This window comes from Oryctolagus cuniculus, chromosome 10, assembly GCF_964237555.1.
Source record: "Oryctolagus cuniculus chromosome 10, mOryCun1.1, whole genome shotgun sequence".
In the NCBI taxonomy this organism is placed as follows: Eukaryota; Metazoa; Chordata; class Mammalia; order Lagomorpha; family Leporidae; genus Oryctolagus; species Oryctolagus cuniculus.
This window is the reverse complement of record NC_091441.1, coordinates 122,062,167-123,016,607: the sequence shown is the minus strand read 5'-3', so window position 1 is coordinate 123,016,607 and position 954,441 is coordinate 122,062,167. Positions and strand designations below refer to the sequence as shown.

General features: G+C 56.2%; 4 protein-coding genes and 1 long non-coding RNA gene across 20 annotated transcripts; 3 read left to right on the top strand and 2 right to left on the bottom strand.

The window, feature by feature from the left end:
• Positions 1-32,138: 32,138 nt before the first annotated feature.
• CNTN4 (contactin 4) lies at positions 32,139-767,102 on the top strand. 7 transcript variants are annotated; one of them, XM_051831893.2, is made up of 26 exons: positions 32,140-32,375; positions 85,023-85,131; positions 171,721-171,819; positions 227,861-227,916; positions 381,029-381,136; positions 503,550-503,676; positions 516,970-517,145; positions 577,170-577,265; positions 611,407-611,604; positions 627,108-627,210; positions 629,845-630,029; positions 642,468-642,604; positions 643,924-644,053; positions 661,178-661,328; positions 711,658-711,785; positions 745,038-745,213; positions 748,966-749,086; positions 751,804-751,962; positions 752,251-752,400; positions 753,522-753,592; positions 754,327-754,561; positions 756,969-757,081; positions 758,063-758,249; positions 758,649-758,761; positions 763,047-763,215; positions 765,366-767,102. In XM_051831893.2, exons 5-26 carry the CDS (start codon positions 381,082-381,084, stop codon positions 765,464-765,466), a joined length of 3,081 nt encoding a protein of 1,026 aa, XP_051687853.2. In that variant the 5' UTR covers positions 32,140-32,375; positions 85,023-85,131; positions 171,721-171,819; positions 227,861-227,916; positions 381,029-381,081; the 3' UTR covers positions 765,467-767,102. The 7 variants fall into 7 exon arrangements, with proteins under 7 accessions (XP_051687856.2, XP_051687853.2, XP_051687854.2 ...); XM_051831896.2 differs by lacking the exon at positions 85,023-85,131 and having other exon boundaries at positions 32,139-32,375; positions 748,969-749,086; XM_051831894.2 differs by lacking the exon at positions 85,023-85,131 and having other exon boundaries at positions 32,140-32,364.
• A 3,816-nt stretch (positions 767,103-770,918) lies between these two features.
• Positions 770,919-790,928, top strand: LOC103352099 (uncharacterized). The gene is made up of 2 exons (XR_519632.4): positions 770,919-771,058; positions 790,750-790,928. It is a non-coding gene; the product is annotated as an uncharacterized lncRNA (long non-coding RNA).
• Positions 773,939-803,874, bottom strand: IL5RA (interleukin 5 receptor subunit alpha). The gene is made up of 12 exons (XM_070051239.1): positions 803,300-803,874; positions 802,250-802,372; positions 798,228-798,389; positions 796,138-796,283; positions 793,618-793,759; positions 792,091-792,244; positions 791,829-792,016; positions 790,110-790,255; positions 788,077-788,215; positions 780,878-780,974; positions 778,973-779,054; positions 773,939-775,910 (listed from the first exon to the last, which is right to left on the bottom strand). Exons 3-12 carry the CDS (start codon positions 798,298-798,300, stop codon positions 775,824-775,826), a joined length of 1,254 nt encoding a protein of 417 aa, XP_069907340.1. The 5' UTR covers positions 798,301-798,389; positions 802,250-802,372; positions 803,300-803,874; the 3' UTR covers positions 773,939-775,823.
• A 9,030-nt stretch (positions 803,875-812,904) lies between these two features.
• Positions 812,905-831,044, top strand: TRNT1 (tRNA nucleotidyl transferase 1). 8 transcript variants are annotated; one of them, XM_008273607.4, is made up of 9 exons: positions 812,905-813,037; positions 814,592-814,746; positions 818,865-819,130; positions 822,984-823,122; positions 825,220-825,346; positions 826,625-826,818; positions 827,896-828,149; positions 828,255-828,535; positions 829,635-831,044. In XM_008273607.4, the coding sequence occupies exons 2-8, from the start codon at positions 814,614-814,616 to the stop codon at positions 828,507-828,509; spliced, it is 1,368 nt and encodes a 455-aa protein (XP_008271829.3). In that variant the 5' UTR covers positions 812,905-813,037; positions 814,592-814,613; the 3' UTR covers positions 828,510-828,535; positions 829,635-831,044. The 8 variants fall into 8 exon arrangements, 6 of the variants coding, with proteins under 6 accessions (XP_008271829.3, XP_069907338.1, XP_002720670.3 ...); XM_070051237.1 differs by lacking the exon at positions 812,905-813,037 and adding an exon at positions 813,054-813,401 and having other exon boundaries at positions 818,865-819,058; XR_011379687.1 differs by lacking the exon at positions 812,905-813,037 and adding an exon at positions 813,296-813,382 and having other exon boundaries at positions 818,865-819,058; positions 828,260-828,535.
• On the bottom strand, positions 829,458-854,516 carry CRBN (cereblon). Of its 3 annotated transcripts, none has more exons than XM_051831910.2 (11): positions 854,444-854,516; positions 848,635-848,738; positions 847,956-848,158; positions 846,892-847,041; positions 842,995-843,154; positions 832,592-832,654; positions 831,717-831,801; positions 831,313-831,428; positions 831,040-831,104; positions 830,615-830,746; positions 829,458-830,064 (listed from the first exon to the last, which is right to left on the bottom strand). In XM_051831910.2, the coding sequence occupies exons 1-11, from the start codon at positions 854,499-854,501 to the stop codon at positions 829,884-829,886; spliced, it is 1,317 nt and encodes a 438-aa protein (XP_051687870.1). In that variant the 5' UTR covers positions 854,502-854,516; the 3' UTR covers positions 829,458-829,883. The 3 variants fall into 3 exon arrangements, with proteins under 3 accessions (XP_051687870.1, XP_051687868.1, XP_051687869.1); XM_051831908.2 differs by lacking the exon at positions 854,444-854,516 and adding an exon at positions 851,891-852,010 and having other exon boundaries at positions 848,635-848,741; XM_051831909.2 differs by lacking the exon at positions 854,444-854,516 and adding an exon at positions 851,891-852,000.
• Between the last annotated feature and the right edge of the window lie 99,925 nt (positions 854,517-954,441).

Genomic DNA, 954,441 nt, shown 5'->3' with positions numbered 1-954,441 from the left:
GGGACTGTGGGACACGGGGACTCACTCTGGTACCCAGGTGTGGGGTGTGGGATGCGGGGACTCACTCTGGTACCCGGTGTGGGACTGTGGGATGCCGGGATCACAAGCAGCAGTGTCACATGCTGTCCCATGGAGCCAACTGACCCCTGGGACATTCTTTGACCCCAGTGAAACTGAGAAGTTTGGTTTCTTTTCACAACTACAATTACACATTCACTTAGTAATATTTAGAGCCTGGATTTTTCAGACTAGAAGAGATCATTGAGTCCAATTCATTTACTTGAAAGTCAACAAAGCTTCTCTGCAGAGAGGAACAAACACACTTTTCAAAAACGAAACTGCACATATTAACAGAGCATGATAAGTGTGCTATTTCAGTGGAAGAAGCACGTTTGTTTGTTTGTTTTTTGACAGGTAGAGTAGACAGTGAGAGAGAGAGAGACAGAGAGAAAGGTCTTCTTTTTTCCGTTGGTTCACCCCCCAGTTGCCACTGCGGCTGGCACACTGTGGCCGACGCACCGCAATGATCCGAAGCCAGGAGCCAGGTGCTTCTCCTGGTCTCCCATGGGGTGCAGGGCCCAAGCACTTGGGCCATCCTCCACTGCCTTCCCGGGCCACAGCAGAGAGCTGGACTGGAAGAGGAGCGACCGGGACTAGAACCCGATGTGCCGGTGCCGCAGGCAGAGGATTAGCCTTTTGAGCCGCGGCGCCGGCCCAGAAGCACATTCTTAATACCTAAACGCACTGCTTCATCTGGAAAACAAAGGAGCATTTCATCAGCCCCGCGTGAGGACAGTTTTCCAGCTCCTACCGCTGTTCCTGAGTCCCTGAGCTGCCAACCCCAGGTGCAGATTTTGCAGCCTTGACCTCCAAGCTTCCCTCCAGCAGGGGGTGGTGCAGGGGGCCGGAGAGGGGTGCTGCACTGTGCCAGAAGACGCACTGATGGTGCCCGTGCTGCTTAGAAAGTGCTCACTCCCCCAGCCCGTGCTGCGGGAGAGCACAGGTGGGATTTGCGGATTAGCTGCTTACATATTTATGAAGCTATTTAGACATATTTTATTTATTGCAAAATGTTTATGCTGAGATTATTTCAGGAATTAAGTTGCCACATGCTATCAGGGTTTAAACTAAAACCTAATTCTTCCCCATCATAGCCGGGTAAGGCGGGGGCAGGTGTGAGTGGCAGAGGGGAGGAGCACTCTTGGTGTCTGCTGCCACAGCCCTGCCAGGCACCTGCTGGGAGTGTCCTCTGTCTGGAGAGGCGGGGCAGAGCTGTGACATAGACATCCCAGAGTGCTGCGCGGGCTCATGCTCACCAGGAGCTCCGTAGCTCAGAGAACCCTCCTGGTCCTGACGGGGAAACTGACCTTGGGTGCACAGGGTGCTCCTGCAAGTGCCGCCAGCAACTTCTGACGAATGTCACAGCAGGACCGTGATGTCAGAGCAGGACCGCGATGTCAGAGCAGGACCATGATGTCAGGGCAGGACCGTGATGTCAGAGCAGGACCGCGATGTCAGAGCAGGACCATGATGTCACGGCAGGACCGCAATGTCACGGCAGGACCGCGATGTCAGAGCAGGACCGCGATGTCAGAGCAGGACTGTGATGTCAGAGCAGGACTGCAATGTCACAGCAGGACCGCGATGTCAGAGCAGGACCATGATGTCAGGGCAGGACTGTGATGTCACAGCAGGACTGCGATGTCAGAGCAGGACCACGATGTCACGGCAGGACCGCGATGTCACAGCAGGACCGCGATGTCACAGCAGGACCGCGATGTCACGGCAGGACCGAACACCGGTCCCCGATGCATGCATGGGAAGAGGGAACTGCAGAGCCGCGTGACTAACGCAAAGCAGTCAGACGTGGATAGAGTAGTGACCCGGGGAGCGCATTCAGCTCTCGAGGGCCTGCTCTGTAGCTCACGTTTTGAAAACTTTTATTCATTACAAACGTTAAATAATGAGCAATCTCACATAAAATCCCAGATTCCGGGCTTCTCATGAAACAAATGAGAAAAGTCAGACTGGGGCTGCTCATGTCACATCCCGGGGCCGCCACCTGCTGGGTGTAAGCACCTTTAGCTGCACGGGGTGAGAATTCGCCCTCGCTGGGCCCCCAGCCCTGCTCCCCCCGGGTGCTCCCCGGCTCCAGGAGTCAGCTGTGCTCCACCCACCTTGTCTCCTCCTCACTGCTGTGTCCGTGAGCCTCTGTGGCTCTGTTGGGAACAAGTGCCCTGCTATGATGGTGGCTACTGGACAGGTGACTGGGACTCACCGTCGCACTGTCACTGTCCGCGTCCACAGCCAGGAGTGGGACTCGCAGGTGTCGCTTTTGGCTACCATGCTTGCCTTTCATCCGAGCACATTCAGGTTTCTGTGACTTTCTCTCCATGTTGAGCACGCTATTGGATTGCAGGCTTATTTGTTTCCAGTGAAGGGCTTGGACACCATCCAGTCATTTTGGAGCAGATTAGATAAAAATTAAAGACGTTGAAAGGAATCCCAGCTGCCAATGTTTTTGATCATCAGTGAAGCCATCTTCCAACAAGACCTGGGGCGCTTTCCTGCCTCGCTTTTGCTTGGCTTTTTCCTTTTGACGTCAAGTAAAGAAGCTCTGGAAAAAGAAAAAAAAGAGGCCCTTCCACCAACCACTGGGCCCACGGGAGCTCTGCTGTGTGGAGGCGGCAGCCTCGGCGGGGTGGGCTTCTCTGTATGTGCACGCAGGCGCTCCTCTGCATGTGCACGGTGTGCACTCTTCCTCTCTGCACGTGCGCGGAGCATGCTCCTCCTCTCTACACATGCATGGCGTGTGCTCCTCCTCTCTGCACATGCATGGCGTGTGCTCCTCCTCTCTGCACATGCATGGCGTGTGCTCCTCCTCTCTACACATGCATAGCGTGTGCTCCTCCTCTCTGCACATGCATGGCGTGTGCTCCTCCTCTCTGCACATGCATGGTGCATGCTCCTCCTCTCTGCACATGCATGGCGTGTGCTCCTCCTCTCTGCACATGCATGGCGTGTGCTCCTCCTCTCTGCACATGCATGGTGTGTGCTCCTCCTCTCTACACATGCATGGCGTGTGCTCCTCCTCGCTACACATGCATGGTGTGTGCTCCTCCTCTCTACACATGCATGGCGTGTGCTCCTCCTCTCTGCACATGCATGGCGTGTGCTCCTCCTCTCTGCACATGCATGGCGTGTGCTCCTCCTCTCTACACATGCATAGCGTGTGCTCCTCCTCTCTGCACCACATGCATGGCGTGTGCTCCTCCTCTCTACACATGCATGGCGAGTGCTCCTCCTCTCTGCACATGCATGGTGTGTGCTCCTCCTCGCTACACATGCATGGCGAGTGCTCCTCCTCTCTACACATGCATGGCGTGTGCTCCTCCTCTCTACACATGCATGGCGAGTGCTCCTCCTCTCTACACATGCATGGCGTGTGCTCCTCCTCTCTACACATGTATGGCGTGTGCTCCTCTCTGCACATGCATGGCGCATGCTCCTCCTCTCTGCACATGCATGGCGTGTGCTCCTCCTTTCTGTACATACACTACGAGTGGGCTAAGCGAGGAGAGCTTGGCCCACAAGCTTCCTGTGGTCAGGAAGTCCTGCTGGGCGCCAGCCCCAAGGCCCTGTGACGCTGCAGGGACTTTCTCCGCGCACAAGCTCTCGGGTGGTCTCCTCGGGGCCCCGGGTGGCGGCTGGTTGGCTCATACAGAGTTGGGTCCTGGAGCAGGCGGGAACAGGGCGCGGGCCCCAGCGGGGACTTCTGTGGCCTCACAACATTGCTGTGCTTTTCTCTCTTGCTCTTTTTCGCTCCCCTTGGTGTTTACGTTTAGCGCCATCGAGACAGAAAATGTGCCTTTCAGAGACCACAGCGTGTGGAAACTCCCCGGAGGGAAAAGGCTCGTGAGGCAGGCGCCCCGCTCCTGTTGGAGGTGCGAGTGGTGCGCTGGAGCCGGCCCGCCACCCGAGCAACCTTGGAAATGCTCTGCGGGAGGTGAAAATGCGATTTTCAGCAATGTGGTAATAGTTGCTACAGAGCACACAGAAAATAGCGCTGACAATTTGCTATTTCGCACTACAAACATTAGAAGATTGAAAATTGGACCTTGCCATGGAAGACAAAATTGATAGCAATATTTGAAGTTTTTGTCAAAATTAAATCAGAATGATCTGGATGGGAAGGTCCTGCAAGGTCCCCTGAGGCCCCCAGGAGGGTGGAGCCACCTTCCCCAGGGCAGGAGGACTCTGCCCCCCCCCGCCCCAGCCAGCCCAGGTCGCTGAGAATCAGTTTGTAAAGAGCCCACGTGATTCCAGTTTCAACCAGGTTTGTGAACTCGTGAGAGGAGGAGGGTGTTGTAAGTATAAAAACAGAGGAAGTGTGAAGTTTCTTTCTGAAACACACGGAGTGCACAGGCAGGAGAGACGCCACTATGTTCCCCTTGGAAGGTAGAAAACCTAGAGATTTTATGCGTCATATTAAATTCTCATCACCGAACAAAAAGCAGCCCTGCCGCATCGTCCGGCAGAGGCCGTAGTCGGTCAGCAGATCTGGATGGGGTGAAGGGTGTGTGCAGCCACAGAGTAGCACTGCAGGTTCGCTCCTGTGCACGGAAGGCTGTGTGTATCTGCAAGTGTGGCCGCAGCAGTGTCTCCCGCTGTGACTGCGCGTGGCGTAGCATTCGGCTGTGCCACCAGCTCCTGGTGAGAAGCTGGGGAGTCCTCCTGCTCTTACCAGCGAAGATTCCGAGGCCAGGAGAGCCCAGTGGCCTCCCGTGACACATGCTGGAGCCCAGGAAGAGTCCACTATCCTGGTGGAGAGCCTGGATTTCATAAACCAAGTCTGCCTGTCTTTGAGGGCTGCTGGTCTTGGGATGGTGCTGGCTCCGGACTTGTGGGCCTCTAGGTGTTCCAGTAACAGCTCTCTCAAAAGTGCTGGGGGTAGATGGAGATGGGGGGTGAACGATGGATAGCAAAGAGTTCTGAGCCCAGCAGAGACCCCCTTCCATGGTCACTTGGTTGTGGGAGAAGTTAAGTTTCTGAAAACAGGATGGCTTGCTTAAAGACAAACGACAGAGTGAGAGAGGTTGTGGGATCTCCTGTTGCAGACTCTACCTGGTGCACGGCCTGCGTATCTGACTTGACCCTGGATGAGCACACTCCCATTTAACAGGGGAAGGGTCTGACACAAGCCTTGTGTGACCAAGCTTGTTTGAGAGAGTGACGTACTGCGTTCTAAGGTTGGCCCTGCCGCCGTCTGGCTCTGAGACCCGTGAGGAACCCTCTCCTCCTCTCCCACACTCAGGTGTTCATGGTCCCATGCAGCTCTCACCTCTATGAGGCTTAGAACTTGGCGTTTGTTCACACAGCGCAGCAGGCTCTGGCTGTCGTCTGCCGTTCCTAACGTGCCCTGGGGTGCCCGGTTGTTCTGCAGTGACCCTGCACCCCCACCTCAGCCACGCACGCTGCACCATGGTGATTCGTGGCTGGGGACCACCCCTAGAGGCTACCACGAGGACCTGCTTCTCCTCGTCTGTCGAAGGGGAACTGTTTCCTGAGTTGCTGGACTATGGGCACAGTGGCCTTGGCTGCACCTGCTGCTGCCTGTCTGACCACTTGGAGGAGCTGAGCGTTCAGCAGATGGGTGTGCAAAGTGGCACCTGTCGATCGTGTTTGGATCCCAAAGGGAAGGTTGCCCTAGGATTTTCAGTGGTAGGAGCCATGATTTCCTTTTTGCTTGAGTTATTTGGGTTTTCTTGTCTGTCACTTGGAACCAAGCGTGCTCTCACTGATATTAGACCCCAAGGCATCCTCTGTTGCCAAACAGAGGGACACTGAGCGATGTACAAGACAGAACATGGTGATGATTGTGGGCTAGATCTTGGGAGCCTTTGTGACAAAGGGCTCCATGTAATCTGTCCCAGCAGAGCAGATGACTCACCAGGAAGCCTGGGGTAGCGAGTGGAAGAATGTCTCGTTCAGAAGGGGTTGAGCAGTGGAGCGAGTGAACGGCACAGTGACGGCAAGGACCAGCGCCTCCCTCCCGGGGTCAGGAAGGCGAGAGGCCTCACAAAGGGCTGATTGACTGCTACTTCTGCTGCACGCTTCATAGTGGTTTCATCTCGGCGCCCTCACCGAGGGGTCACCCGCGGCCGTGAGAGCCACAGCTGCCCGTGCCCTCGTCCCATTCAGCGTCTGCTCTGAGCTCGTGGGCCCTCCCTGGTTCCCGTGCCCTGGCCTGTATCTTTGCCTGTGGGGGCTGGATGTGCTCCGGAACCAGGATCACAGAGGTGAGGCCACAGCGAGAGGGTCAGGGCCACTCCTGACAAGGATGCTGCCACCGTGAAGATGGGGGTGGGGCACTGAGCGTGAAACCCGCCAACACCAGCTTCAGCTTGGAATGACCCCACAGTCACAGCTGATCAGCTACGCATGGAAGAGACGTGGGCCGCGCATCTGTGGTCTCTGTTTGTGCCCAGTGGATTCCTCTACAGCTCTCCGCAGCCTGGAGTGTGGCAGGACCGTGTGAAGAAAGTGATGTGGAATGGGATGAGGGCCACAGGCCCAGGGGTCTGACCACTGGTGTCACCGGGCTGCCCCCAAACTGGCTGTGAAGTCTGCACTTGCTGATGGACAGCACGCAGAGGGGAGGGGCCTCTGAAAGTAGTGAAGCCAGCCTCTTCCTGGACTGAGGGTTTCCAAGGCGCTGGTGTGGGTTTGTTTCAATAAAATGCGTGGAGCCTCACTGTAATGTGCCATTGTCAGTTTCCCTGAGCATTCACACAGTAAAGATGTCATTGATTCCCTGTGTGCCGGGCCAGGCTGCTCACGAGGCCACAGCCGTGAGTCCTTGGGCCAGACTCAGCCTTCACCCTGCAGAGGGATCTCACTGACTCCCGCCAGGGTCTGTGCCCTCGGTCAATGTACCATGCAGCATCCTCGCTGCACAGCCAGCGCTGGGTGAGCTAAGGGGAAGGTGTTCAGGACTGACAGGCTCTGGAGAGCGTGGGCTGCGGAAGGAAGCAGCAGGTGTCCTGTGGCTCAGCTGAGAATCTGGCCACTTTCTAGGAGCTTGAGCTCTCGCGACACCCATTCGTGTCTCGCAACAAATGCCCTCTGAGTCTCTGGAACTCACAGTGTTGACCTAAGACAGCAGCTGACCACTGGCTGAGTCTGGGTGACACAGGGGCCCAGAGGGAGAACCTGGACCCATCAGATCCTAAAGGAGGGCAGAGGGGACCTTCCATCCCAAACGAGTGTCCCGTGAGTGTGACTGCGTGCCGGGAGTGAGTGGGTGAGCACGCAGGGCAGCCACGCTCTGAGCAGTGCCGGGCCAAGGCCATCTCCTCCATTCCACGGGCAGAGAAGCAGACACCATGGTGGGATGTGCCCCAAGCCTCTTTGTCCTCCCACTCACCAAGAGCTAACAAGGCAGCCCTGAGTCGTGGTTGGCAGTGGTCTGTAATGCACATCGTGTCCAAAACACACGGCCTATTGCTGCTTGGTTTCTCTCTGCGTGTTTTTCTTTATTTTTAAACTTCCTGTAATCACCAGTCATAACCAAGACTCAGTTGGAGTCAGCAGATCATTGCGAAGTTCTCTTCACTTCCTGCCTTCACGTAGCTTTGCTTTGTAAGGGTCTGCAAGGGCCATGTGAGGCGTTAACCACTAGGGTTGCCAAGTATTTAGCGAACTCAGTCTGAGCTGATCCACAAGACAAGAATCTGAACCAGTGTGGACGCCTCTTGTGAGATACTGAACTTCCGGTCCTGATTCAGAAATGTTTCTTTATTCCTTCTTTCTGTGAGAGCTAGTGTAGTGTGTGTGCCACTGTCATTGATGCAATGAATATGGTGAATTTCTTTAGAAATGCGGTTTCTGATGAAATAAACCCAACCCATATTAGCTTAAGCAAATTATGTAAGAAATTGAAAGCTGAATGTTTTGAGCAATTTAACCAAACAGCAAAAATGGAGAGAGCATTAGGACATCTTCACACCAGGGCCTCCAGCACTTCAGACTTCCTTTCTCTCTCCCCTTCTCCCGACTCCTCTTCCTCCCTCCCTCCCTCTCTAACTCTTTTTTTAAAAGATAGACTTAGTTATATATTTGAAATCCAGAGTTACAGAGAGAGGGACACACACACACACACACACACACACAGAGAGATCTTACATCTGCTTGTTCACTCTCTAAATGGCTACAATGGTCAGAGCTGGGCCAGGCTGCAGCCGGGATCCAGGAGCTTTATACAAGTCTCCCACATGAGTGCAGGGGCCTGCGCACTTGGACCATCTTCCACTGCTTTCACAGGTGCATGAGCAGGGAGCTGGATCAGAAGTGGAACAGCCAGGACTTGAACCAGGGCCCGTCTGGGATGCTGGCACTGCAGACTGTGGCTTAACCTGTTGTGCCACAGCATTGGCCCCTCTACCGTTCTTTTATTAAAAGATTTATTTTATTTATTTGAAGGGTAGAATTACAGAGAGAGAAGGAAAAAAGAGAGAGAAATCTCCCATCTGCTAGTTTGTGCCCCAAACAGCCACAACAGCCAGGGTGGATTCAGGCACAAACCACGAGCAAGGTTTCCCGAGGTCTCCCACGTGGGCGCAGGGGCCCAGGCACTTGGGCCATTTTCTGCTGCTTTTCCCAGGCCGTTAGCAAGGAGCTGGATCAGAAGTGGAGCAGCTGGGACTCAAACTGGCGCCCCTATGTGACGCCTGCATCACAGGCAGCAGCTTTACCTGCTACAGCAGGGGCTGAAGGTTCCGCCACAGGTCTCCGGACGCGGGCGAGTATGGGAGCGACGTGTCAGCCTTCATCTGGGCTCCGCAGAGGCCGCTGCTGTGAGTATCATTATTCCTGGATAGGAGCCTGTGTGGACGAGTTGGGCTGTTCACGGCAGTGGAAGGAGCCATCAGAATGCATTTTTAAGCCCAATGTGTCTCATGGGATCATTTTCTGGAGACAGGGTCTTCACGACACAAACCAACCCAAAGTCTCCCGCTGCGTCTGGAGTCGGGGAGAGCACCAAGGCTCCGGGTGTCTGTTCTTGCCCATCCCTGAATCGAGAGGAGTGGAACTTACTGTGGCAGCCTCATCTGCTCGCCGGGTTTTCCACTTGAGGGAAGAGTTCAGATATGTTTGATGTGAGATCTGTGTTCTCATCATCTGCAGAAGAACTTTGCTTGTTCTCGGAAAATCACCTGTGAAGGACTGGGCTCCCCAGCCCTTGGCTCCTGGACCAGGCCGGTCCCCTGCTGATGTGTCCGTCAGCTGATTTACTCAGGCCATGCGTCCCCGCTGGGTTTTCAGCTCAGCTGTGTGGAAGCCTGAGATGGTGAGTTTCAAGTCACCCAGCATCCTCTAGAAAGGAGGGAGAACAGCACCCATGATCCTGCAGCTCAGAGACAGAATTCCGGGGCTGCAGGGCTCCTGCAGGCTCTGGACAAGCATGGCGTACACAGGCCGCAGGTGCTGGGTAGAGGTCGTGAAGATGACGACGGCCGTGAAGATAAGGCAGCCTGTGGGCAGTCACCTCCTAGACCGCCAAGCTCCGTGAGAAGACAGGCCCGAGAGGCATCTGAGCTCTCCGCGGGCGTCATAGGTGACTGCTGGGGACACCAGTGTCACACAGGCATGCAGGCATCCGACTGTCATCACCTGGTGAGATCAGTGTTCACCCCGAGTTCTTCAGCAGAGAACGTAAATGAAGACGACTCGAGTTTACCAAGTGCGGCGTTGGTAACACTACTAAGTCAAATCCAGACTTAAAAACAGCCGAGTCTGCTACACGCACACGAGGAAAATGAGGCCCAAGAACCACATCAGTGATGCTGATTTTATTTGCAGAGGTCAAATGAAGAACAGAATTTGTTCCTGAACTTCATGATCAACAATTTGGGGACTAAAACGACTAGGATACGTGAGACGCAGAATCAGTCATTTGAATATATAATCTATATATGAGCATCATTAACATTCACGCTGGTGCTTGCCAAGGAATGATGAATTGTTGTCTGAAGATCGTTCCCCAAGTGCATTGTGCAAACAAGCGGCCCAGGAGGTGGAGGAGATGAGAAGGGGCCAGAGTGAAGGACTTGTGTCCAGTGGCGCCAGAGTGCCCTGAAGCCACAGCTTTGCAGCCAGGTGATCCGGGTCAAGGATCTGAAAACCAGCCCCTCTGGGGAGCAAGCGTGGGAGAAAGAAGTCGCCCCCAGCTGCTCGTGCCCAGTGCAGGACCCGCCAAGGGCAGGAGAGCCAGACGTGTGCATCTCCTGGTGTCGTGGCCTTCCTGAAACGGGAAATCACAGGGTGACAAGAATGATTGACTGTCGACCAACAAAGGGCAGCGCCGTCGGGATTCCTGGGACACATGCCTTCATGTAGACCAGATCTCAACTCAGCTTGAGCGGGTGTACTCTGATCTGCGTCTCCTCCCACATGCTCTGGTGCGGGGCTGCAGGGAGCAGTGGGTGGGTCCTGCCTGGGGAGCGGGGTCCAGGCCCCCCACTGACCCAGAGCTTTGGGAACAGAGCTTTGGGATGGCCCCAGTGTGTGGGCCCATGGACCACGTGGGAGACCCGGATGAAGCTCCAGGCTCCTAGCAAAGGCCTGGCCATTGCAGCCACTTGGGGTGAACCAGCAGGTGGAAGATATGTCCATGTCCCTCTCCCTCCCCTCCCGTGCCCCTCTCCTTCTTCCTCCTCCTTCCCCTCCCCTTTCCCCCCTCCACCTCACGCCCCCCCATAACTCTGCTTTTCAAATAAGTAAAAAAAGGTCTTTAAAATAAAAATGCAGTTATAGACGATGGAGGTGAAAGGCAGCATGGGAAGGCTGTGGACACCAGACAAGGTTCATCCACACAGTAACAGGCTGCGCAAGGCTCAGTGCTCTGTTGCTATTAAGGGGGAGCAAAAATGTGTGTGTCTCTCTGAAGAGCGAACACTTGTGTGTCTTTTCATCACTCTTCCAGAGAATGAAAGGGGCACTGAGCAAAGTCAGGGTTTTATGCTCCTAATCAGGGTCAAGCTTTTAGCACTGGGGGGCGGCGCCTGCAGTGCCAGCATCCCATATGGGTACTGGTTTGAGTGTGGCTGCTGCACTTCTGATCCAGCACTCTGCTATGGCTTGGGAAACCAGTAGAAGACGGCCCAAGTCCTTGGACTCCTGCACCCACGTGGGAGACCTGGAAGAAGTTCCTGGCTCCTGGCTTTGGATTGGTCCAGCTCTGGCCATTTGGGGAGTGAACCAGCAGATGCAAGATCTCTCTCTCTCTTTCTCTCTCTCTCTCTCTCTCTCTCTGACTCTGTGCCACTGTAACTCTGCCTTTCAAATAAATATTTTTAAAAAAAACTTTTGACCAATGAATCAGCTGCTAACACACAGAAAATGGCCCTGCGGCAATACCATGAGTTAAAAACGTGGGATTCTCACAAGCTGTACAATTCCCAAACAAAGACATGATGTTTCAATTGTGTTCTGAGCTTCAGTTACCAAGCCCTGCTAGCAAATGCTTCTAGCCAAGGCCGTTTCGTGATATCTAGGGTCTAGGGTTATGTATTTTTTTTTTATTTTTGACAGGCAGAGTGGACAGAGAGAGAGACAGAGAGAAAGGTCTTCCTTTGCCATTGGTTCACCCTCCAATGGCCGCCACTGCAGCCGGCGCACTGCGCTGATCTGATGGCAGGAGCCAGGATCCAGGTGCTTTTCCTGGTCTCCCATGGGGTGCAGGGCCCAAGCACCTGGGCCATCCTCCACTGCACTCCCTGGCCATAGCAGAGAGCTGGCCTGGAAGAGGGGCAACCGGGACAGAATCCGGCGCCCCGACCGGGACCAGAACCCAGTGTGCCGGCGCCGCAAGGTGGAGGATTAGCCTATTGAGCCACGGCGCCGGCCTGGTTATGTATTTCTTAAAAAGAAGGTTTCTGATACACACATCTCAATTTCTTTCTTTCTTTCTTTGCCTTTTTTTTTTTTGCAATAAAGCGTGCCCTTTCTCATTGACCTAAAAAGGGACAAGACTGTTATTAGACTAAAACTAGCTCAGCACATGGACTGCTTTGACTTGTAGATGTGCAGAAACCTTAATTTGAGAGGTTTTAGGAGATTCAATTAAAAGCCAAGAGACTGTGTATTTTCAGAACCCAGTGAGTGCCCTAATGTAAACCAGAGGCTGTTGTCCATTGTGAGGACATATCTGAAGCTGGAGGCTCATCTGCGTGCACTCCTGCAGGATGGGCGAGAAGGAGGCTGCGCCCACGGGCACCCAGGCCGAGGAGGCCAGTCCAGAGCCACGCAGCCTCCCAGGCCACGCCTCCACTGGCTTTGAAGCCGAAAGGAGTCTCACGAGGGACATGCGGGTCATCGCTCACGCTGGGTGCAGACATGGGCATTCGTGCAGCAGTTCAGACGCCACGGGGGCTGCCCACGTGCCGTGGTCCAGTGCCTGGGTCCCAGTGCCAGCTCCACTTCCCACCCAGTGCCTGGTCCCAGTGCCAGCTCCGCCTCCCACCCAGTGCCTGGTCCCAGTGCCAGCTCCGCCTCCCACCCAGTGCCTGGTCCCAGTGCCAGCTCCACCTCCCACCCAGTGCCTGGGTCCGTGCCAGCTCCACTTCCCATCCAGTGCCTGGGTCCGTGCCAGCTCCACTTCCCACCCAGTGCCTGGGTCCGTGCCAGCTCCACTTCCCACCCAGTGCCTGGTCCCAGTGCCAGCTCCGCTTCCCATCCAGTGCCTGGTCCCAGTGCCAGCTCCGCCTCCCATCCAGTGCCTGGTCCCAGTGCCAGCTCCACCTCCCATCCAGTGCCTGGTCCCAGTGCCAGCTCCGCTTCCCATCCAGTGCCTGGTCCCAGTGCCAGCTCCGCCTCCCATCCAGTGCCTGGTCCCAGTGCCAGCTCCACCTCCCATCCAGTGCCTGGTCCCAGTGCCAGCTCCGCTTCCCATCCAGTGCCTGGTCCCAGTGCCAGCTCCGCCTCCCATCCAGTGCCTGGTCCCAGTGCCAGCTCCGCTTCCCATCCAGTGCCTGGTCCCAGTGCCAGCTCCGCCTCCCATCCAGTGCCTGGTCCCAGTGCCAGCTCCGCCTCCCATCCAGTGCCTGGGTCCCAGTGCCAGCTCCGCCTCCCATCCAGCTTGCTGAGGGTGTGCACTCTGGGAGCAGCAGGTCTCTGCTACTGGTGGGGGCCTCGACTCACTTCTGGGTCCCTGGCTTTGGACTGGCCCAGTCTCAGAAGTTGCAGTATTTGAGGAGTGAACCGGTGAACAGAAGATCTGTAACTTTCTCTTTCTCTCTCTTTTAAATAAAAATCTTTAAAAATGAAAATTTTAAAATGGCTTTTGTTTTCATGGTGGTATTTCTCATCCTAGATAACCATGCATGTGAACCACGATTAACAACCTCAGTCATTGGGCTGGCATGGTGCTGCAGCGGGTTAGACCACTACCGGTAACTCTGTCCATACAAGCCCCCACTTCCTGCCCAGCTCCCTGCCAATGTCCCTGGGAAGGCAGTGGAAAATGGCCCAAGTGCTTGGGCCCTGCCACCCATGTGGGAGACCCCTATGGTGTTTCAGGCTCTTGGCTTCAACTTGGTCCAGCCCCAGCTGTTGCAGACAGTTAAATATGAGAACAGCAGATCTCTCTCTCTCTCTCTCCGCGTCTCTATTTCTGTAACTCTGATTTACAAATAAATAAAAAATCTTGAAAGAAAACAGCACAGTAAATTTGACGACGTTGAAGGCTGAAGACGCTTGGATCTCAAACTGCAGCGCCTTGAAGCTGTGAAAGAGGCGTGGTTTCTTCCTGGCTCCAGCAAGGGTCCGACTTCAGAGCTCACCCACCTGACGTGCTGCATAAAACGGAAAAAATGATTTTGTAACCTTGCTTTTGCAGTTGTGTGGCTGTGAGAAACTTGCTGAATGTATTGATTATGATTTCGCAGCAATCACAATGCATATTCAAGAATTCTTGCCAAGTGAGAAGAGTCTAATTCACACCACACTTTCACAGGCGAAGAAATTGTCAGGGACGGTGAAGTTGACAGAATATGTTTCGCAGGCATCCAGTCAAATATTTATTAATTTATATGTTTAGTTTCTTTTTTTACTTCTTGGGGATGGTGTCTCAGTTCCTGTGAAGGCGCAGTGTTTCTTCCACTCCTACTTCGAGAACAGAGAACGCTGAACCATCTCGCACCCTGGACAGCTGCCCAGGAAGGGGCGTTTGGCGTCGGCAGACCACGGATGTGAAACATTTTAGCCGAGTACACGTGGAACCTTGGTAGCATAAGCCCCCATTTTGAGAAGAGGGTGCAAGAAATCGGAAGTATGAAACCGTTTAAGAAAGAAATCAGCTTATTTTTGGGGAGATTTATAAAGCTATCACCTGGACATTCCATTTATTCAGAGCCAACACAATGAACTACTCTGCCTAGAATATGCAAATAGTCTCTGGGACTGGAGTGCCCGCAGATAAATTACTTGGGCTATTTTTTAAAAATCCAATTCAGATTTATTCTGCCGCAAGACGCTGCTTCCCAGGAGATTTCAGCTCCCGGAGTCCCCTGACATCTGAGGTCTGAGCATCCGAGTCTGATCCGAGGGGAGGACGAGGCCCACTGCTAGCTCCACGAGAATGAAATTAGTCCATCTATTCTATTAGAGCTAATTCTGTAACCCCTCTTTGTAGGCAAGAAAAGCCGTGAAATAAACCTCCAATAATTGGAGAACTGAGTCGCCGGCTCACCAGGATGACTGAGTTCCAAGCCGCTTCTCGGAGAGGCGGTGTGTGATTCAGGGGGCTGGGCACTGCGCAGAGTAGGCGCTCATCAGAGCACCAGCCCGGGGCCCGCACACCCGTCACGGACGTGGGTGTAGAACTGCGAGGTGCCGGATTTCGCGTGGTCCTTAGAGATCCGAATGGCTTCCCAGTGGACGCCTCCTCCTCCTCCTCCTCACAGCTGAGAACTCTATGACTCCGTGCCACACCTTCCAAGATCTGCGAGGAAACTTGAAATGCAGGTGCGGGAGCCCGTGGCCCGATGCTACATTGTTTGCTTGTCTGGAATGTTCCTGCAAGAAGGTCAGGACCCCCTCCCCACAAGGGACACGTCTTTTGGCTGCTGTAGCCAACCACACAGTAACCAGCGCTCGGAGGGAGCAGGTGCCTTAGGAAGTGAACCAGGCGGCCGAGGTGGGCAGGGGAGGGGGCCCCGCACGGTGGGTGCCCTGGGATCCCAGAAGGATCTGAAGCCGCCACTGGGAGGGAGGGGGCTCTGCTCCCGTTCAGCACAGACCGCGGCTGTGGGCTCGGTTCCCCTTGAGCTGACAAGTCTGCGAGGGACGCAGCCTCCCCCGTGCCGTGTGTGCACTGGACTTCCCTGAGGACACATCCTGGCGAGCTGAGGACAGAGGCAGGGTCCAGGAGACAGACACTGGCGCTAAGGGCTCCTGGACGGCTGGAGGGCAAGGGGCAGCTGTCCACCCCTGGAAATAGCTACGAACCAGGCTTCAGGGCAACTGAAGTGGGCAGCCCATGAATGTCTTCTCGGAGGACAGTGCTCCACAGAGGAAAAACCACAAGGTGAACACTGCTCACGCGCACCTCCCACGTGCCCAGCACTAGGAAACGTCCTAGTTCTGCAGAGAAGGTGAGCTTCACAGCTGAGCATCACCACGTGTATCCCGGAGGACGAGGTGCGCCTGGAGAAGCAGGCAGGGGCAGGGGGAGGGGCTTCCCTGGGAGTAGGCAGGGGCAGGGGGCAGGGGCTTCCCTGGGGGCAGGCAGGGTCAGGGGGAGGGGCTTCCCTGGGAGTAGGCAGGGTGAGGGGGCAGGAGCTTCCCTGGGGGCAGGCAGGGGCAGGGTCAGGGGACAGGGCCTTCCCTGGGGGCAGGCAGGGTCAGGGGGCAGGGCCTTCCCTGGGGGCAGGCAGGGGCAGGGTCTTCCCTGGGGGCAGGCAGGGTCAGGGGGCAGGGCCTTCCCTGGGGGCAGGCAGGGGCAGGGGCAGGGCCTTCCCTGGGGGCAGGCAGGGGCAGGGGCAGGGCCTTCCCTGGGAGTAGGCAGGGTGAGGGAGCAGGAGCTTCCCTGGGGGCAGGCAGGGTCAGGGGACAGGGCCTTCCCTGGGGGCAGGCAGGGGACAGGGCCTTCCCTGGGGGCAGGCAGGGGCAGGGCCTTCCCTGGGGGCAGGCAGGGGCAGGGGCAGGGGCTTCTCCAGGGGCAGGCAGGGACAGGGGCAGGGCCTTCCCTGGGGGCAGGCAGGGGCAGGGGCTTCTCCAGGGGCAGGCAGGGTCAGGGGCAGGGGCTTCCCTGGGGGCAGGCAGGGGCAGGGGCAGGCCTTCCCTGGGGGCAGGCAGGGGCAGGGGGCAGGCACCCTTGCCCAGGCGGTGCCATCATGCCCAGGCACGGGGACACGGAGACTTTCACGACAGAATGGAAAGTGTCAAGAAGAATGCAACAGGAAGCCCCGAATGAAAACGCAGTAGCAAGAATGCAGACTCACTGGATCTGCTTAGCAGAGCACTGGACACGGAGAAGAGGAGGGTGAACTCACAGCCGGCCCAGGGGAAATTACTTGAGTTTGGCCCAGCAGTTAGGACCACACTTGAAACCCACAGCCCGTATCAGAAGCCCTGGTTTGAGGCCTGGCTCCTCTACTTCCAGTTCAGCCTCCTGCTGACGCACACCTGGAGACAACAGTGACGTCTCAAGTGCTTAGGTCCCTGCCACCTGCCTGGGAGACTTGGATTGGGCTCCCAGCTCCTGGCTTTGGCCGGCCCAGCCCTGGCTGCTGTTGCGGACACTGGGTGGTGGTGCTGGTGATGGGGCGGGAATGATCTCGTGCACGGGTGCTGCCTCTGTGTCCCTCCATCTTCCTCGATCTCTGGCTCCATCTCTCTGCCTCACACTTACGTAAGTGAATGTTAAAAATACATAAATAAGAGCGCATGAGACAGCACCCATTTGGCAGAAATCCAGCACGCTGACATCATCAAATGCTGTTGAGGCCGTGGAGCCACAGGAACCCTCCTCAGCACTGGTGGGGACGCAGGGCAGCGCGGCCGCCCAGGAAGGCAGCTTGACAGCTTGTCTCAGAGCTAAACATAGCTTGCCCTACGTACAGGCTTTTCACAGCCACAGGGCTGACAGTGGGTGGTGAGCCGCCTTGCCCTGAAATGCTGTAGCAGTGTTCATGGCTGCCGAGTTTCGGGAACAACCAAGCTGGGCTTGGACAGGGAAGTGGATCAACCGTGCGGTGCTCAGTGGTGGGCTGCTGGGACAGGGAGGGCCAGGGCGCCAGAGCAGGGCGGTGGGGCTCTTCTGTGCAGCTTCCTCCCAGAAACCGGGGAAGCAGAGACAAGGTCACAGGCTGATGAGAGAGAAAAGTCGCCCCAGAAGTGCAAACCGAGCGGGAAGCAGCCGTCGGCACTGGAGGCACGAAGCCTTCTCCAGGCATGGGCTGGCAGCGTTGCTCTCAGGAGACCCACATTAGAAAGAATTTTTTCTTTCAGACAGAAATAAAATCATCCAAGAAACCTCCAAGAAGATGTGTTGTTAAATATTAGACTTCAAACATAACGTTGATAAGAACCTTGTCTGTCGAAGCAATTATAAAAACAGCCAATGGAAGATGTAAAATGAAATAGGCAGAAACACCCAACCCAAATAAAGGAGGAAGAGGGGAACCAACACAGAGAAGATGGTCCAACAGGAAACAAGAGGGGAGGGGTGTCTGGTAGTAACCGGGACAGCCAGGAACTGGGTTAGCATGCAAGTGGGCTGTGAGCCTGAGGGGGTGAGCACCTCCACCCCCAGGCCTGGCCAAGGCCCCCAGGACAGGCCCAGACCCTCCCCCAGGGCTCGAGTCTGTTCACTGGGGCTCTGCCACGAGCCCCAGGGACCCTCTGGCCCTCTGGCCCCCTGGCCCTGCCTAAGCTGTGACTGCTGCTCCTGCCCTGGCACCGCAGTGCTGGTTCCAGCTCTGTCTCTGGTTCCTTCTCAGCGATGTTCCTGTGAGCAGCGAGTTCTACTCCTGATGATCCAAGTGCCTTCTGTGCGTCTGAGCCCTCTCTGCTGCCCTGCTCTGCACAGAGCCCCGCGTTGTCCACTCTGGGTAAAGGCGTTTGTGGGCTATTCTTAAGGAAAGTGAGGGTGCTAGTCTAGTCCGTGTTTCACAGATCTTCCCGAAACCGCTGGGTTTTTCTTTTTCCAAACTTGAAACTTTTTTCTGTTTATGCAAGACATTTTAAACAATTTTAATAAGGCATTTAAACATCTCTTTCCTAAAATACATGTCTCTTTAATAATTGGAAAGAAACCATTACTTTTTTTTTGTCACCATTTCAGGTTCAAAGCCAGATAATGAGCTTAAGCAAGTACTGTGTTCTTCTGTTAAGAGTTCTACATAGATGATCCTTTAGCTTGCAATTAAAATTTCTCTGCCTTTTTTTGCGTGGGAAAACTTCAGGGATTTTTTTATAATTGCTTAGATCGACTTTTCCCAGGCTTTGAATTCAAAGTCTTCCTTTGCAATTAAAATAATTTAAGTTACATTTGTGGTTCACATTTAAAGTCCTGTAGTGTACATTTTCCCATTAAGAAGTATGTACTGATTTGCTTTAGAAGCATTTAGAAATCTTGATCATAAAAGTGAATAGCTGGGGCTGGCGCTGTGGCGCTGTGGCGCAGTGGGTTAACGCCCTGACCTGAAGCGCCGGCATCCCATATGGGTGCCGGTTCTAGTCCGGGCGGCTGCCCCTTTTCAATCCAGCTCTCTGCTGTGGCCTGGGAAAGCAGCAGAAGATGGCCCAAGTCCTTGGGCCCCTGCACCCACGTGGGAGACCTGGAGGAAGCTCCTGGCTCCTGGCTTCGGATCGGCACAGCTCCGGCCATTGCGGCCATCTGGGGAGTGAACCATTGGACTAAGACTTCTCTCTCTCTGGCTCTCCTCTCTCTGTGTAACTCTGATTTTCAAATAAATAAATAAATCTTTAAAAAGTGAATAGTTTGCTATTGTCAGTTTTTTAAAAAATATATGAACAAGCTACGTGTTTTATATGAGAGGCTTCACTGGAGAATTTATACCAGCTTGAACTTCTAGTTTGCCTAAATAAGGTTCCCACAATATCTGTGGTTTTGAATAGTTGGAAAGAGAGAAGCAGTCTGACGTTACCGAGTGTCCAGTCAGGGTACTGGCTCCGCTGCCCAGTGTGTCATGACAGCTGGTGGCCTGGTGTGTCTTGGCTGCCCCTGGCACCGCAGTGCTGGTTCCAGCTCTGTCTCTGGTTCCTTCTCAGCGATGTTCCTGTGAGCAGCGAGTTCTACTCCTGACGATCCAAGTGCCTTCTGTGCGTCTGAGCCCTCTCTGCTGCCCTGCTCTGCACAGAGGCTCTCAAACTACATCTTCATGACAGTGACTTGGAGATATTTATTAAACAGCAGGATCTGGGGCCCCATTCCTATAGGTGCACATTAGTGGGTGGGGTGGGACCCAGTTTATGAATTTGTAGACAATACTCTGGAGAGATCTGATTCAGTGGACCCTGATATAAAAGACATAAAGCTAAGTGTTTTTATCTTTCAAGTAAGCTCTGACTGTTTTCCAACCAAGAGAAATCTGTAGCCTGCCTATTCTATGCCAGTAGACAGGGGAAGGATTGGGTTGATTTCAGGCACACATACTCACAACCTCTTCTCAGCAAGGCTTTCAATTTCTTCCTTAGTTGAATGAGGAAATGGAGAGAACCAGGATGAAGGCTGGGATCTTAGTGGGGGCACCCTGAGGGGAGGTGAGTCCTTTCACTCTGAGGGAGACTAGGGGAGGAGAGCAAGTGGGGAGTGGGTTGGGAGAATGAGCAAGATAACCTATTAGTATGGACTGTTTTTTTCCCCTTGAATCTTCCAGGATTTGTCCTGAAGGTAAATGAACAAATGTGTCCAGTTCTCAGATGTTAGAAACCGGAGGGGATTTGAATCATGGTGCTGTCTGAACCAGATATTAACTAAGATTATTACATGCAACACTGATAAGATTAGGAAACTTGTTATGGTATGTGATAGAATTGAAAACACAATTGGAGTTAGAGTTTAAAAACAGAGTAGATACAGCTGGAGAGAACATCGATAAATTGAAATACAGATCAGAAGAAAATACCAAATTAAGCATGAAGAGCCAGAAGAAAATAGTAGAGGAGAGGGTAGTACGCATGGGCAGTAGAGTGAGACGGCCTCACAGCGGGTCATTGGTGCTGAGGGGGAGAGCAGAGGAGAGTTAGGCAGAAGACATGGGCATTTCACAAATCTTTGAAAGACTGCGTTACCAGTGCAAAACACCAATGATGTTTTGTCAATGAGATTGGGAAAAAACTGGTCAGAAATTCTTTCCATCCTTGAGTGGAAACTGCTCTGCAGTCACCCCCATGCTTCCCCTCGCAGGAAGTGGGGGGCAGGACTTCCTCCCCTTGGATCTCCCAGGGCCTGGGATGGCTCTTGACAGGCAGAACGTGGAACTGCGGAGCGGGGCGTGCTTTCTGGGCAGAGGACTTGGACTTGGGCTCCTTTGTTTTCACTGGCCATAGACGTGTGTGTGTGTGTGTGTGTGTACGTGTGTGTGTGAACATGTGAGAGACCAGCAGAGAGAGGGCCTGGTGACAGCCAACACTGGCAGTGGGACAGGGGACTCTCAGCCCTAGCCAGCAGCCAGAGGTGGCAGCTCTATAAATCCCTGCAGGGAAGACAAACGAGATGCCCCCTCCCACCACCACCAGCTGAACCCAGCCCCAACTGTAGACCCACAGAAAATCATGCACAGATAAAATGCCTGTTGGTTAAGGCACTAAATGTTCACACAGTTCATCAAGCAATACCAGATAAGTGATACAGAAATTGGTATCTAAAGGTCAGTTGTGCCTGTAATAAAAATGAGATGTGTGCTGGTGACTGTGGGATTTGGTATGGAGTGAAGGCGGGATGTTGTGTAGGGCCTCACATAGGGATCAGAAAGAGCCATAAGGAAACACCTATGGGAGGTGGGGGGCTGTGCTCCTCGCTGGCAAGTGGGGCTGTGACCTGGGGTAAGTGGAAGTACTGAAAACATTCTTAGTGAGCCTGTGGCTCTAGCCAGGGCAGTGTCAGGCAGAAGGGTGCATGTGTCGGCTTGAAAGCAAACCTCAGAGGAAAGACACAGGGCCTGCAACTCTCTGGCCCATGAAGTCACCTGCTGTGCCCCCGGCCTTCCGAACACCCTCAGAAGGAGGACTGGTTACAGCGATGGTGAGGTCGCAGGTGTGGCTCCAGGAAGCCCTCAGATAATGTAAGAGGGGGGCTAACTGGGACGGTGTTGTGGCACATTGGGTTAAGCTGCCATCTACAATGCCGCCATCTGATATGGGCACTTGTTCGTGTCCTAGCTGCTTCTCTTCCAATCCAACTCTCTGCTTATTGCCTGGGAAATCAGCAGAAGATGTTCCAAGTGCATCCACATGGGAGACCTGGAAGAAGCTCCTGGCTCCTGGCTGTGGCAGCGCCCAGTCTCTATCACTGTGGCCATTTGGGGAGTGAACCAGCAGATAGAAGATCTCTCTCTCTCTCTCTTTCTCTCTCTAACTTTGACTTTCAAATGAATAAATAAATTATTCTTTTTAAAAAAGACAAAGAAGAAGAGGGCTACGGAGTCTCAGCCAAGGAACAGAATTTAAGAGTTGCTTCCCAGATGCTGACTTGACCAAAGTGGAGAGAGCCCAGTCTTAAAAACACAGTGCTCCTGGACTTACGATGGTGCCGGGTCCTGACAGTCTCACAGGAATCGGGGAACAACATAAGGTGACAATGCACTGGCACACCTGACCTTCTGACCATCGCAGCTCAGCACACGGTACACCCGGTGGTTCCCCTTTGTGGTCACAAGGCTGCCTGGGGGCTGCCGGTGCCCAGCCTCGCCAGAGAGCATCCTGCTGCGTCTCTATCCCAGGAAAAGACTCCAGCTGAAAACCCAAAGAACAGCTGCTACTGAGTGGTGTGTCACTTTCACCCCTTCACAGTGTGGAAATCCTAAATTGAGTCTTTGTAAGTCAGGGACCTTGTGTGACGTGAACGTGGCTTTGGAGACTTGGAGAGTCACACAACAGGACGTAAAGGAGATCCGAAGTATTTCAGACAAGTATGGAAAGTAAAAGAGAAGACAGTTGGCTCTGGCTCAGAGGGGCTGCGACCAGCCGGGATACTCATGACAGGTCACCTCTGAGCCCGCAACTTGGAGAAGAAACGCTGAGAGAGAAAGTTAGCTGTAAAGGTAACAGGAGCAGATGTTCAGAGGGTGGGGCTCAGACGTCAGCGCACGAGGAGGTGCCCCAAGGCGCACAGGGGCCATGGCCATGGAGTGTTCTCTGCGCCTGGAGGAGAAGCTAAGGAGACGCATTTGCCTCTGCCTCAGAAAACCCCACTGAGCCGCCATGTCTGTGTCCTCCTGGTCGCGCGCTTTTGGACAGGGGTTGCCGTGAGGGTCCTGATCCCTGCCTCACCACTGTATCTGGGGATGTGGGGCACTGGACTGGGCTTTGCGTTTGGTTGACATGGACTCTGGAAGCCCTGTCGCCCCCTCTGGATGCGGATCCTGCCGGGATCCCAAACTGGAGCCTGAGGCTTCAGCCGGCCGAGAGTTCGGAGAGTCCTGGGAGCACAGGAGCGCGTTCTGCAGGGGAGAGGTGTGAGGAGTCGTGCCCAGCCGCACGCCGCGGGAGTCAGCTCAGGGAGCTGCAGACGCCTGCCCTTGCACGTCTGCCTCCCTAGGGTGCTGTGTGACCCCTCATCCCGCTCCTGTCACGGGGGGTCGCGTTTCTAGCTCCATCATTTTGAGGCGGGGCCTGCCAGGTGATTTGCCTTGACCAAGAACGTGCAACGGAACTGAGGTTTCTCTTCAGAGTCTTGGTGGATTTGCTGCACAGAAGCAAGCGAGAAGCCCTTTCAGGCCACGTGTATTTCACAGTAGGAAAACACGGCCGTGCACACCCACCCCACCCCTCCTCCCAGAGGGATGTAGAACACAGGGCGACAGCCCCAACTCAGTGCACACCAGTAGTTATTTTCTCATCTCTTTCACAGTCCAAATAAAAATATCAGCAATAATTTTTAACAGGACAAAATCGTTCTAATATTTATTTGGATCGGTCAACTGAAAAAAATGAATTTACAGTGCAAGAAGAATCAGAAGGTTTACTCATCTTAACAAATGCAAAACACATTGTATATATAGCAATGATGATGGTAAAAATGAAGTTAGGATGTCTGTACAAGAATATAATGCGTAAATCATTGAGATGTGTATTTAAGTGCATACTGCATTTTAACAAATAATAAATTAGTGTTCATTTCTGATTTTTTAAAAAACAGAACTGCTAAAAAAATAGAATAATGTGCCCGGATGCTACCTTTGTCCCAGCAATGACAGTCTTGTCACTGACACCCACCTGCATGCGCCACCAGCCGGCCCTCACAGTGCAACCATGCCCTCAGCCTGCTGGGGGCAGTCTTCTCTCCAAGAGTCCTCACTTTTCATTTCAAACTCACCCTTCCTCCAAGCAGAATTATCCAATAATGCTTCCCGCCAAAGGGGTGTGTGTGTGTGTGTGTGTGTGTGTGTGAATGTATTCACATTTATATGATTTATTTATTTATTGAAAGTCAGATTGATCTTCTCTCTGCTGGTTCACTCCCCAGTGGCAACAGTAACCAGGGCTGGGCCAGGCCTGATGCCAGGGGCCCTGGATGCCATCTGGACCTCCCATGTGGGTGGCAGAGGCCCAGATGTTGGAGAGAGCGTCCTTGGGCTTCCCAGGTTCATGAGCAGTGAGCTGGATTGGCAGAGGAGCAGCTGGACTCACACCAGGGCCCTGATATGGGAAGCAGGTGTCCCACGCTTCCTGTGACACAGCTTCGGCCCCTAACGGTTTATCCTGGTGAGTAACTGTCTGCTTTTTAATCAACATCTTTTTTTCACAGAGCTTAAAAAGGCATTTTTTTTAATAAAAGTAGAATTGATAAGATTATGGCTGAGCTGCCACATACAATGATGTTGGCAAAACTGGAGAACTCTGGGGTAAACAAATCTGCCATGAAGCAGAATTAATGCTGAGAGTTAAAGACAAATGTTTAAAAATAAAGGCCTGGGTGCAGTAAGAGAACATTGAAGTGTGTTTGAGGCCCCTGAGATGCGAACGGAGTTCTGTTGGTGACAGCTTTGTTGAGACGCAGTCCTGGTCTTCGGTAACTTCTCTTGGTTATGTAGCTGCAGCAGGTCCACCCGTACCCTGTCACTCTCTCTGCCTCGAGCCGGAGTGACCACTGACCGACCTTCTGTCCCCACGGCCTTCTCTGCTCCTCACGCTCCATGTGAACGGGCTCAGCCGTGGCAGCTGGAAGCTTGCAAGGCCACGCACCTGTCCTGCATCGTTCATTCATCCCCTGTGTGGCGCGTGAGACCCGGTGCTGTGGCGGCCACACTGGGCGGATTGCTTGCTGTTTGGGATGTGTGGGCCCGCCCACGGTGGCTGCCACGCACGAGGCTGCTCTGAGCATTCGCACGGGCTCATTGCCAGGATTGTGGTTTCCAACCCCAGAATTCCACTTGGTGCTTTCAGAAATAGTGCCTCTGTCTCGACTGACATTCTCAACTTAAGGCAGAATGACAGTTTGCTTCTTTAATTACTCGTTCCTTCAGTTCTTTGAACATAGCCTCACGGTGACTTTGAAGTCTTTTTTCTGTTACGTCTGGCAGCCTAGTGGTGTCTGTTGCCCATTCCTGTGTGTGTCTCGTGAGCCGTCTTCCTGTCTGCCCGCACGCCTCATCGCTTCCTGTGTGGAGTAGGGGGTCAGCTCGCTGATGGTGTGACTGAGGAGTTCCTGCTGCCTCAGGCGCTCGGCGAGTCCGCCTCCCTCGCGGTGCACAGGGTCAGACAGTCGTGGAGGTGCAGCCAGGCAGGCCTGCGGGCATCCCGGGGCCCCGGGGGCTGCAGCTCACTGGGACTCCCTCTCCCTGGCCACACCCACTGTCAGCTCCGTCATGGTCAGCGGATGGAGTTAATGGTTTTTTTTTTTTTTTTTTTTTTAATTTTTTTGACAGGCAGAGTGGACAGTGAGAGAAAGAGACAGAGAGAAAGGTCTTCCTTTGCCGTTGGTTCACCCTCCAATGGCCACCGCGGCCGGCGCGCTGCGGCCGGCGCACCGCGCTGATCCGATGGCAGGAGCCAGGAGCCAGGTGCTTTTCCTGGTCTCCCATGCGGGTGCAGGGCCCAAGCACCTGGGCCATCCTCCACTGCACTCCCTGGCCACAGCAGAGGGCTGGCCTGGAAGAGGGGCAACCGGGACAGAATCTGGCGCCCCGACCGGGACTAGAACCCGGTGTGCCGGCGCCGCTAGGCGGAGGATTAGCCTAGTGAGCCGCGGCGCCGGCAAGTTAATGGGCTTTTGAAAGAGTTATTGACTGATTTTGAAAGGCAGAGAGGGAGGGGGGAAAGCGAATGTGACTTCGAAGACAAAGAATACGACATCATATGACATCCAAGACAAATGTGAAGGAAAAGTAATAAAGTTGATGATATAAATGTAAAAAAAAAGTGTGTTTCTGAATTTAGACGGCAAGCAGGAAGAAATAGTAACCACAGAAATTAGTATCTTACATGAAAATTGGGCAAGCCTCTAGGATAAAGACGAGCACTCAGTAAACACAAGAACAAGTAGCACAAAAGGGCAATTCATCGGATGCACAGACACATTAACATACAGGAAATTTAAAGGAGAGTGAGAAACACTCGATGTGCGTAAATTAAACACGATGTAAATAAAACCGCAGAACCTAGACAAACATGCTGTGGTGAGAGTGCAAACTGACTGGCAAAATGAATAAGAGCATACGAAAGCGTGGGGAGGTCTTCCCTGTAGCCCTTGATTTGTTTAGGGCGGTGTAGGGTGTAGGTCTGCCGGTTAACACAGGAGGACTTGCTCCTGAGGTGGGTGCTTAGCTGCTGCAAACCTCTGTCGGAAGCCCACTTGGGGTTCACTTTACTTGCCCTCAGTGGTGGCCGCTTGTGGGAGGGGAGCAGAGAGCGGTGCTCCAGACGCTGGCTGCAGGGTGGGGGCTGCCCTGGCCGAGCTCCGTGTGCACATTCCACGGGCCCAGGGGGCTTTGCTCTGACACAGGTGCCGGGGCTGCTGATTCCCATCAGCTCTGAGGAGGCTGTCACTAACCCAGCTGAGACTCCCAGCACCCCTGGCCGAGCAGAGCCGCTGCACCTGCCTCCACTTGGTCTCTGGCTGGAGGAGCCGAGGGGCTGGGCTGGGACATCCCTAGCTCGCGTGTGAATGGCCCTGTCTTCACTCCTGTGTCTTACTCATGCGGCATTAGCCACAGATCCTCTCTTGTTACAATTCACGGTGTCAGGTCTGAAATTGCTGGGAGTGGGACCAGAGCCCTCGCCTACTTCTAACGGTTGAAGAACATGTATATCTACTAATTAATAATTAGCAAAATGACAATATTTCTGGAGTTGGTAATTCAAATTCTAGGACTTTAACCTAAGGGAATAATAGAGTGTGTTCAAAATTTAACTTCAGGGTACTTATGAGAGTTGTTTATTATGGCAGAATGACAAATTAAGTGGTTGACAATTTGTAGACATTAATGGAGCATGAAGCTGCTTGCAAAAGTTAGGGCACAGACAGCTACTTAGTTATCTGAGGATCTCGGGCGGAAGAAAGTTTCCAGGGGTCGGCGACGTGGTGCAGCAGGTTAAGCTGCCACTCGGGATGCTCACAACTCCATGTCCGAGGGCCGCATCCTCCACTTCCAGTCCAGCTTCCTTCCCAAGAACAGTGAGAGCCGAAGCGATGGTGCTTGGGTCTCTGCCACCCACTGGGAAGGCCCTGGTCAAGCTCCAGGCTCCTGGCTTAGGCCTGGCTCAACCCTGCGGCTGTGGGCATCTGGGGAGCGAGTCAGCAGGCAGAAGATTCGCTCTTGCTCTTGCTCTCTATATCACTCTTTCAAATAAATGAAAAATAATCATTTTTTAAAAAAATTCAGGCTATATAGCATGTGCAGAAAATGATAATGAAACAGTATGTACAAGCTGAGATGTTTTAGAAAATAATAACTATGTGAACACAGTATCAATTGTTTATGATAAAGTTGAATAATAAGAGGCACTGTGGCTCACTTGGCTAATCCTCCGCCTGCGGCACCGGCACCCCGGATTCTAGTCCTGGTTGGGGCACTGGATTCTGTCTTGGTTGCTCCTCATCCAGTCCAGCTCTCTGCTGTGGCCCAGGAAGGCAGTGGAGGATGGCCCAAGTGCTTGGGCCCTGCACCTGCATGGGAGACTGGGAGGAAGCACCTGGCTTCTGGCTTCGGATCGGCGCAGCACGCCGGCCACAGCGGCCATTTGGGGGTTGAACCAACGGAAAAGGAAGACCTTTCTCTTTGTCTCTCTCTCACTAACTCTGCCTGTCAAAAAGAAAAAAAAGAGGCATCATTAAAATCCAATAAATCAGCTATGCATAATTTTCAAACATTTTTATATTATTTATTTATTTAAGAGGCAGTTACAGAGAGAAAGAAGGTGAGACGGAGAAAGAGATCTTCCATCCTCTATTTCACCCCTGAATGGTGGTAATGGCCAGGGCTGGCCAGTAGCCTGGAACTCCATCTAGGTCAAGCACCCACACCACAACACTGGTCCCTGAATTTCAAAGTTTTTCTGCACCAAAATTAATTTATTTTAATTGCATTTTCCATGAACTTTATGAAATACCCTCAAATATGATTGCACATTTTTTTCTAATTTCTTTGTAATCCTTTTTTTTTTTTTTTTCAAATATCAGTGTTTCAACATCTTGGCCTCTGAACCTGCATCAAAGCTGCATGGTTGGTTTGTAAAATGCATGAATCCAAATCCACCCCAGATGCATCGGACCGGAACACCCTGCAGGATGTGACCACTGTGCATTGTTCCGTAAAGAATTACCGCAGGACTCAAGAACATAAAGCAGCACTAGCTACTGGGTGTTGGGGTGCTGGGAACCTGCACCGCTGAGCACTCCCTGGGGTGCTCTGGTTGGGCTCGCACGCGCCGTTTCCATGACCCCCCACCTCGGGCTCCGTGGGGCCTGCAGAGCCTGCTTCCAGGGTGCTGCTGAGCTGCTGGCCAGCCTCACACTTTCTGCTTCGGCACCCACGCGCAGGACTGGGGGAGCCCTTGGCTGCCTGCCGTGAGCCATTCGTCTGCTGCCTGGGTGTCTCCCCACAGGTGGCTGCTGACTACACAGAGGGCCACGGGGTGCCTGGTCAGAAGCCACTGTAGCCTTCTCTCGACCATGATGTCCCTTGTGCCAGTGAGACGCTACTCCAGCCAGCCTTGGAAGGGGAAGGAATTAACTCGGGACCTGAGTTCCAGAAGCCTCGGGTGTGGGGGCGCAAGTTTCCCAGCTCTGGCAGACCCTGCAGTCTGATATTTGATGATTCCTGCGCAAGCCCCTTGCCTTCACTCCTGTTAACAGGGCGGACGCTGCGATGGGGGATCTGACGGATGCGTCCAGCCCAGGGCTCTGACACTGTCGCTGCTGGTTTCTCAGCCAAGGCTGTGCTGCCAGGGGGGCAGACCAGAGCTCCAGCTTTTCCCAGTCCCTGAGAAGACCCACTTGCAGTTTCTCTCTTCACCTGCACTTGGAGCTATCCTACATGTGAGCAGCTATAATCTCAAAGAGACAACAGCGAAACCACCCGAACCCATCTTGGAAATAAACACGAAGCAGCTCCGGTCTGTAAGAAAAGTCCCATGTGACTGCAGCACCCAACTTATTTGAAGAAGCTGGCAAAAGACAGGGTCCACCTGACCCCTTCTGTCTAAGGCAGCGTAGTCCTCAAACTACTGTGTGCAGTGGCTGCTGAGCTTCGTGGATCAAAGGAGATGGATTTGCAAAGCTGCCCACTTGCTGGACTTCAAGTGTGACCCTGAGGTCAGTGCTGCAGGCCCTCGAGTGGACCCTTGCAGACACACAGAGAGCTGGCGAAGATTCCATTTGCCCACCGCGCCGAGGTCACACAAGGGGCGGCTCACACGGCAGAGGTTCCTCCTGTTTGCAGTATATTTAGATCCACATCTTAATAATTTGTGTGGGTTTTGTCTGTTCACGAGTTTGCAGTTACAGTACCCCAGGCGCAGTGCAGAAGCGCCGTCTAGAGTTTCTGAGCACAGGGAGAGGCAGTGTGCCTTCTGGAGAAAGGTCCATGTGTTGCATCAGCTTGGCTGGGCCCTGGCCTCCTGCTGCTGGCCGCGGGTTCAAGGTTAACCACTCAGCCATGCATAGTAAGCAAGGCCCCCGATGAGAAGCACACAGAAGCCAGGCTAGTGTCGATCACCTGATGGACACGTCTTCCCGGGGTTCTTTGGGGAGCTGGCACTCTCCCTCCCCTTGGAGTGATTCAGTGTTTCCAGCGAATTTATAAACACTGCTGAGAAACCCACAGTGAACTTGGGCTCTGCAGGGGAAAATGTCTGGAGCTATTGTTTCCGAGTTTTGCATAAGGAAGGGGGTCCAGTCTGGGGGAGGTGTGGAGGGCAGGACAGTGGCAGCTGACCGCCTCCTGCTTCTACCTTTCCTGGCCTGACTTTGGGTGGAGGTTCGCAGCCGTGTTTACAGAGCAATCCTGGCTGGGGTGTCAGGCTCCAGTGCCTGTCATCACAGCCTTCATGGCAATCCGCCCTGAGCCGCTGTGTGCTGATCATCGTTAGCCCACTGTGCGTGTTGGAAGCTCAGGCGCGATCCGTCACTAAAACAATGGCACGGAGGCAGCTGGTGGCAGGCTGCGCTGAAAATCCTCACCTGGGCTCCATCGTGCTGCAGCCCATTCCAGACTGAGCAGGAAGCTCAAACAATGCCTCCCCGGCTTGATCCCAGCAACTTGAACTACATCTTAAAAGTGGGAAGCAGGGCTGTCTTTGTGGTGCTGCAGGTGAAGCCACCACTTGCAGCACCCCCATGTGCACAGTTTGCACAACACCCACAGAGCAGCTGTTTGAGCCTGGGATGCTCTGTTTCCAATCCAGCTCCCTGCTAACACACCTAAGAAGGCAGCAAGGTGCGTGGGCCCCCGCCGCCATGTGGGAGACCAGGATGGAGCTCCCCGCTGCATCCTGGCCCAGCCCTGGCTCTTGGGGGCATTTGGGGAGTGAACCAGCAGATGGAAGCTCTCTACCTCTCAGCTGCTCTGCTTTTTAGATAGATAGATAGTAGATAGATAGATAGATAAAATTTTAAAGCCCACCCCTCGGGAGGTGCATGACGGGTGGGCGGGGCAGAGGAGTGTCCTGGACTGAGTGGCACCTGTGCAATGCATTCTGCCCCAGTCTCCAAAAAGTCAAAAACGTTCTCCAGGCTGACTCCCCTTGAGTGATCAGACCTCGTTGAAACCGGTTTAATAACCGTGTGCAGGGAGAACTCGTGTCCAAATGGACTCCTGCATTAAGGAGATGTGGGGGTGGAACTTGCTGTGGGTGGACGCTGCCATGGGAGGAGGCCTGGCGGAGAACTGTGTCCCTGGGGCTCCCCGCGCCCCCTGAGGAGCACCCACCGGATACCGCAGCCACTGTGATGGGCGCCCAGCCCTCCCGGATCTGTCTGGAATGTTCACGGCGAGCAGCCCCGACCCCCACTCCCTCACACAAGGAGTCTCCCAGCAGAGGCTGCAGCTCTGATTCCCCCAGGCCAGGAGAAGCCGCGGTCCGTCGGGACACGCTGGGGCAGCGCTGGCCGGGGCTTGTCCGTGGGCGCGGCAGAGAGGCGGCTCCCGGGTCCCGGTGCGGTGGACGCCCAGTGCCACGACCGGGTCCAGCCCTGCTGCCACTGCCGCTGTGGACCGCGCAAACCCGAGCCCAGGGCCGGGGCGCCCGACCCAGGATCCAGGTGAGAGAGAGGCACACTCGCATAACCGGATGACGACGCGGCGGGGGTTACCGGGACCCGGTCGGGAACGTGGAGACCTGCCTGGCCTGTGGTGCCCGGGAGAAGGACACAGGCTGAGCTTTGGTCTCAGAGGTTCTGTGCGCTCAGAGGGCGCCTGCATCCACTTCTGTTGCTGTTCTTGTATGTTTTTACTGAAAATTATATATATAATATATATATATTTTACTTTGTAAACATTTATTTGAAAGGCAGGCTTAGAGAGAGAGAGGTCTTTGATCTGCTGGTTCACTCCCCGGATGGCTGCAATGGCCAGGGCTGGGCCAGACCAAAGCCAGGAGCCACCAGCATCATCCGGTCTCCCTCATTGGGTAGCAGGGGCTCTAGGACTTGGGCCATCTTCCGTTGCTTTCCCAGGCCATTAGCAGGGAGCTGGACTGGAAGTGCACTCTGCACCCGTATGGGACGCTGGCTTTGCAGGCGCGGCTTTGCCTGCTAAGCCACAGCATTGGCCCCTGAATACAGTTCCTTTAAATAATAAAATAAATGAAAACAACAGACAAATCCCCAGTCCAACACTGAGCGAACAAGACTGCTGCACTCGCAGGCAGGAGCTGCAGGGTTGCACGCGGCGCACGCGGCCAGCGGCCGCTGCAGCTCTGGGTGCGCAGATGCGGGCCCAGCAAACCCTCAGGAGAAACGCGGCTCCACCCAGCGCGCGCAGCCCTGGCCCCGCGCCTCGCCACGGCCCCTCCAGCGCAGCGACTCCGCGGAGCACGCGCAGGTAAAAGTCCCTCTTCCGGCTGCTCCAGTTCCGCTCCGCCGCCCGCCCCCAGCCCCGGCTCCTCCTGAAGATGCGCCCCAGGTTTGGGTGTACGGGCAGGTCGCGCCTCCTTGTGCCCCGGTGCTCAGCGACGTCGCCTCGGACACACCCCTGGCCTGCAGCCCCCACGCCCTGCTCGGGAGCCGGGACGATGGTCTCCGCGGGCCTGGGGACCAGCGAGGCGTCGCTACCAGTTCTCGCGCAGTGGTCCAGGCGCGCCTCCCCAGCGGCAGTCCATCTGCGCCCCCAAGCTCCCCCCGCAGGTGCGTCGCCTCGGCGCGCGCCTCCTCCGGCAGTGCTCTGAGCATGCCCAGCTCGGCCGCGCGCCGCATCCCAGCCACGCGCGGGCGCCTCCCCGCTCCCCGCCCCTCTCCACTCCCAGCGCGCCCCTCCTCTCCGCGGCCGCGGAGCCGGCAGCCCGAACTCCGGCGCGCCGGGTTTTTGGAGCGGCCGCGAGCGTGAGGAGGACGTAGAGCGCGGCACCAGGCAGCTCCAGGTCCACACCAGGATTGGCCGCAAGTGGGAAGGTTCGCTCTGCACGGGGACCCCGGCCGGTGCCGACGCCGCGCGCGGATCCTGCCAACACCGCGCTCAGGTGCGGCTCAGGTGAGCGATGCGCGCGCTGCTCCCGGCTCCCTGGAGCGCGGATTTGGGGAAAAACAGGGTTCCTGCGGGCTGGAGGATGGAGAGGAGCTGCCCGCCCGCGGCTCTCTCTCATGCAGGGCTGGACCGGCCCGAGCGAGCGGGGCGGCCCTCCGAGTCTGGCCGCGGGCACTGAGCGCCGCGAGCCCAGGAGGAGGCAGGGCCGCGGCGACCCTTCTCCCTTTCAGCCAGAACATAAGTTTGTTGCGCTGCGAAGCGAGCTCCGAGCCGGGAATGCTAGGGGACCCTTGAAATCCGCTCCGCCATCCAGCTCAGGACGTGCCCCTGGCGCGCAGATGATGGCCCGGTCGCTAGCGGGGTTCCCTCTGCGGGCCAGAGGTGAGGAGGGCGGACGTGGGCTGTAGGTGGCAGGGCCGCTGGAACAGGAGCCGCGGCCGCGACCGGAAAACCGCGGAGACAGAGACCGGCGTGCGGGGCCCCGCCGAGCACCGGGCTCGGGGCCAGGCGTCTGGGCAGCGGCGAGCAGTGGCCGCGTCCCCGCTCGGGCGGAGCGCTCCTGGCTTCCCAGCTTCTACCAGGGCGCCCTTAGGGGCGGCACTCTTTTCCAGCAACTTTTCGGGGGTCTCCAGGAGCTGGTGAGGTACGTTGGGCTACCACCTTGTCCACTCGCTGGACCCAGACAGCGGCGAGAGGCGCGCCCGGCCCCCGCGCGCTCTCCTGAGACAGAGGGCGCAAACCCGTGGCTGCGTGCGTTTCCCGTTTGTGCGCCTCGAGCCGGTGTCTGACTCCTAATGGGAGGCGTGGAGGTGAGGGCGGGAGGACGGGGCTCCCCGGTGGCCGCGCACGGCTGCGCCCGCTGGCACAGCCGGCCGCGGGGTTGCGGGCGCGCGGGGTCTGGCGCGCCGAGGCTGCCGGAGGTCGCGCGGCGCGCGTCGGGGCTCAGCGCTCTGGCTGCGCGGCCAGCGCGGGGAGAGGCGAGGGCCTGCGTGGGGGGCTTGGCCGGTCTGGGCGACGTGCGGGGAGTCGGGCTCCGGGAACTTTCTCTGTTTTTCCCGCTTGGATCGACACGGGGTGGGAAGAGTGTCTTCTAATTGCATGGGAGCGCCCGCGGCGCCGGTGGCGGGAGTCGGGTGTTTCAGGGCGGAACGCCACTGGGCTGGCGGCTGGGACACCCGCGGAACCCCATGTCTGTTTTTTTTTTTGGGGGGGGGCGGTCGTTTCTTCAGGGACTGAGGCGGGGACGCGGGGGAGGTCGGCACCTTTGCGCCCCGGGCGTCCCAGTCAGCTCTCCTCGCCCGGGTGGGCGCGAAGCGCACGCGTCACGCGCGGACTCCGCGAGGCGCTCTGCGGTGATTTCGCCTTCGGTGCAGGCTTGCCGGCTCCTCGGGATCCGGGGCTGTGCGCCTCCGCCGCGGTCCGGGAGCGGAGGAGGGCGAGGGCGAGGGCGAGGGCTCAGGGCTTCCAGAGAACGTCGGTTTGCTGCTGGTCTCTGCCGATCGCAGCTGCGCCTCTTGGCGGAGGCTGATCGTTAAACTTCGTTCTGTCCACTCTGGGCCCTGCCAGGGCGCCGCGCGCGCGGGAGAACTCGTCTTTACCACTAGGGCTGAGATTGTTAAGAAAGAGAGATTATTTATTTGAAAGGCAGAGCGACAGGAGGGGAGGGGGAGCGCGCGCGGTAGTGTTCTACCACTGCTTCACTCCCCAAATGGACTCAACAGCCAGATTTAGGCCAGGCTGCAGCCAGGAGCTCCTCCAGGTCTCCCACGTGGGTGCAGGGCCCAAGGACCCGGACCATTTTCTAACGCCGGCCCAGGTGCAGAAGCAGGCAGCCGGGACGCCAACTGGCGCTCCACCTGCGCCTCCCAGGCAGGGGCTTTACCAGCTGTACCAAAGGCGGGCCCTAGAGGCTGAGCATCTGAGAGGCACCTGTGTGCGGGCCGCTGGGCGTGGGCGGAGTTAAAGCCAGGTGGGCGGTGATGAGGTGACTACAGAGCGCCCTCCACGGGGCGGCTGGCGGCTGGCTTGGTTCCTCGGGGCTTGCCCGAGGCTCTCAGCTCATTCTCCTGTAAGCACGGAACACCGTGGCCGTGACCGCACACTCTCCTGGCTCTCCTGAAGGCTCACGGGCACCTGTGACTCCAGTCGAGGTGAAAGTGTGAGCACAACCTAATTGCACTCTCAGAGAGGCTTCTCCACCCGTGTCGTCTGATAGTCAATGCTTTTCACGTGCGCACTTTGCGGTTCCTGCCCTAGACACAAAAATGAGTTCCCATCTCCTTCTCAAGGAACTCATCTTTTGTGAGAACTTGGGTTCCTAAGATTGTGATTAAACGACTGTGGTTCTTGTGATAGGCAGGTGTGAGGGTAGGGAATTCTTTTTTCTGGTGTTTTTTTTTTTTTTTTTTTTTTTTTTAAATACACAGCAGTGTCTGAAGGAGGAGGGAGGCAGGCCAGAGTTTGTACCTGATGTACTGGCCTTTGTTTTTTTAACAATGACTTTCAGAAAGAACCTTGACCACACACTGGTGAAATGTGTGCCTTGGTAGCAGACATTGTTCCACCAACTGCTGCTGATAAATGCACACAGAGCAGAGATGCAGGATGGCGGGAGGTCTGGTGTCCTGGCCCCCAGGGTCTCAGGGTGTGGGAGGTCTGGTGTCCTGGCCCCGGGGTGCAGGAGGTCTGGTGTCCTGGCCCCCAGGGTCTCAGGGTGTGGGAGGTCTGGTGTCCTGGCCCCCAGGGCCTCAGGGTGCAGGAGGTCTGGTGTCCAGGCCCCCAGGGTCTCAGGGTGCAGGAGGTCTGGTGTCCAGGCCCCCAGGGTCTCAGGGTGCAGGAGGTCTGGTGTCCAGGCCCCCAGGGTCTCAGGGTGTGGGAGGTCTGGTGTCCGCCCCGGGTGCAGGCCCACTGGGAGGCCTCTGCTGCCCTGACTTGCTCGCCCTTCCTCTCCTCACCTCTGCTCCGCTGTTGCTGCAAACATCCTGCAGTGGGATTCGAGCTGTCAGAGGTTGAGTGCAGCTGGAGTCAGGAGCAGATAAAGGGAGACCACGTCCCCCCACTTTGGAGAAGCAAGCGTGAGGGCCTGGGGTGTCAGCTGGGGAGGTGGAGCCCCGAGGGCGGAGAAGCCCTCCTCCCCTAGCAGCCATTGCCCAGGCTTGGGGATGCTCACGGCTAACACTGCTTCTCCTGGCCTTTCTGTTGCTCTGCGTTCTCCCCAGAACCAGGGAAGGACCCTCTCCTGGTGCCTGAGCGCCCCAGACCTTGCTGGCATTGTCTGCAGGGCCACAGGACCGGGACCTACAGCTGGGGCCCCTCAGCCAGAGCTGAGCCCCCCATCCCGTCTGTCTCCCGAGTCTGCCCTTTACCAAATGGTTCCTGGCACCTGTGGCTCCCAGTGGCCGCGGCGAACATGTGGAGTGGACAGACAGGGCGTGCCCCCCCCCCCACCTCAGAGCCCTTCCTGAGGCTTCCTCACGGTGGTGGTGCCCCTGCCCTCTGCAGACCCTTTGCACACACGTCCTGCTCCTTGCCTGCTGCCATGCCCTGACCCCCAGGTCCCAAGACGTCTGTTTTACAATTCTGTAAACTCTTCTTCCCTCCAGTTTTCCTCTCTTCCCTGCTGTTTGTGTACACGTGTGTGCATGGTGCATGCGTGCCCCTCAGGGTTCCCGTGATAGAATCTCAGTTGCAGCACTCGGAGGCGGGCCTTTGGGGGGTGAGGTGGGCTCATGAGGGTGGAGGCCCTGTTGGTGACAGTACAAGGAGAGGCAGACTGGAGCCAGCGTGTGTGCTGTGTCTCACTGTGTGCTGCGTGTGCCACCCGACGAGGGCCCTGGATGGACCCCAGTGCCATCTCCTGGGAGCCAAGAGAACCCCATTGTTGAAAACAACCCAGCCTGTGGAATGCAGTTTGAGCCACAGGAAGACGACTGAGGTGGTGTGTGTGTGCCTGTGTGTCCACCCAAGCTCCCCCCGCCCCCGTGTGGTTTAGATGGTGAGAGGTCGGAGCAGCCCTCCGGGGCTCACTGCCATGTGTCAGGCCCCAGGGCCTGGTGACAAGCTGGCACGGGCTGCAGTAGTAAGCTCCACCCTTGCAGCTTTTCCGTCCTGCCCAGGTGAGGTTGTCCAGTGTCCGTAGCTCTGGTCCTGACCGAGCTCCTCTCCCTGGGCTCATGGCAGGGCCAGACCCTTCCTGTCCTGTGGCCTGTGTCCTAGAGCCCTCATCTTCAGCCTGGGCTGGGTGTGAGCAGATATGGGGTGTAGGGACATGTCGGGAGGCTGCCCTGGGCTGGTGGGCGGACGCGGTCCCAGGGCGTTCCTCTCTGCAGGGTGGCTGAGTGTAGCTGAAGCTGCGGAGGAGGAGAGGGGAGGCAGCAGGGAGCTCTGGTCCACTGCTTTTCCAGCTGGACTCCATGCCTGTCCTGATCCGACCCCTGTGACAACCAAGGGACTGGGACCAGAAGCATGTCCCCTGCGCTGCAGCCATTTGCCGCCACAGAGAGCCCGAGCTGTGGGACCCCAGGTGCCCTAGGAGGAGGCCAGAGGTGGGAGGTCCCCTTGCTCTGAGCCCCCCAGTCCAGCGGGGCCGGCTCTGGGCCTCCCAGGTGGTGCCAGTGCTGTCCTGGCTCCCAGCCAGCCCTTTGGCTGAGGCTGCTTTGGGCTGTTTTTTTTTTTTTTTTTTTTTTGACAGGCAGAGTGGACAGTGAGAGAGAGAGAGAGAAAGGTCTTCCTTTGCTGTTGGTTCACCCTCCAATGGCCACCGCAGCTGGTGCGCTGTGGCTGGTGCACCGCGCTGATCCGATGGCAGGAGCCAGGTACTTCTCCTGGTCTCCCATGGGGTGCAGGGCCCAAGTACTTGGGCCATCCTCCACTGTACTCCCGGGCCACAGCAGAGAGCTGGCCTGGAAGAGGGGCAACCGGGACAGAATCTGGCACCCTGACCGGGACTAGAACCCGGTGTGCCGGCGCCGCAAGGCAGAGGATTAGCCTAGTGAGCCGCGGTGCCGGCCTGGGCTGGTTTTTCACCTGAGGTCTACCCTGAGGGGTAGGCGAGAACAGAGGAGGAAAGGATTTGGGATAAAGATGGGGTCCTGTTGGCTTTCGCTGCTGGGTGCACTTGGCGTGTCTTCCTGGCTGAGTGCCTGACCACAGGCCCTCTCCTGTAGGGAGGTCGTCCGAGGGCAGAGCCACACACAGCAGTGCCCATGCTCCTGGACTCCTCCCGGAACCCTGCACCTGACGCTCCTCAAACCCGACCTCTCCTCATGGAAGTGGGAAGAGGGAAGTGGGGTGCAGGCCACACCCTGGGTGCGTGGCCTCTTGGAGGGGACTCGGCCCTGCTGGGTGGAGCTTTCCCTGCCCTGCCCTTCCCCGTTGGCCTCAGCCCAGGGGAGCATCCTCCACACTGTGCTTGAACTGCGCGTGGGGTGCTCGTGGTCTGTGTCTGCCCGGTCTTGCGTCCAGTCTCCTCTCGCGGTCCCTTCCCTCATGCTCTCTCAAGTTGCTCAGTGCCCAGCTGCAGCAGAACCCGGCTCCAGGAGCGCTCCCTCTGCTGGACACAGTCCCCTTGTTTCTGACCCCAGAGGAGGAGCCCATCCCCGGGCCCACGAGGCCCCTGTTTCCCCCAGGACTGATGGGTTTCCAGGATGCCTGACAGTCCTCTTTAACAGCTGTACTGGGATGTAACTGGTACGTGTTCCACACGCACTATGTGCACAGTTGGGTGACTTGGATGTGACTTTGCTTATGTGACCATTATGACAATCAAGGAAATACACACACCCTTCACTGCAGAAAGCTTCATTGCTGACCCTCAGGTAGTTTCTAATGATTAATTAACTTGAAAGTCAGAGTTACATAGATAGAGGAAGAGACAGAGAAAGAAAGAGAGAGAGGCGTCTTCTCTCCATTGGGTCACTCCCCTGATGACCACAACAGCCAGGGTTGGACCAGGCTGAGGCCAGGAGCTTCTTCCAGGTCTGTCATGTGGGTGCAGGAGCCCAAGCACTTGGGCCATCCTCCACTGCTTTTCCAGACCATTAGAAGTGGAGCAGCCGAGTCCAGGTGCCCACATGGGATGCTGGCACTGCAGGCAGCAGCTTTACCGGCTATGCCACAGCGCTGGCCCTGACATTGACTTTCAGAGCGAGGAAATCGCCAGATAGACTGGGACGAGTTAGTTGCCCGACTCCGACACGGTAATCACGCTCATGTCAGGTGTGTGCTGTGTACTCCCGTGTCAGGTTTCACTGCCACGAGTGTCCGGAGACAGTCGGTGAGAGCTTGGGATTCTTATCAGTCCTTGATCCCCAACAAGTAATGTACTTTTCCAAGGATTAGGTCCATCCCCCGCAGTAGTGGGGTAGCAGGTATCGCGTAGGGACATCCAGCTCATTAAGGGCCACTTAGTTTAGTGACGGCTGCATGTGAATCGTCACCAAGTACCCAAGGCCACAGGAGTTTAGTGAAGATTCTGTGCAGTGCCGTGTGCCACACCAAGTAGAACATCACCCAAGTCCTGGTGAGCTCCCAGTGAGCAGTCCTGTAACAGGTGATCGTTGTTTGCCTTTAAGAAATTCTTGCCTAGAACGTGGCGGGTGCCCCAACTGTGATTAAACTCGGAATCCATATTCACAGAGCATTAGTGATAGAACCGGGAGTCTGCGGTGAGTGGGGAGAGCAAGTCCGTGGGAGTGACAGGAATTATTGGCAGTGGTTATTTGGTCTTTGAAAAAGCAGGAGTGGATGGCAGTATTCCTTCCTTTTAAGAATAGGTTTGGTTTTTCTTGCTTATTTAAGCCATAGTCAATACTATTCAAGGTCTGGAAAGGGAAAATATTTTCCATTGTGTGGGCAGGGACAGTTTCAGCTTGTAATGTTTATTTTTTTAAATTGATTTATTTTAATGTCAGAGTTACACAGAGAAGCAGAGGCAGAGAGAGAGAGAGAGGTCTTCCACCCGCTCATTCACTCCCCAGATGGCTGCAATAGCCGGAGCTGTGCAGATTTGAAGTCAGGAGCTAGGAGCTTCTTCTGGGTCTCTCACACGGGTACAGGGGCCAAGGACTTGGACCATCTTCTACTGCTTTCGCAGGCCATAGCAGAGAGCTGGATCAGAAGTGGAGCTGCTGGGACTCAAACCAGCGCCCATAATTGGATGCTGGCACTACAGGCGGTGGCTTTACTTGCTACACCACAATGCTGGCCCCTCATAATCTTAAAATGGGAATCTTTCATAATTAATTAGAGGTGGTACATTTTGGGGGATGGTTCATGACAAATGAAGGTTGGGACGGCAGAACCATAGCTGATTCTGTAATTATCTTGGAAAGCCAGCATGGAAGGTCTGCTGTGTCCGTAACACAGTACAACAGCCTCTCTGGTTTCAACTGGATCTCGTCTGTGAAAATACGTTGTTGGCTGTACGCTTGCAGTTCTGTGTGTGCAGAACATTCGTGTTGTCTGTGGCATTCGGGTTTCTCATGGAAGTTTCCCGTGGGGCCAGGTGTTGCACACGCGCTATCCTGAGAAGGGTTCAGCTTAGACGAGGGATGTGGCATAACCTAAGACTGGCTTCCCGGCACACTGCCGTCCCTCTGGCTGTACGGTGTGCATCGTCCTGTGTCATGAAGGCTCTCCAGCTATCAGTGACAGATCGGAACATCTTCGTCTTCAGTGATTCATTTGATTAGCTACCAGCTCGCTATTGATCCCCACTCCTTGCACATTAGCAAGTTAATTGGGGTGTCCGGGCACCATTTTTACTGTATTTAATTGGGTGGGTGACATCCTTGCAGAGGTAATGATTGCTTACGTCACATACCTGATTCCTGGAAGAAATCACAGCACATACGTGGTTTTCTAGAACCCATGGATCTGATGGTCTTTGTTCTGAATAACAACGGTGTTTTAGAGGCAGCCCTGTCACAGGTGAGGAAGCCTTCTGATGACACAGGGCGTCCGTGGCACACGCACGCTAGAGCAGCCTGGACCGCATGCCCGGGCTCGCATCCTCGCCCTGCCTCCTGCCAGCTGTGTGAGCCCAGGCCCGTGCGAACTCTTCCCAGGGAGCTGAGCCTCCTCCCGTGCCCGAGTGTGGTCTCCCTGCAGACGTAGTCGGGGTTCTGTGCAGCCACAGGTGACCTCCTGGAGCGTGTTGTGTGGCCATCCCCGTGACAGCCGGGCGCCGGTGCCCCTGAGGTGCTGGTCCCCTGCCACACTGCAGTGCGTCCTCGTGGCTGGCCCCTGGCTTCTGTGGCCCTCTGGCTGTTGGCGTTTGCACACTGGGAGCGCCCACAGGCAGGCTGCTCACACGGCCCAGTGAGAGGGAACGGGTTCCAGGGAGGCTCCGGGGGCCTCGCTGTTTCTCTCTTGCTTTGTTATTGAGAAGGCACAGGCTCAGCTCCACTTTCTGCTCTTCCTGGCTCCTGTGCTGAGAGGCAGAGGCGGGGAGGCCCTCGGCTCAGAGCAGTGTGGCGTGCTGTGGTTGGAGCTGAGCGCTGTAACTGCATCGAGAACCTTCTTTTAATCCATACTCGTCTTCGGAGCAGAGTGGGCTCCTGTTCTTTCAAATTAATGAACGGCCACAGATTTTAGTAGGTTTCAGGATGTGGCTCCTCCGATCAACAAGTCTTCAGGGAAGGAATATCTAACGTGGCCCATTGCTGGGAACGGCAGACCCCAGGTTCCAGGCTGGAGGGGAAGCCTCTGCTCTGCAGGCAGACCTGGTGGCTGAAGAAGATTCTCTGTGTCCTGTCTGTGACATCGGGCCAAGTGCTGTAGCCCCTCCTGGCCTCACCGCCCCATACACAGGAGGGAGGCTGTCCTGGGGGCTGTGAAGACTGAACGAGCTAAGTGTTGCAGGGACAGGCGGTGCCGGCCTCAGAATTAGGGCGTGCCTGAGAATGCCGAGCGTCCCCTGGGATCCAGCGTGACTCCTGTGGTGTGAAATCCGCCAACGTTCCAACTTTCACCCTTGAGCTCTGTTCCGCTCAGATGGGCACTGAGGCGGGCAGTGCTTGCTGCTGGGTCTTCGGGCCCAGGGCGGGCGGTGCCTTCTCCCCGCCAGCCACGTGGCCGTGTTTCATGGCTGGGGCTGACGGAAGCCGCCGCATCCCGACCGAGAGGAGATGAGCACGGCTTCCTTCTGGAGCGGTGGCTCTGGCTGTGGTCAGGAACCTGATTTATTAAAAAGGATGAATTACGGAGCCGCTGCTCATCGGTATTCCGTGTGCCTCGGCTTCTGCCCACCCTGCAAAGGAAATGCTGACATGCGATGGAGTAGAAATCTAAAAATGTTTCGAGTTGCTTTCAGTCAAATGTGATTGAAATTTTCTAAAAAGATTTACACGTTTTTATTTGCAGCACTGACAGTATTGGGAAATGAATTTGTGTTCCTTCTGGAAAGTAGCAGGCACTCTGTGGGTGCTTGGAATTTTAAAACTTAGCGGGCGTGGCGGTCCTGGTGGCGTGTTATTAATACGCATGCACTGATTGGAAGAGAACCGAGTCGAGCTGATTTTCCCCCTGTGCTTTATGTTCTTCTAAGAATGCAGTGTTGGCAGTAAGCTTGTTGAGGTAGCTCTATTCCGTCCCGGTGGGCAGGGTTACGACGACTGTGGAACTAAAAGGATGCTTCTGTCGCAGGTCGTTTCAAGTTCGTCATTTAAGCTCATTGCTTGGATGTCTGAGTGACTTTTCTGTGTTTCTCTGTTTTTGACCAGTACAATGAGAATTTGACACTTTCCCTTATGCTTTCCACGCTACCCAGTGGCCCAGCCAACTCCCGCCTGAAGCTGCGTTTCTTGACAGACTTGCGTCTGTGAGTCTGGGTTTGGGCTCGGCTGTGGGAGGTGCCTCCGTGCAGCCTTGTCGTCGCCCATTGGCTGTGCTGGTGACTTCCAGGATGCACTGCCTGGTTCTTCTGGGCCCGACGCGCGCGGGAGTCCTGAGCTGTGAGAAGCCTTCAGTGGGAAGGATGTGCGCATTCATCCTCTCGGCTACCCGGGGGGTTGCATGTCCCAGAGCTGCAGAGAGGTTGTCATGCCGAGGGGTGTCGCCACCCCCGACCGCCTCACTGACGTGGGCTGATCAGGCGCAGTGCGTGGAAGGACTTCAGAAGTGTGTGGGAAGCATGTAGAACAGCAACAGAAAGCTGCGTGGATTTCTTTCTTTCTTTTTTTTGCACTAAAGTAACACTCTAGTTAATTCCGTTTCCCACAACCTTGTATCTGAGTGTAATATGATGACCCGGCAGCAGAGCTCGTCGGCGGTTGCTGGTGCTCCTTGCATCTCAGTGCCTGAAACTGCAGTCTGTAATCTCAGGACAGAAATCGCTTGCAGGAGGCGTTGCTCCCTGGCCTCGTGTCACTGAGTTCACAGCTGGGCGTCTCCTAGGGTTGGTGAGCAGTGCGGAGCCTCAGGTGCACCCCAGGGCTGCTGTATCAGGACCACATTTTAGCAGGCGATCTGTGTGCACGTCATTGGAGGTGATAGACAATACTTTTCATAACATTCTTACCCACATCAGCTGGTGCCCACCTACGAGACCTAAATCTCAAGCATATATTCTGCGTGCTCAACCGTAGAGCAAGGCCCCTGCACCATAAATTAAAAAGTAGGTGCAGCCGATCACGTGTGTGTTGAGCATGCGCAGTTGAATAGCCAGGGCCTGATACGAGGAAATCAGAGGTGAGTGCAGTAGATGAAGCCTGTATTCAACACGCTCTGCTGGTTAGGCAGGACCCAGCCTACAGTTAAAGGTAGGTAGAATAAATGATGCATCTGTGCACCTGCGTACAGTGACCCAGTACTGTATACTTCAAACAGGTACAGTAGGTCAAGTATAGGGCAACACGCCCTGCTGTACAGCCAGGAATCAGAACTGCAGAATTGGACAGGTGCAGTGGATGAGCTTGTACTCAGCGTGCTGTGTTTGCATGTTGTAGAGCAAGGAGTCAGTACTGTGAAACTGAAGTGAAGTACAACAGACCCCGCCTGTGCTCAGCGTGCTCAGTTGTACAGCAAGGAGCCAGTATTAGCAAATTAAAGACAGAGATGGTGGAGTCTGACCAGCGGTGCTTTAGAGACGATTGCTAATCTAAGGTGTGCAAACGGAAACATTTTCAAGAAGACAGGGTAGAATGAAGCTGGCAGTGCTTTGGGAACCGCTGTGGGGAGGCTTTGTCCTCTTCTGGGAACATGTGTCCGTCGCTGTCTGCTGGAAGCCCTTAGCATGGAGCTTCTCAAGCTGTTCTTTCCTGCCCTGGGGTTAGGAGCCCCGAGCAACACATCTACCATCTCACTCGCCTTGTGGGCTCCGCACAGCCCAGTTCTGAGCGCAGACTCCCAGCACCAAGATCTGAGAAGCCGTGCTGCCTGTGTCTTCTTGGTCTGAAAGACGACTCCGATTACCACGTGGTGTGGGGCGTGATGGAGGCAGCTGCACAGAGATGGTGGTGAGCAGCTGATGGTGAAGCCAAAGGGTGAAAGGGTACAGGGTTTTCGGCTGTGTGCGGAAGGAGCACTTCAGAACGAGAGTGTAGGGCACACAGTGGTGGTGGCGTCCTGGGGGTAACGGCTGTGCAGTAGGTGGCAGGGGTGTGAGTGGACATCAGGGATGTGGCAGGGTGCAGGGCCACGGAGCAACACAATTCCAGAGACCGGAACGTGGGTGCTGCCCCCAGGGTTGGGCAGAGAGAAGGCCATGACTGTGCCTTGCTGTCTCTTGGAACTGTGCAAAGCCGTGTTCCTGGGTGGGAGGAGATAGGGCAGTGTGAGGACTGGGGAGCTCTGTGAGACCACAGACAGGCACTGTGAGATCCCGGAGGGCTGGGAGCATCAGAGCAAGACCCACTCGATTGCAGTGGAGCCATCTGGCTGCTGGGCTTGGGAGGGCGCGCGCAGACGCATCCATCACCTGTGTAGGCTTCGAGGCAGGTGCCCGACCTGCCGTTAGTGCCTGCTTCCTGTTCTGGCTCATTTTCATTATGTAAGATAGCAGTAAACAAGGTCCAAAAGAACATTTGCATTTTATGTATGAAAAATTTATTCCTGTTAAATGTATTTCAATCCAATATGCATAGGGATCAACAAGTAATTAGGGGCTTAAAATAGAGAACTAGGAAAATGAGCAAACAACAAAGTTTATTATGAAATGGAAAAAAAAGCATCTCACGGGGTAGTGTTGTGATCTTGCACTGCAGTGTGAGAAGCATCGCTCACGGCTGCAGGTTTCAGAATGGGCAATTTCACTTGAATGCAGGATGGACTTCCTGCCTGGTCAGAGGTGCGCATGGGGAGGGCCCCGTGCCCGTGTGCCGTCTTCACTGCTCGGTTCTGCCGTGCCTGAGGTGCAGCCATTCCTTTGCTGGCAACTTTCGGTGGCCTTAGATGTTGTTAGAGAGAAACAGCGGCTGTTGGATGACATGCAGTAGCAGTGAACTGTTTTCTTCTAATTGACAGGAACAAGTGCATTTCCTAGCAGCACACCCTCTTCCTCTTCTGTGATCTTGCTGGGTGACAGATCCTGAGCCCACCTTCCCACTGCGACGTGGTCGGGGTTACAGCTGCAGCTGCCCCAGCCAGGCTCTCGCGGGAGAGGTGCACACGTGTGGCCGTGCTACCAGCTCACGATGATGAGCCCCTTTCCTCCTGTGTGGAATCTGAGCTCAGTAGCTCGAGGAGGAAGTCTGTAGGGTTCTTCTTACCAGGCCAGCATCCTGGCCACACGCTCCCGTGGAGCCTGTGCTGGGCGTTTGCGGGGGTGCTTGGTCATTTCTCCAACCCCAAATGCTGCCTGTATCCTCTCTGTGCCATCTTACTTTGCCGAGGTTCCCAGAGTTGGATGTTCTTGCTTGCAGCCACGTTTGCCCGTCCCACCTTTCTCAGGCCATGTGCACAGTGGAAGCATTCAGCGTGCCTCTTCAGGATGCACCCCTGATTAGCTTGGAGCCACTCAGGGTGTTGGAGGCTCTTCTTGGGTTACATTTACCAGTCTGTAGTGAGCGTTGCCATCTGGTGTTGTCCAGGGCAGGGGAGATACCTGGAGCTGTGGCACACACACCCTAGTTCTCCCAGTTCTCTGCCTTCTCCGGTTGCCGTGTAGCTCATTCTGAGATCTCAGAGGCCCACGGCTGCCTCCTGCCGCTTCCTCCAGGCAGCATGTCCGTCGTGCCGCCTTGGTCTGGACCACAGATTCCTCTTGCCTGCTTGATGTGGCTCAGCCCCTGCACGATGGCTCTCAGGCCATGTCAACACCACACATTCTGTTCTTGGTGCGGATCAGACACGTTGCCTCCGTAGTCTAGGACTGACTTGTGTTGCCGTCCTGATCTAGTCAGCGCTCACTTCTTGTCTGCAAGTTTTTCTGGAAACTGTTGTCCCAGTAGACAGCAGCAGTGGCACTTTGCCAACCACAGACTCACCTTTGTTCTCTCTGGGAGCAGGAGTCTTGAGGTTTGTGCACTGATTTTTTTTTTTTAAAGATTTATTTATTTGAGAGGCAGAGCCACGAAGACAGAGAGGGAGAGAGAGAGAACAGTCCTCCGTCTACTGGTTGAGTCCCCAAATGGCCACGATGGCCGGAGCTGGGCCCATCTGAAGTGAGGGGACAGAGGCCTCTCCCGGGTCACCCCCAGGGGTGTGGGGGCACGAATACCTGGGCCATCTCCACTGGCTGCCCAGGCCATAGCAGAGAGCTGGGTCAGAAGAGGAGCAGCCGGGACACGAGCCGGTGCCCATAAGGGATGCTGGCACTGCAGGTGGAGGCCCAGCCCACTACGCCACAGCTCCAGCCCCTGTGCGCTGCGTCTTTTCCCAGTGTTTCTCAGCACAGCTTGAGCACAAGACACTGTCATGTAACATGGGCCTGGCAGTCATAGCTGCAGTGGGTCCCGGTCACAACGATCCCCCACTGCTCTGGGGCATTCTCCACCAGACCCTGCTGAGCTGCTGTTGCGAGCCGGGTGTCACAGGAGGCCTGATGTGGGAACAGGACCACTCCTGTGCTCAGCTTGGAAGTAGGACGAGAGGAGGGCCGTGCTCAGGAGACTGTAAATTCTCTGGGGTAAGATCCCAAGAAGAGTCTGGGAGCTTTAGAAGAAAATCTAGAGCCACTGGCTGCTGGACCAGTCTCTGGGGCGAGTTTAGGGGCCACGTGTTGAACGAGGTCCCGGTGGGAGTGACACTCAGCCATGCGTGGGGATCAGAGTGTGCCACATGGAACTTGAGTTCTCTAGTCATAAATAAGACTCCCTGTAAAACGTTTTCTCAGCTGAAATGAGCTTAGAAAAGTCTGGATTTACAACACCTTTTCTTGTGTTCGGGGTTTTTAGCCTCCTAAAGTGCATGGTGAAACATGTGTTTTCACAAGTTCTTTCACTGTGGACCCACCCCTCTCTTCTGTCCACCTCCCACCCGCCCAGCAGCCCTGGCTCCCAGTGCAAAGATTTGCTCTTGGCCCTGGATTCCCATCGGAGGCATTTAGTTTTGGGGGTGGGTGGCTGGGTTCTGGAAGCCGGGGCAGATCACGGCTTCCCGGGGGTTTTGTTGGACACAGCAGCGTGAGGACCCTGGATTTAGTGGAGTAGTCTTTGGAGCGAATTCTGGGACGTTTGGTCACCCAGCTTTTATTGGTTCCAGCCATCAGGTGGTGTTACTATGTATTGTCACAGATTTAGTTTGTTTTCCTTTATCTTCTGGGGGTTCTGTTTATAATAACTCCTTTTTAGGAAGAGGCCATCACCAGTCATTAGAGATGATGTGTTGTCTGCGTGAAAGTTAATCCTAATGAGGAATGCATATTCATGAAACACTTAGAACACGCTGGGCTGGTTGCTAAGCACTGGAGCTACGTCAGCTCCTGTGAACCTGAGCAGTCCTTTGACACAGGTGTTGTGATGGGCCCTGCGTCCCAGACGAGAAAACCGAGAGTCAGAAACGGAGCTGCCTGCCCCCGTCTCGGCAGCGGCCGGAGCGCAGCACCCTGTCTGCAGCTCAGCCTTCCCCCTGCAGCAATTCTGGGAGGCAGGGCCTTCAGTGTTTAGTGCTGGCGCGAGAGCCCCTCGCTGCTCCATGCACACATTGCTCTCAGAACCACACTTCGGTGCCAGCAGCGTGGCTCTCCCTGAACCGCACGGGATGGGCAGGCAATCCAGATGTCAAGAAGCACGTCAAATGGAAAAGTTTTCAGCACAGTGTTGGCATGTGAATGTAAACTCGAGTTTTGGAAGTCACAGTGGTTGGTCATTTGTGCTTGCAAATTACACGCTGTATTACTCACTGATCTGTGTGCATTTGAATACTTAAGATTCATTATGGGAAAATATTTTTTTCCACAAGCTTCCAAGTATTGCTATGCTTGTAGAATATATTGAGTTTGATGATTTATTATTGTTATTATTATGATTACTCCGGCCACAAATTTAAACTGAAAGAAAGGAACTCTTCCTCCTGCCGGGAGTACGGCCTGGGATGGGTGCTGTGGGTGGGTGCACAGGTGCCCTCTCTATTCCAGACACGAAGTTTCCCTTCCAAAGCACGTGCTTTCACATTTTATGACATTTAGAACAAGGCTTCAGTTGCCCGTTTTTAATTTTTCCAGAGAAGATAAATTGAGTCATCTGTGGGTGACATTCCAGGCTCCCGGTGTGACGGCTAATTTTGCTCGTCGATTTGTTGGAGCTGCGGTATCCAGATCCTTGGTCAGACGTGTCTGTGTGGTGCTGGGAAGATATTTTTAAAGTGCGACTAACATTTAGATCACTGGACTTTGAGTAAGGCCGGTTTCCAGAGTGGGTGGGCCGTCGTCACTCAGCTCCAGGCTTTTAAATAAAGTCTGCCCACTCTCGATGGAGAGAGAATTCTGCCTGCAGACGCTGCCTGGCTCGGCCCTGGCTGCAGCCTGCAGATTTGGTCCTCGCCAGCCTCCATGGCCATGTGTGCCCATCTCTGGTGTGCCGCCTCTCTGCTGCCCAGTAGGCAGTGTCCCTGGGAGAGCGCTCCAGCCGCACGGGGATTCTCCATGCTTGGCCATCGAGGTCCTCCCACCATTTCCAGATTCCACTAGATTTCCAGATTCCACTAGAACGTCTTTCTGCAGCGTCCTCGTTGGCAGAGGCACTGAATCCCGCTGTCGTATTACCAGCTGCGGCAGAGGGAACAGCAGCACCAAGGTTCAAAACGCAGAGTGCTGCTCCCCGTCCCTGGGTCCCGGTTTCTAGGTGTGGCTTTGTCTTCCAGTGCGAAAGGAGAATGAGAGAAACGTGAGTGGATTCTCCCAGGGTTGACACGTTCTACTCACTCTGCAGACAGCACACGTGGGCCCTCCAGACAGCACACGTGGGCCCTCCAGACAGCACACACGGGCCCTCCAGACAGCACATGCGAGCCCTCCAGACAGCACACGCGAGCCCTCCAGACAGCACACGTGGGCCCTACAGACAGCACATGCGGGCCCTACAGACCCTACAGACAGCTGCAGTGTGAGCCAAGGGCAGCCCAGGTCCTGTGGGTGAAGTTGGGCCTGGAAGATGCCGACATGGGGCTCAGAGCATGGTCAATGCCTAAATATAAATAAAGTGTCAGCTGCCACTCAGGAGAGAGGCTGGGGGCAGAGGTGGGGAGTGATGTGGGCGGCTTCTTGGTCACAATAAGATTTGTGGCCCTGATTCTAAGGAAACCCACATGCAGTACGTGGAGAGAGTCTGGAGCAAAGACAGCAGCCAGGAAATGGAGCAGCGAGTCGGAGTGGGGTCCACGACCTGGTTGAGGCTGCTGTGCATAAACCTGGCCATGGAAGCCTGAGACAGAGCCCCGAGTGCCACGGCGTGGGGGAGCAGACGGAGCCCCCGAGTGCCACGGCGTGGGGGAGCAGACGGAGCCCCCGAGTGCCACGGCATGGGGGAGCAGATGGAGCCCCTGAGTGCCACGGTGTGGAGTGAGCAGACGGAACCCCTGAGTGCCACGGCGTGGGGGAGCAGATGGAGCCCCCGAGTGCCACGGTGTGGAGTGAGCAGACGGAACCCCTGAGTGCCACAGCATGGACAAGCAGACGGAGCCCCCGAGTGCCACAGCATGGACAAGCAGACGGAGCCCCCGAGTGCCACGGCGTGGAGTAAGCAGACGGAACCCCCGAGTGCCACGGCGTGGAGTGAGCAGACGGAACCCCCGAGTGCCACGGTGTGGGCGAGCAGACGGAGCCCCTGAGTGCCATGGCGTGGGGTAAGCAGACGGAACCCCTGAGTGCCATGGTGTGGGGTAAGCAGACGGAACCCCTGAGTGCCATGGTGTGGGGTAAGCAGACGGAGCCCCCGAGTGCCACAGCATGGGGCGAGCAGAGCTGCTGGAAGTGTGAGGAGAGCTCGGCAGGACCTAGCTTGAGAGTGAAGCTTTCAGATCCTTTATTCCTGCATGTGCTGGCCACTGGCAAGTGAGCATCAGTTACTCAGGAATGGCTTTGAAAACCACCTGGCAACGGAGCCTGCCTGGTAACAGGCTGTGATTGGATGGCTTTGGAAACTGCCTGGCAACAGGCTGTGACTGGTTGGGGCATAGACCACCCCTTGACCGGATTGGCTGCCTTGGCTATATAAGCTGCTGTACCAACTGAAATAAATGAGTCTGTGGGCTGCTCGCCTCAGGCCTGCTTTCACCCGACTCCCGGGGTCTGTGTGGTGACTCTGTGCCTCTTGCCCCCACCACGCTCCTCCTCTCAGGAACAAATCCACTGCAACATTGTTGAGAAATCAACTGCAACACCTGAAGATGTCTGTGTGTTCATTTGTTTAACTTCCACTTTATTTCAGCCATAGTACTGGGCATTTAGGTAACAGATGAATCCGAGCTGGGGATGCTGGCTGTTGGGAGTGTGGGTTCCTGTCTCACGCTAGCTGGACCAGATGTGCCCAGATATGGGGACTGCGTCATTTCTGGTAAAGGTTGGGGCCAGAATCTGTGTCCTCCAGTGCCCTGGCCACCCCAGAACTTTAAAGAGCAAAAGCACATGTCAAACTCTGGGTTTCCCATCTTGAAGACCTCAAGTCCACAACCGCTGTCTGTGGTGCTGAAATGAAGAGGAGGTACTCAGGACGCAAGGTGAGCATAACCACTGAAGAAGGGGGTCTGGGGCCTCAATCCCTTCAGCCGTTAATGCCTTTTACTGTCCTGGGATGGGGCCAGGTTGCCTTTGTATGTAAATTATTTTTCTATAAAGACTGGGTGTCTGTGAGTGTGCATTTTAGCAGGGTGAAAGAATCCCTGGTCAAAGCCAAGTCTCCTTCTTGTCTCCCTGCCCGTGCTGAACCCTAGAGGCAGCACTGCAGGCATTGCTGCTCTGTTCCCATAGCTGCTCTCGCAAATGGGCGCAGACATGTTCCCATACAGCGTCGGTGCCGAGGGGGAACGGGGAGGTGTAGCCTCCCTTTGTGAAGATGGTCTCAGGTGTCCACGTGCAGTGGCCTGTGTGTGGCTCACTCTTGCTCCTGAGGACGGCCCTGTGCCCATCTCCTGCTACCATGGCCATGGTGTAGACCGCTGCTTCTCATCCCTAAACCCTTGCTCATCATCCTGGCGCTGTTCCGGGGCCTTTGCTGCTGCACACAGCATTTTTGTGGATGTCTGAGTTTATCTGTAGGATGAAATCCTGAAGGCACAATGGGGAGTCCCTAGTGAAAGGGTAGTGTGCTTGGCATTTTTAACTTTGATGGTTATGTCTAGGTTGCCTTTCTTGAAGGGCGCTTATCTCTTTGAAATCATGTCCCCATATCTCTGGGAGAGCCACAGCGGTCACTCAGCAGTCTGTGGACATCTGCGGGTTTTACTAAGCCTGAGGGGTGGTCAACCGCATACCCAGGTAGAAGAGCTTGGGCAGGCACTGAGTGTGGTGAGAGCCGAGCTCAGGCTTGCCAGGCTGTGTTGCAAGTATTGGGTGCTGGAGGTGAGACCCTGGCGTATCTGGACAGGCACACCTGGTCTTTGGATTTCACAGCATGGAAGTCATGGAAACGTGTGCTTGGCTCAGGCAGCGCCAGAGTGTGATACTGCAGTGATGACCCCGCTGACCTTTTGGGAGCCTGTGGTCGGGCGCAGTGGAGTTGACCATGAATGGTGACCATGAATGGCACCTGGACATACAGCATTTCTGGTTTCTGCAGCACTCTGCAAAGTGGAAACTATTGCTGTCACTGTGCAGCTGTGGGAGTGTAATACTGCTGTTGCAGCTCAGTTCCCAGAAGCTAAGACATGGAGTCGACCCAGATGTCCGTCAGCTGATGACTGGTTAAAGGAAGTGTGGTATAGACACTATGGAGTAGTACTCAGCCTTAAAAATGAAATCCTGTCTTTTGCAACTAAATGGATGCAACTGGAAACCATTATGCTTGGTGAAATAAGCCAGTCCCCAGAAGACAAATATTAATTGTCACATATCAGAAAAAAAATATAGGATACAAAAAGTGTTTAGGAATGAAGCAGACATCTGGTGGTCGGATTTTTTTTTAGCTCTTGTTTGTACTCCTGTGGAATTGTGGTCCTCCTTTTTACTTGTTGAATATTCTGGTTAGTAGTGAATTAAGCCTGTGATTGTAGAGTGGATTGATAAAACAAGGATGTCTACAGGCCCCTGAGTTGGCTCAATCCAGCTTTGCCCATGGCTGCTCAAGGGAGGTTTGTTTCCAGCAGAGCTGGGCCCCATACTACGTACACTCTACTGTTTGTTAGGATGGGGTGTTTGACTGCTATTAGTTGCTGACTTGTGATGATTTTGTTTTTGGAGGTTTCCTTAGCCACATACTTTGTGTTTGGGAGCTGAGAGATGAGTGTTGGCAATTTAGGTTGATCTGGTCTTGCATAACGCAGCAAACCTCTGTCTGGGATGACCAGGCAGCTTGACCCATAGCACGGGCTATCTTGACTCTTAAGTGAGGCTGTAACGTGTAGCAAATTAGTGGCTCTGGCAATGGGTACTTGGCCTCTTGAAGTCCTCTTGATCAGACCTTGGGTAATTTTACAAAAATAAGCAGATGAGATAATTTAAGATGTGTAGTAGTCAAAGCCAAGAGTCTAGAAGAACTTCAGATAATTCCATAAAAACAGAGAAGCCAGAAAACAAACCCCTAGGCCCCCATTGGACAGAGACCCTGAGGCCAAGCCATTTCTAGAATGAAGACTGGGGGAGTCACTTACTGCAGCTGCATGCCCTGTGCGTGCTAGAGGACAGAGATTTGGGAGAGGTGGTGAGGGGAGGGGAAAGGTGGTCCCAGAAGCACAAATAAGTTAGCAGTGAGAGAAGAGACTTCAGTGTCAACTCAGCGTCGCGTTTTCTCACCCCCAAAGCCGCTCCCTAAGGCCAGCTCTATGTGTGCTGTCCTAATAGGTGACAGTGTGAGGGGTTGCTGATGGTTCTGGTGGACAGAGGCCTCTCTGCTCCTGTAGGCTGTCCGTTTCTGAAGCCTCTGTCAGCATAGGTTTATTGACACATCACTGATGCACAAAGATGTGCAGACTTTGCTGTGTGCAGCTCAGTGAGTTGGAGCATCGGAACATGCCCCTGAGGCCGGCACCACGGTCAAGGTGGTCAGTATGTCCACCCCGCCCCAGGATTGCTCTTCAGCAGTGCCGGTTTGCAGAGAAGAACTCATGAGGTCCAGGAGCTTAGGAAAGGTTTACGAGCAGGAGACAGTGTTAACCGGGGCGCTGGGCTATGCATTCTTCTTGCAGAGAATCTGTTTTGGCACAGAGCTGGCTTGGAGCTCCGTAGCTGTTGAAGAGCGACTCTCCGTGGACCTCTGTGCGGACGCAGGGCCGCCCTGCCCTGTCTTCTCTAAGGGGTCCTGCAAGTGGAGTCCCCGGGTGTTCCGCTGCCCGTGGTGTGATGCCCTCCAGGTTTGTCCCTATTGGGAGGCACGTGGCGGGATTTCTGCCTTCTCCGTGGCTGAGTAATATTCCAGTGTACCGCGTGTTCTGTATCTGTTGATCAGCCAGTGAGCATTCATGTTGTCTTAGCTGTTGTAGACCACATGGCAGTGGACATGGGAGTGTGGATCTCTCTCCCTCCCTGTCTCTAGATGCTCATTTTACTTCTGGGCAGAAGGTTTCCTGGAGATTTCTACGTCCCTCTGTTTTTGTTGTGGTTTTTGTATGTGTGTGTTGACCTTAAAATCCCCGTCACGTTAACTCCTCATGGTTGATCACGTGACTGTCATGCCAGGAGCCCTTTGTACCGTTCATCTTAACTGCAAGCGGTCCCTGGACAGGAAGCCCTGTTGGCCACAGCCTTGTGACTGTTTATGCAGCGTCTTCCGCTGCACACAGCGTTCCTTTGGAGCGCATGGATCCCTGCGCACTGTGATGGACAGTTCTTCCCGGGTGTCGGTAGTAGTGCGGCTTTCTCAGCCGTGCCTGCATCAGCCCAGGCTCCCAGAGGTGAGTGTTGGTTCCTGCTCCTTCCCTGCCCCGCCCCTGTGCACGTGTGTGACGATGCGTGGTAAACCCATGAAAGAGTTCTGACTACTTACGTTGGTCCTTTCCTGGGAGATAAGAAGTAGAGGTGTGAATTCCTAGTAGATTTATGCCTTACAATTAAGACCTATCGATTTCATAATTCTCTGTCCTGTGGATTTTATTTGATCATTAACTGATAAGATTTATTGAGTGCCTTACTTTTCTCTTGCCTGGTACTTGATGGTGTTAGCTCCTTAGCACACACTTGTTTGAGTGGGAAGGGAATTTAGGGTAATTGGGTCTAAAAACCTAAGAGTTGTGCCTGGCCAGGCTGGGAGGGGAAGAGTTGGATGCAGCTGAAGCCCATGGCAGGAAACTGAGCCAGGAGGATCTTCCTCTGGGTGTGCTTGGGCCTCCCTGGGGAGGAGCGGCAGCCTCATTCCGTGGCAGTGAGGACTGAGCTCTGTGGAAGGTGAAGTGTAGAAGGAGAGGTGAGAGGAGTAGCTTCCCCGGGGAAGGTTCTGATGGGCGTTCAGGGGGGCTGCACAGCCTGGTTATCGGGTGTGACCGAGATGGCAGGGGCTGGGCCTGAAGCCTCCTGGTGATGGGACTGTTTGGTGACTGTCCTGTGGGAGGGCTGGAAGTCACAGGTGTGTCTTCCAGTCCTGCGTATGTCGTCTGCCACCTCCGTGTTCTTTCTCACCTTCATTTGTGCTTCTCTTCCTTGTCAGTGAATTACTTGTGCTTTTCTCCGTAGAAGACCCGGTCAGTTAAGTCCCCACCTCCCCAGTGTGTGCACAGGGCCCTTGCTGGGCCCCCATAGGCTGCATATGGGGCTGCCCCTTCCCCCTTCCCATCACGGCCCATGTGCTGGGCTGAGGGGGTGTTCACAGGTAGCAGGTGCAGCAGTACCTTCCTGGGTGTCATTCTTCAGTCTAGTGGATGTCTGCTTCTTTTAAAATTTAGAGGGGGACTCAGTATTGATCAGCTTAAGTGGAGGGAGGGAGCAGGGAGTCCCCTCATGCTAATATGGTGGAAGATCTGGGCTCGTGTCACTTGGGGGCTGCTTCGTACATCTTTGAGAACAAGCACCATGATTGAAACTGGTGTTGCTTCCCCCTTTCCTTTTTCAATTGCTTGTTAGAAATCAAGAACATTCCTAAAATATCAAAGAAATTGCGTGAGCGATAATTTGAGTCTCTTCACGTTTCATATCTCTGCCAAGATTCTCTGCAACCCCACCGATTATGGAATCCACACTGGGAGTAAATGGCGACTTCAGTTCAGCTGCTGGGGACCAAGAATCCCTGCACCTACACGATGGGTGCTAGGGGCTGGGGCTGAGTAGAGCCACGTGCACCACTGTGGGAGGACTGGGCCAGGGTTTAAAAGGAGCTACAGGGGGCTCCGTGTCGCTGACCCAGTTAAAAGACTGCAGGCTCGAAGCCGAGTGACCTCAGAGCAGTGGTAGAAGAGAACTGACGCTGTTTGTTCTCCTCCACGTGGAGCAGGGCAGGGCCGAGGTGAGGTCCCGCTGCTTCGAGATGCGACGCTCACCCTGCGCTTCCCCACCTCTGCAGGATTCTGCTGTGTGCTTCCCCGGGCGGGGGTGGGTGGACAGGGCCAGCACAGCAGAGTCTGCTTGGTCTTGATGGTGCAGCAGGGCTCTGTCTCCTCGCAGAGAGTCCGGGGCTTATTCTTAATCCTCCGCCGGTTTCTTGTCTCACTGTTGTGTTTACCTGCTGATTGCAACCCTGAGCCGATCAGTCTCCACTGGGCGCTTGGTGAATTCACTTTTTTAAATTGGCTGGAAGAAAATACATTTTCCCCCGCGTGGATGTATTGATACTGGCTAATATTTATTGAAGAGTTACTGTGCTGCAGACTGACCATTTAGCTTTAGCGTCTACAGATACCTCGTGATGGGAGGCACTGTTGTTCCTGCCGTGTGACAGAGGGGTGGAGCAAAGCTTGAAGGGTAGCGCCCGTGGGGTGGGCACAATGGTGCAGCAGGTTCAGCTGCGGCTTCAGACGTCTGCCTCCGATGTCAGAGTGCTGAGCCTAGCTTCTCCACTTCCTGCTGAGGAGCCTGGGAAGGCAGCAGATGATGGGCCAGTACTTGGGCCCTGTCACCCACATGGGAGACCTGGATGGGTTCTTGGCTCCTGGCTTCGGCCTGTCCAAGCCTGGATTGTTGTAGGCAGATGGAAAATCTGCTTGCCTGCCTGTCTCTGCCTCTCTCTCTGCCATCTCCCTTTTAAATGAGTGAAACAGTAAATGAGTAAATAATTGAAAAGTTAGCTTTCTTGTCTAGATCTGGAAGACAGCGAAAGGCAGGGCCAGGGTTTGGGCCAGAACCTCATCAGTACTCACTCTGCTCCCACATCTGATTGCAGCCGGAGGACTGTGGGCAGCACTCCGAAAGGCTTTGTCTGAATCACTGTGTCGTGACAGGTCAGCTGGGTGTTGTCTGTACGTGGTGGGGTCAGCTGGTATCAGCACACACACCAGTGTTGGTGGGGTCAGCTGGGGTCAGCACACACACACTGGCTGTTGGTGGGGTCAGCTGGGGTCAGCACACACACCACTGTTGGTGGGGTCAGCTGGGGTCAGCACACACACCAGTGTTGGTGGGGTCAGCTGGGTGTCAGCACACACACCAGTGTTGGTGGGGTCAGCTGGTGTCAGCACACACACACACCAGCTGTTGGTGGGGTCAGCTGGGGTCAGCACACACATCGGCTGTTGGTGGGGTCAGCTGGGGTCAGCACACACACCAGTGTTGGTGGGGTCAGCTGGGGTCAGCACACACACCAGTGTTGGTGGGGTCAGCTGGTGTCAGCACACACACACACCGGCTGTTGGTGGGGTCAGCTGGATGTCAGCACACACACCGGCTGTTGGTGGGGTCAGCTGGGGTCAGCACACACACTGATTGTGTGGTGGGGTCAGCTGGGTTTCAGCAGACACACTGGCTGTTGTTGGGGTCAGCTGGGGTCAGCACACACCGGCTGTTGGTAGGGTCAGCTGGTGTCAGCACACACACCGATTGTGTGGTGGGGTCAGCTGGTGTCAGCACACACACTGGCTGTTGTTGGGGTCAGCTGGTGTCAGCACACACACCGGCTGTTGGTGGGGCAGCTGGGTGTTGCTGCACACACACCGGCTGTTGGTGGGGTCAGCTGGGTGTCAGCACACACACCAGTGTTGGTGGGGCAGCTGGGTGTTGCTGTACACACACCTCAGCCTGCAGAAATACAGGCTGTTGGGCTTGTGGGATAGGCATTCAGTGGGGTATGCAGAGCTGTCTCCGCCCGTATGAAAGCTGTTCATGGATGGAGGATGCAGTCTGCTTCGCGTTGGCAGAGCTGGGATCCAAGATGCCCCAAGTGCAGGTGAGGGAATGACCCGAGGTTGAAGGTGGTGCCGTGGTGGGCAGAGTTCCTCGTCATGGGAAAAGCATGTTAGGTTTTGGTTCTACAGGAATTTTCTGAGGGTGGGTTAGGGTTTATTATAGAGAATAATTAGCAAACATAGACTGCAGAATCCAGGTGTTTTTGAATTGCCAGCAGGCAGCATTGCTTGAGTATTTGGGTACGGCAGGCGAGTAGTAAAACAGTGAAGGGCAGAGAAAGCACGCAGGAGACCAAGCCAGGTGGCACCCACTTCACTCATCTCAGATTTCCCCAGTGCGTACGCCCTGTGTTCAACAGCACAGAGCCATTCCTCCCTGTGAGCCCAGGGGCCCCGGAACATCGCGAGAGGCAGGTGCCTCCTGTGGTCGGGAGCCAGGGGTTGCCAAGAGGCTGGTGGCAGAGTGCTGAGAGTCCACGGTTCTTGTGGCACAGGTGCGGGGCGGGGCCGCTGGTTCCCGGGTGCCACCTTGAGTCCCCTGCGGATCTCGAAGGCAGTCGAGTTGATGGTGTGCAGGGTCCTTCAGCGTGCGCACAGTCGCGTGTCTGGACTTTGTAATTTCTTACAACAGCCTTTATCTCGCTGAGTCTGTTTCTGCTTGCTGAAAACATGCTCTGAGAGATTTGTGAGATCCAGGGTGCCGGGACTGCAGGGAAGCCTCGCACCCCGCTGTCGGAGTCAGGCTGTGTTCATCGGGTGGCCTTCGGCGGCATCTGCTGGGTGGCCCCCCTGTGACCCGGGGGTGCTCCTTAGTGACCATGAGGTTCGCCTTTGTCACCTCCCTCCCTGGAGAGCGAGCCTGGACGTTGAGATTATGTTCCATGTGTCAGGGCTCACGTGGAGAGAGCATCTTTCCCGCAGGTTCACTGGTGCTGCTGTTATTGGGCCTTGAATACAGGCGGTTAAACACGAGTTCTGAAATGACGGCTGCAAACTGGGGTTGCGTGTGCAGCGACTGTTAGCGCTTGCTCACTCCCAGAGTGATTTGCAGCACATCTTAAGGAGTCGGTTTTTTGTTTGTTTGTTTGTTTTTGAGGACATAAAGAGCTGCACGGTGAGTGGCACCACTCAGCTTCCTTGTCGTTGGTCTCGGGGCTCTTCTGACTTGAACTGTAATCTCTGTTTCTACTGCATGAGCATTTGAGTGCGTTTTCCCTCAATGTCCCGTGTTTGTTTCAAACCAGAGCCTGGGACCTTTCTTCTGGAGCTAGGTTCAGCCCTGAGAAGAGGTGAGCTGCCGCGTGGCGTGGCTGTGGGTGCTGGGCGCTGCTGTGAGTGTCCCCCCGGCTTACCCACGGTGGCGTGGCTGTGGGTGCTGGGCGCTGCTGTGAGTGTCCCCCCGGCTTACCCACGGTGGCGTGGCTGTGGGTGCTGGGCGCTGCTGACTGTGTCTCCCCGGCTTACCCACGGTGGCGTGGCTGTGGGTGCTGGGCGCTGCTGTGAGTGTATCCCCCCCCCAGCTTACCCACGGTGGCGTGGCTGTGGGGTGCTGGGAGCTGCTGTGTCTGTGAGTGTACCCCCCACCCCCCGGCTTACCCATGTGACTCTCAGCCTGGAGAAGCCTGCAAGGAGGACACCAGTGGCATTTCCTTGCGGTGACAAAGCCCGCGTCCTAACACGTTCTGAGTTAAAGGGTCGGAAGACGGAGCTCTGGTTTCAGGTCTTCACCAGAAGCAGGGTGTTTGTGGAGTCGCTGGTCAAACTGTGAATTCGTTCCTTTGGCATCGTTTGCACACGTGAGCAGTGATGGGTCCGGAAGAAAAGGTTGTTACTGCACTGGGCTCTGCCAGTGACTTCCAGGCCGTGATAGACACCCCTTGTTATGCGGGGGCACCCTGCGACCCCCAGGGCGTGTGCTCAGGGCGACGTAACAGTGGCTCACAGGGCTGCCGCCTCCCTCCAGAGCCCATAGCTCAGATGAGTTACAGAGGCATAGCAGGTGCCCTGACTGGGCCCTGCTCACCCAGGCAGGCTGAGCCAGAGGTGCTTGGGTGGGTGGACGGACCTCAGGGCTTGTGCAACATGACCTTGGTTTCTCGGCATTGGGGTGTTAGGACTGCAGGTCACAGACCTGTGACAATGAACAGTGAGCTGACGGAGCTCCCTCCAGACCAGACGTGGGGCTTCACTCCCGTGTGTGCTGGATCTCCGGGTGGCGTTGGGGAGGTGAGTACCGATTGCATTTTGCACACGGGGTGGTTCCAGACGTCAGGAAACTTGCTCAGGTGCTTCTTCCTCACTGAGGCAGACCCGGAGCTGGAGCGAGGAATCCTCCCTGTGCCCTGGTCTCACGTTAGAGGAAGGCTGTCGGGATCCGATGGCGGGTCTGGGGACGACGTGGATCTGTGCAGCAGCGAGCATCCGGGGTGTTGCTACGAGAATACATGCGCTCAAGCATCACCCACTCTTCGTAAGCAAGAGTCAGACAATAAAGAGGATGAGAAAAAGGGAGGGAGAGGGAGAGAGCGAGCGAGAGCGAGAGCGCGAGCGCATGTTGCCCTTAGCCCCGGGGAGAAGGTGTCAGGACTGCGGGGTGGGTAGAGCCGAGCTCCTGAAGGAGGCCCGACTGCTGTCGGCAGGAGAAGGTGCGGTGAGCGTGGGGCAGTGCCCGTGTGGATGAGTAATTAGGTGCAGATGAAGTGAACGGGATGAAAAGTTTGCCTTTTAAGTTGGTAAGTTTGCCACCTGCCTGGCACGGGCTGGGAGTGGGATCTCACTCTAATTTCCTGTCTTGGTTTGGATGATTTCTGGGTCTTGGATCTTGGACAGAGAGTCCAGGAGCCTGTGTCTTACTTGTGATTCTGCGAGCTACAGTGCTTCTCCCAGATTCCCCAGGGCCCTTGTGGCAGCTGGGCCGGCCCTGGGGAGTTTGCACCCGTGCCACCGTCTCCCACTCCGGAACCCGTGCAGGAGGCCCTGCCTGACCCCAGTGGCTGAGTCTGCAGGACCCTGTGGAATCCACCATGCTGTCTGCATGTTCATGATGGAGAAAGCCACACAAGAAGTCGGCGGTGGCCCAAGCTCACCTTGTGCAGGACGGCCAGCTCCTGCCCGGTGCACAGCCGGACGTTTGAATCTCCCTGGACATCCCCGTCTAACCAGCACGCCAGCACAGCAGTCTGAAGGGCATCTGTTGAAAACCGCAAGGCAGAGCCGAGGGCCGGCTGCCCCGCCGAGCCCTGGCCCCTGGCAGGGATCTAGGGCCTCGATGGGCCTGGGTGTTGTCGCACGGCAGTGAGCACACGGGAGCCGGTTTGCAGAGAGGGAGAAGGGAGCTGTGGGTTGCCTGAGGCCAGCTGCCACCTCACCACAGCTGTTCTGACCGTCCCGAAACCAGGACCGCTAGCTTGTCATCTGCCGTTGGAACGACGTCCCCTGGACGAGCTGGCGGCGTTGTCATTGGTGGTGTCATGGGCATCTTTCTTCCAGAGTGCCAGAGTTCACGGAACCGTGTGCTTTTCTTCCTCAGACTGACGTTTTCACAAGGAGCGAGCTTCCCTGGAAATCATTGATTGCGTAAAGTCTCTGATTTAGTGCTGTGATGGGTTTGGTTCTGCACGTCAGGATCCCTTCCTCCGTGTGCATGGATTCTGTCTTTGGGAATCGCAGGGGTGACGTGTGGTGGATTTAGGAGCAGTGCTACAGGAGTCATAGAAGAGTTGTCCCTGGGCCAGTGATGGGGACAGCACCAGAGTGTCACCCAGGAGCAGTGTTTTGGTGGTGCCACAGGCTGGACACGAGGCAGAGAGAGCAGAAGGACGAGGGCCGATGATGTCGGACACCGAGGCAGGCGGCGGTGGCGAGGGTGGGGAGAGGCGCCCAGGGCCTGGCCGGGCCTCTGCGTGCACCGTGGGTTCACCCCTCCTGTTCACGACTGGTGTGCGTTGCTTGGTTCGTTCTCTGGAGGAAAGCAGGCGGCCTGGGCTCGATGCTGTCTTACGGCTGTTTGCTGTCAGAGGACATCTTCTGCAGTGGCTGTTCCATCACTGGATCCTGCAGATTTCTTGGATGCGTTGTTCTCAGGAAACTCAGAGCCCCGTGCAGTGCACGACGTGGGCAGAGGACTGCGGGCATGGCGTTTCACAGACAGCAGTGGAGAGCCGACTGCATGTCCCCGCGTCAGCTGCTCGGGGGAGGGGCGGCTCAGGGTTTCTCCACAGCTTCGGGAAATGCTCCTGACTTCTGTATTTTTCCAGGTTGCATCTGGATTTCATGTTGAGGAAAAGTTTATGCAGTAACATTATCCTTCATATTTCCTGATTTGCTGTGGAGTTTCAAACTGGACGATGAAAGCCCACAAGGATGAGGAGTTTGTGTTCCAAGTAGCAAAGTAAAGCCACGTGCTGAGCTCGAATAACTGGTAGGGCATTTTTGGACGCTACCTGTGTGCCTGAGTTCAGGAATTATTTAATTTAGGGTTGCTTTCCTGGCTAGATCCTTCAGCAATCCTTTTGGTTTATTAAGTCACTTTCCAGAATTAGACTTGAAGCCGACTGTTGTCTTAGGATTTTCTTGTGAAAATTGAGTTTGTTTCTTAGAAAATCTGCATTTGCTTTCCGTGACTTCGCCTCTTTCTCGGTTATGAGTGATGACCAATTTAGGACAAAGGAGCTGAGCTCACCTGGAAGAGGGGCCGTGTGTCGCCATCTTGGCACAAGGGCTGTGAGGTGGGGGCGGGGCACCTGCAGCTGTGTGCAGCGCAGGGGGCGGGGCGCTGCCTGCACCAGGAGGTGTGTGTGCCCACTGCTTCCCAGCCCTTGCTGTGATTTTAGGAAACTGTGCACCCACTGGGGCCGTGTAGCAGAATCACCTCTGCAACATTTTACAAGTTGTCCACTCAGGATCCCAGGGCACTGGTGTGTGCAGGAGCCTCACAGGTGAGCTGGACTCACGGGTGGCGTGCAGGTCACGGCGCCCCTAAGATGGGCTGGACAGGGGACAGCTGGGCGGGCCGACCTGGGCATGGTAAAGCTACGAAGGAGAGCAGGGGAGATTGGGCACTGTGGCCGGTGGTGCAGTCATCGGTCAGGTTTCCAGGACGGTGTCCTGTCCCCAGGTGGCCTCACGGTGTCTCCAGGTAGCGCCGGGGCCCTCTGGCGGGTGTCTTTCCCCAGGGGACACTCGGCAGCGGCTGCAGCACTGCTGCTGCTGTAACTGCGGGACCTGCAGAGGCCCACGTGCTCCCTGGTGCCCAGTGTGTGGGGGTCGGCCGTGTAGTGGCCAGAATTCTCCACAGGGGCTGTGTGGTGGAACCGGCCCCTGGACTGCGACGGGACGAGTGTCCTCTTGTTCAGACTCCTCATCTGTTTGGATCTCCGTGACTGGGTGAGACTTGGCCATGTGACAGACGATTTTCCGCTTTGCTCTGTCTCATGTTCAAACCCCATGCTCGTCCAAAATACCTTCGCAGACACTCCCAGAATCCCCTTTGCCGAAATGGCCAGACGCATGACACATGAAGTCAGCCACCGCGGTGCCCGCAGCAAAGGGCCATCTGGCCTGAGACGTCCGCAGGGCCAGCCTCCAGCAGCCTGTTCCGGGGCCAGGCGGGGATAGCCACTCTGAGCTGGGCGATCAGGCCACCAGGAAGGCAGGCCAGATGGAGGCCAGGGCATGGACAGCCTTGGGAACTTGGAAAGAAGCAAGTTCAGTGCACAAGTATTTTTCCTAGAGGTGTGACATTAAATACGGGCGCCCTGCCATCTGACATTCTGAAAAAACGGGACGCGTTACCCTCAGCAGAGAGCAGCTCGCCCCGTCCCTTCCTTGGGATGCAGTGATTGTTCCTGAACCTAGGAAACTGGAAAGGCAGGACGATGCGTACAGCTGTACACAGAGAGGGGCCTGGAGCCGGCTGTACACAGAGAAGGGCCTGGAGCCGGCTGTACACAGAGAAGGGCCTGGCGCCGACTGCGTGCAGAGAGGGTCCTGTTTAGCTCAGAGCTGGGGGTTCCAGTCCAGGGTGGGGCAGCCCCCCTGGTTTGGCCTCCTTTCTTCTTGGTTGTTAGTGAATTCTGTTCTTAGGGCAGCCTGAGCTGGGCATTATTATCCAGGGCTGGTGGATGTCCTCTGGCCGCCCACGATTGCTGACCTGCCAAAAACAGTTCCGAAATAGGGCGTTTGTGACATAACAAATTAGAATCTGGGGAAAGAAAAATATTTCCCCAGTATCTGAAGCCACTGCATCAAAATAATTGTGGGGATCAGTCTCCAGCGCAGATATCACCGGGATGGATTCTGCAGTGGTGCCCCCCGCCCACTGGGAAGGAGGGCTCAGCCCTCGCTCAAGGGGCGCTTTGAGACTGAGGTCATCTAGCTGTGTCTAAAAGGGACAGGAAGTGTCAGTTTCATACGATATAGTGGCACATTTCATATTGCTCTACTTAAGGTTATGTCAGCCTGCCCCATAAAAAGCGAGTGATTTAGGTCCCACCGAGTGAACACAGCAGAGCAGTCGGCATCAGGCACGGCGTTGCCACTGCGGATGGAGCGGTGGAGGGGTGGCGGGGCCTCCTCTCGCCCCGAGCCCGCGGCCCGAGGTTTCCCAAGCAGAGTCTGCTCTGTTTGGCGGTGATTCTGCTCCTTGTGGGAGAGCGTTCGTTTCCTGTAGGTGCATTTGTGGGGGGATGCTGACCTTGAGGTGATGCACTTGGTTGAGTTATGCCTGTGGGAGGTTCTCTCCCTGGGGCAGCATTTGAACCGTGTGTAAAGGAAAGTGGCATCTGGGAACAGAGCTGATCCTGGCTCTCCACAAAGATGGAAAAGTACTGCTGAGAGCCTGGGCAGAAACAAAGCCGTTTTGGGGAGGGCAGATGGTGAGTCTGGGAGGGAGGTGGAGAGGCAGCCTCAGAGGGTGGCAAGGTGAGTGGAGGCCAGGCAGGTGTCCCTTGGCTGCACCCACGCCAGGTGGGCAGTGTCCCGTGCACCTGTAGCACTCAGCTGTCTGCAGATGTGGGACGTGACCACCGGCCCTGGTGCTGCTGTGTGAACTCTCTGCTCCCTGCCTCCAGTCTCGACTCAGTGTCCTGAGCGGTGCTTCTTGCTGGCAGAGCTGAGCACGTGTCAGGTGTGGGTACAATCACGGCCAGGAGCTTGGGAAGCCAGGGGCCCACTCCTATGCCTCTGCCCTGGGGATCCGTGCCTCCCGGAGCCTCCTGGAGGGCAGGGCATCTTCCCAAAGCAGAAGGAGGATTCAAGCGCCTGGCTGCACCACCGGCGTCTGGGCTCAGTGTGGTCTCAGAGGTCTGTGAGGGTCAGGGTGAGGTTAGCCCTGGGTGCCCAGACTCTGCAGAGCAGATGCGCCCCTCCCACCCCCTTCTGCTGGGCATCCTCAGATCCCATCCCCTGGCGTCTGAGGGCTGAACAGAACCAGGGGCAGGAGGAGGAGGCATTAGTGGGGCTTCCTGCCTGCCTGACGGATCTGGGGCATCCGTCTCCTCCAGCCCTGGGACTGGGGTTGCCTCTGGGCCCGTCCTGGCTCTGTGGCCTGGGGCTCTGGACTGGCGCACACCACGAGCTTTGCCCTGGGTTCCAGCCTCCGGCACAGGGTGGCCCCTCTGAGGCTGTGTAGCCACAGGAGTCGATTCCTGCAAGTACACCTGCCTATCTGCCGTCTGTCTGTGTCCCTGGTCCCGTTTCTCTGGTGAGCTCTGGTGCAGCAGGGGCAGTTTTACATCTTCTAGACATCTGGAGAAAGATTTCTCCAGGACAAGTGGGTAGTGCAGCTTTCCTCTCTGATAGATGAGGGAGGATGCTGGACTTCTGGGTCTCAGGTGGGACTGAAGCCAAGAGAGGCAGCTTTTGAACGGAAGGTTCTAGACCCCAGTTCTGAACTGTTGCTGATGTCCGTGGTGTCTCCACGGTGCTTTCACAGCGCCCAGGGTCAGAGAAGTGCCCACAGTGTCCTTTAGGAAGTGGTGAGGCTGAGTAAGCGGTGAGTATTTGTGTTGGGGCATAATTGGAGAAGATGCATGCCATTTGGAAAAGTACTCACAAATCGAAAGAAAAACACTTCGATTCCGCTTCCTAAATCGCCACCATCACTTCCTAATGGAGCAGATGCCCCGCTGGGCACAGGATGGCTCCTTGAACGCTGCCACTGGATTGGACGCTGCCGGGCCGGGGCCTGTCCGTGCTGATTCCGCGGCACATGTTATCCCGGCCACGGCTGGAGCCCAGCTCTGCGAAGATGTGACATAATCAGGAGGACTGTGGTGTGATCTCAGCCGGGCTGTGGTCCACCCCAAGCTCCCTGCTCCATCAGCACAGCTCTGCAGCCCTGGACCTAGGCTGTCCCTGAAGCCCAGTGGACGAGGGTGGCACTCTCGCAAGACAGTGTATCTGGGGAGGGATGCGGGGGCCGGGGGCTTCCACAGCCAAGGTGCAGGTGCAGCTAGCTCCAGCTCCCCACCCCACAGACTGTCTGCTTCTGGCCCGCGGGGCACTCGCCACCGAAGTGCACAGCTTTCCTTTGCGACCCCCATAGCGCACGGCGGCGTTTTAGCGGTGTCTGCATCCCGGACAGGTGAGTGTGGAGTCATGGGCCCTGCTGTGGCCGCAGCTCTGGCAGTGAAGCCAGGAGTGCTCGGCATCCCAGCCGTCGGCGTCTCCAGAGCCCAGGCCGCTGCCGTCCCTGAGCCTGAGCCCTCTGCCACCGTCAGCATTGTTCCTCTGATCCCTCCCCACTCTGGGGCACCTGGACAGCTTCTGCCGCAGGCATGTTAGCCATTCACACACAAGCCTGCTGGTCGGGGGCTGTCTGGACTGGCCGTGCAGCCAAAGCAGGGAGCGAAGTGTGCAAGCAGAGTGCGTGTTGACGTCTTCCCAGTATTTGTGGAAGCCGTCTCTATGTGTGATTCCCACCAGTAACCTATTTTCATTAATATATTTGTGAAATCTTTCCAAATATATACCACATGCCTTTTTTTTTAGATCTAGGGCTCATGTCCACTTTCTTGCCTTTTGATACTCCTTAGTTTCTCCCTCTAGTGTTCCTTTTTTTTTCTACTTTATTTGAAAGGCGGAGAGACACAGGGGAAGACAGATAAGAGGGAGAGATTTGCTATCTACTGATTGATCTCCCAGATGCCTGCACCGGCCAGTTATGAGCCAGGCCAGGCTGAAACCAGGAGCTAGGGACCCAACTACTTGAGCCATCGATTGCCACCTGCAAGGGTGCACATTAGCAGGGAGCTGGGAACAGGAGTGGAGCCAGAACTCAAACCTGACCTGGGCTGTAGGCAAGAGCAGGAACCTAACCGGGCAGCAAGCCAGGTGAGCTGAACTTAGAGACCCTCCCCTCTACCCCTGGGTAGCCCCTCGCTCACCAGTGCCTCTGTGTGGGGTGGTGAGAAAGAGCAGAGAGGTGTCCCAGACCTGGGGGCTCTGCTGCAGGCTGGCTTGTGATCCTGTGGGAACTGGGAGTATGTGATCACCTGGCTTCCCGCGTGTTTCGGGCTGCCTGCACTTGCCAGTGCTGTTCTCTGAGTGAACCACTGGGCGCTCTGCTGAGCTCTGGCCTGGACGTCAGTGCAGTGGGTGCTGCCTCGTGCCTTCTCTCAGTGCCATGCTCGCTCCCGCCGAGCGTCTCACCAATGTGCGGGGAGGTCGTGTCCATTTTATAGACTGGGCTCTTTTTTCATATGTTCCATTTTCTTTGTAACTTGGAATAAAGCATGGGCAAATTAATTGATAGCATAGTCCTGTTTGATTTATTTGTGTGCTGTTTCACGGTAACATTCACCGCTATTTTGGCAGCTAACAAGGTTAAACCACAGTTTGTCACATCTGATTTTGCGTAAAGCATCTGCCCGCGCTGTGTAAGGTTCAGTGACGTGTGCGTTTTCGTTTATTCGTCACATGACTTTGGGAAGGAGACGAAGGCTGCCCCACCGCCGCTGCTGTGGTCTGAACGTCCCCGGCAGAGCGCAGTTCTGAGCTCAGGTGGCCACCACCTCAGCTCTCGCTCCCCTGTTACACAGTCTGCTAGTTCGTTAATAACTGGCATTTGCTAGGTGCATGGTACATGCTGAGGGCTGGACGGCTCCAGTACTTACAGCCTCGACTCTGGGTGTGAGAGATGTCGAGTGTACATGCACACACACAAACATACAGACACACGTGTGATAAGATCCGGCACACTGGAGCTGCAGCATCTCCGATGTGCAGGTGAGGGGAGCGAGGGGGGAGTTACAAAGACAAGAAGACGAAGTGAAATCAGACCAGAGGAGGGCCCAGGTCCTCTGCTCGTCAGCTGTGAGTAGGCAGTAACCTGCCTTAAGGGCCTGTAGGCTTGGGACTTCTGCAGCCCCTGGGACGTTCATGAGTTCGCTGTGGCTTTGACCACAGCCCACACAAGGCCCCGGGGTTCTCCTGCACAAGGGGGCTTCTCGTCTCTAGCATTAAATTTATTCTCTGACTTCTAGGTTACTAAAGCATGAGTCTGTGTGCATGTGTCCTAACTGCACTCCAACTGGCAGATGACAGAGCCTCTGGGTCTACCTTCTGGGGTGAGGAGAAACCTCATTGTGGTGGCTTTTTTTTTTTTCTTTGATGACTGGTGACTCTGAGCATCTTTCTCTGTGCTTGTGGCCATTTTTTTTCATCCTTTTTAAGATGCCTGTTGATATCCTTTGCCCATTTCTTTTTTTTTTTTTTTTTTTAGAAAGAAACATATTTATTGAATAATCTAGTAGACTGTATATAAAGTTCAAAAATAAAGTTTGGGGATGAACAAACAGAAATACCTTTTTTATGGATGATACAGGAAACATGCTTTTAGAGCAAAATGAAAAATACCGTGTCCATCCTAATCCTTATCTGTGCTTGATCTTTCTGTACTATAAATGTATGCGTTAACAACTGAAGAAATTTTCAAATAATATATTACATTCTAAAAATAGATTAAGTGATTTGGGCCGATATATGATTAGCCATGCAAAAGTCATTTTATATACCAATAACATTTTATATACCAATAACAGATAGCTATAAAAATACATCACTTTGAAGAGATAAAATTTAAGATGTCAACAAAAATATAAGGCACACAGGAATCTAAGACATTTATAAAGCCTTTTCAGAAGTCAATTTAAAAATTTGGAAATCTCTATCAAATAAATGGAAGACTCAGTCATGTTTATAGATAGGAAGATAAATCGAAGATTCTTCCCAAATTAATCTCTAGGTCAATTATAGTTCCAGTTGGGATCCCAAGACAGATTACTGTGGAACTCGGCAAACAATACTAAAATACATAATGATGGCAAGTATCCAATTATTAACTGAAGATAAATGACCAAAACCAACTCTGAGCATTTGCCATGAATAGGTATTAGTGATTTGATATATTTGTTAATTTTTGTTAAGTTGTACAAGTTTCATGCACTTCATATGTACAGATTTAGGAACAGAGTAACACTTCCCCTCCCCCACACCTCCCATCCCACCCATGGCCCCACCCTTCCTCCCCTCCCTCTTGCATTCCTATTATTTTTTATAAAGACCTATTTTCAGTTTACTTAATGATCATATAGTTAACCCTACTCTAAGTAAAAGAGTTCAACAAATAGTGTGAAGAAGGGAAAAATACTGTTCCTTGATGGAAGAGACAAGGGCTATAAACAATCATTGAATCTCAGAATGTCTATTTCACTCCAATTCTTTCCATTTCGGGTACTCTCTTAATTACCTGAGATCGGGGAAAACATTTAATATCTGTCATTTTGAGACTGCCTTTGCCCACTTCTTAACAAATTGTTTGTTAGGTGTCTTGAGCTCCTTATATTCTGGATATTAATCCTTTATCAGTTGCATGGTTTGCATATATTTTTCTCCCATTCGATTGGTTACCTCTCCACTTGGTCATTTATTTGCTTTGCTGTACAGATACTTCTTAGCTTGAGCTAATCTGATTTATTTTTGCTTTTATCCTCTATGCTTCTGGAATCTTATCCAAGAACTCTGTCTATGCCAATATATTACAGTGTTTCCACTATGTTTCCCTCTAGTAATTTGATTGGTTCAGGTCTTAGATTTAGATCCCTGTTCCATTATGAGTTGATTTTTGTATAAAGTGTCAGGTACGGGTCTTGTGGAAATCCAGTTTTCCCAGCACCATTTGTTGAAGAGACTGTCCTTTCTCAGGGAATGATTTTAACTCATTTGTTAAAGATTAATTGGTTGTAGACATATGGATTAAATTTTGAGGTTTCTAATCTGTTCCGTTGGTAGACGTGTCTATGTTAGTGTTAGGCCAGTACCCAGCTGTTTTGATCATAACTGCCCTAATTTGTCTTGATTCTGGTATTGTGGTGCCTTCAACTTTGTTTTTATTGTTCAAGGTTGCTGCAGCTATTTGGGGTATTCTGAGTTCCCATATACATTTTAGGATTGTTTCTTTTCTAGGTCTGAGAAGAATGTCCTTGGAATTTGGACTGCTATCACATTGAAACCATAAATTGCTCTGGGTAGTGTGGACTTTGTGATCGTATTGGTGATTCTAATCCATGCACATGGAAGGTTTTTCTCTTTGTTGTGTTTTCTTCTATTTCTTGCATTAACATGTAGTGATTTTCACTGTGGAGAGTGTTCACATCCTTGATTAAAACTGATCTTACAAGTTCTTTCATGGTATTTCATTCATTGTTATTGTCTTCCTGCCTCACTTTTGGTAAATTATGTGTGTCCGGAAATCTATCCATTTCTTCTAAGTTTTCCAATTTGTTGACATATAGCTGTTTGTAAAAATTTCTAGTGATTTATTTGTATTTCTCTGGTATCAGTCGTATTGTCTCTTAATCATATCTGATTTTATTAATTTTAGACTTCTTTGTTTTCCCTTGGTTAGTTGAGCTAATTGCTTATTTTTTTTTACATTTACAAAAAACAACTCTTTACTTCAATTATCTTTTAGTTAGTTATTTACATTTCTTTTTAATTTATTTCCTTTCCAATTTTTATTATTTCTTTCCTTCTCCTAATGTGGCGTTTTGTTTATTCTTGTTTTTCTAGGTCCTTGAATGCATTGTGGGATCATTTATTTGATAGCCTTCCAGTTTTTTGATATAGGCAATTACTGCTATAAACTCTTCTCAGCACTGCTTTTGTAGTGCCTCATGCAAGTTCTGACATGTGGGGTTTTTATTTTCATTTGTTTGAAGGAATTTTTAATTTCCTTTTTTACTTCTTCTGTCACCCAGTGTTTGTTCAGGAGCATGTTGTTCAGTCTCCATGTTCATTCTTACTTCCTAGTTTCTCTTTGTTGTTAATTTCTACCTTCATTCCATGTGGGTCAGAAAAAAGTTACATGATATGATTTCAGCTTTGTGTTTTGTTGTTGAGGCTTGTGTTGTAGTCTGTATATGGTCTCAATTGGAGAATGTTCTGTGAACTGATAGCGTGTGGATGAAGTATTCTGTGGATATTTGTTAGGTCCATTTGGTCTATACTGTAGATGAGCTGTTGTTCCTTTGTTGACTTTTTGTCTGGTTGATCTGTCCATTGATGAAAGTGGGGTGTAGAAGTCCCTCCTAATTATTGTATTAGATCTTATGTCTCCCTTAGATCCTATATCTTTTCTATTTTTATAAAACCAAGTGCCCTTGTGTGGGGTGCATTTATATTTAATATAGTTATATCATTTTATTGAAGATTTAACTATACTCATTCTCATTACATAATGATCTTTTTCCTCTCAAAACAGTTTTTGTCATTTTTTAAAATTTCCATTTGCGTAGAATGTCTTATTCCAGCCTGTGCCTTTAAATTTGTGTGTATTCTTAGTGATGAAGTGTGTTTTGTGTAGGCAGCATATAGATGGGTCATTTTTTTAAAAATCCATTTATCCAGTCTGTATCTTTCAGTTGTAGAATTTAGTCCATTTACATTCAAGGTTATTATTGGCAAGTAATGACCTGTTCCTACCATTTTCCCATAAATATTCCTACTGTTTGTTGGGAAAATCTTCTGTTCTTTTACTAAGAGATTTTCTGCCTTCACCTTATTTCGTGGTTCTGATTGTCTTTCTCTGTGCAGTCCATCCTTAAGTATCATTTGTAAGGCTGGCCTGGTAGTAAGAAATTCTTTTAGGTTTTGTTTGTTTCGGAAGGTCTTCTTCATTTCACCTCGTTCATTCGTGAGAACTTTGCTGGATGAAGTATTCTGGATCATCAGTTTTGTTTTTCTTTTAAAACTTGACCTATATCTCTCTGTTCTTTCCTGGCCTGAAGGGTTTCTGTTAAGAAATCTGTGAATCTAATAGGAGTTCCTGTGGAGTGATCTGGGGTTTCTCTCTTGCAAGTTTTAGGGTATTCTCTTTATATTTTACTTTTGAAAGTTTGACTGTAATGTGTCGTGGTGAGGGTCTTTTCTGATCATGCCTACTTTGGGTTCTAGGCACTCCCTGTATTTAGACGTTTTTATCTTTCTCCAAGTTGGGACATTTTCTGCTGTTATTTCACTGAGTGGGTTTTCTTTTTTTCTTTTCTTTCTTTCTTTTTTTTTTTTTTTTTTTGACAGGCGGAGTGGACAGTGAGAGAGAGAGAGAGACAGAGAAAGGTCTTCCTTTTGCCATTGGTTCACCCTCCAATGGCCACCGCGGCCGGCCGATGCACCGCGCTGATCTGATGGCAGGAGCCAGGTACTTATCCTGGTCTCCCATGCAGGTGCAGGGCCCAAGGACTTGGGCCATCCTCCACTACCCTCCTGGCCACAGCAGAGAGCTGGCCTGGAAGAGGAGCAACCAGGACAGAATCCGGCGCCCCGATCGGGACTAGAACCTGGTGTGCCGGCGCCGCAAGGTGGAGGATTAGCCTAGTGAGCCGTGGCGCTGGCTGAGTGGGTTTTCTAAGCCACTCCCCCTCCCCATCCATAGTTTCAGGAATTTCTAAGACTCATATATTTGGTCGTTTGATGGTATTCAATAGATCCTGAACACTGTTTTCAGTCTTTAATTTTTTTTCTGAGATATTTCACAAGACCTGTCACCCAGAATAGATACTTTTCTTCTGCCTCCCTACGTCTGTTGTTAAAGAGTCCCACTGTGTGCTTATTCAGCTTATTGAAGACTCCACTTAGAATATTTCTTCTTGGATTTTCATTAGTATCTCTGCTGAATTTCTTATCCATATCATGTAATGACTTCCTAATTTCAATAAACAGTTTCTGTGTGTTTCTGAGTAACCATGCAATCATCTTGATTTTTTTTTTTCGTTTTGTTTTGGCATTTGGTCAACTTCCCCTCCTTCACAGTCCAATCGTAATGAATGATTGTGTTCCTTTTGAGGAGGCATTGCCTTCCTTGTTCGTGTGTGTGTGTGTGTGTGTGTGTGTATTTTATACATTAATCTTCGCGCAGCTGGCAGACTCTCTTGTTACTGTCTCCAGAGTCTGGAGGATTTATTATTTTAATAGAAGGCTTTATTCCCTGGAAATGTGCCTCTCGGGCTTGGTGGAGGGCCTGAGGCTTGCACTTGAGTTCCAGGGTTGTGCTGGCTCAGGCGAGGGAGCGCTGTCCATCTTTTGCAGGTGGAGCGGGAGTCCAGGGTGACACCATGTTGGGTGTGCTAGAGCTCCTTTGGCAACCGTGAGTAGGAGGAGGGGACGTTGGGGCTTGCTGGTGCGTTCCCGTCCTAGACCTCTGTGCCAGCAGGAGCCAGCTGATTCACAACCTGGAGTGAGCTCCTGTTGCCTGCACAGCCCGCACACCCAGGCATGTGCACCACACAGAACACTGACCAGCTACACAGGGTGTCCCCGAGCCGTCCACCAAACTCGCCCACAGCATGCAGAGAGCTCTCCGTCTCCGCAGTCAGACCAGAGGGTGCACAGGAACCGAGGTGCAGCCCACAGCCCTCTCTGCTTCTGGCTTCACCTAGAACCATCAGTCATCGTGGGGAGGGAGTGTCTGCTCTCCACTTGCACCTGCCCTGTTCTGACTTTGATGGCCTTTGCTGGTGGGGCACTGTGCACTGTCCCCCCACTCAGGACAGAGTTCAGCTGCAGGTCCAGCTCAGCCGACCGAGTCTGGTGCTTTGGTGGGGAAGGGGATGGAGGTGAAGTGGTCTCACTTCGTGGAGCCAAGTGTCGCCCAGACCCCCGCTGGCGCCAGTGCAGACTGTGGAATTCCTCAGCCAAGCCTTCATGTGGGGCGTGGCGCCTCCTCTCACCGTGCCCCGGGAAGCTCCAGCTTCGCAGGCAGAGCCAGCGGAAATGCAGGGGCTGTGGGGGGCTTGTCTGTCCTCTCTGCCCTCTGCTCCATGGAGTCTGTACGCTGTGCGCGCTCATCTGAAGCTCTCTCTCAGTCAGTCCTCCGGGAACACGGTTGGCCCTTTGCTTTTCTGGGGTTTGTCTGCGTCTCAGGTTAGTGTGCTTGATCCTGGGTCTCACTCAGGAAGCTCTTGATGCTGCAGCCACTCACATGTCACAGGGTGGAGGGGCAGGTGCCTTTGGTGACACTGGGGCTGGGCAGCCCTGGCCCTATCGCCTCTCTTCTCTGCCCCGTGCTGCCTTTGGTCTCACAGAGATGGGACTCTGAGCTCTGCCGCCGAGGGCCTTGGGAGCGGACGTGGAAAAGCTGCGCATGTGGCCAGGGGCGAGGGAGCTTTAGTTTGTTCTGCCACCAGCGAGCAGCAAGGTGCTGAGGGAGGCGCACGTGGCAGAGAATCAGCAAAGCTGATAAAGGACTCGCGAAACTTCGGCTGTCACAGTTCCTGGGCCTTCTGCTCAGTCTGATTGGTTGAAAGAGACTGAAGGCAATGACTGGCTTCTGACATCAGTGAATCACTGCCAACCCTTCAACACGAAATGGGATCTGAGTCGCATCCGCGCGTTTCCCAAGCACGTGGCTGTCTCCCCTGCACGTACACGCAGCCCCCCCGCCCTTCCTTGCAAAGCACAGTGAGAGATGGTAGCACTCACTACCATCCTGCCTGCTGTCAGTGAGAGGACATGCGCCGTTGACGGTGGGCTGAGTGCACTGCACCGTGACTCCAGTGTGCACTGCTCTGGGTTCGTTTTTCATGTAAAAACACAGTATTGGTGTTTCTCTCATTAATGCCGATACTTATGCTAGGAAATTGAAAGTTAATGGTTTTAAGAAGGTATTTAAATACACATTTAGAAGTCATCTGAAAATTGGTAAAGTGGATAAATTATTTGATATGTCTGTTTTGTTGAAGAAAAACACTTAATTTTATCTGTATTTGAAGTGTTTCTAGGGATCTGAGACTAATAAACTAGTACTACTGCTTCTGTTTGCTGATTTTTTGAGGAATAATTTAATTGACTTTTTTATCCATTCAGTCATCATATGCGCACCCTAGAATGACTGCCATTACGGTTGTAGGGTAGGGGCGAGTTTTCATTTCTCTGCAGTGAGTTGAGTCATGTCCACAGGAACTTCGTATGAGGAGCTGGCGGAACAGTAGCTTTCTACCTTGTTTTGCATTGCTTAGAGTGGGAAACGGGCTTTACGCCCTCCAAGTAAACGCTCGCTTACCCGTGCACCACTCCTTACCCTGTGATGTCAGAACTCCCATGATTGCATCATATCCTGGTGCAGGGCATGGGATTCCCCCACTCCCTGCTGGGGGCCACCTCTGGCCATAGGTCCTTTGGTCAAGTGCGGTGGAGAGGGGGAGACAGGGCGGTAGCTTTTGCATCCGTCCAGCCTGGTTTGGTGCCTACCCTGGAATGTGTTATTTAGGGGGCTGGACCTGTAGCGTGGTGGTAGCCGGTGCTTCCCAAGGAGGCTGCAGGCCTGGTGACTGGGACACACTCAGCAGAGGGCAGTGCCTTTGTCTGGAGTCCACCCTTCACCCAGAGTGCTGTGGGCCACGTCCACCTGTCTGAGCACCTGACGCGCTCTAGCAGTGCATTCATCCTGGGGGGACACGGGCTGACTGTCTTGGCTAAATACAATAAACTGAATAAACTACAATAAACTAAAATCAACAGCGAAAACCTCCTGCGGCCGTTCCAACAGGCCGGCTCCAAGCACTCAAGTACTGGAAGTGAGAGTGGCGCCTGGGGGCTCATTGATTTCCATGCCTCGTAAATGGAAATGACTGCTTGGATTTGCTAATTATTTTTTGTGAGCACACATTTCCTTTCACCCCCTGCTCTCTAACCTTACGGAGCTCTGTGCACAGCACAGGGAGGCCTTTCCCAGCCAGAGCCACAGCCCCGCCGGCCTCACCACAGACACTCCCTGGCTCCCTGCGGCTTTAAAATTCCCCACAGGCCCTGGCCCAAGCCAGGCCTCAGAGGTGCATTTGAGCTGGCCCCAGGGACTTCTTCCTGTGGGTTTTCCTCTGGCTCACAGCTACTGTGAGGACAAGACAGGCCTCCTCCCTAGCTTCCCATCGGCATCTTCCCTAATGCGCCGGCCCTGCCTGGAAGACCCGCCCCCAGGCCACCTCTGCGCAGTGAAACTCGGCTGCTGTGGCCAAGTCCCTGCCAGGGCTCCTGTACGTGTGGGTCTTCTGTGGGTTCTCCGTGGCTTCCGCGTGAGCCCCGGCAGCGGCAGTATGTCACACATTGTGCAGGACCGTCTTCAGGCACGGAGGTTCTGTGCCCAGTGGGGACTGTGTCGTGGCTCCCAGACAGCTCCTGGAGGAGGGCGTTGGTCCCAGAAGGGAGTTTGGGGAAACAGTAGAGTGACTGCAGCTCTGTAGCTATAGCTGTGCCCACAGGCTGGCCTGTCCTCACAGCCTTAGCACAGGCTCCTGTGGTCCTTGCAGTCCTTGGCATGCATTCGCCCATTCTTGGGCCATGACGGCGATGGCCTCACACATCGGCTCGTGCTGTTCTAGGCTGTGGTGGTCACAGAAATGTGTTCAGTTTGTGTAAATCTTACGAGGTAAGATTACTCAGAACAGCACTAGGGGGCTGGACGGATGCTAATTCTATAACTTTTGGCTTTAAATGCGCTCTGTTTCTTGGGCCGTGACAGTAGGGTGGAATTACCCAGTTTGTGTAAATCTTATGAGGCTTGATAAATGGACTTAATAATTATCAGATGACGAAATTAAATGAGTCGGTGAATGTTAATGTGTTTCTCCTTCTGCCTAGCTCGATGCTTTGGGACGGTTCCAATATGTGGCATTTCTATTGTGTTATGATGTGTTAATAACATGGGTCAGAGACGAGCGGAAGTCAAGGACAGATGTAATTTTCTGTGAAATGTGCATTTAATACTTTGTAACATTTAGCTGAATTACCTTCGGATGTCAGACATTAGGCCCTCATCCTCCCATGATTGTGTGTGTGTGTGTGTGAGAGAGAGAGAGAGAGAGAGAGACGTCTATCAGCTTTCCTATTGCTCTCTGAGATAGTGAAGTATTATAGATTTTCTTTTTTTTTTTTTTTTTTTTTTTTTTTTTTTTTTTTGACAGGCAGAGTGGACAGTGAGAGAGAGAGACAGAGAGAGAAAGGTCTTCCTTTGCCGCTGGTTCACCCTCCAATGGCCGCCGCTGCAGCCGGCGCACCGCGCTGATCCTGGCAGGAGCCAGGAGCCAGGTGCTTTTCCTGGTCTCCCATGGGGTGCAGGGCCCAAGCACCTGGGCCATCCTCCACTGCACTCCCTGGCCATAGCAGAGAGCTGGCCTGGAAGAGGGGCAACCGGGACAGAATCCGGCGCCCCAACCGGGACTAGAACCCGGTTTGCCGGCGCCGCAAGGTGGAGGATTAACCTATTGAGCCACGGCGCCGGCTTATAGATTTTCTTTAATTGAGTTTTATATATGTTACTGATCTTTAATCGCAGATTTTTTTTTTTTTAATTTAGAGCAAACCAGGCTAAGTTTACAGTGTAAGAAACCTTTGGGTCAACTAGTAAGTTATGTTGTTGTTTTAAAAATGGCCTGTCTGCAGCCTTCAGAATTGGTGGACAGACAGTGCTGGGCATATGAAGACTGTAGAGGCCCCATGTGGCAGCACACGGCTTTGGTCTGCTTTGGGGTGTGCGCTTCTCTTGGGCTCTGTGTTGTCAGATTACAGATGCACATGGGGGAGTGAAACGACCGAGGCACACATGGAGAAAAGTGTCGCTGGCCGTCACTTGTCTGTGTGGGATTAATGCCTACTTCAGAGGGCCCTGGCTCACCGTTGTGCCTGCTGGGCCCGGAGAGGCCTCCCAGGCCGTGTGGCGAGGGTGGAGCCCTTCATGTCTGGAGACAGTACCCGGTGGTGGCCGAGTCCTCATGATGGCCACTGTGCAGCCACGTGTGTTATCCATGCTCAAATCCAGCATTAAAGTCCAGATTTTTAGGAGTAGTGAAATTTACATTTATGTCAGTGAATGCAGTGTTTCCCTGCAATAAAAATTAATGAACTGATTCATAAAAGGGCCTGCCTTGCGGATTCCAAGGTTGACTTGTGCTTTCCACTTCCTTACGCTCTTAACATAACCAGAGCCTGGCCCAGGCTGATGGAGCAACCACACAGGAGTGCCGCGAGGCTACGGGGCAGCCCTCTGATGTGGGCAGGGACGTTCCCTCCCGCAGTGCACACCAGATGAGGGCTGGGGTTGAAGGTAACGGTTAGCAATCGGCTGATCCTGTGCACAGTGCCGGGCACCGTTCCTGCCACCGTCCAGGCGCTCAGCGACTGGGCTTTGTCCCTTAGGTAGCCTCTGCTGGGAGCTCAGCAGTGTGTTCTCTGGGGCAGAACCTTGGGGGTGGGCTGCGGGTCTGCAGACAAGTGCAGAGGCAGTGTCTGCTTCCCCTTCCGCCACACGGGCCTCGAGTGCTTCCCTACGGGTGCTGGGGATGATCCACGGCCTTCATAACAGAACTCGTAATATGTTCTCCAGCTATGGAATTCTTCACATGAATGCTGTACGCTTCTTCTCGCTCTTGGGAGTCAGTGTCTGTTTTCTGGCCTCCTTGGGTGCTTGAAGCTGTCTGCAGCTCTACCTGGGGTAGGACCTGTGCCTTCCTGCTGTGCCACTTGGTGCAGGTTTGCATTTGCGTTCCCTGAGGCTGTCAGTGCACTCCCAAGGGGCTGTCAATGCATTTCCACGCTTTCATCGCTGGATCTTGGACCAACTTGCTCATCTGCTGCGTGCGTGTTTTCTCATTGAGGAAGTGAGTCTACATGCTGGGGGCCCAGAAATGGAGTTGTCTGGACTTTTCCTCTTGACGTGGTTCTCAGGCCTGTTGCCGTGGAGGACTGGGGCTCTCTGCGGACACAGTCACACTGCAGAGCCCGTCTTCCCTCGTGCGTCCTCCACACTGGTCCTCCGTTCCACATGGTCACCGCTTTCCTTTCTGCTGCCCACACCTCGGAGAAGGACGTTCTGCACGTCAAGAATGCGTGTCAGTCCTCCGCTGTGCTGGGATCTGTCCTAGAGGGGTCCCAGACCGTGACGGGTGTGCGTGGTCTCGGTGGGAATGGGGTCAAGGGCTTGGATGTGTCTGTGGCCCTCCCTGTTCTTGGAGGTGGCTTTGAGGGACATAGACTGGGCCGGTGGCAGAGACTGGTGGGCAGAATCATGGAGTAAGCTGGGAGACGCATCTGAAGCTGCGCACACGGTGCTGGTGGAAAGGGCGGGCTTTGTTAGATCGCGGCTGTGTCTGTAAAGTTTCTGAAGTGCAGCATGGGAGAAACGGCAGCGGGGCCAGGCTGGGTGGGGCCGGGTTGGGCTCTGTAAGGGCAGGCAGTGCAGTGCATCCCGCCCTGATGTGGGCCTCACGCATGGCAGCAGGGCAGGGGGCTGAGGTGTGCCCCGGGCCGCTCCCTGCGTCTTGTGACTCCTCCTATCAGGAGCAGAGCCACCCGGGCTAAGCAGAGCCTGAGCTGCCGATGGGCCCAGCACGGTCACGGCACTCGCAGTGAGGGTTCAGGGCGCGGAGCTCTGGGCCAGTCTGGGATGCAGCAGCTTTGTGGTCGTCAGCTGCAGAGGATCTGGGCAGTGAGGGAAGTAAGTCGGACAGAAGAGTCCGGAGTCAGACTGCTGGGTGGAGGTGGAAGGTCGGAGTTGTTGGCACACCTGGAGTTTAAAACCCGTGGATAAAATGACGACTGTAGGCAGGAGGCGGAAGGGACGCTGCCCGAGGACTGTTCCTGCGCACTGCAGTGGCCAGAGTGGACAGGCAGCGAGGAGAAGGAAGCAGACTGCCCTTCAGACAAGGTGGACAAACAACATCGAAGAGGGGGAAGCTCTCGGCTGGGGCACAGTGACTACAGAGGGTAGTGCGGTCACCTGGGGTCATTGTTGACCTTGGTTAAGTGTGGTCTGGGGGAGGGCTGCAGACAGAGCCTGGCGGGAGTGAGTCTGACCATGAACGTAGCCGGCGAGCAGAGAGAGACAGGGACCAACGAAGCCTTCAGAGGGGTTCTGTAGGAAGGGTTCGGAGAGGGATTCACAGTGGCCAGGTCACAGCGGGGTGGAGGGTGGTGCTTTTCTGAGGTGGGCTCCCTGCTGGGTTCTCCTGGGGTCCCCGTGAGCCTCTTGCGGCAGTGAGACAGCAGCATGGGGCCTTGAGCTGAATGAATGTGAAGTTTTGTGATCTCATGAAAACTGCATGTGCAGGAGGAGGTTTTTCTTGAAACTTCTCTCCAGCTGGACGTGATCTTGTGGAAGTCATGCCTGTTTGGAGCAAGATGATGCTGTGTTTGCTAAGTCATTAAAAATTACGTCCTGCCATGTTTCTGGAGTGCTAGTTTCTGTTGTTTTTGTGAAAGTGTAGACCGAGTGCCTCTCCTTCCAGTCCCGCTGTGAGCGCTTTGCCTCTCCCTCAGCCTGTTTGGCTCCAGTGAGGTGGAGGTGGTGTCTGGTTTCATGCCCCAGCCAGGTCTCCTGCTGAGGACGCGTCTGGAGTGGAAACAGCTTCCTGATTTCGGCTGGGATGGGATGAAGCGGCCACTGCACAGGCTTTTGCGGCCTTGGATCTTGGGTCTGTACGTCCTGGAGAATAGCGTCTACAGAAAGACGAATAGAGAAGGTTGCCAAGCGTGCTTTCGGCGTGGACCTGAATGGCCGCGATCTGTTTTGCTCTTAGAACGCGTCCAGGAGTTCCCATGGGAACCACTCCCCCCTCCTGGGAAGACTCAAACTTAAAAAACAACACAGAAAAGCGACTTCATCACCCCCGTGTGATCGGCGACAGTGCTGGGACCGTGCAGGAGATGCAGTGGCCAAGCCCCGTCTGCGTGGGGCTGCCAGAGGAACACATGGCTGCCCCGGAACGTGGACGTGATGGATGGGCTCCATCTGACAGCAACAAAGGCTGGCCCGTCGTCCGTCTCCTCCGCTGCCCAGACGCCTTTCAAAACCTGAATGTTTTTGTCTCAGGCTTTGGCGTTTTGCCTTTTTCATTTAACTATTTTCCCCTGAACGATGCGTTTCCAGAAGAGAAGCCGGGGGTTGTGGCACAGCGAGCCTGACACATGATCTTCTCATTATGTTCAGCACGTTTTAATCCTGAGTGCCTGTCTGTGTGTGCGTTCCGCTGCTTAGCCGCATGCCTTAACGAACCTGTGCCGCCGCAGACCCAGGGCCGCTCAGTCCTCAACCTGGGGGCTCTGGGGTCTGGTGCCCGTTGTGCAAACCCCGATCCTCTGACCAGTGGAGGTGACGTCACCACGGCAGACACGGGGGTGCTGTTCCGAGGACACCCACACTCTCCGCCTTGAGGGCGCGGCTCCTTACTCTCTGTGGCTCCTGTGGGCCGGGAGTCCAGGGGATGACCACGCAGAGTGACCGGCGCTGTGGCCAAGCTCTCGGGTGCGGGCTCCGGGCTCATCTGACCGTCCCTGTCACTGCTCCTTGCTGGCCCGGTCACACCTGTGGAGCACCTGACCAAGCACGCCGCGCTCAGTCAGACCCCTGCCTTCCAGGTGAGGAGGGCCAGCATGGTCAAGGCCACCCGGCGCCCCTGCCGGGCCTCGCTGAGAGGATTCCCTGACAGAAGACTGGGAGCCATGGCCGCCCGCATGCGGCCACGCGGGGAGTCCAGCCCCGGAGCCTCGCAGGCATTGGCAGCCCGGGGGTCAGGCAGCAAGTGTCAAGCGGCGCCCGCAGGGAAGTGGTCTTCCCTAAAGGACGCCGGCCATGCCTGAGGGCACAAGGCAGCCGCCACCTTTCCGGAAGTGGCCCAGGTCAGAGGTCACTGTGTGGGAGCACTCCCGGCCCCTTCCGCCTCAGGTCCAGGGCAAGAGGCTGGGGCCGGGGTCTGCAGGGGTCTTGGGGTCTCTGAGGCCACAGCGTGAGGAGGGCAGAGTCCCGGCCAGGACCCTGGCTGTTGGCTCTGACGCCTGGTTGGCGTTCGCCCCTCTCTCCGCTTCCCAGGGTCCTGCCCCTTTGCTTTCCCATTCACCAGATCCCACTTTGAGATGTGGCTGTCATTCAGCCAGAAAGAGAGGCTCTGGTTTCTGATCTGAACTTAGGGCCCCTTGTGTGCAAAAGTGGGAGAAACCATTTAGAAAGGGAAGTAAGGTAAGCTCGTGTTGGCAGAGTGAAACAGCACAGTATGGTCCGATGCCAACCTGAGCGGGGACTGGGGGACTCACGCACGGTTCTTGGAGGAGTGTTTAGAGATGAGTGACAGGAGCAGGGCGGAGACCAGCCCTGGGCAGAATGAGGCAGGGCGGAACACTGCACCTGTGATCGCTGGGCCGTGGAGAAGAGTTGGTTCAAAGCGAAGGACCCTGCAGGATGAGCTGAGAACAAGAGGGCTTAGAGAAGGAGACCCTGGAGTCAGTGGGCCCTTAACCTGATAAAGGGAAGTAAATATAAACAATGAGAGGCGAGCATGCGTTCTAGCCATTACAATGCCCACGTCCCATGTCCAGTGCCTGGGTTTGGTTCCTGGCCGTGTCCCTGGGACGCACCAGTGATGGCTCAGGTTCCTGCCGCCCCTGGAGAGACCTGTACTGAGTTCCCTGCTCAGGCTGTGGCCCCTACACACCAGCCACGCCAGGAACCTGGACAGTTAACCCCTGGATGGGATATTTTTCTGTCCATCTCTCTCTCAGATTCTTCAGTAAGTTTAAAGTCATGAAAACAAATCTGGAGTAACTTCTGCTTTTCCAGATCTGACTACAGCCTAATACCTGAGTGACTTTTGATAGTGACTTCTGTTTAAGATCTGAGTATCTGTCCTCAGCCATTAAGAAATGGATTATTACTCAGCAGAAATGAATGAAATCTGGTTGTTGCAGTAAGATGGGTAGAACTGGGTGTCATTGTGTTATGTGTACTAAGCCAGGCACAGACAGCATCATGAACCCATTCCCGTGTGCATCTGCAGAAGCTGAGCTCACAGAGGCAGAGTGCAATGGTCCTTGCCAGAGCAGAGAGAGGGGGGGAGTGCGAGGAGACAGGGAGGCTGGTGGAGGTTCAGGATTGCAGTCAGAGGGAGGGACCAGGTCCTGGGGTCAGGAGCATGGGAGACTGACTGCGGTTAACAAGGATCTGCTGTAGAGATTGGAGTGGGACTGTTTCCAACACAGATGCTGTTCGGGGTGATGGGTCTACATGACCATAAACTTGATCTGATCGTCACAAACTGTGTACGTGTGTCAAAGTATCACACAATACCCTTTAGCTGTATACCATTGTTATGTGCTAATTAAAAATGATATTTGTTTTGTGAAAAGCATTGATTTTGGGTGAGGATCAAGTGGAATGGAAGCTTTTAAATAAACATATTCTCATTTCATGTCCAATAGATGTCAGTTTGTATCTGAAAACACACTCCTTCCAAACTGTTGTAACTGACTTAGCTAGCTATAGTTTTGCAAGAAAATTTTTGGTTTATCTTGAATAATTTACTTCCTGGCTTATACACTTTCCCCTCTGGATTCTTAGAAGTTAATTGTCTTCCATAAGCAGGTGCAGAATAATTCTCTGTTTTCCTTCAAGAAACACGATGTACAAGCACAGGCTGTGTGCAGTCATTTTGAGGAGTCGATCAGAATGAGTGAAAAGAAGTCCAAAAGCGGGAGCGGATTCACGGAGTCTGAAGCTTGTGTGGGCCTCAGCTTCACACCCTGAATTACGGTCGCCAGAGTCTGGATCCAGTTGAGTAGACGTTGCCAGAGTCCAGTCACTGTTGTTTAGTCTGGAACAGCTGCATGTGGGAAAGGAAAAGTGTCCCGATGCCTTTTAACACCTCGGTCAGTAGGACAGGGGGACAACGTTCCCACCGGTGTCGTGGTCCAGAGAGTGCAGTTCATACCTCCAGCCTCTCCGGGGGGTTTCTCCTGCCACAGAGGTTTGCTTGATCTCCTGGGTCCACCACCACTCGTCAGTGTGCCATTAGGATTGCAGCACACTCAGTATTCTTAAAGCACATTTCATGAATAATTTAGACATAAAAGCTTTTCTTTAACAAGTCGTTACCCTACTAATGTGATTGCCCCATCAGCCACTGCTAAAAAATTCAAGGGCGCATCCCGGTGTGTCTCTGAGGGTAGCAAGTGGCTCCGGCAGTGAACACTCCGCACCTTCAGGGTTGCAAAGAACCACAGGCATCCCAGACGTGAGCACCAGATGGAGAACTCAGAGGTTGTGAACGGCTGAGCCGCAGAGAAGTCTGGGAAACACAGGCTGTGCCGGCCGGGGACACCACCATCATTACACGGGGAATGTGCACCACTGCCCCTCCATTTTCAGCTTCTCAAGCCCAGAGGGGCTGCCGTTGGGGTTCAGCAGGGCCAGCCAGCACCTGGGGCACTGGCATCCCATAGCAGAGCCCTGGTTCCAGTCCCATCTGCTCTGTATCCAGTCCAGCTCTCTGCTAATATGCCTGGGAAGGCGGCTGAAGATGGCCAAGTGGGAGACTGGCATGGAGTTTCTGCTCTCGGCTTTGGCCTGGCCAGACCTTGTTGTTGCAGCCACCTGAGGAGTGAAACAGTGAACAGAAGATTTTTTCTGTCACACTGCCTTTCATTCATGGATAAATAATTTTTGTTTTTTAGAGAAGACTGGAATTGTCAGTTTTTCTTTGTTTTTTCTTCCTCGTTGTTGGGGGGTATATTTTTACTACTTTATGGAGGGTTGTTAAAATGCCTGTAACTGATTGAATGTTCTTTTTTTTTTTTAAAGATTTTTTATTTATTTGAGAGGTAGAGCTATAGACAGTGAGAGGGAGAGACAGAGAGAAAGGTCCTCCGTCCGCTGGTTCACTCCCCAAATAGCCGCAATGGCTGGAGCTGCACTGATCCGAAGCCAGGAGCCTCCTCTGGGTCTCCCACAGGGGGTGCAGAGGCCCAAGGGCCTGGGCCATCCTCCACTGCCCTCCAGGCCATAGCAGAGAGCTGGATGGGACAAGGAGCAGCCAGGACTAGAACCGGCGCCCACATGGTGTGTTGGTGCCGCAGACGGAGGATCAACCTACTGTGCCACAGCACTGGCCCCGATTGAATGTTCTTTTAAAAGCAGAGTTGGGACTGGTGACTGGTGGTCTCAGAGGGCATGTGTGTGAGACGCATGTGGCCACAGGCATGCAGGTCACAACCCTGGGCCCTGATGTGTGGACCTGGGTTCCTGAGGTGCAGTGAGAGCGGGGGACAGAAGCTCCCACTGCCATCGGGTTCCGCAGCCTCACGCCGGTGGTGTTTCCTGGGAGTTCTCTGCCTGTTGGACAGCGTGACTGGGGGGACGGCTGCAATGACTGGCGCTCCAGAGTCCCACGGCCCACTGCCCACCTGGGTCTCCTGCTGAAACCCGCCCGCTGGAGAAGGAACACACGTCTCCCGGGAGGTGGAAAATGCCCTTCTGTCCTTGTCAGAGAGAACGGTGATTGCCGACACATCCCCAAAGCTTGCATCTCTGTGCCTCTCGCTCTTCCTTAGGAATCTGAGTATCTGAAGGATTAAATGCCAACTGAGAAGACACACCTGTGCCGTCTTGGTGTCGTTTCGTGCTGGCCTATCTTGGGCATTTCCTCCTGACTGGCACACGGTAAGACCAGAAGGTGCTACCTGGGCCCTGGGAGGGAGCTGCAGGGCCCTGGCCCGGGAAGGGTGCGCAGCCGTGGGAGGCGGCTTCCAGACGATCCCGGTGGAAAGTGCCTTGAGTTCCTGACCTGTGGATTTCGAGTTGGGGGGTTTTCTGTCAGTGTGCGCTTGCCCTGTGAGGGTGTTCATTGTGGCTCGTGCACATTTGTATCTTGTGAGTGGGATTTTTTTTTGCAAATAATTTTTGTTGAACTCTTTACTTAATATAGAGTTAATCTTATGTGTATAAAGTTTATTGAAAATAGATCTTAGGAAAAAATAAGAATGGAAATAGGAGAGAGGAGGAGGAAGAAGGCTGGGAAGATGGGTACCGTGGGAAGAATCACTGTGTTCCTAAAGTTGGATTTATGAAATGCATGAAGTTTGTATTCCTTAAATAAAAGGATTCTGGGAAAAAATAATTTGCAGACTCTGAGGTCCTGTTTAAAGCTATGTTCCAGTGTGTGCGTCCCACAGCACCCTTGATTTATAAGAACAATAATGAGGTCGCTTTGCCGCAGCCTGATTTTTCCCTTTTTGACATTTGTTTTAATTCTTTGACAAACCTTGTCCTCATTTGTGTTTGACCTTGGGCCACCTGCCTTGTCAGGTTATGCAATTTGCAAATTAGGAGACGAGACGTCTGTTTCCTTTTCCACAGGATTGAGCGCACAAGATTCTTCTTCTTTGCTCCCCTCCCAGCCCCCTAATTTCTTGTCTGCATTAATAAACGCGTCTGAGAAGTAATGGCCTGGCCAGATGCACAGTTACCTGATTTGTTTATGGAAACACTAAAGTAGCGCGGGAAGGACACGCTGCTAAATTGTAATTTTAAATTTGTTGTCACCAAATGTCAGTCTCAGTCTGTACCTTTCGGGACTCTATAAATATGCATTCTGTGGAGGCGTGGGTGGACGACAGTTTGGCGGTCACTGGAACAGAAATCGTCCTTTCAGTGCGACGGCAGTGCTGAGCCCATCAGGGGAGGCAGCTTGGCCAAGGCCGTGCAGGTGCCGTGGCAAGACCAGGAGCTGGCATTGCCCGGGTGGGGAGCATCCAGGCTGCAGCCAGACAGAACTGAGCTGGGATCCCCGCTGGCTGCGTGTTAACTGCTTCTCTGAGTTCAGACCTGAGGCCCAGCAGCTTTTCAGTGGACGCTGTCACAGCCATCACCATTGTCCTTGGAGAGGGACACGTGCTGGGGTCCACGCGGTGTCTGACGCTCCGCCGTGTCTGAAGTTGTCCCTGGAGCCACTGTCTGTGCTGTCGTTGCGTTCTGGTCTCTGGCCCGGGTTCGTCTCATCAGTGGTCCCCGCGGTTCTTTCAGAGCCTTCTCAGGATTGCTCGAGGTCTGTCCAGCTTTCTCTACCAGTGCCGGGGACCGTGGTCACTAGTTGAGGGCCTCTCGGGTGTGTGTTGTTAGGGGGTGACTCGCCCTGCTTCCTCTTCTGCGTGTGTGCTCATCAGTGCCGTGAGCGTGGAGCGCCTTCCTTCTGTGGCCACGGCGGAGCGCACGGGCGGACGAGAAGGCGCGGGCCTGCGTGCTGGGGGCTCGTGCTCCACCTGCAGCGGTAGAAGCCGAACGGCGAATGCGACTTGCTTCTTGGTGAGTGTGCTTAGCGGTGCTGCGGGTGCCCAGGGCTGCGAGGGAGTGATGAGAGATGCAGGCTGCGGGACGGGGGTCTTGGGGAAGCAGATGGAGCTGCAACCTGCTGCTTTGAAGGGGTCTTGTCTGTGGAAGCACAGGAGGGGAGATGTGGAGTTCTAGCAGGGGATCCTAAGTCCATCAGGCTGAGGCCAGGGGACGCTGGTGATGAGGGTGGAGAGGAAGGAGGGCTCGGGCACGGATTTTTAGGGCACGTCGAGTAGTATGAGGGAACGGGGTTGCTGAGAGGTCGTGAGCAGAGAAGTAGGGAACGGCGTCTTGGGGAAAGGTCATTTAATGTTCTCTGTGGACTGGGAGGGGAGAACAGGGCCAGAGACAGAGTTGCTCAGGGTGGAGGAGCTGTGCTAGGTGGGCGGTGGCGGTGGTGTCCCTGCAACCTTGGGGACGGCATGAGCTGCTGTGTGACTGCCGTGTCCTCCAGGGCCAAGAGAAGAGAGGAAGGAGCGCACTGCCCATGCGTGAGCTCAGGATTCCTGAAGGTTGGGGAAGACTGACCCGTGCGCTGAGCCTTGACTTGGTGGTGGTCAGAGAGGAGTCCGTGGTCCCGTGGGCTAGCAACTGGGGATCGGTGGTCAGATGGTCCATAGTCAAACATCTCCTGGGAGCCAAAGCCAGAGGAGCGTCTGGGTCCGGAAACAGCCCGACTGAAGTGAGGATGGGCACAGGGAGCCCCAGGTCCTCCAGGTGAGGATGATGACAGGCGTGGGCAGGAGAGAGGCTTGCCCGGGAGCCAGCCCAGCCGAGTTGTGAGGCACGTGTGTGCCAGGGCTGAGGATGTCCTGTTTTGGTGGCCAAATGCTCTCCGATGATGGTAATCAGATAAATGCACTAGTCCCACTGAATTCATTACTTTAAAGTAGAAATCTGGGATAATCTGATTTCTTTGTGAATTGATTAATTGGAATGTTTGCATTCTGAAATTAATTTAAAGTTATTAACATTTGTATGAAAATGTCTCAGATAGTTACAGTTTGTTTAGTTTTCTTGTGTTTCAGTGAGACTCTGAGTTTCAGATAAAATGCGGCATAGGTGTGAATGAGGATGTTGTGGGTTCAGCGTGATTAGAACATGAATCATTCATTTCTGTGTATCACCAAAGTATCCATCTGGTCAAGAATTAAGCATTTTATGTTCAGAGTTCCGTTCATTGCATTTAAAAACACTCATTTTGAATGACCATGTTATTGTGCACATTCAAAAAATAAAAGGACTCTGTCCACGTGAACGAATTCACAGGAGAGTCTGATGGCGATTGAAGCAGGTTTGTTTTTGCTTTGTGCAGCTCCCTGTCAAGTAACGTAAGGGAAAACTCCACAGCTGGGAAATCTGCAGGGCCCTCGTCCTCCCTGATGTCCTGAGGAGGGGCCAAGTGACCGTGGTGCAGAGAGAGGGGTGCTGCGCTGCCCAGACTGGGCTGCTGACCCCTAGTGTGGTCACACTTGGGCAGTGGAGGGGGTGTTCATGGTGCCGCTGGCCGCCAGGCCCGCTGAGGCCCCGGACACCAGATTAGAGGAGACGTGAACTTGAATAGAGGAGGGACCCAGGCGTACACTAAGCCCAGGTGTTCTTCAGACTCGGGGACACTGCACTGATCTAAGTAAACAGATAAATAAATAAAAGGAGGCATAAAAAGCAGAAGCTGCTTGGGAGCACAGTGGAGGGATTGGCAGGGGAGGCAAGCCACCAGCAAGTGCACAGCCCGGCAGTGACGGCGCAGCTCAGGGGCCGGCTACCGGAAGCCACCAGAGTTAACCGGAAGCCGAAGGACTCGGCACGACCAGGGGTCGAGAGGCGAGGGGTGAGGTAGGGACGGGGTTTGTTCTCCGGTTAAGATGCCCGCGCTCACCATGGAGCTGCTGGGACACCGATGGCGGAAGTTGCTGGCTTCCTGCACCTGACTCGGGAGACCTGGCTCCTGGCTTTGGGGGGCCCTTTGCCCACAGGGGCCAGCATTTGGGCAGTAACCCAGTGGATGGGAGATCCGGCTGTCTGTTCCTCTGCCTCTCAATAAATAATGTTTAAAAAGACTTAAGACACGCGGGGTGGTGCTGGGGCTCAGCTCAGAGCTCATGATAGGAGTTTTAGAAACAGCGGCTGTGAGGACAGAGGAAAAGGAGTAGATTACCTCTCCCCTGGGCTGAACTAACGCTTAACGTCTCCTGAATGAACTCAGCACAAGAAGCAAAGGATGGATGAACTCAAAAGCTTTCAGACCTGTTGTGGTGCCATTTTTGAGTTCCAAGGCTGAAGAGACACCTCATATTAAAAACAGGCAGAGAGAAATGCGGGCTGCCCGCAGAGGAAGGAGGATCTCACGTCCCCCGGTTCTGCACCGCGGCCTGCACTGCCGCACACAGATCTGGCAGCCGCGGCACTCTGGGAGGTGCGGGCGGCAGCCCCGTTTGCTCACCGATGTCATTTGCTCCCATCGGCCACCAGGATGCACACCCTGATCCTGAAAGGACTCTGAGGTGTGGTCTGGTGAAGAAGAAAGAGGAGCCAGCGACTCGCACAAGCCCGGCTGGAACAGGCAGGTGCGCTGTGAGGCCGAGGGGCCCACGTGCTGCCCTGGACCTCATAGGAACTGCCCACAGACCCTTCCCCACCATCACTAGAGCACATTTGACAAATACAGACCGTGTGTTCAGGGTGTACACCGTGGTATTTACCCATAGGTGTCCGTTAACCACAGCCAAGTCACCACCTCCTTACCAACCCAACTGCCTGTGTGCTGGGGCCACTCCCCTACCAAACATCGAGGACTTCGTAGATGGCTGTTAGCTATGGCCACCCCGCTGGCCACCAGGTCTCTGAAGGTCATGTCGACTCCCTCTGCTGGTCTTGCCCCGACTTCCGCACTCTCCAACCCCTGGAATCACCTTCTAGTCTTGATCCCCATGAGTTTCACTTATTTATTCATTTATTTTATTTGAATGGCAGAGTTACAGAGACAGGGATACACACACAGGCATATTGATTGATCTTCTGTCTGCTGGTTCATTCCCCAATGGCCGCAATGGCTGGAGCTGGGCCAGGTTGAAGCCAGGAGCTTGGAGCTCCTTCCAGGGTTCTCACGTGGGTGCAGGGCCCAGGCACTCGGGCCCTCCTCTGCTGCTTTCATAGTCAATGGTCCAGGAGTTGGGTCAGAAGCGGAGCAGTGGGACACAAACCGGTGCCCTTACAGAATGCGTCCCAGGTGGGGATTTAAGCCACCGTGCCACAATGCAGGCTTTTTATTCCATAACGGGCGAGGCGAGGTGTGTGGCATTGTCCTGTGGTGACCAGCTTATTCCGCCAGGCACGTCCGTGCTGTAGCAGTGTGAGTTCCCCTGTTGTTCCGGCGGAATCTTGGTCCTGGGAGAGTGCTTTGTGTCCATTCTCCATCAGCAGAGCTTCCGTTTGTTGGCGCTGGTGTGTAAATTGGAAACAGGGTCCAGCAGTCTGTAGCGTATTCTTTTAAAAATATTTGTTTATTTGAAGGCCGAATTATAGAGAGGCAAAGGCAGAGAGAGAGAGAGAGAGAGAGAGAGAGAGAGAGAAAGAAAGAGAAAGAAAGAGAGAAAGATAGATCAGTCGGTCTTCTATCTGCTGATTCACTCCCCAGATGGCCATAACAACCGGAGTGGCACCGATCTGGAGCCAGGAGCTTCCTCCAGGTCTCCTATGTGGTGCAGGGGCCCAAACACTTGGGCCATCTTCTGCTTTCCCAGGCCATAGCAGAGAGATGGATCAGACGTGGAGCAGCCGGGACTCGAACCAGTGCCCGTATGTGATGCTGGCACTGTAGGTGGTGGCTTTACCTGCTACGCCACAGCTCTGGCCCCACCAGTCTGTAGTCTTAATAAGCTCCGCAGGAGGCTGACAGGTGGCCAGACCTGCTGACCTAGGAGTAATAAGGCCAATAAAATGCATAAATAAATCATTGCTGATAAGGTAACATGAAATATTAATGAAATGATTCAGAAAGGACCCTCAGTGGCATAACGGAAGGTAAAGGATCCTGTGGCGTAATGGGTAAAGCCACTGCCTGTGACGCTGGCGTCTCGCACAGGTGCCAGTTCATATCCCAACTACTCCATTTCTGATCCAGCTCCTTGCCAATGGCCTGGGAAAGCAACAGAAGATGGCCCAAACGTTTGGGCCCCTGCCACCCATGTGGGAGACCCAGATGAAGCTCCTGGCTTTGTCCTGCCCCACATCTGATCATTGTAGCTATCTGGGGAGTGAACTAGTGGATGGAAGGTCTCTCTCTGTCTCTCAACTCTTTAAAATAAATAGAGTTTTAAAAAATCCACATTAATAAAAAAATGAGAAATAGAATTGTGTCAGTGCCTAACTTCCTGAAGGAGGAGTTTTTAGAGATAGTTTAGTTATTGAGGATGATAGAGAAATATACATTGTATATGTTTAATATTTAAAGAAGTAATACTAAAATATAGATAAGATGGAGCTCTCCTTATTGATTGGAGAATAATAGAGAAGTAGAAAGAGAAAGCTTGAGTAGTGGAGTAAAATTTGCGGGAAGGAAACAAAATATAAACAATCAAGGAACAGAAACAGTGTAACTTTACTGCAGTAATTATTTCACTGTGCGTATCAACATCTCTCATGGTGTACCTCCTCCTATAAGGATACAAATGTATTGGCCGGCGCCGCGGCTCACTAGGCTAATCCTCCGCCTAGCGGCGCCGGCACACCGGGTTCTAGTCCCGGTCGGGGCGCCGGATTCTGTCCCGGTTGCCCCTCTTCCAGGCCAGCCCTCTGCTGTGGCCAGGGAGTGCAGTGGAGGATGGCCCAGGTGCTTGGGCCCTGCACCCCATGGGAGACCAGGAGAAGTACCTGGCTCCTGGCTCCTGCCATCGGATCAGCGCGGTGCGCCGGTCGCAGCGCGCCGGCCGCAGCGGCCATTGGAGGGTGAACCAACGGCAAAGGAAGACCTTTCTCTCTGTCTCTCTCTCTCACTGTCCACTCTGCCTGTCAAAAAAAAAAAAAACAACAACAAAAAAAAAAACAAATGTATAAGGACTGTGTATGAGCCCGAACTGAAGTGAGGAAACTGAATCTTAATTACACAGGTGTCCTCTCCTTAGGGTACCAGGCGTCCTCCAGTTTCTATTTAGAAAAGATGCATTTTAGGGGAGCAGCACTCAGCAGAGGGGGAGCCCTTGCGGGACAGCTGCAGGGTGGGCCTCATCAGGGACAGCCTCAGCATCAGGGTGGGCCCTACGCATGGAGCAGACCCCACGAGGAGTTTCAGCAGAGCCTCTGTCACCACCCCCGAACCCAGCGTTTCCAGTACCGACACGAAAACACTCCCGGGTTGGGCGTGTGGCGCAGCGGGTTAAGCTGCCTCTTGGGACCCCTGCTTCCAGTATCAGAGGGCCAGAGATTGAGTTCCACCCCTACTTCTGCGCCAACTTGTTGCTAGCATGCTGGAGGCAGCAGGTGCTGGCCCAAGTAGTAGGTCCCTGATGCCCACCTGGGAGAGTTGGGTGGAGTTCCAGGCTCCTGGCTTTAGCCTGGCCCAGTCTCAGCTGCAGAGTGAGCCATACGGTGAAAGATCTCTCTATCTTTCTCTCTTTCTCTCTGTTAGTCTACTATTTAGATAAATAAATTACGATTTTTGGTCTTTAAAAAATGCACTTCCAAATAAACAACTGTTAGCTGTTAAATACATTACGTTTTGATGCAGTGAAAATATGCATTAAATCATGAGAGATTGCTAATTTAAAACTCCAATGGAAAATTAGCAAAACTGTTATCAGGTCAAGAAATTTTAACACATTTCTCAGCATTGGACTAGAGAAAAAATACAAAGAATGATGTCATGTTTTCCACAATTTGAAGCTCATATTGCCTTTTTAAAATATTTATGTTGTTGTTTTCATCTACTTGAAAGGCAGAGCATAACAAAGAGAGATGGAGATAAGGACACACACATACACACACACACACATGCATGGCGGGGGGCAGCTTTTCTCTGCTAGTTCAGTGCCCAAATGCCTGTCACAGCTGGGCCTGGGCCAGGGCGATGCCAGGAGCTTGGAACTCCATCCAGGTCTCCCACGTGGGTGCCGGCGTGCCAGCACTTGAGCCCTTATCGGCTGCCTCCCAGGACGCGTTAGCAGGAAGCTGGATCAGAAGCAGAGGAGCCGGGACTGGAACTGGCACTCGGGCATCTCAGGCGGTGACCTCACCCTCTGTGCCACCACACCTACCCCACCGCCCCTTTCATAGACATAAACCTATCACTTTTCCTTTTAGCGTCATTTTGATTTTTCAGTCATTTTTAAAGCAATGATGTCATTTCAATTTTTTTTTTTTTTCAGTATGGTAACTAAAACTAAACTGAAGCACTAGGATAAAAGACTTGTTTGTACTCCTAGCTGTGTCTTCTGGCTTCTAATGTGTATCCCCTTCTAATGTGATGTCTCCTTAACTGAATAAGATATAATTGAGATTTATTTAAAAATGCTTCTTTATGTCCTGCAAATTTTTGTGGAATGTTTATGAAAACTGATAATGTAAAGTCTAAAGGAAAATTCAGATAACAAAAATCAGAAATCTTACAGGTTATGTTCCCAAATTAGGAATAAACTATCACAGTAGGAAAAGTGTAAAATTGGCAATTGAATTAAAAAAAATACTTCTGGATGACTTTTGGTCATTTCCTTCAATATAGACTAAAAGAGCCATAGAAGATACAGTATCCTGATACGTAGTGACATGTTTGCTTTGTCAGGGAAATGTTTACAAGCTGCTGCTTGAAAGATTGAAATTAAATGAACTAAACGTTTAGCTCAAGAGGCTAGAAAACAGATATTATATACCAAAATAAATTTGTAAGTAGTAGTTATTTTTTTTTTTTATTTTTTGACAGGCAGAGTGGACAGTGAGAGAGAGAGACAGAGAGAAAGGTCTTCCTTTTGCCATTGGTTCACCCTCCAATGGCCGCCACGGCCGGCGCGCTGCGGCTGGCGCACCGCGCTGATCCGATGGCAGGAGCCAGGAGCCAGGTGCTTTTCCTGGTCTCCCATGGGGTGCAGGGCCCAAGCACCTGGGCCATCCTCCACTGCACTCCCTGGCCACAGCAGAGGGCTGGCCTGGAAGAGGGGCAACCGGGACAGAATCCGGCGCCCCGACCGGGACTAGAACCCGGTGTGCCGGCGCCGCTAGGCGGAGGATTAGCCTAGTGAGCCGTGGCGCTGGCAGTAGTAGTTATTTTCAAAAGCAGAAATTAGTGAGTTGTTAACACACAAGATATGTAGCGTTAGGAGCATCCCATTGTCAAGAAGACTGGTAAAAGGAGAAGTGCACAGTTAATATTAACGTTAAAGGAGGTAGGACCACAGATAAACACATTTCCACAATCACCACTGATCTTTTGGGCAGAGACTCAGGCAGAATTAAGGAAAGAAAAATTTCTGGTGAAATGAATTACCAGAGGAAAGCAAAATGAAAAATGCTTCAGGTCCACCTGCTGTTCTATAAAACACGCGTTCAGAGGTCTTAACCAAGTAATTTAAAATGTTCCTGGATTTTAAAATCAGTGACAAACGGGAGCACTCACCCATTTAGAGTTCGTGTTTTGAGGTGACCTCTTGGTCCAACAGTTGGCACTGCCTGGGCTGCCCGTGTTCCACGTGGCAGTGCCTGGGTGGAGACCTGACTCTGCTCCTGGGAGGCCGCCCATGGAGGCGCTGGTCCTCTGGTCCCTGTCACTCACCCGGAATTCCTGGTTTCAGTTCCTGCTCCTGGCTTCAGCCTGGCAGAGCTGCAGGTGCTGCAGGCTTTTGGGGAGTGAACCAGCAGATGGAAGATCTGTGTCTCTGCTTTTAAATCAATAAAAATACATTTCACACTTTGAGAAGCAAACGTGATCAATTTGAGAAAAACTGCACCAAATAACAATAGCAAAAACTGTAGGCCAGTTTCTTTGTGTTTGCTGATGTGAATATCGTTGAATGAAAGCCAACATTACATTAAAATAATGATTAAACTTATCAAATGTATTCATCCAAAAACATGAGCAGGGTTCATCTCAGGAGTATGTTAATGTAATTCTTTGCAGTACATTAAAAAGGCCCATTTGTCTATCTTGGCTCGTGTTTTGAACTGAATTTTGATTGAATTAAATAGACACCCACCCCCACCCCACCCATTCAAAATCAGACAAAAGACAGAAAGTTTCCTTATCAAAGCACTTTGTCTCCAATTCTGTGATGCTCAGCTGGTAAAATGGAAATAAATTTAAGAATAATAGGAAAGGGAAAATTATTGTGTTCAATAATGATAATCCTTTGACAATTTCTTTAAAAACTTTCAGAACGAATGAGCTAAGTAGCATGGCTAACTTTAACAGAAACAGGATCGTTAGTCTTAGCACACCTGTAAGAATCAGAGTGTCATGGAAATAATGTATTCACAGGAAAAACAAGTACAAAAAATTAGACGTGAACTTAAGAGTTGGCGCTGAAGACGTGCGTGAAAAGGTATCACTCTTAAGGAATCCTGTAAGAAGCGCCTGGCAGGGGAGGGAGGTGCCTGGTACGTGGCAGCCTTGTCGTTCTGAAGATGTCGGGGTTGGCTGGGTTCAGCGTAGGTTTAATGGAGCACAGATGAAAATCTCGTTTCTTTTTCTTGTATAATATAAGGGCAAAACTTCAGCAGTGAAGCTGTTTCTCACCCAGAGGCAAAAACACTAGAAATGTCCAGGAAATTTAGAAACAGGACAGAAAGGGAACCAGGGCTTATTAGACATGAACGTAAAGTTAAATCCCCGAATGTTTCCAAACGATTTGATAATGAAAATATGCAGCTATGGATAGCTCCATAGAGAGAAAAAGAGAACTACAGTTGGAAATTCAAGTGTATATGAAATATGCCATGAAAATGACCAGTAGTGTAGTTTGATAACTCAGCAAATCATGAAAAAATTTAATAGTTCGACCATATTGAGTAGTATTCCATAGTGTATATATTAATTTCATGAAGATGTATTCCTTAAACAAAATTTAAAAATTAAATCATGCTGAAATATGAAATGTTAACTTTTGGAGGAGGATTCTGGTCGCATGTTCCAACTGTGAGAATTATAGAAGTGGAGAAATGTTAAATTTCCTCATAAATTTGAATCTTTAAGGCAGGAATTCTAAAACACAAAGGCATATACAAATGAGTGTTCATTGTAGGATTTTTTATTACATCAAAAAAACTTGGAACCTAAATGTCTGCTAGGAAATGGAAAGATAAACAGAAATAGTTCTTAACAAAAAGATTGAGAACAACTAAATAATGATCTGGTGCCTTTTATGCATTTAGACTTGGAAAAGTGTTCATTATGTTTTTTTAAGGGGAAAGGCTGGTTATACAATAGAGTGAATTATGAGGTCTGTTTTTTGTAGTCTGCGTCTCTGTGTCTGTGTCTGTCCTTGGCGTGTAGAAAAAGGAGAGTAGAAAATTAAAAGCAAATACTCAAGAACTCGGGCTGAAGAGTGCCAGTTTTAAACTTATTTTTATGTATGCTGAATTATGTGATGTTTATGGCAAGCAGTGATTGCTTTAATGATTGGTAAAAGTAGAACCGTCTCGGATCTCAGGGGCAGAGTCGTGGGGCTGTATAATCTCTGTTCCACCTGTGGGGTGAAGCGAGGTCCCACGCCAGGCTGAGGGTCTTGGGGGCACCCATGCTCGCTGTGACCATCTGCTCACGGCCAGGAGGAAGCTGGCCTCCGCCCGCAGAAGGCAAAGGGCAGGGAGGGATCGTTTGTAGGGCACTTGGCCAAGTCGTTCATTGACCAGCGTGTTCAGAGCTGTGGATGGGTTTGCGGTCCTGTACCCTGTGACCCTCTAGTCCTGGCCCTCGGCCCTTGGACCTGAGCCACCTGGGAACCCGTGAGGCATACAGATTCTCAGGCTGCACCAGACACAGTGCTGGACCCCACCCCCAGAACCTGTGTTCTGCTTGTACTCTGGGAGGTGCTGACGACACAGACCTGGAGCCCAGTGTTGCCCAGCATCCCGGGCAGAGCTGGTCCCTGGGTCGAGGCCTTGCTGCCTTCCCCTGCACAGCACATCAGAGTTTATGCAGGAGGGCTGGGAAGCCAGTGGCTAGTAGCCCAGCTCGTGAGAAGCGTTGAGTCCTTGGCTAAGTCCCTTGAAGCTTTCTTGGTTTTTGGGGGGGGGGGCATGCTCAGTGCTGCTCCTCAGACTAGCTGTGCTGTCTGATGGGTCGGAGGTGATGGGGTACTGACCCTACAGCTGTGGAGAGAAGCCATGGGGCTCTAGAACAGACCCAGTCTCCAGTAGGAAATAGCAGAATCCAGGATGCAAGCAGAGGAAATGGAATTGGGGGAGAGATGAGATGGGAGGGAGGAGGAGGGAGGTGAGAGAGACAGAGACAGAGATCATGGAAGTGGGCGCAGGACTTGGCCCCTGACCGCCTGCAGCGGCCCAAGAAGCAGGGTGCCAATGGTGACATGTCGGCTCTGGCAGAGGGGGTATGTGCTCTGTGGTCAGAATGGCTGGCCATGACCTGCTGGACTGTGTGCTGGTGGCAGTCATGACATGAAGGGTTCGTTGGTTTGGATGTTGTAAATGGGGCTTTGCGTTCATCAGACGGATGGTTAAAATTCTGAATGATTAGCATTGGAACAAGAGAACACACACACACATTTTAGGACCTCGCCATACTCAGGAAGTGTGATTCCGCAGGGCTCAGGCTCCCGGTGAGGACCCAGTGACCAACTGAGCACACGGCCCGGTCGGCCTGAGCAGAAACGTCAGTACAGGTATGACGTGCTGGGCAGGGCTGGTGCTACTTGGTCTGTGGCCATCAGCCAAGACCAACAGGGCAGTGGTGGGGGGCGGTCAGCAGAGCCTCAGGAAGCTGACGGGGCTGTCACTGTGGCCCTTCGGAGTAACTGACCTGTGCTGGGCTTACATGCAGAACCCGTCCCTGCTTCTGAGTATCCACACCGTTCATTTAGATTTCCACAGAGGTGTTTATCTTAGTGGTTTCTTTGTGTGGAGCGGCTCTTGTCTGTGGGATAGAGAACTGTCAGTGCAGGAGCAGAGTGGCTCCGGGTGAGCTGTCCCACAGCAGGTGCAGTGTAAGGGTGGAAGTGCAGAGTTCAGACAGCCGCTTGCTTCTGTGACCCCATAGTCTGCTCTAAACCCTGGCTCCTCACCTGTTCATGGCCTCTAACACCGACGGCCCAGAGGCCATCCCAGAATCCCCGTCGTAGCGCACAGGGCTCCCACAGTCACAGGGAACCGGGGATCCACACTCGGCTCCTGGAGCTTCCCCCACCCACAGAGAGAGCTGCAGTGTTCTCAGAGCCGCCCTTGGCCTGGTAGGAGTTGTTGGTGCCCCACCCTTAAGCTGATGGAGCCAGAAGTGAGCACCATGCAGGCCTGGGTGGCCCCCACCCCGCCAACCCACCAGGCCAGATTCGAACATTTATATCCCTAGAACTGTATGCGCGAAAATCGAAAGAGAAAGCCTCAACAGGATTCCACCTGCTGGGGTTGTCACCAGGACTCGACGGGTAAGTAAGGTCATTGAGCACAGCCTGGAAGGAGAGTTCTCAAAGAGGGTGGCTGCGCCTGCCGGTGCTGAGTCATGTGAGCGGGCAGTCTGGGGCAGGAGGCTCTGCACCCCGGCTGCACACCAAGGGCCTCCAGCCCAAGTCGCCTGGTGGTGTTGGGGAGTACTTGGGGAAGGGACCGTCAGCGTCCACGTTGCTTTGTCTGCAGCTCCAGGGAGAAGTGGGGAGTGACTCGGCCACGTCCATTCTCGGGGAGAGGGGGCTGTGGCTGATGGTTCCAGTTGGACAACTGGAAAGTGTCCTGCTTGGGGGATGCGGGTAAGGGGACGGGGATGTTTTCCCTGAGTCCATGTGCAGACACACCCCCGTGTCCCGGTGTCTCCAGGCACACCCCCGTGTCCCGGTGTCTCCAGGCACACCCCCATGTCCCGGTGCATCCAGGCGCACCCCCGTGTCCCAGTGCATCCAGGCCCACCCCCATGTCTCGGTGTGTCCAGGCGCACCCCCGTGTCCCAGTGTGTCCAGGCCCACCCCCGTGTCCCGGTGCATCCAGGCGCACCCCCGTGTCCTGGTGTCTCCAGGCGCACCCCCGTGTCCCGGTGTCTCCAGGCGCACCCCCGTGTCCCGGTGTCTCCAGGTGCACCCCCGTGTCCCGGTGCGTCCAGGCACACCCCCGTGTCTCGGTGTGTCCAGGTGCATCCTCGTGTCCCGGTGTGTCCAGGCGCATCCTCGTGTCCCGGTGTGTCCAGGCCCACCCCTGTGTCCCGGTGTGTCCAGACACATCCCCGTGTCCCGATGCGTCCAGGCCCACCCCCGTGTCCCGGTGCGTCCAGGCGCATCCCCGTGTCCTGGTGTGTCCAGGCGCACCCCCGTGTCCCAGTGCATCCAGGCCCACCCCCGTGTCTCGGTGTCTCCAGGCGCACCCCCGTGTCCCGGTGTCTCCAGGCGCACCCCCGTGTCCCTGTGCGTCCAGGCCCACCCCCATGTCCCGGTGCGTCCAGGCCCACCCCCATGTCCTGGTGCGTCCAGGCGCACCCCCGTGTCCCAGTGCATCCAGGCCCACCCCCGTGTCTCGGTGTGTCCAGGCGCATCCTCATGTCCCGGTGCGTCCAGGCCCACCCCCGTGTCCCGGTGCGTCCAGGCACATCCCCGTGTCTCGGTGTCTCTAGGCACACCCCCGTGTCCCGGTGTGCCCAGGTGCACCCCTGTGGGGAGCAACTGGGAGCAACTCGGACTAGACTAAGTTACTGGAATTAAGACTTATTCTATGCATCTGCTCTCCCACAATATGGCGCTGGGAGAGGAGTAAAAACAACTTCTACACAGCTGCCTCCAGTTCAACCAATAAACAGCAGGACCTGCTCCTGATTGGAGGAGAGCAGCGTACTCGGCATGTGGGTAGCAGAGTTGGGATTGGTGGAAGAGGACTATAAAGGAGGAGAGAGACAACATGCACCAGGAACATCTATCTGAAGGAACACCTGTGCAGCCCCCGAGAGAGCCGGCCGGCGGTGTGCCGCTCCCCTGCGGAAGTGGGGAATGTGGCCAGGGGGAACCGCCCTTCCACGGAGGTGGAAGGGACGGTAGCCAACCCGGGAAGAACCAGCAGCAAACCCGGGGAGGGCCGAGCAGACGAAAGAACAGCGCAGGGTCCTGTGTCGTTCCTCCACGAAGAGGGGGAGCGACATAATGGTGCCGTGACTCGGATATGAAGCCTAGACAGGGTTTAGTGTCGTTCCCCCACGAAGAGGGGGAGCGACACACCCCCATGTCTCTGTGCATCCAGGCTGCATTACAGCACCCACCAAGGGGCGGCTCCCAGTCTTCAGAGCCAATTCTCCACGGTGCTCAGATTGGGGACCCCTGACCCAGTGAATCCTTTCCTGGTGGAAGAGTCCGGGGTGTGGGTGGGGTCCCCGTACAAGGGCATGGAGCCCATTCAAGGGGGCACCTCCCTCCTGGTCACCCACATGGTCTCACCTGTGGGACCGTGATGCTGGAGGTTAGGATTTCGCCTGCCTTTGTGGGCAGGGCACAGCTTTTTGGTCTCTAGCAACATGCATAGGTCATTTATGAAATGTATAGAAAAAGCTGTATCTCAGTGGGTCCTGCCCGGTACCTGTCCTGTTGTGGCAAACTTCAGAACACCCGTTGGTGTCCTGAGCCTTGGCTGATGTGTACTTTGCCTCTGTGGCCTCGACTTACTCTGCAGGGTTAGCGTTCTGGAATGTGGAGGCCACGGGCCCTTGGTGATGCTGATAGTCCCTCTGCTGTGAGTGAAGTCGAGGATTCTGTAGCCCTTCAGCCCCTAGCACGGCGTGCCTTGCAGACGGCCTGGTGTGTGCTGTGAACCCTGTAAGGGGAAGGTGAGCGGATGCACTAGAATACTGGAGAAAGTCTTGAAGCTGGGGCCAGAGGCAGGGGCTGCAGAGGCTGAGCAGGGAGTCACGCCTGGTGGTGCAGGGCGATCCCACTCGCCACGGGTCAGTGAGCCAGGGTGGCCTCTGTCCCCAGGGGTGTGAGGTTTCAGAAGAGACCTGCAGGTGCTCTACACAGTGTGTGCTGGGTCTGCACGGTGTAGCACCGACCTGGTCTCCTTGGAGGACATGGCTGTTGGTCCTGCCTCACAGCTCCGTGCTGAGGACGTGTCCCGATTCCTGAAACCAGGACACGCACCAGCCCTCTGGCAGCGACAGCCGTGCGCATGGACAGACCTCCCCACACAGGGAGACGTTGGCCTGCTGTGCTGTCTTTGTGGTGATGCCAGTAAGGGATGGCAGACTCGGAGATACCTGAGGTTCACTTACCAACGGCGTCATGTGCGCTAAGTGGGACACAGGTACTGCTTGGTGGTGCTGGGTTGATTTGGTGGTGTATGTAAGGTTGGCGTTCGTTTTAAACTTACGTAACTGTGAGAATGTGTGTTGGGAAAATACAGCCCTTATAGCAAATCCGTGGTTTCTCAGTTTCTGTTGATTAGGACCAGTGGAGAATAGTCTTTCAAAGGAGGATTGAAACAGGAATTTGGAAATGCCAAGGAAACAGTTTTGGCAGCCTGTGCCTGTGGGCAACAGTGGGGGTGTTTGCTCCTGTCCGCAGTTGGTGCAAAGCTTCTTCAAGAAAAAGGTAGCAGGTTAGCACTATAGGTCACGGGCACAGTGGACCAAAATGAGCATTTTAATTTTTGCTTTCTAAATTCAGTGGGTGTATTAAGAGATGTTTCATGCAGTTTGGAAGAGGCACAGCTTTAAACTCCAGGTCAAATATGAGAGAAACGATTCTCTATTAGGACAAGTACTATAAGAAATAAACATTACTGCAGGGTTAATATCAGGGCACTGGAGCCCTTTCTGACTTTATAAGGAAGCTTTGAGACTTAGTTCTGTGTCTGCTGGGAGCCAGTCATAGAGTTACGACAGGAGCAAGAATCCAGGAGAACCCGAAGACACAGATGGTACTTACAAAATGTAGTAGAAAATGGAATTAAATAAGTTTATTTCACTGCAAAGCACCTCCAAACCTGTGCAGTTTTGTTCATAGTATGCATTTTCTGTGAACTTTTAAAGGAAGACACATTGTGTAGCAGAATGTAAAAATGTGAATTAAAAAGTCCTGATCAGGAGCCAGAGGGGAAGGTTTGCCCATGAAGGTCACCCGATGCCTGTCTGCTTGGTGTAGGTCCAGTGGGCGACGACAGAGTTGTGGGTGACGCAGGGGTGGCCGTGTCCATTCAGGAATGGCGACAACAGGACGTGTGAAGCCAGAGTGGCCGAGCAAGGGTGTTGCCCCAAGAGCTGTTCACTCAGAGGTGCGGAGAAGTGGGGCTTCCCCAGCTCACCCCGCTTCTCTGTTCTCAGGCGTCCAGGAATCTCCCTGACTCCTCACCCCCTCAGCGTACCCCACGTCCACTGCAAACCCACCTGCTGTCGCCTCCTTTATCCTTGTGTGTGTGTGCTTGTGGCTCAGCGGCTGGGAGCCGGCAGCACCTCTGCAAACAGTGTCACAGCAGTGTCGAGGCCGCGTGCCTCCAGACAGCGGCGCCACGCAAGTCAGCCTCACCCAGGCCGTGCCTGCCTCTCCCGCTCTGCCTCTCCGTCCTCACCAGCCACTCCAAAGCCTGCAGACGCCATCAGCCCCGTGGAGTCCTCACCGCCCCCTCCAGCCTGGAACAGGGGCCTCTGAGAGATCTTGGCAGGTGCACCAGTTGCCTGGCAGGGACTCCCTGCAGCCCGAGTGCAAGGCGTTTGTTTGTGTCAGGTGCTTGTGTGCTGTGAGGGATTTGAACTTCTCAGGATTCAGGGTGGGAGGCACACGTTTTGGAGACTGGAACTTGGAACAAAATACCCACCTTGCTCTACACAGAGGTGCTTGCAATTTTCTGTTTGGTTTTTGAGTGCTATTTGTAGCCATTGATAATCTCAGAGAATTATAGCAACACTTACAGTGGCAGTGTGGCACGGCGAGCGTTTCCAAATGAGATCGGCATTCTGCCGGAGGCGCAGTGCTTGTCTTAGTGGATGTGTGTGAATGTTCGCGCGATGCAGAGAAGATGAAGATGAACTTTGAGTTGATGAAGCCCCAGGCGTTGATGGTTAGAGACCTCAATCAGTTAGTAACCAGGTAGTCCAGGGTCAAGATTCATGATTAGATGGGAAGGATTTAGTTTGTGATAAGTTAACTTTGGGCGATCCTGGACTCACCGTCTGTGTGAGCTCAGGACTTTTCGCCTCTCTGGGCATCTGTGTCCTTTGGCACAGGTGTCCTGCTGGCTTCCAGCTCCAGAGCTGTAAGTGCCACTCACATGTCTGTCCAGCCAGGCCACAGCACAGATGTGTGTGTGACAGGAGGGCTCGCCCCGAGCAGGCGGTGTGTGTCTGGATCAAGGCCCACAAGCCCACTCCCAGCAGTGACAGGGCACCTGTTAGCTTGGCTCTGAGACATGCAGGTTCACGGGTGCCTCGTGCTCACCGTGTGACCGTGCAGTTGGAGGCACGTCCCTGGCCCTCCCTCATCCCACTCGGGTTTCTACTGTTCCACGTGCTCCAAGGTAACTGTGATCGCTTGCAGTTATCAATGTCCTGTTATCAGTTAATTTCAGTTCACCAGTCGCCATCTGATTCTCTCTGACAGAGCTGCACCGCCGTGGTAATTATGCTGAGTAATTGTCGGGTAATTCATGTGGTTATCTGCACCTTATTAAGGGCTCACACGATGAAAATATTTCTGGTCAAATAAAAATTATCCACGAGACTCATTTTTTTTTTTGAAGATAAGTGATGTTGCTTCCTTGTCCTCTCTCCTTGGGCATCTCGTGGACTCTGCCCTGACGACCTGGGTGGGATGAGCTGGGGAGGAGGAGAGAAACTCGGGGTTCCTGGAGAACGTTCGTCACGTGTCCAGTGAAGCTGAGGTCGTAAACTTGAGCTCTGAGCATGGACGAGTGCTTCCCCTGTAGTAGCTTTAATAAAAAGTATTATCCACCGTGGATGTCCTTGAGGAAGCTGTGTTGTTCATGTCCAGCGCCATTAGCAAGTTTACGCAGAACTTTTATTTTTCTCGCAGTGTTTTCCCTTTAAAACTCTTGGTATTCACCTTCTCACACTCAGTGTGTCCTCTAAAGTCCAGAGCAACGTGTAGGGGTCGGGGTCCACATGTACAGTTCTAGAAGCTTCTCCCAGACTTGCTTCTGTCTGTCCCCTGGAGAAAAACCATCAGTACCAGAACAGTCTTTTAGAAAAAAATCTGTGAGCCTCACGGCCAAACCTGATTTTTCCTGTATGCAAGAAAAACAGCAAGAACTGGGTAAAGTTAGTTTTAGTAACATACTTTATTTAACACAATTATTAATTTAGAGATATTTTATGTAAAATTATTAATTAAATATTTTACACATTCTGCACAGAGCCCTAGAAATCTAGGGTGTATTTTACATGTGTCACATCTCACTTCAAAGTAGCCACATTCAAGGGGCTGATAGTCATACATAGCTTTCAGCTGCTGAGTTAGCAGGTGCAGGTAGACTGATCGTATCTGTATCTATATATATCATAGCAAAATGAGAGTCCACTTAATATTCTTCTTTCTTAGATAGGATTAAGTGTCAAAGGGATCACATAAATGAAAGCAGTGTCTGTTAATAACTGATAGAATTAAAAAAGAAAATGACCCAACATGGCAAGCGGGATATACAGCAGACTCATAGAATGACAAATGCCCTGAACAGCACTCTGGCCTCAGAATCAGCCCTTAAGGCATTTGGATCTGGCTAAAAAGCCCATGAAAGTATTTCAGGTAAGGAAAGCCAAGACATTGTGGCAAAAAAGAATGACCTACATGAAAGATCTCTGTGAGTGAGATCCCAGCGTAAAGAACAGGCCATCAAAGAAGGAGGTGCCTTTTTCTGAAGGGAGGAGAGAATGTCCACTTTGACTATGACCTTGTCTAAACAAGGTCAGAGATTGTGGACTCAAGAGGCTTCCATAGAGGCAGCTCATGACAAGAGCCCTGGGTGATCCCTGTCATAAATTAGTGTCAATTTTCAAGTCACCAACAGGAGTCAGTGTGCACTAACTCCCCATGTAGGATCTCTATCCTTAATGTGTTGTACTATGAGAATTAATGGTAAAACTACTACTCAAACAGTATTCTATATGTGTCTGTGTGGGTGTAAACTGTTGAAATTTTTACTTAGTCTATAAAGTTGATCTTCTGTATACAAGGATAATTAAAATGAATCTTGATGAGGAATGAAATGGGAGAGTGAGTAGGAGATGGGATGGTTTGCGGGTGGGAAGGTGGTTATGGGGAGAAAATCCGCTATAATCCAAAAGTTATACTTTCGAAATTTGCATTTATTAAATAAAGGTTTTCTAAAAAAATAAAAAAAAGTAATGTCTTCAAAGCATGAAAAAATATTTTGCTTTCTGGCTTTATAGCTTTCCACGAGTTGATATTTCTTATCTGCTAACAAACACACACAGCTGTCCTAAGGAAATCTCTACTGTGTAGAAATAAAGCTCTTCTCCAGGGACAGAGAGGGCAGCTTGATGACGTTTCTGACGCAGCTTCCTCTTGGAGCTGGTGCAGGAGATGTGACGTCTGTCCTCACGTCACAGGTCAGAGGCTGTAGCCCCGAGGTGGAGCCTGTCACAGCTCCGTGTGAACAGATGCAGGACCCACAGGTGCTCCCTGTGCAGCCGATTTTATGTCCTACCTTCAAACAAGCTCCCTGAAGGTTCTAGAAGGAGGATTCTGAAGCAGTCATAGCTCCCTAAACATGGAGAAGTGGCTCGGTCGGAGGAAAGGTGTTGCCAGCTGGATCCTTAGGGCTACCGTTGACCTTTATCACCCATTGAACTGAGGCCCCCATTCAACTTCCTTGACTTAGATTTTCCTGATGGCTCCTTCCAGCAGAGCGACCTCAGTGCAGAGCAGATTGTCCTCCGGTGGCATTTAAACTGCAAGTCTGTTGACTGTCACGCTGGCTCCCAGAAAGACGACCTCCGGGGGTAGCTCGGTGGCACCCAGTGATGCCTTAGCAACCATCTGATTGGAGTGACGGGAAATTAACTTTCATTGAAGAACCCCATGTCCCTGTGACTGACAGGGTCCACAAAACAATGGAGGTCAGTCCCAGAGTGAACTGTGGCTGTGAGCTCCGGGTCGCATCGTGGAGCCATCTGGTGACGCTCGTGGAGAGGCTGGCCTCACTGTGTTAACATCTTACTGAGGGCAGCTGCCGGGAGGCGTGTTTGCTTTTTGCTTTGTCAGTGAAATGTGCTTATCTCCTAAGGCACAGTGAAGGATTCTGCCCACAGTGACTTCCAGCCATCAGCCACGGCCCCAGCCTGACCTTCACAAACACCTTGTTTGGGGGAAGGTCGTAGTTACATTGTGGTTTCCCGTTTTCAGTGCAACTGAAGAAATCTCTCAGGCTTTGAGCAGGGCACTCATGAACTGGTGTGCAATCGGCAAGCAGTGATGGGAAAGGCGTTGGCCTGCCCGCGGTGTCAGAGCCCCAGCCGCGTGATCCTGTCAGCCAGTCTCTGTACCGGCGAGTGAGGCCAGGCACGCATGGGCGGGCGCCTGTGGGGCTTGGGAAGCTGTCGTTCACTGGCTGAGTCAAACACCAGGCATGGTCGGTGTGGAGTTCTGTCAGTGTGTCGTGTTTCCGCAGGGAGGAGGAGAAGACGGAGGTGACAAGGATTGTCCTTTGTCACGGTGTGCTTGGCCGGAGGCCCCTGCCCTGCTGGCTGACCATCCAGGCTGGCTCTGCTGAGTCCATGCTACCGTTAAGGATGGTGGCTTCTTGGAAGCAGTGACTGTTTGGCTGACCCGCTCACTGGCTAAGAAGGCTGAGGGATCAGGAATTTGTATTGTGCTTTCAACTACTTGATTGTCGCTTTAAAAAAAATTACTTATTTGAAAAAGCGAAAAACAGAGAGAGACAGAGACAGAGGGAGACAGAGATGTTCCATCTGCTCATCTACTCGCTCACTCCAAAAATGCCTTACACCGCCAGGGCTGGGCCAGGTCAGAGCCAGGAACGGCATCTGGTCTCCTGTGTGGGGGACAGGGGTCCATCATCCGCCACCTTCCCAGCACATCAGCAAGGAGTCAGACGCGCACCAGTGCTGCGACACGGGATGCAGCTTACCCCGCTGCACCCCGCGGTGGCCCCCCAACCATCCTTTCCACCGCTGGACTGTTAAAAACTTCCTTTTGTTGTTGAGCACAGGTTGTGTGAACAAGTGGGGGTGTGGCCAAGCACACGTTCACGTCAGCAAAAGCAGCGCTGGTCCTGCCTCTGCTGGCCTGATGGTTCCAGTGCCGAACAGAGCACTGCCACAGCAGGTGGTGGGGGCCAGTCTGGTGGTTCTTCTGCAAGGATGGGCACTGGTGCCTCCGGCCATTTGCAGTGACCACGGCGAGTCTGTTCCCACAGTGACAGAGCCTGAGGAAACAGTGTGATGGAAGCATAGGTTGTAGCCACGGGTGACCTTGGTCACCCATTACGTGATGTTCCACCGCCTTAACTGTTGAGCTTCCTCTGTCATGGACAGCAGTGTGAGGTCGGAATTCTTGGGTGCGTCCCTCTGGGTGCAGCCGGTGGTGGCCACTTGTAAGTGGAAAAATCTGTACCCACTGTGCTCTCTTTCCTGGGCGCTTGCTCCCTCTGTCTCTCTGCCTTCCTCTCCTTTTCCCTCTCCCTCTCCCCCTTCCTCCCTCTCTCTGCCTTCAGTTACTCGGAGGAAAGATTCACAATATCACAACTCAATGGAGATGATTTAAGATTGTTAATCATCTTTAACAAAGTCCAGATATATAACATCCCTTGTGTCTGGTTTATTCTTTTATCACTAAACAGTTATGTCTTTAAGGTATGTATTTTATCTTTCTGTTAATATGCAGCCAATATGTAATGCTGATCACTCATAGACAATAGGAACAGTGTGCATTAGAGCTTAAAATTATGGGCTGTCCAGCCAAAAGAGGTCATTGGGCATGCAGCTTGTTGTATATGTCCTGGATTATCAGAGTTAGTGCTTAAAATTGTGGGTCAATCAGCCAAAGCGCTGTTTGCTATGTAACTCTTGGGAATATTAATAGGACAGAATGTGTCTTCATATAATCCAGTTATCGGTAATGTGGGAGCTCTTTTCCGAGCGAAACTCCTGCAGCTTTGTTTTTGTCTTGGTTGAGAGCTGGCATTTTTGAGATAAAGCTACCAGCTCAGCATGTGTAGCTTTTTTTTTCCTCCTGAATGATTTTGTTCAACTCTAAATGACTATTCCTACCAGCATGCCCTGTCTTCTTTGTGTCAGATTACAGGCAACACAATTTTGGAGCTCACCAGTACTGAAGAATCGACCATAAAAGCGCAGGGTACAAATGAGGTATGGACATATGGTGGGAAGATAAATTTTTAACTCTGATTCACATCTTCTCTAACGATGACGTGTCAGTCTGTTCAGTGGTTGACATCACACACACCCGGGAACGGGGAGCAGTTACAACGTCTGCCGGTCCTCTCGTAGCAGTGAGGTGGAATTCAGTGATCTTACATGCGGATGACAGCCGTGGTCGACTTCACCGTTCTTTGCTGATGTTGTCTGTTAGCAGTTGGGGGCCCTGTGCTGGGACACGGGAGACTCACGGGGAGGTTGCCCCCAGGGGGCGCACTTCTCAGGAAAGTGATGTGCAGGTGTGTCCTCCTGGCCTCAGAGGTGCGTCTGAAGCCCCTACACAATTTCTACAGCTTGTTTCTCTGTTCCAGTTCTCTCTCCTGCTTTTAGGACACATTGCTTGAGTTGCCTTTTGGCCTGGTAGACGATGCCCATCATTGAAAGGAGGGACTGGGGACCCGCTGCCCAGGCTGAGCGTTCTGTGACCTGTGTGTGGACTAGCGGGCGCCTGTGGACTCGGGGCAGTGGGGATGCTCCGCCCACTGCCAGGGATGTCTGCTGTCTGGGCCGTTCAGAGGCAGACGTTGTGGCTGCACAGCTGAGCCCTGGGTGCAAGGGCTCCGCCCCGGGTGTGGGTGGGCGGGCACCTCCTCTGCTGAGAAGACAGAGGTCCTTGGAGTGGGTGTCTGCGGGTGGGGACTGGGAACCTGGCAGAGGGCCATGGCAGGGGCTTCGCAGGGGCAGAATCCGGCGGGAGCGGCCTCTCACGCCCCCACCAGGCCTGTGAGAGAAAGGCATGGCCGGGGAGCCGGAGAGGGCGGACATTCGGGCAGAGGTCCAAGTAGGCGGGAGGCCTGTGCCTGCATCGGGGATTTGAGTGGCGTGGGGTTTGCAGTGAGCGAAGCAGGGCGTTTCAGTGAGTCTGGCGTTTTTAAAAAGATTGATTTATTTTGCAGAGAGAGAGAGAGAAGAGAAGTGGGGTTCTTCCATCTGCTGGTTCACTCCCCAGGTGACTTCAACAGCCAGGACTGGGCTAGGCCGAAGCCAGGAGCCAGGACTTCCTCTGGGCCCAAGTGGGTGCAGGGATCCAAGTACTTGGGCCATCTTCTGCTGCTTTCCCAGGCCATTAGCGGGGTGCAGGGTGAGAAGTGGAACAGCTGGGACTCAAACTGGTGACCAGGTTGCCATCCTCACTAGACGACTGACAGGGTAAGGGCCGTGTAGGAGCAGGGCCCCAGAGCTGTGACTAGCACTTTCAGTGGGGTTGTCTTCAGCCATACCGTACGTGTGGGTAGGAGCCTATTAAGGGAAGGTAAACTTGGTAGTCTCTTCCTTGCCTGGTTACTGGTGAGGTAACCTCTCATTTGGTTAAAAGTTACCTGTGCAGACGGCTGAGGTCCTAGTTGCTGGGCCAGCGTTGCTAGTGGCTGTCTCGGACCAGGATTTGTGCCAACGCAGTAGAAAAAGGATCCTCAGTGTGTTTGTGGAGGGAGCTTGGGCATCCCCGCAGCCGTGTGTTACCAGGAAGGGCGGCGTCTCTTAGAAGGAGCGTCGTCCAAGCCGCTACCTGGTCCTCTTGCCCGTCGCTGCCCGGTCACGTCTGCCTCTGACTTTCAACCGGGTGGGAGTCTTCCTGGGGGGTGTTGGCCACAACTGGAGGTGAACCCTGACCCCTGAGGCTGACGATGAGCAGTTTCATTCTGTACCTCCGGTGAGTCCTGACGTGGGAGGCTCTGAGGTTGGGGGATTCTGGGATGTGATGACTTCATCGGAGACCCAAGATCTTCACCCTCACTCAGACCTCTTCAGTTTCTGTTGCATTGTTAAGACAAGCCCAGGCCCTGACACTTCAGCCGCCCCTGTGCCAGTGCACACGGGAGCAGGCAGCTCTGCAGCTCTGGCACCTGCCGTGGGGCTGCAGGATGGGGTGCACCAGGTGCAGCAGTAAGAAGACCTGAGGTGGGGCATTGGGGTGAGCCTGCCCCAGGGGAGAGAGGTGGTCGATGCTGTACCGCGGCCTGGGGTGGGACTGCCGTGGGCTTGCTCCTGCATCATCCGGACTCTGGCAGAACCCACGCCCCCTGCAGGTGAGGAAGCCATGTGGCCGTGGCCTGGGCTGGCATCTGCTGTGTGTGCCCTGCGCGGCCCTCCTGTGCTAAGCTGCGATGTGTGTTTGTTGTTAGGAGAATACAGATACGTGGACTGTGTTAACAAGGAATTAATGAACGCCTGAGTCAGTGAACCTGGGGGTGGGGGTGGGGTCTTCCCCCCTACTTCCTGGAGAAGGGGCTGCCCGATCCTGCTGCCCGACTTCTCTGGTCTGAGTGCACTTTGAGACGTGATGCTGTTTCTCCTTGGGTGTGGAGTCAGGAGGGGGCCCCGTTGGGCTCGCACTCTGTAGGTGCACATCCAGGGAGGTCTCAGACAGCAGGCAGCGGGGAGCTTGGGGAGCTGTTAGGAGCTGCCGACGACCCTGGGAACCGCGCTGTGGTGTAGCGGGTGCGGCCACAGGCAGTGAGACTGGCGTCCCATACAGGTACCAGTTCAAGTCCCGGCTGCTCCTCTTCTGATCCAGCTCTCTGCTGTGGCCTGGGAAAGCAGTAGAAGATGCCCAAGTGCTTGGGCCCCTGCACCCGTGTGGGAGACCCAGATGAAGCTCCTGGCTTCAGCCTGGCTCAGCCCTGGCTGCTGTGTCTGCTTGAGGAGTGACAAGTAGACTTCCTGGTCCTTTGTCTCGCACATGAGAGGTCCCCAGAGAGTGGCGCACACATTACAGAAACAGAAGTGCTGTTTGCTGGGCACTGGACTTTCTTGCAAGACATGGGTGTCGTAGGTTTATGCTTTAGGGCTGTTTTTGGTTGGCAAATGGTAACTGTTCACTCAGTGGGTGCGATGTGGAGTGCGGAATGCGTAGATGAAGCTGATCGGCACATGCACCTCCACCCTCACCCCACCCCTCGTGGGGGCATTTGAAATGTGTCCTGTTAGTGACTCTCACAGCCTCCGCCTCTGGCAGCCACGTTCTTCTCTCGGCTTCTGTGCCACGGGCTTTGCAGATCGGCCTCACGTGCGTGTGGGTCGCGTTTGCCTGACCTGGCTTGTTCCCCTGAGCACGGCATCCTGGGTCACCGTGCTGTGACAGACGACAGGATGTCCCGTGTTCAGGGGGCGGGGTTTGTGCATCTGTGCCGCTTTTCCTCACGCGTTCCTCTGCCGACGGTGGGCTGAAGCCGCACCTTGCCCCCTGTGGGTGAGTGTGTGGTGCCGGCGTCTCCTTGACATGTTAACTCCAGTTGGGCTACTTTGTTCCCAGGAGCGGTGTTCCGGAATTGTCCAGTAGCTCCATTTTTATTTTCTTCAGGAAACTCTGTGTGGAAAGTTCTCACCCACAAGAGGAAATCTGCGTGGAAAATCTGTGTGTGTGTCTCAGTGCTAGCTACTGTGCTGGGGAGGAAGTAGCTGAACCTTACTTGTGTGGTCAGCAAACTTCGTGATTCAAAAACTGAGTATGCCTGCTACTGACAGGTGTCACTCGAACTCGTAGAGACGTCACCTTTGGAAGCAAGGTGGGGGCAGGCGTTGGGCATGGTGGACACCCCATCACGTAGAGCACCTGCGTCCCATCGTGCAGTGCCTGCCCATGATTCCAGCTTCCCGCTGAGGGGCACCTGGGGAAGCAGAGTCGTGGCTCAAATAGTTGGGACGCTGCCACCCGTGTTGGGGTGCTGGATTGAGCTCCCTGGTCCTGGCTTAGATCTGGTCCAGCCCTGGCTATTGTGGGCATTTGAGGAGTGAGCCAGTGGATGAGAACTCTGTCGTGTTGTCTGTCTGTCTCTCTTTACCTTTCAGATAAAAAAGTAAATAAGTGTGTAATTAAAACAAGGATGGGTGGTTTCCCCGTATTTCAAGACAGTCCCTACAGTGACACGTGATTGCCGGGCGTGGCCAGGGTGGCCCAGACACCCTCTGAAGCTCCCGGCTCTGGAAAGGAGGCAGCTTCCTGACCCTGCATGCGGGTGCTGGATCGGGGGAGTAGGAGCAGCCGGTGTTCCCTGGGCACTGTCAGGTGACTCACCCTGGTGAGTGCCAGGCCTCTCCTGGGTGCTCACTCGTGCTTGTCGGATTGCAGAGGTGAGGGAGCCCCGCAGCCCCTCAGGCCTGCAGTGGGCAGTGCCTGTGGCCAGGCGCACCTGAGGCTGTAATTCACACACTGCTGCGTGTCCTCTGCGAGTGCTGGCCGGGACGGTGACGGGTGGGGACACATGCCCCCTTGCTGGTTTTCGGGTGCCTCCTTGGGAGAGCACTGGTCTGAGCTGCGTCAGGGCGCGGAAGCGGCCCAGCGAGGCACTGGATGAGACCAACTCCGGGTCCTTGCCTTGCTGTGAGGCCGCGCCTCCCTGCCACTGCCAGGGACCCTCGAGTCTCGGGCTGGCAGGTTGTCTGGGGCGCTTTGGTTTCTCAGTGCCCAGCCAGCTGTCCTGTCATTGGCTCATCATGTCATTCGTGGGGTCCCGTCACTCACCGTCACTCTGTTTATGAGGTCAGAGGTGACGTGTGGACGGGCACCTGCTGTACCCCTAGTCCTTGAATCTCTGGTTTCTTTCCATTCATTATTACTATTACTATTATTATTATTTTGGTATCACTCATTCATCATCGAAGCAACGCTCGTGCCTCTGTGTGCCAGGCAGGAAGGGACGCTGACCGGGGGTCCCTCGTGGTTGAGGCTCTGCGCTGGCCAGGGTGGAGGTTCTTCCCGTCCTGGCAAAGGCGCTGTCTCTGAAGACTCCGCTGTCACCAGCGTGAGCCGAGACCCTTCCTGAATGCACCCAGCTTGGAGGCACCTCCTCTGTTGAGGGCCACGTTCCCAGCCCCCTCTTCCGTGGCCCTGGGGCCCTCGTGGATTCCCACAGACCCCTGGACCCCGGCCGTGGCGGTGAAGACTGCTGGAGTGGCTGACGGCCGTCGCTCCCTTTCCCTTCCGTCTGCGTTGGCCTGAATCAGTTGAGGGCAGAGGTGTGAGTTGCCCGTCCTTGGACGTTTATTGGGCGCACACTGTGTGCCGTGCGGCATCCCCCAGCCCGCACTCCCAGGCTTCCTTCACTTCAGCCCCGGAAGTGGGGACCCCACCGACTGCCCTGGGTGACTGGCCTCCCCTGCAGTCTGCTCTGGACTGGGGTTTCCCAGCACGTGTTTTCTGTGCGCCTGAGTGTGCTGGGTGAAGAGTGCCCGTCCTGGGACCAGACGAGAGCCGAGCGGGCCACGCGGCTCTGGACTGGAGCAGATGCTCAGATCCACAAGCCAGTGGCCCTGCCACACCAGGGGGGCCTGTTTGTGTTCCTGCAGTGTTCCTTGGGGTCTTAGCATCCGCAGTGTGCGTCTCCTCTCTCAGCAGCAGCACACGTCTCTGCAGGACGGCAGCTTGTAGTACTGGAGCAGAACGGCACGGAGGACTGACACTTGGGTCGGCTTCCACGTTGGCCCGATGCTGGGTTTTGGCTCATGCCATCTCTGTGAGAATTTGCATGGTGATGATTTCTTGCACATGGAATCATGGAGGATACACTAAGTCAGACTCGGGAAGGATCGTTGTGGTTGAGATGCCTGGAGATCCCGCTTCCGGGTGTCCGGAGCCGTCAGTGTCGTCGAAGCTCTGTTGGGTGGCAGAAAGTCAGGCAAGGAGGAAAACGAGTTCAGAGAAAGGCCCACCCACCCGCCTCCGGCGTCTCAGGGGCTGGCAGGGGATGCACTTGAGACGTAATTCACTCCACGTTGGGTTTCTTTTCAGAGCTGCCCATTATGCTTACTTGAAAGAAGCTCCCAGCACTCAGTCATCGCTGCCACGGTGCCGAGTTCTGGAATGACGCTGGCCACAGAAGATCCTCCTCTCACTTCCAGCTTGTCCAGGGTTAGCGTTACTGTCAGGGTCAGGGTCAGGGTCAGGGTCAGGGATAGGGTCAGGGTCAGGGTCAGGGATAGGGTTAGCGTTACTGTCAGGGTCAGGGATAAGGTTAGGGCTAGGGTTAGGGTCAGAATCAGTGTCAGGGATAGGGTTAGGGCCAAGGTTAGGGTCAGGATCAGGGTCAGGGATAGGGTTAGCGTTACTGTCAGGGTCAGGGTCAGGGATAGGGTCAGGGTTAGGGTCAGGGTCAGTGTCAGGGTCAGGGATAGGGTTAGGGCCAGGGTTAGGGTTAGGGTCAGGTTCAGTGTCAGGGATAGGGTTAGGGTCAGGGTTAGGGTCAGGGTCAGGGTCAGCGATAGGGTTAGGGATAGGGATAGGGTTAGAGATAGGGTTAGGGCCAGGGTTAGGGTTAGGGTCAGGGTCAGTATTGTGGGGAGCAATCCGGACTAGACTAAGTTGCTCGAATTAGGACTTATTCTATGCATCTGCTCTCCCACAATATGGCGCTGGGAGAGAAGTAAACAGCTTCCGCACAGCTGCCTCCAGTTCAACCAATTAACTGTAGGACTTGCTCCTGATTGGAGAGCAGCGTACTCAGCCGAGTTGGGATTGGCGGAGGAGGACTATAAAGGAGGAGAGAGACGGCATGCACCGGGAACATCTATGGGGAACATCTAAGGGAACCCGTGCAGCCCCCCAGAGAGCCGGCCGGCGGTGTGCCGCTCCCCTGCGGAAGTGGGGAATGCGGCCAGGGGGAACTGCCCTTCCACGGAGGTGGAAGGGATAGTAGCCAACCCGGGAAGAACCAGCAGCAAACCCGGGGAGGGCCGAGCAGACGAAAGAACAGCGCAGGGTCCTGTGTCGTTCCTCCACGAAGAGGGGGAGCGACATAATGGTGCCGTGACTCGGATATGAAGCCTAGGCAGGGCTTAGTGTCGTTCCTCCACGAAGAGGGGGAGCGACATAATGGTGCCGTGACTCGGATAGGAAACCTAGGACGGATAGGAAACTTAGGAGGGAAGAAACGGGAAGAACTGGGAGAATACCGGAGAGAGAGACTAGCAAACAGCCTAGGGAAAAGCCGGACGAAAAGGGTGCCGGAAGAAGCTGTTGAAAGCCTAGGCATAGACTCGGATACGGACTACGGGGGGAAGCTGGGAGAAATCTCTAAGGTCGAAAGCGAAAGTGAAAGCTAGAACAAACAGACTCGGACGCGGACTGTGGGGAGAGGCCAGGAGAAATGAGGGAGGAATATCATTGGAGGAAAGCTTGGGGAAACATACCGGGTAGAGAAAAATGTTAGGGAAATTGAAGCCGCGGGGGGCAGGCCGAGGCGGATACGAAAGCCACTTTGGGGTTCTCAAGTTAGCCCGGGAATAGGGGGCGAAAAGTTGAAACTAGAAGCTGAGACGCAAGCCAGATTGGGATCCGTCTGATTAGCCCGGGGAGCAAAGGACGGGAAGCCAAATCGTGAGGCGGAGACGTACGCTGGGTTGAATTCGCCAGACTAGCCCGGGGAACTTAGATTGAATCCTAGTGGTGGAGACGCAAGCTACGCTGTGTTACTCGCGGAAGCCGCCGCGTGCAGAGAGAGCACGGGGCGTGAGTAGATAGGGAACGGGGCTGGCGTAGGCCGTGGTTCAGACGCGAAAGGGTTAAGCGTGGAGACCGCGGACCGCGCAAAGCCGGGAAGCCGCGCAGATGAGGCGCGGGCTGAAGCGGCTCAGAGCCGGCGAGGCGCGGAGAAGCAGCCTCGGGGCGGAGCCCGCTGGCGGGGCGAGGCGCCGGGAAGCTGCGCGGAGCCGTGAAGCTGCCGGCAGGGCGAGGCGCCGGGAAGCCGCGGGGATAAGAGAAAACAGAAGTTTAGAAATGGAATGAGAGCGGGAAGCTGCGGGGATAAGAGAAACAGAAGTTTGGAAGTGAAGTAAAAGAGAAATGGGAATGCTGGAAGATAGAAGTGAAATGGGAGAGGTAGGAATGCCCGGAGATAGAGAAATAGAGAAAAATAAGGCCTCCCCTCAACATGCCAATTAGAAGGCTTGGATTCGGTCTGCCTAATCAAGTGAGGCGATGAGCACCTGCGGGCAGCTAGCAGCTTATGCACCGCAGGTCACCGAAGACAGGCACGAATTAACATCAGTAAGGCTTCCCCACAATACAACAATATTAAGCTTGGATTCGGTCTGCCTGATTTAAGGCGGTAAGCGCCAGCAAAGCTCGACCAGAGTATGAGCTGCAGGTCACCGAAGATAGGCACGAACCAACACTAATAAGTCTCCCCCACAATACGGCAATGAGAAGGCTTGGATTCGGTTTGCCTGATAGGTTTTGTAAACACCTGCAGGCAGTTCTAGCAGAGTAGAGCATGCGCTGCAGGGCACCGAACACAGGCACGCATCAGCGCCTAAAAACCTCCTCACAATGGCGAAGAGAGGACCCGGATTCGGTTTTCCTGATTGATAGGACTTGTAAGAGCCTGTGGCAACGCTAGCAAGTAGAGCAGAGTGTGTGCCGTGGGACACCGAAGACAGGCGCGTATCAACGCCAAAAAATAAAAAGAAAGGGGGATCTGTGGGGAGCAATCCGGACTAGACTAAGTTGCTCGAATTAGGACTTATTCTATGCATCTGCTCTCCCACAATATGGCGCTGGGAGAGAAGTAAACAGCTTCCGCACAGCTGCCTCCAGTTCAACCAATTAACTGTAGGACTTGCTCCTGATTGGAGAGCAGCGTACTCAGCCGAGTTGGGATTGGCGGAGGAGGACTATAAAGGAGGAGAGAGACGGCATGCACCGGGAACATCTATGGGGAACATCTAAGGGAACCCGTGCAGCCCCCCAGAGAGCCGGCCGGCGGTGTGCCGCTCCCCTGCGGAAGTGGGGAATGCGGCCAGGGGGAACTGCCCTTCCACGGAGGTGGAAGGGATAGTAGCCAACCCGGGAAGAACCAGCAGCAAACCCGGGGAGGGCCGAGCAGACGAAAGAACAGCGCAGGGTCCTGTGTCGTTCCTCCACGAAGAGGGGGAGCGACAAGTATCAGTGTCAGGGTCAGTGTCAGTGTCAGGAATAGGGTTAGGGCCAGGGTTAGGGTCAGGGTCAGTGTCAGTATCAGTGTCAGGGTCAGTGTCAGTGTCAGGAATAGGGTTAGGGCCAGGGTTAGGTTAGGGTCAGGGTCAGGGATAGGGATAGGGTTAGAGATAGGGTTAGGGCCAGGGTTAGGGTCAGGGTCAGGGTCAGAATCAGTGTCAGGGATAGGGTTAGGGCCAAGGTTAGGGTCAGGGTCAGGGATAGGGTTAGGGCTAGGGTTAGGGTCAGGGTCAGGGATAGGATTAGGGTCAGGGTCAGGGATAGGGTTAGGGCTAGGGTTAGGGTCAGGGTCAGGGATAGGATTAGGGTCAGGGTCAGGGATAGGGTTAGCATTACTGTTAGGGTCAGGGTCAGTGTCAGGGATAGGGTTAGGGTCAGGGTCAGTATCAGTGTCAGGGTCAGGGCTAGGGTTAGGGTCAGGGTTAGGGTTAGGATTAGGGTCAGGATCAGGGATAGGGTTAGGGTCAGGGTCAGGGATAGGGTTAGCATTACTGTTAGGGTCAGGGTCAGTGTCAGGGTTAGGGTTAGCATTACTGTCAGGGTCAGGGTCAGTGTCAGGGATAGCGTTAGCGTTACTGTTAGGGTCAGGGTCAGGGATAGGGATAGGGTTAGAGATAGGGTTAGGGCCAGGGTTAGGGTCAGGGTCAGGGTCAGAATCAGTGTCAGGGATAGGGTTAGGGCCAAGGTTAGGGTCAGGGTCAGGGTCAGGGATAGGGATAGGGTTAGGGCCAGGGTCAGTGTCAGGGTCAGGGGCAGTGTCAGGGTCAGGGATAGGGTTAGGAACAGGGTTAGGGTCAGTATCAGTGTCAGGGATAGAGTTAGGGTCAGGGTCAGAATCAGGGTCAGGGATAGGGTTAGGGCCAAGGTTAGGGTCAGGGTCAGGGATAGGGTTAGGGCCAGGGTTAGGGTTAGGGTCAGGGTCAGGGTCAGAATCAGTTTCAGGGATAGGGTTAGGGATATGGTTAGGGTCAGTGTCAGAGTCAGTGTCAGGAATAGGGTTAGGACTAGGGTTAGGGTCAGGGTCAGGATCAGGGTCAGGATCAGGGTTAGGGTCAGGGTCAGGGTCAGAATCAGTTTCAGGGATAGGGTTAGGGATATGGTTAGGGTCAGTGTCAGAGTCAGTGTCAGGAATAGGGTTAGGACTAGGGTTAGGGTCAGGGTCAGGATCAGGGATAGGGTTAGGGTTAGGACTAGGGCTAGGGTTAGGGATAGGGTCAGGGTCAAGGTCAAGGTCAGGTCTGCGCTAAGGTGACTATTGCCTTCACTAGAGGAGGGAGGATCCCTGAGAGGTGCACAGCCCATGCCCACAGACGCAGGAACCCCAGGGTGAGCACAGAAGCCGTGCTCTGAGCCTGTCATCTCTCGTGGTTCTCCTTGCTTGGTGCAGTTAGTCCAGACCCCGTGGCCGTGGCGTGGACCTGAGCTGTCCTCAGGAGGCAGCCTCAGCTCAGCTCCCTGCCACGCCTCAACTGCCCCTCCCTCCCTCCCTCCTTCCCCCCACTGTGTCATGTTCACACCACCGGCTTGGCATTCTCACCTGGGCTTTTTTAATTTATTTTTTATTTTTTTACTTTTTTAAAGATTTTATTTATTTATTTGAAAGCGTTACACACAGAGGGAGGTTTTCCATCCACTGGTGCACTCCCCAGATGGCGACAATGGCTGGAGCTGTGCTGATCCAAAACCAGGAGCCAGGAGCTTCTTCCCAGTTTCCCGTACAGGTGCTGGGGCCCGAGCACTTGGGCCATCTTCTACTGCTTTCCCAGGCCGTAGCAGAGAGCTGGATTGGAAGTGGAGCAGCCGGGAATCGAACCAGTGCCCATGTGGGATGCCGGAGCTGCAGGCGGCAGCTTTCCCCACTATGCACAGTGCAGGCCCGTCACCTGTGCTTTTAAAATGTGTGCCTCTGAGTGTATGTATGTGTGTGTATGTAAGTATTCATGTGTGTGGCTATGTATACCTGTGCATATGTTATGTGTGTGTGCCTGTGTATGTGTGTGCCCCTGTGTGCTTATGTGTATGCCTGTGTGATATATGTGCATGCCCGTGTGTGCCTGTATATGTGTGTGCATGTGTGTATGTGTCATGTGTGTGTGCCTGTGTACATGTGTATATGTATGCATGTGTGCATGTGTGCTTGTCTGTGTGTTTGCCTGTGTGTATGTGTGTGCATATGTGTGTCTGTGTTTATGTATGTTTGCCGGTATGCATGTGTGTGCCCATGTGCATGTGTGTATATGTGTGTGTATGTGTGTCTGTGTGCATTGTGCTTGTATGTTTGCCTGTATGTGTGTGTGTGTCTGTCAGTACCTGTGTCTATATGTGTGTGCATATGTGTGTCTTCGTACATGCGTGTGCCTGTGTGTGTGAGACAGAGTCACACAGAGCAGGGAGAGATGCCTGCAGACCGTGAGCTTCTCCATGCAGAGTTCCCCCCTCCTCCTGTTGGCTGGCCCCACCCTGTCTCTGTTACAGATGATTTCGTGAGATGACAGCTTTGCCATTGTTGGTCTGAAATAGAATAATGGGAAACTCATTTGGATCCAGGCTCTGACCCCATAACTTACTTGTTGCTATTTAACATTTTTACCCAGTGATCGTTCATTACTGCCTTGTACTAGCCACAGCCTGTGCTGGGAACATGGTGGTGGACAAACCAGTGGAGAGTGGATGAGGCATCCCTGCGGGCCTGGCGTTTGCCTTCTGTGGAAACGACAGATGACAAATGACAGAGCATGCAAATAATAAGAGATACATCCAACAAATAAGCAGCACACAGAGAATTAAATAGAAAGGTGCAAGCTGTCACTTCAGGTCAGGTGGCCGGTATAGCAGAGATCAGAACGAGCCAGCCGTGAAGGCGGGACAGGGTGATCCTGGCTGAGGGAACAGCGAATGCTGAGACCCGGGCGGCAGTGAGCCTGCAGTCACTGAGGGTGTGAGTGACAGGCCCGAGGTGGGTGCAGGTGAGGGCCAGAGAGCTCAGCAGGGCCGGGGCAGGGCTGGGGTCCAGTGCACCATGGCGGGGGGACCGTGGTGGCCTTAGCTGTGTATGTTGTGTCATCTGCAGCACGCAGAACGGGGTGGGGTGGTTTGGGGCTGTGTCCGAGGCTGTGGTTGGGAGAGGCTCAGGGAAGAGAGAGCCCTTTCCCAGTGAGAGGTTCCTTAGAGCAGGGCTCCCCGTCACACAGTGGGGCGAGGTGACCCTGCACTTCTGGTGGGTGGGGCCAGCAGGGGGCTGAGTCCCGCCCCACCCATGGTCTGCATGCCCAGGCCCCCAGCCCAGGCCACCTCCACCTCTGGAGCTCTGGGGGTGAGCAGTCCCAGACCCCGGAAGCCTCATCTGGACTTCCCTGTCATTGCTGGGAGACCACTGCACAGGGAAGGAAGGCTGAAAACAAACAGGCGAGCAACGCTGGGAACCGCCTTCTAAGCCCTTGATGGGGCACACATTTAGAGTATGTAAGCAGCAGTGAGTGCTGAGGGCCGTTGTGCCGGTGATCAGTGGCTGGGGGGTGCTGTTTGCAGTGATCAGTGGCTGGGGGGTGCTGTTCGAGGTGATCAGTGGCTGGGGGTGCTGTTGTTTGCGGTGATCAGTGGCTGGGGGGGTGCTGTTGCTTGCAGTGATCAGTGGCTGGGGGGTACTGCTGTTTGTGGTGATCAGTGGCTGGGGGGTGCTGTTGTTTTGGTGATCAGTGGCTGGGGGGTGCTGTTTGTGGTGATCAGTGGCTGGGGGGGTGCTGTTGTTTTGGTGATCAGTGGCTGGGGGGTGCTGTTGTTTGTGGTGATCAGTGGCTGGGGGTGCTGTTGTTTGTGGTGGTCAGTGGCTGGGGGTGCTGTTTTAGGTGATCAGTGGCTGGGGGGGTGCTGTTATTTGTGGTGATCAGTGGCTGGAGGGGTGTGTGCATCAGCTGGCAGAGAATCCCCTCATCTGCAGTTCAGGTGAGCAGGAGGCGAGTCCATCCTGCAGGCCAGAAAACACGGGGAGTCTGCGAAGGTGCTGACAGCTCCCAGGCCCTTGCTTCCTCCATCACTGACAGTTTAAGCAGCTGTCACAGCACTGCTAAAAATAACCGCTTGGCAGAGAAGTCGTTTCTCTCCAGAGGAGCTGCTTCCTGAGCGTGGCCAGGTCCCCGGGAGCGCGGTGTGCAGGTGACCTCGGAGCAGGAGCCGCGGGAGTCCCCGCGCTGCCGGCAGCACCAGTCGCTTACTGCCTGAGAGCTCAGTGCTCCTCCTGCCCTGGACACTACCTGATGGAATCTGTCAGATTCATGGTGATTTGCAGAAAACGACAGGGTGTGGGATGTGGTTCCTGACAAGGGTTCTTGCTTTTCTTCCTTCCTTGCTCGTCACCACTGCCGTCTGCACCTCCCCTGTGTGAGATAAACCAGAGCCCAGCTCCTAAGTCGTCCAGCAGAGCCGCCTGTGGGAACAGGGCTTTGCTACAGGCCTTTTGCTTTTGCTGTTGGAAGGACAGGCAGCTGTCCCCCCTTAGAGAGCAGCTGTCTGCTCCCCGAGTGGGGAGGCATCAGCAGCCTGTCACCTTGAGGGATGCACACAGGCCTCCCGGGATTTTCCAGTTGGAGAACCATACATGCGTGCTTTCAAGGCTCCCTAACGTTAGGGCTCCCTGTTCTTCTTAAAGCAGCAAGATAACCAGCTGATGTGTGGTAGTCTGCTGGAAAAAATTGAGGGGTGGGAGTGAGGTGTGTTTGTTGTAATTTCCGCCTTGCGACCCGCGCTTGTGACCCCTGGGCAAGCCGTGCATCCTGGGTCCAGCTTAGATGCAGAAGTGACAGGAGAGAGGGTCGGCGTGAGGAGTGAGTTTGAAACCTGATGGGCGCGTTAGCAGCTGACCTGCACTTAATTGCTGGCCTCTGAGCTTCCCAAGTCCCAGGGTGATGGCTTCTTTCACGGCCACTCTGCCCGTGTTTGTGCATCCCTGCCAATTTGTTCTTCCAATTTGCAGACTCTAGAGATTGAAGGCGCCGAGGAGCCTGGTAATGGATGCAAGGTCACATGCACTTGCCGTGTAACCCACCAACCGCCCAGACACGGCTCGTTCCTGCCTGCTGGGTGCTTGTGTGACCTGAGGGAGGCCCTGCAGCGTTTGTAGCAGTCAGACTGTCACAGAGCAGTATGTGAGTGTGTGGGGTGAGTTTCTGTCTGTACACATTGGCTGGCACGGAAGTGGCTGGGCCAGGGGGAGGTTACTGCTGCTGAATCACCCACAGCGGGGCTCTTAGGAGAGCAGTTCACCGCCCCCCCCCCCCCCCACTGCAAAGCTATTGGGAGGATCTCAGGTATAACCAGTGAGAGTCCCTTCCAATGGTTCGTATAAAACAGAGCTCATTATACTTTATTGATAACCCTGTGAAGCAGTGATGCGTATTTTTAACCACTGAAACCAACGTGAATGCCTTCTATTTTGCTGGAATAACGTAAGCATGCCACAAGGTAAGGATTTCCTTCCAGAAAGGAGATGGGGGCGTGGTTCATCCATGACATCATTATTGTTAGCATCCTGTGAACTTGAGCTAAAGGCTTGAAAAAGACGGCTGGAGGGGATTGTGAGTGCCTCAGAAGTGTGTTTTGGGGCCAGTGCCGTGGCTCACTAGGCTAATCCTCCGCCTGTGGCGCCAACACCCCGGGTTCTAGTCCCGGTTGGGGCGCTGGATTCTGTCCCTGTTGCTCCTCTTCCAGTCCAACTCTCTGCTGTGGCCCGGGAAGGCAGTGGAAGATGGCCCAAGCCCATGGGAGACCAGTAGGAAGCACCTGGCTCCTGGCTTCGGATAGGCACAGTGTGCTGGCCGTGGTGGCCATTTGGGGGGTGAACCAACAGAAGGAAGACCTTTCTCTCTGTCTCTCTCTCTCACTGTCAAACTCTGCCTGTCAAAAAAAAAGGTGTATTTGGGGGCAGAGCTGTTTCAGAAACCCTTGCATCAGTTTTCACAGTACAAGGTCTCCAGAGCTCTGCAGACCCTGTGTGTGTCACCTGCGTTTACCACTCACTGATGCGTGCTGCGTGAGAGGGATGGAGGTGGGCGTCACAGACGAGAGCCAGGGTGGTGATGGGCGATGCAGCCAGAGCTGTGGACAGTAGCCAGTGGCACTCACATTCTGCTCCTTTGGGGTCCGCCACTCTGCCGTCAGGTTTCTGAAACACACAGGTGCATTTTAAAGGAGGAGAGGGCACAGCAGAGTGTTTGCCTGGGCTGTGGTTCACGTGAACGCAGTGTTGGGGAGACCTCCTTCCTGTGAGGGTAGCTGTCCAACCTAGGCCTGGCCGGCTCCATGCACCACCCTACACCTGGGCGGGGAGGAGTCAGGTAGGAAGGCCCCTGGGACACAGACCCTCTGAGTCCCTGACAGATCAGCCTCTGAGACGTTGGCTCTCTGGGCTGCGTCTGCACACATTGAAGCCAGCACCGCCCTTCAGTGGATGAGAGAGCCGGGCACCAGTACAGGAGTCCAGGCCGCAGCCCCTCGGTGGCTCACTCCTCGCTGAGCAGGAGTGGCAGGTGCGCGGCTTAAATCTATATATGCATAAATTCATCATGTGCAATTGTTGGCATTTTAGGTGGTTAAACAGCATCGCAAAATGCATTCTATGAGCTGTACTCCTTTCTCATACCCCCGGGGAGAACCTGTGGCTTGTGTCTGGAAATGCAGAGAAGGGCTTAACTTTCAACATCTTTGATGTGCAAACTCTTTTAATAAATAAGTTCAGTAAAATTCATATTTTTGACATGCTCATTACTCAGCAGAAATTACACACGTCTTTTTAATTACTCCCAGCTTCCAGTGCCTTTAAATCTTAACAATGAATTAATCTCTTTGATGTTTGGCACATATGTAAGAAAGTTATGTGCAACTATGGACTGAAATAATATAAGCTTCTCTTTTATCCTAAAAAGGGTAATTAAACTGTTTCTTTTGTAATTCTAGACTTTGTTCAGTACTAGGACTCGGCACTTCGGTCTCCACTTGTTTCACTGGATAAGTAAGTTTTGAATTTATAATGTTTCATTCCATGTGCAAAACATTCTTTCCTACAAACAGTCACACACACACCCCTTTGGGAGCTTACAAAGGAACACAGAACATTTTTTCGTGAGTTTTGCTTCAATGACTTTAGGACAAATTACAAGTCCTAAACTCTGGAAAAAAAAAAATCCTGGATGGCTTTTAAACTACACAGGCATCAAAATTCTTGAATGCATTCTGAGAACAAAGATGCTACTCATAAACGGTTACTTTTTTAATTCTCTCTAGAGGTGGGGCAGGAGGGACAAAGGCTCAGGTGGAGTTTTTGTCTCAGGAGCCTCGATGGGTGCAGGCAGCGTGTGAGGTGAGGTCGGCTTGGTCAGAGGCGCGAGAGCCGCGTTCCAGGATGGGCAGTGCAGAGCTGAGCTGGGCGGGAGCACTGGTCCTCCTAGCCCGTGACTGTCTTGGGATTGTCATGACAGAGTCCTGTGATGCACGTGAGGGTCTTTAGAATGTTCTGGAATGTGTGTATAGAAATACTCTGTGTTTGGATTTTAGAACCAGAACAAACCTCCCTTTTAATTCTGTGAGATTTTGAAACACCCTCATATTTATTTGGAAACACACCAAAGCTGTTACTTAACGTATGTGTGTTTGTGTAGTAATTGGACATAGGTTGAGATGAACTGAGGTTTTGCTTAATAAAATCATGACTTTTTGCCAAGTCATGACTTATTTCTTCTCTTTCTGGTGAGAAGTCTCGTCATGGTTAAGTCTTCGTCACGTTTTCAGTGTTCTTCCTATGGATTAGAGGTTTTAAATGACTTTTTAGCCTACTTTCCATACCTTTTTTTTTTTTTAATTTATTATAGACAGTGAGAGAGACAGAGACAGAGAGAAAGGTCTTCCTTGCGTTGGTTCACTCCCCAAATGGCCGCCACAGCCGGCACTGCGCCGAAGCCAGGAGCCAGGTGCTTCCTCCTGGTCTCCCATGCAGGTGCAGGGCCCAAGCACTTGGGCCATCCTCCACTGCACTCCTAGGCCACAGCAGAGAGCTGGACTGGAAGAGGGGCAACCGGGACTAGAACCTGGCTCCCACATGGGATGCCGGCACCACAGGTGGAGGATTAACCAAGTGAGCCACGGTGCCGGCCCCTCCATACCTTTTAATACACAGACAGTTTTCTTCCGTACCAAGATGCTTCTAAAAGCCTGTTAAAAGGAGGGTAAAGTGAAATGACTGAGCTCCGTGGAATTCCTTACCCTGATTCTACATTTCTTCAGTGATTTTAGAAGCCGCGTTGTTTGCCTCCAGCTAAAACTGTGCTGTGAACTGTGGAGACCCGGCGCTCCTGGAGCCGGCGTGGGCTCAAGTTCTTACTGGGCTCTGAGCTCCCGGGACCAGGGACTGCGTCTGTGCTCCAGGGCGGTGCGGGGGCAGGCGGCCGAGCCGTCCGCAGGGGCTGGTCTCCCCGAAGCAGTGGCCTCAGCGGGCCTGTCTGTGCTTCCTGGACACGGGAGCCTGGGATGTGCATCCCCTTCCTCGCGCCCTCGCTCTCCCTCCTCCCGGGTGACTGGTGACGCAGAACTGGTGATGTGAGGAAGTCTTCCTGCTCCCTTTCCCTGGGCGGTGAGGACAGCGCATTTAGGGTCAGAGGCAACATTTCCATCTTATCAGAGAGCTCGCGTCGTGTCCAGACGGCCTTGACGGCGCCGTGGGCTGCGCGTCTCAGGATGACTCCATTGCCAATACGCAATCGTGTGGGTCAGTGTTCATTTCATTTGTGAAGGAAACCGCATCAAGCAAACTTTATTTTCAAACCAGAAATCAATATCCCTCTGTGCCAGGCTTCTCTAAATAATAAATGCAAGGACGCCGTTACCCTGCAATGCCTTTTATTTTATTTTATTTTATTTATTTTTTTTCTTTGACAGGCAGAGTGGACAGTGAGCGAGAGAGAGACAGAGAGAAAGGTCTTCCTTTACCGTTGGTTCACCCTCCAATGGCCGCTGTGGCCGGTGCACTGTGCTGATCCCAAGCCAGGAGCCAGGTGCTTCTCCTGGTCTCCCATGCAGGTGCAGGGCCTAAGCACTTGGGCCATCCTCCACTGCACTCCCTGGCCACAGCAGAGTGCTGGATAGGAAGAGGGGCAACCGGGACAGAATCTGGCACCCTGACCGGGACTAGAACCCTGGGTGCCGGCACTGCAGGCGGAGGATTAGCCGATTGAGTCGTGGCGCCGGCTTGCAACGCCATTTTTAAGGATTGGATTTTTACCAAAACTAAGGAGGCATGTTTTGTTTTTTCTTGGGTAATGTTTGTATTTGATGGTAAGGAGATGTTAGTAAAATGACTTCGAGACTGTTATTTTTTATGTGTTTATCAGTCAGTTATGGTCCTTACAGTTGTTTAGCTAACTACAGTGATAACATATTCAGACATTGGCCACTAGTGTCAGAGAGTGAATGTGGAATAGCTCATGGGTGTGCAGTATGCACTGTGATAAGAATTTCGATTGCTTTTGGATTTAATACTTATAACTACCTTGTTAAAGGAGTTTGATAATCCGGGTAGACCAAATGCCATAAGAAACAGCCTCCAAACCCCGAGTGTGTGCACCCAGTGCAGTTCTATGCCGTGTGTCATATCTGCCTGGAACATGTACATTTTCCCTTGTCATTCCCTAACAATTCAGGAAAGTTACTATTGACGTAGTATTTATGTTGTGCTAAGTGTTTTGATTAATTTTTAATTGTATTTAAATACGCAAGCTTCATGTATACCATTTATATATATATATATATATTTCATATATACAGATTTAGGAACATAATGATGCTTCCCACCGTGCCCTCCCTCCCATCCACACTGCAGTTTGGAGGTGATTTTAAAAGACCCCAGAAGGGAGGGCACAACAGTACCTCCTCCCCCACCTCTGAGAGCACAGAAGGTGAATGCATAACTGCGCTCAGGGTGAGACCCACGGGAGCAGCCTGGGAGCCCAGGACGCAGAAAGAGGACACCCGTGGGAGTGGAAGACCTGCTAGAAAAGGAGTGACGGGAATACAGAAGAAACAGAGGAAATTAAAAAAATGGTAAGACCAAGTCACTTTTCAGTAAGTACCTTGAGTATAATTGGAGCAAACGCCCCCCTTAACAGACTTCGACAAACTGAAAGGGTGAGTGGAGAAATAAACAAGGCTGAGCTCCGTGCTCTCCGCAGGAAACTCTACGGCGGTGGAGACACAGGGCTGCGCGTGAGAGGAGTGGGATCCTTACGCCAGGCAGTGCAGGCTGGGAGACAGCATTTAGAACTGAGAAGGTCTTCTGTAGTGAATAAGCCATTGGTTTAACAAGCAGATGCAGCATTTGTAGACACCTATGTGTGTGCTGCTGCAGCTTCCAAGTTAGACAGCAAACACGAGTCCATCCACAGGGAGAGAGCCTGCAGCAGGAGCACGGTGGAGGACTTGCACTCCGCCTCCGTCCGTGGGCAGCGCGTCTGGGACGCAGTCGGAGCCAAGCTCACGGCAGGCCAGGCAGACCCTCGGAGACTGGCGGAGCACTGCAGCCGGCAGGTGCATTCTGAATCCTGCGCTTCCCGTCAGCGCGTGGAGAATTCTCTAGAATGGGCCGTCTCCGGGGCGACAACGTGAGGCTCAGTAAATGAAGGAAATAGAAATCACATTAGGAATTTTTTATGGCCATGGTAGAATAAGGCTAAAAATCAGCAACACCCCCAAGGAACTCCAGAAATTTCATGAAGATACGGAGACTGGAGCAGCACGGTCTGTGCATACCAGAGTCATTGAAGTCCAAATGGAAATTAAACCTCCTCGAGCTAACAAAAGTGGAAATGCGATGATGCAGCAAAGGCAATAGTAAGGGGGACAGTGGATGGTGCCTACATCCGAGAGTAGAGAGAAATCAGATAAACGAATGTCCATCCTAAGGTCTTAGGAAGCAAAATAACAAATCAAACCCAGAGTTAGTACAAGGAAAGAAATGACAAAGACTGGAACAGAAAGAAGTGAAATACAGACTAAAAGATCATATAAAAGAACAATGAAATGAAGAATGGGTATTTTAGAAAAACAAAATTTATAAGCCTTTAGCTAAATAAACTGTGAAGAGAAGACTCAAATAAAATTAGAAGATAAAGTATATATTACAACTAATGCTGGGGCCAGCGCTGTGATATAGCCGGTAAAGCCACCGCCTGCAGTGCCAGCATCCAGTATGGGCGTCGGTTTGAGACCCAGCTGCTCCACTTCCAATCCAGCTCTCTGCTATGGCCTTGGAAAGCAGCCGAAGATGGCCCAAGTCCTTGGGGCTCTGCACCCGTGTGGGAGACCTGGAGGAAGCTCCTGGCTCCTGGCTCCTGGCTTCGGATCGGCGCAGCTCCTGCTGTTGCGGCCAATTGGGGAGTGAACCAGCAGATGGAAGACCCCCCAACCCCAACCTCTCCTTCTCTGTGTAACTCCTACTTTCAAAGTAAATAAATAAATCTTAAAAAAAGGGGGGGAGCGGTGCTGTGGTGCAGTAGGTTAATCTTCTGCCTGTGGCACTGGCATCCCATATGGGGACCAGTTCTAGTCCCTGCTGCTCCTAAAACAAAACAAAACAAAACAAAACAAGAAAACTAATGCCACGGAAATACAAAGGCTTATTAGTGAGTTATTAAAACAATCACATGTCCACAGATTGGAAAACCTAGAAAAGATGGATCCATTTCTGAACACACACGACTTATCAAAATTTGACCATGACAACTCAGAAAACATGCACTGATCAGAGTTGAGTAATGAGATTGTACAGTAATTTTAAAAAAACTCACAAAAATAACTCATTATGAGATGCTTCACTGATGGATTCTACCCTGCTTTAAGGGAGAACCAACAGCAGTGCTTCTCACACAGTATCAGGAAAGTGAGAGGGAGGGAACCAGGGCACCATCCACCCCCATTCTGTGAGGCCAGCATTTCCTTGATTCCAAGACCAGTCAAGGACACAAGTGAAAAAGAAAGCCATAGACCAATATCCCCATTGGACATGGAAGCAAAAGTTCTTAAAATAACATGAACAATTAAACACACATCAAAAAATCATTCATCCTGATTAATTGGGATTCGGAACACAGTTCATCACATCAACAGAATGAAGAAAAGTTCACAAGACCATCTGAATAGACACACAGAAGTTAGTTGATAAAAGTCAACATCCATTCATGACAAAACCCTGAACAAACTGGATATAGAAAAACATGCATCTCGACATAATCAGGGTCACGTGTGACAGACCCACAGGCAGTGCGGTGTTGAATGGAGAACAGCTGAAAGCGTCCAGACTGGGTGTCCCCTTGCTGCTCTCAGTCGATGTAGGACTGGAAATCTCTGCCAGAGCAGAAATAAAGGAAATGCAAACAGGCAGGCGAGAGCTGAAGTTAACCCTGTTTGCATTATTCTGTATAAAGAGAAACCTAATGACGCCTCCAAAGTACTAACGCGGCTGATAAACGAATTCAGTGAGATTGCAGGATGCAAAACCAAAACACAGAAATCAATTGCATGTTCATACACCAATTAAGAACTCATCAAGAAAGGAATTATAAAAGCAGTTCTATCCAAAAGGGGCACAAAACTAATAAGATGCCTAAAAATCAATAATTAAAGACATTGAAGAAGAAACAGCCAAAACAGAAAGACCTCTCACATTCAAGTATTAGAAGAATTTGCTTTATTAAAAGTTACAAATATACAGTCAATACAATTCCCATCAAAAAGCAATGACAATCTTTACAGAAGCAGCAAAAATAACCCTAAAATTTATGAACCATGAAAGACCACAGATAGCCCACAAGATTGTGAGCAAATAAACGAAGCTAGAGACCTCACAAACCTGGTTTGAAAGCTTACTGCAAAGCTCTACTACCTGACACAGCATGGTGTTGGCATAAATCTGAAACATGGTCATTGGAATATGAGAAAACCCAGAAATTAATCTATGAACACAAGACCAGTTGATTGTTGAAAAAGTTTCTAAGAGCAAGTTTTGGAAAACTGACTGTTTAATAAATGGTGCTGAGAAAGTTGGGAATACTTATGTGGAAGATGGAAATTAGATCCACAGCTTCCACCCTGTATAAAAATCTCTCAAAATGGGTCACACACCTGAATGTAAGACCTGAAACCATGGAAGGACTGAAGAAAACAAAGGAAGCTACTTCAAGACATTGGTGCCCGGGAGTGCAGTGGAGGATGGCCCAAGTGCTTGGGCCCTGCACCCCATGGGAGACCAGGAGAAGTACCTGGCTCCTGCCTTCGGATCAGCACGGTGCGCCGGCCGCAGCGGCCATTGGAGGGTGAACCAACGGCAAAGGAAGACCTTTCTTTCTGTCTCTCTATCTCGTTCTCTCTCACTGTCTACTCTGTCAAAAAAAAAAAAAAAGTGCAGCCAAAGAAAGCAAAAGGAAAAGGGAAAGTAGACAATGAGATTGTATCACATTAAGTTTCTTCACAGCAGTGGAAACCACGAGTGAAGAGGCACCCACAGAATGGGAGGGGTGATTTGAGAGCTATTTCTCTGACGTAGGATTAATAAGCAGAATATATAAGAAACTCAAAAAAAAAATAGGAAAACAACCAATCCATTCAAGAAATGGACAAAGAATCATTCAAACCAATATGTGAAAAAAGCTAAAAGTTAGTGACCATTAGGGAAATGGACATCAAAACCCCAGTGAGGTTTTCTCTCTGTCAATCAGAACGGCTATTATCAAAAAAACACAGAACATGGCAAACCCAGATCCCCTGTGGGGGGAATGCAAATTGTGGAGAACTGAATGCAGGTTCCCCACACAAACTAAAAAGCGATCTCACATCCAAGAAGCCCTCCCCTCTGGGTGTACCCCCATCCAACAAGCCCTCCCCTTCTGGGTGTACCCACATATGATGAGCCCTCCCCTCTGTACCCCCATATGATGAGCCGTCCTCTTCTGGGTGTACCCCCATACGACGAGCCCTCCCCTCTGTACCCACATACGATGAGCCCTCCCCTCTGTACCCCCATACAATGAGCCCTCCCCTCTGGGTGTACCCCCATCCAACGAACCCTCCCCTCTGGGTATACCCACATACGATGAGCCCTCCCCTCTGTACCCTCATATGATGAGCCATCCTCTTCTGGGTGTACCCCCATATGACGAGCCCTCCCCTCTGGGTATACCCCCATGCTATGAGACATTCCATTCTGGGTGTACCCCCTTACAACGAATCCTCCTCTTCTGGGTGTACCCCCATACAATGAACCATCTCCTTCTGGGTATACCCCCATCTGATGAGCCCTCCCCTCTGGGTGTACCCCCATCTGATGAGCCCTCCCCTCTGGGTGTACCCCCATACAATGAGCCCTCCCCTCTGGGTGTACTCCCATACAATGAACCATCTCCTTCTGGGTGTACCCCATCTGATGAGCCCTCCCCTCTGGGTGTACTCCCATACAATGAACCATCCCCTTCTGGATGTACCTGCATCTGATGAGCCCCCCCTTTGTGGGTGTACCCCATGCTATGAGACATCCGCTTCTCTTGTACCCCCACATGATGAGCCCTCCCCTTCTGGGTGTACCCCCACATGAATCCTCCCCTCCTGGGTGGACCCCCATACGATGAGTCCTCCCCTTCTGGGTGGGACCGCTTCTCTTGTACCCCCATATGATGAGCCCCCCCTTGTGGGTGTACCCCATCTGATGAGCCCTCCCCTTGTACCCCCATCTGATGAGCCCTCCCCTTCTGGGTGGACCCCCACATGATGAGTCCTCCCGTTCTGGGTGTACCCCCACATGATGAGTCCTCCCCTTCTGGGTGGGCCCCCATACGATGAGGCATCCTCTTCTGGGTGTGCATCCAAAGGAAATGTAGTGGATCAGTCTGTAAGAGATGCCTGACTCCCACATGTATCACAGCACCATTCACAATAGGCAAGATCATTGATCGATGAATCAACAATGAAAATGTGTACACAAAATGAAATAGTTCAACCATAAAAATGAATGAAATCCTGATACTTGCTCCAAAATGGGTGGACGTGGAGGTCATTACATCACATAAAATAAGCCAGACATAGAAACACAGACTGTGTGTTCCCATGTTCTTCCTCATACATGGAAGTAAAACATACTGACCTGGAGTTCGAGCGGAGCTGGGAGGTGCGGGAGGTGGTGCGGCAGCAGCCAGGTGCAGGGAGCACAGCCCGGCGGGAGGGGAGGGCTACGGCAGTGTGTTCTCTTCTGTGTGTGGATTAAGGAGGGAGCTGGCAGCCCGCAAACTCGCACAGACAGGAGCTCGGCAGGCCCCGTGCGTGGTTTGCTCGGTGTTACTGTGTACGCGTGTTGAGACGTGGTGCTGTATCCATGGGTGTACACGTGTGACACGCTGATCGAAGGCTTTTCAGAAATGAAAGCGGAAATCCGGTCTGGGGGTGATGTGCATAGATGAGCTGTGGACGTCAGGGGCTACTTCAAAAAGCTCACTGAAATGGAGTCGTACTCTAGTTTATTTTGATGCAAAACATAAAAATGCAAATGCAGGGGCTGTTTAGAAAGCTCCTGGAAAATGCATATTATTCTCACGACTTTATTATTCTCGCAGTTTTATTTTTCTCATAGTTTTCTTGAAACTGTCCACGGGCTTCAGAATGAGCTCATGTTTCAGTACCGAGCTTTTCCACGGACTCCTGGACTTTGCAGGACCCCGGAGAGGTGACGGCCGCACAGTACTGCCCTGACGTAGTGCAAGCCAGCTCCGTGTTTTCTGGACTCCTCATTTGGCTTCCATCGTGGCCTTGCCCATTGCAACCCAGTTTTCATAAACTGTAGCCAGGGTGGTCGTTATAGAGGATCTTCCGAATAGATTGCTTAGCGTTGGCAAAACTGAAAACTGCCCCCGTTGGTCCTAAGGAAAAAATCCCCGTCTTGCCTGGGGTCCTAACCACGGAGGGGGCAGAGCACGGTGTGGAGGCTTTGCAGGAGTTACAGTCCTGGATGGACAAGGAGAGCACACACCTCCAGGAGTTACAGTCCCGGGCAGGTGGGGCTGGGTGGATCAGGAGAGCACACAGCCCAGCCCCGCGTCTCCTGGTAGCCAGGACCGGGGCTGGGCCCTGTGGGATGTCTCTGGTGTGCACATGCAAGAAATCCACGGCTTGGGAAGAGGACCTCAGAGGCAGCAGTGAGAGAGGACACACCTCTCCCGGCAGCCACTCTCCCATGCTTCTGGGGTGCTGCTCCAGGCTGCAGCCCCGTGTGGCCATTCGCCCCAAGCAGCCGCCCCAGGAGGAGCTGGAAGGCCCCTTGCAGGCTGAGGTGGATCAGAGGGGCAGAGTCTGATGGCAGAGGCAGCAGGGGTGCGTGTGTGGTGAAGCACGTGGCCGGTCGTGGCCTGGTCCCCGCACGGGCCTTGGTCACCTCATGCCCCCCCCTCCCTCCACCTGCTACAGAGCAGTGGTTTACTGAGGGTGTCCACGCAGCTTTGCACTCCATGTGGGAGACCCTCACCTCTCCCCAGCCGCCCCTCCTAGTGCCCAGTGATTTCTGGCCTTGTCAGGGCCCGGCTATGTGAGCTGACATCGGGGACACACGGGGACACTTGGGGACACTTGGCCTTCTCTCAGGGTTTCAGCGTCTGCACCTCGGCCCTGCCCCACTCTGGTTCAGAGCACAGTCGGGAGCTGCAGTGCGGGGTCTCAGCTTGTCTGTGCCCCTCCCCAACTTCAAGTGTTCTCAGAGTCGAGAGGGGGCTTTGTCTTCTGCTAGATGTTTTCTTTTTTTTTTTTTCTTTTCTTAAGGTTTATTTATTTGCGAGGTGGAGTTACAGACAGAGAGAGGGGTCTGCCATCCCCTGGTTCATTCCACAAATGGCCAGAAGGACCAGGGCTGGGCCGATCTGGAGCCAGGGGCCCATACACCGGGGCCATTTGCCACTGCTTTTCCAGGCCATAAGCAGGGAGATGGATTGGAAGTAGAGCAGCCGGGACTTTATTGGATGCCCACAGGGGATGCTGGCCCTGCAGGGGAGACTCTACCTGCTGTGCCACAGCACCAGCCCCTGCTGGATGGGCTTTAAACTCCCGCAGAGGGGCCGGTGCTGTGGCACAGCGGGTTAACGTCCTGGCCTGAAGCACCGGCATCCCATATGGGCGCCGGTTCTAGTCCCGGCTGCTCCTCTTCCGATCCAGCTCCCTGCTATGGCCTGGGAAAGCAGAAGATGGCCCAATTGCCCGGGCCCCTGCGCTGGTGTGGGAGACCCGGAAGAAGCGCCTGACTTCGGATCGGCACAGCTCTGGCCGTTGTGGCCACCTGGGGAGTGAACCAGTGGATGGAAGACCACTCTGTCCGTCTCTACCTCTCTCTGTAACTCTGTCTTCAAATAAATAAAATGAATCTTAAAAAAACGTGGTAACACAGTTCTGTCGGGAACAAGGACTCATGAGGAGTCTCAGAGAAAGCATCAACGACTTCCTTGAGCTGAGTTTGAGTTTTTTTCTTGGTTGTTTGTTAAACACTTGGAGGTCCTGCTCTACCACGTCGTGACATGACAGGTGTGTGAGTGACTTAGCAGACACTGGCCCAGAACCTCTGTATGGTGCCTGTGGCTGGGCCAGGGCCAGTGCTGTGGCACAGCCGGCTTTCCGTGCCGGTATACGTCCGTGTGTGGTCGCACAGCCGGCTTTCTGTGCCGGTATACGTCCGTGTGGTTGCACAGCCGGCTTTCCGTGCCGGTATATGTCCGTGTGTGGTCGCACAGCCGGCTTTCCGTGCCGGTATACGTCTGTGTGTGGTTGCACAGCCGGCTTTCTGTGCCGGTGTACGTGCGTGTGTGGTTGCACAGCCGGCTTTCCGTGCCGGTATACGTCCGTGTGTGGTTGCACAGCCGGCTTTCCGTGCCGGTGTGCGTCCGTGTGTGGTCGCACAGCCGGCTTTCCGTGCCGGTATACGTCTGTGTGTGGTTGCACAGCCGGCTTTCTGTGCCGGTGTACGTGCGTGTGTGGTTGCACAGCCGGCTTTCTGTGCCGGTATACGTCCGTGTGTGGTCGCACAGCCGGCTTTCCGTGCCGGTATACGTCCGTGTGTGGTCGCACAGCCGGCTTTCCGTGCCGGTATACGTCCGTGTGTGGTCGCACAGCCGGCTTTCCGTGCCGGTATGCGTCCGTGTGGTTGCACAGCCGGCTTTCCGTGCCGGTATGCGTCCGTGTGGTTGCAGTCTTCGCTTCGTGGGTTTAGCTGAGTTTAGTAGCGCTTGTGTTTGAAATGCTCCCTCCTCAGGTCAAGCTCTTCCGAAAGTGCCTCCTCCTCAGCTTTTTTTTTTCTTTTTTTTTTTTTTTCTTTTTGACAGGCAGAGTGGACAGGGAGAGAGAGAGACTGTGAGAAAGGCCTCCTCAGATTTTTATAAATTTTAATTTAGTTCAACATCGTCCTTTACTCCTTGAACTTGCCTGGGACTTCAAAATGGGGTGACGGAGCCCACTCCCACAGCCTCAGGCTGAGCTTGTGCAGGGGAGAGGCCGGGCTCCAGCGCCTGTCCCGGTAGACCGTGGGCTGGGAACTGAACTCAGGGTCCCCGCAGGTATGTGCAGCTCTTGGCAGTCGCCTGAGCTCTGTGTTCTCCCAGAGTTGTTCCTGGCATGAAAGAAGGGAACCTGACTGGTGAACTTTAGGGATGGCGCCAGCCGTGGCGTGGAGCTCGTGAGTGCGGCAGATGCATGCTGCTGGGTAGCGGGGTGGGAACCTGCCTTCTTTAGTGACATCACGGACCTGACATGCCTGGAGGCCCATGGGTGCCCAGAACGTGGCCGTCCAGGGTCTCTGTTGTCTCTGAGTTGCGTGTGTTCATTGGAGGGGTGAGGGTGTGATGCCTTTCTGATAGATGGGATCGGAACCTGGGCTGCGAACTTCTGCTTCAGCGACCCTGGCCCCCAGGAGCCTCACGGAGCACCCAGGCCCCTAGCCATGTTCCCTCTGAGTCAGGCCGTTTGTCGTTCCCACCTGGGTGCTGAGCCCTCGCTACCGTCGGGTGATCAGCACGCGGTGAGCAGATGCCTTCGCCTTCCGGGGAGGGGTGGAGTGCGGTCTGCACCTGTGCCTCGGCCGTGCTTCTGCTCACGTACGACCCCGCCTGCCGAGGTCTCGGAGCCACTCACCACAGAGTGCAGCGTAAGGGGTTCTGCTGGCAGCAGAGGGAGCGTTCTCCCCGGCGCGGTGCCCCGCAGTCAGCTGTGTTTGTGTGCAGCACTGGCAGGTCGGTGAAGTCAGGTGGGGCCTTGCTCGGAGGAGGTGATTTTCTTAGACCGGGCACAGCTCAGCGACAGAAGTGGGGTGGGCTCTGCAGCAAGCCACGCTGCTGGGCTCCGTGGCACGGGCAGACACCACGGTGGGGTGCTCGGAGACCCACTTCCCACCACCGCTCGCTCCCTCTCTGGACCCGGCGGGTCTGGTTTTGCTAAGAGTACGTTTGTTGAAGCCCCTCCGTGGAGACAAGGCCGGGGTGTGTTTTACCCATCCACCCCCGGTGTGCAGACCTGGTGTGTGTGTGGGGGGGTACGAGTGCGTCAGTTCCCTTGACATCTGAAGCCTGCTCCACGCTGCTGGTCGGCTGCCGTTTGCTCCTCAGCGGGACACACACACTTGAGCGTCACCACTCCGGAACGTGTTCTGGCTGCCACCCGTGATCCGAGTGGGTCAGATTCCGTGCGTCCGATCCTGAACTGCTATAAATGGCTGCCACTGCACTGGACAGCGATAATGTCCACACACACACACACACACACACACCCCATGCCGCTCTGGTTGCTTTCAAAAATATGGGTCATGATAGCAAAGCTGCTTCCCAGATGGAAGGAGAGGGAACGTGTGCAAGACTGGACTTTGACATCACAATGCAAATCATCCTACAGTGAAATTTGATAAAATGTGAATTTCACAAAGTCGGGGAGCAAAGCACAGGCCACGCCCATTGTGTGCTCGGGTGACAGCCGTCAGAGCCTGAGGGGGTGGCGTGTGTGAGGGGGCGTCAGGCAGGTGGAGACCAAGAAGGGACAGCCTTGAGTCTGCAGAACTGTTACATGCCACCTCATGTTCCCGTTCGACACAAAGTCAGACGCTCGATCGAGAGGACCCTCAACAGAAGTGTGCACGGGGAGAATCTTCTTCCAGCGTTTTCATTCTGGGAGGCCAAGGGCGGCTGCCCCACAGGTGTGTGTGATGGTGGGGGCGGCACGGGCCCTACCCATGACTTCACCGTCTCTGCATCAGACCACAGGTGTGTGTGATGGTGGGGGCGGCACAGGCCCTTACGCCTGACTTTGCTGTCTCTGCTGTGTTGGCGTCAGACCACAGGTCTGTGTGATGGTGGGGGTGGCACGGGCCCTTACGCCTGACTTTGCCGTCTCTGCTGTGTCGGCGTCAGACCACAGGTGTGTGTGATGGTGGGGGCGGCACAGGCCCTACCCCTGACTTCACCGTCTCTGCTGTGTCGGCGTCAGACCACAGGTGTGTGTGATGGTGGGGGTGGCACGGGTCCTACCCCTGTCTTCACCGTCTGCTGTGTCGGCGTCAGACCACAGGTGTGTGTGATGGTGGGGGCGGCACGGGCCCTACCCCTGACTTTGCCGTCTCTGCTGTGTCGGCGTCAGACCACAGGTGTGTGTGATGGTGGGGGTGGCACAGGCCCTACCCCTGTCTTCACCGTCTCTGCTGTGTCAGTGTCAGACCACAGGTGTGTGTGATGGTGGGGGCGGCACGGGCCCTACCCCTGTCTTCACCGTCTGCTGTGTCGGCGTCAGACCACAGGTGTGTGTGATGGTGGGGGTGGCACGGGCCCTACCCCTGACTTTGCTGTCTCTGCTGTGTCGGCGTCAGACCACAGGTGTGTGTGATGGTGGGGGCGGCACAGGCCCTACCCCTGACTTTGCTGTCTCTGCTGTGTCGGCATCAGACCACAGGTGTGTGTGATGGTGGGGGCGGCACGGGCCTACCCCTGACTTCACCGTCTGCTGTGTTGGCGTCAGACCACAGGTCTGTGTGGTGGTGGGGGCGGCACGGGCCCTACCCCTGACTTCACCGTCTGCTGTGTCGGCGTCAGCCCCACTCTGGTTGCAGATGCACTGGTGCTGACCCTGCTGCACGGACGGCCGCCTGCCGCCGGTCCCTGGCTCCCGCCCCTCGGAGCTCTGCACTGTCCCCCATGGAGCGTTTTCTTCACATTCTTGTATGCTCACCTTTTTTACAGACGTGTCTGTCCAAACCCCCGAGCCGGCCTGTGGTGTTTAGATTCATATAAAAGAAGCGACACGGCTCATGCTGCTGGTGCCTTGCTCTCTGCCTTTGGTTCCGGCAGCCTGGATTGCCATCCACCGAGGTCTGGGACAGGACTGAGCCTGGTGCGGATGGGGCGGCCTTGGCCCTTGGTCTCAGGAGAGCATGGCTGTGGCCTGCCTGGCCCTTGCAGCCTCGGTCGTGCAGGTCTCTCTGGGTTCTGTGGCTGTGTCAGCCTTCCCACAGGTGGCCTGGCTCCTTGCTGACACACTCGCCCACGGTGCCGCAGAGTCACCGTGGTCACTTCTAGATGATGTGGTGCCCGGCAGGTCCAGGCCGCACACAGTCCCCACGGCCTGGTCTCAGCACTTTCCCTGGTCAGGCTCTGCCCTGTGGCAGCAGGTTGTGTGGCTCACTGCCCCTGGGCTCCTGGGACGACCGCGCCTGGTGCCAGGCAGCCATGAAGCCGTGGCTCTCTTCAAACAACCACACTGCTCTCGGATGGCGGAGGCGCCCGGCCACGTTCAGAAAAACACATCTTCCTGCCCCTGCCCCCAGCCCACTCCTTCAGGGTCCTGCGCGAGACTGCATCCGGCTTCCTCCACTTCCTTCCCACGTCTGAACACAGGGTCGGCTGCTGGGACCTTGACGGGTGTGCCCAAGTGCATACCTGTGGCTGAGGCCCGCGTGTCCCCAGGGCTTTGTCGTCCTCTGTCACCCCATGGGCCTCAGTGCACCTGCGATAGGGCTACTCTCGCCATCTTCCTTAACTGCAGGGCAGGCCTGGTGCCCGGTGAGCTCACCTGTCCCACCGTGGACGCCGCCCTCGCTGTCACACACCAGGGCCTTGTGGCTGTCACCTCCGAAAGTGGTTTCCTGCCATCTGATCCTGTCCCTGTGAACTCCTGTCAGTTACGTACAAATGCCGTTTGTCTCTGGGATGCGTTTCCGGTGCAGGAGCCCCAGACATTGCAGCACCTCTCCACAGAGGGGCCAGGAGAAGCGCCCATGCACAGGGGGATTGGCCCCTTGACTTAATAAACAAAGTGTGTTCATTTTAGATTTATACACACCGGTGTGTAAAGAAACTTAGGCAGCTGTGGATCCTCTGTTAACGTTTGGCACCAGTCTAAATATGTGCAAAATAATTTAACGCCTAAATGTCTGAGCGCCTGCTGAATGCTGCGAGTGGAGAGAAAATGGAGAACGAGCCGTGTCGGTGCCCCTCTCGGGGAGGTCCGGGTCCGGAACTGGCTGCATCTCTGCCGCCCCCGCCGACGGGGGCTCCCGGCACAGGTTCTTCCCAGCTGACTTTCATGGACGTGCAAAGCAGCCTGGGAAGGGCAAGGAGGGGGCGTTGCAGGGAGAGGCTGCACGCTGGATTCCAGCAGAGAAGCCTGGCCCCAGGTAAGGACCCCCCTGTGACACCCACGTCCCACCTCTGAGAGCCAGGGTTGAGTCCTGGCTGGGGCTGTTGGCTCCAGGGGCCTGCTGGTGCACAGCCTGGGGGAGAGGCAGCCTGTTCACGTCCCTGCGGCCCCTGTGGGAGCCCCTGGAAGGGTCCTGGCTCTCAGCGTTGGCCCAGGCCAGTCCCGGCTGTTGCTGGGTTTGGAGGATGAGCCTCCAGGTGAGAGTCCTGTTTGTTTCTGTCGCTCACGTGTGTGTGTGTGTGTGTGCATGTGTGTAATATGCACACCTACATTTTAAGTGCACACTGAGATTTTAAGACAGGGTCTACGGTGACGTGGTGTGCGAATTCTTTCCTAAGTTCCTTTTAGAACGTGAGTGCTACACCTGTGTCCTGAGGCTCACGGCACTGTGACCTCGTGACCTCGTGGACCTGCTGAGTGTTGGGTGCCTGCAGCTCCGCCCTGGACAGGAGCGCTGTGGCCACTTCCCCGAGGACGATGCTTACCGCACCAAAGGCTTTGAAGGCTATGCAGGTTTTTCATAATCCGTATTTTATGTGAGTGGATTTCGAAAATATTTCCCCCAAGTAAACATCATTTAATTCCATTTCCATGAGCTTTGTGAGTGCCCTCTGATGCACGTGTTTCCAGCAGCAAGTCCCAGGCTCGCCGCTTTTGATGAAGCGGGCAGCGCGGCAGAGCTGGGACCCTGGTGTGACCCCTGGCGTCGTGGCAGGGTGCTTTCCCCGGCGGTGCTGGGTGATTGCAGCTTTGCTTAGCGCCCAGGACCAACACCAGTGCTGACCGTTTCTCTGCAAAGGTGCTGAGAGGAGTGGGGTGCGGGGCATGCCCTGCAGACGGCGCCACAGAGCAGGTGCAGGAGTGGCCCTGGGTGCCCGCGGGCTGCCTGTGGACGCCGCAGGGCTCAGCCTCAGCCCTCCGTGTGTGCTGAGAAGCCCTGAGCTGGCCAGTGCTGCCCCCTTTGTCTAGCTGCGATGCCGCAGGCGGAAGGCTGGTGGTTTGCGTTGTAACCTGTCCGGATCTGGATGCCCTCTGTTTTGGCTGAGGCTTCACACTAGGGCTCCCCAACCCTGCGTGCGCACGTAGAAAAGGTTCCAGATCTTTGTGTCCCAGCGATAGAGAAAGTGTCCGGACAGTTGCAGGACCCAGTCGGGTGTTTCTCGGTGAGGGGGATGTTACTTTCCTGCTTGGGCTTGCTTGCTTGGTGGGTGTCTCTGGCTGTTGCAGAACTGTAACCGGACCCAGCTGTGGTCACTGGGCTGTGCTGGGCCGCCTGGGCATCGCATCTTGTCCTGTGTGTTTGTGGAGGCGCAGGGTCTGTAGACAACCTCCCCGGGAGCCTTGCTGTCCTCTGTCCCTGTTGTTAAGCCACATTCTCTTCAAGGGTCTTTCACTTAGGCCCATAGCAACAATAAATGATAATATAATGAAGGCTTTGTTTTTGCTTTAATCATGCTAGATAATTTACAACTGCTTTGCTTATTTACTTCCGACTCAGAATCATTATTCAGATTTCAACCTGATTTAAACATTATTTTTTATGATTGTTTTGAGCTGGGTCTTAAACCATCAAATGTTCCCCAGTAAAAGATGGCATTTTTCAGAAATGTGGGCCTTAAAGTTAATGTGATTTGCTTTGACATATTCATGTCAGGCTTCTATTTATTTCCCTGTGTTAAATTTCTTCTTACCTCTAATTCTTTCTGGTTTTCTTTCAACTTCCTCTGATCATCTGGGAAAATGTTGGCTTCTTCATGTTCAGAACAGGAGTTTCAATGAGTGGTCAGCTGGGTACGGTAGCTGTGTGCTGACCCAACCCCACTCCTGCAGGACCCCTGTCAGCCCCAGCCAGCCCCAGCCAGCCCCAGCCGGCTCCAGCCAGCCAGGGCAGGGGCGCCTACTCCCACTCAAGCCCCACGCTCCCTTCGCTCCTGGCTGGGTTTCCCTGGCTCCTCCCGTGTGGGATTGCCTCTGCACCCAGAAATCGCGCATGGCCCAGTGGAAACCCGGCACCACCTGCTGGGGGTCATTCACATGGGTGGGGACGCTGTGGTTCTCCCACTGAGGTGAGAAGTCCTGGAGGAGACTCCTGGTACAGGTGGTCCCCGGGCATCCCTGGTCCAAGATGTGTCTTTGAAAGCGCTCAGGATGTTAAATGAGAAAGGGTCGGGGCAGGCCGGGGACCCTCCGTGGATTTCTGCCTTCAGAAATATCAGGAGATCTGGGAGAGCCAGGAGACATGCAGGGCTCACCGGGAAGCAATGGGCATTGGAGACGCAGCTGTGCGTGGCCTCCTGGCCGCTGTTAGCTAAGGTCATTCACAACATTTCAGTCATGACACGTCACACACACTACATCAGTTCCAATAGTCACAACATGTCAACCACAGCCACAACAGCCAGTCACAGCTACAACATGTCAGCCACACAGACACATCAGTCACATAGCCAGTTACAACAGCCAGTCACAGCATGTCAGCCACACAGACACATCAGTCACACAGTCAGTTACAGCAGTCGCAAGTTACAACAGCCAGTTGCAACATGTTAGCTACAACATGTCACACAACATGTCAGCCACAACAGTCGGTCACAGCACGCCGGTTCACCTCTCTAAACCTCCCTTTGATCATCGGCAGCGTGGGAGGTGGAGATGAGCTGGAAACAGGACTCTGCCTTAGGCAGGGCTCAGTAGTGCCGACTGCTACAGTGCTAACAACTGGGAGGTTTTGTTCGTTATTGACCTCATGCTAAGTATATGTCTTAAGGGCGCGAACAGAGTGCTCGGGAGAAAGCAGTCATTAGAACTCGCTGTTCCCGATACCCTGCTTAGAGAACAAAGTCAGACAGCGCGTGTTTCCTTCCGTAGGTAGAAAGGACAGTCTGGACGCATAGAAACGCTGCCTCGGAGCCACAGTAACAAGGCTGGGTGGGGGAGCAGTCCCCCCTCTGAGTGGCCCCGCCCTGTCTCCCTGCCTGCAGAGGTCTGTGCGGTCCCCGACACGCGTGGCTGCAGGAATGCCCTGTGTCCCGCTGTGATGCCTTCCTCATGCCACAGCGTGAAAGCACCCTTGACGCCGGTCTGGGGGTGTCTGGTGCAAGTTTGTGCCGATGGAAGTGGGAGGTCAGAGAGACAAGTTGTTCTTCCTCTCAAAGTTCCTGTGTTTTAGATTTACACTTCCCATTTGCAATGACTGCTTCCTCTTTTCCTCTGATGTAAAACCCAGCATGTCCCAAGCCCCACCTCACACCATACACGAATAGTAACTGTAAATCACCCAGATATCCAAGCTGACACTCTGGGAAGGAATTGCAGGGGGACATCTTCATGACCCGGGTTAGGGCTCAGGGGTGCGGGAGCTTTTCTCGGCCAGGGGCCTTTGGCATATTTATAACATCATTTGTGGGCTACACAACATCGCCAACTTGGGGCTGGCGTTGTGGGTGAAGTCGCCTCCTGTGATGTGCACAGTCCATGCGAGTCCTGGCTGCTCCACTTCTGATCCAGCTCCCTGCGAATGTGCCTGAGAGGCAGCAGAAGATGGCTGAGTGCTCGTGCCCCTGCCCCAAGTTGGGAGACCCAGATGGTGTCCCAGGCTCCTGGCTTCAGCCTGGCCCAGCCTCAGCACTGGGGCCATTTGGGGAATGAACCAGCAGATGGAAGACCAATCTTTGTCTCCCTTTCTATGTTACTCTGGTTTCCAAATAAATAAATAAATCTTTAAAAGTTTACCAACTGAAAAATTAGCCTGCTGTAAATTTATTGAATTTTGAGTTCTGCCCACGACTGCCTGGGCTGGGGCAGACCTGGTGAATCCGGGGGCTTCATATAGCCGGGGGCCGGAGGTCCCCACCCCTGGGAGGCAGGGGTTGCTTAGGTCTGCCCAGTACAGGTGACAGAAGGAGCAGTTGTGTTACGCTCATTCAGGAAGTAAAGAAACAACTCAAGGAGCTGAAAAAAAATGTATGCAGGTACCCTGATAAGGGAGTTACACTGAGAATGTGTGAGTGTAGGGAACTCTTACAATTCAACCATAGAAAAATAACCACTGGAAACGGGCAAAGACTTTGAGCATGTTTTTGTGCCCGTAGACGTATGCAGGTGCCCCAGAAGCCGCCGTGGCTGTGGAAAGCGCTGCTGCAGCAGGCAGTCAGCTCTGTAAACCTCAGCGCGGCCTCGCAGCCCACTGGGATGGCTGTAACAAGATGACCCCCGCACGCCCACTGGGATGGCTGTAACAAGACGACCCTCACGCCCACCGGGATGGCTGTAACAAGACGACCGCCGTAGGGGCGGGTGAGGCTACAGAGGGGCTGGGACCTTTGGTCACCGCTGCTGGGAATGCAGGGTGACGCAGCTGGTTTGGTAAGCATCCTGGCGTTTCTTCAAAATTAGGAAAACTGGGATATTTCACCGAGCAATTCTCCTAGCGTAGATCCAAGAGAAGTGAGAAAATGCACGGACGCCCAAACCGGAGCCCACTGGTCGTAGCAGTGTGGCTCCTAACGGCTGGAAAGTGGAATCAGCCCAGATGTCCATCGGGTTAGCCAGTGCACAGCGTGTGTCTGTGTGGATGCATGGATAGTGTTCAGCGATGGAAAGGACACGGCGAGCCCTGGCAACACTCTGCTCACCGAGCGGAATCACCAAAGTCTGCATTCTTCATGAAACCATTTACAGGAAGTGCCCTGGAAGGCAACTCCTGGAGACAGGAAGTAAGAGTTCGTGTTGCTGTGCTGTTTTCCGAATAGATTACAAAAGTCTCAGAAGGTGAGGCTGCCTCTCACATCCTCGCATTCCCAGAGGTGTTGAGTTCAGAGTGGGGCTGGGACTAGGGGCGCCATGGGGGTCCTGCCTTGTTTATGGATGGTGTCCTGGGAGCTGGAGACAGCGCCGGGCTGAGACCACCACATTGTGCACGGAGCAGGATCCGTGCAGTGGCAAGGCTGCCGGGGTGTCTCAGTGCTTCCTCTCTGTAACTCGGGGCCTGACACAGGCAACAGGAAGGAGCCAGGTTGGTTTTGCCCTGTGGCTCTTGAAGTTCAAGCCCAAGACCTCGTTGGTTGGGATTCTGGTGAGGCGGCAGGCCAGCCAGCAGAGGGAGCGGCCAGGGCCTGCTCAGGGGCTCCTCCTCCAGGACTACTTCCTAGGGTGACTACTTCCCCTGTGACTAAGGCCTCCCCCGAGGTCCCACCTCTGCTCACTGTGATTGTGTCATTTCTGCCCTCTCGGTGCCAGCCGCTGTGTCTTTGGGAGGAAGCCAAAGCCTCCATGAGCCAAAGCCTTGTTCACGCGGCAGCAGTGGTGGGTTCCAGTCCCCTGTGCTCAGCTGTTCTCTGCTGTTCACTGCACCTGCGTTGCTGGGATCTTGATCATTGGTTACGCCGGGACAGAGGTGCTCGAGGCAAAGAACCTGACGTTTCCGTTTCACCTTCGCCATTGCCAAGTGCTCTTTGTGGATAAATCTAGTAGGCTCTTTAGAGGTTTCTCCACACCGAGACCTGAGCATCCACCCACACAGGTGCGTGCCCGGTAGAGACGCAGCAACGTCAGTCCCTGTTCCGCACTGGATTCCGCCATCACTCGGCGCTCAGATCTGCAGACTCTCCGTAGGTGATGCAGATGCGGTGGCCGTGAGCTGTCATCACAGCAGAGAAGCCAAACTCCTGCTGCTCCTCTGTGCTTGTCCTGCGTTCTCACTTCTCAGATCCATCAGGGAGGCTGGGGAAACGCCCGTGCCGTGCGGGCAGCTGACCTCCGGGCTCTGCTTCCTCGGGGGTGTGTCCCAGCAGCTGGATTGCCTCGTCAGAGCTGGCCTAGTGGTCGCCATCCCTGTCCATCCTGCGCGTCATCCAACATGGAGAGGTACTGCAGCAGCACAAGACTGTGCCGTGCACCCACACAGTCCTGCAGCCCTGGCTGAGGGGTTCAGGAGTCTGTGGTGAAGAACACAGCGGCCACGTTCATGTGTGGTGTAATTCCATCCTAATTAACGCTACATAACGGGACGCCCCTCCTGGCAGATGTTCAAGTCAGCGAGGAAGCCCCAGTCGCTGACAAGCAGTTCTGCATCCTGCATTGTTGGATGTCTTTTTTCACAAACCACGGTTAATTTAGCAAAAGGAATCAACAGTGTGCCTATCGGCCGGCGCCGTGGCTCACTAGGCTAATCCTCCACCTGTGGCACTGGCACCTCGGGTTCTAGTCCTGGTTGGGGTACCGGATTCTGTCCTAGTTGCTCCTCTTCTAGTCCAGCTCTCTGCTGTGGCCTGGGAAGGCAGTGGAGGATGGCCCAAGTACTTGGGCCCTGCACCCCATGGGAGACCAGGAGAAGCACCTGGCTCCTGCCATCGGATCATCGCAGTGCACCGGCCACAGCGGCCATTGGAGGGTGAACCAACAGAAAAGGAAGACCTTTCTTTCTGTCTCTCTCTCTTTCACTGTCCACTCTGCCTGTCAAAAAAAAAATATATATATATATGCCTATCAAGACTCTAAGTAAATTCACTGTGCTCCGATGTGCCATGGTAGAGGGAAAGATCTGCCGGATTTTTGTCTTCTGCACAATACTCATAGTGAAAGTTACATTCTTTGTTTTCCCAAAAATTGCTGGCAGGATTTAAAGTTAGTAAGTGGAGACAATGTAATTTTGAGTTTAGGACACTTTCAGTTTGTTACAAGTGATTTTTTTCTTCAAAAGCAAATTGGCCAACCAGCACATGTTCTCCTGCTACTTTGGCACCCACATAGACTCGCCTCCTGATTCCACTTTTCCATGGAGTTTTTGAATTGTCCTTGTGATTCTTGGGTTAATCCATATGAATGTGCGTCACAGTCCTCCAGCCATGGAATTGGCATTCGGTAGCCAATTTTGGGTCTCTACCTCTCTGTGTTGCCGTCAAACTAAGACTTGCTTTTTTTTAAAAAAAAAAACGTTTTACTTGGTGGAAAAAAATAAAAAAGGCGTCATTGTTCACATGCATTAGGGTTCCATAGCACGCATGTGTCTGTTGGCAGGAAAAGCACGTCTACAGGAGAGCTGCAGCCGGGGATTTCTGGCTCAGGTGGGAACGTTTGCCCTCTGCGAAACCCGGGGGAGTACAGGAAACAGCAGTCGCACCCAACAGCAAGGTTGTAGCAGGCACCCTGGTGCCCCTGACAGCGGCGTGGGTGTGGCGATCTCTGATTTAGGCTGCAGCTCTGCAGGGTGGGCCGTCGACCCTCTCGGAGCTGGTTTTAGATCCCACGTCCACATGTGCTGAATGGCATTGTCTCTGACGTGAGACTGCAGCTGCTGTCTCCCAGTTAATAGTAAGTAGGATTACGTTGGCCACTCAGGGTGCGCTGCTTCAGAATCCCAAGCTAACCTGTGGCAGGTACCCTGGCTAAGGGGCAGCCAGTTAATTCTGACTTTTGATCCAGAATCCCCGTCCTCGTCCGCACAGGTCCTGCTGGCCCCGGCTGCAGAGTGATCACACACTGATGCCTCTCTTACCTGGGGACTCCGATTCCTGCAGGCTTGGCCTGCAGGGTCTTTCTTTGGAATCTGTTGCTATTCACTTGGTTATTGTAGGAAAAAACTAATTGACAAAGATGATGGCTGTTCATAGCTGACGTGTAGTGAGCAGGGTTGATGGAGGGATTTGAGTGGTTACGGATATTTTTTCTTGTTTCTTTCTCAAACACCCTTGCTGAGTGTAGGACCACAGTAACTGGTTGTTGCATTAGGATGTAGTAAGAAAGGATTTGGGGTGTTATTAAAAGCAGCTTTAGAGGAGGTTGAATTTATGGTGTTTAGCCCAGTTCTAAGCCTGGTAGAAGAAACTCCTGTTTCCTCAAGGGCTTCCAGTGTAAAGACTAATTAAATGAAAGATGTTCGGTAAACCGTGTTTCATTTGTGTTTTAATATTAGCGCAGTTAAAAGCCTGTAGAATTCCTGGATGGACTGAGTGCCCAGTGCTAAACATGACGATAGCAGCCTGAGGTCTTACTTACCTGGCTGTGTAAAGGTATCCGATCTTTCAGACTTCCCAAGGCACAGCACAACGGTGGAAACCCAGAGAGTGCCCGGGGCAGGGCCTGTGTCTGCTGCTCCCAGCACCTACACGGTGACTTGCCCTAGGTAGCAGCAGGGTTCCTGCTTCAGCTACTGCTTTCTGCGTGTCTGACAGTCAGAACCTCATTTACCAACACCTGCTGGATTGCCGTCACTGAGAACAGACTCGGGTTTTATGGGGCGCACAGGCTGTATGGGAAGTGTTTGAACTCAGCTCTCAGGCCCTCCGGCTCCCAGCTGAGCGCTCCCCGGCCATGCTGCGTGGTGGCTGCCGCCCCAGGTGATCGCTGTGTCTCCGTGTAGAGTCAGGGGAACACCAGGCACCGTGGAGCCGAGCCGCTGTCACCCTGAAGTCCCCTGACAGGAAGGCTCCCCGAGACCCGGTCTGCTTCAGGCAGCCCCAGTTACACAGCGCGTGACTGAATGGTCGGCTGCCACCTGCCACAGGTGTGACGCTTCTGCTCTAACCTAGGTGGCTTCACAAGGATCCGTCTTCCCAAATGTCATTTGTTGGCAAAACACTGAGCAGGAAGGACCGCCCCAGTGCCGTAGTGTGGGCACCTTGAGCTCATGATTGTCATGGCGACACCGCTGGCCAGTAGATGGGCATCGGGCACCTGGGAGAGGGCCAAGGTTTGCCCGAGGGACCCAGATGGAAGCTCAAGGCTTCTGGCGTCAGCACGGTGCAGCTTTTTAGGGGAGGGTCTGGGCCGACGCAGGGGAATCCGCAGCCCCCGTGCGCAGTGAGGGCGGGAAGGCCTGGGTGGGTGCAGCCTTTCCCTCCGGACACGACGCGGTCACCTGGAGCTCGGGCACACGCAGGAGCACACAGGGGACACAGCGTGTGCGTCTGTCATGGGCCCTGGGGCCGTTGACACCGGCCGCTCGCCTCATCGGATACGCCAGTTCTCAGACACCCACGGCTGCAGGTGAAAAGCGGTCCCCTCCGGCCCGCCGGCATCTGCCACGGGAGACTGCACGGCCCCCACGCGCGGGGTGGGCAGGCTCTCAGAGAAGTGGAGGCAGGGTCCCCGTGCTTTGTCACTCAGACCATCCCTTTATGTGCAAATGCACATGCCTCTGCTGGCCGGGCAGCTGCCTGCCTGTCACTCATCTCCCAGTCCCTGCCCTTGGAGCTGTGCTGGAGCCGAGCGTCTGCGCCAGGTGCAGGGAGGCACCAGGCTCGGGGGCCCTGAGCAGGCGCTGCCGCTGAGACCCAGCGGGTGGCCAGCAGCAGCCGGCGGTCACTCTGGGGGACAGTGAAGGTGCGTTTTCTGCACCTTGTTTTCCTGTTTGTCGACCAATGGAAGTGAAGAACTGATGGCTCAACTGTAACGTAACCGTAGGCCGAGGAGAGAGAGCCGGGAAGCTAGCTGCTCTTCAATTGCAGACACAAGTGATTTAAATTCATAATTAATTGACCATTAAATCATTGTGATTCAGATTCTAAGGATTTTGACTCTTTCCCCTAATTTTCCAGGTACCTATTAACGTGATACAAAGCTTATCTATAAAGTCAACATGTGTGATTATACGTCAGTTACATGTTTCTATAAATAAATTTCTGCCAATCAGAGCATTTAAAATCATGTTCTAGATACAGATATATATGGAGGGCTTCCAAAAGGTGGCAGGAAATGGAATTAAAAGCTGAGTTTATGGTGGTACAAAACGTGTATTGAATCTATGTGTAGATTTTTTTTAAGCACATATTTCCCTAGAGCGTTGTGGGGATTCGTGCAGTGTAGACGTCCTCTTGACAGAGCCAGTGACTGTGAGAGGCGCTGCCTACAATGACCGGTTCAGGTCGTGATGGCTACGGGAAGCACCTGGTGGGATTTGTGAGAGTTCACACATAGCAGCAGGAGGATGAGGGTGTGGTTCTGTCCACTTAGCAGGCATCGTGTTATCACACCCTGTGCTGGCCGCAGGGGGCCCTGGAGCAGGGTGGCGAGCTGAAGAAAAATGCTCTAGGTTTTCACGTTTTATAGGTGTTGGTAAGTAACCCCACAGAGTTTGACTAATGATTGCACAAACCACAGATGAATGGAGATGAATGGAGATGTCCGCCCTGGCCCCTAGACACCAAGCATCAACAGTGAAATACACTTGCTTCCACTTCCACTGTCCACTGTCCACTGCTGTGACAGGGACTGAGCCCGCCATTAGCTCTCTCCACCTCTGCTCTCAGTTCAGAGCTGCCCAGGACATTAATAAGTTCTTTTCTTTTGTTTTTTTTTTTTTTTTTTAAAGATTTATTTATCTATTTGAAAGTTAGAATTACACAGCGAGGGGAGATGCAGAGAGAGAGAGAAAGAGAGAGAGAGAGGTCCTCCATCTGCTGGCTCACCCCCCAGTCAGCCGCAACAGCCGGATCTGCACCAATCCGAAGCTGGGAGCTTCTTCCCAGTCTCCCACATGGGTGCAGGGGCCCAAGGATTTGGGCCATCCTCCACTGCCCTCCCAGGCCACAGCAGAGAGCTGGATTGGAAGTGGAGCAGCTGGGTCTCGAACTAGCGCCCACATGGGACACCAGCACCTCAAGCCAGGGCATCAGCCCACTGCACCACAGCGCCGGCCCCAGGACATGAACAAGTTCTACAAGGGCTGACTTTGCAGGGTCAGAATCTTGAGGAAAGTGGAGTTGAAAGAAGGTACGCAGGAGCCTTCAGACCCGGGGAGACCCAGGGAGACTGATGACCCCGTTGGGAAAATGCCCTGTTCTTTCTGGGGTAGCCTGGGAAAATGCCCTGTTCTTTCTGGGGTAGCCTGGGAACGCCCCCTTCTTTCTGGGGTAGCCTGGGCACTTGTGCTGGAATTTTGCCTGCATGCTAAGCATTCGGCTAACAGGCACCTGTTAGGGTCGTTCAGAGCGTCGTGGCTGGCGGCTCTGGCTGGTAGGATTATGCTTTCCTACTAGATGGGGTCAGGCTGCACCATCTTGCAAGATGATGGTTATCAAACACATGCCCACAGGAGCCCCAGAGGGGCACTAAAAATTGACAGGCTGTATTTTAACACACTGGAGTCTTCAACGGGTCCCGGACCGAAATCCGCGGTAGACTCTTCACTCAGTGGAACCCTGGAAGATTGAGTGTTTGGTTGCCAGTGGATGGCGTTCTCAACTGGAAACATGCCTCACGGTTACACCTCTGGCCTCTGCGTAGCCTCTGCGTGGTCGATACCAAAGCCTCCATGGCGTCGTCTTGCCAGCTTGATAGACTCTACCTCTCGTGCCGTGTGTGGCTTATCCTAGACTGTTTCTGAGAGAGGCGTGCACAGCTCCGGCTCGGCGTGTGTCTGTTAGCGGAGATGAGTGTGTGGGGTTCTTGTCTTTGTGCAGGAAATTCAGGTGTGAGACAGCAGGGCAACGTGGTTTACTGGGGATACGTCATCCATCAGAACAGAAGGGACAGAGAGCGCCCCGTCCCTCAGGTCACATGGTTAAATGGAGACAATGCCCCTGGCAGGCCAGGCGGGCGGCTCAGCAGAGAGCAGCGAGCTGAGCGCGCAGTCTGTATTCAGACTGGGGTTTCTAAGGAGATGGGTCTAAGTCTCCCCGCTGTTTCTCTCCCCTCTCCCTCTTGTCCTCCAGGACAAAGGGTTTGCTGAGTGTGAATTGGGAAAATTCCTCGCAGGTGTTACACCCATTGCCATCGCTGCCATCAGACTGGGGAGCCCCCGGCACTGGGACAGAGGGGCTTCCCCTGGGGCACCTGCCTTCGAGCAAGGCTGTGCAGGTTTGACTGCTCCGTGTCATCGGGCCAGGCAGCCCATTCGGGGGCGAGGAGAGAGGGTTGTCCTGGGGAGCTCCCCTGGGGGAAGGGCCGAGACCACCTGGAGGGTGCTGGGTCCTGGCAGGACTTTGTGAGTTCCGGGCTGCGTCCAAGGGGAGCTTCTCAGGCCCCTCACACACACGCAGGCTGATTTCTGACTTCCTGCCAAACAGGACCTTAACCGAGGGACAAGGCCAAGCCACACACACTGGCCTTGAGCAGGGCAGGCTTAGCGGACGGAGGTGTGGCTCCTGCTGGGAATCTCCAGGCTTTTTCTGCCTGCTTAGTGCAGTATCATGAGTGTGATTGTCATTATTTGAATTGGCCAAGGTACTTCAGATTGTTGGTGGAAAATGGAATTAAAAGAGCACCTTATTTTAAACAGTTTTTAAAATCCAGGCATATGCTGGGTCTTCAAAAAAGCTCATGAAAAGTACCTATGATGAAAAACGCATGCATGAATATCAAAATTTTTTGCACCAAAATAAGCTTACCTTTCATTGTATTCTCCACAGACTTTGACGTGCCCTCCTATATATGAGATCTGTGGGGCGCAGTGTGCCAGTGCCATGCGTGCTAGGATTGTGGGATGATCACGTCACGTTCGCTTTTCTACTCCGCAGCCCTTTCAACAAAGCAGCAATGGTGTAGACGCCTCCTGCAGCACTTCCCGCTGTCTGCCGGGAGCTGAGGGGTTGGTCTGACTTCCTCTCTAGTTTAAATCAACAAATAAGCCTTTGAAAAAACTGAAGACGTGGATCTTTTCGTTTTCCCCCTTTTAGAAACTTGTGGGTGCTGAACCAGCAGTGTTTCCCCCTGGGGTCTGGTTGCTGTCCTGTAAAGGCCGTGCTGACCCTGTTCTTGTTTTGGGCTCAGGAAAAATCTAGACTGTTCCTTCAGAAATGCAGCGTGAGTCATGCTTCGGCACCAGTGGGACATGGAACAGACACGGACACGCTCCCCAGATACCATGTTCTCCTCGGCTGACCCTGTTCTCTGCGTCTCACATGTACGGGGGCGGGCTGGGCAGCAGGCGTCAGGAATGCTTTGGGGGATGCCCTCAGCTTGGCCACACCAAGGGCCGCAGTCACACATCACAGGCCACACTCTGCCGAGGAGCAGGTACCGTCCTGTGTATGTGACCACGAGAGGCCTGGAGGAAAGGGAAGGGCGTGGGGGCCACGGGGGGGTGGTCCACAGGGCTGAGGGACCGCAGAGAACGGGCAGGGGCAGCGGGGAAGTGGACGGCGGCACAGTGGTTCCTGGCGCTCAGTCTGCAGCGAGCGAGGAGGAGGCTGTGGGGAGACCGGGGGGTGTTTGGTGAAGGCGGGCTGATGGAGGGGTTTTCCGTTTGTCCACTTTCTGTGACTGTGACAAAATACCAGAGGCTGGGTCATTTATGAGAGAAAGAAGTTCTGTTTGACTCGTGATTCTGATGCTGGGCGTGGCCCCTGGCAAGGCCTGACCCCAGTCACCTCGCAGAGGGTCGAGCAGATGTACGGGGAGAGGTCGCCTGTGCGAGACGGAGAGAGGAGCGGCCAGGCTGCTCTGCGTCCTTGAGACTGCACAGTGCACAGGGTAGGACTCACTCCCCCAGTGCCGTGTTGCCGCGTCTCAGGGACCTGTCACTCCTCAGAACTCCATTCCCTCTCAGCATCGTGACGTGAGGACCAGGACTCAGAGGAGCTCGATGGGGACGACCCACACCGAGGGTGCGGCAGACTCGTGGGGCGGTTAAAGAATGCCAGCCTTCTCCTGTGGGCCGGAGCTGGTGCTGTGGACAGACAGGTATGGCCGGAGACCCCGTGGTCCAGACAGAGGGTGGACTGGCTGCTTAGCAGGGCGGGAAGGGAAGCTGTGTGCGCCCTGCTCCCCCGGCACGTGGGGCTGGTTGAATCTTGGCGGTGCTGTTCCCTGCCAGCATTGGCGTGGCCTTGGCATAGCGTGACCCGTGCTGGGTGCAGTCCCGTGGAGCTGGACGTCTCTTTGATGCATCCATGGTAGTTGGCTGTGTGGCTGTGGAAGTGAGGAGAGAAAGTGGGGGGACGAAGTGCAGAATTCAGAAATGCCTTACAGCCGCGCCACCATCCTGTTGGAGCTTAGATTCAGGAGGGTTTGGGGAAACTGAGGACTGGATAAGAGAAGTATCTGTGAAGCTTGGGTTGCCCTCAGAGCATTTGAGCTTTTGGTCAGTGTTACACAGTCTATCGTTCCTGGTTTAAAATCGTGGCAGTGAGGGAGTGCTGTTTGAATGTCGTGTGTAAGGACTGGATATTCGCTGTTGCTCTTTATAATCTTAAAAAACGTGTCCCTTAATCTGAAAGGACATGGAGTTTTACTTGCTTGTGGCCACCTAGCAGACTGACTTACTTGAACACGCAGAGGAACTGTGGGAAGTCTGGGGAGATGGAGTCAGTGAGCGAGTTTCGGGGCGGGCACCGTGGTGCAGCGGATGCTACCCTTGGATGCTGGTGTCCCACATCGCAGTGCCAGTTCCTGGAGCCAGGCGCTCTGCGCCCATCCAGCTTCCTGCCGGTGTGCCCGTGAAAGCAGCAGAAGACAGCCCCACGTGCCTGGGTCCCTACTACCCACGTGGGAGACCTAGGAGGAGTTCTTGGCTCTTGGCTTCGGATTGGGCCAGCTCCAGCTGTTGGGGACATTTGGGGAATAAAGCAGCAGAATGGAAGATTCTCTCTCTCACCCTCTCTCTCCACCATTTAAATAACTCTCTCAAAATAAGAGAGAAGAGTACGTTTATTTTGGTGCATACATGTTGAAATCCACGCAGGTTTTCCAAATACTCGTTTCCCGTGAGCTTTTGGAGAACCGGCGGATGACAGCATCCGTGTCTCTCGCTGATTCCAGATACCTGGATGTCAGCCAGGCTTAGGCTTTTTGACAGATTGACTGTGACAGTTTCCTGCCCTCAGGCTACAAACGTGATGTGATCAGGGCCTCGGAAGCTCAGCTTCTAACTTAGCTCACCTTTACCACCTTTCTCTGAAACCAGGAGAACCCTGGAATGAAGCTGAAGGTAGCAAAAGCCTAGATTGGGCTTCACAGAGCACAATATGCTGAGATCATTTCTTTATGGTCGGTCATATGCAGTTGAACTTGGGAGGAATCATCTCTCTGGTGGAATGTACAATGTTACTTAAGTAAGTAAATATGTGTGTGAGATAGCAAACACCAACATGTACTGTCTTCTAGGAGCAGGACAAAATTTTTGACTACTGATACTCTACCTTATGAATTATGGAGTTAATTTATAGCTATATATTACACAAAGTTTATATACAGAGAGCAACAGCAATGGATTTTTTTAAAAAAAATTGAGAGGTAGAGTGACAGAGAGACAGAGAGAGAGAGAGACAGAGAGAGCGGTCTTCCATCTGCTGATTCATTCCCTAGATGAACCCAACATCTGGAGCTGAGCTGATCCGAAGCCAGGAACCAGGAGCTTCTTCCAGGTCTCCCTTGTGGGTGCAGGAGCCCAAGCACTTGGTCCATCTTCTACTGCTTTCCCAGTCATAGCAGAGAGCTGGATCAGAAGTGGAGCAACCTGGACACAAACCAGCGCCCATATGGGATGCTGCACACCACAGACAGAGGCTTAGCCTACTATGCCATAGTGCTGGACCCTTCAAAGATTTTTTTATTTATTTGAGAAGCAGAGTTACAGACGGAGTGGGAGAGAAAGAGAGAAAGGTCTTCCATTTGCTGAATCACTCCCCAAATGGCTGCAATGGCCATAGTTGGGCCAATCCTAAGCCAGGAGCCAGAAGCTTCTTCCTGGTCTCCCACACGGGTCCAGGGGCTTAAGCACTTGGGCCATCTTGTACTGCTTTCCCAGGCCATTAGCAGGGAGCTGGATCAGAAATGGAACAGCCGGGACAAGAACCGATGCCCATATGGGATGCCAGCATGGCTTTACCCGCTACACCACAATGCCAGCCCCCTAAGATTGTAGATTTTTTGAAGTAGGAAACTTAGCTAAGTACCTGAAGTTGATTATCTGCATTGCTAAATATAACGTGCGGTATGTTTAATAGTTTTTCTTCGGCTGTTGATTTGCTTGTTGATCTTTGGTGTTTTTGTGTGAATGCTGTAATTTTGCTCTGTTCAGTGCTAATAGTACCAAAGTGTACATGTTGGAACCCAACTTGCTGCTGTAACGTTATTTTATGTTGTCGCGTTGAGTGATCGGTCTGCTCTGCTCTCTAGAGAAGTTCTCAGTAGTCGTCGTCTTCAGTGTTCAGACTCACCCCTGCTTGGTGCAAGCTCTCTGTTGCTGGGTTAGTGCACTGACGCCCACTGGAGAATCTCCGTTTGCTTGCATCTTTGAGCGGTTTGTACCTTGGCGATTCTGTCCTGATCAGCTGGTTTGGATTTGGCTACCCAATTGCAGATAATCCTGTGGCATTGCAGAATTTAATTGAGCGCAGGATCCTCAGGCTTAAAGAAGGATTACCGACCGTTCCGGGATGGCGGGTCCCTCAGTGGAGAAATAGTGCTGCCCCGAGGCCTGTGAGCCACCGCACACAGGGGCCAGGCCAGGGGGCTCCCAGCGAGGGGAGGGGTCGTCAGGCCACCTTGCTGCCTGGCTGGGGGCTGCGGGCTTCAGCGCTGGTCTTACCCCCCGGGCAGCAACCTGGCGGCTCCTCCTCCCCACAGAGCCGTCCTGCCCTCTCCCTCCCAGTGAGCCTCTGTCCCCTGGGTGCAGGGAGCGGCGGGTGCTGTTGGGGACTGACTGTGGTCTCTGTGCTCACCCAGGAGGCCTTCCTGAGCCCTTCCCCCTGGTGTGGATGCTCAGGGTCAGGTCCTTCTGCCGTCACCCATTTTCCAAGAACTCTTCCCGGCCTCCTCTGCTCAAGGTCGCGCTTATCTGGTTCCTGTCTGCACAGGAGGGGCATTAAGAGATCTGTTTTCCCAGCGTTTCCTCTCCTAGGTTTGAATTATTCACTGGGTTCTGCAGTCCTCAGAGGAAGGAGTGTTATCTGGGATGCTAATCTCAGTGGTTTGGGGTGAAATGAGAGAGATGCTGCAGTGAGTTTCCGTCTAGATGGGGAGTCCGATGCCCTTTTGTGGGGTCGTTGGAAAACCTCCATTGATTGCCCATTGTCTTACAGGGCAGTGTTGCAGATACAAAAAAATGTGTTTTTTTTTTTTTTTTCCTTTCCATTACCCTTTCTTGATTAGGAAACTAAAATTTATCTGAAACGGGGACTTAGGGACAGATCTGTGTGCCTGGGGCACTGGGCGTGTTCTGTCCACGAACCACCCAGGCAGGCCCAGGGCTGGGACCCCAGGCACACCCAGGAGCCAGGCCACCGGCCCCTGCCTCTCCCAGACCTGCAGCCTGATTCTGATGTGCTACCATTTAATTATTTGTGTAAACCTAAAAAATGCCAGTTGAAGGTGAAAAATGGCAGGATAATGCCAGCTTTAGATGGCCCACCCAACATATGGGAGCTTAGGTATTGCATGGTGTAGGGGGAAACATCTAACTCACGCACGAACACGGTGCTGACACACATCAAGCTCACCGAGACAGGAGCATCATTTACAAATACAGTCATCGCGAGTGGCAGATCTGAAAACTGTATTTTAAATATTTGTAAGGCCAGTGGGAATAAAGTGTGCTCTACATATCTTTCTTCTCTTGACAAGAAATGTGCTTTCCTGTGTTTTATCAGATAAATCACAGGCATCACGCTTTGAAATCAAGTTCATTGTTTTCCTTGCAATCACTCCGTAGCTGTTGAATATTTGCGGTGAGTTTTAATGACTAATGAAGTGCTGCTTGATTGTATGCCATTAGGAAAAATATCTTTTTATGGCAAAGGGCGGTTTTCGGTGTGGTGCTGACAAAGGCAGTGTGCACATGTGTTTGTCTCCTTCAAAAGAATGCAAATCAGTGTGTTAGGATTTTAGGGGAAATATTTTTAAATAAACAATTAACATAATGGGCGTTCTTTCTGTGTCACTTGTTGAAGTTAGATGCACGTGTAATGGGAGCACCTCCGTGTGCTGATTTTCCGAGGCCAGCAAACTCTCCGTTGGAAAAGTTGTTTTAATGTCCCGATCGCCCTGGGAGTTAATTCTGTCTGTGGGCCTGCTGCAGTTTTCCAGGCCTGGTGCACAGTGACTGCTGACCTGCTGACCCACAGTGTGTCCCTTGGTCCTGCCCTGGCCTCCGACCCCCAGCTCCTCTGAGTTCTTAGGCCCCAGCCTCTTGGCCCCTGGCCACGTCCCTGGGGTGAGCCCCGGAGCGCACCTTTGCTCATTCAGTTCTCTTTGTGCAGGGTGTCCCGTCCGGCGTTCGGTGTAGTTCCTGCCCCTGCATTCCTGGCCGCCCCCTGGAGGCCGTGCCGCCGCTGGTCCTTCCACGCCGTCTTTTCCACCCACCCCTCAGTGCCGTCGCCCAGGGACCTGCACCTCTGCCCTGAGGTTGTGCTGTGGCACGGATGGCGCTTTTCCCTGCAGAGCGGTTTTGTTGGGTTGAATTCTTTTCTGAAGTTAGAGTGAGGCAGCGGATGAGCTTTTCCCTCTCGGGTGGGACAGTCAGCTCCGCCTCTCCCCTTCCACAGCCTGTCCTGCTCTCTGCCCCGTCTCAGGCTGTCTCTCACTGAACTCTGAACACAGTTCTTCACTGTTGACCAAGACGGGGAAAGCGGTGCCCACACCTGTCTCCGTGGTCTTAGCTCAGCGACTCTGGGACGTACTTGCCGGTGTGGGGAGAACTCCGTCACTCACACAGGAGTTCGTGGATGGTTGCTCTTTGTGGAGGACCAGGAGCAAATCTTTGACAGAAGTCGCGAGATGATGGGGGTTTCCTGGGAGTGTTCTCCCTTGGCCTCTTTGGCGTCTGTGTTGCTGTCGGTGGTGGCACTGGTGACACCCACAGCGGCGTCCTGTGGTGCTGATGTCCCAGTTGACCGTGTGTATTTGTGGACGGCAGGGGTGACTTGTTTTTTTAAAGGTTTATTTATTATTTGAAAGAGTAACACAGAGAAAGAGGAGAGACAGAGAGAGAGAGAGAGGGTAGGTCTTCCATCCGATGGTTCATTCCCCAGTTGACCGCAATGGCTGGAGCTGCACCGATCCGAAGCCAGGAGCCAGGAGCTTCTTCCGGATCTCCCACACGGGTGCAGGGGCCCAAGCACTTGGGCCATCTTGTACTGCTTTCCCAGGCCACAGCAGAGAGCTGGATCAGAAATGGAGCAGCCAGGTCTGGAACTGTCACCCATATGGGATGCCAGCGCTTCAGGCCAGGGCGTTAACCCATTGCACCACAGCGCCGGCCCCTGGGGTGACTTATGTTGTTCGGATTTGGCTACAGCTGTGTGTTAAGAACTATCTGGTACTTCAAATCTGCTTGTAAAATCTTGGCTCTTTTATTGAATGTTAGTGTGATCTTTCATGCCTAAGACCTTTCTGCATGATTTGAAAATGTAGTTCCGTGTGTGATCTAGAATGTCGCTGAATATTTCAGGGGGACCGTGGGAAACTGTGGAAGGACCCATATCCCCCCATCTTCCTTCTCTCACAGCAGACTGACTGTGGCCCAGGTTCCTGGGAGAACCGCAGGTCTCACCGCGCCGCTGCTCCCTGTCCCGAGGAGGGGGCTGGGTCAGCCGGCGAGCACCACCAGAGAGCAGCCTTGAGGTCAGCGGCTGTGCATCCCAGGAGGAGGCCAGAGTCCAGCCCTGTGCTAGCCCGAGATAACCCGGCGGGGGGTGCAGAGAGGGTGAGAGAGCTTCGCAGAGGCCGCCTCCGGCCCCTTCTCCTCCAGGCTCGAGCTGTCCCCCTGCTGTAGGAAGCTCCCGAGCCAGAACCCTGATGAACGCGGACGAATCACAGACTGGGTTCTGCTCCGTTCTGCTCGGGTGTCCGTCCCTGCCTCCTGTCTTCCTGTAAGTTCCTCTTTTCACTTCTTACTCTTCCTTTCCTTTGTTCTCTCCTCCTCCCTTTCATCTGTACGTCCGTGTGTCCGCCTACCCAGGCAGATCGTCTTTCTTCTGTGTGAATTTCCTTCTCTTGGCTCGAAGAGAGTTGGTGTTCTGAGCAGGAGGTTGAGACCCTGTCTAACGCACAGAAAAGTTGATAAGGGAATTCCTTAAAGCACGTACATAACTCCTTGGATTGATAGGAAGATGCAAAACAGAAGGGATTCATTAGGAAGAACAGGCCATTGAAAACGTAAGCTTAAAGCAGAGATTATTTTTAGCATCAACTCTAATGACTTCCTGCGGATTGCTGGGTGCAGATACGCATGGGTATACCCCACGAGCCTGGTTCAAATCTGCAGTGGTCAGAGGGTCGTCCTGTGCCCTGCTGAGTGTGTGTCACTGGGTGTGTGTCAGACGCGGGTAAAGAGGACTTGGGCTGCGACTGCAGTTGCTCACTCCGCCGCAGGTGCAGCGTCCACGCCGCCGTGAGCTCAGGGCAGAGGGACTCTCCCGGCACGCAGCGGTGCACAGAGCAGGGTACTCACAGGGATCCCCCACGTCGGCGGCGACATCCAGGGCTGTGATTGCAGCCTTCCGTCACCGGATCCTTCTGCCGGGTCTCTGGGCCTCTCGCTAAGTCGCTGTGCAAGCCCCGGGCTGCGCTCCCCCTGCCTCCATGCTCTGCCGTGTGTGCTGCCTGCCATGCTATGCAGCCCCCTTCTCCCTCCAGGAAGCTGCCGCTCTCCCCCGAAACCTGGGGAGCTCGCATTTCCTTTTGAGATCTGCCTCTGTCCAGGTCCTCTCTGAAGCCATCCGCGACCCAGGGGTCATGCTGACTTCAGTTTCTGACCACAGGCCCCTGCTGTCTGCGAGTGACCAATGCACCGCGATACTCCTGTCTTCTCTCTGTCCGGGGAGGAGCCATCACATCCGTTTTGATGGAGCCGGTTTCTGGGCATGCAGACGGGGTATATTGAGGGTTAATGCTGTTGATGACGCCAGAATGAGCAGAATGGGGTGGATGAGCCACAGAGTGTGGAAAGTGAGGCAGACATGGTTTCTCAAAAACAAAGGCACGGTGACAGCTCTGAGGGACCCTGGCGCGTTCGCCTTACTCCCGTGGGGTTTGGAGGGCAGAGGGCGCCCTTGTGCCTTTCCCGGGTTCTCCCGTGTCTTCTTGCCCAGGGATCCCAGTTTCCGTGCTCGTGCAGTACACGGGGTCTTCAGAAACATGATGGAAAAACTGTCCAGGAAAAAAATAACAACTGTGCATGCATTTCAAAACTTTGTTGCTCCAAAATGAGCTTTACTTCCGTCTCCCATGGGCTTCCTGAAGCACTGTCGTATGTGCTTGTGGCTGGAGACAGAGTCGGAAGCGGGCGGCTTCCTGGTGAGCAGGCAGGCCCTATCCCGGCGTCACCCGGCTGCTGCGCCGTGCCTGCGTCTGCTCTCCGAGCTCTCAGAACCGTGTTGACGACACGCGCTTGCCGGGAGCTTCGCCGTCCAGTTTGGCCGGCACTGAGAGCAAGTGGCTCCTGGATCTGCAGCCACGTTTCCAAGTGGGCACATGCTGTGATCACGAAATGAGCGTCAGGTTTCCAGATACGAAAAAGAAAGAGTGTAGCGTGCATCACCAGCGCTTTACTCAAGTGGTCTCTCTCTGTTGTAATGATTGCTGTGGGCATATCGGGCTGAATGAACTACATTACTAGGCATGATTCCGTTCCCTTCTTTTAGCTTTGCTAATACTACTAGAAAATTTCAGATTGCTTGTAGGTCTCGCCTAATATTTCTGTTGGGCGGTGCTGATTTAGAAAGAGGAAATGAATGCAATCGAGAGAATGAAGAGATTAAACAAAGGAAAAATAAAAGAGAGTATACGGTGAGGGTGGCACTTGAGGAGAGACGGAAGCTGCAGAGGGCAGGAGAGGCGTGGGCCGCGTGCGCTGGGCAGGGTGTGGACCCTGGATCCGAAAACTGCCCTGGAGTGATGACGATAAATCAGAGCCACTAACGAAGAGTCCTCCCAGCATGTAAGCCACCCGTGATGCTTCCAAACAACCGACTACGGTCGTTTCTTCAACAAAGCATGCCAAAGTAAAATAAAGTGGGAAATGTGTGATATTTGTCCACCTTCCACCCTGCGTGCTCTTCACGTGGCGTACCCTGAGGGCTGCTGCAGCTGCAACTAGAAGCCACCCCCTCCCCCCATCATGGTGGTGGCCAGTGCTGCGGGCGGCAGGTTTCTGGAGGTCCTGGCCAAATGGAAGGCAGACTCAGAGTGGTTCCTAACGGAGTAGGAGGGGCCAAGGTGGACCCCAGGTGTCAGGGACTTCAGGCGGCAGAGACGCGTGAGAGCAGCTCGGCCAGGACTTCCCCGGGGGCACTCTGCCAGGGTGGTTCTGGCCGTGGGAAGAGGAGCAGCCGGCAGGTTGGGGACCGCGGCACGGAGGTTCCCGGGCAGTGCTCGGGGGTTTTCCGAGTGCCGCGGCTCCAAGGGGGCCTTTCCTGCTGTAATTGATTCCCAGCAGCTCACGCCGCGCTGGAGCGGAGGTAGCAGTTCCCAGAATGCACGTTGCCGTGGAGGAGACAGCAGTGTGGTCACTGAGTCTCAGCGCTTGTGTCTTTGGAACTCTGACCCTTTTGATGTAAAACACTCACTGGGTGCATGTGTTGTTCTTTCTAGAGAAAAAGTGGTGAAATTTCAAATCGAACCTAGTGTTTTGCTCGCTGAGTCTCACTGGTCCTAGGCTACGAGCAATTGCACACATCATAAGTTGTCTGTGCCTGTGCCTCCCTCTGATTTTACCAGTCACTTCGTAAGTTGCAGTTGCAACGAAGCTTTTCGGGGAATTAGCCTTTTCTCCCTAGCGCTTCCTCCAACTTGGTCAGCAGCGAGTGGACGGACATGCAGGGGGCGGGGCACGGGCTGGGAGTGCCTTCTCTCTCACCCTGCCCAGCGCTCTGGGCCAAAATTCCTCCTCCAGGTTAGCCTTGCACAACGCCTGTGGTCCTAACCATTTCCGTCAGGCACACACAGGGTTCCTAACCCTATCCTCTGCTAGGATTCTGTCTCGGGTCGTTTCCTTTGCGTTTATTTGCACCCCATGGACGTCGTCAGCCTGCAAGCAGCTCTCCTCCCTGATGGTCGACCTTCCGCGGGTGAGATCCAGCGAAGCCCGCAGCAGCGTGCAGTCGCTGACTGACTCATTCAGATCGCCAGCCAGCCGGTGTGCCAGCAGTCGTGGGAGTAACAGTGAGAGGATTCACACGTCCCTTATCCTGGGAGCAAACTTAATGGGGAGATTTGCTTTTGTCATCTGTTTTAAAAATTTGTTTTGAATGATGAAGCTGCTGTGTCTGACGTTTGCGTTAAGGAGCTGGCGGGAAGTCGACTTGACTTGGGCCCACGGCTGTTCCAGGGAGGCCCCACTTCAGCGTGGGCTGTGCTCCCAGCATCACTGGGACAGGTGCTCCGTGAATTTGCCACGTGTGTTTGTAGCAGCATAGCATGTGTAGACTATTTCAGGAAACAAAGGTAAACCGCTCTTCATGGTTGCCGGGGAGGAGTGCTGTCCCCGTCAAAGGAGTGAATGACTGCTCAGGTTGAGAAGGAGACGACTCCCTGGGCAGGGACCTCAGCCGTGAAGTGCGCTCCTCCGTGGGTGCCTTGAGGCTCTGTGGAGGGCGCTGGCCCTGGAGCTTCTCTGGGTGCCACGGCAGACATGCGTGTGGACATACAGAGCTGGTGATGCTCCCTGTGGGTGATGGGATGGGGCGGCTCTGGGCTCGCGTGGGGAGGGGCTGCCCCATGCTCTGCCTCCGTGCCGAGTGCCTGTTCTGTGTCCGGAGGCGGGGTTGGGTGGCAGCCCCCCTACCTGGCCGCCATGCACTCATTCCCTCTCTTGATGAAGTCCGTGCCGACGTAGCAACCACAATCCTGGAGCGAGGTCTTCGTCAGCCCTGGCAGACGGCTGCCTGTTCACAAGAAAAACCCAAGCGCGTATTAAATCGTCAAACGCATTGCGTGTTTATGAGATCGGTGGACGCCAGTTTCCACACTGGAGCTCACAACTTCTCTGTGCTGGGGTGGTGTCGTGCGGGGAGGCCGCCTGCTTCCCTGAGAAGGTTAAACTCATCTGTTAATGTGGACTTGAAATGGCTGCCAGGCCGCTGCCTGCCGTGAGTGATGATGATGATGATGGATGACGATAGGTTTCAAATCAGTTTTGCAGGGGAAATTGCTATTTTTCCACCCTGGCGGATGCTGTAGTCTGGATTTGGGAATTTCTTGTCATTTTAGGTATCTTTTTTGATTAAAAGGAAATTGCTAAGGACTGCGTTCTCTGATAAAATGGTTCTAAGACCAAGACGCAGGGTGAATGGTTGTAAGCTGCTTCTGTGTGCGCTCCCCAAGTGGCCGCTGCCGTCTGGGCTCTGCGGTGCCACCTCAGCAGGAACTATGTTTCGGGGACACCGGGAATCTCGGGTCTGGCCCACACAGTGCAGGAAGCGTGGCCTGTGGGAGACAGGGTCCTGGCGGCGCCTGGCTGGGGTCTTCAGGCTCACGCCTGCTGCACTGCTCCCCTGCCTGGGTGGCTCTGCCCCACGCAGCTGCACGGCTGTGTGTCTCTGCTCAGGTGCCTTCTCCCCAGGGAAGGTGATGTCCCCACTCCTGCCTGGCCCGTGTCGCCGCCTCCGGCATTGTGTGTTGGTTTGTGTCTCGTGCTGGGCCCACGACGTGGGAGCAGAGGCTGGCCTCGGAACCGAGCACCTGCCCATCGGGGGCACTGTTGTCAGCTGCTGGATGAGTCTCATCTTCACACACGGAGGGCAGAGACAGCTGGGTAACGTTTGGCTGCCCGGCCAAATCCAAGGCCTTGGGTTTGTGTGTGCTCACGAGTGTAGACAGTGCCACCCCGGAGGACATGGCTCCGTGGCGCTGGCTCTTCGTTGGTTCTAAGCCTCATCTCCCGGAGCAGTGGAATCTGATTTGTTTGTGTGGCATCGCTGCTCTGTGCCTGGTGTGGGGCTGTGCAGACGCCGGCGTGGGAAAGCCATTTTAAGAGAAGAACGGAAAACAAAACTTAGCACCCCCCCAACTATTTTTTAAAGGCTGATAACATTTGTATCCGTTGAGTAAACACGATCAATCAAAGCTCTACAAGCTCTCCATGGGCTGCTTCCTTAACAAATATGTTCTGTGCCTCGGCCATTCATCATATCGGGAAGCCTGCATGTTCAGCTTGAGCACTCTCTCAGGTGCACCTGGAAATAGCCACTTGGAGGATTTGTCAGGGGAAAGCTGCTCCAGCAGCAGACGGACACAAATCACCCGCCGGCCAGGCAGTCGGGGTGGGGGTGGGGCAGCCACCAGCCCGGCGTCAGGTTATGGGTGGGAGGAGCCACTGGGAAAAAGCATTCCCTGGACTTGGGCTGCCTAGGGGCTTGCTAACAGCACTGAAAGAAGTCCTGGGCCTGCTGTCTGACATGGACTACTTGGGAAGTTGCAGGACCAGGAAACAAGCGTGGGAAGCTGCCATCCCCAGCCCTGATGAGAGGGACCGCGCAGGGAGGCCATGGGGGACGGGGAAGGGTGAGCAGGGGCTGGAAGCAGGTGGCCGTGGCTAAGTGCACGCAGAGGTGGGCGTTGGCGCTCGTGATCTGGGGCTGGACATAAGCAGGTACTCATGGAAGGAGCAGGTGCACAGGCGCACAAGGCCGACTCATCCACTTCTGCTGTGAGGAAGTGGGGCTGGGCGGGAGCCTCATGGCCACTGCCACCCTCACCTGGGGTTGTGTTTCCAAGCTGTGCGGCGGCAGAGGGATGTGGCTGTCCCACCGAGTCGTGGTCCCGGCTCCAAGCTGCCCTCGGTGTTCTCTTCAAGCGGAACAGAAACACTCCTGCCTTATCCCCTACGTCATGAGGGGTTTTGCTGAAACCCACTTTTAGATTTCATTTCATGATCTTTGCAGAGGGACTCTGAATAATTTTCAGTTCCTGCTTTATCTGGGATGTGTGCCAGAAATTGATTAAAAGCACTGTATGGATTTTAAAATAAGCCAGCTCTTAGCATTTCCTGATCTCTTCCTAGTTTCGTGAGCATGGCTCCAACCTGTCACCTTCAGTGTGGGTTCTGGGTCTCCAGTGGGGACTCCGGTGACCGGCCCTGGTTGCGAGCTTTTCCGTGTGCTTTGTGGCTGGTGGTTGAGGTGGGCACTTGGCTGCTGGGGGAGCAGAGATGTGCTGTCTCTCTAGCGGGTGGTCTGGGAGAAATGGGGGAGGCAGGGTCCCCCACAGCCAGAATAGCTTGTCAGTGGGAGACTGGGACTGGCACACAGCTCACCTGTGTCCCGGCCTCAGCGCCATCTCTCCCAGGAGAGCAGAATGGGATGCTGAGAAATGTGGGCCCAGTGGCTCAGCAGTAGCAGATTCAATTGCAGCTGTCGTCTGTGTCAGCACATTGCCCCGTACGCCCCTGCTTCTTTGTGTCGTCACGGGAATCTGAAGACTGAGGAGAAAACAAATGGAGAGGCCTCGGCCCAGTGCCTGGCAGGGGCTTGGCCATTTCCAACGGCTGCTGCGAGTACTCCTTTCATCTTACCGTGGGCCTGGGCTTCGAGCCATCAGCATTCACCGTCTTGCAAGTCCCTGGGCCCTGGGTCCTCCGTGCAGGGTCTCACCAACCAGGCACAGAAGTCCACTGGCCAGGTCAGGATCTGGGGGTGCTTCCAGGGTCCCTCGGCTGTGGGCAGCCTGGGAGCCCGGCTGTTACTTGCCTGGTCTACCTTGCATGGCCCACAGCAAGCTATAACAGGTCCAGTTAACAATTGGTAAGAGGAGCCCAGGCACCTCAGAGGTCAAGTATTTGCTCTGGGGCTGTGGATTCAGTCCACTGACATTGTAGCCCCAAAGGATTACTTAGCCGTGATGGGCAGGTGGAGGCGCGCCCTACAGGCCTGGTCCTGTGATCAGTGCTGCTGTAGATTCAGAGCCACAGAGGGGCCTTGGCCAGAAGACGGGAAGGCGGGGGAGTCCGGCCTGCCCGTGCTTCTGCTCTGCGCCCGCCCTGCTCTGTGGGTTCTTAAGCAGCGGGGACGGGAGTGCTGCGATGTGATTTAACGCTCGTCGGAACACATCTGCGGTCTCCCCCATCGCAGTGACTTGCGGCCGAGAGTGGTGCAGCCTGATCTTTGAAGGCTGATTCAGAATTACCTGGTGTTTTTTTTTGAAGATTGATCTATTTATGTGCAAGACAGCATGATGGTGGAAGGCGGAGAGGGGAGGGAGGAAGTGAGAGAGCAAGTGAGACGTCTTCCATCCACTGATTCACTCCCCACGTGGCCACAACAGCCAAGGCTGGAGCAGGCCACACAGCCAGGAGCCTGGGGTCTCCCACGTGGGTGCAGGGGCACAAGCACTTGGGCCGTCTTCTGCTGCTTTCCCAGGCTCGTTAGCAGGGAGCTGGATCAGAAGCCGGGCGGCCGGGCCTCGCACCTGCGCTGTGACGTGAGATGCGGGTGTCACGCGTGGGGCTTTAACCCAGCACCCGACAAAGGCAGCCCCTCAAAGTTCTCAGTGCTGCAGGGAGGCAAGCCCCACGGTTTCCTGTGCACTCTGCACCGTGGGTTCTATCAGAAAACAGACTTGCTCCTGCTTTCCAGCGTAGTGTTTGTCGTCATCTTGTCCTGCCAGCTGAAGCTTTGTGAGGGGCCCTGCTGTGGCTGTGCTTGGGACAGCGGCATCCCTCAGGGGCCCTGCTTGGACTCCTGGCTGCCCCACTTCCCTTCCACCCCCTGTGAGCTCCTGGGAGGGCATCGGATGGTGGCCCAAGTACTTGACCCCCTTTCTCCTTGTGGGAGATGCAGACGGTGTTCCTGGCCCCTGCCGTCACAGCCATTTGGGGAGTGAACCAGCGGATGAAAAATATTTTTGTCTCTACCTCTCTCTCTGTAGCTCTGACTTTCAAATCAATAAAACTTTATAAAGGAAAGCTTTTAAAGCTGTTTTTTACCTCCTGGAGGTTATTATATTTTCAAAACCACGGCAGACAGTATTTGCACAGCACAGTGAAGGACCACATATGTAGCCACCGTACGGTTACTTTCAACAATATAAATGGCTATTCAGGTAATTTATGGTTGGAAGTACATTCCTGCAGTCTAGAATCGCTAGTTTGCCTTTTCCCCATCCAGCTGAACTTGGTCAAGGTGACTCGGGAATCCCCGGTCCCAGCTGTGACACTGAGTGCTTGGTCTGTTTGCCAGCATTTTTGACTGCTACCTGCTGCCATATTCTTCTGTGCGTTAGAAGAAGTAGTGACTTAATTTCAGACAGAAGTAGCACTATGTTCTTGTTTTAAAGATTTAATTATTTGAAAGTAGAAGTTCTGCAGAGAGAGAAGGAGAGACAGAGACAGAGAGAGAGAGAGAGAGAGAGAGAGAGAGAGAGAGATCTTCCATCTGCTGGTTCATTCCCCAGTTGGCCACAGTGGCTGGATCCAAAGCCAGGAACCAGGAGCTTCCTTCAGGTCTCCCACATGGGTGCAGGGACCCAATGACTTGGGCCATCTTCTACAGCTTTCCCAGGCCATAGCAGAGAGCTGGATCGGAAACGGAGCACCTGGAACTCAAACTGGCGTCCATATGGGATGCTGGCACTGCAGGCAGCAGCTTTATCCGCTATGCCACAGTGCCGGCCCCGCCCTATATGATTCTAAATATATTTTATAGGGTTTGATGGTGTAACCTTTTAGAGAACTAGGATGAGTTGTGCAAAAGCACAAAAACTTTATGAAATGATTTATATTTTGCTAATTTTAGCATCTCCACTGTACTTCAATAAATGTACTGCTAGAGAGCTCTGCTCACTCGTTCTTGTTTAATTAAATTATTTTCTTTGAACAGAGTACCTCTTCCTACTACTAATTTCCTCCTTAATGAAATCGGTTTGATCATATGTGCCATTTCTTACTAATTTAGTACTTTCAATTATTTCTGCATATTTGAGATGTGACTTTCTGCTACTTTAGGAAGTTTCCTTGAATAGTGCTAGAGATTGTCTCGTGTCTTCTGTCGCTGGGAGTATTGGGACTTCTGCTTGCTGATCAGTGAGAAGCAGACCTCGGGGTTGTAGAGGAAGAGTTGTACTTGGGGGTGAGTTGCTGCTTACGCAGACCCTCACCTGCTACCCGCCGGCTCCTGTGGCTGCACCTCTCTCCCTCGTGCCCGTGCACCTGCACCTCTTCAGGTTAGCGGCTCCGAGCTGCCCGGTTCCCCAGCCCGGGGTTCAGTGATTCCGCCCACACAGCCTGCCTCTCAGGTCATTTCTGGAAACCCTCATCCTTCACTGCACAGACAATTGGAACTGGCGTCTTCTGTCTTAGCCTGAGCTCCTGACCTTTCTGTATTCGTATTTGTTATTTGTGTATTATTTATGTATTGATTTGCTCATTTCCTGCATTGAAGTATGACTGGCACAGGCAGAAGCTGCTCCTGGCTTGGGGCTGCCGTTTCCCCGGTGCTTTGCTGTGCTCCCCTCCGAGAGATTTTTATTTTAACAAAGGACACGCACAGAGCATGGAGCGCACCGGGCACTGTGGTGTTACTGTTTTCCATTGATGGTTTCACTTAGTCCTTGCTACTGTGTGCGGCCCAGGCACTGTTGTCTAAGGAAGGAGGGGGAGACGTGGGATGAGGACTGCACCAAGCCCTGGTCAGCTGCCCGGTGAGTTCACTCTCTGCATCTCAGGTTGGGGACCTCCGGACCGGGCTCCAGTGCCCCTGCCCTGCCTCTCCCTCCCCAGCGTCCTCCTGGGTTCAGGCCAGCAAGGTGTGTGGGGGAGCGATGGGGACAGTGGCTGGGAATGGCAGACCTGTACTCTTGTGCAGGTGCTCAGGGGCCTCCTCCCACGTCGGGGCACCTGTGGGCACGATCCAGGTATCCCCCAGACAACGGACGCAGGGAGAAGAGCCTGTGCTCTCTGCCTGTCCCATAAACGGCAATGAACTCTGCAGACGAGGAGCTGTTTGTGGGGATTCTTGCTCAGCTGTGCCCCTGTTCCAAGCCGGAGAAGTTAGGATTGGGGTGCAGATGCTGCAGGCCATGGCTGAGAGCCCATGCCACTGAGGGTGTGGCAGAGTGCGGTCCTCAGCCAGCGCCTTGTCCCCTCCCCTGCATGGTGGGCGCTGCTGGCAGACCCCTCTCTGCTCTCCTCCTCTGCTTTGCTGTGTAGCAGCCACTGTTTGGGGGACTTTCTTACTTTCAAGCTTTTTTAGTTTTGGGTATGGAGTATCCCATTAGTTTCCAGAGGTCGCTGACATCTTGCATTATTTTATGAAATATGCGTTGAGGCAAGACGCTTGGCCGGAGATCCAGGTTGTTGTGTGATCTGCGTGGGCCTCCTGTTCTGGGAGAGACGAGGGCAGCCATCCTGTGCTTTCTGCCCTGCTGTGTAGCCCCTGGGCAGCCGGGGCTGCTCGTCTTCAGCACAGGTGCACTTTGGGCGGGCATTGACTTCCTGGTGCAGGGAGGATGAGCAGGTACCTTGGCCTCTGAGTCCCCAGGCCTGACGGCCAAACACATCCCCGGGGGGTGCAAAGTGGTCCCTGGTTGAGAACCCGTCGGTCAAATTAAGAGAAGGAGCGCTGAGCGGGTTGTGCGGCTCCTAACCCTGTCTCCACAACAGGGACCCTGACAGATCGCTGCGGTGTGCGAGGCAGGGCGTGGAAGAGGACACGGTGTGGGGGGATGCGGGCCACAGCTGGCCGCTCCCTGCAGCCGCAGAGCCCTCTCTCTCCAGGACTCCCGCTCTGGTTCTCTGCGTGGTTCCCAGCAGGTACTGAATAGGACATTGCTTGTGAACAGGACTTCCCATCACAGATCGAAGTTTTCATTTCTTGGTGAAATATTCTGCAGCATATCCCCTACCATATGATGAATAATTAAAACTAAATTACGCTTGTCAAAATAAATGAACACAACACATTTGGAGAAGGAAACAGCTCTAATTTCCCCCGTGCTGCGGGTCGTACGCTATTGTTATTTATGGCGGCTCCGTGCCGGAGTTACCGTTCTGTTAGAGCTTCATAAACGCTCGGTCTGTTCTGCTGAACCAAGACCGTGGGAGGGCCCGTGAAACCTACAGGGAACCCGGCGAGTCTGGAGGGAGGGTCCAGGCGCCGTGGAGCCGGGTGTGTCCGTGCGCTGGCCGTGGGCCTGCTGTCTGCGGATGCCCACGCAGGACAGGTCCTCCGCTGGCCGTGGCGGGAGTCAGAGGACACGCTTCTTCCTCCTCCAGCACTTTCTGCTCGCCTCCCTGGAGTGGAAGCCTGGCTGTGTGCACCCGGTGCCCGCCGCAGAGCTGGGCTCCAGAGCCGCTCAGAGCCTGTGGCCTGAGGCAGGCTGGCCTCCCGGTGGCCCAGCACTGCCCGCTGATGTAGCGGTTGGCTAGAGGCCAGGTCAGCTGCGGTCGGTCTGTGTCCTTGTTGTCACTGTCACAGTTGCTGAGTCGGCCTCAGCGTCTGTGTGTTTCTTTCTGCACCGCGAGTCCCAAGCACACTGGGGTCCGTGCGCGACTCCCACGCTCCCGTCCTCAGCGCCTTTGCCACTTGCCTCGTGGATCACCTTGTCCCTGCGGGGGGCCAGTGCCCAGGGGCCGGGCCTCTCTCTCTGATGGGAGAAGCGTGCTCTTGTCCCCCAGCCCGAGCCAGCGTTCTCTGTCTCGTCCCCTGCGTCTCCCTTCAGTTGAGCTGTGCTTGTCTGCACCGCAGATTCTGCTTACCGAGAACTCGCCCCAGGTGGGAGCCGAGAGGCCTGGCGGCTTCCGCTCTTTCTGTCCCGTCTGCAGCACCACTTGTTCCCTGGAGAATTGTCCCTTTCGTTCCTGTCCCCCGTTCTGCAGAACTCAGCTCAAAGTGCTCTCTTTGCTTCGCAGCCACTGGCCGGTGCGGACGCTCCCAAGGCTGAGGCTCTGCCAGGACCCCCGCGATGTCTGTGCACCGTGGTCTCAGGGAACCCGAGCCCTCGTGCTGAGGTAAGGCCGCAGTCGTCCTGGACAGTGTCCGGGACCTCGCCCTTGTCCTGCCCCGCGTGCCGCTGTTCCTTCCTCCGCAAAGTGAGAATTTTCTCCACTGCCGTCGCCTGCCAGGAGGGTTTGCCGGGTTCGCGGTGTGAGCTAGCAGACGTGAGATGTGTCTGAGATCCCATTTGTCTCCGTGCACACGGGCGCCCCTGTCCGAGCTGTTCCTGATGGTTCTAACCCGTCACACCCAAGGTAGCTTGAATCACCACCTCTCCCCACTCTGCGTCACGTAGGGCCCGACGTGGCTGCCGGGCTGAGAAAATGCATCACAGCACATGCTAAGGGGACCTGGGCTCATTTTTCTCTTTCACTTAAGCACTGAGGAGCGCGATCCGAAGCTGCTCCTGGCTCTGCGGTGTCAGGGGCTGGCCCGTGGCAGATGGAGCCTTCGTGGCAGGGCCGCGTGGTGAGCAGCAGCGAGGGGCATGGCACAGGCTGTGCACCTGCCCTGTTGTGTCTGGGTGTCCACCTGTGGGAAGGCTGGGGGTTAAACGGTCCCCTGCTGATGTGTCTGCCATACGGGGAGGGAGAATGGGGAGCTTGTCCCCAACAGACACCAGCTGTAGCATATTCGGCCATATTTGAGAAAACAGTGTTGCTGATGAGACTGCAAACCACGTGTGGCCAGGGTCTGTGTGCAATCCCCTCATCTGCTCTGGACTCGAGGGCTGCCCCTGCCCCTGGGAGCTGCGTGCTGTCTCTGCAGGGGCACTCCTGGTGTTGCTGTGCCTCAGATGTTTCCCGGCCCTGGACTCTTGCGGGAAGGACAGCAGGAGGCCTCCAGGAGCAGGGCGGAGTCGGCGGGGGGCAGGGATGCACAATGCCTGCCACCTCTGTAGAGCGGCGCTGGGCTTGGCCTGGGGCTTTCGTGTAAAAGCAGAATACGGTGGGCGCTCACTGCTGAAACCAACGACAGAATTGCAGAAGTTGTTTTCATTGCTTTTCCAACACACTCTGTTATCACTGCATTGTAAAGGAAACCAAATGAGCAGTTCAGTGCATTTATCGCGTGGATGTGTCTTGTCTCGAAGAAACAAACGCGGCGCCTGGGGCTTCCTTTCAGTGTGGTCAGGCGCTGCGGAGGAGCGACCTCTGCCTGGGTGGAGCAGATAGCATTCAGCGCCTCTGCTGGCTCCTCGCCCACAGGAGGCGTGGCGCCCGGTCTCCCAGGTCTCCCCCTGAAAGCCGCGTTTCCTGCGGTGCGGCCGCCTCTGGCTGCATGAATCACTGGCTTCCCTTTGAGGTGGCCTGCGTGTGGCTGGGAAGGAGGCAGCAGCAGCCCCTCTCCTTAGAGGAAGAGGGCCATTTCAACGAGCCACTTTCTTTCCCAACAAAGAAATTCAGGCTGCGGACAAATCAGCAGTTTCACAGCTGGTCTGTGGAACCCTGGAATGATGCATAGGAATCAAGGCACGAGAGATTCACTTGGTATGAAAGCAATGTTTGGGCTGCATCCCAGTTCCTAATAGGATATTGTTCTGCCCCCACCTGTCGTGTCTGTCACGTGGCAGTCACATCGCTGTGACTCCTGCGCTGCCTAAGGTGACAGTTTGAGAGCCCAGAGTTGGAGGGTAGGGCGTGGTGTTTCAAGTCATCTGCTCTTCTGACTTGTCCCGTTCTCGTCTTTTTCAGTGTAGAATTTTCTTTGATGTTTTAAGATTTATTTTATTTATTTGAAAGACAGAGTTAACAAAGGGATGGAGAGACAGAGAGGTCTTCCATGCGCTGGTTCACTCCCCAAATGGCTGTAATGGCCAGAGCTGATCTGATCTGAAGCCAGGAGCTTCTTCCAGGTTTCCCATGTGGGTGCAGGGCCCCAAATACTTGGAACAATGTCCTACTGCTTTCCCAGGTGCATTAGCAGGGAGCTGGATTGGAAGTGGAGCAGGTGGGACTTGAACCAGTGCCCAAGGGGCTGCTGGCACTTAGGCCGGAGTGGGGGGGTGGCGCTTTAACTCACTGCACTACAGTACCCGCCCCTGATGTTTGCTTTTGCATTAATATGTAATAATTGTCCATACCCACAGGGGTAGTGTAATGTTTTTGTAGATACGTGCAATGTATAGAGACGAAATTCCGATAGTTTTCCCGGCTCTTTAACTTTTCCTGATGTTCGGAACCGTCCTGCTCTTCTTCAGTTCTGTGTAAACCTGGTGGTAGCCTGTTGTGGACCAGGCCCCTCTGTGCTGTGCAACACCAGCACACACCTCTTCTGTCTCGCGGTGTCTGGTACCCGTCATGCAACCTTCCTCTCTCTGCTGCCCGTCCCGGCTCCTGGTGGCTCCTGTTCTCTCTTACACCTGATGTCCTGCAGCCGCTTCCCTCTTTCTTTATGCTGAATGTCCATTGTGTCTATGCACCACGGTTTCTTCAACTGTGCTCCCAGCGTGGACACTGTGGTTGGATCTGCACCAGGGCGGTTGGGAGCAGCATTGCGATTCTCCTGACCACGGTGACTCCCTATAGAACATTCTTCAGCAGACACCTGCACACACCTGCGCCTCCTCAGAAAATCCACGCACTTTGTGTGAGCCTGAGCCTTTCTCGTGTTCAATGAAAAATTGACACTTGGCTGGTCTGGCTTCTGATGCCAGAGGGGACCAAGGCTATCTGTGTATAAGGGATGTAAGGACTTCCTCTGTATCCTGTGGGGTGGGTGGGGGGGGTGAGTAGGGCTCTCGTTCCCGACACAGCAGCGCTGGTTCCAAAGGGCTGCTTAGGGCTTGACTTTAGAAAGGATAGGCTGTGAGGGCAAGAAGGGGTTCCAACCAGAAGTGTGACGTGTCTACTGCTCCATCTCTGCTCCTGGGCGTGAGACAGCAGTCAGGTGTACACTCACACAGTCCTCCCAGGACCGAGGTTAGGGTCACACAGTCCTCCTGAGACACAGGTGTCAAGTCAAAGGGTGCTTCCAGGACACAGGTGTGCAAGGTCACGTAGTCCTCCTGGACACACGTGAGGGTCACACAGTCCTCCTGGACACAGGTGAGGGTCACATAGTCCTCCTGGACACAGGTGCTGGTCACACAGTCCTCCTGGACACAGGTGAGGGTCACACAGTCCTTCTGGACACAGGTGAGGCTCACCCAGTCCTCCTGGACACAGGTGAGGGTCACACAGTCCTCCTGGACACAGGTGAGGCTCACACAGTCCTCCTGGACACAGGTGAGGCTCACCCAGTCCTCCTGGACACAGGTGAGGGTCACAGAGTCCTCCTGGACACAGGTGAGGGTCACAGAGTCCTCCTGGACACAGGTGCAGGGTCATCAGTCCTGGGACACAGGTGCAGGGTCATAGAATTCTCCCGTGACACAGGTATGCGAGGTCACACAGTCCTCCTGGGGCACAAGTGCAGGTCACACAGTCCCCCTAGGACACAGGTGTGCAGGGTCACACAGTCCATCTGAGAGGTACAGGTTCCTGGCCAAGCCTCGGCTGTAATTGGAGAGGCTGGGGTGCCCTTCCTTCTCCCAGTCTGCTTTCATATGAGGATATAACCAGTGCATCTATGATGGGTGAGCATTAGAGATTCACCCCTCTTTTTTAAGTTGGAATACAGGTTTCAGATTATTTAGTGTGCCTGTGAGTGTCAGTGCACCCTCATTTAGAATGAGAGCCTGAGTAATTTCCAGTCCAGAGATGTCTCACCTTCGTGCTGCCACTGAACGTCCAGCTCGTTGGGATTCGCTTCCTCCATTCTAGCACCTGTTGCGCGTAGGAACTCGGTGAAGGCAGGGTGAGCTGTCCCTCAGTGCGGTCCTGGCGTCTGTAGGTACGTTTGCTGCGTGGGTTAAATCCTAGTCATCTGAGAGAGGAAGACAGAGGCTCCCGGAGAACATCACCTCCTCCGTCACAGGTCTGGCAGTTCCCTCGCCTTCTTTATCAGTCACTTTCCTAAAGGAAAGAAACTTGTGTAGGACGCAGGAGACAGGACCCTTGGAGAATTCTTCCCTTTGACGCCTGCGTTTGGGCTGCTGGGAGCTGTGGGAGCCTGTGCTCCACTGTGTGTGTGTGGCAGGGCAATCAGGCAGTTGCTTCTTGGTGGATACACAGGTCCCCTCACCGGCACACGAGGGGGCTGGGAGCTCTGGGGGACTGTCATCCATCACCGGGGAGGCGTGGGTCCCCGGCCTGAAGCACTCCCTGCGCTGCCCCGTGAGAGAGCCGGGTTTCCTTGAGAAGTCTCCCAGCTGGGCGCCGCGTGTGGCTGTGTCCCCCAAACCTGCAGAGTTGGCGAAGCCGTGCCCTTCAAAGGCGTTGGAGGAATCATCACTCAAAGGGCTTTGTTTAATCAATGATTATTTCGGTGGTGATTGCACACATTCACTGCATTAAATTTAATCAGGATGCTTCTGGCGTGTGGGTGGCAAGCTTACTGATTAATTCATTTATATTCTTGCAATAAGACGCGCTCTCCTGGATACATTCGGCGGGATGCATCCCAGCGTGTCTCCATGGCGCCTGTCCATGGTCCCAGGGCCCACAGGCACCGCACTTACTCTGCCTGTACGGGCTCCTCAGTGCCGTCCGCCGAGGCTGTGCCCACTCACTGGGCCCCTGGAGAGCGAGGGTCGCCGAGCAGCTGTTTCTGACTGCGGAGTCTGCCTCACGTCGACACCTGAGATGCTAACTAGACCGTTTTTTTATAGTCCAGGTTTGCCTGATGTTAATTAGGAAAAAATAGGTTAGAAGGTTCCAAAACAGTCTTTCCAAATGTGTGTGAGTCTAAATTTGTAATCATCAAAGAATTTTCTAATAATGAAAAATGTTATTAAATCATTATAATCCAAGGGTAGGTTTTAGTGCGTACTCTCTTGATTTGGCCTTAACACTTCATGATGTGGAGGTTTTAGAGATTTTCCCTGCGTGTAGAAGCAGTATGGCCGGTGTGGTGCAGTGGGTTCAGCGACCGCTCCCAATCCCAGCACCCCACATCCGAGCGCCGGTTCGAGTCCTGGCTGCTCTGCTTCCAGTCCGGCTCCATGCTGATATGCCTGGGAAGGCAGTGGATGACGGCCCATGTGCTTGGACCCCTGCCACGCAGGTGGGGGCCTGAGCGGAGTCCCAGGCTCCCGCTTCAGCCTGGCCCAGCCCTGACTGTTGAAGGCTTACGGAGTGGACCAGTGGATGAAGGGTCTCTCACGCTCTCTCTTCCCTTCCTCTCTGTTGCTCTGGTTTAAAAACAAAACCTAAACCACACGGTAGCAAGGCCACTGTAAAGATTTCAAATAAAACGGAAAAAAGAGGAAGCTTGTTAAAAATCCTCTAGAACCTCACTTTCTGAAATAACATTCATAAGCTGTAAAATTCTTCCAGGTGTTGATTTGTGGATTTCTGCATGCCCTCTGGTCTCACGTCACCTAAATGGCACTTACGTTGTCTACGTTGTCCACTCAGCAGGATGCCGTGGACACCTCTTCACTCCCAGAATACGCTGACCCTCATTCAGTCCTGAGGGCCTGGTCTGTCCAGTATGTGTGACACACTCTCTTCTGCTGGGAACTGTACTTTATCTTTCGCAGTTTGTGCCTGGAAGCTAGATTCTAGTAAACATCTGTGTGCTTTCCAAATTATGCTACAAAAGGTGTTGCAGAATGTAGACTTTGTGATATGAGCCTTGTTCTGACTGTAAGTTCCTCTGTGAGTATTGGGGGTGTTCACAGGCACATCCGGGCACCCCAGCTGGTGACTGCACACATGAAGCGGCTCACCGGGGGGCACTGCAGAGGGGCCAGAAACGCACAGTGCTCCCCGCTGGGGAGGAGGGGACGATGGGACTCCCAGGTGCAGCGTGTGGTCAGATCAAAGGAAGCCGCGGGTGCTCAGGTCCCATGAGCTGCGAAGGGAGCCGAGGGGTGTGCTGGGGACCGAGGAGGCCCGCCCGTGTGTCCTGGGTGTCCCTTTGCATCTCTGCAGAGTTCACCTGCCTGGCCCTCCAGCCAGACCCCCCTGCGTCCTGAGGACGGAATGGGCAGTGCACTGCCCCCTTAGGTTGGTAGACTTGGAGGGAAAATACAGCTCTCTCTCACATTTTTCTGCCATGGCCAGAGCTGCTGTTCCAATGTCGTCTTTGTCAGTTTTCTTTTCTTTATTTAAAAAAATGTGAAGTGGTCTGTGGCAGTTAATTTTTTACAAAATATTTATTTACTTGAGAGGCAGAATTGCAGAGGCAGAGAGAGAGAGAGAGAGAGAGAGAGAGAGAGAGAAGCCATCCATCTGCTGGTTCACTCTCCAAATGGCTGCAAAGGCTGGAGCTGAGCCAATCCAAAGTCGGGAGCCAGGAGCTTCTTCCAGGTCTCCTACACAGGTACAGGGGCCCAAGCACTTGGGCCATCTTCCACTGTTTCCCAGGCCATAGCAGAGAGCTGGTTGGGAAGTGGAGCACCCAGGGTTCAGACTGGTGCCCATTTGGGAAGCCGGCACCACAGGCAGCGGCTTTACCTGGTACATCACACTGGCCCCTGTCTCGAGCGCCTACTGTCATGCAGCTCGACAGGGCTCAAGGGCGACGTGTGGGCGTACTGGGAAAAAGGAACACATGGACACAGACTGTCTAAGGGCGATGTGTCAGAGCGCGGGGAAGAAGGAACTCACGGACACAGGCTGTCTTTCCAATGGAAGGCTTTTATTACTCACACCAGTGCACACTAGGGCTGCACCACTCTGCATAGCCACCTGTATGGTTAGACTCGTCGATCCACAGATCTTAACACACACCGAGCGTCAAAGCAGTCTCAAAGGCACTCCGACTGTAGTAGTGTAAGTGCAGCAAAACATACGGCATTATTCTCAATCATAGGGTCGGGGCACATTCCTTCATATTATACACTATTATGATTATTATACACATTATAGTCATATTATACATAGTATGACTGCTGCGTTCTCAAGGTTTGTATCACGGTCACGAAAATCCCAAGTCCAGAGTCCGAAGTCCCCGTTACCACTCAGAGAGACAGATCTCAGAGCAGTCACTTACGGGCAGGCAGTCGTGGATGGCTGTCACTCTGGGCAGGAGGCTCCGGGTTTCCAGGTGGGCAGCAGGGTGAGGAGTTGGAGAGGCCCCCTGCTGAGAGGCCTGACCCAGCTCTGTGGTTGGGTCTGGCGGCAGGCTGATGAGAGGTGCTGAGGCATCGGCTCTGATGGAGTTTGGTTCGGTAGTCGCCTTGTGCTGCTACAGAGTGATGGGCTGGCTTTTCAGCCACACTGTGTAGGGGTCGCATAGCAGATGTCACATTGGTAAAAATAGGATGTCCAGTAAACAGAGGAGAAGCCAAGGAAATCAGTGGAAATGCTTGGGTATTAAGAACTGCCTGAGTCCCAGTTTCAGGAAAAGTGACAGTCATGGGTGAGTGTTTACATAAAGAATGTCAAGAATGTGTTGGGAGCAGAAACACAAATCGCAGTCGTTTGTTCCAGAGTCTGCTTTGTGGGTGCTCAGGGTTCCCCCAGAGTGTACCAGGTGGTCGCCGGAAGTCGCATCCACGCCTTTACGGGCTGAGTGCAGAGGGCAGGGGTCTGCAGAGCCGGGGGACTGAGGAGGGGTCCCTGTGGGGGGAGGGAGGGGTGTGTGAGAGTGGGCACATTCACCCGAACTCCTCTCTCTACCCAGAAATGTCCGTCAGCGTCCAGGAGCCCGACCTTTACCTTGGTACAGCGTTGGGTGTATATGCGTGTATATGCAAGGGACGCCGACGGGACCGTTTTTTGTCTTTCCCTTAAGTGTCCCGAGTGTACGAGGGCGCAGACAGCACAAGTCATTCTGAAGTTTCCTCATGCTCACCTGGGCTCTCTGCCCCTCTGCCAGCTGCAGTCTGCTTCCTCCGCTTCTAGTTCGTCTCCTGCTTTGCCAATGCAAATGTGAGGCTAAAAACAGCTACAATGGGAAGGGCACATTAACACCGAGAAGGAAAAGCAGGCAAATAGGAACTGAGCGCCCAGAAAGGGAAGAAGAGCAGGGGTGACGGGTGGCGTAGGAGGCTCAGCCCGGGGAGGGGAAGTGAGGAAGCTGCGGGGAGGTGGGCGAGGTGGAGCGGGCTGCGAGTCTCCCAGGACAGCGCTCGGGTGAAGGGAAAGTTCGGGACAGGGCATGAGCGTTCACTGACTCCTGTCTCAGCGCTTACCTCGCAGCCAGGCCCCACAGCCGACAGCCACCTGTGAGCCTCGTGCTTCCGGCTGACCCGGTGCCGCTGCCGTGCCCACCCAGGGGGCTGCGCCAGCTCCGCGGCCTCATTGATAACCCAGCGGCCCCAACTGTTCGTTCTGCGTGGCGGTGTTGCCTTTAAGTCCGCAGCCATTTCTCCGAGTGTTGTCTCTACCAGGTCAGTCAGGACGGAGCAGCAGGGCAGTCCGGTGTGATCGCAGGCACGTGGGATGCGGTGTCGACTCAGGAACCTGGTATGCGCCGTGGGCCTCTGGTTTTCCATTGTAGAGGAGTTCACACGCTGTTGAAATCAGACACCTGCCACACAGCTATTAAGATGGACCAATGGCAACTTTAATGATTATTTTTGAAAGTAATATCTTCTGAAATGACTGCACAAACAGCTCCAGAAATTTCTTGAAGAAACATAATCGATTATGTGTACCATATAGCTGACGGGCTAACATAATTATGTATTAGGGGAGATGATGAAGATCACATTGGTTCAAATTGTGTCACAGAGATGACCTAAAAAAAAATCACTGCTTCCCAGCTGTTATCTTCAGGTCCTGGGAAGAGAGCTGCCGCTGTTTGGTATGTATTTTACTTGCCAGGTTATCTAACAGGATATCCGTCCAGTAATAACAAGAGGAGTGACGAATAATACAAATAAGCAATGAAAAATCTTGGTCCCCGTGAGAGTTACTGTCTTGCAGCAAAGCTTCCGTCTGGGATCAGGCAGTGGAGTAGCGAGCAGAGCCTGTTGCCGATGTGGAGACCTGAGACACGGAACTGCAGGACGAGCCCCTAGGACAGAGGAGAAAGCCCGTGACCACGCGGTCCCCAACCCTGCAGGACGAGGACGTGAGGCTGGGATCCACGCAGCTGCACAGCCCGGCTCAGCAGCGCAGAGTCCTCACTGCTCCCGATGATGTTGACGAGCCGATCAATGAGTTCTCACTTGCACCTGGTCTGATCACACCATGATTTCGTTCTTGACACAGACGAGATTAGCAGGAAACGGAAACCTTTAGACTGCGTGGGGCATCGGTATTTTCTCCTTTTCTTCCCCGTGTACTAGGCTTTTTAAACTAAGGGCACTGCTTTAAAAAATAAGGTGATTAAGGAGACCGTTCTCATATGAAAACACATTGTTGCTTCTCCACCCAAACAATGTATCACAGCAGAGACAGGTTTTGGTCTCTGTAGGGCATGGTAGATAAGTTCCCATGAGCAGAACCAAGGCGGGCAGGCATTAAGGTTCAGACCTCAGGAGCCCTGGCCCCGCCCTGCCATGCAGAACCAGGACGGGCAGTAGTCTACACCTCCTGCAGTGGTCTACACCTCCTGCCCAGGAGCCCTGGCCCCGCCCTGCTGTGCAGAATAGGGACAGGCAGCAGTCTACACCTCCTGCACTGGTCTACACCTCCTGCCCCAGGAGCCCTGGCCCCGCCCTGCTGTGCAGAACGAGGACGGGCAGTGGTCTACACCTCTTGCAGTGGTCTACACCTCCTGCCCCAGGAGCCCTGGCCCCGCCCTGCTGTGCAGAACAGGAACAGGCAGTGGTCTGCACCTCCTGCCCTGGAGTCCCTGGCCCCGCCCTGTTGTGCAGAACCAGGACGGGCAGTGGTCTGTACCTCCTGCAGTGGTCTACACTTCCTGCCCCAGGAGCCCTGGCCCCGCCCTGCTGTGCAGAATAGGGACAGGCAGTGGTCTACACCTCCTGCCCAGGAGCCCTGGCCCCGCCCTGCTGTGCAGAATAGGGACAGGCAGTGGTCTACACCTCCTGCCCCAGGAGCCCTGGCCCTGCCCTGCTGTGCAGAATAGGGACAGGCAGTGGTCTACACCTCCTGCCCTGGGGTCCCTGGCCCCGTCCTGCTGTGCAGAACCAGGACGGGCAGCGGTCTACACCTCCTGTCCTGGGGTCCCTGGCCCCGCCCTGCTGTGAGCTCCAGGAGACCTGCTCCCCACTCTGGGGCACCCCAGGCTGAGGATCCTTGGTCTGTAGAAGGCCTGTGGCCTGCGTTTCACACCTGCCTTTGCCGCGTGAACAACTTCGTGTTGGAGAACGACTCTTGTTTAAAGTCCAAGTGTGAATAGTTCATTTAATTGATCTTCTGTTTCTTTAAAAAAATGATTTATTTGAGTGGCAGAATTACATAGAGAGGAGCAGAGAGAGAGAGAGAGCGAGAGTGAGCGAGCTTCCATCTGTTGACTTGTGCCGAAGACTCGTCTGGAAACAGAAGAGAGTGAGAAGTTGGGCTGCAGGGGGAGCTGCCAGGGCAGGCACGGGAGGGGCTTCCTGGTGAGGAGGCGGTGGGGGGGCTTCCTGGTGACGGGGCGGTGGGGGGGCTTCCTGGTGACGGGGCGGTGGGGGGCTTCCTGGTGACGGGGCGGTGGGGGGGCTTCCTGGTGACGGGGCGGTGGGGGGGCTTCCTGGTGACGGGGCGGTGGGGGGGCTTCCTGGTGACGGGGCGGTGGGGGGCTTCCTGGTGACGGGGCGGTGGGGGGGCTTCCTGGTGACGGGGCGGTGGGGGGGCTTCCTGGTGACGGGGCGGTGGGGGGGCTTCCTGGTGACGGGGCGGTGGGGGGCTTCCTGGTGACGGGGCGGTGGGGGGGCTTCCTGGTGACGGGGCGGTGGGGGGGCTTCCTGGTGACGAGGCGGGGGGGGCTTCCTGGTGACGGGGCGGTGGGGGGCTTCCTGGTGACGGGGCGGTGGGGGGGCTTCCTGGTGACGAGGCGGGGGGGGCTTCCTGGTGACGGGGCGGTGGGGGGCTTCCTGGTGACGGGGCGGTGGGGGGGGCTTCCTGGTGACGGGGCGGTGGGGGGGCTTCCTGGTGACGGGGTGGTGGGGGGCTTCCTGGTGACGGGGCGGTGGGGGGGCTTCCTGGTGACGGGGCGGTGGGGGGCTTCCTGGTGACGGGGCGGTGGGGGGGCTTCCTGGTGACGGGGTGGTGGGGGGCTTCCTGGTGACGAGGCGGTGGGGGGGCTTCCTGGTGACGGGGTGGTGGGGGGCTTCCTGGTGACGAGGCGGGGGGGGCTTCCTGGTGACGGGGCGGTGGGGGGGGCTTTCCGAGAAAAGCCGCCTGTCCCGAAGCAGCTTCAGCGCACGCGTGTGCGGCGTGCAGCGGTATGTAAGCCGTGCTGTAGCTTAGAAACACCCAGTCAGAATGCACGTAGCCAGACTTGTGGAGCCTCAGCTTTTGTGTAAGACAACACCCGTATCTGGATTCAGGGCCAGACTGGGGATATGCATCCTCTGGCCTGAGGGCATAAAATACAGACAGTCTCCATGTCCTGCCTCTCTCTCTGAGAATCCTGCCACAGGCTCACTCCCCAGGTGGCCACGAAGGCCAGCGCTGGGCCAGGCCAGAGCCAGGAGCCTGGAACTCCATCCAGGTCAACTACAGGAGCCCAGGGGTCTGCCGCTTTCCCAGGCACATTAGCAGGGAGCTGGGGGGGAAGTGGAGCTGCTGGGGCTGGAACCGGCGCTCACGTGGGATGCCAGCGTCGCAGGTAGTGACGTAACCTACGGCACCATGATGTGGCCCCCTAGTCCTGCATGTCTTGAGCAGAATTCCTGAATCAAAAATGTGTGTATGTTGACGCTTCTGATGCATGAATGCATTTCTGTACAGACTTACGGATCCGTCATCGGCGACTGAGCTGAGGCGTTTCTGAGTTGGGTGGCAGGGTTGTCTGTGTGGACGTGTGGGGCAGTAACTAAAGTGCGGCTTGTGATGCCTGCGTCCCATATTGCAGGGTTGTCTATGTGTGGTTTGTGGTGCGGTAGTTAACGTGCAGTTGGGTTGCCTGCGTCCCCTATTGCAGTCCAGGGTTTGAGTCCTGGCTGCTCTTCAGTGCAGCCTCCTGCTAAAGTGGACGCTGGCAGGCAGCAGGTGAGGGTGCAGTACTTGCCTCCCATGTGGGAGACCCAGCTGGAATGACAGGCTCTGGCTTCAGGCTGCCCAGCCTGGCTGTGGAGTGGACCAGCAGGTGGAGGATGTCTCTCTCTGCCTTTGAATACAGGAACTTAAAAACAGAGGTATATCTTGAATTCTCTCAGTACCTAATGTACAGGATATGTCCTGTGTTTCTCTCTGCAAACACGCACACACACGTATGCATAGCTAGGAGGTTTTGGAAACATGTGAAATGGTATTCTGAGTTTGTGCTTGGACTCCACAGCACTCCTGTATCGATGAGAAAGACGAGCAATTCCATTTCTTAAAGTGTTTAGTAATCAAATCAAAATATTGAGAAATTGGAAAAGAAAAGATGACAGTGGCAGCCATAAATGGTTCAGCCAGCTTAAAGACACACAGCTATTAGACAAAGAACTAAAACCTGTAACTGCTAAATAGGGCAGTGTCCTGAGCGTGTGAGGTGTTCAGGTGGGGTAAGTCCCACATGCCGCAATGCTTTGCGAGGCCAGAGAGGAGTCCTTGAGTCTCCCACAGAGCACACTGTTCATGGAGTGATGGGTGCTTAAATCCTGGGTTATCTGAGGACAAGATCAGACGCTATGTCTGGCTCTTCGGAGCACTGTGACGGGAAGGAACAGAGCTGAGCTCGAGAATCCTTGACGTTGGCGGTCGAGATGCATTTCAGCCTCGCCTGAGGAAGCTTGGAAGAAACCAGGGCTGGGAGAGGGCAGTGTGGACGAGCCGGGGTAGGAGATGCGGACTTCCTGTGGACACGGGGGTGTGCAAACACTGGTGCAGATCCGGTGTTCTGGCCTCCGCCTGGGCTGGGGCAAGCATGTGTGTCTACGTAGTCGGGAGGGAGTGCATGGGCACGTCCTCTGGCTGGGGTCCACGTCGGCGGGAGCTGCACTAGGTAACCTTCAGGGCCGTTTCCAGCCCTGACCTTCCGAGGACTTGCAGCCAGGCCATCCCTGTGGCCCCGGCGTGGGGCGGTGTCCCGATGCTGGCTCCCACAGTGCATTGTGCAAGGGGAGCTGGGGACGGGCTGTGTGACAGGGCCCGGTGAGCGACTCAGCTATCTGCCCTCATCTGCTGACGCGGGGATCCTATTACACACGTACAGGGCTAATAAAAATTTACTAATTTTAAAATCAGCGCGTTGAGAATTAAGATCTCATTTTTATGGTGTTAATTTGAAAATGAGTGTTGAGAGTCAGAAGCGTTTCCAACACTAACGGCAATTTTGTCAGGAAGAGAGACATTTCATAATGCAGCGAGAAAATTGACAGTGGAATTAGAAAATAAATTAGAGTAGATGCTAGCGGAAATAAAGTGGAATGGCTCTGAAAGGAGAATAAGAAGGGGAGGAAATTGGTATGAAGGCAGATGAAAGGAACTGCACCATGCTGAGGTCTGGAAACCGTTCCCACTCGGAGTGGAGCAGACACGGGAAGCGGTGGTCAGAGGAGCAGGGGTCCCGTGTGTCAGAGGAGTAGGGTCCCGGAGAACCTGAACCCAGAGCCAGCATGGGAGGCAGCCTCTGGCTTCCTGTCGCCGAGGGGGCGGGGCTGGGGAGGGTTTGGTGAAAATAGGGGAGGATGGAGACCAAGTCTACCTCCAAGGATCCGTCCCTGGGCAGCTGGGTGCCCGGGGGCGTGAGTTACTGCTGCGGCGTCTACAGGTGTTCGAGCAGCCTGTGGGATTCGGGCACACGGGTGAACCTCCTGGCTAGAGAGGCCCAGGAACCCTGCATCTGATTCCCTGCCCAAGGCGGGATCCTGGCCCCAGAGGCCTGGGAAGCGTTTGCCTAACAGAGACTCCAGGGACACACATTCATGTGTGCATTTCTACATTTAAGTCGCTGCTGTTTATACTTGTTCATAGTAAAATACTGACATATTTGTGTGATATGAGAAATTCTAGGCTATTTGCCTTCTAAAGCTGCAGGAAGTAAGAGCGGACGGACTTTTGCCCACGCCTCTGCAATTGGTTCCATAAAACCAATACAAATCGGTAGGAAACAGGCCAGTGGCGTCTGTTCTCTAACGTGTCACTGTCCGACTTTTCACGGCATCCGAGGGGCCAGTGGGAGTCAGGGTGGGCACAGGTGCCCAGGGATGGAGGAGTGGAGCCGGGGCAGGGGGAAGCAGAGGAGGGGGAAGGAGGCCTGGCAGAGGGACCTTAGCTGGGCAGGGCCACCTGTGCCCTGGGACAGCCTGGCTCTGTCAGGGTCACTGCCTGCTGGGATCCCTAACCGCAGTTTCTGCTGCACCAGCTCCGACCCTGTGCGGCGGGAGGCTGGACGGGCCAGTGAATGGGGACTGGTGCTGGGCGGGCAGAGGGACCCAGGCCGCCGAGGCCCACAGGGCTCAGCATGAGAGCAGCAGGGACTGGCCCTGTGATTCCGGCTGCACAGAGGCGTCCGGGCAGGGGGCTGGACTGTCGGTGATTATTCTCCAGCTGCGGAAGGGGGCGGGCATTGTCCTGTGTCACCAGGTTGAGTGAGGATTCGCAGTCTGGCACTGTCCCTAATGACGGGGACAGGAAGACATCTGCCATGGTTACGGCAGCGTCTGCTGGACACACACAGGGGAGGACGGTGGACCTCTCGGGCCCCTCGCACCCACATGGGGCAGCTCCCTGCCAGCCTTCAGCCTCTGCCCACTCCCTGAGACACAGACCCGATGGCAGCGCCACTTAGGGGCCTGCTCGTCACTTCATGCCACATTCTGCCGTGGTGGGAGCAGTGGTGGCCGTGTGAGCTGTCACTCAGTGGCTGCCTATCTCATCAGGCCTTGCTTTATAAAGCAGCTCTCTGCAGACGCTGGGTGACTGGGGACTGACAGCGCCGCCCCCCCCCCCCCCAGCTTCCAGGGCTGTCCCATGCACCACAGGAGTACTTGTGGGCGTGGCCTTCTCGGACAGCTTGGGACTTGCACCCTTAACATGGGGGAGGGAGAGGGATGGGGGCTGGCCTCACCGTCCTGCCTAACATAGCAGCAGCAGCGTGGGGAACAGGAATCGGCACTTTTCAGAGGGTGAACAGTGGCAGGTGGCCCAGAGCTGTAATCTCGGACACGGGGACAGCCCAGGACGTGAGTGTGGGACTGGCCTGCCTCCCTCGCGGTCGTGTCCAGGCCGCGGTGCCGGAAGGGGATACTCGTGGTAATGCAGGAACGCTGATGTGTCTCGGTGCCTCTCAGCCTGTGTCTGCGCTGGGTCGTGTTTCTGGAAGCTGGCAGTGGAACGTTTCCATCTTCTCACTTACGCATGCAGCACGTTTCATCGGGAACTCAGGAAGTTGCATGGTTGCTGTCAGGAGAGAGCGTCGCTGATCATTTTGATGTGAGCGAGACTAGATAGGAGGGAGGCTGCAGCATGAGCGAGGGAGCAAATGAACAGTGCATTCCAGAGAGGGAAGAGGATCCGTGTGGCCTGTGTCACAGTTGGCGGATGAGGAGGAAGAGACGACGGACAGGTCGAGGTGAGCAGCAGGCAGGGGCTAGAGAGCTGGTGCAGGTGCAGATCCTGTGTCCCTGCAGCCGGAGCCTTGGATGCTGGCTAGATGTAGACGTTACGATGCATTCGGCGGGGATGATGTGTGGCACAGAGGGTCAGACCTCTGCCTGTGATGCTGGCATCCCATACAGGTGCTGGTTTGGGTCCTGGCTGTTCCGCTTCTGAACCAGCTCCCTGCTATGGCCTGGGAAAGCAGCAGAGGACGGCCCGAGTGCTTGGGCCCCTGCACCCGGGTGGGAGACCGGGAAGAAGCTCCTGGCTCCTGGCTTCGGCCTGGCCCAGCACCATCCATTCCTGGCATCTGGGGAGTGAACGAGCAGATGAAAATCATTCTCTCTCTGTCTCTCCCACTCTCTCTGTAACTTTGCTTTTCAAGCAAATACATTAAAAAAAAAAAAAAAAAAAAAAGACGTGTCTGGCCTAAGACAAATCTGGTTAGTGCAAACAATTCATTTCCCCTTGGACAGAAAGCCCAGGTCTGAGATTTGTTAACTGTATTATTGTTAAAATGACTGGGTTTTCCAAAGAAAGTCAAGACACTAATGGTAATCTTTTTGAGTTATGACTTACTTATACAAAAGCCTTATAAGGTATTACTGCCTTGTGTGCCTGCTGTCTTGTATGCGTTACTGTCTCGTGTGCACTGCTGTCTCGTGTGCCTGCTGTCTCGTGTGCCTGCTCTCTCGTGTGCACTGCTGTCTCGTGTGCACTGCTGTCTCGTGTGCCTGCTGTCTCGTGTGCACTGCTGTCTCGTGTGCCTGCTGTCTCGTGTGCCTGCTGTCTCATGTGCCTGCTGTCTCGTATGCACTGCTGTCTCGTATGCCTGCTGTCTCGTGTGCACTGCTGTCTCATGTGCACTGCTGTCTCATGTGCCTGCTGTCTCATGTGCCTGCTGTCTCGTATGCACTGCTGTCTCATGTGCACTGCTGTCTCATGTGCCTGCTGTCTCATGTGCCTGCTGTCTCGTGTGCACTGCTGTCTCGTGTGCCTGCTGTCTCGTGTGCACTGCTGTCTCGTGTGCCTGCTGTCTCGTGTGCCTGCTGTCTCATGTGCCTGCTGTCTCGTATGCACTGCTGTCTCGTGTGCCTGCTGTCTCGTGTGCACTGCTGTCTCATGTGCACTGCTGTCTCATGTGCCTGCTGTCTCATGTGCCTGCTGTCTCGTGTGCACTGCTGTCTCGTGTGCCTGCTGTCTCGTGTGCCTGCTGTCTCGTGTGCCTGCTGTCTCGTGTGCACTGCTGTCTCGTGTGCCTGCTGTCTCGTGTGCCTGCTGTCTCGTATGCACTGCTGTCTCGTGTGCCTGCTGTCTCGTGTGCACTGCTGTATCGTGTGCACTGCTGTCTCGTGTGCACTGCTGTCTCGTGTGCACTGCTGTCTCGTGTGCACTGCTGTCTCGTGTGCCTGCTGTCTCGTGTGCCTGCTGTCTCATGTGCACTGCTGTCTTGTGTGCACTGTTGTGTGCATTACTGTCTCGTGTGCACGGCTGTCTCGTGTGCACTGCTGTCTTGTGTGCACTGCTGTCTTGTGTGCACGGCTGTCTCGTGTGCATGGCTGTCTTGTGTGCACGGCTGTCTTGTATCTGCATCTGTTAAGGACAGAACTGCCCCTGTGGAGAGTGGCTTGCTCACTTTGCACCTGACTCACCATGAGCCGTGCGCTTGCGTCACTGCGTCCCTGGCCGCTGAGGTGTGTGGGCTTCAACACTGCACCGTGAGAGTTTGCACTCATGACTGTCCCTGAGCTTGGACTTCTGTGCGCTTTGTTCCCTTCCCACGGACTGAGGGAAGAATTCTCCTGGTGGCATGGAGCGTATTTGAATAGCACGTGTCTTCCTAACAACAGATACAGAAGCCAGGAGCTCAACCCGTTCTTACTCAAGCTGCACCCGGGAGCTAAGCTGCCTGCTGTCCTCGAGTTCACCTCCCACATCTCAGCATCCTCTGACGACGGTGCGTGGCTTCCGCCGTGAGGTTGCACTTGCAGGGGCATCCAATTGCAGTTGGTTTCTGGCCACTCCGCCGCTGGACAGCTGAAGAAAAGAAAATGTGCGGGAGGGAGACCCAGTGGGGATTTTTCATTTTAATGGTATGGCCCTCAAATGCACACTAAGACTTCTGTTTTTGTTAACAGTTTATGCTGCATTTCACTGTAAGATAACAGTCACTGTGGAATTATTAGGGACTGAGTTCACCGAAGTCTTTATGATAAAGAACTGAGGGAATCGCGAGAGTCCTTGTGGGCATTAAGTGGTGCTGGTGTTGTATTTTGAGCTGTGGTACTTTTCATGACGTTTTCTGAGTAAGACGTGAGTCCATGGCGTCGTTTGCTGGTGGGCTGTCACACGGAGCCTGTCCGTATCAGGTAGGGGGAGTGACGCTGTGACCTCACTGGCGGAGCACTTAGCTCCCACCCCACGCATTTGGGCAGCAGGTGGTCGTTTTCTGGACTCTTCTCTGGAGTCCTGAGTATATGAGCTGGGTTCTCCCTTGGTTGTGGGCTCCGCTGGGCCCTGACCTTGGACAAGCGTCTGCTCTGTTAGAAAGTCGTTGGCCCCGAGGACTTCTGTGAGCTCAGTGCTGTGCGCACAGCAGGCACCCACTGAGGTTTGTTTACCTGAGGCAGCTGAAAACGACTGGTTTGTTTCATTTTACTTGTGGTCTCAGGATCTCTCTCCTGCAGCAAAGCCTCCCCGGCTGACGCTCAGGGTCTGTCGGTTTATGCTGCCCGTGATCCTCCGCTCAGATGGAGACACAGGGCACCATCACCTTCCCAGAATGCCCGGGGCCTTCCCAGCGGCAGTGCCCCCTCCGCTCACCCCTGGACGGCCCCTCCTCTGCCCTAGAGCATCCCCTGCTGGTCCCAGGCTTCTGGCTCCTGGAAACGTGGCGTGCTCGCCTCCTCTGCCTGCTGTCTTGGGCTTAAGGTCACCTTTGAAACCCAGGTGGATCCTCCTGTTTCTGGGAGTGTTCATGTTGCAGAATATACCTTCCCTCTGTCCTGTTGTTGGGCAGTCAGGGTGCTTCTGGCTGGAGCTGTTGTAAATAACATGGTTGTGAATGTGCGGCACAAGTTATCCTCCAGTGGTGTCGCTGAGTGCCAGGCGTGCGTATCCATGCTGCACATGATGGTCCCCATTGTGCCCAGGGCTTCCGTCCGGACCTCCATCCTTGGCACCGTGGCTCGCCAGCCTGAGTTGCCACTGTTCCCATGGGCGTGCCTCGTATCCCATGTGGCTGCCTGTCAATCTTCTTGGTGAGTGCTGATTGCACGGCTCCTGATTGCAAGGGGAGTGTGCACACCCTGCCCGCTTCATGGAATGCTTAAACATGGCAGCGCAAGAAGCAGCAATCAGCCTGTGTCTCTGTTTCGGTCGCTCGTGTGAAAATGGGATCCTGGTACCAGCTCATCCGTCTGGTCTGGAAAGTGGGTGAGAGGACTTTAGCCAAGTGTCGGATGCGAGTTTGTCTGTCCATCATTGTCAGTGCTGTGGCACAGACCAGCGTGCTGGTACTTGGTTACCTCATGCTGAGAGCTGAGCAGCCCAGGCCTTACAACTAGGATTCAGACCTTCTGCCATTGTCCCTGATGAGCTGTGTGCCTGCAGCCAGGCTCTGAGTTCCTGTCTCACTCTCCTCGCCCACGCACGAGAACAACCTGTGCCTACGTCACAAAGCGTTTCGACACAAAGTGCCAGTGATTTATTTGAACATTCTCATTTTCACATTTAATTGTTAAAATGTGAATTTTGATGCAGTGACCGGGCTGACCTGAGTACTCACAGGAGTGTAGGGTGCCGGGTTGGGCCTGCCGCACACAAGCCGTGTCTCACGCATGCGCAGCGCTGTCCTGGAGTTTCTGGGGCCTTGGGTGCACTCTGGTGGTGGGCTCTCGAGGGCCACCCGCCTGCAGGAGAGGCGGCGTCTGCGCACGGGTCGCTCACTGCAGAGCCAGCAGGCAGGCCTGCCCCAGAGGGGGCGGGCAGGAGCCAGCTCTCTTGGAGCAGAGCCTGGGAGCTAGCGTGGGTGCTTCCACACCAGGCTTTATGGCCCGAAGCAAGGCCCAGGGCCAAGCCCCAGGGAGGGGCCAGGAAGTGAGCTGCTGGACACGGTGCAGGGAGGGGAGAGCCGGGGCTTTTCCGCTCACGCACACAGCCACTGAGCGCCCCTTCCTGAAGACAGCGTCCGTGCTTGTTGACGTCTGCCCGGATCCCTGCAGCTTCTCGGAGCCTGTCTCAGTGCTGACACCTTTCCAGGCGTGTTCCGCGTGTGATCCGTCACTGTGGACACTGCGCTGCTTTCTCTTGCCTCATGTCTCTTGCCAAGGCTTCCAGGGATGTAGTGGATAGAGCTGGTGGCAGTGGGCATCGCTGTCCCGTCCCAGATCTTGGGGGAGTGCTTGTAGCTTGGCTTCCTTCCGTGTGAGATTGGCCGTCACTTTGTCATACACAGCCTGCGGTACTCTGAGGTCTCTTTCTTCTGTACCTAATTTGGTGAGGGTTTCTTATCATGAAGGGGTGTTGACTTACAGAAACGAGATCATTTCTATGCACCACGAAGGAGCTTGCTGAAAAAGAGACCAAGAAATGCCGTTCACGACAGGTGAAAAACATAAGGTATTTAGGACGACAGTTAATCAAAGAAGTGAAAGATGTCGGCGGTGAAGATTACGCAGCACTGATCAAAGTAATTGTAGGGGCCAGCGCCGTGGCGCAGTGGGTTAGTCCTCCACCTGCAGTGCCGGCATCCCACGTGGGCACCAGTTCAAGTCCCGGCTGCTCCATTTCCGATCCAGCTCTCTGCTGTGGCCTGGGAAAGCAGTGGAGGATGGCTGAAATCCTTGGGCCCCTACACCCTCATGGGAGACCTGAAAGAAGCTCCTGGTTCCTGGCTTCCAACTGGCCCAGCTCCAGCTGTTGTATCCATTTGGGGAGTGAACCAGCAGGTGGAAGACCTCTTTTTCTGTCTCTCCCTCTCACTGTCTGTAACTCTGCCTCTTGAATAAATAAATAAAATCTTTTTTTAAAAGAAGGTAACTGTAGAGGACACACACACAGATATATTTCATGTTTACTAATTCGAGGATTAGTATTTTTTTTTTTAATTTTTTTGACAGGCAGAGTGGACAGTGAGAGAGAGAGACAGAGAGAAAGGTCTTCCTTTGCCGTTGGTTCACCCTCCAATGGCCGCTGTGGCCGGCGCGCTGCGGCCGGCGCACCGCGCTGATCCGATGGCAGGAGCCAGGAGCCAGGTGCTTTTCCTGGTCTCCCATGGGGTGCAGGGCCCAAGCACCTGGGCCATCCTCCACTGCACTCCCTGGCCACAGCAGAGAGCTGGCCTGGAAGAGGGGCAACCGGGACAGAATCCGGCGCCCCGACCGGGACTAGAACCCGGTGTGCCGGCGCCGCTAGGCGGAGGATTAGCCTAGTGAGCCGCGGCGCCGGCTGAGGATTAGTATTTTTGAAATGCCCATAACATCCAAAGCCACCTACAGATTTGACGCAGTCCTCTTCAAAATACCAGTATCATTGTTAACAGGAACAACATAAAAGGGAAATATAAAATTCATATAGAAAGTTAAAAGATCCAGAATAGCTAAAACCATTCTGCATACAAAGATCAAAAAGCTGAAGGCGTCACAGTGGCTGGATTCTGAACATACTGAAGAGGTATCAGAGTTAAAGCCGCACGATGCCAGCATGGAAGTGGACGCACGGATCTACGGGACAGGGCAGAGACCTGACACACAGACGACTGATTTGGGTGATGCAGGTTCAAAAACAAACCCTGGAGGAGGAGGCGGACAGTGTCAGGAAGTAATGCGGGCAAAGCGCCGTGTGCATGTGGTGGTGGGGAGCTGTCGCCCCCACTTCTCACCCCAGTACTCAGAATGGATCAAAGACCTGGAACTATGAGGTTTCTCTAAGAAAGTATAGGGGAGGTGTGGAGAAGGGGGAGGGGAGGGAGGAAGAAGGACGTATTATATTCTCAGACCTGAATTTATGCACGTATTCAACCTGTTCAAGACTAAAAGACAAATTAAAAACACGCTGTAGGCAGGTACTTTTTGGAGAAGACCCCAAAAGCACAGTCAGCGAGAGCAGAAGTGGACAGATGGGGTCTCCCCGGCACAGGAACGGAAGTCTCGGCGGAGTGGAGAGAAGCCTCCAGGCAGCCACAGACGGGTGCAGGGGGCTGTGCCAGACACTGGGCCTGAAGACTCAGCAACGGAGCAGACAGTCCAGTGCTTAACAGACGTTCTCAAGAGCAGAAGTGCTGGACATCACTGCCCACCGCCGGGGAAACACCATCAGAACCACCGCGCCCTCTCAGCTGCCCCCAGCCAGAATGGCTGCCATGAAAACACAGAAATACCAAACACTGGCCAGCATGCGGAGATGTGGCAGCTTGCGTTTGCTGTGGGTGTTCTGTAAATTAGCGCAGGGGAGATTTCTGTAAGAACTAGGAACAGACGTGCCGCGTGGTCCAGCAGGCCCATGACATCACCGTATCCAGGACAACCTGCTGCATCAGGTTTGTCCCAGCACTGCTCACATAGCCACAATCTGGCATGATGACAGTGTGGTTTACGTACACGGTGGAATATTATTCAGCCATAAAAAGAGCGAGATTCTGTTATTTGTGGCAAAAACAGAACTGGAGGCCATCGTGTTAAGCCTCACATGGAAACAAATGCTGAAGTTCTCCCCCGTGCACAGAAGCTAAACGTATTCAATTTGGACGCAGAGTGGAGGGAGGCAGGGTGACAGCAGCCAAAGCACAGGCAGATGCAGGGAGCGAGTGGCGGCTGGTGGCTGTCACTCACAGAACTCTGGTGCACCTGCCCTGAGCGAGGGGCTCCCAGCTCCAGTCACAAAGTCGTGACACAGAGCAGGAACACCAGGCACACGATCGATCAGCACACTGTTGTAGCAGAATTGAATTGTGGATTTTTTAATTTTTATTTTCCTCTACTGACATGGCCAAATAGCAGAGAAACCCAGAGAGAGAGAGAGAGAGAGAAAGAGAGAGAGAGAGAAACTGACTTTACATTTGCTGGTTCAGTCCCCAAATGTCAACAGTAGCCAGGTATGGTCAGGCCAAAGCCAAGAGGCCAAAACTCCATCCGGGTCCCCCACGTGGATTCAGGGGCGCAGGTGCTGGGGCCGTCACCCACTGCTGCCTAGCATGTGCGGTCTGCAGGAACAGGAAACTGGATCAGAAGCAGGGGAGTGGGAACCTGGACCTGCCGTCTGTGATGGGACGTGGGCATCCCTGTGGTGACCCCACCGCCGCACCGCAACACCCACCCCAATCAGACCTAACACGTATGTTGACATGTCACAAGATACCTGGAAAAATGTACATGGTACATGTAAATTTTTTAAAATGTCAAATACAGGTGTTGACTTAGCGCACTGTACCCCATAAATAGGTATAGCTGGAATAAATTTAGGGGTGGGCATTATGGCACAGCAGGTTTATGTTATTTTTTAAGGGTTTCTTTAATTACTTGAAAGGCAGTTATACAGAGAGGGGGGAGAAATGGATATTCTTTTTTGTTTTGTTTTGTTTTGTTTTGTTGACAGGCAGAGTGGACAGTGAGAGAGAGAGAGAGACAGAGAGAAAGGTCTTCCTTTTCCGTTGGTTCACCCTCCAATGGCCGCTGTGGCCGGCGCGCTGTAGCCGGTGCACTGCGCTGATCTGAAGCCAGGAGCTTCTCATGGTCTCGCATGTGGGTGCAGGGCCCAAGCACTTGGGCCATCCTCCACTGCACTCCTGGGCCACAGCAGAGAGCTGGCCTGGAAGAGGAGCGACTGGGACAGAATCCGGCGCCCCGACCGGGACTAGAACCCAGTGTGCCAGTGCTGCTAGGTGGAGGATTAGCCTAGTGAGCCACGGCGCAGGCCTCTCCCTCTCTTGTGTCACTGCCTTTCAAAATAAATAAAACTTAAAAAATAAATAAGGGGCCGATGCTGTGAGTAGCAGATAAAGCCGCCACCTGCAGTGCCAACGTCCCATATAGGCGCTGGTTCGAGACCTGGCTGCTCCACTTCCAAGCCAGCTCTCTGCTATGGCCTGGAAAAGCAGAAGATGGCTCAAAGCCTTGGGCCCCTGCACCTGCATGGGAGACCCAGAAGAAGCTCTTGGCTCTGGCTTTGGCTCGGTGCAGCTTTGGCCGTTGTGGTCATCTGGGGAGTGAACCAGTGGATGGAAGACCTCTCTCTCTGCTTCTACCTCTCTGTAAATCTGCCTCTCAAATAAATAAATATTTAAAAAAATAAAGGAATAAAAGAATTTAAAAGTGATGAAAAAGAATACTCCATCTTGATTCTTCCTGTAGAAGTTGCTACCGAGCCCTGAGTTTGGTTTGCTGCCGTTTGAATGTGGTCAGTGGTTGAAGGCCCTGCTGGCAAGGAGATGGACTCAATGAGGCCGAGTCTCCCCACCAGTGCAGCCGGATAGAAATGGCGGAGGCAGTGTGGGGTGGTCCACGTATTGTGCCTTAGCTCTCTCATCGCCTTTCCCATACATAAAAGGCCTAGAAAGCATAGAGTCTTGGGGAAGAAAGGGAAGGAGTTTGGGTGGGGCGTGTGGAATTCCTACGTCTGCAGACTTTGGGGTGCAGGGTACTATGGCTGTGAATGCGTCGGGGCTCAGACAGTTCCGACGGCATACCGACGCTGCTGGCACAAGGTGGATCAGTATCCCAGGGCCTGTTCCGATGGTACTGACGTTATTGGCACCAGGTGGATCAGTACCCCAGGGCCTGTTCCGATGGTACCGACACTGCTGGCACGAGGTGGATCTGTATCCCAGGGCCTGTTCCGATATACCGACGCTGCTGGCTCCAGGTGGATCTGTATCCCAGGGCCTGTTCCAATGGTACCGACGCTGCTGGCACGAGGTGGATCTGTATCCCAGGGCCTGTTCCGATATACCGACGCTGCTGGCTCCAGGTGGATCTGTATCCCAGGGCCTGTTCCAGTGGTACCGACGCTGCTGGCACGAGGTGGATCTGTATCCCAGGGTCTGTTCCGATGGTACCGACGCTGCTGGCACGAGGTGGATCTGTATCCCAGGGCCTGTTCCGATGGTACCGACGCTGTTGGCACCAGGTGGATCTGTATCCCAGGACCTGTTCCGATGGTACCGACACTGCTGGCACAAGGTGGATCTGTATCCCAGGGCCCGTTGCACTTGAGTGCTTCTTTAATGTCAGCGGTAATGTCTTCCAGCAGATTCATTAGTGAGATTTTTTTCCAGATTTAATGGGTGCTATCAAATAGCATGTTATTTGCAGCTATTAAAATACATGGGTCGCTTTGTAATTCACATCTAAAAAGAATGCAGTACCTACTGAGTTTTATTTTTAACTTCCCACTTGAAGGCAATCAAACCGTCGGCAAAAACCGTATCATCGTACGTTGACTGACTGTGCTAAACATTTGGATGGTTTTACAGTTACTTTAAAATTTACGAGGTGTTTTAGAGATCGTGTTAGGGGTCACGTCGCTGGTTTCCAAGGCCGTGTGACAAGTACAGATGCAAGTCGGAGGGCGCTTACCGGCCCTGCGCGCCTGCCCCGTCTGTGCTCACTGAAGGCGGCTGCTCCCCCGCGGCTCTCCCTGCACGGGACCCTGCCACTTTCTCCCCACCCACGGCACGGTGCACGTGGCTTCCCACTTTCCTGGACACCCCCACGAAGTTTAGCTTGTCGTGCCCAGGGGCAGTGAGTATTAGCCGAGTGAGGAGAACTGAGCAGTGAGAACAGTGTTTAGTGCAGAATTTACACTCAATAGATTGTGGCTGAATGAGCAATTAAGTGGTTAAATGCATGCATTTTACTGGTCCTTACAAGAGAATGTAATTAGTTACCAATCACGCTTAAACACACGTCACATTTTATGCTTGAAGACTGCCGGAAACGTCTAGTTTCCACACTGTCAGATTGTGGTCATCTTGTCAGTCGAATGAAAGCCCAATCTCCATGGTTTTCTTGGAATTTAACTGGCCGACCTTCAACCCTGCCGTCTGTCCTTGCAGCCATAATGGCTCAGTCAGAATGCGTACCTGTGTATTAGTGTTTAACACCCAGTACTCCAGCCGTTGCTCCTCTGAACTAATCACCTAATTAACCCTGCGTTTCCAGAACAGCAGTTCCCAGATGTCTTCCGCATGTGTCAAGCCCTTGACCTAAACGGGACTCTAACGTTTGTTTCTCCCTGTCCACCTCTCTCCCTTTCTCTGCCTCTGTCCACCTGCCGCTTTCTCTCGTAAAAGTAATAGAGAATGAATATTAAATTTTTATAAATTTATGCTAAAAATGCCAGGAGAAACTAACCGTGTAAGTAAATTTGGGAGATGTGTATTTAATAGGTTCTAAATGACAAAGGCCGGGAGTGACATCAAAGGAGTAGCAGGTGGTGTTGCTTAGAGTGCAGGCTGGGACGTCTTCCAACATGGAGTGGATGCTGTGGGTGATGCACCTGTTACCTCCGTGATCCTGACGGTTGCTGTGGGGAGTCAGTGTGTACAAATGTGTAAGAAAGCTTTGTTAGTATGTAAAGGAAGCCCCTGGCACATGAGAACTTTAATTCAAATTATCAGTCAGTAATCTTTGCCCATAAAATTTTGGTGACCTAGTGCTTCTTCCTGAGCCACTTCTCCAGAGTCACTTCCCTGCTCTGTTAGAGCCACATCGTTTGTGTTGCCGCTTCTCGCGCGTCACAGGCGGTTCTCACTTCTGACCCCACTCTTGTTCCTGGTGTCGAGATTCACAGAGTTCATCTCTCCCGTGGTTGAGTAAGTCTGCTGATAGCAAATGAAATTCAAAGTGCACAGGCAGTGTATTTCTGACCGAGCTACGGGACAACCTTAAGGTGAGAAGACTACTCTAGGGGCCGGCATTGTGACAGTGGTCGAAGCCTCTGCTTGTGCTGTCGGCATCCCGTGTGGGCACCGGTTCAAGTCCTGGCTGCCCTGTTCTGATCCAGCTCTCTGCTATGGCCAGGGAAAGCAGTGGGAGATGGCCCACGTGCTTGGCCCATGTACACTTGTGGGAGACCCGGAAGAAGTTCCTGGCTCCTGACTTTGGATCGGCCCAGCTCCAGCCATTACAACTATTGGGGAATGAACCGGAGGATGGAAGACCTCTCTCTCTGTCTCTCCCTCTCTCTGAAACTCTGCCTCTCAAAGAAGGGAGGGAGGGAGGGAGGAAGGGAACTGATGTGACATTAACATGTTGTCCACAGTGGTCTACACGGTTGTGTGGAGGGTAAACCTCTGGCTGTGGTGCTGGCATCCTGTAGGGGCACTGGTTCAAGTCCCAGTTGATCTACTTCCAATCCAGCCCCCTGCTTTTGCACCTGGGAGGGCAGCAGAACATGGCCCGAGTTCTTGGGTCCCTGCACCCATGTGGGAGACCTGGAGGAAGCTCCTGGCTTTGACCTGGCCCAACCTTGGCCGTTGTGGCAGTTTGGAGAGTGAACCAGTGGATGGAAGTTTCTCAGTCTCTCTCCCTACCCCTCCTTCTCTCTTTGTATTTCTTTCAAATGAATAAATAAATCTTAAAACAACACCAACATGTTCATAAACTTCAAAAAATCAGATTCTGGAAACAAAGTACATTGTAAGGCTTGGATTGTTGAACAAGTTGAAACAATTGTTTTGGTTACATGACTTATTTTACTGGATGTTAATAGAGAGAGGTCTTTTTGCAAAATATTGTGTATTTTCATGCCATGATCTCAAGTTTAATTCCATCCCTGTGTATTCTTTGAAATTTGCTTTTCTGGGGGTTGATATTCGTAATTATAAAATTATAATATGTGAATAAAGTGGTAGAGTAGGAAGTGGTGTTGGGGGTGGGCCTTGGCTCAGCAGTCACGGCCCTGCCCGCCCCTTATCCGAGGGGTCCTGTGCAGCTTCCTGCTGATGTGCGCTTTACGAGGCAACAGGTCATGGCTCAGGTCCCTGGGTCCCTGCACCCAGAGGGGAGACCCAGATGGAGCTCAGGGCTCCTGGCTTCAGACTCGCCCAGTGAGAGTGAGCCAGCTGGGGGAAGGTCTCTGTCTTCTTTCTTTCCATGACTCTGCCTTTTAAACAAAATGAAAAAAGGAAGCCGGTGGTGCTAAGATGCACATGAGGCAGAAACATTTCATGGGATTTATGTTTTTAGACGTGTTTACCTCATTACATCATTTGTGTGTTATTTTTTGTTTTGATTGTTATTGATATGAAGAGAACAGATTTCTTGTGTTCTGTGGGTACATTTCTAAGATGGTGATCATACTCACCCACCAGTCCTCCTCCTTCCTTCCTTCCTGGTTTCCTTTACTCTTTGCAAAGACGTCTCAGTTCCCTCTGTAATCGTAGGCTTAATGCACCACTAAGCTTAGTGTTCAGCACGTGAACAGTAGGAAGACCACAGATCCACAGGAGTGGACACAAGGGCCAGAAATGACCATCATATTACAAGAGCTCGTTTCATTCCTTCTGGTATTCTATGTTAACTGCCACATATCACAGAAGGCATACGGTATTTGTCTTTTTGGGGACTGGCTTATCTCACTAAACGTAATGGTTTCCAGTTGCATCCATTTTGTGTGATGATAAGATTTCATCTTTTTAATGGCTGTGTGTTATTCCATAATGTCCATGTACCATACTTTCTTTATCCAGTCATCAGTTGATGGGCATCTGAGTTGACTCCATGTCTATGCTATGGGAATCAAGGAGCTATACACATGGGGTGCATCCAGCTCTTTCATGTGCTGATTTCATCTCATTTGGGTAAATTCCTAGGAGTGGAATGACTGGATCATGTGGTAGACATATTTAGATTTCTGAGTTATTTCCATGCTGTTTTCCTTAGTGGTTATACTAGTTTACATTCCTAACTGCAGTGCATTAGGGCACCTTTCCCCCACATTCTCACCCACATTTATCTTTTTATCTGTTATTGGGTTTTTGCATGACAGCATTCTAACTTGAGTGAGGTAGACCTCATTGTAGCTTTTATTTGCAATTTCCCAATGGGAAGTTATCCTGAGCATTTTTTTAACTGTTGGCCATTAGAATTTCATCTTTTGAAAAAGACCTGTTTATGTCCTTTGCCCATTTCTTAAAACTGGATTATTCATTTTGATATTGTTGAAATTTTTTATAGATCCAGGATATTAATCCTTTATCAGTTGCATAGTTGGCAGTTTTTTCTCCCATTCTGTTGGTTGCCTCTTCACTTTGCTGAGTGTGTCCTTTGCAGGGCAGAAGCTTCTTAGCTTCGAATTCCTGTTGCCTATTTTTGCTTTGATTGCCTATGCTTCTGGGGTCTTTTCCAAGAAGGCTTGGCCTGTGCCAATGTCTTGCAGAGTTTTCCCCAGTGTTCTCATCTAGTGATTTGATGGTATCGGGTCATAGATTTAGATCCTGGGTCCATTTTGAGTTGAATTTTATAGAAGGTGTAAGCTAGGCATCTTCACACTTCTGCTCACATGGATCCAGTTTTCCCAGGACCATACACCATCCTTTCTCCAGGGATTGGTTTCAGCTCATTTGTGAATGAACAAGTCTTAGGTGGTTGCAGCTGCGTGGATTAATTTCCGGAATATCTATTCTGTTCCATTGGTCCACGTGTCTATTTTTGTGCCACTACCAGGCTGTTTTGATTATAGCTGCCCTGTGGTACATCTTGAAATCTGGCAACGTGACTCGCCCAGCTTGGTTTTTGTTATTTAAAATTGCTTTAGCTATTTGGGGTCTTCTGTATTTTCATGTGAATTTTAGTTAATTTTAACATTGTAATATTATCCAACAATAAACTGCATGAAGGTTTGTAAACTGTGGATCTCCCATTGAGTTTCTAGAGCAAGGTTAACAGGTTTGTGTGTTTTCTTTGTTGTTAAATACAGGTGGCGTTCACCATGTTGTAGACACATGTTTATCTTATTTTGCACATCACATTTTTTTTTTTTTATCAGGGTCATGTTTTGCTTTCTTCTGGTGACTGCCGGGAATTATCTAGTGTGGGAAGTTAGTCCCCGGGCAGCTCATCGCTCAGGTCAGACTCCTCACATCACAGTGAGGAGTGAATCCAGAGTTGATTCTCACTGTGAAATAGCTATTAGCTGCTTGACGTCGAGTATCCCTAAGCCTTGCAGGCATGAGCAGGTCTTTCACATCCCTCAGTGTTAGGGACTAGAGTTGTAGACAGCGCACTGGGTCACTCTTATGTGGGACTCTTGTTACAGAAGACATCTTGTGTGTCGTAAGTCTCAAACATCTTTTCAGTCATTTCAGCTTGATAGTCGTGTTCCGTCAGGCTCTGAAATGCAGTCAGATTTGTGCCTGTGAAGTCCCCAGAGAGCGGGGACGTGGCTGGGAGGTGTCCTGCTTTCATCAGCAGAACTTTTGCCTGAAGACCAGGGCCTGGGCTGTGGTAGCCGCAGGCAGGCGTTGCTGGAGCCCAGACAGTGGCCTTAGCCGTCTCGTTCGCGCTCTGAGTGTTCAGCCAGGCGGCCCTGCTCAATTTCCAGTAGCAGCTCTTATCAGAGGAACCTGGGGAGTGGGGCCTTTCACGGGGAGCTGTCTCCCCAGCAGGGAAGCGACAGCTGAGTGGATTATCATTTCCGAATGTTGCTATTATCCCTTCAAGCCGGATTTGTGCAAAGGCATCCTTGCTACGCCCTTGACCTTCCAGTGACGGCGTTGCGGATGGAAATATCTAAATCCACCAAATGTTCTGCCGTGCGAGAGTCAGCGTCTGAGCCCCGTGGTGAAATCCCAAGTGCACACAGAGGCGTTTGAGAACCCATTACTGTGGGATGGGAATCTAGAAGCAAACACTGACGACTTCCGTGACGCAAAGGGAAACAGAACTCCAGGCCAACTTAGATGATTACATGTGCATCGTACGTGCTTGTGGATAATCTGTTTTGGCCGTTTATTAAGCTGTAAATACATGTGTGTACATCTGGTTGACATTTAGGTATTTTATTAAGCACAATAAATGCCAGAGGAAATTGAGTTAAGAAAGTTTGTAATATTCTTTACTACCAGTTAAAAAAAGGTTGCGGTTGTAAATGGTTCTGTGTATCAGGAATAAATCTGGCCCCAGACCGGAGGGTTTTTTTTTTTTTTTTTCTTTTTCATGCCGTGGGCAGAACGGGTGACCTTTTGTGTTGATAGCCGGTTTTTAACAGCTTTGCCTTATGTTTTATTCCTTTTGATTTGTAAGAAATTTGATTATCAGCCTTGAGCAGAGATCATAATCACGGTGAAATGAGGCAAGTTGTTTAGGAAATAGGCCTGCGGCGTTTGCACAGTGACGGGCCAGGTGTGCCCAGCTCAAACGCACACTCACACGGAGCACAGGCTGGGGTCCACAGCCGGGCCTGGCCTTCCGCCGGCCTCAGAACGGTGCTCTCTCCTTAACAGAGGTCGCCAGTAGCATCAGACATGCGCGTGCACATCTGGGGTGGAACTGGCCTCGTTCCCACTGGTGTTTGGAGATTTTGGGGGGTGGGCTGGGAGGGGAAGGCGTCCCCGGCTTTCGGAGACTGCGTGGTCTGGGTCTGAGACGGTTGAGCCATGTGAGGCCGAGACCTGTTGCGGTGAATCTGTGTGCACTACGTGGCATTCACACTGAGGTCACAGACGTGTCTGTAGGAGTCCGGTCGGGTCTTCTCAGGGTAACTCCAGGCGTGCTGGGCGCCGAGGGTTTCGTTTGCAGGTAGAAGCGATGGCTGTGCTCTCGGGTCCCTGAGTAGACGACCACTGGCCGAGGCCTCTGGTCTGGCGTGGGGATGATTTCCTGTAAGTGTAGATGGCGTCCTGGTGACACACCCACGATGTGCAGTCCACTCCTGTGGTGGGCTCTGCAAGAGCTCAGTGAATTATTCAGTGCATTGTGATGGAAACCCCAAAGCCAACATGTACAGCAGAAAATCCCTCCAAGATTGTCTTTAAAAATTCAGACCTGGGTGTCTTAATTTCAGCATTCACATAAAATTTAAAACTTTTGAATTTCTTGTGTGCTTTCTTTCTGTTCCTTAACTGTGATAGTGCATTGAAACAATGGAATTATTTGCATGTTATCAGTGTTGCATTGGGAAGTTTTGGTTGGATGATTCGTCTACACCGTGTACATTCAAGGACACATATTTGGAGTCAGATTTTTAAATTTTACATGTTCCTTGACCCTGATGTTGCTGAGGGGAGTACGAAGGAGAAGGGTGGAGTTCTCTCCTCTCTGGATGAAACGCGGTTGTATTGGGGATTAGGAAAGTGACCCAGGCTAGGCGTTGCCCTTCTCACATGAGGTGACCCCCAGGCAACCCCCAGGTGTGCGGGGCAGGGGGCCTCCCTGTCGTAGGCTGTGGGCGGCGCCTGAGGTCACTGTCAACTTCTGATGAGACTGCACCTTCTGGGAACCTTGCTGCTGTTCCATCACGGTTGGTCAGCCGTGGGAAGAGACTAACAAGACCGACAGGGAGGCTACTGGACAGCTCTTGGCCTCTCACGGTGACAGGTGGAATTCGACTGTGAGACTGTTTCCCCATTCCCCCTCCCCCTCCCCTCCCCCCTCCCTCTCTTACAGCCATCGCACGCAGAACCGTCAGCTGTGTTCGCATCTTGACGTCTGGGCAGCTGCTGTGGGACTGGGATGGCGCGGCCATGGGTTTCCCAGCCACTGGTGTTCACAGTGCTGGGTCTCCTCTGTGCTGGGAGTGCATAGCACGGTGTGGCAAGAAGCAGATCTGGGATTTATTTGCTTGTTATTCTTAAAGATTTATTTATTTATTTTACAGGCAGTGTGGTAGAGAGATGGAGAGACAGAGATCTTCCATCTCCTGGTTCCCTCAACAAATGGCTGCAAAGGCCAGTGCAGGTCCAGGTGGAAGCCTGGAGCCTGGACATCCATCCGGGAATCTCACACTGGTGGCAGAGGCTCGGGTGCTTGGGCCATCTTCCGCTGCTTTCCCCGATGCATTAGCAGGGAGCTGGATCAGAAGTGGGGTAGCCAGGACTCGAACTCACGCTTCAATGAGAAATGCTGGCCTTGAGGCAGCAGCTTATCCCATGGTGCCGCAAGCTGGCCTCTTGCTGGGTGTTTTCTATCAACGGTTTGCTGAGTTTCTGAGTATGTGTTTCAACAGTGTCTGGATTCATCTGCTCCGTTCTCCTGCTCTGATGGCTGCGTTTCCAAATCTTAGAACCCTCTTGAATCGGCCTTCCTGTTTCTGCTTTCATATATTTATATAATACATATTTAAATATACGTAGGGCAGTCTACAAATGTTACCGATACATTGATGAAAGTATTTTTGTGAATTTTTTAAGTGTGTTCACCGTTAACTTGAACTTGTGAAACTCTGCGAGGCGACGGTTATAGCGTGTTCCCAGGTCGTGCAGCTGTCTGCATTCAGTCCAGGATCTGTTCCAGCAAACACGGGCTCCGGGCTCAGTCGCAGCACTTGCACGCTGCCCTCCCACAGCCACAGAACTCCACGTGTGCACCTGTCCTGAACATCTCTTGTCAGGAGAGTAGCAGCGGGGGTGTGGCCTGCGGCCGGGCTCCCACTGAGCGCCTGGCGTTCTCCGTGGTGTGGCAGGTGCCAGCACGCCGTGAATGAGTGACACCTGGTACATGGGTGTCTTCCAGTTTTTATTTCTGCAGTTATAAGCGATGCCACCGACTGGTGCAAGGCTCTGTGTGGACACCTATCCATTTCTCTGCGTGACCTGGGTGTGCCCCTGCTGGTCATGTCACAAGTCTGTGATGACCGTCCTGAGAAGTCGCCCATCAAACTTTCCCGAAGCGGCTGCAGCTTTTCCCGCTCCCAGCAGCAGCAAATGCAGGTTACCCCCCTTGACGCCCCTGGGGGCCTTGGTCATTGCTTGTCTTTGTGCTTTGTGACCACAGCCGTCCTGCGCTGCTTGAACCGCGTCTGACGGTGGTCTCGGTCTGCGTTTCCCTAATTCCTGGTACTGGAGCATCTGGCCAGGGCCTGTGTCGGTGTAGATCTTCCTTGGAAGATTGTCTATTTGAATACTTTGCCCAAATATTAAACAGGGTTATCTGATTTGAAAAAAGAAAACTATTTTGTTTGTGTCAGAGGGAGGGGGAGGGTGTGGGGGAGAGAAATCACATCCATCGATTCATTCCTCAAATGCCAGCAAATTGACCAGGGCTGGGAGGTCCACGCCCCGAGTGAGAAGTTCGATCCTGGTCTCCCACATGTGGCAGGAGCACGGCTATGAGCCGTGACCTGCTGTACCAGAAGGCACCTTAGCAGGGGTCCCGGAGCGGGGGTGCAGCCAGGACATGAACCCAGGCGCTCTGGCGCGGGATGCAGGTGTCCCGGCAGGCAGCAGGCAGTGTAGCCGTTGGGTCAGATGCCCACCTGGCTGTTAATGGATTTTTATTGCTCAGTTGTAAGAGGTAATTTTATATTCTGGGCGTATTTCAGATGTGAAGTGTGAGTTTTTTACACTGTTCTTCTCCCTTTTCAGGGTGTTTTAGCTATTTGTACCCCCTTTGGTTTCCACGTGAATTTTAGGACCAGCTTGTCAATTTCTACCTTAAAGACACCTGCAATTTTGATTGATATTCTGTAGAATTTGTAGATAAATTTGCTCTTAACATTTCTAAGATTTCCAGTCCACAAAGTGTCTTTCCACTTATCTGATTGTTCTGTATTATCTTTCAAGGGTGATTGGTAGTTCTCAGTGTTGAAATCTAATACTTCTTTTATTAAATATATTCCTAAATATTACATTCTCTTTGATGTTATTCTAAATGATTTTTTTTTAATTTCATCTTTGGATTGCTCATTGTTAGTTTATAGGAATGCAAACGATTGTGTGTAAGCTTCCTGCAACTTTCCTAAACCTACTAGATCTAATAGTTTTCTGTGGATTCCACTGGATTCTCTGTATAGAGGTCCATAGCAGCTGTCCATCGAGACAGTTTTGCGTCTTGTTTCCCAGACTGGACGCATGTGTGTGTTGTTTTCTTGCAGGTTTCCCGTGGTAGAGCCTCCACCACGGTGCTGAGTGGAAGCAGTGAGAGACGCGTCCCTCATCCTGCTTTGATCTTAGGGGAAGGCTTCCAGCCGTAGACGAACAGCTGTGGTCTTAGCTTTCAGTGAGGTTAGCCACTTTCCTTTTTATCCCTGTTCCTAGGTTCTGTCACGCAGGGGGTTGCATTCATTGGGAAGCTTTTCATGCATCTATAAAGTTCTCATCTGCCCTTTGACCCAAGGTCTATGATTGCGTAAACACAGGGTATCCTATTGCTTGATTCCTAAATGCTGTACTACTCTTGAGTTTCTTGGAGAATTCCAGGAGATTCTGGTCTGTAATTTTTTTAAAAGATTTATTTATTTATTTGAAAGTCAGAGTTACACAGAGAGAGAAGCAGAGGCAGAGAGAGAGAGAGAGAGAGAGAGAGGTCTTCCATCCGCTGGGTTCACTCCCCAGTTGGCCACAATGGCCAGAGTTCCGCTGATCTGAAGACGGGAGCCAGGAGCTTCCTCCAGGTCTTCCCAACATGGGTGCAGGGGCCCAAGGACTGCTTTCCCAGGCCATAGCAGGGAGCTGGATAGGAAGTGGAGCTGCCAGGTCCCAAACCGGCACCCATATGGGATGCCAGCACTGCAGGCGGTGGCTTTACCCGCTATGCCACAGCACCAGCCCCCAGGTCTATAAATTTTATAATTTTATATGATACCGGATTTGGCTTCTGAGGACTTTTACTTCCACTTCCATGAGGGAAATTGATTTGTGGTTTGCTTGTGATATTCTTGTCTGGTTGGGTAGTAGGATAATAATGCCCTCATTAATGGCGATGTCTCCTCACGTTCTGTTTCATGGAAAATTTCATTACATTTTCTTAGCATTCACCAGCGCAACATTGTAGTCAGGACTTCCATGGGAAGTTTCCTGACAGCGAATTCAGTCGCTGCGGTTGATCTGAGTTTGTTCGGACTTTTCTTCTCGACTCTCAGCGACTTTTGCCTTGGCCAGAGCTCGTCTGTCTCACCCGGGTATCTGATTTGGTGATAAACACTGGTTCTTAGAACTGCCTCGTGGCCCTTTTTTACATTCCTGTCAGTTTGGTTGTGAGCTCCCCTCTTAATGTTGACTTTAGAATATTTGAACATCTCCATTTTTTCCTGGTCAATCTAGCTAAAATATTTTCAATTTTATTTATCTTTTTGATGAATCACTTTTTCTTTTTTAGATTTTCTCTTTTTATGTTTTATTTTCAGTATAATTTCCTCATTTCTGCTAATTTTAGTCTAGTTTACTCATATTTTCCAATGTCTTAAGGTGAAATAAATCTTTTTAGTTTTAAAATACAGGCATTTTAAAGCTACAAATTTACCTCCAACCACTGCTTTGGCTGCATCCCATAAAGTTTAGTAATTTCTATCATTTTCATTTCTTTAGAAATAATTTCACTTTTGATTTCTTATTTGCCTCCTTGGTTACTTATGACTAAGTTAGTTAATTTCCACATATTTGCAAATTTCCTGAGTTTCTATTTAGCCTTTGTTGTTAATTTAATTATTTTGTGAGCAGAGGATGTACTTTTTAACATAACAGTCCTCTTGCATGTATTGAAACTTGTTTTATGAGATTTTATATTACATACAAAACCTTTTATAGTCTCATAGCATCTGTAATATAGGGAATATGTAATTTTCTGTACAGTAACATCTGTAGACTTTTCTTTTTTTGACAGGCAGAGTGAACAGTGAGAGAGAGAGAGAGAGAGAGAAAGGTCTTCCTTTGCCGTTGGTTCACCCTCCAATGGCCGCCGCGGCCGGCACACCGCGCTGATCCGATGGCAGGAGCCAGGTGCTTCTCCTGGTCTCCCATGGGGTGCAGGGCCCAAGCACTTGGGCCATCCTCCACTGCACTCCCTGGCCACAGCAGAGAGCTGGCCTGGAAGAGGGGCAACCGGGACAGAATCCGGCGCCCCGACCAGGACTAGAACCCTGTGTGCCGGCGCCGCAAGGCAGAGGATTAGCCTAGTGAGCCGCGGCGCCGGCCCATCTGTAGACTTTTTCTGGTGTAGCTGAATATATTGCCGTAGGCTCGTGAGAAGAATGTGGATCTGCTGTTTGAAGGGCAGAGTTCTGGAGACGTCTGCTGTTCTGGTTCTTCTGCTTCACCCTCTTCAGTCTTGTTTATCAAGTGCACGGTTTTAGTTCCACTACCAAAAGTAGAATATTGTCTCGCTATTATTGAAATTCTGTTTTTCCTTTTAGTTCTGTCAGTTTCCCTTCGTGTAGTTTGGATCTGTTTTAGGAGCATGCGTGTTTATGGGTCTTAAATCTTCCTGATGGATTGATTGTTCTTTTCCCTGTCAGACGTCACTGTTTGTCTCTGCTGACATCCACAGCACAAGTTTCAAGGCTGATCGTAGGAACGCCTGGCAGCCTTCTTCCCGGGGCGCCGGGTCTCTCACGGCTTGTCGGCGCAGAGCACGCGAGGGGCGGTGGCTCCGTTCTGGGTCCCAGGGCAGGGCGTCTCTGGTTCGCTGTCCCCAGGAGCAGCTTCCCCTGTGGCTTGCAGAGCTCCTGGGGAGACTCTGGACTTCAGGGTCAGCCCCGGCCTCACTGTGCTTTGCCCTTCTTTGCCTTTTGTGCCATCGGCCGCAGCTGGGTTTTGGCCTTCACTCTCTCCGTTTTGAAAGCGTGGTGCGCTGCTGAGACCCGAGGTGGCGTCCGACGTCTTAACTAAGTCCCTGTGGCTGACTGTGGGCTGGACACCCTTGCCCCTGCCCCACCTGCAGCTGGCACTCGCCCGGCCCCCAGAGCGAGGCAGAAGCCAGAGTTCCCGGCTGACAGGAAGTGCTGTCAGACAACAGCTGTGCGCCTGTCTGTCAAAGCAGTCCAAGTGTTTTGAAACTTTCTCCTTCCCTTCGTAAACAGAATGTCTCCCTTGACTTTATCCTCCTGTTTTTCACGTCTGTCTTTTTTTTTTCTTTTTAAAGAATAAAAAGTAACAGCTAAGGAGTGCAGCCTGGAATAAAAATACCAGAAACAGAGACAGATGGAACAAAACCACACCTACCGTTCCCTTTGAAATTCCATTAACGTCGGTTCCTGGCTGTGGGCTGCCTGCCGTCCCTGGTGCGCCGGAGTGAGTCACCCTCGCTCCAGAAAGCCGGGCCCCGCAGACTGAGCTGATGACGTATTCTCCCCCTTCATCTGAAAATACTACTGCCTCTGTCCTCCTGTCAGCCCCGGACTCATATTTTGATTTGTAATGTCCTATTGATTTTAATTTGCTTCATTATTTTCTTGGAATCATTGAAGAAATACATCAAACAGGCCCCTCCTTGACAAGAAGCAGGGGACATCTTTCGCCGATGTTGGCACGGCCCAGTTTCCTCTGCTGAAGAGTTTAGTGACTGCCAGTCTGCTTCCAGTGACAGGTACAGGTAGCACAGAGGGCGTTACCGGAGCGTTTCCGGGAGAGTGCAGGTGCACCTGGGAGAGTGTGCTGGGCTCCCCCGTGACCCCTCAGCAGGAGCCGTGCTCCCGCGAGCTTCTCACTCTTAGAGCTGCGCGGCCTGCATCTGCTGTCCACACAGCTGGCCCCCGCGGTCACGGAGAGGTGCACACGTGTTCGCAGCGTGGTGGAAACGGCGTGACTTGGTGATCACTTGGAAAACTGCTTGCGTGGAAAGTACTTGAATAGAAAGGAAGTGTGTTTTCCAACCAGTTGCAGTTCGTGCAAACATTTGAAGAGTACCAGAGCTTCCAGGCGAGTCCCTGCTTCCTGAGTTGTGGAATTGGAGGTGCAGCCCGGTGGTTCACAGTTACTTGTTCACTGAAGGGCCGACTGAAGACCAAGGAGAAAGGGAGGGTTTTCACAGTATTAGAAAATGCTTTTTAGAAAAGATAAAGGTGAGAGGATGCAGTGAGCCTGTGGCCACTTCAGAGTTGCTTTTAGAAACCCGGCCCTCATCTCTGTGAGCTCGTGACAGGTGCATGCCCCCAGACACGAGGGCAGGAAGACTCCTGTAACACAGAATCCTGGGGACACGTGACACGGATCCCCTGCTGTGCTGTGCCTTCCCGCTGGAGGGAGGTTTCAGAAATGGTCTTTGTCACCTATAAAATGAGGGCGCGCAAACGCTGCCAGCCAACCCGGGATGCAGGGCACAAGCAGAAGGCAGACTGCACTAGGCACTGAGTTTGTGTCAACACTGGGCTGTGGCTCGGCAACTCTGGCCGATGCCGAACTCTTGGTCGTGTGTCAGGTTGTTGCCAAAATCCCTGGGAGACTGCTGCCCAGCGCACCAGGAGGAGCATCCTGCGAGACCCTGGAGTCTGTGCTGTTCACAGCGCTCCCTGGGGCGCCTGCTGTGACCCGAAGCGGGAGACGTTCCTGCTAACACAAACAGCGCTGTCCAGAGCACTTGCATTTTACAGTCTGTGTCACATCGAGAGCGAAAGGAACTCACTCTGAGAAACTTTTTTTTAATGAAATGTTTGAGAATCTTGTGTTTTCACGTGTGTTGACCCAAGCCAGGAGTTTTGGGATCCTCTAGAATTTTGCTTGGCTACATTTGCGCACGTGCTTGTGTGTGGGGGTGTGCGTGGTTGCTTTTGTGAGTGTGTGTTGGTTGTTGACACATTAAAAACTACCATTAGAAGCTAGAGTTGTGTATGTACCACTGAGAACGTAACAAAAAGGAAAACACCTGTGAGCTAGCACCAAAGATGGTACCTTCAGGAAAATGTATCACCTTGAATGAAACTTTGTCGCATAATGTGTTGCAAATGAAGTGAAGCAGTTTTCAGCTTGAGAAGTTAGATAATGAGTGAGGGCCAGCAGCATGGCACGGCGGGGTAAGCCGTGACCTGGGACAGTGTCCCAGTGGGTGCCAGTGCCACTCCTGGCTGCTCTGCTCGCCGTCTGTTCCCTGCTGTGGCCCCTGGAAAGGCAGTGGAGGATGGCTGAGCACCTGGGCCCTGCTCCCATGTGGGAGACCCAGATGAGGCTCCTGGCTCCTGGCTTCTGGCTCCAGCCCTAGCCTTTGCAGCCATTTGGGGAGTGAACCAGCAGGTGGAAGATGTGTGTGTGTGTGTGTGTGTGTGTGTGTAAATATGGCTTTCAAATATATAAGTAACCATGTTTTTAAGTTATATTTCTTTTCTTTTTTTTTAGGATTTGTTTCATTTATTTGAAAGAGTAGAGGTAGAGACAGAGATAGAGAGAGGTCTTCCATCTGCTGGTTCACTTCCCAAATATCTTCAGTGGCTGGAACTAGCCAATCTGAAGCCAAGAGCCAGGAGTTTCTCCCAGGTCTCTCACATGGGTGCAGGGACCAAACACTTGGGCCATCTTCTGCTGCTTTCCCAGGCACAGTATCAGGAACTGGATTGGAAGTGGAGCAGCCAGTACTTGAACTGGTGCCCATATGGGATGTCAGCGCTACAGGCCAGGGCTTTAACCCATTACACCACAGTGGCAGCCCCGTAAATAGCTTTTTGTTTTCTATAAATAACTCTTTAAAAAGAAAAGTGGTAAACCAAAGCAACAGGGGTAAGCAAAGCAATGAGAAGGACACTGTGCTGGGTTAGGGTTAGGGGTTAGGGTTAGGGGTTAGGGGTTAGGGGTTAGGGTTAGGGTTAGGGTTAGGGGTTAGGGATAGGGTTAGGGTTAGGGGTTAGGGTTAGGGCGAGGGTGAGGGTGAGGGGTTAGGGTTAGGGGTTAGGGTTAGGGCGAGGGTGAGGGGTTAGGGTTAGGAGTTAGGTTTAGGGGTTAGGGCTAGGGCGAGGGTGAGGGTGAGGGTGAGGGGTTAGGGTTAGGGTTAGGGCTAGTGTTAGGTTTAGGGTTACGGTTTGGGTTTCAATGTTAGGGTTAGGGTTAGTGTTTTAGGGTTAGGGTTAGAGTTTCAGTGTTAGGGTTAGGGTTAGGGTTAAGGAGTCTGTGGCTAATGGAGCATCAGGGTCGTGGTGGTGGGGACCCTGGGATCTCCATGATACCCAGCTGTGGGCCTCCAGCATGGAACCTGTGGCTTCTGGTCCACCATCCTGCCCCAGCTGGTGTCAAACAACAACAATCACTCCTCTAGGGACAGACGCATATTTCATAGGGGCACAGCGGAAGTCCCTGCAGCTGGAGGGCTGCTCCGAGGGTCCTCAGATGTGCAGTGTGAAGCAGCCCTGCATGCACGTCGCAGACTTTCACAGCAAAATGAGCATCTCACGGGCAGGTCCCCGGGACTCCGCATGCACTCGTGCCTAGAGGGAGAGCGTTCTAGGTGTGCACCAGATTCCAAACATAAACATGAAGGCTGCTCCCTTGTGTTCAGTTCAACTGATTCTTCCTAAAGTGATGCCTCTCTGCTGATAGATGAGGAAGCATAAAGTGAGAAATTTGGCAAGGCAGTAAAATTATCACAGCTTAGGTAAGAGACACAGACACCCCCTTCCGTATACCGTCACCCCCACAATTTTAGACTAAAAGTGGATCTCTCTTACAAAACCTGTTAAGATGAACTATTTCTTCTTAATCTAGGTTTTCCTCTTCTCCAATAAGAATATATAATAAAAATGTTGTTGATAGACATCTGTAAAAGTGATAGGGATAGGTTTCGCCTTAAGAAATGTGCAGTTATTTTCAAAAGTTGATGTATTTGAAAGGCAGCGTGGTAGAGAGAGAGGTCGTCCGTCCAGTGGTTCACTCCCCGAGTGGGGTTGGCCAGGCTCAGGCGAGGAGCCAGGAACGCAAATTCGTTCTGCTATGTGGGTGCAGGAATCCCAGTCCCCTGGGCATTAGCAGGAAGCTGGACCGCAGCCAGCACTCACGCCGAAATGTGCAGTCCGCGTGACGGAGCTGCAGGACCACGGAGGGGAGGTGAGATGGGCAGCTGTCGCGTGTTCAGGGTGTGTCGCACACACAGACACACACACGTGAGTGTCCACAGCTTTCACTGATGGGATTGAGATTTTATTTCCCTGTTAATGCTTCCTCTGTTTTCCTGATTTTGGCCCCAGAAGTGTGACGTGCCCCTCCCCATCTGTGGGGAATGCACTCCAAGGCCCCCCACTGGGTGCGCAGAACCAAGGACAAGCTGACCCCACGTGTGCTGGTTGCCTTGCACACACACACGTGGCACACATGGACGCCTCTGGTGCGGTCTTTAAGTCAACCACGTCAGTATAAGCCGTAAGTCACAGTAAGACGCAGCTACGTGCTATACTGAAAGCCACGCCCTGCCATTATCGGGTCAGTACTGCCCGTCGTCTCGCTCTCCCTGGTCACGGGCACACCGCAGCTGCCCTGGGGAAAGCTGGCCTTAGGTGTGGCCGTCTTTGCTGTGCCCGGGGGGCAAACTCCCCTAGTGCACGTCTGGGTGACCCCTGGGGTCTCCAGCCAGTTTCTCTCTCCGCACTTCGTTACTCCCCCGAGGTTTCCTCTGAGACCCCGGCCCAAGTCTGCCTGTAGACCCCACCTGTGCGTGCCCTGGCCTCTCTGAGCAGACACGAGGCTGCGGCTCTGTGCTCTCTGCGTGCTGGTCCCGCATGACTGGACCTGGCCACTCGTGGGAGCCCTGGACGCTGTGTCCAGGCGGGCCTCCTGTGCGGCCTCCAGCACCGCCTCCCTCCGTGGCAGTCTGCGCCGTGGCTGTGCCGCCCGGCTGGGATGCTCTGTCCCTGGCCGTGGTCTGAGTGACTTGCCGCGTTACCAGCAGGAGTTGGAGGAGACTGTCATGAATCCGGGCACGGGGTCTTCCAGAGGGGGGCACGGGCCACGTGAGAAGGTGGCCGAGGGTGGGGGCGCTGGCGGACGCAAGGGCACAGCCCGTTCTTCCCCTGGGGTGTGGTGACGCTGGGGACTCTGATGAGCCCGTGGTCTCCCACGATCCAGTGCTGAATCTGGGAGCGTGTGGGGGAGTGAAGTGCAGACATGCAGACGTGGCCTCCCTGTGGCAACCTCCGTGGTGGGTTTGTTCCATCTGCCTGCAAGGACTGGGGTTGGGGCCGTAGCAAGGCTTCGGCAAGGTTGCGTCCCCTCCACCAGAGCCCCGTCAGGTTCCCGTGGAATGTGGAGCAGAGCAGAGGAGGAAGTGACAGACACCCACAGGTGGGGGCAGGGGCTCTGTGGCCCCCACAGGACTGGGACTGGCTACACGCAGACTCCCGCTAACAGGTGGGGTGGGGCCAGCCTCGGGGCGGGAGTCACTGGTTTTGTGTCTTAGTCCTTAACTAAAAAGCTTAAAACATTAAAAAAAATTGAAGAAATAGAAAAATGTTTGTAGAATAAAGATTTAAAGAGATGGAACATGTTTGTTTGGCTGAACAACGTGTGTTTCAAGCTAATCGTTGAATTTAAAAAATGATGGACGTTCGCAGGGTAGGGATGTGGCAGGAAGCCCCAGTGGATTCATTACTGGAGGAGGAATGCTGCTGTGAGTGTGCGCACCCAGAGCGCCCAGGTGTTGGTGACACCGAGGGCAGTGGGCAGCTGTGGCCGGGCCTGCCCCTCAGCTCCGAGCCCCGCAGTGCTGTCCAGTCCCGTGAGCTCCCTATGGGCGCCCTGCGCCTCTCCTGTGCCTGCGTGTGCTCACATGTGGGGACGCCTGCCGCTGGCTTCTGTCACGTGCAACTGACGCGTGCACAGGCTTGCAGCCGAGTGCGTGGGCCCACACGGCTGGGGAGCGCCTGCCTGGGCTCGCGGGGTGCCCTCTGTGACGGCCTCACAGCTGGGGAGCGCCTGCCTGGGCTCGTGGGGTGCCCTCTGTGAGGGCCGCACAGCTGGGGAGCGCCTGCCTGGGCTCGCAGGGTGCCCTCTGTGACGGCCTCACAGCTGGGGAGCGCCTGCCTGGGCTCGTGGGGTGCCCTCTGTGAGGGCCGCACAGCTGGGGAGCGCCTGCCTGGGCTCGCAGGGTGCCCTCTGTGACGGCCGCACGGCTGGGGAGCGCCTGCCTGGGCTCGCGGGGTGCCCTCTGTGCCCTCTGTGATGGCCGCACAGCTGGGGAGCTCTGCCTGGGCTCGCGGGGTGCCCTCTGTGACGGCCTCACAGCTGGGGAGCTCTGCCTGGGCTCGCGGGGTGCCCTCTGTGAGGGCCGCATAGCAGCAGCTTCACCTGGTAGCACGCGTTCCCACATCCGGCAGTGTGTCTAAAACCCTGCAGTCTGGGTCTGTCTGTGCCAGAGGGGAGGGCAAGACACAGAGGAGGAAAAAAGTCACCGTGTCTCAGTCCTTATCAGATGTATCCACACGTTCACACGTGGATGCTTGATAGCTATCAATGTTGCCTTCTCAGATTCATGTCACTTTTCAAAAGCATTGTCCTGGACGTCTTATATCCATCCTCTAATGTTTACAGCTACAATGGCTGCTGTGCCTTCAGACCCCGGGGTTGTGCAAAGATGTTTAAGAATGACGGCTCGGGCTGGTGCTGTGGCACAGTGGGTGAGGCATCCGTGTGCATTGCTGGCATCCCGTATGGGTGCCGGTTCAAGTCCCGGCTGCTCCACTTCTGATCCAGCTCTCTGCGATGGCCTGGGAAAGCAGTAGAAGATGGCCCAAGTTCTCCCACCCATGTGGGAGACCTGGGGGAGGCTCCTGGCTCCTGGCTTCGCATGGGTGCAGCTCCGGCATTGCTGCCATTTGGGGAGTTGAACCAGCAGATGGAGGATCTCTCTCTCTCTCTCTCTCTCTCTCTCTCTCTCTCTCTCTCTCTGCCTCTCTCTCTCTCTGCCTCTCTGTAACTCTGCCTTTCAGATAAATAAATAAATCTTTAAAAGAAGAAGAATAACTGCTGTCTTTTGGAAGAGCCGTGTCTGTAGACCACGTGTTTCTGGTGGACGCTCCTTGGTTCATCACGGGGCTTCACAGAAGGCAGTTCAGCCTGCTGCAGCCCCTCATGAATAGTAAAGAGATGATCCTGGAATTTTCCGGGTTTCAAGGAGTGTTTGCTTTGTGCACCTTGTACATCAGAGTGTTGGGTGCCTTAACCTCTACTTAGAAACCCTGCTCACCTCCATGGAGGGAAGGGTCAGAATGTGGGGGGCGGAGCCCCCATCTGCTCGTCCTTGTGTTGGGGGAAGAGCTGGGCTGTGATTTCCTGCAGGACCCTTCAGCTCCCAGGTTTCTGCTGCCCAGCAGTGACCACAGGTGCTAGTGCTGGGCTCGGGAGGAAACTCGACCGGAACTGCTGGGGACAGTGGCGGGGACAGGGCGGTGCCCAGTGCTGTGGGGTCCACCATGGCCGAGCTGCCCTGTGGTGGTCTTTGCTTCACCCTGGGTGTGACGTGTGGGTTCATGCGCTGTCCCTTTTATTACCTGCATTCCGTGGTAGCGTGGGGTCTGTGACCTTCATGTCCTTTGGTTGGGGTCGTCAGGGTGAATGGCACCTGAATTCTACAGGTGGCATCAGATTCTGGTTTTTAAGTCGCTGTGGCAACAGTGCCAGGTGCTCCACGTGTCTCGTGTCCCTGTGGCTGCCGTCGGTTAGCTGTGCACGGAGGACAGTGCCTGCTGCTGCTTTGGAAGCCATCGACGCCGCGGGCAGGAAGCAGGAGTGCAGGGGTCAGCACCTGGCTGGTGACTTCTCCCAGGTCCCATCAGCCCTTTTCCACGGCAAACAGCCCACGTGCACCCCGGTGTTGCCTGCTCTTCGGGGAAGCTGAGTTATAATGAGCAAGAAGCACAGCAGCAGCCCTGCCCAGCTGTGTGACATAGTCTAGAATTTTCCACTTGAGTAGAAGTCGCTAACAGTGGAATCTGGGGGCACAGCCTCAAGGAGGCAGTGGTGGATGCATGGAAGCCGTGTGCACTGTCGGGTCCCAGGGTGGCAGCACCAGGAACCGTGGTTTTCCGAAGGAGAAGGCTCCCTGTTAAAATGCGGCTTGCGGAGGCTCCGTCTTTAGCGTGCACATACTAGAAACTTCCTGTGTCGGGTTTCCGCACTGAGGTTTTATTGCTTCCCTTCATGTGAGCATTCTGTGTGTTCCCTGGACGCCTGCAGCCCTGTCTGAGCTGGGCCCCCTCTGAAGGCCTGGGGCACACAGCCTCCATCCCAGGCTTCAGCCTGTGGGCTCAGGAAGCCCGTGTGGCTCTCAAGGACCTGTGCAGGTCCAGCTCTGCCCTGAGAGCAGAGAGGGGCAGGTGTCGGTCCTGGTGTTGCGATGCTGCTCAGGATGCCTGCACCCCGTACCGGAGGGCTCTGCTTTGGGTTCCAGCTAATGCAGACCCTGGGGGCAGCAGGTGATGGCTCAACTACTCCGGTCCCTGTCACCCCTGCAGGAGGTGAGGGCTGACATCTGGCTGCCAGGTTTGGACTGGCCCAGTTCTGGGTGTTGGGGGGTGTTTGGGGAGTCAATCATCCAATGGGAGACTCTCTCTCTCTCTCTCTCTGGTACATTTTTTTAAAAGAGAGAGGGAGATGAGTCTTATGTTGTGTGATCTGAGCCTCATTTTAACCCAGAGTGGGAGAGGTTCTTTGAAAGCTGTGTCTATGTATTCAGAACCCCTGTCCCTGGATTGTGATGGGGATCAGGGAGTTTGGGGCCCCGTGGAGGAGAGAGCAGGAGCAGCACCTGTTTGGTTTGGGAAACAGGAGCCCCATGTGCAGCGCTGAGGCGTGTGAACCCCTCCCTGCCCACGCCCCAGGCTGCACAGCGTCACGCGTGAAGCACGCAGCAGGTTCCGCATTCAGCAGAGTGCACGGAGGAGTGGCGGTCCTGTGCTGGCAGGCAGGGACTTGGACGCTCAGCTCATGCTTGTGCGTGCAGCCGTGACACCGTAGCCAAGGGGTGGCGGCCACCCCAGAAGCCCACGGCTGGGCGAGTGGATAATGGATGGAACAGCACTGAGCCATACGAAGGAGCGACAGCGTGGACAGCCCTGGAAAGCTGTATGGAGAGTGTGGACAGTCCTGGAGAGCCGTGTGGAGAGTGTGGACAGCCCTGGAGAGCTGTGTGCTAATGGAACCAGCCAGAAACCAAAGAGAAAGTCAGGGTACGAAACCACTGGTAGGACCTGTCTGGCGTCGTCCATGGCAGAGGTAGAGTGCGGCGAGCTCCCGGGCGAGGTTCGGCAGTGGTGGTGGGGATGGTGGAACAATCTTGTGGGTGTTCTTGATGCACAAACCGCACACTTTGAGGCTCTAGGCGGGCAGCGCCCATGCGTGTGAGCTCTCTCTGCCGTCAGCCCTGTCGCCACGGCTGTAGAGCTGTTCTCCCCCAGAGCCACTGTGTCTGACACCCCGAGCAGATCCCAGCGCCAGCACAGTGGATGGTGTCGGTGCCTGCGTTCCGGCAGGGCCGTGGCGAGCTGGCTTTCCCTGTGTCTCCATGGTTCGAAGGAGGCCAAGGCGCTGCCTGTGGGGGTCCGTGTGGGCCGAGTGGAGGCACCAGCACAGGTGACATGCGCTCTGCACAGCTGCAGTGGACTTCTTCCTGGCTGAGGTTCCCTGCAGGAGAGCAGGGTGGACAGTGGAGGAAGCCGTGTGAGTGGGAGGGGCCTCCCTGTGCCTGTGGGAGAGCAGAGTGGACAGTGGAGGGAGCCATGTGAGTGGGAGGGGTCTCCGTGTGTCTGCAGGGGAGCAGGGTGGACAGTGGAGGAAGCCGTGTGATATGGGAGGGGTTTCTGTGCACCTGCAGGAGAACGGGGTGGACAGTGGAGGGAGCCGTGCGAGTGGGAGGGGTCTCCGTGCACCTGCAGGGGAGCAGGGTGGACAGTGGAGGAAGCTGTGCAATGGGGGAGGGGCCTCTGTGCACTCTGGAGACTCAGGCACCTGGGCGTGAACTTGCACGATGGGTGGCAGCTTCTTTCAGGTATGTGTGCAGGTGCTAGATTTCTCCCACTGCTCAAAGCTCCAGACTGGACGCGACCACCCTCTGCCCCTGTGGGTGGGGCGCCTCCCACGTCACGTGGAAACTGGTGGAAGCCAGACCGGAGGCAGCTTCCAGAGCTGAAGTACCTAGAACTGCGGCAGACGCGGGCAGCAGAGTGTTGTGGACTGGACTGCAGACATCACGGCAGGGAGCACCTTGCCCAGGGTCACACTGTTTGTTTTTTTGTTTGTTTATTTTTATTTTTTTGACAGGCAGAGTTAGACAGTGAGAGACAGAGAGAAAGGTCTTCCGTTGGTTCACCTCCCAAATGGCTGCTACGGCTGCCACGCTGTGCCAATCCGAAGCCAGGAGCCAGGTGCTTCTTCTGGTCTCCCATGGGGTGCAGGGCCCAAGCACTTGGGCCATCCTCCACTGCACTCCCTGGCCACAGCAGAGAGCTGGCCTGGAAGAGGGGCACCGGATTCTGTCCTGGTTGCCCCTCTTCTAGTCCCCTCAACTGGGACTAGAATCTGGGGTGCCGGCACCGCAGGCGGAGGATTAGCCTAGTGAACCGCAGCACTGGCCGCCCAGGGTCACAGTGTAGTCAGTGGAGAAGCTGGGATCCCGCTGGCCTTTCTCTCACGTTAACCCTACTCCTGTGCTAGGTCTCCCAGGCCCTCTGCATAAAGCGCCTCCTACCTGCAAAGCCAGAGGCCAGCGGGAGAATCCTCAGGGGGAGCCCTGCCTGCCTCGGAGTTTGGCGGAGCCACAGCTCCCTCACGGTGATTCAGGGGAGTTCTCCAAGCGGGCCCAGGATCACACGTGTGCGTGTGTCCGTGTGTGTCTGTAGATTGCCCAGGATCACACGTGTGCGTGTGTCCATGTGTGTCCATAGATTGTCCAGGATCACACGTGTGCGTGTGTCCGTGTGTGTCTGTAGATTGCCCAGGATCACACGTGTGCGTGTGTCCATGTGTGTCCATAGATTGTCCAGGATCACAGGTGTGCGTGTTTCTGTGTGTGTCTGTAGATTGCCCAGGATCACAGGTGTGTGTGTGTCCATGTGTGTGTCCATAGATTGCCCAGGATCACAGGTGTGCGTGTGTCCACATGTGCCCATAGATTCCTCAGTGTCTTCTGGAACACAGTGAGGAATTCCCCTCGGAGTGGGAAGTATTTGTTTTCTTTGTGTGCTTGGACGTGGAATTCCAAGTTGATGGGTATTTGCTTCAACGTCAGACAGGAAATCAATCCTGGAAACCCTGATGTGTGTAGCTCATGTCACTCAGCGGTAAAATACCGTTCCTGTCCTCCGCTGATGCTGTGAGCTGCTGCTTCGTCCTTCCTGGTGACAGCCGAATGCCTGGTGCTGTTGTTTCCGGGAGGATTTGTCAGGGTGCTGGCGGCACGTGGCTCTCCGGTGGGCAGGTCTCCCCTTGTAGGGAGAGCTTTTATTCTACATGGAGGTTTCACGCGTGTTCCTGTAAACATATGCCATGTTATCAGCTCCGTCTGTGAAACAAGTGGTGACGCTGGTCTCTCTGCTGAACAGCAGCAGGTGCTGAGGGGGCGGGGCTGGGAACCGCTGTCCCCACACAGGCAGCCAGGGCGGGGGATGCTCCAGCTGTGCTCGTCCTACAGTCGGGCCTCCAGACACTCAGTGACAGTGACAGAGTCACCGTGGCAGAGCCCTTGGTGACGCCGCGTCTCAGGGAGAGCCGCTGTGTCAGCTTTCTGGGTCCGCGGAAATAGGAACGCGTGTTCTCTGCTGCGGTGACTTTGTCCACGTGGTGAAGACGGCAGGGACCCTTGTCATCCAGAGATAATCCTTGCAGTGGGGCCACTTCTGTGCCCAGCCACTCCGAAGGACATGATTATCTCCTAATGAGTGAAGCCCGTGCTGCAACCTCGTCTGCTTTGAGTGTGTGTGGGATGCATCAGTGGTCTCCGTGGCTTCCCCACGTGACGCTGGTGCAAGAACCAAATGGCCATGTGTTTGCTTGTAGCACGATCCAAGTTGCATCTTGCTTCCCGCTGAAGAAGACAGAGCTGCCGTCTCCCTCTTAGTGTCCTGTGGTCACCGTGATGCTGACCCTGACGTCGAGCGGTGCTCATGGGAATTCTGGAAACACACGTGGACAATTCGGCGTCTACACGGCTTCCCCCCACAGAAAATCCAGGCTGGGTTTGCACACCTTGGGAAGGCAGCAGACGTCATGAGAAGGACCTGCAGATTCAGAGGTGGGAAACGCCGTGAATAACCTCAGGAAAATACCGGTGCCCAGGAGACGGCATCCTGACCTCACCTCTCGGAGTGAGAGCGGTTACTGAACGGTGACTCTGCTCTCACCTGTGCTGTCCTTCCACAGCCAAATGACGTTAGCACCAGGTGTGGCTCTCGGAAAGGCCAGGAACCCCGCGCTCCCCACGTCAGGGCCCCTCTGCTCGGGCTCGTCTGGTGTAGAGTACGTCCCTGGGAGCCGCCGTCCCGCTCTGACCCGTCAGCAGGAACCACCTGGGTTCTGAGTAAAACTCTCACGTTTGGAGGCCAGGTGGGGCCCTTATACCCCGGAGGGAAGTCGTCCTCTGGATGCAGGCTGGTGGCCGCTCCCTGCCTGTTGGTGCTGGCGGGGGCGTCTGCAGGTGCCCTTGGCATTGTGGGGGCTCCTGGTGCTGACAGCAGCAGTCAGCTCAGAGCTGGGGGACTCACCTGTCTCAGCAGGGCGGCCGCGCCCCTGTCTTCCTTTCTCCGCATGTTAATTTCCTGGCTATTCTCAGGCGTGAGTTTCGCTGCAGTTTATATAAAAGCCAAGACTAAAATTTAGCCATGACAAAGCTACTACGCTGGCAGGTGAAAGATGTGGATGTGAATGTTGGAAATGTAATGTATGTGCCATGATTTTTAAGTAGTGATGATAGCCAGGGCTTGGTTTGTGCCCGTTGGGAGCTGGGCACTGCTGTTTGCATGGATTATCTCCGTCCCCCTCGTCCCCAGGGCACAAGGTGGAAATGCAGGTATCAGGCTCTCCGTGTGCATGACAAGGCTGAGCGTGGAGGAGGTGGCCCGCGCTGTCCCCGGGCGGCATGAATGCCTGGCTCCATCCCCACCTCTCACAGCTCTGAGCGGCCCAGACGGCGCCTGGGTACTCACGTCCTTGGAGGGATGCCCAGGAGATCCCCTGATGCACTCCAGAAGGGGACCTGGACCACAGCGCTGTGCCCGTGACTCGGGAGGCGGGACCAACACCGCCGGAGCTTCTCAGCCAACCTGATTGACCTTGGAATCTCCCTTACCTGGGACACGCTGTGGGCAGGGGACTTCCCTCAATTTATGTATGAGGGCACTTTTAGAAATTCATGGAAAAGAGGAATTAGAGGATGTTTATTTGGGTGCAAAAAAAAATCTTTGAAGGCTACGTGCAGTCATTTCATAATGCATATTTTCCGTGAACCTTTGGAAGACCCTTCACAGGCATGAATATCAGAAGTTTTGTAAGAAAATAAACTAATTGCATTTTTTCACAGAATGTTTGACATAGCTGCATAGATAGCGAGTTAAAGCCACACCCATGTTGGCGTACAAGGAGCACCTGTGCTTGGCCAGGTTTGAGTGGAGCCCTTGTGACCTCTAAGGGACACGGAGCAGGAGACAGGTGCACGCTTCCCACTCCAGGAGGGGCGTGCTGGAGTGGGTGCCTGTGTGTGTGTGTATGCATATGGTGCAAGTGTGTGTGCACGCCTATGCAGATGCATGCATGTGTACATGATCACACGTGTGTGTGCATGTGCAGTATGCATGCGTACATGTGTGTGCTTGTGTTCAGGTGTGCATGTATGTGCTTGTATGTGTGTGCATACATGCATGTGTGTGCATGTGTGTGTCTGTGTGCATGTGTGTGCATGCATATGGCGCACATGTGTGCACGGCTATGCAGGCGCATGCATGTGTACATGCTAACATGTGTGCATGTGTGCAGTGCAGTGTGCATGTGTACACGTGTGTGCATGTGTACATTTGCTTGTGTGCATGTGCATGTGTGTATGTGTGCATATGTGTACATGCATGCATGTGTGTGCATATGTGTGTGCAGCTGTGTGCATGTGTGTACGTGTGTGTGCAGTGCACATGTGTGTATGCGTGCATATGTGTGCACACATGCATGTGTGTGCATATGTGTGTGCATCTGTGTGCATATGTGTGTGCATCTGTGTGCGTGCATCTGTGTGCATGTGTACATTTGCTTGTGTGCATGTGCATGTGTGTATGTGTGCATATGTGTACATGCATGCATGTGTGTGCATATGTGTGTGCAGCTGTGTGCATGTGTGTACGTGTGTGTGCAGTGCACATGTGTGTATGCGTGCATATGTGTGCACACATGCATGCGTGTGCATATGTGTGTGCATCTGTGTGCATATGTGTGTGCATCTGTGTGCGTGCATCTGTGTGCATGTGTGTGTACATGTGTGTTGGGAGGCTTGGGGACACTATGATTAGTGTGCTGCTACAGACACATGCTGAGAACAACAGCACACTCCATGCCAGCTGAAACTCAAATGCTAGGATTTTTTTGGAACCAAAAATAACACCCTCTTTTTTGCACATGGGGTGATGGTTTTGGTTGGTTTGTTTCAGGTGTACTGACGTAGAGTAGTATTATATTTTGGAGCAAATTCATCCCTTGTCCCTTTTCTCCTCGTTCATGCTCATGTGCGTCCTTGTCACAGCTCTCGTAGTGAGAGTGAAGACACAGCTGCCTGTGGCCCATGTCCCTGAGCCGGGCAGGGTTGCAGGAGGAAGTTCCTTGTAAATGCACAGGTGGTTGGCGTGGCTGGGCCACGTGTGGCTTCAGTTCCTCCAGCTGCCCCCTCACAAGTCTCCCTCGGGTCCTGAGTCCAGGGTGTGGCCGCGGTCACCGGTGGAGCCCTGGGCTCCGATGGGCTCAAGCCTCAGCCAGCAACCACGGACTTGCCTCGTGTCCAGACATACAGGCGCTCAGGGAGGGAGGCTTGGCGGGAGCCTGGGAAGCCAGGTGTTGTCCTGACCAATGCTGCCCGGGCCCTAGTGCAACGCTCACCTCTCACGGGGCCGGGAGCCGCCTCTGTGCTCTGACTCTCTCTGACCTTCGGCCCCGCGTGTCGCAGTTCTCATCGCTCTAGGAGCAGAGCTCTGGGAGGGAGCTCATGGCCTGGTTGGCCGTGCTGGCGGTTCCATGGCTGTACCCTGGTAGGGGATCCACAGTCGCAGGGGCTGCAGGTGGGAAGGGTTCTTAAGGAGCAGACTCCGCCCTCAGGCCCTCGGGGGCCACTCCAGGGGCTGCCGGGGGTCTTCCCTTCTTTCCAGCTCTCTCGCCCGCTCGTGGCGTGGCACTGGCTCTGTGGGAGCTGATGCTGTGGTCCATGTGGCCGCGGGCTGGCGGCCCACTGAGCAGGTGAGTTCTTCGTGGCCATGTTCCCTGTGGGATCCCTTTGAGGGTCGAAGTGGTGGCTCCAGTTCTGATTTCTGTGACGGGCAGGTGGCTGGGAGCGTGGGTTTTCTTAGGGGCTGACTGTCCTGGTTGTAAGAACACTCTCGCTCCAGAGACAAGGCCCAGTGTTCGCCATCCTTGTGGGCGTCACTGTTGCTAGTGGATTCCAGCCCGTGATTGGGTCAAAGAACCTGTATTTTGCTATTTAATAGTCAGCTTAGGCCGTTGCTGCGGCTCACTAGGCTAATCCTCCGCCTTGCGGCGCCGACACACCGGGTTCTAGTCCCGGTCGGGGCGCCGGATTCTGTCCCGGTTGCCCCTCTTCCAGGCCAGCTCTCTGCTGTGGCCCGGGAGTGCAGTGGAGGATGGCCCAAGTGCTTGGGCCCTGCACCCCATGGGAGACCAGGAGGAAGCACCTGGCTCCTGCCATCGGATCAGCTGGTGTGCCGGCCGCAGCGCGCCAGCCGCGGCGGCCATTGGAGGGTGAACCAACGGCAAAGGAAGACCTTTCTCTGTCTCTCTCTCTCACTGTCCACTGTGCCTGTCAAAAAAAAATTAAAAAATAATAGTCAGCTTGAGAAGTGGGGCAACTCTGGGGATGAACAACATCAGTGTCGCTACTGTCCAGTTGAGGTTGGTGCCAGTTGAAGAATCCAGCCAGGTCCGGTGGCCAGCGGGCACCTGAGCCCACTCCAGGCGTCTGCCCACCATGCGTGCTCTCACCATTATGTCAGTGAATTAAAGGGAAATCCGAGTTTTCATTCCATTGGATTAAAAGAACCTCCACGTTTGTTACGGGAAGAGGAGAGTAGAAATATACACACTCAGGAATTTGAAAAAATCCAGCCCACGACTCTAGGTCTGTTAGAGTTGGTCATGGCTGCTGTTGCTGATAGCCAAGACCCGTGGGAGGCAGCAGAGCCGCTGCTTCCCCCAGGGGGCGGCTGCTGTGAGGAAGAGAGGCCCAGGCCCGCAGCTCCTGGCTGAGCTGGTGTGGTCCACCCGGGCCCACACGGCTGAGAACCGGCAGTGGGTGTGTGTGACTCAGGGCGCAGGCTGGAGCCTGTTCCGCAGGAGGTTCTCCTTGCTTTCCTGGGCCTGGCTGTTTGGGGACTGTGTAAGAAAGAGTAGGAGAAAGAGACATGGCCGAACGTGGTGGCGATGTGGAGAAGGCGTGTGTGGGGCTTACGTGCTGGGTCCCTCAGAGGCGCGGCAGGTGGAACGAGACTCCCTGTTTAAGAAGTCCTCTGATCATAGGTAGTTGGGAGAGACCTAAATCTGAGGGCGGATGGATCATTTCGCTACCCAGCAGGAGAGGGTGAGGTATTTACAGCTAATCAAGAAAATACAACATTTCTAGCCCGATCAATTATGTGATATTTAAATGTAAATTTGAGCACACTTGAGGAAAATGGAACTCCTCGGCAGGGATTGGCACCTGCACTGGGCCTGGCGGAGCTCAGTCTGTCGCGGGGCTGTGGCTGGGTGCGGGGCCTTGGCCAATCAGCCCTTAGCTGGTGAAGCCGCAGCCGGCTGAAGCCAGTGGAGGTGTGCGGAGGCTCACCCCTGCGTCTCTGTGAGTGCCGCCTGATCACGTTGTGGGCGGGGTTCTCAGGGCCTGCTCGCTTCTGGGCGCCGCCCAATTCCACTGCTGTTTCGTCTTGCTGGAATAAATGCTGCGACACGTAGGTAACCTAAGGATCTAACGGGAGCTGTTCCTCCGTGGCCGGGCTGTGCGCCTGCATGCGTGTGGACCACTGTATTCATCATGCAAGGACTGAGGGACGCTTCCCGCGGCAGCAGCCTGGATAGAGGAAGCAAACCCACAGGAGTAAGCGTGTAGCTGGGAATACAGATGCTCTTAGAAGCGTCAAGTGTCGCTCCCCCTCTTCGTGGAGGAACGACACAGGACCCTGCACTGTTCTTTCGTCTGCTCGGCCCTCCCTGGGTTTGCTGCTGGTTCTTCCCGGGTTGGCTACTGTCCCTTCCACCTCCGTGGAAGGGCGGTTCCCCCTAGCCACTTTCCCCACTTCCGCAGGGGAGCGGCACACGGCCGGCCGGCTCTCTCGGGGGCTGCACAGGTGTTCCCCTTAGGTGTTCCCCTTAGATGTTCCTGGTGCATGCCATCTCTCTCCTCCTTTATAGTCCTCCTCTGCCAATCCCAACTCGGCTGCCCACACGCCGAGTACGCTGCTCTCCTCCAATCAGGAGCAAGTCCTACAGTTTATTGGCTGAACTGGAGGCAGCTGTGTAGAAGCTGTTTTTACTCCTCTCCCAGCGCCATATTGTGGGAGAGCAGATGCATAGAATAAGTCCTAACTCCAGTAACTTAGTCTAGTCCGAGTTGCTCCCCACAGTCAAGTATTCCTTTCGGGGAAACGATGTCTCCAGGACAACACACGCTGCGGTCGGATTACTTCAGAAAGTTGAACTTGGGGCTGGGTGTTCAGCCCAGCAGTGAGCACACCTCGTGGGGAGCCCACACCCTAGATCAGAGGCCCGGGTCCGCGTCCACATGGGGCTCCGGCTTCCTGCTAATGATGATGGCTCCAGTGCTCGGCCCCAGACCTGGACAGAGCTCTCTTGGCCCCAGCTTGCCGCATCCCGGCTGCTGCACAAATACTGGGGGAGTGAACTAGTGCGTGGCAGCTCACTCGCTCACCCTCTCCTCCTCCCGAATAAATCCATTTTAAAGAACTAGCACTACCCTTGGCGGTTTTCAGAGAAGCTGAGGTACTGCGTCCAGGGGATGTTATCAGTGACCTTCTCGTTTTACAGATTCCCGTACCTAATGAGAACTGTGGGACGTGTCCTGGTTTGTGCTAGGATTTTATTATTTAAAGCCCTGTTAACATAGCTTCTCATACTGACTCTAAATGCTGCGAATGGCTCAGGCCCCAAGGGCTTCGTGCGGAGAGGATGAGGATGGGAGAGAGGGGGTCACCTGTCGGGGTGCTCGGACCGGGCTGGGATCACACGTCCTGGCGCCCGCACTGGCAGCTCTGCAGGCTGGAAACCCGTGCTGCCTGCTCCACTCTGCCTTGCCCACTCTTTGGTTTTTAGATGCGGAGATGGAGCATCCACAGGGGAGATGTGCTCATCAGTGTCTCTGGTTTTCCCTAGGTGCTACTGGCACACAGCCACTGGACAGCACGCAGCCGCAGACACCGTCCTGAGAGGTAAGCTGCCCCATGGGGCCCTCCCGAGGCAACCTCCACCCTTCCCAATGGCGATGCCTGAGAGCCTTAGTGGCGATTTTTCTTCGGTATGCAGAGGGAGCCCCTGCCCTACTCGCCCTGCAGGAGGGCTCTGTGGCTCTGACGGCTTCTAGCCCCGCAGGATTTGCTGTCATGGGTGGGGGAGCCCAGGTTGCTGTGTGTGGGCTGTGTGGCCTTGTGGGGAGGGGAGGGTTTGCAGTAAGGCGATACTCAGTCATCTGAGCCACAGGCGGACTCGGGCGTCCAAGTGGAGACCCTGTGAGCTCAGGCGTGGGCGGCTCCCCGTGTGCACGCAGGCCGCTGTCCCCTCCGAGAAGGGTGGTGGCTAAAGGGATCCAGCCCCTGCCCACCTGGGGTGAGAGTTGGGCCTGGGGTGTGACGGGACCGGCTCCTGTGGGTGCCGGGAGGGAGGCTCCCTGCTCGCTGGGGGGTCTCTGTGATCCTCTGGGGGGAGACTTCCGTGATCTCTGGTTCTGCTGCTTCACCCCATCTCCCTGGCCAGTGCCCAAGTGCCCTCCTCCGTGCGGGCTCGGCAGTGGCAGGCTTGGGGCGCTGGCTGGTCTGACGGGGCCTGGTTTGAGCTTGGGAACATCGCTGAGCAAGGTCACATTGCTGGATTTGGAGGTGAGGGTCCCGGCATGCAAGTTGATCCCTGTTGACTGGAACACAAGGTGGGCAGGGAACAGCCTCGTCCCACAGACACCGCAAGATGAGTGCTGTCCTAGTCTGAGTGTGCGCTTCGCGATGGCCGAGGGACTCCCCACCTGTGCTGGGGCACTGACGCCGTGGGCGTGCCTGCAGGCTGGGAGGATGACTTCACATCCTCGCCGAGAGAAATTCAGGAACGCGGTTTATTTCATTTTATTCTGCACGCTCCTAAGACGGGGTTGACTGAGGTGTTTGACCAGCTGGCTCTTAGCTGACAAACCGCCGCATGTCTTGGGCGTGAAAACAGTAAGCACTGGTAATTCTCCTGAGCTGTGGGGTTGGCTGCTCGGGCTCCAGGCCACGGTCCCGCCGGGGGGCGGGGGGCCTGCTCTGCACTGGGCCCCAGGGCCAGCCTGCGGCTGCTGCTCCTCAGGCTGGAGCCTGGTGTCCCTCGAGGACAGTCGGGGTGTTCCAGGGGACGCCCCGTGTTCTCACTCTGGCTGCTGGCCTTCCTGTTTTCCCTACCGGTCCCACATGACCCCCAGCTGTCTCCTGTGACCTGTCTGTGACCTCCCACTGTCTCCTGTGGCCTGTCTGTGACCTCACTGTCTCCTGTGACCTGTGACCTCACTGTCTCCGGTGACCTACCTGTGACCTGTGACCTCCCACTGTCTCCTGTGAGCTGGCTGTGACCTCACTGTTTCCTGTGACCTGTCTCTGACCTGTGACCTGTGACCTCACTGTCTCCTGTGACCTGTGACCTCACTGTCTCCTGTGACCTGTCTCTGACCTGTGACCTGTGACCTGTGACCTCCCACTGTCTCCTGTGAGCTGCCTGTGACCTCACTGTCTCCTGTGACCTCACTGTCTCCTGTGACCTGTCTCTGACCTGTGACCTCACTGTCTCCTGTGACCTGTGACCTCACTGTCTCTGACCTGTGCCCTTCCGCTTGGCTCCTCCACACATGGCTTTTCTCCTGCGGCCATGTTGGCCAGAAGAATGACGGAATTTCTTATTCGTGGAATCAGCCCCTGGGGACTTCGGACACAGCTGGGAGATGCCAAGAAGCAAGGTTTTTCTTGCCGCGCTCTGTGGGAGCCTTCCGGGGCCCGGCTGAGAGAGGGTGCAGAGCTGGGCCTGCTCCTGCGGCTCTGTGTTCAGGTGCTCGGCCTGGCGTCCGCCTGCCAGTGCCGCGCCACGTCTGTCACCATCCCCTTGCCTTTCCGTACCAGCGCGTACTTTGCCTTTTGAGTCTGGAAGTGTAAACGCCAGTGGGAGTACAGGCTCGAGAAGGAGCCATTCCGTGTTGTGCGCGTTGTGTAGTGTCGCGTCAGACAGACGTGTGAAACCCAGGTCTGCAGAGGCACGCACGGGAACGCAGGGTCCCCCGTCCGCGTTCCCCTCCGCCCCACGGGCCTGGGTGCACAGGAGCCTGTGGGGCGTTTGGGGTCTCAGCCGGGACCCCTGGCGGCTTCCTGTGCCCTGTGGCGACGTGCCGGCAGATAAAACACAGGTCCCTCAGCACACTGATGCTGTTGACGAAAGGATCCCGCCTGTCCGCTCAGCTGGGGGCTGTGCATCACCACTGCCCGGTGTGGCCTGGGTGGGGGCTGACCACGAGGGTCTGTGGGGTCCAGTGCCATGGACGCAGCACAGTTCTCTTCTCCTCGATGGTGCTCTGCGGGGTTGGTTTACTGATGTCGCATTGCCACACCTGTTCATTTACATGTTTTCATCATACATGATGTTCCGTTGCCATACCTGGTGTATTTGACAGTGCCCTGAGCTTATTTTCTACTTTTCAGTCCCCGTGGTTACTGCCTGTGTGCTCTGCCCTAGCTGTGTCCTTTTCAGTTTGTTTCTTTCCTTTGGTTCATTAAGGGAGTGAACTTTGCCCTTGTTTTGATGCCTGAAGTAGTTGGATATTCCTTCTGCTGTCTGAAACTTTAGTCATGCTTTTGTTTCTGCATATTTTCCACCTTCTACTGGGTTAACTGAGTTTTCTTTAGTCCTCTGTTCCTTCCTATTCTGTGTTCTTTGCTTTAATTTGATTTACTAGGCTCCCTGACATTTTAAGCCCAATGAGACCACAGTTAACAAGGTTAGAAATGCAACCTGAACGCCCGCAGCCGTGCCGGCAGAGGTGGTGCTGGTGGGCAGCCTCCGTGCCTGTCTGCCGAGGGCGCCTGTGTGGTGTTGAGTGCCGTCCCGGCTGCCTTTCACCCACCGTGGCTGGCAGATCCCATCTCCTGTGAGTTTGTTCCTTTACTCAGAGTCACTCCGTATTTTAGCCGGTTCTCCGACTCTTGGTTCCTCTTCCAATACACTCCTGGTTTTGATGCTAGGCTAGGAATTGCTAGCTGAGAGTGCTGCTCTGAGCTCTTGGAAAATGTCCTCCTGATGTCCTCCCCCCCTCGTTCCTCTGGGGAATGACCTCTGCGGGCCTGTTCGATCCTCTGTGGGACATAGCCTGCTCAGTCCTTTCTCTGCCTGATTTCATGACTTTTCCCTGGGCGGTACTGAAGTTTATGATAAAGAGTGCCTTTGCTTTTAGTTTGTCTCATGTGATATGCTATTTTGCAATCTAAACAAACACTGTTTTACTAAATTCTTAATCCTTTTTGAGTCATGGATTTCCTAACAATTTTTCTGCACATCTGATGGACTTGTGTCCCCGTCCGTAACTCCTGACCACTGCTGTGGCTGTGTGTGTGTCGCTCCCATGCTGTGTTCTGGGAAACCCCCTCCCCCAGTTCTTTGTCCGTCAGCATCCAGTCGCTGCCCAGCTGTGGGTGTCGGCGGGATGCTGGTGCTGCAGTCACAAGCCGCACCCAGATCTCGTGGGCTCGGCCGGTTATGTCTGTGGTGGGCTCGGCCGGTTATGTCTGTCATGGGCTCGCTGGTTGTGTCTGTCGTGGACTCGCTGGTTATGTCTGTCGTGGACTCGCTGGTTGTGTCTGTCGTGGACTCGCTGGTTGTGTCTGTCGTGGGCTCGCTGGTTGTGTCTGTCGTGGGCTCGCTGGTTATGTCTGTCGTGGACTCGCTGGTTATGTCTGTCGTGGGCTCGGCCGGTTGTGTCTGTGGTGGACTCGCTGGTTATGTCTGTCGTGGGCTCGCTGGTTATGTCTGTCGTGGGCTCGGCCAGTTATGTTTGTCTCCAGCTGCTTGGCCTGGGCACATTAGTGGGAGAAGTCCACTTGGATCCGCTCAGGAGCTTGAGTTGAGGGAGGGGCCACTCGGGGCTATGCCCATGACCACTGGGTGCGGTACACAGCTGGGGGCCTGGGGCCTGCTCCAGAAGCTTCTTCCCAGCATCACCAGGTGCCAGCTTTGCTGACCTTCACTGGCTGAAGCGGCCACGTGGCCACAGGGAGAGGGCCAGGGACACGGTCACGGTTGCCTGTGGATTTGTGGAAAGCCCTTACTGCCTCGATTCCATTTGTTACAGGTTTAATTTTTTCTTTAATTTTTAGAAATTGTTCTTATCTTTGTTGTGTTTTGTCACTGCTTTTTCTAGCTTTATTTGTGAATTCCCTATGATTGTAAATACCGTATACTTTGAATTTTCACCCATGTTCATGAATCTTCGGTTTCTAGCACTTAAATTGCACTTAGGGTTTATTTCGCCAGCTGACTGTGGCGTGCACTTCTGTATCGTGAGCTCACTGTAGTGCAGGGCTCCTCCCCGGGAACGCCATGAACCCTGTGTCGAGAGCATTCTCCAAGGCGGCCTTTGCTCAAGCTTTCATTTAGGCTTAGCTTAGCGCCGAATGCGTTCTGGACAGGTTTTTTTTTTTTTTAAGATTTTATTTATTTGAGAGGTAAAGTTACAGAGAGAGAGAGAGAGAGGTCTTCCATCCACTGGTTCACTCCCCAGATGGCCACAACACCTGGCATTGTGCCAATCCAGAGCCAGGAGAAGCTTGGGCCATCAGCAGAGAGCTGGATGGGACGAGGGGCAGCCAGGCCACAGACCAGTGCCCGTATGGACGCTCGCGCCAGGGTGGAGGCTTCACCTACTGTGTCACGGCGCCAGTCACCTCAGATGCATTTTTGTGGTAGTTCCTGCACCTTACAGGAAATTCTCACGTGCATCCCCTGTGAGTGCGTGATTTCAGCAGACACTCGTGTGGACCCGCACCTGCGAGCTCTCTGCTCGAGGGGCGACTGTTCCTACCTGGTTTTGAGACCATTTTGTCAAGTTTTCATGTTCATTTCATGTTCACTTCGTGTTCATTTCATGAACTTTATTTTATTCCTGGATTTCCAGGTTGGCTCCTCACGGTCCAAGGCTGCATTCTGACCCTTGTTAGGCACAAATACCCTGGCTCGCCAACCCTCAGTCCTACAGCAAGGGTAGTATGTCCCAGAAAAAAATTAAAAAAATAAGCAAATATGTTGGGGTTATAGTTTATCTTTTTTTCTGTGTTTACCCATGGGCATTTGTCCACACCTGCTGAGGCTGCCGTATGTTTAGAACTGGAGGTTCTACCAGCAGCTTTCTCGTCTGCGACAAAGGGCTTGCAGGGGCCGTGGCTACAGAGGTTCCCGTTTTTTCCCAGAAACATTTTATTTAAGTATACAAACGTCATGCGTGCCGTAAATAGAACTTCGGGAACATCGTGATTCTCCCGTCCCTACTCGGGCTCCTGCCCTGCTGTGACGGACTCAGCGCTGCGGGAACCAGCGGGAAAGGAGGAGCCTGGTTATCGGGTCTGCTGGCTGCTTCCTGCTCGGATGCGGGTCTGCCCTGTCACCTACAGATCTTCCAGCTCTGCCGGCTCCAGAAGTGGAAATTCGCTGCCGTAGTCAAGAGGACTCTCTCCCAGCGAAGCAAGTTTAGATCTGATGAGTTTTGAGAAAGAGCCTGCCTCCTCCCCAGTGCTTTAATATTGAATGATCTGATTATTTATGGCAGAATTCTTGTTAACTGGCATTACTGCAGAAATGTTGTCTCTGCTCCACTTGCTGTGAGCTCTCTTAGAGATAACGGTCAGGAACCATCGCGCCTTCCTCGGCCCAGGATTGCATGAAGATAGCTGTTGTTCACCAAACCTCCACAGGTGACGGTGACATGAAACGCTGAGAGAAGCCCTTGACCCAGCGGTCAACCACGTAGCCTTCTCAGTTAAGCCTGCGTTATTGGGAGGAGGACGGGGCTACATTTTTTCCCTCTCAGGTTTGGACTAAGACGTGGTGAGAAGGCCCAGTGTTTAGAACCTTGGGTGGAGAGAGCCCGTTGTGCGCACACACGGAGGGGCGGGGCAGCAGCATCACAGCTCCCCGGCTGCGGTGGCCTTGCGTGTGCTGCCACCTCCTTCACATGGTTGCAGAGCTCCAGAGTCCACCCAAAGGTGGACTGGCAGCACCGGGAGGCCGCCAGTGGCGTCGGCCTGTGTCGATTTTAAGAAAGCAGTGGAGCTGCTCGTAGATTTGCCCCAGTGCTGTACAGAATGTTGGTTAAATCCATCCTTGGGGTCCCTGATAGGCTGTATGATCACACAGCTCTGGTTTGGTCGTCTTGGCTGGAGCTGAGCCACGATGGTGGGTGGAGGGGGTGTGAGCTGGGTGGCTGATGGCAGCGTGACCAGCTGAGGACACTGAATCGCACAAGCAAGGACACGCTAGAGGAGTCCCACACGTCAGAGCCGGGACTGGACCGTCCTGTTGGAGCAGCACCACAGGGAGCTTGGTGCAGAGCCATCGATGGACATCAGGACAGCTGTGCGGCCGGCGCCATCCCGCCGAGATCTGTTGGAAGGGAGGCAGGCCCCTGCAGTCTTGGAGCAGTGGTCATGCTGCCCTTCTGCCATCTTTGAAATGGCAGATGAGCGGTGAGACGTGTGGTGACTGGGGCCTCGCTGGAGGACTCGGCTTTTAACAGAGCTGGGATCACAGCTGTGCTCCGAGCAGGTGGATTGCAGGTCTGAGGGGTGCAGGATTAACTGTGCCGGCCATGGCAGAAGCTGAAGTGGCCCCAGGGGTGCTCCTAACGGCTTGGGAACCAAGGAGTCGTGCGCAGGTGGTTGGACTCAGCTGTGGAATAATCTTCTTAACCTCATCTGTGCTCCGCAGGCAGAAATTGAGTGGGAAAATAACACCTTCCTCCAAGTGGTTGATCGCGGCAGAAGCCAGGAGCGTCCGTGGTGCATGAGGACAGAGTTGTCCCGAGGCTGATAATTTGGGACAAAAGAGGCAGGCAGTTGCCGTGGAGTGCTGTGTACAGTGTAAGATAAAGACATAATGACTGTGCCTAAATAAAGAAAAACAGACTAGAAGCCCGGGGAGGCTCTTTGTGTCCGTAAAGCCGCTGTTCGCGTGGGGCCTGAAGCCCTCTTAACCCCGTCGCTAATTTTTCTGAAACAGCTGGAAACGAATAGCCCTCCGACGGAGGCTTGTGCATCGAAATTAACCAGGACCCCACATGCATCCAGGCTGGGCAGGCTTTGTGCGAGGGGGACCTCAGTGTGGTGGCCGTCTGCTGTCCTGGATGCCCTCAATAGAGCAGAGCTGGCCGTGGTGGACTCGGCCCCCAGCACTGGCAGAGCCTGGGGGGGGCACACAGCCTACCCTGCAGGGCTTCTGCCTTTGTCTTCCAGCACTGCCGGGCTGAGCTCGCCCAGGCAGTGGCCGGGGCTTAAGCACCCGCATTGCAGCAGCCGGGAACCTGGCGTCCTCTGAGGACCACACCAGGAAGAGGAAAACGCGCCCGGTGCCGGGCACAGCAGGCACCGCAGACCACGTGCAGCCGACTCTCGGGGTTCAGCGGGGAACCGCAGACCACGTGTAGCTGACTCTCGGGGTTCAGTGGGGGACACTTGGGCTCGGAAGTGCTTGTTGCAAGGCCACACACAAGGCCGGATGCTCCCTGTGCGGAGGGTGGGGACCCATGGCTAGGGCAGCCTGCGCTGCAGGTGGCCACAGGGCCGCTGAGTCCCACTGGAGACCCAGGCAGGAGACGGTGGAGGCGCTCACTCGCTTCAGACGCAGCAGGCACCGGGGGACCTCCGGCATGCGGGGGCTAGGACGGCTCACGTACAGCAGCCTGGGAGCGATGGCTCCCGCGGCTGGGATTGGCAGGCCCGGGATTCCAGACGGGTGGGGCAGTCCATCGGGGGAGGTGTGGGGGCCACAGTCAGTAACCGCACGTATTTCAGAACGGCTGCGAGGCTAGGTTTCAGATATGTCACCACAGCCTAAGCAAAGTGATAAATACGCTAATTAGCCCAATTTAAACATTCCGCACGACGTCTGTACATATATCACAACGTCGCGCTGTACCCACGGATGTGCAGTTAGGTTTGTCAGCTCCAGACGTTAATAGATCATCGCGTTGGGCATGATCATGGCTGCGATTATGGATATCGAGTAGAGCCAAAGCCAAGCAGCCCTCGTGCATGGTGGTGACGGCGCTCGGCTGGCAGGTCCTCAGCAGCCGACCAGCGACTCCACGACGTGACCGCACGCAGGTGGAGTGGCCACGCGGGTTTCCGGATCCTTCCGCCTGGGTCTGTGGCAGAGCTGGGGTGCAGACGCGGTGGCTAGCTCTCTCCGGCTATGGCTGGGTCGCTGAGATGTTTAAGGGTAGGAGTGTGGGGTGGCTGCTCTCCCTCCCTCTGCAGCCTGCAGCCTGCAGCCTCCCAGTGATGGGAGCAGCATGCACCCTCGGCAGGTGCATCTATCCGTGTCTTGCCGAGACCTGTCCCGGCACCAAGGGTACAAGGAGCAGGCTCTGCCGGGGCCGGCGCAGGAGTCGCCCCTCTGCGGGGCAGCGCCCCTCCCTGCTCCCCCGGCTCTCCCCTTTCCCCTGTGCGCGGTCCTTGTTCCTTTGGTGAGTGCACAGCTGATGGCCATCCCCACCTGGACTCACGTGACCATCAGCTCCTGGATGCTGTCCAGCCCAGTCTGTGTGTCCGCATCAGACAGTCCCCTGCTCCACTTGGTCTGGGGCCCCGGGAGAAACCGGACTTGGTCCCAGCACGCTGGGGGCAGCAGCAGGCTGCAGGCTGCGTGTGACTCTGCTCTCCACAGGGTGTCCCCTGGGAGTCGGGGTGCTGGAGAGCCTTGCTCTTTTCCCTTGGGAATTCCTGGCTGCGGGGATGGCTTGGTGCATGGTTATCGCAGCAGCTCCACAGCTGGCCTGGAACCTCTCGGGCCGCCCGGCACGTCGGGGGCCTCAGGGAGCTGCTTGGGGGAGGCCCGGTACAGCCCGAGGTCCAGCGTCTGTGCTGCAGGGTCGGCAGGCTGGCGGCAGTGCCATTCACGTTGCATCCAGGATCAGGGGACTTTGCGCCACAACAGAAAATATTCTACCTTTTTCCTTGAGACCTGAGCAAAGTGAACTTCAGTTTACTCAGCTTCCTGCTTCAGGGCAGCCCAGCTCGCAGCAGGGTGGGCGTTAGACTCCAGCACGGCTCATGTCCGCTCTGGGCTCTCTTGTTCACGCGGCTAAAAGTTGGCGGTGCCCAGCCCGGACCGCCTCGCCGGCTGCAGGTGTTGTGAACACAAACGTGCACAGAAAGGCAGATTTATCTGTTTTTCTGCAGAGATTCTGCAAAGCAAAACCCAGGCTGCAGAGAGATTGGTGATTGATACTAAAATTTTGACAGCTGAGAGTATATTTTCAGCAACAAGATGAGTAACTTGGGCTAAAGGGGACCAGTGAGAGGAAAACTCGGATTTATTAGCAGTCTGCGCAGGGAGCTGGCTGTGTCCTCTCTCCATGCCCACGTGGTGCCCGAGCCCAGTTACGCGATGCCGCGCCGTGTGCTTGTTTCGATGAACAGCGTGGGTGCCTGCCTTCCTCGTAGTCCTGCCTGTGTTTGGAGCCGCGCCTTCACGTGGTGATTTACAGCCATGATAGCAAGTCTGTTGCTGAAAGGACACTCGACAAAGCGTATTTCACTTACAGGTTTGTAAAACCTTTGCAGCTGCTGTCTTTTAAGTAATAAAATGTGTAAACTATACATTCGCCAGTGGATTTACGGCCGCTCCGAGGTGGAAGGGCTGGGCACGTGCCCACTGACCAGCGACAGGGCTGGGCACGTGCCCACTGACCGCCGACAGGGCTGGGCACGTGCCCACTGACCGGCGACAGGGCTGGGGACGTGCCCACTGACCTGTGACAGGGCTGGGGACGTGCCCACTGACCAGCGACAGGGCTGGGGATGTGCCCACTGACCGCCGACAGGGCTGGGCACGTGCCCACTGACCGGCGACAGGGCTGGGCACGTGCCCACTGACCGGCGACAGGGCTGGGGACGTGCCCACTGACCTGTGACAGGGCTGGGGACGTGCCCACTGACCTGTGACAGGGCTGGGGACGTGCCCACTGACCAGCGACAGGGCTGGGGATGTGCCCACTGACCGCCGACAGGGCTGGGCACGTGCCCACTGACCGGCGACAGGGCTGGGGACGTGCCCACTGACCTGTGACAGGGCTGGGGACGTGCCCACTGACCAGCGGCAGGGCTGGGGACGTGCCCACTGACCTGTGACAGGGCTGGGGACGTGCCCACTGATCGGTGATGCTCAGGTCACACAGACTTTGGTTCTGATTTCTTGTAGCTCCTCCTGCTCTTTAGGGTTCTTGATGGAAAAGGGACGCAGTACTTCCACCCAGGGTAGACGCCGCGGCCCACTCGACATTCTGGGCGATGACACGTCCTGGGGGTTTCTGTGACCTTGGCCTAGCTCAGCCTTCTGAGTCGCGATTCTTGGAGTAACCACAGGGACTCAGAGGCATCTGCCACACAGGGAGACGTGGATGTGGTGACGTTGTGTTCAGCAGCGACTAACCCTGGCATGGCATGGCGAGTGCTGGGTGAGCACCCCTCCCTCTCGCGCAGAGCACTGAACATCTTTGGGAAGAATCTACCGTGAAGTGACCCTTTTCTGCCCCCTGGCAGCTGGGATGCTCCCAGGGACTGGTGAGGTTTTAGTTGTAATCCAAACCGAACGATCAGCAGGGGCACCTTGCGGAGGGGAGGGCAGGAAGTGTGTTCTCCAGAACCCGGGAGACTGACCTGGGGTGGCCTCTGCCTCGGGTCCCCACACAGAGGCTGCCCGGTCAGCGCTCTCAGAGCACAGTGGCGACGGCCTGGCGCTGAAGCCCAGGGCCACTTCCCCCCACGCCGCTGTGATGCTGTCACTGTGGCCGTTGGCTGGTTATTGTGATCGAGGGCCGGGTCTCCGTCCCAAGGTCCCAGAAAGCGTGGAGCAGGAGGGGATGAGCAGAAAGGGACGGGCCGGGTGCCGGTGCAGAAGCACGAGGCTGCATTTTCTCTTGACGTGGGACGCCAGCCACGGGAGGGTCTTTCCCCGGCTGCCCACCCTGCATGGCTTGTGACCAGGCCCCGGGGGGAGGGGTCCAGGCTTCATCAGTCCAGGCCTTTTCACGCCATCCCAGCAGCCGTCCTCTCAGAATGACGCACGTTCTCGTCGGAAGAGCTCCACCGACCTCCGGCAGCCCTGGGATGGCTGCGCGGGACTTGGGGCCACAGAGTTGGCCGGCTCCTCACTGCCCGGTCAGACAGATGGGGGTTGATGGGGGTTTGGCCGGCCCGTGGTCTGCTCGGGAGAGCTGCCCGCGCTTGTGTGAGGGCTGCAGCAGAGCGTGCTGGTCTGCGTGGGGAATGCCCGGGGCTCCTGTGTCCCCTCCAGTGCGACTCTTCTGCTGCACGCCTCGGTGCCACCGCTCCTAACGCAGGTGACGCGGGCACCGTGCGGGCTCAGCAGCATGGAGCTGTCAGTACTGCTGTCTACCTTCGGGCTGAGTTGAAACGCTAGCTGGGATGGGCTTCACACAGCTCGCGTGCCCGGGGCCCTACCTGATGGCTTCTGCTGCTATATAGATACTGCGCCGTTCTAATGATCGGACAGAGTGTGTGGGGTGCAGGCCTGGCCCCGGGGGAGTCAGGTGAGCAGGTGACGAGACCTGCGCCACCTGGACACCGAGTGTCAGGAGAGAGGTGGCGCGGGGCGAGGTGGAAACGAGGGGCAGGCTGTAAGCTGCCGTCTGTGCTGCCGGGCCCTGCCCGCAGAGAGCAGACTTGAGTGTGGATTGTGAGGAATTTTTATTGCCTTTTTATTTTACGGTGAAAAATATTGTATTCTTGAGTTCTAGAATGTTTCCGGAATTGTCAGGATTTTCTTTGGTCTTTTGTCCCTTCCTAAACAATTCTGCTTCATCTTCCTTAGAACTGGAAGTAGTGTTGGGGGGGGGGCAGGTCATTTTCCTGATATATCCGTCTTCTGTGTTTGGCCAGTGTGATGTGGAAAGCAGTCCTGCAAAATGCTGCAAACGGACTTTCTCAGGCTCTCTCTGTGCCGCACGCACGCCCGCACGCCTCTGCCGAGTCGCTGGCGGGGAGGGGAGGTTTCCCCGGCTGCTGGGCCTGTCCTGCATGATGTGGCTCCTTGTTCCGTGGCTGCTGTGATGCGGCAGGCCACGCCGAGCAGGGAGTCACCTGTGCGCGTGCAGTCCTTGCACGAGGGGCGACGGTGCTGAGCGCCACAGTGTGCACCCGCCCCGCCCACTCACTCCTTGGTTTGCCTCTCACCGAGGTCAGGGCACTGCTCAGCACGGATGCCGTGCATCGGCGGCCTTCAGCAGAGTGGTGCTGCCCCCGGCAGACAGGCGGCAATGTCTGTTACCCACACGGCCTTTAGGGCCGCGCTGCCTGTGTCTCGGGGTAGAGCCCTGGGAGCTGCGGGGTGCCCTGAACCCCGGGGCGGCAGTAAGAGCTCCGCGATCAAACAGAACACAGCCTCTCAGGAATTGTTTCCTACGTCCATCACTTAGGAGGTGGCTTCTGCTGGACGCATGAGGTGGGCACTGGGCCCCAGGCGGCAGGCCTGGCCCGGACCTGGCCCTCAGTGTGTGTAGCTACACGAGATATGAGAGGTGCTAGGCCACAACACAGGTGTACACCGGAGTGACAATGAGAGATGTGCCTTGTGGGCAGCTGACGTGCAGGCTGAGCGAGCTGGGGACCCGTCAGCTTCCTTCTGGGTCGGAGAAGGGGAGGAGGTGACCAGATCCTGGAGGCCGGAGCTGGGAGCTGTCCAGGGACTGAAAGGAACCCTCGCCCCGCACAGCAGTGGTCAGGAGAGGGGCTGGGGGCTGGGCAGGGCCTTGGTCCACCCAGAGGCCTCCACGCCATGTGACGCGTTTCCAAGGGGCTGAGACACCATCCACAGGAGAATCCTAGGCCGATCAGGGAGAGCCTCAGGGCCTGAGACTGGCAGGGAGTGTGCAGCTTAATTAACCCTTCTGAGGGGCAGTGCTGTGCGCGTCTGTGAGCCATCACGACCAGGCTGGGTCTGTTATACCCCATGTGGCCAAGCCCCATGCTGTGCCTGTCCCCCAGGGGCCAGCTTCTTGCCTCCATGCCAGGCAGCCTTCTCCAGGTGTCTCCCAGACCACTCACCGGCTGGTTACCAAGCCCCTGGGCCCATGGTCCCCTCCTCCAAGGCAGGTGTCACCGTGTCCTGAGGATATGAAGCCGGGTCTCCAAGACGCTCAAAGACCTGGCCACTCTGAGCCATGCAGCCTGTGGGCTGAGAGCAAGTTGGGAGCAGCTCTGGGACTCCCAAGACTCCGCCGTCCCACTGCGCCAGCACAGGGGTCACTTGTCCCGTCTCCTTCGAGAGCCACATGACAACCATGTACAGCCGGCTGTGCTGTGGCTCCTGGTGTACGGAGGTGGATCCCCTGTGCCACGTAGCTTGCTTCATAGTTCCTGGGAGCTCTGGGTTTACGTCCAGATCTGTCTTACTCTAAAACCTATTCTTTCCATTGCACTCTGACACTCCCGCCAAAACCGGAGTCTGGCCTCTTTCTTGCAGACTTGACGAGGGTGGGGGTAACCGGTCAGCATCCTCTCCGGTGCCTCCGTTTGATTAAAGCCGCCTTCATGGTGGTATTCATGGCAAGCCCCGTGGAGCACACGTCGCGATCCCGGCAGAGACAGCAGGGATAGGGAGCAGAGAACGCGCAGTGCGTAGCCGGAATGTAGGTGACTGTCTTCAAATAGAAAACAGAGTGCGAGCTGCTGTTTCCAGTTCCGCGATCTCCTAATGCCACGAGGAGTAGGCTATTTATAGTGGACACAGCAACAGCCGAGCAGCGTCTCAGAGCCAGTGCGGCGCTGGCCGCGGTGCCGAGGGAGGTCCCTGCGGTGTGTTAGCCTTGTGTGGGGGGAGGGGAGCGCTGGGGCCCCTGTGGTCTATTTCAGTTCATCTGAGTCAGGAGTGAGACTGTGCTGGGGCTGAGCGCAGCTCTGGGGCCAGCTGACAGGGAGATGGCCCGATGGCCTGGGGCGTTCTGCACAAAATGGGAGCAGCTTCCGTGTCCGGGCCGCTGCCCCAGGCTCTGCGGAGCTGGGAGCTGGGAGCTGGGAGGCAGCGTTGCTGGTGCCCTGGGAGATGTTGCGCTTGCTGTTTTCATTCTGGTTTCTTGTTTGTGCTCCTGCCTCTGAGGACGGCAACGCCGTGGCCTGGCAGAGGCGGGAGTGCGGTCTCCATGGTCCTCCAAAGTGATGACGCCAGGATTTCCCATGTGCAGACTCGACAGTGTGAGCTGAGGTTAGGTCATTTCATAAGAACGCGCTGACGTTTTTCAGCGCCGTTGCCATCCCGGGTCTCTCTCCATCTCGCCGAGTCCCCGGAGGACAATTAAGCAGTAGAACGCAGCCTTGCCTGGAATGAGGCATTGCACTGCACCGTGAAAGTTGCAGCAGTAGAACACATGTGCACAAGCTGACCTTAGGGTCTCGGTTCCTAGTAATTGAACGTGTCTGTGAGTGCTTCCAACAAAGTTAAGGGGGGAAATCCTGTCGTCCCTGTTTATAGGAGACGGCTCTCGGAGGTGAATTTAGGCCATCGCCTGGACGATAGCATCTTCATTTTTCTTTTTTGCATTTTCTGTCCTGTCTCAAATAGACTGTTTTCACAGGCCACAGAATATGGTTTAGAGTGACCCAGCTCAGCTCTTCACGGGGAAGATGTTTCTCACTGCATCTTTCTACTCTCACGGGATAGGGAAGTCACTGTTTCACAGGCCGTGTGTGGCTAACCTGATGATTTGGGCTCACTGCTGAATTTTTAGTTTTGAAAGCCCCTGTGGCAGTTACATGGTTTGGTTTTACCAATGGCCGTGGGAGAAAAGCCTGCAGGGCTGTGGCTCCGCTGCAGGATGTGCCCCTGAAAACAGCCAGCGCTGCTCTCCACTCGCTGCACGGCAGCTCCCTGGGTGATGTCAGCTCCCCGGGTGACATCACTCCCTGGGTGACATCACTCCCCGGGTGACATCACTCCCCGGGTGACATCACTCCCCGGGTGACATCACTCCCTGGGTGACATCAGCTCCCTGGGTGACATCACTCCCTGGGTGACATCACTCCCTGGGTGACGGCAGCTCCCCGGGTGACATCACTCCCCGGGTGACATCACTCCCTGGGTGACGTCACTCCCTGGGTGACATCAGCTCCCTGGGTGACATCACTCCCTGGGTGACATCACTCCCTGGGTGACGACAGCTCCCCGGGTGACATCACTCCCTGGGTGACGACAGCTCCCCGGGTGACATCACTCCCCGGGTAACATCACTCCCTGGGTGACGGCAGCTCCCCGGGTGACATCACTCCCTGGGTGACATCACTCCCTGGGTGACATCACTCCCTGGATGACATCAGCTCCCCGGGTGACATCACTCCCTGGGTGACATCAGCTCCCCGGGTGACATCACTCCCTGGATGACATCAGCTCCCTGGATGACATCACTCCCCGGGTGACATCACTCCCTGGGTGACGTCACTCCCTGGGTGACGTGTTTTCCCACAGCCGCCCTTCCCCGGCAGTCTCCTGGATTTGTCTTCCTGAAATCAGGCTGTTCCTCCTCACGTGTGTGAAAACATCTGCAGTTCCTTGCAGTGGGTGCCAGCTTTGCTCAGCTCCCCCCGGTCTCCTGGGTCCAGGAGGTGGATCCCAGGAGTCACAAGCAGGCTTTGCAAATTCCACTCCTCCTCTGGGTGATGAAGGAGCAAGGGATGGGGACAGAGAGGGGAGAGAACGGTGAGGTGGAGAGGCAGAGTGCTGGCCGCCGCCTGCACCTCGCTCCCTGCAGAGATGCCAGCGTCCTAGTGAGTCTCTGCCCTCCTCCCTGTAAGAGCAGGAAGCGGTGCGCTTTGTACACCTGCGGGAGTCTGGGGAGCCTCATCCCATTCAGCCCAAAGGAATTCATCAGCTGACCTGTCCGTTTGCATCCAACTAAATCTTTTTGTACGTGACCCTAAACAGCAGGTGTGCATTCCAGAACTGTGACTTCAGGGCTCTGTGTCTGGTCACCCACGACACACTTTCTGTGTAGTTCCTCCCTCTGATAGAAGATAACAGGGAGAAAGCTGCCTGGAGCCAGTGCGTATTGCAGAGCTTGGGTGTGTCTTTTTTGAGGTCGTGTCACAAGCCTCATCTTGTGGACTCTGCATGCATCTCCTAGTTGGGTAGTGGAAGACTGTCTTATGGAATACGCTGCACCTGAAAACTTGACATTGAAAATACACAAGCTTAGCTACAGTTTGTGGAGACCCCAGGTACGAAGGGCGCATGTCCGCCACGTGCTGACCCAGGTGTGACCTCTGGGCTGCCCAGTCTTGGTCTTCTGATACCTGTTAGCCGTATGGTACAGTGTGTCCTGCCTGACACGTGAACGGGTAGAGCGAAAGAGCCACTGTAGCACAGAGATAAAAACGTGGAAACCATGCTGATGTGCAGGAGGACCGCATGCTGGTCAGGGGCAGGCGGGTCCTTGGGAAGGTCAGTGGCAGGCGGGTCCTTGGGAAGGTCAGGGGCAGGCGGGTTCTTGGGAAGGTCAGTGGCGGGCGGGTCCATGGGAAGGTCAGTGGCGGGCGGGTCCTTGGGAAGGTCAGTGGCGGGCGGGTCCTTGGGAAGGTCAGTGGCGGGCGGGTCCTTGGGAAGGTCAGTGGCGGGCGGGTCCTTGGGAAGGTCAGGGGCAGGCGGGTCCTTGGGAAGCTCAGTGGCAGGCGGGTTCTTGGGAAGCTCAGTGGCAGGCGGGTTCTTGGGAAGCCTCCGCAGTGAGAGACGCGGGACACAGGAGCTGCGGCTCTGGATTCTGGGTCGCAGCGCAGCGAGGTGGTGGCTGATGCTGAGTGTGAGGGTGCCGGCCACCCTCGGCCGAGCCGCATCCTCAGGTTTCCGCAGACGGGAATCTCACTCCCAGACGTGTACAGCGGGCGAGGGAGGGTGGAACACCTCTCGGCTGGTGGAAGGTCACCCCTCACTTGGGCTGAATTGCTCCTTCTGCTAACACAGGGAGAAGACCCCCCGAAGCGTGTTTCTCTGCCACCCCTGGAAGGTTCAGATTGTTTGAGCCTTCAACCTCTGGGCCCTGCTGAGCTCGCGGGGTTGGGGTCCCTCTGCCAGCAGCTAAGTTTCCACTGAACTGTGTTGCTTCAGCTGCAGCCTTCGCAGTGGGGCATTGTGACTGTACACCTCGGTGTTGGGGAGATGTGTGAACACAGCTCCCCAAACACCCGCTCTGTTCCCTCTTCTGGTGCCAAGACCTCCTGTGTGCCCCCATCAGGCCGAGCTTGTGTGTGGACATGGGTGCCTGAGGATGCAGGCTGTCTGGTCTTGTAACTTTTTTTTTTGTTAAGATTTATTTATTTGAAAGAGTTACACAGAGAGAGAAGGAAAGGCAGAGAGAGAGAGAGGTCTTCGATCCATTGGTTCACTCCCCAGTTGGCTGCAATGGGGGAGCTGTGCCGATCCAAAGCCAGGAGCCAGGAGCTTTCTCTGGGTCTTCCCACACGGGCACAGAGGCCCCGAGGACTTGTGCCATCTTCCACTGCTTTCCCAGGCCATTGCAGAGAGCTGGATCGGAAGTGGAGACTCGAACCAGCGCCCACATGGGATGTCAGCACCGCAGGTGGCCGCTCTACCTGCTACACCACAGCACCGGCCCCTGTAACTCATTTTTGACACCCCCAAATGTGTAGGTGTTAACAGACAAGGCCCCTTTATGATTAAGCCCATTCCCATAGCTCTGATTCTACATGTGGTAGGTGGGACTTGAGACCTGAAACGCGAGTCGATCACATGTGCTTGCGTGATGAGGAGGGAGGTGCGGGGCTGTGAACCCTCTGCCTTAGGAGCAGCTCATGCACGGTTGTCCTGAGAGCGGTGGTTACAGAACGAGGGGCAGTTTCTTCCCCTGCCCACTCAGCCGCACCTCGCACGTGATGGTGAAGAGGCCATGATAACGCCGAATCCAGTGCTGATGTCGGCTCCCGTCGCTGTGTTGAACTCAGCTGAGGGCTGGACTCGTGGAGCGTGCCAATAACCCGCGTGGGGCTGCTTTGGAAACCGACACGTTGTCCCCATTCCGGTCAATTCCGGGAAGCTGGCATTTAAACTGCTCACAGAACAGGTACGAGTCGTCCGGCGTTCCTCTCCCTGCTGCAAACACACCGTTACTCTTCTTGCATTAATTAAAGAAAATCGAGCCATTATTATTCAACAGCCTGGGGTTGTCTCTCCAGGTATCACGCGACAGGCATTGATAGGAGGAGCAGGCAGTCCCGAGGAAGCCCCAGCTGGAGGGAGACTAGCGGGAGGTTGTAGCAATTAGGACAGTTAGCAGAATCACAAATGCTCCTGATTTCAGGCGGCGGAGGACGACACCCCCTACGCCTCCCCGGCTGCGTCTGCAGGTTGAGCCCCTGCTGCTTTAGACGCCAAGGCTGTCGTCCTCTCTAGAGGTGAGACAGAGGGTAACCCTCTCTCCTAAGCACAGGGTCCTTCCCTAAACTGAGCCTGGCCTTGCATCCGATAGTAGAAATGACAACGCTGGCCACACAGGAACCCGGCAGGACGCTCACTTGGGATATTTAGAAAGGGCTTCTTCCTGCTGCCCACTCTAACATTTCATCGGCTCTAACATTCCATCCGTTCTCCTGAGTGGCACGCTGCTGCCCCTCAAGGCCGTCATGCTTTTATGGTGTTAGAAAATGCAAGGTACAGCTGTCCACACTGATGGCCTGGATTCACGCTCACCTCCCCCCAGGACACTCTGCTGGGAAGACAGCAGCCTCCTCCTGTGCTGCAGAAGCCAGCGGTCAGCATGGGTGGCCACGGTGTCCACAGTTCCACACGCCCGGGTGCAGCCAGCCTCGGATGGGAGACACTGAACACGCATGCTTTTCCCCGTGATCATAACTAAACAAGACAACAGCTCCAGAGAGGCCGCTCTGTCGTGGGTTCGGGACCTCATTAGACATGCTCTGAGGCGCCCAGGACAGCCGTGTGGGCAACATGTGTGTCTGCCCTGCTGAGCTCAGGACTGGAGCCTGTGGGACTCCTAGGATGAGGCCCTGTGGGGACCGTGGGCCAGGCACACGCCCTTCCCCCCGTGGCACTCACAGATGGATCCCAGCCTGGGTCACTCTCCCCACCTCAAGAACACATCGTGAAATGCACTTCTGGTGTATAGTACCTTTTTAAAAAAATTATGTATTTATTTGAGAAGTAGAGTTACAGACAGTGAGAGGGAGAGACAGAGAGAGGTCTTCCATGTGCTGGTTCACTCCCCAAATGACTGCAACAGCCAGAGCTGCTCCGATCTGAAGCCAGGAGCCAGGTGCTTTTTCCTGGTCTCCCACGTGGGTGCAGGGGCCCAGGCACTTAGGCCCTCTTCTACTGCTTTTCCAGGCTGTAGCAGAGAGCTGGATTGGAAGTAGAGCAGCCAGTACCACAACCGGTGCCCATATGGGATGCTGGCATCGCAGGGGGAGGATTAACCTACTGCACCATGGTGCCGGCCCCTGTTGTACAATACCTTTAAAAGCATCTAATACGAGATCAGTGTTAGTCGTTCTGTGGCTTAAGTCCATTAAAATAATAATACAGCAGCTCACTAATGAGATCATGCTGGGAGATCGGTTTCGTAACCATGGCGCTGTGGCTTGTCTGAAACCGTCAAGTGGCCGTGAAACCCGGGCCGGAGCATCCCAGAGGCCGCGCCACGTGGCAGCCTCAGGAGTGGGAGGTGCACGCGTGGCTGGCTGGCGAGGGGCGGCCCAGGCAGCGTCCCCGACTGACCCTGCTCCTCTTTGAGCCGTCGGCACCGGGGATTAGTGCTTAATGAGATGATTTGATTCAGGCGCATTTGCATATTTTTCATCAGAGGAAGTGGTTTCCAGTTTATGGGATGACTGTTTTATCCTAAATACGATAATCTCGGAGACAGGTGTATCTGGCATTCCTGAGCACGCGAGTGAAATGCGTTGTTGTTCTGATAGCTACTCGCCAGCATTGATGTGCCTTTGTCATGGATCCGATGAAACTTAGGCTTTTAGGGGTTCGTCCCTGACTCTCAACCAGGCGGTGCCTGGATCCCATTTAGTCTGTTGTGTGTGGTCCCCCCACCTGCTGCACTGACGGTCCTTGCACTCCCCTGCACCCAGGGCCAGAATTGCAAAGCAGGAAGAAGAAAGGTGTGCGTTTCTCGGGGATTTCAAGACTCCAGGTTTATGTCAACCCAGTGGTTGACGTAAAGTCCCAACATCCCTGCTGTGTCCGAGTGATCGGAGATGGAACTGGGGAGAGGGGCAGCAAAGGCGCTGAGGCTGCAGCTGTGGAAAAATGCGTCAAACCCATGGGACTTCCCGTGATCCCCTGAAACTCAGCAGTAGCCCCGCCTCTCACCTTAGCAAGCCAGCGTGCCAGTGTCGCCTTAATGGCCTGTGGACAGCTTCCCCTGCATTGCAGGGGAGCCCAGACCCTCCATGGCCCCCACAGCCCTGCGTGCCCTCCGGGGCTCACTTGCACAGCACTCAGGGAGGGGCTCACTGTGTTTGTCCAGTCTGCTCCAGTGTCGCCTGATGCTCTGGGTACCAGAGGCCCCTTCCTCTCCTCCCTGGCTCTCCCCAGTGCTCACCATCACCTCCATCGCAGCCTCCAGGATCGGAAGCTCCAGGGCCTGTCTTGTGCCCGAGCTCTGGGGTGGATCCCAGCATCAGCAATGGCAGCTTGTACAGAATACTCGTCGTGAGCCCCATCGTGTGCCGGCGCGTGTGCGTGCTTCCTTGTTCATGTTCCCCAGTGCCTGGCTTACAAATCGTCCTTGGAAAACATGCGTTAGAATCACGCTGTGCGTGGCTTTCACAATTGTTTTCCATTTAATTCTATTTTTCTACCGACTTTATGAAGTTTTAGTCAAATAACATGTACACACACATACACACATAGGAAGGCCTGAGTGGCTTATGTGCAGAGCCTGGAGAATTCTAAGGTCCGTGCGTCTCTGACCATGGCAGGAGTTCCCCACGAGAGTGAACCTGACCTGATTCCCATTAAATAATTGCCTGTGGCAGGTAGCGACTGGGTGGTAGGCCAAATAGCCAAGTACATGGAGATGCAACATTTGCAATACGGCGGTTGGCCAAATATGCAGATGTGTTTTCCGTGGAGAAGTTAAAACCAGCATCTGATTATTTTGTGCTGTTCGGTTCGGATCAGAACAATCTCATCTCATTTAAATAAGCAGGCAGCCTGCTTTCCGCGTAAGTGGTGCTGCATCTCTGGTATTAAAGGCTTGCGTTCCCTCGCAGGACAGGAAGGTCGCATGGAAGGATCCTTCCCACGTTGGGTCATCTTTGTTACGTCCTGGGGGTGGGCACGACAAGCTCGGGCTGCAGCCTGGTTGGTTTTGTCGTGGACATGTGCTTCCAAGGCCTAAACAGAAAAGGCTGAGGCCGTCTTGATGAGGGAGACACGATGGTCTGTAACGCTTGCCATGAGCAGAAACACAGCAACTGGGGAACGAGTTTGTAAGTAGTGGAGTCCTGTGACGGATGAGCCTACAGACATGGTGGCTGGAAACCGGAGATGGACACAGGATGTGGGGGACAGAGGAGGTGATGACACAGGGCGTGGGGACAGAGGAGGTGATGACACAGGACGTGGACGACAGGAGGTGATGACACAGGGCATGGACGACAGAGGAGGTGATGACACAGGACGTGGGGGACACAGAGGTGATGACACAGGACGTGGGGGACAGAGGAGGTGATGACACAGGACGTGGGGGACACAGAGGTGATGGCACAGGGACCTGGAGAAGCACCCTTGGTGCCAGGGCCTGGGATCTGGGGCAGGATCTGGGTGCCGTGTGGGCTGATGCCGCGGGTGGGTTTTACCCTCTGGCTGTGGCTGAGAGCCCTTGTCTGATTCCTGCTGAGCACGGGGCTTTCTCCCTGGTCACTTGTTGGCCTTTTATCTCTTGGTGCATTAAGCCTGTGACGATGAAGTACGATGACAATACATAATCACAAAAAGAAAAGAAATGGAGAAGGGGTGCAGTAGGATGCCTGTGTTCTTAGAACTGTGTCTGGGAGCTGCGTGGAATGTGCACGAATAAAAAGGAGGGGAAGGCGTGGGCAGGAGGGGCGTCTGCCCGCGTGCTGCCCACTCCTCACGGGGACAGGTGCCGCACCCGGGCTTCACAGCTCAAGGCCACTTTTCCTTTTTGTCCGACTCTCCAGCAACGTTTAGGAAGCTGAGTCCTACAAGCTTAAAGTACAACTTCAAGTCTGTTGTTGAGTTCTAAATAGGAATTTGAGTTTTGGCAGAACTAACAAATGTTGGTACAGATATTAAAATCTGGGTGTGGAAAGCTCTTATCGTCGTATCTGCACTGGTAAGAGACACGTGGGCTTCAAGTGTGGAAGCGTTCTAAGGAACTGAGTTCTGGAAAAGCTATAAAGGTCAGCCTAATTAAGGCAATGTTTTTGAACGAGTATCGAGTGGACACTATTATTGGAAATTGACTGCAAGGCCCAGAGTGGCATTTCCCTCACGGCTTACACTTCCTGGGGTGATTACAACGTGGAGATGCCTGTTCCGGGGTTCTGATCTCTGCCTGCGGCGATGCTTTGTCAATGGTGATGATTTCCGTGTTTTGCCGAGGAGGCTTCACGGTGGGCGAGAGTCGGACATGAGCCTGGCGCTGTCTCGGGACGCTGGAGCAGGTGCCGGGGGCTCAGGAAGGGGGCGTTGCTGTGCACAGGTGTTGACAGCCGCGTGTCAGGGTCGTGGCATGCACTGGCTGGTGCGGGAGGTGCAGCGTGGTCCATCCCAGAGCTCGGCACGGAGCAGCAAGGTCACAGGAGCTCTGTTCTGGGGCGGTGTTGCTCCAGGGAGCGCCGGCCCGTGCCGCTTCACGCACCTTAACTCTGCAGGCCAGGCGCAGCGTTCGTGTGGAGAGCCTGCCGTAAACACCCGCCTCGGCTGGATCGTGGCTCGGCACACACCGGCACGTGGACGGGGAGTCGCGAGGTCAGCTGGTGTTGCTGAAAGGACAGCGTTGAGGTCCCTGCTCAGGTGCCATCCCAGACATCCCCAGGAACTGACGGAGACTCCGGTCCTTCACACCGTGGGAGCTCGGGTCTGCCGGGCGCTGGGCATCACGGAGGCCTGGGGGCTCCACGGAGCCAGGACTCAGGAGAGAACAGGCTGTGCTTCCCTGAGAAGTCATCATTAGAAGCCGTAAAATACTTACATCCTAGTCATTGAGCCCGCTTGAAAAAAATCCCGAATGCCTAAACTTTGATAAATGCAGAAAGTGCGGGTGAACATTCATTCCAACTTCATCTCACGATGGCAGGACAACCACGTTCCTCACGTTACACGCACCCATCAAGCGTGAGGTTCAAGTGTCGGTTAAATAAATGAGAACAAGATGAATGATTCTTCCAAGACGCTGGGCCTGCATTTGGAGATACTTTAGCATTCCCTGCCCTAATCCACGTCTTGTTTCAGCAAATTCAGGAAACCTCGGCTATGGTTGCACTGTCTCAAGGGGCGGGGTCGCCTGGCAGGGCCTGTGTGACGTGGTCTTTGCAGCTGCACCGTTGGCAGAGGCTGCGGCTGGGGTCTGCAGTTGACCAGGGGGTGGGTGAGGGGCACCGAGTGGACTCCCTCCTGGGGGTTGTGCCGTCTGCCGAGGGGCTCTGTAGGGGACTGCCTCACGGACCCCAGCTCTGCCCGAGCGCCGTGCTGCCGCCACGCCCCTTGGGCTGTCACACTCGCCTGCCATTTGCCCTGCACCTTTCGTCTTCTGTTCTAAGCTGCAGGCGGTGGACGGGCACGGCGGAGGCCTCACGCCCGTCAGAGCCTTTCCGTCCTCACCAGCAGGCGGCCTCCTGTCTCTGGGGACCGAGGGCCCGTCCCCATGCTGCGCTGAGACACAGAGCCCCTGCCGGCTTCTGAGAGGCACCATGGCTGCACCAGAACCCCTCAGCTTCCCGGAGCCGGCCCTGTGCCGAGCGGTTGCACGCTGAGCCGAGTCATTCCTTTCCTCTGTGTCCGTCTTCTGTCGCGGTTTTCATATCCTAGAGTGTCACCGGGCTTATGTGCCTGTCCACACTTCATCAGGCGAGAGGACACAGGATAAAAACCCAAAGATCAGCACCGTAAGTCACCCGAGCCTCTTGGCGACTCTCAACACGGGACGCCCTGGTTTGGGTCCTTTCCCGTGGCTGTGCCAGTGGAATGATTGGAAACAGAACACGAATCCGGTTGCTCTTTCCCTGGTCCTTGTCAAAGCACGTGCTGGTTTCACGTTATCTGCGAATGTGCGTTCAGTGGTGGTGATGAGGATGATGGTGGTGGGAAAGCAGGGCCCTCGGGCAGCAGAGCTGTGAGCAGGGTGGGGAGGGTCCCTCTGCAGGGACGCGGAGGCCGAGGTGAGTGCCGGCCTCCGAGGCGTTCGTCACCATCCACCCTTGTCGTCCACGACTCCTAGATGGCTCTACCTTGAGGGTTCTCCCTCTGGTTTTCATGTTTTGCCTGTTTCTGTGAATTTTCCGGGGGTGGGGGAGGCGCTATGCATATGAGCACGGTGCGGTCAACAGTCTGGTGCTGCACTGGTCCTGGGCTGGGGTCACCTCGCCTTTGCCCTCGGTGGGGTGCACAGCACACGCTGGCTGCCGTCAGTCAGGGCACAGGTCAGGCCGCACGTTGACATCGAGACTCCCTCTTGTTTCAGGTTTCTCTACCCAGTTTTGTGTTTTCCTCACGCGTGGGCGTTGTTAGCACTTCTGATCACTCCACACTCTGCCGGGAGGCCCATGTGGTACAGGACCTGTCTTGGGCATGAATGCCGCATTGAGCTGGGCTTCGTCGTGCGGTGGTAACGGAGCCGTGGGCCCTGCCTGGGAGCCGCCATCCCTCTCTGTGTTCCTCACTCACTTGTGGGTTGCTGCGTGGCTCCTGGTGGCGTGACCCCGGTACTGGGACGCTTCCTTCTTTGGAGACATGGTGTCTTCAGGGCAGAGGTCAGACCCGAGACCGAGACGTGTGCACCTGCTTGGGTGCAGCGGTCTCTGAAAGCACAGGCCTCTTCCGGCAGGACGGGGGCTCCGCCCACCGTGATGTCTCCTCCCGGCTTTGAGGCTGACCATGGAGTGGAGCAGCTGCTTCTCTTTCCTCTGGAGGAATGTGGTGTGGTCTGGGGCTTGGCTTGTGTGAGCGCCTGTGGCGTGAACTTGGGAGCAGACAGACTGACACCACGCGCGACCAGCAGGAGACAGCCCTGTGGGTCTGTGGACGCTGCAGGGGGTTCCCTGTAGGGATCAGTGGTGCAGAGGAGTAGCCACGGCACCTTCCGATGCTCGGGGACCTGGACTGGGTGCTGTGCACTTTGCCTGGGGCCGGCGCTGTGGCCTACCAGGTAAAGCTGCTGTCTGCAACGCCAGCATCCCTTGGGGACACTTGTTCAAGTCCTGGCTGCTCCACTTCCAATCCAGCTCTCTGCTATGGCCTGGGAAAGCAGCAGAAAATTGGCCAAGTGCTTGGGCCCCTGCACCCACGTGGGAGACCCAGAAGAAGCCGCTGGCTCCTGGCCTCGGCCATTGGGATCATCCGGGAAGTGAACCAGTGGATACAAGATTGAGCTCTTGCTAACTCTGCCCGTCAAATCAGTCTTTGAAAAGGAATGTGTTTCCTGGGGCGAGTCTGGACGTACCCTTCCCCTCAGCGGGAAGAGGAGCAGCCGCAGGAGCAGCTGGTGGGGACTTCGTAGGGGAGCCCTTGCTCCTGCATGGGGGTGGCCCCCGTGGCCGTGTGTGGGTGGCTGGGCGCCGTGGCCGTGGCCGTGTGTGGGTGGCTGGGCGCCGTGGCCGCGTGTGGGTGGCCCCCGTGGCCGCGTGTGGGTGGCCTCCGTGGCCATGTGTGGGTGGCTGGGCGCTGTGGCCGTGCTCCTGGCCCCTGGAAGAGGGAGGAGTCGCGCTTGGTGAGCAGGAAGTGCTCTCGGCTTGACTCACTCGCTTTTGCTCTTCTCCATCGAGCTTTGGGGTGCCCTGCTGGTGGGGGCCTCTGGTAGGTGGTAGGGTCACCGATTCCTACGCCACTGGCCTGCCCCTGGTGCTTCCAGGACACGGTTCATGATTTACTGGACAAGAGCCAAGCCAGCAACCCGGCGGAGTAGGAGTACACAGGCATTTATTTGAATAGTACCGCCGCTCACCACGCTGGCCACGCACTGTGTTTTCAGGACGGCTTACAAACTCTGATCACGCGTCTGCGGGCGGAGTACCCCTGCTCACTGTGCAACTGAGGAAATCTAACAAAACGGCCAGTTAGTCCTTGCAGTCACTGCTGACTCTGTGCAGCCCGACCTGCTGGGCCCCTGCTGTGTGATGTTGTTTTCTCTGTGCTGAACCTGCCGGACACGAAGTCGGCACCTCACTCTCTCCAATGGTCGATCGAGGCTTGATGGACAGCGACAGGATGGGCGTTGCTGTGCGCCTCAGTGGGTGGGATCTTGGGCTTCCTGGGTTTAGAACTGCTCAGCTCCGAGGCCGCCGTAGCCCCCGTGACACTGCTGCTCCCTGGTGTCCTGATGACCTGTAGTTCAGAGTTTGGAACCCGTGACTTCTTGTTCCCCAGGTCTGCTTTCCCTAATTGGTGTCTTGCATTTGTGTCTCATCCTGCATCTCCCCCGTAGAGCAGCGTCCAGAACACCGTGCCCGGGGCTGGGGGCTTCTGACTCCCACCTGGGTCTCTCCTTGCTGGGAGCCCCTGGGAGCGGGATGCAAGTTCCCGGAGCAGCACTTCGTCCTCTGTAGCTGGAGTCGTGCGGCTCCTGGGAGGAGTGCGCCCGGAAGTGCGTCACACAGCTCAGGAGACCATGACATGTGAAGCCCGGCCGGGTCTGCCTCCCGTGCGTGCAGGGCACGACCAAGGCCCGAGGGCCCCGAGAGTGGTCACCTCCCATTGAAAACGTCTGCCCACGTCCCTTCCAGTCTTTCATAAAAGCTTGACTCTGCTTCTAGAAATTACCTATGTAAATTCTTGAGAAACGTGTTGAACTCTTTGAAAACACGCAGACAACCTCTGCGCCTGCGATGTCTTTTGCCACTAACGGAGATTTCTGTGTCTCAGGCACAGATCCTGAAACCAAACTGGTCTCTGAGAGCTGTGTAGAATTTTCTAAATAAAATCTCAAATTGACAACAGGTCATCTCTCAAATCTTGCAATAAAAATAGCACAAGCGGGCAGGGAGCCGCTCTCTCCCACAGAGAGCAAATTTGATTTGCTCATGGACTGAGATCCTGCGCGGGGGACACAGCCAGCCAGAGGTGCCGGAGCCTGGGCCGCTGCTCGGCTCCCGGTAAATGCCTGAGCCTTCTGTTCTGTGTGTCCCTCCCACGCGGATTTTCGGTTCCGAGTTCAGGTTCCTTCCTCCAGGCACTTCTCAGTCTAAACCCACAGTGGGCAAACCTGGGACACTTTCTGACAGATGCTCTCTGGCCCACAAGTGCTGGTCGGCTCCTGTGTTCTGGTCATGTGGAGAATTGCCGATTCGAGTTTGAATTCCTGGTGGATCAGGGCCACAAATAAGCACTGCCTCTGTGTTTCCGTGGTAGGTGGTTCTGTGATGTGCTCGTGGCCGGAGTCTCAAGGCTGGCTTGCCATGGGCAGGGCTGAGGACGCCAGCTGGGCCCGGGTCAGCAGCCTCGGGGACCCCGGGGGCCGTCACGGGCCTGGAGCTGGCACTGAAGGCCGGCGAAGGCGAGTGGTTCCGTGGCCTTTCCCAGGCTGCAGTGAGTGCAGAGCCCGGCTCTTGCCCAGGCACCTGCTGCTGGGGCTTGAGGAGGACTCGTCTCTCCTAGGCTGACGCTGAAGCTGGGACTCTGGGACTCAGTGGTCGATGGATTAAGGACGGAGATTGGATCTGTGCTGGCTCGGAGGCGGGGCCGGGTGGGGGGCTCTAGGCCCTTGGGGGTGCACACGGAGGGGTTCTCAGAAGAAGTTCGATTGTTATTTGTGTTTGAGTTCCACGCAGCTGCTCTATCGCTCGCTCTCTCAAAGTCTCTCTGTCCCACACACCCCACATGTACATATGCACACATAAACATGCATACGAAGCACACACAAACATGCACAAATACATGTACACACATGTCCTCACACAAGCACACACACAGAGATACATGCATACATAAAGGGTTCATATAGAACACACAAAACACCTACACACATGCACACACACGACATGCAAATACACAATACACATAAACATAAAGGTTTATGTAGAACAACATACAAAACACACACATGTACACACATGTACACAACACACGACATGCAAATGCACTCCGAACATGCACATACATGCAGGTACAGATACATACACTCATGTACACATGTACACATGCTCAAATACACACATATGCACATGCAGTCCACATATACACGTATAGACAGAATCACACACATACACCCATGTATACATATAAGCATGTACACAGAGATGTAAACACATGTGCACATAGAAACAAACCCACATACACACATGCACACCGGTACACACACACGGACTTGATACCTGTTGCAGTCGGTCACAACTCACTCTCAAAGATGCATTCCACTCTGTATTCACCGTGTGGGGGGTCTTCTGTGGTTTCTGCGTTTGCTTTCGTCGTGAGCAGGAGAGGAAGCTGAGGGTGGTACAGGAAGCTCGTGTCCGAGCTGCGGCCTGAGCCCGCCTGCCGTGGGATAAGGACTGCAGCCGTGTCACCGTCCATGTGTGAGTGCACCACTGTGAAGAAGAGTTGTCCCACAGTAGTCAAAAGGCTCAAGACCAAGAGGATGGGGGTGGAGGGAGCGTCCAGGGGTTGACGAGACGAGGGGTGTGTCAGGGTGCCCGGGCTCAGGTTTGCCTCAGCTCTAAAGGGCATCGCTGGGACAGCTGGAGCAACGTGACTTAAAAACTTAGCTAAAATTAAGTTCTTAATTCCTGACTTAGTATTAATGGTAAAGACTGCTAACACTGGATTAGATAATAGCATTAAATAACACTACGACCAAAGACTGCTGATGGTGGATTAGATAGCAGTACCAGATAGTACAAGGATGTTTCAGATTGTGGTAGGATACTCTGGTTATGTGAGATAAGGGTTTTTAAATGCACAGTAAATTATTCCAGACTGAATAATGTCACATCTGAGAGCTGTGGCCAGTGAGTCAGAGAGTGTGTTAATGTGGAGGATGCGAGCAAGCGAAACAGCAGAATGACACAGCAGCATAGTAGAGGTGTTAGCATCTGGTAGTGTTGGGCCATCTGAGCCTGTAGTGATTTGTTATGCTGTTGTTATAACGTTTTTGAAAGTGTTGAATGACCAAAATGAAAATTTGAGAAAAGTGCGTCAAGTCCAAGCTTTATACTCAGAGTACAAAATAGTGCACACCAGCAGCTCACGTCCTGGTGTGCATTAAACACGTTTAAGAAAGCATCGTTGCCAGCGCTGCGACTCAATAAGCTAATCCTCCGCCTGCGGCGCTGGCACCCCAGGTTCTAGTCCCGGTCGGGGCACCGGATTCTGTCCCGGTTGCCCCTCTTCCAGGCCAGCTCTCTGCTGTGGCCAGGGAGTGCAGTGGAGGATGGCCCAAGTGCTTGGGCCCTGTACCCCATGGAGACCAGGAGAAGCACCTGGCTCCTGCCATCGGATCAGCATGGTATGCCGGTCGCAGTGTGCCAGCCGCAGCGGCCATTGGAGGGTGAACCAATGGCAAAGGAAGACCTTTCTCTCTGTCTCTCTCTCTCACTGTCCTCTCTGCCTGTCAAAAAAAAAAAAAAAAAAAAAAAACAAAAAAAAAAACATAGTTAGTGTCCTACTTGCTGTGAATACCAAGGTCTTGTGTTTTTCCTGTTGAAGTAGCCCGAGGTGAGCTGCTGAGTTCTGGGTTCCACTCTGAGAATACCACACAGTCCAGAAGGCAGCTGAGAGATTGTCTTCCCCAGCTGATTTCGCTGAGCGTACTCTTGGTAATAGAACCGTTCTACAAACGAAGTAATGCTGGGTGTATAACAGAGACTGCCTCACACCTGTACTTCCTAAATAACGTTTGGTTGACTTCTTGCCCTGGGGAATGTTGGTTAGCGAGCTGTAGGTCACAGCGAAGCCTGGCCCCCAGGAAGGACCCTCCTTCCTGCAGAAGACGTGCTGTGCAAGGACATTTTTAGGCGATGAGAAGTATGGGGCTGAACATGAGTGTAAATTCTCATACCAGGTGGCGGTCTGTCTGGAATCTGAAAAGCTGGACTGTGACTCGGAGCCCGAGGGCGTCTGTGGGGGTCTTGGTGTGGACCTCCCCGGCCTCAGTTCCTGCGGGCATCGCACTGCCGGGTGAAATGGCCAGACTCCAAGAAGCACTTTTACCTTTACCATCGGATTTATTTTTTATTTTTTTGACAGGCAGAGTGGACAGAGAGAGAGAGACAGAGAGAAAGGTCTTCCTTTGCCGTTGGTTCACCCTCCAATGGCCGCCACAGCTGGTGCGCTGCAGCAAGCGCACCATGCTGATCTGATGGCAGGAGCCAGGTGCTTCCTCCTGGTCTCCCATGGGGTGCAGGGCCCAAGCACTTGGGCCATCCTCCACTATACTCCCAGGCCACAGCAGAGAGCTGACCTGGAAGAGGGGCAACCGGGACAGAATCCGGCGCCCCGACTGGGACTAGAACCCGGTGTGCCGGCGCCGCAGGCGGAGGATTAGCCTAGTGAGCCGCGGCGCCAGCCATCGGATTTAAAAGATGTGCACCTTCACGTTCAAGGAGACGTGCGCTTGATTCTCTGACTTCCCTGTCTGAAACCCTGGCTCGCCCCTGCTGTGGGTTTGCAGGGCTGTCGTAGCAGAGTGCTGCGCGCTGACGGCTTCCACAGCAGACGGGCGTTCCCAGCTCTGGGTGCAGGGTGTGCAGGATCCAGGTGGGTGAGGAATCGGCTGCTTCAGCAGGCGGCGATGCTGGCCTGGCTGGTTCTGTCACCCTCTTTAGCAGCTTGCTCACACTCACAATTCTTTGCCTTGTTGATCTCTACTCGTTTTCAGATACCCTTCCCCCTGGCTATGTGTGTTTCTGTCCCCAAATTTCCTGTTTTTTTTTTTTTTTTTTTTTTATAAGGACAGCAGTTACATTGGATTAGGGTCAGCTCCAGATACCTTATCCTAATTTAACTAATTACATCTGCAGTGTCCCTGTATTTACGTGGGGATTAGGCCTTTGACACGTCAGTCACAGCTGAGCCCATCACACACATGGCCGTCTGCACTATCGCGAGGCTTCTCTCGCCCTGCAGCAGCGCGTGGGGGTGCCGGGAGTCAGTGCTGCTCAGTACATGGGTGTCTTTTCACAGACGCGTGTGGATATTTGCTGTACTCTACCATACTTGATAGACAGGGAAGTATATCTGTGTATTTTTGCTCTGTGGACATAGGAACTTCATTTTAAAGTGTGTGGACCTAGCTTACTGAGTGAGATTATGTAACACACAATGGTATTTGAGACTGCTTTACCTGCTTCTCCCTTTGTTATCCTTACATAAGCCTTGTGGGGTTGGAAGTATCAGCCTCTTCATCCACAGGCTGCAGGATGTGCCTGAGGGATGGAGGCGACGCTAGGAGAGCACCTGTGAATGCACACTGTCACCGGGGGACTTGCACGCAGGGCAGCAGGGTTCCCTGCCCTGCTCGAGGGAGCGGTCGCCGTTGCTGCTCCTGACGCCACGCTCGCTGCCTCCTCCTCCACGTTGCCGTCCTCGGTGAGTCGGGCAGGTTCAATACCAGTGACCCGCTTGATCCTCAAAACAACCCCAAGATATAGCTCTTACTCTCATGGCACGAATGCGGAACTAAGACTTGAGTTTGAGTGCCCATCCGTAGTCAAGCATCGGCCTCTGCTTGCTCAGAGCCCGTTAAGGAAAGCTGGAATGTTAGGCCTGATAAAGAGCAAGAGTCTTCAGTGTTGTGTTCCATACAAGGGAGGATGCCTGTGAATACTGAGAACAGAAAGGACCAAAAGGCATGGCATCGTCAAACCAACGTGGGGGCTCCGTGGACGGCATCGGCAGGATTCAGGGTTACCAGGCTGCAGGAGCGGTGTCCGTCATGGTGGGCAGGCACCAGCTTACCAGCTGAGAAGCTAACGACCCGGAGATCACTGCTCCAAAGGCCAACTCCAAGCCCACTGTATGATGAGTGGTGACGACGTCAAAGCTGCACATGGGCAAGCGGCTCACCGTGGTTGGTTACAGGATAACAAACACTGAACCCGTGTGGAGTGCTCATACCCACCCCCTAAAATGGCCAACACGGAAGGGCTGGACAGAACTAGGAGTGCAAGCACCAGGATCTCATCTCTTGTGAGCAGTGAAGCAAAATGGCCCAACCAGCTGGAGAGTTTGCTGCGAGGTCTGGACGTGTGCATCCCAGCACTCCATCACGGCTGCGTGTGCAGCGAGCCGAGCCTTGCATTAGGACGGCAGCGCTTTAGTCATCACAGGGCAGGATGGAAACGGCCCTGGTGTTGATGGACAGGGAGCAGGTGGCTGTGCTACGCGCATGCAGTGTGAGGGAGCTGCGTGGAAGCCTCGCTCAGCGCCGGGAGGAGGCAGACACGGAGACGCCGGCTCACCGGGCCCTGGACGGGCACTGTCACCCCTGGCCGAGCAGCCGTGATGCTACTTCGTACAGGAAGAACACGAGGGAACTTTGTGGGGTCAGGAGAAGGCTCTGCATGTCCATGGGACGGCGCCCGGTCATGCAGTTCAGCTCCCTGCAATGTATCACCTGTAAATGTAATAAGTCTTCGGCACAGCGGCCGCGACACCTCCTGGGATACCCGTGAATGAGTGGGTTCCAGTCCCAGCTCCGCTTCTGATCCAGCTCCCACCTCGTGTGCACCCTGGGGGGCAGTGGGTGACGGCCCCCGTACTCGGGTCCCTGCCACCCACATGGGAGATCTGGATGGAGTTCTGCTGCCTGTGGCCGGGCTCAGCTCTGCCTACGGTGAGCATTTGAGAGAGTGACCCAGCCGGTGGAACACACCTCCCCTCTCCTTTCCCCTCTCCTGGTCTGTTACCTTGTTAAAGGCTGCTTTTTAGAAATGAGGGGGCCTCACCCACTGCCGCCCTGCGCTTGCACTGACTGGATGCTTGCCTTTGACCAATGGTCCTGGGGCGGCCCGGGATGGTGTCTCCCAGCCAGCCTGAGCAAAGGCGGCGCAGACTGCAGAACTGGGTGTCATGGCTGGGATCCTGTCATCGGGAGCCCGTCCTAGACACTGCCGCGCTGTCAGACACACGTAAATCAGGATCGTGAGAGAACTCGTCAGTGTGACGATTCCCTTCTAGGGCTGCAATTTGCCGCCATGAATTATTAATTATGAGACCAGTGCGGATCAGCTCCTCGGTCCCCAGATACACGCAGCGGGCTCGCTTTGTCAGCTGAGATAGAGAGCTTAAACCCTGCCGTTCTGACCACTGCGTGCCCGGGGGGTGGCACGGGGACGGACGCACCACGCACAACCCACTCAGCTTTCTGCAATGAAACAGGGAGGTAGGAAGAGTTCCTGATCTGATTTGCAGCTATGGATGGCTGTGGGGACGGAGTCGCTCTGTAGAGGCTGAAGCCAGAAACTAGGATGCGAAAAGCCTGGCTGGAAGTCGAGCCTCAAAGCCGCGTCCCCACCGCCGTCCAGGAGGAAGCATGATGCACCGGGAACTGGAGTTGCGCTAGGGCAAGTCCAGCGTGCGCGCAGAGCAGGCGCCGGGGGCAGTGAGTACCTCCCTCTTCTCCGTGGGTAGCGGCTCCTCTGCTCTCCGGAGCAGCGGCGGGCAGCGTGCAGGCTCCGTTTTGTTCTGCACGGGGCGCTTAGCTTTAATTCTTGGTGAGGTCTCCTGGTCTTCCTTGGCCGCTCTTTAATGTGAAACGTCATCGTGTTTTAAAACCTCCTTCAGAAAAAGGCACGAACTTAAATGCCGGTCCTTTTCTGTGAGCGTGAGATTAGTCTCATTTTCTCTACAGCAGTCTCCAGGGTTCCCACTGTGCTCGGCACACGCGTGCAGCTGACTCCCTTGACTTCAGTCTGCAGGGCTCGTAACTCCTGGTACGCGCGTCACAGTGCCGGGCATTACAGTTCAGACGGAGAAAACACCAGGACCTGTGATGTATCCCACGATTTTGCATTGGTGATTTTCTGAGTAGAAGTTGGGCGGGTAGAAATGCACACATGCACGCTGTGGTCAGCTGCGCTAGAGTACATGAGCTATGATTCACTAGCTTAGCCCTTCTGAGGGATTATTCGGAAGGAATTAGTTTGCTAACCCTCTGCGATCTTCCAGATCATTAACAGGACCGTCACACGGCAGCAATCCCAGGAGGGCGCTGACTTAAGCAGATTTGCATTTTTTTCCACAAATGACTTCGTGGGGATGCATTTGGTAGAGGAGGATCAGGAGTCCCTTCGCTTTATGAAAATGGCGGGAGATGAAGCGCCTGGCGTGTGCTCCGTTGGCTCCGCCTAGCAGTTTTGATAGAGGCGGCTGGTTAGCGTTCTTCCTGAGTTCTTGACCGTGACTCACGACAGCGCGGTTTTCCTCATTAGGGCTTGAGATGGGGGGTGGGGTGGGGTGATGGGTGCTCCTCGAATGAGCAGCTGTGCACTCAGAGTGGTGGAGAACTGAAGTGCGCTCCAGCGATAGCTTTCAGACACAGAGTCCCTGAGACTGCGCCGTTCAGGTCATTCCAGCACAGACGAGAGGCCAAGCGTCTAAGCTCCTGCTCTGTTTAAGCTCGCCATCGTACGACGGCAGAAGTCCGGGCAAGCGTTCATCATGGCAGTTACTTAAAGGTGCCGTTCTGTGATGCTATTTTTGCCCCAGTGGCACCGTTGGCCAAGAGCTCCTATAAAGGATTAATGCTTCCCCAGCCGTATCCTCAGTGTCGGAGGCTGAGTTGTTCCGTTGCTGTTAAAGGGAGAAGAGTGGACAGGGAAGGTTGGTGATGGACAGGTTTGGTAATTCTGTGTTGAGCAAAGTGCACCTGAGGTACAGGGTAGATTTGGACTTCAAAGAACAGGGCATCAAAAATTAACAGAATTCTGTTCTGTATTACCTTTTTTTTTTTTTTCTTTTTTTAAATAAAGCAAAGCATCTCCAGGCACCAGGGTCTATTTCTGGCCTTCAGGGCTGGGGGTCTGTCAGTTCCCTGAACACTTAGCAGTGGCTCTGACCTGGACTGGGGCACTGATGGTGGCTGCTGCTTCGTTCCAATTTGCCAACCCAGTCCCACTTTGCCTGCCTACGTGCGGTTTCGGCAAAGATGTGGAAGGTACACGTGGATTTACAACGAAACCGTAGCCCTCTGAGAGGGAGAGAGACAGACAGACAGACAGACAGACATAGACATCCATTTGTGAGTTCTCCCTGGACTGATACAATTTCTTTTTTGAAAATATGCAGTGCTTAGCCATCGGCGGTCACAGGCGTTCTGTAGGCTTCTGCTCGCCCTGTTGGTGAGGAGGATTTGAACAGTGCCCGTCTCGCCAGACAGTGGTGAGAGCTGAATGAGATCTTACACGTCAAGTGCTTAGTGGTCGCCTTGCACATAGTAAATGCTCAGTAAATCCCTTACTGCCGTCACCTGTCAGCTCGGCAGACGTCGTACCTTTCCAGAAACCACGACAGCTTCATTCCGCGTGGGTTTGGGCTGTTGCAAGCATCCTCAGGGCAGGACCTATGACTCTTACTCAGACGCACGTGTGTTTCAGTCGTGAGGAAAGACCAGCGGTCTCGCTGCCCCGGCCCGCCGTGGTCGTGCTGGGGAGACCTCCGTGTGAGGAGAAGCCTGCCCACCCTTCACAGAGATTCAGAGCTGAGGGATTTCGTTCGTTACGAAACATTTCAGGGAGACGTGTAATTGTGTGCATCATGTAAGATGATGTGGGCACACAAACTGAGACTAATTACGGGCTTAGCTTTTCCCAGGAAACACTTACATAACCAACATCTGTAGGTTGAAAATCAGCCGTGGGAGGGTTTGCGTGTTCTCTGGATTCAGTAATGAGGCCCCCCTCACCTGCAGTAGCTGGCTGCTTGATGGAAATGCCTGCGCAGTGTTATTCTTCTTCTCTAAAGGCTTGGCTAGAACGACACCCAGAGTTGCTGGTTGTTATTTAGGTATTTCCCACACTTCTCATGCTGAGTTTTTTCTTCCAAAAGTTCATAGCAAGGTTCTGGAATCCTGCACTTGCTTCCTTCTGCCACCTGGTGCATTTGTGTTGTTCGCAGAAAAGCAGATCATGGGTGGGTGCCAGCCCAGTGGTCGAAAGGCCACTTGAGATGCCCGCGTCCCCTGTTGGAGGGCCTGGGTTCGAGTCCCAGCTCCGCTCCCTGTGCTAACTGCCCGCCAGTGTGCTTGCTAGCAGGCAGCAGTGTTGGTGGAAGGCGCTGGAGCTGTCCCTGCATGGGCAAGCGCTGGGTTGTGTCCCTGGTTCCTGACGCTGGCGTGCTCAGCGCTGCCTGTTGTGGATGCTGAGAGAGCCAGCAGAGGGGAGATCCCTGCCTTTAAAATAAATATATAATTAACATTTAAAAACGGAGGTAATACGGCTGAACTGTGTGCTAGTTCAATAAATCGAATGATCATTCTGTAAAAAAATATGTAAAATGTAGGTTTAATAACAAGTTAATGTTCCCTCCAAATAATAATAAAAACTGCAATGGTTTTAACTTAGTTATATCTGAGTGGTGGCACAAAAATCAAGGCTGTTGTAATCATAAAATCAAAATATTGGGGCTGGCATTGTGGCACAGCGGGTTAAGCCACCAGAGCAGTGCCCACACCCCCATGAGCGTGGGTCTGAGTCCGAGCTGCCCACTTCCGTCCAGCGCCCTGCTAATGCACCTGGGATAGCAGTAGAAGATGGCCCAAGTGCTTGGGGCCCTGCACCCACGTGGGAGACCAGGGCGGAGATGGCTCGGTCACTGGGCCATCTGGGCAGTGAGCCAGTGGGTGCAAGATATCTCTCTCTTTCTGTCTGTCTTCCTCCCCCACCCCACCCTGTGACTCTGCCTTTAGATTAAATAAATCTTTTAAAAATATGTTTTATGAGGTTTTGTGCCCATAAGCAGAGAACGGACTTTCGATGGCCTTTATTCCAAGTTCTCCAGTGGCTGCTCTGAGACCGTTGGTGCCGTGCTGTGCCTGTGGGGAAACGCTGCCCTGCTCAGACCCTCCATGCCTGAGTGAGGCGCATTCTCCCCCGGCCTGCGTCCAAATGAGCCCCTCGGGGAGCCTGGCTGAGGTCCCTCCGGGTCTGACAGGTGGGTGTCGAGCAAATGGCCAAGGTGAAGGCATTTCAGTTTGAGGTTTTTGTTCTGCTTCCTGTTGTTAAGTACAGGCCTGGCCTGGAGCGGCCTGTGTGATGGGCAGGGCTGGGCCCTTCTGCACACAGGCGAGGCCATGTCGCACTCACTCAGCACGGACCTCGTACTTCCTGATTCAGCAGGAACCTCATTCTGTTCCTTACACAAATGGGGAGGCCCCCCCAGAGGCTTCCCAGGCTTACAGAGCCTGTTCCCCGGGGGAGCCGGGGCGCGAGGCAGGTGTCTGTCTTCATGGTCGGGTCGCTCCTAGTGCGCCTTCCTCCTGGGCCAGCAGGATAGGTGCTCCCTGCTGAACTGCAGGCGTCCCGGGGCCCTGGGGGGTAGAGGGTGACTTTGGAGAAAAGCCCTGGAAGTTGAGAAACAAAAGACAGTTTGCACTTTAATGTGCTTTTGTGTGCGAATTATTGTTAAGACTCAGGACTTTTTTTTTTTTTTTTTTGAGAAGTAACAATAGGCTGTTGTTACCTTGGTTTTTCTGCTTGTCTGAAGTGGGTTGATTGATGGGGACAGTTCGGCCATTCCAGGGGTGTGAAGCACACCGGATAGAAGACCATCTGCTGCTTGTTCACCGGGAGCATGCTGGTGGCTTCTCCTCTCCGCAGGGCTCCGGGGTCGGTTTCGGGAGCTAATAATAGCCTGGTCTGCAGAGGAGCCGCTCACGTGCGGGGCCTGGCCTCACCCCAGGGCCCACCGCTCGCTGCCTGGGCAGCACGTGGCCAGCTCAGCTCCGCTCCTACTGTGCTCTGGCCTCTCACGGCCACATCCCCAGTGAGTCGCTGCTTCCCAAGCCCAGCCTGGATGAGCCGGGCCAGGGTTTGCAACACAGCAGACCTCCCCGTGGGCACAGTGCGCCTGCCCGACCGCAGTCTGAGAGCACGGATTGGGACAGAGGGGAGGGTGGAGCAGGCGGCACGGCTGGGCTGGGTCACCCCTGCGCAGCTCTGCAGAGGTTTGCTGGACAACCTGACCGAGCAATGACCTTGCCCTCACTGGGGCACTGGCCCCATCCTTCACGGCTCTGCTCCCACGTCTCCCTTGTGTCTGATTTGATGGGGTGCCATTGTGTCCCAAAGTGACACCCATGGCCTGAGCTCCTCCCCTGTTTCATTCCATGGACTCTCCCAGGAGAGCTCAGGGTTAAACAGAAGATGTGGACCAAACCACGAAGGGAGGGGCATGGAGCCTGGAAGTCCGGTTCGAGCGGTTCCCCTCCACCGCTGGTGTCGTGCAGTGCCTATGTCTACTGGTTTCCCGAGACACACAGCAGGCCCGCGATTGTGGTACAAAGAGGCTTTGGCTTTTACTGTACTTAGCATAGTGCAAGCTCTGAGGGGCCGCCCCGTGCGGGATTATCTCCGTGACCGAGCCGTGGCCTGCCACTCCCCAGGTGCATTCGCAGGAGGGAAAGCCACGCAGCGGGGCCGCGATCGGGCTCTGGGACGGATGCACACACCCCAGGGAGCGGCTCGACCTGCTGTGCTGTGACGCACTTAGTAAGGTACCGGTCGGGGCACCAGCGGTTAGTGTGGCTGAAGAGTGGACTCCGATGAGATGACCGTTCATCTGCCTTAGATTTGGAAAGAACGGCCTTTGCTTTATCTCACCTAACCCGCGTGAAAGATGTGGAGGTCTGGGTGACAACAGGCCGAAGGCTGCTTGGCTCGGGTTAGGCACCAAAAAGTAGCAGAATGCCCCGAAAGGAAGGGGACAACGGGAAAGATGGGGTAGGAGCAGGAACGAGCTGCAGAACAGAAAATCCCAACAATGACTGTAGCTGTTACTGCAACCCTCAGGACGGAATAAATACCTGTGAGTTTATAGAGACAGAGAGATGACAGATGGCTAGGTAGCTGGGTAGGCAGACAGGAGGTGGGTGGACACACAGATAGACTACATGGATAGGCTGATCGACAGACAGACGGACAGATGGGGGATAGGCAAATGGCAGGCAGATGACGCGAGGGAAGGATTGGCACTTGCTTGTGCAGGGCTTCTCATTAGTGAGTGTGGAGGGGTACGGGAAGTGGAGCATCACTGTTGGGAACCAGTGGTGGTCACTACAGAGGTGGTGGATGGAAGTTTGGAAAGAATCAAAGTTTGGGGCCGGCACTGTGATGGGGTAGATTAGGCTCCATCTGTGACTCCAGCCTCCCATATGGGCGCTGGTTCGTGTCCCGGCTGCTCCTCTTCCAATCCAGCTCTCCGCTGTGGCCTAGGAAAGCAGTGGAAGATGGCCCAAGTCCCTGGGCCCCTGCACCCACATTGGAGCCCCATCCATTACGTTCATTTGGGGAGTGAACCAGCAGAGGGAAGATCTTTCTTTCTCTCTGACTCTTCCTCTCTAGGTCTGTAACTCTGCCTTGAAATAAGTAAATATTTTTTAAAAAGTTTTCTTCAGAAGTATTTTCCAAAATGATTATTAATCATTAATTGTGAGGGCAGTTCTAATCTTACACAGCAGAAAATGCCACCTGCCACATGGTCCTGTGTCACCTCCCCAGGGAGACACGGTGACGTCATGCACCATGTCACGGTGCCTGGAGGAGGACACACGTCCGTGGTCCTTCTGCAGGAGTTACATAACCTCAGCGGAATCGTCTGCTGGCACCAGAGGAACCCAGTGGCGGGATGTTCTGAGCGTGAGGCACCAGTATTCGTTATTCAGTTGTCCCATCCTGGGACAGGAACTGGACCTTGCTGGAAAGACCAGAGACACTTGGCAGCTGGCTTCTTGTTTCGATAATTGCAGCACAGCTGTAACAGGTCAGTGTTGGAGGAGCTGGCTGAGGAGTGGATGGGAATTGTCTGTACTGCTCTGCCATTAAAAATAGAATTTAGTTGGAAGGCAGACACAGGCGTGTGTGCGGATCAAGCTGCCACACCTGTTGCTTCAGCACCCTGAGGCCCAGAACAGGTGCGGCTGAGCCAGGCTGGAGCCGGGAGCCTGGAATGCAGTCCAGGTCTCTCAGGGGAGGGTCAGGGCCACCAGGACGTGAGCCGTTGCCTGCTGCCTCCCAGAGCGCATTAGCAGGGAGCTGGGTGGGAGGCAGAGCTAGGACTGGTGCACACCCTGGTGTGGGATGTGGGCGTCCCAGGTGGCAGCCTGTCTGCTGTGCTGAATTCCTTCCCCGAGCTTGGCAAACTTGGTGAAGTTTAAAATTTCCTTTAGAGTGGCTCTCTCGTTAACTAGCTTTGTAACAGGAGACTTCTTGGGTAACTCCAGGAGCCTGGGTCTCCTAACGCAGAGCCACTTGGAGACAAAGCTGGGGAGATAGCACTCAGAGAGGTGATGTAGCAAATACGGAGAAGCCAGGCCTGGCCGTGCTAGGCGTGGTTCTGCTACCTTACGACTGCAGACTGCACCGTGATGCAAACAGCCTGTCCTTGTGAAGGCCCCGCCTCCCCGTTCTGAGTCCTTCCGGGCTTACTGTGCATAAATCACCATGCAGCCGCCCAACCTTCACCAGAGCCTGACCTAGAACACAGGTGGGCAGGAATGTGCAGTCATGATGAACAGACTTACCTACAAGATCCTCACGGAATTAGCACGCTCTGACTAGTATGTGCTGACTCCAAACAGTGTGTTGTAAACCGTGCCAAATGTGCGTAGCATAGAATTTGCATGTTAACCGTTTAGAAGTGGCATCGATCATGGCTGATGTTGTGCAGGGATCACCACTATCGGTTTCCAGAAGGTTCCATCACTGCCATACGGAAGCTGAAGCCATCAGCAGTAACTGCTGTCTCCCACCAGCTCCGGCAATCTATTTTCTGTCTCTCTGAATTCGCCTGTTCTAGGTGCTCGATACAAATGAATCCTGCATTTCTCCTCTTGCTGCTGCTTATTTGAATCTCCGCCGAGTGTCTGCTGTTCCATAGTTGGGTGACTGGGATTATCAGGAAATACATAGCGATTGATAATAAATTTGTCTAATTGGCAGATTCTGAGAAGAAATTAAAAATGAAAATGGACACGATAAGTTCATTATAGCAAAGTTATAACAATGTCTCATAACAGGAGATAATTAAGGAATTACAAGAAAATTCTGCTTGGTGGTTTCTACATAATAAAATAACAGGAATATTTTGTTTTGCTTTCATTTTCCATATTGGTTACACTAACCATGAGTTACCGTCCTAGGAGAAATGTCCAAGAAACAGACTCATTCACGATCAGTCATTTTGTTTATGTTTGTATAACCGATATGTGAGCTGAAAAGCCAAAACTGCTCAGAGTGTGGTTGGTCCTTCAGCTGCTTGTGAGCCGAAGCACAGACCGCAAACTCTCAGCAAGAAGTGGGAGCGAGCACACGCGAATTTGAATTCGGAGCTCTGAGTTCCAGTGTCACACATTAGAATCTCGCGGCGTAAAACAAACTGATGGTTAAAATTACGCATGTGAAATAGTTCCCAATTCTGACCCATCTATATTTTTGAAGATTTACTTGTTTATGTGAAGGGCAGAGTGACAGAGAAAGGGTTGTCTTCCAGCCACTGTTCACTCTCTAAATGCCCACAACAGCTGGGACTGCACTGGGCCCAGATCGGGAGCCGGGGCCTGCATCTGGGTCTCTCAGCTGGGCACAGGAGCCCGGCACCTGGGCCCTCCTCCGCTGCCTTCCCAGGCACATTAGCAAGGAGCTGCGTCAGAGGTGGAGCAGCAGGTACTCGAACCCGTGCTCACAGGTAGCGGCTTAACCCAGGGTTCCTTGCCAGCCCCCGTAACTCATCTGCTGGCTTGAGAACCTTTGAAAGAGTTGTACAACAGTGGACAAAAGAAAATCAATTCCTGTGTTGCTGCTGAGACTGGCAGCAATAAATATTTGATGAAGAAGATTACAGGTAAATTTGTATCGGGCGATGAGGTCTGAAAGGAAGAAGTTATTTTTCTTTGTAATTTGTTTAGTTTGAAACAAAGAGAAAGAAAACGATTAATCAGTTGTCAAGTAGCTTCTGAGAAACCCCAAATATATCTGCAGAATCCTGCTGGGATTTGACATACTTTTAGGTTTTTCATTTATTTATTTTTGCTAATTAGTTTTATGAAGCACTTGGTCTGATAACACTCAGAACATAACTTCCACAAATCTCTCGTTGTGCCTGCATTCCACAGCCCGTCTGCAGAGAGAGATCATAAAATACGGCCCACGGAAGAACCCTGCGGGGCCTCGGGTGGAGGGTCCCAGCTCCCCGCCCGGCCTTGCTCCCCTGCCCCTTAGGGGGCAGAACCAGCGGCACAGGTTAAAGCCCGGGACCCTGCTCAGCTGTGCCTCAGGTTTGATGGTTGAGGATGGAGACTCAGTCCCGCCCCAGAGGGCGGGTCTTGCTTTAAGAAAACCCCCTTCAAAGGCATCTACAGCTGCCGCCCGCCACCCGCCCGCACCAAGGCCTCACAGGGGCACACGCGTCTGGGTAGGGGACGGCCACCCGGGATGCGTTCAGCCAGCATCGCTGCGCCCGGAGCCGCGTGGTGGTGACCCTGGTGCGGCAGGGACTGTTCCGGGGAGAAAATCCCTGCAGTCCGGTGGACACGGTGGACGCGGCTGTCGCTTTGTCTCTGCGCCGCCGATCATAGCGGCGCGGCCTTGCGCCGAGCATCACGGGGCACGCGGGGACTGCCGCCTGCAGCCTGAGAGGGGCTCGCACCGGGGATGGCCTGGAGTTAGGTCCCCCTGGAGACCAATTACCGGGGTTCACAGGGCGGCTTCCCTTCTGCTTGCCCCCCATGCCTTTTTAATGAGGCCTCCCAGCAAAGCGAGCCGCTGCTTCCCGCCGGAGACCTGGCTGCCGCCTTCAGCCATTTGTTTCCAGTACATCTGGGAGATGATGTATAAATTAAATATTAGGAAAATGTACTGTAGGAAGAACTAGTAAGAGCAGGAAGGCTAATCCACAGTTGGCGTTTACGGGGAAGCTGAGCCAGCGCTGTGCCGCCCGGAGGGCACCCGGAGTCGCTCACAGGGAGCCCAGGATGGCTACAGGCACGTCCCAACACGGGGTTTGCCGCAGCGGTGCCCTCGCAGGGCGTGACCCCCCGAGAAGTGAGGAATCAGAACAGAACTCGGGTCGTTCTGCACCATCTCATCCCCCTGCACCTGCCCGAAGTGCAGTGTGCCCCCATCCCACTCCCGCTCCCACTTTGTGCGCTCTGTGTTCTGCTGTGAGGCGGCCAGAGGGGCCTGGGAGGAGAGGGCATGGCCAGAGGCCAGAGAGGGCCCGGCCGCGAGGGCACGGGTGCCCGTGATGCCTCCCCCGTGTTCTCAGAACTCAAAGGTTTCACGCGGGAGGCTCTGTGCGAAGCTTCCTTGAGACCTGCTTCCCCCCACGCGGTGGCTGCGAGCAGAGGCCTGCCCCTTGGCTCATCCTCCAGGCTAGGCCCGTGTGCTGGGCATCTCCCAGGCATCCCACTGCTTCCGATCCGGCTCCCTGTGATGCACCTGGCAGGGCAGCAGATGGCCCGAGTGCTCGGGCCTCTGCCACACGCATGGGAGACCTGGGTGAAGTTCTAGGCTCCTGGTTTCAGCTGGCCCAGCCCTGGCTCTTGGGGCCCCTTGGGGAATGAACCATTCGGTGGGAGATTCTCTCTCTCTCTCCCCCTCTCTCCCTCCCCCTCTCTCCCCCTCTCTCCCCCTCTCTCCCTCCCCCTTTCCCTTCCCCCCTCTCCCTCCCCCTTTCCCTTCCCCCTCTCTCCCTCCCCCTTTCCCTTCCCCCCCTCTCCCTCCCCCTTTCCCTCCCCCCTCCCCCTCTTCCCCCTCCCCCCTCTCTCCCCCTCTCTGTCTCCCTACCTTTCATGCTAATATATCTCTCCTCTTGCTGTTTTAAGCGCATCTTCACAGACATGAATGTTGTTCTGAGACGCCCAGGGTGTAAGTCACAGTGCAGGATCATCGGAGATGTTAGGAACACACAGGGACTTCAGGAATTCCATTGAAAATGGAGGTAAAAGGAAAGGTGTTCTCCGTGGCGCGTTCACGTCCCCTCCTCTGCTGAGCCAGGCAGCCTGAGCTGCTGGTCCGTGGCGCGTTCAGTCCCCTCCTCTGCTGGGCCAGGCAGTCTGAGCTGCTGGCTGACGTTTTCTGGTGACAGCGAGGGGCTGGCTGTCACCGTCAGGTAGAACCATGCCCTGGGTCCTGGGTGAAAACCGCAGGACTGGGGAAGGTCGGCCCTCAGCAGCAGTGTGGTTCAGTGCCGTGCAGGCTCTCGCTGGCGTGGATCTGATCAGCGCTGGCTCGTGCGGGGGCTCCGCAGATGGCGGTGACGCACACTTGATGCTTGTTCATTCTCTGGCTGAAGTCACACTCTTGTTGATGAGATGCCGCCTGGGCAAACGCAGACGACAGCAGGACCTCCGACGGCGGGGGGAGAGGTGGAGCTGTCTGTGGGAGGCATGGGTCAGAGACAGATCATACTTCCCAGAGGCTTCCAGTCTCTTGAAATTAATACATAAAGACAGTGGCCTTCTACTGACCCAGCTCCGGCCCATCGGCCGTGGAGACAGGAGGTGACACAGAATTGATCCCTGTCTCGGTGGCCGTGATGGACTCAGTCTCCATTTCCTCCTCTTGGAGCGTGTTGGAAGACGGCTTTGCTTTCTCCTTTTTCCCGCTGCACCTGCGAGCCTCGTGTAGCACGGAGCCTGTCTGGTCGCCGGTGTTCAGCACAGGCCTCCGTAGAAAGCCGTCCTGGGGTTCTGGGTTCAGGTGCGTTTCCAGGGTTACTGCTTTAGAAGGCGCGTTCCTTATGGAGAGGCCCCACGTCGGAGGGTGGCTCTGCTGGCTGACGTCAGTGAGCCGAGGGAAGACGCGCTGTCCCCGCGTTCCTGTTCAGAGCCGTCGCACCTCAGCCAACCGCGGGCTCCTGGGCACGCAAAGCTAACCCTTAGGTTCATTGATCTTTGACGTTAATAAAGCGTCAGGACTGTCTCTCAGGCTCTTCAGTAGTTTTCCCGCCCATCTTGTACCCTGGTGCGTTCAGGGTGAGCAGCAGCCGACACCCAGGGACAGGTGCACCGGTGCTGGGTCCCATTTACCTGGGAAGCGGCCGTGCGAATGCAGCTGTCTTCACAGAGATGACTGAGTCCGCTGGCACCTGCCAGGCCACGCTGGGTCCACAGCAGGGTTGACCTGCTCATCTAACGTAACCCTGAAGGAGAGCCCTGACTGCCACACGTGCTCGAGAGAAAGACGACTCGTGTACGGGGCTGGGGAGGTGTGGTCTTAGGCTCTTCAGGAGGGTATTTGACTTCACAGACCCGGAGTCCAGGTTCCCTGCTCCGTCTCGGTCAGCCAGTTGGTTTCTTTGCTTTCTTGTCCCTTCCTTTCCTGCCTTTGTCCCACCTTCCTTCTGCAGTCACGAAGCCACGGGGGAAAACCTCCAAATCCCTGGGTTCTGCGCATCACTGCATAAACTGTGCTGTCTGGCCCTCTTGCCTTTGATCCTGTGGCTGTGTGTGGTGAAGCGGCCCGTCCGTCTGTAGAGTCCACTCACAGAAACCCCCGCGCGCTGAGGCTTCCTGCACAGCTGCAGGCCATCCCCATGCAGCCGCCACCCAGGACGGGAGGCAGGGATGCCGCCCCACTGCCTGGGAGAGTTCCCGTGGCCTCCCCCCCCCCCCCCCCCCCCCCCCCGTCATGGCTCCTCCCCCTTCTGGGATTGACTTCCCTGCTCTTGAGCTGCACCCTGGTGTGAGTTTTTGTTTCTGGCTCAGTTTGCTCTGCATGGAGTTGAGTTTCTCTCCAGTGTCCGGCATGGAGAGTTTGCGCTTTCCCTTGTGAGCGGGGCCCTCTCCCTGCCCTTCTGCTGGGGACAGATTTGCTGAGTCACAGCTTCTTCCCTCCAGCTGGTCAGGTGGGTACACTCAGGGCGCGTAGTGGCTGGCCCATCCGATTCCTGCACTGTGGCCCTTCTTCCCCTCCCCCTCCTCTTCCCCTCCTCTTCCCCGGCCCTTACTCCATCTCCTTCCCCCTCCTTCCTTCTCCCCCTCCTCTTCCCCTCCCCTTCCCCGCCCCTTACTCCATCTCCTTCTCCCCCTCCCTCTCCCCTCCCTTCTCCCTCTCCCCCTCCTCTTTTTCCTGTTTTTTTTTTTTTTTTTTTTTTAAATTTATTTCAGAGAGTTACAGAGAGAGGAGAGAGCGCTTCCATTTGCTGGTTCACTCCTCAGTTGGCCACAGCAGCCAAGGCTGAGCCAGGCTGAAGCCGGAGCTACATCCTGGTCTCACACAGGGGTAGCAGGGTCTCAGGTGCTACACCACCTTCTGCCTATCTCAGGCTATTAACAGCCAGCTGGATCGGCAGTGGAGCAGCTGGGACATGAACCGTCACCCGTACGGGATGCTGGCGTGGCCGTCGGCAGATGAACCCCCTGTGTCACAACGCCAGCCCAGTTCTTTCTTTTTATTTATTTAAATATTTATTTATTTATTATTTATTTTTTTGACAGGCAGAGTGGACAATGAGAGACAGAGAGAAAGGTCTTCCTTTACCATTGGTTCACCCTCCAATGGCCGCCGAGGCTGGTGCGCTGTGGCTGGCGCACCGCACTGATCCAAAGCCAGGAGCCAGGTGCTTCTCCTGGTCTCCCATGGGGTGCAGGGCCCAAGCACTTGGGCCATCCTCCACTGCACTCCCTGGCCACAGCAGAGAGCTGGCCTGGAAGAGGGGCAACCGGGACAGAATCCGGTGCCCTGACCGGGACAAGAACCCGGTGTGCCGGCGCCAGCTCCAGCCCAGTTCTTTCAAAGGATCTCAATGTTGACATGTTCTTTCAGTCTCAGAAATGATCTGGCGAGTGCAGGCTGGGGAGACGATTCCACCTTCCTGTTGATGTCCACACAGCGAGGCTGCCACGGAGCCACAGGTCAGTGCCGGTGCAGCAGGAGCCTCGAGAGCCGACGCGCCCCTGTCCCAAGGAGCGCTGGCCTCCTTCCTGTCCCCGCGTTTCTTCCAGGTCGCTCTGCCGACCCTGGGCCTGGGGCTGGCCTGGTTGGCTCTTTCCGCTGATCTCTGAGGTCATCGAGCACTTTGGCACACGATAGCAGTCGGTAGTGCGTGACAAGTTAACAAGGTTTCACCTGAAGATGGTGGGTACATTCAGCACACCACAAACACTTAATTACTTTTAGCATCTTAATGAAAATGCCCACCTAATCAGCCTTCTGAACAGCGTCGGGGGAAGGAGTTGAACGTGAAGACCGCCTCCCACACGTCAGGTCGGAGTGGAGGTTGCGGCGTCTCCCGGCCGGCGGGCGGGCGACACCTTGGATTTCAGTGGGTTGTGGGTCTCACCGCCCTGGCTAGCTCAGCAGCTGGAGCTCTGAGACTGTTTGCCCTTTAGGCTTCTCGTGATTTTACCCCAACTCGTGTCTCTGTGCTGCCGCCAGGGCCTTCACGCCTTCCAGCAAGTTAGCGACGGCTTTGCAGTCAGTATAGACAGTTCACTTTGTGGGCTGTGGCACAGTCGAGCCTGGGCTGGGGTCATCACCATGCATTGTGGGTAAGAGACGGTGCCCATGCGTGGGGCCAGGGGAGGCTTTTTTCTACTGTTGCTTCTGAACTTGGAGCTTGGGACCACCACCCTGGCTGACACGGAGTCCATGCTCAGGGGTGGGTGAGCTGGTGTCCTCTCCCATGCGCTGACGCTCAGTGAGAGCACCTGCAGGCGCTGGGCAGTGCTTCCAGTGCTGGGCTGAGTGGTCTCAGGCTCCGGGCAGCACCTCCAGGCCTGGGCTGAGTGGTCTCAGGCTCCGGGCAGCACCTCCAGGCCTGGGCTGAGTGGGCCCTGGCTCTGTGCAGCACCTCCAGGCCTGGGCTGAGTGGGCCCTGGCTCGGTGCAGCACCTCTAGGTGCTGGGCTGTGGGGTCTCAGGCTCCGTGCAGCGCCTCCAGGCACTGGGCAAGCATCGGTGTCCCCACAGCACCCGCCATCCCCTGCATGCTGTTCCCACCCCGTGTGCCGGCGTCTGGGTTACCAGCGCGTGCTGGGGATGGACTCCAGGCTGTTGCTGCTACCCCTCCATCTCTCTGTTACTTTTACCCTTGTCTGGAGCTTGGCCTGCAGTAGTTTGTTCTTTGGGTCAAGTTTAGGAAAGCAGTTGATGGTGGTTCAGAAGGTTCCTGGAGCCTTGAGTTGAAAGATGGGTTTATATTAGTCCAAAAGGTCTTTGAACTCCATGCATACTTTATTTTTGTTACATTTCACGTGTGTATCCCACCTTTGGATATAACATCATTTAATCCTTAACTCACATATCACTCACTTTATTACTTCCTTGTTGTTAGAGGTAATTCATTGCACAGTCACGTTTCTCCCTCTCCATCTCCCTGTGTGTACACGTGTGTACATACATTTTTATGTAACTGTAATATAGTGGGCCTTGAGTGAACCGGTGCGTGTGTTAAGACACGGCACTCCCACGTCTGTGTCCCAGGAACAGAGAATGCGGCGCTCACGTTGCTCCACGGCCAGGCTTGTGCCACTGAGCTGAGCTCTGAAATGGTCCATGGCATCCTGGCCGCAGTTTTAGTTTTGTTTGCTGTTTGTTTTTAACGCATCTGTGTGCACGTTTGCAATGGAACACAAAAGGTGGACTAGCAGAGTAGTGGGGACAGAAAGCCCTGAGATCCTGTTCCCTGAGTTTGAATCCGGGTCTCCTGCTGGCTGCTGTGTGACTTCCGGCTGTTTACCTGTATCCCCTGACTTCCAGGATCCGGTATTGTAAAGGAGGCCATGGGAACCCGTTTCACAGCTACGCTGGCCGAGTTAGGCTGCACCTTCAGGGTAGACGTGGTTCCCGTCTCCAAGTGGGTAATTCCTGTTTATCCACAGAATGTTTGCCGTTCCTTATGATCCGCTGTACATATGCAGAGTAAAAATGAGCTGCACGAGTTAGAATAAGCTGTCCACTGTACTGTGGAACGGAAGTCGCCGGAGGGCTCCATCTCTCCTGCCTCTCTACCTGAGCTGAGCCAGGGTGAGTCCCGGCAGCCACGGGGAGACCGCTCCTTCACCACAGCGGGGTCCCCCACTTGAGCAGAGCTCCTCATCGAATCGTTCCCGACCACTTGTTTTCAGAATCGGGGTGTTGCTGCTCAGAACAGCAGCAGCAAATGCGCAAATCCTCCTGTCTAAGCGTTAAGCCTTCTGGCGTCAGGAGGATCTGTTAGCTGCGAGGGAGAGAGAGGCGTCAGAACTCTGGGACTTACAGGTGCATCCTGCTCCCTTGTTCAGCAATGAAAAACACTTAATACTTTGTTTCCATTCTGAAAAGATTTCCTTTGAGAAGCAATAGGTCTGATGCTGTTTCTTTCTTCCTGCCACTGAGAGGTGGGGTTGTGGGTCTCTTCCAGCAGACTTTTCATGTGCTTGACGCTGACGGCTCTGTGTTGGCACCCGAGTCCACACTGGAAGCTCAGCCCTGAGTCTCCCTCTCGCCACCTACAGTAGACACAGGGTGGGGCCTCTGGTGCGTGGGCGAGCAGTGGTGTGGAGGCAGGCTGGGTCTGCTAGGGGGAGGTCGACCTGCTGTGTGGGGGTTGGGTTCTCTCTGGAGGATGGCTCCTGGGTGTCGTGGTCCATGCAGAAGTCACTGGGTTGTTGCTGGAGGTGTTTGATCCTACTTCTCAGACTGCAGCCTCTTTGGGGCCACATTCTACGTATCAATTTTTTGTTCCAAACCAATCAGCATAGTGACTTGCAAGTGGTGGCTTTCCCATAAACATTTCTCAATACATGAAATACACTTATCAGCCTCAAAAAGTGCGGTGACACACAAAGTGTATTTTAAAAGAATATGATAAGTATGACATGTATTTATATATGCCTTATAGGAATATGCAACATTATTCCCACTAAATGTTACTGGGTGGTTATCTTTGATTATTCAAGTGAGTAAGCCTTCTCCTCTTGATAATTGTATCATTTTTCATAGTGATCATGTATTATTTATATAATCAAATATGGAAAAATATGTTCACAGTAGATTAAAAAGGAAAGCCTAAATAAACCATTAGCTGTAGGGGAAAATAAACTTTTAAAAGCTTCTTTCCCAACATTTATCATACCTACACCTCCAGAGAGCAGGTTGTTTTTTATCTTTTTGGTACTTAAGTTTTTCAAGGGTATGCAGAGAGAAGACAACATTCAAGATTATTTCTATAAAGCCATCGCTACACCAACACAACAACCCTGCGGAACAACAGAAAAACGAACATTTCCAATCCATCTCACTTCAGACGGCTTCCAGCTCCTTAATGGAGGGGCTGGCGCTGTGGCACGGAGGCTAAACAGTTTATGACCCGGCATCTGATACTGGAGTGCTGGTTTGAATCGGGCTGCTCTGCTTCCAATCCAGTTTCTTGCTAGTGTGCCTCGGAGGTCCGCAGAACATGGCTCAGGTACTTAGGCGCCTGCCTCCCATGTGGGAGGCCAGGTGGAAGCCTGCTTTCCAAATAGATAAATCAAAAAGATCCCTAGTTTAAGTTAGCCGTATTTTACTGTACATTAAAAGAAAGGCACGTGACTAAATGAAACCACACACGTCCACCGAGCTTTGTCAGGAAGCTCTCGCAACGTCTCCAAGTTGGGAAGCGGTCGTCTCCTCTCCCGACCTGTGAGGTCCGATGTGTGATGTGCACGGAAACACAGGACTGGCCTCCTGCTGGCCCGGTGCTCACCGAAGAGCGCGTCGTCCTCACGAGCTGACGTGGCTCTGTGCTGTGCCCGCGCTGCAGAGCCCGCTGTCCGGGGCCCCTCGGCCTGCCCTTCCCCGCACAGGGAGTGTTTCAGGGGCACCTGTCTAAGTGGAGGTGTTCATTGCTTGGGTTTCTCAAGGCCCCATGATGCTTTGCTCACATCAAACCCACACTCTCGGTGTTAGCAAGCCCTGGGGATCTGTGTGAATTTTCTGGAACTATGCTTTGCAGGTCTGCTTTGTAGCAGCGTGGAGCGTCACAGGGCTGCTCCAGGTGTGGGGTCCCCAGGTGCAGTGGACAGCGTGGCTGTGTGTTCAAGGACGGGACGCCATGTGTCGTTTTGGGAGGACGAAGGGCGTGAATGTAACCCACCCTCTTATTTCGTGTCCAGTGGGAAGGATAAGAGCGGAGAAGTTTTGCTTGGCTTGAAGCTTAAGTCAAAATGCAACAGCTAGGGTTGCAGCTTGGGAACCAGGACGGCAGCAGGCGTGTCTGGGGAACAGAGCACGGGCGGGCTCCCCTGGGACAGGAGACCTCCGGAGGTCGTTAGCCAGGCTGGCCGGGGGCGGCGGTGACCACATCAGGCTCTTGGTAACAGTGAGGCTGACGGCTCTGTGGGCGGGCCCCAGAAACAGGAAATGTGACATTAAGGCAAGGCAGACTTCTTGGGTGTGGTTGCTGTGGGGAGCCTGGGGTCCCTCCTACTTTGTCTCCCGGGAGTCCTGGGCTGCTCCTTGTTCCAACAGCAGTTGGCAGACGGCGCCCCTTCGCACTCCCCACATGGGGACCCTGCCCTGTGGGGACACGAGTGACCTGCAGTGGCTTAATGTCTGCTCACTCCCAGGCTTGCTCCTCTGAGTGCCCACGCGCCCTCCTGCTCCTGAGAAGCCGGTGTCACTGGTTACCCCAGAAGTCAGGGCGCCCCTGTGTGAGCAGGCAGACCACGGCTCAGGGCTTCTGCTGACCTGCCATGGCGTGTGCTGCCCACCCCCTCACGTCGTCACCTGTCCTGGACCAGAGAGAGACACGTTCACTTTGTGTACAGTGTCCTCTGCATTTCTCCTCTCTCATCAGCCCTGCAGCTGAAAACGATGACACAGTCCAGCACTTGCTTGTCGATGGCCAGAAGGTCAGCATGTGGCCAATGCAAGATCAGCATCCAAGCCCAAACCTCAACACACTTTGTTCTGTGTTAGGAGCCAACCAAGAACGTTACCCACGTTCCGTGCTGCTTCCGAGGCGGCACTGTGAGTCCCACACTCAGCCAAGCTTTGGGCTCAGCGATACCTGGTGTGCGCTGATCTCATTCCAGCCTCACCGGAGGCTCCTGCACAGCCTTGAGTGTCTGCTCCCTCGCTGCTCCCAGGTCCATAGCCTACCGGCAGACCGTGGGCATAGCCTACCGGCAGACCCTGGGCAGTGATTTTAATAAACCGATTAATGAGCCGAGGTTAGAATTTACAAAACAAAGCACCCTTTTAGTGTGCAGTCCCACACTTGTACTCTTTGGAAAGGAGTGGAAAGCAGCGCCCATGCAGGCAACTACGTCATCACCATTCCTCGGGGAAGCGAGTGAGGTGTCCTGCAGTAGGCCAACACCTGCACTCTGGCGCGTGCATACGGGGCAGCGCTACTGAGTGTCAGAGTGGAGCTGCCCCGTCTGGAAGGGTGAGTGGGAGTCCTCGTGCCCATCACGGAGTGGAGGAGGCCAGCTGAGCAGGCGCCGCACCATGTGACTCCATTCTCGGACATTCCAAGCAGCCTATGGACAGCTGGGCGGTGGCCCGCGGCTGGGGAGGACACGTCTGCTGGTGGAGACCAGGGATTCGAAGGCAGCGACCTTTCTCCATGCAATGCTGCAGGGTGGGTGCCCGGTCCAAGCCTGTGGAGTGCCCAGCCTCCACAGTCCAGCCATCTGCAAGCCGTGGCCTACAGGGATTACTGACAGGCCAGGGTAGCTTCATGGGTTACAGCCAAGCACTGCTGGCGGACATACTGGTAAGGGACACACTGTGCTTTGGGGGCTGGGGAAGATGGGAAATCTGTGTACTTCCCAGGCCGTTTTTCTGGGAGCCCCAATTTCCCTATTAGTCTATTAAAACTCATCGCACGGGAGACCAGTGAGATGCACGCCATCGCCATCACGTGGTTCCCAGAGCGTACGAATGGCAGTGAAGGCACGGAAGGGCTTCCGGCCAACACGCGGGGCTGCTGCTGACCAGCAGCTGCGGGAGAACCTCAGCCCCGTCACCACTGTGTGCTTCGTATCCCGTTACGGCTTCACATAGTCCGCTGTCAGCATAAAGCTATCATTCATCAATTGCATTGGCAAATTTAATAATGTTGATAAAGCTGAAATAAGGAATCAAGAAAAAGATTCCAATTTTGTAAAGCACATCATCTTGTGCAAAAGGAAATCATTCAGCGTTTCTGATTTATAAAAGACAGGAGGTACTATATTAAGAAGAAATATCACGTAAAATGATGTCTGGGACGCTGAATTGACCAAAGCAATCAATAACATTTCAGATCGGTGTTGGCTGAGAGTGAGAGGGGAGGGATGACTGGAAGTCGATGATGAGCACATCACAGTGTGGAGGGGCCAGGGGGTGGGGGCCTGGGGTCCACTCCAGCAGGACACTGGGACCCACCATCACAGTGTGGAGGGGCCAGGGGATGGGGACCTGGGGTCCACTCCAGCAGGGGGACACTGGGACCCACCATCACAATGTGGAGGGGCCAGGGGGTGGGGGCCTGGGGTCCACTCCAGCAGGGGGACACTGGGACCCAGCATCACAGTGTGGAGGGGCCAGGGGGTGGGGGCCTGGGGTCCACTCCAGCAGGACACTGGGACCCACCATCACAGTGTGGAGGGGCCAGGGGTGGGGACCTGGGGTCCACTCCAGCAGGGGGACACTGGGACCCACCATCACAATGTGGAGGGGCCAGGGGGTGGGGGCCTGGGGTCCACTCCAGCAGGGGGACACTGGGACCCAGCATCACAGTGTGGAGGGGCCAGGGGTGGGGGCCTGGGGTCCACTCCAGCAGGACGACACTGGGACCCACCATCACAGTGTGGAGGGGCCAGGGGGTGGGGGCCTGGGGTCCACTCCAGCAGGGGGACACTGGGAACCACCATCACAGTGTGGAGGGGCCTGGGGTCCACTCCAGCAGAGGGACAGTGGGGCTTGAGTAGAGAGAACACTTCCTAACAGCCTTGTGATGGACATAGGCTCAGTTCATGTTTGCCCCAGAGGTCAGCAGTGGGCTGAACAGGTGGGCGTTAAAGCTCGCGTGATCCAAGTTTTAAAATGAATTTCCAGACGCCTAGTGCTTTCGTCCGTGGAGAAGCATAAGCTGCGTTGAGGACGCGTGAATTCTGCACTGTTGCGGGAGATCAGTCACGCGCGCTTCCTCTCCTGACGTGAGTGATGCCCCGGAAAGCCCACTGGGTGAGCAGCCGAGGGGGGGATCAGCAGGACTCCGCTCTGATGGGGCTCTCGGTGTCTCAGAACATTCAACTTCATTAAGGTTTTATGGTTTTCAGGAATAAATAGACCTAATAAAGAACTTGGAATGTCATGCCGAGAAGCGTGGTGGAGGGGTGGGGAGGTCGCTCTGTGTTCAGGATGTCGGTGTCTGCCTGTGCCCAGGCGGGGCTGGAGTGAACGGATCCCCCGAAGTCCCTTCCAGCCCAGGGGTTCCAAAGACACTGGTGTTTTTGTGAAATACAGTGTGGGTGACATAATACAGCCTGCCGAGGGGAGAAGTCTGCGTCGTCTAAAGGACAAAGCGCTAATGTCAGTGTTGTGCAAAAAAGGCTAAAAGTCTAAAAAAAAGAAGCTCCCACCCACAAACAGAGACGTGTAGGCAGGATTGTTCTGGATATTGGTGCACACCACAGGCATCCTTGCTGAACCTGCCCAGGTGTAGCCATGTGCGTCCGAATATGGGATGATGCTCCGCCCCACGCACACGGACTCATGAGCTCAGACGGTTTCAGCCCTGACCTCCAAGCTGTGGAGGGTTACAACGTCCACACCTGATCATTTCTAGTAATCTCTAGTGAGAGGATGGAGGGTCCCCAGGCAAGGATTCTGCAGAAGCTGGGTCCCTGGTGCCGTGCCGTCTGGAAAATGGGCAGGGGGGGGTCACTGGCTTGCTGGGGGTGCCCTCACCCTCGATAGTGGAATGACAGTATGGCACGGGTGTCCTGGCCTTGAACGGGGCCTGAGGGCTGCCGGGGACTGAGATGCTCACTGTCCCAGGCATGACCCAGGTTGTTCTGCCTCAGCGCCCCGGGGCACTCTCGCGCCTTTCTCCCACGTAAATGATGATTTGCTCAAAAAACCAGTGAGCAGGGGACTGGGACCCTGGGGTCTTGCCCCTTGCTGCTGGGCGTCGTCTGTAAAACACGAGGCCGCAGTGGGGGAAGCCACTGTCCCCGCTGGCCGCCATTGCAGCCGGTCTCTCCAGCTGGCTTTCATGAGCGTTCTTGGCTTTCTGAACTGAAACTGTAAAAGTGAGTAGATAAGGATGCAATGCGAGATGTCAGCAGGTGGCTCTCCGCGGGCTGGAAGAACCTGGAGGGAGGTTTGGACCACACCCAGAGCCTGGCCCCGGGGGTGGTTGGGTGCATTTCACATGCTGATTTGTGGAGCTCTGCCCCTCCCCTCCGACCCCTGACCCTTGCCCCCGGACCTGATCCTGCTGCATCTGAGAGCTCCTGCTTGTTTCTGCCCTTTGGGCGCTGGGTGGGACAGCAGCACCAGGGCCTGGGAGCTCAGCTGTCGGTCCCAGCCCCCGGGCTGCGGTGGACTCCCGGCCGACTTCGGAGGGGCCCAGGCTTCCTCCCAGCCCCGGTCACATGCTGTCATTCTTCCTGGTGCTGACCCACAGGTGCCTTGTCAGCACAGGGTCTGAGTGGTCTGCACCTGTGCTGTCTGGAGCCCTGACGGCCCAGGGCCGGGAAGTGGGCAGAGGCTCAGCTGGCACACACCCGCGGCCGGGGTCAGAGTGGACGGCGCTGCTTCTGGTCGGGGTAGAACACGGGGATTTGAGCACTTCTTCTTTGCCTTTTTTTATTTTTATTTTTTTTTAAAAGAATGCATTTATTTACCTGAAAGGCAGAGTTAGGGGCGGGGGGGACTTCAGTATGTTCCTTCACTCCCCAAATGGCTACAACAGCATGGGCTGGCCAAGTCGAAGCTAGGAGCTTCATCTGAGTCCCCCTTGTGGGTGCAGGGACCCAAGCACTTGGGCCATCTTCTACTGCTTTCCCAGGCCATCAGCAGGGGGCTGGATCCAAAGTGGAGCAGTGGGATTCGAACTGGGGCCCACCTAGGATGCCAGTGCCACAGTGCCTGCCCCTGTCTGAGCACTTGGCGATCCTCTTTATGTCCTATGAATATTTCAGAATCTCACAGAGAGGGACTGGGCTCTTGGACACAAAGTGCGCAGATGGTTAGACATAAAGGGGAACTGTTAAGATCCCTGTTTCCTGACGGCTGAAAATGGCAGGTTTCAAAGAGCGGCTTCGTCGCAGCTGGTGGTGACGAGATTCTGCATTTCCTAGGGGTGAACAAGTGCTGTGTCACCCAGGAACCGATCCCTGCCTCTGCTGTTGGCCGCCTGGCCTGGGCTGGCAGAGTCCAGTCTGCAGTTCCAGGCCACCCTGGACAGCAAGCACTGGTCCCAGGTGCTCTCTTCCTCCCAACCCTGGAGCCTGCCTGGAAGGGGAGGCTTTTGTGTTGAGTGCAGTGAACTCTGTGAACCAGTACGATAAATAATTGATTCCTCGTGGAGCGGTCTGAGTCCGCAGGGCCGTGCCCTCTGGAACGGCTCGCAAGGTCTGCCTTTAGTTTTTTTCCAAATGGACGGCTTTTGACAAGCAGACTCCTAAGAGCACTCGAGTGTCAAACTCAGAGTTGTGGCTGGTGCCGCTGTGCGTGGATCACACACTCCATTTACTCATTACAGGAAGCTCAGTGCACACACACGTGACGCTGTGCTGTGTACCTGTCGGCTCAGCACACGTAATGAACACGGAGGGCTCACACGGGCGCCACTGAAGTCCAGCAGCCACGCGCCAGTCAGCGGTGGCTGGGGTGCTATGGAGACTTTACGTTCTTTTGAAAATGTTTCCCCATGGGATTTATATGAAAGAGTTAGGGGAAGACAGAGATCTTCCATCCTCTGGTTCACTCCCCAGATGGCCACAGTGTCCAGCTCTGGGCCAGTCCGAAGCCAGGAGCTTCCTCCAGCTCTCCTGTGTGGGTGCAGGTGCTGAAACACTTGGGCCATCTTCTGCTGCTTTCCCAGGCCATTAGCAGGGAGCTGGATGAGAAGTGGAGCAGCCAGGACTTGAGCTGGCACCCACATGGCATGGCAGGCCAGTGTCGCAATGGCTGGCTCCACCTGCTGTGCCACAGCACTGTCCTCTCTCCATGGGAACTTGTTTCCACCAAAAAGAAATAAATCTAAAATGGGGCTAAAATGGACTTTAGAATTCACTGCAAATGTCCTAGCAAGCTGGTGTGTGGCACCGCGGATCGGGCTCCACTTGGGGCATCGACTTCTGTGTCAGAGTGGCAGCTGGAGCCCCGGCTGCTCCACTTCCGACCCAGCTCCCTGCTAACGCACCTGGGAGAACAGAAGCTGGCCCAGGTGCTCGGGCCCCTGCAGCCACGTGGGAGACCCAGAAGAAGCTCCTGGCTTTGGGCTGTCCTAGACCTGGCTATCTCAGCCCACCGGGGAGTGAACAAGGAGACGGACGATCTCTCTCTCTCTTTATGTCTTCCTTTACTTTTGTCTCTGCCTGCTAAATAATAAACATTTGAAGAATGTGTATTAGTTAGAACAGTTTGTTGCTTTGCTAATTTTATAAATCTGTCTACTGCAAGTAGACATTTTAATGGCTTGCGTAGTTGTTAAGCTCTGTAGATATTTTTGAAGTTTTGTGTCTTTGTCAATTCTAAAATTCATCTTTAGCACACTGAAGATGTTTTTTTTTTCAGTCTTGAACCCTCTTACTGGATAATTTCACCATTCAGTTTTCTGTGCCTGCTAATGAAGGGTATAGACTCAGGGGTGTGGGGCCGGTGCTATGGCATCATAGGTGAAACCACCATCTACAGTGCCGGTATCCCACATGGGCGCTGGTTCGAGTCCCAGCTGCTCCACTTCTGATCCAGCTCCCTGCCAATGCTCCTGGCAAGGCAGTGGAAATGGCCCAAATGCTTGGCATTTGGGAAGTGAACCAGCAGGTGGAAGACCTCTCTCTCTGTCTCTCCCTCCCTCTCTAACTCTGCCCTTCAAATAAATAAATCTTGACCAAAAAAAGAGACAGTTCTACAATGTGGGGAAAATGATGCTTATTTTCCTACATTTGATGTTTGCACTCTGGCAAAATTGTCATAACAGGTATCATTTGATTCCCGGTAATTGGAAGAAGCTGCTGATTCTGAAGGAATTTTGTGTTTCCTGTCTCAGTTATTTTCAGGAGCAAATTAAGAGAATAGTAACAGTGCTTAGTTTGCTGCAGCGGGGGATGCGCTGGCTTTGGTGTGGTTTCCTCATCGCTGCTGTGCAGGGAACACGTCTGAGAGTGCGTGGAAAGGAGCAGGTTCTGTTGCTCTGCCCGTGTGGTTGTCTCGGCCCGCACTCCTGGTGATGGAGGGTGTCTCTGTCACCTTGGACACAGGTGGATGTGGAAGGCATGTGTGCCCGGCTTACGCTGCAGGCTCACCTGAGCAACCGTGGGTTTTCAGTTTCCTGATAAAGCCAGAGCCGAGCCCTCGGGCCAGGGGCCTCCCAGGTGCAGCCTCCGGACCTGGACGCGTTGTGCACGGTCCTGAGCTGTGCACCTGGAGACCGGAGACCTGCACCACAAGCACTGGGCATTTCTCGTGAGACTGTGCGCTTCTAAAACATCAGCTGTGCCTGTTAATGAAGCAGATTCAGAGGTGTTCATCATGGCTGTGTTTGTCCGAGAAGAGAATTGCGCGTAATCTTTCAGCAGAGGGAGGGTTCTGAAAGCCATGTTTCATAGCTGGGGTGGAACATTGCAGACGTACTGCAAGGTGGGTAGAGCCACTGGATGCTGACAGCTAGTGACATGTGTGCCCATGGAGCCTTATAGAGATTTCAACGCTTGTCATTTAATTCAAGAAGCTATACATCGCATGACATTCATTGGGTATACAGCTGCAGATGCAGGTTTTGGACAGAATTCTCTTCCTCTACAGAGACAAATGGCAGTGTGAAACCAGGAGCATGTGAGGGTGATGCAGACACTCCACTTCCAATGCTGTAAAAACGGGAGCTCCCTAAGCAAGATGAAGTCATGCAGTGGGCGAATGAACACGTGCAGGTACCCCCGAGGGGAACGGAGACCCTGAGACACAGGCCATCCCGTCTGCTTGGCTCCCTCTAGTCTGTAATACTTCAAAAATGGCAAACTGTGCAGTCACGGAACCTCCCAGGGCGCGAGCTCCGAGCCCAGCCTCAGTGACACCTGGCGGGCATCCTCGTTTGTTCATGTCTGGTGAACCGGGGCAGATCTGGCCCAGCGGCACTTCCAACCACTGAGACAGGCGCTATTGGCATAGCTGAATGTCCTACTCCCTCCCTTGTCTGTGTGCTTGTGAGTTCACACATCCAGTAATGCATGTGTGCAAGCACCAGGCACTCGCGAGAGCACAGCCCAGGTGTGGCCAGTGGGAGGTGCAGTGGGCCCTCCCCACGTCTGCCGGGAGACTCTGCTGCACACGGCAGTTAGTGTTGGGGTGAGAGGGCTGGGGGCTGAGTCTGAGGAGCTGGGGGCCCCCGAGTGGTTCCCTCAGATGTCTCTGAGACGGCAGCCCACACAGGGCCAGCTGTGCAGAGGGAAGAGGGCGTGTGCAGGTGTCGTGAGCTAGGGGAGAACTTGAAGCGTCCGAAACAGACCCCGGGGCGAGTGTGCACGAGGGGCAGATGGAGAGGCAGGAACCGAGCCCAGGCCAGGGCCGTGCGCCGAGGGCACAGCTTGTCGCATCAGCCGGGGTGCTGTTGTCCCGTCCGGGCCTTGCAGCCTTTGCCTCGGGATCTTTGAATCAGGTGTGGGAGAAACTCCAGAGGAGATGCTGCTGACGGGTTTCCCTGCCGTGCACACTTGCTCAGGTGTCAGGAGTTGGTATTCTCTGCCTGTGTCCCCCCCCAGGGGACCTGGATGCAGTGGAGCTGTGTCCCCCGTAAGGGTCCCTGCCTGCCCCTCCCCATCCTGAAGGCACGCCCCTCTGTCCGTGGGGAATCTGTGGAGTGGAGCACTCTCAGCCTGAGAGGAGAGAGGCCCCCTCCTCAGTCGTCTCAGAGGAGAGCTCTCCCCGCCACTGCCCGTGAGCTCTGTGGGTCGGTGAGAAGTGAGCCCGGCGTCTGAGAGCTGAGCTATTAACCAAGTCTCTGGGACCACACGGTGGCTGTCCTGCGGCACTGTTAGTCGCATCCCTGTGCGTCCGGCTCCATGAGGTGAGTTGGGAGTTGCTTGCACAGAAACACACGGCTGCGTCAAGCCACTGTGGAGCCCGACTCGGGCACTGCTCCTCTCTCCACCACAGAACACAGCGAATTACCCCAGTGGCTGCTTTTGGGTTCTAAGGAGCACTGGTGCCGGCACACAGGGAAACACCACTCGGTTCCGTCCAGTGCGGCCCTGTTTGGAGAAAGCTTAGGAGAGACGGTAGGCTCTTGTCCCAGACCGACGCCTGGGTATTTGCTGCTGTGTAGTCTGCATGGTGCTGGAGGAGACAGCTTTTATCCACTTACTCTTATTTTCTTCCCACAAACCCGGAGCTCAGCTATGACTTCTACGCCCTCGCAACTAATTTCCTGTTGTCCACCGAAACTGTGCCTTTATTGGCAAAGTGCTAAGGCCGTGGAGGAGACAGCGCAGGTCAAAACTCCACTTACGTCTCTCTCGCAGGCACAGCAAGGTCTTTAGCAGTTGTCTGTCGAGTGAAGTGGAATTGAATTAGTCTGAATGGAATTGAATTGCCTTGAAAGAGCTGGGGCTGGAAGCAATTACTACTTCATTGGCTGGCCAGTGTTTTCTGCTGAATATCTCAACAATTATTCATTCAAGCAACATCCTATTGAGTGCACACCCTTTATGAACCAGACAGGAGCTCGATTCAGGGCTGAGGGTTCACAAATTAAATAAACACGGCCCCTGCTGTGAAATGACTGGCGCACAGAGGAAGGGGTTGTACGAGGGGCCGCGCGTGGGCGCAGGTGCAGTCCTGGGAGCTCTTGTGTCTGGGACAGCAGCGGGGGGCACAGCTCCTGGCGGGGTCCCAATGTCTGCGCTCCAAGGCAGCAAGGCAGGACCGTGGTTCCTGTTTGGGGGATGCGATGCGACCTTCGTCTTGCGTTTACTATGTTTCTGGATCTTTGTAGAATCACTGTGTGGTGGCCTCTGCCGTTGTGAGCTTGCACGGGGTGTGCACAGGACTCTCTCATGAGCTCAGCACTGCAGGCTGCCACGTTTGCTGCCTGCAGCTCTGGTGGCTGCTTTGTGTCCCGTCCCCTCTCGCTGCCGTTTCTGATCGCTGCTCCGTGGCCCCAAGTCTTGGGTGTCTTTTCTTTGAAGCAGCAAGTGATATTTTCTCATTTGGTAAACAGGTGTGGCCATAAGCGGGCAGCCCGTGTACAGAGTGTGTTTTGTGCCGAGACCATGCCGTGCCTCCGTGCTCGCCTTCCTTCTGGGGTTGGCGACAGGACTTCGCAGGTCAATTTTCTGAGTGCTGATGGACGGTCTGGGAGCTCACATTCCCTTCAGGCAGAACCATCCCGCTTGCCTCGTGTTTCAGATGGAGGAAGCTGGCCCGCGTGGACCTCCCACGTCACGTGGACCTCCCACATCACATGGACCTCCCGTGTCGCGTGGACCTCCCACATCACATGGACCTCCCGTGTCGCGTGGACCTCCCACATTGTGTGGACCTCCCACATTGTATGGACCTCCCGTGACACGTGGACCTCCCACGTCACATGGACCTCCCACACAGTGTGGGCCTCCCGTGTCACGTGGACCTCCCACATCACATGGACCTCCTGTGTCGCGTGGACCTCCCACGTGAGTTAGACACGGGCTGAGTGTCCTCGTCTCCGTCTCCTCCTGCAGCCGAGGTGCTGAGACACGCTTCCGCTTCACGCGTTCCCCCAGCTCAGCTCCAGTGATGGAAGGGGAGGCTCTGACAGTTAAGTCTGTTTAATTGGCAAATTCCAAGATACTGCCCTTCAGGAAACCACTTGAGTGTGAGAGGAACACGGTCTACATATCAATAAGTGCTGCATTTCTCAAGAAAGTTTCTATTAAAGGAATCTCTCTATTAAATTTCCTTAAATAAACCGCATAATAAAACAACATCCATTAGAAGACCTCGTCTCTCTGATGCCCTTCTGCAGTGTGCACGGCCGCTTTCCAGCCTCTATTGTGTGCAACTAAATGCTTATCCTCTCAGACGGTCAGAACTTGAATTCAGGTGCCGGTTCCAGAAGACAAGCCGTGTAAAGGCAACACAGGGGCAGGCCCTGTGGCACAGTGGGTTAAGCCGCCGCTTGGGACATGGAGACATGCGCATCCTGCGTGCCAGGGTTTCCCACCTCGGCTCCCACCCCCAGCTCCCTGCTGATGCACCTGGGAAGCAGCCGGTGGAGGCTTCTGTGTGTGGGTCCCTGCCACTCTGTGGAGACCTGGACAGAGCTCTCAGCTGCAGGGGGCCCCGCCCTGATCATTTGGGGAGTGAACCAGCAGATTTAAGATGTCACTCTCGGGGCCAGCACTGTGGCACAGCGGGTGAAGCCGCTGCCTGCAGTGCTGGCATCCCATATGGGTGCCCATCGGCACAACTGCAGTTGTGGCCAATTGGGGAGAGAACCAGCAGATGGAAGACTCCTTCCCTCCCTCTCTATCTGTGTAACTCTGATTTCAAATACGTAAATCTTTAAAAATCTCTCTCTCTGTCACTGTGCCTCTCAAGTAGATTAAAATAAACATTTTTTAGAGTGATAGAAAATGAGACAGCAAAACTTCAACCGAGGAATTTCTAAGAAATGTAAGATGCACTAGTATCACTTATATGGAGATATATGTGCATATACACATATATACATACCTGCATACACATATATACAGGTACCCATACATGTACACACACAGACATGCACACAGAAGTATACACGTTCATATCTGTATGTGTACACTCATGCATGCACACATACATACACAGACATGCACAACACATGAGCACACATGTGTACGCACACACGTCTGCAGACATACCCATACCTATGTAATATATGTACGTATGTGCAAACATACATATATACATGCATGCATCCATACATGCACATGTGCACAACATGCATAGAGGTACATACACATGTATGTATGCATGCATACACATGCATGTATAGGCAGACACACACACATGCACACATACATATATACACACCTATACACACACGTGGGTGCATGTGTACTCATAAACATACACACACAACTTGTACATGAAATACATATACACACATGTATGCATGCATGTGTATGCACACATTGGGCACACACATTGGGCACACACATGTGCAAAATAAATACACACATGCACATGCATAAACAGGTATATAATGTGTGCACATACATATTTACACATGTAGATACATATGTGCATACATATGTATGCAAATGAACATATACATACTTAGACATAGACATACATACACACACATACATACTTACAAAAATACACATTCATGTACATACACACATGCATATATGTATGGAACACACATTTACATAGGCATGCATAGATACACACATATATACATCCATACACATATGTGCACAGATATAAATATGTATATAAATGCAGATGTATACACATACATGCAGGCATGCAGACATACTTGCATGCACATAGATACACACGCCCACACACTAATATATACATACACATGCAAACATGAATATTCACCTATATGAACATACATATACACATATGTCTGACCGTGGAAGCCCCGAGGGGCTGAGCTGCAGGCGGCCAGCAGGGCGCGGTGCGAACCTCGAGCACGGAGCTGCCTGCCTTGTCTCGGAAGGTTCCTGAAGGTCACCCTGGCGCGGGGCGTGCCTCTCGGGGTCACACAGGCCTGCAGAGGGGCCGAGCGCTTCCCTGGCCCAGCATGGGCTCCCGGGGGCATGGGGGACCTCCCGCCAGCTCTGTGACCTGGCCACCCTCCGCTGCTTCTGTTGCTTTGTGGTGTCCACATCCAGTCCACGGCGGGCTCCACAAGGCCGCAGACTGCCCGCCCCTTCCACGCCGCCGCCTGCCCCTCCTCACCCTCCTGAGTCACTGCCCCGGGAGCCCAGTGCAGTGCGGGCCTCGAGGGTCTCTCCACGTCGAGTTGTCCACTGCTTGTGTGCCATGTGCGGCGGCGGGTCCGGAGCCTCTTGTTCACACTTCCTGTTTACGACGGTGCTGAAATGGGGCACGAAAGGCAGGAAGTGTGCTCGTGGCCCGGTGCCGGCAGCCCCGTGGGCTCGTCTTCCCAGCACCACCCGGGACGCCTGCGTTCCGTGTCGGAGTGGCTCCGCTTTGGACTGCAGCCTCCTGGTAACGCAGAGCCTGGGGCGAGCAGGTGAAGGCGCATGTGGCTTACGTGGTTGGCTCCCTGCCACCCTCGTGGAGACGTGGATTGGATGTCTGGCTTCTGCCTGGCTGGGCCCTGGTCATCTCAGGCAAAGGAGGGAATGAACCAGCTTAAAGATCAGCTGATCAGCCTGTCTTTAATTTTTAGAGTGGAGACTTGGAAGTGGGGGAGACAAATGGAAGGGGATGGGGGCCCAGGTTGCTGATGAGCCCGAGAGACGGGAGCACTCAGAGCTGGCACTGTGGCCCGGCCCACCCAGGGGGCCTGGTCTTCCTCCTCCATTTCCCACACCTGAGGCCTCAGCTCTGCGGGAAGACGGTCAAGTTCACCGGCTCCTACTCAGACGCTATTGCAAGAGCAGAGCCTTGGAAGTAAACTCAGTTTCAGCCTCTGGAGGAACCAGCTGCTGCCGCAAGCGAAACGCGCCTGGCAAGGCACGGCAGGCACATGGGTCCGCGGGGCTTCTCTCTCTCCCGTGAGTGCCGCCTGTGGACTGAGCAGGTCCTGTTCTGGCTTCCCGTTGGGTGGGAACCTGCTGAAGGACCAGCAGAGGCACCCAGAAGCCCTGCGTGTGCCTGCCTTCTGACGAACGAGATTGCATCGCCAGGTGCCGTCGTGTGCGTCTGTTTCATTAGACGCCTCCTGCGTTGTGAGGAGATAGCGTGTGCATCACTCACGGTTTTGCAGTCTCCCCGTCTGTGTTCCCTGTGGCCACGTCAGCTGAGCTCCTGCATCCGAGTGTGTGGACAGGCAGCGCTCTGTGTTGCCTTCACCAGGGGGCAGGGTCCCTGCCGAGGGTTGAGTGCACCACCCACACCCCCATCTTCATTTGTACTGGAGAGAAGACAAGTTGCTGTTAATCACATTCAAAAATTAGGTCAAGGGAGTGAGACCGTTCGGACAAGCTCAGGGGGACGTCACGCGGTCCATGCGGCGAGGAGTGGGGTCTGCTGTGTGAGGATGAGAACCTGCATGTGACAGGATTCACAGGTGACATCCTCGGCGTGGTCTGACCGAGTCAGCGCTGGGCACACCCGGGCCCGAGAGAAATAAAGCTGATTCCCCGTGCCGTGTGCCCCCCGAGGAAGCTCTCACCCACGGGAAAGGTTCTAGCACACTGAAGATCAAGCCGAACCTGTGGGGGCTGCTGCTTCCACACCTTCTACGCTGGAGAGCCGCAGGTAATAAATAAGGCATTAGGCTAGATTTTCCGTTCAAATTTAATTTCGATACCCGCTGTGGATTTGGCTCTGGCTTTCTGGGATGATTTTTGCAGGTGCATTGTGGGAGGGTGCCGGAGCCCTGAGTGTGGCTGCAGAAACGTCGGTCCTGCCTCTGTTTTCCCTCGTCCTTTCCTGCCCATGCCCTGCGGTGGCATGGAGAGAGTGTCCCTAGCCCTTGGGACATCATCTGTGTGTTTGTACTCTGCCAGACAGGTGCACCTACACTTCACAGAAAGTCTCATGTGACATGCGGTTTTATACAAACAGAAAGCTCTACGAAAAGGTGAACTTTTAAGAACTGCTGCATTTTCATTCCTTTTAAAGGAAAAATTGAAAGCGGGGTGGGGAGAAACGGAAGGAGAATTAATCCCATTTGCTGGTTCGTTCTCCGAATGCTGACAGTAGCCGGGGATGGATGAGGCCGAAGCCGGGAACCCGGGGCTCAGCCCAGGTCACCCCCTGGGAAGCAGGGCCCCCGCCCTTGTGCCATCACCACGCCTCCCAGTGTGCCTGTTGGCAGGAATCCTGGACCAGAAGCAGAGACAGGGCGTGGCCCGGGGTCTGCAGCGTGGAGTGTGGGTGTGGGAGCAGTGTCCTGGCCGTCGCAGCAAACGTGTGTCTCCTGCTGCTGCTCTCTGAGGGGTGTGGAGCGATGACCCCTCTGTGGCGTGACACACAGCTCAGGAGACACAGCAGCTGGGCGTGGCGGAGCGAGGCAGTCACCCAGCAGCCGGCCAGCTCCTCGCCAGGTCTCTGCAAGGTGTGGGACGCGGTGTCCTAGCTGCAGTTGCCCGGCTGTGGTGGGGACCAAGACCCTCTGCCTTCCGCCCGACTCTCTGTGTGTGCTCCTTATCCACTGCCCCGTCTCCCTCCCGTTGCCTTCCCCGTCTCCAGTAATCTGTGCTGTCGGTCCAGATGTTTTCATTTCTGACTAAGCTTCACTCCGTCTTCTAATCTCTGGCTTTTTCAGCTCTTGCAGTGACTGCTGTTCTGTAGCTAATGCTGTGCTATTTAGACGACTGCCGAGGATTTACCAAATCTGCTACAAAGTCTAATGAAAATGTCTGTTCATTATGTTCTCTTTTTTAAGATTTACTTAGTTACTTATTTGAAAGTCAGTGTTACACAGAGAGAGAGATCAAACTTCCATCCGCTGGTTCACTCCCCAGATGGCCGCAATGACCAAGGCTGGACCAGGCTGAAGCCAGGAGCCAGGAGCTTCTTCTGGGTCTCCCATGTGGGTGCAGGGGCCCCAAAACCTGGGCCATCCTGTGCTGTTTTCCCAGGCCATTGGCAGAGAGCTGGCTCAGCAGCGGGGCAGCTGGGACTGAAACTGGTGTCCGTATGGGATGCTGGTGTCGCAGGCGGCGGCTTAGCTCACTGTGCCACAGGGTCAGCCCTGGATATGTTCTCCCAGGTGAGAACTTGGCTAGCACATCCGTAAGTCAGGGCTTTCTGCAGCCTGCATTGTCCTCGTCCACTTCTCTGGCTGCCCCGTCCCTCTTGTACCTCTGTTAAACCTCACTCAGGATCAAGGATGGATTCCCCATAAACTGGCTTCATGCAGTTTTCTCAGACTATAAAAAATTGACAAACACGTAATATTTTGTGGGATATATATATATATATAAAACTATATATAATATGGATATTTAAGCAGATGGAACCTGAGGAAAAAAGGGTTATTTCTAAGTGTGAGGTGCAGAAAATCCAGGTTTAGGTAACACTGGCGTTGTCTTGACGCCTTCAGGGAGCCCTGTGAAATCCCAAGGCGTTATCCAGAGAGCAGCAGGGCGGCCGCACCTTCCGCTTGGCTTGCTGGCTCTCTTGCTTCCTTAAATTCCCGAGATGTTGGCTGATCGCGGCCGTGTCGTTTGCTTTCCTCACCCACACGCAGCGTTGTACGTCGGGTGCGCTCTGGGTTTCTCCAAGAAACACAGGGCCCTGTGCGCCCTCTCCCCGGTGCGTGGCTGCGGCTCATCCAGCAGTTGCTGAACTCCTGCCTTGGAACGTTCATCGCTAACCCAGAGGACAGGTGGGCTTCGGCCCTGGGCGTGGGGCAGGAGAGAGGGACAGGGCCGGGGTGCCGCCGTCACAGCTGCTGAGGGAAGCACCGGCGGGGAAGACGGAGAGCGAGCCACGCTGGCTGGGCGAGGCCGGGGCGTCCCCGTGATGGTGCTCGGGGAATCAGGCAGACACATGCCAGGAAGGGCTGCAGGTACGGCGCCTGCCCACGGAGCCTGGCTGCTGGCCTGAGTCGGCCAGAGTGTCCCTACGTGCACTGAGAGCAAGCAAAGGCTGTGGTTCTGACTTCGCCTGCTGGACCAGGCCTGCCCATGGGACAGGCCCCACAGTCTCCACCTCCGCCCAGGCCTTAAAACACAGGCGAGGGGCGCGTGGACGGTCAGATGCACGGCTCACTGTTGCCCAGCCGTGGCTCCCGTCTCAGCGATTCTCTTCAAAGCAAGCCTTCGGTCTGCTTTGCTCTGTTTTTCAGCGTCTGTTATACACGCTGTATGTGGTGTCGTGTGTGTGTTCCTGACGGAAGTGGGTCCAGAGCTTACTGCACGTAGGGAATCAGAAGTCCCCGTCGGACCACGTGGCGGCTTGGACTCGGTCCACTACAGAGGAAGCGCTCACAAGTCCAGGTGCCGAGCCGGGCTCCCAGGCAGGGGTCGGAAGCTTGGGTGTCGGCTCTCCCTAAATGATGAAATGCCGTGGAGAGGCTGCAGGAGCCCCCCCTGCTCCCTTCGGGGGACCCTGAAGTGTTTCCCCTCCTGCGGTTCGGGAGGCGCTGTTTCCTTCTGGTTTTAGAACTCTCTTTGCTCTGAATTTCCTCTGAAACTTACGCTTAGATTTTCACCACACGCTGGAAAGACACCTGCCTGCTCCTGCCGGGTTCTTGTCGAATGCTGATTACGCATTCTCATCTGCTGTCGTTTTCATGACAGCTCCTTGATCCTGGTTATCCTGAGGAGCTCAGCTCATGGTTGTCATGCACCTGCCAGGGAGCAAGCCCCCCCCCGCCCCCCCACCTCGTCCTCCTCTCCTGACACGGGGGCTCTAACTTCATCTGCAGGCTCTGCAGACTTGGGGCAGCCCCGGGGATCACACGTGTCCCCCTCCGCCTGCTGCGTCATCCTGGATGATGGTTCCTGTGTGCCCAGCGGGAACATGGCTGCATACGGACGCTCAGGTGGCTGTGAGGACGGTGCCTCTATATGAATGAGCCAGGGTTTCATTTCCTGTTCGGATTTTGGCTGGACTTTTAAATCCACGATTCCCTAATCTGCCAGCTCTGCTTAGACATTGAATCTGAAAATACCCTGTGACCTTGGGGAGATCCCTGGGAAGGCCAGCCCGAGCCAGGGCAGGGGGAAGCGGGTTTTCCTGGGAGGGTGTGCTTCCCCTTCCCCCGGCCGTGGTGGGACCCTGAGTATCAGTGGGTGTGGCACAATGAGCCCTGCCTCCCTGTGCAGAGGTACAGGTGTGACCTGCATGTGGCGAGGACACAGGATCTGCTGTAAGCCAACAGAGGGTTAGCGATTTCTGTCGCCGTCCTCTCTGATGGGCATCTGTCCTCCAGGGCTGGTCTCATTCGTGCCCATTACTCTCTCTTTCTCTCCCTCGGTCCTCTGCTCAAATTCTGTCGACGCGTGTCTTCTCGCACATGTGTCTTCTTGCACACATGTCTTCTCGCGTTCGTGGCTGCCCCACGCTCTGTGCACTGGGTGCAGAGTCTGACTGGGAGCTGTGTCTCTGAGTGTGAAGCCCCTCCTGCTACAAGTGAGCACGCGGAGCCGGCGCTGGGAGTCACGTCGGCACACGTTTTGCTTCATGCTCTCAGCATCTCACAGTTGAGCACGCGTGGTGATGGTGGCTGAAGTGGCCGTGCCAGCTCCGCCTTGCGGGGGCCGAGGAGGGTTGCAGGGTTCTCTGTGACCCAGTGCACCGGCCTGGTGCGGGAAGCATGGGCTGCCTTCGCTGCTTCCCAGCTCCGTTTGTTGGCGGGAGTCCTGGGTGACTGATGAGCTGGGGAGCAGTTGATGGAAGGACCACGGCCACGCGTCTCGTGCTGTTCTGCAGCTGAGCAACCCAGGCTGAGGAGTGAGTCGTGGTCCCCGTGGCAGGACACACGCCACCGAGCAGAAGTGTCCGGGCATGGGGCTTGAAGGCAGGAGTCCGCTGAGCACGGCGCCCTGGCCTCTGTGGAGTCCCTCACTTGAGGTCTCCCCCTGCCGCAGGGAGGGGTGAGGCTGGCAGTGCTCAGTGCTTAGACACCTTCAGCCCTGGGAGAAAACCTGGTCACTACAATCCACTTTCCTGTCCAGCGGCCACCCCTGTGCAAGCTGCCGACCCCACAGAGCCCATGGCTGGCTGCCCTGCCGCCACCCTGCCCTCTGACTTGTTCTCACCTTCTGCAATGTCGTACTCTTAACCTCTGTCTCCCGTGCCGTGGCTTCCTGGCACGTGGGCTGGGTTCTGTCCATGGCTGTCCCCTGGGTAGAGTGAACACCGGGCGTCTCACTTTGGCCTGTGTGGTGCCGCAGTCGCCGTGTGCCTGTCGGTTCCAGGAACAGGCACTGAGGCTTCGCGTGCTTGGCGCTCCTGGTCCCTGTGCAGGTGGACGCTGCCCCCTCCCCCGTGAGCGCGTGGCACTGGGCTTTGTTGAACCTGCGTCTCCCTCTCGCTCGTGCGCCCCACACCCGTGGCGCCCAGGCGGGGAGCCCTGGTGTCCAGAGCACGTGGATCCCGGCTCGAAATGCTGCGCACTCACTGGAGATTCTGGCGCGTTCTAATTAGCTGTGTCTTTAAGAGTTAGTGCTGCAATGAAGGCATCATAACCGTGTTTCTATCAGTCATCGAGTTTATAGCAGCGTAGCAGGGGTAGTGGCTTCTCCGGCAGGCTAAAAGTCAGTGCTTCTGCGTAACTTCCGATAGTAAATACACTGTCTTAATCTACATGGAGTGTGTATTGCTTTATGTGTGTGTGTGTTATCTGTCTTCACTATCATAAGGCCCACAGAGCAAGTACTTTCTTCTCTTGGAATAATAAGACAGATGAGTTCATTCTTCCTCCTCTTCCCCCTCCTCCTCTTCTCTCTTTCTCCCCCCCTTTTAATTTTTTAATTCCATTTTCCCTTGAATCTTTTAAAGGAACCTTGTATATACTTTTGTTCAAAAATGTAGACACGCTACATATGTGTACATTTAAGATGCGTGTTAAACACTTGCACTCAGTATGCGTTTTTGAATGAATTCACTGAGCAGTGAAGTGCTGGGCTCTGTCATACATGCAGCAGATGCATTAACCCTTTCAGTCCCCAAGGCCCGGTCACGTGGCGACCTGAGCATTATGAGAACTCTGAGGACGAGGAGCACACGGGTGGCGGGGGCCCAGGCACTTGGGCCATGCTCTGCTGCTTTCTAGGCGGATGGTAGGGAGCAACCAGGACTCGAACCAGCACTCTGAGGTGGGAAGCGGAGTCGCAGGTGCCCGGACACAGGGAACCCTTCACAGTCAGGGCAAGCTCACACAAGGCTGCGCTCCTGTCTGCAGCCTGGCCGCTGTGACTCCTGCTGTCTGGTTTTCCTTCCACACCCGAGGGCTCAGGTTTGGGAGAACACGTGTTTCCCACGCCACCTCTTGGATGGGAGGTGAAGAAGACTCCGCCCCTCACACATTCCCCAGGCCAGGGTTGGGTTGTTGGGTTTGGAGCTGTCAGATTTCACAGAGGGATGAAATCACAGAGGACGGCAGTGCCGCTTGCCGGAGGGCTGCTGAGCCTCCTGTCTGCTCTTGGCTCACGGACCTACTGATGGACAGGCAGGTGGATCCACTGTGAAAGATGCTGTACTGCAGAGAGGTGCAGGTGCCTCCTGGCCGCCCTGATGTCAACTCTCTGTGTCCTGGCTCAAAGTGGGACCGCTGGAGCTCAGGGTAGATTCACAGTGCTGCTTGGAATCACAGCGCTACAGTGTCACTAGGGTTACCAGAAGAAGGAAAGCCTTCTTCATCAGCATGAATGAAATTAGAGGACAGCAGGCTAAGTGAAGTCAGGCAGGCACAGAGAGAGACCGATACAGTGCTGTTCCTATTCTGCAAGGAAAAATAGGGGAGGGAAAGGCAGGTGCTGGGGGCTGGGCACGGGTGCTGCCGCTCAGTGGGTGTAAGTGAGCCAGTTGCCAAGATGGCTGCACAGTGGGTTACCTGTAGTCGGCACCGCCGTGTACTGGCACTATAAAGTTTAATGAGATTTTTAGAGCTTCCGTTAATGTCCGTTATGTGTAGCAAGGTTCACCTGAAATAAACTGCTAAGCCCAGCCAGAGCGACTCCAGGGGGATTTGGGGTGGGGATGGAGACAAGGGAGCCGATGTTGGGGTGAGTGCGCCAGTGGGGACACGGGCTACGGCGTGGAGACCCCACAGGGAAGCAAGCAGGACGCCAGGCTCCTGGAGGGAGAGTTGGGGGTGCCTGCTTTGTCTCCGGACTCCCCTGTGTTTGCTTGCATGGAATGACTCTCGCCTTTCTCAGAAGTGCGATGCCAGATGGGGCGGGGCGGGGCTGGAGAGAGAATGCGGTGCTGGTGTTTGCGGGGCACAGCTTCTGAGGACAACGCTGGTTCCTGCCTCTGTGCCTCAGCATTCGCCAACACAGGACGGCCGCCGAGCAGGGCCCGTGGTGGTGAGCACGCCCAGCAGGTCCTGCTCGACCTGCTGTCCAGCGCCTTCCAGTCGGAAGAGGAAACCCAGGTGCCGAAACGCTGAGCGCAACTCCCAGCCGCCAGGCGCCCTGCAGGGTCAGTGGCGTTGGCCTGGACCCCAGGTCCCCTACTGTAAATTGAGGGGGGTCTGTCCCCAGCCTCCCTGTACCCACCGCCCCAGTTATGGGCAGGAGAGTGGGGAGGAGGAAGGAGAAGACTTCACTCAGCCTGGACGAGGATCCCCTGGCCTCTGCTCCGGGGAGAAGCGGGGGGCACGCCCACACCCCTGCCACGGTGTTAGGGGAAGAGAGAGCCCAGGGCCGTGGGGACTGACGGGGGCCGGGGTGGGAGTTCCTTGGCTCCCATGAGGGGAGGGGGCCGTGCAGCACCCACAGGAAGAATGCGGAGGCAGCAGAGGGGGATCTGGGATTCCTCCCTCGGTGCCTGTGTTTTCTCTCTGAGACTGAAGCACCAAGGTGGGAAGGCAGGATGACCTTGAAACCAGGTGTATTACTACCCGGATTTCGTGTACTCAGAATGTGATTTTCATTAATGTAGATAATGGCTTGCATGGGCCTTATGGCGATGGCACTGTCAAGTTTAATGAGATTTTTAGAGCTTCCATCAATGTCTTCTGTAGGATTATACAGGCTTAGGCATCACCAGCAAGCTCTGTGGGTTTTATTTTCATTCTGATTCGAAATAACAGGAAGCAGATACTTTGCATATATTGTATGTGTTTATTTTGGGGTCTTTTAAAAATTATTTTTCTATTTTTGTCTGTCTTACAGATATTTAGTAACTAATAGTAGGAATTGTGTTTTTTTACTTCATTAAGGTAGGGCGTTCTCATACGTGTTAACTGATGGGATATGGAACGTGTTCACCCTCGCACTGCTTTAGAATTCCCTTCCGATGCAGCACATTTTCTTTACTGTGTGTTTCCTGGAGTGTTTTTGTTGTGATGAAACACCCTTTCCTTGTTCCTGAGCCTCTGGGTCCTGACCGCGTGTGTCGTGTGTCATCCCAGGTCCACAGAAGTCTGGCGATCCATAGACGAACCTGCTCAGCGTCTCCCAGCACCGCCCCAGCAGTGTAGACGCAGCTGTAGATTTCAGTCCAAGCCTCTGTCTCTGTAAAGGACGGCGAGCTCCCTGAGCTGTCACTCAAACGCTGTGCTTGGGAAGCCAGCGGACCGGGCGTCATTCATAGACAGGGAAGGGGTGACCTCACCCGTGTGGCGGGAAAGGCTAAGCGGAACCCCAAAAATAAGCAACCAGGGGCGGCAACCAGGACCCCGTCTGCCGACTCTGCCATGGAGGGCTGTTGGATCCAGAGCGGATCCCACCTGCCTGGCCCTGGCCTGAGCTCTCTGCTCTGCAGCAGGAGGGCGCTGGCCACGAGGGTCCTGGGCTCCCCGTTGTGCCCCAGCTAGCGGGTTCTGAGTTCAGTCCTGCAGAGGCAGCTGCTGTTGCTGGCTCTGTGTGCTCACCGGCTCAGGCCGCCAGCCCCTGCTGGGACGGCGCTGTCCTCTGCCCTCCTGTGGCTGCAGAGACGGGTTCTGTTGGGACGGCTACGGAGCTGTCACTGAGCCAGCACCCGCCAGTCCCTGCCTTCAGTCACATTCTGAGCTTGTCACTCACGCCCCTGGGGTCAGGGATGTCAGGGCACGGTGGGCATCGGCACTTTGAGGTGGGGCTTTAGTGCCAGCCCGGCATCTCCCTGTAACAGTTGAACAGTTCTGTGGATGGGAGAGACTGGCATGGCTGGGGTGGGTGGGCGTGGGGAAGAAGGGGGCCCTGGGCACCGTGGGTGGTGGGCGGCGTGGGGAAGAGAGCGAGCGAGCAAAGGAGCGAGCTTGAGCCAGGGTGTGCATTAGCAAGAGGCTGGAGTCTGGCATGGGCGCCAGTTGTTTAGTCCAGCACTCCACTGTGGTGTGTGAGCATCTTAATTGGAAATTAAAACACGGCTGTTACATTCTGGGGCGTGTGTGGTGGGTAAGCCATGAAGAGACACAATGGGGCTCTTTGAACTATAGAAAAAAGGAAAGAGTCTATGCGCATCACTAAAAGCATTGGCTAAATCACTAATCACCAGGAACCTTTCATCTGTCAGTAGCCTTAGAGACAAAACAAAACAAAAAACAAGCAGCAACCAGTGAGTGAGGCTGGTTTGGCAGCAGCATTTCCTGTCGGGGTTGCTCTGGGGAGGATGTGGGAGCGATACTCGCCCACGGGTCGGAGGATGTGGGTGCGATACTCGCCCACGGGTCGGAGGATGTGGGTGTGAGACTCGCCCACGGGTCGGAGGATGTGGGTGTGAGACTCTCCCACGGGTCGGAGGATGTGGGAGCGAGACTCGCCCACGGGTCGGAGGATGTGGGAGCGAGACTCGCCCACGGGTCGGAGGATGTGGGAGCGAGACTCTCCCACGGGTCGGAGGATGTGGGAGCGAGACTCGCCCACGGGTCGGAGGATGTGGGAACGAGACTCGCCCACGGGTCGGAGGATGTGGGAGCGAGACTCGCCCACGGGTCGGAGGATGTGGGAGTGAGACTCGCCCACGGGTCGGAGGATGTGGGAGGAGACTTGGCCACGGGTCGGGTGGACTCAGCAGTGGTTGTGGGAAGGTGGGTGAACGTGGCGAGGTGGCGTGAGACGTGTGCAGGGCAGCAGGCAGAGGCACATCCCCCAGGAAGCATCACGGGCTGTGTGTAGCTGCAGAAGGGCCGCCACTCTGTACTCGGGTTAGCGATTGTTCTGATGCCAGGACAGCAGTGCACAGCACTGCGACAGCCACCCTGGTGGCCATCACCGGACAGGGCAGGGTCCACAGTGGACGCGCTGGCAGTGTGTGCAAAGCAGGGAGGCCGGGGCGGACAAGAGGAGTACCTGCTGCCCTGGCTTTTCTCTTAAGGGAGACATCCTTGCTTCTGTGCCTTGCTTCCCGTGACCAGAAATCTCTTCTCTGTCTTCGTGGGCTGCTCCGGCTGTGGAGGGAGGGGACGTTTGTTACAGCTACAGCTTTCCTCGTTCATCAGCAGTGGAGGACGGGCACCTCCATAACCTATGGAAAATTACATTCAGGGTTTCAGGACGTAGCGTGGTTAGCAGGGCGTGTCTGTCTCTTGCCACTTACGGTAGGCATTTCTGAATGGCGTCCTTGTGGGCAGTGACTCCATCGTCATGCGGCCCCACGGAGAGAGCAGAGCCGTGTCTGGGGCAGGGGTAGGTGGTGGTGGGCAGCAGAGCGAGCCGTGGAGCTGATACTCAGTGGTCCAGATATGACCCTCTCTCCTCTTCTCTCTGCTAATCCCCCCCGAAGCCGTCCACCCTCGGATCCGTCGGGTTCAGACTGCTTCTTCCTCACAGGCACCTCCTCTGTGCTGGGAGATCTAGGCACAGCATCTGTGGCGTTTTAAATCCACACCCGTGGATGTGGATGGGTCAGATAGCGGCTTATAATCTCTGTAAAGGGATTTGCAAGTGTTCATGGGAAAATGGGACAAAGTAGACACCTTTATATCTCAGCACAAGCTCCATCATGTTCAAGACACCTATGTGGATGTGCTGGCAGCCGCTTAGCCTGTCCAGGAGGAAGTCAGTGTCTTGGGAATTTAGCCAAGTCAAGTGGGCTCCTTTTTACACAATTAACTGAGCAAAATGGGTGATGCTTAATGATTTTTAGAATTATAAACAAGGGGGGGGGGGGCTGATGTTGTGGCATAGCGGGTAAAGCCGCTGCCTACAGTGCTGGTATCCCATATGGGTGTCCGTTCGAGTCCCGGCTGCTCTACTTCCGATCCAGCTCTCTGCTATGGCCTGGGACAGCAGTGGAAGATGGCCCAAGTCCTTGGGACCCTGCACCCCTGTAGGAGACCCAGAAGAGGCTCTTGACTCCTGGGTTTGGATTACCACAGCTCCAGCCATTGCAGCTATTTGGGGTGTGAACCAGTGGATGGCAGATCTCGCTCTTTCTCTCTCTCTGCCTCTGCCTCTCTGTAACTCTGCCTTTCAAATGAATAAATAAATATTTTTTAAAAATTACAAACAAGCTCCTGGTGAAAAGGAGCCACATCAGAACTGTGGGGTGGACACCCAGTGCTCTCATCAGAACTCCCGCAAACCTGTTTGATGCGAGGAGCTCAGTGCAGGGCCAGCACATGGCGTAGGGCTCGGAGGACGCTTTCCTGGGGGATTTTCTCCTGAAGCTTCGGCTGAGTTTCTCAGAACGCTAGGAAGCAGATGTGCACATTTTTTGGTCCTTCAGAAAGCCAATGAGCAAAATGCCTTGGGCACCCCCAAGCTCTTGGCCTGATCTTCGCTGCTGACCGGTGCACTTTGGCTGAGACGGGGCTTTGTTTCCAGTGGCCTCGCCTCATCCCCGCTCAGCTCCCTTGGAGGAAACCCTTCAGAATCTTGACCCCACTTGCTCAGAATGCCCACCAGGAGCGCCCCGCTTGTCTGCAGCCCGTCTGGGTGCAACACCTCCGCACCCGCTCAGCACAAAGCTCGCTCCTGCTGAGTTGCTCGCTTAGACGCGTGGAACCAGTGGAGTTGTCGGTGACGGCGGCTGTGTGCCGCCAGTCCTCGAGGCTCTTCAGTCTCGGCTTGAGCCAGGTTAAGTTCTTCCGTGCCGATTCCCGTGGGTGGTCTTCACTGTGGCGTCACCTTGCACCTCTGTCACCCGTTCTCGCGTGAGCCATCTGTGCTTTCGCTGATGATGTCTTCGGACGCCTTCCTCGCGACCTTTCATAGCGCATCGGTGACTCCACCATTGCTCCACGCAGGCTTCTCCACAGGTGGGACGTCTGCGCTTGCTTTGATTTCCGTAGACGCCATGTCGCTCTGATTTCAAATTTTTCTCTTCCTCCTCCTCTATGCCTCCCACCAGATCCTGCTCAGACAGGCTAGCCAAGTTCATTCAAGGTTCTCTTGATGCGGAAAGAATTTGAAATGCAGGTCTAGGATTTTCCTTATGCATGTTTTGCATGAACTTTCTCATGACCCCGGATGTTTTCCCAGTCAGTCGTTCAGGTGAGGAGAGACGGGGTCCTTGTCCGCAGCAGGCTGAGGGCGACAGGACCTGAAGTCTCCCTGCGTCTTCCCCTCGAGGGCTTTCCCTCAGTCCTTCTTCCCTGGGGAGCACAGTGAGGAAGCACCATTAATAATACAGGAAAAGCTGCCTCTGTTATTTATGAGTGTTGCCTAAGATTTTAATCATGTATTTATTTTTATTGAGGAGAAATTCACATAGCATATAATTAGTTTTAAAAAAATCTGGTGGGATTTAGTAGTTTCTCACTGTCGGGGAACATCACCCCTTCCGAGCACTGCAGTACTTCCTTCACCCTAACAGAAAACTCCGTAGCCATTAACAGTGCAATGCAGCATCTCCCGTCCACGCCCAGCCCTGGTCTCGGCAGCCGCCATCTCCTGTCTGTGTCTGGATGAACCGACTCCGGGCATCTCACAGGGGAGGAGTCCGCACCATCAGCGTCTCTCACTTGGCGTGATGCGACCCTCTTTCCTTTTTCTGGATGAGCAGCTCATTCCTTCGTGTACAAGTGCCTGTGTGCGTGTGTGCATGTGTGTGTGCACGTGCCTGTGTGTGTGTGCATGTGCCTGTGTGTATGTGTGTGTGCGTGTGTGTATGTGTGTGTGTGCATGTGTGGTGAGTTCTGCTTATCCGCTCATCTGTCTGTGGACCCTGGGGTGCTGTCCGCCTTGTTACTGTGCACGTGTGTGTGTGCATGTATGTGTGTGTGCATGTATGTGTGTGTACAGGTGTGTGCATGTGCGTGTGTGCATGTGTGTGTGTGGTGAGTTCTGCTTATCCGCTCATCTGTCTGTGGACCCTGGGGTGGTGTCCGCCTTGTTACTGTGCACGTGTGTGTGTGCATGTATGTGTGTGTGCATGTATGTGTTTGTACAGGTGTGTACAGGTGTGTGTGTGCATGTGCGTGTGTGGTGAGTTCTACTTATCCACTCATCTGTCTGTGGACCCTGGGGTGGTGTCCGCCTTGTTACTGTGCACGTGTGTGTGTGCATATATGTGTGTGTACACACCTGTGTGTGTACATGTGTGTATAGGTGTGTGTGCATGTGTGTGTGTGGTGCGCTCTGCTTATCCACTCATCTGTCTGTGGACCCTGGGGTGGTGTCTGCCTTCTGACTGTGCACGTGTGTGTGTGCATGTATGTGTGTGTATGCGCCTGTGTGTGTACATTTGTGTACGTGTGTGTGTGTGTGCATGTGTGGTATGTTCTGCTTATCCACTCATCTGTCTGTGGACCCTGGGGTGGTGTCCGCCTTCTGACTACACGTGTGTGGGAGCTGCCCTTTTTGGGTGGTTCCCTGTGCTGCTCAGTGGACTGAGGGGGCCGTGTGGAAACTCGGAGCCGTGGAGTCTGGGGTGGGGTCCTGAGTGTCACAGCCCCTTCTCCTGATCCAGGCCCAGGCTGTAGCCCCGCTCTGCCAGGCCAGGTCTTTCCTGTTCTCTCCCGGAGCTTTCCAGGCCTCTGCTAAGTCACTGTCAGCTCAAGCTTGTGCCATTCTCTCCAGGTAACTCCACGTGTGCTGGATCTGATGTCCGGGCAGCTGCCCGACCCTCTCACTGGGAGGGGCAGGGAGCTGGCCATGTGGCTGTGGCTGTGCAGGGGGCTTGCGTGTCACCTGTTGGCTGGGATAGGCTTTGGCCACTTCTGTCCCCTCAGGAGCGCAGCTGAAAGACGCCTGCTCTGTCCGTACCTCTTCAGGGCAGCAAGGTTCGGGGTGCAGCCAGCTCCCCAGCTGCGCGGTGGTGTGCGGGATGGGGGGGTCCCTCAGGGTGAGCCACAGCGTTTGGAACACGGTGCTCCTGGGCAGCCTCCCCTGCTCTCTGAGCGGCCGTCTCAGAGCTCTGCCTTGTGCTCATGGTATTGACCACATTTTAATCCCTCTGAGCTGCGGGGACTGAAACCCAGTGGCATTGTTACAGCGCCTGAGTCCGTTTTTCTGTCAGTCAAGTTGGTGTCACCCCATCCACTGAAGTGGGTTTTGCCTAACCTCGAGGTACCTCCCTTCTGTGTAGCCGTGGCACAAGCCAAGCTAAACTCCTCCTTTCATCTTTCCCACTGGAGTATTTGCTTTAGAAAGGAAATCGCTAACTGTCCGCGAGACGTAACTGAGTTTTGATATCGTCATGAGATCTGCAGATATAAACTGACCTATCATTTACCCGCCTTGGGTGATGTTGATGGTGACCATTCGGGACGGACATGCTTGTGCAAACTGCCTTTTACTTGCAGTCTTTCCAAGAACGGAGTCTTGCGCGGGTCAGCGTCTCTGAAGGTCGGCGATTTCTGTGCTTGGGGGTGAAGGCAGCTGAGTGGGGCTGGTGTTCTTGTTCTACAAACACAGGTTCTCCATGGCTTTCTTTTTAGATGGATTTTTTGGATAGGAAGAAAATGCAAATGAAGTCAAAGGCAATGCCCGAAGGTCCCAGCCTGGTGCCTGTGACGTGGGTGTGGCCAGGCGCGCTGCCTTTTGCTCGGGGCCTTGTGTGACTCTGGCGTCTGTGTGTGTGTGTGTGTTGGTGGCGTGCCTTGCTCTGTGTGTGTCTGCATGCGTGCACTCGTGGTGTGCCTTCATCACGTGAAGCTCAGAGCTGTCAGCCGCAGGCTTCCCTGCACATCCCACGTCTGAGAAGTGGGGACCCCGCTGTTTCTGGAGTTATGCTGACTCGGTACCCAAGGCAAGGGGCATGTGGTCCCAGCAAGTTCGGAGGCGCTGGCCTGCCCCCCGTTGGTGCAGAAGTGGTGTTCACTCCCCCAGGGAGAAGCAGGGATGGAGGTGTTGCTGTCGGGACTGGGACGCACCTGTGTTCTGCAGCATCTGCCCCCCCTCCACCCCCTAGATCAGGAGTCCTGTCCATCTGTGAACAGGACAACTGCTTTGGACAATGCAGATGCCAGCACAAGCCAGGACGTCTGTGAGCACGGCACCGAGGACGCTGGGAAAGCCAGCCACGTGCACAGGTGACCCAGGTGTGCCCGCGTGCCCCTCCCCACCCCCGCACGCTGCCTCTGTGGCTCCGTCATCGCTGTCTGCAGGATGCACTCCCAGCGAGTCGCCCACGCTGCTCAGCTTCTGCAGGAACACTTGCTAGGGGCCAGCTGATCTCGGGGGCTGGCCAGGCAGGCTTTCATCCGGGCCCTTCCCTTTGAAGGACTTTGTGAGGCCGGCGCCGGGCGGCAGACAGAGGAAAGCTGCTGCCTTGTAGGCTCTGGAAGGCGTCTCAGGCTTTTCTTGGACCCCTCTGGCTGCTGCGGAAGGCTCTGCCCGCCCTCTCTGGCTGCAACGAGTTGTGGGTGACACAATTCGTGTTGCGTGGGTGACCCACAACAGGACAACCAGCGGCAGCAAGGAGACGCTCGGGCTTTTGTGAGCTGGCTTCGGTGTCTGTGCCACGCACGGCAGGTGTTTCCACTGCTGCCACAGCGCTTCCCTGTGTCTGTGGAAGTCCTTGTCTGCTAAGGTGGCCTGGGCTGCTAACCCCAGGTGTCGCTTCCTAATCTGTCTCCATGCAGTGCTCAGAGCGCTCTTGCCTCTCTCAGGATTGTCGCCGCGCCTGATCTGGCCGGCCAGCTCCAGGTTCTGTTGCATCCCCAGCACGGTGGCTGTGGCGCTAAGTCTCTCACCCTTTGGAGAGGGTCCCTCAGTGGTAGGATTTCTTATCCTTCCACAACATATCACGTCCATCTCTCAGGATGCTCTTTCTGGCATTCCCCCCTCAACTCTACCTCTGGCCACTGTTGCTTCTCCAATTCCCAACCCCCTTAGAAGGGAGAATGTTCTAGAAGTCCTTGGCCAGCCATTCTAACCATTTTCCTGGTGAACACTGTCATGTGTCCAGAGGTGAGCGCGTGTCCTGGAAACCCCTGACTGTGTGTGTTTTCTGGAAACCCCTGACTGTGTGTGTTTTCTGGAAACCCCTGACTGTGTGTGTCCTGGAAACCCCTGACTGTGTGTGTCCTGGAAACCCCTGACTGTGTGTGTGTCCTGGAAACCCCTGACTGTGTGTGTGTCCTGGAAACCCCTGACTGTGTGTGTCCTGGAAACCCCCGACTGTGTGTGTCCTGGAAACCCTGACTGTGTCCTGGCTGGATGCGTGCTGGGGCCACCGTGCACACTGTGAAATCTTTTTCATTGCTTCCTCTGGATGGCTCCAGGGTGAGGGGTAGAAACAGACAGATACCGGGCCTTCCATGAATGCTTCTTCTCTGATGCACCTGACCCCGCACAATCTCCACTCTGCTGAGGCTCCTGGGAGTTGTCATAGATAGTGATGATGATGGTGGTGGTGGTGGTGGTGGGAGGAGCCATAGCTGATGATGAAGATGGTGATGGTGATGATGATGGTGGGAGGAGCCATAGATGATGATGGTGATGATGATGGTGATGATGGTGATGATGGTGGTGGTGGGAGGAGCCATAGATGATGATGGTGATGGAAGTGGTGGTGGTGGTGGTGGTTTTGCCTAGGGTGGAGAGAAGATGGTTCTGGGAACACAGGTGGCCTCTCAAGATGATGGCTCAGGAGGACTTCCTGCATGTTCCTGCAGAAAGGGCTGGTACAGATGTGTGGTGTCTCGGTCGTCTGTCCCGAGAGGCTAGGATCCCGCCTTAGTTGTGTTCCAAGGAACCTCAAGGTCCATATCCAGCCTCCGTGGTCCCAGGCAGGGCTGAGAGACTCCTGCCGAGCCGGCGTTGGCCTGTTTATTCTGCCTGCCTGGGAAGTCGCACAGTTGCACGGTGACAGCAGAAGCTGCCACGCAGCAGGCGTGCCAGCAGTAGCCGGTTCTCTGCCAGGAATCTATCTACCGTCCCTGTTCTCATGATGACCCTGTAGGATTTCGGCTTTATCATCCAGGCTTTGTACATTCAGGAAGCAAAGCTTAGGCAAATCCAGTGTCTGTTGGAGCCTGGATGGCTGTAGTCCCAGCACCATTGGGGGTCAAATTCTGCAGCCTGGGCTTGTGACCACTGTGCTGGCTGTATCTGGCCAGCTTTGGGCCCACACTCTGCCCTGGGGAGACTGGAAGTCACCAGGTTACATCGCCTGCCTGCACACTGAGTGCCTGCCTGCCGGCGTGCTCCTCGTGGTTTGACGTCATTTATTTCATCACCATAGCTACTTGGAGAAAGGACCATCTCCCCCATTCTCCTTATGAGCAAACTGATGCGTCCGGAGACTTAGCTGCTTACGACCATGCAGCTGCCACGTTAGGGAGCCACGATTCTGGGTGGGATTCCGTCCCGCTGGTGCTCAGAGGAAGGCCCGCAGCTCCCACAGACAACTGAACGTTTCCGGTGCCTGCAGACGTGTTTGGTCGTCCAGCGTCATGGCGGAGGTGTTGGGGCTGTGGTAGGCAGGGGTCCGGGATGAGTGCACAGGCAGCACACATCAGTGCTCACACAACCACCGCTCCCTCCCCAGTAGGGCCTCCCAGTGCAGCAGACCCACCGTGCTGCTGGCTTAGTGATGTCGATACTGCCTGCAGTTCCTGGTGGGAGTGGTGCAGTTCTGTTAGCAGCGCTGCGGCTGCAGGCGTTGGGCTCAGCAGTTGCGCGGAAGGGCCTGGGCTTGAGTTCCGGCTCTGCTTCCAAGCCGACTTCCTGCTGGTGCAGACCAGGGAGGCAGCAGGTGATGGCCCACCTAGGCAGGCCCCGGACTCCCACGCGGCCACCCCGATGGAGGCCAGGGCTCCTGGTTCCGCCTGGCCCAGTCCTGGTGGGGCACGTGAGGAGGGAACCCGCTGATGAAGATCTCTGTCTCTCCTGCCCTCTCCCTCTGCCTTTCCAATAAATGAAATGACTTTCACATAGTAGAGCTTAGATGACTCACGGTGCCAAGAAAAGTAATCACCCTGCTCTTAGGAAACCTGCTGTTTTGGAAAGGAAAACGCTGGTCTGGCATTTTTGTCTCGTGAGAACAAACTTCGTGTGCCTTTCTCAGCTGTGGAGCTGCCAATAGGCTGGGCAGCACGTGGAGCTCAGTCCCAGTCTGGGCAAGAATTTACAAAGAGGAATAAAAACATTTCCATACCTACGCTGTGCACTTTTCCCAAGAGCTTCTGAGTAGAACTATCGGTGGGTTGCATCCAGAAATCTTCCGCTGTGCGGCTCCCACGTCCAGGTCCAGTGCCTGCTTCTTAGACTGAGCCTGCGTCCAGTACCAGTGTTCCAGGCAGGAGTGGCCGGCGCTGCCCGTGACTCCTTCACCCCTCAAAGTCTGCGTGGGGTCCCATCACATGTGCCACACGTGTGCGCCTGCAGCCGCTCCACCTGGTGCTCGCCACGGGTCTGTGTCGCTGTCTGCTGCAGTCCAGGAGAAAAGCAATGCCAGTCAAAGATGCAGCTTTGAAATTTTAGGAAAAGTAGCAAATAAAGTTGATTTTAATGCATTTTATTTGCTCTAGCATATCCAAAAGAGTGTCATGTCGTCATCAGATTAATACACAAATTATTGGGGAGATGTTTGTGATTTTTCTGCAGGAGGAATGGAGCCGGCGTGTTTTTGCTTGCAGCACCCACATGTGGGGTACTCGCCTCCGTGTGACTGAGTGCCAGTTCCGCAGTCAGTGTCCCATGACTCTGTCACCGGCCGTGGAGCCACAGATAATGACAAACAGGGCTGCTTCGTCTGCACCCAACTTCGAAAGGCAGGAGACAGAGAAGAAACTGGGGAAATACAAGGAAACTTCACAAAGCTCATGGGAGATGCATGTTATAAAAAAAGTGGATGAATTTCAAAACTTTTTAAGCCAAAATAAACCAATCCTGTAACTCCATTTTTACTTATTGTCTGAATACACCCTCTTGGAAGTTTATACATGTGTTTAGTAAGCAGACTGACATCAAAAACAAAACACTTGACATCAAGGCTGCTCATGCAACTTTAATGAGTAAACTCTTCAAATAAAAACGTGTTTGACAAAGTGAACCTGCGGGGTCTACGTGTGGCACCGTGGATTGAGCTGGTGCTTGCGACGCCAGCATCCCACATAGGGTCCCATCTGCACTTCTGATCAGGCTTCCTGCTAGTGCACCTGGGGCAGCAGTGATGGCTCAAGCGCCGGTCCCTGCCGCCCACATGGGAGCCCGGCTTCTCTGTCTCAGGCTGGAAGTGGGAAGCTGTGTTTCACCAAAATCCCAGGGCAGTGCCCACGGCGCTGAAGGAAGTGAGATGCCCCAGCTCCACTCGCAGGGCTCCTCGTGGCAGAAGGAGACCCCCAGCTGGGCACTGCTGTGTGGCACTCACAGCTGTAGGGCCCTGCCCCCTGCCTGGGAGCCCACTGGAGGAGCCTGGTCCCCAGCGTGGGGGGTCAGTGAACAGAGGGGACATCGTGGGAGGTCGCGAGGTTGTCGGAAGGGACCAGTGGTTGTCCTGGGACCCCTGACTCTTTTTTCTGTCTCCCCCATGGAGATCCATCTGCCAGGAGGTGCTGGACAGAGCCCAGCTGGTGCCCCGAACCTCCACAGCTGGGACTGAACAAACCCCTTCTCCTCCTAAGGGCCTCGGCCTTGGCCACCTTGTGACAGCAGCGACAGTAGGCGCATGTAACCTGGTAGGCGCCAAAACTTGGGTTCTGGGCAGAAGGGGATGAGAACAATATTTTGCTAAAACATAGACTGCATGGTGGGTGCAGAGATTCCGTTCTAAAGAGGGTGCTGGCGCTGGCTGTGCAGCCTTGTGAACCTGCTTGAGGCCACTGAGTCGCCCCCTTAGAGAGGCCAGTTGTGTGTTATGAATGTTTTGCTGGTACACACACATGCTCACGTATGTTAGACTCATAGGTACTTCCAAATGTTCATGGAAGAATGAAATTTAAAGTTTGTTTTGGTGCAAGAAGATATTAAACCCATGCATTTCTTTGCCAAACGTTTTCTATGCATTCCTGGAGTGTCTCTCATGTTAGGTCCATTGCGTTTGCATGCCACGTGTGTCGTCACACACTTGCGGGAGTGGCCTTGTTGCTTGGTGCCTGTCGCCTAGCAGAGTTGCGATGAAGTCTGTCAGTCAGGACTTCAGCAAGCACTGGGGATCCGTTGTTGGTCAGACATCGGCCACTGCTGTGCCTTTCCTTTTGTTTTAGTTTCAGCGAGGACCTGAGAAACGTGAGCGATGCTTTCTTTGGTCCCTCACAGGCGGGAATAGGATAGCCGTGCAGGCGTCAGCCTTGCAGCCGCTTCTGTTTCTCTAGGGTCAACTGCTCAGGTCCCGGGTCGGATCAGGGGTCGGCCGCGTGGCTCCGCTGTTCCGTGACGCGATCCAGGTCTTGTCTTGATGGGGGTCTGGAGCTCAGGTGGAGACCTAACCAGCAGGGCACCCTCAGGGCAGGGCTGTATCTGTGTCTGAGCACAGTCTGGTGCAACCACCTAGATTCAGTCGTGGACAAGGACAAGGCATCGAGAGCCCAGAGTCCGCAGACACCGGGCGGGAGTCAGGTCTGCGCCCTGCGTTCAGGGCTGTGACCAGCTCTGCACGAGGCCCCCGAGTGTGGACAGGCAGGAGCTTGCTGTGGGAGCCCCTGGGGTGCATCCTGATGGTTCACCGTGGGCGATCATCTGGGGTGCAGGCCTCTACGACGCACTGAAGCCACCGGAACCTTCTGCGTGGCAGCTGCACCAAGACTTGACCGGGAGTGAGACACGTCTCAGGGACGCCTGTGCACCCACCCCCTGCCACGTGCTGACCCCCAAGACGCCTTTCTAGTAACATAAGGGTTCCTGCTGCCGTTGCGTGCATCACTGTCTTCCAGCAAGTTCTGCGAGAGTTGTGGATGGAGAGTGATGAGGTCAGAGCCCCCCAGAGCCTTCCCCAAAGAACATTTTAAGAACTGAAGTTACCCCTTCCCCAGACCCCTGGCTGGAGTTCGCTGGCCTGGGAGAAAGACTGGGTGTGCTGCCCTCGGCTCTGGCCAGCTGAGGCAGTGCCCACAGCAGAAGGGGACGTGGGGTGTGTGTTGTGGTGGTTTGTGGGAGTGTTGTGACGTATATTCTATCATAAATAAAATCATCTATGTAATGCAGAAGTCCCCAACATGTACAGAGCCGGTGGACAGAACACCCTCACTGTGACAGTGCGATGGACGTGGACGGTTAACCCTCTCCACTCCAGCCCCTGCACTCTTCCCGGGAGCCCCTGGAGGAGCCCTTGTTCTTTGAACGCAACCTTAATCCTCACTCTTGCTTTGGGGGGATAAAGAAGGTTTTTAGCATCTCCAGCTGCCGGAGCTCTCGCTCGCTGGTCTAATTTTAGTGCTCACATATGGAGAAGATGCCAGTCTCGCCCTGCTCACGACGCCTCCCCGTATCACCCAGGCTGATTCCCCACTGGGTGATGCGCCGCAGCTATACTAATTCTGAGGAAAAAAGAACCCTGGTCAGGCCCTCGCTACCAAAAATACCAAGGCTATGAATATTGATAAGGCTCCTGAATTGGCACAGATTTGCTGATCCATTTGCGTGCTGAATTCGGTTCTGTTTCCAGCCAGAGTCCTCAGGAGCCTTTGCTGCAGCATGGCCTCCAGGTGTGAGGACCGGGACCTGGGAATGCTGATCACCTCTGGCGCGGACAGGTGCGGCTCCGCCTCTCGCCTGGCCCCAGTGCACCTTTCTGGAAGGTCCTAGCAAAGCCAAGCGGCAAGCATGAGATGCATTTTTTTCAAATTTATTTATTTATTTTAAAGGCAGAGTGACAGAGGGGCAGAGGCAGAGAGAGAGAGAGAGAGAGAGAGAGAGAGAGGGGTCTTCTGTTCACTGGTTCACTCACCAAGTGGCTGCTACGTCCACTGATCCGAAGCTGATCCGAAGCCAAGAGCCATCAGCCTCTTCCAGGTCTCCCACGTGGGTGCAGGGGCCCAAGGACGTGGGCCGTCTTCTGCTTTCCCAGGCCACAGCAGAGAGCTGGAGCGTAAGTGGAGCAGCCGGGGCTAGAACCAGAGCCCATGTGGGATGCCGGCCATGCAGGTAGTGGCTTTACGCCCTACGTCACAGTGCCCACCCCTCTGAGATGCATTTTAACATGACAGCAAGGGAATGGTTCCCATCACAAGTGTACCCCCTGCCTGTGACAAGGCGGACTGTGGCTGCATCAAAGCCAGGGTTCCCAGATGTGCACAGTGCTGGTTTTCTTCTGATGAGAAGCGGCCTCCGGTTCCTGGAACACCCCAAGCTGCTGGGTGAGAGCCATTTCCCCAGTTCTCTGCCTCCCACACATGACCACACTCCCTGCCCCTGGTGTCAGAGCTCCCCAGTCTAGGAGCCAGGCAGTGATTCTGTGACATGAGTGACAGCCTGGTGACACGGGGGTGGGGAGGGGGCGGGAGAGGCCTGATGCCTGGCAGGTGCGAGCCCCATCCCACTTAATTCCACAGAGGGCCTAGCTGACCGTGCCCCCTGGGTCCCTGTGTAGTCCATCCCCAGCTTACGCACGGTGAGTCCTCTACATTCTTAACTGTTCGAGTGACAGGGAAGATGCGCCATGGACTTGTCGACAGGCCTTCGCCTGTGTCGTGCACAGTTACAGAGAGGCTGTGAGGGCGGTCGGGAGACCCTCATTTGGGGATTGCTGGAAACACACCCTCTGGTTGTGGAGGTCACAGCCACTTTTCCTGGACGTGTGGGTGACACAGAACTGGCCGTAGTGTCCCTCGGTCCGTGCTTCTGCAGCTGTGGGCCTGCAGTCCTGACCCACGGCAGCACGGGCTCCCTGGTCACCCGGGAAGCATGAGATAGCCCTGAACTGAGCTGGCCCGCCTCGTGGAAGGAGACACAAGACCGCAGCCATGTTTATGAGTGGGATAAAATTGTGGACCCAAAATCTTGGAAAGAAACTCAGATGGCACTGCCCTTATGATGAGGTGTGTCTTACTTAGTTTTATAAAACACAGTCACTGAGTAGTTTTTTAAAATATTTATTTATTTGAGAGGTAGAGTTCCACAGAGAGAGAGAGAGACGTTCTTCCGCTGGTTCACTCCCTAAGTGCCACAACAACTGGAGCTGAGCCGATCTGAAGCCAGGAGTCAGGAGCTTCTTCTGGGTATCCCATACAGGTGCAGAGGCCCAAGGACTTGGACCATCTTCTACCGCTTTCCCAGGCCATAGCAGAGAGCTGGATCAGAAGAGGGGCAGCCGGGATTGGAACCCACACCCATGTGTGATGCTGGCACCGCAGGCAGAGGCTTAGCCCAGCACGGCACAGCTCCGGCCCCAGCTGAGCAGTTCTGTTTTTCCTTTCTCTGTTGACGATGTCCACTGCTCGCTCCTTACCTGCAGGTGCCTGCGTGTTCAGAGCTGCCTGCTTATGTTGCCCAGCGCGTCACAGCCGGTCCCACGTCCCCTCCGTCTTCATAGCCTGCCTTCTCCCAGCGGTCTCATCCTGCTGCCGGGAGGGTCCGCAGCCCCTGGCACCCACAGCTCACCTCTTCCTTTGGGCTCCTCGGGGACACACGACTCCAGCTGCTTCACCCCGAGAACGGAGGTGGTGCCTTGGCCACGTGAGCTGTGACAGGGGCAGACGTGGCCCAGGTCTCAGGAATGTGTACCTTGAGAGTCATGCCTCGTACACGGCCTCCGTGTAAAGCGAGGAGAGTTGCAAACCCGCTGGCTGTCGGTGCACTTACTTTTCAGGCCCCTGGTTGGTGCTGGGTGCGGGGCAGGATGCTCGGAGAGGTGCCAGGAGGCTGGAATTCAGTCTTCACCTGCAGGCTCTGCGTTCTGTAGGGGCGGGGGTGGTGCGTGTGGGGAGTCTGTCCTGGGAGACCTCGTCCCCTTCGCTGGGTGCCTTAATCCGTGCAGAATGAATTTGAGGCCAGTAACAAGGCTACAGGAATGGCCCAGGAGGGCACAGTTGGCTCGCACTCCACGGGCAGGGGTCTCCAGGTTCCCATCTCACAGTCACAGAACCGTAGCTCATACCGGGTCCCTTGTCTCATTGTGGACAGCACCAGGGCCGGGAGACCAGGAATGCAGAGAAGCCCTGGAGGGAAATGCGGGGCGGGCGTGCACTGATTGTGCAGGTGAACTTGGAGGACAGTGGGCACCAGCCCCTCTGCAGGAGGGAGTCCCAGGCCAGGGGGACGGCCAGCTGCCCAGCTCCGCCCTGCCCTGCCCTGCCTTAGCTTCCTGGAGGCGAGGCCAGGTGCTGAGTCAGACGAGGAGTTTTCAGTCCTAGACGTGAGTTTTAGGCGAGGAGGAAGTGGCCATTTCTCTTCTGATGGGGCTCGCTTGATCATCGTCATCTGTGAATGTGGACTTGGGAGGCGCCAGGCTGTGCAGCTCCTTGGCCCCGCCCTGCACGCTGTCCCGGCATTCGCTGCTCTAGGACGAGTAGACCGGCAGGTGCCAGCGCGGGAGGTGACAAACACTGTCAGCCAGGTGTTCTGATCATCCGTGGGTCACAGTGTCAGGATCATTTGCCGTGAGCTGCTGGTTAACCTTGAATTGCAGTCGTAGGCTTATCCTTTTGAAAGCATTTACCAGCGCCTCGTTCCCGGCAAAGCTGGGCGCAGAGAGCATTTTAAAGTCCACTTGAAAGGTTTAGATGCGGCACAAAGTGTATTTTGAGTTCTGTCAATGACAGTCTGGGCATTATAAAGAGTATTTCTCATGCTACGGCGAATTTAAATGAGGGACCAGCATTGTGGCTTAGTGGATTGAGCCTCTACTCCCAGGGCCGGAATTCCTTGTGGGCGCCAGTTCGAGTCCTGCCTGCCTTACTTCCAGCCCACCTCCCTGTGACTGGGCTGGGAAAGCAGTGGAAGATGGTCCAGGTGCTCGGACCCCTGCACCCCTGTGGGAGGCCGGGAAGAAGCTCCTGGCTTTTAGCTGGCACAGGCCAGGCCACTGCGGCCATCTGAAAGTGAACCAGTAGATCGAAGATCTTTCTCTGTTTCTCTCTCTCTCTCTCTGTAGCTCTGCCTTTCCAATAAATAAATACGTATTTAGCAAGAAGAAAAGTTTAAATGCGTTAAGGTTTCTCTCCAGTGCTCCAACAGATTAGTTAACCAGGAGTCTCCCTTGCATGGTGCGTGTCAGAAATGGCGCGGTGGGACCGTGGAGGTTGGGTGACGAAGCTGGACCACCTTGGGAGGCAGAGAAGGAGAGAGGGCCTGGAGCGCGGGAGCCTGAGTGAGGTGAGTGATGGGATGGGCTTCGGGGCAGAGTCTCCTGTCTCCCGTCCACCTGCTGCTGTCCACTCGCTCTGGTTGTGTTTGCTGAGCTCGCTCTCTGACCGAGGCACAGGTGAGCCGGGCACTCCAAGGTGAAGGGGTCATGGCCAAAGGACACGGGGCCTGGCCGGGCCTCCCACCAGCCTCCCGTGGGACGACCGTGCGTCACTGGTCAATGTCTGATCAGCTGCTTGCCCGTGAGTGCCAGGCGGAAGCAGAGCAGGCTCAGCGGGCCGGGCGAGGAGGGCGAGACGAGAGCCCCAGGCCCACTGGGACCCATAGCAGGGCTGGGGGCAGCCCAGGACCTGGGTTGTTGGTGCTCCTCCCAGCTGAGTCTGTCTGAGCATACTCACTGCTGTGTTAGCGTTCGTGTTCTTGTTGTAATGGAAAAGTAAAAGCCGGGCTTCCCCTGCTGTGGCCCTGCCCTGTTTCTGGAAGGTTCTCTCTGAACTTCTCCAGAGTAGATGTCACCAAGTGTGAGGTTGAGCTGGAAAGTTCCTGAATAAACACACAGTGCCGACCCCACCCTCACTGTCACAGCGCTGACCCCACCCTCACTGTCACCTGCCCACCCTGAGGGTGGATGCTCTGGACGCTGTGGGGGGGAGGGGCACTTCTGTACCCCCGCTCCCAAGACAGGATGTGGGTCAGAGGGCAGGACCACCTGACTGCCTAGGGCTTGCAGCACCTGTGTGCAAACAGATTGGGGACGATTCCATTCAATCAAAGTGGGCCTTTGAGGACAAACACAGGGTGGCAGGTGCGGGACCTGGACATAGATGTCACCCCCGGCTATGAGCTGCGGCTGGATGAGTCCATGTTGTGTTCCGGAAGCTCCGTCCAGCACAGCCACACAAGCTGTTCTCTGGGTCCTGTGTGTGGCTCAGCCGTGGGATCCAGCTCGAGATTCTCGTCCAAGGCTGGGCGCAGAGGGTGGTGCTCAGGATGCCACCTGGGACATCTGCAGCCCATCTCCCAGTGCCTGAGCTCAGGTCCTCCCTCCACTCCCGACTGCATCCTCCTGGTGTGCACCCTGGGAGGCTGCAGGTGACGCCGCAGGTACCTGTGTGCCTTTCACCCGCCTGGGAGACTAGCCTGGGAGTCCATCGTCTCCTCCCTGGCTCCTAGCATCGCCCTAGCCAGCTGGTGCAGGCATTTGGGGAGTGAACCAGCAGCCAGAAAGTCTCCCTGTGTCTCCCTGTGTCTCAGTGCCAAACAAGCAAATCCACAGCGACAGACCTCCCCACTAACTGGCACAGGGGCGTCCATCAGAGTCACCTCCTGGCTGAATAACACCAGTGACCCACAACGGAAACAAGAGCAACTGCATGGGCATCTGGAAGTGGTTCAGCGCACAGGATTCTGGGTGGCAAATTCAAGTAGCCCCATCTTTCTTCCTGATGGGCGCCAGAACTGTTGTGCACCTGTCAGCTGCAGACTAGAGCGGAGCTTTCAAGGGAAACGTGAACCAGGTGTGGGTCAGGATTCTGAAACAGTCGAACCACACCTGTACCGGCTCCATCAATGGAAATGTGAACCAGGTGGGGGTCTGGAACAGTCGAACCACGCCTGTACCAGCGCCATCGATGGAAACGTGAACCAGGTGGGGGTCCGGAACAGGCGAACCACGCCTGTACCAGCACCATGCTGAAAGACAAGCACAGTCCGAGTGATGGCTGCCAAGAGGGGAGCATGGTCCAGTCCAAGCAAAAGCAAGGGTTGAATTTCCAGAGACACAGGATGGCACCTGCTTGTCAGGAGGGCGTTTCTAAGTAGCAGTGTGGATAGTGTGTCCTCGTGGACTTAGTCTTCCGTGTCTTCTCATCTTTCTTAGAATGCGTTAACCATTTGTGTACTGGTCATTTCTTTGGGGGCGTTGTCCACGCACTTCACAGAGCAGCAGTGATTACGATTGCTATACCAGGCTTCACCATAATTTGATGATGGTCCTGTGTTCAATTTTAGGAGCGCTAATGCTACTGTGATAGGTCTTCTCAAATCGACGCCTTATCCTTAGTCACTCAAACTAGACCCTGTTCTGGCATGTTCTAACAAGCTAGTGCAAATTTATTTTGGACGCAGAATGTTTTCCATCCTTCCATAGCTCTTCCATGTAGTGTGTTTTCTCTGAACCTTTGAAGACAAGAGGATGCTTTTGAGCAGACAAAAGGAGCACACCGCTCATGCATCCTGCTGCATCCAGTGCCTGGAAGACTTTGTGGTGAGGGAAAGCAGCCCGGTGCCTTGTGTGATGCCATGAATGCGAGATGCGTGGAGAAGGCTGGTTTTACAGATGGGAGGCAGGTCAGGTGGGCTGCCAGGGCTGGGGATGGCCACATACAGGGACTGCACCAGGGGTCTCTGGAACATGGACACATCCTGAACTGGTGGACCGTGGTGGAGATGGTGCAGTTTTGTAAAGATGCAGTAAGTCATTGCGCTCTATACTTAAAACAGGCGGATCTTATGCTCTGTCAGTTAGACCTCAACCAGCTGCTAAAAAAGGGAAACCTAAAAGTATGCGGTTGGTGATTGTTGGTGTCTTTTTCGTTTTGATTATGTTTATGAGTCGTTATCGCATCCCTGAGTCTTTGTCATCCTGTGACCCTGTGAGAGAATCCGGGCTGTGCCATGGACTTGGCTTCATTAGCATTTCTAACACTGGAATGAAGCCGGCTAGAGGCACAGCCAGAAGGGACAGCTCACAGAACAGAACCACAATCCAAGGTGTGGCTGGGGTGGCTGTCCAGCTGCACTCAGACCAGGTGGGTGGAATTTAAGGAGGATGAAGGTGAAGTCTGGCTCAGGCCAGCTTCCTCGGGAGGCGGGGAAAGCTGAGCAGGCAGCTTCGACAGCAGCTCTGGCCCCCTGAAAGCTGTGTCTGCCTCCAAGAAAGGGAGCCCAGAAAAGCCAGGAGGGGCTTGGGGGAAAATGGTAGCTCCCCGTGTAAACGCACGCGAGGTTTGTGATGGGTGCTGGGTCTGCATCTGGATTCCCAGGCGTTGTGTTATTTGTGGTAAGTCCAGTGCTCACGACGTGATAAACTCTGACAGGTGCTCTATGGGCTTTATCCCACCTAGTGTTTAAGCAGCCCAGCAGGCAGGACTGGCCCCCTGTATGCTTAAGGGACTGCGTCTCAGTGTTTGTCAGGGAGCCAGGGAGCGGCTGGCCCGGCAGCCAGAATTTAGAGCCCGTATTTTCAACACTTAAGCTCTACAAGCTGCCCGTGGACTTCCTTCTAAACACGGTTTAGTTACTGAACTCCAGTAAAGTGAAAGAACAGACCGGAACAGGTACCCAGCCGGTGCATTTTGGGTGCGGACACTGATGACGTTACCAATCGTGGTTCCCTTGCTTCAGCTCTGAAGCTCTGGGAAGGGCTGAATTCCATGGCCGGGGGTGTGCCGGGCCGAGTCTAATGAGCTGTGTGAAAATGCCGAGTTACTGTGGGCTCTGCCAGTTCCTGCAGGGAGGCAGTGACTGCGCGGGAGCTGCTGGTGGAGAAAAGGCGATTCGCAGGCCAGACCACGAGGGGGTTTTGCCGGTGCCTGTGATCTGTGTGTAACTTGTGGAGGAGGACATCGGCACCGGGACGCTGACAGAGAACACCGGACCTTGAAGCGTACATGTGGGTGTTTTCTGTCTTCCCTTCGGTGATGTAGACTCCTGTAGTTACAAAAAAATACAGTCGCTGTTCCAGGGACCGTCGGATGCCCTTTCACTTGGTAGAAGAAGGAAGACGCATGGCACAGGCCGGGAAGTGACCAGCCGTGTGTGCTTCTGTGCCGCGGGTGGTGGCTCGTGCAGGAGACGTGCCTGGTCCCAGAGCAAGGGGGGTGTGAGGAGCAGAGGCCGCCTTCCGGCTCTGTGGTTGTGCTGTGCAAACCACAAAAATACCACAGACGCTGATGTGTAAAGTGAATGAAGAACATAAGTTCCTAGGTATGCGAGGGTACTTTGAAAAGTTTGTGGAAAAGAGATTTAAAAGATAAGTGAGTTTTAGTGCAGAAGAAGTCGGGACCCAGGCATGGCTTTTTGCACTATGCATTTCCCAGGGGCTTTTTTTTTTTTTTTAAGATTTATTTATTTGAAAGGCAGAGTTACACAGACAGAGAAGGAGAAGCAGAGAGAGAGAGAGAGAGAGAGGTCTTCCATCTGCTGGTCCACTCCCCGGATGGTCACCACAGCCGGAGCTGTGCCCATCTGAAGCCAGGAGCCAGGAGCTTCCTCCAGGTCTCCCACCCAGGTACAGGGGCCCAAGGACTTGGGTCATCTTCTACTGCTTTCCCAGGCCACAGCAGAGAGCTGCATCGGAAGTGGAACAGCTGGGTTTTGAACCGGTGCCCAAATGGGGTGCCGGCACTGCAGGCGGCAGCTTTACCCACTACCCACAGTGCCAGCCCCGCCATGAGCTTTCGAACCCATCTTGGATGTATGGATTTCCTCATTTTTGCAGAAAAATAGACTTAATTTCATTTCCACACGCTTTCTGAAGCCCCCTAAGTGAATGCTGTTTTCTTGTTTAGCACTGAGTTCTACTTGATTCCTCCCTTGTGCCCATGGGGCCCAGACCACAGCCGTGACGGAGGCTCTGTTCCGTCTGCGCAGGGACGGGAGCTGGTTTTCACCGCGTGTCCTCTGTGGGTTTCCCTTCGCTCCTGGTTCATTCTTCCTGCCCCTTCTGTGACTACAACGCCACAACCATTTCAGTGACACCGGTTTGCTTCTGTCTTTCAGTATTCAGAAACAACACAGGTTTATGTTTCTTCCGAGAAAGACAAAAACTAATAGTCAGTTAAGTTTACCTACTGTTGCTGTTTCTTTGCATTTTATATTTGGAGGAAATTGGTTATTTGAAACATTTGCCATTTGAGTAAACGTTGTTGAAACCTGAGTTTGACCCTAGTAGCAAAGACCAGGCAAACACATGGGTGCGGAACCACGGATATGGGTGTGGAACCACGGACATGGATGCGGAACCACGGACACGGGTGCGGAACCATGGACACGGGTGCGGAATCACGGACACGGGTACAGAATCGGTGCAGAATCGTGGACATGGGTGTGGAACCACAGACAAGGGTGCGGAACCACGGACATGGGTGTGGAACCACAGACACAGGTGTGGAACCACGGACACGGGTGTGGAACCACGGACACGGGTGAGGAACCACAGACATGGGTGCGGAACCACGGACACGGGTGAGGAACCACGGACATGGGTGCGGAACCACGGACACGGGTGAGGAACCACGGACATGGGTGCGGAATCACGGACACAGGTGCGGAATCTTGGACATGGGTGCGGATGCATGGACACGGGTGCGGATCCACAGACACGGGTGCGGAACCACGGACACGGGTGAGGAACCACGGACATGGGTGTGGAACCACGGACATGGGTGCGGAACCACGGACATGGGTGCGGATCCACGGACATGGGTGCGGATCCACGGACATGGGTGTGGAACCACGGACACGGGTGCGGAATCCCCGGCACATTAGCGAGGCCCAGGCAGCAGTGTGTTAGAATCACTGTGCACCATGCCCAGGAGCCACCGCGCTGGACGTACGGGACGGCTTCGAGATTCCGGAATCATAAATGCAGACCATCGTGTCAGCAGCTGAAGGGGAGGATCCCGTGGTCCTGTCAGTGGAGGCAGGAAAGCGTTTGTGTGTCTCCGACTCATTCAGGATAAACTCCTGGGGAGCTCGGAGCGGAGAGGAGCCCCCCAGCGTGGTGACGGGCGTCCCAGGAGGCCTGCAGCTGCCCTCATCCTGAACCGAGAGCAAAGCCGCTCTCTCCCACCGAGACGAGGAGCACCGCCAGGGAGGCCCCTCCGAGCCCGCTTTCCACCAGCGTGCACGAGTCCAGGCTAATGAGTAAGACAAGAAAATGAGATAGCGATACGGTTGGGAAAAAGAACTCGAAGTCTGTACTGGAAATGCCGAGGAGTCGGAGCAGGACACCCCGCAGCTCCTAACCAAGTAGGAGCAGACTTCAGACATTCCCAGGAAAGGGATTCAAAGGTAAATTTTTTTGCCATAAAAATTTTGAAAGCTATGCACGTGAGTTGTTATGGAAAAAAGTTTATGGAATCTGTACATTTTGAAAAACATGCACGGAATTCAATTTTATTGCACCAAAATCAACTTTCTGAAGCCCTCTAGTGTAATAGAATTGAAGAATACACGGGTATGGTGATTTTTGTGTTCTGTGTATCAGCAGTGATCAGTGGAATTTGAAATGAATGATGTAATGACTTATATTAGCAATCTCCAAAATTACACGCTGAAGTATCAATTGAGCAAAATTCGTGTAAGCTCCAGATGAGAAAAGCTGCAAAACTCGAGAGAGAAATCAGAGAACCAACGAAGTGGGAAGAGTCCCCCGGCTCACTGACAGGAGCACCCAGTGCTTGGTGACGTCAGCGTTCTCACGTTCATCTGTAACTCAGTGCAGTCATAATTGAAATCCCAGCCATGTATTTGAGGATGTTCACGTGGGGTCTAAAGTTCACGGGGCCCGAAAGAACCCCTGAGCACTGCAGGAAGCAGAAGTGGGAGCAGTTGGCTTGTCAGTGCTGAGAGCAGGCACGGAGCTACTGGCTGAGGACAGCGGGGTGTCAGGCACGCATGGGAAACCAACAGGGGAATGAGGGCAGAGCCCAGAAACAGACCCGCAAGGGGTCCCGCTGGCCTTCACAGCACAGCGACAGCAAAGCCTCACACAGGTCTCGGCACATGGAGCTGGACGTGCCTGGATGCAGGCCCAGCGCTCCCCGTGCAGGAGTCACACCCAGGCCCGAGTGCAAGTGCAAAGCACAGAACTGCAGGGAGACGGAGAGGAGGAAATCTAGAGAATTCAGTGTGGGGATGAAACCGTAGGTACCAAGGGCAGGATCCTTCAAGAGACGGATCAGCTGCATTCCGTTCATATTAAAAATGACCGTTCTGCATAAGAGAATGTCCAGGGAAGAAGAAAAAAGCCAAGCCATGCGCTCCAGGAAACGTTTGCCAAAGCCACACCTGGAAGAGGACCTAAGATACGAAAGTCTCTTAAAGCTCAGCGGTCAGGGTCGGCTCTGTGGCGTGGCAGGTAAGGCCTCCACCTGCAGTGCCCGCATCCCTTGTGGGTGGCTGTTCAAGTCCCGGCTGCTTCACTTCCTATCCAGTTCTCTGCTGTGGTCTGGGAGAACAGTGCAAGATGGCCAAGTCCTTGGGCCCCTGCACGCACGAGGGAGACCTAGAAGAAGCTCCTGGCTCCTGGCTTGGGATTTACACAGCTCCAGCCATTGCAGCCAACTGGGGAGTGAACCAGCGGATGGAAGACCTCTCTCTCTGCCTCTCTTTCTCTCTCTTTCAAATAAATAAGTAAGCCTTTTACAGAAAGAAAACTCAGCAGTAAGAAGACACAACTTGATTTAAAAGTGGAAAAGGATGTTAACCACTTGTTACATTTATTTATTTATATGCATTTATATGTTTACATATCGTGTGGAGAGGTGCTATAACCATCACAGGGAGGTGGAAATCAGCAACAAGAAGCTAGTGTTACGCACCTGTTAGAAGGGCCACGATCCAGGACCTGACGGACATTTGCTGGCCAGGTGCAGAAGAGCAGGCAGGAACGCAGGGTGGTCCAGGCACTGTGAAGACAGCTGGTGCTTTCTTGCAAAGCTAAGCGCAGTCTCCAGTCAGGCTTCTTGCTGTTTATACAAACGAGTGAAAAACTCAGATATGTGTAGCATCTTCATTCATTGTTGTCACAGTGTGAAAGCTGTCATCGTGAAGGGGTGCATCCCGACAATGGAACATGACTCAGCACTAAAGACAATTGAGCTGGAAGCCACGAAGAGACGCAGAGGAAACTCATGCACATTGGCAAGTGGGAGAAGCCAGTCTGGGAAATGCCGTGCCGGGTGATTGCTGCTGTCGGACATTCTGCGAAAGGCAAACTGCGGAGGGGGCCGCAAGACTGATGGGTGCCTGGGGTCTGGGAGGCAGAGGTGAACAGGTGGAGGGAGAGTTCTCAGGGCAGCGCGGCTGTGCTGTGTGATGCCCTCGTGCCAAACGTGCGTCCTCATCGGCTTCTCCCAGCACACACACTGCACAGCCAGAGCGCTGTGGTCCCTGGGTGACAACGCTGCGTCACACTGCAGGTGCAGCACCGGGGTGGGAGGGGGGGCTGAGAATTTAGGGGTGAGGTGCGTCTGGGAAATATGCTTATCTTTTTCTCAACTTTCTGAAACTCCTAGAAAGTCTTCAGCGTTCAGGTGAGGCTAGCAGTAAGTGCAGGTTGAGCCAGCGCGTGCTTGCACACGGGATTCCAGCTGCACCCTGGCTTACAGAAGTTCATTGCTGTAGGAACCGCCCGTCCATCCTCCCTGTGCAGCTGCGTGTCCTCACTGATCCTGAGCAGCCTCCCGTCACGTATGCTTCTGAGGGGCTGGGTCAGGGTTCCCTGGGGTCTAGCGGGCGTTAATGGAACGGGGAGGCGGCTGGCGGCTGCATGGTGTTGGACAGTCAGCGGTCAGATTACTGCCTGTGCACTTACAGACTGTCAAGATCGAACACATTTGACCTGCGGCTCTCACAACAGTCAGCCACCTCGTTCGTGAGTTCTGCCTCTGGTTCAACCAAGCACACGTCCAAAGTGCTAGGGAGAAAAACAACAACCAAAAAAAAAAAAAAAACCCAAAAAACCAAATTCAACCTCTGTACTGAACATGTCCAGGCTTGGTTTGGTCATTCCCTGAACCAGATGGAAAAAGCTGTTTGTACTGTGTGTACGTTCTATCATGGGTTTCTAAGGATCTTTTACTTATTTAAAAGGCAGAGTTAGAGAGAGAGCGAGCGAGCGAGCTTCCATACACTGGTTTGCTCCCCAAAGGGCGCAATGACTGGGGCTGGGCCAAGCGCAAGCCAGGAGCTTTATCTGGGTCTCCCACATGTGTGGCAGGGGCCCAAGTACCTGGGTCGTCCTCTGCTGCCTTCCGCCCTGCAGGGAGCTGGATTGGAAGTGGAGCAACCGGGACTTTAACCAATACCTTATGGGATGCCAGCGCAGTATGCTGTGGCTGTATCACATTTTATAAGTCATCCAGAGATGGCCTAAAATATACTGGAGGCTTCTGCCTTTTTAGGTAAGAGACGTGGGCATCAGGGGTTTTGATGTCCCTGGCAGGGTGTGCCTTGGAACCAGTCCCCCAACAGACACTGAGCGACAACACATATTTAAGGGTAAAAACGTGTCACCACCCTGCCACCTTTGGCATTTCGATCTGAGCCTGGGGCTTGGCCAGCCTGCCTCTGGGCTGGGCTGGGAGGCCCAGGGCCGGTGCTGGTCAGCCTCTGCTTGGTTGTAAACCCCTCGTGCAGGAACAGCAGCTGGGCTGGCCGGGGAGCCCTGGACTGGCCTGCAGCGCTTCGGGCTTCCTTGGAAGGCCCTGCATCCTGGAACTGTGCTGGAGGCTGTTCTTGGGGAACCGTTCAGAGAAATGCTGGCTCCGTGGGGCTTGAGGGGACCTGTGCTGCCCTTGCGTCTCCTGCACGTGAACCATGGCCGGGGGGCGGGGGCTCCCTGAGGGCTGTGGGGAGCGCCGTGTCCGGCGGGCAGCTGTGTGCGAGGCTGGTGCTGCTGTGTCTGTGGTGCCGTGTGTGCCCCGTGACGGCCATGTCAGTCATGCTCCGTGGAATCGTACAGGAACCGCTGACAGGTGCTGGACACTGGGCTGTGAGGGTGGACGGGGGGTTCACCTCCCCAGCCCCTGACAGCAGTGTGGCCCGTCCTGTGGCCTAGACAGCGCTGATCCACTTCTGCACCCTGACCCTCAAGATCAGCACTGGCTGCGTTTTGCTTCTAAAGTGCCAGAACCCAGAGAGAGGAGAATCTGTGTCTGACAAGTGTTTGCTTTGTCGGAACAGCAGTCTGGTCGACGGCTTTTGCATTTGAGCCCTTTTGAGGTTTTTGCTTCACTTTCTAAATTGTGTGTGTGTCTGGGGCAGCCGCAGTGCGGTGGGTTCGCCTTGCTGCGGGATGGCTGACCCTCTCCCCAGAGTGCGTGAAAGCTGACCACTCAGGTGGTTTGAAGTCAGAGGCCTCGTGTACTGCAGACTGAAAGTGGGGAGACCCCTTCACCCCCCAGATCGGGGACCCCAGGCCGCTGCCACTCCCCTGCCCCTGCCGTCGTCCTGTGCAGAGGTTGGCAGCTTCACCAGGGCCCCTGGGGCGGATGGCGTGGTGGTGGTGCTCCCAGGCACCACTGTACTTGGTGTGAGGTCATGGCCCCGAGCCCTGGGGCTGGCGTCTTCTCTCCCCGTCCATTCCCAGGGTGACCTCGCGTTGCCTGGGCGATGATTGCTTAGAATAAGCCCCAGCTGTAGGGAGCAGGGGGGTATGTTCTGTGCCACAGAGTTCTCCCTAACTCCCTTCCTGCCTTCCACACGACCCCTCCGTCCACCCAGACCCCCCACAGTCACCTGTGGCCGGGGCTGCAGACAGGACCTGCCACCCTGCCTTCCAGCACCCCGCGTGCACGACAGACGCCTGTGGACACTCACACGTCTGAGCCTTGAGCCAGGCATCCCCCTGCTCCGGAGCAGAGGTCCTGCCGCGGGCGTCTCCTCCTCTGCCCCGTAGCTTCGGGAGCGAGTGAGAAAGCGCCGCTGTTTTCCTTTCGCACTCCAGGCTACGGTGTTGGCATTTGGCAGCCAGCTAACTTTCGCAAAAAGAAACGACATGGACCAGAAAGTTTTATTTGTTCAGGAAAATAAGTTTAGGCGGGTAACAGATGACGTCGTGAGTCCTCAGGTTAAAAATGGAACGAGCGCGGATCCAGAGGCCACCCGCGTTTCTACCCCTGGCCTTTCTGTTCATTGTTATCTCCAACCCAGAGCCCTTCCACGGGCACCCGGCAGCCTGCGCTTCCCTTCCGGTGCAACGCCGGCCAACCACCGGGATGCTCAGGTTCCCGGATCCGGTTTGCAGCCTGGGTTCTTGTTTGCTGGAAGCCACATGGGCAGGTGGCCCCTCCTAGCCTGTGGAGCAGGCCCCAGGCCAGTGCGTGGTCTGCGCTGTGAGCTGCGTGCTAGGAGCCCCGTGCATCGCGCTGGACACAGACACGCGAGAAAGCCCCTGGTGCAGTGCTGCGGAACCGAGTGTGGGCTCGTGTTAATAATGGATAGTCTGGGATCACAGATAAGCAGGAGTGATAAATAATACAGCAGAATGGACTCATTCATCAGATAGATTCCTGCTGCCAAGCCTTGCTTTGTGTTTTTGCAAATTATTATTTGTTCCTGTGAGTTTCTGTGTTGACATATTTTCTGCAGGAGCGCGTTTTGACGTATTTCATTTTTTGGTGGAATGCTGAGCTGGTTTGGTTGAGGGGCTCATTCGGAAGCTTCTGGCGATCTTGAGAGAGTAAGAAACCTGTGGAAACTGATGCGTGCCATCTCGGCAGAAGACCTCAGGAGCAAAACCATTGAGGAAGCATCGCACTGAGTGATGAAGCCCCACCCCCACCCCAGTCCCCAGGGAGCCCGCTTCTGCCTTGGGGGGATGTTGGGGGCAGGGCAGGGGTGCTGAAGGAGGAAACCTGTGGCTCTGCCTCCCCCTCCCCACGCTCTGTGCTGGCCCTTGGCTTCCGCGCTGTGCTGCGTGGAGCAGGCCACGGCTGGGGTGGAGAGACAGGCGGGGGTCCCTTCCTGGCTTGCAGAGCGGCGTGTGTGAGGGCTGCGGGGAGTCTGAGAGCAGCCTCACCCGTCCGGTCAGGGTCAGGGACGGACCTGCTCCCCTTCCCAGCCATGCGCTCCCCTCCCGGTGGGCGCGCGAGGGCGAGGTGGGTCCTGGCGGCGTTTGTGTTGGTTGCTGTGCCTGAGCTTAGGGTGGGCTGCAGCTTGGCTGTTTTGGGCAATGACAGGGTTCAGTCTTAGCGCCTTCCCTCTTCTGCGTCTGCTTTCTTCCTGCCCGGGGGGAGGGGGAGCGTTATCTGTTTTTGCCTTTCTGCTGTTTATTCTGAGATGAACGTGTGTGCATGCACACGCGTGTGTCAGCCATGCAGGCTGGCATGTGACAGGCAGGCACTGGTCCCCTCACCGACAGTTGGCAAATTGGGGAATGTGGACCCGAGTAGGTGATGCGGTATTTTCCTAGGCAGTGATTGGGGTTAGAACGAGCCTCCCACGCAAAGTACGAAGCCTGGCTGACGGCTGCACAGACAGAACCCACACCGAGCCGGGCCTCTGCCGGGGTCTCTTCCCTCACAGGGCAGCCCTGCCCTCTCGGGAGCTTCTGCCGCGGGCTCCACCAGCACCTGCACTGAGAGGCAGTCTAGCCGTGCTCGGCTCCCTGCGCACACTGGCCAGGGAGCCCCTGCGGGAGGCCCAGGACTGGTCTGCGGTCACTCCGCTCGTGCGGGTGCATGGGATTTCGGGGCTGTCCCCCAGGTGTTTTCCCCACACCCCTGTTTTTAGTGCATACATTGTAGTGAGTGAGTTCCTTGGGGCGGCCTGTGCTGGGGCAGCTGGCAGTGCCCGCTTTGCCCCAGTCCAGGCTGTGTGGGAATTCTACAGCTTTGTATTGGGGCAATGCGCATCGTTCATGGAAACACATGGACAAATAGCACAAACCCTGGAATGATGTTGGGTTACGTTCCGCTTACTTATCTGTGTCTGTTGTACTTTATAGGGGCCGGTGCCATGGCTTACTAGGCTAATCCTCCACCTGCGGTGCCGGCACCCCCGGTTCTAGTCCTGGTTGGGGTGCCAGTTCTGTCCCGGTTGCCCCTCTTCCAGTCCAGCTCTCTGCTGTGGCCCGGGAGTGCAGTGGAGGATTGCCCAAGTGCTTGGGCCCTGCACCCACATGGGAGACCAGGAGGAAGCTCCTGGCTTTGGATCGGCACAGTGCTGGCCATAGCAGCCATTTGCGAGGTGAGCCAACAGAAGGAAGACTTTTCTCTATCTCTCTCTCTCTCCCTGTCAAAATTCAAAAAAAAATTAAAAATGTACTTTATAGGACAGATCCAGCACTAAGGAGTCAAGGCCACTGTCGATATTTGGGTCGCTGATTCAGAAACCAAGATACTCCCCTCCTGAGTGCGTGCAAACTCCCAGAGAAAAAAAACAAGGAAACTTTGGGCCTTCCGGGAGGGTGGGATCTTCTGCCTGAGAGTGAAAATCCAAATTAGCTGACGCAGGGGGCGGAGAAGCCCTGGGCAGGTGGGCGTGGCTTCCCCGTGTGTCCCTCACCCACTGCAGCCCACCACACGGCAGGTGCAAAGCCGGCGAGTCATTTGTGTGGCAGCGCATCTACCCGCATCCATCGGCTTCTTGTTCCCAGTACACTGAGGCGTCTCTAAAAGCAGACAGTGAATGAGACGAGTAGCAGGTGCAGACTCTTACCAAGTGTGCCCTCAGCAGAGGGCTGCCCAGCTCCGGGTCAGCAGGTGACGGGAAAGGCAGCAGGCAGCCCTGCGCGTGCGCTCCAGCGGCCCTCCCCGTCCTGCGTCTAGGAGCTCCCTGCATGTGCCAGACGCGTGCAGGAAGCCGCGGGCCAGCAGCAGGTGCGGTTGCCGTGTCTGCTGGAAGACCCTCTCGGGCTACAAAGCCCACTTCCTCATCCTGCGTCACCCACCTGTCTGCGCCACTCCACCTGGGCTGTCCGTGGGAGCCGTCCCTGGGCGTGCGTGGGAACCCTTCATTTTGGTTGCAGTCTTGTGACCTGGGCTGCAGCTGCAGACCCCTTTGGTCTCAGTGGGAGCGCGCTCTTTGCTGGGGGCTGAGGCTCGTCCGGGCCGTGTCCAGCCCTGGGGCGGCTCCTGCCTGGGCCTCACAGCACTGCTGTCCTCGCCTCGGCTCGTCCTTTGACTGGCGTCCCGAGGTTCTGCCGTGCCTCGCAGACCTGAGCCGTAAACCGTGGGCGAGGTCGTCCCGAGACGGGGGCGGCTTTGGACTCCTTTGTCCCTCGGAAAATGCCGTGGTTCAGGCTGAATTGTGCTTGTTGGCTTTGGATTGATTTTTTCAAAAATAAATCTGAGTTTGTTTAATAATGGCTGGAGGGAAGTCTCCCCAGGGCGGGAGTGGTGCCTTCTGTTTCCTTGTTTGTGGTAAATGCCTTATGAATGTGACTCAGCTCGTGGGTGGGCAGGCGGGAGCTGGGGTTTCTCAGTAGATGTGCGTCGTGTTATGTTATATTGTAGTGCACTGTGTTACATTATTTCTATTATGTCGTATTATAATAATCTTCTCGGTTCGTCTTCCCGCTCATGTGACCCTTTCCATCCACGCGTGCCCGTATTTCAGAGGGGTCAGGCTGGGATGGTGGCAGCTGCCTGGGCCCGGAGGCTGAGCTCTGAGCTGGGGGATCCCCGTGGGGACACGGGGCTGAGATGCGCTGTCGGTCTTAGGTGGGCGCTTTGCTGTTCCTACAGAATCCACCCGAGATCGTTCCCGGCTGTCGGGGCGCTTGCCGTTCTGTGGGGGCCCCAGGGCTGAGGGGACGGCTTAGCTTCTCCGAGGACGCGGTCCTCAGACCTCAGACCCAGCGGCGGGGGCTCCAGGAGGCTTCTCTCAGGTCAGAGGTCAGGAGACCCCCACTGCACCAGCTGCGCTCAGGGTCTTCACCACCCAGAGACCCCGTCGCTGGAATCCTCCTCGGGTCACGTCTGCCGCCGTAGCTCTGCTGTTGACTTGCATATCTGGTGCTAAGCACGGATTTTGGGAAGGTCTGCCAGCCAGTGACCCTTCTTCCTTCTCATCGGTAACAGGATACCAATTTTATTTACGGCATCAGTGCACCCTGATAAGGCACAATGGTGGTTCGCACGTTCAGGCAGCCAGATTGTGGCCAGGAAGACGCAAGCAGAGTTATTCTGGAAGGCTTCTGAGGACTCTGCAGAGGCAGACAGTGCAGCGGGCAGCTCTGCTGTCTTGTCCTCCCATTCCCCAGCATCCTTTGTGCTGCGAGGATGCAGACTTGATGACTGGAGCTCTAGCAGCCTCCTTAAACCAGTGAGGATCTTGAAGATGAAAGTGATTGCTAGGGTGGTGAGGGCTGTGCGCAGTGACTTGGGAGCTGCTGCACCGCCCTGGACTGGTCACCAGTCGGCGCTCACGCAGCCGCTGCACCCCCGCGACACTGGGCACTAGATTGTTTTGTTTCCTGGGAGCCAAGAAAGCTCCTCTTTAATTTGAGCCGTTAGCCTTTTGATTTTCCTTCAAATGTGGCTGATGGAATGGTGCTCTTAGAATCCAGGTGTCGGGCAGCTGGAGAAGGGTCTCCTGTGTGGCAGAGACGCTGCCGTTGGAGGTTGTCTGAGATGCCCCCCAACACCCGACCCACATCACCGCTGGCGTGAAGGCCCCTCGATCCTCATTGCAAACCCCAGCTTCTCCCCAGATTGTGCTTGGCTAGTGCCCAGTGGGAAACAGCAGTTCCCTTCCCAAGTTCCTTAGGACTGGAATAAGCCGGCCTGGGGCTGCTGTCTGGCCGGGTCCTTTGTCCTGAACTCCGGTTCTGGAAACGCCAGTGTCACATGCAGGCGTGCGTCGCGTCCCCAGCTACTCACACACGCGCCTGCGCAGCAAGTGGGTCCTCGGTGTGTTTGCTGGTTTCCTTCCCGTGTTCCGCGTGTTTGTGTGGCTCTGGGTGGGTCTGAAACACAGTGGACTTCAGCCTCAAAGGGAGTTCAGCAGGGAGAGCTCCACTGGACCCGGGGTTCAGCCGCCGACCCGAGGCACAGAGACGGAGCGGATGGGGTCCCCCGTGCACGGCTGAGTGCAGGTGCCGTCGCCTGTCTGGTGTCCCTAACCAGCCACAGTCAGCAGGCTTTAGATCAGTCAGCTCGAAACAGTAGCCTTAGAAAGATGCGAATTGTTTTCTACCTGGGAGGTCGCAGGGCCCACGCACTGGCTACACAGCGATCAGATGTTTCCTGGGTATGCAAGCTCGGGTGTGTGTCAGCCAGACACTCGTGGCGCTGGGCTCTGCCTGCAGGAACACCGTTCATTCTGGACAACATCCGATCCCTTCCCTTTAATTCTACTTGGTTGCTGGTTCCTCACTCATTTATGTTTTCTGGGGCCCAGAGTTCCTAGAAGTGTTTGGAGATTTTAGGAGTCTTAGAAACAGTGTCCTTTCCCCTCTACAAAGTTGAGAAGCAGTTGAAAGACTAAGAGATGGGTCAAATAAATGACTGCATTTATTACTGATGAAATGCACACACACACACACACACAGAGTCTGGCTTTCTCAGCAAGTAGAACCGTCATAATTTGCCCCTGAATTCAACAGGTGCCTGGTTTCTTGTGCACCCAGAGCCCTGGGAGCAGAGCAGGGGGCTCCTGTGGGGGGGGGGCTCAGAGGAAGGGGCCGGACGCCGGTGCAGACCAATGATGAGGTTTCCCCTGCTGCCGCTTCCCTGTGAGCCGCTGGGACGGGCGCATCGTGGCTCACGGGGGCTGGGCTCCAGGCTGCTGGTAGCCAGGGACGTTGGGTGTCCCTCTGTGTTCTTGTCCATCCGTCCCCTGCGGAGAGCTGGCCTGCTCGGTTCTGTTTGTGCCCGCTTTCTCACTGCTGCCTTCTGACCTGCCGGGTCTGAGCATCCTCACTGTGTAGCCGCTGTTTGCTGGATGGCGTCGCCCACACTCCACCTTGTTTTCTCATCTCCTGAACTGGTGTTTCTCAGAGCACAGCGTGTTAACCTGATGACGTCCACTTTTTCTTTTTTGTGTCTTTTATGTGTCACGCTTTTGGGTCAAATTTGAGAACTCTGCCTAGTGCTGTGTTGTGCAGATCGCCTCATTGTATTCCATCATTTCACACTTGAGGTCCGCGTGCCGTGGGAGGCAGTGTTCTGTGGATGGGGGTGGGGGGGTGTGGGTGGCTGCTCCGCTGTCCCCTGTCTGGGACTGAGAACCCTGCCCTCCCTCTGCAGGTGGCTCTCTGCCATTCTCAGAAGTAAGCTCTCCTGCGGCGGGTGGTGTTCCTGCAAATTAGGGAACAGCGATGATTGTGTGACCCGTGACTGTACTGAAACAGGAACGGTGCACTTAGAAAAGGCGAAACCTGTAGCATGCGGGCTGCATATCGATAACGCAGTTACACACGGAAGGCCACTGGAGGACGTTCGTGCGGGCCACGGCTCCGTCTCCATCCGCTGATGGAGGAGTGTGTCGGTGCCACCCGCCGTGATTAACACAGGTGCGTGGTTAACTTTTAGATTGCGTCAAGTGATTCCACCCACAGCTTCCTCCTCGTCTGGGCTGTCTCAGCTACCCCATGTCTCTCCATAAAAATTGTAACTTAACCTTTTAAATGTCTGCCAAAAGCTGTGCAGGCAGCCGGCAGGGCAGGTTTCACTAAGGCCAGAGGTTAATTTGCCTTCCTGACTGACTGACTCTCCCAGCACATTAACATGCCGCGCCTCCCCGTTTATGTAGACTTCCTTTCGTCTCTTCCACCTGTACTCTGTGATTTTTCATAGACAGATTCTGGCTATGTTTTATGAAGTTTGCATTGGAGTATTTGTAGCATTTGGAAGCAGTATCGCGATGTCCGTGTGGTGTCCAGTGTCCCACAGCGGCACGTTAGCACACACAGTGAGTTTGTCTTTTATTTCATTTCTGTAGATGTGTCTTAGCCCGAACTTGATCTTTGGGTTTCTAAGACTCTGTTATATTAACCGATACTGTGTGCTCCCCTGAATAATGTCAGGACGTTAAAAGTCTCACTGAGGGATTCCCCAGCCTCAGGCTCATGCTGATCATCCTGCAGTGTCGAGCTGTCTCTGTTTTCATCACTGAAAGTACTCAGGAATTTTCCTGTTGTTTGTGGAATCAGTAATCATCACAATTTCTACTTCTTGGTCTTGCTTTGTACGTAATGATTCTTACTTGGTGTTTGTCCCAGGAGATGGTGACAGAGTGGACAGTGGGTCTCGGCGGCCGATTCACTGGGGCATTTTGATGGTAGGACCTGTGGTGTCCTCCCTTCCTGGGGCGCTCTCCCTCTGTCCCGTTGCTAGGGCTCGTGCGTGACAGCTCTCTAAGGTCTTCCTCCTTGAGAACTTTCTGCACCACTGGAGTGTGTGCGGGGGCTCAGCCTCGGCTGTTACTGCGCCTTTTAGCCAAGGCCTTCTGTGGCTAAGCGGGGGGAGCTCCATCCAGTTCTTTCCGAGCTCTGCGTCCCCTGCGCTCTCCGGCCGGGGGTCCCACGGCTCAGAGCCGGGCCTCGCGTTCTCTCCCGTGCGTCTCGTCACGTTCCAGACTCGATTGCTTCAGCTCAGTGTTTCGTGTTTCGTGTGATTGTCTCGATTCTGACGTTTAACTCACTGACTCACTCCGGAGCAAGATGCGATATGTGAGCTTCCACTGAACTTTTGTCTTCACTTTCTTGCTGTTGAGTAGGCTTTACATAAAACATAGATGTGGCTGGCACCGCGGCTTACTAGGCTAATCATCCACCTGCGGTGCCGGCACACCGGGTTCTAGTCCCGGTCGGGGCACCAGATTCTGTCCCTGTTACTCCTCTTCCAGTCCAGCTCTCTGCTGTGGCCCGGGAGTGCAGTGGAGGATGGCCCAAGTCCTTGGGCCCTGCACCCCATGGGAGACCAGGAGAAGCACCTGGCTTTGGATAGGCACAGTGCGCCAGTATGGTGGCCATTTTGGGGGGTGAACCAACGGAAGGAAGGCCTTTCTCTCTCTTACTCTCTCACTGTCCAACTCTGCCTGTCAAAAAAAAATAATAAAATAAAATAAAACATAGATGCGACAGGCGGTGTCCTGGCGGGTGCATCCGCGCTGTCAGTGCCCGCCTGTCGCAAGACAGAACGTTTCCCCTGTGCCGATGCTTCCGTCACTCCGGGTTCTGTGGATGCTGGTCAGTGATCGCCGGTTCTGTCCGCCCCTCTCAGTTTCCTGGAGTCCTGTGTGCAGAGCAGGTGCTGTGCTAACGACCCACGAGCTTGTTCCGGCAGTGACGCACACGTTCCTGCACACAAAGCCAGGAGTCTCTCTTGCTCGGCCCCTCGTGGATTTGAGGGGTGCTGTCCAGCTGCTCTGGTCACTCTGCCATGACCATGAAGCCATTAGGAAGCCTACATTTGAACCTGACGCCGTACAGATTCAAGTCAAAGTTGTCAGAAGGACGCGGCCTCCATGTTGGCTTCCTGCAGCTGCTGTGACCAATTAGCACAGCAGAGCGGGAGCGGCCCGGCCGCCCTGTGTCTGGTCCTCCCCAGCCCCTCGTGCAGGGACTTTAAAGAGCTGTACCTGTTTTTTTTTTTTTTTTAAGATTTTATTTATTTATTTGAAAGGCAGAGTTGCAGAGAAAGAGAGAGAGAGAGAGAGCGAGAGAGAGAGAGAGCGCTTCCATTCACTAGTTCACTCCCCAGATGGCCTCAACGACTGGAGCTGGACCCATCCGAAGCCAGGAGCCAGGAGCTTCTTCTGGGTCTCCCATGCGGGTTCAGGGGCCCAAGGACTTGAGCCATCCTCTACTGCTTTCCCAGGCCATAGCAGAGAGCTGGATGGGAAGTGGAACAGCCAGGACTGGAACTAGCGCCCATATGGGATGCCGGCACTGCAGGCAGTGACTTTACCCACTATACCACAGCGTCGGCCCCTGTACCTGATTTTACTAGCATAATATTGGTATCATGGGTATAGAGTAGGCACTATTGGCAGCCCTGTTCTGTAGAAATATGGACACAGAGAGGCTGAGTAACCCTGCTGAGCTTGCGCAGTTGGTAAGTGGAGAATCGAGGAAACCCAGCCTTTGGGCTCCAGAATCAGCACTGTACCCTCGACGGTGAGAGCTGTCTCTAACAGGCCGTCCTTGGCCAACGACAATACTGGAGGCATTTCAGGCAAAAGGGAGAAGATATTTGTGCAGAGGGGAAATCTGCATAGAAGGAAAGTCTTGGCAGATGCACAGACCAGAGGACGCCAGCCAGTGAGGAGGACGGGGCAGCGAGGGCTTCCTGAGGGTGGGTGGAGTCTGGCTCTGCAGGTGGCCTCGGGAGCCCTCAGCATTAGCGTGGAGGATTTTATGAAGGACGAGGAACGGATGAAGTCGAGAGTTCTGGTTTGTAACAGGCGCTTTGCCGTCGTGTGAGGGGTGCATTTCAAGCTTTTCAGTTTTTACTCGTTTCTGGGTGAAACGTGCTGCAACAAAACAGAGTCCAGAGAGCAGTGACGCGCAGGTGAGATGCGGGCAGGAGGGTCGGGAGGCTCCAGGCCAAGTGCGCGCTAAGGAGCTGGAGGGACTCCGATCCCTGAGCGGCGTATTGTTGGATGGTAGATACAGACCGGGATGTCTCGTTGCTCCACTGAAGGCATCGAGAAAGACAGACATCACGTCGTTTATCCTGCAGATGCCTGCATGAACAAATCGTGCGATTCCCTTCTCCCACCCTCACATGATCCGGGTTGATCGTTTCCATGGACAGTTCCATGAAAGAAGCAGACGGCGGAAGCTTACTAGTTCCTGAAGGGCATTTTAAACATTTATTTATCTGCAAGGCAGAGATCTGCCATCCGCCGAGTCACTTTCCAAAACCTCGCAACTGCTGGGGCTGGGCCAAACCAAAGCCAGGAGCCCAGAGCCCAGTGGGAGTCCTCTGGTGGGTGGAGGGGCTCGGGTGCTGCCGCCTCCCGGGACGTGCCCTGGCAGGAAGCTGGATCGGAAGCAGAGCTGGGACGCACACCCAGGCAGGCCCCTTCGTCTCCAAGCCAAACGCCAGCCCCTTGAACCGCTTCCCCCACCATCACTCTCCTGCAGTGTGAGAGGGTGCAGTGAGTCGCTGGGGTCCTTTAAGGAAGGAAATCAAGAGGTGAGTTAAGTACACAGATCGCTTTAGGAAATCCAGGAATTTAAAACCCCTGTGCAGTCCAGTTCAGCCAGAGTTCACCAGTGTATGCTGACACGGCGGGTAAGAGGCGCCTGGAGCGCATGCTGGTTGTGTGGTCTCACAATATCAGACTCAGGAAGCGAGAACAGCTCCTTGCATGCATGCAGGGAAACCTGCGGCTCACAGTGAGCGGCCTCCCCCGCCACCAGCCGCGGGCGGGCGGGCAGCACCTCCCTTCCCGTGGAGGACGCGCCCGCGGCACCTGTCCCTGGCGTTCCTGACCAAATCGGTGGGAAATGTGATGAAGGATCAGAACCATCCCAAGGCGGGGGGCTGCGCCCGGGGGAGGAGGGGTGGCCTGCGGAGCCGCTGGAAGACCCTTCAGTGGATCCCAAAGCAGAGAAAACAGAAGCCCGGCAGCTGCCACGGGCAGCACTGGCTCGGGGGGGGGGGGGGGGCGGCTCGAGCCAGGGGGCAGGGAGCGGCGTGTCTGTGTCGGGCCTGAGTTTCCAGGGTTGGCTTGTGTTGTGGCTTACAGATGACCGCTGCTCTGTCTTAGAGAGACGCCATTTGGCGGCGTGTTCTCAGAATTATCTACAAAGTGTCTTGATACCTGCTGCTCACTCTCGGAGGGTTCAGGAAGAAAAGGGAGTGATGGAGAGAGGCCAGGGGAGGAGAGCGTGGCTGGGCTCCAGGTCAGCGGCGTGTGGGTGTTCGTCACGCCTTCCTCTCCACCTCACTCTGAGTTCCAAATGCTTCCAGAAAACTTGGGGTGTGGAAGCCCAGATGATTAGGCTGGAGTGAAGAATGTTCTACGTCCTGCATGAAATGAGAACATCGCGTGTGTTACCCGGGATCCATCCTGCCCCGACAGTTCCCAGGTTCATACATTTGCTTTGCCTTACGTCAGCCTGGTGGCAGTTGCAGACCTAGGGGAAGACACGATGGGGTGGGGACGGCTGTGTCGTGGGGCTCCGCCACACTGCTGACGGCACGGATAGCGGATGCAGAGGGCGGGGCCGCCTTCCCTGTTCCAGACGTTTGCTTGCAGCGTGGTTCTTGCTTGCTCGTGAGAGACAGGACTGGTGTGCGTTTTTAGAGGTTTCCCCAAAAAGAGCTTTTAAGTTTCTACCTGAAGAGAATATGTTTTTTTATTTGACAGGTAGAGTTATAGGCAGTGAGAGAGAGACAGAGAGAAAGGTCTTTCTTCTGTTGGTTCAATCCTCCAATGGCCGCCATGGCCGGCGCACTGAGCCGATCCCAAGCCAGGAGCCAGGTACTTTCTCCTGGTTTCCCACGTGGCTGCAGGGCCCAAGTGCTGGGGCCATCCTCCACTGCACTCCCGGGCCACAGCAGAGAGCTGGACTGGAAGAGGAGCAGCTGGGACTAGTACCTGGTACCCCAACTGGGACTAGAACCCGGGGTGCTGGCGCTGCAGGTGGAGGATTAGCCAAGTAAGCCTCAGCGCCGGCCGAAGAGAATAATTTTTTAAAAGATTTTATTTATTTATTTGAGAGAGAAAGTTACAGAGGGAGGGAGAAAAAAAGAGAGGTCTTACACCTGCTGGTTCACTCCTCACATGGCCACAATGGTTGGACCTTGGCGATCCAAAGCCAGGAGCTTCCTCCAGGTCTCCCACGTGGGTGCAGGGCCGAGGGACCTGGGCATCTCCCACTGCTCTTTTAAGCATTAGCAGGGAGCTGAATGGGTAGAGGAGCAGCCAGGGCTGGAAGCGGCACCTGTAAGGGATGCCGGTGCCGCAAGCAGAGACTTAGCCTACTGCACCACAGTGCCAGCCCCGGGAAGGGACTCTGGACGCTGCCACAATGACTTCCTCGTATTCTCAAATTGTACCTTTTCCTCTGTGTCCTAAAATAAACCAGGGAAAACCATCAGCCCTCTTCCTCCAAGCGTGTGGGTAAGAGAGCAGGAATCTCCTCCCTCCTGTTCATGCTGTGGTGATGGGTTTGGCCCACCCTAATCAACTCCCTCTTTATCCGAAGGCAACACCAGGGTGATTTTAGCAAATGTGGAGCTCGTTGGATTTATCTTGGTTTCTGCAGGCTCCCTCTTCGCCCACCTTCTTCATCGTCCTGTCGCATCTGCAGGAGACAGGGTTCCCTTTAAGGAGCAGAGCTGGCCGGGACTCCTGCCTGCCACCGCCTGGACAGGGCTTTCTGAAGTGGGAGGGATGCCAAGGAGAAGAAACGGGAAGCTCCCCCATCACTGGAGCTCATGAAAGCCCAGAGCCGCAGCCCGAGGTTCCGCAGAGCCCTGTGAGCGACGGCGCCAGTGATGAGAAGCAAAGCAGAGTTGCCTGGGCCAGACAGGGTGACGTGGGTGCTGCAGCAGCGCACGCTGGAGTGCGGGCAGCGGGAGCTGAGATCCGGCTGCTTCTGCCGGCGAATCCCACAGGTGCTCAGTGAACACTTGCTGACCAAGCATCAGAAGCAAAAGTGGCCTGAGAACTGACTTCCTCACGGAAGCCCTGAACTGGAGCACATTTGCAGCGGATACCAACTCTGTGTTAAAACTAAACTTTAGCAGAAGGTAGGAATCCTGAGAGAGGAACGTGGGAGTGCCACTCCGCTATTGAGAGACAATTGTGTCAATGGGAAGAAAATCTGCGCAGGGAATTTCACGGGGCCCAGCCTGCCTGCAGTTCCTGTTCCTTACAATACCTGGAGGCAGGAGAGGGCATTTTTCTTACTTCTGTTTTTTAACATTTATTTATTCAAAATGCAGAGTTACAGAAAGATCTTCCGTCTGCTGGTTCACTCCCCGGACGGCTGTAACAGTTGGGCTTGGAACTCCATCTGGGTCGCCCATGTGTGTGCAGGGGCCCAAGCACTTGCGCCATCTCCTGGTAGACAGATGCACAGGGGGCTGGATTGGATGTGGAGCAGCCAGGACTTGAACCAGTGATAACATGAGATGCCAGCATTGCAGGTGGCAGTTCAACCCGCTGTGCCACAATGCCGGCCCCTCTGTTTGGTTTTCCAGGTGCCATCTCATGGTGAGGCGCATACTGGGCACCTGTGCTGATCTGACCTTGCTACTGAGTGGGTGCTGCTGGTCATTTGTTCTTAGTGCCTTGTGTGTCTGCATTGGTAGCCTTGGAACCAGAGTACCTCCTTGGCTTTTGATCTAAGCCTGTAGTATACAATGTGGTCGTTTTTGCAACAACAATAATGGGAAAGTCTTAAGTTACTTTCAAGGCAAAACAATTTAGTATAGTTCTGGTAGCACTATCTAGAACAATGCCATTCATACAAGGGCACTACAAAAAGTTGATGGAAAATAGAAGAAAAGTTGATTTTGTGCAAAAACAATTTTGAAGCTTATGCAGTTTTTTTTTCATAATATTCCTTTCCATGACTTTTTGGAAGGGCTCTTACATTTGGTTGCCTTTTTTTTTTTAGAGATTTATTTATTTATTTGAGTGGCAAAGGCAGAGTGAGGGAAAGACAGAGAAAGGTCTTCCATCCTCTGGGTCACTGGACAAGTGGCCTCAACACAGAAACTGGGCCAATAGGAAGCCAGGAGCTTCTTCTGGGTCATCCACTTGGGTGCAGGGCCCCAAGCACTTGATCCGTCTTTGACTGCTTTCCCAGGCCACAGCAGAGAGCTGGATCAGAAGAGGAGCGGGGGTGGCACTGTGATGTAGCAGGTAAAGCCGCCACCTGCATTGCTGGCATCCCATACAGGAGCCAGTTTTAGTCCTGGCTGCTCTACTTCAATCCTGCTCTCTGCTGTGGCCTGGGAAAGCAGTGGAAGATGGCCAAAGTCTCTCTCTCTGTGCCTCTGCCTTTGTGTACCTCTGCCTTTAAAATAAATTATTTTTTTTTTAAAAAAAAAGAAGAGGAGCAGCCTTGATAGGATCGCATGCCTATATGGGATGCTAGTGCTTCAGGCAGAGTCTTAGCCCACGATGCCACGGCACTGGCCCCAACTTGGCCCCTGTTTAATCTCAGCTCTCTCCATAATCTTAGGATTCTCAGTGTAAAATGTCTGTCACTCTTGGGACAGTGCCGAGCTGGGGACAGAGGAGCGGCCTGGCACTGCAGCATGTGTCGCAGCCACATCCCTCTCGGCCTTGTAACAAGCCCCAGTCAGCCGTTCCGAGCTCTGCTGTCATTGGAAAGAAAAGCGGGTTCCTGTGGGGGAGGGGCTGTTTGTTCTCTTTTTCCATGGAAGGAAGCAGGCGTGTTTCCCTCGGCCTCTATGGTTAAGGCAGAAATACCACTCGTTTGCATGTTCCCTGTGTCTCTGCGTTCGCACACCTGTGCACACGCTTGTGGGCACACAGCTTAGATGAGCACTTGCCGTTTTCTGGTAGTGGCTGCACTTTGGGGCAGTTAGCAGGAGATTAATATGGAAGCACAGGTCAGTGCCCCACTCATGGGTCAGATGGAGGTCATCCTGACATACTGTTTTAGATTGGCCATTTTCTCCACTTATTGTTTTAATTTTGTGAACTTGGTCCCCATGGCTCCTGGGTACAGGAAGCTGATTACATCCTAGAAAATGAACGTGGCCCCAGCTTCCCCTGGGACCCACCCTGTGTTCTTGCCTCGGGCTTGTTTTATCCTGAGCTCCATTGCTTTGGGTCGGAAGAGAAATTTCGGTTGCTGCCGTCTGCATTGGCGTCTGCTGGGCGCCCCGGGCAGCCATTTCTAAACCAGTCTGTTCATTTGAAATGCGGTCCCCAGCTGCAGAAATGCCACAGCTGTCCCTGCTGCCGACTCTGGCTCTCAGTGTGGGATGTGAGGAAGAGGAGGACGCCACCTCGTTGTGGAGGAAGCCGTGAGCAGCTGTGCGCGCCTTTGGGGCTTTGCCACTGAAGATTCGCAGCCTGCGGGGAGATGGCTGCCGTGGGGTGGATGCTGTCCCGCCTTCTCCAAGGCCTGGGCCCGTGGGCAGCCTGCCGAGTCCTATTTTATGGCCAGAAACAGCCCTGAGGAGCCTCAGGCCCCGGGTGCCCACCAGCCGGGTCAGGACCAGCCTCCTCCCAGTCCCACGGACAGGCACCATCCAGAAGGCTCTCTGGATGGATTCTGGCTTCTGAAATGCAGTCCAGGGTAGTGTGAGGGGCTGCAACAACCCGCGGAGAACGAGATTGGCAGACGTGAACCTCCCCGCGCTCTCTCCTGTACACGTTCCCCCGCCGTGAAGACGCTGCCTTTGTTGGCAGCTGCTGATCTGTTGGTCTCTGCCCACTCTCCCTACCGCTTGTATTCTGACATTGATGTTGGCATTGACCTCAAGTGGGGAAGAAAGGCAGGCGTCTGCTGCTTGGAGCTTTTTGTTAAGAAGCCCGTCCATGCCCTGAATCGTGCGTCTCGGGGGAGACGGTGGTGGAAGAACTGACGGGAGGTGGAGGTTGTCAGGTGGGCGCCACGCCCGCCATCAGAAGCCGGCACAGAGCAGGTGGCGTGGAGGGGACACCGGTCCCGTCCCGTAAGCAAAGGTGCATCACGATAGTTCTGCAAACGGTGGCCGGAGGGAACTCACAGCCAACCAAGCACCCTTTCCTGTGTGCCATTGAGTAGGCGTGTTTCTGTTTCTTTTTAAGATTTATGTGTTTACTTATTTGAGAGGTAGAGTTACAGACGGAGGGAGAGAGAGAGAGGTCTTCCATCCACTGGTTCACTCCCCAAATAGCCACAACGGCTGGAGCCGGGCCGGGCCGAAGCCGAGGAGCAGCCGGGAGTTGAACCGGTGCCCATGTGGGATGCCCGCATCGCAGGAGGCGGCTTTTCCTGCTATGCCACAGCGCCAGCCCCCACGTCCATATTTTAATTTGCTCCTTTCATTTGCTTCAGCGCACTGTTTGCTAATAGGATGAAGATGCACAATTGCTGTTTAATTAACCTATTTCTGTCAGCACCTCACATGAGCTGCGTGAAGGAGTGCTACAGTCTCAATAATCATGAGACGGGTAAAAATAACAAACATGAAATGCATGCCAGTCATTTCGCAAGTTATGCCAAATTGCAAGGAGGCCCGAGGTTAAAAAAAAAAAAAAAAAAAAAAAAGCAGGTTACCTTACAGAGATGGGATTGAGAAGAGGAGCAAGAGTACAGAATCCCTCAGAAGTCCAGTGAAAGTTTGGAAGCGGCTGAGGGTTCCTGGGGTCCCCTGGCGGTGCCGCTAACTGCGAGTCACAGGTCTCTGTGAGGCCCTGCCTCGGGCACAGCTGAGTCAGCCGTGAGCCCCTGGGGCTGGGGAGCTGCCCCCAGGGCCGTGTGAGGGCTGCCTTTCCAGCTGTGGACCAAGGTGTCTTCTAGGTGCTGCTCCACTTCTCTTTCCCTACGACCGGTGGCAGTCAGAGCAGTTTCTGTCTTGGGCTCAGTGACACACGTTATTCCACCGGAGGTGACGCACCTGGCCACAGGGACAGAACCACGCCTCCCTGCGCCTGGGGTTCCCCGGAGAAAACATGACAAAGACGCTGTCCCCAGAAAGTCACAGGGCCCCGGTGACCGGCTCCCGGCTGGGCGTCTGGCTCCTCTTGCGCGTGTTCCGCACTCAGACCATCCGTGCTCCGCTGCGTGAGGCCTCCCTGCCCAGCTGCCCTCGCCTTTCCTCGTGGCCCCGGCCAGAGTATTCACTTGCCCCCACCCTTCAAGCTGCTGGGTAGGGGACTGTGGTGCCTCCCAGATCCCCCAGAGACACCCCAGCCCCCGGGCTGGGGCCATGACAAACAGGCCCTCTTCCATGCCCATGCCTGTCCTGGCTGTCGGCAGGTGTGAGCTTCCTTGGGCTGGGCCCCACTCTCTGGGTGCTAAGGCAGTCATAGAATGGGATTTCGCGAGCGTCCTGGAGGCCTGGGCCGGGGAGCTCCCTGAGCAGGTCAGGAAGCTGGGCCTGGCAGGCGACGTGCATCCTACAGGCCAGCTGTTCTCTGTCGCGGGGCTGGAGCTGGAGCTCAGGTTTCTGAGCCCCTGCTGTTTGCTCCCCCCTCTCTCTAACCATCTGTTTGTGACTCTATGTAATCCCACGTGGGCCCTCCCCCCAGCCCGGGAAGGCGTGACCAGGAGCAGGTGTTGAGCCCAGGGGTTAAGATGGCCCTGGTTAAGATGCCAGGGCTGCCGTGTCTGTAGACCCTGGGAGGCCGCCAATGATGGTGCAAGTAGCTGGGTCCCTGCCTCCCTCATGGGAGGCCGAGTTGCATCCCCAGCTCTTGGGTTTAGCCTGGCCAGACCTGGCCGTTGTGGGCCTTTGGGCAGTGAATCCGTCCAGGCGATGTGGTGCGTGCTCGTTCGCTGTCTCTCTCTCTCTCTCTCTCTGTCAAATTAATAATTGAAGAGTGACACATGAGCTGCATCTCACTTTCCCTGAAATGGAATGCTGCGGGTCCCTGACCCAGATTTGCTTCCCTGAGGTCAAATCTGCCTGAAAAACCACTTCTTCATACCGCATCACAGGGTGGCCCCACTCTGGCAAAAAGCCTGTTCTGTTCACAAATGCTCACAGTCAGGTCTAAAATCCCTCAGCAAACCCGGCAGCGCCCGGGGCTGCCTGCGGGTGGCCCCGAGTGCACCCGGGAGGTAGCAGAACAGGAGGTGTCCCTTGGGCCACGCAGACCCGGTTCGCAGGCCTCTGCCCCCCTTCCCAGCGAGGAAGCCCAAGTCTTTGGAGTGGAAAACACCCAGCAGCCGCAGCCCAGCCCCTGACAGAGCCTGCTGGAGACTGGCACGTGCGCGCTCCATGGGGTCCCCCGGGATCACACGCCACAGCCCACAGCTGCCTCCTCAGGAGCGCATCCGGCGGCTGAGGAATCGCACGGATCGCCGGTCGGGAAGCAGACCCCAGTCCGCAGCGCTTGCCCTGCAGTCCGGAGGCGGCTGTGCAAGTCTGGGAGCAGCGAGACCCGCTGACTTCCTGAGCCGGCTCCGCTGCGGTGCGGATGCGCGCGCCTGCCTCCCGGGGCGCATCTTTGATCCCTGTGCTAATTGCGCTGCTCCTTTGGGGAACACAGCCGTGGGGCCCGGCGCTCCCTGATTAGAGCTGGCGCAGGGCCATGCAGCGCCTCAGGTCCCAGCTGGGAGCGGGGCTTCGTTACCGCCCAGCTGCCGGAGCACACCAGCTCACCCCGGAGGCTGGAGCTCGGTGGATCCGCAGCGGCTGCCCGGTGAGCAGGGTCGGCGGTGCGCGGACTCTCCGGCCTGTGAGTACTCAGCTCTCCCGGAGCCAGCCCTTGTGAGCGAGGCTCTCTGCCCTGGGCATGGGAGGCTCAGGGCCGGTGCGTGGGCGGCAGCTGGCTGGGGAGGTGGAGGGGGACCCCCAGGCGCTCTGCTGCTGTGGGTTCGTCCCAGGGAGTCCGTTGATGGGTATCTGGAGGCAGGCAGCGGCTGCAGGTGTGCCCCACGCCGGCCAGGGCACTTGAGGACCCTGGTGGCTGGGGCTGTCTGGCCAAGCCCTCCTGCATAGCTTGGGGCTGTTTGGAAGCTGTGGCAGGAGGCTCCCCACTGGAATATCTACATCCACGCCCTGTGTGGCTTGCTTGGGCCGAGGGTAAGAGGAATTCTGGCTTTACAACTTGGGAGTGTGCCCCTCAAGCCCAGGTTGGGATCGTTAATCTGCAAGACGCTTTTCTCCTGAGACGCTGTCAGAAGTCAGAGTCAGCAGTGGCTCTCACCTGTGCCTTTAACGTGATCGATGGCTGGGACAGTAAAGACCCTCTCGCTGAGGAAGGGGGTCCTGTCCCCAACCTAAGGGTCATGCGCACTTTGCTTGCTGGGCTGTTGTGCAAACAGAGCTGGAATAAAAGAGGCTTCAACCACTGGAGCCTGAGGGGCACCCAGTGAGCTTGAAATTGTTCATGCCTGTAGGGGGGGCTTGCACTGTCTGTGCTGCACCCAAGGCTGGAGGCAGAGTTTGCAGGAAGGGGCCAAGGTAGGAAGAGACCCCAGGCAGAGCGGGCACCCGCTGAGAAGGGCAGCCATCGCTTCTGGATGTGGCCGAGAGGAGCAGAGGGGGAGGGAGGGAGCCAGAGAGAACTCGAAATAGATACTTGTTTCCGTGAACTGGGGCAGTGTCAGGGCGAGCGAGACAGCCCGGCAACTAGCGCCCAGCCCCGCGGGATGCAGCCAGCGCAGCAGGACCCCAGGCCGTCCATCCCTCAAACTGTTCCCTCTGGAGAAGTGAGTGCACCCTGGGGTCTGGTGCTGAAGGCTGGGCCAGGGCCAGGGCTGGGGGCGTTCCCCTTCTCCCCTCCCTGGGAAGAGGGTGCCCAGGGCCCTCAGCTGCAGGAGAGGTGGTGGTGTTTTAGGAACCTGTGAGGAACGCAGCAGCAGGTTAGTTGAGGTCCGGGGCTGCTTTGTTACAAGTCTCGCTGTGTGTCTGCCTACTGGGGTAAGTGTTGCCGTCTGCCGAAGTCCAGTGCCGTCCTTGGTCCAGCTCCTCCGCTTTTTTTTTTCCCTTGTGCTCGGTGGGGACTTGGCATTTTGTAGGACAGTGTTTTCCAAGGTGGTCACATGGCTTCTCTTCCCCAGAGATTAGAGTGATGCAGTTGTCACTGGTCGGAGAGGTTTGGCGGTGCTGAGGCTGTGCTCCGGCCCCCGGGGAGCATCCAGGGCCCGGGGAGGGTCCAGGGCACTGTCTCCAGTGTGCTTGATCTGCAGTGGAGAGGAGTGGGTGCCCAGGCTGGGGTTCTGTGCCTGGCAGGCGGGGAAGCCAGGTGGGGGCTGTGTGTGCCCTGGAGGAGTGGAGAGGGCTCGTGCTGCTGCCCCTGGTCAGGGTGCTGCGTCTCTGTGGGTGCCTGCTGCACGCCATTCTCCCTGCCCACCGCCAGCCCTGCAGGTGGACCCTGGACAGCCCCTTGGCTCCCACAATAGGGAGGCGGCCGTGAGTAGGGACCTGCACTGGGCGGGCCCCCTTCCTCTGCAGCCTGGGCCATCGCTGAGGGGCTGGAAGTGAAGCCCCGGGCAGCTTACAACGCGATGGAGAAATAGAGTTTAATAACCCTGTGCTTTCAGGTTTCAGACACGAGCAAGCCTGGCCCGGCACCCGCCACGTGTGCGCCTCTGGGGTCTGCTTGGGGGCAGGAGGGGGGATTTGTGCTCTCCTCCTCTGGGTGCTCCAGCCTCCAATACACAGCCCCCGGGGGGCAGGGGGTGTGCACAGGTGCTTCCAGCTGAGGGACCTGTGACCTCACGGCCCCTGCTCATGACCTCACGGCCCCTCCTCGTGACCTCTTGCTCCCAGCCCCTCCTCTTGCCTGGCAGCAGGACCAGTGGGCTGCAAGCAAAGTAGCTCACGGAAACCTTTGTTCAGGACGCAGCTCTGTGGTCCCAGCCCTGTGTGGTGCTGATGGGTCCCTGGGAGGCTCCGCTGTGGCACTGGGGGAGGCTCGGTGCTGGGACCGTGGGCCTCTCCTGTGTGTCTCCACCGGAGGAAGCCGCCACGGTGTTGGCGGGCCGGCTGGAGCAGCAGGCGAGTGTCGCGCTGAGCTGCTGGTGCGGGGAACCAAGTCTAGGTGCGTGAGCTGCTGTGCGGTGGTGGGACGGAGGCATTGACGTCGATAGCAGGGGGTTGTCGTGTGCCAGGTCAGGCCGTCACCGCGGCCTCCTCACCCCCTCCCAGTGTTCCCAGCAGGAGGTCTCCATTCATGGCTTGGTCTTCTGGAGCCTGGGTCTGAACGCCATCCCTTGGTGAGCCTGTGGGCTGTGTTTGTTCATGCAGACCATAGAGCTGGTTTCCCACGCTCGTGAAGAGCCCTGGCTTGTGGGCTGTAGGCTTGGGAGTGCAGTCAGTGGCGCACCCTTGATTGCCCACAATCACCTGGTGCGTGGGGACTGCTTCAACGCAAGCGACACGGTGGTGACAGGCAATGCGTGCTCCTCTGTGGCTCCTGGGTCCTTGGTTATGGAGACGCCAGGGCTCTGCTTCCAGCTCTCAGAAGGTCCTTGCGTTGACTCCAGATGTTCTGTTCCGTAGCCGATAGCTCCAGGGCTTGTCAGGCTCTGAGCTGAGGCTGAGTGTGCTTAGCGCTCGGGCCTGGGCTTGGGTGTCTCGGCTGGCACTGCCCAGGAACGGAACTCGTGCCCGTGGGCGTGGCCTTCCTCTGTTTTTTTTCGGGATGGGGGGCTGGGACGGTTTGCTGTGGAGAGAGCAGTGAGGCACCTGCAGCGCCTTCGGGTGTGGGGGTGTAAAACGGGAGCTCTGTGTCAGGAGCTGAGGGAGGTCAGAGAGGCTGGCTGGGCGTGCTTGGGGCACAGAGGTGCGGCTGCCAGGAGGAAGCCCGCTCTGCCGGATGGAGATTTGAACGCCTGCCAGCCAGGAAGTGGAGGAGCTGAGAGCCCCGCTCTGCCCTGCAGCGGACGAGCGAGGTGACTGATGACGCCCGGTGTGAGGACGCCGGGGCTGCTTGCTGAACCATTGGCGTGGGTCCCACCAGGATTCCGTGCAGTTGACTGAGAAACGGGCGTCAACGAGAGACAGCGGGAAAAGGGATGCGTTGGGCTCTTGTCTCTGCGGCTGGCACCTGAGCACAGTTATCTTAGATGAAGTGGGTATGGCCCACCCCACCCCAGGTTCCCTGGGCAACCCCTGTAGTCCCAGGGGTCCTGCCTCACCCCAACCTCACAGTTCCCTGGGTGACCCCAGGAGTGCCGTGGAGCCCCCAGACTCCTGAATTCCTTTCGCTTCACTTCTCCCCGGCCGAGCGTCCTGTGCGGAGCCTGTGAGGGTCTCCAGGCGTGGACACAGATAACCTCGTCTACAGCACAGGAGCCTCACGGCAGTCGCCTTGCCCGTCAAGCCCAGTCTGCGTTCCGACAGCGTGCGTGCTGAGCGTGAATCCAGACCTGGGACATGCGTGGCTCCTCTCCCCGCCAGCGTTCGGGCTGCGTGCTCCCATGGACAGGGAGCACGGGCTTGGGGGGCCTGGTCCTTGCCCAGCCCCTGGGCCTCTCCTGCGGAACTCTCACGGCCCCGGGCTGGTGCTCTTGTTGGCTCCCTGCAGGGCTGTGCTTCTTGTTGCCAGGAGCCTCGGTGGCAGGCGGCTCCACCCACACACGCGGAAGCACTAAAAATGACCTCGACCCCGTCCCCTCCACTGTGGGAGGGAAAACGGTCCCCCCGGCGTGTGTGTGTGAGCTGAGATCTTTGTAAATCCTGATGTTTGCTAAAAGCTGTGACTGAATGATACGCTGATGATTGCACGGCTGTTTGCTGAGTTTTTTTTTTTTTTTTAAGATTTATTTATTTATTTGAAAGAGTTGCAGAGAGAGGTGGAGAGAGAGAGACAGGTCTTCGATCTGCTGGCTCACTCCTCAAATGGCTGGGTTGATCTGAAGCCAGAAGCCAGAAGCCAGGAGCTTCCAGGTCTCCCACCCAGGTGCAGAGGCCCAAGGACTGGGGCTATCCTCTGATGCTCTCCCAGGCCATGGCAGAGAGCTGGATGGGAAGCAGAGCAGTCAGTTCTAGAACCGGAGCCCATATGGGATGCCGGCACTGCAGGCAGCAGCTTTACCTGCTATGCGTGCCACCCCCCCATCTTTACAAAGATGGAGGACGGGGCCTCCTGCGGTTTGCAGTCAGCATCCCAGTGCCCAGGTTTTGAAGTGGAACTTTCTGCCCCCTTCCCTGCCTTCGTGGGTTTGTTGTGTGCCTCTGAGGGTGACAGCCAGGTTGAGGGGAAACGGTAGCATGGATCATGGAATCTTAGGTCTGTAAGGGGTGTGCACTTTGCTGTGTAGTCACTGCTAGAGGGTCAGAGACAGCCGAGACAGCATGGCCCAGCCTGCGGTGGCTGCACGTGGGGTCTCTGTGTCCCAGCCCTGCGTGCAGCTCTTCCCTGGCCATCGTCCCTCTGGAGTTTCTCTTTGGACTCGGTTCAGAGGTTATAAAGCCAGAGAGCCCCAAGGCGGAGGCCACGGAAACCCGCAGCACAGGTGAACCCCGGGGTGGGGACAGACTGGGGGTCGGAGGACAGGGGCGCGCAGGGTCTGCTCAGGGCAGCCAGGCAGCGCACCCAAATGTCACTGAGGCAAGGGGTCCTGGGCCCACCGTCTCTGCACCTCACTAACGGTGAATGTCTGAGAGCTGAACACAGCTCTGGACTCCAGACAGGTGCAGTTGTAATTCCATAAGGGGTCCTCACATTGGTGAGCAGAAGACAGGGACTCAGGGCACCCAGGGCTGGCCCGGCCCCGGCAGGCAAGCCCGTGTTTGTGTCTTCTGTGAGTTTCAGGGAGTGGGAGCCCCTGGTGCAGGGCGGTGGGGCGTGATGCAAACCTGCTGGGATCCCTCAGGACGTTCTGGCATCCTGTGTCCCCTTAGTCATCACTCTCTGGAGGTCGGATATAGGAAATCACATTTTACAGGTGAAAGTGTGGAGTTAATGACAACAAATCCAAACTCAGAGTAAGTTCTGCTACACCTCAGTAATTATATTTAACGCACGATAAGATGATAAGCAATCATTGCAAAACTAAACAATTATAGTTATTGATCTTACTAACACAGCCAATAATTTTAAATGGGACCCTAAGGCTGCCAATCATGATTCCAGTACTGTGGGAAGGGATGGGTTATTGATTGTTTTCCCTTAGGATGGATTATTGATTGGTTTCCCTTAGGATGGGTTATTGATTGGTTTTCCTTTGCTTTCACCGTCTGAGAGGTGCTGTTTCTTGGACAAGTAGAGGAACTCTGCAGGTGATTGTATCACACACTCGGAGCAGCTTCCAGATGTGCTGTGAACTCGGAGTGACGTGACTTGTGTGCGTGGTCGAGTCAGACTCTGGTGTGAAGGCAGGCTTGTCACCCAGCAGGTCCTCTGTTTGCTGTGTGAGCAGAGCTGGCTCTGTGCACCACGTCCACACCGCTGGATTTTAGGTGTTTCCTGTGCACCTGTGTTAAGTGATCGATTGGCCTTACTGGCTGCCGTGAAAGCCACTTAGAGCTCTCTCCGGAGGCACTGCCCGCCCTGCGTAGGATGCGCTCGTCAGTGGAGGTGAATGAACGTTTGTGGGGTCATCCGGGGCTCTGGGAACAACATGTTCTAAAGCTGCAAAGTGCAGGTGCTGTGTAAGATACCAATTCAGGGCACACATCACAGCAACAAAGGAGCTGTTACAAATGATTTCCTTGTCAATGTGTAAAGAAGAAAATTGGTGACAAACCACCGGGTGTCTGTGTGCGCAGTGGCTCTGCCTTCTGCCTTCCTGTGCTAACCCAGGCACGCACCCGAGTTCCGAGGCCGCCAAGGAGATGGCAGCTCTGTCTTTCCCGGCTGTCCGAGGGCCGAGCCCAGGGGCTGTCCGGGGGCTGAGCCAGGGGCTGTCTGAGGGCCGAGCCAGGGGCTGTCCGAGGGCCGAGCCAGGGGCTGTCCGGGGGCCTCGCCCAGGGGCTGTCCGGGGGCCTCGCCCAGGGGCTGTCCGGGGGCCGAGCCAGGGGCTGTCCGAGGGCCTCGCCCAGGGGCTGTCCGAGGGCCGAGCCAGGGGCTGCTGGGTGTGTGGGTAGCTGGCACGATTGTTTCCTCTGCTTGTGCCTTTGCAGAAGTCCAGTGTGGAGCTCGGCTGCCCTGGCCCTGGCCCTGCGTGATCCTGGAACGTTGCTGGGAATCCCACAACTCACGTATCCGTTCTCCATTTTGTAGGCTTTGCTTTTGAGGATTTGTTTATTTATTTGGAAGTCAGCGTTGGAGAGGGGGACTCAGAGAGGAGGGATCTGTCGTCCTCTGGTTTACTCCCTAGACGGCTGCAACAGCCCAGAGCTGACTCCAGGTCGCCCCTGCGGGTGGCAAGCAGCAGGGTCACAAACACTCGGGCCACCTCTGCTGCTTTTCCAGGCCATTAGCAGGAAGCTGGGTCAGAAGTGGAGCAGCCAGACGCAAAGCGGTGCCCATGGTGGATGTCGGCAGTGTAGGCGGCAGCTTTACCGGCTCCGCCGCAGCGCCGGCCCCGGCCGTAGACGTTCTGGTGAGCGATGTCCCTCTGCAGGTTCGTGCTGGGTGTGTGTGTGGTCACGTGCCTGCAGTAGAATTTTCACCAGTGTGTGTTTACATGCTGGCAACCCTGAAATACAGGGCATCTTAGAGTATGTAAAAAATTATCAAGAAATGCTTTTGGAGGGATAGTTTTTTCTCGTCTAAAGGAAGAAGCTCTTTGCCCTGAGTTTCAGTCTCCATAAAGTAATGGTCCCTACACCTCAGGCCCCATCCCTGCAGCTGCAGCAGTGACAGGAACTCTCGGCAGAGAGAACCATCCTCTGTCCTGGGAGAAATGACCCAGGCTCTGCCTCTCCTGCTTCTAAGAACAAGACACAGCGTGCACAAATGGGCGCTGACACACAGCGTAACGAGCAGGACAGAAAGGAAAAAGCCCTTGACTGAATCCCAGCCCAGCCGTGCCCCACGGGGTGGAGAACTGCAGGAAGCCCCGTGCAGCCGTGTGTGAAGCACGGAGGTTGGGGTGTGAGGCGCCCAGCTGTGTCTCCTCCCTGCAAGCGCCAGCCGAGATCATGAAACTCAGGGCGTGCCGGGGGGACTCAGATCTTCTCTGTGTGCTGTGGGGTGCAGCAGGGGCAGAGTCGGGGCCCTGGGGAGGCCGATGTTGCTGGCGCAACGTGCACCTTGCACGCTGGCGTGGGTTGTGTCTGACAACCGCTCCCCTGTGTCTACTGTTTGGCCATCACTCCGTGGGGATGGCCTTTGCTTTTGCCAGCTGAAAATAGGCTAGAGGGTGGATACAAGTCTCTAGTGCTCCAAAAGGAGGGAAAAATAAAGATATTAAAGTATGTACACAAAAAAGCAGCCCGCTGCACCCGAGGTGTAAAAGACGCAGTGAGAAATCTCAGGGGCCTGCGAGTTTGCAGTCAGCCGAAGCCGTGTTACCGTTCCTCCAGCGATGGCTGAATTTTTGGTGCCGCAGATCAAGCCCCCTCTCACGCTGCTGTCCACACCCTCGTTTGCACGGGGTCCGTGGCTGTGCTGAGCGCCAGCTGTGCCGAGGCCGTAGCTGACCCGCTACGGAGTCTTCTCCCTGTGGATGTCTCTGACGTCCATCTTTCCATTCAGCTGTGGTTACGTCTCACAGCTGTGCGTCCTGGAGCGCACTGAAGTCCTGAACGCGGGCCTGCAGAGGGGAACTGGCCGAGCCAGTGGTGCCGAGGGAGGTGGGGTGCGGGGCCTGCTGTTCGCCGCCCAGGGCTGTTCTTAGTGGGAGGGTGACGTGCATACACCAGCGCTTCTGGAAGTGTGTGGAAAACGAGTATGGAAAGATGTTCGGGCTGGCGCTGCAGCTCACTAGGCTAATCCTCCACCTAGCAGCGCCGGCACACCGGGTTCTAGTCCCAGTTGGGACGCCAGATTCTGTCCCGGTTGCCCCTCTTCCGGGCCAGCTCTCTGCTGTGGCCTGGGAGTACAGTGGAGGATGGCCCAAGTGCTTGGGCCCTGCACCCCATGGGAGACCAGGAGAAGCACCTGGCTCCTGCCTTCGGATCAGTGCGGTGCATTGGAGGGTGAACCAACAACAAAGGAAGACCTTTCTCTCTGTCTCTCTCTCTCTCACTGTCCACTCTGCCTGTGAAAGAAAGAAAGGAAGGAAGGAAGGAAGGAAGGAAGGAAAGAAGGAAAGAAGGAAAGAAGGAAAGAAGGAAAGAAGGAAAGAAGGAAAAGAAGGAAAGAAGGAAAGAAGGAAAGAAGGAAAGAAGGAAAGAAGGAAAGAAAGAAGTTCGACGTGGGGGACAATTTTCTGAAACCCACGCGCAGGTTTTCATAATGTGTATTTTCCAAAAACTTTCTGAAGAGCAGCCCTGGGTTCTTTTCCCACCAAAATATACTGATCTTTTCTTTTAATTCCTTTTTCCACAAACTTCTTGAAGTGCTCTTACATGAGTGTGTGTGTGTTTATGCACTGTAAATACTCACACACGTGTTAATTGGAAATAGTTAACACGACGGCCCAAGCCCCATTGCTGTGCCAGGTGGACATCTCGGTGGGATGGGTTTCCCAGCGCGGGCTTTGCGACAGCTCAGTGAGGACAGGGTCAGGGCGGCACCGGAAACGTGCGGTCTCTGGTGTGGTGGCAGTGATGGTCCCGCCCTGTGCCTGCGGCTCTGCCCCTCTCCATTCCCCACCCCCCTCGGTCTGCGTCTCTAGGGCCTCTTGCTGGAGGTGTTGTCCCTGATAGTCTTCATCAGTGGTTCCCAGGTTAAGAAAAATAGGAGAGGTAGGGAGTTCGCCCACGTGTCGGACAGGTTCACCTGGGACTTAGGCAAGTCTGGAGGAGGGGTGATTGCTATGGCCAAAGTTTGCCCGCTTAGAAAAGAAGTATTTTTCAAAGCCTAACTACATGTGTAATTATTAAATATTAAAGTTTTCAAAGTACAAATTGAGTAATGAAGAAAATACAGTTTTATAAAAGCAACAACTTTTCCAATGTCCATATCATGCGAAGGAAACTAGAAGAACACGACCCAAAAAACAAGCACACTCCACTAGCAAAAAGCGAATTTGTCAAATGCAAGTGAAAATCCTTGTAAATACGCATTGATTACTTTCTTAAAATATGAACACAGCAGTTTTCAAACTATTGACTACATTAAAAGAGGAACCTTTACAGTTAAAAATATTTATTTGAAAGAGTGGTAGGGAGAAGCAGAGGGGAGAGAGAGAGAGAGAGGGAGGGAGGGGGGGAGGGGGGGAGGGGCAGGCTTCCATTGGCTGGTTTGCTCTCCAGATGGCCCTGAGCCGGGCTGAAGCTCGAGCCGGGAACTCCATCCTGGTCTCCCGTGTGGGAGGCCTGGGTGGTCCGCACTGTGCTGCCCCCAGGTGCGTTGGCAGGAGCTGGATGGGAGGCAGAGTGGCCGGGACTGGAACCAGAGCTCAGGTCACCAGGCGCCTGGCTGCAGTTCTTTCTAAACCCGTTTCTCTGTGATGCAAAATCCCCCTCTTGCTGGTTCCAAAGCCCTGTCTCTCCTTGGTGTCTCCCCTGTCTTCTGGGTGTTGGTTTTGATTTCTTCCTGGTTTGGTCACAGGCGCCTCCTGTGCCCTCAGTGTGTGCAACAGTTAACTTCCCAAAGACCATGAAATGCGCAGTTTGTTGAGAAGTTTCCTTGGTGCAAAGGAAGTTGAAATCCACACTCCCCCCTCCCTAACAGGGGCAGGGTGATCACCGTACCCCATTGGAAATCCACACTCCCCCCCTCCCTAACGGGCAGGGTGATCACTGTACCCCATTGGAAATCCACACTTTCCCTCCCTAACAGGGGCAGTGATCACTGTACCCCATTTCTGCTGCTGTCTCAGAGCGAGCGACTGCTTCTTTGTGCTGGCTCTCAAAGCGGATCCGTGTGGGACGTGAGTGTTTTGTATTTGAGGTCTCCCTCTCTGTTCTTCAGCGTCAGAGTGTGGGGCGGTAGCCCTGTTCGTCAGAGCGTGGTCCGGAGACCATGGCGAAGCTGCGTCTTAGCGACCTCTGGAGTTTGCGAGTCTCTGAGACAGACCTGGGGGGTCTCCTCTCGAACTTGCCGGCAGCCTGGTTTCCCGAGACCCTCCCCTCCCCAGAGCCGAGTTTCTGAGGTCTCTCTTCACACGGACAGCTGGTTATTCTGTTGTGAGTGGATTTCCTGTCTCGCCCTGAGTGCCACCATCTTGCATCTTGGAAACTCATTTTCTCCATGGAGCTGTTGATGTCTCTGAGCTCGACTGGGGGTGGAGGGTGAAGCCACCCAGGTGCCCACCCCCAGCACGGAGCTCAGAGGCGACGTCCGTGTGTCACGGAGGCTTGTGAAAGCCACCTAGATCTGTGGGTAAATTTCACGTCGAGAAAGTTCAGCTGGGTGGAAAGTTTACTCAAGTGCACGCTTTCATCCCAGTTTTTAAGCCGTGTGCTATTGCTTCTGGCTGAGTCAGGTTTACAGAGCTGAAACCATTATTGCGCTTCCCCAGTGACTGCTGGGTGATATTTGATTTCATCAGCCAAGGCCAATTTCTGTTTAATCCACTGTTGTTAAAGAGCTTGGCCTGAATGTCAGTGTCCCGTGCTGGAAATATTAAATTAGTGCCCTCAAATACGGCCCAGAAACACGGCTGACCCCATGCAGGAGGGGACAGACCCTGGTACACGCTCAGTGCGAGCCCAGAGGAAGCTGCAGATGAGTGCGTTGTGACTTCAGATTCCGCGCTGACAGCTTTTCCAGGTCAGCGCACAGCTGTCTTTTCCGGGGTCCCAGGGTGCCACGTTGGTGCCCCGCAGGTGTTGTGAGCCCTGACATTGCGAGTTCCAGGCGCAGAGTTGTCTCCTGCCGCATCGCTCTGACATTGAGAAAGCCGGTCAGCCTCTCTCTGCTCGGTGTCCTCGTCTGCAAAACGAGGCGGCAGACACGGCCGACGACAGGGAGCGTTCCCTCTGCTGCGTGAGTGGTGCAGACCTGAGTTTTGCTCACACACTGTGTGCTCCTGCGCTGTATCACACAGCAAATGCGTTTCTACTAGAGCTTCGCGGAAGCATCGGGCTGCGTGCATCCCACTGGGGGCATTTTGGAAACCGTGCACTGTTTTGGTGCTGGTATCGCGATGCAGAGAAAGTGGGAAATCGACCTCAAAGCGGTGGAGTGGCTTGAGTCACAGAGGTGCCCGTGAGCCCACAGGTGCAGCAGGTGCAGGATAGAGCAGGGAGGCAGCGGGCAGAGGTTGGGAGGTTCAGGGGCTGCGTCAGGCGGAGGGGCTGCGTCAGGCGGAGGGGCTGCGTCAGGCGGAGGGGCTGCGTCAGGCGGAGGGGCTGCAGAGGGCTTGGAGTCCGTGCTCTCCTGAGACCGCAGGGCCTAGGTCAGCAGGACTCTGTTGGCTGCCTTTCAGCACCAAGCTGTGCAGCCCCCGTGTGCCTCGCCCAGGCCTCATGTTTCTCTGGGTGCAAAGAGCTTCTCACATGTGGTGGGAAGTCTTCACCGGGCACGTTATCTGCCACGGTATCTGTTTGAAGCCCACCGAGGTGCTCCCAGGGCATCTGACCCTCTGTGACCCAGAGCGCCGGGCTTGTCCTTGTCACTGGTGCTCTCCTAAATTTGGGAAGCGCCTTGGTCGGAGGGACAGAGGTGGTGAGCGTGTTCAGGAACACAAATTGTGACCGCCGGTGCCTTCCCCTATCCCGCCGGCCTGACAGCCATCATGGATGCTGGGTCGGTTACTCCTCCTCCTGCAGACGTGAGCCTGAGGAATGGGGGTACGTCGCCAACAGCGCTCCCGGACGTGGAATCGGGCCCTTTCTGCCCTCAAATCCATGCTGGAGGTCGACCCTGCAGTGGTCTGAGCATGACTGCGTCTGAAGTGGGGTTGCTGCAGGTGTCATCGATTGCGATGGCCTCACGGGAGTGGGCTGTGTCCTTATGAATGGGGGCATTGGGTCAGTGGTGAAGATGGATGTGAGGCCGCTGCAAGCTGGCGGCGCTGGGGACCAGGTGGACACAGATCCTGCGCGGGGCCCTCAGAGGGGGCGCCCTGCCCACACCCTGTCCTGCGGCTTCCAGCTGTGGAAGGTGGGCAGGCAGGTCTCCTGGGTGAGCTGCTTCCCGTGTCACTGGGTTACGGTGGCCCTGGAAACCAGCGCAGTGAACTGGGCGACTCCTCCCTCCCTCGGCTGGTTGCGTAGCTCTTCTGGGTCCACTGGGCAGCACGCGATGGGTATTTTTCTGTGTCAGAAAATAGGAACGTGTGTTGATTCTAACAGTTTTAGTAAGTAGTGGTTCTCCAACTTTTTTTGAAAAAAGGTAAATTTGTTTGCAAAAACAAACATTGATGCACTAAACTCTAACTTAGATTTTAAAATTCTAAAATTAAAATTGGTGTTAGAATCCATTTCAGCATTGAATCTATGTTAATTTTCATAATTTGTGCTTTTATATACTTTTAGTGTTAGAGGTAAATTCTTAAATTGCCTACTTTTAAAAAAACAATGAGGAACAGAAATCAAATATAATTTCTAACAGACTTTATTTCCCGTTTTGTGTTTACACCTAGTTTTTGCCTCTGTACGTGTGTATTTTTCAGGTTTCTAATTCTGATATAGAACTGTGCAGTGTTCTATAAATGTGACTTATTACCTAATAGGGCTAACACATAACCTGTTCTCATATTACCTTTCTGGAATATTTTGAATTACCATAAAAATCCCATCAAGTTTGTCTGCCTGTGGTTGATGTGGCTGTGTTTAGTTCCCACACACTGCAAGCTACTGGAATTTGTGCCATGGACCTAGGACTCTTAACCACACACAGAGGAAGATAGGTCAGCGATGAAGAAGTTGTATTCATGTCTGAGAATTATTTCCACAGGACTTATGGAAAGCCAAATAATAATTTATGAGGACAGTTTATGCTTGAAATTAGCACAGATCAGCAATGCAGAGACAAATAAAGTAAGACTTAATCTTGGCTGAATTTTAGCGGCAGAGTTCCGGTTTCCTGAGTGTGTCGTGTAGCTCGTCAGGTGCGTGCTGGGGCTGACGCCCAGGGACCCCGCTCGCTCCACACCTGCATCTCAGCGCCCTGTCTTCAGGCTCCCGTCAGGGGGAACAGCTCCCTGTCTGCCGTGTCCCTTAGGGAAAATCAGATTCTTCGTGGTTGGTGAAGTTCATTATTTCCCCCGTAATCTCCATCCGTGATCTTGACTGAGAACAGAAGTGTCTGGGACTGAGCTGGGTCTGCATCCCCACAGAGACCCCACCGGCGGTGCCCGTGTTGCTTCCCACTTAGCAAACGAGGTTGGGCTTCCGTCCTTCACCGCACAGGCCTGGCACAGACACCGGTGAGGGGCTCTTGTCTCAGGAGCTTGATTTCTCCTTATCTTTTCTATCGTAAGGGAAAACGTGAAAATAATGTTATGGGTAACAGATTCCCAACCTTGTTCTCTGATGCTGGGAGTGTGCATAACTCAAAGGTCATGTGGAATCTTTGACATAAATGTTCAGAGTCTCTTCCTTTTTTTTTCTTTTTAAGATTTATTTATTTACTTGCAAGTCAGAGTTACAGAGAGAGAAGGAGAGGCAGAGAGAGAGAGAGAGAGGTCATCTGTCCATTGGTTCACTCCCCAAATGGCCACAATGGCCGGAGCTGCACTGATCCAAAGCTAGGAGCCAAGAACTTCTTCTGGGTCTCCCACGTGAGTGCAGGGGCCCAAGGACTTGGGCCATCTTCTACAGCTTTCCCAGGCCACAGCAGAGAGCTGGATTGAAAGTAGAGCAGCCAGGACTCAAACCACCACCCACATGGGATGCTGGCACTGAAGGCGGCGGCTTTACCCACTACACCATAATGCCAGCCTCAAGTCTCTTCCATTTGATAGTTAATATTCCAGGGTAGGAAAAAGTTTGCATCAGGAAATGCTATATTGTATACAGGTTGAATTTTCTTTATTTGTAATGCTCGGGACTGGAAGTATTTTGGATTCCCGATTTGTTTTAAATTTGTGGGATGTCCTGAGGTTGGGACCCCGGTGTGCACAGGAAACTCATTTTTGTTCCATCCATCCCTTGTTCTCACACCTGAGGGTGATCTGCGGCAGCCTTGGTCATGTGCCTGTGTTGTGACTTTGTCCGTCACCTGAGGTCAGGTGTGGCATTTCCCGCTCTTGCCCTCCTGCACCTCGGAGTTCTGATCTCATTGGCACGCTCAGTCTGTGCACCAAATCACCCCTGGTCACTCGACCTGCAGGGGTGGGGCTGGGAGGGAGTCTCGAGTTTCTCCAATTGTTCCCCTTATTCATTCAGCGACTGTGGTGAGCCTGTCTTTGAGCCCTGCAGGTCGTCTGTAACCAGAGCAGGCGGCAGAGGGAGAGATGAGGTGGCGCGGCCTGCGTCTCTCACTGTGGGTCAGGGAGCCTGCCTGGAGCTGGCTGCCGGGTGACTGGAAAAGCCGAGAACCGTGAGAGCTATCAGAAAGCCAGCATAAACTGCCGCCCAAGGAGGAGGGCTTCACAAAGTTACCGGGAGTGCGTTCATGAGAAACTTTGAAAGGGTTTCAGAGATATTTTGCACCAAAATAAGCTTATGTTTTAATTGCAAGCATGTTGAAGTTCTCTCCTACAGGCTCTTTGCCTCCTGTTGGGAGCTGTGTTCTTTTTCTGTTTGAAGGCAGGTGTGGCTGTGGCTGAACGCACTCCTAAACAGAGGGTGATTACCTGCAGTTGCATCATGAGGTTTGGCACTGCTAGGCTGAGTCTCTCAAGAGCTGGCTTGAAGCCACGTGACTGACCAGCGGGCACTGGGGGTTAATTTGTCTTGCAAGAAAATAGAAACCGTGCACTGATGAGCAGGCCCCGTGTGGTTGTGGAGCCCAGAGTTTGAGGACAGAGGTTAGAGCACAGAGCAGTGGATTTTCCACCTGTTGCCGACCAGAGTTCCTTGAAACCGAGAGGACGTTCAGGCTGACTCGGCCGCTGTGCACAGACATTCTAAACACGGATAGGGCTCAGCCAGAGAGTATTAGTGTAGTTAATGCGTAGTCCATACTGCAAGCCAGTAATACTCAGGGGAAGTCAGAAGGAAATGTACATTATTTTGCAGTGTTTTTTGTCTTGATCGAAGTTCACTGAGCGCTTTTTTACCGCGTGTACAGTGAACTTTTCTGTGTGCCTGCACTGGCAGGGGCAGCAGCGGTGTGGGAAGGGGAATGGCTGGGTCTGCCCGTGGAGGTTCTGCCTGTGATGGCGCCTGGGAGAGAGGAGATGTTGCAGCACCTGCTAGGACCACACAGCGTCTCTCTGGCAGCTGTGGAAGCTGACGCCTGTCACGTTCTTGGCTGTTGTGTGGCTGGGCTGGAGCCCCGCTCTGCTTTCCCTAGCATCCTAAATTCTGCAGCCGTCTCCTGGGACTCGGGTGCTTGGAGAAGCTGTTGTTCCCTCTGTCCTCTGGGGCTCTCCGACGGCGCATCTGCATGTTAGCCGTGTGGCTCTGGCACCCAGCGGCTTTGGGCTGGTGACCGTTGGAGACACGGAGTTGGGGTGATCCCGGGAGCTGCCCCTGTGTTTTTGCCTCCTGGAGCGAGGTGAGTGCATGATAAATACCGAACACTAAACTACCTGGCTGTGGCCGTGGCGTGGCCATGGCCGCACTCAACACTTCCTGTGCCGACAGGGTTAACCGTCATTAACCTTGTTTTACAAATAAAGCAGGAGAGACAGAGCGGTTTTCACAGGCTTCTCAGGATGGACACGGCGCCCACACTGCTGGCCTGGGAACACCTGTGCGGTGCCTTCAGGATTCACAACTCAATTGCACAGAGGTGAACCGTGCAGCTGCCGAGGTCGGCGGCCCGGCCAGCCAGGCGAGGTGGCGTGTACCTGCAGCACGGGCTCATTAAGAGCAGGAGGAGGCCTCAGGCACCGCCTAGGGGCTCAGCCCTCCGCAGCACCCCGTCTTGCCCTTGGCAGTCTGCGAGCAAGCTGACAGGTGCTCTGGGAGACGCCACAGCACCTGCTCCAGTGAGTCTAAGTGCCTACCCTCTGCCACTGCCTGCCAATTAATTTTAAACCGAATGTCTTGGGGCAGTGACATCAGATACCCTGAGAAAACTGCATGTGACAAATGTAAAATAAACAGTGTCAGGATGAGTGAACGGCATCAGAACTCCAAAATCCACCTTCGCTGGCACTCGGGTCCGGGAGAGGGCGGCGGTGCCAAGCGCTCTGGGGCTCTGGCGTCCGCCCTGCTTGTTCCAAGGCATCCCTGTGAAAACCCGCTCTTTCTCTCCGCTGTGTGCAGAGGAGCCAGGCGGGGGGGGGGGGGGCTCTGCAGGTGCCAGCGTGCCTCTGGGTCCGCTGCCCGGGGCCCTGGCTCCCTAACGCGCCCCCAGCATAACAGCCAGGTACATCACATGGTGCTAAGATCAGCGGGTGTGGGAGTAGGTTTGGGTGTGAAATGATAGCAGCCTGGGGTCTAACACCCCTCTCCTATCTATGGGCTGGAGTCCTGCAATTGCATTTTGAGAATCTCCGATGAGCAGATAAGCAGAACAGGCCTTCCACAGCCCCAGGCTGAGAGGTGCAGTTAGGGCCAGAGAAAGAGAAGGTAGTAAAGAGAGATAGAGATAGGGAGGCGGAAGACGGGTGTCAGTCATTACTAGCAGGAGAAAGCCGCCTTCAAAGACGGAATATAAATAAGTAATCTCTCAACCCCAGGACGTAAGCTCCTGCGTCTCTCTCTGCTCTGAGCGGCGTGCCTGCCAATGGCCGCTGCCTGCACATTTGCTGGATGTCAGATTGAGAGCTGCAGGTTTATTTCTGCAGGAGATTAAGGCACAGATATTTCCCAATTAGTTGCAGGGTGGCGAGATCAACTGGCAGCGTGAGCACGCTGCATGGCGCATTTCTCTCCCGTCGGTGCGCTGGCAGGGCGGCCTCTCGAACCTGGGGAGGCGTCCCGGGGAGGGCGCAGCCTGTCTGCTGGGCGGGAAAGCCGGTCAGCTCCGGGCAGGGTCAATCCCGACAACCAAGTCTCCCGGGTGCCTCTGGACACCGGTGTGCTGCTTTCAGGCCACCAGAGAGCCGGTCAGTTGTCTTCAGCAGGAATCCCAGTGTATTTGGTGTTTTTAATACATTATCTGGAGGGTGTGTGAAGGCCCTGGCGTCAGGCTTCCTGGTGCTGTCATCTGCAGCTTTCACTTGTACTCTGGGCATGGATGTCAATTAGTTTCTATGGGGGAGTTAGGAAACCCCGAGGCCTGGCTCAGCCCACACCTCAGTCCCGGTGAAGCCCCGGGCTCCGAGCCTTCAGAGAGACTGTGAATCATTTCATCCTCCATCGCGCAGTTCGGTGTAAACAGCTGACTTTAAGGAAGTCCTGATCGTGCTTGGAGGAGACTTTTGATTTTAAGGACCAATTATTCCCTGGAGATCGACGAACTTCTTCTGTGCCTGGCCAGCTGGGGTGCTCTTGGCCCCGCGGGCCGTGGCTTTGTCACAGAAGGCGCTGCATGAGCAGGCGTGGTTGTGTCCTAGTGCTGTCCTCGCAGGCTGGTGTTCCCGCCCAGCCCTTAACCACGTTGTCTAAGGGGCTTGGGCCTCTGGCCAGCAGTTTGCAGTGGCTGGTAGGGATGGCCCTCATTTCCTTATCAGTATACATTATGAGGATACTTCCCAAGCCCCATGGAAAAAGGCGTTAAAGTGTGTGTTTGTCATAGTGTATTTATAGCACACATTTCCCATGAGCTTCACAGTGCACCTTGAGTGCTGTAAATGTCTTTATTGGAGTCTTGCTAATCCCCCAAGGCAACTCACAAACTCTCGTCCACAGAGGTGGCTGGGGTAACAGACTTCCGTCAGTATCTGTGGCTGATTCTCTCATTTGCCCTGTCTGAGGTTCGGACCACATTAGTTGTCACCAGAAGTTGAGTTGTCGAACTTACTCTGTCTGTTCCCGTCAGTAACTAACTGTCCTCTGGCTTCGGTCGGTTCCTCCTGGGTTGACTGTGTGTGTGCTGCCCACGCTCACTGGAGAAGGACCGGCTCCTCCCCTGCCCTTGGGACATCTGTGCGTCTCAGCAAAGGGTGCGGAAGACGCAAGTCCAGTGCCCTCTGGTCCTGCTCTCATCAGAGGGATCCGGTGCTGACAGAGCACAGCTGGGAAGTCATGACTGTCCCGAGGGGGTCACACGAGGCTTTCTGTGGGAGTTCATCTAAAGTGCAATTTTGCAGCTCGACACAGCGAGGCCGAGACAGGTGCGCCAGGTGTGAAGGGAGCAGGTGGCCTGGGGTGCCCAGCTCACAGGTGGGGTGGCTCCTATGCAGACTCCTGCCGCAGAGGTGGCCGGGGTGGGTGGAGCCGCCTTCCTGGCTCTGTGAAAGTGGCTGCGGCAGGGGGACATTGGGGACCTAGAGATCAGCTTTGTTCTGGGGTTATGTGCACAAGCTTCAAAAAGTTCATGGAAAATGTGTGCTGTGAACCATATCTGTGTGGATTTCAAACATTTTTGCCCCAAATTAACCATTTCATTCTGTTCTCTATGAACTTTTGAGACCTCCTGTAACTGGTGTGACATAATGACCAGGGGCCGGGACTCTGCCAGCTCTAGGGTGCCCTCCCGGGGCCCTGCCGTGGGTGCCTCTGGGCTCCAGTTCCTACCTGGCCAGGTGAGGCCGCCAGGCTTCCTGGTTTAGGAGGAGCAGCACCATCTGTTGCTACTATAAACATACAACTGAGTTTTCATCAGGGAGTGTTGGAAACATTGTAACGAATGAATAATAAAAATGTTTTTAAACAATTCTAAGGAGGCTTGTTTATTTATGGCTGGACAAAAACTGGCACCAAGGGGCCACCCTGCGTTGTTACATGTGCAGGAAATGTTATATAGCGGAGGGAAATTGGGCACTGCTTTTGGCAATGGTGTTTGACCCAAAAGAGCTGTGCCTTAGGTGTGCCTCACGATGACAGTATGGGTGGGTGGAGAAATACACGCACCACTAATTGCACAGCCTCTCTGTCCTCATGCATCTGTCCTGTTTACTTAGCAGAGAGATGTTTCTGGAAGTTGTCCTCAATTAGAACACAGTGTAATGTTGTGTTTGCTAAATAACAATATGAGAAGTACATCCACCTCATCCAGTGAGCGCAGTGAGGCACTGAAATGGAGGTCAAGTTACTCTCTGTAATCTATAGAACAAATCATATTGTGTGAATGGCAGATGCCTACAAAAATACATACATGTTTGTGTGTGTGTACAGTACACATGTACAGTCACGTTTTTCTACATACATGACTTACATATGCACATGTGACGTCTATGTTAGAGACACCTAGCGTTTGGAAGCATGAGTTCTGTATTCTTTATCCTGCTGTGTGAGGAATGTCTGTTCTACACTGCTTCCAGGTGCACCTGCTCAATCCAAACTTCACGGGCGGCAGTGGTGTTAATCAGTGGCCGAGTGGTACAGCAGAGGATCAGGTGGTGGACAGGAGCAGGCTAAGGCACAGGTGAGGGCCGGGAGTTAGGTGAGGCTGGCTTCTTGAGGCCCTGTCAGCATCCACAGGAGACAGGCAGCTCCCTCCCTCCAGACCCTTCTCTGACGTCTCTGAACAGGCGCCCTGTGGCGGCCGTGTTCCCACTTGTGTCAGCTCAGCAGAAAGCAGTGTGCAGAGGCACGGATGCCGCCGCTGAGAAGTGACACAAGTCCGTCATTCCTGCCTGGGGCCCAGCTCCATGGCCGCCAGGGTTTCCTGGGAGCCAGGGACACCCTTCAAGCACAAATGAAAGCATCGTTTCCCGTTGCTGAGAACGCGTTTTCCTGGCATGTGGACGGACAGCGGCGTGGCTGTTTGCTTGCACGTCTGCAGGCTGCCTTTTCCCATCTATCTGGTCACTGTCCCCCAGTAACGGGGGAGGGGACCTGGCCTGAGGCTGGCAGGGTTTTGTGGGGGAGCTGGAGACGCAGGCTGGGCTCCCCTGTGTGCAGCCACAGCAGCACAGGCACCGTCACCCTCTCCCCGCACCTGACAGTGCGGCCCCTAAGCAGCTGCCGTGTGGGAGGGCGGGGCTGCAGGGCAGTGAAACCAGCACTTGAACCTAGAACCCCGTGTGGGAGCCTGCCCGTGCAGCAGGCGTCGTGGATCGGGATTTTCCTGGAGTAGCTTTGACCGTTCAGGTTTTTCTTTTGCGCTTTGCAAGGCCTCTGAAGCAGCTTCTGTCTCGAAATCTGTGCGATCGCCCACTGCTTTTCTGTCCTGAAAGAAGAAACAGGCAGGTGGCCCAGCCGTTTCCTGCCTTGCGCAGCTAACACGAACGACCAGGTCTCCTGCCGGTGAGGTTCCAGAACTGCCCACGACGCGGGGGCATCCCCGCTCCCCTGCTTCTGCACTTCTGTCCCCACTACCCCATCTCCGCACCACCGCTCAAAGCGCACAGGGTGGGCATCAGGACGGTGAGGGCACACGGCCCAAGAGAGGTCGAGAATCAGAATCGCAGCTGCTCTTCCTTAAGTCAGGGGCTTGCTCTTTTCATGCCTTCGTTTTGTTACTCAGTGGTCTCGCTTCAGCAGAGGTGCAGTGAAGTAACTTCCAGTCTCCCATCTTGAAATCCAGGTGTCCGTTTTCCCACGTGAATTTTCCTGCGATCCTCTGGTTTTCTGTAGGTAAACTTCGGGGATCCTCGAATGTGATGCTGCTGACCATCACCGGGACATCCACAGTGCTGGGATGTGTGCCTGTTTCTTCCAGGAAGCCTAGCTGTGCCTTGCGACAACCAGCACAGGGACTGAACGTCTGATTGTCAGGCCAGAAAGTGTTTACGCAGCATCAGCTTTGTGCTGAAATGGTTGTGCAGGCACAGGAGATGGTGCAGAATTCTCCCTGGTTCTTCTCGTGTTGCAGTCGGGCATGGAATGCGAATCGGGGCCAGGACGCTGACTCTGGAGCAGTGCCGTTAGCCAGCACCATCCGGCTTTGCAGCTTGAGTTTTTCCAGTTTGTGTTTCAGGACCCATCCAGAATCCGGCAGCGTTCACGGAGCTCCCGTCTCTGCTCCTCTTCTGACGGGGACAGTTCTGTGGCTGCCCTTGTCCTTGGCAGTGTAGGACGTCCCAGCTGTGTGACACGGTCTCCTGGTTGTTACGCTGTAGGACGTCACTCCTGTGACTGTGTGGAGGTTGTTGCGTGATAGGATGTCCTAGCTATGTGATGTCTTCTCGTGACTGCATGGACAATGTTCCGTCGCAGAACGTCCCAGCTGTGTGACATCCTCTCTGCGTTGTAGGATATCACAGCTGTGTGTGCGTGTGGTTGTGGGACGGCAGGAGGCAGGGAAGACTGCCGTGTCCCTCTCGGCCTGTCACACGACAAGTGCATGGGACTGTCCTTGACCACTTACGAAAAACCGAATCAGCTGAGCTCCCACTGTGCAGTCGCCTTGTGGCCGCTGCCTTCGCTGTGAACAAAGTCACCTGTTTGTTCGTAGTTCCTTGTAGTTCCTTAACCGCACCTGCTCAGTCCAGGCGTCAGCTTCCCCGCCCCAGGTCACTGGATACCAGAACCCACCCATGCGCTCACTCGTCCTTTGGAGATTCTTGGATTAAAGCCGTTTGGTAACTGAGGTGATCGCTCTACCTTAAGTTAGAGCCTCAGCGGAACGGTGGAGGGTGAATGGCAGCCCGTGCCCTCTCAGACCAGAGCTCCTGGGGTGTCTGTTACGGATGGATGGGCAGGAGGCGGGGCCTGGGCTCTCCCGTCAGAAGCGGGCGCTGTGTGCCCAGCGAGGCCCACATGCGCCCAGACAGCACCTCTGGGACTGTCACCCACGTTCCTACTGAACTCGGGGTTAATAGGGCAGTAAAACGCTGACCAAGCAGCTCAAGGAAACTGTCTCATTCACTTCCCTTTATAGTGTTTTAGCTTCTTGCTTCAGAATAGCGTTAAGTTTACAGCACAAACATCCCGAGTTGGTAAACAGAGCAAGCAGCTCTGGTGTTCACATCTCACAGCAGTCACAGTTGCTGCTGCGGGTGAGGGGAGAAGTCCCGGCCCTGTGGCGTCTGGAGGTGGTTGTTGGGGCCCATGTCCTGAGTGTGCGTCTTACGAATGCCTGTCCCCTGGTGAACAGGGCAGGAACCTTAGCCTTCTGCTCTGTTAGGGTTTTCACTAGGGTCTCCGTGCCGCCTGCTCAGATGTGTTGTCCAGGTACTCGTCCAGCAGGTAGCAGGCAAGGCTCCCGAGGCAGGAGCAGCTGATGGGAGTAGCCGGCACTCCCTCCTCCAGTTACCGCGAGCGTGCAGCCATCTGATGGAGCCTCTGGCTGCCAGCCAGTCCCAGGAAAGACCAGTCCGTCTCGGGCCTCACCTGACTGTCTTCCACGCCTGGGAATCAGACGTGGGTGCAAAACACAAGAAAACAGCAGCACCTGCCTTAGTCGCCCTGTCTGTTGTTGCTGAACAAGAATTCAGCGGCACCTGTGCAGTGCGCGCTCAGGCACAGGGACCTGAGCCTGCGTCACAGGAGCTCAGCTGTCGCTCAGCCAGCGGGATGGGGCGCTGGTATGCAGACTCCACCGGGGAGAGTGCACGTGTGGCGCCCAGCAGTGTGCACACTGCCAGCCCTTCTCCGTCAATGTCCGGTGTGAACTTCTGTCTCCAAGTCACAGCTGCAGGAGTGCAGCATTGAGAGGCTGACTTGCGTGAAACAAGATGGCCCATGGTGAGCGTCATGCACACCCCGGGACCTGAACTTGGGTCTGGCTCCCAAGACCACCCTTGGCAGGTCGGGCTGCTCTTGCCCACTGTCCCAGGCCCCTGCGCGGTGGGAGGAAATCAGCACCAAGAGGCTGCACCTGTCCTGTTCGTGTCGGTCACCAGAGGCCGGTGGATGACTCGTGAGCCTGCGATGGAGCGCAGGTTTTGTTCAGCCCCTCCAGTGGCACCTGCTGTAGTAATCCGTGTGTTGACATCTCATTTCTGTGTCTGAGTCGACGCGGGTTCTCCTGGCAGCCACTAATGGCAGATTTGGCTGTCAGTGGGATCAGCACGGTGATGAATGTGCCAGTGAGCCTGGCATGTGGTGCGGCGCGGCCGGGCGAAAGCCAGGAAGTCGCCTGTCTCTCGCCACTTTAATTCCGACTCAGGCACTGGAGTGTTTTGTGCTTACCCTCAGCTCTTGCGTGGTTGAGGTGATTGGAAAGTGCCTGTTGCTGTCTGTGTGTGCACCACGCTTCATTAGCGGTGATAGATTTGGGAGGGCCGCGGAACTGGCACCCTGCAGTTTGCCGAGGGCAGAGGGAAGCGGACGTGGGGCGGTTGCTAAGCAGCCTGCTCTCCTGCCTGGTGGCTGAGCCCTGGCACCGTGGAGAATGAATCCCCCAAGCCCAGGAGGCCTGACTGCCCAGCGTCCACCCCTCTCCTCTTGCACTCGGGAGGGAGCCTGGAGGTCACTTTCCCCGCCTGCCTGGGGCGCTGTGCTCTCGCTCTGGGGCCAGCGGCTTCACTGCTTCCTGAACTCCGGCTCGGTTCTCCCGAGCACAGTCCAGGAATAAAGGTTGCCTCGGGTCTTCTTGTCGAGCCTGTGTGCTCTCATGGGCACTTGGGCGCCAAGGACACCGGGCCTTGCAGAGGCTCCGTGACGGCCCCTGGTCAGCAGCCACGCCGAGAGCTGGGACTGGAACCTGCTGTGGTTCTGAGGCCGGCGATCACACCCACTGGATGGAGCGTGATGGCACTTCATGGCAACCCTTGCCGACCTTGCTGTCTGCTGCAGTGCCGCTCGGGGAGGTGGGGGCTGCCTCCGGCCAGGCAGGGGGCCGCCATCTGCAGCTAGCTCTGCTTCCCCGGGACAGGCAGGGCTCTCCCAGGCCACGGCGGGGGCTCCTTTGTCCTTGTGCTCATGGTGTGGGAGTGGGATGGTGCGAGTGTGGCGTCCGAGGGAGGAGGAACCCCTGCCGCCCTCTGTGTGTGTTCGAACACTCGCCTTCCTGCACTTTGGGGAAGAGTTTCAGCCTAGCGAGCAGGAGCCACACTCTGAGGTCAAGGTCAGGGTCTTTCTGGAGGTCACGGAAGGTCCTGCGGCTCGCCTTTGCTGACAGCTACGTGGCTGCGTTTTTGGAATCTTATCAGGCTGCACATAGAAGGAAGCGTGTGGAAGCAGGGAACAGACGTGTACATCTGTCGGGATTTCAGAGAAGGGCGCTGGCTGCCCAGCTCTGACCTGGGGTAGTTTATTAAACCCAAACTCGGAGGACGCTCTTGCGTCTCCCTCCAGCCGTCACTCAAGGGTAAAGTACGGCCAGGCAGAGCACAGAAGCTGCTGCCGAGGAGGTCCTGCGCGCGTGTTCACTGCTGATCATGTCCCTGGCCCTCCACGGCCTCGTCTCCAACTCCAGTGAGCATGTTAATTACACACCCCTCAGGTTCACCTGTGCTGGTGGACACACTACATACATGTCAGCCTTCAGCACTGTGTCCTTATATCTGTGATAGTGGGCATGCTGCACATGTCAGCCCTCGGCATTACTCCCCTTGCTGGTGGACATGTCACACATGTGTCAGCCCTCTGCGTTACTCCCCGTGCTCGTGGACATGTCACACACGTGTCAGCCCTTGGCGTTATTCCCCGTGCTGGTGGACATGCCACACACGTGTCAGCCCTCAGCATTACTCCCCGTGCTGGTGGACATATCTCACATGTGTCAGCCCTTGGTGTTACTCCCCGTGCTGGTGGACACGTCACACACGTCAGCATTATTCCCCATGCTGGTGGACACGTCACACACGTGTCAGCCTTTGGCATTACTCCCCGTGCTGGTGGACATGTCACACACGTGTCAGCCCTTGGTGTTACTCCCCGTGCTGGTGGACACGTCACACACGTGTCAGCCCTCGGTGTTACTCCCCGTGCTGGTGGACACGTCACACACGTGTCAGCCCTCGGTGTTACTCCCCGTGCTCGTGGACACTTCACACATGTGTCAGCCCTCGGTGTTACTCCCCGTGCTGGTGGACACGTCACACACGTGTCAGCCCTCAGCGTTACTCCCCGTGCTGGTGGACACGTCACACATGTGTCAGCCCTCGGTGTTACTCCCTGTGCTGGTGGACACGTCACACACGTGTCAGCCCTCGGCATTACTCCCCGTGCTGGTGGACACGCCACACACATGTCAGCCCTCGGCACTGCTTGCTCACCCCTGTGACCTCTGACTTGCCACACACACGTTGGCTTCACGTGTCGCCGGCAGCATGAGATGTGGACTTGAGAACTCACGCACTACCAGCCACCTCGACGGAGGGGAGGCAGCTCCCGTGGCCTGGTGATGACACGGGCACGGGACTGCCCTGTGTTGCCCTGCTGAAGTGCCTTCCTGCAGTAGGACCGGGCACTCAGAGTCCTTCCGAGCCGTGTGCAGAGCCCAGGTGTCCTCTGGCGAAGCCCCTTGTCCAGCAGCAAACCCCAGCACCAAGGCTCAGGCCAGGCCTCCCGGATCGGGATACAGGTCCTGTGAGACAGCACGGTGACGACTGAAATCCCTCTGGTTCTTATATAGGTGAGGTCCAACATCAAAGTCGGGTTCTGAGAGAAGCCGGGGGGAAGGTGTCTGGTGTTGCCTGGCAGGTAAAGACCCGCCAGCAATGCCAGCTTCCCTACGGGCGCCCTTTCGTGTCCTGGCTGCTCCACTTCTGATCCAGCTCCCTGCTAATGGCCTGGGAGTGCAGTACGAGCTGGACCAAGTGTTTGGGAGACCCAGATAAAGCTCCTGGCTTCACTTAGGCTCAACCCTGGCTATTGTGGTTATCTGGGAAGTGAACCAGAGGATAGAAGATAAATAAATAAATAAATCTAAAAAAAAAAGCAGGTTGGGGGAGGGGTGGCTGGTACAGGAGTGAGAACATTGCTCAGGATGCCACACCGCGTGTTGGGGGGCCTGGGTGCGAGTCCTGACGCCTCTCTCTGTTCTGGCTTCCTGCTGATGCACACCCTGGCAGGCGGCAGGTGATGGCACAAGTACTTGGGTCTCTGCCACCCACAGGGGGACCCAGAATGACTTCCAGAATCGCGGCTTTGGCCCAGCACAGCTGGCATTTGGAAAGTCAACCAGCTGATGGGAGATGTCTATCCATCTCTCTCTCTCTCTCTCCCTCTCCCTCCCTCTGCCCCCCTTCCCCTGCACACAGATAAATTAGAAGCAGCTTTAGTGGAAGACTTCTCAACACCAGTTGGACTCCGCTGGCCCTCAGGCTGTCTAGAATTTGCCTGCGGTAACTGAGCCAGGAGGTGCAGGACCCAGGGTCTTCTGGAATACCTCTGCCTATGGCGTTGTATTTCTGATGGAACTGTCACAGAGGCAGAACAGATTTCCACATGGATTGAAAGAGATGCACTCGGCTGAACCCGTCACCCTGACTCCTGTGATCTTGGGGGGAGCACTCTAAGCCAGCCCTGGGGGGGAGGAGGGCAGAAGGAAGGGATTCCAGCAGGAACACACCCGCTTCCTGGTTAGCAGGCACCATTTGCCAGGGTCTCACCCGGGCCCCTCGTGTCTTCTCTTTGTGCTCTCAGACATTAGGACCAGCAGTGCCGTGAGAGAACTCAGCCCTCGTTTTCTCTGCGTTCCAGCAGGCTGCATGCCACCTTCTTCCCAGGGACACAGGGAGGGTGACACGTGGGGCGTGGCATGTGTCTGTGCCTTAGATAAAAGCAGACCTGGATCAAGGAGACACCCAGCTCGTCGGGTTGACTTGATGGACCTGAATTCTGTCGTCTGAGAAGTGCCTGTGGGGCCACTGCTTAGGCACAGGAAGCAGTGATTACCTGGGCCACTCACTGGCACACAAGTTGGCCTGACGGCTGGCGACCTCTGCCACCCAGCGGCGCTGGGGTCTTTGTGGGCAGAGGCCCTGGCCTGTCACTTGTTGTAGTCTGCAGGGAGTGTCTGTTGACGGCCTCCACACTCGCTGAGTGCATGCCGCTTGCCCTGGCATGGTTGGTACCAGAGCTGGGTTCTGTGTGCCACTTGCCCTGGCGTGGTTGGTACCAGAACCGGCTTCTTCTCTCACTCTTGGTTCTGTTCCCTGCTTCCCAGCCATTGTGATGGACTGCACCACTCATTAGCTAATTGCAGAGTTGGAAAATGCTCAGCTCTGCATGGGGTGCTGGGGGAGATCCTTTGAAAAAGCCTTGCCTTAAGAATGGCCACACTCTCCATAATAATCAGGGAGGAAAGGGGTTGTTCTCAGCCTGGGGGAGAGCGCGGATGCACAGTCCTGCTGTCAGCAGAGCTCAGGGTAACACAGCTGTCTCCCCACAAACCTCGCCTCCCACACCCAGGCCCTGTGCTGTCTGCTGCTGCAGGAGGCCAAGCTAAGGGGCAGAGCTGGCGTGGACGGGGGCCGCCAGTGTTGAGTACTAGACAGGGAAGGCACAGTGCGGAGCGGTGGCTCCGCTGATTTCTAGACTCTTGACCCTGGACACGTCCCCTCGCTCTGCTGTTCCCATTGTGGTGTGGCCCCCAGCTGCACCGAAGTGGGCATAAGAGCACACGCAGACTCACGGGAGAGGTTAGTTTCGCTTATTCTCCATGAAACGCCGACTCCTCATAGCCTGCTCCATTCGTTAGTCCGTGGCCCTTTTAGGCGTCAGTGAAGGAAGCACGGGTCTCTACCGGGGAGCGGCACAGTGGGCGAGGTCGCCATGGTGACAGGGGCATCCCACGTGGGAGTGCCACACTTCTGATACAGCTTGCTGGAAATGCACCTGGGAAGAGGATGGACGACAGCCCAAATGCCTGGGCCCCGCCACCTGCCTGGGGAGCCAGGGCGGAGTTTTCGAATCCTGACTTTAGCTTTGCCAGCACCTGGCTGCTGTTGCCGTCTGGGGATGAACTGGTGGATGGGACATCTCTTCTCTCTGTATCTCGTTCTCTGTCTGTCGCTCTGCCTTTCATATAAATATATCTTTCTGGCAAAAAGTTAACCATCTGTGTGGTGGGGAGGCCGGGGTTGGATTCCCCCCAGGTCTGAATGACAGTAATACGAACGTTCACCGCACAGTGTGCTGGTGGAGCCTCCGGAAGGCTTCCGGTGTGGCTGTCACTGTGCCTGCAGACAGGCAGTGTGAGTGAGCGGCTTCCCCGGAGTCAGATAACGCGTGGAAGAAGGCAGCGTGCTGGACCATCCAGTGTTTCCTCGCTCTGCCTCGCTACCCTGAGCTCTGACGCCCACGTTCCCTGTCGGAAGCTCACCTGGTTACTGGCGTCCCAGGAACTCGTTGACTGCAGGGAGAAAGCCGAGGGGAAGTGGGTGCCGCGGGCCTCTGTGGAGTGCGTGTGCAGGGTCTGTGCACAGAGAGACGGCGTCTGCTCAGGGCCTCCCTGACCCCGCCTCCCTGTAGCCTTGAGAATCACGGGCAGGTCCCCGGGTTGTGCTGCCTTTGACGGGGATGGCTGCTAAGTGCCACCCCGTCCCACTTCCTTCCTCCTGTTCACACAGGGCCTGGGAGACACGCACCCCTGTCCTCCCCTGCAGTGCCCTGGGATTGGAACAGGGTCGATTCCCGACTACACGGGTCAGCACCTGGCTGTGCTGTGGCCTGGGCGCTCTCTGCTCTCCCAGCTTCCTGCCTGTTTGTTTTGCTAGTCGCTGGGCTGGGGTTGCCCCACTCGGCTCAAGCCCAGAGTCTTGTTGGATGCCCTGCACCAGCCAAGCCCGGCTCCCTCAGCAGGGCACACCTGGCACCTGTGGCCAGCTCCTGGCTGCTCACCCCTCGCACGGAGCACACTGGGAGGTCCCCCTCACCTCTGCACACAGCCCCACCCACCCCTGCCACTGGCCACGCACAGCCCTGTCCCTGGGCTGGATCAGTGCCACTCAGACCTGGCCCTGCCTCTGGACTCTGGCAAGCCAGGACTGCACTGGGGAAACTGAGGCAGGCTTCTGTTCTCAGGACTTCCATCAAGGTGTTCAGTGGGACTGTGAGGGCCAGGGCTGCGTGAGGATGGGTGACCACGTCCATTGTTCTTCCGGCTGTCAGAGAAAGCGGCAAGGCCCGTGTGCCTGCCTGGCTTCGTCGTGGGGCCTGAGCTGTCTGTCCCGGGCAGCACCGCTGCTGGAGCAGAATTCACTGCCGCCCTGCGGCCTCCCCGGGGCAGGCAGAAGGAGCTCAGAGCTGCAGGGGCCCCGGCGCCGCCATAACCAGCCTCATCCCGCAGCTTTCTCCCGGGCCCTGGTGGTGAGGAAGTGCACCCCGGTCTCTGCCGAGAGTCGGGAACCTTCTGCTCCTGCCAGGAAACCTGTCAGGGACCCCAGCGCTTCTGAGGAGCCCACCCCATAGTAAACAAAGCCGAGAGGGGGCTGGGCTTCCCCCGTCCTCAGAAACCCAGCACACCCAGCAGGGCACACGCAGTGAGAGGCGTCACAGCCTGGGTTCAGTCTCCATGGTGTAATTGGATACGCGTCCTCAGCTCATTTTAATTGCTTTAAGAAACTGCCTTGCGTTGTAGATCAATCCAGAGGTCTGAGATGACATTTCCCTTGCGAAGTTAATTATTAATACCCTGATCGTTGGCTTGACGTCCGTACCGTCCATCGATCAGCACATGCTGCCTCTGTGAAGTGACCTGTTGGCCAGGCCTGGCCGGGCGGCTCCGAGCACCCCGGCAGAGCCCCCGAGCAGGGCTGGAGGCCCCTCTGTCTTCACCTGCGGTCCAGCGGTGCAGGGACGACGGCCGTCCTGGTCAGCAGGACAATGTTGCTGACTGTGTGGTCTGCGTGCACCCAGGCACCCTGGGTGACCTGGGTGGTGCTGGCCCCAGACTCATCCACGCCCATGTCTGTGCCAGGAGGCACAGCGAGATGCGGAGCCCCAGGAGCTTAACAACACTGGGGCTCCCACGCCAGGTACAGATACTGCAGCACCACACTGTGTACCATAAATAGGTGCTGTTTTTCTCTGTTAGTTAAAAAGTAATATACACTTAAATTGAGAGGCCAGTATTGTGGTGCAGGGGGCAAATCCATCATCTGCAAGGCCAGCATCCCACGTGGCTGCTGGTTCACGACCCGGCTGCTCCAGTTCCAGTCCAGCTCCCTGCTAGTGCTCCTGGGAAAGCAGCAAAGACGGCCAAGTGCTTGGGCCCCTGCACCCACATGGGAGACCGGAAGAAGCTCCTGGCTCCTGGCTTTGGTCTGGCCCGGCCCCAGCTGTTGTGACCATTTGGGGAGTGAACCTGGGGCTGGAAAATCAGTTGATCTCTCTCCTCCTCTCTGTGTAACTCTGCCTTTCAAATAACCAAATCATGTATGCATGAAAAGCTGAAGTGTGTGCTGGGCTCCAGTGATGACGCCTGCTGTGCGTTCCACGCTGTGTGGCCGCGAGCAGGGAGGTCCCTGTGCTGCTGCCATGGAGTGAGGTCCGGGAGGACAGAGGGGAGCCCTGCCATTTGGGGGTGGGAGGTCCAGTGCTTCCACGGGGAGGAGCTTTAAGCTCAGGCACTCCCGGAGCATGTGCTGGGTGGGCTCTGGCCCAGTGGTTCAAACGCCCACATCCCACACCGCAGGATCCTGCCCTGGCTCCTGACCCGAGCTTCCTGCCAGCGCATACCCTGGAGACAGTGGTGCCTTTCAGATCATTGGGTTCCCCCAGCGCCACCTGTGTGGGAGACCTGGCCTGGGCTCCTGGCTCCCAGCCTCAGCGCCAACCCCGCCTGGCCAGTGTGGGCACTCAGGGAGTGAACCAGCAGATGGGAGCTGCCTCGCTCTCTCTCTGTCACCTCTCTCCTCCCTCTGTCTCTGCCTTCCAAGTACATAATATGTATTCTTAATTTTGTAGAAATCAGAGTGAAAAGATGTTTACTTTGCTACAAAAATTTTTGAAGTTCATGCATGGTTTTTTGTAACATGCATTTTCATAAGCTTTTGTCCATGGGTTTCAGAATTTTTTTTACACCAAAGTAAGCTGCCCACGACCCTCTGGAAACTCCTGGCACGTGCGCCCGGCGTGCAGGCTGGGAGACAGCTGGGGCGGGGGAGGGGAAGCGCCCTGGAGTCGGCATCCCCACCAGGCCCTTGTCTTCCTTTCAGCCTCTCTGCTCTAACTGGGTTTCCAGCAGGAGGACACCTCCAGACGTCTGTGGGGAAAATGGAGTTAAAAGTCCGAGCTTACATTTACGTGAAAAAAATGGAAATTCATGCTCAGTTCTTAAAATATATATATATATATATATGTATATATGAAATACTTGGTTTCCTTGTATTAGGGAGAAGAAACTGCAGCATTTATTTTTACCCACGTAATCTTATGCGCTTGCTCCCAGTTTCCATGACCCTGTTGCCCTTGTATGCAGAAGTGGAGGGTTTTCCGGGAGACTGGAAGGTGCGTCCACTCCTGCAGCCCCTGGTCTGCCCACACCCAGGGGCCCGGGGCCCGAGGAGGGACGTGCCCCCTGCAGAGGGCCAGGCCCGTCTGCCCCCTTGCACGCTCCCGCCCGTGTTCCCACTTGGCGCACACAGCAGCGCGCCCTCTGGTTCTCCTGCTGTCGGAGCCCTGGGAAGAGCCTCAGCTCTCAGCCATGCTCGGGTGTGGCCGAGTGGACGAGCAGCCCCCGGGTGCCTGGGTGTGGCCGAGTGGATGAGCAGCCCCCGGGTGCCTGGGTGTAGCATTGGAGAAAAAGCGCTCGGAGCAGAGGGATGGAAGTGCTGGGATGTTGGGGTGGCCGCGGTTAGGCCGCACCTGATTCTGTTCTAAGAACCAGACTGCTATGTAGGGTCCCTCGTGCTCAGCCCTCATCCAGTTCCCTGGCACCTCTTCTGTGTTTGCTGTGTGTGAGTGTGTGTGCATGTGAGAGTGTGTGCACGTGTGTGAGTCTGAGTGTGTGACTTTGTGTGTCAGAGTAGATGCTTATGTGAGAGTGTGTATGTGAGTATGAGTGTGTGTGTGACCATGTGTGTTAGAGTGTATCCATACACGAGTGTGTGAATGTGAGAGTGTGTATGTGAGTGTGAGGGGGTGTGTGTGTGTGTCAGTGTGTGTGCATCTGTGTGTGGTGTGTATGCGTCTGTGTGACAGTGTGTTAGTGAGTGTATGGGAGTATGAGTGTGTGTGTGTGACTGTGTGTTAGAGTGTATCCATATGTGAGTGTGTGAATATGAGAGTTTGTATGTGAGTGTGAGGGTGTATGTGAGTGTGTGTGTGTCTGTGAATGTGAAAGTGTGTGGACGTGTGTGAGTCTGAGTGTGTGACTTTGTGTGTCAGAGTGGATCCTGATGTGAGAGTGTACATGTGAGTATGTGTGTGTGTGACTGTGTGTGTTAGAGTGTATCCATACGTGAGTGTGTGAATGTGAGAGTGTGTATGTGAGTGTGAGGGTGTATGTGTGTGTATCAGTGTGTGTGCGTCTGTGTGACAGTGTGTTAGTGAGTGTATGGAAGTATATGTGTGTGTGTGACCATATGTGTTAGAGTGTATCCATACGTGAGTGTGTGAATGTGAGAGTGTGAATGTGAGTGTGAGGGTGTATGTGTGTATCAGTGTGTGTGCGTCTGTGTGTGGTATGAGTCTGGTAGTGTGACAGTGTGTTTTATATTGCGTGTATGGGAGTGTGTGTGTGTATGTGTGAGTGTGACTGTGTGTGTCTCATCTTTCAGAAAACAGCACTAAGAAGGGGCTGGATACCGAGGGCCTGGGGACAGCGGATGGGGCCCAAGCCGCCCGAGGCCTCAGCCGGCCCTGGCCTTGGCACAGGTCGCTGCGTCGTGGCCGAGGCTCAGGTCTGCGCCAGCCCTGCCCCGAGTGTTTGGGTGGGCAGAAGGCGAGGACTGCTTCTCCCTTGTCCAGTCCACCTGCAGAGATGCGAGCAGACTCGGTCCCGATCTCACGGACCCTCTCTTCCTTCCCACAGGTTAAGCTCACTCCTCGCTGGACCTGAGACTCCTCCGACCTCGGGAGCTGAGGATGAGGTTCCCATGGGAGCTGCTGGTGCTGCCGTCTCTCGCCTGGTGCCTCGCAGGTAGCGTGTATTCCAAACTCCGCCGTGTAAAGTCGGCACTGCGTCCCCCCTCCCCGGCAAAGGGGGCCTTCCCGGAGGACAGCGGCAACAACCTGCTGACTGCCTGCAGGGCCCCAGCTGGGTGCTGGTGCCTTGCCTGCCTGGCTGGTGCTGTTAGAGTCCTGAGAGTCAGCGTTTGGACTTAGAGTTGATGGTGTCATTCGTGCCAGTGCTCCGTGGCACAGAGAGATTGGGCAGTGACACCGACGGTTCCGTCTGCAGCCCTGGCTAGCTGATGTCTGTGCGTGTGATGTCTCTGTTGGTGGCTCCTGGCTTTTGATGCATTGCTATGAGGTTTAGTACCAGCCAGAACGGCAGGTGACGGGAGGTCTCTCCCACATAGCTGTGGCCCACCATGCCACTGGAGAGGGTTTGCAGAGTGCAGATGGCTGTGTGGTCTCCGTGGTCTGGAAGGCACAGGCCCTGCGCTCGTGTGCAGAGTGAGTGTTGAGTGTCGGGAGTGGAACACAGCTGGGGAGCTGCTGTCCAGGTTGACACGCTGTGTGGGGATTTCGAAAATGAAGGCGGATAACTTCTTTCGTTGTTCACGATGCTGGTCCACGAGTGACCCCTGGATATGTTTGTATTTTTACAACGTGAACGGAAGTGAGTTTGGACGCCCTGCTCCTCTGGCTGGGGTCTTCATTCCTGCCCTGTGCTAAGCCCTGCCCTGTCCTGTGGTCTGAGCAGGGCAGGCCCGGCTCCTGCTCTCAGAGCTCCTGGGGCTCCTGGCAGGCTCTTGGCAGCTGGGATACAATCTGCGATGGCATCGAGGGGTCACCCCCTCCACGCCGGAGGCCCTGCCACGCCTGGGCCCTTCCCCTTGGCCTGTTGCTCCGGCTCTGCGAACCTGAGCAGGGGGAGAGCAGAAGGTCAGACTCCACCCCACCTGCCGTCAGGGTCACTAGCTCACTGCGGCAGACTCATCCTCACTGTGTTTTCCTGCACGTGGGTCATCACTTTGTGCACGTCGCTGTAGCCCAGGTGGCCCCAGTGGAGCCAGTCATGGCCTGACAGCTCGGTGGCTGGGAACAGGCTAGTGCTGCTGAGAGACTGCGGGTCCCTCCCTGGGTTTGGAACCTGTTCCCAGCTCGGGCTGCGCCTCAGCGGCCCTGTCTGCTTTCCCGACCCTCGCGGCTCCAGATCTTCCATTGCGAAGTGGGAGCTCACTGCTCTGAGTTTGGTGACAGCACCCAGGGTGCTGAGCCGACGCCCGGGAGGGGAGGGGCTGAACCGCGCGGGAGCCGGCAGCCCTGTCAGTCACGGTCATGGCTAAGCTGGGGTTTGCCCCCACGCCTGCCCCTGTGGCTTTGGTGTTCTCTCAGCGTTCTGTGGGGAGCGGGGTATTGCCGGTCGTTCCAAGCCTTCTTTGTGAACTGTTTTCCATGACATTGATATTCCCTGCCATATGCCGCCTGCGGTATAGGTGAAGTCAGGCTTTAATTAATGTTTTTGTTTTCTTGCTATTTGTCTTGATTTCATTAATTTGCACAGCACTCGGCCCTCGGAATTCTGAACAGATTTCTGTAGCTGCTCATTCCACTCCTTTTGGGCATCGCCCATAACTTTTCCCTGCTTCCTTCGTCGTGGGTTTCTTGGCAAGCGGTATTTATAGCCGCTATGTTCAGCATGTTCCGTGAACCCCCAGTACGTCGCTCCCACGTAGGACCAAGGGTGCAAGCAGGTCTGCAGGTGGATCCTGCACAGGGGCTCCCGGGGCGGGCCGATCACGTGTGTGTGTGTGTGTGTGTGTTGAGTAGCCATTTACAGCCCCACGCGACCGCTCTTCTCTGTGGACAGACTGGCCAGATGCTAGACCCATCGTCAGAGCAGACAGCAAAAAGCACTCGCAGCGCCGGGACCAGTGGTCCAGCAGCTCCCTTCGTAAAGCATCCGTTTTATTATTTCCACCAGCGAAGACCCCGAATTACAACAGCCCCCACCTAAAGGAGCCAGGAAGCGAGGTGGTGGAACCACGCAGCCGGGCGGGCTGGTGCCTGCGGGAAAGCGACACTGCACCGTGGCTCTCCCGTTTGTGGCCGTTCTGAGTCACAGTCTCCCCAGTCATTCTTTCTTTGCCATCGCCATCTTGCCAGTGACTAAAGTCCTCATCATTTTAGACAAGAAGAGCGGAAGACCTGTGTGAAGCACTCTGCAGGCTCAGCCACGCCCACTCACCCCCCACGGAGGCTTTGCTGCTGGCGACCACAGGGCCCTGGCACGGGCCCTTCCTCGTGCCAGGAGCTTCTGGGTGGCTGCTTTGCGTCTGTGCTGAGTGTCACCTCACTGGTGAGGTTTCTCCTGACTGTGGAAATAATTGAAACAGCAACATTCCCTTCTACCCCTCCACGGCTTAGTGGGTTTTTTTTTCAGAGTTCTTACTGACGTCTCCTAATTATAGTTTCCTTGCTCGCGGGATCGTGTCTTTGCCTGCTGGATTACGCCCTTAATTAGGGTTTCCCTGGGGCAGATACAGCTGTCTTTCCTACTCTCTGCCCAAAACCTGGCATCTGGGAAGTGCCCGGCACCGGTGCCGTTCAGGGAATGTGCGTGGATTGAACAAATGCTGCTTGCTGGGCAGTCGCATCTCCAAGGGCAGCTGTGCCATGGACACAGCGTGCTGCGTGGTCACCTGCACACTAAGCGAGTGAGCCGTGAGCGACACCACCCGTGCACGCTGTCAGAATCAGCGTTAAGTGTCGGAAGTACCAGGTGGGCATCGGGAACCGCACAGCAGATGCTGGTGGGCAGTGCGCCCTCACCTGCTTCAGAATTCACCTCCTCCAGGGAAGAGACTTCCCTCAAACCTGTCTCATGGTGCTCTCTGCAGCCCCGTCCAGCGGGCTGACATCAGCCAATGGGGCGTGGGAATCGTAGGCACGTGTCGGATTTCCCGTGTTCTGCAGAGATCCTTCGGGACTCTCAAGGGGATTGCGTCCCGGTCACCCACGGTGGCTCCTTCTACACCTGTGTTCTTTACCCCTGCCTCCTGGGACACCCTCCCCTCCAAACTGGCTGCACCCAAGTCCTCTGTTCAGGCTCTGCTCTGGGGGGAATCCAAGCTAGGAAGAGGCACACACCCATCAGAAGCTCCGAGGCAGCCTAGGCTTGGTCTTGCCAGCAGTCAAGAGGAAACCAAAGAGCAAGCAGCTTGGACCAAGGCCACTGTGAGCTACCTGCATCTGCAGGTCCCTGTCTGTGTGTGGGGGTGGACCTAGTATATGGGGCTATGAACACATCTGTACATGCACATGTACTGCCGCACACGTGTCTGATATACAGTTACGTCTGTAGTATGCACACATGGCTACACACTTATGTCTGTAATATACAGACACTGCTGCACACTTATGTAATGTACACACTCCTGCACTCACAGCTGTGGTCATGGCTGCACACTTACAGCTAGGTCGTGGGTGCACACTCACAGCTGTAGTCGTGGGTGCACACTCACAGCTGTAGTCATGGCTGAACACTTACAGCTGTGGTCGTGGTGCACACCCTGCTACTGTTGTGTCTGCAGACAGCATTGTGCTCTGCAGCCACGGAGCTTCATTGTTGACCCTTTGCCAACTCCTCAGGCAGCAGCTGGCTGAGCACTTTTGCCTGTGGCATTGATTTTACACCTTGGTGTGAGGAGAGGGTGCAGCAAGTGGTCTTTAGAGACCCTTTCAACTCCAAGAGTCTGCAGTCCTCTCTGCACACAGGTTAGGGAGCTAACCCTGGAGTCCCCTCCAAGCAGCAAGGAGTTTCACACGGATCCCGGCCTCTCCATGTGTGACAGATTCTGTTCACATGGGCAGCATTTGGACGGGGGAGTGGACAGGCTGGTCACATGGGCAGCATTTGGACGGGGGAGTGGACGGGCTGGTCCATGTGTTCCTGCGCAGCAGGAGGCGAGAGGCGTTTGAAACCCTCGCCATCGAGCGCAGACAGATGCTTGGCGCGTTCCTGGCCGATCTGGGTTCAGCAAGGCTAAATTTACTCCCATCTCTGCGGCGCGGTTTACCAGCTTCAGCAGTCATCTGTCTTCGGAACGTGCATGCTCTCCCGACACACGCGTTCTCTTGATTTGCTCAGCTACTGTGGCAGCTGCGGGTGGGGTCGGCGTGGGGGTGGTGAGTGTTCACAGAGAGGGGAGCAGGCACCTCCCGGGTCTGTGGTGGGAAAACACGCAGGCCATCAGCCCAGACCTGAGCCAGCAGGGCAGGGGCGCCCCATCCCCTGCACAAGGAATCCCAGGCTCACTCGTGTTTTGTCGCTGAGATCCACGTGGGCTGTGCGTGGTTCTGTTACTCCCGGGAGTCCAAGCCCACAGTGGGAGCTCCCAGCATTTGTTGACTAATGATAAAACAGGTGAGCACAGTGTCGCCTCGTAATCCCAGGCCCCGCCCTCACATGCTGTCCCTTCCTCCTAATACCCCTGTGTCCCCCCCCATGGGCAGCTACAGCTGCATGCACTCAGGACCCCGAGTCGCGGCTGGAAGAGGAGCTGCCCCGTGCGCCATCGTCAGGGCAGCCACACCTGTGTCCCCCACCGTGGGGGCCGCCTCAGATCTTGCTCAGCCTGACCTACACCATGGTCAGGTGTAGCAGTCCAGGTCCCAGGGCTATTACACTCCACTGCCCAGAACAAACAGGAAAACAGGAAAGATTCCAAGAACTCGCTGTGCGGGACAGATATTAAATCCAGTACTGTCTCTGTTCTTGCTGAAGTCACATTTAATTAAGACCAGGGAGGGAGAGCCGAGTCTGTGTCAGTTTTCATTTAGCTGCCAGGAGGCAGGGTCTCGCAGCGACCTCCTCCTTTATTGTTTGAGAGAGATGGGCTGGCAGCGCACGTCCCATCGAGGGTTCCGGCGGACCCTGCGCTCCCTCGTGGTGCCCGGCTGGAAGAAGCCAGGTGGGAGTTGGATTTAGCCTGAAGAGATCTAGTAACGAAGCTGCAAAACGGCAACTCTGGTGATGAAAATTCCAGGAACGAAGGGGGCAAGCGTACCAGAAAACAATAAATAACAGGCAGACAACTTATTTTCCATATCAGCCTAAGTATTTAAGCCCATTTCACGGTGGGAAGCTAGAAATCCCTAATAAAGATGTTGAAGCAAATAGAGAAAGCGCAGCGAATTCAGATCCCCGGCGGCATGGATACAGAGTAGCAACACGACCCAGAAGTTGTTAGATGCCCAATTGGAGACGTTCCCTGCGGCAGGATCATTAGTGGCTCCATTGGATGAGCTCAGCCAAGGAGCTGCGTGTCTGAGCTGTAAACAGGACGAGAGGTGGTCAGCCACTGAGTCTGGGAGCCATCGAGGGAGATGGGACCGAGCTCAGCTGACCGCCCAGCGAAAGCAGAGGCGTCGGATGCACACCTGGGTGTGCTGAGAGCTGGGCCGTCACCGGCTGCAGACCCACAGCTCAGTTCTAAGCAGAGGAAGCTGCCGTCATGGTGATGATGGTGGTGGTGCTGCCAGTATCAGGTTCTCAGCACAGAGGCTGGGGGCTTCCTCAGCAGGGGGGCTTATGCTGAGCTGGCTGCCTCCTTCCTTCCGTTTGTCACATGACCTCGCCTGAAGGAACGTCTTTGGATAATGAGGACCTGACTTGCTTCAGTTTGTCCGGGGCCGTGCATGCGTGCGTGCGTGTCGTGCTCAGGAGGACGGTCTGTCTTTCTGTGTGGGTTGTCAGTCACTGTTTCCATCACTGTCAGCCAGCCAGGGAGCATCCTACACCCTCATGGAGGCGACAGCCAGGACTTTCAGTGTCTGCCTAGGCCACAGGTACCCGGGCGTGGGGCCCACTGGGGACAGTGGAGGCCTGAGTCCGGGCAGGCTTCTGTGATGGGTGGTGCTCCCAGGAGTCAGCATGTAGAAGCGGATGGGGGTGAAGGATCCATCGGGTCAAAATGCGTTGCCCAGAGAAGACACGCACACTCATCCACAGAAGGTAGACCTGAGAAAGTCCACAGCAACCTTTGACCTTGGGTCTGGACCGCCCCCCGCCCCCAGCCGGGGCTTCCACAGGGACAGTGATGCCGGTCCCAACACGGGCCTGGCCTCGGTGGCTGGCCAGCCTGTGAGGTACCAGGGAGCACTGGATCTCAGTGTGTAGCCATACACCTGCAGCCACAGTGCTGCCTGCTGGGGGTTCTCGGGCTGCACCCTGCTCCTGCAGCCAGGGTCTCTGAGTGTTCACGGGCCCTCCGTGGGACGCTGATGCCGGGGACGGCAGGAGAACCACAGCGTGTGTCTAGAGAGGCAGGTGAGGCCGCCCAGCCCCACTTCTGCCACTCAGAAGCAAGCCACCTGCTCAAGGTGACCCTGATGTCACAGGCGGGTTATGATGTGTGACGTGTGCTGTGCTCCCTCCCTGGTGTGGGGGCTGCCTTTTAGCCCAGCCAGGCTGGCTATCAGAGCTCCGTTCTGCTCCCCTCACAAAAGCTTGGGGAGCGTTTTGAGGTTGTGGAGGTGTCCTGGCTACAGGTGGAACCTCAGTGTCCTTGGCAGCGGCACCTGCTGCCCGTGCCCACAGGTGCGGTGGTGGCCTTGGTCCCTGTGCATGTTATAACACAGTGGGCGCACAAGCTACGGCTCCTGAATAGAACGCTGGTTCCAGGTGTGGCATTGACAGCTGGGAGGTCACTCCCACCTTTGCTCTTCCTAGATGTGAAACCTCGCAAAGGTGAGTCAGGACAGGTGGACAGGGCAGAAGGACAGAAGGAGCAAGAGGAGCATGTCCCTCCTTCGCCTCTGAGAGAGTCCAGGTTCTCCTCTGTCTTCTTAGGTGTGAAATCTGCTATTAGTCGGCGGGCGCAGTTTTCACATCTCGCAAACCCCCTGGTGGCTTCCCGGGTTGCTTTGTGTCTGTGGAGTAATCAGGAACCCGTTCCCGAGAGGGGAAATCATCATTTGTTGTGGAAACGGCTGCGTCAGAGGGAGGGGCTCACCTGTTCACCCCCGGGTGAGAGCTGACTTCCAGGCTCTGCAAAGCAAGCCCGGGCACAGGGCCACAAAGGCGCCCCTGTCAGGACTGAGGCTGTGCCGGGCCACCACATGAAATGTGGCCAGCAGATGCCAACTTCCGGGCCTGGATGAGCTCGCCAGGGCCGCCGTAACAACCAGGCATGGCGGCAGCGTGTTTGATCATGGTTCTTGAGGCCGACAGCACCCGCACGCTGTCAGCAGGCTGCGCTTCACCTGACTCTCAGGTCCCGGTGTGCCGGCTCCTGCTGCTTGTGGTCCACACAGCAAAGCCCATCTCCGCCCTGCCTCCCTGTCCTGTCACCGTCTGCTCTGTGCCCACAGCTCTGCTCTGGGACCTGGAACAGCAAGTGCCATGTTGGCAGTTCTTACACGGACACCGTTGGTTAAATTGGACATCCTAAGTTGGTTTCACCTGTTTCCTTCTGCTTTTGAGAAGTGTGAGCGGTGAAAGATCGAAGACGACTTCACGCCTGGTTCTCCGTTCCTGGTGCCCAGTGCTGCCTTCACAGCTGAGAAGTCCCTCCCGCCTTTGCTGGTCTTCACAGATGTGAAACCCTTGCACATGGACCAGGGGACAGGTGGAGGGGGCAGGGAGCCGCTGCAGAGACCCTCACCCCAGATACAGGGGCCGAGTCGCAGGGCAGGCAGGTGGACCCTCCAGCGTGTGCTTGCAGAGAATCCTGGAACTGGATGTGTGAACACAGTAACAACCTCACGTGCGTTCTGGGGCTTGGATCGCAGGCGTGCGAGCTGCGTCTCAGTAGAAAAAATAAGTAGATCTTCTGAGGAAAAGCCCAGCAGGAGTTTTCCTGTCTCTGGAGAGGGGCGGACTGCTCTCGGCAGTGGGAGTCACCGAGGGCCAGCCTCGAACACGGTGCAGAACCGCCCGCCCCAGCTCTGCTGAGGGACAAGCTCTCTGGTTAGCCCAGAGTCTGCAGATAGGCATTGATGGCAAGAAACCCAGGTTTCCCGGACTCTGCCTCCAGCCGTGTGCATGCACTGCTGTCAACCAGATACCTGCACACTGTGCTGTCAACCAGACACCTGCATACACGCTGCTGTCAAACACCCGCACTGCTGTCAGCCAGACACCTGCACACAGTGCTGTCAGTCAGACACACCCCCCCACACACACACTGCTGTCAACCAGACACTCGCACACTGTATTGTCTGCCAGATACCCACACACAGTGCTGTCAACCAGACACCTGCATACACGCTGCTGTCAAACACCCGCACTGCTGTCAGTCAGATACCTGCACACTGTGCTGTCAGTCAGACACCTGCACACAGTGCTGTCAGACACACACACACTCACTGCTGTCAACCAGACACTCACACACTGTGTTGCCTGCCAGATACCTGCACACTGTGCTGTCAATCAGACACCCGCACACAGTGCTGTCAGCCAGACACCTGCGCACAGTGCTGTCAGACACCCCCCACACTGCTGTCAACCAGACACTCGCACACTGTGTTGTCTGCCAGATACCTGCACACTGTTCTGTCAGCCACACACCAGCTCACACAGTGCTGTCAGTCAGACACCCCCCACACTGCTGTCAACCAGACACTCGCACACTGTGTTGTCTGCCAGATACCTGCACTCTGTGCTATCAGTCAGACACCCACACACAGTGCTGTCAGTCAGACGCTGCGTCCTGCCCCCACTCAGGGGACGGGAACTGAGCAGCAGCCTTGGGAAGGAACGCAGGCAATGGCGTCAGGGTCCTCCCAGGCAGCTGCTCCCCACATTCCTAAGCTGATGATGCCAAAGACAGAAACTGAACCCGATCATGGTGTAGGAGGTGAACTCAGTGTGAGGTCCTTCTTGGCCCCCAGGACCCTGGCCTTGGCTGGAGGCTGTCGAGGTCCTCCTTGGCCCCCAGGACCCTGGCCTTGGCTGGAGGCTGTCGAGGTCCTTCCTTGGCCCCCAGGACCCTGGCCTTGGCTGGAGGCTGTCTCCTGAGTGTGTCAGGAAAGCTGGCGTTGGGCCCAGCCTCTACCTGTACAGCCCAGTCCCCTGGGATGCCCTGTCAGCTCTGCCTCACTGTGCACCCCGAGTCTCCACAGGCTGCGCCAGAGCCCCCCTTCCTTCCGGGCACCCGTGTGTCCCCTGTGCTCATGGGAGAGGACGCTGACTGAACCAGGCCTCGTCTCTTCTTGGTAGGAGCCTTGCTGAGATCATTGACATTCCGTAAACGGGACCGATTGCAGTGTGCGTTCTGATGAGGCATGACCTCACGTAAGGCCAGCAGCACACCAGGATGATGGATTTGTAGGTACATCATAATGGTCACCACCCTCAGTGTCCCTCAGCAAGTGACCCCCCTCCCCCACAGTGTGGCCGCAGTTGGCACTGGCACTACAGTCAAGAACGCTGTGAATGAGAATGGACATCAGTGTTGTCACCACAGGCACCGCCGTGTGAGAACACACTTGTGTTATTAGCTGGTCTCCCCAGTTCCACTATGTGCACGTGCCGTGCGTGGTAAATATGGTTTTATCTGTTTAGGGAGAGAAGAGCATTCTCCGTTATCTTCTAAGTGGGCTTCGCTGGTTTTTGACCATTTTAGTACTTGCTGCAGCTCCAGGTGCTAATCGCTGTTTTCCTGAGTGCAGCCCTGTGTGCCCTGAGCCCCAGGTGACGGGGAAACAGACCTGTGGAGCTCCTGACTGTGTTCCGGCCACTGCTGCCTGCAGCCCTGGGGGGCTCAGCAGCGTGTGTGAGTAAAGGAGGAGCCAACTGCTGTCAGCCCTGGAGACAGTCCCATCAGCTGCTGTGGTCATGTGCTGAGGGCAGGTGCAGAGGTCAAGTGCAGAGGTCAGCCACTGAGGGCAGGTGCAGAGGGCAGGTGCAGAGGTCAGCCACTGAGGACAGGTGTAGAGGTCAGCCACTGAGGGCAGGAGCAGAGGGCAAGTGCTGTGGTGCTGTGTGGGCAGCACACTGAGAGAGGGAGGTTCAGGTGAGGTTGGGGCCAGGGTGAATGCCCTTTGAAGAACAAGTTGATTTGAGAGTTTTCTCAAAGCAGCCTACTGAGGGTGACTGAGGCACGGTGAGTGTCTCTGGGGCACCATGTGGCTGCCCAGGCACGAGTGCTGAGGCCTGGAGCCCTCGTCTGGTATTCACTGCAGTGGGGGCAGGAGTGGCCACTGAGACCCGCAGCCCAGCGCTGAGGGGCTGACCTGGCCTGGCACTGGCGGGCAGTAGCCCCACAGGTGTCTGCAAGCTTGTGTTGTGTGCAGGCAGGGGCGCCGCCGTCACCGTGTGCAGAGATGCTCTGTACCAGCAGGAATCCACCCTTCTGCGATGAGCGTGTGCTTCGGAATAGCGTGTAGTACATCACGCGTGGATGGGACATGGGGAGCAAGTCCACCTGTGAGGACAGACCTCTCATTGGTCCAGCCATCCAGGGCTGTACACGGGCGTAGTTTTAAGGTTTTCTCAGCTTACACAGATGTTGGCAGATACATCTGCCAGGCAACAAACTGAGTGCTTTTCCCACGTTAGTTTTTGTGTTTTTAATGTTACACAGAGGTTCTGTAATTGGGCTCGGGCAGCGTGGGGATGGGGCGGGGTCGGAGTCGTGTGTCTTTCACATTCTATCTGGGACCAGCCCTACCTGAGCTTAGACAGACCTGTGACGCCTTCTTGGAACCCACGTGGTTGGCCTGCACGACTTCAGCACACACACGCAGGGAGCACGGGCGCTCAGTCTCAGCACACGCAGGGAGCACGGGCACTCAGTCTCAGCACACACAGGGAGCACGGGCACTCAGTCTCAGCACACACAGGGAGCACGGGCTCTCAGTCTCAGCACACGCAGGGAGCACGGGCACTCAGTCTCAGCACACGCAGGGAGCACGGGCGCTCAGTCTCAGCACACGCAGGGAGCACGGGTGCTCAGTCTCAGCACACGCAGGGAGCACGGGTGCTCAGTCTCAGCACACACAGGGAGCATGGGCTCTCAGTCTCAGCACACACAGGTGGGGAGCACGGGTGCTCAGTCTCAGCACACGCAGGGAGCACGGGCTCTCAGTCTCAGCACACGCAGGGAGCACGGGTGCTCAGTCTCAGCACACGCAGGGAGCACGGGCGCTCAGTCTCAGCACACGCAGGGAGCACGGGCGCTCAGTCTCAGCACACGCAGGGAGCACGGGCGCTCAGTCTTAGCACTCACAGGGAGCATGGGCACTCAGTCTCAGCACTCACACGCAGGGAGCACGGGCGCTCAGTCTCAGCACACACAGGGAGCACGGGCGCTCAGTCTCAGCACACACAGGGAGCACGGGCGCTCAGTCAGCACACACAGGTGGGGAGCACGGGTGCTCAGTCTCAGCACATGCAGGGAGCACGAGCGCTCAGTCTCAGCACACGCAGGGAGCACGGGCGCTCAGTCTCAGCACACGCAGGGAGCACGGGCGCTCAGTCTCAGCACACGCAGGGAGCACGGGCGCTCAGTCTCAGCACACACACGCAGGGAGCACGGGCGCTCAGTCTCAGCACACGCAGGTGGGGAGCACGGGCGCTCAGTCTCAGCACACACAGGTGGGGAGCACGGGCGCTCAGTCTCAGCACACACAGGGAGCACGGGCGCTCAGTCTCAGCACACACAGGTGGGGAGCACGGGTGCTCAGTCTGTTTGTTTTCTAAACGTCCAGAAACTTCTGGCTTCTGTAGGACAGACAGCATCTCCTGGCCCCTGGTTTCCTCTTGGTGTTTGAGCGGTTGCTGAGTGACTAATGCCAAGGCTAGTGACAGGTACTCAGGGCTGCCAGCATCCTCGCATTCTGCTGTGGTAACATTGTGTCACGTCTTCCTGAAGCACCTGCTATGTAACAGTATCTCCGCTTGGAATCTGTCTCCATCACTATTCAGTCATCCTGGCCTGTAGCTGTTTCGAGATCACTCCTGTGTAGGAGACAAAAAACAAGTCCGTGTGACACTCACCCACTTCCGGGTGAGGGAGCAGCCACGGAGCCTGGCGTCTGTGGCCTCTCGGTGATCGGGCTCTGGCTATCGACTTAAAAGTCCACGCAATGACGAACTTGTGTGTCATGTTGTTGCCTGGCCTGGTGCTTTCAATGAAACACACAGACCATTTTCTGGATGGGTGGCTGAAGGCTCCGCGTGGAGACGACGCAGCCTGTGGACCGTATAACAGTGAAACCATGTGGTCCAGCCCTACTGGGACTCAACATCCAATCAGCCTACAGCAAGCTAACGTTTAAGTGGGAATTTTATCTGGCCTGCGAATTTTGTTATTAATGTCCCAGTAGCCCTTGGCAAAAAAAAAAAAAAAAAAGATGGTCTGCACCCCTGTATCTGTAAGAACGTTGCACCAGAGATACCTGGGTACATCCGGGTCCCTCAGGAGGAGGGCACCAGGGCTGGGTGAATAACTAACTCCAGCTCTGCCCATGACTAGAAGTAGCTGCTAACATCAGTCATTTCTAACATGGAGCTGTATATCCTGTGTCATCACCACCATCACGCAGTCACACACGTGTTTCCCGTGAGGCCGCTGAGCTCCCAGCCGTTTCTCTTGTGTTCCTGTAAAGTCACGGAATCCAGTAAATATCGCTGCCTTGCAGAAATCGCACTGTTTTTACACAAATAGGTGCTTTTAGACTGTCTCATTACCCGTCAGATACAGTAACTTCAAGACCTTGAATTGTTTGGGTGTGACACGCATATTGAGGCACTTGGAAATCTACAGGTGTACATTAAGATCAGTTTCGCAGTAGGAGATTATTTTGGGAACACTGAGTATCACGTTGCTTACGTGGTCTGAGGGTCCTACTGGAATTTGATTGGAGAGCCGTATTTCCTCAGAACAATATCGAATACGGTTCCTGAGAAACTGTTTGCTTTTGACAATCTGGGATGTTACTGATTTGGACCAGCAGGGCCAGTTAATACAAGGAGCACACTTAGCCGTTGAGTCCAGGAAAACGTGTGGATTCTTTGCTTTCCATAAATAGGTCATCTAGTAGAGAATCATTGGATCTGGAATAGTTGGCTGACCCTTACTTGATAAGATGGATAATGGCAGGTTCTTCACTCAGAAGAAACGGGGAGGGGGGAGGGGAGTATGTGTGTGCGCTGCTGTTTAATTGTGTGTTTGCATTTGCAGCAGACTTTATGATATTTATTTAACATTTGAAAGACAGGTGTGGCAGGCACATTGTGCGGTGGATTCCACCTCTGCTTGGGTCACCTGTATCCTGGGAGTGCCTGGGAGGGATCCCCAGCTCCACTTCCAGCCCAGCTCCCTGCTAATGTGCCTGGGAGGCAGCAGGTGATGGCTCAGTGCCTGGGTCCCTGCCACCCACGTGGGAGGCACTGATGGAGCTCCTGGCTCCCTGCTTCGGCCTGGCCCAGTCATGGACGCTGTAGCCTGGTGGGGAGTGAGCCAGCTGAAGGAAGATCTCTCTCTCTCTCTCTGTCTCTCTCGGTCTCTCTCTGCCTTTGAATAAGTAAAGATGTTGTAAGTAACAGGTAGATATAATAGAAATTTCCTGTTTCTTACTCCTGACCCCAGTCGATTGGTGGAGACCATTGAGATTGGCTCGTGCTCGGAGAAGTTGGAGCCTGAAGCCGGCTTTGCCAGGCCACGGCTGCAATGCTGCCTCCCGTATTGGAGTGCTGGCGACTCCATTTCCAGTCCAGCTTCCTGCTGCTGCTCCAGGAAAGGCAGTGGGAGATGACTAAAGCAGATGTTCCCTGCCCCCCACGTGGGAGGCCCACGTGGAGCTCCTGGCTCCTGGCTTTGACCTGGCCCAGTTCTGCCTTTGGTGGCTGTTTGGGCGGTGAGTCAGCAGATGGAAGATCTCTCCCACTCACAGTCTCTCCCTCTCTCTCACTCTTCCTTGCAAATAAATAAACCTAAAAGAGGAAGTTACTAAGTTTGGTCATAGCTTTTTTAAGAAGGACTATCAGGCTGGTCCCAGTCCCATCTCTCCTGGAGCGTGGGGTCCTTCCTGATAGTGACAGTGTGTGCTCTGTGAATGTCCCAAGGTTTGGTTGTGTATTTTAATTTATTCCTTCAGCACACTGGCCCGTATTACAGTTTACAGTGAACCCAGTACATTCTTTCTCATAGAAGATGCCGGTGACTTCTGCGTGAGGAGAGTGGTTTGGGCCCAGGGGCTCTGTCAGCAGCCCCACATGGGTCTCTGGCATCACTGTGAGTCCTGGACAGATTCCACGGGTTCTGACCATGACTCGAGCCGGCTCCGTGGGAGAGTTACAGAGCCGAAGACTGAACAGCAAGAAGAGCAGCCAGAGGTCTCCGGCCCCCTGCTTCCCACCTGACACTGCGGCAGGGCCCGCGTCCCTGTGTGGGTCTGCAGGGGTGTCGGGCTCTGGGGGGCTGGGGCGTGCAGTGCTGCTCGTGGAGGAGGAAGTCCCTGGCGGCTTGGTCAGCTGACCCCGGGAGAGGCTTGGACTGCCCGCCCCGTTGTCCTGTGATTCCTGTCCCTGGGCAGCCCCTGTGCTGTCCTCATGCAGTCGACAGAGCGTGGTCTCCCATGAGACCCTGTCGTCCAGAGGGACATCCTGTGATCACCAGGACATTCACGGGCGGCACGGCACTAACCCTCTGAGAAGCAGGGGAAGCCGCAGGCCTGTGTGCGATGCCGCCCATCCCAGCGTCCAAACCTTGTGTGTAAAATCAGGCGCCACAGGGTCGCCTTTACCCGAAGGCACTGCCGAAAGCAGCAGGACACGGCGCTCCTGCTCGCGGCCAGCTTCTCGGTGACGTTGATCCTCCCGCATCTTGACTGTGGTCCGGATCCGATGGTGAAAACAGACCCCACAGCCATCTGGATTTCCGTATTTTCTTGGAGAGAAGCAGGTGAGAGTCGCGTGCTGGGTGGACGCAGCTCCTGCAACATGGAAGCTCGTGGTAACGGTGTACCCAGCCGCTTGCGGGAGTCCACCGGGTTGGCAGTGATGCTGGCTGCCCCCCTCCGTCCTGCGGGTTCCGTGATCGCCAGGCCAGCCTGTAGGTCTGATTCTAGTCCAGTGAACGCTTGTGCTAAGTGCACCTCAGAGATGGCATTGTGAACTCACGCTGACGTGGCTCCTTGGTGGATTACTCAGTGTGCCCGTGGGCCCTGTGTCCGGACTCATGGAAGGAGAGTGGAAACCTCCCTGGCTGCACCCTCCAGGCAGGGCACCCCTGATGTGCGCACTTGCTGATGCAGCTCACTGAGCAGACGCCTCGAGCCAGGGGTCCAGGCCCATGGAGGTCATTGGGGACAGCGTTCTCTGTACAGCCACAGCACCCTGAGCGCCTGCTCTCGCCTGATCTCAGAAGCTGGGCAGGGTCGGGCCTGGTTAGTCCCAGTGGGGAGAGGGCACTCGCAGCAGCCCTGGGCAGCCTCTTCCTTCCCGCAGCACCGGGAGGCAGCCAAGGTTCTCCCGGCCTCCCCAGTTCAGCACTGGGCACGCAGGGGCTACAGTGGACATGGGGTGCACTCAGCGCTCTGCTGGACGCGTAGGGAGAACCACGTCGCTGGGCTGCAGACTCCGCGTGAGGTCCGTGCAGTCGTGTGGTGTGGCCCAGCCCCGGCCAGCGCAGGCAGGACTCCAGATACCAGCACTCTGCAGCAGGTGCTGCTTACGTTGACAGCGCTGCGTGGCCTGGGAATGGTGCTGTCAACATCCGGAGGTTCCCCAGCCCTGCCACGGGCTCCACGGGCTCCACAGGCTCCACAGGCTCCAAGACCTAACACCCCAGACCTCCACGGGAGCAAGGGCCTCAAAGACACCAGAGGGCTGGCGCCGTGGCTCAATGGGCTAATCCTCCACCTAGCGGCACCGGCACACCGGGTTCTAGTCCTGGTCGGGGCACCGGATTCTGCCCCGGTTGCCCCTCTTCCAGGCCAGCTCTCTGCTGTGGCCCGGGAAGGCAGTGGAGGATGGCCCAAGTGCTTGGGCCCTGCACCCGCATGGGAGACCAGGAGAAGCACCTGGCTCCTGCCTTTGGATCAGCGCAGTGCACCGGCTGCAGTGCGCCAGCCGTGGCGGCCACTGGAGGGTGAACCAATGGCAAAAGGAAGACCTTCCTCTCTGTCTCTCTCTCTCTCTCACTATCCACTCTGCCTGTAAAAAAAAAAAAAAAAAGACACCCAGAGGAGATGCCGAGTGTCTGTGCCCATGGGCGGCTCATGACTCACGGTTTCCATCCACACCCGGTGCTCTCACCCTCCTCTGCATCTGCTGGCGGCGCCCAGCTGTTCCCAGAGAGGTGCCGGAGAGTCAGCAGCCATAAAAAGCAGCCCCTGAGAAGCCATGTGTGTGCCCGGGAAGGCGCCAGGTCAGGGAGGGCAAGCCACCTGCCACCCCCAGGGCAGGGTGCGCGGAGGTCAGGGGCGGGAGTGAGGGGGCTGGACTTCCCCCCGGAAGGGCGGTGGGAGCCCTGCCCTCGGTGCAGCCACTCTGCCTGCCACGTGCTTGTGAGGGGAGATGCCTTGAGTGCCGTGTGTGACAGGCGCCTGATTGGCTCTCCGTTTCCCTCCTCTGCTCACTGCTTAGGGAGCTCTCTGTGTCCATCGCTTTCTGAGCCAGCGGCCAGTGAGGTCTCCTCATGCCCTGAGCCTCCGGAGCTGAGTTCACTGGTTGCATTTCCAGCCCCCTTGCATCTCACTGTGAGGGCTCCAGACTTCGCTCATGGACACCCAGGATCTAACCTGATGGCTCCTCCAAGTGTAGTTCCCCGGGCTGTGTCACCCGTGGGCTTGTGAGTCCCATTGCCGGGGTTAGGGCCCAAAGCACAGCGGTGTTAGCCAGCTTGACTGTCCATGTGCTGCCGTCCACACCTGTTGCACAGCAAGTCCTGACTTATTTTAAGGGACAGAATACTACAGAGGGAAGGAGAGGAAACACAAAGCATCCTGTGGTTTTCTTGGAATTTTCTGGAACCAGGTTCCAAGTGATTCTTCCATTTTGGTTTGAACTTAGGCACATGAGCTGACATATCTTTATTCTTGTGTATTTTTTTCTTCTAAAACATTTCAAACAATACAGAAAAGTATAAAGGACACTTCCATGAGCACATGTGGCTTCGGTTATTAAATATTTATTTATTTATTTGACAGGCAGGGTTACAGAGAGAGAGGGAGAGACAAAGGGAGAGAAGTCTCCTGTCCGTTGATTGACTCCCCAAATGGCTACAATGGCCGGAGCTTGGCCAATCCAAAGCCAGGAGCCAGGGACTTCTTCCAGGTCTCCCATACGGGTGCAGGGGGCCCAAGAACTTGATCCAAATTCCACTGCTTTTCTGGACCATCAGCAGGGAGCTGGATGAGAAGTAGAGCAGCAGGGGCTTGGACGGTGCCCATATGGAATGCAGGCATTGCAGGCTGATGCTTAACCTACTACACCAGGCGCTGGCTGGCCAGCACACGTGGCTGTATTTGGCCACATTGGCTTCGTTTGAGCCTAGCATAGATACCTAGATACATATGAACACACACTGACATAAGGTGTGTTGTCTGTACTTCCTGTTTATATATGTGGGTGTGAACTCTCCAGAGGAGAGAGAACGTGGCATTTGTCCTAAGCATAAGCATTTCTCAGTCTGATACCTGAGCTACAGTGGAGCCGGCGCTCCTGCCTTCAGTTCACGCGGTGTCGCTTCCGTTACGTGAGTCAGGACGTCAGGACACCCACGTGGCTTTCGTAGAAGTGTAGTGAAGTCAGAGCTACAGGAACGCACGCAGACGTCGCTGCCTCCCACTCGGTCCCCTGGGAGGCTGTGTCCGTGTGTGCTGGACAGCAGAGACACGCACACACGTCCCAGCACACGCGTGTGCGGTGAACACCCACTGTTGGGTCTGTAGGCTCGGCAGCCTTCCTTAAGCTGCTAGCGCGGGGAATGACTTTGACGATTTGAGGGTGTTTGCAGGCAGCGGGGCTAAAAAGCAGGTGTTTCCTCGTGGCTTTAGAAGGTGTTGCTGTGCTAAGGGAGACATTTGAGCTGCTCTGTGGAGCCGTGATGATCCACCTTCCTTGTGTTTAATGTGCACCCAGCATCGGGCAGAGCAGTGTGTGTGCCGGGCCTGGTTGCCTCCTCCAGGATGAGTGGCAGCTGTCAATCACTTGGTCTGTGTCCGCAGGACCTAGCCTGGCTGCAGTTCCAATGCGTGCGGTTGGATGCTACTAGATGAATGTCTTTGTCCAGAACACGTGTTATCCTTCCCTGTTTCAGTGACGTCCCAGTGTGTGCTACCCCCCTCAGCCACGCCGTGCCGAGGCCAGGGAGGACTTACAAAGACCGGGGCCCCCACATGCGGGGCCCTGGGGTGCAGCCGCACACCTGGCTACCCTGGCCACGTCACTGGCTGCAGGTCCCATCCTGTCATAATTTGAGGGGTGGCCGTCCTGAGGCTGATGGAGCTGATGTGACGTCTCCAGGTCACGCTGGAAGACCCAGAGTGAGGCCATCTGAAACCGGAGCTGGAGCCGCTGGCCGCCAGGCAGGCTCACCGCCTGCAGCCACAGGCCTCCTCTTTCCGTGGGGGCTCCAGTGAAGGCCCCTTGATTCTTCGCTTGTTCTTCCTCCGTTGGAGATGCACGGATAGGGAGCCCCAGCAGTCCGAGCTCCTCCCAGCAGCAAATGTGCCGTGGCTCTCATTTCTCTCATTTGCGTGCAGTGGCCTGGACCATGCCTCAGGGTGCTCCTGGTGAGGGGCCTGTGAAGCCCCAGACCCCAGCCGGATGCTCGGTCAGAGCCGGTCTTCCCTTAGGGGCCGTCACATCAGCACAACTGCTCGTGGCGTTAGAGCGTGAAGCTGTGTCAGCTCGCTCCCAGAGACACCCACCCCGAGGTACCCAGGGCAGGAGGGAGCGCGGGCTGAGATCCGGGACGCTCAGTGTGGCCTCTGCATGTTGTCAGCCAGCGCGAGAAGTGACCTCGTGGAGGACTGGAGTCAGCTATCGGCCACAGCTCAGAGCTTGGCCTCGGTGACCCTACCGCAATCCTACTATCATTTACGGGGTTCTCGGGGAGAGGTGGCTTGGGGAACTCAAGGAGGAGGAGGAGGGTGGGGGTGCTCACCACGGGAGCAGCAGAGAAAGCGGAGGTTTGAGTTCCTGTTCTAGGCGCAGGCAGCTGCTGCCTCTGAGTCCCACGTTGTGAGGTTCGGCCAACCACACATCAGAGATACACGGGAAAAAAACACCCTGAGCACGATCCGGTTGTGTTCTCATTATTCTTCCCTAAGCACAGTGTGTGGCTGCTGTGGGCCCCCCTTCTCCACTTCACAGGGGCCTGATGGGTGCACAGAGCTGTGGGTATTTGAAAGCTGCGACCGGGGTGTTGGGCGGGGACAAGCCCCATAAACCAGAGTGACGGTGCTGCAGGTTTATCCGTCTCCTCCAAAGGGGCCTCTTTTTGTCATCTCTGTCTGTGTTTTCTTTTGTGCCAAGAGCTCTTCACGTAGATATGGCCTCTTAAATACTCAGGCAGACAACAGAGGCTGGCGGGACTGCGGGGACATGATGGGATTTCTCCATCTCACTGGACTCGTCTGCTAGGAGCAGAAGAACCCCGTCCATGGAATCGGGGGGCAGGGCCTTGAAGAACGAGGGGGAGGGAGCAGACAGATGAGCCCTCGGGTCCCGCCGGGCCCCGTCAGCAAGGGCCAGAGTTCGGGCACCTATCGGAGCACTCAGCTTTGCCGCAGTGTCCTGGTGGGGAGCTCTGTGTAGGGGCAGCAGTGACGGAGGAGGGCGCACGGCTGGGGAGCTGCGTGCACCCTCAGGGCAGTGGCGGCTTGGCCTGCAGATGTGCAGCAGAGGTCGGGAGGTGCCGGGTTCTGCTTGCATCTGGAAGTGGGAACTTCAGGGACAGGCACGTGGCTGAGCAGCTGGGACACGCGTGGGGACGCCCCTGTGATGTCAGCGTGCCTGGGCTGAGTCCCAGCTCCAGCTGATCCCACTCTTGTGCTCCGCGGGAGGCAGCAGGTGGCGACCAGGTACTCGGCTCCCTCCAGCACGCGGGGAACTCCAGCTGGGAGACCCCGATGAAATCCCAGGCTGCTGGCTTTTGCCTGGCCCGGCTCTGACTGTTGTGGGCATTTGGGGAGTGAACCCGCGGAGGGAAGATCTGTCCGTCTGTCTGTCTCCATCTCTCTGCCTTTCAGGGAAGTGAAATGGAAGGGAAGAGGGCAAGGAAGTGGAGACCTCAGAGTTGCTGTTGGACTGGGTGAGGAGAGTTACTGCCATTAGCAACACCGTTCATTCCTACGGGGTTGAGTCGCCCTCATCTGCACGCTGGGACCAGAGCTGTTGCCAGTGGTGCATTGTTTGGGGTTTTGCAATATTTGTGTATTATTAATGCAATGATTGGGGAGAGGACACAGGTCTCAGGAAGAAGTTCGTGTTTCCTGTGCACCTTACACGTACGGACCGAGTCATTTTATACAAAACTTTAATATTTTCGTGGAGTCGGTTTCACACTGTGGATATGTCCACTTGTGATCATGTGCGCTCAAAGCGTTTCACACTTTAGAGCATTTTGGATTGGGGTTTTCAGATGAGGGGTGTTTGACCTGTGCCACCCGAGGAACCACTGGATGTCGGTCTCCTGCCTTCCACAGCTCGGATCACAGAGCACATTTGTGCTGGGTCCGTTGCAGTTACAAGAGGCACCTGAAAGTAGTTTGAAAAAACCGCTGCTAGCAGGATGTTAGGTAGTGTTGAAGGTGCGTTTCCAGCGGGGACACAGGCGATAAAAACGGCTTCATGGGGCAGGGAAGCAGGCAGGCCTGGGGGGGCAGAGGCCTGAGGGAAATGGGTTCAGACGTGGAGATGCAGCCGGCTTCGAAGGGGAGTGTTCCGGGCAGACCTGGGGTGCCAGGGACTTCAGCCTTAGCCACTGGGAAAGCACCAAGGGACTTAACAAAGTCTGCCGGGAAGAAAACTAAAGGGAAAGTTCTTTCATGCAAAGGAAACATAGAAATCTGAGTTTTGTCCTAACACACTTTCCATGACTCCTGCAACCCTGCTATGTCACCCTGGTGCAGGCGCAGAAGGAGGGCACAGAGTGGGTTATTTATTGGTGGGGAGGGTGCCGGGGGCCACGTCACACAAGTGGTGGGGGCCGCATCGCATCGCATGGCGCTGGCAGCCAGGGAAGAGTTTCAGGCTGTCCTGATTGTTGGGCAGTTAGAAGTCCGTCTGGTGCTCCCAGCATCCTTCACTGACATGCCACATCTCAGTGTGTGGCACACACTTGGGCACATGCCTGTCAGCGCGTGGCCAGCGCAAGTACAAAGCCCTGTGGGTGGAGGCAGATGGGAGGGGTCGAGGCGGCGACACGGACGCGGCCCTTCTGAAACGCCCTGTGGACAAGAGGCGTGTCCAAGCTAACGGTGCAGGTGTTGGGTATGGCTTCTGAGTGCGTGGGCTGTCGTAATAGGTTATGAACGCCTCTGTGGTCCAGGTGCTTAATAATTAAAGACATTAAATAGCAGAGGCCGTCGTTTCACAGTTCAGCTTCCCACAGTTGTGTCCCACTCACTGCTGTGGTGTGGGTGGGATGTATAACTACTCAGCGCGAGATCGAATCTTGTCCTCCGAGACTGGGTTGTTTTCAGATGCGATGCTTAACTTTTCATCTCGAAGTTGACTCTTCAGTGTAGGCAAATGGTTTTATGGTAGGAGCTGAGCCAGGCCTGAAACTGCTCCACTGTGGAGATGCGAGGCCCTGTTCTACCCCACAGTGATCACGTGACACAACGACGCCGTTTTTGTCACCATCAGAGGAACATTGCTGACTCTGAACCCGTGGGATGATGCTGCAATTTTTGATCAACATCAGATGAACATTTGCTGACTCAGCAATCACCTGCCATGATGGTGCAGTTTTGGCCAGCAGCAGATGGACGTTTGCTGACTCAGTGATCACCTGCCATGACAGTGCAGTTTTTGGCCAACATCAGACGTACATCTGCGGAGCGAGTTAAATGAGCTCCAAGCTGAAGAAACCAAGCCCCCGTTGCCCAGCCCACACAGAGGAGCTGCTTGAATCAGGCACTGTTAAGCCCAGGCCCTTTGAGGGAGACCTGTGTGTGTGAGGGCGGAGGGGTGAAGATGGACACGTGCTGTGTGGCCCCCTGCTCTTGCACCCGACAGCCTGCAGGGGCCAGTCCCTCGTGCAGAGACAGGTGCACCTGGCGACGCTTCCAGAGGGCGGGCCCTGTCTCCCTGCTCCTCTCCTGTCATTGGCAACAGAAGTTAAAGCAAGCAGCTTCAATGTCAGCCACGTCCCACTGTGCCTCTCTGGAAACACTCATTCTCCTAGGCTCTCTTAGACAATGAGTTCATGGAAAGGAGTCTTCAAAACATTCACAGAAAATGTATTTTCTGAAAAAAAAAAAAAAGCATTGATTTCAAACGGTTTTTTGTACCAAAACAAGCTCATGTTTTAATTCCAGTTTTCCATGAGCTTTTTAAAGCGCCTTCCTAGGCTTGATCCGTGAATGAGATGCCTGTGGACCTGACGTGTCCTCTCTAGAAGTCACTGCAAACTTGAGGCCCCTCGTGGAGGTGTTCAGCGGCACAGCCTTCTGGCAGGCGGCCGCGGCACGAGGATGGATGCATGCTTTATAGAGGGCTCAGGGAGCGAGCTTTCGCCCTGTGCTGTCCGTCACGTGGGGAAGCCGTGTCTGACCGTGCACTTCCCAGGCGGCTGGGACCAGGCTGGAGCGGGGACCATGTTCCTGTGGAGGAGCCAGGCTCGGGGCAGGTTTGTGGAGCAGTAGGAATGGGCTAGGGAAGGCTTCCTGTAGAATTCCAAATGTCGTTCTCAAAAGCACTGTGTCCATGACGATGGTCTCTAACTCAGCTCTGAATAAGTTAATTAAGAATTAGCAGTCACGTGGGAGTTTCCGTTTCTTCTCTTGGTACTTTCTGAAGAAAATAATCTTTGGAACTTGAAAAAAAAAATGTAATAAAACATACTTCTAGGGTGGTTCAGGTGGTACCTAAGCCACTCTGCAACTAAAATTGTTTTCCCTTAAAAAAAATCCTCTACTTAAAATTGCCAAATAAATTCTCCCCTTTCTATCAGTGAACTGGTCCTCCTAAGCCAGAAGGCATCACTTTGTCTTACTCAACACACTCACCGATTTCGCATCCACAAAGCTGAGTGTTTGCCTTAACTTTGAATTTTCCTGCTCAAACAGAATGCGTGCGTCTGTGTATGTCTGTGCCCTGCAGGTTCAGGACCACGTCTCCCTGGTGTCCCTAGCCCAGCGCCTGCACTAGGTGGGTACCTAGGTGTCTGTTGATGGGCTGAGTAACTGCTGTCACAGGTAGACACTGGACACCAGGCGTTGCCAAAGACACTTACCCCTACTTTATCACCCACCCTCCTGCGCCCCAAGATCTGTTACTGTATGCGGTCTCTCCCCCACCACAAACTGCGCCCTCCCCAAAGCCGGGGGCCCCACAGCGCCCCTGAGTTTACCGCCTGTCCTGGAGCAGTCGCATCGTGATGTGGGCTCAGTGGACGAATCCTGCTGGGCGGGGGCTCTAGAGCAACCTGTTGAAAGAAAGACACGGATAGGAATCCCTCGTCAGCTTTACGGTTCCAGGATTGTAATACGGGATTGAGCGTTTGGAGGACGTTCTGGCTAAGGGGGCTGTTTCCCAGGGCAAACACGAGCGTTTCCCTCCATCGGGCTTTGGAGAAACCGGCTGCTTTTGCACGTGGTCCATGTTTCAGGCGGCTTCTCTCCCCCATTCTGGAAACTGTAATCTGTCCTCACTAAAGCCCGCGTCAGGAGAGTCCTGACAGGCTGGCCCTTGTCTGGATGACCGGGCTCTTTCATGCCTTCCCCTGCCACCCTGGAGGCACTCTCCCTGGGTCTGGAGAGCCCGCGCTATTTTTAGGCTGTGGTTGCTAGGGGTGATAAGCATCAGGCCCCGCCCTCCCCTGCGCTCCCCAGTGCGGCTTTGTGGTCCTCACCGCTTCTGCAGCCGTCCCCGCTGACTCACGCCTCAGCCCCTGAAGCTCACGACGTCTGGTGAAACCTCACGCTCGAGTCTCGCGCACCGCTGAGGGGGCGGCTGCGGTGCTATAAATGCGCCGGTCCGTGTGATGACGCGAGTGCGGGTGCGAGGAGGCCGTGAAGGTGCTTAGCGGGCTGCTGGGACGCGTGGTCTCATGGGGCTGAACGTTTAAAGATGATAACACACAGCCAGGCAGAGGTGCGAGCCGGGTGTTAGTGGAGCTGGCTGTCCAAGCACGGGGCGGCCTCCCCTTGCTGTGACAAGTGGACGTTGTGTCCAGCAGTCACCTGGGGGAACGCCTGCTCGGAGACACGATGCTGGCAGCTCCTGGACCTGCGGGGGCTGCTTGTGCTTGCGTTGCTGTGTGAAGACGACTGCACAGATCCCTTCCTCGTGAGAGTCGTGTCCACGCAGGTCTCAGGATGACCCTTCCAGGATGGGAGGCCTCACACGTGCGGTCCCACGTGCGCCACAGGATGCGTGTTCAGTGGATGGGGTTGTCCGCACTGCGTAGCTGTGAGCAAATCTGGAGACGTGCAGGCACATCACGGGGCGTGAAAGTGACAGCTCTCAGACTCTTAATCTGGTTACAACACTTGGGGAGCAGTCACACAGCTCGATTCTTGTGCAAATTTCAATTCCTGAAGACCAGGAGGTGCAGGGACAAACGTTTGCAAAATGCAAGAGACCACAGAAGGGGCCTGGTAATTCCTCCAACAGAGACGACACCTCCAAGAGAGGTGGCGGCCGTGGGAGAGAGGTGAGGGCAGGTCAAGGTGCTCACCCAGTGAGCATAGCAGCACCTGCCCTCCCCACCCTCCCCTGCCTCCCATCGTCTGGGAGCACAGGGCAGACGCACACAGCATCGGCAGGACCCTGGAGTCTGATCCCCACACTCCACAATGAGAAATCCACAGCCACACAGGAGGCTGCGTTTGCAGAGGCCGGGCGTGGTCTGTTAGACCCTTGCATTGGCCCTGTTGGCAGCAGTCTGGGTGTGGCTGGCTGTGCTCCTGGGAGTTGGGCACTCCGTTCTCTAGAACAGGGGGAGCCGCCTGCGTGGAGAGGCGGTCGTTCAGCTCACTCTGCAGATTCCCAAGGCATCGTGATCAGACATGGTCACACGGGGCCACCTGCTGTCCACCCGGCTTGGACTTTGCTGTTAACGCCCAGTGGACAGTGGACCAGTGGCCGGGTGGCGTTCGGCAGGAGCGGGAGTCTGGAGGACAGGCTGCCATTTAAAAGGCAGGAGGGTCTCAGGAGAGCGTGCGTCCACAGACGGGAAGCTTGGCCGGGGTGGGGCAGAGGAGGGGAGGAGAGCGCGTTGCCAGGAAGCTTCCTTGAAAGGAGGCTGGTGCAGGGCCAGGGTGGTGCTCTCCCAGCCTCGTGACTGTCCTCCGATGTCTCTTCGTGGCTGGCCGTAACAAACTCAGTTACGTTTTTCAGTGTCAGATGAGTATTTCCTTTCAGTGCAACAAATTTGGGGTGAAATGAACTTCCGGAGGGCCACTTGTGTTCAGGTTACTGGGGACTCTGTAGTCTAGGGAGATTCTTAATGAACATTAACAGGAATGTTTTAATGAGTACGTGAATCAGTGAGCATAAGACATCGCACCAGCAGAGGGTGGAAATCATGTGACCAGCTCCCAGATACAGAGGAAGTATTTGATAAAGTGCAACGTCTGCTCCTGGTTTAAAAGGAAGTCTCTGAGCGGATTAAGCATAGAAGGAGGGTACCCAGTGCAAGAAAGGCTGCAGCCCACAGTCTCCCGGTGTGGTGAGGCAGCCGCGTGTTGAAGGGGGAGCGTTGGGAGCATGTCCACTGTGCCAGGAACCAGGCAAGGATGCCCACTCTCACCACTGCAAGTCAGTGGAGATCTGGAAGGTTTATGGCAGAGCCTTGAAGTCAGAGACAGAAATTAAAGGCCTACAATCAGGAGAGGAAGAGGTCAGATTATCCCTGTTTGCAGATGACATAATCTGTATAAGCTGGTATGGGAACCAAACCACCGCAGCCAAAGAGGATTAGAACTTGTAACTTAATTCAGCAAAGTTTTCGGCCACAAAATCAGTCCACAAAGATCAGCGTTTTTATATGCGGACAGTGATCCTGCTGAGAAAGAGTTTATGAAATAGCTACGGAATTGTTAAAGACCTTGGAGTAAATTTAACAAAACATGCGAGGGACCTCTGGCATTAAAGTTGCGGGACACTAGCGAGGGAAGTGGAGGAACACACAAAAAGCGACAAGATGGCCCAGGTTCAGGAACTGGAGAGTTAATGTCCCTGAAATAGCAGACCACCAAGCAATGTACAGTCTCAATGCAGTTCCCATAAAAATGCCAGTGACGTTTTTCACAGAGTTAGAAATTTCTAATATCCATATGGAAACACAGAAGACCCCAGATCAGCAAAGCGGTCTTGAACAATAAAAACGAAGCTGGAGGCACCACAGCGCCAGGTTTCAAGACGTTCTACAGGGCTGTGGTAACCCAAACAGCCGGGTACTGGCATGTAAAGTAGATTTGCAGACCAAGGAAACGGAATAGAACCTCCAGAAATAAATCCACACATCTACAGCCAACCGAACTGTGACAAAATCATGAAAACACTCCCTGGAGATAGGACAGTGGGATAGGACAAATCCCAGTGTTGGGCAAACAAGTTTTAAACTGGCAAAAGTTTGAAACAAGAGGCCTCTCCTACACCCTAGATGAAAATCAGCTCAAAATAGATCGAAGACCTAAAACATTAGACCTGAAACTATGAAAGTAGTAGCGGAAAACATAGGGGAAACATTCCAAGACATTGGCATAGGCAGCACTTTTTGGGATAAGATCCCAAAAATATAAACAGTAAAAACCTAGAAAATAGGATTAATTCAAACTAAGAAGGTTCCACACAGCAAAGAATATAATCTCGAGTGAAGAGGCAACCAACAGCAAGGGAGGAAATATTTGGAAACTATGCATCTGTTACAAGGTCAATATCCAGAATATATAAGGAGCTCAATCATTTCAGCTTCAACAAAGCAAACAATCCAGTGAAGAAGTGGGTAAAGGATCTGAGCAGACATTTTTCAAAAAAGGAAACACAAATGGCCAAAAACACATGAAAAAAAAAAATCTCAGCATCACAGTCCCACAGAGAAACGCAAATCAGGACCACAGAGCGGCATCATCTAGCTCTGGTTAGGATGGCCCTCATCAAAAAGACAAAGACGCAACGTCTGGCGGAGTTGTGGAGAAAAGGAAGCAATAACACTGTTGTCAAGGATGCAAAGTAGTGCAACCTTTGTGGAAAAGGCCTGAGGGTTCCTCCGGCAACTCCTGTGGGGTCCACTCTCTGACCCGGCTGGAAAGAAACCCAGAGAAAATCAAGGCAGAATGTGAGACGCCTGCATTGGCAGGTTTACTGTTGCAAAGATAGGGAGTCCACCTAGGTGTCGATCAGTGGATTGATGGATAATGAAAATCACTTGTGTGTGTGTGTGTGTGTGTGTGTGTACACACCAGGGATGCTGCTCAGCCATAGCTGGTGTTTGCAACAAAATAAGTAGAATTGAAGACCATTATGCCAAGTCACATCAACCAGACCCAGACAGAGAAATAACACACAGTACCACATTTTCTTTTTATGTGAATGTTTGTGTGTGTATCATGTTATTTGGTGTGTGGATATTCACAAATGTTGTCTTCACTTAAGTTTTCCCCTTCCGGAATGATAGACTCTCTTTCCTCATTTTAGGGCCATTGTCCTAACTTCCACATTATGTGATATTAGTACATCCACCTCTGCTTCAAGCCATGGCATGACCATATTACATACAAGCACATAGAAACACATATATGTTGATAAACCAAGAGCTATGAGTCAGGTATGACAGATCAGTGAAGAAGTTAAATCCAGAACAAGCACTGCTGTGGTTGCCCAGCGGGACCTGTCCGCTTCCCGTGGCACATGTGTGTGTCTGCGTGCACGCATCAATCCGGGGAGCCCTGAGGACTGCCCACAGCACGTCAGAAGCTGGGAGCAGCTCAGTACTGCTGGCTGCCCAGGGCGGGGCACTGTACTGGGCACGGAGTCAGCTGGGGGAGTTGCTGCTTTCCAGGGGGAGTGATGCCAGGGAGAGGTGTTTGGACGATGTGAATTAGGGGTTTGCGTGATGAGCTGCATTGCTACCGTTCTCATTTCTTAGCCTTCGAAGAAATCAGTGTGTTCTTTTTGATATCTTTATTAAGGCTCAGAGCAGAGTAGCCGGCCAACAAATGGGCATTTAATTTAGTCAGATTCGGCTGTGGACACTTGAAGTGGAAGCAGAGGCAGGGACATGGGCAGCTGAGATGGCTGAGTGACGTCCCAGCCTCCTCTGCCTGGGTGCCATGGAGCAGAGCAGGTCCATCAGCCCCTCACCCAGCAGACCCTCGCGTGTCCTGCACGGCCAGAGGGGCATCCGAGGGCGGGCGTCAATGACGTGGCATCGTCAGAGCAGTTACGTTTTATTTATTTGTAGGAGTTACAGAGAGACAGAGAGGAAGACACACACAGGCACACACAGAAAGAGAGAGCAGTCTTCCATTTGTGGGTTCACTCCCCAGATAGCCACAACAGTTGGGGCAGGGCCAGGCTGAAGCCAGGAGTCAGGAGCTTCTCCCGCATGGGTGCTGGGGCCCAAGCACTTGGACCATCCTCCGCTGCTTTCCCAGGCCATTAGCAGGAGCTGCATGGGTAGCGGGGTCCCTGGGACTTGAACCGGCACCCATATGGGATGCCAGTACCGCAGATGACGGCTTAACCTGCTGCACCAGGAAGCCAGGCCTAGCAGAGCGCATTGGGTGCCTTCCAAGGGAGACTTGGTACATGTCATGGTACAATGACATCATCAGTGGCACAGGGCTTTTCCTTTTCCATTTTTTTACCTGAGCGTGACAGCCTAGCATCCCCTAAAACAGCTCACCCAGGTCTCAGCACGTGCACCCTGAGTGCAGTGGGAAAAGCTCTGTAGGTCTTCCTCAGCTCACCCTGGCAGGCTTTGCTTCAGTGAGCAGCTAGTCTCTGGGGAGCAGAACGGGGCCCTGATGGTTTGCTCAGACCGGCCTCGATTCCAACACTGACTGCTCCGGCAGGGGACAGTGTGAGATGCATTAGAAAATCAGAAAGGGAGTAAGGGGGGTTAGGGCTGATCACAGAGAATCTGTCCATTAATATTCTGTAAACGCTGTCCTTTTTCCCATTGATGCACTCACATCGCCTTATAATGTGGTATGTATAAGACTGTGTATTGTACTTTATAAAAAGGCAACATTTTATTGTTTTTTGACTTATTTTTTCTTTTTAATTGAACATAATTGTACACGCGGGGTATAGCGTGGTAACTCAGCACGTGTAACTATTGTGTAATGACACAGTCAGGGTGATTAGCATTTGCATGTCAGGGTTTCCTCGTGTTTGCAGCCCTCGAGTTCTCCATAAACGATGGAGATCGGTTGGCATGGCTGTCATCACCCCACTGAGCTGTGGCGCGGGGCAGGCTATTCCTCATCTACCTCTGTGATTTGGTGCCCAGCACCCATCCTCCTCCTTTCTCCTGGCCCCCGAATCCCTGTTTCTGTTCTCTTCTTTGAGGTCAGCTGTGTTGGCTTCTGCGCATGGGTGAGGATGCAGTGCGTTTGTCTGCATGAATCTGGCTTCCTGAACATAGCTTGATGTCCAGTTCCATCCCCGTTGCAGCAAATGTCAGGATTTCATTCCCTGTGGGTGAATGATATTCCTGTGTGTGTGTGTGTGTGTGTGTGTGTGTAGTGGGGCTGATTTTGCCTCATGAGTTTGCCTTAGAGTTGTAATTGTACTGTAATCCACACACAAGGCTCAACGCTAATATGTTTGCCTTAGTTTCCTGTGGCCACCATCGGTTACTGTCATTGAGTATATCAGTATTGTTTTAAGAGTGAGTAGAGGCCGGTGCCGCTGCTCAATAGGCTAATCCTCAGCCTGCAGCGCCGGTATACCGGTTCTAGTCCCGGTCGGGGCACCAGATTCTGTCCTGGTTGCCCCTCTTCCAGGCCAGCTCTCTGCTGTGGCCCGGGAGTGCAGTGGAAGATGGCCCAAGTGCTTGGACCCTGCACCCCATGGGAGACCAGGAGAAGCACCTGGCTCCTGGCTTCAGATCAGCGCGGTGCGCCAGCCGCAGTGCGCTGGCCTCAGTGCACCAGCCGCGGCAGCCATTGGAGGGTGAACCAACGGCAAAAGGAAGACCTTTCTCTCTGTCTCTCTCTCTCACTATCCACTCTACCTGTCAAAAAAAAAAAAAAAAAGAGTGAGTAGAGAAACTACTTGTTTGACAGAAAAGGTAGATCGGCAATGGAGATGTGTGCTTAGATTTTTAAACGAAAACCCCTGAACCAGACGTTGGCAGTGAGACACCGGAAGTGAGTCCTGGGAGCCGGCCCTGTGCCACTGCGGTCGGAAGCATCCTGGAGGGAGCAGTGCGTGGCACCGACAAGGTGCAGCCCTCAGCGCTGCGTGCTGTTGTGGAAAGAAACCAGACAAGTGGGGGAGTCAGCCACAGATGCCATCAGAGCGAGAGGGAAACACGGGGGGCTGCCTGGAGAGGCGGGGCTCCTCCGTGAGTGGGGTTTAAGCTGAAATCTAAGTGGTGAAAATGGCGACGAGCAGTGGGGATGAACGCTCTGGGGAAGCGAATAGCAAGTGCAGAGACCCTTGACTGGGATCCACACGGGGGCGAGGGGAAGGCGAGGCCGGGGTCACGTGGGATTTCAAGCCCAGGGCCAGAGGGCCGGTACTGAACCCCTGCAGAGTGCCTGTGTGTGCAGCGGTGCTGCAGGGAAGGTTCCGAGCCCGGGGTGTTACGGTCCAGGTGAGGGGCGGTGGACAGAAGAAATTCTACAGAAACACAGAGGCAGGGTGTTGGGAGGCTGGATGTGGCGAGAGAGGGCGCGAGGAGGAGGGCTTGACTTCTGCACGTTTAACTGGAGCTGCAGCCTGTTTCTTCTAGGCTGGGCTGGGGAGAGATGACCGCAGAGTCGAGGTGACGGTGCCTCATTCTTGTGCAGCTGCCGAGTGTGGCGGCTACACCAGCCCGGAGTTCCCGCAAGATCCCAGGGCTGGAGACACAGGTTGGAGAATCGTCTGCAGAGAGTTGCCCACGCAATTATTTTAATTAATTCCACAGAGCTTTCTGCAGTGTAATTGGGATAACAGAAAATTGATGGGTGCTTGTTTATTGAAACATTCATCTTGGAAATTTGTTGGCAGGACGATTGCTTGAGGAACCCATTGATTGCTGATGGCGAGCAACAATGGCTCATTTCTCCCTGGAAGACGAGGAAGCTTTATGATTTCAGTTTGGCTTGATCTGAAAATTGTTTGTGTATATCATTGTGTGGGGTTAGCAATAAGATCCTCTGCTCTCGCTCCATAAATCAAACGAGGACACAGTTGTTAAATGGTCTATATCATATTAATTAAGCTCAGGGACAAGGCGAGCGTTGCCGCCGTTTATGGCCGGGTATTGCATCCGTCGCTAATCAGTGGAAAAAGCCACGGATTAACAAGCCACCAGTCAGCATTTCCAGCAGAAGTCGGTGACTTTCAGCTTAATTAAACCTCGCAGGTGTCAGGGATGAGAGGCAGGCATCTTTAATCTGTTCGTGTCTAAAGTCCCCGGGATCACTCTAACACCTGTGCGTGCTGCGAGCTCCCGTCTGTTTTGAGGGAGCTGAAGGGATCCCTCGGTCTTAAAACACGTCGCATTCTTCCAAGTCCTCTTCTAACCGGGTCCCAGGGCTTTCTCGTGGCTTCAGGAGACAGAACGAAGTGCGTGAACTCTCACCCCCCAAACAATAAATCTGTGGCTGCACCGGAGTGTGCGTTACGGGTCACAGCTTTCCCGAGTGCGTGCAGGACTCAGTGATGCCCCGTGAGTGGTGGAGTCGTAGCCGTAACGCAGTGCAGTCAGAGCAGAAGAAGCCTTCAGGTTTGCACAGACTGATCTGCAGGCACAGCTTGCTCGGGAAACTCGAATACACCTGGCCCTTAGAGCGCCCGTAAGAGGACTGATGTGCCTCTCCTACCCCTAAGATGTTCCGGAGCACCTGCTAAAGCTGCCATGAGAACCAGCGTGGGATTACTCAGGGATTAGGATTAACCAGTTCCTCAAACAGCACCTGGGTGCCGCAGATTCCTGTGTAATCACAGCACTGGCCAAAAGCACGTCTCCCGGTGGCCTGGGCCGCCCTTGCTTCTCTTTCAGAATCCTCTTTCATGGCTAATCGAGGCACACACAGGGTTTCTTTTCCATAATTATGATGTCCCTATTTCCTCCCAGTTATAATCGCTGAGAGATGGTGTCATTTTCAGAAAGTTGCCTAGGAAATGGGAAACGCACTTGAGATTTAGCTAAGCCTGCATATCAACAGCATTTGTCATATTGAGAACATTAGAAGAAATGCTTTGCAGTTTTCACGAGATAGCTAGTGGCTTGCTGAAGGAAGTAGCAATTAGAAGCAGGATTGCAGCCATCGCTGTACGTGCTGGGAACGGTTCTGAGTGTGTGCACGCACAGAGTTGTGCCTTGCAGTGTGCACACATCCTCCCATACACACCATGTGTATGCTGTATGCACACACATCCCACATCCACACATACATCATGCACATGCAGTATACACACATACACACATCGTGCATATGCACTATACATCCACACACACCATGTATATGCAGTATACATACACCCACACACACTGTGCTTATGCAGTGTACACACACATGTCATGCTAATGTGTGCACACATGTACGCATGAATATTTAATATATATCCAGTCATACACATATCATGCGTACATAGCAACCACACATCATACATATATAGTATAAACACACCGTGCATACAGTATACATACATATATCTTGCACATGTAGTACATACAAATTATCACACTATTGCCTGCATAGCACACACATGCATGTTGCACACATAATGGTTACACACATGTTTATATGCACACACGTGTGTATGCATACATGTATATGTGCATGTTTCTGTGTGTATATATACATAGGCTTATGTGTCCACTGCATGGGGTGTGTGTATCATGCTAAGAACAGTGTGTATACCGTTGTTAGTACACATATGTACTCATGTGATGTGTACATGTGTGTAAATGTGATTTAATGCTTCCAGCACCGCTGTTGCACAGAGAAGCCAGGAAGTTTTCCCAGGTGCGCAGAGAGCGAGTGGACACTGGGCTGTGAGGAGCACAGTGGCCGCAGTCCTGGTGCCACTCACCAGACGCCTGCCTCCTGGGGTAGGAGACTAACAGGTCATGATGATTGGCATCGTGCACTGCGCCGTGCATCCGTTGTTGCTGGTGACACTGAGGACGCTTCCTGCAGTGCCTCGTCTAGTAAGACACTCAGAATTTGCTCCAAAATACTTTTCTAATGGTGTCGCAGCCGACGTTTGGTCTATTGGCAGTTGGGGTGCTCACATCACACGTTCAAGTGCCTGGGTTTGCCATGTGGCGGTGCCCCTGCTGATGCACACCCTCGCAGGTGGTAGGTGGGCCCCTGCTACCCACATGGGAGACCTGGATTGAGTTCACAGCTCCTAGCTTTGGCCTGGCCCAGTCCTGACTATTAGGGGCACTTGGGAAGTGGAGCCGTGGACGGAAAATCTCTGTCTCTAGCGCACTGTCACTGTCTTGAACAAATGAATGGACAATGTCAGGTGCTTTCACACATTGTAACCTGTCGTGCAGAGGAAGGTGGACTGGGGTCCAGAGATGAGGGCAGGTAGTGTTGGCTCCTCTGACGGACAGCAGCAGGAATGTGAGAATCGCCGGGGCTGGTTGAAGCAGTTTCCTGTCACCAGGAATGTGTTCCCGGCCCTACCAGGGGCCTCCCCCGTGTGGCCACCTGATTACAAGGTGGCAGCACTGGCCACGTGGCCACAGTGTGTGTTCCTGGGCCCCGCTCTCTGTGGACCATGGTTACATGATGGTACTTGGCATCCTGTACGCCATTCACCCTGTCGGCTGCCTGCTGTCACCTCCGAGGCACATTTTAAATACGTGCAGAGGACAAGATGATATGAGGTTTCCCAGAAGGGTGTCGAGGTCTAGGGGGTAAGACAGGTGCCGAGCCGGGCCTGGCCGCCGGGCAATCCGGGACTGAGGCGCCCGTGTGCAGCTGCCTCTCTCCACCGCAGTGTGCGTGAAAAGGCACAGAAGCAAGGCAGAGCTCACACTGGGAGTCGATGCATGCCAGCGGACAGCTCGAGGGCCACCGTCAGCGGAGCCGCCCGTCATCCAGGGGACGATGCTCGCAGCGTCCATGTCCGCTCTCTCCTGAGGTCTCTCCAGCTCCCTGCTTAGAGCCTAGGTGTGGCTGTCGGGGCAGAGTCACCAACGCCTGGCACCTGGAGAACGGCTGAGCTCACGGCCAGGGAACAGTTGCGCCCTGCAGGGTCTGGCCCAGGGTGTAGAACGAGCCCCACATTCCAGGTTGGCCTCGTACACCCAAGAGGAGGTGGCTTTTTGTTAGCCCAATGAAGAACATGAAGGAGCGAGCACTTTTTCCTTGAAATGTCTTTTGTATCGATCAGACACACTAATGACACAACAAAGAGACTTCCCGGGCACACAGCTCACATCTCCTGTGCCCAGGACGCCGCCACCCTTGGCTGGGCCCCCATGTTCCTCAGTGGTCTGCAGAGCTTGGCGTTAACTCCCTCAGCCCCAGAGCCGCTTTCCCCCCAACCTAGGGCTGTGGTTTGCTTCCCCCCCGCCCCCGGAGTGAATGGGAGCATCTCCACCAATGGCAGCGTGTGCCCAGGCAGGGAGGGCCGCCCCCGCCCTGGGCGCCTGTGGCCTGGGATGGGGGCCAGTTCTTCGTTTTGCTGCGTTAGGGTTGACTAATTGAGAGCAGGGCTGCGGAATCTCTTTGACTTCTCCTTTCACGTAACTTTAGCTTAACTGTTCAGTGATGCAGGAAACAGGTTTTTAAAAATGTGTATTTGTTTATTTCCATCTACATGGAAGGCAGAACAGCAGAGAGAGATGGGGAGACAGAGAGGATACTGATCTTTCATTTACTGGTTTACTCCCCAAACTCCCACAGTAGCCAGGGCTGAGCCAGGCTGACACCAAGAGCCCAGAAATGCATCTGAGTCTCCCCCGTGGCTGGCAGGGGCCCGAGGACCATCTCCGCTGCCACCATGCAGTGGTCTCAGGAAGCGGGTCAGGAATGGACCAGCTGGGGCTTGAACTGTCACCTTGACGTGTGATGCAGACGTCCCAAGTGGCAGCTTAACCCACTGTGCCACAGTGCAAGTCCTTGAAAGTTTTTTGTGTTCATTTGAAAGTCAGATTTTCAAAGAAAAATGAAAAAAAAAAAAGAGAGAGGGAGAGAGAGATTGATTTCCATCCGCTGGTCCATTCTCAAATGGCCTCAACCACCCAGGGCTGGGCCAGGTTGAAGCCAGGAGCCAGGAGCTTCACCCCAGTCCCCATGTGGGTGGCAGGGGCCCGGGCATTAGGGCCCATGGGTGCTGCTTCTTCCAGGCCGTTTGCAGGGAGCTGGATCAGAAGTGGCGCAGCTAGAGCGCTCTGTCTGGGACAAGGCGTCTCAGGGGTGGCTTCACCTGCCGCACCACGACGCTGGCCCTGACGGTGTTTTTAAGATTGTCACTCACTTAGGAAGGGTCTGAGTAAACCCACATTGTGAAAACAAGGGTAAGACAAAACATCAACTCCACACTTTACGCTTAACAGATCCCGCTGTATAACATAAACACGGCTGCTGAGTGAATTTAATCCTTCCTAATGACTAGGATTTAGGGAGAGAGCTTGTTTGCCGAACAGTGTCCTCGTGCACAGAATAAATAGGGCTTTAGGACAGCTCGTTAACACGGACACGTGCTCCCCACCAGGCTGATGGCCCCCACCCCCGCCCAGAGCATTGTCCCTGCTTTGAAACAGGCACTGGGGTCCAGACACCCCTGCGGGGACCAAGCCTGCTCAGCCTGGCAGACAGAGAAGAGAAGGCTGCACGGGAAATAAGAGACTTGAACTCTGGCTCCAGGAAGTACCGCCGTGGACACGGGCAGCGCATCGTCCCTCCCCAAGCCATAATTCTGTCCTTCGTGACGTGACAAAGATGGCACTCGCCTTACAAGATGGTTTGGAAGACTTCACCAGGAAAGTGTAAACTCCCTGGCGCGTTGTTAGGCACAGAGAACTCTCAGCAAATGTCCCAGTCCCCTGCGGAGCTGGGCTGCACCTGCCCCGGCTCCACCAGGGACAGAGCATTTGGCTCTGTCCACCACTCTCACCGGAAGGCTCCTCCTCACCCAGCTCATGACCGCCTGGGACCACAGCTGGAGAGGTTTAACACGGACGCGATAGGAGCACCAGCATCATGCGTGGAGAATGACACAACAAACCCCTTGGGATGAAAACCAGATAGACTTTCCCGCACTTGGACACGTCCACATGGCGGCTGGTGGAGCCTGACCAGCTGTGAACGAAGCTTCCCCCATTCAGACTCAGTTCTGCTTCCACGGCTCAGAAATCTGGTGCCCTCCTGGCATCCGCTGTGTACCTCGCGCACTGCCCACCTAACACCGTTGTGGGCTGCCGGCTGTGCCCCGCAGAGCTGCGGGAGCCCACGGCCTGGCCCTGCCCGGTAGGTGGCTGTGGTCCCCGCAGAGCTGCGGGAGCCCACGGCCTGGCCCTGCCTGGTAGGTGGCTGTGGTCCCAACAGTGCCCGCTCTGATCAGATGACGCCCCGTGTTCAGGTTCACCTGCACTCGCATCCAGGTGCAAAGCCCCATGGGAAACTCGTCCACACGCTTCTCCCTCCGCCCCTTATTCTGGGGGCCTGCAGACCCCAGGGGCTTCCTGCAGGATCCTTTCCCGGGACGGACTCGGGGTTCTACTTGTGTTCTCGTGTGTGCTTTACTGACGTTCTGTCCCTTGTCCTGCCTATTCACGGCCCGTGTATGTTGTCATTTTACCTCCTCGTCCTGAGGCTCGGGGGTCAGCTGTGGGTTTCACGGATGGCTGGGCAGAGGTGTGAGGGTGCTGTGCTCCTCTACCTGCCGGGCAGTGTCTCCTGGGCTGTGGGTGCCGTGGTGATGGAGGGGCAGGGGGCCGGGGCAGGTGAACACGCGTCCGGTCTGCACGCAGCACCATGCAAGCCCGTTCCCTCAGGCTCTGCCTTCACTCAGGGCTGAGGAGACAGGGCTGTGTGGTGACGAAACGTGAAGCCGCTCCCTGGTGAGAGAGCGGAGAAACGAGGCCCCGGGAGCTCGGCTGTGTCACAGGGCCCGGGCGTGCCTGTGAGTACGATGGTCTGCACCCCTCTGCATGGAGTAGCACAGAGGAGGCGCCCGGTGCCCGGGCCGAGGGCCGAGGCTGTGAGGGGCGCTGCCTCGGGGGTCCAGCCAGGACCATGGGCGGGGAAGAATGCTGTGCTCAGTGGCCCCTTTGGGGATGAGTGTGGTAACAGTTGGGATGAAGGTGGTGGTGGTGGTGGCGGTGACCGCCATGGCCGCTGTGGTGGTGGTGGTGGATTCGTCCACATCTCCAGTTATTGCAAACATCTCAGGGTATGGCCCGTGGTACTCATGGCTCAGAAACGTCCACCGTCACCACGCTCACCACCAGAAACATGCCAGAGCGTAAGCAGGGCCTGCAGCTCCACCCGAGTGACACTCAAAGGGTCCCGGGAGTCAGGAAAGCCGCAGTCGCGCACAGGGCCTGGTTGTAATGCTGGGTGAGATCCAGCTGTTTAAGGAGTTAATTTTTAAAGACAGCTTGAGGAAGAAAATGTTCTACTTTGAGATATTCTGCGCAGCGCCCCAAGTCAGCACCCACCATGAATAAAAACCGACCTGGGGAGCGACGTGGTGAGGCCTCCCCTTGCGCTGTGCACCGGGCAGCCTGGCGGCCAGAGTGTGGGGCTGGCGTGATCTCCGGGCACACGGCTCCCTCGTCCCCTTAGATGCTTCCACGGAGGGCGTGGGCGTTGGCACTGAGGGTCCTGGCTCTGGGACTGGAATTCGTGGGTCCTGGTGTAAGCTGCACCGCTTGGCTGGGTGTGGGGTGCGGGAACATGGTTTTACCTCCGCAGCCTTGTAGAAAGAAACAGGAATGATCACAACAACGCTTAGCCTCAGGGGCTGTGGCCTGGGACAGCCAAGGAAAGCCTCACGGGGCAGGAGGCACAGGACCACACCCCACACACAGGAGGCACAGGACCACGCCCACGGGCAGGAGGCACAGGACCGCGCCCCACGGGCAGGAAGCACACGCCCAGTCTGACACATGGGTGCCTGCACCCTGGGCCTAGGGACCCGCACACCCTCCAGGAGGTGTAGACACCCTGGCCCAGCCCGTCCTGACTTCCATTGCCACCTTCCATAAAGGGTCCGTACACGAGAACCCCGGGCAGACTGCCCGAGCTCTGAAGATCACAGAGCGCCAGGCACCGCAGTTCCAGCAGAGTGTAGGGGGAGCAGTGACGGTGAACCCCCGGCAGTGCAGGGGGAGCAGCCTAGCTGATGCTTGCCCTCCACGTGGTGCTGTGATGGCACAGTCCGGGTGCTGAATGATCCAGGCACAGAGAGCAACAACGGAACAGAGGAGCCGGTGCCAGCCCAGCGTCCTCACCGCGCCCTGACTGTCCCAGGATGCCCCCGCCCCAGCCACTGTGACCGGTGCCCTGTGCTGTCTGCAGTGTCCCTGCTGGCCGTGTGTCCATCTCCACGCCAGGGCTGTGTGTGAATGGCAGTAGAAGCAACCTCGTGACTCAGCCTCTGCCATGTTGTGCTGTTCTTTTTTTTTTTTTTTTTGACAGGCAGAGTGGACAGTGAGAGAGAGACAGAGAGAAAGGTCTTCCTTTACTGTTGGTTCACCCCCCAATGGCCGCTATGGCCGGCGCACTGTGGTTGGCACACGGTGCTGATCCAAAGCCAGGAGCCAGGTCCTTATCCTGGTCTCCCATGGGGTGCAGGGCCCAAGCACTTGGGCCATCCTCCACTGCACTCCCAGGCCACAGCAGAGAGCTGGCCTGGAAGAGGAACAACCTGGACAGAACCAGCACCCCAACCGGGACTAGAACCCGGTGTGCCGGCGCCGCAAGACAGAGGATTAGCCTAGTGAGCCGCGGCGCTGGCCAGAGTCTGTTGGATTCTTACATGCAGCTCTCACCTCGCCGCTTGGCCGACCGTTCCGCTCTCCTCTCTGAGTCCCTGTTCCCGCTGCTGGGTTTCCTGGGGCCTCCTTGCTCCCCTCCTGCCCGGGTGAGGCCCCAGGTGCTGCGCCCACAACTGTGTTCTCTCCCCTGGCTCCCGGCTGCCCCTCCCTCTCCCTCTGGAGTCTTCAGAAGATGGGACGTTCTGTTTCTCCCAGTGGAGCCTGCAGTGCTGTTTCCTTATGATTGGCTCTTGTTGGCCGGCGCCGTGGCTCACGGTTAATCCTCTGTTTTCGGCACCGGCATCCCATATGGGTGCCGGGTTCTGTCCCGGTTGCTCCTCTTCCAGGCCAGCTCTCTGCTGTGGCCAGGGAGTGCAGTGGAGGATGGCCCAAGTGCTTGGGCCCTGCACTCCATGGGAGACCAGGAGAAGCACCTGGCTCCTGGCTTCGGATCGGCGCAGCACCAGCTGAAGCTGCCAGTTGGGGGGTGAACCAACGGAAGGAAGACCTTTCTCCTCTCTTTCTAACTCTGCCTGTCAAAAACAAACAAACAAGACTCGCTCTTGTGTCTTATTTTTGAAAAATCCCACAATCTGTTTTTCCTGGCAATGAAATGGACCAAATAGGGGCCAGCCTCGTGGCACTGCAGGTGGAGCCACTCTCTACGATACCGGCATCCCATATGAGCACTGGTTTTTGTAACCCAGCTCCCTGCTAATGCACCTGGGAAGGCAGCAGGAGATGGCCCGCGTGCTTGGGTCCCTGCACCCACGTGGGAGACCCGGATGAAGCTCCTGGCTTCTGCCTGGCTCGGCCCTGGGCTTTGTGGCCATTTGAGGAGAGAACCGGTGGATGGAATATGTTGATTCTCATATTCGTATTCTCTCTCTTTCTGTCTCTCTCTGTGTCTCTCCCATTCTGTAATTCTGCCTTGCAAATAAAAGGTCCAAATAGAACCCATTTATAGGGAAGAAGAGTTGTCTGGCTTGGAAGTGCTGTCCTGTGGCTACACTGTGAAGGTGATGAGAGAAATAACAATGTTATTGAGAGAGAACCTGGCTAATGAAGGGTTAATGTTTCTGTGCTGTCCACCGCTAACCTAGGGAGCAAGGTCTCTGTCCTCAGACAGCAATGGCTGGAACAGCAGGAATAATGGCCGGGGGCTGGTCTGTGGCTCTGAATATCACACATGTAGCTACACAACATTGAAGACTAAAGCATTCATTCTAAGTAGTGTTGGGAGGAGGGAGTGACGGGCCGGGCTCCCACAGTGCAGAGCCCTCCCCGGTCACCGAGCCGCGGAGAGCAGTACCGGGCCGGGGGCGGCGTGTGCCGGGGGGCCGGGGGGGGGGGCGGCGTGTGCTGGGGGCCGGGGGCGGCGTGTGCCCACGCTTCGGGCGCTGTCAGCAGGGGGCGGTGTGTGCCGGGGGCCGGGACTGCGTGTGCCGGGGGCCGGGGATGGCGTGTGCCGGGGGCCGGGGGGCAGCGTGTGCCGGGGGCCGGGGATGGCGTGTGCCGGGGGCAGGGGGCAGCAGGGGATGGTGTGTGCCGGGGGCCGGGACGGCGTGTGCCAAGGGCAGGGGGTGGCGTGTGCCGGCACTCCGGGGCGCTGTCAGCAGGGGCGGTGCCGCCTCCCTCTGCCGGGCTCTGCGCGCCCCTCTGCCTGCCGGTCTGCACCTGCCGCGGGGGCGAGACGTCCGGGCCTCCCGAGGCTTTCCCGGGTTGTGGGGGTCTCTGTGCTAAACCCTGCCCCAGGTGCCTGGTCACACCACTGCGCTACCGGCAGGTCCAGGGCTGTGATGCGGCATGTTTTCACGGTGGGCAGCTTCGTCACCACGTGTGTGCACGCGCAGCCTCTTCACCACATGTGCGCATGCTCGGCTTCTTCACTGCATGTGCGCACGCGCAACCTCTTCACCACATGTGCGCATGCTCGGCTTCGGCACCACGTGTACACATGCTCAGCCTTTTCACCACATGTGCGCATGCTCGGCTTCTTCACTGCGTGTGCGCACGCTCAGTGTCTTAGAAATGTCAAGTTGGAGTCCTGACGTGGATTCTACCAAGTCTTCTGTGAAAGTTTATTTTCTGGCCCATATTTTCCTGAATATTTTTCATTCTTTTTCTTTGATCGCTGACCTTAGAGCGGCAGCGCCGCCCTCTGCCTGTGAGGCTGCCAATGGCTGTCGTCTGTTGTTTTTTTTTTTTTTTCATTTTCAGAAACACACGGCATTTCTCTAGTTAAAACAAATTTATTGTGGATCCTGAGACTTATTAGCAGATCACCTAGCGTCGTGTGGGTTTTAACGAGGACACTGAGTGTTTGTCCTGTAATCAGGTCTGCGGCCTTGGCATCACAAAGGCTGCGGGTGCCACGATGGCTGCCTGTGGGATTGTCCCGGGGGCCACGTCGTGTGTATCGGATAAGGGATTGGCCCCGTGCTGGGACGTCTCCCGTGGCTCCGTGGATCTCCTCTCGTGGCCAGGGTGGCTGTGTCTCACCTGCGTCAGCCATCGCTTCTGATGCCTGAGCCGCCCTCCGTGTGGCTCCCACCCCCCCCCGGGAGCGCCGTCCCCTCGCGTGGCTCCCACCCCCCCCTCGGGAGCCGCCCCTCTGCGTGGCTCCCACCCCCACACGGGAGCCCCGTCCCCTCTGCGTGGCTCCCACCCCCCCCCCGGGAGCGCCGTCCCCTCGCGTGGCTCCCAAACCCCTCGGGAGCCGCCCCTCTGCGTGGCGCCCACCCCTCCTCGGGGGCCCGTCCCCTCGCGTGGCTCCCACCCCCCCTCGGGGGCCCGTCCCCTCCACGTGGCTCCCACCCCCCCTCGGGAACTGCCCCCCCAGCGTGGCTCCCACGTCCCCCCCCCGGGAGCCGCCCCTCCTTTCCCAAGCTGCTCATCTGAGCTGCCACCAGGAACGTGGCTGTCGACTCTCCTCACCTCATCTCTGTCCAAGATGCTGCTGATGAAAAGCATCTGAACACGTAGGCTCCCGAGGGGGGTGGGAGCCACACGAGGGGACGGGGCCCCCGAGGGGTGGTGGGAGCCACGCGGAGGGCACGGCGCTCCTGTGTGGTGGTGGGAGCCACGCGAGGGGACGGGCTCCCGAGGGGGGTGGGAGCCACGCGGAGGGGACAGGGCTCCCGATGGGGGTGGGAGCCACGCGAGGGGATGGCGCTCCCGGGGGTGGGTGGGAGCCACGCGGAGGGGACGGCACCCCCGAGGGGGGGTGGGAGCCACGCGGAGGGGAGGGCGCTCCCGGGGGGGGGGTGGGAGCCACGCGGAGGGGAGGGCGCTCCAGGGGGGGGGGGAGCCACGCAGAGGGGACGGGGCTCCCGTGTGGGGGTGGGAGCCACGCAGAGGGGCGGCTCCCAAGGGGGGGTGGGAGCCACGTGAGGGGACGGGGCTCCCGAGGGGGGGTGGGAGCCACGCGGAGGGGAGGGCGCTCCCGGGGAGGGTGGGAGCCACGCGGAGGGGAGGGCGCTCCCGGGGGGGGGGGAGCCACGCGGAGGGGACGAGGCTCCCGAGGAGGGGGTGGGAGCCACACGAGGGGACGGGGCTCCCGTGTGGTGGTGGGAGCCACGTGGAGGGGCGGCTCCCGAGGGGGGGTGGGAGCCACGCGGAGGGGATAGGGCCCCCGAGGGGGGGTGGGAGCCACGTGGAGGGGCGGCTCCCGAGGGGTTTGGGAGCCACGCGAGGGGACGGCGCTCCCGGGGGGGGGGTGGGAGCCACGCAGAGGGGACGGGGCTCCCGTGTGGGGGTGGGAGCCACGCAGAGGGGCGGCTCCCGAGGGGGGGGTGGGAGCCACGCGAGGGGACGGCGCTCCCGGGGGGGGTGGGAGCCACGCAGAGGGGACGGGGCTCCCGTGTGGGGGTGGGAGCCACGCAGAGGGGCGGCTCCCAAGGGGGGGTGGGAGCCACGTGAGGGGACGGCGCTCCCGGGGGAGGGGAGCCACGCGAGGGGACGGTGCTCCTGTGTGGTGGTGGGAGCCACGCGGAGGGGATGGTGCCCCCGAGGGGGGGTGGGAGCCACATGGAGGGGACGGGGCCCCCGAGGGGGGGTGGGAGCCACGCGGAGGGGACGGGGCCCCCGAGGCGGGGCGGAAGCCACGCGGAGGGGACGGCGCTCCCGTGTTGTGGTGGGAGCCCACCTGTGGTCACTGAAGCCCTGGGGGGGCGCTGGAGTGGGCACCGTGAGAGCAGCGGCTGGAGAGCGCGGTCCTCTGATGGTGGACAGAGCCGCCTTTGGCAGGTCTGGTTCGTGGCTGTGCTTTCCCGCCCCTGGTGACTGACCCATGCCCGCTTGGCCATTGCCGGTGGCTGCAGTGAGACTGTGTCTGGAGGGGGTGTATCTGAGCCTGGCGTCCACGCTCCCCCCGGAACAGGCCCCAACCCAAGCCCCAGTGTGGCTGTGCCTGGGAGATGGTCAAGGACAGGTGGGCCATAAGGGGGATGAGGGTCTGGCCAAGGAGACCCCAGGGCCACGTGAAGGTGGTGCACCTGCCGGCCCGGAGCAGAGCCCCCCCCGTGAGACCAGCTCCTCCCTGTGGGGCTGCTGTGCACTGTGCTGGGCGCCTTGTCAGGGGCTCCTGGACCGGATCCTCTGCTGTGCCCCGGAGACGCCTCGCCTGTTCCCTGGCCCTTCAGTCTCTGTCGTCCTGTGCAGCGTGACCGCTGGGAAGCTGGTGACCACATGAATTCAGTCAGAAGGCAGGGGACCAGGAGCACGCAGCAGCCCCTGAGGCCGGGCCACAGGCCCCGGTGTCTCCCCTGCCCTCGTCACTGGGTGACCCTGTGCTGCCACGCTGCTTGTTTTTCTCAAGGGCACAGAGACCCTGGGACTCTGAGAACGTTACGTGCTGGTCGTCAGCCTTAGACATTCCACTGCCCACTCTGGTCCAGACACGGCAGTTGAATGTTTTCTCTGCCTTTCTTAAAAGAATTGGTGTCCACTGCTAAGTTATCTTTTCTCCTAAAGCAGGGACATCAGCAAGGGCCTCGAACCAAAGATGGCTGTCTGCTTTTTTTTGTTGTTGTTAAATAAAACTTTGTTGGAACATAACCGTAATCCTCGATTTGTGTGTTGTCGGTGGCCGCTGTCAGGCTACCGTGGCAGAACGGAGATGGTGCAGACAGATGAGAGACTGTGCCGTGTCGTCTACAGTCCGAGCACCTATTGTATGCGTATGCATCATTTCCTGTCCGTGAGGATACTTGCCAAACCAGCAGACTTGGCTGACCCTGCTGTGCACCGACGGCTTCACGTGGCCGCACACAATCCATCTTCCATGTGTCAGTCAAAAGTGAGCAACCATAATACCATTGTGTAGTACAGGAAAGATTGGGTGACACCAGTATCTCTATATCTAAGAATAGGTTGTGTTCACACACCCGTGCGTGTGTGTGTACTTGTGTCTGTAACGTACACATGTGTGATGTAATTTGATATAACACTGGTCTTACGTGTTTGGTCTTGGATAAGTGCCAGGGTGCAGTGTCTTCCCAGCTCTGGTCAGACTCACCTGGTCACAGGAAGGCACATCTCTGTGTCTGGTGGAGCAGATTTGCGTGTTCACTTAAAGCAACGTAGCACCTTCTTAGTGTCTTGAAGATCTCTGTATGTTATTTGAAAGGCAGAGTTAGAGACAGAGAGATGGAGAGAGCCAGATCCTCCATCCGCTGGTTCAGTTCCCGGGTGGCCGACACAGCCAGGGCTGGGCCACCCCCGGGCCAGGAGCTTCATCGTCTGCAGCAGTGAAGGCGTCAGGAGAGCAGAGCCGAGCCCGGCACCTGCCAGCGTGCGGTTCACTCACAGTTACCTGGGCTGTGCACTCGACCCTGAAAGCTGCTTCCCCGTGCAGTGTGTGTGTCAGGGCTGGAGTACCAGTGGCTCTGTGGCGTGTCAGGAAGCGAGAGGAGGAAGCGGGCTCCTCACAGTAAGGTGATGCGGTGAAACACGGCTATTCTACTCCGGGTCCCGCCCGTTCCCTCCCGGCAGCGTGGACGGCGCAGGTGCGGAGAGGCTTGTCCAGGCCACCGCCTCGTTCCCCGGCAGGTGAGCGCCGTGGTTAGGAAGGATCTGGATTGTGTCCGATTCCTTTCCAGGGCCCGGGGTAGATTCATCAGCAAGCCTGCAACCTTCCCGTGCATTTAAGTCATGAAAAATGTATCCGTTTCACTCCGCACATGTATTAGCTTCCACTCTGGAGCTCAATGAAAAATGTATCAGCCCCTGTGTTTGGAGACATTAGCATTCACTCTGGCGTCTTCCCTCAGACGCGCTGCACTTGAACTAGGCTGTAATGGGGCAGCGTTTCCAGTCGAGGTGTTGTGAAATTACACCTTTCACAAAATCCTCTTAAGTGGCAGGCAGCACCTGTGTCTGCAGCCGAGTTTGTTTATTGCAGCCACCGAGCTCCTAAGACAAGACTCTGGCCGAGCCGGCTTTATCTGGGACGCTGGGTGGGTCTTGTTTTTCACCTGTGAGCGGTTTCCTAGCTTGGCTGTGTGAAGCCATACAAACCACCCGGAAGTGAGACAGAGACGTTTTCTTAGTGGGAAGACGAGGCCCGAGTCAGAGCGTGAGCGGGGGCTGCTGCAGTCTTCATGGAGGACGTTTCTCGCGTGAGTGCGCTCCGCTCTGTCTGATGTGGAACCCACGCACTCTGCCTGCCTGTTCCCTTCTGTCACGCACACGACTTCGATTCTGTCCCCCGGGCATCTCTGGGAAAAACGGGGTGAAGTCGGGGCAGAGAAACAGGACGGAGTGAGCGGGGGTTGCAGGCTCGTGGGTGGGAAACTCGCCTCCGGAGCCAGGTGAGAGACCCGCCCGGAGGAGACCAGCGGGGCGAGGATGTGTCTGGAACAAGTTCCTGGTGAAGGCTGAGGGCCCCTCGCTCTCACCGTCGTCCCTCCCTCCCTCCCTCCCTCCCTCTCTCTCTCTCTCTTGCCCTCCTGCCTTCTCCCGTGGAGCGGGAAGCAGTCGACCCTGGGCTCTCCAGGCTGCAGAACGCTAAGGACGAAATCTCGCTCCTTCCTGGGTCACCCGGGCCTCGTGCTCTGTGACGGCCCCCGACGTAGACTGCGTGTGAGACTCCCGGCTGGCACCTGCAGTCCCGCTGTTCGCTGTCGCAGGTCTGTCCTCCCACACTGTTCTCCTCGCTGCAGCTGTAACTGTGCCTCGTCTCCTGCTCAGTGGTCGCTTAGAACTACAGAATCCGTGAGTGAAAGAGGTCCACTGTTGTGTGATCTACACACGTGCTCACGCGTGTGTGCCGTTTGCACCTCGCCTGCCTCCTGGCTCCCTCATGTGGGGCAACGCATCCCAGCCCTCCGCCCCTTGGCCCCCAGATGCCTGTGGGCCCTCCCTCAGTGACCGCCTGGGGGCATTCACAGATGCCATCTGGGGGGTGAACCAACGGAAGGAAGACCTTTCTCTCTGTCTCTCTCTCACTGTCTATGACTCTACTTGTCAAATGAAAAAAGCAGATGGACAGGCATCTGCCCTTTCTCCCATTCCGGCTGATCCGTGCACACCTGCAGCTGGCTCCGGCACACTGTGGAAAAGCACGCGGCTTTTCATTGACTGGACCTCCACACATGACGCTGTGTCAGCTTTTTTTTTCCTAAATATTTTTTAATTATTTGAAAGGCAGAGTTGGCAGGGAGGGGAGGTGTGTGCAATCTACTGGTTCCCTCTCCTAGTAGCCACAACAGCTGGGGCTGGGCCAGATCAAAGCCAAGAGCCAGGAGCTTCTTCCAGGTCTCCCATGTGGGTGCAGGGGCCCAAGCACTTGGGCCATCCAACCCTGCTTTGCTGGGCCATTAGCAGGGAGTCAGATAGGAAGTGGAGCAGCAGGGACTTGAACAGGTGCCCATATGGGATACTGGTAGTGGATTAACCTGTTGTACCACGGTGCCGGCCCCTCTGTGTCAGCTTTTAGTTCATCCTAAATGCACTGCATTGTTTTCGTTGTCTTTGAATACATACTTAAAAACAGTTTTAATAAGCTTATGTCCTCCTTGGCCCTGTGCACATGTCGTGGGTGTTCTTAGATGTCAGTGCGAGGCCCGGCTGCCTCACCTGAGGGCGCCCTCCCTGACCCCGGCAGCCGGGTCTCCTGGGACGGCCCCCACCCTGCTTGCGAGCTCTGTGCTCCTGGCCACAGCGCTGCCTGGAGCACGCTTGGGGTTTCTCCCTGACCGCATTCACACCCGGGCCCCCACTACCTACGCGCGTTTCCTACATTTCCGGTTCCCACTGCCCGGCTGCATCGTTCACCTAACAGCGGAGCTGAATAGAAAACGCACAGCCTCGGCTGTCACACCTGGAATCCACACCCACCGCGCAGGGTGGGTGTTGGGGCTCAGCGAGCGAGGCTGGCATCCCGCGTAGAGAGCTGCTTCAAGTCCCAGCCTCGTGCGTCCGGGAGGCAGCAGTTAATGGTCAAGGACCTGGGTTCCTGCCAGCCCATGGGAGGCCCAGAAGGAGCTCTGGGCTGCAGGATTCTGCCTAGCCCAGCCCAGCCCGTGGCGGGCATTTGAGGAGTGAACCAGCAGAGGGAAGATGGAGTGTGTGTGTGTGTGTGTGTGTGTGAGAGAGAGAGAGAGAGAGAGAGAGAGACTGTCACTCTTTTCCCGAATGGCGGCTGCTGTCCTGCCTGTGTGCTGCTCCCCTCTGTTCCCTGCCCCTCGCTGTCCTCCCAACCTCTGCGCATCTCGGCTCCCAGGTGCCTGGAATCTCAGGTTCTGGGGTCCCCAGGCCCCAGCTGTTTCCAGCTTCACAGTCGGACCTCAGCTCTCCCGCGATGCAGTGTTTTGTCCCCAACCCCTGGCTGTAAGTGTTTCAAAGTTTTCATCTGAGAAAGATGTACCTGCGATTTAATCTTCTGTTCTAAAAGATTTAATTAATTGATTAATTAAAAAAGTGGCAGAAAGGAACAGCAGGGAGAGAGAGAGGGAGGGAGGGAGAGATCTTCCATCTGCTAGTTCACTCCCCCAAATGGTTACGATGCTCGGGGCGGGGCTAGGTCAAGGCCCGGAGCCAGGAAGTCCATCTAGGTCTCCCTCGTGGGTGCAGGGGCTCGAGTACTTGAGCCCCCACCTCTGCGTTCCCTGGAGCACGAGCAGGAGCTGGACTGGAAGCGGGGCAGCTGGGACTTGAGCCGGCGCTCTGATCTGGGACACCTTGTCACAGGCAGGCTTCACGCCACCACGCCAGGCCCCCTCACAATGCCTGCAGGGCCTTCAGATCTGGGACAGAGTTTACTCCTGTCAGAGGATGGTGGAGGATGAATTCAAGGTTCTGAGAAGAAGAAATGTTTCACCTGAGTTCCTGACAAACTCAGGCTTGTCTGTTTTACAAGCCACACTAATCACTGGCATGGATGGGTTTTGCGGTGTGTTTGCTGTGGGTGTTTTGGGTGTCCAGCGTGGCGGAGCTGCTCGGAAGGTGACCACACCCGTCGTCCCACGTCGTCACCTGTTAGGGTTCTGTGGCAGGAGCAGCTAACATCTGCTCGCGCAGCCTGACTCCCACACACAGCTCACTCTCACCACTCATAATCCGCCGTAGTGTGTCTCCTCCTGGCTGGCATCTCCCCACCACCCCTGCCCATGCCCACGGTGCTGCTGCCTGTCCTGTGTCAACACCACCTGGGAGGGAGGCCCCGCAGGTGTGTCCTGCGTCTCTCACTGCCCGAGTGAGAGTGCCCCGTGCTCACCAGGTTCCAGCCAGAGCAGGGGAGCACAGGTGACGTCTCTGGCGCTGATTTATTCTCCTCTGGGCATGTGCAGGGGAGGGGTCCCTGGGCCGTTGGGTAGTTCTGGTGGTATTTGTTGTTTTGCTCTGTTCGCTTCTCCAGAACATATCGGTGAATTTTGTCTGGGAAACAGCTCTGACGGATGAAGCTGCCACGGGGATCCGGCAGGCCTCCGGCTCAGCAAGCTGGGTGGCCTGGCTCCTTCTCTCCCCCATGCTGCCCCATTTCAGTGGCCGCAGCTTTCTCCTTTCTGTGGCGCAGGCCAAGCCTCAGATTCCTCCCGAATCCTTTGCTATCTCTGGTGTCCCTCAGCCAGTCTGTCAGTCACCTTTAACATAGCTCAGAGTGCGCCTCACCTGCCACCGCCCCGGTGCGCACACACCTGCCGCCCAGGCTCCCTGGCCTGAGTCACTGACGCAGCCTCCTCACTCGTTGGCTCCCTGCAGGCTGTTCCATGATCTGATTTCCCCGCAGTGTGTTCTCAGCCCAGCTGTCAGAGGTGTAGGACGCAAGGCAGGACGTGGCGTTGTCCTCATCAGAACTCACGTGGACTCCAACGCCAGACTCCCTCCCAGCTGCACCTGTGACCTGCACCTCGTCCCCTCCCCCGCCTACCTTTTCTCCCCCGGTTCCTTTGTTCCATCCCCGTGTCATGGACAGCCTGTCCTCCTCACTGTCCCAGCTCACTGCACCTGCCACGTGCCTCCAGTGCCCCCCACCAGGGGGGCCGTGGTCCCGTCTCACCAGCCCCATGCTTGGCCAGCTACACCTGCCCACCAACCCCACCCGAGGCTGGACTTGGAGTCACCTCCCGGGATGCCTGTGGCCAGCTCTGTGCTTTCTCCTGCCCTCATCCGTCTCTCCCCATGGCCATGCATCTCCCTTATCCTGCCGCATTTAATGTTCCCCGTAACCTCACAAATTAGGACATCCTCTGTGTTTGCTTGATTATTCTGTTTGCGTTGCAGCTGCTCAGGGGCAGGTGGCTTTGTTTTCTTCACGAAGAGCAGTGCCTGGCAGGAAACAGGCACTCGGTTGCTGTTCACTGAATGAATAAATAAATGAATGGATTTTGCTTTATCTGAAATTAATTTGGAGTAAGTTGGATACATTCACGGTTTGTTGAGGGCAGGTTTGTGCCTGCTTCTGTCTCTGTACCGGTTGAAATACGGAAGGGAAAAGAAACGCTCCCCGGTTATCTGGCTCTGTGCAGGTAAAACCAAACGATCGAGTGTTTGGCTGAACTGACAGGGTCTGGACGTATTTTCCTAATACCCTGAGGAGGGGCTCAGCGCTACTCCCACTGCTCTCCCCTTGCTGGAGCTAGAACGGCCAAAAAGGCACAGAATACACACTTGATTCTTAAAGAATTCAGTTAATTGAATTCAGTGAACCAAAGATACTCCCAATGAAAATCACCAACGTTTATATGTAAAACTAAATCGGTGTTTGGCTTAGAGGGGCTGTCGCCGGGGGCTAAAGGACTGCAAACGTGGGAGAGACTAATCGGACGTGGCTTCCTTCTCACACAAGCGTGGCAGTGTGGGGAACTCGTTACACCACGGCCAAGGGTGACAAGTTGCAGAGTTCCCGTTGAGCAACAGGGGCACACGCTAACGTGCACGAGAGGTGCGGTCAGAGCTGCGGTCGCTGTGCGGCGCTGTAGGACACGGTCTGTGTTCAGAGGTTCTGTGAGGCCTTTGCGGCTGCGGTGGAAGGATGAGTGCCTCCCGCTGTGAGGGACGTGTGCCTGGCGGGGCCGTCCGACAGGGAGCGTGGGCCACGGCCGAGCACGTGCAGTGCGGGGCTTCTGTGCTTGTCTGACGCATGTCTTCAGGGGTGGAAGCTTGAGCGGTGCTCGGTGTTCCCGGGACGCCCATACAGCTGACCGGCGACTGCTGTGCAATGGCTGGGAGAAGACGGGGTTGGCTTCTGTATGAGTGCACGTGGGAGCCCACAGGTATGCAAGCATGAGTTCGTCATGATGGAATCACATGGATGTGCATGCAGTCCTGTCCCGTGTGCACGGACACCTGTGTGCACACATGCGCCTATCCCATACATGTATATGACTACATGCACACACATGCATCTATCGTGGGTGCATATAAACAAATCTGTATAAATGTGCGTGTGTACACATATACCCATTGCATATTTGAACATGAATACAGGTGTGCATGTGCATCTGTCATGTGTGTGAATATAGTACACATATGCCTCATATGTTTATACATATACCTAAACATATGCATATAGACACATGTGTTTACGGAGTATGCCCATCATACATGAGCGTTGTGTATGCATACCTACATCCCTTACATGTGTGTATATATATAGAGGTATACATGTGTGTCTGTCACATGTAAATAAATGTATGTGTATATATCTATAACGTGTAGATATAATTACATGTGCCTACAGTATACTTATCATGTTTGTACATGTAAATACATGCAAGTTAATGATCACCTGTCACATGCATGTATACACACACCAACATGCCTACAGAATACCTGTTACATATAAGTATATATGAACATGCACACAACCACAATATACCATCACGTGTGTGCATCTGTAAACACACACCTGCGATATACCTATCACATGTGCATATGTGAACACACACATGTTCATAGTATACCTATTGGATGTGTGTATGTATAAACACACACATGCTTACAATAAACCTGTCATGTGTGCAACAGTACACACATGCTGACAGTATTCCTGTCACATGTGTGTGTAGGAACATATACATGGTCACAATGAACCTAATTCATTTGTACATAAATGCATATATATGCACACATGTACCTATCACATATTTATATGTAACAAAGAAAACGTGTGCACTTATACCTGCATCACATATGTATACGTTGTGTGCGTGTACACATGCATACCTACATTTATAGACATACATGTTCATTATGTGTATATAAATGTGCGTGTGGATAACATACATGCCACATGTATATAACTACAGCCACACACCTGCACACTTATCACATGTTCATATAATTCATATATATGCAAGTACACATCACATGTATATATAAATATCTACATACAATATGCCTATCACGTGTCCATAAATGCATGTATGTGCAAAATAACCCACTAGAAGTGTATATTAATGCATAATATGTGCACATATCTATCACATATGTATATATAAAAACAGTGCGCACTCATCACATGTACACATGCACACCATGCACACTTATATTTAAACTTGCATCATATACACATATGCGCACGTGTGTCAATAAGCACACAGTGTGCACATACATGTGCCTGTGTGCATGCATATTTGCACCGCACACACACACACACACACCCCTGCACTGGGCGGTCTTTGGTCAGAGCTGCATTGCTGGTGGTGTTGCGTGTTCCACCCCTGTGGCTCATTGCTTCACTCCCCTGACTGAAGGTGTTGTCCAGTGCAGGTGCTTGTAGATCACGGGTTCTCACCACTGTCCCCACGCGTGTCACATTTGCCAGGTCTCTTTCCTTTCTGATGGGGTCTGCAGTAGGCATGGTGGAATGGTGAGGGGGACTGGAGCAGTAACAGGGACAGTGGCGGGGAGGAAGTCCCGGTCGCCCCACGCTGTATGTCGGAACCCAGGAATTCTGCCAGGCTGCTCATTCAAACTCAGTGTGTCTGTCAGTACCCACAAAGTGCATGGGATGCACAGCTTCAAGTGCACGTTTTCTGAAAATGTGCCAAATGCATCCACTTTTAGTGATGGATGAAATTAAATGTTGTCAGATGCTTGGTGTTTCCAAATTGCTCTGTTCATCATGAGAGGTGGTCTCGCCGTGGCACGTGCTCAGCCTCCTGCTGGAGGAGGGCGGGAATGGTGTGTGGACGTTGTGTCCATGTTCCCACAGAGACGCAGAGCAGGAGACGCCTCGCGTGGCTGAGATCAGCCTTTGCACAAGACATCTAGGCTGTTTTATCCTTCTCTCCGCGGGAAATGTCTCTTCAAGGCAACCTTAGCATAAGCCCAGAGAAATGCAAATAAATTCTCCAGCGGCAAATGAGAAACCCGTCCCTGTCGGTCTCCGAGCTCACAGTGAGGCCTGCCCACATCCTCCCCGTGGTCCACCTGTCGGCACCCTCTTCAGGGACCCCAGTCCTCGTTCCTGGCGATCAGAGGTGGTTCCAGGTGGCCCCAAGTCGTGGCAAAGCTTGACAGCTCAGTGAGTGACAGTGCACTTCGGCGTCCTGGGGGTGAATTTTAAAACTGTTGCGCTTCCTTGGTTTGCCAGAGCTTATTTGATGCCAGCAAGGAAAATTGCTTAGAGTCTTGGATTCTGTCGTAGCCTGCGTCGACAGATGCGACTTCAAAGCAAGTCAGATTGCAAGCCTTATCGGTCTTATGCTGAATAATATATTTCCTTAAATCTGTGCTGCTTTCACACACACCTTAATTTTAGTGGATCACACAGCAGCTCATAAAACTTGAGGCAAGAAGGTGCTCTGGGTCCTCACAGCCAATGCATGGCTAGCGGACCACGCTGGCCCCTCTGCAGAGGCAGCCCCACCCCCTGCTCCGGCACGGCCGTGTTTTCTTACGGGTGTGTGTGTGCATTTGCTGTGTGTGTGTGTGTGCATTTGCTGTGTGTGTTTATACCATGCCAGGTCTGCTCTGCAGTGCTCTCCAGACTTTTCTAAAGCCACTCAGGCCTGGGATCTCTAACACACACACATGGGCATTTCTGCGGGGAGAAGATGCGAATTTGTAGCTTCTGTCTTTCTGCCTCTGTGGTCAGTATCCATTCCTCATCGGTCTCCGTTTGCAGCCATTCGACCTGAACCTCAAGACCTGCACGCATAGCCAGTTCTTCTTCCTTGGGTCCAGTTCAGGTCCACCAACAGGGAGGCCGGGAGGTCCGGTGCCACCCAATACCTCCGTGTCCCCTCGCGCACACAGTGCTGAGGGTAGCAGATGCCTCACAGAGCAGCTGTGTGGCTGCCTGGAGTAATCCCCCCGGACCTTGCACACAATGCCTGCCTCCAGGGAAGGACGGGGCTGTGCATGCCACGCCGGGGCGTCTCCGGGCAGCCTTCCTTGTCCCCGAGTGCCCAGCTCGTTGCCTGCCTCCCTGGAGACCCCTTCCCCAGGAAGTCCTCCCTGAACCGTGTCCTCTCCTCCAGCGACTTGTGTGCGGGATTGCCCTGTGCTTCACCCGGCGTTTGCAGAGCGCGTAGCCTAGCAAGGCCGTGTTTGATCCAGACAGCCCATCTCTGGATAGCGGTGCCAGCTCTGCAGGTGATAGAAGCGGTGGCGGAGCAGCCTCTGCTCGGGTCTGCGTCGCAGAGAGCACAGAGCCCTTGCTACAGCTGCGTTCCTCCTCCCGCCCCTGCCTGCCCAGGCCCCAGGCCCCAGCCTCCTGCAGAGCTGCCCTCGCTGCACGTCTCCTCCATTTGCTCCCACCTTCTGCGTGTACCTGATCATCCCACAGTGCCTCCAGTGCCCCTCAGAGCGAGGCCCCCGCCTGCCTGGCGTGGGGGTCAGCTTCCTCCCGGGGTGGGGGCAGCCTCACCAGTTTTGATCCTGCCGCAGCCCAAGGGAGAAAGCCCAGGGCCAGGCCGTCTGCTCCTGTGTCTCTCCTTGCCCGGGAGGAAAGGGGAGACTCATGGTCACCTCCCCAGACCAGGAGACTTCCCCGGGATGCTCTCACAGCCACACCAGCTGTTGCCGCTGCTTTCCGCGTTGGGAGTGGAGAAGGTTCCGGGAGCGCTTGGTCTACAGTGAGGCTGACGCCGCCCACGTCATCCTGAGCCCAGCTGCCTGGGCCCCGGTCTCTGATCCTCCCGTCACCAGGGGTTCTTGTCTCTGACCCAGGAGTGACTGCTGAGGGCAGAAGACATCGACACCTGCCCTGGCGTGCTTGCCCTGTCATCATCTATGTATCTGCCATCTATCTATCCATCAGTCCTCTGTCCCTCATCAGCTATGCATCATCTGTCACCAACCTATATGTTTATTATCCATCTTTCCATCTGTCTATCAATGTATCACTTACTATTTATGTATCATCCATCTGTCGGCCATCTGTCATCTGTCAGTCATCATCTGTTGGCTGTCACTCGGTTCAGAAGCAGGCCTTATCCATCACGTTCCACAAAACACCTCTGTCTACACCTCAGAGGACAAGACTCTGGTGGAGTTTGGTGTCTGAGTGAGTTCGGGGTCTGCTGACCATGGGTCACCTGTGGAGAGTGAGTGATGGGGTTGCCCGGGCTCTCTGGCCTGCGGTCATGGACACAGGTGCATTCCAGGTGCAGCCAGCCCAGGAGAGCCGCCCCTGTTTCCGTGCGGGCTGTCAGCAAGCACGGTGGTTCTCACTGATGTCAAGGAGAGCACCGTCCTCTCATCTCTCGGCTTGCAAGCGTTGGTATGACTCTGTTTACCCCAAGACCCAGGTCTCCTTTCCCGGTCTCGTCTGCAGAACTCATATGCCTAAGCTAAGTGGCAAAGAAAATAATGTTAAAAATGAGCCACGGGGTGGGATTGTATCGAAAGCATTTGATTAAACAGATTTCAGAGCCGCAGCCAAATTAACGAAGGCTGGCACGCACTTTGCCCGTTTTACTTTCTTATTTTCCAGACAGGAAAATTGCTCCGACTTGAAGTCTAGTCTGTGTGAAAGACTCAGGGTTTAGCAGTCAGCATGTCCCATCAACCATCGTGCTGGGGAGCACAGCCAGCCTGTGACACAATTCCCTTACGTCCCAGAACCCGACCACACCGCACTGTGCGTCAGCAGGATAAGCATTGCCTTGCAAAGAGGTTCTTGTGACAAGATCTGTGAAGAACATTATGTTATTGACTTCGACATCTGCACTTATAATTCCGTTTTTCTCAGTTTTTGTGGGGCTACAGGTGGTAACTTAAGACAATCAATTTACATAGAACAATTTATTCTTTTTTCATGCTGTTAAAGCAAATTGGTATGTAATTAGATTTATATACTGAATAATCTCATTTGCATATCCAATTAATTCTTCCTGTTTTAATTTGCTAGGGTTGAATTCACATTAGTAGTAAAAATAACACTTAAATTATCAAGGCCTCAAATTTTCCTTTGCTGTAATTTGCTCAAGATGTTCCATTTAAAAACTGGTCCCCCAGCATCCTCTCCATAATCTATTGGGAATTTGTGAGAGACTTAAAACATCCTTAGCCAAAACACCACCAAATTACAGTTGCTTTGTTCCTGCTGAACAGGGTAATGGGTGGAGCAAAGCCACTCTGCCTCCTTCTGCCACATTCAGAACACAGAGAGCCGGGTTCGGGTGTGCAAGGGCTGACCTCTGACACCGGGGCCTGACCTCTGACACCGGGCCCACGAGGGCAGCAGAGGCGGCTCTTCCGGGATGGTGGCTTCTCACTCCTCAGTGCTGTCTCCACCAGCCGTGGTGGGGGCAGGCGCACGGGGAGGTCCGTGAGGCTGCGATGCCGAAATGCCAGGGCCTACCGTCGGTTTGCAGCTTTTCTTTCTTTAAGATGTATTTTATTCAGTTGAAAGGTGGAGTTGCAGAGAGAGGGAGAGGCAGAGAGGGAGCTCTTCCATCTGCTGTTTCACTCCCCAAATGGCTACAGCAGCCAGGGCGGGGCCGTAGCAAAGCCAGACCAGGAGCTTCACCCAGGACTCCCACGTGGGTGCAGGAGCCCGAGCACTTGGCCACTTGTGCTGCTTTTCCCAGGAGCATCGGCAGGGAGCTGGGTCAGACGTGGAGCAGCCAGGACGTGGACCCGTGCCGTGGGGCCAGTTCCTGGTATGCGGCTTTGGCCGACTGAGACGTGGGCAGTTGACAGCGTCCGTGCACAGTCGTCGTCCTCGCCGGTGGAGCCAGCGGAGCACGCGCTGTGCCCTGTGGAACTCCAGTGCTCATGTGGCTCAGCCGGCATTGTCCTGGAGATCGGTGAGCACTATCGCAGAGCAAGCCCTGGCCGGGAGTCCGTGCCCGTGCCTCGTTCTCTCTGGGCTCAGACGCCTCCTGTGGGAGTGAGGTCCCTGCAGAAGCACGGTCAAGGGACCATGCACGGTAAACCCTGAGAATACCTCCAGGGATGCTGTGGGCTCTGGGTAGACGTCAGCCATGGGCAGCGTTCTGGTCCTCGTGGGAGAAGATGAGCTCATGTCGGCTATGTGTCATTTCCTGTCCCCCGTGCAGTGGTTCCCCAGGGCCACTGTGACAAGCTGATGCAGAGGGTGTGGCCTGAGGGGCAGAGCTCCGTGTCCCTGAGTTGAGGACCAGGAGTCGTGGTCCAGGTACCACCAGCGTGGGTCTCTGTGCAGGCCTCGGCCTGGGCTGCAGGCGGACATGGTTTCCCTGGCCTGTCCTGGGGCTGTGTCCACACCTGACACCAGACAGCTTGGTCAGCGCCCACCCGAAGGTTGTCTCTGTACCTTTAATCACCCACAGAAGGCCCTGTGTCCGGGTGGCAGTCACAGCCTCAGGCTACGGGGCCTTGAGCTCCAGAATAGGAGCCTGGGGTCGCACGACGCAGCCCCGGCACCAGCCCCGGTGCCAGCCCTGCCCGCAGAGCCCTGAGCCCTGCCTTCACTTGGAATACTAGGCCGATGCCTCGCCTGGAAACCCCTGCCAGGCTTGCATCCCCTCCCCGGGACTCACGGCAGACATGCCGTCGCGTCTGTGGTCTGGGGACCTAGCTGCACTGCTCAGCTCCTGCGGCCGACGGCAGTGTGCACCTGCGAATTCTGTGAGCCCACAGCAGTCGCTTCACCTCCACGCCCCTCCCTGCGGCTGCTCTGCAGAGGGGACGCACACCCTCACCCGAGGCCGGACAGCAGGGAGCCTAGGTTCCCGGGTTCTCTGATGGCACCGTGGCCTGCTCACAGAAAACACGTCTGTGATTCCCTGTTCCGCTCTGTGACGGCCGTGAGGTCACTGTTAGAAGTCAGGGGTTTCTGGGGCCACTTTTCACAAGACATTTAGTTTCTTGCTAAAGCAGTAACTTTGCAATTAGACGTGGGTTTCTTTCTAGATTTTAGGAAAACTGTAATTTGCAGTCGACATTCTGGCAAATTGCTACGTTCTGCTCAGTGCCCATCTAAAAACACTAATCTTCCAGTCAGTGCCGGGTATGTGTAACAAACACGACACACGTGCTCGGGGTGGGGGTTACCGGCTATGAAAAGCCACGCCGCCCCGGGAGCCGCCCTGCGCGCGCCACGTTGACGTCGCTGTGTTCTGAGCCTGCACCGTCTGTGGCCCTCACGGAGCCTGCAGGTCCTCGGAAGCTGCCCCAGCCTTTCCTTTTTTTGTTTTTGTTTTTTTTTTTGGTTTTTTTTGATTTATGTTTTACATATTTGAAAGGCAGAGTTAGAGAGGAAGAGAGAGAGAGATTGAGATTGAGATAGAGATTGTCTGTGGATTCACTCCTCTGATGGCCACAGGGAGCCTGGAGCTTCTTCTCGGGCTCCCACGTGGGTGCAGGGGCCTGTCACTTGGGCCACATCTACTGCTTTCCCAAGCGCATTAGCAGGGAGCTGGATCAGAAGTGGAGCAGCCGGGACTCGAACCAGCACCTGAGCCACCATCCCAGGCAGAGGCTCAACCTGCTGTGCCACAACACCAGCCCCGCCCCAGCTGTTTCCAATACTGAGCAACTGGCTACAGGGACGACTCCAAGGGCATGGGACTTGCTAGGCCAGGGGACGCCAGGGACGACTCCAAGGGCATGGGACTTGCTAGGCCAGGGGACGCCCAAGGAACCTTTGACTTGTGCAGACGCCTCGCCTGGGAAGCAGGGGTCTGGTGTCTCCTGCGAGTTCACCAGCCAGGCTCCCCGCCACGGCTTCCTCCTCACAAGGATCCGGGAGGGGGAGGTCCAGGGATGGCCGCACGGGTCTCCCAGCAGTGGCACCCGGTCACTTCCAGCTTCCTCGCTGCTAGAGTGTGGACACAGCGGGGAGAGAGCATCCCCCCACCGAGTCCTCTCTGCTCCCTTCTCCCAGGGCTCTGTGGGCGGGGCCCCTCCTGTGCCCATCAGAGCCGGCATGGGAAGCTGCCCGCACCGTGCCGCGGAGCTTCTGCTCACAGTGTGTGTTTCATCCTGAGCTTTTCGCGCCTGGGAAACCCTTGCCCTTTGCAGTTGGCTTTGGTTGTTGGCAGCAGCCAAGCTTCCCGTCTACAGCAGCAGCTCAGAGCCAGCTCAGTAAATCCTGGTGCGCGTGCTGTGTGCCGCCGCTTTTTGGTTGGAAATGAAATGGACTATAAATTAATGAAGCTCATTTTCGCGTGTGGCCGTAAATCAGCACTCTGTGGAGTTTTAAAGAGGAGTTTTAAAACTTCCACGAGGTAATAAACGTTAAAGGTTTTTTAAGAACCGTGAAGCATCCGCAGACGGGAGGGCGTGGTAACTTTGATCAATTATTAAAGCAGCGTTCAACACGCTGCTGAAGCCTCACTGCGTCCTGAAGGTCTTCACTGACTGCACGTGTGGTGGTGTGGACGCGCTCACCTGTGGATGCGCTCACCTGTGGGCCAGCTCACCCGTGGGCCAGCTCAGCTGTGGGCCTGCTCATCTCTGTACCTGCTCACCTGTGGGCCACCTCCCCTGTGGGCCTGCTCCCCTGTGGGCCAGCTCACCTGTGGGCCAGCTCACCTGTGGACGCGCTCCCCTGTGGGCCAGCTCAGCTGTGGGCCTGCTCATCTCTGTACCTGCTCCCCTGTGGGCCAGCTCAGCTGTGGGCCAGCTCAGCTGTGGGCCTGCTCACCTGTGGACCACCTCACCTGTGGGCCTGCTCACCTGTGGACTAGCTAACCTGTGGGCCTGCTCAGCTATGGACACACTCACCTGTGGGCCTGCTCAGCTGTGGACGCGCTCAGCTGTGGGCCTGCTCAGCTGTGGGCCTGCTCAGCTGTGGGCCAGCTCACCTGTGGGCCTGCTCACCTGTGGGCCAGCTTACCTGTGGGCCTGCCTCACCTGTGGCCTGCCTCACCTGTGGACCAGCTGTTTGCCCTGTTCAGGTCTCAGGGTCATGGGAAGGTGTCTTGAGAGGATTCCAGTGAGGAGACCAAAGCTCAGGAAGGCGGAGCCGGCCACTTCCCTGTGGGAACAAGGACAGCTACTGATGTCCGCAGGGTGGGGTTCAGTGTCCTGGTCCCAAGTGCACCCAGCCTCGCTCCCTCCACCCTCCTGAGTAGAGCTTGCGATTTTAGTCGGAAAGCCTCTTGGTTCACTCTCGTCGGAGGCCCGTCTGTTTTGGGGTTTGCATAACAAGAAGGCGGTCTTTTTGTGTCACGTGTCAGTGCCCAGTTGTGGTGGTACACGTGACACACACGAGATGAATGGCCTTGGAGCTGGCTTGCAGCTTTCTCCTGCAGAGGGCAATGACCAGTCCCTCAGGCCCATTCAGGCCGTGTGGCTGGATGTGGGCTGTGGCTGCAGAGGGCCAGCCAGCAGCAGGAAGGCAGGCGGATTAGGAGCCCCGGGCTCGGTGGTTGTTGAGCTGTTGCTAATTTGGGGCTTTCCTGTGGGTTTGTTTTCCTCACCTGGTGGTGGGCCTGTGCCGAGCTTACCCAGTGCCTTTGGCTCCGTCTCGAACGCCGAGGCCCAGGTCTCTCTGGGAAGAGTCCACTTCCTGCCAGGCTCTGGGAGGTCCGTGGATCTGGGATGTGAGTAGCCGATGTTCTACCTCGGGCACGATGCAGGCGTTTCCCAGTGGGTGCCGATCCCCAGCCCCTGGGAGGGGATTCTGGCATTTTCGTCACCGTCGTACTTTGACTCTTACGTTGTTTACAGTCCTGCCTGTTGAGACAGCCTGAAGATTCGGGTTTTGTTACCAGCTTTAGAATCAGAGGATGAGTTCCTTTCCCGTCCTGCTGTTCTGTTACGCGTCTCCCTCTTCTGAAAGGCTGCAGGAGACCAGCTCAGGGGTATGAGCTCTGAGAACGAGCACAGCGGGTGTTGCTGCTTCTCCAAGCTCACGGGGGTACACATTCAGCCTCGCCTGGGGCAGGCGCTAGAAGAGTGTGTGTGTGCAGGAGCGAGCAGGGTGTCTGGGGAGCGCGGCGGGCAGGACCTCCCGCGGCTTCCTCTGGCCTGGTGGTTTGCAGCAGGTGCGGCAGGAGACCTGGGCGTGAGAGCAGCCAATCTGCAGCCTCCCAGGAGCGCACGCTGCCCTCCTCCTCCTTGTCCACTGCGTGGAGCTGGACGTTACACCAGGATAGCCCTGCGGGTGGCTTTGCCCCTGCCGTCTGACATGTGGCCAGGCGTTCCAGAGCGTGCTGCACCCTGTGCCTCACGCATGGCGCCATGGAAATCAGACGGCGTCTTAAAAAGTGCGTTCCGTCCACAGTTGTTTTTGAGGAAATCCTGCATCTACCCGAGGGGGAGAGCCACGCACAGTCCCTTTGTCACTGAGAAGTCGCGCGCTATAAATCCTGTATTTCAGGGAAATGGGGGAATCCTGTTTTATCCCTCCACATCCCCAGGTGACTGGGGTGTTAGCCAGGAATGTGTCTACCCTTGGAGTCGCTGGTTTGAAGAGACTCAGGCGTGTGGCTTGACAGGTTGCAGCTGTCTCTGTGTAGAGAAATCCCGTCTTCCAAGGCGTGTGTGCCTGCCAGGCTTGAGCAGAACGCCGCTGGCCCATGCCCTCCACCTGTGCCCGGTGAGGTTGATAGTGAGAGTTTCTCAGCTGTTCCCAGGACGTTGAGTTGGGATCTGGATTTCGGTTTGTATGCAGGGTGGCCCGGCCCATCTCGCCTGCATCCGTTCACCTCCCGCTGTGTGCTGGGACGTGGCATGGTTTCCAGGGAACAAACAGTGCAAGGCAGTAACTGGTCCCCGAGGAAGTCACTGGTTCTGCTCAAAGCGGACAGCCTGCCCTGACCCTGCTGTCAGAGAGAAGGGAGTCAGGAACTGGAACAGAGGCCAAATGCCAGAGCCGTTTCAGGTGATGCCACGTGGGCATGTCCACATCGGACAGCCCAAGTCCCTTTGCAGAGGTGCCGGCAAGATGTGTGTGCAAATGTGCGCGGGGCTGCCGAGGCCCCCTGCTCTTCCAGTCGGCCGATCCTGTCTGAGTCGCTGAGTCTCCAATGCTTGGAGGCCCGGCCGGGCAGGGAGGCACCGCTCAGGTTGCAGGAGGCCCGGCTGATCTCGGCCCCTGGATTTGGTTTCTGGTTCTTAGAAATATCTCCAAAGCAGGGTGACTCTGCAGCCGAATGAAGGGCGGGTTTCCTCGTCCAGAGAGAGCAGAGCTGTGCTGGGCCAGGACACTGTCAGAGCAGGTGCCCCCGGGACTGCAGCGGCAAGGGCAACAGAGCAGAACACCAGCCCTCAGGAAAGACAGCTGTCAGTCATTCCCCTGAGCGGTGTAGCTGAGAATTAGCTATCATGGCGTCTTCAAAAATGTATTGTTTGCATGCAAATGTCGAAATAGCCTAAAAGTCTATTCCCTTGAAAGAAAAGAAAGCAAGAAGGGAGGGAGGGAGGGAGGGAGGGAGGGAAGGAAGGAAGGAAGGAAGGAAGGAAGGAAGGAAGGAAGGAAGGAAGGAAGGAAGGAAGGAGATGGAGAAAGAAAGAAGCATGTGTTTGAGGATTTGAATAAAACTGTATACTTCGTGAAAAGACGGGGAGACAGAGAGAATGCTCCATCGGAGTCCAAGAAATTCAGGTGGATTGGAAGGCAGCCTCGGGTGGTGACAGCGTTGCCCAGGTGGGGAGCAGTGAGCCCCAGAAGCTTCCTCGGAGCGCTCTGTGGCTCCGTCTCTGAGCGCATCTCACCAGTGGGGCGATGCCTTCCCGCGGCCCCTCCCCTGTCCTCAGACTGCCATGAGGAGAGGGTCGTGTGCCGTCTGGGGGCCTCCCACGTCCAGGGCAGCACCTCCAGTGCGATACAGGTAAGAGGTGGGACACTCACGACAGGTTCGAGGTGACGGTCGGGTCTCGGCAGAGAAGGTCAGTGCTGACCGACGGCACAGTAGCAGCTTACTTTGCAGTGAGTGGAGCTGCACGGTGGAGTGTGCCTGTGGGTGTAGACACCTGTCACAGTGTCCTGCTGCTCTCTGTCATCTGCGCTTCCCTGGGCGACACTGCCCGATCCCCCTCGAACCCCTCAGGCGCTGGGAGAATGGTTCCTTGGGAGGCCTGGGCTGAGATGTTGAAATTCCCAGAGCCTTCTGGAAACATGGCCGTGATGCCGCGTGGCGGAGGATTCTAGCGGTGGTCTGATGTGGTCTGGAACCACTGGCCCACTCCCACTCGACAGTAAAGATCTGGAATGGGACAGCCAACTGCTCCCCTTGGAGAACTGTAGGAGGCTGAGCATAAGTATGTGGGCACGCGCCTCCATGTGCTTGGATGGGCCCGCACGTTTTCCAATTTTAGGGGCAGGAAGTGTGTGTAAACATCCCTGTGTGTCAGAAAACTGAGCGAAAATGACCTCTTGCTTGGAGTCATGTATTGAAAAGCTATTTTAAATGGAATACACAAGCCGGGATAATGCAGGCTGTTTGATAAGAAACATTAGAGAAATCTATAACATGAGGCTTTTTATTACGGGTTTATTACATCAATCTCTCTCGTGGGTAATGGAACCTGCAAACATCCTCCGTGGGGGAGTCTCCTTGCGGGCTTCTCATTCATGCTGAAGTAGGCACCGCAAACTTATTTGCTGTCAGGGTACGTTGAATTTAAGATTAGTATTTATTTTGGTTCTAAGGAGGTTTTGCTTTTTGCGAATTGGAAGTCGGATCAGCTGCATGAAAACAAGGTGGTGCTTCAGGGAGCAAGGAATAAATGAGTTTTTTCTAAACGTGCATCCTGGAAAGCGCGTGCTTGGTAGCCCCGGGCACTTGGCGCTTGTTCCTCAGCTGAGTGCGTCACGCACAGACGTGCACAGGGGCGGCTCTGGGGTCGGGGGGGAGGCACTCAGAATGGCTTCCCAGCACAAAGCTTTCTAGAACAAACACATGCATTATACATTGTATATTGTGCATTATGTATTCTGTAGTATATATTGTACAGTATACATAATGTATTTTACATTGTGTATTATACATCACTGCATTTATACATTTTACATATTGTATATTATACATTATAGTATACTATAAATTATATATACATTATATTCTACATATACATTATGCAATATAGCATGTTATAAATTATGCATTATATATTGTACATTATATATTCATTATAATACATTATACCTTATATATTATGCATTATATGTTGTATAGTGCATATTCTGCATTATATATTGTATATTACATAGTATATATTATATTGCATATTCTACACTACATATTCCACACTATATATTGTATACTACATAGCATAGATTATATATTGCATATGCCACATTATATATTGTATATTACATACCATACACATTGAATATTCTACACTATATACTCTACATTGTATATTGTGTACTATGTATCATACATTATAGAGGTTATATTAGGAAGGGTATGTATTGACTTCATTTTGGCCAGTGGGTTCTCTGGGGTCAGGGGTCGTGTAAGCTACAATCCTTGAAGGTTATTCAGCTACACTGTGCATTCCATAAAATTCCCACGCGACCCCATCACGTGGCCCCAGCTTGTTCTGACCCTTGAACAGTGACCTGGGGCTACAGGAGCCATGAGGAAGTCTTGCTCCCCGAAAGGACCATGGTGTCTGGTGGTGGGGGCCGTGGAGACTGGGGACGTTCCAGATCCCGTATGGTGGGGTCTATGTGGTCACCGCACCTCTTCTAGGCATCGGTCATGTGACCACACCCAGGTCCTGTGGAGGAGGGCAGTACAAGTGACCTGTCCCTCCTGCAGGCCCGTTTTGTGATGTCACTTCCTGTTTGTAGGCTCCGCCCTCCCGTTTTCTTCAGTCTCTGAACCGCCCACCTCCCCTGCATTTGACAGTCTTTTCAGCCAAATGCCCCTGAGGGCTGCCGTCAGCCCCCGCGCTGGAAAGCGGGTGCCTTGGCTCAGATTTCATCTGAAGAACCTGGGACCAGGCAGGTGCGTGACTGCCCCAGGGCGGTTTGCTCCGGATAATTTCAAGATGTTTTCATGACAAAGCCCACATTCTCCCAAGAGCATCGTCGAAGTTCTGGACTTTGAAGGAGGATCAGCTGCACGCTCTGGGTCCAGTGCCGTGAGACGACCCTGGAAGTGTCCTCCGTGGATTCCCACACGCGTGGAGTCTGCCTTCAGCTCTCGTGGGTCGGACTGGCTGTAAAATACACGGATGGCGGCGAGAACATCTCCGTCGGTGATGCAGAACCTTCGTGCCTGTGCAGGCCAGGCTGACTCGCCTCAGCCACGCCTCCCTAGCAGCGGACCAGGGAAGGACCTGCAGCGTCTCGGGGCTGGTAAAACCCTGTGCTCCCCCTTCCCAGAGGAGCTGTCCAAGTTGGCCCTAGTTGTCTGGATGGACTCTATGGGCGTGACGGTCCGCCTGTGCCCAGCACTGCGTCTCACATCAGGCACAGGCGTCTGTCGGTTGTTCCCTTTGCCCGTGGCAACACGCGTGAGACACAGGGCAGCCTGAACATTTATGAAGACGATGCCCTTGCTCAGGTGCACGGAGCACGGAGCCCGGTCAAGGGCTGCTGGAGCAGCTTCTTGCTGTAAGCTATTCTGTGAACACGAGGTCTTGTCTGTCACCTTTTGAACTAGTCTGATAAACTGAGGCGAAGTGGCTGGGCTTTGGCAAACCTCGTCTTCAGGGCCGGGGTGCCCCAGCGTCCCTCCCAAGCTCCTGACTGGGAACAAGCATGCTGATCATCTAAGCGTGGGGAACAGCTGTGCGGCCGCAGCACTCCCCCTTCCCAGGGTCTTACTGGTGGTTTGTGCATGACAGCACAGTGACAGAGTTAGGAATCTACCAGCGTTGCGCCCAGACCGTTAGATCCCCGCAGAGACCCTCAGAGAGTCGATCACCCCGAACTGCAAAAGCAAGGTGTGTTTGGGAGTACAGGCTGCGACAGGGACCCCATCCAACCAACCAGCACAGTGGAGGAAGGAGTGAGGCCTGGGTCTTTGTTTGGGAGAGTTTTTAAAGGGAAAAGGGGCTACAAGAGCAGGAAAAAAGAGTTACATACAGCACAGGAGCTCTGGGCACAGGGAGTCACAGGGGGGCTCACAGCACGGGAGCTCTGGGCGCAGGGAGTCACAGGGGGGCTCACAGCACGGGAGCTCTGGGCGCAGGGAGTCACAGGGGGGCTCACAGCACGGGAGCTCTGGGCGCAGGGAGTTACAGGGGGGCTCACAGCACGGGAGCTCTGGGCGCAGGGAGTTACTTTGTTTTGCGATCTCTGCTGTGCTGTCCTTGGTCTGCCGAGCTAGCTGTCCCTGGTGAGCTTTGATATCTCCGGAATGCCTGGATGCTGCTTTTACGAGGACCCGGGTCTGCTATGGGAAACGGAGGCTGCTTTTTTTATTGTTTTAAAATGGAGTCACTTTGGTTCTCCACCAGGCCTCGGTTAAGAACGCTGTGCTGATGTCAGGGGCGGTGGATCCTGCCACCCTGCAGCGCGAGGCAGCGTCCGTGTGTGGGGAGATAAAGCAGCAGCCGCCCAGGGCAGACTGTGTGTGTTCATCTCCGTCGCCGGGGCACTTGACTTTGAACAGACTCCAGGGCAGGGCTGTCCGTCAGACGAGCTCTGTGTTCGCTCTGCTCTCTGCCTGTGTGAACCCTGCGGGTCGCTGGCCTGCTTCCAGGCGATCAGAGCCATGGCATCCAGCACGTTTAGAAGGTGGGTTTAAAACCCACAGTTTAAAACCCCAGTTGTTGAAATTCCAAGGCCAAAGTGAGATGGAGTCGTCTTCCCTGGGGGGTTACCCCTCACTGGTGGCCTCCACCGGAGGTGACAATCCAGACTACCGAGAACGGCTCTTTGCATCTCCGAAGGGGAGAACGGAAAAGCAGGATGTGATGGACCCAAGACAGAAGCTCACCCAGGACAGAGACGAGCAGGTCCGAGTGGGACCAGGAGCCAGGGCGGTTGAATCGCACTGTGCACCCTGCGGAAACAGCGGGCCTCATCCCAGCCTCCCAGGCGGCTGCCCGCCCGTGTTGCCTCTGTGAGTCCTTCATGGCTGCAGCCCTGGACAGGCCCTGATTGTGCACTGGGGACACTGAGCTGCAGGCCAGGTCAGCAGAGTCCCCTCCGCCAGGGTGGCCGGGGCCTTTACTCTGCCCAGGGCCATTGGGCTGTTTACCGCGTCGTCACCATAAACCTTCCCCTGCCATGGACGTACTGGACTCCAAGTGCTCCCTGCAGCAGGGCCAGACCCGGTGATTTGTGGACCTCATGCGGGCGCTCCCCACCCCTGCCGCCGCGCTGACCACCAAACTGTGTCTGTCTGGCTGAGCAGTGGCTGCATTCTCTCGTCCTTTCCTGGGCAGAAAAGGCCACCAGGGCCACACAGTTGTCCTCCCACCCTGCAGCTCCACGTCCCAGGGTTTCAGTGGCCCGGAGTCACCAGGGTCCGAAGCTGTTCAGTGAAGAGTCCAGAAATACAGTGTGTGAGCTTTCAAGTGTGCACCTCCTGAGTCGCGTGATGCTGCCCCACACCGCCCCATGCCGATTGTGAGCGGTCCCTGTGGGCAGCACCCGTGCCGTGTGTGCAGCACCGGCACCACGGTCAGTCCGTGCCCATCGCAGGCAGCACAGTGCTGTGAGCGAGGAGCCCTTGGTTCACGGACAGCGGCCCAGAGCTGGGGAGGAGTGATGCTGGCCGTGCGGACACTCCGGATACAGCGCTTCCTGTACTGCGAGGCTGAGAGGGCGACAAGATACCTTCAGAGAGGGGAGGGAGCGACGGACGGCATTTGTGCGACTTATTGTCATTGTTCTATTTTATCCATTCTTCTTGCTAACCCCCGATTGTGCCTAATTTTTCAAGATATTTATGTATTTGAAAGGCAGAGTTATGGAGAGAGGGAGGGAGAGACAGAAAGAGAGATCTTCCATCCACTGGTTCACTCTCCAAATGGCCACAATGGCCAGGGCTGGCCATGCCGAAGCCAGGATGTAGGAGCTGCTTCCGGGTTTCCCATGTGGGTGCAGGGGCCCACGCACTTGGTCCATCTTCTACTGCTTTCCCAGGCACATTAACATGGAGCTGGATTGGAAGTGGAGCAGCCAGGACACAAACCGGCACCCATCAGGAGTGCCCACGTCACAGGTGGCAGCTTCGCCTGCTCCCACGACGCCACAACACTGGCCCCTGTTTTGCCTGAGGTATAAATCACACTTCATCGGCAGCATGTACGCATGTGAAGAAGCTGGCACAGTCGACACAGAGCTCGGTCCCACCCAAGGATTCAGCATCCAGTGCCTTCCGGGGCTGTGTCCCCATGGGTAAGGAGCAACCGTGTGCTCTGCACATAATGAACCGGCCCTCACCTCCCCAGTTCTCGTTCTGCTGTGCACCGGTGGCCAAGAAACATCCCCCAGCGAGGCAGCCCCGGAAGGGGGGCCTGTGGCATGAGTGTTCCAGAACCTCACCAACTCCTGAATATTGAAGTTGACTGATTTATGCACCGAGAGCTGCAATAAAGCTTTTTAGTTTGCATGCCAGCTTTTGCAGTATTTAGACTAGTCAGGGCCAGCGCTTTCCTGAGTGTGCTCTCTGGATCTCTCTCCGGCTCTGTCTCGAAAAGCAAAAAGCCTGTGATCCATTGATTTCTGGAAAAAAACAAAAACCAAAAAGCTCGATGATGATGACGATGGTGATGGTGACGGTGATGGTGACGGTGGTGGTGGTGATGAGGCTTCTCATTATCACAGAAGTGTTCAGAAGCCCTGTGATGAAGAAACACGGTTCTCTCTTCACACAGCAGTCCCCAAGTTTGGGTTAGCCCCGATCCAAATCCCAGAGCTGCTTTTTGCTAAAGGAGGTGGATGTGGAGACTAAAGGAGGTGGATGTGGAGACTAAAGGAGGTGGATGTGGAGACTAAAGGAGATGGATGTGGAGAAAGGTATGTGAGAGAAGCTGTAATTCAAGCAAAGGTGCTCCGAGCACAGGTGCAGCAGGTGCCCTGCTCCGTGTTGAGTGTTGGAGATCAAAGTCTCATCCCAAACTGTGTGGAGCTCCGAACTGCAGCAGCAATCCCATGTGGGCGCTGGTTTGAGTCGGCTGCTCCTCTTCCGATCCAGCTCTCTGCTGTGGCCTGGAAAGCAGTGGAGGATGGCCCAAGTCCTTGGGCCCCTGCACCCACATTGGAGACCCAGAGGAAGCTCCTGGCTCCTGGCTTCAGATCAGCTCAGTTCTGGCCATTGTGGCCATTTGGGGAGTGAACCAGTAAAATGGAAGACCTCTCTACCTGTCTACCTCTACCTCTCTCTCTCTAATTCTGTCTTTCAAATAAATAAAGTAACTCTTAAAGAAAATGAAAGGAAAAGACTGGCTTGCAAATCAGTGATGCAGACCGGGTGGTGAGTGGCGTGGTGCCTGCATCCTCCGGCTACTTGGGTGTTGGACACAGCCCTGACCGCTGAGCTGGATCACCCAGAAGTCCTGCAGCTCCCTGCACCAGGTAGGTTCCCACTCACGCCAGAGGCAGTGGAGGAAGCGGCCCCACATGCACTCAGGTACATGGTCTGGCATCCAGCGTTTGACTTTAGGATGTCTGTGGACATTGGCATTCAGCCACGCAGCAGGCAAGGAGAGGAGGGCGCAGCCCAGTGCGGGAGCCCTACTGCTCTGTGCCTGACAGGAGACCTCACGCTCACCTGTGCTCCTGCGACTGGTCTTCTGTCTGTCTGTTTGTCTGTCTGTCTTTCTGTCTGTCTTTCTGTCTTTCTATGTGTATTGATTTGAAAGGCTTACAGAGAGAGGTAGAGACAAAATGAGAAGTCTTCTATCCACTGGTTCACTCCCCAAACGGCGGCAGTGGCCGGAGCTGAGCTGATCTGAGGCCAGGAGCCAGGATCTTCCTCTGGGTCTCCCACGTGGGTGCAGGGGCTCAAGCACTTGGGTCATCTTCTACTGCTTTCCCAGGCCACAGCAGAGAGCTGGATTGGAAGAGGAGCAGCCAGAACTAGAACCGGCACCCGTATGGGATGCTGGCACTTCAGGCAGAAGCTCTAACCCGCTACGCCACAGCGCCGGCCCCGGCTGGCACTCTTTCTAACTGCTGCACCACATGAGAAGGGAGGCTCAGAAATGTGGCTGAGCTCTGGGTGCAGCTGGTGGGGCGGGATTTGATAAGTGGCCAACTCAGGCCAGAATCAGTGAAGGCCTTAGCAGGAGGAAGGTTGTCCAAGTAAAAGGCACACACTGGTGACACTGATGGAGGCGATGGTGGCACTGCTGACCGACGAACTCCGGAAGTCCAAGACGCTGGTGCAGAGGCAGGAGACTGGTCACAGAAATAAAACCACACGAGGGTTTTTCTGCTGTGCTGAGGACTGGAATTTTATTTGATTATGGTGACTAACTAAATAATTTTTAGTTGTGGAAGTACAATTTAAAAATGAGATGTGAGCTCCGTGGTATAGAATAGTTCACTGGCAGGCGTTGGGCGCCGTGGTTGGGACACCCACACCCCATATCAGGGTGCCGGTGCAATCCTGGCTCCAGCTGCTTATCCAAGCTTCCTTCTCTTGTTGTGCCAGTGGCTCAGGCCACTCGTGAGGAAGAGCTGGATTTGGGTCCTGGCTCCTGGCGTCAGCCTGACCCAGCCGTTGGGAGCACACAGAACTCAAGCAATGAACAGGGTGTTTCTCTCCCCCTCTCTCCTACCCGTTCTCCCTCTCTCTCTTGCCTCCAAGTAAATAATTGCAAAAAAGTAACGAGGCACAGCAGGTTAAGCCACCACATTTGATGGCAGCATCCCATATGTGCGCTGTTTGAGACGTGGCTGCCCCTCTTCCAATCCAGGTCCCTGCTCAGGTGCCTGGAAAGGCAGCAGAAGACGGCCCAGATCCTTGAGCTGCTGCCACTCATGTGGAGACCAGGATGGACTTCTGGGCTCCTGGCTTCAGCCTGGGCCAGCACTGGCAGGGGTGGCCATTTGGGGAGTAAAGCAGCAGATGGAAGATCCCTCTCTCAGTCTCACTCTCACTCTCTCTTGCTGTATCTCTCTCTGTAACTCTCTGCCTTTCAGATCACTCAATAAGTTCTTTTAAAAAATAATGAGCTAAAGAGGAATAGATAGCAAGGAATAGGGATGGATTCCAGAAATCGCATTAGGGGAACACACAGGACTTGGGGGCCCACTGACTGTGAGAAGTAAGGAAGAAAGCAGAGTGACAGCTGCTGTCTCCTGGGCAGGTCTCCCTGCTGGGACACTGCTCTGGTTCACTAAAGACAGGGAGATTTGGGAGAGAGGCGAGCAGGAGGAATTCTGTGGTGTTGGGCATGCGGCTCGGGGCTGGCACCCGGGGCCGGTGACGTAGCGATGTGGGCTTAGGGAGGGAGGAAACACAGGCACACAGAGGGCTCACAGCAGAGCCACAGCCCACGGTTCACAGAGCTCGAAGAAGAGTTTGTCCACAAAGGGCCGAACATGGTAGAAGGATAACCCAGGGGGAAACGGTTTTATAGAACAGCTCGGGCGACCCTCGCTGTGAGTGCGTGATTCCGGGTGGTGTGTCCGTGGGCAGTGCCGTCCAGGCTGGGACGGGGAGCTCTGGGGAGTCCTGTCACCTGGTGCCTTGTGCCGCAGGTCTCCCCAGGGAGAGTCCCAGCCAGGCCTGCAGGAGGGAAGGCTGCTTCCTGGTTCCGCAGGCCCAGGAGGGCGGGCATTGGAGTGGTACAGGAAGAGCAGTGAGCATGCAGGAGCACAGGGCTGTTGGAGCCGTGATGAGAACGTCCCCCGGTGGTGGTGGCTGGGAGCACAGGGCTGTTGGAGCCGTGATGAGAATGTCCCCGGGTGGTGGTGGCTGCACAGGTCTGTGCACGTGCAGAGAAACATCACCCTGCAGGCTTTGCATCAGGAGTTACACGGCGTGTGACTGGTCTCGCAGTCCAGCTGTCCATTAAGGTGGGGCTGGCAGCATCAGCATGGGGGGGGGGGGGTGAAAGGCGTGGCCTGTGCCTTGGAGGCGACCCCCTGGAGGGGCGTCCTGTGCAGTCTCCAGCACAGTGCAGCTTCTCCTTCCTGCACAATCTTCCTTGAATTTCTGCGTGGAGAGCTCCTCCCTGTGCTGTTGCTCTCTGGGCCCGTTCCTACTCCCTGTGCTGTTGCTCCCTGGGCCCGTTCCTGGGTGCCGGCTCTGGGTGCCGCCCGTGTCTCCAGGGGCTGCCTTGTGCTTAGTGGGCTGAAGGAGTTTGCAGTTAACTGCTTGAGTATCTAAGTCAGCATCACGGTGGTTGTGGAAGGTGCCGTGGTCAGCTGCACACACACGTGGCCCTCTTCCCTGCTGCAGTCGCCGTCCCCGCCCTCAGCCCAGCCCGGACCCCCGGGAAGCTCAGCCGAAGTCATCCGAGGAAAACGCTTGTCGTGTGCCATTGGCGTTCTCGTCCCGGCTCTCCTCCAGCACGCGTGGAGCTGCAGAAATGTCACAGTTTTGCATTATTTAGTAAGCAGCTTGTTCCGCAAAGGTCACACTTGTGTTATTCCAAACACGCGCTCCGCGTGCAGCCGCGCCAGCCAAGGCGCCGTGGGAAAGCTCCGAGCACGGGGACGGAGGCCAGCGTTCTCGGGAAGACGCTCGCCCCACTGCTGCGTGCGGCATGTGTCAGGGCCCGGATGCGTTAATATTTCATTGTCTTTTTAATCTGTCGGTTTGAGCCGCGGCCTGCTTCTGGGGAGACTTCCCTTTGAGAAAAAGCAACAAGCCCCACTCTTCACTCCAACATCAAAACAAGGGCGCTCCCCGGGGACGGCGGTTGTCTCCTGTCTCCAGAGAGACAATTATTTTGCGTTGATCTGCAGTTCCTCAAGGGGCTGATGATGTAGGACGCCCTTTGTTTCAAAGGAAGAGTGTGCGCGGTGGGTGCTGCAGAGGTGAGCCTGCCCCGCGCCGCCTCCTGCATCGCCCGCGCTTACCGCCCTGCTGTGTGCGGCCTCTGCTTTTGCTGCAGTGACGCTGGGCTCTTTGAAGCTGCATTGGCGGATCTTTTCAAACGCGTCGCGTGAGCTTCAGAAGTTTGTGGAACAGAATGTCTTTTCCATTGATGTGTTCTAAACATTTAAATTCATTTTCAGACTCGGAGCACGGCAGAGTCGGCCCTGGAATTCTGCACCCCACCCCGAATTCTCAGCAGGATCCCACAGAGCAGGGGGGCTGCAGGTGGGGACACAGGCAGGATCCATCTCCCTGGAGACGGACAGTGAGGCCTGGAGGTCGGCGTCTCTGTAGCGAGCTGGGACCTCGGCCACCAAGTTGGAAACGTGTGTGTCCTGCTCAGGGGGAGACCCTGGGTGACAAACCCAGAGTCTCAGCCCCGACCTGGCTGCTCGGGAGCAGATGTGAGGGTCAGCGTGGGGGACGGGCTGTGAGCTGCCCGCTCAGTTGTGGTAGTGACGGAACGATTCCCACGTTTCTCTCTCCCTGGATATGTGACATGTAAGCAAAAAAGGGGGTGTGACCGGTGCATGTCCGCTCTCATCTTTATATTAAAGCTGTCACCCGACTCGTGCCCAGGCCGCAGGAGACTCGACAGCGTCACCCCTTTCTGTGAGGGTGGCACTGGGGTTGCCTTGGCTGCAGGGGCTGTGTGCTGGCACAGGATAGGATCTGTTTAGCAGTGGTCATCTTTAAAAAAAGGTGCATTGCTTCATTTGAAAGGCAGGGTGACAGGGGGAGAGAGAGAGAGAGAGAGAGAGAGAGAGAATGAATCTTCCATCTACTGGTTCACTACCCAAACGGCCACAACACGTGGGGCTTAGCCAGGCAGAAGCCAGGAGCCCGGAACTCCATCTGTGTCTCCCATGTGGGTGGTGGAGGCCCAAACACTCGGGCCACCTTCTGCTGCTTTCCCAGGCACATTAGCAGGCACCTGGATCAGAAGTGGAGCAGCAGGGACTTGACACCAGCGCCCACGTGGGAGGCCAGCATTGCAGTTGGCTCCACCTGCTGTACCGCAGCTCCGGCCCCTAAGGTGCTCTTTGAAGTGGGATTGGTTCCGAGGCCCTGGCGTGTCTCCAGTGTGCTCTTGGGACACGCAGTGAGCAACAGAGCAAACCCACAGGGCTCTGGTCACCCGCTCCCCCGGGTGGGGCAGTGCTGCAGCCTGGGTCACGGAGGTCACCTTAACACGCTTCCGGCTTCTCAGTTGCGCTCACTAACTGTTTGTGGCACTAGAACAACTGGCTTCCTGTCCTTGGGATTTTACAGACGTCTGGAGTCCTGCGTTTGTAGGGTAGCATAAGTCTTCACAGCCGTTGTTTGTGGTTCTCTGAAGAGGTCATTTGCAGTCAGATCTGATTTTTGAACTGGTGTCAGGAAAATGAACCCTCAGACAGCCTGCTCAGGGAGCAAACATTTTCCCTCCTAGATCATAGGGCAATAAGCGGCTGTTTTATGATCGTTATCGATTTTTTCCAAAGTAAAACATTGCTGATTTATTTTATCTAGGTTAGCTTTTTCCTCTTAAAAAAAACTCCTGGAGGCAGTTTTATCGCTAGAAATAAAGTTTTTAAAATATGTTACTTTCTACTGCTCAAGGCAGAAGATACCCTTAAAAAGCTTTGTAACCTTTAAACGCATTAACTAATTTAGCGATCCTGTACGAAGTCCATGGACGGTGAACCATGCAGACGCCGCTTGAGGCCGTGGAGGCGCTCGGCCAGTTACGGTGCAGCCCTGGCTGCCCAGGAGCTTGCCTTCCGGTACCAATGCCCAGAGCCGCTCAAGTGCGCGGGAGTCAGAGCCCGCTGGTGCCCCGAGACCTTCTGCGTTCCTGCTCATGGCCAGCTTGTTATCGGCAGAGTGTTCTGTCTTCCTCTCCTGTTCATATGTATGTGTAGCGGGAAGGTGCCGAGTGCTAGAATTTGGGGTCAGAGTCCAGCCTCTGTGGTCAGAGCGCCTGGTTTGTCACCGGGTGTCACTGAGAGCCGGGAGCGCTGCACACACTCTGAAGTAGCCATGAGGTGGAGCCCGTGCAGGTGTCCTGTGCAGGCCCGTTCCTGCTGCCAAGTCTCATCCACGTCGGAGCCACAGGTAGGCTTTTCCCGGACCAAAGACCAGCCGGCACAGTCCAGGCAAGCAGGTGCACACGCCCCTTGGCCGCGTGGTTCTCCGCAGCGTGGCCACTCCCAGTGAGCGGTGGACAGCAGTACTCCCCTGCCCTTCCCGTCTGGGCGGTTGGGCCTGTGACCTGCTCTGAGCGCAGACGGCAAAGGGACACTGCTGAGACCCAGCTTCAGGGGGACTCGTGGCTGTCACCGTTGTCTCTCAGACAGGTTGCCTGGAGGTCACCCTGCAGGAGGCCAGGATAGTCTCCCCGAGGGAGGCTGTGGGGAAGGGGCTGAGGCCAGCACCATCTGTGCCCTGCCTGCCTGCCTGTGCTCCAGCTGAGTGGAGCCGCGGAACAGAGCCAGAGGAAGGAGCCATAGCTGGCGTCACCGCTCGGACCTAGAGTGGTTTGCTACGCAGCAGATCACCCAAGGTCTTAAACCGAGTCGTCTATGCACTGCGTAGGACAAGCAGCCTTTAAACAAAACCCGATTTAGTTTCTCAAAATTCCTAGTGCATTTAAAAAGAAATTTCATTTTGTGTGGGAGATACGGAGACAGGCGATGCTTGTCTGTCTGCTGGTTCACTCCCCAGAGGCCGTTGACATCCAAGGCCAGGCAGGGCCAAAGCCAGGAGCCTGGTCCTGCCTCTGGGTCTCGCATGAGGGCAGCAGGGACTGAGGTGTGCAGAACCGAGGGTGCGGCCTGCCGAGCTTGGGGTTCTGTGCGGAGAAACTCACCTAGGAGCACCCGGCCGAGATGCACGAGATGGGGCCGGGCAGAACTGGCACTCTGGGAGAGGCATCACCTGTGTCTTCCAAGGACGCATTAGTAGGAAGGAGGACCCGTAGCACAGTGGCCGGGACAAAAACCAGGGTTCCTCCGTGGGACATGGGCATTGCACACGGCAGCTTAACCACCGTGCCACGTGTCTGCCCTACCCGTGTGTGTCTCTGTAGGACTCCTCCATCGGGCCAGCCCTGCCTGCGTCTCCCCGCCGCCCTCTCACACTCACTCCAGCCGCCTGGTGGAGACGTGCGGTGGGGGAGGGACAGGTGTCATTCTAAGCAGAGACTCAGAAAGCAGAGGAGCGCGCCTGGCAGGGCGCCTCCTGATGTCACTGTTCTCCCTGCTTATTTGGGTTCTGTGTGCGAGAAGCGCTGCTAAGCGTGTTGCATCCAGAACTTTGTTCCTCACATCACCCGGGTTCTGGGTTCCAAAGTTACCAGTAAGAAAACTGAGTCTTAGAGAAGTTGACTCCAATAAAATTAAGATTTGCTCGTGAGGTGCAACTCCACAGCTCCACTCAGAATAATACGCTTGCTTCCTACGGGCTGAGTAGATCGTTACTTACATTACTGGATCTTTCCACCCCTCCCTCTAACGGGACGATAGTACTTTTTGTATGTTCGGACCCTGAGACCAAACACGCAGCAGTAGACCTGAGGTGGAACCCGCTGAGACCGGGTCCTCACGAGAGACTTCCCAGGGCTCCATGGGTTCCGGGGCTCACGTGGGCCACATGGAGTCGTCCCCTTGAGGGACGTGGAGTAGGTGAGCAGGACCAGGCCAGGCGGAGAGCCCAAATGCCAGGAAAACCCGAGACTTCGGCACTCGCAGAACGTGGAAGGAGGTGTTTTAGGCAAACAGCCTCCGCCGCTGTTTTGGGCATCACTGGCCGCCTGGGAAACGTGGACCAGCATGGAGGGGAGGTGGTTCTCAGGCCGGCGTCCAGGCAGACCCCGGGGGATGAGCCTCTCAGTGTTTGGAGCTCAACCTCCACTGAGAGGGGCTGGAGTGGACCCAGGGCGTCGGCTACTCTGATCTCTCAGCTCCGGCAGGTGCACTTTCTGTGCCTGTGGCCTGCAGGTGGCAGGAGCACCTGTCCCGGTCCAGCCTGCCTGCCCAAGAGCTCAGCCCAGTACTGGACGGATCCCACTGAGGGGGAAAGACGCCAGCTGGGTGGAGCAGACAGTTGTGTGAGGAAAGCAACTCATGACCGCTCTCCCCTCCCCCGCCTCCCTCCTCCCTCCCTCAGTATCTCTCTCTCCCCCTCTCTCCCTCTCTTCTCCTCTCTCTCTCCTTCTCTCTCCCCCTCCCCCGCCTCCCTCCTCCCTCCCTCAGTATCTCTCTCTCCCCCTCTCTCCCTCTCTTCTCCTCTCTCTTTCCTTCTCTCTCCCTCCCCCCAACTCTATCCCTCATTCTCCCTCTCCCTCTCCCCCTCCCCCTCCCCCTCCCCCTCCCTCTCCCTCTCCCTCTCCCATGCACATGCACACACACCCCATGTTAGGTTTATCTGAGCTGCAGTCTCAAGATGTGTGGGAAGCAGCAGTCTGTGTGACCGCGGGCCGACGCCGAGCCGTGTGGTTCCTTGTCTGTTCTCAACATCGTAGACACTGACTTCGTAGTCCCAGCAGATGGAGGACGCAGCAGGCAGGCAGCCTCGTCAAGGAGGGATCAAAGCGAGCCTTTAAAATAGCTGATTCTTAGACTTGGAACGAAAAGGAGTGAATGTTAGGAAAAAAAGTAACAAGTTTCTACAATGCATCTTATTATGTGCAAATCAAAAAAAAAAAAAACCTCGAAACACTATAGACTTTGCAGTCAGCACAGGGATGTGTGTTTCCCATTGGTAAGCGTGCAGGGCGTAGCCAGCCTGTTCGCAGAGACCGTGGGTGTCCAGTGTGTCCATTTCTATCACACGGAGACTCTCCATGTGTGCTGCTGTTGCTGACTTCAGTTGGAGAGAGCCTCTTGCCTTCGTAGATCTCGTAGATCGTTCCACAGCGTCATGATGGTTGTCTGACTGTGTTCGCGCGCACTCTCACTGTGGTGTCGTTATTTTAGTACCAGGTGATTGCTTTCACTGTGCAAGTGTTGGGTTTAGATTTCGGTGCTTCAGAATCTGGGATTGTGGGGTTTTGTGAAGGGATTCTTAGTCCACCCTGCTGAAAAAAACTTTTTTCTTCTTGGTCATGTTCACATCTTTTTTTTTTTTTTTTAATTCAGCTGTTTAATCCTTTTCTTTCTTTCTTTTTTTTTTTTTTTTTTTTTTTTTTGGACAGGCAGAGTTAGACAGTGAGAGAGAGAGAGAGAGAAAGGTCTTCCTTCCGTTGGTTTACCCCCCAAATGGCCGCTACGGCTGGTGATGTGCCGATCCGAAGCCAGGAGCCAGGTGCTTCTCCTGGTCTCCCATGTGGGTGCAGGGCCCAAGCACTTGGGCCATCCTCCACTGCACTCCCGGGCCACAGCAGAGAGCTGGACTGGAAGAGGGGCAACCAGGACAGAATCCAGTGCCCCAACTGGGACTAGAACCTTGGGTTGCCGGCGCTGCAGGCGGAGGATTAGCCTAGTGAGCCACAGTGCCGGCCTGTTTAATCCTTTTTATAGATTTTTTTTATTTACTTTAAAATAAGAATTACAGAGATAAGAGGAGAGACTGAGACAGAGACAGAGAATATCTTCTGTCTGCTGGTTCACCCCCCAAATAGCACAGTGGCAAGGCTGGGCCAGGAGCCCGGAGCCCCATCTGGGTCTCCCACGTGGGTGCAGGGGCCCAAGCACTTGATGCATCCATCCTTCACTGATTTTCCAGGCCATGAGCAGGGAGCTGGATCGGGAGTGGAGCAGCTGGGACTTGAACCTATGCCCACAATGGGATGCCAGCACTTCAGGCAGCAGCTGAACCTGCTGTGCCACAGCTCTGCCCCTTCCTCTTCTGGGTGATGTCATGGTAGCTTCCCTGTTCCATGGAAATGCTACTGGTGTGGGAGCGTCTCTTGCTTCTCCTCTGCTCGGCACACACCAGGTGGCGGGTATTGATGCCCAGCCCGTTAGCTGCCCGCTCTGTCTGTGCTCGGCTCTGCTCTGTGGGGGTGCACGTGTTACGGGCTGAGGAACATGCCGGAACTGGGGGAAACACCCAGGCACAGCGTCCTGCGTGCACACAGCCTCTCTGTCCGGTGCTGTGCCCACTCGTGGCCGGGACACCCCACATTTTTGTGCAGCTGGTTTGTGGTGGATGTGGGGCAGCTCCGAAAGCAGTGCACCCTGCTGGCATCAGATGCAGAGAGAGCCGGGTGGCACACAGCGGCCAGTGAGGGCGGGAGAGCTGGGTGTGCATGGCGCCCTGGGGCCTCCGCCTTGCTCGGCCCTTGGACATCAACAAGTGGTCACTCCCGCATGCAGGATCGGTCGCCTTTCCTGTGTCCAGGCAGGAGAAAGTACAGCTGGCTTTTGGCTACAAAGGCACATGTGTGTTGTTAAATGCCGTCCGTTCCTGGTTTGAATTTCAACCCAGTGGACGCCCCGAGAATGAAGCGCACATCAGGGCCAGCTGATGTCCTCAGTGAGCGAATTCCCCGTCTTCATCAGCCGCGCTCCTGCCCATTCACCGTCCCTGCTCCTCTGTCCAATATCCCTTAATTAGAAATTATTCTTCATTGCAGAGTTGAAGTGTCACTTTACTTTAGAAGTTGTTAATTAAATAGAGCGCGACTCGTTGGGGGCCTTTCCTGCGTGCGCACTGTGGCTTAATTACTGGAACATTTCGAGTCCCTGGGCTCGGGGCGGGTGTATTGACTTGGTTTGTGCATGGGCCGTGGCCGCTCGTGCTGAGCAGGGCGCAGACTCAGCCCACCGGCCACAGAGAAGCAGGAAGCGTGTTTCCCGGTTGAAGAAAGGTGGAGGACTAAGGCCCTGTGGTCATTCACTGCGTCGTGTGGCGTCCCTGAGGAGCGAGGACGTGTGATGGCCGTGCCTGGAGTTGATCCTGGAAAGCACGGCCAGGCTGAGCTGTTCTGGGAGGGGCCCTACATGCTCCTGTGTGTGGGTTTGTGTCGACGTCACCCCACAGGCGGCCGGTGGCAGAAGAGTGGAGGGCTGGAATCGGATGGGGCGGGGGTGCATCGGCTTCTGGCTCCCCCCTTCCTCCTCCCCTCCACCACACTCACTGTCGTCCCCAGTGTCACCTCCTCAGGGAAGCCTTCCCTGTCCAGATGACAAACCTGTCCCTGACACCACGACCTCACTAACTCCAGGTCACTAACTCCAGGTCACTAACTCCAGGTCACTGCATGGATGAGGCTGGTGTCTCCCTTGCCCAGTGAATGATGTGTCCTGGAGAACAGGGGTCACTTATAATTTTACCTGTCGATCACTTGTCATTCTCTTACTGGTACCTGACATGGAATAAATGCTAATTTGTGAATGAGTGACAGAAAGAAGGAGTAGCAGAGAACTTTCTACGAACTGCAAGTGTTTTCTTTCAGTCTTGATTGTCCATGCGTCTGGTGCCTCTGGGGTCCGAGGCTCCGGGTGAAGGAGAAGAACACGCATCAGGTGCCACCTGCATGGTGTCACGGAGACAGGGACGCTCCTCCCAGGGCCCCACAGAAGTCAGTCAGCCAAGCTGGGCCGGCCTTCAGCAGTGTGGGCTTTGTTAGACACCGAGTGGGAGCTGGTCTCAGGCAGGTGCAGAACAGGGAGAGGCGTGCTGGGAAGGGGTGACGGGACGGGCAGAGGTCGCAGGCACACACAACTGTGATGGCATCAGATTGTCAAGACGGGAAGATGGCTGGAGCGGTGCTGGCCGGGCCCCGGGGAGGCAGGACCGCAGGGGCAGACACGGGCAAGCAGTGAGGCAGCAGACATCGGAGGCTTGGCGCTTCCTCTCCTGGGTGCACAGCTGATTGCTGGAGATGTGTGCACGTCTTCACACCCCAGCTGTTATCACCGCCCCTCCAACAGACACTGACGGACTACACGGATCATCCTGGGTCGGTGGTGAAATCAAACACACGGCTTGTGGGGGATGAAGTGCTGTGCATCTGTTACCAGGCCTGGCTTTTGGAGAGTCCTCGGCAGGGGTGTGGGTAGATGCCTAGAATACAGTGTATCCATGCAATGGAAATCTGCCTGTAGCCTTGGGCACCAGTGTTACAGATATAGAAACACCCAGGGCAGGGGTGTAGCCATGCCAGGTGGCAGGTCTGCATGGGCTCCCCAGTTTCTTCTGAATCTCTTCTGTTTACCAGATCTTTTGCATGAATATATTTCCTGTATAATGAGGAAAACAGATTTGAACACGTACAAGAATACTTCAAGATGTTCACAGGAAATGGAATTAAAAGATGCGTTTATTTTGGTGCAAAAAAAAGTTGTGAAATGCCGGCACGGTTTTTCTGTAGCTCACATTTGCATGAACTTGCGGACCTCTCATATGCATGGAGTTCAGAAAAAATCCTTCATACCAGATGAGCTTGTTTTTAAATTCCGTTTCCCATGAATGTTGAAGTTCCCTCATTTATAGGATAATCAGTAACCTGTGCATAAAAGCATGTTGTTTCAGTCATCATTTGCATGGCTGGCAACTACATAAACTCCCTTAAATGCACCTGTAATTTTCCATCTTTGTTGCCATAAATTTGACTCATCCTAAAATACAGAATTCCAAGACTGGTCAGAAGCACACATTTTTGTCCTTGAAAAACACTTTTTTTAAAACTATTTATTCAAAAGATAGAGTTACAGACAGAGAATGAGAGAGAAAGACACAGAGAGATCTTCCCTCTGCTGGTTCAGTCCCCAGATGGCCACAGTGGCCCAGGCTGGGCGAGGCCGAAGCCGGGAGACTGGGCCTCTGTCCAGGCCCCCACATGCCGGGGCCCAAGCACTTCGGACGTCTTCCTCTGCTTTCCGACACACATTCGCAGGAAGCCGGGTCAGAGGTGGGGCGCCAGGACTGGAACCGATGCTCACTTCAATGTCAGCCTTGCAGGCGGCAGCCCTGGGTTCTTTCCTTGGGCGTGGATTTTCACCCTCTGGCAGATTCCTGAATCCCCTACTGGGTGCGGAGCATTCATATGCAGGGAACTAAAGTAGAATTTGGGGAACGTGCGTCCCTCCTGTGTGCAGATTCTGAGAATTCTAGAATCAGAGAGACGCACACCTTCACCTTGCAACGTCCATGATCTCTGAAGAATCCGTGAGTCACAGTGTTGATTTGCTCTCCCAGCTGTTGCAGCTGCCGACCTTGGCCTGTGGGGTGGGGAGGTGCAGGACTTGTGCGTGGAAATGGTGGCTCGTGGTCAAGGCCACGGCTCTTAACTACTTGGGTGGAGACTGGAGATGCCAGTAGCTGGCTAAGGAAAATGATTGCTTCTCACTTCTGAAATTCACGAGGCTAGCACACTGTGATGAAACTTAACAAACCCATGGAGTCTCTCCAAGAAAATCTGTGCATGTTTGACTTGCAAATTCCTGCTCGGTTGAGTGGCCAGAAGCAAGATCAAGTTTAAGTGAGCAACCAACAGTAAGGCAAAAGGCACAGAACCTTCAGAGAAGGGGTGGGCAGTGCTCGAGTCCCTGGAGCTGAGTAACAGAAAAAGCAGGGCATCTGATGCTGACTTGCTGGGAGCTGTGCCCTGTGCTGCATGCTCCAGGGTCCCGACTCGGCCTTGCAGCCGTTCTTAGTCCTGACAGCACAGGTGCCGGCTCTTCCCCGTTTCATCTCAGCGAGAGGCCTTTGAGAACAGCGAGTCTTTCTCTGCTCCTTCAGGATTCCAGGTCTGAGTGTGCACTTGACGCTTGACAAAGGCGGGACACATGGTACTGGTTGCTGACCCTGTCACTCAGGACAGCGGAGCTGTATTCCGTCAGTTGCCTGTGTGGGGACAGTTCGTCTCCTTAGATTCTCTGCGAGACAGAACAGTGTGCCACCGTTATTTTTATGGCATGTCCATCTCGCAGAGTGTCACAGACGCTTTGCAGCCAGAAATGGGAAGAAAGACGGCCTGCTGCAGCCTTGAGTACAATTATTTTCAAACAGAAAGGGAAAATGGCCAGAAGAGATGGAGTGGAGCAAGAGCACAGATAAGGCTGCTGGCTGGAGAAAGCCGGTCAAGACCAGATTGATAGGTGCTGAGCCAGTGCACCTGTCTGCACGCGCGTGGGTGCGCTCCTCGTCAGCGACTCTTACCAAGACTTTAGATCTTCCTGTTATTAATGTTTAATGACAGGCGTACAGTCACAGGCTTCTCCTCGACTGTCATTCATCTGATCTGTCCAGACACACGTCTGCAAGTTGAACAGTGAATGAGCTCACACAGGCAAACGCTAGGACTCACGGCTGATGGGCGTGAATGTACCTGGGTGCTCCTCCGTCATTATCAGCATTGATAAAAGTGGTGTAATAGTGACTTGTGTAGTCCTTGCAGAGTGTCAGTGAGGTAGGGATTGTTTGATCCTCTCTGGCTGTGAGCGGATGTAAACAGAGAGGTCCTGGTCCAGGCACATCTGTGGCTTCGTTCTGACCTTCACCATCAGTGGGCCAATATCCTTTGGGCAGTGGGAACTTCTTCACATACACTTTCTGCTCCACCGGCCTTGGACTCATGGTGTCGCTTGTTTAAAATGCAGATTGCTGGCCTCTGCCTTAGACCTGGGACAACAGCTTCTCTCTCTTTCTCTCTCTCTCTCTCTTTTTTTTTTTTTTTTTTTTTTTTTTTTTTTTTGACAGGCAGAGTTAGACAGAGAGAGAGACAGAGAGAAAGGTCTTCCTTTCATTGGTCCACCTCCCAAATGGCTGCCACAGCTGGTGCACTGCGCTGATCCGAAGCCAGGAGCCAGGTGCCTCCTCCTGGTCTCTCATGTGGGTGCAGGGCCCAAGCACTTGGGCCATCCTCCACTGCCTTTCCAGGCCACAGCAGAGAGCTGGACTGGAAGAGGAGCAACCAGGACAGAACCAACTCCCCAACTGGGACTAGAACCCAGGGTGCCGGCGCCGCAGGCGGAGGATTAGCCTGGTGAGCCCAAGAAACTCCCAGGAGGACTTGAAGCACACTCAGGTTTGATGGCCCTCACCCCACCCAGGCTGTCAGAGAACGCCGTGTGTGCCGTCGGCTGGGATCCCACCTTCAGGGGGTTTACTTGGATGAGGACTGGTGCAGGAAACCCTGACTGTAAAACGCATTGCACCAATTTCCCTGCCATTCACGCTATTAAATATTTACTCCATTCATTTCCAGAGAACCCAACGGAGTCTCCATTTAAAATTTAAATAGTGGGGGAACCATTAGCATCCATTAGCAGCCCCTGTGAGTGGGGGATGTGAAAGTCAGCCGTCCACATGTAGGGCTGTGGGGAGGGGGGAAGATGGATGAGCACCTCCCAGGACAGAGTGGGGGCCGCCGGGCCAGCCTGCCTGGAGCCTCCCTGTGCAGAATCCTGTTCCCAAGGAGCAGGAAGTAGTGGGCTTCATGGGCCACCTGCCAGGCACAGAAGGGGGGAACTGGGCAGAGGGATAGAGGGGCTGAGGGTCCCTCTGGAGAGATGGACCCCGAGGACCATGGGCCTGGCTCTTGCCCCGCTGACCCACAGCAGGGTCTGAGGGTGGACACAGGAGGATTGGATGCTGAGCTGCAGATTGGCTGCATCAGTCACTGGACAGAGTGCAGACTGGGTAAGACCACACCCAGATCCAGCCAGTCGGCGGTCACCTGCCTGCAATTGGATGTTAATTATTTTTTAATTGTACAGGTTTCTAATTTTTTCCCCAGTGGCCATAAACGAAATGGTGGAACCAAAGTCTATCACCCCCGCGGCGCCCTAGTTGTCCATGCGAACATGGCGCCGTGCAGGGTGAGATGGCCAGGGGTGCTGAGAGCAGGTGGGCCCGGGCAAGCAGAGAGCTTATAGGCCAGCGCCGCGTTTGGGGGTGAAGAGGACAATCTGACCGACTGTGTGTGACAGGAGGATCGGCCACACATTCCTGTAAAAGGAAAATGACACTCGTTTAGTGCCAGGGCCTTCCCTGGGTCTGCTGATGAGTCTGCAGAGGTCAGTGCCAGTCCTCTGTCACTGCGCCCTGGCACACCCCTTGTCTACCCCCCACCCTTCGTGCCCTGCTCTGTGCCGGGGCCAAGCCATGGAGAAGAGTGGGTGCCTTTGATTGCACCTTCAGCTCTAAGGTTTGAGGCGTGGGGGGAGGGGCCCTCACTCCCTCTCTGTCCCTGTGCCTTTGTGATGAGGATGCTAATGGCTGCCTTAAACTACAGCAGTCCCTGCGAATCCCCAAGAAACCCGTGGACACTGTATGCTGCTTCCCTGCGTCCTTGCATCAGCCTTGCTCCAGTTCAGCAGGTAGCCCTGTCCCGTGCCGTCCAGCAGGGATTTGCACCCAAGAGTGTGGCTGTGGGGGCCGTCATCCCAGCCCTTTTAGGGTTAAAAACTCAAGTCGGCTTCCTGGGTCCTGGGGTTGACTTAGGAGGAAACCTCACTGCTTTTTGTTCTTTGGTGGTTTTCATTTTTTGGTTGCTTTTCCTTTGAAGCCTAAAACCCACCTGCTCATCTGTTGCTAGTGGAAGCCTGTTCTCTGTGTGACTGCTTTGTTATTTAAACCTTGTCATAAAGGAACAGGGGGGCTCCGAGGCAGGCGGCTGTGGTTTTGGTTTGCCGCTCTGTTCTGTTCCAGTTCCAGCCCCACTCGGTGATAATCTGTCCCGTGGCCCACACCACAGCCTAACTGGATTCTTGTTTTGAGAAACGGACTCACCCGTTTCCAGTTATTCAAACTGTCAGCACCTGTATGGGGGGCGGGAGGGCCCAGTACAGGGTCCGTGGTTCCTTGTGTGTCACATGACGGACAAGGAAACCCAAGCTGAGCATCAGCTGTGCTTCATTCAGGGTCTGCGCTGCGGAGGCGGAGCCTGGCTCCCCAGCTGCCCCCGTGGGAGCTGCGCGTCCTCTGTGCCGGCTACAGGAGTGAGATGAGGACTCTCTAGGGCGCAGCACCAGCTGGGAGCCCAGGAGCCACTCCACTGTTGCCCTCCTGTGGTCTCTGCTGGAGCTGCACGCTGGTTGGCGGCATCATGGCGCTCCTCTGGGTGGTGGTTGACATGCAAAGTAGATGATCAGGAGGTGTGAGGGCTCCTGGGGGTGCCCCGTGGTTCTGGCTCTTTCTGGCCCTCAGCCTGAGGGGGGCGCTGGACCACACGGCATCCTCTTCTCCAAGAGGAGGTACCGGGGTGGGGTGGGAGCTCATCTAGGCCATGCGGGCATCGTCCCAGGTCGTACAAGTCTGTTTTGCCAGCAGAGCGTGCGGCATGGAAGCAGCTGCAATCCGAGCGCCCACCAAGAGAACCACGCCCTGGGAGGAGGACGGGGTGTCTGTGCTCTGTCGCTCAGCGTGACCCTGCACGTGGCAGCACCTGCCTACAGCGGCGACCATGTGGCTCTTCCACCCACGTCCCGCCACCAGCTGCCCCACGCTGTGCACCCCTGGCTTCCCCGTCCGCACCCCTGCACCCTTCCTTGAGGACAGCGGCTCGGGCATTGCCTCAGAGCCACAGGCCCAGCCTCCAGGGTGTGTGCCTGTGGCCTCTGGAGTCCGAATCTGGTCCTTGAGATGTGCCTTCCCTGTCCCTGTGCACTCCTGGTTTAGTCTGCACCAGCACCTGCCCATCTGGAGGAGTCCCCACGGCCACGGTGAAAACCAGCAGTGGAGAAATCAGTGCCACGAAACCTTCACGGAGCCCATGTGGAGATGCACAGGGGGCCCAGGAGTGGAGGCGAGCTGGGGGTGCGGTGGTGGAGCCCTTAGCCACAGGGTGCCAACGGCCTCCTCTGGGAAGAGGACCCCCCCAAATAGGGAGCTCTTTTTGTTTGTTTTTCTTTGTTTTTGTTTTCTTTTGTTTCTGAACACCAGTATTTGCCCACACATGTAAGCATCAGGAGGTCCAACAAAGTCTGCATCCTGACTTCTGGTGTCATGGAAACGGTGGGCTTGCATGCTGGCATGGAGGTGAGGCGAGCACGCCCTGGGCTGTGTCCTCCATGGCCGTGAGGTGGGCACTGTGAGCTGTGTCCTGCCTGCGTGGCAGTGAGGTGTGGGCACTCACTGCGTGCACCCGTGTGGCACTGGAGGGGAGATGGCCTTCCACAGTTAGTACATGTCTTTGCTTCCCCAAGATCCCACCACTGGCTCCTCACTTCTTTCACTCCTGTCCACACTGGCCTGGCCCCTGTAGACAGTGAGTCTGCAGTGCCTGATGGACAGCCGCCCACACCCATGTGCTCTGTCTCTGTGTTGGATGAGCAAAGTCTTGCTGTCAAGTGAGAGCTACAGTGTGGCCTTTTACCAGGGTTGTTTGCACTGGGTCCTTGGAGAGATGCAGGTCACCAAGTGCTACAGTAGAAGGAAGTCGTAGCCACGTTAGTCAGCCGTCCCCTTTATATGCAGCAGGTGCAAGACCCAGAGACCAGGAGCCGTGGCGGGCAGTGTTAACCTCACAGCAAGGACAGTGCTTACCAACCATGGGACTTGAGCTGTTTTCAGAGACACTGATGTGTTTTCTCTTAAAAAAAATTTATTGGAAATCAGAGTTACAGAGGAAAGACAGAGACAGAGAGAGAGGAAGAGAGAGAGATCTACCCCCTGGTTTGCTCCCTGAATGTCCTCAATGGCCAGGGTGGGCAGATCCAAAGCCAGGAGCCAGGAACTTCCGGGTCTCCCACGTGGGTGCAGGGGCCCAAGCACGTGCGCATCTCCCACTGCTTTCCCAGGCACATTAGTAGGATCAGAAGTGGCACAGCCAGGACTTGAGCTGGCCACCCATATGGGATGCCAGCGTCCCAGGTGGCGGCTTTACCCGTTGTGCCACAGCACTGGCCCCTGTTTCCTCTTAATGAACTCAAAGTTACGTACTCGTATCTACATAAGAAGCAAAAAACACAATAAGAGCCTGTGAATACATTCAGAGGTTACTGAACTATAAATATGAACTAAACACACTAAAAGGGTTTGAAGACGCGGAGGGTTCGTGCGTCGAGGCTGGACTATGACAGTGCTTTCGGAAACGATTTCGTTTGTTTGTACCAATTGAAGGAAGCAGTGATTGCCTGCGTATTCTCCTTTGAACACATTAGGTTTCCCCTAACGCGCTTTTCCATTCAGCCAAATTAAGAGGTCCCCAGGCACCACCCACCACCAAAGAATCGAAGCAGTCATTTCTGTCAAAAGGCTGATCATGCCAAGGTCGGCAGCAGCCAGTTGCCGATTGCCCAAGCTGTATTTTATCACCGCAAATACATGGAATTAAAATCATCGTGTGTGAGTGTGTGTGTGTGTGTGTGTGCAGAGAGAGCGAGCCCACAGCACGCAGCTCCCTGCCCTGCTGGTGGGGCGATCGCACGTCTGCTGGCGGAGCTGTGTGAGCCCCGTGGCTGAACAGGCCCTGGACTTGAACCCACACTCGTGAAAACAGCAGAGGAGGGCAGGCAGCTGGTCACGAGGAGCCATCAGCAGCACCAGCCCTTCAGCAAGCTCAGAGCCACGAGGGTTCCGTCCAGGCACGGCTGAAAGGGTTGCAGAAATCAGGATTGCCCTAGTGCAGTGGTCAGCGAGCCTGGCTCCCTCTGAGCGTCTCTGGAACCCACTGGAGGTCCCGGAGCCGCCGGCCAAGCCCAGGCCATTCAGAGTGCCGAGCATTGAGGACATTGTAAATTCTGTCCTGTCCCAAAGTGCTTGGTCCAGGCGCCTTACTGGAAGGGGTGTGGGAGGGGCATGAGTCTGCAGGTGCACAGAGGTTCAGGAAGTCAGGAGGGAGCACACTCTGTGAGAGCCACTCTGTAGCCATCAACAGAGATGAGCGTAGGATGTGCCCTGGCCCCTCCCGACTCCCTCCCCTCCCGACTCCCTCCTGGACACATTGTCTGCATTCGGGTTTCTGCAGGACCCAGCCTGCCGAACCTCTCTCCCTACCTCCAGCATCACCAGGTCCCAGCCGTCGGCTACTAGTTCATGAGTGCTCTTTAGGAAGAGCCAGGCCTGCCTGTGAGGGAGCTGTGCATCCCCAGGACACTGGAGACAGAGCGCTGTCTGGCTACTTTGTTGCTCTGTGCTTGGGGGGAGCCTGACACTTAATCTGACACAAGCCACTGGGCCACCTCAGAGCAGATCAGACAAGGTCATCGGTTTCCCCTTGCTTTGCCGTTTTTAGCTCCTTGGTGAGTCCTGGGGGAGGGGTTTGCTAAATACATTTCCTAGTCTGTTAGCAGGGAGCAGGTGTCCTACAGCTTCTGGACGGTGTGCTACACCTACCATTTCCAGAAAACGGCTTTCCCTGGGATGGGGCACGACAAACAGGATTGTTCTACTTTAGTTTGCTGGGGAAGTCCCAGGTACGCTGCAGCCAGTCCTTTCGGGGGGCAGCCACTCAGCTGAGCAGGGTGCTCTCTGAAACTGTCCAGATGTGTGTCTCTGGACCAGCACGTGGCCTTCAGTCGACTGTTGGAATTCCCAGCTCCATGGGTCATCCAGGAGTAATAACGCCGACAGCAGTTAGGTGGGTATTGGGCGTCCCATCCACGAGAGTGGCTGCCAGTGCTGCTCTTCCAGTCCCTGGCAGTATCCTCATTATTTTCAGGGGACAGCCTTCGCCCCTCATTGAGAAATGTTAGGTTACCTCTCCTCACCCAGGCACAGGGGGCTGGAGGCGAGAAATGGCCCACTTGGGCACCTTTGCCCTTGAGGTCTTTGATGTCAGCCTTGTGTGTGAAGCTGGCATTAACAATTTAGTCTCCGTCATGCTCTGTACTTGAGTGTCTGCCTCCAGGGACCACTGTGCTGGCGTGCCTTGGCCACAGCTCTCCAGGGGAAGTCTCGCGCTGTTTTCTAAGGCCATCCCCAAGAACTTGACCAGGTCTGCTCTTACCTGCCCCCAGATCACAGCCCGAGACGCGCCCTCACGGTGTGCTCAGAGTCCACACCACGCTTTGGCAATGGTGTCTCAGCATAGAGGCAGGAGCGTAGTTTTAGTCGTAGCACATGATGGTTGTGGAGAATAAGGGGCGGGGGGGGGGGGGCTCTGACTCCTGGGGGAGTGGCAGTAGCAGGTGTCATTGTCAGCTGCTGGCTTGAGATCCGGATGGTTTCAGCGCCAAGCCGGACGAAATCAAGGTGGGATTTCTCCCGACTGGGCCCTGAGAGCGGGGAGCTCACTGGAAGGGGCTGGAAGCAGTGGTGTGGGAGACCTGGGCCTGTTCCCTGGGGGTTCACTTCACTGCACCTGAAGCCGCTGGCTGGGAGGGGCTGATTAGCATGGAAATGAACAACAGGCGTGCACGTGCCCAGGAGGAACCGTGTGTATTTTGACTGAGAAAGTGGCTCCCTCACAGAAGGAGGTCAGATGCCTCCTCCAGACTAATGTATCCCATGTGCTGTGGAAAGGTGGGTGTTGCGGTAAACAGTATCAGAGGTTGACCAACAGCCCTGGGTGGCCAGCCCCCTGTGTGTCCACGCATCACCCGGGATCCTGAGGCGTCCCTGGACTTCCAGGAACCACGAGCGCCGGCGCCCTGTGCTGCGCAGATGCTGCTGTTAGGATGTGGGGTGCAAGCCAGGTGGTCTGCCTGCACCAGATCTCGGATTTTTAGAAGTCAAGTTGCACACTGAGGGCAGGAACAGGGTGAAGTTTCGTGCTAGGCAACTGTGCTTCTATCTCTTTGTGCCCAAATGTCTGAAGGTGGATTCCCGGACGAAGCATTTCTGCAGATACCACAAGGAAGAGCTGGTGAGGAGCGGCTTTGCCTCTCAGAGAGTTTGGTTTCTCCTTAAAGAACCACAGGGACACCGCAGTGCCAGGGCTCCCTGCACTGCCCCTGTGCCCCCTTGCCGCCGGCCAGCCTGCTCCCTGATGGACCTGCTCCCTGATGGACCTGCTCCCTGATGGAGCCGGGCTCGGGGAGGGGCAGGAGTGTTGATTTCCTCTGCTCCTGGGCCTGGCATCTCCCTCCTTGCTTTGCCTTGTTTTATGACAACAGGAAGTTTAGGATTAGATGTGTCTGCTTGAAGCTAATTACTGTTTGTTTCTTGGACTAAAGCATCCTCTAACAGGCTAGCAGCAGCAGCCTGCTTTCTGAGTATTCTTCTGCAAATATTGTTTGTCCTGTAGGCACTGAGACGCAGAAACCATCTGGGCTAATCTTGTGACTGCCAAGGGAGGCAGTGTCCCTGTGGAGAAATTCTGAGTTAAACTGCATTTCCTTACCCTCAGTGTAGCACATGTATTTTAAATATCATGGTTTCCAGACTAATGTATGCGCACTCATTTTATTAAAAAATTTTCATCATTTTCATTTGAAAATTCTCAACTATACGTTGCATTTGAGGGAAGTTATGGTGAACACCTGTGTCCCAGCCTCGTGGAGTCTACCTCCACATTTTAGTATCTCTTTCTATTCCCCTCTTTATCTATGTGTTCACCATTATCTTAACGCTTTTCAAAGTGAGCTGTAGACACCCACTTACTTGTTCCTCAGTACCAGGTATGCGTCTGATTTATTAGTGTTTGATACTTGTTTAAGTTTTGTTGTTCTTCCGAGCAATGAAACACATGGATCTTAGTGGGTATTTCTTGACATTTGACCAGTACGCACACCTGTGAAATACAGCCCCAAGGTACATCAAGATAGGGACGTTACCCCAGAAAGTCCCTTCCTGCCTGAGTCCTTTCAAATCTGGTATCAGACGTGGAGTTTGTATGTCTTCCTTTCATACTCGTTAGGGCTGGGAGACAACAGGAGTAAACCACAGATTAATCCTGGGTACATTTGCCTCGGCATGGGGCTGGCCTTGCCTTGGTTTTGTCCCACAGATTAATCCTGGGTACATTTGCCTCGGCATGGGGCTGGCCTTGCCTTGGTTTTGTCCCACAGATTAATCCTGGGTACATTTGCCTCGGCATGGGGCTGGCCTTGCCTTGGTTTTGTCTCTGGATACACTGGTGACGTGGGCAGAGCCTGCCTGGCTGGGATGGGTGGCTCTCTGTGGTCTCAAGTCCATCAGATGCAGCACCCCTGACTGGGCGATGTTGACAGCGCCTAACTCTTGGCTAAGAGCCCTCAGCGCTAGCTGATCCTGACGTCTCAGTTCTGAGTAATCTGCCGGGTGTGCTGTGCACCTGCCTTCGGAGTTACATCTGAATCCTAAAAAAGAACCAGAAGTCCAAAAGGTATAAGTGCCTGTCTGAGACCACATGGCTGAGAAGTGGCCGTTAGACCTGGAGGGCAGGGTCCCACACACCTGTGTGTCCTCTTTACGTGCACACCTGTCCCCTGAAAGTGTGTGCTTGGCAAACCTGTGCTGGATGCATGTGGGAGGCACAGGGCCAACCCCTCCTGTCTTAGGAGGTGAGAGAGATCCAAGGAGAACATTGCGGTCCCCAGAGCGTTTTCCACACACAGGTGGTGGACGCTGTGGGAGCACCGAGCAGCGTCTGTTCACCCATCTGGGGTGGAAGGCGAGTCAGCTAAAATCTGGGGAAGTGAATGCGAGCCAAGAGGAGGGAAAGGTGGGAGGAATCTCTCTGCGCAGTGGAATCTGTGCTTCGAGCGGCACCTGCTGTGCTGAGCTCAGGGAGCCTCCGAGTCACAGGAGTTGGGGGTGGGCGGGGGCGCCCAGGGCGGCCTCTCTGTGCCCCCAGGGCCTGGCCACCCTGCCCCACTCTGTCGCTGAACCCCAGGCTCCCAGAAGAGCACGTCCCAGACCTCCTGCACTGCCCGAGAGCTTCCTCTGCTCCAGAACCCCCTGGAGCTTCTGCAAACCTCCCAGTGTGTTCCGCCCGGTCCTGCCCAGGAACTGTGCCCTTGGTCTCCCTCGGCAGCCCTCGCTTCCTGCATCTCCTGGCCCTGCCTGCACCCATCCTGCCCCTGGATGTGGCTCTCCTTAGTGCCTGCCTGTCAGCATCCCGTCCACCTGCCGCATCTTTCCCGTCCCCAGCAGACGCCAGCTCATCCCCACACCCGCCGAGGTGCAGCTCTGCTCGGGCTCCTGTGCTCACGCTGGTGTTTATGCTGCTGCAGTGACCACGGGAATGTAGGGTCCACACAGAGGGGAATGGCGAGCACTGGTAGAGGACATCGACTTCTGCCTGCGTCCATAACTCCAGGTCCAGGTGCTCAGGGCAGAGCTGTGGGCCATGTGGCCCCAGGAGGCACGAAGGCAGACAGGACCTGCACAGACGGCCAGTGGTCTGCCACGTGCCTGCACTCCCGGGTAGATCAGCCTTCTGCCCAAGAGTGCCAGGGAGGGCGGGGTTCCTGCGTGCCTCGGGACTGCCCACAGAGGCTGGCTCCTGCAGGAAGGGAACCCTGTAAGCTACTTACGGAGGGAGATAAAGGCGGCTTTGGGAGTACCCAGTTCTGGAGAGAGCACTAACATCACGCGTGCATCCCACAGCCTCAGGGTAGCTGCTCTGCTGATTTAATGCAGATCACGTGAAAAAAAATAAACCAGCTCCCAACATCTTGTATGTAGGCTGATGTTTGACCCAACAGCTGAGTTCTGGGGCCCAGCCAAGGTCACACGTAAGAGCAGGCTTCATGACTGCAAGTTAAGAGCCGTGGAGAAAGCACAGCGGCCGCTGAGGGTGCAGACACGTTTCAGAAATCGTCATGGAGTGGGGGTGGCCAGGGTCGCTGTCGGGGAGGTGCTGCTTCACGGTAAGGGAGAACACCCGCACTCAATGCTGCATTTGTAAGGTGGGACTGTGTTTTGCAGCCTGGGGGGAGCTGCAGATACAGAGCCAAGATGTGGGCCGCCTTGAGGTGTTGCATTTTCTCTTTTGTCTCTGAGCTTGGCTGGGTCTCTGGTGAAGCCAGGTGCTCCACCTCCACGAGGAGCCTCACCAGGCAGCCCATGTCGAGGGTTTCTGTTTCAGAGACCGATCGGCTTCCCTCGTCCAGGGCAGCGTTCCAGGAGGCCAGGCGGGGAGGTGACACGGAGAGCAGCTCTCAGCTCAGAAGGAAGAGGAGAGAGCAGAAGGAAGCCGCTCTCGATGGGGATGAGTTAAATAGGTCTGGGCCTGGGCATTTGGCGCAGTAATTAAATGCAGCCTGGATGCCTGCACCCCATATTGGCGTGTTTGGGTTTGAGTCCCAGGCTCTGCTGCCGACTCCAGCTTCCTGCTAAATATGTACCCTGAGGGCCGCAATGGGGGCTCAAATAATTGGGTTCCTGGTTCACCTGGATTGAGTTCCTGACTCGGGGCTTCAGCCCAACCCTAGCTGCTGCAGGCATGTGGGGAGTGAACCAGCAAATGGGAGATCTGTCTCCCTCTGTCTCTCTCTGCCTCTCAGATGGATACAATCAGTATCTTAGTTAGCGTCAGACTCCACTCTTCTTTTCCGAGAAGATGTCTACGTGTGATTCCAAGTCGGTTCAGCTAGAACGTGGTTCAGGTAATGCTGTCAGCTGAAGTCATTTCCTCCTGCCCTCACCAGTGTCTGATCATGCCATCTGAGCACTTTTTGACATCATCATCCCTGCACAGCGCGTCTCTGTTAGGAGCTGGGTCATTAGCGTAGCTGTCCTAGGTGCATGTCTGTCCAAGGTGTTAAATTTGCACTTGAGGGAGCGGCTTGCAAGGATTTGACCATGGTCGTTTTCAGTCTCACCAGATAGAATCCCGAGGACCTAACCCGCACCCTCCAGGTCATCCCTTCAGGTTCCCGGGACCCAGACTGGGAGGGCTTGGAGCGGAAGCCGCAGTCATTGCTAACCTGCAGGAAGATCTTTGCACTGTGCACCTCGGGCTTGTGCCAGCACTGTCCCGCACTCACGGCTCCTCCCCCAGCCCCTCCCGCCTCAGACTGCCTCCAAGCCCCCTGAAAGTTGAGCGCGAAGTCGTGAAAGAATCCGCCTGACATTTTCAGTGCAGCTCAGTGAGCTCGTAAAAGTCAGGTGGAGTGGAGGATGGATTTACACCTAAGCCTTTTGGGTGGGTTCCGGGTTTATTTGGAACTGACATTTGGAGACGAACTCAATTGTCCGTAGAATCATTCCCCTGCTTCCTCCAAGAGGTGTGCATGGGGTGGGGGATGGGGCTCCCGGTGCCCCACTGGCCAGTCCAGTGCCCTGCAGAGTCCTGCTGCCTGGGCCTGGGCCTGGGCCTGGCTAGAACGGAAGTTGCCGTGTGCACTCATTCATTCTGCTAACCGTGCCCTTGGGTCACATCTGTGGCCTAAAGACCCTGAGAGGTCTGTGGCTTGGCCCGTGGGCCTCAGTCCTCAGCAGTAATATGTCGAGTTTTGACATTGTGGGCGTGGTTGTGATGCACACCGATGAATCTCTGCACTAATTCAGAGGCTCACGGCTGCTCCTGCTGCTGGGTGAGTGCAGGCGGCAGCCCGGCCTCCTCTCCCGATGCTGCACCACACAGACGGGCTGCAAGCTGTCCCTGGTCCTGAGGACCAGAGCGGGAGCCTGTCTTTCAGCCTGCCCCAGCCACCCTGCCTGCGTGGTGTGCACGCTGAGCCACAGAGGGGGTGCACACCAAGGAGTGGCTGTGGCACCTGGACCCAGAACAATGCTGAAACTGGCGATTCGTCGCCCGTGTGGAATCCACTGCTGCTGCAGAGCCCTGCGGGATTATTATGTCCAAAGCAGAATCGGAGGGCATCATCCTCCCACTCTAGAGGACCGAAAACTGAGACCCATGTAGGCTGAGCCCATGGCCTAAGGCACCGCCGCCGCAGGCAGGGTGGTGCAGGAAACCCAGGTGCTTCGCGCCGCACCATCAGCCTCAGCGACAGGGAGCGGCCAGCGAGCTGATGCCAGAGGACTCCCGTTCTCAGCGGAGCGAGAAGGCTGCATCTCGGCATCGAGGCTCTGTGCTCTCCCCTGGATCTACCCCGTGCTCATTTTACGTTCCTGGAAGGAGGGACTCCTCGTACTTTTCTGCCTGGTAGAAATATTCGTTTGTAAGTTGGTCTGAAATTAGCCTGTCGTCTGATTCGCTGAGGTAGAGTTCAAATAAATTCCTTCAGTAAGGAGACGGGGAGAAAGGTAAGTTTTATCGTCTGGGTGGATCAGCTGCAGGAGCACGCCTCAGCCTGGTCACTAGTTTCCCTACAGTACGAGATATTCAATTAAACCTTCCTCACACTGGCCGTAAATTTCGATGGAAATGAAAGGAGTTCCATTTGCAAGCAATTCCGTCAGAGAATCTAATACCGGGATGCAGTCAGATGCAGCCTGTGCCCTGAGTGCGCGCGCTTGGGCCGGGTCTGCTCTGGGCTTGTTTGACGTTCCTGTGCCTTTGTCTTTGCCTTTGCTTGCTTGCTGAGAACGGGCACGACCTGTGCACCGGGCTCTGGGGCCGGGAGGAGTCCTGTGCGGGCACGGGGTGCCGTCTTCACCACTGACTGGGTCGCGTCCCTGATGTAGTTGTGGGCCGCATGCAGAAAGCTGGGAATGAGTCGCAGCCGATGCTCGGTCTCTGGCTCTCAGGAGAACGCGGAGGCGGCCCCATAGCTGTGGCGTGGGGCCGTGAGTGTGCTGCTCGCACCTGCTCGGCCTGTGCAGAGAGGATGTGGGTCGAGACCCACGCCGGAAAGCCCCTCGGTCTGTTCTGAGCAGGGAGTGCCTTTTGCCGTGGCCTGGGTCCTGGCATGGAGAGAGGCAGGTGTGGCGGGCACCGCTCTGGAACAGGTTCTAGGACAGGGGAGGAGGCAGCGGTGTGCGCCCCTGCCTGGCTGATCCTGGAGGAAGGGCCTACGTGCGGCAGCTCAGAATGTTCTAGAAATTGATCCGCTTAGGCAGCCTTGGTTCCGCTCTCTTGGTCGGTGTGCAGAGGGAGGTGGGCGTTGGGGAGAGAGTGTTCAGAGCACTGGGACAAACGCCTTGTGGGATGAGACCCTGGGCATGGCCCCCTCCGCCCGGCCCCTGCTTCACGACAGGCTCGCCAGGGCTCCCTCAGCGAGGTTAAATCTCTCTCCATCAGTCACAGATGTGGGGTTTCAGCCCCATCCTGAGGTTCCTCTTACCCGGTTGTTTCAGGAGTCCTTGGCATGCAGGAGATAGGAAACAACTCTCTCACTCAGGCAGAAAGGGATTTATTGAAAAGTAGCAGCAGGAGATCCCACAGCTGCGGGGACCTCAGGGCGTCTCCTAGCCCAGAAGCCAGGCTCGGCTTCCTGTGGCTCTGACTGTAAGGAGAGAGGTCTATTGGCTCATGGTTCAGGGTCTTAGAGTCCTAGGTCAGCATGCAGCGATGGCCTCTCCAAAGTCTGCAGCCAGCATGTGGTCAGAGATGGATGTGTGAGTGTGTGTGTGCGTGTGTGTGTGCATGTGTCCATGTGTGTGTGCACGTGTGTGTGCACGTGTGCACATGTGTGTCTGGGTCTCTCCCTCTCCTGAGGACGTCACCAGGATCCAGTCCTGGAGCCTCCACCTTTAAGGAGCTCACGGCTTTGTGAAGGTCCCACCCGTAGGCAGTGCGGTTGGATTTAAGTTCCCATCCTCTTGGTACCGTTCCTGCAGCGCCTGGGGCCGAAGGTCCTGAGGCTGGGGGGACAAAGACCCGCACAGCATGGCGCCAGATGAAGCCAGTGCTGCTGGTGACAGGGACCTTCGGGGAACAGTGTCTTACCGACCCGGGGTGGCCAGTGCTTGCGAGGCAGGACAGGGCGCCGTGAGGGGTCCCCTGCAGGGACAGCCCCAGTCAGTGGGAGGCAAAGCCACCAGAACAGAGCATTGTCTGCCATGGGAATGAGGGTGCACACATGGGGACGCCCAGCCCCTAGTGCAAGGAGATGTTTGTGTGGATGAACAGCAGGTGGCTGTCGTGAGGGAACCCAGGGGCTGGGGCTCAACGCGTCCTCCACGGTGTTAGAATGTGGCAGAGCCCCCTCAGTGCCAGCCCCACTCTGAGTCCCAGCTGATCCTGGGCAGGATCTGAGACTCTAGGCTGCAGTGCAGTCGGTGCTGTCCACCGAAGTGTGAGAGTTAGGACGGGGTTTACCCCTGGAAGGAAAGCATGCTGGGGTGGCCGTGGGAGAGCTCCCTCCAGAAAGTGGTGGAGTGGACGGTAAGACCCGTGGCAGCTGGCAGCCAAAGCCTGCAGTGTGTGGGTTTGTGCAGGCTTGTCTGCGTGTTGTGTGTGTGCACCTGCTCACACACGTTTGTATGCTTCTCCATGCACACATCCCGTTTGGAAGGATAGCTAAGGACAAAGAACAGTTTTCTGGCCAAGATGGACCGCGGTGGGATGTTGGAAAGATGTTAGGGTTATTTCTTTTGACGTCTGTCCCATATAGACGGCGAGCCCCAGCCTCTCTCAACATAGAGCGAGTCCCCCGTGGGGCCACTGGTCTCGGCACGGGGCCTTCTCTCCCCTCCTAGGAGTGCTGTCCCTGGTGCTGTTTCCCAGCGGCACAGAAAGAGTTAATATTCTCTGGGTTTGAGGTGGAGCCCCTCGCTCAGTTCCCCCAGCACTGAGAGCAGCTTGCACTTTCCTCCCGGATCCTAGGTGGGAGGCAGCGTGGTACAGAGAAGGCTGGGGACGTTGCTCTTGGTCGTCCACCAAGTCCCGTTGTTCAGATCCCCTTGCTCTTGTCTCCATTCAGCCAAAGGCTGCCTGAGGGCAGGAGTGGCTGGCTTCTCTGTGGAGTTGCGTCTTGGCAACCGACTGGTATCTGGCACATAGCTAAGCTGGAACGAGTGCTGAATTAAGCAAATCGAAGATGATGGAGTCCTATAGATGTCCAGAGAGTCCTGTAGAAGTGGTGTATACACCACTAAAGGCAGTGGCTCACTGAAATGGGAAAAAACATTTTTTCAATTTGCTTATAGCTATCATAACCATTAGTTCCCCGGATTTTTACAAGAAGTGGACTTATTTGGAATATATTATTATTCCTGGTTTTAATTGAAAATCTCAAGGAAAATCCCACACTGATATAATTTAACACTTCTGTGCCACAGGAAATTTTGAGTCAACGCTAGCATCTAGAAAAGAGAGGTTTTACAAGGTAGATTATATAGCAGAGGATCACAGGGTAGACACTGAAAATAAGGAACAAAACCATGAAGAACTTCTGGACCTGATGTAACATTAAAACAAGACAATAAAATTGCAATCACAATTGCTTGTAACCCAGTGATACAGTACAGTGTATCCCAATTAACAGAAGGTGCGAAAGCCATCTTAAGAGGGAAAAAGAGCAGTTCAAATACATTTATTAGAAATAATAAAATGCAGCCAGCGCCGCGGCTCACTAGGCTAATCCTCCACCTTGCGGTGCCGGCACACCGGATTCTAGTCCCTGTGGGGCGCCGGATTCTGTCCCAGCTGCCCCTCTTCCAGGCCAGCTCTCTGCTGTGGCCCGGGAATGCAGTGGAGGATGGCCCAAGTGCTTGGGCCCTGCACCCCATGGGAGACCAGGAGAAGCACCTGGCTCCTGCCATCGGATCAGTGTGGTGCGCAGGCCACAGCGGCCATTGGAGGGTGAACCAACGGCAAAGGAAGACCTTTCTCTCTGTCTCTCTCTCACTGTCCACTCTGCCTGTCAAAAAAAAAAAAAAAAAAAGAAGAAGAAGAAGAAGAAGAAATAATAAAATGCAAGAGCTGAGAACTACACGCCACCTTCGAGTCGGCTGTGCGGGGCTGGGGAAGCAGGGAGCTCCCACTTGGATCTGGAAAATGCGAGGAGGTTCCTGGAGGGGGGGTGTGGGACGCGGCACACCCTCTCCTGGGCTCTGAGGCATCGGCGCCCCCCGTACAGGAAACGATGCAGACAGGTGAAATAGTGCAGGGAGAATCCAGGATAACACTCCGAAAGTAAAATCAATTTTACAAATACAACACAAGTGGTCTCCAGCAGCTTGAACACGATGGGGAACAGGAGTGTGGCTGACGGGCATGAAATTGGTTGTCCAGTGCACCGTGATGAGAGTGCAGCCTCTTCCTGCTGGCCCAGGGGCTGCCGGGGAGGAGCCCCAGGACCCGAGGACGCTGGTTACCATGGAGACCCGCGTCCCAATCCCCACAGCTTCTGCGTTAGAACGGCTGGGGTGGGCATCTGCACTTCTGGGTCCCCAGAGCGACTTTCAGATGCGTCCGTGGAGCACTTAGAGAAAGCGAGAGACGCTGCACGCAGACGCTCGCCAAGTTGGTCGCAGGTCGCGGTCGAATCTCGAGCAGACCGAGCGCCTGGCAGGTGTTCCTGTGCCGGCTCCTTCTGGGGGGGTGGGGAGGGCCCTGCAGACCCCGTGAGGCAGCTCTGCACCGAAGGTCCTCGGGTTTGGAGAGATTCTCAGGCTTCATAAACCTTCATGAACGTAAGGTTCTCGTCTGCTCCCGCGGAGGTCATCGTCTGCTGGTGCGTGTGAATAGCAAATGACTGGAGATCCACCTTTAAACTGTGATTATGCAGGGCTGGGAAGGCCTGGCCCACGGGCCCCGGAAGGCCCACAGAACCATGACATCTTGTGGTCTGGCCCTGCCAAGGCAACCGCAGGCAGCACTCGGTCCTCAGTAAATCGACAGCAGGCTCATTCTTCAGTTGATCATTTTGCATGGCCCACAAACGATGCTGTAAATAGCCAAAGGGCCCTCTGCAGCCACAAGCCTGCTCACCCCTGCCTTAGAGACTGGCGGGCGGGGAGGGGGCCGGTGACATAATGAAGAAGGCTCCCTCAGGACAGCAGAGCCCAAGGTCCCCCCGAACTGCTGTAGTCCCCTCCAAGGGCAGCTTCCCCCTGGATGCAATCCGCTCCCACCAGGCCTCTCCTCATCCTGCTACAGACCCAGTTTCTAATGTCGTAGGCCACAGGGAGTCGTAGGCCACAGGGGACAGTAAAGCCGAGCCCAGGCCGCAGGCAGGAGAGCAAGGGAGCGGCCGAAGTGGTGGCCTGGCCCGGAGGGGAGGAGGGGCTTCCACAGCCCCCAGCTGCACCACAAGGGCTACCCAGCAGGTGCACCTGCAGGCAGGGCCCCTCCCCCTGTGCAGGGTGCTTGTCGGGACGGAACCAGAGTCACAAACGTATTAGAGAGCCTTGGAGAGGACGTGACTTCCAGCTCCTGTGATAAGAGTCCGGAGACCACCGAGGGTGGTGGGTCACTGTGCCAATCTGGCCACTTGATGGTGTGCGCGCGGGGCTGGGGGAGGCCCTGCCCAGGTGACCACGGGCAGAGTCCACAAGTCTGTAGCAGGGGCACCTGCAAGTTAAGTCAATGGAGGTGTGTGACCCGCACACAGTGCTGTGGCTGTGCCAGCAGTCCCTGCACGGCTCAGCAGCTCCTCCTGTGTTTGGTGCAGGAGTTTCCCTCCTGTGGACGCCGAGCCACTGTCTTCACTTGTTTATTACACTGGGGATGTGAAAAGTTGTTTTGGCGTAGTTCCTTAGAGGGCTGCACGGCCCGTCTGCTCTGGCTGATGCTGGTGGATGACTTCCCGGGGCATTCACTGGGTGGGGCGGCCATCCGTGGGGCCTAGAGACGCTCTGCAGAGATAGAGTGTGCTTCCCCTGGGCGTGAACGCTTGCTATAAAGCCGTGTGTATGTATGTCTGCATACAGTTGCCGTAACTGTTAGTGTAGTCGAATTGCAAACAGCTGGGAGGAAGTATACCAGCAGTAGCTGTTAAGGACGTGGAATTAAGTGTGTGTGAAAATTTGCTTTCCTCTCACTCGTTACGTTGGTGTATCAGTTTCACTTGAAAGGACATGTAGCCATGACTTGGATTTCAAGGTTTTTTCTTCCATCTAGATGAACTTCAGTCAGTCCCATGTTTCCACAAATTGCAGTGCCCTGGTGATGTTGTGTGCGTTAGTCCAGTTCTGTAAACAAGGTGAGATTACGCCCTTGTTCCAGCGTCTCACAGCTAGAGCTAGAAAACTGGGGTACAGACCCAGACACGTGGTTCCAGAGCCCTGCTCTTCCCACCGCTCCACAGACAGAAGTTCCTGGGGCCCCAGGAGGTAAGACGGTGCACGACAGAGGGCAAGAGGGGGTGTGCAGGGGCTGGGGCCTTCGTTCCCCCAGGGGGGTGCCAGGGAAACTCCTGTCTGCCAACAAAGAGCCTGAGTGTGGAAGAAGAGGCAGCCACGTACCCAGCATCTGTGCAGGAGACAATGCCGGGGGACCCGTCACCCATGGACAAAGCCAACTCAAAAACGCTCACCCCAGAGAAAAGCTGTCCACAAGAAACAACACCCGGTGAGACTGTAGCCAGACCAGAGCCAGGGACAGCCAGGGAGAGCCAGGGGCAGCCAGGGACAGCCAGAGATAGCCAGAGAGAACCAGGGGCAGCCAGAGAGAGTCAGGGACAGCCAGAGACAGCCAGAGAGAACCAGGGGCAGCAGGGAGAACCAGGGGCAGCCAGAGAGAATGAGGGACAGCCAGAGAGAACCAGGGGCAGCCTGGGAGAGCCAGGGGCATCCAGAGACAGCCAGAGACAGCCAGAGAGAACCAGGGACAGCAGGGAGTACCAGGGACAGCCAGAGAGAGCCAGAGAGAACCAGGGGCAGCCAGAGAGAGCCAGGGATAGCCAGGGACAGCCAGAGACAGCCAGAGAGAACCAGGGACAGCCAGAGACAGCCAGGGAGAGCCAGGGGCAGCCAGGGAGAGCCAGGGACAGCCTGGAGAACCAGGGGCAGCAGGGACAGCCAGAGAGAGCCAGGGACAGCAAGAGAGAATGAGGGACAGCCAGAGAGAACCAGGGGCAGCCAGGGAGAGCCACGGACAGCAGGGAGAGTGCCCTGGACTGGGATCCCTGCACCGGGGGGGTGCTGACTGGCATAGGAGCCCAGAAACAATCATAACATTGGGGGAAGCCGTGGCCTGCAGAGTAGGTTTATTAAGTTGAAGAGCTGGAATATTGAGATGCAGCAGACTCTGGTGCACGGAGACCCCGAGTCCACAAATACCTCTTAGCACAGCTTCCACGGCTGGTGTTTTTCCCAAGGAAGAGGCAGAGTTGACTGTGAGCCCCCTGGTCACCCCATGTGTGGTGAGGGGCGGGTCCTGGCCGGGCGGGAGGCAGCCTGCGTGCTGACCTCTCACCCCAGGCTCTCGGGGTCACTGTGGCAGACCCATGAGACACTCCCTGGGCAGAATCACAGGATGGGGTGGGGGGGCGGAGCCTGGGGTCACTTCTGAAAGTCACAGTTGGGAATGTCCGTCGTCAGCACCGGGGTCCTGTGGGAATTAAGCCAGCGATAGGCTTTGGGGAGAATTCCCCCCGTGGGCTCCCATCGAGGCTGTGGGAGAAGATGGCCGTGCAGTCCCTTGGCGGAGGGGCCGGACCCCAGCCTCCACCTCCATCCTCACACTCAGACTTTCCTGCTGCCCTCATCCCTGCCACCTCTGGGCGCAGAGGCAGCTTCCTGCTTGTGGGACCGCAGGACCCTCCCTGGAGGACAGCGTTGGGAGCCTGCCTCTGAGGAGGCCGCTCTTCAGCAGTGATCAGTGTTTCGTTGGGAAGAAAACTGCTGCATTGGGAGCAGTTGTGACCTGTCCGGGTTTCGAGTGGTCGATGAAATGACGTGAGTGCTGCGCGAGACAGCGTAAACAAAACAATTATGAGGTCTCGTACGGCGGAGGGAGGGCTCTTAGTTACACAGCTGTGACCTCAGTAAAAACAGTGGTCACTGTAGGAATCAGTCAGGGGCCAGCGTGTGGCGCAGGGGGTTAGGCTGCCATCTGCAGCACCAGCATCCCATGTGGGCGCTGGCTCGAATCCCGACTGCTCCACTTCCCATCCAGCTCCCTGCTTAGGTGCCTGGGAAAGCAGTAGAAGATGACCCGAGTCCTTGGGCCCCTGCACCCATGTGGGAGACCTGGAAGAAGCTCCTGGCTTCCAACTCTGGCCATTGCAGCCATCTGGGGAGTGAACCAGTGGATAGAAGATCTGCCTCCCTCATCCTCCCTCTGTCTCTCTCTCTCTCTCTCTTTCAAATAAAATAAATAAATCGAAACGAAAAACAAAGATTCAAATGCAGCCGGTTTCTAGGGCCTCCCCAGGCATCAGGTTTCACGCCGCCATGTGGCTTGGAGAGACTCTGCTTTGCTTCCTCCTGCCCTAAGGTGCTCATTGTTCACCTCTGTCTGTCCCCAGTAGTTAGCGCTAGTCTGCTTTGTCGTCTGGATTGGTCACATACTTTGTGTGTTTCGTGGGTAAAATTTAATAGTTCCAAACAATCCCAAAGGAAGATAGCCAATCAAATCTGCCTTCATCCTGGGAATAGACTTCTTCAATTTATTGTTAAACTACTCTGAACCTGAAATTAAAGAAACTACACTACACAGTTTGCTCTTCTGCAAATTCATTTTTCTGGGATTCAGCAGAGAGTCAGAATAGCCATTGGTCTGAGGAGACGGAGCGGGGGCTGTCCGTGGGTGTGGTGCGCGAGGTCCTGGGGTTCAGTGGTCAGGGGCTGCCACTGTCCTGTCTGAGCACCGCTGGTTGGCGCTGGCTCCTGTGAGTGTCCCAGCTTTGGACCAGGAGCCCCGGGGAGCACATCCTGCAGGGCTTCCTCCTCTCTGCTAAGGGACCTCACTAGACTGTTTCCTCTAGGGTCGGTGTTGGATGCTGATGCCTTCCTACTGATCTCTTCGTTGAAAACACACTTTGTGTCTGTGGCTGCTTTCTTTCTGTGTGTGTTTGGGAGTTGTGAATATGACGTCGTCCAGCCGTTTCTCTCTTCTATATCTTTCTAAAATTGCATTTACTGAACCACTATTCTGTTTTCCACCCCACCTGTCGTCTTTATCTTTAAACCTTACCGTTGTTCTGGGGGTTGCTCCTGATTTATGGGTTAATCTGTTTATCCCGTTAATGTAAAAGGCAGAGATGTTTCCAGGAGCGTTGCTTTTGCTGCACCCGAGAAGTCCGGTGTGTGTTTTCGTCGTCAGTCAGGAAATACGCTGCCCTTCTCATTTTGATTTTTTGGCTGCTCTTTGTTTTCAATTTCTATCAGGGTTTCTTGTTTTGTTTTTACTGTATTTTTTGTTTGTGAAGTTCCTGGTTATATGTGGTTACTGTGGTCAGTTGTAACCTTTACATGAGCGTATGTAAAGAAGCTCACGGCAGCGTCTCGGCGTGATTTTTCTGAGCTTCTGATGTGCGCAGCCGTGGAATTATCGTTCTCCTCCCGGCGCCTCCCTCCACCCCTTCAGCGAGTTACAGGACCCTGCGTGCGCTCTGCTCTGTGCCTCTGCCTGCTCACTCCTTAGCTGTGATGAGCATGTGGACGTAACAGATGAGAACATGCGTGCGTGTCCTCTGCTTCCTGCTCTGCGTTTCCTCTCCCTGAAGTTTTGCGAGTCGTGAAATTTTCCTCACCAGCCGTGCGACGTTCTCCTGCTGGGGTCTGTAATGAGCACCGAGTTGTTTTAGTGCCGGCCTGCAGTCAGTGTTCACACTCAGAACTCCCCTCTAGACCTGTGCTGTGTTTGTTGTTGTTTGGTGACAGGAGTCCACTGTCCCCTACTCTCTCTGAGCAGAATGTACAACCCTGGGCCCCTACATCAGGCAAAGGGCAGACGTCCGTGTGTGGCCTTGTAATTCGGGTGGTGGCTTGGTTGTGTATAGAGTTCAGTACTCACAGCTTTGCCCTCCGAAGTGCTTCTGAGCGTCTGCAGTGTCTAGCATTAAAGGTTGTTTTAAAGATGTCCGAGATAGCCGGTGCCGCGGCTCACTAGGCTAATCCTCCGCCTTGTGGCGCCGGCACCCCGGGTTCTAGTCCCGCTCGGGGCGCCGGATTCTGTCCCGGTTACCCCTCTTCCAGGCCAGCTCTCTGCTGTGGCCCGGGAGTGCAGTGGAGGATGGCCCAAGTGCTTGGGCCCTGCACCCCATGGGAGACCAGGAGGAGGCACCTGGCTCCTGCCATCGGATCAGCGCGGTGCACCAGCTGCAGCGGCCATTGGAGGGTGAACCGACGGCAAAAGCAAGACCTTTCTCCCTGTCTCTCTCTCTCTCACTGTCCACTCTGCCTGTCAAAAAAAAAAAAAAAAAAAAAAAAAAAAAAAAAAAAAAAAAAAGATGTCCGAGATAGGTCTCTTGCCTTGTTTTATAAATGATTTCTGACCACACCAAGGGTTGCTTAGCATTGCTGTGTAGTCCTGGACGACAGCAGGCTGTGGCGCCGTGTTCCTGACGCTGTTCCACTCAGCGCTGACACTCACAGTGCCGTTTCAACATGATATTTGTTTCTTTTATTTCTGGCTGTTTTCTCTTGACCTGCACGGTTTGCTTCAGTGGTTCTCTGAGGCTGCTGGGGTGCCGTTCACTGTGCGCTGTGTCGTCTTCGGGTCTCAGTTCATTCCCGTCGTGTCCATCTCGTCTCGTAAGGACGTGTTCTCGTCTACTGTGCTGTTAGCGTCCGTTCTCCTGTACAGTTGCAGGTGTGTCCAGCGTCCATGGCGGCTGCCGGCGTCTGTTCGTCTTCTCTCGTCGCTGTGCGTGGTCCTCAGCTCTTGGAACTCTGCGTTGGCTTCCTGTTTTACAGGGTTGTTGACTCATTAAGAGTCCGTCTGCGTGGGTGTGCGGGGCCCTGGGCCGTCTGCTTCGGGCTTGCGTATTTCCCGGTGTGTCCTTCTGCTGTTTGCTCTGTACTTCCGTTTCCCCTTTTCTGTTGTGTGTAGATCGGCGTATTCTCTGTACTTCTGTTATTAATGTGTCTGTGAATACGATGAGTTGTCTCTGGAACTCAGTGCTGCAATCCCAGTCCTGTGTCTCAAACGACCAAGTTCTCCTCTTAATTCAGGTGCATTCATGGGACAGATTGTTTGACGTTTACTCTTCCCAGACAACAGAGATGGAGAGCTGAAGCGGTACACGGAACAGAAGGTCTTCCTTGCTGCTGACACGCGTGCGAGTGATCCCATGCGATTCCCTGTCATTCTCATCTTCTGTTTCTGGATCCTTTTTAGAAAACTGGTTCTGGGTGGCCTCCATTTCAGTGCCCACAACGTTGTATATCTTCTCAGTAAGTTATTAATCACAGGGCAGCTGGCCTGGGGGTGCACTGTCACCATCTGTCTGAGACTGCCACGCGTGTTCAGGATCTCAGACTGCCACGCGTGTTCAGGATCTCAGACTGCCACGCGTGTTCAGCATCTCAGACTGCCACACGTGTTCAGGATCCCAGACTGCCACGTGTGTTCAAGATCTGAGACTGCCATGCACGTTCATGATTGTGAGTCCGATAGACTTCAGCAGCGTGTGGCAGCTCCCTGCCTGTGCCGTGTCTCCAGGCTGGACGTTTCCTGTGCGTCTGACGGAGCTCGTGTATCCCTGTGGCCGTGGCGTGCCTTCCAGCGGGGACAAGTACTGAGCAGGAGGCAGCTGCTCTGAGGACGTGCTGACGGCAGCGGTTGGGGGTAGTGGCACGGGACAAGACATAGGTGGAGGTGGGTGGACGCGTGTGGGAAGGAAATAGCGACAAACGGGAACCATTTTGTGTAATGTGTCCTTATAATTTGGAAATCTTTAAATATTAATCATAGTTAATATTAATGAGATTGCAAAGATCAGGATGGAGAGCATGGGTTTCTCGTTCTGTTACTGGAGCAAATTAATTGCCTTAAGCCTTTGCCAGAGGGATATCAGTGGGATTTATCTCGCAGTGTTGTTGAAGGATCCTGTGAGATGCTTTGCGTGAAGGCGAGGGAGCTGCTGTCCTGAAGTGCTGCACAGCAGGTGGCTCAAACCAGACGCCTGGATTCTCGCGGTTCGGAGCTGGAAGGCTGGGGTGGAGGGCGCCGTGTGCCTGGGTGTGCTGAGTTCTCTCCTGTCTCATCGTTGAGACAGATCAGGGCTGCTCCCTGGGACCGCGCCTTGCCTTCCTGTGTCCTGCGGAAGCAGGCATATGGGAGCTGCCACTTCAACACCCAAGCTTGGGGACGGGGGCACAGGTTCACAGCAGGCAACTGTGTGTGAATGGTTTAGTGCACCAGTTCAACTCAGGACACAAATGCACACTTGCAGGGATTTTTTGTTACTATTAAAAATTTTGATTACCTATTTGAGAGGGAGGGAAAGAGAGAGAGAGGAGGGAGAAAGAGAGAGAGAGGGCGAGAGAGAGGATGGAGAAAGAGAGAGATAGGGAGAGAGAGGAGGGAGGGGGGAGAGAGAGAGGGAGAGAGAGAGGACGGAGAAAGAGAGAGGGAGAGGGCGGAGAGAGAGAGGAGGGAGAGAGAGGAGGGAGAGAGAGGAGGGAGAAAGAGAGAGAGGAGGGAGAAAGAGAGAGAGGAGGGAGAACGAGAGAGAGGAGGGAGAAAGAGAGGGAGAGAGAGGAGGGAGAGAGAGAGAGAGTGAGAGAGAGAGAGAGAAGGGAGAGAGGAGGGAGAACAAGAGAGGGAAGATAGACTCCCATCATCTGTTTCCTCAGCCACCCTCAGCAGCTAGGGGTGGAGGGGTGAACCCTGGAGCCCGGAGCCTGACTCAGGTCCCTGTGGGTGGCAGGGGCCCGATCAGCTTGAGTCATCACGGCTGCCTTGCAGAGCCTTCATCGGTGGTGAGCCGGAGCTGGGGTGTGCGCCAGGCACGCAGTGCAGGTGTGACCACGCTAACTTCTTAACTGCCAGGCCGAGCACTGCCTCTGTACACTTTTTGAACAAAAGTATCTGTTCATGTAAAATGTCTTAGTCTTTGTTTTTGCACTGAGATAAATTTGACCACTTCAGTCGTCTTCAAGTGTGCAGCACAGCGGGTGTGTGTCTACTTGTGATGTACAGTTAGCAACACCGTGCAGTTCCAGCATGATCCTGTTAGCCCGCGTGGAACCCCTGTGTGGTCACACCCTCCCTCCCCTCGGCGCTGTCTCTGCACCTGCCCGCTGTCTCAGCACCTGCCCGCTGTCTCTGCACCTGCCTGTTTGGGACAGTTCCTGTAATAGAATCTCACAGCCTGTGCTCCTCTCACTGGGCACAGGGCTCCCCGTGCTGTCACAGGTCCACGCCGCAGGGAGAAAATCCCCCAGGTATGGTTTGCCTGCCTGGGCACCCCTGCCAGCCCCAGGACGCTAACAGCCCGGCTGTTAGTAATGACCCCGCCATGGACTGCTGTGTAAGGGTTTTCGGTTCTTTGGGGCATGCATGTAGAGAAAAGGAACTCCAAAAACTGGGAGATAAAATTAAAAGATAAATTTTTATTTTGGTGCAAAGATAGCTTGTAATCGTGCTTGGTTTTGAATAATACTAATTTTCCATGAGCTTTTAGAAAGAACCTTAGATGCATGGATTTCAAATTTTTTTGTGCCAAGATAAAAATCTTTCAATGTTAATTTTTTTATTTGACAGGTAGAGTTACAGACAGAGAGACAGAGAGAAAGGTCTTCCTTCCATTGGTTCACCCCCCAAATGGCAGCTACAGCCGGCGCACTGAGCCGATCCGAAGCCAGGAGCCAGGAGCCAGGTGCTCCCTCCTGGTCTCCCGTGCGGGTGCAGGACCCAAGCACTTGGGCCATCCTCCACTGCACTCCCCGGGCCACAGCAGAGAGCTGGACTGGAAGAGGGGCAACCGGGACTAGAACCTGGCGCCCATATGGGATGTGGCGCCAGTGGCAGAGGATTAACCAAGTGAGCCATGGCACCAGCCCTCAATGTTAATTTTCAACAATTTTTTGAAATACCTTCGTATGCATGCAGAATGATAGGCCCAGATGGGGTCAGGGATTTGGATTGTCTTCAGGGGGTCTTGGAAGCCCCGGGGATTGGATGTGAATTTTGTGCCCATGTGCCTGCCTCACCCCTACGTATGCACATGGTATCTCTTTGAACAAGAATGATAGGACGCATGGCCGGTGCCGCAGCTCACTAGGCTAATCCTCCGCCTGCGGTGCCGGCATCCTGGGTTCTAGTCCTGGTCGGGGCTCCAGATTCTGTCCCGGTTGCTCCTCTTCCAGGCCAGCTCTCTGCTGTGGCCCGGGAGGGAAGTGGAGGATGGCCCAAGTGCTTGGGCCCTGCACCCCATGGGAGACCAGGAGAAGCACCTGGCTCCTGGCTTTGGATTAGTGCAGGGCGCCAGCCGTAGCGGCCATTTGTGGGGTGAACCAATGGAAGGAAGACCTTTCTCTCTCTCTCTCTCACTGTCTAACTCTGCCTGTCCAAAAAAAAATAAAAAAGAATTACTGGACGCAGTGATGCCCTGGGCCTGCCCACGTGACATCCCATCGCTGCCATCAGCTTCCCCTGAGCGCGTGCCCGTGGAGGGAGGGCCGTGTCTGTGTGCGTGAAATGGCGTAGGTGCTCAGACGACCCTGCTGTGTGGATGCGTGAATAGTCACTGTACACAGAGGCTGGTGTTCAGGAAGAAGGGGAAGGCTCCATTTTTAATACAGAACAAAACATGCATTTTTACGGAAAAAGCAAAAATTGACTTGTCTAGTGGCATAAACCTCCACCATTTCTTTCAAAGATGGTCCAGTGAGGTCTGCTACCAAGAGTACTTGAGGACCCGGCGCTGTGGCGTAGCAGGTAAAGCCGCTGCCTGCAGTGCCGGCGTCCCATATGGGCGCTGGAATGGGGAACCACAAGTGTCTTGTTTAACAGGTACGTGTTTTAGGGTATTGTAGCACAATCTGAACAGAATTCAATGCCAGCAAGTGTGTGTTGTGCTAAGTGTAACAGCCACCTGCGAGTGTGGAAGTGGCCTGGGGACAGGGCAGTGTGAGAGGCTGGAGAGTTTGAGGAGCCGGGGGAGGCTGCTTTCCCATGAAGGAACGTGAGGGGAGAGCTGTCGGGGTCCCCATCTTCCTGGAGATCCCCCAAGTGGTTGGGAATAGGACGTTGGCAGAAATGGGGGTGGTCAGCCACCCTGACGTTGTCTCCCCGGAGCGAGGGACATGTTCTTGGAGTGGAGGGAAGGCCGGCCTGGTGACAGAGCAGCAGAGACCTGCGTGACTGGCGCTCTCGTCCCAGTGTTCCTTGGGAGGCGGCGCGTGCGAGCGCTGAGACTGGGTGTTTGGCGGGGGAGGTTTCTAAGGCAGGAGCGGAAGGCGAGTCTTGCTTCTCCCGAGCACGTGCAGTGAAATGGGAGAGGAGAGAAATGACTGAGGGTGGAAAGTTGGTACCAAAAGCCCGAAGGTCTCTGAGATGCTGTTGGCGCCGTTCTACTGCTTGGGACGATGGATCCTGGCTTCTGTTGGGTGATCAAGCCTCACTGATTTCCTTATCAGTTCCTCGAACACAGCGCTGATTAATAATCTTTCCCAAATGCGTTTTCTCATAAAGACCACTGGGGCTGTTCGTCCCGACATAGACCTGTATTGCCAGGCCTTGGGGACAAAGCCATGTCAACATGGAGCTACAGGCAGCTGCTGCGATTCAGCGCTGGCTGCCGACTGCCCGGCTCAGAGCTCTGCTCTCTGCACCCCTCAGGGTGCGGTTCTGGTGCACCCCAGTGTGACACGTGCTACACCAGCAGAGCTGTGGGGGCAGAGTCCCCTTCACCTAGATTTCAAAGGGTGCCTTGAAAAGCCAGAGTCCAGGCGTGAATGGCCAGGGGACAGGGCCACCTGGGAGACCCCACGCTGCAGAAATGCCTGGTGGTTCTGTGTGCAATGTCTGTAATATGAGGGGGCTCCAAAATATTTGTGGGCAAATGGAATTAAGAGACGATGTGAGTCCCCGGGGACGTACTGAAGCCAGCTCCCATAGTCTGGTGCTTAGTGGGTGCACAGCCCACACCTGCTGGACAAGTACAGGACCTCGCCGCCATCCTTGTCACTTTGTGGTTGCATTGCTGGAGCAGACGGACGCGTTTGTTATGAGACGGGGTGGCCGTGGTGAGAGGCCGTGGGAGAGGATTTGAGCATCAGCAATGAGAAGCAAGGGCAGGTGGATGACTGACTCAAGGGCCCAACAAGTTCATGGGGCTGCCTTTTACCCTCTTCAGAAAGCCAAGACAGTGTGGATTCAAGCCAGAGGCATTTCCGATGTCGTCGATCCCTTCAAGGAGAGAACTGTTGCTCTGTGCTTGCCCAGATCAGTGTGCGTGCACATCACCTTGTGACAGCACGGCAGCGAGCAGGCGGAATGCCCAGTAATTAGAGGCCAATGCAACGCCGGTCCTTGTCCTAAAGTTTCTCTAGAGGATGCTTTAGGCCAGCATCTCCCTTCTGTCCATCAGCATGCTGGGAATTCCAGAAAAGGGCAGCTCGAGTGTGAGAGCTTTATGACGAGGGTGGAACCTGATGGTTCGCGTTATGCATCTGCTCTGTGCTGGGTGATGGCCGTGCAGCCCTTCTGACCCGGGCAGAATAGGTGGTCCCCTTCTTACAGCTGCTTCCTTCCCTTGCCACTAAGTGGACTGCTCGGCGAGCGGCGGGTGCACTTAGGGTGCTGTGAACAGCCTTTGCTTTGTCATCCAAAAGTCAGGGTTCTGGCGAGAGCTCCTGCCCCACCCCTGAGCATCTCTGTAGGTCCAGGTTACCATGTAGTATCTGGAAGCCTATTTCCTTTCTTCAAAAACAGGATTGGATAAGAATCTGAAGTCACTACTTTTGATGGTACCATTTGCACTTGGCTTCTTGGTGCCTCTGTATTGCTTTAACAAAAAACGCAGACTGGGTAACTTATAAAGAACAGAAAATTACTTCACACTGTGCTGACAGCTGGGAAATCTAAGATCCAGGACACTCGCAGGTTTGGTGTCCGTGAGGGCCCAGGCCCGCCTTGCAAGGTGCACCCTGTGTCTTCGTCTTGGAGCAGAGCGTGCTGCCGTCACGTGGTAGAGGGAGGGAAATGGAGGCCGGAGGCTGTGTGCAGACTTCTGCATGGACACCTTGACCCCAGAGCTTGGGGAGGAGCCCTGAGGACCTGATACCCATGTCAGTCTGTAGCTCAGGCGCCTGGTGCCCCTGTACTGGGACTGGTTTTCAACATGAATTCCAGGGGCAGCAGTCGGCACATCGGACTCTGTTTTGTTGTTTGCTTGTTCATCGCTGGTGGCAGAACACACAGAGTCGCTGGGCACCACAGTACCGCTAAGCTGTGAGCTTCTTCTGAGAACTGAGTAACACGAACCGAGCAGGTGATTTGTGAAAACTAGGGTTTGCTTAGCTCTTGGTTCTCACGGTTGAGGAGTGCATGAGCATGGCGCTGGTGATGGTGAGGGCCCTCCTGCTGTGTCACAGTGTGGCAGAGGGCATCCCATGGTGAGACAGGGTACACCGCCCTCTGGCCAGCGCAGGCCTCGTCCTGGAAAGCCAGTCCTGGGGGCTCCACCCCAAGGCTTCACCTAATCCTAATCAGCCGCCCCCGACATCCAACCTCCCAGTACCATCAGGAGATGACTTTGGGGGTTAAGTTTCCATCACATGAACTTCTGGGGGACACAGTTACACCATAGCAGGCTCTAATTTGAGAAGAAACCAAGTTCAGGTTCCTGTTTTGCAGCCCTCCTGAGGGTGCTGTGTCTGCAGACAGATCTGTCTCCATCATCAAGCAATGTGGAGACACAAAACGGGGCCCTGGGAGTGCCTTTGCCTCACGCAGTGCCTGGTCTTGTGCGCACTTGGCGTGTGACATCACCATTGTCTCTGCTGCACTCGGTGGGTGACATCACCATTGTCTCTGCTGCACTCGGTGGGTGGCAGCCATCGCAGTCTGCCGCAGCAGGAGTTCCCGTGAGCCGGCTCTCCCTTCTGATGCAGGACGTGTGGCTTCAGTCAGTGAGCAGCGCAGATCGCAAGCCTGGTTTGGCAGTCCCTCCCCATAGTCGGTCAGAATGCCAATGTAGGTGGCTGTTTGGCACAGTGGTGAAGACACCTGCGTCCATGGCCGTGCCTGGTTAGATTCCCAGCTCCGCTTCCAGTCGAGCTTGCTGCTGGGGTGCACAACAGGTGATGGTTCAGTACCTGTGTCCGAGCCGCCCACGTGAGTGCCTTGGATTCAGTTCTGGGCTGCTTGCTTCAGTCTCGCCCTGCCCTGTCTGTTGTGTGCATTTGGGGAGTGAACCAGTGGATGGAAGATCTCTCTGTGTCTGTCTCTCTCTCTTTCAAATAAGATGAAAATAAGTACAAAAGTTTCAAAAAATTAAACGCCAGTGTCCCATCAGGGAGGTGCACCCTGGAGCGCCGTGCTGGCTGTGAGCTTCGTGACAGGGCTCTGCTTCTCAGCTTCGCTGTGACAGCCCCGTCGCCTAAGGAGCAACGTGCAAAATCATTAGCTAGACCCCAGAAAGAGGCGCATATTGGATTCAAACGCAGTGGCTCCTTCCTGCTAGAAATATGTTGTCAGAATGCTGCTGGAACAGCTCCCCGATCACCCCTTGCGTGCCCTCTGGTATAGACACGGATGCACTCACTGTGTGCAAATTCAAAAGTCGAACGTTGAGGAAAGCCAGAAGTGGGGCGCTTCACTGCCAAGCAGACAGGTGCAGAGGCTCATGAATATTACTTGGGGAGCCACAGAGCACGTAACGTGTAAGTGCCGTTCCAGGCAGCCTGCCCTGGCCGACTGTATGGAAGGGAGTGGGGAGCCCAGGGTGTTGCTGAGAACTTAACACCTGTGTTCCCCCAGGAGAGCAGGGAGTGCTGCCTGAGAGAAGTCCCTTCGTCCCTGGGCCACACTTTGCTGTGGTGACGGAGGATGGTTTTGGCCCTGGGGAGAGCCATGGTAGGAGGTGTTTGTGCCAGCCACACCGAAGCAGAAAACCACTCAGCACACCATGAATAAGGCATCAGAAGCCAGAGCTGGCCCTTTGGAATTGTTTGTGCCTTCTGTTGAACAGGAATACGTATGCTGTGGGCGTGTGTCGTGGGGAGACACGGTGCCCACTGAGGACCTCAGACATTCCAGTGTTTGGTGGGAAAGCCACACTGGTGCTGTCTTTCCTCGGTGGCCAGTTCTGTCCACGGCCTGGTGCCTCCCACAGCCTCCTGAGCCCAGAACGCACCCTGCTGTTGCCTCCTTAACTGCTGGTTCATGATCGCGGCTCAGCCCAGCCAGATTTGCCTCATCAGGATTTTAGTGGGAAAGGGATGAAGTTCTCCATCCTCCACGCTAACTGGCTTCCCAGGAGTTCTATGTGCACACACGGTATACACATGGGAAGCGTCACCACTCGTGTAGGTTAATGAGCCCTTCAACGCTACCACTGCGGTGTGTGCCTTCCAGCTTGGAGCCAGGAGCCTGCCGAATGGAGCAGCATAAAACGAGGTGTATTTTTTCCGAGCGGAGATAGCATCCTGCGGCAGGGAAAGGTATGGGAGACGCACGTCGAAGGGATTTGTCCTACGTGAGCAGAAAAGTCAGCAGGGTTGCAGTCACTGGGGCAGGCTCAGAGCTGCTGGCCAGAGTGCTGCCTGGGTCGAGGAGGGAGTGCCCTGGTTGTCAGTGGGTCGCAGAGAGAGGGCCTGCAAGGAAGAGCTAAAGGGAGAGCAGTGACGTGACAGAGGGACTCGGAGTAAGTGGGTGGGTGCCCTTTGTGACTTCAGTCATGGGCGCCACAGCGGCAGCTGGTCAGCTAGCGTTGGCAAGCGAAGGCAGTGGTTGGCTTTCGTATGTGGGAGTCCTAGGGTTAAAGCCTGGGACCGGCCTTGCTCCTGATCTCAAAGGGTATCCTCAAAGCTCAGCCCGCCCCGGGCTGTGCTGCTGCTTCTCTGTGTTTGGGCTTCAGTTTGTTCCTACCCTGTCCAGATCAGGCCTTTCAGGGGCCTGAGGCTGCCTCCCCCTGTGCAGTCCTAGACTACCAGAGCTTCAGGAAGAGCCCTGTAGGCCAGGCTGGGGTCTCACACTGGGGAACTGAGTGGCCAGGCCTGAGTTACCTGCTGTCTGTGGCCTTTACAGAAAATTTCAGCCTAAGACCACTAGGGCTGAGAGAGTGGAGGCTTCAGTCACCATGGGAAACAGTGAGTGCTTAATGCTTAAGGAGAAACACAAGGTCTCCTGAGACAGAAGCCACAGATGTCCACACATGGTGACGTCACAACTGTAGCATTGTAGACAGCAGGGACGCGGCGTCTCACTTAAGACTACCTGAGCTGCAACCAACCCGTTAGGCAGGTGTATACCCAGACTTTCTTGGAAAGAGGAATTAAAAACTTAAGCTATTTTTGGAGCAAAAGCTTTTGAAATCCCTGCCTCATTTTTCATAGCGTACATTTTCCGTAAAAATGTAAGACCCCGACACATATTTGCATTTCTGCTCTCTGAGTTGTTCTCCTGAGTGGAGCACCAAGTGTTGAGGCAGTGGGCTCACTGTGTGCCCTCGTGGTGGTGGACGCAGGCTGCGAAGTGTTTGCTGCAACCGAACAGTGTGCAGTGCACAGTCAGCCCCACGTCTGCTCCAGCCTTGGGTGATTGTGATGCGTTAACATCGGCTCATGAGTTGCAAACAGTGGATGTCTCTGGGGCAAGATGTTAAGGTCGATGGGACTGTGTGAGTGGTAAGAGGTGGGAGGGACCTCCCGGCACTCCCTCCCGTTTTCCTGTGACCCCAGAACTGCTCTCCACAGTGAATTCCTGAATCACTAAGACAAAGCTCTGCTTACCCGATGGCTGTCAGGTGGTCCTGCCGGAATAGGCTCCTGAGGGCGTGCCCTGGCTGCCTTGCTCATGGCTGAGCTCCTCTCACCCAGTATTGGAAATCGCATCAAAGCCTAGACTCAGAAGCTCTTAGCAGAAGCAGCTGGGTCAGGAGTGTTGACAATTACAAATTTTCCTCTGATTTAGAAGACAGATCTAGTCCATAAAGCAGGCCCAGCATTCTAGAATAACACCGGCAGCCGAGGCAGGGTCAGCACCCCACGAGCACACACAGATCCTGTCCTGGGGCCAGAGCCATGAACATTCACTCTGAGACTATAAATACTCTGTTTCAGCGCAGGTCAGCTCTGCCTGCAAACGAGCTACAAAGTATTTGCTTGTGTGGAAAATGCATCTTTCTGGTCTACCTGGAGCTTAACCTCAAAATTGCCCGATTGCTTCTCTTTAAAGAGTAATTAATCCACTGTCCCTGGGACGGGTCAAGGTTTGCCGTTAGGGTTGGAGAAGGCTGCGTCGATGCAGCATCCATGCGGTCCGGCCGTCGTGTGCGAGCAGAACGCCCCCTTGTGGAGAGGCCGCTCTCGTCCCCAGCACCGCCCCCCCCCCCCCCCGACCTGCAGCCCCATTTCTGAGATGTGTCAAGTGTAACAGCATCCATCAGGGATTGTTGCGCAGCAGAGGGAGAACAGGGAGTGTGAGGGCAGAGCTGTCTTTGTGTTCCCCTTTGAAAGGCCTGCCCACGGCAGGTGGGCTGCTCTGCCTCCTGCTGTCCAGCTGCTCCCTGAGGGGCTTTAGAGAGGGGAGGTGGAAGCAGGGAGAGATGAGTCATCGCGTGGTGCCAGAGCAGGCTTGCCCGTCACCAGCACTTGTCTTGCCCCGGCTCTGCTCAGCCGAGCAGCCAAATGGACCCCTTACTTGGTGAAAGCGTGGTGCGCTGGCCGGTTCTCCACGGAGGCCCTTGGGGGGGGGCCTTTGGCCTCCCTGGCTGTTGCTCTGATAAATACAGCAGCGCTAAATCACATTTGTAGTGGCAGGTGACCGTGGCTGCTCCGTGGTCCTTGCTGGGGTCCGGGGTTGGGTTAAGGAATTCTCACGCTCAGAGAATCGCCGTGCCCCTCGTCTGTTCCTGCCTGGCCTTAGGTTGCTGCCTTTGCATTTTGTGAGTAACGTGGGTGCACCAAGATGCTGCCCACCGTGCAGCTTTTTAGCCAGGATGAGTCTCCGTGGTCATTAGCAAGGAGGGGCGGAAGGCTCCCAGCCCGCAGGACACTGCAGGCCCAGTGTGTGCCCTGCGTGTGACACTGTGGTGGCAGCATGAGCCATGGCCCTGCAGCCTGGCCTCCCCTCCATGGCCTGGAGAGAGGAAATGGACAGGCAGGACATCGGCCAGGCTGCTGGGACCGTCCCTGTGCTCGCTCCAGGCTTTGCTCTGCAGGCGAGTAGGTAGCGCCTGCCCCTGGTCTCACACACGGGGCAGCTCGCTCTGCTCTCAGGGCTCTGCAGGGCACAGGGTGAGAGACACGGCAGCCCAGCTCTCTGGCCTCCAGCACGGTCAGCCCACCCTGCGGCTTCCACCACCCGTCAGCCCTCCCTGGCTGGCATTCCACTCACGGGCACGCCTCTGTGCCTCCCCCGCCCCCAGTCCTGCAGCTCACTCCCAAACTGAGGTCCCTGCTAGGCGTTCAGCCGGTACCAGGTGCTCCATCAGACGTGTGATGTCGGGGAAGAATGACTGCACTCATAGGTCTCAGATGAGGCTCTTGCTGTCCCTGCAGCACTTCTTGCCTGGAATTAGGGCTGAGGGACTCAGCGGCCCTCGGTGCAACACCTGGGCTCACCGCAGCCACAGCAGATCCCAGCTTGGGGTCTCCAGAGACGTTGTCATCTTGCCAGGCGCGCGGGTGCCCTGAGTTCCTAGTGGGTGGGGACATTTCAGGCCGGGGAGATGTGCCACCCGCACAGCCGCTCGGGCAGTCCGGGGCCTCCCGCCATGCAGCAGCCCCGGAGAGACCTAGCGCAGGAACCAAGCCCTGACATCTGCTCTTTCTTGCCCGGAATCTCTTACCGCTGTAGGGCTGCACGTTGTACTCAGTCCACAGCTGAAGGCAATGATTTTTCGAACTTTACAAAGCACAGAAATGGCTTGCTGGGTGGCCAGTCCTTTTCCTGATCCTGGACAATGGAAATCCAGTCGGTGTGGGTGAGGTCCAAGCATCTGGCTGCTACGAAGCCCCCTTGGCTGTGGCGAAACCAAGGCAGGTGGATCCTGCACTGTGCCTTGAGAACTGATCGCTGTAGGCGGCGCTCAACCGTGGTCTCTCGTGCTGACAATTGCCGTCGATGAGATGTCTGTCCTGGGGTGGTGCCGGCTGTCTGATTTGGCCCCGTGAGTTCTAGAATTGCTTGCACGTGCAAAAGTAGCTCAGAGGAAAAAATAGAGGCCATCGATGTCCCCCAACTGCACACAGAACAAGTGACCCCAAGGACCACGCAGCAGCCTTGTTCCTGCTCGCCTTAGACAGGCATCTTGTTTTTAGGCAAAAAACCATTTTTGGCTCCATTACAGATACAGTATATTTTTAGTCTGTGACCTGGGAAGATGCACTTCAGATTAAATAATGTTCTCCGACCTCAAAACTCTGTGCCTGTTTCAGTAATGAAAATCTTCCAGTAGCTCCAACGCCGGGCTGTTTCTGGAAGGCTTTTGGGAGGAGCAGGAAGAAGAGGTTGAGTGACAAAACACTGAAAAAAAAAAGATTTTAGGAAATGGATCCAATAGAAGAAGTGAGTTGGTCACGCGGGGGTGTGCTGCTCACACTGTCCCCACACAGGAGGTCGGGCTGAAGGAGAAGCAGCGTGGCAGGCGGTGTGACCTTGAGGCACGGAAGTGTGTGAACGAAAAGTTCTCAGACTTAGGCCTGGAAAGGATGACCTGGAGGCCGGGCGGGGACAGCCACCAGCCCCTCGGCTGCTCGGGTGTGGCCAGCCTGAGGCAGCTCCATCCCGTAGGCTGCTGTGGCTGCCACGCACGGGGTGTGCAACCCCCCTGGGGGACACAGCGCCCTCTGAAATCCTGGTCCTCCTCCGGCGTGTGTGCAAACACCACACTTGCCCTTTAGAAGGAAATCCCTTGCCACAGAGAAACCTGTTGGGGGGGAGGGCTCTGCCTTCCAGGCGTGGGGAGGGCACATGCACACCTCTGTGTTCGGGGGCCTTGGACGTCACCTTGTGGCTTCCGGGCTGAAGTCAGACCAACTTGGCGTCGCCCCAGGCGTCTCTGCTGAGGACACCGCGCCCAGGACCGGTGCTCTGGGGAAGCAGAGCCACGCTTCCGTCTCTGCGGTACTGGTACCCAGCTCTGAGGGGCTGTGACTGTGCTGTGTCCTGCACCTGGATAGCGAGGCGTCCTGAAGCCCGGCGCTCCTGCGTGAAGAGCGGGGGCTCCTGTACATGGGCAGTGTCTTCCAGGCGCTGGGCGCGCTCAGCCAGGGAAAATCAGGACTTCAGAGGGCGCGTGCTATTTATAGCGAATGTAAATCATCATTATTATCAGGTCTTGTTACAAAACACACCGAAAAAATATCCTTTTTGTTATTTAAATAGAGCACGGCTGCGCTGGGAAAGAGTACAGATGTTCAGCCTTAGCCCTCCAGCTGCATGCTGGGAAATCGCATTGTGCGTCTTCTTATTTGGAATTACCAGTAATAGGCTGTGTATTTCTGTATGAAATTCAAATCAGGGCGCACCGATGAATTGAGATGATTGATATTATATATACACACAGAGAATGTGGGAGCTGGGGACAATAGAAATATTTATCTCTCAGAGAACATCTCCCACGCTTGCCGCTGAGCTAGTGATCTGGATGAGTGACGTGGAATTCAACCAGAAGTGCCAAAAGTTCACCTAATACCTCGCAGTGGAACCCAGCTAACCCGTGACCGGTCCCTGCGGGGGTTTTGAAAGTGTGTGTGTAATTGTTGAAAATCCAAAATATAAATGTCTGGGTTTTGCAATCTCTGGCTTCAGACAACAAATATTTCTAAACATGCATTTTTTTCACGTTTATTCCATGCTCCTGTTCTGTCCTCTTTTCTTGGCTAAAGTCTCTTGCAGAAGAGGGATTTTGCATGGGAGGCGTGCTGCAATGGCTCGAGACGTCTTTCTGTGCCGAGTCTGTACGGCCGTACCTGTGTGGTGTTCCTGGCAGCCCCGCCCCCCTCCCCCTTGAACAGGTGTAACATCGCAGGCTCCTCCAGCCCCACCGTTCTGAAATGAAGCCGAATCCTCAGCGTGAAGGGTCGCTGCCTGTTGGTTTTAAAGTTGGGGTTAAGAGTCTTGTTAGCGACGGCCTCGGCAGGTTCACCCAGCTCCCCACACCAACCCAGCTCTGTTTTCCTGAGTCCTGACTCACCTGAGTGGATTCAGTCCCAACTCATCTCGTGCCAACAAGAGGCCGGTTACGGGGGTTTTCCAGGAGAGGGGTTGTGGTTCACAGCCTCGAGAGTAATCACACCTGAGAAGTGGATCTCAGCCGCAGGGCGAAGCTGCCCCTCACGCTGTCAGAGCCCTGGTGCGGCCGTCTCAGAGCTCACTTGGGCACTGAATGCATGGAAAAGCGAGAAAACAGCTTTCCAGTACAGCTCAACCCCGTCGAGTGTCTCCTCGTCCTTGCCAGCACTGGTACCACAGGAGACTAAAAATGGGGACGACGCAGGCAGGCGCTCTCAGAGTGTGTAACCCAAATGCAGGGTACGGGAAGCCATGCGTGCACCCGTAGAGAAAGATAAGCTTATGAGGTGGGAGAGATGAAAGTTTGAATTGGTGTGTTTAAGGGAAGGAAAGAGCTTTAGCATGTTTGAACGTCGAGATCCCTTCACCGTTGTTGGCAGTAAGCTGCTCTCTGGTCAGTGTGCACTGCGTGGCCACTCGTGGCGATGGTCAGTGTGCACTGCGTGGCCACTCGGGGCGATGGTCAGTGTGCACTGCGTGGCCACTCGTGGCGTTGGTCAGTGTGCACTGCGTGGCCACTCGGGGCGTTGGTCAGTGTGCACTGCGTGGCCACTCGTGGCGATGGTCAGTGTGCACTGCATGGCCACTCGTGGCGATGGTCATTGTGCACTATGTGGCCACTCGTGGCGATGGTCAGTGCGCACTGCGTGGCCACTCGTGGCGATGGTCATTGTGCACTATGTGGCCACTCGTGGCGTTGTGTCCACAGGGCCTCCTGCACCGTGTCTTGCAGATTTCTGCATTCCTCGGCCTTTGTGACAACACAAACGTTGACCAAGAGAAAACCTTTAGAAACGTGTTGCCCCTTGGCATTGCCACAGCGTCGGGGCACACGGACCTCGGGCTCGGCTCACTGGCCCAGTCCAGGCCTGCTGGGTCACATGTGGTGTGCACTGTGCACGGTCCCTGTTGTGTGGTATTTGTGCAAGGTGGACCTGGGCTGGGACCACATCGGCTTGGCCAGCAGAGAAACTGGCCCTCCATCACTTGCACAGAATTGAGGAGTCAGGAATGGTGGCCATTTTAATAGGCTCTGTCTACATGAACCACGCATGCAGCTGCTCTCCACTGGCAGGGTGTGAGAGCCATCACTGCTTATTCCGATTATCCAGGTCCACTCCCGAGAGCAAGGGCATCTCTTGCGACATCAGGCAGCCTCGTGCAGTGAGACAGCAGGCGAGGGATGCGGGAGGCACTCCCAGGAGTGCAGCGAAGGCGGGGTGGGGTGGGCAGTGCAGCCCCCAGGACAGGAAGGCAGCTGGGCGGAGCTGCCAGGCAGCAGGGAGGCGGGCGCCGCCCCTTCTCTTCCGGGGAACCCGCAGGAGATGGGTCCTTGGGGAGAGCCCCACCGGATCTGCCACGCGTCGCCGTCCTGCGTGGAGTCTCCCTTTGCTTCCTGGGTGCCCGTGTGGAGGGCCGTCTTCATCGTGGCCGCTTCTCTTCTTGTTTCAGACGACCGCGCGCTGCACGGCCCAGTTTTCGTCCAGGAGCCCAGTCACGTGATGTTCCCTTTGGACTCCGAGGAGAGGAAGGTCAAGCTCAGCTGTGAGGCTGAAGGGACGCCCAAGCCTCTCATCAGGTGTGTGGACTGGCGGTGTGTGCTCCCCCAGCAGGCGGCGCCCCTCAGCGCTCCCATCGCCCAGGGAGTGTTCAGAGGGCCAGCTGAGGTCTCCCCGGGGTCTGTGGAAACCCAGAATGCACCTGGTGTTTCCGGCAGTGCTGGGGAGTGAACATCCGATTGACTCTCACCGAAAACCTTAACAGTCCCAGGACAATGTTTGCAAGTGAAACAAACAAACCCACCTTGTTCAAAGGTGTGAGGAAACTGGCCGGGACTGAGAAACACTCAGAGTCTAAAAGTGGGTGCGCATGGGACCCAGGGAACTCAGCTGCGGGCAGAAGGCAGGGTTGCCCTGGGAAACCTCGCCGGGAGGGGTCACAAGACAGAGCCTGGACTCTGAGCTGCCTGGAGACACCCGGGCCCAAGCCCTGCATCGCTGGGCTACACGTGAGCAAGCAGTGAGCTTGCTTCGCCAAGAGCTGTCGGGGCCTGAGTGTTCTTTTTTATTTTTTTTTTTTTTAAGATTTATTGATTTACCTGAGAGGCAGAGTTGTAGACACAGAGAGGTAGAGACAGAGAGGAAGGTCTTCCTTCCATTGTTTACTCCCCAGATGGCCGCTGCGCCGATCTGAAGCCAGGAGCCGGGTGCTTCTTCTCGGTCTCCCATGCAGTTGCAGGGGCCCAAGGACTTGGGCTGTCCTCCACTGCCCTCCCGCGACACAGCAGGGAGCTGGATCAGGAGAGGAGCAGCCGGGACTCAGTCCGATGCCCACATGGGATGCTGGCACCATAGGCAGAGGCTGAGCCCACTGTGCCACAGCGCCAGCTCCCCGGGGAATTTAATAGCAGATGAGAGCCAGCAGAGGAGACCCAGTCACTGCTCGCAGGTCTGGAGAATCATAGCCAGGCAGCAGCAGGAGACAAGGAGAAGCAAGAGAGACAGAGGGAGAGAGAGGGAGGGGGGTGGAGGGAGAGGGAGGGAGAGGAAGAGAGGGAGGGAGAGAGAGGGAGACAGAGAGTGGGAGGAGAGGGAGAGGGAGAGACAGAGAGGGAGAGAGGGGGGGGGAGAAAGAGAGAAGGAGGGGGAGGGGGAGAGGGAGAGAAAGCAAAGGGAGAGAGGGGGAGAGAGAGAGAGAGGGAGAGAGAGAGAGGGAGGGAGGGGGAGAGGGAGGGGGAGAAGCAGAGAGAGGGAGGGAGGGGGAGAGGCAGAGAGAGAGGGAGAGGGAGAGGGAGAGAGAGGGGGACTCCAGGAGGCCCCGTGAGGAGATGCTGTGAGATACATCTGAGCCGGAGTAAGGTGACCCGGATGTGGGAAAACTTCAGAAGGTTTTGGAAAATGGAATTGGAAGATTGCTTTATGTTGGTGCATGCAAAAAAGTTTTAGAAATGCATCCTCCAGAAGCCCATGGAAGACGCAGATGAGGAAGAACCCGCATGGTGTCGGTGTTTGTGCCAAAATGAACGCAGCTCTCAGTTGTATTTTCCACGAATTTTGAGAAAGTCCCTGGGAGAAGAGCTGACGTGAGAACAGATAGTGAGGACAGGAAGCGGACATCACCTCCTCCACCTGAAAAACACAGTCGGCGATAGAAGCAGCCAGCAGCTGTGGCGCTAACTGACCTAAATTAGTAAGAGGTTTCTTGGCAATGAGTTATCCATGTGGTAAAGAAGATTAAATCAGGGGCCGACGCCATGGTGCGGCGGGTTAATCCTCCGCCTGCGGCACCAGCATCCCATATGGGCACCGGTTCTAGTCCCTCCCGCTCCTCTTCCAACCCAGCTCTCTGCCACGGTCTGGGAAGGCAGTGGAGGATGGCCCAAGTGCTTGGGCCCTGCACCCAAATGGGAGACTGGGAGGCAGCGCCTGGCTCCTGGCTTCAGATCGGCGCAGCTCTGGCCATTGTGGCCATCTAGGGAGTGAACCAATGGAAGGAAGACGTTTCTCTCTGTCTGTCTGTCTGTCTGTCTCTCTCTCTCTTTGTAACTCTACCTCTCAAATAAATAATAAAATCTTCAAAATGAATAAATAAAAATAAAAATTAAATTAAATTGCAGGCCTACCTCGTGCCACACATAGAAATCAGTCCCAGGTACACAGAACATTTCCCACATTCCTAAAAGAAAATAGGGTTGTGTATTCTTGACCTTGAGGGAGGAAAAGATTTCTTAAATAAGACAGAAAAAGTGCAAGTCAGAAGATAGCTAACGGCCCTCCTAGTGAGATCTTTCGTTCAGTGCAGTGCCCTGAGATAAGCAGAATTTCAAGGTCACGTGGGGAGAAGACCCTTTTCCTTGGTAAAGGATTAGCATTTGAAAATTTGGAAAACTCCTGCACACCAATGGCCCAGCAATGATGGAAACATTAGCAAATACAGGAATAGGTTCTTCTAGGAAAAAATGAAAAACAAATGCGCAGTGAACACAGTCTCACTGTGACCTGGAATCTATGTTAGGACTGAAGTGCCACGCTCTTTCCAACCATCAGACTGACAGAAACAGACCCGATGTTGGAAGCGGGGAGCGGACAGGAGCTTGGTGGCCACTGGAGGGAAGGCGATCGGGAAAGGCGGATGGGAGCATCCGCGCTCCCAGGAAAGCTGAGGGGCACAGGACTGCGCAGTGCACCTGCGGGCCCGCATCGCCCCCTGTGTCCCTGCAAGCGACCCCCGCAACAGAGACATGGAGCGAGCTCGGCCTCACTCAGCCCTGCAGAGGGGACACAAGGACCTGGTCTCCAGCAAACAGGCACGTCTCGGCAGAAAGCGGGCGGCGGCGTTGCTTATCTGTGAAATTCAGAAGCAAAGAAGGAGCCGTTGCGTGACGTTTGTGGGTTTCGGAGGGCGTGAGAGTTAAGTGGCCAGGGGACAGCTCGACAGGAGAGTGCACCAGGTTCTGTGTGGCCGGGGGCTGTGTGAGGAAGAGGCCAAGGACCGGGCTTGCAGGTGCCCGGTTTCCTGAGGCTGTGTCGCTGCGCTGTGGGGGCAGCGGCTTCAGCAGGGCCCGTGCAGAATCTGCTCTGGTGCACTGCCCGCCCGTGGCTGGTAGAAGGCAGCCTTCCTGTGGGGTAGAGGCTTGGGACCACAAGGATGGTCAGAGCGGCCTTCTGGCATCTGCTGTTTTCCAAGTGTCCACAGCCAAAAGGGGGCCATGAGCCGTGTGCAGGGGCCATGTGTTCTGAACCCTGTCGAGGGGACCGTGTGCTCTGAACCCTGTTGAGGACACAGACACATCAGAAACTCTAGGGGAAACCGTGGGGTCGCCGGATAGGGGTGCAGCAGAGGAGTGCGCCATATTGCAGCACCTGCGTCCCGGTCCGGCCAGCAGTTGGTGGCAGTGGGACCCCTGCCACTCGCCTGAGGCCTAGCTCAACCCTCCCCGTGGTGTGCCTCTGGGGAGCCAACCCCTGGCTGTCTCCTCTCTGCCTTCTGAATCAATGAATACAACTGTGGAAACACAAGGCAAGCGCAGCAGTGGAAAAGCCAAGGTTCACACTGAATCAGCCGCGGGAAGGGAGTGGCCGCCACGCGAGTCGACAAGGTGACTTGAAAGCTGTGACAACATAACTTTTTCTCAGACATCCTCATGGCCTCCCTGCTCCTAGTAGCTTGAGTGTGACTTAACAAAGACAGCTCTGTTCAGGTTTAATGACAGATTGAATGGAAGGCTAGGAGCCACTACACAGTCACAGGTAAAAACCAGAGACTAGATCCTCGGTCCAGCGAGACTGCATTCATCAGTGGAATTCGAACCAAGACGCTGCTTCTCAAAGCAGGCACGGGGCAGAGGGGGCTTGCTGCAAACAGGTGGCAAGAGTCCAGGGGAGAGGGTCTCCACGGTCAGTTTCTGTTCCGCATCCCCCATCCGTGCAGCCTGCCGTCAGCCGCCCTCAAGCCCCACGAGTCTCGCATCCCTGGCGTGGAGAGAAGCAGGTTCCCCCCACCCCAGCAGCTCTGCCTTGAACTGGAGTCCACGCTAGGACGGACGCCGGGACTTAGGGGTCCACGCTAGGACAGACGCCAAGAATTAGGGGTCCACGCTAGGACGGACGCCGGGACTTAGGGGCCCACGCTAGGATGGACGCCGGGACTTAGGGGTCCAGGCTAGGACGGACGCCGGGACTTAGGGGTCCAGGCAGGACGGACGCCGGGACTTAGGGGTCCATGCTAGGATGGACGCCGGGACTTAGGGGTCCAGGCTAGGACGGACGCCAAGACTTAGGGGTCCAAGCTAGGACGGACGCCGGGACTTAGGAGTCCAGGCTAGGACGGACGCCAAGACTTAGGGGTCCACGCTAGGACGGACGCCGGGACTTAGGGGCCCACGCTAGGACGGACGCCGGGACTTAGGGGCCCACGCTAGGACGGACGCCGGGACTTAGGGGTCCAGGCTAGGACGGACGCCGGGACTTTGGGGGTCCACGCTAGGACGGACGCCGGGACTTAGGGGTCCACGCTAGGATGGACGCCGGGACTTAGGGGTCCACGTTAGGACGGACGCCGGGACTTAGGGGCCCACACTAGGATAGACGCCGGGACTTAGGGGTCCAGGCTAGGATGGACGCCGGGACTTACGGGTCCAGGCTAGGACGGACGCCAAGACTTAGGGGTCCAGGCTAGGACGGACGCCGGGACTTAGGGGTCCAGGCTAGGACGGACGCCAAGACTTAGGGGTCCACGCTAGGATGGACGCCGGGACTTAGGGGTCCAGGCTAGGACGGACGCCGGGAATTAGGGGTCCAGGCTAGGATGGACGCCGGGACTTTGGGGGTCCAGGCTAGGACGGACGCCGGGACTTAGGGGTCCACGCTAGGATGGACGCCGGGACTTAGGGGTCCACGTTAGGATGGACGCCGGGACTTAGGGGCCCACGCTATGATGGACGCCGGGACTTAGGGGTCCAGGCTAGGACGGACGCCGGGACTTAGGGGTCCAGGCTAGGACGGACGCCGGGACTTAGGGGTCCAGGCTAGGACGGACGCCAGGACTTAGGGGCCCACGCTAGGATGGACGCCGGGACTTAGGGGTCCAGGCTAGGACGGACGCCGGGACTTAGGGGTCCAGGCTAGGACGGACGCCGGGACTTAGGAGTCCAGGCTAGGACGGACGCCGGGACTTAGGGGTCCAGGCTAGGACGGACGCCGGGACTTAGGGGCCCACGCTAGGATGACCACAGGACTTAGGGGCCCAGGCTAGGATGACCACAGGACTTAGGGGTCCAGGCTAGGACAGACGCCGGGACTTAGGGGTCCAGGCTAGGACGGACGCCGGGACTTAGGGGTCCATGCTAGGACGGACGCCGGGACTTAGGGGTCCAGGCTAGGACGGACGCCAAGACTTAGGGGTCCAAGCTAGGACGGACGCCGGGACTTAGGAGTCCAGGCTAGGACGGATGCCAAGACTTAGGGGCCCACGCTAGGACGGACGCCGGGACTTAGGGGCCCACGCTAGGACGGACGCCGGGACTTAGGGGTCCAGGCTAGGACGGACGCCGGGACTTTGGGGGTCCACGCTAGGACGGACGCCGGGACTTAGGGGTCCACGCTAGGATGGACGCCGGGACTTTGGGGGTCCACGCTAGGACGGACGCCGGGACTTAGGGGCCCACTAGGATGGACGCCGGGACTTAGGGGTCCAGGCTAGGACGGACGCCGGGACTTAGGGGTCCAGGCTAGGACGGACGCCAGGACTTAGGGGCCCACGCTAGGATGGACGCCGGGACTTAGGGGTCCAGGCTAGGATGGACGCCGGGACTTACGGGTCCAGGCTAGGACGGACGCCAAGACTTAGGGGTCCAGGCTAGGACGGACGCCGGGACTTAGGAGTCCAGGCTAGGACGGACGCCAAGACTTAGGGGTCCACGCTAGGACGGACGCCGGGACTTAGGGGTCCAGGCTAGGACGGACGCCAAGACTTAGGGGTCCACGCTGGGACGGACGCCGGGACTTAGGGGTCCAGGCTAGGACGGACGCCGGGACTTAGGGGTCCAGGCTAGGACGGACGCCGGGAATTAGGGGTCCAGGCTAGGATGGACGCCGGGACTTTGGGGGTCCAGGCTAGGACGGACGCCGGGACTTAGGGGTCCAGGCTAGGACGGACGCCGGGACTTAGGGGCCCACGCTAGGATGACCACAGGACTTAGGGGCCCAGGCTAGGATGACCACAGGACTTAGGGGTCCAGGCTAGGACAGACGCCGGGACTTAGGGGTCCAGGCTAGGACGGACGCCGGGACTTAGGGGTCCATGCTAGGATGGACGCCGGGACTTAGGGGTCCAGGCTAGGACGGACGCCAAGACTTAGGGGTCCAAGCTAGGACGGATGCCGGGACTTAGGAGTCCAGGCTAGGACGGACGCCAAGACTTAGGGGCCCACGCTAGGACGGACGCCGGGACTTAGGGGCCCACGCTAGGACGGACGCCGGGACTTAGGGGTCCAGGCTAGGACGGACGCCGGGACTTTGGGGGTCCACGCTAGGACGGACGCCGGGACTTAGGGGTCCACGCTAGGATGGACGCCGGGACTTAGGGGTCCACGTTAGGACGGACGCCGGGACTTAGGGGCCCACTAGGATGGACGCCGGGACTTAGGGGTCCAGGCTAGGACGGACGCCGGGACTTAGGGGTCCAGGCTAGGACGGACGCCAGGACTTAGGGGCCCACGCTAGGATGGACGCCGGGACTTAGGGGTCCAGGCTAGGATGGACGCCGGGACTTACGGGTCCAGGCTAGGACGGACGCCAAGACTTAGGGGTCCAGGCTAGGACGGACGCCGGGACTTAGGAGTCCAGGCTAGGACGGACGCCAAGACTTAGGGGTCCACGCTAGGACGGACGCCGGGAATTAGGGGTCCAGGCTAGGACGGACGCCGGGACTTAGGGGTCCAGGCTAGGACGGACGCCGGGAATTAGGGGTCCAGGCTAGGGCGGACGCCGGGACTTAGGGGTCCAGGCTAGGACGGACGCCGGGAATTAGGGGCCCACGCTAGGATGACCACAGGACTTAGGGGCCCAGGCTAGGATGACCACAGGACTTAGGGGTCCAGGCTAGGACAGACGCCGGGACTTAGGGGTCCAGGCTAGGACGGACGCCGGGACTTAGGGGTCCAGGCTAGGACGGACTTCGGGACTTTGGGGGTCCAGGCTAGGACGGACGCCGGGACTTAGGGGTCCACGCTAGGACGGACGCCGGGACTTAGGGGCCCATGCTAGGATGACCACAGGACTTAGGGGCCCAGGCTAGGATGATCGCAGGACTTAGGGGTCCACGCTAGGACGGACGCCAGGACTTAGGGGTCCAGGCTAGGACGGACGCCGGGACTTAGGAGTCCAGGCTAGGACGGACGCCGGGACTTAGGGGTCCATGCTAGGACGGACGCCGGGACTTAGGGTTCCATGCTAGGACGGACGCCGGGACTTAGGAGTCCAGGCTAGGGCGGATGCCGGGACTTAGGGGTCCATGCTAGGATGGACGCCAGGACTTACGGGTCCAGGCTAGGATGGACGCCAGGACTTAGGGGTCCAGGCTAGGACAGACGCCGGGACTTAGGGGTCCATGCTAGGATGGATGCCGGGACTTAGGGGTCCACGCTAGGACGACCACAGGACTTAGAGTTCCACGCTAGGACGACCACAGGACTTAGGGGTCCACGCTAGGATGGATACTGGAACTTACGGGTCCAGGCTAGGATGGACGCCGGGACTTAGGGGTCCAGGCTAGGACGGACGCCGGGACTTAGGGGTCCACGCTAGGATGGATGCCGGAACTTAGGGGTCCACGCTAGGATGGACGCTGGGACTTAGGGGTCCAGGCTAGGACGGACGCCGGGACTTAGGAGTCCAGGCTAGGACGGACGCCAAGACTTAGGGGTCCACGCTAGGACGGACGCCGGGACTTAGGGGTCCAGGCTAGGACGGACGCCGGGACTTAGGGGTCCAGGCTAGGACGGACGCCAAGACTTAGGGGTCCACGCTAGGACGGACGCCGGGACTTAGGGGTCCAGGCTAGGACGGACGCCGGGAATTAGGGGTCCAGGCTAGGATGGACGCCGGGACTTTGGGGGTCCAGGCTAGGACGGACGCCGGGACTTAGGGGTCCAGGCTAGGACGGACGCCGGGACTTAGGGGCCCACGCTAGGATGACCACAGGACTTAGGGGCCCAGGCTAGGATGACCACAGGACTTAGGGGTCCAGGCTAGGACAGACGCCGGGACTTAGGGGTCCAGGCTAGGACGGACGCCGGGACTTAGGGGTCCATGCTAGGATGGACGCCGGGACTTAGGGGTCCAGGCTAGGACGGACGCCAAGACTTAGGGGTCCAAGCTAGGACGGACGCCGGGACTTAGGAGTCCAGGCTAGGACGGACGCCAAGACTTAGGGGCCCACGCTAGGACGGACGCCGGGACTTAGGGGCCCACGCTAGGACGGACGCCGGGACTTAGGGGTCCAGGCTAGGACGGACGCCGGGACTTACGGGTCCAGGCTAGGACGGACTCCAAGACTTAGGGGTCCAGGCTAGGACGGACGCCGGGACTTAGGAGTCCAGGCTAGGACGGACGCCGGGACTTAGGGGTCCAGGCTAGGACGGACGCCGGGACTTAGGGGTCCAGGCTAGGACGGACGCCGGGACTTAGGGGTCCAGGCTAGGGCGGACGCCGGGAATTAGGGGTCCAGGCTAGGGCGGACGCCGGGACTTAGGGGTCCATGCTAGGATGGACGCCAGGACTTACGGGTCCAGGCTAGGATGGACGCCAGGACTTAGGGGTCCAGGCTAGGACAGACGCCGGGACTTAGGGGTCCATGCTAGGATGGATGCCGGGACTTAGGGGTCCACGCTAGGACGACCACAGGACTTAGGGTTCCACGCTAGGACGACCACAGGACTTAGGGGTCCACGCTAGGATGGATACTGGGACTTACGGGTCCAGGCTAGGATGGACGCCGGGACTTAGGGGTCCAGGCTAGGACGGACGCCGGGACTTAGGGGTCCACGCTAGGACGGACGCCGGGACTTAGGGGTCCACGCTAGGATGGATGCCGGAACTTAGGGGTCCACGCTAGGATGGACGCTGGGACTTAGGGGTCCAGGCTAGGACGGACGCCGGGACTTAGGGGTCCACGCTAGGATGGACGCCAGGACTTAGGGGTCCAGGCTAGGACGGACGCTGGGACTTAGGGGTCCAGGCTAGGACGAGAGTTGTGTTGTTTGGGCAAGTGTTGAAGCCCAGTGCCCCTGCAGCCCCCAGCTGCAGCGCCTGGGTGACTTCAAACGCTAGTGACCCACAGCATGCTTGGCTGGCGGCAGAGTTTGCCCAGCACCTCACTGCGGAGGAAGCTGGGGTTCCGTGTGGAGATCCATGAAGACGCCAGGTTCTAGGGCGTCTTGGCCAAACACCAGAGACATCTGACACAGGATGAGGAGGGCGGATGCAGGAAGGCTTCGTGCTTTGATGCTGTCCGAGGCGGGAAAGTGGCCTTATGGGTAAGGAAGGGAAGTGCATTCCAGAAAGAAAGCCTGCAGCTGCCTGGTGGACCCGGTAATTAGGGTGAGCATAGCATTTATCATGCCCACCAGGACAGCTTGGAGAGCGACAGCCGCTGTTAGCAGTTCCTCCAGGAGAGAAGGTGAGCCCGGCACTACCCGGAGCAAACAAGGGTGCATAGGTGTCCCCTATAATACTCAACTCAAGACTGAATCAGATTCAGAAGTGCTTTGCACGGTCGAGGTCAATGTAGGAGACCAAGGAGACAGGATCCAGAATAATGCGTTTCCGCTCCCGACTGTCAGCTCCCTGCCAAACGCACATTCAGCTGTTACCCTCCCGTGAAAACAAATTTTGCCGCAGACTTCGGCAGGTCGCTGCTTCATTTTCTCCCAACTGGGACCTCTGATTAACATTGCTTTTGTAGCAGAGTATTTCTAGACAGAGGGGTTTGCCTGGTCATTTGAGACAGGCAATGGAACGGGAACCTGTTCAGTTGTTAAAGGTTGCAAGGGAAAGCTGAGACCACGTGTAATCAGATACACTCGCAGGTCATCGCACGGCACGTTGTTGCCTGCCCGAATCCCTTCTGTGCTTTCCTGTGACGCAGCAGCAAGCTGGTGCCCCGGAGCGAAGAGAGAGCCAGAGCAGGAGAGAGATCCGGAATCCTCAGCCACCTTCCTGGCCGAACCTCCTCCCTCCTCCGGCTGACTCGGAGGGGCCGGCGTGAGCGGGAGGGATTCCCACGCGGGCTCTCCCTGGGGCTGCTCTTCTTCAGGTCTCTCTCTCAGAGACCCCGCTGACCTCTCTCCGCTGAGTCTGTTCCCTCAACCCAGCCTCCTCTTTTCACTGCTTCCTGCCCCTCAATCTTGAAAGGATTGACCCGGACCCAGAAAAACGTAAGAAACTTAGAACTGTGCCAGCTTCACTCGCGTGCGAGTCCCCCAAGAACGCGTCTGACCCTGCTCGGTGCCCTCAGCATCCCTCGCAGGCAGAAGAAACACTCCGGCACCGGCTGGAGCGCTCAGCTGGGTGGATGGAAGTAAAGTTCAAGTCGGAAAGGCCTTGCCTCTCCCTGAGTGCCGAGCCGAAACAGCTAGCAAAGAGAGCGGGTTTTCTACAAATCCCTTAGACAGCTTCCCAGCAAGGAACTCTCTAGAGCTTCCCCGTGTCTGTGTCAGGTTCTGCACGGGAGAAGTCAGCGCAGAACTCAACGTCCAGGACTCGCCGGTCGCCTCTGCACTCGTGTACAAATACTCAGACACTGGAAGTCCGTTGTGAGTTTTCCGGATGCGTCTGTATGCAGTGCATAAGGACTTCATTGCAGCCCACTTCCGATTGGAGGGAGCAGCGGCCGCGCTGTGGTGCGGCTTTGTAACAGACTTGACTGCAGTCCTCGGAGAGCGCTCGGTCCCAGAACCGGCCATGAGGCTGATCCCTGGACTTGGTGCTCTGGGGTTCGGTTGCACTGAGTCCTGTAGACTGTGTAGAGCCCTCAGAAACCTCGCCGACGTCCCCCAGCCACGGTTTTAAAGAGCCACACGGCCCCTCCCTGGATTCCATATTCAGCTCGCCACTTGCATCGTATTGGAGCTTCCTCTTTGAGTCCTTAGATGTGACATATTGAGTTGCCCTTGTATCACTGAAGAGGGAGTTACGGCCGAGACGTGATGAGCTGACCAAAGAAGAATGTCTGAGGCAGAGTCGTGGAGGTCCACGTGTTTGTGGCTGCTGGAATGGAGCCCGCTGTCCTCTCGCGTCTCACTCCCGTGTCCGTGTCAAAGTGGACAGAATTACCGTGGAGCCTGAGAGCGCTGTCAGTGTCCAGTCCTCACCTGCTTACAAGCACACACAGCTGTGTCCCTGTCTTCCCCTGCTGGCCCACCTTACCCACCCCTCCTGTTCCTGAATTGTTACATTTCAAAGACAAAGATGTGAGGGCCAGCGCTGTAGCGTAGTGGGTGAAGCCGCTGCCTGCAGTCCCGGTGTCCCCTGTGGGCACCAGTTCGGGTCCCAGCTGCTCCACTAACCATCCAGCTCTCTGCTGTGGCCTGGGAAGGCAGTGGAGGACGACCCAGGTCCATGGGCCCCTGCACCCATGTGGGAGACCTGGAGGAAGCTCCTGGCTTCGGATCAGTGCAGCTCCGACTGTTGCAGCCAACTGGGGAGTGAACCAGCGGACGGAAGACCTCTCTCTCTCTATCTTCCTCTCCTTCTCTCTGGGTGTAACTCTGACTTTCAAATAAATAAATAATCTTAAAAAGAAAGAGGTGACCCAGCATGAGCTGTTACACTACTGTGTAGTAAAAGGCTTCATGGCTCAGCTGTTCAGGAAAAAGTAAACGTTTAGTCAGGTTCAACAAGCGCTTCCTGAACCCGATGAGAGCGTCAACGTCCAGCTGGCAGACGTGAGAGCTGAAAATGATGCAGGCACAATTCCTCCTTAGAGGAGCAGGGAGCGTCTGGCAGGTGGAGCAGAGCCTTGATCAACTTCTCCCAGGAACTTCAAGGCCAGTGTCCTTGGAGTCCTGTCACCTGAGATGGACAGAAGCAGGAGAAGGGGTCTTGGGAGAAAGCAAGCTCAGGTCTTCGTGTGTTGCCGTTTGCTGATACTAGATGCCTGAAGTCTTGAAAGTGACTGCGTGTTTCTGTCGTGCACACACAGCCAGGACACCCTGAGGACACACAGGGCTTCTGGGCGCATGCATGCATGTGCTGACATGCACACATGTGCGTGTGCTGACATACACACGCATGCATGCGCTGACGTGGTGATTGTACCATTTGAGGTAAATGGGCTTCCTGCTGCTGCCTGGAGGCAGTTCCCCTTCTGCTGTAGCGTCCCTCTTTTTGTTTTGTTTTGTTTTTTTGTTTGTTTGTTTGTTTGTTTGTTTTTTGGTCTCCCGGTGTGATCGCTGTTGCACCACTCTTGACACTTTGTAAGCTCCAGCCATGGTGTCTTCATGACCAATGCTCCGTGGAGGATTTTCGAGGAGTGGGAATAAAACATAAGAGGGTCATGCCATTTTCTGAGCTCAAAGTTCCTAGGAATTCAGGAGACTCCCTGGAAGGAGATGGGGTTGGCATGAGCCCTCACTCTGAGCAGCGTAAGCTGTAAAAGCAGAGCTCAGAAGGTCAGTGCTGTTACTGGGGGCTGGCTGTTGAAATGGATCGATCCCACGGAAACTCACCTGTCGGGCTAAACGGTCAGACACAGAAGTGACCGCAGCAAATGCTCAGAAGGGAGCCAAGCCCTGTCTTTCTCAGTTCCCTGATGGCCCCGGCTGCAGCTTGCTGGCGTCTGAGCTCCCGTGGCCAAGATCTTCCAAGTGGAACCCGGGTGCGGCAGGCTGGCCCCCCCTTGCACTGCAGGTCTATGGAGCCCCTCCACCTCGCAGTCAGCGCTTCAGTCCCATCAGGCGTCGGAGCCAAGCAGCCGTGCTGCGTTTCATCCTACGGCGCAGTCTCTCCTTCTGCCACCTGTAGGACCCACTGAAGCAGGACCACAGGCTATCGAAGCGGCTTTTCACTGAGGAGCCCTGTTCGGAGACAGCTGCACACGCAGTGGGAAACCACCCCGGCCCCCGATGAAGGGCTCTGGCTTCGTAAGTAGGCCCAGAGCAGGAGCCGTGGTTTCAGTAGCTCACACATTACAGGACGTGTTCCGTCCATCCGTGTGTAAGACGCCGCAGGTACTGGGTGTGTTTCTTATGCTTTATTTTTTGTCACGCTTTAAAAAATGTCACTGATGATTTGTAGTTTTTAGATATTTTAGACAATCCTGAAATATTGACTAATATTACAAGGCTTTATCTTCTGGCGTTTTTACACTTTAGGTGGAAGTTAAATGGAACAGATGTTGACATTGGTATGGATTTCCGCTACAGTGTTGTGGAAGGCAGTCTGTTGATCAATAACCCCAATAAGACCCAAGATGCTGGAACGTACCAGTGCATAGCAACCAACTCGTTCGGAACAGTCGTGAGCAGAGAAGCAAAGCTGCAGTTTGCCTGTGAGTAGCGATGATATGCTGCACGTGGGACTGTGCGTGTTCATGCCTTTAGAAGACTTTCTTTTCAAAAACCAAGCATTTTAATTTGTTATATGATTTCTTTTTTTTTTTTTTTTACATATTTAGGGGCTGTCTTCTTTGTAGGATAAATTGCAGATGTGCGTGGCGAGATGTGTGCTTCTGCTGTCCTAAGGATTGAGGGGGTTTGGTTTTGATGCTTTGTGTACACATAAATTCATATACCATGGAATTTGCATATGTATACATTTATGTACACAAAAATTGCCATATGCCCATTTTAAATGGAAGATGTATAAGCAAGTAGCTAAACTGCCAGTCACTCAGTCGTAGTAAGAGCAGCACTTTGATTAGTACATCTAGAGTATGACAGGTACTGTGAGTTGGGGGAAAAATCAGTAATCAATTATTACTATAATTTTGTAATTTTTCCCTCATTTCATGGGATAGAAAAAAAATTTAAAACTGCTAAAATTATAAGAAAAAACAGAGTCAAGGTATTACATTTAATATTTCTGGTGTAAAGCATTTAAGAAAGTGCCATCACGTATGACCACTGTGTAATAAACATCCATGAATACTTGAGAGAAAGTGGAACTCGGAGCTAAGTTGCAAGTGCAATCCGCGGGAAGAGCGTTGAGTGGATTTGAGTGCAGATGCCTGTGCGGGTTGTCTGCGGCCATGTTTTCAGGGCTGGGCATCCGCAAGTCATCACGCGTCTCCTCTTGCCATGTCTCAGCTCCCAAGCAGAGCACTGATGCCGGCGGTGTCATCATTACTATGTCTGTTGGCAGTAGCATTGTGGAATATTCTCATTAACAGAATCCTCTCTGGGACTCCACATCAAATATACCTAATATCTAGTGTTTAATCTGTTGCTGCTGTTCGGTGGCGTTTCTGTTAGCTGAGAAATGAATTTTCTGGGTATTACGTGTTTATGGGATCCCGGGATCACTCTGTTTGTGAATGTCTCCGAGCGGGCGCCTGAGTGACCTCAGGTGTGCGCAGTGTGTCTGAGTGCTCCAGAACCAGCGTGTTTATTTCTCTTGGTGCCATGCGGCTCTAATATCTGCGCTTAGTTTTTAATTATGACAAATGAACCTTGAAACATTTGGCTTGGGGAATAATCACTGAATCGTGAGTCGAAAAAATCTCAGTATTCAATAAGTCTTGTAATTCTTTGGATTTTGGAGTTCATGGTGTAGGAAATGTTGAACAACATCTATGACAAAGTGGAGATTGATATAGCATTACCTGTCTTTGTTTCTAACTTACACTGAACAAATGAATTAGCAGCCTCAAGTGATCCTGTAAAAGTCCAGGCGTTTTTACTTCCAGGAACCTCAAAGTCTCCTATTCAAAAACCATCGTTTAAACAGAACGGTCTGGCCTAAGACCCTGCCAGTGGTCTCACAGTGGGTCGGCCACAGGCGCAGGCTGTGCCCTGGTCTCTCAGTGGTCAGCCAGTGGCGCAGGCTGTGCCCTGGTCTCTCAGTGGTCAGCCAGAGGCGCAGGCTGTGCCCTGGTCTCTCAGTGGTCAGCCAGAGGCGCAGGCTGTACCCTGGTCTCTCAGTGGTCAGCCAGAGGCGCAGGCTGTGCCCTGGTCTCACAGTGGTCAGCTAGAGGTGCAGGCTGTGCCCTGGTCTCTCAGTGGTCAGCCAGAGGCGCAGGCTGTGCCCTGGTCTCACAGTGGGTCAGCCACAGGCGCAGGCTGTGCCCTGGTCTCACAGTGGTCAGCTAGAGGCGCAGGCTGTGCCCTGGTCTCACAGTGGTCAGCCACAGGCACAGGCTGTGTGAGCCTCCTTGCGTGTGCAGCCAGAAGTGCAGGCTGTGCCCTGGTCTCTCAGTGGTCAGCCACAGGCACAGGCTGTGCCCTGGTCTCTCAGTGGTCAGCCACAGGCACAGGCTGTGTGAGCCTCCTTGCGTGTGCATTTCAGCCTCCCTCCCTTCCATGCCTGACGGGACTGCTGGTGACAGAGGGGTCAGCTGCTCGTACAGAACCCCCGATGCACCGTGGGTGGTTGTAGTTCCAGAACAGACCCGGCATCTCTTCCTTGATGTGGAGCCAGGTATCTCTGTCTCCACCGCCTGCACTCCCACTTCCGTCTTTGGGACTTGTCAGGCTTCAGATACCCGGAACCTGTCAGGTCCTTCTTCAAGTTCTCGACGTCACCTGCAGGGTCTTCCCAGCCCACTGCATTCCCTTAGCTCATCACTCCTGCTGTGTCTCTGCAGAACGTGTGCAATGCCATGCTGCTGTCCCGACCTTTGGACTGTTGCTGCAAATAGTATTATCCCATGATCAACACAGCTGAGAAATCACACTCAATTTTAGAACGCCAGTCTCTCACTGTAACCTTGTAGTCATGTGAAATCCAAGACTTGACTTTTCATGGATTGCTGTTAATCCAGACCTACCCAGACATGTTCTTTTGTTAACCTAAATTCCGACGATCGTATCTGTCCCTATTAAATTCACCTTCTGAACTGTGACCCCTTGTTCCATCACATTTAAAATTGTTTTAAATCTTTTTTTTTTTCTATCTGACTTATTGATTGTCCTCGTAGTTTAGTGTCAATAGAAAATTGGATAAGTGTGTCTCCTTCCACATAACTACCTGACAAGTGGGCCAGGAGGGCCAGAGCCCTGCTACGATGAGATTATGCCTTTACGTCAGTATTGTTTGTACATTCTTGTTCACCCAGCTAAAAATCCAGCCCCGCTGGCCGGCGCCGCAGCTCATTAGGCTAATCCTCTGCCTTGAGGCGCCAGCACACCAGGTTCTAGTCCCGGTCGGGGCACCGGATTCTGTCCCGGTTGCCCCTCTTCCAGGCCAGCTCTCTGCTCTGGCCCAGGAGTGCAGTGGAGGATGGCCCAAGTGCTTGGGCCCTGCACCCCATGGGAGACCAGGAGAAGCACCTGCCTCCTGCCATCGGATCAGCGTGGTGTGCCGGCTGCGGCGGCCATTGGAGGGTGAACCAACGGCAAAGGAAGACCTTTCTCTCTCTCTCTCTCTCTCACTGTCCACTTTGCCTGTCAAAAAAAAAAAAAAAATCCAGCCCCGTGCACTGTGAGTGGACCCCTTTGCCCTGCCTGCTCTTGGAGCAGTGAGGTTTGCTGGGTGCCCGGTGGCGGTTGGCAAGTTGTGACTATGACTTACCAGTCCCTGCCCGGCTCTACCCCCTTTGTCGTAAAACAGCCAGAGTTATCTTTTCAAAATAGAAATTAGATCACTCTGCTTTCCTGTTTTATGCCGTCTCCTGCACTTGGAATAAATCTCACATTCATTCCCATGGTCTCATGCTGATTTCTCTAAGGTGACAAACTGCCTTTGAGCCGGGCCTGCCCTGTGGCCCCGCTGCCTGGGGAGCTTCTCCCTCCCTTGCCCCTGGCTGCCTCCTGCAGACCCTTGGTTCTCAGCAGGTGTGTGGCCCCAGGGGAGCACCCCACCCCCGTCTCCCCGTGCCATGCCACAGGCACTTCCTGTCCCTCCCCTTCATCTTCAGTTCCATACTTTACCTGATGGTATCCTTAGGACAGTCTTACAGGACTGTCTGCTCCTCTCCAGATTGTTACAGAGCAGGTTCAGGTTGCTTTTGTGGATAGAATTTGGGAACTTTTGCATTTATCATTTTTAAAGTGAACTGATTCACGTAGGCAAAATCTCCAGCTCACTGGAAAAACTGCTTCTGAAACCTGTTCCTCCCTCTCCAGCCAGTGCCCACATGCTCCGGGGACACCTTGCTTGGGTTGAGCAGGCCTGGCCTAAATGAAGTCCCTCCCTGTGAGGCGAGGATGTCGTCACATTATCATAACATGGTATGCAGTGTGTTTTATTCCTCATTCCCCTTGGTATGAAATCATCTGCCCTGCGCTCACTTTCCCCAGCCCTCTACCAGTGCGTCTGCCCCCCATCACTCAGCCCTTCTGTGCACAGCCTGGAGCTGCACCTCTGCTTTCCTGATTTGCCAGTGCTTGGTGGACTTGGAATAACGGCTGTCGAGGGATTGGCTGGGTAAGCAGTGAGTGCCGATGTCTTGAGTCTCATGTGTGATGAAGCCCTGAGTTCAAGGTCGTCCTAACAGGCCTTTCTCTCCAGCCCCCATGTTGATGTAGATTCGTTCTGAGAGGAGGAGTGTGGTGGGGGCAGAGGCGCGGAGTCACCACACAGACCCCGGGAGTAGGGTGAAAGCAGGCTTGAGGTGAGCAGCCCGCAGACTCGTTTATTTCAGTTGGTGCAGCAGCTTATATAGCCAAGGCAGCCAATCCAGTCAAGGGGCGGTCTATGCCCCAACCAATCACAGCCTGTTGCCAGGCAGGATGTGTTGCCAGGTGGTTTCCAAAGCCATTCCTCAGTAACTGACGCTTGCTTGCCAGCGGCCATCTTGGCATGTCCTTCTCATTCCACCCCCTCATGCACTCTGCTGAGGAGGAGCCAGTTGGATGCCCCCATACTCTTCCGTAGACTGCAGAATCGGGAGGCAAGGCTGGGAGTGGAAGAGATTTCACTCATGATCTGCACAGCTTAACCAGGGGCTGCCTGTGTGGAATGCAGGGCAGGGCCCGGCACCCTGGCTGCACCCTCCCCAGCCCAGCAGCCTGCACCTAACCCTGCACGAGAGTCCCTGCACAGCCCTCCACAGAGTGGTATGTCTCTGAGAGAGCGCCATGGGCTGTATCTTTTGAAAGTAAATTCTAACACTCAGTTCTATTCCCAGAAGATACAAATCCCTATTTTTATAAAGATTTATTTACTTACTATTTATTGAATTGAAAGACACAGCAACAGAGAAAAACAGAGACAAACCCAGAGAGCTCTTCTGTCCCCTGGCTCACTCCCCACATGCCCACAATAGCTAGAATCAGGCCCCTTCAGTGTCAGGAGCCTGGAGCAACTCAGTCCTTGTCTCCCATGGGTGTGGCAGGGACCCAAGCTGCCTCCCAGGGTACGCATTAGCCGGCAGCTGGAATATGGAGCTGAGCCGAGACACAGGACCAGGCACACTCTGATGTGGGGCAGAGTGTCCCACACAGCATCTTCACCGTATGCCACACACCTGCCCCTGTGGGATGCTCGGGTGCCAGGTGGCTGAAGCAGAGGTGTAACAGGATCTTCCCGGTGTGAGTCTCACCCCGTGCCCTGCGATGTCTCTGCAGTGCAGGCTCCCGCCGGCACCCTTACCCCCTAGAGTTGCCCTGAAAGGCAGGTTCTAAGGCACAAGCCAGACCTCAGCTGATTCCCAGCCTAAGTGAGGCACGGAGTGGCTGCCACTCCATGTTCCTCTCCCTCCTTGGTTTCTGCTTTCTTTTTAAAATTGTTGGAAGTGTTACAAAGAGAGTAGGAGAGCTTCTCCAGGGTCTTGGACGTGGGTGCAGGGGCCCCGGTGCCTGGGCCTTCCCTCACTGCTTTCCCCGGCACATTAGCAGGGAGCTGGACCTGAAGTAGAGCAGCCGGGTCTCAAACCAGTGCCCACAGGGGATGCCAGCAGCACAGGCAGAGGCTTCACACTGTAGCCACAGAGCCTGCCCCTACTCTCTCTCCCCTCTGGTCTGCCATTTATTTATTTATTCATTTATTTATTTATGTATTTAAAAGGCAGAGTGAAGCAGAGAAGGAAAGACAGACGAGACAGAGAGATCTCGTGTCCCTTGGTTCACTCACCAGATAGGTCCAACAGCTGGGTATGGGCCAGGCCTAATCAGGAGCTGGGAATTCTATCCCAGTTGTCCATGTGGGTGACAGGATCCCCAGTAGTTGAGCTGCCATCCACTGACTCCCAGGCACATGAGCAGGAAGCTGGACTGGAAGCAGAGTCGCCAGGACTCAAACCTATACTCCACCATGTACGCCAAAGTCCTGAATGGCAACTTCGCCTGCTGTGCCACGACACTTGCCCCAGTCCCCCATTTTTATGTTAAGAATAGTCGGGGCCGGCACTGTGGCATAGTAGGTCAAGCTTCCACTGCGGCACTGGCATCCCATGTGGGCGCTGTTTGAGACTCGGCTGCTCCACCTCCAATCCAGCTCTCTGCTATGGCCTGGGAGAGCAGTGGAAGAGGGCCCAAGCACGCGGGCCCCTGCGTCTGCATGGGAGACCCAGAACAAGCTCCTGGCTCCTGGCTTCAGATCAGCGCAGCTCCGGCCGTTGCGGCCATCTGGGGAGTAAATCAGCGGATGGAAAACCTCTCTCTCTAACTCTGCCTCTCAAGTACGTTTTTAAATCTGTGTCCTAAGAGTCTAGGTGTAGCTGCTGGAAGCACACACTGGAGCCAGATTCCCCGTGTCCCAGCAGCTCCCTGTGTCCCTGAAGAAGGCGCTTCTGCCTGCCTCCGTTTCTTTACCCTTAAGCTGGCTTAGTAACTCCAACTACTTTGCCCAGTCCCGACGTGGAAAGCTCCTGGATCAGTGTCGGGCACGCGGTCTGGGCTCCTGCACGCTTGATTGCTCCACGTTGGCCCTTGGGAAGCGTCATCCAGTTGAGTTCCCAGTGTAATCCAAGGGAGTCCCGACACGATCTGTATTTTCTAAGAGAAGAGGATGAAGACGAGGGAAATGAGTGACATTCACCCAGGAGACGGCTGTGGACAGAGGGCCCCCCCTGGGAACGTGGCCCCCAGCACCTGCACAGGTGCCTGTTAATGAGTTTACTTGTGTCATTCCCCTAGGGGTCTTCAAGATCCGCAGTGGAGTTCCTGAGCCAGCCCTGGATTTGGGTGGCCGATGGTATGAGGCCTTAGCAGGCGCAGGCTTTGATTTTCCATTGCATTTACCACCTATCACATGGCGCATCCATCTCGATGCTTTTGTCTAATTTTTTAGTTACGGGCATTCTCGATGCCATCACACTGTTGATTTACAGCTAGCCTGTAAAAGCACGATGCTGCATACCAGAATTATGCATGTATTTGTGTCTCTAATTTTAATATAATTGGTTTCAGGTTCCATAATGAGAATAATTAATAACAATATTTCCGCTCTAAAAGTTAAGATGCAAATTTCCAGCTTGTTGCAAGTTGGCTGTAAAGCATCCTGAACGTTGATATTTTATGGTAATGACTGTGGGCGGTTAAGTGGTTCGTCCCCAAGCAGTAAATGACATATTATTGTAGGTTTCTCACACCCATATCGTTGCTCCCCTACGTGTGGGAAAGACACACTTTAAATGGCGATTACTGTGAAGAGCTTCCCAGAGAATCATCTCCTAACTGTGGATTTTAGCCTGACAGAGTGGTTGCTCCATAAACGCTGTTTGGGGCCTTCTGCTTGGAAGTTCGGCCGTTGTATCACAGTTCAGACCCGCCAAACAAAACCTCTCTGCTATTCGTCATCTGGGGTTCTGCTGGGCGGTGATCAGTCACCCAAAGGTACCTTCCAGATTGCACGTGGTAGGGTTCCATCAGCCGCAAAGCCGAGTTCCCCACCTGCTGGAGGGAGGCTGGCGTTGTCACGGCCACGGCGAGCTGGCGGTCTCTGGAGGAGGGCCTCAGCTGTGCCCAGGCCTTGCTGGCTTCTGGGAGACTTCGCTTCAGATGGGGAAGGAATCTGAACTCCAACACCGGGTGCACCTGCCGTCTCCCTCCTGGCCCGAGCTGTGGGAAGAAGGTGGAAGGGGGAGGCTGAACCTGGAGGAGGAATGGCGCTGATGAAGCGGAGGGAGGCCTTGGGTACCAGAGTCCATCCGTGCTGTCCTCCCCGTGACCCTGGGCTCTGTCTCCTGCGTGTGAAGTCATTCGAGAGACCGCTCCATCCGGAGGCCGCCTTCATTCTGCTGCGTCCGTGAAGTGTCAGCCAGCATTGCTTAGGATGGACCTCTCAGATGAACACAGCAGCCAGACAGCCGTACTGGAGAAGACGCTCCTAACTCACTGCGTGAGGCTCGTCTGGGTTCCTACCTGGGACACACTCTGCCAGCGCCGCGGCAGTGGAGGCGGAAAAGGAAGTAAATGGAGTGTGGCCCTGTATCTGCAGTGGGCCCTTCTGGCGAACTGGACTTCCAGGCCTGATGGGTGCTCCTGTCGCCTGCAGTTCTCCGTTATTTGTTGCTCACCCTCTAGAGCCAACAAGTGAAATGTGCTCTCATTCAGAATGACAGCTGGGACTTTGATAGGTGACCAAACCTGTGCCTGGCTTAGCTGACTCTTAATTAGGCCCCTAAGTGGGCGGGCTTCTGCGTCTCGAGCAATAAAATATTGATATATGACTGTCTGGATAAATAATTTATGAGCATTTACATCAATTAAAAGTGAATCAACTTTTATCCAATACTTGGATGTCAAAACTGAAAACATTTATCAATAGAAGGCTTTGATCTTCAATTAAAATGTAAACATTTTTCATGTGAACAGTTAAAAGAATGCGAATCAAAAATTGCAGAATTCTTGCAGTAATGCTGTGGATAGGTAGTTTCTGCCACCACATTTGGAACAGGAAGACGTGAACGGTGACCGCCCGTCTGTGTTGGAAATTTGAGAATGCGCACTGAAGTGTTAAAGCAGAGGTGTCGGTTAGTTACGGTTCTCGGGTCATGCTGTGCAGCCCACGGAGCGGTTCCGTGGACTGGTTTGAGCTCCTCATGATGGACAGAGTGAGAGAGCCAATGAGGTGTAGACTTTATCTGAAAACCACCAAGAACCGATCACTCAAGCTTCCCTGGAGAGGCCTTCTGAGAGAACAACCGGAGATTCGAGAACATGAATATTTTAATTTCTGTAGAACAGAAGTTACTAAAACAGTGCACTTGTTTTACTGTTGGGAACTGATCATTCAGGCAACAGCTATTTAAGTAATGTTGGTTACTTCTCAAGTTTCGGCCTTAGACACTGAGGTCTGGGTCGAGGTTCAGGGATGCACGCAGTCCAAGGAGAGGGGAGGACCCTGTACCCTGCTTGTCCCTGCGGGTCTTCCTCCTGAAAAGCTGGGTGGTGTGTGCACACACGTACGCCTCCTTGTGGGGAGTCGGAAATCCGGTCAGCAGCTGCAGCAGCCGAGCCGACAGCTGAAGGAGAAATGTCCCTGTCCCTCCAAAACTCCTGTGTCCAAACCTGCCCCCTCGCGATGTGTCAGGAGCGGCTGTGGGCATTCGTGCCCGAAGAAGAGAATTTCCGGGAGCTCCCTGTGCCTTCTGTCGTATGTGGACAGAGTGGCCGGGGTGTGACCCTCCCTGGACAGGAGGTCTGTCGGCAGCTTGGCCTTGGCCTCCAGTCCCCAGAACTGAGAAGGACCTGTTCCTGCTGCTCACTGGCCGCCCGCTGCGTGGCCTTGGCTTCGGGGTTCAGCAGCCCTCACAGCGCCCACAGTAGCCCCCAGGAATGCCTCCCGGGAGAATGGGATGCCACCTGAGTTGGAAAAGCATTTCTCCAGGTGTTTTTAAGCCTGGAGTGTGAAGAGGAGTTGACCCAGGATGATCCGAGGGGCCCCTGGATCCATGGACCAGTGTCCTGTTCAGAGACGGAGAGGGCAGAGGGGAGGCCGAGGCGGAGAGCTGCCTCCCCACCCTGTGGAGGGGCACCGTGGGCACCGGGGGCTCAGGCGCCGCCTCCAGCACTGGGTGAGGAGGAGGGGCTGTTTCAAGCCACTGAGTGGCTGATGCGGCCGTGAGCTGGCCAACACTCGCCCGATTCCTGTCCTTTCTCTCTTGGAAGAACAGCAGTAAATCCACGTGGGGCATGAGAGGAAATGAGGTGTTTGGGTGACTGCCCCGCGTTAGGGCGAGAGGCTGGGGAGACTGGGCTGCCACGCGGCGCAGTGTCCGCTGTGCCTCCCCCGAGGGCGGAGCCGGGTTTGGACCTTTGTAACCTGGCAGGTGCGCAGATGATGAGCACAGTAGCTGCAGACATGCACAGAGCGCCCCCTGTCTGCTGGGCTCGGGTGCGGGAACTCTGCAGGGCCCCTCTGAGCAGGCTGGCCGGCCCCTCTCCCTCGGGCAGTGCGGCCCTGATTCCCACACAGCGGTGGCCAGAGCCCCCTCTGACTGCTTCCAGTGCTGCGTCTCCTTCCCTGGGTCCGGTCCCTCGTCTGGCCCTCCACAGCCCTCCAAGCCGCTTATGTTCACACGTAGAGTGTCCGAGCCGCTGCGCTCCAGTCCAGGCATTGCTGCGTCCACTGGTGATGCTCCTAGCTGAGAGCCCCCACGCTGGCGAGACGCGCCCCCCGCTTCTCAGTGCCGTCCCAAGGCGGAGGGGGGGTGGGCAGGCCGCTCACCTCCCGCTGACCCGGAGAACTCGGTGCTGCGGGGCCGCAGGTTAGACCTCGATTCCAGAGCACTGTGACAAGACGCTTGAGTGTTTTCCAGGGATGGAATTACACGTTGCTCCATCCAGACAGGAAGCTCTGTCCACCGCCAGACCCTGCATGGACGGCACTGCAGGCGGGAAGTCGTCCTGGAAACAGGAATTTAGGGCACACACTAGTTACGGCCAGGGACGCACCTGCTCCTAAACACGGCCACCTTCAGAGCCATTGGCAGTGGTCCCTTCACCCCAGACTGATGCCGTCTGTGCAGTGACCAGTCTGTTAGCTCAGTGTAGCAAAGCTCAGACAAGCTGTGCCCTGAAGACCCCTTTAAATAACCCTCTAACAGCTGCATTCAGTGAAGGCAAAGGCGACCCGTGGATTCTCTGGTTCTCAGGCCCAGTGACGACTTTCTCCCACTTTTTGCAAATGTGGGTTCGGGAAGGGAGGAATGCGTGTGTGATTGTGGAGTAAGCGGAGGTGAGCGAGTGGGGCCGCGGGAAGCGGAAGAGAAGCAGAAGCGCCGTGACCCTCACCCGTCACGTTTCCTCTTACGTGTTCTGTTTCTTTGAACAAATTCCTTTTTTTTACACTTCCAAAACTTGAGACTTGCCCTGCAAGAAATAAGCTAAGTTCAGTATAGCGTTTCTCTTTCACCCAGGGAAATTCATTAAAGAACTGCTGCTTCGTACCTCAGTGCCATACTTTTTTTTTTTTTTTTTTTTTTTTGTATCTAACAGTTCTCTTAAGGTGTGCCCCGCGCCTACAGTGCACTAGTTAATGTGTGCATTCGCTGATGCTTGGTTTTCTCACAGTCGCTCAGCATCACCAGGGTCAGTCCGTTCTCATCACTCTGCAGAGATGCCTGTGTGCACTCGTCCCTGCAGCCCTGACGACCAGCCCTCGACTTCCTGTCCCGCTGGACTGTCCTGTGCTGGACACGTCATACTGATTGCATCGTAATCGATCAGTGTTTCTCCCGCTTAGCGAGTGTGATCAGAATCCACTCGCGTCACAGCACGCACCAGGGCTCACCCTGTGCGGCGTCTGTGCAGATAAAGCACCGTAGTCGTCCATCCGTCAGTTGGTGGAGGTTTGTGCTGTTCGGGCTTCTTGGCTGAATAATCCTGCTCTGAACACGCTCGCTTCCAGGTTTCCACGTGACCGTATGTTTGCGTTTCTGGGCAGCAGGTTCTCGCGCGTGGAATGGCTGCCCCGAGTGGTCACTCTGTGTTTAAGACTTCCAGCAACAGCCAAATTGCTTTGCAAATGGACTGCATCCTCTCAGTCCCACCAGCTGAGCGAAGGCTCCAGCTTTCCAGCTCACTCTGCTGACGCCTGCCTTTCCTGTTTTGCCAGTTTCCCAGTGAGGTGGGAGCTCCTGGTGGCTGGTTGCCTTGAGTCCGCGCTGGCTGAGGACCCTGACAACTCCTCACGGAGCATTCCTAGCTGTCCCGCCTCTTCAGAAACGCGTCTGCTCAGCTGTTTCGCCCATCTCAGAGGAATTACGCATGTTTTCATTGTAGAAGTGTGATATTTCTTTCTGTGTTCCTAATACAAGTCCCTTGTCACTTTATGATTTGCAAGTATCTTCCCCTCTTTATAGGCGGTTTTTCCCTTCCTTGTTGGTGTCTGAGGTTTTATGTTCATGAAATCCAGCATACGTACGTTTGCTTCCACTGCGGTGCCCTTGACATCCTATCTAAGAAACCATGACCTAGTGCTGCCCAGTCAAGGTCACCAAAATTCACTCCTGTGTGTTCTTCTAAGAGTTGTGTGGTTCTGACTCCCTTTGAATTAGTAATTTTAATGTGTTGAGGTATTCATTCAAAAGAAGGAATTTTTAGCATCATTCTTGTCCATCTGTTTGTCCCAGAAACCTGTGTTGAAGAGACTGCTGCTTCCTGATGGGATGGTCTTGACACTTTCATGGGAAATCCACTGGCCAAAAAAGTCAGGGTTTATATCAAAGCCCTCAATTCTGCTACAGTGGTCTCTGTGTCTGTTTTAGGCCAATGCTACTCTGTGTTGATTACTGTAGCTTTGCAGTCAGCTTTTAAAGAACAGGCATCAGAATAGCATCTAAGATCAAAGAAAGAGGCTGCTCCCATCCCGTGAGCCGTGGGCTCCCTCGCGCCTCCCCTGCAGACGGAGCGAGCTGCTTGGGGCATGCGCTACAGTGTTCGATGTCGGGAAGCTGCAGGCGCCGGAGCCTGGGCATCATCCGCCCTTTGCTCTCCGCTCGGGTAGAGTCAGCGCCCTCACTGCCGTCAGGCTCAGTTGTGCTCTGCTGAGGCCGCTCCAACAGGAATGCTGGGACTCCCAGCACTGGACAGGATCCTGTGTACAGCACTGGACAGGATCCTGTGTACAGCACTGGACAGGATCCTGTGTACAGGGACAGGATCCTGTGTACAGCACTGGACAGGATCCTGTGTACAGCACTGGACAGGATCCTGTATACGGCACTGGACAGGATCCTGTATACAGCACTGGACAGGATCCTGTGTACAGGGACAGGATCCTGTATACGGCACTGGACAGGATCCTGTGTACAGCACTGGACAGGATCCTGTGTACAGCACTGGACAGGATCCTGTGTACAGCACTGGACATGGTCCTGTGTACAGCACTGGACAGGATCCTGTGTACAGCACTGGACAGGATCCTGTGTACAGCACTGGACAGGATCCTGTATACAGCACTGGACAGGATCCTGTATACAGCACTGGACAGGATTCTGTGTACAGCACTGGACAGAATCCATGTCCCTCTGTTTTACTTGGCACTGAACACTGGTTCCTTACAAGGAGTTGGTGTTCAAATATTCCAAACACACTTGGAAATTGCTCTTAGATATTGATCTTCATTTTATTCTAACCATTTATCCTATGTGAAACTCGGCATCAGTAACCACAACTTGCTATTTCTGGTAAGTATTATGAATTAATTGTCTATACTGGCAAGAACTCCCCGTGTATTTCCCAAATTATGAACTTTCGGAAAATACTAGCCTATCATTCAGGCGGGCGTGTTGTAAAACCTCGAGTTACCAGAGCTCAGTGTAGAGAGCTCCTTTGTTTTTCCTTCTTCCCATAAATATTACCCAAGTGCCAGCCGTGCAGGAGGCACTGCGTTGGATGCAGGGGATACATCAACGGTCAACAAACACGAAGTTTGCATCCGGTAAGGTAGCACTGAGCCGACAACCTCAGGTGCGTGTTGGGAAGATGGGAGGTCGCTGTTTCTGTGCCACAAAGAGCGGAAAAGCAGTAACAGACAGCAGCAGAAAGGGGCCGGAGGGATGTCCTGAACCTAAAGTGTGCACAAGAGACGAGTGTGCACGTGAGGTGTGTGTGCACGTGAGGTGAGTGTGCACGTGAGGCGAGTGTGCACATGAGATGAGTGTGCACGTGAGGTGTGTGTGCACGAGAGGCGAGTGTGCATGTGAGGTGTGTGTGCACGTGAGGTGAGTGTGCACATGAGGTGAGTGTGCACGAGAGGTGAGTGTGCACATGAGGTGAGTGTGCACGTGAGGCGAGTGTGCGTGAGAGACGAGTGTACACGTGAGGTGAGTGTGCAAAGAGACGAGTGTGCACGAGAGGCGAGTGTGCACGTGAGATGAGTGTGAACCTGAGGCAAGTGTGCACAAGAGATGAGTGTGCACGTGAGGCGAGTGTACACGTGAGGTGAGTGTGCACGTGCGAGGTCAGGTGAGGTTCAGAGACAGCAGAGGGAAGGCAGAGGCCGTGCGCCGTGTGCATTGATCGAGATTCCCCTCCAAGTGTCTGCTCTGTGCTGGGAGGTTAGCGCCCAGACTCACTCCCTCGTCTTACGTGGTTCGTGTTCTAGAAGGGGACCAAGCATCCTTCAGGCCGTCACACAGGGAACGGGTAAACCCGGGGAAGATGGCCTGGTTCAGGGACGCGGGTTACAGAGAGTGAACACGAGAGGTATTCAGATGAATTTCGCTGAGGAAGTGGGTGCAGTTTCCAGACAGAAAGGCACTGTGGTGGTGTAGACCGTGGCACATCCGAGGGCCTGCCTGTGGCTCGGAGCAGAGGGCAAGGGTGACTGCAGAGGAGGGAGTCGGAGTTGGAGCCGGAGCCGGAGCGAGGGCTGAGAGAGGGCAAGTGTGGGTTTCGGGTTTAACTCAGGCCATCTTGGACTCCGCACACTCAGGCTCATCTCTGGGCAGACAGAATCAGGACACGTGTGTCCACCCCTAAAACTGCTCGGGGTGTAGAGATCTGTGTCGTGGGTGTGGGAGCTTTCTCAAGTCCAGTCGTTGTCCCAGCCAGCAACCTGTGATGAGCGCGGGCGCAGACCCTTTGCTTGGTGTGTGACAGGAATGAGAGTGTGAGTTCTCCAGTCCTCACCGCAGGGGGGCCACTTCACCTCCCTGTCGTACAAAGGAGGGAACTGAGGCAAGAAAAAAAGTAGAAGAAATTGCCAGACTTGACACAGAGGGAATTAGAGGGCCGGGGTCTGGTGCTGGCAACTGGATTTCAGTGTAGCTCTGTTGTGTGTGTGTGTGTGTGTGTGTGTGTGTGTGTGTGTGTGTGTGTGTTTGACAGGCAGAGTTAGACAGTGAGAGAGAGAGAGAGACAGAGAGAAAGGTCTTCCTTTTCTGTTGGTTCACCCCTCAAATGGCCGCTGCAGCCGGCGCACTACGCTGATTGGAAGCCAAGAGCCAGGTGCTTCTTCCTGGTCTCCCGTGCGAGTGCAGAGCCCAAGCACCTGGGCCATCCTCCACTGCACTCCCACAGCTGAGAGCCACAGCAGAGAGCTGAACTGGAAGAGGAGCAACTGGACAGAACCCAGCGCCCCAACCAGGACTAGAACCCGGGGTGCCGGTGCCACAGGTGGAGGATCAGCCTAGTGAGCCGCGCCAGCGCCGACCAGCTCTGTTATTTCTACTGCAGTGAAAACCTGTCTCCATCAGGGGTAGCGACTTGCATGACAAATTCAGAACTGAGTTGGAATGTGAATGGAACAGCCAGACTCAATTCCTGTTTTTAAAATGTTATGTGTTTATTTTTATTAGAGAGAGAGAGAGAAGTAATAGAACCAAGAGAGAGAGTTAGACAGAGGTAGGCATGACCAATCAAACCTGAGACACAGGGTTGGAGAGGGAGTTGGGGGAGGGAGAGAGACAAAGACAAGTCTTATTCACTGATGAGCTGTGCAAATGCCCGCAACAGCCAATACCAGGCCAGGCTGAAGCCAGAAGTTCAAAAGCCAATTTATGTCTCTCATGTAGTTGGCAGGGACCCGAGCACTTGAGCCATTGTCTGCTGCCTCCCAGGGTGTGCGTTAGGAACAGAATCAGACCCAGACACTCAGTGTGGCTACAGACATCGCAGTAGTGCCTTACCCACTGTGCCACTGGTCCACCGTTCTGTTCTTAAATGCCGTGTGGTTAGCTGCACCCCACTCATGCCCCTGGGGAGAAGGTGTGGCTGTGTCTTGTTCTCCTGTTGGTGAGTGCTGGGGCTGACGGAGCAGACCCTCAGCATAGTTCCTCCTATGCATGGACCTACAAAGGCCATGGAAGATGGAATTCAGAGAATAGTTTGTCATTGTGCAAAAAATTAAATACATGCATAGTCTGCATAATATTCAGACTTCACAAACTCATTGAACGACACCACCTGTGTGCGTGGGTTTCAAACATGTTTGCACCAAGGTAAAATTATCTCTTCATTCCATTTTCCATAAACTCATGGAAGTGTCCTTGTGTTTCACGTTGCTAAGTCTACAGAAGGTGAGAAGATGAGGTGGGTGGGAAACCCCGAGGAGGGCAGAGAAAGATGTCCACCCCGAGAGGCCATGCAGTGGACCTCCAGCGAGGAAGCCGGTGATGCTATGCCAGGTTAGGAAGCCAGTGCCCTGGGGAGTGGAGCAGGTGTCACTTCCCCCTTCCCCCCAGTGATGAGCAGGTGTCACTCTCCCCCCACCTCAGTGATGAGCAGGTGTCACTCTCACCCCCCCCCCGTGATGAGCAGGTGTCACTCCCCCCCCCAGTGATGGAGCAGGTGTCACTTCCCCCTTCCCCCCAGTGATGAGCAGGTGTCACTCTCCCCCCACCCCAGTGATGAGCAGGTGTCACTCCCCCCCCAGTGATGGAGCAGGTGTCACTCCCCCCCCCAGTGATGGAGCAGGTGTCACTCTCCCCCCCAGTGATGGAGCAGGTGTCACTCCCCCCCCCCAGTGATGGAGCAGGTGTCACTCCTCCCCCAGTGATGGAGCAGGTGTCACTCTTCCCCCCAGTGATGGAGAAGGTGTCACTCTCCCCTTCCCCCCCAGTGATGGAGCAGGTGTCACCCCCCCCAGTGATGGAGCAGGTGTCACTCCCTCCCTCAGTGATGGAGCAGGTGTCACTCCCCCCCAGTGATGGAGCAGGTGTTACTCCCCCCCCAGTGATGGAGCAGGTGTCACTCCCCCCCCAGTGATGGAGCAGGTGTCACTCTCCCCCCCCAGTGATGGAGCAGGTGTCACTCCCCCCCCCAGTGATGGAGCAGGTGTCACTCCTCCCCCAGTGATGGAGCAGGTGTCACTCTTCCCCCCAGTGATGGAGAAGGTGTCACTCTCCCCTTCCCCCCCAGTGATGGAGCAGGTGTCACCCCCCCCAGTGATGGAGCAGGTGTCACTCCCTCCCTCAGTGATGGAGCAGGTGTCACTCCCCCCCAGTGATGGAGCAGGTGTTACTCCCCCCCCAGTGATGGAGCAGGTGTCACTCCCCCCCCAGTGATGGAGCAGGTGTCACTCCCCCCAGTGATGGAGCAGGTGTCACTCTCCCCCCCCAGTGATGGAGCAGGTGTCACTCCCCCCCAGTGATGGAGCAGGTGTCACTCCCCCCCCAGTGATGGAGCAGGTGTCACTCTCCCCCCAGTGATGGAGCAGGTGTCACTCTCCCCCCCCCCAGTGATGAGCAGGTGTCACTCTCCCCCCAGTGATGAGCAGGTGTTACTCCTGGTGCTCCAGCGTGCGAGCCACCCCTCTAGGCAGAGATAACTGCCGAGAGTAGGAATTTCCACAATTGAGGTCGCACATTCCCAGTTTTATCTGAGGCTTTTCTAAGTGAATCCTGCCTTTTCCCCCTATTTTCCTGGGAATGTGTCTTTGTCACCACTTCCTGTAATCAGGATGAGAGTCCAAAGCCACATTTGTGCCCATGTTTGGTTCAATATCTGAGCACCCTCTGGCTGTCTTGGGGTGTGGGCTGTCCCCAAAGGCACAGGGTGCTGGGGGCCTGGTCCACAGCGTGGCCATGTGGAAGTGGGCTGAGAGGAGGTCAGAACTCCTGCCGAGTGGGTCGATGCTGTCTGCAGGAGTGGCCAGGCCCTTGGCACTGGGGTATGTCTGTGGGAATGGTTTGCTGTGGTGGGAGCTCAGCTTCCCACACTCCTGCCAACTCTCACCTGTGCTGTGTTGTTCACGGTCCTCACCGTGGGGTGATCGCTGCCTCGTGGGGTAGCCAGGGGGCCCTCACCAGAGGTCGTGCAGTGGGGCTGCCTGGTCTTGGACTGTGATTTGAGATTTATTTATTTGTGTTTTATTTCGAAGAGCAACAGAAAGAGGGGGAGAAACAGAGATAGAGGCAGAGAGAGAGAGAGAGAGAGAGAGAGATCTACCCAGTGTTTGACTTTCCAAGTGGCTGCAACAGCTGGAACTATGCCAGGCTGAAGCCAGGATTCTGGAAATTCATCTAAGTCCCCAACGTGGGTGCAGAGACCGAAGCACTTGGACCATCTCCCGCTGCCTTCCCAGGAACGTTAGCAGGGAACTAGATCAGCAGGCAGAGGGGGTACCGACAAGTCCATGAGATACTTCAGGCAGGGCCTGTGGGAGAAGTGTTCCTGCAGCAGGAAGGGAGTGGATGTCCATCCTCATGTCTCTGCCTTGCTCTGAGGGCCTGCATCCTGAGCCATGAGGATCCTAGCACCTTGGACAGCACTCCCAGCCAGTGACGCCTTGTGTTGAGATTGTTAAACGTCTGAAATGCGGGTAACACGGCACCTGGAGAGGAACCACTGCATCGCATCTGCATTGCCTTTGTGTCTGTCCCTTTGCTGTCTCCCTCTGGACGCCACGCATCACAAACACACCCTGCATTTGGCCAGGTGGCCTCAGTCCCCTGCAGGGAGTGGGGAATCCGGGACTATACGTCATGATCACATCACACGCGTCTTCCCCTTAACCTCGGCAGCAATGCGACGTGGTGCCTTTTAACTGCTTCTGGAGGTTAATCAGGAAATCCTGTCCTGGATAATTAATATTCCAACAGGAATTGATGCTGCCACAGTTCAGAGGTAGGCGATCTGGTTAATTGGCTCAGTATTAAATTTGTTCACTGTGAATTGTCTTTTAGCTGAAATTGCATTTGTAGAAAAACGGGGCTCAGTGAGGGATGCACTGGGTTTGCAGCACAGTCTTGTCCAACTCGGTCTGGACGTGGTGGCCCCCAGACGCTCATTCCAGAAGCCTCCAGGACAGTCCTGACAGTTCTCCCTCCCTGCCCCACAATGGCCCCGAGCACCGTGGAGCTCAGGAAATGGCGCCCTGTCTGTAGAACGCCTGCAGGCCCTGTCTGTCTGCTGCTGTACTTCCCCCTTGAAAATCCAAACCAGCAGAGTAATGCCGTGCAGCGGGACCGCAGTTGCTCACGTGTCCTCACTGAGAACTCGCCACGCATGCTGTATCTCTGGGTCCCCAACCCACGCGGTGGGGATTTGTCATCGTCAGGCCCCCCACGCTGCAGAAATGGATCCTCCAGCCAAGGGACAGGAAGTGACTTCCCTAGCCCCTGGCACAGAGAGCTGGGCCAGGGATTAGAACTCTGGCTCTGGGCTTCACTTGCTGCCGTCTGGCCCCTGAGCACATCGCTCTGCTGCTGTGTAACGGGATCCACAGCGTCTTTACCCAGGAATGTCTGACGTCCGTCGTGTTTTGTGGAGACGGTAACTGGGAGGCTCACTCACGTGTGCTGGTCCCTGACTTTATCCACATGGAAGTTTCCACAGTCTACTGAACATCGTACCAAACGTTTTCATAAGACAGATTTAGTTGGTTCAAGGAGCAGTTTTTCTCCTGAAATTCTCCTCTTTCTCCCGTTTTTCTGGTTGAATTCTGTCTGTTACACGTTGATGAGGGTAGCAGACGGCAGTGGTGACATTGATGACTTAGTGTCGGTCACAGACACACCTGTATCGGCTTCATGCACTCCTGTTTTTCCCTTACAATCCGCTGGCTCCGCTGAGTCCTGAAGTCAGTGGGCAGACGTCTGGCACAGGGATTGAGGTACCACTCAGGTGCCTGCACCCCAGGGCGCAGTGACCGGGTTCAAGTGCTGGCTCTGCCTCCAGCTTCAGCTTTGTGCTAATGCACACCCTTGAGGTAACAGCTGATGACTCGAGTGCTTGGGTCTAGGACACCCACATGGGAGATCCATTCACGTTCCTGGCTCCCAGCTTCAGCCTGCGCAGCCCTTGAAGCTGGAGACTGAAACAGAAAATGGAATCTCCTCTGTGTGTGTGCATGTGTGTGTGCGTGTGTGTGCACATGTGCATGAGAGAGAGAGAGAGAGACTGCATCTCACTGTGTCTCTCTCTGCCTGTCCAATACAAATAACCAAACAACACACAGACAATCCAAATCCAAAGTCCGTGAGTGTCTCCAGAAACGGCCACACAGCAGGTGGCAGGTGCGAGTGCTCTTTGCCTGCCTCCTGGGAGTTCAGGAATCAGCCGCAGGGTCCGAGCAGCCACAAGAAGCACCCGGACAGGTAACCTTTCCCCACACGCCCAGCAGTCTGCTGGTGTTCCCAGGAGGCCACCGTCTTTGCAACAGCACCGGTGCTGGGCACGGTTTGCATGCATTGACCTAATATAACCTCTTATGGAGCGTAGATGTTAGTTGTCACTGCGTGTCAGCTGTGCCCTGTCACTCAGGTCTCTGTGCCCTGTCTCTCAGGTCTCTGTGCCCTGTCTCTCAGGTCTCTGTGCTCTGTCTCTCAGGTCTCTGTGCCCTGTCATGGAGAGCTAGCTGTACCCTGTCTCTCAGGTCTCTGTGCCCTGTCTCTCAGGTCTCTGTGCCCTGTCACTGAGGGTACATGATAGGGTGTGCTCTCTGTGGCTCTCCTACTAAAAATTGAAACCAAGGAACAACAAAGTTGTGGGTGTTCTGTCTGCAAGGCAGTATTGGAAGCTGAACGGGAGCGTCCCGTAGGGCAGAATTGTGCACAGTGGTTGTCTGGCTGCCTCCTGTCTCTGACAAGCCGCCCGCTGTGTGCCCTCTGCCAGTCATTGCCTCTGAGTCGCAGTCACGTCTCGGCCTAAACCGGGATGATTTTAGATACCAGTGCTGTTGTATGGATCAACTGTGATCAAGTCATATTTTCTTCCAATTATAAAACAAATAGAAAAAAGATAATAGAAAAAGACCTAAAGATGAAACACCTAAAGAAGTCAACACCCCTGAGAAGGACTTTGCACTCCAGTGGAAGAGAAGGGCTTCAGTGTAATTCCAGGCCCTGCAGTGGTGAGTGGAAAGGCAGCAGTGTGCCCTGTGTGCTACAAGAACGAGGTGGAGAACCCCCGATCCATTCTGGGGACACGGCAGGCTCCCCAAGAAAGACAACAGCCAAGTCCTGAAGATGCTTGATAAGGAAGCCGAGAGCTCTGGCAGGGAGTTTTATGCAACAAGAGAGCAAAGCCCGAATCTCCATGGACAAGGGGCTGGGGGACGCTCTCCATGGAGCCGGTCACATGTGCAGAGGGGAGGAGGAGGTGAGCAAAGCTCGGGTCGTGGAGGGCCCCTTCTGACGCGCTCTGGGCTTCACTGAGGCTTTAAGACCTGCTGACTTCAAAGGGTTTGAGTCAGTGGAGTGGAAGAGGTTCGCATCTTAGAGACGGATTCCGCTGGCTTCATGTGGAGCGTGCATTCAGTGCACTGGGATGGCGGGGTCTGGCAAGACAGTTCCAGTGTTCCAGGCAGGAAATTACGGGAATCTGTCCTGAGCCAGAGGCTGTGGGGATAGAGGTGGCCATATGGAAAATGCTGACACAGTGATGTCAGCTGGGCTTGGTCGATGGTTGGGGTGAGGGTGCAGAAGGAATGAGAGTGAGGACAGCCAGCTCCCAAGTCTTGGGTGGCGGGTGTCTGTGAATGATCTCAGGGCTGGTGAGTTTAAGACGTGCGAAGCTTTGCATGTCTTCCAGACCTGGAGACTTACGAGTGTGAGAGTGGCCATTGGTCATTCCGCCAGGACAATAAACAAGCCACAGCAGTCTGAGGACAACGTGGATGGAGGCTCACCTATCTGGGACGTCCGAGCAGGGCGATCTGTGCTCAGCAGGGAGACAGAGGAGGGCAGCAAGCCCGCGGGGTTGGGGGACTTGCATAGTGGACGTGAGCATCAGTGTTAAAACTGAAATCATGAGAATGCACGAGACCACCCAGAAAAGGGGGCCGAGCTGCAGGCCAGGGGTCCAGTGCTGGACACTCGTCTGTCAAGGCTCACCGGCAGCCGAGAGGCAGGGAACGCGGCGGGGGGCCGGGGGGGAGCAGATGTTTTCAGGAAGTGGCCAGCGCAGCAGAGAACCCGGTGAGGGGAGGACTGGGGAGTGCAGTGCCGTCTGGGTCTGCGTGACGCTGTGCACTGTTGCTGGAGTGATTTCTCGGAGGACCTGAAGCTAGGATTTGCATGCAGTGGACTGGAGAGGTCAAGTAGGAAGTGACGAAGGGAGAAAGAAGGCAAAGGGAAAACACACAGCCGCAGGGAGCGCGGGGCAAGGAAACTGCTTTATTCGTTGTTTGTTTATCTTTCAAGTTGACAGAAATGCTCATGATTTCATAGGCAAGAGTTAGTGCAACGATGCGGTTTCCAGTCCCTGACTGTGTTGGTTCGAGTTGAGGGTTGCACTGTTCTTCAGTGGGAGCACTAGCTTATTTAAGCTTGATTCTGCGTCTTGCTCTTCTCAGCGTCCTTATTGGTCCTTTGCAGAACACACTGCGTGCAGACTTGCTTGACAATGCCTGACGGCTGCAGAAAGACCTCAGGAGAGGCCTGGGCATGTGCTTTCGGCTGCAGAGGGCTGGGCCTGCCGTCTGCTTGTGTGCCTGCTCCTGGGTTGCTGCCGGAGGCTGCACCACGGATGTCCCGACCTGGGGTAGCCAGTGCGTCCTCCGCTCCGAGCAGCCTGTGGGCATCAGGGCTGGGCTGGGGAAAAGGAAGGCTCTGCTTCCAGTTGGAGGCTTTGGAGAGACAAGTGTGGATGCAGAAAGGATAGCGTCAGCTCCCCTCTCGTCTCCGTCTCAGCGTCCAGGCTGGTGGCTTTCACATCACCCTACCCTCCTCCTCCCTTGCACGGAACGCTTCAAAGGTGCTGACCTGTGTCCTTGTGCACAGGGTGGAGGTCCTGTGACAAACTCCTCGGACATGGAAGTGTGTTCTTGGCAAGGCTGCAGGAGGACCTGTAGAACCAGTGTCTGAACATGTCCCTTGGGCCAGCATCATCTGGCTTGCATTGTTTCTGCAATACTTTTATAAAAAAGGAGTTAAGTATCAAGAACATGAAACAGATGCACCGGGGAGCAGTTTCCAGCACAGATTGCAGGATTGTGGTGTCTTCCCTGGTCGGGCACAGGCAGAGGGGCAGCTTGGCTGCGCCTGTTGTGGCCGTGAGTGCCGCTGTGGTCGCGGGCTCTGGGGGTCAGCAGCGGCTCCCCAGCAGGCTCACGGGGTGGTTTGCTCTTGCATGGTAAGAGCGTTAATCTTGTCCGATGTGGACCATGTGCTTTGCACTGTGCCTGTGAGAATTAAATGTCCACACGGGCCCCTCTAGGGCATCGCGCTGGCTTGTCGCAGATTTCAGATGCCACTTGGTGCGCCTGTGCCAGCCGCTTCTTCATGGCGAGTCTGTGGTCCAGCCTCCAGTCTTCTCCTTGTTGCCCACTAAGAACTCCCTGTGGGTGGAGCTCCTGTGGCCACACCCACCTCCGACCACCCCCTCGGCAGCAGCTCACTATTACCTGTAATACTTGTGCAACACGTAACAACTTTCCACTGGCACAGGGATCGGCACACGTTGTGACTGTCTGATTGCCCCTTGTTAAGCTGTTGTCTCCTTCACTGTAGTGGGAACTCTGTGAGGACAGGAGCTTTCTCTTTAACACTTGCTGTTGCAGTCCCCACACCTGCCGTCTGCCCCGAGCCAGGTGTTGCTCTCCAGGGAGAACTAACTGCTCCTCACTTTGCGCCTTGCGTTCTGTCCACCACACTCACATCACGGCATGGTAATGGCGTGGATCTGTCTCCTAGGTCAGATCTGCCGACCACGAGCTCCAAAGGATGGGCACTGTGTTTTTTCAACTATGCCTGCCCAGCCCAGCCCAGAGCTGGCTACTGAGCCAGTGCTCAGCTAATGCTGATGAGTTGACTGCAGGTTTCCATGGCATTAAATTACAGTTAATTAGTTTTTGCTGAACCTTTAGGTTGCAAACTCTTCAGCTGCATTCCTGTGCAAACTGGAAATAAACATGGACCCTTCATTCTTTTGGGCATAAGATGTGTAGACAAATTTTATTTATTTATTAATTTACAAAGTACATAGAATATTCCTAATTTCTGTTACAGGAGAGAAGTCATTATCTTTGATTATAGGGTCCTGTAAGCCTCCTGGAAAATCAGATTTGTTTTCTGTCACACTTGAATAGCAACAGTGTTGTTTGTGACTGTGTTTCTGACAGCAGTGAAAGTGCGGGAGACTGCGGGGCACCCCGCCCGTCCCCGGCTGGGCGTGCAGGTGCGAGGGCAGAGCGAGCATGGTGATGGCTGGTGATGGCTGGTGATGGCTGGTGATGGCGTGCTTGCCCAGCGACACCGCCGGCTGACGTTTCTGGGAGTTTGGAGCCTTTACCAGGGAGCGCGGCTGCTCATGGGGCTTTGACTCAGGGAGGCTCACGGGCTGCTGTGTTCCACATCCGCACGCACCTGGGACCAGGCAGGTGCTCCTGGAGCTGCAGCAGCACCAAGGGCCAGGAGGACCAGTGAGGCCCCAGGGTTCCCTGCAACCCAGGACCCCGGCTCTGCCCCTGCAGTCAGCAGGAAGCGGAGGACTCAGAAGTCCTGGTTTGTGCCAGAAGCCCCGTGCCCGGGACAGCCTCACGCAGGCATCCTCTGGTGGCCGTGTCCCTCCCCGCCCACACGGTCTTCCCTTTGGGACACATTTCCAGATGCAACTAACCACAAGATTGTAGCTTTCGCTCTTTGAACGTTCTTAACTTTATTATTTCTCACTCAGTGGCTTACCATGACTTACTGTGTCTTCGTGTTTCAACACAGTAATGTTTCCTGGTAGACAGTGCCTGTCTTCTAGTTTTGAGAATTAACCGTCCCAGAAATACTGGATCGTCTGTATTCCGTGCATGGAGAAAACCATGGCACACTTGTTGGAGGGTTTCAAAGTGCCCGCGAGTATCCTCTCAGCCCACCAGATTAACTTCTGTTCCCAGTACGTGGGCCACTCGGATTACCTTTTTTGTGTTTAAAGATTTGTTCGTTTATTTTGAAAGTCAGTTACACACAGAGAGGTGTAGAAACAGGGAGATCCGCCCAGTGGTTAACTTCCCAGTTGGCTGCAGTGGGTAGCACTGGGCCAGGCTGAAGCTGGGAGCCAAGAACGCCATGCAGGTCTCCCACGTGGGTGCAGGGGCCCAAGCACTTGAGCCGTCACCTGCTGCTTTCCCAGGCCAACGGCAGGGAGCTGCGTTGGAAATGGAGCAGCCGGGGCTCGAACCTGCATCAGGGTGCACTTGTTGCAGGTGGCAGCCCCAGGAGGAGCTCCTGAACGTCTCCTGGGCCTGAGACTCAGGAACACTGAATTTCACTGCCTGTTGACAGCACCTGGAACAGTTTAGAATCCCCACTGCTGTCGCTCACGGGCATCGTAACATTGTTAATTTGCCCTTCCCCGATGCACTTAATGAGTGCTATTTCAGACAGGAACTGGAACTGTTACTGGAACTCCGTTCTCTTACTTATTAAAGAAATCGGTTTTTCTCACGCTGATCCTTTTCAGGGTGTCCTCACGCGTGGAATGACCAGTCCATGGGGTCAGTGGCGTGGGTAGAGAGGGAAGGAAACACCAGCAAGAGCTGCCGGTGCCCAATCAGAATCCTTTAGGGACTTGACCAAGCAGCTCCAACACCGATTATCTTGGGATGAACCTCGTGATGGGCAAAGGCGGATGACTCACCCTGTTCTGCGGTTAAGGATTTTCTCAGTCTCGCCAGGACGGTGACGCTGCCTCGAATGTGCGAGGATCAACTCCGTAGCTTCTGCTCTTGGTTGCTAGGAAACCGATGATAATTGCAGCCCAGATCCTTTGCGTGCTGGCCTCTTCACACCTCTGAGTGGTGTTTATTTCCTGCAGATGATCAAAGGGCCCGCACGGTAATTGTTTTAAAAATAATTGACGGTGAATGTGTTTTGAGAAAGTCAGCCCATTTGTATAGATCTTACTGGGGAGGACAGTGAGAGTAATGGTTTTTATTGCCATCACGATGTTGAAATGACAGACGACCTTGATGATGACCTCCTTACAGAAACTGATATTCCCATGGTTTGGGTCCTTGTGTTGGGGCCAAAGAGACACTTCAGAGGGGCCACCGTGGTGTGAGACACAGTTCGTCTGGTGGCTCCGTCACGTCGTAGACGGGGCAACTTAGGGGTAGGTCACTTACTTTTCCCTTGTTCCCTCAGTGTTCCCCTCTGAACAATGGGCACAATAACACATCCTCTGCAGTGTTCCGTGAGCAAAACAGGACAGCATGTTTAACGTGTCTAGTAGCCAACCGCACAGAAAGCTACCGTGCTTATTCGTGTTGTTGCTAACTTCTAACACCAGGAGGGAAACTCTTAAAATATTCTTTCAACAGCCTTCAGGTACAGAGGGGGCGGGGCCTTGTGGCACAGCGCATGAAGTCACTGCTTGGGCTCCCGCACGTCATACCGGAGTGCCTGGTTCAAGTCCTGGCTCCTCCGTACTTCTGACCCAGTACAGCTCCCGCCGTGCTCGGGGCAGCAGCTGATGCCCCAAGTACGTGGGTTCCTGCCACCAATATGAGCAACCTAGATGGAGTTCTGGGTTTGAACTAAACCACATGCTACATACGTGAGCAGAGACGGTACGGTACAGAGAGCCATGTGGTTTAAACTAACCTCTGGGTTTAGCTGGCACAGTCCCAACTGTCGGATGTATTTGGGCAGTAACCTCGGAATGGAAGATTTCTCTCTTCATTTCTGCATTCTGTCTTTCAAACAAATAAATAAAGATTCCTTACAAATAAATGGCTGATAGGTAGGTTACAGTGCATCCTGCAGATTAATGCTACACTGATATTCAGTACCAAAGTCAGAGAGAGGTGAGAAACTTAACGTGTTGGCCTGTTGGAAGAGCAGACTGACCACCGTAGCTTGAGGAGTACCAGGGTGGTGGGCAGTCCTAGTTCCCCGTTCTAATGGGAGAACCTGACTCTGGCCCTGACCCAACAGCTGTTGCAACTGAAGATGAGATAAAGCATATGCCTAGCAAGACGGAGCTGGGTGTCCGGGGTCAGAGGTTGACAGGGGATCATGCTGAGTGTTGGCTGAACACAGGACGCACCGTGGCGCCTCCTGTTAACTTGTTTTCTGAAATCAGAGATGCTGTGCCTCATCGTGCGGACTTCAGAGATGTAATTTTCCTTCGGCCTCTGGGAAAACTATCACGCACTGTCTTGGTCCTGTAGCTCCCAAAAGATGGTCACGCACACACACACATACACACACACACACACTTACACACACACTCCCAAAAAATATGTGTGCACGCACACACACACTCCCGAAAGATACACACGCATGCACAAACACACACATACACACACTACCGAAAGATACACGTGTGTGCGCATACACACACACTCCCAAGATACACACGCGCACACACACACGCACAGTCATCTCTACAGGGCGCTGGCCCTTCCACCCTCAGTAGGCGACAGTGAGCCTGCTCTCTGTACACTCACTCAGGCTCCACGCGACCACAAAGGATCTGTCTGTAAAGAGTCTCTCAGCCAGCGTCTGGATTTCGGGCTTCATGATAGACAGAGAGGTCCCGAGGACCTCGCCAGCCACGGGGCTGTTCCCAGAGAGCCCACTTTCCCAGACTCATCATGTGTGCAGTGCACGGTTACTCCCAGAGGGAGGGCCCATCTTCTCAGTCTGTAGTGTGTGGTTACTCCCAGTGGGAGGGCCTGTCTTCACCGCCTCTGATCATGTATGTAGTGTGTAGTTACCCGTCCCGTCTTCTCCATCTCTGATCACGTATGTAGTGTGCAGTTACCCATCCCGTCTTCTCCATCTCTGATCACGTATGTAGCGTGTAGTTACCCATCCCGTCTTCTCCATCTCTGACCACGTATGTAGCGTGTAGTTACCCATCCCGTCTTCTCCATCTCTGATCACGTATGTAGCGTGTAGTTACCCATCCCATCTTCTCCATCTCTGACCACGTATGTAGCGTGTGGTTACCCGTCCCGTCTTCTCCATCTCTGACCACGTAGGCAGTGTGCAGTGACTTCCAGCCTACTTCACCCACTTCATGCTGATCCCTGAGCCCTGGAGACACACAGTCTTGTCTGAGCCCACAAACCTGGTGCTGTCCGGCACATTCCGTGGTCCCATGGGGAGATGTGTCTCTCCCCTGCAGCAACGCATCTCCATGCCTGTCGGGACGCCTGTGGTGCTGCTTGTCAGAGAGGGTTGAGCGTCTTCTCTAGAATCCCCGCGCTACACTTTTGGAGGTTGAGGACTCTTTGCAGATTGTGGTCACCTCTCAGCATTGCAAGCGCAGGTTAACCCAGATGTCCTGGTCTGCATGGCACGACCCGCAGAGCGTGCGGCTCCCCCCAGGAGCTCTGGGAAGGCAGTAACAGGGCAGAGGTCATCCTGCCAAAATCTCAGACAAGTAGGAAGGGAAGAGAGAAAAGACCTGCTTGTGGGTGCTCTGAAAAGGGAGGGAAGCGGCGTGCCCCCGGCTGTCGAAACGCAGGATCAGCTGGAAGCGTCCGCCTCCTCTCAGCGAGCTGAGCCTTGCCTGTGGATTCTGTGCCCCTCGTCTTCCTTGGCTGCCTTCTGTGCTCTGTGCGACACAATAAAGACGCAAGTGTCCTCCAGCCCATCTTCCTAACGTGTGGGAGGTGCGCGGGGTCCCAGCCTGGGGCTGAAGAGTGGCCTGGAGCCAGCTGTGTGTCTTTGCTATGTGTGCGTCCTGACCAGGCCCAGCCCTATAAGGGGTCCCTCAGAATACCCGTGCAGAGCCCTAGCTTCACAGGTGAGGAGGCCCTGGGCTTGACAGGAGACACGTCTTGTGGAAGGCCACCGGTCAGCTGCAGCCCTAATGAGTTACTACACCTCCTGTTGTCGCACTGGGGTCACCTTCATCTCCCGAGCTGTGTCCTGGAGGTCGTCGTAGGCTTCTGGACTCAGTCAAGTCGGAACCAGACGGAGTCATAGAAGCTACCTGTGACTGCCCAGCAGGACCCAGCCTTTGCCTTAGACTTTTCCCAGACTTTTAAACTTCACTCTAGGCTCATTGAAATGACCGACAGTTTAGTGTCAGGACATTTGTGATGCTTAGAAAACCCTCAGACCTCAGGCCTCCCATATGGCAAAGCAGTGCTTGACTCCAACTCGGGAATGTCACTTAAAACAGTAGCCCTGGCGTTTTGACACGCCCCGTGAAGGCTGCCGGCTAACTGCAGCAGCTCCCAACCCACGCAGTGTGTTCGCGCGAGTCCGTGCTCTCGGTGGTAAGACCCTCTAAGCTCACCTTCAGCGCTCGTGTTTGCAGTGAGGGTGCCCACGTCACTCCCTGGGGAAGGTCCGCAATGGGCTCTGCTATCAACCATGGCCGTGTCTGATCTCCAGAGAGAGTCGGCCGAGGAACAGATGATCGTGTCGTGACTTCCCAGTAACTTCAGGTTGTGCTGTTACGTTCGTGACACCGCCCGACGAGACTTTTACCTGTGAGCCTTTAGAAAACGGGGCCAGCACCTTACATCGTCTTCTCAGGCGTGACAAACTCAGACCCAGGCAGTTAGCGTGGGCTGCGGCTGTGGCCCGAAGTTCTGCTGCTAGGAAGGCTAGAAATGACACTCGGGCTCGCCGTGGGCCCTGTGCTGTGGCTGTAAAACCAAAGCCATCGTGTTGGGGGAAAAGACGCTGCAGCCAGCAAACCTTGAGCTGGATTCAGGCAATCTGCGTCTCAGATGCTGGCTTTGAACTCAGTGCGGTGAAGGCTGAGTGTTCTGACTCCCCTGCCGGTGCCCTGGTGATGTCGGGGAGCCGTCTCTCAGCAGTGCTTTTCAGGGTGTGGATCCAGACAGGAAAGGTGGGGTATGGTGGAAGCCGTCGGGGTCACCCGCAGCAAGGGAGAAGGCTCCCATCCGGCAGTGCCCGCTGGTCCTGAAGCATCGCTCAGGTCAGGGCGTTGGGCCCTTGGCCTTCCTGCTCCGTAGCTGAACAGTGAGTTGGAATACACTGATCATTTTCAACATCCTTTCTAGTCTGGCGGCCATTAACATGTGGGACCCAGGTGAAATCTCTCATTGCAGGCTCAGTCGTACTGACAGCACACATGAACAGTGAGACAGTGCCCAGGGAAGTGCAGCCTGAGGCCCAGGGAGCTCAGACTGTCTTCATGGAACGGTGGGGACAGTAGCAGTCAGCGTGCCGGGGGCAGTGGCTCGCCCCTGGGTAACCGCCCAGACCCTGACCCATGGCAGACACCACTGGACTCCCAGCTCTGCTGGCCCCTGGACGCTTGTCTGGCTCACTACCTAACTTTCTGTTTTTAAAGATTTATTTATTTATTTATTTGAAAGTCAGCATTACAGAGAGAGAGAAGAGAGGCAGAGAGAGAGATCTTCCATCTGCTGGTTCACTCCCCAAGTGACCACAGCAGCTGGAGCTGGGCCAGGCCAAAGCCAGGAGCCAGCAGCTTCTTCCAGGTCTCCCTTGTGGGTGCAGGGGCCCAAGGACTTGGGCCATCTTCCACTGCTTTCCCAGGCCATAGCAGAGAGCTGGATCGGAAGTGGAGCAGCTGGGATGCAAACTGGCAGCCATATGAGATGCTGCCGCTGCAGGCTGGGCCTTTACCCACTGTGCCACAGCACCAGCCCCTCATTGCCATGCCTTCTATAAGTCATCGACTTGAGCTTAGAGACCCCCTGGTCAGGTGAGTCACCTGATCTTTTGTATACAGAGAGGGCAGCGACGCTCATCGAGGTTAAAGAACTCAGGGAGGGGCCGGCGCTGTGGCACAGCAGGCCAAGCTCCTCTGTGGTGCCAGCATCCCATATGCGTGCTGGTTCTAGTCCCAGCGGCTCCTCTTCTGCTCCGTATCACTGCTGTGGCCTGGGAAAGCAGGTCAGGGAGGCCCTCTCCTGAGCCCGAGACGGAAGTGCTGAGCTCCTCAGGAGAGACTGTGGCATCAGGAGCCCTGGTCTAGTCGATTTGTTGCCTCGAAGTAAGCACCACAGACGTTGAAAGAAACGAGGGTTCTGCTGCCATGGTGCTTACGAACAGAAACCTCAGAAATTCGTGAAAAACGCGTGATCTGGGAAAGCTGCACAGATCAAAAATGCTTTGCAGCAAAGCCCCGTTTTCTAGTCTTGAATACTCTCGGGCTAGAGGGAGAGTGAAAAAGCAAGAAGCCGTTTAGACAAGAGAACTCCTGACAGCGACTGTGCCGCGGTAAAGCTAGGAAGGTTTTTTGGTTCCTCGGACGTGGGGGGCCCTGAGCAGGACACTTCGGGAGCAGCTCAGGCAGAAGGTGGGTCAGGCAGTGCCCACACCGCGCTGGGCGGTCCCAGCTCCCGGCACTGCTGCTCATCGCCGGAAACCATGAACAGCGCGGGTCATGACCAGAGCCCATCTCTGCTATTTTCAAGACTCGTAATCTTGTTGGGGGGAAAAAACTAGGTCTTCCTGGGGCCGGGAGTAGCTTGGCCTTAAGGAAAAATAAAAGCTCCCACCTGTGGTTTCCTGCAGTGACACAAGGTTAGGTCCCCCCCGGTGACCCGCGATTGGCCCACAGGAGCGCCATCTCAGGTCGGCGTCCACTCGGCATCCACGGGGTTGGGCTCGAGGTCGGAATTAAACTCTGAACCTTAAATGTTGTGAGCGACCTCAAAAATGCATTCAAATGCTTCCATTTTTTTCATTTGACCTATTTTTCTTGGCATTCATGCATGCGGACTGTCACCAATGGGAATAATAGACATTGTTTTAATAGACACTTACAGTTTGGCCTTGACAGGTGAGGTATCTGAAGAAAATCAAATAGTTTATGTTTATGTACATGAGAAGTGTGAGGAGTGCTGGTGAGAGGTGGGGAGATAGGCCCGGTCAGCGGTGGTTGCTGGGAGAGGCCTGGTGTTCCTGGGATGGTTGCCTGAAGCCTTTCAAGACAACACCGGGGGGGCCGGCGCTGCGGCTCACTAGGCTAATCCTCCGCCTTGCGGTGCCGGCACACCAGGTTCTAGTCCCAGTCGGGGCACCGGATTCTGTCCCGGTTGCCCCTCTTCCAGGCCAGCTCTCTGCTGTGGCCAGGGAGTGCAGTGGAGGATGGCCCAGGTGCTTGGGCCCTGCACCCCATGGGAGACCAGGAGAAGCACCTGGCTCCTGCCTTCGGATCAGCGCGGTGCACCGGCCGCAGCTGCCATTTGGGGAGTGAACCAAGGAAGGAAGGAAGGAAGGAAGGAAGATCCTTCTCTCACTCTCTCTCTCTCTCTCTCTAACTCTGCCTGTCAAAAAAAAAAAAAAAAAAAAAAAAAAGAGAAGAGAGGGAGAGACAACTCGGGGAAGCAGAGACGCTGCTGGCCGTGGGATGCAGTGTGGGCTCAGAGTCCACAGGTGCACATGTGTGTGTCCCTGGCATTGTCCAGCCGCATGCAGGAGACAGAGCTTCTCCGTGTCTTGCTCGCCTGCAACATGGGGACGCTGACGCCGTAGGTGAGGTCCCACCGTTCAGCAGTGCTCGGGGCTTCCTGTCACAGTCCTGCCCGGTACAGTAGCAACAGGCAACAGCGGAGCTCCTGACAGAGTTCTGCACGTACAGACGACAGCACGCAAGATGACCACGCTCAGGACACCAGCTCGGCAGGGAGCTCCCCGTCACGGTGCCCGGTGGGGAGTGCCGTGCAACACGCCCGTGCCGACAGAGCTCCCCGTCACGGTGCCCGGTGGGGAGTGCCGTGCAACACGCCCCTGCCGACAGAGCTTCCCGTCACGGTGCCCGGTGGGGAGTGCCGTGTAACACGCTCGTGCCGACAGTTAGGCCATTGCAGCAGGAGCACCTACACCCGTGCCACGCCCTTGCCTTAGCCGTAGTTCCCGAATCCTCCCACAAACCAGGGCAGTCGCAGACGTCCTCAGGGGGCAGCGGCAGCCAGACGCTCCTCCAGGGCCCGAGCCGGAGGAGCTCAGACCAGCGGGCAGGCACTCGAGCCCCACTTCCCATCATGCCCCATCACCATGACACACGTCCCAGACGCCATGACGTGTGCACCAGACGCCATGACATGTACCAGACACCATGACATGTATGTCAGACGCCATGACATGCGTACCAGACGCCGTGACACGTGTGTCAGATGCCATGACATGCGTACCAGATGCCATGACACGTGTACCAGATGCCATGACGTGCATATCAGGCATCACAACCCGTGTAAATACACTATGACATGTGTACCAGACACCATGACACGTGTCAGATGCCATGACATGCGAACCAGATGCCATGACGTGTACCAGACACCATGGCACATGTACCAAATGCCATGACATGTGTCCCAAATGCCACATGTGCACCAGACACCATGACACGTGTACCAGACACCATGACACGTGCACCAGACACCATGACACATGTACCAGACACCATGGCACGTGTCAGATGCCATGACATGTGTCCCAGATGCCACGACATGTGCACCAGACACCATGACACGTGCACCAGACACCATGACATGTGTACCAGGCATCACAACACGTGTAAATACACCATGACATGTGCGCCAGACACCATGACACGTGTACCAGACACCATGACATGTGTACCAGGCATCACAACACGTGTAAATACACCATGACATGTGCACCAGAAGCCATGACACGTGTGTCAGACGCCATGACACATGTACCAGACGCCATGACATGCGTATCAGGCATCACAACACATGTAAATACACCATGACATGTGTACCAGACACCATGACACGTCAGCTTCCCCATCAAGGGCATGGAAGCGAGCGGTAGGTGAGCCCACCCCAAAGTCTGCCCCACTGTAAAATTGAATTAGGGCTGCACCCCGGCCCACGGAAGCCCTTCCTGCCTCCTGGAGCGAGGCTGCCTGCACTACACTCACGCCCACAGCCTCCCTGCAGCCCTGGAGCCCGGACCCAGAAGCTGAAGCCCAGTCCCACCCCCAGACACCAGATACAGATTCCAGCCCACTTCTGACCAGGAAGCCGGGTCTGGGAGCCGGACAGGTAATCCCGATGGTCGGCCCTGCAGGCGGGGTCCGAGGAGGGGCTGGCGCAGCAGGGGCTGCTCTGAAGGCAAGCCCACCACCCTGGGGAGCCGCCGGCGCTGCGTGCCGGCCACACCTGGGGACAGATGGCGGCCCGGGACCCCGCTGCACTCCCTGCCCGGGAGATGGGGGCGTCCCTCCTCCCCAGCACCTCTCCCGGCCCGCCTCCCCCGGGGGGGGGGGGCACCGCAGCTCCTCTCCTGCCGCCCGCGGGTTGATGCCCATGGCGGTTCACCGCAGCGAGCCAGGGGCCGACCCAGATGAGGCGCGGAAGGAGCAGGTCCTTAATAGTCTGATTAAAACAGCATTTCCGAGGCTCAGAAGTGGGCGTAAGAGAAAAGAGAAGGGGAAAAGTGGGGAGGGGCAGCGGCTGAGAGGAGCAAAACCCCTCAGAGGGCGCAGGAGGGGAGTGGGCCCACCGCGCAGGTCCGGGGCAGCTCCAGCGCCCGCTCGGGAGGGGAGTGGGCCCAGCAGTGCAGGTCCGGGGCGGCTCCAGTGCCCGCTCGGGAGGGGAGGGGGCCCACCGCGCAGGTCCAAGGGGGCGGCTCCAGCGCCCGCTCAGTGCTGTCGGCTCCCTCACCGCTTGGGTTGTGGGGAGACGAGCCTGCTGGCAGGCCTCCTTCAGAGTTCCGTCTCCATCCAGAGGGTTCCAGGAGATGCCGGATGCAGGACTTGTTGAGAGGGAGGGTCCACGCATGATTGACGGCAGCCACTCTTCCTGAGGAAGGAAGTCTGGGCTCCTCCCTCTCTAGGGTAGGGAGGACGTCCTAACTGAATATTCAGCTGGGGTGTGGCTTGGGCAGCTCACTCCCACGTCCATGTCGTCAGGGACCTCAGAGGTGTCGTTGGTGGCCAGTGTTGAGGCGTAGCAGGTAAAACTGCAGCCTGGATCCCTGGCGTCCCTTATGGGTGCTTTTTCATGTCCCAGCTGCCCCATTTCCCATCCAGCTCCCTGCTATGGCCTGGGAATGCAGTGGAGGATGGCCCAAGTGCTTGGGCCCTGCACCCCATGGGAGACCAGAAGAAGTACCTGGCTCCTGCCATCAGATCAGCGCGGTGCGCCAGCCGTGGCGGCCATTGGAGGGTGAACCAATGGCAAAGGAAGACCTTTCTCTCTGTCTCTCTCTCTCACTGTCCCACTCTGCCTGTCAAAAAAATAAATTAAAAAAAAAAGAAAAAAAAGAAAATGGGTGCAATAATAAAAAATCCCACAAATTAATATAAAGTGTCCATGTATATGCATATATACGTACATATACTGTGCATTTCAGAATATATATTGTTAAATGCTAATGTTTATGGGAACAGTCACCTAAAAGGAAAGATTTGCCAAACAGTGCTTAGCTTTCATGAGAGAAAGGGTCGCCGCGTCCTGCCACAGATGACCCAGGCCGTGTCAGCGCTTCCATGCAGCGTGTCTGGGGCAGGTGGGGGTGCGGGTGCTGGCCACTCCCACATCACAGGTGTGGGTGCAGGATGCACTCCTGGTGTGCACACTGTCAGAGCACTTCCATGGGGCGTGTCGGGGGCAGGTGCGGGTGCTGGCCACTCCCACATCACAGGTGTGGGTGCAGGAAGCGTGCCTGGTGTGCACACTGTCAGAGCACTTCCATGCAGCATGTCGGGGGCAGGTGCGGGTGCTGGCCACTCCCACATCACAGGTGTGGGTGCAGGAAGACTCCTGGTGTGCACACTGTCAGAGCACTTCCATGCAGCGTGTCGGGGGCAGGTGCGGGTGCTGGCCACTCCCACATCACAGGTGTGGGTGCAGGAAGACTCCTGGTGTGCACACTGTCAGAGCACTTCCATGCAGCATGTCGGGGGCAGGTGCGGGTGCTGGCCACTCCCACATCACAGGTGTGGGTGCAGGAAGCGCTCCTGGTGTGCACACTGTCAGAGCACTTCCATGGGGCGTGTCAGGGGCAGGTGCGGGTGCTGGCCACTCCCACATCACAGGTGTGGGTGCAGGAAGCGTGCCTGGTGTGCATACTGTCAGAGCACTTCCATGCAGCGTGTCAGGGGCAGGTGCGGGTGCTGGCCACTCCCACATCACAGGTGTGGGTGCAGGAAGCGTGCCTGGTGTGCACACTGTCAGAGCACTTCCATGCAGCGTGTCAGGGGCAGGTGCGGGTGCTGGCCACTCCCACATCACAGGTGTGGGTGCAGGAAGCGTGCCTGGTGTGCACACTGTCAGAGCACTTCCATGCGGCATGTCAGGGGCAGGTGCGGGTGCTGGCCACTCCCACATCACAGGTGTGGGTGCAGGAAGCACTCCTGGTGTGCACACTGTCAGAGCACTTCCATGCAGCATGTCGGGGGCAGGTGCGGGTGCTGGCCACTCCCACATCACAGGTGTGGGTGCAGGAAGACTCCTGGTGTGCACACTGTCAGAGCACTTCCATGCAGCATGTCGGGGGCAGGTGCGGGTGCTGGCCACTCCCACATCACAGGTGTGGGTGCAGGAAGCGTGCCTGGTGTGCACACTGTCAGAGCACTTCCATGGGGCGTGTCAGGGGCAGGTGCGGGTGCTGGCCACTCCCACATCACAGGTGTGGGTGCAGGAAGCGCTCCTGGTGTGCATACTGTCAGAGCACTTCCATGCAGCGTGTCAGGGGCAGGTGCGGGTGCTGGCCACTCCCACATCACAGGTGTGGGTGCAGGAAGCGTGCCTGGTGTGCACACTGTCAGAGCACTTCCATGCGGCATGTCAGGGGCAGGTGCGGGTGCTGGCCACTCCCACATCACAGGTGTGGGTGCAGGAAGCGCTCCTGGTGTGCACACTGTCAGAGCACTTCCATGGGGCGTGTCGGGGGCAGGTGCGGGTGCTGGCCACTCCCACATCACAGGTGTGGGTGCAGGAAGACTCCTGGTGTGCACACTGTCAGAGCACTTCCATGGGGCGTGTCGGGGGCAGGTGCGGGTGCTGGCCACTCCCACATCACAGGTGTGGGTGCAGGAAGCGTGCCTGGTGTGCATACTGTCAGAGCACTTCCATGGGGCGTGTCGGGGGCAGGTGCGGGTGCTGGCCACTCCCACATCACAGGTGTGGGTGCAGGAAGACTCCTGGTGTGCACACTGTCAGAGCACTTCCATGGGGCGTGTCAGGGGCAGGTGCGGGTGCTGGCCACTCCCACATCACAGGTGTGGGTGCAGGAAGCGTGCCTGGTGTGCATACTGTCAGAGCACTTCCATGGGGCGTGTCGGGGGCAGGTGCGGGTGCTGGCCACTCCCACATCACAGGTGTGGGTGCAGGAAGACTCCTGGTGTGCACACTGTCAGAGCACTTCCATGGGGCGTGTCGGGGGCAGGTGCGGGTGCTGGCCACTCCCACATCACAGGTGTGGGTGCAGGAAGCGTGCCTGGTGTGCATACTGTCAGAGCACTTCCATGCAGCGTGTCAGGGGCAGGTGCGGGTGCTGGCCACTCCCACATCACAGGTGTGGGTGCAGGAAGCGTGCCTGGTGTGCACACTGTCAGAGCACTTCCATGCGGCATGTCAGGGGCAGGTGCGGGTGCTGGCCACTCCCACATCACAGGTGTGGGTGCAGGAAGACTCCTGGTGTGCACACTGTCAGAGCACTTCCATGGGGCGTGTCGGGGGCAGGTGCGGGTGCTGGCCACTCCCACATCACAGGTGTGGGTGCAGGAAGCACTCCTGGTGTGCACACTGTCAGAGCACTTCCATGGGGCGTGTCGGGGGCAGGTGCGGGTGCTGGCCACTCCCACATCACAGGTGTGGGTGCAGGAAGACTCCTGGTGTGCACACTGTCAGAGCACTTCCATGGGGCGTGTCGGGGGCAGGTGCGGGTGCTGGCCACTCCCACATCACAGGTGTGGGTGCAGGAAGCGTGCCTGGTGTGCATACTGTCAGAGCACTTCCATGGGGCGTGTCGGGGGCAGGTGCGGGTGCTGGCCACTCCCACATCACAGGTGTGGGTGCAGGAAGCGTGCCTGGTGTGCACACTGTCAGAGCACTTCCATGCGGCGTGTCAGGGGCAGGTACAGGTGCTGGCCACTCCCACATCACAGGTGTGGGTGCAGGAAGACTCCTGGTGTGCACACTGTCAGAGCACTTCCATGGGGCGTGTCGGGGGCAGGTGCGGGTGCTGGCCACTCCCACATCACAGGTGTGGGTGCAGGAAGCGTGCCTGGTGTGCAGTTCTGCCAACAGCAGCCCCCGGATGGAGCTGGACCTGCTCACTGGGAGCATCACCCTTTCCACTGCGTTCCCTTTGGCTGTCCCTGGTCGCTGTGGACCTGAGGGAAGGCTGTCAATCATCCGTTGACCCACGGCCACCTGTGCTGTTAACCTGCAAGATGAAGTCCAAACCAGGGTTCAAGAGCTCGCTCGTACCGTGTGAGCTGTGTGATGGTTCTGCATTTCGGGCTTCTGTGCACGGCTGTTTCCCTTCTTTCCCTCTGTAGTGGAAGTGGGGACTGCGGTCTCCCGGATGTGAGGCCGAGACTGTGGGTGATTGCCTTCGTGACTGGCACAGAGCTGGTGCGGTCAGAGTGGACGCTGTGGGGAGCCCGGTGGTGTCTCTGTGGTTCTTGGTGACTACTGTTTGAGGGCTGTTTGGAGTGTAGTGTTTCTTCTTGCATACGTTGAGAGGGACTCATTTCAGCCACCACACTTCTGCTCCTTTCTGTGACCCCATTTGTGGCCACCAGCGCCCATTGCCTCATCCGTTGCAGCCTGGAAAAATAATGAAAGGAAAGAGAGCCACTTGTGGTCACAGTTAATGCACTCACTACGCGGAGTGGACAGCGGGAGTGCGTGCGGCAAGGCCCTTGGGCCTGAGGCGGGCACTCTTATCTCGGGCAGCGCCATTCCCATGGATGCGTCTTGGAGAGTAACTCGAGTCCCCTTCTGAGAAATAAGCCCAGCTCTGCTGGTTATAAAAACCCCGAATCCCGCCCTCTGAGAAGGGAACGTTTATGTTCCCACAGGCCTGCAGGGGGCAAATCATGCCAAGGCCTACATCCATCTCCCCGTACAGAGAGGGCTTTGCGAGTTTGGGTTTAGGGTAATTGGAGTGGAGCTGGGTGAAGCAGAGTGACAGAATGTCATATGAGCAGAGGAAGGCGTGGGAAAGCCCAGAGAGCGTGTGTCCCGGCAAATCTGTGTACGCTGTGTGTTCAAAGATGGCCGCTGGCAGTCTGTATGACAATGAACCCTGAGCTAAACCTCAGGTCCATCTGAGCTGATCTCTGCAAGACGCAGTACAAGGTTGATTGAAGCCGGTTCTGTCCAGTTTTATCAGGAACCCTGGAAAGACAGCTCAGATTTTTTTTTTTTTTTTTTTTTTTTTTTTTTTGTGGCTAAATTCAGTGTTATGGGGTGGCAAGTTACTATGCAACAGGTATGCAGAGGACTGTTAAGGGCTGTTTGTTCGAATGGGAGGCAGCCCCTGGAAGCCTGCCGTTGGGCTAGGGGAGGCCCCTTCGTTGTCCAGCAGGCTATGACTAGTGAGAACTGCCCGGGGGGAAGCGCGAGGCCCTGCGTGTGATTGTGGGTGGTGTTGTTGACAGGATAACGTTGATAGCTTGAGGAATCCACCCTGTTATAAACCAGCCGTGCCTTTTAGGTATATTTTTTTGTGTATTCACCTCTTGTCATTCATCTCACTGATGTTATTTGTTGTAAATAGTTTAATTACAGGCCACATCAGAAGGTTTGTGGAAAATGGAATGAGAAGAACAGATTAATTTTGCATGAGCTTTTGGAAGTATCCTTCTATTTGGAGTCATTAATGAAGACCACGTGCCGTGTCCTGTAGGCTCCATGTGCCATGTCCCGTAGGCTCCACGTGCCGTGTCCTGTAGGCTCCATGTGCCGTGTCCCGTAGGCTCCATGTGCCGTGTCCCGTAGGCTCCACGTGCCGTGTCCTGTAGGCTCCACGTGCCGTGTCCTGTAGGCTCCACGTGCCGTGTCCTGTAGGCTCCATGTGCCGTGTCCCGTAGGCTCCACGTGCCGTGTCCTGTAGGCTCCACGTGCCGTGTCTCATAGGCTCCACATGCCGTGCTCTGTAGGCTCCATGTGCCGTGTCCTGTAGGTTCCATGTGCCATGTCCCGTAGGCTCCATGTGCTGTGTCCTGTAGGCTCCATGTGCCGTGTCCCATAGGCTCAAGACTGACAGAAGCATCAGAGAAAGGTTGAGACGTCCACAGAGTGTGCAGCACCTGACCCATCACTGAAGACACTTCCGAGCCTGGGACTCCCCAGGGGACTTGGGCCCACGTCCACTCAGGAGGGCCCTGGTGCTGAGAGGGTGGTGGCCAGTTTGTGGCTGTGTTCCCTACGGGGCCTAGGGAGTCTTGGATGCTGTAGCAGGCATGGCGTATCCCACAAAAGACAGTAAATAGCAGCTCTCGCCCCCTTGTCTGTCCGGAGAGACTCAGTGTTTTCCGACAAACTCAAGCGATGTTCCCACGGGGCAAGGACTCTGGGTGAGCTGTTCTGCTGAGTAGGTGACCAGGGTCACACTTGGCTCCTAGTAATACTGTTTTAGGGTAGAAATGGGTACCTTTTTAAAAAGATTTTGTTTATTTGGAAGACAGAGTGACAGGACACACACACACACACACACACACAGATCTTCCATCTGCTGGTCCACTCCCCCAGTGGTCACAGTGACTGTGGGTAGGCCAGGCCAAAGCCAGGACCCAGGAATTCTATCCATTTATCCCTCAGGGCTGGCAGGGACTGAAGCACGTGGGCTGTCATATGCTCCCTTTCCAGGGAGATAAGCTGGGAGCTGGACTGGAAGCAAAGCAGGCAGGAATCAAACCTCTGACATGGGATGTTGGCATAGCAAGCGACGGCTTAACAACGCTGGCCACTACATGGCTACCTTTTAATTCAGGTTTGTCTTACGTATAGAAAAGGTATAAATGATCATCTTCCTGTCGTATCTGGCTTGTGCATCTCTGTGCTGGCGGGAGGTGTCAGCCCCCCTCAGGCCTTTGCAGATTGAGGCTCCGTTCATTCAGCTCAGCAGAGGCTGGAGGGGACGGCGGCTGTGCCGTCATGCCTGCAGACCCTGCGAGGGGGCTTTCCATCGTCTTTGTCTTCTTCTTTCAAGTTAGACCACGTGTACCTCAGCGTGGTTACGGGTTCGGTTTGGGGCTCAAACAAGCTACATCATCGTTTGAGCAAACCGGAGTTGTCAGTTTTGCCTGCCTTGGGAGCTCTCCCTCCAAGGATTATTCCTGGAGGTTTTCTAGAAACGGAGGCGCCGTGGAAAGTCGGAGCCCTCACCAGAACGGCTCACGTGCGCCCGAGGCCTCTGAGAGCCGGTCACGCGGGACTCTGGCATCCCCAGATCTGCAAGTGCCGCTGGATCAGATCCACTTTCCAGGAGCCCTGTTAATTCTGTCGCATGGTTTTTAATGTGCTCTTATTTCTCTGTGGAAAAAAAATGAAAATGAAAAGCTGTATTCTAAAAATAAAATCCGTACTTAATACACAGGCTAAATATACCCCCACATTTTCGCACTGCTACGTTAATTCAATGAAATCTAATTTAGGCTGGCGCCACGGTTCTGAATAAGGATGAATGCGTATTACCAGTCCACATTGTGTTTTGGCTTCTTTCTTTGAGGCTTATCAGAAGCAGTGGTAATTGCGATCCTGTGTTCTTGAACGTTTTCTTGAAAAGAGATTCGGGACGAGAAGCAGCTAAGTTTGCGTGTATTTTTAGCTCCATCCCATTCTGCCGCTGTGTTTCAGCGTCCTAGTCCTGTCTTCACACATTTCCTGACTTGACTTTCCCACAGCAAGGACACGTTGGGCTGCTCAGGGCCTCACTGGGCTCCGCACTCCAGTTCCTAGGAGAGCCTGTGCGGGTCTGGCTATCGCCCACACGGGTGGACTCGGGGCCATACAGGCATGGGAGAGCCTGTGCGGGTCTGGCTATTGCCCACACGGGTGGACTCGGGGCCATACAGGCATGGGAGAGCCTGTGCGGGTCTGGCTATCGCCCACACGGGTGGACTCGGGGACCATAGAGGCAGCTCCGAAGTCTTTAGTGCTCAAGTTAAATTTAGGAAATGTCGGGTTCAAGTCCCTTCCTAAACAATGTTTTCCTGCAGTGTGAACTGAATCTCTCAGAGGCAAGCGGTTCTCCAGCCTGTTCTCGTTACCGTGAAACATTTTGCGAGCACTCTCTATGAGATGAATCTGCAGACAGCACACTCGGAGTCCCGGAGTCGGCACTGTCTGCTCGGGGACCCTGGCCAGCGTCCCCAGCTCCGTGGCTTCTGATTTTGTGCAGCTCTGTCCTGCCACTGAGCGACTGCTCCAAATGATTTCAGTGCCGCTTGGTCCTGGGTCGTGTTCCTTACACGGGCATTCTCTCTGTCTCGTTTTCTCTCATAACATCTGGTTTCTTCCCCAGATCAGGACTGTGTGTTGTGTGCTTTGTCGTCACTTTCCCTGCAGGGAAGGTCGGGTGCTTTTTGCTTGACCATCCGTAGCGTTGTGCTGTGCACTGCAAGTCAGGGTGCGCGTGAGGGGCTCCGCAGAGGCAGGCATTGTCTCTCCATCCACCCTGCGTCTTAGCCCCTGTCAGTTGCGTAGTGGGCATCCCGGCTGCAGGTGCGTAGTGGGCATCCTGGCTGCAGGTGGTAGTGGGCATCCTGGCTGCAGGGACTCACGGTGAGTAGCCAGGACGCTGAGTCAAACCGTGAACCTGCCAGGATCCCACGGTCCCTCGGAGTGGGGTCCAGGGGTCCTGCGGGGTCCTCGCAGCTCTGCTCGGTTGCTGATCCTCCCGGCCTTGGTCCCTCCCTGACGCCAAGTGTGAGACTCCCCCTCATTCTTCCCACACTGGCCGGAGTGGCCGCCTTGGTGTTGCGCAGGCACACCTCGGCCTCTCAGATCCCACGTTCCAAGTGGAATCACGTCCCCAGGAACTCCGTGACTGAACTCCTCGCACCTGGAGCCTCCGTGTCTCCTTCGGCTCCGCCTGCCGGGTCCCTGAAGTGGAGCTGCAGCCCCGGCCCCGGCCCCCCCAGTCACTGGTGTCTTCCCCTGATTCCCCCGCAGCTGCACGTTCTCTGCTTGGGCTCAGCCCTGTGGACCTCTGCCCCGGCCACACACGTGCTCCGCAAGGCCGGGGATTCGCCTGCTCGGTTGGTTGCTGTGTCCCAGGACCCCAGAGCAGGGTCTGGACTGGATCAGCCGCTTGGCGGTCTGCGCTCAGGGCACAGTGTGGAGGGCGTGTTTTCCTCCCTGTTCTCAGACTCTGTGAACTTGCGACGTCTGTTTTGTCACAATATGTCCATAAAGAGCTTAGCAAGGTCTCGGCGGCTTTTGTGAGATTTCATTATTGAAAAATCGTTCTCGGCACTTCAGCTCAATCAAGCTGTGAAGATGGCAAAACAGTGCATCAATTACAGTCCTCTAATTAGCACTCATCGGGAAGGGCAGTGTCGTGGCACCGCTGAGCCGGGTGCTGGGGCTCTGCAGCCGCGTGGACCACGGCAGCCACGGTGCGTCTGTGTCTAGGAGAGTGTTCGTCTCTTACCATGAATCATTGGAAAATATCGAAGACCTTCTTCAAGGCGGAAAAGCAGAGCCGCAGAAAAGCGGGAGTCCCTGTTGTAAAACGCCGTTCATCTTCAGTCCGAGAGGGCCCTGTGCCTATCGCCGGCAGGGTTCAGAACACGAGCTCACGGCACAGCCACCGCATCAGCCCTAGGGAGGCCTGGGAGCCTGAGACAGGGGTGTGATCCGTGTTCCAGGAGCTGGCAGTGTCCGGAGTGGGAGTGCCCTGCAGGCTAGTCCCAGGCCCTTAACTTGTTAAAGCGTTAGGCTTGCGCCATGGCTCACTAGGCTAATCCTCCGCCTGCAGTGCCAGCACCCAGGGTTCTAGTCCCAGTTGGGGCACCAGATTCTGTCCTGGTTGCTCCTCTTCCAGTCTAGCTCTCTGCTATAGCCCAGGAAGGAAGTGGAGGATGGCCCAAGTGCATGGGCCCTGCACCCACATGGGAGACCTCGAGGAAGCACCTGGCTCCTGGCTTTGGATCAGTGCAGCGCTGGCCGTAGTGGCCATTAGGGGAGTGAGCCAACAGAAAGAAGACCTTTCTCTCTGTCTTCCTCTCACTGCTTATAACTCTGTCTATAACTCTCTCTCTCTCACTCACTGTCTAACTCTGCCTGTCAAAAAATATAAAAAAGTGTTAACTATGTGCAAACCTCTTAACCTTTCTGAATTTCAGGTGTCCATGATCCATCAGGGTTAACATTTAATGCTATCCTGTCTTCATCACAGAGATACTTGATAATCTAATGAATTATTATGAGTAAAAAATGTTTTTTAAAATTTGTTTTAAAATATTATAAAAACATAAGGAGGCCGGCGCCGCGGCTCACTGGGCTAATCCTCCACCTAGCGGCACCGGCACACCGAGTTCTAGTCCCGGTCGGGGCGCCGGATTCTGTCCTGGTTGCCCCTCTTCCAGTCCAGCTCTCTGCTGTGGTCCAGGAGTGCAGTGGAGGATGGCCCAAGTGCTTGGGCCCTGCACCAGCATGGGAGACCAGGAGAAGCACCTGGCTCCTGCCATCGGATCAGCGCGGTGCACCGGCCGCAGTGCGCCAGCCGTGGCGGCCATTGGAGGGTGAACCAATGCCAAAAGGAAGACCTTTCTCTCTGTCTCTCTCTCTCACTATCCACTCTGCCTGTCAAAACAAACAAACAAACAAACAAACAAAGGAGGCATATCATCGGTGAAGCTGCTGTCGCCAGCCTGACTGCTCATGTTGTTGTCTTCGTCAGAGCCGTCATGCCACTGAAGCCTGGCCTGAAAGAATGAAGTGGCTTCAGGCACCACTGTGCAGCAGCTCTGCAGGATGCTCACAGCTAGCAGTGACACTGGCAGGTGCCCACAAGGTGCCTCCGCTCTGCTGGGTGCCGTCACGTGTTGCTGTGGCCTCAGAATCTGGGTGCTTGCGGTCCTTGAGGTCGGCCGTGAGGGTACACGGAGCAGCAGCCATTGGGGCCTCCCGACACCCGCGTGCCCAGCGGAGCTGAAGCGGCAGCGCCGAGCCCTGGGATCTGGGCTCACTCTGCTCTCGGTCGCCGCCGCCGTCTCTTCAGTGTCACGTTTGTGCTATTCTTGGTGACGTCACTCTCGAACAGCCGACACCGCAGGCCCAGGACAGGCAGGCTGAGCCTCACCGAGCAGAGCGGGGGCCAGGGCGGCTCTTGCCGGCTTCTGTGATGGTGCTCTCGGCAGTAGGCTCGGTGTTAATGCAGCAAATGTTATTACACGTGTGTCTTCCAGTGAAAACAGAAATCTAAGCGTGTATGGACCGGTTGATGAGAATGTGGCTGCAGCCCTGCAGGGAGCCAGCCCCGTGCTTCCCTTGGGAACAGTGATGCCCTAGGCACTGCCTTGGCGACTGGGGCAGCGACAGAGAACTGATGCGGGTTGACCCGGGGACCCCGTGGGAGAGGCCGAGTCGGGAGCACGATGATGACTCACTGTGGACAGTGACGCTTTCCGGATCGCAGAAACAGTGTAGGAGAATGGCTCTGCGGTTTGGGGTACAGTTCCTTAAGTACCGCAGCAGGAATGCCAGGCCTAGAGAAAAGACCCAGGCAAGCCAGGACGTCCATCCACCAACGAATCCTGGGACGGGAGTGGAAAGTGCTGGACAGGAGAGACCGCTACAGAGATTGTCTGAGGGGGAGAGGCCCCAAGCTTATGAAGAACAAGGAGTCGGTGAGAAAACACAGACCTCTGCTGGGTGAGCCGGCAGAATCATGAGACGTGAGCGGCCCCCAGACACAGGAGACCAGCGTTAGTACGAATCCGAGACGACTGTGCTGTGCACCGGGCTCACAAAGTTACGACTCCAGGTGTTGGGGAAGAGTGACGGGATTCGCATTATGGCTGACGGGATTGAAACTGTCCCAGCCGCTTCAGAAAACAGAGTGAGTCCTGATGAGTTAGTAAACCCACACTTGCTCTTTATGCTGCACCACACACAGCGCAGGGACGTAGCTTCCGTGCAGGCTCTCAGGAAGCCTTGGAGATGCGGACACCACTGGGGAGGTGGCCGTGACGTCTGCTCCTGGCTCCAGCGTGAGAGAGCAGAGGCTCACAGATGCCAAGAACTCCAGGTGGCAATGGCCTCCGGAGCTGCGTTTGCCAGGTGCCAGCCAGGGCTCTGAAGAGCACAGGGAGGCTACAACTGTATGAACCGTTTCAGGTTTGGTGCCTGAGCACGTGCCCTCTGTGTGGCCAGAGCTGGTTTGCGGTGCTGTTCCGAACTCCTGTGATACCAGCACTCACTGAAGTCATGCCTCGTGGCAAGTGCAGCCACGCCCTGTGCCACCTGTGAGCACTGGTGCACCGTGGAGGTGCTGGGGACAGAGGGCGGGGCTGGGGTGGGCCCCACAGCAGGAGCAGCAGGCAGCATCTCCCCCCTAGGTTGAAGTGCACAGATCTGGCTCTGAGGTCTGTGTTGAGTGAGCATGGTGGACGCAGGTCTGGGTCCATCGTCTGTGTGACTAGAGCGTGGTGGACACAGGTCTGCATCTGCGGTCTGTGTGGTGGGAGCGTGGTGGTTGTAGGTTTGCATCCATTGGTCCATTGGTGGAAGCAGCGTGGGCACAGGTCTGGGTCTGTGGTCTGTTGGTGGGAGCAGGGTAGGCCCAGTTCTGTGTCCATCGTCTGTGTGTTGGGAGCATGGAGGGAGTAGGTTTGTTTCTGTGGTCTGTTGGTGGGAGCGTGGTGGGCACAGGTCTGCATCCGTGGTCTGTTGGTAGGAGCATGGTGTGTGCAGTTGTGGGTATCTGGTCTGTTGGTGGCAGTGTGGTAGGCACATCTGTGTTCTACATGGTGGGAGCAGCGTGGGCACAGGTCTAGGTCTGTGGTCTGTGGTAGGAGCAGGGAGGGCACAGGTCTGTGTCCATGGTCCATTGGGGGCAGGGTGGGTGGAGGTCTGGGTCTGTGGTCTCTGTGCTGAGCAGGGAGGGCACAGGTCTGTGTCCATGGTCCATTGGGGGCAGGGAGGGCACAGGTCTGTGTCCGTGGTCTGTGGTGGCAGCAGGGTGGAGCAGTCCCCAGCAAGGACGGCCGTAGCCACACCGCGCTTTCTCAAGGCATGGCCAGCATTGCTTCCAGCCCCTCCTCATGCCCTCATGGCATCTGTAGGGGCTCAGTGGAGGCCGCGTCTCACCCCTGCACATCCTGCCAGAGCCGTCGATGTCTCCCCATTGCCCGTGCACACAGCGTTGGAGGGCGCGCTGACCAGGAGGGACGCCTGCACCGTCCGTCCGGTGTGGTTGTTGTCTGATGATTGGGAAACAGGGTGAGCGGAAGCTGTGATGCAGAGCTGGCTGGGCTGCTCCGCCCCTTCCTCCTGGGCCTGCAGGGGCTGCACTGCTGACTGCCTGTGCCGGCCTCACACTCCTCTCCTCAGCTTCGCATCTGTGCCTGAGGGCGGGAGTGGGAGGTGGTGGGCGAGAGGAGGGTGTGGTCCGAGCGGGAAGCAGGGCCCTGTCCTGTGCCAGCCCCGACGCCGCAGCCCTGCCTCGGCGACCGCCTTCGGGCAGGAACCGGGTGTGTGTTCCGCGTCCCGGCTGCTCCTCTCGCGTCCTTCCTCGTTCCCCTGTCTTCAGGTGCTAAGGTGACACTGCGTATTTACTCGTGTCCTGGGTGCTGTCTGGCTAGGGTAGCTTCAGCCTGTGTTGTACGTGTGCACGTGCAGAGGGAAGCCAAGGCTGCTGGGCCACCCGGTGCCCCGTGTGCCCTCTCTCGGCAGTGGGGAGGGTGTGTCCTCCCACACTTGGGGAGGATCGGGAGGGAGAGTTCTGCTTTTCCATTTCCCATCAACGTTCTCTTTCCTGCTCCCCTCTTTTTTTTTTTTTTTTTTTTTTGGTGGCAGGAATCACCGTCAGAGATGCAGGTGTGATTTATTCTGTTTGTGTTACCCTCATTAAGCTCCTTGGGGAGAGAGGTTTGTTTTCTTTGCGGACAGTGAAGCCCCAGTGCCCCCAGTGGAGGAGGCTGGCATTGCAGTGGGGGCTCCCAGCGTGCAGGTTACAGGTGTGGGGGGGGGGGGTCTCCTGCAGGGTCCTGTAAGAGCAAGGGGTGAGCACCGGCACGTTTAAACCGGGCAGGTTCTCCTCAGTGCAGCCTCATTCTGACTCCTCTTCGTGAAAACGAGAACGGTGAACCAGCAGCCATTGCAGGATCTAAATAACTGATAAACACATAGCTCGTACGTATGTTTGACGATGGCTTTATTTTCAAAACGGTAATTAAATGAGATAAAAATATAGGGCTGAAACTGCCGGAGCAGCTTAAAGCCAACGTAAATAGCAGCTGCTCCTCATCTGGGGCTCCTCTTTATATTCAGAACGTTTCTTTTTGCCCTTAAAGATTCTTCACTGTGCAGCCAACTCAACGTCAGTGGCCCAGGACGTGCATTGTCCCCGGAGGGGAAGAGGAAGCCACCTCACTAAGCCCTGATGAGGTAAACACTTCGGCCCCAGCACTGGCTTCCCCAAATAGCCGCGGGAGGGGCGTGTCTGTGAGTCTAGGCTCGCCTGGCATTTTCTGTATGAGCCACCGGCCCCTGCTTTATTGGTTGAGAAACACAAACCAAGGACTCCTCTGTGCTCGGGAGGCCAGTGCGGTCTGCCGAGCGTGTGTGTTGGGAGGTGCCGATGCCACGCAGAGCCGCGTCTCCTGTCTTCCTGCGGGACATGACTGCAGGTTTAACTACACACGCCGCTAATTTCCCTTGTGAACAAGAAGTCAGAAACCATCACTCTGTCCTCGGGCAGTGTCGCCATTGTCATTACGGCTGGCACATTCAGGAGAGTGTGCCTTACCCAGATTTGTGGTCCCAGGAGGTTAACGAAGGAAATGAATGGCCCTGCGGGTGTTTAGCGTAGTGGCTGAAATGCTCGCTTGCCAAGCTGGAGGGCCCGCGTTTGACGCCAGGCTGTGGCTCCTGCCCACTTGCTGCCAGTGCAGATCCTCGCAGACAGCAGGTGATGGCTCAAGTCCTTGGGGTCCTTCCGCCCACAGAGTGACCTGGATTGAGCTGTTGGCTCCCAGCTCTGGCCCTGACAGGCTCCTGACTGTTGTGTACGTTGAGGGAGTGAACCAGCTCTCTTTGTGTCTCTCCCTCTGTCTTTCAAATAGATAAATAATTTAGAAGAAGTAGAATTTGAAAAAGGTTTAAGTGGCTCAGTTGCTCACTCTGCCACAGTTTTCCAAGACTTCTTACGTGCCTGGAAGGTCTTGGGTCTCTCGGCTGTGGTCATGGTCTGTGGCCCTGATGTCCCAGTTACTTCGCGATGGCCTCTTGGCAGAGGTCCCCTCAGTTCTTCCCCCGAAAACGTTCACCCCACAGTCCCTTTGCTGCACTTGCTTTGCCGCCCAGGACCGCCCACAGCGTCCATGCTGATCATCTCTAGGGAGGAGGCAGAGTTGCTCAGGAACAACTCCTCCTGCAGAATCTTGTGTCTCTGTCAAAGCTACGACGACCCTAAGTGTATCAGGTGCAGGAAACTCAGACCAGGTGAAGAACAGGTGTCCTCTGTGATTCCCTGACCGGCTGTAACAGCCTGATCACAGAGGCTGTGTGTGGTGATACTGTTGTACCCGGAACGTCCGATTCTCACCAGTTAAGACCCCCAGGAGCCAGCGCTGATGCAAACGCAAGAGTTTCATTTCAAACTGGAGTTTGGACCGACGTCCGCACCAGGCACAGCTGGGCTGGATCGGCGGCCCCTACAGTAAGGTCGTTAGTGTGTTTACGCATTGAACAAACAAGTTCGACTATACGGCATCTGATAGGCTTATATTTTAAATGTAGACTTGTCGTTTTGTGATTGGCTAAAGTTTAGGGTCCGAGCTGCTAGCGTGTACGTGCCAAACTGCAGGGTTTCGGGAAGTTACCGATCACCTAGACTGTCTGAAAAGACCTGGAACTTTGCGATTTCCCTGCTCTGTTAACTGGCTGTTGCCAGGAGAGTTTATCACAAGGGGAGTTTTATTTTCTTTTTTAGGAGTTTTTGGCTCAGGGTTCAGGGCCCTGTCAGGCCCGAGCTACAAGATGGAGTCTAGTCTAAAATAGCTGTGCCTTGATCGAGGCTCCGGTCTCTCAATACCTCGTGGCTGTGCCATCGAGACGTTCCCTGGGGCAGGGCCAGTGTCGCGTGCTTACTCCACGCCCTTCTGGTGTATCTCAGAGCTTTCATTTAAAAGTGGGGAGGGAGGCTGGCTCGATGGCACTGTGCACAGTCCTGCAGAGCACCCTGCCACGGATCACACAGGAGGGATGTAGCCAAGTTGCTGGGAAACTTTGTGAATGAATACAAGGAAGTTTAGCTTCATCAGAAGTCTCACTGACTGCAGCCTGTGTGATGCTGGAGCAGGGAAGGTCTCCGTGGGTCACATGGGGACGCTGTGTGACGAGGGGGCAGGGAGAGGTCTCTGTGGGAGCTCACGGGGACGCTGTGTGATGAGGGGACAGGGAGAGGTCTCTGTGGGTCACACGGGGACGCTGTGTGATGCTGGAGCAGGGAAGGTCTCTGTGGGTCACACGGGGACGCTGTGGGATGAGGGAGCAGGGAAGGTCTCTGTGGGTCACACGGGGATGCTGTGGGACGAGGGGGCAGGGAGAGGTCTCTGTGGGTCACACGGGGATGCTGTGTGACGATGGAGGTGGGAGACGTCTCTGTGGGAGCTCACGGGGATGCTGTGTGATGATGGAGGTGGGAGACGTCTCCGTGGGTCACACGGGGACGCTGTGAGATGAGGCGACAGGGAGAGGTCTCCATGGGTCACACGGGGACGCTGTGGGACGAGGGGGCAGGGAGACGTCTCTGTGGGAGCTCACGGGGACGCTGTGTGATGATGGAGGTGGGAGACGTCTCTGTGGGAGCTCACAGGGACGCTGTGTGATGAGGGGACAGGGAGAGGTCTCCGTGGGAACTCACAGGGACGCTGTGTGACGAAGGAGGTGGGAGAGGTCTCTGTGGGAGCTCACGGGGACGCTGTGCTGACGAGGGGACAGGGAGAGGTCTCTGTGGGTCACACGGGGACGCTATGTGACGATGGAGGTGGGAGACGTCTCTGTGGGAGCACACGGGGACGCTGTGTGACGAGGGGGCAGGGAGAGGTCTCCGCGGGTCACACGGGGACCCTGTGCTGACGAGGGGACAGGGAGGTCTCCGTGGGAGCACACGGGAAGCCTTCTGTTCAGAGTCACCGTGGAGTCCGCTGCTGAAGAATGAACGCGATAAGGCACGGAACGGAGAAAGCGCATTCCGAAGGGAACCCAGCTTTGAAAGTCCTCAGACAAGCTCAGCCTTCAACTTTTAGAAGAAGTGGAAGCCACACATGGTCACTGCTGAGTGAAGTTCGGTGCAGAGGCCAGGGCGTCAGCTGGTGATGTGGGCAGAGGCCAGCCCCCAATGGCTCTGGCGGTGCTCCGAGAAGACCTACTGCTTCATTCTCGGCTCCACCAGGCAAGTGTTCTCCTACGGCTGTTGTCTGTCTGTGCGGTGAATTGAGGAGACAGAGACAGACGGTGCGGCGGCCTGGCCGGTAGCACCCGACTCAGGTGATACACAGAAAGTGGCAAGCTCCTGCAGAGAAAACGCTGGTGCTGACAGCTGTGTGTTGGGACACCTGTCTCCGAGGGAGAGCGACGCTGTTTCCAAGGCCGTGTCTCCCTGATCCTGCTAACCTCACGCGTGGGAGGGGCACGTTTTTATGGAGCTCACAGGGAGACGCAGACATTTTAAATTGAGCTGTTCGCTGGCTTTTTTAAGTAGCACAAAGGTCTAGATAAAGTGTGCCAGAGAAATGAGGAGAAGAGCTGGAACGAGACGTAAAAATAGCTTTCAGGAAGGCCGTGCCCTCGTAGAAGAGAGCAGCAAAGCAGCCTCATCTCTCATGAGGTCGGGAGGAGAGCAGTCGACCGGGGAAAAGTGTGCAAGCCTGAGGAGTCCCCCAGCGATCAGGAGGTGGGTCTTGTTCCTGTTGTTGAACTCAGTGTGGGGACTCCCAGTCATGGAGCCCTGGACTCCGGTCTGGACTCTTCATAGTCTGCATCTGTGACCTCAGATGTCGACTTTGCTCTCTGTAAGACAGGCTGTGTGATATGACCTCCTCACAGAAGGGTGAGTGAAGAAATGGGTGGACAGAGAGCCTGTGTTCTCCCATAAGAAGTTGGAACGGGTCTTAAGGGGCTGGTGTTGTGGTACAGTGGGTTAAGCCACTGCTTGCAATCCCAGCATCCCATGAGGAGTGCTGGTTCCAGTCCCAGATGCTCTGTTTGTGATCCAGATTCCTGCTAATGGGCTTGTGGAAGAAGCCCTGTGCCCCCTCACCCACGAGTGAGACCAGCATTGCGCTCCCGGCTCCTGGCTTCAGCCTGGCTCAGCCCTGACTGCTGTAGCCCTTTGGGGAAGTCTGTCTCTCTCTCTCTCTCTCTCTCTCTCTCTCTCTCTCTCTCTCTCTCTCCTCCCCCTCTCTCCTCCCCCTGCCCCAATTCTCCCTGTCCCGCTGCCTTTGAAATAAGTGAATCTTTAAAGTTGTTACATTGACAGCAGAGACTGGAGCAGCGTCCTGAACAGGTGATATTGATTTTCCTATTTTTACTGCTTGCTCCAGTTTGGTTCCTGGAATCAAAGCGCGATGCCGCCATGTGGTTAATGAGGAGAGGGAGTGACCCCTCCGGCTGTGCCCAGTGTTTATGCTGACCATGCAGCCTCCACACCCTTGTTCTCAGTCATTTTTAAGTCATTAGCCCTTAACCTTTCTCAGCCCTAACTGGAGTTCCATGCTGCTTCTCAGGTGAAATTTCTCTTTGTTCCTTTTTTAGTATTCGACACTCACGTTCGGTGGGTCCCTGTTCTTATTTGCTAAGTGGAAGTAGACTGGGTTAATTCCCTCTTCACTGTAAATAAGTAGCAGCAGGGGAGTGGCTCTGAAGACCCTTCCGGCCGAGAATGGCCTCTGGGATGGTAAGATGGCGTCAGAATTTCTGATGGCCGGTCAGGGTGAGAGGCAGCCTGCACAGTGGAACAGCAATGCTGTGTGGTGGGGTCAGGACCTGCGCGAGCCCAGATGCTGCTGTCTTTCGCTCCTCTTCCTTCGAAAGGCGAACGTCCCCAGGATTTCATAGTGGTCATGGCAGCAGCGTTGGGGATTAGGAGAGAAAAGGATTGGAAGCCCTTTTTGCAAATGAGCCGTTTGTAGGTTGAGAGTACCTTAACTCCAGAGTGTCACTGAGGCTTTTGTTATCTAATGGGAGATGTCCCGGAAGGAGATTCACCGTCAAACCAACACCTGCCGCGAGCCGTGGGTACCTTCCCCTCACTGCCGGCACGGGGACAGTGGGGTCGCGTTTTCAGAATATCCATAGTTCTGCTGTTGTTGTTACTCAGTGGGTAGAGAGAGAAAAGGGTCGACATCAGTACTTGGCACAAAGCAGTTCAAACGTTTTACTCGATATTGGATGAGCAAACAGGAAACAGGAATGGCATGAAACAGCAAGCTGCCCGTGTGCGCCTCTGCCAGTGTCTGGTGATTGTAGAAGAGACGGACTCAGGGATTTCCGTTTATGTTCCTCTTGTTTTCACTCAGTTCACAACACAGACATCTAAAACTTCAGGCTTCAAGAGTAAATTTACATAGTCAGTAAGTATTGTAATACTTAATCTGTGATTTCTCCTTGAAATATCTTATTTCATATCTCTTTAAGGAACGTAAGCATTTGCGTCACTGGTGTATGAAAATGGTATTTTCCAGCTTTATTTGAAAAGGTAACAGGCTCACTTCCCATGCACAGAGCCCTCTGTGGCCCCGGGATCGGGTGTCGCAGCTCTAAGTCTCCTCAAGAGTGCGGCCCCACACCGGGACGGATCCGGCGGCTGGCTCACTGAGAATGGCAGAGGAGGGTGACTGTGTGTCGGGCGAGCGTTTTTGGCCATGGTGGGACTGACCAGACTCCACCAGGGTTAGCTCACCTTCGGGAAAATGTGGCCCCAGCTTGTCCCCGGGGAGGCGGTTTCTAAGGACTTTGCCTGTGATGTCTTCACAGTGGCGGCACAAGTGTTGGTGGTGCACCACCCTGGGCCAGGAGGAAGGCTGGAGCCTCGTGTGCTGGTCTCAGTGCTCAGAGAGCCCTGTGAGGTAGGGGTTGTTGTCAGGCCTTAGAGACAAGGCAAGGGCGTGTGAGAGACGCACCCACAGCACGCGCCCCTGAGTGAGGGCGCTGGGCCCTTCCGGCTCCTGGACACGGTGGAGAGCCGTGGAGCACCTCTGGCTCCGGCTGTGAGCGCTGGCGCAGGGCGCTCCAGGCGACCGTGCCACGCTCGCTAACGGTCTCTCCCTTCTTCCCGCGTGGGAAGGATCTGAAAACCCGTGGCTTCGTCACTCAGAGGGTCCAGTGGATTGAGATCCGCTTGCGCTGCAGCCCAGGTAACCGCACGCATGGGCAGCAGCGTCCACCGGGACGCATGCTCGAGGCGTGTGGTGGAGTTAAGACGTCAGGTTAAGGGTGCGAGCGCTCGTGGATCTTGGGAGTTGCTCTCCAAAGGCACCTTGTTCTTTCATGAATGGCGCAGTCATGATTATGGAAATCATCTTCACAACCGGTGCATGGCTTGGCTGTTTTCCAGGTTGATATTGATTTCCTTGTTGATTGTTTCTTTCAAATTAGAGGAAGCGATAACAACGGGAAGTGGTGCTGACCAGGCCTCTGAGTGAGAATTCATAGAACCGAGGTTTAGCGGCTCACTAGGCTAATATAATCCTCTGCCTTGCGGCGCCAGCACACCAGGTTCTAGTCCTGGTCGGGGCACCGGATTCTGTCCCAGTTGCCCCTCTTCCAGGCCAGCTCTCTGCTGTGGCCCGGGAGGGCAGTGGAGGATGGCCCAAGTGCTTGGGCCCTGCACCCCATGGGAGACCAGGAGAAGCACCTGGCTCCTGCCATCGGATCAGCACAGTGCGCCGGCCGCAGCGTGCTGGCCGCAGCGGCCATTGGAGGGTGAACCAACGGCAAAAGGAAGACCTTTTTCTCTGTCTCTCCCTCTCTCACTGTCCACTCTGCCTGTCAAAAAATAAATAAAAATAAAAAAATAAAAAAAAGAACCGAGGTTTGTCCAAGTGAGGGAAAGGGAGTTGGCATTTTTTATGTGCATTAAGTGACAGGAGCAGTCAAAAGCACATGGTTCTCTGTATCGTTTGCCCCTTTCCTTTCGCTCTCCTGTCTGTGGACTTTGACCGAGCTGTGATGTGTTCCGTCGCCTTACTGACCTTTCTGACCGTTTTCAAACTCCTTCCTCTGGGTGCTCTTACCCTGCGAGCAGCTGCGGCTCTCCTATCTGCATGCGGAGTCCAGCCCCTTAATCGTGGCCTAAATAAATTACTCTTTCTTATTTATCGTTATTACTTCTCAAAACATATCCTGACGCCTCCTGATTTTATTCTCTCTAGACTGCATGCAGGTATCTGTTACCCACTGCAGTTTCCCCGGCTCTAAACGATTTCATAACTCTCCAGGCAGGGCCACGCAGAGGCCTCCCTCACTCTGATTTACCCTGTGGTCTGGATTCCAAACGTTTTCCTTTATTGCGGCTTTTCATTATTGATCACCTGGCGCAGCTTTAAGGCCTTTATGCGCTTGGACTCCTCCAGGAGTTTAGCCGCTGAATCTCTCACAGAGCCGGGAGGTCCCCAGGACTGTAACAACGAGGGCACTTCAAAACATCGAGGGGAAATGGAATTAAAAGATAAGTGTATGCTGGTGCAAAATAATGAGATCATGTCCAGTTTTTTTCATACCTTTTTTGTATTTCAGCTAAGCATGTATCAGATCAGTGAGCTAACAAATGCTGTAGCATATATTCTAGTCTGTCTCAAAATGAAATGCGGGTGTACCATTCCACGGGAGAATAAAGGACACTGTTTTCATAGAAAGATATGGTATCTGCCACAAAACCGAGCCTGCCTCAGCGCATGGTTGTGGGGAAATCGTGTAAGATGCTGGTGAAGGACCCAGCATTGGAAAGCAGGGCTGTGTATTTCAGGTCTCCCCAGCCCATGTTAGAGAACCGCTCACAGAGCCAGATCGAGCTGTTCCGGGAAACCGCGGCCCGCGGGTATCCTTCCTAACCGCACATCTACATCGTGCATCAGCTGTCTCTTTAACCACCAGTGGCAGCAGCCAGAGGCTGCACCACCCACGGGCGCTTGTCGGCCACCAGCCTGCGGCTCGGGGAGCTGCTGCTGGTCCTTTCTCCCTGCTCGTCCTCATGCGTCTTATGTTTAAAACCCCAACCTCAAGCGCTGGACCACAGGGAAAGGCAGGGGTGAGACTTGGAAGCAGTGCACCCATCCATCACCTTGTGGGTTGAGATGTGGGCGTCCTCTGGGTGTTCAGGAGTGTGTAATCCTTTCAGACCAACCTGTTGGGTGCCCTGGGCGTCAGACACGGGGCTGAGATGTAATTTTGTGCTGACTTCACTGTGTGTGGGGAGCCATGGGTTCTGGAGCTGCCCAGCACAGCGCCGTGGCGAACAGGCCCGAGCCTGTGCCCTGGTCTGGCGCTGGCCGCGGCCTTCCTGGGTGAGGAAGGTGTTGAATTTCTCGGATCTTCAGTGACTTAGAACTTGGGGATTCAGGCTGTGATGGAGCCAAGTGAGGCTGTGTAAGGACAGTGTGTAACACCTGTGAGCCCAGTACAGTCTGCAGGTGAGTGACACTGCTGCCGCGGGTGTGGCAGTCCCGGTGACAGCGTTCACCATCTAGTGTTCCGATGATCTCACGCCTGCCACTCCTGATGGGGACCCAGACACCGAGGCTCTGAGGGTAAAATAACTGCAAATACAATAACACATGGGCAAGTGTTGCTGCTCAGAGGTCAGCCAAGAGTGCACAAAGCTCACAGAACACCCATTCACACACGGTGCTTTGAAATGGGATTTGTCACAGTGCGAGCCGTTGGAGTAAGGGCAGCTGTGTCTGGAAAGACCGGTCTCGGACCTGTGATCTTTCCCTAAACGTGTATGTAGATCCTGTGTCATCTCCCGTTTGCTCTGGGGTGTGTTTGCTTTTCAGAACACTTTTATGTTCTAAGATTTATTTATCAGTCTGAGAGGCAGAGGCAGAGGCAGAGGCAGAGGCAGAGAGAGAGAGGGAGGTCTTCCACCCACTGGTTCACTCCCCAGACAGTTGCAATGGCTAAAACCACGCCGATCTGAAACCAGGAGCTTCTTCCAGGCCAAGGACTTGGGCCATCCTCCACTGCCCTCCCAGGCCACAGCAGAGAGCTGGACTGGAAGAAGAGCAGCTGGTACCCATATGGGATGCTGGCACTGCAGGCGGCGGTCCCAACCTTTATGCCACAGCACTGGCCCCCAGAACACTTTTAATAGGTTGGTTGGGCTATGATTTGCCCCTGCCCTGTGGCTCTCCCCAGTGGACAGAACAAATGCATACCAAGCACCAGTCTCGCACCAACAAAGGCCTTGGTTGGCCTCATCTCTGTCAAATATTAGCTCACTTACACCTTTGCACGTGACTTTTATATTAAAACAAATCATGATTCTTCTTTGTAATCATGATATGAAAGTAAGACTTGATCCAGACCAGGACATCTGATGGAGGCCGAGACGGTTCTCAGACTCAGACATAGCCTCCTGCTCGCTGTGTAGACATCTGGATCCATTTCAGTTAACTACCAAGAGATGTTGTTAAATTATCTCCTCAAATGCCAGAAGATTGTCCTGGACGAGGGCTGCCCTGATCCTGTAGAGCTGAGTGATTCCAGGAACCAGAAGGGACGAGGCAGGATCCGTGTCTTCAAGCTCAGGAAGCCGAGTTCAGAGTCACCACACATCTCCTCATTTTCTTTCCTGTTTCTTAAATTCTTCCTGCAGTCAGGAACTAGGCTTTCCCTATAGGACATTTGACCTCTCTTATCTCTTGGCTTTTGATTTCTCAGGCAACTCTGGAAGCTGGATGGTGTAGGTGTACAAAACAGTAGACAGCTTGCTCCAAGAGTGTGTGTGCCAGCGTGACAATTCAGATTCGGTGTCACTTTTAGGGATAATAGTCGAAAATACTAATTCTGTAAGAAAGTTCGGAAATCTCTGGTTTAATTCCTTCTGATGACATCTCAGACCGTATCCTTAGAGAAGAAAAACACCATGTTCCACTTTTATCTGATGCCTGGCGAATTAAAAGGAATCCATTACATTAGAAACGCAGTGGAAATCCCAGCCCTGCGTTCTGAGCCTGTGCCCTTCGTGTGCCCTTCGCACACCTGGCCCCTGGCCGCCTCTGGCTCGTCGTGACCCAGTGGGTGGCACCTGTCAGCTCTGCCTCTCAGACGCTGCCCCCCACCCCGCACAAGCTCTGTCCTCACTGTTTGCGGCCTGAGCCTGACACTCCCTGGAAGTCGTATTTGTGTGTTAAGTGATGAAAACAATCATGTACACACTCAGATTTTCCCAATCCCAGAAGATACTGGGAATGAAGACGGCGTCACTTCTTTAGTATCCCGAGTGTCCCACTTTGCACCTGCCGGAAGTGTGTGCTGTTTGACCTCCCCCGCCTGCTTACATCACTCTGCCTGTTGCAGCTCTGGGCAGATTATCACGCAGTCTGGGAAGCAGGGAAACACTAATTCTGAGTGGCACGCAGCTCGAAATTGACGTTGAGGACCCATGAGACGACGCCCGTGGCCCTCACTAGAGTAGCCGGTGTGGAGGCGGCAGCCACACGGAGCTTGCACTGTCTCTGCGGTGGGTGGGGGCGGCCAGACAGGGCGTGCACTGTCTCTGCGGTGGGGGCGGCCACACGGAGCGGAGCGTGCACTGTCTCTGCGGTGGGGGCGGCCAGACGGAGGGTGCACTGTCTCTCCGGTGGGGGCGGGCAGACGGAGCCTGTACTGTCTCTGCGGTGGGGGCGGCCACACGGAGCGGAGCGTGCACTGTCTCTGCGGTGGGGGCGGCCAGACGGAGGGTGTACTGTCTCTCCGGTGGGGGCGGGCAGACGGAGGGTGCACTGTCTCTCTGGTGGGGGCGGGCAGACGGAGCGTGCGCTGTCTCTGCGGTGGGGGCGGGCAGACGGAGCGTGCACTGTCTCTGCGGTGGGGGCGGGCAGACGGAGCGTGCACTGTCTCTGCGGTGGGGGCGGGCAGACGGAGCGTGCACTGTCTCTCCGGTGGGGGTGGGCAGACGGAGTGTGCACTGTCTCTGCGGTGGGGGCGGGCAGGCGGAGCGTGTGCAGCACTCAGCGGCTGCAGTGGTCCCCACGTTCAGTGTGCGGTTATTGAACAAAAGAGAAATGAGACGTCACTTAAAGCAGCCCTTATTGAGAGCCTCTCCATCTGGGAAAGTGGGAGAAGGGGTGTGTTTTTTGAACAATAATGCGTCTGTAACTTTATTAGACGTGTTTCTTCTGTTAACTCCGTTTTTATTGGCAGCTGCTTGTTTACAGACTCCAGCTCTGACCTTTGGCTTTGTCAATGTCGTCTCGCTAATCAGAACTGGTTTCCTTGAAGGAAAGGAATGTCTTCCCCAAAGAACCAGGAACAGTACTTTCTAGATATCTAAAAATGCGTAGGATTTTCAAAACAGTTCTGCATTCTCCACTTCTCCACGTGCATATCTGTGGCGATGTCACGCGTGTGAGAGGGACACGGTGCTCTGAAGCGGAGGGAGCAGGAACCGCCCGCCTCACGGTGGTCTGGGGGGTGTCAGGAAGCCGGCGACGCCTCCTGATTCTGCTGCTCTATGTCGGAGACGTCTTGGGGAAATCACTTCTCCACGTTTAAACCTGTTTCGTCACCTACAGCTGCACATCCCGTAGAATTTTCCAGACTATTGGAAATGTTCTGTGTGCTGTCCCCCGTGGCGGCCCCTGAGACGTGGCCAGTATGTCTGAGGAAATGGATTCTACCTTTCTGTCGTTCTAACAGTGTACACCTAGAGAGGTGCCTGTGACAGCGGCTGTGCCACAGGCGGTATCTGTCGGGGGCACGCGGCACGGGCGTCCAAGCACCCTCTGGGCACAGACGCTGTCCCGGGATATTTCAGCACGTTTGAGTTCAAAGACGTTTTCTCTTCTTTCTTCCCCAGACCTGGAGAACTTCAGGACGCGAACAAGAAGCACGGTGTCGGTCCGCCGAGGTCAGGGGATGGTGCTGCTGTGTGCGCCGCCGCCCCACTCTGGAGGTACTGTTGCCCTGGGCTGCTCGCCCCGCCCACTGCTGTCGCGTGTGCTGAGGGCACGGGGTCCTGCAGAGAGTCCCGAAGCCCGTCCGTGCCCGGGAAGAGCCCGTGTGCGTGCTCATCTCATTAGGACAGGAAAGCACTGCTGCCGACTGCCTGGCCGCAGGTGGGGACACCGTGGCCATCACAGTCCTGGCTCCAGGAAAGCAGCGTCACCACGCTGCCGGCGCTTGTCACAACGTGAGGGGCAGCGGGCGGTGGCCCTGCCCTGGTTCACGGCCTTGCTGGTCTGGGGAGGGACCTCTGAGAACACTTCTGATACCTGTGCGTGGGTGTTCTGCTCCGTGGCCAGTTCTCCAGCTCGCTGGACACCAGCTCGGTGTCCAGAGGTTGAATCCCACAGCAGCAAACGCTCAGCCTGTCACCAAGGCCCTGACCCCCAGAACTTCTGACGAACCGGTGACAGCCTGAGAGCCCCCACAATGCCCCCCTAGGGCCCAGTGATTCACCGGAGCGGCTCACAGAACGCAGGGGGAGTTCGCTTGCTGCCCTGGTTTGTCCACAAAGGACAGAAGGGTGGGCGCGTGTGGGCAGCCAGAGGACGAGCTCTGATGTGTGAGATCAGATGGGCCTGAGCCAGGACCTCTGTCCCCTGGAGCTCCGCGCAGTCACTGGCCAGGGCTCTCCCGCCCCGCCGTTTAAGGGTTACGGGGGAGCCCCGCCGCGCACGCTGAGTCATGCAGTAGCTTGGTGCTGGCCAGGTGGGTAAACGCCACTCTTGAGAGTTCGGTCTGAGTTTAGTTCGAGATCTGCTGTCTCTGTTACTGCCTCATTTTCTCTTTGGCTTTGTATGCAGTTAAAAGAGCGACCTTTTTGGAATTTGGCAAACACCTTGTTAACTGCCCCTTTCCCATCTCAAGCCTTGGCTGAGAGGCCCAGCAGAAAGTAGCCATTGGTAGGGTAGCTGAAAGGTGACTCCCCCAGTACTGCCCGCAGGCCCGCTGGAAGAGCCAGGGGACGCCGTGGCCACGGCGTTGCTAAGACTTGTGGCCTTTGAGGACTGACAGAGCATCCGAGTCTGGTTTCAGGGGTTTGGGTTTGGCTTAGTCAAGAGTTTTTTTGCCTTCAAGTGAGTGTCAAAAGCACTAAACGTGGAGTACAGCATGGGCTCCCAGGCCCGGGTGTGGTTCATGTCCTGATCTGATTTGGTCGAAGCAGAGTGAAGTTGTGCCGGCCCCACCCTGCTTAGGTGTGCAGTGAGGAGACGGTGGCTGCCTCCGAGCCCTGACGTTGCCCGACTGTCGCGCAGTAGAGGCCGAGTGCCTGACTGATCTGCGACGCTGGCGCTGTCGAAGGCCTCGCCTCGTGGGGAGCGGGAGGCGTTGGGGCACGGGTGAACCCCGTAGCTACAGACACACACGTGCATTCCGTGGTTCTCACGGAACAGCACGTCTCGTCTCACGGTGGAGTCTGAGAAGTGCAGTTGGGAAACTCCGTTTATTTCTGCTGCATCTGCCTCCCCCTCCCAAGGCGTCTGTCACCTGCCTGCCACTGTGAACTGCGCCCTGTAGGGACACCTTTACAACAACGCCAGGGCGCCCTGGTGCGGTTCCCTCTCTGGGAACAGCAGAACACAGGAAGTGGTGCCGAGCTGCCACACAGCGGACACCTGAGTGCTGTCCGTTCCCCAGGGGGCGTGAGTGACGTCCACCGCAGTGCCTGCGTCTGCTGGCAGTAGTCAGGCTCGGAAACCCGGCCCGTGGGCTGCACTGACATCCAGACAGCGTCGACGGTGACAGCAGGAATGAGTACTCTCATCATCGGCTCTCAGAGACCACGTGTGCAGAGGCTCGTGAGCCAGGCAGGCGGGGCCGGGACGGGATGCAGGGGAGCGGCTCAGACCCCCGCCCTGGGGCCGTGGTGTCCCCGCTGCTGGGGTGCAGCCCCTCCCCATTGCTGTGAACACTCCTGCGTGGGCTGCACAGCCGTGCTTCTCTCTCGGCTTCTCTGCGCTCTGTCCCCTCAGAGCTGGCGAAGAGGCCAAGAGCTGCTGGACACACTGGGCGTTTAGACCAGCATATGGTGTCCTGGTTTCACTGTGACAGGTCCTGCCGAGGAAAGCAAACACATCCGCGTGGGCCAAGGCGCAGCCTCAGAGCCGCAGTGCGGTGGCTGCCGGTCCCCTCCGGGAGCCGTGGGGTTTCGGGACTGCTCTTGGTGGCGCAGAGATGAGCAGCTAGCATCCTTTGTCAGGAGCGTTTTGGGGCAGCAGGCTTCCAGGCCCCGCCAGTCCCCGTGAACAGCGTGTCGGCCGTCTCCTGGCTTAGAGGTGTGATTTCAGGGGGTGAAGTTGTTGATGCAAACGCCAGAGCGGGAACCACTCCTGCGGGCTCTGCCGGGCTCTTGGGCACCTTCACGTTAGGAACAAAAGCAGTTGGGGTGCGGAATGTTCCTCCGCCTTCTGCCAACTCCAGGGTCATCTGCCGGCAGGAGCTCTCGGCCGTCAGTCTGGCTCTGCCTAGGTAGGAATGGAACTGAGGTGCTTGGAGAGTCTTCCTTCCAGTGGGCTCAAGAGGCCATGTTACCCATGGCCACATCCTTCCCAGCCACCGTATGTCACCCAGGTCCTCGCCGGCGGCCCCCGCATAGGCAGGTACCTCACCTGGGGGTTTGCTAAGGAGGAAGAACCTGAGACCCCACCAGGACCCCCACTGAAGCAGAACTCAGATTGTAGCCACACCGCCAGGGCCGTGCACAGGTGAGGTGTGAGGAGCCCGGGCTGCAGGGGCCATGCACAGGTGAGGTGTGAGGAGTCCGGGCTGCAGGAGCCGTGCACAGGTGAGGTGTGAGGAGCGCGGGCTGCAGGGGCCGTGCACATGGGAGGTGTGAGGAGTGCGGGCTGCAGGGGCCATGCACAGGTGAGGTGTGAGGAGTGCGGGCTGCAGGGGCCGTGCACATGGGAGGTGTGAGGAGCCCGGGCTGCAGGGACTGTGCACAGGTGAGGTGTGAGGAGCGCGGGCTGCAGGGGCCGTGCACAGGTGAGGTGTGAGGAGCCCGGGCTGCAGGGGCCATGCACAGGTGAGGTGTGAGGAGCGCGGGCTGCAGTAGCCGTGCACAGGTGAGGTGTGAGGAGCGCGGGCTGCAGGGACCGTGCACAGGTGAGGTGTGAGGAGCGCGGGCTGCAGGGGCCGTGCACAGGTGAGGTGTGAGGAGTGCGGGCTGCAGGGGCCGTGCACAGGTGAGGTGTGAGTAGCCCGGGCTGCAGGGGCCATGCACAGGTGAGGTGTGAGGAGCGCGGGCTGCAGGGGCCATGCACAGGTGAGGTGTGAGGAGCGCGGGCTGCAGGAGCCGTGCACAGGTGAGGTGTGAGGAGCGCGGGCTGCAGGGACTGTGCACAGGTGAGGTGTGAGGAGCCTGGGCTGCAGGGGCCCTGCACAGGTGAGGTGTGAGGAGCCCGGGCTGCAGGGGCCGTGCACAGGTGAGGTGTGAGGAGTCCGGGCTGCAGGGGCCGTGCACAGGTGAGGTGTGAGGAGCCCGGGCTGCAGGGGCCATGCACAGGTGAGGTGTGAGGAGCGCGGGCTGCAGCAGCCGTGCACAGGTGAGGTGTGAGGAGCGCGGGCTGCAGGGACTGTGCACAGGTGAGGTGTGAGGAGCCTGGGCTGCAGGGGCCCTGCACAGGTGAGGTGTGAGGAGCCTGGGCTGCAGGGGCCGTGCACAGGTGAGGTGTGAGGAGTCCGGGCTGCAGGGGCCGTGCACAGGTGAGGTGTGAGGAGCCCGGGCTGCAGCAGCCGTGCACAGGTGAGGTGTGAGGAGCGCGGGCTGCAGCAGCCGTGCACAGGTGAGGTGTGAGGAGCGCGGGCTGCAGGGGCCATGCACAGGTGAGGTGTGAGGAGCGCGGGCTGCAGGGGCTGTGCACAGGTGAGGTGTGAGGAGCGCGGGCTGCAGGAGCCGTGCACAGGTGAGGTGTGAGGAGCGCGGGCTGCAGGGACTGTGCACAGGTGAGGTTTGAGGAGCCCGGGCTGCAGGGGCCGTGCACAGGTGAGGTGTGAGGAGCCCGGGCTGCAGGGGCCGTGCACAGGTGAGGTGTGAGGAGTCCGGGCTGCAGGGGCCGTGCACAGGTGAGGTGTGAGGAGCGCGGGCTGCAGGGGCCATGCACAGGTGAGGTGTGAGGAGCGCGGGCTGCAGGGGCTGTGCACAGGTGAGGTGTGAGGAGCGCGGGCTGCAGGAGCCGTGCACAGGTGAGGTGTGAGGAGCGCGGGCTGCAGGGGCCATGCACAGGTGAGGTGTGGGGAGCCCGGGTTGCAGAGGCCGTGCACATGGGAGGTGTCAGGAGCCCGGGCTGCAGGGGCCGTGCACAGGTGAGGTGTGAGGAGCCCAGGCTGCACCTTGCGCTCCCCATACCTCTCCTGTGATGGGTGGTGGGCGGCAGCCAGAGCCAACCTGGTCCAAGTGTGAAAGCCATGCCCATGCCACCTTCCGCATGGCTGTTCCCGTGCGCCTGGGGTGGGGTCCCTGACACTGGCCCTGAGGCCTGGCTGACTCTGGGCTGTGCCAGGTTGAAGAGCCACTTACTCTGATCATCCAGCCCTGCCCCAGGGCACAGTAGTGGCTTCCACGCCACCCGAGGACCAGGCCTGATCACGCCTTGGGTCAAGCGTGTGGACTTAGGAATTTAAAATGATGCAGGCTTACCCTCAAGTTCATGTGCCTCTGTGCTGGCATGTAAGGAACGGACGGCCGAGACACGTCTGGCTGCTCTCCGGTGCTGGGGTTCGCAAGTCTCAGCTCACGTCTGGCCAGCCCCTCCCGCAATGTCACGAGCAGAAATGCGGCTTCCTGGGCGTGAGAAGTAGAAAACCTGCTGGCCCTTACGGATCCCAGATGCTGTGACGCAGCCCCGGGCCCGTCACAGTTGGATCCCGTCCGCAGGGCCCGGCCCCCGAGTCCTCATGGTGGTGTCTGAGTGTTCTTTAGGCAGCGACAGTGCAGGAGTCGATGTTACTTGTCTTCCGGTGCTCACAGCCGTCCTACAGGTGTCTCACAGCCAGGGAAATGGAAGTAGAGACCACGTAAGGCTCAGGCTAAGCAGCGGCAGGGTTGGGTGACTGTGGCCCAGGACACCCCAACTTTGCACACAGCAGAGAATGGTGGCGGTGCTCACGGCGCTCGGTGTCCGTGCTTCCTGGGGCCTCTGCAGGCCAACTCGACTGGAACTCCCTGCGGGTGGTGGGTTTATGGCATCGCGGATCGTTCTAGAAGCAGCCCAGGAGACTGCGGGTGCAGCCCCAGAGGAGGGTGTGGCCCTGCCCTCCAGAGTCCGTAGCTCTGGTCCCTGCAAAGCCTCTCTCTACAGCTCCCTGCAGGATTCGCCTTTGTTCGGAACATACCCGTGCTGGCTCTGGGGAGAAGCTTAGGCCACTCGGCCTCCCCGCAGCCTGGTTATCCCAGCTGGGCCGTCTTGTACTTGCTGAAGGACACGGGGGCGGGGGACACCCACTGCCCATCCCGGCTGCCCTGCCACCCCGCCATGTGGCGCTGGCCGGTTATGTAACTTCTCGGGGCCCTGCTCCTCACCAACTGCAGTGTCTCCTCCCACACCTGCGCCTTCAACATCAATGTCACCTTCAGAGCCGGAACGGCCCCGTTTCTTTCTTAGTCCAAACCATGCTGACAGGTCACTGAGCCAGGACTAATCTCGCTGTGCTGGAATCCAGCATCCACTGTGCTCAGAATAATCTTCAAGACGTGCACACGCTGGGCAAGCCGCCAGCTCTGTGTGATGCCCCCGTCCATGCCCTGTTTCCCTGCCCTCCCTGAGCTGGTGCTCAGGCCTCCAGCTCTGTGTAACCTTAGGTTTTCAAGTGTGTCCTTGTCTGCGCCAAATACGACCCACGTCCTCACAGTCTGGTTGCTACCCTCACATGTCACCCCCCTGCACAAACTGGATCCCATTTCAGCCCCACTCCTCGTCCCCAAACATAACATGATAGCCTCTGGATTCTAGATACGGCTGAGATCCCCTCCTTGCAGCTGCTGGGCCCCCACCTGCCCTGCCAGACCCTCTCGGGTGTTGCCGTCGGCCTGGCTGGGCCCTGTGGCTGCACCGCCGGCTGCGCTCAAGAAGCGGCCTGTACGCTGCTCTCCCGGCCTTGCCGCCCCTCCCCCAGCCGGCCTCCCAGCGGAAGCCTGCAGACCTCTCAGCACGAAGGCAGCGCAGTGCGGTCACCTGTGCCCGGCAGACGTTAGCCGTGTGTCACGTGCGAGGAGAAGACGACACTGTCAGTGTGGCAGCGAGCGGATCTGAGCGTTGCTGGTTGTATTAATTAGAGGTGATTTGATTGTTTCCATTTACCTGAGCTTGAGATCAGAGTTAAATCACATATATGATCCTTCATGTCTATTCATGGAATAGACATTTTTCACATTTGTTGCCCAAGAGGTTTCCTGTGAAACTGTTAGGAACACAGAGCTGCTCTGGCCTTGTGGCTGTACAGCAGTGCTCACTTAGCCCGTCTCCCCGCACTGGAAAGTTGCTGCCACAGACGCCACGCAACGGCTGAGGCCAGTTCTACGAGTCCTCTTCTCGGGGCTCACCCTGTGTCCTTGTTCCCGTTGGCGTTTTCTGCCGAGTGTGGCCGGCGGTGCCTGGGCTCCACGTTGTTTCCTTAAAGAAACAGCATTTAGGAGGGGCCAGGCTTTCGATCTGATACTGGGAAAACACTGAGGGTTGCAGTGCTGTAAAGAAACAACCCATGAAAGACTGTAGATGGTGTGGAGCTGGCCAGGCACCAGTTAACCCTCGTGGAGGGCGGTGAGGGTCCTGCTCCAAGTGTCCTGCTGCGATGTGTCTCTGTGCTCCTTGCAGGGACGGGATTGAGTGAGCTCACGAGGGTGAAGATGTGGCGTGGACTCTGTGGGCGGTGAGGGCAGGTACTCAGAGGTAGACCCGGTGTTGTGTTTATTTTATTGTGTGGGGCTGTTCGTGCTGTCTGTTTGCTTCTCTGCGTAAGTCAGGAAGCCCAGGGGCCCCGTCACGCATGGAAAGAGAAAGGCGGCGGCGAGGCCGATTCGGCCCGGTCAGGGCAGACTCCGCAGGAAGAGGTGGGGGCCACAGCCACCAGGCAGGGCACGGCAGAGAGCACCTCTCCCCCAGCCACCAAAAAGCACAGCAAGCCTGCGATCCAGGCCTTCACCAGCCCCACAGAGGCCGCGGGTGGACCTAAAGGGGGCCTGGGCACAGGGCACCGGGCCAGTGCCTTGGGGAAGAGACCAGGACAGGCCAGGCGGTCCACAGTGAGCGTGTGAGAAGGGGTGTCTGGGAGCAGGGCCAGAGTGTGCCTCTGAGGACGAGTGTGGCTGCGCGCGGCAGGCCTGTGCCCAGCTGAGCGCCAGCTGCCCCCAGCAAGCAGCTCTCAGTGAGGAGGGGTGCGGTAGGGACTGGGCCTGCATCAGACTGGGGGGCAAGTGGGGGTCCTGCTGTCCAGGGGAGCCTCCTGTCACTGCCCCAGATTCTCCAAGCCCAGCTGAGCTGGTGCGTGAGGCCCCGGACCCTGGTAGACCCAGTTTTTACAGCACTTAAATTGCAAGTGGGAACAGCGCCACGGGAGCCTGAGTTTGGTCCCTCGCAGCCGCCCTGTGTGAAGTGAGTTCGTCACCTGCAGGGAGTGGAAGACCACAGGCGTCCGGTGAGGCAGGGTGGAGCTCGCTGGTGGCCGGGGATCGCAGGAAACGGGGTCCTGGAGGGTGGACTTGGAGCCTCCGACGGGAGGTGATGCAGCCGTGTGCTCCCCGCCTGCCTTCTCCTTTGGCTGCAGTGGCAGACCGAGTTTTTTGTTTTTGTTTTTGTTTTTTGACAGGCAGAGTGGACAGTGAGAGAGAGAGACAGAGAGAAAGGTCTTCCTTTGCCGTTGGTTCACCCTCCAATGGCCGCCGCAGCCGGCACACTGCGGCTGGCGCACCGCGCTGATCCGATGGCAGGAGCCAGGTGCTTCTCCTGGTCTCCCATGGGGTGCAGGGCCCAAGTACTTGGGCCATCCTCCACTGCACTCCTGGGCCACAGCAGAGAGCTGGCCTGGAAGAGGGGCAACCAGGACAGAATCCGGCGCCCCGACCAGGACTAGAACCTGGTGTGCCGGCGCCGCAGGCGGAGGATTAGCCTAGTGAGCCACGGCACCGGCCAGAGAGGGTTTTGAGCTGTTTCTGCATCCAGACGGTCCCGCTTACAAATAGATGTGGCTTGATAAATGCATCTGATTAAATATCTTTTTTGTTCAGTAACGTGTAGAGGATCATTCAGCATAAAAAAATAACAAATTGATTTCAAGAAATTGTTTCTCTAGCTCTTTTTTTGTGTGTGCAGTTGTTTTCATGTGTTTTTTGGGTAGAAACCAAGAATTTTAGTTAATGACAGGCGCTTGGTAAGCAAGTGTTTTTGTGCATACTAGACTGAAATTCAAGCCGGGAACTGTGTTCTCCTTTATGGGCCTCCCCACTGCACACACAACTACACACACAACCATACAACCACACATATACACACACACCACACCCACATACACAACCACATACCACACAACCACACACACAACCACACACACACAAACCATACACAACCAAACACACACACCACACCCACATACACAACCACACACATATACACACAACTACACACACACACAACACATATACAACACATACACAAACCTCAACCACACACACAACCACACATACACACGTATGCCACATATACACAACCACACACACACACAACCACACACCACACACACACACCCCAGAGATTATCCCCAGACTTGGCCCTTCTAACTGGAGGCCCGTTGATCTGCCAGAGTCAGACTCAGACACGTGAGGACCAGACAGGACTGGCACCCGGGAGCAGGGCTGAGCCATGAGGCTGGAGGCTGCGCAGCCTGACCGCTCCCCTGCGGAGTCGCCGCACGTGGAGCCGCCCTGTGCAGAGAGCGGGGAGGCGGGCGCTGTGTTGGAGCAGGTGCTGGCAGGGAAGTGTGCCGTGCGTGCAGCAGGGTGCTACCAGGGGTGTGGCACCGGGACGGGAAGATGAGCAGCACCGTGCTTTCCACGTTAGCCTGCCAGAGAATTTCACAAAACATCCAGTGAACAAGCGCTGTTTTGATGCCGTGGGAAACGTCCCCTAGGAATCCGGTCTTTTCATCTGAAAAATAAAAAAACAACAAGCCGTTGTTTAGACGCCTATTCAGGGGTGCATCTGTTTCTGTGGGGTCAGCGCGTCACGACACTGCACTGAACTGGGCAGGATAGTGGGCAGCGCAGGGAGCTGGCCGAATCCCAGGAGTGTGGAGCTACACTGATTTGGAGCTTAGAAAGTGGAGTCAGAGCCACGGCGTGTGTGCCACAGTCAGGGGTCTCACATCTGTGAGTGTCAGGCACAAATAGGTTGTTTTCTGAGGCATGTGTGTATGCATGAGTATAGAGACATATATGTTACATAGAGGTTACATATGTGTGTATAAAATATGCGTGCATAAACATAGTGAACACTTGCCTGGTTTAGTTTTCAGACATTTAGGAAGAAAACTAAGACCAAAGAAAACTGCGTTTTGCAAACGAAGTTCACTTTGACTTAGAAAGGAATTGTGGCGTTGTGTCTGGGGTCGAAGTCCTGGATTCTGTGCAGTGTCCGGTGCGTTCCAGGAGGGAGCTGTTTAATCACGTGGCCAGGCATTCATCAAGGACAAGCAGCGTGTGTGGGAAACTTCCTGTAATCAGTGGAGGTGGCTTGAGTTCACCTTATCCACTCGTGGTTGTGACATTTTAAGTGCACGGAATACTTAGAGAATTGCAGATGAAACGTGGCGGCTGTAGCGAGAGCAGTTCTGCCTGTGTCCCAGACAGGAGATGTCACGCTCTCAGTCCCGGGCTGGCGGGGAGATCGTCCGCGGTGTTTCTGTAGATGCCAGCGGCTCAGTGAGCAGTGGGCACCATCGGCACCTTGCCCGGAAGGCTCCTGCCCCTCCAGCGGTAGCCCACCCTGTCAGCCCGCATCCATGGTGAGGTGACACAGGCTCACCGTCCCCACTGTCAGCACCAGCCCCTGGCAAGGAGGGTGTGATTAGCAGCTCCGGGGGAGTGCGGGAGCCTGCAAGGCAGCACAGCTGGAGAGGGAGCTGCAGGTGGCACTGCAGGCTTTCTGCTGTCCCCAGGAGCCTGACTGCGCGACGTTGTTGGAACTGGCGTGCTTCCTGTCGCTCCCCCTCTTCGTGGAGGAACGACACAGGACCCTGCGCTGTTCTTTGGTCTGCTCGGCCCTCCCCGGGTTTGCTGCTGGTTCTTCCCGGGTTGGCTACCGTCCCTTCCACCTCCGTGGAAGGGCGGTTCCCCCTGCCACATTCCCCACTTCCGCAGGGGAGCGGCACACCGCCGGCCGGCTCTCTCGGGGGCTGCACAGGTGTTCCCCTTAGATGTTCCCCTTAGATGTTCCTGGTGCATGCCGTCTCTCTCCTCCTATATAGTCCTCCTCCGCCAATCCCAACTCGGCTACCCACACCCCGAGTATGCTGCTCTCCAATCAGGAGCAAGTCCTACAGTTTATTGGCTGAACTGGAGGCAGCTGTGTAGAAGCTGTTTTCTTCTCTCCCAGCGCCATATTGTGGGAGAGCAGATGCATAGAATAAGTCTTAATTCCAGTAACTTAGTCTAGTCCGAGTTGCTCCCCACACTTCCCTCCTCCCACCTTCCAGCACGTGCCGCAGACGCCTCGCGATGCCAAGGTGCGTGGGCTGCCGGTGCCTGCAGCCCAGTCTTACCGTGTCACACACCCAGGTCTGCCTTTTGAAAAGGCTAGCAGCATCTTCACAACAGAAAAGCATCTGACTGTAGGGCCGTGTTTCTTCCATTTGTGGTGTCCAGCTACTCGGAATGAGGCAGGGACGGCACGCCTCTGCCGTCAGCGTGGAAGTAGAGAAGGCACTCCCTGCCTCCCGCCCGTGGGCCCTGCTGCCTTGTGGGCGCGTGCTCTGCACCTGCCAGCCGGCTACCCTCTGAATGTGCAGCCCCGGATCACCGCACTGGAAACGGCTGTGCCGGGTGACCCGTGATCAGGTGCCCATGGAGGGTGCAGTATTGATTCCAAGGTTAGAGTGACTGATTTAAAAAAAAATTTTTTTGGGGGGTGGGGGGAAGACAGAAACAGATGCACAGACAAGGAGAGCTCCCATCCTCCGGCTCACTCCCTGGATGCCCTCAGTGGCAGGAGCTGGGCTGAGGCTGAACCCAGGAGTCAGAGACTCAATCCCAGACTCCCCCATGGGTGGCAGGACCCCAGGGAGTTTTGTCATCAGTGCTGCTTCCCCGGGTCTGCGTTGGTGAGAAGCCGGAGTCGGGAGCCAGTGCCAGCCCCCCCCCCCCAGTGTGGGATGCGGGGGTCGGCACCCGCTCCTTAGACTGCTTGTGAGAAGTGAAAATGCGGGACTTTGCAGAACCTCTCAGACACCAGGCCTGCGGCAGGCGCTGCAGATACAGGAGGGAGCAGAACCCAGATGGCCCCTCCTGCCGTGCCACCTGCCGGTGTCCTGGGTCACGAGAGGCGGCCACATGGACGGTGCCGCGTGCTCTCAGGTGGGGCGGGGGGGAGGGCCAGGGGCCGTGGAGTCCCAGCAGAGGCTGGAAGAAGTGGCTGTGCAGCTTAGCTCTGGGGGGTGTGTGGCAGGAGGCAGAGTTCTGGAGAGAACAGCAGTGCTGGGTCTGGGTCAGACCCAGAGGAAAGCAGCTGTCATTTTACCCTACAACAGAAGATTCTTTCTGGCTCCTTGGGATCTTCCCGAGGCAGTAGAGACAGAATGGCTGTCCCCTGCCTCAGACTGAAGTTGTAAGATGGGGAACGGATCTGCCACACGGGAGGCTGGGTTGTAGCACAATCGGTGCGCATAATCAGAGTGAATTAAAAGCTCCATCCTGCTGACCTCAGAAAACAGTGACGGACAGGGCGGAGACCTCCTGGTCTCCCATGGGGTGCAGGGCCCAAGCACTTGGGCCATCCTCCACTGCACTCCCGGGCCATAGCAGAGAGCTGGCCTGGAAGAGGGGCAACCGGGACAGAATCTGGTGCCCCAACCGGGACTAGAACCTGGTGTGCCGGCGCCGCTAGGTGGAGGATTAGCCTAGTGAGCCGCGGCGCTGGCCTAGTTTATATTTAACATCATCACATCCCGTGCCACGTCAAACACGCTGTGCTTTCTTATCTTGGACAGGAAGTAAAAGGTTTGGTCTCCCTTATTTCATTAATCAGAGAAAAGACAGATCTAAGGAGAAATGTAAATGAGATGCGTCCCATCCGAGTGGCAGAAACACAGAGGTTTCTCTTCCACATTGAACCCAAGCATCTCCGGCTGATAGAAGCCTGTGTGATCTGACCAAAATTCAATGGCATAAAATACCTTTTTCAGACAAAGTATTGTTCACATATAAAAATAGGAAATTGGGCCAGCACCGCGGCTCACTAGGCTAATCCTCCACCTGCAGCCGGCACCCTGGGTTCTAGTCCCGGTTGGGGTGCTAGATTCTGTCCCGGTTGCCCCTCTTCCAGGCCAGCTCTCTGCTGTGGCAAGGAGTGCAGTGGAGGATGGCCCAAGTACTTGGGCCCTGCACCCCATGGGAGACCAGGAGAAGCACCTGGCTCCTGCCTTCAGATCAGCGCAGTGCGCCGGCCCCAGCGACCATTAGGGAAGTGAACCAACGGAAGGAAGACCTTTCTCTCTGTCTCTCTCTCTCTTGCTGTCTAACTCTGCCTGTCAAAAAATAAATAAATAAAAATAGGAAATTGGACATATGTGACATTTTTCATTAAAATGCACAAACCACAAGGAAGACATCCTGCTTACATTATTCTAAACATCACAAAACGTAGGGTCAGATACATGAAGCTGCAGATCTGGAAGAGTGAGGAGAAACCACTAAGAAGGGCTCTTATTGACCCTTAGGCCACGTAATTAAACCCAGGGCGATGGGCAAGCGTTTATCCCAGTGGTTAAGTCCACGTGCCTGGGCCCAGGGCCCAGCCCCAGCTCCTCAGCTTTCTGCTGATGTGACCTTGGGAGGCAGCAGGGATGTCTCGGGGTGTGGGGTCCCTGCCTCCCACGTGGGTGACCTGGATTGAGTCTCTGGTTCTTGGCTTCAGCCACCCCCACCCCAGCCATTGTGGGCCTTGGAGAGTGAACCAGCAGATTAGCACTCTCCTCTCTCTGTCTCTCTCTCTGTCTGTCTCTGTCTTTCTTTGTCTTTCTTACTCTGTTTACCTCTCAAATGAATTAATTAAAATTTAGAAAAACAAGAATTTGAATAAGGTACAGATTGTCATTTTATTGTAAACAGATTATTATGTGATTTACTTACAAGGGTCTCTAATTTTTAATCGAACATATTAAGCCAAAAAATTTTAAATGAAATTATACAGGCCAAGCCTTTATTTCTGCCATAAAGCAATTAAACAAGAAATTAGTTACAGATCAACTTTACGCAATCACGTTTTTTTTTTTTATTTTTTTATTTTTTGACAGGCAGAGTGGACAGTGAGAGAGACAGAGAGAAAGGTGTTCCTTTTGCCGTTGGTTCACCCTCCAATGGCCGCCGCAACCAGCACGCTGCGGCCGGTGCACCGCGCTGATCCGAAGGCAGGAGCCAGGTGCTTTTCCTGGTCTCCCATGGGGTGCAGGGCCCAAGCACTTGGGCCATCCTCCACTGCACTCCCGGGCCACAGCAGAGAGCTGGCCTGGAAGAGGGGCAACCAGGACAGAATCCGGTGCCCTGACCGGGACTAGAACCCGGTGTGCCGGCGCCGCTAGGTGGAGGATTAGCCTAGTGAGCCGTGGCGCCGGCCAATAACGTTTTTTAAAACTCAACCATCATATTTCAAATATTTCTGATGTCTACTCAAATCAAAGAAAAGCAGTTACATGTATTAGAAAAATGAAAGAAATGAAACCAGAGACATCTCCACTTATGAAAAATAGAGTTGGAGGTAAATTAGTAACCTCAAATTCATGACTCCACAGGGAGTTCTGGAAATAACAGTCACTTGCCTGCCCGCCTAGTCCAACAGGAGCACGTGCAGACCAGAGGGAGTGCAGGGCGGAGAGGGTCAGAGTTAGGGAACCGGGAAGCAGGAAGAAGAGGATGTGCCCAGGGGCCCTGCAGCCCCAGCCAGGAAGACGAGGCAAACACGAATGACAAAACTGGGAACAGAGAAGAGTGTACCGGCCTAGACTCCCGAGGAACCGCTCCCGACTCCACGCCGCTAGGACGTACAGGAGGAAGGAGCGAGCTCCAGGCGACACGCTCGTTACAAAGCCCGACCGGGAAACCGGCACGGCCCACGCGGCCGAGACCCACTTCCTCCGGGTGCACGGCCATGCGGCCGAGACCCACTTCCTCCGGGTGCACGGCCATGCGGCCGAGACCCACTTCCTCCGGGTGCACGCCCACACGGCCGAGACCCGCTTCCTCCAGGTGCACGGCCCACGCGGCCGAGACCCGCTTCCTCCGGGTGCACGGCCATGCGGCCGAGACCCACTTCCTCCGGGTGCACGCCCACACGGCCGAGACCCGCTTCCTCCAGGTGCACGGCCCACGCGGCCGAGACCCGCTTCCTCCGGGTGCTCTGGCCTGTACGTTTTCCAGAGAAAGTCACGCAGACTTGAAAGGCAAACCCCATATCAGATCACTGTGTCAGAGCAAAGGTGACAAAGACAAGACAGAGGCTTGTGCTGTGGAAAGAGAGTGATCCAGGCAGCAGAGCCCAGCAAGGACGGCCAAGGGCAGAGGTCTTGCTTGTGAGTCTTAGTGACACTTAGGTCATAGATGGCGCCTGCTTTACACACGGCACCGCACCTGTCCCTCCCAGCCACCTGCAGGGGAAGCTGTTAAATATCCCATTGTATGCGGCTTCTCAGCGAGTCGTGAGCAGCCGTTCAGGACACGTACCGGAAATGGGGAACAGTTTAATGGTGCGGGTGACCCGGAGGGAGTCCAACAAGCCTTTCTTCAAATCCTTCTCACGTCCCAGATTCAAATACAAACCCAGGGTTTTGGTGCTGTGGTGTAGCGGGAAAAGCCGCCACCTGCAGTGTCAGCATCCCATGTGGATGCCGGTTCAAGACACAGCAGCTCCACTTTCTATCCAGCCCTCTGCTGTGGCCAGGGAAAGCAGTAGAAGATGGCCCAAGTGCTTGGGCCCCTGCATCCACGTGGGAGGCCCAGAGGAAGCTCCTGGCTCTTGGCTTCGGATCGGCACAGCTCTGGCCCTTGCAGGCAATTGGGGAGTGAACCAGGGGATGGAAGACTGACCTCTCTCTCTCTTTCTCTCTCTCTGTGTGTGTGTGTGTGTGTGTGTGTGTCTGTCTCTCGGCTTGTCTTTCTCTTTCTGTGTAGCTCTGACTTTCAAATAAATAAATAAATCTTTTAAAAAAATGCAAACGTAGAGACTGAAAAGTGCAGACTCTTCTGTGACCCCCTGGATGGCACAGGGACAGGGACAGGTGGACAGAATGATGCCGTGATGGCCACTTTTGGGATCTGATAGCAAATCTCCTTAAGAAGCGTGTAAAACGGAGCGACCACAGTTGCCCTTGGTGGTGTGCAGGGTGGCTGCCCAGTTGGCCTGACGGGTTTCTCCCTGTTAGTCGGCCTGGCCTTGGGGGAAAGGGTTGTGTGCATCGCAGGCAGGCAAGTCCACGGTGCACGGACACAGAGCTCTGCTGTTGGTTTTTATCACTTGAAAGTTGCTGGATACTCAGGGTAGAACAGCCGTCCTGGCTCCCTTGCCTGGAGAGGTGCTCTCGCGAAAAGCTCCTGGGTGCACAGTAATCTGCTCCGCTTCTCCCCGGGGGGGGCCCGCCGCGCAGCTGGGGCAAGTGTGCAGCCATGTGCATTAAATCCGCGCTCCGCGGTGCCCGGGCAAGTGTCTGCAGGGCATGAAGAAAATACACATGCGAGACCCCGGCTCCCAGCGGGCGCTGTGGCCTCGCTCAGAGAGTTGCTGGCGGGGGTGTGTGTTGTGCTGAGAGGACGAGTGCATTTTCAGGTTAGGAAACTTTAAATTCAAGTTGACACGGCTTCTCTTTTCATTTCCATACTTATCTTGACTGGGGAAATGTGTTTGTCACTGAAACCAGCCAGTGCACTCCCGAGAGCGGAGGGAGAGGCAGCAGTGTGCAGCCCGCACGTGGCTGTCATCCGAAACAGGTCGTGCAGTTTAGAGCAGGCACCGTCGCTGCTGCAAACTCCCACCTGCAGTGGGAGCATCGCTGTTAACCTGAGATGTCTCATTATAGCACATGACTGTCCAGGATCCAGCTGAAGTCAGGCCGAGGTGCAGGGCGGGCACGGCGCAGCGGGCAGCGAGCGCCAGGTGCGTGGATTTCCGGGCAAGGGCAGCTGCGTTCCAGAAGCTGCATGGGGGTGTCTGCCGCTGGAGCCCCCCAAGGGGCCGCCCCGCTGTGGCTCCACTGGGAAGATCACAAGGAGGACAGACGGGTCAGTCAACAGGTAGAACCGGGAAGACTGAAACGGGTCCTCCATGATTGCTGGCTTTGAAAACTCTCCTGGTTGCTGTGCCCAAGTGTCCGTGTCTGACTTACACGGGAGGTGAAGGGCTCTTCTACCGGCCGCCAATGGAAACTGGGACGCAGTTCAGGTAACCAAACTGGACAGTCTGTTTGCTTTCATATCCCATGGCTTGGGAAACCATCCAGACCCTGTGACTTGTTTAAAACAAAACAAAACAAAAACAATAGCTCTGGGTGCTGCCCCAGGATATGTGATTCCTGCCTGGTCCATAGCTGTGGCCTCTGAATCGCCCAGGGGTGCTGCTCTGGAGCCGGCTGATGGCCGCCGCTGACCGCCTGCTCCTCTGGAGCTCTGCTTCCCTGTGTCCTTCATCCCCACTTCCCAGGAACCGTGTGCACAGGGGAAACCCGACGGGGCACCTCAGCTGCTCTGGGACTTGGTGTGTTCATGCCCTCCCTGAGCTGGGAGCTTCCTCTCCAACACCCACTGCCTTCGCTTCCCTGTGCCACCAGCTTGTCACGGCAGAGACACCGGGCAATCAAGGAGGCACTTGACACGGGTGCAGGGGGAGTGTTTCCTGGAAGTGGCCTCCCCCTGCGGCTTGAAGACAGCTGAAGGCAGTGAGAGGAGGACAGTTGGGTCCCGAGGCTCTGACGGTCACGTCCTGGGCTTTTATTTAGGAGCTGGGCTCCTCAGGATTGTGTTGCATCCTTAGAGACACAGTCCAGTTATTCTGCAGACTTTATTGCCTTCTGAATTCGCAAAGGAATCGTCCTCAAAAATGACAGCTAACTATGTTGTGAAGATCTGTTCTCCAATTAATTCTTAGGAAAGCGTTCTCTGACAGCGCCTGCAGGGTTCTGGCTGGTTGTTTGTTGATGTATCTTAGACGCAGGTGAAAGCTGGGCCCTGGGAAGGGAGTGCCGGCAGCCCCCGGGTCAGGGTGAGCGGGAAGCGGGAAGACGCATTGCAAGGAAGGTAGCGGGGCCCCTGTGGGGAGCGGTGTGTGGTTTCCCGCTCACGGGGGACCGCACGGCAGGCATCGGCACTGGAGTGGGCTGGTGTGAGCGAGCAGCCTGGGGACGACGCTGGCCAGCTCCCGTGTCCTGTAGAGGGGCAGCACGGGGTCGCTGCACGCCCACGGCGTCTGTCACCACAGCTCACGCCTGTGCCGCCAGCGCAGTGTCGGTGAAAGTTGCTACAGGACTCCGAACAGCCACCCAGGGATTTTTTTTTTTTTTTAATTTTTTGGCTGCCCCAAGTAGTATCTCAGTAAAACTGCAGCCTCTCGACTTAGAGGTCACACCTGGAGTAGGGGCTGAGACCTCGTCCACATCGCCGTGGCTGCCGCTTCCGAAGGCCCCAGGAGGGATGCGCCCAGCCCACGCTCAGTCGGCCCGCGTGGCCACCTCTTCCACAGGTGGACAGGGCGTTCGCAGGCCTCGCAGCCAGAGGCAGCCTGGGGGAGCTGGGTCATTTCTGCCCCCACCGCCATGCCTGCTCTCAGGACTCACTGCTGCCTCCTCGGGTTTCCAAGGCAACAAGCCAGAAAGCAAACCCAGGACGGCTTTCTCTGTGGAGGGAGAGAAAGGCTGGAACACTCTGCGCTTTGCCGTCTGGGAGCGCAAGCCCCGTTCTGCCTCCTCGTTTTCCTCCGCCCCACCCTTCTCGTTCTCTGAGAATCGAGAAGTCTAGATGGTTGCCGGTGAGAGGACGGAGTCAACACCGGGCCAGGAGGCAGAAGCCCTGTGTCCTGGTGTCCTGGCAGCCCGCCGGGGACCTCGCTGCTGGAGCTCCCCTGGACGCTCCTTCCAGGGTCCTGCGACGCTCGTCCAGTGCCCCCCTCCTTTTACTCCCCAGCGCCCGTGGACCACAGAGTGGCAGGACGGTCAGGGCGCCTTCCAGAACCCGTGCCCGTCTCCCTGGGCTCGACTTCTCAGTAGACGACAGGCAGAGGATTGCTGACTGCCCAGGAACTCAGGCCAGCGTTTCCACTGCTGTCTGCACAGCTCAGAGGAGTTAGGTCAAGAAAGTTACCTCCCGGTGGATTTGAATTTTTGACCCAGTTTTGGGGCCTTGATGTGCTGGTGTCCAAGGTGGACGTCCTTGGACTGTCTGTGTAGGGCACATGTTATATTCTGCAGTCAGTGAAATGTCTTCATTTTGCCATCAGAGCTAAGAAATGTACAGGGCACTATGGAAATCATTAATACCAGAAACAGAATTGGGATTATTTTCATTTTAGTATTCTAAAACCTTCTGATAAAGAGATCGGCCTAACTTTTTCCAACCCCAGTCTCTCCTGAACGTATCAGTCCATGTGGTTTTATCACGCACTGCCTCGTCCCACGCCAGTGAAGTGTTGCACGCCACGCGGGTCACAGCGTCGCGTCACAGCCTGCGTGCTCCCACTTCCCCTACGTCCATCTCCCCACCCCCGCTCTCAGCTTGCTGACCACAGCGCTCAGCGCTGCGTCTCATTATCGCGTCCTGTTCTCTGGGACCTTACCCCGAGAGAAAGGGAAATGCTGTGGAGAATCAGCCCCATGGTGCCTTCCAGTGGCTGCGCTGAGACCTTGGTACCCATCCCATTAAGGGACAGTGCAGGGCGTGTGCAGTACCCACAGGTGGGGACAGAGGAGGCCTGAGATCACCCCTGCCTCGACAGGGCTTGGTTAAGAAGCTTATGAAGGCCGGCGCCGTGGCTCACTAGGCTAATCCTCCGCCTTGCAGCGCCAGCACACTGGGTTCTAGTCCTGGTCGGGGCGCTGGATTCTGTCCCGGTTGCCCCTCTTCCAGGCCAGCTCTCTGCTGTGGCCCAGGAGTGTAGTGGAGGATGGCCCAAGTGCTTGGGCCCTGCACCCCATGGGAGACCAGAGGAAGCACCTGGCTCCTGGCTTCGGATCAGTGCGGTGTGCGGGCCGCAGCGTGCCAGCCGCAGCGGCCATTGGAGGGTGAACCAACGGCAAAGGAAGACCTTTCTCTCTGTCTCTCTCTCTCACTGTCCACTCTGTCTGTCAAAAAAAAAAAAAAAAAAAAAGCTTATGAAGCACGAAACACGTTGCACTTCCTGCCACAAGCTGAGCAGGTGCCTCCAGGCTCAGGCATCATCCCAGAAGGTCAGCCAATCAGTGTTCACCCAGCGCTCGGTGATCCTGACGGGCGCAGGAGAGCCGAGATCACAGGGAAATTGCCCCCTGTGGCTGAGGGTGCCACGTGATTGCTCTGTGGCTGGGAAGCGGGCCGCACACGGCTCTGCCACCCCTCGCCCTGGCCTGCCGCCGCCCTGTGCTTGCAAAAGGCCAGCCCTCCTTCCACCCTCAGCCCCTCTCTCTCCTGAACCTCCCCCACCACGTGTCACAAGACCTGCTCAGGAAAGCCGTGCACGCGGCTTCCCCACCTGCACTGCGAGCTGAAGTGGCTCAAGGGGACCACCCAGCCGGCAGTAGAGACGTGGCCTTTTGGTGGTCCGGTTTCCAGTTAGGATGAGGCTGGGTGGAAATCTGGGGAGAGAGAATTAAAGCTGGAAAGCCAGAGGTGTGCAGGGGCAGGGCCAGGACCCACGGAGAGGAAGAGGAGGAGTCCCTCTGACGCATAATTAAGGAGGCGGGGCTTCAGAGGCCCCTGGAGGGGTTTCCACGGGAGGCTTGGTGGCTCGCGCAGCAGTCTGTGTGCCGGGCTGTGGTGTGAGCGCTGAGTCGTCAGCACCCTCTGGCTGGAGAGGCCCACGTCCCACCCAGATGCACTCACACAAGCACAGAACTCTACTGGCATCAGGTTCTCATTAGAAGCGCTCAGTTCTGGTCCTCAGATAATGCTGCTGGGCGCCTCTCGACCCGTCTGGGTTTCACTTTCCTCAAACTGCCGCTCCCTTGAGAGCAGGCAGAGGGAGAACGTCTCATTCACAGTCATTGCCACGAAGATTCTCCAAATCGACTTCCGTGTTCCAAAGGGAGCCACGCGTCCATGCCTAGAGCAGTTACAGTGAAGAGAAGGCTGGGGGTGGGAACTGCTGGACAGAAACCGCGGCTGGCCAGACGCGGATCCCGTGTCGGTGGGCCAGGGGAGAGGCAGCCTCGCTCAGGTGGACAGTCGTGCATCAGCGAAGTCCAGGCTGAACTCACCGGGAGCTGAGGCTTCAGGCCAGGCCGCAGCCCATTAGAGTTTCTCCGAGCTGGGCCGGGTGTGTACCGTGAACCAGAAGCTGCAGTGTCTGGCTGGGGCCTGATTGTCCTGGGGCTGCATCGCTGCTGTTTGCGTTTGCTGTTTCCCGAGTGCCGGGGGTCAAGGTCCGGCCTTTAGATGCCATCTTCTGGGGTCCTGCCTTCCTTTGAGCTTCTCTTGGCTGGGCACTGGAGCTCACACGCCCAGGCAGAAGCAGGACAAAGTGGGCGTCCATCACGCGTCCTCCCGAGTGGGACATAGACATTAGGCACCCTACTTCACGCCGGGAGATAAGGGACGCAAAATGGTTGCGTTTTGCCCTGTCGGCACCTGGGGTGCGTGAGTGGGGAACCCGTGTCTCCTCCATGACTACAGCCTTGTGAGGGAAGCAGAGAAGGGTGGCGGCGGGCAGAGACTGACCGCCAGCCCGTGCCCAGCTCAGGACAGCTGCTGCCTGGACGCCACATGGGCTCCGGGCTGCGTGGAACCGCCCATGTGGGATTCATTGAAAACCTTTCTGCGTGTGACTGTTAGCAGTCGCTTTGTAAAAACTGTGCCCCATTTTGAGATGTCTCTGTGCTCTGTTGTCTGCACCTCACGGAGGATAAGCTGTTGATGGTGGAGAGGACCCTGTGTGCCGTGTGTTTTCAGCGTGAGGAGCCGCGTGGTTAGCATGGGTGTCACCGTCCCAGCTCCTCTCCTGGAGGCTTTTGGGTGGGGGCTCCAGGTGGGGCTTGGCACCTGCGCCCAGATCACGTGACACAGTTGACTCGGAATCCTGACTTTGGGTGGCTAGCTTCAAACGCCCCCTCATAGTGGTCGTTCATCTAGATGAGTACTTCTCCCTTTAAAAAGGATGTGCTTACGTACTTACTTACTGAAGAGCGATCTTCCATGTGTAGGATCACTCCCAAAAGCCCATAGCAGCTAGGGCTGGGCCAGGCTGAAGCCAGGGGCTCCATCCAGGGCTTCTCCGTGGGTAGCAGGAGCCCACGTTCCGGAGCTGTTGTTCACTGCCTCCAGGCGCAGGGACCTGGATCGGAGCGGAGGCGCTGGGACTCTAACTGGCATTCTGGTAAAGGAGGTGGGTCCTGAACCGATGGCCCAACCCACTGCTCCACACACCTGCCCCGGGATTCTTCCCTCTTCCGATAGAGATAATGGTTTCTCAGTTTCCCACATCTGCTTGTGTTACTCAGAGGGGAGAAAATGTATTACTTATGCATAACCATAAAAATGGATTTGTGTGTTTAGTCATAATAAACAGAATGACTGGGGAATTTGAATCATAAAATTTTTCCCCACTTGCCAGAGAAGGATAGATTTTTTTTTCCTGAGGGGACTCTTAACTTAAGAATGTGTTTAAATCCCCTCGGCGTATTGGAATAATCAGTAATGTTTACTGTTGCTATAGCAACTGGAGATGCTGGCAGTTGCTTGGGCAGGAGCCTGAGCGAGGGAGATAAGCTGTGTCGTTACTGAACACCTGTCCAACAGTCGGCCAGTTTAAAGCGACAGGCGAAAACCTAGCAATGGCATGTTCCTAGCACACTTGGCCAAGAGTGTCCGTTTGTATGGGTGTGCCACTGCTGTGGAGGGCTAATAACGCTGCCGTCCGCGTCAAGGGCGTGTTCCCCTGGGTAGGAGCTGGTGCAGGTGGAATTCCCACGCCACAAGAGCCTGGCCCACTCCGCCGCATGCAGCACGCGGTTCCCCGAGCTCACCGCACACCCCTGTACAGCATCTTACATCTCCTGGGAAACAGGGCCTGTGCCCGGTGCCTCTCGCTCCAGGGCGCTCTTCCCGCTTGCTGCCACCTGTCGTGCACAGGCAACAGTGAGATGGGTGTCCCACGCGTGACGGCCCCTGTGCTCACTGCCATGGCTGTGTCCTCAGGACCCTGACACGGTGTGCGGGAGACAGCCAGTCCCTTAGGGGCTGCAGAGCCCAGTCACGGCCTCCATGCAGCACCCCGTCTTCTGTGTGCGGCATTGTTTACAAATGGTTTCCTCCTAGGGGGACTCCTTTGGTCATCAGTTTCCAGAGTGAGGAAATTGAGGCCAGAGGGATCCGGAGATGAGGCCGTGATCACAGAGCCGGAGGGAAGCCGTGTCCTTGCCCACAGCTTTGCGGCCTCGCGCAGCGAGAAGGGAGCCGTAGGCGAGAATCTAGGGACGCGGGAGACGGGGTTCAGTCCTGCCTCATCGCTCACCGACTGCAAAGGCAGGAAAAGGGAGAGGGTTTCACGCGTGCTGGGGCCGCCCTCCCGTCTGACCCGGGAGAGGCGGGCGGATTTCTCTGGGTGCTTCTGTGGGCTGCAGACGGGAGCTCGAGGTGCAGCGACCCGCTCGCTTGCCCCGTGCCGCTCCGCACTTCATCGCTGGGTCCCAGCTTCCCCAAGAGCCGTGTCCAAAAGTGAGAGTACATTCGTCTTCACTGCCTCAGTTGCTAACTTCCCGGCACCACGCAAGGGGTCAGAGGTTTCATTCCTGCCTGGCGGTGTGTAATGCGAGGTTCTAATGAAGCACGGATTTCTCTCTGCTCCTCACTTCCCTGTTCTTGAAGACACGCATTATCACCTCCTGGAGATGAGGCAGATGAATTAACCTGAGAGCAAGCAATTTCAGAAAAACACCCGACGAAGCGTCAGTGTGTCTTCATGAACCCTGACCCGCCTGTTAGGATGAGCAGGAGACTTAGGCTGAATCTTGAGAATGAATTGCAGTTGTTTGAATGTATGACTCTTCCGTGACGTCTGTCTGCATCCCCCACTGTGGGTAATAGTGAAGGAAGTGCGAAGTCACGCGTATCGGGGCAGGTGTGTGTCGGCTGTGGTGCTGACTACAGTCGCTCGAGGAGCTGAGTGTTCTTGCGTCCATTTCCCAGAAGAGAAAGCTGAGCCTGAGCAAGTGACCGCCTGTGCTCCAGGAGCAGTGGCAAAGCGAGGTTGCACGTGCCTGTCTGCAGGTATGAGGGCGGAGAGACGGTCGGTTCAGAAAAATAGTCACCCAGTACGCAACGTGGATGCGTTCATTGAAACATCAAGGCACAGTCTTGTTAGATGCTAGGGAACAATGACCCTCAGATGTGGTTTTCTGGAATTTGTTCTGTTTCTTGCCTTGCGGGTGTTAGGAGAGCCAGTGGTAGGAATCCATTGTGTCTAAGAGCCAGTGGCAGTGGGCAGAGGGGAGTCGGGGGGAGCAAGGCCTTTGTGAGGAGGGGGAGGGGCGGCTCTGATGATGCTCTGTGGATTAAAGAGAGAGCCAGGTCCGTGCCAGTCACAACACTGCTCATCGCAGGAGACAGGGACCCGGTACCCTCGGGGATTTTTTTTTTTTTTCAGGGAATGAATTTGTTGTCTTTTATTTATTTTGTCCTCTCATGAGGACAGGAATCTGTTCTCTGAGCTGATTCTCTCGAAGAGCTCATCCCACACCCAGACGGGGGCTGGCGGCTCCGAGTCCTGGCTCCCTGCTCTCAGACCAGCCCTGCAGGAGCATGTGTGCCCGTGGGGCCCTCTGGGCTCACAGCCTCAGAGTCTAAACGTCAAAGAGATAAAGGCCCGTGGCACCCAGCTTGGATTTTGAAAACCACTGATTGGCTCACTGGAGTCCTACGACCCTAGTTGACCAATCGCTGTGTCTTGGGAGATGAGGTGATAGGCTGGGCTAGCTCAGGGCTCACCCCCCACACAGCTTGCTCTGGCCGGTGGAGGAAGGATGACTGGGCACCATGGAACCCAATGCTGAAACCCAACCTGGGGACCATCATCCATCTTTCTCCTGGCCCTGTCCACCAGCCCCTCAAGGCAGAAGCTGAACCTGACCTAGGCAGTCAGCAAATTTGGCTATGAGAGCTTTGCCCTCAGAGTAGATGAACAGAACGCTTGACTGGGGAGGGGGTTGCGTTTCTAGTAGACCCTCCGGCCCGGTGCTCACAGGGAGAGAGGGGGCTGAGCGTCTAGTTAGAATGAAAGCCGATATTTTAAGCAGACTTGATTAAGTGTTAATTTATGCTCAGGACTCAAATGCCATAATGCCATTTGTCTGAATTTTAGATCAGTCTTTAATTGAGGAGCACACAGAATTGTTCAATAATCTGCTGGAAGGTTGTGAGCTGGTGACTTGTGGGCGTTCACTGTTTTAGTTGGAAACTTGCTTGGTTAGTCTTGCTACTGCTTGCAGCATTTTAAAATGTAAATAATTATAACGTAATTGACATTTTCCACCATTTATTCATATTTTCATCATCCCTGAGAATGCATTTCAGTTCCCATATTGAATAATTCTCTTTTTTTTCCTCATTCTCCCCAGAAATTGCTTAGCTTAAAGTACGAAGACAGATTTCGATCGTGCCGTGACAAAAAACACAAATCGTGTTACTTATGATCGTGCAGCCTTTAGGGAATATCTTTAAATCCTGACTATACAGGTGTCACGTGCAGCCTGGAAGTTCAGGGTTTAACTGGTCACGCACTCCCTGGAACCTGGAGCGTCAGATGCAGGTTGGGGGCCGTGGCAACCGCCCCGACCCCCTCTTCCATCTCCTCTGCAAGAGGCCCCGTGCCTGGGTCCCTGTGGTCACCTGGGCCACCACGTCCCGGCTCAGTGAAGCCGAGATGGCAGGTGCCCTGGTTTCTGGCCCAGGAGCAGAAATCTGCGCCATGGTCGCGCGAGATCTGTTTCTTCCCGAGTCTCGTCCACCGGTTCTCGCCGTGGCCTTGGTCGCCCAGCTGACTCTCCCCGTCTCTCGCATGGGATGAGTCATCGTCCCACTCGTTGCTAAAAATTGTCACAGGCAGCTCAGAAGCGCTGTGAAAGCTTCACAGATTAAGCTGTGGCCCTGCTGATCACCTACGGGACACAGCCTGAAAGGGAGGTGGGAACCTGGGTCACTGGATGCAGCTCTGCTTCCTCCCACGAGACCCCCTGGGTGCAGGGTCCCACGAGACCCGCTGGGTGCAGGGTCCCACGAGACCTCCTGGGTGCAGGGTCCCACGAGACCTCCTGGGTGCAGGGTCCCATGAGACCCGCTGGGTGCAGGGTCCCACGAAACCTCCTGGGTACAGGGTCCGACGAGACCCCCTGGGTGCAGGGTCCCCTGGTGCAGGGTCCCACGAGACCCCCTGGGTGCAGGGTTCCCTGGTGCAGGGTCCCATGAGACCTCCTGGGTGCAGGGTCCCACGAGACCCCCTGGGTGCAGGGTCCCACGAGACCCCCTGGGTGCAGGGTCCCACGAGACCCCCTGGGTGCAGGGTCCCTGCAGCCGCACAAGTCCCACGCCCGGCTCTGCCTCAGCCCCACTCCCCCTCGCGTCATCAGTCGTCTTTTCTCTCTGTGAGTCCTCAGCTCAGTGAAACTGCTTCCGAAATTCACAAGAAAGGGAAAGAGATTTAACGTGAAGGCCTTGAGATTCTGATGCTGTGAATACTTCACCTTCATCCGGTTCCTTATGCTTCTAATTGACCATGAGCGCTCTGATCTGTCCCCTGGTATTCACTGGGGACTGCTATCTCCTTCATGCTCTTGGCCTGGGTTCCGGGAGTGATGTGATCTCTGCAGGAAACGCGCGAGGCTTGCAGTTGCCTCTCAGTTCAGCTGATGCTGAGTGAGTGAGTGCTAGGATCGGGGGGGGGGGGGGGGGTCAGCAGGTGCTCTCCAGCGTGTCCGTTCCTCTCACTTAAAAAATAGGTATTTATTTGAAAGAGTGGCAAAGAGGGGGAGGAAAGACATGGGGGGGACAGAGAGGGAGAAAGGTCTTCCACCTGTTGGTTCACTCCCCAGACGGCCAGGACTGGGCCAGAGTGACCCTGGGAGCCTGGTGTTTCACAGAGGTGACGAGAGCCCCAGTACTTGGTTCCACCTGCTCTGTCAAGCGGAGTGCGTAGGACTCGAACCCGCAGTCTGAGATGAAGCGCCAGCGTCGGAAGCTGGGCTTACCCGGCGGGCCCACTGCGTCCACCCCCACGTGTATTCTGGTCCACAGGTCCTCGGGACTGGCAGACAGAGAAACCATGGGAAAGCGAGCACTCCTAACACGGGAAAACAGGACTGTGATAAACGACAGATGTGCTGCTTGCTGCGAGGCAGAAATCAAACACTTATTTTGTTGTGGGAGAGAAACCCCGTGTGTTTTGCGGGCTGGACGAGGGTCTTTGCCAAGAGGTAGCGTCTGCTAAGCAGAGGTGGGGGCACCCCGGGCAGGCAGCTCCCAGCCCAGGCAGGGAGATGGCGAGCTCAGGGCTTCTCAGGATCCATGCCTCGTTCTCCACCTGACATCACCGGGTCCTGTTGGGCCCATCAGCCTCTCGGAAATACAATTTTAGGGGAGGGTAGTGTGGTGCAGTGAGTTACGCTGCCCCTTGGAATGCCCACACCCCACATCAGAGTGCCTGGGTTCAAGTCCCACCTCCTCAGCACTTCCAGTCTAGCTTCCCGTCAGTGTGCCTGGGAGGCGGTAGAGAATGGCCCGAGTCCTTGGGAACCATGTGGGAGACCCGGATGGAGTTCGTTGCTCCTTGCTTTGGCCTGGCCTTTGAAATAAAAAAGCCTTTTAAAACAATGACTTGCACACACAACAATCAAAAGTTTTTTGCTGAAACTCCAGCTAATATGGGCAGAGCGCTTCCCGCTGTGCCTTGTCCTAAAAGTGACCTTCGAGGGACTCCCTGTGCGTCTTGCAAATAAATTCATCAACGATGCTCCCACCAGCTCCCTGGAGTGTTGTACACCCTTGCTTCGAGGGAGCACCCCAGGATATGAATTTCGGGGAAAAGAGTGGAAAGCTGAGACCACAGCACCAGCACAGCTGTGCAGGAGTTCAAACGCCCTTGTCACTCAGTGCCCACGGGGGACTGGTTCCAGCACCCCCATGGATGCCGGCGTCGTAGGATGCTCCAGGCCTTTCTGTCAAATACAGCAGTGTCTGCGTGGACTGTGCATGCCCTCCGCGTACGGCAGCTCAGCCCTGGTTATCTACCAGGCCTGACGTGGTGTCAGGACCGGGGCAGTAGCTGCACTGTTCAGGGAATGCTGGCAAGGAAGGCCCGAGCGTGTTCAGCAGGGACCCGGCGTTTGCCGTGCTGTCTTCCGTCTGCACCAGGTTGGATCCACGCATGGGGGACTGTGGCGGCACAGGGCCCATTGCACCAGCTTCCTTTGATTGACCTCGCCTCTGGAGCAGGGGGCTTCCCAGGAGGCTCACATGGGAGGAGGCCTGGCTGATGCTGACGGTGTAGGCACAGCAATCCTGCGGGATGTTCCCAATGACAGGAAGTGGGAGACACCCAGGCCACAGGGTGTGCCGCCCCTCCCCCAGACCCTGGGACCTCCTGGGAGCTCCGTTCTCCTGGACCCTGTCTGGGCATTGAATTCTGACAGGCGTCCCCTTACCTCGGGTGCATTCCCCACACGCTCTGGAATATTCTGCCCTCAGCTGTGGAGGCGGCATCCGTGTTCCAGAATTCACCGCTTCCCGCACGGTGTCGGGCTGTGCGCTGGAGCCCTTCCTCAGGTGTGGTGATGGCTTGGATTTCTTGGAACACCCGATGTTTAGCAAATAAATCAAAGAAAGCCCCCTTTACCCCTCCGTTCTGTGTGGCCCACTGCAGGTGCGGCTCTCTGTCGTGGCCTTGCTGGTTAGGCCACGCCGAGCGGGGACCACTCGTGTTCGGGACCAGGCAGGTGCACTCTGCATGGCGGCGGCGGCCAGCCCAGCTTCTTGCTGTCGGACACACTGAGCCACTTACGGCAGCTCTGGCTGCTCCCTCGGCCAGCAGCAGTCTGCAGCAGCCGTGGGCTGCATCTGGACCCATCCTGCTGCACTCCGGCCACCTGTTTCCTGATGTGGTCAGGCACCGTGCTGTCCAGCACTCGAGGTTTTCTGCTGCAGCCCTTACCTTTTTGGGGACTGTTTGGGTTACTTAGTCACGATTTATAACAGCTAAATGTCCTAACCTTGACTTGTCAACTCGATTGTATGAAGTTTTTTTATTCAAAAGAGAATTGCAGCAGAATCTTAAAATTTTCCAGAAATACGTTTGGTGGCCAGAGCAGCTCTCAGTTCAGGCTGGGCAGAGGTTGTTTCTGTTACACTGAGAAGCAGAAATCCCTTCCCAGCCGATAAACATGGAAGCCAAGACGCGAGCCGGTCCAGAGCGTGTCGGCCAGGTCCCCACCTCTCGCTTGGCCCAGCAAGTGGCCGAGAGGTCCCGGCCCCTGCGAGCCTCCCTGTGCTCCAGCGTCAGCCGCACACGGTGCACAGCTCAGCGCTGTTCCCAGCCGGGGCTCGGCAAACAGCGAGGCCGTGCCTGCCTTCGCCTCCCCCGGTTTACCGCAGGGTTGCTTAAAACACACCCTTCACCTCCACTCGCTGGATTTGTGTCTCCACTTCAAATCAGCCTCACAAGCCCTGTGCAAAAAGTAGGATGCGTGCTGATAAGCATTAGCGAAAGGTGCGGAGACTCTGGCGTGCTGTTGAAGGGGTCTGCAAGCCAGAGGGGGCTGCGGTGCTGACACGGGCATCCAGGCCTCCTGTCCACCCGGTGCCAGCAGTCACGGCTTAGCTGGTAAGCAGCCCTGGTGGGCGCAGCCCTGGTGGGTCATGCGGGGCTCATCCTCGGCCTCCCAGCACTGCACTGCCTGTGTGATTCTAAGCACGTCTCCGGCTCCCTGGGCCTCCCTGCCCCTTGTCAGATGAGGGTGTCAGGCTTGGTGACGTACAGGTAGAACTCAGGGAATTGGAAAGCTGGAAGGGACTCGGAGGTCATCTCAACGTAGACCCTACAGCTACAGACAGGGAACCTGGTCCCCTCTGACTCCAGAAACAGCAGGTCGATGCCCCCCCTGCCCCGCCCCCGGCATCAGCCCTCCTGAATGCCACAGCAGCCAGAAGCCCCACGCGAGCTTTGAGGGTTAGGCAGGTGCTGGACACGGCAGGTAGGTCCCTGCGTGGTAGGTGCACATCCCACAGGGGCTCGGCTGGGTCTGAGTCCCGGCTCTGCCTCCTGTTACTGCGGACCCTGGGAGGCTGAAGATGATGGCTTGGTACTTGGTCCCTGCCACCTGCATGGGGGACCCAGATGCAGTCCCAGCCTCCAGCATTCAGCCGGGACAGTGCCCACTGTTGCTGGCATTTGGGGAGCAAACCAGGGATAGAAGATATGTCTCTTTTTGTCTCCCCACCTCATTCTCTCTCCTCTTCAAATAAAAATGAAATTAATTTTTAAAAGATTTTTTTTTTTTACTTGAAACGCAGAGTTACAGAGAGGCAGAGAGAGAGAGAGAGAGAGAGAGAGGGGTCTTCCATCTGCTGGTTCACTCCCCAGATGGCTGCAATACCTGGAGCTGGGCCGGCCCAAAGCCAGGAGCTTCTTCCGGGTCTCCCATGTGGGTGCAGGGGCCCAAGGACTTGGGCCATCTTCTACTGCTTTCCCAGGCCACAGCAGAGAGCTGGATCAGAAGTAGAGCAGCTGGGACTCAAGCCACCACCCATATGGCATGCCGGCAGTGCAGGCGGCAGCTTTACCGCCTACGCCACAGTGCCGGCCTTGATTGGTTCTTAAAAACCGTAGCCAGCCATCCTCTGCTGTGTGCCCAGAGACATGAAAAAGGAGGCCAGCGAAGAGAGTGAGGTGTGAGTGATTTCCACCAGGTTTGGTTGCCATGCTGAGACAGCCACAGCCAAATGCCCCATCTTGATGAGACCCAGGGACTCTCCAGGGGCCATCGGCAGCGTCCCCACGCCCTCAGTCATCTGCGTTCCCAGCGCCTCTCAGCTCAGTTGTTACAAAATGCCGATGGGAGAGGAACTGTCTGTCACTTCCAGAGCAATTAGTGTGTGAAAACTTATCAAAAGAAAGCTGTCGGGTTTGAGTAAGTAGAAATATTGCACGCCGGTCCCTGAGGAAATCAAACGAAGCACGATACATTTTTTTGCTTGTTGCAGCCCATGGGAACTTACTTTATTTACTTGGCTTTATTTTTTGGACTGTTGATCACATTTCACATAACCTGTGGGATTAATGTTTTGCCCTGATAAAAATAGATCTGGATTCTTGTCTGTTGAGTGATGTAGCAATCACAGCTCTTCACTCGCAGACGGCAAGAGCTCTGCTCGTGGAGGGAGTGTCAGGGCCGAGTGCTGCTAGCAGGGCGAGGTAGAGTTACAGACAGAGAGCGGGGGAGGCAGAGAGAGAGGTCATCCATCCACTGGTTCACTCTCCAGATGGCCACAACGGCTGGAGCTGGGCTGACCCTAAGCCAGGAGTCAGGAGCTGCTTCTGGGTCTCCCTCTTGGCTGCAGGGGTCCAAGCGCTTGGGCCATCCTAATGCTGCTTTCCCAGGCGCATCAGCAGGGAGCTGGGTTAGAAGTGGAGCAGCCGGGACTCTAACTGGCACCCACATAGGCTGCCGGCACCGCAGGCAGGGGCTTGTCCCCACCATGCCGCATCACCAGCCCGTTGGGCACGTTTTAATTTCCCTCCCCTGCCCTGCTCTGATGTCTTCGTGGTCATTTCCTTGCAGCCCCCTGCACCTGGCTGATTGTCCTGATACACACGCACAGCAGAAGGCAGCTCCAAGCTGTGAAAGCTGAGGATGGTGGTTGTGTGGTCTGGAACTGGCAGTCCTTGGGCCTGGCACCAGGGCTGTGTGTGCCCACCGCACGCCAGGGCTCAGTGGCATGGACGGCCAGGTGCTACTGCGGTCTCAGTGCAGGGTGGGGGCCCCCCTCCCCGCCATGGCCAGCCCTGTCCTCCCTGGGAATATGGTTACGGTGTTGTAGTCATAATGTAATCATTCCAGAAACTCACCTCCACTCTCAGTCCACGTGTTCTTGTTTCCTGTTGTTCCTGATAATGTCACTTCATGATTTTCCCAAAGCTAAGTAAGACAGTTACAAACCTTTGGATTGCGGTTACTGTTTTTCTTGCTGTTGAATTGAAGTAACTGCCTGAGTGCGGTCCTGGTTGACGTAGGCCGCTGTGGGGAGGGGGCAAGTCCAGGGCCGGGTCAGCCCGGGGGCTTCAAGCTCCCTCAGAACCTTCAGGGGTGTTGGTGTGTTAAAATCTCTTGCCAGTCCTGCAAGAAAAAGTTTATTTTTCAAAAGATTATTTATTTATTTGAAAGTCAGAGTTACAGAGAAAGAGCAAGACAGAGAAAGGAATCTTCCGTCTGCTGGTTTACGCCCCAGGTGGCTCCAACGGCCAGGGCTGGACCAAGCCAAAGCTGGGAGCCTGGGCCTCCATGTGGGTCTCCCACGTGGGTGCAGGTGTCCAAGCCCCTGGACCCTCTTGCGCTGCTTCCCCAGGCCATGAAGCAGGGAGCTGGATGGGAAGTGGAGCAGCTGGGACTCAAACCAGAGCCCATATGGGATGCTGGCCCCGAGAACAAGCGTAAAACCCTCTTTCACTGTGTCTGCACGGCGCCTCTCAAAGCCGTGTGGTCATTGTCACCCTGTGCACTCTGGCGGGTGGGACAGAGGACAAGGATGCGGCACCCAGCACGCAGTTCAGGAAGTGCTGGCGCACAAGCACCAGGCTCTCCAGTCACAGAAGAGTGAAACCCAGAGAACTGGCTTATTTTTAAAATAGGCCGAACAGCGCCTTCTTTTAGTTTCTTCTCAGTGTCACTGCGGCCGTCAGCCTGGGTGCGGCTCTTCAGGCTGGGGCCCCTCTGCCTCCCGCGCCTCTCCTCCCCGCCGCGGCTGCTGGGCAGCGTCCGTCACCCCCTCTCAGGGGAGGCCCCATGTGGAGTGGACTTGGCCGCGGCCTCTTCCCAGGGCCACGCGGAGGAGGGGGCGGTGGCGGGTGGCCTGCTGGGAAGCCATGATCTGTGACACCGAGCGCGTTCTTGGCCTCAGCATGGGTTGCTTGCACACATAGATGGCGTGACGAGCCGTTCTCCCGTGAGCGTGGCTACGTCTCTCTGTGATAACGCACGTGACAGTTGTAACCCATCTGCATGCCCGCCCCCGTGTCTGCAGTGGACTGGGAACACAGAACACGCTTCCTGCCACACGCCAGGGCTGAAGTCGCTCACCACCGGCACTCACTGGAGGATTAGGCAACAAGACCTTGCTCTGTGATTGGTGCTCTCTTTACAGAGCTGTGTGGCCTCACTACCCCTTCCCACGGACACTGAGTGCGTCTGGACTGGAGACTGGGCTGGCAGTCCAGAGTGACAGGTGTCACGGCACACTGGAGCTCGGCGGTGTGCCTTCCTGGTTCTCAGTGGAGAGTCACACACTCTCCCTGGTGTGTGCAGTGCTGTGGGATGGAAACCAGGGCCCGCATCTATTCACCAGGGCTTGCCTGTTGCTCAAGAAGAATCCAGACGTTCTCAGGTGCGACTGCCTAGCACAGCCAGCCCCCGGCATTGTGGGAGAATAAAGGTCGGAGACAATGCTGTGGGGCTGGCGCCGCAGCGTGGTGGGATGGGCCTCCGCCTGCGGCCCCAGCATCCTGTGTGGGCACCGGTGTGTGTCCTGGCTGCTCCTCTTTGGGTCCACCTCTGGGCTGTGGCCTGGGAAAGCAGAAGATGTCCCAGATGCTTGGGCCTCTGTACCTACGAGGGAGACCTGGAAGAAGCTCCTGGCTCCTGGCTCCAGATTGGCCCAGCTCCAGCCTTTGCGACCATTTGGGGAGTGAACCAGTGGATGGAAGACCTCTCTCTCTATCTGCCTCTCTCTGTAACTCTGCATCGCAAATAAATAAATAAACCCTTAAAAAAAGGAAAATATTGCTCCTGGACTTCTCTTTTACATGCACTCCCTTGTGGATATGACAGCTTTTTCAGTCTTATTTTTTGGTGGATTTAGGTCAGGCAGCTACTTGATGTGTCTTTAATGAGTATTTGCTGTAATGTTAAATGCCCTCCCCACCCCAACGACAGAGAAGAGTTCAGCTTCAGAGTTAAAAAGAGAATGAGAATTTGAGTTGAGAATAAGAGCCCGGGAGAGAAGACCAGATGGAGACTCGAATTATCCTGTCTCAAATAGGGCTGGGAGTTTGGATGAAACCTGTTTCCCTGTGCCAGAGTGTCTCAGTGAATGGAAAACCATCGAAGGTGTTGGCAGCCTTGTGTGGCGTTACAGTCATCGTGATACTGATCGTCTGCACGATGAGAGCAATGAGCCAGTTTCCAGGCTGGCTTCTCACTGCCGTGTGACGGCTGTACCCCTGGGCCTGGCACTGGAACAGCTCTTGATGTTCAGAAGTTGGACCCCGCGCAGTCAGTGCTTAGTGGGTCTTCTGGTTCCCTTGGCACTGCACCCCTGAGTCTGAGGAGATGGCCGGGAGCCTTGGGGAGCTGTGACTGCTCCGTTTGTGTTTGGCAGGACAGAAGGGTTACTGGGCGACAGCGTGAATGTCTAACGTGGCTATTTCTGTCCTGAAGACAGCAGTGACGGTTCCTTTTGCTTGCAGAGCTGAGCTACGCCTGGATCTTCAACGAGCGCCCCTCCTACCAGGACAGCCGCCGCTTCGTCTCGCAGGAGACGGGCAACCTGTACATTGCCAAAGTGGAGCCGTCGGACGTCGGCAATTACACCTGCGTGGTCACCAACACGGTGACGAACCAGAGAGTCCTGGGGCCCCCCACACCGCTGGTACTGAGAGACGACGGTGAGTCTTCTCGGTGGTTTCCTGAATTCTGCTGTTGATCGCAGTCGTGCACTGAGTGTGGAAAGATGTATTACCCGCACTCAAAGCTTGATTTTTTTAAGTTAAATTTAAGAAAAGTTAGATGTTTCCCACATTTCTCTCCACATATACTGTACTTGTGTAAGGAACAAACCGATGAATCTGTTTTGGAAAACTGATGAGCAGCCTAATTGCTGATCTCACCAGGAATGGGAGGTGGGTCCAGGCGATCGTAAGTAACACAGGGTTCTATTTCTTACTTCTCTCCCACCTAAACTGTGCCACAGGCTGAGCACTGTGTGTGAGGTTGACCAGTTAGCTCATGAATCAGGCTTCTTCCATTTAAACTGTACCATAGGCTGAGTGCCATGTGTGTGAGGGTGACCAGTTAGCTCATGAATCAGGCTTCTCCCACCTAAACTGTACCACAGGCTGAGTGCCACGTGTGTGAGGGTGACCAGTTAGCTCATGAGTCAGTTCAGGTAATTCAGCATTCGGTGTCCAGGAAGCAGTTTTATCCGAGAGCCTCTGGATTTCCTTCCCGGGAGGAGCACTTCCCACTGCAGTGCAGTGCAGGAATCACCAGGACACCTGAGCCGGGAGCTTCCTCCCTGCATGTTAACAGACGCTTTCCGGAGAATACGTGCCTTTCCCTCCGATCACCTGAGTGAGCTGACCCGGCTGTGTCCTGTTGCCACCTCCAGGGGGCGCCCGGCTCTCCCCACCTGGGTCTTTATGTTCCCTTCCTCCTGGGCAGCCCAGCTCCACACTCTGGTCCTTCCAGTTTCACACCCACCCCCCGCACCAGGGGCTTCTCCTTCGGCACTAAGAACCTCCATGACTGTCCCACATGATCGGGGTTCCCGGTGCTTCTCACCCACCTTTAACCCAGTCTTTGTTCTCTGCCCAGCACCCAGTACCATACCCAGTACCCAGGAGGCGCTGAGTGCATGAAGCCTGCACTGCAGGCTGGTGTCAGGACCTAGGAAGCTGCAGCCAGCGTGCCCAGGACCCCAGGTGCTGCCGCGTGTCCCTAGGCCCTGCCGCGTGTCCCTAGGCCCTGCCGCGTGTCCCTAGGCCCTGCGTCCCTTTCCCGTGGAGCACACAGAGGCATCTTCTCTGAGCAGCAGGGACTCCACCCGCCAGCTGTCAGTCGGGCGCGCTACCTGCAGACACCTGGGGGCTGCTTACCGCGCTGATCCGAAGCCGGGAACCAAGCACCCGGGCCATTCTCCACTGCCTTCCTGGGCCACAGCAGAGAGCTGGACTGGAAGAGGAGCAACCGGGACTAGAACCCGGTACCCATATGGGATGCCGGCGCCGCTGGCGAGGATTGACCCAGTGAGCCCCGGCACCAGGCCCGAGAGTGTTTCATCACAAATCAGCAGCAGGAGGGGCTCATTCTGCAGCAGGTGCTGCCCACTCATTCTTAATTTCAGTGAGACTTGCATTGTGGAGATTCATGCCTTCCCCACGTAGAGCTGGGATACGTAACGTAGGCATTCGAACATGTGACTAAGCACGGTGTAGGTTATCTCATTAGCTCGTGTCTGGAGGCCAGAGGAGAGGACGTACAAATCAAGAAGAGGGTGCAACACTAAGTGGACGCCCTTGTGGGAGTCTGTTCTGTAAGAGTCAAGTCAGAACTACCGCTCCGCACGGCCTGGTGTTCCGTGACCGCCTGTCGGCCTGATGATGTACAGGGAGTGCAGGGTTGGCAGCGAGGCACACTCATAGGTCCCTGCCCCGTGTTGCCCACAAGAGTGTGAGCGAGTCAGGGAGGTGGGAGGAGAACACAGGCCTTGCTGAGCTGGGGAGAGCCTTGCTTAGAGCAGGCGTGGCTCACAAGGCTGCATTCCCCCAGAACCCAGGTTACTTCTCCCGGGTCCCCAGGAGGCTGCGCTGGGCTGCTAGTCTCAGGCAGCCGTTAGAAGTGAGCAGGGAACCTTGACTGGGATCCTGGGGGAGGGGGCACAGTGTGTCATCCACACCTGCTTCCTTGGCTGCATTTGCCACCCCCCCACCCCAGCACTCCCCAGTTCTGTGGGACCTCGCTGTCCACTGGCCCCCTTGCTGCCACTCTGCAGTGGTCAATGTGGCCAGGAGTGAGCGGTGAGGACCCGGAGCCAGGCTCCCTGGGGAGGACCCAGCCCCACCGTGGCTGAGCCAGGTGCCTGTGGGAGTCACCTGTGTGTTGTTACACGTGAAATGCTCTGAACAGGCGTCCACAGCTCTCGTAGAAGACATGTTCAACAAAAGGCAATAATTATAGAAAAGTAGAGGCAGCTCAGAGCCGAGGAAGGTGGGGGAACGCTCTCCAAACGCTCACCGTCTGAAACTCGGAAGCGTCAACTCCTGGGTGAGACTTGGCATCGTGTGTTCGCTTGTCCTCTCTGGTTCCCTGAAGTTTCTCACCTATCTGCTGTGATTGTAGGTTATTTGTGTTTTTAGAACGATGTTTGGCAAAGGGTTTTTAATCACAGATTAGTGGATCTGCAGGAGACTTAAAAATCACCCACTTTTATGTCCATTGTTGCCAAAGAAGGGAGCAGAGGGGCAGAGATGTAAGACAAGACGGTGTGGGGCAGACTCGGTCCCGTGTCCGTGCGGTTAGCCGAGGCCCAGGAAGACCTGCTTGGGGCCGCAGAGTCACACACGCAGTCCGTTGCTTTTCCTTTATGACCTTTGAAAGCCTTGCATAGGGAATTCTTGCGCGTGATCACTTGTTGTTTTGGGGTTCTCACCTCTGGGAAGTACAAGATGGAGAGGTGGAGACACCTGTGGGAGAGTTTCCTGTCGGAGCTTACAGTTATCTTACTAGACTCTAAACTCTGCTGTGAATGTGCCTCATCCTGCGAGGAAGGCACCTGCTGCTCGGGGCCTGTGAGGGGGAGAGGAACAGGGAAAGGTGCGTCACGTGACGAACGCGGCCGAGAATGAGAGCCCAGGAGTCTCGGGCAATGAGGCGGTGTCCGGGCTGTCTCTGCACCTCTCACGCACAGGTGCACAGCGGGTCCTGGAGAACAGTCATGGGGACTTTGCCTTTTTCCCTTTTCCTTGAGACTGCCTGGACAGTTCAGTCCTGCTTGTTGGACCTAAGAAGGGTGTTGAACAGTTTGCAGCCTGTGTCTGTTGACTGGGCTAGACCAAGGTTTCTGTGCTGATGGCTAAGAATTGTCGAGTGGTAGCCCTGATTAGAGTTCTATAAAGGAGGGAGAGAGCGGGGAAGCCGTCCTGTCTCATTGCATGTATTGTCGGGTAAGGCTGTGTGCGGGGTATGTGTTTGTGTGTAGCCACCAGCCCTCTGCACAGGTTATCCTTGGTTATCTACAAGTAAACTCCGCTTTTCTCAGTGTTGCCTCTGCTCCAGTATAAAATTAAATATTTAAGGTGTGCATTGATCATCTTACTTATCACGGAAATAAATGACCATGTTTTCTCAAGTTCTCACCTATTTTCCCACCCTAATTGTATTTTAGCCCTAAAAACCTGAACAAGGTCAGCCTGGAAGCGTTTACTCTTCTCACCTCAAATCAAGCCTTTGGCCGGCACAGCGGCTCACGAGGCTAATCCTCCCCCTGCAGCACCAGCACCCCGGGTTCTAGTCCCGGTCAGGGCACCGGATTCTGTCCTGGTTGCCCCTCTTCCAGTCCAGCCCTCTGCTGTGGCCCGGGAGGGCAGTGGAGGATGGCCCAAGTCCTTGGGCTCTGCACCCACATGGGAGACCAGGAGAAGCACCTGGCTCCTGGCTTCAGATCAGCGCAGTGTGCCGGCCACAGTGGCCATTTGGGGGGTGAACCAACAGAAGGAAGACCTTTCTCTCTGTCTCTCTCTCTCACTGTCTAACTCTGCCTGTCAAATAAAAAAAATCAAGCCTTTACCTCTGGGATGAGAGACCAGCTGATGGCCCCAGTGTCCTGTAGCTCCTGAGCAGCCAGGGAGCCAAGGGGACAGAAACAGCTGTGCTGGAACCAGTGCCGGCCTGAGAGCCGGGAGGGGGCGTGGTGGGGCTGAGAGGGAGCCCAGACCTGCCACCTGCAGGACGCATTCAGGCCATTGCCTGGCCCTGGGTGTTCTTGGCTGTGGAAGTGTGTTATTTTTAATAAGCTCTATCTAAAGTTCATTCTTGTTGCTTGCTGCTTCCATGGGCCATTTAGATGATGACAGCATCATTCGTGGACCATATAAAATTATCAACTTAAGCATTGGCCTGCTACAGTTTTATCAGATATCAGGTACCCACTGTGGTCGCCCTGGCAGGGCCAGACAAAATGATTTCACAGGCCTTACAAGGGTCCCCCACCCTTGAACTTTGGTCTCAATGTTTGCTCAGACCAGCAGTATGAGGCCCTGCTCGCAGATGGACACAGGCCACTGGCTCAGCTCTGTTCCCAAAGCTGACCCCAGTCTCAGCAGTGAACTCAGTGGTCACGCTTTCTAGATTCCGTGGCACTCGGTGAGGCTTTGCCTCAGTGGCCATTACACCTCCCACTGCTCAGAAGACTACACACCTGCCCCCACAAAGTTCCAAGTCCTTAAAAATGGAAAGGAGGAAACTAGAATATTCTGGAACTTTCCTGATGCATGTCCTGGGTCTAACAGATTTCCCTCCTAGTGTCCCGGACAGCACCAGCTTCCCCAGAGCCATCACAGCCACTGTTTGTCTCTGTGAGCAGCTCAGCTCTGCTTGCAGGCCACTGGACGAGCCAGGTGGTGGGCTCCACCTGCTCTTCCCTAGGGCATCTCTTTAGAGGGTAGACTAGATCAATAACCTCTTACTGATGGTGGAGCGTTGCAGCAGGCTTCGGGCAAAGATAGGCCCTCTACTCAGACAGCGTTCTGTGTCATTTACTGTCTAGCGTTTGTTCCAAAACTCTTGGCTTTATTGGACCCTCGCTTGTGATTGCAGCTCTGGCGTGGCTGTGTCGCAGCCCTCCTGTCTTGCTTCCAGTTCTCCACCAACAGCACAGGGTGTGTGTGCGGGCATTACACACGGCCAACAGTACAAGGTGTGTGTGTGGGTGTTACACATGGCCAACAGCATAGGGTGGGTTACACATGGCCAACAGCACAGGGTGTGTATGGATGGCCAGCAGCACAGGGTGTGTGTGCGGGCGTTACACACGGCCAACAGCACAGGGTGTGTGTGTGGGCGTTACACACAGCTAACAGCACAGGGTATGTGTACGGGCATTACACAGGGCCAACAGCACAGAGTTGTGTGCGGGCGTTACACACTGCCAACAGCGCAGGTTTGTGTGTGGGCGTTACACACAGCCAACAGCACAGGGTGTGTGTGGATGGCCAACAACACAGGGTGTGTGTGTGGGCGTTAAACTCAACCAACAGCACAGGGTGTGTGTGCGTTACACACAGCCAACAGCAAAGGGTGTGTGTACGGGCATTACACACGGCCAACAGCACAGGGTTGTGTGTGGGTGTTACACAGGGCCAACAGCACAGGGTGTGTGTGGATGGCCAACAGCACAGGGTGTGTGTGCGTTACACACAGCCAACAGCAAAGGGTGTGTGTACGGGCATTACACACGGCCAACAGCACAGGGTTGTGTGTGGGTGTTACACAGGGCCAACAGCACAGGGTGTGTGTGGATGGCCAACAGCACAGGGTGTATGTGCGGGTGTTACACACAGCCAACAGCACAGGGTGTGTGTGCGGGCGTTACACACTGCCAGCAGCACAGGGTGTGTGTACGGGCATTACACACAGCCAACAGCATAGGGTGTGTGTGTGGGCGTTACACAGGGCCAACAGCACAGGGTGTGTGTGGATGGCCAACAGCACAGGGTGTGTGTGTGGGTATTACACACGGCCAACAGCACAGGTTTGTGTGTGGGTGTTACACACTGCCAGCAGCACAGGGTGGGTGTAATGGGCATTACACGCAGCTGGGAGGAAGACGTCAGAATGACTAAAGGTTGTGAGACACTCTCCTGAACTGCCGTTGCTGGTCTCTAATCACAGTCTTGGTGGCTCTGGGTGTTTGGAATGCTTGACTAGCCTAGAATTTGGCAGTCAGTGTCAAAGCCTCTGGCCGGGCCAGTTCCATTTCACTTCATGGGGCCAGAGTCCTTGGATGGCCACTTGTCTGGTCAGCTAGGAAGCATCTTTTAAATGCCTGTTGTGTTTCACACGGTGAGATTGAAAAGATGTGATTCAGCCCCTGGGGACCTACAGTCGCAGAGGTACCCGAGTTAGGAGAGGGACTGAAGCTCATTCTCTACTGTGATTACTGATGGGGTTCCTAACAGTGGACCTGCAGACAGGGATCCGGAATGAAATAGGAAGCAGAAGCGCCCAGCCCGGAATACAGTTGCCTTGGGCATTCTTCGGAAAACGCAGTCAAACAGCAAATACTCACTGAGCACCTGCTGTGTATTTGTCTATTTGTCATTAGAGACGTGAACATTGTTGTGTGTACTCAGGGATTATTGTCAGACTAATTGCAGGCTGGGGTGGAATGAGGCCACAGTGGAGGAGCACAGAGAATGGGAGTAGCAGAGTTCAAGTTACCTTGTGATGAGCTCTGTCAGGGGGCAGGGAGGCCACAGGGAGACTGCACAGGGTTACAGCGTGGGGAAGGACCCTGGCCCGCTCCTGGGAACGAGCCAGGCTTCCACGAGGACCTGGACGACCCGGGACGGAGAGGATTCCAGGCGGTGGGCACAGTTTTTGTTTAAACCAGGGATGCACAAAGTCCCTCCCCAGGCAGAGTCTAACCATGGCCTGTTTCTGTAAATGAAATTGAAAATCGTTTTCCATAAAATGCTGAGTGTTCTTGGCTCACTCCGTACTTCTCTGTGATTTCTGTTGTTATTATTAAAAGCATTTCTTTTTACTTCAGTGCTGTAATTAGCCATTGCTGGCGTCTGGACGTGCCGTTGTTCTCATGAGTGATTCAGTGCTGGCGAACTAAGAAGTCCCTTGTCAGTTCTGATAGTTTGTTGTCTTCCCCATTTCTTCTGTGCCTGGCGTCAGTCAGCTAGGAGTTGTGAGCCTGTGACTGTCTTTTTAAGTTGAGCTGTCCTGGCCCACAGCCTGTTTGGTTGCATGGTGCCTACGTCTGCTCTCCAGCCCTCACGGTAGTGTAGGGGTAGTGGCTGGGACTGCATAGCCCACAGGGGCTAAACAGAGTCCTCACTCTGGCCTTTTATAGAAAAACTTTGCCAACCCCTGACTTCCATCTTTAAATATCTGAAGATTGCCCATAAAAATACTGGTTCTTTATGACAACAAAGACTTAAACTAGGCCAGTGCATATAGATTGAGGGAGGGTTTAGTTCAACACAGTGTGAGGAACTTACAGCAGTATTGCCTCAAAGAAGGCAAAAGCCAGCTTAAAAGATGATCTTGGTGGCCAGCACTTTGGCCCAACAAGTTAAGTGAGTTTTATAGCATCTGCATCCTGTATGGACACCGGTTTGAGTCCTGGCTGCTCTACTTCTGATCCACCTCTGTCGCTCCCCCTCTTCGCGGAGGAACGACACAGGACCCTGCACTGTTCTTTCGTCTGCTCGGCCCTCCCCGGGTTTGCTGCTGGTTCTCCCCGGGTTGGCTGCCGTCCCTTCCACCTCCGTGGAAGGGCGGCTCCCCCTGCCACTTTCCCCACTTCCGCGGGGGAGCGGCACACCGCCGGCCGGCTCTCTCGGGGGCTGCACAGGTGCTCCTTCAGATAGATGTTCCTCTTAGATGTTCCTGGTGCATGTTGTCTCTCTCCTCCTTTATAGTCCTCTTCCACCAATCCCAACTCTGCTACCCACACGCCGAGTACGCTGCTCTCCTCCAATCAGGAGCAGGATCAGCTCCTGCCGGTTATTGGTCGAACTGGAGGCAGCTGTGTAGAAGCTGTTTCCCTTCTCAGCGCCATATTGTGGGAGAGCAGATGCATAGAATAAGTCCTAATTCCAGTAACTTAGTCTAGTCCGAGTTGCTCCCCACACACCTCCCTGCTAATGTACCTGGGAAAGCAGCGGAAAATCACCCAGGTGCTTGGGACCCTACACCTGGATGAAGCTCCTGGCTCCTGGCTTCAGCCTGGCCAGCCCTGGCCATTGCAGACATTTTGGGAGTGAACCAGTGGTTGGAAGATCTCCCTCTCCCACTCCCTGTAACTCTGCCTTTTACATAAATAAAATAAACCTTAAAAAAAGAGAGATGACCTTAGGATGAATGGCGCATACTTGGAACCATTAATAAATTATTTTAGGGATTCAGATCGACCGCTGCTGTCCCAAGAAGACAGGGCTCCCTGGTGCGTCCACTTTCATGTAGAAGTTTCTGGGAGGTGTGTGTTTCTGTGTTCTAATCATCAGAAGGGAAGGAAGGAGGGGAGGTTGGAGTGAGGTCAAACTCCGGGTTTGTGTTGCTGCCTCGCAGGTTTCTGAGGCTGCCTAGACTCGCCTCGTGTGAGGAGCAGCATCGCAGGCACCCTGCTCTCTTCTGGGGGTGGGGGTTCTTCTTCAGACAGGTGTGGCCTCAGGCTCTGGGCACTGGCCTACCGGACAGCAGGTGGCGCAGGGGGAGGGGCTTCGGAAGCTCCAGGGGGCCTCACGGGTCTCCTTCAGGCAGGCACGTGAGAGGTCTTGTTCAAAGAGCAGAACGACAAACCCGCTCACGGGGATTTCGCTGAGTATTTTTGAATTAACGGCGTGGCATCCTCTGACTTGTTTCTCGAGAAAGGCAGCATGATTCTTTTCCAGTAGAGAATCCCACCCTGTGGACGCTGGTGAGCGTCCTCTGTGGTTCAGTTGTGAAGGCAGGGGCTGGCCGTACCTTGGGCTTCCTTCTCCCGGCCCTGTGTCCTGCAAATCGTACTTAGACAAGCTCAGTGCGCCACTGGGTTCTCTTCTGTGCCCTGTGAACTTCTTGTTACCTGGTTAAATTCTGCATTCTTACCAACACCAAGACAGCCGCAAGCACAGCCCAGGTTTAGAAGCGGGGCAGTCATCGCCACCGGGCATCTGGGTTCTCGGCTGCTGCTGGGACTCCCGCGCCAGCACCGTCCCGGTGGCCAGCCCACAGGACACCTGTGCTAGCGTCGGCTGGAGCCTCCTCGTCTGCTCACAGATAGGAGAGTGACTTTCAAGTGTGGTCCAGGAGCTTGTTAGCAATGCAGATTCTCGGGCTGCATCCAGCTTCCCTGAACGAGAAACGTGGGCCCTTTGGTGATCTAAGAGTGTACAACCACGGTTTTGGATGAAACACTTGGGAAGCCAGTTCCTTGAGTAGGTGCCTGCCTGTGGCCGAGCCAGAGTGTGCCAGGGGCAGGAAGAGGAAGCTCGGGCCCGGCGCCCCCTGCTGGGCGCGGGCGGTGGTGCCGGTGGCTCAGGGGAGATGTGCCCAGTGAGCTGTTTGGATGGAAACAGTGCTAAGCCCCTCCCTGTCTCTGAGGACTCTGAAGTGTGGAATTCAAGTGCTGGGACTTTCGCGCTTGCTCCTTGCCTCTGGACTCCGAAGAGCAGGAAAGAACAGGCATTCATGAATGAAGACATTTCCTTACCTTAGGTATAAAATAGATACACGGCTCGGCTGCCTGCTTGGAACGGAAAACACACATTGTCCGTGTTAGCAAGTCATGCGTGCATGCAACAGAAAAGGAATGTCGCTGGGGTCTCATTTCCCGCATGAGCCAGATTGTATTCTACGGGCTCACTACTTCTCTGTTACATTTTCCCACTTTTTAAAAATAATCGCTGGCGCTGCCGTAGCTCACTAGGCTAATCCTCTGCCTGCGGCGCCAGCACCCCGGGTTCTAGTCCCTGTCAGGGCGCCGGATTCTGTCCTGGTTGCTCCTCTTCCAGGCCAGCTCTCTGCTGTGGCCAGGGAGTGCAGCGGAGAATGGCCCAAGTGCTTGGGCCCTATAGCCCATGGGAGACCAGGAGAAGCACCTGGCTCCTGCCATCGGATCAGCGCGGTGCGCTGGCCGTGGCGGCCATTGGAGGGTGAACCAACGGCAAAGGAAGACCTTTCTCTCTGTCTCTCTCTCTCCCTGTCCACTCTATCAAAAATAAAAATGAAAAAAAAATAATATGAGGGGCTGGTGCTGTGGCGTAGTGGGTAAAGCTGCCGCCTGCAGTGCTGGCATCCCATATAGATGCTGGTTCGAGTCCCAGCTGCTCCACTTCCAATCCAGCTCTCTGCTATGGCCTGGGAAAGCAGTAGAAGATGGTCCAAGTCCTTGGGCCCCTGTACCCATGTGGGAGCCCTGGAAAATGCTCCTGGCTCCTGGCTTCGGATCAGTGAAGCTCCGGCCGTTGCAGCCATCTGGGGAGTGAGCCAGCAGATGGAAGACCTCTCTCTCTCTCTCTCTCTCTCTCTCTCTCTCTCTCTCTCTCTGCCTCCCCTTCTCTCTCTGTGTAACTCTGACTTTCAAATAAATAAATGAATAAATCTTTTCAAGAAGTTATTCGAGGATGGAACAAGAGTTCCAGAGAAACCCCATCGACTGCCTCCATCTCCTAGCCTAATCCCTCCACAATCGGCAGGTCAACTGTAGACCAAGGAGGCTCCCAGTACAAGGTTGGTTGGCGGAAGGACTTAGAGAAAGCACTGCTGTCTTTATGGGGTCCTTTGTGTCTTGAAACACAAAGAAAACAGTTTTTGAATTTAATGCAGATAGTAATGGCCAGAACAGTTCAAATGAAGAAAATAATGAAATAAAAATAAAGTCTGGGCAAGATGAAAACAAAAGGAATAGTTCACAGGTATTAGAGAGAGAGAGAGAGAGAGAGAGAGAGAGAGAGAGAGAAGGGAGAGAGGCAGGGAGGGAGGGAGAAGAAATGAAATATGCAAAGTTGCAGGTAGAACTGGGGAAAATGCCTTCCCTCGTTGTTACGACCCGGCACTCGGGCAGGCTTTCTGTGGGATGGAAGTTCTTTAAGCAGAGGTAAACGCGCCATCCCGTCTCTGATGCGCGTCTCTGTGCTGCAGCTGTCGCCTCCCACACGGATCTTCTGTGCTGGGACTCTGGATCTGTTGCTCACGTTCTATAGCCCTGAGCACGGAGCACTGGGCGTGAACCCAGACAGCACTCCCTGTGAGCAGGCAGACGACTTCCGCAGTTCGTTTTGTCGAAGGTGATTTTGTGGGTGAACGTAGACTGGGAGCCGCAGTGGTGACACAGCGACTTCACGCCTGGGCAAGGTCCACGTTTGGTGTCACAGCACCCGTGTGTCACAGGAGGTCCTGCACCTGCACCTTTTCCCCACTGTCACAGATCTCTGGCCGCCACAGTTTGTTTTCCTTCTTTTTTTAAAAGATCAATTTATTTATTTGAAAGTCAGAGTTACAGAGAGAGAGAGAGAGAGAGAGGTCTTCCATCCTCTGGTTCAGTCCCCAACTGGCCGCAATGGCCAGGAGCCAGGAGCTTCTTCCCGGTCTCCCACATGGGTGCAGGGGCCCAAGGACTTGGGCCATCTTCTACTGCTTTCCCGGGCCATAGCAGAGAGCTGGATCAGAAGAGGAGCAGCTGGGGCTCAAAGTGGCACCCACATGGGATGCTGGCACTTCAGGCCAGGGCATTAACCCGGTGCGCCACAGCACCAGCCCCACAATTTGTTTTTCTACTCCTGGTTCTGCGCTAAGGGTTTTAAGGGATCCAGAAAAAGTCAGAGGAACTCCCATTGCTCCCAGGGGTAGAGGCGTCGTGTGTCCAGACAGCCATGAAGAAGCTAGGAGACGGCGGTGCTGCGAAGGGCGCCCGAGGTGTGTGAGCTGTCTTGTGTCGGGAGTTATTTACTGAGCACCCGTTAAGTGCGGGCTGCAGAGGAAGCTCGGATTAGGGCTGTGAGGAAGACGCACGGCCTGCCGTTCAGCGTCTCACCGTGGATGTGCAAGGGGGACGCCAGCTACACAAACAAACCAGAGACTGAGAGCTGTGAGGGGAGAGAGAAATAGGTTAGAAACCCGAGGCTGTGTCACCGGAGCCGAGCCAGGAGCAGGAGAAAGGCCGTTCGTGCGCGGTCAGGGGACAGGAGGAAGAGGAAACCTTGTCCTCACAAAGGCGCACGCCGCTCCGAGATCTGCGCATGGCAGTGCGTGGAATTCATTTCCTTTTTATGAATTTTTTTTTTAAAAAGAAAGTGTTCGTAGACCAGGGTAGGCGCTGTGGCACAGCAGGGAAAGCCAGTGCCTGTGTTGCTGGCATCCTGCAGGTGTGCCGTTTGGAGTCCCGGCTGCTGCACTACTGATCCAGCTCCCTGCTAATGTGCCTGGGAAAAGCAGCGGAAGATGGCCCAGGTACCCGGGCCCCTGCCAGCAATGTGGGCAACTAGGATGGCGTTCTGGCTCCTGGTTCCAGTCTGGCCCAGCTCCAGCTGTTGCAGTCATTTGGGGAATGAGCGAGCAGATGGAAGATCTCTCTCTCCCTCTCTCTCTCTCTCTCTCTCCCTCCCTCCCACCCTCTCTCCCCCCATCCCAATTCTGCCTTTCAAATAAATAAAATAAATCAGAAAAAAGCAACTGGTATATATTTTTAAAAAACCCAGAATGTTCATGGAAGCACTTTGGCAGTAGATGAAACTGGAAGCCCCAGTTGTCCATCCACTGGTGTCACGGGGGGCCTGTGTCCCCCAACGGCTCCTGACCCCAGTGTCCTGAGTGTGACGTCACTGGAAGCTGGGCTAGAGGCAGCGCAGATGGGGTGAGCTGAGATGAGCTCACGGTAGACGAGGAGGCCCCAGCCCAGTGCGATAGCTGTCCTCACAACCTAACAGCAAGACGGACAGACAAGGGGTCGTGTGACAGCCGCAGACAGGAGTGACACAGCTGCAGGCCAAGGAGAAGCAAGGATTGGCAGCTACCACCAGGAACGAGGGAGAGAGGAGGACGGTTACTCCCAGAGTCTCGGCAGGAGCCCCCGGGCTTGGGGAGGATCCGGTTCTTTGGCTTTGCGCCCCTCAGCTGGTGCACCCTGGGAAGCTCTCTCAGCAGCCGGTGGGTGACTCTGGGTGGGGAGAGCTGGGCAGCAGAAGGAACAGAAGGAACGAGCTACTGTGTGCTCTGCACGGGGGTCGCCTGGGAGCCATGGAGCCACGAGAAGGGAGCCAGACACAATGGGCACGCCATGTCTGATTGCCCTCCCCGGAAATGCCCAGGAAATGCAGGCGTCCGCAGACGGGGAGCAGGCAGATGCGCGGCTGCCCAGGGCTGCGCCTGGCCGCAGCAGGCACTGGACTGAGCCCAGAGGCTCTCACGGGTGAGGCGAATGTTTTAAAGCTGGGCCGTGGAGGTGGCTGCGCAGCTCGCCAGACGTGGCAAATCTCTGATTTACACCTACGATTGTGCATTATTTCTGTGTGTAAATTTTACCACCAAAAAAATGTGTTTTAAAAAACGGAAGGATTTCCTGGGAAGCGGTGATCCCGGAGGCAGAGAGCTCCTGATGGTTTCAGCTCCTCTGAAGGCTGTGTCGGGGTCGGTGGGACGCACGAGGCGGGGAGGCGACAAGGCAGGGAGGCGACGAGGCGCCTGTGGAGCTCAGCACCAGCCGGGCCGGCTGCTCGGACGTGAGCACCAGGCGGCGGCGGCTCAGCGTCAGGACCCTGGACTCTGCACTGCTCCGTTGTTTCTGTGCCCAGAGCTAGGTTGCGTGAGATGTATTTGCCCCTTGGAGTGATGTTCACAGCGCACTGGAGGGACATCCTTTATAGGTGATGTTTACAGCAGGAGGAAGGCCGGGAGGGAAGGTAATCACTCGCGAGACACCCTTGGCCCCGCTTTATAACCCGATTGTCTCATCTTCCAGCTCATGACACTGCAGTGAAGACCTGACGTCCCGGGAGCACGAGAGACCTCTGTCTCCCAGGGCAATTCTTTTTTTAATTAACGGAGCTTACAGCCGCATACACAGCAATAAAAGGTGTGAACGCGCTCCTGCACTCCCAGCCCTCCTGCAGGTGTCTGGGGGCCGTGTTCAGCCCACAGCTGTCGGCAGCTTGGAGAACTGCCTGTGACGTGGTCAGGAGCCTCTCCAGGCTCCCAGGCCTCTCTGTGCATTGCCCAAGGGCAGGCAGACCCCAGCTAGGTGCAGGGGAAATGGGGGGTGGGGACCAGAGACTGCCCCCAAAAAGGAGGTCGAGTGTGTGTTGGCCTGCGCCAGGCGTGGACCCAGTGTATCACAACCCGGCTGGTGGGGGTGCTCGCGGCAGCGGCGATGGGCCGTGGGGCCAGAGTTTGAGCTCAGAGCACTGATAGTTTGCTGTGGGGTGGCAGGTGAGCTGCCGAGCCCCTCCGGGCCCCGAGCCTTGTCTGCCCAGTGGATCGTGGGAAGGGCTGCCTTGGAGCTGTGCTTCAGCCTTGGAGTGGTGAGCGTGGCTGCAGGGAAGATGGCTCAGCAGGGCTCAGTCCTTGAGACCAGAGCATCCGTGAACGCTGCGCTCAGCATCCCAGAAGCCCCCCCAAACACACACACACAACCACCACGCCTGCCTACCGCTGTACGAAAGGAACCAGTCTGCACTTGGGTCCGCAGAGCTTGCTGGACGATGTGTCCTCGGTGTCAGGGACTGGGCTCTGCAGAGGAGCATACTCAGTGCACACCACGCTGGGCGGGATGCTGCCCTCGGTTACTGCTCCCACCTCGCCTGTAGCCCTTGCTGCTGAGTCCCTGGGGCTCCCTTTTCTCTGGCTGTGGGAGCCTGCAGGTGCGATGGCTGGTTGGTCTTATCTCTGCGAAGCCAGAGAATCCCCAGCTCTCACTGGCATGGTGGGATCAGACGTCCTGAACACACCCAGAAGCTGAGCGGGAGTCGGCACATGAAGGGTGAGAGCGGTGGTGTGCGGGTCGAGAACACCGACGAGCAGTCGTGTGTAGCATTTCCTTATGCACCATGCACTCCACTGGGCTGTGTTGCCTTAGCTGTGAGTATACGGTCATTTTCCAGGACTTAAGAACGGATGGCCGTCAAGGTAAGGGTGCGTTGGCCAGGTAGGCACCGCTCAAAGTCGCTTACCACAGGTGCTGGTTTTGTGTTGGTTCCGAATATGATAAAATTCAGGCCTTGGTGTTACTGCGTGTGTACTGATCCGTGATTCATCCAGTTCGGCCTTGGAGGTGAATGCAAACACGGTGAGCACAGAGTGGGTGCCCAGAAACCCGGGCGCCGTTACGGGTGGAGTGGAGCAGGCGCGTCCTCCCTACGTGCTGCTAAATGCTGTCATGTGTTCTCCAGTGTCTCCAGAAAGATCACATTCTTCATTCCTGGTGACTAGCACTTTTTTGGTCTTCATTTTTTTTCTTCAAGACTGTCTTTTTGAAAAAATTAAGTTGTGTGCCTGGAGAATCGGAGGCTAGGCTGATGGCGTGTTCCCGGCGTGGAGATTTTTCCATGCCAGCGTCGGGGAGAAGGGCCAGGATGCGGTGACTGGAGAGACGGGCCCCGCCCTGAGTGCGGGGCTGACGTCAGCAGACACGCATGGCGTGGAAGGTGCCCCAGGACTGAGCGGTCTCTGTTTCTGTTTCTTCCAGGGGTGATGGGCGAGTATGAGCCCAAGATCGAAGTGCAGTTCCCAGAAACAGTCCCGACCTCCAGGGGCGCCACGGTCAAGCTGGAGTGCTTCGCCCTCGGAAAGTAAGTTCCGGCTCGCTCCCCCGCCCTCCCGCCAGCGTGGGCCGCTGCACTGGGCCGTGCACCGCGCACAGGGCCCCTGTCGGAGGCCAGAGAACTTCCTCTCTGTCACTCTATCCATGCGGCTGATGCTGCCTCACCCGGGAGAGCGGACGGGTAATGGTGCAGAGAGGATTGGGCTGTCGGGGTTGACCTGGCCACAAAGGAGCCGGGACAGGAAGCACTGTGTTGTTACTGTGACCTGCACGGTGACACTGAGCCAGCGTGACAGGGAGACACTGTCCTTCCTGGGAGACACAGACTCCGGCTGGGGGAGATGTGGGCTTTGGCCTGGCCCGGGGAGATGTGGGCTTTGGCCTGGCCCGAGGTCCTGAGGAGGCAGCACACGTTTCTGGATTCCTTTGCAAGTGGCCAGTCTCTTGCCCCTACCTGCTAATCTCCCTCTGCTCTGCTTGGAGCTAGGTGAGCCCTGCTGTCCCCTGAGGGAGTGTCTGTTGTATACAATCATCTGAAAACCACACAAGCCCGATCCCTTGGCCTGGGGCACCCTGGGGAGCCAGTGAGCTTGTCCCTGAAGATGGGCAGTGCAGGTCAGCTGGGATCCCCGTGTGCAGGGTCCAGCAGGGGCTTTGGCATAAACGACATCTGAACGCGCATCTGAAATCAGGTGGTTTGCTGGGGTGCGGATCTCAGTGACCTCTGGCAGTCTCTGCCCAGCCCCGTCTGTCCATGTGAACGTCCAGCCCCTGGGCGGTCAAGCCTGTGAAGACATGTGGTCCGGCCCTGCCAAGGCAACCACGGCAGTGCTGCAAACTCGGGAAACGCACAGCAGGCTGATTGTTAAACTGACAGTTTGGTGTGGCCTGAGCGTGCCTTTGCCCTGGGTGCAGCCAGGGTCCCCAGCCCTGCCCCCGGTTCTCCCCATCTGTTTCCTGTGCCGATTTGTGGACTGGGCCATGACACTCACTCCCATCCTTGCTTCAGCTGGGCATCCATTTTTAATCGTTTCCTGCCTTGCCAGCTCCAGGGAAGAAAGGCAGCCGTGTCCCACTGTATCGTTCGCTCTGGTGGGAGGGTTATTTTGGTTTCCACGAGCTTGCAAGCCGCAGCAGCACAAGCTCTCGTGATGTCTTTACTTTGTACCCCGCAATCGGGGGGTGACTTTCTTACGTCCTGGAAACTCACCACCCTAAATCAGCTGCGACATCGCTGAAGGACCGAATGCCGTGAGACATTAGGAGTCGAGTTCTGAAGCAGTGTGTGACGCCTAGAGGTGCCCTGACTTACCACCGAGAGGATGAAGGCAGATTGTGGACAGGACAGTGTGGTTGTGTTTTGAAAGCACTCGTGTGTGCGTGTGTGTGCGTGTACGTGTGTGTGTGCGTGTGTGCATGTACGTGTGTGTGTGCGTGTGTGTGTGTGCGTGCGTGTGTGTGTGTGCGTGACCAGTGGGGAAGGGTGAAAGCAGGTGCCCGGGCTGCCCAGGTGTGTAATTGCAGAGCCTGCAGTGAGCCGCCTTCCCAAGTCCTCTATAGGGAAGAGGCAGCACGGCTGCACGGGAGCCCACCGAGCTCGACTCCTAATGTCTCACGGCATTCGGTCCTTCAGCAGTGAAGAAACCCCGTGTGCACCTTGTAGGTGGCACCAGGGTCACGCGGGGCTCCTCTGGGCCCTGCCGAAGTGCAGGTCTGTCACACCTGGCTGAGGCAAAGCTCCGTGACCAGGTCTCCATCACCACGCACCCGACCCCGGTTACCCCTACGGGGATTAAGCACGCATCTCCTCGAATGTGAAGACCCAGAACGTTCTTTGGGTAGAGCCCTTTCTGCATTTTAGTTGGCGTCTGTCTGATGAACTTGACGGTGGAGTTGGCGTCAAGTTTGGTTTATAAAAACGCCATTTCTCTCATCCAGTGCCAATGGCAGACTTGAGAGAACCAACAGCCAGCCTCTGTAGATCGCACGATTTGAGTGGCGACACCTGAGTCCCTGAGCCGTCAGAGGAGGTGGCCTCTGTCCCATCTCTGGTGCCGTGGTGGGGATGCTGGCAGCCTGCTGGGCCTGTCCCAAGGAGCCTCACGCTGGGCCCCACTGCATGGCAGTCCCAGGGTACAGACCTAGAGGTGACACAGAGCTCCCAGGGGACCGGAGGCACAAGCTCCTAGGCTGTTAGTGCCTGAGCCCTGGAGCCGACACGTACTTTTCCCCACGTCAAGTCAGAGGAGCTGTCAGGCTCCCAGGGAGCGACAGACACCTCATCTCCGTGGGAAGAGAGCGGAAGAATTCCCGGCCACCTTTCATCGGCCACACGTGTGCAGAGACATGTTTATTTTAACATTTATGTATCTAGGGAAAAACACATGAACATAAGCTTGTGAACAGATCTCATTTTGATGATGTTGTACGGAGGATACCTTATATTATTTAGGATGAATGTGTTCATGTGACTTTAAGTAAACAGTGAGTAATAATACTGTAGGAATGTGGAGAGGGGGGACCTTAGGAGTAGTGGAGGAGTGAGTAGCGTCTGGGAGGTGCCGCCGACAGCTTCGGAGTTTGGAGGGGTTGCCGGGAGCGTGGGTCCGGCCGGAGGTGCGGTTCCCTGAGACATGAGCCCCCTCTGTGTTCTCGCTCCCAGTCCTGTGCCAACCATCACCTGGCGAAGAGCAGACGGAAAGCCCCTGGCCAGGAAGTCCCGGAGGCACAAGTCCAGCGGGGTCCTTGAAATCCCCAACTTCCAGCAGGAGGACGCTGGGCTGTACGAGTGTGTGGCGGAAAATTCCAGAGGGAAGAATGTGGTGCGGGGCCAGCTGACTTTCTACGGTGAGTCTGATTCCTGCCCGCCCTGCCGCACGGCCTCCGGAGCGGGGAGCTCGGGCCCACACTTGTCTGGAGGGGCCGCGCCTGCCTTCTGTGTGGACCTTGAGGGCAGTGGGGCGAGGGGAAGAGATGAGGGTTTGGGCCGGAAGTGGGGGTGAGCACACCTGCCAAGAAGCCTGGCCCCCCACCCCCTAAGCCTGACACAGGAGGCAGTTGGTTACTCCTGCTCCTGGCCTGTCTCCTGATTTTTGGAAGCTCTCTGCTTCTCTCGGGCACTGCTCTGGGGCTTGGCTAATCCTCTGTAGTCGCTGCTATTGGGTGGCAGTTTGATGGGGCAGCACCAACAATGCAGAACGCACATCGTCCAAACTCAGTCCTTGTCGGAGCGCCGGGAGGCAGAGCTTTCCCTCCCCAAAGACATTGTAGGTGCCGCCGCTCCTGTTGCAATCCGGTCAGCGGCACTGACCCACACCTCTCGCTCCTGGTCACTGCGGCCTCTCCTGGAAACCCGGTTAGGGCATCAATGTGCAGTCCGACACGGTTCGCGCTGGACAAGTGCTTTGAAAGCCAACTGAACTCCACCAGGTTGGAACGGGCTTGCATCCCTTCTGTCTGAAGTAGAGGATGTAAATGTGATGCGTTGATAATTATTCTAGAAAGGTTCAGTCCACAACAGCGCCCACCACAGTGATGAGGATGGTTCTTCTGGGGCAAGTCGCAGCAGAAAGCGTGAGATGTTCTTGTGCCTGCAGTCAGTGGCAACCCAGAGCTCTCCTTGTTTCGCAGTGCTTCTGCCAGAGCTGTTTGGTGTGGACCGGCGGCCTGAGCGTGGCGGGCAGTCATGGAAGATGGTTCAGGGCTTGGCTGGGAACCAGGAGGCAGTTTCTGAGGCCAACCTTCAACACCTGTCCCTCGGGGCCTCCCCCTGTGGACGCACACCTGACCTCAGTGGTGGGAGGGCACACGGCTTCTCGAATGTGCTTCATGTGATAGGGGCACAGTCGCCGGAGTCCACTAGTGTCTCCTTGGAGTCATCTAGAACACTAGAGGGATAGCCCTGCCCATGGCACATGGCAGCCGGGACTTCCGGCCATTGCGCTTTCTTGAAACGTGGTCGTGGATACCGTATCTGACCGGCTGGCGTTAAGACTTCACAGCCGACAAGTGGGAGACAGGAGGCTGGCGGGGACGGGCGGGGCGGGGTGGCACCGGGTTGTTCATTGAGATGCCGTCGCGTGCCTTTCAGCCGCCCGGGGCTGCCTTCTCCTGCCAGTGGAGTAGCCCGGAGCTGTCGTTGACTCCAGCTGTCCTGCAGATGCTCAGGGAACTGGACACCGTTGCTCTCTGTCTTCTTGCTTGAATGGACTTGCCAGTTCCGCGTCAGCTGTCCCCGGACGGCACTGAGCTGCTCACCTAACTGAAGACAGCTCTTTGCACTCTCATGCCCTTTAAGCAAAGCCCCTGCTTCTAGCACGTCTAGAAGGAACCACACTTGTTGCACCTGGGGGTGGACAGCGCCTCCCCCCGGCCCCGGCCCTGGACGTGGAGTCGGCCCCGGTGAGCGGTGGCTGGCTCCGGCTGTGTGCAGGGCCGGGTCTTGTGCACAAGTCCAGCTCTGGACATGGAAATCAGGTGGGAGCAGTGCCCTGTAAGCCACTGTGTGCACAGGGCGGAAGCGCCTGCCTCCTGAGGGTGGCACTGCCTCCCCTGCACTGGCAGCCTCCGCCGTGGCTCCTGCCTGCTGCGCACGCCTGCGTGCTTCTGCGTTCCCTTAAGGAATACGTCAGCAACGCAGATGTCGCCTGGCTCCTCCTTATCACAGGAGAGCTAAAGAACGGCCGAGGGCTCGACTCTCGTGTGTTTTGGTCTCGGTTTTCCCAGCGCCGGTGCCTAACACCGGCTGCCCAGATCTCCGAGATAAATGGCTTGTTACCTCCGCACTGGTGAAGGGCCCCAAGTCACTTAGCCGGGAACCTTCTGTCATCGGTTCCCTGTGGCGTTTGCCTGTGCCATGCTCGGGGAATCTGCAACTTGGGCTTGAGTTTAGAAACAGAAATGAATCTGTTTCTGTCGCTGACTCCAGGTGGCCACTGGAGCAAACCTCAGCCTGCTCGCCCTCTTCTGGCTGGACTCGGGGCCGGCCTTGCCTTGTTCGGCTCAAGGCTCCCCGCCATCGTCCCAAGGGCTGCTGGGCAGCCTGCCTGTGCTCCTGCCGTCCCTGTTTCCAGACAACAGAAGCCCCTGCTCTGGGTCCATGCGTCCGCAGTGGCCCTGGCTGCAGGCTGCCCGTCTGCCCGCTTTGTTTCTGCCGCGACCCGTGTTGAACTGGTGTCGCCAAGTGTTCATCTTCCCTTTCAGCCATTTTTCAGCATGAAAAACCTTCTAAAAATAGATCTGTTTTTCAGAGGTCCTGAGCTGTGGGTCTGGGTGACTGGAGGTAGACGTTTCGCCTAAATGGCTTCATTCCCTTGTGTGTTTGCTTCGACAAGGATGTGTCCATTGTGCACTGGTGGCCAGCATGGTCAGCACCGGGGGCCACCCTCCAAGCCCCAGCGAGGAGCAGGTGGCCTGCAGACAGGAAGCTTCCTGTTGTAGGAGGAGGCCCCAGGACACGCGGTCTGGGGACAAGGCACAGGGGGGAGGCAGCGGTCGGCAAAGACCAGTCTGGGAACCACCATCACAGCTGAATCCCAGAGGCTGCGGCAGCGCCAGGCTCCTGACGGGAGAGGCCGAGAGCTGCTGGGTGTGTCTGCGAGGCAGGAAGGGAGCCAGTGTGCCCAAGCCCCAGTGAGCAGGGCACGAGGCTGGCCGCATGCGCCAGTGCCTGGAGCCCGTGCAGAGCAGGGCTTAGCCTGTGCGTCGTGGAAACCACTGGGGATTTCAGGCAAGGGAGTGACTCTGTGTGACTTGTGCTGTAGAGAGAGAGAAAAAAAAAAAAAAAAGATTTACTTGACTGTGTGGTTGGGGGCGGTAGGAGGGGATGTAGAGAGATCTTTATCCACTGGTTCATTCCCACCAGATGCCCACAGCAGCTGGGGCTGGGCCAGGCCAGGCCAAAGCCAGCGACCAGGAAGTCCCTGCAGGTCTCCCATGTGGGTGGCAGGAACCCAAGTACTGGGACTGTCACCTGCTGCCTCCCAGAGTGTGCATCTGCAGCAAGCTGCACCAGGCGCTGAGAGCAGCCAGTACCTCAGCCAGGCCCTCTGACCCAGGTTGTCTTAAAATATATATATATAAACTATTTGAAAGTCAGAGATAGAAAAAGAAGAGAGAGAGACCTCAATCTTCCATCTGCTGGTTCACCCCCCAAATGGCCACAACAGCCAGGGCTGGGCCAGTCTGAAGCCAGGAGCCAGGAGCTGCTTCCAGGTCTCCCACGCGGGTACAGGGGCCCAAGCACTTGGGCCATCCTCCACTGCTTTCCCGGGTGCATTAACAGGGAGCTGGGTCAGAAGTGGAGGAGCCAGGATTCGAATCAGCACCCACAGGGATGCTGGCCCTGTAGGCACCTGAGTGTTCCACACCACAGCACCGGCCCCTGGCCTGGGTGTCAGCCACTGAGCCAGGACACACACCAGCTAGTGCTTGGTGAACACCCATCTGGCTGCTGAGATGCAGGGATGAGGGGGAGCCGGGGCAGAAGCAGGCAGAGTGAGGCCGCCTGGCCAAGCCTCCCCATGGGGTGGTGTTGGTGGTGAGGACACGGACACGGGCTGGAAAGTGCAGGGGCTGGACGTGTGAGCAGCGGGCAGGGCACGGCCGTAGCCCCCAGGTCATAGATGAGGAGCCGGATGCCCAGGTCCACCACGGTCAGAAGCTGAGCCAGGGTCCAGATGCTAGGCGGGAGGTTCTGGAATGTGGGTGTGTGTCTGAATTACCTGGGCCATTTCAGAGACTTCACTTACAGGATCCGGTGGGGGGGGGGGGTCCCAGGGGACACTGCCTGAGAGGCTTCTCTGGGACGGCACCATGGGAAGTGTGCCTGCCTGGGGGGCGGGGGGGGGGCGGTTTGCAGGTGGCAGAGTGGAGCTGGGGGTGAAATTCCACCACAGAGACGCGGTGGCTCCTCCCCTGTCAGGCTGAGCCTGGCTGTCACTCAGGGCAGCACCCAGCCCCCAGAGCCAGTGGGGGGAGGGGCGGAGACAATTGTTCCTGCAGAAGGGAAAGAATACAATGGGTTCATTCACTCGATAATTACCCGTTTTTCCAGTTCATTGTGTCTCCCTAATCACTTCCTCTTCACCCAAATGGGGAGGTAGAAATTACAGTCCCGGTTTAGAAGACTGCAGCCTGAAGTAAGGGGCCCTGGAACTCAGCGCCTCCTGGGACAGCTCCTCCCCTGTGCCGCAGCCCATCCTCACACCAGGCAAGAGGCCAGGTGGGAGTCAGGCGGTCAGCAGAGTCCGGGGAGCCAGGGCTGGACAGGCCTGTTAGGACCAGACCTTTGAGTGCTAGAGATTAAGCCCCAGAGACAGAAAACGAGCTTCTCCAGGGTCGCACGGGGAGGGGGCGTCAGCGCTCTGAGCAGGGCTGCTGTCCCTCGCTGTGTCCCTTTCCCACTAATGCAGCATTTTAATGCAGCGAGCGAGGGTGCGGCCCCACCCGTGCCCCCAGTGCTCTGCCTGCGCGTTGCACACTCAGTGTCACAGATGAGGTCACGCAGGTGAGCGCTGCCTGCCTCCCTCTGTTCTAAGCCGCTGACCTGGTTGTTGACCCAAAAGGGCTCTCTTCTCTGCCTCCGCTTCCTCCCCTGCCCTCCTGCACGTGGCCCGTTAGGCTGCACGGGCAGTGTGGGCGCGGTGCGGTGACGCTGTACCCAGCCTCGGGGCTGTCCAAGGTCGTCCATGCCTCTGCATAGCAGTGTATCTCCACGACTCCCCAGGTGTGCAGGGGCCCACCTGGGATGGCGAGATGACATTCAGACCCGCGAGTGGCTTACAGGGCAGAGTGGCCGCGACCACTCCAGCACACAAGGTCGCTCCTGGCAGAGCGGCCGTCTCCCTCGTTTGTCTGCGTCAGGACGAACGCCAAGGCCCTGGTCCCCACCCTTGTCATGGAGGATTGGGTCAGCAACCTCTGCTTCTCTCCTTCATCACGGCCAGCCGCAGGGCCTCAGGCAGTGTACGTGGAGATCCGGTTGCAGGGGACGCTGGCTGGACGCAGCACAGGAGCGAGGCTGCGGCCCCACCCCGCCAGAGACCATAAGAAAGAGCCGGAAGTGGAAATGCGGTTCTCGCCCTCTGTTGCCACAGGTGGAGTTATGCTTTGCCCCATCAAGGAACACTGTGCATGTGGGGGCCGGCGCTGTGGCACAGCGAGTTAACGCCCTAGCCTGCAGTGCCGGCATCCCATATGGGTGCCGGTTCTAGTCCCGGCTGCTCCTCTTCCGACCCAGCTCTCTGCTGTGGCCTGGGAAAGCAGTAGAAGATGGCCCAAGTGCTTGGGCCCCTGCACCCACGTGGGAGACCTGAAAGAAGCTCCTGGCTCCTGGCTTCAGATCAGCCCAGCTCTGGCCGTTGTGGCCATCTGGGGAGTGAACCAGTGGATGGAAGACCTCTCTCTACCTCTCAAATAAATAAATAAAAATGTTTAAAAAAAAAAAAAGTACAGGCCGGCGCCGCAGCTCACTAGGCTAATCCTCCGCCTAGCGGCGCCGGCACACCGGGTTCTAGTCCCGGTCGGGGCGCCGGATTCTGTCCCGGTTGCCCCTCTTCCAGGCCAGCTCTCTGCTGTGGCCAGGGAGTGCAGTGGAGGATGGCCCAGGTGCTTGGGCCCTGCACCCCATGGGAGACCAGGAAAAGCACCTGGCTCCTGGCTCCTGCCATCGGATCAGCGCGGTGCGCCGGCCGCAGCGCGCCGGCCGCGGCGGCCATTGGAGGGTGAACCAACGGCAAAGGAAGACCTTTCTCTCTGTCTCTCTCTCTCTCACTGTCCACTCTGCCTGTCAAAAAAAAAAAAAAAAAGTACACGTGGCGTGGCAAGCCGTGCGCAGGGGCCCCTGCCTCTGACAGGTGCTGTGTCACAGCACAGTGTCACCCTCTTCATGGCGCTCACCCTAGGGCCTGGAAAGACTGCCACGTGCCGCACAGACAGAGCTCTTCATGTTGGGGGTGGCAATCTGAGAGTTTACTTTAGTATATGATTTGTTTTTTAAAGATTTATTTATTTGAAAGTCAGAGTTACACAGAGAGAAGGAGAGGCACAGAGGGAGAGAGAGAGAGGTTTTCCGTCCGCTGGTTCACTCCCAAATGGCTGCAACAGCTGGAGCTGTGCCGATCCAAAGCCAGGAGCCAAGAGCTTCTTCTGGGTCTCCCATGAGGGTGCAGGGGCCCAAGCACTTGTGCCATCCTCCACTGCTTTCCCAGGCCACAGCAGAGAGCTGGACTGGAAGTGGAGCAGCCAGTCTCGAACCGGCGCCCATATGGGATGCCGGCACGGCAGGCGGTGTTTTTATCCGCTACGCCACAGCACCAGCCCCTATAATTTGTTTTAAAATGACAAATATACAACCAGTGCATGTTAGCCTAACTAATATATCTTAGCAAAACTGACTCATTTTCCAAATATGGAAACTTTAGTGAGAAGAGTGGCGTTATGGGGATTTTTGCCAATCTCCTCAGTGCCGTCCTCACAGTAAAAAGCTGGATTCTCCCCTGTGCTCTGTGCCATCCGGTGCTGGTATCACCCAGCCTCATTAATAATTTTTGGGTATTAATAATCGTGTGGGTTCTTGCCATCTATTCAAATAATAATTCTGAATATTGGCCCAAAATAGATCAGACAACATGGTACATTTTTAAGCGTTTTATTCCGTGAGAGAAATGCACAGGGAAGTGAGGGAGGATTAATTAAGGGAGAACGAAGTCTAGAAGCTAAGTTGGGTCCATTCCAGGCAGAGAGCGGGCCAGGAGCCACGTGGAGCGCGTCCGGGCAGGGTGGAGGCCAGCAGGCCACGCACCCCTGTTGGGTTCCTGAACCAGGACCCTGACAAGTCGAGATGCGCACCCCAAAGACTCAGATTCCAAACCAGTAGATGCAACACGCAAGAGGATTTATTCAGCGTCTGCGCAGACGGGCCTCTCGACAGCACAAAGCCATCCAAAGAAGAAGCCCCGAATAGTTGTTAGCCAGCATTTTTAAAGGGAAAAACCACACAATTTACTTAACACACACAATTTACACGCTAATTGGAGGGTTTAAATGATACACACACGATTCAAACACTGATTGGAGGATTTAAATGAGGGGGTTAGTGGCCGGAAAATTTTTCTGGCTATCGCCGGAGTCACTTTAAGACTTTAGGGTGGGATATCTGCTGCTGACAGAAGGTGCTCTGCAACTAGGAGTTATCGCAGAGCCTGGAGGTGGAGGCGGGGTGCCTGCTGCAAACCACATCTCAAGTGACAGCTGGTGCCTGGGGCTCTTTCTAGGAATTAGCACACTAAGTGGGGCAAAGGTTACTTCTAAGAACTAACTCACTAAGTAGGACAAAGGTCACTTCATCTGGGACAGAGGGGAGTGGCAGCAGGGAGGGGCCCACGGAGCTCCAGGCCTGCACTCCCCCAGGGCAGTGGCTGCCTTGCTCTGCTGAGTGACACCAATACCAGGTCCTGAAGAAAGTTCATGGAAGCGAATTAAAAGACAACGTGATTTTGGAGAAAAATTCTGAATTTCATGTTTGTGTTCCCCACGATGCACGTCTCCCATGGATTACAGGAACACCCCTTGACTGCATGAATTTCTAAGAGTTTTTGCACCGAAATAAACTTCTCTTTCAGTCTCGTTTTCCAGGGACTCCTGGAAGTCCCCTCATAGACGGTTGGGGGTGGGGGGTTGTCTCAGGGCTTCCCTGGTGCAGTCCTGGGGGCCTGCGCTGGTGTGTGGCGCAGACACAGCACTGCAGGCCTGAGGGAGCACCCCCCACCCAGAGTGCCTGCGAGGAGAAGCATCCGCCCGCCTGCACGGGGCCGGGACTTCCCATTGCCACCCACGGAGGCAGAAATCAGCTGTGGCCTTTAAAGAGGTGAAGACGTGAGGAAGAAGGTGTGGACGAGGCACAGCTGCACAGCAGGCCCGGGCAGCCTTGATCCCAGCTGCTTCCACAGGCAACCTAAAGGCTGACGGCTTGGCACTGTCACTTCAGAAGGGACCGCAGACAGCGTCAAGTGCGAGCCGCCCCCGTGTCGGGGGCAAGAGCCAGGCTGGCTGTCTCCAGGCTGCGGATCCCACGCCTGTGTGCCACACCACACAGCAGCGACACCGTGCTTTTCCTTACTTGAATTTTACAAGGCTTCACACAAGCAAGGCTGCTCTAGTTGCGGTGGGCACCTCCCAGGAGCCCCTGGTGGGGTGGCCATTGCCAGCGGTGGGGAGTGGGTGCAGCCTGAGGTCAAATGGGTGGAGCCAGTGAGGGCTACTCAGGGGTCGGAGTCGGCCCTGCTCTCGGAAGGTGCTCGCGTGGGTCCAGGAAGCCACGCCTTCCTTCCGGAACACCTGCCCGCTGGAAGGCAGGGGTTAAGGCAAAGCTGATCACAAATCCAAAGGCCCTACAGGAAGCTTGGGAAACCTCAGGGGTGACCCTGACCACACTGGACGGGAGGCCACACTGAGGATCTGTCAGGGCCGCTGTCCACAGTGGACAAGGCCCAGGCTGGAGTCCGGGGAAGCATCTCCTCATGTCTGGGGGACACGCCGGGCCTGCCCTCGGGCTCACTGGAGCTCATCCCCACGCCCCCGGGGCAGCTCGCCCGCCCGGAATTGTGTAGACAATGGAAAGTAGCTGTGGAGGGGAGGCCGTGGGCCATCTTTATTACGGTGATGTTTAAGGTTGGGGTCACCCTATCCTTTCTCTTAGATTTTTTAATTTCTTGGAGCAAAAGGCCACTGCTTTCTGTTAGAAATATTCCATTTTGGGGAAAACTGGAGAGCCAGACACTCCTGGGATTTGTTGACCCACCGAGTTCACGTTCGATCTGCCTGCGATATGAATTGTTGTTGGCTAAGGTGCTGGCAGGACCGTGCTGGCTGGAGTGCAGGGCACCGGCTGAGGTCACTTCTGGCAGTTACTGAACACAGGATTGAAATGAAGAGATTGTCACAGGGTCACGCCCCAGCACAGCCGCTTAGCCTTCTGTTATATTCTGTGGCTCGAGGCCAGACGCAGGTGCCTCACACAGCAAATTCTGCGAACCTTGAAAGAACACCAAGGCCGGAAATACATGGTTTTGTTTTACTCTAAGAATTTTTTACGTTTTATTTGTGGGATTTACTTTCAAATATTACCCAAAAAAAAAAGCATTTAGAAATGCCCCTGAAATCACAGAAGTGAACCAACCTAGTTAGACCTTGGTCTGTGTGAGTATTTAGACGTGTAGTTAAGTGTGTGGTCCCTCGAATCTGAGTGGTGGATACCGCATCCCCAGACGCGTTTTCCATAACACACTGAACCTGAGTGTTTGTCATCCAGAGACTTTGAAGTCGGTGGCCCACAGAGACACGGGGATGCAGGAACCATTTCCATCAAGCACAGATTTCTGTTTATTTCGGTGTGAAAAACTGAACCGTGTAGACGGGACCCATGGAGTCCAAGCAAGTGGATGAGACGCTTCACCGGTGGGCTTTTGTCCCGTGGGCACGTTAGACAAAGGCTGTCTGGTTGTCCGGCTTTCTGCCTGGGGTCGGTACACATCCGTTCCTGAGCGTGGCGGATCCACACCTGTAGAGGAATTCATTTCTGTCATTGCCGATCTGGCTTCCTGGAATCAGAGACGGCGCCTGAGGGTGGCTCACAACACCGAGTTAATTGTTGATTTCACCTTGGCCGGCACAAACAAGTAATTACCACGGAGCGTTCTTGTGGGGCACCTCCACCTCCGTGACCCTGCTGCGAGAGACAGAGGGAGCCCTCAGAAGTGTGTCATTGGCTAGCCCCGTGCAAGGTCTTTTCTGAAATCCTCCCGAGGCCCTGCCTCCCGCCCCTGCCTCCCTGTTCAGAGCGCAGGGCTGCGCTTGCATCCGTCTGTGTCTGTGGAACAAAGCGGAGAAGCAGCCCAGGTGTTCCCGGAAATCTGTGACATGGAAATCTCTGTCTCCGTGAGGGGTTTGATGTTTGCTTTTTGAACTTCAACTTGACATTGCCCTTCTGCTTTTGCCCCTCACTCCCTTTCACAAGAATGGCGTGGTGGTTAACATTCCACGCAGATTTCTGTGGCTTTTTGTTGTTGTTTTCTGTGTGTGCATGGGCTCTGTAAATACTGTGCAGGTTGAATGTGAAATCAGGCCCAGGGCTAACGTCGGCCCTGCGGGAGTGGCCGGGATTCGGCAGGCTGGGCGCTGGGAGCATCTGCCTCTTGAGCCGGCTTTTCGTTAGCGGCGGGAGGTGCAGAACAAGGGCGGATCCCAGTCCTTTCAGGGAGGGAGGTCACAGGCGCTCAGCCGAGTGAATGCTTGTTGACGTTGGGACTTTTTCTGCACTTGACCCTTCCGGCCGCCCTCACAGCAGCGCTGCCCCGGCTCCGTCAGTCGAGTGTTTGTGAACTTGTGCTTCGCTCCTTGAGAGACGTGAAAGTGCTCAGAGATGGAAACGAGAGGAAAGCAGCATTTATTCGAGGACCTGGAGACCTCTGCCGGCGAGTGCCTTGTGGAGCTGTTCCAGCTCCGTTTGTTGTGGAGCAGGACAGGGCAGCAGGTGGCCCCGGCACCCTGGTTCTCCTGCGAATCCGCGTACGGGTGCTCTGAAGCCTGAGGGAGCCGGGGCTAAGCCAGCTGCGGGGCGTGCCGAGGGTTCTCAGGAGCGTCTGCTGGTTAAACTCGGGTATCAGCTCTGATTCCTGGGCTTACGTTGATGGACTGTGCCCACAGAAATGGCCGTGAGCAGATGACATTCCGGAAGGAGAGCGGTGCTGTCTCCCGCGTGGCTGGGGGCTAGGGATCCCTACCTAAATGTGTTTACCATTCTACTTAACTGCAGAAGCTGTGCTTGTGGCAAGAGCTGGTGTTTGTGCGGAGTTTTGTTTCTGTGGGACACGGAATCGACACTGCCTTTGTAATCGCTGAGAATAAGGAAAGAAAGCAGTGGTGCTGCTTCCGTGGCATATAAACATGTGGTGTCATTTGGGTGGGGGCGGTGGAGAGCCCTGGCAGCGTGGGAATCGCATGCTGGCTTGAATTCCTGGAAGGTTCGGCAGACACCGGGACTCACTCATGTATCGGCATCTAGGGCCGTACTCCCGCAGACGGTATTCTGTGAGTACGGAATCTCTCCGTTACAAACAAGGACAGTGACAGTCTTCCGCAGACATTAGCTGTGCAGTGTGCGGTGTGAAGTGTGTTAGCAAAGTTCGTGGGAAGTGGAATTCTTTTGGTGCACAATGTTTGAAATCCAAGCGTAGCTTTTTCAGGATACACATTTTTCTGAAGAGGTCTTGTAGCTAGGAACAGGCTAAGCCATTCGGACAAAGCAGACGTGGAAAGCCAATAGCTTGAGTGAGAAGTCAGTTCTTCCCCGCATTGGCTCTCCAAACGCAGGCAGGCTTGCCTGGCCGCTTGGCTCCACCTGGCCCCTCAGGGCCCAGGGCTGGCAGGTCAGCCGTTCCGTTCCCTGCAGCTCCGCGCTCAGAGCACGAGGCTCTGTGGCTTGTCGGTGCTTTCCCACCAGAGAGAAGGGAAGAGACCAGGACGAGTGAATTGCCTGGAACGGACCCTCCCCACGCTCACGCACAGGCAACAGGATGAACCTAGCTAAGCCGTGACTGCTGGCGGCAAGGGAGTCTGGGAAACGCAGTGTTGCTGGGAATGTGGCAGCCGGGCCACAGGGCCAGGGCTGTGCTGGGGGCTTCCTCCCCTGAGTGGGTGCTGGGGGCTCTCTCCCCTGAGTGGGTGCTGGGGGCCTTCTCCTCCTGAGTGGGTGCTGGGGGCTTTCTCCCCTGAGTGGGTGCTGGGGGCTCTCTCCCCTGAGTGGGTGCTGGGGGCTCTCTCCCCTGAGTGGGTGCTGGGGGCCTTCTACCCTGAGTGGGTGCTGGGGGCCTTCTCCCCTGAGTGGGTGCTGGGGGCCTTATCCCCTGAGTGGGTGCTGGGGGCTCTCTCCCCTGAGTGGGTGCTGGGGGCCTTCTCCCCTGAGTGGGTGCTGGGGGCCTTATCCCCTGAGTGGGTGCTGGGGGCTCTCTCCCCCTGAGGGGAAGATCAGCAGTGCTTATCAAGGGAGCGGGTCAGAGACTTGGCACATAGATAATAGCATTTTTTCCTTTCTTGCTTGGGTATTAGAAGACCAGCAACACTGACCCCAGGAAACAGGGTGTGCCAGTAGGGGACCCTCACCCGACGTTGTTCTCTGTATACCTTCTCGAGAAGGAATTCTGTGGAGAGCCCTTTGCTTGCGTGTGATAAAAGCAGATTGAGTGTGCACTGAACACCCGCTCCCCTTTGCTTTTTCAACTGCTCTAGCCCAACCCAGCTGGATTCAAAAAATCAATGATATCCACGTGGCCATGGAAGAGAGTGTCTTTTGGGAATGTCGGGCAAACGGCAGGCCCAAGCCTACATACCGGTGGCTCAAAAATGGCGAACCGCTGCTGACTCGGGTAAGCGAGTGGACGGCTGTTGCATCCTCCCTCAGGGGTAGTGCAGCCCCACTGCTGTGGAAGTGGGACAGTGGTGAGCTGTTGGGAAAGGAGCACATGACTGAAGGTCAGTGCTAGTGGGAATAGTGGACGTGCAGGCAGCTGACGGGTGGACAGCATCCCTCACCCGGTCCCAGGCCTCATGCTGTGCAGCTCTGTATCGTGGCTTTGGTGCCCACACGTGGATGTCCACGGTTTACGGCAGAGTTAGCCGGAGCCTTGCAGCATGGACTCTGGCGCGTGCTAGGATCTTGTGTGGAGGAGGGTCCCGGTCCCACCCGCAGGGCCCGTGCAGGCGCTGCAGGACCCTGGGGAGTCCTCAGGGAGCAGGGGCAGGGAGGAGCACCCAGAATGAGGCGCATTCAGCTCCTCCCGAGCCGTCCCTGCCTCTCAGCTCCCCCGGCCCACACGCCTCTCATCTGCAGAAGCCAAACTCGGACGCATCGCTAAGAGCGAGGCTGGCCTTTCGCTTCCTGTGCACCACGTCAGGGGACGCCAGTGCCCAGACCCGCTCAGGTCCCATGAAGCATCCACCCAGCCACGTCAGAGCCCACGCCCAGCAGAAAACCAGCATGTCCTTCTCTGCTGCCGTGTTTCCCGTGGCCGGCTTGCGGAGGAGCAGGATTCGTCCCCACACGTGGGGAGATGGATGTGAAAGTGTGCGTCCTCAGGGTGGCGACTGGAAAAGGCCTCCCATGCAGGCTGCAACTTGGCTCCCTTCCGGGCGGCTGCCAGCAGATGGTCCTCGGCTTAAATCACACCGTCGACAGCAGTAAAGTCGGGGAAAGTTAAATTATTAATACGTACATTTTTGTTGCAAACCTCCACTGGTATTAATTATTTGCCCCCGAGAAGAATACAATCCTATTAACCTTCAGAGTGTCATCTGCTCATCATTTGACTGTCTTAATGCCTCTAAATGATAAAGTTGCCACGTCTCCACCACGTGCCCACAGTTAGCACAAAGCCTTGGAGTACAAAAGCATTTTCAATTTCAAGTTCATCTGTTTAGAGGAGGTATTAAGTAGCTTCACTATTAAATCAGTGAGAACTCAAGAGAATCCTACAATTTAAATTCCGTTTCCTAACTCGTGTCCTGGTCTTTGTGTTTAGCATCTGACCCGCCGCAAGTGCAGCTGACAGATAAATAGCCGCACATGGAAATGGGTGCAGGGTGGCTCTCTGCCTCCCGTGAAGTCCCCTCCACAGAGTGTGGAGCGATGTGCCTCGGGTCGCGGGCGTGGAAGGTCACTGTTTCTCTGCCCGCTCTTCTCGCACAGGACAGGATTCAGATCGAGCAGGGGACGCTCAACATAACCGTGGTGAACCTGTCGGACGCAGGCATGTACCAGTGCGTGGCGGAGAATGAACACGGGGCCGCCTTCTCCAGCGCGGAGCTCAGGGTCATAGGTGAGTCCTTCCCTGGCCAGGCGAGGAGTACACGTCTGAAGGTGACGACACGGCTGTGGTGCCGGGCCACGGTGTTTGCGCCCAGAGAAGGTGCAAGGTGGTCCCCAGGCCCAGGACACTGATGGAGAAGCGAGTCCTGCGGCCCCCACACTGTCGTGCCCACATCCCAGAGCAGCCCCGCCCGAGCTCACAGAGGGGGACCCCGCTCCCCTGGGGCTCATGCTCCTCCCTCCAGCGACCGCACTCCCGCCCTGAGCAGAGTTCCTCAAATGCTTTGGTGCAGACGCTGCCGTGGGGGTGGCCGGGGCAGTGGGCGTCGCTCTCCCACATCCACTCCCCAGACTGAACTGGGGGGGTCTGTCCTCCGGCCACACCCTTCGCCGGGCCCCCTGCCCTCTGCTCTTAGCCGAGTGAACCTTGCCCCCTGTCCTACCCGAGTGCCCCTGTCCTCCCCATGTGAACCCCGTCTGTTTTTTCCTGCTGAGGCTCCGACACACACTGCCTCCCCCTGCAGGCCCCTCCTGGCACACACTGCCTCCCCCTGCAGGGCCATCCTGGCTCACACTGCCTCCCCCTGCAGGCTCCCCCCTACACACACTGCCTCCCCCTGCATCCCCCCCCCTACACACACTGCCTCCCCCTGCAGGGCCATCCTGGCACACACTCTCTCCCCCTGCAGGACCCCCCCTATACACACTGCTTCCCCCTGCAGGCCCCTCCTGGCACACACTCTCTCCCCCTGCAGGCCCCTCCTGGCACACACAGCCTCCCCCTGCATGCCCCCCCCACAGCCTCCCCCTGCAGGTCCCCCCTACACACACTGCTTCCCCCTGCAGGCCTCCCCCAGCACACACTGCCTTCCCCTGCAGGCCCCTCCTGGCACACACTCTCTCCCCCTGCAGGCCCCCCCCCGGCACACACTCTCTCCCCCTGCAGGCCCCTCCTGGCACACACTCGCTCCCCCTGCAGGCCCCCCCCCAGCACACACTGCCTCCCCCTGCAGGGCCATCCTGGCTCACACTGCCTCCCCCTGCAGGCCCCCCCCGGCACACACAGTCTCCCCCTGCAGGCTCCCCCCTACACACACTGCCTCCCCCTGCATGCCCCCCCTACACACACTGCCTCCCCCTGCAGGGCCATCCTGGCACACACTGCCTCCCCCTGCAGGCCCCCTCCTGGCACACACTGCCTCCCCCTGCAGGGCCCTCCTGGCTCACACTGCCTCCCCCTGCAGGCCCCCCCTACACACACTGCTTCCCCCTGCAGGCCCCCCCAGCACACACTGCCTCCCCCTGCATGCCCCCCCTACACACACTGCCTCCCCCTGCATGCCCCCCCTATACACACTGCCTCCCCCTGCAGGCCCCTCCTGGCACACACTCTCTCCCCCTGCAGGCCCCCCCCGGCACACACAGCCTCCCCCTGCAGGCCCCCCCCCACACACACTGCCTCCCCCTGCAGGCCCCTCCCTGGCAGTTCAGCAGCTCCTCCCAGCACGGACCACCCCTCCTGTTACCCATGCCCTGCTGTTGCCCACCTCTGCTTCCCGGCAGACACCGGGTTGTGTTTTACGTTGACTCCCTGGGGCCACGCCCTGGGGCCCAGGTCCCTGACTGGCTGCGCTGGTCATCGTGCCCGCAGGACCGTGTGCAGGGGAGGCGCACGTCGCAGGCTCTCACTCAGCACTGCACACACTGGAGCACACGTGTGTTCAGCGCGTGACGCAGTGGAGAGATTTTTATGAAGTTGGTTCGTGAGTGAAGCACGTAACCGACGGCGTAGTGTGCGTGAGTGGGTGCATGGCTAGTCTGAAGGGCAAGGCCACCAGGTTGCAGGCGTCCCCTGGGGAAAGTCACGTTGTTTGTCTGTTAGGAGAAGAGAACAGAGCGAGTGTCGCTTTGTCTGGGCCTCCTGTGAGCATCAGCTTTTGGACGCCTGAGCAGACACAGCGCCCCCTGCAGTGGGCAGCGAGAACTGCGGTCTCCCCGGTGCAGGTCGGTGCTGACTGCGGGTCCTGGGGTGGAGCTCACCAGGGTCAGGCAGAAGGAGTTTCCTTCAAGCCACTTGTTCCCCTGCACATCAGCCGTCTGCAGGAGGAGCCAAACGCGTGGGCGTGGCTGAGTGAAATGGACCCAGTGCCCTTTGCCCCAAAGAGCCAGTGCTTGCTGGTTTGCAAGTTTGAGGACCCTTGCATAATTTTAAAAGATTTTATGGATTCTCATTAAAAATAAGCAAATTTGATAGTGACTGTGAAGAGGTGAGAAAAGCTATTAAATGATTTGTATCTGGAGCAGCTGCCTCTAGCTGAAAATAATCGTATAAATAGTTACTGATATGGACAGATTTTATAGATGCAAATGTAGATCCATGACAGTTCTGTGAAAAGTCTGTGAAAAGAGAATCAACGAGTCAGTGTATTTTGGTGTGAAAACAAATTGGAGTCCGTGCATGGTTTTCCACCGCTGTGTGTCCCGTGCACTTGGCGAGAGCCTTCAGAGATGCGGGATCAGTGTCGTCTCAGGGGTAGATGTGGATATATAGACCTAGGGACACATAGATACAGGTGGAGATAAGAGCACATGGAGAGATTTACCTATACCCAGGGAGATGCAGAGACGAGGTATCAGTGTAGCTGTAGGGACAGAGATAGGGAGATAGAGTAATACAGAGATGCAGCCACAGCAAGAGAGAGAGATGCAAGTACAGGTGTGGAGGTGCAGATACAGAGATGGGGCCAGACGTGCAGGTACAGATACGCAGGTGTGGAGACGGGGACATAGGTCCTACAGACATGCAGGTGTGGAGACGGGGTCATAGGTCCTACAGACATGCAGGTGTGGAGACGGGGACATAGGTCCTACAGACATGCAGGTGTGGACACAGGTGTGCAGATAGGAATGAGGATGGAGACATAGGTCCTACAGACATGCAGGTGTGGAGACGGGGTCATAGGTCCTACAGACGTGCAGGTGTGGAGACGGGGTCATAGGTCCTACAGACATGCAGGTGTGGAGGCGGGGACATAGGTCCTACAGACATGCAGGTGTGGAGACGGGGACATAGGTCCTACAGACGTGCAGGTGTGGAGACGGGGTCATAGGTCCTACAGACATGCAGGTGTGGAGACGGGGACATAGGTCCTACAGACATGCAGGTGTGGACAGAGGTGTGGAGATGTAGGTAGAGACATAACTCCAGGTACAGATATGCAGGTGTGGACAGAGGTGTGGAGGTAGGAATGGGGATGGAGACATAGGTCCTACAGATATGCAGGTGTGGACAGAGGTGTGGAGATAGCAATGGGGATGATGGGGGTGGAGACATAACTCCAGGCACAGACATGCGCTGGTCACTCTCGGGCAGACAGAACACCCGGCCAGCCCTATTCCAGGCTGTGGTGAGCGGCCTTAGTGAGGGCTCTGAGCTCTAGGGCACCCACCACTGTCGCTGGGCATGGAGACCCCTGAATCGGCCTCAGAGTTTCTGATCCGCTTAAAGCGTGTGCAGGCTCTCGCTTGAGAAACTAAGATGGAAACCTAGTGAAGGGCCAGTTTTGAAGATTCTTGATTAACTGAGATTTCCAAAAACTCTGCGAGTGTGAGCTGAAGGGTGGTGTTGAGTGGCCGGGGCCCCGGGCTCCCTCCTCAGTGGATGAGAGGGGAAACCCCGGCTGTGTTAAACACACGGGCGTCGCCACGGGTGGACACAGGACAGCTATCCCGTGACTGTCTTCTGCAGCCTCTGCTCCTGGTGGGACAGTGTCGCTCTGACTCTGGGGTTACTGGCTGTGTTAGAATCGTGACGAGGTTAAAGACAACAAAGAAAAACAAAGTGGAGGTGAGGTACTTCTGTGTAAGGAAGAAAAAAACTCCATCTCTAGCTATTGATCAAGAATGAGGCTCCCGGGGCTGGAGCGGGCACTCCCGCTGATGCTGACCATGGCCCTGAAGTTGTGAATAAGAGGCAGAGGACGCACGTATTGAATAGGCTCCACCTCCACGTGGTCCTGCGTGTCCTGGCTGCGGGCGTAATGTGCATGTACCGTATTTATATTTAATGTGCATGTTCCGTATTTATATTTAATGGACTGAAACTGCTGAATAATGAACCCAGGTGCTGGGGATTTACTCCCTGAGTGGACAGGGCTATGGAGAGATTTTCACTGTGAGGTCAGAGTATTAGAAGGTGCGTCCAAGACAGATGCCCTTGGCTGTGACCACCTGTCACCGGTGCCTGTCTCTTTCACAAGGCGGCTCCCCTGGACTTCTCGGAGGCGGGTTTCCCCATGAGACGGGCAGTTCCCTGGGTGGAGACACCACCCCCTCCCTCCCCCACTCCTGGGCGTGTGCTGAGATGGCAGAGAATAGAGTGTAGAGATCATCGGGAATCTCGCGTCTTCTCCAAGTGACGTAAAAACTGAGGGTAGCCAACGAAATCAGGTGTTTTATTGGTTAAAAAAATAAGAGCTTGTTCCAGTGTTACTTTCGGCTCGTGTCTGGCATTTGCGTCCGCTCAGTTCGATTGTCTCACTGGGAGTGGCAGTGGCTGACCAGACTGCCAGCCTTGTGGATGGCTGTGGTGCTCTACCCACGGTGCACACGTATGGTGGTCATGAAGCCGGCACATCCGAGGTCCCCCGAGCAGCCCCAGGCAAGGTTCAGTGCCTGTGAGGTCCTGGAGGAGAACTCTCCTGGGAAAACCTGCAGCAGGAAGGGAGACACCCAGCCTCAGGCCAGTCCAGCAGGCCATTTCAGGGGCAGGAATTGTCCTGCAGTTACCCCCGCTGTGAGACAAGGAGGCTGGCCTTGCAAAGCCCTGCCCGCTCGTCCCTGCCCTGCCCCTCCGTGAAGGTGGCCACAGTGAGGGGTGGGGCGGAATCCGCCCAAGCCCACTTGCCGAGAAGGGGGCAGTGCCGGGTGAGGAGCAGCCAGCAGCCAAGGCAGCCAGGGCCAGAGGGCAGGATCTAGGTGACAGGACCCCCGGCTCTGCCCAGAGGAGATCCCACTGGGCTGCTGTGTGGGAGGCCTCTGGCCCTGCAGGACCCACAAGGACACCCAGTGACTGGGATCCCGGAGACCATGCAGTGTGGGCTGAAAAATTAACCGGTTCATTTTGTACTGGTCCAGATGATTGGCTCCCAAATTAGAAAAACATTAGGGCTACACTGGAAGTTATTTCATGAGCCCTCTGCAGGCGCTCATCTGCGTCTCAGTCCCACTCCTAGCTGCGTCGCTGAGCCGGGGCACAAACACAAGGCGCCGGGTGTGGTCAGCATCCAGCGAGAGGATGCACGGCTGTCTCAGCCGGGCACGGCCACCCGGTGGGCGCTCTCCTTAGCTCCTCCTGAAGACTTAGGGCTGCCCTCGAACTGAGCTGTAGCCTGCCCGTCCCAGGAGGAGGACGTGTGGCTCCCTCACTGGGGAAACCAACAGACATGAGGGGAGGGAGCCGTGTGCAAACCGGAGACGCCTGCAGCGCCCTAGGACGTTTGCTCTGTTGCTAACCGGTGTCTGCGGCTAAGTCAGTAACACGGCTCGCGCAGAATCACCAGCCGGTTCCGTTCCCGGGGCTCTCGGGTTATCTGAAGAACTTGCTAATGTTCGGATGCCGTGGCGCGCGTCAGCTAACCCAGTTGCCGGGCCTGGCGCCCGCGCCTTAACCCTTCAGGCTCCCCAGGAGTGACGGCCGTGCTGAGTAAGCGTTGGCATCTGCGCCTCACCTGTTCAGACCAGAGGGCACCAGGGTCCCCGAGTGCTGGGTCACGCTTGGCCGCGCGTCACCATCACCTGCAGGAGCGGAGCCCTGGGGTCTCCCAGGCAGGATTTCAGGGGTGGGGCCTGAGAAACTGCATTTCCAGTGGGGTCCCGGTTGTGGCCAGGAACCCACGTGGAGAATCCGTGCTAGCCCAGGAACGGGTCCTGCAGGGTCTTGTCTCTAGAAGTCGGACGTGGTCTCCTGGGTCCTGCAGAGGTCTTGTCTCTAGAAGTCGGACGTGGTCTCCTGGGTCCTGCAGAGGTCTTGTCTCTAGAAGTCGGACGTGGTCTCCCGGGTCCTGCAGGGTCTTGTCTCTAGAAGTCGGACGTGGTCTCCCGGGTCCTGCAGGGTCTTGTCTCTAGAAGTCGGACGTGGTCTCCCGGGTCCTGCAGGGTCTTGTCTCTAGAAGTCGGACGTGGTCTCCCGGGTCCTGCAGGGTCTTGTCTCTAGAAGTCGGACGTGGTCTCCCGGGTCCTGCAGGGTCTTGTCTCTAGAAGTCGGACGTGGTCTCCCGGGTCCTGCAGGGTCTTGTCTCTAGAAGTCGGACGTGGTCTCCCGGGTCCTGCAGAGGTCTTGTCTCTAGAAGTCGGACGTGGTCTCCCGGGTCCTGCAGAGGTCTTGTCTCTAGAAGTCGGACGTGGTCTCCCGGGTCCTGCGGAGGTCGGACGTGGTCTCCCGGGTTCCGCAGGGTCTTGTCTCTAGAAGTCGGACGTGGTCTCCCGGGTTCCGCAGGGTCTTGTCTCTAGAAGTCGGACGTGGTCTCCTAGCGGAATCTCTCCTCGGCATCGCAAATCCTCCCCTGGGAGGCGTGGCTGGGGCCTGCGTTTCCCCCACACATGAACACAGGCACACGAGAGGCGGCGCCGGGTGCCATGGTGTGGCCTGGCTGGCTTCACATCAGCCGGGCAGAGGTTGGACACAGAGGGACAGCAGCAGAACCGGTCCTCAGGTCGGTTCAGAGGGGTGGAGCCCAGCGCAGCCGGACCCTCCCGGAGCACCAAGCCCTGCCCTGCCCTGCACTGGTTCCAGGTCCACTCCTCTGGACCACGCCCGTCACGTCCTTTGCTGAAGAGGCCGCCGTCAGCGGTCAGCTCGGTCAGCTCCCCTTGCGGGAGCAAAGCTGCGATCCTTTGCACTGAACAGTGTCTTCTGTCAGGTGGGGGCGACCGTCCTCCCACGCACGACCCCCTGCCGTGGCGTCCACGAGTCCAGCGCCATTTTGAACCAGTCCCCGACCACTGTGGTTTAAATGCGTTTATTCCTCTCTTTCACCTCACGGCTCTGTGGATCAGTGAATGAATAAGCCGGAAGTAACCCCCCCTCCCCGACCTGGCAGCGTTTCGGTGGCCTAGCCCAGGAGATTGGACTCACTGTTCTAGAAGCTTCTGTGGTGGGAGGGACTAAAGCTGTGATGCAGGAGACACAGCCCGAGTGACACACAGGCCAGGGCCCCTCGTGAGCCCCAGGGCACTCCAGCCTGCACCAGCACTCCGCACTCAAGCCTCCTCCCCAACACAGTCTAAGGCCACCCGGATAAATCTCCAGCTCCAGACCCCTCCCCAGAGAGGGGAAGACAAGAGCAGAAAGGTGCTTCCAGTATAGGGACCTGGGGTGTGTGGGGGGTGGGGGACACCACCCCAGAGAGTGGCCTGACCTGTGCCTCAGCCCAGGTGCGCCCTGGCCGAGGCAGCAGGTGCAGCCTGAAGGCCGGCTGAGCACACCCGCGGCCACCCTGGATCCGCCCAGCGTCCAGGCTGCGGCGGCACAGACGCTAGGGGGCGCTCAGCACCGCGGCTGCCCAGAGCACAGAGGGGCGCGGCCAGGGTCCCCCAGCCTCTGAGTGGCCCACTGTAAGGAAGCAGGCCCGAGACCAGGAGAGCCGCCTGCCTGTTCAGGAGCTGGCGTCCTGGCTGAAGAGCCCAGGGCTGTGCAGAAGCAGGGAGAGATGAGCAAACCAGAGCCTCAGAGCACGGGGCCCGAGTTCCCAGGGGTCCGGATTAATCGCTGCAAGAAATAACAACAGTGCGCATTGCACTGAAGGGGGCAGAGGGGCCGCCGTGCGTGAGCACACGGGGGCTGTCCGTGGAGAGGGAGGACAGCAGACGCTGGGGCTGCAGGAGGCAGCGTGGGGGGCAGGGGGAACAGGGAGGAGAGGGGAAGCCCCGGTGCCTGTGGGTGCTGCGGGGGTCCCAGAGGAGCAGACAGGGAGGGGAGGGAGAGAAGTGAACTGGGTAAAAACTTGCACGGCTCGGCACGCTGAAGGAGCTCGGGACCGTGAGCCGCGGTGCTGCGCGCACGAGGTCGGGACCGAGGGGTCCGGGAGGAGGCAGAGGACGGAGGCTGCACGGGGAGGCGCTGTGGGCGTCCGCGGGTTCAGCGGAGACTGGGGGCTTCCGGGGGGCGGGCGGCATTTTCCACGTGTTGGGAGAGAAAGTCCGCGGCCAGGAATGCTGCCCCCGGCACAGCTGTCCGGAGTGACCGTCCCGGGCCAGCGAGCGCCGAGGGAGATCTTGGCCTCTGGGTTTGCTGCACGGAGATCCCGGTGAGAGTCCTCTGGGTCCAGTGACAATATAGTGGGAAAATGTGAAGCTCTCAGGGAAGGGTAAATGTGTAAAAACATGGAATCTGCAACGATTGTAACGTGGGTTCCGAAATAGACATAGTAAGAAATTTTACAGCGAAAGCACAATACTAACCATGGTGGGAGTTTCATATAGGAAGAGTGAATTATGTAATTGGTAAGATAAAGTAGAAGACGACATGTAAGGGGTAAAGGCTTCCTGTTGGCTGAAGCTGCCGTGAGAGTCACAGAAATCTAGACTGTGCACAGGGAAATCAGGTGGCAGTGAGGACGCCACTAAAAGGACAAACCCAGGAAACACAGAAGAAATCATAAAGACGCAGAAAGGTGACTAAGAAACCCTACAGGACACGGGGCAAACAAGGGACTAACTGACACGTCTGAGTTCCTCCCTGTCAGTAATCGCGTAAAGTGCAAAATTGGTTAAGTGCCCAAATTAAAATACCGGGGGTGAGCGACGGTTTTTTAAGCAAAGCCAGGATCCCACTGTTTCTGTCTGAGGAGACTCCCTTGGATCCAAGGACACGCACGAGCTGCAAGTGTGGGAATGGAGACGCTCTTCCGTAGAAACCAGGGCGAGAGCAGGAGTGACTGCAGACACAGTAGACGTTGAGAGGAACTGTCAGAAACCCAAGACGTTGCGTGGTTACGCAAAGTGCTGCTTCCCTGGAGTGAGGGCAGTGACAGGCAGGTGCACCGGCCATCACAGCCTCCCAGCGTGTGAAGGACACAGGGGCTTGGGCAAATGCAGAGCGGCACAGCGGTGGCCGTCCCCGTGCCCCCTTGGGTGTGGGTAGAAGCGGACAAAGGATCGTGGGAGAAACAGCGTCTGAACAGCGCAGTGGACCAGTTGTACCTGAGACACACCTACGGAGCCCTGCCCAGTGATAACAGAATCCACAGACTTCTGAAGCACACAGAGCACCCTCCAACAGAGAGATCATCTGCGAGGCTACAGAAAATCTCAAAACATTGAGGAACATGGAAATCAGAGAGCATCGTCTGTGACTGCAATGGAATGAAACTAGAAATCGATAGCAAAGAGAAACAGGAAAATCCTCAGATGCATGAAAATTAAACAACTGATTCTTACACAACCAATGGATCAAAGAAGAAGTCTCAGAAGAATTTTTAAAATACTTGGAGACAAATGGAAATGAAAATGTAAGATTTCTAAAGTTAGAGACATAGCAAAAGCAGTACTAAGAGGAATGTTAATAGTGATAAACGCTGACATTAAAAAAAAAAAAAAACAAAACAAAACAAGAATGGGGCTGGTGCTGCGGCTTAGCAGGTAAAGCCACTGCCTGCAATGCCAGCATCCCATGTGGAAGCTGGTTTGAGTCCTGGCTTCTCTACCTCTGATCTGCTGTGGCCTGGGAAGGCAGTAGAGGATGGCCCAAAGCCTTGGGCCCCTGTGTCCACGTGGGAGACCTGGAGGAAGCTCCTGGCTCCCGGCTTTGGAGTAGCACAGCTCCAGCCATTGCTGCCATCTAGGGAGTGAACCAGCGGGTGGAAGACCTCTCTCTCTCCCTCCCTCCCTCCCTCCCTCGCTCTCGCTGCCGCTGCCTCTCTGTAACTCTGCCTTTCAAATAAATAAATATCGATTTTTTGAACAGATCAACACACTTACCAACTTTTGGTATACTAAGAAAGAAGACCCAAATGAATAAAGCCGTAAGTGAAAGGGACAGTGCTGTGTGACTGGTAGCACAGAAATAAAAAGGTTTATGAGAGACTACCATAACAGCAAATTAGATAAGCTAAAAAAACAAAGATAAATTGCTGGGTGCTACAGCCTCTTGAGGCTGAGTTACAGACACAGACTGAAGAGACCAGCCAGAACAGGGGAGAGCAGTCATTTAAACCCTCAACAAAAAAGCTCAGGACAAAATGTTCCATTGGAGAATTTTATCACACCAGAACTCTGCACACCCTTCCCAAGAATTAAGGGACAGGGAACACATCCAGACGCCTCCTCGGAGCCCAGCGGTACCCTGAAAACCGACCCAGGAAGAAACACAGGAAGATAACGGACCAGAATCTCTATTATTGATGCAGAAGTCTCCCCCAGAATACTTGCAAACTGAATTCAGTAGCACATGGACAGGAGTCTTCACCATGACACGTGGGATTTGTCCCTGGACTGCAAAGATGGTTCAACACCTGAAAATCAGGCTGTGTAATTCCCACTTGAACAGAACAAAGGACAGACCGCAGGATCCGCTGCACGGATGAGGAGGCAGCGTTTGACAGACTTAGTGTCATCTCATGACAACTTTCAGCGAAGTCAGATTAGAAGGAAACGACTTCAACCTAATAAAATACGTGCGTCCTGCTCAGCAGTGGAAAACCGGAAACTCCCTTCAGTATCAGGACCGAGGCAAGGATGAGCCTGCGCCTCAGCCAAAGCAACTAAACAAGAAAAGGAAAGTGTCTGTCTGTAGGTGACGTGATCTTATATGCAGACAAATCTAAAGTATCCATCAAAAAAAAAAAAAAAAAAACAGGGTTAAAACTAATGAACTACGTCAGCAAAGTTGCAGGATGAAAATATGAACAAATTAATGTTTCTATACACTAACAATGGCCAATGCAAAAAAATTAAGAAAATAATTCTATTCATAATAGCGTTAGAAAAAAAAAAAAACCTGAGGAATAAACCTAACCAAGGAGGCAAAGACTTGTGCACTGGCCGGCACCGCGGCTCACTAGGCTAATCCTCCGCCTTGCGGCGCCGGCACACCGGGTTCTAGTCCTGGTCAGGGCGCCGGATTCCGTCCCGGTTGCCCCTCTTCCAGGCCAGCTCTCTGCTGTGGCCAAGGAGTGCAGTGGAGGCCATCCAAGTGCTTGGGCCCTGCACCCCATGGGAGACCAGGAGAAGCACCTGGCTCTTGGCTTCGGATCAGCGCTGTGCACCGGCTGCAGCGCACCAGCCGTGGCGGCCATTGGATGGTGAACCAACGGCAAAGGAAGACCTTTCTCTCTGTCTCTCTCTCACTGTCCACTCTGCCTGTCAAAAAAAAAAAAAAAAAACTTGTGCACTGAGAACTGCAAGACACTGGGAAAAGAAGTCAAGGAAGATGTAAGGAAATAGGAACGTAGCTTGTGTTTTGGGGTTGGGAGAGCTACTGTTGTTCACATGCTCATTCCGCTCAGAGCAGAATCCGTGCAGTCCCCACAAAACCCCACAGGAATTTCTTTAGCAGAAACAGAAGAACATGCTAAATCGCTGTATGTATTCTCCAGGGGCCCACAAGTCGTCAAACCTTTTTAAGAAAGCAAAGTGGAAGGCAAAACATAACCTGATTTCCACACGGATCACGAAACACCGTAATCGCAGGTGTGCTCTTGGCATAAAGGGAAACGTAGAGACCAACCCAGCACAGTGGTTAGCATCTGTGTGTGGCCAAACGGTCTTCCACAGGGAAGCCAGGACCACACCGGTGAGACCACCGCAGCCAGTGATGCCAGGAGGGCACACGTGCCGCACAGCCGGAGCCTTCCCGCACACCGCACGTGCACATCAGCGCACAGAAGCCTGAAGACCGGGAACCAGGAAGCAGGGACAGCCCAGGACGTTGTGTTTGGGAGTCTTGCATACGGCACCGAAAGCGTAGGCATCCAGAAACATGGAGAAAAGGGACTGTGTCAAACCTGAACGCCCGGGCGGCAGAAACAGCAGAGCAAAGTGGAAGCCTACAGGATGGGAAACGGATTTTCAAACCACATCCCTGTCGTACTCAGAATATGAACGGAGTCCCACAGCTCAGCGACAAATCCCAGCCCGATCGGAAACCAGACGCAGACTCAAGTCGACATTCTCCAGACGACATATACAGATGTGCAACAAGTGCATGAAGAGGTTCTCCGCCCATTCATCAGCGGGGAGGTGCAGACCAAAGCCACAGTAAGGTGTCACCTCGCCCCAGATACGGTGGCCGCTATTAGAAAATACGGACAACAGTAGGTGCTGGTCAGGGTGTGGAGAGCTTGGGACCCTTGCAGCTGCACACAGGCTCAGCTGGGAGGGCAGTGGAGGGAGGAAACCGGAACTCGTGCGCCGTGAGTGGCAGTGTTGAATAGCTGCATGCGGTATAGAAAACTTAGAAAAGTACACACAGAGGGTGGGTGCTCGGCCTAGTGGTTGAGAGAACGAGCTCCTGTCCGCTCGTTCACTTCACAGATGCCCACAGTGACTGCCCCGGGCGGGACCAGAGCCAGGAGCCAGGAGCTCAGTGCAGGCCTCCATGTGGGTGGCAGGGCCTGACTGCTGAGCCACCCCCTGACGCGTCCCAAGTTTCAGGACAGCAGGAAGTGGGGCACATTCTGCTGTGGGGTGTGCAGGAAAGAGGAGAGCGTGCGGGTTCTGCAGAGTGAGCCCGTGACCGGGGAGAGCTGGGCTCCCCGGGCCACCTGCACCGTCCCCTGTGCTCTGCGTGTGTTTTGGTACAGGTGGGGAGAGGCAGTTCTGTGCTGCAGCTGCCCCTCTGTCTCCCCGCTCAGCGCTCAGCGGCTTCTCCTTGGTAGCTTGAAGTTGCCAGCAAGCGAGTATTTGCACCCCAGGCATTGGTGGGTGCTGCACGCCGAGTCCCTGGGTGCTGTTTAGAGAGCCCGTTGTTAAGCTCCTGCCATCAGGACTCCGGGGTGATTCTGCCTCACTGGGTGACGGGTCCTTCCTCATCCGGCCTCATCTCTGGACCCAGGCCAGGAAGTTAAAGACGGCCTGGGGGAGAAAGGCGGTGATTGGCAGGCACAGCGCCCCGTGAAGGGCATCTCCGTGAGGACTGCGTCTCCGAGTTCCCCCCTACGGGTTCCGTGAGTCACATCTAATGTGTTTGCAGCACGGTGCTGGTCCAGGAATGTGGAGGTCCATGGTGTAAGTTCCCACCTTCAAGGAACTCGAGCCTAATCATAGTTACCAATAAAAACAAGAGCTACCACTCCTTAACCCCGGGAGTTTCAGGAATTGTCATTATCACAGTTGGGTGACTCTCCCATTCATGTAACAAAGGGTTCATAGTCAGTTATGAGACATCGCAATACACACTACTGGCCTGACCAAAGACGCGCATTTGTATGGGTTTAAGACACTGCAGGTACAGTGAGATATCACCAGTTTAGACTCACATAGATCAGTGTGAATACATATTTTTAAAAATGTGTGCTGTCACTCTGTTTTTGTAGATGGGATAGGCCAGAGGAAGCTAACAAGGGTTTAGCAGCTGAAATGCCCTTTGCAACGTGATGTGAGAGTGATTTTTAATCACATTTTAATCACTGTACAAGAATGGAGTTCTGAAATGCTTTTAAGGTGCTTTTCTTGGACAAAGAAAGCGGTTCCACCCATGTTTACATAATTAATTTTTGGCTTCCCAAACCAAAAAGGCAGTGCAGAGCCTGCTTGTTGGCAGCGGGAGCGTCCCGAGGTGCTGCAGTGGTGCCTGTGCTGTGTTTGTCAGTTTGCCAGGAACCTGTGGTGCGGCGTAAAGACGTGTCTCTCCCCAGCCCCTCCGCGGCCGGACGGCTCAGCAGTGGAAGGAGCTGCCGGCGCACACCCACCTGCTGGATGTCCAGGGCAGACCCGGGAGGCTGCATCCTGCATGACTGCACAGTTCCATAGAAGGCGTCATCCTCAAAATGACAAGATTCTAGGGACAGGGAATCGTGGTCTCGGGCTCGCAGAGGGCTCGGGACTGCAGTGGAGGGGCAGCCTGAGGAGGTCCTCCCGCACTGGGAGTCCGTCTCCATCTCTCCTGCTTGATTGGATCCATGCGGCTCGAGGGCGTAGAAGTAGACGCACACAATGTGCCCTCGGTCCTTGCTGCGGTCTGCTTCTGTATCGCGTTTGCACGGGCTGTAAGTGGTGTGGAAACTGGGTGAAGGGTCTTTGAAACGTCCTGCCTGGGCTTCTATTTCAAAATAAAAAGTTCTCTTTTTTCAATCTCTGGCTCTAAGACGTTTTGCAGCACGAAGTCCCCTGCTGGCAGTGGGGGCAGGGGTGCAGAGGGGCAGGGAGGCACGAAGCGTGTACGCGGGGCACATGTGTGTGCTGGGAACGTCGGGAACCACGCACGTGTGGTCCCACGTAACCCTCGACTTGTGACTGGAAGCGGGATCTTTCTGTCGGGTGAGAACTTGCCCAGGGGGTCGGAGCCCTTAAGCGCAGAGCGGCCGTGCTGGGAGACCACTGGAGCACGGACCAGCACAAAAGGGCGTGGCCTCGGATACATCAAGGGACACAGGACGCTGATTCCGGAATGAAGTCAGAGGCCTGTTGAGCGTCTCATTCCTGATCGGAGAGGGCTCCTTCGCAGTCTGCCCTTCTGGAGCGACGGACCGAGGAGGAGGAAGCGTTGCAGGGTCGCCTGCCTCTGGACAGCATCTCCCGGCCAGCCAGGAGCAGCCTGGGGCTCTCAGCTGACCCCAGCACCTTCCCCGCAGGGGCTGCAGTACTCGCGGTAACGCCGTCACCCTGGGCTGGCTTTTGTGGAGCCGTGTGGTAAGAGTAACAGATACCATGCGATGGTTAAAATAATACGGGGCTCAGCAGCCGCCGCCTTCTCCATCAGCCGGTCTCCCAGAGGTGCGTCCACAGCCCAGCTGTGACAGGACCGCTGCACGAGTGTCCTCTGCAGTAGCACAGTGAAACAGCGACGTGCCGGCCGGGCACACCCAGCAAAGGACGCACGGTCCCACTGCCTCATGGGAAAGACGCGGAATCTCCAGTGTCCAGGGTTCCACCACTGCTTAAAATACCCTTGGTGTGGGTCCGAGTCATTTGGGTGAAAACCGATGTGCACTGCCTAGAAGACGTCTCTTGGCCAGACCTTTCTCGTAGGCAGCGGGATCAGTTGATAAGGGAGAGCTGGTGCCCTCATTCCAACACTGGGCAGGTGGCGCCCTCTAGTCGTCCACGTGAGAATTACTACCTGTCAGGCGCCTTCGAGGACGTCCGGGTGTCTGCACTACAGACAGAAGTATTTAGACCGCTGACGCTGTCCTTCCTGAACTGTGGGGAGGTTGCTGAAGTCCCAGCTTCCGTGGGCATTAGTTTCGGAAGTGCCAGCCAGGGCTGGGCTTTAGCAGTCCCCAGGAACCTCGGAGACCTCATTCTCCGTGTCAGACTGAACACATTCCACCTTTCCTTCCAGCCCCTCCTGGGCCAGTGTTTGGGGAGCAGGATGAATGTGAGGTCTAGTTAGGAGAAAGGGTGCCAGACACGGTCACCGTTGGCAGCCTGCCCTCCAGCGTGCCACAGTGCGTGCTGACGGCCGCCGCCGCGAGCCGGCTGACGTGCAGGGAAGCAGGTTGAGCAGGCAGAGGGGAGAGATGCGCACGCATAGCTGCATTTTCACAATGAGGAGTTCCAGAGAGCCTGCTCTTCAGACATCCACGAGGTGGATGCACAGAGGTGGCATGTCACAGACAGCTGAGACGAGCGCGTGTGCCTCTGTGTGTCTGACGCATGCCATTCCCGATCCTATAGAGGGAGTACGTGGGGTTTTGACAGACACGCTCACGTGTTGTGCGCCGTTTGATTTATGTAAACTCATTTCAGGTGCAGCTACAGGGTCCCTTCCAGATGAGAAATGCCTGCCTGGGCCGATAAAAATACATGTGTGTGGAAGGCTACAGTCTTAAGAAGGGTTTTACGTGATGCAGATTTGTAACTCTACAAAATACCTTAAAAAAAAACCTTCTGGATGACTTTGTTTTCCACGTTTTTGTATGAGTTTGGTTGTTTACCTAAGAGGAGTCTGTCCTGCTGTAACTCGTCTGTGTGGTGGAAATTCACTTCTCTGGGGTTGATCCGCGGGGACTGTGGCTCTAACACAGACACGGGGCTGCTGCTCAGAGGCAGCCCCTCCCACAACTCTCATCACACAGATCGTCCCGGACAAGGGGGGGCCCTGCTGCCCACGGTGCCCGCCCACCCCTCCTCGTCCTCCTAGGGCAGATGGGCCTTGCACGAGAGAGTGGCTCATCCCTGCATTCCTGCTCTGGGAACAGGCAGCACTGCTCTCACAGGGCCGCACGTGCGCCCCCTGCTGTCCTGTCCCCCGTGGCGACGTGCAGTCACGCAGCCGCGTCTCGAGGGTGGATGTGATTTGCCTTGTCACCACGCTTTGTGTTTAACCATGTTCAGTATGCGCGAGTGTGGACATCGCTTTTGTTGGTGTTCTCGGGATAGAGGCGCAGGTCGGCCTGCCCGGAGTCATCGTCCTGGGGTTTTTGTTGTGTGGTGTGGAGGCCGTGCTAGGAGCAATAGGGCTTGCACAGCACTGATTCACGGCGTGCCCCACGCAGAACTCCTGTCTCGGCTCTGGACTCCCTCCTGCCCCCAGGCACCGAGGGAGGAAGCCCCTGCCTACTGCAGTTGTCTGTTGAATCTTTCTGGGCCCGGACACGCACTGCGCCCTCTGTGCCCTGGGCCCAAGGCTCGGCGCGCCCCCGCGGCATGGGGAGCCGGTGAGAAGCGCCCCGTGGGCCTGCACGGCAGAGTAATGCCCTCGGGGTCGTCTTCCGTGTGTTCTGTTTGATTCTCTGCAGTTGTCGCTTTTTGCTGAGAGGAGGAGCCGCCTTTTCAGGACTCCTGGACAGGCTTGGGGGGCGGCGTGCGGGGGTCCCTCTGGCTGGAGTGCACACATGGTGCCTCACAGTGGGGCTGAGACCGCGCTCTCAGCGCCATGCGCTCCCGGGGGGAGGCCCCGTGCGCCTTCCACGGATCCTGTGGGCGCTTTCTCTTGCAGACCATCCAGTCTGGTCTTCCCTCTTCTGTCTTCCAGCCGCGGGTCCAGACTTTTCAAGGACGCTTCTGAAGAGAGTCACTCTGGTCCGAGTGGGCGGGGAGGCCGCCATCGAGTGCAACCCCAAAGCGTCGCCGAAGCCCGTGTACACCTGGAAGAAAGGACGCGACGTGTTGCGGGAGAGCGAAAGGTAACCGTGTGGGCGGGCGCCGTGCGGTCGGGTTCTGGTCAGCCTGCAGGCGGCCCTGGGCGGGCGTTTGCTTCCTGCTCCCCACTCTCGGGGTTGGCCAAGACTCTCGGGGTTGGCCAAGGACGGACACTGTAGGGGTGCCGCGTTCCGCATCAGGGTGCAGGGAGCCGCCCTGCAGGGGTGAAGCCGCACCTGCCTGCGGGCGAGCAGGGGGCGTTTCTTCCCAGAGGTCCTCGCCTCTGCCTGTCCTCTCGCCCTTGCGTGCAAGCCCACTCCGCTTGGCTGTGACCCGGCCTCAGGTGTGGGCAGATCTGTTCGTGTCTCCCGCTCTGACTCTGAAGCGCTGCGTCCGCTCCCACAGCTCATTCTGCAGACACAGGATCCGCCACTCGCTTTCGCGTGGTCTGCTTCGTCTGTGTGACAGCACAGGGTTTCCTTCCTTACCTGACGCCGTCATCTTCGTGTTTCCTGTTAGGCTTGAATTACGTTTGAAATGCGCGTGGTTCCGCCCAGCGTGGGCAGGTGTGGGCTCTTTGGAATGCGTGTCAGGCGTCCCAGTGGCTCGTCTCAGACCGCTCGTGCCTGCCGTCCCTGTAAGAGATCCCCTGCTTTTCTTTCTTCTGTAATCCAGTCGGTTGGAAAATGGTAATTCTGCAGCAGTCTGCTCGTGGCCCAGAGACAGGATTCCCCCGCAGTGTACACGAGGAGTGTGTAGATGCTGACTCAGGTTGCCAGAGGGGCAGTAAGGAAGCTGTGAAGGTACGCACAGATGTACGCGCGACACGTGTGCACCGCGGTGTTTGAGTATACAAATTGGATCATTGCGCTGATGGAGTCCTTTACAGAAATCTTTGCAAATAAAGCCAATAGGGTTTATAGATTATTTACGGACGTACTGAGTTCATAATGTGCATCTCTCTGTTGCTAGTTTGTCCAGAAAACACTACAGTTCGTTGCTGGCTTGACATCCACCTGGAAAGTGAGGGCAGTTTTCATTTTACAGGCCGCATCCTCAGGTTCGTTTCCTTTTCTGCCTCCGTGTCTCCCAAAATGTGGTCTCTGGGTTGTCTGTAATAGTCGGGCATTTACCTCGAACATCATCGAGTCCAGCTGGCTGGCACATGTGTGGCTTGCAGCAACGCTACGTTTTTAAAGTTCTAAGTTAAAGATGATATAAAGAAAAATACCAGGAAAAAAGTTAACGTGGGCGGTAGACATGTCGAAACACATGGATGAAGGAAATGAGAGTGATATTGTAGGTCGGTGGGGAGAGAGGAAGCTGTGCTGTGGCAAACCCTGCGGAAGCTTAAACAACACAAGGCAGTACCCCTCCCGCTGCCTGCCCTCAGGGGTCTGCTGGGGGCTCCGCTGCCCTCCAGGCCAGGCCTGGTGCACCCACACTCTGCAACATTGCCTTGTGAGGGGCAACAGGGCCAGGCACGCACGCCTCTCACAGCCTGGAAGCCCGCACTTCACCTGGGCACCACTGCGTTGGCCACAGGTCACGCTGCCCTGCACCCAGCAGGTAGGCACGGCCTCACCGTGTGCCTGGAAGAAAAGACACAACCTGGTACTTCCTGCCGCGTCGCCACTGCTCGCCGCTGCTGTGGCGTGGCCGCTACTGCATGCTGACTAAGCTGCCCTGGGAAAATGGCATGGCACCCGGCCACCCCCAAACACTCTGTGATAAGTGAATTCAGTCCGTGGTTTCCACCCCGTCCGTGTTCGTTCTTTCTACTCCTGAGTGGGTGAAGAGGGCTCAGGTAGGCTTCAGAATTTACTTGGCACTGGACCGGCGCCGCGGCTCACTAGGCTAATCCTCCACCTTGCGGCACCGGCACACCGGGTTCTAGTCCCGGTCGGGGCTCCAGATTCTGTCCCGGTTGCCCCTCTTCCAGGCCAGCTTTCTGCTGTGGCCAGGGAGTGCAGTGGAGGATGGCTCAAGTCCTTGGGCCCTGCACCCCATGGGAGACCAGGAGAAGCACCTGGCTCCTGCCATTGGATCTGCGTGGTGTGCCGGCTGCAGCGCGCCAGCCGCGGCGGCCATTGGAGGGTGAACCAACGGCAAAGGAAGACCTTTCTCTCTCTCTCTCTCTCTCTCTCTCTCTCACTGTCCACTCTGCCTGTCAAAAAAAAAAAAAAAGAAAGAAAGAAAGAATTTACTTGGCACTAAAAATCTGTTAGAATGTAGGACACTCACGACCTCGGGCCTGCCCTAGGCTGAGCTGGGTCAGGCGGGACAGACGGGAATTCTGGCCTGCAGAGACGCTGGCTGCTCCACCGTGTGCAGACACATGCAGGCCGGCGGCCTCCCCGTCTTCACCTTTGCCAAGGGAAACTCAAAATGTGGACGTTGCTCTAAGCTCCAGCCACTGCTGTTCCGGTTTCAGCGTGAGGACAACACGGGCGTCCACACACAGGCGCGTGCGCTCTGGGCTCGCAGGCTTCTAGGTTCTGAGGCAGACTCAGACACAGACACAGCTGGGCTCCTCGTTTATGGAAAGAAAGGAGGAAAGACGTTGGAATGGTTTCCTGGTCAGAGGGGAGGCATTCTGCCATTCTCGGAGGAAGAGGATCACGGCTGGGCGACCCCAGGCGGGATTTGCGGGGAAAACTTTAGAACCCGCGGTGAGGAAAGGGTCGACGTGATAGGGCGACGTTGTCTGGGTCTGCCCAGGGCCAGGGAATGATTCCTGTTTCTCCTTTAGATAAAGAATCTTATGAACCAAAATATCAAGTTTTAGCATTGAAATGAAAACTCTGTTAATCTCCTAGGTACAAACTACTAGCTCCACACAATGAAACCAAACCGTGGTCAGCCCCGCTGTACGTCGTAGGCCTGTGTGGGGAAGGATTTGCCAAACTCTGCTGACCGTGGGATATTTGATTGGATTTAAGCCAGTCAGCTATCTACAAACAAGTTTACAGCGAACGTTTAAGAAGTGAGATTGTAGAAATCGAAACGTTTTTGTCTTGTTTAGTCACGTGGTGATGTACTCAGCTCAGTGGATATACATTCAGAAACACTAGTTTAATGGTAGCTATTAATTATTTTTTAAAATACGCTCATATGTGCTTGTTCGGGTTTTTGGTTGGACTAGAAGTTGCAAGCGCGTTGACACCGGCCTGGTCTGTATCAAGCTAAGCATCTAAGAGGGAAGACTGAGGGTTCGCAGCGTTGTTCTGGGGGAGCAGGTGGCACATATACAAGGGGGACTCGCAGGTGTGTGATGCTTGCCCGGCCGTGGGAGGGCGGATGCTGCCAGACAGCACGGGGAAGAGCGTGGCAAAGCCGGGGACCTGAGTCCCTAGGAGAGACCCTCAGCCACCAGGCAGGCCCAGGCACGCGGGTAACCAGACAAGGAAAGCTCCCACCTGCAAGAGGGCGGTCACTTTGCTACCTTCTTGCTTTTAGACTTGCTGGAGGAAGTCAGATTAGGGCTAGACAGTTAGAACTGAAAGTCTCAGAACAGAGAGATGGGGCAGGCGTTTGGCATAGCCATGATAGCGCTGCTTGGGACACGCGTCCCTGGGTTCGAGTCCTGGCTCCTCTCCCAAATGGAGCTTCCAGCTGATGCACACCTGGAAGGCAGTGGTGATGGCTGACGTTCTGGGCCCCTGCCACCCCCAGGGGAGGCCTGGCTCAGTCCAGCTCCTGACTTCTGCCTGGCTCAGAACCGGCTGTTGCAGGCATCTGGGGAATGGATCAGGAGATGGGGAGTCTCCGTCTGCCTTTTGAGTAAATTCAATGTTCAATTTAAAAGGTAGAAGAATCATAAAACAGTCTACATTCCTAGAATTTACAGGGACTTAGAAAACCGTCCTTCAGCCGGGACGGGCCACGCAGCTCCCAGTGCAGGAAAACCAACTCAGAGCTGGCCTGCGTGCTTGGGGCTCATTGGCTCACGTCCCTGAGAAGACGGGGTGTGGGGCCTGGTGCTGGGCGTGGCTGGGCCCCCGCCCCCCTGTCACCCACGCCTTTGGCTGTGCCGGCCTCAGTCTGCAGCAGGTGCTCTCAGGATGACCGCCGGCCGCCCCACGCCTGCCGCTCTTCCAGCGTGTCCCAGGAGTTCCAGGTGGGGTCCCGGGGGTAGGCCGGCCTGCCTCGCTGCGGGTCCCCTCTGGCCAGGCCCAGGCAAGGAGCGTGTGTGGTGTGCATTGTGCAGGTGCTTATCCCAAGGGGCCTGTGCAGAAGCATGGGGTCCGGTGCTGTCCCTTGGAGAAGAGGGGCAGACCCCCGGCCCAACCCGCACTGTGACCTGCAGCCTGCTCTCACACGTGCGCACGCGCACACACCGCCCGACATCTAGAATGGCAGAGGCCGCCTGACGTGGGAACACGGTGTCCTCGCCCGCCTCCTCTCCGTGGGCCTCGCTCTCTGAGCTCTGCTGACCACAGCAGCTCCTCACCCTCCTGTCCCCCCACTGCAGGCTGCTCTCATGTCCTCTTCGTTTTTAAGCTTTGTGAAGCCGAACGTCCCTGTTGCGGTCGGTTCCTTCCATGCTTTCTGAGCGGTGCCATGCAGGGTTCAGAGCGCTCATCCATCTCTGCAGGACTGGGGTCTGTGTTACTGTCCAGTGCCTTCTCTGAAGAGGGAAAATGACCTTCAGGGAGCTTCGATCGGATGTGAGGCAGCCGAGCACGGAACACCTCGTTCTGACCACCTCCCGCCAGTGGTCATTTTAAAGAATTAACCAAAAGCTTAAAGGTGGGGGAGAGGGGTTAGTTGTCTGGAAAATTCAGTTAGATGACGCAGTTTACTTCTCACTGAAGCCGAAGGCACGTGGCAGACATCAGTGTGGCCACTGCTGTGTGAATGCCGCGACCGCCCTCACTCGAGAGCCTGTCCTCCAGTCCAGATCTTGGTCTAGTAGTTAGGTGTGGGGCCTGTGGTCATAATGAGGTGTGGGGCCCGGGGGTAATAGTGAGGTGTGGGGTCTGTGGGTAATAGCTGTGGGGTCTGTGGGTAATAGTCAGGTGTGGGGTCTGTGGGTGATAGTGAGGTGTGGGGTCTGTGGGTAGTAGTGAGGTGTGAGGTCAGTGGGTAGTAGTGAGGTGTGAGGTCAGTGGGTAGTAGTGAGGTGTGGGGTCCGTGGGTAGTAGTGAGGTGTGGGGTCAGTGGGTAGTAGTGAGGTGTGGGGTCTGTGGGTGATAGTGAGGTGTGGGGTCTGTGGGTAATAGTGAGGTGTGGGGTCCGTAGGTAATAGTGAGGTGTGGGATCCATGGGTAATAGTCAGGTGTGGGGTCTGTGGGTGATAGTGAGGTGTGGGGTCTGTGGGTAATAGTGAGGTGTGAGGTCAGTGGGTAGTAGTGAGGTGTGGGGTCCATGGGTAATAGTCAGGTGTGGGGTCTGTGGGTGATAGTGAGGTGTGGGGTCTGTGGGTCATAGTGAGATGTGGGGTCTGTGGGTAGTAGTGAGGTGTGGGGTCCGTGGGTAGTAGTGAGGTGTGGGGTCCGTGGGTAATAGTGAGGTGTGAGGTCCGTGGGTAATAGTCAGGTGTGGGGTCCGTGGGTAGTAGTGAGGTGTGGGGTCCGTGGGTAATAGCGAGGTGTGGTGTCTGTGGGTAGTAGTCAGGTGTGGCGTCACGCCGGCGGCTCCCGCCAGGCCTCAGCCCTGCAGCCGGGCGTCCGGATTTCAGAGCAGCCGGAGTGTTGTTCACGCGGGTGGCCGTCTTGGACGGCATCTGGAAGGGCTGAGCCGTGCCCATCTCCTGAGGGGGAAGGTGGCGGACGGGCGGGCTTTAATGACACCTCGAGCGGAGGCTTGGAAACAGACAGGAGCAGGACAGGACGCCTCCTTGGGGTCCGGCCTCAGCCTCGGAGGCGGGCAGTGCCCTGGGTGACCACAGTGGGCACCGGGAGGACGAGTCCAAGTGAGGTCAGGAGGCTCCCATGAGCACTGTGTGGAGGGGAGCCCCGTGCAGGGCTGGCTCCTCAGGGAGCTCAGAGCGGCCGCACAGCCCCGCCCCTCTGCCCACTCTCTGTTGTCCTGGGACCAGTGCCACCGGTGCCCTGCCCTCGCAGTCACTTCTTACTGTCAGCCCCGCCTTCTCCCCTGCACCCAGTCAGAATGCAAATCTCATGAGAACAAGTGCACACACACGTGTGTGTGTGTGTGTGTGTGGCTTAAACAATACAAGCTCAGTATCACACAGGCCTGGGAGTCAGAGCACTGCAGTGGGTCTCCCGAGTGACCCCCAGGCTCCTGCAGGGCCATCTGCAGCTGCCAGCCGGCCCTCCCGGCATGGCCCCGCCCTCCGTGGTCCCAGCTGGCAGTGATGAGTGCCAGGCCTCCTGTGAGCTCCCTGCGGCCTCCCTCTCCTGTGCCGTGGTTGCACTGGGCCGGTCCTGTGTGCCGTTCCTGTCTGACTCCCGCCCAGAGTGCTCACTGGCCTGGAGCAGGTGCACAGGAACGCACGTCTAGTGGGAAGCGGGCCGTGCAGGCCTGGGCTGGGCCATGGAGCTGTGGCTCTTGGTGTTGGAGACAGGCAGCTGCGGATTGAGTGGTTCATCCAGAACGAACAAGGAAGGAGCCCTGAGGGGCAGCCGTGTTCAAAGACTGGATGGCAGTGCCGTCTGCGGGGAGGAGGGGGAACCATGAGGAGAAAGCAGCAGACAGAAGCCGGTGGCCGGAAGGTGCTGTTGAGGGGCCCAGCACCCTGGTGGCGTTGGGAGCCTGGGCCCCACCAGGGCAGGCAGATGCCAGCCACTCGGGAGCGGCAGACACGAGCAGAGTCCAGTGATGTTTGCCTGCCCCTAACCCTGCAGTATAATCAGATCTAGGCTCACACTCTCTGAACACTTTCAACTCGGGAATAAAATCCATGCTCCCGCCTAGAGACAGTGACGTCAGCCTTAGAGGTGAAGTCGGGTCGTGGCCCCATTTGCCTGTCTCCCCAGAGGCCTCTGGAGGAGTTGAAATTCACGGGAGAAGTGGGAGGAGGCCCCAGCAGGCACCGGCAGAAGCCACACTGTCTGCTAGGTGGGACGCCCAGGCCTGCAGACAGGAGTGTGGGAGGGTAGGGTGGGGCGGGCAGAGGCGGGAGCTGGCGGGCGTTCGCCCAGGAGGCCGGTGCAGAGGGGAAGTGGATTGCTCCCGGCGCTCTGTCTCTACCGCGAGGCCTGTGTGTGCTCTGGTGAGAAACCTGCCCTCAGCATCTCTCTCAGTGGCTGCCGAGCTGCGGCACTGTTATTAGGAGCTGCCCTGGGGAACAATTATGATTTTGCAATAATTAGAGGCGGTTCATCTCCATCATAATGGAAATCCTGCCTCGGAGGCAAAACAACATCAGGGCAAGCGAGCGTCAGCGTCAGCGTCAGCGTTGGGCTGGACCCCGCAGCCTGCTCGTTGGTGCCGTGCAGGTGGAGACGGCGCTTCGCCTGCTTCCAGGTGCAGACCCGGGATCTCCACCTGTCTCTCCCGGGGCCCCCTGAGTGCAGACCCAGGCGTTCAGGGAGCTGTGACTGATGGCGCCACGACGCTGGCCACCACACGTTTGCCTGTGACCCAGCCCTGGGGAGCCCCCTGAGCTCCCCACAGCCCCGGCTTCTCTGCTCTGTGCTCTCCCTTCAGCTGTGACCGCGAGGACCACACTCAGGCAGCCGGAGACCTTGTCCTGTCCGTGCAGCAGGACCTCTTGGGAAATGGAACACGGAATTCTTTCAAGCAAGGTCCCCTTAGGAACGCTCTGGGAGCTGCTCCGTCCTCTGCCTCTGTCCTGCTTTGCAGGGCTTCCTGGCTCTCTTGGGAACCTCACAGCTGTTCAGCTCCTTAGCTGGTGTCCTTGGCACCGGCCTCACCAGGTCTCTCGGGGATGGAGCCGGCTGCATCGTACCTCTGTTTGATCCCATCAGACCTTTCATAGCTGGGTTCAAAGCAGGCAGGGCTTAAAGACAAAGGCTGCGCCTCGTGTCTGGGTTGTCCAGGGAGGGCCCTTTCCTCAGCTTGCATTTCCCCCCGGACACCGACAGGGCCGTGAGGACAGCGGCCATCTGTGCTGGAGCACACAGGTCCCCAGTGTGTGTGCAGAGCCTCGAGGGGAGGGGACCCTGGGTGGTTGTGCATGAAGTGAATGGACCGGCCGGCGCCGCGGCTCAGTAGGTTAATCCTCCGCCTTGCGGCGCCGGCACACCGGGTTCTAGTCCTGGTCGGGCGCCAGATTCTGTCCCGGTTGCCCCTCTTCCAGGCCAGCTCTCTGCTGTGGCCCGGGAGTGCAGTGGAGGATGGCCCAAGTGCTTGGGCCCTGCACCCCATGGGAGACCAGGAGAAGCACCTGGCTCCTGCCTTTGGATCAGTGCGGTGCGCTGGCCACAGCGGCCATTGGAGGGTGAACCAAGAGCAAAGGAAGACCTTTCTCTCTGTCTCTCTCTCTCTCACTGTCCACTCTGTCAAAAAAAATTAAAAAGAAAAAGAAATGAATGGACCAGGCAGCCAGCACCTCATGCTCGCAAGGAGTTGGTGTAGAAGCCGGGACAGCTAAGGGAGGGGGCCGAGAGAGAGATCTGCTTGGAAGGAAAGGGGAGAGAGTTGAGCGGGGGAGGAAGCCTGGGGTGGGGCCGAGAGAGAGATCTGCTTGGAGGGAAAGGAGAGAGAGTTGAGCGGGGGAGGAAGCCTGGGGTGGGGCCGAGGCAGGCGGAGAGCAGCGAGGAGCTCCCGCTGCCCTGGGACTGGGACAGGCTGTAGAGGAAGGACCTGGCGTCCCTGGTGGTCCCTGCCCTGCCCAGCCGGGTTCCCTGGGTGAGCTCAGGAAGCAGCCATGGTGACCGCTGTCGCCCAGCTGAGAAGCCACACGCCCTTCCTGAGCCGCGTTTCTCTGTTCCGGTGCCACATCCCCTGCAAGGGATGCAGACCAGTGCCCGGGTGTGTGTCCCCGAATCCACGAAGGTGTGCTGGGATCCCCCAGGTGCCGGCAGCGTGGTTCTGCAGGGGTCTCGGAGGCGCTGAGGAGCTGGATTGTCTCCCGGGGGTGCTCACACTCAGCCAGCCCACAGTGCACCTGCTCTGTCCCCTCCTGCACTCTCGAGCGCTCTGGGCCTTCTTCCACTCCCCACACAGCCCTGTGCCTCCTGCCACGCCTGGGAACCTGCTCGCCGTGCTGCTGGCCCCGGGCCTGCTCAGCCACAGCCCTCAGCGTGGGGCCAGACCTGTGCAAGCTGAGAGAGGTTTCTAGTGTGCAATGGGAGGAAATTCCTACACATCAGAATGAGACGGACGGCAGATGTCCATGTCCAGCTTCAGGCACAGCCTTAGCCATGGTCACAGATCCTCCGTGACCCGCTCACCACAGGGCAGGGTGCAGAGACCACAGCCTGGGGTGTTTGCCCCCTGGAGGTTGATGGACTAGGTCGCCACCCCTGGCCTGACTCATCCCTGTGCATGGCCCAAGGGGCGTGGAGCGTCCTCCTAGTGACAGCCCTTCAGGTTGTCCATTGTGACGCACACTCTTGGTGGACTTCCCATTCCCACTACGGCCATCTGAGCAAAGGAAGGGGGAGTAAGTCTGGGTGGAGAACTCCACTGTTCCCAAGGCCCCTAACCTGTGCTGCTTGGGGAGGGCCATCTTTTCAGGCCCCCAAGGCCCAAACTCCCTGGGGAAGCCAGCAGGGGAGGCTTTCTTGTGCAGACAGGAGAGTGTGTGTAGCTAGCTGTTCACTTCTCTGCGTCTGCACCCCAGGGAACGTGCAGTGAGGGTTGACGAGGACCGTGTGGCTTTACCGCTTCAGGGTCAGCAAAGTCGTCAGAGGCCCCGTGCAGCTGAAGGAGGAGAGGAGAGACCTCACGGGACCTGCTTCCTGGGGCTCCCGGAATGCAGCTGTTAGGACAGCACGCACACACACACACACACACACACGCCTGTCAGGACAGCGCGCGCGCACACACACACACGGCTGTCAGGACAGCGCGCACACACGTGCACGCACACGCACACAAGCACACACGTGTGCACGCACACGCACGGCGTAGTCCAGGCAGAGGTGGCAGTGAAAGGCACACAGGGAGGAGCCTGAGACTCGGGTGGGGCTTTGGTGACGTGAGATGAGCCTGTGGCTGGGGAGGCAGAGCCACACGGAGAGGGGGGAGGGAAGCGAGAACTTTCCATGCCGGGAGCTGGGGAGTGGGCGCGAGTAGGGAGCAGACGTGAGCAAGTTCCGTGTGAGGTGTGCGGTGGGAGAGGGCTCTGCCGGGCGGCGCAGGACCTGGTGCCCGTGGAGAGTGAGTGGGAGAGAGCGCGTGGTCAGCAGCAGCGTGGAGGTTCAATGGCTTCTTTTTTTTAAGTCCCCAGAGGGCGTGTGCTCATGTACGTGATGCTGCACATGTGTGCTCATGTATGTGGTACTGTGCACGCATGCTCGTGTATGTAGTGCCATGCACGTGCGCTCATGTACGTGATGCTGCACACACGTGCTCATGTATGTGGTGCCATGCACATGTGCTCATGTACATGGTGTTGTGCACGTGTGCTCATGTATGTGGTTACCATGCATGCATGCTCATGTATGTGGTGCCATGCACGTGTGCTCACATATGTGATGCTGCACACACGTGGTGTTGTGCACGTGTGCTCATGTATGTGGTGCTGCACATGTGTGCTCATGTATGTGGCACTGTACATGTGTGCTCATGTATGTGTACTGTACATGTGTGCTCGTGTATGTGGTACTGCATGTGTGTGCTCATGTATGTGGTGCTGCACACGTGTGCTCATGTATGTGGTACTGTACATGTGTGCTCATGTATGTGGTGCTGTACATGTGTGCTCATGCATGTGGCACTGCACACGTGTGCTCATGTATGTAGTGCCAGGGACGTGATGCTGCACACACGTGCTTATGTATGTGGTGTCGTGCATGTGTGCTCACGTACATGATACTGCACATGTGTGGTCATGTATGTGGTGCCATGCACATGTGCTCATGTATGTGGTACTGTGCACACATGCTCCTGTATGTAGTGTCATGCACATGTGCTCATGGACGTGATGCTGCACACACATGCTCATGTATGTAGTGCCATGCATGTGTGCTCATGTACATGATTCTACACACATGTGCTCATGTATGTGGTACTGTACCCGTGTGCTCATGTACATGGTGTGCATGTGTGCTCATGTACGTGGTGCCATGCACATGTGCTCATGTATGTGGTTACCGTGCACGCATGCTCATGCATGTAGTGCCATGCTCGTGTGCCCATGTATGCAGTGCTCATGTACATGGCCCCGTGCACTTGGTGCCATGCACATAGCACCCTATGTGTGCTGCTCTGCACATGCTGCTGGTCCAGGGGGCGTCCACTCTGTCCACCCCTGTGTTTCTGCCGTACAGTTTTATCCTCATAGTTCAGTCACTGATGGGCCAGGCTTGGTCACATCTCTGCTATTCAGCATCCTTCATGGAGCGGCTAAATCCCTTTTGCCAAACGCTCTCATCAGAGCTGGGCTCAGCCCTCTGTGTAGTCAGCACAGGGCACGCGGGTGCACACGGCACGGGGCCCGGGTTCCTGATGCGAGGCCTCTGTGTAGTCAGCACAGGGCACGCGGGTGCACACGGCACGGGGCCCGGGTTCCTGGTGCGAGGCCTCTGTGTGGTCAGCACAGGGCACGCGGGTGCACACGGCACAGGGCCCGGGTTCCTGGTGCGAGGCCTCTGTGTGGTCAGCACAGAGCACGCGGGTGCACACAGCACGGGGCCCGGGTTCCTGGTGCGAGGCCTCTGTGTGGTCAGCACAGAGCACGCGGGTGCACACAGCACGGGGCCCGGGTTCCTGGTGCGAGGCCTCTGTGTGGTCAGCACAGGGCACGCGGGTGCACACGGCACAGGGCCCGGGTTCCTGGTGCGAGGCCTCTGTGTAGTCAGCACAGGGCACGCGGGTGCACACGGCACAGGGCCCGGGTTCCTGGTGCGAGGCCTCTGTGTGGTCAGCACAGGGCACGCGGGTGCACACGGCACAGGGCTCGGGTTCCTGAGGCCCGCTGGCAGATACAGGACTCTAGTACACAGAGTCGCAGTGTGTGTGAGTGTGCACATGTGTGTACATTTCACTGTACACGCCTCCTCCCACCCCCTCCCCAGAATAAGTAATGCCCTATAATTCAGCTGTCTTCCTACATGAAGCCATGCAATTCTATCATAGAACAGGAGTTTGGAAATGTGAGAGAAAACACATCTTTGGTAATATTTCCCCAAATGCTGTAACCTCCCACTCCTGTAAAAGTCAGTACGTGCAGGCGTCGGCAAGGCTGGGAGCGTCTCCGGAAAGCACGTGACCGGGAGGGACATGTGCCTGTGTCCACGCAAGGTCACCGACCCAAATCGCTGAAGAGATACGGGAGCCCCATAAAGTGGGTGGAAAGTGTGACAAAGCTATGCGTAGATGTCAAGAATTCCCACATCATAAAGGAATCCTCATCTCTTCATTCTGTCCCCCATGAGGTCTCCGAAGAGCCGGGGAGCTGCCCTCAGTCTGCCCATGCGGCCCCTGCTGCAGGACGCGGTCCCTGCCCCCCTGGTGAGAGGTCCCCTGAGTTCCCACCTCCGAGTGAGTCCTTCAGCCACTGTGGCCATTTGGGGAGGAACCAGTCGATGGGAGCTTCTTCCCTGTGTCTGTCTCCCTCCCTTCTTCCCTCCCTCCCTCCTTCCCTCTCTCTGTCTCTCTCTGTCTCTCTCTCTTTCCCTCCAGCTATCAAATTTTTTTCATATCCTTACATAGCAAAGTTGGGACTGAATCCTTCAACAGGAAAGGAAGAAGGGTTACTTAACAGCTGTTTATAGGATTGGAAGTTGACACTCGGGCCTGACAGGTGATGAGTTCAGTCCGGCCCAGGGGAGCCAGCACGGGCTCAGTGAGGCTGCACTGGGTGCTCAGAGTGGCCACCTTGGGGGTCCCCACGCTGTGCAGGTCAGATTGTGGCAGGGGCACTCCCACCAGAGGATGGCCTGGGCTGGCGTACAGCAGCACCTTCGAGGGGCACGGCTGGTTTGGAGCTCGGGGGGATGTCAGGAGATGCGGCTCCAAGCTGTCTTCCTGGAGGAGGTTCATGGACAGAACGTGGGGAAGCTGAAGGCGTGTGGACAGATTCTGCTGAAATCTGCAGAGCGCGCGCGTGTGTGTGTGTGTGTGTGTGTGTGTGTGTAGGAAAGAGGAAGACACAGAAAACCGTCGGAACCCAAAAGGACTGGGGACTCGGGATGCTGTGAGATTCTGAGAGCAGACAGTGGTCAGCAGGGCCAGGTGTGGCCACAGGATCAGCAAGATTGAGAACCAGCAGCTGTACGAATTTGGAGGAAACGAGGAAACAGTCAGAACTAACCCTGGAGTGGACGGGGCGGTGAGACAGGGCGCCTGGTGGGAGGAAGCAGCTGGACGTGAGGCGAGCCCAGAGAAGGGGGGAGGTGGGACCCCGACCGTGTTTGCAGCAGGCACGCTACAGGATGGAGGAGGCCGCGGTGCTCACGGTGATCCCCTTAGCACCACACTGTGCCAAGGCAAGGTGCCGGCGGCTGGACGGTTCACAGGAGAGCGCAGGACCCACAGCCAGCGACTGCCGAAGTGGGGAGGGGACTGTCTTCCTTCCCGGGGGAGGCAGGAGGGGGTGTGTGAGGGGACGGGGACGGCATGGTTGAAGGGCAGCCGAGGAGGCCCAGGTACCTGACCCTGACCCCCGCCTGGACGACACAGGCCACGGGGCGGGTGCCCGGGAGAAAGGGGTCCTGACCGCCCTCTGTGCTGGTGTGCTAGGAACAAGGTGTGCCTGCACTTGGCACATTGCCAGTGGCTGCCGCACCTGCCGCACACGCCGGCTCTCCCACCTCTGCATCTGCTCGAGAAGGTTTCGTTGCAGCAGAGGGCGTTTGTTCTGAAGCGTGAGCAAAGCGTTACAGAAAAAGAGGCCGGCGGCTCCCGCATGGAGAACAGTGTTTTCCAGGCGAATGGGATGTCTCTGGCCGAGGATGAAACAGCACCTTTCAAGTCGGCCTCGTTCCGCTCCCCTCTGCAGGACGTCCGGTCGTCAGCAGCCCTGCCGTTCCTCCCCTTGCGTGCTGCGTCTTCCTCCTCTGCTCTGCAGCCCTTGTTCTGCTTCTGTTCTCTCCCTCGCCGCCCTCCTCCCCTCCCTCCCTCTCTCTCCTCCCCACCCCTCCAGAGCCTGGAACACCATCCGTGCAGAGACAGCTCCCACATGTGCGTCTTTGGCCTGGGTTCTCCCTGAGAGCCTTGGGCTTAGCACGCCTGGAGCAGGGCTGCTGCCACCAGCTTCCACGGCCTCCACGGCCTCCACTCGGACCCTGCCCTCTGCCCTTCTGATGGCTCCAGCCAGAGACCAGACACTGCCGCCGCTTTCTCTGTTTCTCCATCCCACGTGTGCAGTGCACCTGCAGGTTTTTTTTTTTTTTTTTTTTTTTTTTTAACAGGCAGAGTGGACAGTGAGAGAGAGAGACAGAGAGAAAGGTCTTCCTTTACCGTTGAGTCACCCTCCAATGGCTGCCGTGGCTGGCGCGCTGCGGCTGGCGCACTGCACTGATCCGATGGCAGGAGCCAGGTACTTATCCTGGTCTCCCATGCGGGTGCAGGGCCCAAGCACTTGGGCCATCCTCCACTGCACTCCCTGGCCACAGCAGAGAGCTGGCCTGGAAGAGGGGCAACCAGGACAGAATCCGGCGCCCCGACCGGGACTAGAACCCAGTATGCTGGCACTGCAAGGTGGAGGATTAGCCTAGTGAGCCGCGGCGCCAGCCATCTGCAAGTTCTATAAACTTCTGCTTCCAAGAACAGAGCCAGGGCGACGTCCTTCGGCAGCGTTAGTTTCCACGGCATCGCAGGTGCGTCTCTTCAACTTGCTCATCCCGCCCGAGCGCTCTGTGATTGACAGTCTCTCATGGCATGGGAAGAGCCCGCGGTCCTCTGCCCCATGGCGTTTTCCCAACCCTCTCCCCAGAAGTCAGACTGCGAGTCCCACACACAGCAGTTCCCTGGGGCCTCGCCACCCTGTGGATTCTCTTACTTTCCCAGGAACCCTTCTGTCTCAGGGCCGAGAGTGCACCCCCACCCTCCTCCGTAATTGCTATCGGAGGTAATTGCGCTGTCTCCCGTATGCTCCCTGCTGGGGGCGCTGTGAGTAGCTCTGCCTTGTAGGGGAACCCAGCTCCCATGCCCATTGGGACACCCCCTGGCCTCGTGTCTGGGATGTTCTGTATCCAGGAGGCAGCGTCTCTCCTTTGCTTTGAGTTGCATGAAAAGGAATGACACTTCTGCCACCCTGCCTGGCTGCCTGCCCGTTGTCCCAAGGTGGCTTTGTGCAAGCCGAACAAAGAGGGTTAAAAAAAATACATCACAAATGCATTACCAAGTGCAGGCCTGCAGGTCCGCGTCCACATCCAGCTGTGAGTTTGCAGAAGCCACATGGGGGCTTGAACGCTGGGGATGTCCACCAAGAATGGCACATTCAGAAGCAGGAAGGGAGGGCGAGGCTCAGAGGTGCATGTCTGCCTCGCCCCGCACCTGCCTTTCCCCAAACCTGGTCAGGAGGATGGCCAGACTGGAGGGAGTAGGAGACAGGCAGCTTCCTGCCCCGGCAGTGCTGGGGTACCACGTGTGCACCCCTTCTCCTGCGGCTCGCCACACACTGTCAGAGGCAGGGGCTTTGGAAGGCAGCCGGGGCTGGTGGGGGCACAGGAGCGGATGATGGGGGGATGAGGGGATGAGGATGAGCAGTGTGTCCTGTGCTGTGGGTCTCTCCAGCAGTTCTGCCGGGCATGCGTGTTTGGCTGCTGCAGCCGTGACTGGGCCCTGACAGCATGCGTCCTGTGGAGGAATCCTTTGCCCAGAGTGAAGGCATGCAGCTGTCCAGCAAGGATCACAGTCACAGTCCCAGGCAGGCAGACGCTGTCGCGGGGTCCCGGAAGGCATCAAGCTCAGGGCTCCCAAGTGCGCTTTCTTTGGGAAAGAAGTAAGCACAGTGTATCAGCCACACCATGCGTAACCTTTTAGGATCAGTTTCCAACAAGTGCAGCATCATGTAATCCCGACTTCTCCTGTGCCTCTGCCTCCCGTTCCCCGTGGTGGCGGAGGCTGGGCTGAGACAGGCTGTCCTGCCAGCTCCATGTTCTTGCGCTGGTTTCGGTGCAGGTATTTCTGTGTCTGTTTCTCTGTAGACGCTGAAGAGAAGAGTGTGGTCGGCGGGGCCACACATGCTAAGAAACCCCAGACAAGCTGCCCACGGTGAACTGCCATGTGCTTTCAGACAAAGCAAGGCGTGGCAGGAAAACACGCTCACCCGTGACTCACCCGTGTATTCCTCTGCGCCACGTGTGCCTGCTGCAGGCAGTGGTGTTCATGGACCTGCACCTGCCTCTGCCCTATGTCACGGAGCCCCCTCGGAAGGGCCAGCAGGTTTGGGATCCCTCCAGCCAGTAGGGAAGCCTGGACAAGAGCCTGCTTCCTCACATTGAGTGCAACGCTCTTTTTGTTTTCCGTGAACGGTTAAGCAGGAGAAACTCTGTGGCTGCCTTCCCTGGAGGTCGTGCGAATCCACTGTTGCTGTTACTGGCTTTTTGTTTCTCCTTTTTGTTCCTGTTTGCTCCGTCACTCTGACGTGAGTGACAGCTGCCAGCCAGACCCCTGCTTGTTCCATGGAAGATTCCCATCCTCCATAGCCCCGCCCCATTCTGGTTTTCCTTGCGTTTTTTCTGAGCAGCTGACTGTCCATCTAACTCAGTCCGCAGCAGATAGATAAAACAAAGAACTAAACTTGCCTTCCAAACCAGGAAATTATTCTGTTCCGACATTATTGCTCCTATCAAACCCCCGTGCCATTAAAGCTGTCTCTTTTAAATGAATGTGCACGGGGTGCATTGTTTATTCAATTTAATTGTTGGGGAAAAACCTCGTGCAAAGGAGTGGCGGTTGGAGCTGGCTTCTGCCAGTTGCAGCCTTGTGAATGAGTGTCCAATTAAGCAGCGGCTCGCCAGGACGCAGGGAGCACTGGCATCTGTTATCTTAATTAAACAAGTTGCTTTCTAAGGAGGCTTAGCGCTGCTGTGCGGGAGCAGGTCTGACCCAGAAACGCTAGGTGCGCTTGTTCTCTTTGTGGGATTTGGTTGGCTGTGAACTCCCACTTGGTCCATTATTCCGCTGCTGTGTCAGGCTCTGTGATCTACAGACCGCTCATCTGCTCAACCCCTGGGAGCCGGGGAGGGGAGGAGACTCCAGTCCCGGATGCAAAGCCTGCTCACCGGGGGGTTGCAACGTGGAGACAGGGCTGTGGTCAGGGAGACCAGATCCTCCGCTGCATGTCAGGCACCCAGGACAACCCGTGCCGACAGCACAGACCCGCCGTCCTGGGACTGTCTTCATCTTTGAGATACAGAGAGCTCTGGAAGCAAAATGTTCTCTCTGCCTTTTGTTCTTCTTCTCCCTGATCTGCTTATCCAGGGCAGGTTCACAGGAAGCTCATCTGGTGGCAAAACAAGCTAGAGGCTGCTTGACAGATGTCGCTGTACCCCACAGTTAACAGGAGAAGGGGAGGCTGTCCTTTTTTTTTTCTTTTTGACAGGCAGAGTTACAGTGAGAGAGAGACAGAGAGAAAGGTCTTCCTTTGCCGTTGGTTCACCCCGCAATGGCCACTGCAGCTGGCGCACAGCGCTGATCTGATGGCAGGAGCCAGGAGCCAGGTGCTTCTCCTGGTCTCCCATGGGGTGCAGGGCCCAAGCACTTGGGCCATCCTCCACTGCACTCCCGGGCCACAGCAGAGAGCTGGACTGGAAGAGGGGCAACCGGGACAGAATCCGGCACCCTGACTGGGACTAGAACATGGTGTGCCGGCACCGCAGGTGGAGGATTAGCCAAGTGAGCCGAGGCGCGGGCCTGGGGAGGCTGTCCTTACCCACAGTTAACAGGAGGAGGGGAGTGGGTTTCAGGAAGCCCGAGGAAGATGCGTGTGGTGAGGAAGCTGCACGTGGGTTTCCTGGACTGTCTGCCCAGAACGTAACAGAGCTTCTGATTCATTCCCACAAAGGTGTTGAAGTCCCCGGCAGTCAGGTGGGAGTTACTGCATCTGACTTCCCAGGGAGGCGTGAGGATCAGGGTTAGACGTCCTGAGTCTCCACGCAGAGCTGTCCCCAGAGGTTTCAGATTGGGGCTTTAGTGAGGATGACATCATCTTGCTCATGGCAGGCCGCGAGCCCTCCGGCTGCTCCTCTCTCTTCTCTGTTTTTATTATTATTTTTTAAAGTATTTATTTAACCAAAAGGCAGAGAGACAGAAAAAGACAGATGGACAGAGACCTTCCACCTGCTACTTCACTCGCCAAATACGCACAGCAGCCCGGGCTGGGCCAGGTTGAAGGCGGGAGCTGGGAACTTCATCCAGGCCTCCCCTCTGGGTGGCAGGGACCTGAGCACTTGCCATCACCTGCTGCCTCCCAGGGTGCACACGGGCAGGCCGCTGGAACCAGAAGCAGAGCTGGGGCTCAAACCCAAATGCAGGTGTCCGAAGAGCATCTTCCGGGCTGCACTGGCCTGCTCCTCCCTGAACTGTGAGGGCCCCCTTGTCCTGCAGCTCAGCCTGCGCACCGGCAGGGGGCCTGGCTCCTGTCCTGGCAACCTCCGCAGTGTGGCAGGAAATTAGAATTTCTGCTGCACCTGCAGGTCACAGAGCCGATTGCCTGCAGGACACCTGTGCCCGTCTCAGGTGCGTTTGTCGTCCAGGACCCGCCCACGTTGTCCGGTCGGTGTGCTCTGTCCTTGTCTGCCCGGTGGAGCTAGGGGTGGGGAGGGCCCAGGCCAACCCAGCCAGAGCCTCTCCCTCTCTGGGAGCCAGCCCTCTCCCACAGGGAAAGACAGGGCAGGGCCGGCTGGTGGCATCTCCCTGTGTCCCAGAAGTCGCTCCTGGCATCTGGCCTCCAGCTGCCTTGGTCCCTTTGGGGTGGTTCCTGGAGTGCCCTGACTACGCCTGCACTCACCCGGCTGGAACTGCCAGATCCCTGTCCCTCCCACACAGCCCTGTCCCTCCCCACACACCCTGTGCCTCCCACACAGCCCTGTCCCTCCCACACAGCTCTGTCCCTCCCACACAGCCCTGTCCCTCCCACCCCACACAGCCCTTGTCCCCCCCACACAGCCCTTGTCTCTCCTACACAGCCCTTGTCCCCCCCACACAGCCCTGTCCCCCCACCCCACACAGCCCTGTCCCTCCCACACACCCTGTGCCTCCCACACAGCCCTGTCCCTCCCACACAGCTCTGTCCCTCCCACACAGCCCTTGTCCCTCCCACACAGCCCTGTCCCTCCCACACAGCCCTTGTCCCTCCACCCCACACAGCCCTGTCCCTCCCACACAGCCCTGTCCCTCCCACACAGCCCTGTCCCTCCCACACAGCCCTGTGCCTCCCACACAGCCCTGTCCCTCCCACATAGCCCTTGTCCCTCCCACACAGCCCTGTCCCTCTCACACAGCCCTGTCCCTTCCCCAGAAGGAGATCACAGTGGGGACAGGGGCTGCTGCCCATTCCCGCAGGCGCGTGTGCGGCGTCTGCTCCGACCCAGGAGTGGGTGGAGTTTGGCTGCCTGGGGAGGACTCGGGGGTCAGCCCAGGGGCACCCACTGGGCTCCTGGTGCACTGATGAACGCTGAAGCAGACATGGAGGACGGACCCCGGTCAGGGCAGCCCTTCGCACGGCCGCAGGTGTCTCGTGCTCACCTGTGCTGAGGAGCAGGTCCTGGCTTAGCGACCTCAGCTGTGGCCCTCAGCCCACAGCTCACATGATGTCCCAGGCCCTCTTTCAAGCAAAATGAGCACCGTTGCCCTGGCGGCACAGACTTAGCAAGGAAGGGACCGAGAAGTCCCCGTGTGGCCCCCCGGAGTCCCATCAGCACCTTGTGGCCGCAGAGGAAGAGCCGATGCACTCTTGGCTGAGCCATTGCCCGCTGTGCCCGGGGCCTCCCCGAGCCCTAGCCGGGTCTGCAGTCTCTCCTGTAGCCCTTGGAGTCCCCCGCAGACGTACCCCCGAGGACGCGCGCTCACCTGCCGTGGTCACTGTGCACCCTTGAGCACTCAGCACGGCTGGTGGCGCCTGATAGCGCTTCCATCCATCAACAGGGACAGATGAACCAGCCCCCGTCTGCAGGGGCAGGCGCTTCATCGCGACACTGTGTGTCCCACCTGTGCGCTAGTGACAGTAGTAACCACCTTTTAAATATGAGGAGACAGCCCATGTGAACGCCTAGAATTGTATCTAAGCAGAGAGAGAATCTGGTGTCTGCTTGCCAAGATAGAAAGTACCCGGACCACAATGCCAATCTTGCTCGTATCCACTTGGCTTAAACAAGTAGGTTGATAAGATTTGTCTTCGGGGGCACCACGTGGCACAAAGTCGTGCCGCCATCCCGTATGGCCACAGGTTTGAGTCCCGGCTGCTCCACTTCTGATCCAGCTTCCTGCTAATTAATGTGCCTGGGAAAGCAGCGGATGCGGCCTTGCTCCCTCCCTCGTGCCACGTGTCACATTGTCAGTGTGTGAACGGTCTTGTCATCCGTCACGGTGCTGCCAGGGAATTGCAGTCTGTTTATCGGGGTTTTTCCTCTGACCTTTGGTTTCCTTCATCCTGCAGGCTCCCCGAGGAGGTTCGGAGAACACGTGTCCCTCAGATCTATGGCAGGTCCTTCCTCCTCGCGAGGGCGGGGCAGTCAGGTGTTGGGGCGGAGACCTGCGGCTGCAGTGCGTTGGTGCCTGCCCTGGGCTGAGCCGACCTCGGGCCCTCTTGCACAGGGAAGGACAGCAGTGCCCCGGGGTCCGTGCTTCCCCCTCTGGCCCAGTACTCATTTGCGCTTCTGTTTCTGGACGACTCTGCTTTGCTTTTAAGATCTTACTTTTGTTTTCGGATCATTTTCTGTGGCGGAAGTTGAAATATCTGATTATACTGTCCCATAAAAATGTACAAATATTACATGCTAATCAAAATTCTCAAAGTGAAAAATAATCTGACAAAGAAAATAAAATACCAGAATAGACAGAGAAAACAGTTCCTACTGCTGGACTAAACAGGTTCTAAGACCAGTGTTTAACCGTAGCTCGCTCCGTCCACCGAGGCACCTGGAATGTGGTTCAGGACCCTGGTCCGGGAGCGGCAGGCGGGTTCTCCCCAGGGCAGCCCCGGCTGAAGACCGGCTGAAGCAGAAGAAATCAGAAGGCAGAGCAGCCGTGAAAAGCCTTTCAAACACATTCCTGAGCTAAATGAACCATTAAAACGTAGCAGACAGGAGACAGCCAGGTGCCCACAGAAATCTGAGAGCTGAACTCTGGGAGTCACACATAATGAGTCAGATTAGATGCAAAACCAGCCTTAAAGATAAAATATGCCGTGAGACTCAAGCTAATGTGCACATGAATCTTATTTATTAGCGTGGCTGAGCCAGCTGCAGAGGACGTGGTGTCGGCAGGTGCCATCCGGGGCGGACACTGGGCCGCTCCTGACGGCAATGGCGCAGTGACCGCACTCTCGGCTCTCTGTCCACCACCCGACAGCGTCCTCGGACATTCCCTCCTCGTGACAAGAAATGGCTGCCCAGCTCCAGACTGGAAGTCTTGAGGCAGTCGTCCTGCACGGGTCGGGTCGTGTTTTCCCAGAGTCCCAGAGAGGGTCTCGTGGCTGCTCCCCGACCAGACTGGGCGGTGACATCGTGCTGGCTCCCTCGCTCTGGCGGGAAGGGATGAACGCGGTGACGCCAGCATCCGGGTTTTGTGCTTCCCTCGAGGGTCTTGCCGTGGAGCCAGCAGAGCCTCAGGGCTGGGCCTGGGGAGGAGCAGGGGTTAGATGGCCATTGTCAGGGTGCTGACTGACGCTGGGTGCAGCTCTGTGCAGGGAGAAACGGCTGGAAAGGGGAGACTGAAGGAGCTGGTGTCCTCGTACGCGGCCTGGCGGTGGGTGTGGAAGGATGCAGTGGCTGCGGAAAACAAAACGGTGCCGATTCTAGAGTTAAAAATAGAATCGCCACACGATCCGGAAGTTCTCCCTGAGGGATCACTCCGAAGAACCGGAAGCAGGACTCAAGCAGGTGTTTTTTTTGTTTTGTTTTGACAGGCAGAGTGGATAGTGAGAGAGAGAGAGACAGAGAGAAAGGTCTTTGCCGTTGGTTCACCCTCCAATGGCCGCCGCGGCTGGCGCACCGTGCTGATCTGATGGCAGGAGCCAGGTGCTTATCCTGGTCTCCCATGGGGTGCAGGGCCCAAGCACTTGGGCCATCCTCCACTGCTTTCCCGGGCCACAGCAGAGAGCTGGCCTGGAAGAGGGGCAACCGGGACAGAATCCGGCGCCCCGACCGAGACTAGAACCCGGTGTGCCGGCGCCGCAAGGTGGAGGATTAGCCTAGTGAGCCGCGGCGCCGGCTCAAGCAGGTGTTTTTTTAGTGGCTGTCTTCACAGTGGCATTATTCAAAACAAGCAGAGGGGGAAACAACCCAAACGTCCATGGAGATGAATGGACAAACCAAATGTGGCCTGGATACACCGTAGAGCATTCTGCTGCCTCCGGTGGGGTCGGATTCTGCCAGGCGCTGCCTCGTGGGTGAGCCTTAAAGACACCGTGGTGAACACAAGCAAGTGCGGCCAGTTCTGCATGATTCTGCTTGCAGGACAGGCTGGCTGGACAAGGCAGAGGCCTGGCGGCCACCAGAGGAGAAGCAGGGGCCCTAGGGGTTCCTGCTAGGTGCCTACAGAGCCGCACGGAGCCTTGGCGGAAAGTTCTGGAGAGGAGGGTGGCACTGCAGCGGACGCTCACACCCAGGCTAGGAAGTGAAGGAGATCGTAGTTTACAACGTCTGCTTAGGCTGGCGCCATGGCTCACTAGTCTAATCCTCCGCCTGCGGCACCGGCACTCTGGGTTCTAGTCCCAGTTGGGGCGCCAGTCCTGTCCCAGTTGCTCCTCTTCCAGTCCAGCTCTCTGCTGTGGCCCAGGGAGTGCAGTGGAGGATGGCCCAAGTGCTTGGGCCCTGCACCCCATGGGAGACCAGGAAGAGGCACCTGGCTCCTGGCTTGAGATCGATGCAGCACCGGCCATTTTGGGGGTGAACCAACGGAAGGAAGACCTTTCTCTCTCTCTCTCTCTCTCTCTCTCTCTCTCTCTCTCTCTCTGTCTAACTCTGCCTGTCCAAAAAAAAAAAAAAAAAAGTTTCCTTTACTTGTTTGAGAGGCAGAGAAACAGAGAGACAGAGATTTTCATTCACTGGTTCAGTCCCCAAATGCACACAACAGCTGGAGCTGGGCAAGGCCAAAGCCGAGGGCCAGGATCTCTTGGGCGGCAGAGGCCACCCACTGAAGCCATCGCCTCCTGCACCACAGGGTGTGTGTGGTCAGGAAGCTGTAGTCAGGCGTGCAGCCCAGGCGCAAACCCGGGCTCGAGTGTGGAACGCAAGCGTTCCAGGGGGTAGCTAGCGACGGCTCCCACTAAATGCCTACCCCCTTTAAAAAAGTTTAATGGGCAAGTGACACCAGTTTTAGTTTTTAAATTTGTAAATGAAGATGGAGCACATTCAGGGTGTACAGTGTGACATTGCGTGTGCTTGAACTCTGACGATTTCCAGGGTGGAGTTGACGGCCACCCTCATCCTCCTCCAACTGAAATTTTGTTCTTGATTGACAGCTCCCATTTCCCCAACCACTGGCAGGATCTTCTTTGTCCATGGCTGAGTATTATGCCAGGATGTCCCCGTGACTGTCAGTAGGCATGTTTCTTGGTTAATATGACTGGCGCTCAGTGAGCACGCAAGGCCAGGATTCCCGCTGGGATCCTTGTTTCGTTTCCGTCGGGTGTGTGCCCACACGTGAGGTGGCCGGGGTCTACGGTAGAGCCACTTCCTGTCGAGGATCCTGCGTGCCCTTCTCTAGGACGTCTTGGCCAGTCTGTATCCCCACCCCCTGCACAGGTGGTGCGTCTATCTTTTGCGAAGACACCTTCCTGGCAGGTGTGTGGTGATGCCTCACTGTGGCTTTGATTTGCACTTCCCTGTTGATGACTAAAGTTAAACACGGTGTCGCACACCTTTGGCCGTTTTTTGTTGTTGGTTTTTTGTTTGTTTGTTTGTTTTTTGACAGGCAGAGTGGACAGTGAGAGAGAGAGAGACAGAGAGAAAGGTCTTCCTTTGCTATTGGTTCACCCTCCAATGGCCGCCGCGGCCAGTGCGCTGCGGCTGGCGCACCGCGCTGATCCGATGGCAGGAACCAGGTACTTCTCCTGGTCTCCCATGGGGTGCAGGGCCCAAGCACTTGGGCCATCCTCCACTGCACTCCCTGGCCACAGCAGAGAGCTGGCCTGGAAGAGGGGCAACCGGGACAGAATCCGGCGCCCCGACCGGGACTAGAACCCGGTGTGCCGGCGCCGCAGGCAGAGGATTAGCCTAGTGAGCTGCGGCGCCGGCACCTTTGGCCGTTTTTATGTCTTCTTTGGGAAGGTGTATATTCAGGTCATCTGGTCATTTCTCACCAGGGTACTTGTTTCATTGCTCTTGTGTGAGTTCCTTCTACATGGGCTGCTGACCACCTATCAGATGTGTGGTTGGCAAGCACTTTATATCCTGCTGGCCGCCTTTTCAACCCGATGGCTGTCGTCTTTGCCGTGCAGACTTTCCAGTTCCTGCAGTCTTGTTACTTGTGCTTGTGTTGCCTGTGGTTTCAATGTCACTGCCAGTTCATTGCCAAGGTCAGTGTCAGGGGGCTTTTCTCCGTGTTCTCTGCCAGGAGTGTGACAGTGTCACGTGCTGCATTGGGGTCACCGTTGTGGTTCTGTTTCCTTGCCTGTCTGTGGACATCCAGTTCTGTCAGCCCATCTCCTGGGGTGCCCGTCGCTTCTCCACCGGGTGTTCTTGGTGTCTGTCAAACACTGCGTGGCCGTGCGTGCGTGAGTTTATTTCTGCACTGCTTTCTTCCAGTTGTCCTCGTGTGTGTCAGTCTGGGACCTATCTGTTTTGATTACTGTAGCTGTGAATATAGCTTAAAATCCGGTGATTCCTCCAGCTTTGGTGTTTTTGCTCAAGATTCTTTAGTCTACGACAAGACTTCTGTGATTCTCTGTGAATTTTAACGTCACAATTCTTTCTGTGAAAAACGCCATGGGGATTTCATTAAGTATTTCACTAAACCTGTAGAGCACTTTGGGCAGTATAAATGCTGAACAATGTTAATTCTTCAAGTTCATGGACATGGGATACCTCCCTGTTTGTGTCTTCTTAACTTCTTTATCGATGTAGTACAGTTTTCAATATATAAACCTCTGACTTCCTGAGTACTTTATAAAGAATAATTTTATTTATTTCTCTTTCAGGTAGTTCATAGTCAGTGTGTGGAAACACAACTGATTTCTCCATGTTTATTTTCAGTCCCACAATTTTCTTGATTTTGTTTATATATATAGTTTTCTGAGGGAGTCCTTAGGGTTTTCTCATTATTTGGGACCAAGCCACCTGCGAAGAGACAATTCAATGTCTTTTTTTTTTTAAGGCAGAGTTAGACAGTGAGAGAGAGAGAGAGAAGGGTCTTCCTTCTGTTGGTTCACCCCCAAAATGGCTGCTATGGCTGGTGTGCTGCACCAATCTGAAGCCAGGTGCTTCCTCCTGGTCTCCCATGGGGTGCAGGGCCCAAGCACTTGGGCCATCCTCCACTGCACTCCTGGGCCACAGCAGAGAGCTGGCCTGGAAGAGGAGCAACCGGGACAGAATCCGGCGCCCCAACTGGGCCTACAACCCGGGGTGCCGGCGCCGCAGGCGGAGGATTAGCCTAGTGAGCCGCAGCGCCGGCCTCAGCTTCTTTTTTGATCTGAATGCCATTTGTCGCCATTGCTGACGTTCCGCCCTGTGCTGTGTAGAAGTGGTGAGGGTGTGTCCCTGGCCTTGCTCTGGTGTTAGAAGAAAAGCTGTCCGATTGTCAGTGTTGGGTGTGACGCCGGCTGTGGGGCCTCTGTCATGTTAAGCTGCGTTCTGGATGTAACTTAGCCGAGAGAGAGGACAGAGATGTGCACGGAGTCTGTCTCAAGGTGGCCTCAACCGGGTCCTTACACCTGGCTCTGCACGCACCAGGCAGTCTCGTGATCCTATGTTGGTTTGTCCAGTGGGTGTCCAGTGGCAGGACCTCTTGGGTGGGATGCAGCTGTCTGGTGGGTGTCCAGTGGGTGTCCAGTGGCAGGACCTCTAGGGTGGGATGCAGCTGTCTGGTGGGTGTCCAGTGGGTGTCCAGTGGCAGGACCTCTCGGGTGGGATGCAGCTGTCTGGTGGGTGTCCAGTGGCAGGACATCTAGGGTGGGATGCAGCCATCTGCTGGGTGTCCAGTGGGTGTCCAGTGGCAGGATCTCTCGGGTGGGATGCAGCTGTCTGGTGGGTGTCTAGTGGGTGTCCAGTGGCAGGACCTCTCGGGTGGGATGAGGCCGTATGGTGGTGTCCAGCAGGTGTCCAGTGGCAGGACCTCTCGGGTGAGATGCAGCCATCTGGTGGGTGTCCAGTGGGTGTCCAGTGTCAGTGCTCCTCTGGTGGGCACTGCTGCCTTTGAGGGCCTGTCGCTGAGGGTGGACAGCTGTAGCCCTTTCACAAACCTGTAGCTGCTCTGGGCCCAGGCATTCCAGGTCTCCATGATGAGAGGAGAACTCGTGGTAAAAAGCAGAGCTGACCTCAGTTAAGAGCTGTGCCGGTGAGCCAGGCTGAGGCAGTCCACTCCTGAAGGCACATTAGTACGTGAGCGTCCCACTTTTAGACTGGCCTCTCCTTTGTTTGCAGAGTGGTCAGGCTGATGAGCTTATGATCCAGGCGAGATACTTTCCTGAACCTTGAGGGAGAGGCGTCAGGCTTGGGCCACTGCAGTTCCACCGTGACGCAGACGCTGTCACTCTGCAGGCCACACCTCCCGTGTCCCCTAGCGTTGCTCTTCTCAGCCTTGGCTCCCAGGATCCGAATTCCTTGGATGATCCCCGTCACGGCTGCTGTCATGGGTGTGGCTCTCGGAGCACAGAGCTCTAAGCATCGTTACACAGTGCAGAAAGCTAGAGTTCCCTTAGCAAGCCGGGGGAGGCTGGGTGTCGGGAAGATGCCAGGCTGGGGTGCAGGTGGCTTCCTGGGGAGGCAGCACCTCCGAGGCTGGACGTGAGCAGTGTGACCTTGGAGGGGTGTGCAGGACCCCACTGACCTTCCAGAGCAGCGTGGGAAGCTGAAGCCTCGGATCCCGCTGTGACCCCAGGAGTGGCCTTGAGTGGGACTGCTCCCCACCGAGGGGAGCGCAGTCAGCGTCACAGTGTCCGTGCACCCCAAGACAAGACACACCCACGGAAGACACGAGAGGCAGGGGCGAAACCGCAGTGCTCAGTGCCTGCCAGAGCTTTGCCGATGCTGAAACGGCCATAAATCACCGAGCAGTGGCGAGAATCCGTTCCTCTGTGAGCAGGCGTCCGTGCGGTCATTCCTGGAAACCACGGCCCTGTGTGGACATCAAGGAAGTAATGCAATCTTCGAAGTCCTTTCAGGTCCAGGGGATGAGCTTCCGGGGGAGACAGATTAAATAGCAGGAGGCAGAGCACATCCTGAGAGCGAGTGTCCGAAGGCAGTGAGTGTGTTTCAGTCACGTCCGTGATACCTGCGAGGTTCTGCGTGAAACTCCTTGAGACGACGGATACCTGGTGAGGTTTCAGGGTGGCGTGTGGCGGGGCCGGGGTGCCCTTGCGTGTACACGGCGTCTGGTTCCTTCACAGTGCTCGTGCGTCTGATACAGGGCATCCAAAAGGTTAATGGGAAATGGAATTGAAAGAGAAGTTGATGATGGCGCTGCACACCCTGAAAACCCGTGCACAGGTTTTTCCTAATACGGGACTCTGAAGCCCCCTGGAGCTGTCAGTGTTCTGTGTGCAGCTGTCTGAGGAGCGTCCCGTGGTTTGGAGGTGGCCTACTTAAACCTAGTTATTATTTTAAAAGAAATCTTTCCTCCCGCCACACTGCATAGCTCGCCTGTCCCACGTTCAGCTGAGATGACCGGTCCTTCATCTTTGGGCCTGTACTAGTTTGTCAGTGAGTGAAGTGTCCGGACGATGGCTTCCGCCCAGCAGAAGCAGCTGGGCCCTCTGAAAGTCACTTTGTCCCCGCAGACGCTCAGCGCTTCTCCAGTCTTTGTCCTGCGAGGGACGAGGCTTTGCTGTCAGCTGATAGGGAATTTAAGAAAATGTGAAAGCCAGTTTAAATAACTTTCTAGTTCTGTTTAACTTTGTACAACTTCAATGAAGATATTTCAAGTCAGCATTTCAAATTCCACTGCCAAGACTCAGGTAATATTTCCTGGACTCAATCACACGGGCATGAAACAGTACAGCTCTATCTTCAAAGTCCTTTGAAAATCGGTCTCATGGTATCCTTAGAGGAAAATATTCCAAAATGAAACGAAGAACTTCATTTTCAGCTGCATTTCTTTACATCTGTCACCCTCTTAGGTGTGGGTTCTGAATTTTAAAATACTTCTCTTTTTGAACCTGTGGAGATGGTAAAAGGCTACATTCCTAGTGAAAATTGGTTTGAGATAATTCCCTGGAAACCTTGGTGGATGCGTGCAGTCGGCTCTCTGGTTCACGATGCCGCAGAGAGTGTGGCGTATGACTCATGCCCCGTCAGAGGTGGAGCCACTGCTCTTGTGTGGTTCACCAGTGTTTCAGGCATCTGTCAGTGCCACGTGGACCACAGGACAAGAAATGCAGGGGTTACTTTCTTGTGAACGCACTGTCTTTTGAGATGGGCATTTGCCACCGCCGTTAAGAGACCACTTGGGATGCCTGCATGTGGTGTCACGGTGCTTGGGTCCTGTTTCTAGGTTCCGACTCAGGCGCACCCTGGGATGACTCAAGCCCTCGGTTCCCTGCCACCCACATGGGAGATGCTTCTGGCTTTGGCCTGGCCCAGCCCCCACTGTTATGGGCATTTGGGGAGTGAACCAGCAGATGGGAGATTTCTCTCTATTTCTCTATCTCAAACTTTTAAACTTTTAAAAATATAAATTTTTAAAGTTCTCTCTCTCTAACACAAAACAAAACACAAACCTTCAGACAGACTGGAATACAGCCTGGGTGAGGTTACTTCAAAATGTTTGTGGAGAATCTAATTAAAAGATGAGTTTATTTGGGGCCGGCGCTGTGGCCCACTTGGTTAATCCTCCACCTGCGGTGCTGGCATCCCATATGGGTGCAGGGTTCTAGTCCTGGTTGCCCCTCTTCCAGTCCAGCTCTCTGCTGTGGCCCGGGAGTGCAGTAAAGGATGGCCCAAGTCCTTGGGCCCCTGTACCCGGATGGGAGACCCAGAGGAGGCAGCTGGCTCCTGGCTTCAGATCGGCATAGCTCCAGCCGTAGTGGCCATTTGGGGAGTGAACCAACAGAAGGAAGACCTTTCTCTCTGTCTCTGTCTCTCTCTCTCACTGTCTATAACTGTACCTGTCAAATGAAAAAAAGGTGAGTTTATTTTAGTTCTGAAAGATTTTCAAGTCCATGCCGAGGGTCATGGGGGGTGCAGACTGTTAACCACTGGGCAGGTTTCAGAATTCCTTTGGCACCAAAACACAGTCCTCTTTCATGCCGCTTTCCCACAGACTCTGAAGTACTCCTTTCTGAAATCATGCTGTTAAAGCTGTAGACCGTGTATAAGACGGGGAGAGTGCACGTTAATAAAATCTGGTTGATAATGTTAATAGTTTGCATTTCTTGGAGCCAAAAGGGAGGTGAGTGAGCTGCTGAGTCTTCGTTATTTCCCATGATTCTTCAGAAGAAGCAGCCTCCTCCTGATATTAGATTAGCTTAGGCATTAGCTGTCACTCAGATCTGTCGTTTGAGCACAGGAGGGCACCGTGGCTGGCCTGCTTCTCACGCCTGCCTTCCCTGTACCCACAGCAGTACCTTCCCTCCTGGGCTCCGGGCGTGGCCGTGTGGCTCGCGTTGGCCAATGAATGCCGGTCAAATCTGCACCAGCAGACACTTTCAAGATTGCTTGCACAAAGGGCTGGCATTATGGCACAGGGGTTAAGGCATCACTTGCCACACCGTAATCCCGTATCAGAGCATTGATTTCAATCCCAGCTGCTCCACTTCTGATCCAGCTCCCTGCGGATGGGCCTGGGAAAGCAGCAGCAGATGGCCCGAGTGCTTGGGCCCCTGCCACAGACATAGGAGACCAGAGTGGCTTTGTCTTGGTCCAGACTTTGCTGTTGTTGCCATTTGGGCAGTGAACCAATGGATAGAAACCTCTTTGTCTCTGTCTCTCCCTCTCCGTCACTCTACCTTTCGAATAAATAAATCTGCAAAAAAAATTGCTTGCCCCCCCCCCCCCCGCCAGGTGCCGTGCAAATGCTGTGTTGTCCAAACTACCGTGTGGGAGAAGGGAGCCTGCTGGGTGAGGCAGAGACATGTGGCCCCGTCATCCCACCCACCCCGGCCAGTGCCCCGCTGACCCCTTATACCCAGGAGCAGTGGACGGCCTGGGCAGCGGGGGGTCCCTGTGCGCTGACAGCCAACAGATGTAGGCCCTGCTGCGGTGGGCGTCTGAGGGCGCACGCACAGTCGTTTTCCAGCGGGGCGATCTCTGAGATTATGACAACGCCCAGAGGCGTCCGTTCTGATAAATTAAAAGTGCTCTGTCCTCGTCTCAGGGTGAGGAGGTTCCTGCTGGAGGGGGCGTGCGCCCCTGGGGGGGGCCACCCTGCCGTCAGGAAACAGTGCAGACAGCGCCGCCCTTGCTGGGGAACCACGCAGTCCTCACTGTCTCGTGCTTCCCACGGCACCTGGAGGGACAGCCACGGCCACGTGGCCACGCTTTGAGGTGGAAGCCACAGCGCAGCGGGGGGAGTTGGCCTAGGCAACGTGGCTCACTCAGCCGTGCGGCTGATATTTGGGATGCCGGCCTCTGCTATCCGTGGCTCGTCCGTAAAAATCCATTGCCTCTTCTCTTCCTCATCAACGTCAATTTCCGCTTGAGGAAAATGTGCTCAGAGAAACATGTCAAAGGCAATCTTGTTGGAAAATTTAAGTGATATGAAAGCTGTCATTGGAACTCAAGAATTATCGAATCTCCGGACCTTAGACATCACGGAGGCCAGGCCTGTCTGCATCTTGGCTTGAATTTCCTCCAAGAAAAGCGAGCGGCGCTTTAAAAAAAAAAATGCTGCAGGAGGAGAAGTCTCCTCGGGGGATTTTTGTTTATTAAAATGCTCATCCAAAGCCGGAGTCTTCATCACCGGGCCTCAGCCAGGCCCCTGGGCAGTGCGGGAGACACCCAGCTTTCTCTCCTGCCTCGGCTCTCACTCTCGCTGGCGCTGGCCCTTTGTCCCCCAGGCTCCACGTGTCCGCGCTCTTGGGTTGCGGTTAACAGAACTGACTCGAGCAAACAGGAGCTTTATTGGAAGGATCAGAGGGGCTTAGGAACTCTGGGAAGAAGCAGATTGGAAAGGGAGTGGGCCCTGGGAGGGGCTGAGCCGGAGAGAGGGCGCTAGTGCTACTTTCCGGCAGGATATACAGAGGGGCCGCCCTGGGAGGGGAGCCCTCCCTACTCCCCACTCCCCACTCCCGCCCTTGTCCTGCCAAGCAGGAGAAAGGCGTGTGTGACTGCTGCGGCGTGGGCCATGGGAAGGCCCTGGCTGTAGTCCCACCACACTGACCCCGGCTGGAGCAGCTGCCCCTCAGGAGAAACATGGGTCAGCTGGAAAGGGGTGATGGGTGCTGGACAGTGAACGCAACACACGCACTCTTTAGAAACACACATCCTGCGCCACGTGGCGTCCCCGCGGCACTGAGTCCTGTCGGCCGGGTGCCCGTGAATCACGGAGGCTGCCCCGCGTGCGCAGTGCGTGGGGTGTCAGCGCCCTCTTCCACAACGGTCCCTCCTCTCCAGCTGCTGTGTGGTGCCCACAGCACGCAGTAGGGCCGTCCCCTCACTGGCCCTGGATGCCCGGTGTCTGTGAGTGCGACCTGAGCTCGTGCACGTCCGTGGCCTTCTCTGTCCCTCTGAGTCAGACTGGGCTTCCCGTGGCCCCGGGCTCAGCAGTTCCCTGTGCCTCGTGCCGAGGCGGCTCCTCCCCTGCTCCACCAGGAGCTGCTCTGCCCCCCCCCCCCCCCGGCGCCCAGAGCTGGCCCGCGGCAGCCCTTCCTCTGGGCCCTGCAGCCCCACGCTCGTTGTTTAGCCCTCAGCTCGGTCACCGGGGCCATGGTTTGCTTTTTCTGCTGCCCCCCTCCTTCCAGCAAGGTTTAAGCTCCTGGGCGTGGTTTTGTCTGCTGCACGCACAGTGCCCAGGTGGTGGGGCTGCTCCGTGGGAGGGAGCTCACTGGGCATTTATTGAATTGGTGCATGAAGAAGAATGGCCACTGCGAGTGCGTGGCCACCCCAGCACTGGGAGCCCCGCGCACACCACCAGCCCTGATCCTGCACACCCAGCCCGCTGCCGGGCCCACGATTGGCTCTCAGGGCCTACGTGTTTCCTGAACGCTGGGTCACGTAAGCTCTGCTGCTTCCTGAAGCTTCATAGGAACACGGACACTCACGCCTGTGAAGTGTCATCCGTGGGCCAGGCGTTTGGGCGAAGCAGTCGTGGTTCTGTTAGGACGCCCGTGCCCTGCCCTGCGGCACTGGGCTCAGTTCCCAGCTCTGGCTCCCGGCGTCCTGACAACGCGGACCCTGGGAGGCGGCGGTGGCTGTTGGTTCCTGCCACTCTCAAGAGTTCTGGGTTCAGCTCAGTGCTCCCAGCTCCAGCCCCCCGGCCGTTGAGAGCACTGGGGAGTGAACCAGCAGACTGGAGCTCTCTCTGCCTCTCTCTCTGCCTCGCAGATGAACGTATGATGTTATGTGAGTCTCTCTCTCAAGTTTGAGTCATCAGAAACCTCAGGGAGCTGTGCCCCCCGCCCTCATCCGTGTCACCAGCAGCCCCAGTGGAGAAACTCGGCCACCCCAGGACCACCTAAGAAAATTAGACTGAAGTCAGCAGTTCCCCAGGGCACCAACTGGCTACTCAGTTGGATGTTGGGAAAAACCACTGGGAGTAAATCAGGATCAGGTTATATTCACTTCCTGCCAGGAAGCTTGGGCGCTATGCCGACTCTTCCACCGTTGTCCTCTCAAAGCGGGAACTTGGGAGACTACGGGCCACCAATCCGTGGTTCAGGGTGTCTCTGACCTCAGTGACCTCATGTCTCCATTACATTCAGATGCTGATCAGAAGCTCTGGGCTGAGCCCAAGACCCTGGCCCTCTTCCAGGCTCCCACGCACGTGGGCTCTGCTGGCCCAGGGCCCAGACGGGTCAGTGACCCTGTAATGTCCAGAAACGAGCCCTGAGCCGATGCACGTGGAAGCACTGCATAGTTTTCAAAACGCTTATTTGCAAATTAATTTTTTTTAAATCCCCGCCCAGGCCAGTGTGTAGTTTTAGGTGAGGAAGCCACGGTTTAGAACATTTGCCATTTGTCGGTGATTCGGCTCTCATCGCGGCACCGATGGAGCTGCACTGCGGTTTTCGCTCCAAGAACAGCGCTTGCGGCCCTACCCACTGCTTCACCCCTGTCCGGGCCTCACGTGCCCTCACTCGCAGGCAGGTCACTTCTGCTGCCCGCATGCCAGGCCATCCGGGAGGCTGCAGGTGTGGTGGGAACAAGGCAGAGGTCTTGCCACAGCCCCTGACTTGGAACCGGGCTCTGGGTTCCGGTCACGTGCACCACGTTTACGAGTGGAGTCACAGACCTGGGGCCCTGTCTCGGGCACCGCGTCTCCTGCACACCCTCAGCAGGAAACCCCCGGTCACCGCTGCAGGGAGATGCTCCCCGCCCTTTGCCTCCTTGGCTCAGGCACCCCCGCGGCTCAGGTCCACCCAGTGGGCGCCGCCTGCTCCTCCGGCCTTTCCTGGACTTTGCGCTGTTTCTCAGGGTGCTGCCCTCTGCTGTCCCTGTCTGGCGCCGCCCCATCCGGCAGCATGTCCTCTGCTGTGTCCCAGTGCCCAGGCAGGAGGCCGTAGCCAGTCTCCGAGGGTGGCGGGCGACCGCAGCTGAGGTTCTCCCGTGCTTGCACTTGGTTCCCTTGGCGCGGCCCTTGGGCTTCGGTGCAGTCTCTGGGACAGCGCAGGCTGCGCCCTGCGGAGCCCTTCTGCCTGGGGTCACACACTCTCATCTTGCAGAGAGGTTCCTTTGCCCACTCACAGCTGCACAGAGCGGAGCCGCCTCGGAGGCCAGAGCTCTGGGCTTGGGCCTGGGGAAGTCAGCAAGTGCTGGATTCAGCCAGGCTCGCTGTGTGTGTGGACCGTGCTGGAGACGTGAGTCTGGACACAAATGCCTTGCCTTCCAAGTGCCTGCATCAGGGCGGTTTGTTCACACACACACACACACACAGACACACACACAGAGACATAGAGACATAGACACATGCACACATACACAGAGACACACACACAAATACAGAGACAGACACAGATGCACACACAGATGCACACACAGACACACACACACAGATACACAGACACAGATGCACACAGAAACAGACACAGAGAGACACACACACACAGACACAGATGCACACACACAGATGCACGCACACAGGCACATGCACACACAGACACACACACACGCACGCACGCACACCCCACGGCGGTTTGGATGAGATTTCGCTTGAGCGGAAGTCACGAAGTCGCCGTGCCTCTCCTCCTTGGTGCTGTCTGAGCTGGAAGCAGGGTGGGGGTGGGGATCATCGTAGAGCTGCCACCCTTCACCCTGGGAAGACAGGCGAGTCTGCCTTGCCCCACTTCCAGCCTCCCGGCCTGCCCAGGTGGCCTTGGCTGGAGCAGACACGCTGAGCTCGCGTTTGCTGTTTTTCGCGCTGACCTCAGAAATGGTGCGCAAGTGGTGTGTTGGCAGCTGGAGCGAGGCTGACGCCTGCGCCGCACGTCTCTCCTCTTCTCCGTGGCATGGAGGTTGATAGCTGCGTGCTTCTTCCTCCCTCCTCAAACGTGAGACAGGGGTTGGAATCTGAGGTTGCATCCTTGGCTCGGAAAGCAGCCGCGCACACCGTCCCCCCAGGCCCCGCCACCACGTGGACAGGGTGACCTGGAGAAGGCTGAGGACTGTCCGGTTGGGTCGGCGAACCTGACAGCGCAGGTAACAAAGAGAAATCACGCTAAAGAGGATGACTGGGTTCTGGAAGATTCCGTCACAAGGCAGAGAAACCTCTTGGGGACACGTCACTAGCAGGCAGGCCCAGCGCGTGCTGTGTCTCGAAGGCCCTGCCCCTCCAGTAGCCACCACTGCCGACAGCGATTCCCCAGGTCCAGCACCTCCGCGGAGCCCACTCGCTCTCTGTCCCATGAGGAAGGGAGCTGCACTACAGGGCTCTGCAGGGGAGGAGGCCCAGGAGGCGTGCACCCTTCCTGGACGCGTCCCCATTGGATGCGCCCTCTGGGGACCTGTCACCTCCCCCAGAGAGACCGAGTTCACCACAGCTCTGTGGGCAGCAGGTCATGGAAGCCCAACTCAAACTGGCTTCCAGTGGATTTTTTACCAACTTCATTGAGGTATGAGTGACCAATTATAAACCTCATCCATTTGTACCCAAATTATGATTTTTATCACATTTACTGAGTTTGGCAGTTGTCACCATGGTCTCGCTGCATGGGTTCCTTTCCCTTCAAAAGGAAGGACTGCTGGCTGCAGTGTGGCTAGTGGCCCAGGAGTGCACCGTCAGCACCTGACGTCTGTGGGTCTCGTGCTCAGGCCGGCTGTCGGGCAGTGTGACGACGGGTGAACCCGGCAGAAGGCACACCCCTTATTTTCCCTAAACTGCTCAGAGTGACGCCCATTCTCTCTGACCAGCCCATACGAGCTCTCCTGCCTGCCCCGTCCCAATCGCTGTAGCCAGGAACATGAGTTGCTCTCTCAAGGGCAGCCCTGAGTCACGTGAACCCTCTGGCAGGCTGGGTTGGTGCCAGAACCACCCACAGTGCCCAGTCTGAGCGTGGGGAGGTGTGGCTTCCCGAGGAAGACCGGGATTGCTGGCGCCTGACACAGAGGAGTGGACGATGGTGGGCAGCACGGTGATGTCCGCTGCACAGGGGCGCTGGGGCTTCACAACCCCTGCGGTGGCTTCCACAGGGCCCAACACGGAGCACGCGCTCAGGAGACGTCTCTGACTGATCTGGACAAGCCAAGGCTCAGCAGACCACAGACAAAGGACTTTCCTTTCTTTGCTTTTTAGTTGGTTGATTGGGAAGGCTGCAAGGATTAGGAAGATGATTAATATCCTTAGAAGGGAATGATTTGGAGCTGGTCGGAGAACGGCTGGGTGGGAACACAGCTCCAGAGCAGGCTGCAGCAGACCCCTGCCCTGTGCGGGGCCCTCCAAATACAGGGCTTGGCCTCTCTGACTGCCCATTCGTCACCTGAGCTGTGCTGGCGAATGACCCAGAGTTAATTCACTGCTGTAACACGAGCCGGCCGTAACCTTGCCCGCTGCAGTTCACACTCACACAATATTTTTTTCTGGAACTACATAAATCTTTCCATGTAACACAAAACTAATAAGTGGGGTTTCAGAATTATTGAAATAAATAATGCAGGAAATAAATAATAATTCTAGTGGATTCCTAGAATGGCCCAGAGACGGGAATCACAAAGGACAGCTTGTGCATTAGCAGTCAGGGGCGACCGTTTCAGCAGAGGCTGTGTGGAAGGGAGACTTCAGATGCACTGAAGGTTGGTTTTCTGCTGTGGCCGGGAGTTTCCCTGCTCGACCGGAACCTCGGCAACGGCGAGGTTCCTTCTTACACGGAGCTGCACGGTGACCATCAGGAGGCGTAAACGTTTGCAAATGAGGCTGTAACTGGCAGCAGCCAGGAAAGCGTTCACTCTGGGCCACGTTTCCTAAAGTGCCTTGTGCGTCAGCCGAGGGGCGCACGTTAGGAAACGAGCCCGACCGCTCGGATAAAACGCCCGGCTCCTCTGTTCCAAGCGCAGGGGTGTAATGCAGCTCTGATTTCTGGCGTATCTGGGGGACTGCCAATTAATTATACAGACCTCCTGGTGTTTTATATTCTTTCCAACTTTCTCCCATCCCTCCCTCCCTCCTCCCTCCCTCCTTCCCTCCTCCCCTCCTCCCTCCCTCTCTGTGTCACACAGACACGGACTCCTGGGTACACACATGCAGGTGCACACTCAGCGTGTGCAGTACCTTCTCATCCACCCAAGGCCAGCCTGTGTGGCGGGTGCCTGCCTTGATCTGCAGCTGCTCGGAGGAGCACAGAGGCCTGCTTTGCAGGGGACGTTCCGGACCTAACATTCGCACGATTTTAGGAATCCGTTGGAAGATGTGACACTGGATCCCTTAGAAGTGGTGGGAGCACACTTAGTTTGTGACTTGAGACTGCTGCTTTAGCAATGGCTGTATTCCTTTCATCCTTTCAAGTTTAACATTTACAGAAAAAGCCTCATTTGCCAGGTTTTCCAAGAGAAGGACTTCCAGGAAACCGTCTCTCACGCACAGAACATGCGCGTCTGACAGCGTCCTCTGCTCTAAGCAGGTCAGACTCTCCGTGCTCTGCTGCCGCAGTCCTGCCCCTTCCCTGCTGGTCCTGGCCAAACCCCCGCCATCACTGGCGTTTCTAAGTCACCGTGGTCCACCCGGCCACTGCGACTGGGACGCTCTGAGTGACGGCGCTCCCTGCCCCTTTCCTGAGCTCTGCAATTCCTGCCGCCAGCTTCCCTTGGAAAGAGACGGAGGTTCTGTGGATTTCGCCTGCTAAGCGGGAGAGGGCTACTATGAAGCCTCTGAATGCGCTGTCACCGTGAGAGTCATGTATCAAATCCCATCACCTGTGCGGCTTCCCAGGGCTTTTGTTGGACGGTTCCTTGAAAAGAAGTAGCTTCCCCTGCCACCCAGAAAACACAGCGGAGAGCAGAGAGGAAGATCGCTGTGAAGCCTTGGGTTGGTGGTGGGAATTTCTCTTCTGTACACCAGGCCGGCAGGCACGGAGCTCACAGAAGCCATTTCCCGGGGGGAGTCACCCAGGCAGCAGCTCCAGCTCACGCGAGCATGTGCGGAGCCCACAGGCAGCAGGACACACGGGGCGAGTGCTGGACGCGGCAGCTCTGTCGCCGCTTGGAGACTGGTCCCGTGCCGGGTGCTTTGGGGCTGGAGCCCGGCCTGCTTCCAGTCCCAGCAGGTGACGTTGCAAGTAGTCGCTCTCCTGCCGTGGGAGACCTGAGCCGAGTTCTCAGCTCCTGGCCTGGAACTGGTCCAGCCCTGGCTGTTGCCAGCGTTTGAGGAAGGGAACCAGCAGATGGGAGATCTCTGTGTGTTTCTCTGTCTCTCTTTGCCTTCCTAATAAAAAATAAATAATTTTTAATGTGTAGCATTAAAACAGTAAATACAGCTTTGAAAACCTTCAGGACTGAAGATTGGGAAACATTTGTGTTTGTCCCAGAAAGGGACCCCAAGGCTTTTGAAAACCGGGTGCAGAGTGTGCCTAGGGGAGAGCAGCAGACTTCACTCCGTGTCTTAAGGAATCTCTGACCACAACCCAGCTGCGAAGAAGGTTAGAAATCAGAGCCTTAAACCAAGAAGTGGTGCCCATGAAATTCTCAAGCCTGGAGGAATTTTAATGTGGTGATTACCGTATTTGCAAGGCACCTGCCAGTGTGTAAAGGGCAGTGTGGAGTTGGGACGGGCGGAGGAAGCGTAAGGGCTGGGGCTTGGGCTCTGGACGCCTCTGGGCGGAAGGTGAAAGGTCGTGTGCAGAACGTGGTGATGCCTCGCGGGTGAGCCCCGCAACCTTGGGCGTTCCTGAATTGGCAATAGCCGGGCCTGCCCAACGCGGCCAGTGGCGTACCTGGTCAGAAAGTGGCAGAAGGGCCTTGGTCCTGGGAGTGGGCACATGGAGCGTGAGGTCTGGAGTAGAATCCTGGGTGTCTACATCTTTGTTTCTTGCTTACCACCCTCATGGCAACTGGATACTGATGGCCCTGATTGCCATCTGTTGTAGGGACATCAAGTTTCTTTATTCAGTTGCTTTAATTTTTAGCTTTGAGATGTTTTATGTGATTCTTGACTATTGATGATGCGAATGATGCTGGGACTAGCGAAAGCAGTCATTGCCACTGCACTGAGCAGTTGACGGGTGTGCACTGTCCAGTCGATGGGTGTGCACTGTGCAGTTGACAGGTGTGCGCTGCCCAGTCGATGGTTGTGTACTGTGCAGTTGACGGGTGTGCGCTGTCCAGTTGACGGGTGTGCACTGTCCAGTCGATGGGTGTGCACTGTGCAGTTGATAGGTGTGCAATGTCCAGTCGATGGGTGTGTGCTGTGCAGTCGACGGGTGTGCGCTGTCCAGTTGACAGGTGTGCGCTGTCCAGTTGATGGGTGTGCACTGTGCAGTTGACGGGTGTGCGCTGTCCAGTTGACAGGTGTGCGCTGTCCAGTTGACAGGTGTGCACTGTGCAGTCGACGTGTGTGTGCTGTGCAGTTGATGGGTGTGCACTGTCCAGTTGACGGGTGTGCGCTGTCCAGTTGACGGGTCTGCACTGCTGCACTTCATGTAGTGCACAGGGGTTTGTGCGTGGTCGCTCTCAAGACCCCTGTGAGCTAAAGGCTCTCATTAGGACCCTGCTCTGAGGACAGCGACTGGAACCCCGAGAGGGGACGAGACTGCCGAGTGGTGAGTGTGGCAGCGGTGGAGACAAGGCTTCCGGCCTCCGGAGTGAGCGTGGCCAGGGCTGTGAGCAACTGTGGACCAGGCTTGCCTTGCACGACCTCTGGGTGACCTGGGCTTTCCGTCTTCTGCAGACGGGGAAGGTGGTGAGGCCAGGCCAGGGAGGGACGTTGGGGACTTGTCGCGCCCTGACCGTGGTCTCTGTCATGACACACCCTGATCTAGGAGGGGGCGCCTTGCCTTCCGCCCTGAGAAGTGGATAAAGTAGGAGAGTTTGAGGCAAGCACAGAGGCCCGTGCAGTGCGCACAGTGCTGAGAGCTGGGGACGCAGGGGCCGATTTCGCTTTTGTGCTGCTGCACTGTCTTGTGCTTGGGAAATCACGTAACCTGTGGAGCAGGCCTGCTTTTTAATTAATAGTTAATATCATCTTCCAGGCATTTTAGCTACTGAGGGGAAAAGGAACCTTCTGTGATTTCTGCTTCAATTTATTGTGCATTCTTTTTAAAAGAAAAAAACCATGTATTTATTTATTTGAAAGGCAAAAATACAGAGAGAGAAGGGGAGAGAGAGAGAGAGAGATCATCTGTCTGCTGGTTCCCTCCCCAGATGGCCACAGTGGCCAGGGCTGGGCCAGGCAGAAGCCAGGAGCTTCATCCAGGTCTCCCACATGGGTGCAGGGACCCAAGCACTTGGGCACCTTCCGCTGCTTTCCCAGGTGCATTAGCAGGGAGTCAGGTTGGAAATGGAGCAGCCGGGACTTGAACCGGTGACCATATGGGATGCCGGCGCTGCGGGTGGAGGCTTAACGGTCTGTGCCACAGCGCCGGCCTAGTTCTTTGTCCCTTCTTTGCGTGTGCTTCTGCTGCTGGACACACTGGGGAGAGTGCAGAGCTCTCCACGTTAGCAAAAGCTGCCTTGACTCGTAGCCCTAGAACACGGAACAGGAACACTGCTTACTGGCGACCAGGGATCCGGAGGCGAGTTGCGGGACGTCTCAGAGGGGGCCGCCACTTCTCGTTTTCCCTCTTCTACTCGCTGTGACAGCACGGGACAGCACGGCAGGCCTGTGTGAGATGCGGCCTCGAACCCTGTGCCAGCCGCTGCATGTTGGAATTTAACTCTCGGGATTTGGTTGTTACCAAGTGAGAGACTCAGAGCCGTCGGGAGCCTGAGCAGCCAGGGCCCCCGCGCCCGGTGCTCCCTCTGCGTCTCAGCCCCTGCGCAACCAGGCCCGGGTTTTCAGAAGACAGCCGCGCTTGGTGACTGAACATCTCCTACCATCCGCTCTCATGTCCTCGCACGTTGTCCCGACTGCCATTTATTTTCATGTTTTCTTCCTCCTGTAAAAAACTCCATTTCTCGTGATGCTTCGATGGAAGCACACGGAAACACGGAGAATAAAATACGGCGCCGGCATCGCGTCCCTCCCCCGCTCCCCTTCACGCTGCCACGCAGATTTATGGGGAATTATCTCGGCCGTAAGTTCTCCGAAGACAGGGACTCTAAATCTTTGCGTTAATGAGGACACATGGAGCTCGTGCGTGAACTAAAGGAGGTGATTCAAGAAACAAATGTCAGACAAACACACGTCCGAACACGGCCTTGCTTTAGTCCCCTCTTCCCGAGACGTGGGGGGCCCGTGTCCCAGGCTTTGCCCTGCGAATGAACAAAGCGGCAAAGCCTCAGGTGCCGGGGCACGGTTCCCCAGGTGGGTCCTGCGCTGTCACTCGGAACAGGGAACATGAGTGCCGCCTGCTGTGGCGCCCTCCCAGCGCTGGCCCTGAGCACAGGGAGTTTGCTTCTGGGCCCTGGCGTCTGCAGGGGATGAGGTCTGAGCCGCCGGTCGGTCGTCCAGGCAGGGACTGAAGTGCACAGGTTGTCCGGGCTTTGTTAAACCCAGGTCTCCAGACGGAAGACGGATTCTGTCTGCGGGAACTTTGTCTCAGGCACCTGTGCGGCTGTGATGTCTGCTGCCGGCCCGGAGGGACAGGGAGAGCTTTGGGAGGGGGCCTCTTCCTGTGGGCCATTGTCGTCCCCGGACTCCGAACGGCTGTGAATTGCACCTCACAACAGGCTCATCCACACCCTCTCACAGGCCAAGAATTTCCGTAGATCTTTTGAAATTCACTAGGCAGCCTTGAAGACTCCAGCTAACAGGGAGCGCACTTCTGGGCTTTCATGGAGCAGGTAGCTGAGGAAACTCAAAGCACAGGAGATGCTTGCCCCCAGGCGGCTCCGGCGTCCTGTGCCAGGTCACCCTCCTGTGCCGGGTCACCCTCCTGTGCTGGGTCACCGTCCTGTGCCGGGTCACCCCCCTGTGCAGGGTCACACTCCTGTGCCGGGTCACCCTCCTGTGCAAGGTCACCCTCCTGTGCCGGGTCACCCTCCTGTGCAAGGTCACCCTCCTGTGCAAGGTCACCCTCCTGTGCCGTGTCACCCTCCTGTGCCGGGTCACCCTCCTGTGCAAGGTCACCGTCCTGTGCCGGGTCACCGACCTGTGCCGGGTCACCCCCCTGTGCCAGGTCACCCTCCTGTGTCGTGTCACCCCCCTGTGCTGGGTCACCGTCCTGTGCCGGGTCACCCTCCTGTGCTGAGTCACCCTCCTGTGCCAGGTCACCCTCTGTGCCAGGTCACCGTCCTGTGCCAGGTCACCGCCCTGTGCCGGGTCACCGTCCTGTGCCGGGTCACCCTCCTGTGCAAGGTCACCCCCCTGTGCCTGGTGACCCTCCTGTGCAAGGTCACCCCCCTGTGCCGGGTCACCCCCCTGTGCCGGGTCACCCCCCTGTACCGGGTTACCCTCCTGTGCCGTGTCACCCCCCTGTGCTGAGTCACCGTCCTGTGCCAGGTCACCCTCCTGTGCCGGGTCACCCTCCTGTGCCGGGTCACCCCCCTGTGCTGAGTCACCGTCCTGTGCCAGGTCACCCTCCTGTGCCGGGTCACCCCCCTGTGCCAGGTCACCGTCCTGTGCCAGGTCACCGCCCTGTGCCAGGTCACCGTCCTGTGCCAGGTCACCCTCCTGTGCCGTGTCACCCCCCCTGTGCTGGGTCACCGTCCTGTGCCGGGTCACTGCCCTGTGCAGGGTCACCATCCTGTGCCAGGTCACCGTCCTGTGCCGGGTCACCGACCTGTGCCGGGTCACCCTCCTGTGCCGGGTCACCCCCCTGTGCCGGGTCACCCCCCTGTGCTGGGTCACCGTCCTGTGCCGGGTCACCGCCCTGTGCTGGGTCACCGCCCTGTGCTGGGTCACCGTCCTGTGCCGGGTCACCCTCCTGTGCAAGGTCACCCCCCTGTGCCTGGTGACCTTCCTGTGCAAGGTCACCCCCCTGTGCCGGGTCACCCCCCTGTGCCGGGTTACCCCCCTGTGCCGGGTCACCCCCCTGTGCCGGGTCACCCTCCTGGGCCAGGTCACCCTCCTGTGCCGGGTCACGCTCCTGGTTTTCTGTTCCTTACCTGACACGGGACCAGGACCCTCCATGGAGCCTGTCCAGCTGCTGTCCAGCTGCTGTCCAGCCAGCCCCCCTGCCCACAGGGAAGCCGCCACCTCTCTCTTCCCACACGTCTTCACTCCTGCGTGGGCTTTGTTTTCCGAGGAGTGTGGAGCCGAGGCCTCTCTAACCCACAGCTCGGCTCCGTGCAGAACAGCTAAGGAAGCCAGAGCCCAGGAGCTCAGGGGCAGGTGTTCAGGTGTTCGGCACAGTGGGGAAGATACCGTTTGGGCCGCCTGCATCCCGTCAGTGTGGCTGGCCCGCGTCGCACTCTGCTTCTGATCCAGCTTCCTGCTGATGTGCAGTCCGGGAAGCAGGGCTGCTGACTCGAGTAGTTGAGCCCCTGATGGAGTTCTTGGCTCCCAGCTTGGCCTGGCCCAACCCAGCTGTTGTGGGCATTTGGAAAGTGAAAAAGCTAATGGCAGGTATCTCCCTTGGTCTCTCCCCTCCCTTCTCTCTCTCCCTGTCTTTCAAAAACATAAATAAAACTTTAAAAAAGGACAAACCAGAGCTCAGCTCTCTGGGCTAGACCGCCCCCATGTAGCTTGCTGATTTCAATATCAAAATAAATGTTAATTAATTGCCAGGGGTAACAAACAGAGGGTAGAATGGGAAAGATAGATTAATCCCCCAGATGAGCAAACTGAGCTAACGAAGAGATTAGAGCGAGAGGCCGGCCTCCGTTTCCCTCCCGTTGCTCGGTGGTGTTTTGCTCGTTCTCGGTTACACCTGATCCTTCATCCTCGCTGTCCTGTTGCTTGTTTGCCCCGCAAGGAGCAGTTGTGTTGAAGTCTGCTGCGTTAGGGGCATCTGAGCTGCAAGCCCAGCAGGCAGTACTGGACACAGAGGGGCAAGAGCCGCCCCACGGAGGGCACACAGGGCCCCAGAGCTCCCAGCTCACCAGGCCCACTGTTGTGGGCTGGGGTCCCTCAGCCTCATCTGGAACCTCCCCGCGAGACCGCATCTGGAGACAGGGCCTTGTAGGTGCGACCAGGAAGAGGCCACACCTCATGCGTGTGAGCCCTGACCCAAGGGACTGGCGTGATGTGCAGAAAAGGACACGTGACTGTGCTGGCACACGCATGTGGGGACAATGCTGTCAGCACAGGAAGCACTCAGAGTGGCCTGCAGACTCCAGGCCTCCAAATCCAGGGGACAGGGCCTCCTGCTGGGGTCAGTCGTGGGTCCAGGCACTTTGCTGTGGCCACCGTGGGAAACCGTGGGGACTTGTAGCTCTCAGGTCCACTGCAGGCCCTGTTGGGAGCGGGGGAGGTTGTGGTCTTGTGTCCAGCAGGGCCCAGCCCCTGCACCATACACTCCCGAGTGCTGGGGACTTAAACAAAGGTGTCCGAAGCTCGGCCCCAGGAGCCGGGCAGGGGCTTCCCTAGAGATGGGTCTGCTTAGCAGGCCCCCTGCTGCTCCCCTGCAGCCTCCCGTGTCGTGCTTAGCCAGGAACAGGTCTGTGTGTGAAATCTCCCACTTACTCAGGTAAAGAAAATCCTCAGCACAGAACACAGGGGACACGTGTGTCACCAGATCACGCTGAGTCATGTGACAAGGGGCTGAGTGATGGCCCCAGCCCGTCCTGCCTCAGGGAGTGACACAGACCTCAATTCCAGGCTGGCAGGTGCCCTTGGGGTCATGGTCCATTACTGCCTGGCCAGGTGGCCTGCCCGCTGGGCTTCAGACACTTGGCATCCTGCGTGTGTCAGTCTCCTGTCTCACTTCCAGCCTCCAACTTCCAGGCGTGCCTCCTGGAGCCCCCAGGCACTCATGAAAGGAGCAGCCCAGCCTCAGCGTGGAGGTGTTTTCTACATTCCGAGTGAGCTCTGTTATCTCAGATCCAGCCACGGCGAAGAAGACTTGGGATTTAGCTTTGCAGTTTGAGATGCGTGTTGCTTATTTGTTGAAAGGAGATTGAACACCCCCCTTGCAGGCAGGAGAAGTGGGGAGGGGGGTTCTCAGTGGTGGTCTAAGGGAGTCCTTTAAAAGGGAAGTGCTTCAAGGTGACCAGCACAAAGCAGGTGACCGGCACACAGCAGGTGACCGGCACACGGCAGGTGACCGGCACAAAGCAGGTGACCGGCACACGGCAGGTAACCGGCACACGGCAGGCGACCGGCACACAGAGCTGCTCAGACAGCACCTAGGTCTCCATTTGGGAAGGGCCCTCCCGTGTCCGGTGATGGACTCTCATGGAGTTGGCAGCTTTCGTCAGCTGATACTGGAGCCCCAGGGAAGGAAAGATCAGCGCTTTTTCAAGGTCCTGTGATGTGATTTGTAGGACTGACCAGGCCAGCTCTGCCACCCCGAGCCTCACTCAGAGAGGTTCTCCTTCCTGGCCAGGCGTGCACCTGTGCTCCCGGCTCCACAGTCCCCGGGTGGCAGAGGGCTGACTTCTCCTGGGGTGGGACTTGGGGCTGCTCCTCGCAGGAAAAGTGAGTCCCGAGCGGCAGCTTCTTGCTGCTTGCTGAGCTTCGACTTCTTTCTGGCAGCATCAGTGATGTAGAAGGAGCCCGCAGGTGGGTCAGGGCCCGTCTGTTTTGTGAGCCAGGCATGGGTTTGCATGTTCAGTCTTTTTATCTCTGTCAGGATTCACGAGCAGGGGGAGGAGCTCAAGTTCAGGACCAAGCTCGCAGCACAGGTCAGGCAGCGTGCAAACTGAGAAAGCAAGATGAAACGGAGCACACAGAAGTTTAGAAATGTCAGAACACAGACACGAAAATGCAGCAGTCGTCAGCCTGGACCAGGCACGATTGGTCATGGGAAACTGTAGATATTCGTTGAAAGACTATTCTTGTAAGCTGCTATAAAATCTAGATAGAAAGGACGCAAGTACTGAATGCTAGTATCGAGTAGCGTGTCACTTGTTCCTTGACGTGGTCCAGATTGGCACCTGACAACCATACCTCCTCGCTGGTCCTTACAGTGCTTTACAGCAAAATGAAGGCAGCGGGTCCAGCTGTATACCTGGCTTCGATACGCAGACGTAAGTGGCCACATGTGCTCGCAGGACACCACTGTGTCAGTGAAGAAATATCAGGTGCTGCTTGCGGTTCTCGCTGTGTGCAGGACGGCGCTGTCAGGTCGCGGGCGGCAGGTTCTGTCGCGACGCCACTCCCTCCTCTGCCTCCATCGCCGCCGTCCCCTGTACAAGTCCACTGAAGCTCAGAGAGCTTGCACTCTGCCAGGTGTGAGGTCTGAACCTCTTATTTCCAGTGTCTCCGATTATGGACTCACAGAGCTAGGGCATCCGGGGGTGCTGCCGACTCCAGGCGTGGACTGAAGTGGGCTTGAAGAAGTCACGGGCTCTCGGGCTTGCTCCGGCGCTCTCTCGCACTGTCTTCCTGGCGCTCTCTCGCACAGTCGCCCTGGCGCTCTCTCGCACAGTCGCCCTGGCTCTCTCTCGGGTTGGTCTTGGCTTGCCTCCCTAAGGCACGCTGTTTCCATACAGCAGGGAGAACAACTGCCAACACCTTCCCCATTTAACAGTCCTGTAGCAGAGCGCCTGTCTCCTCAAACAGCCCCTGGCTTGGGTGGCAGGTGTACCCCTAAGGCAGTCACTGTAGACAAGGGAACAGGCTCTCCTGACGGGCCAGGTGGGTCCCCGCCCACACTGATGGTGCATGACCATGAGGACAGCTCTCGCACCCTTTCCTGTAAGCACTCAATGCAGTAGGTGCCAAGCTACGCACTGGCGGTATTTCTAGATCCATGATTTTCCCATCACTGCGCACTTGCACAAGGCCAGGTGTTTAGTGAATGCCCGTGAGTGATGTTTCTGTCCCTTCTGAGGTCAGGCTGCCTGGCGGCCCGTGTGCGGCGAGAGCGTGATGATGTGTCGTGCGACCCCAGATGGCGGAGCCCCTCCGCAGCTGCCTCGGCTGCCGCCGGCCTCCGTGAGGGCCTGGAGCGGTGGCTCCCACACAGCCCTGGCGGATGCTTGCTGCACGTGCTGGGCGGGGTCTCTTCCCCAGCCCCGTGAGAGGCCGTCAGCTCGACTCTTGCCCTTTCTGAAATGAGCGAACGCAAGATACCGGAGGACGACCGTGCCAGTCGTGGGCCCCGAGTGGAGCCCAGGTGGTTTAGTTCCAGGGTTCTGACCTCCCTGCCCTGCACGGCGTGGGGAAGGAGAGGCTGAGCTCCCGGCAGACGGGTCCTGCCTCCACCTGGTCCCGGCTGGGGAGCAGCAACGTGGGAAGCTTCCTTCCACACATGATCCCCCTCACTCGCCTCCTCCGGCCTGGAATTTCAGCCGCTGGGACCTTAGCCCTGTGTCCCTGCTCATCGATAACTCCGCTGTTGGGGATGCCAGTGTTAGCCTGGAGGCAGGCCTGACGTCTCGACGCTGGAGAGGATGGTGGCAGTGAAGCTGCTCTGTCCCTTGCGCCCATGGGAGATGGCGGAGGGCAGCTTTGTGGACAAGACCCCAAGGCAGCCGTAAGTAGGACAATAGAGAGCCCGCCACGTCCCACGCTGCGGCAGCATGGTGTGGGGTGCGGTGAGACCCCAGGAGGAGGGAGGGGGCAGACATGGAAACGACGGGGCGGGGGGTACAGAGATCTGTGGAGCACTCTGCAGCTAACAGACACTGCCGTGTGCCATCTCATGGTGGAAGACGTTCATGGCAGGATCTGTGAGGTTTCCTAAAAGAACTGATTTTGAACAGTTGTTCTCCACTTGGGTAACGCTGCTACCTCGCCAGAGAGAGCTGACAGTGTCTGGTCATGTCTGATTGCTGTGATTCGGAGCGAGCATGGGGCCCTGGAGTGGAGCAGGTGGGGCTGGGGGAGCTGCTCGGTGCCCTCCCCAGCCCAGGGTCCGGCACAGCAAGGCAGAGCAGCCCTGTCTCTGGGCAGGGGCCGTGTGTTTTTTTAAGATTTTATTATTTATTTGAGAGGTAGAGTTACAGACAGTGAGAGGGAGAGACAGAGAGAAAGGTCTTCCGTCCGTTGTTTCACTCCCCAAATGGCCACAACGGCCAGAGCTGCACCGATCAGAAGCCAAGAGCCAGGAGCTTCTTCCAGGTCTCCCATGTGGGTTCAGGGGCCCAAGGACGTGAGCCATCTTCTGCTGCTTTCCCAGGCCATAGCAGAGAGCTGGACTGGAAGAGGAGCAGCAGGGACTCGAACCAGCACCAATGTGGGATGCCGGCACTGCAGGTGGAGGATTAGCCCACTGCACCACTGCTCCAGCCCTGGGCAGGGGCCATCTTAACAGGTCACAGAACTCCAGACAGCACCAGATCCCGAGCTGTCCGAGGACAGATCCTCAACACGTTTATTCATATTCATTTCACAGTTTAATATAGGCAAGTGTTTTGAGTAATTTTTGGAATCCCAGTAATAGGACTTTAAAAGGAACAGATGGCTAATGGAAGTTAGTACTTGGAAACCCAGCGTGCCCCTGGGGACGTCTCATATGTTTCCCAGCCCCGAGGCCCACGCTACCCTGCTACCCCGCTACCCCGCGGAAGATGACTCTGTATTCAAAACACAAATGCCGCCTGACGCACCGGCTCCTCTCATGCCCACGTCTCGGTCTCCAGCAGTCTGTGTTGTGAGGAGGAGGAGGAGGAGGAGGAGGATCAGGAGGAGGAGGAGGAGGAGGAGGAGGAGGATGACCTGCTGGGGAGCTGCTCCGTGGCTGTGGGGGTCGTGAAGCGTGGCTCGCCGCCCGGCGTTGGTCAGGGCACCTGCTCCGTGCAGCCGCGGGCTCAGCTGGAGGGCAGTGAGCGACTGCTCTGAGTGGGAGTGGCCCACCTTCTGCTCATCTGCGTTTGTTCAACCAAGACAGTGGTTGAGCTGGCACTAAATCACGTGTGAAAGGTTGTAGCTTCAAGGCACGTTACCGTGCAACCTCAGTTCTCATATACAGGCCAACACAGACATGGCATCCCTGCGTCTCATGGTGTATTTGAGCTCCCTGTAAACCTTCGCCTTCGCCGAGCTTGGCCGTTGTGTAAGGGCATCGGCCTGCGTGTTGGTGACTGGCGAGCACAGTTCAGCAGTGGGCGTCTCTTACGTCTCCTCTGGTGGTGCTGGCACTTACACCTCCTTTGGGGCCCAAACGCGTCTCTGCCATGCACACCCTTGAAGGCAGACGGGGGGAGTGCGGACACCTGCCTCTCGGCTCCGAGTCACGCAGCAGCAGCTGGGTCAGGCGGGGGCTCCCCTGGCACAGCGTCTGCCAGCACTTTGATGTCTCCCACCGGCCTCCACCGGGCTGTCCATCTCCTTCACCTTTGTTTCTCCTAGCTCCTAGCAGTCTCTCCGCCAGGCCTCCCATCCCAGTGCTGTGTCAGCAGCAAGACCCTCGGAGTCTCAGCAGGGACCCAAGCGAGGCCATCCAAGCTGTCGAATGTTTTAGTTTTTTAAGTTCAAGTTTTGCATCTGATTTAGTCAGGAATAAGTATGTTCAATGGTTTCTTGTTTAATTTAAGCATCTTCTCTAGAAAAAGAAAACCCTTCCAATGAACAGCCACGCAGGGGTCAGTCCAGGGGTGCCTCTCCCTCTGCTTGCCAGCAGCCGTAGGAGCGGTGGAGGCGAGCGCTGGGCGCAGCGGTGAGACCTCAGGGTGCCTGCGTCAGGTCCCAGCTCTGCTCTCTGTCCAGCTTCCTGCCGACGTGCACCTGGGAGGCGGCAGGTGATGGCTCACGTAGCTGGGTCCTTGCCACCCACGTAGGAGACCCACAGTGGGTTCCAGGTTCCTGACTTTGGCCTGGCCCAGCCCTGGCCATCGTAGGCATATGGGGAATTGAATCAGCAAATGGAAGATTGCGTGTGTGTGTGTGTGTGTGTGTGTCTGCCTTTCAAATAAAATGAAACTAAATAAATTTTGAAGCTTTAACAAAACAATTTTGGAAAAGAGATACTAGCAGTGACCTACAGGAGCCATCCTTGCTGTCACGTGGTAAGAGCCACCCCAGAGTGGTGACAAGCCGTCTGATACCCGTAAACAGTCGCTTTAACTGAACGTTGAGACCCGTTCCGCAATAAAGGCTTCCAAACACTGAACGAGCCTCGAGCCCCGGTTCTGTGTGTGTGTATTTGTGCACACACATCCTGTGCAGGCGGCCCTCACAGGCCGTGGTCAGCTTACAGCTGAACGGTGACGGAACAGGCGGGATAATTCCCGGTGCCTCCTGAGACAAACGTCACCACCTTGGGTTCATTTGCTGTTTCAGAATCACCATCTCTGAAGACGGGGACCTCAGAATCGTCAACGTGACGAAGGCCGACACCGGAAGCTACACCTGCATAGCCACCAACCATTTCGGAACGGCCAGCAGTACTGGCAACTTGGTCGTCAAAGGTAGGGACCTTCCCCGGAGGGGTGGAAACCCGTGCGTTCCTGCGCTCGTGCTCCGTGGCAGGCGCAGTGTGAGTAGTGAGCCTTCGAGAGCTGTTGGTAAGGAGTGGGCTGGAAGGTTGCCTGGGCTCACAGCCTGGTCCCGTGCGGTTATCACGTCACAGCCGTTGCACCAACTCTGCCGTTGTTATCACCAGTGTTACCTTCAAACCTTTAGAGGCGTTGATTTGAGATCCGTGTCCAGGGACCCTGTGCAAACACATGAAAAGCCCACAACTCAAGTTGTGCCATTTTTAGCCAGAATTGCTCAAACGAAGACCTTGGTGAGTTTTCTGAGAGCCAGGCAGGCCGGTCAGAGACGTGGGTGTGGCTCCTCATCCCAGTGCCGGCGTCTCGTCTCCTCTGCCCTTGCTGATGCCCCGGCGACCCTGACAGGGTGAAGGAAATAGAATTCTCTGTGTCCCTCACCAGGGCGCCTCGTAGTATGTGCTCCAGACTGAAGGTGGGGGCTGCACCTGCTGAGTGTGGACAGCACAGGACGCCGTCTGACTGGGATTGCCTGTGCGTCTCTGCTGCTTCACACTTTGCCCAGTCCCGAGGCTTTTGGGTGGAAGAGACCTCGGGGTGGGTTAGCTGAGGACAAGCAAAAAAGCCTGGGGGCTTCCTGGAGTCGGCGGAGATCCTGACCCCTGGTTTCCCTGTTCCCCGCGCTGAGCCAGGAGACCTGTCTCCCGTTCCATTCCTGCCTGAGAGAGGCAGGCGGTCTCTGTAGCCCACGGGTTCCAGGGGAGCTGGAACCACCTGTGTCTACACTTCAGGGTCCCCGGGAGCCAGGGTCCCCATTGCCCGAGGCAGCCTTATCTATGCAGAGTTGGGCGGCACACTCCCCACCCCCTCTGAGCACCAGCGGGCGCCGGGCTGGCTGAGTGTCCCCCTGGTTCCAGGCAGAGGGAAAAGCTTGGTAATGTTTTCGGGGCACAGTTCCTGATAACGTACTAGGGACACGGAGGGGTCCTGTGGCGGCAGAGCTGGCCCTGTCGGGTTAGCAGAGGGCGACGGAGACACAAGAGCAGACCAGGGAGGTGCCTTCCTTTGTGACTGAGGGGCAGGCGTCAGGGCCGGGGAGATCGGCTTCGAGTCTGGTTTCTCCTCTCGGACAAGATGCCGACTCGGCCGGCGGGGGCTGACAGTGGTGCCGACCTCGCTTGCTCTGAAGGGCGGGGTCATCCCTGCGCAGTCACGGCCACGGTCCTAGGAGCTGCGAACTTCGGTGCCATGGCTGTGTGTTCAGGAAGTGGCAGGCTATGATGTAAGTCGGATGGAGGTGAGCATGTGTGGGGTCTGCACCCCTGTCGAGCGCATAGCACAGAGAAGTGAGCGGCTCTGACAGCGCCACGTGGGAGCCGCAGGGGTGCCCTTGCAGTGGCGCGGGTGGGGTCTCTCCAAGTCGGGCCAGGCTGCAGCCTGCGTCTGCTGAGGGTCCTGATGTGGGGGGTGGAGGGGGGATGTCCACTGTGGCCACCAGAGCTCATGCTGCACGGACCACCTGCCCCAGGATGGAATCCCTCCGGCCAGGGCGCCGGCACCGTGGCCTGCCTGGCACTTTCCGGTGTTATCAGGGCTAACACATGGCACAGTCACCTCGTTTCCTATGTGAACATAAATATTGCTGAGGGAAACTGCTACCTGTTTGATCAACCTAACTAGCTGTTTTCCTGCCTTCTGGGAAAATGTGGACAGTGATTTCCCATGTGCAGTAAAAGAAGAGTTTCAGGCAGTTTGCAGTTGAACCATGGTTTTTGTTTGGTTTGGTTTTTTTAAGTAATCATGAATATAGACCATTCCCAAGGTTTTTTGTACCAAAATAAAGTATCCTTTAATTCCATTTTCCCACAGACTGCTTGGAGCACCCTCGTTTTTGTTTCTTTCCATGTGTGTTAGGAAAAGACTGATTTCACTGCTAATGGCAATGAGTTAAAAAGGAAGAACCTCTAACGCTGTGTTTCAGTGAAGCGAGTGCACCCTCGCACCAGGGCTGTGGAGAACAGGCGGTGCCGTGCATGGATGTCTGAAGCTGGGCAGTGTGGCTTCCAGCCGTTGCAGGGCTCAGGGACTCTGACACTGTGAGGGGTCCTACCGGGGCCGCTCTCTCACTTTACTGGGGCTCGTGGGACACTGTAGAGATGCAGCTCCCTCGTAGACGCAGGGAGGGCAGGCCTGGCAGAGGCAGGAGGGCGCAGTACAGGCCTGAGCTGGCAGGTCGCGCACTCACAGCAGGAGAAGTGCCCGAACTCGACAGCCAGGCACCGACGCCTGCTCCAGAGCTGGGTTCCTGGGGCGCCTGGGGTGCCCAGTTCTCTTCTTATGCCTCCAGGTGAGGTAAGGAAGGAGGCAGGAGCTCTGTCTGGTAGCTTGTTCACAGAAATCAGCAATCCCATGGCCCTGGGGTCAGGTCACGAACGAGTCCTGAGATCCTTTGTCTCCTGGTGGCCGGCTCTGCGTGTGCTCACAGGAGTGGGGCACACGCGTGTGCACGTGTGGAGGGGGCAGCCACGCCGCCGGGCCCCTGAGAAGCTGTGTAAGGCACGGTAAAGGCAGAGGTAGCCTCTGTGCCCGCCTCACAAGCCGTGCGTGCCGCAGGAGCTGTGCCCGCGGCTCAGAGGGCGGCAGCCCTGTGCCTGCCTGCAGACGCGCCGGGCCCCTCCCCCCAGTGCCCCTGGCTGCTGAGCTTCAAGTGTGGTGTACCCGAGGAGGTGCGCTCGAACTTTGCCGTGCCGGTGCCTATCTGACCGCTCATGCCTGGGATTAGAACTCTGTGCAGGGCACACGTCACACCCGTGTACGGTAACTCTACGACAAACTGTGCGTTTGAAATCCACTTCTCTGGGGGCCAGCGTTGTGGCACAGGCGGGCCGAGCCGCCTCCTGTAAGGCCAGTGTCTCATATGAGGGTGGACCCGAGCCCCCACTGCTCCACTCCTGGTCCAGGTCCCTGCTAACGGCCTGGGAAGGCAACAGAAGGTGACCCAAGTGCTTGGGTGCCCACACCCACATGAGGGACCCGGATGGAGTTCCAGGCTCCTGGCTTGGCGTGGCCAAGCCCTGGCCATTGCAGACATTTGGAGAGTAAACCAGCAGATGGAAGATCTCTCTATCCCTCTCTCTCTCTGAAACTCTTCCTTTCAAATTAATAAATAAATCTTTTTTTAAGAAATCGAGTTCTCTCCCACTCCACCCTGCCCCCTATGTTTTAGAGAGAGGCTAAAATGATGTCAGCCAAGGAGGGTGGGAGCGTGGGGTGCGAGGGGCACAAATCCACGGCAACACACAAGAGGTCGAAAACAGCTCTCTCTCAAGCGACCCTGCAGCGGATAAGCATTCACATCACGCGTGAGCAGGCTTCCACGCTGCAGGGTCTGACAGGTGCCCAGGGCCTCCTGCTTTCCGTGCCGTCATCCGAATTTCTAAATCTTCCTGAGTTTGTTTTTCAGGCGAGTTTTTGCATACGTGGGTTGTAGTTTGCTGATTAATGTTAATCAGGAGCACCTCTCAGGGCAGACCCCCAAATGCTGCGGAAAGCGCAAGGTTTCACCGTACGCAGAGGTGGCCCTTGCTCCAATCGCGGACATCCAGAGCTGGGTGGTGAGCGGGCCACGCCCTCGCACGGTGCCACGCCCTCGCGCGGTGCCACGCCGTGTTTCTGCCTCTGTGACGGAGCAAGGGGCGCTGTTTCCCTGGCGTGGCTTTAGATGCCTGCAAGCAGCCGTCCCAGGGAGAGCGTGTGTGCTGATGCGGTTCAGCTGATGGCAACGCCGGTTCCCGTTGATCACGGTGACGGGCAGGGTTACGGGCTGTGGATGCCACCCGCAGATTACCTGGCTGAGCTGCCTCCCCAGTGGCAACCCTCCGGAAACTGCCACACCAGAGAGCTGTGCCAGAGGGGCTCAGAGTGCTCGCAGGCACGCGGTCTCCGGGCCGCACCCAGCGCGGTGGATCTGCGCCTCTAAGGAGGAGGCCTGGAGAACGCAGTGAATGCACCGTCTGTCCTCGCACACAGCACGGGGTGAGAACGTTGCATTTCCAGAGCTTGCAAACGGAGGCCTGGGGCCAGACCCAGCCCACTGTCCCCACGTTTGGAGCTTGTCATGGCTTCCCGTGTTTAGTGGGTTGGGGGAGAACAGCAGAAGACCAGTATTTTAAACATGCAAAAATGTTACAAAATTCCTATTCCAGTGTCCGAAAGGAAGCGTCCTTAGGCTACAGCCCTGCCGTTCGCAAACGTTCGCATTGACCGTGCTTGCTTCCACAGCAAGGGCAAACGTGAGGAGCTGGGACAGAGACCGGGTGGTCCAAGTGTGTACAGCCTCACCTGGCTGTTGGCCCACAGAGCCTCAGCTCAGGGCCATCCCTCTGGGACATCTCGTCCTCTCCCACGGACAGGCCTGCTCAGTTGCACCCCAGGTGTCGGCAGCCGGGCTGCACCGCACGGTGACCCTTCCAGCTGGGAGTGTTCCCGTCTCCTTGCTTCTCTGCATCAGCAGGACTCGGTGGGCAGAGCCTGCCCCGGGACCTGAGCCTCACCCCAGCATCAGAAGGGCTGATCTCAGAACTTGGGTGTAGGTGAGGGATCCAGAGGGGAGGCCGTGGTGCCCGAGGGAAAGGAAGAAATCACCCAGCAGACACTGGGGCAGCGCCTCCAGCATTCCCAGGCGCCTCAGGTCCCCGGAGCCAGAGCAGGGGCGGAAGATGCCGGTGTACACACCCTGTGGGTTCTTCCCAGACTCTCCCCTCTGCCGGAACCGCCCACGTTGCCGCCTGAGTCGCTGACGGCTCCTCCGTGCCCACAACCTTCTCAGGCTGCGCTGATGTGTTTTCTGTTGAAATTCTCCTGTAAAAAATCATACCCTAATTTCCTAAGGATTTTTTTAAAGTTCTTTAAAATTGTAATTCCATGCATACAATTAATTTTAGCATAAGAAGAAATTAATTTGTGCTTTCACCAGCCTTGCTGGAGGAAGGTCTCCCGCAGGATCTAACAGACGCACAGGAGCTGCTGGGGGGGGGGGGGTCGGTTTCGTGTTCTTGTTCTCCACCTGCACCTGTGGTTCCCCAAACCCGGCTGATTGCTTCCTTGCAGGAGCCATGCCCGGTCTCCTTCCACAGAGAGCTGATTTTTGTTTAGGTGGAAAAATCCCCTCTGGGCAGCAGGCACAAAGCGGGCCTCCAGCCTGCTCCCAAGCCCCGCACGGGTTCCTGTCCTTCACAAAGGGCGACACTGAGAGAGAGCCATCACCCTCCCACAGCAGCGCGATGGGCACGGCAGCGTGGGGCTTTTCGGTCGGAGCCCTTTTTTGAAAATGAGTTGGCGGCCGGCGCCACGGCTCACTAGGCTAATCCTCCGCCTCGCAGCGCCGGCACACCGGGTTCTAGTCCCGGTCGGGGCGCCGGATTCTGTCCCGGTTGCCCCTCTTCCAGGCCAGCTCTCTGCTGTGGCCAGGGAGTGCAGTGGAGGATGGCCCAAGTGCTTGGGCCCTGCACCCCATGGGAGACCAGGAGAAGCACCTGGCTCCTGCCATCGGATCAGTGTGGTGCGCAGGCCGCAGTGCGCCGGCCACGGCGGCCATTGGAGGGTGAACCAACAGCAAAGGAAGACCTTTCTCTCTGTCTCTCTCTCTCACTGTCCACTCTGCCTGTAAAAAAAAAAAAAAAAAGAAAGAAAGAAAGAAAATGAGTTGGCAGCAGCCGTATCATCAATGTAAAATTATTCAAGACTTCACCCAGATTTGACTGAAATCAGTCCCCAGCAGTGGCATCTGGCTGTTAACACACAGCAAGAGCTTTCGGCGCCAGGCCCTTAGAACGGAACACATTTGACCTCATTAGGTGTCTTCCACTGGAGCCAATTATTTCTGTGTGATCATTAGGGGCCTTTCTAATAGGATTACACACACATTCGAACCCAGGGCATCTGGAGTTTGCTGCTGGCAGTGCTAAGTGCTGATTATCTTAGTTCCCTGGGTGCAAGGCCCGTGGCCAGAGTGTTCCTACACTGGGCCCTGGATTGGGATCTGCACGTGGGAGTCGGCCACAGCGGAGTCAGGAGAACCCTGGAAGGGTCAGTGACCGTGCCCGGGGCTGTCCTCCATGCACAGGGCAGGACATAACCCAGAACGCTGATAAAAGGGCACCGTTCTCCCTCCGACGTTCTCCGGGCACTGAGCAGGGCCACTTGGCCGTGGCCAGGAGTGCGGCTTCTGCACTGGCCGTCCTGGGCAGAAGGGCTCCCCCTGTACCCAGATCCCTCTGTGCGAGAGCGCCCCCGTCCCGTGATGCCGAGGTGGAGGGGCACTGAGAGTGTCGGCAGCCACACCTGTCCTGCCGTCCCTGTCCTCGCTCCAGAGGGAGGTCACGGTGCCTCAGCTGCGTGTCCCCTCTGTGCCATCGCAGCCATCGCAGCCCAGCCCCTCTGTGCAGGCAGGCTGCGTGTCCCCTCTGTGCCATGGTAGCCCAGCCCCTCTGTGCCAACAGGCTGTGTGTCTCTGCTTTTAATGTGCAAGTCACACTGTGGGCCAACAGGGAACCCCGGCCTCATGGCTGCAGCCAGGAAACGCTGTCGGAGCACCAGCCTGGCCTCAGTACTCCGCTTAGCAGGCGGGCAGATGAAAGCCCCGGCGATGCCTTGTGTGTGAGTGCCTGGGGAAGCGGGGCTCACGCTCTGCCTAGGGGTCAGGTTGGGTCCGACACTGGCGAGCAAGAGGCTGGACAGTGCAGTCGCCCAGCCCAGCAGGTCCACGTCAGGGCACTCTCCCTGGGGAAGTCACGCGTGCTCCCAGGAGGACCCGCAAACACGTGTATTGTGTTGTTGCTGGTAATCGAAGAAAAACAAAACACAAGCAACATAGAGAACAACACGTGTGGTTATTTAATGTTTGCAGCATCATGAAATCTACAATTAATGATGCGAGATCCAGCCAGAGGAGAAGATACAGAGACTGCTGCTGCCGTGTGGGGCGGGGGTCTGGAGCGAGACTGTGGAAGGACTTGAGCCAGATCCGTCAGGCTGCGTGGAGGTGCGCGAGGGTACCAGAAATTTGGGAAATGCGAAACCCAAGAGCAGGCTGATTTGGGAGCCAGAATTTTTGAAAACCATTTGCATATTTTTTCATGATATGCAGCCTCCGTGAACTTTTCGAAGACCCCGTATATGACTGCGTGTTGAAGTGGGAAACATGAGCATTGGTAAGCTTTGGTCGTAGTCTTCTATGTATAATAGCAGCTCAAATTAAAAAAAAAATCTCAAGCTAGAATTCTGCATGGTCAGGCAGAGCCGGCGAATCCTGCAGGCCTGACTCCGTTTGCCTTTGCAGGACATCAGAGAAGAGAAGCGGTAGCCTTCCCAGGAGTGGGGCAGTGAGTGAGCCCCTTGATGCAGATGTGGGCTTAGCAGAAGCCGTCTGCGAGGGCTGGGCCCGTTCGGTCCAGACACTCCCTCAGGAAGGGAGTCCACTGCAGAGGGAGACGATGGGTTTCCTTTCCCTCATGACTCATTACCAATCAGAATAAACAGAACCAGCATAAAAAGCAAACAGAATATGACCGTGCCGTGTTTAAACTGGACTCACCTAATTAATCTGTCTTCAGCAATCCGACAAGCCTCGCCTCGGCCCGGTTCCGTCTGATGAAGCGCGGGCAGTGAGCAGTGTATTGAAGACATCCATCTGGGCTCGCCTGGGCCGGTCCTCACGGCTGCCGTGGGCCACGCTCATTGCTGTGTTTCAGCTGTTTCCAGTCGCTCTGACATCACTGTTGGGTGATGAGTCCCTCTCTCAGGAGGAAGCTGGTATTAAAAAGCATCCATCTGTGGCCTCCCTCTGCTCTGACTTCTGAACACATCCCGGGCGGATGGAAGTCACACTCCTGAAACACATGAGCAGCAGCCCACCCCTCTCCCGGGCGTGCCCCTCGGTCACGTCCGCTGTCTCGCATCTGGCGCCTTGCTGTGAGTGACAGAGGTGGTTCACGGCGCGATTCTCGCTGCAGTTAGTGTCAGAAGCCCACTGCAGTTGGCTTTCTCACGATGGCCTGCCTTCCTTTCTTATCGTCTCCAAAGCTGAAAGGGATTCTAAATGGACAATTCTCTAACAAATAAGTAGGAAAGGCAAACTGGGCGCTTCCGTCTCCTGTTTCTAAATATCAGACTTGCAGGCACGGAGGCCTGGCCACGTGGCCTGTTCTCCCTGCACTGTGTGTGCGTGTGTGGTCATCCTGCCTTGTGTTTCAGAGGTGGTCCCATGGGGAAGCCCACCCTTGGGACGAGAAGGGAGCCATGGCAGAGGCCCCCTTTTCTGGGTGCTTCTTTTCCGTACCTCACCGTGGTTGGGTTCTGTGTGTGCCAGGCAGGCACCTCTCAGAGAACCTCCCCAACGCCGCAGGCCTCTGGGTTGTGCAGAGCGCAGCCAGGATGAAAGCAAGCTGCTTGGCTGCTCCGCCCTCCCTCTCCGATTTCCTTGTGGGAGAATCGCTCCTGAAGCCATTGTCCCGCTCAGACGGGAGATGTTAGCAGAATGTCGAGAGCCACGGTGGCTTTTTACATGGCCTTCTAGCAGGTCTGTAATCAGTGTGCAAAAGTGCAGGATGGGGTATAAAGTGGCGATTTGCAACATCTGTTTGAAGCCACATACAGAGGAAAGCTGCCCCCTGTCGGCCGAGCTCCCTCCCCGTTCTGTAAGTGAAGCAAGGATTCTGCACCCAGGGCCGTGGTCGGAAGAACCTTCCCTCCATGCGCACAAGCCTGGCTCACATCCCTGACGGTACGCCTGCCTCTGCCTCCCTGGCATTGTCGCGGTGCCACGAGTCCAACACCTGACCCTGGCACTGTTAACCCCGACTCTCACTGACCGGAGCGCAAAGGACATTAGATTATAAGGACCAGGGTCACTGACGGGAGAGACGGAGGACGTTGGATTCTAAGGACCAGGGTCACTGACGGGAGAGACGGAGGATGTTGGATTATAAGGACCAGGGTCACTGACGGGAGAGACGGAGGACGTTGGATTATAAGGACCAGGGTCACTGACGGGAGAGACGGAGGACGTTGGATTATAAGGACCAGGGTCACTGACGGGAGAGACGGAGGACGTTGGATTATAAGGACCAGGGTCACTGACGGGAGAGACGGAGGACGTTGGATTATTAGGACCAGGGTCACTGACGGGAGAGACGGAGGACGTTGGATTATAAGGACCAGGGTCACTGACGGGAGAGACGGAGGACGTTGGATTATTAGGACCAGGGTCACTGACGGGAGAGACGGAGGACGTTGGATTATAAGGACCAGGGTCACTGACGGGAGAGACGGAGGAGGTTGGATTATAAGGACCAGGGTCACTGACGGGAGAGACGGAGGACGTTGGATTATTAGGACCAGGGTCACTGACGGGAGAGACGGAGGATGTTGGATTATAAGGACCAGGGTCACTGACGGGAGAGACGGAGAACGTTGGATTATTAGGACCAGGGTCACTGACGGGAGAGACGGAGGACGTTGAATTATAAGGACCAGGGTCACTGACGGGAGACACGGAGGACGTTGGATTATAAGGACCAGGGTCACTGGACAGGACACACAGCCCAAGTATGAGAAAGCAGCTAAAGCAAGCCAAGGCTCAGTCCCCTCCCTCCCAGTGGACCAATGTCAGCCCCCAGAATCACTTAGGGGATGTTAAATCAGTGCGCGTTCCTGGGCACCGTCTCGGAGCTGTAGAAGCAGAGTGCTCAGAGATTTTCATCTCTCAAGGATCCCGAGAAATGGCTATGCCCAAGTCCATCCACGTGTCCAGGCGCTCAGCGTCCGGGAGTGGAGACTGACGGGAAGAACTGGAGGAGGGGCTGAGCAGGCCTTGAGGGTGAGAGGTCACCAGGTCAAAGAGCGTGGAGGTCGCCCAGGCAGCACGCTCTTCCCAGTAGCAGGCCCTGAGGCTCCCAGCTCCCAGGGGGACCCCCAGGAGACGCCATGGAGGGCACAGCCGTTCTGGGGGTCCCATTGCAGGGCCACATTCGTGTTTCCTTTTTAGTGCAAATGAAGCGAATTTCATGAGCTGTGGTCAAAGGATCTTCACGGGGACCTCGGGAAATGTTGCATCTTCTAACAGAATTGAGAATTTGATCACGACCCATGGAAGATTTTTTAAATTATATTTTAATTATGGGACAACCCATGTGTTCATGAAAAGGCTAGGAAACCACATTCCCTGGTGAACATTGTGTGTTTTCTTCTAGGATCATTATCTAGGCAAAGTCAGATCTGTATCTGTATATAAAACTGTATCTGTAAGTAAATATGATTGTAACAAAAGAATCCTGGGTACCCTATTTTGAAACTCTTTTTTCATTTATGTCTTTCCACCAGCATAGATTTGTGAAGGAGAAATGAGGACTAGCTGTGTTTAATAGTAAGCTTGTTCCTCTCTCCTATTTGAGTAACATCAAAAAGATTTTTTTTAAAAGAGCACATGCAAAACAAAGCCCTCCTCTGACAGTTCTGTGGCAACAGAGGAAGGAGGCCATTGGCGGGCGGCGGCAGGGTCCCCGAGCCTCACCCCAGAGCCTGGCCTGGGCTCCCCTTCGGCTGTGCTGCTCTGGTAACACCACAGGCGGGAGACACCTGTGCTCTGGCCTCCGAGGCTGGGAAGTCGCGGGTGAGGGCGCAGGCGGGGTGCAGGCCAGAGCCCCCTCTCTTATCTTGCTGCTCCCTGTGGAGGGGTGGAGGGCTGCTGGATCCTCTCACGTCGGAGGGGACGGGGGCAGAAGGGATGGACTCCGTCTGTCAGCCCCGTTCACGCCCCCTCTGAATCCAGCCGCAGGGAGGGTGACCCTGCTGCCTGAGTTCTGAGGGGACGCGGGCGTGCACAGCACGGCAGGGATTCCTGCCCACGGGGCGGGGAGACCCTGGCCCTCCCTCTCCCCTCCTCCCTCTGCCGTTCCCAGCGAGACTTCTCAGAGGCTCAGGGCGCTGCTCGTAGTGTGCGGGGAGGCTTCTGATCACAGGCATCACCGGGAAGCAGAGTGGTGCAGACCCTGTGTTCGGGATCCCCCAGAGAAGGTGATGGCAGGAACCCAGTGGAGCGAGGTCCCTTCCCGCGGCGACAGACAGGAGACCTGCACTTGGCCCTGAGAGTCGGGACGAGGGATCCACATCCGCCCTCGGGCCGCGCGTGAAGGGTCTTAGCTGACGGCAAGGTTCTTGATGCGTCAGCTGTACTCTGGCCTCCCCCCAAAAGTTTGCAGGTCAAATCTCGAGCCACTCCAGGGTCTCCAGAGCCAGAGGGGCGCGGCAGCTCCCGAGCAGCACTGACGAGGACCAGCCAGGTGGACGAGAGCCAGTGAGGTCGGCTTAGAGGGTGTCCCCGAGGGGAGGAGGGGCACAGGTGGACATCAGGGGAGGAGGGGCACAGGTGGACATCGGGGGAGGAGGGGCACAGGTGGACGTGAGCATGTGGGGTCAGCTGAGAGGGTGCCCGCTTAGGGGAGGAGGGGCACAGGTGGACATCGAGGGAGGAGGGGCACAGGTGGACGTGAGCATGTGGGGTCCACTTAGAGAGTGCCCCTGGGGAGAGGGGGGGCACAGGTGGACGAGAACAAGTGAGGCTGGCTTAGAGGGTGCCCGCTTAGGGGAGGAGGGGCACAGGTGGACGTGAGCATGTGGGGTCAGCTGAGAGGGTGCCCCCAAGGGGAGGAGGGGCACAGGTGGATGTGAGCATGTGGGGTCCACTTAGAGAGTGCCCCTGGGCAGAGGGGGGCACAGGTGGACGTGAGCATGTGGGGTCAGCTGAGAGGGTGCCCCCGATGGGAGCCCACAGGCGGGGAAGCTGGGCTGCTGAGACCTGCAGAGGGCGTGGGGGAGGCAGCCGAGTTCCCAGCAGGACGGAGGGCGATGGGTGGGCACTCCTGGGGCAGGGGCTCTCATCTGTGTTTGAAAAGGGAACCGGTTCCGGTAAGGTCATCGGAAGTAGCGCATGGTTTTTGCTCTTGTCGATGATGCCCTGGGTTTCCTGGTGTTGCCAGTGTTTCCAGACGGGACCCCTACTGTGGGGAAGCCCTGAGCATCCGGGACCACACGGCAGTGTGCGCCTGTGGTGGCCAGTCCGGGACCTTCCCTGCGGCTCATGGTGTCCCTCAGGTCTGCTGGGGACAGCGTTGACCCACACACCCCTCCCAGCTCTGTGTGCTGTCCTCCTACGTGTCTGCCCCGAGCAGCAGCGCCCCAGGTCAGACCCTGCCATGTCGACTGTTTTCTTGCTTGCTGCAGAGTCTTGGGGACCCCCCCCCCAGCATGGGCGCATCCAGAAGCAGCAGGGCAGGCTGGGTGGGAAGCTTCCTCTGGTCACGTGAGGGAGTCACAGCGCTGGTGTAGATGGCAGCGGGATGTCAGCTTTGTCACTGGCACGGATGGTGAGCGAGAACGCGGCTCGGGTGCACGCGGGAACCGCAGAGCAGGCGGACTGGGCCTCTGTACGGGCTCTGGCCTCCCTCACTACAAACTGGCGGGATGGAGGCTCAGCTGGGCACCCGAGCTTCCCTCCCCTCCCAGGACGAAGAGGGCGTCAGAGCAGGAAGTCCTGGCTGCTTTTCATTCTTGCTGCTGGGCGAGGAGGGCGGGAGGCGAGTAGGGAGACGTGTCTGCTGGGAACCCTTGGGCACATCTGAACGTCAGCTCCAGACCAGGGCCGGGAGCTGGGGCTCTCGCATCTGATTGCACTTGAACCCCCCTCGCGTCCTCTGGCCTTCAGAGTGTTTAAAGCGCTTGAGCTGGACTAGCCGGGGCCAGGGCGCGTGCGTCCTCTCGGCTGGCCCTGGCTTTCTTGCCCTTTCCGTCTCCTTCTCTAAGTCACGCCTCTCTGGTCCTGCAGGGCCCTCCATGAACCTTTGACACACACATCATGTGGCTCTCGTTGCCGCGTGGAGAAGGCCGCCTTTGATTATTTCCAATTACTAAATTATTAACGAGATTTAAATTGACTGTGATGAGGATGTGAGAAGGCGGCTTTGCTTCTTTCTACTTGTAATTCACCCTGAACCAGCAAACGGTTTCCCTGCCTGAACAGGAGGGCATCGGTGGGAGTGGACGTCGGTGGTTAATTGGGATGAGGAACACAAGTCATTATCTCTGAGAAATCTGAAGCGTATTGGGGCAGTGGTCGCCTCTCCAGGAAACAAATTAGCCCGATGTTTACAGACACTTCGCTTCCCCCGGCTGCTGGCCTGGGAGCCCTGTGGCGTGCGGGGGAAGTAGGGGACGTGTGGGTTAACGGTGGTCCTGGCGTGTCTGTGAGCCCGCCTGCTCATTTGCATGCATGTTTCTCATGTCCTTGACTGCTGTGTCTGAATGACGGAATCTGTCTGAGCTTCTGCTCCAGAAAATCGGGGTGCCGGCTTCCAGCTGAAACCAGTAGTGTGATTAGGATGAGTGCCGCGTAAAGGACAAGCCGTAAATTATGGGCCGAATAGCTCTTCCTCCTGTCTGGCGTCCCCTGTGGGTGCCCTGACATCTAGAGGAAGCCATGGCTCGGCTTTAGCTCAAAGGGAAAGAGAGAGAATAAAGCAGCAGGCCACACGCTGCGCTGGGAAGGTTGTGGATGGCGTGGAACTTGGGAAGATGTGACCTACTTTCTCCGGAATGTGCGGCCGTGGGGAGCCCTGTGATGCGGGAGCCCTGCAGCTGGGCTCGGCCCCGCTCCGTTCCCGGGCAGCCGAGTGATGCCGCGCACGCGCCGTCTCCCCTACACCTGCTTTGTCTCCTGCAAAATGGAGACCGCTTGTCTCCCAAAGTCCAGTGAGCCGGAGAAGAGGCACTTAGCTGGAGTAAAGCACTCTGGTCTCAGATTCTTGTGTTCCTCAGCCAGCACACATCTCTCCAAGTCTATGCGCCGACTTAGGCTCCCCAAAGAAAATGAGCTGGAAACGTGGACACTGCACCAGTGCAGACTAAGAGCGCTGAAGGGAAGAGAAAGGAATCCAGTCAAACGGTGCTCACGAGGTGCGGCTCTGAACGCGTGTTGCTCTCCCCGGCCTCAGTCCCCCTGCGCCCCGGCAGCAGGGAGTGCTCTGTGGACTGGTGGCCAGTGCCACCGTGTTTGCGTCGCTCTCACGGCCACCGTCCCCCTGCTGCCGGTTACCCAGGAGCAGGACTGCGAAGTGCGTGATTCTGTGTCTGAACGCCGGGCCCTGAAGATGCGCCTGACCCCAGCAGCGAGTCCCTCTCCTCTCAGGAAACGTGGATCACGGCTGCACATCTCCCCAGACTGGTGCTGGCGGCCTCTGTGCACGTCACCAACCCCGCACATCCCCGCCGCTCCCGCGGTCCTTGACAGACCAGGATCCGGCTGTCCTGATTCCACGGCTGAGGCCGGCGGTGTGGGCAGCTGGGGATCGCGATTGATCTCTGATGACTTGTGCTTCATCAGGTAGCAGGTCCGATTCCCCTGTATCTGATTGACCTTCTCGGTGAGGTTGCCCTCCCTTCTGTAATGCCAGAGGATCCGTCTGTGCCCGGGAAGATGGATATCAGCTCATTCTAATCAATAGCCTACAAGAGGTGTCGCCTGGCTGTGGCCGCGGTTATCTATAGCTCCTGACCCAACGGGTACTGCCATTCATCAGATAACCTGATTGCATCTGCAGCGCCCGGGATAGGAGCGCCCGGTGTTTTTAGGCAGTGTGCAGACCGGCTCGCTGGCTTAGTAAAGTGCACACTTTGGTGTTCTGGGTGACACCTATTAAAAAGAGGGGGTGGAAGACCCCTGTCTCTGCCTCTACAACATGTACATTGGCGTGGGAGCCCCAGGGGAGTAGGGCAAACCGTGGATTCCAGTGCGTCAGGGGTGGTGCTGGCTGGCGAGGGTGGCCGAGGACAGCAGGGCCGTGCCGGGACCACGAGGGCGGGCAGCTGCGACCCCAGCCTCTCTCCTGACTTAAGCGTCCCTGCGACGTGGGGCGATCTTGGGCTGCTGCTGGGGTCCCCGACAGACGCCCCCCGGAACGTGTGCCAACCACTGCCACTCTCCTGGCCGCGGGGTGAGCAGGCGTTCCCGCCGATGAGCTAAGGGCTTCAGACACAGGAGGAGTTTGTTCTCAGGACGGACGACCTGACACCACGCTCAGGCGCTTGCCAGGCTGCACAGGGCCCCCTTTGCATCGGCACTTTCGGGACAATGCTAACGGCTCCTGCCAGACCCTGGTCTTCCGACACCGTGAGTGCAGTAGGAAAGTGCCCCTCTCCCCAGACTGAGGGAGCCTGCCAGGCTGCGTTCCACCCGTCACGGAACAGGGAGACAAAGCAGGCAGAATTTGGTGAGAGTGAAAACAGCAAGCCACAGACACAGACGCAGAGAGCAGGAGGAAGCGTACGTGGAGGCTCGCTGACCGTGGCGGCGAGGACTCGGGTGTGGGTGCTGGGGGCTCCTCGGCCCGGCTCTGCGACCTCCCTCCACACCCGCCTCTGCACGTCTTCGCCAAGCTCCATGCAGTGCCTCTGGGAAGTGGGAACGGCGCCCACCCTTCCTCATTGCTGTGCCGCCAGGCGTGGTCAGGCAGCGCTGGCAGCCGCGACCTCTGCCACCTGGGGGTCTTCTCCTTCCTGAGACCCTGTGGTTCCAGGTCTGCACCTGAGAGCACCCCCAGGTCCTGGTTAAAACGCCCCCTCTGCGGCTTGCTGACGCCGCCAGGGCCTGTTTTCTCATCCCTGAGGTGGGGGTGACAGTGTCTCCATGACAGTGCTTTCTCGATGTGGAAATTTCCACACAGCAAGTTTCATGGAATCGAATGGTTTGGAGGCAGGCATTGTGGTGCAGCAAGCTAACCCACCGTCTGTAATGCCGCCATCACATATGGGCGCCAGTTCAAGTCCCAGCTGCTCCCCTTCCCATCCAGCTCCCTGCTGTGGCCTGGGAAATCAGTGGAAGATGGCTCAAGTGCTTGGGGCCTGCCACCCTCATGTGAGGCTGGCAAAAACTCCTGGCTCCTGGCTTCAGACCAGTCCAGCTCTGGCTGTCGCAGCCATTTGGGAAGTGAACCAGCAGGTGGAAGACCTCTCCCTGTCTCTCCCACTCCCTCTCTGTAAACTCTGCCTTTCGAAGAAATACGTAAACCTTTAAAAGAAATAGCATCATTCAGCCAGGCCAGGCGGAGTAAATTAGGAAGTCCAGAAATAGAAGGCAGTAGAAAATGATCTTACACAGCCGGTGAGGTGTGGGCGGGTGAGTGGGAAGGCACCAGAACACGGGTTCACAGAAGCCCTTGAACCACAGCCGCCAGCAACAGTGGATGCAGCCGAAGAGAAGCAGTGGACTCTGATGAGGGTGACTGTTAACCAAAACAGGCCCAGAGACCGGAACTTAATGAACAGATCTGATTACTGGTTTACTCTGTTTATGTCTCTGGGCCTTTTGAGAAAGAACCGTGACATGCAACATTTTTCAAGAGTGTTGTGTCTTAAATGCAGGACAGCACTCGGCCAGGCATTTCTCGGGCCTTTTCTGTCCTGCAGTAAAGTAGGCTTCGCTTTGCCCATCAGCTACTCAACTAATCCATTAGGATAGCCGTGGCAATCAGCGTAGCCGACCATCAGCGAGCTCGTGGAGTTATTCCCCGGTTATTAATCTTCCAGCTCAAGGTCAGCTTGTCCTGTCTTAAGCATTTTTCACAGTGTCTGATGATGTTCAGAGAGTTAACAGAGGCCCCGGGATGTGGACACAGCAAGCGTGATGATCCCTTGACTCCATGCCGGTCCAGGGAGCGTCTTCAAACTCGGTGCGCTGCGCCGCACGGCAGCAGGAAGCACCGGAGCCGTTCCCCTGCGAGCTCCCACGCGGGGGCAGAGGGGCCGTGCACCGTGATCGCTTCCTGATGACACCTTCAGGGCAGCAGATCGCTCGGAGCATCTGTTACCAGTTCCCTGGCTGTCAGTTTCATGTCTCCTTAGCTCCCTTGTCGGCTTGGTAGATTTGTCCTCACCTGGAGGCCCACAGCATTGCTTGGGAGGTTTGTACGGACCCTTTTCCTTAACTAAGCTTTCTCTTCCCTTCCCCAATTTCTGCATGTTTGGGGGAAATTGTGTTCCTTTGAGAGTTCTTATATTTAAAACCTGTGGACCCAGGCACAGATAGGATCTGTCATGATAGTGTAAGTGATGATGGTGACGGTGACAGTGACAATGGTGACGGTGACGATGGTGACGGTGACCGTGATGATGGTGACGGTGACCGTGACAATGGTGATGGTGACGATGGTGACGGTGACAGTGATGATGGTGACGGTGACAGTGACAATGGTGACGGTGACGATGGTGACGGTGACAGTGACGATGGTGGTGATGGTGACAGTGACGATGGTGACGGTGACAGTGATGGTGGTGACGGTGACGGTGGTGATGGTGACAGTGACGATGGTGATGGTGATGATGGTGATAGTAACAGTGACGGTGGTGATGATGGTGACAGTGACGATGGTGGTGATGACAACGACAACTGAACTGTATCAAGTGCTGAAATGTTCATGGCGTTACACGCAGCCATTGGACTGCTGCAGGGAACAAAGTGGCCGACTTCTTTCCCATAGTCCGTCAGCTAGAAGTGGTAGAACTGACATTCACATCCTAACTTTGCTGACTTGAGGGCTCGGTCTGTGGGAGCCGCCCTCTCTCTCTCTCCAGGGTCGGATGGTCATTTCCAGTGTGGACCTCTGGGGTGTGGCCTCCGTCCTGGCACCTGAGAGAGGTTCTTCTCCCTAGGGCTTCTGTCATCGGTACAGCATCAGCTGGGATCCCTGGGAGGGTGCGGCATTCATTGAGCCCAGCGTGAGGGCCACGCTCTGGTCATCAGGGATGTTTGTCGGATGCTTCGCGGGTGACACGCTCTGGTCTCCCAGCTGTGCGTCATCCACCCGCTGAGTCTTCAGAGCCCGAGAGGCACCAGTGGTTGGGGTCCTGAGCAGACCAGGGACTTCTCTGAGGCCGGCACAGACAGTGCTGGGAAAAATTAGAATTCAAGAATCCCGGCTCCGTTGTCCGCAGGTCTAACCTTCAGACCGTCTCTCGTGCAGTTTTCCGTGTACACACCTTGAAATGGATGCTTTCGACCTGGAGGTGTTTAGATCCACACGTTTTTGCTTCCTCTGAGCAGAGGCTTCACCAGCGGAGCTGAGCTGGGGGTGATGGGTGATGGGGGCCCCGGGCAGTGATGTCAGAGGGTGCGGGCGCCCGGGGCGCCTCCCACCTCATCTCCCGGGCTCAGCCGGGCTGCCCTCCCCTGGGGTCCTGACTCCTGCCGGGAGATCTGGATCAGACACCTCACGTCACATTCTGTCAGAGTAAAAAGAATTAGGCAAAGCCCACTTATGCATCCGTCTTGGCGGCCACCCAGGTGCCCACTTCACAACAAAGAGAACGGTGGGCTGCCGACCTCTGGCAGTGGGCCCGGTAGCTTATAGGGCGTTGGGTCAACCGTCCTGTGGCAGATACCTGCTTTCTCCTCCGGTGAGGTCGTGGCCTTGGAGAAGACGTAGTAGACCAGCAGGTGCGCAGTCTGTTCAGCGGTGACTGCCGAGTCCCGTATTATAGACCTGCAAAGGCTGCCTGCAGATGACCCGCAGGTGACCACAGAGGCTCAGGTCAGCGCATCCCTGGACGCCGCTGCGCTGTCTCACCGTGTTGGTGACAGCGGTGAAGGTGCACCCGGGCAGCCTGCTTTACACACACATCAAGCCTTCTGTCGAGAGAAATAGGGCTGACGGCTTTCTCGAGGTCTTAAAAGAAGGTAACCTCTCCCGGCACAGAGGGCAAGGCCATGTCTGTGGCCGTCGTGGCCACCCCGCAGCTCTGTGTGGGCTCCGCTTCCTCACTCTGAGTCGCGCCCCTCCCCTGTCCTGCGCTTCTTGGCTCTGGCTTTGCCACCTTTCGTGCCAGTTCCCCAGCTCCTCCTGGGCAGTTTTCCGGGGACCTCTCCTGCTCTCAGACCGTGCCTGCACATAGTCCTCTGACGTGAGCAGCCAGGGTGCTGTCGGAGCACAAAGTGTCTTTGCATCCAGCAGCCAGCTTGAAGCACCTGGCAATGGGACGTGAATTCCTGCCCTTGGGTATTCGCACTTGAACCAGGAATGACTTTCACTGCCCAGCCTTGGAACTGTGTCGTACTCCAGTGAGCCCGCTCCTCAGACTGTCTCCTCCTCCTCCTTCCCAGGCAAATCACCGCACAGATCCTAATGGGAACAGTTGCATCGCACGCGGGGTAGCTGGGTGCCTCTTGATGGTTTATGAAATGTGATCAAATCCATTACCCGTTTTGAATTTCCTAGTCATCTCGGGGTGCCAAATCCCATAACCTCCAAACTACAGATAAGAAAGCTGCAGCTCAGACGACGCGTCGGACGGCTTCTTGGTGGAAACGATTTTAGCAAAACCAGTGCCTCTCAGAGAAGGTCTCTCACTCCCTGGGAAGTCGCTTCCAGCTGCTGCTTCTGAGTCCAGCTCTGGGCCTGGCCGATTCCCAGAGGCCTGAGTGTCCGGCTCATTTCCCACAGTGCCCTGGCCAGCACTGGGTCCTGTGTGAGTGGCGGTGCCCTGTGGAGCTGTGCAAAGTGCCAGGTTCCGGTACGGTGGCCACATGTGGGGAAATGCAGCAAATCCCGCTGTTCTGCCTGTGAGTGTTTGTCTGCTTGATCCTGCCGCAGTAGACAGAGCTTCCTGCACTGCAGCCCAGAGAGGCACCCTGGGGACGTGGCGTGAGTGACAAAGATGGCGTGTGCACATTTGTAACACGCCAGGCTCTGCCTCTCTCTCCCCTGCCCATGCGGAGCTGTTAAGGTCTCGGGGGTCATCTAGAAGGCGACACATACCCTGGAAGGTCTGAAAAGATGTACAAGATGTACTGAGAGAGGAGCATGGAAATGCACACACACGTGTGCAGGTGTATGTGCGTTCATGTGCAGGTGTATGTGCGTGCACACGTGTGCAGGTGTATGCCCACACACACGTGTGCAGGTGTATATGTGCACACAGGTGTGCAGGTGTATGCCCACACATACGTGTGCAGGTGTATGCCCACACACATGTGTACAGGTGTATTTGTGTGAAGGCACACGTGTGCATGTGTATTTGCGTGCACACACGTGTGCAGGTGTATTTGTGTGTGCACACACGTGTGCAGGTGTGTTTGCGTGCACACACGTGTGCAGGTGTATTTGTGTGCGCACACACATGTACATGCCCAGGCAGTCTTGCGATTAACCTAAATCTCGCCAGAAAGCCCTTTCTCTTTTGTGCTGAGCAAATCTCTCTGTAAAACGCCCCGGCAGGCTTTAGTGCGGTGACAGCTTGGTGTTTGCAGGCTGTGGTCACCCTGGCGTGAGTATTCCCTGATCACCATGGCAGAGCCATGAACGTAGGAGACAGGGCAAGTCCATCAGGAGAACGTGAGACTTGGCTGTGAGCCATCTTCCCCCTTGATCTTCAGACCCCATTCGGTGGCAGCAGCAAGATGCAGTTACGTGCCCGTGGCTGCGCTTGCCAAGGGGCAGCTGGCCAGACCAGGGCTCTCTGGTTGGGCCTTCTAGGAGCAGAGCTGGCGTGTTGTCCCACAGACACTGCCTTCTCACACTGAAGGAGAAGAGAGCTGTGTGTTTACGTGAAGGGCACGGGGACAGAGGGAGAGACAGAGATCTGCCATCCGTTGGTTCATTCCCCCAAGCACAGGCAACACCCAGAGCTGCTGGGCCAGGCCCAAGTCAGGAGCATGGACTCCACCGGGTTTCCCACGTGGGCGGCAGGAGCCCAAGAACTTGGGCCGTGGTCTGCTGCCTCCCAGGTGCGTTATCGGGGAGCTGGATGGGAAGTGGAGGGGACCCCTCGCAGGCCCCGAATGTGGGGTGACTGAGCGGCAGCGTCACCTGCGGCACGAGATTCATCGCCCATCCACTCTGTAAGCCCTGTGGGGTGCTGCCCCCAGGGAAGGGGGGTCCTGGTTCTGGGGGTGGCAGAGCCCGCTGCTGTCCGCCTGCGTCTTCCTTGCTCTGTTTCTCTGTTTCCACCTCTCGTCTGTGGCCCAGCTCCACCCACCGTCCTCTTCACAAACTGGATCTAAGTTCTAATTATTTGATGTCTTCGGGCTTTTATGCCCTGGTGCCTAACTCTCTGAAAACATGGGAAGTTGTAGACTCCCTCTGAAAATAAACTGAATTAAGTTGCTTTATGCTCCTCTGACCCTCAATCGATTTCTTTTTCCTTTTCGGGTCAGCAACTCTCAGACAGAAACGTTTCCTGTGCCTGCGTGGAGCGCTGGACTGAATGTGCGGTGACCCCGAAGCCCCCGGCGGTTAGCTCTTCCTCGCTGCAGCCTTGTTGCTCGGGACAAAGAGCAGCCGCGGAACCGCAGCTCTCCAGTGTCTCCTCCTCCTTCCTTCAGATCCCCTCGAAGCGTCCCTGACCGCACCCTGAGCCAGCCACGAAGGGGAAGCGGGGCTCCTGCAGGCCCCCAGCAACCCCCCTTACCCAGCAGGTGCACAGCGCCCCACTCGCAGTGGTAGGGCTCTGAGCAGGGGCCCGTTCAGAGATAAACCCCCAGGCCGGCCGGGCAGCAGTGGACCGGGTGGCCGGGCAGAGGGTGGTGGGCCTTGTTCTACAGAAAGCTTTGTAAATCAGTCCTGCTCACATCACATACAGGAACACAGCTCGGAGCACCCACCCAGGGACGACGCCCTGACGGGAGCTGCACCCGCCCCCCCACAGCCCCCTTTCCAATCTGCAGGCGAGCAGAGCACCTTGTGTGACGGTGGGCGAATCCTGGCCGCTCTCCCGCGGCAGAGCCCTCAACCCAGGGGGTGTGGAGTGGGCAGTTGCCTGCAGGCCCGGATGGAGCAGACGGGAGGCTGTGGTCTGCTCTTCGGCTGAGACGTCAGCGCCCTCTGCTGTCCGGCGCGGCCTGCAGTGCCGGGAGCACTCGCTGCTGCCCAGGAAGGACAGTGGACGCAGCGCCTTTCCCACTCGCCGTCCTGGCCTCGTGTGCGTGTCCCTTCGCCGCAGACAGGAAGTGCTCGCTCTCGTCTCAGCAGCTGCAGGCCACGGCAGTCAGTGCAGGGCGCTGTGCCCGCCCTCAGCAGAGGCTCCTGGTGCCCTGCGTCTGCCTGCCTGCCTGCCTGCCTGCCTGCCGCGGGGTTTGCTGTTTCGCTGACACTAACGGGATTCTCGGGAACCCTGGTGCCCAGTGACTCGTGCGGCAGCGCTGCTCGTCTGCAGGAGGTGCAAGCAACAGGCCTATAATCCCTCCTCAAACAGAAAACAACTCCAATCATTACCGGAGAAAAATGGTTCTCCACGGGTGGAAGACATGTGTGCTCGCACCGAGGATTCTTCCATCACGGTGAGACGCGTGCCAGGAGTGGAGCTTCGTTAGAGCTCGGCTTAAAGACGCAGTTTATTTAACTTGTCAGTGACAATGGACTCTTCCAATAGTGGTTGTTTAAAAATCACAAACAAAGCTGCAGAAAGAGAACGAGGGAGCAGCTTGCGCACCCCTGCACCCCTGCACCCCTCACCTCTGTGGTTGCCCACTGCTTCCCCCGGCCTTCTCCTTCCCCCGGGGGCTGACACACCTGCAGACAACCCTTCGCACGTGGGAAGACGTCCCTGCTGCGAACCCTGCTGCTGAACACGCCCCACGTTCAGAACCAGGAGGTTTCTTCCCCTTGGGGCAGGCGAAAAATGAGAGCAGATTGGCCGTGAGCAATATTTTTCAGATAAATTACAACTCGCTCTTAAAACAAGAAAAAAAAGATCTGATAGAGACGTGGAGGGCGTCGTTAGCACAGGCCTCCTAATTGAGCAGATACTTCATGTTGTCCGAGTGGAGCAGGCAAAGCCGAGCGCTGGGGTTGTCTAGGGCGGCCAGCATTCCCGGGACCCAAACCCGGCCACCCTCTGCTGGCGTGGGTGGCACAGTTTCCATCTGTGGCCGTCACGCTTAGCCGGCAGCTCTGCTGTGTGTGTCCCAGCGCTGGACAGCGGATCGGTGAGCGGTGTGCTCGGGGCGACGTGGCAGCGGCTCTGCAGAGGGCTCTGCTCCTGCCCAGTCCCGGGGTCAGCCTTTGCCTGGTGCCTCCTGCCCATGCCATTCGCCGAGCGGCACAGGTTGTTCAGAGAACGGGGGCTGGGTCCTGGGGCCAGTGCCGCCTGGCACACATCGACTAAAATCCTTGGCTCCTGGCAGTGCCCCGCGCCACTGCTGCCTTCCCCGGCCTGAAAGGGCAGATTGACTTGTCGGCAGCCAAGAGAGGATCATTTTGCTTTTCTCTGCTGGTTTTTGCTGGCTTCCCAGCAAAGCCACAATTTAATTTGCTTTCAAAAAAAAAAGGACAGGAAAGATCAACAAGGATGCTGCTGAGAAAAATAGCACGTGTTTGCTTTAAACTTTTAAAAATTGTCAGTTTGCAGGCATAGCTACTCAATGGAAAACAAACCTCAGCAGTAAATAGGCATGTCTAGAAGAACTGAGGATTTTGAAAAGAGCAGTAACTGCAACCAAAATGGGTGGCTGGAGACAAACCAGATGTGCAGAAGCCGGGTGTTGGCCCGTGGTGCTCCGACCGCGGGTGTTTGCGTGAGGATTCTGTGCGGGCGGTGAGGAGCTGAATCAGTGAAGTCGTGACGATGCTTTGGCACGGACACCTGTGCGGAGGCGGAGTCTGGCTCCCTGACAGCGACAGCGACCACAGCCTGCACCCGGCTCTGAAGCATTTAAAGGGGACCTGTCTGTGGCCACCCAGGGACAGAGGGGCAAGCCCTGTCCCGCAGAGGTGGGGAGCCCTACCTGCAGGTGTCCCGGATTCATGGAACCAGAGTGGGAAGATGAGTTTATTTTGGTGGCAAACCTTTGGAAACCCACGCATGGTTTCTTCATGATGCGCATTCTCTATGAGCCGTTTACAGACTCCTCATATTCATGGATTTCTTAGTGTTTTGCACAAAAATAAGCTTACCATTTATTTGCATTTCCCACGCACTCTGTGAAGTACCCTGATGTTTGGCTTCGCTATGGGCTGAGAGCCCGGATCCCTCACAGCAGCTGACTCGTGAAGACTCAAACGCTCGGACCGAATGAGCTTCCGCCAGAGCTACAGCGGCCACGAGGGCGTCCACTGCCGTACGAGAGCGGCAGACACAGGAGGTGCCCTGCTGACGGGCGGCAGGAGAGCTCTGGACCACAGAGGGTGCACAGGTTCTGTGCCTGACCCGCCCGGGGTCTCATTCCCTGACAGAAGCAATTGGCTTCCGCAAAGTAGCTCACGGGGAAAGCAGGAGCTGGACCTGATAGTGCGCTTGCTGTAGTCGCTGCTTTTGATGCGGAACCTGATGGCCCGATGGAGAACAATAGTTAGAAAATTCATCGGGCCGGCGCCGCGGCTCACTAGGCTAATCCTCCACCTTGCGGCACCGGCACACCGGGTTCTAGTCCCGGTCGGGGCGCCGGATTCTGTCCCAGTTGTCCCTCTTCCAGGCCAGCTCTCTGCTGTGGCCAGGGAGTGCAGTGGAGGATGGCCCAAGTGCTTGGGCCCTGCACCCCATGGGAGACCAGGATAAGTACCTGGCTCCTGGCTTCAGATCAGCGTGGTGCACCGGCCGCGGCAGCCATTGAAGGGTGAACCAACAGCAAAAAGGAAGACCTTTCTCTCTGTCTCTCTCTCTCTCTCTCACTGTCCACTCTGTCAAAAAATAAAAATAAAAAAATCATCGTTTTTTCTCTGTTTAAGAATAGATTATACTGCAAAAGCTGAATAGGATTCCAGGTGACATCCTGCTCCTCCCCATGTGTTTGACTGCGGTGACGCGGGTTTGATTCCTGGTGTGCAGTGCCCCCGGGAAGGCCGTGCCTGCCTCACTCACCTTGTGGGTAGCTCGGAGCTTTGGTGTTGCAGCGCCGTGCACCCTGGAGCGAGGATGCGGTGACCGGGCTGGTTGTTTTATGTGAGTGTTCTGGGGCTTGTTGGGAGGCAGTCAGCAGGCGTTCCTTCTGCCCTGCGCCCTTCCTTCCCGTGTCCCTGCCCTGCCCACCCCTGAGGGGTCACTCCAGTGGCTGGGGTGCAGACAGTGAGGTGGCTGAGAGCTGCGAGGCCTGTGTAAAGCGATCCACGGCCCAGAGGGGGTGGTTAGGGGTGGGACAGAGAGGGGGACAGAGGAGACAGCTGGTGAGGTTGGGGGTTGGTTGTACTAACGGAAAGTGATTAAGCACATGGGTGAATGTTTCCAGGATACGCTGTAGAAACGGCCACATCAGTGTGTCACACACCTGTGTGCACACCCCCGTCCCAGCTCTGTCAGCCCCCAGCAACAACGGGCACACTTGGTTTCTTAAAACCAAGGACTCAGAGTCTGCCACTGTAAAGAACCATCAGCTGGCTCCCTCCCCAGGTGGCTCCAGCAACAGGGGCTGGGCCAGGCAGAAGCCAGGAGCCAGGAACTCTAGCCAGGTCTCCCAGGGGGTGACAGCCACCCACGTACTTGGACCGTCTTCCACTGCTTCTCCCAGACACACTGGCAAGGAGCTGCGAAGGAAGTGGAGCTGCTGGGGCTCAAAACAGCGCCCATATGGGATTGTGGGCAGTGCTTAGCCCGCTGAGCCACAGTGGCTGGCCCCTCCATGAACTTTTTGAGGTACCCATGCCTATGTGTGCTTGTGTGTGTGCACATGTGTGTCCACGTGTGTCACTCGAGAGCGAGGAAATAAGCCAACACGGTGAAGCGTTAAGTACTGATGAGTTCATGCTTTTCTGGCAACTTTCCTGAGAGTTTGAGATTATTCTAAAACATTTTTTCAAAAGCAAAAAACAAAAAGGACAAAAATGTGGCCTTAGAAGCCAGAGACGTCATGAACACAGGTGCATGGCGGGGCGTGCATGGAAGCCCCACACGCATCCCCAGGGCCCCCCTCCTGTGTGTTTTGTGTTCAGCCCGCATCAGGGTACCCAGGAAACACACAGGGGCTTCCTGACCTACAGCACCGGCCGCCCAGGGCCCCGTGCTCCCCTCACCAGCACAGCCATCCAGCGTCTGCAGGAGCTGATGCGGCCCCCAGCAGGCCGAGCGGCTCGGCACTGAGAGGCTGAGCTACCAGTGCCCATGAACTCCGCGGCAGGAAAGGCTCACTCCCGAGTTCCAGGGCTAGGCTGGTGCCCTCCAGGCAGGCACAGGCTGCTTCCTCCTGGCTTCTCCCCGGGTCTCCTGGCCTCCCACGGGGAGGGTGCCCACCTGCACTTGCAGAACAGACGGAGGTCCCCCAGAGGCAGCCGTTGCCCTGTTGCAAAGCACAAACCCTTGGCGAGTTTCCCCGTACAGAGCCGGCAGGTGCCTGTTTGTCTTTGGCTCCTTGCTTTCTGCTTTGAGGCAGCACTCAGTAAGCTTGCTTCACCGGCTGCGTGTAAACCCCTCAGTCATGTGAGAACCACCACTGGGCCTCTGGCGTCTCCTCTCACACTGCGCACAGTCATGTGAGAACCACCACTGTGTCTCTGGCGTCTCCTCTCACACCGTGCACTTCCGGTTGTTCGCAGCGGCTGCATATTCGTGAGATCCTCTGTGAACCTAGGTGTGCTAACCTGTCAGTGAGTCCCGAAGGTGTTGCTGGTATACTCTGTCTAGTGCACAAGGCAACTGGGCTTTACCTCTCTAATCTGGAACACTGTGCTGTTGGTGCAACCCAAGACTGCGTCTGTTGTCTGGGTGGCGGCACAGACCCGGTGCACACTGGAATGCTCAGGTGCCGCCCGTGTGAACTGCCAGTGCCCCACCCCCACGACCCAGACAGCTGAGCTGAGGGCGGTTTCCTGCCTCTATCCCCATCACACTAAGTCCCAGCAGGAAAAGGCTGGTGTAGCTTGAAGTCTGGGAGTCTGGATGCTCATCTCCTGTTTAGGACTTTCCTGTAAGAGGCACACTTCATGCAGGATTCAGAAAGATCCTTTATCTGGCACTGATTCTATGTTTTCTGGATTTTTACTGCAGTTCACCCCCGGGTGGCTGCTCCAGGATTATTGTCGTCATTTATCAACAGGCTGTGGCGGGCAGGCCATGTGACCACCATTAAAAACGCTCTGTGCAGTCTCCTCTGTGCCACTTGAGGGGAGCTGGTCGTCAGCTCTCGGACTAGCTCAGGCCTTTGAAGGATCCCATTTCTTGAGTTCTCTCTATAAAAAATTATTGTTTTTAAAAAGGAGATACTAGAAGGCACCATGAAAAACCATTGCAGTCAGACCTTCGCTGACAAGGGATGGAGCAAAGATGACTGAAACACACATGCTGCAACTTTCTGATAGCAGCACGTGGCTGTCGTCCAGAGTGAATGAAATGCAATGAAACCAGGAACTAGAATGGAGTGGTTGGCGTGGCGCAGGGAAGGTACCCACAGAACAGGATTCTCACCGTAGGGACCCCTAAGCACCTGTTACTACAGAAAGCCTGGGCACAAGCAAGTGGTGGGATTAATGCACCTGATTGTTGATGTGGTTGTTAATTCAGTAGCAACCACGTCCTCGTGGGGGTGATGATCTGCAGAACAAAGCACTTCTGTCGTCTGTGCATTCTAGCAACACTACAGAAAGTAAAAGACGGCATTGATGGTGGGGTGGCAGGTGCCCGCAGCCCATCTGGGTGTTGGTTCAAGTCCTGGCTGCTCCACTTCTGATCCAGCTCCCTGCTGACGGCTTGGGAAAAGCAGGGGAGGATGACCTAGGTGCCTGGGCTCCTGCTGCTGTTTGGGAAACCAGGAGGAGGCTCTCGGCTCCTGGCGTCAGCCTGGCCCAGCTCTGGCAGTTGAGTCATCTGGGGGATGAAGCAGTGAATGGAAGATCGATCTCTCTCTCTCTCTCTCTCTCTCTCTCTCTCTCTCTGCAACTCTCACCTTCAAACAAACAAATCTTTAAAAAGAAAAAGTAAAACAAAGTCTTTAAACTCAGGAAGGTTAAGCACTCAGTATTTTTTTAAATTTTTAGTAAAGTTATACAATTTCATGTATTTCACTTAAACAGATTTAGGAACATAGTAGATCCCCTCCCCCAACCCACACTCCAACCCTTCCTCCCCCTCCCTCTCAGATTCCCATTCTTAATTTTTACAATAATCTGTCTTCAGTATACTTAATGATCATACAGTTAACCCTACTCTAAGTAAAGGAGTTCAGCAGACAGTACGAAGAGAAATAAAACAAACGCTGCTCCTCATGGAGGAGACAAGGGCTGTGAACAATCCTCTGTTCTCACAGTGTCTGCTTCACTCAGCACATCGCACTTCAGGTACTCTGTCAGTTACTCAGAGCAGGGAGCACACATGGTATCTGTCTTTCCCGGACTGGCTTGTTTCACTAGGTAAAATGTTTCCAGTTGTGACCATCGTGTTGCAAAAAGCCATGAGGAACTGCACATCAAAACCACAGGAGGTCACCTCTCGGTTAGAATGGCTCCCACACGGAAATCAACAAGCGACCAGTGCTGGCAAGGATGTGGGGAGAAGATACCCTGATGCGGGGAATGTAACTGGTGCAGCCACTGTGCAGACGGTACGGAGGTGCCTCTGAAACCTGAATGTAGACCTACCGTCCATCCACTCCTGCGAATTCACCCAGGCAGAAGAAATCAGTATATGAAAGAGTGATCCGTAGCCCCTTGTTCACGGCAGCACAATTCACGGGAGCTAAGACACGCACTCAGCCCAGATGTCCAGCAACTGTTGATTGGATGAAGAAAGTATGGCGTATGTACACCATGGAGGACTACTCAGCTGTAGAAAAGAAATGGCCTCTATGCTTAAGCATGTGTGGTGGTCAGCAGTACAGGCCAGCCACAGGGAGCAGAGCTGAGGGTGCCTTGGTCCTGATTAACGTTGCTGTTCAGTGGCATCCAAGTCCAGCCGGCAGCCCCCGTCTCGAGTTCTGAGTGCCTTGGAGAGTCCTGTGCGTGGACCAGGAGCCAGATGGCTCTTCATAGGTCCTGCACCTGCACGCAGGTTCTTCTTGATCGTGACAACTGGAAGTCGGAGGAGGAAGTCGGTCGCTCTGCAGGACGCCCCTGCATGTCCGCGTACACACGTGGATTCAGTCTAAGGAGGGAATCGGCGGACAGCATCAGAGTTCAGAACACAGCAAACAGGAGCAGAAGCCGATGCACTCTGAGAGTCTCTCTGCCGAGGCTTTGAGCCCGCCTGGTCCCAGGGAGGCCTCGGGTGTGTGCAGGGTGTGGTCTGCTTCTCAGGGACCCTGGCTGTGCCACGTCTCAGAGCGGGAAATCGGCACGTGCCACATGAATTCAATCAGCAGCCGTGGGCGTGGCCCTGTGCCCGCTCCTTGGCTGAGGTTACTCCTCGGGTCCTGAGACCACAGGCAGCTGAGGCTACCAATGACAAAAATCCCCCAGATCAAGAGACGAACGTTCCTTCTTTTAAATGGTGATGAATATAAAGGGACCAAGTTTCTTGTATCTCCTGTACACAGCTTTAAGGGCATGATGATACTTCCTACCGTCCTCTGCTCCCTCCCTCCCACCCTCTCTCCTTCCTTTTCCTTTAATTTTTGCAGTGACATACTCTCAGGGGACTTTATAGTCACAAGGTTAACCCTCCACCAGATAAAGAATACAGCAAGTAAGGAGAAAAACCACTGTTCTTCAGTTGTATAGACAAGGGCTAAGGAATAATCAAATCTCAATGTCAGTTTCACTTATATACACTGCACTTCTTTCTACTCTATATATTAGTTACCACAGATCAGGGAAAACATTTTACTTGTCTTTTTGGAACTGGCTCATTTCACTGCACATGATCTCCCATCCGTTTTGCTGGAAAAGAGAGGATTGCATTCTGTGTGTGTGTGACTAGCATCATCCCACATTTTCCTTATCCAGTCACCAGCTGATGGGCACCTGGGTTGATTCCATATCTTAGGTATCGTGAGTTGAGCTTCCGTAAACATGGGTGTGGCACAAACCTTTCTTTAGAAAACAAAGCCAGTTAACAACGCGAGCCTAGGACAGACAGTGCAGCTCAGGGAGTTAAACTGCCGCTTACGGTGCCAGCATCCCGTATGTGCCGGTTCCTGTCCCTGCTGTTCTTCTTCCAGTCCAGCTTCCTGCGGAGAAGCAACGGATGATGCTGCAATTGCGGGGTCCCCACCACCCACACTGGAGACTCGGATGAAGTTGCTGGCTCCTGGCTTCAGCCCAGCGCTTGCTCGCTGTGTGTGTGTATGTGTGTGTGTGTGTGTCTCTCTCTCAGCCTAGCACTTGCTTGCTGCCTCTCTCTCTCTCTCTCAGCCCAGCGCTTGCTTGCTGCCTCTCTCTCTCTCTCTCTCTCTCTCTGTCTCTTGGTCATTCTGCCTTTCTAGTAAATAAATCTTTAAAGGAAAGTGTGAACCTGACTCTCAGGTGGCTCCAGGCTTGGGGCACATGCCAGTTCCTTGCTGCTTGCCCGGGAGCTGTCAGGAGAGAAGGAGACATTCCCAAGGAGCTGAACTTGGACATTTGGCTGCACTCCTAAACCTGGGGCCAGAGCCGGTGTCTGAGCTGTGAGCTCCTCACTGCCAGCTGCCTGGCTGGGGCCGTAGCTCCGGACTCCTGCAGGAAGCCGGCTGGGGCCATCTACCGCCCACGGCAGGACTCCTCTGAGATCCTTTTGCATTTAAACGTCTGTTGCCTACACAGAATCAACAGTGCTCTCCCTGCGGCCTGGTTAGGAATCAGAGAATCCACCACGGAGGGGCTTAGCAGGCCTCGGGGGCTCCGTGACCATGGCTGGTGCCCGCCCGGCTAGCAGGCAGCACACGGTGGCGCACACGTGTTGGGTGACGCAGTGAGTGAATGAGCGTGGCGGCGTCACGACATAAAGCTGTTTAAGATGGAAATCGCAGCTTCTTCACCGAACAGAAGCCAGGAGGGCATGTGGCTTCCGTTTCAGCCTTCACTGTGTAGATGGAGAAAGCGTAAATGCGGAAGTGTTGGTGGCGGCGGGTTCCGTCAGAGTGCGGCTGTCCCCAGAACTTTGCCTGGAATAGTGTCTGTTCCTGTCTGCTCCCCTCATTTCAAAAATCCGGTCTGTGTCCATTCGCTGGGGTCCAGGAATCCGTGGAGCAGATTCCTCCCGCGTGCTTGGCTCTCTGAGGGCTCCCTTCCCTCTGCCGCTCGCCGCTCAGGCTGGGGCCTGTTTATTCCACTTCCACCAGGGGTCATTGAGAAGGCAGCGGAGGTGCATCCCACCCGTGAGGCAGCCTCCCGTCGCGAACAGCCTGAAGTCTGCTCTTTCTGTGTTTGGATAAAAGCCTGGGAAACCTGACTTAAATACTCTCTGAAGAGAGATCTTCAGCGTGGGTTGTGGAGAAGTAAGAATCGTCAGGAAGGATGGGCGTACGGCCTGGCGGTCAGGATACCCGCATCCCCTGTTGTGGTGCCTGGGTTCAAGTCCCGTCAGCAGCTCCTGGCTCCGGCTTCCTGCTAGTGTAGACCCCAGGACACAGCAGGTGATGGCTCAACAGCAGGGCTCCTGTCACCCACGTGGGAGGCCCGGATGGAGTCCCCAGACCCTGCTTCAGCCTGGCCTAATCCTGGCCATCTGGGGACGTTTGGGGCGTGAACCAGTGGGTGGGAGGTACATCTCTCTCCCTCTGTCTCACACATGCGTGTGCTTTCTCTGTCGGTCACTCTGCCTTTTAGAAAGAGAGTCTTCAGTAAATGTTTGAGGTAGTGGATATCCAGTGACCCTGATGTGGTCACTGCACGTGTCTACATGTGTCTGAACATTGCAGCCCAGAGCTACACACAGTTATCATGTGTTGATTAAACATGGAAGTGAGGGCTGCCGTTGTGGGTTGTCAGGTTAAGCTGCTGTTTGCAAGGCTGGCATCCCATACACTAGTGCTGGCCAAGTCCTTGCTACTCTGCTACCGATCCAGCTCCCTGCTCGTGTTCCTGGGAAGGCCGTGGGAGATGGTCCAAGTCATTGGGCCCCTGCCACCCGTGGGGTGGGCCATGATGGAGCTTCTGGCTCCCGGCTTCAGCCTGGCCCAGCCCTGGCTGTTGTGGGCATTGGGGGTGTGACCCAGCAGATGGAAGATCTCTCTCCCCTCCTTCCTGTCACTGTACCTCTCAAGTAATAAAGAATAAATTAAAAGTCTCCTATGAGATAGAACGTCACAGTTCCCAGGGGCTCACTGAACACGTGCACCCACAGCGCCACGAGTGCGAGCGAGGTTCTTGTCCTGTTTGGTTTGTTTTCGTTTGTCCTCCATGGAATTGTTTAGTTTTTTTCCATATACAGCGATCTCTAGGATATGAGTGGACTTGGAACTTCGTTGTTTACGTGGCCTTTCCGTGGAATGTAGACTGCTTCTCGTCCCTGTGATCTCTGCCACCACGTGTGGACATGCTTTACTGAAACATCAGGGAGCAGATGTGAAGGGAGGTCGGGAGTATAACGGTCTCCACCAAGCAGGCCCATCCCATCCCCCGTAAAATCTCACCAGTGGTCTTTATTGTAGAGAAGGGACAGGCACCTGTCATGGCCTCTGTGATGCCCGTCAGGATTCATAATTGCAGCATATTTACAATAAAATCTGCCAGGTTGCAAACTTCCAGTTTGAAAACAAGCAGTACTATAAATATAATAGCACATCAGGCAGACTGGAGCAATGTCTTGACGGATGTAAACATGCTTCCGTTATTTACGTAGGCAGGAAGAGGGTGTGGGCAGCACATTCACAGCGATGCCAAGCCGAACAACTGCCGGGTTAGGAATCAGAGCCGGGCGAAGCTGCACCACAGCGAGAGCAGGTGCACCGTGGGGGAGGTCGTGTTGGTTTGGGTTCCGGCCTTTTGGCCCTTCTTTTAATTGTCCTGAATTTTCTAAATTGACTGAAACATGTTTCACTTTTTCAAATTACAAAAACTCCCACCAAACTTCAAATCAGCGTGGATTTCCTGCGTGCCCTCCGCGGGGCTGGGGTTCTCCAGGAAGCCTGGAGGGAGAGCCTTTCACCCCGCGCTCTTGGCCTGAGCCCGGTGGCCCACAAGCGCCCCCATACACGTGTCCTTCTTGGTGACGTCCATGTCCCCACGCGCATCTGGGCTCCCAAGGTGGGGGAGGGGAGGAAGTAAAAGTGCTTCTCCCTGCTCTTGGCGTCTGAGCCGTGGTTCCACGCTGGCTCACAGCTTTGCCGTCGTGTGTTTTGTGTGGCCCCTGCAGATCCGACACGCGTGACGGTGCCCCCGTCCAGCATGGATGTCACTGTGGGAGAGAGCATCGTCCTGCCGTGCCAGGTGACACACGATCACTCGCTGGACATCGTGTTCGCTTGGTCGTTTAATGGACGCCTGATAGACTTCGACAAGGACGGCGACCACTTTGAGAGAGTCGGAGGGGTAAGTGTTGAGGGGAGGCTGTGCGCGGGAGGCCAGCAGGAAGGGGATCAGGGCCGCTGCTTTGTGGTTCTGAGCGATTGCTCTTGGATAGTTGTTGCTCCTCTGGGCGTCGTAGCCGCGGCCCTGCCTAGCGTGGCCTGCGCTGAGGGCACACCCCTGCCCATGAAGGAGGCAGCCGAGGGCCCCCAGGCCCTGCCCTTCCCCCGCGGCTGCTGACGGGCGAGCTCAGCTTCAGACCCACCCGTGTACCCCAGAGCCTGACTGGGGCGTGGGCGAGGCGTCCTTTCCTTGCAGGATTCTCAGGTGTGCGTTGTGTGCCCGGTGGCTCAGGTAAAAGACCATCACCCCAGGCGCAGACTTGCCTTCTGGATTCTGAAGGTCGGATCAGATTATGGTCTCCAAGCAGTTTGAATCCAACCAATTGAACTCTCAAAAAATGCCTTAGTTTCTGCAGAAACGTCTGTTAGCATCGAGCAGGTGCAGTCTGGAACCAGCTTGTGTCTAGCACCACGATTCTCACCCCCGCTGGGGCCATTCCCCTGGGTGTTCCCAGCAGACGCCGGCAGAACGTAAAGCCCCGCCCACCCTCCGGGCTGCCCCGACTTCGTGGTGCCCGGCCTCTGGCCCCAGCTCACAGAGGCGTGCGGGCGACTTCAGGGGCTTGTTTTCCACCCAGCGGGAGTCCCAGTCCTGGGCATGTTTCTGCCTTTCTCAGAGTTTGAGTCACAGAGCACTCGAACGACATGGACGACTGTTTTCTGAGTTCTCGTAGGAGTGGCGTCTGCCTGGTTCCATGTCCGACTTGTGGGGGCCAAGTTCGTTTGTCCCAGCCAGGGATGCCCGGGCTCGACAGGCAGCCTCTCCTGGAACCCCGGCTGAGAGAGACCCCGTATTAACCCTTCTCTCACATGGCTCAGCTTAGCAGGGCCAGCTAAGTGGGAGACTTAGCTACTACCCCACCAGGCACAGAGTCATAAGTACCTTGAGAATTGGAGGACTGTCTCCCCAGTACCTGTCACAGTGGGAGAGCGCGACCACTCGTAATGGGTGTAGCACTAAAGGAGGGGAACACTGATTGTGGTAGCCAGGAAATACAGTGGGGAAAATTCTTCACAAAGCAGAGTGTTTATTTTCCCACAAAAACAGATTTCCTGGGAAGGGGAGAGGCTGAAAATATCACCCCCAGAATGACATGAGCGTCACCCAATCAGAAGAGAGGCCTGGCCACCCCCGATGGATGCCCTGCCAATCAGGCACACACGGCCCTGATGCCGGATGCGTGCCAGGGCGGGGGCACAGGTGGAGCCAGCCTGACAGAGTCGGGGGCACTGAGGATACCTTTGGCAGAGACCTGTGTCCTCGGCCCTGCCCTCGCCTGCCTTGCACGTGGGAGGTGCCAGTGGCGTGTGCGGAACCAGCACCTGCTAAGCGGGAATTGGGAAGTGAGGAGCAGCCCACGGCCTGGGCCACCCGTGGGTAGTGGCCGCCGGCACCATGAACATCGCAGAACTGAGTCTTAGCGCACATGTGGGGTGGCTGAAGGCCGGCTCGTGTCGCTGTCTGCTTCCTGGGTCAGCCTGGTGGGCAGACCCAGCCTGTGCAGCCCTCAGGAGGGCTTCTGTACCCTGCTGCCCCCGCGTGCTCTGTCAGGGACAGGCAGGGGCCACAGTGGGCACAGCGCTGGTGCCCGTGTGCTGTCTGCAGTCAACGCCACGCTGGATCTCGGCTGACGGCCGGGTCGGGGGACGCCCAAGGAAGGAGCAAGTCCTCGTTCTCCTGCTGTGAGACGCCTCCCTTGGTCCTGACCACGCTCTCTTCCCTGTTTCCCTTTCACTCTAAAGATACAGATCTGGTCAAAATTTGCAGACAACCGCAGCAAGTTCTAAATCTCATGATTGCGGACATCTGTTCGTGGGCTGCCAGACCGTGGCCCAGGCCGCAGGAGTCTCTTGGATGTTGAGGCCTTGCTGGACGCAGGAGGAGCTGAGATAGTGCAGGCGTAGCTGCTCCCAGTGGCCCCCTCCTTGCTGCACACCCGCCCCCGTGAGGCCTGTCCTCAAGTCACGATGATGGTGTGTGTGCACATTGATCGGGAGCCTTCTTAGACGCGAGCGTTACCCACGTGAACCTCACAGCACGCTGAGAGATAGCTCAGCGAACACCCCCCACTTCCCTGAGCAGTGAGGAGTCTTGGTGGGTGAACAGAACCTCAGCGAGAAGTCGGGTGTTCTAAACCGAAGGGCTTTCAGGTTGGAAAAAAAGGAAGAAGGGGAGAAGGCACAGCTCTTCTGAATGAGCAACCCTGTCTCTGGCACGCCCAGTGGCAGGGTTCACACTCGCTGTGGTCTCGGAGGCCTCAGGAGGTTCAGGCGCACACGGTCTCTGATTCCCCCAACGTCGAATCAGCTAAGGGCAGACAGGATGAGAGCTACTGACGTCACAGAGCGGCCAGCAGCTGCCGACAGCGCGGGTGGGGACCGCAGCTCTCCCTCCCCCCGCCCTGCCGCCTCTGTGCTGTGCCCACCGCGGGCGGTCCCGCGTCTCCCGCTGTGCTTGGTAGAAAGGAAGGCGTGGCGGTGCACACGTGATGTGCAGGTGCACCCGGGTGCTGAGCGGCAGGTATGCCTGGGTGGCGACGCAGTTCTCCGAGCCGGGCCCGAGCTGACGGTGTTGAGAGTCAAGTTCTGTCTCTGCCCTCTGCTGGCTGAATGACTGCAGGCGCCCCCCCACCCGGCCTCATCTCTGAGGTGTGACTACTAACAAAGCTGCTTTGCGGGACCTGTGAGTGTTTAGTGAGTTTGTTCAGGAACACGAAACACGTGGACGCTGTTGGTCAACGCCTTGAGGCACGACCCAGTGTTGCTGTCACGGGGAGCAGCGGCAGCAGCAGTGGGGGGCACCGTCAGCACTGCTCTGTGGTTTGGAGCAGAAAGACCAGGCAGGGCCAGCGCTGCCTGAGTTGCCATCCAGAGTGGGTTCAGAAGGAAGAGCCGCTTCCCCGGCCCCGCCCCGGCCCGGCCCCGCCCCGGCCCGGCCCCGGCGTGGCCTCCAGCGGCCGTTCTCCAAGGCTGTGATCCAGGCCCCAGACGGCAGGGTGTCCTGTTAAATCGCCACCACGCAGGTCTCTCCTCCTGGTCACAAAAGCTCCACGCTGGTGAGCAGTGTGGAAACGCTTCTGGGGCACAGAGGCGGCCATGCCAGGGTTGTAATTAGTCCCATTCATCTGCTAATCAAACATGCATTTGGTATTTGCAAAACAGATTAGCACCGGTCCACACCAGGTGGTGTGGGCTTCCCCCTGGAGAGTCTGGTACTCCTGATCTTCGAATTCAAACCTGGGAGCAGGTGGGTGCAGCCATCAGGCAGGTGGGCGTGGATGCAAATCCAGCCATCAGGCAGGTGGGCGTGGATGCAGATCCAGCCGTCAGGCAGGTGGGTGTGGATGCAGATCCAGCACCGGGGGCTTGCGCCCGGCAAGCGTGGAGCTCCCAAGTACAGTGGAGGCTCCGGCTCCGGACAGGGCTGGGGACCGGGCATCTGCGTGCTTCCGAGCAGACCGGCCGGCCAGCCGGGGGCCTGTGGAAGCGGTGCCCTGGAGGGCAGGCGTCCTTACCGCCCACGCAGGCCGGAGCGCAGCGCTGCTGTCTGCGTCAGCCCGAGCGAGCTGAACGCACCAGCCGCCGCGTCCGCCGTGTGCCGGTCCTGTTTCGCGCTCATCAGAAAGTCATTGCAGCCGCTCTGCTCCCCATCAGCAGGACTCGGCCGGGGATCTGATGATCCGGAACATTCAGCTGACGCACGCCGGGAGGTACGTCTGCATGGTCCAGACGAGCGTGGACAGGCTCTCGGTGACCGCCGACCTCGTCGTGAGAGGTACCGCATTTCCTTTGTCGCTAAAGCCTCATGGGTCGTGTACTCTGGTGCCGAGCCCTCTACACCTCAGCGGTTTGGGATCAGGAGGAGAGGCGGGCAGCGTTCCCTGGGGATGTCCAGTCACCTCCCGCCAGCAGTGAGCCCTGCGGGTCCCCAGCGAGGGCTTCTGCAGTTGACAGGAGTTCTAGAACTCTCCGTGAGAAAAGCATGGCGCCGTCTCATGTTTCATCCCAACCAGGCCAGGCTGACCGTTCGGCCCCCGTAGGACCGTGGCTTGAGATCAAGGCCCTCAGTGCCCTTGCTCCTGCAGCTGGCAGGGCTGTCCCCTGCCTGCAGAACGGTGTTGGACGCAAACACCTTCAGGTTGCCCGGGAGGGAGGAGGAAGCAGGGAGCTGCGGTCACAGGCCACGTTTGTGAGCCCCTCCTGCTCACCATGGCTGAGCCACGCCCCCCGGTCCCTCCCAGGCCTCACCAAGCTGTCCATGGACTCCTGGGAAGCATTTTTAATTGCAGGTTTAATGCGTAGTGAGCCCATGCGTGCACCAGAAGGAAATCTGTGTGTGGTCAGGAGGTTCTCGGAGGCCACTGCAGGGAGCTAGAAGCACCCGTGGTCAGTGTCAGGTGCCCTGGGCCAGGGGCTGAGCCCCAGAGGAACTGGGGTTGCAGGGAGCGGAAACCCCAGCTGAGCTCACGTGCCCGGGAGGCAGGTGTGACCAGGGGCACAAAGTGGGCTGCTCCGTCCTGGGGACACAGGCCTGGGAGGTGTGTGGGGCTGGCACCATCACGGAGGCCAGAGCCGACGACACTTGCATGCTGGGTGCCTGCGTCCTCCCCCCGGGATAAGATCCTTCGCTCACGGTGCAGGTGGAGCCGTGCTGAGACTGCCTCAGGAAAACGTACTGTCAGTTTCCCGGCTAAGATGCCCCTGAGTCGGTCTGCTCTCCCCGTGGAAACAAAGGAACTCTGTTCTGAAAATTTATCCCCTATTTAATTAGGATAATGTTCAGATCAGCAGTTTAAACACCAATAAATTAGTCTAATAAATATTTAAATCAGTAATAGTTGAAGTTCTTAAATGATATTGTATACTTCATTTCACAGAAAATAGAGTTGAATACCAAGAGGAATTCGCAAGCACCGAATAAAAGGAAATGTAGTCTAATCAGTTAATAAGGCCAATAAATTAATCCGAGTTTAAGAGCGCGAGCGCGCGTTCCGTCTTCCCGGGCTCTGCCCTTGCGGGTTTTCTGCAGGCTGCTCAGAGAAGGCAGCAATGACTTTAATGCTCCGTGGAGATTTCGTGTTTCGGACCAGGGCAGCCTCGAGGGCTGGCTCCAGCCCCGCGACGCTTAGCCTGAGCCACGAGCAGACCAGGGCCAGACCCGTGACCCCTCTGCGGCCATCGGCCTGCACATCATGTTGTGCGGAGGACACACATTTGCACATTTTGAAAGAGGCACCCAGAGTCCCTAAAACCAAGTGGGTGAACATCCTGTGAGGTCACGGCGGCACAGCAGGCAGGGGCCGGGACAGACCAGGGGCCAGAGCCATGCCACCTGCCCTCCCGCCCCGCAGTGGGGCCAGTGCAGGCTCAGGTTCTTCCTGCCACGTGCTCTCTGAGCCACTAAGGAGGGAGCGCTTTTCTGTTAATGGCCCTGGGTTTTCAAGGGCCCACGGCGCAGCCACAGCGAAGGAGATGCTGGGTGAGAACAGGGAGCGTCTCGGCTCTGGACGTCTCCGGTTAACAAGACCCCCGGAGAGCAGAGGATCTCTCAGGTGCCATCCGACCGGCAAGCAAAGATGTCCCCGTGGGGAATGAGTCAGCTCCGCACCCAGGAGATGCATTTAGTCTCCCCTGTGGGTCTGTAAAGCGACTGTTAGGGAAGGGAGGAGAATGTAGGGTTTCACGGACGGAGGAGGTAGCGACTCAGAGCCAAGCCTGTGTCAGTGACGTGGCTCTTCACCTTCCACAGCTCCGCACGAGCTGGCCCAAGGGAACTCGGCCAACAGACTGCTGGCTGTGCCGGGGGTCGGCTAACACCCCCAGGAGTCCCCCCGATGCCTGTCTAGTGGACGTGGGTTTGTCCCATGTCCCTGGTACCACCTCCTCTCCTGAGACACCGAGGTGTGCCTGTGCGCGGGGAGTCTCCTGTTGAACAGTAGCTCTGGGTCTCTGCCTGCCAACTGCTCTGGGCCCCTCTGTCTTTTTCTGGCCCACAGGCCCCCATGTGCACCTGTGCGGATGCAGCCAGCACCAGTTCTAAGCAGCACAGGGAGAGGGTGGTGTGGGGTGCAGGCCACGTGCAGGCGGGGGCTGCCTCCTTACCTACATCCAAATCCTTGCCCTCCATGGTGGAAGCGACTGTTCCCACCTGACTGTAGTCGTCATGACATCAGACTGTCCCCATGGCGACTGTATCCCTGGGTGACAGGGCTGCCATGGGTGGGAATCACAGATACCTGAGGGTGGGGCAGGGACTCGGCTCTGGGTGCCATCATGTCCTCGGCTTCAACACAAGCATTCTCTGACCGTTCCTTGCTGTCCTGTGGGTTCCTCCTGTTAGCCCAGGACGGAAGGGCCACACAGAGTCCAGCACCCAGCCCGTGTGTGTTCGGAGCAGGCCTGAGAAGCCATGAGCCCGGGATGGGGTGACAGTGGTGGCATGGGCCGGCACCCCATTCGAGGACGCAGCCCTGAGGGCCTCGCTCTTCCCAGGCCCTCCAGGCCCCCCCGAGGCTGTGACCATCGACGAAATCACAGACAGCACTGCTCAGCTGTCCTGGAGGCCCGGGCCCGACAACCACAGCCCCGTCACCACGTACATCATTCAAGCCCGGACGCCGTTCTCTGTGGGCTGGCAAGCTGTCAGCACAGGTACCAGACGGGGGGCCTGGGCTCTCGCGGTCCTCAGCCTGCGGGAGGGGCACCGTGTGGACCCCGGGTCCTCCCTCAGATCCCGGAGCGCAGCCACTGCTCTGTCGCTGAGTTCATGTTTTCTCTGTGCCGACCCAAAGCCGTGTCCTCACACAGCGCAGTGAGACGCCCGGGGGCCCTGCAGGCGAGGTGGATCGTGATGGTGCAGGGTGTCCCCTCTGCCTCGCGCGCCTGCGTGTCCTGTCCTAGGAACCTGGAAACACCCCTTCCCGCTCTGACCCCTTTCAGTCCCCGAGCTCATCGACGGGAGAACCTTCACAGCGACCGTGGTGGGCTTGAGCCCCTGGGTGGAGTACGAGTTCCGCACAGTTGCAGCCAACGTGATCGGGATCGGCGAGCCCAGCCGGCCCTCGGAGAAACGGCGGACGGAGGAGGCCCGTGAGTACCGGGCGCAGCTGCAGGCACACTCGGGCAGCACCGGCCCCAGGGAGCGATGCTGACCCCGCACTCCCGAGAAACCAGGTCGTGGGAAGCCGGTGATCAGGCGGTGGGGTCAGGAGCCAGGTGCTCCTCAGTGGTGCACTTGCCCAGAGGCACCGCGCTCACCACTCCCCAAAGCCGACGCCTTCACCAACCCATTGGTCTCCAGAGTTCTCCTAACAGGGCTGTCGTTTTGAATACACATCCCCATCTCAAATGACAGAAATCACTCATGACAGAGACCTGGGCTGGGTCGCCTCTGAGGTCGCCAACCACCCCCGGGAGCTGAGACCCAGACCGTCCAGGGCCAGCCAGCCATGCCTCACGACCCTGAGCAGGGCTTGAGCGAGCACTGGGAGAAGGAACCCACACCCACGGGAGCTGCCTGTCCTCTCACGCGTGGCGGGAGGCGGCGCGTGGGCTGCACAGGCCCGGCTGTGGGGATGCCAAGCGCCTGTTGAAGGGATAACAGGGGCCTAGGAAGATGGAAACTCTCTGCAACTCTCAGAAAAAACCATTGGCATCTACACCGTTGGCTTTAACCACGAGACAAACCCGCTCACCGGCTGCCACCTCTGGCCCCGCGGTCCCAGAGCTGGTCCTGTGCCTTCTTTCCCTGTCCAAGTCTAATCTCTCAGAGATTCTCGGTCAGCCTGATACCCACCCCCTTACAGAACTGGGAGATGAACCTGTACCCAGTACCCCCTTCAACACCTGGCTCACGCCCACTCCTGGGCGCCCACACCTGTCCGTTCTGCATGTACCACACACAGCTGATAAACACCGGAGCACCAGCTGCTCCGTCCCCCCAGGTCCGGGCCCCCTGGCCTCCAGGCAAGGAGCTGATGGGCCAGCAACGGTTGTGTCCGCTTGTTGAACAGGAAACAGGCGATCCGCCTCCAGCTCCTGGTGCCTCCCTCCTCCCAGCTCAAGCCGTGGGCCCGTGGCTCAGTTCCTGAGCTCAGAGGACAGAAGTGAACACACCTGAGTGTTGTCAGAAGGGAGTCACGGCGCCCAGGTGACGTCCTGGGCCCTCCTGTGGCCGTGCCACCTCTCCTGACTTGTCCTTGTCTCCGCAGTGCCGGAGGTCACCCCAGCCAACGTCAGCGGCGGTGGAGGCAGCAAATCTGAGCTGGTTATAACCTGGGAGGTAACTGCATGGGGACAGTAGGCACTGTGGGCCCGTCTTCACGTTAGACACGGCTGGACGCGTCCCCCGTGGTTTGTGACAGCCAAGGCCCCCGTGAGCACCCACCCTCCCTCTTCCGTAGCTGGTGGCTGCTCCATTCTCCACAATCGGGAAGCGGCACTTGTCTGACAAATCCAGGCTGGCGTGGCCTCCTGAGCTGCCCTGTGGCCACAGGATTCAAAGCCCTGGTGGCTGCGGTGCCTGGCCCCAGCCTTCAGCTGAGCTGGAGCCGTCCACAGACAACTCGGAGGTCACTTAGTCACCCATTCATGTCAGTCTGCTTGGCGAGGGGAGGTGGAGCTTAATGAAAGGCCCCTTCCTGGTTTTGGAAGACTCTGGACAGCAGCCCCAGAAGCCAAAATCATCAAAGTTCCCTGAGCCCCGCGGTGAGAGAGGAAGGCCTGGCTCGTGCCAAGGTGGTCCTCGTTGTCCCCCTGAGAGCCTGCGCCTGGCGCTGGAGCGAGGTCAGCATGAGACGCTGCTGTCGGCGTCGGCACACACCACGCAGGTCTCCCACACCCGGCTGCCGGGGGCAGGCTCCCCTGCACACGTCCATCTGGGTGGGCCAGCCACCGCTGGGCCAGCACCTCACGTGCACCCACACAGAACAAGACCAGCGGGAGGCAGGTGGGGAGGCGTGGGCACGGGGTGCAGGCGGAGGCAGCCGCAGCCTTTGGTCCCCCCTTCCTCCCCAGACGGTGCCCGAGGAGCTGCAGAACGGCAGAGGCTTCGGCTACGTGGTGGCCTTCCGGCCGTACGGCAAGATGATCTGGATGCTGACGGTGCTGGCGTCCGCCGACGCCTGCAGATACGTGTTCCGGAACGAGAGCGTGCGCCCCTTCTCTCCCTTCGAGGTGAAAGTGGGTGTCTTCAACAACAAGGGGGAGGGCCCCTTCAGCCCCCCCACGGTGGTGTATTCCGCAGATGAAGGTAAGACCCCGCCCCCACCGCGGGATGCGGGAACCGGGCTGGGGCTCAGGTGCGGCGCTGGGGGTCATGGGATCACGCTGACACCTAGTCAGAGCCGTGCCCTGACGGGGAAGAGAGGGCTGTGGAGCCCCCGCGTCCTTATCCAGCCCGCTCCCTAGGTAAGAGAGCTGCCCCAGCGTGCAGGAAGTGGGCTGGGGGTCCCCAGAGCTTGGTAGGACCCGCATTGCAGGGAGCAGAGCTCCCCCTGCTGGCATGAGCCCATCATTGCTCTCAAGGAAATACCAAAGAATAATTTGAGGGCAGGTCTTTGGCCTGCTGGCCACACTGGCATCCCATGTCCAGGGCCTGGGTTTGAGTCCCAGCTCTGCCTCAGTTTCAGCTTCCTGCTCACGTGCACCTGGGGAGGCAGCGGGTGACGGCTCACGGACCTGAGTCCCTGCCTCCCACGTGGGAGACGGACTGAGTTCCTGGCTCCCAGCTTCGTCCTGTTGCAGGCATTTAGGGAGTCAATCAGCGATCGGAGGTCTCTGTCTCTCTCTGCCTCTGAAATTACACGTGTATGAGTGTGTATGTATCCATGCTGTAGATTGCCCAGTATGTATAACATCTAGTAAATGTCTGTTCACCTATGTACATATGAAACCCTCACTTCCCCTCTCCACTTGGACTTACATCACGTCACACCTTAAACCTACTGCACCAGTCAGCGAGGGGCACAGGTCCGGAAGCCGGGGGATCGCATTGGTGGCCTCCTGCAGTGCCGCGGGGTGGAGGGCTGGCTCTCGTTCCCGCTGCTTGCGTGCTGGCCCGCCTCGCTCAGTCTCCGATCGCGGGCCTGGGCTTTGCTGCTCTCGAGATGATATTCAGAGTGAGGCTGTGTGGAAACAGCTGAGTCATCGAGGTGCAGTCAGTGAGGATGCAGGAAATTCTCCCAGAAGTGAAAAATCACCCCTGAGACCCGAGATGGGGGAGCCTGCCGGGACCCGGCCCCGCCCCTCCGCCCTCCACGCTTGCCTGCGGCCTGCGTGCTCCAGCCTCGTCCTCAGGCCCGCACGTGTGCCGTGCACCATGCTTGCTCGTCCCATGCTGTCCCTGTGAGCGCACACACACACCCTTCACGCCTCCCCCGAGCCGCCACAGCCTCCCTGCCTGTCCTGGGCCTGTGGGCTGAGCCGTTGCTCCTCCCACCGCAGCTGTCTCACGCTGCTCTGCCCTGACCCCACCCTGCTGCACTGCAGACCTTGAACCGGAGCTGTGGGGTCCTCAGGGCCGTGTCCTGGGTGGACCATGTGTTTTCTCCTCTGTGTTGCCCTTGAGCTGCGTGATTCCGAGCCCTGAGATGACCTCTGACCCCAGCAGCACACATGGAGCGCTGCACTGTCGCGGAGAGCCACAGCCGTAGGGGACGGTGCTGTTGTCCAGCCGTTCCTGCTGTGCCGTGTGCGTCCCTGGAGGAGGGCCCCAGTCCCCCGTAAATGATAAGAGATGAACTTTGTAAATTATGTAGCAGTAACACCAATTTGGAGTTCTTAGGAAAAAATATTTATCAACGTAAACACAGGATCTCATGAATATCATTGGTTAAGATACGGCTAAGCCGGGTTTTTCTTTAAGAAAGACATTGAAAGGAAGATTCAGGGTACGAATGGGTCTCAGCTCCGGCAGAGATCTGGCCAAAATCTCTCACATTTGGGAAGTACTGGGTCCCTATCTCGTTCGCCAGTGAGCATGTTTCGGCCCAGCGAATGTAGATCACTCATCTGCCATCTCTGAGGTTGGCCCCACCCTCCTGCCACTGCCCACAGGGGCTTTGGACCCAGGACTGACGCCTGCCTCCGCCTGTCTCCTGCCAGGCCCACAGGCCCCCAACTGCCCTACAGCTCCCCCTCCTAGGCCCCTCATTTCGGGGGAGCTCAGTACTGGCATGTGCCTGGGGCCTGCTCACCACCTCTGCCAGGCTGCTGTTGGGGGTTCCCTGGGGAGGGGGCAGCCAGGCCCACTCAGCTGCTGAGACAGGCTCTGGGTGCCCCTGGGGCAGGGGACAGCACCTGCTGCTCCCGCCTCTTGCTCCCTGGGCCTCTCCTCTCACGTTGATGACCCAGTGCCCAGGCTCTTTCCTACGACAAATGCCAGCCAAGAACACCTGTGTTGAGGGAATTACTGGCAGGAAAACTGGGTGCCACATCTGAGTGGCCCTGGTTGCTTCCCCTCCACCCCCAAGGTGAGGGCTTGGACAGGTGCTCCCCCTGCACCCCAGCTGCTCATCCCTGCTGCTCTGCACACGCTGGTGTGGCCCCCAGGCAGGGAGGGGGGCACTGTGAGCGGGGGTCCTGTGCACCTCCTAATGCCAATGTCTAAAGCCCCGGCGCAGCTGACGCCACCCTGACCCCTCCGTGTCCCCCTGCAGAGCCCACCAAGCCGCCAGCCAGCATCTTTGCCAGGAGCCTTTCAGCCACAGACATCGAAGTCTTCTGGGCCTCTCCCCTGGAGAAGAACCGAGGGCGGATACAAGGTTATGAGGTCGGCAGGTGATGAGGGTCGTGGGAGTGGGGATGTGCCGTACCCTCGGGGAGGCCACCAGACACCTGTGGTCCACGTGGGAGAAGTGGGATCTAATTTAATCCAGGTCCTTGCCTTTTACTTGAAAGCATTTTAAGCACAGTGCATAAAATGCTGAAGTTTAGTTAAAAGGTGCGAAAGCAAACAGACACACACACACACACACACACGTGGGCGTGGTTAGGAGTGGACCAGAGAGAGAGGGGGTGGGGAAGCGACGTAGAGGGGCACACCATCAGCGCCTTCTCTCGTCCTTGTCTCCAAGGGAAGAGGGCGACCACCTCCCAGCACCTTTGTTTAGGGGGTAACGTGGTCCCCAGGGCCCCGGGAAGTTTGTGACACCTCCATGACACTCCACCTGGAGCCTAATCCACATGCTTACATGGAGACCCCCAGGGCCGGATGAACACAGGGCATTCTGGGAAGCGGGTGTTCTGACGGACAGACGGGCTGGAACTCCGTGGCGCAGGGCCATGTGGTCTGTGCGCCCCAGTTCAGCTACCTTGGCCATGTCGTCATGGGGGAGACGTCCCACCTCCCACCTGGAGGCGCCTGCTTCAGTCCACACGGACGCTGAGCGGTCAGCTCTGAGAGGACCCCTTTTCCGTGCCACGCCCTCCGGGGCTGTTTCAGAATATTTGCCAGTCCCGGAATTCAGGAGCTGGTCGGCAGAAGGAGCTGAGGCCTGAAATGCCTGCCATCGGGCTCCCTCGTGCTCAAAACAAAGGGTAGAAAGGCAAGAGATAACTAAGGGCAGCTGGGCCATTTGACATCCCGCTGGGCAGACCAAGCCCGGTTACCTCATTCCTGGGAGCAGGCCACGCCCTTTGTTCTGCGAAGTCTGCTCTTGGATAGCTCCAGCCTACGAATCTGCCTGGAGCGTCCCCGTGACGTGGGAAACATCCCAACGGCTGTGACTTCCAAGCCGTCTTCTTTTCTCAGGTTAAATACTGGAGACACGAAGACAAGGAAGAAAATGCTAGGAAGATAAGAACCATCGGAAACCAGACGTCTACAACAATCACCAACTTACAAGGCAGCGCGCTGTATCACCTGGCCGTCAAGGCCTACAACTCCGCGGGGACAGGGCCCGCCAGTGCCACCGTCAACGTCACAACCAGGAAGCCGCGTAAGGGCAAACTTGCTGGGAACAGGATTCCCCAGACACATCCCAAGTTCATTGCCTCCCCACCTCCCAGTGGTCATTTGCATACTAATTGGCATCATTAGGAGGATTCAGATTTACCTTGGCATTTTAACTGAACCTGTGCAAAACGCAGTGCTCCGGAGGACAGAAAGATAAATGTTTTCCTCCTTGCCTGGAAGGGCTGCCCCTCACCCTACGAGGTAGGCGGCCAGCCGAATCCTTTTCCATTTGCAGCGCCGAATCGCGTCGGATTTCAGTGACCTTGAAGACACATATTAGTGCAATCGCCCATTAAATTGCCTGCACTCTCGATTTCTAGGCAGGAATCGTGGAGATGTAATAATGTGTGACTTGGTATATCTTCATTTTTTCTTTCCACAGCGCCGAGCCAGCCCCCCGGAAACATCATCTGGAATTCATCCGACTCGAAAATCATCCTGAACTGGGATCAGGTGAAGGCTCTAGAGAACGAGTCGGAAGTGAAAGGATACAAAGTACGCAATTTCTCCTTGTGCAGGCACCCAACCTTGACCCTGGGCCGGGCCCTGTCCCACTCCGCGTCCAGCCTCCCCCACCCCCGGGCTCCACGTCCAGCCTCCCCCTCTCCTGGGCTCCCTGTCCAGCCTCCCCCACCCCTGGGCTCCCCATCCAGCCTCCCCCACCCCCGGGCTCCACGTCCAGCTTCCCCCTCTCCTGGGCTCCCCGTCCAGCCTCCCCTTCTCCTGGGCTCCCCGTCCAGCCTCCCCCACCCCCGGACTCCCCGTCCAGCCTCCCCCACCCCCGGGCTCCCCGTCCAGCCTCCCCCACCCCCGGGCTCCCTGTCCAGCCTCCCCCGCCCCCGGGCTCCATGTCCAGCCTCCCCCTCTCCTGGGCTCCCCGTCCAGCCTCCCCCGCCCCCGGGCTCCCCGTCCAGCCTCCCCCACCCCCGGGCTCCCCATCCAGCCTCCCCCACCCCCGGGCTCCCCGTCCAGCCTCCCCCACCCCCCCGTCCAGCCTCCCCCACCCCCGGGCTCCCTGTCCAGCCTCCCCCGCCCCCGGGCTCCATGTCCAGCCTCCCCCTCTCCTGGGCTCCCCGTCCAGTCTCCCCCTCTCCTGGGCTCCCCGTCCAGCCTCCCCCGCCCCCGGGCCGTCCAGCCTCCCCCGCCCCCGGGATCCCCATCCAGCTTCCCCCGCCCCCAGGCTCCCCGTCCAGCCCAGGAGTCTCTGCTCCAGGGGCCAGGCGTCAGCCACCCCCTGAACTTCAGGTTCAAGGCCCTGTGGCCGTGGGCACTCAGCACTGCGGAATTGCTCCTTTAGCTGTTGCACTGTCGGCTTTGCTGGGTTCTTGCCTCCGTCGTGTTTCACGGTAACTCCCCGGTTTCCTAACGCTCCTGAAATTCTGTTGAGAGGCACAGTTATGCTGAGGCACGGAAGAGAGAGTTTTTCAGAAAATGAAATGTTGGCCTGTCCTTAAAGAGCAAGTGTGGATGAAGTCAGCCGGCTGCTGTTGGAAATATCTCAGCTCGGTCTGAGCCACCTGTTGTCACCTCACCGCCGCCCCGGCACCAGTCGTGTGTCCCGGTGGTGCGGTCTGGACCAGGCCAGGACGGGCAGGGCCATGTCTTCACACCCCCAGCTCCTCAGCTGGTCCGGCTGGGGTCACTGTGCCCACGATCCCGCCCCATGGGGGTGACTTGGCCCATACAGTGTGGGGGTCTTCTGACGTGGACTGCTGGCTTCCATGGGGGGAAGAAGCCACCAGATCAGACACAAGCTAAGGCCGCCAGTGGCCACGGTGCGGGCAGCTTGGTTCCCAGTGAAGGGACAGACAGCTCCTGCGTGGTGTGGGGGCTGGGCGAGGGCTTGAGGGGGTCTTGGGTGGAGCAGAGGGTGTATGGAGGAGCCGGAAAGAGACTCAGCAAGCCCACAAAGTGGGGTCACTGCCCCAGACGCCCTGGAGAGACGGTCAGTGCCCCGACAGTGCCTTTGTACCAGGTGACCTTGGCACGGCGCCAGTCTGAGTGGAAGCTTCCAGGACCGACGTGGTTCAAGTAGAGGGGCAGGGCTCCCACCCTGGGGAGCCGCTGCGCACAGCGCCCCCACCTGGCAGGCTCCGCTCCAGGGCACCGTGCTCCCCGTGCGCTCCTGGACGCTGTGGGGGAGGAGCGCCCTGGGCTGCGTGGACGATGCTGGAGCCCCGGTGGTCCTGTCCTGCTGCTGCAGAAGACAGCCACTGTTCCGCAGATTTCCCAAGTCTCCGAGATAAGATGCCCCATCGTTGTCACCAGGGAAGAAGATCAGAAAACCAGGCCTGTGGTTCTGAATTTTCAAGGTGGAGGCAGGCTTTTGAGTCAGATTTGCAGGGGTCTTTCACCGCCCCCTCCCCACCCCAAACAAAAGCAAGGAAGGGGCTGTGGGAACACGCCTCTCCCAGCAGGAGCGGCAGAAACAGCTGGCTGGACACTGGGGCCACCCAGTGGCCATGTGCTGCTGCCAGGATGCACCTGCTGCTCACTTGCGCCCCCGTGTGGGCAGAGTGCCACACAGGGCCCAGTGCTTCCGGAGACGGTGGGAAAATGCAATATTAAGTAAAACCTTCCAGTACTGAAACGTTGGCAACTCACCCATCCTATTTTGTTTTGCAAACAAGCCTTGCACACTGAATGTGTCCTCTGAGCTACTACTGAGAGGAGCAGAGATGGGGTGTTGTCGGCACGGTCAGAGAACTTGGGGTGCCTGGACAGACACAGAGGAGGGCAGAGCTGGAACTGCACGTTTGCTTGGCAGAGGGGCGAGCCCTGGACACTAACAGAGATGCTGGAGACGTCCCGCCGTCATTCCTCGCCCCGCTGGCCGCCTGCTGGGCCCCCCGTGAGCGCACCCCACGGTCCAGCACCACACACAGGCAGAGCCATGTCTGGTCCCTTGCTGGCTGTGTGACCTCAGTAGATCACCAGGACGCTGTGCGGCCGCACTCACCCTGTGAAAGGACCCCCACTTGTCTCTGGGCCCCCATGCCTCTGTTCCTCCCCCCAGCCCCGCTCATCTCAGGATTGAGTTTAGACTTCCCTGGTGGCCCCAGCGCCCTGCACTGACTGGATTGTTGGAGTTTCTGCCATCTTACTGGGACACTGAAGTTGGCTGCGACTGTGGATGCCCTGAGCTGTCACCGTACGGGCATTTTTCCGGCCAAGGATAATTGACCGCGGCTGGGTTAGAGTGGGGCTCTCCTCTCTGAACCTCAGTGTGGATCAGGGACTGTGGTCTGCTGTTTTATCTCTGACAAAAGGAGCCAGGGTTGGGTGCACTGGAAGGTGAATGCAGAGTGCAGGAGTGAGGGTGGACGCTGGCAGCCTTGGAGCTATGACTCGGCTCCCACTGCCTGACGCCCATGGCCTTGTGCGGCACGATGGCTCTATCCACACCAGGCAAGGGTGTGCTCTCCCAGCTGTCCATTATCCCCCGCGAGAGCAGAGCGCAGAAGCGGTGGAAACACAGGTGTCTGTCCCCAGCAAACACGTGTGTTCCACAGGAGAACTGTTGACTGGATTTCAGGTTCATGGTCAAGCTCGTGCTGAAGTGAGATTGACAGGCAGGAGCCGGCAGCAGTAGTGTTCAAGGTAGCCAGGCAGGGGGTTAGCTCGTCAGACCCTCACTCCACAGAGCTGAAAATGGAAACCCAACCCATCCATCAGAGGGAGCGGGAGAGCCCTCGGCGTCCCCAGGCAGCGTCAGTGTGCAAGCCAGAGTTCGCTTCGGTGAGCTGGGTCCCAGTGGTACAGGCATTACTGTAGGACACATGATGGAACGATTGTTAGCTAGCGACTGCCGCTGTGTGCACCTGCTGGCCCTCAGAAGCTCACACACGCTTGTCCTGGTAACATTTGCCTGAAGGCCACTCGCACGTTCGTCAGCTCAGCCGGTCCCTCAGCCAACATGGAGCAGCGCAGAATCAAGCCGGCCAAGATGCGGGCCCATGGGACCTCCCAGAGAAGATCCGTGGGGCGTGGTGCAGGAGCGGGGGCGGCTACTTCTGTTTGTGTAGGAAGAGAACGAAACTTTCAGGCCAAACTGGAGAGGGAGCTGGGAGCCGCTTCCAGCCTGCACAGCGAACCACTTGGTGTGGTCTCTCTGAACACGGGTTCAGCCGTGTTTTCCAAATACGGCTCTGTGTGCTGGTTCCCGCATCTCCCCGATCAGCCCACCAGAACGGGCAGTCCCAGGCCGGTGACTGTTTTCAGGAGAACTCCGTGGCCGCCTCATCAAATGACTGCAGCACAGCCCAGGCCCAGGGCCCACGAAGGAAAACCAGGAACCCCCTGTTGGCAGGAGGTCTTTCCCTGGGCAGAGGTGCCCCTCTGGAAGAGCCGTGCTGCGGGCCCCTCCGGGGCTGCCGTCTGCTCCCAGCCTTGCTGTGCGTGCGTCCGTGGGCTGGGCTCTCACACACCCCCCTGAGCCAGCCTCTCACCAGATGCAGCCCACACAGGAATAGCAGTGCCCCCGCCTCCCAGGCGAGGGAGATGAGGCTTGGAGTGAAGTCAGCCTGGCCCAGTCTGTCCTGGCGCCCGGGCCCCAGTGTGAGCGACCCTGTGAGTCCTTGAGGAGGCCTCCTTCATGTCTCTCCAGGTGCACCTGCTGAGCCTGCGAGATGGTCACCCCCGCCCCACGACCCCCTCAGTAGCCCTAAAGCTACGGGGCAGCCAGACCCCCGTTCCTCCGGCGTCCAGGGCTGAGCAAGCAGCCGCCGCCTGCCGCGGCCTCCGTGCGGGCAGCAGGCGGCACCTGGCTCTGTCTCTGCAGGTCCTGTACCGGTGGAGCAGGCAGAGCAGCACGTCCGTCATTGAGACGAACAAGACGTCGGTAGAACTCTCCCTGCCCTTCGATGAAGATTACATCGTAGAGATCAGGCCGTTCAGCGAGGGCGGCGACGGCAGCAGCAGCGAGCAGATCCGAATTCCCAAGATCTCAAGTAAGGCTGCCCCCCGCCCCCGCCCCGGCTGTGTCCTGCAGGCTTCCACGGGAGCCTGGGCCTGGGGACAGCGCCCTGCCAGGGAAGGCGACGGATTGAGTCAGTCGCTGATCAAAAATGAGACCGAGGCAGCCCCACGTCTGTCGTGCAGGGTGTCCAGGTGGCACTGTCATAACCGCAGGTCCAGCAGAGGCAGGGCCAGGCGCAGCCAGGAGGAACCAGCAAGCCTGGGCAGTTCGTTCCAGGGAAGCAGGCCGCTCAGTGTCTCGAGTGGACACTTTGTTGAACTTGGCACTGCTCTAGTGGGCGTGTGTAACGTGCGCAGTGGCTGTCTAGTCAAGGCATCTGCATTTTCAAGTACTGTTGAATTATGGGTGAGACTATTTTTTGTAGCAAAGGCTTGCGGTTCGGTTTTGCAAACACGCCAGCCACATACTGTGTCTTCGTTGCTATGTGATCCCAGGATAGGCAGGTCCGGCGGTGGTAGGTGAGTGGCGGGTGAGCCCGAGCGGGCAGCTTGTTGGGCTCCGGCCTCCCATCTGGGGCCAGGCAGGGCTCTCCAGCAGGGCTCACAGCGGCGGGAGGTGCACTTCCCCCAGCACGGCGGGGACGCCCTCGTCCCGTGTGTCTTACCACCATGCAAAAGGGAGCTTGCAGGTGGCAGCCTCAGTGTGGGGGTTGCCGGTTCTCGGGCTGTCCCTGCAGAGGGGGTCTGAGGTCCCAGCAGAGTCAGTCCCAGCCCAGGAGCCCCCCAGCCCACCGACCATCACGCGGCTTCTGGGGGGTGGTGGGGACAGGGCCGATTCTGTCTCTCTGGCACAAGCAAGGACTCCCTGAACGATTTCTGCTCCATCTACAGGTGCGGGTGCCTCTGATGAGCAGTTCTCCTCAGCCTTGCTGTGTGGGGTTGGCTGGGAACTGCTCAGCACACACGGGCAGAGCGGATGCCAGAGGAAGCGGAGGCCCCACGGGGTGTCCCAGGGACGGGGGCGGTTTGCCAGTGTCTCCAGACGGAGTTCACGTTTATGGCAGTTTTTTTTTTTTTTTTTTTTTTTTTTTTGCATAAACACACTGAAGGCACACACAGCACGGAGCAGGCGCTGTAGGCACAGCTGCGTCTCATACGGGAGTACCTGGGTTCTGTTCCCCACTCCGCTCCCGATGCCAGGGGTGCGTGTGCCCTGGGAGCAGCAGCTGACGGCTCAGGTCCTCGGGTCCTGCCACCCACGTGGGCACTGGAACCGAGTTCCTGGTTTCCAACGTCAGCCTGGTCCAGCCTCAGTGCCTGCAGGCATTTGGGGAGGGAACCAGAAGACGGAAGGTATCTCTCCTCCCCCTGCCTCCCCTTCCGCCTCTCCCCTCCCTTTCAAATAAGTTTTCAAAAACTGTGGGGAGTGTGATTGTTCGCCTCACCAGGGAGACCCCAACTTCCGTGGAAAGGGAGCCAGATGTGGGGAGCTCACAGCATCAGAGCTTGGGGTCTGTTTGTCTCACTTGTTAAAATCTGGCTCTGTACTTTCTTATCCTTGCAAGGATGGTGTGGTTTTTTGTTTGGTTGGTTTTTTTTGGACACAGTGATGATGAGTGGTTTGTTCATTGTAAAAACGTGCACTAATCCAGTATCTCGCTGTGGTTACGGGAGGATGAGGATGTGGCCGAGAACCCTACCTCTGCCCCATCACGTTGGTCAGAGATCTTTCGGCCTCAAAGAAGCCCTGAGTGACAGCCGGTGACCTCTTACTATGAAAAACACGCTCCACCCACTGGAAGAGTTAAAAAGGAGTTGAGGTTTTGTTTCCAACAAGGGTCTGAGTCCCGGTCCAGCCGAGGACAGGCGAGGGGGCCCTGCCAGGGGCGGTGACAGCACCTATAGGTGTCTCCTGTAGGGTCAGGTGAGAGCCAAGCAGCCGTGGGGGTCTGTGCCCAGTGCAGGGCTAGAGCTGGAGGGGAGTGGGGGTTGACCTTGTTACGTCCTTGTCGTAAGTCATCAGCTTTGACGTTGCAGCGTCCCCCCGGGTGTGGTGGGTCAGCCTCGGCTTCCTGTCCCGGGGACCCACTGACACAGCCGCAGGGGTGCTGCGGAGGGGTGCGCCCCGCCCTGCCCCGCCGGTGCCGGGCGGCGTGTGAGTGCCTCTGTTCTCTGTCCGCAGACGCCTACGCCCGGGGATCCGGGGCCGCGACTCCCAGCGCGTGCACGCTCTCAGCCATCAGCACCATCATGTTGTCCCTCACAGCCAGGTCCAGCTTATGACGAAGGGGCCGCAGGACTGGCCGCGGTGACGTAGGCGACACGTAGCTAGCTGTTTTGAAGACGCCCAGTGCTGAGTCCTATCGTTGTTCAAGTACATCTTATTACTGGAAAAAAAATGTTTCTTGCTTCTTTAGGAATGGCGTTCTCTAGTACTTCCTCAAGGCAAACCTGGCTGTGTCTGAGTTTCCCGGAAACTGGAACGCACTGCAGACATCTGCGGGACGATGCGACCAAAGCAGTTTACATATGTCCTTATATGCATATTTTTATTATATATTTAGTGTTTTATAGAATTTTTTAAAGTTAACATATAATGTAGATATTAATTTTTTCCTCTGCTATAAAATGCTACGGGCAACACAACCATACATTATGATTTCCAGATTTTTCCTTTAAGGACCAAGTTCGAGACTCACCCTGGTGGATGCACTGCGGGTCACGTGTACAGTTCTACAAGGACCTAACGGCAGAGTGGCTGCAGACCGGCGCGGGCCTGCGGGTGGCCGGGGCTCCCGGGGACTGGTTGTGTGCTGGAGGGACGCGGTGGTCTCCCGCCCGTCGTAGCTGGCTCAGCACTCCTGGGGGCAGCCCAGGAATGGCCGCGGCCTCGCAAGCTGAGATGCCCGTCCGAGGCAGCCGTCCGCAGGTCCAGCCTCACACACCAAGGCGTTCTTGTCTTTCAGCCGAGTCCGGGCCGTCTCCGTCGTAGCATTCCCTTAGCCGTGATGTCACCCTGCAGTGACACCGACCGGAAGTCCCTGTATCCACCAAGGAGAAAGGACGACGTTGCTGTCTTCAGGTCTATCTGTTTCGAATGTCGATTTTTAAAAGCAGTCACTCTCTGTCAACAGGTTCGCGATTCCCTTACAAAATTTCTTATCTGTCCCGTGTGTGTCCCTGGGCTCATAGCGCCCTTCTTTGGAATCAGAACCAAGTGAGGCGCTTGGAAGAGCTCTCCCATTTGAGCAAACAGAGTTGCCATAGAGAATTTTGCCCGGACCCCGCCGAAGCTCTGCGGTACGGTGGCGCGGTGCCCGGTGAGGGTCCTGTTCTGTAGCAGCCTCGTGGCTCTGTAAGCTCTGCCCCCTAGTCTCAGGCTCACACCTGGGAAATGACAACAGCGACCAAGCTGTACTCTCGCGAGATCTGTGTGCGGTGGGGAGTTCTGTGAGCCGACACTGACCAGTTCATCTGCGCCGTCTAAGGCGATGAGATTCTCTACGGCAGAATTCAGAGGTCCACCTGCTGCCACCTTTTCTCCTTTCTCTGAGAGCTCAAATTTGCCTGTAATTTGTCATTTTTGCTTACCAATAATACAACTTGTCAGCCTTCTCCTTATATTTATCCAATGAAGTCGTAATCAGGTTTCCACTTGTGTAAAAATTTAGGGTGGCAATCGGGGGAAAACGATTGTCAGTATTTCACGCTGTGTTCGTTTCTTGGATTGGTACAGTTGCTTCTATGTTGAAATAAAATTTGAGGTCACACACACACAAATCAACAAAATAATAAAGAAAATGGAAAAAAAAATGCCACCCCAGGTACTCCCCACTGCCCGTGTAACGGTGTTGACCCTGGATCTAGCACATGTAATCTTTTCTAAGGTATTGTTAATAAATACGATGTCGTTTGTAAAGACACTTGTCTGCCGGGAGCGTTCTTCCTGCCTGCCTGCTGGGGCCTCGGTGGCTCTGCGGGGGACCCACGCCTCCCGGCTGTGACCCAGGGCCACCCGCACCCAGAGCTGTTCCTTCAGAACTGCCAGCCCTGAAGCCGCCATCCCAAAGCCTCTTTGGAAATAGCGAGGCCCCCACTCCACACGTAATCGCCCTGAAGACCAGCCTGGAGTATTTCCTCTTGACGAGCTAGGTCATTCGTGTGTTGAATCTAATCATTTCTGTTGTTCCCAACCCCAGCCTTTGCTAAAGGGGCGGGGTCTAGACCCGACCGCTGAGCCTCCTACTGAACCTGAACTTGGCCTCCAGTCCTGCCTCACGGAGCCCTCCCTGGCCCCTGAACAGCGCTTGCTGTCGTTGGCCTCACCTCTGTGCCTTTTGCCACCCCCGCTCCCACCCGATCCGCTCTGTCCCGGTCACCTGGGAGGCCCGGCCACAGCTCAGTCCCCTGCGTTTGCTGCAACCCCGGCCGCTGCCTCTCAGTCAGCAACCAACCAGCTCCTGCGTGTGGCAGTCTCGCGGTCAGTCCCCTGCTTTGTGACGTGCGCTGCTGTGTTGCCTGTCTGTCTTCCCAGCAGACTGTAAGCCCCTCGGGGGCAGGGACGCTGGTGTGTTCTTCCATGGACTCTCCGTAGTGCCTTGCAATAAATGCTCATTGATTGACTGACAGAGCGGTCTCGCAGTAGCATTTGCATCGGTTGGCTGCCTCTGTGCTGAGCACGCCAACAGGGGAGACCGCGTCGCCACGTGTGTGACGTGCGGGGCGGTGTCGGAGGCCTGGCCTCCCCCTGCACGCCCTGTGACTCCTGTAGCCTCCGCTCCATCACCTGTCGTGAGGCCGGGATCAGCTGTTGTCACAGGTAGGGAGAGCAAACGCGGAACTCGGGACGGCACAGGTGCGGTCACAGGAGCACAGGGAACACTGGGGACCAAGCCTTGGTGCTGAGCCAGAGCCCTCCGAACCCGGGGGAGCGTGTCCAGGGTGCTGTTGACCGCCATGATTCTGCCCTGCTTGATGTCCGAACTCGCGGGGAATGTGGCGTGCTGGGTCCCACGGCCAGAGCGTCTTGCCCACGGCCCCCTGTGCCCCTCGGAGGGATGGTTTGTTGCGGGAAGACTGATGTGTCCTGAGGGTGGGGACTAGTTGCAGGGTTCACGCAGCAGGCGTCAGCTCAGCCAGACCCAGGCCGCGGGCAAGTTTTCAAGGGAGCAGCACAAGGAAACAGCTTGTTTGACCTCCTGCGCTTGTGCTCACCCGTGTGTGTGTGTGTGTGTGTGTGTGTGTGTGTGTGTGTGTGTGTGTGATGCACCTGTGATTTCACTCTAGAAAGGCAACTTGCGCTCTGCGGGGTAGTTGGATTCTCGCGATGGATCTAGGTTTCATGGACGCACAAGGCCTGTGTGCAGAGCCACGCCTCCTCCTGGGTGAGGAGCTCCGCCTCCCCAGGTGAGCGCCCCGCCCTGGGAGCTGCCAGGCCCTCACCCTAAGAGGGATTCATTGAGTTACTCCGCCCTTCCTGTCTGAGCTGTCTCCACCCAGGGGGCGATGGTAAACCTTTGCCCAGCTTCCTCCACTCCCTACCCTTATGCAAATCTGCTCCAAGAATGTGGAGTTGTAAAAAGCGCTTAAATAGCACAGAATTAGCTACTAAAATGCCAGGAGCTTTTTAAAGCAGTTTATGGGATGTGAGACCCCCAGGTGATGTCTGACGGGTGCTGAATCATCCCTCTACTGCTCTCCCTCTGACACAGGTCAGGAGTCCTCTCCGTTTGCCTGTTGAGCCTGGGCTGCCTAAAAACCTTACGTGGCCAAGCACTGTGGTGTGGGGACAAACATTTAATACCCAGGACCGCGAGTCACTCAGGGACACACTCGCGGTTCATCCATCCTGGGCCTGGCACAGCAGCGTCAGTGGCGAAGCGACAGATTCTGGGGGGTGGGGGGTGGGGGAGTGGGAGGGTGAATGGGTGGATGGCAGGTGGGTGGATCTGTGAATGGGCAGGTGCATGGATGGATTGAAAGGGTGAATGGGTAAATGGATGGGTGGGGGTGGGTGGGGGTGGGGTGGGGGGTGGGTGAGTGGGAGGGTGAATGGGTGGATGGCAGGTGGGTGGATGGATTGAAAGGGTGAATGGGTAAATGGATGGGTGGGTGGTGGGGATGGGTGGGGGGGGTGAGTGGGGGGATGGACACATGCATGCATGAAAGGGGGGTGGATGTGGGGTGGGCAGGTGGGGAGGTGTGGTGACCTCCGAGCTCCGGAGTGGCCCGGCTTGGCCACTTCTTTCGTTTGACCGCAGGTGACGTCATTTGCTTGCCTGCTGCACCCGACGTCCTGTTTGTTCAGACTCTGGCCTTCCTGTCAAAATCCGCAGACAAGTTGAACTTGTCAGATACAGGACTTGGACTTTTCTAGCGTATGTATGTCCCCTGCGATGTTTACCTGAAGCTCAGATTCAGTGGGGCCACCTCCGTTCTTATCTGTGAAACCTGGCAACCCCGCGCAGGCAGAATGCAGGACCCCTGTGAGGTCATTCGTCTCTGGGTCCAACCCCCGCGTCTCGCCGGTGTGGGGTCTGGTCTCCCCTGGGTGTGAGGCGGGTTTGCTGTGCGGAGTTCGGCGTGGTGTGCGTCGCCCCCTCGCCCCAGCTGGTGAGATGATGGGGCGCCCCGAGAGCCAGGGCTGCAGGTGAGGGCGCCCCGAGAGCCAGGCTGCAGGCGAGGGCGCCCCGAGAGCCAGGGCTGCAGGCGAGGTTGCCCCGAGAGCCGCTAGGAGGGACCCAGCTGTCATAGGGACCTTCCACGGCCCACACCACGTGGCACGGAGGTGACAGGGGCTGCGCTGATCACGGCCACGCCACGTGGCACGGAGGTGACAGGGGCTGGGCTGATCACGGCCACGCCACGTGGCACGGAGGTGACAGGGGCTGGGCTGATTCCGGAACGTGCCGGAGGTACGGAAATGAGCCTGCTGCCAGGCGCCCGTGCACGGCACGGCACCCTGGGAAGCGACACCCCAATGCACCACGGATCTGTCTTGAGCAGCAAATGCTCGAGGCCACAGAGCTGCCGTGGGAACGGCCGCTTGTCCTCCGCTCTCCGTGCTGCACAGGAGGGAGGTGAGGCTCCCGGGGTCCGGGGCCAGGGATGGGGTGGGTCAGGCTCGCGGAGCACACAGAAACAGACGTTGTGTCAACAGCGGTGGCTGGGCAGGCAGAAGTGTGGACAGGTGCTGGGCCTGGTTTCTTACATCAACCATGCCAAAGCTCACTCAGCAAACACAGCAGACGCTCACGGCCGGTCCCCCAAAACCGGATGCTTTTATTTGGTGGACATAATTGCGATGGTGTTGCGTTGACTGCTTCAGTACAAGAACACAGAACCGGCACCCACGTGCGACATGTTCGGATCCGGTAAGCTCCGCACAGGTGAGTATTGGCCACTCCTGGCTCACTGTAGTTTGTAGATAAAGGTTTCCTGGGACACAACCAGGCTTCCCTTGCACAAAAGCCAGGACCTGCCACAGACCCCACAGGCCTCAAGCTGAGACTGTTTACTCCAGCCCTTTAAGAATGGCCTTGTTGACCTTTGAACTCTGACAGCAGTGCCTTCCAGTTGGTGTCTCCAGTCCCCCCCACCCCAGGGTCCTGTATCGCCTGGTACAGACAGATCTTTGCCTTTAATAAGCGAGTCAAACCCAACCACGCAGCTGCAACCTGGAGAAAAGGTATTAGAACGTTGACACCACGCACCTGGGCGCCACGGCGTTGCCCCGGCAACCCCCAGGCCTGCGGAGCCCTGTGTGGGAGTGCACGTGGGCCGGGTGCCGTGGACGCGGGAGGTCAAGCTGCAGCCTGCTGCCACCACTCTTGTCTGCAGCCCCTGTGAGGACGGCTGCTGCCACTGCCCAGTGCCGTGAGTCTGCCCAGGGGTCCTGGGCCAGGGAGGGAGTGGGGTCAGTGGGAGGGAGCTGAGCGCTGGTTCTTGAGGACGGAAACCGAACGTTGTTTTCCGCTCTGGAGCTCAGGCCGCAGTCGGTTCCGGCCCAGGCCTAGGCCTTGGAGTGCCCCCCTCCGAGAGAGACAGGCAGTGCTGATGCAGGGCCCACGGCTGATGAGAGGAGCAGCCGGCACCCGCACAGCACAGAGACCTGACTTCGGCTGGAGGTCAAGGGCAGACAGACAGGAATTGACCCCAAGTGCTGACCACGAACACAAGGCTGCAGAGGCCTCTCCCACGGGGAGAGCTTATCCAGAGGCGCCCGCAGGGAGGAGTGAGCGTGGGGACGCTGCCCGGGGGTGGCCCTGGGCTGTGAGGACCTAAGTCACAGCACAGCTTGGCTAGGAGGAGCTCTGGCTGGACGGGGTGGCGAGTGGCCAGGGGCCCTGGACAGCAGGGGAAGCAGGCATCTGGGGCTCCATTGGAGGCCGGCAGTGCCGTGCAGCGGCTACGGCTGCAGAGCACCGCGGGGCGGGGAGGGGCTGCCTGGGGCTACTTAACCGTGTTAGCCAAGCCGTGGATTTGGCCTGGGCCCACAGCTGAGACCGATGCAGAGTTTAATCACAGTCGCTGAGCTGTGGCTGGAGGGAGAGGGCCCTGCAGCCACTTGAGTGATCAGTTAATTAAATGGCTGAGCTGCAGCCAGAGGGCTGGCTGTTGGCTGGGCTGTGGCCCATCAGCCTGTTGTCCCTGAGTCGCCTCGGCCTCGCTGTAAACGCCGTCTGAGCCCATCCTGGTATCCCCAGGACCTGCTCTGGTTCGGAGCTGCCGGTGCACAGTTGGTCCGGTTTTGCTCAAGCTGCTCTAAAAGTAACCGGTCTGAGGCGTTCGCCTTTTAACAGGGGAAAAGGAGTAAGGTGCCCGTGCGATGCCACTCAGTGCGCACACTCCCCCTCCCGCCCCGACCACGCATTGTCCCTTTCCACTGGGAACAAAACCACGTGGGCTTTCAGAAACAGGGTCAGAAAACGCGTGTGCCCGGCTCTTGGTTTGTGAGACGCCGAGGCCAGCGAGGCTGCAGCCCCCGGGGTGACCTCGGAGCCCTGTCCCTTTAGGCCGTCACCTCTGCACCTGCCGCCGACTGCTGCTTTCGCTCTGTTCCCACTCCGAGACACCTCCTTGTTCAGTGATAAATCAGCACCCACGGTTTATCAGTCGCACCAACAGCTCCCATGGAAGCTCCCGGAGCTGCACAACCGGATGGAGGCCTTGGCGTGTCATCGGGGCCGGGCGGTGGAGCTGTGGGCCTGCAGGGGCTCCGTGCTCCGTGCTCTGGTCTCCCCTGCCCGGCCCCTGAGCTGCACGTGAATTCCCAGCGCCAAGGGGAGGGAGTGGGCTGCGGTCCTCATTGCATAGATGTCTTGGGCCCCTGTGCTGGGGCAGTGCGTATGGCCGGCCTTGGCCATCACTTTCTGCTCTGCGGTCAGTTTGCAAATGTGGACACTCACACGCGTGGTCTGGGGACCGTCCATCCGGGAACTGGCCGGAGATGTGCGCTCTCGGGCCGCGGCAGCCTGTCCAGTCAGTCTGGATGGGGCCCAGCCACTGCCCCTGCCTCCAGCTGCCCCTGCAGGCGCAAGCTTGGGAATGCGCCACCCGAGGTGTCGGTTAGAAGTGCGGATTCCTGAGCACCACGTCCGCAGACCGCGTGCCCCGGAAGCCACTGTTTGCCGTCACTGCAGCGTCCCGTGGCCTTTCTTGGTGATCCCTGAGCAGGCATTGGCTGTTGCCGGCGGCCACCACCACGTTGCTGGGTCCCCTGGGCCTGGTGTGCAACTCCTCGTGATGCCGTTCCCTGTCCTGCGTGCTCTGAACCTCAGTGGCTGCACCTGTGAAACAGGTCCAGCGACGCAGTCTCCTTGCGATCGGAGCTGAGACGGGGAGTGTGGGACACACTCGGACACTTGGGACACACTTGGTGGCTGGGGCTGGCATGGCTGCTGTGCCTTTCGCCATGGGCCGGTGTCGGAGCTAGTTACAGTGGGTGGCTGTAGGCTGACCAGCAAAACAAGCCCTGCAGTGCCGGGGCGCGGCGTGCCTGCTCCACGGTGGGACCTGGTTCACAGTCCCCTCCCTTCCCCACCAGCACTGGTCAGGCCCCGGCCCGTCTCTGCCCAGGGCACCCTGTGCCTGGGTCCAGCTGCAGCCCATGACTGGCCTGGTCGCAGACTCGCCTGGGAAGGTGTTGTGACGAAGGGCCTCCGCCCAGGTTGGGGTGTTGGATGGGGTGGCCTGGAGCACCCTCCAAACTTGCCAGCCCAGGGCGGCCTCTGTTCCACCACCTACAAGGGCTCTGAGGACCCTGACGGCAGGAGTCTCCTAAGTTCCTCCTTGGGTCAGTGACTTTCTGCCCCACAGGTGAACACTGTCCCAGCGGACGGAGGACCAGGGCTGTCCCAGAGGACGGAGCACAGGGCTATCCCAGCATTGATCCCAGAACACCAGGGCTGTCCCAGTGGACAGAGCACAGGGCTGTCCCAGCAGACGGAGCACCAGGGCTGTCCCAGTGGACAGAGCACAGGGCTATCCCAGCATTGATCCCAGAACACCAGGGCTGTCCCAGTGGACGGAGCCCAGGGCTGTCCCAGTGGATGGAGCACCAGGGCTGTCCCAGCGGACAGAGCACAGGGCTGTCCCAGCAGACGGAGCCCCAGGGCTGTCCCAGCGGACGGAGCCCCAGGGCTGTCCCAGTGGATGGAGCACCAGGGCTGTCCCAGCGGACAGAGCACAGGGCTGTCCCAGCAGACGGAGCCCCAGGGCTGTCCCAGCGGACGGAGCCCCAGGGCTGTCCCAGTGGATGGAGCACCAGGGCTGTCCCAGCGGACAGAGCACAGGGCTGTCCCAGCAGACGGAGCCCCAGGGCTGTCCCAGCGGACGGAGCCCCAGGGCTGTCCCAGTGGATGGAGCACCAGGGCTGTCCCAGCGGACAGAGCACAGGGCTGTCCCAGCAGACGGAGCACCAGGGCTGTCCCAGCGGACGGAGCACCAGGGCTGCTGCCCCAGCGACGGAGCACCAGGGCTGTCCCAGCGGACAGAGCAGCAGGGCTGTCCCAGTAAACGGAGCACAGGGCTGTTCCAATGGACAGAGCACAGGGCTGTCCCAGTGGATGGAGCACAGGGCTGTCCCAGCATTGATCCCAGAACACCAGGGCTGTCCCAGTGGACAGAGCACCAGGGCTGTCCCAGTGGCCGGAGCCCCAGGGCTGTGCCAGTGGCCGGAGCACAGGGCTGTCCCAGCATTGATCCCAGAACACCAGGGCTGTCCCAGTGGACAGAGCACCAGGGCTGTCCCAGTGGCCGGAGCCCCAGGGCTGTGCCAGTGGCCGGAGCACAGGGCTGTCCAGTGCAATCCCGGAGCACAGGGCTGCCTCCCAGACTCCTCTCCGAACACAGTGCTGCGCTCACTTGGAATGTGGGGCGGTGGCACAGCTACTGGCGTTTCTAAGTCGCCGGCTTCTGACACGCTCCCCGGATCAGGGCTACGGTATCTGTGATGATTGTGCTCTTGTGTGCACACAGGCACACACATGTGCACACACACATGCACACACACGTGCACACAGAGGCACCACACACATTCAGGTGTGCACACACAGGCACACACACGTGCACACAAAGGCACCACACACATTCAGGTGTGCACACACAGGCACACACGTGCACACAGACACAGGCAGAGGCACACACATGTGCACACACAGGCACCACACACAGACGTGCACACACAGGCACACACGTGCGCACAGACACAGGCAGAGGCACACACACGTGCACACACAGGCACCACACACAGGCATGCACACACAGGCACACACGTGCACACAGACACAGGCAGGGGCACACACGTGCACACACATGTGCACACACACATGCACACAGAGGCACCACACACAGGCACACATGTGCACACAGACACAGGCAGGGGCACACACAAGTACACACACAGGCACCCCACACAGGCGTGCACACACAGGCACACACGTGTGCACAGACACAGGCAGGGGCACACACAAGTACACACACAGGCACCACACACACTCAGGCGTGCACACACACAAGCAGACACACAGGCACAAGCAGGCTGATGTACATGTGCACACAGTCACATGTTGCACACACACATACACATAGATAGATGCAGACACACACACAGGCACACCCATGTACACACAGGCACGTATAAGCAGGCACACACACGTGTGCACAGACACAGGCACACACGTGCATATACATACAGATACACGCAGACACAGGCAGGCACACACAAGCACACCCGTGTGCACACGCACATGCATTATGTGGAAAAAAAAGTATTTAACCTCAAGAGAGGCGTCATGAGTCTGGCTCTGGGGAAGGCGGTGTGGACCTGAGTTTGCAGCTCCGCCCAGATTGGTGCAGGGGCTCCCACTTCCAGGTCCCGCTTAGCCTCACCTGTGGCAGCTCAGACAGCCCAGTGGGCACTGCCAGACGTCCACATGTTTGGCATTAGCTTTGCAACCGGTGCTGTGTGCGGATGGCTGAGTTTGGCGTGAGCTCAGTGCCGTGTGCTGACGGCCGAGTCCCACGGTGGAGCGCTCCGAGCCAGTGCTGCGTGGGCTGACCGGAGGCGGACGTGCTCGGGGGTGCGGCTGCTCTGGTCTCTGAGCCGCGTGTGAGCTGCCCCGAGAAGGCCCCGGTGACGTCAGAACTCAGTGTGTTCCAGCGTCTCGGCTGCAGGCTCGTCCACGTAACTGATGACCACGGTTTCCGTGTCCTGGGACCCGGCTTTCTGCAAAACAAGTCGTTCCTCTCAGTCGTCAGGGCGGGAGCGGCCTTTGAGCCCTGTAGCCCTGGGTTGAAGTCTACTTTTCTATAAAGACAGTGCAGTGAAGAAAAGGAAAAACCCTACCTAGCCATAGCCCCGTTGTCTGGGAAGCCGGTATCTCCTCCGTCATTTTTGGTTTCATTTTGCACCTGAGGAAGTCACCGGGACTTCTTTCTGGTGACATCATCTCACGTAAGTGATGTCGTGTGATGACGTCACCAGTCTCTCTCTGGCCTCGGTTCCGACTGCCCCTCTCTACCCGTGGTTTGCCATGCGTTTCCTTAGGTTTGGCTGTCTGTCAGTACAGTGTTGCTGCCCAAGTAATGCTGACGATAATGAGAAAATTTGCAACAGGAGCGGGCATTTGACCTGGTGGTGAAGACGCTGGCTAGGGTCCCACGGCAGTGCCCGGGTCCGAGCCCCGGCTCCCTGCTGATGCAGCCCCCGGGGGGCAGTGGCGATGGCTCAGGCAGGCGGATCCCCACCACCCCGTGAGAGACCTGGGAGCTTTCTCTGCTTCTCTGCCTCCCAAACAATAAAAATTGCAGCAAAACCCAAGCTGCCGGTAAGAGGTCATGTGCTCACCAACGCGACCTGAACCCCAGACCCCAGTGCGGTGGGGGGCAGCAGACGCGAGCAGGCCAGGGGCGGCCTCCTGTGCTCCAGGGGCAGCGTGAGCGTCCACCACTCTCGGGGAGCAGCCGTCTCGGGCCCCACCGCAGAAGGAGCACGCAGGTCAGCGCTACGAAGCCGTCTCCAACGGAGGCTCGCGAGGAAACCTGCCCAGCCTGAGCGCCAGGGCCTGATCAGGGCTCCACTCCAGACCCAGGGGTTCTGCTTCCAGGATTCAAGCAAGCACGAGATGGGAATACTCGGAAAAGCACTTGCACCCGTGGGCAGTGTGTGCCGACCTCCCCCCACTCTTCCCCACGCAGCACGGCCTAGCAGCTGTCGGCGTGGCGTTACGCGCAGAAGCTGCTGTCACTCCGTGACGGCCAGCACTGGTAGGGCCGCGAGGGATCTGCGTGGAGTCTGTGCATTTTCTCTGAGGGGCTAGTGGACCTGCAGAGTCAGGGACTGGCAGGGCCGGGGACCTGCCCCCCAAGGGTGCAGGGAGGCGGCGGCTGTGTAACCAACGCAGCAGCCAAACGCTTCCCCGTGGTCGCCGCAGGGGCACGAATGCGCCCCCAGCTCCCACAGACCAGGGCCTGGGTGTGGGCTGGACAGATTTTGCCTTTGGAGGTAGAGGCGGGGCGCTGGCAGCTCGGGCCTCACCCACTTCCTCTGCCACAGGGTCCTGAGACCAGGAGGAGACTTCCCAGTTCCACACCCTCTCCCCTCCGCCACATTGGTGCGATGCTCGGCAGGGCAGTGAGCCATCCTGAGACCCCGCCTTAACCCCTGCTTTTCCTCAGCCCGCCTTGGCTGCTCCCAGCTGCTCTTTGCGCATCCGTCTGGGTTGCATGAACAGCAAACCACAAGGCGCTTCTCTCGCCAACCTCAGATTAGAGGAACTCTTTGGGGGTTGTGTCTGGAAATGAGGCACCGGCATGAAGACGTGCTACAGAGAGGCCAGGACCAGGGACGTCGGAGCAGTGTCTCGGGGCTGCAGGTGACCCGCGCCCAGGTTCTCGGTCGCCTTCCTGAGCAGCTGCCCCCCGACACGGGGAACACGGGATGGACGCCTGGTCAGTGGTCATTTTGTCGGCCTCATCCCCTGCCCCGAGAGTTTAGCAACGTGTGGTCTGTAAACTGTGCCAAACAGCACTACTGCAGATGCGGGAGAAAGGACAGTCCTTGTTGCAGTTGACCATCTGGGCGCGTTTTTCACCCGGGCCTTCCCCACTGTCAGCACTAGTGCTTCGTGCCGTCGTGAGCTGCTGTGTTCGAGATGTCTGCTTGCCAAGCAAGCGGCTGATCTCGGCTGGGGTTTGGCTGCACCTGCTTTCGCAAAGACGCTGCTCTGGGACACTGCAGGGCTGGGACAAAGCTTGTGGCCCTCGAGTGCTCACGCCTGGCTCTTCCTGGGGGGCTTCCCTGAGCTCTCCGTGAGCAGCCTTTCCACTCAGGGACAGAGTTAGCAACGCACTGAGCTGTCCAGTGAGAAAGCGCGTAGCATCCTTGAGACAGACCGAGCACCGTACCAGGATTCTACACGGAAAACTCAGCACCGCTGTGGCTCCGCCCCAGGCCCGTCTGTCATTTAACACAGCGCTGCTCAGAACGCCAGCGGCTTTCTGTAGAGGGTCCTAAACTGGCTCTAAATCTACATGAAGAAATCCGCCTGTGGAGGCCTTCGACCCAGCTTCACAGCAAGGTGATGCTACCCAGGACGGTGGGTGTGCTGTTGGCCTCAGATGGACACAGACGGGCGAGTGAGTCTCACAGGTGGTCCAGAGGTAGACCCTCGACGGGCAGACGCCAGCTGTGACCAGGGCACGTCTCTGGCGAGGCTGAGTGTGGGAGTGGTTGCACAGGGCTGAGTGAGAGACCATCCTGTTAAGCCCGCGTGTTCTGAGTGCGCACAGGACCAGAAAACGCGTGTTTGGGCCAAAGCCTCTGCCTTCTCTCTGGTTTTCGTCCTAAGGAATTAACTGCCCCGAGACTTCCTTGATGCTGTGTGCAGAAATCAGTCTTCAGAACCTTGGGGCTAAGCAGGACCTCGGACGGTCACACAGAGCGACGTGGGGCTCCCAGCGCTGAGGGACTCGGCTGGGGTCAGCTCGGCAGGGAGGAAGCTGACCTTCACGGCTGCCTGGGGAGTCCACATGTAACCCAGTGGGGCCTTGGCCCTCTCTGCAGATGGCGACAGGCAGAGAAGCCAAACAGCCAAAGATTCACCCCAGGGAAAAACCCCGCTCTGTGACACAGAGCCCGAGAAACCACAGACGGTCCCCACTCTGTGACACAGAGCCCGAGAAACCACAGACGGTCCCTACTCTGTGACACAGAGCCCGAGAAACCACAGACGGTCCCCAGGGCTCGACACGGGCCGGTCTGACCCAGTGCGGGACTCTCAGCCTTACCTCGTAGCTCATGGCAAGCAGGTCTCCCAAGTTGCTGCTCGGCGTGGGCACCGGCGGGAACAGCCTGGTCCACAGGTGGCATCTGCAAGCGGCACAGGAGGAGTCGGGGCACGCGTGGCGCTGGGTCCCCGATATCCCCGCCGAGAGCTGGGGCGTTCGTCCTGGGACCCGCACGCTTCCACACACCCACACTGCAGTCACCGCCGCAGACTCCGGGCCCCTGCCAAGCTCTGCCGTGGCTTCCAGAGCTTCCGGAAGGAGGAGAGGCGTCTGCCTCCTGGAGGTGCCCGCAACCAGGCCCACTGCTTCTGTTTGTTTGTTTTTTAATATTGATGAATTGATTTGAAAGGCAGAGTGAGGGACCTTTTATCCCATGATTCACTCCCCAAGTAGCTACAACAGCCAGGCCTGGCACAGCTGAAACCAGGAGCCAGGAGCTCCGTCCAGGTCCCCCAGGTGGGTGAGAGCACGGCACTGGGCCATCCTCCGCTGCCTCACAGGTGCAGTAGCAGGAGCTGGACGGGAAGCCGAGCAGCCAATAGAGGACGCTGGCTTCACGAGCCGTGGCTTAACCCACCGTGCCACGTCACTGGTCCTAACCCACCGTGCCACGTCACTGGTCCTAACCCACTGTCCCATGTCACTGGTGCTAACCCACTGTGCCACGTCACGGGTGCTAACCCACCATGCCAGGTCACGGGTCCTAAGCCACCATGCCACATCACTAGTCCTAACCCACTGTCCCATGTCAGGGGCCCTAACCCACCATGCCAGGTCATGGGTCCCAAGCCACCATGCCAGGTCACGGGTCCTAACCCACTGTCCCATGTCACTGGTCCTAACCCACTGTGCCACGTCACGGGTGCTAACCCACCATGCCACGTCACTGGTCCTAACCCACTGTCCCATGTCACTGGTCCTAACCCACCGTGCCACGTCACTGGTCCTAACCCACCGTGCCACGTCACTGGTCCTAACCCACTGTCCCATGTCACTGGTCCTAACCCACTGTGCCACGTCACTGGTCCTAACCCACTGTCCCATGTCACTGGTCCTAACCCACCATGCCACATCACGGGTCCTAACCCACCATGCCACGTCACGGGTCCTAACCCACCATGCCACGTCACGGGTCCTAACCCACCATGCCAAGTCATGGGTCCTAACCCACTGTCCCAAGTCACTGGTCCTAACCCACCATGCCAGGTCACTGGTCCAAGCGGGCCGTTGGAGGATGGACACTGGTTGTCCAGCACGTGCACTCACTGGCTGGCTGCGGCCTCTTCCTCAGCTGTACTGGCCCACAGGGGCTGCAGCCTGTCCTCCGCTGCACTCCCACCCCTCGAGGCCATTCGGCTGTGGCCCGATAGGAAAGTGGCTCTCCTTACTACAGAAGGGCTGACACAGAACCTGCTCCCCGGCCTCTGAGAGGGTGCTCGGGCTCTCCTCGTGCTACAGCTGGAGGGAGTCGGGCTCACGGGGCCACCTGCAGGCTCCAGGACGCAAGGCAGATCTGCAGCACATTCCCGCGGCCGCGGCTGAGCCAAGGACAATCAGCCACTGCAGGGCAGGTGGGTGTCGGCCCCGGAGAGCTGAGGATCACAACCCCAGCCCTGGGATGGTTTTGGCTCCAGGGCCTGCCTTCCTGTGCCAACAGGTAAAAGGCACCAGGTTCTTCGAGGAAGGCTGGGAAGGGCCCGAGGGAGCTGATGACGAAGCCTGCAATGAGGTTAGCAGGTGGCTCCCAGGCTACAGCAGGCCAGGCATGGGCCAGGACACGCATGCCCCAGGCCAACTCTCACTTTGGTTTGCGCTCCTACACACCGTGAATTCCATCCTGTAACAAGAACGCTCCATCTCCGGGCTGTGTAGCCCTGGGAAGCCCCAGCCGGGAAGAGCACCTACCCCCTGCAGACAAGTGAGCAAACCAACAAGGCGAAGCAGACGGCTGCCGGCAGCGCCATGAGAAGCTGCTTGGACGAGGGCTTCTGCGCGTCGCTTCCTGGGGAAACAGAGAGAAGGGTCAGCATGGAGCCAGCGACGAGAGAGCGCGAGGCCTGAGGTGCCGGTGCCCCTCCTGGAAGGGACAGCACACGCGTTGCAAGGCTTCTGTGCGGGTGCCAGGCGCACGTGGCCACGGGCGGTCATTCCTGTGCACCATGTGTTCTACCAGCCAGCACCCAGCCAGGGGCTCAGCCCAGCCCAGGGCTTCCCGGAGCTGGAGCCCCTTGGCTTTTGGTTGAATGGACGGGGTCTTCCACGGAAAAGTCACAGTAACATGAGCCCATGCAGTAGCTGAATGTCCTTACAGTCAAAATCTTAGGAATACGGAAACTGGAGGAAGTGAGATAAGACCCCCAGTTAGCAGGGATGTCATCTCTGCTGGGGGGCTCGATGCTCTTCATTGCCACCAAAGCCCCCCTCAGCACTGTCCCCACTGCACAGTGAGAGGTAGAGGAACGCTGCCACTAAGCGCAGGAGGTGAGGACGTGGCACCTGCCAGTCCACGTTCGGGGCTGATCCTCCTGTGGCTACAGTGACCGTGTGGGGTGGGGACGATGAGTGGGCGTGTTCTCAGGGACTGGGGATGCATTCACGGAACCCCACGGCGTGTGCCAGTGGTGATGAGAGGTGCCGTGTTTGCCATCCTGCCTGACCTGCGTGCCGACTGCCTGGGGCAGGTTCGGACCTCACTGCCCGGGAGGAGAGCTCCGGTCCCAAGCTCGCGTTCACTGCTTCTGCCCTGAGGTGCGAAGCGCGCGCAGATGGAATCCCAGGTCCTGTGAGACTTCCGCAGCTGTCAGCAGGTGGATGCCTTGGGCTTTGGGTCTCTGCTGGTTTTGTGTTTTGTTTCTTCTGCCCCCCTTTTACTCATGTTCGGCCTAATTCTGGCGCAGGGCATCCATCTCCAGGTCTCTGGCACTAACCTCTCTCTCCACACCCACAGCCGTGCTGCAGGCACCTCAGAACCACGTGCAGGGACCCCACTCGTGCATCAGGTGCGGCTTCAGCAGTGGTGATGGGAGCAGAAAACAGGGCGTCTGTCTCCAACCAGGCCCAACAGAACCAGCCACGTCCTAAGTTTTATCAGCGACACACACTCAGTCACGTTTGTGGCGCAAATGACACAACTCCCCCGGCTGATAAGCCCAGACCTGATAACGATTACAACAGTCTTTGCAGTTAAACCCCTCTGTAGCCATCCACTACAGGCTTGCTGAATTAGCAAAAGCGTCAACAAGTTATTTTCTTTGGTTGGATCAGAACCATCACTGATGCGTGCGGGGTGCTATGTGGGAATCAAAGCCGTGGTCACCTCCTGCAGGGGGCTGGGAAATTGGAGAATCAGTTGCCTGGCGTGCTTTAGGGCTGCCCTGGTCCCGAGTGCCCTGGCATGTCCAGCTGAGATCAGAACTCGCCCAGGAACATGACCAAGGTGAGCCCCACCACAAAGAAAACCCAGATTGGCAGTATAGGAAGAAGCCTCCTCGGGTGCCTGTGAGTTGGCCGCTGCCCAGTCTGCTATGGAGGGAAATCCTGAGTGCGAGAGCTAGGTAGGAGTTCAGTCAAGAGAGCGCGGTGCCCGACAAGGCGCGTCCTGTGGGTCAGGATGACTCAGAGTAAGACTGAAAAGCGGGCGATCCTTCGGTTCAGTCTGAGTTGGGATCGGGGTCTCTGGCTAGCAGAGCGGTTCCAGGTAATTTGAGTCATTTCTCCGGGTCAGGTGGTGTGACTCGGCCACTATTAAAACGGAAGCCAGAGATGGCCGCTTTGAGCTCATGGACGGGCACGGCTGTTTGGTTATGCAGCGCTGAGCTCGGAGAGAGGAAGCCCACAGCCTGCTTGGCTGAGCAGGAGCAGCGCCTCAGGTGTCACGTGTCACTCACACGGCTCCTGGGACCTCAGCTTCCGTCTCGGCTGCCTCTCCTTGCAAACAAGACGAGCGATGGCGACTGTGCGTGCCGTGGCCTGGGGTGCACACGGCAGGATTCCAGGGGTCAGGGTCTGCAGGGCTGGGTCAGCTCCCTCCTGGTGCCGCAGCCCCTCGTGCTCCAATTCTGTGCCCACGTGGCTCAGACCAAGAACTCCCGGGCGGCTACCCATATGGGGAGGGGTCTCTCCATGGTGCTCCCTGGAGAGCCCATGACTAGAGGGTGAGGCTGGTGTCTCCGTGAAAGAGTGCAGGCACCAGATCGCAGGCTGGCGAGGCTCTGGGCGGTGTGTGCACCTGAGCTTTCCCAGGATGCCATCACGGGGACCTCAGCCTGCACCCGGCTCAGGGAGCCACACAGCACAGGCTGTGAGACACAGCCCCGGGGAAGCACACGGAGCAGACAGGACCCAGAGGAAAAAGGCACAGAACCTGGGCTCAAGTGACCGGAGGCAGGGACGGGGAGAGGAAGTGGGAACTGAGCAGGGCGGGCGGCGGCTCCTGCTGTGCTGTGGCCCAGTGGCCTCCGGGGGGACCTGACTGTCCAAGTGGACAGGGACTCCCTCGGGGCAGCTGTTCTCTCCTCCAAGGGCTTCTGGAGCCCCAAGACAGTCCAGAATTTCGCTCCTGCCGGGGGCTGCTGGCCATATGCTTCCACCTGCTAGGGGCGCGAGGCTCTGTCTCTGAGTCCAGTCCTCTCACGGCCACAGCAGCAAGGCGGGAGCTTAGTCCCAGTTGTGCCACAGCCGCAGCCCTGGCCAGGGTAGCCTCTCCGGCTTCTCCCTCCTGCGGCAAACACGAGGACGGCTGGAGTGGCGGAGGGCCCCTTGACTCACGGTGAGGACGCTGGGGTCCACGTGCGTCCTTAGGCCGGATTCCCACTTCCCGCTCCTCACTCCAGCTTCCTGCAGAGCAGTGATGGCTCGAGGATGTGGGTTCCTGCCACCCATCACGGAGGCCTGGCTGATCCCCTGGCTGTGGCATGACCGGCCCCAGTCATCGTGGTCCTTGGTGGAGTGGACCGACGGATGGGAGCTCCCCCTGCCTCCCCACGTGGACGCCTCTCAGACAGGTCAACGAGAATAAGGAGCAGCGGGCTAAGGGCTGAAAGATTTACTGTTGCCAGCGTGGGGCGCTGTGAGCCGGATTCAGTGCATCGCAAGGCCCAAGATGGGAGTGGCAGATCCTCAGAGCGCAGAGTGGCAAAGCTCAGATTGGAGAGAAAGACGCGGGGCAGGCAGCAGAGTTGCTGGGGAAGACAGAGGGGTGTGGGCCGTGCGTGGTTCTGCCTGCGGCACATGGAAAGGAGAATCCAGGGCCCTGAGCAGCCGAGGACAACTCCCCACTGCTGGCCTGGGAGGGGCCGGGCCTTGGCCTTTGTCGGGCCTCCGCCCCTGCTGCCCACGGAGCCACGGCACCGCCCCTGCTGCCCACGGAGCCACGGCACCACGGAAGGGAGAGGGCCAGGGTGTGGCCGGGATCCGGGCTCACCACTTGCCGGGCCTGTGGGCCTGTGGGCAGCTCCTTGGTTCCTTTTGTGTTTGGGAAATAGGAAAATCGGGTTTGTGATGATTCAGCAGACAAAGCAGGTGAACCCGCCTTCTCCCAAGCCCAGCCCAGAGCTGAGACCCTCTAAACTGGGGGCCAAGGTCATGGCTTCTTCATCCCCCGCCCAGTCGTGGGCGTCAAGTCAAAGGGAAATGACACAGGGACGTCCAGGGCAGCACTGTGTCCACCTCCCATGCACAGAGGGCGGGGCTCAGGCCCCTGCCCTGCTCAGAGGTGAAGGCGGAGCCGTGGGCTGTGTGAGAAACCTGGAGGGGTGGACGGCTTGGCTCGCACCCCAAGGCGCGAGGGCCGCGAGTCCCAGGGCTGACAGCAGCGTCGGTAGCAGACTTCAGAGGCACCTGGTGCCAGCACAGCCTAGACGCAGGCGTGAGAGACTGATGTAGGAGGCGGGCAGGCCCCAGCTGAGGGGCGGCTGTCAGGTCCGTGTCAGGGCCTGAGAGCCCTGCAGCGGGGCAGGAGCCATGGCCAGCAGCCGTGTTCCTGAGGGCGGGATGCCCCTGGGCACCAGAGCACGGGAGGGGAGAGCCCCCGCAGACTCCAGAAAGCAGAAGCGGGGGCGGGGGCAGGAGGCCTGCAGTTTGCAGAAGTTGAGAAAGTTCGCAAAGGGGGAAGGATGTGGAAGCCGGGAAGTCCGTGCGAGATAAGGCGGAGCAGCTGGCCGAGGGCTGGAGACGCCGGCGTGTGCCGACGAGGGAGGGAAGCTGCTCTCCCATAAAGAAACCAGCGCCTCTGGGGAGCCCTGGGCCAGGACGGCAGAGGGTCCCGGGCCACTGCATCCCAGGGCCGCCTGGCTTCCCCCGGCCCTGCCCAGTTCCTGCCTGAAATTATGGGCTAATGAGTTACTGAATTTTACTGGCTAATTGGCTCCTGTGTCAGTGAGGAGACTGTGCGCTGATGGCCGCGTCTTGGCTGTTTGGCGACTGAGTCCTTTTCTGTCTCTGGGCCCCCATTTCCTTAAGGAAACGCGAGGGGGAGGCATGGGGGGGAGGGGGGTGGCTCGGGAGGACCCCAGAGGCCACGGCAAGCCAAGCATCATTACAGCTGCATCCTTGGGGGGCGAAGAGGCCCCAGCACATCCCAGAGGGGGCAGGACTCCCTGTCGTGTCTCTCAATCACCTCGATAAAAGGAGAAGCCAGAACTGATGGAAGTCGCTAAGGATCCCAGGCTGCAGGGGGTGGGGGGTGATGCTGTTCAGAGCCTCTGCCCCCAGAGGGGGCTGGAATTGAAACGGCGCCCTGAGGCTCACCTGGACGTGGCCGGGGCGGGAGGCCTGCCACAAGCCTGGGCCTGCAGGGGAAGCTGCTGTCCAGGAAATAATCCTGGTGAAAGCAATGAGGTGGAGAAGGAATAAGAAATTAAAAGGATGCTTGAGATAGGCTCATCATGGACCACAGTTTGACCCCGGCCTGCGGTGCTGAGGGAGTCAGCGACAGCCACACGGAGCAACCGTGGAGTGCAGGCTTCCGACGTGGGTCCCGCAGCCTTGGCCGACACGGACACCTTCTGCCTCGCTGATGCCTCCCTGCCCTGGTGAGTCCCAGCTCCCCACGGCCAGCCTTGCCCTCAGGACCCGAAGCCTCCGGAGTCACCTCGGCCGCCGCCGTGTCGGCACAGCGGGGAGGAGGCACCTCTGAGGAAGAGGATGTCGGGAAGATGCGAAGAAACGGCAAGGTTGGGGGCCACGGAGTTCTGGGCCCCTGGGAGTGATGTGGACAGAGACCCCCTCAATGCAAATAGCACGGAGGAAGCTCGTGTTGAAAAAGTCCCTGACACTGGCCCATGTCTCTGCTGTTTGCTTCCCTTCTAGGAAACACAGCGCATGAAGCCACGCTGGGGCCGTCCCACGTGTCCTGGGTCAGCTCAGTCAGGCCGGGGCATCAGCGTTGGGGAGCGGAGGCAGGAGAGGCGGTCAGCCTCAGAATCTGCACTAGGTGATTCAAGCTTGTTCCTGGTTCCTTTCGCCCTCCTCCTGGCTCCCTCTCCCCAGGAGGGGTCGTGCTGTGCCGGCGTCACGCCGGGGGCTGTGCTGCGCAGGGGGGCGGAGGGGGCTCAGCACATCCAGCCCCTTGCAGACGTACAGAGCTACCCCGCTCAGGTCTTCCCGGTGTTCTGTGGAAGTCGACCTGGCAGTGTCACTCTGACTCACGTCCACGTGCGCTCTTGGGCCACCACCCACGACTTTCCTGAAGACCCACCCGGCAGCCGGAGCAGAAGACGGCTGCCGGTGCCGGGGAGACACCTCCCCTGAGGTGCGCTCTTGCCTGGGCCGGTTCTGAAAAGCCCCGCAGAGTGCGTGGGAGATGGCAGCCACGTATCTGCCCGGCCACGGCCAAGCCGTTGGCCACCAGCAGCTCTGCAGTAAATTCTGAATTTGCTCTGTGCCCTGCACCCTGCGGGATCCTGGTCCACTGACCAGCGCTGAGGTCCAGGGCTAACGTCGCTTAACCTGGGGTGCAGCCACGCCCCTGCCATTTGCTGGCCACGGAGCGCGTGTGCTCGTCCACAGGGCGGCCCGCCTGGGAGGCACGTGGGGCGTGTGGCCCAGTGAGCTGCTGTTGTCACCCAGCTGCACCTCTGGGATCCCAGCAAGCAGGAGAAACGGCTGCCTGTGATGCACGGCCTGTGTGCCCAGGTGGGTCTTCTGGGGAAGACTCCGGGGTCCTGTCTACCGTCCTGTTTTTGCAGGCCTGGCGCAGCCCCTGGCCTCCATGGAGACACACAGGTGTCAAATGTCCCCTCTCTCCTAACCTGTGTGTGCCTCTTGCCCAGCACACCCAGATGACAACAAACACAGAGTGCAGGCTGCGTCTCCTGATGACAGAGAGAGATGGGGAGGCGCCCCTGCCCCCAGAGCTGCCAGGGCTCCCAGCGACAGAGAGGATGCCCATCCCCCTGGCCAAGCACACGGCGCAGCCGGGTTGGCAGACCCAACCCAGGAGTGAGGCCGTGTCCGAACCTCGCCTTCCTCCAGACCTGCTGAGCTGAGGGCTCAGAAATGGCTCCCACTTTGGGGGGCAGGAGGTGGCCCTGAGTGATACTTGACTTTGGATCATCTTTAAGAAAGGAAACAAAACATGAATTTAATGGACACGTGGTAGAGATGGCGGGCGGGTTCTCAGTGGCCAGGGTCGGGTGTGGAGGCGACGCAGAGGTGTATTTCTGCGAGGCCAGCGGGACCCCCTGCCACAGTGGTGAGCGGCGCCACCTCCTGAGCTCGGTGGCGGCTGCACCAGGCTCAGGCAGCTGCACCGAGCCGAAGCCTCGTCCGGGGACGGACGGCTGTGATGCCCAGGAGCTGTCAGGCCGGTGGTCTGCCTGCCCCGCTGCTCGGTGGCTGTGCACAGCCCTGCCTGCCGTGGAAACCAGGTGGGGAGACGGGAGGCTCTGTCTGTCTGCAGCTATCTCAGAAAATTTGATCTAAACACCCGGGTAGAAGCGGAAGCGGAAAACAAGTGCAAGTGCAAGGCTCTGATGGTGAAGCCCTCCGAGGCTGGACTGGGCCCTCTGATGGAGACAGTGGGGCTGAGCAGAGGCCGGGGGGAGGGGTCCCACGCGCCAGTGTGTCTGCCTTCTGGGACTGTTGGATCGGCAGGGGCTACTCACCCAAGCAGAAGGGTGGGCTCCATGAGCTCCAGAGCCCCGCCGCCCGGCACGTGGTGCTCACCGTGGCTCGCGCTTGAACGCAGTACCTTGAACTGTTGTCGATCACGGAGGTGAAGGCATTGACTGTCCGTTTCTCCGTCTAAACGGGAAAGAGCAGTAGAAAACTCTAGTCCCGTGGCTTACGCCGGTCATCAGAGCAGCGGGCAGACACAGGTTTACTGACAGCGGGACCGCCGTCGGCTAGTTCACCCTATGCTGCTCCGGCACTGGGGCGTCGGCAGCCGCCCTGCAGGACAAAGCTATCCTGTCCCCAGAATCAACAAAGGGGTCAGTTCTGAGATCCGGAGGAGCCAGTGTGAGACCCAGGGGTCAGCAGCTCACTCCCCTGCCCCTCCCCTGCCTCCAGATGCCACACCCCGACAGCCTCACTCAGCGTCTCCCGCACAGCAGGCTGAGCCAGTGCCCGGGCTTGCGTGGCCTGCATGGTGGCATCACCTTAAATGGTGAAATGTACGTTCCAAGATACATGACAATGACAGGAATTTGACATCCAAGTGTCCACTAACAACGCTTTCCTGGGACACAGGCACTCCCGCGGGTTTCATTCCTAGCCGCGGAGCTGAACACCAGGGGAGAAGCCGGCCCCAGGTCTCCATGGCGAGCCAGGGGCTGGGGCGAGGGGCTCTGGGGAAAGTCGGGGAGCAGTGCCTGAGTCAGGCTGTGCCCCATCTCCAGCCCACTACGAGCCCGCTCCTCGGCTCCGGGGAGCCTCGACGCCAGTCTCAGCCTCGTCTGAGTTAAATGAAGTGACGCGGAAAGCCGAGCGCGGGGTGTGCTAGAAGAGTCGAGAAAACTGGCGATTTCCACACCATGTATTGATGCAGACAAGCAGGAGTGTTGGATGGCCAGCCGTGCTGGTTTGCCCTGGGCAGCCCGGAGCGCCACGAGGTGGATGATGGGGTGTTGACAGGATCTGTGCTCTCTCCTCTGCTGGTCGGCATCACCACCGTCCAGCCGAGCGCCTGTGTCCCAGACCAGAACCGTGTCCCTGACACCTGCCCCCTGCACACTTCCTGCGGCTGCTTCTGCCTTCCTCACTCCCACCCATGACACTTGCCTATTTCAGCTCTGGTTATCTTTGGCTTGGGCTGCTGCCGTAGCCACTGCTATCCCCATGCCCACACTACGCTCCTGCATCCAGCTCTCACACGGCTGCCGAGACGATGGCCCGGCCCTGCAGATGTGGCCCCAGGTCTCAGTCATGCAAGGCCCTCGCTGGTTCCCATTGCTGCGGCTCCGGTTTTCAGCTCCTGCCAGTCCCTGGCCCCCATACTCTACCGAGACCATGACTCCTGCAGGAATCCCAGGGAGACGGACTCTGGGTCCGCGTTCTCGTAGCTGGCTTCTCCCGATAGGCATGATGTCCCCAGGCCCACCCCGGGCGCAGGGGTGCACACTTCCAGCGGGTACGTGTGCACCAGGCTCTGTCCACGCAGCCCCCAGGGACCACGGGCTGCTTTCAGCTTTGGACAGTTGTGAATGATGCTGCCGTGAACGTGGGTGTCTCGGGCACAGTTCACAAAGTTCGTGGAAAATGGAATTGAGAGACAAATTTATTTTGGCAGCAAAAACAAATGTGAAATCAGTGTATCAAGGGCCCTTCAAACAGATCACAGAAAGTGTATAATACGAAAATTACAAACCACGTGTGGATGTCTCGATGTTCTTACATCAGAACAAAGTTCTTTTAGTTCCATTTTCCATGAACCTTTTGAAGGAGCCCTGCACAAACGGGTCTTTGAGTCCCTGCTGTGACTCCGTCGTGCACCTGGAGGAGCGACTCTGGGCTCCCACAGGAACTTGGACTCTGTGCCGCTCTGCCGTGTCCAGCAGTGCTGCCATCAGCCGTCTGTCTGACCCTTTGTGTTATGGCCGATGATGCCAAAGACAGGTCGGATGGGATTTATATGCACGAGCTGTAGGCAGGCACGCGAGGTTTCTCCCGTGCTCCTAGAAGGAACGCGTGGCGTTACCTGGACGTAAGCCTTCCCCGTGTCGCTGATCTGCACTTCATAGTCAAAGCAGTGGCTGGGGAAGGCGGACACGGGCTTCTGCCACTCGATGGAGAGACGGGCTCCTTGCACCTCGGCTGTGACATTCCTGGGAGGGTTTACCTGGTCTGGGTCAGACAGTGACAAATGAGGGATGCTCCTTCAGGGTCGGCGGCCAGGGCTGAGGCCGGCCCCCACCCACCTGCTCAGTGCGTTTGCTCTTGGGTCCTGAGCCCACTGATCCCCCACCCTGGGGAAGCCGTGGCTCCCATGAGGCTCCCACACCAACAACTCCCGAGGAGCCCCTCCTTGGCACCCGTGGGTGGCTGCAGCCAGTAGAGTCATGCAGTTGAATCCTGGCCCAGCCACGTCGAAAGCTGGTCCAAGCCTGGGGCAACCCTGACCTGGAGGGAAGACGAGCTCTCCCTGGGCTGCGCCTCTGCTGCCCCGTGGGTACGTGGCTGGGGCAAACCCTTTCCACTTTGTGGGCTTTGGTTTTGTTTGGTGAGGTTTGGTTTGGAGGATGGAGCCGGAAGCTTCGATTTTCTTTAGAATAAAAGAATACCTTGGGCCACGCTCGCCGTTACTTATAACTCTAAAGCTTTGTCCCTTCTGACCACAGGAACTGCACGGGACTTGGCTCTCGCGAGCTGTGACGCACGGGGCGAGCTCAGGACAGAGGCACTGCTTCCTAGCCAGCCACACACTGAACAGAGCATCCTTAGCCAAGAAAGGACTCAAGTCAATCCCACCACGTGGTCGCAACAAAACAAAAACCATAAAATGCCCTGTGCTCTCGTCCCCATTTTCCTGTGAATATCTTTGTTCCCTGCGTCCTCCCGAACGTGTTTTATTGCTGTGACGGTGACATTGGCAGGCAGCCTCGGGCTCTCACTGTGGGAGAGAATTGCACGCTGTTGCACACGCTTGGAGCAGACGTGTCACGGCAAAATCATGCCTTTGAGTGACAGGCTGGTGTATTTATTGAGCAATTACGCCGGCTGCTGTCCTCAGCACTTTAAAATAGCGGCACACGGAATGGTCACGAAAGCCACACGGGAGGTACTCATTTCTGCCCATTTTTCCAATGAGAAAGGCAGGCTTGAGGCAGCCTGACCCCAGCGCCTGGACGAACGAGCAGCTCACAGAGGCCCTCATACCGGTGACCACGGCAGCGCGGGACCCCCAGGTGCGGCTCACAGGGCCCTGATGGAAGTGCCGAGAAGAGGGGCTGGAGCCCTGAGCATGTCAAGTGTGGAATACCCGGAGCATGCGCAGACGCCGAGCTTCCCCGGGGCGGCAGGGGGAGGGCATCAGCCTGGAGAAGGAGCTCAGGTTGCAGGGGTGGCGTGAGTCCCTCTCGGGGTCCCTGGCCAGCAGCCTCCTGGACACTGGTAGGTGAGGTGGGCTGCCGCAGCAGGGCAATCAGCTCTCCCGTGCGGTGACGCTCAGCTGGGGCCAGGAGGGCGACCTCCCAGTGTCTGAGATTGTGTGCCTGGGACCAAGCCGGAGGGGCCAGGGATGCTGTGCGCACCCTGCCGGCGCCTGGCAGGACCCGTCCCGGGGACAGCATCGCCCCAGCCTCAGCAGAGCTGAGGCCTGGTTCGCACCGGGGGTTTTCAATACAGAGCCTCTGCACAGGGCCCAGCTCAGCACCGAGCCGCTGGTGGCAGCTAGCGCAGCCGGGGCCATGGGCCTCACCTATGGCGTGCAGAGCAAACAGCCGATCCAAGGGCCTGATGGCCGTGAGCCTGCTCGAGCCGTTGACGAGCACGGCGAGCCGGTCCCGCCTCTTGCTGTGGATGGAGGTCCTGGGGAACCAGCACGCGATGTTCCTCTGCAGGGAGTCTCTGCTGTACTCGCGGCACTCGTGGGTCTCGGCGCCGAACCTGAATCGGAGCACTCGTGAGTTTTCCGAGATGCTAGGAAGCCGGCCGTGTGTGCGGGTGAAATTAGCGCTCACCTGTAGTAGAGGAAATACTGTGTATCCGCCGGGGCTGCCTCGCCCGCCCGCCAGGCGCAGTGCAGGGAAACCTGGTACCGTGCGGCGTGCGTGCCGTCCCCTGCTGCGGTGTTGGTGGTGCAGGTCAGGTTCACGGCCGCGGTGCCGGGAGGCCCTGGGTTGACAAGAAGGGAAGGAACAGCCTTGCAGTGACAGCCTGAACCACGTGCTTCCTGTGAACGGCTTGCCCTGGCCGGAGTGCGGTCATCACCAGACCTTTCTGGAACCTTCCGTGAAAGACAGGAGGCTCACAGACGCATCCACAGGCTGCACGGGAAGTGCTCTGAACTGAAGCATCAGTTTATTTTGATGCAAAAAAAATTGAAGCCCCTCGTGCGCGCACGCGTGTGTGTGTGAGTGTGTGTACACGTTGTGTCTCATTTATATCCACTGTACCTGATGGACAGCTTCTGCATCTACTGCATATCTGTCTTCATATGTGTATCCGCTGGCTCCTGTGTGTTACGTCTGTGTGTCCCGTGCTTATACTCCTTGCGTGACACCTGCCACTTGTACGTCAGTCCCCCGCATCTACATGTATAGTGACCCTATCTACACCCACTTTCTCTCTCTCCATGTCTGCTGTATCTCAATCCGCTCTGTGTCTACACCCGTCATATGCATGTGCACCGTGTCTGTGTCCCGTGTATTCACTGTTCCTTCCTGTGTTCGCCACATGTGTCTCTGTGTCATGTCTGCGCTGCCCCCCCCCCCGCCACGTTTCCACCTGTTCCTGGGCTGAGTGACCGGATGGCCCAGCTCAGGTACAGCGCAGAATTTCTGCAGTGTGCTGGCCTCACGGTTCCCAGGCAAGGAACCCCTTGGCGTGAATTCCGCTTGGTTGAAGGCGGAGATGACTGACATCTCCCTGGTTCAGCTCGGATCGGAGTGTCAGAGAACAAGAGGAGCCTGCCAGTGTGGTGCCGAAGCTGCGTTCTGGGTGGTCCTGTGTTCCCTGCAGGGAGGTGCCATGGTGGCCCAGCCGTGCGTGTGACCTCGGTCTCTGAACCTGGGGTGCGGCCCGTGGTGAGCTGGCCCCTCTGCTCTAGCAGCGGCTTCTCACGGTCAGCAGGACGCTTTCTATGGACCTCCCCACACCACCAGCACAGTTTGAGCCGCGTGCTTTTTGCTCCCCCAGTGAGGTGGTCAAGAGAATCGTTTACAAATCCCCCGTGGGCCCGACCGGCCCAGGCACCCCTGAATCCGTGCCCACATGTGTGCAGGGCCGATGCGGCCTCTCCTCTCTCCCTCTCCTGTGACAGTGCGTGTCCTGGGGTTTAATCAAAACCATCACTGGCTCTGAGCATCAGAAGTGGTAGCCTCCCAGCTCTGGAGAGCGTGCAGGCTTCCGCAGGGGGTCAGGTGGGGTTCAGCAGGGCCGTGTCGGTTGGGATGTGGCAGGGACGGTGACTGGCTGAGCTGGATGGTGTCCGTGTGTGTACTGCCCCGTATTTGCCAACACCAGAGCATGGCGCAGGTCTGCTCTACCTGGGGGGGGCTCGAGTTCCGCGGACACCCAGCGGCTGGCGGCCTGGAGGCGGCCGTGGTCTCTCACGATGGCCCTCACGCTCGCCGACAGGCCTTGGTGCAGGGGGGCGACGCAGGTGCTCACGGTGCTCCTGGTTTCATACTAAAACAAGAGCCAGAGTGATGACGTGGGCAGGGCCACGAGTGTCTGAGCCACTTTTCAAATGACAAAGCGCAGTGAGGTCGTTTTGCTAGGTCAAATTAAGAACAAAACCCTTGTGAGGACAATAATTCCACAGTGATTCAGGGACACATTTGTCACACAGAAAAAAAAAACAACCAGTTAGGGGCGGGTGTTTGGCTGGGAGGTGTCTGGTTGGGAGGTGTCTGGTTGGGAGGTATCTGGTTGGGAGGTGTTTGGTGGGAGGTGTTTGGTGGGAGGTGTCTGGCTGGGAGGTGTCTGGCTGGGAGGTGTCTGGCTGGGAGGTGTCTGGCTGGGAGGTGTTTGGTGGGAGGTGTCTGGCTGGGAGGTGTCTGGCTGGGAGGTGTCTGGCTGGGAGGTGTCTTGGTGGGAGGTGTCTGGCTGGGAGGTGTTTGGTGGGAGGTGTCTGGCTGGGAGGTGTCTGGCTGGGAGGTGTTTGGTGGGAGGTGTCTGGCTGGGAGGTGTCTGGCTGGGAGGTGTTTGGTGGGAGGTGTTTGGTGGGAGGTGTCTGGCTGGGAGGTGTCTGGCTGGGAGGTGTCTGGCTGGGAGGTGTTTGGTGGGAGGTGTTTGGTGGGAGGTGTCTGGCTGGGAGGTGTTTGGTGGGAGGTGTTTGGTGGGAGATGTTTGGTGGGAGGTGTTTGGTGGGAGGTGTCTGGCTGGGAGGTGTCTGGCTGGGAGGTGTCTGGCTGGGAGGTGTTTGGTGGGAGGTGTCTGGCTGGGAGGTGTTTGGTGGGAGGTGTCTGGCTAGGAGGTGTTTGGTGGGAGGTGTTTGGTGGGAGGTGTCTGGCTGGGAGGTGTTTGGTGGGAGGTGTTTGGTTTGGAGGCTGCCTGGGGTGCCTGCACCCCACATCTCGGTGCCCAGATTTGAGTCCCAGCTCTGTTGCCCACCCCAGCTTCCTGCTAATGCAGCAGGTGCTGCCCGAGGACATGGGCCCTGCCAGCCACATGTAGAACCCACATGCAGCTCCCAGCTGCAGCTGTTCTGGGCATTTGGGGAATGAACCTCTTTGTCCCCTTCTCAAACTTTCAGAACAAATGGATACAAACTTAAAAACCCAACAAAATAAAACCGTCAGACCCAAGTCCCCTCTCCATGCTAGCCTCCCCCCACACAAAGGGGAGGTGGGCTGAAAGTCCTCTAGGGTCCCACTGGGCTGGAAGACACCCAGAGCATGCTGCCCGCGCTGCCCACCACACTGAGACCACAGGCCAGCAGGTGCTTCGGTGCCCCGGCAGGAAGCCCATGGATGGACCGGCCTGACCTGGTCCCTGTGCCCTGGTCCTGCCCTCTCCCTGGAGACCAGACTCCTCTCTGCTGTCCTGTCGGCCACGGCACGGGCGCTGGTTCACGGCCACTCCATCCGCCCCCAGCCGCTGTGACTACCGCATGAAGTTGATTTTTTAAATTTTGTTTAAAATTTCATCTGCCCAAGACAAAGCAATGACAGACACGTGCTGGAAATGCTGACCCCGCCCTCGCTCGACAGCCACTCGAGGAGTGGGAGGGAGAGGTCTCCACTGAGGTCCTGGGGAAGGGGGGGCGTGGATCTCCAAATCCCCCCATCAGAGCAGAGTTCCCCTTGCTTCCAGTGTCCGTGGAAGTACCCTCACGTGGACCAAAGTTCCATACGCTACCCCCTAAGTACATGCAGGTGTTATGTCGATTTAAAAGAAAAAAAACTGTGGGGAGCAACCCGGACTAGACTAAGTTACTGGAATTAAGACTTATTCTATGCATCTGCTCTCCCACAATATGGCGCTGGGAGAGGAGGAAACAGCTTCTACACAGCTGCCTCCAGTTCAACCAATAAACTGTAGGACCTGCTCCTGATTGGAGGAGAGCAGCGTACTCGGCGTGTGGGCAGCCGAGTTGGGATTGGTGGAGGAGGACTTTATAGGAGGAGAGAGACAACATGCACCAGGAACATCTAAGGGAATATCTATCTGAAGGAACACCTGTGCAGCCCCCGAGAGAGCCGGCCGGCGGTGTGCCGCTCCCCCGTGGAAGTGGGGAATGTGGCCAGGGGGAACCACCCTTCCACGGAGGTGGAAGGGATAGTAGCCAACCCGGGAAGAACCAGCAGCAAACCCGGGGAGGGCCGAGCAGACGAAAGAACAGCGCAGGGTCCTGTGTCGTTCCTCCACGAAGAGGGGGAGTGACATAATGGTGCCGTGACTCGGATATGAAGCCTAGACAGGGTTTAGTGTCGTTCCTCCATGAAGAGGGGGAGTGACAAAAACCAAATCTGATAAAATGCGGAGACGCAGCGGGCTGATTGGATAAGAAAGCAGGGAGGGTGGGTGCCCGCTGTGAGCCGGGGCGTGGGAGGGACGCTCACCTCGTCCTCCTGTGGGCCGTGGATCCGCACGTGGTAGTCCACAGTCACGTTCTGGCGCACTTGGTCGGGGTGTGGCGCCCAGCGCAGGAGGGCTCGTGCCAGCCCAGCGACGACGATGGTCAAGTTGACAGGGGGGAGGAGGAGGACTGGGGGCGGGAAGGAAGAAGCCACAGGTGAGGGGCTGCACCAGGCAGCACAGGAACGGCGTCTGGGTCCATCGCGGCTGCTGGAGTGTGCGGCGCTGCGATGATCTTGGAAGAGTTTACTTACAGCTGTTTTGAACTCATTTTACCGATGCCCGGGCGTTTGCCTGTAACATCCCCCCGTTTTACCGACGAACGGGCGACTTGCTGTACCACCATTCCTGATAAGCACAGTCGTCCACCTGAGGGTCGCTGTCACGAACAGGTCACTAGTGTGTGAGCAGTGGTGGTTTTAATGGTGTAGAAGTAAGTGGGATAGGAAATCGTAGGGCTCATCAGACGTGCACGCGTGGGAGCTGCGTGCTGTCTCTCGCGCCCTGCACTGGTAGACGGCACGGGTGCTGGCACGCGATGTGAAATGCGCCAACTTGAACCTGCCGTGAGCCACGTTATGTGGGGGCGCTCACAGAGGGTTTCTCCTGCGGGGGCTGTTCTGACTGGGCTTCCACAGGGCCGGCTGGAGTCTGTGACATCAGCGTGTGCTCACGGTGGAGACTTGAGAGAACCAGAGAGGAAAATTTCCTACAATGGCACCCCTGAGAATGATGCTAACAAGTGTGTGTCCACTGTATTTCTTTCTGGACATATATTTATACAACTATTTCACTAAAATGGGAAAATATACACACAACCAAACATAGTCTCTATTTATTTGCTAAATTGTTAGGTTTTTCCAAGGAAATTTCTTATACGTGGTAGACAGAGAGAAGGAGAGAGAGAGAGATCATCCATCTGCTGCTTCACTCCCCAAAGGCCCGCAGGAGCCGGAGCTGGGCCAGGACAAAGCCAGGAGCCAGGGCTGGGCCAGGCCAAAGCCAGGAGCCAGGGCGGGGCCGTGCCAAAGCCGGGAGCCGGGAGCTTCACCCAGGGACCCACTTGCTCGAGGTATCACCTGCTGCCTCCCAGGGTGGGCACTGGCAGGAAGCTGGGTGGGGAACAGAGGCAGGACTCAATGCCGGCCACTCCAGTGTGGGGCACAGGTGTCCCGAGCAGCGCCCACACACGCCTCTGCATGCACACGCGGTCATTCTCGGCTCTGTGCGTTATGGGGCTGCTCCATAACCCTAGTTACCCTATCTGCATTTCAAGTGCTCCAAAGCCGCACGTGGCTACTGCCCCCACCCCCCACCCCGGACGCTGCGCACGGCAGCACATGGTCTCTGTCCTGGACGGTCCGTAAGGCAATGCCGGGTCAGGACTGTGTGACCGTCTCCATTCTTAAACTCTGCATCACACAGACCCACAGAGCAGCAGGCTTCAGAGCGGCACACAGGGGAGGCGCCTCGTCCTCTGAGGGGAGGCCGTCTGGGCTCTGCCGTGCAGGAAGCACATCCAAGTGTGGCCACAGGAAGGCCCGGCACCCACACTTGGAACCTGATTTCCCACGGCAGCACCCAAGTTAAGTTCTGTTAGCGCTGTGTTCTTAAGACACAGTGCGTTTAAAGCCCAATGAGGATTGATACTCTTTTTTTTTTTTTTTTTGTCAATGTCCATATGTGATTTCCTAATTGAGGACTTATTTAGGGAAAAATCGTCATGTATTCCTTCACGGAATCACTCACTAAAAAGAAAAAGGAGGGGGCACAGTGGGTTAACGCCCTGGCCTGCAGCGCCTGCACCCATATGGGCGCCGGTTCAAGTCCCGGCTGCTCCACTTCCCATCCAGCTCTCTGCTGTGGCCTGGGAAAGCAGCAGTAGATGGCCCAAGTCCTTGGAGCCCTGCACCTATGTGGGAGACCCATTGGAAGCTCCTACCTCTGGCTTTGGATCAGCGCAGCTAAGGCCATCGCGGCCATTTGGGGAGGGAACCAGCAGGCAGCAGACCTCTCTCTGTAACTCTTTCAAATGAACAGAAAGGAAGAGGTGAGGTGAAGAGAGCGTGCTCACGGTTCTGGTCAGGAAGTGTGTCCGCTCCCCGCAGCACCGCCGCCCCCAGAAGCAGCAGCAACGCCGGCAGCATGGTGCTCCAGTCGAGGCGGTGCTGCCACCACAGCTCCCTTGTCGCCCAGAGGCAGCTCCTCGTCCATTTCACACACGTCTGTGATGGGTCTGTTACACACAGAAACACAGAGGTGGGCAGATGTTGCATTTTGCCTTCCAATGTAGGGCCAAACCCTGGGGCAAATCCTTAGGGAAGACCCTTGGAAAACCTGTCCCAGGTACGTTAAGATCCAGCCGGCGCACTGAGGTCTCTGAATGCCTTGAACCCAGAGCCCGTGCCAAGCTGCGGGAGAAGGGAGCAAGGGGAGGAGACCGCAGCAGGTGGCAGCTCAGGAGTTCTGGGTGCCAAGAACAAGCGGAGAGCCCGCGGCCCTCCGTTGTGGTCCCTGAGTATTTAGTAGGATCAGCAGGACAAGAACCTTACCCCTAAAACAGCCAGGAGCCCTGCCAAGAGCGAAAGTTTGTATCCCAAGCACAGTTTTGTGAGTTCCAGAGACACTGATTTTTTGTATATGCACCCGAATGAGAGCAGGACACTGAACTGAGAAGCCATAGCCCTGGAGAAAAAGGGCGATTCTGCCGTGAAGTTCAAAGGATGGCTCATGTGCAAGGCACCCTGGGCGTGCCCCCTAGCCCCCGCAGAGAGACTCTTGGGGTCCAGCAGGTGTGGTCGTCACCCACAAACGGAGCTTCAGCCCGAGGTCGCCCAGGCCCCCAGAGGAAGGGACAGGAGCTGAAGTCCTCACCAGGAGCCGAGGGCTCTGAAGCCGCCTGCCCGGGAGCCAGTCCTGGATCTACAACACAAGGCTTGTGCTGGGCTGGGCTGTGGCACAGCAGGTTAAGCCACCGCCTGCCATGCTGGCATTCCACAGGGGCGCAGGTTCAAGTCCCAGCTGCTCCACTTCTGATCCAGCTCCCTGCTAATGCACCTGGGAAAGCAGTGGAAGATGGCCCATGTGCTTGAGACCTTGCACCCATTTAGGAGATCTGGGTAAAACTCCTGGCTCCTGGCTTCAGCCTTGCCCAGCTTGGGCCATTGCAGCCATTGGGGAGTAAACCAGCAGATGGAGACCTCTCCCTCTCTCCCTCTTTCCCTCTCTCCCTCCCTCCCTCCCTCCCTCTTCTTCTCCCTTTCCCTTTCTCCCTCCTTCCCTCTCTCTCCCTTCCTCTCCCTTCCTCTCCCTCCCTTTCCCTTTCTCCCTCTCCCTTTCTCCCTCCCTCTCTGTCTCCCTGCAACTCTGCCTTTCAAATAAAAATAAAACTTTAAAGAGAAAAATCTATTCTTAGTCAGCTCTAAGGAAAATGACTTCTCTAGGCTTCAGCTTGAAGATGTATGTAATGGCTTGATATTTTCTAAAAATGACTCCAGCAGAACCATGGAAGAGACCTCAGCTAAGCAGGCACCCACAGAAAACGGCACAAAACAGTCTTAATTCATTTCTTTGCCAATTTAGTAAGCAACTAACTTGCTGCTTAACCTAGTAACTAGTAACCTAGTAACCTAGAAATTGCAAAATTTCCGCAGCACAGGAAAGAAGCAACACAAAAGTCACGTTAACTCCTTTTTCAAATGAACTTGAGTATTACTAATCAGCATTAGACCAGTTTGCATAAAAATCATCTCGTTTCTTTTTCTCTGATGACTCCAACCTTTGAAACAAAGATAATGGCAACAAACGCGGGTGCTCTAATACTGTTTTTAATGTCAAGAGCGAGAAATTCAATGAAACCAAGGGCAGTCCGAGGACCACAGAGAAACCACGGTTAATGCCAGCCAGGGCTGCGGCTGCTTCCGGTCACGGAGGCGAGGCTGTCAAGTGCCGGCATTTCCTGAATGGATACCAAATCCCTGAGGGCTTCAAGAAGTGCATGGAAAAAGTCAGTCATTTTGGTGCAAGAAAATCCATGCATAGGTTTTTCTTAATTCACATTTTTCCATGAGCTTTTTGAAGGGTCTCCTGTGCTGTAACTTTGCAATAACTTCTGTGAATAGAAATTGTAGGTCAGAAAAATGCAAAATTAATTTTCCCTAGTGACTTCCACTGAGTGGCAAAGGAAGACTACAATCTTGCGTGTAAAAATAATGAACACTTGTGCAACCTTTACGATTAAACAGTAGAAAAACGCAGACGACTGCGTATCGCAGAGAGGACGCAGAGCGAGCGCTGTCACTGACGCTGCATTTTTGAAAACGTAATCGTTCCCAAACTTGGCTGATTAATTTTTCTTTTTGCCATAAATGGAGAGAGAAGTTTTATGCTTCTGTGATCCCATTCAACAAGACAGCGTCTCTGAAAGACAGCACGAGACCCCGGAGCAGATCCGGGCAGTTCCGACTCCCACACTCCCGGGAGCCCACAGGTTTTACCCAAGGCTCAGAGTACCTGAGCTCCGTCGTTCAACCCCACGTTCTCATTCCAGACCCGAGTGGACCCTGCCTCGCTGCTCTGTGTCCTGACGTACGCAGCCCAGGCTGCCGGCGCCTCTGCCTGTTCCCATTGAGGACTGACTGGGGCCTCCGGGGGACACCTCTTCAGCCAAGGAGGCACCCTTTGGTGGGTGTCCACGAGGCCAAATTTCATTGCACAGGAGCAGAGCTAACTCGCTGGCGTGACAACACGTACTGCTAGGTCAAAATGACAGCATAAGGCCGGTGCCACAGCTCACTTGGCTAATCCTCTGCCTGTGATGCCGGCGCCCCAGGTTCTAGTCCCGGTCGGGGCGCCGGATTCTGTCCCGGTTGCCCCTCTTCCAGGCCAGCTCTCTGCTGTGGCCCGGGAGGGCAGTGGAGGATGGCCCAAGTGCTTGGGCCCTGCACCCCATGGGAGACCAGGAGGCAGCACCTGGCTCCTGCCTTCAGATCAGCGCAGTGCACCAGCCGTAGCAACCATTTAGGGGGTGAACCAACGGAAAAAGGAAGACCTTTCTCTCTGTCTCTCTCTCTCTCTCACTGTCTAACTCTGCCTGTCAAAAAAAAAAAAAAAAAAAAAAAAGATAGTGTAAGCCACTCTTGGGGCTACCAGTTGAAGCCCATTGTGTTGTTAAATCAAGTTCAAGTTGAGTGGAAGGAAACAAACGCGATGGTGTCCCTACTCCTGCAGTCCGGGCAGCACCCACACTCGGCTTGGGGGGAAGCAGGGAGCTCATTGTTGGTGCTCATTGGGCCAACCTGGAGTTCCGCGAGAGGCTCTGGGTCCAGCCCGTGGGGGCCTCGTGTCCTCTGGGGCTGGGGTCATGGGAGCGCGGCGTCTTTCCTGAGAGCGGTTTCCAGGACACTGGGGTCAGCCTCCGGCCACTGCCGCTGGATTTCCCCAGTGTTCTTGAGAAGGGGTCGGAGTCTGCTGGAGCTGTGCTCAGAGACTCTCTGCTCTTTTTTTCTTCCCCCCACTCATTTTTTCTGCCTGGGGCCTTTCAGTTTAAACCCAAGTGGGATTTGCAGTCCGGCTCTCAGAGCTCTTTTGAGTCAGCTGTGGGGACCCCTCTTTCCACAGCCGACCTCAGTGGCAGAAATCGAAAAGCGACCGAGCGGATGCACGCTCCAGCGGGCCCCTTCGAAGAACAGGCTCAGCTTCCTCTTTCTTCCGGGGTGGCGCAGCCCCCGAGCCACACGCTCTCGGGGCTGGAGGAGGGTTGCAGAGACCAGGCGGCAACACACAAAGAGCTCGTCGAGCAGGGGGCCCCGCATCGCCCCGAGAAAGCGTGCACACAAGGGCCGCGCAGCCGTAGTTTGCTCGTCCCACCACCACCAGACATCTGAGTTGTCTGCAGCAGTTCCGAGATGCAGCCCTGGGGACTTTGTCTCCAAAGGCCTGAAGCTCCACGGGTCCAGGCGGAAATGTCACGGCCACCCTGGCTCTTGGAAGATGGACAGGGACAGGAGCCTGCTACCAACACCCCAGGAGCTGAGTGTCTCCCCACCACCACACACGTGTGTCACACGTGCCCGTGGCCCGCCGCCCCGGGCATACCTGTCTGCAGGCCATCGTCTTGCGTCCACTGGTGCTCAGCAGGCCCCAAGGCCACGTCCGTGGTGTCTGTGCTCTCGGCCGCAGAGCCAGCGCCTCACGTGGCAGCAGGTCAGGTGCCCGGCCCTGTGCAGAGCAAGGCCAATCAGCACACAGGCCAGAGCGGGCAGGCCCCACGCAGCCACTCGGAGCGCGGCAGCCCGGGGTGCCTTGCCTGGAAATGGCCTCAGGCAGCACCTCGAGTCATGTATACAAATGAGCTGATTTGATTTCCAAAACTTTATTATATTTCCACATGCAAACCTTTAAGAAATCGGTCAGAGAGTAATTCTTCTCCAGGAACTACGAAAGAGAGCGTATTTCCTGGACGCAGAGGTCGCACCAGCTAATGAGATGCTCGGTGACTCAATAAAGCTAGCATCCAATATATCACTGTAAAAGCAGGCATTTTTCATGCTGGTAGCCATGAGTTTTAGGATCTATTAAAATCGCATCTGCTCGCTCGCTCGCTCCCTCCCCCCACTTCTTTCTCCTTGTTTTTTTTTTGTTTGTTTGTTTGTTTTGTGTTGTTCCAGTTCATCCATTTCTTGCGTGTACATAAAAATGCTTTCAGACAACTGAAGAACCTAAAGCTGAGTGAGGCCTCTCCGCCAGTCTTGGTGCATTTTGTATAAAACAAGAGCATTGCTGCAAACCAAGATCCTGCGGCAGAAGCTGCCGAAGGCGTCGGTGGACACAGCGCTGGGCCTGCTGAGCCGCTGGTTCTCAGCCTGCCGCGCTCTCAGCCTGCCGCGCTCTCAGCCAAGGCTTCCTCGCCGAGGGGTTGACGGTGCCCTCTGCCCTGCCTTCTGCACTCCTCTGAGCAGGCTGCACAGCACGGAGCTGTCCGTAGGCCGTGAGGAATCCCGAGGGGCTGAGCCACAAACGCCCTCTGCTCCAGGGAGCGTCTGCAGCCGGGGTCACCGCGGTGGCTCATCCACCCCGCCTTGGCCCAGCACAGTGTCTTGGCAAACACCACGAACAGAAACCAGTACCCAGAACGGCAGGACCTACCTCGCAGAAGTTCAGCCGCGCGTCCTCATGCTCCCTGCTAATAATAGAGAGAGAGGGGTTTTGCTTCCCTTTTCTGTGACTTCAGAGTTTGCCATAGAATTGCTCATCTCCGCGTCCCACCGGCCGTAGGCCCTGGTACCAGGGGTGTCCCGGCAGCAGCACGCCGGCCACTCGCTCACCCTGCCACGCGCCGTGCGCTGGTGCTCACCTCCGAGGGCCGGGTGGCCGTGAGCCGGCGGCGGCTGGGCACTCTGGGGCGAGCTTATCTCTGGGCACTGTGACTTCACGGCAGTTGCTGCTCTTTCATCACCACAGCTGTGATGCACGGAGCTCCCGCCGCTTCCTCTGCAAAGCGATGGCTGTGCGACTTCTCCAAGCTGGTGCTCAGGGCGTCAGGCAGTGGTGCCCTGAGCCCTGGAGGGCAGGGAGACCCGGCCCAGCCAGCGTGGGGAAGGGCTGGCCTGCGTGTTCAGTGCCTCGTGCAGCCAGAGGCACTTTGGCTGGCGGGGCCAGGTGGCTGCATCTCTGGTGGGCTCTCTAGGGTGTGGCACTTCTGTCTTCCTCACAGCATGGCTGGCTGGAGTCCTTCTAATCCTCCTCTACCTCCCACCCAGCAGCAGGAAGCCGGCCAGAACCGGGGCTGGAGGCTGAGCCTCTCCCTGCTGCTGAGTCCAGCAGTGGGCAGGGCCTTCTCTGCTCTGCGAGCAGCCCCAACCCTCGGGAAGCGTTTCTGGGGTCCACAGCCTGGGCACCCCTTGCTGGGATGTCTCAGTGTAGCTCCGTGGTGCCCTGCAAAGCCTTCTCTCTCTCTTGTCCCTGGGACCCCAGAGCAGCACCCAGGCGTCATCCCCACATGCTGCCCTCCTGGCGACCTGCTTGGATGCTCCTGTCCTCGGTTCCAGTTCTGTTGGGGGGGTTTGAAGGTGAGTGACGGGCCGGGCTGTCTGCGTTGGAAACAGCGGCTCAGGCTATGAACAGATACAAATGGGTTGCATGTTCCCGGGGTGATTCAGGCTTAGCTCCAGGGAGGAGGGATGCAGGATTAGCAACCTGCCTGGGAGACTCTGGGCACAGAGGTGGGAGCTGAGTTGCTGGGTCCCTGGTTGCTGGGGCAGTGGCCAGTGATGGGTGCTCTGAGTGCGACTCCCACGGACGTGCCCGCGCCAGCCTGTTCACGCGTGTGCTCAGGGCTCCCCAGGGGGCCGTGTTAGCAGTTGCCGAAATGAAAGCGGATGGATGGTTGTCGGCGACCTGAGACACGTCCCCTTCCTTGGGGAGAGCCGAAGTAAAACAAGGAGCAGAGCAGTCCAGATGTTGCTAAGCGGCACACAGGACGGTGCGCCAGGGCCTCAGCCACGCGGCCGGCTCCTTAGGTCGTGCCCGTGCAACCTTGACGTGGTACATTCACCCCTGAAGAAACCTGAGAAATGCTATGGTCACCGTGAGGGCAGTGGTGCGGCTGTTTGTGGGTTGCACGCGTGTTCCGTGCTGGGCACAGGGAGGACCGTGGGGTGGGGGGCCTGGCTGCTCCCCTGGGTCCGCCTTCTCGGGCTGATAAGAAAACGTGCCATATTCTGTCTGCATGTTTCCATACAAGCAACAAAGGAAACCAGGAGAGGCAGCGTTCCTGGAGTTTGTTAGTTATGAGAGCAGTTTTTGTCCTTTAGAACGAAACGTGAATTTCTGAAGGCATTGCAGTGGAACCTGATGCGTTGTTTTGTATGAAATGAGATCAAATTTGTCTTTATCCCTTAAGAAGCAAAATCGTGTGGGTGTAGCCAGGCAACACAGGTGAAAATACTGGCGGTGATGCCATGGAAATCAGGATTTAGCGACCCCACAAGGAACTCCGGTCGGAGGGGTTGAACTGAGGATAGCTACTTCCGGGAATCTATGCCGTGCAATGATGTGGCAGGTGGACCAGGATGTAGGTCAAAGAGAAAGAGAAGCTCGCGCTACATTCACTTGTGAGAACAGAGCAGGCGTGGTGTTAAGGGAGACACGGACTTCTCCAGGTTGAAAGCTGCAGATTTTAGAAGGGGTGGCTCATCAGGAGCTTTGAGTGACACAGAGCATCGTGTGCGGGTTAAGTGAAAACCTCGCGGGAGCACGCGCACAGTCTTTTCTCTGCAAGCTCATTCTGGGCTGGAGGAACAGGCCGATAGGAGTGGTTATCTCTCGGCAGTCGGAGATCCGACGGCTACTGCTGTGGGTGGCCACCCCCGGGTGCCGCGGTGGTGCACGGCGCACGCGTATTCTGTGCGTCGGAGTCTGAGTTTTGACCGTGGTCTGACTGGTCCTAGGCTAGACTCGGGCTTGTCTTGAGAGCCCCCTGCCCATCTGGAACCAGGGGATACCAGGGCGTGTCCTATACCTGGTGCCGGGAACAGTGCAGGAGAGCAAGGGCAGGTGCGCAGGTGCCATCTGAGTGCCCCCCCTCGTCCAGTCACCGTGCGTGGCTGAGCCTGAGAGCGACTGGCCAGCACCTCCCCACGGCCAGGCGGTGAGACCGATGCTTTCAGCTACTAGAGGGGAGTGGGGAGCTCAGGCTGAACTCATGCCGCCGTGGGGTCACCGCTTCCTTTAGTTTTGTTCTTGTGATTCTAAATGTATAAAGGCAGGCACCAGAGGTTATTTTAAAACGTTAGAGATATGCGGATCAGCAGAGTAGAACTGGAAGTGCACAGATAAAATCTCACATTTGTGGTCAACTGATTTTTGATGGGGTTACCAAAACCATTCATACAGGAACAGATCAGCCTTCTCAAATGGCGCAAATAGGCACGTGATACAGACGACCTTGGCCTCCCCACAGCGCACACACACAAATAACTCCAAAAGCACCAAAGAAAGACCAAGAAGGGGAAAAATATGAACTTCTTGGAAGAAGGCCCAAGCATAAAATTTCATAACTTTGGATGAGGCAGTAGTTCCTTTTTTTTTTTTTTTTTTTTTTTTTTAAGATGTGTTCATTTATTTGAGTTACAATCAGAATGAGAAAGACAGAGAGAGGTCTTCCACCTGCTAGTTTGGTCCCCAGAGAGCCACAATATCTGGGGCTGGGCCAGGCTGAAGCCAGGAGCCAGGAGCTTCTTCCAGGTCTCTCATGGGGGTGGCAGGGGCACAAGCACTTGGACCATCTTCCACTGCTTTCCCCAGCACATCAGCAGGGAGCTGGATCAGAAGTGGAGCAGCCCCGGAATTCAAACCGGCAGCCACATGGGATGCTGGTGTCACAAGCAGCGGCTTTACCCACTACGCCACAATGCTGGCCCCTAGGCAGGGGTTTCTAAAATAAAATATAAAAGCACAAATGGTGAAATAAAAAGCATGGATAAGTCATACCTCACCATACTTGCAAGCTTTTGTGTTTGAAGGGATGAAGTGCAAGGCCTCATCTGGGCCGCCCACACCCCACATCCGAGTGCCTGGTCCCGGTGCCTGCTCTGCTCCCACCTCCGGTGAACACACACGCTGGGAGCAGCAGGTGACGGCTCAAGTCCCTGGGTCCCTGCCACCCACAGGGGAGACACGGATTGAGTTCCAGGCTCCAGGCTGTAGCCCGGCCCAGCCCTGGCTGACATGGGCCATCTGGGCACAGAACAAGGAGCTGCGAGGTCTCTGTCTCTGTATGTTTGTCTCTATGTATGTGTGTGTTTTCTTTAAAAAGAAAGGACTAGTTGCAGAAGGGGAAAAATGACAACTATGTATGTGGTACGGGAGTTGTATTTATCATATATGGAGAACTCTTTTTACCCCATCAGAGAGTGAAGAGTAACTCAGTGGAACGCAGATGAAGGTTCTGGAGAGACGCAGCTCCAGGGGCTGGGCACCTGGGGAGCGCTCAGCGCCGTCAGCACCGGGCAGAGCCGGGCCGCGGTGAGGCTCTCTTCATGCCCGGGAGGCTGCTCAGAGAAACCAGGCGGCGGCGGGTGCGGGGCAGGATGTGCAGGACCCGGGCCCCACACACTGCTGCTGGAGCACAGCTCCCGCAAGGGCAAAGATGGCGTGGCCGTGTGACCCTGTCACTCTGCTCCTGGGCAGATGCCCGCCCCAGAGGACTGAAATCTTACAGCCACGTAGAAACAGGTGCAGGAGTGTTCACAGCAGCATGGTCTCCAACAGTCGGAGAGTGAGCGCAGCTGATGAGTGGGGACCCGTGCTGTGGGATAGCAGTCAGCCACGGAAGGAGGGGACCACAGCTGCTCCGGCGAGGATGGACCCGGACAGCTGGAAGCCACGTGGCAGCAGCCAATCCCAGGGCCACACACACGTGACTGCCTCTGTGAAATGCCCGAACACAATCTGCAGCCACGGACACATGTGAGCAGTTGGTGGAGGCTGCAGGCGGCAGGCGGAGGTTCCGGAACGTGGCGAGAGAGTGGGGCTGGGTCTCAGGTGTCCTTGGGGATGATGGACATATTCTGGGCTGACCGGGCGGTCGCCAGCCCTTGACTGCACGGGAACCACAGAGCTGTCCGCTTTGACCAGGAGAGTTTCAGGACAGGTGAATTGTATCTCAATAACACCGGCATGAAAACTACCAGGCAGATGCCCTGCCGGGAGTGAACTGGAATGCCTGCGGCCATGAGCAAAACGCAGAGAAAATCGGTCTGTGGATCTCCCACGCGCGGCCGAAAGTAAAGCTGAAGAATCGCCGTGGGAAGCCAGGTATAGGAAACCAAGAAGGTGTGAGAACAAGGAGGAGAGCTACGCCTTGCAAATTAGACTCCATCCGTGTCGCCTGATGTTCCATTTCAGCCAGAGAGACCCTCTCGCGTGCCTGGGACTGCCGGTTGCCTTACTACCTGTCGTTTTGTCCTGCCTGGCGTCCCACCAGGTAGTCCGGCAGCCCAGCCTACAGACGAGGAAACACAGGCTTGGCGAGTTGACGCAGCTCGGCCTCTCTGGGAAGGTTTCCAGAGCCAGGCTGGGAAAACGTGGATTCTACCACTGTCGGTGCTGTTCTACACTGTGGCGGGTCGTCTGGGCTGGGGGTGGCAGGCAGCAGGGTCTCCCCAGCGACTCCTGGTGCCTTCAGAGTTTGCCCGAGCTGCCTCTGAGCTGCTGCCTGCACCGCAGAGGTGGCGGGGTGCCCGTCTCCTGCCCTGAACTTGTAGATTGGAGGACTGTCTCTGTTTGGTCAGGCAGGGCCTCGTCAGGGCCCGTCCTCAGTTCAAATGCTGTGCAGAGCCGCGCGAGGCAGCTGAGTCTCCGAGCCCTCTTGGTGCTGGTAACTCCGCGTTTCGGAGGTGATTATTCTCCTTCCCCTGGGCTGCTGTTCCTTTAACTATTATTGAAGCCCCATCTTTTAAAATTAATGACCCATGTGAAATTCCGGAGCAGCTAAAATTGATTTGTCTATTTACTAACCTCTTTTAAATGTAAAATAAAATTGCATGTGTGTGGGAAGTCTCCCAGCACCGACGCACGCTGCCATTCTGCTTCGGCTGAGAAATATCTTTATGCGTCCTCTGGGAGACCTTAAACTGGGGCGGGCTTGCATTCAACTTTTATGAGAACAAAACTAGCAAGTGACTTTGTCTTTCAAACGGGTACTTCCTGTTGTTGCAAGGAAGACACATTCCTGGAACACTGGAACACACGTGTTCTTTGTTCTTGTGTGTGTGTGTGGTGTGTGTGTGCAGGGAGAAGCTGCAGAGGTGGCTGGAGTGGGTGCCACCCAGGGCCCTCCTGGGCCCCGTCACAGACGGGTGACCCTGGGGCGCCTCAGCCTTCCCCTGCCTTGCTGACCGTGGCCCCCGCCTCTCCCCCGGGGCAGACGCTCTCCTTACGCCTGACCGTCCTGCACAGCGCCCCAGGGTGGGGCGGGGGCTCCTGAGCGAGGGGTGAGGCTGGCATGAGGGTGGGCAGCGGGGACCACGCTGCCTCTTCAAGGGGTCACCCGGCTCAGCCCTGTGTTTCTGCTTGAACTCAGGCCACCTGCCTGAAATGCAGGAGTCGGGGGAAACGCAGGGGGCAGGCGCTGCTGGGCCCGGCTGGCCAGGCAGCTGCTTCCGCGCAGAACGCTGCCTGTGGGAGCTGTCCCCCCCGACAGCAAGGATGGCTGATGAGTGAAGGAGGGAGTGGGTGAGTGCGTGAAAGCTGCGCCAGGCCCGCGCCTGTCTTCGGGTACCGGTGCCTGCCCGCCTCTCACTGCACAGAAATAAACCCGTGGCACAGAAACACGCTCAGAACACGGCTGCACCAGGAGGCAGTGGAACACTGGGGGCCACGGTGTGTCCCTGGTTGTGGGGAGACTGGACCTGGCTCTCACGGGGAGCCCTGAGCAAGCACCGGGGGCACCCAAAGCAGCCCTCACCAGGACCAGCGCTGGGCGCCAAGTGGACGCTCCTCTGTCTCTCAGCTCTGGGTTTCACTGGCTGGAGTTTCCTTCTGAACTTTGTGGCTCTGGGGCCCCTGTGACACCGACCCTGGGGCAGGTGCTGTACCGACAGGATGCTTCCTGCGGGACTTCCGTGTGGTTCCTCGCGGGAAAGTCTGCGGGCTGACCCCAGGCTGCGTCAGTCCTAGGGGGACCTCACGCTAGACGGGGCGGGGACGAGCAGGCACCCTGTGCGGAGGCTGTGTCCTGGCCTCCTCCTCCGGCTCGCCTCTGCGAAGGCTTCAATCTTGGAGTTACCTGAGTGCACGCTCCTTGAGAGCCTTGGAAGCGTGTTTTTCTGGCGTTCATGGCTTGCCTGTTTCCTGTTGCTGTCGCTGGGATAGGAAGATGATATCCTTGGGCCCTGTTGTAACCTACACGCAGGGACGCCCACCCTCCTTAGTGTGCTGCCAGCACAGTGGCGTGTGGACCACACAGCCGGCAGGCACGGTGTGTGTGCCCTGTCCCCTCGGGCCCTCTGGTGGTAGAGCCCTCCTGTCTCCAGCCCTGCCCCAGTGCTCGGCTTTGCCGCTCTGGTTCTGTCTGTTCTGGGTGCCCCACCTCATAGAGCCCTGCATCTGGCTGCTTCGCGCGGGGGCCAGCCAGATCTGCTGTCTGGGGTACCAGGCGTGTACTTTGCCTTGCGGGGTGGATGCGCCCCGGCCTGTTTCTCCGTGCACCTGCTGACCAGTGTTCTGCTGGGAGGACATCTGCGTCATTTCCACTTCGGGATGGTCATGTGCGGAGCTACCGTAACCACTCACATACGGTGTCCACCTACGGTAAATATCATGGAGTGGGCTTGCTAGGTCATAAGGTAAGGGGACGCCTAAGTTTATCAGAAAACAACACATCGTTTGCCGAAGCTGCTGTGCCACCAGCAGTGCCAGGGTTGCAGGCGCTCCGCACCCTTATCAGCACCTGTTACTGCCAGGTCTACGGATTTAGGCCTCCCTGTGGCATGAATTTGCATTTCCTTAGAGATGGATGGTGTTGACATATGCTTGGTTGTCAACCATATGGCTTCTCTCCTCCTTCCTCCATATGTGATGCGCGGGCACATGCTTAGACTCTGTGTAAAAGGTAGCGTGGGTTTTAACACGCCAGCAGCAGGAGCACGCTTGAGTCCCGTGATTTCCATGTAGACCATGTGAAACGTAGCAAAGAGTGTGGGCACTGGCCCAGCGGCTCGGATGCCAGCCGAGCAGCCTGCATCCCATGGGACAGTGCTGGGGCTCGAGTGCTGGCTCCACTCCTGATTCCACTTTCCCGCCAGTTCAGACCCCGGGAGGTGGCAGCTGATGGCTCAAGTCGTTGGGCCCCCACCACGACAGGGGAGATCTGGATGGAGTTCCAGGCTCCTGGCTTCAGCCTGGCCCAGCCCTGGCCGTTTCAGGTATATGTGCAGTAAACCAGTAGATCAGAGCTCTGGTAGTCTCTTTAAAAAAGGAAAGAAAAGGCTGGCGCCGCAGCTCAGTAGGCTAATCCTCCGCCTGCGGCGCTGGCACACCGGGTTCTAGTCCCTGTCGGGGCGCCGGATTCTGTCCCGGTTGCCCCTCTTCCAGGCCAGCTCTCTGCTGTGGCCAGGGAGTGCAGTGGAGGATGGCCCAAGTGCTTGGGCCCTGCACCCCATGGGAGACCAGGAGAAGCACCTGGCTCCTGGCTTCGGATCAGCGTGGTGTGCCTAGCACAGCAGCCATTGGGGAGTGAACCAACGGTAAAGGAAGACCTTTCTCTCTGTCTCTCTCTCACTGTCCACTCTGTCAAAAAAAAGAAAAAAGAAAAAATATGTAAATGTTGAAAAGAGGTGGTGAGACTGCTCGTCCTTGCCTGGTTTCTGGTACTCAGGGGGAAGTGCTCAGTGTTTCCAGTGAAGTCTGCGGTCACCTGCAGGCAGTCTCGGGTCCCCCTGACTATAGTGACGAATCTCCTTCTACTTGGATTTTTAAATGATATTCATGTGGAATGGGTGTTGAGATTTTTTAAAAAAAGATTTATTTGAAAGGAAGGGTTAGAGAGAGAGAGAGGGTAAGACACAGAGAGAGGTCTTCCATGTGCTGGTTCCCTCCCAGAGGGCTGTGACTGCCGAGCCTGGTGCAGGTGGCAGCGCCAGCCGGGTCTCCCAGGTGCGTGGCAGGCCGGGGTGTTTGGGCCACCCCCAGCCCCCGCTAGCAGGGAGCTGCACTGGAAGTGGAGCGGCTGGGGCTGGGCAGCTGCGGCGTGTGGGTGCTGACTTAGTGCTCTCTCGGCCTCTGTTGGGGTGATGAGTGTTTGGAATTTCTTTTTCCGTCTAATAATCCTGGTGGCTTACACTGATGGGTTTTTGAGCCTTAACTCCACCTTGGATCCTGGGATTTGGGGCAGATCCTGATCCTGATGCGTGTCTGCACACACTGTGGGGTTTGGCGCATCCATGTTTTATGAAGTTTTTGTTTCTGTGTTCGTGTGGGATCTCGAGGGCCGTTAACTTTGGGTAATTATTTCACACCGGTCTCCCCCCACGGGCTCAGTGCCTCCTCCTGTTGGGGGAGTAGGCTTGGTGCCACTGGTCACCGAAACGTCTGGGCCCTGAGTGGTCTTTGTGGGACGTTTACTGAACAAAACCCAACCTACTTACTAACCAGACTGTTCCTGTTTCAAAATGATGTCCTGTTTCTGAAGTTTTTAGGATTTTTCCGCGTCGCTACAGTGCCCTGGAGTTACACTGTTCACAGCACTGTCGCTCAGTGCTAGTGCACAGTCGCGGTGCTGACTTCCCGTTTCACGTCAACGTACTTTCAGTGTATTAGAAATCCTCCATGCACGCACATGCATGAACACGAGGGGGCTTCGAGCGTTCACGGAAAAGTGAACCGTTTATTTTGGTGCAAAAACAAACTTCAGAGCCACATACACATAGGCGGGGTCTTCAAAAAGTCCACGGAAATGCGTCACCCGCGCTCGACTCCCGCAGCGCTGGGCCGGCCCCGCCGCCCACGACCTCCGCAGGAGGCCGCACGCTGGCTTCTGCACCGGGCGCCCAGCAGGCCGGGGTCCCGCACCCCGGGGCGCCCACGGCCGGGCGGTCGGGCTTGCCTTCCCAGGCCGCGCTGTCCCGGGGTGCGGGGCCAGCGGCCGTGCCGCGCCCCGCCGCCACGCGCGGGCTTCCAGGACTCCAACCCGGGCTCCGCGATCCACCTGCGGGGCATCCGGACAGGGCCGCCGGTGGAAACCCGACCGAGCCGGACCGAGCCGGCCCGAGCCGGCCCGCGCCGCCGGCTCCACCGGGCCGGGTGTGCTGGGAGCACGCGGCCCGAGCCCGGACGCCGCCTGCGGTTCTGAGCTGGTGTGGGCTCCTCTGCGCAGGCTCGAAGGTGAGGGCAGTATCGGTGTGGAGCAGGCGGCCGCCGACACCCAGGACGCGGGGCCACGGTGTTTGCATAGTGCGGAAGGCGCCCCGGGTCCGAGCAGCGACGTGCCGCGCAGGCGCGCCAGGCTCCGGGCCGCGGTCAGCCCCGGCCCCGCCCACGGCCTTCCGCCCCTTCTCATTGCGGCCGGCGTGCGTCGGGGGCGGGGACAAGCCCAGGCCCCGCCCACGACCCTTCGCTCCTTCCCATTGGCTGCGGCCGGCGTGCTTGCGGTACGTCAGCGCGTTTCCGCCCGGAAGTGCGCGCTGTGGCGGCGGCGGCGGCGGCGGCGGCGGCGGCGGCGGCGTGCAGGTGAGCCGCGTCCTGTGAGGTCGGGTCTTTTGGTTTCCTGTCCGGTCCTGACCTGTTCCACGCGGGCCCCGACCCCGGGCAGGCGGGGACGCGAGCGCGGGCGTCCGCCGGGCCCGGGCAGAGTCGCGGGGATCTCGTCCCGCCAGGTGGCAGCTCGGGGGGCTGCCCGGCCGGCGAGATAGAATTTAGCCAGGGCCGGGGGCGTCAGGGCCGCGGTCTGTCCGAGCGGTCAGCCTCCCGCGAGGCCTGGTGGGGCCGCAAGCGCTGCCCCCACTGAAGTCTCTCTCCCCCTGTGAACCTCTGTTCCCCTGCTCCCGGGCCTCCCTGCTGTGCTGGGGTCCCCGCGACTGTCTCGTGGGGACGCCTCCTGCGCTCCTCCGGGCCCCCGACGGGCCCCACCTGTCCTGACCCCCGTATCTCCTGGGGCTCCCCCTGCCCTCCAGGCCCCCGACGGGCCCTACCTGTTCTGACCCCCATATCTCTCCTGGGACTCCCCCTGCGCTCCTCCAGGCCCCCGACGGGCCCCACCTGTCCTGACCCCCCGTCTCTCCTGGGGCTCCCCTTGCGCTCCTCCAGGCCCCCGACGGGCCCCACCTGTCCTGACCCCCGTATCTACTGGGGCTCCCCCTGCCCTCCAGGCCCCCGACGGGCCCTACCTGTTCTGACCCCCGTATTTCTCTCCTGGGTCTCCCCCTCTGCCCTCCTGCAGGCCCCCGACAGGCACCCCCGTCCTGACCCCCGTGTGTGTCTCCTGGGACTCCCCCTGCGTTCGTTCCTCCAGGTCTCCCACGGGGCCCCACCTGTCCTGACCCCCGTATCTCTCAGGATTCTGTGTTCTCCTCCAGGCCCCCGACGGACCCCACCTGTCCTGACCCCCGTATCTCTCAGGACTCTGTGTTCCCCTCCAGGCCCCCGCGGGAGCCCAGCTGTCCGCCCATCTGTCTCCTGGGCCCCCCTCTTTCTCTCCCAGAGTCCCAGCGCCCGCTTCTCCTTAGGAACCCTCCTGTGTCCTTCCTGGGGTGCCTGGTGGTGCCTGCAGGATCTGCAGGGGGAGGGGGAGGGAAGGAGGGAGGGGTCCCTGAGGGTGGCTGTGGGAACTGGGAACTCGCAGGTGGCAGGTGCTCCGGGCAGACACCTGCGGGTGTCGCTGGGCGAGCGGGTGGATTTCTCCCTAAGGTGTGACCCTTGCTTTCCCTCGCTGTTCCGCAGGAGGACGCCGGTGACTGCCCCGATGCTGAGGTGCCTGCGGCCCTGGCACCGGCCGGCGCTGAGCTGCACCTGGAGCAGGCTGCGCCTCTTCACCATGAAGGTGCAGTCCCCGGAGTTCCAGTCGCTGTTCACAGAAGGGCTGAAGAGCCTGACAGGTGAGGCGCGGGGGCCTGGGCTCCTGTGCAGCCCTGGCTGGGGGCCACACAGCACCTGCCAAGGAGCTCACGGTGGCCGGGAGGGCGGGCCCTGCTGTGCTGAGGCCAGGTCTCCCGCTGGAGGAGCACAGGGCCCTAACTAGGGCCCTGCTGTGCTGAGGGCCCCCTCCCCAGGAGGGGCTGGCCCTGGCCCCTGGGCCCTGCCTGTGTACCCCCAGCAGCGACAGCAGAGCTGCGCTGTGGCCTTGGCAGTCTGAGTTGGGAGCCCAGTTCATAACCAAGCTCGCTCCCTTCTGTTTCTCGAGTTTCACACTTAAAATTGAGGTAAATCTGGGAGCCCTCAGTGGTGCGTTCTCTGTGTGTGTAGCTTGCAGGGTCCTTGGAAAGCTGGGTCTGTGTTTCTGCTGTGCCACACGGGCAGATAGGAAACTGAGAAGTTCACAGGTGGACGGTGCGTTTTGTGAAAGAACTATAGGTGAATTTCTAATCTTTTTGCGGTAGAAGAAATTTACTTTTCAATTCTGTTTTCCATGAATTTTTTTTTTAAGTTTATTTATCTGAGAGGTAGAGTTACAGAGAGTGAGAGAGTGGGATGCTGGCGCCGCAGGTGGAGGATTAACCAAGTGAGCCACGGCGCCAGCCCATGAACTTCTCAAAGTGCCTTCGTGTGTACCTTACTGAGTTGTATCGAAGTGTCCTTTTTTTTTTTTTTTTTTTTTTTTAAGATTTTTTTTGTATGTTTTTGAGAGGTAGAGTTACAGACAGTGAGAGGAAGAGACAGAGGGGCCGGCGCTGTGGCGCAGCGGGTTAACGCCCTGGCCTGAAGCACCAGCATCCCATGTGGGTGCCAGTTCCACGGTTCCAAGACCTGGCTGCTCCTCTTCCAGTCCAGCTCTCTGCTGTGGCCCGGGAAGGCAGTGGAGGATGGCCCAAGTGCTTGGGCCCTGCACCCCATGGGAGACCAGGAGGAAGCTCCTGGCTCCAGATTGGCGCAGCAGGTGGAGGATTACTGTGCCATGGTGCCGGCCCCCTAAGTGTCCTGAACTGTGAAGTATTTTTTGAAATGGTTTAATGATAGAGCTAATCAAAACTATGACTAAGATATTTTCAGTTCTGGATTCCATTTTGAAATACAGTTAATTTGCTGAGTGACTTTGAACCTACAATTTTATTTCACAGAAGCCAGCGTGGGAATCTTGAAACAGTGCTTACCTGTGATTCAGCTTTGACCATCCTGTTGTCTTTTTCTTTCTTTTATTTTTTTAGAAGATTTCTTCTTTGTTGTAAAGGCCGAGTTAGGGAGAGATCCTCCATCTGCTGGCTCACTCCCCACGTGGCCGCAGCAGCCAGGGCCGGGTCAGGCTGAGCCAGGACCCCAGAACTCCATTCGGGTCTCCCACTTGGATGGCAGGGCCCCATACAGTTGGGGAATCTTCCGCTGCTTTCCCAGACAGATTAGCAGGGAGCTGGATTGGAAGTGGAGCAGCCAGGGCTTGAACCAGTGCTCCTGCTGGACGCTGGTTCTCCACACGGCGGCTTGACGCGCTGTGCCACAACACCAGCCTGCCGTCCTGCTTTCTAAAGTGGGGTCCAGTGAATATAAACCTGGTATTTCAAGGTAAAACAAACAAAAAAGACTTTCCAACGTGGGTTTAACATTGCTGCAGATTTTTTAGTGCTTATTTATTTAATTAGAAGGGTCTTCACCCACTCATTCATGGCCCAGTTCCTGTAGCTCCTGGGGCTGGGCTCATCTTCCAGGCAGGTGTCGGGCTCAGCAGCGTGGGCCGGCACCTGCGGCCTCCCAGGGTCTGCGGTAGCAGGAAGCAGGACTGGGACTTGAAGGGGGCGCCTGGGTGAGCTGTGGGTGTTCCAGGGGGTGCCTCGGTGGCAGGGTCCCCAGCTTTCGTTGGTAGCTGGATGGCCGTTCAGGTGGGCCAGGGTGGTGCACAGGCCAGTAAGTCTGCACTTGCACCCTAGTGCTGGGGAGACAGGCGGAGGGGCAGCCTCCGTGCGATGCGTTTGCGCCCAGGTGCTTGCTGGCAGCCCTGGCGTGATGCGTGTGCGCCCAGGTGCTTGCTGGCAGCCCTGGCGTGATGCGTGTGCGCCCAGGTGCTTGCTGGCAGCCCCTGGTGCGATGCGTGTGCGCCCAGGTGCTTGCTGGCAGCCCTGGCGTTCACCTTCAGGGAGGCTTCCCGAGCAGTCACTGAGCGTGGGGTTGGGATGTCTGTCGGGCAGCCAGCCAGCAGGGCCAGACGGGGGCGTGAGTGGTCACGAGCGGCACTGAGAACAAAGGGCGAGAGGAAGAGGCCAGACCGTGGTGCGCAGTGGAGCACGGATTGACCGTGTGGCCACGTCCCTGTGTGTGGCTGCTTCAGCACCAGGGAGGTGGCGGCCAGCGGCCGAGTGCCTGAGTGAGTTGGGATGGTGCTTTGGGGAGAGCCCCTCACCAGCAGTGCTGCAGGGGAACCTGCCGGGAGAACTCGGGTCAGAGAGAGCGTGAGGCGAAGCTTAGCCAGGGGTGGGGCAGGAATTGGTCCTGGAGGCCAGCTACGGCTGCTTGGAGTGGACGCGGTGGAGGCTCGGCCGGAGGGGCAGCTGTGTAGCTCGGTTGCCTGCGACTTAGACCCCTGCGTCTGGATTGCAGACGCCAGACCCAGGGAGACTGCTGTGGCCCTGGAGGGGGAGGTGAGTGAGGGCGGCCCTGAGACTCCAGCGTCTCCCCTGGACCAGGCTCTCTGTCAGTGACAGGGCGGTAGGCTCTGCACTGACATAGCTGACTTTCCATTTTATTGTAAATTTTATGTATTTTAGTTTTATTTGAAGGGCAGAGGCGTACGGGTTGACTCCCCAGATGCCTGCAGTATCAGAGCTGGGCCTGGCCGCAGCCAGGAGCTGGGACCTCAGTTCATGCCTCCCACGGGGCTGGCGGGGGCCTGACCACCTGTGCCGGTACCTGCCTCGCGGGATGTGCATTGGCAGGCAGTGGATTGGAAGCAGAGGCGTGGGACTTGTCCCCAGGTGTGCCGGCGTGGAAGGAAGTCGTTCCAAGCAGTGTCCCCACGGCTGCACCAAACGCCTGCCCCTGCGGTGTGAGACGTGGCTCCTGCGTTAAAGATCTTTTAGTGGGGGCTTCGCACAGTCTGTGGAAGATGGAATTGAGAGAGGTTTGTTACCACAAAGCTGTGGAACCCATTCCCGTGCAGGTTTCCTCGTGCGTATTCCCTGGACTTGGAGAAAACCCCTGTGTGCCTGGGTTTCAAGGTTTGCACCAAAGCGAAGTTGTAATTCCACTTCCGTGATGTGTGGATTGCACTTCCGTGGTGTGTGGATTCCACTTCCGTGACGTGTGGATTCCACTTCCGTGATGTGTGGATTGCACTTCCGTGGTGTGTTTGGAGCGCCCGTGCTGGGACCTGGGGAGGAGGGCAGGAGAGCCGGCTTTTCCTGCAGGGTGGAGGTGGAGGCGGGCAGGACTCGCCGGCGCAGCTCGTCCTGGCTCGGAGCCTGCAGAAGGGTGCTGGGGTTCAGGAGAGCAGAGGGCGAGGCGTGGGGGAGACAGCACCGAAGCTGGGGAGGCGTGGGCGTGCGAGCTGAGTGCGAGTGGGTGCCGGGCCTGCTGGGGGTGCCGTGTCCGCGTGCTGCGCAGGGGCCTGGGCACCCAGGCTGGGCCCTGTTCCTGGCTGTGCGGGTGCCGCAGGCCGGAGAGAACCCTGGGCGTCGTGGGAGGGTGTGCTAGTCGGCGATTTGTGACTGGTGACATGTGCGGAGGGAGGGGGGGAGGTTGTTTAGTTCGCGTAGTCCCAAGAGAGCCGTCTGGGGCGGCTGGAGGGTGGCAGGGGCAGGACGCAGGGCTGGGCCACCTCTGGCTTCGCAGCCACGGCTCAGAAGAGCCACGTGCAGGGCACACGCTGCAACAGGTGGGCCTGCCGCATCCCTGTCTACACCCATGCTCGGGTCAAGGCTCCTCCCCTCATCACCGTTAGTGTGTGACTAACAGGGACTCGGTGCCTCCTGAGTTCCAGCTGTGTGTCGGTGGCTGGGAGAGGGCCCCGTGAGGCGGGCGTGTGGTGGGCTAGGAGCTCTTCTGTGACTGACACGCTTTTCCTGTCCCGCAGAGCTGTTTGTCAGAGAGAACCATGAGCTGAGGATTGCGGGCGGGGCCGTGCGGGATTTGCTGGCTGGAGTGAAGCCGCAGGACGTGGACTTTGCCACCACCGCCACCCCCGCGCAGATGAAGCAGATGTTCCAGGCGGCCGGGGTCCGCATGATCAACAACAAGGGGGAGAAGCACGGCACGGTCACGGCCAGGGTGAGCGGCCCGGCACGCTGCGCGGCGCTGGATGCTGCTGTCTCCAGAAGATTCGTTTGTTTGACAGGCAGGGTTAGAGGGGGCAGAGGCGGTGGCGGGGAGAGAGGGAGGGAGGGAAGTTGGTCTATGATCCGCTGGTTCACTCCCCAGATGGCCGCAATGGCTGTGGCTACACCGATCCAAAGCCAGGAGCCGGGAGGTTCTTCCAGGGTCCTTGGTGCAGGGCCTAGGACCTGGGCCATGTTCTTCTGCTTTCCCAGGCCATAGCAGAGAGCTGGACTGGAAGTGCAGCAGCCAGGACTCGAACCGGCACCATATGGGATGCTGGCGCTGCAGACCAGGGCTTTGGCCTGCTGTGCCACACACCTGTGTAGGGCACGTGCCACGGAGCCGCTCGGCTCAGAGTGGGAAGTGAGCAGGTGAGGGCCGAGGACGCTGCTGAGCGGATTTACGCTCTGCGGACCCTGTGTGCCGAGTGTGCACCCTGCACACTGAGTGTGCACTGTGATGTGTGAGGACACTGCCGTGAGTGTGCACTGTGACATGTGAGGACACTGCTGTGTGAGTGTGGACCCTGTGTGCCGAGTGTGCACCCTGCACACTGAGTGTGCACTGTGACATGTGAGGACACTGCCGTGAGTGTGGACCCTGTGTGCCGAGTGTGCACTGTGACATGTGAGGACACTGCCGTGAGTGTGGACCCTGTGTGCCGAGTGTGCACTGTGACATGTGAGGACACTGCTGTGTGAGTGTGGACCCTGTGTGCCGAGTGTGCACTGTGTTACGTGAGGACACTGCCGTGAGTGTGCACTGTGACATGTGAGGACACTGCCGTGAGTGTGGACCCTGTGTGCCGAGTGTGCACTGTGACATGTGAGGACACTGCTGTGTGAGTGTGGACCTGCACACTGAGTGTGCACTGTTATGTGAGGACACTGCTGTGGGTGTGCACTGTGATATGTGAGGACACTGCCGTGAGTGTGCACTGTGTTATGTGAGGACACTGAGTGTGCACCCTGCACACTGAGTGTGCACTGTGATGTGTGAGGACACTGCCGTGAGTGTGCACTGTGACATGTGAGGACACTGCTGTGTGAGTGTGGACCCTGTGTGCCGAGTGTGCACTGTGATATGTGAGGACACTGCCGTGAGTGTGCACTGTGACATGTGAGGACACTGCCGTGAGTGTGGACCCTGTGTGCCAAGTGTGCACTGTGACATGTGAGGACACTGCCGTGAGTGTGCACTGTGATATGTGAGGACACTGCTGTGTGAGTGTGGACCTGCACACTGAGTGTGCACCCTGTACGCTGAGTGTGCACTGTGTTATGTGAGGACACTGCCGTGAGTGTGCACTGTGTTATGTGAGGACACTGAGTGTGCACCCTGCACACTGAGTGTGCACTGTGATATGTGAGGACACTGCCGTGAGTGTGCACTTTGATATGTGAGGACACTGCTGTGTGAGTGTGGACCCTGTGTGCCGAGTGTGCACTGTGTTATGTGAGGACACTGTTGTGTGAGTGTGGACCTGCACACTGAGTGTGCACCCTGTACGCTGAGTGTGCACTGTGTTATGTGAGGACACTGCCGTGAGTGTGCACTGTGTTATGTGAGGACACTGCCGTGAGTCCTGCACACTGAGTGTGCACTGTGTTATGTGAGGACACTGCCATGAGTGTGAACCTGGCACACAGGGTGTGCACTGTGTTATGTATGGAGCTGCCGTGAGCGTGCACCTGCATACTAAGTGTGCACTGTGATATGTGAGGACGCTGCCGTGAGTGTGCACCCGCACGCCGAGTGTGCACTCTGTTATGCGAGGGCACCACCATGTGGGTGTGCACCCGCACGCCGAGTGTGCACTCTGTTATGCGAGGGCACCTCCATGTGAGTGTGCACCTGCACACTGAGTGTGCACAGCATTTACGGAAAGAAATTTCTTTTTTGGTGGTGCATTACCCTCTGCTTACTGCTTTTCAGTAATCCTTTTCATTTTTAGTAAAGATTTTATTTATTCATTTGACAGAGTTACAGAAAGTGAGGGAGAGACAGAAAGGTCATCTCTGCTGGCTCATCCCCGTTGCTGTGAGGGCCAGAGCTATGTGTCCGGAGCTGGGAGCCTCTTCCCATCTCCCGCGTGGGTGCCGTCCACTCTGACCTCCGTGTGGTGTTTCTTTGAAAGCTGACTTTGCTTGTGTCAGGTGTAGTGTCTGATTCCCAGTGGGGCATCAGCTGTATTTCTTTGATGTTTGCTTCCTCAGAGCTTGTCTTTTTTTGTTCATTATTTATTTGGGGCCATCTCTGTGGTGTTGGGGGTAAAGTCACCACTGAAGCGCCGGCATCTCATACGGGCACTGGACAAGTCCTGGCTGCTCCACTTCTGACCCAGCTCTCTGCTGTGGCCTGGGAAAGCAGTGCAAGATGGCCCAAGTCCTTGGGCCCCTGCACCCACGTGGGAGACCCGGAAGAAGCTCCTGGCTCCTGGCTTTTGATTGGCAGAGCTCCAGCCATTGCAGCCATCTGGGGAGTGAACCAACGGATGGGAGACTGCTCTGTGTCTGCCTCTCCTCCTTTCTATGTAGCTCTGCTTATCAAGTAAATAAATCTCTTTAAAAATTATTTATTTGAAAGGCAGAGGGAGAGAGAGATCAATTTTCGATCTGCTGGTTTACTCCCCAGATGGCTACAATGGCAGGGCTGGGCCAGGCCGAAGCCAGGAGCCAAGAGCCCCTTCAGGGTCTCCCACGTGGGTGCAGGGGCCCAAGCACTTGGCCGTCCTCCTCTGCTTTCCCAGGTGCATTAGCAGGGAGCTGGATCAGAAGTGGAGCAGCCGGGACTGCAGCTGTTGCCCGTGTGGGATGCTGGCGTCTCAGGCAGGTGGCGCCGTCACCCACTGCTGCCCAGGGCCGGCCCCCCTGAGCAGCTCCTGTCTCTGGCTGGCTTCCCTTGAATGTCGGTCTGTGGCTGATGCTGTTCTGTGTGCGAGGTGTCTGCAGCAGGGGTGAAGTGCAGTCCCCCGCGGCCGTTGCCAGGGAAGAACCCCGAGTGCTGCGTCAGGGGGGAGCAGTCGGGGGCGGGTTGGTGTCCCCGAGTCTTGTCTTTTTGTGACGTGATCTCTGTCCCTGGGGCCCCATGTCTGGTGACTGGGGGCTCTGCTCTCCTAGAGGGGTCAGCGCTGGGTTTCTGCCTGGGTCGGGAGGCACTGGGACGGGGAGGTGTAGCAGGGACTCTCAGGTGTTTGCTTTGCTTTGCCCTCAGGGGGGCTGGGCTTCTGTAGTGATCAGAGACAGCGCTGGTACCAGGGCAGCGGTGTGGGGCTGTGCAGTGACCCTCCTCTGCTTCCGCGTCCCGAGTCCAGTCTCCTGCCGGGAGTCCGGGGCGTCCGCTGTCGTCCCTAAGTGCCGTGCTCTCTGTCCCTGCTTTTGGGCAGCTGGAACGTTCTCCGTCCGTCTGCGTGTACAGATGCTTCTCGTGGTCGAGGCTGACCACGCGTGTCACTCTGTCATGTGCCCACGCGACTTCCCCAGCCGTCTTTGCCAGGACAGGCAGCGTGCGTGGGCTAGAGTGGCGGCTCCCTGCTCGGCACCTGCTGCCGGAACCGAAACCCGGAGCTTGCAGACTGCGCTTGGCCGTGTTCCAGAGAGCAGCCTGGTTTGAACGGGCAGTCGGGACACAGCGCGTGTCGGAGGCCCTTGCTCTTAGGATTCGATGTCGGTGGCAGTGGTGTCTGTTTAAATGTCCCTCGTGGGCTCCGTCTTTGGCTGTGTGCTCCTCCTGTGTGACTTAGTTGTGGGCTGGTTGACGCTCCCCTTCAGAAGACATGCAGGACACCCCCGGTCAGGCCCTAGCGGAGACAGACTTGGTTTCTGAGTGCAGGTGGCACCACAGAGTGCTTGGTGACAGCCTGCGTGTCTGATTGCAGCTGCATGAAGAGAACTTCGAGATCACCACACTGCGCATTGACGTTACCACTGATGGCCGGCACGCCGAGGTGGAGTTCACCACCGACTGGCAGAAGGATGCTGAGCGCCGGGACCTCACCATCAACTCCATGTTCCTGGGTAAGGGAGACAGCTCGGGCGGGACAGGGCCGTGCGTGGGTCACGTGGGGGTCCCTGCGCTGTCACCTACCGGCTGCACTGGCGGTGCTGACGCGCTCCTTGGTGGGGTGGTCGTGAGGGTTAAGGGAGTGAATGCTCAGTGCCTAGAGCAGCGCCTGAGCGCGTGGTGGGACGGTGCTACCTCCAGCCGTGTCAGCCCTGAGTGTCTGACAGGAACGCGTGTGTGCACCTGTGCAGGCACGGGCACGCCTGGTGCTGTCCCTGTGCTTGCCCCGCCGTGTGCACACGTGTCCCTTCGCGTGGCGTCCGGGTGCGCGTTGGTGAGTGACATCGGCACCCCTTCAGTTGCGTGTGTGTGAGCCGAGGTTCCGCCTCACCGCAGTGCTGGGATTCGGCCGTAATCAGTGTGCTGGCCAGGAGGGTGGCACCTGCTTGCTAGGTCAGGTGAACTGTGGATTAATGAAGTGGTGAGCAGCTGCGTGCCGGTAGGCGCCTTGGTGCCACGCCCTCTGTGTTTCAGACTGGATTAGGGAAGCGGGGGCACACCACCCTGTGAGGCTGGGGCAGGAGGGGCTGCCCTGGGAGGGGAGGCTGTCGGCCGGGGCTGGGTCTCAGCTCACCGCACCGACGACAGGCACCGTTCTTGGGTGCTTACGAGGTGCTAGGCACGTGAGGGGGCACCCGTGCACGTTTGCTTGTTCAGCTCAGTGGGAACTGTTGGACATGGTGGAGCTACGTTGTCCTGACTGGCTTCCCCGAGAACACAGCCTGAGAGACGCTGTGTGATCAGCATGGTTTGGAAGTACAGTGGGATGGGGGCTCCTCGCACTGGCGCTGGTTCTGTCCTGACGTTTGCTGCGCCGTTGTTGGGCCCAGGCCCTGTCCAGCACCCGCCGGACTCGAGCCTTCCCAGCGGCTGCTGCGCACCCCTCCCAGGACACCGTCCTCGCGTCTCAGTTCTCTGCAGTGCTGACGCCCAGCCCAGCCTCTGGGTTGTTGTCAAGCGTCTGGGCTCAGGCATTCATGGTTTTGACATTTGTAGTTGTTACGTGGCTTCCCAAACCCTTCGTTTTGCTTTTTCATTTTTTTAAAATTTTTTTTCCCCAAATCTCTCTCTTCTTTGCTGAAAGACCTTGGCCTCTGCAGGCTCAGCGAGGAGCGGGGCCTCACGGAGGTGGGTGACGGCTGAGTACCCGCTAGGGGTTCGCTACTTTGGGTTCATATTTGTGTTGACTTAATTTTCTCTTCATTTTCTGCTGGTGTCTTATTGAATCTGGAGGGTTTTTGTCTGCTTTAAGATGTATTTATTCAGAAGGAAGAGATGGCGAGAGGGAGCTGGGGCGTGAACCAGTGCCCACGTGGGCTTCTGGCACCGCAGGTGAAGCTTAACCCAGTGGGCCGCAAAGCTGACCCGAATCTGCAGCTTCTAAGCAAAACTGGCTAAGCAGGAAGTTATAAGCTTACCCATGTTTGTTGCTTTGGGGTAATTGAGTGTTTTTGTTTTTGTTTATTTTTAAAGACTTGTTTTATTTATTGGAAAGGCAGAGTTAGAGAGACAGGTCTTCCATCCACTGGGTCACTCGTAAATGGCCACAGTGGCTAGGCCTGGGTCAGCCTGAAGCCAGGAGCCAGGAAATTCAGCCTGGCTTCACGTGCGGGGGCAGGGACCCAAGCTCTTGAGCCATGCTCCGCTGCTTTCCTGGGCGAGGTAGCAGGGAGCTGAAGCAGAAGTGGAGCAGCCGGTGCCCGTCGGGGATGCTGGCGTCGCAGGCGGGGGCTTTACCCGCCACGCCGCAACACCAGCCCCTTCCCGGTTCATTTCCTGTTACCTTGGCGATCGCATGGTCTGTTTTCCTCTCGCTTGCCCCAGGTCACCAGGTCTGGCCTATGTTCCTTTGTCCTGGGAGCTGTAACCTTTCTAGTTGCCGTTCCAAGTGCAGCCTTGGATTTCATCTTGCGTCGGATAGCTAAGGATTCCTGCTAGTGACTGGTTTGTACCTTCCTCCCTTGCTGAAGGGAAGAACTGTAGCTGGTTTTCTCCTGTGTTCAGATTCTTATCTGCTGACAGATTCTCTCTCTCTCTTTTGTGATGAATAGGTTTTGATGGCACCTTATTTGATTACTTTAATGGTTATGAAGACTTAAAAAATAAGAAAGTTAGATTTGTTGGACAGGCCAAACAGAGAATACAAGAAGATTATCTTCGGATTCTAAGATATTTCAGGTAAGAATGTTTAAAACTTGCTTTAAAACAAATAAATAGCATTTGTGGCGTCATCGCCGGAGCCGGACGGTTGCTGTGCAGGTACAGTGTCTGTGTCCAGGGGACGCTGGGCCTCTGAGACGTGGGCGTGACCTCTGCAGCTGAGCTGTGAGTCCAGCGCCTGTTCTCCCCTGTCACTGGACGCCAGGCCTGAATGCTCACCACCAGCCAGGCCCTGTGGGGTGCTCTGAGCACGAATCTGCCGCCCCGCAGCTGTGGGAGGCGGCCCGGGACGGCTGATGCCTCACGGCACAGTGGTGCAGGGCCAGTGGCCGAGCGCAGGCACGTAGGTAGAACTCGGCCGGTGCAGAGTAGGGGTTGGAGAGATTTAATCTGAAAGGTAGAGACAAAGCTGTTGACAAGTTCACTCCTCGAGGGGCCCCAGTGGCCAAGGCCGGGACCAGCTAAAGCCTGCGGTTGGTAATTCAGTCCAGGTCTCCCACGTGGGTGGCAGAAGCCTAGTTACGAGAGCCATACCCTGCCTCCCGAGGGCTGCGTGACATTCTGATGTGGGCGTCCTCACAGCGGAGTGAGCGTGCACCCCACCTGGATGGTTAGGTGCTGTGCTTGACCTCATGAAGAGCCATCCTGTCTGTGTCTAGCGCGCTATCTCCGTGGTCGGGCGTGCTCAGGGCGCCCCGTGTCAGCACACGTGTCCTGTCGGTACCAGCCGGCTCAGGGTGCCCCGTGTCAGCGCACGTGTCCTGGGGGTAACAGCCGGCTCAGGGTGCCCCGTGTCAGCACATGTGTCCTGTGGGTAACAGCCGGCTCAGGGCGCACCGTGTCAGCACACGTGAACTGTCGATACCAGCCGGCTCAGGGCGCCCCGTGTCCTGTGGGTAGCAGCCGGCTCAGGGCACCCCGTGTCAGCACACGTATCCTAGGGGTAGCAGTCGGCTCAGGGTGCCCCGTGTCAGCACACGTGTCCTGGGGGTAGCAGCCGGCTCAGGGCGCCCCGTGTCAGCATACGTGTCCTGTGGGTAACAGCCAGCTCAGGGCGCCCCGTGTCAGCACACGTGTCCTGGGGGTAGCAGCCGGCTCAGGGCGCCCCGTGTCAGCACACGTGTCCTGTGGGTAACAGCCGGCTCAGGGCGCCCCGTGTCAGCACACGTGTCCTGGGGGTAGCAGCCGGCTCAGGGCGCCCCGTGTCAGCACACGTGTCCTGGGGGTAGCAGCCGGCTCAGGGCGCCCTGTGTTCTCTCGGTAACAGCCAGTCACCGCAAAGATGCTTTCCTGTAGGTTTTACGGCAGAGTCGTGGAGAAACCCGGGGAGCATGATCCCGAGACCTTGGAAGCAATCGCAGAGAACGCACACGGCCTGGCCGGAATATCTGGGGAGAGGATTTGGGTGGAGCTGAAGAAGATTCTGACCGGAAGGCACGTGCATCACCTGGTTCACCTCATCTACGATCTCCACGTGGCCCCGCACATCGGTGAGGCCGCCGTGTAAACCACTAGTCGACAGTGTCTGCGTCATGTAGTTGAGGAATTTGTAGTGGGGACGTGGGACTTTTTTTTTTTTTGACAGGCAGAGTTAGAGAGGCAGAAAGGGCGTCCTTCTGTTGGTTCACTCCCCAAATGGCCACCACGGCTGGCGCTGTGCCGATCCAAAGCCAGGAGCCAGGTGCCTCTTCTGGTCTCCCATGCAGGGGCTTGGGCCATCCTCCACTGCCCTCCCAGGCCACAGCAGAGCGCTGGACTGAAAGAGGAGCAACCAGGACTAGAACCCGGTGCCCATATGGGATGTCGGCGCCGCAGGCAGAGGATTAACCTAGTGAGGCACAGCGCCGGCCCCGACATGGGACATTTTACAAGACACCAGACTTTGGGGTCAGGTTGTGATCTAAAAAGGCTGTTTGCCCACTGCGTCGTCCAGGGGTCACACACAGTGCTTCAGGCACGTTCATAACAGCTTCACGTAGGCAAGCTCCAGGGAGGTTTCAGTCAGCACCCCCAAAACAGTGGTGGTTCAGAGGTTACACTGGGGATGGGGTGCTGTCACCTGGTGCTGCAGCACACTCAGGAGTGGTGACGGGAGAGGGTCCCTCGCGAGTGACACCACGTGCCCGCTGCCGCCTGCTGAGGCAGGCCTGTTAGGAAGAGGCAGAGGGAGAGAGGTCTTCCATCTGCTGGGTCACTCCCCAGTCAGCTGCAATGGCCGGAGCTGTGCCAGGCTAAAGCCAGGGGCTTTTTCCAGGTCTCCCATGTGGGTGCAGGGGCACAAGGACTTGGGCCATCTTCTACTGTTTTCCCAGGCGATAGCAAAGAGCAGCCGGGACTCGAACTGGCGCCCATATGGGGTGGCGGCACTGCAGGCGGCAGCTTTACCCGCCGTACCGCAGCGCTGGCCTCCTCTAGGTTTTGAGCGTGACGGCAGAGGACAGCACGGAGGCAGCGGTGGTTCATTTGGGGTGTAGCAGACTGGACCAGCATTGTGTCCAGCCACATGCCTTTCGGCACAAACACTGGTTCCCTCTAGAAACAGGTGGAAAACGCCTCTGTCCCTACAGGTTTACCTGCCAGTGCGAGTTTAGAAGAATTTAACAAAGTCACTAAGAACGTTGAAGGCTTTTCACCGAAGCCAATGACAGTCTTGGCCTCGTTATTCAAAGCACAAGATGATGTCACCAAACTGGATTTGAGGTTGAAGATTTCAAAGGAAGAGAAGAACCTTGGCTTGTTTATAGTTAAAAACAGGAAGGACTTAGTTAGAGCAGCCGACAGCTCCGAGTCACTGCGGCCGTACCAGGACTTCGTCATAGACGTGAGTGCACAGCCAGTGTGGGAGCGGCCGTGGTGGGTGGGCGGTGGGCGGGTGCACCGTGGCAGCCCCAGCGCGTGACTCGGCGGCGTTCTCGTGTGTGGCCAGTGCAGGGAGCCGGATGCTGCTGCGCGCGTCTGTGAGCTGCTCAAGTACCAGGGCGAGCACGGGCTGCTGGAGCAGATGCGGGGCTGGTCCGTGCCCCCCTTCCCCGTGAGCGGCCATGACCTCAGGAAGGAGGGCGTCTCCTCGGGAAGAGAGATCGGGGCGCTCCTGCAGCAGCTGCGAGCCCGGTGGAAGAAGAGCGGCTACCAGATGGACAAGGAGGAGCTGCTCAGCTCCATCAGGAAGACGGAAGGCTGAGGGCGCCCGCCGCCGGAAGGGGCCTGGTAAGAACCACTTTGCTCTCTGCCCAGCCCGGCGCTCGGCTGGGGAGCCGAGGTTCTGCACGCCCGCCTCCTCTCGCGGGACAGACATCACTGAACCTGATCCTTGTTTGACACGCTTACTCAGGTTTGCCACTGAGCTTATGTAGGCACCGTGTGGTGAGCTCTTAGCTCACCTGCACAATAGATGTAAACCTGGAAGGGAAGTAGAGTGTGAGACCCCGTGCCCGTGGGGGAGCTCCCACAGCAGGATGGAGCCCAGCAAGCTGCGTCCAGGCTCCTGAGGGAAGTCAACAACGAGGGGCTTCGCTGCGGCCCTCATCCCAGGAGGCATGTGTGAGAGGGCTTCAGAAAGCTCAAGGGAAGATGCAGGTCAAAGTACGGGGCTATTTCCGTGCAAAAAGTTCAAGCTCTTTTCACAAGCTGTGTTTGCTTATGCGTGAGGCAGTGCTGATGGCAGCAGACAGTTCTCACAGCCAGGTGACAGGGACGTCCTGAAGTGCCTTCGTATCGATGTCTCTCTAAGGTCTGCCTGTAGGGGCCTAAAACGGGGGCCGCGGGCGACTGCTGGTCTGAATCACACCTGTAAGTAACACACGCGCGTTGGAGGGAGTGAACATTTTATTAGCAGGTGCTAGTAGAGGGCATCGGCCACTGAGCCCTGGAAGTGGTACCGCACACTGCAGGTGGGTTAGGGTCAGACTGACCGCCAGGGCCGCCCAGCACAGCCTTCTGAGGGCAGAAAGGACCATCTAGTGTCGTCCTGATGCTGTACTTGAATCAACATTTTTCCTGGTTGGATCTTTTGGTCAGTGTGTGAAGCAGCTAGGGTGTGACACAGCCTGTAAGAGCAGTATTTCACATGACTTTCAAAGAACAGGTTCAGGTTTAACAGCTGACTTACAGACAATAAACAGGGCTGTCATTGGGACGGGTGCTGTGCTGTCACTAACCAACACAGGAAATGGAAACTTTATTTGGGGGTTCACATGACATATCTTACTCTTTAGTATTTTCAAAATTTACAAATTAGTATCAGACAAGCGAAAGGAAACTGAAAAAGAAGTCCATTTAAAACAGCATTTGTCACCTTGCCTTCCAGAAGGGACACACCTTGTGCTTGGCACCTGGCTTACCCTGGCTGTCTACAGCAACACGGAGCCATCTCTTCCTGCCCAGCACAGCAGAGCCCACCGGACGACGGCCCCGAGCTACGTAGGTAGGGTCTCGTGTGTGCCTGGAGTGCATCTGTCTGTCCCAAGTGTGCTGACGTAACCGTACGCTCTAGGGGAGACAGCAGATCTGATTGCGAACACCAATTTGTTAGTGACTTTACCCCTACCGCCTCTGTTTACAAGCAAAGGATCACCCTGTCTGGGCTCAGCTCATCCTCCGTGTCTGGGATTGTGGGCAACAGAGCGGATCGAGTTAAACCCCAGAACTTCTGAGGCGACATGTCTTTCTTGGTGGCTGTGAATTTCCATCCGATGTGGCTCGCACAGATCTTGCATTGAGCAACCGTCCAGGCGTACCTGCAAAGTTAAGAGCGGTCAGCCACGCACACACGTCTCTGATCCCAAGCCTACTACATGCATCAGCCGAGCTGCAGAGGATTTAGGAGCTCTGCATTCTCTGAGCCCAAAGGTTTTCTCATCTGTATTGCAATCTGTTATGTGTAATTTCGTTTTCCCACAAACCTCTTAAGCTGTACTTAACTTCCTGCCACTTCTATTAGGAGCCACCTTGTTAAGAGGGCTTTCCTCCTGGATTGCGGTCTTGGCACGTGAGGTCACTGACCTTGCCAGTCCTCCCCTAGCTGCACAGCCCTCATGGTGGTATTCACAGGAGAACTTGAGGTTTAAGCCCTACATGCATAGTCACAAGTGCCTCCCTCCCACCATCTACGGCTGAGAGGACAGACTGGGTCCCCAGGTCGCAAGGTCATCAGCTGCACTCCTCCTTCTCCCTGACTTCAGGAGCGTGGCTAGTGTCCAGCTGTCTGTGCTGTGTCCTACACTGTCTTTAATTATAACTGTAGCAGTTCTGCTTAGCACTCTGGGATTTAAAGCAGTAAGGTGTTACCCAGGAAACCAGCTGTGCTCTGTAGAAGGCCGGCCAATCAGGTTCAGGTTGCAAGCCTTGTACACGGTGAGAGTCTCGTGCACGTAGCCGTGGGGGTTCACGTAGGCGGCCATCGGCCCGCACAAGGATAAACTGAAAAAACCCACAGGAAACCAGAATGAATGACAGCGGAGCCGGAAGCCTGGACTGTCCACTGTCAGCAGCTCTCCTCTGATATGCGGGGCTGTTAGACTTCCAGTGGAACCAGGGGCTCTGCAGAGCTAAGCCCTGCTCAAACCACAGTGCCAGCAGGAAGGATGGGAGTGGGGGGTCACTTCCTGTGCACAGGCCCCTCCATCACCCACCAGGAAGAGGACCGTGCCCAACACTGAATACTCAGGATGTGGGAAATACATCCAGAAATCACTGAAAATAAAAGTCTTTACCTGAATATTTCATTTTTGGTGGTGATTTCTGTTTCTTGACATTGTTTACAGCAAAGAGAAGTACACTAAAAACAAAGTTGAGAAAATTATCATTCTCCTGTAATGACAGCTGATCAAAACGTCTCTATCTGCGTCACTCTCCTTTCAGACTGAAGGATGACTGCCCTCTGGGATAATGTGCACGCGGGCAGGGAGTGCATTCACGCTGGCTGCTCCGTGTGTTGGGAGCTGAGCCGTAAGCTGTCACAGTCTGACGCACACGCACGCACTCACTTTATTCATGATGTCGAGCTCACAGCGAAGTCGTTGGATAGCGCTGCCGATTTTAAGGAGCTGAATTCTTAATACATCATCGATAGGAAGACAAGCAGCTACTCTGTAAGAAAAATCTTAGAAGACACGGTAGAGTTCACAGGTTTGAGTCAGGAAACAGCCCCCTCTTCACAGGGCTTCCACAATGCACATTTAATTTCCCACACTTGTTTTTGCAAATGTCATTTAAACTACACATGAATTTGGATTTATTTTACAAATCGCGAAGTCCAGGAACTGGCCCGTAAAGAGCCGGAGGACTCCACACGAGCTTTACCACACGTTAACTCGGTTGGCAAAGGAAATGCGTGTGCTTTCCCGAATCCGTGAAAAACAATGTATTTCACACACCACAAGCTTCATACCGATTGGATTTGAAGGAAGAGAATCGTCCTTTAGATTTTCATCCCATTCACGGAGCTGTTTCTTGATTCTATCCATAAGCGTTTCCTTGTTTGAAAGAAGCCAAGATAAATTCACAAGCCTATCAGAATTGACCATCAGCTTCTCAGCTCCCAAGTCCTCAGCCACCCGCGTCTCCTCGTGGTGGTCCTGAAGACGCCCGGACAGCCTGTGAGTGTCCTCTAAGACTCTGTGCACTGTCTGTGGGAGGCTCGGAAGCTGCTGCCAGCAGAGCCCAGGGTCACCGTCCCAAGTGCTCGGAGCCCTCTGTTCAGTTTCCCAGGAGGCTGCCTCGCGGACACAGCAGAGCTGCTCTCCCTAGCAGCCAGGTGCTCAGGGAACAACTCTGCCCCGGGCCGCAGAATACAGGACGGCACCTGAGCTCAAACCCAGCGTCCACCACTCTTCTCAGGTCCTCCCCGCGTCTGCCCTGCAGCGAAGTCTGCACACAGGCAGTGCCTCATGGGTAACTTGGGTGCAGGACCCACCCCTTGTGTATGCCTCAGGCAGTAGGCTAGTGAGGAGCAGAAATGCAGTGAACTTGTTTAGAGAAAATCAAAACCAAACCATCGTGAGGACCCTCTTATTCTCAGCGTGATTCCCACTTGACCCAGCAAAATCTCAAATCCATGAAACACCCTGACGTCTCTAAGTCACAGACAACAAGCAACTGTGGAGAAACCCAGGGTGGGCCCCCGTTCCCAGCAGGATCTGAGTGCCGCCTGCTCTACTTCACAGGTAACCAAGGGTGTTAGTTCTGAGAGTAAAATAGCTCTGGGTGATCCACGCTTGCTTACGACATGCCCGGAGACGCAGGCGTTCAAGGAAACTTACTTACAGCGTCATACAAGGAGTACAGCCAGCGAGGCCACGAAGTCAGATTTGCACAATGAAACTTTCTCTGAAAAGAGAAAAAAGAAGTCCAGTAGCAACAAGAACACGAGGAAACGACTGACCTACGGGAACGTTCTCTAACCTGAAGTCAGCATGGCTAAGTCTGGCAACAGCACATTCGTACGCTGACACCTACGCAACCGCTCAGCACCGCACCACAAATGGGGGGTGTGGCCTCAGCATGCTAAGAGCACAGCGTGTGTGTGTGTGTACACAGCTCCCTGCTCGCACAGCCTACACCAGACCCAGGCTGTATGGTGTAGCCTGGTGCTCGACACACACACCTGTGTCACTGTGCTGGACACTGCAGGCCACAGCAGTCCAATCCCAAACACCCAGGTACCCAAGCAGAGCCGCCCATGGGGAAGGAGCAGAAACATGGCAAAGTCAAGGTCAACATGGCCCCTGAGCGAGCTTCCAGGACGGGTTGCTGCACGCGAGCCAGTGAGCAAGCCACAGGGCTCCCAAGTGGAGGCCTCGGCCACCCCTGCGCACACGGGGCTACCCTCAATTTAGTCAACACTGGGCTACCCTCAGTTTAGTCAACATTGCCTTTTTTTTTTTTTTTTTTTTTAAATATTTTATTTATTTGAAAGAGAGAAAGGTCTTCCATTTGCTGGTTCACTCACCAGATGGCCACAACAGCCGGAGCTGCGCTGATCCGGAGCCAGGAGCTTGTTCCAGGTCTCCCATGTGCGTGCAGGGGCCTAAGGACCTGGACCGTCTTCTACTGCTTTCCCAGGCCACAGCAGAGAGCTGATCAGAAGAGGAGCAGCTGGGACTAGAACTGGTGCCATATGGGATGCCGGTGCTTCAGGCCAGGGCATTAACCTGCTGCACCACAGTGCCAGCCCCCACTGCTTTCTTAACAAACACTAATTTTATAATCTCTGAAAATACTTAACCATATCGTACAGCTGCATACAAGTATTGACATCATTCTGTAAGCTTTTACATTCTACACTTTTGTTGGATAACCCCACTTGCCTAGCTCTGTCTGCCTCCGCATCACAGCTGTGAGGACCGGGAGGTCACTGGGCAGAGGCAGTTCTCGGTGCCACTGTAAGCTCACGGGGGACGCGGCACTGACTGCCGGGACCCAGCTCTGCAGTGCCTGGGAGAGCAGTGGGAAGGCCCCGGCACTCACATGGGAGAAGCTCCTGGCTTCGGATCAGTGCAGCTCCACCCGCTGCGGCCATCTGGCGAGTGAACCAGCGGATGGAACACACACACACACCCACCCCACCCCACCGCTGCTCGCTGTAACTCTGCCTTTCAAACAAGAAAATAAACCTTAAAAATAAATTTTAAAAAATGAAACCCAGCCACCGTGTGCTGCGATGGCACCCTTATGGGTACTGATTTGAGTCCTGGCTGCTCTGCTTCCGCTCCAGCTCCCTGCTAATGCGTGTGAGGAAGTAGCAGATGGCCCGTGTACTCGGGCCCTTGCACCCAAAGGAGACCTGGATGGCGCTTCTGGCTCCTGGCTTCTGCCTGGCCCAGCCATTGGGGAGTGAACCAGCGGATGGAAGTTTCTTCTCTGTAATTCTGAGATTCAAATAAACAAATCTTAACTAACCCAAAGCTCAGTTTCCAAGAACAAACGTGTAGGGCAGGTGTGTGGCACAGTGGCTTCAGTGCCCCTTGGGACTCTGCACCCCTCTCAGTGTCCAAGCTCAGCCCGCTGTGAATCCCAGCTCCTGCTGATGACCTACAGGCACAGGTGACGGCTTAGACACCTGGGCCCTGCTGCCGTGTGGGAGAATCAGACTGGACTGGTCAGCCCTGGCCACTGCCAACATCTGGGAGTGACCCGGTGGACAGAACATCTCCAGTCTGTTTCCTCCTGGTACATGACGCGTCATAAAGGTGTGCAAAAACAACCAAAATATCTGAGACAAGTGTGAGGGACACAAAGTACGCCTGAACTGCTACACTGCATCAGTGCTATTAAGAGCAGCCAACAGGGAACAGCCTGGACGTCAGTCATCAGGAATACAGGGTGGGCGAGGAGACCTTTGTAACAGCAACCCAGAACCACCACATGGGCCAGAATACACAGTGTCCAGTTTTCTCAAAAACCCAATCCCACAGTGTGCCAAGGCTGACACGTGAGGGGCACAACACCGGAGGCAAAGAGGAAAGTCAGAAGGGACTCAGGAGAGCAGAAGAGTGGCAGGGGGGCTGCAGCCAGGTAGAGGGACGACCTAGTCCTGCGTGTGACCCCAGTGACTGGGCAGAGAGGGAGGGTGGGGGCGGCGCTGTCCACCCTGCCGCCCACATCACACCCAGGGCTCCCCCAGCTCAGCCAACAGTATGACAAGTTCAGACTCGAGCCTTCCCAGGGACGCTGGGCAAGGGGAGGCCCAGGTATTGACCTTGGAGCTGCTTCTCAAGGCACACGAACTTACTTCCGGAGGTTCAGAAACTGCTACACCAGAGAGGACGGACTGATCTGAAAACACAGTGGCCTCCCAAAACCTGCTCAGGAGTGATTCCAGCTGACATGGGCCCGCCCTGCATACCTCCAACAAAAGACATCTAATGCTAAGGCTTACTGTCCAGTTCAGTTACAGAATTAACGCGGGCACACCTACCTGGTCATAGCAGTGGCAGCCACTAACATCTGCCAAGGATTTTTTTTTTTTTTTTTTTTTTTGGCAGGCAGAGTTAAGACAGTGGGGGAGAGAGAGAAAAGTCTTCCTTCCGTTGGTTCACCCTCCAAATGGCTGCTATGGCCGGCATGCTGCGCCGATCTGAAGCCAGGAACCAAGTGCTTCCTCCTGGTCTCCCATGGGTTGCAGGGCCGAAGCACTTGGGCCATCCTCCACTGCACTCCCTGGCCACAGCAGAGAGCTGGACTGAAGAGGCGCAACTGAGACAGAACCGACGCCCCAACTGGGACTAGAACCCGGAGTGCTGGCGCCGCAGGTGGAGGATTAGCCTAGTGAGCTGCGACACTGGCCCAAGGATTTCGAACAAGTTCCAAGAACACTTGTTGGACTTGTGATTACCTCCGCTTTAGAGACGTGGGAACAGGCGGGGAGGGGGGGTGTCCTGCCCAGGGTCACAGCCGCCGGCCTGCCATTCCCACCGTGAAGATGGGAGCGCTGGTGTCAGGAAAGTAACAAGGGACCCGACCCACACTGCTGCCCTGCAAGCTCACGTTTCCCTGGGAAGCAGCTCAGTAATCTGAGAATCACAAAATGACAAAAATCTCACACACAGTTTCAGTCTGGCTGATCCCAATTAAGACATTACGAACTACTTTTATTTGTTAGAATGATCACTTTTGTAGTATGAAAAGTACACAGAATTATTTCACTTGACATCTATGTCACTATAAAGATGTCCAAACAACTCATCCAACAATCAATGAGTGCCAGCCATGAAGAGACTAGGGTGTGCAGGCTGGGCCAGCTTCCGCCCGCGAGCAAGCGACTGCTGGGTCTAGGTCCCAGGCTCCGCCCTACAGCGCACCTGATTGACCCTGACACTCTAACTGATGACGTCAATTCAAGAAGCTCACTGCTGCCTCACTGTGTGCAGTGTGCTTGGCTCAGCTCATCATACAAAGCGAAGACAACCACACCAAAAACACAGAACTTAAGTCCCCACAGCAGTCTCGAGTTCGAGTCCCAGCTGGCTTTCAGCACAGCGGGCATCTCTCGTCTGGTGTCTGGTAGCACAGATGAGCTCTAGCAATCCAGCGACACCGCTCCAGTCCATAAACACCACGACTTACTACAGAAAACTCCAAGACAGCGTCAGTGCTGACCAGTGGCTTGGGCGTCCAGCGCTGACTGAGGGGGGTTCTGCACCTGGGACAGGACTCACAGCACTGGGCAGAACCGCCCCAGCAACAATGCTGACCGCATGACAGCCAGCACAGTCCCCACCTGTAAGCGCCGTCACCATGACCATGGCCTCAGCTCCACCTCCCGAGGAGGGCGTTCAGGAAACGTGCGGCGCCCTCAGGTGGGTCTGTGACGTGCAGGGAGCCGGAATGGTGGCAGGGAAAGCTGAGCACAGAGCTCGCTCACTCTCAGGATTCCCTCTGCGCGCTGACTGCAGGCGCTCCTTGTCAGTAAACCCAACAGCAGCCTAGCGGCAGAAGGAACGCACCCAGACACGTCACCACCAGCAGCGTGCGTCCTCCTTTCCTCTACCAGAGGCCTGCTTCACACCAAGAACGGAAGTGCAACACAGGCCCTTTGCCCACCCCGAGGCTCGTCAGCTCAAGGCAGGTGCACACAGAGCCTGCCCGAGGAAGCCCCTGGCTCTCAGAGCCTAGCACCTGCAGACCACAGCAGGGAGCGGCGCTGTGGCGCAGCGGGTAAAGCCACCGCCTGTGACGCCAGCATCCCATATGCGCTTCGGTTGCAGTCCCAGCTGCTCCACTTCCAACCCGACTCCCTGCTGATGTGCCTGGGGAAGCAGCAGCAGATGGCCCAAGCGCTTGGGCCCTGCACCCACACAGGAGACCAGGGAAAAGCTCCTGGCTTCGGTCTGCCCAGCCTGGCCTTTGCAGCCATCTGGGGAACAAAACAGTGGATGGAAGACCTCTCTCTCTGTCCCTCTCTCTCCCTGTAACTTTGCCTTTCAAATAAATACAAAAAATCTTTAAAAGTAAACAAAACACCGTAAGCAGACATTGAAACCGTGAGGAAAAGTTCATCACTGCGTGCCATGGAAATGTAAGAAAGGGGGTCACAAAATGAGACTGGCAGCTGTCAGCAGGATGCTTGGCAAACACAGTGCAGCCCAGCAGGTGCTCAGCACAGGGTCTCGACGGCACTTCAGAGGCAGATGTTTCAGAAAACAGTAATGGCGCAGTGGGTGCCACCTGGAAAAAACAGATTCGCACCAGGATGGACCCGACGCACCAGCATCGACTCCAAACGGACCGGAGCTTCCCACAGAGAAGTCATGAAATCCGCGTGGCAGAAGAGACCACGGGCCCCGCTCAGCGTGGGAAGTGGGCCAAGCACTTCACACAGCAAGAAACACCACACCTCCTGAGCAGAGAACTCCTGAAGCGAAGATAAAGGCAAGCGGCGACCACTGGCTGCGGGCACCAGGAGGAACTCTGACCCAGCTCGCCCACGCCGCTGCCTTCACCAGTCACCTGGGCACAGGGTCCTCTGTGGGGACCACGTGGTCAGACGAGCCCTCCTCAGGGCACAGTCTCCAGACAGCAGCACGGCTCTGAACTGACACAGACCCAAGAATCGCGTGCAGAGCGAAACGTCCCAGACAGAATGGATCCGTCCACACAAGGAAGAGGAAAGAAATCACAGTCTTTGTCTCTCCCTGAGCAACCTCTAAAGTCCTGGAGAGCAGGTGGGAGGGCACTGTCCCCCCCCCCCCCCCCCCACCGAGGGCTCAGCCTCTCCCTGCCCAGCAGGGCCAGACCGGCAGGAGCAGCGAGTAACCTCAGAGCCCAAAGAGAGCGAGCACCAGTCCCTCTCACAGGGGCCTGTGTGGAGTAGGTGTAGGGAGGGCTCTGCACTGCGGAAGCAGGCGGTGCGTCGGGAGGGTGCTGGCACACACTGAGGTCACGGGGAGCGTGCTGACACACACTGAGGTCACGGGGAGCGTGCTGACACACAATGAGGTCACGGGGAGCGTGCTGACACACACTGAGGTCACGGGGAGCGTGCTGACACACACTGAGGTCACGGGGAGCGTGCTGACACACACTGAGGTCACGGGGAGCGTGCTGACACACAATGAGGTCACGGGGAGCGTGCTGACACACACTGAGGTCACGGGAGGGTGCGCTGACACACTGAGGTCACAGGGAGGGTGCTGACACACACTGAGGTCACGGGAGGGTGCTGACACACACTGAGGTCACGGGGAGCGTGCTGACACACACTGAGGTCACGGGGAGCGTGCTGACACACACTGAGGTCACGGGGAGCGTGCTGACACACACTGAGGTCACGGGGAGCGTGCTGACACACAATGAGGTCACGGGGAGCGTGCTGACACACAATGAGGTCACGGGGAGCGTGCTGACACACAATGAGGTCACGAGAGGGTGCGCTGACACACTGAGGTCACAGGGAGGGTGCTGACACACACTGAGGTCACGGGGACGGTGCTGACACACACTGAGGTCACAGGAGGGTGCACTGGCACACTGAGGTCACAGGGACGGTGCGCTGGCACACTGAGGTCACAGGGACGGTGCGCTGGCACACTGAGGTCACAGGGACGGTGCTGACACACACTGAGGTCACGGGGAGAATGCGCTGACACACTGAGGTCACGGGGAGGGTGCTGGCACACACTGAGGTCACAGGGAGGGTGCTGACACACACTGAGGTCACGGGAGGGTGCTGACACACACTGAGGCCACGGGAGGGTGCGCTGGCACACTGAGGTCACAGGGACAGTGCTGACACACACTGAGGTCACGGGGAGGGTGCTGACACACACTGAGGTCACGGGGAGGATGCGCTGGCACACTGAGGTCATGTTGCAGACAGGCTAACACCACTGACCAGGGCAGGCTTTTATGCAGGCCCTGGCAGGTGGCAGTGACGGCTCAAGTGGTTGACACTCAGGAATGAGTTCCCAGGGCTGGCGCTGTGGCACAGTGAGTAAAGCCCCCGCCCTACAGTGCCGGCATCCCATATGGGTGCCGATTCGAGCCCTGACTGCTCTGCGTTCTATGCAACTCTCTGCTGTAGGCCGGGAAAGCAGTGGAGGACGCCCAAGTTCTTGGGGCCCTGCACCTGCACGGGAGACCTGGAAGAAGCTCCTGGCTCCTGGCTCCGGATTGGTGCAGCTCTGGCCCTTGCAGCCAGTTGTGGAGTGAACCAGCGGATGGAAGACCTCTCTCTCTGCTTCCTCTCTCTGTAAATCTGCCTTTGAAATTAATAAATAAATCTTTAAAAAAAATAAAAGAATGAGTTCCATGCTTTGGCGTGAGCCCTTCCCAGCCCCAGCCATTGCTGGATGTGGGAGTGAGCAGGAAGAGCCTGTCTTTCCTTCTCTGTCTCTCAGGTAAATTCCTCCCTCTGAATCTCTACAGCAAACCCAGTGAACAGCACTGTGATGGGTGAGAAGGCAGAGAGGGTTTTTCAACTGCAGTCACAGGGTGGAGGGTCTGCAGGCAGAGAGGATGTCCAGAGTCCCTGTCCAAGTGGCCTAGTTCCCTGGTCACTGGAGACGTGGGACTCCTGAGTCTCCTCTGTCCCTCACAAGAGCACCTCTAGAAGCTTCAGTGACCCGACTCGGTCACCGGGCAGCAGTGCAGCTCCCAGCGGCAGTGTCAGAAGTGGTGCACGGAGCGCCAGCACTGACTGGGCACGTCTGTGCAGGACACACTCCTGCGTCCCAAGGGGATCTGAGAACCTGTGCGGCGACTCTGCTGCCTTGAGCAAGCCAGAATCAGGTGGCCAGCCTGTCCACGCACTGCTCCTCAGACATGGGGACATGTGTGCACTGCCCCACACTGCCGTGAATTCTAGCAGAGGCCGAACTCAGCCGGAGATCTCGCTCCCGACAAACTCCGTCACAGAGCCCAAGCCTGCGGAGCGTGGAGTCCAGCTGACGGCAGTGGGAGGCAAACCTGGAGACAGCACACTACTCACGGAGCCCCGACGACCCGGGCCACCCGCCACCCCCGGGGAGGCACAGAACGCCTCCAAGTGCTCTCTCAGTCAGAACACTGGTCATCAGGAGTTCACAACAGAACACCTGGCCATGTTCCCGGCCGTGTGATCCAGATCCCAGTCTTCAGAACTCAGAAACTACACAAAGTTTGGCAGCAGAACCCTTTTAAAACTAAATCTGGGCTGGTGCCGCAGCTCACTAGGCTAATCCTCCGCCTGCGGTGCCAGCACACCGGGTTCTAGTCCCGGTCGGGGTGCCGGATTCTGTCCTGGTTGCCCCTCTTCCAGGCCAGCTGTCTGCTGTGACCCGGGAGTGCAGCGGAGATGGCCCAAGTGCTTGGGCCCTGCACCCCATGGGAGACCAGGATAAGCACCTGGCTCCTGACTTCAGATCGGCGCAGTGGCCATTTGGGGGATGAACCAACAGAAGGAAGACCTCTCTCTCTAACTCTGCCTGTCAAAAAAAAAAAAAAAAAAAAAAAAAAAAAAAAAAATTAAAACACCACCAACAACAAAAACAATCTGAAAACTATGTAGGATGACGTCATCTGCCCCTCTCGCACCCCTTAGCAGCCCGTTTGCCCTCAGCAACTCTGCACACAAAAGTACCTGAGGGTTCTGTCCCACAGCCCAGAAGGACTGGGAGGGAGCGAGCACCTTGTCCTGTGTGTGTCCCTCAGCTCTGCGGCTGCGAGGGCTAACTCTGGATGCAAGGTGAGCCAGCTGAGGTGCTTCAGGACAGGGTGACCACGGTCACCGTCACCCTGTGCTCAGAACCTGCGCAGACCTCCGAGAATTCTTAAACCCAGCCCTGGGGAGGGAGAGCTACGACCTCAGTCACACTGTCATCGCCTCCAGCCAGAACTGCCCAGTGACTGGAACACGCAACTGCACACCCTCACGCAGCCGTCCTGCCGTGTGAGCCAGGCCCAACACACGTGCCTTCACAAATCCCAACACCACTCCTTGGAGTGACCTACTGACACAGCAGCTGTGACAAACTGGTATCAAACAATTGAATGATTATCGGAGGGACTGGCATTGTGGCGTAATGGGCAAAGCCACCACTGGTATCCCACACGAGCTCCGGTTTGTGTCCCAGCTGCTCCATTTCCAGCCCTGCTCCCTGCTCCCTGCTCGTGGACTGGGACAAGCAGCGCAACGTGGCCCAAGTGCTTGGGTTCCTGCCACCCACGTGGGTGACCTGGATGAAGCTCCTGGCTTTGGCCTGGCCCGGCTCTAGCCATCGCAGCCATTCAGGGAAAGAACCAGCGGATGGAAGAACTGTAGTACTTCAAATGAAATACATCAATCTTAAAAAAAAAAAAAAAAAAAAAAGATCGTGGACAAGTCAGATTCCCCAGTGTTCTGTGACACACAGGTGCAGTGTTTAAGATCCTGGTGCCCGGGCTGGGACAGCAGCACTGCACGGCTGTAGAGGCTTCCTGACACTCAGCGGGTGTCAGTTCTGCCTACCCTCCCTGCTTGAGTCTCAGTGTGGGCCGGGAATTTGCACGCAGTCTGCTTCCGTGTTTATTAGAATCCTCACATAAACACGGATTAAACGCACTACGCCACGTGACAGCTGCCTACCGACACACACCAGAACACGTGACAGCTGCCTGCCGACACACACGCACACCTGGAGCAGCCCGACACCCTGCAGCGAGCACACGGCCGCGTCTTCCCTGGAAACCCAAGGGATGAAAGTGCAGGTGCACTGACCAGAGGAAGAGACCCTGCTCCAGTTCTCTATGCTGACATCCAGTGAGGATCCTAGCAGCCGACACTGGTGCGGCAGGTTACGTCGCTGCCTTGCTGGTTCAAGTCCCGGCTGCTCCACTTCAGATTGGCGGGTCGCAGAAGATGCGCCAAGTGCGTAGGCCCCTGCCGTGCACCTGAGAGGCCCAGGTGGAGTTCCCGACTGCGGGCTCAGCCTGACTCAGTGCTGAGCAGTGCAGCCATGTGGGGAAGGAACCACAGGACAGAAGGCGCATCTCTTCGCCTCTGTCCCCACCCCCAACTCTGCCTTTAACTAAAAAAATAATAAAACACAAAAGTTAAAAAAAACTTAGGATTTGATGCTGACATCAGAACTTAATGCCCTCAGTACCTCAGTATTCCATTAACACAAGATTTCTAAGTTGTGATGGCAGCCATCTTTTCACATTTTGAAAAGATAACCCTCCAAAAGCTGTTTCTTCTGCTTGAGAGACCAGTGCTCTTCTCCTTCAGGCTGGAATCAGAAACGGTAACTCCTGACTATTTCCTGCTTAAACCCCAGGGCTCAACAATGAGCAGACAGAGGCTCGCTCAGCTGTGGTCTCGCCACAAGGAAATAGCGCGGCCAGCCCAGACCTCTTCAGGAGCGCCTCTGTGCCAGCCCACGTGTGCGAGCCGTCAAACGCCATGAGGACACTTGGCTCTGGGTCTAGAGAAGGGGTGCGCACTCTGCTTCTGCACGGCCACCCCTCGGGTGACACGGGCTCAGCAGGGGCCCCCATGAATTCGGCAGCCTGAGCTGTTAACGCAAACCGCGAGGCAGGACAGGCAGCGCGCCGGAGGCTGTGTGACGCCACTGAGCACAAGCTGTGAGGTCGGGACCTTGCCACAGAAGGTGCGGGGCCTGGACCCCGGGGCGGCTTCTGTTCCTTTCTTAACACAGGGGAGAAGCGAGCTGTCTTCACTTACGAGGAAGCATAAAAAGTTAGTTTCTCACCTTCTGGTATTTCTGCCACCATTTATACGAGCACTGGTCTTCCCACGAGACGGGCTTTGAAGGAAATATCTGGCACTTATTGAGAGACTCTAACTGAACTGCAGACATGGTTGAAGGCAACACACACTCGGGAAGAATCTGCACTTTAGCTTGCTGGATTCTAAAATAAAGAGAACCAAGCATGGTGTTCATTTTTAAGATAAACTGACTCAAGCTCTACGTTTCTAAACAATGAGAGTAATTCTAAGTACTAACATTTTCAAGGTTTTACTTTTTAAACATATTCATCAATGCTGATGTTGTAATACAAGAAATTTTCAGAAATAACTGTATCATAAATGATAAAAAGTCAAAACCACAGATAACCTAAGGTACAGATTTTCAGTCTCTGCGGAACGGACAGGGAGATCTTCACTTTTTGGATAAATACAGAGCCTACAAATGTAACACAGGTTCAGAAAACATCAGCAACAAATCCAAATGAAATTGGTTTCTGTTATCCCAGACATCCCACCCCTCTCAGTCTCCATCCTCTATGCCCACTGCCCACCCGTCCTTTCTCAGACACCAACCAGCCCAGGGATCAAAGAGAAGGCAGAGAAAATCAAGAACCCATTTACACAATGAGTCAAAACAAACTAGATCATGCTATGTGGCGTTTATTTCCACGAGTCACTTTCTCATTCTCAACAATTTACCTTGAATATGCAAAGGAGCAAAACACGCACGACCTTTTTTTACCTTTTTTTACTTAAAGATTCTATAAGGTCTCACTCTCGTGATACTCTGCGAGACACAGTTACACCGTCAGGAACTGATGCCAACAGAAAGGCTGCCCCTAGGAGGCACTCGCTAGAGCTGGGCACACACTGTCAGGAATCTGACTCTGTCAGCCTGACAGTGTCGGCTTTGTTATCTGCAGTCACAAGAACTTCCACATGAAATTCCAGTATTTTCACCTATTTATCACATGAAAATGGCTCAGTGTGACAATACCTCGGTTTAATTTCATGGCAAGATCAGACTCACATATTAACTGCATTCCATCCGGAGCTCCTTCCTGGGCCAGCACTGTGGAGGAACGGGCTGGACCTCTGCCTGCAGCACCAGCATCCCCTGTGGGTGCCCATGTGCGTCCTGGACGCTCCTGTTCCAACCCAGCTCCCCACTAATGGCCTGAGAGAGCAGTGGAAGACGGCCCACCTGCACCCATGTGGGACCCCGGGAAGAAGCTCCTGGCTCCTGGCTTTGGACCTGCCCAGCTCCAGCTGTAGCAGCCATTCAGGGGATGAACCAGCGTTTGGAAGACCTCTCCCACCGTCTCTCCCTCTCTCTAACTCTGCCTAATAAATCTTTATTAAGTTACTATGTCCAGACTGTAGTGAAACGTTCTTGCATTACTGTATTTAAAAACAACCAAAATCTCCATTTTCTTCACCTGATACAGGAAAACAAACAACCTGATGACCCTACTCTTAAGGTGCAGCACACACCACCCTGCAGGAGTTGCAAGAGGCCCGCCTGGCTTTACCCATCCACCTCCTGAGACTCCCTGAGGATGACCTCACGCACGCTGTGGCGCAAGTCCTGACCCAGGATGGCTATACACACGGCACAGCTGCCTCTGCTCCCAGCAGCTGGGTTTTCTAACAGATTCTAGTTTTGTTTTTTTCCCCAAATTGCTTAGGGCAGCTCTTTTCATGATTATATGACATAACTTGGACAACTGCTAAAAAAAAAAACCAGTGCAATACAAAATGCTTCAATGAGCATTAACGTGAGACAGAAATCTGCTTTCAAGTTCGGGACAGAAACTCTGATAGTGGAAAAAGAGCTACAGGAATCCACAGGGCTCCGCAGCCAGTCATCTCAGGTCTACCTCCAGAAGCTCTCGCTAAGGACAGACCAGACGTCTGGACGTGTGAGCTGTAGCCACACCGGAACGACGACGGGCAGCAGCCTATGGCCGGCTACAACCTGCAGAGCACCTCAGACACGCCTCTCCAGCTCCAGGAAACGAGGGGCCAGGCTTACAGACAGCTGAGATGTGCAGGGCACACGGACTTCCTGTGCTGCCCACATTCCACTTTCTCCACAATCCTCATCTCCTAATCCAATGTCGACCCCTCTTCCTCTCCACAGGACACTGTCAACACTGTCGGACTCCTTACCATCCTTCTATATTTTCCTATTAACTTTTTCTTCCAAAAACCCATGTATTTAGAGGAGGCCAACTTGGCGAAGATTAGAAAGTGGCAGTAAGCGTCCCCCAGACAGGGACAGTGTGGACATGTGACACACCCGTGCGTGCACTGCACAGGGCACAGAGCAGTAGCTGCAGTCACCACCTAGGTGCCTGGGAAGAGAGCAGTCTCTCTCATTTCACTGTCTCTAGTGACACTGGTCACGGGAGCCCAAGGGCAGTGGAGCCAGGGAAACACGCCCACACTGAGGCCTTTCAAATGGGGACACGTGGCCCCGCCCCTGCGCTGACCAAGCCCTTGCCAGTCTTCACTAGGCCAACGTGTAGTCCTCGACCTGCGTCCGGAGGTGACCGCCCAGCACTGCCTCGGACCAGACCTTGTCCACGGCAGACACCATGCTGAGAAACACACTCTTCCCAAGTCAACCGTCCTCTGTGGTTTCTGGAATGCGGTCGTGACGAACATTCAGAATAACCTACGTATGCAGACAGAACATACTTCAAAAATGGAGCCGCAGGGCCAGCGTTGTGCCCTGGCAGGGAAAGCCACCTCCTGAGACCTCGGCATCCCATGTGGGTGCCGGTTCACGCCCTGGCTGCTCCACTTCTGATGCAGCTCCCTGCTAAGGGCCTGGGAAAAGCCGCAGAAGACGGCCCAAGTGTCTGGGCCCTGCCATCCACAGGGAGACCCAGATGAAGCTCCTAGCTCTTGGCTCTGGCCTGGCCCTGCCCTGGCGTTTGTGGTCATTGGGCAGTGAACCAGCGGATGCAAGACCTCTCTCCCTAACTCTTTCAAATAAATAAATACATATATGTGCGAATACACACACACACAACTTAAACAGAACTGTAGGTAAAATCCACAGGAGCAAACAACGTGGCCCTAACTGCAGAACACAGACTTCTGTCCCTGCTCTTGAACAGCTGAGCCGTGCAGGGGTGCACAATGCGTCCAGGGCCACCAAGGTTTGCACAGCGAAGGATGTGGGCAACACCTGGGCTCCGCTGCCAGCCCCGTCTGCTGTCCCATCACTCACGAGCGTTAAGCATCCTGCAAACACTCCTGCCCTTACGTGGCTCGCCCCCTTTTACGTCTCAGGCTCAAACAGAAACCAAGTCTGCGCTCCCTTGTGTTCAGAAACTGCCCGCGCAATGCAGGGGTCTGACTGATCTTCAGCTCTGGCTATGGGCCAGAGACCAAGTCACCAGGACTCAGCAGCGAGACTTCACGGGAGACCCACACCTCACCCTTCTCCCTGACCGTGTGAAAAAACCAAAATAGTAACTGCTGGCACAGCGTGGCTGCCGAAGCTTACTGGTGCGGAGACCAGTGCTCACGGGCGGTCACCACGCCAGCATCTGAGCCGGGCACTGAGCGTGCAGACGGCACAGCCAGCTCAGCAGCCGCCGGCCTCCCGCCTCTGACGCTCCGCACCGAGCCCTCCATCCCAAACGCCACTTCCCTCTGGGCTCCCACTGCCGTTCTCAAACCTGGAGCGGAGCATCACCTGGAAGCCACTGCCACCTGCTGCAGCCTCGCCGGGTTAAACCTCTCTCTGGGCTGCAGCGTGGGTTCACCTCAGCTTCTCTAGCCTGGGGACTTCCAGGGACGCTGAAGCACGGCCAGGCTGGAAGCCCAGGGAGAGAAGAGCCACACACCAGGAGACAGACAGGCCAGAGGCGGCGCTCCTTACCCGTCTGACTGAGTCCTGAGCTCCAGGACTTTGAACCGCTGTCTGCCGACCGCTTTCACTTTCACTATCTCAATGCCAAAGTCCTGTTCTTCTCGATAGGCGTAGATCTCGGCTGTGGTTCCAAACTGGGCTTCCCTCTCCTGCACGTTACTTCCAAAGTGAACGGTAAAAGCAGTGGTGAGCATCTGACTTGAAAACACGCAAGGCTGGCAAAACAAGCACTCCCGGGAAAATAACGCAGAGCGGTCAGCCCTCACCAGTTCTGCACCACGGCAAAGCTCAATACTTGAGGCAAAGACCAGATTTCTACTCACTGCAGATGGCCTAGTACTGGGAGTTTAAACCATTTCCCAGGCCAAACGTTCTCTGCTTTGTTAGAGCTGCGTTTCTGCGCCTCTACCAGCAGGGCCGTGTTGGGCCGTGTTGGGCCGTGTAGGGCCGTGTTGGGGTGTATAGGGCCGTGTTGGGGTGTGTTGGGCCGTGTTGGGCTGTGTTGGGCCGTGTTGGGCTGTGTTGGGGTGTATTGGGCTGTGTTGGGCCGTGTTGGGCCGTGTTGGGCCGTGTTGGGGTGTGTTGGGCCGTGTAGGGCCGTGTTGGGGTGTGTTGGGCCGTGTTGGGGTGTATTGGGCTATGTTGGGGTGTGTTGGGCCGTGTTGGGCCGCGTTGGGCCGTGTTGGGGTGTGCTGGGCCGCATTGGGCCGCGTTGGGCCATGCTGGGCTGCTTTGGGCCATGTTGGGGCGTGTTGGGCCGTGCTGGGCCGTGTTGGGGTGTGTTGGGCCGTGTTGGGGTGTATTGGGCCGTGTTGGGCTGTGCTGGGCCGTGTTGGGCCGTGTTGGGGTGTGTTGGGCCGTGTTGGGGTGGGGGCCTCCTGTGTGCCCGCTGAGGGTCCGCGTCCCCCCAGGTGGTCTGTAAGGAAACTCAGGACGGACGCCTCAGGGAGGGGGGGAGACGAGCTTGTGGAAAAGCTGCACCTGAAGCTCTGACCCCACACAGCCTCTCCCAGAGGGGCAGCCACCAGCCTCGGCTGCCGGCCCAGAGGGCACGTCGGCACACCGCGCCTCACCTGTAGGCGAGAACGGCAAAGGTGCGGTCCTTCTGAATGAGGCTGCGCACCATGCTGACTTCCGGAGGGTGCGAGAGCTGCAGCGGCAGCGTCTGCCCGGGGATCAGGATCATCACCACCTGCGGCAGCACCGGGATCACCGGGCAGCTGTCGTCGTCGTGCAGGGTCCGGCCGTGGAACTCCTCCATGTCAGCGCCCAGGTACTGGGGAAGACAGCGCGGCGCAGTGTCAGCGGGACGCCGCCCGCACCGAGAGCGGTCGGAGGGAGACACACATGCACGTCCGTCAGCTGGTGCACGAGCGTCCGACTCTTACTCAGGGGAGACCTGCAGCTCTGCACGCCTCACTCAAGTTCAAGAGCAGGCTTCATTCACAGTCTTCTATTTTGGTGAAGAGAAGAGACTTCTCCAAGTCCAAATACTACAGGCGGCCACAGAATGTTCCCGTGGAGAGGAACGGCGCCTGCCCAGACAGCACCACGGTGCAAACTCCTCCCAGGCCCCAGGCAGCAGGACGCAGCGGGACGCTGCTCCGCAGGGGGCGTCCGAGGCCCAGCCCCGATTCCCAGCGCCGGGCAACACGGGCAACACCGGGGAGGCCGAGGGCACGCTCTGGCTTTCAGGGACCTGCCGGTCGAATGCACAGCTGCAGTGAGACCCACCGTTCCGGAGCTACATACCGTGTGGGATGTCGGCAGACTGGTGTCAAAATTGATGATGTTTGGCTTTTTGGCTTCTTTGCTGTCCTGGTCTTCAACTTCCATCTCATCTTCATCCTCACTCTCTGCTGAAGTAGATAAGAAAAACACTGTGTGCACGAAAAGGTCAGCTGTGCTGCTTTCAAACACGGAGCTCCTTCCTGAGAAGAGGGCTCTTCTACACGCTACCCACCCCTGCCACCTGCACACACGGAGCAGCGGGGGGGGGGGGGGTGCAGCATGGACTGCCCCCCCCCACTATCTAGTTTTCTAATCGACTCCGACTGTAAACCAGTGTAAGATTCACACAGGAGCTGTGAAGACAGTGCAGAATGTCCGTTTCCCCACACAGTTAGCGCCTTACGGGGAACACCGCCACGGCTAAGGGACCACGGCGACACATCACTACGTGCTGAGCTAAACACACCATTCAGAGGTCCTGATCCCCCTGTTCTGTCCAGGATCCCACCCGAGACAGCCACTCCACCAGTTCCGCCCTCCAGCCTCCTCTGGGCTGGGCTGGCTCTGCTTGTCTGCGGGTCCCTGAGGCAGCTGAGGGGCGGGGCCAGGCACTCCGCAGAGCACTGAGTGCCTTGTGGGCTCACTTCCCAGCAGCAGGGCGGGGCGGTCTGGGGCAGGAGGACAGAGTGAGGGGCAGCTGAAACCCCGCCCTGTGCCTGCTGGCGCCAGCCTTCATCAGCGGGGCCAGGGAGGACCGGCCCGGTTTCTCCAGGGTGGTCACCTTTCTCCTCCTCTCGTGCTCTCAGACAGGACCACCAGGTCCAGCCGACACTCAAGGGGAGTGAGTGGGGTCACGCCTACAACTGCACCAGTTATTTAAAGTTCCTCTGAACAGGACATTTTCCTCTTCTCTCCTGCCAGTAATCAACTTTCCAACCTCAGATGATGACGCATTACACCTGAGCAAACCTCAGTTCTCTCATCTGAAAAACGGCCGGCGTGAGCAAGCCACACGTTCTCGTACAAGGAAGAAAATAAATCCAGCACGCCGGATAACCCCGTCATTCACACTGAAAGGAGGTCCTTCCACCCGGCAGGGAGGCCTTCACGTCTCTGCCCAGCACCACATTATTCACACATGAAATATCTGTAGGAACTTTCCTGAGGAGTTTCATGTCAGACTTGAGGCTGGCATGAGCGCACCAGCTTAAAGGCCCCGAGTCAGAAAGCGTCCTCCTGTTCATACATTGAGAGGCAAGGCCGTCTACTGGAACGCGTCCCGTCAGCTGTGACAGGGAGGAGACAGGGCTGCCCTTACAGCCGGAGCTTCAGACTGTCCACAGAAAACTTCAGGTGACTTCGGGCAAACCCCGCACTCTGAAATCCACTGTTTTCTGTGAACTTCTGGAACTCGTGGGCGCCTGCCTGTCCACACGCGGCCAAGCTTCCTAGTCCAGACCTGGGATTCTCGCTCTGGGTTTGGGGGTGGGGGTTTGTCCCTCACGCAAAATTCAAGAAACGAGTGGGAAATCCCGGGACGTCCGCGGCCGTCCCAGGCAGGGGCCGAGCCGCTGCGGAACACCCACAGGCACAGGGCTGTCTCCGGCCCCAGTCGTCAGAGGCCAGAGGCCACGAAAGGCTGGCCTCTCCCCACCGCACAGTCCGTGCACAAAGTCACAGAGCAGAGGCCACACAGACAGCCATCGCCCCTCCTGCGCCTGCTGGCGAGGTCCGCGACGGAACAGCTTGGGCAGCACGGAGCCGTCCCGGACCTCTGCCCGGCCGCGGGGCTCGTCAGAGGCGGAGCGCACTGGTGGAGCTGGCAGGCAGTCGGGGCGCGACACTGCACCAGGCTCACCAGGGCACGGGGCCCCTCTGCGGACGGAAGGGCTGGGCACCGGCTCCCGCGGGAGTCTGCGCGGCCGGCCCAGCGCTACCTCCGCAACGCGAAGCCTGAAGGCGCAGCGCTCCCTGAACGCACTCCTGACCCGCTTCGGCCGCGCCTCGTCCCCCTCCAGGCCGCCTTCCTCCTAACTCGCTAAACCCACCCCGCTGCGCCGCGGCTCGCTCCGCCGTCCCGGCAGCCGCCACGGACCCGCCACCGCTCGGACACTCAGGGCTTCCCTTCGCGGCCCCCGCGGCCCCGCCGCTCGCTGCCGACAGCGCTGGGGGTGGTCGGGCAGGGCTCGCGGAAGCCAGGCTGACTCATGCCGCAGGCCGCGGCCGCCAGCCTCCGCGAGCTGCCCCGGGCACCGCGCGGCCAGGCCCGGCCTCGGCCGCGCTGGGACCCTCACGGACGGGCTGCCCCGTACACCCCCAGGCCGCGGCCTGCGCTCCCACAGGGCGTCCGCGCAGGCCACACGGCGGAGACGCCGGCGGCAGCCCCGGCTCGGCGGCCGCGCGACCGTGGTAGAGTCGGGGCGCCCCGGCCGCGCACCCCTCGCCGAGAAGCGGGCCTGGCGCCCCCAGCCCCGGAAGCCGCTCGCCGCAGAGCGGAGACGGGAGAGCGGGACCAGAGCCGGCCCGGCCCCTCCCCAGAGCACCCCAGGGCGGCGGGAGGCGGCCCGGCCCCCTCCCCAGAGCACCCCAGGGCGGCGGGAGGCGGCCGGCCCCCTCCCCAGAGCACCCCAGGGCGGCGGGAGGCGGCCCGGCCCCTCCCCAGAGCACCCCAGGGCGGCGAGAGGCGGCCGGCCCCCTCCCCAGAGCACCCCAGGGCGGCGGGAGGCGGCCCGGCCCCCTCCCCAGAGCACCCCAGGGCGGCGAGAGGCGGCCGGCCCCCTCCCCAGAGCACCCCAGGGCGGCGAGAGGCGGCCCGGCCCCCTCCCCAGAGCACCCCAGGGCGGCGAGAGGCGGCCCGGCCCCCTCCCCAGAGCACCCCAGGGCGGCGGGAGGCGGCCCGGCCCCCTCCCCAGAGCACCCCAGGGCGGCGAGAGGCGGCCCGGCCCCCTCCCCAGAGCACCCCAGGGCGGCGAGAGGCGGCCCGGCCCCCTCCCCAGAGCACCCCAGGGCGGCGGGAGGCGGCCCGGCCCCCTCCCCAGAGCACCCCAGGGCGGCGGGAGGCGGCCCGGCCCCCTCCCCAGAGCACCCCAGGGCGGCGGGAGGCGGCCCGGCCCCCTCCCCAGAGCACCCCAGGGCGGCGAGAGGCGGCCCGGCCCCGAGGGGAGGGGCGCCCGGGACGCGGCCGATCCGACGCCGCTTTCGGGGGCTGGGCGCGGCCCCCCCGCCTCCCCGGCCCCCCGCGGCTCCGGCCCGCGGCTCCCGCCCGCCACGGCGGTACCAGGCAGTAGCGGCAGGTGGTTGCCCATGTCGCGCGCGGCGTCCTGCGCGTCTTCCTCGTCGGCCATGACTGTTTACCCGCAAAGGATGCCGGGAGGGGGCGCGACGCACTGGGAGGGGCCGCGCCGGTCGCTCCGCCCACAGCGCCCTCTGCCGGCACCAGGGGGACGTGCGCTCCGCGTCCTGTGTCCCCCCGCCGTGTCCACACGGATCCTCCGCGTCCTGTGCCCGCCCCGCCGTGTCCACACGGACCCTCCGCGTCCTGTGTCCCCCCGCCGTGTCCACACGGGCGCTCGTCCTGTGTCCCCCCGCCGTGTCCACACGGGCCCTCCGCGTCCTGTGTCCCCCCGCCGTGTCCACACGGGCGCTCGTCCTGTGTCCGCCCCGCCGTGTCCACACGGGCCCTCCGCGTCCTGTGTCCCCCCGCCGTGTCCACACGGGCGCTCGTCCTGTGTCCCCCCGCCGTGTCCACACGGGCCCTCCGCGTCCTGTGTCCCCCCGCCGTGTCCACACGGGCCCTCCGCGTCCTGTGTCCGCCCCGCGGTGTCCACACGGGCGCCGCGTGCACCCCGCGCGGTCCGACCTGGGGAACCTCGGCCTCTCGGGTTTGGGGAAGGGGAGGCTCGGAGTCTAGGCCCTGCCCCTAGGGAAGGCGCAGTGGCGGGAAATGGCGGCCCCGGGCCGGCTCCAGCAGGAACGAGGCCTGCTGAGACAATCCCCGGAAAGCCATGACGGGAGGCGGCTGTGACTGCCGGACTGGGCCGGGCTGCGGTCATTCCCTACGGCCGAGAGGACGCCGTCGCAGAGCGGCCGGCCCGAGCCTGGCCAGGGCTCCGTGTGGAGGGAACCCAGCGCCTGGGACGGCCGAAAATGCGCTTTTTCAGAGTTACAGCGCGGAGCTGGCTGTGCCCGAGGGTCCCGAGCCCGGCCTGGGTCCTGCTGCCCTCCTGACCCCTCTGGCACAAGGTCCTTCACGACTGTAGCCACGGGCAAGATAGGAGCACACCAGACTGCCCGGGACAGTGCCAGAGGGACCCTGCGGTCCAGAGGGCGACCCTGGGTGCAGAGAGGGACCCTGGGTGCAGAGAGGGACCCTGCGTGCAGAGGGCGACCCTGGGTGCAGAGGGCGACCCTGGGTGCAGAGAGGGACCCTGGGTGCAGAGGGCGGCCCTGGGTGCAGAGAGGGACCCTGGGTGCAGAGAGGGACCCTGGGTGCAGAGGGCGACCCTGGGTGCAGAGGGCGACCCTGGGTGCAGAGAGGGACCCTGGGTGCAGAGAGGGACCCTGGGTGCAGAGGGCGACCCTGGGTGCAGAGAGGGACCCTGGGTGCAGAGGGACCCTGGGTGCAGAGAGGGACCCTGGGTGCAGAGGGCGACCCTGGGTGCAGAGAGGGACCCTGGGTGCAGAGGGACCCTGGGTGCAGAGGGCGACCCTGGGTGCAGAGAGGGACCCTGGGTGCAGAGGGACCCTGGGTGCAGAGGGCGACCCTGGGTGCAGAGGGCGACCCTGGGTGCAGAGAGGGACCCTGGGTGCAGAGGGCGACCCTGGGTGCAGAGGGCGACCCTGGGTGCAGAGAGGGACCCTGGGTGCAGAGGGCGACCCTGGGTGCAGAGAGGGACCCTGGGTGCAGAGGGACCCTGGGTGCAGAGAGGGACCCTGGGTGCAGAGGGCGACCCTGGGTGCAGAGAGGGACCCTGGGTGCAGAGGGACCCTGGGTGCAGAGGGCGACCCTGGGTGCAGAGAGGGACCCTGGGTGCAGAGGGCGACCCTGGGTGCAGAGGGCGACCCTGGGTGCAGAGAGGGACCCTGGGTGCAGAGGGACCCTGGGTGCAGAGGGCGACCCTGGGTGCAGAGGGACCCTGGGTGCAGAGGGCGACCCTGGGTGCAGAGAGGGACCCTGGGTGCAGAGGGCGACCCTGGGTGCAGAGAGGGACCCTGGGTGCAGAGGGCGACCCTGGGTGCAGAGAGGGACCCTGGGTGCAGAGGGACCCTGGGTGCAGAGGGCGACCCTGGGTGCAGAGGGACCCTGGGTGCAGAGGGACCCTGGGTGCAGAGGGCGACCCTGGGTGCAGAGGGACCCTGGTTGCTAGTGAGGCCCGGGCCTTCCTCAGGGAGGGGTGACGGGGCATGGACCGCGTGACCATGCGGAGCCAGTGGGGTGAAGGCGAAGGCTCTGGGCAGCACACATTGATGCAGGGCGGAGGGCTGAGAGCCAGGGCGGAGCCAGGTCTGCAGGCACCTGACTACGTGACCATGTGACCACGTGGAATTTCGGTCAAGCAAGCTCATCCTCAGCCCAGCGCTCTCCACACGGCCCACTCCTAGCCTCCAAGGAAGAAAGCCCCCCCACCACCACCACAGGTGGCCTCCGACCTGACCTCTGAACCCTGGGCTGGAGGGGCAGCTGGTCAAGAAAGGAGCCTGCGAGGCTGGGGCCGGCAGGGACAGCAAGCCCCGCCTTCTCCTGTGCCCTGCTGGGGTGGGGGCGGGGTCCCTCCAGCCGCCCTCTGCACACCTGCCCTCCCTACTGCTTTCCTGCCTGCCCCTTACTCACCATCCTCACCATCGGCTCCCGCTTGGCTCAGCCTGTCCAGGGGCCTCCAGCTGTCCATGACAACGGGAACTCACCCGACTAAAACATCTAGGCAAACAGCTTTCTCGGATTAAACCTTGTGTCTGAAGACCAAAGAGGAAAACATGGCGTTACCGTTTATTGTGCCCTGAAATGAGGTCTCCCGCGGGTGCCTGCATTTCTTGTTGCAATGCCGATGGACGAGCCCTGCAAGCCGGAGGGCAGGAAGGCAGCGGTTCACCTCGAGAGCTCCCTCTGCCTGCACACAGCCACCGCGCCCATGACCTATGACCTGGGAGCAGAGGCAAGTGCAGAGCCCTACCTTCTCTGTCTGGCTTCCGCAGTGTTAACAGCAAGGGGCACGCTCCCTGGGAGGAGGCACCTCTGCCCCCTTTTGTATTTTCTGTCTCTATTTTTTTTAAACTTATTTGTTTGAAAGGCAGAGTGACAGAGACGGGGAATTCTTCTATCCATTGGTTTACCCGCCGAAATGCCCGCAGTGGCAGGGGCTGGCCCAGGCTGCAGCCCGGGGCCAGGAACTCAGTCCGGTCGTCTGCGTGCTAGGAGCTACCCAAGCATTTAAACCATCGCTGGCCGCCGCCCTGGGTGCACATTAGCAGGAAGCTGGACGGGAAGCAGAGGTGGGGCTCCAGCGAGATGTGGGCATCCCACATGGTGGCTGAGCCTGCTGAGCCACCCCCACCCGCTGTCCCTGTTTCCTAACGTTTAAACAGTGGGACTGTCCCCTAAGCAACCGATCCTCTCTTCCTGGTTGACTACAATACAGAGATGTCTGACTTGCTCTCTTTGATCAAACCTGCCCCTCCCCCCCCCAAGCTGTCCTCTTCTGTCTGCCCAACATCCAGTCCTGGTCGCTCTCCCCGCCACACCCGTACCTGAGCCCCTCTGCTACCTTCTCCTCCAAAGCATCCATCAACTTCTAAAGTACCCCAAGCCCTTTTCTTCTGAATGGCTCCACGCACTCCTTCAGGAACGTGAAGGAGTCAGCATCTCTGGTCCCAAGGGCAAGTCCTCATGTTCAAAACACCAAAACATGGTTTTTGGACAACTGAACCAACTGCACGGTTGTGGGAGACATCACTGGTTTTCTACCCACTCGGTGCAACTCCTCATTTCTTCCTTGTCAAGAACTCTGGTTTTCTGGGAAGACTGTGCCGAGCCCCTGGCCTGTCCCCTCTCAGCCTATGACAGCTGGCCTGCCTCCCTCCCCGATGCTCCCTTGCAGACAATGGGCCATGCAACCCCTCCCTGGCTGACGACCGCACAGAAGTCTGGGAGGACAACTTCCGGAAGATTCCAGCTTCCAGGTGAAGTCAGTCCTGCCCTCTCCTGTGGCGTGAAGAGTGAAACCCGTCTTGGTTTGATGGATGAGGCCAGACAAGCTGCACCAGAAACCCAAAAGGGTTTCCACGGGAAAGCTGGATCAGCTCCGAGCATGCTGTGTCATCATTTTGAATTAGGAGATGAATCCATCGTTGCAGACAGCAGACATCTTCCAGTTCTTTCCTCTTTAGGGCAAGAGCATTGCCAGGGTCAGCGGGCCCTGCCCCAGGAGTCCTTCCTCCTTGGTGGTACAGAGGGGTAGGGGAGAACCTGCCACCATTCTAAAGATGGGCCAAACCCCCATGTGGGGCCGGCGCCGCAGCTCACTTGGCTAATCTTCTGCCTGCAGCACCGGCACACCGGGTTCTAGTCCCGGTCAGGGCACCAGATTCTGTCCCGGTTGCTGCTCTTCCAGGCCAGCTCTCTGCTGTGGCCAGGGAGTGCAGTGGAGGATGGCCCAAGTACTTGGGTCCTGCACCCCATGGGAGACCAGGAGGAAGCACCTGGCTCCTGGCTTCGGATCAGCGCAACATGCCGGCTGTAGCAGCTACTTGGGGGGTGAACCAAAGGAAGGAAGACCTTTCTCTCTGTCTCTCTCTCTCTAACTCTGCCTGTCAAAAAACAAAACAAAACAAAACAAAACAAAAACCATGTGTTTCATCTTGGTGCTATTTTGCTATTTTGCGTTTTGAATGAAATGCCAACCTTTAGAAACTGAAGGGCACACATGCAGACACTGACTTCAGATTCCCTTCTGCTGTGAGGTCTGGCCGTCACACGTCAGCGCCGCACACCAGAGCCACTGGCCTGAACTCCATGGCAATCCCCATTTAGTGGGGCAGCCCCCGATGACCAGAGACCCTGAGCTTCCTGTCCCAGGAAGCCGAGGTCCAGTCAGTGTTTGAGTTTGGACAGGGGGACTGCACCCTCATGTGCACAGGACAGCTCTGTCCCCGCATCCTCACCAGAGCGTGCCCACCCGACTCTCCAGATGTGCACATGTGCTTGGGGTACTCTGTGGTACCACACGGCCACAGGCGCCCTCTGCTCCAGGATCCTGTTCCCATGCATCCTGTGACAATGAAGGCCATGGCCGGGGACATTTACATCCTTGTACACCCACAGTTCCTTCATAAAGGTCATTTTCCTGAAGTTTCTTCTAACTGTTCTAGTCTTGTGGTCACTAAGCATAAAACGAATTCTGGATTCTCGTGTCCCAGGTCTCCAGCAGCCGTGAGGAGGTTCTGTGTGTCCAGTGGAGAAGTGTTTCCCACCTCACAGCAGCCTGTCTACAAGGACACGCCCACTCCCACCCCCATCTTCACCTTGGGCTCCCTCTCACCCAGCAGCAGGCCTGGCAGCACCAGGTCCTCGAGCCTCCAGAGCTGTGCGGGAGTGAAGGGTGCTGTCGTCTGTCCCACGCAGACCTAGAGGAGAGAGCAGCAGGCAGAGCTGCTCAGAGCAGGCGTAACCCAGAGGCAGGGGCAGTATGGCACAGCGCTTCAACGGGCCGACCACGTCATTAATGGCTCACTTTCCTGTCTCAGTAATACGGTGAATAATCTGGGATTTGAGAAAATAGCTTTAATGCAACTTTTGCTGCTACAGTGATATTGCCAGGTACCTAGAGCCAGTAGAAATCCCAGACTGGTTGGATTATTTGCCAAAAGCTGATCATTTGTGATGGTACTTATTGTTGGAATTGAATGAAACTTGGCAGCTGCTCCATCCATGACACGACAGGAAAGTAGGGAAGACTTTGCAAAACAGTCACGTGTTGGGTAGCATATGGCTTCTAGAACAGTCTTCACAGCTCACTGAGCAACTCTGTGTGGTGCCGTCTGAGGCAGTGCAGGGGGACGGACCTGGGACAGGGAGTGGGCAGCTGCGGGTCCTAGTCTTTGTCCCAGCTGTGACCTTGGTGGGGCTTTGTCATGGTCTGTGCGCTGGCCTTGTGACCTCAGATTCGGGTAAAGGTTTACAGTGGCAGGCCAAGAGAGGCTTTGCTGCTATAACAAAATCCTCCCAGCATTTATGCTCAAGGGAAATGCATTTCCCTCCAATCAAGTCTCAGTGGATGTGTGACTCCCCTGGGTGCCTCTGTTGAGGGGTGGCCGGCCTGGGCTGTGACCGTGTGGGTGCCTTCCCCCAGCATGTGCCATGCGACTTCTCATGGCTTCCGGGGCTTCTTCCCACTCACACAGCCCTGGCCAGACTCCAGGCCCAGCCTGCTCCAGCGAGGGCAGGGAGAAAAGACTGATCAGAATGCGTGCAACGTGGCTGCATTACTGATGTCCGTCACAGTGGCTTTCCTGTGTGAGTGTGCGTAGACTGGTGTGCACATAAATGAATCTGTATTACACACGTATACATACACACACACAGAGACAAGTTCACACTCACAAGCCTACTGTGTGAATCTGTGAATGCTTGGCTCAGGTGAAATCTTACGTGGAAACCTAAATAAAAATGAAAACAACAAAGGATGAGGACAGTGAAGGTCGATGCCCTGGGGTCTCCTCGCCCCTCTGATGCAAGGGGAGTGCATTTTCATGATTCCTGGACAGCTCTAAGACGCTGTGATACCGCCCAGAGGCCAGGACCTGAGTAACTGCACAGGGACTGAACTTAGGAATTAGAGGCCAGCGCGACACACCAGGTGGGAGGCCTGCACGGAGTTCCAGGCTCGTGGCTTCAGACTGACGCAGTCCTGACTGTTGAGGGCATCTGGGAGTGACCAGTGGGTGGGAATCTCTGTCTCCCTCTGCCTTTAAAATAAGTACATAAGAAATATTTTTAAAAGTTCATGGAAATTAGGAGATACTTTAATTTTTGTGCAAAAAATTGAAATCCATGGATCATTTTTTCATAATATGCATTTTCTGTGAAGTTTTTGATGATGCCTTGTATGCATGGATTTCAAATTTTTTTCACCAAGAGAAACCTCTTTAAATTCCATTTCCACAAGCTTTTTGGATGCCCCCATGGGATTTGCATGCATACACACATACATAAACATGTATGCCTACATCTGAAGAAAAGCAAAGACAAAATAATGTGCAACCAAAATAATAGTTGTTGCCCTGGATACTAGAATTTTTTCTCTTTCTTTAAGATTTATTTATTTGAAAGACAGAGTTACAGAGAGAGGTAGAGACAGAGAGACACCTTCCATTTGCTGGTTCACTCCCCAAATGGCCCAATGGCTGGAGCCGAGCCGACCTGAAGCCAGGAGCCAGGAGCTTCCTCCAGGTCTCCCACGAGGGTGCAGGGGCCCAAGCACTTGGGGCACCTTCTACTGCTTTCCCAGGCCACAGCGGAGAGCTGGATCAGAAGCGGAGCAGCGACGCCCACACGGGATGCTGGCACTCAGGCGCGGGTTTAACCTGCTGTGCCACAGCACCAGCCTCTCTGCTGACTTCTTGAAATTTCCACGTCTCCGAGGTGTCATAACGATAAGCACTTAGAGGTAAACAGAATTGTAAGTCATTGCTTTCACATTAACGAAGGTTAGAAGGAGTCGCATTTTTTTCCCAAACAGGTCCCAACAGCAGTTGAGATGAGAGGCACACACAGCAGCACCAGTGTTGGCCACACTGGGGCAGGGGCGCTGTGAGAACGTCTTACTGTGGGAGTAGAGCCCCCCACCCCGTCACTGCCCTGGGTCCAGTCCTGGCGTCCAGACTCCCTCTCTGTGGGTGAGTGGATCAGCACTGGGGCCATCGCCAACCTCCTGACACGCCGTGATCTCCCTGCTCCCAGCATCCCTGGGTTCCCAGAAGCCCCAGGGAACACCTGCCTCAGTGTGAAAGGCTTGACTCTGCTTCTGTGCCTCACACGTGAGCAAGCACCTGCTAACCGGTACTCGGACCTCACACACAGACACACAGCAAGCACCTGCTAACCGGTACTCAGACCTCACACACAGACACACAGCAAGCACCTGCTAACCGGTACTTGGACCTCACACACAGACACACGCTGTGGGTTCTTCCACTGAGTTTACAGCCACTCGGGCAGCTGGGCCACCCCTCCTGATGGCCACAGCCACGCCCCCGGGGAAGCAGGGGCTCAGGCGGCTGATCCAGGTCTCAGCTTTGCTGTTCCAGCTCTGAGGTGCCAGCCCCTGTGTCTTAACTCACTGTGTGTCCCTTAACCCCCTCCTAGCTTCCTGGTCCCTGTGCCACAGCTCCTGGCTGACCTCCAGACCCCACCCCCCACCCCCCATGCAGAGGTGTGGCTCTGTGCTTGGCTCCTGGCAGTCCACGGATGCTCCTTGACCTTCTCAGACAGACGCCAGGGGCACAGATTGAGGGGCAGGGGAAGGGGGGTGTTGCTGTCCCGGAGGTGTGTCCCAGGTAGAGCGTGAGCCCACTGCGGCCACGGGGGTCCTCCTGGGCAGACGGTAACCACATCCTAGAAGGGGCGTCTTTCCGGGAGACACCAGCCCACAGACTTCCCTGTGCACCATTAGCTAACTAAAATGCGGATAAGGAAAACTTGCTTTTCCTAAGGTTAAATTATGCCATTTTTAGTGTTGGCCATCGACTAGTTTTGTATTCAGCGCCCAGAGCTTTGGCGGACTGCGGAGCTTTGTGGACGGAGCTGTGGCACCAAGGCCACAGCGGCACCGCTGTCAGCTGCACTTGGCTTTGGGTGGCTGCTCTTACTACGGCACTCGGTACAGCCGAGGAGCCGCGACACTCCTGTTGCTGGTCAGCCTGGTGCCGGCTGCTGCGTTTTCAGACGTTGCTGCTGCGGCGCTGGCTCCAAGTCTGGTCTCAGAGGTCTGCCTGTGAGGCCGCAGAGCCCAGGCGGGCAGGTGCAGCGCTGCTGCCCACTGCACTGAGGCAGGTCTGAAAGGGCAGTCGCAATTCTCAGCCCGGCCTGGTGTCCCCGAGCTGCGTTGTGTGGCCACACCTGGACTGTGTCCTGGGCTCCTGGCTTCAGCCTGCCCTAGTGCCTGCCAACTGTGGCCATTTTGGGAGTGAACCCACAGATGGAAGATTGATTTCTCCATCTGTCTTTCCCTTTCTCTGTCACTCTGCCTTTCAAATAAATAAGCCGAAAATAGATAAGTAAAATTAAAAACAGAAATATATGCATTTAAATTACGTGCATGTAGAAGACTGGTCCCAGGAGCGGCATCTGTACCAGTTCTACTCTGGAAGCAACATAAATATCTCCAACAGAACCCCCAGCTCGGCCAGCAATGCCGTTACTGGGGATGCATTCAGAGCAAATGAGCCGGCGCTGAGGCTCACTAGGCTAATCCTCCACCTTGCGGCGCCGGCACACCGGGTTCTAGTCCTGGTCGGGGCGCCGGATTCTGTCCCGGTTGCCCCTCTTCCAGGCCAGCTCTCTGCTGTGGCCCGGGAGTGCAGTGGAGGATGGCCCAAGTGCTTGGGCCCTGCACCCCATGGGAGACCAGGATAAGTACCTGGCTCCTGCCATCGGATCAGCGCGGTGCGCGGGCCACAGCACGCCAGCCGCGGCGGCCATTGGAGGGTGAACCAATGGCAAAGGAAGACCTTTCTCTCTGTCTCTCTCTCTCACTGTCCACTCTGCCTGTCAAAACAAACAAACAAACAAACAAACAAAAAAACCACGAAACAGAGCAAATGAAATCGGTCTGGGCACCAGACGCTTGCACGCCCATGTTTTACTGTCCACAAGCGCCAACAAATGGAAACAGCCGAAGGTTTATCCACTGAAGAGCGAGCAAGGCAAAGGGGGTTCATAGACCGGGGCCTTCAAAAAGTTACTGGAAAAAGGCAATATTTTTTAATGGCCACAAACCTTCTGAGTTACATTCCTACATGAAAGGACACTTTTCGGCCATGACAAAGAGATGGAATCCTGTCCTTTGCAGCAACAAACTGAAACTGGAGGTTACTGTGTGAAGTGAAGAAAGAAAGACAAGTGATGCAAAATCTCACCCACATGGGCATCTACAAATGCTGCCCCACTGAAGGGACCAGGAGAACGGTGGCCACAGAGGCCGGGGAGAACACGGGGGAAGGCTGATCCTGGGAGTGAGCTGTCACCAGACAGGAGAAGCCCAGCACCCATCGCCCAGGAGGGGGCTGCGGAAACTGATAACGCACTGCCTACCACTGTTTCAGAGCCTGCGAGAGAGGATGTGGCAAGTTCTCACCGTAAGCACTTGATAGATGTTCGAGGGTGAGAGGAATCTGAAGTGCCTTCGGACGGTGTGATACGACCATTCTAGCAAGGGAAGCCTCACAGCCGCTCAGAACACGGGTGATGACAAAATACCAACCAGCAAAGGGAGCCCGTCCTAACACCAGGCACGAATCTGTCAGCGTCGGCCTGAGAACTCAGCCAAGGGCCCCTGGTGCTGCACGGCAGGGGGCAGCGCCCCAGGGCTCAGGTGAGGGGCTTGAGGGGTAGAAGATGGGCCCTGTGCTAACGCTCCGATCTCTGACGCTCGAGCGGGCGTTGGCTCCACGGCTGGCACAGCTCGAGCCCCGGGCTGTGTGTTCTGGTCCACGCACGTGTGCTCCACGTTGATATTCGGATTCAAAACGCCTGAAGTCGCCTACCTTCTCCAAGCTTTTTCTGAAACAGCTTCCCGTTCATCCTCTGCAGGTCTTTAGTCTCTTGGGGTCCCCTGTGTACCTAAAACAACACAAACCCAAGTCGCTGTCACCACTGCTCAGGCCACATACTGCCAACCAGGCTAACGGCGCCTCTAAGGCACGTCCGTCACACACGGCGTGCGATCTCTGGGCCGGAGGTGGTGCCTGACTCTAGCAGGTGCTCAGTAACCTCTGTGGAAAGGATGTGGGAGGATTTTTGCTTAAAATAGCACAATACTATTCTGTGATCCTGACACAGTGCCTCGCATATGGAAAATGTTCAAACTTACCTATTGAGTGCATAGAAGTCAATTCCTGAAAACGTGTTTTACGTGGTGCCTCATAGGAATTCTTCTAAAATTCTTTTAAAATCTTCAACAAGGGGCTGGTGCTGTGGTGTAGTGGGTAAAGCCGTCACCTGCAGTCCTGGCATCCCATATGGGCACTGCTTTGAGTCCTGGCTCCTCCACTTCCAATCCAGCTCCCAGCTAATGTGCCTGGGAAAGCAGTGGAATATGGCTCAAGTCCTTGGGCCCCTGCACCCATGTGGGAGACCCAGAAGAAGCTCCTGGCCCCTGGATTTGGATCAGCGCAGCTCCAGCCATTGCAGCCATTTGGGGAATGAACCAGTAGATACAAGATCTTTCTCTCTCTCTGCTTCTGCCTACTGTAACTCTACCTTTCAAATAAATAAATAAATCTTTAAAAAAATATTCAATGGATTATCACCAATTTTCTAGGTAAAGTATATCACCATCCTAATATATTTTCAGCTTAGTTGACTACTTTTTTTCCTGCCAAAATTTTTAGGCACCAAAAAACCATCCTGTAGTTTCTTATTGTCTACAAGTTGTGTGTTGCTAATTGTAGAGCCATGGTGGTATGGCAGGAACAGTGATGGCCAGTCCTGTTTGACCAGATGGCCGACTCTGGCCAGTCCTTTAAAATCTGCCTGATTGTAGACTGCCCAGCTTTAAATGAAGAAGTCGGGCTTGCCAAGGTTGGCAGATAACTGCCAACCAGCCACCCTTCCCCCACCGCAGCCAAGGCAGGCACTTCCAACACGTCACAAGAAACACAGCCTTGGATTGTGGCTGGCACCGGGGAGCACACCCTTGTCAACCCTAACTGCCTGATCCGGGCTGTCTCCCCTGCTTCTAGGCTCTGCACGCCCGTGGACTAGAGCAGACACTCCCCTCTAGAGTGACTCCAAGGCACTGCTCAGTCTTAAAGAGAATTCAGGCCACTGAAGAAGCCCCGCTTCATCCTCGCTTCTTCAAAGTGAAGAGTACGGAACAGCCTTACCAAACTCGGCAAGTGGTACCCTCCGCACATCGCTCCCTAGCTCCTACCAGGCATTCCGTGTCTAGGATGAGGTTAGAATCAGCACAGAGAGACAGATACCGAGAGCCCCACAGCATGCCGATGCCCCGCATCTGAAACACCTCCACTTCGAAGAATGAACAGGAAAATGAATTTTGCTAGGACTGTACCGCTGACAGAAGTCTGAGAGTGTGTCTGTTCAGGGAGTGAATCCAGAGAGAGCAGGAGAGAAGGTTGGAGAAACTGCCCAGCGCAGGCAAAGTCTCAGTTCTCTGAATGTTTCCTATTCCTACGAGGGCGTGAATGTGAGCCAGCGATGGTGTTTGGAAGGGCGGCCTTGGGACAGCCGTGGAGCTCCCAGGACTGGTCCTGGTGACTTGATGAGGAGAGGAGAGACCGGGTGCAGACACACACTTGCTCCCTGTTGCCGGCCACCTCACGACTCTGCCCACAAGCCGTCCCCAGAGGCCAGACAGGGCCGCGCGGTCATGGGCTGTGAACTCCAGTAAGTGGGCCACGTGTGGCTCTCACAGGTGCTGGGGTGACTACACTGTCAGAGTTCCAGGAAATCACCAGTGCTTCCCAGCCCAGCCTCCAGGAAGAAGCTGTGTCCTGCGCCCCCGGGCAGCAGGCCCCGTCCTGAGTCGCCACGGGCCGGGGTTCCACAACAGAGGACGTGGGTTCCAGCCTGGTGGGCGGCAGCCGCCGTGCATGGGGCCGAGACTGGAAAGCTTCTTGTGAGCTCTGAGGGTCTTGTTCCAGGGAGCAGAGGAGAAGGAGCAGAGCCTGGGAAACCCTGGGTTCGCCACCAGGACACGCCCCGACCTCGTGTGCAACGGGGGCTACACTGCAGCGAATCTTCCTCCTGGCTCCAGCACCCGTCGGCGCTCAACTCACGCTCGTCGGGGGATGCAACAAACCTAGGTAACAGCAAAATTGTCTGGAGGATTTAGGTCTCAGTGGATGGCAGACTTTTTAATGTTTAAAAAAAATTTTAAATTAGGGGTCGGCGCCGTGACTTACTCTGTTAATCCTCCGCCTGCAGCGACGGCATCCCATATGGGCACCGGTTCTGTCCTGGTTGGGGCACCAGTTCTGTCCTGGTTGCTCCCCTTCCAGTCCAGCTCCCTGCTGTGGCCCGGGAAGGCAGTGGAGGATGGCCCAAGTGCTTGGGCCCTGCACCCGCATGGGAGACAAGGAGGAAGCACCTGGCTCCTGGCTTCGGATCAGCACAGAGCCAGCCATGGCAGCCATCTGGGGGGTGAACCAATGGAGGGAGGACTTTTCTCTCTGTCTCTCTCTCTCTCACTGTCTACCTCTATCTGTCAAATAAAAAAAATTAAATTATTTTTTATTTTTTTTGGGGGAAGCAGCCAGAGCTCCAATCTACTGGCTCACTCCCCAAGTGATGCCAGGAGCCTGAAAGTCCATCTGGGTCTCCCACAAGGCTGCGGGGACCCAAGCACGTGGGCCATCACCTGCTTCCCCCAAGGTCTGCGTAGCAGAGAGGCGGAGTCAGGACCCAAGGCGGGTGTTACTCCCAGGTACTCCAGTATTAGACTCAGATGGCTTCACCCACGTAGACCTTTGTAAACAGAGGTTGGGTTTGCTATTGTGACATGGGGGTGCCCACCCTGAACCGGCATGAGCTGGTTGTCCTCACCTCCCAGCTGCCACCGCCCTCCACCCCGCACCTGTGTGGTTGGCGGCTCTTAGAACGAGATGTGCCAGCTGGCTGTGAAGACGGCCCTGTACCACAAACCCGAGGACGCCGTGACCATCACCCTGCTGTGTGACCTCGCTCCCCGTCTAACGCTGCTTTCCTTTGGGCCGGAAGAGTCTGCAGCTGCAGGACACCTTGGCAGTGTCTGGGGCGGCTCTTGACCCTCTAAGCTCAGTCAGCAGAAGGGAGGAGGAGGCCTGGGAGATGTTCCCGGCCCGGAACTCCAACTTTTTGTGGTCCAGATGCTAATTTTTTTTGTTTTGTTTTGTTGTTTTTGACAGAGTGGACAGTGAGAGAGACAGAGAGAAAGGTCTTCCTTTGCCATTGGTTCACCCTCCAATGGCCGCCGATGGCAGGAGGCAGGTGCTTCTCCTGGTCTCCCATGGGGTGCAGGGCCCAAGCACTTGGGCCATCCTCCACTGCACTCCCGGGCCACAGCAGAGAGCTGGCCTGGAAGAGGAGCAACCGGGACAGAATCCGGAGCCCCGACCGGGACTAGAACCTGGGGTGCTGGCGCCGCAGGCGGAGGATTAACCTACTGAGCCGCGGCGCCGGCCCCAGATGCTAATTTAAGCCTCCAACGCCTTCTGGCCCAGACCAGCAGCCTCTTGGACACACAGGAGCAGGCCAGAGTCCCTCGTGCCACCAGCAGTGGGTTTATCCACCACAACGAGCTTAGCCCGAGTGGCATTTTTTCCGAGTGGTCACTTGTGTGGCTCTTCCAGGGATGCCGGAAAAGCCGTCTCACTGGAAATAGCTGGAGGAGTGAGTGTGCATGTATGTGCACGCACATGACTGAATATGTACACACATGTGCGTAAGCACACACAGGCACACATTCTATACAGACACGCACACTTTTCAGAGGAATTATTTGGCAAAATGTCTACAGGTGAGGAGCTGGGGGAGGACAGGGTCCGTGGCTAATCACCCTCTTGAGGGACCCCTTCCCGGAGGCCCCCACCCGCTGGTCAGCTGTGGGAAGGACAGAACCCTGCACACGTCTACTCCTGGGACATACCGATGAGCTTTTCTATTGGCTGCTTTTGTGAATTGCCACAAGAAACAGGGCAGCTCAGGCAACACCAATCTGTCAGCTTACAGACTGCAGGTCCAAAGTCCAACTCGGGCCTCGCGGGGTTGGAACCGAGGTGCTGGCAGGGCTGCAAACCTTCCTGGGACTCCGGGGAAGAAGGTGCCCGGCCTGCCCAGCTGCCGCAGGCTGCCCGCGGCCCACGGCCTGTGGCCCTCTCTCCCATCCACGGAGCCAGCCACGTTGCCTCCCTCTGCCTCCGCCTCCGTTCTTCCATCTCCCTCCGGGCCTGCAGCTGGGAGAGCTCTCTGCTTTTAGGGATGTGCGACTGATGGGGCCGCCTGGGTAACCCGGGATGCCCGCCCCATCACAAGGCTCTTTGCCCAACCTTATCTGCAAGGTCCTCTCGCCCCAGAAGGTGGCCCGGCCGCAGGTCCCAGGACGTGAGGATGCGCACACGCTTGGGGAACAGTCTGCCACCTATGATGGAAGTAACGGGGATCTTTAAAAAATCCTGCTTTTCACACCCGAGGCTGACGCTTGTGGGGAAACACCTCAGAATGACGCTCCAGATCACACAGGACCTGCAGGGCCCACTTGGTGGGAGCTCTCGCCCTGCGGGTGACGAAACAGGCCCAGCAGGCGTGTGGCTCCCTCAGTGCACACGACTGCTTAGCACAGGGCCTTCTTCCGCACCCAGGCCTCCGGGCACAAGGCCTGGCTCTCTCCCCACCTGTCTCCGGGACTGCCAGGAAACAGTTTATCTCACAAAACCACTGATGGAAACGTCCTTTCTCCTAGGAAGAATAATTCTGGATGAGAACAGAAATTGGCTAAAAGCTTCGTACATGAAATGTCAAGACGGTTTGCCATTTAGCAAAAAAAGCGTTTTTAATCCCAAGTGACAGAAGTACTCTGTTGCCAAGGGGAGGTGATATTTAAATAAAGGTCACATAAAATTGGGGGGCTGGTGGGCCCCAACATATGATGGATCAGAAATTTAGGAATAAATTTCAAGGATCTTGGGACCTTGGAAACTTTGCAGTTCTTTCTTCTAATCTTGTCCATCTGTCCATCCGTCCATCCATCCATCCATCATCCATCATCCACCCATCCATCTACCTATCCGTCCATCCATCCACCCACCCATAATCCACACCTACAAGTCACGCATTGCAAAGAGACCATGTCCATGTCGGAGGCACTCGGGAATCAACAGTGAACAAAGCAGAGTCCTTGCACTTACCAGGCTGAAAAGCAGCAGACCAAAGCTCTCCAAAGTATCTTCTACGGCAAATCTGTATCAGAAATTGCATATTCTCGGCTCCTGGCTCCTTCCCACCTGTAGAGACAGAAGCGGGTGGGCCTGTGACAGCATTCGGCAACTTCACAGGTGGTTCTTAAATTTTGGACCCCACTGCCAAAAATTCATACAATTCAGCTGGCAAACCTCTGCTTCTGTACTGAGCTTCCCAGCAAGGGCTGGGGCGGGGGGCGGGGGGGAGACAGCCGTCCGTCCACCTCACTAGGGCTTTACTGGGATTCTGAGCTCCTCTGAACCCTGTTTTCTTCCTCCCAAGAGACTCTTGGGGACCCACGCATTAGCTGTCCACATGGAAAATAGGAAACCAAGTCAAAACCCACGCAGCTTCAACTCCAAACCGACACACAGTCCAGTTTCTACCCTTCCACCCTACCTCTGGGATCCAACAGGTTCTTCCATGACAAGAATCATGTGTGTGTGGAGAGACCCCTAGCGGTGGTCAGACATCAAAGCACACACATGGTGCCTCACATGGATGCCTGCGGGGGCACCACGGTCATCTCCGGGAAGAGACCCCAGCCCTCCCGTCCCCCACCCTGAAGCCCACAGCCCAGTGGGTTCTTAAGGCCCCCGCAGCAGGCTGAGCTCGGTTATCTAAATGTCCCCTCACAGCCCAGTGGAGCTGGGCAGCCCCCCTTGGAATCTCCCAGCCGTTCCTGGCTTTGTCTGCTGGCTCTGGTAGGCACCAGGTTTCCGTTCCCCTGCCCAGGGGACCACGCCTAGTGGCTGTGTGTGCACCTGTGGGGACAGGGACCACGCCTAGTGGCTGTGTGTGCACCTGTGGGGACAAGGACCACGCCTGGTGGCTGTGTGTGCACCTTTGGGGACAGGGACCACGCCTGGTGGCTGTGTGTGCACCTGTGGGGACAGGGACCACGCCTAGTGGCTGTGTGTGCACCTGTGGGGACAGGGACCACGCCTGGTGGCTGTGTGTGCACCTGTGGGGACAGGGACCACGCCTGGTGGCTGTGTGTGCACCTGTGGGGACAGCGGCAGCTCTGGCCCTCCCTGAAGCCCAGAGACGCAGGAGGGCCCCCAGAACGCTGTTGGAGAGCCGCAGGAAAAGGCTGTGTGTGGGAGTGGCCGCTGTTGCTGCAAGGCACACTGATCTCCTAACTCCGTCTCTCCACGAACTGAAGCTCCTTGTGCAACCAAACCCACTTCACCGAATTCCGCGAGTCAGGTCAGTTCACTTCCCAGGGGCTGCTTTAATGTATGCGCTCCCCTAAGTGCTTGAAGATCTTCTAATATCTTCACTATTATTTTTTAAAGTTTTTTTTAGTTACATGAAAGGCAGAGTTAGAGAGAGAGAGAGATCCGTCTGCTGGTTCACTCCCCAAATGGCTGCGATGGCCAGGGCTGGGCCAGGCTGAATCCGGGAGCCAGGAGCTTCTTCCTGATGTCCCATGTGGGTGCAGTGACCAAGTACTTGGGCCAAACTCCACTGCTTTCCCAGGTGCATTAGCAGGGAGCTGGGCTGGAAGTGGAGCAGCCCGGTCTTCAACGGCAGTCCATGCGGGACGCCAGCACCGCAGGTGACGGCTTTACCACTGTCACTGTACCAGCCCCCGGTTTCTAGTCCATCCCATTCATCTGACAAATGGTCACCGAGTGTCTGCTGTGTGCCAGGGGCAGCACTGAGCACCGGGGCTGCAGCATGGTCAGCAAAGCCGGGAAGGAAACAGATGATGTGACAGGGGCTGGGAGAGACCCGGGGGGCTGGAGAGAGGGTGGGGCCTGATGCTGCTCCCGGGGAGAACAGGGACACCTCCACAGTGGTCACCACTCACCAGGGAGGGAGGGAGGGAGGGAGAGAGGGAAGGAGGAGGGAGGGAGAGAGAGAGGGAGAGAGGGAGGGAGGGAGAGAGGGAGAGAGGGAGAGATGGAGAGAGAGAGGGAGAGAGATGGAGGGAGGGAGGGAGAGAGATGGAGGGAGGGAGGGAGAGAGGGAGGGAGAGAGGGAAGGAGGAGGGAGGGAGAGAGGGAGGGAGAGAGGGAGGGAGGGAGAGAGGGAGAGATGGAGAGAGAGAGGGAGAGAGATGGAGGGAGGGAGGGAGAGAGAGGGAGGGAGGGAGGAGGGTGGGAGAGAGAGGGAGGGAGAGAGAGGGAGGGAGAGAGAGGGAGGGAGGGAGGGAGGAAGGGAGGGAGGGAGAGAGAGAGGAGGGAGAGAGAGAGACAGGGAGGGAGAGAGAGAGAGGGGGAGAGAGGGAGAGGCAGGGAGGGAGGGAGAGGGAGGGAGGGAGAGAGAGAGGGAGGGAGGGAGGGAACGAGGGAGAGAGGGAGGGAGGGAGAGAGGGAAGGAGGGAGAGAGGGAGGGAGGGAGAAAATTTTCCTGTGCTGGTCCACTCCCCAAATGCCTGCAATGGCCAGAGCTGGGGCAGGCAGAAGTCAGGAATTCAGAACTGCACCCAGGTCCACCGAGAGTCGGGGACTCAGGCACCTGGGCCATCACCTGCTGCCTCCCAGGTACGTTAACAGGAAACTGCATCAGGAGAGGAGAGGCCGAGACTCAAACCCACGTACTCTAATCCGGGGCGAGAGGGTCCTACGTGGTGACTGAACACCGCATCAGTGTTAGGTCTGTGACTCTGTGCCTTCCACATTCTTAGATGCGCTCATGCCTGTAACTCTAACATGTGTTTTTCCACTGTCTGTATTTTTAATAGACCTTCATTTCATGATAAACACTGTGCAACAAGTATGTAGCACACCAGTCCTTCATGTCATAGAACCAGAATTCGTATTTTATTTAATACCTGAAGGTCATGAGAAACCCTGACCCTGGCAGTTCTCTAACGTGCCCCTTTCTCAACGTGAGCTGTAAGGGGCCAGTGCTGTGGCGTAACGGGTAAAGCCGCTGCCTGCGATCCTGGCATCTCATATGGGCGCTGGTCTGAGGCCTGGCTGCCCCACTTCTGATCCAGTTCCCTGCTAGAGAACCTGGGAAAGCAGCACAGGATGGATAAAGTACTTGGGCCCCTGCACCTAAGTTCCTGGTTCCGGGCTTAGGACGGGCCCAGCTCTGGGGGTTGTGGCCATTTGAGGGAGAAAACCAGTGGATGGAAGATCTCTGTCTTTCTCTCTGTCTCTCTGTGTCTCCCTCCTTTCCTCCTGCCTCCCTCTTTTTCTCTCCCTCTCTCTAAATCTGCCTTTCAAATAAAGAAATCTTAAAAATCCAAGAGGTAAGGCAGGTGCACAAACATCTGTTAGCCACCAGATGGCGTGCTCGACATTCCTGGGGGACACGCAGGGCTTCCTGATGAGACAGGAGTACACAGCACACACGTGCACACACATGCTCACGTTGCAAAGGAGACGGAAAGCAGATGACAATGCTTACTGAACTTTTTTTTTTTTTTTTGACAGGCAGAGTGGACAGTGAGAGAGAGAGAGACAGAGAGAAAGGTCTTCCTTTGCCGTTGGTTCACTCTCCAATGGCCGCCGCGGCCGGCGCACCGCGCTGATGCGAAGGCAGGAGCCAGGCGCTTCTCCTGGTCTCCCATGGGGTGCAGGGCCCAAGCACTTGGGCCATCCTCCACTGCACTCCCTGGCCACAGCAGAGAGCTGGCCTGGAAGAGGGGCAACCGGGACAGAATCTGGCGCCCCGACCGGGACTAGAACCCGGTGTGCCTATCGAGCCGTGACGCCAGCCTGAACTTTTTAAAAAAATGAGAAAATTTCTTTAAACTTGTCTGCAGAAAGTAACATTGATTGCTGTGGCCTCTGCCCGATCATTTGACTGACAACCAGCGCAATTCTCCGAATTCTTCAGTCCCGAAAACCTCTTTGCCACTAAGACAATCATTTTGCCTCTCACCCAGCTAAAAAACATACAAACAAAAAACCAAACACCCTGGCGGTGGTTAACAGCCCCCACTTTGGGGACACAGCATTTCTACAACAAACTTGGCCCTTTGCTGCTCCTCCTCCACTGGACCCCAGCCCCCCCTGCACCTGTGCTGTGGCTCCGGCCTCCTGGTCACCTCCCGGTTCAAGGCAAGGACAGCCCCGCGCCTCCTCCTTTGTCCCTGCAAAACCTTTCCTGTTGTCTGCCCTTCCTGTCAATAGATGCAGAGACCGGCTTGGGCGGGCTCTGCAGGGCAGCTCTGGGCCGCCCACAGCTCTGCCAATACCCCGTGTGCTAAGGCCGCTCTCCTCCAGTGCCCCGCCCTGCCCACTGCTGTCCAGCTGATTTTCCCAGGCTCGGAGCCCGGGCTGCCGCCGGCTTCATTCCCCAGGGCCTGCATGGATTCCCACGCTGCAGACGCACTCACGCGAGTGATGCTTCCTCTGTGCCGGCACTGGAGCGATTCACCCCGGCTCACGTCTCGATCGTGGATTCTCTGCATGGAGTGGAGCCACCAGGGCCGGGGCAGGGTCACCCGTCTCTCACTGGGTCTCTGGACATGGGTGAAACCAGCTCACATGCTCTCCCTGCATGTTGGAGTCTCAAGGCCTGGAAGCTGGACAGCTACCCCGACCTCCACTGGTTCACCATGTGTGTGACCTTGTGCACAACTTCCTGGCCCTCCGCGTCCTCTGTGCACAAGGGCCAGAAAAGATCACACCCTTTCAAACTCTGTCAGTCAACGGTGACAGGCTTGATCCAGCCCCACACAGAGTCGCTGACTCCGAGTCAGCAGGTGCCGGGCTGTGGCGCCGCTTGCCGATGACAGCTGTGTGGGGCTTGGGAAGGGGAGGGCAGCAGCCCCATGAGTTAGGGGCTTCATGATAGTGAAACCAGGAAGCTGAGTCCGAGAAGTTAAGGGATTTTCCAGTGTCACACAGGCAATAATGCTAAGACGGGCTGCAGCTGGAGGCAGACTCTACACGTGTACACAGACTAGCCCAGCCCAGCCGGACAGCCGTGGGCAATATGACCACTCTGAAGAAGCGGGAGTGGACCTAGGGCTCCAGGTCCAGGGGCCACACCAGGCCTCCCAGGGCGGGTGTCCCCACATACTGGCCACAGGCGCCCTGTGTGAACACGCGGGGCTCCTTGCCAGCACCATCAGACAGGCGCTACCCACAGACTTCGCACAACTGAGCCTCTGCATGTATTTTCTGTCATTCTCTGTCACACTCCCACCAAGGGAACACTGAGGAGGGAACGCACTTGTCTGCTTTCACTGCTCTTAACCAGGCCTGTTTTAAAAGCCAACGAGAGGGGGCCGGCGCTGTGGCGTAGCAGGTAAGCCGCTGCCTGCAGTGCCGACATCCCATATGGGTGCCAGTTCTAGTCCCGGCTGCTCCACTTCTGACCCAGCTCTCTGCAATGGCCTGGGAAAGCGGTAGAAGATGGCCCAAGTCCTTGGGCCCCTGCACCCGCGTGGGAGACCTGGAGGAAGCTCCTGGCTTTGGATCAGCGCAGCTCTGGCTGTTGTGGTCAACTGGGGCGTGAACCAGTGGATGGAAGACCTCTCTCTCTCTCTGTCTCTCTCTCTCTCTCTCTCTCTGCCTCTCCTTCTCTCTCTCTATAACTCTGACTTTTAAATAAATAAATAAATCTTTAAAAAAAACCAATGAGAAGAAAATTTCTACCAAATCCTCGCCAGGTGACACCCTTCGTCAGGGCACAGGGCCTGGGGTCCGGCCCGCCCTCGTCAGGACACTGCAGTGGGCAGGGTCACCTAGAGAGATCACGGTCACCCACATTTCAGGACTCAACACTGAAATGCAAGCAAAACACCTGCGTGCGAGCGTTTATATCTACCTAGCGGCAGCTAAAGGGGGCGGATGTCTTCCAAAAGGTCACGACATGTACCAGGAAAAAATGATGCACCAAGATAAATGTATCTGTTCACTCCACTTCCCACTTCCGGGAGTCCCTATCACCTCCCCTGGATCAGACTTCACAGTCCGTGTTTTTCTGTGCTGCTGGTTCCTCCCTCTGCTTGGGCCCTAGCATTCTGCAGGGTGCAGTTCACCGACCGCGAGCCAGTGTGGCTATTTCAGCAGGAATAATCTGAAATTATGAAGCTAAAATATTCAGCTCATGGGCATGTGAAGCCCCTGACGGCCAGGTGCAGCTGCCCTGGCATGAGCCAGGGGAAGGGGGGATAGAGTCCTGAGTGCAGACCCTGAGGGCCTGGCCTGCAGCCCTGCCCCCAAGAGCATGTTGGCCACACCCTCCCGCTGGACATGCCTGCAAACCAGCGCCTGCCCTCCTCAGGCTGGGCGCCATCAACCCCCTCAGGCTGACCGCGGGGCCCCCCCAGGCTGACCATGGCACCCACCTCAGGCTGACCACAGCCCCACCTCAGGCTGACCACAGTGCCCACCTCAGGCTGACCACAGCCCCACCTCAGGCTGACCACAGCGCCTCCTCCAGGGCTGACCACAGCGCCCTCCTCAGGCTGGGCGCCATCAATCCCCTCAGGCTGACCACAGCGCCCTCCTCAGGCTGACCACAGCACCCCCCTCAGGCTGACCACAGCGCCCACCTCAGGCTGACCACAGTGCCCACCTCAGGCTGACCATGGCACCCCACCTCAGGCTGACCATGGCACCCCCCCTCAGGCTGACCACAGCGCCCCCCCAGGCTGACCATGGCCCCCTCCTCCGAGCCTCCCCAGAACACCTCAGCGGCCACGTCTCCTTTCCCCGTGGAGTACACACCCACCAGCACTGTGAAGAGGCACGGGCAGGCCGCCTCTGACCTCAGCGTGGGTTTCCTCCCTGGCTCCGGGACACACAAGGCCCGGGGAGTGTGTGCGCATGTGTGTGTGCATGCGTGTGTGCATGTGTGTGCAGGCGTGTGTGCGCATGTGTGTGTATGTGTGTTCAGGTATATGTGCACGTGCATGCGTGTGTGTGCATGCGCCTGTGCATGCATGCGTGTGTGTGCATGCGTGTGCAGGCGTGTGTGCACATGCGTGTGTGCGTGCGTGGTGTTGATGGCAGGGAGGCTGTACAGGTTGGGCCCCGTGAGAACTCCCTGTGTTTTCCCACTCCCTTTCAGGTGTGTACAGCAGCTTTACAAAATACAGCCTAGTAGAAATAGGGGCGAGCGTTATGGCCCAGAGGGTTAAGCTGTTGCCTGAGGCGCCCACACGCAGCTGCTGCTTGGAGTCCAGCTCCTCCACTTCTGATCCAGCTTCCTGCCAAGGCGGCAGATGCTGGCCCACCTACGTGGGTCCCTCACAGCCAAACGGGAGACAGACATGGAGTTCCGGGCTCCCGGCACCAGCCTAGCCCAGCCCTGGCAAGAGCAGGCACCGAGGAGTGAACCAGCAGAGATGACTCATTCATCCTCTCATTCTCATCCTCTCCCCCCCTTCTGCCTTGAGAATAAATAAATGAGTAAAGAAGTCTTTCAAAGTGAATTAAAATGTAAAAGAAAAAAAAACGAAGCAGGAGGCATACCGAGCTCTGTTCCTCTCTACCTCCGGCCTTTGACCTTTGGCTCCCCTGGCTGTGATGGACACCCACCCTCCGCTTGAGCTCTGACTCTGTCCAGGGGTTCCCTGGAGTCTCCCCCCTGCACGGCGCCCCCAGTCGAGGCAGAGGACTGGACTGATTCCGGAAAGATTGGGCAGACGCTGGATGCCTCTAGCCATTTATTTCGATTTTAAATTTTTAACTACTAGTCATAATTAAAAATTGGGAAGTTTCACAACAAAAATTCTACAAGTATCGCTGGTTTTCTCTTTTAAAAAAAGCAGACCTCCTAGCCACAGAGAGCTCAGATTTCCACAAAGCAGTCCTTGACCAGAGCAGAGCTGTTTATCCACGTCACCCTCCTGGTCCACACAGCCACAGGAGCTCCTTGGCTTCGGGGAGTCACAGTGTCACAGTCGGCAAAGCACTGGCCACACCTGACCTCCAGCTGCTGGCACTCGCACGCCGACAGCTTCCCCTGGGGACCCCTGGGCTCCCGGGGGGCCTGCAGCTGCTGCTGCCTGCCTCGAGAGGGAGGATCTGACCAAATCCGCCACCTGGGGAAAGACCCACATTCAAACAGCAGTTTCTCCTGAAACCACACGCTCTCACACCATCCTGAAGTCAAAAAAAATCATCAAGCTGAACTCCAGGCTGGGGACCAACTGTGCCTGGAAGCGGACAGCACTTTAAATTCACTAGGAAACGCATCAGCTAGGACAAGACAGACAGGGTCTCCGTACAGGAGCTCTGGAACCTTCTACAAAGTGAGCTTCAGCCTCCTTCTGCAGGAGGGGTGGAGGGCTGTGGTGAGAGTCGGGAGCCGGGGAGTTTATTCCTGGTGAGACCCACGTCCTCTGATGTCCTGGGCTGCAGGCTGATGGCTACACCACTCCGGGTTGGTGTTGTCAGTGTTCTTAGAACACGCACTTCCAAAGGGTCCCTGTGCAAACGGCTCTGTTTCAAGGAGCTGGCTCTCTTCTGACTCTGGGAAACGGCCCCTGACCTGCATGTTTAGGAGAGAGCCTTACGAAGGGAACTTGTTTACCTTTGTCTAATTTAGTGCAAGAGCATTACTCTAAAACTCCCAAACCATCCAGTACTTGGCTCGGAACCCCCTTCCTGTAGCATAGGCTCCCAGGAGTCCCCAGCCTGAGGGCCCACAGCCCTGGGAAGGGTTTTTAAGTTCAGGTTCACAGTCAGAGAGATTTGCATTTTAGGATGGTTCTGATGAGCTTATTTGCATCTGCTCCAGGTTTTTGGGGGGAGGGCTAGGTGGAGATGGCTGTCCCTTTCCCTCCCTCTCAAAGGCGGCTATGAACCAGATCAGCCGTTGGAAGCGTGTTCTCTTTGCATTTTCTGAATTTGATTATCTGAGGCCGCCTTTTTCCAGAAATAACGGGTGCTCGTTTCTTCCAAAGTGACCATTATTCTGCTAAAATATTGAAGTCTGGCGAGAGAAGAGCTGTGTGCAAACATTAAGGAAACGTAATTACCGTACAATGGCACGGCCTGATTTGCATACTGTTGAAATGCATCTTGATGGGAGAAGAGACAGTTTTCAGAAAATATTTTCTGTGTCATGATTTCTCTCCTCTTTGTTCCTCGCACCCACACAGCATCTGCCAGAACGCTTTGTTGCACAAACATGAAATAAATCGGGATCAACTTCACAGCAGCAGGCAGGCTTGATCTTCGACGGTACTTTGGGGGTGAGTGGGGGCCCTTCGACGGTACCTTGGGGGTGAGTGGGGGCCCTTCAACAGTACCTTGGGGGTGAGTGGGGGCCCTTCAACGGTACTTTGGGGGTGAGTGGGGGCCCTTCGACGGTACCTTGGGGGTGAGTGGGGGCCCTTCGACGGTACCTTGGGGGTGAGTGGGGGCCCTTTGACGGTACCTCGGGGGTGAGTGGGGGCCCTTTGATGGTACTTTGGGGGTGAGTGGGGGCCCTTTGATGGTACCTTGGGGGTGAGTGGGGGCCCTGGAAAACAGAGCTCTTCCTGGAGCTCCCAAATTCTTGAAAGAGCTCAGACATGCTATTTCCTCCCCGACACAAAGCAGGGAGAAGTCGGCCTGCGAGCCGACGGCCAGGCCACTCTGTCACAGAGACGCATTTACATTCACATCGTTCGTTTTTAAAAGACTTATTTACATATTTTATTTATTTGAAAGGCAGAGTGACAAGGAGAGGGAGAGAAGGAGAGAGATTCCACTTGCTGGTTCAGTCCCCAAATGCTTGCAATACCCCGAGCTGGGCTGGGCGCAGACCAGGATCCTGGTCTCCCAGATGGGGGGCAGGTACCCCAGCACTTGGGGCATCTGTTGTCTTTCCAGGCACCGCAGCAGGTAGCAGGATGGGAAGCGGAGGTGGGACCATGCCAGGCAGTCCTAGGGATTTGGGGATCCCAAGTGGGAACTTCACCCACTCGCGCCACAGCGCCAGCCCCTAATTCGTATCTTTAACACTGTCTGAATGGGGACCTTCCTCCTCTTCTGATGGACTGCCTCTGTCCTCCCCCAGCAGAGCAGGAATGGCTACAGGTCTCATCTGCGGCGTCTCACTGCGCGCTAGCTCACCCTGGGCAGGCCAGAGGGCGACGCTGCTTAGAAGGAGCCTCGCATCTGTCACGCAACAGCCAAAAGCCAGGCACCTGCAGCGTTGGGAGAGGACACGGCGGAGGTGCAGCTGCAGGCTGCTCCTACAGCACCCAGAAGTCAGGTGCACCAAGGCACCCTGATGCCCGGGCCAGGGAGCTCCCTTAATCGCATGCTCCTAGGAGCTCTCTGTCCCGGCACCTCTCCCCTGGCCAGCCCAGTGCAGACTTTGCAGTTTGTCTCATGGGACTGTGAGGAGAGAGACAGCGTGCAGAAGAGACTGGCAGGGTGCAAACCCGACACTCTGCGGACTGAGAACTCTCCCGGGTCTTAGCATCCTCGTATGACCAGTAGCTGGCCGCCTGCAAGCACGGAGCACGCGTGGACACAACATAATCAGGTGCAGGGGAGGCGTGGAAGGGGGAGGCGCTCTCCCCTCCGGGAGAGAGGTGGGGCCAGTAACTGCGGATGACTGCTATGTGCTACTGTGCAGGAAGAGTGGCTGACGCTGGCCATGAACTCAGGGACGACTGCCACTCCCCGCCGTCCCCTCACTCTGTCGTCCGCCAAAGGCCCGAGGCGCTGTTCAAGGCCAAAAGAACCGGAATGATTCTCATGAGCTGATGGAGATTTACAGAGAGCTTTTGTGATTTTCTCCTTCTGTTGTGGCTTCAACAAATGCTTTAGAGCGTGTTTTCTCTCTCCCTTTCTCTCTGTAACTCCGCCTTTCAAATAAATAAATAAATCTTTTAAGAAAAGACTATTTGCTGCTTTCTACACTATCTCCTTCCATCCCCAAACAGCTGCAAAGACAAACAGCCCCCGGGCTCCCCACTGTCACGCGGAATGGGTCAGTGGCTTTGTGAGAGTGGGGACGCCAGAGGACGAGAGGAGACCCCAGACCCTCCCTGCTGCGCCTCCTGCTGTGTGGGTCACTGGGGGACTGCGGGCAGCTAAATGCAAACAGAAAACACCAGCCTAGCGGTCTCCCTCTGCTGTGAGACACACGACACCTTGCATCAGGCTGATTCAGGCTGCTCCCTCACGTGCTGGCCCCAGAGCGCCGTTTGTCACCCAGTGCATCAGGGGACCTGTGCCACACACGAGAAGCACTGGCCCCGCCACATTTCAGGGAAGAAGAGGTCATCAACTCATGGAAAACGTGCGAAAGTAAACCCTCCTGCTGGAAGTCTGGGGTCGGCCCCCGACGGATGTGATGAAGACGTCTGGGAGTGCTACTGCCCAGGAGGAGCCCAGGAGCAGAGCTCGGAGCCCGCTCCCCACCGCAGACGGCTGCAGGCTGTCCCGTGCCCCCACCAGCAGTCACATGGTGTCAGAGCTGCAAGGGAGCGCTCGCGCCCTGTTCTGGAATTTGGGACCAGAAATCCACAAACTTCACAGGCCTTGAAGCCTCTGGAATGCTCCTGAGAATTCTGTTCCCGTAAGACTTCCAGCGAGGCCCGTGAGTCCCTGAACGATGCACGCCCACTGTAAATCGCAAGGTAGCACACGCACCCTGAGTGTGGCCCTCAGCCGTGGGTGAGAGCGCACACGAGCAGCGCCAGCTGTTTACACGGCTGTGCAGCCTTCACAGCTCTGTCCCTCTCTCCACACTGAGGCCGTCTCCACAACACAGCTCCGGCTCCGCCCTCCTGTCAATCCCCAGGCTATGACCTGCAGCCACACTGAGCGCCTGTCTACACCTGCGTACCCCAGGCAGCCTCGCCGAGTGTCCAGTCACCTGCGCCGAGCAGCCACAGGTCACGCATTCTCCCATCCTTCTTTCACAACAAAGCCAGAATCTTGAACATGAGTTGGGCACTCGGCTCAGGCCGTGTCAGACTACTGCTTTTTAGAGTCTGCGCCGTAGGATGAGTTAGTCCACTTCTCCCCTCATCCTTGGCATAGAGAACGCCATCATCTCCCAGCATCCCTTGTTAGGCAGGGCCGCCTCATTTGGAGCAATATGGGAGGAAGTGGCGTCTGCCCCTTCCAAGGAGACACCCTTTAGAACCTGCTTCACACCTCCCAGCCTCTTCTCTTCCTGGGTCTTGAGACCCTGCAGCCCAGGAAGGCCAGCCAGGAACAGAGGAGGGAGAGGCCCGGCTCCCGAGTCCCCTCACGGCTGAGAGCCCTGCTCACGGGCTGCGTGTCCCGGAGCTTATGTCATGCGAGAGAGAGTTTGCTCCGCCGCGCTGTGGAGATGTGGGGAATTGCTACCAGACATCCGAAGTTACCTGGGCCTGGCCCAAGGGTGGCAAACGACACAGAGGCAGTCTGTCGAGTCCTAGCTGTGTGCGAGGCAGCCTCCCTGGGAGCATCAGAACAGAAGTGCTTGTCCCCCTCGCGGCGCACACCAGCGACCTCAGCCTCTGCTGTGCTCCAGGCACCTTTCCACGCCGGGACCCCCGCACGTGGACACGCCCCAGGGGCCACGTCAGCGAGACAAGCAGCAGGCTGCTGGAAACCGTGTTGCCGTCTCTCCCTCTCCGCACCCCACCCCGCCACACCAGCCTCCTTGCTATTTCACTCGCCACACCCCGGCCCAGGGTTCAAGGCCTCTGCTCACGCCGACTCTTCCCCTTGTAATCCTTTGTGCAAAGCAGCAGCCCAGCCCTGTCTCCATCACAGACGCCGGGCCATGGCTGTGCCAACAGCACCTGCAGCTGCCCCACTTCTTGTCTGTTCACTTCTGGAAAGTCCGCCAGAGTGGGCACTTGGCTTTGCCGACTGCTTTACCCTCCTGTGTTGGGCCCACTGCTGCTCAGTATCCACCTATGGTATAACAACGCGTGAATGAATTCAGCTGGCCCAGGCATTAACAGAATCCACAGGCCCGCTGTGGAACACACGTGCAGGAGCAGGCCACAGTAGGACCTCAGAGTGCACACACTGTGTGCTGAGCCTGCCCTCCGCCCCTGATGCCGTCACAGGAATCTGGGGTCAGGCCCCTCCCTAAGATCTGTGGGCCACACGCTGCCAGCAGTTGTGTGCAGCCTGTGAGGTCGGCCCAGCCTGGACGGCAGAGTTCCAGGCCGCAGAACGCAGGTGGGACGAGCACTTGCGCCTACTGATGACCTGAGGGACTCGGCCCTCCTCACTGGGCAGAGACACCAGGAAGAGGGGCTGGAAGCACACAGAGTGCCCCAGTCAACCTCTGGAGGTGACAGGCGGCAGCCTGCCTTCCCCACAGCCCAGGACGCCTCACCCCTGCCCCTCCCACACTGACACCGCAGCGGGAGCAGAGAAGTCCCAGCCACCCCAGCACAGCCCCCGCCCAGTCAGCCCCCACTGTCCTCTGGCGGAGATGGGGCGGGCAGCCCAGTGGACACAGCAGTGCGGGGCGGGTCCCACCTGGGATCAGCGAGGAGCTGAACCGTACCGGCAGGAACGAACTCTACGGACAGTCCCTGGTACAGCTGGAGAAGTGGAGGCCAAAGCAGAACGCAGAGCCTCGCCCAGAGCCCCAGGACTAACCCCCGGCCCCACCCACCTGCCGAGGGGCAGCGCGAGACCCCTGGGTGAGGAGCCCCAGCTGGCCGCTGAGTAACCGCTGGGGGGGCGGGGCCCGGCACGGGGGATGGGCTCTCGTTCTGCCTCATCTTCCCGGGGCGCCAGCGCACACCTGAGACTCCCTCGGCACAGTCAGCGTCGCCACAGCACCCGCATGTCCGGGACACAGGTGTTTCCACCACTTCTGTTTCATGCTCCGCTCTTGGACCCCTCCCTCCTAGCGTGGCCGTGGCCGTGCGGCGTGTCAACGGCTGAACGGGTGAGCCCTCTGGGTCTGGCCAGCACTGGTCACTGCGGCTCCCCAGGGGGCAGGGTTTAGTCACAGAGAAGGGCCCTTGCTCGGGAGCCGGGGACCCACAGATGAAGGTCACCGTCACAGGTCTGTGGTGAACCTGCTCCCCGAGTGTGGAATTCAGTCTCTTCCCAAGAGTTCATTTTCTCTGAAAATCTGCTTATTACTGATTCATGAAACAGATTTGGATGACACGCTCTCTCTGCGTGCTGGTCGCTTCCACCACCTTTTCTTAAGGGGCAAAGGTCAGAGGAGAGAGGCCCAGGAGCCCGCTGGCCGTCAGGGGGGCTGCTGCCTGTGGGCGCTGCCTCTGGCCTTGAGCTCTGCGGCCTCAGGCCCCGCAGGTGCTAAGTAAACATTCTCCTGGGAATGGGGAAATGAACCCCACTTTCCAGGCATTTTAGAGACTTGTGTACCTGGAGACAGGAAAAGCGCTCATCTCCTCTTGTCAAGATGGAACGGCAAATGTTTCCATTTAAGCTTAGCGGTTTCAGAGAGCCAGACCCCCTCCTGATGGGCCCAGGGAAGCTGAGGATAAATGAGTAAACACCTCCCGACCCTGCTCAAGCTCCAAGTGGGAGAGGGGCAGGGACAGGTGCAAAGGGAGGGGCATGGGGAGGGGGAGTCGGGGGCGGGGAGAGGGAGAGTCAGGCTGTTCTGCTCCCTTTTCAGTATGGCAGGTCCCAAGCTCTCCTGGGTTCACAGGCCTGAGACTGCAAACAGCAATCTGATAACTGTACAGCCAGTGGCTGGCCTTTAAGACACACTGGTGGGGCTGGCGTTGTGGGAAGCCTGGGATGGATGGGGAGGCAGTGGGCCAGGTGAGGTGCAAGTGGGGAGACAGCTCCACGGTGCTCCCCGGGGAGGCTCTGCTGCTCAGAGCCAGGGTCCCTCCAGGGCCTCACAGACGACCACAGCGACAGTCTGTTAGCCAATCAACTGCACCAGCAGCGCTAGCTCAGACTGCAGAGTGGAGGAGAGCGGACGGATTAACATGGAGCGGGAACCAGCAGTGAGACTGACCGGTGCAGAGGCCAGGCCGGGCGGACAGGCCTCTGAGATTCCCGGCGTTCCACCCTTGGACAGGAACCAGGAAGGGCAAAATCAGTCACACTGGCTACTCTTAGAAGAAGAAGTTATTTCAAATTCAGACACGAGGCGGCCAGATCGGCCCCACCGGCTGTTCTCACATGAAGCACTGATCTCACACACAGAGCCATCAGTCCAGGGTCTTCCAGAGAGTCGCCCTTTTGTCTGGAGAGCATTTTACGTACTATGAAGGCTCAGGGTGAGTGTGTTCTCCATTGCAATGTCTTGTATAGCTTGCAAACCTGGGACGGAGGACAAGCTCACCCAGTTTTAATTTCCTTATGGGAAAAGGACGCGAACTCCAAGGCTTCCGGAAATTCTTTTCGCTCCTCTATTTATAATATTCTATTATCATAAATGTAACTTCTCCTGTTACAGGAGGCCATGAGCTGGAAAACCAATGCAATGGAAACAGGGGTTCCGTTCAAATGGGGGCCAAACATTCAGTGCAAAAAGAGAAATGCTTGATGGGAACTTTGTCTTGAAAACTGAGGAAAACGGCAGAGACTCATGCCACAGTTAGCAGTCTGCCGTGCACACGCAGCTCTGCATAAATGCCGACTGGGTGCAGCTCGGCCCACGCGGCGACTGAGCTGGGGCCAGCGTAGTTCCTTCCAGGCTCATCTGAATGGAGTGGGTTCTACCGCCTTTGTGGGTGCGTGATTTGCACGAGCATCTGAGGCTAGAGCCCCTCTTCGTCTCAGATACTTAAATCTTTCTCGGCTGAAGCGTTTTCCTGGTAATCATGATTGCCTGTTTTAATTGTGAACCCTCTGACTGTTACACTGTTACGTGTCAGTGGCTGTGTCCAATTAGAGCAAATCTCTCTCTCCTTCACAGACTTGATGAAATCTTGCATTTCGGAGAAATGTCTACAGGATCTGCAATGGCTTTGCATTGTTGAACACAGAACTGACAAGTATCCCACCCAGCAGGTTCTACCAGCAGAGGCAGTAGCCTGAGTGCAGACTCATTTTCCAAGCGGTCCATTACTATTACACATTCTGGGGCTGCAAACCTCTCCTGCTTTCTACAGAATGAATTCTAGGATAGAAAACAATGAGGTGGTGCCGTGGCTCAGTAGGCTAATCCTCCGCCTGCGGCGCCGGCACACCAGGTTCTAGTCCCGGTCGGGGCGCCGGATTCTGTCCCAGTTGCTCCTCTTTCAGTCCAGCTCTCTATGCTGTGGCCCAGGAGTGCAGTGGAGGATGAGCCAAGTGCTCCTGGCTTTGGATGAGCACAGTGCGCTGGCCGCAGCGGCCACTGGAAGGTGAACCAACGGTAAAGGAAGACCTTTCTCTCTGTCTCTCTCACTGTCCACTCTGCCTGTCCAAAAAAAAAAAAAAAATGAACTCCTCCTTGATCCCTTTCGTGCTTTTCTGTTTGAGAAAAAGCAGTGTCCGTTGTCTCACACAGACCAGCTCGCTACACCAGAACTCCACTCTTCTCCTTTCCCAGTGGCTGATGGAGGCAGCCAGCCACTGCTCACGTCTTGAAGTTTCTATTTAGGACAACGAGACCAGATGGGACCTCGTGTGGCCGGCATGAAGACTCAGGTCCAGGTGGAGACCACTGTGAACAGCCTCTGACCAAGCCCCTCTGCCTTCTCCAGCGGCACAGAGGCTTAGACTCCTGACCTCACAACAGCTGCCTCTCATTCTGGAGACTTTTTTTTAAAAGTCAAACACACACATAAATAAGCTTAAAAAATAAATATTGCAGGAACTTCTGGAATGACATAGTTGAAGAGTTAGAATGAAAAGTGTAGACAGCCACCCATCAGACCCACGGCGGGGCTCAGTCCTAAATCTGAAATGACAAGAACCAGTTCTCACAGGCCCCTCCGTCTGGCGGGGACAGGACGGGACTGTGGCCCACCACGGGGACACCCTCTGAACAGCGAGGTAAGACAAGCGCCGCCTGGAATCAGTCTAAACGGGCTGCAGACGGCAGGGGAATGGTGAAGACACCAGCACACCCAGCGAAGATGGGGCCGTGGCCCCCGGGCGCGAGCAGTGCCTGCAGCACCCTGGCCTCCAGAAGGTGGCGGGCAGGGTCCAGCCACGGGGCTCGGGCGGGCCTCATGGCGGCCCCGCCCGTGGGCCAGTCCTGCACACTGCAGCACAACCAGCAGCAGCCCGCTGCTCCCATGGCACACCGGCCACCACCTGCGGCTCTGGCGGAGCTCTGACAGTGGCATGTGTCCTGAGGACCCCCGGTGCCCCGGGGCAGTAAAACTGCCATCTTGTGTGAACTGGGCCATCTTGTGTGAACGTTCTCGCCCTCTTCCTGTCCGATTCTGAACCATCCCCATGCAGGAGGCTCACAGGCCTCGTCTGCCGACATTTCTGGGGCCTGGCAGGGCGTCTGGGCAGGCAGGCAAAGCCCAGCACCTCCGGCTCCAGCCGTCAGCTCCTGCTGGGTGCCCTGCACTCTGCGCTCTGCGGAGGGGTTTGAGGTCCTCATGGGTAAGCCGAGGGAGCCCAGCCCGGGCCACCTCTGTCTGCTGTGGGCCTCACGGCAATCCCTCGCTTCAGGACAGCTGTGGGCTCCACGGCGTCCACCATCCCGGCACCGCCCGTGCACGAGACGGACGGTGCCGAGGGCGCCCACGTGCACACTGTCTCAGACCCTCCTGGTGACCCCTCCTAATCGTCCCGTGATGCCCAGCAAGAGGAAGAACCGAGGCTGGGGAAGGCACATCTCCCACCCAGGTTTTCACACTGAGTGAGCCTGGGTTTGAACCCAGAGCTGACCCTGAAGTCCACACTGGTGATCTGTGACAATCTGTGGTGTATGAATAACCACGGGGAGTACTGACAGCCCACGTGTGTGCATGTGTGTAGTGTGTGCATGTGTGTAGTGTGTGCATGTGTAGTATGTGTGTGTGTGCGGGTGTGTAGTGTGTGCGGGTGTAGCATGCACATTGTCTAGTATGTGTGCTGGGTACTACATGTGTACATGTAGTGCACACATGTGCATAGTACATGCAGGTGTGTAGAACACACATATATGTTGCGTGGCTGCAATACTGCATGCATATGTGTGGTGTGTGCTTGTGTGTAGTGTCTGCATATGCAGTGTGATGTGTGCATGCGTGTGGCATGCGTGTCGCTCCCCCGTCTTCGTGGAGGAACGACACAGAACCCTGCGCTGTTCTTTGGTCTGCTCTGCCCTTCCCGGGTTTGCTGCTGGTTCTTCCCGGGTTGGCTACCGACCCTTCCACCTCCATGGAAGGGCGGTTCCCCCTGGCCACATTCCCCACTTCCACAGGGGAGCGGCACACCGCCGGCCGGCTTTCTCGGGCTGCACGGGTTCCCTTCAGCTGTTCCCCTTAGATGTTCCTGGTGCATGCCGTCTCTCTCCTCCTTTATAGTCCTCCTCGCCAATCCTAACTCGGCTGCCCACACGCCGAGTACGCTGCTCTCCTCCAATCAGGAGCAGGTCCTACAGTTTATTGGTTGAACTGGAGGCAGCTGTGTAGAAGCTGTTTTCTCCTCTCCCAGCGCCATATTGTGGGAGAGCAGATGCACAGAACAAGTCCCAATTCCAGCAACTTAGTCTAGTCCAAGTTGCTCCCAGTTGCTTCCCACAATGCGTATGTGCACAGTACATGCAGGTGTGATGTGTGCATGTGTGTGGCATGCATATGTGCACAGTACATGTATGTGTGGTGTGCACACTGTGTAGTATGTGCATGCGCACAGTGTGTTCAGGTGTGTAGTAATGCGTGCACGGTGTGTGCTATGTACACACATGTTATATATGATTGTGGCATGTGCAAGTGTGTAGCATGTATGTGTGTATAGTGCTACCAACAGCAGTTAGCTCTTCTAACCCACTGTGGTTTCAACCAACCGTAGACAGAAAAAGACAGAAAAACAACTGTGTCTGGAGTGGACTTACACGGACTCTCTTCCTTACGGTCATCTGTGAACAGTACAACACTACTCACAGCATCCGCAACACCGGGTAAGTCAGTCGTCCAGAAACGATTAAAGAACCGGGGCCAGTGCTGTGGTGCAGTGGGTTAAGCCAGCACCTGCAACTCTGACATCCCGTGTCTGGCACCCGTTCAAGTTCCACTGCTAATGCACCTGAAGGGGCAGTGGGAGACGTACAAGTGCTTGGGCCCTACCACCCACACTGGACACCGGTCGGAGCTCCAGGCTCCTGGTTACAGCCTGGACCAGCACTGGCTGTTTTGGCCATCTGGGGGTGGACCAGAGGATGGAAGAGCTCTCCTTGTCTCACCTCTCTCTAAGAGATCTTCCATCCACTGGCTCACTCCCCAGATGGCCAAAACAGTCGGCGCTGGGCTGGGCCAAAGCTGAGAACCAAGAGTTTCGTCCAGGTCTCCCACATGGGTGCAGGGGCTCAGGCACTTGGCCACCTCCCACTGCTTTCCCAGGCCACAGCAGAGAGCTGGATTGGAAGAGGAGCAGCCGGGACATGAACCGGTACCCATATGGGGTGCTGGTGCTTCTGGTGGAGGGTTTTAGCCACTACGCCGCAGCGCTGGCCTCTGGAAGCAAACGTTTTTAATTAACTCTGTTCTGAGCACATACAGATCTTTTCCCGTCATTCCCTACCCAGTACAGCAATGGTGCATGCAGCGTTTATACTGTTTACGTAAAGTTGGCGTCACCAGAGGGTTGGGATCGCCCAGGAGGACGTGCGCGGGTTCTGCACAAACACGACGCTGCTTTGCGGAAGGAACGTGAGCATCGCGGGGCTGGGGCTGGGGAGTCTCGTGAAGCTGAGGGGTGACTGTGACGAGGATGAAAGAGAAACAGAAACCGTTTCCCCCACTTGAGGGGTACTGCCAGGTATTCCCCAGCTTTCTCAGGAGACACGTTTGGCACCGAGCAGACACACGCAGTCCCCAGCACCAGGGGACGGTTCTTCAGCCTGGACTGTGGGTCCGCCCCCGGGCTGCAGCCTGGATACCGTGCAGTTCAGAGCACTTCTGTGAATCGGTGTGGCGCAGCGTCTAGGGCCCTGCACACCAGGGCACACCAGGCCCACGATGCCACCCAGGAACACTTGCGGGGCCCTCACCCCTGGCACAGGCTTCTGCAAACTGAAGCAGATGACGGCAGGGGTCTGCTCCCTCCCTCTCAGCACCTTCTGCTCTCAGACCCCTGCTCCCGCCCACCCCCGGTACAGGAGCAGCCAGAGAGCACAGCAGACGTCCTGTCCCGTGAGTTCCTGAACCTGGCGATGGCAGAGATCCCTCCCGCCCCCTCCAGGGGAGACGGGGCAGGTGGAAGGGGTGCAGGGGTGAGCGCCTTCCTTTCTACGCCTTCCCTCGGGCTACAGAGAGAAAGAGAAATATGTTCAATGAACAGCATTGACTTTAAGAAAAAGTGAGCTTGGGGCTGGCACTGTGGCGTAGTGGGCTAAGCCTCCGCCTGTAGTGCCAGCATCCCATATGGGCGCCGGTTCTAGTCCTGCCTGCTGTTCTTTTTTTAAAATCTTTTTATTTATTTATTTGACAGAGTTATAGACAGTAAGAGAGAGAGAGAGAGAGACAGACAGACAAGACAGAGACAGACAGAGAGAAAGATCTTCATTCCTTTGGTTCACCCCCCAAATGGCCACTATGGACGGAGCTACACGGATCCGAAGCCAGGAGCCAGGTGCTTCCTCCTGGTCTCCCATGCAGGTGCAGGGCCCAAGCACTTAGGCCATCCTCCACTGCACTCCCGGGCCACAGCAGAGAGCTGGACTGGAAGAGGAGCAACTGAGACTAGAACCAGCATCCATATGGGACGCCAGTGCTGCAGGCGGAGGATTAACCAAGTGAACCATGGTGCCAGCCCTGCTGTTCTTCTGATCCAGCTCTCTGCTACGGCCTGGGAAAGCCACGGAAGGTGGCCCAAATCCTTGGGCCCTTGCACCCTTGTGGGAGACATGGAAGAAACTCCTGGCTCCTGGCTCCCAGTCGGCTCAGCTCTGGCTGTTGTGGCCATCTGGGGAATGAACCAGTGGATAGAAGACCTTCCTCTCTGTCTCTCCCTATATCTGTAACTCTGCCTCTTAAATAAATAAGTAAAATCTTAAAAAAAAAAAAAAAAAAAGAAAAAGAAAGAAAGAGAGCTCTGAGTTGGAACTGCCCGTGACCTTCACAGCACACACTTGCATACTCGGCGATGGTCTGAACGACAGCCCCCACCCAAGACGCCCACATTCTAGATAATGCCCCCCCCCGCCCCCACATATCCCAGAACCTGCAAATGCTGCCTTGCAGTGGGAAAGGAACTTCTCAGCTGTGATGAAACAGAGAGCTTCGGATGACCCAAGGTTTCCAGGCGGGCCAGGGAAACACGGGAGGGCTGAACGGAGATGGGGACGGCAGGTGACGCGGGACAAGAGTGGACAGCCGGCCACCCTCGGTGTCGAGGACAGAGAAGGCAGACACTGGAGCAGGCAAGGGGGTGGTTCTCAGGAGAGCCCCTGCCGGCACTGTGACGCACCCTGGGAACTGGCTTCCGACCCCCAGAGCTGCAGGGCAGGAAGCTCCCGGGGCCCTAGGTCCCCACGTTTGTCACAGCGGCAGTGGGAGAGGACAGCACAGCACAGCCGTCTCTGCATCGTGGAAACCGCCCCCTTGCCTGCTCCAGCCTCTGTGTGTACTGACCACAGACAGACGCAGGGAGTGGCAGCTCGGTCATGCATGTGCAGGTGGGCTGTCCATCAGCAGGGGACTCCATGCGTGTGCAGGGGGGCTCTCCCTCAGCAGGGGACCCCAAGCATGTGCAGGGGGGCTGTGTCAGGGACTCCACATGTGTGCAGGTAGACTGTCCCTCAGCAGGTGTATTCCACGCGTGTGCAGGGGGGCTCTCCCTCAGCAGGAGACTCCACATGTGTGCAGGCGGGCTCTCCCTCAGCAGGGGACTCCACGCGTGTGCATGTGGGCTGCCCATCAGCAGGGGATTCCACGCGTGTGCAGGGGGGCTCTCCCTCAGCAGGGGACTCCACGCATGTGCAGGGGGGCTGTCAGCAGGAGACTCCACGCGTGTGCAGGGGGGCTGTCCATCATCAGGGGACTCCACACGTGTGCAGGGGGGCTGTTCGTTTGCAGTAGACTCCACATGTGTGCAGGCGGGCTGTGTCAGGGACTCCCCATGTGTGCAGGTAGGCTGTCCGTCAGCAGGTGTATTCCATGCGTGTGCAGGCGGGCTCTCCCTCAGCAGGAGACTCCACGCGTGTGCAGGCGGGCTCTCCCTCAGCAGGAGACTCCACATGTGTGCATGTGGGCTGCCCATCAGCAGGGGAGCTCCGTGGCTGAAGTCCCTGGCAGCCGTGGGCGGGACTTGGGCTCGTGACTCAGGAAGGGAAATTGGTCCCAGGGGCCTGCACGGCTGCTCCCAGGAGGCTCCTCCCCGATTTCTCTCCTCAGCCACCTCTCCCAGCTCTGCCCCTTGCTGCCACCAGCTATGCGAAGGGTCGGCACACAGGCACTGGGCCCCACGACAGAAGTCACGCGCTTGGTGTCTCCCGTCCAGCCACCAGGAACCTCTGGCTCCAGCTGCAGAGCCACTCACAGCGGGGCGGGGGGGGGGTCCTCCTTACGCAGCCTCTCTGGCTCTCTCCTGCGCCTTCTTCCAGCTGGCTGGACACTCGGGTCACCCAGGGTAACTCCTTCCATTGTTGTCAGATGACCAGCAGGTGCAGTTCGGCGGCCATGGAGGACAACACACGCTAATCCGTGACCTGTCTTTCAAAAGCGTCGCGTGTTTTCTTACCCTAGAACTTGAGAGCTCTGAGTACCCTGGACCTCTGCCCTTTATCAGATGAGCGCTTTGCAAATATCTCCCCAATTTTCTGGCTTTTCCTTCATTTTCTTAGCAGTGTCTTTCAAGAGAATATTTTCATTTTGATGAAGTCTAGTTTATAGCATTTTTTTTCATGATTCATACTTTCTGTGTCCCAAGAACTCTTTGCCTAATCCAAGATTTTTTTCCCATATTTTCTTGTAGAAATTTTAGTCTTAAGTCTTACATTTGGGTCCATAATCCACTTTAAATTAAATTTTATCAGTAAATATTTATGAGTTTAGGGTTATTTATTTATTTGAGAGGCAGAGTTAGAGGGAGAGAGGCAGATCTTCCATCCGCTGTTACACGTCCTGATGGCCGCAATGACCAGGGTTGGACCGGGCTGAAGCCGGGAACCAGAAACTCCACCCGGGTCTCCCACACGGGTGCAGGGGCCCAAGCGCTTGAGCCATCCTCCTCCGTCTCCCTGGGTACCTTAGCAGGGAGCTGGGTCAGAACTGGAGCAGCAGAGCCTCAAACCAGCGCTTGCGGGATGCTGCCGTCTCGGGCACCAGCTCCACCAGCTGTGCCGCAACACCGGGACCCCTGGTTTTTTGTGTTTGTTTTTAAACACAGGTGTTGAGTTGTTCCAGCAATTTCTTGCAAATAATTTAATTTTTACCTTGATATGTATCTTCTATATAAGAAAACCCTGGCAGGAAAATTTCTCAGCTGATTTGGGTTCTGACGGCAGAACACGTCAGCTCTTCTTGATTTGTCAGTATCTGCAGGCTGATGGTGACACTCCTATCACAGTGCCTCATCCATTCATTACAGACCAGGCCAGACAAGCGCCGCGCCGGTCAGGGTGCGTCCTCACGCTGACCAGGAATAATCAACTTCTCACTGCCCTGAGTAGGGCCAACAATCTCATTATACATTTAGCTGGTAATGAAACTCATTCACAGAATTCCAGGTCCTGCTTGTTTGCACCAGTTTCAAGCAGTGTTCCCCAAGGCTACCTGCCTTGAATAAGGCCAAAGTGTTGGTGCCACTGGCCGTCACTCAGCTGCACCCGGGTAGCATGACGAGCCCTCGGCTGTACCTTTCGCCCGGCCCCTTGTGCGACCCGCAGGGACCGCAGCCATCGGAGGCCGGCCCGCCGCCCATGCTGGACCTTCCCGGTCTGTGTTGAGGCCAGTGCTGGGGGCTGCAACTCTCGGGGCCAGCAGTCAGGGCTCACTGGTAGTGTGAGGTCCACACAGAGGGGGACACACAGGCATCATGTGGGGGTGAAGACCAAGGAGGCAGTGGGACCTGTCACTTCCGTTCTTCAACCCAGGGTCCAATTTGAAAAGAGAAGTCGTCTCCACGGAGTTGGGAAACTGGGTGCAGGGACGGTGAGCAGAGTCAGGCCCCCTGCGGAGCTTCCTGGGGGGGTGGCAGGAGTGGCAGTTCCCTTCTCCAGTGCCCTTGGCCGCTGCTCCGAGGCTGCCTCCCTGGGAGACAGCCCGCGGGTGCCTGGCTCCGGCTGCTGGCCCAGCCCCAGCCCCTGGCTTTACACGCAGAGTGAGAAGCACGCGGCCACTCCCTGACCGGCCCTGTTCAGTAAGCCTCAGATGGGTCTGTGTGCACATCCTTGCCTGGGAGGGCCCAGATCCCACTCGTCCCTCAGAAGGAGCTGGGTAGAACCCGTGGTCCTGGTTCCATGGGCCCATTTTTAACCATCTTCCCTCTTCACATAAAACATCCATGCATCTGGCTCTCCCCAGAGTTAGTGACCCACACAGCGGCGAGCTGCGAGGTCTGGTTTGATTTCACTGCCCCCAACACCCCATGAGGAGGCTGCACACACCATAGCTTCCAGGGCAGCTCGGGGGCCACGCTGCCACGGTGGACACGGGGTGAGGCCGTGAGCCCCTGCAGGAGACTAAATCAAGTGCCTCCCCCGACCCCGGCCCAGTCCCCAGCATGTGAGGGGGCGGGATGCCCGTATCCTTCCAGTACGCGTAGCTGGAGACAGCAGGGGATCGAGGGCAAAGCTGCCCAGGTGGGGCCTGCTGGGGTCACTGCTCTGAGGCCAGCACCTGCCTGGCACCTGAATCCGGGGAGGATCTTGTCTAGGAAACAGGCAAACCAAGCCGCGCTGTGTCACCCTCCGAGCCGCCCTCCTGCCCTGCCACACTTGCTCCCTCTTGATGGACAAGCAGCACCAGACTGAGGGGTGTGCACGAGCCAGCATCTCCCTGCCCTCCACACGCACTGTAAAATCCAGGCAGTGCACCTGGCCACAGCTCCCCAGCTGATGCGCCGACAGACAGATCCCCAGTGGTGTTTGATATACATGTTTCCAGTAAGGACTCTCCACATTTTACACTTAGGAAAAAATTCCACCATTCCTCTGTGCTGCTGTCAGATTACAGAGCAGGGGGCACACTGCACTCCCTTTTTGCACTGGCTTCCAGGAAGCTCAGAGGCTGCTATGTGCTGTCTCAGAAGTGTTCTGTAAAGTTTTTCTCCCTCAGCCATCTTTATTACAACGATTTACTCTTTTTTCTTTGTCTTGGATTGTTCTGTTGCACCTGTGGTTATGGTGTGAGCAGCTAGAAGAGAGAACGTCGATCCCAATTATTCTCCTGATGGAATCTCCAGCCGCATCTCCCTGGGCTCCCTGTGCTCTCGGTGTTACAGACTTCACCCTGGGGGACACCACAGCGCCTTCCCGTGGGGAGCGCGAGGCGTGCGTGGTTCAGCAGCGCTTGGCGGGTCGTGCCAATCCTTCAGAGTGACAGCTGCCAGCTTAGAGCAGTGCGTTTAGACTTTAGCTTGTGAGAGACATCTGGGTCTGGGTCCGGAAATGCACAATGGCACTTTTTTTCTCTTAAAGGAGCACTCGCGCTGTGTGGGGGATGCAGAGCCGGAGGGAGTGCAGGCGAATCTGACTCCTCGAGTCATCGGCGATCGTGAATCTCAGAATCCAGCGGGCCCTGGGGTTGCACGGACCAGCCCCTGCCTCGGTGGGGTGGGGAGCAAGGGGCTCATCCCAAGCAGGTTCAGGGCTGCCATGGGAGCCACAAGCTGTGTGAGTGACAGGAACAGGCTTCTCCGTGACAGTCAGCGTGGCCGCTTCTTCTGCAGGGGCGCGTGCAGCCACGGCTGCCCCAGCACTGCAGACACGGAGAGGATTCGGGAGCTGTGTCCACGGCTTGCCCTCAGCAGGCGTTTGCTGAGTGCTCACAACTGATGACATAGGTGTGCAAACTTGATTTAGCTGGGGCTCAGGGAGCCGACCAAGCGAGCGAGACCCCAGAAGGCTCCTGGCAGCCCAGGGCGGGGCGTGGGGGGGACACTAAAGAGACTCAGGGCCCCCTGCGCTCACGACCCCCACAGCGAAGAGTAAAATGACCTTGCAGAAGTGACTGCTGGACATTAACCAGCTCACGAGCCTGCGTCCCTCTTGGTAACAGCAGGGCCAAGACCAATTACCTTCAATAAAAAAAAAACCCACTTGCTCAAAAAACCTGACATCCACTTCTTCTTCCATGGCCACGTCCTGCCGTCGAGCGCTACATCTTGAACAGAGAAGATGTAATTAAATTAGGATTCACGGTGGAAAGCGGTGCGGGCTGATAATAATTGCTTTTCAGAGACCGCTGTAATTGGCGCTCCAAGGGCTTCATTTCAAAGCATCCAAGTCAATTTGGGAGGCTTGTGTTCTGTGGACGTGGGCTGCTTTGATGAAGTCACCATGTCTCCATGCGTCTAGGTGCCCTTAAATTGAACTAAACTGTTTAATGATTATGTTAATAATTACAGTGCCATGATGCTGTTTTATGGACACTAAAAGATAAAATTCAAATTCCCCTTCTGGCCGTTAGTTAACGTTGTAACCACAAAATCGACACAATCCTTGCTCATGTAGTTTCAGAAGCTCCCGCAATCCGTGGCCAATAAGAGCCCCTCTCGCTGGGCACCGGCAGCCAGTGCGCCGCCCTCGGAACCCAGGCAGCCGGGAGCTGGAGCGTGAACGTCTCAGCACCTCACTCCTCCCTGCCCTTTCTGCTCTGGTCCGTGAGGTCGAATTCCCCGTGCGCGTCAAGCCCCAGCCCCAGTGCCCCTTCTCCCACCATGTCGCCCTGGAGCACCACAAGAGACCCCTCTCGCCAGGGTTGGGGGACCGACCCCGGCTGTCTGCAGGGGGCAGCGTGTGTCCTCAAGAATACACAGGGTCCCCTGGCAGACGTAACACCCAGCTGTGCGACTTTGGGAAAATCCCTTTCCTTTTCTGGACTTTGATCTTCCTCTGTGCCAAACACGTTTATCCACTGAATTACTGTTAACATGATTGATGCCTCCAGCTTTCTGAGGACAATTACAAGCAGAGAAAACCTTCAAATTGTGCCCAAAGTACTGACAGCATTTAAACTAATAAAGAACCCACCCAGTGGTACGGCAGAGAGCTCCCTCCTCTTGTGTGATTAGTATGCAAAACAGAGCCTTATCTGTTCATTCCTAGCGGACGCCGCAGAGGAAACGCTGGCTGGTTAATAACTGGACGTGGAACTCTGCATTGCTGTTCTGTCTTCGCCCGACAGAGTCCCAGAGGCCCCCTCTGCTGGGGAGCTGACTGAATTCTCTGGATGCCTGCAGGCTAGTGGAGGGTAGAGGGGACCTCAGGGGCCAGCACGGTAGCCACAAGTTAGGACAGCAGGTGTGCGACCCAGCGCAGGGGCTTTCTCCCCACGGCTGATGGCCGCAGCGGCCCCCACATCCACCGTTCTGCTCTCCACGGCTTCAGCTGTCTGCAGGCGACTGTGGCCCACAAACATTTGTCACCATCTCCGTCACTGCTTCTCCTAACGGTCGCTGCAGTAGTGACAGGGCGAATGCGTGCCAACGAGGTGCGTGAGTCAGGCTCCGCGTGGACCAGTTTTCATGGATTAAGCCCCACGCCCCACGAGCCAGCTGCTCCCACTGTCTCTTTAAAATTGTTTTTTAATCTGAGAGACACAGATTGAGGGACAGATACACAAGGTCCTATCCACTGGGTCGTATTCCAAACACTGCAATGGCCGGGGCTGTGCCAGACCTGGGAGCCAGGAACACAACGCAGGTCTCCCACGTGGTGGCCGGGACCCAGGCACGTGAGGGCCTGCTGCTGCCTCCCAGGGCCGGCACTGGCAGGAAGCTGGAGTTAGCAGCCCGAGTGGACACCCGGACTCCAGGGGCCCGACGTGCAACCTGTGCATCGTAACTGCAGGTCCAAACGCCACCGCATGGCCTCCTTCTGCTAAGGAAACTGAGGCTCAGGCAGGCAGAGGAACTCGACCGGGTTTACACAGCTTGCGTGCGATACAGTTTGGAGCTGACAGCAGAGTCTGGGGCTCGGCTGGACGGTGGACATGACACAGGTGCAGTGTCACGGGGAACGGCAGGTGCTGGAAGGTTCTAACGGTGGGCTGACCCTCAGCTGCTCCACACACATGCATGTGGCTCCACCAGCGCTCAAAATACAGACAGCCCCACTGGCTGGAAGCCATGGCTGCTGAGATTCTCCCGCATGCCTGCCCGTGGCCCTGTGCTGGTGGCCTCGCCCATGGGACCCCCTTACGCTGCACTCCCCCAGAGCCTGCTGCTGCAGTGGCTGTCACAGCAGGGCGCCCAGAGCCCAGCACCCGCTGTGGGCTAGCACCAGCGGCAGGCCCTTGGGCTAGCTGCCATCCCTTCCCATGCCAACCACGGATGTTTTCCCAGAGTTCCTGGTGGACATCTGGACTGAGTGGGAGGACTCCCAAGGCACTGGCGTGGCCAGGACAAGACTGAAACCAAGGTATTAGTGGCATGTCCCATCCTCCAATCAAAGCAACCTAGGGCAAACTGGCTGATTCCAGACCTGGGGCAGGGAACACGCAGAAGGAGCCTGGAGCACCTTGGAGGGCAAGACAGCCAGAGGTCCCCAAAATTCCAGCTTGAGCCAAGGCTGGGAGTTGTTCAGAGGACGCAGGAGGCAGCCTCAGAGTCAGGACAGCTCGAGCGAGACGCAAGCAGCATGTGTGACTCACAGACCAAGAACGCAGAGGGTGCTGCTGGCCTGCAAAGACAGACCCGGGCGCTCACAGGGCAGACCCGGGCGCTCACAGGGCAGACCCGGGCACTCACAGGGGCAGGACGACGCTTGCTCACAGGGCAGACCCGGGCGCTCATAGGGGAGTCCCAGCTCACAAACACAAAGGAGAGGAACCCACGGCTGTCGACAGAAAGCGCCCCGGTGAAGGCTAAAATAGAGAGGTCCCCGTTCACGGGGAAGCCCAGCACCCGCACGGTGTCACTGGATCTCCCCGGTTGGTGGAGGGTCCTGGCAGGTGCCACCGGGTGACGGAGGCCGACATCGGCCGTGACCCCTGTGGCTGTCACATGCCCAGCTGGACTCACGGTAGCCACAAGTTAGGAAAGCAGGTGTGCGACCCAGCGCGGGGCCTTTCTCCCCACGGCTGATGGCCGCAACGGCCCCCACATCCACCGTTCTGCTCTCCACGGCTTCAGCTGTCTGCAGGCAACTGTGGCCCACAAACGGCACGTGGACAGTTCTTTCCCCGTCTTTTTAAAACATTCGTGATCACAGAACACTGGGAAGCTGGCACGCTCTTCACGTACATGTAATTGTAGGAACCCTTTTAGGCCGGCAGTGTGGCTCTGATCTACATCACAGTACAGAATCCGAGACGCGCACACCCTCCCCGCCCCGTAAGGGAACAGGCTGAAGGAAGAGCGACTCGCTGTTTCTTCTACTTGGCTTCCCACTCACTCACTCCATTTGCCATCAGTGAGCGCTCACCAGCATTCAAGCAGGAGCAGGTGCAAATCCTGGCAGAGAACGGCTTCAAATTGTGAACATTTTATACATCAAGTTACACGTTCATGAAATTGCAAAGACCTAGCAAGCATTACAATTTAGTCGATGGGACAGATCCACTCTTCAGAGACTCAGGATTTCTAAGCTGCTCTGAAGTTCTCTAGCACACAGTGTCCTGAGCCACAGGGGCTGTGGCTTCTCCCCCAGCAGGCACCGTGCTAAGCAGCGGCTCACCGGGCCTCCGCAGGGCACCGAGACCGGCCGAAGCGGGCTGTGGTCCAGCTGGTGGCGCTCCCCGTTTCCTGTTCCCAAGTGGACATGGATTTTTGAGCTCCTGTGCCTTTTCTCATGGTTTTCCAAACTGTCTGTGCCACCCACAAAAGCAGTGTGTCTACCCCATGAAGCCACTCCTCCTCCACGTGGCTGTCACCTGTGGGGTACCCTGGAGGCTGCGCTCTGGGGCGGGGCCTGTGTTCTCCGGGACCCGCATACAGTAGGTGCTCAAGGGACGCTGCTCATCCAGCCTGAAGCCCTGCTCGGCATCTGTTAGGCTGAGGCGGGTCTCTCCCTTTTTATTGCACTTTGATGTTAATGAGTCACACCAAGAAGAGCATCCATGCGGTGCTCAGAGAACAGCTCGTTAATAAGTGAGAGTCCCGCTCATTCCAGACTGCAAACGGCATTCTTGAATTTAATAAACTTCCAAATCGCATGATGATAAGGCAGCATAGACTCGCTTTGTCATAATTTTGACAACACGGTATTTCATGTTTTTAAAAAACTATGTAAATTTGCTTATTAACACAGTTTAGCAATTAGCAGTCCGCGTGGTGAGAAATAATTCCATGTGTCTCATTCAATCCTCTACTGTCAGTAGTTGAATAGAAAGAACTTTGTCAAAGACACTGGGAACCCCTTTGGCCACCATTGACCCAAAAGCTTGGAAAATGTATTATTTTGATGTGGAGCAACAATGCAACCTTCTTGTACTGACAGGCGGTTGTGGGTGACTGACATCTAAACAGAACAGAGGGGCCCTGGGTGTGGCAGCCGACTTCCCAAGCAGACTGATTACGAAAGAACCACCGCGAACTCTTTCCATAACAGAGCGGAGGATCTGCCGCCGTCGGGGTCAACAAACAGAAGTACCTGAGACCACAGTCAGGTCCACCCTTGGGCAGCACACAGGCGCAGCATCTGGGGGCCTTCTGTGCCGCATCTCAGGGTGTGGGCGCCTCTCACGGTGTGGCAGCCCCGTCTGCGGCAGATGGTGCGGGCCAGGCCAACCACGCCCCCTGCTCCTCACCCACCTCAACCGCGGGCTGGAACAGACTCAGAGCGAGGACGTCACCTCCAGGGCGGAATGAGGGAGCAGCAGCAGATACCAGCCACAAAGATGTGCCTGGAGGTCTGATTCTGAGGTGGCCCCTGTGAGTAACCTGAGCCTGAAGAGCCCCCCGGCCCCCTACCCCTGGCTGCACCACTCAGGACCACAGCTCCCAGCTTCCAGCCAAGAGCACAGCTGACCTCACCACGCACCGCGCACCTGCGCTGTCCCAGACGCTCGTGCGCAGAGCGCGGCAGCCCTGGGGTTTGGAACACATTTCCCCAGTGACGCCCAGCACACGTCTATGTACCAGGGCGATTCCTCCACACAGCACAAGGGGAGCCGGCGGGAGAGGGGAGCGTGGAGGCGCTGAGAGCCACGCAGTGTCCGGATCCAGTGGAGCTTCTGGCTGTGAGTGACCCGATGGAGTCTGAACCACCTTCCCCGAGAACCCGCTCTGTGTTTGTTTTTTTAATTTATTTTATTTATTTGAAATACAGAGTTACAGAGGGAGGTAGAGACCGAGAGAGAGAGGTCTTCCATCCGCTGGTTCACTCCCCGGATGGCTGCAATGGCTGGAGCTGCGCTGATCCGAAGCCAGGAGCTTCTGTGTCTCCCATGTGGGTGCAGGGGCCCAGGGACTTGGGCCATCTTCTACCGCTTTCCCAGGCCACATCAGAGAGCTGGATTGGAAGAGGGGCAGCTGGGGCTAGAACCAGCGCCCATATGGGATGCCAGTGCTTCAGGCCAGGGCTTTAAGCCACTGAACCACTGCGCCACAGTGCCGGTCTCAGCTCTGGGTTTTGTTCATTTTCTCTACTATGTCTTTATTTCCCATTGTATCTATTTCCTCATGAATTTTCACTCTGTCTTTTCTGACATTGCTCCTCTTCCCCGAGCTCCCCGAGGCAGAGGAGCAGGCTATGGTTATACATCTTTCCTCTTTCCGCTGCAAACCTTTAATGCTGATTTTTTTGCTTTGTGATCGCCAGGCTGCATGCTACACATCTGGTAAGCTTTATCTGCATCTCGTTGGATCCTTCATTATTCACGAGTGCTCTGCTCGACTTCTGCAGCTGCGTTTCTGTGACTGATTTCCCCGATTTCCAGTGAAATTCCACTGCAGTCTGAGAACCTGCTGTGCATGTCCTGCAGGCACCTGACGGTGCACCTGACGGTGGAGAACGGGGTTTGTCTTGGCTGAGCCTCCACGGGAGCTTGGGAAGAACGTGAGCTCTGCTGCTGCTGCATGGGCCATTCCAGCAATGCCAGTCAGATCAAGTGGCCTGCCAGCTGCTGCTGCATGGACCATTCCAGCAATGCCAGTCAGATCAAGTGGACTGCCAGGGCTCTGCAGGTCATGCAAACCCCACCCGACCTCCAGCCTGCTCGCCCTGCACACTCGTCGCTGACAGACCGGTGCTGCAGTCTCCCACGGCAACACACATGTATGTGTCCACTTCTCTGTTCGGTCCTCCTATTCCTGCTTCGGTATCTTGAGGCTCTGTGGTCAGAAGCACGGCGGCAGGCACAGGGACGGCCCCCTTTGTCATTATGCAGCACGATGCGTCCCTGCTCCGACACCTGCTTTGGAATGTGCACAGCAGTTTCGATCAGAGTGCGCATGGTGTGCCTGTCTCCATTCCCATCCTTTCAACCTATTTAGGTCTTCATAATTAAAGTGGGCTTCCAACACATGCCATTCATCTGGGCCTTGCCTTGCCCTTACATTTGCTTTATTTTTAACCCACTCTGACAATCTTTGCCATTTTTTTGACAGGCAGAGTTAGACAGTGAGAGAGAGAGACAGAGAGAAAGGTCTTCCTTCTGTTGGTTCACCCCCAAAATGGTCGCTATGGCCAGCGCGCTGTGCCGATCTGAAGCCAGGAGCCAGGTGCTTCATCCTGGTCTCCCACATGGGTGCAGGGCCGCAGGACTTGGGCCATCGTCCACTGCACTCCCAGGCCAAAGAAGAGAGCTGGACAGGAAGAGGAGCAGCCGGGACAGAATCCGGTGCCCCAACCGGGACTGAAGCCCGGGGTGCCAGCGCCGCAGGTGGAGGATTAGCCTAGTGAGCAGCAGTGCTGGCCAACAATCTTTGCCATTTAAATGGTACATTTAGACCATCCACATTTGAACTGATTCTTTACGCTGGATCTTTGCCCAAAGGCCAAGAAGCCATTGAAGTGATTCTTCATGTGTTTTCTACCACGTTCTCAGCTATCTTCTAGGTGTTTGCTTTATGTTACTTTTACTCTCCTTTTCTTTTTTTTTAAAGATTTTATTTACTTGAAAGGTAGAGTTACAGAGATGGGGAGACAGAAAGGGGTCTTCCATCTGCTGGTTCACTCCCCAAATGGCTGCAATGGCCAGAGCTGGGCCGATCCGAAGCCAGGAGCCAGGAGCTTCTTCCGGGTCTCCGACGTGAGTGCCGAGGCTCAAGCACTTGGGCCGCCTTCTGCTGCTTTCCCCGGCTGTTAGCAGGGAGCTGGATCTGAAGTGGAGCAGGGGACTTGAACCGGCGCCCCTGTGGGATGGCGGCTCTGCAGGTGGCAGCTTTACCCAGTACGCCACAGCGCTGGCCTCGCAGCCCCTCTTTGTCTATGCTCTCTGGTTTAGAGCATTTTATGTGATTGCATTTTCACTTCTCTCTTAGCAAATAAGTTATTCTTATGTCTAAGCATTTCTTAACTGCTGCCTTTGAGTTAATATCAGACTTCTTTAAAAGTCAAAAGAATTGGTAAAATGTACATAACAAAGTTAGAACTTTTGATTGTTTTTATAGATGCGACTCACTCAGTGGCATTAAGTAGATTCACATCGTACGCAACTACCCAGAATGCTTCCACCTTCCTAAATGAAGCTCTGGATCAATGACAAAATGCAAACTTAGAACGTTTTCATCCAAGGTCCCCTTCCAGTAGCTCTGTGCTCTCTGTGACAGTCCCAGAGCTGCGCTTCTGTTGGTCCGGACGCCTGCCGCCCGGGTAGAAGCTCCGTGCGCCTGGCTTCCCCTCACCAGACGGCACTGACACGTCTTCCTCGAGAACCGGGAGAGCCCCAGCTGTCCAGCAGCTCCTGGCAGGGGGAGGACAGCCGCTGCGGGGCCTCTCAGGGCTGCTCTCTGTCTCCAGGACCCTCGGAAGAGCGCCATGCCACTGCCCAGGGGCCCTCTGTGTTCCCTGGGGCTGCGGGTAGCTCAGGACGCACACCAGCCTCTCAGTGTTCACACCTCGACAGCACAGAACAGCGCGGGACGCACAGCCTCAGAAGCAGATGAACTTTCTCTTCAGCTTACAACAAACGCACGCACTCCTGCAGGGGGGCTGTGACTGGCGCACCTGGTTCTCAGGCCCTCAGCCTGGACCGTCACCGAGGCTGTGCTGTGGTGGCTGTGCCTGGCAGGCCTGGAGCAGGCCGCCCAGGAGCTACAGTCAGCAGCATGCCCTGTGCAGGCCCCCCAGGAGCAACAGTCATGCCCTGCACAGCCGTGGAGCCCCGAACCAGCATGAGGAGCGGAGAGGAGGAGGAGGAGGGAGGCGTGTACCAGAGGGGGCGCAACCAGCCCCTCACGGCACACGTGTCCCATCACGCCTCCCCCACCTGGAGCCCTGCAGGCCTCTGCACGCCTCTGAGAAGGGGGGGAGCTGCTCTGTGACCCCACCACACGCAGGCTGGGCAGAGCTGCTCTGTGACCCCACCACACACAGGCTGGGCTACTGAGACAGGGGCTCCACCATCCACAAAGAACGGAACCCGCGACCAAAGGCAAAGCCGCCTCCTTTAATGTCTGTCTTTGTGCCCCATGGACGCACGGGTCTGGACTGGCTGGACGCAGAGCACAGTGGTGACGGGCACTGTGATGCCTGCGCCCCTACCCCACACAGTCAGGGAAAGATCGCCCACCAGGGCCATTCCTGGAGCTTAACTGAGATTCTCACACGTGACCTGAAAGGGCCTGGAGTGCAGGGGACATCAGCAAGGGGACCAGCGCTGCCGTGAAACGAGCAGGTACATAAATTCTCCTGTCGATCCCAACCTGAGCAGGCTTAAGCAGACAGATTTTCTCATCTCTGTCTCTCCCTCCCTCTCCCCTCTCTCCTCTCCTGCGCTCTCCCCCTGTCCTCCCACCCCCATCCTCCCTCTCTCCCTCCCCCTCCCTCCCTCTCTCCCCCTCCCTCCCAAATCCATGGCATCAAGACGGGTCTCACTTCCGGTTTGAGCCTTCTCACAGGACCTGCTGGTCTCCCCTGCCCGTGCCCTCTGCACTGGCTTCAACCTCAGACACTGCCCAGGGAGCTGACGCCCAGCGGGAGACAGAGCGCAGGCCTCTCAGAAAACCAGCACGCTTCAGACTGCACCCCACAGACTGGACGCTCACTGACAGCCCAGTCCCCCACTGCAGCCAGCGTGGACGGAACTGACAGGCAGGCGGGGAGGGGTCTGTGCTGATGGGACAGGATCTAGACAAGGGAGAGGGCGCTCCCCAGAATCAGCCCAGGCTCTTGGCACCAACACAGGAGCAGCAGCGAGAAGAAAGGATCGGGATACGGCAGGTGGAGAGGCTCAGCGGTGCCATTGCCCTTGCAGAATCCTCATCACAGCCTCACGAGGACACAGAGGCCGCGTGGCTTGCCCAGGAGATAAGAGCCAGGATGCGGCCCAGGCTGTCTGAGCTGAGCCACGCAACTCACCACGCCTGCTCCAATGCCAGGGCCTAACCACCACAGCCGTCCTGCAGGGCAGCCCCACGGCCACCGGCAAAGGACGAGGTCAGAAGCCAGCCTGCTGTGTGCGTGTCTGAATCTGTCTCTCCCTCTGGGTTCCTTGCAGGGAAGTTCCTCCAGGTTACAGACACGCGGAAGCCAGCCTGCTCCTGCACTGGCACCAACTCTGTTCCTTTTCCCAGCAGCCCCTGGGAGCCGCCTGAGTCGGACGCCTGGAAATCAGTTTCCTTGTCCGTGCAGGGCTCTGGCAGCACAGGTGTGCGGGAGCCCCGGGGGGAGGCGCTCTGATGGGGCAAGACGCTGTCAGCCTCAGAGACCTGCAGAGCTGGGGAGTGGGATTACGGAGCAAGGAGCCCTGAGTGTGCACCTCGGGATTCTGGAGCTAGGAACTGCAGGTAACCAGCTATGGAATAAGAAAAAATCTTGACGAATCCAGAGAAAATATAAAAAGGCTTGAGTGTGACTTTTTAAATTAAAACTTCTAAAATGTATTTCTAAGGAAACACACAGAGAAAGGCAGCTCCCAGGCACTGGTTCACTCTCCAAAGGTCCACAGCGCTGGGGGCTGGGCTGGGCTTGAGCCAGCGGCTGGGAGTTCAATCCAGGTTTCCCAGTGGGAGGCAGGAACCCAACAACTTGAGCCCAGTGTCTCCGGGATCCACATATGAGGGGTGAACCCGCAGATGCAAGATTCTCTCTCTCTCTCCCCCTTTCAGGTAAAAGGAAAAATAAAATAAAACCAGATAGTGGCTGGATGTGGCAAGGGGGCCACACACTGTCAAACCGTGAACCAAACCTCGGTGAGGGGTCCCTGGTGGACCCTCGCTCGTGTCCAGGGACCCAGGTGACCCTGGACACACATGGAGTGTGTGTGAGGTGTGGGAGACCTGGTCTGAGCCTGGGGTGCTTTTTCACTTGTGAACCCTGCACCCCAAGATTGCCTGAACCCCAAGATTGAACCCCATGAGTCTGAACCCCACCCCAAGTCTGTCTGAACCCCAAGATTGTCTGAACCCCACCCCAAGCATGTCTGAACCCCAAGATTGAACCCCATGAGTCTGAACCCCACCCCAAGATTGCCTGAACCTCCCACCCCTAAGACTGTCGCTCTACCAGGCTGCAGCTACCTGCCATCCTTCTCAGCCCACATATTTTATTGTTTTTTTTTAAACATATGCATTCATTTATTTGAAAGGCAGAAAGAATCAGAGACGCAGAGAGAGCTTCCATCCGCTGGTTCACTCCCCCGTGCCCGGCACAGCCAGGGCTGGGCCAGGCTGGAAGGGGGGCCTGGACTCACTGCAGTTCCTTGAGCCATCGCCTGTGCCTCCCAGTGCGCCCATCACCAGGAAGCAGTGGGAGCAGAGACAGGACTCAAACCCAGGTGTTCTGGTAGGGGACGCAGGCACCGAAACAGCACCGTGACGGCTGTGCCAAGTGCCACCTCTACCATGGCATCTCCCACTGCACAGTAAGGTTTTTTTTTTTTTTTTTTTTTTAATCTGAAATTCTATGAGTGTCAGATCCATTTCTGAGAACAAGATTTGACCTCAGGTGCGGGGGGGGGCAGCTAATCCCCTCCTTCACTGAGATCTAAAGATCCTGTTCTAGAACCAAGAGAGGCCGCGGCGTCTGGAGCCCTCACGGCCCCGCACAGGGCCAACCCCGGCTGAGAATCCACGGAGCTCTGGCGGCAGTGCCATCCTGGGGCTGGCTGGGCCAGCCTCCACAGGCAGCGAGCGTGGCGGGCCGAGGTCCTAGGTCCCAGCAGCTCCTCTACGTGAACGTCTTTGAGCAAGCGCTTCAGGGTTCCTGCTCCCCCGCTCCCCATCGGGAGCCAGCAGGCGCAGAAGGGGCAGGGGAGAGGGAGCCCACGCAGGGTGGGCTGCGCCTCACCGCGACCTCTCCGTCCTCTTGGTGGCCACCGTGAAATCTGGTTCACTTTGACTATCTTCAATGCAGGTTTTTTTGTGCGTGTTTTTGTTTTTTTGAGGATCCTCTGCAGAAAAAAATCCCACACAAGGTGAGGCTCCTGTTTCCCTTCCCCACGATTTGTTCATTCGCCTCACGCCTGCAGGTGCAGCCTCAGGACACACAGCAGGGAGAGGCTGGGAGCAGCCAGGTTTGTGCCGCCCCGCCCCCTCCACCAGGCAGGTGCAGGGCTCCTGTGACAGGAGAGGCGGGGCTTGGTTTTCCAGGAGTGTTCCTCCACTGGGCAGAGAGCTGGAGGCCGACAGGGACACTGTGTGTCTGCAAACTCTCTCTCCACAAAGCACTCAGAAGCCTGAACTCCGATTCTCCCTGCAGCTGAGGCTGGGTCTCGGTGGGTGGTCAGGAGGAAGCTACAGAACCCGGGGCCTCTGCCCCTCCAGGGAGTCCGCGCACGAAGCGGCGGCTGCCTTGCCTGATCGCCGCCGCGGACTGTTCATTAGTTTTAATTATTTTCTGAGATCTAGAGGGAGCCATCAAAAAATTTAATCATGAATGGAAGGCAAGACAGCCTTCTGTGATCATAAAAACACGTAAAGGGCTTGGGATTATGGACTGTCTATAATTTACACTCAGACTGGAGCTGAACGAGACATATGGGCCATCAGCATTCATTTTAAAACTGTGCAGATTTACGATAAATCATTAGCTCTATTGTCAAATACATTGAGTCACCTTGCTATTGTCTTTCTAAAGCCAATTTTGCAAGCATGTGTGCTAATTTTGGCCTTGCCAGAAACACAAATTGTAAGAATGGCATCTTCTTTTCAAGAGGGATTTCTGAAGACGAGGCCAGTTATGCGACGCTTGTGTTCCTCTGAGGACGGCACCGAACGCCTCCTCTGCAGCGACCTGCCGCATGCCGGAGAGCCCAGGAACGCAGAACCGCGCCTGCGCGTGACCTCCCACCATCCTGTCGGCTTAGCCCAGGCTTGCTGCCGCCACAGCCTTCAGGGTGCTGAGCTGGCCACCGAGCCCCTTCCCTCTCTGAAGGGCCCAGCACGGCAGCCCCGGATGTCGCTGCCCTGGCTCCGGGTGAGGCCCTGTCACTACGAGAGGCACCGTTAGCCTCGCTTCCTCCTCCAGAGTCATGCACAAGACAACTCAGCCTGCGGCAGGCAGGCTGTGCAGGCCACCCCAGGGTGTGCACGGGCTGCCCCAGGCTGAGTGTGGAGGAGCCGGTGACCACTGTGGGGGCCTGGACCTGGTGTCCGATGCAGCAGATCCTACCGTGTGCTGGACACAGCTCTGCTTCCTCTCGCTAGCAGGGGGGACACCCACCTGTCCTGGTTTTTTTTTTTTTTTTTTTTTTTTTTTTTGACAGGCAGAGTGGACAGTGAGAGAGAAAGACAGACAGAGAGAAAGGTCTTCCTTCTGCTGTTGGTTCACCCTCCAATGGCCGCCACAGCCGGTGCGCTGATCCGATGGCAGGAACCAGGTGCTTCTCCTGGTCTCCCATGGGGTGCAGGGCCCAACACTTGGGCCATCCTCCACTGCACTCCCTGGCCACAGCAGAGAGCTGGCCTGGAAGAGGGGCAACTGGGACAGAATCCGGCGCCCCGACCGAGACTAGAACCCAGTGTGCCGGTGCTGCAAGGAGGAGGATTAGCCTAGTGAGCCGTGGTGCGGCCCTGTCCTGGGTTTTAAAGTGAAGCTCACAAGAGCTGTGACTCAGGCTCAGGCAACCGGCGACCACTGAGTGCTCTATTCATAGAGTCTGTCCCAACTTCAGGATCCTCCCGCCCCGTTGCGAGTTCCTGGAAGTTGTCCCTGGAACAGGTGTCCTGAGTGGGACAGGCTGATGAAAAAATTCCAGGGTGCCAGGAACTTGGGGGGCGATGTCTAAACAGGGTCAGGCACTGTCAAACCTTGAGCAAGTCTCTCTGCTTCTCGGTCAGCCACCTGCTCTCCTCAGCGCTGAGCTGTGGTCCTCACACTGGGGCTGCTTATGGATTAGCTTTTCTTTCTTTCTTTCTAAGTTTACTTTTATTTATTTACGAGAGAGAGAGTGACAGAGAGGGGGAATCCCATCCACTGTTTACTCCCCAGATGCCTGCAACTGGGCCAGGCTGAAGCCAGGAGCCAGGAATTCCATCTGGGCCTCCCACAGGGATGGCAGGGACTCAGTACTCAGCCACCATCTGCAGCCTCCAGCGCACACTAGCAGGAAGCTGGATGGTAAGCAACTTGGTCTCAGGTTCTGGGAGTGGGATACGGACACTCCTTGGCAGGGGCGGGTGAGTCCGTCCCGGCACACACCCACTCTGGACCGGCACAGACCCTCACGTGTCCACCCAGCCCTGTTAGATGTCACCTCCTGAGTCACCTGGGAACTCCCTACGCTCTCTGTTTCCCCCCCCCCCCGCCACTGCCTGCCCTGACACCACCTCCAGCCCGTCCTCTGAGCCTACGAGGCTTAGCCTGCTCCTAGCCCCAAACGCTCCTGGAAACAAGTGCACGTTAGTCGCTGCGCTCCCTCAGACAGTGGCCCTCCGACCACCTACAGAAGCCCAGGCACTGTCTGTGGTCACATGAGAGCCCCACGCCCCGCCGAGCCTCAGCGCACAGACTCCTGCCCTGGTCTGCTCTGCTCCGGGACCCCTTTCAGAGAGGAACACGAGGTGGGTCTGGCGTAGTGGGCGGGTCCTGTGAGGACACCTTCCATCTTAGCCTCTGCGAAACCATCTGCCTGCTCCTTCTAATGCGTGAGGTTCAGGCAAAGACCGCAAGGCACAGGGCAACCCGTGCGCTGTTTGAAAGGCTAAGGAAACGCGGCAACTGCTGGAAGAGATGACGAGTGTGCCCTTCCATCCCTGGGGAGATGGGAAACTCCAGGAGCCTCAGAGAGAGCGGCCTTTTTCCCGTGTCCCGCACCGTGCTCAGCGCAGGGCGCTCACAGGTGCACAGTGCTTTATCTCTGCAGGGGAGGAGTTCATCGGATTTGTCCCTTAAGGGAACAGCAAAAACGTGACACCACTGGAACTGTGGTCATCTGGGAAGTGGAACTCAGCCTGGGGTAACCAGATTCCACTGCAGGGTGCTGGCTGGTGGGGTCCCACGAACAGGGCACCTGCACCCATGCCTGCCCGCCCCTTCCCGCAGCAGGCACAGTGTGGATGGCAGTTGATACCCGTATACAGTAGCCAGTCGCTCTAAAAGTCAGCGTGCAGCCCCCGTGCAGCTTGGAGAATGGGCCTCTGCAGGACCCGCCGGTGCCTTCGTCCCTGCTGATGGAGCCAGGGAGCAGCAGAAAGAGCTGCACACTGGCCCACTAATCAGCAAAGAGACACCGGGGACAGTGACCAGCAGCCAGGTCGGCCACCACGCGTGCTCTGCGACAAACTCCCAGCCTCCATCTCAGCGTGTGCGGCTCTGGTCCAGAACGCCAGGCCCCAGCGCCATGCCGAGTGCCTGCCTCACTCAGCTGGCCGAGCAGGAGATGCCAGCAGGGTCAGTGGTGTGCAGCCGCACCAGCAAGGCCAACGGCAGACCCGGGATGCATTCTCCTGGAGCTCGCGGGAGATGCCCACCTGCGACCTGCGACTGGGAGACAATGTCCTGTGGCTGTGTGTCACTCACTGTTCCTGTGACTGTGGAACACCTCACCTGTGACCTGGACACCTGACCTGTGGTTGTGGGACACCCCACCTTGCACCTGTAGGACCGCCCACCTGTGACCTTCAACACCCGACCTGTGACCTTGGACACCCGACCTGTGGCTGTGGGATACACCACCTGCACCTGTGGGACAGCCCAACAGCCCACCTGTGACCTTCAACACCGGACTTGTGACCTTGGACACCCGACATGTGACTGTGGGACACCCCACCTGCACCTGTGACCTTGAACACCCGACCTGTGACCGGGACAGCCCACCTGTGACCTTGAACACCCGACCTGTGACCGGGACAGCCCACCTGTGACCGGGACACCCCACCTGCACCTGTGACCTTGAACACCCGACCTGTGACCGGGACAGCCCACCTGTGACCTTGAACACCCGACCTGTGACCGGGACAGCCCACCTGTGACTGCGGATGTTAACTGTGGGGTCCATGTGCACCTGCACCCAACCCTGAGATTCTCCATTCAGGTGATCATGTCGTCTCCATTCTTGAGTTGAAGTCTGTCCCTCCAGCCCAAAGGTCACAGGAATGCAAAGGGACCTGCATTACGAGCCCCGCCCCAGCCGGCCCAGTCCTGCTCTGCTCTGTTGTTTTCCTATCAGCTCCTCGCTCACTGGTAGCTGGAACCACACAATGTCACCTGAGCTGCGCAGGTTGGAGCCCATGCAGCACAGCCACAGCCGGCTCAGCCTTCTCCTGACGCGGCCTCGCTCTGCAGGGCTCCTCCCACAGACGTCCAGTCCAAGAACCCAGCACACGCTTTTCCTCACCCTGCTCCCACAAAGGAGGATGCAGCCAGAGGGCCCATGGGGGGACTCTGGGAGGCGACAGCAGTGTCTGCAGACAGACGTTTTCTGGGGCACAAGCCGAGGAGGGGCCCGGGCAGGAGCCTCGGTGACTGGGAGTGAGGGCGGACACGACAGTCCCTGTGCCGGCAGAGGGTGTTCCTAGGCAGCTCCGGGTGTTCCCAGGGCCGCTGGGAAGGAGAAAGGGGGGCGAGAGGCCCTCGGCGGTTTGCAGAGATCCCAACCTCACTTCACCGCCAGCCCCTCTGGGAAGCTCTGCTGTGGTCTCACCCTGAATCATGTAGGTAAAGCAGCAGTGTCACACGCCCAAGACGGAAGCTGTGAATGACGGGCATCTTCACGTGCCCCAGGTGTGACGCTGAGAAAGGTGAGGGCAGGGGGCCTGCCCCTGCCGGGATCACGCACGCATACTCCTCCCAGGGTAATGATTCACCGCATGACCTGCACTCTGCCACCTGTCTGCAGCCCCACAGCCACACATGATGAGACAGGCGGGAGCAGACCCACGGCGGCACGGCGGGGCTGGCGGGCATCCGGGTCCTCAGAGGTAAGTGAACACTCGCTACATTCAGAGTTGAGAACTGCACGGTGCCCGGAGGTAAGTATAAAACAGCTGGTGCCTGGAGTTACAAAGGAACCCTGAGGGTGAACCTGGAGCATCAATTGGACTAGTTAAGGGAAACCTGGAAACCGAATCCCATTATTCTGAGCGCCTGCGAAGGGACCCAGGGGGAGTCGGCCAGGGCGCCCGAGCGGGGCCAGCTGCAGAGAGCTGGACCCCATGTGGCAGCACCATCCGTCAGCTGGGGTCCAGGAGCCTAAATGCAGAAGGCAGTGGGTCCCCTGACCTGCAAGCTGGCGCCCGCTGGACCTGCCCTGGGCGCTCGCCAGCCTCACAAGTGAGGAGCGACGCCCCCTTGCTGCTATGCGGCCTCCTGGACTCTGAGGTCCTCAGACTGGGCTGAGCCGTGCTCCTGGCATCCCGGGGTCCGCAGCCTGCAGCCCACTCCTCGGCTGCCTCAACCACATGAACCCATCCCCCCCTAAAAGGTCTCCCTTCAAGTATCTAACGCACAGCCCACCGCGTCTGTCCCTCTACAGAACCCTAGCACAGCAACTCAGTGGGCGTCCGCGGGCGGCATCCAGCCAGCGCCTCACAGGACACTGAACGTCTGCTAATGAACACCACGCACAGCGTAGAAGCTGCAGAGAGGGAGCTGGATGGGATCAGTCACGAAAGCCCACAGCAAGAGCTGAGCTCTGCCCTGAGAGCTTGTTACGCGTGAGGATGTGCGCTTGGGGGCTGTTGGAAGAGCTGCATGGCAAGGGGCAGCTTTACCCCAGCGACGCCATCCTCAGAGCAGAAGCCGCACCCCAGGGAAAACGCGCTTTTCAAGTCACAGGGGCCCAGCTGCCTGTGACTGGAGTCTCAGCTTCCCCGACAGACAGCCGGCCGTCCTCACACACGCCAACTCCCTGCGTTCCCCCTGCTTCCTCCACACCCCTCAGCCAGGCCAACCCTCCCTGCATTCCCCCCGCTTCCTCCCACCCCCACAGCTGCCAACACTGCCCCTCCCTGCTCCTTTGCAGTTGGGTGTGCCAGGATTCTCCTGCACCTGCCTTGGCCAAGTGCTCTCCCACCCACAGAGCTCGGGCGGGGCCTGGAGGCAGCTGAGGGAGGGACACAGCACCCGCACGCCTGATTGACGGCCACAGGCTGACTCTCGCTGGGCGAGAAGCCCGTCGCTTCCACACTGCTTCGTATCTGTCAAGGTGGGCTCGGAGCTCCTGCCACCCTCTCAGATAAGAGCAGACACATCCGAGGGAGACGTCGCAAGCGCTCTCGGGAGAAGAAATACAGATATTCACCACTGATGGGTGCTTTTAAACTGAGTTGACTCTCCAATTTGATCAACAGAAAGGAAAGCAAATCATATATAAGCATCTCCGGCATATTTAAAAGCCATTAGCTTCCTACACAGACTTACTGTGGCTTTTGGACCACACTATCAATCCGTGAAGTGTTCAGGCATTTCACGTCTAGTGAGGCATTTATTTCACCAAAGTGATATAAAACCCGTTTCCATTCTCCCCTACAGCCAGGAAGAAGCCTGGCTGTAATGACTGTTCCCTGAGGACTGCAGGTCTCTATGCATCAGACGTTACACGGGACCAGAGACAGTAGGGGAGCAAACGCAACCAGCTGTGACGGAGGGGCTGACGCGGGCGGCAGTGACTCACTGACGGGGCTCTGGAGAGTTAGCAACAGCCGAGGTAGTACCACCCTACCATCAGCAGGCTCTAGATCATTCTTTTCCAACCTCCCAACCTCCCAGGGAGCTCGGAAGCCACGTCCTCTAGACCACTGGTTCTCAATCAAAGGTGACCTCGGCCCCAAGGGGACACCTGGCAGGGGGGAGAGCTCTTCCCATTGTGTGACCCTGAGGGTGGCTCCACTGGTGTCCAGTGGCGTCCAGGGTGGCCAGTGGTGTTTGGGGTGTCCAGTGGTATCCAGTGGTGTCCAGGGTGTCCAGTGGCGTCCAGTGGTGTCCAGGGTGTCAGGGTGTCCAGTGGCGTCCAGGGTGTCCAGTGGTGTCCAGTGGCGTCCAGGGTGTCAGGGTGTCCAGTGGTATCCAGGGTGTCTGGGGTGTCCAGTGGTGTTCAGGGTGTCCAGGGTGTCCAGTGGTGTCCAGTGGTGTCCAGTGGTGTCCAGGGTGTCAGGGTGTCCAGTGGCGTCCAGGGTGTCCAGTGGTGTCCAGTGGCGTCCAGGGTGTCCGGGGTGTCCAGTGGTGTCCAGGGTGTCCGGGGTGTCCAGAGGTGTCCCATGGTGTCCAGTGGTGTCCAGGGTGTCCAGTGGTGTCTGGTGGCGTCCAGGGTGTCAGGGTGTCTGTGGTGTCCAGGGTGTCCAGTGGTGTCCAGGGTGTCCGGGGTGTCCAGAGGTGTCCCGTGGTGTCCAGTGGTGTCCAGGGTGTCCAGTGGTGTCCAGGGTGTCAGGGTGTCCAGTGGTGTCCAGTGGTGTCCAGGGTGTCAGGGTGTCCAGTGGCGTCCAGGGTTTCCGGGGTGTCCAGTGGTGTCCAGGGTGTCCCGTGGTGTCCGGGGTGTCCAGTGGCGTCCAGGGTTTCCGGGGTGTCCAGGGTGTCAGGGTGTCCAGGGTGTCCTGTGGTGTCCAGGGTGTCAGGGCGTCCAGGGTGTCCTGTGGTGTCCGGGGTGTCCAGTGGTGTCCAGCGTGTCCAGTGGTGTCCAGGGTGTCAGGGTGTCCAGGGTGTCAGGGTGTCCAGGGTGTCCCGTGGTGTCCGGGGTGTCCAGTGGCGTCCAGGGTGTCCTGTGGTGTCCGGGGTGTCCAGTGGTGTCCAGGGTGCCCAGTGGTGTCCAGGGTGTCCAGGGTGTCCGGGGTGTCCGGGGTGTCCAGTGGTGTTCAGGGTGTCCTGTGGTGTCCGGGGTGTCCAGTGGCGTCCAGGGTGTCCTGTGGTGTCTGGGGTGTCCAGTGGTGTCCAGCGTGTCCAGTGGCATCCAGGGTGTCAGGGTGTCCAGGGTGTCCGGGGTGTCCAGGGTGTCCGGGGTGTCCAGTGGTGTCCAGGGTGTCCGGGGTGTCCAGTGGTGTCCAGGGTGTCCAGTGGTGTCCGGTGGTGTCCAGTGGTGTCCGGGGTGTCCAGGGTGTCCCGTGGTGTCCGGGGTGTCCAGTGGTGTCCAGTGGTGTCCAGGGTGTCAGGGTGTCCAGGGTGTCCCGTGGTGTCCGGGGTGTCCAGTGGTGTCCAGGGTGTCCCGTGGTGTCCGGGGTGCCCAGTGGTGTCCAGGGTGTCCAGTGGTGTCCAGGGTGTCCAGGGTGTCCGGGGTGTCCGGGGTGTCCAGTGGTGTCCAGGGTGTCTGGGGTGTCCGGGGTGTCCAGTGGTGTCCAGGGTGTCCAGTGGTGTCCAGGGTGTCCGGGGTGTCCAGTGGTGTCCAGGGTGTCCAGGGTGTCCTGTGGTGTCCAGGGTGTCAGGGTGTCAGGGTGTCCAGGGTGTCCCGTGGTGTCCGGGGTGTCCGGGGTGTCCAGTGGTGTCCGGGGTGTCCAGGGTGTCAGGGTGTCCAGGGTGTCAGGGTGTCAGGGTGTCCAGGGTGTCCAGGGTGTCCCGTGGTGTCCGGCGTGTCCAGTGGTGTCCAGGGTGTCAGGGTGTCCAGGGTGTCAGGGTGTCAGGGTGTCCAGGGTGTCCCGTGGTGTCCGGCGTGTCCAGTGGCGTCCAGGGTGTCAGGGTGTCCAGGGTGTCAGGGTGTCCAGGGTGTCCCGTGGTGTCCAGCGTGTCCAGTGGCATCCAGGGTGTCCGGGGTGTCCCGTGGTGTCCCGTGGTGTCCAGGGGTGCCCAGTGGTGTGCAGGGTGTCCGGGGTGTCCCGTGGTGTCCAGCGTGTCCAGTGGTGTCCAGTGGCGTCCACTGTGTCCAGTGGTGTCTGGGGTGTCCAGGGGTGCCCAGTGGTGTCCAGGGTGTCCGGGGTGTCCAGTGGTGTCCAAGGTGTCCAGGGTGTCCCGTGGTGTCCAGGGTGTCCAGTGGTGTCCAAGGTGTCAGGGTGTCCCATGGTGTCCAGGGTGCCCAGTGGTGTCCAGGGTGTCAGGGTGTCCAGGGTGTCCAGGGTGTCCAGGGTGTCCGGGGTGTCCGGGGTGTCCAGTGGCGTCCAGGGTGTCAGGGTGTCAGGGTGTCCAGGGTGTCCCGTGGTGTCCAGCGTGTCCAGTGGCGTCCAGGGTGTCCCGTGGTGTCTGGGGTGTCCAGTGGTGTCCAGTGGCGTCCAGTGGTGTCCAGTGGTGTCCAGGGTGTCCAGGGCGTCCAGTGGTGTCCGGGGTGTCCAGTGGTGTCCAGGGCGTCCAGGGTGTCAGAGCTGCACTGTGGAAGGCGCTGAGGAGTGTCCCCACCACTTGTGAGTAACAGGTCCCAAGCAGGAACAGCGCCGCTCTGAGAAACCCTGGCCCTGGTGTGGCCTCCGGCCGTGAACGGCCCTGAAACGGAGCCGCCAGGCCAGGCTGTGTGGGTGCCCAGCCAAGGAGCGCGCTGGTCGCCCAGGACAAACGGCTGCACCTGCCTGCTCCTCAGGCCGCGCTCTCCACGCTGCACACAGGCTCACACCTCTGCATCCGTCTCCTGGCTCTGCTCGCCCGCGCAGGGAGGAGTGTCGTGGCTGCCAGTCTGCAGGGCTTCCCGTGGGACGACACAGCTTCACGCAGCAGAGCCGGGCCCCTCTGGGCACGGCTGGCCAACAGGACGCTCGGCTGGGACCCTCGGCCTGGCCCTTTGCTCCTGGTGGGAGGTTTCCCCTGCTCCCTCAGCTCTACACCAAACACAAACGCACGTTTCACAGGCTAGAAATGCCATTTTTACCATCATGTGACAACATCAAGTGGGGATAAAAATTGTCCAAATAAGCTGAGGAGCAATCATGACGTAGAGGGAGCTCAGCTCGTAACGTGGGTGACTTCTCTCCTCTGCCCCAACCGGAGGCTCCTTAGACACCAGACACACAACCGCCAGGAGCCCCGAGAACGCTCCCGGGTCTGGGCACACATCCCCCGATTCCTTTCCTTCCTCAGCTCCTCAGCAGAACGGATCAGCTCTGTGTGACGGCGACAGCGCGCTAGGTTTCCCGCATCTGCCACCGTAGGGCCTGGCACAGAGCTGGCTTTGACTGCACAGCTTCAGCCCTGGGGTGGGTTTGGGAGGGGCCGTGTGTGCCTCAGATCGTGCCCTGTGGGTGGCCAGTGAGAGTGGCTGTCCCTCCACCCTTTGCAAGGCAGAGTAACACAGTCACCCAGCAAGTCAGCAACACAGCTGCCGCACCAGCATCCCACAGGGTGCCGGTTCAAGTCCCAGCTGCTCCACTTCCCGTCCAGCTCCCTGCTGGGGAAGCAGCAGAAGATGGCTCCAGTGCTTGGACCCCTGCATCCACGTAGGAGACCAGGGTGAAGCTCCTGGCTTCGGCCTCATCCAGTGTGGCTGTTGAGGCCATTTGGGGAGTGAACCAGAAGACAGAAGATCTCTCTCCCTCTCTCCCTCTCTCTATGCAACTATGCCTTTCAAATAAACAAATCCATCTTTGAAATGAAAAAGAAAACACAGTTGCTTTAAGCCCAAGACCTGATGCCTAGGTCAACTTCATGCAGCTCACCACACTCAACAATACACATTCAGCCACAATGAGCTATGAAAGAATTGCATCCAACACAGCAGCCGAGGGGCAGTGGGTTTTCATTATTTCCTGCAGGCCCGTATTCCAAAATCAATTAGCAAGAACTCAGCATAGCCACGCCCCGCAGCAGCTGTGTCTCCGGGAGTAGCCGAGGGCACAGGTGCACAGCACAGACGACACCGTGGTGGAGCCCTTCCCGCACGTGCAGGTCACACCCTGCGGAAGGAAAATCTCATCGCACACAGCCCCAAATCCACCGTGTTCCTTACGATGGAACAGAAAGCAGATCAAACACAAGAGCTCCCGAAATCCAGCCTCTGCAGACCTCACACACCTGCAGACGTCGTCCCGGGGAGTAAGTTCACTCCATCATGCTCTGGCTAACGCGCTCGCAGAGACGCTGAGACATGCAGCGGTGGCTTTCTGCACACTCTAATCCCACAGACTGTCAGGAGCGGAGAGGCCCGCTGGGGCCAGGGGAGATCGGGCTGCCTCCAGCTCTGGCCGTGAGCACATTGTGCAGCCGTGTGACACTTGGCTCTGAGCCCGGCCAGGTCGTCTGGGAAGCTGCACTGCTACACGATGCGCCCATCTCATTACCGGGTCGCTGCCTGCCCAGCTGAGAAGGAAAACAAGAGAATCCTGAGTCATGGCCGTGCCCGACGAGAGAGCAGATTCCCTCAGTGAGAGAGGTCGCTGTGCCCGGCTGTGCCCGTCTTCCTGGGAGAAGGGGCAGCTTAAAGGCTCCGCCCAGCTGTCCGCATCGGCCCCCAACACCACGGCCGGCATTTTCCCAGCAATGGGTGTGGGGAGCAATCCGGACTGGACTAAGTTACTGGAATTAAGACTTATTCTATGCATCTGCTCTCCTGTGGGGAGCAGCCCGGACTAGACTGAGTTACTGGAATTAAGACTTATTCTATGCATCTGCTCTCCCACAATATGGCGCTGGGAGAGAAGTAAACAGCTTCCGCACAGCTGCCTCCAGTTCAACCAATAAACTGTAGGACTTGCTCCTGATTGGAGAGCGGCGTACTCGGCGTGTGGGCAGCCGAGTTGGGATTGGCGGAGGAGGACTATAAAGGAGGAGAGAGACGGCATGCACCAGGAACATCTAAGGGGAACATCTAGCTGAAGGAACACCTGTGCAGCCCCCGAGAAGAGCCGGCCGGCGGTGTGCCGCTCCCCTGCGGAAGTGGGGAATGCGGCCAGGGGGAGCTGCCCTTCCACGGAGGTGGAAGGGATAGTAGCCAACCCGGGAAGAACCAGCAGCAAACCCGGGAAGGGCTGAGCAGACGAGAGAACAGCGCAGGGTCCTGTGTCGTTCCTCCACGAAGACGGGGAGCGACATAATGGTGCCGTGACTCGGATAGGAAGCCTAGGCAGGGTTTAGTGTCGTTCCTCCATGAAGAGGGGGAGCGACAATGGGAGGTTCAGGAAGAAGCAGCACGGGTGGTGTGGAAGACGGACGCCTGCCTCCCTTCCAGCCCCAGCAGCCCAACCTTTCCAGTCCCCACTTGTGGAGACACAGACAGAACCCACACGCACCTGACGTGCTAGGGCCTGCCCCTCCCCCTCCAGACCCTCAGACTCCCCCTTGAACCCAGGTCCCCCCGGCGTGAGCTGGAGCTCGGCAGAGCCCGCTGCTCCTAGCAGGTTCCGGATGTTCTAATTTTTGGAATAACGTTTCACACTCGATCGTGTTGTCTCAGGCAGACCTGCCACGGAGAAATGCGTCAAGGACATGCTGAGTGCTTCAGGGTGAGTTGCTGAGTGTGGGACTGTGGCCCAGAGGCGGGCAGGTGCCTTCCGAATGTCACTGGACGCCCGAGTCACACACTGGCCTTGGCTCGCTGTGTGCACCTGAACGGGGCGATGGGGCCCCGGGGTGGTGAGCCCGGCTCCCGTGCAGGCGGTGGGGCAGAGAATAGAGGCCGGATCTGCAGTGGGAGGCAGGGCCCCGGGGGGCAGCCCAGCAGGCGGGCGCGGCCTCTCCGTGGTGATGCGGTGTCGTGGCTGAGGGACGAAGCTCTTTGGAGGAAGGGGACGCCAGAGAGAAAGAGGCTGAGAACCTCTGCTGGGAGAGGGCTTTCCCAGGGCAGAGGCAGACTTCGTGTTCTGTCTGTGCGTATTTTGCACGCCTGTGTGTTTTGTATGTGTGTGTGCTTCTCCTGGGCATTCTGCACAAGTGTGTGTACATTCACACAGCACACAGAGGTACGGCGCACAGAGAACCCCTTTGCTATCGCTAAGAGACCCTTTTGGGATAAACCCATAATCTGATCTTGAGATTTTCCTTTCTCTGCACACTTAACATGAGAGGACTCTGTGGTATCCAGCTCATCAACCTTCCAAAAAATAAATAAATCTTTAAAAATCCCAAAGCTGGAGAATCGCCGTGGTGAACAGTGAGCGGCTCTGTCACGTGGGAAACGCGTTGGGTCAGAGGTAAACGCAGAGGCAGGGGGCCGCGGCACAGGGGAGGGGTGGGCTGGGAGCTGGCAGAACCCCAGGAAGCCGGCACTTCCCAGAGGGAGCCAGCGCGGCTGAGACACCTGCCCCCGTCCACGTCCACGGTAAAGGTGCTCGGCTCAACAGGCTCCACCCACCCCCCAAGCACCTCGCTCCCACCCAGACCAAGGTGTCCCAGGTGTGGTCTGTGCACCTGGTGTCACTGCACCACTGCCCTATGACTGCAGCACTGCCATACCCACCCCTACTCCCGGCTCTCTCCCCAACCCCCACCCTCACTCTCGGCCACAGGCAGCTGTTGACCCACGGTCCCTGGCTGATCTTGACCTTGGGTAATCCTCTCTGTTCTGCTTCTCCTCCATGTCGCTGACTGCACAGCATCCTCAGGTGGTGGCTAGGGGCAGGGCTGGGCACAGAAGCAGGACCGGGGAGGGGCCTGCCGCGCTTCCTCTCTCTGGGGCTCTGTCCCTCCCTGGGCGGCTCGCACGTGTCTCTCTGGCAGATTGGTTTTGTTTGCTGCAGCCGTACGCCCAGCACCGGGGCTGGTGGAAACTGCGGTACAGGTTTAGGTTTTTAGAGAAACCTCCGCGCTGGTTTCCACGGTGCCGCCCTGTGCAGCGGGGACACTCATCACTCCACCTGCACAAATGAGGCACCCAGAGCAGTTAGCTGCTGCAGCCAGTCACAGTCCAGCCCTTGGGGCCCTGCACACAGGGCCCCACAGCCCTGCACATCTGCTGCCTTCTCCTGCACTGAGCCTGCCTGTGAGGCTGGGGGGGACTCGGGAGACCACAGGGAAAGCGCCTCACCATCCACCAGGCGCTCACATAGCACGCCCAGGGGTCCGACAGCACCAGGGAACACCTACGCTGATGTGTCTCAAAGCTGTTGTTTAAGCTGATTCCTTTCGTTCGAGCCACATGTATTCATTTTTGAAAATAAAAAGGTTTTGATTGTTGGCATAAATAGAAACGTCAGGATCATGTGCCATAAGGGAGAAGCGTATTTTTTGACTGCACGGTGACCTTGCTGATAAACTGCCCAGCATCAGGGGCTCAGGGCACCAGTGCGGCTGCTCACACACTGGGCTCAGCCCTGGCCACAGCCCTACAGGACCAATGCCAATACCACTGGGGCAGGAAAGGGACTGTGCCCGCGCAGGTGGGAGAGGGAGGAGGGAGCGACCAAGGCTCCAGGCGAGGAAGAGGGACATCCAGACCCTGGGAAAAGCAGCAATCTACACTGTTCATAGCCAGCGCCGCCTACAGAAGCAGTTTCCAAATAAAACACCTGAACTCGGCTGAATCTGTATTTCAGATGAGCGACGGTAGGATCTTAGCGAAGCACGTCCAAACATGGCATGGAACAGACGTGCCTTAGGACGCGACTCGTTGTTTATTTAAATGAAATTAACCGCATGCCAAGTTTTCCTCTGCTGATTCCAGCAACTCTGCACACAAAGGTTTCAGTCGTACCTGCTTCTATTTTTTTGAGTCTTTTAGAAACAGCTCGGCAGGTGTTAACGGATGCCGCAGGGTCACAGGGAGCCGTCTTCCTCAATCGGCAAATGACCGACCTGCCTTCTCGGGAGGCCTTCAGCAAGGCTTACAGCCGCCCACTCTCCTGTGAAATCCAGGGTTCTCCAGCTGAGAAGCACAGAACCCTACGTCCTGCCCGCCCCGCTCTCTGGCCAGCTCTCCGTCTCAGAGATGGTCAGCTGCCCCCCCCCCCCCCCCCCCGCGGACAGTGGTCAAGATCCACCAACATGGTCTTTGGGGAAAGAGGAGCCATGGGCCCCGCCCTTCTCTTTGGGGTGTGGCTCTGTAATTCCACAGGGCTCTGAACGGCCGGCTGGTTATGCTGAGCTCAGGAAGAAAGCGTGGGGCGGAAGGAGTGGGTGCCTCAGCTGCTTCCAGCACCCATCACTCACTCCTGTCTGCGCCTGGCTCACTCCCAGCCATGGAGTTGGGGGGCTCTGTGCGGAGAATACTTCTCAGCATGGCCAGGAGGTGTGAGATAACCGGCGAGGCACAGAGGAGGGAGAGAGCGAGGTACCACAGGCACCCTGGTGAGACCGCCGATTACCCGTCTACCCACCGTGGTCCTTGCGGAGGCCCCTGAGAGAGCGCCACTCAGGGGCTTAGAGCGGAAATGCCAAGACTGTGTGTGATTTCCTTGAAGGCCGACGCACACATGGGGAGAATTTCTCTGCAAACTGGAGTCGCTAAGAACGGCTTACAGGCTCTGAAGCCCTCTTCCCTTGCACCGTGGCTTGAGGGCAAGGTCCCCGGGACTGGATGGGAGCCATGCAGTGAATTGGAGAACAGGTCTGTGCTGGGTAGCGCTGGCGCCTGGGAGGCTCCTGCTTGGTCAGAGCGTTCCAAGTCCGGACAGGACCTGCTGCTTCCTCCCCTCCTGTCCCCAGCTCAGACTCAGCCTCGCTCCCTGCTCCCAGCGTGGCAACGAGGATGGCACCAACAGCGCGCGGCAGGTGGACAGGCGCTGCAGCGAGCTGGGCACCTGTGGGGAGCAACTGGGAGCAACCCGGACTAGACTAAGTTACTGGAATTAAGACTTATTCTATGCATCTGCTCTCCCACAATATGGTGCTGGGAGAGGAGGAAACAGCTTCTACACAGCTGCCTCCAGTTCAACCAATAGACAGCAGGAGCTGCTCCTGATTGGAGGAGAGCAGTGTACTCGGCGTGTGGGTAGCAGAGTTGGGATTGGTGGAAGAGGACTATAAAGGAGGAGAGAGACAACATGCACCAGGAACATCTAAGGGGAACACCTGTGCAACCCCCGAGAGAGCCGGCCGGCGGTGTGCCGCTCCCCTGCGGAAGTGGGGAAGGTGGCAGGGGGAACCGCCCTTCCACGGAGGTGGAAGGGACGGTAGCCAACCCGGGAAGAACCAGCAGCAAACCTGGGGAGGGCCGAGCAGACAAAAGAACAGCGCAGGGTCCTGTGTCGTTCCTCCACGAAGACGGGGAGCGACAGGCACCCTTATCTTATCTCTGCTTATCTCTGAGCTTCTGGGGTTGGCAAACTGCTTGCTGAGACCACTGTCCTGATGTCACAAACAGGGGGACTCAGCGGCTCTGCTGTCCTCAGGGTGCTCCTCCGCCTCCTCCTCACCTGACTCCCTCCCGTGCCCGAGAGCCAGGCCAGCATCACTCGGAAGGACCTCGTGGATCTGCTCCCGAGTCACTGTCCCTCTGTGACCCAGTCATGGCCACCGCAACCCTTGATGCCAGGGGTCAGATGACTTCTGCACAGGACCAGCGTGGGCTATGTGGGTTCTGCCCCAGCCACTCAGCTCTGCCCTGTCCCAGGCACGGCTGTGCACCATGGAACCCTCGTCTTGGGATGTTCCCCCTCATCATTTAGAAACAGAAAGGCATTCTCAGCTGCAAACTTTAGAGACAGAGTTGTGGCCCAGGTGTGACCTCTTCCTGGCCTCTGCCATCGTGGGCGGGTCTCTAGCCCACCCTGGTTTGCTCACATGAATGTGTGTTCAATGTCTACTTAAACTCCCCCCGAGCCTCCCACCCCGGCTGGGCCCACAGGGGCCTGGCTTGTGCTGGAGGGGTCCGGCTCCCCCACCGCAGCCCGCCTTCCTGCCGCCCCCCTGCTCCTCCCACGGGGTCTGCACCCGCGCAGGGGAGCGGCCCACTCAGGTACTGAGCGAGAAGACGTCGCTGTGGAGTGTGAGCTGCAGGAAGCTGCGCTTCTCGGTGCACACAGGCAGGAGACGGCGCAGGAGCCTGAGAGTGGCTGGGACTGCATGGCCAGCAGGCGCCTGCGTGCCTGGGGGAAGGGCTCAGACCCGGCTCCGGCTCAGCCCATGCAAACCCTGCTGCCTTCCCCGGCCCTGGTGCATCGTAGTTCCTGGACCACCCTCATCACATGGCAGAATCCAGTTCCCTCTCCGCGAGGCCCCCCAGGCCCGTGAGTCTCATGTGGGCTGCTTTTGTTTGTGGCAAATTCCTTCCCAGGGTCAGGTCCCGCTGCGCAGGTGCCTCCTTGAGAGACCTCCTCTGTCCGCCCTGACAGTGCATCTCCCTGTGGGCCTCGGCCTCCTACCCTGCCACGGGGATGGTCTCGCCTCCATGGGCTAGCCCAGCTCCTGCACACGGGGCATGCTCAGTAAGCATGTGTGGAAGCAGTGAGCAGGACCTGGGCTCCCGGAGCCCCGCCTCCTGTGTGCAAACCCCACCTCTCATCTTCTTAGGACACTTGAGCTGCTGAACCGTGTCTGGTCTGCTTTGTCAACTGTGAGGCGTGGTCACCTGCTTCCTGGTGCTGCTGGGGGTGACAGCGACAGGGACGATGTACCTGGCCCACAGGAAGAGCCCAGCACTGTCCCCCATCCTTCTCCATCTCAGCCTACACCATCACCCATGGATCCGCCTCCACCAACCCTTGTGGCTCTCGCCACAATAAATAAATTCATCAGAGAAGAAATTTCTCATACTTCCGATTTCTTGCGGTGCGGCTGGCCTTGGAGCATCCGTGTGGGCGGCCACCGATGCCTTCGTGGCCAGGTGAGAGCCAGTCTGAGCCCCACGTTGCCCACGGACGTTTACAAGATGGGAGGAACGTCACCAGGCAGCCCTGTTTTATGAACACTGGATACTTGCAAATGACCATTGGTTTTTATTTACTTAAAATCTGCCTTGGTTCCCAGCGCTGCTTGGTTTCCATTAATTCCAGCCACAGTGCTAACAGAGCAGACGCCGCATTCCACAGCCTGGGCAAGGTGTGAAGTGCTAACTGTTGCAATCACCCAGGGGCGGACTCCGGCCGAGCTCCATTAGGAGGGATTGCTAATGGCTGCTAAACGCCGGGTAGGAGGCGCTCTCCACGTTTTCAAAGCGCACGGAGGAGTTCAAAGGCCCTTCAAGAATCCTCCGAGTCCCACGAATGGGCCGGGGAGGGAGGGGCTCTCGTCGGAGCTGGTGCATTTCCATCAGACCACATCAGACCACCGTCTCCTCGCTCCAGAAAATCGGGAAAGGAGAGCAACGCCCATGCCTCCCCAAACCAGACGGGAACAAAGGTGGGGTTTTGGTGTCTGTGCAGCCTGGCAATGTGCTGCCGTGCCTGGTGTGTGCCGACGCAGCCCTGGTGGCCTCCAGGGGTCATCCTGGTTTTCCAAACTCCTGACACTTGGCAGAAATTGAAGGGCAGGATGAAGGCAACGTTTTCCAGCAAAACTTTCTTGAATCCCAACGTCTTTCCACGGCTGCTCCTGTCCTCCTGTTTGGCTTGAGTTCCCACGCACGCTCCGTCGCACCCTAGGGCAAGCATGATGTGACATTTTTCTAATCCCACTGCCCCGGCGCGGCGCCTGGTGCAAAGGCAGCTGGTGTCCGCGTGTGCACGTGTGAACAGTGAGGGCCCTACAGTCACGCTGCCGTGGTTTGGGCATTCTTTTGGGCCCTGACCGGCCTGCCAAGGCCCCTGTGTCAAACACTCGGCCCCTGGGGCACAAGGAGGAGGTAGAGGCAGGCGGGAGGGCCCAGGGCAGGGAGGCTCCCGACAGGCAGCTCCTGCCAGGTGCGGTCAGGAAAGCCTGACTCTGGGCCCCGCCTCTCTGCCTCCTGCCTCGCCCTGGGATCCCCAGGACCCCCACACGCAGCCTCTGTCGCCCCCCACAGCCCTCCCCAGAGGCCTGACCAATGCAGCTGCCCCTTCCTGGACCCGAACCCCAACGTTACAAGCTAAAAACTGTCTTTCGCCTTCACGGGTGTTTGGCTGTCATCATGAAAAGGTGACCACCGCAAATGCAGCCCTGACCCTGGGGCCGACGTGGGGACCGGTCCCTCCTTGCTGTTTCCTGTCCAGCAGACCTCAGCGTGCAGCTGTGCAACACACGTGGACCGTGCGAGGCCATGGCTCTGGGCCACGATTCACTTTGTTGCGTGCACTTTTTATACTCTGATGGGGATTACAGCCAAACAAGACAGACCGGGAGATGTTTGCCTCTAAATTCCCAGATTATAAAAAAGGAATATTTGCAAGTAAAGTGCTTTTTAAAGCACTGTGGGAACACAACGAATCACCACACACACATGTACATGTACATAACACGTAATATAAACATACACATTTATACATACACACACATACACAACGAAGTGCCAAGGGCTGCGGGCCGGGCCTGCCTGAGCCCAGAGCAGCCGGGAGGGTGGGGATGGAGCCCGCAGCAACAGGGCCGTGCTGGGCCCTCCGTGCGTCATGGTCATGGGCGCAGTGCCCAGTGCTTCCTCCGCGCCCGCCTGGGTCCTCACACGGGGCTATGGGAGTGCCCCGCCTCCTTCCAGGGACTGCACCACGTGGCCGGGGTGGGGCTGCCACTGACTCAGGACCGCTCCACCCCTCCACTCGGAGCCCAGCTCTCCATCTGACGCGAAGGCTCGGCCGCACCTGCCCGGCGGGGAGCAGCCTCCTTTCCAGGGACAGAGCGTGGATACTGCCGTGACCCCCCCGCCCCCCCCCCCCCCCGGATCCCACTCTTTCCACACAGGCGCAGCGGCCTTGGCAGCCGGGAGGAGTCTGGCGTTGGGACCACTAGCTCGCAGCCCCAGCGAGGCTCAGGGGCACTGCCATGGACACACACGGGAAACCCAGCCCGAGGTGGTGGGGACAGGAGAGGGGCAGGAGGGCTGAGTTCTGATGGACGGGACTTGTGCCTCATAGGACACGGCCAGGGAGCTCCCCGACACCCACCAACACTGCCCAGCCCTGAGCTGTGTCCAGGGTGCTGCATGCATGACCACACTTGTAGCAGACACCTGCGCCTGAGACGGCCCCCAGAGCCAGATGACTCAGAGCCTCCTGGACGAGGCCAGGGTTGTAGGTCTCTCCCGGTCACTGCACCGTGCAGCCAGGGCCTGTGAACCCGCGGTGCCGCAGCACTCTTCGAAGCATCTTGATTGCTGTACCACAGGTTTCTCTCGAGCCACAACTGGAGGTCATCCACCCTTTCCCTCCCAACAGCGGCACTGGCCAACCCGGCTGGCGCAGGCAGGTCTTGGGTGCTAGCACGTTCCTGGCTTACCCCAGGGGCTTCTTAAGAGACCGACTCCAGGCCCCGCCCCCCGAGTGTCTGACGCAGCAGGTGCAGGCTGGGGCTGAACAAGTTCCCAGGCGGTGGTTGTCCCGGCCCGGGGATCGTGCCCTGGGGGTCGCTTTCCTAGAGGGTTCAGACGGGAAAAGAATGAAGTTGTCTTCTGCCACAGTCTGTCAGTCTGCCTGGTTCAGAGTCAAGGCCACTGCTGGTGGGGGCAGCTCTGGGTTATGGGCGTCGCTGGCTGCTGTCTTCTTATCTGACCCCACCAGCTCTGCTCAAGCCAGTCCATGCCCAGCACAGCTGCTGATTCACGCTAAGGCAAGCTGAAGAGAGGCAAGGCCAACCAGGTTCTTGTTTCGGCCAAGGACGCCTTGGGTGTTTTCCCAAGGGGAAAGGAGAAGGCCGGCGCTGTGGAGCAGTGGGCAGAGCCGCCACCTGCGACGCCGGCATCCCACACGGGCATGCCTGGTGCCCCGGCTGCTCCAGCCGTGCTGCCGCTTCCTGTTTGTGGCCTCGGGAGGGCAGGGGAGGCTGCTCAAGTGCGTGGGCTCCTGCTGCCCATGTGGGGGCCTGGCTGAAGGCTCCTGGCTTTGGTGCGCCCCAGCCGTGGTCACCATCTGGGGGGTGAACCCACACACGGAAGATCTCTGTCCGTGAGTCTTTCAAATACATGGAATCTTTTTAAATAAGATTTCTGCCTGCTTCTATCAAGGCTTATGTCCTCTTCCGACACTTAATGCTGGATGTTGTGTTCCTCTTCCTGTGAGCAGACTCTGCCCAGCAAAACACACCCCAGATCTTCACTCACGAACCACGAGACGGCTCGCGGCCACTTGGCAGCAGTGCAGTGGCGCTTGTTGCTTTTGTGCCGGTCGTGTAAGAACGCTGGGTTTCCGGCTAACCCTGCTCCCTCACAGACACCTGCAGAACGGGGTCAGGTCTGAAACTTGTCTTACAACTTCTCAAATGTAATTCTGCAGTAAGTTCTATGTCCATGCGACTGGATCATTTCTCTCAGAGAAAAAATGCTTACTGTACACATCCTCCCCACCTCTTCCCATAAAATGGATCATACATGTAGATCAGTCACCTTAAATGTGATTTGCCCATAAATGTATGTATTTCATAAAATGATGCTTGCGCTACTCCAGCCGTTTTATGAAAGCTGAACAAAGAAAACAGAACTTGGCTTTCATGCCACAAAATCACCTGCTGAGCCGTGTCATCTAATTTGATTCCACAAACACTAGTGATTCTGATAGATCGCAAAGAAAGTGCAAAGCAAGACCAGTTCAGACAGCGCTAAACACAGGACACCTGACTTGCTGTAGAACAGCTGGCACGATAGTAAAAACTGCTAAGGTCGGTTTATGGCTCGCTCACATCACGGTTCTCTTGCATGGTAGGCACGCAAGGAGCATCTCACTAGACTGAAGATGAGGCAGACTGACTTCTTTACAACAGGCGAAACGTGGAACAGGCGCCCACTGGTGGATGAATGATCGGCAATGTGGTCCCCACCCACAATAGAATATTTTATTTGCTTGCTTGTTTGTTTATTTATTTATTTATTTTGACAGGCAGAGTGGACAGTGTGAGAGAGAGAGAGAGAGAAAGGTCTTCCTTTGCCGTTGGTTCACCCTCCAATGGCCGCCGTGGCCGGCGCACCGCACTGATTCGAAGGCAGGAGCCAGGTACTTCTCCTGGTCTCCCATGGGGTGCAGGGCCCAGGTACTTGGGCCATCCTCCACTGCACTCCCTGGCCACAGCAGAGAGCTGGCCTGGAAGAGGGGCAACTGGGACAGAATCAGGCGCCTCAACCGGGGCTAGAACCTGGTGTGCCGGTGCTGCAAGGCGGAGGATCAGCCTATTGAGCCATGGCCCCAGCCCCACAATAGAATATTATACAGCCACGCAGAGGAAGGAAGGTCCGGCCCCTGCTACAACATCAGGCGAAACTTACGGACATCATAATCGGTTACATAGTCCAATGTAAGAAAAAGACAAATAGTATAGGATTCCAGTTATACGAGACACCCATAGCAGCCACAGACAGGAAGTAGGGCAGGGGCTGCTGGGAGTTGGCTTTGATGGGTGCAGAGTTTCAGTAGTGCTGAATGAACAGAGGGCTAGAGATGGGTGGGGGTGATGGCCGCACTGCTGCACGCACGGATGCCACGCCACCGAGCCGTGGCCGAGAGGTGGCTCAGACGGCAAAGTCAGCGCTGTGTGAATTTTACCACCCCTGAAAACACGAGCCGGCCCGAGCAGCTGGGCTGTCTCCTGGCAGGGAGCGGAACCACGCGTCTCACCTCCAACCCCCTTATGCCACTACTCCCGCAGGAGAGGGATGTGTCCCATGGGACACAGCGGCCGGTGGCTGGGGTCTGCTGTCTCTCAAGGGGCACCGTCCATTCCACAAATCACCCACGCCCTCAGGAAAGCCACGGCACGCTCTTGTTTCGAGCCCCCAGTGCACTCCAAGGGGGCAGCCTCAGAATCTAACCTTTCTCATCACTCATGCTGCTTCCCGTGGGCTCTGCACCCGGCAGGCAGGCACCACACAGGTCTCAGCGACACCTCTGGGTACCATGCTGCTTCAGCCGCCTCCTGGGTCCACAGTGACCCCCAGCAGCTGCCGACCGGATGACGCCGGTGATGGAGTCACCGTAGGCCTCACACGTGCGTTTATCTTGGTGGGGGACCTGGGGGCTGTGCGCTGGGACAGGAACATAATAGAGAAGCAGACAGCCTGAATGATGAGCATCCAAGTCTGCCTAAATAACTCAGTTACTGAGAATAACTCCGTCGGCCAAGCTCACCACACGCCAGTGCTGTGGGACTCACGGCAGGATTCCAGCAGGGGGCGGCACCCCTCACCCCCAGAGACAGGGAAAGACTAAGAGAGGTCTTCCAACCACTGGTTCACTCCCCAGATGGCCACAACCAGGGCTGGGCCAATCCAAAGCCAGGAGCTTCTTCCAGGCCTCCCATGCTGGTGCAGGGGCTTAAGCCCGTGAGCCATCTTCCTCTGCTTTTCCAGAGGGTTTTCAGAAATGCCACTTTGTACACTAACATCCTCAAACCCTTCGCTGATCAGGACCCCAGAGGAGGCTCTGTCTGTGGCCGAGCAGGGGGAGCACTTGGGCTGCGTCCCCCCATGGGAGCCCCACTGTGGGCTACAGCCCAGGGTCCTGGCCATCAGGAAATTCAGCTCAGGGAGGAAAGCGTGAAGAGCTCAGGGGAGTCTGACCTTCAAATGCACTCAACCAGCGCCCACCCCTGCCTCTCGCCCCCAACCCCGGCCTCGCACACCTGGGCGCCCAAAAATCACCCCCTGTGCCAGCCTTCCAACTGCAGAACTGCACGAGGGCCCGATAGTTACCCTCCCAGTCGGCCAGAAGAAAAGCCGGTTTCATGTTACAGCAGTAGTTACAAAATCCTGGCTACGCCACACTGCTGCTTCACCCTTCTCCCATGTAATAACTGGGCCAACACAGGGAAGAAAACGGACGACAGCTGCTGGCACAGGGCCGACCCCGTCTCCCAGCCAGGGGCCCTCAGAGGCCACTGAGTAAGGGGCCGCACCTGCTGCTCCCAGGTCTCGGGGCGGTGGGCCGGCCCTGCACCTGGGGGGCTTTCAGAGGGTCTGACTCTCCCTGTGAACGGCCCAGGAAGTGCAGGCCGGAGGCCTGAAGAGCTGGGAGACCAGGGTGTGGGAGAAGCCAGCCGCCCTGCACCTGAAGCAGAGCTGGAGGGCTCTTGATGTGCACCAGCGGCCTCGGAAGTTGGGGACCGAGCGCTGGCTTTTCTCTTCACAGAACGGGCAGCCAGTGCTCTGACAAGAGTTCTTTGCTGCAGACTTTCGCAACTTTTTTTCTTTCTTCCTTCCCTTTTCAAAGCAGCTCCCTGCAGTGTGCTCGCAGAGTGCGCACAGCTCCACAGCACAGCCACAGCTCTCAGGGACACTGTCGGCCCGCCCGGCCTGCGTCTGTCTGCCCAGGTGTGCCAGGGGCCAGCGGGGAGGGAGTCTCTGCAGTGCTGCGGCCACGCAGACTCAGCCACGCCTGGTCCCCCTCCCTCCCGGCTTTGCCTGCAGAGTCCGTAAACCTGAGGCTCCTTTTCCAAACACTTAGAGGAAAAAGGCAGCTATTTCCAAGTGGTGTAGGAACAAAGAAGTGGAGGAGGCAGGCCACGCCGAGCTCTGCCTTCTGTCAGCGTCCTGGCCACAGCACTGTGCCCCGGTGGGCAGCTGTGCCCAGCCCTTGCTCACCAGTCCACAGCCCTGCGGTCCTCACAGTCACGCTGTGATGGGGGCACTCACTGCGCCCAGGAGACAGCCAGGAGCACATGTCCCCCATCTTTCCCTTCATCACGTTCCCCGACCCTGTATTTCCTTTTTAAGCTGAAACCAGGAAGCTTCCTGCTGACTGGGGAGGCGGCAGGTGTTGGGCCGGCACTGGTTCCTGCCGCCCCGTGGGAGAATGGGACTGCCCTGCCCCAGCTCCGGCCACTGCGGAGATCTGCGGAGTGAACTGGGAGCTGGTAGCTCTGTCTCCCTGTGCGCCTGTCCGTCTGAAATAAATGAATGTTTGAGAGGCTTTGGCGTCGCCCCTCATCTTACAGATCTTGTGACGATCAGATGTGACGTCTGCCGATCAAGCAGCCAAGCGTCACACAGAACAAGGCTGTGGCGACAGTGAGGGGGATGCGGGCCCCGGGCACCTGCACAGGGGGAGCTGAGGCCGACTCTTCCCACCCACGGAAGCCGGGCTTTTCCTTGCGATGTTTGGGTTCTTGTGAATGACAGTGGGAGAGTGAGAGGGGAAGGGGGAGGGGGAGGGAGGAAGGGAGAGTGAGGGAGGGGGAGGGAGGGGGAGGGAGGGGGAGGGAGGGAGCGCCCGACCACATCCACAGAACTCCCTCTGCAGGTTCTTGTCCTCCTGTTTCTAAGCTCTGCTGTGCCTACACCTTAGGCAGCACAAGGACAGCGCAGCCACGCTGGGGTCAGTACAGCCCATGGTGTCAGGCGTCCACGGGGAGGCCCAGCAGGGTCAGAGCTCAGGGTGTTGGTCACCTGCATCACCACTACCCGCACCATTCAGGTGACTTCTGCAGGCCGCTGGGCTGGGTCGACACTAAAAGCCGGAGAGCCTCAGGGTCGTGTTCTCCCCCCATGAACAGTGGGGCGGAGAGAACGGGTTCCAGAGCGAGGGCCGGGTCTGATTCCGGCTTTCGGAGATCCCTTCACCTCTCCGAGATCCTGCTGCCATTGCTACTGCTATTGTGCGTCAGTAATTCATGGCTACAATAATAAATTCCCCCAAACCGTGGTGGCTGAGAAAACAGACACACAGCGCCCCACGCAGTTTCAGAGTGCAGCACCCAGAGAGGCTTCGCTGCACAGTTACGGCTCCAGACGCAGCCTGGGGCTGAGTGACCCACAGCCGGGCTGGCGGGGACCCACGTGCACAGTGGTCACTCACATGCCGGCTGCAGCTCTGTGCCCTCTCCTGGACCTCTGTTAGATCTATGTAGCATCGTCCTGACACAGCTGTGACGTCCCCCAGAGCAAGTGATGCAAGAACGACCCTGGAGGAAGCCAGAGTGCTCCGTGTGACCTGTTCCGTGTCCCATCAGCCATGCACACTGATGCTGGCGCCCAGCTGCCATGGGCACGGAGGGACGAGGGGGGAGCCGACGCACGGAGAGAACGGGTTCCAGGGTTCTCAGCAGCTGTGGCCGTAACATCCAGGGAGGTCTTGCACACAAGTCCATCTGCCCGCTCGCTCCCCGGGCTGGTGGCTAACTCTCGGGGGGTGTCCATGCTTCTTGCCATAGGCTCTTTCCAGCCTGCTTATCAGGATTACCACTTCTGCCAGTGTTACAGGGATGCTTCAAAAAGCTCACGGCAAATGGGATTACATAGTCAATTTACTTTGGTGCAAAAATCTTTGAAATCCAGCCATATAAGAAATCTTCAGAAAGTTCATGGAAACTATGTATTATAAAAAATTATGCATGGATTTCAAAACTTTTTGCACCAAAATAAATCGATGCTTTGGGCCCATTTTCCCATTGGAAGTCTCTGGAGTCCCCTTGTGTTATTAATACTCTTGTAAATTCACCAGACTTCACCCCCTTGGTAACGGTTACCATGGGCAGACAGCGCCTCCTTGTGGGAGATCAATTCCTGCCTGGGAGTGGAGCGACTTCACAGGAATTTGACAGCTCCTTCATCCACACAGGAAGTCCAGGCTCCAAACCCCACCCGCAGAACAAAGCCCTCTGAAGCTGTGGCCAGGAGGCAGACACTGGCCTCTCTTCCTCAAGCTGCACCCAGAGGGCTAAAGCAAGGGTAAGACAGAGCTGGAGAGACACAGAGAGAGATGGGGAGATGCAGAGAGACAGAGAGACGGAGAGAGACAGCTGGAGAGACACAGAGATGGGGAGATGCAGAGAGGAAGACAGAGAGAGACAGAGAGAGAGAGATGGAGAGACACAGCTGGAGAGACACAGAGATGGGGAGATGCAGAGAGGAAGACAGAGAGAGCGAGTGAGCGAGAGAGAGACGGAGAGAGAGAGGTCAGCCAGGACACTGGGCTCACAAGAACTCTCCCAAAGACTGCATCAGATTCTTAGGAAAACACAACACCTGAATGGTGCGGGTAGTGGTGATGCAGGTGACCAACACCTGGAGCTCTGACCCTGCTGGCGCCTCCCTGTGGACGCCTGACACCATGGGTTGTTTCGCACCATGGCAAGAGAACTGTAAAATACACAAAACACCCACAGCAGTTCTCTAATCCGTCCAGCTCCCTGTGTTGTCCGGGAGACCGTCAGTGTCACATTCCTTCCTTAACCCTGCAGACACCGCCCGAAACACGCGGCACGTCTCCTCGCGCAGACAGGGTCTGTGCAGCCCCTGTTTAATGCAGACCGAATCACAGACACTTCCTTGTGTTTCCTTCCTGAAAATTAGTGCCATCGACACCTCCGCGGGTTCCTTGCTTTTCCAAACTGTTTTCCCCCGAACAGATCCGGCTCATTTTCTCTCACTTGTTAGCCCTACAGGTTGCTCCGACATTTTGCTACGGTAAGCAACTTTCCAGAGAAGGAGCCTCGCCCACGGACGGGCATTTGCACGCAGGCACGTACCTGTGAGAGCTGGGGCCAGCGGCTGCCTCCGCGCTTGCCCCAGTCCCCGTGGCTCACAGTTCCAGCGACACTTCCAAGCCTCTGGGCCCTGGGCCTCCTCACCCCTCACCCTGTTCTCAGCAACCGGGCGGCTGCAGACCCTCTTGCGTGCTGGAGAAGAGCTCACCCCAGACGCAGAGAAGCCCCAGCAGGGCAGACCTGGAAGAGCAGAGGCTGTGAGAGCCGGGGCGGGCCTGCTGAGCTGGGCACGTGTCCCCAGCACGGGTGGCAGCTCCTGTTTCCCTGTGTCTCCCCTTCGCGATGGCGACTTTCTCTCGGGAGAACGCACAGGGAGAGGAGAGCAGGCGTTCATTCCCAGAGCCCTGCGTTGTCTGCATTCGGGCGTTTGTGAGAGCTGCCCGTGTTCTCAGCCTCACTCGCAGCACACAGAAAGCACAGCTGGTGGCCTCTACAGGCAGTCTCTGTTTAAGGAGCTCCGTGCGCTTCGCCGGACGGGGCCCTCACAGCACTCAGCAGGCCGGGCGCTGTCGCACTCCCCCAGCACCGCCGAGACCATCTGGGACGAGTCTGCGGTGACAAACGAGGTTTTCCCTGCCTCTAAGGAGACAGATGAGCCCGTGATGAGGGCTTCATTTCCACCGTAGCGGCTGTGGACACGGCCGTTCATCACAGCCCGAATTAATGAGAACAGGACGGAGCGAGGTGGCCTGCGGCCACACAGCTGGAGGTTGCTCGGCCGGCAGACTCCCCGGCCGGGCTTGCTGGCAGCAGCCGGCTCATCAGTCCACGTCCACGGAGTCTGGGACAGACGGCGCAGGCCTTTCTGGGGCCTGACCCTGAATCCACCAGCTCCACCCGTTTCCCAGCCCCACCTCTTGTCCCACGGGACTCTCATCGGGCTGGTGCTCAGGGTGCCGACGAAGCTGCTCCTCTGGTCACCAGCCCCGGCAGCTTACGGCTCTTTGCTACTGCCTTATCGTGTGGCCCCCTCTTTCAGCACCAAACACCCCCGAGAGGCAAGGCAGGACCTGGGGTTCCTGTGGCAGCGTCATAAATTCAACGTGGAAATGTTTTCACCGGTCCTGGGAGGCACACAGCTCTCAGGACCCTGGCTCCGTCTCCGCTGGCTGCCCTGGTGCACGACGGCTGTCTTTTGTCACCCAGAATCCAGTCCCCTGATTTTTCCGAGCAAATCAAGCCCTTGACCACTTCCAGGTCCCGGGCTTCTGTCTGCCCCGGTGGCTGCTTCTGGGGCTGCAGAGTTCAGTGTTGGCGTGCCACGTTCCCGCTGTAAGATGGTGTCCTGGGTCAGCGAGGCCCCAAGAGGGCCACGGGAAGTAGAATTTCTGGCACTGTTGGCCACGTTTTATGACCTTTAACCAAGGAGGCTCCAAGGCCACCGCGGAGCACTGGAGCAGGAAGTCACTGTGGTGGAAGGAACAGACCGACAGACGAACACCAGGCCCCAAGCACCGCCTGAGCCCACGGGGAAGCCCCGCCCCAGTCACTGGACCGACAGGACCTGTTCTCTCCTGAAAATGCTGGTTTGGACAGGGGTTTCTGGTGTGGAGAAAATAACCTTAATTCATGCAAAATTTCATTCCCTGAGTCTCGAACCCTGAACCCCACAGCTTCAGAATGCCCGTAGAGCTTCTTTACAGACAGAACCAAATGGCTTTTCTGCCCAGATCAGGAAACAGGAAGACAGCCCGTGAGCGACGCGCCTCCATCACAGGAAACAGGAAGATAGCCCGTGACTGACACGCCTCCATCACGCAGGCCCTGCGCGATGCCTTGGACGGTCCAGAACAGCCCAGTCCAGACAGCTCGGTCCAGAACAGCCCGGTCCAGAACAGCCTGGTCCAGACAGCCCGGTCCAGAACAGTCCGGTCCAGAGAGCTCGGTCCAGAACAGCCCGGTCCAGAACAGCTCGGTCCAGACAGCTCGGCTCCTGGGCATTGCTCACGGCGTCACCAGGCCAAGCCTTTAATGAGGAGAAGCGACAAATATGGAAAACAGAAATACAGCGGCACTGGAATAATAATAAAAGAGTTACGAGGCCACAACCTCAGGGAAGCTAGTACCCAGGAAACAGAGCGCTCGGCTTCTCTCACCGTGGAGGAAGAAGCCAAGGCTGAGGCCAAGACCTGCAGGAGGGAGGTGGCAGGGCGAGTTCCGGGCTGGCTAAGAAGGGGTCCTGGCCAGCTCCCTGCAGTGCGTGCAGGGATCTGTCCCGGATGGAGGGCAAACGGGAAGGAAAACACCTCTCAGGTGAGCTCACCTGCGACAGAGCCCAGCACAGCCACCGCTGACCCCCGACAGCAGCAGTCCCAGAAGCCCTCTCCAGAGGACGGCGACGTCACCCTAGGACAGCGACGTCACCTAGGCCACTACAAAACCCCAGGGTCATTCCGATCAGTGGCTGGCACATCACCAATGGAAGAAAGGCAGACACCCAACAGGGCAGAAGACAAGAAAGCAAAACACACCAGAAAGTGCAGACAGCAACCCAGCACGTCTTCAGACACTGGAGCTGTAAAATGACGACGCTTACTCTTTCAGGTTGGCAGGCAATGGGCGGCTACACGAACGGCGAGGCCTCAAAGAACCAAACAGAAATTCTAGACCAGAAGATCTCCACTAACAGACTGAGAACTGGGGACAGCTGCAGCAGACGACTCGACGCCGCTATGGAGAGAGTTGGTGAAACAGAGACACTTCAGGAGGAAATGTTTGTTCCAAGAGCGGGAGTAATTGTTCGATTGCTGTTCGCATTATTGTTTGCCATGTTCCTGGTGAACGACGGTCTTCTCACTACTTGCCTGTTGGCCAGTTTATCCAGTGAAACGTGGAGTGCGTGACACAATGTAAATGAAAGATACGTTATCTCAAAAAATAAACAGGTAGCAGTGTAAGGACAGACACACAGAGACAGGCGTGCACCCGTGCAGCTAGTTGGTCTGTGACACATACAGCTCTTTAAAGTGATGGGGAAGGACGATCCTTCCAATCTGCAGTGTTGGGACAACCGGTGTCATGTCAAGACAGGAAAAAAGTGAGCTCTAGCTGGGACCATAGAGAAGCAATTACAGTGCGTGACTGGCGTCCATGCACAGGTGCAGCAGTGGCCAAGACCTTGGAGGTAATGCAGGTGACTTCCTTCACAACTTCTGAAAGGGATCATTTTAAATAAGTCCAAAAAAGCACTGACCAAAAAGAAAAATACTTACAGCTGTACTAGACTAAAATTTAAAAATTCTATTCCTCAAAAGGCACCATTAGTAGAGTGTGGGAACACCCAGAGTGGTAAAGCGTATTTATAACACACATCTCTGAAAAGGATTCACAAAGCAACCACAATCATACGAAAAACCTGGACAACCAACGCAACACACAACCAACACACAATCATACGAAAAACCTGGACAACCAACGCAACACACAACCAACACACAATCATACGAAAAACCTGGACAACCCAACGCAACACGCAGCCAGACCCTCGAATGCGTCACTGAAGAAAAAGCCATCAAAATGACCCTGAACCTGGGACAGGACACTCAGACCCTCGAGTAACAACGGCCACATCGACGGGAACCAGGGAGACCACCGTGCAGTTCCCCAGAGTGGCTCAAGTTCAACAGAGTGAGCGGAAGTGAAGGCACAGCAACAGGAACTCCTGCCCACCGCTGGACAAGTTTGGGGAGGGCAGCAGAGTTGCATGGTGCGTGTCCAGGGACCAGCAGCAAGTCTCCCCCCTACACAAATACAAAAGGAACGCACATGTATGAGAGGTAAGTAACAGGGACAAGGACAGTCATGGCCGTGCACACTGCCAGGAGCCCTTAACGACAAACAATACAAACATCCATTATCCTAGAGTGATACAAAGAAATACAATCAACAAGACAGTGTGTGATGAGTGGGATCTCAAAAAAGTGATCAAAATCAGCCAAACAATTACATATTACATGACTGTATTTATATGCAGTTCAAAACAGGTAAACCTAATGCACAGTGTTAAAGGATGCACACTTCCACACCACAGGAGGTAGATTCACACCTGCCCAGCACAGGCACTAAGTACACATCACAGGACTCAGGTGCACACCTGCCCAAAACACACACTGAATATGCACCAAGGAGCAGGTGCACACCTGCCCAGCACACACTGAGTACACACCACAGGTGCACACCTGCCCAGCACACACATTGAGTACACACCACGGGATCAGGTGCACACCTGTGTGGTGGAAGCCGCAGAGAAGGGCTGCACTAGCTGGGTGAAGGATAGCACAGGCATGGTGGCCATCTTCCATTTCTGGATGTGGGAGATGAACACAGGGTTTTCCCTCTGCAATAATCCACTAAGCTCTGATTTTTCAATGTATTGTGGCATAAATCATTCACCATAAAAACATTTCAAATATTAGCATTGCTCATCAGACGCCTGCAGCCTAGGGGCACCGTGCACACCCCAAAGCAGCTCCGTGAGGGGCTCTGGGGTCCAAAGCCTGCATTTAAATTCCAGCTCTTCCTAAGGCATGTGTGACCACGGGTCAGTGCCTTCTTCTCTTTACAGCTCTACTTTTTACAAAGTCTATTTTAAAAACGGACATGGGAAAACGGAACATCTTCATATACAGGGCATCTTGTGATTATATAGATATTATGTATGAGTTATGCATTTATTATTTCTTAGCAGGGAAAACATGCAGAATCCTTTTTACATCCTTTTAAATATAAACTACGTGACTGCTATCTGTACTCACGCTACGGAACCACAACAACCCAAAGCTTCCTGGCACTGTGTAACTGTAATTTAGTGCTTGTAATCGACTCCTCCCCATTCCTCTCCACCTTTTTCCTTTTCCAGACTTGGGCAACTCGTCCTCCGGTTCAACTCCCCAAACACCCACAAAGAGGCAGGGCTGGACCAGCCTGAAGCTAGGAGTCTCCCATTCAATATGAGGATCCCAGGACTTGAGCCATCACCTGCTGCATCCCAGGTGCACACAGCAGGAAGCTGGAATCAGAAGCAGAGCTGGAAGTCAGCCCCACGCACTATGACTGACACGGGATGCAGGTGACGCAGACGGTACTTCAGCTGCTGCACCACAGGTCGCCCTAGGAAGCTGTGCCTCTGTGCTTGGTCACTTTCAGAATGACGTGTAGCTCGGCCACACTGTCCCAGACAGCAGGATTTCACCCCAACCCTGAACACTACACCACCGCAGACGTGCGCTGCGCTCCCTTTGTCCACTGACAGGTGGGGGATACCTGGGTTGTTCCCGTTCTTTGTCTGCTGTGAACAGGACTGCAATAAACGTGCCAGTGCAGAATCCCCTTCAGCACCCGGGTTTCATTCCTGTGGACATACGCGCCCAGTTGTGGGATTGCTGGGTATGGTAGGTGTGTCTTTAATTTTGTGTGAAGTCTCGTTCTGCTTTCCACAATGGCTGTGTTAAGGAACCTTCCCACGAGCAGTGTGCAGCGGAACCGGTTAACGCACAGCCCCACCAGGGCTGGTTCTCCCCGCTGTTGTTGTTGTCAGTCATCCTAACCGGAAGGAGGCAACAGCTCACGGGGGCTCCGATTTCCACTACTCTGATGATGACTGGGACTGACGACTTTTTCTTACACCTGTGGGCCATTTTTATATCTTCCGAGAAATGCCTGTTTGCATCGATTGTTCGTTTTTAATTGCATTATTCATGGTTTTCCTCTTGCTGTTGATTTGTCTCAGTTCCTTAGGCATTCTGGATAATAACTCGTTGTCAGACACACAGTTGACAAACATTTCCTGCTATAGAGCAAGCTGTGTCTTCACTATATTGATTGCTTTCTTCGCTGGGCTGACGCTTTTGAGTCTCATGTAATCCTGCCCCCCCCCCCATGTCTGGATCCTGATCCACAAACGAATCTTTGCCCCTTCCACCATCCTGGGACATTTTCCCCATGTCTCCCCATAGTATTTTCAAACAGCTTTACATTTAATTTTTTGGAGATTGATCGACTGATTTGAGAGACACAGTGATGAGAGAGGGAGAGACAGAGACCTTCCCTCCGCTGGTTCACTCCCCAGACGACAGCAAGAGCTGCGGCTGGGCCAGGCTGCAGCCGGGGGCCGGGAGCTCCGTCCTGGTCTCCCAGGAGTTCAGGGACCCACGCACTTCAGCTTCATCCAGCAGGGGGCTGGACTGATGGCAGAGTAGGTGAGATACGGGTTGCCGGTGGGTGTCCCAAGAGGCTGCTTACCCGGCCGCACTACAGCACTCAGGTCTTGGATGGATTCTGAGTTGATTCCTGTAAAGGGAGAGACACGGGGCAGGGAGGGAGGGGCGTCTCCACCTCTGTGTGACGATGGTGTGGGCAGCTGGGAAGCTGACGCGGGACGCTCGCTGTACACGGCGTTATCTCACACGAGGTCCCTGTGCGAGTCAAAGGCCGCAAAGCCTCAGCTCACACGCCCCTCCTTCCAGCACTGGGGGCCATCTGCCGTGGTTCATGGTGGAGCGGTGACTGCCACCATCACGCCGTCTGTGGGATGACAAAGCTCTCCTCTGCGTTTTCTCCCCGAATTCTCCAGAACGGTACAGAAAGCATAGTTCATTTTTCCCTAAGCAGCTGTCCTTTCAGCCGGGACAAGGTCCGCCCAAAAGAGCCCCGTTCTGGAAAAGAAACATTTCTGTCATAGCCGCATTGTCCACTGCCATACAGCATTTCAGGGCAAGTCCTCAGGAAACTGGGAAGAAGATTGACGGCGTTGGTTTCCCTGTTGGTCACCGGTCTGTTAATTTCTTCTGGCGGGAAGACCTTGTTAAGCTGGAGCCAGAAGTCTGCAGCTCCGCTATTTGGTTAAACATCTGGTGGTGCCTCCTGGTTCCGGCACAGCGCCGGAGGCTGGAGAAGGAGCAGAGACCTGCCTCACGTCGCTCACAGGCTGCGGAGTGCTCAGCCCGGGGCACAGGCAAATCCCCTGCACGCTTCCAGCCCTCAAATGCCTTCCCTGCCAAGAGGAGATAGCAAAGCCATGCTTTAACGCTAGGTCAGCCCAGCAAAGAGCAGAGACGTCGCCGAGGGGCAGGATTCATAGCTGCCACGCTACCATGCAGCCCCATGAAAAGTACCAGGCATTATGTGAGCTGTTCTGCCTGAGATGTTCATGTTTACATCTCTTAGGATTAAATCCTGTTTCTGGATACAATGTGGAGACTTGAGCTCCTTTGTTACCTTTGAAAAGGAAACAAATTCAAAACTCTCAAAGTGTTCATCAGATTCAAACACGCTCAGAGCTACTCCCTACCCCAAGAAAGCAGCGTTTATCTGCATTTATCTTCTGAGCCTAGAAACAGTGCTGTCCCTGGGGTTTATGCCAGCGTGCCTGTGGGCACGGTAGAGAGGCAGCAGCCTGATCCAATGGCAAATAATGTGAGTGATCGTGGGTTTTTCCATTAAAACCACCAGGGACATACTGTAGATTAATGTGAAGTTCAAAGGACTTGCTCAAAGAAAATAGAAACTGTTGGAGACATTTCAAACTGCAACAGCGTCCCCCAGGCTAAACACATGGAACGCACAGGGCTCATCGGCCACCCACACTTTGCCATCCTCAGAGATTCTCCGGTGGGAAGCTCGACGCAGATGAGATACGCGTGGAAAGGGGCAATACCACCTCGCACGGCGCCAGGAAGGAGCTCGTCTGAGAACCCACTCTGGGGCTCTCCCAGTGCGCTCCTGACGTGGCACATGGAAACGGGGTGTCCTGTCGGAGGCTGGCTCCCAAGCAGCTGCTCGGGCCATCTGGGACAACACCCAGGGTGCAGCAGCGGCGCCTCAGTGGCAAGGGGGAGATGGCCAAGTGCGCCTGTCCTCAGCTTCACTTCCCACAGTGCTCGGTTCCATCTCACGTCCTTTCCCACAGAGCACAGGCTTGCTGAACCAATGGGGCTCTCTTTCTTCATTTGAGAGTTAGCATTATAGATAATGAGAGAAAGGTCTTCCATCTATTGGTTCACTCTCTCAAATGGCCGCAACAGCCAGAGCTGAGCTGATCTGAACACAGGAGCCAGGAGCTTCCTCCGGGTCTCCCACGTGAGTGCAGGGGCCCAAGCACTCAGGCCATCTTCTGCTGCCTTCCCAGTCCATGGCAGAGAACTCCTCGGAAGAGGAGCAGTGGGTCTAGAAGAGGCACTCCTCTGAGATGCAGGCGCCACCGGCGGAGGACTGACCCATCATGCCGCAGCGCCAGCCCCAAGGGCTTTTTAAATTAGTTTTTGGGCAGGTGGTTTTCAGGATGCCTGCATTTTAACAGTCCTGAAAAGAAGAAATACAAATGGATAACAACAATATATGAAAAATGTGCTCAGTGTCACCCGTCATCAGGTAAATGCAAAGTGAAACCGTGAGATAAGAACTTAGTCCTGTTAGAATGGCTGTCATCACAAAGAGGCTAACCAATGGTGGTGAGGACGGGAGGAGGAGGAGCTCACACAGTGTTGCTGGAATGCAAATTAGTGCAGCTACAGTGGAAGGCAGTATGAAGACTTCTTAGAAAACTAGACAGGGAAGTGCCATGTGATCCGGCAATCTGCCTAGTGAGTACCACACAAAAGACAGGGACACATTGTATCAGAGAGATGCTGATCCGGCAGCTCACTGTAGCACCATTCACCAGAGCCAAGAACTGGAATCAACCAATGTGTCTGTCCTCGGATCAGTGTAAAGAGAATGTAAAATACATGCAGTGGAACACTACCCAGCCGTGCACAGATCAGTGTGCAAAGGGAATGTAAAATACACGCAGTGGAACACTACCCAGCCGTGCACAGATCAGTGTGCAAAGAGAATGTAAAATACACGCAGTGGAACAGTATCCAGCCGTACACAGCACTTGGTCCCAAGATGACCAAGATGGTCAGCAAGATGGATGTCATGCAGGACTCCATGTGAACTGAAATAGCCAGACGCAGAAAAACAATGCAGCATTTCTCCCTCACACCTGGGTGCTGGCCCCATCAAGAGCTCGTAAGAGTGCAAATGTCTTATTTCTCCCGTGGCTTCCAACAGCGCTGCAAATGTGCCTGAGGGGGCTCCAGGCAGGGCAGGCGTGCCCTCCGTAAGCCCAGAGTAAGCGTGTCCCTGCTCCTCGGTGACCACGTCCTTAGTCCATCTCCTGCTGCTCTAACAGAACACTCGAGGCTCGGTAATCGGTAAAGGCAAGAAGCTTGCTCGGCCTCACGTTCTGGAGGCCAGCAGCCCCGGACACGCTGCCGGCACCTGCCCAGGACCTCACGGTGTGTCACAACACAGCCCGAAAGCCAAAGAGCAGGCAGGCTCTGTGGGAGCATGACCTGCAGCCTTCCCCCCAACCCTCCTGGGAACCAACCAGTCCCCACCACGGCCAGGATGCGCTCACTCCTGCGAGACCTGGCCCAGTCTCAGGGAAACGCGTGGCCGCCATGAACAACTTCCTCACCTCTCACAGTTCCCACCCCTCCCAACACTGCTGTAACGGAGGCCAAATTCCTGCTCGTTTGACAGAGAAATACTGGCTCCGACCGCAAAACCGAGATCCACGGATGATAAGTGAGCATCGTAAGGAGTGATGTTGATGAGATGTTAACGCCGGGTGAGATATCAACGAGACAGCAACAGCCCTCTAGGGACCACCCCATGCAAGCTGGAGAAACAACGAGAGACTGATGCGAGGAATTCCTTGAAATAAATTCGTGGGATGAGGAAGGGACCAGCTGCCCTTTCCTTCCAGGACTGGGAGGGCTTGGTTGGTTCCTGGAGCTGTCCATGGTACCACGGCCAAGTGTGGGGTCAGCAGCTCTGTCTCCACCACTTGGACTCCCTGAACACCCAGTGGCCACACCGGGCTGAAAGAATGGTGGCCAGGAGCTGCCTGCCACAGGGAGGGGATGGGCTCAAGGGCAGGAGCTACCCGAGGGCCTGTGCAAAGGTGAGCAGAGAACAGGGCGGTGCACTTGAAAGCCCCACTGGAGTCTCCAAAGAACGCCTTGTGCACTCCCGGGAAGAGTCAGACCTGGAGTGACCGCCGTGTCCAAGCTTGAGACGTGAGAGAGAACGAGGTAGTCAGAGCACGCCAGACATCAGCACAAGACAGCAACACCAGCCGTGCTCACCCCACGCAAGCTGGCCGGTACGAAGCCCTTCCCTCCTGCATGGTTATCGTCCTCCCACTCCCCGCTCCACCCCTGTCCAAACTGTCCACTAAACCAGCCTTTGAGGATCTGGAGTCAAAAAGGAACCGGAGAGCAAGGAACGCGGGACAACAGCCCAGGCCCCACCTCCCACGTCCATCCCTGAACAAATGGGGGACGCAGGGGCAGGCCTAACAGAGACGGAAGCTGTACTTCAGATAAAGCCACCCTTTTCAACACCTGCCAGCCCACGTGAGAAACCGTGGGATTCACGAGAGAAGAAAGCTGCACATTTCACGGACGATGGCCGGGAAGGGGGACGCCTCTCGACTGAACCTCGGGAAATTCAAGCGGCTCCACGAGCGAGTTCCGGCTCGGGCCGCCGTTCTGTGGAGTCACCAGCTCATGCCTGGGGAAGTCTGGGGAAATCCCTGCGCTTTTCTCAGATTCTAGAACCAGGCTTTCCAGTATCTACAGAGAAAAGGCCGTGACACACAGGAGGACTTCAAAAAGCTTGCTGAAAATGCAGTTAAGAGAGATGCTTGCTTTTGTTTTTGTTTGAAACTTTGTTTGTGAAGTTCACGCGTGGATTTTCATAGCACTGCCCATGAACTTTGAGATGATCCCTCTGATGCAGATTTCAAAACAGGTTTGTGCCCGAACTGACTTCCCTTGCACATGCATCTCCCAAGTAGGGCACTCACTGTGAGAAGGGATGACCTAGTACACTGTGCATTAACAAAAGCCCGTACCTGAATCTGAAATTTCAGCGTGGAACCAAATAAGACCTCCAGCCAAAGGCTGCTATTAGAACTTTGCTCAGAACGTAATCCCGGGACTGTGCCGGTATTATCACGCCCATTCCACCCTGGGGATGCACCATCGGGTCCCATCCTTGACAGTTGTCAGTCCCCTGTGTTTCCTATGTGTGATGCACCCTCAGGGCTCAGTCTCCCTGCAGACGTGGAAAACACTGAACCATGGAGGTCAGGTTCAAGCCGAGCACCTGGGCAGGTGGCTTGTGAGGGAGCATCCTCTGGCAGGCCAGGCTGGCCCCTGGGATGACAAGGAGCCCAGCACCATGACGATCATGCAGGCCCAACTTTCTTAAAGATCCCAGGCCTTCGTCTACTAAACACACAGAGACAGGGAGGGAGGCCAGAGTCATCGCACTGATAACGCAAACAAGACTTCAGACGCCGCGGTGATGGGACAGTGACCATTCTAATGATGCTCTTTCTAAGGAGGAAGTAGGGGAATGGCGTCATGGAAGACACAAGGCTTCGGCAAACACTCACAGAAGGTAACCACCGTCCGGATCTTTTTAACTTTCCATCTGCAGAACTTAATCTGCTTAATGTGCCGTGTCTGAAGGCAAACCACGAAACACTCATGAGGAATCCTGATTGTTCCCGGGAAACCATCACAGGAGAGCAAGGGCGCTTGCTCTCCACCAGTGAGTCCCGGCAAAGCGGGACCATGGGAGGACTGCGGGAGGAGCAGGAACATTCTTTTGGCTTCTGCCCTCCACAGAATGCACCTGGCAGTGGGAGAACTTGCTGGCGTCAGCCACGTCCACCAGGCTTGCTGACGCAGCCTGGTTACAGAGCAGGGACCAACAGACGCGAGCGCTCCCTAGCCAGCTTGATCCTGCATTTTTCATTCTCAATAGAAATATTCCACTCGCTTGTATCTCATGGCAAAGAACAGACCTCAAAGAGCTGCGGGTGAGGTTTTACAGTAAAAAATAGAAGGTCTCCGAAAAGTACTGTGGAGGAATGCATCTGGAGGAACGGCGACAGGAGGAAAATGCCTGTGTCAAGTCTGCAGAGCCGTGAGATCCAGGGGAAGCCAAAGGACGGGCGCCAGGACGGGCGCAAAGTCAGCACGATGCAGAACAAGGACGAAGCCCGTCTGCTGGGCACGGAGCCCAGGAGAAGCCCCCGCAGGCTGAGGCGCAGCTGCAGGCAGAGGCAGAGCAAATCCAGAGATAAGACGCTTATTCCATTCTGATAAAAATCATTAAACCGCAAATCAACGCCCCCCAGGCTCCCGTACTCTCGAGAAATGACAGCCCGAGCCACCGGCACACAACCATGCCATGGCTCTCGTCAGGAGTGGCCCAGACATAAACAGTTTATCACGGTGCGAGGGGTCGCGGCTCAGATTTTAGAATAAGAGCCCACGATGGCAGTCAGTACGGAACATTCAACACAAAACCTAAATTTGGGAGAGCAAGGCTCTGAACCGAGACGGCTGCTACCAAATTTAAAACATATTTTCTTTATGCCTGTTCCTGAGTCACATTGTACTGACCACAGAAAGGTTTCTGAAGGATATTGTAAATTCCTTGGTAGTAGCAGGAAACTGATAAAGGACAATTTTTTTAACCTTGAAAATATTTTCTTCACTCTGCAAAATATTTGTAAACTGTCTGCAAAACAAGGAGTCCTGAGCTCCAAAAGACAGCACCTGAAACCCAGCTCCGTGTAAGTTTCCCGTCCAGGAAGTCAGAAACCGGTGAAGTCCGGAGTTGCCTCCGCCCAGAGAGGGGATAAAAAGCGAACATGGTTGCTGGGGTGCTCGTGCACTGAGCTCGTTCCTCCGTGTTGACGCCTGCAGCCTCGGTTCTTCCAGCTCGCGAAGCTTTGTCTGCAGCGTCCCAGGCTCTGCCGGTGCCCACAGCCGGCTCTGGGTCCCCTCTGCCATGTCTGAGGCGGGGTCCCCCAGGTCCTCCACACCCTCCGTGTCTTCTTCCTCCCGCTGCAGGTCTTTGCCCACGCTGCCCTGTGCGTGGTCTGTCTGCACTTGGCTGGCGCCTGCCCGCCCTGCAGCCCTCACCCCATGTGGAATTTCTCCAGGGACGCCTTCCCCAGCCCCACGACTTGGCTGAATTTGTCTGGTGTGTGCTGTCCTCTCATAGCTCTCATTCACAGCCCCTGTGAAGCTCTGTATTTGACTTCTATAAAATCGACATAGCATCTTTTTTTTTTTTAATTTGGCACCATTTTATAGAGAATAAGTATTTTATTTATTTATTTGAAATGCAGAATTATATGGAGAGGAGGACATGGATACACACACACACACACACACACAAGATCTTCCATTTGCTGGTTCATTTCCCAAATGGCTGCAACAGCCAGGTCTGGGCCAGGCTGAAGCCAGGAGCCAGGAGCTTCATCTGGTCTCCCACAGTGGTTCAGGGGCTTGAGCCATCCTCTGCTGCTTTCCCAGACATGCCAGCAGGGAGCTGGATCAGAAATGCAGCAGCTGGGTCTTGAACCAGCGCCCATATGGGACGCCAGTGTCACAGGCAGAGGCTTAACCCGCGACGCCGCCGTGCCCGCCCGATACAGTATCTGGCATATGCAGTAAACATTTGTTGAATGAAGGACAGAACGTGTGAACGACTCCATGAATGCACTGGGCTACCTTCCGATCCTTGGTACACAGCTAGCGGAAGCTGACCTCTGCCTCTGGTGTCTGCCGTGGCCATGGAAACAGCCCCTTCTCTGTGGGGGCTGGGCGGCGTAACTGACGGATGCTGCCCCACGGAGGAGAAGCAGCGTGGAAGGCACCCTGCCTTCCTTCTAATCTACATTTCTGAGACGATCGATCCGCACCTCATCCATATTTCACATATTCCTGCCGTGTGATGTTGAGCTGTGCAGGGTCTGCCTTGCACCCCAGGTACAACGTGGCTGAGACACGACTAGGAACAACGCACACACCGCCCGGCACACGTCCAAGGCAGTGCAAGGATAACGCAGCCATCACCAAGGTCACCGTCGCCATGGTCTCCGCGCTGCTCCGGTGTTAGGTCTCGTCTGCTCTCCAGGAAACACTCTGCTTCCGGTGGGGCGCGTGGCTTTACTAAACGGCAGCCAGTGCCAAGGAGGAGACGTCTCTCCTGCAACCCTCTTAGTTATCTCATCCGATCCATTCTCCAAACGCAAGTCCCGGCAGACAGAGCGTTTGTATCCAGCTTTTACCCCCCTGAGCAGGTCAGCATTGATGGCTGCTTGGGCCCGAGAACGGTCGTTTAGACAGGAGAATTCAGGCCTTGGTAGAAAGGTTTCCCTGTGCTGAAACCCGACTTCTGAGCCATCACACTTGCTTTGGAACACTTGGTCACGATGGACAGTTTCCAGTACGTCTAAATGCATCTCTCCTTAACGAGCGTTAGCTCCCAAGTGTGCCTGTAATTCTGTAACCAGCGTCCGCAGCGGCCGAAGCCAGGGAATAGCTTAGGTAGAAATACCAACCTGACCGTATTTCAGGGGGCAGAATCTTGGTGAAATATTTTCAGCCTTTATTGTTCTCTTGATCTCTTGCTCCCTTCCCCCCAACCAATCCCCAAGGCCCAAGATAGCCAAGGCAGGGCTCTCAGCTCCGCCCAGGGGAGCCAGCACAGGGCCTGAGCTCCACTCCGCCCAGGGGAGCCAGCAGGGCCCTGAGCTCCACTCCGCCCAGGGGAGCCAGCAGGGCCCTGAGCTCCACTCCGCCCAGGGGAGCCAGCACAGGGCCCTGAGCTCCACTCCGCCCAGGGGAGCCAGCAGGGCCCTGAGCTCCACTCCGCCCAGGGGAGCCAGCAGGGCCCTGAGCTCCACTCCACCCAGGGGAGCCAGCACAGGGGCCTGAGCTCCACTCCGCCCAGGGGAGCCAGCAGGGCCTGAGCTCCACTCCGCCCAGGGGAGCCAGCAGGGCCCTGAGCTCCACTCCGCCCAGGGGAGCCAGCAGGGCCCTGAGCTCCACTCCGCCCAGGGGAGCCAGCACAGGGCCCTGAGCTCCACTCCACCCAGGGGAGCCAGCAGGGCCTGAGCTCCACTCCGCCCAGGGGAGCCAGCAGGGCCTGAGCTCCACTCCGCCCAGGGGAGCCAGCAGGGCCCTGAGCTCCACTCCGCCCAGGGGAGCCAGCACAGGCCCTGAGCTCCACTCCGCCCAGGGGAGCCAGCAGGGCCCTGAGCTCCACTCTGCCCAGGGGAGCCAGCAGGGCCCTGAGCCTCACTCCACCCAGGGCAGCCCTGAGCGCTGACCTGAAAGGAAGGGTTTTCTCTCCCATCTCCCTGTGGGCCAGGACGGCAGTAAGGACATCTCGGCTCCTTCAAGTCCGTGGAGACAAGAACATTGCAAGCTTCTTATCCTAACTGAGGGAGGTGACGGGGGAGCATCCGGGAGGAAGGCGACCAGGTTTGCAAAATAAAAAATATTTGCCTAAGAAATGATTCTTGATGAAGAACATGAGATGTTTTGAAAAATTCTTTGAAAATTGAATTGGAAGATAAGCTCATTTTGGTGCAAAACAGTTATGTACACAAGAATCTCCAAAAGACTCGCGGAAAGTATATGCTATCAAGAAACTGTGTATAGATTTCAAAATATTTTGGACCAAAATAAACTTCACAATTTTAATGATGTGAGAGAGAGAGGGAGAGAGTAGTGCCACCTGCTGGCTGCTTCCTCAAACCTCTGCAGCAGATGGGACCAGGCCAGCCCAGGGCAGGAGCCAGGAGCCAGGAGCCCGGAGCCCCAGCCCAACAACCCCAGGACCTGCACCAACGCCGCCACTTCAGCCCCGCGCTAGCAGGGAGGTGGAGGCGGGGACTCTGACACGGGACAAAGGGATCCTAACCGGTGTCTCAATCGATGGGCCACACACCTGCCCTTAAACTAATTTTTGAGTCATTTCCACGAGTTTTTGATGCTAGATACTTCCACGAAGTTATGTATTAAATACTGAAACTTTGAAATATTAAAACTATCTGTGGGTGGTAGAAACCTGAGAATTCATTCTGTCTTCAGTTTCCTGTGTTTTACCAGCACTAACCTGGGAGGTGCAAATTTCCCAGCAGAACCAGTGGTGGGCCGAGCAAATAGAGGTTAGCAGGGCTCTGCTGACAGGGTTTTCTGCCCTTTGCGGAAGCTGAAGGTCAGCAATGGCCCCGTGAAGTGGCGTCCAGAGCTCTGTTGGGATGATGTCCTTGTTCACTCCACAGCAGTACCATGGAGTCTTGTAGGATTGTAAACCGTGAGGTCCTGTGCGCGGTGAACTCCAAGTTCAATGTCCTTCCGGTTAGCACACCGCCACTGATGTCTGTCTGAATCCTGGAGATCCTACAGGCCGTCCGGAGAATGCACAGGAGTGTATCCCACGTTCTCTAAAACAAACGAAAGCTCTGTGCTTTATCCTGTGGGAAAGTGCGGCCACAGGACAAGACACATTTGTCGAAACAGCCTGAGCAGTAACACGACACCGTGTCTGGAAGCAGACGAGCGTGTCTGGGAATTCAGTGCATGACTGAGGCTTACATCTGGTGCGACAAGATCATGCTGAGATCACTGACCGGCCATGAAAACCACACTGTCCCTCCCTGACCACACAGGGAACCCATGCAACCAAAGCACTACAGGAAAACCCAGCAGCCGTAAATAATCACGTCCGTGTGGTTCCGGGATAGCCTCGGAACAAACAGGACCAACAGCATAACTGATTCTAAAGCTATTCACGTGGCTGGCTAAAAATCCACCTTTAGTTCTTCCGGAAGCTTCTACAACCTCTTAAGATACTCCAGTGAGACCAGGAATCACTCAAGCCTGTTTAGGGAGGTTTCTGCTTACAAACTTCTAACATTCGAAGCTGCGTTCACGAATGAGATGCATCCATCTAGGCCTTCAGATCCTCAGAGCCCTGTTACTGACTTCTCACGTCTGGCTCCTCCACTCCGCTGTGTGCAGGAAGCTCAGCGCACACGCATGATCCATCCCGGGGGCCTGCACATCGTCCCATGCAGCCCGCAGCTTCAGGCCACCCCGGCACTCCCGGAGCTCCACGCCACACCTCCTACTGGGTTCTCAAGCCCCCCATTCACAGCTGCAGACACACTCTCCTCCCTCACGGAGAAGAACCAAGCAAGGAACAGAGAACCCGCGGGCCCGCAGACCACAGGACCCGCCTCTGGGCTCTGGCTGCACCTGGTGTTCCACCTGCCCCCTCCTGCTGCCACTCAAGCCTCCCTCACACCCTTCCCCCTCTTTGAGAGACCCCCACCAGCGTCTTGAAGAGCCCTCTGCCACCTCCTATCCCCCACCCCCCACCCCGGGCTCCTCCAGGCAGAGCCTCTGGTGCAAGCTGTCTGTCTGCACCTGCTGCACGCCCCCCCCACTCCCCCCCACCCCCGTAGAACCTGCTCCGACCGGGCTCTCCTGTCGCTGTTCACTCTGAACTCCTCCTTGTGCCCCAGGTGGGGAAGGGGGCGTGTGCAGAGACCAGGCACTACAAAACGAGGTACAGACAGGTCCCAAGACCACTGGCCGCCTGCGGGCTCTGGCAGGGTATGTGGACAGGGGGTCCCTGGGGGTGGCTCTTTTGCCAGTGCCTGCTGGGAGCACACACTATGGACAGCAGATCCGAATCAGCCCCAAGGCAAGGGGACTGTCGCGGGGGCGGTGGTGACGTGAAGACAAACGTGTAAATAAAGGGACAGTGGGGAGCACCGACCTCGCAGTAACTGGAAGCGCTGGAATCTCTTTTCGAGTCCACATTTGAAAAGCCAAGAGATTTCCCCCTCCCAGGCACGGGAGGAGGAAGCCGCACTCACGGACACCATTCTACGTTCACACCCTTTGACTCAAAACGAGCTGTGAGCTGTGCATTGCCGCAGGGTAAATACACAGACGCTCCCGCTCGGCACAAGGCTCCGTCCAGTCGCGAGTCGGCACTGTTTAAGCACCCCGCAACGCGCTCGTGCCCCTGAGCTCTCCACAGCCATCACGGGGGGGGGGGGTATCTGCACAGAGTGTGCACAGACCAGCGCCGATTCTGGGCGCATGCACACAGAGGGATACGGGTCCATGAAACAGAAACACGTGAACACGTGTGTACTGTGCACAGACACAGGCGGACATTCGCACAAGAGGGCCAACAGGCTCCCTCCATGAGTCCTGATGAAAGCAGAGGACAGACAAGCTGTTTTTCCATGTACACCAAATAAAGTTATATTTATTGCTTTTTTCCGTGAATGTTCTGAATGCCCTCGCATATTAACCTATGAATAGTCTCATTATTTAACTCCAGAGTAAATTCTGAGCTTTTGTTTTATAAAAACAGAACTACAGCAGTGTCACACCATTGTCACGCTCATCACAAGGACTTCATGAGTAGATTGAATGCGCAGTAATTTTCACACATTTTATTGCATTTTTGAATTGCTTCTTTTTGGTAAACAACACAGAACTTATTTTTCTTATTCCATTTTTTGCCTTTTCTCTGTTACTTACTAGGAAATAAACATCCATTTTGCTTCTCATTTCACCATGTGTATTCTTGGTTCTAAAATCTTGAATTTACACAAGTGATTAAATCAAATTTTTCTTCTATCACGTAACATTTAAAAATGCATTTTTTAAATATTGGGAATCCTCAAAAATTTAACATAAATAAAATTATAGAAATCCATAACAGTCATCTTTCCTAAAATATATGTCTGAAATATTACTATCACACATATACTATGTAGTGTATTTCTTTTTAAATTTATCTTTAATTCATGTTTCTCATAAACACATCATTATGTACGTATAGCAATTCTCCCCACCACACCTGCAATCCCGCCCATCCTCCCCCACTCCATGTTCCCTCTTCTGTTTTACCTGAGAAAGAAAAATAAAAAGGAAGAAAGAAAAAGAAAAAAATAACAAATGGAGTAAGGAAAACTAAGAGAAGTGTTTTTCAACAGTCTCTACAAAGGCTGCTCTGTTACTGCTTAGCAACTTAACTGTCTTTGAAGAAGAATCCACGGATGATACATCTTTTGTGAGCTCTTACACATGATTATAACTTATGAGACATAATAATATCCTCCATTTAATACACTCAAAGTGATTCTTGAAAGCAAGTTTTACTATCGAGTCTCATGATACAACTCTTTGGGGACACAGATTCTGCACAGGAAGTTAGTGCACAGTGCTCTTGTTACTTATTTAACAAATAACACTCTTGTGTATGACATAAGTAATCACCCAAGGCTCTCGACATGAGCTGCCTCAGCTATGGGATCTTTCTGGATCCAGTAGCTCAACAAAGCCATAAGCAAAGTACAAATTCTCTCCTCCCTTCAGAGACAAGTACCTCCTTCTTTGGTGGCCCCCTTTCCCCTGGGGTCTCACCCACAGGGGTCCTTTATGTAGGATATCTTTTGTCACTGTGTCTTGGCTTTCCATGCCTGACATGCTCTTCCTGGACTTTCCAGCCAGACTGGGGAGCCTTAAGGGCTGATTCTGAGGTCGGAGTGATACTTAAAGCGATTGTCATTCTATGAGTCTGCTGTGTGGACTGCTTCCCATGTTGGAGCCTTCAGGCTGTTTTAATTCTATCATTGTTTCCATATACTTAATCCCATGTGTATACATATATATACACACACACACACACACACACACATATATATATATGATCACTTGATCCTATCTAATTGGTCATTTTACCACTTAATCCTATCAGTCTGGTCTTTTAACACTTAAGCTGCTATTTTTATCAGCCAGCTTAAGGGATTTTGGGGTCCTATGGCTAGTTGTTAATCTACCTGTACCCTTAGAAGTGAGTCGTAGGAAAGTATGTAGGACTATACTGCTTTGCAGGTATGCACTTCATGTATTTCACCATTATGGCTTTAGAATCATGGTAATTCTTCCACCGCGCCTACCCTCCCACCCACACTCACACCCCCCTTCCTCTTCCCTTTCTTATTCTCACTCTTACCCTTAATAAGAGCTTTTTTTTTTTTTTTTTCTCAGAGGAAAGCTTTATTGCCTGTGTGATAAGGATAGGTGCTGTGTATAAGGCTGCCATGAAACACACCAAACACTGGAGTAAAGGAAAGGGTTTATTGGGGGAAACCTGACAGAACAGGGAGAGGGGGCGAAGAAGGAAAAAGAGAGAGAGGAGGAGAGTGTAAGAGAGTGAGAGAAAGATCCAGAGACAGAGTAGAATCTATTTAAAACTAACTTTATACATAAATGATTAACTCTACATTTAGTATAGAGTTCAATGATTCATATGAAAGAGAAAGAGCTAAGGAAAGCATTATAAAGGAAAAGAAAAGAAAACCAAAAATTCAGAATAAAAAACTCTTCCTCAACAGTCAAGAGAAGGGCTGTTCAAAACCATTGGTTCTCCAAGTGTCAATTTCGTTTCTACATGCTGCGTTTTAGGTTCTATTAGTTATCACAGTGAGAACATACAGAATTCGTCCCTTTGAGAATGGCTTATTTAACTAAGTGTGATGTTTTCCATGTTTGTCCATTTTGTTGCAAATGACCAATCTTTTTTTTTTTTTTTTTTTTTTACTGCTGTGCAGTATTCATTGTGTACATATCCCATAATTTCTTTATCCAGTCTTCAGATGACAGGCATTTGGGTTGATCCCGCATCTTTGCTATTATGAATTGAGCTGTGATAAACATGCAGTACAGATGGCTCTATCATATGCTGATTTCATTTCCCTTGGGTAAATTCCCAGGAGCGTGATGGCCAGGTCATGTGCTAGGACTATATTCAGATTTCTGAGGTATCTCCATACTGCTTTCCATAGTAGCTGTACCAGTTACATTCCTACCAACAGTGGGTTAGGGTACCTTTTCCCCCACATCCTCATCAGCATTTGTTGTTTGTTGATTTCTGTATGAGAGTCATTCTAACTGGGGTGAGGTGAAACCTCATTGTGGTTTTGATCTGCATTTCCCTGATGGCTGGTGATCCTGAGTACTTCTTCATGTGTCTGTGGGCCATTTGGATTTCCTCTTTGGAAAAATGTCTGTTTAAGTCCTTTGTCCATTTCTTAACTGGATTGTTTGTTTAGATGTTGTTGAGTTTCTTGATCTCTTAATATATATTCTGGTTATTAATCCTTTACCAGTTGCATAGCTTGCAAATATTTTTTTCCCATTCTACCGGTTGCCTCTTCACCTTGCCGATTGTTTCTTTTGCAGTGCAGAAGCTTCTAAACTTGATATAATCCCATTTGTCTATTTTGGCTTTGATTGCCTGTGTCTATGGGATCTTCTCTAGGAACTCTTTGTCTATGACAATGTCTTGGAGGGTTTCCCCAATGTTCTCTAACAATTCCATGGTGTCAGGTCATAGATTTAGGTCTTTAGTCCATGTTGAGTGGGTTTTGATGAACAATGTCAGGTAAAGGTCTTGTTTCATGCTTCTGCCTGTGGGGATCCAGTTTTCCCAGCACCATTTGTTGAAGAAACTGTCCTTGCTCCAGGGGTTGATTTTAGCTCCTTTGTTGAAGAATAGTTGGTTTTAGATATTGGGATGGCTTTCAGGTGTTTCTATGCTGTTTCATTGGACTACCCTTCTTGTTTTGTACCAGTACCAGGCTGGGATTCCCGATTTGTTGATTACCAACTTTATTCCACTGTGTTCAGAGAATATGCATGGTATGATTTTGATTTTTTTGGATTTGCTGAGACTTGCTTTAGAGCCTAGCATGTGGTCAATCCTAGAGAAAGTTCCATGCACTGCTGAGAAAATGTGTACTCTGTGGCTGTAGGGTGGAAAGCTCTGTAGATATGTTAGGTCCCTTCAGTCTATAGAGTCAATTAACTTAATTGTTTCCTTGCTGATTTTCTGTCTGGTTG

Coding starts and splice junctions, on each gene's coding strand:
- CRBN (XM_051831908.2), bottom strand. CDS start 851,957: ATGGCCGACGAGGAAGACGCGCAGGACGCCGCGCGCGACATGGGCAAC. Junction 831,802..832,591: donor TGTACTCCTTGTATGACGCT/GTAAGTAAGTTT, acceptor CTTTCAAACAAG/GAAACGCTTATGGATAGAAT. Junction 831,429..831,716: donor TCTTCCTTCAAATCCAATCG/GTATGAAGCTTG, acceptor GTGTCTTCTAAG/ATTTTTCTTACAGAGTAGCT.
- TRNT1 (XM_008273607.4), top strand. CDS start 814,614: ATGCTGAGGTGCCTGCGGCCCTGGCACCGGCCGGCGCTGAGCTGCACC. Junction 823,123..825,219: donor CATCAACTCCATGTTCCTGG/GTAAGGGAGACA, acceptor TGTGATGAATAG/GTTTTGATGGCACCTTATTT. Junction 828,150..828,254: donor ACCAGGACTTCGTCATAGAC/GTGAGTGCACAG, acceptor GTGTGTGGCCAG/TGCAGGGAGCCGGATGCTGC.
- IL5RA (XM_070051239.1), bottom strand. CDS start 798,300: ATGCTGCCGGCGTTGCTGCTGCTTCTGGGGGCGGCGGTGCTGCGGGGA. Junction 780,975..788,076: donor GAGCCCACCCTTCTGCTTGG/GTGAGTAGCCCC, acceptor CTGTTTCCCCAG/GAAGCGACGCGCAGAAGCCC. Junction 775,911..778,972: donor TGCTTGCCATGAGCTACGAG/GTAAGGCTGAGA, acceptor CTTGTTTTGCAG/AAAGCCGGGTCCCAGGACAC.
- CNTN4 (XM_051831894.2), top strand. CDS start 381,082: ATGAGGTTCCCATGGGAGCTGCTGGTGCTGCCGTCTCTCGCCTGGTGC. Junction 751,963..752,250: donor CTGGCAAGCTGTCAGCACAG/GTACCAGACGGG, acceptor GACCCCTTTCAG/TCCCCGAGCTCATCGACGGG. Junction 758,250..758,648: donor CGTCACAACCAGGAAGCCGC/GTAAGGGCAAAC, acceptor TTCTTTCCACAG/CGCCGAGCCAGCCCCCCGGA.